Below are 1,153,433 nucleotides of genomic sequence, written 5' to 3' on the forward strand. Positions count from 1 at the left end.
GGTCTGAATGATCCTGACTTCAGTGTTTAGTGTTCAGCCAACGGAAGGAGGAAGTCGAAACTCCGGTAAAAGGGGTTGAGGTCCACTCAGCCTTCCATCCATCCGTGGTCGGTAAAATGAGTACCCGGCATACGCTGGGGGGTAAAGAAAGGCCGGGGAAGGAACTGGCAATCCCACCCCATATATACGGTCTGCCTAGTAAAGACGTCACCCTAAGAGTCGGAAATGACTCGCACTATAAGACCGGGAACACCTTTACCTTTTACATAGCTGCCCTCCCCAGACCTAGCTTTCTTCTGATTTCTTGACTATTGTCTCCATTTTGGTTAATGACTGTGCTGAGGTATTGATAATCATTGACAAGTTCAATGTCCTCATTATCAACTTTGAAGTTACATAAATCTTCTTTTGTCATTACTTTAATCTTCCTGACGTTCAGCTGTAGTCCTGCTTTTGTGCTTTTCTCTTTAACTTTCAACAGCATTCATTTCAAATCATTACTTGTTTGTGCTAGTAGTATGGTATCGTCTGCATATCTTAAATTATTCATATTTCTCCCTCCAGTTTTCACACCTCCTTCATCTTGGTCCAATCCCACTTTCCGTATGATATGCTCTGTGCATAGATTAAACAAATAGGGTGATAAAATACACTCCTGATTGGGAACCAGTCGATTTCTCCATATTCTGTCCTTACAGTAGCCTCTTGTCCAGATTATAGCTTGCACATCTGGACAATCAGATGCTGTGGCACCCACTTTTCTTTTAAAGCACCTCTAAATACCTTTTACCATGAAAACCCTGTGAACAGACCAGAGTCTGAAAACGTTATTTTTTTGAACTACAACTCCCATCAGCCCAATCCAGTGGCCATGCTGGCTGGGGCTGATGGGAGTTGTAGTTCAAAAAAGTAAATTTTCCAAGCTCTGGAATAGACTATCCAAAAATGACTAAGGAGGAGCAAAACAGCTGTGGGTTCCTCTCCCACGAGCCTCCATGTCTGCACAATCTCGCTAAAGCTTCGAAGCCAAGATTTATGTTTCATGCAACCAAGGCCATGGCATTCTGATAATTTAAAGGCTATGAGATTATGTGATTAATACTAACTTTCTCTGTCTGGATGGGATGGAGAAATGCATAACATGTTAAAGAAAAAGTGAAGTCAGCACATGTTGGTCAATTGAAGGCAGGGTAATCCATTTTAGCGCAATTTCTTTTATTAGGGCCAAATTTTGTCACAAAATAGTTGGCAAGAAAAAGCTGGGAGTGGTATAGTTTCTCCCCAAGTATCCAGCTGATAACAACCTCAAGCTGGAATGTAGGAGGAGCTTTGCAGACATTATCACAACACAGTGGCACTGCTAGACATGTCGAGTTCCCTAGATATTATGGCAAGGAGGGCAAAAACTCACCATGGTGCCACCAGTTTTGGCACCATCCATTATGGAAAGCATAATATCTTTGCTGCCTCTGAGAGCTCTGGTGTGTATGTGATTAGAACACAAATGACATTATTACGGTCACTGTTTTTGATACAAAGCAACTTGACTGGATCTTGGATCCTAAGTATACATACAAGGACAATCATGTGCACCACTCCCTTCACCTCCAAGTAGGAAGGTCTGAAAGGGTATTGTAACCAGATTTGGCTGAGCCCAGGGTTCTTAATTATTTGGAGGACTTTAATCAAGGCCACTCCATGGACACAATGAATGAATCAATGAGCAGGGCTCATTTTTGTGTATATACTGGTCTTATGGTTGGTATGGTCCACCTGCACATCAGGTGTGAGAATGGATTGAGTATTTGCCTAGAGTTTGCCAGTTAAAGAGAAACCACACTTACCCCTTTTTTTGCCTCTTGTTTGTGTTTAATATTTGAAGAAGTTAGATGTATTATACTTGCAGGAATATTGTGATTAGGTGGGAAAGACTCCTGCCTGAAAACCTGGAGATCCACTGTCAGTCAGTGTTGACAGTACTAAGTTAGATAGCTTGGTATAAGGCAGCTTCCTATGTTTCTATGACCAACAGTGATATTTAAATAGGCACAGGCCAAGGCTTTAAAAATATACATGTATCAAGGCCACACCGTACATATCTTTCATTGTGCAAGATCAAATGAGTATTTAAATTAAAAACAATAGGCATTCATAAATCAGCATGAATGCTCATGAAAAACTAATCTTCTAATTAAATAAGAAGAAAATTGGTGCTTCTTGTTCCAGGAATTGTTTTGCAGTACGACTACTGAATATGTATTGCTGTCTGGCAGAGAGATATTTTCTGGTCGGGAAAATCATTTTTTCTCTTTAAAATTATTTTATAAGCCAAAATCCTTTACTAGCATTTGAATATTAATTCAGACAAATAAAACTAAATTGCTTTATACATTCTTGACTTAAAAAGTACTACAAACGTTCAACAAGAGGCTCATGTGGGCTAAGATCTTATCTCATTTTTTGATCGGATAACCTCCCTGGTAGACTGTGGGAATGCTATGGACATAATATATCTTGACTTCATTAAAGCCTTTGACAAAGTGCCCCATGATATTCTGATTAGCAGGGTAGCTAAATTGGCTACAGTATCATACTCAGAGTGTTTATCAATGGTTTCTTCTCAAACTGGGGGGAGATAACGAGCAGGATACCACAACAATCAGTTTTGGGCCCATGTTCTTCAATATTTTTATTAATGACTTGCATGAGGAGATGCAGGAAATGCTTATCAAACCTGCAGGATACAAAGGGAAGGATAGCTAATACCTTGGAAGACAAAAACAAAATTCAAAGTGATCCTGATTGGCTGGAGCATTGGGCTGAAAACAACAGAATGAAATATAACAGGGATAAGTCAAAGAAACTAAATGCACAGTTATAAGATGGGTGATATTTGACTCAGCAATACCACATGCGAGAAGGATCTTGAAATTGTTGGTCACAAGCTGAAAATGAGCCAACAGTGCAATGTGGCTGCAAAAAAGGAAAATGCTATTTTTGGCTGCATTAACAAAAGTATAGTTTCCAAATCACGTAAAGTACTAGTTCCCCTCTATTCAGCACTGGTTAGACCTCATATTGAGTCCTGCATCCAGTTCTGGACACCACACTTTAAGAAGAATGCAGACAATCTGGAACAGGTTCAGAGAAGGGCAACAAGGATGATTAGGGGACTGGAAACAAAGCCCTATGAGGAGAGACTGAAAGAACTGGGCATACTTAGCCTTGAGAAGAGAAGACCGAGGGAGATATGATAACACTCTTCAAGTACTTGAAAGGTTGTCACATAGAGGAGGGACAAAATCTCTTCTTGATCGTCCCAGAGTACAGGACATGGAATAATTGCCGCCCTGGGCTCCTGCTGGGAGGAAGGGCGGGATATAAATAAAATAATAAATAAATAAGTAAATAAATAATGGGCTCAGTTTACAGATAGCCAGATTTTGGCTGAACATCAGGAAAAACTTCCTAACTGTTAGAGAAGAACAACAATGGAACCAACTACCTAGGGAGGTGGTGGGCTGTCTAACACTGGAGGCATTCAAGAGACAGCTGGAAAGCTACTTGTCAGGTATGCTTTAATTTGGATTCCTACATTAAGCCAAAGACAATAATGCTGGGAAAAACAGAAGGGAGTAGAAAAAGAGGAAGGCCAAACAAGAGATGGATTGATTCCATAAAGGAAGCCACAGACCTGAACTTACAAGATCTGAACAAGGTGGTTCACGGCAGATGCTATTGGAGGTCACTGATTCATAGGGTCACCATAAGTCATAATCGACTTGAAGGCACATAACAACAACAACACATTAAGCAGGAGGTTGAATGGTCTTATAGGCCCATTCCAACTCTATGATTCTATGATAAGAGTATGAGTCCATTGGTTCAAAGTAAAATGTAGCAATCAAATGCATAAAGAGACAGTGGTCTGGTTCACAACACATATATATACTGTATCTATACTTCTTGGTTTTCATCACTTGTTAGCTCAGTACTTGTTGGCTTGCAGCTAGACCTGTGACCTGATTCTGTTGAAAAGCATTATGTCCGAGGTCATACAAGGTAATCTTTCTCTGCTTTTAGATATGTAATGATTGATTCATACATGCAAGTCACCACTTGATGCCTAGTTATCTAGTGATGAACATATATGTGGGAATCAGCCTAAGGCTACTTAAGGGTGACTTGGCAGTCATTAACTGCACAGGATGGACAAGGGTTTTTTTTTAGCTGGCAAAGAAATGATCCATAGAACCAACAATTTTTCTTGCAACGAAAATGGACCTTTGCCCTTTCAAATGTCAAGCTGGCCACACCTTAACCATCGTTACCGATACAGGCCAAGTTCATTGCAATAATAAATGTGAAATCAAGTCATGCTTGGGCATTGTAACTAATCCATTTGTGCCACAAACACACTTGGAACAAAACCCTGTTTAGGTGTTTAGCCGAATGTAAAGGTTGTTATGAATGAATCCATCAAGTTTGGGTTCTCATTTTTCAAATCTCCAGTTCACATTTCCATATCAGTTTGCAATTTCATCAGTATTTTAATGCAAATCGCTCCTAATATAAACATGTTTGTATGCTGTTTTGCCAAATATACACATTTTTGCAAATGAATTGCTCCCAGAATAATGCATTTTTGTATATTGTTTTCACTAATACATATGCATTTTATGCACACTACCCCAGCATATGCAGCTTTGTAAGCATTACTTGGCTGGAGAACTGTATTGCAAAATTCAAGTGTGAATTTCCGACGATGGCTATGTTTTGGTTTTTGGTTTCAGAAAGTGCACGTTAGGTAGGTTCACCATTAAATGTGAACTGCATCAAATCTCTCTCCCTTCCCTAGGAGGGGATGCTGAAGCTACCATGTTGTCACCTCCATGTCCCCCCATGTCCCATTCCCTCCTCTCCTGACCTTTGCACTGATAATACAGGGTTCCCGGTTATGTGGAGATTTTTTTTGGGGGGGGGAAGCACATACACCCTCAGTTTGTGCCCTCACACATGTGGCTGAACATCTGACGAAGGGAAACAGCCAGGCCTTTGCTTCCCTACAGACATTTTTTTTAAAGGATAATTTCAGAAAAAGACCTGGATTTCCAGAGTGGACAGTCAGAGTGGCTGGAAACATTGCCTGGCTACAGGAATTATGGATTCACTAACACTCTCTCTTCTTTTGTGCTCCAGAGCAGGTGAAACTGGAAAATTGCCACTCAAGGAAGGGGTGCCAATGAAAAAAGAGGGAGCCATTAAACTGATCATCAGTTTAAATATAAATAAAACAGCAGCTGGTGGATTATGTGGAATCTGTTCCTGCGTATGTTTACCCAGAAGCAATCTAGCTGAGTTTAGTGTGGCTTATTGTACTAGGAAGTGTGCATGGGACTACAGCCTTAAAAAACACAAAGGACAAAATGGAATATGAATATATGTATAGTTTGGATCTCCCCCATTCTTAATTTCAGTCACAAGGAAGTTTCATAGCTTAATAGTAGCACCCAGACAAACTGTTTAAAGTGCTCCTATTCAAATGAAATACCACTTGTAAGGATAGCAATCTCAATTAGGCACGGCCGAGAAATTCAATTCAGTTTGCATTTCAAGCCAAATCTAACAAATTCGTACTTTCCAAAACAATATGAGTACCAAACTACAGTCACCCTTCAAAATTGCACTTATTGAATTTTGCAAGGCAGTTCTCTAACAATGGAACAATGGTGCATAGAAATAAATATATGAGTGAAAATAGCATACAAAAATGCATTTTTTACATGAAATAGCTTGCAAAAATGTGTACATTAGTCAAAATTGCCTACAAAAATGTGTTTATTAGGAGAAATTTGCACTAAAATGCTGGAGCATTTTCACAACTTTTTTTTTTTTTTAAAAAGGAAATCTGCACATGGTTGCAGAGATATGGAGAACTAAATTTAAGACTGGAAAAAAACCCAGTTCTCCAGTACTCCATTATGCAGCCAAAACAGCACAATTCACACACAGGAAGGATTATCAGTAGTTCTGGAGGAAGTCCCAATTTTGCAGAAGTGCAAACAAATAATTGGGGGGGGAAGCACTATGGGGGGAATCCCCTCTCCTCAAAAGCTACAGGCCGATGAAGACTGATCGTGGTCACTGGCCACAAAATGCTGGCTATTGTGGGAGGGACAGAAAACCCAGTTGGAGGAAGAATGGAACAGAGAATTCCATTCTGAAGAAGCACACTCAACAGCAGGACTCTACACAGTTCCATTTTAATAGTGGCATAGCCAAGATGGTACTTTCAGCAGTGAGAGTACTGAAGCCAGTGATATACATAATTAATATCTTCCCTTCTGATTTTTTTCAGCATAACTCATTAATTTATTTCAAAAGTGTCTGAACTACCCTTCATCCAAAGAGATTCCAGGTTGGTATACAATACTAAACATGCAATATAATAAAATAACACAATACCCTTCATACCAGAATAAGACTAAGAGGCACCAAACTACAAAACTGTGAAGCAAAACAGAGGCTATGACACCATTCACTACAGTCTTCCTATACTAATTTGATGTAGTCTGCAATGAATGTCACTTAACCTCACAAACTTTTTTCCTCAAGTCTATTGTTCGCAGAAATAACCACAATATTTTTGTATGGGAATGTACAGAACAATTCCTGCACTATTTTACAACAAAGCCGGAAAGGACACACATCATTGCCACCATTGTACTAAACTCAAAACACAGGATGTTGACCCTTTTATCGCAGGAGAAAGAAGTTAACAACATAGACAACAGAGAGGACCAACAAACCCCATTAGAGTAGATCCTAAAGCAGGTTTGAAAGATGTGGAAGGAAAGAAAACTATAATTACCAGTAGTAAATGCCCACATAGCTACATACAAAGGAAGCAAAATGATCACCCTTATCAGAGATGGAGTTGATAGATTGGGTGAGTGCTGCATTCATTGTTAAATCTCTTAGTTTGTTCCTGATACTGAAGCATCAATACAACTCATAAAGCCCAAGAAAATGTCATATATTTCCTTCCTTGCCCTTCACTAACCTGGGTCAAAATGTGTGTGACTAAGAGGGCGAGAGAGGGAGGAGGAGATGGAGGGTGATTTGCTCTTTGGAAAATGCATCCTGTGTTGACAAGAGTATTTGTGTCTCAGAGAGACAAACTAAATGCGACACACAGTTCACATGTCTCTTTCTTTTATTTTTATTTTTGTTAATTAATAGCAGGCCTGGAGGCAGTAAGTAGGAAAAAAGGGTGGCTGGTGGGGGACTGCTAATACTTTCTCCTTATAATACTATGGGGGACCCTGTATCTTTTCTCTCAAAGGTGGAAAAGCAGCATGGGGGAGGATGATTTTGGATCGAGAAATGGCCAGAAGGAAAATGTTAAGTATTTTGTATCCCCATGCCTTTTTATGCTCCTGACTGAAGCCTCTTTTTTATTAAAAAAAAATCAGGAGAAAGAGATATGCAACTGCATGTTAGCTTGACCCTTACAGCCAGCGCAGTTAAGTGACTATAGTTTTCAAAGTTATGACCTGGGAGATCAGGGTTCCCATCCCCTCAGCCATGAAGCTCCGTTGGTGACCTTGGGCCAGTCACAGTCTCGTAGCCTACCCTATTATTTATTATTTATTTATTTTATTACACTTTTAAACTATCTCATGCGGTTGTTGTGAGGATAAACTGGGATAATTTGAAGAGAGAACCAGGTAGGCCATCTTGAGCACTAAGAAAGGTGGGATATAAATGTAATAATAAATAATTATAGTTTGTCTCTATTACATCAAGCGTTCAAGAAAACATCTTGTTATACTAGAGCTAAGATTTTGGAAAAGAGTGGTTCATGCTAAAACAGGCCTCCACGATTTATGAGCTACCAAGCTGAACACAGGCTACCAGCTATGTATTGAAGCTCACCTGGGACTAGAGGATTGAATGGTTTTGTTGACAGATTAGGATGGCAAAAACAGGAGTGCAGGGGCTATCAAAAATCTGGTATGCCACAATATGAGTCTGGTAGAGAGGTACCATTCAGCTTGGTATATTGCAAGTGGCGCAGGCCTCGGCTAAAATATCTCACTCAGTTTCTGAATGTCAAGATCACATCTATTAAAGTCAGTAGGTTCCCTTGTTTTATGTAATTAGTCATATACTTCAGGTTTGTTATGACATTTCAAAAAGAAATATTACTTTACTTTTTAAAAATTGCCTAGGCAGAACTGTTGGACTGGAGGTGATACCATGCTTAGGGATGGGGAAGAAATTTGATTCAGTTCATGTTTGTAGGCAAACTTGCCTAATTCACACTTTTGTCCTTCAAAATTCGCACTTCTCTGAATTTTACAATGCAGTTCTCCAGCCAAGTAGTGTGTACAAAAATGCATATGTTAGGGTAAAGCATGCATTAAAATACATATATTAGTGCAAACAGCAGACATTAATTAAGGGAAACGTGTTTTGCAAAAATACGTATATTAGGCAAAATTGCATACAAAGATGTACATATTAGAAGAAATTCACACTGAAATGCTGCTGAATCTTCAGGAATTGTCATAAACTGATGTAGAAATGTGAAGAAATGAACTTAAGAATGGAAGAATGAGAAACAGAGAGAAACTGAAATTGATAGGCTCTCCTATTCCTAGCCATGGTGCTTATGCGAGGAATGGATGGATCAGTCTGTCTCTGGTTTGTGTCAGTTTTGCATGCGTCCGTTCATAAGTCTGTTAAGTACCATTTCTGCATTAATCTGTGTTTTTATCTATCTATCTATCTATCTATCTATCTATCTATCTATCTATCTATCTATCTATCTATCTATCTATCTATCTATCTATCTATCTATCTATCTATCTATCTATCTATCTATCTATCTATCTATCTATCTATCTATCTATCTATCTATCTATCTATTTAACATACTTGCAAGCTGGTCTGAGGGTTACATCACTGCCTCCATTCCTATCAAATATTTTTCCGTTTTTAACACTTTTTAAAATTAGTAATCCAGCCTCTCACAACCTAGAGTGTCTAGTGCATGTGGGTCCTTGGTTAGCTGCTCCAGGGTGTGTGTGTGAGTGGCTGGATTACCGATATTTTAAAGTTTTAAAGACTCAAAAATCTTTCACAGAAACCCTCAGGCTACCTTGTAAAAAGGGATCTCCTGGACAATTCTGAAGCAGACTCATGATCCAATCCAGGTCATAATCTGCCTGGATCAAATCAGGGGAGTCACTTTAGGAATCTAAATTGACTGGATTTCTTTCCATCCCTAATCTACACCTCTATTCTTATTAAAATGAAAGGGATTAGTGGTGTGGGAGGACATTGTGCCAGAATGCTAACTACACACGCATCACAGCTGAAGGTCTGGTTTCAACAAGGTATCAGCCACGGGAAATTTCATATGAGTACATTTTTCTGTAATGCTTCGTATCACATATAACGCTCCAGTCCTATACACAGTTACCTGGGAGTCAGTCCTATTGAATTCAATGCATTCTTCTCTGAGAAGACATACATACGATTGCACTCCTAATCAGCCATATCAGAAGACAGTAGAACAAATGTCATAAAAACCTCACTTGGTAATAGTAGATAAGTGCCTTTCTCTCTCAATTGAACTGAGTGTGTGTTTCTTTCCAACTTTTGAGGAGGCTAAATTCTTGCAATCACAAAAATATACCTGTCTGTAGGTGGGCCTTCAAATTTTCCCTTCAGCTGCAAGCCTAGACACATGCACATGTCAGTCTACCTCTGAGTAGACATGCTTAAGATTGTACTGTTGTTCTAGCAAAAGCGGGAAAGGGCTTGTGCCGGAATTGTGTGTGTGTGTGTGGTTGCAGATCTCATTCATTTTGTTAGCCATTTGTTTAAAAAAATCATTATTCATTCATTTATAGTCATTTTATTACTCACATTTGCATTCTTATTTTCTTTCTTTTTCTGTATTTTGCCACTACCTGTGATGATGGGAGAATAAATGATTTTGCTGGCAATTCCTGCTGGAATCATGCACAATATTCAGTATTTTCACTTTGTGAACTGGAGTCCTTTCAATATGAAAAAAAGTAGGGAAATATGGAAAAAAATCCCTGTCACTACAGGGAGTCAGAGAATAAGGCTGCAGCCTGATACGGGAGGTCCAGCTCAACTAAGGCTACAGTGACAAACTCTTTTCCCCAGGCAACCTAGGCTGTAACATATTTTAAAGTATGTTTGTCAACGCTATAAACTTAAGGACATATTTTCAATGCAGTACAATAGATAAGGTGAAGTTCTGACTATGTAATTTTATGTATGATTTCATAATATGTATAAGGAGGATAGTATAAAACTACATCTCAGTTTACTTTTAAAGTTTGGGGGATATTTAAATTCTCCCCCCGAACCATCCACTTGACTCATCTAAGGGCCTGCACTGAAGTCTGCATTAAGAATGCAGTGGCTTTTATCTAAGAGCATCATTTAGCAGAGGGATGGAGAACCTGTGGCCCTCTGGATGTTGTCCTATCAGCGTCAGTGAGCATCGTCAATAGTCAGGGAAAATGGGAGTTGTATTTCCACAACATCTGGAGGACCACAAGTTCCCCATCAATCAAAAAATATTGAGCCCAATAATTTTAATTCCATACCTTTAGGCATTTTTATATGGGTGTATCTTCTTTTCAGTGATCCAGAATAAGCAGTTATCTTGATGGCAGCCTAGAAAATAAAAAAAAATGTTTTCATGCTATGCTGGTGAAGAGATTTGCAATTCTGTGTGTAAAAGGTGTCTGCGACGCATACTGCCTTATCAACGACTAGCAAGTGTCATATATGTAAGGGGCTTTATAATTATTGCATCTACTGGTATTAGCCTAGTTAAATCAGTGAACGTACAATATGAGAAAGAAAGGGCAACACAAATCACCTTTTTTTTTTAAAAAAAAAGTCAGTTCTTAAATTCTTACAACATGTACTGTACAGGAATTGTATATGTTCTTTAGAGAATAATAGCAAAATTAGGACCACTGGGGGGAACTAGTTAACAGGATTTACATTGAAATTATCTGGTATGAATTGAATATATTAAAAATAATGAATCATTACAAGCTGGTGCTTTTGAATGCTAAATCCTCATTTAGTTTAAATATACTGCAGCAGCATAGGAATGATTTCAGGAGGTAATGGAAAGCACAATAATGACAGATTACTCACTTTGCTAACTCCCCTGATTGAAAAGATTTCTCAGTAATGAGCCAACCAAACCAAAAAGATGCATGATGTGTAAACATACACAGCCCATATTTGTTAAACTTCAGAGCAGTTCAATACATTGTTTTGGAATTCACCTAATCAATCACCTAGAAATGTCTATATATTGCCATCTACTTATGTCACATGTTGCTGTGAACCTTGAGCCTCCTTGGCCTTGTTAAGAGAGAAGAGGGTTATTGTCACCCAGTTTATTTTCCTGAGACTCCTGGCACCCTCGTAGACTATGGGGAGCCACGCAGCTTCACATTTCTCAGCCTGCCTACGGGGAGACCATTACCAGGAAGGACATGCATTGAAATCACTTGTGGAGGTGTCACAGTGTTATCCTGGCTATCCTTACCACCACCACTGCCACACATGCTATTTTCACACACACAGAGGCACACCCCGTGTCTGCACATTTCGTGGCTGTGTGGAGGCTCCCTACAGAATTTCTCTTTGCATGGAGGCAGGGCTGGTTCTAAAGGGCGGCCAGGTGGGGCACTGGCCAAAGGCCCCTGGGGGCCCCTGGGCTCCCCTTCTGCAATCAATGGCAGGATTGCTGCCATGGATAGCAGGGCAGGAGCTTCAGAGCTGCCTGCCATTCCTCTGCTTCACCTACCTTTCCCTCTGCTGTTTTTTGTGGCTGCGCGCAATGCGTGTGCAGGTTTGCCATCAATCATGATGGCAGCCGTGGTTTCCCTAAGGGGCTGACGCCTCTGCAGCCATCTTGGTTGATGGCAGCAATGCATGCATGTAGCACGCATGCATGCCAACAACCAAGGTGGCAGGAGAGGCTGCAGCCCCTTAGGGAACCCTCAGCCGCCATCTTGATTGATGGTAAACCTGCGTGTGCAGGCGTGCCACCAAAAAAACAGCACAGAGGAGGTAAGTAGAGCAGGGGAATGGGGGTGGTGGCTTGCGATCTCCCTCCCTGCGATCCGGGGTAGCAATCCTGCTGCGAATCACAGAAGGGGAGTGCCGGGGCCTGGGGCAGGCTGGTGCCCAAGGCCCCTGGCATGCCTGGGGCCGGCCCTGCATGGAAGAGACCAATACACATTGGTCAATGGGAACATAGGGTCCCTTCACATGCAGCCAGTGGGTGTGTGTGTCTGCAGTCAATATGTGTGGCAGTGTCCAGTATGCATATTGTCAGCAGGGTGCAGGGCTAGCTGCCATGATCCCACAACCCACATGTGCTTTCAACATGTAATGGGGGATGTCTTCTTCTGCAACCCACATCTGATCAGAGCAATGAGAGAAGATGGAAGAAACTTGGTATGTTTTGCTTGGAGAAGACTGAAAGGGGGCACAGTCAGGGGCGTCTCTACCGAGGTGCGGAGGGTGCAGCCCGCACCTGGGTGTCACCATGAGGGGGGTGACACCCAGAGCCACCCCGCCCCGTGCCGTTGCCCGGCAAGGCTGCGCTGACTGCTCCTCGGAGGTGGGCGGGCGGGCGGACGAGAGCGGGAGCGGGAGCAGCATCAGCGGGGCGAGGGAGGCACGCTGGCATTCCCAGGCCTTCTGCGGCTGGGTGCCCCTCCAGAGCGCGTCCTCCCAGGGGCATAGACTGGGTGGTTGGCTCAAGTGTGTGCACGCAGGTGCGTGCACGCCAGCCCAGCCACCTCGTCCATGCCCCTGGGAGGGCTCGCACCAGAGGTCCGCACCGCCCCACACTCCCGCTAGTGACACCACTCGGCACAGTTTCTTGAAATACCTGAACTGCTGTCACATAGAAGAGGGCAAAGATTTGTTTTCTCATGCTCCAGAAGGCAGGACCAGATTTGATGGGCGTAAGGTACAGGAAGGAAGATTCCTTAGGAGAAAACATCTTAATGGCAATAGCTGTGTGACAATGGAACAAATTACTTAGTGAAGCGATGGACTCTTCTTCACTGGAGGTCTTCAAGCAGAGGCTGGTCATCCATCTGTTGAGGATGCTCTAGCACTTGATTTCCTGCACTGAGCAGGGAACTGGACTAGATCACCTGCAAGGTCTCTTCAAACTCTATGATTCTGTGGCTTCAGGCCTATGTTACCTGTCCTGAGCTGTCTATGTTACCTGTCCTGAGCTGGCTGATGGATCAGAGGAATGATCGCCCCTGCTATTTCCAAGGCAGTGTTGTGCTGCTCTTATGTGCCTCACCTATCTGCTTATCTTCCATCTTTTACCCCTCACTCCTCCATCATAGATCCCTCTCCTGTGCCTGTTCTGGAGGTCTCAGGAAGGTAAATCCTGATCTTACAGAATTATGATAGATATATGGTATACAAAACAACAGATTAATGTTCCAAACCTATGAGACCCTTGCTGATTCTGCATGTTGATTCCCAGTACAGGTTTGTCCATGCCCTGATCAGAGTCACACCAGCTTAGCTTCAACAGTGCTACAGCATGCGGGGCTCCCAGACCAGTCCCTGTATCCAAGTGCATTGTAGGTCCTGTGAAGTAGCTGAAGTCACTAAGAAATGTGTAGGAAATGCCATGTTCTCATCTTTTCCAGAATGATCTGCCTAGCCAGATGGGTGTTACTGAACAAGGCCATTGGGATCATAGGCCAAGTGCGGCACTAGGTAACTATAGAACTATCATCAGTTTGTGGGGAAATGCCTATAAATGTTTGTACATGACTATGAGAAACCAAAAAATTACTCGAAGTTGCTTGTGGGTCACACCTATGTTAATCCTTCATGTTTTGGCTGTTCCAGATAATATGCTAGAAGAGATGTGGAATGAATTTTGATATCAATCTAAGTAGCAGAACACATCATTCTTCGGAAATAGAAAATTGAATCCCTGCTGACTTATGCAAAGAAGACAAAGAGAAGGCTTTGCATTACAATAATAGAAGAATGATAATTATATAAGATGATCCTAAAGGAAAAAAGTACAATTTGCCAATTTAGACAACAGGAATGTCTGGTGAATATATGCAAATTGTCTGGAAGAATATCAAACTCTATTCATACGAACATCCACCCTCGGTATATGCCTCTTGAGATGGGAACAGTCTAATGAATTACATTTAACTAGTGAATGAATCTATGCCCTCAAAGCATTTCAGCTATAAGGAGGCAAAATTTGAAAGCCAAGGCCTGAACATTCGGGTCTGAAATATAAGCACCAACACCCAGAGTTGATTTCCCAAGGCCATTATTCTGTGTTCTTGGAAACTATTTGCAGAGACCAACCCTTTGAGGAAGGGCCACAGCTCAGTGGCAGAGCACATGCTTTGCATGCAGGAGTTCTCAGTTTCCATTTCTTGCATCTCTAGTTGAAAGAATCAGATAGCAAGTGACCTTTCCCAGAGCTGCTGACTATATTGGGTTAGATCAGCCGTCTAAAATCTGGTGCCCTCCAGATGATGTTACAATACAACTCCTAGCAGCCCCAGCCAGCATAGGCAGTGGTCAGGGATGATGGGCATTGGGCTCCAAAACAGCTGGAAGACGCCAGGTTGAGAAAGGCAGGGCTAGATGGTACAAAGAGGCTGACCTGTTGAGAACATTAGCAGAAGGAAACAAGGGTAGCTGGATTTACTCTAGTCACTATGCTGATCGTACTTTAATAGACTCTGCAGCCATGTACAGCTGCTTCCAAGATGGTGGCAGTTGTAGGATATATAGTTTCAACCATTTTGATGTGGCTGGGAGTGCTCAGTGTGCCTGTGAACATAATCTATTGTAGTCAAGATGCCAGCTGCTGCACAACCCAGATATTCTTACAATCTGACTGGAAATTCGGGCAGGAGGTTTCCCTAAACTTCCCTAAGTTGCTGGTCATATCCACTCATTCCTACATGTTAGTGACCTCTTTGAATTAACTTGGTTAATGTTTAAACTAAAGTCAAATAACTTGTTGAAGTTCTGCTGCTGCAAATAATGTCATTTCTGAAATAACTGGGCTTGCTTTTTGCACCCTGCCACTACCCCATCTAAGGGTAGAGACACACTGTTCTGCCAGTTCCAGTGCATCTCCACCTCTCTCTTCTGAAAATGGGGGCACATGATGCTAGTCAAACCCCACCCCTTTTTACTGTAAAACCTGGTGGGAGCTGCTTTACACTTTTAAAAAAAAATTCGCTTCAAAGAGATTTCACAACTGATCAACCCATTCTCCCTCCAGGTGTGGCTAACGGTAATGCTTTGCTGTAGGCAACTAGTGTGTAGTCATGTTTCCATTTTTGGGATGGGGAACCATTGGAGGTCCCCACCAAGTATCAGCAATGTTTAATGTTTATTATGAGTGGTTCTGAGGTCCTATCATTCCTGAAGAGCATATTTTAACTTGGAAACCTTTTTGTCTGATTATTCCATGGATGTGTGGAAGATGTGAGTTCCCATTAGTAAGAGAAATAACTCTGGAAGGGTTTGCACACCACACTAAACCATGGTTTAGCAATACAAAGATGAGCTAAAGGCTTACATTCTTCTCCCCTTTCCTTTTCACCACTGACACAAAGAGATAGGAAGCTCCCTATTTTGTTCTGGATTAACCAGTTTAGCAATAAACCTAAACCACAAACTGTGATTAATTTTGACTATGGTTTCTTGAAACAAGCCAGTTTCTTAAACCACAGTTTGAAGTTGGTTTGTTTTAACAAACCATAGTTATATTAACCACAGTTTGTTGGGTTCAGATGACATAACAAGCTGTGGCTAATCAAAAATGGAAGTGAAAGTTTTCAAACATGTCCTCATTGAGCTTGCAGCCTGAGGGACCAGACACCTAGTATTATCTTCATAATACTAAACTGTGGTTTAACATGACTTCCAAATCTGCCCACAGTGTACATGTTCAAAGGCATTCCTTTCTTACCTATGAATGCCTATATACTTATATACCAAGTCAAACCCTAGAAACAAATCCTGTCCTGACCTCTAGCAAAACTTAAACATTGGGTGTCAGACTGAAACTAGGATGCTGCCAAGTCCCTTAGTCACTTGCCGGCTACACTTTGTTCATGTAAAAAGCACACATTTCAGTATGTTTCCAGAGACTAAGGTTAGCAGTCTTAACACTTCAATACTTTGCAGGCAGAGATGCTAAACACATGAATAACACTGAATAGGACATTTGGCATGGGCACAGCCAGATTGTCTGTGCCTCAATTAGTCTGATTTAAAAGGCACCCAGAAGAATTTCTGCATAGCCACAGAGTAAGATCCATGCATGCTATATAGTATTTATAATAACACTGGGGCAAAACTGTTGCCTTTTGGATAACAGATGAATAATCGACATGGGAGATGAAAGAGGGAAAATGTATCTTTCTCTCTACAGTGACTGATTAATCTGTCTTGTTGCATTAAAATGAAAATATATTTCAGTTTCATAGTTATCTCAAAGAATTACATTTTGCTCATAAATTAATGTCCTTTCCCCCAGTTTGAAAATGAGTATGTAGGAGGATAGAAGATTGTTTTACATGTTTTCCTTCTCTCTGTCCTTCACCTATCCACCCAAATCATATTACTGGATTTTCTTCTTCTGCATATTTTTCAGCATTTACTTTTGCTTCAGTCTGCATTAAAAAAAAAAAAACTTCAAATTTGGCACAGTCACAAACAGTTGCACCAATCACACAGACTTAAAGCACAATCCTATACATGTCCATTCAAAAGCAAGCTCTAAATAAATAAATAAATCTGACTCAAACGGAGCTTTCTCCCATGTAAGTAGATATAGGATCACAGCCTTAAGTCCCACTGACTTCAGTGGGAGTCAAACATACCTATTCATGGATTGTACCCATAAATGAGATGATAGATCTCACCATCCATTCAGGTAGGTGATACCTATATGTGCTATTATGTGCATGAATAAAATGTGCAACTGCTCAAATTACTGTTCTCATATTTGATGTGATGGGAGCACCCAAAATTATTTTAAGATCCTACAGTTTTACTCAGACTGGCATCTCAAAGGAAGTTCAAATTGCCTTCACACTGATTTAAAAAGAGAGAATGAATCAGAAGCTGATTCCTGATTTGGCATATTGGCCAAATACAGTAAAAAAGTGGGTTGCTTTCCCTTCCATCTGTGTGCCCCAAAGGGAAATGAGGGAGCACACATACCATCAGCTCCTGACAGATCATCAATGGCCTGAGAGAACTGTTGGGGCAGCTTAAGAAAGACCTGTGTTTCCTGAGGGAAGGCGGCCCAGGCCAGGCAAGCATCCCTGTTTTACAAGGTTGCTTGTTTTCTTCTGTTCAATTCATTTTCCATGTATGGGACTTTCACCCTGACTTTGCCCCATAAGCTTAGGCCTGTTGGTTTGTTTCTCTTTTCAAATTACCTTATCCTTTTGCAAAATGGATGTAAATGAATAAGGAACTGAATATAGTGAAAATATTTACTTTCACTAAATTGGCATTTTCCTTCCTCAAGAAGTTCCGGGGTCACACAACAAATCAGGGCTTTTTCCCCCCTGTGAAGTTTGCCTCTGATGCTGATCTCATTCTAGCTGATACACCATTTTGAAGGTCTGGTAAAAAGCTTTGCATCTACCTTGATCTCTTCAACTATAGGAAAACAAACATTCCTTAACAAGCAGTCTAGCTCTCTGCCAAAATTAAGGGGTTCTTGTTTATTATGGCATGCCTCTCTAACACTGCATTTCCGTTCTCTGCTGGGGTAACACAACCCTGCCATTGACTGAAAAATAATTAGATAGCAGCAGCAAGGGTGTTTTTCATCCTTGGGCTTCAAACTAACAATTCACCTCCCTTCAGGAACATCAGACTCTCAAACTGAATAATGATGGACTAGAAACAAACATCAGTATGGATCCCAGCAGCAAGAATCCAGCTCAAAAGAACTGGAATCCAATTTTCCTAGGTAAAGTAATTCTTTGTTTTAAAGCCATATTTATTTATTTATTGCATTTGTATACCGCCCCATAGCCGAAGCTCTCTGGGTGGTTTACAACAATTAAAAACATTAAAAACAAATATACAAATTTAAAAACACATTTTTAAAAACAATTTAAAAACACATGCTTTAATCATCCTTTCCACACTTACAATGTTGTTGCATGTAGGAACAGGTGAATAATATGTCAGCTTTGGATTCTTTCAGTTTCTCATTTTTCCAGCCTTATGTTCATTTCTCCACATTTCCATATCTGTTTGTGATCCTGAATATTCATCAGCAGTTTAGCATGCACTTCTCCTAATACACATTTGCAAAGTGATTTCCCCTTATATAATGCATTTTTTTTGTTATTTTCACTAATACATGCATTTATATGCATACTTTACTGTAGTATATGTGGTTTTGTACACATTACTCGACCGGCAAGCTGCATTGCAAAATTCAGAGCAGTGTGAATTTCAAAGGACAGTTTGCATATTGTTTCAGAGAGTGCAAATTAAAAGATTTTGCCATTAAATGTGACCTGATTTGAATTTTTCCCCGTCCCTAGCTGCATGTAATTACATGACATTAGTCATGTTGTTGCTTTCTGAGCTAGTGTTGTCCTTTCTACACATAACTGTCCAGGAACGCAGAATATCCAGTCTCTCCCCCCCCCTGGTCAAACTAAGCAAGATGTTGGGGATCCTGTGGAATTCACTCCCACAAGAGGCAGTGATGGCCACCAACTTGGATGGTTTTAAAAGAGGATTAGACAAATTCATGGAGGATAAGGCTGTCAAAGGCTACTACTCATGATGGCTATGGTCTCCCTCCATAGTTGGAGATGGTATGCTTCCAACTAACAGTTGCTGGAAACCACAGGAGTGCAGAGTGCTCTTGTGCTCAGGTCCTGTTTGTGGGCTTCCTATAGGCATCTGGTTAGCTACTGTGAGAACAGGATGCTGGACTAGATAGGATCCATTGGCCTGATTCAGCAGGTTCTTCTGATCTTCTTATCCTTAATCAGAGTTCCCGGCTCTTTTAATTTCAGCACTTTGAATAGGTCCTTGAAAGTTCAGATTAAACCCCTCTGACATCAGAGCCACCAGTCTCCACTGCCCACAAACACCCCCACCCACCAGATACTATTAGCCTTGTCAGGGAAGACATATATGGTGGTTTACAGCAATACCATAACTCACTGGTAGAACACAGGCTTGGACGCAGAAGGTACCAGGTTTAATCCCTAGTATCTTCAGTTAAAGTATCAGGCAGCATAAAATGGGGATTACCTCTACTTCAGACCCTGAACAGCCACTGCCAATCAGAGCAGAGAATACTGTTTGTTTGTATAGATAGGCTCCAGATTCTAGAAAAACTCGCAATTGAAAGTTATTTCCAAACAGATGCTTACATTGGTATTTGTTGTTCCCACACAAACCCCCATGTTGATACATAAACTTTTGTGCACTCAGAAAAATGTCACCTCTTTTCAGGTACAAAACACTCAACAAAAATGGTCTACTAACATTATGGGAATATTGTTCTGTCACTAATACAGCTGGAGTGCCTGAGTGCCTTATTTCTTAGTAGTGATCAGAGACAGATAGTGAATAACTTTACAAAATCTGATCACAGGAATGGAATTTTACTCATCCAGCTATCAATTTGAATAAAATGGATACAATTCTAGGAGTTCTCAACTGAATTAGAAATGGCTGTCTCTATGTATCAGTTTTTTGAGAGGAGATATTCCATTACATACCCCCAAAGATGACCTATAAACAATATGTTTATAAATAAATTTATAGATAAATAAATTAAAAGATAAAGAGGGAGGTTCTTAACATCACTTTTGGAGGAAAAAGTTAAATCAAAATGGTTTTTGGGAAATAAGCAAAAGACATTGATTTTCCTTGTATGTACCAATCCATTCATGTTCCTAAATGCTGTTATCTGTTGCTCCCAACATACATACATTTATATATAATTTTCTTCCAACACCTTCCTCTTCCACACCAAGCAAAAGGAAAATCAAATAGGTGGTGGGCCATAGGGATGCCTGTTTTTGATGAGATCTCACAGCCAAATTAGATGAAGCCAATCAGTGCTATTGCCAAAGTTGAGTTTACATAGATATGTCCATGATGGATTCCATCCAAGGCTCGGTGAAGAAGCAAGGATGACCCAGGCAGCTCAGATATAGTTCCAAAGGCTAATGGGCAAATTATTCAGAAGTACAGAAATGTATGTATGTACAAACTAGCAATGGGCAAAACATTTGATTCACTTTGCATTTCAAGCCAAATTATCAAATTTTCACTTTCCAAAACAATATGAGAACCGAAACACAGCCATCCTTTGAAATTCACACTTCTTCAAATTTTGTAATGTAGTTTGCCAACCCACCAATGTTTACAAAAATGGGTATGTTAGGGGAAAATGTGCATAAAAATGAATATATGAATGAAAATAACATATAAAAGCCTACGGCAATACCACCATTAACATGCCCAATCTTGTCTGATCTCGGAAGCTAAGCAGGGTCAGGCCTGGTTAGTACTTGGATTGGAGACTGCCTGGGAATGCCATAGGTTTAGCGGAAGGCAATGGTAAACCACCTCTGAATACCTCTTACCATGAAAACCCTATGAATATATCCAAAAAAGATTCATAGGGTTGCTATAAGTCATAATCAACGTGAAGGCATATTACAACAACATACAAAAATGCCTTATGTAATGAAAAATTGCTTGCAAAAATGTGTATATTAGTCAAAACTACCTACAAAAATGTGTTTATTAGGAGAAATTCACGCTAAAATGCTGGAGAATTTTCATGAGTTTTTTTAATGTGGAAAACTTAATTTAAGATTGGAAAAATTAGAAACTGAGAGAACTGAAATGGACAGATCTTTCCATCCCTAGTACAAACTGAGCGGTAACCAGGAAATGTGTCTGGTTCAAGGAGCCTGGGTTCTAGCTCATTCCTAACAATATAAGCGCTCTGTGAAGCTTTATGAAAGAATACAGATCTTTATTTTTTCTTCCCAAATTTATTGGTAAGCAAGAGAGATCAAATAATTATTTATATCCTACCTTGCCTCCAAGGAGGTCAAGGTGGCATGCATGGTTCTTCCCATCCCATTTTATCCTCACAACAGCTCTGTAAGGTAGGTCAGGCTGAGAATCAGTGGATCACCCAAACTCACCCAGTGAACTTTATGCCTGAGTAGGGATTCGAACCCTAGTTCCCCCAGGTTCTAGTCTAACACTGTTACCACCACACCACACTGGGTAGGTCTAGTAACCTCAGGAAAGCTACAACACCTACTGTGGAAGTAAATGTAATGCTATATATACTCCTGGTAGTAAGAAGTTCCAAGAGTAGTGGTACCTGGGTTTGGCTTCTTTTGAAGGAGGAAGCATGGAGAATTGTGGGGGTTTGTTTAGTCTGCACTATTTGGTGTATGTCTCTCTCAACCATTAGCTTCCCATTAAAGAAATCTTACAGTCATTCTGGGATGTTAATAAGCAATTGTCCTAAACAAGGAAGGTTGTCCTGTCAATGTTAATAGTTATGCCCACTTGCCAGGATTAGCAAGGTACGATTAGTTTCCTAGAGAAGGAAGTTTCTTCTGACCTGGTTCTGGAACCATCAGGCATGTTCTGGAGTGTTTACAATTGACCATCTACTCCAGAAGGTACATTAGATGCTGGTTCGAGGTTCTTGGGTCCTGGCTCAAGCCCTGCCATTCTAGATGAATGCCTGATGTCCATGAGCGTTCAAACCATCCTCACATTAATCACATGAGGTCCCCTTTCTTCTTTTGTACACCTAGGCAAGGATTCCAGTACCTGCTTTCTCTCATTAGGATAAATATTAAACATTACTGTGACAAGTAAAATGCAAATTTAGAGGCAGTCCTTCTTGATTCATATAAGGCTATGCTGTTAGCTAGCATCTAACCAGGCAATCCTGTACAATCTCTGTACAGAAATAACCCCATTGTTCAATGTGGCTTACTCTCACAGAAGTAGGCATAGGACTGCAGCTTCAATCTCATTTAGGGAACTGATATTGTTGAGATGGCAAATTGAGGTGGCAGCAGCATACATTGATATAGCTGTTAAATAGGATACAATCATCATAACTTACCCTATCTGCTCTTGCAGGGTGTAAAATGTGCAGCTGTGGAGGAATTAACTGATATATTAAATGCATTTTATTTGCAGAGAATTATGGGTCTTTTTAAAACTCCTCTGCTCTGTCACCTTCACCAGAGAACACAATGATCATTCCCGACACCCTATGAAATACAATGAGGAAGCAGGAAAATTGAGTTCTCAGCTGGAATACACTGAAGATAAAACATAATTTGTCAAAGTTATCAGGGGATGTTTGCGAAATCAGTTTTTGTTCAACCTAAGCAAATAAAATGTAATAGCATTAAAAATGGAGCTCATTTCCCAAGAGGTATCTCTTCAGTGTTTTAAAAGGTAGAATATGAGATGGAATCCAAATGGCCTATTTGAGATCACATCCTCATGTTCTATCTGAACACATTGACCTGATTGGTATCGCAATCCTAAACATTTGCTCTGGTACATTCGTATTAAATGATAGAACAAACCCCTGTGTAATTTGAGCATAACAGCTTTTGGAATGAGTAGCTGGTGCTGCAACAAAACAAAACACACACCCTAAGAATCTCATGGAACTATAAAGATGGGTAACAAATTTAATGTACTGATATTTATTTAATGCATTTTTATCACACAAGAGAGCTCAAGGTGGTATATATGGATGTCCCTAGGCCTTTTATGCTCACAGCAATCCAGTGAGGTAGGTAAGGTTGAGAGATGATGACCAGTCCAAGGTCATCTAGTTTGCTTCATGGCTGAAACCCTCTTCAGGTGTTTGCTGGCGAATGCAAAAAGGGGCCTGCTAGAATATGTAGGGCTTGCTCCGCCCCCTCCTTGTTAATGCCACACACATTAGCAAATTTCACAAACCAATGTACGATCATCTGAGTCTGAAAGGGGCTCCCATTATTGTGCAAAGGGTTTCCTGCAACAAGGGGAATGAACCTTCGCCAATAATGCCACCATAATCCATCAGGCTAGATTTCTGAAATGGATGTTATTCTGCTGACAATTATTTTTAACCTCCAATTCTTTCTGATTTATTATATGTCAGTGGCAGGGAGATTAATTAGCTGCTAAATGTGTGCATTTTTTTGCAAGCTAAGTAGAAAAACAGAGCTTGGATGCATATCAAAATGCACATTAGTATGTGCATACAAGTGCAGATGTTCATCAGTGCGACATTACTGTCAATGGGGTGCACATTCTGATGTGCATTTGAATGCACCTCCCCATCCACCACTAGGGCAACCTGTCAATATGTAAGGGTTTGCCCAAGGCTATAGTTTGCTTTTTCATAGTGAAAAACAAAAACAGCACCAACAAGAACTCCTCATGTGCAGAAGCTGTTTGGAAAAACAAGGATATCAGAATCAATCTGTGGAGTTTTTTAAAAATACATTTTGATCAACCCTACTGGGTATACATGGCTAGAAACTATGGATGACAACCAATTATGGTGTCCCACTTGCCCAACAGAATTCCACTAGTGCAAACAGGATTAACCCTTCTTCCTCTCTCCCCAGCCCCCCATTCATCCCCCCCCAAATCTGCTCTGAAGGGCTGGAGACTCTCCTGGATCAGACGTGGGGTGCTGGAGGGAGGGGGAATTCCATTGTGTCTACTAGCATGACAATGGATCTTGCCCCGTGATGGGACACAGATGCGCATGCACACACACACAGAAACCACAATCATGTATGTTTCACTTTCATACCACCAAGTGTCTGAAAAGGGTTGTATAACTCTTGCAACAACCGTTGTGAGCCCTTTCTCAAATTCAGCCATGAGAATGGATCTTCATGATCCCCCTGTTGCTAGAAATAACTTTAGAAAAGTTATGTATAAAGGTCTTGCTTTGAGTCAAAATATTTTATGAAACTCTATGACTAGCTGATGTAAGATAAAACTTGCACAAAACAGCATGAAAGCCAGCAAGGTTTCCAAGGAATTCAGTAATGTTTCAACTTAATCACTTTTAAAAGCTTAAGGGATTATGCAATTGGAAGCTATCATTTTCACAGAGACAAATCAAAGCCTTACACTTCTGGGAGAAACAGAAAGACTGAAGGGTTTCTGACAGCTGTAGAGAGAGCAGCCGTCGTTTGAGTTCTCTGACTCACAATGAGGTGGATCAAGTAAAAGCTTTTTAAATACTTGGCAACTTCGCAGCAGGGACTGCCTCAAGGGTTCATCATTAGAAACCTCACTGCTAATCAACACACACACACACACACACAGAGAGAGAGAGAGAGAGAGAGAGAGAGAGAGAGAGAGAGAGAGAGTCCCAAAGTCCTGTTTTATCAGAAACTGAGAACAAAATCCATGGCACTTACTCTAAAGAATGTTGCAACCCCCAAGACTATTCTCACTGCTGACTGCCCTCTGTTCCCTTCTACAGATTCTCTTCAAGAAAGTGCTGCAGATCTGCAATGTAGACTAGGAAATGACGTATGTCATTTGTGTGTACGGGTTTGTGCTGAGAACAGAAATTATTCAGAAAACTGCTCAGAAAAGCTGCAGCTGGTTTCAAACATGTTTTGTTTTTTTTAAGAGACCCAACATACAAGACAGCAGAAGCTAAGGGTTAGCTGTCAGGATCTGAAGTCCCATCTCCCCTGACATTAATGCATTGACCCGTCCCAGAGAGAGCACAAGATAGGGTAGGCTTGCACAGTTCATGGTCTGTCTTCTAGTCTGCTGGACAAGATCACTCTAGTTTGTGTGTTAAGTTCCTGAAAAGTAGACACTTTGTCCACTATAGCAAAGCCTCCATAGGGCAGGGAAGAAACAGCATGTTGTGCCTTGCAGCTGAGAGAGGCTTTGGGGTCAGATTGCCCAACATCTTATGAGAACTGAGATTAGGCCTGAGGTCTCATGATGCTGTGAAAAGGAGCAGGAATGAAGCCTATAAAGGGCCCTGATCCTGTCATCCAACTTCATGCGGGGTGGGGGCATGTGTAAAGGCAGCCCACCCTCCATCTACCTGCTTCACCAAGGGAGCACTCTGGGGTTTGTTGACTGATTTTTATTGGGGGGTGGGAGGCTTTTTTAAAATACATGCTAGCCCTGATTGGCTGTTGGGATGCTGTGCTTTCTACCTTTTCTGGGGTGTACGTTTTCTCAGGTAGGATTATCTATTTTGGTTTCTTTGGCTAGCATTTATACATTTGGCTATTATTAATAAATTGTCTCTTATTTATATATATATATATAATTTATAATATATATATATAATTATATATATATATATAATTTCTTACTGATCCTTTACTGTAAAGTTCCAGGGTGGGTTACAGCACTATAATCATACAATGAAAAACAAGTAAAAAGAAGTCAAGCAGTTTACATAACACTCATAAAACAATTCCAAGCAAAAGTATAGATTCAACCGGTCTGCGAGCTTCATTAAGGTGGGCCACAGCATGCCCACATTAAATATTCCTATTGATATTTGGTTGTAATTTTATAGCTTCATCTATCTCTTATGTTGTATCTTATTGCATTACAATTTGAATTTTATGGAATGCAAATTGTAATACAATAAAATGCAACATAAAATATTCACCAATAGGCAAAAAAACGTGCTGTTTAAGAACGTACCTATAGCCAACAGATATTTCTATCAAACTTTAAAAAGCAGAGAAATTGGGCAGCTATAGTGAATGCACCAGGAAAGCAGGAAACCTAACCTCCTCTCTGAGATATTGTACTGCCCTACAAATTTGTCAAAATGCAAAGACAATTTGGGTTGGTCTTTCACAGTGCAACCCACTTCCTGTGTAGCTTGGAAGAATTTGGTAACATATGCCTCTGAGTATATGGTGAGTGCTGGCAACACCTGCAATCAGCCCAAATAATAGAAAGAAAATATGTGCTGTGCTGATCTTGTTTTAGCAGAGAGGAAGCTTTTTAAAGTTTGATAGAAATATCTGTGGGCTATAGGTATGTTCTTAAACCACAAGGTTTTTTGCCTATTAGTGAATTCCTCTGCCTTTCTATCCAGGAGGTAGGAAATGGGATCCTGTGCAAGTTTGCTGAGAATGGATTGATCATTTGCATGCTTATTGAGTTCAGTAGGATTTACTCCCGTGCAATCATGCTTAGGATAGGTGAAACTGACCACAGGGAGGAGGAGGAGGAGGGAGGGTAGGGAGGGCAGAGGGGAGGAGTTGGATGGGAGCAGGCAGGAGGGGGAGAGGAGGAGGACAGGTTTGATCATTTGCATGTTTATTGAGTTCAGTGGGATTTACTCCTGTGCAATCATGCTTAGGGTAGGTAAAACTGACCAGGGGGAGGGTGGGAGGGCTGGAGTGGACAGGGGAGGAGAAAGAAGGAAGCGGAGAGGGGAGGAGGAAGGTAGAGGAGAGGGCAAGGAGGGGAAAAGCAGGTCATCATTTGCATGCTTATTGAGTTCAATGGGATTTACCCCTATGCAACCATGGTTACGATAAGTAAAACTGACCATGGAGGAGGAGGGGGAGGGGGAGGGGGAGGAGCAGATTGGAGGGGACAAAGGAAGAGGGAGGGCAGGTTTTATCATTTGCATGCTTACAGAGTTCAATGGAATTGAGTTCCGAGGTAAAGGCTTCCTTGAGGTGATGAAATGCCTGCTGAGCCACATCAGTCCAGTGGAACTTATCTTTAGACCGGAGAAGATCTGAAATGGGTGCAGTTAGCTTGGAGAAGTGAGAGATAAACCAGCAGTAGGAATTGGCAAAGCCCAATAAGCGTTGCACATCATAGACACAGAGTGGGGTCTGCCATTGTAGTATGGTCTTTGTATACCTTTGTATACCTTGTAGTATACCTTTGCCAGGTCCATCTGAATACCGGAGGGGAGATCCGATGGCCTAGGAAGTCGACAGTGGTTAGATCAAATTCACACTTTTCTAACTTGGCGAACAGGTGGTGTTCTCTCAGATGCTGCAACACAGCTCAGACATGTTGCTTGTGTTCTTGGGGGTTTGGGGAGTAGATGAGAATATTGTCCAGGTAAATCACCAGGAAGCGGTCAAGGAAGTCCCAGAAAACATCATTCATAAAATGCTGGAAGACCGCTGGTGCATTGCATAGACCAAATGGCATCATGGTATACTCGAAATGCCCGTATCTAGTGCAGAAGGCTATCTTCCATTCATCCCCCTCCTGAATGAGGACTAGGTTGTAGGCCCCCACAGATCCAACTTTGTACAGATTCGGGCCTCATGTAACTGCTCCAGGAGTTCTGGGATCAGAGGCAAAGGGTACTGGTTCTGAACAGTGATCCGGTTAAGGGCTCAGTAATCATTGCAAAGCCGGAGCTCTCCACACTTCTTTACAAACAACACCGGGGCAGCAGCTGGCAAAGTAGAGGGTTGGATAATACCTTGGTGCAGGTTCTTATCAATGAACTCCTGTAGGGCCACCAATTCAAGTTCAGATAAGGAATAAATCCTTCCCATGGGAATCTTGGCCCCAGGTATTAACTCAATTGGGCAGTCATATGGGTAGCTGATCTGCCTCCCACTTCCCAAACACCTCACGGAACTCCCTGTACTTGTTCAGCAATTTGTCCAGTTCGGGGCCCTCTTCTGAGGTACTGATGGCCCACCCTTCTGGACCCGGCAAGCCATTCAGCATGGTGGGGAAGGGAAGGATATCTGGCCCATTGACCACTGAATGCACGAAGGATCCAACAGAGAAATTATACCCCCCTCGAAAGTGGGACCTGCCCCAGTAAGCATTGACCTAGGAGATCAGGGTTCAGATCCCCACTCACCCATGAAGCTCATTAGGTGATCTTGGGCAAGTCATAACCTCTCTGCCTAATCTACCTCACAGGATCATTCTGAGAATAAAATAGGGAGCAGACAACCATGCATATTATTACCTTGAGCTTCTTGAAGGAATGGTGGGATAGGACCACAGGAAGCTACCAGGTCAGACGTTTGGCCCGTCTAGCTTAGTATTGTCTATACTGTCTGGCAGCAGCTCTCCAGGGCTCCAGGCAGAAGTCTTTCCCGGCTCCACCTGGAGATACTGGGGATTGAACTTGGGACCTTCTACATTCAAGGCAGATGCTCTACCACTGAGCTGCAGCCCTTCCTCATATAGAATTATATATGAATGTAACAACACACACAATAATAACAAAATACAAATACTCTGTATGCTGTGGTCATTTTTATTGCTTTATTTGTTTATTGCATTTATATCCCCCCTTCCTTCCAGAAGGAGCCCATTTACTTTGCAAGAGCCCATCCTCCAGCAAAGACTGTGTTTATGCTGTTGGTTAAAGATATATTGAAACAGTATAATTGTGTAATGCCAGGCTACTGCACTTCAAATATACCTTGGCAGTTACAGTGTGTGAAATGGCAGTTTGTCCACCGCATGGTCCCTTGGTGCTCACATGCATGCATCCCATGCATAAGCGCTATAGACAAGATGCATTCTCTGTCTCTCTCACTCTCTCATACACAGACAAACCCCAAGAGTAATTTAACTGGGTAGAAAGCTGAACCTCGAAAAAGATAACTTTAGCAACTCTCACTAAGAAAATGTGAACAAGGCATCACTAAAAAGCAAAAAAAGTGACATAATAGGGGCAGTGATGTACCCAGCAAAGGTAGCAAAAAAGAGGGACTATCCCTAGTAATTAGAGGTAGCTGGAGTGTATGAGCTTACTCTGGGTGATGGACAGGCAGAATTTCAAATGTTATTTTTAGAGAACAATGTCTCAATCGAATTATACTGTCACAACAACAGTGTGTTCTTTCAAGGCTCTTTCTTCTGGCCTGATGTAATAAACAAGTCGGATTCCACAGCAGTATCTTCTATTTATATCTATAGCTCAGGCTTCTCTTTTGTCACTTCCCAGCATGGTTTCAGTCCTGCGGTCTTTGTATGTGAGCCTGAACAACCTCTATTTAAGTTTTACATGCCATTTTCCTCGTTTACTCCCTTCGGTGCCTCTTCAGAAACCTAGCTACCACATTTTCACCTAAGCTAGACAGTTTGTTTAAAAGGGTTCCTGCCAAGAATGGCTTCAGACATCATCAGGATGCAACAAGCCAGTCTACCAGTTGACACCAGCAGTCTTGGAAACACTGTATTGCATTCACAATAGAAAGAAATACTCCTTAGAAACGTTGTCCATGGTGTTATTTAAAAACAACAGACTCTTTATTGAAGATCTGGCAGTTAGATAACTTGATTCAATATTAAAATAATCACTCACATCAAAGGACGGAGCAGGGCTGTAAAATGAAACAAGAACAAACAGGAAATTAGAAAGCTAAAATGGTCTTTGTTCTGTTCTCTCAGCAAGTCATCTAAATACTAATACCTGTTCAAGTCATCTTCGGCTTGTGCTGATGTAGACGATACCTCACCACCAATGCACAGAAGAGAAGCACCGACAGACTCAAAGTAACCCCGAGGTATGCACAAGTAGAAAAAAACTGAAAGAGAAAACTAAGGGGAGGGGTGAGCAACTCCCCAAAACAGCCACATAATAACTAACTGACAGAGAATGTTGAAAGACAGACGGAAACAAACTGACAACTTGGTGGGTGGAGGGAATGGAATGGAGTGGATGGAACAGGAGGACATGGTAATAAGCATTCCTCATCTCATCTGTATAGGTCACTTCCTGAACACACTGAGAGGCCATTTTTAAATGTCTCCATGTATGGGATATATAAATTTCTTAATAAATAAGAGTGGTATATAAATTCCTTAATTATACAGTCACAAGAGTGGCTGTATACTATAGCCAGCGTGGATTTTTCACATTCCGCAATGTTAAATTGAAAATATCCCCCCATGCCATTCTGATACATCATTTCAAAACAAAACCTTACAAAACGTATAGTCCTAAACTCAGAAACGCTTGCTTAACAGCCCTCTCAATTTTCATGGCGATACACAAAACAGCCAGAGAGAATAGAGAGTTCAAAGTGTAAAAAGAGAGAGAAAAACCCCAGAGCCCTTTTGGACTTTTTTCTGTCAGAGTTCTCATAAACTGTTGAAATTCACTAAAAATCAGCCATGTTCACATAGTACCTGAAATTTCGGCTTGAACTGAATGATAGTGTCGGGCATGCTCAGTAAGAACCAACTGTCAGTGTTCTAAAAGCCAGACTCACAGCTGCTTGGGTTGCCTAATCAGGGGGCCACACCCACACCAGACTTTGATTTCATGTGAGATAGTCATGGCTTCCTCTAAAGAATCCTGGGAAGTGTAGTTTATGAAGGGTGCTGAGAGGAGACTCCTATTCCACTGAGAGAGCTCCAGTGGCCAGAGTGGTTTAACAGCCAGCCACTCTGATTGAAGCTCTGTGAGGGGAACAGGGCATCTCCTAGCAACTCTCAGCACCCTTCACTAACTACACTTCCCAGGATTCTTTCAGAGAAACCATGGCTGTCCAAAGTGAAATAAAGGCCTGGTGTGGATGTGGCCAGGGACAGCTTTGGTTTAAATTTGGGTGGGAGGCTACATGCGCCTGCTATAGAATAAAACGGTGGGGGAAACACAGAAAAGCAATCATACTGTTCACAGTGTTTTATTTTTGGAAAGAAAAGGGGCTTCCCCTCTACCCAGTGCCCACCCATCCAATCTCCTCCACGCTCCCTCCTCCTACCCTCCCTGCCCTTCCCCCAGGTCAGTGTTGGACTACTACCTGGGAGACTAGGTTCGAATCCCCACACAGTCACGAAGCTCACTGGGTGACCTTGGGCCAGTCACTGCCTCTCAGCCTCAGAGGAAGGCAAGGGTAAAACCACCTCTGAATACTGTTTACCAAGAATAACCTCTTCATAGGGTCGCCATAAGTTGGGATTGACTTGAAGGCAGTCCATTTCCATTTTCAAACATGATTGCACAGAAATAAATCCCACTGAACACAAAAAGTATGCAAATGATCAAACCCACCCTCCCTTCTCCTCTCTCCTATCCACTTCCTTTGCCCCTCCCTCCCCATCCCCATCCCCTTCCAATCCCCTCCTTCCCCTTCCAATCCCCATCCCCTTCCTCATTCCCATGGTCAGTTTTACCTAAGCATGATTGCACGGGAGTAAATACCATTGAACTCTATAAGCATGCAAATGATCAAACCTGTCCTCCCCTCCCCCTTTCTTTGCCCCCCTCCAATCTGCTCCTTCCCCCTCCCCTTCCCCCTCCCCCTCCTCCATGGTCAGTTTTAGCTATCCTAACCATGATTGCATAGAGGTAAATCCCATTGAACTCAATAAGCATGCAAATGATCAGACCTGTCTTTCCCCTCCTTCTCCTCTCCTTTCCCTTCCTCCTCCCCTCCCCGCTTCCTTCTTCCTCCTCCCCTGCCCACTCCAGCCCTCCTTCTCTCCTCCCCGGTCAGTTTTACCTATTCTAAGCATGATTGCACGGGAGTAAATCCCACTGAACTCAATAAACATGCAAGTGATCAATCCATTCTCAGCAAACTTGCACAGGATCCCATTTCTTACCTCCCGGATTAAAAAGCAGAGAAATTCACCAATAGGCAAAAAACCTTGCGGTTTAAGAACGTACCTATAGCCAACAGATATTTCTATCAAACTTTAAAAAGCAGGGAAATTGGGCAGCTATAGTGAATGCACCAGGAAAGCAGGAAACCTAACCTCCTCTCTGAGATATTGTACTGCCCTACAAATTTGTCAAAATGCAAAGACAATTTGGGTTGGTCTTTCACAGTGCAATCCACTTCCTGTGTAGCTTGGAAGAATTTGGTAACATATGCCTCTGAGTATATGGTGAGTACTGGCAACACCTGCAATCAGCCCAAATAATAGAAAGAAAATATGTGCTGTGCTGATCTTGTTTTAGCAGAGAGGAAGCTTTTTAAAGTTTGATAGAAATATCTGTGGGCTATGTTCTTAAACCGCAAGGTTTTTTGCCTATTAGTGAATTCCTCTGCCTTTCAATCCAGGAGATAAGAAATGGGATCCTGTGCAAGTTTGCTGAGAATGGATTGATCATTTGCATGCTTATTGAGTTCAGTAGGGTTTACTCCCGTGCAATCATGCTTAGGATAGGTGAAACTGACCACAGGGGATGGGGAGGGGAGGAGGAGGGGAGGAGGAGGGGGGAGGGTAGGGAGGGCAGAGGGGAGGAGTTGGATGGGAGCAGGCAGGAGGGGGAGAGGAGAAGGACAGGTTTGATCATTTGCATGTTTATTGAGTTCAGTGGGATTTACTCCTGTGCAATCATGCTTAGGGTAGGTAAAACTGACCATGGGGAGGGTGGGAGGGCTGGAGTGGACAGGGGAGGAGGAAGAAGGAAGCAGGGAGGGGAGGAGGAAGGTAGAGGAGAGGGCAAGGAGGGGAAAAGCAGGTCATCATTTGCATGCTTAACATGTGCCTCTGAGCAGAAGTTATGTTCTATTTCTATTTTGGGTGCATTAACAGTTGAATCTGAAACTGCAGTTTGATATAAAATCCCCTGGTGCATTCACTATGTTGAGGCTAGACTCCTAGCAGGGGCACCCAAGGCGGAATGGTCAAAGCTGAAACACCAGACTAAGATGCATCCAAACTCAGAGGAAGGCAATGGTAAACCACCTCTGAATATCTCTTACCACGGAAACCCTATGAACAGAGTATCCAAAATGCATTCACTATAGCTGCCCAATTCCCTGCTTTTTAAAGTTTGATAGAAATATATATGGTCTATAGGTACGTTCTTAAACTGCAAGGGTTTTTTGCCGATTAGTGAATACATAATAAATAACATAAATCAAAGAATTAAATGTAACTTGGACTGGACATCGGTATGTTCACTTTACCATCCTCCCCCCCAAAAAAAAATGAAAGAGGGGAAACAACCCAACGAGGACTGAGCATGCTCAGTGCGCAAAGAATGCTGTCTGACTATTGCAAATGTGGGGGACGGGGGCAAGAAACAGAGTGACTGTAATCCTATATAGAATCACTCCACGCTGCAACATTTTGTTTGCAGGCTCCACTAGCACACATATTTTACTCTAAGTGACATACATCAATTAACATACGAGTATAAAAACTAATAGTAATATCAGCAGTGTAAAAATCACAATATAACTATCACAAATGAAAAGTATAACAACCAACAATACCAGCAAACTTGACAAGAATAGGATCATCAGACAAAGCATAATTTCCTACCGAAACCAACTCAGTCTAACAAATTAAAAGCCTGCTGGAATAAAAAGAAGTCTTCACAAGCTGGAGCAAGGAAATCAAAGATGGAGCCAGATGAACCTTCCAGAGCAAGAGATCGGACATTTTTTATTTCAATGTTTTCAAACAAGAACTATGCATTTACTGGATTTCTGTCCTGCCCTCCATTTTATTATGTTACGAGGGCAGATCTTATGTATTGATAATGTCTTACAGTATAAAAAGTCTAATTAGAAAAATGTATTTATTTCTCCCAACTTGTCAAGTATATGCATAAATCTGAACACTGTCTAAGAGATAACATTTCCACATAGTAGTGGATGTAGATGAATGTAATAAATAGTTTGTGCAGTACTAATCTTAGGGGAAATCACTATAATATCTAGAATTTGATGTTATATTCAAACAAGTGGGCACTACAACAAAATATTGCAGTGTGAAGGTCTCCTCCATGACATTCAGTTCCATTCCCCCTGGTTTTCTCTCTCAGCTCCTCAGCATTCCACGGCTACTGAGCATGCGTTGGGCTGTTTTTACTCTCCCCATTTAGAGCTTTCATTTGTCAAGTTTTTGTACTTCTGCAGACTTGTGCGGTCATCCCAATCCTGGAGATTCCTCCTGTGTGCACATGGATAATATAATTGTGTGTATGTTTGCAACAGCATTCAAGTTTGACTCTCAGAAATAATCGTGGCTGGATAGAAAGATATGTAAGTTGTCACAGACAATTGCTGAAGATATCATTCCATTCATATGGATTTTCTTCACGTCATCTGGTCTTCTGGTATCTAAGGTTTCAAAGGAATTGTTTAAAATTAACTCCTGAAATGATAGAAACCAACACTGTAGGATTATTGTCATAGTTTATTAGACCCCATGATGGTGAACGTCATCATTAAGTTATTGAAAGACCAATCTCATTTGGTGGAAAGTGGAAGGATAATTTTAAAGATAATGCTCAACGTATAAGACTTCATTGTTAGAAGAAAACTTGGGGAAGGACTGGAGCTCAGTGGCAGAACATTTGCTTTGCATGCAGAAGATCCCAATACCAATCTCCAGCAGCTCTAAGTAGGGCTGGAAATGTCCCTTGTCTGAAACACTGAGAAGCTGCTGCCAGTCAGCATAGACAATGCTCAGCTAGATGGGCCAGTGTTCCTAGGTAGATGTTCCTAATCCTTTTCTTTCAATAAAAGGGTCCTCCTTTCTTTACACATCATGTCGCTACGATATGCACAGTGGGATGTTATCTTGGAGAAGATGGTGGCATTATCTTTCAGTGGGATTTCTTCCAGAGATTGCCCATGTCCCTCAGAAATATAAGACATTTTCAACTTATGAAAGGAGCAATGAGTGCCAAGGCAAACATTAAAACAGTCTCAGTTAAAACCCGCCGGCATTTGGAACAGCAAAGAGCTGGAGAAAATCACTAGGAAGACCATGAATTAAAAGACAAATGTACAGTTTGGAATGAAGGAACAGGAATGGATAGACAATATATTCCTTTACTTTGCTGTTTTGTTGGCTTCAGTGTTTTCCTTTGCTTTCTGTGGTTAACTGAATAAAACAAAATGCTGCTCCTAGCATTTATGTTTGAATTAAATGCTTGCATTCTGTAAAACACATTTGTAAAAGCTCTTTGAAGCTTAAAGCACAACTCTCTTTTCAAATCATTCATATGGAGAATTACCAAAAATGAAAACATCATGTTCTTGAAGGAGAAACTTGGGCCCCACTCTTCTGTGCTCCAAAGCAATTTCTTTCCACATTTAGTTTTATCATTCGTTTTGTACTGCCAACATCTGTAAAAAGAATTCATGTTACCTGCCAATGGTTAATGTGATCATAGCACCACAGTAGTTTCAAAGTTTTCATTTTGCTCTAAAAATCTCTCTTTTTGAAAGGGTGGCATTTCTCCCATACCTTCTCAAACCTCTCTAGGTGCAGTTCACTAAATGTCAAGTTCAAACCCGACACAGAATAAGAAAGAGATAACACTGTTGTTATGGTTTAAAGTTCTGGCTTAAATGCTTTCAGAATTCTCTGTTGACTCTCATCCTTCTCTTCTGATACTTTTGATTCTATCCTGCTTTGTCCTTTTGTTAGCATACATTTGAAATAGCCTTTCTTCAAATGGTCGGAACCTAAGCAAGATCTTGGATCTTCCTAGATGTATTCACAACAGACCACCACATAATTGGAAAAACAGAAGGGGAGAAAACTGTATACCAAAGCCTGATACTAATGTTTCAAAATAGAGAAGGCACATCTGGAGAAGTGGCTTTTCAGTTTTGTATATCTTTACGCAATCCTAAAGTGAGGTAAAGCTTCTGTAACCATGAACTCTGGTTCCCTCTTCTATGTTTTCTTTACAGTGGGGATGTTCTAAATAGCCTGTGGTTTAGACTCCCCAGAGTTTTTATTTTTTTTTTCAATAATTTTTTATTCAGATTTTCATAAAACATACAAGACAAAATCACAAAACATTCAAAGACAAAAAACAAAATCAAAAATAGTTAAACAAAAAGAAAAAAAGAAAAGAAGAAAAAAAAAAACAAAAAAAAAATAAAGAGTAAAATATTGACTTCCCATTTGTCAAAGATCAAATCAGTTATAAGTCTATAATATATAGCAATCCTGTCTCTTAAGTCATATTATAAAATCACTTTCCTCCAGTAGTTATCTTACTTAATCATCAAATCTCATAAACATTACTTTATTCTTTCCACAAAAAGTCAAAGAGAGGTTTCAATTCTTTAAGAAATATATCTATCAATTTTTTTTCCAGATAAGCATATCGATTAATCCATCTCATTACTAATTATGATAATCTTATTGTCATAACCATAGTCAAAATAAACATTTCAATTAATCCATCACATCAGAATCTGTTAGGTTCAGTAATTTCAGTAGCCATTGTTCTATTATCTCTATTAGTTCCATTTTCCATCTTCCATCTTCAGTAGTCTTGTTAAGTCCAGTAATTTCAATATCCAATCTTCCATTATCAGTATTCCATAATAATCTTGCTGTCAAAGCCATAGTCATACAATAAGAGTCTGATGGGAATTACCTCTATCCCAAATATTTTCTTGCCATCCATTCTGAATAAGTTGCTGAAATACTGCTGTAAAATCATATCTCTGTTCTTTTTTTCAAAATACACTGGGTCATCTCTTAAAAGTTTTTCCATTGTCACATGGCTGCAGTTAATTCCATAGATTTTCTCTATATTGGGCTCCATCACATCATTCCAGTCCAGAAGATAATCCATGCCATTGATAACTTTATCTCTAGAATCTTCATTAATTTCTTCAGAGATAACATTGAGTTCCAAACAATAGATTTTATTTCTAAAGTCCATAGACTCCAAATCTTGTTCCTGTTCCACGTTTGTTCCAATCTCCGGGATCTCCTCTCTCACAGGGACCCCTATTCCAATCTCCGGGGTCTCCTCTCTCACAGGGACCCCTTCCAGGGTCACCTCTCTCACAGGGACCCTTATATCTTTAATCTCCTGCTTCATTTTACTCAATTCAATTTTCGTTATCTCAATCTCATTCATTATTCTCTGAAACATAGTTATTTCCAGATTCTCAGCCACTTTCTTAATTGCCATTTTAAAAGAAAAATATAGGAAAACCACTTCTTATTTCAGCAACAATTGGGTTAATACTCCAAACTTGGTGACATCACAGTATAAACAGAGCAGACAGCCTTATCTCTCCAATAGTTAAGTAAACAAAATGCAGTTCCCAGGATCGAAGCAATTAATGGCAATCGTCAAGAAACAGATTCGTCAAAATAAAATAGACCAAAAAGAGAGTAGTCTCAAAACAGTATAATATTTTTCAAAATAAAAATCTGGAATAGAAATCCCTCTTCTGTGTGTATCTTTAGAATGCAAATCCAGGACAGCTTTTTGCAACAAAAACAGAGATAAGCTATTAATTAGTGCGTAGCAGAGAGAAGTTACGGCTCCCCAGTGAGATGTCAAAAACCGATCAATCTGGCAAATCTCTTTTAAACAGCAACAATTTAAGTCAAGTAAAAGAAAAATATAGAAAGAAGGGTGCTTGCCTGTTAGTGCGTTCTCTCTTAGAAGATAAGATGAACGTTCGCTTTAACAGATAGAGCTTGCTGTTGAAAATCCGTCCCACCTTCGTCGGCTGGACCTCGTCCCATAAATTAATGAGATCTGGTCGTCCCAACAAAAATAGGCTTTGAGGTTAATCTCTTCGTTTCTCCCTACCCGGGAGAAGTTTAATCAGTCAAAAAAAAAAAGAAAAAACTGACTGATATATCTGAATAAGCTTCTTTTGAGGCAGGAGCCCGTCTCAAAAGCAGGCACAGGCTAAGTCACCCTTCCCGGAAGTGACTCCCCAGAGTTTTTAGAGGCTCTGTGTCCCCAGTGATGCTGGAGTGTAAATCTAACCAGTTTATATTTTAAAGGGAGGAGAAAATAATATCAACATGGTTTTCCCTGGCCCCACAATCTCCCCACAGCATATTTGCCATCCCTCTCCAGCATTTATAGTGTGCAGATCTCTTGTTGCTGGATGAGGGGATTGCAGGTTTATATGCCATGGAATAAAGGTGGTTAAGAGCATGCTTTGATTGATGATGTGGAAAGGTTCTCTTATTCCACAAGTAACTTATTTTTTATTTCTGATCAGAAGTTAACAGCTTTATTTTTGCACCAGGGAAGGATATTCTGGAACCTCCAGAAAGTTAATAATGAGCTACTTAAAGCCCTGGTGGTTTGTGAGAGATTGGTGGATGAGATTAAAAATGTTTATCAAATGAATGACACCAAAGGGATCTCAAGGAAAACTGTTATAAGATACCTTGAAAGCAAGGTAATCAACCATTGCCTGTGTAGGAGGAGAAAGGTTTACAGACAGAAGCAACAGCTTCTCTGAAAAAGGTTCAAAGATGAGGAAACAACCTTTAGAAACAACAAAAAGCCAGGAAGGTTAATAAAAGAACTAATTAATGTCTGAAGTAAACATATTGCGTTGATCACAGTTAGTCACAACATTACAAAGTTAACAAAGCACTAAGCCCATAGCACATAAATTGAGAAGTCAAGGGAGAATGATATATTGTTGCCATGATGAATAGAACAAAAGAAACATTAAAATTGACCCATGTACTTTTGGGGAAGCTTTTGCAGATTATTTTTTATGAAAATAAGTAAAGAACAATATCCATTTGATTAAAAGACAATTCAACAAAGTGCTATGCTACAAAATAATGGAAAACACTGCTGGCTGTGTGCCGCTCACAGTGAAAACAAAGAGTCAATGTGTATAAAACACCTCATTAATGTAAAAAAGTCACAGGTCTTGTCCTTTGGGTGAGTCTTCACCTACCAAGAACAGCTTCAATACACAAACACAAGTCATTAGACAGCTTTAGTTACTAAAGATAATTACCCCTGCCCCAAGTATGTGATTAGATGATATCAAAGGGGCTCAGGCATGCCAAGAACACATGGGGGAATAACATGTGAGGGATGTGCATGCATGCCATCCCCATCACCAACATTCTTGCACCTGCTGGCTCTACCCCAACCTTCACATGTTGACACAGAAAGTCTGAAGGGGGATTATTTGGATCTGCTTAGAATCATCACTATGACTGTGCAATCAGGGCTTCCAATTGCAAGGGAGATTCTAAGTGCATTTGACTGACTGGTCAAATAACCCCCTTCAGATCTTCCTGTTCAATTTGGGAAGGTCAGGGGTGGATCTAGCAGGGAGGGGAATGTTGGAGGTGGAGCTGGTATGTGAGAGCTCATGCCCCCTCCAAACTTTATTCCTACATACATTTTACGAATGCCTGAATAGAGCTTGTAGGTCCTAAATGTCTGGCATTTTCCTCATCCGACAACTCTTTCTCCCACAATTTTGTGTGTCCCACACTTTTGAAGTTCCAAATAACCTGGTCTTGTTTCTGAAGTTTTACCAGGTATTACAAATACTCCACGGTTCTGTTTTGTCTTTAATTACCATTTTTTTTATATGGAGACGTCTGTTGCAGGCTTCTGTTCCTTCCATTTATTTATGTATCCCCCCTTACTAATATCTGCTCAGGATTTATAGATTGTGACTATGTGTCAAGATTGTAACTATGTGTAATACCAGCTCATATGAACCTCTCCAATTACTCACCTTTTCATCTGAGGCCATTCTCTAGGTGCCCCAGCTGTCAGAGATCAGGCATGTAGCTCCTGGATGAAGGACCTCTTTGGTTGTGGCATACTTGTTGCTTATGGAATACTCATAGGGTTGCCAGGTCTCCAGTTTTTACCCGGAGACTCCGGTTTTTGGGGCATCTCCAGGTCTCTGAGTGAGTCACCTTATTCTCCAGACTCTTAGTTTTCATTTAAAAAAAAAAAGTTTCCAGGTGGTCTGGTTCAAAAATTATAAACCAAAATGTCAGCCGCCCCCCTGCAACTTCTATTAGTACGGGCTTTAGTAAAAAGTGTACATGCTGCAGTATTATACTTTTCTAATTAAGGAGACAAACAAGTTTAAATTTTACTGGACTGCTGAAGAGGGCAGCTTATTTGTCTTTTTCATAACCTGTTTTGAAAACCTTCCCAATATGATGCTTTTCTGGTAGTAAACCTGCAATGCTAATTCCACATACCTGGGAGTTAACCCCATTGAATTCAGAAGGACTAACTTTTGAGTAGACATGGTTAGGATTGTGCTATAAATCAATGGGACATTTGAGTGAACATTTCTAATTATGAAGAGTCAAACAAGTTTACATTTTCCTGGGCTGTTGAAGAGGGCAGCTTATTTGTCTAGCCTGTTTTGAAAACCTTCCTACTATGAAGCATTAATCCTAGTATTCTGAGCATTCATTAGTGAACTGAAAACAACAATTTTAAAAGATTCTTTTTTAAACAGGGAAAGGGCTGTAGCTCAGTGGTAGGGGATATGTTTTGCATGCAAAGGTCAAAAATTCAATTTCTGGAAAAGTTCTGTGAATTTAATAGTTGTACAGTGGGGAGAAAAATCAACAGATGTAGTCTTCATCAGCATGAAGCTTCAGCGATGAGTGAAGAGATGCCAGCTAGGATTCTGCCTCTCATATATCTATTAAAGGCACATTGTTCTTGAGCTGCTTCACACTGTCAGATTCATTCCCATCATCACACAGGTGGTTGCACAACTCTGGATGCAAACACTCCATACTTTGAAAACACATCCCTCCCCCCCTCCAAAAAAAAAAAAAAGAATTCAGGGAACTGTATTTTGTTAACAGTATTGGGAGTTGTAGCTCTGTGAGGGGTAAACTACAGTTCCCTGGATTCTTTGGGGAGTGGGGGAATGTGCTTTGAATATGCTTTTAAGATGGGTGTGTGTGTATGCAGCCTTTGTGGGGAAATGTGAACCAGAGTGTCCATAGGAGAAATGGGCAGCCATCCACACTTTTGTATTTCTCATACAATATTAACTCTATTGTATGTTTACAACAGATTAATACAATCTTCAGGAGGTGTTTTTGCCCCATCTTAACTCCGGACACCTGTGAAACTCAGTGCAGCACTTGTACTAGCATACATGCACAGCCTTCACCAACCAGGTGCCTTCACATGTTTTGGACTACAGCTCCCATCAGCTCCAGCCAGCATGGCTAGGCTGGCTGCAGCTGGTGGGAGTTGTAGTCCAAAACATCAGCATATGGAGCATATGCACATTTTATTTAGGACTTTACTTTCTCTACGCAAGCTATTCAGGCACCCATGAAAGATTCTGGTAGGCCGTCAGTTCAAGCACTTATCATGGAACAGTTGAGTTGGGAAAGGCCTAGAAGGCCATCAAACCCAACCCCCTGCTCAGTGCAGGAATCCAAATTAAGGCATACCCAACAAGTGGCTGTCCAACTGCCTCTTGAATGCCTCCAATGTTGGAGAGCCCACCACCTCCCTAGGTATTAGTTCCATTGTCTAACAGTAAGGAACAGTTACCTCTAACAGTTAGGAAGTTTTTCCTGATGTTCAGTTGAAACCAGGAAATACTTGTTTGATGCTAAAGTTGTAATAAACCATACTCTACTTAAACCACTTCTCTGCATTTTTCTGGATCCCTGAAGAATCTTACGTCTATCAAATCCACACACAGAATCCAGGAGCCTTTTGTCAGAACAGTGCTACCTGGTTTCATTCAGCTCCATGATATCTAACCTAAATATTCAAATTCACCCTTTGTTTGCTGTAACAGGATGCAATGTCAAAAAGGGAGATGTTCCAAAGGAGAGTCATATGAAGAGGTGAGTGGGGGGTTTGCACTTGGTTTGACGTACAAAGATCTTAGTAGTGGCCTCTGCCTCCCTCCCCGCCTCCCTTACCAGCGGAGAGACCACCATCACTATCTTATGGATAAAAAGAATCATTCTACTACCTCTGTATGTGTGTGTTTATTTTTAACGTTGTTTTAGGCTACTTAGATGTGCAGCAGCCAAGGACAGCACCTTGTAGGCATTTTTTTTAAAAAGTAACTGAAATGTAACTGTAGTGATTACTTTTGAGAAAAAGTAAAGTACAGTAGGGCCCCGCTTATACGGCGGGTTCCGTTCTGGACCCCCACCGTAAAGTGGAAAATGCCATAAAGCGGAACCCCATTGACTTTAATGGGCCGCATCATGCGAAAACAGCGCAAAATGTTGCAAAAGGGGGAAAAAACCCTTTAAAATGGAAAATGAAAGCTGCCGTATCAGCGGAACGCCTTAAAGCGGGACGCTGTAAAGCGGGCCCCTACTGTAATTAGTTACTTTCAGAGCAATCGTAATTGTAACAGTAATTACTACTTTTTGGGGCCATATAACTGTAACTGTAATTTATTACATTTTAAAAGTAATCTTCCAAGCTCTGTTCACTTGTCTGTAACCTGTCTGGTACTGCTTTGGCATAATTTCTTCTGATTGCTGATTCTTCTTCCTTGGATTAGTCACATGGCCAAATCCATCTAACCAGGGATCTTATAGTGAACAGGAAGAAGACGTAATGGTAGGATACACAGCCAATCATATCTGGCTACATGCTGGCATCACGGAGGGGAAACAAAGTGTTTCCCAGCCTCTCATTTGGTGAATATTTTTTGCCATTGCCCTCTTTTCATGCAAAAATGAAAAACTTGCCAAAACAAGGGTACAGTCTATTCATGAAAAAATACACATTCCTTTTGGCTCAGCCCGGGTTTAGAGTGCACCTGTTTTGTAGCCACAAAAACACATTTGGTGGTATAAAACATGTGGATGATATCTATGGAGCTCCTAACTGGCTGCAGCTTGCACTCATGGGAAAACATGTGTTTTGAAAGATAATGTGTGAAGAGGCCCCAAGGCTATTGACCTGGTCTTCTAACCATATAGTCCATTGTGTACTTATTACATTTTCATTTTGGGATTTTAATTTCTATTAGTTGGAATAGCATGTGCATGTGCGTGTGCGTGCGTGCGTGCATGCATGTGTGTGTGTGAGAGAGAGACCCGACAAAGCCAGTTCTAAATGCCTGGAAGTAAAAAACAAAAATTATTTCAACACAAATATTGGCAACTAGTGCTTTCAAAGGGGTTTACTGTGGTTTGCTATGGGTCATCTGGGCAATTTAAGGAAATGAATTACTGCAAACAGCTGGGTTTTAAAATAATAATTTAAAAACTATACTGGCAGATGTCCATCGTATGCCAGTAAAAGTGCAGCAAAATCAGCAAGTACAGCCCATTACTTATTGCAGATTTGCTGATATTTAAAATTTAGAATGTGTATGTTTTAGTTTATATACTGTATTTCAGTTATGGGAAAAGCAAATGGATTAGTTTGCTAGGAAACACAAAGCTCTGAATGCTCAACATTAAGGCTGCATTGTTATAACACTTATCTGGGATTAAGTCCCACTGATACTACTCCTGAGTAGACATGCATAAATTGCAGAGGTCTAAATTGTATTCAGTGACCAGATGAGATTACACGAAAGGTTTCTTTGTGTTTTTTCTTTGGAATTAATACAGGAAATTTTGTAATAACGATTTGCCAGATCTTTATCTGATACAACACCGATTGCACATAACAAACTGTTTCATACAAACATTTGGCAGGAGCTTTTATGAATTCACTGATCTCTCAAAAGACCAAAGGGGGCATTCACAAGATGAATTAATGTGGCTTAGTCACTTCCTGCACAACAACTAGCTGTTTGTTCACACAGTCAGGGTGATGAAAGAGTTGGCAAATCATAAACAATTTGTACTTCTGGCTCCCCCCCCCCCACACACACTTAAAATATGAGATGGAGATTCTAAACCACATGACTGGATTGTAAAAGTCTGTCTAGTTAATGAGTCTGGAACAAAAGTCACAAAACCGAATTACATGGTAAAACTGCAAAGAAGTCCTACCTTTTACCAATCAAAAAGAGACAATCACCTTGCAAACAATTCATATGTATTGTTATGGGTTTGGGGGTTGAGATAGATGACTTCTGTGAGTCCCTTTCCAGCCTCTGATTTGGAACCCTGCACCTGGGGTAGGCTCTGCAGCTGAGAAACCTGATCTGCTGGTCAGGTGAGTCTCCTTTGTTAATCTAATAGAGTGGCCAGGTAGGCTAATGAGTCTGTCAAGTGCCCATTAACTGGTGAATGGGCAAGGGAGATCCTATTGTTATTGAAACTCTTCAGTAGAGCCCCCTCCCCTCCTGGGGCCAAAAGGGAGGCTTGTGTTTTTAGCTAATCTGAGGAATGCTGTCTCCCTGCACCATGGCTTTAGGATGCCTCCTGTAAGCCTGATGGAGAAGCAAGATCTGTTGGACTGCTAATGCTCTGAATCTCTCCATCTTAAGCTCAGGTTGGAATGTGTGTAAATAAGAACCATATTTCCTAAAAGACACCACAGTCTCTGCTAGGGTTGCCAGGTTCTTGGCCTGAGACTGATCCTGTATCTTTAGGAGAAGAGAAAGTCAGCCAAGTGCAGGTTTTTCTTTGCAATGCTGTAACAAGAAAAACCACAAGATGAAATCCTCCCTTCCCCTGCACAACTTTTAAAGATACAGAAGACCTCTTGGTTGCCAGGCCCAGCCTCCATGAGGTCTTCTGTATCTTTAAAAGTTGTGCAGCGGGAAGAAAGAATTCCACCTTGTGGTTTTTCTCATTACAGAGTTGCAAGAACACCTGCACTTGGCTGGCTTTCTCTTCTCCTAAAGATACAGGATCAGTCTCAGGCTGAGAACCTGGCAACCCTAGTCTCTGCTGACCTTCTTTCCAAGGAAACCAAACCCCTGGGCAAGCACAGGGATCTTTGAAGATCTCTCACCGCCCAGAGATTGGGGTGGTGCACAACAGTATGTTTACTTAGAAGTCCCTTGTAGGTCTATAGTGCTTCCTCCAAAGTAAATGTTTAGTTGGATTTTTCATGCCTCACAGCACAACTCTATGTTTGCAGTCCTATGCATGTGTTCAATGGGCTTACTCCAAAGTAAGTGTGCATAGGAGTGTCACCTCATTCTGTTAAACTGTTGAGGTAGCACAGTTAAAATAATCCATTTAATTGACCTTTTGAACTGCCCCTCAAAGAAGCTTGTGCAACCTCTCTCAAGTGGTGCTTCCTTGTGAAATCCCATATTTAGGTTGCTCTGTATGTTAGAAATCAAGTTGTTGTATTAATTTATGAATCACCTTCCATGTGAGTCTCAAGGAAATTTACAAACATACCATAAAAACAGCTAGAAAAAGTTTTAAAAACAGTACAAAAAACAACTTACAATGTAAGATGGGAGAAGAGAACTTATGGAAGGTACTGTGACAAATTCTAAGAATTGTGGAATGCTCAGCTCTGGCACACTGAGTGCTCTTTTCTGAAGAAGGTCCACTGTTGCAGGTTCTCTTGCCACTATAAACCCTGCCTATAAATTTCTAGTTGGAATTCTCATGACTTTGTGTTCAACAACACTGCCAGAACTTTAGTACAAAACATGATGTTCCTTTAAAGCAGGGATGGGGGACCTGGGGGCTCTCTGGATGTTCTTGGATTACAGCTTGCATAGTCCCTGGCCAATAGACATACAGTATTGGCTTGGCTGGTGGAAGTAGGAGTCCAATAGTTTCTGAAGGGACACAGGTCCCCGATCCCTGACCTAAACTTATGCGGAGCTCAACATTATAGATCATTACCCATAATGTTCTCTTTACTCTATCAGCCATTTCTCTCTTAATCTCAGATAGTCTGAGCCTAGTAAAGGAAGCACATTTCAGTCCACATTTCTGTTCAGTGGCTGAAGACTAAAAGACTGAAGAGACTGAAGAGTTCACATTTATAAATGTGTATCAGATTCACTGGAGTTACAAAATTCTTTGTCTGACAGACCACATCTTCCTGAACTTGCTTTATGGAATGTCCAATGATACTAGTAGAGAAATCTCATTAGAAAGAATCAAGGGCATTCCAATTATCATCAAGTGAAAGAAAGGCAACAAGGTACCTCATATCCTCTCAGATGCACAACATGGGAGAGAACTGATAAAATATGGATTCAGATTACTGGTTTCACCCCATGTCTAAATCATTGTGCAGTGAAATCTTCATAAAATTGTGCCTAACAAGTCCATTGCAAAAATTTGACCTGCCAAAATTAACTCTTAAGAAGTCACATTTCTTGGTGGACATAAGAGTAACAGTGCTAGGGATCAGCTGCAAAATGCTGGCTTGTCTGCACGTTATAGGATCCATGCAAGAAGCACATTTTCATTGCAGTTTATTTTATTTATTTATTTATTTATTATTTGATTTATATCCCACCGTTCCTCCCGGTGGGAGCCCAGGTCTCCTACATTTAGCCACATAGCAGGCCTTTGTTTAATTCATATTCACAAATTCTGCTGCTTTTCTGATGTTTTGTGGGCTCTTCTATATCCTTGACAGGCAATCCTGAATGGGGAACTGTTGCATAACATATTAACTTGAAGGTCTTATTGTAAACCACCAGTTTGCTTTTTGCTGGGGGAGGGGGCTGTTTGTGTTTGTTTTTGTTTTATTTTCATCTGCTGGTGAGCGGATGGGAGAACTGCAAACCGCCTCAGGTGCCTTGGCAAAAAGGCAGTATATAAATAAATAAGACACTTTTAAATGCTAACCATTTCTGCTTCATCAGTTAATGTTAAAGTAGCAGCTTATCAGAGGCATTTTCCCCTCATTTTTTCTCATTCAAGGCTTAAGTATGCAGTCAAGGGTCCCTTTGAAAGACAAGGCAACTTCTTTGATTCTGACAATTTGGGAAAGTCACTAACATTTACAACCCTGATAATTTTTAGTGCCTGCTTTTACATATTCTTTTCCCATATATGGTATATTGTACAAACATGCATAATCACACTCAGGCTTCCACTCTGCAGAATTGGGTTGTTTCCTTCGGTTTCAGTGAAAGCACTTTTTCCTCCATTGAATTTTATTACCTGAGATTCAAGGTTCAGGAACTTGGCTTGTTATTTTTCCTTGTTGTTTGACATAGGTAGGAAGAATGTTATTCTTCCTAGGAGAGATGTTTTACATTGGACAGAATGGAATTCTAACTGCATACTGAAAATAAACTCACATTACATTACTTGAACAGTTTCCCCTCTACCTAGTCAGTGATAGAGGTTGTCATTCAGACTGGTAGCCTGCTAGGGATGGAAAAATCTGTTAATGTTGGTTCTCAGTTTCTTATTTTTCTAATCTTAAATTCATTTCTCCACATTTCTGCAGCAATTTGCAATTTTTTTAAAAAAAATCTTCATGAAAATTCTTCAACATTTTAGTGTGACTGTCTCCTAATAAACACATTTTTGTATGCAATTTTCATGAATGTACACATTTTGTAAGAATTTATCTTAATGCATTTTTGTGTTATTTTCATGGATATTCATTTTAATGGACACTTTCCCCTAATATATGCATTTTTGTAAACATTTCTGGTTGAAGAACTGCTTCACACAATTCAGATAAGGATGACTGTATTTCAGTTCTCCTATTGTTTCAGAATGTGCAAATTTGATAGATTAAGGTTTAAATGCAAACTACTAGGTCTTTCAAAAAGCTGGTTTTTAGGCTGTCAATTATCCTGATGTTGCCATGAGAATTTGGAAGTATCTATGGCCTTGATGAAAACACATGCAAAAGCAAAATCCACTGGAACTGTAAGGTCTAATAATGGCCAAGGACCAACACATGGCTCATTGATTTGAAAAAAAACAAAGCAAAATCTGCATGTGTACAGTACCCATTTATGTATCACCAAAAAAGGCATCACCACAAAAGACAGATTTGCATAACATTTGTATATGCTGATTGATTTGTTGTCAGAGCCTGGCAGCTGGCAGATCCAATTGCCATGTCAATTCACTCTCATCACAGCTGGAAGGAAACACAGCAGGGTTGAGGGTGAGCTTGGGTGGCAATCTTACTTTGCCTCAGCATCACAGGCAATGATAGATTGGTAGTGCGGGGGACAGTAAGGAGAAGATTGAATAGTTGGACTAATAATTGTTGAATAACATATCCTGACTTGGAGTGGATAACCCTTAAATAGGCTTGGAGGGCAGCCAAAGTGGCACCCTGCAGATGCTGGACTCCAACTTCCATCAGGCTCAGCCAAATGGTCAGGGATCGTGGGAGGTGAAGTCCAACATGCTGCCCTCTGTAAAAAAAAGACACAACTTCTGGAGGATACCATGTTGCCTATCCTGGAAATAGAAGACTGCCATCTATAAAACAGGACACATCTCCACCCAATGCATGTCAAAGCTAGAGTAGTACAGAGATTCCCCCTTCCATATACTGGGATTGAAGCCCAATTTATCATGGCATAATAGCCACTGAAAATATCCATCCTTTTCACATGAAGTGGTGCTAAGCCAGGTAATTCTAATAATGCCAACTAATATCACTGAAAATTTGGGAACTGGGCACAGCCCTTTATCTGTCATTTATACAATCTGCTTCCCATGTGAAACAATTCTAATGCCGGTTCTGATTTTTGATGGCTGCCTCTGAAATAATGTATAAAAAAGTAGGCCTGTGACAGGAGTTGATGGTGGTGTGATGGCAGTGGCTATGCCTGTGGGGACCTAAATATCATGGGAAGAACCTGTCAAAGAAATACAGGAAGGAAATGGAGGAAAACATGCATATATATCCTGAGGCTTCTGTGCAATTGTTAGGAATTTTAATATACTGAAAGATAATCCATATTTCCTACTCCATTATGAAAGAGGAGGCTTTCAACTATGTCTGCACTCATTTGAGCTTAAACTACAATATTTCAGTGCAGAAAGTATTGCATATATTTGATTTCCACCTTTAAATCCTAACTTTTCAATAAAATGGGTTTTTAACCAAACCATTAAAACTAATGATAATACATTTAAAAGCAACAAAACAGCAGAACTAGAAATATGACAGACACATCACCAATTAAAAACATTACATATCAGCAGTTTTAAAGGGCTTGATTTTTTTTTAAAGACCTTTGTCCAGCACCTAAAATTTAATGTTAGTTGCTAGGTAAGCCTCCTTGGGAGTATTTAGGGTTGCCAGGTCAGAAGAATCCCAAACCCTGAGATTTCAGGGGTGGGCCCTAGTGATGTCATGGGGAGTTAAGCATCAACCACAGTTGCTTGGAGCATACCACCCAAACAAAAAAAAATCTGACTGGAAATTAAGATAGAAATCTTAGCTAACAGATGGTGTTCCCAGGTCCAGCTGAAGTGATGGGATTATCCCTTCTCATCTGTTTAGGGAGCCTGGGTAGGGAACAATTAATCTAGCCTACTTGCTTCTGGAAAGAAGGGTTTAAGTGCCATCAGGCCAGGCCGCTCACCAGAAGACCACTGTAGGAAGAAGGAAACCTAGTGTTAAGATGTTAAGATGGGAGCACTGAGGAATACAGATGGATGCCCATGAAGGCTGCAATCTAAACACACTTACTAAGGGACTAAGCCCCATAGAACTCAACAGGATTTAATTCTGAGTAGATATTTTTAGGAATGTGCTGTTGATATGGCTTCACTAGGGATCCTCTGTAGATATCCATATTAAAGCAGGGTTGGCAACCCACTGCCTGGAATGCCCTACCTGCCTTTTAATGTGGCTGCTCCAAACTTTTTACAGACCTGACCCTTCACTGCAGAGAGAGGTATGAGAAATGAGTAAGAGTTAAGAAGATTCTCTACTCTTTCTCACCTACTCTGTGGGCTTCTATAAACTCACATTGACAGCCAACCCAATTCCAGTGAGTAATAACTGATAGAGAGAAAACACACATGGTTTGGTCTACCTTCACAGGCCATAGATTGGAAACAGCAATTGAAGCCACACTTCCCAGTATGTGAATTCTCTTTTACCACTACTGGGCAAGAAACAAACCATCATGCAAACCACAAGGTGCATCATCAGTGGGTTTAGGGAGGTTGAACTGACCACATGGAATCACTGTTGTTGCTTCTGTGGATGTAAGGGAGTAAGGTCAGAGGTAAATGGAATGCAAACAGAAAAAAGAAAAAGAAAATATAGTGATGATTTCCTAAATGCAATACCATACCAACCACAACAAGATTCCTATGAGTAAGAGAAAACTCAGCATCCCACAACCAGCCAGGGTTCCTAACCAAAACTAAAAAAAATCCTGACAGCCAGTCAGCCAAGGTCACAGAAATCCCCATGCAGCACACCCTGACCTGGGGGCTATAGTTTGTGCAGAATGCTGAAGCACGATTGTGAGAGAGAACCTGTGGGCACATAATGCCGCTGCGCTGGAATCTGTACTGGTTCCCAATTTACTACCAGGCAAAGTTCAAGGTGTGCTTTCAATGTTATAGGTTCCACATAGTACTTGTTCTGCTCTTGTAAGAAATCGATCCTTTAGTGTGGCAGTACCTACACTTTGGAACCCCTGTCTATTTACATTAAGCAGGCACCTTCATTGTACTCATTTTGGCAGCTGGTAAAAACATTTTGTTTAGGCAAGCCTACCCAGGCACGTAGAAGCTATTGTGTTTTTTTATCTGTTTTTAACTCATTGTTGGTTTTATTATTTTGAATGTTTTTACATACCAGCAGTAGCTTGGGAACAACAGCAATTGAAGCCATGCTTCTCAGTACATGAATTCTCTTTTACCACTATTGGGCAAGAAACAAATCATCATGCAAAAAACAAAGTGCATCATGAGTGGGTTTAAGTAGATTGAGCTAAGCACATGGAACCACTGTTGTTGTTTCTCTGGATATAAGGGAATGAGGTCAGAGGTAAATGAAATGCAAATAGAAAAAGTAAAGACAGCAATTATTTCCTAAATGCAATACCATTTAGGACCACAAGATTCTTATGAGTAAAGCAGAAAACTCAGCATCCCACAACCAGTCAGGGTTCTTAACCAAAACTAAAAAAATCCTGGCAGCCAGTTAGCCAAGGTCACAGAAATCCCCATGCAGCCCATCCTGACCCGGGGGCTGCAGTTAGTGCTGAATGCTGTGGCACGACTGTGTCCTGCCCAAAGCTGAAGGGCTCAGTTTCAGTCACGTCTGATGGCTTTTCTTTTTTTTATTAAAGTTATAGATACATCAAAAGCAGTGCAACTCATTAACCTAACTATGCTTTCTAGGAACTTTGACTCTGAACTAACTCTGACTAAGCATGTCTTCACAGCTCTAAGATGTTGACTCAGCAACTGACTCCTCTCCTGAGTCCACTTAAGTAGGCTTAGATTTCACATGTAAATGAAGGCTCCTCCTCAACCCCTTCTGTTGAATTTCCTGCCTCTGACATCTCCGAGCTCATGGTGATGGGGGTTGGATCTCTGCTTCCCTCTCCGAATGGTGGGGGCTGTCTGCCTGCTCAAGCATGGGAAGCTGTAGGGTGCTCGGCTAGAAGACATCAGGTGAACAAGGTGGCACCTCTGGTGTGGGCAAGGGGGACATGTCTAATGTAGCAGTCTCTAATGGGGCAGTCTCTGATAGTTCAGGTGGCTCTTCAGCAGGTCAGAGGAAGTTGAGCTGTCAGTGACAGGAGTCTGGGCATGCTGTGAACTCTCCTCACTGCTCGTCCCTTCCCCATCTCATCTCCTCAGTCCTCGATGTCGGTGTCGCCCTCGTCAATTCCTCCCCTCTCAACCTGGGTCACAAGAGATTGCTGAAGTGGATGAGAACCTATCATCACATAATACATCTGCTCTGAAATCTGTACTGGTTGCTGATTTGCTACCAGGCCAAATTCAAGGCATGCTTTCCACGTCACAGGTGCCACATAGTACTTGTTCGTCTCTTGTAATCCTTTAGTCTGGCAGCACCTACGCATTGGAACTCCCTGCCTATTGACATTAGATAGGTGACTTAATTCTACTCATTTTGGCAGCTGCTAAAAACATTTTTGTTTAGGCATGTAGAAGCTATTATGTTTTTATCTGTTTTTAATTCATTGTTAGTTTTATTATTTTGAATGTTTTTAAAGACCTGTCTTGAATTGTTTTTGCCAATAATTTTATCGTTCTAATTCCTTCTATATGAGTTCTTTTACCATAAAGTGGTATATAAATGTTGTAAATAAAATACATAAATAAAGTTCAGAGTCACTGTGGCCCTTGAGTCTCTTTCCACTTTTAGGAACAAAGGAATCTGCCTTATACCGACTCAGGCCATTTGGTACCATCTAGCTCAGTACTGATGACATGGACTAGCATTGGCTGTCCATGATTCCAGGCAATAGTCTTTTCCAGAAATTGAATTTTCGACCTTTGCATGCAAAACATATGCCCTACCACTGAGCTACAGCCCTTTCCCTCTCTGTTTAAAAAAGAATCTTTTAAAATTGTTGTTTTCAGTTCACTAATGAATGCACAGAATACTAGGGCAAATCCACCCCATGCATTTAAAGCACTTTCAACAGACATTTGAAGCACATGAATCACACCACGGAATCATGGGAACTGTAGTTTGTTAAGTGTGGTGGGACCTATAACTGTGAGGGGAAAACTACACTTCCCAGGATTCTTTGGGGAAGTTATTTGCAATAAATGCGAGTTGGATGTGCTTTAAATGTATTATGTGGATCTGCATTACTTCATAAACTTTGCCTGCATACAAATAATTTTAATTAAATTTTAAAATGGAAATAAGCTACAAAGTTTACTGGGTGACCATGGGCTATGCACCATCTCTCAGCCTAATCTGCCCCTCAGAGTGAAAACAACAGAGGGGGACCATGGCCACCCCAAGGAAGCAGGGCACACGTAAAACAGAGGAAATAATAATGTACAACCATAGTGTGAAATCAGATATTTATCGGGACACACTATAAAGAAATATTTATATAAGCATGACTGTCAAAGATGTTTCTTGTTTACACAACCTTTAAAGATGTTTATAGTGCAATCCTATGCATGTTTACTCAGAAGCAAGTCCCAGTGTATTCAATGGGGCTTACTCAAACAGGGAAACATGCACAGAACTACAACCTCAAGTTATAAGGAACTTCACTCACACAACTTAAAATTCAGAATCATGCCACTTTACTGTTTTGCAACTCTTTCAAACTTGTTTTATGGTTGTTGGATTTTAAATTGATTTATTTCTTGTTGTGAGCTGCCTTGGTTTCCAATCAGCAACCCTACCTCACAGGGTTGTTGAAAAGACTCCATACACACACACACTGAAGATGTAAAAATACATACACCCCATACAATAGTTTACTGTCAAAACCAGTTGGTCATTGCAGAACATGTTTTTTAAAAAATAAAATCAGTATTAGCTTCCAACAAACTAAAGCAGTGACACCTAAGTAAGCCGAGCCTAATTGCTTTAAAAATAGGATTAGAAGGGGAGAGAAAGATTTACAACACAATCATAATCCTTTGCTATGTTCACTCAAAAGTCCCACTGATTTACAGCACAAGCCTAACCATGTCTACCCAAAAGTAAGTCCTATTGAATTCAATGGGGTTTACTCCCAGTGTGTGGGATTAATATTGCAGATTTACTCCCAGAAAAATGAATATAGGATTAATGCTTCATAGTAGGAAGGTTTTCAAAACAAGCTATGAATTAGACAAATAAGCTGCCCTCTTCAACAGCCCAGGAAAATTTAAACTTGTTTGACTCATCATAATTAGAAAAGTATAACACATTGTAATCATAAACTGCATGTACACTGCTTTTAAATTTCTGTTGAAAAATTACTTGACAGATAAAATGCATAATATGCTAATTTTGCATATAATCTAAAATATCCTGCATGTACACTTTTATTATAACCATATCTGAAATTATTTACAGTAAACAATTGCCTGCCGTGATTTTTTGTTTTACATCTCTTGCACGCAGAAAGGGATTTTTGCTACTAGTGAAAGCTATAAACTTAATTTATGAGATTTTTCAGATAAGCAGGAAAAGACAACAGATTTCTGAACTTGCAATAGGTTCTAGCTATTGCCTGGTGGTCAACAAATCTCTTGTGAATCATAACCTTGATTTCACTTATTGGCTACAAACCTGAAAGGGCAGGGTTGGAGCAGCCAGCTACAAGCTCATTTAACAAGTTGCGGGGAGGTACTGACGTTTTGGTGTATATCTCTTGAACCAGACCACTTAGAAACTTACTTTTAAAAAAAAGAAAACTAAGAAAGCTGAGAGTCCAGAGATTGGAGTGACTCACCCAAAGAGGACCCCAAAAATTCTGAGAGATCTGGCAACCCTAGTTACAATACATGACTATATTAATGGTGATACTTTATCTACTCCAGTTGTTTATTTTAATTTGATTGCACTGTTTTATCTGTTTATGCTGTAACCTGCCCTGGGATCATTAACTGCTGAAGAGCAGGCTAGAAACTGGATAAATAACACAGCAATCTAACCCAATGCCATGGAATGAGTGGAGAAATCCCTCTGCCCACCTCTCCTAGTTAAGATGGCCTCCTGTTGAATATGCAGGCAGGCGGTTGAGCTGGTGGAATGTTTTAAGGATGGGGAAGTAGAGGCCCTCAGCCAGTCCAGGATCTGTTGCCTCCAGAACCGGTTTCACTGCCATCACACAACAGCATGGGGTCCAATTGCTGTGTCAAATCAAGGCTGGCACAGCGATCTGCCTGCCTGCCCCTCTCTTCCACTTTGGCTGCCTTGCACAGCAGGACTGTGAATGGAGTGATGGTTCTGCCACTCCATACGGTTCCATGAGGGGTGTGTGTGGATTGATAACATTACATTAAGTACATTCATGCAATTAAAGTCATACCTAGCTTAGCCCTTAGCAGTCTGCAAGTGTATGTTTGTATATGGAGTGTGTGTGAGAGAGAGATGAATGAAATGCAATAACAGAAAGCTGCAGCATATAAACCTTGTATGCACACTGCTCTGTACAAAATTTGATATTTAAAAAATGGCTCACACTGACGGAGTCCTCATTTCACTTTGGAAACACAACCTGGCAATGCAGACTGACAAAGTCTAGGGAGAAATTCAGGAGAGGAGAATTTCAGAAAGATGCTAAATTGAAGTCAGGTAATACAGAGTCAACAACAAACATTCAGTTTTTTTTAGCCCTTCATGTTTATAAAGTACAGGGAAGCATACAATATTAAGAAATATATGTAATGTCAAAGCAATCTTGGCCTGGGATTTCCACTGTGGCATTAACATTTGTGTGTCCTTTTACTTATTTAGATGCAAAGCAATTCATAAATGAAATAATAAATAAATAGCCACTGAGGACACCAGTGACAAAATTCAAGTCAGAAGCACATCCAGACCTGCTCCTTCAGGGGGAGTGCAATGCCATTCAAGGCAGGCAGTCTTCCATATTCTGAAGAAAAAAGAGGACAAATGATATATAGCATATATAGAAATCTAATAATGGCAGGGTATGTTCCTACATGCAACCAGAGAGTACAACAATCCAGGCTGTTAAGTAATAGTAAAGTGAAAATCCTGAATAAAGCAAGGGTGGTGTAAGAAGCATTGCTGCTCTGGTCTCCTACTGGGAGAAAGGGCAGGATATAAATCTAATAAACAAACAAACAAGCATGTTTCTGAGAGCCCTGAGACCGACAAACATGAAAGCACAAACCAAATCTTTCAGAATTAGGTCTTAATTCTATCTGCTTTCATCATAATTCTGATGATTGTAGCAAAATGGATGCATTGCCATCCCACATTTTTAACTAAAAGGTAATTTAGCCCAAAGCACATTAACAGATGGCCTGTACAAATAGGAAAAATAAGTAGAATACAGAGAGAGAACTGAATGTTCCGTTTCTGAGCTCGCTCGCTCTCCCCCCACCCTCCATGGTAATCCATTTAAACTATGCAAAACTGTGCTTAATCTCAAGTGCTTCTCAAAGGACATGAAGGGGTGAAAAGTGGCCTAGAGCAAAAATTTAGTTACCTTATCCCAATAGGCAATAAGATCTCATTATTTCAGTGTTATAATAATGAAATGCAGAGCTATACACACTGAACTTCACATGCACAGGGGAATGTAATACAATATCCACGATTTTATATTTCTGAATGCAGGAGAAAAAATATATGATTTTGAAGCCAAAAACTGACTTCCTCTTTCAGTATCTCTCCCCCATCCTTACCCCCATCCAAAGTCAAAATGAGTTTTTGCATAGTAGAAATATGAGCAAGAAAAATGAAATGACCAAAACTTCTACAGGGATGGAATTACACAGAGTTCCCGATCCCATATAGGACTACATGTACAGGCCTCCATTTAGCAGACATCCACACTCAATGCTAAGACCTTGGGGGGTCAATGCTAGGGAAGCCATGTGACATCATGTAGTTCTTCAGTGCATGGAATCATACACTTCGTGCATTTATTGACTTTGTAGATGGAAAGTCGCAGAGTTCTAGTGATGACATAAGCATCTCTATAATCATAGTCAAACCTCCACATGCAGGGCAAAAATGTGTTCATCATGGGCTCTGCCCCCCCTATCATAAGCACTACCCTTGACATACAAGTATTAAGCACAGTGTCTGCAAATGGGCACCTACTTGGGTACAGCTTTATGTGTGGAGGTGCTCCATATGATCAGGCTCCCAATTGCATGGGCTGCCTATGTGCTTAGAGCTGTACATCAAGGAGACAGGACCAGCAGCACATGTAGGCAGGGCCAACAACACAGTCCCAGTTCTCTTCCCTACGCTTTTGCCCTACATATGGAGAAGCTCTGAATAAGGCTTATTTATTTATTTGCTTTTGGGATTTACATCCCACCGTTCATTGTAGAACAGCCACTGGGCAAGTCACATTACCTAAATTCAATCCAACACGTCTATTTATACCAGAATCAAATTAAATGCCAATTGACATGTTCTTCCATGTGTCACAACTATCTTAAAACAAACTGAACTTCAGAAGTCCTGACAAAAGAGACATGTTTTCCCTGGTGCCAAAAGCTCATCAGGATAAGCGATAGAGGGGGAAAGTGTTACACCATTGGGCCACAGCTGCTGAGACACACTTCTGAGTTTCAGTTGTTTGGACAGATGGCATGGCAAGAAGGGGCTCCCTGGCAGATCTCAATTCATGAGCAGGACAGTGTAGGGATTCAGATTACTGTTTCATCACATGAGGCCATAAGCTCAGTGGTACAGCAAAACCTGGAGAGTGGTTGCCAGTCGATAATGCTCAGCGAGATGGACCAATGGTCTGACTTGGTGTAAGGCAGCTTCTTATGCTCTTGCATCATGCTGTGTTTGCTATGAAATATGCCCTTGATCAAACCAAAAACTCATTATTTTAAAGATTAATTTAAACCATACAGCCAAATGCCCCTATCTGTTTTGATCTAGTTTTCTGTCAGACATTCCTAAGCCATACTGTGAAAAAAGTAAGAAAGACTCTGAAGGTAATTCACAGTGCATATAGTATTTGTTTCACTATAATGGCAAGACTCTGGAAAGTTTTCAAGGCCATTTTTTCCCTTAAGCAAACACCATTACAAACTCAGTGATGCATAATATAGGCGGATGAATGAAACTTAAACATGCACATAAAACCCAAAAGCCCTGTCCCACCCCTACTTCTCAAATGTATACACCTAGCACAGAAACAATTGGAAGAATGATGTCCTTGGAATAATGCCAACTCTCCTTTGTGAACCACCACTTTGTCAAATTCTTTAACACCGCAAGAAAGATATCAAAGGGAAAGTTTTGCTTAACTCTTTCCAACCAAAACAACAGATAGCAAAATATCTAACTTTGGCTCGATAGTACCCTCTGCTTCTTGGTTCCACAGAGCTGTTGTGAGGATAAAACAAGAGCGTTTTGTTTTATCCAATAGCTTGATAGCCATTTTGGCAAAAGCAACAGCACAACAATCAACCCAGAACAAAACAAATACAAAACAAAGCACTATGGTAGGATCCAAAAGTGCTCTTCACTATGCAGAAGATTTTATCTATTTGTGGAAATTAAATCTTACACTAGAGCAGGTGTGGGGATCCTGTGGTTCTCCAGATGTTGCTGAACTATAACTCCCATCATCTTTGGCCATTGGCCATGCCTCCTGGGGATTATGGGAGCTGTAATTTAGCAATATCTGGAGAGTCAAAGGTTCCAAAGCCCTGCGCTAGGGCTTTGTATGAGAAATGTAAAACAAAATCTGAATGTGGTCTTATACTAGTACAAGAGCTTGTGCAATCTCTTGCTAAATTGGAAGTATGAGAACTACTATAGAACCTACATATTCAACCTCATACACAAGGTCTTGCGGATGTCTTTGCAGAAAAGCACTTGTAGTTATTTTCCTTCAAATTATAATCATCTGGAAAGGATGAAATATTGCCTTGAAATCTATCTTCAGTAGATATGCTTTGTTTCCAAAAGTTTAAAAGAAATGTGGGAGCAGCACTATAGTGCAGTGACAGTTTAAAAAAAATCTCTGCAGGTGTGGACAAGCAGCCTAACATCAACTAACATTTTAGCCAGGGCTGGCTACTTCAGGTAGAGCAGGGGTGGGGAAACCATGGCCCTCCAGATTTTGTTGGACTTCAGTTCTCATCAGCTCCAACGGACATGGCCAGTAGCCAGACATGATGGGAATTGTAGTCCAGCAACAGTTGATGTGGGGTCACAAGTTCCCCACCCATGAGGTACAGAGGTAATGGCTGTCTGCAACAGAGGCATGTATGTGCGTACACACCCACACGACAGTGGAGGAATTGCCAGTTGTTAGTCAAAAGGCCACAACATTTCAAAAGCAGTGGCTGATAGGAAACTGCTGTATTCTGAATCCAATTATGTGTCTTTCTAGCTCAGTCTACTCTAGCCTTTCCTAACCTGATGCCTTCCAGATGTTTTGGACTGCAACTCCAGTCGGCAATGGTCTGGGATGATGGCAGTTGTAGTCCGAAATACCTGGAGGGCACAACATTGGGGAAGGCCGATCCACTTTGATTGACAGCTGATCAACATTGAAGCAACCAAAATGAACTTTTGTTGTTGCATTCCAGAAGTTCAGTTCTTTGATTCTGTACTGTTTTTGCATCACAGATTGGTCTTCTAGTATGCAAAAGAAATTTCACTTTTATGATAACAGAATATTTTATCAGATAGACTGTATAGCTGATGTGCAATTGTTCAAATACATATCCCAGGAAAGGTTTAATAGTGGCAGCTTAGAAAGGCATGCACACAATCAAAGGAAACATGACAGTTTTTAGTGTCCCGTAATCATGACTTCATCACTCCACAACTTGTAGGGAAAGATCATATGACAGCCACATAATAAAAAACTTGAATCCGCTGTGATTGGTGGTAATACAGTGAATACCAGGTGAATTAACAAAGGAATGCATTAATAAAAAAAAGTTGTACAAATGTTTGCATTGTGATCCCAGCTATCAAATAAAATCAGCATAATGTGCCAATTTAATTACTTTGCTGTTCTCATCATTTTCTAACAGAGTTCTAATAGTACACTTTTGCTATATTAAATCCTGCACAGGACATTTGGCATTTGGATGAGCAGAACTGCTGTGCTTGTAAAATGTGTTGCTCCTTATTTCCTTAGGCACTGGTTTTCAGTGCTGGATTTGGAGCCAATAAGCTCCCCTGGAGCCATGCATTTCTCCGATTATTACAATGGCCACTTGCACATCACCAGAAAATGGGACGCAAAAGGGCAAACATTTGCAAAAACAAGTATATGCTAAATTATATGTATAGCTAAAAATTTAGAAATAATTACTAACATAAGCAAGGCAGCTAACAATCCTTAAAATTCAGCATACAAATATAATAAAATTCAAGCATATACAATAACCTCAAAATGCCACCCCGGGATCCTACTTGCTGCCCTGGGCTCCTACTGGGAGAAAGGGTGGGATATAAATCTAATAAATAAACAAACAAACTAACAAATAAAATGCTAATAATATTTTGAATGACTTCACCAAAGACAGCCTTATGCCTTCAGAGTGGGCCACCACTGTGGGGTGGAGAGTGGGCCCTAGGCAGCATGCGGGGGGAGGAATTCCTATCCCTGCCTGCTTTGGGATCTCATGGGACTGCCAGTAATTGTGGGCATCCCTGCAAGAGTTCCAGAGGGGTTAGGGAAGGCTCAGACCTGTAAGAGGCTTTGGCCTGCCAGGTACTGGCTCTTTCTTCACACACCGGCTTTAGCTGCAGAGCTCCAAAAGTCATTGTGGGAACGAGGGACAAGGAATTGGCCTGCCAAGGTTGGTGTGTGGCTCCATAGCCACCCAGCTTTAACAACTGGTCCTACTGCTGAAAGCTTTTTACCCCTATTCCCCACATCAGGGTGCCAACTTGGGGAGTGGTGCCCAGTCCTGAGGTCCCCAATACGGAGAGTTGTTTGCCAGGAATCAGGCAGGGACAACAGGAGATGTGATGATGGCATGGGTTGCCATCTGTTTCCCAGCACTGTGGTGCATGTGGCTTACACGGCAAGCCTTGCTAGACCTCCAGTTTGTGTGCCCTCCCTTTCACTAATGGGCTGCTAAGTGGGGGTGGGATTGTTGGGCAGCACACTCATGCCACCATTTTCCTGGTCTGGTTGGTAATCCCCCAATCCTGTTTTCCAGGGCCTTCAACAATCCTTGTCTGGCCAGTTTAGTTCACAGATTCAGGGATGTTAGGCTGCAGCTTCATTGCCCAGTAGTTGACAATAACATTGCAGACACCTTGCCTCACTTTCAGGAAGGCAGATTTCAAGCACTAGCACCCATGGCCGATGCTGAACCAGAGGCATTCCCAGAAGTCCCGTGGGAGATTGGGAGTATTAGACTCTATTGCACCTTCCACTTTCTGCTCATACCTGGCAGCGGGGCAGGTGATTATTGACTGTGCCAAAGTACAAGGGTCTTGGAAGCTTTGGCCAGCTTCCAAGATCTTGGCCTTAGTTGGCCTTGCCTCTAGCTCGGGAAGGGCATCACCTCATCTAGTTCGCAATCTCACCCACTGGTTGGCCAGTGGGATCACAGACACTTGGTCTGGGTCTGAGTCTAATGCTGGGCAACTCCCAAGTGTGATTCCCAAACGCTTGTTGGGGTGACTCTACATTCCCTCGGTAAGGGCTGCCAGAATGGAAGCATATCCTTGCCCTACTACCACGCCAGCCCGCTTACCTGCTCTAATCAACTTTAATCATCCCCACTTACCTGCTCTAATCAAATAAAGTTATGGCCTGTTTTCACCCATATACCATTATTGGCTGTTTTATTCCCACTGCTGATGACGGGGACGCATCTTGCACCTGCCTCAGAACTGGACCTCTTAGCAGCACCAGTAGGGTAAAACAGAAAGAAGACTTCCAGCTGGCTGCTCAACTGAGAAATCTAATATTTGGTGTTGGGTGCAATTTAAACAAAAGTTAAGGCTGAGCTTTCCAATTATGCTAAGTAAATTAAGCCAGATGCCTGCAGAAAAGCCTTACACAGATTACTATACTGGTGTGTTAGATCACACTATTTGCATCAAAAGAACAGACATTAGAGAGCTCATTGGGGGCAGTGGCAAAACCTAGTGTTTGTTAAGCCAAAAGTCACCTCTCTCCTATCCTCCAGGAGCCTTGCTGCTGCAGAAAATTTTAGCGGACTGTTATTTTTAAGAAATTAGCACAGGCAGCAGTGTAGCACACACTGCTTGCTCATCCTCCACCGAAGCACCATCACATTCCCGGCCCTTCCTCCTTCTCCCTGTCATGCAAAACTGGGGCAGTGCAAGTGGGAGAAGGGAGAAGAGGGTTAAATTTCAATGAGCGTCTAACGTGGGGAAGGAGTGAGGGAGAGGGAGAAGGCTGCAGCTGTGCTGCCATCCCCTTCCTTCCCCAGTTTTCTGCCTCCTGAGTGATGAGCAGCCTTGTTAAGCAAAAACAAAAAGACAGACAAGACAAGGCTACTATCCATTGGCCACCTCTCAGTACTGGACAAACAGCAACCAGACAAGACAGAGCTGGAGATACTAGTCTGTTGGATACGAAAGAATCCATTACAAACAGAGTTAAATTCACTAATAGGCAAAACCCCTTGCAGTTTAAGAACATACCTATAGCCAACAAATATTTCTATCAAAATTTAAAATTTAAAAAACTTTTTACCAAACTAGGAAATGTGGTAGTAATGGGTGACTTCAACTACCCGGACATAGACTGGCCACATATGTGTTCCAGTCATGACAAAGAAGCAAAGTTTCTAGATATTCTAAATGACTATTCCCTAGACCAGTTGGTCATGGAACCGACCAGAGGGACGGCAACCCTGGACTTAATCCTCAGTGGGGACCGGGACCTGGTGTGAGATGTAAGTGTTGTTGAACCGATTGGAAGCAGTGACCACAGTGCTATTAAATTAAACATACATGTAACTGGCCAATTGCCAAGAAAATCCAACACGGTCACATTTGACTTCAAAAGAGGAAACTTCACAAAAATGAGGGGATTGGTAAAAAGAAAGCTGAAAAACAAAGTCCAGAGGGTCACATCACTCGAAAATGCTTGGAAGTTGTTTAAAAACACTATATTAGAAGCTCAACTGGAGTGCATACCGCAGATCAGAAAAGGTACCGCCAGGGCCAAGAAGATGCCAGCATGGTTAACAAGCAAAGTCAAGGAAGCTCTTAGAGGCAAAAAGTCTTCCTTCAGAAAATGGAAGTCTTGTCCGAATGAAGAAAATAAAAAAGAACACAAACTCTGGCAAAAGAAATGCAAGAAGACAATAAGGAATGCTAAAAAAGAATTTGAGGAGCACATTGCTAAGAACATAAAAACCAACAACAAAAAATTCTATAAATACATTCAAAGCAGGAGACCATCTAGGGAGGCGATTGGACCCTTGGATGATAAGGGAGTCCAAGGTGTACTAAAGAACGATAAGGAGATTGCAGAGAAGCTAAATGAATTCTTTGCATCTGTCTTCACAGTGGAAGATATAGGGCAGATCCCTGAACCTGAACTAACATTTGCAGGAAGGGATTCTGAGGAACTGAGACAAATAGTGGTAACGAGAGAGGAAGTTCTAGGCTTAATGGACAATATAAAAACTGACAAATCACCGGGCCCGGATGGCATCCACCCGAGAGTTCTCAAAGAACTCAAATGTGAAATTGCTGATCTGCTAACTAAAATATGTAACTTGTCCCTCGGGTCCTCCTCCGTGCCTGAGGACTGGAAAGTGGCAAATGTAACGCCAATCTTCAAAAAGGGATCCAGAGGGGATCCCAGAAATTACAGGCCAGTTAGCTTAACTTCTGTCCCTGGAAAACTGGTAGAAAGTATTATTAAAGCTAGATTAACTAAGCACATAGAAGAACAAGCCTTGCTGAAGCAGAGCCAGCATGGCTTCTGCAAGGGAAAGTCCTGTCTCAGTAACCTATTAGAATTCTTTGAGAGTGTCAACAAGCATATAGATAGAGGTGATCCAGTGGACATAGTGTACTTAGACTTTCAAAAAGCGTTTGACAAGGTACCTCACCAAAGACTTCTGAGGAAGCTTAGCAGTCATGGAATCAGAGGAGAGGTCCTCTTGTGGATAAGGAATTGGTTAAGAAGCAGAAAGCAGAGAGTAGGAATAAACAGACAGTTCTCCCAATGGAGGGCTGTAGAAAGTGGAGTCCCTCAAGGATCAGTATTGGGACCTGTACTTTTCAACTGTTCATTAATGACCTAGAATTAGGAGTGAGCAATGAAGTGGCCAAGTTTGCTGACGACACTAAATTGTTCAGGGTTGTTAAAACAAAAAGGGATTGTGAAGAGCTCCAAAAAGATCTCTCCAAACTGAGTGAATGGGCGGAAAAATGGCAAATGCAATTCAATATAAACAAGTGTAAAATTATGGATATTGGAGCAAAAAATCTTAATTTCACATATACGCTCATGGGGTCTGAACTGGTGGTGACCGACCAGGAGAGAGACCTCAGGGTTGTAGTGGACAGCACGATGAAAATGTCGACCCAGTGTGCGGCAGCTGTGAAAAAGGCAAATTCCATGCTAGCGATAATTAGGAAAGGTATTGAAAATATAACAGCCGATATCATAATGCCGTTATATAAATCTATGGTGCGGCCGCATTTGGAATACTGTGTACAGTTCTGGTCGCCTCATCTCAAAAAGGATATTATAGAGTTGGAAAAGGTTCAGAAGAGGGCAACCAGAATGATCAAGGGGATGGAGCGACTCCCTTACGAGGAAAGGTTGCAGCATTTGGGGCTTTTTAGTTTAGAGAAAAGGCGGGTCAGAGGAGACATGATAGAAGTGTATAAAATTATGCATGGCATTGAGAAAGTGGATAGAGAAAAGTTCTTCTCCCTCTCTCATAATACTAGAACTCGTGGACATTCAAAGAAGCTGAATGTTGGAAGATTCAGGACAGACAAAAGGAAGTACTTCTTTACTCAGCGCATAGTTAAACTATGGAATTTGCTCCCACAAGATGCAGTAATGGCCACCAGCTTGGATGGCTTTAAAAGAAGATAGACAAATTCATGGAGGACAGGGCTATCAATGGCTACTAGCCGTGATGGCTGTGCTCTGCCACCCTAGTCAGAGGCAGCATGCTTCTGAAAACCAGTTGCCGGAAGCCTCAGGAGGGGAGAGTGTTCTTGCACTCGGGTCCTGCTTGCGGGCTTCCCCCAGGCACCTGGTTGGCCACTGTGAGAACAGGATGCTGGACTAGATGGGCCACTGGCCTGATCCAGCAGACTCTTCTTATGTTCTTATGTTCTTAAAAAGCAGGGAAATTGGGCAGCTATAGTGAAAGGGGTGGGAAGGGGCAAGAGGGAGGGGAGGGCAGGTTTGATCATTTGCATGTTTTTTTAATTCAGTGGGGTTTAGTCCTGTGCAATTATGCTTAGGATAAATGAAACTGATCTGTGGGAGGGGCAGGGAAGGGGAGGAGGGGAAAGGGGGAGAGAAGAGGAGGAAGGGTAGGGCTAGGGAGAAAGGGGGAAGGAAGATAGAGAGGGAGGGGAGGAGATTGGATGGGCAGGCACTGGGTAGAGGGGAAGCCCCGTTTCTTTCCAAAAAGAAAACACTGTGAACAGTATCATTGCTTTTCAGCATTTCCCCCACCTTTTTATTCTACAGCAGGTGCATGTAGCCTCCCACCCAAATTTAAACCAAAGCTGTCCCTGGCCACATCCACACAAGGTCTTTATTTCACTCTGGACAGTCATGGTTTCTCTGAAAGAATCCTGGGAAGTGTAGTTAGTGAAGGGTGCTGAGAGTTGCTAGGAGATGCCCTGTTCCCCTCACAGAGCTTCAGTCAGAGCAGCTGACTCTGGCCACTGGAGCTCTCTCAGGGGAATAGGAGTCTCCTCTCAGCACCCTTCAGAAATTATACTTCCCAGGATACTTTGAAGGAAGCCATGACTGTCTAAAGTGAAATAAAGGTCTGGTGTGGGTGAGGCCCCCTGATTAGTCAAGCCAAGCAGCTGAGAGTCTGGCTTTTAGAACACTGACAGCTGATTCTTACTGAGCATGCCCCTGGCTTATCATTGAGTTCAATGCTAAAATTCTTAAATTAATTAAAAATCAGCCAGGCATTTTTTAAAACTTTTAAACTGCAGAAGATGAAGATCAGAATAGGGGGCAAGGTCAAGAATAGGATTCCAGGCACTCTGGGAACATGGCTGACTTTAATTAATTTCAACAAATTATGGGAACTCTGACACAAAAAAGTCCAACAGGGGTCTGGTTTCTCTCTCTCTCTCTACACTTTGAATTCTTGATTCTCTCTGACTGTTTTATGGATCGCCAGGAAAACTTACAGAGTTGTTAAGCAAGTGTTTCTAAGTTCAGGACTGTAAGTTTTGTAAGTTTTTGTTTTGAAATGAGCTTATGGGAAGCATCAGAATGGCATGGAGGTATCTTCGGTTTAACATTGCGGAATGCGAAAAATCCATGCTCACGATAGCATACAGCCCCTCTTGTGGCTGTATAATCTCATCACCAAACTCCAAGGCCTGTTTATAATGGCCCTGTTTATAAATTTTGGTACCACCCAAATTTACTCATACAATAGGAGGGAATGGCATTGTAGGGGCCTTGTGGCAGCAGAGGCCTCAGCCTTAAGGTATCCATTGCCACTGGGAAACCTGAGAACTATAGTTTTCAACCTGCCTTGGCTGAATGGGTTAAACCACGAGAAATTGGGGAGGCTTCTCACTGGCAACAGATGCTTCTGAGCATGCTTTGGAGCTTTCATTGCTGCTGGGATGCTGGGAGTTTTCTCTCCTTTTTAAAGGCAAGTTTTTCTCTATAAAGGGGCAATTTTGAGTAGACAACCAACCAACAGGAACAGGATTTGTAATCAGTCAGATTGCTTACATCATTTTCATGGCTGCAGCGTTCATTTGTATTGATACTTTGTCCATTTTTTTTATAAAGCCAATCCCTTCTAACTTCTGCCACCCACACATGGCACAGTGAAGCAACATACACTGAGAACTGCCTACCAAAGTCTGGCTAGATTTTGGGAGAAGCAGAAAAATGCAGTCCGTGTGTCCATTCTCCTAGTGAATGGGGATGATATTGTTGAATATTGCAGAGATTAGCTGTGATACAGCATCAGCAGCAGGACTGAGCTGTGAGCAGGGCTGGCTCCAAAGGGTGGCCAGGTGGGGCCCTGGCCGAGGACCCTGTGGCCCATGGAGCCCCGTGAAGGGCCCCTCATTATGGTGATCGAATAGTGCTCCCCTGCCCACCCGCTCACCAGCCCACCCATGCCCACCCGCTCACCCTCCGCCCCCACCGGCTCCCTCATTTGCCCCCTGGTGAGGCTCGGCGGCGCTCACTGCGAGGGAGAAGGGACTCAGGATTCCTGACCCTGAAAGACTTGGGAGGCAGCTGACCAAGAGAGGAGGAGGAGCTCTGGTGAGGTAAGCAGCTCATCTGCATACTTTCTTTCCCACCAGGCTTGGCGGCACGTGCCTGAGAGGGGCGCGTGAATTAAACATACAGACACACACACACAAACTACAATCCATTCAACTAATTCCTGGCACTGACAACAGGAATATCAAGACTGCCACTGACAACAGGAATAGTAAACAACAAACAGAAAATGGAGGGGGATCAATCAGTTGTTGTCACCTGCAAGGTGTGCACTATGTTCATCTTGATGGAAACCATCCACGATTACACTTGCAGCAAGTGAAGATTGGTGGCGCTCCTAGAAGAAAAGGTCAGGGGGCTGCAGCAACGCATCGACACCCTGCAACTTATCAGAGAAGATGAGGACTTCCTTGATAGAACACAAGAGGAATTAAGGGAACGACACAAAGTACAGGAAGAAAGCGACAAGGAAGAAGAGGACTGCAACAGTAACAAATCCCCATGGAGGACTGTCACTGTAAGGGCAAGGAAAAACAGGAGGGATTCAGAACTGCTGCAACTAACAAATCGCTTTCAGCGTCTCTCAGCAGACAGCACCTCTGAAGAGCCTCAACAAACTCACCTGCATCAAGAGCCACTGGCTGCAAAGGAAGACTCCACACCCCAGAAGAAGGAAGCTGATGCAACCACCGCTCAGGGCAAAAAGAGGAGGGTGCTGGTGGTTGGAGACTCGTTACTCAGGGGGGTAGAGGCACCAGTATGCCTGCCGGACAAAATGAATTGGGAAGTCTCTTGTCTCCCTGGGGCACGCATCCGGGACGTCACTGACAACCTGCCGAGGCTCATTGGGAACCAAGATAGGTACCCCTTTCTCCTCATCCATGTGGGCACAAACGACACGGCCAGAAACACCTTGGAACAGATCACCTCAGACTATGAGGCTCTGGGTAGGGAGGTCAAGGATTTTGGGGCGCAGGTGGTCTTCTCATCAATTCTTCCTGTGAAGGATAGAGGACTACAAAGGGAAAGGAAGACACTGCAGGTCAACGACTGGTTACGCAGATGGTGTTGACGGGAGACGTTTGGATTCTGGGACCATAGTCTAAGCTTCTTGGAGGGGGGACTGTTGGCAAGAGATGGGCTGCACCTCACGAGGACTGGGAAGAATCTCTTTGGCAGAAGTATGGCAAAACTTATCAAGAGGGCTTTAAACTAAAGCCTCTGGGGGATGGAGATGATAGCTTAAATACCGATCCAAAGACAGCGGGTTGTAAACGCAAGGATTTGAAGGGTACAGGAGACACTGGGAGAGAGAAAGGGATGCATGGCAAAGCTCACGGTATATTAACGGAGGAATCCAATCAGGACAAAAGAGACTTCTGGTGTCTATATACCAACGCGCGGAGCTTGGGAAACAAGCAAGAGGAGCTTGAAGTCTTAGTGCATCAAGGCAAATATGACTTCATAGGGATAACAGAGACTTGGTGGGATGACTCCCATGATTGGAATATAGCCATTCAAGGATATAAACTCTACAGAAAGAATAGAAGCAACAGAAAAGGAGGGGGAGTAGCATTATACGTCAAAGACAAATACACCTCTATGGAAATCCAAGAGAGTGAACAAAGGGGTCCGGTAGAGACCATTTGGGTAAAAATAAATGGAGAAACAAATAAAACCGACATGGTAGTAGGTGTCTACTACAGACCCCCTGGCCAAGAAGAGGTGGTAGATGAGGCCTTTCTCAAACAAATCTCTGAAATCTCAAGGAGGCAAGAAGTAGTAGTGATGGGGGACTTCAACTACCCGGATATCTGCTGGGAGACAAACTATGCGAAGCACAAAGCCTCCAACAAATTCCTGATGGGCCTTGCTGATAATTTCCTGTTTCAAAAAGCAGAAGAAGGAACAAGGGGATCAGCAATCCTGGAACTGATCTTAACTAACAGGGACAAATTGGTCACGGGAATTAAAGCGGTCGGTACCTTGGGGGAAAGTGACCACGTAATGCTGGAATTCGGGATTCTGGGGAAAGCCAAAGAAGAATATAGTCAAATATGGACCTTGGATTTCAGGAAAGCCGATTTTAGCAAGCTCAGGGAAATGATGGGTAGGATCCCGTGGCTAGATAGACTAAAGAAAAAAGGAGCCCAAGAAGCGTGGGAGTTCATGAAGAGGGTATTACAAAAAGCGCAATCGCAAACAATTCCAAAGAGGAAGAAAAATGGAAGACATCGGAAAAAGCCGATGTGGCTACACAGAAGACTGGTGGAGGAGGTAAAAATAAAAAAGAGCATGCATAAAGAATGGAAGGAAGGACGCATCACCAAGAAAGAGTACCGATGAGCGGCTCGGGCTTGCAGGAATAGTGTAAGGAAAGCTAAAACCCAGAATGAGCTGAGGCTGGCGAGGGAAGCGAGGAACAACAAAAAGGGGTTTTTCAGATATGTTCGAAGCAAGAGAAAGACCAAGGAAACAGTGGGACTGCTGCTCAATGAGGATGGCAAAATGTTGACAGATAACAAGGAAAAGGCAGAACTGCTCAACGCCTATTTAGCCTCCGTTTTCTCCCAAAAAGGGAACAGTGTGCAACCTTGCATCAGTAGCAATCTCAGTAAGGGGTTGGGATTGCAGTTCAAGATTGATAAGGAGATAGTCAGGAAATACCTAGTTAACCTAAATGAGTTCAAATCTCCAGGGCCTGATGAACTGCATCCCAGAGTATTGAAGGAACTTGCTGATGTACTCTCGGAACCTCTTGCCATCATCTGAGAAATCCTGGAGAACAGGAGAGGTGCCGGAGGATTGGAGATGGGCAAACATCATCCCGCTCTTTAAAAAGGGTAAAAAAGAAGATCTGGGGAATTACTGGCCGGCAAGTCTGACTTCAATACCGGGAAAGATATTAGAACAGATAATAAAAGAGTCCATTGGCAACTATCTAGATGACAATGCTGTGATTAGTAGGAGCCAGCATGGGTTTGACAAGAAAAAATCCTGTCAAACTAATCTCATCTCTTTTTTTGATCGGGTCACTAGCTTAGTAGATGGTGGAAATGCTGTAGATGTCATCTATCTAGATTTCAGCAAAGCGTTTGACAAAGTCCCCCACGACCTTTTGATTAGCAAACTGGTCAAATGCGGACTAGATGGAAATACTGTCAGGTGGATTCACAACTGGTTGGAAAACCGTACTCAAAGAGTGGTCGTCGGTGGCTCTGCTTCGGACTGGAAGGAGGTTTCGAGTGGAGTGCCACAGGGTTTTGTCCTGGGGCCGATACTCTTCAACATTTTTATCAATGACTTAGATGACGGGGTGGAGGGAAGCCTTATGAAGTTTGCGGATGATACGAAACTGGGAGGGATAGCTAACACAATGGAAGACAGGAATAAAATCCAAAGGGACCTGGATAGACTAGAAAATTGGGCTGAAATTAATAAAATGACATTCAATAAAGACAAATGCAAGATTCTGCATTTAGGCCACAAAAACAAAATGCACGGGTACAGGATGGGAAATACCCAGCTTAGCAGTAGTGCATGTGAGAAGGACCTTGGAATTGTAGTGGATCGCAAGTTGAACATGACCCAGCAGTATGATGCTGCGGCAAAAAAGGCAAACGCGGTTTTGGGCTGCATAAACAGAGCTATAGTTTCCAGGTCGAGGGAAGTAATAGTCCCACTATATTCTGCATTAGTCAGGCCTCATCTGGAATACTGCATTCAGTTCTGGGCGCCTCATTTTAAGAAAGATATAGACAAGTTAGAGCGGGTTCAGAAGAGGGCAACGAGGATGATAGCCAGTATGGAGAACAAGTCTTATGAGGAAAGGTTGAAGGAACTTGGCATGTTCAGTCTGGTGAAGAGAAGGCTGAGGGGTGACATGATTGCACTCTTTAAGTACCTGAAGGGCTGTCACATAGAGGAGGGTACAGATTTGTTCTCTGCTGCCCCAGAGAGTAGGACTAGGTCTAATGGTTTTAAGTTGCAGGAGCATATATTCAGATTGGACATTAGAAGGAACTTCTTGACAGTAAGGGCAGTTCGGCAATGGAATCGACTGCCTAGGAAGGTGGTGGGATCCCCTTCTCTGGATGTCTTCAAGCAGAGGCTGGACAGCTATCTGCGGGAGATGCTCTAGCTGTGGATTTCCTGCTGTGAGCAGGGGGTTGGACTCGATGGCCTACAAGGCCCCTTTCAACTCTATGATTCTATGATTCTATGATTCTCCCCCATCTGCTTGCTTGCCCACCCACTGTCCCACCCGCTTGCTTGCTTGCCCACCCACTGTCCCACCCGCTTGCTTGCTTGCTCACTCGCTTGCTGACCTGCCTGCCCACTGGTCCAAGGGCCCCTTGTTATAGTGGGGGAGTAGCGCTCCCCTTTGGCCACGGATTGCAGGGAGGGAGCTGCTCACCCACCCACCCTCTTGCCGGCCAGCCCCTGCCCAGTCTCTCTCTCTCTCCTGTGCCCACCCGCTTGCCCTCTGCCCTGCCCACTCCCTCACTTGCCCACCCACTTACCTTCTGCCCCTGCCCACTCCCTCGCTTACCCTCCCCCCGCCTGCTCACTCACTCACCCTCTCCCCCCAATTGCTCACCCTTCCCCCACCCCTCCGCTCGCTCAGCTGCTGTTCTGCTCACCCTGCCCGCTTGTCCTCTCCCCGCCTGCTCACCCATCCCCCGCTCGCTCACTTGCCCACCATCCCACCCCCTCACTCACCTGACCTCCTCTCCTCTGCCCGCCTGGTAGGTAGGTGGGGCGTGCGTGCAAGCAGGTGCCAGGGCCCAGGGCAGGCGGATGCCCAAGGGCCCCGGCATGCCTAGGGCCAGTCCTTTCTGTGAGTGTGTTTTATCTGAAATCAACAGGCTTTTGTCCTGCTTTAAATCACATGGCTGAAAATAAGAAAAGCTATTTTATAGAAATACATAGTTACAGGAAAGGCAGTCTAGTTCTAACTGACTAACTAAGCTGGAGGCGCAACTGCCAGGCTTGGTCATTATTGCCATGCTGCAGGAGAGCGAGACAAAGGCACTATGTCTCCTCTCCCTTGGTTGGTCAGAGAAGGAGAGGTTGAAAGGAGCGGTCAGCTTCTCTAAGGGTATCAGTTTACAAAAGGAAGAAAGACAGGTTGATGAGCACAGGTCAGATGGGTAGCCTAGCTAGCTGGAGGACTCTCTATGTCCCCTAAGGCATGCAGATTTCAACCCCTACATTTGAGTTGCATTTCCTGTCACACTTCTAACAGATATTTGGATGGTCAGCCAGGGCAACTGAAGTATGGGAAGCATGTCAAAAGCTGTAGAAAGGTGTTTGCAAAAACAAAAAAAGGACATCCAACACCTATCTGTCCTTGCAAGGAATCAAGGTGGAATCAAGGCGGAATCAAGGCTAAATTGTACTATGATAATGTGCAACTCCTTCAGTGTGTTCAGGATAAAGTTTAGATAAGTCTTCAAGTGAAGATCCATCAGTGTGGACAGCCACCAAGAGTGCCTTTATATATGCTCTACTTGTAAGCATTAGGATAACATGTAATATACGACAACATTCTCTCCTACATGCTGATATGGAACATAGGGAGAAGATATTATCCCTACATGTGCTGGTATCAGATGAAACGTATATACAGTTGGTCACATATGACACAATTATACATAGATACACAGCAATACAATCAAGGCATGTAGCATAATTTTACTTTTGAAATTAAGCAGGTCTGGTCCTGTAATCTCCCTATATGGGAAACTATTTGGGTACAATGTAAGATGCTCCAAGTCGACGATCAGTTATAGGTGCATTGAATAGTAAACTGCAAATACTGGATAACTGCTTGATTTTATTTAAGTGTTAACTCCTTTTTGCTCATCATAAAAAAATTAGAATACAATTGTATTGATCTGAGGTCTTCAAGATATGTTTAAAAAACTACATATTATAGCCTAATACATGAAGTTGAGTTATACATGCAGATCCCTGTGTTTACAATTGAAATTATAATAACTTTAATAATATGATGAAACCCATATTTTATATAGCAGTCTATTTTGTTACTTTATTCCAGTTTTACAGTGCAATCCAATACATGTCTACTCAGAAGAAACTCCCACTCAGTTCAATTAGGCTTATTCCCAGGTAATCGGGTATACAGTTCCAACTTGCATATTTTATTTTTCTGTTGAATTTTATGATCTTTTTGTAAGCAGGCTTACAATTTTTTTATAAATGGAAAACTAAATACAACATTGTTAATATATTAAATAATTACATAGATATAAATAAACCTGCCTCTGTTTTATATTAGAATGTTTTTTAATGTTCACAACTGATTCTTCAACCTCAAAAAAACTCTGAACCTGCAAACTCTGAAATTAATCCATCACTTAACCACTGGTATCTATTCATTTGGACACAGTGAATTGACTCTTTGTTACAGGGTATTTGAGCTGGGAATTTCCATATCACTATGACAGGATTTAAATTGTTTGGAGTTCTTTTTAAAGTCTCTCCCCCCCCCCATTCATTTCTGAAATGTCAGAACATCTAAACACAATTTCTTTCCTTCTGTATTGCTTTCATCTTAAACAGGCGTTTTTTTCTCCAAGACATAAATAGGCCTTTTGAGCCTATTGTCACTTGTGACATTCTCCACCCTTCTACAAACTGTTCTGCAGATGTTTTTCATAGAAAGGCTAAAGTGAGTTTCTCATCTCCTTTATTATTGTTTGTGTTTCTTAACAATGAGCACAGTTGGCTTTGTTTCAACACATAGAATCTCTCAGCTGCTTTCACCTAGTTGAAAATGTGCTGATGCCTTTCAGTGTTAAGGCATCTTAGCACAAGTTTAATTATCTCTAGACTGGCCACTATGTCCAGTCAAAGGAAGAGAAGGTATGTGATTTAAACTGGAAGGAAATGTAAACAGCAGCATAGAATATCATAATTCGTTCTATCTTCAGATCAAGGCTTCATATGCTTGAGCATATGTAGCCAAAATTGCACCACCTACACACAAATCAGCAGACTTGAGGGGAAATCTGAGGTTTGCAGGAAATTTTTAGGGGGAAAAAACAACTCTAAGGAGAGGGAACCTCTCAAAGCAGTTCAATGAGGATTCAGTGGTTACTAGGGATGGGACCTGTTGGCCAGTGCCTGTTTGAAAGCATCGTATCAATCTAACAGGCTGGCATCAATTCAGGTTTGTTCGCTTGCTGCTTTTACCAATCCATTCTTTTTTTTGGCTAGGCAAAAATATCAATATTAATATTGATATTTTGAAGGAAATATTGATATTTTGAAGGAAATATTGATATTTTGAAGGAAATACCGATATTTTAAAAAGAAAATATCAATAAATTATCATTCTCAAAATTGATGTTTTAGAGGTGGATTTTTTTTAAAAGGTCATTTTCAAAAACAGCAGCAGAAAATTGCTACTTTAAAATCCAATCATTAACTATAAAAATAAGCAAATTAATGGAAAATTCTGTACCAAATCCAAATTGGGTGAAATTCTAGGACATCCCTAGTGGCCACCAAATAGCATCTGATGGAAAAGGGGAGAAATTGTAAAGCAGGTCGGGGAGGAAATGGAATAGACTGGTTAGAAAAGGAGCACAGAATGGTAGAGAGAACCATCTCATTGTCCAGATAGGTCATTTTCTGGTTGATACAGATGAGCTACTTTTAAATGTTTCCAGAGACAAAAGTGAAAACTACACATAGAAATCAATGGAGAAATCTGAGATTTAATGTAGCTTGGCTGTGGCACCCCAACCATGTGTAAATCCCCCCCTCCCCAGCCAATAAAACTCCCTCAAAAAGCAAAAGGAAAAAAGAGTTTTTGCTCTTTTGAAATCAGTTATTAATGTAAAATCATCATCATCATCTTTATTTTTATCCCGCCTTTTTTCCAAAACTGGAACTCAAGGCAGCTTCCAGATAAGATAGATACATATAGTTATGAACGTACAAAACTACCTTAAAAATCAGACTATTTGTAATATTAAAACCATGTAAACATACAGTTAGAATGAATCAAACTCAGTTAAACAGTAAAAAAACAACACAGCACCCTCTGCAAGCCTCGTCCTTTAGAACCATCAGTTCTAAAAACAACCCTTCCAAATGCAGTTTTCTGTCCCCGTATTGCATGTTGGAAGAGGCTGTGGCTGGGACAGAGTGGCTTATGATAACCCTGCAATGTAGTCAGGGCTGGCCCAAGGGTAAATAGTGCTCTGGGTGAGTACAGTAGGGTCCCGCTTTACAGAGCTTTGCAGTGGTCTCAGTTAGAATGCGGTGGTCTCAATTAGAAGCAATTAGACTAAAGCCCCACTTATAAAGCGCTTGTTCTGCTTTTACAGCGGTTCTTGGGTGTCATGCACCATTCTATTCAATGAGTTCCGCTTTTCAGTGGTTTTCGCTTTTCGGTGGGGGTCCAGAATGTAACCCGCCATATGAGTGGGGCCCTAATGTAGTACCTCCCCTCATGGTCAGCTTTGGAGGACCACCCAGAGGGTTTATGGGACCTGGCACAGGTGTGACGCTGCAGCCCTACTGCTGCACCTTACAAGGACCCATGCATGTGTGTACAAAGCTGGGGGCTACATGCGAGAATTCTTACCTGCAGCTCTTCCTTGCCCTGGGATCAAACAGGATGATCGATATGATTTACAGTGATTTGGTTGCACTTCTCCCGAGTACCTCCTCCAAATTCCAATCCACTTCTGGCAGAGCTTTTTTCTGCTACCTGTGGCTCAGTCTCACAGGTCTTCTAGTTGTGGCCTACTGGTAGCCTTCTCCATTACTCACCCAGGAAGGATTCCTCCATTAAGGTTTGGCCTCACACCACGGCTATAACTTTTCCTGTGCTAATTATCACAGAAAATTGCTCTCCGGTGGCACCTTGCCTGGAAATCTTAGGTGATGTTCACTCACTCACTCTTTGAACTCTTTCATGGTGGGCCTGGAGTTCTTTCTGTGATAAGAAGAGGCTACCTGCTCTGCCACAGAATTCCTCTTTAAAACTTTCCCTGTTCCTTCTCTCCTTACAACAAACTCTGTAACCAGGGTTCCTTGGTCTGGGCCATTCATAAGCCTGCCTGACCAATCTAATCTCTATTGCTGCCCAAACATAAAGACAAATATTACCTTACTGTGATTGGTTTAAACTCCCTCACACTTAAGCTGCGAGCCTAGTTAATAAGCAGGCTCCTTCCTTCCAGCCTCCCAAGGATACATTTTACAGCCAGCTTCAGCCTCACTTAACATCTATTGTGTTTCATACACAGCTATGTAAAATATTTACTTCAACATGGCTGAAGAGAGGTCCCAGTATGTCACATTTATATGTTGAGATTCAGTGACATATTACACTCTAATATACCATTTCCTCTTTTAAAGAAAACTTTAAACAAAATACCAAGAATTCTGGTGAGCAGGATGTGGCAGAATGAGGGCAGGGGCCAGTGGTAAACACAGGAACTAAGGTAAGAGGGGCCTTGCTTTGTGGGGTCCTTGAGCAAATTGCCCCAGCTGCCCACCTCCCTGGACAGTCCTGCAGTGCTACCAAGTTGTAAGGCTTGTTCAGGATTAAAAAACATAGCAGTGTAATGGGTCCTGCTACTCCAAGGCTTTCCCCCAGGGATGTCTATGAAAAGGACCCACAGCAAGCTGCTTATCTGCTGCTCTGCTTTCAGTGCATTCCTGCTCCAGTTCTAAGGTCCCAGTGAAGTCTCTGTCATGTGGTGTGGGTGGCTTTGTCTTGGAGCTGTAGGCTTATATTCCTTATTATTATGTTCAGCACCCACACTAACTAGTTGCTGCTGCAGACTCCTCCCTGAACTCCAAAGCTCTCTCCTTTGCTACAAGAAGTAGGCCCTCTGTTGGAGTGGTATAACTAGTCTTAAAAGGACAATACAGTAATACCTCGCATTAACGTACTCAATGGGACCAGAGCGAGTACGTAAACCGAAAATGTCCTTAAAGTGAAGCACTACCTTTTACAGTAAAACTTTTTTTTTAACTCTCCTTCATGCGGAGCCTCAAAGCCCTGGCTAAAGCCTCTGCTGCTGCGCTGCTGCCTCTCAGCTGATCGCGATCGTGCCTCCCAGCTGATTTGCGGTGGTGCCATCGCGTCTATTTCCACCCCCGCATGCTAAAGCCTCTGCTGCCGTGCTGCCGCGCTGCCATGCCTCCCAGCTGATCGCGATCGCACCTCCCAGCTGATTTGCGGTGGCACGATCACATCTATTTTCACCCCCACGCGCTAAAGCCTCTGCTGCTGCGCTGCGTTTCTGGAGAAATACAGGCATATGGAGCATGTAGTTATAGCGAGGCGAAGTTAAGTGAAGCGACGTTAAGCGGGGGTATGCCTGTATCACCATATACTACTACAGCCACCCTAGTTCGCTGCAGACAGTACATTAAAAAACAACACAGGCACTGAACTCAGCTTTTCACCCCTTTCAGCTCAGCTTAGCGCCTCCCCCTTCAACTCGGCACCCTGGGCAGCAGACTTGCTAACCCTTAAGGCTGGCCCTGAATTTAGTTCACAGAACAACACTGTCAGGCTCTGAGAGGTTTACACTAATTCTCAAGTGTTATCCAGAGTTATTAGACTCATGTTGCAGGTTTTCAGTCTGAAGCTGAGAGAGTAATTTAAAAATAACCTGCAGTGTTATCAGTAATATAGTGGCAAATTCAGAAGTACAGGGTTTCTTCATGATAGTCATAGCCACACCCCTCCCCTGTTTTCCCCATTTTCCTGCTGGGTTGAGTATGAGATCCTTGTTACTGCCTTCTTCCACGACAATAGATGGCCCTAGGAGTCCATCAGCATGAAAGGGGAGTGTGTATTGAGAAGAGTCTTCTCAGTGCTGCTGCTGCAGCTGCTGCTGGGGGCCCAACCTCAGTGGCTGATGCACCTCCTTACACTCCGATTGGCTCCAATCATCAGGAAAGGACAAGGAAGCACACCCCTTTCATGTGGATTGGCTCTTAGGATGCTGGAGACATTGGGACCCTGCTGGGACCCTGCTCTCAAACAAGTAAGGGGTCTAAGACCCCCCCAAGACCCTGGACATTATCCACTGAGTGTTAGCCACTGCTTTTATCCCCACATAGTAGGTTTTGCTGAGAGACGGTTTACAACAATCCTGCAATGTAGTTCATTGTTAGACCCCTACTGCAAATAGAACAAATGTGATGAAACTAGGGATGGAAAAATCTGTCAATATCAGTTCTCCCAGTTTCTCATTTTTCCAGTCTTAAATTCAGTTCTTCACATTTCTGCAACAATTTGTGGTTTTTTTTAAAAAAAATCCTCCTGAAAATTCTTCAGCAATTTACTGCAAATTTCTCCTAATAAACATATTTTTGTAGGCAGTTGTAATTAATGTACACATTTTTAAAAGCAATTTCTCATCATATAATGCATTTTTGTATGGTATTTTCACACATATTAATTTTTATGCATTTTTGTAAACATTGTTTGGTTGGCGAACTGCATTGCAAAATTTGAATAAGTGTGAATTTTGAAGTGTTTCACTTCTCATATTGTTTTGGAAAGTGCACATTTGATAGATTCAGCTTGCATTGTGAACTGAATTGAATTTCTCACCCATCCCTAACTGAGATAAAGTAGCTTTCAGAACCCTTGCCATGTAGTCCACTGTTAATATTGCAGTTCAGAGGTAACTTTGAGACTAGTTTGGAATCCTAGTCAGATATCCCCCATACCTCTCACATCCCCATATCTACATAATTTCCTCAGAGTTCTTCCCAGGTCAAATTAAGCACTCAATTGGATACTCCATTGATTCATTTGTAGACTGGTTCCACTGTTAAAATCTTGGAAAAAATTAAAAATTGTGTATACCTCAAGACCCAAGTTAGAGCAAGGAATGCTTTCTTCAGTGCTAACTTCTGTTTTTTTAATCCCCTCAGCTACCACATGTACACCAGGGATGCACTGTCACATTTTTTCACAAGTCCTATTTGTGGTACAAGAGCCAGTGTGGGGTAGTAGTTAAGGTGTTGGACTATGACCTGGGAGACCAGGGTTCGAATCCCCACACAGCCATGAAGCTCACTGGGTGACCTTGGGCCAGTCACTGCCTCTCAGCCTCAGAGAAAGGCAATGGTAAACCACCTCTGAATACAGCTTACCATGAAAACCCTATTCATAGGGTCGCCCATACGTCGGAATCGGCTTGAAGGCAGTCCATTTCATTTTTCATTTGTGGTACATATTATTTGATCAGAAGCTGAAAAATTTCAATAACCTCCTTTTCATTAAACTTACTTGGTTTCAAATGGTCATTTTAAACTGCTTTGGATGCACTTAGGGCTCATCCAGACGACTGCAAAATTTGTGACATGCCCGCTATGTGTGTTCATTATTTTTCGGTCGTCCAAATGATGTCTTGCGCTGTTACGCATTTTTGCGGGTTAAATCCGCTCCTTGCAATACCGGCAAAAATGTGATTTGCTGTTTAAAATCGGGAATCATCCGCTGTGCCTTCAGGAGTTAGGATGCAATACCGCGAACTTTACAGCTGATGGGCGGTTCTTGGGCATTTCCCCTTGCCCCTTCTCCTCATTCCAGCCAATCACGTATCTGCACTTTTGCGCATGTGCAATAATAAGGCCAGGAAAATTGAACCAATCATTGCAATGGTGGGGTGTTGGGGGGGGTCTGCAACTACTGCACAGATGCATTTTATTTTTTGCCAGCCTGCACACTGGGTGGCCGCTCTAGGTGAGATCTGCAATGCACAGCAAGCAAGAAAGGGGGGGTCAGTTTCAGCCTGCCTCCGAAAGCCTTGTCAATTTCATTCTAAATGCGGGGCTTTTGCTTCAAATCAGAAAAGCATACATTTGTTTAAGTGTCGCAAATACAAACAAGAAAAGGGCTGGTGGTCAATTTCAAGCCTGCTCGGAAAACTTTGTCAATTTCCTTCTCCCTGGGAAGGAAAGGGAGAAGGAGGGGGGTTGATACTTTCTTGCTTTTTTGGAGAAATAAGTGCAATTGCCAGCCTGTGTATCTCCTTAAATATCAATAAAGGCAGAAAAGCATACATTCGTTTAAGTGTAATATCGCAAATACAAACTTAGAAAAGGGCATCTGGTTGGTTTCAAGCCTGCTGGGAAAGCTTTGTCAATTTCATTCTCCATGGGAAGGAAAGGGAGAAGGGGGGGTGACATGTTTCTTGCTTTTTTGGAGAAATAAGTGCAATTGCCGGCATGTGTATCTCCTTAAATATCAATAAAGGCAGAAAAGCATACATTCATTTAAGCATAACATCGCAAATACAAACAAGGCAGGCGTGAAACCGACCAGCAGCCTTTCCTTCTGAGGCGAGAACTCCTTTACAGCCATATTGTGCTTCGTTGCAAGGGGGGAGAGGAGCATACGTAATTTTTTTGCTGACCAATTGGTTGATAAGGGGAGGTTTTAGAGGCGGAGCTTAGAAAAAGTTAAAAGAATGTAGGGGTCTTACCCCTGCGTGTGCGGGTGCAAAAAAGCGTTCTTTTTAATTGGGAAAGAGCGAACTAAAAGGCAAAGTGAGGACTATCAGATGACAAATTGAATATAGAAACCGTGGATTATCCCGCTCCATTTGGATAAGCCCTTAATGTAGGGCCACCGTTGTTAAAGCGAAGTCAGGTTGGCTAAATTGCATTCCACCATTATAACGGGAATTACAGGACAGAGTATGAGAGAGGGGCTTGTGAATGTGGTATGCCAAATTTGGGGTAGAAATGATAAAAAAAAGTCTTGTTTTCAATCAGCTAATCATTTTATGAGTGGCTCCGGCATATTGACAGGTATTGTGTGTGTGTGTGTGCGTGTGTATTCCCCCCCCCCAGAGTTTTCTGGGTTGGACTTTAGGAAGAGATTTCTCCATTTGTACTGTATCTTTTAGAGAACAGCTTGTTTTGTTAGGTAAAGTGGAATGTAGTATGTATCATTACCTAGTTGTAGCGTGACATGTTTCTAACTTTTATTGAAAAGGCATTTGCCAGCCAATGTTATCCTATGGAAATAGTAAGAAAGTCACACACATACTCAGTACACATACTCAGGCAACCTGTGTTGCCTAACAATAACTTGACAGGGAAATCAAGTCCTTCACCGTGCTGTATAGCCTTTCAGTTGGACTGGTGCTGAGCTGGGAAGAGATATCACTCTCTTCTGAGGGAAAAGGGCTAGAGGTGATGTTGTGGGCAATTGGAAAGAGAGATAAAGGGTAATTTAAAAAAAATGCTGAAGTGAATATAATAGGAGGGATAAGAGAAAGTGGCAGTTTGGGGAGAAGGGATAAGATACAAGGGTGAAAGGAGAAATGGAGGAGAAATTATAGGAGATGAGAAAAAACAGCCTGAGATGCAGGGAGAAGGGGAAAACAAGCCCTCTCCATTAACGTTTCTAGAGCAGCATATTCTTTCTAAAATGGGGAGCTGAGTCAGAACACCTCTGCAGCTAATGTATGCATTAAACTTGAAGAAAACTGAACTATAGAACTCCTTGCCACAAACGTGCTGTGGCAGAGAATTTAGCAAATTTCCAAAGAGGGATTGGATATCATTAGAAATGTAAAAGGAAGGATGAGAGAAAGTGAGTTTAGAGACAAATGTATTTAGTTTGCATTTTAATGTGAACCTACCCAATTTCTGACCCAATACATGAACCAAAACCCAACTACTGTTTGACACTTGCACTTCTCAGAACTTTGCAATGCAGTTTCCCAACAAAAAAAGTATAAAACTGCATATATTGAGGATGTGTGCACAAAAATGTGTATATTAATGAAGATAATGTAAAAAAATGTATTTTACTAGGAGAAATGCATATGAAAATACATATGAATTCTTGGTCACTGTTTTTGATAAGATCCACATCAGCATTCCATCTTTCCTTTATTTTTGGTCGATATTTGTATTTTGGGTATATTTAATCACATATTTCAAGTCCCACTTTTAATAATCCCACACATTTATTATTCACCACATTGCACCTTATTATTAAAGCACATTTTGAGAAGGACAATGATAGCACCCGAGAGAAATGATAGTACACAACACATTACAAAACATGGCACTGATGTCAGACTCATGATAATGCTGGAATAATGGTGCCAGATGGATGCCAGGGAATTCAGAAATTGGAAAATACCACAGTTGGCAGCCTCTGTGAATTGATTCCAGGTGGTCAGCTTCATCACTAATTATGAAGGGACCCTTAGTAGACAATGCTAATGAGACCAAAGAAAAAGCATTATAGTCCTCAATTCTCAACCTTCTTGGGGTTTCACAGACTGGATAAAATCTTTTCATCAGGTGAAAGAACTGAAGGAATTTCTTATAAGGTACATCAAGAAAGACGGGGTCTGGTTATTTAGATTAGTTTCTGTGTGTGTTGATGGTTCTCACAAAGTGCCAGTCATAGGCTGCAAGTTTAAAAGGCAATAGCAAAAAAAGGCACTAGAAACTACAGCTTGACTTTAATAAGACATTATCTCTTAATTAATATCTGGCATAAGGGCATGAGGAATTAATCTTTATTTAAATAGCATGAATAGGAAAAAAGCACATGTGCTCCCCCTGCCACCATCTGCAGCCTTTGATCTGAAAGCACTTTCAATCAAACTGGAGGGAACCCTCCTAAAAGGCTGTTCTGCTAATGATGGCTACTGGGGAAAAAAAGCTAGGGTACCTATGCCTTCAATACATGCATGACAGACACGGATTTTAACCTGTGCAGCTGTTACCATCTCTGCATCTCCATGTTCAGCAATATTGAATTTGTTGAATCATTGCCGATTAAGCAGCTGCTAAAGATACAAGAGCTCCACTGCAAAACTGAAGCTGGCAACCGAGGCAGGCTTTGTTACAAGACTCATGTCATCAACTGATAGCTTGGAGCAATTTTTTTGCCAAACTCTTGTATAGGAAGGTGTGTGTGTGTGTGTGCTCACGCATAGTATCATTATATAGTTTAATCACTAGGTGGCACTAGACTTAGTTGTATCTAGGTGGATTCAGGAGTTTCTTATAACCATTCTGTTCTTGCTGCAGAGTCTAGCTTCCTGATTGATACATCTGTAAGCCAGAGATGGGGAACCTGTGGCCTTCAGATGTTGTTGGACACAACTGCCATCAGTCCAGCCAGCATGACCAATGGTCACGGTCAAAGACTATGTTCTCCAGACTATGATGTTGTTTGTTCTAAATATGTATGGAAATTTTCATCTGTTCTTTCCCTTGTCTTTGCATCTAAGATTTTTTAAAGAAATACTACGTCAATCATTTTATAAGCTGCATGATGTAACTGTTTATTAACCTCAGTCTGTTTTATAGGTTCTAATTTTTATTATTGCCTCTGATTTTGCTAGATGTGTTATAAATTTGGATGTTTTATTGTAATTGGTATGAAAAGTTGTATTCCTGCCCATTGTACACTGTCCTGGAATTCAGTTGGATGAAGTGTGGCCTAGAAATTATTTAAATAAATAAACTCACATAGACTGAAGTGTATTGTCAACCACAAGACATTATAGTGTCACTGTCACAGGTCTCCAGCTGCATCTTGCCCCATGTGAGGAAGGGAAACCAGGCCAAACAATGTCCTTCTCTCATTTGCCCTGCCTGCTGCCACCAGGTAGAAATCTTTCTTTTTCCCTGGCTTCCTCTGGCAAACAGTCTCAACTCCCGAGTCTCCTCGAGATCACCTTTAGGTAGTGTGGGATGTGGCTCTTAAGCATGGCATGGGTCAAACCATAGACAAGAGACCACAGTGCTTTGTGAACCAAATTTAAAAGTGTAAGAGTTTATTCTTAGGGAAAAGATTTTAATACATACCAAGCAATTGCAAAAGAGTAATGGAATTAAATCAGGATAAGTCCATCCAGCTAGTTTCCTCTAGGCTAAAATCCTAAATAAGCAAAATTTAGTTAGAATTCTTAGGATTGTACATCAGTTAGCAGCTCCATCTCTTTCCTCCTGTACCACCAAGCTTGCTTTGGTCCCTACCGAGATCCACTGTTCTGTTCTTTTTCTCTGCAAGCAGTTCATCTTCACAATCTCCAGGCTACCCTTTTTGTTATATCCCACTCAAACACAAACCAATTATAAAAGAAATATACCTTTGCCTTAATCCCCTCTGCAAACCAGACTGCCCACAATCCAAACTTTACCTCAGCATTTTTAACACCTCCTGAAGTGTTGACCTGTGAGCCAAGGTTGGCTCTAGGAAGCAAATGAACCCCAAACCAAGCTATGTACAAGATTTTTATTTTGTTCTAAATAGTCCAGGTCCTTCACAGTTACTCTGCCATGAGAAGAATTAAATCCTTAATAAGGAAGGAGTCCTGTATGATTCAGTGGCCTGGTTTGCATATCATAATATGCCAAAGTTTGCCCTATAGTTACAGATCATAGTTAAGGAGAAGAGACCTTAACCACAATTCCAGATTCAGATAGCACACCACGCCAAACCTTGGCTTAGCTACCATACAATACCATGCTAAAAGAGCCAGGGAGGAGGAAAGTGCATGCAGGCTCCTCTCTGGGAGCCAGCATGATCACACGATCCTAGTAAGCCATAGTGTGGACAAGGACAGTGTGATTTTGGCAACTGGCATACATGCCAACTTAATTGATCAGATCTTCCTTCAAACAGGAAATAATCTTTCTTCCTTTCCCAAAGACAAAATAGTAGATAACAATAATTCTGTAGCTTTTAATATATAAAGAATCTGCAATAAATATGGCTACATATATAGTAATTTTAATGTGGGCATGCACTAGATATGAAGCTGAGAAAGCAGACTACACCACTCTAGTTCCAGGTGTTCAGTCTAATCAGTTTCTATCAGCTTAAGTAAAATCAGTGCTGTTAGACGGTAGAAAAACCTTAGGCCATACCTGGCTTTTAGGCTGGAGAGGACAACATAAGAGTGAGCCCCTCTAGATATCCTGTTTATTGTGCATTCATGATTATTTGTACTTTTGATGGTATTGGGGTGGTTATACTTGCTCCTGCATTCAATTCTATATCTGCCCTACTGCTTCATTAGCAATTGGTGCATGGGCCAACACTTCCTGCTGAATTCTTTCATACAAACTTTTTAAGTGTAATTACTGGACAACAAGCTGACCCTCATTCATTAATGGTGTTCCTGTCAATATTCCAGAATAATAGTATATCATTGCATTCTAAGGACTTCCTTATTACATTTTTGATGGCTGCTCGACTGGTAATTGCATGCAATTGGAAGCAAAAAGACAAGGATTTCATGGGAGAATGCTATCAACAGGTCTGAATTTAGCTTTGACAGAGAAATTAACACAGCAGAGGTGGGTGAGGAAAGATCCGAATAGACAAGACAATTTTCATTTAAAATTGTTTATATTTATTAGTTATGTAGCAATGCAGGAACAGATTTCTTTTCATCTAATCATGACTCCTTGTGGAGGGATGTTTTGGATAGTTGTTTCCTTCTCTTTACTTTTATGTGCTATTGTTTAAAACAGGTGGGTTTGGGGTAGGGTTATCATCATTTTGTCATTTCAAAAAGAGTACATTTGGCTTCGATAAGTGAAAAGTAAGAGTATGCTGTTGCACCATCTCAGAAAGAGTACATGTACTCTTCAAAGAGTATGGTTGGTAACCCTAGTTTGGGGGGTACATCTAGTATTTACAACAGCTTTGTGTATGCTCTCTGGCTTTTCATGATAGTTTGGGTTGGGTTTGAGTTTCATTATATAACACTTTGGTTATTGGTAGTGGTGAGTGAATATTGGCTAATTTAATATTCATATGTGGCGGCATGGTTAGAGTGTGGGACTAGGACCTAGGAGACCAGGGTTTGAATCCCCACACAGCCATGAAGCTCACTGGGTGACCTTGGGCCAGTCACTGCCTCTCAGCCTCAGAGGGAGGCAATGGTAAACCCCCTCTGAATACCGCTTTCCATGAAAACCCTATTCATAGGGTCGCCATAAGTCAGAATCGACTTGAAGGCAATTCATCATCATCATCATGTATATTATATTCTCTTTTGTATGTTTTCAGCAACTGCTTTTGGTTTATTAATTTATTTTTAGGGTTTTTTGCTGTTTTATTTTCTTCTTTGCTTTACTGTAGGATTGCGTTTGCTTGTACGCTGTACAACTTTTGATTTGAAGTAAATAAAAAAGGTAAAAAAAATTCTGATGGGGAGGTTCCTGATAGGGTGTCTTACACCTATAATAAAACACTGGGCCCAGTGAAAACTATTCAGGTTTTAGGTATCAGTGTTAGAGAGTCTCTCTCTGTTTTCAGCAACAAATATGAGGCAAGGCAAAATGCTTGCCAAATTAAAAAAGAAGAAGGCCCAGTTACAATTCTCATCACAATGTTGAAAATACAGTATAGTGATGAAATCTGATGAGTGAAGTTTCTATCTGCTTTTTTTGTAGCAAAGATACTGTGGAACACCCACAGACCATGCAACATGATATTAGATGTAGTGAGCCCAATCTCACTGATCCATTTGCTACATCAGGATAAAAGACTCACCTACCAGTACAGTTACTATGTCAACACTGCAGACCAACAGAAACAGGGACACTGCTGGACAACATCAAGCTTCCTATATGCCTGCTTCCTGCCCCAGGCAAACTTTCCAAGCATTAGGAGCTGTTGTGGCACTGCAATAGATCAAAGGCCTTGCAGCAGGTGTTGCACCAGCTGTTCCTGTCCAAATTCTGCCTATACTAATCACAGCTGTCTGTGAAAAAAAAGTTTTTTGAGGATGAAAGCTGAAAAACAGGGCATGTCAGATAGCAAGCAAATGTAAAAGAGAGTAATCTTAATCATGTCAACTCAGATATAAGTTCTACTGAATTCAATGAGGCTTAAAGGTAAAGGTGTCTCCGCACTTGTAGTACGAGTCATTTCCGACTCCTAGGGTGACGTCTTGCAACGTGTACTAGGCAGACCATATATATGGGGTGGGATTGCCAGTTCCATCCCCGGCCTTTCTTTACCCCCCAGCATATGCCGGGTACTCATTTTACCGACCACGGATGGATGGAAGGCTGAGTGGACCTCAACCCCTTTTACCGGAGATTCGACTTCCTCCTTCCGTTGGAATCGAACTCCGGCCATGAGCAGAGCTTTCGGCTGCATTACCGCTGCTTACCACTCCCACTCCATTCCCACATAAATGGGGTTAAACTGAGGCTATAATCCTAAGGATACTTAACTCAGATTAATCCTACTGACTGCCATACAGCATAGTTCCTAGCAAACATTTTTACAGCTCACAGCCCAATCCTAATCATGTCTATTCAGATGTTCTGTTGAATGGGGTTTACTCCTAGGTAAGTGTGGCTAGTACTGCAGCCAGACAGTGCAATCCAATTCATGTCTACTCAGAAGTAAGCTCCATTGGGTTCAATGGAACCAGAGCTTGGAAAAGTTACTTTTTTGAACTACAGCTCCCATCAGCCTAATCCAGTGGCCATGTTGCCTAGGGCTGATGGGAGTTGTAGTTCAAAAAAGTAACTTTTCCAAGCTCTGAATGGAACTTACTCCCAGGTAAGTGTGTGTTGGATTGCAGCCTTAGTTCCTAGTAAGATTAAGGATTGGACTGTAAATCTGAGGCTACCATAGATTATGTTACAAGAATAGTTAATTGTCATTGTGATATGCAGCTCATACCTTATGGCTTAAGGAAATTTACTCACTCAGTGTCAGCTCCAGCTTTTAGGGAACCTTGGTCAAGATGACATCAATGGGCTCAATGGTTATAAAACTGTTATTAGAATGCTCAGTAAGATTGCCTCTGAGAATATGCAAAACACACTTCATTAACCACTGATTAGCTAACCCCTCAGACACACCCAATTTAGTCTATCATGAACCCACTGTCAATCAATTTCCTTGGGTGAGTGAGTGTCCCTGAACTCCGGTATTACAAACGAAGGAGAGAGAAAATTTTCCACCAATTTTCTAAACAGTATTTGCAATATTATAAACCTGAATCACAACTTCTACATACAAAAACAATTCATTGCTGCTGCACCCTCTCCTTCATATCCACACAAACACATACCCTGTTCTGAATTCATGGCTCTTTTCTCTCACCTACACCCAATAAATGTTTGTTTCTTCTCCAGCTCCACCTTCAAATTAATTGCTCTTTTCCCCAGTTACCCCTCCCAAAAAAACCCCCATGAAATTAATTGTTTCTTTCCCCAGTCCCCAAACTTGGAAATACTGTTTGTCTCATATTTCTTCCCCTCAGAATTAATTGCTCCTTTCCCCTGATACTACTCCTAAATTAATTGCTGTTTTCCAAATCCCTCCAGGAATTCACTGCTGCTTCTGTCCCCATAGCCAAACTATTCTCATGCTGATTTATTAAATCTCTTTTTTAAAAATAGTGAACCTAAGAAACAGGGATTTTATTAATAAGATCAGTGTGATACAATCACAAGCAGTTCATCCTGCAACTGCCTCCTCACTACTGTTTTGAGTTGTGTGTGTGTGGGGGGGTGGCGGTGGGGGATTTGGACCATAAGAAGAGCCCTTCTGGTACTGAATTAGGCCAAAGGCTCATCTAGGCCAGTATCTTGTTTTCAGAGTGGCCAATCAGATGTCCGTGAGAAGCCCACAAGCAGGATAGCACTTTTCCCACTTATGCTTCCCAGCAACTAGAATTCAGAGGCATACCACCTCCAATCAGGGCTCAGTTTTGTCCCCTATGTTATTTAACATCTACATGAAACCACTGGGAGAGGTTGTTCGGGCGTTTGGAGTTCGGTGCCACCAGTACGCTGAAGATACCCAACTCTATTTCTCCTTTCCACCTTCTTCCAAGGAAGCTGTCTTGGTTTTAAACCGGTGTCTGGCGTCAGTGGTGAACAAATTGATGAGGGTGAACAAATTGAAGCTTAATCCAGACAAGACGTGCTCCTGGTCAGTCATAAGGCAGATCAGGGCATAGGGATACAGCCTGTGCTGGATGGGGTTATACTCCCCCTGAAGACACAGGTTTGCAGTTTGGGTGTCCTCCTGGACTCAGCTTTAAATTTGGATTCCCAGGTTTCTGCAGTGGCCAGGAGGGCTTTTGCACATTTGAGATTAGTGTGCCAACTGCGCCCATTCCTTGACCTGTCCGATTTGACCACGGTGACACATGCCTTAGTCACATCCCGTTTAGATTACTGTAACTCGTTCTATGTGGGGCTGCTTCTGAAGACTGCTCAGAAACTTCAGTTGGTACAATGTGCTGCAGCCAGAATGTTAACTGGGGCTGATTACAGGGATCATACAACTCCCCTGTTAAAAATCTCCACTGGCTGCTAGTTTGTTTCCAGACACAATTCAAAGTGCTGGTGTTGACCTATAAAGCCATATACGGCTTGGGTCCAGGCTATTTACCAGATCGCATCGCCCTCTATGTGCCTGCCGGGACCCTGAGATCTTCAGGAGAAGTCCTTCTTTTAATACCTACATCTGCACAAGTACAACTAGTGGGAATACGAGATAGGGCCTTCTCGGTGGTGGCCCCTAGGCTTTGGAATTCCCTCCCTAGGGAGATAAGAATGACCCCTTCCCTGCAGTCCTTTCGCCGACAGTTAAAAACTTTCTTATTTCAGCAAGCCTTTGATTCCGAAGGCAGCCAAGGATAGGCCCAAAAGGATGTTATATTGTTCTTGCCAGTTTATTTTTTAATTATTCTGATTTTATGATTATGGTTTTTAATTATTAGAAACAGTTTAATGCTATTTTAAACTAGAGTTCATTTTTTAATTATATCTGTTCGTACTTATTCATTTATGTATTATATGCTTTTATTTTTGATAGGTTTTTAATTGTATGTGTCTTTTATCTGGAGCCGCCATGAGTTCCAATTTGGAAAAACGGCGGGGTATAAATAAAGTTAATAATAATAATAATCATGGAAGTAGTACACAGCCATTATGGCTAGAAGCCACAATATTATTATTATTACTACTACTTGCTACTATTTCTTTTTCAGTTATCACTTTGATGTCATTTGCACTAGGTATAAATTAGCAGAACACAGCTTTACTTTGAGGCCATGTAACCAAATGTAGGGCGCTTCAAATACTATAGACACTATAAGCGCTATATAAATAATAATAAAATTAAGCTCTAAGAGGTCAGCTGGATACCGTTTTTCTTTATATCTTTTCTTCATTATTTTTAAAGTTAAAACTAATGGATATTATAAAATAAACAATGCTTACAAAAAGATAGGAACTGCTACAAAACAAAAACCTGTTTGGTTGTGTTGCATCTTGTGTTGTGTTGCATCTTGTGCTGCCATTGCTCAGAATGTGGGTTTTCGAGCTTTGGCTTGTGCAAACTGTAGCACAGTGGCTGAGAGATCAGTAATGTCATTCTCAATGGATAGAATAGCAAGTGATGCATTTTTATTGATCTGTAAGCTGCTCTGGGAGTCTTTATTTTACCTGAAGAGTAGACTAGCAATAAGTAAAATAAAACCATAAATAGAAACAAATAGATGAAATCTTCAAGATGTGCCACGGCAACCTATTTGTCAGTGACTCATTGGATGACCTTGGATAGTCACTACCTCTCAGCTCTGCCTACCTCACAGCATCATTGAGGTAGAAATCCCAGGAATGCCACTGCTCTGAGATCCTCAGCAGAAGGGCAGGACACACGTGTAATATATAAACAAATGTTAATGGATAAATGGATGATTTTGCTGAGCTTCTGCAGGGTTAATTACTGCGAGTGCAGCACTGGAGAGCAGCCAATGATTCCTTTGAATTCAATTACTAATCATTTGCTGTTGTCATCTATCTATTTCTCATAAAGTATTTTTGCTTAATGATTTGAGCAGTCACCAGATGGTATACTGATGTTACAAATATTTTATCAATCAGACAATATATTTGGCCTTCTTAGCACCTTTAATGCAGGGATGGGGAAGCTGTGCCCCTCCAGGTGACACTGAACTCCATCAGCCCCAGCCAGCATGGCCAATGGGCAGGGATGATGGAATTGGCAGTCCAACAACACCTGGAGGGCCACAGGCTTCTTATTCCTACTTTAATATAGTCCTGTTTTGCAGGGGGTGTATCCATGTGTGTAGGAGAATGAAACCGCTGCAAAGGTGGACAGAGACGACTGCCACCATGTGGGTGAACCATGCACCCTAGGCTCAATCACTTGGTTCCAAGGCGTTTTTGTTAACTTTATAAGGCTGGAGGAGGTTGCAACAGCAGCACCAGGTGAGCAAAGGACCCAGTAGGCAGGAAGAGGTAAGACTGAGGGACCTGAAGCAGCATTCAATTTACCGTTTTTCTCATCTGTCAGGTCAGCTGTAAATGTGGGCTCAGGTATGTGGGGCTGAAATGTAGAGTTTGCTCAGCTTGCAGAGAGGTGTGAGGAAATTGTGCTCCCAGTGAGTCATGAGGGGGGAAGTATAACAGGGTTTCTGAATTTCCAAATTAGGTTCAGGAAAAGAGAGATTTTCTTATTTTTATTTATAAAAAATAGTTGGCATTAGTTGAGCTCAATTTTAGATGGCAGGGATTATTTGCCCATTCCCAACATAGAGGCATCTGAAGAGCCTTTCCCCCTGTTCTCAGTATCCTCAGGAATAAGTTAGTAGGGAGGAGCTATGCTATAGGCCAGTGGTTCTCAAACGTTTTTGGTTTGCGGTGCACAGTAAAACATATAAAAAATTTCTGGCGCACTTCGTGTACAAAATTAAAAATATATTAATATATTTTAAACTATGAATAAAAATAACAAACTATAGAAAACTATTACTTACCCTATACAAATGGGTTTCTTCTCATTTTAAAAATATACTTTCATAATATTTGAGGCACACCTAGCCACCTCTTAGGGCACACCAGTGTGCCTGGGTGCACCATTTGAGAATCACTGCTATAGGCTCTTCTGCTGTTCCTCACTTCAGGATATGGCCCTAGTTGTTTTTTTTAAGTGTTGTCAACCTGGAGTGTGGAGAGGTTTTGCACTTTTAGGAGCAGATAATATATGGTTCCATTGATATGTAAGGAAAACAAAGTTAAGATCAAGCCAACACCTTGATATTCAATATAATGCATATATAATCCCGTATATTGGCCTAGATATGCATTGCATTTCTAACATTTTCTTTAAAAGCAAATGAGGCCTGCACATTCATTGCAGTGAAGAAAAGGTGCCTGGTTAGGGTTGGCAGGCTCAGGGCGCAAGAATGATTCTGCATCTTTAAGAGAAGAGAAAATTCAGCCAAGTGCAGATTTTCTTGCAACACTGTAATGGAAAAAAACTACAAGGTGAAATTCTCCCTTCCCCCTGCACAACTTTTAAAGATACAGAAGACCTCTTGGAAGCTGGGCCCGGCAACCAGATAAAGATACAGAATCATTCTCAGGGCCTGAGCCTGGCAACCCTATGCCTGGTAGGGATGGGTGAGAATTTTGCTTCAGTTCACATTTCAAGCTGCATTTATCAAATTTGCACTTTCTGAAACAATATGAGAACTGAAACACAGCCATCCTTTGAAATTTGCACTTTGAATTTTGCAATACAGTCCGCCAACCAACCAATATTTATATGTTAGAGGAAAGTGTGCATAAAAATGAGTGTATATGTGAAAACAACATTAAAATGCATTATATGATGAAAAATTGCTTGCAAAAATGTGTATGTTAGTCAATACTACTTATAAAAATATGTTTATTATTAAAATGCTGGAGAATTTTCATGAGGATTTTTTTTTTAAAAGGTGAATTGCTGCAGAAACGTGGAGAACTTAAGATTGGAAAAATGAGAAACTCAGAGAACCACAACAGACAAACCTTTCAATCCCTAGTGCCTGGACATCAGCATTTTGCCAGAATATTTAGCAGAGCACTTTTCACACATAGGGCAGCTATTGTACTGAAAGGAGGAAGAGGCTAAGAGTCTGGAACAATATACATATGCTATGCATTCTTAGAGAGGCAAATCTACAGTTAATGTTCTATGCAGGCTGGAGCATTAAAAGGCAGCTTTTATACGATCCCATGATTTTAAATAGTGATGACTGCTGGAAGGATATTGTTGCTTGGCTCTAGAAAAGAGACAAATAACCACAATGGAACTGATTTGCAAATGATAATCTGGTATAGTAGCTACATGTTCAAAGAAAGAAAGAAAGAAAGAAAGAAAGAAAGAAAGAAAGAAAGAAAGAAAGAAAGAAAGAATTAGGACTTTTTATGGGAACATCTGCTTTTTGCATTTTAAGATTCAAAGCACAAATAAAGACATGCCATTGAAATGAGTCCATACTAATTTATTTTACAATCCTGCTGTAAAAAGTGAACCAGTTCAAGTTCAGATGCAGTATAGTTTTAGGTACCAGATGTTTGGGACAAACAATAGAGCAGGGATAGAGAATTTGTGGCCCTCCAGATGTTGTTGGACTATAACTCCCATCATTCCTGACCACTGGCCATGGTGGCTGAGGCTGATGGAGGACCTTGGAGGGCTCCAAGTTCCCCATCCCTCAATTTTCGCTGGAGGAGACAAAATGGGCTTTTTCAAGAGTTTTTTCTATGGATACCAAAGGTAAATATATATATTCAGTGGTGTTTCTTGCAGATCCATTTCTAATTCTCCCTTTGAAACGGCTACTGATTCGTGTACCCAGATTTACTGAAAAAAAGACTAAGCCTAAGACTAAAATGCTTGGCTGATTCTCAGGATTCATAGCTGATTCTCATTATTCTGGCACAGCTACCCAGATGCTGCTATCAGGCCAAGGAACACCTACCTAAATATAATTTGCAAATATGACTGCATTGAATTCTTCTGGTTATAGCAACTGGCTGGTAATTAGGACCATTAGGTTATTTAATTTAATCCTGTACCTCCATTTAATATTTAATGGCAATAGGATGAGTCTTACTTTGTGCACTTCATGACAGGCATCCCTAGATCAAAGAATGCTGAAGATAACATGTCAGGAGCTGCTGGAGCCAGAACTGGAAAGCTTTGGGTTTGCTTGCCACTGCCCCATGTGATGAGCCACTGAATTGTACGTTGCAGCCCCTCCCATGCAGGCTGACAACTGGATATTGGTGAACAGGGAGGAGTATAAAGGGTTCAAGTTCAGCCTTGTTTAAACAGAAAGGTCTTCCTAAACTTTGGTGTGCTTCTGTGTCCCAGGGATGGGGAATCTGTAGCTCTTCACAAGTTGGAGTACAATTTAACGAGTGGGGTACCATAGGGCTTGGTCCTGGGCCCAGTGCTCTTCAACATTTTTATTAATGACTTGGATGAGGTGGTACAGAGCATGCTTATCAAATTTGCAGATGATACAAAATTGGGGGGCACAGCTAATACCGTGGAAGACAGAAACAAAATTCAAAGGGACCTTGATAGGCTGGAGCATTGGGCTGACAACAACAGAATGAAATTCAACAGGGATAAATGCAAAGTTCTACACTTAGGAAGTGTAACCACTGGATACAACCCAGTGTCTTCATGAAGACTAGATAATAGCATTTGCTGTCATGTTACCCACACAGAATGGAGACAGGCACAGGAGGTAAACATTAGATGCTTTCAAACCCCACCGGTTTTTGAGACACAAGTGCTCAGACCAAAATATATTATGAATTAGTATTATCCCATCAAAGTGCATGATTTATACAAGGGTCCCTGCACTCATACATTCTGAAATCTGATGTAGGGAAAACAGCAGACGAAGAGGTAAACAGGGAAGGAAGAAGTGGTTGCTTCAGGTGCATGTGCTTAGGCTTGGTTACAAGTCAATGAACACAGGAAGCTGAATCATACCATTGGTCCATCTAGCTCAGTATTGTCAAAACTGACTGTCAGTGGCTCTCCAGGATTTCATACAGGGAACATACCAAAGTCTAACTGGATATACCAGGGATAGAACTGGGGACCTTCTGCATTTAAAACAAATGCCCCTGAGCTACAGTCCTTTCACCTTACTTGCGATAGTCAGACATGGGAATGAGGGGGTCATGCCAATGATTTCATTGAAAAAGTGGGTTTAGAGGAGGGATTTGAAGGAAGTAACACACATGCAGTTGCAAATGTAAAGGGTGTCAAAGGAGAAAGGGTGGAGTCACTTGAAGAAGTGGGAGTCCTTTGGATGGCAGAGGATGGTGGAGATGGAGGAACAAAAGTCATGGACACGGATGTATAGGGATATAAGGGTGGACAGATAAAGGGGGTGTATGAGGCCACGGAAGTATTGGGGCCATTCTTGTATATCCAAATTAAGTTGTTTGTTGTATATTTGCACGTCCTGATGAAGGTAGTTCTCAATTTACTCCCCTCACCCTGCACCTTCAGGTTTTGTTGTTATACGCCTTCAAGTCATACGACTTGCGGCAACCCTATGTATCCTTTTTGGATATATTCATAGGGTTTTCATGGTATAGAGGTATTCAGAGGTGATTTACCATTTTCTACGCCTACGGTACCTAGTATTCCCAGGCGGTCTCCCATCCAAGTACTAACCAGGCCCTGAGGTATTGTACTGCCCTACAAATTTGTAAAAATGCGAACAGAATTTGGGTTGGTCTTTCACAGGCCAATCCACTTCCTGTGCAGCTTGGAAGAATTTAGTAACATGTGCCTCTGAGCATATGGTGAGTGCTGCCAACACCAGCAATCAGCCCAAATAACAGGAACAAGACATACACTATGCTGATCTTGTTTTAGCAGGGTGAAAACAACAATATTAAGACAGTTGATATAGTTCAGATAGTCACTTTAAATATGTCTGATTTACTTTGCAATTTTAGTGGAGTTTCCAATAGTAAATCATTTTCTTTTGCTTCTGTTTCTGTGTATATGTAAAGAACAGCAACACTTTGAAATGCTAAAAATACTCCAAAAATAATTGTGGAATAATGGCATTGACTATTCTGCAGAATAGTCTCCAGTGGACATGAGGAGTGTCTCAGTTTGTACAAGATAAAACAGTGGGAGGTGAAATATATTCTAGCAACATTCTAGGTGTGCTCTATGTTTGTAATTGACCATGCCCACCTTTCCTTAAGTGGAGTGGTTTAAGCATAGTAGGCTGAAAACATGTATCTTGAACAGGCCAAGTTTGTTTCTTCCAACAGCTAGAGTCATTCCTGAAGTAGCAACATATTGTAATCAGTCTGATTTTACATCAAACTGCAGTTTCAGATTCAACTGTTAATGCACCCAAAATAGAAACAGAGCATAACCTCCAGTTTGAAACACAAAAGGCTGTCTTCACCATCACATCGACCAATCAAAAGGTTTTGAAATGAATAAAAATAGATTTGATACAGATTTCTAGGATGAATCATGAGAGAAATATAATTTTCTAAGTTAGATTCTCTGTAGAAACAGTAGTAATACAGGAAAGAAGCAAAGTAAGAAGAACATCAACAAATATACAAAAATGTAATTCTCCATCTCTGGAGATGGCAGGTATTACCACCACTCACCATATGCTCAGAGGCACGTTACCAAATTCTTCCAAGCTGCACAGGAAGTGGATTGGACTGTGAACGACCAACCCAAATTGTGTTTGCATTTTGACAAATTTGTAGAGCAGTACAATATCTCAGAGAGGAAGTCAGGTCTCCTGCTCCTTGGTGCATTCCCTATAGCTGCCCAATTTCCCTGCTTTTTAAAGTTTGATAGAAATATCTGTTGGCTATAGGTACGTTCTTAAACCAGAAGGGATTTTGCCTATTAGTATAGGACCGATTTATTTCTCCAATATTTGACTGATGCAGTGAACAAATGACATACGACAGTGGCTGTGACCTGTCACAAGATGGTGTGCTAATTATTATGACGCCTGTACTGGAGTACCTCTACAAATAAGTTCCACCTGATGGACCCTTCCAGCACTGCCTTGACTGCTTTCAAATTAACTATCCATATTCCTCATACTCGATCCCCAAAAGCATTACATCATCCTGAGTCCGATTACAATCTAATGCTGAAACTGCAGCTGAAACACCAGGGTAGGGATTGCAGAATGAGCCACTACCTCAATCTTGGAGTTTGCCCAGATTGTAAGATATCGTGCACCACTATAAACAGCCTCCCCAGCAATTGCTCCCTATTCGTTTCCATCTTGCAGACAGCATTTTAAACACCCAGAGGCCAGAAGCCTCATCAGCACAAAATGGCCAATGATTTATTAAGCCAAGCTGCAGCATAATAATGCTCACCATGTGGCTAATAGGCAGGCACTTGGAAATAAAGCTGGGAAAAAATCAGGGACTTTTCTTGGGATAGTTTCAATACAACCTTAAGTGTGCACCGGAGCAAGAACACACACTTTTAATGGACTGAAGTGTGCCTTGAATGTTAAACAGACAGGAACTTGGCACCTTCTAAATCAGTATAATTCCACGGGGCAGAAGAAGAATATATTGATTTGAAAATAGCTGTGTGTATGAGAGAGAGAGAGAAAGTGTTTACTTTCTTGTTAACACAAACATTATATATCTCCAGACTGAATTTTTAATTTTATAAATGTATATTTTAAAAAAAATTAAAACTTCAAGTCTTGATAGTATTAAGACTGACCACTTACGCATCACAAAAAAGGAATCAAAAGAAGACAAAGAATAAAATTTGCATATGATAATTTGCACAGAAATACAATATATCTGATCAAAGCGGGGAAGATTGTGACCAGGTGACCTGTGCACTCAGCCAGTTGTCCATTTGCAAACTGTTGATGAGCAACATCAAGGCCTGTGCCCTCCCTTCTTATGGTTTTTTATTTTTAAACTAGACCTCGACTGAACAATCCTTCAAATAAAGGACTTTCCTCTTTAAAGTAGGACATTTGGCCGCCCTGAAGCACCTGCTTCTGTCTTTGGGCTTCAGAGATGTAAAGTTAATGGCCATAACTCTATTTTGCTGAAAATCAACAGCAGCAGATGGCATTCTCTGATATGGAAGTCGGTATGCTCTGAATTCTATATGCAGATATTTGGGCACATTCTTGTAGAAATGCCTGGGTAGGGATGCATTTGGATTTTGTTCTTTGTGAACTGCAAAATGAACTCACCTGATGTGTACCTCCAAGACTAATGCTTCAATCAGAAATTGGTTATCTGATTATTTTTGCACTTCCCAAATGTTCCAGTGCAGATCCTGCCTTTAAAAAGTATAAAAGCATGTTTTTCTATGTGTATTTTGAGAGAAAAATACATTCAAAAATACATGGAAATATGTAATTAATATGCATATAATTATTTATTATAATTAATATAATAAATATGCAATTGTTTTGGTGTGAACTTTTACAATATTCACACAAAAGAGGAAATAGAATGGCTTTATGAGTGAACACATAAAAATGGGCAAGACACCAAGAAACTGAGTGATCTATTCATTCCTATGACAGGTCAACGGGTAGGGCCAGTGTAGTAACTGCTCAGGTCCCTCTGATCGACAAAGACAGCTCTCCAGAGTTCCCAGAAAACTAGAGTTCCACATCCAGTCTTCTGATGCACCTGTGATGGGGGAGAAATTTGATCCAGTTCGCATTTCAAGATGAATCTATCAAATTTGCACTTTCCAAAAACTGCAGCCATACTTCAAAATTTGCACTTGTCAGAATTTTGTGATGCACTTCTTCAACCAATCAATGTTTTACCAAAATGCATATATTAGAGGAAAATGTGCATAAAAATGAATATATGAGTGAAAATAACATCCAAAAATGCATTATTATATTGGGAGAAACTGTTTGCAAAAATGTGTACATTAGTCAAAGCTGCACACAAAAATGTGTTTATCAGGAGAAATTAGCACTCCAATGCTGAAGAATTTTCATGATTTTAAAAAAATCACAAACAGATGCGGAAATGTGGAGAACCGAATTTAAGATCTGAAAAAGAGCAAACATGAGAACTGAAATTGATAGATCCTTCCATCCCTACTTGCACCACCTGTTGACCAGGGAAGAACGGATATGTACAATTCCCTAATGTATTGGTTGATGCCCTGTAACCAAAATTAGAATACCACTACCAGGAGCTTCAAAATCCTAAGCTAAACTGGAAAAGAAAATGTTTGTTTTCCCTCATGTGCAATTTTCCCTGCAAAGGAATATTTGCACGATGAAGCTACTTCAGTGAAAATAACTACCTGGAGACACAATTGTGCTATGTCCTTGATTTCAAATACCTGTGATTTACTGAGTTGTCAACTTGGATAAGTCATCTTGGGATCTTTTGAGGAAACCACTTCAGAACAAAGAGCACCATGTAGAGATTATCTTCAGTTTAATCTTTGTTTTGCAGGCGTATGCTTGGCCAGAGCTCATTCTTCTGGCAGAATCTGAAACTCAGGAAACCATGTGACTAAACAACAGGAAGGAACACCATTTGAACATATTCAGCAAAAGCAAATCCCCATTGCCATTTCTCCATCCATCTATTATGTTCCTTTCTAATCAGCGCAGAGAGGAAACATACTGAATATCCGGTGATCACCTATGCATTATATGCTAAACAATCTGCAGGAGGAATTTTCCCACAGATCTGGAAGCTATCACACTAGGATGTTTTAACAGAAGTATATGCAGAAACTATATTACTCTTTGCCTGTTGCATTACAGTGCTTCTATAAGGAACATGGGAGGAAAGATGCTAGATCATTGGTTGAAATAAAAGAGCTAGTAGGACACCAGAAGGCGTCTTATATGTGGCAGCAATTCAGACCAGGGCTGTATATGCTATTTTAGATGACTGCAAGAGATATGAATGGGTTTGATTTAGGACACTAAGTGAGCCATCCATATCTGGCATAACAAAAGGATTGGATTTGTGATCCCTGCCTTGATCCTGCACCTCTTAGGGTTCCTTCCCATATTACCTGCGTTCCACTGCAGAATGTCTCCTTCCTATGCCTCTCCAATCCATTGGAAGCCTCTTTTGACTTCAAAAGAGGAAACTTTCCAAAAATGAAGGAATTGGTAAAAAGAAAGTGGAAAGTCCAGAGGGTAAAATCACTCCAAATGCTTGGGAATTGTCTAAAAACACAATATTAGAACTTAACTGGAGTGTATACCACAGATCAGGAAAGGTACCATCAGGACCAAGAGGATGCCAGCATGGTTAATGAGCAGAGTCAAAGAAGCTATTATAGGCAAGAATGCTTCCTTCAAAAAATAGAAGACTTGCCCGAATGAGGAAAATAAAAAGGAATACAAACTCTGGCAAAATAAATGCAAGAAGACAATAAGGGATGCTAAACAAGAATTTGAGGAGCACATTGCTAAAACCATAAAAACCAACAACATAAAATTATTTAATACATTCAAAGCAGGAGACCATCTAGGGAGGAAGTTGGACCCTTGGACAACAAGTAAGTCAAAAGTGTGCTAAAGCAGAATAAAGAGATTGCAGAAAAGCTAAAGGGATTCTTTGCATCTATCTTCATAGTGGAGGATATAGGGCAGATCCCTGTGCCTGAACTAACTTGCAGGAAGGGAATCTGAGGGACTGAGAAAGATAGTGGTGATGAGAGATGAAGTTCTAGACTTAATAGACAAAATAAAAACTGACAAATCACTGGGCCTGGGTGGCATCCACCTGACAGTTCTCAAAGAACTCAAATAGCTGATCTAACAAAAATGTGTAACTTGTCCCTCAGATCCAGAATCATACCCGAGGACTGGAAAGTGGCCAATGTAACTCCAATATTTAAAAAGGGATATGGGGGATCCTGGAAATTACAGGCCAATTAGTTTAACATCTGTCCCAGGAAAACTCACAGAAAATATTGTTAAGGATAAAATAATCAAGTATATAGAAGAACAAGCCTTGTTGACGCAGAGCCAGCATGGCTTCTGCAAGAGTGAGCCTTGTCTCACCAACCTATTGGAGTTATTTGAGAGTGTCAACAAACATATAGATAGAGGTGATCAAGTTGACATATTGTAACTGGATTTCAAAAAAGCTTTTGACAAGGTACCTCACCCAAAGACTCCTGAATAACCTTAGCAGTCATGGAATAGGAGGAGACATCCTCTTGTGGATCAGGAACTGGTTAAAGAAGCAGGAAGCAGAGGGTAGGAAGAATGGACAGTTCTCCCAATGGAGGGATGTAGAAAGTGAAGTCCTCAAACGATCTGTGTTGGGATCTATGCTTTTTAACTTGTTCAGAAATGATCCAGTGTTAGGGGTGAGGAGTGAGGTGGCCAAGTTTGCTGATACTAAATTATTCAGGATAGTTAAAACAAAACGAGATTGTGAAGAGCTCCAAAAGGTCCTCTCCAAACTGGGTGAATGGGTGGTAAAATGGCAAATGCAATTTAATGTGAGCAAGTGTAATGTGGTGCATGTTGGGGTAAAAATATTAATTTCACATACATGTTCACAGGGTCTGAACTGGCAGTGACTGAGTATGAATGAGACCTTGGGGTTGTAGTGTATAGCTTGATGAAGATGTTGACCCAGTGTGCAGTAGCTGTGAAAAAGACAAATTCCATGCTAGGGATCATTAAGATAGATATTGAAAATAAAACTGCCGCTATCATAATGCCATTATAGAAACCGATGGTGCAACTGTATTTGGAATACTGTGTACAATTCTGGTCACCTCACCTCAAAAAGGATATTGTAGCGTTGGAAAAGGTTCAAAAAATGGCAACCAAGATGATCAAGGGAGGGAGTAACTCCTCTATAAGGAAAGGTTGCAGCATTTGAAGCTTTTTAGTTTTGAGAAAGGTAAGGGGTGACATGATAGAAGTCTACAAATGTATGCATGGTATGTATAGAGAAAAAATTTTCTCCCTCTCTCGTAACACTAGAACTCATGGACATCCAATGAAGCTGAATGCTGGAAGATTCAGGACAGATAAAAGAAAGTACTTCTTCACTCAGCGCATAGTTAAGCTATGGAACTTGCTTCTGGAGGAGGCAGTGATGGCCACCAACCTGGTTTTAAAAGAGGATTAGGCAAATCCATGGAGAATAATGGAATCAAGGGCTACTAGTCATGATGGCTATGCTCTGCCTCCACAGTTGGAGGCAGTGTGCTTCTGAATACCTGTTGCTGGAAACCACAGGGGGGAAGAGTGCTCTTGTGTTCAGGTCCTGATTGTGGGCCTCCTATGAGCATCTAGTTAGCTAACTGTGAGAACAGGATGCTGGATTAGATGGGCCACTGTCCTAATATAGCAGGCTCTTCTTACGTGCTTCTAAGTCACATTGGCTTCCCAAGCCAGTATTCACAGGCAGCTCCAGATTTGAAAGTCTCCATTTTAAATTTCACACCATGCCCTAGAGTGGGCACTTTTGTGGCACTGTGGGGAGATGTAAATGGTGGGCAGCCCAGGACTGGCCCTATCCTTAGGCAACATGAGGTGACTGCAGATGCTAGTTGCTCTTTCTCTAAAGCCCCACCCCACCACAGCTATTGGAAAACAGAGTGATGTATGCTACACACCTTGTCCTGGCCCACCTGAACTAGTAAGCTGTCCTCAGGTGCAGGGGAGGACCAGAGCTTGGAAAAGTTACTTTTTTGAACTGTAACTCCCCTCAGCCCCAGCCAGCATGGCCACTGGATTGGGCTGATGGGAGTTATAGTTCAAAAAAGTAACTTTTCCAAGCTCTGGGGAGGACACTACCCTATCACCAGTACTGAAGTCAGATTCAATTCCAATCCAGCTGGCTTTTGTGTGTAGAATGTCCTGAGCTGGCCCCACATCTATTGTGGTATTTGTATGTGCCAAGGACTGAACCAGTACCAGGCCCTGTTGGGGTAGCTTAGGCCCCAGCTGCTGTCAGGGGATGCTAGGCACTGATGCCAGAAAAGAGGTGCAATTCTGGGAGGTGAACTAGCCACAGTGCCAGCTCCTCCCATAGCAGAGCAGCGTAGAAACAAAACTTCTGAGAGTGGCTCCTATGCAACTGAGATAACATTAGAAGGGGCCCTCAGGCATTGTTAGCTTTGCCATCTTTTTTGGGAGGGCAGCTGCAAGAGATAACAGCACATTTGTCCATTTAAGAGTTGTATAAAGTAGGAATTTCAGCAGGTCTTTGGACACTGAAATCCTGTCCATCTTTGCATCAGTAGTTCCACTAACTCATTTTCTTCTTCTTTGTAGTGTGACTCCTTGAATCTAATAGTGCTGCAAGAAGTAGAAATTCAGAATGACAGCTTTTCCCACTATCGCATCTTCATTCTGAAAAAACAGCATCCCTGCCTTGTTGACCTGTCACATACTGTATCTGTCAAGAAAAAACATGGTAAATTAGCAACCAAAGTGAGGCCTCAGAACACATCCACACCATGCATTCAGAGCTTGGAAAAGTTACTTTTCTGAACTACAACTCCCATCAGCCCCAGCCAGCACATACTGGCTGGGGCTGATGGGAGTTGTAGTTCAAAGAAGTAACTTTTCCAAGCTCTGCTAAATCACATTTAAAAACAAGTATTTATTTAACAAAATTTATATACCGCTTGATTGTAAACAACCTCTAAGCAGTTTACAAAAAACTTCAACATTATCAATAAAAACAGTTAAAATAAGTAATTAAAAACTTTTTAAAAACAATTTAAAACAACAGTAGACTACCAAGAGGTTAAACCACATCAGTAGCTACTTGTCTGGATAGGCTTACTTAAACAAAAACATTTTAAGCAGATGCCAAAAACAGTACAGCAAAGTTAATAGGCAGGGAGTTCCAAAGAGTAGGTTGCTACCACACTAAGGCTGTGGGCACACTAGTTGCTTCAAAAGTAGCAAGAACGATTTTTCTGGCTGTGTTTTGAAGTGACTGCCCTTACCTGGACACACCTTCCTTCCTCACTGTTGACTTCAGATCTTTCAGGACCGCCCACAACAAAGTGTTGGGCCAATCATTGTCTCTACCTGAGCCTACAGCAAAGTGTTGCCAGGTCACACCTGGAGGGGCAATGATGGGTTGATCTACCAATCAGTTACAAAATCTGTCTGGAGCTGAATTAAAACACACACACACTCTAGTTGATCCGACCAGGTGATAGAGTAAAAAGGGGTGGAGTTTGACTAGCATCATGTGCCCCCGTTTTCAGACAACAAAGATGCAGTGGAACCAGCCCAGCAGTAAGTATGTCTCTACCCTAAAAGAACAATTTCTTACAAGTATGGTACAAGTATTTTGTGGCACCTGTAACAGTGCCAGTTCTGCATCCATTTCAATCAGATGGCTCCCCCCAAAAGAATCCTGGGAACTGTAGTTTTTTAAGGGTGCTGGGAATTGTGGCTCTGGGAGGGATAAACTATGGTTTCCAAGATGCTTTAAATGTATGGTATGAATGCACCAGGAAATGCCATTAAGTGAGTTAATCTGAGTTAGGTACTTATTATAAATTAGCCAGAGGAGGCCTGAACCTTTAATTACTGTTTTTAGAAGGCTACAGTCAGGATGACAATTTTGCTAACATTTGAGTCAAGGGATCTGGTTTGTGAATTTCCTTAGTACCTCCCCAGCACCCCCAGTTTTAAGCAGTGCCAAGTTCTCAGGCCCTGAGCTCTATATCTGTGCTCTGTCATCTCTTGTATATGGGCAGATTGCTTCTTTCCATTCCTTTCCTTTTTACCAGGCCTTCCCACAGCCGCTTCTCTCTCCTCTTTTCTCGGTTAGGGATAAAAATAAGACCTTCCCGATGGCAACTTTTAAGAAGAAAAACAAAACATTGCAAAATTTCTCACTGCCAGCTTACCTAGGACGTTTTGCCTCTATACAATCACTCTTGGGCAAACACCCACATGCAGAAATGTCAGTGTTCATTACTAGGCAATATGCAGATACAGCCAGAAGCACTTTCTATGGCTGTACCTGCTGCAAAAAGTTACTGTGATCCCAGGGATCATTGTGAGCCACAGCTGGCTATATTTGTGTTTGGTCCTGCCCACAGTGACATTTCTCAGTGTGACTGTGGACATGCCTGCATCTGAGGGCAGTCTGGGTTCTTTAGCGTGTAGAGATGCCACAAGGCCAGAAATGTCAGGGGTCAATTCAACATCAGGGCTCCATCCTGAGTCCTCAAATCATGGATGCAGAAAGATAGGTCCAACGTCAGCAACTTACAGTGTTTTTTTCTGATCCATAGAAACACAAGTTAACTCTAACCACCCTTTACCTCCCCTCCCCTTGCAGCCCTTCAAGGCTCCATGTTGTATCTTTCCCAGCGGTAATTTGCTGTTTGGGCCTGTATCTGTTGCCACCTGTCTTCTTCTTGTTTCTGCTGGCTCACTCGCTCAGGATTTAGTTGTTGATGGGTTCTGCCCATTCAGCCTCCGGCTCCGTCCTTGGGCCCAGCTGGATACAGCCTCAGCACTTCAGGACCAGTCAGACCACACCCTAGCACAGGGACAGGAGACTTGTTGCCCTCCAGATCTTGCAGCATTACAACTTCCAGGCTGGCTGGGATGATAGGAATTCAAGGCCTGCAACACTGAGAGGCCAGTTTCCCTATCCCTGCCCAAGCACTAGGCTCTGCCTGTTTTCTTTCCTGCTCCTCAGCTCCTGGCTACCACTCAGCTTTTTCCTTCTCAGATATTTTTTCCTCCTCCCTACTCTGCCCTTTCCTTTCCATGCCGCATACGCAGATTCCATCCGCCTTCAGGTTCACACCCAGCTTTGAATCCTTTCTTTCACTAACGTGTGGTTCTGTCTGCCACAGCCCTTTTGCCCTGAATTGGGTTTTCTTTCCAGATCTCCCTTGACGTCTGCCCCCCCTCCCACTTCTGGCTAGCACTCTCAATAGGGAAGAGGCTGTGCTTCTCTGTGAAATGGCCCGAGGCAGTTCAGAGAGGCAAAACAGGTTCCTTCAATGCAGGTTCAATGAGACTGGGGAACTGTAGCCAGGGGTCAAAATGTGAGACAATCTGATCATCCTTTTTTTAGATTTTGAGGGAAGGGAACAAACTTGGCCATACTTAGAGCTGGTACTTCCTGGATGGATAAGCATGATTAAATCATTTTCATCTTTGTCTTGTTTAAGTGGTCTTATGCCTCTGCGTTCCAGCTGCTGGGGAGCAACAGCAGGGCGAGGCTGTGGCCTTCATGTCCTTCCCATGGGCTTTTCCAGGACATCAGCTTAGTCACTGTGGGAAACAGGATGTTGGACTAGCTGGACTTTTGGTCTGATCATGCAGGCTCTTACTATATTTTTAGGGCTGCATTCCTAAAACCATTCCCCATTCCCACTGGTCCTGGAGGGACTTGAGAACAGAGCTTGGAAAAGTTACTTTTTTGAACTACAACTCCTATCAGCCCTATCCAGTGGCCATGCTGGCTGGGGCTGATGGGAGTTGTAGTTCAAAAAAAGTAACTTTTCCAAGCTCTGCTTCAGAAGACATGCATGGGATTGCTGTGTTGGTAGACCAGGCTTGTAAATGCCTTCTCCCCCACCCACCCCAACCCCATCACCATCACTTTTTTGTTTTGTTTTGGTGAATTGGATGGGAATTAAGTTGTAGGGTTTTGTTGTTATTATTGTTGCACATCAGTTATAGAAGGGCAAGCAAGTTCATTAAAATGTTTGTGAGCTGCTAACCTTTAGCAAAGTGGGGTTAGCCAGAGTCTATTCATTCAGCAGACTGTGGGTTGACATGGAAAACAGCTATGAAAATGCTACTCACATTATGCTTAACGGCATGCAACAACAAATATGCCTATCAGCTGCAGCTCTAAAGCTCATTATGCACATTCATTGTGGCTCACAGAACTTTACAGTTATCCACTCCCACCCTAAATGACACATTCCCATCCAAATCCATCATTTGTGGTTAGTGCTTTCTGCAGCTACTTAAATGTGATAACCCTTCCCAATCACAGATGACAGGAGTACTGACAAAATGCATTTGGGAGAAGTGCCAGCTTTTCTGTTTGATGGTGCAAATTACCAGTTTTTATTGGAAGTGAAGCTTTCGCTTTGGAGCCATGAGATTACATTTTTAAAAGTTAGACAGAAGGGGCACTTCTTTTATTCCCAGTAAGTCCTTTGCCATCTTCTCAAATTTGTTAGTCCCAGGAGAAGGTTCTATATACTAACAAGCTAATCCAAAAACCATGGGGAAAAGTTGTGTATAAGTGACTTGTGCATCTTTTCTAACCATAAATAACATTTCACTCTAGCAGCATGACAAAGCAAGGAGGTAATGAGCCATTATGGAAACTCCATCTGTTGCTCATCAGGAGATAGGCTTTCTGCTACCAGATTTATTAAGGGGGGGGGACGCAGTGCTAGCCCTCTTACTGTTCATGAGAAATGTGCATCTAATTGCTGAAGAAAATATACCCAAGATATTGCTTCACTGTCACTCTGCATGCAGTACCATGTGCTTTCATTTCAAGGCAAACAAATGCACATCCACACAGAGAATTCAGACCGCGACTAGTGAAAAAAGTTACAAGTGGGAGAAAAGTTAACACAAGTCAAGCAACATGTTACAACCATCACAGGGCTTCACCCTCATGTCACATTCATTCTCCCATCTCTCCATGACAGGGAAGCAGATTATAAAGCCTTGGCGGTAATGTGTAGGAAGGTGCTATGTCTTCCTTGTCTCCTATTTTACCAGGAGATTTAAAGGACTACAGTCGGTGTCAAGGTTGCGAGGAGGCAGCCTCAAAGAAGTTGGTAATCAATACAGTTCCCACCTATTTACTTATTTATACCCCACCTTTTGTTCAAGGAGCTCAGAGTGGTATGCAAACATGGTCCTCCACCTCCCACTTTTATCTCACAACAATCCTGTGAGGTAGGTCAGGCTGAGAGACACTGACTGGTCCAAGGTCATCCAGTGAGCTTCATGGCAGAGCAGGGATTTGAACCAGAAATAGGATTCCCCATCCAGTGCCATGACTGACAGCTTTAATAGATCTATGCTCTAGGGGGGAACAAGTTCTCTTATCTATCCAAAGAAGTCAGTTTACATAGCCAAGAGGTACATAGCAAGGTCATCACTTGACGAAATAATACATTCATTTACTAAAAAAAATCAACTGGCAGTAGTTAATCTTTTTTATTTCACGTGCCATCTGTTAAAATGTTTGTCATGCAGCTTTAATGGCTCAAAGCCGCTCTTAGGAAAGATGGTATTCTTACTAGCCAGTGGGATCTACAACAAAATGTTGTACTATGCAGTAGTTCTTTCCAGACTGCCAATTAAGTCATTTTCCTTTTCCCCCAGTTTTTCATTTTCCCCACTGAACAGTCAGCATTCCATGCCCACTGAGGATGCTCAGTCCGTTATCTGTTTGGATCCTTTACTGCCACCATTGGGCTTTCCTCTACTCAAAAAGATCTTTTGAACTTCTGTAACGTTTGGGATCCTCCATGCCTGCTGATACCTTCCTGTTGTGCATGGATGGTGCCATTTTCACTACGCAAGGATGCACATTTGGAGAATGAGTTTGCTATTGGTATATATCAGCCTTTACTAACCTAGAGACCTCCAGATATTTTTGACTACTAGTCCCATCATCCTGTATACCTTGATCCTGTTTGGTCATTATCCATTTTGTTGCCCAAATGCTACCAAATGTCTGGGAAGCAAAGGACAGCCAGTGTCTTAGAGCAGGGATGGGAAGATCTGTCAATTTTTGTTCTCTTGGTTTCCCATTTTTCCAATCTTAAATTCAGTTCTCCACATTTCTGCAGCAGTTTGTGATTTTTTTTTTAAAAAAATCCTCATGAGAATTCTCCAGCATTTTAGTGAGAATTTCTCCTAATAAACACAGTTTTGTAGGCAGTTTTGACTAATGTGCACAATTTTGCAAGACATTTCTTGGCATATAATGCATTTTCACTCTTTATGTTCATTTTTATGCACGCTTCCCCTAATATATGCATTTTGATAAACATTGTTTGGTTGGCAAACTGCATTGTAAAATTTGACTAAGTGCAAAATTTGAAAGATGGCTGTGTTTCGGTTCTCAAAATGTTTTGGAAAGCGCGAATTTGATAGATTCGGTTTGAAATGCAAATTGAATTGAAATTCTCACCCATCCCTAGCCCAGAGAAGTTATTCTTGTCAGGAAAGTTCTTACCTTTAGCTTATTTGTGTTTCTTTCTATCAATGCTTAGGGTGCTAACCTGTGTATGGAAGTTCATGGTGTCTCCCACAGGCAGACCACTTGCATGCTGGCAAAGTATGTCCTACTCTAATATGAAATTATGAAGCCCAAAGCTTGTTCTATGCCACTGTAATTTTTTTTTTACAAAAATAAAAATCCCATGTTTGATAAAGTCTCTACACAAAGCTTGTCCATTTCCCTTGCTACTTTAGTCGCCAACTCCAAAACACCTACTCATTTCCAGGAGAACACCGGCTCATCAATTTCCTTCTGCCTCTCTCTGATGGAGTTCAGTGTTTGGCTCCTGAAAGGTTTGCCATGTGAACAGAGTTTTGATCTTTGCAGGCCTCGAAAGCAATCTGATCAAATGGATGACTGAAGGGATTTCACAGGCGTGCAGCTGTGTATTATGGCTCCTCTGCCTGACTTTGTCGCTCATCTGTTTCCCTTGGCTTTGAACACACAGAGAAAACAGCCAAAGGAGATGAAAGTTACATTTCAAGGTGCTGCTATTTACTGTATAGGGATTAAATGGCTTGGGGTAAGGGGAACCCTCTGAGGGATAGCAACAGAAACTAGAGCATACACTCAGAACAGAATTGCCATTTCCCTGCCGGCAAGACATCCCCCTCCTTCTTTGACAGGAATGGGGAGAAATTTGATTCACTTTGCATTTAAAGGTGAATCTATCAAATCCACACTTTCCAAAACTATATGAGAACCAAAACCCAGCCATTGTTTGAAATTTGCTCTTATCCAAATGTTGTGATGCAGTTCTCCAACCAATGTTTATAAACATGTATACATTAGGGGAAAGCATGCATAAAAATGGATATATTTGAGAAAATAACATAAAAAAGACATGATAATGTTAGGCATGATAACAACATGGAAATATTAGGAAATATTAGGAAAAGTTGCTTGCTGGCACATTAGTTAAAACTGCATACAAAAATCTGTTTATTAGGAGAAATTCACCCTACAATGCTGAATGATTAGAAGTTTTTAAAAATCACAAATTGCAGCAGAAATGCGGAGAACTAAATGTAAGGTTGGAAAACTGAGAAACGGAGAGCACCAAAACTGACAGATCCTTCCATCCCAACTCTTTAACCATTCCACACTGCAAAAGAGGATGGACCTGCAAGTTCTTCCAACCTGCTGCTCTTTGCTGGTCGTGTTGCCTCCCTTCCAACTGCTGTGAAAATCCTGCTGTGCTGTCTAGGGCTGATGACAGTTGTTCCCTAAAACATCTGGAGGGTGAGGAAGGTTGCTGTCAGAGGTGGAATAGAATGGTGAGGCTGGAAAAGGGAGGCGTGGGGCACCACAGGCATCAAGGTGCAGCTCTAGGAGCAAGAGGGTTCTCTAGATCTTTACACTCAAGACAGAAAAAGGATGAAACAAGGTGCAGGCTCTAATATTACTGCCCCCCCAGATTTGCCCCATATATTAACAATAGAGATGTGAAAGCCCAGGAAAAAACTGTAAAAATTGGGGGGAACTGGTCCCCATTTTTTCTGATTTTTTTCCTTTAAAAAAACACAGGAAAAAGTGGGGGGGAACCCTGTTTCCCCCACAATTTTTTGTTTTTTCCCCAAGCCTTCACATCTCTAATTAATAATAAACAATTTTTAGTTCTCATTCCTTTTTGGGGGGAGGTATGGTACTGCTGAGGATTGCAACAAAGCTTCTGCGTCACCAGTGTTGTTGAAGGCATCCTACTTTTTTTTTTAATCTCATCCTTCCTTCAAAGAACACAAGTCAACCTCCATGGTTCCTCTGCTTTATCCTCACAAAACATAAAGGTAGGTGGGTCTGAAAGGCAGTGACTATCCTGAGATCACCCAGTAAACTGTGTGACTCTGGGATGGTGGTAGGGAAGAGGACTTTAATGCAGGCCTTGCTGGTCAAAGTCTAGCACTCTAACCACTATATCACTTGGTTCCCTACAGACCAGGGGGTCCCAAACTGTGGTCCATAGATCACCAGCGGTCCATGAGCTCAAATGGTCTATGGAATGTCCATGTTAAATATTAATACTGGTTTTAAATTGTGTTTTTATTACTTCTTTTATTTTTATTTTGTATTTTTGTATTACAATTTAAATTCTACAGAATGTAGATTGTAGTATAAAAAATTCAATGTAAGAAATAAAAGAAACAATAGAAATGCAAGTGAAAATCATACAGCATCTCACACAGTGCATTACAATTGCTACAATAGGCAGTAAAATCATTAAGTGGTCCGCCAAGACCATCAGCAATTTTCAAGTGATCTGTGAGGGAAAATATTTGGGAACTACCTAGAGCAAATAGATCCCATCAGTGGTTAATTACAGAGGTGCATTCCACACCCAGCCCCTTCTATACAAAGGCATTTGTCCATTCATGGTGGTGGTGGTTTAACCTTTTTCAGGCAGAGAGGTTTTAATGATTAAGTAGCAAGGCACCAAGGCCATCAGCGCTTCCATAAGCCACATAGTCAGGCAGCAGATCATAGACCTTCTCCCCTCAAGAAGCACACCAGGCACCCACTTCATCCTAAACCCTAGCATGCTTTGGTGCTTTGAAGTTATACAGTAGGGCCCCGCTCATACGGCAGGTTCCGTTCCGGACCACCACCGTAAAGCGAAATCCACCATAAAGCAGAGCGCATTGACTAACATTGTCTAAAATGGTGCCCGACGCCCGAAAAACGCCGTAAAAGTGGAACAAGCACCATAGGAGTGGGGCCTTTCTGCAATTGACAACCACCATATCGGTGGAACGCTGCAAAGCGGAGTGCCACAAAGCGGGGTCCTACTGTAATTGTAAATTAATTAAAAGGGAGGAAGCACTGAACCATTCTGAAGAGAAACATCATCAATGAGCTCTTTTAGTTCCTATTAATATCACAGTCCACTTAAATGGCATACTAGAATGAATGTTCAGTTGGAATTTATTGTGGAGGAATTTCTATGAGAGTAGATACCCCGATCTTTCGAGCAACCCCCCCAAATAAAATCTTAGTGATTTTTCTCATATCTGTGATTCAAAACCAAGTATTATCCTCTACTGACAGTATTGACACATACCAAGGCAGATCCATACAAACATAGTCACACATACAGTATTCCTCATCCCCATTTATTTTTCAGTTCAGAATGTTTTTCAGTAGAAGTATGGTATTCTGTGCTTCACACTGTCCCCCAAATCATCATTCTACATATTCCTGCATCAGGGGATCCCAGAGAATGCAGTAATTATCAAACTATTGCCTTAATATCCCATGCAAGTAAAGGAATGCTCAAGATTCTACAACAAAGGCTCTTACCATATATGGAGTGAGAAATGCCACATGTCCAAGCCGGCTTTAGAAAGGGAAGATGTACCAGAGATCATATCACTAACATATGTTGCATAATGGAACGAACCAAGGAATTTCAGAAGAAAATCACCCTGTGCTTTATAGATTACAGCAAAGCCATGAGAAACTATGGAATACTTTTAAAAGAAATGGGGGTGCCACAGCATCTGATTGTCCTGATGTGCAACCTACACTCTGGACAAGAGCTACTGTATAGACAGAATACAGAGAAACCAACTGGTTCCCAATCGGAAAGGGTGTGAGACAGGGGTGTTTTTTGTCACCCTATTTGTTTAATCTATATGCAGAACATATCATGCGGAAAGTGGGATTGGACCAAGATGAAGGAGATGTGAAAATTGGAGGGAGAAATATCAATAATTTAAGATATGCAGATGATACCACACTACTAGCAGAAACCAGTAATGATTTGAAACGAATGCTGATGAAAGTTAAAGAGGAAAGCACAAAAGCAGGATTACAGCTGAACGTCAAGAATTCTAAAGTAATGACAACAGAAGATTTACGTAACTTTAAAGTTAGCAATGAGGACACTGAACTTGTCAAAGATCATCAATACCTTGGCACAGTCATTAACCAAAATGGAGACAATAGTCAAGAAATCAGAAGAAGGCTAGGACTGGGGAGGGCAGCTATGAGAGAACTAGAAAAAGTCCTCAAATGCAAAGACGTATCACTGAACACCAAAGTCAGGATCATTCAGACCATGGTATTCCCGATCTCTATGTACGGACATGAAAGTTGGACAGTGAAAAAAATGGATAAGAGAAAAATCAACGCAATTGAAATGTGGTGTTGGAGGAGAGCTTTGCACATACCATAGACCACAAAAAAGACAAATAATTGGGTGTTAGAACAAATTAAATCAGAACTATCACTAGAAGCTAAAATGATGAAACTGAGGTTATCATACTTTGGACACATCATGAGAAGACAGGATTCACTAGAAAAGACAATAATGCTGGGAAAAACAGAAGGGAGTAGAAAGAGAGGAAGACCAACCAAGAGATGGATTGATTCCATCAAGAAAGCCACAGACCTGAACTTACAAGATTTGAACAGGGTGGTTTATAACAGATTCTACTGGAGGTCGCTGATTCATAAGGTCGCCATAAGTCGAAATCGACTTAAAGGCACATAACAACAACAACAAAGGCCAGCCCTACCATTACATAGAGTAATGGTACCCTGAAGAGGCTGCCTCAGGCAGCATATGCTGGAGTGGTAATGGGTTGTGAGAGGATAGAGCTGCTTGCTGCACAGCCTGCCTACCACCCGCATAGCTAGCCTGCTTTCTTCAGATGTCCTGGTGATGGACACCATCCTATAACCAATGCTGAAGTAGCCAGTCTAGTAGGATTCAGTACATGGAACTGTGTCCTTTGCCTCAGGCAGCAAACTGTCTTGGACTGTCCCTCCTTGCAGCTGAGCAAATGGTCACACTCTGCAGTCTTATAATAAGGAAGCACCCTTTCTGGGTCATTTTTCATGTTTATGATTTAATTTAGATTCCTGCATTGAGCAGGGGTTTGGATTCCATGGCCTTATAGGCCTCTTCCAACTCTACTGTTCTATGATCCTGTGTTTTGTTTGGCTACTATACATATGGCAGTTCACACATGCACCTTCACTACTTGAGGAATGCTGCATGTATGGCTATGGCAACAGGTATAACTTCCATATTTCCTCTCATCATCTCAAATGCAATGTCCTCCCCCCACACACATACATTCATGGGATAATTTCATACATTCACCTGCCAGGCATCATGTGTACAGTAGCCATATGCAGCGAAATCAAGTGATATATGAATGTATGTGCAAACCAAGCCATAGATGTGCAGAAGTGTATGTATCCATAGCAGAGCTTGGAAAGGTTAATTTTTAATATACAACCCCCATCAGCCCCAGCTAGCATGGCAGCTGGATTGGGCTGATGGGAGTTGTAGTTCAAAAAAGTAACTTTTCCAAGCTCTGATCCATAAAGATGTCATACAAGCATCAATTCCCCCCTTATATGTGCAGCCTGTTCAGGCTTGGCATCAGCTTTCAGCACCCTTGGGCATACCCCAGCAGGCCCACTGATAACTCCTGCCCTGGGGCTCACTTTTTTAAAGTGGCTGGTTCTGGGAGCTGCCATTGTATTTTTTATTTACTTTTTATTAATGCAACATAAAACAATGCTTATTTACATATATTTCCAGAAGACAAAGAGAACAAAGCATAATACTTAACAGCGCTGAAACACACACTGCTCAATGTTATAATGAGCTGCCCTTCTAATTGGAATGCATTGTAGCGGAACTATATAAGTGGCATTGTGAGATGTTAAAATGGCGGCTCCAACCTACCCAGCATTGATTCAGGTCACTGCTACTGCCACCACAGTGTGAGGAGCCCACCAGATGACCTTCAAATCACTACCTGGGCCCAAGTCAGGTACAAATTTGCAAGTATACAGCGGGAGGTACTGAGCCAACACTCAAGCAGCAGTCCTATAAAAATGTTTCCCTCATACTTGGGACCAGGATAGCTGAAAGACTGTCTTTCTCTTATATACCCAGCTGACCACCACACTCTGCAGTTGAGGGCCTCCTGCAGATGCCATCTTATCAGGAGGTCCGCTCTGGACAACATAGGAAGCAGATCTTTAGTGTTTTCCCACCTACCCTTTGGAATTCCCTCCCCTTAAATATTAGGTGCTATCTCTGTTGTCTTGTTGGAACCTACTGAAGACCTTCCTCTTTCAACAAGCCTTTTAAGTGGAAATCTTATCCCAGTCTGCGTCTGTGTTGGAATGGCTTTTAAAGATGTTTTTAAAGTTTGTTAAAAGATTTTTTAAGATGTTTTGTTTTTAAGGTGCTTTTAGTGTTTTGTCGTTTGCTGCCCTGGGCTCCTTCTGGAAGGCAAGGTGGGATATAAATTTAATAAATAAATTAATATCGAATATGCTTATGCTTGTGGGCTGATGATCCACCCCTAAGGATAATGTACTGGCCAAACAGATAACTCTTCTCCAGTATCTTCTCTGAGTTCTTTCCTTGACAGCCATGTGTAAATGTTATCCTATAGATGAATCTTTAATCAATGAATTTGCCTTGCTTCCTGGATATTAAATTCAAAACAGCCACAACAACCCATAACCACTTGTCAAAGGACAGAGTAAATGTACACCTTAATCCTAAACCAGAACATGATGCAAGGCAAGAGACCAAAACAGATACGTCTTGAGTTGGTTCACTCTCTTCTCTTAAACAAAGGCTCAGTGTATTACCCATACCTTAATGTGTACTGCTTACTTTTTTCTCTTTTTTTGGCAGTTACCCTTTTGGCTTATTCCATCACAGTATTTCATCTGGAGGGAGATGCAATCCCAAAAGCTGAAGAAATGCAAATAGTATTTCTAGCTCTCAGAAGCAAATGCAGTAGCTTTAACTGTGAATTGTGAAATTAATATTCTGTTGAACTGCTCAGCTGTATATGTAATATACAGTTGTATTTTGTTTTTATCTTGTTTTAAAGCTCATTTTTAGGAACTTTTGTTGGATGTTGCTGTATTTTTATTGTTGTTATGATATTTTATTGTATTAATTAATTAAATAAATATGGTAGCTACCCGCACCACTTTTTCAGTCTCCTACATTCCATCAGAAAAAAAGAAAAGAAAACCTGTGGGCAAACCTATGGGACCAGTTTATTTAAGGGATCGACTTATCCTATTCAGTCACTTCAACCTGCGGAACTTGCACTTTTACAAGTGCCACACAATGTACACACACCATCCATTAAAAGCATTAAATTAAATAAGCCCCACACAGCAGCAGCTTCTTTCTGTGACTTAGAAGGCTTGCGCTTCTGACAGTACAGGTCAAACACACCTAAGAATTCCTGAAAAGGATCCTCAGACTGAAGCAGTCATCCCCCCAAATACAATTTCCTCACTTTGAAATCCATCACTCAATGGCAGAAATATCACCTTGCTTTTTCAAAAACCTGTTAATCCCACTCACAGGTGACCCTACATCCTCTGCCATGTTTTCTGACTCTTTATGCAATTCCTTTTTTCCTTTAGAAAACACACCAGATAGAAACCCACTCCTAGGAAATGTGAAGTTTTTTCCTAGTTTCCCCAGCGTGATTGATTCTCAGCAGCACTGTTGGCCACCAGCTCTGCCAAAAAGCCAGCAAGCTAAAGGACTTTTAGCTAAATTAAAGGGACAGGTACAAAAAAAAATAGGGAATCCTGCAGGATGGATCCTTGTCCTCAGGATTTTTAATCTTCCCCAAGCAAGTCTAGTCTTCACAAACTGGCCCTAATCAGGTCCTATTTCTAAGGAGCTCTGATCCCAATTGTAAAGACCCCCGATCTTGCAGAAGTGGAGGAAAGAACAAAATGCTGTTTTTGGAAACCACAACTCCAGTTTCCAAAGAAATTTAATCCTGAATGAACCAGCGTCTCATGGATTAATTTATCCTTACCCAAGTCAAGGAAGGGAACAGGGAACAAAAGCAAAACAGCGTTTGTTCAGAGAAAACTTTTTACCTTTTTAATACTCAAACCTTTGCATTACCACACTTTACCTCCCACCTTAACCTTTGAGGAAAGAGTGAAAACATACAGACACACTCACACAAGAACATTTACATGTACTCAGGACTGACTACACGGTACCCCAGGTAGCTGGACTTTTCACACGTTATAAAAACATGTATTAGTGATTTTTAAAGGTCCCAGCACCCTTGCTGCCCGTCATTCTCCACCAGCTGTTACAAATGGACCTTGAACTTCCTCATGAGCAGAGCTCACTAGAAATGCAAGTTCCCCTATTAAGAGAGCAGCAGGATCATTGGCTGGAGTTACCCGCACGTCACCCCCAGAGCATGTATAAATTTACTCTTGACCCAATGACACACACTGAAAGTAAAACAAAGAGTGGTTTTATTAGGAGAAGAAACAAAGAAAAATATTGCAGTTTACAATTACAGTGAACAATGAGCAGCTTTCTACCTATTATTGATTCATTCAGCAACACTGGATAGACTAAAGCAAAGAGACTAACCCTATGAACACTTTCACATCAAGCTCACCCACACAGAAAGAAAAAGGAAAGAACAGGTCCAGAAGTTGCGTATACCTTTCCTGGAGAGTTGCCGCAAGACTAAGGCTGAGAGAGAGACTTTCATATCTAGCCCAATGAGCCAAAGCTCCACCCTTGTGTAACCAGTGTTAGATTTGAAAGAGCTCACTTAGATTTGAAATTGTCCCAAAGATGCTAGCGTGCGTTGGTAAGAAAACCAGCTGTTGGAGCCCTCCAGAAGAGGAACTCCTGACCCCTCCCAATCCCGCATGTTTTATACCTTTTTCTCACTAAACTGACTCCGATGTAAATGTGACCAGGAAGATGTGAACCAACCCATTTCCTGATAAGTTCCCAGATAATAGGTGTGATCTTTCTGCTGTAGATTCCTGATGATTCCTAAAGGTTACAAATTATCCTAATCCTTATGTAAAACCATTTCTTTGTTTGAAAGGAGCGCCTGATTCTTCCTGGGCAACATTCCCCAAATTTCCATAGTAGACAGGAAGTCTATACCCTCAGGATTTCATGATATGTTCTCAGGGGTCACAGAGAGGCTGTTTCCCAGGAATCTTTGCTGTTGCAGGTTTTCCAAACTCTGGTTCACTGAGGTGAATCAAAGATTAAAAATTCCCAATATTTGATTCCTTACAACATTAATGGTTCAATCTGAGTTATTATAATAATTATTATCATTGTTATTTTAAAGATTTCTATACCATTTTTCATTTATAAAGAAAATGCCAAAGTGGTTCATACCATAAAACAAACAATACTCAGAAATCCAACTCATCAGTAAAATAACTTCCTAACAATCAAGCCATCCAGGACCAGTCATAGAAAGCCTCAATAATGAAATGGCTCTTCAGTTGATGGCAGAAGCACCCCACATTTGGTGATCTCAACAGAGAGTACATTCCATGTCATAGGTGTCACAAAGGAGAAAGCTAGATGTTTCCTCTTCCGCAGTTAGGGACATTCACATGTGGCTCTAAGGAACTTATGTGAAAGTGTCCATAGTTAATGTCAGGAGGCATAAAAGTCCAGCTGCCCTTAGGGTCCTTGGGAACAGCTGCAGCACTAGGGGACTGAAGAAGACCTGCCCTGGGAGTGAGTATCTGAGCATCTGGGTGCTTGCTCCTTGCTCCTTGCTCCTTTGGGGTGCTGTCCCTCAACACAGCTGAAGACCCTGGTAAATACTGTAAGGACTGGTACCCCCTGCCTGACCCTTGCTCCAGAGAGAGGCTGCAGTTAATCTTGCAGCCTCTTGCATCAGCTGCTGGCTGGGTCAGGAGGCATGAAAGCACAGCTGCCGTTGGGCGGCAGGTCTGCTGCTGGCAGGGTCGGCACTGAAGGGGTGATGCCAAAGGGGCTTGGCCCTTGAGCCCCTTAGGGAGTTCTGAGGGTGAGGGCTCTACCCCCTTTCTGTTACCTTTTAAAAAAATTTTTAATTTATTTTATTATTTTTCTGTTAATCTAGAGGAGATTGGTGGCGGGGAGGGTGTGTGGTGCATGTGTAGTTCCTGCACAGGGTGAGAGTCTGTGCAGTGAACTAAATGATAGGAGAAATGCCTTCAGAATGAGAGTCTGTAACCGGCAGACTCTCCCTGGGTGTGAGACAGGAGGGGGGGAACGATGGGCCCTGTGTGAAAAAGTTTGAATGGGTATGACTGTTCCCAATTCTCACAGAGGCCTGCTGGGATAATTGGCTCAGGTAGGTTTTGTTGGTGGGCTCTTGTTAGGTCCATATCAGGTGTTTAGGAGGAGTCTTAGTAAGGAGGGACATGGGTGATGCCACCCCAATTTCAGTGATCATGGGTAGAGAGAAGTATAGCCATGGGGAGGTGGTGAATTACCATAGAAGATGGGGGTGGGGCTATCTAAGTTCCTCTCATGGATGGGTTCCTTGTTACTCATCCACTATGCCTACTGGCCTGTGTGTGTTGTTGTTTAACACCAGATTTGTACACAATAAGACCATTCTCATCCATGATTTGATTGTGGATGGAAGTGCCGATAGTGCTGGGTGATTTCAATGTCCACGACAACCATGGGGCTGTCTCAAGTTGTCACTGGCCCAACACATAGGGTAGGGCACACCCTCAACTTGGTTTTTGCTCCAGATGGAAGAAGGGGTGGTCTGGAGATGGGGAAGGATGTCACTCCATTGTCATGGTCAGACCACTTCCTGGTGAAGTTTAGACTTATGGCTCCAATCCTTCCTTGCAGGGGTGATGGACAGATTAAGATAGTTCACCCCCGGAGACTACTGGATTACTGAATGCCCTGGGGGAGTTCCCAGTAGATAGAGCAGGTGACCCTGTTGAAGCCCTTGTCACACTGTGGAACAGCAAGGTGCATTAGGCTCTTGACATGGTTGCCCCCAAGTGCCCTCTCTGGCATTGTGGAGCCTGGTTTGTACCTTGGTACACCAGTGAGCTAAGGGCAATGAAACAGGCTGGATGACAGCTAGAGCACAAGTGGCAGAAGACATGCTGTGAGGCTGATGGGGCACGAGTAAAACATTATAACTGTGCCTACTGTGTGGCGGTGAGGGTGGTGAAGAAGGTCCACTTCTCTGCCTCTATTGCATCCTCAAGTAGCAGTCCAGTGGAGCTTTTCCATATTGTCAGGGGTCTGTTGACACCAACTCCAGGAAATGGAGTTTTAGGCCCTTTGGAGACCCACTGTGAATTGTTTGCAAGGCACTTTGAGGGTAAAGCTGCTCGCCTCTGTAGCAGTCTTGATGCCCCATCCACATCTACTGTAGTCCCCAATGAGGTGTCCAGTGCAGCGTCTGCTGCAACCTCTTGGGAATTTTTTCAGTTGATGCGGCCTGATGGCGTAGACAAAGTGCTTGCATTGATGCAGCCAGAAACGTGTTGACCCTTGCCCTTCTTGGCTTATTAAAGCTTGCCAAGGGGGTTTGACCAAGTGGATCCAGGGTATGGTCAATGCATCATTGTGGGAGGGAGTGGTTCCAGCCACCTTGAAAGAGGTGGTGATCTGACCACTCCTGAAAAAGCCCACCATGAACCTATTAGTTTGTGACAACTACTGACCGGTCACAAATACCCCCTTTTTAGGGAAGGTGATTGAGAGGGTTGTGGAGCAGCAATTGCAGGTACTCTTGGATGAATCAGATTATCTTGACCCATCCCAATCTGGGTTCAGGCCTGGTTATGGGACTGAATCGCCCTTGGTCACCCTGATGGATGAGCTTTATCGGGAGGACAGGGGGAGTGCAACCCTGTTATTCTTACTTGATCTCTCAGCGGCTTTTGATACCATTCACCATGGTATCCTTGGTGAGATGGGTATTGGAGGCACTGTTCACAAGTGGTTCTGATCCTATCTCCAGGGTCGCTCTCAGAGAATAGCATTTGGTGATTGTCTTTTGGCTCCCTGGCAGTTGTGCTGTGGGGTGCCGCAGGGTACCATCTTATCCCCCATGCTGTTTAACATCTATATGAAGCCCTTGGGAGCGGTCATCAGGAGATTTGGGGTGAGGTGTCAGCAGTGTGCTGATGATACCCAGGTCTATTTTTCCATAACATCTGAATCGGGAGAGGCTGTGCAAGCCATTAACCACTGCCTGGACTTGGTGGTGGGCTTGATGAGGTCCAATAAACTGAGTCTGAATCCTAGCAAGACAGAGGCACTGTGGGTTGGTGGTTTCTGAGTTCAGATAATTGGTCAGTTGCCTGCCTTGGATGGGGTCATACTCCCTCTGATAGAGTGGGTTCATAGTCTAGGGGTCCTCCTGTAGGCATCTTTATCACTAGAGGCCAAGGTGACCTTAGTGGCTAGGAGTGTCTTTTACCAGCTTTGGCTGGTAAGACAGCTGCAGCCATTTCTGGACCAGGATAGCCTGACCACAATTGTCCATGCATTGGTAACCTTCAGGCTGGATTACTGTAATGTGCTCTATGTGGAACTGCTTTTGAGGTTGGTCTGGAAGCTGCAGCTGGTGCAAAATGTGATGGTGTGACTGCTCACTGGAGCAGAGTATCACCAACATATCACCCTGCTGCTGACAGAATTGCACTCTCTGACCATTAGCTACTGGGTTAAGTTCTAGTTTTGGTGTACAGAACCCTATACAGCCTGGGACCAGGATACCTCAAAGATCATCTTACCCCTTATATACCCAGTTGATCACTATGCTCTCTGCAGATGAGAGCCTCCTGCAGATACCATCTTATCCGCAAGTCTGTTCCACACAACATAGGAAACAGACTTTTAGTGTAGTGGCACCTACCCTGTGGAATTCCCTCCCCTTAAATATTAGATAGGCGCCATCTCTGTTATCTTTTCGGCGCCTATTGAAAACTTTCCTCTTTCAACAAGCCTTTTAAGTTGAGACCTATCCCAATCTGCATCTGTGTTGGAATTGCTTTTTAATATATTCTTAAAATTTCTTTTTAAAAATGTTTTTCATCTTAGAAGATGTTTTCATACCTTTTTTTAAGTAACATTTTTGATGATGTTTTGTTTTAATGTGTTTTAAAGCTTGTTTTTATGATGTTTTAATGTTTTTAGTGTTTTTGTTTGCCGCCCTGGGCTCCTGCTGGGAGGAAGGGCGGGATATAAATCAAATGATAATGATAATAATGATAATAATAATAATAATAATAATAATAAATGTCAAGAGGCATTTTAAAAGGAAAAGAATTGCATTTTCTCTTTCCCTGCCTCTTGGTAACATTTAGTAGTTTCTATATAATCAAGCACAAGCTACACTTGCCATTTTAATCTTTGACATTTGTTTAAATCAGGGATATTCAATCCCTACTTTCTATACAAGATCACAGTGACTTTCACTCTACAAATTAGTGTCTGTACCAAAAGTTTATGTATTCTGCAGTATTACATATTGCTGTGAGTTTATTATCAGATTTCTGCGAGTAGCACTACCAGTGTGGGTGCCCTGAAGCAACAAATGTTGATAGTCTGTGATGTGTCTCTGTGGAAGCTAAGAAGGCCAAACGATGGTCAGAGGCAATGACTCAGTAAAATTACCCCCGTAAGTGTGATAAGAGTACAACTGCAGTTTGAGACAGAGACTAAGAAGGGCATGGAGAGTCAAGTTTTGGCTCTGAAAGCACCTTAGGATGTAGAGATCCAATATGAGATCAGTGGATTTTGGCTGTCAGATTGTTTACACTGTTTGCTGCCCAGGTGTGTAGTCATCCAGGGTCTCAGGGGGTCTTAGATCCCTTACTTTTTGGGGATCCAGGTCCCAGCAGGGTCCCTATTGGCTCACAGCATCCTGTGAGCCAATTAGCATGAAAGGTGAATGTGTTAGCTACTGAGAAAAGTCTTCAAACTTGTATCCTTGTCGTTTCCTGCTGACTGGAGCCATTCAGAGTCAAAAAAAGTTCCTATTAGTCCCTACTTCAAAGAGCCAAGTTGTGGAGAGTGAGAATTCTGTAACTGCAGAAGAAGAGACAGTGAATCCTGTTGATATCACCCCATCTACATCATCAAGCAATTTTGTAGCTGTAGGTGATAAATGTGTAGACACTGAACTCAGTAATTCAAGCAATATGTCTGACATTGAGAAAGGACAGTCAAATGGTGACAGTGATAGAGAAGCAGAAAGCAGTATTCAAGCCTGGCCAAATTGTTCTATAATCTTAGAAGGTTGTATAATCTTAGAAGGGTGTGTGGCTATGACTATTATGAAGGGACCCTGCACTTCTGAATTTGCTACTACACTACTGTTGCCGCCACTCAACTTCAACCTCTATATCTGTAAATGAATCCAAATATTACAACATGACAGCACACCAGTAAGCCTCCAGTGACCTCCTCCTTCCAAAAGGAAGCAAACCTGAGTAAGCGCTGCACTCTGGCACTTGGAAAAGAGGGTTGAACAGAAAAACTTGCATAAATTATCAAAGGAGAGTATTTAAAAAAAATTAGCCATAATTATTACTGATCATGAAATAACTAGGAATTTGCCCATTGACAGTACCTGAACATATCATTGTTCCATTTCCTTTCCCTTCCCCCCTACCCCTGGTTGGCATAAGGTTGCAAATGGGACACCATTTTTTCACATGTACATTTAAAGTGCAGTTCTATGAGTTGCTCAGAAGCTGGGCTGATTCATGCTTTGGCTTTATGGATAATATCACACAATTATCTCCAGATGGAAAAATTGCAAGGAAGGACTGCCAAAGCATATTAGCTGTTAAAGAACTCAACCACTGCAATTCATTTAATACTGTGAATATTTTTGTTTTGATTTCACAAATCTGGGTGGAAGCACAAAACCTCTATCCTTTAGGGCAAAGCATGACTTTCTGTCATCTAAGATATTGTTGAAAATATGGCAATTCTCCCTGAGGCCAAACATCAACATTGATTTTTTGCCAAAGGCAGGCCAACTTGACCCAGGCATATTTCTATGAAGTGACTGGAGGAAGCTGAGTTAGTTACAGAGTCATTTCTCAAATGCTCTCAGCCAGTTTACCCCTTCTGTACTGCTTGCCTGCTTTCCACCCAGAAATAAAGTTCCATAAACCGCCTGATGAAACTGCTGCACAAGCAAAGCCTCTTAAATTGCTGTCCTCTGTAATCTGGATCAGATGCACTGTTGCCACAGTGTAAAGTATTATGGGCTAAGTGTTACAGATGTTTTGAAACAGGGAAGGGATGTATGTATATTATGGATCCAGGCTAAATTAGTTGTACTTTGGCCCCACTGAAATCAATGGGAGAAGTTGGCCATGACTTAAGTTCCACTGGGTTCAATGAGAACTGAGTGCAACTGACTTAGTCTGGATCCAACCAATTGAAAAGATGTGATAACATTAATCATAATTTTTTTTAAAGTACAGCTGATCTCAGGTGTCATCTCTTTCTATCCATGGAGGCTGTTTCAAATTGGGGCCCACAGGGGAAGGCAACATCGATGGTTTAGAAAAAGACAAGAAAAGGACAATAAAGCGATTAGTGGCTACTAGCTATGTACTATGTCCAATGTCAGAGGAGGTATGCCTCTGAATTCCAGTTGCTAGGAAATCACAAGTCGAGAAAATGCTGTTTCCATACAAATCCGTTTGACCACTGTGGGAAGATGATGCTGAACTAGATAGGCCTTCATTCTCTTCTTACATTCAGCCGCTCAGTTAGTTTAATTAGCATGCAACCCAGAGGCATAGGTGCATAACAGCGTGTAGTTTGAAACACTGAAAGGGGTTTAAAAGGGAAGTCCAGCTTCACATCCTCATGCTTCCTTGTAACACCAAGTTCTGCCCTACGCGTCTCCTATCCCATCCCTTCATACACCGCCAGCTCTCTTCTATTTCCTTCTATATTCCTTATAGTGTGACCATATGTCTCATCAGAGCTTGGAAAAGTTACTTTTTTGAACTACAACTCCCATCAGCCCCAGCCAGCATGGCCACTGGATTGGACTGATGGGTGTAGTAGTTCAAAATAGTAATTTTTCCAAGCTCTGGTCTCACTTTATAAAGGGCAGTTCTCTATATGAAGAAGTCTTGTATATGAAGTGTAGACTGGTCCAAGTCCAGTTTAAAGAAAAATAACCACCTGGCAGCTGCCCATCAACAGTTAGCATCCGGACAGCAGACTGAGCAGCACACAAGTCACCTGGTCTGAGACTTCTCCTCTGTGGTGGGATTACTGTAGTTCTTTGATCCTCCGTGGCACAGAGTGGTAAGCGGTGGTAACACAGTCGAAGCTCTGCTCACGACCAGAGTTTGATTCCAACAGAAGGAGGAAGTCGAATCTCCGGTAAAAGGGGTCGAGGTCCACTCAGCCTTTCATCCATCCATGGTCGGTAAAATGAGTACCCGGCATATGCTGGGGGGTAAAGAAAGGCCGGGGAATCAACTGGCAATCCCACCTCATACATATGGCCTGCCTAGTAAACATCGCAAGACGTCACCCTAAGAGTCGGAAATGACTTGCACTATAAGTGCGGGGACACCTTTACCTTTACCTTTGAACCTGCAGTAATCATTTTTAAATTATTAGAACATATATCAATTCTGTGTCCTTTTTTTGGCAATGCATAAATGGCCACCCTAATATCTTCTCACATTTTAAGGAGATTTACTAGAATTCCACCTGAATCTGACCCACAAATCTGCTAATGTTGCTGCCTCACAATAATTTCAAAAGGCAGTTAGCATCCCAGTATCACGTTCTGCAGAATGCGTATTGCAAAGCTTTGATCTTAACTCTGTATCTCTCCTGGCTATCTCACAAGGCTGCTTTCATCCCAGATGTTTCCTGACAACAAGAGCTTCAAAAGCAGGATTAATAGTTGAGAATAGATGGAAGTTTGAAGATGGTTGGGCAGCTTTGTTGGACATGTTCCTTTAGAACTCACTGGAGGACTTCATAGCATCAATGGTGAGCAGCTAATCCATCTCTAACACCTGTAAAAGTGGTAGGTTGCTGTCATGTAGATTGATGAGGGTTTTTTTTTTTACAAAAACTTCTATCTTATTGGGCAATTTTCAATATGAAAATTGGGGTCAGCTCTACTTAAAACCTACCCCCATAAACCTGTGGGTTTCAAGTCTCCTGAACTCCTTATTTATAGCTTATCTGCTGGATATATCTGTAATCTATAGAAGCTTCAAAAGCAGCAGAGTTTATAGTTAAAATACTCAACTGTTAACCAACATGCCCATGTTTACTTAAGTGTTGGGAAATCATTATTTAGTATTTAGTTAAAATCAACCACAGCTGGCTCTACCATTAGGCAGAGTGAGGCAGCTGCCTCAGGCAGCAGATGCTGCAAGGTGAGAAACAGTGCTGAGGTGTTGGAAGTAGGGATAGCAGTTTGTTTAACTTTGCATTTTATTGCAAACCTACCTAATCTGCAATTTCCCAAACAATATGTGAAGCAAAACGCAGATATCCTTAGAAATTTGCACTTCCCTGAATTATGTGAGGCAGTTCTCCAACCAAATAATATGTAAAAAAATGTGTATACTAGGGAAAAGTATGCATAAAAATGCATATATTAGTGAAAATGGCCTACAAATATGCATTATATTATGCAAAACTGTTTACAAAAATATGTGTATTAGGCAAAATTGCATTAAAATGTATTAGGAGAAATATGCACTAAAATTTTGATGAATTGTTGTGATGACTTTTTTAAAAAAAAATGCAAATTAATGTGGAAATGTGAAGAACTGAATGTAATGTTAGCAAAGTCACTTAAATAATGCAGATGGAGTCCAGAGAGAAAAGTCCTAGTAACACTTTACTGAGCAAACTGAACAAAAACAGTGTATAATTTAAGGAGAACAGAGAAATTTTCTCTTTCAGTTCAGGCCTTGTACATAGCAGGGAGACATACAACTAAACTTACCCAGAAAAAATGCCCTCAGAACTATGCAGTCAATCAGAGCACATTATCTCACTGAAGATCATGCCACTGTGCCTGGTTGCTAAACAACACCTCTACCTGCCCTTCTCTAGTTACTTGACTTTAGCAGTAACAGAATTAACCCTTACATTACAAACTGAATGATCCCTGTTGTTGCACTCCCAGCATTTAAGATTGGAAAAATGAGGAACAGAGAGAAATCAAAACTGACAGATTCATCTCTTCCTAGTTGGAAGACAGAGCTATATATTTCACACAGTGTGCCCCATGGGCCCTAAGACAGATTGCTGTCCCATCACCAAGAGTGAAGTAAAATTCTATTCAAGTCTGGTTGGTTCTACGGTATATGGAAGGGGAGGGCCCTCGGGCACCTATATGCCTTGAGCCAACCCTGAAAACAGTGCCTATTTATAATTTTAAAAATCTAAACAATGACTTGTATCTGGGCAGCTCCATAGAATTAGCTTGTCTTTTTTATTAGTAACTTTAATTTTAGCTGTGCAAAATAGTTTTGCTGCAGGAAATAAGGACTGGGAAACATAAAGGATAGCCCTCCAACTATACCACCAAAGTAATACTGGAAGAATGCTGTTTGACCTCTTAAAGAAGGTCACTGTTATTTCCCCTAGTGCACAGTGATAAAAATGTTCAAGGCATTTCATAGGCGCAGAAGTGCCAAGCCACAGGATAAGATTACAGGAAACCCAGGCATTGTAGAATGATTAGCAGCCGAGTATAATGTGAAATTCAAATTCCATTGGGCCCACACCCTTCAACATTTCACCAATGAAAATAAAGCCAATCGTGTGTACTTGTAACAGCCCTATTCATACACCAAAGATCAAAGCTGAGTGCTTATCCCTCCCACTCTTGCATATTTTGAAGCTCTCCTCCCCACAACTGTTCATTTACTCTGCAACTCAAACACATTCAGCAGCATTCCTTATCTTAATAGGAAGTTAACAAGAAAGGGAAACAGCACACGTTGGTATTTTGTAGTGCATATGCACTGCAATCAAGATGCATCTCCTCTCTGAAAGTTACCTTTGAGAAATCCAGTTGATGATGATAATTGTTATTGAGTTCTTACCTAACCTTCACCATGAGGTCCCAGGGCATGTTACAACAATTTAAAAGTACAATATTAAAATCTGTTAAAACAAATTGCAGTTTAAAAAACAGGATGGGTCCTAAAATATATCTCTCAGTGTCAAAGGCCAGGGTGAAGAGGTCCGTCTTCAGCATGCAACAAAAACTATATAATGAAGGGAGCCAATTCCACAGCCATACAAAGAATGCCGTCTCCCAGGCTTCCACCTCCCAAATTTCTGAGGGCAATGGAACTACCAAAGGGGCCCTCTCTGCTGATCTTAATAGCCAAGAGGGAGAGTTGGTAGGAAAAAAGGTGGTTGTTCAGATATTTGGGGCCTAAGCCATTTATGGCTTTTAAAACTAATGTGAGTACAGCTATTGTTTTAAAACAGGGGTTAAGTAAATTATAGGGGTTAAGCAGATTACAAATGAAACTCCAGCCAGTAATCTGGTTGCTTAATTTGGACCAGTTGAAATTTCTGGGTCATCTTCAAGAGCAGCCCCATGTTGAACATGCTGCAAAAATCCAGTCTGGAAGTTATCAGAGCATGGATTAGAGAAGCTAAATTACCTCTGTCCAAGAGAGGTCATAGCTGGTGAACCAACTGGAGACACTCCTAGCCACTGAGGCCACCTGAGCCTCCAGAGACAACGTTGGGTCCAAGAGTACCCCTAAGCTGAGGACCTGCTCCTTCCAGGGGACTGCAGCCCCTTTCAGAACAACTCGTTGCGCCACCTTCCACACTTGAGAATTTGGAACACATTTCTGTCTTTTCAGGATTCAGGTTCAATTTATAATTGGGTTGAAGCCTAAAGAATGACAACTTTTCATACTAATACCATTTTAAAAAGCCCCCCCCCCGAATCTTTCCAAAAGACAAAACAGGACAAAACTAGGGCAATGATTTACCAGGGGCAGGTGTCAGAAAATAGGGCAATTGGACTATGTGTGCACATGACAATAACCAAGGTCTAATGGAGAGCTGGGGGATTTCGCTATAGTTCAGATGTTGCTGAACTACAGCTCTCATCATCCCTGGCCACTAGCCATGGTTGCTGGGGCTGATGGGAGTTATGGTTCAGCAACATGTGAAAGGCTAAAGATTCCCCACACTTGGCCTAAGGAGAGCAAACACAACCTAATGGGATGGGAAACCTGTGACCTCCAGATGTTACTCAACTCTGTCTCCCACCAACCTCAGCTAGTCTGTCCAGTTATAAGAGATGATGGAAGTTGGAGTCCAGCAACATCTGAAGGGCCACAGGTACCCCAACCCTGCTTTGAAAAAAATCACTGCTAGTCATCCACCAGCATGAACCTTGAGAACATGGCTTAACCTTTGGTAATACATAAGGGAGTGAGGTGAGGCTCCTTCTGAGAGGATGGGCAGGATATAAATTTAATATATAAATAAAATAATAATAAATAAACCAAAAGGTATGATTTCTGATTCCCTGTGACTGTACCCCGCAGTGATCCAGTAACATATCTAATAGTGAAACTTTTAAAATGTATTATTTCATTTCAAAATATTATGTCATTCCACTATTCAGGGATCAAGATTTACAAGATCAGTTTCAATACAAATAAATTTGATCAATCAATGACTAGTTCAGATGAAGCTCAGTCATGATCATTAGAGTATATTCCCAAATAGATATGTGCATGTTCCTAACTGATGTAAGAAGGCCCTATGTAATTAAGGCCCGCAGACTCGATTAGCATCTATTGACCTCTAGTAATCTGCATTGTTGTACACTGAATAACCTATAAACAGGGAAAGTGGTGGCACAATGCTATTCATGAAATAGCCAAACTCTAATAACATGAGGATAGATTATGAGCTAAACAAACTAATTCAAATAGTAAAGAATGATTTGAGTTCTACTCTGCCATCTGGTGACTTTACATGGAATGGCAAATATTGTATGGCTGCAGAGAGAGAGTAAACACACACACATATTTCCCACTGTCAACAGTGTACCAATTAATAATAGAACACTATCTGAATTAAATTTTTATCTGCTGCAGACACTGCACACTAGAGATTTCTGAAATCATCTAGACAAGTATTTTGATATCAGCTCTTTGACTGATTTGAGAGAAAACAAACTATATATTCTGTATGGAAGAAAAACTTCAAAAATTCTAGTTTTTCTTCCATCAGTTTGGCCCCAAAATCTTACATATTTTTGTTTGGTCTCATTGAGAGATGACATCACATTGATGGCAACTTTGAATTCCAGATGCATGCTGATAAATGTAACTAAAATTGAGAACTGATCCAGGCACTTCCCATATGAAAGTTGTATAACTCTCTATAACTTCTTAAGCAGGCCTGGCCAGCATGGTGGGGTGCTGCTGCAGAGCTGCACTCCCCAAAACAGCATTTCACCACTTACCTAGATGGTGTGGGAATGGAGCAAGGGAGCAGCAAGGTTGGAGCTGTCAAGGTGCACTGTTAGAATTAATCTGGCACTCCTGCTGGAGTGCACATGCAGCTATGACCTTGCCACCACTCTCCACCACCCACTTCTGTTCTTAATGGGTCTTTCATCTAGCAATGTACATTTCAATCATTTGTACTTTGTTTTAGATTAATTTTTAAATTCTGCCAATAAAATATTTTTATGTATACCAACTTTCCCTTTTGGAAACATTTTAACTTTTTTTTTATTTTTCTTTTTGTCTTCAAAATTTTTTATTAATTGCTGAAAAGCATCACATATGGTTGTTATACATACAATAAAAATCCAAAAGAAATACCATAACCCATCTGCACGACATCTCACACCGTAATCGACTTGAAGGCACATAACACACACACAATATGAATTTAATGTAAAAACAACCTAGATAACTATTACTCCAACCTAAATGACCTATTCTACCTTAAAAAATTTAAACTTCTGATAACAGACTTAGTGGAAAAGATTCTGAACAGATTTATTGGCATGTTTGTGTTATTGATTATTTGTCCAGCTTTTCCTATTACAGTATATATTATTTTTACTTGCCTCATCGTCTCCCTCTGGTTGTTTTTTTTACAGATTGGACCTAGAGCGAAAGGGAAAGGAAATGCACAGAGGGGAGGGGAGCCCACTGATGGCATCTTGCTGAAATGCGGGCCAGCGGCATCATATTCCCCAACACCCCATTCCATTGCAGGCAATGTGGGGCTTAAACAGGGATGCCCCCTCTGCCAACTTGGGTGATGGCAGGCATTTGTTCATGCAGTGCACTGATGCAACAGGTAGGAGGGGCAGGCAGGCTCCCACCCTGCGCTCTGCAGCAGAATTGGGTCACTGGGTCCCCCAACCCCATGCTGGGATGGATCACGGAGCAGGAGCTTCATCCTCTCAGCCTAAGGAGGGGCCCTTCTGGGCTGCAGGGGTTCTTGGCCAGGGCCTGACCTGACCGCCTGCTGGCACTAGGCCTGCTGAAATGTCATCTCAAAAACCTAGAGCTGGCACTGAGGTTTGAGTCTGTACACAAGTTCACCATTACACATATATCCAAATGCATGCAGGCAAATTCTTTTCATCCTTTCTTTCAAGAAGGGAGTAGAAAGACTATATTACATAATACAGGCAATGATGGGTAAGTGTGCAGGCAGGGCTCACTGTGCAGGTATGCATATAGTATTATGACACCAGTGGGCATGAGATTCAGTTGAGAGTAGGGATGAAGGAGAAATTTGATTCAGTTCATATATAAACATAAACCTACCTAATTCACACTTTCTTAAACAATACACAAACAGAAATATAGTCATCCTTTGAAAGGCACACTTTTCATGCAGTCCTCCAGCTAAATAATGTGTACAAAAATGCATATATCAGTGAAAACAATATACTCAGTTCATTATACTAGGCAAAAGTGATTAACAAAAATGTGAATATTTGGTAGGACTGCATACCAAAACATGTATATTAGGAGAAATTCACATTAAAATGCTGATGAATTTTCATGATGACTTTTTTCAAAAAACAAAATTGCAAACTAATGAGGAAATGTGGAGAACCAAAATAACATTGGAAAAATGACAACCTGAGAGAAACCAAAATTGACAAATTTCCCATCCCTAGTGGAGAGAAATCAATGAGCAGCTTGTACTCTGAGGCAGGTGGAACAACTGCTGCCTGACTGAGAAGCAGTGCCTGCTAGAATACCCAGCTGGCCTGGATCTAGGAAAGACATAAGCTGTAATTTGGATATTAGTTCTGCTCATGTGTAAACAAATGCACAAGCAGGAGTCTCCACAAACATAAAAATACATGTATGAAAATCAATGGCCTCCCATCTGAAGTATGAGCCCCTTGGCATTTTTGTGTGACAGTATAGCAGATACTTGCATTAACTCATTCAGCACATTTCTTTGTGTGAGCTGTACTATCGTGAGGGTCTGGGAAAAGGTTACTCACTGTGTAAAGAAACCTTGCATCAGGTCTGCCCTAATACCAGGAAGCATCAGAAGTCAGCAGAACTTCAACGGTTGTATTTATTCATAGTAAACAGAATAGTATCTCAGCCTAGCAGTTGAACTTGGCCTTGCCACACAGACAAAGACTAAGACTGAGGAAAGGCTTCCAACCAGTTCTAGCAAGTTCCAACAGAGGGAAGGAGAGTTTCCACTACAGTTCAGGCACCTGTCTTAGAGACACAGGTGACATACTGTGAAATGGAAATGGACTGCCTTCAAGTCGATCCCGACTTATGGCAACCCTATGAATAGGGATTTCATGGTGAGCGGTATCCAGAGGGGGTTTACCATTGCCTCCCTCTGAGGGTAGTCCTCCCCAGCTGGCTAGGGCCTGCTCAGCTTGCTACAGCTGCACAAGCCAGCCCCTTCCTTGTTCGCAACTGCCAGCTGGGAGGGCCACTGGGCTCCTTGGGACTATGCAGCTTGCCCACGGCTGCACAGGTGGCAGGTCACGTAACCCCTGAGCCACTCACTGTGGGGTGATCTTTAGCTGGCCCTTTACACCTAGGAGACACGAGCGGGGATTTGAACTCACAGACTCTGGACTCCCAGCCAGGCTCCCTCCTCCCCATTGTGTTATACCAGCTGTACATGCATTTATTTATTAAATTTATATCCCGCCCTTCCTCCTAAAAGGAACCCATGCGAGCAAACAAAACTACTAAAAACACTTTAAAACATCTCAAAAACAAAATACTTTAAAACATATTAAAACAAAACATCTTTTAAAAATATTAAAACAAAGCATCTTTAAAAACATCTTTCAAAAAGGGATTCCAACACAGACGCAGGCTACATGACCAGCCAGCAAGTCCAGTGTCCCAACTAGATGCAATAGCAGTCAACCCATCCGTCAGGAACACAGGGCTGAGTCAGACCATTGGTCCATCTAGCTCTGCGCTGGCTGGCAGCAGCAGCAGCTCTCCAGTGTTTCAGGCTGGGATCTCTCCCCACCCTACCTGGAGATGCCAGGGATTGAACCCGGAACCTTCTGCATGCAAAGGAGATGCTCTGCCACTGAGCTATGGTGCTTCCCTATGTTCCTAATCAGGACTGGGTTGCATCCCCATAAAGTAGGGGATGTGGGGAAGATATACATTGTAGCATCTGGACAAAGAAGATGGCCTTTCTGCAATACAGTCTTTCCACCAGAAATTAAATTCAAGTAAAATGATTTTAAAAAATCATTTGACTTATTTTCATTTCTGTAAATGGTTTTCCTTGTTAATTAATGTTTTCAATTTATTTGTCCTATGATCAACACTTAAATAAATAAAAGTGATCTTACAGATTCTAGGTTCATTCCCTTTAGCTTTAGATTAGGCTCTTTGCTCAACAATTAGCTGCTAACAAGAGAGAGAGAGAAACAACCAGCTAAAGCTTTATGGCACAAGGCCAAAAGCCAGCTTTTCATGGCTCTGCATTGGCATTTCCATAATTACTGATTGAATCTGTGCGTATTTGTGGCCAATACCCTCTTTCCCCCTCAATTGGTGAGGACAGGAGGGGAAATGCTTTCAAAAGTAACTTAATCTGCTTGGCATGTGCAAGGTTCTTTTAAAGATTGTGGATGTTTTGCCACTACACAAGCTAAATGAGAAGTATGCTTCAGTTATTTAATTAAAGCTGATTGTGGTGTGCAGACTTCCATTCCCAGATCATCCCTCTGGGACAGCATTGGATACAGCTGATCACACTGGTACTACTGTTGAAGTATATTTGTATACAAGCGTCCATAATACTACCCTGTTGGGAGGAAAAAACAGAGAGAGAGAGAGAACCATGAAAGGACTTGGAACTTAGCTGGTGCACAGAGGAGGGAGGGAAGAAAGACACTGAGCATCTTTCATAATCTAAATTCTGGCTGCCTACTGCCAACAAGGCTGAAACACTGCCTGATTGTCCAAAGTTAGCATGAGTTCATGCAGAAACACTTGCCTATATTTGTTTGAGAAGTGCTTGCTTTTCATACTTAATGCAGTGCTGGCTTTGGTTTGGAATTCTAGCCACGACAAACACAATTTATGCAGAGACAACCTCCAAAGGAAAAGCATGATTTATTTATTAGATTTCTATCCCGCCCTTCCTCCCCAAGGAGCCCAGGGTCACAAACGACAAAAATGCAGCTAAAGGAAAAAGCAGTGAAGAACTTCTAAAACCGCTGTAAACCGCCCAGAGAGCTTCGGCTGTGGGACGGTATATAAATGTAATAAATAAATGAATACATCTAAATCAAAGAGTTCTCAAGCTTTGTTGATGGTGGACCTCTCCAAGTCAAAAACAAGCATCTATTCCAAGAGTAGTTGAGAGAGCCACTTCACACATCACAAAGAAGTCTAGCTGGCAAGAATGACCTTTTGGGAGGGGGCTCCTAAGGCATGCTGTTTGTGTGTGTGGGGGGGCAACGGATAGCTGCTTTAAAGCTGAGATATAAGGTGCTTGCCTTCTCCCACCATCTTATGCTCAGCTAAGCTTGTATATCACAAACACGCCATCAGTCTCCACTACATGCAAAAGGCTGGCTCTGAAACTTCCTATTGGTTGGGAAAGCACAGAGCAGTATTGCTGAGTTGTGGGGCTTGTGCTGCATATCTCCAGGAACCCTGCAATGCTGGTTTGATGTTCACTCTTGCACATGTGTGTTACCTTCTCTCATAAAAACCGAGATTCTTCATTAAGAACAGTGTTACAAACTTCAAAGGATGGGCGAAACTGTCAGTTCCAGTTTCTCTCCGATTCTCATTCTTCCATTCTTAAGTTCAGTCTTCCCCCTTCCCACAACAGTTTGTAAATTTTTAAGAATCAAGTCCTCATGAAAATTCATCAGCATTAAAGTGTGAATTTCTCCTGATGCACACGTTTGTACACAATTTTGCCTAATACATTTCTGCAAAGCGATTTTCCTTGTAGAATTCATTCATATGCTATTTTCACATATACACATATTTATGCTTATTTTACCTTAGCAGGTGCCTTTTTTATACCAATTACTTGCCTGGAGAACTGCATTGCAAAATTTGGAGAAAGTATGGTTGTGTTTTGGTTCACGTATTGTTTTGGAAAGTGAGAATTTGGTAGGTTCACCCTGGGCTTCTCCTCAGAGGAAGTGTGGGATATATATTCAATAAATCATAAACAAATGTGAACTAAATTGAATTTCTCCCTCATTCCTATACATTTCCCAGTTCCCAAAATGAGGAAGCCAGCTGTACCTGGCTTTGACTTGCTTTGGGAGAAAAGATCACTGGAGACATGGCATTTTTGTAATATTTGATTTACTTACAGCAAGTTGAAAGTACGTGGAGGCAAAACGCATAGGTACCCCTAGCAGGCATTGCAGCAGAGGCTGAGTCGAGATGGAAAGGGTCACCCGAGCTGGACTGTCCTTCCAGCTTCCTGCCTGCCTTTGCTGGAGGGCAGGAAAAGAGAGAAGAGCTTGCTTTTTATTGGTCACTTCTCCTTCAAAGTAACCCTGGCAGTGTTGAGAACCACTTTTTAAAAGCACACTTAACATGTGGCTTTGCCCAACACTGCTGCTAGTCCTCTGGAATGTGAATCTGCAAATGAATTCTTGTTGCCACAGCTGTTGTTGTTGTTATGTGCCTTCAAATCGATTACGACTTATGGCAACCCTATGAATCAGCGACCTCCAAGAGCATCTGTCATGAACCACCCTGTTCAGATCTTGTAAGTTCAGTCTGGCTTCCTTTATGGAATCAATCCATCTCTTGTTTGGCCTTCCTCTTTTTCTGCTCCCTGCTGTTTTCCCCAGCATTATTGTCTTTTCTAGTGAATCATGTCTTCTCATTATGTCTCCAAAGTATGTTAACCTCAGTTTCATCATTTTAGCTTCTAGTGCCACAGCTAGGGATTTAATATGAAAAGCAATAATTAAACGAGAAAGCAGACTCCCTTCCCCTTCTTGTGCCTCTCCCTGAACAAAGGGACATGTTCTGAAAATTGACCCTTCTATTGTAATTCTTCCTCGTAGATAGATAGATATTCACTAACAGGCAAAAAAACTTGAGGTTTAAGAACGTACCTATAGCCCACAGATATTTCTATCCAACTTGAAAAAGCAGGGAAATTGGGCAGCTATAGTGAATGCACCAGGGGAGCAGGAGACCTGACCTCCTCTCTGAGATATTGTACTGCCCTACAAATTTGTCAAAATGCAAACACAATTTGGGTTGGTCTTTCACAGTCCAATCCACTTCCTGTGTAGCTTGGAAGAATTTGGTAACATGTACGTCTGGGGGAGGAGGAGGGGGAAGGGGAAGGAGGACACTATGGTAAAACACCTCATTCGTGGACTTCAGATCACAGTAGGTCCTAAACCTGGGATATAGAAGAAGAGAGGCCAGATTCAGTCTGTGTATCATCATGAAGCATTCACATCAGCAAGAAGCGTCTTGATCATAGGTCAGAGCACATCATATGACAAGGACCAACCCATATTTACGGATGGGGGTGAAATTCAGTTCAGTTCACATTTAAAGCCGACTATATCGAATCCTCCCTTTCCAAAACAATATGAGACTTGAAACAGCCATTCTTCAAAAGTCACACTTCTCCAAATTTGGTGATGCAGTTCTCCAACTAAGCAAGGTTTACAAAGACGCGTATTAGGGGAAAGCGTCCATAAAAATGAATAAATGAGTGAAAACAACATACAAAAATGCATATTAGGATAAATTGCTTGCAAAAATGTGCTCATTCAAAATTGCACACAAAATGGGTTTATTAGGAGAAATTCACCCCCAAATGCTGAATAATTTTTATGAGGATTTTTTTTAAAAAAAATGCAAATTGCTGCAGAACTGAATTTAAGATTGGAAAAATAAGAGAGCCAAAATAGGAAGATCCTTTCATTCCTACCCATATATAAGCAGGTCAGGCAGGCTTGCTCTTTGATATGAACAAGGGGACTCTGTTTACCTTTGCCTGGACTTCACCCCCATTGGCCTGGCTGGAGAAGTCTGACAGGACACCACTTCCGTCACTAAACATGTCCTAAATAATGGTACAATAGAGAACCTCATCAAATTCTGAACTCTTTTTTTTTTTAGTGGCATCAGTATGGTATTGACTTTTTGAACTAAAACGAGCTGGAGGGCTAGTTCAGCTGCTCAGCTTACACCGTCATTTCCACATTGTTCATGCGTAAAATATATACTGCACCTATTCAACAAGATCCAGCAGCATAGCATGTCAGCTCACAAATCAAACTGTTGCCCGGATACGGTTAGCATTTAACACAGAGATATGCATAGACAAAATCAGTGTTTGCAAAGAATTCTAGGTTGCACACCCAAACATTTTCTCAGCTATGAAGCAAATTATCAAAGAGTTGCTTTACCTGTGGACATCATGATTACTAAACTACGGCAAGCACTAAAAAAGAGAGTAAATTACTTTGCTTTAATGGTTTTGAAATTTTAGAAATAGACAGTGTGGATAATGGATAGAGTGCCAAGTTCAAATCCTTGTTCAGCTGTGAAGCACAATCGGCCCGTTACTATGGTCTCAACATAACCTACTTCACCGGATTGTTGTGAGTATACGTGGGAAGCCACAGCATATATGCCACTTTGAGCTCCTTGGATGAAGAGTGGTTTCTAAATGTAATGAACAATAATTTCTCTCTCTCTTTATATGTTTATATGTGAAATTCAAAACGGCCATCAAAAGTAGAGGGTGGGAAATCTAAAAAAGTTTGACTGGGCTTTCATTTTCATTATAAGCATGAAATTCATTCAGCAGTATTGCTTGCCAAAGGTCAAGAAACCCATTACTGGAGTAAGATAGCTTAGCCACAGTGAGTAAGCTCTGGTAAGCTCACGTTTGAATTATTGTAAGTCACTTTACTTAGGGCTGTCTTTAAGAATGGTCCAGAATCTTCTGTTAGTGCAGGATGTGTTGAAAGTAAAGCACTGATACTTGTAACAAGTAACCTGAACCAATAGACAGAAAGGCAACCTATTCTTCCCTAGCTGATTCCTTCTTTGGTAATTACTTCTTTGTTTTTCCTCAGGCTTTACTTCCTTCCTCTTCCTTTCTAGTCTGTCAGAGACAGTGCTTATGAGTGCTAGCCTCACACCTTTTCAATGGCTACATCTGAGCCTCTACTCAGAATGGCTTTATTTCTCAGTAGGAATAAACCTTGTCTATTTTTTCAACTACTAGTTTTACCATATATACCAAGATCCAATAGTATGTGGCAGCGAGAATGACAGCTGTGGTCCAATAGATCCTGAGGGATATAGGCTGGAGAAGGCTGCCCTACTGAAACAAATACTAAAACCTCAACTAATCATAACACAAACTAGAAGTATGCATTCCTTTCGGACAAATACTGAACAGAAAAAGGCAGCTTTGAAAAGACTGAGGAGTTCTCTGAAGCAAAGTGGGTTCCAATCAGTCCAGAATGAGCCAGGCTGCTCCTGGAGCTTTAGGACCAATTCAGAGGCACACAGTGTGTCTGCTATTGGTACTTCTGCCCCGCTCTCCAAGCTCTCCATACAAGGAAAACTCCAGGGAGGGCAAGGGGAGGGGACGGTTGTAATTTTCTGACTGACAGCTCTAGCTTCTAACCAGGGAATCACTTTCCTTGTTTAAAAAAACAAACTTCTAATCAAGTGCTTTGGGAAGGAATGTAGTCAGTTGCTGTCAAACTATCTCCTTTCTTGTGATGCTTTACATACGATCTGCTTTCATCTGCCCAGCTGATCAGACTGGAGGGGAAAGCATTAACAGTAGGATACAAAGAAAGTACGGCAGATGTGCTTATGTAATGAGCAGTGAAGGAAAACTAAATCATATAGCTTCCATTCACTGTTCATCATGCAAACACATCTGTCATGCGTTCACTTTTGAGCAATTCCCCAGCCCTTGATTATGGAAATATGCATTTACATGAGTCATTCAGCTAAGCTGGACACCTTACTCTGGGGAGAAATCTGTATCTCCCTGAAATTGTCACTTCTTCCACTGTTTATAATAGCCATGTATAACAATTCCATACTGATTCCAAACAGCCCTGAACACCTGATCTGGGATGGATTAAAGCAATCTTCCCCAACCTGGTGCCTACCAGATGTTTTGGACAACTTCCATCAGTACCAGTGACATGGCCATCTGGAGGGCACCAGGTTGGTGAACCATGGATTAAAGTGTCTATCTTCACTGAAGGTGCATCATGGTAGATGCTGATTAGGAAAACTAGATTGCCTCCAGGAATTAGCGGACATCAGCTAGGGATGGACAATTGCGGTTTCTCTCAGTTTCTCATTTTTTTTCAGTCTGAAGTTGTTTGCCGCATGTTTGCATCAGTTTGCAATTAAAAACAAATTCTCATGAAAATTTGCCAGCAGCTTAGTGCGCTTTTCTCCTAAAACACTTATTTTTGTATGCTATTCTGCCATATATACACTTTTTTGACAAGCAATATATTCCCTAATATCATGTTTGGGGTGTTATTTTCCCTAATAATGCTCTTGGTTATGGTCTGAAGGCACATGAAGCCACCACCTTACTGAAACTAAGCAGATCAGGGTCTGGTCAGTGGCAAAGAGGAGGAGAAGTCTGAGGTGCCCCATGGACAGGAGCAGGGGCCCCCATTTGCCTAGCTGTGACACAGGCAGGACTAGAATCTTGTCTGCTTTTCCTGTACTATGCTGCTGCCTGCTGCCCTTGGCTTAGCAAACCAGGTTCAAAACTATTTCAAGGCACATGCATGTAAGGCCCAAGCATGGGGAGGTACACCCTACTGGGCCCCAGAGATACAGGGGGCACAGACTATAGGGACTATTATTATTATTATTATTATTATTATTATTATTATTATTATTATTATTATTATTATTATTATTATTATATCGCTTGATACCTGAAGGTTCCCAAGAGACTTACACAATGTTAAAACAAAATAAATAAAACATATTATAAAAATATAACAACAAAACAATAGCAATAGCACCCCCATGCAGCCACAAGAAGGTTTGGCAGCATATTAAAAAAAAAAAGTCTCAATCTATCAAACGCCTGGAAAAAAAGTACATCTTTACCAGGCGCCAAAAAGATGACAAAAAAGGTGCCAGGTGGACATCACTGGGGAGCATATTCCACAGTTGGGGAGCCACAACTGAAAAGGCCCTCTCCCTTATCACTGCCTTCCGAGCTTCCCTCAGAGGGGGGACCTGGAGAAGGGCTTCAGAGGAAGATCTAAGGGTCTGGGTAGGTTCATATCAGGAGGGGCATTCAAGAAGATTTTGTGGTCCTGAGCTGTGATCAGATCGCTTCCTGGTGAAGTTTAGACTAATGGGTCCAATCCTCCTCTGCAGGGGTGGTGGACAGATTAAGATGGTCCGCCCCTAAAGACTAATGGAATCGACTGGATTCCTGAATACCCTGGGGAAGTTCCCAGTAAATAGAGCAGGTGACCCTGTTGAAGCCCTTGTCATACTGTGGAACAACAAGACGCATTGGGCTCTTAACATGGTTACTCCTGAGCGCTGTCTCCAGCATTGTGGAGCCCAGTTTGCACCTTGATACACCAGTGAACTAAGGGAAATGAAACAGGCTGGACAACGGCTAGAGCAGAAGTGGCGAAAGAGGTGCTGTGAGGCTGATCAGGCATGAGTAAAACAACATAACCATGCCTACTGTGTGGCGGTGAGGGTGGTGAAGAAGGCCCACTTCTCTGCATCATCACATCCTCACATAGCTGTTCAGTGGAGCTTTTTTATATAGTCAGGGATCTGTTGACATCACCTCCAGGAAATGGAGTTTTAGAACCTTTGGAGGCCCACTGTGAATTGTTTGCAAAGTACTTTAAGGGTAAAGTTGCCCACTTCCATAGCAAACTTGATGCCCCATCCACATCTACTGTAGTCCCCAGTGAGGTGTCCAGTGCAACATCTGCTGCAACTTCTTGGGAATAGTTTCCGTTGATGTGGCCTGATGATATGGACAATGTGCTTGCGACGATGCAGCAAGCAATGTGTCCTCTTGACCCTTGCCTTCTTGGCATATTAAAACTTGCCAAGAGGGTTGACTGAGTGGATCCAGGGTGTGGTGAATGCATCACTGCAGGAGGGAGTGGTCCCAGCCATGCTGAAAGGGACAGTGATCTGACTGCTCCTGGAAAAACCCACCCTGGACCCATTGGTTTGTGACAACTACTGCCAGTAGCAAATTCCCCCTTTTTAGGGAAGATGATTGAGAGGGTTTTGGCGCAGCAATTGCAAGTACTCTTGGATGAAACAGATTATCTTGACTCATTCCAGTCTGGGTTCAGGCCTGGTTATGGGACTAAATCAGCTTTGGTCGCCCTAATGGATGACCTTTATCAGGAGAAGGACAGGGGGAGTGCAACCCTGTTATTCTTACTTGATCTCTCAATGGCTTTTGATACCATTGACCATGATATCCTTCTGGGCTGACCTAGTGAGATAGGTATTGGAGGCACTGTTTTACAGTGGTTCCGATCCTACCTCCAGGGTCATTTCCATGTTTTAAAAGTTTTTTTTAAAAAAGATTTTTAAAAGATATTTTGTTTTTTAAAGATATTTTGTTTTAATATATATTAAAGTGTGTTTTAAAGATATTTTTAGTATTATTGTTTGCTGCCCTAGACTCCCACTGGGAGGGAGGGCCGGATATAAATTTAATAAATAAATAAATAAATAATACAGGTCAAAACCAGCACTTTGAATTGGGCTTGGAAGCGTACAGGCACCCAGCGGAATTGGAACAGGTTCGTCTTGAACCAGTCAACAATTGGGCAGCTGCATTCTGCACTAATTGTAGCTTCCAAACCATAGCCCCATGAAAAGCAAACTGCAATAATCCAGCCTTGAAGTCACCAGAGCATATATTTCTGTAGCCAGGTTATCCCTCTCCAGATAGGATTGCAGTTGGGCCACCAGCCTAAGCTGATGGAAGGCACTCCGCACCACTGAGGCCACCTGTGCCTCAAGAGACAGCAGCAGATCCAGGAGAACCCCCAAACTATGAACCCGCTCCTTCAGAGGGAGTGTGACCCCTATCCAGAGTAGGATGCACACCATTTAGCCGGTCAGAGGAAGCACCCACCAACAACATCTCTGTCTTGTCTGGATTAAGCTTCAGTTTATTGACCCTCATTCAGTCCATTATCACAACCAAACACTGATTCAGCACATCTGTTGTCTCACCTGCAGAAGATGAAAAGGAGAATAGAGCGGTGTGCCATTAGCATATCGATGACAACACACTCTAAAACCCGAATGACCCCATTCAATGGTTTCATGTAGATGTTAAACAACATAGGGGACAGAACTGACCTCTGCAGGACCCCATACTGGAGAGCCCACGGAGCCGGGCAATGCTTCCCAAGAACCACATTGTGGAGCCCACCATCCAAGTAAGAATGGAATCACCGCAATGTGGTGCCCCCAATACCCAACTCAGACAGTTGCCCCAGAAGGATACCATGGTCAATAGCATTGAAAGCTGCTGAAAGATCAAGGAGGATCAACACAGTCATACTCCCCCTGTCTCTCTCCAAATTCAGGTCATCATACAGGACAACCAAAGCAGTTTCCGTACCAAACCCAGGCCTGATTCCTGATTGAAATGGATCTAGAAATTCTGTTTCCTCCAAGAGTACCTGGATCTGGTTGGCAACCACCCTCTTGAGAATCTTGCCCAGAAAGGGGACATTTGCTACTGGTCTAAAAGTATTATGATCTTCCAAGTCCAGAGAAGGCTTCTTTGGGAGTGGTTTTATTACTGTCTCCTTCAGGCAGCCTGGGATCACTCCTTCTTGGAGAGAAGCATTATTTATCCCCCTGGCCCACCCAGCTGTCCCCTCCCTGGCAGATTTTATCACAAGGGTCCAAGACATAAGTGGTTTCATGGACCCGACCAACTACCTCATCCACGTCCTCAGACCACAGTGACTGAAACTCATCTAATGACATCAGACAAGAAAGCACTCCAGACACCTCACCCAGATCATTTGATTCAGTTCATATTTCAGATTGAATCTATCAAATTTGCACTTTCTGAAACAATATCAGCCATCCTTCAAAATTTGTACTTATTCAAATTTTGCGATGTAGTTCTCCAAACAGTGTTACAAAAATGCATATACTAGTGGAAAATCTTCATAAAAGGACTATATCAGTGGAAACAGCATACAAACATGCATTAAATTTGGAGAAATTGCTGCCCCAAATGTGTGCAGTATTCAAAATTGAATAAAAATGTGATTATTAGAACAAATTCACACTAAAATGCTGAAGAATTTTCGTGAGGATTTTTTTTAAAAAAATTGCCAAAATGCTGCAAGAACCTGGAGAACTGAATTTAAGACTGAAAAAATTAGAACCCGAAAGAATCAACATTTACAGATCCTTCCATTATTCCATCATTAGCGGCCTAGGGCCCATAGTTTGAGGGACATCAAGATTTGTGCTTCCCAATATAATATGCTATCTCTAGAACTACTAGTCCCAGAACTCTGTGTGCAGAAGTAGGCAGGAAAGATATCTAGTAGGAGGGTCAACACACTACACTACAGACACTGATCCAAGAGACAGAGGGAGCCAAGTGTTGCTGGTACAATTTGTGGATTTGCAGCCCCAAAATATATGTAAGTGTCTAGTTCATGTGGACACACACACGCACCATATTGCCATGTCTGGCTATAAATACAGGCAGCTAGAAACATAAGGAGATTGCACAAAGAGAACTGTAAGAAGCTAAACGACACTGATCAATCCCCCAGTTTTTCCAAACCTATAAGGCCTTTCTGCAATCTAGCTCAGACAATACTAAAGGTGGGCCAAGCCCACCTCCCATTTTTGTGAGACCATTAAGCCCCCCATGCAAGTGTGTGCATGAGACAGGTAGCTCCTTTCAGAAGAGCGGTCAGATGAATTTCTAAGTTTTCAGGTGACATAGCTTACCATATTTTGTAGATGAGGTGACACAGGTTCCCTCCACTTTTTAAAAAACTAGGGGCTCTGCCCCTGCTCATGTTGCTCACCAACCCCACCTGCAACCCTGCCCCCAGTCCCTCACCAATTCCTGTACCCTTAGGCTTCACCAACCCCCCCCCCAGACAAACCCATTAATCCAGGGGTGGGGGACCTTTTTTGCTCACATCCTGTGGGCCAATTTTAATAGGTGCATGGGGCAACCCCAACATCAATCACATGACAACTGTAATGTTACATGATTAACACCTGTCAATGTTGACCCATAGGGTGGGAGCAAAAAAGTTCCCCACCACTCGTCCAATTGGTTAGTGTGTGGGGTTTAGACCTGGCGAAGTCTCCCCCTCCCCTTTAGAGCTGGCTAAGCCCCTCTGCTTTCTCCCCTCACTTTTAAAGCTGCCCAAAGCCCTCCCACTTTCTCCTCCCCTTTAAAGATGGCTAACCCCTCCCCGCTTTCCCCCCTTTAGTGCTGGCTAAGCCCTCCTTCCTTCACCTTCTTCTTTTAGACTGGCCTGTGATGAATGTGCCTCCACAACCTGCCTGAGATGTTCCCAGCTGCCTCCTTCCTCCTCAACTACTGTGATATAGTTCGCAGCAGCACCTGTTGGGCTGCAAACTGCAGCATGAAAGATTCAGGGCTTACATTTATATTTATAGAGAAAACCTTTGCCAGCTGTTGGTGCCGGTGGCCAGACACAAACTTTGTCCAGCAAGGATATTTTTAAAAAGTGGGAAAATGTGGGGAGGGCTCTGTCAGCATGTCTATAAAGTAAGATGAGGCATCTCCCCATTTAAAAAATCTTAGACATTTGCTAGTTCCTCAGTCTTCACAATACCACTTCCATACTACAAATTGACAAAAACACTTATCTGAAAGGCAGTATACTAACTCCAGAAAAGTAGATGGAAAAGAACAAGATTGTAATTATCTCAGTTTACCAATGATGAAGAAAAGTTACCAAATGCATTGTGCAATTCCAACGTAATCTTTGAAAACACAGACAGGAGATAGCATCATAAGCACCTTTAATTCATTTAAAAGGCCATCATCATCATCATCATCATCATCAAGCTTTAAAGTGAATTGTGAATTTCTCAAATGTTTGCAGCCTTGTTGGTCCAGTAGAATGAAAAAAATTAAAATGTCAACAGGAAAATACCTTTATTAGGACCAACCAAAAAGTTACAAAATTCTCAGCTAGGTTTGTAAGATCCTCTTCACGCTGTACGGTATTTTTATTTATTTATTTATTGCACTTGTATACCGCCCCATAGCCGAAGCTCTCTGGGCGGTTTACAGCAATCAAAAACATTAAAACAAATATACAATTTAAAACACATATTTTAAAAACAATTTAAGACACAATGTTGAAATTTAAAACAATATAAAAATAATTTAAAATATTAAAGAAAAATACTAAAATGGGGGGGGGGATATTTTTAGCATGGCAAAAAAGCCCAGTGTGGGCCACAACACAGTTTCAGAAAAGTAGGCAATGTCATTTCAGAATTAAAATTAAAAATTTTTTCATGATCCTTGCACGTATGGGATGGGATTCTGCTATGTGTTTAGGAGGGCCCATGTTAAAAGTTTGTACCAGGGGGTGATGCTTGGATCCTACTTGCAAATTACCTGTAAGGTAGGCTAGGTGGCACCAGCTCATACTTCGGACTTGATTTGTGACACACTTGCCAAACTGGTTGCCCACTAGACCAGAGTAGCTCATGGGTACTTCAAATGTTATGAAATTCCCTTCAATGAAAACACCTTGCTCTAGGAAAGCATGTGAAAAGATGCAATTGCTATTATTCTAATATAATTAATTTAGATTGAAACAAATCAAGCTAATATAGTCATGTTTTCAAAATTATAGCGGTGCATGACTAAGTAGGTACGCTCAATACCATCTATCAAATAACATTTTCCCTACTTTTTGACAGTGAGCTGTTTGTGAGGTTTAATGGAAGAGGAGCCAGCATTTAAATGTCATCCTCCTACAGGGAACAGGGATTTCTCCTGCACTCAGATATCCTCAAGTATGGCACGATCCTGAACACAATTTTGTGGAAACAATCCCCACTGCAATCAGTGAAATTTATGTTCCATTAACAGAAGGATTTATTTGTATTTATTCCCCCTTGATTTCAATGGGATTTAAGAACTCCTATTTATTGGATATATTCCCATTTCATTCAGTATCAGTGAAACTGTGTGAAAACTCATATAAGAATATTATAGGTGGTACCTTACTCCATTAGTTCTGCATAGAATTAATAATGTTACACCAATGCGTTGAAGGGTGTGTGGAATGTTTGGGAATTATTTTCATATGTGGCAGATGTGTGCTGCTGTTCAGACATTTTTGGGGGGGGAAATGAGATTAATGAGATTGGGTTGATTACAAGGCATAACATTACCCCTGACCCTCTTATGGCCCTTCTGTCTATTTTCCAAGAAGATAATTTATCACTGCACTCAAAGGATTTAATAGTTACTTTACTTGTGGCAGCAAGAATTGCAATTGCTCGTCATTGGAAAAAGATTGACTGCAGTTTAATGGATTTAAGGTATGCTCAGGATTGGAACACAGCTTTGAACGAAAAGTTAACACAACAACAGTTGGCAAGGCAGGCCCCAAATAAAAATGATAATTTTCATACTAAATGGTTTGTGTGTATAACCTATGTAGCAGTGGATGAGCATAATTTCCATCCACCATCGACTAATGCCTCTTGATGGAGGGATGTCTTTGGGTAGTACCTGAAATTTACTGTGGCTAAACCCTTCCACCAAAAGAGAATTTCTAAATCTCTGTTTAGAGATTTGGTGTATTATATTGCATGCTTTGTAAATAATCTCAGTAACTCTCCAATTTTAACCCCTTTTTAAAATCATTATTATTATTATAATTTTGAAACATTTTTCTTTTTTATCTTGACGTGTTTCCCCCCTTAATTTATATATGTGTACATGCTTTGATTGTATAAGCTATGTGTTAGTACATTGTAGTAGGTATCTATATTTTTTCAAAGAATTTGATTTGTATACTTAAGAAATTGAATAAAAAGAATCTTAAAAAACCTCTCCTATTCTTTTAAAAATGTTTTCTCTATTTCACAATCTGTCATTACTATCAGTTAAACTCACAAAGACATACACTTTCTCCTTAAAGCGCTACAGAATATTGTAGGTCAGGATGACTTTCTTTTGAAATGCTCTCCATTTTGTATGGGACAAAGGTCTGCTTTCTCCACCTAGTGGCTCAATTATAATAACGTGTAAAAAAAAGTACATTTTTATTACAGATAAATAAATACTTCAGGAATTAATCAATCATAGGCCAAATCATTGCAGTATATTGCAATATCATAATATATTGCATTACCTGGCCTATTATGGATTTATTATTGAAATATTTATCTGATAGTCATTTTATCATTTTATTGCAATAAAAATTCTTTTTTAAAAAAAATTCTTTTAACTTTTTGGTTGTAAAATTTTGTGTTAAGGATTATTTTTGCTTTCCGCTGTCTGTATTTATTAGGAGGAATATCATTTGTGCGTTAAAGGAATATGAAGATGAAAAAACAAAACAAACCTGAACAAAGCCTAATTTATTTTCTTTCAATAAATAATTGCCTTTTAAAGAAATACTTAAGCTTTCATGAACATTTCTATGTTACTGTTTCTCAGGTTAAAGGCGGGCATCTTATTAATGTACTGGTTTTCAAACTTTGATACGGCAAGCCTCCCAGGTCTAGAAACGTATGATATGAGTTGGTCCAAGCATGATTGAGTTGCTTCATGTGACCACCGAGTACACAGCAGACGTGAAGGAATCTCCTGAAAATCTTGCATGTGTTGTTTCAGGTCCATGGCTAGCTAGTCATATACACACACTGCACGCAAGCTTCAGGTTTAGGCACATCACTATAAATGTTATTTTGTCTGTTGAAAACTCAGTCCTGTAGGAGTGATGGATGTAAAAGACAGGTGGACTTGAGTAAGGATGTCGCTTGCTACACGCACAGGATTTTCAAGCACCCATTGCAGATGTACTAAGGTAGTTGCATATGACAGACCCTTCCATGTGAAGTGGCTTCCCAAGCAGTTCTGGTGTTTTGAATCATGATAAAGCAATCCTTTTTTCATACTTTCCAGTGAGCTGGTTTCCAATGACCTGATTGTAATTGCTGGAACTGTCTAGGGAGCTGCTTTAGATAAAGTGTTTGCCATGTGTTTTCATCTGAATGTTTGAATCTTATGCAGAGGTTCTGACATTAATAAGAGCAGTGGCTGCAGCATTTTCTTCAGTATTGGAGTTTGTTGTGCATTGTGTGAAATTGTGCATGCTGAGAATCTCCCAACGTTTGACAGCAGCAGGAGGAAACTCTGTATGAGAACTGGAATCCTCACAAAAGAAGAGTCTGCTGGATAATACTAAAGGTCCATGTAGTCCAGCATCCTATCTCCCATAGTGGCCAACCAGATGTCTCTAGGACACTCACAAGCACATGTTTTAGAGCCTCCAAATTGAGGCAATGAAGCTTATGTCTTTGGGCCAGTCCACAAAATGTTCACCACTTCAAGTCTCTGAATAAAATCATCCTAGATTAATCAACACTAATGGAACTTTCATACTATTTGATGTCATTTAAAACATCACACTTTGCAATGGTTTTAGCTCATGTCAAAATCTCAAAATAGCTCAATGCCAAGGTCTCAAATCCTTTGTCCTCAAAAAAGAAAATAAAAGATGGCTGTCTGACCTGTATGATAAGATTGCTAGTTATTAAGAGATGTGACTAAATAACCTCAACAAATTATCTTAACACTGCTTGCTTTTTTAACAATTTTAACATTGAATTTGTCCAAGCATGAATATCTGAAGAGGCTATGAATCTTAAATTTCTTTTGACTCCCTCCAGGGCCAGGGCCAGGCATGCTGGGGCCCTTGAGCCCATGGCGCTGGAGCGCAACCCCTCTATATAGGCTACACTGAACTAATGATCCCCCGCAAGTCCCACCTACCTCTAGTGCGCCTGTAAATGACATGTGTACTATGGGTCCATGCCTGCCATCAACCAAGATGGTGGTGGAGGCTTCCCTAAGGAGCTGATGCCCCTGCCGCCATCTTAGTTGATGGCAAGCATGTGTGTGCACAGGAGTGCTTAGAGATAGGTGGAGCATGTGTGCCCCGTTCTAACTATATGGGGGGAGGTGCCTGGGAGCCCCCTCTCTGCAATCCACGACAGCATCAGGAGCTGCCGCTGCCACGGATTGCAGAATGGGAGCATTACCCTCCCACCCTAAGGAGGGGGCCCTCCTGGCTGCTCCTGGTGCCAACCCTGACTCTCTCCATCTGAAACACCATGCCTGATCTTGCACTGAATATAGTATTCCCAGCCTAAGATCAATTGATGACTTACAGTAATAACTGGTTTGCAGCTCATGAAATTTGAAATTTGCATGATTTAATGTTGGAGAAGAGGGCTCTTGTGCCTTTATCAGTTCTGTGGCAGGCAAAAATTAAACAGGGTAAGCCAAAAGCTTCAGCTGTTGACATTCTGTCAGACATATTATTACTTGTGTGTGGCCCGTGATTTTGGAGGGGGGCTCAATCCCACCTGCAAAAGGCACAAATCTGCATGTAACTTATGCAGAGTATATGCAAGTTTTATTGAAATGTGTACCTTCTTTTGTGAAAGCAGCAGAGGGCCCAATCCACATACTCTGTATTGGGCCCAGAAAATCCTGTTGGCTGCCCTAATATACCTGCCATCTCCCTACCCTCCCAAATTGTTGTCCAAATATTCTTTCACGCTGCGTGGAAGCAAGAGGCAGCTGCCAAGACTGCAAACCAAATGGTTGGTGCTGCCCCAGTATTGAAACTGGGTCCCACATGAGCCTTTGCAACAGGGGTGGCTAACCTGTGGCCCGCCTCCAGATTCTGTTGGACTATAACTTCCATCAGCCCCAGCCAGCAACATATTCAGCCTATTTCAGCTTAGTCCCGAACCAGAGCAAACGGTAAGTGCTTTTATGATTGAATCGTATGACAGTCAGCAAACTGAGATGAGTGGGATTAACTCCCAAGTATTTGTGCAGCTGTCTACTGTGAAAGTATAGTAACCTATGTTGATGATACACAAATCAACTGCACAAACAGCACATCAACCCAGAGGCATTGACCTAGCTTGCAGCTTATTAAATACACATCATAAAGTTTTGATGGGAACAAAATTATGCCAATAGCACAGCTTTAGAAACGAGTCTCCATCACCTGTGTGCAGCCTGTCTGATACAACAAGAACAATGTTTTTAATAGGGCAATCATATGCTCCCTGGGGGGCATTCTGGGGGGCATAGGATTTTGCAGGTCTCCTTCTCCATGGGTGCAGATAGAAGCCCACCCTCAGAAGTTCCCTCCCAACCCCTTGTCCCTCCACCATCATTGCTCCAATGGCAGAGAGGGCAAAAAAGGGATAGGTAGGGTGGCTAAGGGAGGATTTAGATCTGCTGAATCCCAAACTTTCCCTGCTTCCTCAACTCACCCTCAGGACAAAGGAGGGGAAGAACCCTGCACTGGAGCTGGTGTACATCCTTCCAGCCACCTTCCATCCTGTCTGGTGTGAGACTGGCAGAACCCAGGATTTGGCACATCAGAGTCTTCCTCCTTTGCCCTCACTGGATTGCTTTGCCAATCTACTACATGGTATTTTCCTAACTCGAATAAAGAGTGTCCAAGCTAAATTTTCATTTTACATCGTTTACTAAATTCTTCCTTTACACAACCCTCTCAAATGAAGGGTAATAATGCTTTGGTAACATCTGATATTGTTAGGTTAAATATCTTATTCTTTCCTATCAGAGACCCTCATAGAAGCCTCAGAGCTGCTCTTTGGTTAATCCCCTGCGCTAGTGATACAAATTCCATCTATCCAGCCAAGGGGACTGGAAATAAGAATCAATAGGAGGCTAGGACAGAAATGCTGGGATGGTTGAAAAAATTATTGCAGTGCTAGGAGACTTCAGTTTGCATGCTGCTGACCAGAACTACAAATACATAAACATCTCGGTATGCCTATTTATTTGAAGGATATCACAGATCCATTTTAAGCTTTCAGTTTAATTGGAAGAGGACTGCAAAGGACAGAATGGGTGGCTTCAGGGTGCTATAAAGGAGGTTGTTGCAGCAGCATTTAGAATTCTATACACCATGGAACATCTCACACAGGCAGAAGCACATGAAAGAGGCAAGGTAATACCTATTAAGCCCTTTCTGTTCCGTTCCCCAGATGCTTTCATTCTCCCATCCCAAACCTCTGCAAGCCCTGCTTTGGCAGAGCAAAACCATAGGTTCAGGTCAGGAATAAGGCTGGCAGCTTTTCATGCAGCCTCCAGAACTGCGCATGTAACAGCATTTTGAGACATAGCCATTGAAAGTTGATAATATTTGTAATGCTGAGCTAAATATCTGACTGGAACTTTCTAGCAACTTTTCAGGGACTGGGAAGTGGATAAAAGGGGGAGGTGGAAAAAGAAATCCACAGTCTTCAGTGGGCTGGTGAATTATTTAAAAACCTTTGGAGGCAGAAGAAATTATGTTTATAATTTTTGTTTTATTTTAAAAACAGTTTTCCATCCATGACAAGCAATGGCAGCAGTCCTAGGTCTCCTTGGAGCCACGTTGTCCCATAATGACTCTGCAGAAGAATGCTATATCATAGCATAGCATCCTTCCAGTGGCACTGCTAGTAGAAAAATGCCCCCCCATGGGTAATGTTAATATCTGCTTGCTGCTTTGGTGAAAGCTAAGGAAAAATGATCTGGGACTGAGAGAGGCTTTTGTAGGGGACAATTCATGGCCCTAAGAGCAGCTGAATCACCTCACTCTCCTGCCAGAAGTGCCTCCGCCCTCACATATCCATTATGCATACACAGGTTTGCCAAGATAACATTTAGCTTGCAGGCCTCCCATGGGCATCTGGTTGGCCACTGTGAGAACAGGATGCTGGACTAGATGGACCACTGGCCTGATCCAGCAGGCTCTTCTTACGTTCTTACGTTAGTTGAATCCTGTTTATCCAGACACAACAGAAATTGTGAATTACACCCAAGTTATTTGACCAGGTTAACTTTATTTCAGTTCTGTTCAGATTCTAAAACAGAAACTTGATTTTAAAAATAAATAAATTTCAGAGCGGCTATATATCATTGATAGCATCTATATATTATCAACGTACTCATGCTTTCAGGTTTTGTTTTGTTTAAGGTTCCTTTTTGGGCTTTTGTAATACCTCAGGGTGCCATTTATAGAACTCAGCTTATTTTTATATATGCTCCTCAAATGTGATTTCATTTCCTGCTTGCTCAAAAGCACCGCGAGAAAAAGTGAACCACATATTACTTTACCTCCATAAAATATTCCCATAAGTCACACACCAAAAGAAAGGTAAATACAAATCCAGCAGTGCCAGAGTTGGTTTTGATTTAACAAAATAACTCTCACCCCCACCCTTCCTTCATCCAGGATCTTGTAGAAATGAACTTCTTTGCTGTGTCCTCTTTTCCCTCATTATCACCTGTCAAAGTAAAGTTTCCATTCATTAAACCCTCCGTAATATTATTACATCAAATAAAATAAAAGATTTTTTTTTTGGCACAGTTGGTTCAGAGTGCTGTGTATTACAGTTCAAGGCAGGGAAAAAAGCCTTCATTTCTGTACATTTGTTTATTTTGGCAATTGATGTCTCTTCCTCTTGTGCCTTAAAAGCTGGTTTTTAATAAAACAAAAGCTTCAAAGTCTTTCTGGCTCACAGTTTGACATTAAGACGGAAAGAAACCAGGAAAGGACTGGCTTTCTAAATAAGCAGGGAACCTTAGATCACTGAGGCGGACTACTGCCTGTATATATTCCAGTGGGTATCACAGCCCACTTCTTGGCTAAGGTGGCAATCCTACCAGGGAGTGAAGCCCATTGGACATAGTGGGACAAAGTTCTAACATGGACACGATTGTGCCGTAAGTGCAAAACCAAAATAACAAGAAGCCTTCATTGTAGAATAGACTTCAGACTATTTTGTCTTTTCAGTGATTTGTTGATTCACTAAAAACAAAGTAATTTCCACTAATATAATGCATATTTGCATGTTATTTTTGCTGATAAATACATTTATAAGCACACTTTATCCTAATATATGCATTTTGAAAACATTACTTGGGTGGAAAATTGGACTGTAAAATTTGGAGAAATGTGATTTTCAAATGATTATCTGTCAGTGTTTCCTCATACTCTACAGGAGTTAAGCAGCCTTGGTCTGACAGAAGGGGAGCTCCCCCTAGAAGAGAGGGAAGAATGTACCGGTAACCAGGCCGAACCGGGCCAGAATGCAGAAGAAATCAGTCCTACAGTAACGGGATGGCTACTTATGCTTGCCTTTGATTTAGATGCCATGAAGACCTCTCTTCTTGAAAGCAACCGGTTACTAACATCGGTAGTTAATATACTCAAAAACAGGGAGCTGGCTGTACCAGCTAATCAGCCTCCTACCTCTTCTCCTCCACCCTCGCATATTGAAGCGACCCCAGTAAATAGTAATTTTAGGGTAATTAATCCTTCAAAAAAACTATATATACAAAAGTACAATTTAGTACGGAAAAACAACACAAAAAAATCTAGTAATGTCAAAAATTATAAACACCCTCACAAGAAAAAAATGAATTTTAAGAAGCTGTTTGTGCTCCTGGAACAAACCTTAACTTCAAACAAACATTCTGATCCATCCAAACTTTTAGTTTCTTCTCCTCGGAAATCTGGTGAGGGTCAGAATGTACTGGTTACGACAACCAAAGGAAATAATTTTTTATCTGATCTATCATTCAATTCCTTGAATAAGGACCATTTATCTTTTAACATTTCCTCCACTTTTCAGAATGGAGCTCAAGAATACTCTGAACACCCTCAAGATCCATGGACTGATATACTGCTGAGACCCCCTTTTCCACCTACACCTAAGTTGAACCAATGGAATTTGGTTTTGGACCCATTGCAGTTAGTATTTGAGAATTTTCCGAAACCAATGGGTTTATTACCCCAATGTGATCGTATTCTCCATTTCTGCAACCTTTTAAAACCAAAAGTGGTGTTGTCTTCTTCAGATATTTTTCAGGTCCAATACCTATATTTTAATGGATTTAATGCTCGTGCTTTAGTTAGATTCTCTTCCCAATTTGCTGTACAAAGAATGTTACCAGCTAGATCCTTTTTAGACAGCTTAGGAATAACCATGCTCAGGTATTTCGAAAATAGAGCACCGCCAGTAGCGTTGCTCCCGAGATCTACTTGTTCCAGAAATTTTCATCGATCCCAGGCTGGCTCTCCACATATGTATGAACCCCTTATTGACTTTACAACTGAACCACCTGGGCAGCTATTGTCCCCTAAAGTAACCTTGATCTACGATTCAGCTCCGGTGATACAGGACAATAGTAATTTTTTCACTCCTGAAGAGCTATTACTTGTTGATACTTTTGGTACACTTCCGGAGGTAAACCAAAACGAGATACTAAACAGATTAGATCGCCTAAAAGTCCATCTTAGTGCCTTAATGAATTGGAAATCAAGTCAACATCTAGTAGAAACGATAAAACCCCCGCTAATGTTAGAGCCATCTGTAAAGATATCGAACTCAATACAAGCTCTGGTGACACAAGGATTCATAGGACTCCAGATGGGTCCTGATAAGGAGCCTGAAGGTCAGGTCGCTTACCATCAGGTGAAAGAAGGGAATATTGCGGTGAATGACCTCCCTTCTCTTTCTCGAGATGGCAACCAGCTGGAAAACTCACCCTGTTATGAGCTTGCTAAACACGCGAACATCGACCCACCAGGGTATTGGGATAGAATGCGTTATCTGGAGCAGAGCTTGGAAAAGTTACTTTTTTTGAACTACAACTCCCATCAGCCCTAGGCAACATGGCCACTGGATTAGGCTGATGGGAGCTGTAGTTCAAAAAAGTAACTTTTCCAAGCTCTGATCTGGAGGTGACAGAAATGGGGATTTTAACATATCCCCCTGAGTCCAGTGAGCCTCAATGCCCAGTTCCTATCCAGAAAACTGCTTTTGCGTCTACTAAGACAGTAAACACTGTGAATAATCATACACGACTGACACCAGCATTATCAACCTCAAATGGTTGTATTGCCCTCTCTGCCTCTATAGACGAGATTACCGCCATATGACATCCATTTTATCATGGAATGTTAATGGATGGGGTAATAAGAGATATGATACTGATTTTTTAGACTACTTAAACAATTTTAAGATCATATGTTTACAGGAAACCTGGGCAACCTCTCCGGACACTGTGATCCTTACAGGTTATCATTCTTTCTCTACTCCAGCAGTAAAACATTTGGCGAGAGGCTGCCCTAAGGGGGGCCTCACAACCTTCATTTCAAACATTTGTTCATTGCAGGTTGATTATCTTCCAACTCCTCTTCCTCAATCAATTTTGGTGCTTAGTATTAGAGGCTTATGGGCTAAAGCCTTGATAAGTATCAGTGTTTACTTTCCTCCCTTTTATGCCAACACATTGACGGTTATTAATGTTTGGGATAAGTTGGACGAGACTCTTACTCAATATGAGAAGCAATTCCCAAATGATAGACTTTTATTAAGCGGGGACTTTAATGCCAGAATTGGGAATTCTTCGCAGTGTAATATAGAATCTTCCAACTGGGTCCCTCCACACCAGAACGATAGTCAATATAGGATTCTACAAGACCAAAAGATAAATAAACAGGGGCCCCTTTTGCTAGAATTAGCCTTATCACATTCACTTGAAATTCTAAACAGGTCCATAGCGGATTCTTCCCATGGTTCTTTTACGTACTGGTCCCCCCTCGGGGCAAGTTTAATCGATTATATGATAGTGTCCCAATCATTGCTTTCGTATATTACTGATTTTAAGGTGGAGTGCAGGACTGAGAGTGATCATTTTCCTCTCCAACTAAATCTGACGACCACTAAGAATTTTATCCCCCCAATACTCCAACAGGGGCAAACAAGGGCTCTGAGAAGAATTCATTGGTCCGAAAAGAAGAGAGATCATTTAGCAACCCAGCTGGGGAATAACCTATACCAATCAATTCATCAGGAAGTTTTAGAGGACACTCTGGACCCAATACAGGCTTTTCAAACTATTCTTTTTTTACTTAAACCTATTTTGACTCAAAAGACTCATGCTGCCACTAGGTTATACTCCCCGCTTTCATGGTTCGACCAAGAATGCAGAGTAGCCAAAAGAAAACTTAGGTCATTATGACGGTTAACACTTAAGTATCCAAGCGACCATTCTTGTAATTCTTTTAAATCAATGAAGGCCTCTTACAGAGGCCTCCTGCAACATAAGAAAATAGATTATGCAGTATCCCGCTGGCAGCAGCTAGCCAAAGCGGTTTCTGCAAAACAAGAGCGTCAGTTTTGGCACTTAGTTAAATTGGGAATGGGTTTGTTTAACCTTATAAAAGTGGAACGAATCCCGACCCCAGTATGGTATGCCCACTTTCATAGACTCTATACCTCAATATCTCCTCCTGACTCTATTATACCAGACATTGATATTATGAAGGTCCCAGTGTGGCCCCCAGTTACTATTGAAGAAATTAGATCTCTCATTGATTCTTTGAAAAACGGTAAATCTCCCGGGGAGGATTTTCTCCTGCCTGAAATATTTAAGCAATTTCCGGAATGGTGGGCTCCTATCCTGGCACGTTTATTTTCCAGAATCAACAAATCTGGAATTATTCCTGAAGGGTGGAGACGGAATATCATAGTCCCAATTTACAAAAAAAGTGACCCTTCTGAACCCTCTAATTACCGCCCAATTAGTTTATTAAACGTGGCGTCTAAACTCTATAGCAAATTTCTTTTACAAAAGTTAGAACAATGGGTGGATTTAAATCAGCTTATACATCCTGAACATGTCGGTTTTAGAAAAGGCTCTTCCCCGATAGACCATTGTCTAACTCTTTATTTTTTGGCAAAACAAAATATGATTGGCCCTACAAGACATCTGTATGTGGCATTTGTCGATTTGGCCACAGCTTTTGATTCTGTTGATAGGAATATCCTTTGGACCAAATTATATAATATGAAAATAGATCGCCGTTTATTATATCTTATAAGGGCTTTATATACTAACACCAATGCCCTAGTTAGAGTAAACCAACATGGAAATATGACGAACCCGATAGCGGTAGAGAGGGGCGTTAAGCAAGGGTGTCTTTTAGCCCCCTTGCTTTTTAATTTGTTTTTAAACAATATTATTTCTGATCTATCTGACTCTCAATATTTCCCTCCCTCTATCGGGCAAAGGAAGGTGTCTGCATTATTTTATGCCGATGATATGGTTCTTCTCTCATTAGTCCCTATTGGCTTGAGAAAGCTGATGAGAAGACTCCAGGATCTCTGTATAAAAGAAAGGCTGAATGTAAACTATGGGAAAATGAAAGTTTTAGTTTTTGGTAAGTGGTACGTTAGACACCGATGGTCAATGGCAGACCATCAGTTGGAACAGTGCTGTGTATATAAGTATCTGGGAGTAAACTTTTCGGACACCCTCTCTTGGAAAAGTCATCTGCAATCTATAAAGCTAACTGCAGCTAAAACGGTGGGAGCAATTTTAAAGTTTTATCATTCTGCTGGAGGTAATCGGATTCTACCAGCTATAAAAAAATTTAAGTCTAAAGTAATTCCACAGGTTCTGTATGGTGTATCGGTTTGGGGATGGGATAACGAAACTATCTCATCCTTAGAGACCATTCAGACTAACTTTCTTAGGCGTCTATTATTCCTTCCCCCAGGAACTTCAGCTGCAATGCTTCGAGCTGAGACTGGCCTTCCTCCGTTGAGTGCGCACATTCATTTTACACTTTTGAAGTTTTTGAGATCACTTAATACACTGCAGAACAAGGAAATTTTAAATCTTTGCCTTGAACATCCATTTCTGCATAACCTTTGGGGGAGTAAATTAGATGACCTATTACACAGATACCATATAACAACACAGGAATTTAACTCTCTATGTCCAAACAAAAGATTACGTGAGGCTGTTTTCCAACATTGTGAGTATTTAGACCATCTAACTTTACTAAACTCACGAGTGGCCCCATGGTATTGGAGGTTTAAAAGTGACCACAATTGCTCTTCTTACCTGACACAGCCCCTCCCCATTAGCTTTAGACATGCATTTACAGCATTACGCTTTTTCACTCTGCCTAATGCTGATAGAGAAGGACGGATATCTGGTATCCCAAAGGATCAAAGAAAATGTATTTGTGGCTCTAACGGGGAGGAGGATCTTCCACACATATTGTTCCATTGCTCAATTTATCAGAATCTTAGAACTAAGCTCTTAAAGACGTGGTTAGACAACAACGGGCCGTTCACCGAAGCTGATAACATATTTTTATTAATGTCTGATTCAAATCCAGAGGTAACTCATAGAGTATCCCTGTTTGTGATAGCTGCCCAGAAACTACGAGTTAAATTTATCTCAGAACGTTATATGAAACAGAAGCTCTTTTATTGAACAGTTGTTGTTCTATTATGTTTTAAAATTTATTAGTATTTGTTTTAAATTGTATAATTAAATTTTGTTGTATACTGTCTATCTTGTGATGGCCTAAGGCCCTGCAATCTGTAATAAAGACTAACAAATGATTATTTTTGATTTGCATATTGTTTTGGAAAGTACAAATTAGGTAGGTTCACCTTTAAATATGAACAGAATAGAATTTCTCCCCCATTCCTAAAGAAAAGACTGTTTTTTTAGCTGTTCACGGAAAGGTCAATAGACTATGTGATCAAAGGGTATATTTGCTTGCTTTGCAACATGTGTGACAGCATCCCTTTAAACATAAACACTCCAAGAATGTAGGTGCAAGTAGATTAGGGGCTCATCTACATGGTGGTTTACTGTGTGTTCGGTGCTACTCACATCTCCTTTTAATTTGCATGGTTTACATGATGTTACCGGCAAAAATAAGCTATCATGCAGTTTTCCTCCTGTAAATCTGTACTAACCCAATCTACTGATAATATGAAAAGTGGAAGAAAAGCCATCTCCACTGCACTGCGCTTCTCCTTGCAGACACTTTCCTATGATGTCTTTAGGTGGGTGTGTCAATTGTTCCCCTCTCCATGCCCGCTATCTCCTCCTCCTTTCTTTAATTTCAATTCCTGTGGACAAGCAACTTCTCTTCTGGCTGCTCTCCTCCGTTCTGCTCACCTTTTTTGTGTTGTGCCAAACAGTGCCATTATTTTTCTTTTCACCCTAACTTGTGAACGAAAGCACAACACTGCTCAAACAAAGATTTGTATTTCAGCTGTATCATACCAGTGAAAATACAAATAATTGCACTTCCGGGTTGTTTATTAAAATGGAACCTACTGCAGTGGGTAGAACAAACTGAGCATGCTCAGTTGCCAAGCAACCAGAGAGAGTGGAAATGTTAAATTAGAGGGTGTGGTCATTAGGAAACTGCATGATTGATCTTCCCCTCTGTGAATAGAAAACAAAGTGTTTTCAGCTGGCATTAAGCCCTTACTTGGACTGTGTAAATAGAAAATGGAGGTGGCAGGCTTTCCTAGAGGCATCTGGTTGGCCACTGTGGGACACAGGATGATGAACCAGATAGGATTTTGCTTACCTGCAGCAGGACTTTTCATATGTTCAATGTTCTTAATTGCTTATTTATTTGAAATCCTGACCCAGTGTTCTTCAATCTAATAACATCTTGAATCAACTAATATTTTCCGTTGTGAGATCCTTTTGGATTCCTGTTTATGAGTGTAGTTCTTACAGAGGATAGCATGCAAAAAAGGAGGTAGCAAAAAGATTAATGATAGAATATTGTTCCTTTCATCATAAATATATATCAATATGCTAGTTTGAGGATCTGAAAGCATCAAGTTGCTTTTCTGCTTAAACAATATATGTTTAGCTTTAAAATTAGACAAATGCATGGAGGACGAGTGTTTCACTGGCTACTAACCATTTTGTTTTTATTTTATTCATTATCAGATTTACACCCAACTTTTCACACTAGAGCAAAAATGGGAGAGGTCCATTCATAGCTTCCTTAGAGGCTTCCCATAGGCATCCAGTTGGCCATTGTGGGAACCATGATCTTGGATTGGACTGGATGGGCCTTTGGTCTGATCTTGCTCTTGTTATGTTCTAATTTCATGTTGCTATTTGAGGCTTGATTTGGGTGACAGAAGAACATGTTATTCTATGTAATGTCAAAATTAATTCCTTCTGTGAAAGGAATTCTGATTTTTATTCCCTCAAGCCTATTATATGTATTCTGTTTGGTTTGCTATGAAAGGCCCATCATATTTACTTTGTTTGGTTTGCTGTGAGAGGCCCATCATATTGTTTGCAGTGTAAAAGAAAGTTTGTTTAGATTCTCCTCACAAGAAGCGGTTGTGGTTTGCGGTTAGCATGCTTCCTGAGCTCATTGTCAGGGCAATGGAAGAAAAGGGGAACTAACATACCAGAATGTGTTCTATGGAGAAGCCACATAATAATAATAATAATAAATAAATTTAATTTCTTCGTCGCCTATCTGGCCAATGGCCACTCTAGGCGACTTACAAATTTGTTAGAATACAATTGATAAAATATAATAATACAATATAAAAACAATACATCTGCAGCAACAATATTAAAACTGGGCAGGAGGCATTACAGTTATAACAATTAACCCTCCCCGGATACCCCGAAGGCCTGCTGAAAGAGCCAGGTCTTTAAGGCTTTCCGAAACACATTTAGGGAAGAGGCGTGCCGGAGATCTTGTGGGAGGGAGTTCCAAAGAGTGGGGGCCGCCATTGAGAATGCCCTCTCTCTAGTACCCGCCAATCTGGCTGTTTTTGTTGGTGGGATTGAGAGAAGGCCCTGTGTGGCCGATCTTGTCGGGCGGCATAATTGGTGGCGTTGAAGGCGCTCCGTGAGATAAACTGGGCCGAAACCGTGTAGGGATTTAAAGGTCAATACCAACACCTTGAATTGGGCTCGGAAAACAACTGGTAGCCAGTGTAGGTCGAACAACACTGGTGTGATGTGATCTCGGCGGCGACTATTCGTAAGTAGTCGAGCCGCCGCATTTTGTATCAGTTGTAATTTCCGGACAGTTTTCAAGGGTAACCCCACGTAGAGCGCATTACAGTAGTCCAAACGAGAGGTGACCAGGGCGTGTACCACTAGTGGGAGCTGGTGAACAGGAAGGTAGGGTTGCAGCCTTCGTATGAGGTGTAGTTGGTACCAGGCTGCCCGGCTCACTGCCGAAATCTGAGCCTCCATGGACAGCCTGGAATCAAGCACAACCCCAAGGCTGCGGACCTGGTCCTTTAGGGGTAGACTCACCCCGTTGAACTTCAGGTCAATGTCGCCCAACCTTCTCTTGTCCCCCACAAGTAGTACCTCGGTCTTATCAGGGTTCAACTTTAGCTTGTTCCTTCCCATCCATCCACTCATGGATTCCAGGCACTTGGACAAGGTCTCCACAGCCAACTCTGGTGAAGATTTAAACGAGAGATAGAGCTGAGTGTCATCCGCATATTGATGACACTGCAGCCCAAATCTCCTGATGATTGCCCCCAGCGGCTTCATATAGATGTTAAATAGCATGGGAGAGAGGATAGAGCCCTGTGGCACACCACAATTGAGAGGCCAAGGGTCTGATACCTCCTCCCCCAACGCTACCTGTTGGTACCTGTCGGAGAGAAAGGAATGGAACCACTGTAATACAGTGCCTCCAATTCCCAATCCCTCCAGGCGAAGCAGAAGGATACTGTGGTCGACAGTATCAAAAGCCGCTGAGAGATCGAGGAGGACAAGAAAGGTGGATTCTCCCCTATCTAATGCCCTCCTCAAATCATCTACCAGAGCGACCAAGGCTGTTTCAGTTCCGTGACCAGTCCTGAAACCCGATTGGTATGGATCCAAATAATCCGTTTCATCCAAGTGTGCTGACAACTGGTTGGCCACCACTCGCTGATTATATGCTGATTATATATTGAATAAGGTTTTGAAAAATGTTTTTCTTCAGCTGTTTTTAAGTGTCTTGTCTTGTACCTTATGCGATGTCAAAACATGGGTCAGAAAGCCGAAAAAGCCCTTCCTCTTTCTTTAAACAGACAAAAACAGTTTGAGAGGCCTAGGCCAAAAGCCTGTCCTCAGGGGAGGATACCAGGGCAGGGATTGGCACCAAGGGGTCATAAGTAGGGTTGCCATATTGCCCGGTTAGCTGGGTTTTACCCGGATTCTTTGCATGCCACCCAGCGCTCGTTTAGCCCCTTAGGTGGCCCAGATTCTCAGCTTTAATTTAAAAAAAAATTAAGTTTCTAGGTGGTCCAGTTCTCGAGATATACATAAAAATGTCAGCCGCTCCGACTGTTAAATCTTTCTTTAAACAGTACTGTATAGCACTTCGTAGCTTTAACCCCGCCTGTTCAGGATTGCAGCCAATCAGTGAAGCCAGGGTTGTGTTTCAGTTTGCTTGACCTCAGGCAGTGTCTAGAAAACCTCTTTGCAAGGCCAGAAAATGGTGGTTTCCCCCCCCCGTTTATCTGAAAATCTCATAAATTGGGTAAGTATATACATTTCAGTTTTTTTTCCTCTTGTGTGCAGGAGTCAGATCCTGGACAGTGTTTTGAAAACCTTCCCAATACTTGCTTTTGTAAAAGCACTGCTAATCCCATATGCCCAGAGTAAATCCCATTGAATTCAGTAGGACTTACTTTTGAGTAGACATGGTTATGAATGTGCTGAAAATCAGTGGGACTTTGGAGTGAATGTAAAAAAGAATTGTGTTTGTGTTCTAACTCTTTCTGTCCCCCCCCCCCAGTCCTGTTTTAAAGCAAGTAGGCAGGGCTTACTTAGGTATTACAGTTTTTATTCTGTAGGAAACTAATACTGATTTTTAAAAAACTAATACTGATTTTTCTGCAATGACCAACTGGTTTGACAATAAACTGTTATATGGGCTGAATGTATTTATACATCTGCAGTGTGTGTGCATGTGTGTATAGAGTCTTATGATTCGGAATTGTGATTTGTGAATGAAGTTGCTATCACTTGAGGTTGCATTTCTGTCCCTGTTTGAGTAAGTCCCACTGAATATACTGGGACTTGCTTCTGAATAAATAAACCTAGGATTGCACTATAAATATCTTTACAGTTTGTGTAAATAATAAATATATTTGATAGTCATGCTTATATAAATATTTCTTCATTTATCATATTTTTGGTTTTTGGTTAGGAATCCTGACTGGTTGTGAGATGCCTAGTTTTCTGCCTTACTCATAGGAATCTTGTTGTGGTTGGTATGGTGCTGCATTTAAGAAATCATGTATGAAATGGCCTGAATCAGTATAAGGCAGATTCCTTGGTTCCTAAAAGTGGGAAGAGACTCAAGGGCCACAGTGACTCCAACATTTATTTAACAACATTTATATACCTCTTTATTGTAGAAAAAAATTCAAAGCGGTTTACAGAAAGAATTAAAACAACAACATTATTGGCAAAAGCGTAAGGACAGATACTTAAAAACATTCAAAATAATAAAACCAACAATGAGTTAAAAACAGATTTAAAAACACAATAGCTTCCACATGCCTGGAGAGGCTTGCCTCAAGGAAACTGATTTTAGCAGGTGCTGAAAAGAGGCGTCTGCCTAATGTCAATAGGCAAGGAGTTCCAAAGTGTAGGTGCTGCCACTTTACAGGACTGATTTCTTACAAGAGCAGAACAAGTACTATGTGGCACCCATAACATGGAAAGCACAGCTTGAACTTGGCCTGGTAGCAAATCAGCAACCAATGCAGATTTCAGAGCAGAGGTATGATGTGCTGATAGGATCTCACTCATGCCAGCAATTGTGCTGCAGCATTCTGCATTAACTGCAGTCCCCAGGTCAGGTTGTGCTGCATGGGGATTTCTGTGACCTTGGCTGACTGGCTGCTAGGATTTTTTTAGTTTGGGTTTTTGGTTATGAATCCTGACTGGTTGTGGGATGCTGAGTTTTCTGCTTTACTCATAGGAATCTTGTTGTGGTTGGTATGGTATTACATTTAGGAAAGTGTTACTGCCTTTTGTGTTGTTTTTTCCCTATTTGCATTTCACTTATCTTTAACCTCACTCCGTTACAGCCATAGAAGCAACAGCAGCATATGCAAGGTAATTAACTCCCATTAGTGATAAGAGCAAGAATTTATAATTATTATTTTAATTAAAACAAGAGGCTTATCAGTACTTTGAAGAGGACCAGATATTTATTTTCTTTCTGAGCCCAGGACTGGGTCTTTCATGATGACTGGTGGTGGTGGGGAGCAGGAGAGTAGTCGATAAGACAGACATCCTGGCATTGGTAATCTAATTAGCAAGGTATGTGTGGGGTTGTTGCACACTTCCAGGCCCAGTTTCATTTTGAGTATGGAGGTGGAACCTATGTTGATGTGGTTGATCAAAGGGAGAAGAAATTTTGAGTTAAGCAAAGCTTTGCTTTTATAAAACCTAAGAAACATACAGATACTTTGAATGTCTGAGTGCCTGAGCCAGTGGAATACTGGAGGAACTTGTAAAACTTGCTGCAACAGTATTTAGAACTGAGCATGCGGTGTGAAAGACTCCTTTTCCTAACATTTTGGCTTCTTGTTTTTCTCCACCCACCACATCTTTGAAATATATTGTATATGGTTAACCGTACTGCTGCCCTGAGTTACTTTATGTTTGTTGCTATTTTGTGTTTTTATTATGTTTTTATATTGATTGTGTATTTTTATTGTTTTTATTATATTTGTAAGCTGTGCTGAGCTCTGTCTTTAACAGCAGAAGGGCAGGATATAAATCCTCTTAATCAATCAATAAATATTCCATAGTGTTGGAAACTAGAGTCTAGGCATTTAAGGCTGAAAATGTTGCTTTTTAAAAAAAGATTTCTCACATCTTTCCCCAGTTTTTGGTGGTAATTCCTAGGCACAAAAACAAAACAACTGGACTATCCAAATATTAATATGCAAATAATTTGCATAATATGCAAATTAACCTGCCTGGATTTGTGGAACTGGAATATGGCAACCCTAGTCATAAGGTGCAATGTATGTATGAAGTATCAATGCTTATAAAAGTTATGTACACTTATTGATCAGGAGAGTGTGTGGTTCGTAAGGACCAACCTCTCGCACTGGCATATATGTATTTTTATTGATCAATAAACCTCTGTCTTTTGGAGCACAATCTTGGTCTGGAAAGTTTTTCCTTCAACATTTCAAATAGGTGAATCTGGTATTCTGTTATTGTGACCATTTTCACATAGGACAGAAGAAGCAACTGTGGATCTCTGTTGCACTATTAATACCTTATTTGCATGAGTGAGAGAAAATATGTCTTGCCCACGTAGGAGTTGCTTTCACGTGACAAACCTACTGAAAGAGAAACCAATTTAAAACTCACACATGGAAACAAAAAGATCCTGATTCTGCTATATTCACATCAAACTATATAATTGCAAATTAACTGCCTCTCCTTGTGCTTCCGTCCTTTCTTTTCCTGTGCTTCTGGTTTCCAGTTTTCACTCCATCCCACAGCCCTCTCTCTGTGCAGCATCCCTTTGCATTACATTACAGTTCTTAAATCACACTCCTCTTGCCTGTTCGTTTGTCCTCTGCTGTGCTGAATGGGCACTTCAGAAGGCAATGTGGCTCCTCTTAGGCAGCGGCTGCTTATTTCACACACTGAGATGAGGCATTATCTGAAGCATCAATTCAGCGGAACAGGAGAAATTATGGAACACAGCCTGGAGGGGAGGTTGATGGCACAAAACACTGGTCTGGAGCAGTCTGGCTTCACTTTAATCTCCTAATACAAGAAGGTTAAGAGAATTCACCTAGTAAAAATACCTTAGAGAAGCAGAAAGTACTTTTGAAAAGGATACAGTACCTTAAATCAGATGTGTAGGAGCCCTTGTTGTGGTCCCTACCTTACAAAAATGCCTGAACTCCTGTTCCCATTTCCACACAAACCATCAACAATATGTACGCATAACCACCCTTGCTTACTTTTTTTTTCTGAGGGTGAAGATTCTTACTGTACATATAGTTGAACTTGTAGGATTAAAAAGCGAATAATACCACACTTAAAAAAGAAAGACTTCAAGCTGATAAAACATTCAGGGTTCTTTATAAACTGCCTCCTTAATCCAGAGATTTATATGTGTTGCAGTGGGCTGTTCTGAAGGTATATCCTCATGTCTGTGCCCACCAGCAAGGACCAAACTAGGTGTATCAACAAATGTGTGGATGCATTTTAGGAAATTTTAGGAATTTTCTTTTTTGTTTAAAAAAAAGAAATGAAATAGCAGTGTGGGAACAGCTTGGTTTGATTTAGCCTAGAACCATGCCAAAAATCCGCCCTTTAATCCCAGCAGAGGTGTGGGGGAGGAGAGGTTGATTGTTTTTGAGGGATGGGCAAATTTCTTAGAATTTTGTTTTTTTGGGGGGATTGGCTTACTTTACATGAAATGAGGTATTCAGTGGTCCCCCTTTTTTCTATAGTTTTAAAACCAGCAACAACAAAGTTCTCCACGGTCTTACCCCTTCTGTTCCCAGAACACCAGTGGGAACAGTGTTATATCACGACAGCTTCCTTCAGGGAGAAATAGCAGCTGTGGGGGTTGGGGAGAGGGCAGAATGAGACTGCTGCTGTGCTTTCTCAAATGAGGGGGGAAAAACCCGGATGTGTGAAACGCTTCACTTATCTAGACCAGGACTGTGGAACCTGTGGCCTCGCCAGAAGTTGGTGGACTACAACTCCATAATCCCTGACCATTAGCCATGTTGGTTGGGGCTGATGTGTGTTGAAGTCCAACAACATCTGGTGGGCCACGGCAGGCTCCCCATCCTTGATCTAGACTCTGACAAAGCTGGCAAAGTCAGCTTTGATAGCAGTGATTATTTATTTTAAAAGGAAGGGCAACCCTGTCCCCAAAAGGTCACAATGCCAGCTATTTATATATTTGGTTTCAGTCCTTCAGTGATAATCCTGTGTGCAGTCCCACACATTTGATGGGGTAAATGAGCCATAACAACCTTATATACAATACGTATGTTTGATTCAGGGCATCCTGTTCAGATGTGGCTCATCTGTACAGGGCTGGGGCAACTATATTTAAAACATTCACATTGTATATCCTACCCAATTCCAACAGCATAGAGTAGCCTTCACCAGCCTAGTGTCCAACCATGGCTAGGGCTGAAGGGAGTTGCAGTCCAAAACATCTCAAGAGCACCAGGTTGGCATACAACCAGTCTGTGTCTGTGCTGGAATTGCTTTTTAAGATGTTTTCAGTGTTTTTTAAAAATGTTTTTAAAACATATTTTGTTTTAATATGTTTCAAAGTCTTTTGCTTCCAAGATGCTTCAGAGTGTTTTTAGTGTGTTTGTTTGCCACCCATGGCTCCTTCTGGAGGAAGGGTGGGCTATAAATTAAATAAATAAATAAACCAAAAGGCATACTGATGGCTTATGATAATCTTCTTTAAGGAATAGTAGAAAAGGCAGTGGTGGATCATATTCTTTGCTGGTGGAACGGCATCAGAAGTTGTATTAAAGTTTTAAAAGTTGTTTTACATAAGCAAAAAATAAACCTAAACGGGAAAGCAAGAAATATAAAAGCATAGCCTACTGATTTAATTGCATCACAACAGTAGCACCATTTAACAGAGTGGCTTCATGTGAAGTTACAAGTGAGATAAGGGGCGAACAATATTTTTACAAGTGAATTATGAGCAATAAGGATGATCCAATAAAGGCATATGAGTGTGATTTCTTAATGCACTATTTCTGCAATAATCAGCCTCCATGCAGCACCAATGTACTTCACAGCTCCATTAGATTATTGAATGCTCACAGTGGGCTGCAAGTGCACTTACAGCTCATCAAATTAAGGCCCCCAAAAGGACAAATGTAGAGCAATCAAGTCTGCAAAGCATCTCATTTGCAGGGGTGTGAAACCCAAAATGATATGATTAAAAATGTATCTACACACTTTTAAGAAAATGGCATTGATTCCAGAAGGAGTAAATAATAAAGATAGCATGCCTCACTTGTTATTGCATGTTTTGATAGACAGAGATTTCATGTACAACCTCAGCACAACAGCTGAAACAAACCACTGCATGGAAAGGTTCTGTCATGACACCTCCAAGTCATCTTGATGTGCAATGGCAGACAGATGTGACATAGCAGGAACTTCCCTGTGTGGTAGGCTACATGGAGACAGCTGCCATGGGCACAAAAGTACCTCCCTACTCGGCTTTTCTGTCTTTGCCATACTCTGTGTATTCTGTGTATTTCTCTACAAGCATAAGTTCAGATGACATTGTCCCAAGGTCTTTGCCTTTAGTTGAGTTGCCTCTTTCTGCCACTCTCTGTGAAGCACCCCAATATAAACTCATGACACACTATTATGATATACATCAATGTATTTATTTTCATACAGTAATGTTTGCGCATTCTCCCTTTCTCTCAGGATTGCCAGTTCATCTCAGAAATTATTTTTCATAGCTTTTAAAAACTCTGAAGCAGGCCCATGTTTGGCAGGTACACGTTTTCCTACTGTGGAAAGCTATGACCTTACGTAAAGGTCTTAAAGAAGATGAGCACTGTCTAAGTGGAAAATGAAGAACTCCTCCTCCAAACCCACAGCTGGCCATTTGTGCTTCAGGGTAAAGTATGCATAAAAATACCTTAGTGAAAATAACATACTAAAGAATTATATTAGGGTAAATCGCTCTGCAAAAATATGTATATTAGGGAAAATTGTATACAAACATGTGTATATTAGGAGAATTTCACACAAAAATGCTGATGAATTTTCATGAGGATTTTTTTTTGTAATCGCAAACTCATATGGGGAAATGAATTTAAAATTGGAAAAATGAGAAGTTGAGAAACTGGCATCAGGTATTGCAGTTGGAACATGAGTGGTGTTAATATCTCAGGACAATATAAATATGTTGTCTCTTTAATTAAACAATCTCATCAGGTCTGAATTAGGCACACTACACATTTTGAGATCTGAAGATGCAGCCAGTATCTACGATGGCTACTTTTGGCTGATCTATTCTTCTGGGCTTTTGTTACACCCCAAATGAGATTTGAAGAAACAGGATACACTGGAAAACATTAAAAAGAACATCAGCAATACCTGTGGCTTACTCTTTTAGTACATGCTGAGTTACTGAACCCAAAACCCTGGCTTTAAGTGACAATATTAATGTCTACAGATTAATAGTGCCATCTGCTGGAAGGAAGTCAACACTTCTTGAATATGTGTCACCGAGAAAGGAAAGAGAAATAAAGCAGAGTTGACCAGCTGAACTTAACTCCATGCCAAAGAATAGAAGGAATATTAGCATAGAAGGAATGCCCAAGTAGTTCTACAGTGAGAAATAAGCCGACAAACAAATATATTCAAATAAACTTAATAGTACTTTTCACAAAATTAAAACATATTTCTGCTCCATGCATAAACATTATAGCCATTGAGAAAGCTGCCATTCACTGAAACAAGATAAAGGTCAGACTGTTTAAGAGTGATGGGAAAATAACATGCAAGACACAACTGCGATTTAATGAGGCAACTTGGCACATCTCTTCATAAATGCATCTGAAATTCATTGGAATTTAGTTCAGTCTGAACACTGACACCCATCCAGTTTGAATCCTGGCTGAGAAAGGTAAACACTAATAATAAATGACAAGGAGTCACATTCTGTCACTCTCGACAGTCTATTAAATATTGAACAGATAATCTCCTACAGAAGCAAAGTCCTGCCAGCTATTGTAGGCAGTGCCAGATTCCACAAGAAAGGGGTTGTGCAGATTTTTACTACTGCCCATTACTGAAAGACCTTGTCAAGTCAGGGTATCACACGTGAAACATAACTAACTGGGTGACATTGTAAGGGTGCAAGCTTCCCCCCTCTGCACTGTAGAGGGGATCCCGATTCAGCTCCTCCCTCCTCAGGCACCTTGTTCACAGCCATTCCAGAGAAGGTTTCTTGCACCTTCCTTGCAGCCATCCAATGTCTCACTCCTCTCCAAACCCCCAGCATGCAGCAAACAGATGCACTCTGTCTTCACAGTAGGCAGCTGGGGAGAAGAGAGCCACTGGCAATCGACAAGAGAGGAGCAGGAGTGCCTTGAGTGCCTTAGAGGACTGTGTATGTTGCAGTATGCCTGCCCGGGGGCCAGCATGAGTCAAGGGTAGGGCTCAGCGACACATCTGCAGGAGTGGGCAATGTGTTGCCCTCCAGATGTTGTCAGGCTCCAAATCACACCAGCTTGCCCACCCCCAGTTTTGAATTGGGGGAGGGGCAAGTTTGGAAGCATGGGAAAAGGTCAGCCTAAAAACCAAAGAAAAAATAATCTAAGACACAGCCAGGATATTCAGGTCTACAAACACTTTGCATGTAGGCAGATCCAATGTGTGTCTGTCTACTGGGACAGGTTTGCCTGGGCAGGGTATGCAAGCAGGGTGCAATCCATGCTCCTGTGCTACATATAGGCTCTGCACACTGAGTTCTCATCTGAACCATCTAGGGCCCTACTTTATGTAATAGCATTTTAGGTTTGCCAAAGTGTTTTATAGACTTTTTATTCTCACAACCACCCTGTAAAGTAGATCATAGTGCAATTTTAGCAAAAACAAGAACAATACTAACACCTTCAAGACTGACAAATTTATTATGGCATAAGTGGTCTTGGGCTAGAGTCTACTTTAGCCTTTAAAGTGCTAGTCAATGATTGTTTCGGTTCTCCTGTAAGCCATGATTTCTTTGCTACCACTAGCCGTGGCTTGTTGGTACTGCCTCCTCAATGCAGACTTTCTGTTTATGTTTCAAGCTGAAGTTACTGTTGTGGAATCATCTTATTAAATGCAAACTCTTCATTGCCTGTCATTGAAATTATTTTACCATAATGCAAAGGAAAAAACCCAGAAGCAACTGGCTCTAGTATCAGCAGATAGTAATCACTGTAATGCTAAGGGGATCCAGCCAGAGACTAGAGCAGTTCCAGGCCAGGTTTTATCCCCCAAAATCAGAAGTCAATGTTACACTCCAGGGAAAGACACATTTACTTATTTTCTTGGAGAACTATTGTTGCAGTTTAACTGAGGCTTAAAACAGGACCCAGCAGTTACAGAACTTCTACTGAACTGTTCCGTAAGTCCACACTTCCCTCTTTTCCCCCAGAGTTCTACTTAGTTACAAGGCAAGCTTATTTATTCACAGCTAGGCCCTGAGGCAGTTGAAGACAGAGATTTCTGGTCTGTTCTTATGCTTAATGGGTGTTCCACTTTGTTCTAAATACAATGGTTTGGTCACCATGCTTTGTGTAAAGAGTACATCTTTGTGTAAAGAGTACAATTGCTAAATGTAAAATGTAAATGTAAATTTAATTTTTAGGTCGCCTATCTGGCCACTCTAGGCGACGTACACATCAAATTTCAATAAAATACAATAAAATACAATAAATACAATAAAATACAATATAATCAGCAGTAACAAAAATAACAACATATGCAGTACACAACAACGGGCATTCAGTATGTAATTAGCCCATCCCAGTGGTCCCAAAGGCCTGTCCAAACAGCCACGTTTTTAAGGCTTGGCGGAAGGTATCCAGGGAAGGGGCATGCCGAAGATCAAACGGGAGGGAATTCCAGAGAGTGGGGGCTGCCACCGAAAAAGCCCTCTCTCTAGTACCCACCAACCTAGCTGCTTTTGTTGGTGGGATTGAGAGAAGGCCCTGCGTGGCTGATCTTGTCGGGCGGCATAATTGGTGATGCTGGAGGTTCTCCTTCAGATAAATTGCTACAGTATTATTGTTCTGCATTCAGTCTTCCCACACCAGATTGACAACAGCAATCAGGACACATACACAATAGGGAGACTTCTGGGAAGGGTGACTTCGCTTGTGCCTGCTTTTGAGACGGGCTTCCGCCGCAGAAGAAGCTTATTCAGATATAAATCAGTCAGAACATTTTTTTTTTGACTGATGAAATTTCTCCCGGGCAGGGAGAAACGTAGAGATCAACCTCAAAAGCCTGTTTTTGTTGGGAGGACTGGATTTCATTAATTTATGAGAAAAGGTCCAGCCAGCAATGCCGGACGGACTTCCGAACAAGCTCTATCTGATTAATGCGATACGTTTATCTTTTCTTCAAAGAGAAAACGGACTAACAGGCAAGCACCCTTCTTTCTATTATTTTTTTTACTTGGTTTAAATTGTTGCAGCAAAAAGAGATTTGTCAAATGAATCAGCTTTAAAGAACTTCTGGGTGAGCTATAACTCTTCTCTGTTATTCACGAAATTAACATCTTATCTCTGTTTCTATTGCAAAAAGCTGTCCTGGAAGTGCATTCTAAAGATATAAACAGAAGAGGGATTTCTATTCCGAGGAACATTATATCGTCTGGGACTATTCTCTTTTTGGTCTATTTTATTTTGACGAATCTGCTTCTTCACGACGCCACTAACTGTTTTGATGCTGGGAACTAAATTTGTTTTGTATTCTTGAACATAGAGAGATAAGGCGGGCTGTTCTGTTTATACTGTGATGTCATCAAGCCTGGAATATTAACCCAATTGTTGCTGAAATAAGAAGTGGTTCTTCTTTATTTTTGTTTTGTTTTGTTTTTGTGGTTTTAAAAATGGCAATCAAGAAAGTGGCTGAGAATCTGGAAGTAATTATGTTTCAGAAAATAATGGATGAGATTGAGATAGCGAAACAAACCCTGCGACAGGGCAGTAAGGAGCTGAAAATTGAACTGAGCAAAATGACGCAGGAGCTTAAAGAAATAGGGGATCCTGTGAGAGAGGAGAATGAGATCAGAGATGAGAAAAGAAAAAATAAAGGGAAGATACAAGCCCTGGAGATTGGAACAAATGTGGAATTGGAAAAAGATCTGGAGTTTATGGATATTAGAAATAAAATCTACTGTTTGGAATTTAACGTTATCTCTGAAGAAATTAATGAAGATATTAGAGATAAAGTTATCAATGGCTTGGATAATCTTCTGGACTGGAATGATGTGATGGAGCTTGATATAGAGAAAATCTATGGAATTAACTGCAGCCATGTGACAATGGAAAAACTCTCAAGAGATGAGCCAGTGCATTCTGTAAAAAAGAACAGAGATATGACTTTACAACAATATTTCAGCAACTTATTCAGAATTGATGGCAAGAAAATATTTGGGATAGAGGAAATTCCCATCAGACTCTTATTATATGACTATGGCTATGACAGCAAGATTATTATGGAACACTGATAATGGAAGATTGGACACTGAAATTACTGGACTTAACAGGACTATTGAAGATGGAAGATGGAATTAATATGGATAATGGAATAATGGCTATTGAAATTATTGGACCTAACAGATTTTGATGAGATGGATTAATCGATATGTTTATTTGGACTATGGTTATGACAATAAGATTATTATTATTATTAACGAGATGGATTAATCGACATGTTTATTTGGAGAAAAATTGATAGATATATTTCTTAAAGAATTGAAACCTCTCTTTGACTTTTTGTGGAAAGAATAAAGTAATGTTTATGAGATTTGATGATTAATTAAGATAACTACTGGAGGAAAGTGATTTTATAATATAATTTAAGAGATAGGATTGTTATATATTGTAGACCTATAACTGATTTGATCTGTGACAAATGGGAAGTCAACATTTTATTTTTTTGTTTAATCATTTTTGTTTTGTTTTGTTTTTTGTCTTTGAATGTTTTATGATTTTGTTTTGTATGTTTTATGAAAATTTGAATAAAAATTATTGTAAAAAAAAAAAAAGGACACATACACAATAGGTAAAACCAAATTTAAATCAACTATCATCTGCATCAGCAAGTTGCCGGACTCACAGAATCCAGAAAGAAATACATGTCCCATCATACATAAGAGTATAAGAAGAGCCTGTTGGGTCAGGCTAGTGGCCCATCTAGTCCAGCATCCTGTTTTCATAGCTGCCAGCCAGATGCACAAGGGAAGCCTAAAAGCAGGACCTGATTGGAAGAGCACTCTCCCCTCCTGCGGTTTCCAGCAACTGGTTTTCAGAAGCATACTGCCTCCAATTATGGAGGCAGAGCGTAGCCGTCATGGCTAGCAGCCATTGATTGCCTTCTCCTCCATGAATTTGTCTAATCCTCTTTTGAAGCCATCCAAGCTGGTGGCCATCACGGCCTCTTCCAACAGTGCCTTTGAATAAAAGCCATTTCCTTCTTCTCTCTCAGCATAATTAATTACCCTGCTGATTCCAACTTTTAATGAGAGTGAACTGCTGAAGGAGTAGAAAACATATTTTTCAAAAGTAATAATTTTAGCTCGCCTTCCCACCCAATAGCCAAAAATGGCATAAATAAATTTTTAAAATTTGCACAAAGAACAGACTCACCAGGGTCCTGTAGTGCTTATTCACACAAATAGGCAGTGAATTAAAAAATTAGCAAAAATTGAAATAAGGAAATGACTGATCAAGGAAGACAAACACAGTCCTGGGGCTTAGTTAAGGATGTCTAGGTGTGACCTTCAAGGAAGCAGCTCAGAACAACTCCCAGGAGGAATAAACAAGTAGACTTGTTAATCTCAGATATCTTATCTGGATTCAGATCAGGGCTGGCCCCAGGCATGCTGGGGCCCTTGGGCATCAGCTTTCCCCAGGTCCTGGTGTGTGTGTGTATGCATGTGCACATGCGTGCACATGTGCCCCCCCACCTGCCACCTGTCTTTTAGCATTGCCATTAACCAAGATGGTGGCCACGGTTTCCCTAAGGGGATGAAGCCTCCGCCACCATCTTGGTTGATGGCACATATGCGTGCTACACACGCACATCTCTGCCATAAACCAAGATGGCAGCAGGGGCTTCAGGACCTTAGGGAAACCTCGGTCACCATCGTCATTAAGGTCAGTGCTAAAAGGCAGGAGACAGGTAGATGGGGCAAGGCAAGGGAATGGCGGGCAGGTGGAAGCTCCTGCCCTGCAATCCACAGCTGCTGCCACAGATCACGGAAGGTGAGTGGAGGGGCCCCTGGAACTCCAGGGGCCCTCGGGCAGTGCCCCATCTGGCTGCCCTTTAGAACGGGCCCTGATTCAGATAATAACTATAGCTGAGAGGGGGAAACTGCACAGCCAGGGCAAAATGCCTGTAAGAAAAAAAGTTTGGTTTTTCCACCTAGAGACAGATATTCATAATTTTGGCTTGAGATTGGCTGAATGGTACAGACAGCAGATTGGCCACAGAACAGGAGATTGACAGAAAAGTATCCAGGACATTCTCTATATTAAAATAGATTATGGAAGGATATGTGGAACAGAAAAGAGTGTGGCTTTCAGATTTTAGTGAAAACTTTAAAATAAATTGTTGGGCATTTCATTTGGTAGGGCTAAGCCCTGGTTGCCCTAATGGACCAGCCTTCACTGTTCTCCATGAATTTGGCTATAACAAATGCAAAATCAATACTCAGTAACTTTCCTTTCATTTCCCACAGGCTGTATCTCTTTCTGTGATGTGCCATATATATCCTGAAACATTTATACTTCACAAAGTGGATTGCTGTATTGAGCAGGGGGTTGGACTTGATGGCCTTATAGGCCCCTTCCAACTATGCTATGATTCTACGAAACACACACTGGCACTTAGCAGAATTATACAGCCATGAGAGTGGCTCTATACTATAGTCAGCGTGGATTTTTCAGCAGTGTTAAATTGAAAATACCCCATGCCATTCTGATGCTTCCCATAAGCTCATTGCAAAACAAAACCTTACAAAACCTATAGTCCTAAACTCAGAAAGCTTGCTTAACAACCCTCTCAATTTTCATGGCAATAAACAAAACAGTCAGAAAGAACTGACAGTTCAAAGTCTAAAGAGAGAGATATCCCTTCTGGACTTTTTTCTGTCAGAGTTCTCATAAACTGTTGAAATTAATTAAAAATCAGCCATGTTCACAGAGGACCTGTAATCCAATTACTGACCTTGCCCCATACTCTGACCTTTATCCTCTGCAGTTTAAAAGTTAAAAAATGCCTGGCTGATTTTTAATTAATTTAATAAATTTTGCATTGAACTGAATGATAATGTTGGGCATGTTCAGTAAGAACCAACTGTCAGTGTTCTAAAAGCCAGACCCATAGCTGCTGGGCTTGCCTAATCAGGGGGCCACACCCACACCAGACTTTGATTTCACATGAGACAGTCATGGCTTCCCTCAGAGAATCCTGGGAAGTGTAGTTTGTGAAGGGTGCTGAGAGGAAACTGCTATTCTCCTGACAGAGGTCCAGTGGCCAGAATGGTTTAACAGTCAGACACTCCAACTGAAGTGCTGTGAGGGGAACAGGGTGTTTCCTAGCAACTCTCAGCACCTTTCATTAACTACAGTTCCCAGGATTCTTTGGCAGAAGCCATGACTGTCTAAAGTGAAATAAAGATCTGGTGTGAATATGGCCAGTGACACCTTTGGTTTAAATTTGGGTGGGAGACTACATGTGCCTGCTGTAGAATAAAAAGGTGAGGAAAACCCTGAAAAGCAATGATACTGTCCACAGTTTTTTCCTTTTGGAAAGGAAAGAGGCTTCCCCTCTGCCCAGTGTCCACCCATCCAATCTCCTCCCCTTCCCCTCCTCCTCCCCCCCTTCCTGCCCCTCCCCCAGGTCTGTGTTGGACTACAACCTGGGAGACCAGGGTTCAAATCCCCACACAGCCTGGAAGCTCACTGGGTGATCTTGGGCCAGTCACTCCCTCTCAGCCTCAGAGGAAGGCAATGGTAAAACCACCACTGAATACCATTTACCATAAAAACCCTCTTCATAGGGTCGCCATAAGTTGGGATTGACTCGAAGGTACTACATTTCCATTTTCAAACATGATTGCCAGAAATAAATCCCATTGAACTCCAAAAGTATGCAACTGATCAAACCCACCCTCCCTTCTCCTCCCTGCTATCCCCTCCCTCTTGCCCCTTGCCTCCCCCTCCAATCCCTTCCCCCTCCAATCCCCTCCTTCCCCCTCCCCTCCTCCTCCCCATGGTCAGTTTTACCTATTTTAAGCATGGGAGTAAATACCACTGAACTCAATAAGCATGCAAATGATAAAATCTGCCCTTGCCTGCCCCTTCCTTTGCCCCTCTCCCTCCAATCCCCTCCTCCCCCTGCTTCCACTACCCTCCCCTTCCTTTCTCCTTCCCTCTCCTCTCCCCTCCCCCTGCTCCTCCCCCATGGTCAGTTTTACCTATCCTAACCATGATTACATACGAGTAAATCCTATTGAAATCAATAAGCATGCAAATAATCAAACCTGGCTTTCCCCTCCTTCCTCTCTACTCTCCCTTCCTCCTCCCCTCCCCTCTTCTTTCTTCCTCCTTCCCTGCCCACTCCAGCCATCCCTCCCTCCCCCGATCAGTTTTACCTATCCTAAGCATGATTGCACGAGAGTAAATCCCACCAAATTCAATCAACATGCCAATGATCAAAACTGTCCTTCTCCTCCCCTCCCCCTCCTTCCTGGTCCCCTCACCCCCTTTGCCCTTCCTCCCCTGCCCTCCTCCTCCCCCCCGTGGTCAGTTTCACCTATCCTAAGCATGATTGCAGGGGAGTAAATCCAACTGAACTCAACAAGCTTGCAAATGATCAATCCATTCTTGGCAAGCTTGCACAGGATCCCATTTCTTATCTCCCAGATTAAAAGCAGAGAAATTCATTAATAGGCAAAAAACCTTGTGGTTTAAGAATGTACCTATAGCCCACAGATATTTCTATCAAACTTTTAAAAGCAGGGAAATTGGGCCCCTATAGTGAATGCACCAGGGGAGCAGGAGACCTGACCTCCTCTCTGAGATATTGTACTGCCCTACAAATTTGTCAAAATGAAAACACAATTTGGGTTTGTCTTTGCAGTCAGCCCACATAACAGAAATATGTGCTGTTCTGATCTTGTTTTAGCAGGGAGGAAGCAACATTATTAAGACAGTTGACATAGTTCAGATAGTCACTTTAAATATGTCTGATTTACTTTGCAATTTTATTCATTTATTTATTTATTATTTGATTTATATCCCACCCTTCCTCCCAGCAGGAGCCCAGGGCGGCAAACAGAAACGCTAAAAACACTTTAAAACATCATAAAAAGACCTTAAAATACATTAAAACCAGGGCTGTGGAGTCGGTACGTCAAACCTTCAACTCTGACTCCGACTCTATTTTTCTATTCTCCGACTCCGACTCCGGGTCCTCTATTTTTCTACTGTCCGACTCCGAGTCCGACTCCTTCATAAATGGCAAATGTATATTGATTTATGTTAAAATATTAATATTAAAACATTAATTTTATTTTGAAGCCGGAGTTGGTACACTTCTACCGACTCTGACTCCGACTCAAAATTGCTTCCAACTCCGACTCCACCCAAAATTGCTTCCGACTCCAACTCCACGACTCCAACTCCGACTCCACAGCCCTGATTAAAATAAAACAATGTTTAAAAACATTTTTAAAAGAAGCTTTAAGAACATCTTTTTTTTGGACTTCCCGGAAGTGAGTGCCCAGCTGGTGGTTGTCTCTGAGAGATCTCTGCCTCAGAGGAAGCTTTTTTCAGTTTAAAAGCCAGCCAAGAGGAAACTTTGACTGGCTTAAATGTTCTCCAAGGTAAAGGTGAACCGATCAGATTTTCCACAGGACTTCGTTGAGCTGTCGGCGGCTGGAATTGATCAGGAATTCCCTGAGATAAGAAGGCATACCGATCGGCTGAAGACGGGGTCAGGACTTCCAACAAGCTGTACTGAAAAAAAGCGAGGCGTTTTTTCTTCTTCTTAAAAACGTTCTTAACCAGCGAGCCTCCTTCTGTCTAAATCTTATCATTTGGCTTAAATTACTACAGTAAAAGGGATTTGTTTACGAATCAGCAATTGAGAAATCTGGGTGAGTCATACTTTTTCTCTGTTAAATATAATTAAGGAAGAAAGAAAATGTAAACAATTTTTTTTTTTACGACAAAAAGCTGGCCTGAATTTGGAGTTATAAAGATTAAAAACGGATGAGAGGCAATTATTATTTGATGGAAATATATTTTGGACTATTTTTCTCCTTGGATTATTTCTTTTTGGACGAATCTGCTGTTCGTATATGTTACTAATTGCTTGGTGTTGTGAACCAGAATTGTTTTGCATTCCTGGACGTAGATAAGAACTGTACTGGCCGGACTATAATAACAGGCCTGGAATATTAACTCTTTTGTTGGTGGAGGAAAAAAAAAAAGAAATAGACTGCCTCTAGGTTTTGGAACAGTGGTTAATATCAGAAATTAAAGGCTTCTTTTGAGAATGACAACTAGAAAAGCAGCTAAGGCTCAGGAGCGAAGAGGTTCAATTGATCCACAGGAAGGGGTTATACCCCCAGATATGTTTCAAAAAATAATGGAAGGGATTAGTGATCTAAAACAAGAAATGAAAACTGAATTGAAAGATATAAAAGACCAAATTAAAACACAAGTGGATGAGATTAAAGGGACAATTGGGCAAATAATGGAGGATGCAAAAAATACTAAAGAAAAGGTACAAATCTTGGAGAATAGAACAGATATATTAAATCTGGAATTAGAAAAAAATTTGGACTACATGGCTGTGATTGAAATGAGAAATAAAGAACATTGTTTGAGATTCCGTGCAATCCCTGAGGAAACAGGTGAAGATATCAGAGATAAAATTGTTAATGCCTTAGTAAAATTTTTGGATTTGAATGAAGATCGGATGAAATTTGAAATAGATAAAGTTTATAGAATTAATTCCAGATATGCAACAATGAAAAAAATTCTAAGAGATGTGCTTGTTCACTTTATAAAAAAGACGACCAGAGATATGGTATTACAACAACACTTCAACAATACCTTTAAAATTGATGGTAAGGAAATACTGGTGATGAAAGAAATTCCTATTAGACTTTTACGTAAGAGAAAAGAATATGCTTTCTTTACAGAAAAACTTAAGCAATGCAAAATTCAATTTAGATGGGATGTTCCAGAAGGAGTGATTTTTACATTCAGACAACAGAAATATCGATTGAATACTGTTCAAAAAGCAAGGGATTTCTTGAGAAAAGCTTCAAAAGACATGGAAGAAGACAAACTCAAAGATATGGATATAATTCCTGGGAAACAAAGTCAACAGGAACATGCAGAGGAGGGGAAGGAAGATGATGGATTAAAGGGAGCATCAGGTACATTTTAAAATACACGCTTAAAGATGGATTACAAATATCTAACTTGGAATATAAATGGAGCCAACACGGCGCAGAAGAGAAAGAAAGTATTTCATTATTTGAAAAAATTAAAATTGGATATAATTTGTTTACAAGAAACTCATATTAAGAAGAAAGATTCCAAATATTTGATTTGTAAAAATTTGGGTGAAGAATTTATTTCGGCTGGATTAAAAAAAAATGGAGTTGTTCTTTACATTAACCCACAATTGCTTCCTAAATTGATATTACTGGATGATAGTGGTAGATTTGTGGGGGTTGAAATTACTTTACAGGGCATAAAAATTTTGATAGTGGGTATTTATGCCCCCAATGAAGATAAAACAAGGTTTTACACAGGACTTATGGAAAAATTGTCAGAGTTTTCATATGATCATTGGTGTGTCATGGGTGATTGGAATGGGGTAATCTCACCAAAAATTGATAGACTTTCTGAAAAAAATATTAAAGAGACACAGGGTAAATTACTGAAGATTTGCTTTGAATTGATGGAAAATTTAGAATTGGTGGATACCTGGAGATATATAAATGATAACGCAAAGGAATTTACTTATTTTTCAGAAAGACATAAAACATTTTCGAGGATTGATATGATTTGGATGTCTAAAAATCTAGTGAAAGATATTTTTAAAATGGATATATTACCAAAAACATTTTCGGACCACAATCCTGTGATATTAACTTTCAAAAAAAAAAATCTTGGATTTAGATGGAGACTAAATGAATCTTTATTACAGAATGACAAAGTAGTACAAGAATGTAAGAAGAAATTAAAAGAGTTTTTTGAACATAATTTACATAAAGGAACAAATGAAAATATTGTTTGAGATACAAGTAAGGCATTTATGAGGGGATATTTTATTAAATGTAACTCTGAATTAAAAAAAAAGAAACAACAGAAAATGCAATTAATTTTGGAAGAAATAAAACAAAAAGAGGAAGAATTGAAAAAGAATCCAACTAAAGTTTCTATTGTAAATCAAATTAAAATGTTACAGAATCAAGTATCAATGCTGACAGTTAGAGAAATTGAAAGGAAACTAAATTTTGCTAAACAAAGGACTTTTGAATTTGCAAATAAACCGGGGAAATGGTTAGCATATAAATTAAGAAAAGAACGTCAAAAAATATTATTTTAAAGATACAAGAAGGAGATGAGATGCTGACAGATAACGTAAAAATCAAAAAGATTTTTCATCAATATTATTCAACATTGTACAAGTGTCAGGAAATCCCATCTGAAAAAATAGAAGAGTATATATCTAAACAGAATTTGCCTAAAATTACAGACTTTCAAGAGACAAGCTATTAATGGCCCTATCACGTCAAGAGAGATATCTGAAGCTATAAACAAAATTAAATCAGGAAAGGCGCCAGGACCAGATGGGTTATCTGCAGTGTACTATAAATGTTTGGAGGAAGAACTCTTGCTACCTTTACAGTATACAATGAATTCTATTTTGCAAGAGGGAAAGATACCGGATAGTTGGAAAAATGCTAACATAACATTAATACCTAAAGAGGAGCAAGATTTAACTAAAACAAAAAATTATCGGCCGATATCTCTATTGAATAATCACTATAAAATTTTTACAATGATTTTGGCAGAAAGAATGAAAATAATATTGCAACAATTTATCCAGGAAGATCAATCGGGGTTTTTACCTAAAAGACAATTATGTGACAACGTCAGGAATGTCTTGAATGTGTTGGAATATTTAGAACAATGAAATGATAAACAAGCAGCTTTGATTTTCTTAGATGCTGAGAAAGCATTTGATAATTTGAATTGGAAATTTATGTTTCAGGTTTTGGAGCAAATGGATTTTGGAGACAATTTTATAAAATGGATTAGATCAATTTATACATCTCAGAAGGCTCAGATAATTGTTAATGGAGATTTAACGGATTCATGTGAAATACAAAAGGGTACAAGACAGGGATGTCCATTATCTCCTCTTCTATTTATTCTGGTCTTAGAAGTGCTGCTTAGAGATATAAGGCAAGATAAAAGGATTTCGGGATTAAAGATAAAAAAAGAAGAATATAAACTGAGAGCATTTGCTGATGATTTGATAATTGTATTAGAAAACCCTTTGGAAGGAATTAATGTATTGATGGACAAATTAAAAGAATTTGGACCGTTAGCAGGATTTAAGATCAACAATCAAAAAACAAAGATGTTGGTGAAAAATTTAACTTTAAGGGAACAGAAAGAGTTAATGGACAAGACAGATTTTACAATAGAGAAAAAGTTGAAATATTTAGGTATTATTATGACAAATAAAAATTCAAAGTTGTTTCATAATAATTATGAAAAATTATGGACAGAGATTAAGAAAGATCTGCTAAAATGGGATAAACTACAATTGTCATTAATGGGTAGAATATCTGTGATAAAAATGAATGTATTACCGAGAATGATGTTTTTGTTTCAAACAATACCTGTAACATCCTCTGATTTACCTTTTAAACAATGGCAAAAAGATATCTCTAAATTTGTATGGCAAGGGAAAAAACCAAGAGTTAAATTTAAATTACTACAAGACGCCAAAGAAAGAGGAGGACTGGGATTACCAAATCTGAGACTTTATTTTGCTGCCTGCTGTTTAGTCTGGATAAAGGAATGGATTTTATTGAGGAATAAAAGACTATTGGACTTGGAGGGCCATAACCTGAAGTGGGGATGGCATGGATATCTATGGTATGACAAAGTAAAAGTAAATGTAGACTTTAATAATCATTTTATAAGACGTCCTCTGTTGAAAATATGGAATAGATATAAACCAAGGTTCTATTCGAAAATACCATTATGTGTCTCAAGTCAAGAAGCGTTTTACAGAAGAGAAATGGCTGGAAAAGAGAAATGGTTAACTTATCAAGAACTTTTAGAAAATGTACATGGAGAATATATAATGAAAGAGAGAGAACAACTGATAAAGGAAGGATATAGTTCTCAATGGTTTGCCTATTTACAATTGTTAGAAAGATATAAAATGGACAAGAAAATGTATGGGTTTGAAATAAGTAAATCTGATTTTGAAATAGGTTTGTGTACAAATGATGAAAATACAATTGCGAAAATGTATAAACTCTTGCTGAAAATGGATATGGAAGAAGAACAAGTAAAAGAGTGTATGGTAAAGTGGGCAAAAAATTTTGGTTATAACATACAAATGGATCAATGGGAAAATATGTGGAAAAAAGGCTTGAGATTTACATTATGCTATAATCTTAAAGAAAATTTCTATAAAATGATGTATCATTGGTACATGACTCCAGAAAAGTTGTCAAAAATGTATAGTAATATTTCTAATGTTTGTTGGAAATGTAAACAACAAGAAGGATCATTTTATCATATGTGGTGGCTGTGTAAAAAGGCAAAATCATTTTGGGCACAGATAGGTAGGATGATGCAAAAAATTCTAAAGATAAATATTCAGTCAAAACCAGAATTTTTTTTATTGGGTTTTATGGATAAACAAATAGAAAAGAAATATGGAAGAATAATATTATATATGATTACGGCAGCAAGATTATTATATGCACAAAAGTGGAAAATGGAATCAACACCAACAACGGAAGACTGGCTATTGAAATTAATGGACTTAGTAGAGATGGATAAATTGACATGTTTACTTAGAGAAAAATCGACAGATACATTTCTAAAGGAATGGAAGCCTCTCTTAGACATTTTGTTGAAAGATCAAAATAAAATGATGATATTGGGATTTGACGATTAACTAAGATAGCCTATGGAGAAAAGTGATCCTGTATGTATATATTAAGGGACAGGTCTGATATATGTTATATACGTATAGCTGATCTGCGACAAATCGGAAGTCAACTATTTTATTTTTTTTCTTTTGTTGTATTGTTATGTTTTTGTTGTTTGACTTTTTGTTTGTTTTTTGAAAAATTTGAATAAAAATTATTTTTTAAAAAAAAGAACATCTTTTTTTAAAAAAGGGATGCAGAAAGAGGAGGTGGGAGGGGCGGCCTGGCCTTAAATAGGCCCATGGCCCTGCCCCTCGCTGCTGCACGTCGCACGCGCATAACGCTGTGACTCACAACGTTGCCCTTAGGCAAAATGGCGGCGGTGGCAGCATCGCTCCTTCCTCGCAACCAGGCCTCATCCTTCCAACACTGCACGGGTAAGTGAGGCCTCATTTATTAAAGAAAACATATTAAAAGCAATTCTAACACAGATGCAGACTGGGATAGATCTGAACTTAAAAGGCTTGTTGAAAGAGGAAAGTCTTCAAAAGGCACCGAAAAGATAGCAGAGATGGCGCCTCCCTAAAGGTCTGTTTCCTATATTGTACAGAATGAACCTTCTGATAAGATAGTGTCCGCAGGAGGCCCTCACCTGCAAAGCGCAGTGATCAACTGGGTATATAAGGGGTAAGACAGACTTTCAGGTATCCTGGTCCCGAGCTGTATAGGGCTTTGTATACCAAAACTAGAACCTTGAACTTGGCCCGGTAGTGAATTTTAGTGAAGTTTCCTATAGGAAATCATTTTCTTTTGCCTCTATTTCTGTGAATATGTAAAGTACAGCAACACTTTGCAAAATTTACACTAAAAATCTCCAAAAATAATGGCACTGACTATTCTGCAGAATAGTCTCCAGTGGACATCAGGAGTGTCTCAGTGTGCACAAGATAAAAGAGTGGGAGGTGAAATATGTTCTAGCAAAATTCTAGGTGTGCTCTATGTTTTTAATTGACCATGCCCACCTTTACTTAAATGAAGTGGTTTAAACATAGCATGCTGAAAGCATGCATCTTGGGCAGGCTAAGTTTGTTTTTTCCAACAGCTAGAGTCATTCCTGAAGTAGCAACATATTGTAATCAGTCTGATTTTACTGCAGTTTCAGATTCAACTGTTATTGCGCCCAAAATAGAAATAAAACATAACCTCCAAATTGAAACACAAAAGTCTGTCATCACCATCATATCACACTGGCCAATAAAAAGGCTTTGAAATTAATAAAAATAAATTTGGCACAGGTTTTTAGGATGAATCATGAGAGAAATAAAATTTTCTAGATTAGATTCTCTGTAGAAACAATAGTAACACAGGAATGAAGCAAAGTAAGAACACCAACAAACATACAAAAATGTAATTCTCCATCTTTGGAGATGGCAGGTATTGCCACCACTCACCATATGCTCAGAGGCACATGTTACCAAATTCTTCCAAGCTACACAGGAAGTCAATTGGACTGTGAAAGACCAACCCAAATTGTGTTTGCATTTTGACAAATTTGTAGGGCAGTCCAATATCTCAGAGAGGAGGTCAGGTCTCTTGCTCCCCTGGTGCATCCACTATAGCTGCCTAATGTCCCTGCTTTTTAAAGTTTGATACAAATATCTGTGGACTATAGGTACATTCTTAAACCGCAAGGTTTTTTGCCTATTAGTGAATGGATCTTTATGGAGGCACATTGATTTATGTAGGTACATTGCCACAAGGCACTGCTAGGGTTTTACACTAAAAAGGCTGTTTTTTAAATATATTGTCTGGTGTGTAGTAGTAGTGGTGGTGGTGGTTTTTTTGGGGGGAAATGAGGTGCCAGTACTCACATTTTGATAAAAGTGTAGTGGGTGTCAGAACAAAATGGCTTCTATAAGCAAGAAAGTAAGAAGTGCCTGTACTCTGTACTGGCGAGTACCACCACAAAAAAAGCACTTCTTATTCTTGGGAAATCTCTCTGCACTTTTCTGAGATGTGCTAATGACATCTGCTAGAGCAATTTGCAGCTTGAATCTGAAGTTGAGCAAACTTCAAAGGATTGAGACACAGCCAAAATTTTGGTGACATATCCAAATACTGTGAAACAATTGCTGCTATTGCTGCTGTAGTGACACCACAGTCCATACTTTCTGCTGAAGGCCTGTAACGTATTCCTGCTGGCATCAAGGAGAATCATTTGCCGTATTTCACTCCATTTGTCTTAAAGCTGCTCTAACTCAGAATTATCATTTTCATAATGAGCCTGGAGAAAGGATTGTGATATTTCCATTATCACCATTATTAAAAGCCGTTGCAAGGTTGTGACTAAGGACCAAAACAGACGTGATGCGGGAGATCTGCAGTTGGATAACCTAACATTTTATTTTCTAAAACTAAACACACACAAAACTTTAAAGCGGCCATAAGACACTCTAATTGTCATTAGGATAATGACCATTGGGATAAAGACCAAAGAAATGATGAAATTTTAAAAGGGGTAGGCCTAGAAGTAGGCATTGTGAGAGCAGGGGCACAGGATATAAATTCAGAAGAGCAAAATTACCACAGGCCAAACCACAAGTGCCAAAGACACTTGAAGAGGGACACTGCTTACAAGTGCCTGTACGCTAATGTTAGGAGCCTCCGAACCAAGATGGGAGAACTGGAGTGCTTGGTCTTAGAGGAGAGCATTGATATAGTGAGCATAACGGAGACCTGGTGGAATGGAGAAAACCAGTGGGATACGGTTATCCCTGGATATAAACTATATCGGAAGGACAGGGCAGGATGTATTGGTGGCGGAGTCACTCTATACGTGAAAGAAGGCATTGAATCCAGCAAGCTCGAAACCCCAAAAGAGGCGGACTCCTCCACAGAATCGTTGTGGGTGGTGATACCATGCCCCAGGAGGGATTTAATACTGGGGACGATCTATCGTCCCCCTGATCAAAATGCTCAGGGAGACCTTGAGATGAGATATGAAATTGAGGAAGCATCCAAACTAGGAAATGTGGTAGTGATGGGTGACTTCAACTACCCAGACATAGACTGGCCGCATATGTGTTCCAGTCATAACAAAGAAGCAAAATTTCTAGATATTCTAAATGACTATTCCCTAGACCAGTTGGTCATGGAACTGACCAGAGGGACAGCAACCCTGGACTTAATCCTCAGTGGGGACCGGGACCTGGTGCGGGATGTAAGTGTTGTTGAACCGATTGAGAGCAGTGACCATAGTGCTATTAAATTAAACATACATGTAAATGGCCAATTGCCAAGAAAATCCAACATGGTCACATTTGACTTCAAAAGAGGAAACTTCACAAAAATGAGGGGATTGGTAAAAAGAAAGCTGAAAAACAAAGTCCAGAGGGTCACATCACTCAAAAATGCTTGGAAGTTGTTTAAAAACACTATATTAGAAGCTCAATTGGAGTGCATACCGCAGATCAGAAAAGGTACCGCCAGGGCCAAGAAGATGCCAGCATGGTTAACGAGCAAAGTCAAAGAAGCTTCTTCTCTCTCTCTCATAATACTAGAACTCGTGGACATTCAAAGAAGCTGAATGTTGGAAGATTCAGGACAGACAAAAGGAAGTACTTCTTTACTCAGCGCATAGTTAAACTATGGAATTTGCTCCCACAAGATGCAGTAATGGTCACCAGCTTGGATGGCTTTAAAAGAAGATTAGACAAATTCATGGAGGACAGGGCTATCAATGGCTACTAGCCGTGATGGCTGTGCTCTGCAACCCTAGTCAGAGGCAGCATGCTTCTGAAAACCAGTTGCCGGAAGCCTCAGGAGGGGAGAGTGTTCTTGCACTCAAGTCCTGCTTGCGGGCTTCCCCCAGGCCCCTGGTTGGCCACTGTGAGAACAGGATGCTGGACTAGATGGGCCACTGGCCTGATTCAGCAGGCTCTTCTTATGTTCTTATGTTCATTGAATTAAATCCACTGTGGGAGGAGTGTTAACCCTTTCCCTCACTAAATCACTCCCTCACTCCAGCTGCTCTTAGTCCTGCTGGGGAGAAAATACATATATCTTATTCATATTTTTACTTTATTGTTCCCCCGTGGGGCAAACAGGAGCATGGAGGGATTTTGATCTGGAATATGACATAACAGGAATGTGTTTACTCCTTCCCCCTTTTTGAGAGGACCAATGTGATGGACACATGGGTGAACTTGGAATTTTTAAAAAGTGAGGTAGACATCACCACAAAATGGCTACCATGAAGTATGGGGTCAATCATACAATGGCTGCTGTGGAAGGTGTGCCCAGTCTCCTCTTTTTTTTTCCTCAGGTGCAATGCAGGGCAGAAGGCAGAATAGAAAGAGAGGCCGGCCAGCTTGCAAAGTTGGGGGAGAGCACAGATGTAGAAAGGAGAAGGAAACACAAACACAACCCCAGAGATGAAAAGGAAAAGACAGACACATATATACGTAGACCTAATATGGGAACAATAATACTGGCCTAACTTATTAATGAAATATTGTATGTGAAGTGTTTTGACCAGTGGTGGCTGGTGCCCATTAGACCTGGAAGCCAAGATTGTGGGCGCTGCCAAGAAGGTCACATGGGCGGAGCCAGGAAGGTCAGTTTTCTCCCTATCCTTCTCCCTTGCACAGATATTGTGGACAGTTGTGCAAATACTTAGCACCTAACTAAACTGAAAATGAGAATAAGCCCCACAGCACATGGTAACAGGGGTGGCCAGCCTGTAGTCCTCCAGATGGTGGGCACTCTGGGCCCATCCACCAGAGAAAAAAACCCTCTGTGTGTGTTTGCTTAAAAGGAGGGGAAGAGAGATGGCAGGGCTTGCAATATATTTGATGAAGAGGTCAGGAGCCTTTGAAGGAAGCATCTCCTGTATAAGACTGGTCCACATGCACATGCATGCCTTCCTCATAATCTCTTTCTTTACCTGGCAATTTGCTACCCATGCTGCATGGTAAGTGCTATTTGTCCATGTTTTATGAGACACAAATAATTTTTAGAGCCCATTCCAAATTGGATTGGGGGTATCATTAATTACTTCAAATCTAAAGCCATATCTAATTCTCTGGAGAGTCCAGTTTCTACTTCATCATCACTCTCAAAACTCACTTTGCTATGGACAACCAGTTGTAAGAATCTATCTGTAGATTGCAGTTGCTAGATCCAGTGAAAACACTACTGGACCTGGCAGAGTTGCATGGAGTGTGTTGCTTCTCAGCAAAACCACCAGTCTCTAAAATACTAATCAGACACAGTGTTACCAGCATCTATGTGTGACATTATGTTCCTAAGTACTTGTGACATTGCTTGCTGCTAGAATGGCTTATATTTGCTTGAGGTGAGGGAATTGGGCCAAGAGACAGTGCAGATGTTTATTAGCCCATAATGACAGACCTGGAATTATTTTAAAGGTTATATCATAGAATCACAGAATAGTAGAGTTGGATCTATAAGGCCATCAATATGTGCTATTGTTATATGGCAAACAAGAATGTGGTGTTCTGACTTCAGCAAATTCACTTGAAAGAATCACATTAAGTAAGGTTGGGCTTTTTAACCCATAAACTGCTAGAGAATATGAGGAGGCCCATACTAGATCTGAACAAAGGCTCATTTATGCCAGAAGCCTGTTTCTTGCGGTGGGAAGCCAAATGCTTCCAGAAAGTCCATGTGCAGGGCATGAGGTAGGGAAGCTTGAGGAATTTGATTTATGTAAATTCCAGTGTGAACTCATCTGATTTAACACCTCCTGGACAAATATGTAGATTAGGACATAATTATCCAGAGTTTGCACTTCTTTGAATTTTGCAATACAGTTCTTGGCTGAAACATTATTAGTATTACTAATTAATTTATGAACTGCCTTTTACTTTCTGCTCAAGGCAATTTTCAATCATATCATAAAAACAGCTAAAATACTTTTAAAGACATTACAAAAACAACTAAAGATAGGTATTAAGTTTGTATTGTTTTTAAACCTAAGGCAGAGACCTTTTCATCCAGTTGGAAAAGCTTGTCAAAACAAAAATGTATTCAGTTGTTTTTGGAAAGTACAGGTAGTGGACACTGTCACATCTCAACCTGTCATTTTGTTCCACAAAACAGAGGCAGCCACACTGAAAGCCCTGCTCCAAGTTACTGCGAAGCAAGCCAATATTTTGGGGACTCTAAGCAGAACGCAGTGACCTACTGGGAATAGACATGATATTATTTAAACTCTATGCAGTGGTGTTGCTGTCTTAAGATTCTGAGTCATAAACTGCTACGAGGCAGTCTGTCTGGTCCCTGGTCCACCTTCTCATACCTTGTGGGTACAGGATGGGATCTGTTGGCCAGTTCCAGTGCCAAAGCATTCCATCAACCTAACAGGCTTGTATCAATTCGAGTTCATTTTTTGTCTGCTAGCCGCTGCTTTTACCAACCCAGTTTTTTTTTCCTTCACAAAAAGATATTGGTATGTTGGAAGGAAATATCAATAAAACTATTGTTCTTAATATCAATATTTTAGAGGCATATTTTAAAAAAATCTTTTCAAAAATAGCTTTGGAAAATGGCTACACAAAAATCCAATCTGCGGTGATAGAAAATAAGTGAATTAATGAAAAATTTGGTACCAAATTATAGTCCATCCCTGCCTGTGGGAGCCCCAGTTCACTCTCTTGAAGCACAGATCCTCCACAGATCACCCCATGTCTGCTTGTGATTCAGGATTTCTACAGAGCAGATCCGCACTCCCTATTAAGCAGCAGTCTAGTTCTACTGTGAGAACATAAGAAGAGCCTTCTAGATTAGGCCAAAGTCCTGTCTTGTTCTCACAGTGGCCAGCCAGATGCCTATGAGGGAAGCCCATGAGTAGGACATGAATGCGATAGCACTCTCCCCACTTGCGTTCCTCAGCAGCTGAAATTCAGAGGCATGCTGTCTCTAAAACTGGTGGTAATATATATAGCTATGATGACTAGTAGCCATTGACTGACTGATCCTCCATGAAGCTGTCTTATTCCCCTTTCAAGCAGTTGCTGGCCATCAACATATCTTGAGGCAGTGAATTCCATAATTAACTTTCTGTTGTGTGAAAAAGTATTTCCTTCTGTCTATCTGAACCTCCAACATTCAGCATCATCGGATGACCTGTTTAGGAGAAAAGAAAAAGTCTATCTATCCACTTCTTCCATATAACATGCATAATTTTATGCACCCCTGTCCACATCCCACTCACCATTTTCTAAACTAAAAAGCCCCATACATAATAACCTTTAATCACAAGGAACTTGCTCCAGTCCCTTGACATTTTGGTTGCCCCTTTCTGCACTTTTTGTAGCTCTACAATATCCTAATTTGAAGTGTGGCAACCAGAACAGCACACACTTTTACAAGTACAGTCGCACCTTAGATTTGTATAAAGGCGTTAGGATATTGGTAGTTTTATTTTTAATCCCTTTTCAATTATCCCTACCATGGAATTTGTCTATTTTCAAAGCTGTTGCACACTGTGTCTGCATTTCTATCAAGCTACTCAACATGACCCGAAGATCTCTCTCTCTCTCTCTCTCTCTCTCTCTGACACACACACACACACACACACACACACACACACACACACACTTTGGAGCCCACTTTGGCACCTTTGATCAGGCCCCTTTTTGCTTCAGATTGCAAAGTGGTAGAGGGGACTTGCCTTAGATCCCATATCTGAAGCAGTATTTGGAAAACTGAAGCTTCAGTCCTCCCATTGATTTGCATTGGGAAACCAAAACAGCCATAGCTTTGTGTTTTTTTATAGAGGTCCATGAAATGTGCAGACATAGTAGCCCTCCAAGAGGGGATTAACCCTGCCAAATTTCAGACAGGGAGATCCAGGTGTTTTTTTCTGTTTTGTTTTTTTAAGTGTTTTTTTTCCAACACTGCAATAACTAGTAAAACACTATGGCCAAAATTGGGGGACAGGAGGAGGAGTAAGCAACACTGCCTAAATAGCTAAGAATTAAAGACTAATAAGTATAAGAAACTATGAAGACACAGACAACAGTACTCACTGGTACAGAGTTCCAGTGCCATTTTTTTTTGGCTGCCCATGGCAACTGTGTTGCGCTGGCACTAGGGATGAAAGGAAGTGTCAGTTGCAGTTTTCTCAAGTTTCTCATTTTCCAGTCTTAAATTCACTTCTCCACATTTCTGCAGCAATTTGCCATTTTTTTAAAAAAAAATTCTGAAAATTTGCTAGCATTTTAGTGAGAATTTCTTCTACTACACACATTTTTTGTATGCCATTTTGACTGATGTACACATTTTTATACCACGATATCTGTTGGAACGCCTCTCCCGATATGAACCCGCCCGTACACTACGGTCTACTACGAAGGCCCTCCTCCGGGTCCTGACTCATAGGGAGGCCCGGAGGGTGCTGACAAGATCTAGGGCCTTCTCAGTGGTGGCCCCTGAATTATGGAATAGTCTCCCCGAGGAGGTGCGCTTGGCGCCGACACTACCATCTTTTCAGCGCCAAGTTAAGACCTTTCTCTTCTCTGAGGCATTTTAATGTAATTTAATTTAATTTTAAATTGTTGTAATCTGATTTTATATTGTACAGTTTTTATATACTTGTTCTATTAGATTGTGTAATTTTATTGTATTTTTGATGTTCACCGCCCAGACAGCTATCACTAGTCGGGCGGTATATAAATTTAATAAATAAATAAATAAATAAATAAAATTTTGCAAGCAATTTCTCCTAACATAATACATTTTTGTGTTATTTTCACTAATATATTCATTTTATGCACACTTTCCCCTCACATATGCATTTTTGCAAACACCGCTTAGCTGAAGAACAGCATTGCAAAATTCAGATGAGTGAATTTTGAGGGATGGCTGTGTTTCAGGTCTCATGTTGTTTCAGAAAGTGCAAATTTGATGAGTTCATCTTGATATGTGAACTGAATCACATTTTCCCCATCCCTAGCTAGCACCCATAATGCTATTTAATAAGAACTGTACTGCATTTTTTTTTGCCAAAAGAGCCTCATATACACACACAGAGAGAGATATAAGCACAAAGGCACACATTAAAGAAGGGACTGTGCTGGTTTGGAAAGGATGAAAAGGGGGGAAAAGGTAGGCTGGTTGTGAGCTGAAGGATAAGTGAATAGAATTGATTGAGAGAGGATAGAGCAATCAATAAAATGCAAAACCTAACAAAATCAGACTCTGTTATGCTTCTGATGACATATCATTGGGACAATGGAGTATGAATCTCCCTCCGCTATCCCTTGTGAGCCCCCCCGTCTCCTCTTACCTAGTTACAAGGAGCAAGGAGGGATGGAGATATCAATCAATCAATCATTTATTACGGTCAATGACCAGCACTAGGAGGGATGGAAATAGACCCTTCCTTCTCCCTCCCTGGCCCTTGGAAGCTGGACTTCTGCTGCAGCAGCTTCCCAAGCATAGCTGCAGCTAAGTGAGTGAATGAGCGAAGGGGGGGAGTTGGGCATCATCCTGTTTCAGAATGCTGGTGGTCTTCATAAGCATGTCAGATTTATATTCTGAACCATGTGACCTCGACAGAGGAAGCTTTCATGCCCTTAGCTAAAAACCCAGGACATTACCCTAACATTTGCCTGCAGCTCCCTTGAGGCATTAGGTCCTGTTCCCATCCAAGACTGTAACAGTAGGTCTCCAATGTACTCAGAAACAATATAATCACATCATGTCTATAACAATAAATCAAACCACTTAAGTGGCATTTACGCAGCATAAGCACAAACCTGAACAGACAATTTTAAGTTGAGAAAAAGAAACTATATTGAAAGGAAAGAAGGTGGTAGCTCCTGAGGGGAAACTGGAGAATTGGCAGTTCAGATGAAAGGTCAAACTAAGAGAGCTTGTGAGGAAGAAATGTGTGAGCTGTTTGAAATTCCCAAAGTAACTGAGAAGGAAAGCGTAGGTTCTACTGTGTTTTTGTCTTATGGCCCAAAACAGCATAATTATTCCACTTGGAGAAATAGCTGCCACCACCACTTCTTTGGTGGAAGGGGCATTATAAATAAAAATTTCTTCTTCTTCTTCTTCCCAAACAGCTATAAAGAGGGAGAGTTGAGAAAACGGTATGTAAAAATATGCCTTCCTCCTCCCTTCCCCCTCCCGCTGCCCTTTCTCATCCCCTCCCTCCTCCTTCTCCCTTCCCCCTCCCCCATGGTCAGTTTCACCTATCCTAAACATGATTGCAGGGGAGTAAATCCTATTGAACTCAATAAGCATGCAAATGATCAATCCATTCTCAGCAAACTTGCACAGGATCCCATTTCTTACCTCCCAGATTAAAAAGCAGAGAAATTAACTAATAGGCAAAAAAACTCTTGCGGTTTAAGAACATACCTATAGCCAACAGATATTTCTATCAAACTTTAAAAAGCAGGAAATTGGGCACTGAAATATGGTTGCTTCCTCTCTGCTAAAACAAGATCAGCACAGCACATGACTTTTTTCTGTTATTTCAGCTGATTGCAGGTGTTGCCACCACTTACCATATGCTCAGAGGCTCATGTTATCAAATTCTTCCAAGCTACAAAGGAAGTGGATTTGATTGTGAAAGACAAACACAAATTGTGTTTGCATTTGTTGGGCAGTACAATATCTCAGAGAGGAGGTCAGGTCTCCTGCTCCTCTGGTGCATTCACAATAGCTGCCCAATTTCCCTGCTTTTTAAAGTTTGATAGAAATATCTGTTGGCTATATGCATGTTCCTAAACTGCAAGGGTTTTTTTTGCCTATTAGTGAACTCTACTTTAAACAGTCATGACTTATCCCAAACAATTCTGGAAAGTGTAGTTTGTGAAGGGTGCTGAGAGTTGTTAGGAAACTCCTAATTCTCTGACAGAGCTCCAGTGGCGTTCTTAAACTACAAGCTTTTTTTTTGCCTATTAGTGAATTTCTCTGCTTTTTAATCCGGGAGGTAAGAAATGGGATCCTGTGCAAGTTTGCTGAGAATGGATTGATCATTTGCATGCTTATTGAGTTGAGTGGGATTTACTCCCCTGCAATCACACATAGGATAGTGAAACTGACAACAGGGGAGAGGAGGAGAGTCAGGGGAGGGGAGGCGGACAGCAGGTTTGATCATTTGCATGCTTATTGAGTTCAGTGGGATTTACTCCCATGTAATCATGCTTAGGATAGGTGAAACTGATCATGGGGGAGCTCCCCGGTGCATTCACTATAGCTGCCCAATGTCCCTGCTTTTAAAAATTTGATAGAAATATCTGTTGGCTATAGGTACGTTCTAAAATGACAAGGTTTTTTTTTTGCCTGTTAGTGAATCATCTTTTAAATGGGATGAACAAAGCGTGTGCAAACTATGAATGCACAAAAAGAGAGATGACACATTAGATTCAGCTCCGCTGAACAATTGTAAAGCCTGGACAAATTGTAATCTGTATTTCTGTAAGTATAGGACTAGGGTGGATTCCTATACTTATACATGTTGAAGTGTCCCACTGAGTTCTAAGTTCTAAGCAGACATACATAAGATTGTCCTGCAAAGCTTTAATAGTCCACGAATTAAAAGAGCAACTCTATCTCCCCAGAGGTCATAGAATGCCATGGACCTATCTCTTCAGTGGTGAAGAGGGTAGTACATCATTGGAGCTCTCTGTAGTGCGGTGGTCAAAAACTGGGCATTTCAGGGCAGTTACAGACCTGTAGGATATTAAATGCCCTTGTTTCCTCAACCCCCCCCCAAAAAAAACAGACCCCGAGATAAAGCAACCTGGAGCTGAGCTGTCCTAGTAAATTCCCTCCCATCAGAGTCATTGTCATTTGCATTCTTATTGCAGTCCTGGGATATGAGAAATATAATTTCTCCTGTGTATTTTGGAATTTCAATGGAAAGAGTAAAAATTATGAAAAAATGCTGTCCCTTCCCTCTTCCACTGTGAACTGGCAGAGCTTTGGATGCAGCATAATGCCTTCTTCTAGTTCATGGGAGTGCTTTCAGATAGCAGTTAAATCCATTTCCCTGTCAGTACCTTACCTCATAATTTTTGCATTTTTGGGGTCTTCCACACAATATAGAAGCCAGTTCTGGAAACCTAACAAAATATAGTCTTGTGCTTGTTTCCAGGATAAATGATTCCAGAAATATGCCATTTGCAACGATCCGGTAAATCAGTTTTGGGCTGTCATTTTCCTGCCCTTTTTTTTAACCTCATGAAAATTGTGCTGATATTCCAGCATAGGCACAGGTAGCAGTTTCCCTCACATACACCCCACAAAAATGTCAGAAGCGAAAGGAAGAGGGGTCACATGGGGACATGAGATATACTTGTGTAGTGAATTATGGGGGAACTACAGTGTGCATGCATATAACATGTGAGTGATGGAAATAAGTTGTTCATTGTGAGACATTTAGCAGAACATGGCTGTAGATAGTTGAACAGCCACAATTCCTCATACTGCAGTGTGAAAGGAATTTTAGAAATCAGGCCAGAAGCACTACCATTATAATCCATAAAACTAATGCAATAAGCCCCATGTCTGAATGCAGCCAGGGTTGACCTTGGGGCACTTGGCTGATAGGACAGAGGCCACATTCCAAAGAGAAGGATCATGGTAAGGCAAGTAGAACAACCCAGTCAAATTCAACCAGGGCAGGAGGTTGTCAGCAGTCTGGAGAGCTCATAGCAGTCACTGCTTGCTGGGACTCACTCAGGGAAAGCTTTTGCCTCACTGATTTGCTGAAGCCTTGAGGCATTCTGAAGACTGGCTGGCTTGAATCTCCTATTCTGTTCCCTCTGAGGAGGGATCCTATTCTGTATCGGGATGAAATGGAAGTCCGATATGGCCAGCCACATCTTCTGGCTTGGAAGTCTAGGAGCAGAGTGGTGGCAGTGGCAATGGCTCCCTAAGTGATGCCTCTTTTCCTTCTGCCCCTGAGCTGGATGAAAGATGGCGGCCAGAGAACACAGCAGGATGTGGCGATTGTTCTGCCAGGGATTCTCCGTCTGCTGCTGTAAGACTGCTCAGTAATTCAGTTGAAGCATGCAGTTCCTATTTAGAGTTATCCCCAGAACGTTATAATTTCTGTGTACTTCAGAGTCTTTTGAGCAAAGTTATAATAGTATTGATGATCAGTAGAATATACTTCTAAAGCAATTCCATCTTCAAACATAGATATTATCTTGGTCCAAATATTAAGAATGTCTGAATTACCACATCCGCTCATATTCTCTGGTCACAATCTTCTATCCAGCTCAGAAGTAGGGTAGAAGGAAGGAGGGAGCCATTGCTGATGCCTGATCTCAAGCTAGATGATGCGGCCATATGTGACTCCACCCCTTCAATTCATCCCTATGACTCCATGCCATAAAATCAAGTGGTTACAAAATAGAACAGTGGCATATTAGGAGGATTTCAGAGATTTCACACTGGCCCTTTACAGTCAATCTCAAGAAAACACAAAACTTAATGCTTTTATTTTTTTTATTGAAAGCTTCGTCAAAGAAAAGAGAGGTTTAAACCTAACATCCACTGATCTACAGAAAGCCCCAGGAGTGGGAAAATGGCAGCTATTAGGATTGTGGTAAACAAACAGAAAAAAATGAAGAGAAGGAAACCAGCAATACAGAACTTTTCATGACTTTTTGAAACATTAGCACAAAGATGCCCTTACAAGTCAGAATCATTATTTTAATTCCTTTCAGTGTTCTTTTGGGCTACAGCCGGGAACTGGGAGGTCTGCAAAAGGCGTTTTCTATTTGCTTGATAGGAATTTAATCTTGTTTCACAGCCTTGTTTACTTGATTTCATGTCATTTTAACCAGATAGAAGCATTTTAATTCAAAATGAAAAAAACACACAAAAACTTGCTATATGAATTATTGAAACAATATTTTCTTGAAATGTTTATAAATGAAATTGTTTCCATCATTTGAGGGAAACAGCTGTCCTAATGACCCTTTAGCTCAATCTAGTTATGCCAAGCTTAAATCCAAGAACTTCAGTTAGTAGGACTGTGTTTCTGTAAGACCAGTAAGCAAAATATTATTTTGTGCAGTAGATTGACTAGGCACACTTTGTGTCTTTGCTTCATGTAAAGATTGCTGGTGAGTTCAATTTAGGGATGTTCAATTTAGCTGGATTACACAACTACCCAACCCATGGTAATATATATACTTTAGCTTATATTGGATTCCCGCTTGTGATGATCAGGATGTTTGATCTGCAAATGCAATCAATACTGCCTACTTCTACTCTTAGCTCAACATACAGTCAGGGTGAGCCTTATTATGAAGCTATCAGTTGGGGCAGACAGGGAACACAATTTTCCTGACTCCATTTTGCCAATATGTGGTGTGGATTTTTTTAAAACATGAAGTCCAGTTCAGGCTGTCAGGGGCATCATTTTGCCTTTTCAATTGTAAGAAATATATAAGGTCAGCCTCAGCACTTCATGCATCATGGTGAAGCACTATAATCTCCATTTTCTCATCAGCAAAGGCACAGCATGAGTCAACCTACATGCAGTTATTCAACCGAGGTTTACTGAATTGGCCCATTCTGTTTTTCAGCTTTTAAAAACATACTGACTAAAACCTTTTAGAAGTACAGTACATCGTCCAAAGTAAAAAAAAAATCAAGTTAGACAACACAGTGATAATCTGGAAGGATCCCCCTGGCCCTCATTTTGACAAAGAGTCAGTGTTGAGTAAAAATCCTTTCAGGATCAGAGCTTAGTAATAAATTGGGACTAACAGCAGATCATTCACAGCTCCTCACAAATAGTGTTTAGGGTGGAAGAACCTCAAGTGTAATAGCTGTCAAAATATAAACCCATTTATGTAAACACAAGAATTTTAATCCCCACAGAAGCAAACCCAACATTCACTTTACAGCATTTGTCATACATTTCCATTTATTTTTAACAAAGAACATGTCAGTAAAAGAGAAAATACTGTTTATTTTCTGTAGTCTGAGGTATGAAGAGGAATTTGAGGTTGGAATCCACTTTAGGTGATATGATAGTAGAAGGATTTTTTATCTGAAATAACCTTCCTTCTGATGTTTCATGATTCCTGAAACCACTCAACAAGGAACAGAAAGACCTGATCTATTACTTACTCTTCTTCTTGCTAAGTATGCACATGGGTGTTTACATGCATGATTATGGTTATGCTTTATTCAAAATGAAGTAATTAACCCACCACTGTAGAGGAACAAGATAGCATAAAAAAGGGAGAGATTCTCTGAAACATGCAGCGTGCTTTCCTTTGCAATTCCATCACACCGCTATAATATCCTTGGTCTATGCAGAGGACATGAAAACCCTTTTTACCTTTGTACTTCAGAACCAATTTCATGTTAAAGCCTTGAAACAAAATGTTGAACATGTATGACTCAAACACAACTATCTTCAAATTCCATATTTGGTCTCATCACCATGTGGACTGACTCATTATGTTAAGCCCATAATCACACTTTTCACATGACTTTTACTATACAGGTAATAGTCCAAGAGACTGCACTTAAACCTGTTTCACTCATATCAGCTTCAGTGTTAAAATGGAGGGAAAGATCGCTGATAAGCGACCTTCAGGCTTTAAATTGTGAACCAAGGCAACTTTCTACATATTTCACATCATTTCTTCAATACCATAAACAACATAATTTAGATCAAAATACTGTGACATATTAAAAATAAATTATTACACTGCAAAAATGCTCAAATCTGCTGAGTTTGGTGGCCATATATACATAAATAATATCCTTCCTTATTTTTAATAATGTAAAATGCATTGTAATGCTTAAGCTCACTGCAAAATCCCTTGCTTGCCTGTTCACCAGTTTTCTCCCTCAGATGTGAACACAACTATAAGAGAACATAATACAACATGATGGAATTATTCCAAAATATCCTTAAATTCTGCTTTGCACTGGAACTATTGCAACGAGACAGTCTAAGCCTCTTGGCAGATGTGAACAACAACTGCAGCAGAACATAACACAACATGATGGAATTATTCCAAAATATCCCCAAATTCTGCTTTATACTGGAACTTTGAACTATTGCAATGAGACAGTCTAAGCCTCTTGGCAACCCATGCAGATATGAACCCACAACTAGGAACATTTTCAGGATTGATTTATGGAGAAATCCCAAATCCTTTGATGCCATGGAGGGCTTAAAAAACCAAAGTCTTATTAAGACAACTGAATAATTTTTTAAAGCCTCTTTTCCAGCGTTTTTAAAATCTTACACCTCACTCCGTAACCAGTCACCATAATCAAATACTTGGATTAAAATGAATTGGGAGTAAATCAGCTCAAATATATTTTTTTTTGCTGAGCTGAAGTGAGCTTTTGAGCAGCTGAAAGAGCCATATAATCATCCAAACAATTTGCTGTAGAAAAATGCCACGACTGAAGCCTAACGTTAAGGCTCAATTCAGAGGACATCACAGTTGTGTGGGAGTAATCAGAAAACTGCTTCTCAGCAGTTCTGTGTCGCTGTGGTAACGTATGGAAGTTGGATAACCTTAATCACATTGTTTCCATGCCAGCAACCCATCCTCTATTCAAATGATGCTAATATTGGGATGGGAAGGTTGTCCATGATCAAAAGAAAGGCCTATGGAACTCCATTGTATATATAGAAGCTTCTTCTGCATCGCTTTTGGTTCCTGGCCTTGATTTTAAGTATAAGGTGCAGGATTATTAAATCAGGAAAGAGATGAGATTTGGGACTTTCCAGCTGAAGAAAAGGATGCAACCCATGGGCAGAGAAGCGTGGAGGCCCAAAAATGAAACTTGTTTTTCTGCAAAACACATTACTGAAGTAAACTATGGATATGCAGATTTCAGCTATATGCTTTCACTTCAACTCTTTCTTAAACGTTGAGAGTCCTTGCATAAATCTTTCCAATATTCTTTAGTAGCCATAATAACATTTCAGAAAACTGATAAGGAAAAGCTTGGTGAAATAATTTAATCAATAATAAAAGTTTCACTGGAAGAAAAAGTTGTTCTCTCTGTGATATATGATGGGATTAAAAAACAACACAAGAAATAGCAATTGATATTCACTAAGAACTTACACTGAGCGCATAAAAATCTTTGCTGTCTGGGTAGACCAAGCTGACATTTTGAAACATACACTCTGTATTAGGGTTGGAAACCAGCAAGAACCTTTAGGAGCATTGGATGGCTTGCATATGCCCACTGCTCAGCTGAGCTCTTATTTTTTTTTCTCCTGTAACAGCACCCACACCAAATTGTACTGCAAACTGCTTTGAACTCTGGACCTTTAAAACTCATTTTGGCATGATGTGGAGTTTTGGTGTATATGGGAAAGATAAACCTAAGTGGTTCTAAGGATTCTAAGGATTTCTGAATGTGGATCTATCTAGATTAAATTAAAACATTCAAGCACCATTTTGGTCTCCATGGAGATTCTGCATTTCTTAAATCCCAGTTTGAGGTGGGTAAAGACTATGTATGGGAAATTTCCCCAGATAAAGAAAAACCTGTTTTCCAACTTTGCCATTTATATTACTCTCCATATAATTAGGTCTCCACAAGGTCAAAGAATTAAGTCCCCACCATCTTGCAAATACTAAAAATGTAACCCTCCAGAACATGTGAAACAGCAAATCAAATTATTAATAAAACTAAATTTAGAATCAAGGCTCACGCTTTGGTTCTTTCGAAGGTGTTTTCTGATTCAGTGCCTATGTACACTAGTGATACCCCAAAAATAGTTATAGAATTGCCTTCAGGCTGTTAACTGATTTGTCAGTTTATCAAAGAAGACAGGCAATCTATAGGAACAGAGGATAGTTCTTTTTTTACTTTTGCAAAATGACAGAAATTGTAGGATGTCTAAAGGAAATCAAACAATTACCCCCCCCCCGCAAATGACATCTGAAGTGATAGGATGGTCTATTAGTTGCTGCTGCTGCATGACTGGGACTTAATCCAGCTATGATGATTTAACTTTATTTGCAGAACAAACCCAAACAAAATGATGAGAATGTATAAATAAAACAACAAAGTTCTGAATAGAATCAGGAAGTTACCTCAGCATATCCAACAGCCACACGGTAGCTACCTTGCAGCCTCATTGTAAACAGCAATGAGACTTTTCTTTGCACCAAACTAGAATTTATACAGGAACAATTAAAAAAACAAACGCGTGCTTTTTTCATATTCAACAAAATTGTGCCACAGGAGAATAATCTCTATACATACAGAAAAAGATACAGCATAAAAAAGAAGAAAAATAAGGCTGGCTTGATTATTTTCCCCACTTCCCATCCAACAGGCACACAGTTCCAAAGAAAAAGAAAAGAAAAAAAGAATCAAGTGATGCTCACGGAAAGAAAACAGCAATGGCAAAGCACTTGGAAGAAAGGAAGAAGCCAGAGATCTTTAGATAATATTGAAACTCCTTTTCTCTGTGCTGTGGTCCTTTGAATCACAATAGTCCGTATCTAGTCATGGGAAACTACATGTACTTTTAGAATCTCACATAACCAGGTCCCCTTTTCTATGCTAATTGACTGGATGATATCCTATTTTTTCTTTCTTCATATTTAATGTTGCATATTTAGCAGCCATTTGTTTGGGTAACCCAATCCCATCCCCACCAAACACGAGACACTACATTAAAAATAAGGAAACATTTTTAGTAATCTTAAAAAAATACTTCTTTAAAAAGTCATTTAAAGTAACCACGGAATCAGTGCGCAATCCTCTAACAGTGCTCCTGCACAAACCTTATTTCATATCACTGGGGCTTGTGTGTTTTGTGGATTGTATCCTTAATATTACAACTGGGGAAATTGAACCTGGTTGATCCAAAGGAAACCTGTTTTATTATTTTTATATATTTTTTTATTTTTTATTTTTACTTTTCAGTATGGTTACCCTGTTTTGAATACACTGCAATCACTGGAGTGAACCCTTCATCTTTTTTTTTCCTAATGGAGGGCCATTTCAATTATGTGTTTTTAAGTGCTTCCTTTGTTAGATCTTTTTGCCTGCTATACAGAACAGAAATCTTTTACTCATGCAGTAAGAGTGGTTCTAATACTGGAGCAGAAATCTCCAGGAGCATGTCCAACCTCTACAGGCATGCTCAGGCTTATGTTTATGCTTAATTCCCTTTCATTTGAATAGTGCTTGCACAGCAGAGATTCCCAGTGGATTGTGCCGCTTATAAATTTTGGGGAAACTAGTAGAGAATAAGGAAGTTGGAAAAGAATGGAATGCATACTTTTAAAATTTTCCCCATACAATTGTGGAGAACTAGTAAAGTTTGGAGGTATCTTCTTCACAGCCAGACTTTCTCAAAATTCTTACTGCATGACATCCTTTTAGGGATGGGGAGGGGATGATATTTTCTTAGACTGTCCATATATAGATTCCATAAACTCTTATCTTTTAAAAATAAGTTTTTGCCAATTCAATGTACTTCCTATTGTCTTTTGCCTAATCAAACTAATTAGTGATTGTCAGCAAACATATTAAGACAACAGAAAGCAAGTTATTATAAAGTGATTGTTAACTTCATGCTAGCATGAGAGAATTAACCATTTTTAACTTTCTTCTTGCATGGAAGAATTAAATGAAAACAACCATCATCTACATTTAGTGACATCTTCTAAGTGACTTGAACAGACCACCAAAATGCAAAATGAAGATGGCTGGCTGGTTCTGAGCACTGGAAGATAACACAGTGAGAAAGGAGGAGATGAACCGGTAGGATGCTGTAAAGAAGGAAGACTAGTTTCAGGACAAAAGAAATGCAACAGAAAAGCTCAGCAAAGTTAAAATGCATCTGGGTAGATTAGTTGGCAACCCATATCTTCCTCATGCTGTGAAATTCTGCTAAGCATTGCTAAGTACCAACTACTCAGAATTTTACTTTAGAAGCCTAAGCATGTAGGATGTAAAATACCAGTGGAAGATAGTTTAAACAAACACAAAGGTAACAACTGGTCCGGCCATGTAGGTCAAATAAAGATATATTTTTTTTTTTAAAAAAAAGAAAGAAATAAGAAAACAAATCTCTATCTTCTGGATTGCGGTAGGGTGTCATTTCATCTTTGGTATAAAATAGGCCATCCATAGGCTGCATTTGATCACAACTAGGAAAGACTACAGAAATTGTCAACAATTTCTTCTAGCTATTGCTTTTTTTGCACTTTTTTGACCATAAGCTCCTATCTACTTAAGTTTCCCCCCCCCAATGCTTTTAAGCTAGGTGTTTGCAATGTGACAAGCGAAGCAGACTAAAAACTTTTTAAAGCTCATAAAAAAGACTGCAGATAAAAAGCACTAATGCCTTTGCCAGCGATCACGCTTTGTAAATTAAAAAAATCTCAATTCTGCAAGAAAAAAACTTGCATTCCTTAAAATGCAAGTTGATTCCCCTCCATAGTTCAATAATTTTATTGTAAAACACTTTAGCTTTCTAGATTCTTCTCTGTCAACATTAAGAAAGTTCATAAAAGTCTCCGCATGTTTTTCAATTCTTGTAATTGCCATTGTTCTTTTATCAACTTTTCTTCAAAAGAAGAAAAAAATCATTTCCTGCTAAACTGTACAGTTTTATATATTTTGTTCATTCTAAAAATTCAGTCTGTTGAACTTCAGCACCAGTTGATGCTGGTGGAAGTTTGAATCCATTCTTCTTTCTTCTACCAAGACGTTGACAGCTTGCCTTGAGAGCCTTTGACGTCCTTAAAATTAAGGCAATTAAGATTCAAGATAAACCTTACCTAAACATTTCTAAAAACAAAAACAAACCCAAAACAAAAGACACACTGGATTTCATGGAGAAAGGGGGAAAGAGTCACTGGATTCTTGAGGAAGACCATTAGTTTTCATCTCAGCTTGCTCCATCTTGACATCATCCATTCTTTATTTTTGAGTGTGTGTTTTTGAAAAACAAAAACAAATCTATCTACACTTCCGAGTAAATTCTGAATTTCAAATGTTCATCCAGATGAAAGATCAACCCAGTGTTTTATCATGGGCTTTTTCTTTAATAAAAAAATAGCAAAAATAAAACTATCATACTACATGACTGAACAATTTGCACAGCACATAGAAACACTGTTTTGTTTTTGTTGGGTAAGATAGAAAATGAAAAGAAAATTCTGTTGACGCCTGTGCAAACTGGATACCAACTTCTTGTTCAATGAAGTTTCTCCATTCAAGGCAAACTTTTCAGACCAACATTTTTCAGTCCTGTTTATTGTCTGTAAAAACAATTGAATGAAAGTAATCATTAAATTAAAATAACTTTGAATAAGCCTCTTGCCCCCCCTTTAAAAAATCCACATTACTTCAAGATATATCCAAGTTAAATTTACTTAGTCTATAGAGAATACAGAACATGTAAAATGCTTTAAATATATTAATAAAAGTATTTATATACCATCCTCTTACAAAGCATCAGGCTGTGTATAGCAACATAAATTTTTTTAGAAACAACACAAACCAATCATTAAAATGACTGGCTACTAAAAGAAACATTATAAGCAGCTGTATGTACTTTAAGCTGTATGTTTTGTGCCCATTGGCACAAAAAAGTCTTCAAGAGACACCTGAAAGTCAAAAGCAAGGATGCCTGACAAATCTCTGCTGGAAGAGTGTTCCATAGCATGGGACTGGTGATGCTAAATGCCTGACTTCTGGCTGAGGCCACTCAGGCCTAAAATAAAACTAAGTTTTATAGATTATAAGCACATCTGTGAGATTTCAGGGGTCCCCTAAAAGGCCCTGGGACCTAGAATTTGCTTGGTCAGTTACTCAGTTGGTCCATTCAACTTCTCTTAATCCTCCCCAAAATAACATACTGCCACCAGCTACTGGACTGCCTTATGCCTAGTCAGACCATTTTAGCTCACAAATGGGAGCTGGGAGGAGCCCCTGGCAGTGGAGATGATACTTAAAACTATTATGGCAGCTATCATTTTCTTAAGTATGTTTTTTGAAAGTATATATACTTTCAAAACCATGATTTCAAAATGGTATAGTTTGATAGGGATGGGATCATTGTATACTGCTTCTTTTAAGGCATTCTGTCAAGCTGACAGGCAGTATTGATTCAAGTTTGTTGTTTGTCCACTATCCATTGCTTTTACTGGTCCAGTTTTTGCTCCCTCAAAAATATAAATATTAATATCTATATTTTGAAAGAATACTGATATTTTGAAAGGAATTATAAATATTTTGAAAGGAGAACAGCTTCACATCCTCCTCTGCTCTTATAGACTTGGCTTGCTTCCTCCATGCTTGGAGCTTGGATTATTCAAGTGGATGGGGGGTGGCAGAGAGAGAGCTGTGCTGCTGTGCTGTGCTTTGTGTAAAACGAATAAAAGAATAATATATTCGAGGGAATATTTGAGGGGGGGAAATCCGGTGTCAGAGGAAAGCGGCTGAAGGATTGCTCCATGAGATGAAGAATATGCGGATCATAGAAAAATCTGGTGCTAAATCTGAATTCAGCTCAATTTTTGCCCATCCCTAAGTCTGAAGTGTTTACTTTAAAAGAAGAAAGTTTCCCTATATACTGTTTTGCATATCTCTAAAATTGTGTGATGTGATTGCTTGTTGCTTCTTCTTCTTCTTCTTGCTATTAATAATAACTTGCTAATATAAGAATCTTAGCCTTTTCCTTTTAGGCAAAATAAACTGGAAACTGTTGCTACCTCCACTGGATCAGCAGGGGGGTATCGGAGGGGAAATCCTTTGGCACTGGTGGTTGTGCTCACCTCTCCCCACTACCACAGAAATGCTGCCACCTTTTTTGGGAGAGTATCAGGGCTGCTAAAGATACCCCTTCTCTTTGACTAAAGTAGTCACCTCATCTGATAGCTCCTCTGGGATAATCTCAAATTCTACATCTAACAAGCTGACCTCCCCTTCTGTTCCAGAGGACCTGCAGGTGGCAAAGCACTACTTGCTTCCACCTGCTTAGTGGTAGTAGGTGGGAGGGAGGCTTCCTTGAAAGGGGATGGGGGGAGCCCACTCCTGCTGTGTATCATCACTGCTTCTGCCTGCTACAGTGACTCTGTGTTTGAGTTAGGAGCAAGGGGAGAACACACAGTGGCCACTGCTGCTTACAGTGCCTCTGTCACTGCTGCCAGTGCCACTTCCTCTGCTCCTGGGGGCATCACATGGTAGCTCATGATCAGAAAAAGTAATGGATTGTTAACAATAAGGGTGGGACTAAATTATTGTTGTTGCTGCTGCTGCTGCTGCTTTCCATAGTGAGTGCTTGTGCACAATTCTACCACAATACATTACAGCATTAATAAACAGTAATGTGTAACAGCCACAAAGAGACTAAGAAAGAGAGTACTGAAAAACGCAACAGCAAAAAATCAACCAGACTTAAACCTATTCTAAGGGGGAATCACAGTCGCTCTAAAAGAACAAGCAAACAACACAGTAGAAAAGGAAGCAGCAAATCAAAAGGAATACATTATTTGGGATTCATTCTAATCCACTGCACACCCCTACTTTCAACCTGTTGAAATTTCAGCCCTGATACAATGAATATTTTTAAAGTCTCAATCTATGTCAAGTCCAGAATCCCTCAAGACTGCCTATCCTAGCCTGAAGGGAAGGACTGGTATGCCAGGGTATTTACCAGGTTAGAGGATTTCCTGAGATAACAGGAGCTGGAGCAGTAATTCTTAAGCTGTGTCCTGGGGAACATTATTGTGCTATGACAAAATAGTTAGTGTGCCATGAAAGGTATATCAATTAAAAAATTAAAGACTCCTGTGAGCCCAAAATTATCAGTAATCATTGGATCATTTCCTGTGCAAAGATGGAATAGAACTATCTGCCTCAGATGAGGCTTCCCATCACAGCTCTGCACAAGTCACAGCTTTGGTTTTACCTCTTTCCATTTAGAGGGCATGTCTAGACCAGTTTCATATAGAAATACAGGGGGTGAGCACTACTGGTTTTTACTCTTATAGACTTCAGATGTAGGCTTTTCCTGGGTGTAAAAGTGAAGCGTGTTCAAACTTTAATTCAGGGAGAAAACAGTAGTTGGAGAACCCCATTGAACTTTGATCTGGGGGATACAGATTCATGCTTCACCTCTGTCAAATATTCATTATGGTGTGATAATAGAATATTGCTATATCCAGGTCTCAATTCCCTGTTTTTAAAATGAAAATAACAATTCCCCTGTCTGATACAAACACAGTAAATAGTAATAAGACTGGTTATAATGATTTTAGCCTATTGAATTATATTGGTGTCAGTCCCAAATATTTTCTCTGAATTATAATGGAATCACTAGTGTACATTCAAGAGAAACTTGATCCTGATTGACATTCAATGAATACCATCAACTTACTTTGACTGTTGGTAGGAATACGCAGATGCATGTTCACTGGATGTTTCCACTGCCATCTGTTGCTGTTGACCACTGGCTTCCTGTGATGATGGTGCTACTGTCTGTGGAGAGGTATCAGCAACAACACCCTAAAGAAACAAACAGGAACACAAAAGGTCTTACTGCTTTAAAAAGTACCTTACAGGAGAAAACAGGCAGTATAATGTTACCAAACTCATTATTTCTTTGCAGGTGCACCACTGCTTTATTTTGTTGAGGGTCAGGTATATTAGAAGCCACATTCTGATATAGCATAAAGGCTACATGTTCAAAAGAGAGGTATGCCATGATTACAACTTTGCATTGAAGACCTGCAGAAGGCTCTTCCCTTATAATGCAGTGTTGAAATCCACATATTGCAGACTACAATACTTTCTCACACATGCATGGCTGGCCTGATCTGGATCACACTCAGAGTGATTTAAATATTGACCCAATGGAATTGTTCCTTTCTTCAGATCAGAACAAGACCCACCAAACAGGCACATTGGGATTGTGACACACCAAGTGCAGCATCTCTATCACACTGTGTTCAATGATGTAAGGGCATTTTGGATCATTTTTAAAAAAGTAATTTATGTATAGGAAATGGAAAGCTAAAACATTTTATTTGCTGTGGCTATAAAATTGTGCACATTGTATTTTAGAATTTGAAGAAAAATATTTTTGTAAGAAGTTTTGCTATTTTAAAAACCAATACAGACACACACAAGTTCTCAAAAGCATTTTGTTTTAATTTTTGTTACATTATTTGTGCTCCAGTAATGGCAGACAGACATGCTACTGATTAAAAACAACTTTGTAGTTGCACTTCCATGTGCTACTAGCAATAGTTGTAAAACTCTCAAATTTGTTCATTAGAATTCTGTGTAACAAAGGAGATATTCCCCCCTGCTTATAAAGTAGCCAATTACTTTTAAAGAAGCACTTAAGAATCCCAAATCAGTGTGATTTTTTAAAAAAAGATTTATGAAGAGTGCTTAAAAGGGGTGTAATGATTAAAGTTGCCAGCAAAACATGATAGTGAAAACACATTGTACAATTTAAAAGCTGGATGAAACAGTAGTGATATATCCAAATGTGTGGGAGGATCACTGAGGCGAACCAGTATTTGCAGGCAATACAGTGTAGAGGTATCTTATGCGGAGCACCAATATTTATAGCAGAGGTGCACCAACACAGCTTCTTCAAGAAAGCATCCTCAGCTATCAAAGGAGTGGCAGCCGAATCTACTCTAAAAGACACATAGTTAAAGACACAATTATTGAGTCCATGTCTACCACATATAACTGGGTGATAAGCAGGCTATGATGAAACTGTGAGGAACCAAAAATAAATATATGAATTTAAGAATGAGCAACACCTTTGTTTTCCCCTCAAGGGTCCCTCTTTTTTCCTTTTTTTTTTTTTTGCTTCTTTGTCCAGAAGGCCTTACAAAGATGAACAGCAGCAGAAGAGACTGTAGTTCTCCGGGTAGCTTGTGGTCTACAGTGCTGAACATACACTTACTCATTAGGCTGTCATCAGCAGGACTCAACCCCAAGCAGGGAGGGAGGAAATCCTTCATCGAGGATGAAAAAGCACTCAGTCAGTGCAGCATCCCCCAGGTCTGCATATACAAGAGGAAGGTGTCCTTTGCTCAGTCATGATTTCTGGTGGCTCTTGATCATCACTTTTGCCAAAAGTCTTCTCCTAAGGATAGCATCAAAGCCTCTTGTTTTTTGCACTTCTCTTGACCCTATTTGTGTTTGCAGTCTGATGACTGGCTTTTGTTACCTTGCTGTTCCCACCCCTCCCTCAATGTCATGAAGGCTGAATGACCTAATGGAACAATCCTTTTCATTCATAGACGAAAACCAAAACCAAACCTGCATATTTCTCTAAAGGGAGATAAAAAATAAGCAGGTGATCCCATCTTTAAAAACAGTTAAGGATGCTTCCCCAAAGAGATTAAAACAAGGTAAAAACACAGACAAAGTAGACTTACTTCAAGAGGGACAGCTGTTGGAGGCACAGGAGTGTACTGGGGAATGTAGGTCCCTTGCATAGGTGCAGCAGCCGTCATATACTAGAATAAGGCAAAAGCAAATTTATTTTTGTAACATTTGCTATAAGGTACCCAATTCATTTGAGCAAGCAATATCACATAACCTTGGGGCTTCCAATCCACTAAACAGTACCAATATGTTAGTTGAAGTGGCAGTGACTTATTAAGTGGTAGTTTAATAAGCGTCTCACATAATAAGTTTTCCAAGATAAAAAAATGCTTATGCATTTATTTGTTAAGTAAATCCAACATAGCTAATTGATAAACATTTTACACAATTGAGCCTCCAAGTGATACAGTTGTCCTGTGACAAACAAAGCCATGTGAAATTGATGTATGTAATCAATACTGTGCACAGTCCAATTCAAAACTTGTAAGTCCCAAGTCTCTTGTAAGTGGAGAAGTTAAGCACATGCTCCTATCTCTCTCTGAAACTCACTGGCACATTGTAAGTGCTTTATATTGCTTGGATAAAACCCAATGATAATTGCATAAGCAGATGAAGTATTCATAGTTTATGGCTTTTTAGAATCTTTACACTTAGGGCCAGTCTGTATGTGATGCTAAATAAACCACTTGTTGCTGCATCTTTGTCTTTTAAAAAACAATGTCTAGCACGTATGGGGGCAATTTTATTGGTACTACAGTGTGTAGGAGTGAGATATGATCCTTTTCTTTCCCCCCTCAATCACAGTGACCCTCCGGTGGTTGCTGTTAGGTCCAGGAGGGAAGTCCCCATGGTCTAACAGCCATGGTCGGTAATTTTTGACCGTGGTAGTGAGGGAAGAGAGTTAATCCACAGTACTGTGTGCCACAAAAAGTCATCCTCCTTGCCTGTGGTACATTGTTTTTAAAAAGATGCAGCAGCGAGTGATGCATTTAGCGTCATCTCTAGCTTGGCCCTCAGATAGCAAAGCAATCACATTTGCAAAATTGATAGGCACGGCATAACATATTTTTAGTCTTTGAGCCTGAAGGATCTTTTCTTCCATAATAGTAGTACTTGTTTTATTAAAGCACTATTTCTTACTGCACTGTACAGTTGAAGTGCAGGAGGAGAAGTTGGGACTGAGTGTGGATTTCAGAAGTTCCTTGTAATATATATACCAAATGATGGCAAAGGAGGAACCAATTGGCACAGGCAGAATGATAGATTCTTTTCCCCCTGCTGTAGCTCTGTTGTTCCCTGGACACAACAGAATAAGGAGGCTGGCAAGCTATTAATTTTTATTGGATCAAAGGGTCGCATCAGATGCAAGAAGAGATCTGGCAACACAGAATGCTGCTAAAGTGATAACAAACAGATCCACTACCCAGTTTGCTTGGCATTTTCCTATTTCTGAAAATTTAGCCCCATTTACTTTAAAATGAATGCGAGAGGGACATCCGTAAGCTGATGGATGAGATAAAAGGCAAAGGGAGAGTGATTTTTGCTCTGCAGAAAGATCTTGGTGTCCAGGCAGGCCATACACAAAAGTTGCTGCTCCAAAAAGAAGCACTGGATGAGCAACTTGTTCAAATCAAAGAGGCAGAACGGTTCTATGGCAGCCCCAAGAAAGAACTTCCTCCTGGTGCAGGAGATGTGACTGAACTTGTGGGAACCCCGGTCTTCCGGGTGGCCCCTCCCTTCATCATAACCTACCTTGTTTATTCCTGGGAGACTGAAGAATTTGAATGTCTGAAAAGGAAGAACCCAGCTGACTGTGGAAATGATGAGTAATTTGATTGATAACAAAGAAAACAGTTGCCAGAGTTATTCTTGTTCTTGCCTTCTGGACATGTATATACAAGTATTTAAAGTAACACTTGCTCAATAATTTGCTTTTAATAATGTTATTTGTTATCTAATTTTGAGAATTGTTATTTAATTTTGAGAATTGTATTATTTTATTGAAGTATTATGTTCTATTGATGTATTGTTATGTTCATTTTCTTTTGTAAGCCGCCTTGAGGGCCTTTTGGCCATAAGGCGGGGTATAAATTTAATAAATAAATAAATAAATTCTATTTGATACTTGTACATGATAAAAATGCAGGAGACCACCGGAGTAACATAATGAAGCTCGCACGATTCCTCCTTAGTAAGGAGATCCCCCATATTCCCAAACACATTTACTTTGGAGTAAGTCTCACTGAAGTGACATTCATGAAATTGATCACAGCCTTCATCCATTCTACCTTATAGCTATTTAAAATGAGAACAATTAAGTATCTAGAGACCTGGGAAAAAATAGCAGGAAAAGCAAAAGAAAGAAAAGGAACAGATGTCTCAGAGCTTCCCCTTTTATAGCCAAGACTGCTAACTTGATTTTCTTCTACGCATGAATTGTTTTTAATTTCCAGGAAGTCTTCTTAGCTATCAACATTAGAAATCCTCCTGAAAAGCTCTTGCCCTCAAGGGCTATAGAAACATCCTTAATTATGCGTGTTTTTCTGACACTCCTACTGCATTATTCCCTTCCTGCATGCTTATAGAAGAATCTGGCTGAAGGCAACAAATTACTCAAATCCTTCAACGTCCTATCAATATTAAGATGTTACATCTAGACATTGCTTTGTTTTGCCACTCTCTATCTCAAGCTGTATTCACTGACATAAATACTCATCGTTGCTGACATGGCACCTCCAACACCTGTTATCTTCCAAGATGCACAGTATATCCAAATGTTCCCAGAATCTGCTTGATGAATTTTAAAATGATTGAAATACAGACAAGGTTTGCTTGCTGAAATAGGAAGGGGTAAAACATTTTATTTTATTGTTTGCTGTAAAATGTGCCTTAAAATACATATTCTAAATGAGCCTTGGATTGCTTTGCTTTTATATACCAACACAACACGGACAAAGAGAGAAAGAAAACATAAATATACTGATATACTGAAATTCACTTGGATAATAATATCCTGATTTTGATGGAAGTTCTCTCTGCAAAGTAAAGCAAAATACACACACACACACACACACACAAACCCTCTTGTTGCCATGGTGCAGCCTGAGGAGTAAAGAAGGATTGTGATGGTGTAGGAGGTTGCCTCTTCATAGACAGGCCTGGAGAAGTCTTACAATTATTCAGTGTTACTGTCAATTATCACAAGAGTTGAAATGAGAAGCAGAAACTTTCATTTAGCGCACTGTGGGGTAGGCAAACAGTGCAAAATGGTTCACAAAGAAAATACCTGTTCTAGTGCTGCTCTGAAGTTTTATGTAGTGCAGTTTTTCACAGCAACAAGTGCCTTTTTCTAAGGAAGAGCCTTCCATTGTTTTATAGGATTCTTGCACCAGTTTGCAGCAACTGTTGCCCATCTCCTGCTACTCAGCCACCATTTTTTTTTCTTGAAAGGGCTTCTTCGCTGCATAATCCCAGTTCATCATGATCATATCAGGGTGGACAAATGAAACTTCAAATTATCTTCACTCAGAGATGGTGGATGGGGGAAAAGGGAAATATCCCTTCTGCCCCACTGCAACTTGATCAATGCTCCTTATTTTGCTGCATTGTGCAGATGATGTAATTGCCAAACAGTCTGTATTGTGCACCAAGTGTTTTGCTCCAATTCAACTCTTACTGCATGTTCTTAGATACAACTAGTTAAAAATAACAATAATTTATTTATATCCTACTTTTCTACCAAAAGTACACAGATAAGCACATAATCATATAATATAGGGATGGGAAACTGGACCTGGCCAGCAGGTCAGATCCCTAATTCCCCCACCCTTCACAGGCCAATTTTGACAGCACTAGACCTTGTTAATCACCTGATGTGATCATGACTTCAGGTGACTGATACCTGTCAAAGTTTAAAGGGCATCACTGTAAAGGGTTATAGCAAGCTCCTTTGAAGGTGCACTCTAGCACTAATCAGCTGGCTAGTACTGGGAACATGCCTTCAAAAGAGGCTTTTCCCATTTCAAATAGCTTCCTAAAATGAAGTCCATTCAAACTGCTTCTTAAAACTGACTTTTTTTCCGCTGCAGAGAAAAAAGTCAACTTTTAAAAGTTCTTTGAATGCAAACTGCTTAATGAAAATGGAGCAAGCCTCTTTGAAAGAGGACTCCCAGTACAAATCAGTTGCTTGGCACTAGCTGCATGTCTCCAAAGGAGCTTGCTCCATTTCAAACATCTTCCGAAAATAGATATAATACAATCAATAAAAAGTACATCATCTAATTTCTAAAGCAGTAACAATGAACATAATACAACCAACACTTCAAAACAAAAGAAAACCCTAACAGCAGGAAGGATAAAAATATTATACATTAAAACAGAGGAAGCACTAAACTAGGTGATTACCCATTGAAATCCTGTTGCAGTAAAAGTGTATTCAGTTCCTTGCAAAAGTGTCACAAAGAGGGGATCTGATGAATTTCAGTTGGGAAAGCATTATAGAGTTGTGGCACCATCACAGAAAAGGTCCTGTCTCTCATGCTCCTTTGCTAATTCTCCTGAGGTGGCACCCACAAAGCAATGCCTCTGATATAGATCTTAATTCTGAGGCAGACTTATATGGGAATAAGTGGCCCTAAGGTAACCTAAGCCATTTACGGCTTTAAAAAATTGAACCAAAGCAAACAGGAAACCTGTGGAGATGACAAAAGGTTAGATCTAAATGCTCTAATGTGAGAGCACCAGACAAAAATCTGGCTGCTGCATTTTGGCCCAGTTGAAGCTTCTGGGTTTTCTTCAAAGGCAAGCTGACATAGAGTCTGAAACTAACTGAAGCACGGATGACTGGAGCAAAGTCTTCTTTACTCTTGTTGTTGAATGAATGTAATACAGAGTGAATTACCTTCCACTGAAAGTAACACAGAGTGCATACATGCCATCAACATTCTGAAATGCATTCTGGATACAAATGTTGTCCAGCCCCACAGCATTACTTTAGATAAGCATCCACAGTCTGTCCCAAATAGTCAGTCATGTGCGACTCTATCAAGATAAGGAAGAATTTGCTGGTTGCCTCAGGAACGAAGATTTGTTCTCTTCCTGACATTAATCTGCTGGCAAACAGATTCACATTATTTTGCAAAGGGGGGGGGATCATCATTAAAAGGATGTGCAAGTGTGTGTTTTGTGTAGTAATAGTGGTGCTTGTAAAAGGATTCTTCTGTTTAGGGATGGGGGAGAAATTCAATTCCCACAGAAAACTGGGATTAATCTGCAGGATTTAAAAAAGCTTTATGAACACATAATCAATGCTGCAGAAAGAACCTACTTTACATGTAGACACAATCTCCACAACTATTCACCTCATGCAGACCACTAGTGACAGAAAAATTAGTGTTCATAGGCCCTGAGCCATAGGCTGAAGCAATTACACAGAGCTGATTGTTAATTTATGCATGACATTTGCATATCTGCTTGCACTAACACTTGCACATATTGCATATTAACTTGTTCATATGGGCCTCTGGATCGCAATCATATTATTCAGTTTAATCAGTCCTACTTGTAGGGGGGAATCATATTGGGGGGTTCTAGAGCAGTGGTTCCCAACCTGGGGGCCGGGACCCCCAGGGGGGCCATGAAGTAATCCAGAGGGGGCCGTGAACAGTAAAGAAATGAATTATTTATTAATTTTTTAAAAAAGTCTTCACTCCTTCTACACTGTCTGCTTTCCACTGCCGCTGCAGATGACACCTCCTCCTTGCTTCAAACGAGAGGGGAGGCCTTTTGCTGAAGCACCAGAGCGTCTTTCAAGCGCACTAAGGGCAGGCATCTGCCTATAAAATACATGGCAGATGCCAAAGGAGGCTGAGCGTGGAGCTACCAGGAAGAAGAGGGGATTACTATAACTGATTCCCGTCTCCTTGCACTGCCGCTACTGGCAACGGCCTTACTTAGAATGAGAGGAGAGGGCTTTTCGTGAAGCAAAAAGAAGCAAGCCTGCAAAGACAGGCTGCTTTCCCCCTTCCTTCCTGGCAGCCAGCCTGCCTCCCTGGGGGGAGGGGGTCACAAAAAAATTTCAGCTTATAAAGGGGGTTGAGCACCATTTTGCCCATGCATCCAGCATTAGCAATTTTTGCAGCTGACTGCATCGGCACCTTATACTGCTCTCCTCCAAAAGAAAAATTCAATGCTAGGAATTTTAATGCAAAGAAATATTTAATGAAATCAGTGCTGGAGGAAAGCAAGCAACTTCTATGGGAAAAGAATTAATCAAGTCTTGTCTCCACATTGAAATTTCAGTGCACTGATTATAAATAAATTGAGACAGGACTGTAAGAGGCACACAGCTACAAGAAGAATGCTTCTGGTAAATGCTCGATAAAGAAATAAGTCAACATCTGGAGCAAAGTGGGGAAGGGGGGATTGCAGGAAAGGAGACACAAGATATAACAATAAAAACATCTGTCTCAGGTTTTATATATTTTATATTTCTGAATGTGCTTTATGTCACAGAACTCTCCCCAAAGTCTTTAAAAGACCAATCCTATGCGTGCTAACTCAGTGTGCTATTGGGTTCAAAGAACATTACTTCCAGGTAAGTGTGCATCAGGTTGCAATCTCTAAAGGGCAAACTATATGCTTGTCATGCAGATATGATGCCTTATGTCTGAAAATGTTTGCTCACAAAGGGTGGATTTTTGTGTGTGCGAGTTCTTATTACTATTTCTAACAGATTGGGTATGGCGCCTTTCCATTTTCTAAGAGAAAAGCTAAAGCCTATTACTTGTTCTGATTAAGATCCCTGTGGGAAGAAAAGTGATGTGCACATTACGAGGGCATACGTAAAGGAAATACATAGTAAGTCCAATCAATCAGATGAGAGGCTGACAAAAGGAAAATGCCAAACTCTCATCCTGTGAACAATACCAATGAAAAATGTTGGAAGAGGATGAAGAAAAAAAACCTTTTTTGAAAGGTGCCTTGTGGGCATCAGCTAAAATTACTGTACATTGGTATGATGATCAATGACCAAGTCTATTATCTGGGGAAAATATAATCAACAAAATGAACACTTTCTAGTGTCAAGTAATTGTAATATTTCTAAGTTAAGTTTAGTGACACCTTTCATCCTGGATATGTATAATAGTGACTTCTGCCAGAAATTCTCTATAATTGAAGATGGGCCTGTGAGACCGTTGTTTTCAAGGCTATGAAGATGAAAACAACACGACACCAAACATGAGAAATGATTTTGTGGGGTCTCTGTTTCTGAACCTGCATAAAGGGTTTTAGTTCACATAGAGGAAGATTCTATAGGCCAGGTTCATCTTACCGGATAACCAAGTTGGGGGGAATTGTACTTCAGACAGTGCAGGCAGACAGATATGCAGGCATTTATAACAGCTGATTTACCTTCTTTACCATCTATGACTATAACTTTTGCCACAATGCAAGATGTTTTAGAGACTGAAAATGGTTTTGAAATTATGAAGTTTAGAGAACTGTCTGAATATATTTCAGTTTAGAAGGCAAAGCCTCAGCTTGTCATACGATGTGAACTGCAAAATTGCCAGTGGAGTAAATGGAGTTGGGGAGATGATCAACTGCCCAGTATTCTTTATATATACTAATACCACAGAAATAAATCATACATAGGAGTACACAGCTAAACATTGTTAGTTAAAATGAGACTTGCTCCAGAAAGATAAACTGGGTAATGATAGATGGGGGAAGAAACTGTCTCTAATCCTGAAGGTAGTATATAGCCATCATATCTAGTAAACATTGTTGCTTTATCCATGAATTTCCCTACTCCCTTTTACTATCTTCATTAGTGGCCATGACTGCACCTTGTGGTTGTGAATTGCACAGATTAATTATGCGTTGTCTGAAGTATTTTCTTTTTAAAATCCTTGCTACATAGCTTCACTGGATGATCATGGATTCTCAAGTTTAGATAGGAAAATGCCCCTTTCTATCTACTTTCTCCACACTGTGCATAATATTATAAACCTCTATCATGTCCTCCCTCTATTAACATTTTCTTTAAACTACAAAGCACATATATACCATCAGGAGCAGGAAAAGACATGGCTTGGCTACAAGCAGGGTCTGCAAAACCCTGTGCCTTTGCAAGCTCAACCCATCAGTTGATTGGTGGCAGCTATGATTTGCAAGTGCCAAAAATCAGCTGATTGGTGACACTTGTAAAGAGCTGTTTGTTTTCCCACATGACTTGATTTTAAGCCACATGGACAAAGGAGAACAAGTCACTTGACATCATTTTGACATCAGGTGATTGACAGGATGGCAGGGGTGCCCACCTGTCAAACTTTCCTCACCCTGCACTAGTACTAATCTTGCAAAACATGTTCATGAGCATTCAAGGATTCTCACCTCTACTCCTGTGGAAAGTAACAAATGCCACAGGAACCACACTTCTCTACATATGCTCAAGCAAAGAGAGTGGCATAAGTAGTACATGATGCTCTATTTTCAAAACCACAGCACAGACTAGTTAGGGGATACACATCCCATAGGGGTCTTGCAGGAACTGCTTGTTTTAGTTTCCAGTATTTTGATTCACTCCTTTGCTTCAGCATGTTAGCCATATGGCACCGTAACCAACAGAAAAGCTCCAACATCTTTATTCTATACCAATCAGTATTGATTTGTAAAATGTTCTTTATAGATATTAAAACTATTTTCAAACAAGAGCACCTACAGTCTCTGTAATACAGGCAAATCATTTGCAAATGCCAGTCACACATGCAAAAGTTTTTTCTTCCAAGAATATGATAAAAATGTATTCCTCCCTCCCAAGGATTCCTATTACAAAGACTAGCTTTCAGTGTTCTATGCTTATTATGTCATATATACCTAAATTGTGTTGAACTACAAAATCAATAACGCTAATGTTTTAAAAGTATGGGAATAGGGTATTTTCAGAGATGAAAAAGAGACTCAGCAGTTCTCTCAATTACTGGCTGATTTCAGAAGGTGATGAATTTTGCCTCTGGAGGCATGAGTCAGCCATCCACTACATCAGTAACATTCCCATTCTGCCCTTGAAGGAATTATAATTGTAGAAACTGAGACAGCAGCTGCTTATCACTCATCCAGGCCTCAGGACTGAAACTTTTTGTTAACAGTAAAAGATCACGACAAAGAAGGCTAGAAAAATAAGACTGGGGAGAAAGAAAATAGTACTTCAAATAAAAATGTAAACATATTTTCCATATTTACTATAAATGTTTACATTTTAAAACACTAGTTGTCTTTTAAGTTCTTTATGCATCTTAATTTCTGTTAAAGGTGACTTAAGGAAAAGTAAATGTTTTTTCAGAAGCTAGGGGTTCTCCAAAGCCAGCTTCTCCCCTATTTAAGAAAGGAATTGTTTGAACTTCCCAAATATAGCATTGCTTCCACACAACGCAGGGCAACCCTGGAATGACTAGTTGGGGACAGTGAATGGCGAAGACAATTTTGAAGAGATCAAGGATTTTCATACACACAGTAAATATAAGAATACTATATATTCAAAGCTGGGGTAATGAGAAACATTTCAGGGGAGCACCTGCAACTCTCCCTACCACTTGGAATTTCCCCTGATCCAATGGACATAGACTTTTCACCCCAAACATAGGACCCAGGAAGTGCCACCCAGAAGCACCTGGGAAAAGCTAAGTATCTGGTGGAAATGAGTCATAAATGGCTGTCCTCCATTCACCTCATCCAATGAATGTTCACTGGAATGAAACACTGAATCTACTTCCTCTTTCTTAGTGCCTCTTTTATGTTCCATTTCTCTGACTATTCTTTGTAACTAACTTGCGGAGAGTCTTGTTTGCCCACATAAAAACTCCAGCTGAGGTAAATATTAGAGAATATTCTAAGAAAGCAAAGGCTGAGATCATAATGGCAAACATTTGCACTAGCAGGCTGATTTCCGGATCCTATTCAGTCAGGGAATGTTTTACTATAAAACATATGTCTTTGAATGGTTGGTGGGGGCAGAGGTGTAGTGCTCTGCATCAAAACTGATCCCCAACCTATGACAAGCAGGAACAAAATGAATTGTACAAAACAAGCAAATGTGTAAAGCCCAGTTTTGATTTATTCAGATCACAGAATTTGGCTTTTTGAGGAGGGGGGATCAGAATTTATGCCTATGGTTTCACTTATAGAATACCCAGCTCTCACTTTAATCCATTTTATAAAGAACCTTAACAAGTGCCCATTTCCCCCCTGCAATGTTCTTGATGAGAGGGAAAAAGATTAACATAATGGAATGAATTATTTACTCAGCTCTCATAAAAAATGTCCAGTCACTCAAATCACAGGGGATTGGCAATCTATGTTGTAAAAGCATTAGGAATCATTCCCTTTTGTAACATTACCCATTACCTGTTAGAATTGTTAGTCACAACTTCTATTATTATCCATTTTTCTCCTGACTAGCTTACTTTTGCTCAATGTTATCTTTCTAACTGCTGTGCAGAAAAGCTGTTTCTTCTACATTCATTTTAAATCTGGCACACTGAATGCACATAAAAGAGAACAACTACCTGTTTAATATATTATTAGTTTTTTTAAAAAATGAAGAGGCCCCACACAAAACATAGAAAATAAGAAAGAAGTCAAGCCTCAATTTTTAAATGTTCTTCAGGGCAATTCAGATAGAACTGTACTGAACCTTTTCATTCTGTTCCAACAAACATTTTTCTCTTAAACCCAGTTTGAGGCTTGACTCCTTTTTCTTTCAATATATTAGTCATTTCTTATCATATGCACTAGATCAGTGTACTCTGCATCAGTGGACACACTGGCTCTGACATAAAATTCATCCTCTTGTGCCAGTGTCAGAACTTGATCTTGCCATTGACACTGTTGCAGTGTTATATCACCATCTCTTCTAAATTTCATTGTGGCATATTAGCAGCAGAGTAGAACTGTTTCACCATTCTGGTGGTGGAAGGGTGAGGTCTCCCATGACCTGTCCATATTGATAGAATCCTATAAAAGTCCATGGCCAAAGATGCAGAGGCTAAAACATCCAGTGGATCCAAAACTTCTGCAGCCCATTTTGTGGCTTTTCATTGGCTATTTCTGTCAGGAAAACTACCAGCTATTAACTTCCTACTCTGCCATGACAGAGTCCCCTCCACCAGCAGTTAGGCAATAACATGCCATCCTAACATTCATAGCCATCAACAAGGGGGGCGGGGGCTATGATTGTGTTCTGATTTTTAAATTTTTACTATCCATTTGAATGGACGGTTTGTATTTTAACCTGTCATTTTAGTTGACATGCTCTTTCATTCATTGTGTATGAGCTCTCCACTAGCCTAGAGACGGGAAACATTTTTGCCCGAGGGCACATGCAGCTGTGGGTGAGCTCTCAGAGGCATCATAGAGGTTGTTGTTGTCACAGCTGGCAAAGGACACTACATGAGCACACACTCCTCTCTCTCTTTCTCGCCCTCACACATGCACACGCACTCATTGGCCTGGTTTGCACATCATGGTAAGCCAAACTATGGCTTACTGGTACCACACAAATGTGCTGGCTACCAGAGAGAAGCTTTCACCTGCTTTGCTTCTCCCTGGTCCTTTTCGTTCAGCGCAGCAGCTAAGCTAAGGTTTGGCTTAGTGTGTCATCTCTACCTGGTATCATAGTTAAGCTATCTCCTTCTTAACCACAATCTGTAGCCAAGACCAAATCTTAGCTGCAGTTCTGGGACAGCACAGTTCACTTGCTGCAAAGGCACAGGAACTTCCTTGAGCTGTACCAACAATTCAGGGACCATACAGTTCCATGCAGCATTACAATCAATCTGTTGGACTTTTTGCATACCATAGCTCTCTCTAAGCTGTATTTAGTGTCCAACATTTTGACCAAAAAAAATGATTACATTTTGGGGGCAGCTGAAACGCCATTGACAATGCATGTTCAGAATCTCATTTTTTATTCTTAAATTCAGATTCCAAACAAATTCATATGTCAAGCTGGGTAATCATCAAGTTCAGCATCATTACAAGGCACTGCTTGAACTGCTGCAACTTAAAGAGACTGATACTCATTAATATGTAAAACAAAACAACCTTGCAGTTTAAGAATGTACCTACAGCCAACACAAAGTGTTGCTGTACTTCACATATTCACAGAAACAGAAGCAAAAGAAAATCATTTACTATAGGAAACTTCAATAAAATTACAAAGTACATCAAGCATATTGAAAGTGACTATCTGAACTATATCAACGGTCTTAACATTGTTGCTTGCTTCCTGCTAAAACAAGATGAGCACAGTATGTGTTGTTTTTGTTATTTGGGCTGATTGCAGGTGTTGCCACTACTCACCATGTGCTCAGAGGCACGTTACCAAATTCTTCCAAGCTATAAAGGAAGTGGATTGGACTGTGAAAGACCAACCCAAATTGTGTTTGCATTTTTACATATTTGTAGGGCAGTACAATATCTCTGAGAGGAGGTCAGGTCTCCTGCTCCTACATCTCCCCAATTTCCCTGTTTTTTAAAGTTTGATAGAAATATCTGTTGGCTATAGGTACGTTCTTAAACCACAAGGGTTTTTTTTTTGCCTATTACTGAATTTCTCTGCTTTTTAATCTGGGGGTAAGAAATAGGATCCTGTGCAAGTTTGCTGAGAATGGATTGATCATTTGCATGCTTATTGAGTTCAGTAGGATTTACTCCTGTGCAATTAAGCTTAGGATAAGTGAAACTGACCATGGGGGGGGAGGGCTGGAGTGGGCAGAGGAGGAAGAAGGAAGAGGAAGAAGGTAGGAGGAGGGGAGAAGACAGGGGAAGTGGAGAGGGGGCTGAAGAGGGGAAAGGCAGGTCTGATCATTTGCATGCTTTTTGAGTTCAATGGGATTTACTCGGGTGCAGTTATGCTTAGGATAGGTGAAAGTGAGCATGAACAATCAGAAGCCCGATAGTTCAGGTTTCCCATTTGTGTGGAGGTTTTTAAGTGTGTTTAAGCTAACACTTAAAAACCCAGTTCTGAGCTTCCTGCCAGTCCATACGGAGATACTGGTGGTAGCGCTGTCACATGCCTCCATGGGTTGAAAACTGTGATGCTTGAATAGTGCTCAGGGAACAGTGTTACTCTTCCACAAGAACATCCTTTTCATAAATTGCTATTTTCTACTAGTTGTGATCAATTTCTACTATTCAACATAGGAAAGAGGAAACATTGGAATGCTTCCCTGAGCAAGTATTTAATCGCTTGTAACTTCTTACTGCTGTAGTAGCCTTTCATGCTTAGATCCTCAAAGAGCTCCAGCTGGTTAGGCCACATCACTGGCTTGTAGCAGTAGGAGGTTAAAAAGACTGGGATTGACATTTTTACCTCACATAAAAGATGGTCAATAAAGAAAGTAAAAGAGCTTACAGATTTATACGTGATAACAAGAAAGCGGTTAGACAGTAGAAAAATGTGCAGCTGTAACATCTCTAGGGGCTACATTGTATACACTTAGAATAATACACACAATCTTTTCATAAAAAAAGTAAGCACTATGGGATTTAGTTGGTGTCATAAACCATGAATGATCAAAGAATGCAAAAATCCAACTGCAGATAACGAACAGTTCTAACAAGGCAGCTAGTCCACTGTGGGTTTTTGGTGACAATGTAAACCACCAGTGGCCACGGTTGATCCAAAGAAAATATTAGATAAGGAATATGTAACAAGCTTGCTGTACCGCTTGAGATGTTATCAAATTTGGGCAACAGAGAAAGCTAACAATGCAAGAGATAAGAAATAGTGTGCCAGAATAACTAGTATGTTGTTCCATGGAGAAATTGCTGGTGACATTGTAAGTCAAAAAAGCAGATACTACATTTTCCAAGAACAAAACAAAGACAGAAAAATCTCAGTTACATGACTGATTTATTAAAAAGGGAAGAATTAAGTTATTTATCTAAAAAGGACCTATTCATGTAAGCATAGACACTAGGCACACACATGCAGCATCCACAAGGCTACTGTTTCTGCCATTTTCCTCATTCCTTCTCCACTGTGCTGCATTTGCAGTATTTTAACTTTTCGCATCTCAGGGGAAAATGTTTGCTCGGGTGACTGTCCCTTCGTTGGTAGCAGGGCAGGGTCCAGGAGGTGGTTAAGTGAGAGAGATTATGCTTGCTGGCTGGGTGGGGGGTTGCACTTGTTTGACATGCAAAGATCTGAGTAGTGGCTTCTGCCTCCCTCCCTACCTCACCAGTGGAGAGACCACCGCTGCTATCTTATGGATAAAAAGAATTATTCTACTACCTCTGTATGTGTGTGTTTATTTTTAATGTTGTTTTAGGCTATTTAGATGTGCAGCAGCCAAGGCCAGCACCTTGTAGGAGCTTTTTAAAAAAGTAACTGAAATGTAATTGTAGTGATTACTTTTGAGAAAAAGTAAAGTAATCCGTTACTTTCAGAGCAATTGTAATCGTAACAGTAATTTCTACTTTTTTGGGCCATGTAATTGTAACTGTAATTTATTACTTTTTAAAAGTAATCTGCCAAGCTCTGGCTGTCTTAAACGGCTTGTTTTTATGATAACTGTTTGCTGCTCAATTTGTTTTTCTCTCTTGTTCATTTTAATCTTATAAGATGCTAATTTTATATTTTTAAATGGGCAGAGCAATCCTAAAGAGGAGCTGGAGAGGCAGATTCACTATCACAGCCAGGATGGAAGGAAGGGAGTGCCCCCCCCCCACCATTTTGCTACACCAATGTGAAGCACAAGATGCTGGCACAAAAATCACCAGCAGTAGCTTCCTACCCACCAGCACAAAGCTAGGGTCTTCCGTCATGGCAGAGCACCTCCCTTGCTGCTGGAAGCCAGCCCTCCTCTTTTTTAAAAATGGAGTCATATAATTTACATTCATTTTAAAAATTATTTTCAATTTTTGTGTGCGTACCTTTATTGAATCTTACTATTCTGTTAGCCACCTTTGCAGCATGAAGCTATGTTAAAGGTACAGAATATAAATTATGTAAATACATCAATCTGTTAGTCAGTCAATCAAATGGGTCTATAAACCACCCAGAGAACTTAGGTGGGTGATATATAAATGGTACAAGAAAATACATATATAAAATAAAAAACTGAATCAAAATGAACATAGAAAGGGAAATCTGGGATGCAGAGAAAATAGAAAGGTCTACAATTTCTAAAGCTTCTGTCTGCCAGGGAAGGATTCAGTAAACCTACAAGAGAAAGTAGACTCAAGTGACTCCTGCTTTCATTTTTGCCACATTATGTCTCTGAAAAAATATTCTTGTACGCTCCTCTGCATAGGGGAGATACAAATTTCTTTTTCCAGATGAAAAAAGAAAGTAGACATGTAAGCCATTTTGTTCATCTGCTTCTCTGTCACAAGTTTAAATGTGTGAAAGAACCTTTAGAAATGCTTCAGTCCACAACTGTGAAAAATCTGAGCCAGGGCTTTTTTGTGACAGTGCTCACAAGTACAGAGTACCATCACCTTTTTTTTTTGCTCTCCATGGCAGCCATTTTGTGCTGGCACCCACAGCACTTTTATCAATATATGAGTACTGACACTTCATTTATTTTTTACAAAAAAAGCTACAATTTGAGCTAAAATCCTTAGTAAAAAAATACCTATGAGGGAGAGCAGTGTTGGTAATTGGCTTTTTCATGGAGCTTAAGTATTTAAAAGAACTCCACTACTCATATAGTTCAACATGGGGGGACCAATGCCATCCATGCCCAACCATCAGTTCTAATGCTTTTAAAAAGATATATGAGAGAATATGAGATTTCTGAAATTTTGTGTTTCAGTCATCCTAGTGGCATTGAGTGTTGCCTCCCTCTCCACAGGGGACAATCGGTTGGAAGGGAAAACCCCATAGGTATTTCTTTTTGTAAGATGGCAGTCACCAGATGCATTTCCCTTCAATGTCTTAACACAAGAACATGAGAAGAGCCTGCTGGATCAGGCCAATTATTTATTTATTTATTTTATTTATTTATTAAATTTATATACCGCCCGACTAGCAATAGCTCTCTGGGCGGTGAACATAAAACAGCATAAAAATACAATAAATAACAAAACAATACTAAAATACAAGCAACAATCCAACACAATAAACATTTTTAAAATTAAATCAGTGTAACTTAAAATGCTTCAGAGAATAGGAAGGTTTTGACCTGGCGCCGGAAGGAGAGCAGAGTCGGCGCCAGGCGTACTTCCTCAGGGAGACTGTTCCATAGTTCGGGGGCCACCACTGAGAAGGCCCTAGATCTTGTCATCACCCTCCGGGCCTCCCTGTGAGTTGGAACCCGGAGGAGGGCCTTCGTAGCAGAACATAGTGCACGGGCCGGTTCATATCGGAAGAGGCGTTCCGCAAGGTATCGTGGTCCCGCACCGTATAAGGCTTTATAGGTTAATACCAACACTTTGAATCTAGCCCGGAGACATATTGGCAACCAGTGCAAGCTGGCCAGAACAGGTGTTATATGCTCGGACCGCTTGGTCCTTGTCAGCAATCTGGCCGCCGCATTTTGCACTAGTTGTAGCTTCCGAACTGTCTTCAAAGGTAGCCCTACGTAAAGCGCATTACAGTAATCCAAACGTGAGGTTACCAGAGCATGTACCACTGATGTAAGGTCCTCTTTACTCAAATAGGGACGTAGCTGGGCTACCAACCGAAGTTGGTAAAACGCATTCCTAACCACCGAGGCTACTTGAGCCTCAAGTGAGAGGGAAGAGTCTAAAAAGACTCCCAGACTACGAACCCGGTCCTTTAGGGGGAGTGTAACCCCGTCCAGGACAGGGTATATATCCACCATCCGATCAGAGAACCCGTCCACCAACAGCATCTCAGTCTTGTCTGGATTGAGCTTCAGTTTGTTAACTCTCATCCAGTCCATTGTCGAGGCCAGGCAACGGTTCAGCAAATCGACAGCCTCACCTGAAAAAGATGAAAAGGAGAAGTAGAGCTGCGTGTCATCAGCATACTGATGACAACGCACTCCAAAACTCCTGATGACCTCTCCCAACGGCTTCATGTAGATATTAAAAAGCAGGGGGGACAAAACTGACCCCTGCGGGACCCCATATTGGAGAGCCTGCGGTGTCGAGCAATGTTCCCCAAGCACTACCTTCTGGAGACGACCCGCCAAGTAGGAGCGGAACCACTGCCAAGCAGTACCTCCAACTCCCAACTCCGCGAGCCTCTCCAGAAGGATACCATGGTCGATGGTATCAAAAGCCGCTGAGAGATCAAGGAGAATCAACAGAGTTACACTCCCTCTGTCTTTTTCCCGACATAGGTCATCGTACAGGGCGACCAAGGCTGTCTCAGTGCCAAAACCGGGCCTAAAACCCGATTGAAATGGATCTAGATAATCAGTTTCATCCAATAGCGCCTGGAGCTGGCCAGCAACCACCCGTTCCAAGACCTTGCCCAGGAATGGAACATTCGCCACTGGCCTGTAGCTGTTAAAATTGTCTGGGTCCAAGGAAGGCTTTTTCAGGAGTGGTCTCACCACTGCCTCTTTCAGACAGCCCGGGACCACTCCCTCTCGTAAAGAGGCATTTATCACTTCCTTGGCCCAGCTACCTGTTCCATTCCTACTAGTTTTTATCAGCCAGGAGGGGCAAGGATCCAGTACCGAAGTGGTTGCACGTACCTGTCCAAGCACCTTGTCCACGTCCTCGAGTTGAACCAACTGAAGCTCATCCAACAAAACAGGACAAGACTGTGCTCCGGACATCTCACTAGGATCTACTGCTATAACTTGAGAGTCTAGGTCCTGGCGGATCACCATCTAGTCCAGCATCCTGTTCTCACAGTGGCCGACTAGTTGCCATGAGAAGCCCACAAGCAGGACCCAAGTGCAAGAACACTCTCATGTTTCAAGTGAGAGATCCTGCAATGTTATTTTCAAATCTTTAGTGCCCCTCAGCAGATTTGTAAGGTCTTTCTTATGGCCATAGTGCCACAAACACACAATACTATCTTGAGCAGGGGCATTTTCCTCCAGTTTAGCCATAACCTCACAATGTGCCTTATCCAGGTCTGAAGCCACAAGCTGAAAGTCTGGGAAAGTGGATTTCAGCCAGGTGTCTATAAACTCTTTAACCAATGTGGAATAATCTCCAGCTTCCTGCTTAAAACCATGGAAGCGCAGAATCTCTCTGACACAGTGGTTCTCAAGGTCTTCCAGCTTTGATTTAATAACTTTATTCTCCCTGACAAACACTTCTGTGTTTGTCAGGCTGATATCCAGGGTTTCTGAAGCTGACATGGCTATATTGTCCAGACTTGAAGTAAGTACTGCAAGTTTTTCCTCCAACACAAGCTTCAAGACTTGCAGTTGCAATGCTAAGTTTTCTTTAAAGAATTGCTGCAGTTGCTGTTGAACATGGGGCTTCTGAGGTCCATGTGCCATACTGTGTGGTTGTTGCTGGTTGGGGCTCAGTGGGCCTCTCTTCTCAATCAGCCTAAAAGAAATTATCAGGACCACTTTCTTCTTTCCAAGAGACCAGATAGCATTCCTCAAAGGTTGTAGACAAAAGATACTGCAAATTAATTCAAGAGGTAGATGCAAAGAGAGTGTGTGTGATTCTGACCAAGGGGTGAAGAGCTCAGGCGTCAAGCAGCCATTCTGCAGTGCTGGCAGCCACGCCCCCTGATGCTCCCAGATTCTAATATGAGGAGACCTGGATTACAATATTTTCCACACCACTCATTATTTTATAGACCTGAATTGTGCCTGGGTGAATAAATCCAAAGCCACAGTAGGGTGTCTTTATTTGGACCAATTAAATGTCATGAAGTAGTAAACAAGTTTTTAAGTACCCCAGAACTTTTCTTCAGGCTGTATGTAAAGGAAAAGGGGGGGGAATAAAAAGCAGAGCCCAAAAGTTAACTTTTGGTTTAAAACCTCAAAATCTGCAGTTAGTAACAGTCTTAAGATGAAGTGCAAAAGGTGCTAAATGGTGGGGAAAAGTTCCACTAAACTGAGTAAAACTTGCTTCTGAACATAACTACATAGATTGCTTTGGTAACTAGATTAATCTCAGGTAGATGCAAAACAGATTGACAGGTTGTGGCAAGGGCTGCTGGGACAAAGGAAGAATAATGGCTGTTCCCCAATTTAAAAACAAAAGCTGTTATTCAGTTCCGTACACCATTAATTGGAATACGGGGTGGCTTGCAAGGCAAACAGAAATAATGAGAAATGTAATATTAGCAAAGCTGGAGATTAATTTTAGGTGGTGCATTAGGTATAGAGACAGTTGAAGTCAGACTGGGTTTTATTAGTGTATGGAAGTTATGTAACCCCTACACACACTCAATCGCATGTGTACACACAATGTGTGCACTGAAAGATAATCGGTGTTGATGTCAGATATACAGGACTGGGGAAGGTATTCCATAGTTGGGAAGTGCCACCATAAATGACTGTACCCTAGTCCCCAACCCCTTACTCAAAATGTCTAACTTCCCTTCCTCACAACTGGCCATTCTAGCTCCCACCACTGTATCTTCCCCTGCCAGTACAGCAACACTAGCGTCCCCTTCCATCTCTCCTCACATTGATCACCACCAGATACACTAGTTGCAGTAAACATATACTGGATAGAAAGAAATCAGAAAGCCATTCAGATGTAAAATAATGAATAGGCATAACTATTTGCATGCAAATATAGGAAACACTTTCCTATGTGTGGTATTCAACGCTAGTCCTACCCAGAGCAGACCCTTTGAAGTTAATAAAACTAAGTTATCTGAGTATGAAGTAGTTGAATACACCCATGTTTCTACAGCCTACCTTCTTTTCAGCTTACAAAAAGGGCCAGAACAGAAAAAGACTACTGCCAACCAAAGCCAACAATAATTTGTGAATGGTAGTATACTAATGGTGCAATTAAAAATCAAAACCAATCCCCCACATTATTCACTGTCATGTTCAAAATAAAGAACAGATTAGGAGCAAATTACCTTTAGCAACAGAGGATTTGAGTTGTCACCTAATGCAGAATACCAAAATCCAATTTGACAGCATATTTCATTGTCAACCAGTTACATTTGTAGGTAGCTGTCAGTTGTAGCACATGGTAGATGTGGGATAACAGCTACAGAATGCAGGTAGACCAGCTACTTTTAACTTTTATTTGAATGCATTACAGTAGGCCTAGGTTATTCTTGCTCAAAACATCTTCATGGCTGAAGAGGGGTTTTCACCTGAGTATCCCAACATGACCAAATTCAGCATTTAGCAGCCAGTGCATCCTGTGAAGAGACTCCCAACCCATCATAAATTTCACCTGAGGGGGAAAATGTGTACATGAATTTATCTATTAGCGCAATACTCTTTTTTTTATAGGACTATAAAGTTCGACTACACCTGACTAACTGAAAGCTGTTTCAGAGACCTGTTAGTTGTGGACCTTGCAAATATCCAAAGTGGTCCTTGAAGAGCTGTACTACCATTGCAAACACATGTTTGAAGCCCTGAATCTGTGTGCTTCTTTTCCTTTATTGAAATGAGGCTACTATGTGACACAGTTTTTTGAAAGGGGATAATAATCAGAACTACGCATCTCCCAATACTATGGGAGGATGCAAGCAGGGGGAAAAGGTTGACTCCAATACTCACTGGAAATAGAAGTGACAGCATGTTGACACTAAAGTTTCCCTTTAGGAATAAACCTTACAAAAGGGGAAATATTATACAGAAAATAAATGCTTCTGCTGAGATGCCAGAGTACTGCTCTTGATGGCTCAAAAATTCTATTGCTGAAGTAAAAGAAGCTAAGTACTACTGGGAACTGTGATCAGCCTATTCAGTTTTATTTTTCAAAGGAGATTTTAAATTGTATCCCATTCCAGCCGTCAATCACAACTTTTATTAAACCACAGAACTGATGTCAGATCAATGGTGGTTTAAGACACATTATGAGTGACAGCCTGATGATGGAGCAATTTCAAGATCCTTTTATTATTAAACATAGACTAATGTTTCCCCCCCGCACTCCCTTTTATTCTTTAGGTTGAATGATATACACTTACAGATTAGTCTAGCTAAGTAAGGCATAAGTTTAACAGAAGTACTAGTGTTCATGTTTATACAGAAAATATCATAAATATCACAATTAAAAAGACAGTTCCTCCCATTCCATTTTGGCTTCTTCCCTACTACACCTCCTGCACAACATCAAAGCTGGGCTGCCACACTTTGAGAAACTGGACTCTATGGCCCTTATGTCTCTGTTAGCCCTGCATTTCTAGTTCCAAAATGACTTCCAAGTCTTATCCAAAGACTTAGGACCATCAGAATAAAACTGTGGGAGCTGAGAATGTGTTGTCAGTCGTTATTCGTCTGTCTTTTGTTAGTTTAGTCATTGATAGCTAGCCTCGATGGTTAAGGTATGTGTTATATAGTTACCTAGCAACCATAATAGGCTTACTCCAACCACTTTTTCTAGTACAGTCATTTTTGCTATAGCTGTCTAACAATTGATGGAAGTTCGCTATAGTCTCAGGGAAAAAAGGACCATTTAACACCATGAAGCCCCTTTAGCAATATATTTGGGATTTCTCTGGAAATAAACCATTATGTGAATTTACAAAACTTCCCTCTTGTGTGATCCTGTGATGAGACACTTTCCAGTGGTGCTGGACACTTCAAGAGCAGCCATTACATCCTCTTTTGCTCCTAGAGGTGCAAGTTCCCTAGTCTTGAGCATTAGCTTACACATCTGACAGTGAACCTGATACCCAGCTTTTTATGGCATAGGTGAAACTTGTCTTTTAGACTGAATTAGGCTATGGTTTGCAAGTCTGCATTTCAGATAAAAATTCTATTATCATATCATTAGCTTATCCCATATTTGTTACTACATTCCTAGCCAAATTGCGAGCTGGGAAACCCTGAGGAGGGCAGTTTTGACTGAAACATATGCTATGCTGATAAACAAAGTGGTTTGTCAAAAGAAGTGAGTGTATGAATGCCTTTTGATAGAAGTAGTTTGCATATTGCTAGCTTTTAAATTAATCTGGGACAGAATGTAGCAGATACTAATGATGCAGAATAGTTCATTGCTTTCTCGCTTGTTTGTTCAAAACAGCTTGTTGAAAGGTAGCCAATGGTCCTTTATAGTACCCTCTTGCAGATTTTTAAAGGACAACATTAGAAGTATGAGCACTCTGGAAATTTATTGTTCATGCCTTGTATTTTCTATAAAATCTGATCCTGTTGAGATAATTACAGCCACATTCTTTTTCTCATCTGGCTGGAGTCATATGGATTGCAGTGCCCTGAAAAGATTCACCTCTGCAAAACAGAGCAGGGTTTTTCTGAATTACACAGGAACTGGTGTGAAGTAATTAATCCCAAACGATTGATGAAGTCTACAGCCTGCTGAGAAAATAATCCTGGGCAAAGGGTCACTCAGTTTCTTGTAGACATATTAACAGAGAATGCGTTTTTACTTAGAAAGCTCCCCCCCCCCCGGTCAAAATCTTGAAACATTATTCCTGAAGTCCATAGCTAGAAAAAAGGCCCATAAAACTCCCTCAGAGGCTTGGTTATTTTAAGATGCTAAGAATTATTCCATGCTGCCTTTTCATTGGTAGCCACTCTCAGTCTAAGCTGCCGATTCAGCTCTAGGTTCACTGGCATGGAAAGGAAGAATACAAAGTTTAAGATGAAAAACAGATTCTCAAAACGCTTTATTTGGTATATACAGGAGTGTGACTGCACCATCAAGAATGTCTCAATCTAACATATTTATAGACCTTTTCATTGCTATAAATGGCAGAGAACAGCTTTATGATTTCACTGCATTTGGTTCTATATTCAGTCAATGCAAATTACAGATGTCCATTAACACTGGCAAAAGGAAAGGACAAGAAGACTATGGAACACACGCTATCTGTTTATTAATGTACTACCTGCGTTATCTCCTCTACATGCAGACATTCAAAGAGGCTAGCAAACACATTCACAAGAAACATAATCCAGTTACTTTTGGATTACTTTATTTTTAGTGGGCTATTAGAGGCTGATGGGTTAAGTCATTTTTGTTATGTTAATTGTATAACAGAGTTATTTTAATGTCTCTGTTTATTATGTATTATGTTTTTACATTAACTAATTTTTGTATAGTATCCTGTGACCATTTTATTTGGTGCAGGGTGGTACAAAAATCTCTTAATAAATTAATAATAATTTTTTGAAAGTTAAATAAATCCTACAAAAACTACAAGGTATAGCAAAGCTAAAACCAATACAAAAACAAACCAACAGAACCACAACTAAAAAAATAGTAACCAAAAAGCAATTAATTCAAAATCTGTTGGAAAAGAAATAAAATTGCTGACAAAACACAAAGAGGAAGATAGTGTAACCTTTTGTGGTGGGGAATTCTACATATGCAGTGCTGCCACAAAGAAAGCCCTCTTGACCAGTGCCATCAAATGTGCATCAAAAGGCACTGGCGTGCACAAGGTAGCCTCATCAACAGTGGAGGCAGGTCTACTGCAGGCATTGCCCTCCTAAGTGAAATGTCAAGCAATTTTTTTAAGTCCCCCCATCTCAAAACTGCACTTTCTCCGGTCCCACAGACACTCATATCCTTTCCATTTGAACTTGAGAGTGAGTCCTGGAGATATTTCTGTCAATCTCCCATTCTCTGGCCAATCAGCTCTCTGTACCATTCCACCAACCCAAAAGTATTGCTATACCTAGGAGGTCACTCTCATCTGTCTCCAGGAGGAAAAACTGTGTGATACATTTGTATGTTAGTAGTGGTGCAGCCTCTTTAGCCCTAGTTTTGCAGGTTTCTCCTCTTTCCTGTTGTATGATGGTTATCCAGCCATAGTATATAACATTAGTAGGGGCTGCTGCCGTAGACCTATTGGCCTGGTAATCTGTTTTGAGCATATTCAGAGCTGTTTCTTTGAAGGCAAGATATATGCAATCATCTGCATTTATCATTAGCATTTATTTTTTTGCAAATAGAGAATGTGAGGACTGGGAGGAGAAATGGTGACTGGCTTGTATGCATGTGTTGCAACTTCCAACAGTTTGTTTTGCTGGAGCTGCAGGATTTTTTCTTTAGCTACCATAAATCTATGTGTGTCATTAGGGTATGAGAAAAGTATGGAGGTTTTACATTCCTATTTTGCTTTAGGTTTTTAAAATGCTATGTGTGTGTTTGGTTGGCCACTGTGAGAACAGGATGCTAGACTAGATGGACCTTTGGACTCTGGGCTCGTCTTACATTCTTATGCAAGCTGATTGAAGCAATTACAGAACTGGATCATTAACCAGTTACTATGGTTAACCCTACACCGATTCTATTAAATACAAGGCTTCCTTATTGGTGAGGCAGGTGCACTCTGTGCATTGTCATGCTATTTATTTTTAAGACTCATAGTTCCTAATTATGACCTTCTTCTTCCAGTTGGATTCCTGCACTGAGAGGGAGTTGGATTCCATGGCCTTAAAGGCCCCTTCCAACTCTTCTATGGGCTCATCCAAACGGAGCGGGATATTCCACGTTTTCCATATCCGGTTTGTCATCTGACAGTCCTCACTTTGCCTGTTTGTTCGCTCTTTCCCAATAAAAAAACCGCTTGTTTTGCACCCACACACGCAGCGAGAGGACCCGTACTTCTTCTCGCTTTTTCCCAGCTCCGCCCATAACACTCCCCCCATCAGCCAATTGGTCCGCAAAAATATGACGTATGCTCCTCTCCCCCTTTGCAACAAATCACAACAAGGTGCATGTGCTTGAACGTACAAGCGCGAAAGTTTGAATTTCCTGATGGTTTGGTGATAGTGGCTGTAATGGAGTTCCTTGTTGCTCACCACTCTGGAGCAGCACCGGCCGGGGGGGTGTCTCCAGGTGCCCCTGACCATCCAGGGGGATTGTGGGCAGTGCAAGGGATCAGTGCTTCTAATCGCCAGGCGAATCCCCCCATAACCCTTGGGCTCATTCACTGCAGGGTTCAGCCCCGGACCGTTATGTGGCTCGGCGGCAGAAATGCTGCCCCTGAGGAAAGCAAACAGCCCCCCCACGGGTGGCCGCTCTTAGCTCGGGCAGGGAATGAGGGCAAACAGCCCCACGTGCTGCTGTGTCAATCTGCGCTGAAGCGACCAGCACAGGCTTTGCGGTGTTCCCTCTGATAAAAGAAACATGTGAACCACTTATATGCCTATAATTCCTGTATTTTTGTTTGTTTGTATTTGCGATATTTTGCAAACCGACAGTATGCTTTTCTACCTTTATGCATATTAATGTTTCTGGAGATACACATGATTGCAATTCCACTTATTTCTCCAGAACAGCAAGTAACGATGTGTCATGTCCAGTCTCTATGGTTGCGGGTGGCTGAGACGCTCTAGCAAACCACTTATATGCCAATAATTCCTGTGGGTTTTTTGCCTGTATTGACTGTATGCTTTTCAGCTCAGCTGTCGTTGAAATTAACAAGACTCAAAGAGGGTAGCCTTGCAGGCAGGAAAGCGAAATTGACTAAGGGTGCCTGAGTGTCTGTAATCCAAGAGGAAAGACTCTATTTCTCTTCTCCCCCCCCTCCCTCAACTCTGGATGCCTGGAAGCAAAGACCAATACGTTCAAGAAGGGCATTTGATGTGGGGGTGAGGGGTGGGAGGCGGAGGTTAGGCAAAGATAAATATTTTCTCCCTTGAAAAAGTTTACAAACAGCCACAATTGCAGATCTCACCCTGAGTGGCAGCCGAGTTTGCAGGTTGGCTAAAAATTAACCGCTGTTGCTGCTTCTGCACAAATGCGCTTTTTTGCATCTGCGCAGTAGAAGTTGCAGGGGGCCCCCCCAACACCACACCATTGCTCTGATAGGTTCCTTTTTCCCGGGCTTTCCCCGGACATTTGCGCACATGCGCAACAGTGGAAATACGTGATTGGCTGAGAATGAGGGAAGGGATATGGGGAACTGCCCAAGAACCACCCATCAAACGCCCACAGCTGTAAAGTCCGCGGTATTGCATCCGAGCGCCTGAAGGTACAGCAGATGATTCTCGGTTTAAAAAAGCAAATTGTATGATTTGTGGTATTGCAGGAGCGGATTTAACTGCACAAAAATGCGCAAAAGCGCATGGCGTCATATGCGAAAAATAATGAAAACACAAAGCGATCATGTCACACATTTTACAGTCGTCTGGATAAGCCCTATGTCTGAAAGGAAGCTGTGGTTTGCAAGGAGTTGGTTGTACTAATAGTAAAAAGCACAATAGACTAAGGCGTTTAATTAGGTAAAATATTGCCTGCAGCATTTTCTTTCTCAGTAAGCCACTTGGCAAGAGTCTTGTCTTGATACCTTAAAACAAACAACACCAGAAACCCACTGGAAGATCTGGAGCCATAATTTAAAATCACTCCTCTCTGCCACAGACTCATTGTAAGGTGTTGGATGCATTATTACTCTGGTATCCTTTCAATCAAAGGGGCATCCAACTAGCTATGGCTTACAGCAGAAATGTAACAACAGTCCAGTAGCACTTCAAATGCTAGCAAATTTATTACTTCACAAGCTTCATGGATTACCAAGAATGATGCATCTAATGAAGCAGGCTCTAGCCCAAGACAGCTAATGCCATAATAAATGTTAGTCTTGAAAGTGCTGTTTTTTTTTTTTTGGCTAAAATTGCACTATGATCTACTTTACAGGGTTGTTGTCAGGATAAAAAGACTACAAAACACTTTGGCAAGCTTAAAATGCTATTATAAAAACTAGGTGTAAAGAATATAGGGGTAGCTGATAGCCAAACAGGGCCCCACTGAATCTAGCTCTGGGAGTTTGGTCAATGAGCACACCACAGGGTATAGTATGAATATTTTTTAAGAAAATAAACTATCAGAATCACTTCCAAATCACAAACCCAACAAAATGTAATACAACAGGAGAGATTGCTTGAGAGAATATAGCCACTAAAAAATAACAAAGCTAAGATAAACCTGACTAAACACTTAAGAAATTTAACTCAGGTCCCTCAGCAAAATAACAACAGGCTCTTAGTATAGTTAGTTACCAAATGGTCAGATGAAAGAGCAGAGTCCTAATACAGGCCCAATGTAGAATCCTCCAGGCTCTCAGCAGGGGTGTCCCAAAACTTATGATCCCCCAGCTGAGGCCCCAGAGAAAGATAAAAGTTTAAAAACACTTTCCCCCAAACCACCCGCAACAGGACGAGCCAATCACAGGCCAGGAAGGGTGTGACCCTTCAAGGCCATAGTAGCACAGCTGATTTCATTACTAAGTAAATTACATTACTAAGTAAATGACGTTAAACACAGGTCCATCTACTTAGGTTAATCAAATCTATAACACCTTCCAATATGCTGACAGGCAAAATACAAAGTTTACACAGACCACCTTTCAAAATGAATGTCAGCAACAATATGGATCCCATTCATGATAGTAGGACAGTGCAGAGGATGGTTCAGATGAGAACTCAGTATAAAGTGCCTATATGCAGTATGGGTACACGGGCTGCACCCTGTCTGAACACCCACCCAGACAAACCTGTCCCAGCAGACAGCCACACATTGGATTTGCCAAGGACCTACATGTAAAGTCCAATGTTTGTATGCCTGAATACCCTAGCTGAGTCTGAGATTCTTTTTTTTCTTTGCTTTTTAGACTGGGGTATTTAGTATTAAACCTGACCCCAAATATCCTTCCTCCAATTCAAAATAAAGAACAGGCAGGCTGGAGAAAGAGTTTTTAGTTTGATTAATCTTTATCAGTATTACTTTTATATTACAGTATTACTTGCAACTGAATTGTACGTCGCCTAGAGTGGCCATTGGCCAGATAGGCGACACACAAATTAAATCATTATTATTATTATTATATATACATTCCACTTTTCCTCTAAGGAGCTCAAGGGGTCTCCTTTTCCTCATGTTATCCTCACAACAACCCTGTGAGATAGATTAGGCTGAGAGACAGTGACTGGCCCAAGGTGTACTTCATGGCTAAGTGGTAATTTTAACCCTGGTCTCCCAGGTCCTAGTCCACTTAATATTCCTCTGCCTTATTCCACTTCTGGAAAGAAGATGTAGAAGTGAATAAGCTAGGATAGGAGAATTATATTTTCCATAGGTCTGGAAATTTATGGGGGTTCTTGTTAACAGTCCTGTGTGACACCTTTAAGACCAAGCAATTTGAGTTGCAACCCTGTACATACTTATAAGGCTGCAATCCACATGGAATTTGTTGTGCTTACTTCTGAATAATGTGCAGTTATTATTGCATGAACCTTCACTAGAAATTGTGACCCCAGAAATCCCTTCTGAGCCAAGATAAGACACTTATGTGCTATGTATTAATAACACTGCAATGTTTAAGTGTTCATTGTTTCTTTGCAAAGACAGAGGAGAAAAGGAAAGAACCAGAGCAGGTGGAGACCACACAACTTTCTCCCAGCAGAGAAGCAACCATGACAGGAGATACCCCTTCTGAACCAAAGTAAGATACTTTTCAGTTTAGTTAAGTGTCAAGTATTTGTACAAATGCAATGATTAAGGGCTCATCTACACGGTGGTTTAGTGTATGTTTGGTGCTACTCACATCTCCTTTAAGTTTGCATGGTTCACATGATGTTACCAGCAAACAGAAGCTATCACACAGTTTCCCCCCTGTAAATCCATACTAACCCAGTCCACTGAAAATATGAAAAGGGGAGAAAAAAATGTCTCCACTCCATTTCTCTAATGGTTGCAGACGCTTTGCTCTGATGCTTTTAGGTGGCTGTGTCAATCGTTCCCCTCTTCACGCCCACTATCTCCTCCTTTCTTCTTTCATTTTGTTTTCTGCGGGCTAATATGCAACTTCTGGATGCTCTCCTCCATTTTGCAGGTCTTTTTTATGTTGCTGCAAATGAAGCCTTTATTTTCTTCCCCCCCCCAACTTGTGCACAAAAGCATAACACTGCTCAAACGAAGATTAGTATTTCAGTTGTATTCTACCAACCATAGGCAGGGAAAACACAGATATTCGCACTTTTGGATTTTTTTTAAAGGAACCTACTGCAGCTGGTAGAACAGACTGAGCATGCTCAGTCACCTAGCAACCAGAGGGAGTAGAAATGTATAATTAGAGGGTGGGGCCACAAGGAAACAGCAAGACTAATCCTTCCCAGAGGAATGCCTACTTGTGTGAATGGGAAAAACTGATTGGCAGCTACCATTGAGCAGGAAATGCGGACAGTGCAAATCCATAACAAAGGTAAAAGCAGTGTATTTGCTACCAAGAAATGCTCCCATACAGATGAGCCAACATATCCACAGTATTGGTGGAAGAGGATGAAGAGAAAACCAGAACTTGGTCATGCCTCTGTGACTTCCTACCAACTCCACTGGGTCCACTATCTATCAGCCACCACTGCTCACCAGTACATCTTATGGAAAGATTCTCATGAAAGAATGCAGTCCTTAAGGTAGCCTAACCTCAAGCTGCCGAGGGCTTTAAAATGACCAAAATCTTTAACTGCACTTGGAAACAGATCAATAGCCATTATAGCTGATACAGCAAAGGGGTCTCATTATCCTAACATTTGGCACCAGACAAAATGTTTAAAGCAGCATTCTGCATCATTTGAAGTTTCCAGGTGGTCCTCTGAGTAGTGCAACTTACTACTCAGTAATGTTCTACAGTTATGTTATGTTGTACAGTTGATCTGAGGTTTGCTTTTTGCCAGTATTTGAGTACAGTGCCGGTGCCAGGTTTTGTGTAGCCTTGGACAAGACATTCTTAAGGGTCTTTCTTCTCTGTCTGGCCTGTGGCAAAGATTGATTTCCTGCCCCATTACACTTAGTGAAGAAGGCATGTTCCTTCTCCAGTACATAACGTTCCTAATTAAATCCTGCCTAGCAATGAGATAGAGTAATTCAGAGGGTAATTTCCACCAGCAATAGCTCTCTTCCTCTGCCCCCAGTATGATGGTAGGTGTCTACCATCTTTTCCCAATTCCCCAAAAGGTGTCACACTTGTCACCTGGCAAGCATGACCTGAGCTATGATTGACTGGAAACTGCCAGCTGTCAGGCAAATGCAACATGCATAAGAGACTAAGGGGGACTGCAGACATGTTGTCCCCAATGTGAAACTGATACCTGCAGCTACCAGTGCCAGAGGTGACAATTGAGAGTAAGTTTGCAATGTTAGTTTGGGTTAGTTGCCTAGAGACCGCTTGGTATTAGGCGACTGACAAATGAAACAAACAAATAAATAAATAATAGTGTAAGACTGGTTAGACCAATATTCTGATACGTTGTTCTATTTCAATTTTGAGCTGCATGCTTGCTATTTCTCCACCCTCTTCCCTTTTACCTATATTCCTTTTGAATAAATTATTTTAACTGCATTTTGGGGCTGTATTGGTTTTTGGACACGCTCAAGGGCTGGTTAATCTCCCATGTGGCTTAGGCCACTTGGGGCTACGCTACTGGTTGTTAAAGCACCTGGGAAAGCAGAAAGGAGATGGGCGGAAGTTGCCAAATCAGAGATTTGGAATTCAGCTACCTGTTCGCCTACTTTTTAGGAGACCACCATAAGGCAGTGAGAATCCTGCACCCTTGCTCTAGATGATCCATAAGCGGGTGGTAGTAGCAGAGGACACTTTCTCCAGGGCTATTACCCTACCCTACAGGGTTGGTGCTAAAACAGGGGACCAACCTACCATGACAAGGCTCACCTTCTCTTTGCTCTTGCCGCTGTCCATTGGCTTGCGTCTCCCTCTGGGCCCAATTGGCACCATTTCCCAGATATATAGAGGGGAGAAGGTGTGCAGACGTTGCTTCTTCTTGTCCTACTCCTCACTCAGAGAGGGCATGTGAACAAGAAGCAACAGCAAGGAGGAGAAGCAACAGGACCAGGAGGCAGGGCTGTGGAGTCGGTATGTCAAACCTTCGACTCCGACGCCTCTATTTTTCTACTGTCCGACTCCAACTCCTTCATAAATGGCAAATGTATATTAATTTTTTTACTGTCTGACTCCGACTCTGACTCCTTCATAAATGGCAAATGTATATTAATGTATTAACATTAATAAATTAATATTAATATTAAAATATTGATTTTATTTTGAAGTCAGAGTCAGTACATTTCTACCGACTCCGACACCACCCAAAATTGCTTACGACTCCGACTCCACGACTCCGACTCCGCAGCCCTGCCGGGCCCAGGGATTACAAGTGGGCTCCCCACTGAGGTGATGGACTTAAATGTCCTTTGTGGATATTTGTCACTTGCAACAATAACATAAATAATAAACCTAAAATATTAATTTCCTTAAAAAGTTGAAGAAGCACTCGCAGATAAGCATCTTCAAATACAAACCAACATAAACAGACTTGAGCTAACGCACAACAGAAACAGCAAGTTCTTCAAATGTATGAGAAAGATCACAATGTATTCCAGAAAGAGGTCACAACATTACAAGAATAGCTCATGTTAGTTTAGCACATGTAAAATGTAAATCAAACATTTTAGCCTACTGGGAAATCTTCTTTCTTTCAACTCAACATTCTACAACACCTGGGAGAGAACTGGAAAGATTATCAGCAGTTCTGCTTTCTAAAAACCAAACAGAAAAAGTAAAGAGAAAAATTCTTCCTTTTTACGAATGTCAAAATGCTGATTTCACAAAGTTCAGTTATAATTTAGTAAAAGCTGTGTTCAAATAATACAAAAGGCAAAAGCACAGTCAAATAACTGATATGCCACATGCGTGGTGTAGACAATCCAGTATACTTGAAAAACAGAAGTGGACTTCTTGTGAATGACGGTAAACCATATGAAATACATCTGGAGCCCTTGTTCAGGATCAAGTTCATCATCCATACAGGACCATATATATCCTTATATAAATAAAAACCATTACAGATGTGTGTATCATGCCATACCTTTCCCTATCACAAGAATCGGAGATAAAAAGTGGCAATCCTAAGCATTAGCATAAGCAAGTAAATTCTACTTCATTGTACGTTAATTGAAAAATAGCAATTTACAGTGGAAATAATTTTTTTAACAAATAATTCTACTACACCTCATTTAGAGCACTTTGTGAACAGTCTGATGCATGCACAAGCACAGCAGCTCACAGGTCTGCATAGCAGCATCCCAGAACTGGTTAGGATGCAACTAGTTCTTTCCTGTCAACATTTCTGTGATCCACCTCAGCCATTGATTCCCTTCTACCGCTGTAGAGATATGCAGAATCCCCCTACAAAATTTTGCAAATCTCACTAAAATCCTGTTTTTACTTCCCTCAAAATTCATGAACATTTTCCTAGGGTATATCTAAACTTACATTAATATTTTTCTTTACACAAAATTTGGTGGCAGATCTGCCTTTTGGTTCCTGTGAGGACCAGATTTATGTGGGATAGACAGGGGTGACACATGATTGTAGCAGTAGCACAAAATAATGTTGCTTGAGCTACACTGCTGCAAAACACTCTGCACTGCGGTACGAGTAACTCTTTTGGACCAGGTTGTCAATTATTAATAAACTGTTATCTGCACAGTGTTGATAGACCAAACTAGATTTAAAAAAAAGCACGGAGGGGAGGGGGATGGAATCCAATTGGTACCAGTGGAGATGCCTTTTCTTTGATTAAAACAACCTCCCCTGAAGCTTCTATTTAACTCACAGGGAAATGGCCCTATTCATCACACATTTCCTTTCCTTAACTTTTGCCTTCAAGTTACTGGCTAAATGATATTTGTTGACAATCAAAATTATCATACAACTTGGCAATTTAAACAACAACCCAGCAACCTCTCTGCTGAATAAATCCTCAGGTCTCCAATGTAATGTTTGTATGAATGCTTACTAACCATGGTATTGTCTCTCAGGCCCATAAACTGAATGTGTGAAGGGAAAATGAGAAATAGGGGAAATCTTCAAGACCCGCTTCTGCTGCCTAAATTTCCTGACTTGAAGCATTTAAAGAAAATTAAAACTACCATTTATACCTAAACAAATGGAATACTCTCACATATTGAAATGGTTTCAATAAAGACTTTGGGATTGGAATTTAATGGTACCATAAAAATGTACACTACATATCCAGTAAAGAAGTTAACATACAGTTTGTAACAAGTGCTGCACTTTGAAATATGTATATGATACATTTTGCAAAGAAATGTATTTGACTGAATTTCTTAACATATGTATAAATATAGAACTCCTTGAACTGGTCTTCACACTTCCCTGTAACATGCATTACTATAAAGTGGGCTAGGAATATGAATTTCTTTTTTGCTTAAAAAAATCTCCATCTGTAAATATATGTAAGTATTTTGAATCAAATCTTGTAGTCTAGAAAGGGACAAAACAAAAGCACAGAATTGTTTTTAGCAGTGCCTTTTATTATTGTCTGCTCTTACTTTACTGATTATTGTTGTTTTATGACCTATTGTATTTTTTTTGAAGGATGGTATAAAATATTTAAACAAAAATGGAGTCTACCTTGTTTTTTAATTTGATTATTATTTTTACAACAGAAGGTGGTAACTTAAGAGTTATTTAGAGTGTAGATGTGGCAAAAGGAGAAGTGTGCATGAGCTGCAAACACTGAATGGAGGCACACTGCATGGTTGCATATATTCTGAATTAATGATGTAACTAGATTTCATGGTGAGCATTGAATTGAAATAAAAGGAAAAATGGTGTAAAGAGGGACTTCTGTGCTTGTGTACTCTGGAAATGTCCTTTCTGGATATTAGAGTTACTATTTCTAGCCTTTTATACTTTGAATGAAACACACTGCATATAACTCTAAACCAAACCATGACTTAGTGTGAATGAGCAAAGATTGCAGCTGCAGTGGTCCTTCCTCACTCCTGCTGGTATGGCACTGCCTGGGATAAGCCATGGTTTAGCTTAGTGTTACATCCAAACCCGGATTTATGGTTTGATTCCCCCATGAGTGGTAAACCAAAAATAAACGTAGTTTGTCTGGAGTGAGACAAACTATGAGCTTGAGTTTGGATGTCACTAAGCCAAACCATGGCTTAGTTCAGGGTAGTGCCCCAGCTGCAGGACCAAAGGAGGAGTGCTGCAGTCACAATCTTTGTTCTGGGAACCCACACATTTGCCCATTCATACCACATCATTATCCTGGATTCTTCTAAACTAGAAGCCTATTATTGACCAAATACTGAAAAATGCCCAAGCATCATTAAGATACCTGCAGGTTTTCACCCAAAGGAGAAATAGCTTTTGGGGATGATTGTAGTCAAGAAAATTGTAGCAGCGAGGAGGGTTTTTAAAAACTGTTCCCCAATGCCATAGTACGGCTCTAACTGGGGATAGCTGCTATTTTTTTAAAAAAATGGAAGATCCTAATCATTGCTCTCCAATGTCACAGCAAGTAAAATTTTAATGTGTTCTTTCTTCTCTTTATTATTTGATGTCATATGGTTATTGAAAATATATCAAAAATTGGTAAAGACACAGTTTTTCAGCTATAGAAATATTCTAGTAATAAGTATAAATTTATTGATTAACTGTAATACAACCCTGAGATTCTAGAAAATAATAAAAAAGAGAATTTGAAGGATATTCTTTAAACTTACCGTTCCCGTTGTGCCCAAAGAAAGGTGATTCATCTGTTGTGTCAGGGGGCCCATCATACTTGCTGGCTGCATGGACATTGTGTGATCCATTGTTGGCGTTAACACAGCACCCTATAAACACATATAAGTTCTATCACAATATTTACTTCAATTTCATATTTAATTTTTTTACTGAATGACCTTAAGTAAAATATACCATATAAAATACATCTGATTCAATAAATATCCATTGTCAAGGTGAAGGGAAAGAGAGGCAACCCACCTTCGCTGGCAGATTTTGGGGTACCATTAAAGGACAGTAAATCATCAGATTATTTAGTTCATTATTATCATTATTAACTAATATGGGGAACATTTGGATTTTCTGCCAAAATGTTTCATCAAATGGTTTTTCTTCAGATTCAGCCTTAGTCACTGTCACAACTAAAGCAAGAAGGCAAAATGACAGCCTGTTCTGTCTATTTTGTATGCAGATATGGAGCTTGGAGGCAGGAAAAATAGCTGCCTTTCTAGAATCCACTGTAGAGCAACTTCTTTCTAATAGTACAGCAATCCTGTTGTATGTTAGTTCCTGAATTATATGCCAGATCCTAATACATGCTATACTTAGCTTCCTGCTCTTGACAAAATAATGGACATAGGCTGGTGAACACCAAAGGAAATCAAATGCTTCTCACAGAACGTTTGGAATATATTACATAAAATTTCATTCAGTACTATTTTACATGTGTCCCTTTTTCTTTTTGTATTCACTAATAGGCAAAAAACGCTTCCAGTTTAAGAACTTACCTATAGCCAACAGATATTTCTATCAATCTTTAAAAAGTAGGGAAATTGGGTGGTTATAGTGAATGCAAACACAATTTGGGTTGGTCTTTCATAATCCAATCCACTTCCTGTGTCGCTTGGAAGAATTTGGTAACGTGCCCATTAATGAATTTCTCTGCTTTTTAATCTGGGAGGTAAGAAATGGGATCCTGTTCATGTTTGCTGAGAATGGATTGATCATTTGCATGCTTATTGAGTTCAATGGGATTTACTCCTGTGCAATCATGCTTAAGATAGGGAAAACCAACCACAAGAGGGAGGAGAGGGAGGGAAGGTTTGATCATTTGCATGGTCATTGAGCTCAATGGGATTTACTCCCATGCAATCATGCTTAGGATAGGGGGAGGAAAGGAGGGGGAGGAGAGGGGAGGGGGAAGGCAGGGGAAGGGAGAGGAAGGGGAAAGGCAGGTTTGATCATTTGCATGCTTATTGAGCTCAACAGGATTTACTCCCATGAAATCATGCTTAGGGTAGCTGAAACTGACCACAGGGGAGGAAGAGTGAGGGAGAGGAAAGCAGGAGGAGGGGAGAGGGATAGGAGGGGCAGGAGGGAGGGAATAGGAGGAAGGAGGAGGGGAGGGGAAGTTTGGTCCTTTGCATGCTTATTGAGTTCAGTGGGATTTACTCCTGTGCAATCATGCTTAGGATAGGTGAAACTGTAATGGGAGAGGGCAGGGAGGGGGAGGAGGAGGGGAGGAAGGGGAAGAAGATGTGGAGAGGGAGGAGTGGTGGAAGGATGCAGGAGGGGTGGAGGGAGTGAGGAAGGTGGAGAGGGAGGTGATGGGGCACTGGGCAGAGGGAAAGCACCTTTCCTTTCTAAAAGGAAAACATAGTTAATAGTATCATCATTTGGGGGTGGGTCCACATTTTTATTCTACAGCAGAGACATGTCTCCTGCCCAAATTTAAACCAAAGCTGATCCTGGACACATCCACATCAAAAATTTATTCCACTTTAAACAGTTATGGTTTCCCCCAAAGAATCATGGGAAGTGTAGTTAGTGAAGGGTGCTGAGAGTTGCTAGGAGATGCCCTGTTCCCCTCAGAGCTTCAATCAGAGGAGCTGACTGTTAAAGCACTCTGGTCACTGGAGCTCTCTCAGAGGAATAGGAGTCTCCTCTCAGCACCCTTCACAAACTACACTTCCCAGGATTCTCTGAGGGAAGCCGTGACTGTTTCATGTGAAATCAAAGTCTGGTGTAGGTGTGGACGCCTGATTAGGCAAGCCAAGCACCAAGGGTGCTTTTAAAGATGAGGTGTTTGTGGCCAGAGTGGTTTAGTAGTCAAGCTCCTCTTCCTAGAGAATTCTGTGCTTGTAGCTCTATGAGGAGAATAGGGCGTTGCCTAACAACTCTTAGCACTTCGCAAACTACACCTCCCAGGATTCTGTGGGGGAAGCAATGGCTGTTAAAAGTAGAATCAATGTCTGGTGTGGGTGTGGCCCCCTGATTAGCCAAGCCAAACAGCTGCTAGTCTGGCTTTTAGAACACTGACAGTTGGTTCTTACTGAACATACCTGCGCTACCATATATTCCAATGTTACTTTTCTTAAATTAATTAAAAAATAGCCAGGGGAGGAGGGGGAGGGGAGGAGAAGGGCAGGTTTGATGATTTGCATGTTTATTGAGTTCAGTGGGATTTACTCCCGTGCAATCATGCTTAGGATAGGTATGTCCCGTCCAGAGTCGGACCCAAGAGGCTGAGACGTTGGTGCAAGTAAATCTTGTTTTATTAGAGTAATGGATACATCAAAAGCAGTGCGCTTCATAGAGTTCCTACAATAACTTACTATAATTCCCTAACAACACTTTAGACCTGCTTTGCAACATAAAAGAGAGTGTATGCAACCCTCCCCTCCCAACTCAGCAGACTTATATAGGGGAAGTTTTGGAGCGCAATCTCTCACTCCTTCGTACCCCCGCCCTCTGACCAGTACGCTTTTCCTGCCGTCGAGAGCGAGGTGAAGGGGGGCGAACTTCCAAGGGCTCGTCTGACAAAACAGGGTCCTTATCAACAGACAGGGAAGCAGAAGGTGGGGAAGCCTCAGACATCTCTAAGTTACGGGTGGACAAAGGGGGAGTTACTGCTCTTTCACAGCTTGGCAAAGGAGGAGTTCCTGCTCTTTCGGAATCCTCCCCTAATGGCTCCAGGAGGGCGTTTGGAGGCTGAGCACTATCCTGAAAGGGGGAGGGTTCACCCGTGGGAATTGGTGGAGCATCTAACACACTCCCTTTCTCCAAGGCTGGAAAAGACACAACAACAGCTGGATCTTCCGCGCCTTCTGGCCATGGAGGCGCCTGCAATTCATGCCTTCCCCCTCCCTGCTCATCGAGAGAGAGCGGAGGCTCGACAAGGTAAAACTTACCAGAGGAGGAAGGAGGGACGGCTGGAGTGGGCAGGGAAGGAGGAAGAAGGAAGAGGGGAGGAGGAAGGGAGAGGAGAGGGGAAGAAGGGGAAAGGCAGGTCCGATCATTTGCATGCTTATTGATTTCAATGGGATTTACTCCTATGTAACCACGGTTAGGATAGAAGAAAAGGAAGAGAAAGGGGAGTGGAAGGAGAGGGAGGTGGAAGGAGGGGATTGGTCGGGGGTGCAAAGGAAGGGGCAGGTTAGGGCAGGTTTGATCACTTGCATGCTTATTGAGTTCAATGGTATTTACTCCCATGCAATCATGCTTAAGATAGGTAAAACTGACCATGGGGAGGAGGTGGTGGAAGGGAAAGAAGGGGATTGGAGGGGGAGGGGATTGGAGGTGGAAAGAAAGGGATTGTAGGGGGAGGGGATTGGAGGGGGATGGAAGGGGCAAGAGGAATGGGATAGGAGGGAGAAAGGAGGGTGGGTTTGATCAGTTGCATACTTTTGAGTTCAATGGGAATTATTTCTGTGCAATCATGTTTGAAAATGGAAATGGACTGCCTTCAAGTCGATCCCGACTTATGGCGACCCTATGAATAGGGTTTTCATTGTAAATGGTATTCAGAGGTGGTTTCACCATTGCCTTCCTCTGAGGCTGACCCAAGCTCACTCAGTGAGCTTCATGACTGTGTGGGGATTCAAACCCTGGTCTCCCATGTTGTAGTCCAACACTGACTTGGAGGAGGTGGGGGGGTAGGAGGAGGAGGGGAGGAGTTTGGGTGGGTGGGCACTGGGCAGAGGGGAAGCCTCTTTCCTTTCCAGAAGGAAAACCTGGTGAACAGTATCATTGTTTTTCAGGGTTTCCTCCACCGTTTTATTCTACAGCATGCACATGTAGCCTCCCACTCACATTTAAACCAAAGCTGTCCTTGGCCACGTCCACACCAGACCTTTATTTCACTTTGAACAGTCATGGCTTCTCTCAAAGAATCATGGGAAGTGTAGTTAGTGAAGGGTGCTGAGAGTTGCTAGGAGATGCCCTGTTCCCCTCAGAGCTTCAATCAGAGGAGCTGACTGTTAAACCACTCTGGCCACTGGAGCTCTCTCAGGGGAATAGGAGTCTCCTCTCAGCACCCTTCACAAACTACACTTCCCAGGTTTCTCTGAGGGAAGCCATGACTGTCTCATGTGAAATCAAAGTCTGGTGTGGGTGTGGACCCCTGATTAGGCAAGCCAAGCAGCTGTGAGTCTGGCTTTTAGAACACTGACAATTGGTTCTTACTGAGCATGCCCGGCATTATCATTGAGTTCAATGCAAACTTTATTAAATTAATTAAAAATCAGCCAGGCATTTTTTTTAACTTTTAAACTGCAGAAGATGAAGGTCAGAGTATGGGGCAAAGTCAATAACAGGATTACAGGTACTGTGTGAACATGGTTGATTTTTAATGAAGTTCAACAGATTATGAGAACGCTTACAGTAAAAAGTCCAAAAGGGGTCTGAGTTTTTTTCTCTTTCTTTAGACTTTGAACTCTCGATTCTTTCTCACTGTTTTGTTTATCGCCATGAAAATTGATAGCATTGTTAAGCAAGTGCTTCTGAGTTCAGGACTATAGGTTTTACAAGGTTTTGTTTGAAATGAGCTTATGGGAAGCATGAGAATGGCAGGGTGGTATTTTCAATTTAACATTGTGGAATGTGAAAAATCCACGCTGGCTATAGTATACAGCCACTCTCATGGGTGTATAATCTATCACCTAATAGTAACCATGGGGAATCATGGATATCCTTTAATAAGTCTATGGCAGGAAATAAATTCCTTACCCATCTACAAATATTGTGATGCTAGCATGCATTACTCATTTTCCTCCACCTGTAAGTTCTGTACAAAAGAGAAGGGGGAGAGGGGCCATGTAGATCACTCCATTCTTCAGTTTGTCAAAGCTAATACATCATCTTGTTATGAGTTAATAGCCTCAATTAATGCATTAATCTGTTTTAACAATATAAAGAGATTAGGGATATAGAGATTAGGTTCAGAAGTGAGGGCATGTGTTTGTTTTCCACAAGAGACTGAGAATATAATATAGCTTGCTGACTTAAGGTTCTTTGAAGGTATGAAAGCTATACATGTGGTAGGCATTCACCTTTCCAGCTCCTCTGTTACAATCATGGTAAACACCAAGGGACTAACTGATACAACAACATTGCTACTGCAACATATTATAGCACCTGTGGTTTACAGAAAGACACAATATGCTCCTCAAAAGATACTGATGTAGATCCCTTCAGAAAGGCTCACCGGAGACATTTTTTGCGATATGTGAAGCCCTTGAAGTCTGAATGGCTCATGACATACAGTTTGGTAAATATCACCAGGCTTATTAAGGTGAATGTTATCCCTTTCCTGCCAAGATAAGAGCATATTAACTGTTTAATGCAAACATATGAACTCCTAAAAGTTTAAGGTCTGCTAAAGAACTGATGCTTCAAGAAACTTATGTGGAAGCCAGATTGACCTCTAGCAGAATCAGGGGTTTGGGGGAGCAGTTCTGCCATATACTGTCTATTTGCCGCTCTCTCTCACAGCATTCCAAAAGCAGGTAGACAGCATTATTTTATTCTGCTTTTGGAACTTAGTCTCTGCTAAGTTATGTTGTTGTTTAAACTAATGATTATATTTGAAAATATAATTGCATACAAATTATATTAATTTTAATGTGTGGTTTTTAGATGTTTTATAGTATTTCTCTCCTTGGGAGCAGTTTCTGAAAGCAATCTAGAAATAAAGAATGAATGCTCTGTTCTCTGGAGTGTCATCCCTACAACCAAGAATCTGTAAACACTACATCCTATTTTTGATCTGATTATGATTAACTTTGGTGATCTTCTGATTGGAGATCCTTTTACCACGAATGATAAGCCTACTGCTTATTCTCCTCTCAAAGAAATTATTTCTCCTGTTGTACAGTTTGAGGAAATATCATGATATATCCTTTATCTAAAGGAGGATATATGTTTCTTGGACATTCAATGTAGCCTGAAAATACAAACCATCTCCAGAATTGAGAGCTTGCAGTTGTCTTGTAATGTGTGTTCCTGAGACTCAACTACCCTATATTAATTATAAAAATGATTCAGAAAGTTGGGATACGAGAGCAATCTGGATTTAGAACAATGCATTCTTCATATGTTGTGCCCTAAAGCTGAGGTAAATTTGTTTGTTGAATTGTTACACACACAGTGAAAAGAATGTCTTCCTTTGCTCCTTATAATCTCATTCAGGTGGCTGGTGCACATTGGCACTGGTGGGTCAGAGTACAGGTCAGCTAACAGTAGGCGGAGCCAAGAGTCACTAAAGGTGGAGCTAACAGTAGGTGGAGTCGACTAATTCTGGTGCTGTCCATATCCTTCTCCCTTGCACAGATACTAAGGACTCCTCAATTCTTATAGAACGTGTGTGTGTGTGTACACACACACACACACGCACACACACACAATCAGTTACATACAGTATTGTATGCAGCTGATCAATTAAAGGTTGTAATTCTGAGAAATATCTGTGACTGCAGGTATAAACTGAATGAGCTAAAAGTTCAGGGGCCTTAAACTGAGCAAACAACTGGCAGTTGTAAAGGCAGTGTAGATGGAAGCAACTGAAAAATCAGAAGGCAGATTTTTGTGTGTGCACTTCTGTTATTCTGATCTGGAAAACAACTTAGTATTACAGGTTTCATTTTGAAAGCATGTGTGAGGCGGTTGTGGGACGCAGGAGCTAGGCTCATCCTTACTCTGAATGTGTCCCAGTCATGCCCTCTGCCAACCATATATTTGGTAGTTGTGTGAAGTGACTGTAGGTGTGTATCCATGTAAGGGTACTCCACATGAAGGAGAATCTGGATTTCCCCTCATGTGGAGGACACCTTCACTTTCAAGGGTGTTTCACATGGCTGCCAAATACAGCTGGTGGGGCTTTTGGCCAGTGGACACATCATCAGTGCAAGTTGCTCCTTCATGCATGTTTTCAACATTTGAGGGGGTTCAGTGACCTTCCCTCCATTGTGAAAGGATTAAAAGCAATCTTTGAGAATGCTGATACATCTAAAATTCAAGTCCTGGGAAGACAGTAGGACTGTATGGATTATACATAACAACAATAAATGGAAGTACTGAAATATTTAAAGGATATCAGACATCAGTTTCCTGTGCCTCTGTATGGGTAGGCAGACAAGGGACTTCAGTGACAGGAAGGTACAATAGATTAAATGTTAGGAATAACATTGTAGGCAATTAGAGCAGCTCAGCAGTTGATCCCTAGAGAGGCTACAAAATCTGTTGCTTTGATAGTTTTAAGAAAAAGATTGAGAGTTGTCATGGGCAGCACAATCGTAAGCATGCTTACGCAGAAATGGCTCCCATTATATTCAATGGGTCTTACTCCCAGCTAAGTGTGTATATGATTGCAGTCTAGCTATATGGTCTTTTTAGCTATATGGTCTAGAAACATCTTCTATGGCACTATTTGTGCTATCTAAATATTATATGGAAGTATGTGTTTTAAATGTTATATTAGATGTTTTTTAAAGTGTAAGTTGCTTTGAGACAATTTTTAATAATAATAATAATAATAATAAATAATAATAATAAATCTAACAGCTGTTTAAGTAGTAAGAAGAGTAGCTGCATTTTATTTGCTTTAAGACAGAGGATTTGACTAGATGATCTATGGAACCTCCATCCAATGTTAAGACTGCATGAATCTATGGCTAACTTATATTCCCTAAGAATAAAATGACATATTTTACCTACTATGCTCCTTTAAAATGGGAACACGTTTGGCATTCAACATGGTACACCATTATGCCAACATCGTTGTAAGCAGAACAAATTAATGAGTCTAAAAAAAACATTGATAGTTTCTGGGGCAAGCAGACACAGAAGGGCAAGTTACACTGATGCCAAAAGAACCATTAATTCCCATTTCTCTTAACTGGCGTAAAAACTGTTAAACGACATGTATTTGAATATTAAAATTTATAATACAATTATACTTACTGTTTACAAAAAAGAAAATAATGTAAGTTTGTTATCTTGAACTCCGTTTTTTCAGAGCATTATAAATAAATCCATTTTGCAACTAAGTATATTAGCTAACTCCTATACATATCTACTCAAAAGCGGAACCATTGGGATCAACAGGTTAACTACTAGTTATGTGTGCCTAGGATTGCAGTCTAACAGCATAACCTTATACCTGTATATTCAGAAGTGAATCCCAATAAATTCAATGGGGCTTAGTTCCAGGTAGGTGAATACAGGATTGTAGCATTAATCTTGTTTTGCTGTCTTATAGTACATCTTAGTTAGCAGTACCACAGTCCATAAACATTTGCATCAAATGATTTAAAGTGGTACTGTCAATTATTTCCAATTGGAAGGGATGTATATTTTAGTTTTAATTACTAGGCAGGTTACAAATTTGAAAGCATCATCAGCAATAGTATAATGGAAATATCTTAGAAGTCATATGCGTATCATAACCTGGCATCTCTCCAACATGTGGTATAATGTGTTTAGAGTGTTGGATTTAGATCTGGGACAGTGGTGCGGTTAAGTAATTTTAGATTACAATGTGTACTTACTTCACCTACTTTCAAATGTTGCAAGTTACCCCTGTTGTATTTGGGAGCTCTCCTGTTCATTCTGCTGAACAGGACCCTGGACTTCTACCTCAAATTCCTGCGCTGATGACATCACTGATCTAGGAGATCAGAGGTTTGAACCCCATTCAGTCCAAAACCTTACTGAGTTATTTTGGCCAGTCAATCGCTCAATGATTTTACTGACATTAAAAGAAAAACATTACCAAAGTCCCCATCTTCACACAAACGTCTGTGTTCCTTTAATGAAGCCTTGACACAAGTGTAAATAGATCTGTCAGCAATGTTCAAGAGCAAGAAGAAAAAAACCAGCAACAGCTTGCTTTTTTTGTCCATTTCTTTGGATCACTTGGAGAAAACTCATATGCTTCCCATTTATACTGCAAAAATACTTCTTTACAATATTTACAAAATATTTAATGCAACACTTAAACATTCCTTCACATTAACTTTCATACTACTATAAGCTATAAACGTTACATTTTCTTCTTTTATTAAGGGAAATTGCCTAAAAACAGAAAATAAAGGACTGGATTCAAGAGTTTCCTCTGTGAGGGGGATCCTCCACCAGGGAAAGCTCCTCTGGATCCAACCATAATCACTGGCACAATGAGTCTTGATGATCACTGCAGATTTTTTTGGTGTAATGAATTATATACACATTCTCCCATGTCTTGTGGGCCTGGCTTTTCCGCATTACAAAAAAGAACTGATTTGGGGTAACTTGAGGTTTCACAAACAATCCAGTCTGAATGTTAACTGAGTTCAGTGAGGGGACTGGATACTGACTGTAACTATTAAAAACACCTAGTGATGGGCAAGCCTGCCTCCCTAGTTCAGTTCATAATAGGGTATGGCAAACTGAGCTCTCCTGCTTTCCTACTGCTCCTAAAAGAGAAATACCTCAGTTAATTCCACGCTCAATTAAAAGCCAGATCAGATCCCATCATGAGCTGATGACATCAGTAGTACAATGAGGTCCAGTCACTTCTCCATTCCCCACATAACTGGCCAGTTCCTCCTGTCACCACCCATGAACCCTCCACAGACAATCGGTATTTCTGGAAAACTACACTTCTCAAAACTAATGGTGCCAAGTATAAACTCTTGCCACTCTGGGCTCCTACTGGGAGGTGGGGTGGAATACAAATCTAATAAATAAATAAATAAATAAAATTTAATTTCTCTGGATAGAATGTGGTATATTGAGTCAAAACCCTCTCAAATACAGAGCATAATTCTCCACCTTTAAGTATTTCATAGTTTAAAAAATGCTGTGCTAAAAATATGGTGCTAATGGTTTCATATTAAAATTATTCTATGCAAACAAAACCACTTTCTTTTATATTTCTGCTATCAAGAATTTTTCTTCTACACATCGTTGAAAATGTCTTGTTAATTTGCTGCTGCAGGTTGTGGAATCTGATCCATAATTATGCAAATGATAAATACAGTAAGAATATTCACTTTATTACGAGATAAATGTGTTCAATTACACAATTATGGTACATAGCTAGCAAAATGTTTGCCAAAGAAATATGAGAATATATCCTAATAATTATGATTCTCAATACATTCTGAGATAAAGAAATTGGACTTCTTCCCTAAAAGATGCATTGAAGAAAATATCTTAAGAAATACTTTGTCAGCTAGAAAGCACTTCATCAGCCCCACCCTCATCTGCTTATCATGGCTGCAGTATGGTAGGTTTTCAGGATATTATAAATCCATGTATTACCAACCAGTGGATTTTACTGTCCTCATTATGTTATTAGACCATGGTGACACCAAGTATGCTGGGTCTCCTGTAACCAAAAACTACCATAGGTCTTGCAGAAAACTACCACATTATCCAATAAGTGGTTACCACACACTTACTCTGCAAATAAAAATGTTACTTTACTTATACAACTAAAATATGAGTTTCCAGCTCATACACAGATGGCTCCCAGAGAGACCCCCCATTTAGCCTTGCAGAATAGTCACTAATTCCTAGGACAGGAATGTGGAACACCCATCCACCCGTCTGTGGGCTAGATAACACACACAGCTGGATTTCATCTACCCCTCCGGGTGCTCTCTCATCCCCCAGCTATTCAATAGGGAGCAAACGAGAAGGAAAATGTCTTTTACACTGTGCAAGTGTGCAACTGTAGTTCCTTCTTCTGCAAGGTGATCTGCTGCAAAGCCAGGGAGGTGGGGGGATTTGTGTTTCTTGCAAATAAGCAGAAAGAGTCCATCCATTTTGCAATTCTGATGTTTAAGGCTTTGAATAATAATAATAATAATAATAATAATAATAATAATAATAATAATAATAATAATAATAATAATAATAATAATAATAATAAATTTTATTTCTGAGTCGCCTATCTGGCCGAATCAACGGCCACTCTAGGCGACGTACAATTTCATCAATAAATACAATAAAACCACAAAAATCATCATAACAATTAATAATATCAGTATTAAAACTAAACCACCCCAGAGGTCCCGTAGGCCTGCCTGAACAGCCAGGTTTTCAAGGCCCGGCGGAAACCTATCAGGGAAGGGGCATGGCGAAGATCGAAAGGAAGGGAATTCCAGAGGGTGGGGGCCACAGTCGAAAATGCCCTCTCTCTGGTCTGCACCAGCCTCACTGTCCTAACTGGTGGGACCGAGAGAAGGTCTTGCGGGGCTGATCTTGTCAGGTGGCATAATTGGTGATGCTGGAGGTGCTCCTTCAGATAAACTGGGCTGAAACCGTATAGGGCTTTAAAGGTTAACACCAACACCTTGAATTGGGACCGGTAAACAACTGGTAGCCAGTTGAATAGCTATAAGGCAAGGCTTGTAATTCCACTTTGCACTGATATTGTTTGCATTCTTCTGCTAGGTTTACTGAGTTCTTTTTGCCTTTTGCCCAGTCAAAACAGACAATGGATGTTGAAGAGGTGTTTTAAAAAAACAAAACAAAATTTGTTTTCCAAAATGATCTATGGATAACTTGAGCTGAGTTAATCAATATATGTGTCTGTTTCCACAGGGAATACCTTGTGTGTGTCTCTGTGTGTGTCTGTATGTGAATATTTTGTTGTCAGCAACCTAGTCTTTGCAACCTACTTAGCATGGTCCTTGTGAAATCTTACTAGCCAGCCAGAGCTACTTCACATAGCATCATCATCTCAGTATTTTTTACATCAATCCTGTAAGATTGGCCATTTTTGGTATGTTCTGAGGTGAGATGGGATGGAAACATTCCAGCTGCAGATCACAAGTGTAATGTACATGTAAATGTAGAAAGCCATTACATTGTAGAGTGGCTTAGATCACTATTGCAATTGCTGTTCTTTGTTGTTTTACAAATGGTGCTAAATTCTGGTGTTTTTTTTTAATCCCTACAAATTTGGATCAGAAGATGGCATACACTGATGGGGAGAATAGTAGGATTATTTGCACTGAATATGGTTCCTGCTGATTGTGCTCATTAATCAGGACTACCAAAGTAAAGAGTGTTTGTTTATTTAAAAACTGCTTAACTGTTGAGCAGTTCTGCAGGGCTCACCTGCTGTGCAGCTGACTATCAGCTTCATCCCGATTTCAAAGGAATGTAAATTTAAGAAAGCAATAGATTCATATGCAAAATAGTTATCCATTGTTGCTTTAACTTGCAGAGTTAATTGAATACATCAAATGAAAGGCACCCCTTGCTTAATTTGACCCCCCCCAAAAAAAACCAGCTACCCCTCCCATTCATCTAGAACTGTTTATATGATGGATTATGTTAATGTTCTATTGACCTAGATCAAAAAAGAAAGCACCAACATTTTCAAACATTCTACAGATTATTTGAAGCTGCTATCACCCAGGGGACCAATTCCTGGTCTTAAATCTTAATTTGTGATTAATGAATCTGTGGTTTTTCTTTTTAAAAAACTGCACAAAAATCTCTCTAATACACATTTTTATATGCATTTTGATCCTTTTTTGAACCAAGAATAATGTTGCGACATTCACATAGTATACAATTTGCTACCTATTTTCTTCAAGATGTGGATCAGGCTAATTTATTGTGTAGTCGTGTTTGCAGAAAATAACTTCTAGGAACTACCTGATCTCAGTCTAGCCCAACACAGGAAAGAAGCTTTCTGGTTGCTAGGCGAAAAGGGCAAACTATGGAGATTCTGAGGGCAATTTATGGAGATTCTGAGAAGAAGCCGCCAAAGGCAGGAGCTGGAAAAGTGCACTAAAAGGAGGGGGGAAACAGCAGGGCTTTAGGACCCAAGGAATTGGAATTGTCTGGTTTTCAAACAACTCACTTATCAATCACAACTCTGGTTTCAGTCATTGGCTAATAATACTGACAGGCAGGAGCAGCCAGACTAGCTCATTTCACAGAAATTGCTTAATGAAGGGTTCCTGCATGTTTTGTTCCATAAGGTTCCTTCTAGGAGGGCTAGAGACTCTTTCAAAAAAATGAAAGCTCAGATTCTGGCTATCTGCTCTAGGTACCATTGAAGGACTTTGCAGGCACCATGGCACTCATGGGTAATAGGTTGGTGACCCCTGCTCTATGAAGTTTAACTCACTGCAGCTGTTAGTTGTTTGATAATTTTATGGTTGCATTGGTTGATTTATTTTGTACTTCATATTTTTGTTTTATGGTTATTGTATATTAATAAATAACAGCCCAGTAATGACAAGCAGACCAGGAGTGGCTGCGTGTGTGTGGAGGGGGGGGACATGGAAAATGGGGTGCCAGGAAACTGCATTATCACTTTTTTCTCAGTAGGAAGGAAATATTTATTTTAAGGAAGTTACTTCTGAGTAAAACATACCAAAGCCAGCCAATTGTGATTTATTCTGTAAAGGCAGCACCCTTGAGGAATGAATAAAAAAATATGGACATGGAGGAAGGTGCTTAAACAAACATAACCCAATGTTCTCTTCCATCCAGCAACTGGCTAGCAGAAACAAGCATCTCCTGCTTTTCCTGCTGCTCTGGGAGGCCCCCCTCCAGAATCTGAAGTGGGGTGGTCAGCACTCCTTCCTCTGATTGCTTAGCAACAGTGATTAAGTGTCCTTAGCAATGGTGCCACCTGCCAAGTGGCAGAGCCTTAGAGTTGCCTCTGTATTTTGCTGTTGAATGTTCTTTTGACTACTGTTTTAATGAAAGGTAAGAGTCGGGGCCCCTGCTGGCTCAGGGCTGGTACGTGTGTACCATCTATAGGTGGTCCTGTGCTAAATGATACACAAATGCTAAATAATAATAGTATTTATTAAGGCACAATATTCCTTCACAGATCACACATATAAACATAACCATGTAGGCTAGGAGCCAAAGAGCTTCTTTGAATACAGCCTTTGCATGAGGTCTCCCATGCGGCTGCCACAATTGCAACTTGATTGTACAAGTTTCCTAAATTTCAAAAGTGGTTTGCCTGTAGACTGCAATTTTTCTAAAAGTACAGGAAATTTCCATTGTGGATTCTGACATATGAAGAGTGATGGTGCATGCTGCTGTCCTGTGCAGCAATCTATTGGAAACAATTTTGTAAGAAAGCAGAGCTTTTTTTCCTCACAGGTGTCTGAATTTTTTAGCTGTGTCATGTCTTATTTACAATTTGAAGCAAAACTGTCTTTTTTTTTGTGGCACTTGAAACAAAGCTAGAATTATTCTCCATGTGTTTCCTCTGTTGTAAATAAAGACCTCAATACAGAAAACTGACATATTTCTAGGTCTTCTTTCCTTAAAGGACTATAGGTTTTTTTATATATTTAAGTCCAGATGAGCTATTTTTCTGTTAGAGATGGTCTAAAAATGCTATAGTGTCTGTTAACACTCTTAGATAGTGCTACAGTAAAATATTACTACTGTATTTTTAAAACTACAATACAGATATCATACATCATTATGTATTTATATCATATTTTCCCACCATTTCATTCCAGAGTTCCTTGCATGGTACATAGGAACAATGCGGAAAGATTTTAGATATTCTTTTGGTGGCAGCTACACTACTAAAGGCATATAGTGGTTGATAAGGCAGCTAATGTGCTGAACCTGCTAGTGGCTGCATCACAAGGAGGAGGGAATTTCTCGCCTTCTGGTGCTAGAAGATGACAGTGGAAGTGTTGACAAACAACACCATGCTAGTGCATGACTACTGACATCAGCAGGACTAACTATCCACTTAGCAACTGTACACTTGAAAGGTGCAGCATTGCCACTGCCACCTTTCAGCTCCAAAAGGTGTGAGGCAGGAATTTCCCTCCCTCCTCTATTGCCATGCAGTGACCACTGATGTCTAAAGTCCTAATGGGTTCTGTTGCACTTATGTACAAGTATGGTTACAACGGCAAACCAATGTTTTCAGTTCTGAGATAATAGGACAGATTATATACAAAAATAACAAGGAAAAATGCTATCTGTTATATTGTAATGAAGTACAAAGAGCACTGATATACCCAGAAATAAATTTTCAGATTGTAAACACAGACAGAAAAAATCAAAATGTCATATCTTCTAATTTAATTCCATAAGTCATCCATTTCAATAAAAATAAATGCCTCTACCTTTTACATACCCTTATTGCGAAAAGTCATGAAAAATTGTTTTTGACTGGACTTGAACAATACCAAGGTTGGGAGCTGATTGTATCTCTTAGAAAAGGGAGTCCCACAGCTGTGGGGCCAACACAGAAAAAGCCCCATCCCTCATGCCTGCCAGCCTAATCTGTATCCCTGGTGGGCATACAAGTAGAGCCTCTGTTCCTGATCATAAATCTCACACATAGGTGGTTCTTCAATTAACTTGGTCTGAAGCCATTAAGGACTTTAAATGTCATGACCAAAGTTTTGAATTGTGCCACTGCAGATGATACAGAAATTGGTGCAATATACTCTGAGTATTTAGCCCCTGTCAGCACCTGGGCCACTGCATTCTGTACCAGCTTAAACTTCCACATTAACGGTACATTGCAATAGTCAAGCCTGGATATAACCAGGGCATTAATCACTGAAGTGAGATTTACCATCCTGACAGGGTCACAGCCTAATCTGATAAAAGTCACTCCTAGCCACCATTACCAACTATACTTCCATACATAATGATGAGTCCAGGAGCATCCCCAGACTGTGAACTTGGTCTTTCAGGTGAAATGCAACCACATACAGTGCCAACTGAACTCCTCCATCTGGAATCAGAACCTCCTCTTGTCCAGATAAAGTTTGTTCTTTCTTATCCATCTCAAAATTGCCTCCAGACACTTTTTCAGGAATTCCATAGCCTCCCTAGAATTAGCAGATTAAAATGTGAGGTAGAATTGCGTGCCATCTGCATACTGAGGTCTATGCAACCCAAATCTCCAGATAATTTCCCCTAATGCTTTCATGTACATATTAAAGAGCACAGCATAAGCCAATGGCCATGAGGTGGAGCTAAAGTCTCTCAGCACCATTGACCTAGTCTATACTGACAGAAAGGACTGGAACCAACACAAAACTGTGACTCCTCCAAATCCAATCTGGACAAGAAACTCCAGAAGGATATCATAGTAGATGGTACTGAAAGGCTATAAATGAGGCTGAGAGAGCCTTACTAACCTATATAACTCTGTATTAACGTCTTATCATACAGATCCTTGAAGTATTTTTAAAAAAATCTTTTATTTGTTTCTTAAAAAGGGGTTTGATAAACAGCTTCAGGGCTTAATAAGCTATGTTGCTTTTGACCCAATGCTATTCCCAGGGCTTTGGGAGGACAAGAGATGATCCTAGTAGAATAACAATATTCAATAACAATGCCCACCACCACCACCACCAAAAGCAAACAGAACAGAGTATCTGTTCCATTTTTAATTCAGAAGAAACATATTGTGCACACAGATCACGTTGAATCTAGACTTAGACAAGCTGAAATTGCCTAACTTAAGCCCATTGGTTTCAATGGGCCTACCCATTGCATGACTAAGTCTGGATCCAACCCAATTATCTAAAGCAGGCAGTGGGAAATCTGTGGCCCTTCAGATATAGCTGGGCTATTATAACTCCCATCATCCCTGACCATTGGCCATGCTGACTTGGGTTGATGGGAGTTAGAGTCCAACAACACTAGGAGGATACATGCTCCCTACTAGTTGCCCTGTATACGTCTATCCATTCTAATATTAATAGCAACAGGTGAGATTTTTACCCTGTTGGACTTATTTAGCTATTGAGTGACAAAAAATAAAAATAAAGTATCTATTCAGAAGTAGCAAAATAGCTTCTAGAAACTTGTTTGTTATTCACAGTGTTTATTACTATTTAGTAGATATATAATATTTCACATAGGAAGATAAGAAGTTGCCTCATACTGAGTCAGACCACTGGTCCATCTATTTCAATCCATTTCAATCGGGCTTCAGGCTTGGACATGGGACTGAAACAGCCCTGGTCGCCTTGGTAGATGATATGAGGAGGGCGTGGGATAGGGGTGAATGCACCTTCCTTGTCCTCCTTGATCTCTCAGCGGCTTTTGATACCATTGACCACGTTATCCTCTTGGACCGCCTGGAGAGGTTAGGTGTGGGGGGCACTGTATTGCAGTGGTTCCATTCCTTCCTCTGTGGTAGGTACCAAAGAGTGGCATTGGAGGATGAGGTTTTGGATCCTTGGCCTCTCACTTGTGGGGTGCCACAGGGTTCCATCCTCTCCCCAATGCTGTTCAACATCTATATAAAGCCGCTGGGGGCAATCATCAGGAGATTTGGGCTGCAATGTCATCAGTATGCGGATGACACGCAGCTCTATCTCTCATTTAAATCTGCACCGAGGTTGGCTGTAGAAACCCTGTCCAAGTGCCTGGAGTCGGTGAGTGGCTGGATGGGAAGGAATAAGCTGAAGCTGAACCCTGACAAAACCGAGGTACTGTTTGTGGGAGACAAGAGAAGGCTGGGGGATATGGACCTGGTGCTCAATGGGGTACGATTGCCCCTGAAAGACCAGGTCCGCAGCCTGGGGGTCATTCTTGACTCCCAGCTGACCATGGAAGCTCAAGTCTCGGCTGTGAGCCGGGCGGCACTGTATCAACTCCATCTGATACGGAGGCTGCGCCCCTACCTTCCCAACCATCTGCTCCCACTGGTAGTACATGCCCTGGTCACCTCTCGCCTAGATTACTGTAATGCGCTCTACGTGGGGTTACCCTTGAAAACGGTCCGGAAGCTGCAACTGGTACAGAATGCGGCGGCTTGTCTGATTAAAGGCAGCCGCCGGCAAGATCACATCACTCCAGTGCTGAAGGAGTTGCACTGGCTACCGGTTGTTTACCGGGCCCAATTCAAGGTGTTGGTTTTGACCTTTAAAACCCTATATGGTTTTAGCCCAGTCTATCTGAAGGAGCGCCTCCAGCATCGTCAGGGATGCCGCTCAACAAAATCAGCCTCAGAAGACCTTCTCTCGATCCCACCGGTTAAAACAGCTAGACTGGTGAGGACTAGAGAGAGGGCTTTTTCAATAGTGGCCCCCACCCTGTGGAACTCTCTCCCAAATGATCTCCGCCATGCCCCTTCTATGATGAGCTTCCGCCGGGCCTTGAAGACCTTCCTCTTCAGGCAGGCTTTTGGGGTGGGTTAGGTTTTTATTGTTATGGTTTTAAATGTTAATGTTTTAATGTATTGTTTTTATCTTGTACGTCGCCCAGAGTGGCTGGACATCCAGCCAGATGGGCGACTAATAAATTTAATATTATTATTATTATTATCTAAGTTTTGCCCACACTGTCTGGCAGTGGTTCTGCAGAGTTTCAGAAAGGGAATTTTCCCAGCTCTACTTGAAGATGCTGGGGGCTGAACCTGGGACCTTCTGCATACAAAGTAGATGCTCTGCCTCTGAATTATGGCCCTTCTCCCTATACACACATTGGTATTCCATACTAGAATCACAGAATAGTAGAGTTGGAAGGGGCCTATAAGGCCATCAAGTCCAACCCCCTGCTCAATGCAGGAATCCAAATCAAAACATTCCTGACAGATGACTGTCCAGCTGCCTCTTGAATGCCTCCAGTGTTAGAGAGCCCACTACCTCTCTAGGTAATTGGTTCCATTGTCATATGGCTCTAACAGTTAGTAAGTTTTTCCTGCTGTACATTCAAAATCTGGCTTCCTGCAACTTGAGCCCATTATTCCGTGTCCTGGGATGATTGAGAAGAGATCCCGGCCCTCCCGGCCCTCCCGGCCCTCCTCTGTGTGACAACCTTTCATGTACTTGAAGAGTAAATACTCATCTCCATTCTAAAACATGTAACGTGGGATATTAAAAGCAGAAAATCAAACACAAAAGTATTGGATAACGTCCAAAGGTGTTGTCAGCCTGCTTGTGCAATCAACTTCTGCTCATGCAAATGGGACTTCTCTTTCTTCCTACCCTGCAGCCCCCAAATCTTGGGGAACTCTCTGGATCAGATAGGGAACACAGGGGCAAGAGAGAAAAGGTAAGTCCCATAAACTCTAGCGACATAACACGATCTCACCCATTACCATATATGAATTCAAATCTGGGATAATAATTCATGATCCAATGAACGTCACACATCCCATGATTAGAGATTTGTTTGAGAGAAATGCCAGTTGCTCAGTCTAGTGCAAATGCAGATGAATTCATCCTTATGAAAGCAGAGGGAGGAACAGATTTCTAAGGTTCTTGTATCCTTATGTATTTAATATAACAGCTAAGAACAGTTTCCAAAATGAAGAAGATGGAAACTTTAATGTATCTTTCCCATGATGCAGTAGAAAGGAAGAATCATATGACAGTGAAAGGGTGTGACTTGGTACATTTCCTGTTGGAAGTGTTAGGGTGCAACTCAGCTTGCACTGAAGGCTGATGTGTTTGCATGGGAAAGAGAAGACAGAGAGAAGAGCCTCCATGCTTCCTAGACTGTCCTTTCCCTTCTAATCTGTGTTGATCTACCTTCCAATGCCAGACTGATATTCTCAGGGTTGTTGACCTCACTTCCTACTTCCTTTCTCTCTTCTTCCATTCCTCCCTTTGAGAGGAGACCTTTTGGATCTCTCGTCTCATAAGATACAAGAGCAAGCACGCCTTGTTGCATCTTTACCTTAGTTAGCCATAACTATGGATCTTTCCTATCAATATGTATTTCCTTTAAAAAATAGCAGTGTTATTGTTTTCTTAAAGCCAGAATCTCAGTGTGACTGCATCCAGGGTAAAGTGTCCTCCTTCAATAGGGATTCTGCTACAGTTCAACTTCTGCCAGCATTCAACTCCAGTGCTAACATTTTCAGTGTGTGACTAGAGGACGACCGAAAAGTACGAAGGAGGAAGAATGAGTGGGTGAGGTGGTAGAAGTACTAGGATGTAATGGGGGTTAGGGAAAGAATTGTTTGTGAAAAATATGGTTTTCCGCTTGGTATCTAAAGGTCTGGGAAAATCCCTGACAATATAACAAGTCTTTATTGATTTATTTTATTTATTATTTGATTTATATCCCGCCCTTCCTCCCGGCAGAAGCTCAGGGCAGCAAGTGTTAGGTCAGGTAAGAAAGCAACATTCTGTGCGCAGCGGCTCTGAGAAAGAAACCAGCTTGGTCAAGTTCCATGAATTCTCAAGCTTCTTATAGCTTGTACTTTTTATATCCCATTATAAGCTCTTAAAATAGCTTCAATTTAATATTCAAGGTCCCTTTCCTTTGAATGTACCTCTATGTCTTAGAGCAGCATTTTCCAACCAGTGTGCCTCCAGATGTTGTTGGACCACAATTCCCATCTTTCCTGACCATTGGCAATGCTGGCTGAGGCTGATGGGAGTTGTGGTCCAACAACATCTGGAGGCACACTGATTGGGAAAGGCTGTCTTAGAGGAATGCAACCCATGGGAGGTGTGGCTCTTGCAGATGTTCTTAAAACTGCAAGGAAAGACACCTGAAAGAACTTCCATTCCCATGATACACTCTGTCTTGCCACTTATATGGGGTGCTGTAGGAAGAAAAAAGGCCTCCCTTTCTCTTCTGCTATGGAAGCCAGTAGTCCTGTTTCCACAGGTATGAGGGAGGCTGGGGTTTGGAGGGTGGCAGGGATAGCTTTGGTAGGGGTAGGAGGAAAATGGAGGCAGGCAGGTAGCAGAGGGATGTGAGCGGAGGGTGACAAACCTTCCCAAGACAATTTAATTGCTGAATTGTCTTGCAAAGGAACCCCTAAGTTAAGTTGGTTCTCCAACTACTCAGAAGTCAAAAAGTCTCTCATATGTTCTAATACTGTATTTTTTATCAGGGGTTTCTATCAGGGACAACACCTAATGTATCCTCTTATGGAACAGTTTCTGCGGTCAATCTTTAGACACCCTTTTGAATATCTTGAGGGGGCCAAGAATTTTATTACTGGATGGATGGCAAAATATCTGAGTGTTATCATATCTCTTAGCTTGCTGTGATTATTAGTTATTAGCTTGCTATTTTTGAATAACTTGTTCTATTGAAGCTATGATTTTGTATTTTATGCTTTGTATTTTGTTTCTTGGTCAGTTGACTGATAATCTAATTGGCTTGTAGTTTTCCCAATGTCTGTCATTAAAACCTGAAAAAATCATAATCTCCCAGGAGAACCTTGGAGAGTTCACTCATCTCTAACATTATGAATACTATTTTATGTATTTACAATGACAAAATGTAAGGCTCCATTCTAATTTATATCTGCCACTGAAATTATGGTGACCTTTAATATCAAACTGGATTCAGCCACCTGTTGATTATTTTTATTCAAATAAGTGAATCAAATAGACGCTGTACTCTATATGTTCCACATTATACAATTACATTGTATGTTCACTATATTATATGTTCAACATGTTTTTTAATTATTTTTTTAAAAAATTAATCCCTAAAATATATATCAAGTGTTATATTTGCACCTTCACCACATCTGAGCTTCCCCAATATTTTGCAAAGCATATTGTGCTGTGTAGAAACTGCCCATGATTGATCGATCTGTAATAACTAACGTGCATCTACCTCCAACTGACCTTTTTTTAGGTTCTACTTTTTTGTGATTAGCATGTTTGTTTAGTCCTGGGACACATACCACTGATATTTTTCATTATTACTTGAAAACAACAGAAGAAAAAGAACAGGCTTCTAAATGCAACAGCCTCAAAACAAAATACCGTGGGAATACTTACTATTTACATGGTCATTTAAGATGAAGGAAAATCTCTAGATTTAGCTTGGTATTTGAACAGTTCGTACTGTGAAGCAACACATTTTCAGGGCATTTTCAGCCACTGAGTTGCATAGACAGAAATGAATTTCTACTGCACTGATGAAAACAGCTGGTATTAAAGCAATGCTAGCAAGAAAGAGTTAGAATAATTGTTATTGTACAAGTCTACTTGTTGGCTTTTAAAGCTATTCATCTGAGACTTCACTGTTGTATTAAAGGTGCCCAAAACACAAAGATTATTTTGAGCAGCCAGAATTTGCTGTTGCGGGAAATGCCAAGAATCAAATTGTGACTATGCAGCAACTTTGGTTCTTTCACTTGATTAAACAGCAAATATTTCAGATACTGTATATAACTTCTGATTTTGTAAGGATAATAGAAATGCTGCCTCTCTGCTGAGAATTTCACTCAGTGTTGTTAGAAACAGCTCCCATTCAATCACTGTCTTCAAAGGCACATTTTTTTTGTTTGTCCTGTTTGTAACAGATGTTTTGTATCACATACTTGAATGAGCTAATTCATCTGCAAGGGGTCGCCCACTCTGGATGGTTTGCATCCAGCTGTGAAAATAGCTCAAGTGTCATTTGCGGACACTTTCATTCCATTCTTCTGATCTCATAGGGACTCAGTGACCACATCCAAGTCCAAAAGAAAGAGAGGGAGAATTGAGAAACTTTCACATCCTTTAAAAATTTTTCCAGTGTAGGAGTAATGTTACTTCAAGCAGGAAGTGTTTTGGAAAGGAACATAGCTGATGCTGACGGATGATATATTAATCTCCTAGCGGTGGTGCCTTTAATACAAAAACAAGCCATTTCATACTAAAAAGCATGTGAATTGTATGATTATGATGAAACCAAGAGCACCTGGCTAAATTGATGTCCACAGAACTGTTCAATCAATCACCACTTCTCACTAAAAGGTAGCGATTCCCATTACAAGATGCATAAGCCATGATACAAGTTCATCTCACCATGTGAGCACTTTTCTATACTGAGAAGCCACTTTAATATATTTCTGAGCTAGAAACAAAATCAATTTGAATTGTTCTCTAGTGAATCCATACCCTGTTAATAGCTGTGCAACCACATTAAAATGTATTAGTGGATAAAAACAATGTTCTAAGCCTATGAAGGAGTCAATTATTGTTTTTTTGTTTTTACGTGACCAAATGAAACATATAATGGTAATAAAGATCAGGCTGTGTGGAGATGCTTTAAAGTCGGCTGGGATTACTCCATCACAGGTCTAATTTTCTGTGAAGATATAGCTATTAGTTTATTAACTCCCTCATTTAAAAGAAACAAAAAGAAATTATGTATTCTGGATTTTCAAAAAAGAGTAAAGTAAATCCTTTCCCCCTTAACTATACTCCCATATAATATTCTTAATAAAAGGGATACATTGCACAATAAAATTCACTGTGAGCGACTGTGATATCACTGCCACTATTTCAGAGAAATAGTTTTTAGAAAATAATCCATTTCTAGATCCTCCATGCTTTTATGCTGATTGTGCACCCTTGAAACTACAACTAAAAACATCAATCTAGCTCAGAACCTACATTTAAACCTAGCTCATATTAAGTCAAAATCCATAAACATGCTGGTTTCAAAATGGGTCCTCAGCAACCTTCAGCAATCCTCAGCAACCAACATCATGGCCACTACCACTGAACTGTGCAATACCCAGCAGCCTGGTATGTCATATGATTTACAACAGCTTGGTTATCTACACTAGAGGTAGATAAGATTTTACCAATGAAATGCAAATGAGTTGCAGATCGTACTCTTAAACCCTTATTAATACATCCAACATTTTTGAGAATATGTTGTTGTAGTATTTAGAGGCAATACAGCACAGGGAACATAGGCAGCAGCTACTTTAGCAAAGGACTCTGCTATCATTAGCTACTTAGTTCTTCTCACTGAAAGGCATTGTGCCTTCAAAGCATGGGCTTTTACTGCTGAACAAGAGTCTCTTTGTACAACCCAAAGTTATATGAAAGTTTTAGAACTCTAAATGTTTCCGCAAAACATTGGTGCATAATACTGATTAGATATGAATGTTGCATCAAATCCTTTAGCTAAAGTCTTCTGGGCAGATAATTCATGTTTGGGAGAACATAAATCATTTGCTGTCTTACCATCATGCTTCTAAAAAGGTTGGTCCATAACTGGTTTCCCACAGAATTGCAAAATGGCATAAGAAGTCTACTAGAGCTTGCAGAAAGCAAAGCACTATGAAACACAACAAGACGGCACAGGGTTGCCTCTATAAATATAGCTGGATTTTGTACAATGAGTTTGACATAACCACAGGTTGATACAAATCAATCATTTCATCATTCATTGGCGATCACTCGTGGCCAAGTAAGATTGTCTTCCAAGATAAGGTCTTTAACAGTGGGTCTGTAAGTGACTGTGGAGGCCAATTCTGTATCCACACAGCCTCCCACAGTGAGGACATAGGTTTCCAGATGGAAGATGGTCACGATGAAGATTTGCTTGACGTGCCTTCCGCTTAGCTCATTTGTCCCTTTCACCCTGTACTCGTGCTTCTTCAAAGTCCATAGCACCTTTGATAATGGCTGACCTCCAATTGGGACGCTCATGGGCCAAGTCTTCCCAGTTCTCGATGCTTATGTTACATTTTTTTAGATTAGCTTTGAGAACATCTTTAAACCTCTTTTGCTGTCCACCGATATTCCATTTTCCATTCATAAGTTGGAAGTAAAGTAGCTGCTGTGGAAGACGGTGAACAGGCATTCGAACAACATGGCCGGTCCAGCGAAGTTGATGTTGGAGGATCACTGTTTCAACACTGGAGGTCTTTGCTTCTTCCAGTATGCTAACATTAGTCCGTCTATCTTCCCAAGTAATTTGTAGAATTTTCCGGAGGCAGCATTGGTGGAATCTTTCAAGAAGTTGGGAGTGGTGTTTATAGATGGTCCATGTTCCACAGGCATACAGTAAGGTCTGTAGTACAATGGCTTTGTAAATAAGCATTTTGGTCTCCCTGCGAATATCCCAATCCTCGAACACTCTACACTTCATTCAGGAGAATGCAGCACTCGCAGAGCTCAGACGATGCTGAATTTCAGTGTCGATGTCAGCTTTTACAGAGAGATGGCTGCCAAGATAGGAAAAGTGATTGACATTCTCCAGCGTTGCACCATTAAGCTGGATTGATGGTGCTACAGAGGGATTGGTTCGCACTTGCTGATGAAGCACTTTGGTTTTTTTGATGTTAAGTGAGAGGCCAAGCTTTTCATATGCTTCTGCAAAGACATTTAGGATAGTTTGAAGATCTTCCTCTGAATGTGCGGATACTACATTATTATCAGCATATTGAAGTTCTATGACAGAGGTTGTAATTACCTTACTTTTTGCTTTCAGCCTACTGAGATTAAAAAGCTTTCCATCTGTTCGATATGTGATTTCCACGCCAGTGAAAGTTTCCCCTCAACAAGGTGTAGAATCATGGCGATGAAAGTAGCAAATAAGGTCGGAGCAATGACACATCCGTTTGACGCCTGATCCCACTTTGAATGGATCACTTTGAGAGCCATTGTTATCCAAAATTGTTGCCGTCATATTGTCATGGAGGAGTCGCAAAATATTCACAAATTTATCAGGGCATCCAATTTTCAGAAGGATGGTCCAGAGAGCAGTTCGATTTACAGTATCAAAGGCCTTAGTCAGATCAATAAACGCCATATACAGAGGTTGGTTTTGCTCCCGGCATTTTTCTTGAAGCTGTCGTGCACTGCCCCCCTGGAAGGGCGGAAACCATTTTGGGATTCAGGGAGGATGTCTTCTGAGATAGGTAGGAGGTGATTTGCGAGGATCCTTGCAAGGGTTTTACCTGCGGTAGCTAGAAGACACGTGCCTCAGTAGTTCCCACAATCTGTTCTATCACCCTTCTTGAAAAGAGTGTTAATTATGGCATCCCTAAAGTCTTCCGGGATATCCTCCTTCATCCAGATTTTTTCAATGACCTTATGAAGTTGTTGTGTAAGTTCAGGCCCACCTTCTTTAAAGACTTCAGCAGGAATCCCATCAGGTCCACTAGCTTTGTTATTCTTCATTTGATTAATGGCTTTACTGACTTCATCCAAATTAGGGGATACTGCAATCTCATCTCTAATTTGTTGTTGCGGGATTTGCGAGAAGACCTCATCAGCCACAATACAGTTACAATTAAGGAGGTCATGGTAATGCTCTTTCCAACGCAGTGCAATGGACTCTTTGTCCTTTAGAAGTTTGGTACCATCTATTGAATGTAAGGGATTTGTACTGTAATTTGTTGGTCCGTAGATGGCCTTTGTGGCATTAAAAAAGCCCCGTGCATCATGAGCATCTGCAAAATGCTGGATTTCTTGAGCTTTCTTTATTCACCAAGTGTTCTTAAGTTCTCTAGTTCTTCAGACCTCAACTTTTGCACTGGCACAGATTTTTTTCTTAGCAGCACAGTTAATGTCTTTTTGCCATATCTGGAAGGCTTTCCTTTTCTTGTCAATGATATGTTCAATCTCACTATCATTCTCATCAAACCAGTCCTGATGTTTCTTAGTTTGGTATCCAATAGTTTGTTCACATGCTGCAATAATGGAAGTCTTCAATTTAATCCAGTGTTCCTCAACGTTTCCAGGGAGTTCCATAGGTAGATGTTTCTTGAGAGTTGTTTGAAAGCAAGCTCGCTTAATAGGATCTTGAAGGGCATGGATGTTCATTTTACGCCTTGGTTTTATTCCTTGGAGTCTACACTGAGGAATAATATTAATGGCCATAGTGGATCGAATTAATCGGTGATCTGTCCAGCAGTCATCGGCACTCGTCATGGTCCTGGTGAGGAGTACATCACGATGATATCTGGCACGGACAATTATGTATTCCAGGAGATGCCAGTGCTTCGACCAAGGGTGCTTCCATGATGTTTTAAATTTATCTTTCTGGTGAAAGAGTGTGTTTGTAATAACAAGATTATGCTCTGCACATTTAGTCAGAAGTAGAATGCCATTCAGGTTGCTATTGCCAACTCCTTTCCCAATGGTTTCTGGCCATAAATCAAAATCACGCCCAACTCTTGCATTGAAATCGCCCAGGAGGATAATTTTATCCTCCTAAGTATCTCTGATACGATGGTGTCCAGCTGGGTATAAAAAATTTCTTTGATGTCTTCATTAGCATCTAACGTTGGTGCATAAACTCTTAGAATAGTTGCCTGCTGGTTTTTGGTGAGTTTTAATTGGAGAGTTGAGAGTCGTTCATTAATGCCAGTAGGAACTTCTGACAAGAGCTTCACAATATCATTTTTAATAGCAAAGCCTACTCCATGTATTTGTTGTTCGTGTTCAGGCAGTCCTTTCCAGAAGGTGTAACCTCCTTTTTCTTCCTTCAATTGTCCCTCACCTGCTCTTCTGAGTTTCTTGGAGTGCTGCTATGTCAATATTAAAACATCTCAACTCCCTCTTGATGATGGCAGTCCTGCATTCAGGACGTTCACTATCTGTATTGTCCAGCAATGTCTGTATATTCCACGTTCCAAAGTTCATTTGTCTTTTGCGACCGCTAAGTGGTGACCCCACTGGACACGGTGATCCAGTCAGGGAGAGAGATGAGGCAGACTATGTTTAGGGCACCTTTTCTAGCCCCCTCCCCATATGGTTGATACAAATGGTACCCTTCTGATAGTAAACATTATTTGACAGTAATCCTGAAAATCATTTCACGGTTCGTTTTCTGTGTTAGAAATGAGTAAAAAGGGCTTTTTTGTGTGTGGCAGTATTCACTGATATGGAGTACCAGGACCTCTTCTTTTGCTATCCATGCCAACCATTTTGTTCTGGTACCCACAGTACTTTTATACAGTACCAACGCCTCATTTTTTTAAACCAAAAAACACTGTATTAAAATTATGCATAATATTTACAGGTTCTTAGCCTTTATATATCTTAGATTTACAATTGTTATTTTTTATTTATTTAAAATATTTTTATACCCCTTAGTATTAAGAAAATCTCAAAGCTGTTTACAACATAAAAACATATACTACAGCCACTACACTAAAACTGTCAAGAAATACAGGACTGTAGAATCCAGCAGTAATAATCAGGAAATGCCTGAGCAAAGAGCTGTGTTTTCAGCAAGCATGAGAAACATGCTACTGCGGCTGTTTCCTGAAAAACAGGGGGAAAGCATTCCAAAGGGTAGGCACCACTACAGAGAAGGCTCATTTCTGTGCTGCTGCCAGATGACAGTCTGCAGGTTGCACCATAATTGACAAGGCCTCCCCTGAAGATCTGAATGATCTAGTGGGTTAATGCAGGGGAAGACAGTCCTTCAGGTAACTTGATTATTTATTTATATATATCCCACTCTTCCTCCCAGAAGGAACCCAGGGTGACAAACAACATCTATAAAACATATCAAAACAAAACATCTTAAAAAAATAAAAACAAAACATCTTTTAAAAAACATTTCCTTAAATAAACAATATTTTAAAAATTTTTTAAAACAATTTCAACAAAGATGAGGACTGGGATGAAGTCTCTATTTAAAAGATTTGTTGAAAGAGGAAGGTCTTCAGCAGGCACTGAAACAGAGACAATGCCTGTTTAATATTTCCAAAGGGTAGGTGCCACAACACTAAAGGCTCAATTCCTATGTTGTATGGAACAGGCCTCCTGATGAGATGGTATCTGCAGGAGGCCCTCATGTGCAGAGTGCAGTGATCGACTGGGTATATAAGGGATAAGAAAATCTTTAAGGTATCCTAAAAGTCCCAAGTTGTATAGTGACTTTATACTTTGGTTTATACACCAAAACCAACACCTTGAACTTAGCTTGGTAATTGCTCAGGGATTTGTATGCTGATAACAAGACATTGAACATGGCTTGTGTAGCTAATGGGAGCTCATTATTACAACAGAAGTTAATTATTTTATGTATTGTGATCCAAACATTAGTTCCATTTTATCTTGTTCTACCAGTGTGGGTGGCATTCTTCAACTTCTCAAAGGGAAGGGTACATGCACATTTTGGATATTTTCTTAATTTGAACTGTATGTGGTTGATCGTCTAACTGGTAGAGGATCACAAATTAGAACATGAAGAAGGCTGATGTGACCTCAGTCTGATATGCTAGTCCCAGAAAGACTATTTCTATCTTGATTATCAAAGTTATCAAAGTGGCAGTCCTTGATTTTCTACCTCAAGAAATATTAGAAGATTGCTCTGCTGAGCTTTGGTACTAGCTATTTTTATTTTTATTTTTTTATTTAGTTTAATTTATATACCGCCCTAAGCCCGAAGGCTCTCTGGGCAGTGTACAAAAAGATAAAAACAAGCACAATATATAAATACAATAAATACAATAAATCAAAAAACAAAACAAACAAACAATAACGAACCAAACAACATCCAAAATACGGAAATGCTGTTTAAAATACACTTTAAAATGCCTGGGAGTATAAAAAGGTTTTCACCTGGCGCCGAAAAGATAGTAGCGTCGGCGCCAGGCGCACCTCATCAGAAAGACTGTTCCACAGTTTGGGGGCCACTACTGAAAAGGCCCTGGTTCTAGTCATCACCCTCCGAGCCTCTCGATGGGATGGTACTCGGAGGAGGGCCTTAGATGTTGAGCGTAGTGTACGGGTAGGTTCATATTGGGAGAGGCGGTCCACCAGGTATTGTGGCCCCATGCCATGTAGGGCTTTATAGGTCAAAACCAGCACTTTGAATCTAGCCCGGAAACAAATAGGAAGCCAGTGCAGATGGGCCAGAACAGGTGTTACATGAGCGGACCTTCTGGTCCGCGTCAACAATCTGGCCGCTGCATTCTGGACTAGCTGTACTTTCCGAACAGTCTTCAAGGGCAGCCCCACGTAGAGCGCGTTGCAGTAGTCCAATCTAGAAGTTACCAGAGCATGAACAGCTGAAGCGAGGTCATCACTGTCCAGATAGGGACGTAGCTGGGCTACCAATTGAAGATGGTAAAAAGCATTCCGTGCCACCGAGGCCACCTGGGCCTCAAGAGACAGGGAAGGATCGAAAAGAACTCCCAAGCTACGAACCTGTTCCTTCAAGGGGAGTGTAACCCCATCAAGAACAGGATGAACATCCTCCATCTGAGCAGAGAAGGCACTCACCAACAGCGTCTCAGTCTTGTCTGGATTGAGCTTCAGTCTGTTAGCTCCCATCCAGTCCATTATCACGGCCAGGCAACGGTTTAGCACATTAACAGCCTCACCTCAGGAGGATGAAAAGGAGAAATAGAGCTGCGTGTCATCAGCATACTGATGGCAACGCAGCCCAAAACTCCTGATGACCGCACCCAGCGGCTTCATGTAGATGTTGAAAAGCATGGGGGACAGTACCGATCCCTGCGGGACTCCACAATGGAGAGTCCAGGGTATCGAGCAATGTTCCCCAAGCACTACCTTCTGGTGGCGACCCACCAAGTAGGAGCGGAGCCACTGCCAAGCAGTACCCCCAACTCCCAACTCCGTGAGTCTTCCCAGAAGGATACCATGGTCGATGGTATCAAAAGCCGCTGAGAGATCAAGGAGAATCAACAGAGTCACACTCCCCCTGTCCCTCTCCCGACAAAGGTCATCGTACAGGGCGACCAAGGCTGTTTCGGTGCCAAAACCGGGCCTAAAACTGGATTGAAATGGATCAAGATAATCAGTGTCATCCAAGAGCCCCTGGAGCTGGCCGGCAACCACCCGTTCCCGTACCTTGCCCAAGAACGGAACATTCGCCACAGGTCTATAGTTGTTCAGGTTATCTGGGTCCAAAGAGGATTTCTTCAGGAGCGGTCTCACTACCACCTCTTTTAGGCAGTCAGGGACCACTCCCTCTCTCAAAGAGGCGTTTATTATCTCCTTGGCCCAGCCGGCGGTTCCGGTCCTGCCAGCTTTCACCAGCCAGGAGGGGCAAGGGTCCAGAACAGATGTGGTCACCCACACTAGTCCAAGGATCTTGTCAACATCCTCAAGCTGTACAGACTGAAACTCATCCAATAAATAAGGACAAGACCGCGTTCTGGATGCTTCGTTGGAACTCACTGTCATAACATTGGAGTCTAAGTCCCGGCGAATGCATGCGATCTTATCCTGGAAGTGCCTCGCGAACTCATCACAGCGGGCTACAGATGAATCCATAATATCCCGAGGGCCAGAATGTAAAAGCCCTCGTACAATCTTAAAGAGCTCCGCCGGGCGGGAGAGAGATACCTTAATTGTGGCAGCAAAATATCTCTTTTTTGCTGCCCTCACCGCTACTATATACCGCTTAGAAGAAGCACTTACCAAAGCATAATTGCATTCGTCAGGAGTTCGCCTCCATCTGCACTCAAGCCTCCTCCTCTCTTGCTTCATCACTCTCAGCTCCACGGTATACCATGGAGCTGTATGAGCTCTACATAGGAGGGGGCGCATGGGAGCGATCGTGTCAACCGCCCGGGTCAGCTCCGTATTCCACAATCCAACCAGGGCTTCGACAGGAGCGCCAGTCTTCTCAGTCGGAAAATCCCCCAGAGCCCTTTGGAAACCCTCAGGATCCATTAGTCTCCGGGGGCGGACCAATTTAATAGGTCCCCCACCCTTGCAGAGGGAAAGGGTCACTGTGAGCCTAAACTTCAGCAAGCGGTGATCTGTCCATGACAATGGGGTAGATGACAAATCCCCAACCGCCAGATCACCATCTCCATGCCCAGTGGCGAAGATCAAATCAAGAGTATGTCCCGACACATGCGTTGGGCCGGTAACAACCTGAGACAGCCCCATGGTTGTCATGGAGGCCATGAAGTCCTGAGCTGCCCCAGATAAAGCAGTCTCGGCATGGACGTTGAAGTCCCCGAGTACCAAAAGTCTAGGGGACTGCAACAGTACCTCCGAGACTACCTCTGTCAGCTCAGTTAGGGAATTTGTTGGGCAGCAGGGCGGGCGGTACACCAACAAAATTCCCAGTCTGTCTCTCTGGCCCAACACAAGGTGGAGACACTCTAAACCAGTCGTCACCTGGACAGGGTGCTTGGTGAGTGAGAAAGAACTCCTATAGACCACAGCAACCCCACCTCCCCGTCCTTCGGTTCTACCATGATGCTGAACCGCATACCCAGGTGGGCAGAGCTGGGAAAGAGCAACGCCTCCCTGATCGCCCACCCAGGTCTCAGTTATACACGCCAGGTTGGCAGCCTCGTCCACAATTAAATCATGGACAAGGGAGATCTTATGGTGAACTGACCTGGCGTTTAACAACAGCACATGGAGATCCAAAGGCTGACTGATAGAACAACCATCAGTCCTGGGGATGTGAGGAGAACCGGAACAAGTCACAGAAACTACTTGTCTGGGACGAGTTCCCCTTACCTGGCACGTTCTCCTCACAACACCGTACCTCCCGTTACCCGTCACTACGCTAATTGGGGCCCCCGAAAGTCTCCCCGGTCGATGTATAATACTCTCTCCCAGGCACATATTAAAACAAATAAAACTCACATATACACACACACCAAGTCACAGACACTCACACAATGCACATTCACACCGATACACACTAAATTCACACACACACACGACATACACACACACAATCCTCACTCATACAACACAACAACATTAAAATAATAAAGTGCCAGTAGTGATGGCAACGTCCACACTCAGGTCAAGGCAATAGCAGCCCTTGACCTTTCTATCTTGATTATCAAAGTTATCAAAGTGGCAGCCCTTGATTTTCTACCTCAAGAAATATTAGAAGATTGCTCTGCTGAGCTTTGGTACTAGCTAAGTTATTTCAGCCATATATGTCTTAGCAAGCTCATTTTCAAAAAATTAAAATACACAGATTTTTTAGAGATTTGTTGTCAATTTTATTTTTATGGCATGTTTTGTGTTTATTTTCTTGTGTAGTAAACTTATTACATTTCCTTTTGGACACTAAACATAGCTGTCTACAGGATTTATGCTTTGGGTTTCTTTTTTTTCTATTCAGATGCAAATAGACTTTTATTGTTGAGCTTATGATATTTATGTTAAAGGAAATATAATAATGAGAGACTTTTGTCATCACACACAAGGAACTTAAAATATGATTTAAGGATACTGAATCCAAAAAATTAAAATATGTATGTAGCAATTTGGATATAATCCAATACAGCAAAATAGTTGATATCAAATTAAAGGAACAACAACATTTAAACTGAAAAGTCTGAATTCTATAAATGAAGAGCAGTCTCCAAGGTCACCTTTTGGGTAACTGTTGGTTCAATTTAGATTCAAAGGTTTGGGAAGCCATGAGTTCATGTATGAGAAATTCCTATTCAGTTTCAAATTTAAGATCCATAATGGATGAATGTCACAAAATCATTCAGTGACATTCTGAAATGTAAAAAGAAATGGAAACCATAGTTCTAACAAGGAGGAGTAAATTAGATGAATAATGTGGCATGCTCAGAATTTTCTAATGTTACATTATGTGGCATCCTTAGTATAAGGTAGGATCTCAACATAGAACAGATCAGATCATTGGTCCATCTATCTCAGTACTGTCTACAATGACTAGCAACAACTCTACCAGGTTTCAGGCACGCATCTTCCCTAACCCTAAATGGAGATGCCAGAGACTGAGCTATGGTTTTTCCTGCAGGATCTGGGAACTGTGAATGATGGGGCTTCATCTGAAAAGAACTTTGACAGTGCAATCCTATACATGTTTACTCAAAAGTAAGTCTCACTTGCTTCAGTTTCATTTAGTCCAATGTAAGTGTGCATAGGACGGCTGAAATCACCGATTATATGTGTAATTCTGACACTTGAACCCTGCAGTGGATTTCACATATATAATATCAGTAATATATCATACTTTTCACTCTGATGCTTTTTACTAATAAACTACTAACTGGTTTTTATAAGCAGAGTTTATAGAAATGATTATTTGCCCATGGGACAAATATTAACAGGATATTTTAGCACTTCATTTTTGTGTGAAAACCACTCTGGCTTAGTGGTGTTTGTACTTAGGGATGGGAAAGAAATTCAATTTGGTTCGCATTTAAAACCAAATGTATTAATTCACACTTTCCGAAACAATATGAGAACTGAAACACAGCCATCTTTAAAAATCTGTACTTATCTAAATTTTGCAATGCAGTTATCCAACCAAACAATGTTTATAAAAATGGCTGTCTTAGGGAAAAGTGTGCATAACTATATATGAGTGAAAATGTCATACAAAAATGCATAGTATTAGCAGAATTTGCTTCCAAAAATGTGTACATTTGTCAAAACCTTGAAAACAATGTAGTGATTACTAGGAGCCAACATGGATTTATCAAGAACAAATCCTGCCAAACTAATCTTACCTTGTTTTTTGATTGGATAACCTCCCTGGTAGACTGTGGGAATGCTGTGGACATAACATATTTTGATTTCAGCAAAGCTTTTGACAAAGTGCCCCATGATGTTCTGATTAGCAAGCTAGCTAAATGTGGGCTGGATGGAACAACTATCAGGTGGATCCACAGTTGGCTACAGAATCATACTCAAAGAGTATTTATCAACAGTTCCTTCTCAAACTGAGGGGAGATAATGAGTGGGATGCGACAGGGCTTGGTCCTGGGGCCAGGTCTCTTCAACATGTTTATTAATGACTTGGATGAGAAGGTGCAGGGAATGCTTATCACATTTGCAGATGATATAAAATTGGGATGGATAGCTAATACCCTGGAAGACAGAAACTAAATTCAAAAGGATCTTGATAGGCTGGAGCATTGGGCTGACAACAGCAGAATGAAATTTATCAGGGATAAATGCAAAGTTCTACATCTAAAAAAAGAAACCAAAAGCACAGTTATAAGATGGGGGATACTTGCCTCAGCAATACTACATACAAGAAGGAATTTGGGATTGTTGTTGATCACAAGCTAAATATGAGCCAACAGTGTGATGTGGCTGCAAAAAAAGCAAATGCTATTTTAGGCTGCATTAACAGACATATAGTTTCCAAATCACGTGAAGTATTAGTTCCCCTCTATTCGGCACTGGTTAGGCCTCATCTTGAGTATGCATCCAGTTCTGGACACCGCACTTTAAGGAGGATGCAGACAAACTGGAACGGGTTCAGAGGAGGGCAACAAGGATGATCAGGGTACTGGAAACAAAGCCCTATGAGGAGAGACTGAAATAACTGGTCATGTTTAGCCTGGAGAAGAGAAGACTGAGAGGAGATATGATAGCATTCTTCAAGTATTTGAAAGGTTGCCACACAGAGAAGGGCCAGGATCTCTTCTCGATCGTCCAAGAGTGCAGGACACGGAATAATGGGCTCAAGTTGTAGGAAGCCAGATTTCGACTAGATATCAGGAAAAACTTCCTAACTGTTACAGCGGTACAACAATGGAACCAGTTACTTAGGGAGGTGGTGGGCTCTCCAATGCTGCAGGCATTCAAGAGGCACCTGGACAGGCACCTGTTGGGTATGCTTTAATTTGGATTCCTGCATTGAGTAGGGGGTTGAACTTGATGGTCTTATAGGCCCCTTCCAACTCTGTGATTCTATGAAAACAGCCTAAAAAAATATTTTGATTAAGAGAAATTCACACAAATGCTGAAGAATTTTCATGAGAATTTTTAAACAAAAATTCGCAAACTGCTATAGAAATATGGAATTTCGGATTGGAAAAATGAGAAATGGAGAGAACTGAAATCGACAGATCCTTCCATCCCTAGTTTGTACTAATTTTAAAAGAATAAGGAATTGTAAAGGTAGCAACTGCATGTAATAGATGAAGAAGGTCCTCAAAATGTAGGGAAACATAATTTTTCCATCATGCAAATATTCATACATGTACAATTACAAATGCAAACCACAAGCATTACATAATAAGACAGAAAGTGTTGGAAAAGTCTGATTTGTCCTTTTGTAGCTTTTTGAATATGGAAAGCAAAATTTATCATTTTCTTGTTATGACTTTGTCTTATTGATAGAGTACAAAACTGGAATGGAATTAATATGCCAAAATATTGCATTATAATACAAAACGTTTAGAGTTTAAATTAGCATTTGAACCAACACAAATACCATTCTTTATATTTCTAATTATAAAATATATTTAAATATTTTTGTATAGTGCAGGAACTGAAATCGCACTATTTTATCATTAACTAGGTTAATGATAATTGTTACATTATTGCTGCAATCCTAACTCCACCTACACAGGAGTAAGCCCTATTGAATAGGACATACCTCTGCGTAGACATGGTCAGGACTGTGCTATATACCACTATGTACAATATATTATGCCACTATATAGAATCATATCCAGGCATTGCTAATATAACAGTAGTCTCTAGGCAGAGGTCTGTGAGAGGGATTGAGAAATGTTTGGATTTTATGACTAAAATCCTGAGAATTTTTGCAGGAATGCTGACTATTCAGGCTCAGAAGAAATGTCCTACCTTCTCAAACCTGATTCATTCCTATGGAAGAATCATAATTCTACAGCATAAGAAATGTCCTAGGATGTATTTTATTTCTCCCTATAGCCATGCAGGGAACTATCAATGTAAGTGAGGAAAATATGTGGTTTAAAGTGCTGATATCCTCTCCTCTCTATTAAGAATAGAAATAGGTCTTGCATACAAATTTTAGAAGCTGCAATTTATATTGGTGATTTCAACTGAATTGTCTGTAATTTGATGAGACTGCTGCAGACTTTGTGTGTGTGTGTTGAAAATAACATTTAGGGGATGACAGTGGTAGATGAGCTAGACTGCTACAAATCAGGATTAGAGTATAATTGCATGTAGGTACTAAGTTATGTGTACTCTGCACATATTTATTCCTAGCTACTGAAAGCCTTTCCCACAATTTCATAAACAGCAAAACTCAGTACCAAAATATAACATGTTAGCAGATGGGCACCTTGAAATCATACCTAAACCTTCAGTTTGCACATTTCTACTAGCCTCCAATCTCTCCAAATCAGGTAGACAAAAAATTGACCAGTGGAATAAGTGTGTGACTTTGCATACTTAATACATTCAAACTGAGTCACTTCTCAGAAGCTGCTGAAATCTAAAACAGAGAAACAATCAAGGCCTCACTATCAAAAGCTGGGCAAAATGATTTAATTTAGTGCCTGATTGCCTCTAGGTAAGCCATCGTTTATCAAGCATTATGTCAGGTCATCTAAGCATGTCAGAAGCACAGCTAAAGTACTAGTGGCTCAAGGTTTACTGACAACGTTTGGGGGTTATATATTATATATGCTATATATTGCAGAACACTTAAGACAAATTTGCAAACACTTAATGGGCTGGATCCAGAAAGGAGGAAACTTCTTTGGATACAGCCCAGTAATCTCAATACCATCTCACAACACATCTTCCTCATGCTGGGAGGAAGGGCAGGATATAAATCAAATAATAAATAAATAATAATAAATAAATAAAATTATCTTGTAAGATTAATGGAAGCTATATACTTATTTCTTTTTCAATGATGCTGTGACAATAATACTAAAGTTTTGAATTTTTACCTTATCTGATAAGCAAGTGCTGATAAGCACTGATCAAAGTAGAAGCCATTCAACCAAATCACAATAGATTCAAATCAGCAGAGAATCTAATTTTTAGCTCTGATTCATTTCTTGTATCCCTTTGAATTTTTCAGCAATTCAGTAAGACTCTTTCCCCTGAACAATAAAGACCCTTTTTATTTTTTAAATAAATAAAAATGTAACAGGAGTAGCAGCAGATGTGCTCATCCTAGTAACTGAGAATACACAGGAGTGTAACCGTCTTGATCTCCCTAATGTAATGATTCATAGACAACACAAAGTGTACTTTCCTTTGTAATTCCCTTACCATCATTAATGAACACAAAACCTTCCCAAACAGCATACCTACTAACATAACATTTCAGTACAAATTGTACTGAATTCAGAGAGTTCCCCTGAGGACACTTCCAAAATGAAGATATCTTCAGCATACCTGACATCTGGAAGCCACTCAGGGCCTGTCCTGATCACCTTGCTAGCAGAAAAAGCAGCCAGGGAGAATTAAGAGACAACATAGGAGGCACACTCCAAACAAGAGACTACCCAGGTATCATTAAACAAACTCTCAATTAATGTTGCCCCTAATTTTTCGGGATACTGTTCTACTTAAACTTCCAGTTTAGGACAACCAGTAATACAGGAACCTGTTGTCAAAATGTCAATTTATGATTGTTCTGGATTTACTACACTTTTAGCTACACATCTAAATCTGATGTGTAATAAAATTGTCCTAACTATTTAGCAGGATTATGCAGATGGCCATACCCCTGAATACATGAAGTGGCCTTATACTTAGTTGAATATTTGGTCCATCTAGTTCACTTTGACAAGCAGTGGCTTTCCAGGGTTGAACGCAGAGGTCTTTCCCATCAACAACTACCTGATCATTTCAGTTGAACATGTCAAGAATTGAACCTGGGACCTTCTGTGTTCAAAGAATGTGCTCTGCCATTGAGCAAAGGCTCTCCCAAAACTCAGCCTGGAATACTTTGAGTTCCAACAATTAACAATATCATCCCAGCCTGTGCATATGATTTTTAAATCCAAAGCATGTTAGCATGGTGCATGACAAAGATGGATAGAATCTATATAATCTAATCTTATCTGTCTAATAACTGTTCCACTAACCTTTGACTGCTTTGTAGACTAGTTCAGTAAATTCTCAATTAACTTCGATTCCCACGGTAATGATAACTACCGGCTATACTATGGAAAAGTTCCACTAACTCCCAATAAAACAAGAAAAGTGTGCATGTATGCTCACTTACTGTTGGTTGCATAACATATGACGGATGAGGCATCCATGAAGTACTCTGAACCTGTGTATCAGAAAGCACTATATTAGCACAATGGTGTAAAAAAAAAAAAGCAATTTACTTGCTTTGAATAAAAAAAACAGAGCACATTGAGAACTTGCTGCTCCAGTTTAGAAAGTGCTGCTGCCATATTTTTTTTTATGTTAATAAACTTAAAGAGTTTAGGTGTAATATTTTTCACATTTCAACCAGAGATTTACATTTTAAAATTTTATGGCAGGGCCTTGCTTATGACACCAGTAGTATATATGGACAAGACCGATGCTATGGCTCGAATGCATTCTGATGATCCATGCTGATCATCATGCTAATCCCCAACAGTCCACCTTTTAGATAGGAGCAGTAATAGGGTTGATAGATGTGGCAGCCCATACTGAGAAATGTGCAAATGCAATCTTGCACAATTAACAAGCAACATTACTAAAACTAAGAAGCAATGCTACATTTCTTACCAACATGGAGAAAGTAATATGTGTGCCTGTATGATTCAATTAACCATTAGGCTAAGGAGAGATGGCATGTTCTCATAATCTGTGGACCTCAGGCTACTTGACTCACAGCTCCAAGGTTCTACACACAAACACGTCTAGTACTGACAGAGGTTCTCAGCATTTTAGATAAAACTTAGTTGGCTTTAATCAAAGCAATATGTTACAGAGTAAGAAAATTAAGGAGTTTTCAGATTTCATAGATGAGTTTCCAGAAAAATCAACTCAGAGAATGACTTACTTTTGAATAATTAGTATGCTTTTGAGCAAGAAATGTGCACATCCTATGTTGGCCAAATCCTCTTTAAATTAAAAACATGGTTCAAAAATTGAGAAACATCATTCCTAACAAACCTAATTATTATTGGTAGAAATTTAAAAGTTCAGTAATTCTCCACAAAATGTTCGTTTCTCAATGAGTACTGTTATCATAGGATACATGTTTTTTTTAAGAAGAGCTATAAATATAGGAAGTTGCCTTATAAAGGCAGACTACTTGCCTGTCTAGCCCAGTGGTGACTATTCTATCTGGCACTGGATCTCTAGAGTCTCTGGCATAGGCCATTCATGTCACCTAATTCCTGACTGCTTTTAAATGGAGATGCCAGGGATTAAGCCTGTGACCTTCTTGATGCAAATCATGTGTTCTCTAACAATCAGCTATGGTTCTTCCAATGAAGAATTATTTTCTTTCTTCTTAAATTTATATCCCACCCTTCCTATCAAAGGAGCCCAGCAGACAATGGGTTCATTTGCACAACATGGTAAGCCAAACTATGGCTTAGCAAGATAGCATGAACATGCAGGCCCATAGAGAGCAACTTGCAGCTCCTTTGATCAAAAGTTGGTTTGCTTTGCATGTGGATTGCCAATTCGGTGTCTGTGGGCACCATGACACCCACAAAAGTCTTTCTTGGCACCACTAGATACCATGGCACCTATGGACATTGGGTTAGTGACCCTCAATATTTCTTTGTTTATTTGAAATGGCAGAACAGTGGAGAGTAGCTGCAGGACCTGGGAAGGCCCACCCTGCATTCTCTTTGGTTTGGAAAGATTTATTTATTTATTTATGATGAGTGGAGAGAGAAGTGGCAGGGAGGGTTTCCCCACTAACTGAATGGCCCAACCTGTTTCCTTGGTTGTTGCCTGCCAGCCATGTGGAGCTGGCAGTGGGCACTTGCTTAATTCCACAAAGGGGATCTCTGTGTGTGAGTGATTGAGAGAGATGCACTTGGGCAGAGAGAGAAAGAGATGCATATGTAATATGCATATTGTGTGTAGTATAGGAAATCTGTGTGAAAGAGGCAGAGATGCAGTTGAGCAGAGAGATAGAGATGTATATGGGGGTTGTGAGAGAGGGATTGGGTATGTATGGTTTGTGAGAGGGGGCAGTTTATTCTGTGTGTGTGTGTGTATGTGTGTGTGTGTGTGAGAGAGAGAGAGAGAGAGAGAGAGAGAGAGAGAGGTGGCCATTTTGTATATTTTTATTTATTATTATTAATTTATTTATTAGATTTATATCCTGCCCTCCCTCCCAGTAGGAGCCTAGGGCTAGAGGTGTGCTAGTGCTTGTCACCTGTTGGTATGAATTCTCAGTATTTATACATAATGAGGTGATGATGTATTTTCAGGCACTGGTAAAAGTGATGATTTTGAAACAATCAGCAAATATCGTCAAGTGAATTTCAAGCTTTGCTGGTAAACACTTCCACGTTGTGTTGAAAGTTGGAACTTCACATTTTCTTTGGACAGAAATTTCCCTTTCCAAGTTCTACCTTTGGCAATCTCTTCTGCAGAGCAAACATCTTTCTGTGCTCTTCTTTTTGTCTTTATGGATTTTCATCCATTTAAATGTATAACCTCATCAAGTATTCAAACATCTTCTCCTGTATTCAAACAGACTTTTTCTTGACAAATTTGGAAATTTAAGATTTCATCTATTCCTTCTTAGCTATATTATTATTCCTCTTAGTTCCATTTAGCAAATTCTCCATTCCTTATTCCAGAAAATCTGTTTTAATTCCTCAGATAATTGAGAAACAAAAGTTGTTCCCGTTTCTATCCATTGCACTCTGAATCTTATCTACCTCTTTCACATAAAAATCTATGCTTTTATGTAGTGCCATAACGGCTGAAACTTCCTCAGGCAGAAAATTCAAAATAGCTTCCCTAACATTCTTGGAATACCCATACTTTTTCACTACCTTTATTTGTCATTCTCAGACTTCATAACCATAAAAAGTTGCAAGCTTGGCATCTTGCATAACCACTTTTCTTTACAACAAATTAGAAAGCTTATGGTATAATATATTCACTCTTCTTCAGTCACCTCATCTATTCCCATGATTGACATTTTTTCCTGCTGACACTTTTTTTTATAACAAATCTTCCGATTTCTCCCTTTCATTTTCTTCAATATTATCCTTACTTTCTGAGCTATCATCACTCCATCTGATATTCCTTAGTAGTAGGAAAAGCAATCTCAATAGAATCATTTTAGGAGCTAAAATAAAAGAATTCCCTTGACAAAAATAAGCTAATGTGTATAACATCCAGAATAGATTCACTAATAGGCAAAAAAAAAAAACCTGCAGGTTAAGGATGTACCTATAGCCAACAGTCATTTCTATCAAACTTTAAAAAGTAGGGAAATTGGGCAGCTATAGTGAATGTACAAGGGGAGCAGGAGATCTGACCTCCTCTTTGAGATATTGTACTGCCCTACAAATTTGTAACAATGCAAAAACAATGTGGGTTGGTCTCTCACAGTCCAATCCACTTCCTGTGTAGCTTGGAAGAATTTGGTAACGTGTCTCTGAGTATATGGTGAGTGATGGCAACACCTACAATCAGCGGACATAACAGGAACAAGACATGTGCTGTGCTGATCTTGTTTTAGCAGAGAGGAACCAACAAAATTAAGGTAGTTGATGTACTTCAGATATTCACTTTAAATATGTACAGCAACACTTTGCATAATTTACTAAAAAACTCTAAAAACAATTGTGGAATAATGGATCTGACTATTCTGCAGAATAGTCTCCAGTGGACATGAGGAGTGTCTGCACATGATAAAACAGTGGGATGTGAAACATATTCCAGCAAATTTCTAGGTGTGCTCGTTTTTAATTGACCATGTCCATCCTTCCTTGAATGGAGTGGTTTAAGCATTGCAGGCTGAATGCATGCATCTTGGGCAGGCCAAGTTTGTTTTTTTCCAACAGCTAAATTAATTGCTTAAGAAGCAGCATAATGTTAATGCACCCAAAATAGAAATAGAATATAACCTCCAGTTTGAAACACAAACTGTCTTCACCATCATATGACATTGACCAATAAAAAGGCTTTTAAAATAATAAAACTTTCTCCCAAATGTATTGAATATTCCCTCCCAAATGCTTCAGATATTTAGCTAAAATTATCGTTGGTATTCAGTGCAATTGCACTGAACATTTGACATACCTGGGAGGAAATATTGTTCATGTTTTTTTTCATTTCAAACCATAGAACAACTTTTTGGGAAATAGGAAAACAATGTTTGTCTCAATTTTGGAGCATTATGAGCAGGCAAATTTGTATTCTGAACCAGATTAACTGTGTGAGTTTTGTCAGCATCTCTAACCTTAACCTTTAATGCCCTATGTAGCTTGAGATCCTGGATACATAAAGGCCCACATATTTTCACATGAACCTGCTACACCCACACCCACACCCACACACAACATCTAATTCCTCTTCTTGTTCTTCCACATTCCCAGGTTTTTCTACAGTTCCTGCAATTTCAATACAAAATTTCTGTGGTAATTGAACCTGAAGAGAATCAACTGTTTCTCCCAATATCTAACTTGTATTACTTCCAGCTGATTTGTATCACTTCCTTCTCTGTTTTACTGGAAATTTTGTGCTAACACCCTTCTTTTTTCTTACGTTATATATACCTGGTAATATTGGATATTTGCATGAACCAGCCATTTGAATGTGACACATCAGTCATTGCTATTTTATTTGGTTTTGTACATAAGAAGAGGAGACTCTCTGGTATACAAGTCAGGGAACCAGAATACAATCCAGCAAAATGTTTCTATTTCCTTTTGTTTGAACTGGCTTTTATCAAATATGCTTTATTAGGAAATACGTGCTTTCTTACTCAGGAATATGAAAAACTAGCAAATATCTATACACTCACCTAATAAGCATTAAAGTAAATAAATCTATCACGTGAGTAAAGCATAGTGAAGAGAGCATATTCTCTGAGGTGCTGTTATTATTTATATCATACACAGGGCACACAGATCATAGTTAGACTATAAAGCCATGGGAGAATATGTTGCAGGACTGACTGATAAAAATATTGAGGGTACGGTAACACAGAGTATTCACTCCAAGATACACAAAAATGTGTTTAAGAAAATAAATCTTAAATTACATTACCACCTACTGTATGGATGAACTCTCATGCAGAAGAAAGAGCTGTGTGAAATCTAACACTTGTTTCTGGGCAAGCAAATTATGTTTACTGTGTAGTTTGTCCTTGAGTACATGCATTTTATTGGATACATTGCTAATGCAGGGTCACCAGTCTGGATAGGAACCCTAGTATGCGGGACAGGAGAGTTTTAGCCTTTTATTCCCCACCATCACCACCACCGGACACCTGATCTGGATCAGGCCAGCTGCACCTGCACCTTGCATTCAGGAAAAGCTCCCTTTCGCTCCAGTGGTCACTTTTTCCCCATTACCAGTGTCCCAATCCAGCGTGGAGGTCCTGTGCTGGCAATTTGTGAAAAAAAAGCTAGCATTCTAGGGCAAACTATATGACATACATTACTTGTAGTTTGGCCCTCTGTTTCATGGGTTATGGAGCTGTGAAAAAATATGCAATTCTCTGGTAAGACTATGCAGATTCCTCATTTTAAGTAGTGGCAGAATTTGTCACAGAAAATATTTAAAAGGTGCCAAACTGAGGCACCGCAGTTATCAGGATAGAAGATATTCTAGGGAGAGGGGGCAGTTGGAGGACATACTGTGTGTTCATGACACAAACTTTAAAGCACACAACTTTTTTTTAAAAAAAGTTTACAATTATGTATTACATTGCACTACTTTTTTAAAAAATGTGAAACCTTATGTAAGTTTTTCATTTATGGGGTACTTTTAAAGAGAAGGTTAAAAGTACATCTCACTGGGCAGATCTAATAAACTCAGAACAAAACAATAGTTAACCCATAGCAAAAGAAAACATCTTACATATTATCAGTGGTTTTTTGGTTAAAAAATAACGAGGTGCTGATACTGATATCATGATAAAACTGTTGTGGGTACCAGCACAAAATAGCTGCAATGGGCAGCAAAAATAGAGATGCTGGTACTCTGTACCAGTCGGCATTGTCACACACACACAAAAGCCCTGCATATTATAAACTTTGGAGAGTATTGACTAAAAATTAAAATACAGAGATTTATCTGAAAAGATGATTGAAATATGACAAATGCAACTAAGACCTACTCAGAGTAGAACCACTGAAATTAATGAACATAAGTTACTCACATCTATTAACTTCAATGGGTCTGCTCTGAGTAGGACTAGCATTGGATACAACCTTTAGATCTAGAGAACACTAGAAATTATAGACAAATATATACTATAAAATGCTACCAAAACTGCTTATACAATAGCATGACTAAAGTGTGCAACTGTTCGCCATGATTCTCTCTGTATACATTTCCACTTCATTCATGCAAATCACAAGCACTGACTTAGGGATATATGAAGCACATGTAATTCCAACATACCTGATATGTGGAGACAGGGGAAGCAGCAATGAATGGCGTGATAGATGTCTGTGGAATCATGCGGTTTGTAGCAATACTGTACGGTGAGGAATAAAATCTGCAAACAAAAAACAAAAGGAAGATTCTTGAGGTGATGGACTGACATGTTGCAATGAACTGTTTCATAGCCGTTAGGAACCAAAGACAAATGTGAGCCATGTTTTTCCAAATCAGTATCTTTTTCTTTTTGTATGTGTTGGTGTTGGAACAGCTCTGACTGCTATGCCTCACTAGATCTAACACAGCTGGACCAGAGATGATGTGGCTTGGCTGCAGCAGCAGCCACAGGACACTGATTCAGTCCACACTTGTATATAAGGCGAAGGGCAGGGTGGGGGAAGAGAGGCAAGCAGAGGCAGGAGTAAATGCAGCCGCCGCCGCCGCCACCACCACCACCACCACCACCGCAGCAGCAGACATTGGAGGTTTAGGGGGAACTTTATCACAACTGCAGAGAGAGAGATGAGGCAGATTTAAGGCAGGGATGACTAAAACAGAGGACTGTGAGTGGAGCAACTACACAGTCCTGAGCACTGGGGCACCCTGGGAAGAAGGGAAAGTGTCTAATAAAACTATTAGGCTTCACAGGAACATTATGATGAGACCTCCTTAACAAAGGAATAATGGATTCACAAAGTTGCCTCTATAAACATGTCTAGATTTGAGTCTCTGAAGGAATTCTGTTACACTGCTGCATCTTTCTGGGCTACAGACAATGTCTGTTGGTTCTTTGGATCATGGCCAAGATGTTGAGAGAATAACAATTTTTATTTTATTTTATTACTAAGGCTTCTAGCAACCTTAAACTCAGATGCCAGCTAAAATCTATATTCCAAATACATTAGACTTATAATTCTAATTCGTATCGAGCTCAGCCTTGGTAACACCAATAATATAGCTTTCCATTCTTTAATTTTCCAAATTTGACATAAAATGGCATTTGTTTTTCTGTGGTTCACGATCCAGCTAACATATAGTGCCTTTATAGAAAAGGAAAGGCAGATATGTTTGAAAAATGAAGAGTGCTGAGGATACCAAAGCTTGATGAATTTACAATCCCCATCAGACAAAGACCAACAATGACAGCAATCTAACTATTAGATCACTCTTGACATGGGAGCAAAATTAGATTATGTCTTCCCACCCTGATTCTTGTGACTCCACAATGTAGAAGCAAAATGAGCAGTGACCCTGTTTTACAAGAATAGGGCTCCATGGGAGACTGAGAAAAGAATGTTCAAGAAATTCAGTAAGGCTTTGATGGTTGCTTCTGTCTAAACCACTCATCTTTGATTTTGGAAATCCCTCACCCCAAATCAAGGACTGGCACAGCTGTATTTAAGGGGAACTTGCTTCTTCTCTAGCTTCAGTAGGAACTAAGATCATGTCAAGTGTGATTGCTAACCTGCACTTACTGAGCCATTTGGCAGAGCCCAAAGGGTGAGGGGATTGACATATGAAGCAGTGAAGAGGGCTACATGCTATGGAAAGTATTAGGACTGGGGAAGAGATTAGTAACAATCTGCATTTACTTATGATGAACTCTCCTTCTGGCCTATTGCTTTGTACCTAGTAAGACCACATTCATGCCCACACATTTATTCCACTATTATTCCACTTTAAACAGTCATGGCTTCCCCCAAAGATTCCTGGGAAGTGTAATTTGTGAAGGGTGCAGAGAGTTGTTAGAAGACCCCCTATTTCTCTCACAGAACTAAAATTCCCAAAGTTCCCTGGGAAGAGGGGCTGACTGTTAAAACCACTCTGAAATTATAGCTCTAGGACAGCTTTTCCCAACTAGTGGGCCACCAGATGTTGTTGGACCACAACTCCCATCAGCCTCAGCCAGCATTGCCAATGGTCAGGAAAGATGGTAATTGTGGTCCAACAACATCTGGTGGCCCACTAGTTGGGAAAGGCTGCTCTAGGACAAGAATAGGGCTCTCCTAAAAACTATCAGCACCCTACACAAACTACACTTCCCAGGATTCTTTGGGGGAAGTCATGACTGTTTAAAGTGGAATAATAGTGTAATAAATGCATGGTGTGAACATGGCCTAAGTAACATAAAACATTGTGGTATAACAGAATAAACTCCACTCATAATGTATGGATGTATTGCATATTAAACAAAACTTTCAATGAAGATAGGCACTGATTAAATGACAACTATTATTATTAATCATGTGAAATTCTGCCATTAGCCACTGAACTAATGATTTAAATGAACTGAACTACTGATTAATTGCAAGTACTGAACTATCAATCATAAAGATAGATATACATTTTTGAACAACTTTACTCATGGTTTACTTATTTGTTTTAGCCTTTTATTGAACTGAGCATAGTTTAGTTACAGTTAACAAATTTTCAAAGGTTGAATAAACAAAATAATTTAATGAAGAAAATGAAACTAAAAGTCTTTGTTTGGCTACAAATGCATAATGAAATAACAGAATTATGCAATGTATCAATTGCAAATGGATTATTAAAGTAAATTAACTCATGCACATAGGAAGCTGTCATTCCTGGAGGGGCGAACCCAGAAGGTGGTACTGGGGGACTCCTCTTCGACTCCTTGGCCATTGGCCTGTGGAGTCCCTCAGGGTTCAGTTTTGTCCCCTATGTTATTTAACATCTACATGAAACCACTGGGAGAGGTTGTTCGGGCGTTTGGAGTTCGGTGCCACCAGTATGCTGATGATACCCAACTCTATTTCTCCTTTCCACCTTCTTCCAAGGAAGCTGTCTTAGTTTTAAACCGGTGTCTGACTTCAGTTGTGGATTGGATGAGGATGAACAAATTGAGGCTTAATCCAGACAAGACAGAGGTGCTCCTGGTCAGTCGTAAGGCAGATCAGGGAATAGGGATACAGCCTGTGCTGGATGGGGTTATACTCCCCCTGAAGACACAGGTTCGCAGTTTGGGTGTCCCCCTGGACTCAGTTTTAAATTTGGATTCCCAGGTTTCTGCAGTGGCCAGGAGGGCTTTTGCACATTTGAGATTAGTGTGCCAACTGCGCCTGTTCCTTGACCCGTCCGATCTGGCCACGGTGACACATGCCTTAGTCACACCCCATTTAGATTACTGTAATGCGCTCTACGTGGGGCTGCCTCTGAAGACTGCTCGGAAACTTCAGCTGGTACAACGTGCTGCAGCCAGAATGCTAACTGGGGCTGATTACAGGGACCATACAACACCCCTGCTAAAAAAGCCCCACTGGCTGCCAGTTTGTTTCCGGACACAATTCAAAGTGCTGCTGTTGACCTATAAAGCCCTACACGGCTTGGGTCCAGGCTATTTGTCAGACCGCATCACCCTCTATGTGCCTGCCCGGGCCCTGAGATCTTCAGGAGAGGCCCTTCTTTCAATACCTTCATCGGCACAAGTACAACTGGTGAGGATACGAGACAGGGCCTTCTCGGTGGCTGCCCCTAGGCTTTGGAATTCCCTCCCTAAGGAGATAAGAATGGCCTTTCCCCTGCAGTCCTTTTGTCGACAGGTAAAAACTTTCTTATTTCAGCAAGCCTTTGATTCTGAAGGCGGCTAAGGATAGGCCCAAAAGGAGATCATATTGCTCTTGCTTCTTTATTTTTTAATTATTCTGATTTTATGAGTATAGTTTTTAATATCAGAAACAGTTTAATGCTATTTTAAATTAGAGTTCATTTTTTAATTATATCTGTCTATATTTATTTACTTATGTATTATATGCTTTTAACTTTGGTAGGTTTTAATTGTATCTGTTTTTTATCTGGAAGCCGCTGTGAGTTCCAATTTGGAAAAACGGTGGGGTATAAATAAAGTTAATAATAATAATAATAATAATAATAATAATAATAATAATAATAATAATAATTATTATTATTATTATTATTATACCAGGTCAGACTGCATGTCATTCTAATGCAGTACTCTGACTGGCAGTGGCTCTTAAGGATCCCAGACAGAGGTCATGTCACCTACTATTTTGGTTTTTTTTTAACTAGAAATGCCAGAGATTAAACCTGGAACCTTCTACTTAGCAAGCATGTGCTCTATTACAGAACTTTGATCGCAAAGTGTTGGTGATTACATTCACTGAGTAATAATGATTTATGAACTATTCATGGGGAACTGAGGTATTTGATTTTCATGAAGCAGAGAGCAAAAGTGATATATTCTCAATTAAGAAAATACACTTTGGACTCAGAGTAATTCCTGAGGAGTTAGAACAGTGGTTCTCAAACTTTTTTGGTTCGTGGCGCACTGTAAAACATATAAAAAATTTCTGGCGCACTTCATGTACAAAATTAAAAATATATTAATATATTTTAAACTATGAATAAAAATAACTTAAACTATAGAAAACTATTACCCTATACAAATGGGTTTCTTCTCATTTTAAATATATACTTTCATAATATTTGAGGCACACCTAGCCACCTCTTAGGGCGCACCAGTGTGCCTGGGCGCACCATTTGAGAATCACTGAGTTAGAAGATCAAAATCTAGTGGCGATCTGGAAGAACAATTTGAAAGGTTTTTGGATTTGACATTCAGATATGCAGGTGATATTGAATTAGCCTGCCGAGTTAATTCAGGTTCAGCCTATTGAAGGGAAATTGCTACAGCTGTCTTTGTTATTAGCATCTCCATATAGGAGGCTATTATGAGGAAAATATGAAATGGCAACCCTTTTGAAACAGAAGTTAAAAATATTGACAGCATAGCAGATATATATCCATAAACACTGAAAAAAATGAAGTAACAGATTTCTGATGTGTCTGAATTTAAAGATCTATGTTCTGTAGTAATATAATATATATATTATTCCCCCCTTTCCCCTCTGCCCGTTCCTTGAACTGACCAACAGCTATACATAATAATAAATAAGGCCTTGTCTGTGAACATCAAAGGACTAATTAACTTCTGAAAAGATGGAAAACTGCAAGACTACTAAAAAGTCAAAATATCTTTCTCCATATTAAAAGAGGTCATACGCAGATTCAATAAATTAGAGAAAATGTATGTGGCAGACAGAGAACAATGGCCTATGTAAATGCTGTAAATAACTAAATAGTATTTAGCCTGGAAATACAGTAAAAGCCATAACATTAGAGAGTTTATTCTGGAATCCTGTACAATTTATAAAAATGGAAGGATCTCTCTTTCAGTGAAATCTGTAAACAGTTATGATTCAATGACTTGGTGACAAACTCCTTTGTTAAATCTTTTCATCTTTGTAATGTAGGGAACCATTATAATGCAACAGAAAAATTACAGTTTCTGTTGATTTTATCAAGGGGTCAGAGAATGTATAACCTACCCCCTTACAAGCCAGTTTCCAAGGTGAACCTTAGACTCTTCTGAGTATTTTCCTTGGGGGTGGGGGTTCAATAATCTCATTACTGAACAGGTAGCAATATTTCTGAATGTAGCAATATCTTGGACATTCAATGACTGTTAGGCCTTAATTTTCACCTTTGCTTTTTTGCTTTTTTGATTATGTATTTATACATAGTTGTATATTCTTTAATGGTTGGTTGACTGCAATAAAAAGGTAATTGTTGTTGAATTATCAAATTATATTCCCCCATACTTGTTCTACACACAGAGAAATCATCCAGTTAGAATGAATGGAATTATCTGAGACACACGTTGCAATTATTTATTTTTGGTGAAAGATTTATCCATTGGATCACCAGTATCTATAATGGAGCCTCTACTAAAATAGCAGCTAATACTTATAATCACCTTCACTCTATCTTGAGGACCAAAGCAGGTATGGCCATTGTCCTCACAGCTGTTTGCATTGATAAAAGGTGAGTCAGTAGGATGACATATGTTTAAAATAATTCTGTATGCAGATGACTTACGTTGTATCCAGCATTAGTCTTACTCAGGATAGACCTACTGAACATAACAAACATTACTGACTTAGGTCTATTAATTTCAATGGGTCTACTCTGAGTAGAACTTATTTGGATGCAATCCATTGCTTTAACAACCTTGTATTTAAGCAACAAGGTTCCTATATCTCACGAAAATAAAGAATTTGGTATTCTGAAAGCAAAAGGAAATCCACTGAAATTAATGGACCTAAGTTGGTCATGGTAATTAATTTCAGTGAGTCGACTCAGAGTAAAAATTAGTTGAATACAACCATATAAGTTCAAGTAAATTAAGTACAACTTAATCTAAAGACAACTGTTTGAGCTAAGTACATACAGAGGCAGATTTTGAATGCATTTAACCTTGATGGGTTCACCAATAATATTGGTGAGTTTTATGTATTTCATTTAGTACTGCTGAGTTGACCACAAGGAGTGATGTGGGTTCCCTGATAGATTTTGGTTTTAAAGTAGATAAGACAAACCAAGCTATACATACTATACAGACATTATGTGTACTAGATTGACAACTGGAATGTATAGGGTACTCTGTGTGAAAATGAAATGCATGTAATTAAACTTGCAAGTAACCAGCACGGTGTATTTTGGCTCTTTTCTATGTAAATTTGTAAAGAACAAACAAGTGGTGGAAGCAGAAAGTGCAGATAAAACTTAGCATTCAAACCCAGCATGCCATACTCATTTGCATGTTGGATAGAGTCACACTTTGTGTTTTACAAATTTGTGAACTTAATTTTGTGAATTAAGTTAAATAACAGAAAGGTACTTAAACTACTTGTGCCTTCTTGTCAATAAGCTGTCCCTCAGTGAGGGTGCTGTTAGATGCTGGGTCACCTCAACTCAAGTGGCCTGTGGAGAGCAGGGGTCACAGAACTGGTCAAGAAGGATGGATTGGGAACTACTTGTTCCCTCAGAGAGGGCTGAAACGCTGAATTGTTCCCCTGAAGGCTACTTGAAATAGGGAATTGTTAAGCTTTGTTATACCAATGCTATCCTGAATAATCACTGACACCTTGGTAGGGTTGGAATGATCTGTCTATTTCATTTCTCTCAGTTTCCAATTTTTCCAATCTTAAAATCAGTTCTCCACATTTTTGCAGCAACTTGAGAATTTTTCCTCTAAAAAATCATCATAAAAATTCTCCAGCATCTAAGTGTGAATTTGTCCTAATAAACACCTTTTTGTAGGCAGTTTTGATCAATGTACACATTTTTGCAAGCAATTTTTCATCATATAATGCATTTTTGTATATTATTTTCACTCATATATTCATCTGTATGTACACTTTCCCCAAGTATATGCATTTTTGTAAACACTGTTTGGTCAGCAAACTGCATCTCAAAATTTGAATAAGTGCAAATTTCAAAGGATAGCTGTGTTTCGGTTCTCTCTTTGTTTCAGAAAATGTGAATTTGATGGTTTCAGCTTGAAATGTGAACTGAATCGAAATTTTCGCCCATTCCTACACCTGGGTGGGGAAGCTTAGAGCTATACTAGTACATCAGACCTGGTTTAGCAATTCCTATTGGCTTGGTGCTGAAGAGCCACAGAAGCCTTCCTGCTGCCACCTGCTGGCTGGAGCTTCTTATTGCAATGCAACTTAATTGCTGTTGCAGCCCCACTGCTGTAATGAGATATTGCAACACTCTCAAATTATGCATGTAGAAGAACTCCACTCATTGACTGTATTCCTGAACTGACTGTGAACAAGGGCACAGACTTCCATTGGCATAGCTGGACCTTGGGAGAAGATGGGGAAACTTGGACTAAAATATACTCTTATAATTTTCCTTATGCTGCTAACCTCTTGTTGATTTACTGTTATTTGCTGGCTGGATAAATACCATTGCTTGAACACATCTTAGGAGAATGTGCATTGAGGAAAGACCGCTACTTAGACATCCAAATTAGAGTCTCAGATTTTCTGGGTGGGTGCTTGGCCCCCAACTTAATATAAGAGAATATCCTCTAGCCTAGAGACTGAACCTAGGCCTGGGTGCCAACCCAAGGGTTACATTTGTTCTAATCCTTTCTATCACATGAATGTTGATATTTCTCTCTAAGATATTAAAAACATTGCCGCTTATGGTAAGAGAATATAGATGGAACACTATAGAGGATAAGAAAGGAAAGAGAGAGAAATGTCGTTCTTGAACCTCCCAAAATTTCAACTCTTTGTGAATCTAATCACATTTACTACAACATTTGCAGTGAAGGCTTGCTTAAACCAAGAACTTGATGGACAGCTAACCCTTTCCTTTTCAGTTGAAGAGAGGCAGTTATCTAAATAGCATTTAAGCCTGCAAAATAATACTCTGGCAACAGCAAGGAGCGGAACACACACACACACACACACACACACACACACACACAGAGAGAGAGAGAGAGAGAGAGAGAGAGAGAGAGAGAGAGAGCAACTCTCAGGTTTCATGTCAATCCCTTTTCACCATAATAATTTGCAAATACTCTCACATAGGACTAAGATAAAACAAGTGTTATACTCATACAGCTCCCAAAGCTTTAAGCAATACAATGCACCTTTTAAAAATCTTGTTGTTGGTAAGGACACAGTAGACAATTTCTTTATTTGCATATTTACAGCCTTTATCTCCTTTCTCTCTTTCTGCAATTTTCCTTAACCCTAAGATACTTTGGGAATTATATTCATCTTTTTGCCCTGAAAGGTGGGGCATACACAATAGCCAGCGGTATGGCAGTGCAGGCGGGATGGTGCTGCTCACCTGCCTTCCCAGTGCTGAATGTCACTGACAGTCCCTGAGAGTGGGGAGTGGGGACGTGGCAGCAGAAGTGTCAGATTGACTCTGCCAATGTATTGAGCTCCCAGCACCTCAGGATCCAGCAGAGACGCTTGGCATTGTGAAGGCAAATAAAAAATGCTGACGTGGCTGTGATGCCCTCTCAACTACTACTGGGTATACATACATTTACATATTTTTTTCCTCACTCCCTCTTCACTACCACAGACCTCTAGGGATAAACTTTTGAAAAAACTAAACTGGGAAGGAACTGTGAGGGTAGGACTTTATTTTGCAGAGCAATGAATATAAAATAAACTGGGATCAAAAGTTAATCCTCACATCTTCTAGGTTGCCCCTCATCTTACCATTCTTTTGGGGCCAGAAAGGCATCTGAAGGGTTGGAAGGTGACACAGATTCTGGAACCTTGTCCTGTCCTTGTTCCCCATCAGGTGGCTGGGGCTTTCTAGTCCAAAAGAAACAATACCTTCCTCTCAGAGCTTGGAAAATTTACTTTTAAAAACTACAACTCCCATCAGCCCCAGCCAGCATGGCCACTGGATTGCTCTGATGGGAGTTGTAGTTCAAAAAAATAACTTTTCCAAGCTCTGCTTCCTCTTTACCTACTGCTTACTGGGCCTTAGCAAGCCTCAAAATGTTCCATTTTTTTCATCCTTGAGGAAAGCTGAGTCCCTTTGGATATCTATACTGTACTTTGTAAAGTATGTGATTATCTGGAATGTCCTTTGTTGACTCTATGGGGCAGTTTCACTTGAACAAAGTCATTCATTTCAAATTTTTGAGCTCTTGCACCTTTGTAAAGGTCAATATGAAGTTTATATTATCCTTGTTTGTATTTTGTGAGTTCTTAAAGTGCTGTATCAGAAGGTTTCCATGCCTACATGAGCTGGACAGGTAGTTAGAATTATATTGGTTTCTGTTAAGAGTTCTAAGTGTTACATCTGTTGATTAGCAAGCTATAGGCTCCCCCTTTCTCTCAGCAGCTCACTGCTCCAACTTTTGCTTGTTCTGTTCTAACAATGCTTCTGACTCCACCAAATCTCAAAAGATCTTACAACAGGAATGGGGAACCTTTTTCTGGGGGCCACTTGCCAGTGGTAGGCAGAACGAATGGCAAAAGTGGGTAGATCAACTAATGTACAATAGGTTCGTTTTACACACAAACCTCTCTTCTCCACCCAGGCTAGCAAAAGACATTATCAGTGTTCAAGGCCATGTTCCAGCCAGGCAAAGGGTGGGTGCAAAGTAGTGAGAGATGTGGCCTGGTGGCTGAAGAGGAGGTACAGGAGAGGTTCCAAGGGACCAAACAGAGAGACTAGAGGGCCCCTGGATTTGGCCCCTGAGCCTGAGCTTCCCCTCTCCTGTTTTACAAGCTGTGGTCACCCTTATAGTGGTTTGTATCAATATCCTTAAGCATAATCTACAATTGAGCTTCATTTCCCCTTTCATACGTAGGCACCTTTGAACCTCCAGGAACAGGTAGTGTCCTCTTCCCTCCTTCCTTTATGCTCTGCTTGCCACAGTAGTGAAATGGCTAGCAGCCCCTCATTTACTGCCCATCTGGCTGAAAGATGCTCCAGGGAGGGCACTTCACTAACTCTTACCCTGCTAACTACCCCTTATATGATCGCTGCCGCCATTCAGAGTTTTTCATTTACCCTGTACAGGCACAAAATCCTTGGTTAAAGTTCATAATCACAAAACACTTACTAAGCATGAGAGGTTATCAAGATAGACAAACTTGTATAGAAACAATCTACATTTGATAAGAAAGGCAAATAGAATTTACATGTGGAAGTTTGGAATTTCTTTCTTATTGTTAGAATTGTATCATTCTTTTCTGATATTAAGTTATCCTTTATGTTCTTAAAATTGAGTAAGTCACTTGGAGACTCCTTATGTGGCAGGCAACTACTAAACTGAGTTAACAACAATAACCACTTTAGCAACATGATAGGATTCAAGCAGCTAATGATTAATACATTTTTTCTATATCCCAAACTGTCCTATAGCAAATTTGTTATACCATTACTATAAACCTAACTGTAAACATTTTAATTATGACAACTACTTTTCAGCTAACCCTTTAGCCTTCAATCCCTCTTCCCCTTGCTCTCCCTCATAACCCTCCAAGTCTCCTGTCACTTCTGTCAACACTTGCCCCCAACATTACAAAAACTGTTTCCCTCAGTTAATTGCTCCCTTGTCAATCAAGTGCACAATTCAAAATTACCTCAAACAATTAGATATCAATTTTCAATCAACCACAGAACAATTATACAACAATACACAATATCGCAACATATGTACCAATTATATAACAATACTGCCCCTGAAAACACGTATTTTTTGTCACTGGAAAATGTGGTATGCAATTATTTTTCACCAGGTTGTGCATCAATAGCAAGAGTGAGTAATGTGGGTCTCAAGCACTAGTTGGATGTCTAAATGTTATCAGCACCTATTGGATATTGCCCATGGCATTATTAGTTTAAAATGATGCAACACATCCTCTCTGCCATATATGTACCATTTTGTGAACCTTGTTTTTTGCTTTTTGAGAGTGTGCTGGCCTAGCTTCTTTTTTAAAAAAAGGGGGGTGAACAAGAGCAAGTAAACCTTTAGATTACAACAGTGCCTTAGTATTTCAGTAACCCCTGCTTTGAACTTTAAAAAAAATTATTTGAAGGATGCACACACACTCTTTCCTTAATTGCAGGTTCTTCTAAGTAATGGTTTCATTTGTCTCTTTTGGCCCTCATACAGTTTTGAAACAAACTGAAATTGGCATCCAGACACATATTATCATTGAATTCATAGCCAGGAAAATATCCAGTTCATATAATATGTTTGTGAAAGTGTAAGCTTGTCTGTATGACAAAACAAACAAACAAAAAATAATAATCTACAAAAAGTTTTGGTACCTGCCTCACATTATTATTATGTTTCTATTATACTAAACTTATGTTACTAAATCCTGACATACAAATCTGCAGTAGACATACATTAATTTTTTTTTAAAAAAAGTCAGGCACACATTTTGACATGGCAAAGCAACACTTACAAAATGAAAGACTTTAAAAGCATGTAGCTATATGGAGTAAAACACTTGATAAAAAGGTAAAGGTGTCCCCGCACTTATAGTGCGAGTCGTTTCCGACACTAAGGGTGACATCTTGCGACGTTTTCAAGGCAGACCGTATATATGGGGTGGGATTGCCAGTTCCTTCCCTGGTCTTTCTTTACCCCCCAGCGTATGCCGGGTACTCATTTTACCAACCACGGATGGATGGAAGGAAGGCTGAGTGGACCTCGACCCCTTTTACCAGAGATTCGACTTCCTCCTTCCGTTGGAATCGAACTCCAGCCATGAGCAGAGCTTCGGCTGCGTTACCGCTGCTTACCACTCTGCGCCACGGAGGGTCTTTAAAACACCTGATAGGAGATCATATATCTATAACTGCACTCCCTAGTCGTAATTTTATTCTTTGATATATCTTTAGTTTATATACGAGGACTACAAGGACAGATTTACAAATGCCCTTAAAAGGATGACACCTAGTTTACAACAAAATTCTGTGGGAGATACTGCTGATAAGTAGCAGACAGGTCACATATTTCAACATCTACATCACAGAAGAAAGCCACATTTGGGGAATGCATCATTATTTGTTCTATATAGACTTTATTTCAGTGCCAAGAATTTCAATACCGTTACTTCCCTATGAAGTTGTATAATGCCAATGCCTCATATTTATCCTCAGAAATACAGCCTTATCTTCTTCTGTGGCATGCCCACAGGTAGTTCTGACAAAGCTCATAAACAATATCCCTGGGCTAACATAAAGCTTAAGTGTTACCAAGCATTGTTACATCAGAGACTTTCATTGCAGTAATATCAGATTAGAAATAGGAAAGATCAGTTGGAGCCCAAAAGTCTGTTTTACAGTAACCATATGCAACCCTTTTGTGGATCACAGGGCAGGAAAATATGTCATCAGTCAGGCTCTCTAGGGAAGAAAGTGAGATAGAGCCAGTAAGAGCACTGAGAGGGACAGCCTTCAGGAATCATATGTGAAGCACAGCCTTCAATTCCTTGGAGATTGAGGGAACAGATTCTGAGAATTTTTTTTGGTCCTGAAGATTCTGGAGTTGAGATCTGATTATACCCCTGGTCTGAAGCTACCACCTGCACATGGAAACAACCAAACATTGCTTCCACATATATGCCTACTATGTGCAGGATTGCATGGAGATATTGCAATATGAACTGCAATGTTGCCATAGAGACTGTCCACACAGTAAAGTGCATCTTACTAAGAGGCTTACAAATTCTTCTCAGTCATTCCCCAAGAACCTGCAAGGGAGCCTGCATTTGAACCTGCAAGGAAGCTATATTATTCAAAATGGTGGGAAGACTCCACAGAAGGAAATATTTATCTCTAACTGGGTGGACCTTTCTCCAAGGGGGTGGTGGATGAGCGGGTTGGAACATCTGTTGGTTTTCCTTGAAAGATGATAGGAAATAGTTTTAAACAGCTGTTTAGAAAAGTAAACAGCACAGCTACCTGCAGCCTGATTTAAACATCTGTTCTAAAAAATAAAATAAAGCAAGACCTCTAGTTCTTTCCTCAGTCCTGAAGATTCTTTAAAACATGTCTGCCTCCTGTCCTGAATAGAGGAAGTAGGCTTCGTGAGGGAAGTATCCATTGTCAGAATATATCTGCTATCAGAAAAAGAGAATGGCTCCTTCTCTAGAGGATGTAAAAACCTAAGTAAATCTGCCGTTGCCAAATAGAGATATGAGAAAAAGCTTCACAGTCAACTAGATGATATAAATAATAGGATGTAAAAAGGAAAAAAGGAAACTATATCTATGTTTGACAACCTAGCTTACATTTTTTCCATTATTTTTATTGGATGTGGTTTTTAAAATGATTTTAGCTACTGAAAGCTATTTTGGGAAGATAGCAAGGCATTGTGTTTTGTTTTTTAAATAGTAAAGTATATGCTACTTACCCATTCTGTATAGCAGCTGTGGGGTCATATGTCAAGGCCATGCCAGCCTGTACACAGTTAGGGGGGAAAACAGAAGGTTACTCTTTTTATACCACATGTACCCACACCAACCCAATGAGATTGGGGAAAAAACAGTTAGCCCACTATATTGTCCTTTTTTTGGTATTAAATAGATTCTTAGTACTTTTAAAACTTCCATTCAGTTGATGTGAACTTAGCGCTGTGCCAAATCCTGCTTTTCTTTTCACAAAAGTCTTCATTCTCCATAAAAGATGCATTTTTTCCTGTGGAGAATGGAAGAACTTTTGTGTGTTGTGTGTGCATGTGTGTGTGTGCATGCTTATTTTATTAAATGTATGCAGTGATTGGATGGTCTTTTTCTCCCTTCAGAGGTTTTTTTAAATCCTGTGCATGCTTGTTGCAGTGCACAGCTCTTTACAAAATGGTATACATCATGGTAACACTTCCTATACTGACAAGGTCATCACACAATGTTGTGTGAAGAGAGGCCTGCTCACTGAAAATGTGAACAGGGTTCTAAAGCAGGAATAGGGAACTTGTGGTCTTCCAGATGTTGTTGGACTCCCAACTCACATCAGCCGCAGCCATGGTCAGGAATGATGGGAGTTGTAGTCCAGCAACATCTGGAGGGCCACAAGTTCTAAAGGTTTCTCTTAAGATTTTATAAAAGGCCCATTTGTCATTTGAGTGGTGTGTTCTTTGTACAAACCTTGTGCTCTTTGTACAAACCTTACATCATGGCAGCACTTCCTAGACAATGATCATTCTAGGAAGCAATGCTAGAATGTAATACTTTGTATGAGGAACTTGGTGCTGTAAGGACAGTGCTCAAGAATAAAAAAAAAAGCTTTGAAAAAACCCCATTTGGCCACCTCATATATTTAACAAGCTAAACACAACCCCAGTCCTTAAAAAAACAAATCTTCAAAGTTCCCTTCCTCCTCTTCACAAGATGGTTTGATTTACTCCACCCCTTTGAATTGCCAAAAACGATGGGGATGAAAGATTCAGCACAGCACTATGTAAACTGATGGCGATTTTTAATCTCCAAGAAGTAGGATAATATTATCTGGTAAGTCTGTTCTGTTTATTCCTGGTGATTATTCCTATTGTCCATTATTTTTTGCAACCGAATGTGCCAGGCATTAAAAATGTTCCATTTGGAACCCATAATATAGCAGTCATACTTTTCTGTAGTGCAGGTTATAACCCTGTTATCCCTCCAAAATGACAACCCCTTATAGATCATTACAAGGATTCTAACTACAAAACAGTGAAGCCATATAAAATGTAAGCTGGTTCATATTCATTCACTTTTTGGAGACAAATGACTCAACTGTATCAGTCTTTAAACTAACAAATTATTATAGGACACAACAATTAATGGGCCTGGACAGTTTTATTCAGTGGTATTGTGATCATGATATTACCTAAATAATCTAGGATGTTGTTTTAAACCAGTAGAATGAGTCAAGACAGCAATACTGGTAACAGTAACCATTGTTGGACCTGACATTGCAAAATGCAGTTGTGCTATATCTTTGTTTACAACTTTTTGCCACATTTATTCTGCTTATTCAATGAGCTGGGTGTTTGAACTGTGAAACTGTATTATAAAAGGAATCAGAGGAGTTGGGATCCAAACTCTTTCTGTCCTTCTAGCCAACCAGAGGCCCATCAACCAATGTAATTCATACCAATTATTGCAGGGATGGCAAACCTTTGACCCTCCAGATGCTGTTGAACTACAACTCCCAAATCATCCCTGGCCACTTGCCATGCTTGCTGGAGATAATGGGAGTTGCTGTTCAGCGGGATCTGGAAGGCCAAAAGTTTCCCACCCATGACTTATTGGATATTTCCGTTTGATTGACAGTGCTGTACACTGACAGACTTAGTAACCTTAGTTTCATCAAAGGCATACACACCTTGTTTTCATCTTCTCCAACTGGAAAAATAAAAGAAAAAGTCTTCCTAATGGGTAGAATAACTAATTTAAGTACAATATCAGCCTGACAAGGTAAGTAATGTAGAGTGAGATGACTGGCACACATAATGACCCAAATATGGACTATGACCTGAAAGCCCAACCAGAAATTAGGATATCAGGTAGGATGTAAATAGCAAGGATCTGGACCCTAATATGATATGTGATAGCATATGATAGACAAATAAGGGAGATAAGAGTGAACAGGTTATACAAATTGTTTAAAGTTGTAAAAAACATGGAAAGTGATCTAGCAAGAAAAAAATAGAAAGCAATGTTCCTTCATGGTAAGACTTTCATTCTAGAAGTCCTTTGAAGCAGGGAGCCAATAGTCCAAATAAGATTTAGTTTAAACACTCCTTTAATAAAATAAGTTTTACTCAGTGGGAAAATTAGCTTGATATTGATCTTTCTTTTGAAAATTTATGATAGTTCTAAGTAAAAAAAAAATACTGTGGTATTAAAAAGGCTTAGAATTTTAAAAAAAGATTTTAACAATGTATCAAACCTTTTGATGTTGTATGTTTTGAACATACAGCTGTACATTTAAGAAATAGGATGTTTTCTCCAATGTAACATGCTGATAGATTCATTTCAACATATACACTCTCCCTGTGATTCCTGATGTGCTATGAAGATAATGTTCCTGGCTTTTAGTAGTTATTTGTGCAGTTTTGAGTAAGACCTGAATAGTACTGAGTTGGGCCAATTTGAGTCTTAGATCCAAATCCATGGACACGTTTATAAAAATGGTTCAGGAATTCAGATTCCTTTCTAGCACTTATCCCCTAGTAAGTTCTATTGCCTCTTGCCAGCCGATCTCTAGGATTACCTTTGATGCTGACACCTTTTTTGAAAATGGCTTGTATTTAAACCATACTACACATAGCTGCAGAATACATTACAATGGAAAATAAATACATTACATGGAGAATAAACATGACAGTAATGGAACTAATGTATTTGATTTTAATACAATGACCTTTTTTATCTACTATAGATGCATACACCATACATTTCCAGCGCTGGGTGTTCAGAAAATTTTATGGTTTGTGTCAACACTAGGGATGCTTGATGATTTTGATGTTTGTGAATTATGATGTCAACTAATCTGATTTGTACTAATGTGCAGATTGGAATATTATTATCCTTCACATTTGCACTTTTCTGAGTTCTTCAATGCAGTTCTCAGCTCAAAAAGTACCAAAATGCATTTTACAAAACATATTTTAGGATAAAATACGTTTTAAAAGTATATTTTGTGAGAAGATTTGTTCAAAAATACATATTTAAATATTTATTTATATACATATTTTCATGCTTTTAAAAATATTTTTTTAAAAATGCAGAAACAAGAAGAAATGAATTTATGAATGAACACATAGAAAACAGGCACCCATCCTTAGTCAACTCCAAGGGTGGGGGGGGAGGAGTTGTGTAGGCAAGACACTGTCAGTGGTCCACCGTCACAGTGCATCATGTTCTTCTTGTAGCTATCACTGACACCTGCTTTCTCATTCTCTCCCATTACACAAGAGTAAGAAAAAAGGTAAGAGAGGCAGTTGGAGGAGATGGCAAGCAGCAGAGGTCAATGGACTCTGATCCATGGCAGGGGTCCTTTCAAGATGTGATCAGATGGTTAATGATATTGATTTTGATGCTAGACCTGGCAATGATGACGGGGAAAAGGAAAGGCTTGAGTAGGGACACAATAAGAGGGCAGTAAGCCATTCTTCCTATATACATCTCATCCTGTTCCTAGCTAATTTTGCTCAAGTTGAAACATAAAAAATGAAAATTAACTATATATTTATGCAGTGAAGAAATTTGGAAAAGATAAGCATACACCTATTCTGATGTGAATGTTCTCGGTCTCTTAAAAACCTTTCACAGTATTTGCTGTCTTCTGATTCATATTATTTATTTCCTCCTGACTGATTCAAGGAGAAATAGCAGGAAAAATATTGCTTTATAAACACATCGGCCATAAAAGCTCCAAAACATATGGTATTACAACAAAGGGCCAGTAACATTGTAGCTCATTCCCAAAATTTATGCCCCATAGGTCTGAAGGCATGTAAGTGGATACATGAAGTAAGCTACCATATGTAATTTGTCCACTGAAACTGTCTGAACTGATACAGCTATTCACCATGGCTGGGATCCTAAAGATACTTAAGTGGAAGTAAGTTCCACATCAATTGATATGACTCAAGTGCTTAGGACTGAAAAACATACTTTGCCAGGGTTTTCCGTTCTGTTTCTGTTCTGTTTCTCACTGTTACCTTTTCGGTGCCAGGTCAAGACTTTCCTCTTCTCCCAGGCATTTTAGCATGTGTTTTTAAATTGTTTTTAAAGTGTTTTTAAATTTGTATATTTGTTTTTAATGTTTTTAATTGTTGTAACCCGCCCAGAGAGCTTCAGCTATGGGGCAGTATACAAATGTAATAAACAACAACAACAACACAATAACAACAACAATAATTGTATTCTCTCTCATGCAGACTTCCATTGATTATTTTCCAACTCTGTATTTAATTATGGCAATTAAAACAACACTAACATGGCTTTGCTGTATTAAGTATAAAAATACTTTACGTCACACTCATTTTACCCCACTCATATTGTGCATGCCTATTTGTGAACACATACTTGCAAAGCTATGAGAATCCTAAAACTTACAATTGCCTGCAAGCTATTGCTTTACAGTGTGCCCTTATAAAACATTTATAAACTAATCCAAAACAAGCTATGTTCCTTCTCAGCAGATACTCTTTTTCCTTACTATGCTGACTAATTCAATGTACATAATAGCTAATAAAAACAAACTTAAATGCATCTTTGTAATTGGCTTTTTTTGTCAAGAGTTTGCATCAATGGGCTCCAATGAATACTTGGTTATTATTTGCATAGTGTGCAAGTCAGATCAGATTTGGGCTAAATTCAGACATGGGATTTATTGTGTTAGCTTTACTGATTAAAACAGTAGTACTTCTGTAATGATTTCTAACATTCCTTTCACCCTGCAGTACCTGTTGCATTATGGAACTTTGGCTTTTTGACTGATATACTGCCATGTGGCACTAAATTTCAATCATACCAGTGGGCATGAATATCATTGGACATGTCGCTATGCCCCCATTCTTTCCACACATGCACACTTCTTGTCCCCCATGATTCCCCCTTGAAAATGGCGGGAAAGAACTGTATGCCGTTACACCACCCCAAATTTTGTCCCTTTACTGCTGTGATTTTCTGAGTTAATGGACTTGCAAACATTTTTTTTCTGGAAGCAATTAACACAGAAGTGAGTGCTAAACTTCCCCTTTATTCTGCTAGATTTCCAGAAGTGACTTTTACATTGTGTGAAAGATCAATTCAAATGCAGAAATTATCAGGAAAGGAAACATCGGGAAAATGGAATAAACTGCTGCCTGAATTCAGTCTTGCATAGAACAAGGGCTCAGCCCAATAGGAGTGCCATGACCCACTAAGACAAGCATTATGAAAGTGAGTAATGTCCTATCATCCTATGACAGATCAGCAGTGGATATTTGATATACTCAGGTCAGAGGCATGTGGGACCCTTCAACTTGTTTCAGTGTGTGTGGAGTTCCCAGGTCCCTTAATAGTCTTGTGCACAGAGATAAGAATAAAAACCCAGCTAGCTATCAGACTGAATATTTTCCGTCCATAGAGGACTATGGAGCTCATGCCAGCATACAAAAACCAGTGTCTGAGATCTGAAATACACCCCAGCAGAGACCTACTAATAGTTTCTAAAAGCCTGCTGCTGGTAGAGAGAAGAGGATTGGCACGGAGATCAACAACTTTGACTTTCTTGCAGCTATTGACTTTACAACCAGAAGGGGAAATCCCAGTCTCCCAAATGACCTCTATATTTTTTCCCTCTAAATTGCTAGAGGGCACTGAGTAGGACAGTAATGAATGGTAGGTCAAAAATGGGAGAGAGTTAAAAGAATAGTTGTAGGGTTTTTTTTTTTAAAAAAAAAACATGTTTCTCTCCATGCCTGAGCACATACTACAGGTTTGCCTCCTGATTATTTACAAAGGAAGTCATAACTCTAGATAAATACACTAGAAAGTGACAAAAAGGAAGGGAATAATGAAAGAAGCATCTATAATCCCTTATCTGTAGGAAGCTACTTAATTTTATCCTGGTCTAATGCCTGGCAAACTCATCATCAGCAACCAGTTATTCAGAGTTAAATGACTGGGTGTATGCCTAGCTTTGCTTATTACTCTATTATGGCAAAGAGATCAGTCTCAGAATATATACAGTAGGCTATTGCTGAGGTTCATTTAAATCCATTCTACTTAAACATCTAATTTTTAAAAAGCCAATATAACAGCAATCAATCTGTGCCTAATCTTCTATTTTACCTGGTTTTGACAAGTATGCTTTCTAACTAACAGTCCAATTTGTCCATATACACTGGTGTATATTTGAAGTAACTTTGATAAATATAGCACCGGAATATTCACTACATATGTCTAATAATTTCTTTTAAAAGACTACTATACATGTATGTTATCTACACATAAATAATTTCCGCCTCAAGTTTTAGGATAATAATTTGCTCAGCTATCTACACCAATAAAATTTCAGAAAGGAAATACAGCACATGGAATGTTTTGGGCGGAAAGAGATCTATTATTATTTTAATTATTTTTTATTTATTTTATTTATAGAATTTATTAGTCACCCATCTGGCTGGCTGTCCAGCCACTCTGGGCGATGTACAAAATAGGCATATAATACCTAGACATTAAAAATCTAAAAACAATGAGGATAAAATCTAGCCCACCCCAAAAGCCTGCCTGAAGAGCCAGGTCTTGAAGGCCCGGCAGAAACTCATCATAGAAGGGGCATGGCGGAGATCATTTGGGAGGCAGTTCCACAGGGTGGGGGCCACAATTGAAAAAGCCCTCTTTCTAGTCCTCACCAGTTTGGCTGTTTTGACTGATGGGATGGAGAGAAGGTCTTTTGAGGCTGATCTTGTTGGGCGGAATAACTGATGATGCTGGAGGTGCTCCTTTAGATAGACTGGGCCGAAACCGTATAGGGTTTTAAAGGTCAAAACCAACACCTTGAATTGGGCCCGGTAAGCAACTGGTAACCAGTGCAACTCTTTTAGCACTGGAGTGATATGATCTCGCCGGCGGCTGCCTTTAATCAGGTGCGTTGCCACATTCTGTACCAGTTGCAGCTTCTGGACCATTAGCCCCACATAGAGCGCATTACAGTAGTCTAGGCAAGAGGAGCCCAGGGCATGTACCACCGATCGGAGCAGATGATTGGGAAGGTAGGGGCGTAGCCTCCATATTGATACAGTGCTGCCCAGCTCACAGCCGAAAACTGAGCTTCCATGGACAGTTGGGAGTCAAGAATGACCCCGAGGCTACGGACCTGGTCTTTTAGGGGCAATTGTACCCCATTGAGCACCAGGTCCAAATTCCCTAACCTTCCCTTGTCTCCCATGAACAGTACCTCAGTTTTGTCAGGGTTCAGCTTCAGCTTATTCCTTCCCATCCAGCCACTCACCGATTCCAGGCACTTGGATAGGGTTTCTACAGCCAACCTCGGTGAAGATTTAAATGAGAGATAGAGCTGCGTGTCATCCGCATATTGGTGACACTGCAGCCTACATCTCCTGATGATAGTCCCCAGCGGCTTTATATAGATGTTAAATAGCATCGGGGAGAGGATGGAGCCCTGTGGCACCCCACAAGTGAGGCCAAGGGTCTGAAACCTCATCCACCAATGCTACTCTTTGGTGCCTATCAGAGAGGAAGGAATGGAACCACTGCAATAGAGTGCCCCCTATGCCTAACCCCTCCAGGCGATCCAGAAGGATACCATGGTCAATGGTATCAAAAGCCGCTGAGAGGTCCAGGAGGACGAGGAAGGTGCACTCACCCCTATCCAACGCTCTCCTCATATCATCCACCAAGGCTGTTTCAGTCCCATATCCAGGCCTGAAGCCCGACTGAAATGGATCCAGATAATCCGCTTCCTCCAATTGCGCTTGCAACTGCTTCGCCACCACCCGCTCAACCGCCTTGCCCAAGAATGGTAAGTTTGAGATTGGGCGAAAGTTGTTCAAGTCTTGGGGATCCAAGGAGAGCTTCTTTAAAATTGGTTTTATTACTGCCTCCTTGATGGCTGATGGCATCACACCCTCTTCCAAGGACGCATTTACCACTGCCTTGATCCCCTCACCCAGTCTGTCCTTGTAGCTCATAATGAGCCACGACAGGCAAGGGTCGAGTAAGCAGGTGGTTGGCCTTAAGGTTGAAAGCACCTTGTCCACTTCATCAGAAGGAAGAAGCTGGAACCGATCCCACATCACCGGAGAACCACTGGCCGACTCTGGCTCGCTCACTGTATCCATAGCATGCAGAATCGCACTCTTTAGACGATCAATTTTATCCGCAAAGTGCTTTGCAAACTCATCACAAGAGATCTTAGAATGTTCCACAGGTTCCGAAGCAACTGGACTGACCAGGCTTCGGACCACTTGGAACAGCCTCCTAGGACAGCACTCTGCGGACGCAATAGAGGCAGCATAAAAATCCTTTTTTGCTGCCCTTATCGCCACATGGTAGGCTGCTGCAGCCACTCTAACCCGTGTCCAATCATCATCAGAGTGAGATTTCCACCACCGGCGCTCTAGCAGTCTCACTTTCCGCCTCAGAGTTCGCAACCATGGAGTATAGCATGGTACTGTCTGAGCTCTATTCAGGGGGAGACGGCGTTTTGGAGCCATCCGGTCTAATGCCCCGGTGATCACCTTATTCCACTCCTCCACCAGGGTCTCGACTGAGTGCCTGTCTGCAGGCTCTATAAAGTCCCCAAGCACATTCAGGAATCCATCAGGATCCATCAAGCGCCTGGGGCGGACCATCCTAATGGGTCCTTTACCCCCGCAAAGGGTGTGTGGCATCGAAAGGTCTACTCTCACCAAGTAGTGAGCTCACCATGACAAGGGGTAAGAGATGTAGCCCTCATTTTCAGATCACTCCCCTCCTCTCCCGAGACAAATACAAGGTCAAGTGCATGACCAGCTACATGAGTGGGCCCCGTGGGAATAAGGTGCAGCTCCCAGGAAGCCATGGTTTCCATGAAATCCCAAGGTGCCTCTGTGAGGATGGCCTCAGGATGTACGTTGAAATCCCCCAGCACCAGCAAGTTTGGGGATTGCACCCACACATCCAAGACCACCTCCAGCACCTCAGCCAGGGAGTCAGTCGTGCAGCGGGGTGGGCGGTACACGAGCTGCCCTTTAGGCCCAACCTCCAGTACATGCAATCAGCAATCTTGGTCTCATGGAGAGGCGGTCTGGTGAGAACCAGGGACCCCCGATAGATGACCGCCACTCCCCCTCCCCGACTTCCAACCCTCGGCTGCTGCGCATATAGGAACCCAGCTGGACACATGGCCTCAAGGATGGGAGCCACGGCCTCATCCAGCCAGGTTTCCGTAATGCATGCCAGGTCCACGCCCTCATCTAATATCATGTCATGGATGAGAGATGTTTTTTGGGCAATGGACCTGGCATTGCACAGCAGCAACCGAAGGTTAGAACATGGAGTCCCGCATCCCCCAGCTATCTTTTGGTCTTGGGCAGGCCCGGAACAAGGGACAGATATTATGTATCTCTCCCTAGTTCCTCTTACCTGACATGGCCTGCCACTAGCACCCCACCAGCATCTGCCTCCCAACCTCGTTATATCTTGGCCTCCCACCCTCCCCCATCACTTCCCCCCAATTTACACATGCCCCTGACGCTGGAGTCCGCAGTTCAGGCATGCCACCCACCCTTAAAACCACCCAGAACCCACCCTTAAAACCACCCAGAACACCCTAAAATCCCACAACCACACCAGAGACCCACCCCCCAACAACAATTAATTTAAAATCACAACAAGAATATTTAAAAACTAACCCCCAAGCCCAACCCAAGACCAGAAAGTCCTCCAAAAGAAGCTGCGTTTGAATGCTGGAGGGTGGGACAGGCAGCTGGAAACAGCCTCCCCTGATAGCAGCAGAGTCTCTCTCCCTCTCAGTCCTTCTCCAGAGGCAGCTCCCTTTTGAAGGCTGGAGGGTGGGGTAAGGCAGGTGGAAGCAGCCTCCCCTGATAGCAGCAGAGTCTCTCTCCCCTCACCAATTAGACTGGACAGAATTGGCATTACAATATAAATGTTGATGTCATTAAAAATAAGCATCTAACCCAAATCTAGCTAAATTCAACAGCACCTAACAATCTCATTTACAACAAGATGAAAAAATACTTGAAATCAAACTCAAACTACACATGATGATGAACACATCACTTGAAAGGGGCATAGCTCAGTGGTAGAGCATCTACTTTGCATGCAGAAGGTCCTAGGTTCAATCCCCGGCATCTCCAGGTAGGGCTGGAAGAGAATCCTGCCTGAAAGCCTGGACAGCTGCTGCCAGTCAGTGTAGACAATACTGACCTAGATGGACCACTGGTCTGACTCAGTATAAGGTAGCTTCCTATCTTCCTAAAGCATGTCAGGCGTTTAAATATATTTAGTAACAGGCATTATTTTCATTGGGACAGTAGTGGAGGGGAGATACAACTCTTCCCTCCCAACTGTGCTCCCGAATAAACTGTTACCCACACTATTAGTATTAGGGAAAACAAACTCTCATTTGCATCAATGGGAAGCTTCTTCCTAAGAGTAATAGCTGTGCGGGGGGGGGATTTCATCAGGATCATGGCTGAAAAGGAAAGGGTTAAAACTGCCCACACACTGTGGTCCAAATGAAAGTTGTCCCACCATGAAATGAAATGACATGAACTGCCTTCCAGTCGATTCCGACTTATGGCGACCCTATGAAGAGGGTTTTTATGGTAAGCGGTATTCAGAGGTAGTTTACCATTGCCTTTCTCTGAGGCTGAGAGGCAGTGACTGGCCCAAGGTCACCCAGTGAGCTTCATGGCTGTGTGGGGATTCAAACTATGGCCTCCCAGGTCATAGTCCGACACTCTAACCACTGTGCCACACTGGCTCTCATTGTCTCACCATACTCATTATTAAAATTTTTAAATCCCTTATGTACTTCTAAATAATGCATTTAGCATCACATGTAGTTTGCCCCTTAGTCTGTAGTTAGCAGGATTGACACGTCCCTTTCAATTTTTCCAAAAAGTCTGAAAAATTCATGGAAATGTTCTGTGAAATTCTAGAAAGATGTTCATGACAACAACTATGATACCTGATCCTCATGGAAAAGATTACTATTAAAATAAGAGAACAGAGGAACAATAAAAAGTCAGACAATTTTTATGCCACTTGGTTTAGATTTATTGATTTTGCTGAGACAAAAGGACATGGATATAGAACACCAACATCTCATGGCAATTTATGGAAACACACTTTCATTTGATGGACTTTGGACTGGTCTTTCTTTTTTTATTTCCCTTCTTTTAGCATCTATATGAATGAATGAATGAATGAATAATCTTATTTCGGTCATAGACCAGCCAGATTAGCATCTCAGAGCTTGGAAAAGTTACTTTTTTGGACTACAACTCCCATCAGCCCACTCCAGTGGCCATGCTGGCTGGGGCTGATGGGAGTTGTAGTTCAAAAAAGTAACTTTTCCAAGCTCTGATATGATATACCATCTGTGCAGCTGTGGGTTGTTACTTTTGTATCCTGTGGCATCTCCAGGAGGGACTGAGAAATAACCATACCTGGAACACTGGAGAGCTGCTGCCAGTCAGTGTAGATGATGCCGAGATAGATAGATCAATGGTCTGACTCACAGTAAAAGGCAGCTCCTATATTTTAAGATCAAACCTTATAGTAAGGATGTCACATTATTCCTCTAATATTTTGTTGTTGTTATGTGCCTTCAAGTCGATGACGACTTATGGTGACCCTCCAGTAGCATCTGTTATAAACCACCCTGTTCAGACCTTGCACGTTCAGGTCTGTGGCTTCCTTGATGAAATCAATCCATCTCTTGTTTGGCCTTCCTCTTTTTCTACTCCCTTCTGTTTTTCCCAGCATTATGGTCTTTTCTAGTGAATCACGTCTTCTCATGATGTGTCCGAAGTATGATCACCTCAGTTTCATCATTTTAGCTTCTAATGGTAGTTCTGGTTTAATTTGTTCTAACACCCAATTATTTGTCTTTTTTGCAGTCCATGGTGTGCACAAAGCTCTCCTCCAGCACCACATTTCAAATGAGTTCATTTTTCTCATATCCTCTTTTTTCACTGTCCAACTTTCACATCCATACATAGAGATCGGGAATACCATGGTCTGAATGATCCTGACTTTAGTGTTCAGTGCTACATCTTTGCATTTGAGGACCTTTTCTAGTTCTCTCATAGCTGCCCTCCCCTCTAATATTATATTAGAAAATTCTGAGCTTGCTACATTGTTTGTCTAATTCACTCCTCCTGTTGGACTTTCCATTTGTTTTTAAATGACAAGATGTCATTGAATGTTTTTGTGAGGTTCATCCACTATGGTTCCTAAATGTGAAACTAACTAGAGTTTCCCCTTACAAGAACTGGGAATAGGAACAGAGCTGGTAATGTCCCCTGTCTGAAATCCTAGAGAGTTGGGGTCAGTCAATGTTGACAAATGTAGATGAAGCTAGATAGGACCAATCATCTGATTCAGTGTAAGCCAGCTTCCTATGTTAATAACTTCATAATTGCTCAGTATTTTAATTTATTTCCTGAAATGATGAGCATGAATTCACTCAAAAGTTTACTATAAACAGTAGTTAAATGTCTTCTGTGTAGGAATTAATTCCCACAGGATTCAGAAAGCTAGAAAATAGTATTTTTAGGATGCTTGTTTTCAGAAGAACAAAGAAGTAATAAAGAAGAGTAGACAAATTAAATTGAGGTTGCGATCCTATACACACTTACCTGGAAGTAAGTTCCACTGAACTCTGTGGCACTAATTTCTGAGTAGATATTCAAAGGATTGCACTATTAGAAGACAAACATCTGTAGGACAGATGATTGATAAAGTGCAAAGGAAGCCCCCACTTCTACCCCAAGCAGCTCCACTACCTCCATCACTCCAGAAGAGATTATGATCTCCCTGTCTTCAGCTAAACAGCATCTTGCTATATGTTCTTACAGGTAAACAATCTGACATTTACATTTTTTAACTTATTATTATTTTAAAATATTTCAATCTTCACTCCCTTTACACAATGGCTTGGATCCAAAGATTTGGAAGCAGATCTCCACTTGTACAGTGGAGCGTTCCTGCCCCCTCTACCCATTCTAATCTATTCCCTCCCCACCCACCTCGGTGCCTGAGCTGCTTTTGGGGTTCGAGGAATCCTTTAGGGGTCTGAAGCGGGAGGAAGACTTGGCAAAAAAACAGGGGGCACCTTGTGTGAGAGGAAGTATTGTCTGCTTACAAATAAATACTTTTGGATCCAAACAAGTCACTATGCCTCAGCATCAGTTTCCCATTACAAAAAATAACTAACAATCTGAAAGAGTTGTTATGATGTTGTCATGGTAGGTGCCTTATAAACAAAAAATGCTATTAACATAATGTGCAACAATCTTTATGTGATGCTTAAATGTGTAGCAAGTATAACGCAGTAAGCACTGGGATAAACATTGTTCCTCGCATGTACCGAAAAGCTGCATGAGCTCCATGAGTACATGTAGTTCAATAAGCTTTCCAAGACACTATAGCATTCTGTCAACATAATTAATCCAAATCTAGCACAATCCAATACAGTTGATATGAGGAGTAGCAATGACAAGTATTGTGTAAAAATGGATGTATAGATTGCTTAAAATTAGGGTTGTCGACCCTACAGAAATTGGGCTCTTTTGGGGAGGAAGGGCAGGATATAAATGTAATAAATAATACAGACGTCTTATTAGCAAGTGCTATATAAATCTGTATTCAGAGACTTTTTTGTTGCAGTCTATCATACCAAGGCCTCCTTGGGCTGTATTGGCTCAGTAGACTCTTTAGCCAATAAGCCAGATAGTAGGGATGGAATGATATGTCAGTTTCGATTCACTCAGGTTTCTCATTTTTCTAATCCTAAAGTCAGTTCTCCACATTTCTGCAGCAATTTGTGATTTTTTTAAGGGACTGAATTGGCCTTGGTCATGCTGATGGATTACCTTTATTGGGAGAATGGCAGGACGAGTACAAGCCTGTTATTCTTACTTGATCTCTCAGTGGCTTTTGATATTATTGACCATGATATGTTTCTGAGCCAACTCGGTGAGATGGGAATTGGAAGCACTGTTTTACAGTAGCTCCAATCCTACCTCCAAGGTTGTTTACAGAGAATAGCATTGGGCGATTGTCTTTTGGCCCCCTGGCAGTTGTGCTGTGGGGTGCAGCAGCATACCATCTTGTTCCCAATGCTGTTTCACATTTATATGCTGCCCTGAGCTGAGAGGAAGGGTGGGATATCAATTTTATTATTATTATTATTATTATTATTATTATTCAGGAGATTTGGAACGAGGTGTCAGCAGTACACTGATGATACCCAGCTCTATTTTTCTGTAACATCTGAATCCGGAGAGGCCTTGCAAATCCTGGACTCAGTGGTGGGCAGGATGAGGGGCAATAAACTGAGTCTGAATCCTAACAAGGTGGAGGTGCTGTGGGTTGGTGGTGCCCAGGTTCAGATAATTGGTCAGCTGTCTGCTTTGGATGCGGAAATAGCAGGTTCATAGGCTGGGGGTGTTCCTGGATCCAACTTTGTCACTAGAGGTCCAGGTGACCTCAGTGGCTAGGAGTGCTTTCTTCCAGCTTCAGCTGGTATGACAGCTGCAGCCATTTCTGGATCAGAATAGCCTGACCACTGTTATCCATGCACTGGTAACCTCCAGGTTGGATTACTGTAATGCACTCTATGTGAGGCTGCCCTTGATATTGCTCTTGGTCTGGAAACTGCAGCTGGTGCAAAATGCGGTGCCATGACTGCTCACTGCGGCATGGTATCGCCAACATGTCACCCCACTGCTGAAAGAATTGCACTGGCCGCCCATTAGATATCGGGCCATGTTCAAGGTTCTGGTTTTGGTGTACAAAGCCCTTCCAGTATTTCAGCTTGTGACCAGGATACTTCCAACGTATTCCAGCTTGTGACCAGGATACCTGAAAGATCATCTTACCCCCTATATATCCAGTCGATCACTGCGCTCTGCAGGTGAGGGGCTCCTACAGATACCATCTTATCAGGAGGTCCGTTCTGCACAACATAGGAAGCCTTTAGTATTGTGGCACCGACCCTTTGGAATTCCCTCCCCTTAAATATTATACAGGTGCCATCTCTGTTATCTTTTTGGCCCTACCGAAGACCTTCCTCTTTCAACAAGCCTTTTAAGTAGAGACCTTATCCCAGTTTGTGCCTGTGTTGGAATTGCTTTTTAATATGTTTTTAAAGATATTTTTAAAAAGTTGTTTCTAAGGTTGTTTTGTTTTAATGTGTTTTAAAGTCTGTTTTTAAGGTGTTTTTAGGGTTTTATTTGGCGCCCTGGGCTCCTTCTAGGAGGAAGGGTGGGATATACATTTAATAAAGAAATATTTTTTAAAAAAATCCTCATGAAAATTCTTCAGCATTTAGTGCAAATTTCACCTAACAAATACATTTTGGAAGGCAGGTTTGACTAATGTACACATTTTTGTAAGCAATTTATTCTAATATAATGCATTTTTGTATGTTATTTTCACTAATCTATTCATTTTGTGCATCCTTTCCCTAATATATGGATTTTTGTAACCACTTTTTGGTTGGAGAACAAAATTTGGATAAGTGTGAATTTTGAAGGATGTCTGTGTTTTGGTTCTATTGTTTCGGAAGGTGCTAATTTAAATGCAAACTGAGTTGAATTTCTCCTCCATCCCTACCATATATGCTCTAAAAGGCAACTTCTAGTTGTCCTGGATCCCCTGCATAACAAAGCATAATGACTTCTTTGAGACTATTTAGCTTCCCTTGTCAACACTGTTGCCATACTGGCCTCAGCATATGCTAAAAATACTGGAAAGTTGTGCTGAAACAGGGCATGGTAACTGCCTTGTGAAAATGAGCAACTTGTACGCTTTCCAGAACGTGATCCTTTTTTGTCTTTGTAAGTTACTGGTGGTGCTAAAGTATGGTCCTCCTAAGACTAAAGGGTTGAATACTGTCAAGCCATATACTAGTTCAAACATGGCAATGGGTTTGAAACTGCTAACCACATTTTAAAATCACCAATGATTACCATTATTTTTTTAAAAAAGGCACAGAAAGAAACAGAAAACTTGCAAACAAAAATGAGATTTTTTTGGATAATTTATTGTGTTTAAAATTATACTACAGAGACACCTTTTTATCATCCAAATGACAATTGATAAGATGCCCTCCAGTTTAAAAACATGCAAGCTTTTCACTAATAATTCCTATAAGAATGTGAAAGAATTTGAACGGGATTTACTCTAATGATAGAAATGGCCAAATGTGTTACTAGTATTCCAAAAGAAAAATAGTATCAAGCTTTTTTTCTCTTCCCCTCCCCCAACTATTCTGTGATGCCAAACACATATGGAGTTACTTTGAGTAAGGGCAAGGGACTCATAGTGCCTCAATATTTAGAAGAGAAAGAATGATGGAATGCAAATGAAAATTAAACTGTTCTAATGGACTTGCAGGAAACTAGTACTGTACATCATAAATCTTGCTTCTTATTATTACCCTCTAGGCTTAAATGTGGACTACCTTCATATATTTCTCAAAACACAGCATTAAAATACTAGTATAGCGTACCTCAACAGCGCAACAGAACAAAATGGTGGATAAGCCATCTGTAAAATTCCTTTTTAAATTACAGTTTTTTCATTGTAGGCATGTCCTTACAATTGCTATTTGTGATCGCCTTTGTAGTGTGCCTCAAGGTTATGAAAAGTATCATTAAAGAAGGGGGGCACCTATTTCCCCAGGATACTCCCATGCCAATAATGGGAAGGCAGTCATGCAGACTGCTCAACCTATGCAAGTGCTACAAAATGCTCCCCATCAATTATATGGACTGCTGGCCTAGTAATGAATGGGTTTATTGGAACAGAACATCATATTTCCTGACCTAGATCTATGTGGACATGCTGTTATTTACTGGCAGATATTGGGTTGGATCCAGACAAAGTTAATTGCACCTAACTCCTACTGAAATCAAAGAGACTTAAGTTAGTCATGATTTCACATTGATTTCAACTAAGCATAACTGTATCTGGATGCAACAAACTCTCTCATATAGATGTCATTTCCATTTTATGAGCATTGCAACATAGAGCAGTATTGATAACCCATCTGTACAAATCTACTGAACATAAGGCTGCAGCCTCCAATCCTTATCTGTATTTTATCTCTATTTTTTTGCTAATTTAGCACTACTGAGGACTTATTTAATGCATGGTTTTGTAAATCCCTTCCTTAATAGGTGCTTATCCTTAGCAACATTAAAGACTTATTTGCCCTATTTTTATTAAGGTCTCTTAAGTCAGCCCCACAAGCATCTTCACCCAAATACTCAAGAAATTAGTGCACATAGTTGTGACTCACCTCTCCTTCTCTTGTCCATGGCCTCCCATTCTGTGTGTACTTGCTTTGATTCTGCCGTTTCTTTTGCCCTCCATCAGCAAATTTGCACAGCAAAGGTTCTGTTGGGGCTGTGAAGAAAGGAAAACCCAGTCTGTATTAGCAAGCCCCCCAAAGAAACACCAGCAACTGTAATGCTTTGCAACATTGACCTTTTGAAGTGAAATTTTGCCTAATCTCTCTCTCTCTCTCTCTCTCTCTCTGAGTACTGCTTTTAGCCCCAGTTCTACTGGCCGCTGTTCTTAGTATAGTAAATTGGAAAAAATAAACCTGGCAAAACACAGAAGAGTACAGAAATAATGTATTCTATCTATCCTGAAACAGAAAATAGGCGCGGGGGGGGAGTGGGAGATAGCCAAGGAGAAACACGAGAAAAGTTTATAAAATTATGAATGGCATGGAAAAAGTAGATAGAAATATACTAGCAGCAGACTCGGGCAGACAAAATGAAATATCTCTTCATACAGTTTTTAAGAATGGTGTTTGCTATACATGAACTGGCAATAACCATTAACTAAAGTGGTTTAATAAAGTGACGAGATGAATTCATGCAGGATTGATCTATCTGGGTTATTAGATACTGTCTATATGGAAGCTACATATCCAGAGGCACTATGGTATGGGACAAAACAGAGAAGGGATGCTGCATGCACACCCTGCTTGTGAGCTTCCTGGAAGATTTGCAGGCCAAGTCAGGAAAAGTGTGGTAGACTACATGGACCTTCAGTCTGATGCACCAAGTCTCTCATGTTCGTAATTAAATTTCTCAGTTGGAGTTGCCAAGTTGCCATTTAGTCTGGTTAAGATAATTCATGATTGACATTAATGAAAGGATAAACACTGTTGCTCTTTCTTGAGGGATGGGGAGTGGGGGGAGAAGAGAGGCAAACCTGGCTGAGTAATATGTTTTCACTCTTCCTCTGTGTTTCTCAGCACCCTGTGCTGACATATTTGGGTAAGTGAAATAAATACAAGAAGATCAAAGAAGGCTTTTGCCAAACAATCAAATTAGCTTAGTTCCCCCCATTAAAATCCTTATAGCATAAGACAGCTGGCAGATGACCTTCCTTATGCTCTCCAGCTGAGATCCCAGTCTTTCATCGTAAAACAGTCAGCACAGCTAGTGTACAACTGTTCCATGAATGTTCAAAAGGCTGAAGATCAAAAACAATTCCTAACATGTTACCATGAAAAAATATCCTCCCCCCCTATAATTTGGAAAAGACTTAAACAAGCATCCTTTTCTAATTTTTTAAAAATTCATTGCTGTTTACAAATTAATTAAAATATATTGATGAACGAACAAGAAATATCCTAATAAATGTTAGAAGAGGTGTAGAGGTGTGGCAACAGAAGAACTTATTTACATATTAAAGTTTATCATGGGGTATATCATCTCCCGAAACCCACTTACTGTTGTTGGGGTTTTTTTTTGGTAACTTAGAGAAAGAATATTCTAAGTACACCACACAAATAGGCATTTTGTTAACAGCAGCCAAATTTCAACTGGTTTACAATGGAAATGCAACAATATAAGCAAATTAGGCTATCTTTGTATCCTAATTTCCCAGATGATTTCTTGGAAAAATTGTTCTCATTTCTGGCATACAGTGACTGTAAAAAGGGATGTGTAAAAGGCCTTCAATACTTTACTCATTTTTAAATGGTTTAAAAGATGTTGGTGAAGGTTTTGTAATATGCAATATATTATGATTTCAGTGAATTTGATATCTGGTAACTCTGAATAGAGAATAAATAAGCAAACACTGGTGGCTCTTGCTCCTCCCCAGTGTCATGGCCCCTTCAGAGGACTCGGAGGAGGAGGAAGAGGCAGAGTTGGCAGACCCAGGAGAAGGAACTAGTGGAACCCCTGAGGACACAACTCTGACTCTTCCCCAGCTGGAGAATGTCCAGGACCTGGCTGAAGCCCCGCAATCGGATTCTGGGTATGAACAGGAGGCTCCCCTCCCCCTTGCCAGTGAGTAGCACAGCAACGAAGGAAGAGGTCAGGAAGAGGTCGGGTCGTTCAAGAACAAGCAGCTCTGAGCAGCTGGGAGACTAATCACGGGCACCTGTCTTAGGGAGTCTGTTATAAAAGGCAGTTCATGGCTGCAGCAGACTGCTGACTACAACGTCAGTTGTGACCCCTCGCATGTAACACCGTTGCTAGCCTCTAGACCTTCGGACTGGACCTCTGGCTTTCTGAACTCTGCTTCCCTACCTGAACGACGCTCTTGGACACTGCTACTTTGTCAAGCCTTTCTTCTGCTGGCCGGCCTCCGTTATCTGCCTGGTCTTCACTGATTTATTGGCAGCTAACTGCCGGCTGCTTTGTTACTGCCCAGCCCCCAGCCCTGAAGCTGACACCCAGCACTAAAAATCCTCCTTTACACCCAGGTGCTTTTACCCCACCCCCGCTCTGACACCAGAGGCATAAAAATGTTGACACCCCCTACTTTCCTTCTTCCCATATTCCCTCTCATTCCTCCAAATGCCCCCCTTTACCCCCAAGCCAATTCTTCCCTCCATCACCAGAGGGAAATGCACTCTCTCTGTGTCTGTCTCTCTGTCTCTCACACACACTCTTCTTTCCCCCACCCAGGTGTTCCCTTAACCATCACCCTTCGCCATGGTTGCAGACAGCCTCTCTCACTCTCTGCTACCACCTTACCTCGGCTGACTCTTCATCCTTCTTGGCCACTGCTACTGCTGTGGCCAAGCAGGAAGAAGAGTTAGCCTGGGTAAGGTGGCAGCACCAGGAGCAGCGTGGAGGGGAGGAAGGCGGCCAGAAGTAGTGCTGCCTGGTTTGGGGATCCAGTGCTGCTGCCAATCATAATGAAGAGTCGGTTCAGCTAAGGTGGCAGTGGGGAGGACAGTGTGGGGAGAAAGACAGCAAGAAGGGGCGCTGGCTAGCCTGGGGATCCGGATACTGGGGGCAGGGGCCACAGGGCTGGTAGGTGGAGCCAGCAAAGCAGGGTGGCTGCCCCAGTCTATCCTGACTGTCCTTCCATGGTTCACATGGACCACCCACCCACTACCTATCATAATGCTGTAGTTCACAGTGCCAACTGTCTGTAGCCACTTCAACTACAGCTTGATGACAATCTTGTATCTTTATTATGTATGTGTGTGATATGCATTATTTGAAAATTTATTGATCACTCATAACACCATGGAGAAGGATATGGTATTGTGCCACTTCATGTTCCATTAATTCTATTAAAAAGCAGTCAATTTCAAACCCTTTTCTATTGTGTGGTTAGTTTTTATTTGAGGATTTCACAAAAAGGTAATTGGGAAAAACTGAATGAAAAGAAGACAAGCACTACACATACTGGATTCTAGAAGCCTAAATACACTTTGCACAATGGATTCTTTGTTTGATGATGTAGCTAAGATAAGGAGGTGGTATTGTTTCAGTATTTATCTTTTCCTGTTTACACCTCTAAGAGCTTCTGAATTTAGAAATATATGGCTAGGGTGAGTTCCTACATAAAAAATAGTAGTTATAAAGATCCTATGGTACTGATGTTGTTGCAGAAGTTAAGATTGGGTTTTAATTTTTCAGTACTGATTTGCTGGTCACACCTTTGAGCAGTTTTGTGTAACAGAAAATCACAATTAAAGACTCCTCAAAGACTGGTTAGTGATACAATAGCAATTTTATGTTGATGGAGTACTTAAAATGAAGAATTATAGTACCGATTTGTTTTTAATCAAAGGAATTCCAAGAAGGTCACAATTTTAACAGCATGGCCAGAAGGAATTTTGGAAAGGTAAGAGCTTCGAAAGAGGTAATAGTAAATAGAATGTCAGAAGACCTGAAAGCAAGAACTCGGAGGCTAAACTAAATGTGATGTTAAATGTATATTCGCATCTATATGGTATTAATTAGGGAAGTGAGAGTTCACAGGATCAGAGCAGGCATGGAAGGGAAATTGAGCCTTTCCTTCCCTGCTGCGATCCTGAGCTTTTCTGAAGCTGGTTTTTCCTTCAGGGGAATGCACCAATGGAGGATTTCCTCCCAATGCTACCAGAATAACAGACAAAGGATTTTCTTCAGGACGAAAGCAGCAGCCCTACACTGATCATCCCCTAACTGATGCAACATGTATTTTTAAAAAAACAGCAAAACAAAACACAAAATCCTACAGGTTAAATGCAAAGGCATAACACATGACTTTTAGTTTGGCCCTCAGGAAAGTCACTTTTAGGGAAGCAGAACTTATACAGCTTCAGGAAAGTGGTATAATATTAAAAAGGTGTTGTAAATATAATGTATAAATAATTTAAATGATATAAGGTAGCTAACAGGTTTTACATACAATAGTTTACCTTCCATATCTTATTTTCCCCATTTTATCTTATTTTAGTATATTATTAGTGTCCATAACTGGCCCCAGATACTTTCCATGTAATGTTGTACTCCTGTGCTACACACACTAACACATCATTTAAAAAATACATTAAAACTGGAATCAATGCCAAATAACAGCTGAGGCCTATTTTACCTCATTAGCTAAAATCTCCACACAAACATTCCCAGCATAAAAGCTCCTTGTGACAGCAGTTTCATGCAACGAAGTTGTGTCTGGGGCGGGGTGTGTGTCATATGAGTCTAGTGGTTTTTCCACACACCACAAAAAAGGGTTTGCAATAACATGAAAATCATTGCTGACGTCTATAAGGCCATTGGCTTGTGTGCTTCAGGTCAGTGTCATGGGAATGCTATATCTATCCTACCCATAATATTTCCAGATGTATTTTATGAAAAAAAGCTAGCTGGAAAAAATAAATAAATCTACAGATCTTTCCGTGTAACATTTGGGTATTGTAATGCACTAGGAGGGATTATGTACCAAGCCTCCACCAGCCAGTATCCAACACCTTACCTGCACCACCAGTGCTTGGGATTCCTAAAAGGTAAGCTCTATAAGCCAAGAGGTGTCTTCTAGACCTTGGTACCTATCTAAATACTGTCAGATTATCCCACAGGCATATCTGGATCCATCTGGCCTTATAAAGTCTTGAGCTATAATATAGTTCCTCAAACTAAGGAACATATCAATGGGATAAGCTACTGGATATTTATCTTTTGCCTTGCTTCACCACCCCCTTCTTGACTATGTTATGACCGTGACCGCGCGCACCAGCCAGAACATACAAGAGGAAGAATGAGCTGAATCTGGAGGATTGCCACGACAGATGCCACAAAGGCATCTGAACCCAGGCCCTGACACTTAACTGGACCCTGTCAGCCATAGACACATTTCACTCTGAGGCAACACCTCCCGGCCCAAACACTCCATACGGATTCATCCCTCCTATACCAGGAGCCTCGTGCTGCCCAGTGCAGACAATGTATAAGGTTAGAGCTGAATGAGAGGTGACAGAGTGCTAAGTTCTGTGTGAGAACATTGCACCTTTAAGGCTCTCTATTCAGGAAACAGGTAGACTCTGGGAATGGTAGTCTGCTCTAACAAGAATAAAATGTCTCAGTAATCACAACACTCACATTTAAGCAAACGTTTTGTTATGTGGCCAATACCACAACAACTACATCTGAGACCACATTGAAATGGAAATGGACTGCCTTCAAGTCGAATAGGAATTTCATGGTAAGCGGTATCCAGAGGGGGTTTACCATTGCCTCCCTCTGAGGCTAGTCTTCCCCAGCTGGCTAGGGCCTGCTCAGCTTGCCACAGCTACACTAGCCAGCCCCTTCCTTGTCCGCAACTGCCAGCTGGGGGGCCACTGGGCTCCTTGGGACTATGCAGCTTGCCCACGGCTGCACCAGTGGCAGGTCACGTAACCCCTGAGCCACTCACTGTGGGGGTGATCTTTAGGTGGCCCTTTACTCCCAGGAGACATGAGTGGGAATTTGAACTCTGGACTCCCAGCCAGGCTCTCCTCCCCACTGTGCTATACCATCTTCTTGAGACCACATTATAGTTCCTTTTTTTTATAAAGTGCAGCTTTGTACAACTGCAGACATTACAACAGGCAGATAAGAACAGGTAAAGTGTGTGGGACAGGTTCTAATAACGGTTTTTAAAAAGACATTATTTAAAAGGAAGAAATAAAGCTAAATATGACAAGAAGAACCAATTTGTGAAATAATTATTTCAAACATGTTAATTATTTCTTCTGAATATTTAAAATAAGAGCGTTATTTAAAAAAAAGGAAATCTCATTTAAAGCAGATTTATAAAAAATAAGAATTATTGAACAGAATAAAGGCTTTTATGAAAACACTTGCATGCATACATAGGGGAATACCAAGTTAGAGAAGCGGTCTGATTCAGTGAAGTCTACTAAGGATTTTAAAGCCTATGAACAGCATTCAGAAGCATAACAATCTTTTATCATTCTAAGACTGCAGTCTAGTGCATGCTTTTTTGAAAGCAAGTTGCACTGACATTAGTGTGCCTTGTCCCAAGTGGTTTATATTCAATTATTATTATTATTATTATTATTATTATTATTATTATTATTATTATTATTATTATTATTATTATTATTATTATTATTATTATTAACAATAATAACAACAACAACAACAACAACAACAATAATAATATATCCCACCCTTCCTCCCAGAAACAGCCCAGGGCGGCAAGCAAAACTCTAAAAACACTCTAAAACATCTTAAAAACAGACTTTAAAATATCTTAAAACATCTTTAAAAACTTATTTTTTTAAAAAAAAAAAGCTTTAAAGATGCTGTATGAGTGTGTATATCAACTTTGACATCAGCACCATGAAAGACTATAGCCTAAAAATTATATAGTTCATCATTCTATTCCATTCTTACTATGTGAGCTATTAGTACATAAAGTATCATTTCAAGTATGGGAGAAATGGTTTTGAGGGGAAGCAGGTTCCCTATATATGTCTGCTGAGTTTAAAAACTGTCCTATTTCTACAACTGCCCTCAGCCGCATCTGACTATCTGGCCATCTGTGGCCTGCTCTTGCTCTCCAGACTGCCCCTCTAAGAATCTCTTCCTCTTTGTGTGTGTGATCCATGCTACCAGAATTGTTAAAAAGAATGGTAAATCTAGCATGCCTGTGTTTGCTGGCATTGGGTGTGGTTATTACCTTTCCCCTCTCTTTCTAGAACCACCTATTGGAACCAGCTATGCTCAGTACATACCCTTCAGGGTGGGCTGGCTTCTCTGAGAAGATTCCAGCAGTCCAGCCTAGCTCAAGAAGAGGAAGCTGATCAAGAGGGGATGCAAAGGCTTGCTATGAAGCAATAGTAACTAGATGGTTAAGAGTATTATTATTACTTATCTGTTCTGATCATATATGAGAGCTATTTCTTTTACTTCAATACACATTTGAGTTTGATCCTTGTTTTTCTCTCTCATTGACACTGCAACTATGGATGGGAATCACATTGTTAGAAAAGACTGAACCTGCCCACCTCTCCTGTTTAATGCAGGGATATTTGTGGGTTACATGTGCATGAGAGAGAAGCAGAGGAATGTGGTGGTCAAGAAAGAACAAGAACTAGGGAATTCTGTAATGCTGCAAACACTGCCCAGACTAGTTTTGGGTCAGCCTAGTTTTGGCTCTGGGTCCACCTGCCATCAGCTGTGACCCGATTGACTTTTCCTATGTGTCTATGGCCCTTCAGAGCAAAAAAAAAATGTTTCCCAACCCCAATCTACCATGTCTGTCAATTTTTGTTTTAAACAATTCTGGTATCTTGGCAGTGACAGGGATGAAGCCAGGCACAGATCAGGGGTAAGAACCTGGCGTAATCTGCCAGGAGAGGATAACAAAGTAAACGTTCTGTTTGTTCTTGTGACTATTGCCAGCAGAGATGATGGGCTGTGTGCTTGTGTACAGGGTAAGGAAAAGGGTGTGAGAGTATCTATACCCAAGTAGCCACATTGCTTCCACTATGTTCTCTGGAGGACCTATAGTTGCAATCTTGTCCCTGGAAGAGCTCAAATCCCACCAAAATCAATGGGATGTCAGTGTTGGATGTCAGCAAGAAGTCAGTAGATATATCCTAAGTAATGATAGGTTTCATTAAAATGTTCCTGAAATCATGTATTCAAGAGGTATTTCACTGGTTTCACTGATTTGAGCAGCATTAGATTAATGAGCTTCAGTACTGTAGTTTCTTAAAAACAAAACAAAAAACATGTACTTGCCAAGGTTCTTTGACCTCTTCTAGCACAGTCATGTCATCTTATTTGAATGAAAAATGATGCCATGTTATTTTACTGTTATGCTACTATGGAACAGAAACAAAAGTCAGCTTTCATCAAATGTACCAGCAGAATTTAAATCATTTCATGCACTTTAATTGACAGCAGAAGACCACCTACCAATGGCTTGTGTTGCTTTCCAGTTCATCTCTAATGGAAGTAAAATGAGTCTCTAGTAAGAGGTGACCTACAAGTACTTGTGGTCACCCATTCTATCTCTCAGCAATCTCTTTAATGCTCTCTTCAAAGGGGGAAAACCCTCTAAAACGTAAGCTTTTTATGCCACATGAAATACCTCACTTTTTTATCTTAAATCTATTTTCTCATTTAATAGCTTTTGATATTGATCACTTTAGACATTACTATTATCTTATCGTGTATCATGCAGAATATGAACTGCTAATGCTTGAACTGACACAAAACATTACTTTTGACTCTCCTATTATGGGTTATTTAAAGTGTCCATTTGAGAAAGCATTTCTATAAACAATAACATTGCCATCACGTTTATTTCCTTCCTATTGCAGGAACTAGCACTGATAAGAAGAAAAACTCTCTCCCTACATCTGTTTTCATATTCCATAGAAATGAAGTGAAACCTTGGCAAGTATCTTTGTCAATAGAGTCCTCCATATTTATGATTGCTGTACATGAACACTTGTTTTTCTTGATGCTTAGGGCATTTTGCACTAGTGTTTCAGTATTTATATAGTTTGGGGCAGGGCTTTTTCTGTGACAGTACTTAACAGTATAGAGCACTGGCATCTCTTTTTTTCCCTTTTGCTGCCTATGCCAGCCATTTTGTGCTGGCACCCACAACACTTTTATCAAGATATGAATACTGGCACCTTATATTTTAACCAAAAAAGCACTGAGTCGGAGCCAAAAAAAGCTTATGAATTCTTATATAAAATTAGCATATAATGAGAGAAGTAGTCTATTCATTAATTTATTTGAAGCAAAGAAGTATGTTTCAGTAAAATATGTAGTTGGAGAGGGAAAATCTGTTCAGATTCTCAAAAAACAGTATATTTAGAGAGATAAAATATAGCCCTTGCTGATTAACTGTTTTACCAAGTCCAGGTTAGTTCAAATTATTTTTATTTTATTATTATTTGTTTGATTTATATCCCACCCTTCCTCCTAAAGAAACCCTGGTAGACACATCAGTGATGAAACATTTTTTAAAAATATCTAAAAACAATTAAAACCTTATCTCAGCTAGTAATCTCAGGGTTGCCAGGAACAGTATCTTTCAGCCATCAAATGTTTGGGTAAACAGGAATGTTTTTAAGTTAGTAATGGGGGAGACAGATGTACCTCACCAGGAAGTGCATTCCACAAATGGGGAACCACCACTGAAAAGCCCTTGTAATGGGTCAACGCTAACAGGGCAGCCTCCAGTAGTGACACCAACAGCAAGGCCTCACCTGTTGACTGTTGAGATGATTGATAGTAGGGATGGTGCTCTTATAGGTACTTGGGTGCCAATCCATTTAGGCCTTTATATGCTCTTACTAACACCTTGAATTTGGCCTGGTTCACTGGCAGCCAGTGCAGCGTTTTGAGGACTAGTGATACATGGTCCCATCAAGCTGCCCCACTTACCAGCCTAGCAGCCACATTCTGCACTGGCTGCTGCCTCTGGACAATCCTCAATGGCAGCCCCATATATAGTGCATTATAGAAGTCCAGACAGGAGGTCACCAGAGCACGGACAACTGAGGCCAGGCTATCCCATTCTAGGAATGGCTGTAACTGGTGAATCAGCCTAAGCTGGGCATAAGCACTCCTAGCCACAGAAGCCTCTTGATACTCTAGGTCCCATTCATAAGCCTGCTCACTTTTGTGACTGAAAACAAGCAGCATCCCTATATTGGTTCTTTATACTGATAGCAATTAGGAATTAGATAATTAGTTTTGAGGAATACATTTACAGAATTAATCCAGAGTTAAGAAATGAATTTAGCTAATAAACAAAGGAAGACATACTTATTGTGGGGTGCTGAATAGTAAGAGTCAAATTTTGTAAAACAAAAAATGTAGACAATGAAACGAATAATGGAGAAGACAGCTGCAGGTAAAATATACAACCAGGACAATAAGCCAAGGGAGTGCAGAGAAAAAAATACAGGCAGGGTCAATATAAATGTTACAACATAAGTAAAAAAAAATAATGAAGAATGTCTATGATAGGAGGCTTCAGGGAGAGGATAAAGTGTTACTGTACTGCTACTTAAATGGCTAATTCCAGTTGAAATGTAGAGAAAATAGTGTGGTGGTGACCTGCTGCACACAAACGACTCACATGTGACAATTATATCATATATGTAAAAACTGAAACAATTTAAAGTTACAGAATAAAATGATCACTAACAAACATAAGATAAATGTCCATACTACTGAATTATACGGCTTGAAGGGACTTGATAGAAATTTGGATCACATTCACACCATACATTTATTCCACTTTAAACAATCGCTGCTTCCCCCAAAGAATCCTGGGAAGTGTAGTTTGTTAAAGGTGCCGAGAGTTGTTAGGAGACCCATATGTCCACACGGATGCAACATGAAATGAAAGAATTACAATTCATCAAGAAGTTCAGTGCTATTATTTGTGGACTGAATTGACACAATTGATTTTCATCACATTACATGTAAAATGAGTACCCGGCATATGCTGGGGGGTAAAGAAAGGCCGGGGAAGGAACTGGCAATCCCGCCTCATATATATGGTCTGCCTAGTAAACGTTGCAAGACGTCACCCTAAGAGTCGGAAACGACTCGCACTACAAGTGCGGGGACACCTTTACCTTTTTTTTTTACATGTGTTAATTGGCTTACAAATATTAGGATGCCTATGTTATCAAAACAGCTTTTTTATGTGTGAATGGCCACTGTCGATAGTGTAATTATCACCATCTTATCTACATTTCTTTTCCTTCTGACATCACTGTTTACATACACACACACACACACAGATATATTTGCATCTCTCAGGATAATACTTCATGCACCTGATGAAGTGGATAACTTGGGCCCGAAATACTTGAAAGACTGCCACCTCTCATATTAAGGTGCCCCAAAGTTAAGAATGGCAGGGGAGGCCCTGTTGGCAATGCCATCACCTTGTATGGTTTGAAAGGGCCTTCACTGTGGTGGCCTCCAGTTTAGGAAATGCCCTTCCCAGTGCATCTTGTGCCGACATTATACAATTTTCAGTGGCAGGTCAAGATGCACCTCTTTACCTAGACTTTTGGGTGAGTGGATGTTTTCCCTCCTACTATATAGCTGCACTCCTGTTCTGCTGCACTTGTGTCTAGAATTGTGGCTTTATCATGGTTTTAATGAATTGCATAGCCTAAATTGTGATATTTAATATAACCCACTCTGAGATCATTCAGTGAAGGATAGCCTATAAGTATAAATAAATAAATAGGTAGTTTTTAAAAGTATCACAAGAATCTTTGTTGTTCATATAAATATAGATGGTGAACATGCAGTATATCATGGACCACTCATAAATACCATCAGGAGAAGCAATCTGTTTAGTAGAATAAATGTTCTTGGATGAAAAGTTTAGTTGAAGACACATACCATAGGTGAAAACAAAAGACCCACTCCAGACCAACCCCCACTTTTGGATTACTTCCAATCAATATCTGTTAAGTCTCTTGGCATTAAAGATACATGAAACAGATCTTTCCACAATTTTTTTCTAGTTCTCCCACACACTGATGTTCCATCTCTGTTTGTAGATGCTTCTAATGTAAATATATGATGTAAGGGCTACATACGTAGGGCACAACTTGTGTAATCCCCCCCTTTTTTTGTGGTGTCTCAACAAGCTGTTGATAGTCTGATTTGCAATTTAGTAAATTGTGCAATAAAAGGAGGTAAATGATGCAGTCTCAATAAAGCAAGGGGGGAATGTGTGTGTGTGTGTGTATATATATATATATATATATATATATGAACATAATTGTGATTAACAAAACAGAGGTTTTTATTGTATTAACAAAACGTTTCAGCTTCCTTATATATATATATATATATATAATAGCTGTGTTGTTTATTTCTTTCGTGAATTCAAACTAAGGATGAGAAGAGAAACTAGCAGTTTAAAATATGCTAATTAAAAGAAACATTTGCTTTAAAATAAGCAAGTGCTCTTTTCTGGCACATTCTTAGTTCATAACATGATCCCCTTTTGCTACTTTGGAGTGAGTCACACAGAAAAAATATTACACTGAACAAAATTAATTAAATGTTTATTTACATTACACTTTTCTGCTCTAGACTTTTCCCGCTACAGTTCAAACACTGGCAGGTAGATTCCACTAGCCACTGAGAACATTGTTTCATTTAACATCCCCCCCCCCCCTTTCTAAAACATTTTGCATTTCTGGAAAGGTGTGTCTCTGGCTGAAGAACTTATAGTGATCTATCAACAATGCCAGCACTGTGGAATTGCAATTTATTCAGATGTCCTTCCCAGTGTAGCAGAAAGAAATAACCTGACACGCTAACAGACAGGTTTCTATTTAAACAAAAAGAATGGGGGAAAGACTTTAAGAAATAGCCTCTTAAAAATGGGTTTTTGACTTCTCTCCTTGAATTCCCCTGACAGAAGTAATGAGTAAGGTGACAGGAAACCCAATATTAATTCTGTAAGTTCTAACCAGATGTGCAGGAGCATCTAAATGTAAGGAATGGAACAGGAATGCAGAGCAAATAGGCAATTATTTGGAGTAGAAGAATTCTATGCCTGATGATGAGCTGCCCGTTTTTGCTGTCCAGTACTGGATCTACAGAAACTGTAATCTTGTATGGTGATGCCTACATTCAATCTTGAAGCCAGATATTGAGTGATGAGAAGCTAAACAGATTCTTGTGAGATTCACTGTTAATGGGTTTCACTTAATTGTTGTGCCTGCCTTGGGTATTTTATAAATATGCAGTCTAAGCTACTTGATGAGAATAGTGTCCAGTCATCATGCACAAGGCTGAACTTAACTGTTACCTGGGTGCTCTTTCCTTTGTCCTTTTGTCACGTTTGTTTCTGTCATTTTGCCCCTTCCATTAGAAATATAAAAAGTCTCTACAGGCATTCAGCTTGACTGAAGAAAGGTAACAGCCGTGCAAGACTCTTTGAAGACTGATCATTAATTGCTGTAGCAGTGAACTATAAACATCAGGTTTTTGACTTGCTATGCACCAAAAGGAAGCATAGGGTCACAGAGCCTGACACAGAGAATAACTGCAGTTGGTTGTTCTCTGTTAACAACTTATTTCTCATTGCAGGATATCCAGGGTATTTCCCCCAGGTCCATTTCTGGAATATCGCAGTTTCCCAGCACTGTTAACCAGAGTTTTTGTTGTTGTTGGGGAAATTTAGTTATCAGAGAATATACCAATTATAGCATTATAGAAGTGAGTATATGAACAACAGAACATGAAATCCATGACTAAATGGCCATCAAAAAGGCCAGTGCATTAGCTTTAAGACACACACACACAAGTATTTTGGGGGATGGTTAAACCACACTCATAGTTCTGATCACTGTTCTTCAACCTTGGGCTCCCAGATGTTGTTGGACTACAACTCCATCATCCTTGGCCACTGGCTAAGCTGGCTGGGGTTGATGGGCCTTACCGTCCAACTTCTGGGGAGCTAAGATTGAGGAACAGTGATTAGACTAATCCTGGCAAGGGAGAAAAAAACCCAGATACAGACTCTTCAGACATTGTCACCATATTTAGGCAATATTCACACCATATATTTTTTCCATTATTAATCCACTTTAAACAGTCATGGTTTCCCCCAAAGAATTCTGGAAAGTATAGTTTGTGAAGGATGGTGAGAGTTGTTAGGAGACCCCCTATTCCCCTCACAGACCTGCAATTCTCATGAGTTCCCTGGGAATAGGGATTGATTGCTAAACCACTCAGGGCATTGTAGCTCTGAGGAGAATTCTACACTTCCCAAGATTCTCTGGGGAAAACAATGACTGTTGAAAGTGGAATAATAGTGGAATAAATGAGTGTGAATGTGGCCTATAGTACCCTTCTTTACAGTACTAGCAATTGTGCTTTATAGACTACAGCAAAGCCTTTGATTGTGTAGATCATGCAAAACTATGGAATGCTTTAAAAGAAATGGGGATGCCACAGCATCTGCTTTTTCTGATGCGAACCTATACTCTGGACAAGAGGCTACTGTAAGGGCAGAATATGGAGAAACCGATTGGTTCCCCATCAGAAAGGGTGTGAAACAGATAAAAACAAAAGCCAAATTAATATACAATACAATATTCCCAAAATGTTCATCCAACAATATAATAAGGAAAAGCCCTTCTGCACCCCACTGGCACCATAATAGAGGCTAACCTAACCACCAAAAGCCTGGATCAATAAAAATGTCTTAGCTGTAATTTGATGGTACTCCAGGGACCTCCAACAAGCCTGAACCAATTGTGGCATCAAGTTCAGCGGGGGTCTGAGTAATTTCCCCCTCAAACTGATTTGCAAATCTCTCACAACAGGCTATTGAGTGGTCTGTTGTTGATAATGCCACACTAGCAGTCTTATGCTAGCAGTTGTTTCAATAGTACTTATGTTCCAGTTGCACACTCACCTAGGTACACTTACCTAGGATTTAAACGCTATTGGATACAGTGAGACTTACTTCTGAGTAAAAACACATAGGATTGTGCTGTAAGAGAGCTACCAAAATCTGCAGTGCTATAAGACATCAGGATTTCACTGAGAGCTATAATCCTGCTTCTATCATACTGCTCACTGGAGCTTCTCAACATATTATTAAAATAATTTCATTAGTATTCTTCTTCCATCTACTAGGTCTTTTGATGTGTCAGTTTCTAGGAGCTGATAAGCACCTGTCATTCATTTAAAAACAAAACAGGAAGCATAGAACAGTATAGCAAGTTATAGCAAATACGTTTTAACAAAAACAAAACAAAAGCGTGAATACAAAGTCCTTAAAAGTCCTGTCAGCAGAAACAAAAATTGGGACATGTTTTTAGTTTATTGTAACAGCAGGTAAATCCTTTGAGCAAAACATTTGCCAACCTTCACTTGTCTGAACAAGAAAATGTATGAGATATTACAATGCATATTAATTTCTAGTTAGCATCTTTCTCACACCAGGGAACTTTTTAATAAGAGGCAGCGATGGAGAAATCAATGTTGGGATTCCATGGAAGATCCTTTATTAATAAGGATGCCTGTGCTGACTGATTTGCTGCAAACATGATCTTGCAAATAAATTATATATAATAACATCAACATTAAAACAAACACAAAAGTGGGGGACTGCAATTAAAGTTCTCTTTGTCTTTCCATTGGAGGAGTATTCAGAGGGATCAAAAGACACCAGAATATTGACGACTTTACATTGAGAAAATGTTTACTTGTCATCAATGACATAAGAATGTAATAAGAAAATAAGAAGAGTCATGCCGAGAGCCTTAAATGGCAGCAAAGACTATGATGACTTTATCGAAATATGATACAGGTTTATTAGTTATGTAAACTCTCTAGCTCATACTTTGCATCCCTGTACAATTCATTCTCATCTGTGGAAAGATATTTTGGTTTGAGGGAGCTATTATGTTTTATCTTTTGCCCTTGAATGGCCTTGTTATGGTTTGTTATATATATCTGGGAGGGGAAGGAGAAAGTGAGTGGGGGGGTAGAGCTTGGAAAAGTTACTTTTTTTGAACTACAACTCCCATCAGTCCCAGCAAGCATGGCCACTGGATTGGGCTGATGGGAGTTGTAGTTCAAAAAATAACTTTTCCAAGCTCTGGGGGGGGGGTGTCAGGGAATTTGCTGCTACTTACCGTGTTTGAAAATCAGTAAAAAGCATTTTTAAAAAAGAGTCATGCTGGATCAGACCAAAGGCCCATCTAGTCCAGCATCCTGTTCACAATGGGCAACTAGATGCTTATGGGAAGCCGGCAAGCAGGGCTTGAACAAAATAGCATTTAAAACCATTTAGGCCTCGAGTGCTTTGGCAGAAAGGCGGTATATAAATTCAACAAACAAAGAAACAAAGAAAGAAAGAAACAATTCCATAGCAACTAGTATTCATAGGCAATCAAAATTGTTTCATATTTATAGCAATCAATTTATGTAAATGAAAGAGAAAGGAAGGCCCATCTTTAGTACCACCATATTTGTTTTGTCCCGGTTTGTCACTTTCCCTCCCTCCACCAAATAATCCTGGGAATTGTAACTTGATGAGGGTAGCAAACGAATTCCTGAGTCTGTTATAGAACTACAATTTCCTGTGCAGAAAGAATGGCTGTGGATCCAGTTATAGCTGATAGTGTAGATAGATTCAGAGTCTGCACATCAAGTACAAGGAAACGTACGAGTTCTAAAATATTTTCAGGCACAGAAGCTGAGAGCAGATGAATCACTAGTAAATAGACAATAAGTTGTAAACAAACACGATTTCAACTTCACCTTTCAGGATAAAGTAAATGTGGATACCCTTGTGGAAGAAAACAGCTTTCTTGGTTCAATTCATGTATCACACACACTAAACCAAGACGTGTGCTCAACATAGTTAAGAACCCACACCATGGTTTGAGCTTCAAGATGTACAGCAATTATGGTTTACAGCTGCCTATCTGCTTTCATGTTCCACCTGCTCAACACTTGGCTTTGTAGTTTATGTAAATTTGTATTCAGAATGCAGCAACCTCTTAAGGCAAAGTAACAGCATAGGAGCAAACTTACGGCCCTGTTCACATGTTACAGTCAATGAGTGTACAGTCTGTGTACCTGGGTACAGAAGTAGTTGGGCTGTACACTCGTACAGTTATTCACATGTAATAGTCAACGAGTGTACAGTCTGTGTACCTGGGTACACAAGTAGCTGGGCTGTACACTCGTACTGTTATTCACATGTAACATTCAACGAGTGTACACTCTGTTATATACACATCTGCTGCCAGGGAAAGAAAATGGCTTCAATGACACTTTTTAAATGCGCCATTGAAGCAATTCCCTTTTACTGGCAACAAGGCAAGGCATGCTGGGTCTGTTATACTTCCTGAAACTGTTTCCTGTCAAGGGGTACATTCAATAGAAAGAGTTTTGGCAGAAACAGGAATGTAGTTTTACTCTTTTCATTTTTCCTGCAGATTCTTAAGTTTTTAAAATCAAAACCCCAACTTTTAAAAAGAAAATACTCACCTGTAACTATCATAATTATAGTTATTAAAATATTGCATTTTTCATTGCCTGTTATTAGAGTATGTATAGTTTTTGATGTAGGCTTTCATGAAACAATCCTATACATGTCACTACAGTTCTATAGAGATCAATAGGACTTACTCATAGATAAATCTGGGAAAGTGCAGACCTAAATATATTGAATATTTATATATGAAAATATTTTGAGGGGGCTGCAACAAAAACAAGCTGCTTAAAAGAGTATAAACTGAAACTATCCTTCCAGCATGGTACACCTGATTCTTTCTTGAGGATATCATGCGTTTTAATACACAAAACTACACTCAAAATATAAATGTGGGGAAAATTATTTATCAGCTGGGCTTTCCAGCCTACTGCTCCCACTGTAACATACTCTGTCCCCTGTGACCTCCTCCCTCCAGGAAGGCAGCTTGGCTGCCAGGAAGGAAGAGGGAAAGCAGCCTTTGCTTGCAGCCTTGCTTCTTTTTGCTTCACTAAAAGCCCTCTCATTCTGAGTAAGGGCATCAGCAGCAGTGATAGTGTGAGGAAACGGAAGTCAGTGGTAGTAATTCCCTCTTATTTCTGGTAGCTTCACCCTCAGCCTCCTTTGGTGTCTGCCATGTATTTTATACCTTTGGTGCGCCTGAAAGATGCGCTAGTACTTCAGCAAAAGTCCTCCCCTCTCATTTGGAGCAAGGAGGAGGTGTCATCTGCAGCGGCAATGGGGAGCAGACAGTGTCCAAGGAGTGAAGACTTTTTAAAAATAATAATAATTAATTTCTTTACTGTTCGCAGCCCCTTCCGGATTACTTCACACACACCCAGGTTGGGAACCACTGATCTATGTCATAATATTTAGCTTTTGGATAGTACTTTAAATGCAGGGTGGGCAGAACGTAGATCAAAATGTATTGGTGTATCTCAGGATGACTCACAGAAGATCAGTGAGGATTTCAGACTCCTGTTTCACAATGAAAGCAAGAAAATGACCACCCCACCATTATACTGCTGAAATGAAGAAAGTGTGTGTGTGGGGTAATTTGAGTGGATTTTTGTGTGGAAATACCGTGAGCTCAGTTCAATTTTGGAACTCCAAACAAATTCCTGGGCTAAGAATTATTTAACTCTTAAGTGCATATATTTTGTGGCTTGCTCTGGTTGGTGGATCTTGGGTTTTGTAATAATAATAATTAAAAAATCAATACAAAAAACCTGAAGTCTAACCATCCTGATCTAGTCTAACCATGAAGTCTAACTATCCGAACCATAGAGTATTTACCACCCTGGGCTCCTGCTGGAAGGGCAGGATATAAAACAAATAAATAAATAAATAAATAATCAAAACATTACAAGCCTACAAGGCAGGTTTGTGTTACCATAAAACCATGTGATGCAGCTACACCTGACAGCAGTTTCTAATGGAGGCAGCCATTAACATGTGTTTGACCATCAGGTGTGTCTAAGTTTGATGCACGACACTTGACATAAAAGGTAAGAGCTGCAGAGAGATGAGCAAATCCACAATTTTTTTCTTCTCAATTTCTGGATACACAGTAGAAAGGTGACATCGCTTTTTTGAGAATGCCTTCTTTGGCAATGTTTTGAAGAGTCTTACCTCTGCTATTGTAGTTTCATTCTTGCAAGCACTCCTTTGAACCATGCTACAACAACCCTGCAAGGTAGGTCTGTGCCCATACAAATGATTTAGTGCAGGGATGGCCAGAAGATAGACTGTAATCTATTGGTAGATCCCTGGGAGATTTGTAGTTAATTGGCAAGCGCTTCTGGCTTCCAGTTGTTTAATAGCAACAAAAGGACACACATCCGTTTTGAAATTTGACAACTGAAATTAAGAATATTTGTGGAAAGTAGGAATAGATCTATATGTGGAAAGACTGTGAGCTCATCTCAGTTCTGATAACCCTGTGCTCAGAAGCTTCTCAGACACCATGTTCTTTCATACTAGACGTATGTCTTTTGCAGCTGGCTGCAGTTGGTGGTTCTTGAGGTTCTAGTAAAACGCAGGGTGGATCCCTGACTCTGCAATAGCAGTGCTCTCTCAGTAATGGCAACACTGCCACTCACTGAATGAGACAAGGTGCCTGCAAGTTCAGGGATGGTGGCACCACCATCCTGCAGCACGTGGGCACACACCTGCAAGCTTGTGCTGCATTCCACCAAAGTACCCCCAACCTTGCCATCTCTGTGCCACTGCCATTCTCCCCCCCCCCCATGTATCACTGCTGACCTATGTCATCAAATTATTGGAAGAGTCTTGGCTAAATTTCTCTTCTTGACCTTTAAGAGGAAATAGAAAGCACACAACAGAATTTACCTTACTATTGATTTCAATAGGTTTTAAAAGACCAAGGAAGAGAAGTATAGTGGGTAATTTATATTGGATTTATAGAGGTACTGTAGTGTACAAGTTCTGCAAAAGCCAGTGTGGTGTAGTGATAAGAGTACTGGGCTAGGGCCTGGGAGACCTGGATTCAAACCCTAATTCAGCCATGAAACTCACTGGGTGACTTCTTGGCTAATCACCTTCTCAGCCTAAACTACCTCATAGGGCTGTTCTGAGGATATATTTGAGAGGTGCAGGACTACGTATTCCACACTGAGCTCTTTGCAAGAAAGTTGAGACGTAAAGGAAATAAGGCATTAAATAAGATTAAGGCTACAATCCTTTGCACAATTACTTGAGAGTAAACTCCATTGAACTGTGAAAGTTACTTTCGATAAACCTGCTTGGGATTATGTTGTTAAGATACAAGGGATAGCTATTACCCAAAATTTCTATTATTTATTGATAATAAACTATCATTTCTGAGCAATGTGTTACCTAGCCATTAAGTTATTTTATTATTGCAGTTGTGATAGCAGCTATTATTCATTACCTGCACAGGGGGGTTGGAGCAAATTTTGGAATCTATTTGTGGCACTATCCTGAATAGTAGGTGTACTACTCATAACAAGCAACAATAAGAGTCACGTGATGACACACTGAACATTTAACAGACATTATAAATTATAATATTTATTGATAAATCACCTAATATTTAAAGGAAAGGATTAAATTTAGAAGTTAAAGGCTGTAATTCTATATTCACATTCACTTCAGGAGTAAGCCCCATTAAACTCAGTGGAACTTACTTCTGAGTAAACATGGCTAGGACTGCACTGGACTGTGAGCAGACACAGAGGCAAACTCCCCTCCCTTTCTCTGCCCCCCCCAACTGTTTATTTTAAGAGGCTGGAATCCTAATGCTTCTTACCTGGGAGTAAGTCCCACCAAACTGAATGGAATTTACTTTAGAGTAGGCGTGGGGTTAGGATTGTACTTTAACAATGTAAACAGTCCTTGCCTAGCTCTAGCTTCTATGGCAGAACACTTGCTTTTTTTTAGGGAATCCTAACTCCACTTACCTGTGAGTAAGCCCCATTGAACTCAGTGGGATTTACTTCTGAGTAGACATTTTCCCTCTTTCCTTCCCTCAAGCACATTGCTAGCACAAAGAAGCTCCACTCCACTTACCTGGGAGTAAGCCCCACTGAACTCAGTGGGATTTACTTCTGAGTAGACATTTTTAAAATTCAAATGTGAATCCTGCAAAGCTCTCTCCTCTCCATTTTTTCTCTCTGTCCTTTCCTCAAACTCACTCATTGCCAGCACACAGAAGCACTGCACTCAATGGGACTTACTTCTGAGTAGACCTTTTAAAAATTGCAGTGAGTCCTTCAAAGCTCCCCCGCCCCCGTTTTTTGCCTCTTTCCTTCCCTCAAGCTCATTCGTTGCTTCAGGCTGGTCTCCCTTCCCTTCCCTTGCCTCCATTTTAGTTTTACTCTTCTTTCCCGCTCCTTGGCTCCAGCAACTGACGTTTCCTTCAGCCCACTTCTGATTGGCTGCTGCTGCTGCTGCTGCTAGAAGGAAGGCTCAGGCTGACCCCGGGGAGAAACTAATTGCTCACGATCAGCTCCACGGATACAGCATGCAGGGAGAATCACCACGTGAGTAGAAGAGGGCTTTTTTCAGGAGGCCTGTACACGTGGTGATTTTTGAAATCACCAAGTGTACACTCTTTCTCATGAGCAGCTGTACCCAGGTACAGGGGGCTTGTACCTGGGTACAGAGTAACGTGTGAATACCCCTATAGCTAGAACAAATTATGGTTTGAAAACCAGCTTCAAACTATAGTTTGAAATCCTGGTTTGGCAGTCTCTTGTCATATTTTATATATAAGCTAGCATGGATTCAGACATAACACCAAACCACAATTTGTTTTTTTAATCTGTAGTTTGGCTTTATGTCTGAATGCAGCTATAGAATAAATGTTTTCTTTATGATGATGAAGAGAACTGGCAAGTAATACCATGGTTAAACTCACCCAACATTGCTATTACATACAAAGTGGGAGTTAACTTTTTATCATAAAGCAGTATTCACTTTAAGAGTTTGTGGATTGTGCTCACCAGCCTTTTTAAAAATTCTTTGTTTGATGACCTATGTGCAAAACATTATATCTGGGCTGTGTGTGATAATTTGAAATTATAGAATGGAAATGAGGGAAACAAAATATTCAAAAGGATAGACGTTCAAGATCCCATACAAATGTTCGTGAGTGCTGGAGATAATTTGAAAATGTAGAATGAAAATCAGGGATACAAACGTTCACTCAAAAGGATAGGTATTCAAGATTCCAGATAAATATCCATGTTCCATGACTCTAGTAAAACAAAAGGAAACTTTGAAAGACAGACAAGAGATGAGAGAGTCAGATGAAGATGGCATTAGGAGGAGACTGAAGGCAGATGAATGTTTGCTTTAAGAGGCAGCTGTTTATGCGATTCATTTTTGCTTCAAAGGTTCTAAGATGAAAGCTCTTTTCTCCATCTAATGTAATACATTCCATTGTAACATCACAGCCTTGTAAGCCTTTCCAGCTTATCCTCTGTAACTCATCACTATAATCAAAATGTTAACATGAATGACCCAGAAAGCATGCAGTCTCTCAACGTCTACACAAAACTACCTTTGTCAGGCCACATGGGATTACATTTCTGTAGCACAAGGTGCAAAAGATCCTCTTGCTTTGAATGACAGCTATACTGGCAAGTACAGGTGTTTTAAATGTCCACCTTGCTAGTATCAACATTCTTCCATTATACTATATACTGAGTGTAACTTGAAACTACTGCACCATTTTCAGCACACAATCTGGTCTTTCATAATGCTGGTTCTAGGGGGAAAGTTTGATATCTTACGTCAAAGTTTTAATTCTAATTCACATGCTTTGATACTGTAATAAATAAGCAGTAAAATACATGTAAATTTAAGTGGGTGTTTTATAATCTGTTTCACCTTTGCATGTTAAATGTTCTCTGTGTACATCCAGGCTGAATGCAATGTTATTCAGAGCAGCTGACCCTAATCTTTTTTCTAGTATTGTATGATAAGATCTTCTAAAGTCCAGAATGTCTCAAGGTCCAATTTCACTCAAAGTGCTTTTACTTCCATACTGAGAAGCAGCAGGCTACTGAATACCAACACCTGAAAGCATCAGCAATAGAAGGCTACTGCCTTTATGTCCTGCTTGTCAGCTTTCCAGAGGCATCAGGTTGGCTACTGTGGGAAGCAACGTGCTGGACTTGTTTAATTAAACCTCACTTAGCCTTTATGTCCAAAAAAGGGAAACTATGGTTTAATGTCAGTTTACTAGTCAGGATCCAACTTCAAATTGTGGTTTAAGATCCTAGTTAGCAAACTGACACTGAACCACAGATCCCCATATAAGATGTAACAACTAACTGTGGTTTAATCAGTGCTTTTTTGGTGATAGTACTCGCTGGCATGGGGTACCAGTATTTATTTTTTGGCTACCCATGGCAACCATTTTGTGCTGGCACAGACAACACTTTTATCAAGGTATGAGTACTGGTATTTCATTTTTTTTTAATTAAAAAAAGCACTGGGTTTAATTAAACTAGGATGTAAGAACCAAGGGAGAAAACAACAGGGAAGAAACATGCTATCTCATTTCTAGTTCCCAGCTGCTAAACTATGGTTTAGCAAGCAAGGTATTGGTGTGTTGATAAGGACGGTGTTTCCATTGGTTTGGGATAGCTATAATCTTCTGTATATCAGTATCAATTTATCAAAGTATTACACACACATATAATGTAAACTTGATTGCATCCATATGTTACACTGACACAAATGTTTATTGTTTTCACATGCATGGCTAAGATCACTTTTTTCATGCTATAAATTCTCACACACAAAAAAAGAAAAGTTTTTGCTTTGCCATTACTGGTTTAAAGTTTATTAAGCTATTTGTTTATTTATTGAACTTATATCCCAGCCTTCCTGCCAAAACAGGCCAGGGTGGCAAATACATAAAAAGACAGTTTAACAGCAACAAAAAGAATGAAATGATCTGCTATATAATAGCATATTCAAAGAAGATCTGGAACAAGCATTTGCCCCTTTTCTAGGTTCTTTGAAGGATCAATCAAATAATATATTGCCAATATCACTACATATGAGAAGTCTATATTTTGGCACACAGTATCTCAAATGGTAAGATCCGTTATGATCTTTTAAAAATCTCTTTTCTACTACAGGGATGGTTGCTTAGCATATATGGCACAACATGCTTCACAATACCCAAGCCAATTCAGGTATTAGTATGAATACAAAACTGTATATGAACAATTGCACTTATTTAAGGTCAAGGAGCAGGTGCTTTGAGGGAAAAAACATATAGGTTTCAATTGTTTAAAGAAGTCACTAATAGCTCTCTGAAACTACTATATTTTCGTTGCTATGAAAATAAATGAAATCTAATGATCTTGTATGTTACTTTTGCATACAGTCAAATATATGTGCACATAAGCCTCTTTTATAAACATTAATTTTGTTATCATTAAAAGAAAACATTTGCGTAGATAGTTTTAAATTTTCAATCTCTCATTTTGACTTGAGGGCAGATTTTGCATGGTACCTTGCGGGAGCATTATAATGGTGAGAGATTTTCTATTTCATTATTTAAAGTCAATTTGAAATATTGCAAAATCGTATTGGTAGTTGCTTATCTCATGTAATCTACTGGCAAATTGTCTAGATTTATATTAGCGCGTGCACGCACACACAAAATAGCTCCAAAGAAGGAAGCAGCAACCTGAACTGATTAGTTAATCATCCTAAATGATATTGAGCTGCTTCAACATACTCAACAGAAGTAGCAGGAAACAGTGTAACAAGAACCTATGCTACATTTTTTATAACAGGCTTCTGCATCCACAATAAAAAACCCATTTGGGATGTCATGGAAATCCACAAAAAATGATATGTACTGTATAGTAAAATTTGAGTTTCCAATGGATTGGGTCCATTGTCCTAAACCAACTGTGATAGACAAGGCTGGGTTCTGCCCTTTTCTGTCATGAGCCAATCCTGTAATTGGAATGTTCAGAAGGGGGGCAAGTTTTGTCAGTTGAGCAGGGAAGATGAGTTAGGGGTTTCAATGAGAAGCAGTTAAGTGGAGGTTAGGGTGGAGATTAATAGTATTTATTTTATTTATTTGAAATATTTCTATCTCACCCTTCTGCCCTATAATAGGGCACTCAGGGCAACTTACAAAAATAAAATCAAACACGTACATAATAAAATTATAAACAGTAAAATCACAAAAACATTAAAATACATAAAATACAATTAAAATACATAAAATTATATAGGGAGTGGTGCTAAAGGGACTACAAATATAAAATTTAATGTAGAAGGCATAAAATCAGTGTCAGGCTCCACCTTCAGTCCCTCCCAAAGGAGCAAGATCATTTTCAGAAGTCCCCGGAAAACCAAAAGGGAGGGAGCAGAGCAAACTTCTTGGAGTAGGGTATTCCAAAGGTTGGGGGGCACAGCTGAAAAAGCTCTCTCCTGCGTGCCTGTCTAACATCTTTCATTCCAGGCACGCAGAGGAGGCCAGAGGCAGATGATCTTAAATCGCGGACAAGTACATATGGGCATAAGCGGTCCCTCAGGTACATTGGTCCAAGGCCGTTTAGGGCTTCAAAGGTCAAAAACAGCACTTTGAATTGGGCCCGGAAACAAACTGGGAGCCAGTGGAGTCGATAAAGCACAGGGGTGATATGCTCCCTGCACCGTGCTCCAGTTAACATTCTGGCTGCTGCACTTTGAACCAACTGCAATTTCCGAACCGTTATCAAAGGCAGCCCCACATAGAGTGCGTTACAGTAATCAAGCCTCGATATCACCAACGCGTGTGTCACTGTGGCCAAGTCAACTGCCTCCAGGAATGGACACAGCTGGTAGACCAGTTTGAGTTGGCCAAAAGCACTCCTGGTTACCGCTGCCACCTGATATTCAAGCAGCAGGGCAGGATCCAGGAGGACTCCCAAACTGCGGACCTGTTCCTTCCAGGGGAGTGCAACCCCATCCAGAACAGGCTGCAACCCCATCCCTGGTGCAGTTTTTCCCTTGACCAGCAGTACTTCCATCTTGTCTGGATTAAGTTTCAGTTTGTTAGCCCACATCCAGCCCTTCACAGCCTCCAGGCACCGGTTTAAGATGAGCACTCCCACCCTGCAATCAGGTGGGAGGGAGAGATAGAGCTGAGTGTCATCAGCATATTGATGACATTGTACTCCAAATCTCATGATGACCTCTCCCAGCAGTTTCACATAAATGTTAAAGACAGAAGGGAGACAGAATTGAACCCTGCGGTACCCCACAGGCCAATGGCCAGGGGGTCGAGCAGTAGTCTCCCATTACCACTTTTTGGGTCCTGTTTTTCAGGTAGGACCAGAGCCACCATAAAACAGTGCCTCCCAATCCCATCCCAGCTAGACGGCACAGAAGGATACCATGGTCGATCGTATCGAAGGCCGCCAAGAGGTCCAGCAGCACCAACAGGGATGCACTCCCCCTGTCTGATGCCTGGAGTAGGTCATCAAGCTGGGCGACCAAGGCAGTCTCTGTCCCATGGCCAGGCCTGAAGCCTGATTGAAAAGGGTCTAGATAGTCCAATTCATCCAGGAAAACGTGGAGCTGAGCAGCCACTACCCTCTCAATCACCTTGTCCAGAAAGGGGAGATTAGAGACTGGGTGGAAGTTGTTAAGATCTGCAGGGTCTAACGAAGGCTTTTTTTAACTAAGGTCTTATCACAGCCTCCTTCAACAATGTTGGCACAGAACCTTTCCTTAGGGAGGTGTTAATTAAATATGCCAACCAGTCAGCCACTCCCCCTCTGGCAGATTTGATTAACCAGGATGGGCAAGGGTCAAGGGAACAAGTAGCGGCCCTCAATTCTCCCAGAATCCTGTCCACATCCTCAGGCTTTACAAGCTGGAAAGTATCCATAGAAAAATGACCAGAGGAAGTTTCGGGGATATCTGGCACAACTGTAGTTAATGAGTCCAAGTCAGTCCGGATGCAAGCAATTTTATCTGCAAACTGCCTCGCAAACATGTCACAGTGAGCACAGGGCTCAGAGTCTAATGTAGGGCCAGAGCCCCAAAGACTGGATCACCTGGAAAAGCATTGCCGGACAACACTGAGCAGATGCAATGGTGGCAGAGAAGTGCCCTTTCTTCGCTGCTGTCACCACCACATGATAGGCTCAAAAATGAACTCTAGTCTATGTTCGATTGGAAGCGGACTGAGTTTTTCTCCATCGTCGCTCTAGCCGTTGTCCCTGCCGTTTCATCAGGCCCAAGATTTGAGTACACCAAGGTGTATTACGGGCCTTCCCTGGTGGGAGAAGGCTCTTTGGAGCAATAGTGTCCACCACCTGGGTCACCTCCATATTCCAGAGATTGACCAGGGCTTCGGCAGTATCACCAGCCATGCTGGGAATATTCCCCAGAGTATTCAGGAAACCATCTGGATCCATGAGTCTCCGGGGGCAGACCATCTTAATCGGCCGTTCACCCCTGCGAAGGTTACCAGGGGCACAAAGTCTAAACCTTGTCAGGTGGTGATCTGTCCATGACAACAAAGTCACTAAGAACCTCTCCACCCTCAGATCATCTTCTTCCTGTCCCGAACATGACACAAGATCAAATGTGTGTCCTGCCACATGCATTGGTCCAGATGATATTAGAGGCAGTCCCATGGTTGTCATGGCAGCCATGAGTCCTGAGCTGGACCTGTGAGTCTAACCTCAGCATGTATGTTGAAGTCACCCAGGACCATCAACCTGGGGAACTGCAACACCAACGCCGAGACCAGCTCCACCAGTTCAGGGAGGGAGACTGTTGGGCAGAGGGGTAGACGGTACACCAACAGAATCCCCATTCTGTCTCCCTGACCCAATGCCAGGCACACACACTCAAAGCTGGAGGTGTTAAGGCCAGGGTACCTGACAGGGGAGATAGATTTTCTGCAGACAATTGCGACCCCACCTCCCCGTCCCCTGGATCTAGGCTGCCAGAGTGCCACAAAACCTGATGGGCAGAGCTGGGAGAGACCTACTCCACCTTGGTCATTTAGCCAGGTTTCGGTAATACAAGCAAGGTCAGCGCATTCATCCAGGTTTAAATCCTGAATTAAAGTGGTTTTATTAGTCACTGATCTTGCATTCATCAGCAGGACAGTAAGATCCAGGGAGTTCCCAGCATAGCTACCAGTGTCCCGAGAGTTGGAAGGGGGACCAGAAGAGATGCAAGCATGAAGATGTCTTATATCCCTTCCCCTGTAACAGCCAGTCTGCCTCCCACCGCTATTACATCTGCTGTCCAATATTACCTCAATGGCAGGCTCCCAGCTACTCCTACCCCGGCACATGTTAAAAGAAGCCTGACACTGGGGAGGGGGGAAGCCTTGGCTAGAGGTGGCTTTTATGAAGAGATGTTATGAGGTGCTAGGATAAGAAAAGGGTTAAAGAAGAAGCTCTGACAGAGTTCAGGGAAAGGTTATATCTGTAACATTGTAACCATCATACTTATGTGCCAGAATGAAAGTTCCCTTTTTGTTTTATGTTACTGCCCAGATCACTTGCATGTCAGAGGAGAGATGAGTTACATATAATATGGGAACCCATACAGAACTGGTCAAGCACATCAAGTTATATTGGGACACACTCTGCACGTTTGTTTTACTGCTCCTATTTTAGGGCAGTCACCTCAAGGGTTCTCAGTAACTTAAAAGGATTTCAAAAGGCAGATGAGGTGGGACAGCCAGTTCCAGTGAGGGAAAAATTGAACTAGGGGAGTGGACCTGGTTTCCCTCATCTGGGGTTTTAAGAGGGCTGTCACTCCAACTGGCCCAGTTCACCATAAACTGGAAATGTTCTGGTAGAGTTAAATGTTCTGATACATGTTCCTGTGGGCTGGTGTGGGCCAATGATATCATGGCCCAAACTAGACCCTAGATATTTCAATGACAGTGACTTACCAGGTTCTATTGATGGCAGCAGCCCTGATCCACAGCTGTGTCACAAGCAAATAACATGGTGTTATCTTAATACTGTAGTCTTAAAGTCAGTGGCATTGATATTCTCAGTGGCAATGCAATGGACTGCCTTCAAGTCGATCCCAACTTATGGCTACCCTATGAGTAGGGTTTTCATGGTAAGCGGTATTCGGAGGGGTTTACCATTGCGTCCCTCTGAGGCTAGTCCTCCCCAGCTGGCTAGGGCCTGCTTAGCTTGCCACAGCTGCACAAGCCAGCCCCTTCCTTGTCCACAACTGCCAGCTGGGGGGCAACTGGGCTCCTTGGGACTATGCAGCTTGCCCACGGCTGCACAGGTGGCAGAGCACATAACCCCTGGGCCACTCACTGTGGGGGTGACCTTTAGGTGGCCTTTTATACCCAAGAGACACGAGCGGGGATTTGAACTCACAGACTCTGGACTCCCAGCCAGGCTCTCCTCCCCACTGTGCTATACCAGCTCTTTGATATTCTCAAGAAACATTAACATCATTACATTAATCAGAGCATCCAGGCCTGCTCCATCAAGGATCAAACATTACACCACAGCCTTGTTGACCTCCTTCTCCTCCTGATCTTGCTCTTTGGTCTTTGACCCATGCAAACACATAGAGGACTAGTCCAACGAAAGTGGAGCCAGCTCCTAGGAAGTGGATAACTGCTTCTGCAGAGATTACAAAATATACATGGATACCTGCTATGGACTTTTCACATCTCTACTTCCTGAGCCAACCTGGATCTTTGCTTTATGCCTCATGCATTTTGGCATACGAAGGTCTCCTCTTTGTCTCTTCAGGATACAATTTGGTTTCTGTGTTTATATTTCTGACACAAGGTGAAAACAGATAGTGACTTACAAATGTCACATGGTGGCTCTCAGGCCACAAAATACAATGGGTACCAGGCATTTAGTGAGAGGAGTGTTGCCATTCTTCCCAGTATTCTCAGGCAAAAATATAGTGCAGCTGGATCCTACAACTCCTACACGGTTAGAGCTACCAGGCAGGACACATTTAAGTTGTATGCTATTTCCACCCTCACCTTCCAGGTCACTGAATACCTGCCTTCTTCTATTCAATATGAAAATATTCTCATTTCCTTCTTTTGGCTCTCCTGTGGATTCTTGACGCAGCTGATGGCCCCAGGTCTGTGTTTTCTTTTCAGCTACCCTTCTCTAATGCAGAAAGAAAATAACAACTACATACAAATATATATAGCTTTATACCCTGCAGGGACAAGCTGATTATCCTCAATTAGAGAAAAATAAATTAGAGTATACAATTTGCACTATTAAACTTCCATAAAGGAGAAACTTTCATTATCCTTTGAGGGTCAAGACAGCCCTTAGGGTACTAATGAAAAATTTGCAACTAAAAGCAATAGGATTAACATAACAGACCTCTGTGATCAATAGCTGCTCCATCAAGAATGATTTCCAAAGGAACACTAAAGGCAACTGATGGAAAACTTGAGGATTATTGGGCAAAGACCTCACTATCACAGAATGCCCTGCTGGAAAAAATAGGATACTTCTTATCTACAGTATACACACAGAAAGTTAAGAAAGAGGATTTGACACTTTTCATCAGCCAGCTCATCAGACATAACAGGAAATAGTGGTAACTGGATGCTCAATTGGCCTGACTCTTTGTAATGTCCACAAGAAATGCACAGACTGTAGATGTGCATAGTGCCTGCACATGTCCCCTGTGTGAACTCCCTTTCAGATGTTACAAAGAAGTACACCAGCTGAGATACAGGACACACATCCCTGGCTGATGGCTTTTTGTATTAGATGCCCCAAACCCCATGCTATGCCCCTATTCCATAGTTAAGGAGCTCACAGTATCCTGGCAATTGCATGTGTCTCATTAGCAAGCCCTGCCCCTCACTGTGGGAATAGTGGCTTTGGCAAACATGTAGTATCAATTCTCCAGTAACAGATGATCCCTGGTGTAAAATGATTACAGGCAATTTAAAACAAGATAACACAAACAGTTGGAACATATAAGGCAAATGTGAAATGGAAGAAAAGGCTTGGCAGATCTGACAAATTGCTTGCACCACACGTTGGCTTTGATTATAATATGTTTATTCTAGGGTTTGATTTCAGACTTGGATATTAATCTGTTGGTGCAGGTGATCATTCTGGACCTTATGGTCTATTCTGCCTCAATTACTTTCCAAAAAGGAAACAAGCTATATAATCAGTGGATGGATGTGTAAACCCTGATGCAAACTAGGGAAAGAAGAGGAACCCAGACATTGAAGATCCCTTAATGTACATAAGTGCAAATGTCTGTCAGTGGTGTATCACTCTCAATTGGAAGTTCGTTCTAATGCCCAGTCAGCTATGTGTTCCAATTCACAAGAGTCAATCCACATGTAGTAGCCTTCTTGCATAACTCTTTTTCCAGGTAAAAAAAACAAGGGCCGGACATGTATACAAATTATTCATAAAACAAGGGTATCCAATATATTCTGTGGTCTTTCCACAGATACCTGGGAACATGGGGAGGCAAAGTGGAGAAATCCATAGGGCTATTTTGTGCATCCCTATTCCATGCTATTTATATTTAAGAAAGAAAAAGGAAAGAAATAATGTGTATGCATTCACCTCACTAGACTTTAATACATTCTTTGTGAAGGCATTCAGATTCTGCACTAATGCAAGATCACATAATGCTTGCTGTTTTGGGTCTGGAAACAAGCAAGAGGTCAAGGAGGCAGTCATGAAGAAAAGCAGTCAACTGTACTCCGGCAGCAGCTTAGTCTTTGCTTGAATGACAAGTTGCTCAGACTGAGGGGCCCAGTTTCGAGCCAGGAACATTATAAGAACAGGTGGAACCCCATCCACTCCTTGTGTCACATGATCCCTGTACCTACAATATCATCTGCACTTCTGTCTATCTACAATGGTGGCACTGCGTATCCGCACTACCCACTTAACAGCCTTAGTTTGTACCTTTCCCCAGACCATCTATATAGGATGTACTGTTTGACTGTGCCAAGGTGGGCTGTCAGTCTGGGGTTCTTCTCTTGGGGTAGTGCTAATTTGTGCTAAATTGCTGAACAGGAAGGTTACCAAGCAGAAATCCTCTTTAAATTACAACCCCAGTTCTCTGGCTACATAGAATTTCAGTCTCAACTGAAAATACCTTCCTTTTATTTTAGCACTATTTAGAAAACAGAACATTACATGTCAGTTTGCACGAATGCTTCTAATATCTATATAGTTCATAATCACTGGGTCTCAGAACACTGACAGAAACATCACAGCTGCAACCCATCAACATGGTCTATTCTTAAGCAGATCTAGACAGAGTATGATTAATATTTTTTGGTTCGATTTATAGATTGGTATGTAGGTCTGTTCAGTAGGGCCCCGCTTTACAGCGCTTCGCTTTACAGCAATTCACTAATGCGGCGGCTTTCAATTAGGGACAGTCTCCGCATTAAGGCGCTTGTTCCGCTTTTACAGCATTTTTTCCCCGTCACGCGCCATTTTGACGTCATTTTTGTGTGACGCACCCCATTATTGTCAATGGGTTCCACTTTATGATGATTTCCGCTTTACGGCGGCAGTCCGGAATGGAACCTGCCATATAAGCAGGGCCCGCCTGTATATGATTGGAGAAGAGACAGCAGAAGAAAACAGAATTTTGTGTGTGTGTGTGTGTGTGTATAATAACAAAGGCTTCAAGGAAAAGACAACATCTGGAAGGAAATGTCTGATGGCATTGAAAAGATGACTCCTAGAGGCAGATGGATTTAGATACATAGATAAGACAGTATAGGCTGAGACAGAAGCGGCAAGATAGACAACATCATACATACATAAAGCAGGGAAGGGGGAAAGAAACGGTACCTTTCTGCAGTTAACAAGTCTCCTTGCCTGCCTTCTTGCCCTTGTCTAGAATATAAACTCTCCATGTAAGTGAATGTTAAGAATTTTAATGAAGTGTACACTTCAAATGTATTAAACTGAATTATGCAGGAAAACAGCAGGATAGCAACAGATGTAAAGATCTGAGGGTGACATGCTTAGTTTCACTTGATGAATGTTTGTTTTGTTGTTCTGAAAAATTAATGTAATTAAATATTTAAAGAGAACAAGCAAAGCTTAAATTGACTCAGGATGGATTCCTTTCTTCTAAGAGAACATAATAATATGTCAGCTGCATGTAAATTGGGGGGGTCTTGAACCATCCATTGTGTTATTGTAAACATCACAGTACTGTCTCGGAGAGTAATTTAACTATTTCATGAGAATTGTGACACCTTTGACATTTTTAGTTTTACCAGGGTAACTGAGAGAGGAAGGAGGAAAATTCACTAACTCCCATTTTACAGAAATAAAATCAAGACTTTTTCACCATCATCAAACAATTTATTAATTTTTGGTGTGCTAGAGTTAATATCAATTAAAATGCACCACTGGCATTATACTTAACGCTAAAAGAATATTAACTTGCCACGTAAGCACAGTTGTGTGTATAGGATCTTAACTGGAGAGACCTAACTTCGCCAAGCTTATGATACTTATTGGAAGTGGATAGTGGAAGAGTGTGATGAGCCTGATCCAGGCAGATTTCCAGCCTTCCAAACCATTGTTTGCAAGGCTGGGAACAAGTTCTGTGCTTTCACACTTCCGTTCCTTCTTCCCCTTGGGCATACAGGTTAAGAAATTACACTTTCGTTTGATCAAATTACAGTGTATAGATCCAACTGGCAAGCTATGGTTTGAATGAGCCCTCCAAACCAGGATTGAACATGAGTACCAAACCATGGCTTGGAATCCTGGTCTGGAGAGCTCAGTTAAACCACAGTTCAGATGCAATGGCAAGTTAGTTGTTTAAGGAGTTTTTCTACTGAAAGAAATGCAAAAGGCAGCTAACAATCAAAAGAAAAAGCCGTTTAAAAACCCAAACACATACACACAAATCAAATCTAAGCATTAAGATAAAATCATATAGACTGCAGAAATTAACAGGCTAAATTAAAAAACCTGCTGTAATGCACATGTATTGAAGACACAAGGCACAAGGATAGTAATGAGGGAGTCAGACCAATCCAAGACAGGGAATTTTACAATCTGGCCCTTTTATATGTCCTCAACAAACATGATGGAAATCAGGGCAGCAAATACAGCAGACCCTCTTGGCAAATTGAATGTTATGCACTTCTCCACCAGCTCCTATCTTTTCATTTTTATGTATTCAGCCATGGTGTTTGAGTTCACTCACTCTTTGCCACACACTCTTTGCCAGTCACTCTCACAAGAAATCTTGTTTTGTTATTTCTGTTTGCCACACCACTGTATCTGGATTCTCTGTTGTTCGTATCTGGATTCTCTGTTGTTCGTATCCCACCGCTACTGACACCACGTGTGATGCTTCCTTCCCTGGCTCTCCCTGTCAGGTTCCTACCTGCTCGTGGTTACTGCCGTCTCTAGGCACCACCAGGGACTCCACCAGCCCGGACCGCTCTCTCTTATGATTTCTCTCCCCGCTCTAGCACAGATCTCAACAGATCCCCCTGCTAGGCAACCACCAGTAACGTCCCAATACTAGTATTCCCAGAGACTCTGAATACTGGTATTGTTATTCTCTTCACCGCTGCCACCATTTGTTACAGTTCCCCTTCAGCCTTGGTCATTACCTTACCCTCCCTTCTGGTCTGTGAAACCCCAGCCAAGGATCAGGCCTTTGGTAAACCAAATTAAGTATTTATTACAGATAACAAAGCTAACAAGATTAACAAGATTTCTTCTTAAGGCACATAAGCATATGGTTTTACTCAATACTAATCCGAACTCCACCTCCCTCCTTCTTCACTCTCTCCTGGCAAACAACTCTCTCAAACCCCACCAAGCAATCCACTCTTTCTCTTCTCCCCCCAGATTCCACAATTCACCACCTCACATTCACCCAGATTTACCTGTCATCCTTTCATTTATACTGTCAGCCATTTTAAACATTCAGCCAATCATCAAGCATTCTATTGCCCATTCACTCCCCCTCCTCTTTCACTACTTACCATGATTGTCCTTCAGGCATCCTGCTCTCAAAATATCTAAAAAATGTTTATGGTTGTACAAAAGGAGGTGTGGCAGAACTAGACAACGTAAGTGCAAGGGGACATGATAGCAGTTCAAGGAGGCCAAACTGTCATAGGCTAAAATGCAAATGCTACAGATATTTGTGGAGAGGCATTATGTATAGGTGTTTGTACACTAATGCTAGAAGCCTCCAAGCCAAGATGGATGAGATGATGTGCTTGGTTTTAAAGGAGAGCATAGAGTGGGCATAACAGAAATCTGGAATGGAAACACTCAGTGGGACACAGTTATCTTTAGATGCAAACTCTTTAAGAAGAATAGGGAAAGCTATAATGGAGGCAGTGTTGCTAAGAACATCAAGAAGACTTCAAACAAACTTGAAATCCCCAAAGGGACAGACTCCACAGAATTGCTGTGGGTGGCAATACAGAGCCCCAACATAAATTTCGCAATGGGGACATACTAAAATGCCCAGGGTGATTGAAATGGGGATTGAAATCAAGGAGGCATCCAAGGAGGAAATGTAACAATAGGTGACTTCAGTTACCCCACATAAACTGGGTAAATATATTGTGCCAGAATGTCTACATCCCTAAGTCCCCTAGGGCAGCTGTTCATGGAACTGACCAGAGGAGATGTGACTCTGGCCTTAGTTTTAAATAACACCTAGGACCTGGTGCAAGAAGTAAGATGATTGTTGATCTGATTGGGACTAGTGACCACTGTGTTTTCAAATTCAACATATATGTAAATATACAATTGCCGAGAAAGTCCACCAAAACCACATTTGATTCCAAAAGAAGAAACTTTTTTTAAAAAATGAGAGGATTGGTAGAAAAGGAAATTGAAAGGGAAAGGTAAGAAGATCAGATTTCCCCAGAATGTCTGGTCTTGTTCAAAACTACAATAACAAAAATCAGTTAGAATAAGTACCACAGATCAGGAAAGTTACCACCAGGGCCAAGAGAATGCTGGCATAGTTAATGAGCACAGTCAAGTAACTTATTAGAGGCAAGAAAACTTCCTTTAGAAAATGAAAGTCTGGTTCAAATGATAAAAAACAAGAACACAGACTTTGACAAAAGAAATAGAAGCAGACAATAAGGGATCCAAAACAGAATTCCAGGAGCACATTGCTAAAAACACCAAGAACATTTTTTTAAAATGTTAAATAGATTAGAAGCAGGAAACTAAGTAGGGAGACCTTTGGATGACACTGAAGTCAAATTGTGCTAAAGGAAAAAAAATGCAGAGAAGCTGAATGAATTCTTTGCCTCTGTCTTCACATTGGAAGATATAATTCAGATGTGCCTGAATTAATTTTCTCAGGAAAGGAGTTGGAGGAACTGAGGCAAATAGTAATAACAAGAGATGAAGTTCTAGGTCTTACTGACAGCTTAAAAATGAACAAATCTCCAGGTCCAGATGGCATCCCCTGAAAGTTCTTGAACTCAAATTGAAATTCTGATCGTCTAACACAAATAACATGTCGCAGAGATCAGCTTCCATACCTAAAGATTGGAAAGTGGCCAATGTAACACCAATTTTTTAAAAGGGAAAATTGGAGGAAATCATCATTAAAGAATTACCAAGCGTATAGAAAAACACATCTTTGAAAAAGAACCAGCATGGTTTCCTCAAGGGTAAGTGTAGTCTAACCTGACTTTTCAAAGTTCTTTAAGAGTGTCAATAAGCATGTGGATAGAGGTGATCCAGTATAAATTGTGTACCTGGACTTTCAAAATACTTTTGATAAAGTCCCTCACCAAAGATTCCTAAACAAGTTTGCCAGTTACGAGATTAGGGGACAGGCCCTCTTATGGAGCAGTAACTGGCTGAAGAACAGAGAGTAGGGAATAGGAATAAATTAGCCTTTTAGACAGCTGCCACATATTGTGTCAACATTTTCATGAAACTAACCACCAGGACCCTGGTTAGTCACTGCCAGTTCAGACCCATAACTATATGCGTGAAGGTAGGATTTTTTGTCCCAATGTACATCACTTTACACCTGCATGCATTAAACTTCATTTGTCATTTTAATTCCCTTTTGGAGAGATTGTTTTGGAGCTCTTTGCAATCCTGTTTTGTTTTTACCACCCTGGACAATTTGGTGTCATCAGCAAACTTTGTCACTTTACTATTCACTCCTAACTTCAAATCATTTATGAACAAGTTAAAAAGCACTAATCCCAATACAGATCCTTGTGGAACTGTAGTTACATCCCCCCATTGTAAGAACTGTCCATTCCATGTTAGGGATCATTAGGAAAAGGACTAAAAAGACTCTTTGATCCAGTTAAAACTTCTTTTTTGGACAAGGGGCTTCACAAATCTTCCCTTTTTCCTGCAGCTTCCTGTCATCTCTCATGTTGTTCCAAAGGGTGCCCCAACTCTATAGGGTAGATGGGGGGTATGGGGGGCTGCAGAGGCAAGAGGGAATTAATTAAAATCACCTCTGTCCCCTTTGCACTCACAGGAGCCTCCAATGGATGCAAATGTGCTTTAGTAGTATTAACAGTCACAGCCAAAAGTTAGGTTGCTCCTTTGGGAAAAAAAAAATCTTACACAGATGCACAATATAAACTATTTTTTGTTCTTGGCTGTTGATAAACTCATGAAAAGAGCAGCATATTGGATCTTTATACAACAGCACTTAGGAAAGAGGCACAACGGATTTGGAGATTACCAAAATAGTACACAAGAGGTTAAGCAGATGGATTAGCTTCCTCAAATGCAACCTAGACCAGGGTGCTTTGTGGGACTGAGAGAGAGATTTCATTCAACAAACTCAAGCTAGCAAGAAAAATGAGCATCTGCTCCTTGAGGAACACATAGGAAATGAAACTCCGGATTGCAAATCAAATAAATTTGCAGCCATAGTTAACTTCATTTTCTGAGTCTCTTGTCTTTCATCTCACACTTATTTTTCTTATTCTCAAATATATGGTCTTTTACAGGAGATATACTTATATTTGTCTCCTGATTAAGGACATCGCCTTTTCCAGCTTAATATCATGTTGTACTGTAGGAAACATCATGGTCTTTTGTTGGTTTACTGCTAATTTGGCATTGCTTTCCCCAACAACACACAGGGCCAGCCCTATCATTAAGCAGAAAAAGATGGCCACCTCAGACACCAGATTTTGGGAGGGATGGGGAGTAGTGGCAAGGGTGTTTGCAGCTATCCTATGCTCCCTGAGGTAGCCTGCTGAGAACTGCTGAGAACCAGATTACTTGAGAGACCACCTTCTTTCTTATATACCCAGTATGTCACTGCATTCTGCAGGACAGGTTCCTGTAGAGATATGACATGAACCCACTATCTGTATTTGCTGGAAATGCTGAAGACATTTTTGTTTCAACAAGTTTCTCCAGCTGAACAAAAGCACTCTGCCTTAGATGTTCATTTTGTAATGTTTTAAAACCTATTTTCAGTTGTCTTTGCACTATTTTAAAAAGTATTTTAGCTGTATTTATTTATGGCATTTATATAGCACTTTTCAGGCAGACCTCACAAAGTGGTTTACATGTATTTGTTTGTAAAAATATGTATATACCACTCACTATTCATTAAAAAAATCAAAGTGGTTTACAACATACACAAACACAGAAAAATCAGAAATCAATCAACTAACTGCAGAAAGATACTGTCTTGGTTGCCAGCATAAGCCTGGTGACATAGAAATGTTTTCAGCAGGCATTTAAATATCAGAACAGAAGGTGCTTGCTGAATCTCGGTTGGCAGAGCATTCCACAGAACTGGGCCAAAAACACTAAAGCCTCGATTTCTTGTCAGATGAGCCTTGCTAACGCAGGGGATGAACAATGATATTCTGGTAGATGATCTCAAGAGATCTAGCTGGATATAAGGGTTCAGGTGGTCCCTAAGGTACTTTGGAGCGACATTGTTCAGGGCTTTGTAAATTAATACAAGCACCTTGAACCTGGTTTGGTAGTGGATGGGTAGCCAATGCAGATGTTTTAATAGTAGTATCACATGTTGTTGACCACGTGGCCACATCAGCACTCTGGTCACTGCAACCTGTACCAGCTAGAGCTTCCGAACTAGGCTCAAGAGCAGCTTCACATACAGCACTATGCAGTAATCCAGCCTCAAGGCTACCAACACATGGACTACAGTGGTCAGGCTATCTCTGTCCAGGAATGGCCGTAGCTAGTGAACTAGACAAAACTGGTAAAAGGCACTCTTAGCTACAGAGGACATTTGAGCCTCTAGTGACAGAGATGTATCCAGGAGTACCCCCAAGCTACTCACCTACTCCTTCAGCAGTTCAACCCCATCCAGAACAGGTAACTTGCCTATCTCGCAGACACAGGAACCACATACCTAAAGAGCCTCCATCTTCCCAGGATTCAAGTACAGTTTATTGACCCTCATCCAGTCCACCACTGCATTCAGACCCTGATTCACAGCTTTCATAGTTCCTCCTGATTCAGTTATTATGGAGAATTAGAACTGATGACACCTTGCTCCAAAACTCCTAATGACTGCTCCTAATGGCTTCATACAGATATTAAATAGCACTGGTGATAGTAACCTGTGGAACCCCAAAGCATGGGTGCCAGGGGGCCGAGGAGCAGTCATCCGGTGCTAACTCTCTAAACATGGTCCTGCAGGTAAGAAAAGAACCACTGTAATACCCCTGATACCCATCCACCAGACCTGTAGCGAGGGGGGGATGCGATACTCCCCTAGAGCTGTGTCCCCCCTGGATTTTTTTTTGGAGGGAAATGCCTTTTTAATTTGTGACAGGACAGACGACGACAACCTCCATTTAATGAATGAATCTGGAAAAGCCCCTCAAAGTCTGCTCACTCAAGACTTCCTCTAACCGAGGGTAGATTTTTCATTATCATATTATTACCCTATAATTACTTCTGTAATCCTGAAAAAAACAGCTGGTATAGGATCATGACCCTTGAAGAGTTAAATATTAAAAGAGTTAAATATTTGTATTATGGGCTACAGATAGATTCCATCCATTGGACTTTCCTTTGCTCTGCTTTTCCGTTTCACTTTCAGTTGGGTTCTCTATCCAGCCAGCAATAAAGGTGCATATTTGTTTGTCTGCAGTAAAAAGTGTGTGTTTATTCTGTAGTTATTATAATGAGTAGAGCAAGAATGGGTGCTCATTGCTAAACAGAACTTAAAGTGATCTGAAAAATGGCTACCCTAAGTTACCCTTTACTCTTTCAAAGCACTCACTATACTCACAATCATAGTCACTATTTTTTCTTCTTTTTCTCGAGTACTTGATGGCAAAGGATGAAAACAGCCCTAGAGGAACAGAAAAACTGCTGTGCATGCTACAGTCAGCTAGCAGGCAGGCTGGCCACCTAGGATGTAACTCAGGTCTAATTTTTTTTATTTTCTCAATATATGAAGCTCAGTGTGAGGCTTTTTCACTGGTGGAGAGGACATAAGGGCAAGGACAGGGAAAGAGAAAGTGAGAGAGGGGATCGGGAGCTGCTATGCCCCTCCCCCCCAAAATGGTCACCTCACATGGTAGGCTGGCTACAGGGCTGCCTCCCACTATGTCAGTGCAGGAAGATACCATTGTCAATGGTATCAAAAGACACTGAGAAACTGAGCAGAAGTAACAGGTTCGTACTCCCCATCTCTCTCATGATAAAGGTCATCCATCAGGGTGACTAAAGCTGATTTAACTCTGAAGCAAGGTCTGAACCCAGATTGTAGTGGATCTAGGTAATCAGTCTTATCCAGGAATGGCAGCAGTTGCTCCATAACCACCTTCTCCACCACCTTTGCCAAGAAATGAGTGTTGGTGACTGGTCCATTGGGTCCAGAGTGGGCTTTTTAAAAAGTGAATGCACCATTTCCACTTTGAGGGCAGCAGGCAACACTCCATATAGTTAAAGTTGGGTCTGTAAATTGCCTTGAGGCATATATGTAAAAGGTGATTAATTGATTAATTAATAATGTAAGATTCAACTTTTCACTACCAATAAACATCTATACATGAGATGAGGAGCACCATCTTGTCCTTCTCCTCGGACAGTGACGTGTCTTGGACTAGCCGTGGACACACATTGCCACTTTAAGGAACTAGATAATTACAGGAATGTCAAATATGTGAACAAGTTGTTGGCAGTATACCAAAAGGCAGTGATAGGATCATTCTGACTCCTCCCCTAAGGTAGTGATAGGAGCACTGACCCCCACTCCCAGTTCACTCTGTAAATGGGGAACCTGAATGATTTCACTGAACACCCTCCAGACATTTTGCAAAACAATACAGCCTTTGAACTGGGTCTCAAGTGAATTGCAGTGCCCAACACAACTCTCCCTGTTGCCCCTCACCTCAGTTACTGGGTTGGAGAAAGCTGAGCAGGTTCATGTTGAACACTCTGGCCAGCCTTCACTAGGTTCTGAATGCTGCCATTAATATGGTTGGCAGAGATGCTAGGAATCATGGCAGTGCACCTCCCTCTGTTCCAGCATCTCCAAATACTGCTGTATAGGTCTTATTTCAGGCAATGAGGTGAGGCGGTTTTCATGTTGTGCCCCACAACTACAAGATAAATTACTTCATGCTGAAAATTTACAACAAATAATGTGGGTTGTATCATACTGAGAGTAGACCCATTGAAATTCATGGACATGACTAACTGAAGTTTAATAATTTCAGTGGGTCTACTCTGAGTATAACTAGCATATGATACAACCCACAATGCTTTAAGTGCTCTAGCAAGTGTGTCTAGGTTCCTGTTACGTGTGTGCATTGACAGTAAGTGTGCCTAATCACACAGAAATAAAAAAAATGTGGCAGAATAAGTGAACGCTTCTTTGTATTGGACATGAACAGGAATCCTAAGATAATGCTATTATTCAACACTTTAAAAAAACACAAAATATGTTTCCAACTATATGCATCTATTTTGCTCTTTCATGCAATCAGGCAGACATTACACAGGAAGACAGGAAATAAAGTACAGATAGAACAAAATAGCCCATGACACAAGCTTTGAAATATGACCTTTTAGTTTTGACAAAGAGAAAGAAAATAGGAATGTGCCGGATGGATTCACTTATTTTTTTAAGCAAATGATTTTGTGCAGAATGCTTGCAACTATTCAGAATGGAGGCAAGCCAAGAGCATGTCTGAAAAACAAGATGAAATTGCAATACTAGTGAGGTAAAATATAATAATTCTAACTCCCAAAGTGGGGTTATCACTCCATCAAAATTTCTTAATATTTCTGCATTATATCAAGCATGCTAGAACACTGAGGCCATCCAAGATAATACAAAAGAGAACAAAATGGCAGCAATTACAATTTGGATAAAAGCTGATAACATGAAGAGCAATTTTGGGGGCTTATACAAACACAGGAACTGGAAATGTCTGACTGGTTCACAGAATTGCTAAAACACTTTCTTGTCTTCACTGCTGGCCAATATCCTAAACATTTTTCCCCTAAGGTGCACTGAAGTCAATATTGTATGTAGCCATTAGCTTGTGGACAGGAAGGAACATAGGTGCTTACTAAAAAAAGAACTGAAAATTAAACCAATTTTTCTGCACTTTACCTAGGAGTCACCGCCTCACTGTATAATGGAATTCAGAAGTGCTGAAGACCACCCTATGACTTGTTCACACACAGCTTATGCTGAGACAGTCACCATTAGGCCATTTTCAACCTTTGGTACATTTTCACGATGAGCATTTATACAAGACGACAAAGAGAGTTGGAAGACCATCAGCAATCCCTGCCATGTGTTGCCCTTGACTCACCTCTTCTGTGAGGAGCTGCTCTTTAGTGTGGCAGCACCTATGCTTTGGAACTGGCTCTGACAGGGGTCTCCTCAGACATGACATCTTGCATCACAAATACTACTTTTCATTTGTGAAAAAGCAGCTATGCCTCAATGAAGGTCTTTCACTGCATGTACACATACCAGAGTGTTTCTGCAGGTTATTGGTGTTTCACATGCTGCAAGCTGAGTGGTTCTCATGCTGCAAGCTGAGAGGATTCTCTGCTGGGAGAAAGGGCGGGATATAAATCGAATAAATAAATGGCTGGCTATTTGCTAGTCCTATGGTCGTGTCCAGGGGCACCCAGTTGAAAGATTGCAGCTGAAAATGTTCAGTGCATAAATTAGCACTTGGGTTGGAAAGTGTAAAAAGTGTGCTTTTTACACACTTTGGTATGTTGTTCATGGCTGCTTGCAGTTACTGTGTTCCTCCTCTCTTCTGTTTGGTAAAAAGAAACAAAAAGAAACAACTCCAGACAATGAACCATCTTGGCAACAGAAATCCTCCATTCTGTGGTTTCATTGCCATGAGACAAGGCAAGCAGCATCCCTCTAGTCATCTTGGTAATATGAATGCATTACTTCCCTTGCACAATGTGCTAACACTGTGGTGCCCTTTTTGAAAGTCACCAAAGGTGGTCACTAGGGATGGGGGAAGAAGATAATAAACTTTATGAAAATCATAAGAACGTAAGAAGGCCCCCTGGCTGGATCGGTTCAAAGGCCCATGTAGCCCAACATTCTATTTTTGCCGTGACCAACCAGATGCCTGTAAGAGGCCCAAACGCAGGGCATGACCAAAATAGCACTCTCCTGCTTGTGATCCCAGTAACTGATATTCAGAGGTATACTGCTTCTGATACTGTAGGTGGCATATAGCCACCATGACTAGTAGTCATTTATGGGCTTGTACTTCATGAATTTGTCTAATCCAGTTTTAAAGTGTCTAATTCAGCGGTAAACTCATCCCTAGTTGATTGTTATCACTACATCTTGTGGTAGCAAGTTCCATAGCTTAAATGTGCATTGTGTGAAGAAGTTCTTCTTCCCCCCTGAATCTTACAACAGCTTCATTGGATGATCACAGGTTCATTACAAGAGAGAGACTCTTCTTTCAATTTAGCACTAGTTAATTTTCAACTCTTCCTGATCTACTGCAAAGTTTTTATTGTTAGAACGGTAGTTCATTTAACACATTCCTGCCCTCACCTTTGATGGCTCTCTATATTTCTAGAACAAAGCTGTAGAACAGCGTAGGAGACTCCAGTAGTAAAATTATGCATAGTGTAACATTCAACAAATAGTGGCCAAGGGGGATCTATTACATACCAATCAAAATGTAATTTAAATGTGGAAAAAGACCAGAGGTGCCTAACAAAGGATCACTGAAACATTTGTCAGAAGCTTCTGGATATCAAAACGGTACTGTTGTTCAGATAGCAAAGGACAAAGGTCTACAATCTTCTAACTTAACAGCATAGTGTTTTTTTAAAAAATAATTTATTTCTCCAAAAAAAACCCTCTGCATTGCTGTACATGGGATTGAAATTACAATATACTTGGTATGCATATAATTCTGACTAAGAACTGAAACTTTACACCATCATTGCACGGATGGCTTCCTGCAGGTCAGATGAACATCCAGTGGAATTTGCACTGTATAAATAGGATATGTACATTGCAATGGACTCATCTTCACTGCAATGAGGCTTGAGTCAGACATAGCACTGACACTGTAGATAACCTCATGGATCATGTCACTGAAAGGCTGCATCTTACCATTAATAATAAGGAAGGTTTTTTCCTATATTTGACCTACAGGAAACCAACAGGTTTTAAAAAATTATTATTATTTATTAAATTAATTTATCGTTATTCTTCATAAAAATGAACCCAAAGTAAAGTACAATAAAAAGATTAAATCCAATATAAAACTAACACAACTAAAAAGTTAAAATAACACAATACATGAATAAGATGGTGGAACAACCCACCACCTAAAAGAGGCTATAATGTCAAAAGCCATCCAAAAACCCTTCAAAAATTAAGAGCCGAATGCCTGGGAGAAGAGGAATGTTTTTGCCTGGTGCCTAGACATAGATAATGATGGCACCAGGCGTGCCTCTCTGGCGAGAGCATTCCATAAACAAGTAGCCACCACTGAGAAGGCCTGTTCTCATGTCGCCACCCTCTGCACCTCCCTCGGATGGGGCATACAAAGAAGGGCCTCAGATGCTGAATGCAGGATCTGGGTTGGTTCATATGGAGAGAGATTGTCCTTGAGATATTGGGGTCCTGAGCCATATAAGGCATTATAGGTCAAAAACAGCACTTTGAATTGAGCCTGGAAACTAATAGGTAGCCAGTGCAGTTATGCCAAAATTGGTGTTATGTGCTCAGACCATCTTGCTCCGGTGAGGAATCTGGCTGCTGAATTCTGCACCAGCTGCAGTTTCCAAACTGTCCCCAAAGGAAACCCCACCTATAACATATTGCAGTAATCCAGAGGTTACCAGAGCGTAGACAACAGAAGTCAGACTTTCCCTGTCCAGATAAGGTCGTAACTGGGCCACAAGCTGAAGCTAATGGCATTCCTTGCCACTGAGGCCACTTGAGCCCCAAGTGACAGTAATTGATCCAGAAGCACCCCCAAGCTATGCATCTATTCCTTCAGAGGGAGCATAACCCATAAAGAGAAGGCCACATCCCCTCCATCCGGTCTAGGGAACCACCCACTAATCCTCAGTCTTGTCTGGATTGAGCTTCAGTTTATTGGCTCTCATCCAGTCCATTACTGAGGCAAGACATCAGTCTAGACTCTAGCATATCTGCTGCTGCACCTGGAGATGTAAAGGAGAGACAGAGTTTCATGTAGATATTAAATAGCATGGGAGATAAAATTGAACACTGAGAAACCCTGCACTGAAGGCTCCATAGGGCCAAACAATACTCCCCAAACACAACCCTCTGAGTGCGACCCTCCAAGAAGGACCAGAACTACTGCAAAGCAGTGCCTTTCACCCCCAACTTGGACAGCCGCTCCAGAAAAATATCATGGTCAATGGTATCGAAAGCTGCTGAGTGATCAAAGAGGATTAATAGGGATACACTCCCCCATTTCTCTCCCAACATAGGTCATCATACAGGGCAGCCAAGACAGTTTCTGTGTCTAAACCCCAATTGAAATGGATCTAGAAAATCAGTTTCATCCAAGAGAGCTTGGATCTGGCCTGCAACCATGTGATTCAGAACCTTGCCCTAGAAGGGAATATTAGCAAGTGGCTGATAATTATTTAGATTTTCCAGATCCAGGGAGGGTTTCTGAAGGAGTGGTCTTACCACCACCTTCTTTAGGCACCTCTTGCAAGGTGGTATTAATCACCGCCCTGGCCTAGCCAGCTATCCCATCCTTGCTAGTTTTTATAAGCCATGAAGAGCGAAGGTCAAGAGCACAAGTGATTGTCTGAACCAACCAAAGCACCTTGTCCACATCCTTCAGGCCCACCAACTGAAACTCATCCAATACAACAAGACTAGACTGTGCTCTGGACATCTCATGAAATTCATCTGCACTAATTGTGAAGTTAAGTTTCTGGCGTATGCAAGCAATTTTATCCTCAAAGTGTTTTGCAAAGAAGTCACAGTGAACCATCATAGGTTTCACTGTCTCCTTTGGGTCAAACTGTAAAAGGCCCCAAACTATCCGGAAGAGCTTTGCTGGATGACACAATGGGAATACAATGAAAGCAGCAAAGCATCTGTTCTTTGCCGCTTTCACTACCACTAAGTAGGCTCAATAATGAGCACTTACTAGTGTTCGTTTGCATTCATCTGGAGTTTTTCTCCACTTGTGTTCAAGCTGTCTCCCAACTTGTTTCATTGCCCTAAGCGGTGGTGTATACCAAGGAGCCAACTGGGCTCTATCTATTGGGAAAGGGCACTCAGGAGCAATTGTGTCAACAACCAGGCCATCTGAATTTTCCACAGATCAGCCAGGGCATCAGCAGGAGAGCCAGTCATATTAGCCGGAAAATCCCCCAGAGCCATTTGGAAGCCGACTGGATCCCTCTGCAGAGGGAGCGGACCATCCTAAAAGGTCCCCCATCTCTGCAGGGGAAAAGCCACTGAAAGTCTAAATCTCAACAGGAGGTGATCCAACCATGACAAGAGACTGTTAATATCCCCCACTCTCAGATCACCCTTTTCATGCTCAGTTGAGAAAACCAGATCTAGAGTGTGGCCTGCCACATGCGTTGGGCCGGTGACATTTTGGGACATCCCCATGGTTGTCATGGGCGGCGGTGAAGTCCTGAGCTGCCCCAGAGGTAACAACCTCAGCATGGATTTTGAAGTCTCCCAGAAGCAACAATTTGCTGGTCTCAACACCACATCCGAGACCATCTCTGCCAGCTTAAGCAGGGACACTGCTAGGTAGCAAGGCAGGCAGCAAACCAGCAGACTGCCCAGTGCCAGGTACAGACACTCTAGATCCCCACTCAAGTGGACAGGAAGCCTGGGGAAAGAGAAATAATTTCTATAGCGTTAGCAACTTCCCCTCCCCGACCCTCAAGCCTGCCTTGGTGCTGCATTGAGTACCCAGGTGGACACAACTGGGTGAGGCCAACCCCACCTCGCTCACCAACCCCACCCAGGTCTCCGTAATACACCAGGTCAGCCTCCTCATCCACATTCAGATCACGAATGAGAGAGATCTTGTTCGAAACCAACCTGGTGTTCAACAGCAGCATCCGCAAGACTGAGGGCTGGCTCCACAATTCATCTGGCTAGAGGAGGGGCCGATACAGGGAACAGCCGCCAGTTGTCTGTGTCATGTACCCCTTATCTGACTAGCCCCTCCTCTCACACCATATCTCCCCTTTCCCCAGACCACTGCACTAGCAGCCCCCAATGATCTTCCCAACTGTTTCCCTCCCAGGCACATTTCAATCCCCTAGCACTTTCCTCCAGCTAAAGTCTATAAAATGCCCGGCTCTTTATCCATGAAGGGGAGAGGCAATTGGTCCCCCCTTCTCTCTCTTACACACACACAAAGATACATAACAACTGACATAGCTACATGTCTTGTTGCTCTTCAAAACGAAAGAGTTTGCTTTTGTTTGGATTGATTATTGAAATAATTACTGTTATTTCTAAATGACTAGCACAGACAAATAAATGCTTTGTTTTTGAAAGAGAACAGTTTCTTTTTGCATTGAAAAGCCAATTAAAACCGTTGCAATGTGGAAGCTCCTGAAAAGTGGCATACTTCTTTTTAAATTTAATCATGCACATTCCTTTGAACCTTTAAGCAAAGGTTTTGTTCTAATGTAGTGAAGGTTCTGGGGAAATGTTATAACTTAAGCAATGCCCTAATATGAAGACTAATATGGGAGGTAGGGGACAGAGGAAGATTAATAATAATAAAAAAGATGACTCAGTATGACGTAGCTGATTTACACTGTCAGGGGACATTCATGGAGAGCCATTAGGAGCTCTTTGAAAAGAAAATGTAAGTCATATTTGAACTTCAAAGATCATGCAATCTGGGAAATATCATCCATTTTCTGATTGTAAATATTTTATAACTGAAGCTCTATTAACTCTTCAGTGCTTTAAATCTAAAATGTTTTAAAATGACATGAAAGCCTGAGGAGAATATGAGAAAGAAATGTAAGAAAGAAAGATGATGGTAGCAGAAACTTCATGTTAAAAATGAAATAATTACCTTCTATACAAAATGTTCACAGAGACCAATGTATGAATGCTGCATACTTACAGCAATTTCTGACACCCTTTTATCATTCCCAGCACAAGCAGTAGGGAAAATGCAGACCACATGTGTGATTGCACTGGTTGTGTGCACACAGAGTTTCTGGACTGGACACAAGATTCTGTGACATAAAACCTTCTGCTTACTAGGAAGTTTACACCATCTTTTATTGTTGTTGTTACTGCCAAATGTGTTCATAATCCTCAGCTACAAAACGAGACTCTAGGTGATGGAATGATTTGGTGGAAATTATGGGTTATATCCCATTGAATTAATTTCCCATTGAAATTAATGAACATGACTAATTTATGTATATTAATTTCAGTGAATCTACTCTAGGCAGGAATAGCACTGGATATAACTATTTATTTATAAAATGGGTATACAGCTTAATATATATATATATATATATATATATATATAAATAAAGAAATATCTAAGCAGTTTTAATAAATATAAGCAAAGGGAAAATCAATATAAATTGATATAAAAATACAACAAATAAAACTTTTGAAAAACAAAATAAAACTCTACACCACAGATAAGACTGAACAGTGCAGAAAAAGAGAAAAGTTTAACTAGAAATTAGAGTCCAGGAAAACTTGGATAAGATATATATACCTTTAAAGTTAGTCACTGTTTCCACCTCTTGAACCACGTGAGGGAGGGCATTCCAAAAGGTGATGCTACCACCAAGGAGGCTCGCTTCCATGTTGTCACCAAGTGACAGTCTGCTGGCCACTGAACTGGAAAATCTTAAGGCTCGGCATGATCTGTACTAGGGGAGGCGATGTCCAAGGTACCCGGGTCACATATTGCTCATCATGTAAATTCTGTATCTGGGTAGGAAAGATTACCTCAGACTTTGTAATTCCCTGCCCCAAGAAGCCCGCTTTGCTCCCTCCCTTATGGTCTTCTGGAAACTTGTAAAGACTATTTTGTTCCAGAGAGCCTTTGGTTGGGACTCACAGGTCAGCCTGACACTGTTTAAAGTTTTTTATCTTTTATTTTTATGTTTTAAGTTCTTTTATTCTTACTCTCTTATATGTATATGCACATATATACATGCATGTACGTTTGCATGTGTGTGTATGCATAACGCATTTTATGTATTTTAATTGTATTTCATGCATTTTAATTTACTGTAATGTTAGTGTGTTTATTGTGTATTTTATTATATGTGTGTGCTATTTTATTGTAGCCGCCCTAAGTGCCCTGTAGAAGGGTGGGACAGAAATATTTTAAATAAATAAATAAATAAATAAAATAATTCCTCCAGATAAGTTGATGTGAGGATGATGTGGCTCCTTGAGGACAATGAACTTTAGCAATACAGAAACACAGGAAGCTGCATTATACCAAGTCAGACCATTAGTCCATCAAGCATAGTAATGTTGACACTGACGGGCAGTGGCTCTCTATGGTTTCAGACAGGGAAAATTTCCAGCCCTACCTGGAGGTGTTGAGGATTTCCAGGGGTTCTACTTCAGATGTCAAACCTCAAGGGGATCCTCAGCATTGCATTCAGGAGGCCCTGCCTAGATATGTGAAGGCCTGGGGAGGGGGGGAGCAGAACCTGAAAAAAAATCTTTTAAAAAGCCACCTGATTTTTCCTGATTTTTTCTTCTTCTTTCTTCACATTTCTAGCCCTGCCTGCTACTCGAGGTCCTGGTCATCCTCTGAGTTAGGATTCAGTGGATGGTACCAGGTACCTGCTAAACATGACATGAACTGCCAAGATGTTTTTGTGCCAATTCTTCTTGCTTAATGAATTTCTATAAATAGCAATCTGAAAAGTTAGGGTGAGAGATAGGAAGACTTACTATCTGCTGTGAACAAGGAAACATGACACACAAAAAAGCTTTTTACTTCAAGGGAGAAGAAATAAAAACACAACCTCTTGGTAAATCTTCTGGCAGGATATTAAGTTTTATTTCAGTTACTCATTCTGTGGAAAGATACTGCTCTTAAGTGTGTAATTTCCCATTTTCAGGCTATTTCTTAGGAACAATAATTAAAGAAGTAGAAGGCATTAAGAGACCTAAGAGAAATATTCAAGCTAATGAAAGAACGTGAAGCAAAATTAAACGTCCAAAAACAGATGAAATGGATTTTCAATATCAGTAACAAAAGGGGCTTACTGAGGTCACACCAGGATGCACAATGTCCATAGCAATTTCATTTCATTTTAAACACAGGTTTTGAAAAGGCAGATATGTTTGTTGCTGCTTATTTTTTGTCAGTATTCCTAATATTAGCTATTAATATTAATATTACTATTATTTACAAAACTCCTTGTTCCCAAGGATATTTGTCAGTGGGAGGATTATAGTTACAACTGATTTGCTAAATTGCCTCTAAATTTACACCTTAATTGGGAATTGTACTATAAAAATGATGCCAATATGATCACTTCTCTCTCTCCAGTTTCTCATTTTGAGAATGAGCAAAACCCCAAAGGAGAAACAACTTGGGCAAAACAGTATATCATAAGGAGAACAAGTCAAATGCACCACTGGAAAGATTGCATGTTTTCATTAAACGGCTCATTAACAAGTAAGGGAAGAAATCTGGAATAAACAAGATGTCTCCCCAAACATGAAATCCGCTCCATTCTGTGCAAACTCTGCTAATAGTCTGCGAAGAATTCAGGTGAAAAGTGTGAAACAACTGTATTTAACCTTTGACTGACGGTAATTTTTTCTAACAGCCAGACAACTGGTCAGTATTTCAGCTAATATCTAAACACTGAGGTATAAATACCCCTCTGTCTCATGCTCTCTAGTTTCTGGATTTCCAACTTATATTCATAAAGAGGTCACTGCAATAACTAGAGCCCATTTTCCCTTTCATACCAATTATTGTGGCACCAGGAGGATAATTTTCAGACTCTGATTGTGCCTTTCCAAATACACTGGGAGACTTGATTCTCTTTGCCTCACCATGCAGGAAGATCAGTAATTGCCTGGAGGTGGATAAAGCATAATGCTTCTATCTTTGCTGAAAGGCATAAATCCAGGTTTATTACAGAGATGTATAAATTGAGTAGAAGCTGTGAGGGGAAACTACATGAATATAAGGAAACTTCTGCTTAACCTCCCTCATCTGGAGGAAGCAAAGGACAAGCTAATCCCACCAATAGGGAATGGAGCAATTTATAATTTTCACTGTATCATATATATACATATATACCTTAAGAGCTCACACAGCAATATATATATTAAATTAAAATTGGGATTAATTTTTACCATGTACATATGTCATCAATGCAAACTGTGATGACTGAAATCGAATTCTAGTAAAGACAATATACAAACACATTTGTAATTTAAAGATACCATTAATCTAAAGGAGTTTTCTCTTGTTTTTATGTCTGTCTTTTCCTAATGATAGACACTTAATGTAACTACTTAAAAAAAAAATCAGCATCTTAAACACACAAAGAAACATATAGAGGGAGGGGAGAAATGCGTGATTGATTTTAGATTGTTTTATTTTTATATGTTTTTGGCTGTATTATACTATGTGATTTTATTGTATTTCTTGTGTTCACCGCCCAGAGAGCTATTGCTAGTCGGGCGGTATACAAATCTAATAAATAAAATAAAATAAATAATAAATAAATAAATAAATAAAATATATAAAATTTAAATCTTAAATTCCTTTTTGCCAGGCAGACAGAAGAGGTACCATCAAGCTTAGCGGGTGGTTACATTAACAGTCTACGTTGATCTGCTTATGCTTAGGTGTGGTGCTAAAATTCTCCTCATTCAAATTTGTCCCTTTGTGAGAAAGCTCCCGCACCAACACCTTTTCCCTATTGAAGCTAGAAAAATACAGCAAGGCTGTTCTTCTTATGCACCAGCATCTATCTATCTATCTATCTATCTATCTATCTATCTATCTGTCTGTCTGTCTGTCTGTCTGTCTGTCTGTCTGTCTGTCTGTCTGTCTGTCTGTCTGTCTGTCTGTCTGTCTGTCTGTCTGTCTGTCTGTCTGTCCACCAACAAATTGGAGGAAGATGAAACTCAACATCAATAAAAAGCAACACATCTAAAAGAAATACAAAAAGACTGTAATAGAAATGTAAGATGAATCTTGACTTAAGCAAATGAAAACATCTGAAGCAGGTAAACATAGGGGGCCCTGGGGGGGAAAGTGGTGACAGAAAACTGGCAAATTGGCAATAGAAAACTGGCAAATTTCAGCCAGACCTCCTGAAACAGGGAGTTCCACATTTGACATGGGCGAACTCTCCTCAGCTCATCTTGGATTAATTTAGAAGTGATCTGAGATCTTCCAGAAAAAAACTGTGGTCATTTTTTCTGAACCAATTCAAGGGTTTGAAAAAAATGCCCACATCCATGCCAGTCCTTGTGCTCCCCTGTTGGCCTGTGCTCCCCAAAGCACTCTCTCTCTTTTATTTATTTATTAAATTTATATCCTGCCCTTCCTCCCAAAAGGAGCCCAGGGAGGCAAACAAAACACTAAAAACACTCTAAAACATCTTAAAAACAGACTTTAAAATATATTAGAACAAAACACCTTTAAAAACATCTGAAAAAGCAATTGCGACACAGACACAGACTGGGATAAGGTCTCTACTTAAAAGGCTTCTTGAAAGAGGAAGGTCTTCAGTAGGCATCGAAAAGTTAACTGAGATGGTGCCTGTCTAATATTTAAGGGGAGGGAATTCCAAAGGGTAGGTGCCACAATACTAAAGCTCTGCTTCCTATGTTGTATGGAACAGACCTCCTGATAAGATGGTATCTGCAGGAGGCCCTCACCTATGGAATGCAATGATCAATTGGGTATATGAGGGGTAAGACGGTATTTAGGTATCCTGGTCCCAAACTGTATAGGGCTTTGTACACCAAAGCCAGAACCTTGAACTTGGCCTGGTAGCTAACAGGCAGCATGTAATTCTTTCAGCAGTTGGCAGCAGGAGCAGTGGTGGTACATGGAAATGGGAGAGACAGTAAGGTGGGTTTTGCCTTTCTCCTTTTCCATTGCTTTGGCATGTTGGAGTACAAAAGACCATGGAACTATGGAAGATGTAGTTCTCCCAAGGGCTACAGCTTTGCAAAGGCTCAATTTTCCAAATGGTCAGTCCATAAGTTAATTGATATCCTAGAGTAAATTGACACAGTTTGTTATTCAAAATGCTGATCAGCTTACTATGCACTTAGTGCTGAGCTGGTTCCTTATCACTGTTCTCCATCTAAGTACTGTCTAACTTAGAAATCCAATAGGATTGGAGCATAGATGTGCAGGATCGGAGTGATGTCCCCACTCTTTGACATTCTTCTCAACAGGTGTGAGGAGAAAGAGGGCTTAACTCCCATTCAACTGGGACAACAGCACTAGGGATTCTAAGTCCTTTCTAAGGACGGAGGAGAAATTTGGTTCAGTTTGCATTTAAAGGTAAATCTACACAATTCACACTTTCTGAAATAACATGCAAACCAACCAAACAAAATGCAGCCAACCTTCAAAATTTGCAGTTCTCCAAATTTTGCAGTGAAGTTCTCCAGCCACATAATTTGTACAAAAATGCATATAATAAGCTAAAGTGTGCATAAAAATGCATATATTAGTGACAATAACATACAAAAGTGCATTACACAGAATGAATTGCAAAAAAATGGGCGGAAAAAATGGCAAATGCAATTCAATATAAACAAGTGTAAAATTATGCATATTGGAGCAAAAAATCTGAATTTCACATATACGCTCATGGGGTCTGAACTGGCGGTGACCGACCAGGAGAGAGACCTCGGGGTTGTAGTGGACAGCACGATGAAAATGTCGATCCAGTGTGCGGCAGCTGTGAAAAAGGCAAATTCCATGCTAGCAATAATTAGGAAAGGTATTGAAAATAAAACAGCCGATATCATAATGCCATTGTATAAATCTATGGTGCGGCCGCATTTGGAATACTGTGTACAGTTCTGGTCGCCTCATCTCAAAAAGGATATTATAGAGTTGGAAAAGGTTCAGAAGAGGGCAACCAGAATGATCAAGGGGATGGAGCGACTCCCTTACGAGGAAAGGTTGCAGCATTTGGGGCTTTTTAGTTTAGAGAAAAGGCGGGTCAGAGGAGACATGATAGAAGTGTATAAAACTATGCATGGCACTGAGAAAGTGGATAGAGAAAAGTTTTTCTCCCTCTCTCATAATACTAGAACTCATGGACATTCAAGGAAGCTGAATGTTGGAAGATTCAGGACAGACAAAAGGAAGTACTTCTTTACTCAGCGCATAGTTAAACTATGGAATTTGCTCCCACAAGATGCAGTAATGGCCACCAGCTTGGATGGCTTTAAAAGAAGATTAGACAAATTCATGGAGGACAGGGCTATCAATGGCTACTAGCCGTGATGGCTGTGCTCTGCCACCCTAGTCAGAGGCAGCATGTTTCTGAAAACCAGTTGCCGGAAGCCTCAGGAGGCGAGAGTGTTCTTGCACTCGGGTCCTGCTTGCAGGCTCCCCCAGGCACCTGGTTGGCCACTGTGAGAACAGGATGCTGGACTAGATGGGCCACTGGCCTGATCCAGCAGGCTCTTCTTATGTTCTTAATGTGTATGATAGGCAAAATATACAAATGCATACATTAGGAGAAATTTGTACTAAAATACTGATGAATTTCCATGAGGACTTAAAAAAATTACAAACTGATTTGGAGGTGTGGAAAATTGAAGTTAAGATAGGAAAAATGAGTAACAGTGAAAAACCAATATTTGACAGATTTGCCTACCCTAGTCCATGTGTGCCTCATCTCTAGTGTTTCTGTTCAGGAGACAAAATATGGAGTTCCCCTCCCAGTTTGCTAAATGACACTGTAAGAGCCCAAACCTGATCTCCCTAAGTGTAGCCCTTACAGTTACATTGGCTCCTGGAACCCCTGCTACAACTTGAACGTTGATCTTTGGCATATTAGGTAACATTTTATAATTTTTTTTAAAAAAAAATAGTTGCCATTTATTTACATATGCCTTGCTTTCATTTGGTAAATTCCCTAACATTTCATCTGGAACTCTGAATTCAGTATTAAAACATGGGAAAATCCTACAGTTAAAAGTAATAAAGTTGCTGCATTTATAGCCAGCTGACTCACATATACTAAAAGCATTTTATTATTGAGTGACATGAGACGTTATTTGCAGAGGACAAGGGTTCTGACAACTGAACGGCTGCATAAAGTCATTGCTATCCTCACCATTTCCATTGGGTGTAGCTATGTTATCAGACAGGTTTATATTGCAACCCACTGCAATCAGAAGGAAAAAAATGTCCAACATTCAAGGTTTCTGATGGTTTCTTTGTATTTAGAATTGTACCACAAATGCTGTTACTGTTCAGTTCTCCTGGGATAACATGTGAATTTACTTACATACGTTGTTAGTATTTACTTAACAAAGGGGGGGCCCTTCCAATGGAACAGCATTGATATATTTTTCTGCACTGAAATTCTGAATGCCATAATCTGCTATCAATGTGAACGATCTTAGTGTAGATGTGAATCTGTTTTAGAATGCCAGGATAAATCATCTCTATACACACAGACAGCCTTCCCTGTTAGATGGGGCAACCACATTTCTAGGTGGGGCATTTGGGGGAGTGCATAGCGCCACCTCACTGGTGGAGAGGATGTGAGGGCCAGGCAGGGGGAAAGGAAGGGCAGTGACCTTTCCCCTCACTCCTCCTCCATCCAAAGAATGTGTTGACTTGCATGAATGAAGTTTAATCTATTTAATTGTCTCATTCCCCCTTTTTTTGAGATCCCCAGGAATACCAGATTCAAAAGTTTGACTTTGCCTGTAGCTACAGTCCTCTTTCACCAGTAGTCTGTCCCTGTGTTCTGATTCTTCATAAACTGAACTAATTTGGAAGGACAGTGAGCTTCTGAGCATAGCTTTGATGCTATATTAATCTATTTCACTTTTAGATTCCACTCAAAAAACAAATTAGCCCATACTATAAGTTTAGGAAAGGGCAGAGAAGAAAAAAAATACTTCAGGACATGCTTGCTAACTCCTCCTTGGTAGTCCCTCTTCTACTCTTATTCCTGACCTTTAGATTTTCCTTCCTGCTGGACAATCAAGGGAAAACTTTTAAACTGGCTGTTATATAAAGGACTAACTAAACAATTGGAAACTAATTGTGGAAAACAACTGGGATTTTTTTATTGGTTGCCAGGTTGATTTTTCTGTCCAGAAACCCTAAAAAGGCCTCATGCTGAGCTGCACATATTAGGAAAATCAGAAATTAGGCCTTAGTTACATCCTAGGTGGCTGGCTAGCCAGCCAGTGAGCTAACTGTAGTGTACACTACAACATTTCTATTCCTCTAGGGCTGTTTTCATCTTTTGACATCAAGTAAAAAAAAAGAAGGGGGGGAAGCCACTATGATTGTGAGTATAGGGAGTGCTTTAAAAGGTTAAAGAGTAACTTAGGGTACCCATTTTTTCCCCAGATTACTTTACGGTATCTGTATTTCACCCTTTAGCAATAAGTACCCAGTCCCCTAACTACAGAATAAACAAAGTCTTACTTTTTTCTGCAGACAAACCTCCTTTATTGCTGGCTGGATAGAGAACACAAATGAAACTGAAAAGCAGAGCAAAGGAAAGTCCAAGGGGATGAGTGTAACTTTAATCTATAATACAAAGTTCTAATATTTAACTCTTCAAGGGTCATGTTACTATTAGGAATAGAAGGGTCTGTCAATTTTGGTTTTCTCAGCTTCTCATTTTTACAACCTTAAATTCAGCAACTTAAATTCAGTTCTCCATATTTCTGCAGCAATTTGTGGATTGTTTTTTTTAAAAAGTCATGAAAATTCTTTGGCATTTTAGTGAGACAATTTCCTAATAAACACATTTTTGTATGCAGTTTTGACTGATGTACACATTTTTGCAAGCAATTTCTCCCAACAATGCATTTTGGTACATTGTTTTCACTAATATATTTATTTTTATGCACACTATCCCCTAATACATGACTTTTTGCAAATATTGCTTAGTCAGAGAACTACATCGCAAAATTCAGATAACTGCCAATTTCATAGTATGGCTGTGTTTCAGTTCTCATGTTATTTTGGAAAGTTGATACATCTGGCTTCAAATGCAAAAATGAATTGAATTTCTCTCCCATCCTTAGTTACTATATAACTAAGCTGTTTTTTCAAGCTCACTTAAATAATTATACAGTGATTGTGATAATGAAAAATCCACCCTCAGTCTGGTGACGTCTTGAATGAGCAGACTTTGGGGGGCCCTTCCAGAAGAGGCTTTTGTTGTGCATTCGCTAAATTTTTCAGAGGGTCCTCTTTTTAAATTGCTCCTGTTCTTAAAACAAGCTATCATTCTTTAAATGGAGGTGGTTGTTGTCTGTCATGTCACAACTTTAAAAGAAGTCAATTTTCAGCTCAAACAAACCTGGGGGAAGGACAAAGCACAGCACTAGGGGGGCAGTGACCCCATTTGCTTCCCCCAGGCTACAGGGTTGTATACATACAATATTGCCCCAGGAATTCAACATACTTGTTTGCATGTGCACATACACACATATACCTACATCTTAGCTATCACTTAGTTACACATAATTAGCTCTTACTGCTCACCATTATTGTTATACTGAATTGTTATTACTTAATGGAAATCTAATTTCTTGACCATTGACACTGGGCTCATCCACACTGACATATTTATTTGTATTTTGCAGTGTCTACATAATGTCATCCCCATCCAAGTGACAGCCTGCACTTTCCCCCCACTAAATTCAGATTTTCCCAATCCACAAAAAATCCAGTAAGGGAAGAAAATCTAATATAAAATTATATGTCACCCACCTATGGACACACTGAAATGCACTAAGCAGGTGGGTTTTTTGTTGATGTTTTGCTGGGTGTTGTCTATTGCCACATACCCCTACTTCCATTTTGTTTCCAAGCTCAAGGGAAAGGATGGAGCTTGTCTTTTTCAACCAGTTGTTGCTGAAGGCACATTCATGGTATTTTTATTTTTGAAACAGCTATTTTGCACAGATCGTCTTGTGCACAAAACACCTATATTAAAATTTGCTTTTGCAGGTTTAGAAGACAGGAAAGAAAAAGGGAGGAAAGGAAGTGGCAGCCTTTTATGAGAGTGACTCCAAATCCTTGCCTGGCTTAGAGTGACACACTTTTCCCCCATTATTTAACAAAGTTTATATACTACTTGATTGTAAACAGGACCTCTAAGTGGTTTACACACAAAAAAGTCATTTTGTGCAAATCTAGTATAACAAAAAATAAAATAAATCTTAAGGTGTGCTCATATAGGTAAATAAATACTTCACCCACAATGGACACAAGGTTACCTTGCTTGGAGTGACACACATGCGTGACTGCTCTTTTGTACCAATCCGGTGTAATGAAAAACTTGTATTTCAATTTATTTATTAAAAGTTGCAGATGCACAGGTGACAAAATACCTGTGCATATGCCCACAATGGACCGTAGGTCTCCAGAACTTATAGTGAGCAGGAAAGTACTAATTGAGGGTAGGGAACAACAGCACACAACATAAATACATACCTTCAAGCACCACCCAATATTGTGGATGGGAAGCTGTTATTCTTTTCCATTACAATCAATGTCAATCACATATAGTTTCTGTAAGCCACCCAGATCTTGCACATAATACACACCAGTGGCTACACATCTATCCTTATCCTACTTTCCATTTCAGTAAGAAAAACAAATAAAAGTGTGGGAATTTGTAACTGGGGACAACAAAGATGAAATGCTACAGGAAATCAAATTCAATCTAAAATAGTGTAGCATAAAAGACAGTAAATACATTGATCACAAGTAAAAATTCATGACAGTGGGAAATAGGTTCAGTGCACTTTCTGTGTAATGAGATTCCATAGGGTCCAGTTAAATCTATTTTCCCTTTACCTTCCTCCTCTCCCATTTCCTCTTCCCTTGCCCAATTTATCTGTTTTGTTTCTTAATATATTTAATGTGGAGGTGGGGGTGTCTACTAACAAAGGCCTATGACATACAACAGCACAAATTCAGTGCAAATTGGGGGGGGATGCCAGTATATGGAATATCAAGTCAGAACTCCCCATGAGCCATTTCCAGAAAATTAGTTTACAGATTTTATTAGAGAGAGAGAAAGAGAGAGAACTCACTACATGTTGCTATCACTTTCAGCTTCTTCAAACAGAGTTTCAGCACACATTCCATTCTAGAGCTAGTGACCAACCAGAGACCTGGCTGGGGAAACTGTGCAAACTCCACCCGGAACTACATAGCTGAATGGAGCTAAATAGTCAAAGCTTGGATAATCAGATAAATGGCTGACTTCAAGTAAAAAATGCTTTCCCAAATGTTCTCTTGCTATGGAGCAATCCATGCAATTTCCCTTATTCCTTCTCCACTCTCCCCAAACAGTCTTTATATTAATCTTGTGCAATGTCACCAGCTGATACACAGGGCTCTAGAAGTCTGTGTGCACCCTATTGCTAACCATTTCAATGTATTTATTTATACGCCACCATTAATTTACATGACACTTTACAGAGTAACATAGGCAAACAGACAAGAAGCATTTATTCCCCAAGGAATTTACAATCTTTGATGGAGGAAAGAAAATAGGAGTATGGGATGGGAGGACAGCAGAGACAAGGTTAACTGAGAAAGCATAAGCACCAGCTAATTTAAACAGAGGCTCAGTAGGAGATGAGCACTCATCTTTAACAGTTACTAGCTCTCATTTTAAGGATGTGAGATACCACAACTATCCAATGTACAGCCAATCATCAATAGCATGACTTAAAAGGAATTTTTCCACAGCCTAGATTATATGAGAATCATTTAAACCAGAAATTTTTACAATGTCTACAATGTTACGGAAGAAAGATTTCTCTTGATGGATGGAATTCACTTAGACATATCTATCTATATCTATATCTATATCTATATCTATCTATCTATCTAACTATATCTATATCTATATCTATCTATCATCTATCTATCTATATATCTATATCTATCTATATCTATCTATCTATCTATATCTATATCTATCTATATCTATCTATCTATATCTATATCTATATCTATATATCTATATCTATATCTATCTATATCTATCTATATCTATATCTATCTATATATATCTATATCTATATATCTATATATCTCTCTCTATATATCTATCTATATCTATCTATCTATCTATCTATCTATCTATCTATCTATCTATCTATCTATCTATCTATCTATCTATCTATCTATCTATATCTATATCTATATATAATCCATGAGTAGGGATGGGGTTCGGTAGATGGTTCCTATCTGTTTGAATTCCAACGGTCTGGCTTTCAGTATCCACCATTTTTTTTGTTCCCAATTATTTTCACAATTGCCAATTTGCGGGGTGGGGTGGGGGTGGGTTCCAGCAAAATAAATAACGTAATTGCTAATGAAAATGCTTATGCTGTAAGCACTTGTTCCACAGGTCTTTTTTCTATTTAAATATCAATTAGGTAGCTAATTACCCATTAATTCTGTCTCTTGCCTCAGGTTAACTGCTGTGCTGCTTAACCAATGCTGTCTCCCCCATTTTGCTATTCTTATTGTTTTGCAGTATTTTTGATTGTTAATGGTGATTGTTATCACCTAGACAGATGCATCACATTAGAGGAAAGCTGATTACGAAGACAATAACGTCACATTCAGAGCAGTTTTTTTTTTTTAAAAAACCATGCTGATGACAGTAATGACCCACCGCAAGAAATCACTGCCAGTCCGAAAACAATGCATATTATCAGATTATGTCAAAATTGGGTAATAAATCTGATTTAGCAAATATTCTCCCCCATGAGTGAGACATCACAATCTGTGGCATTGTCTGTAAATGTAATCCATATAATATCCATATAATAATGGAGTGTGCTTTTGACTATTTTACTCTACTAGTTATTTTCTCAGAGAAGGATATTAAGGAGTAAATGACAACCTAGATAATAAAATAAAGACATGATTTTCTGGAGTCTCGTGGCTGTATACTATAGCCAGCGCGGATTTTTCACATTCCACAATGTTAAATTGAAAATACCGCCCATGCCATTCTGATGCTTCCCATAAGCTCATTTCAAAACAAAACCTTACAAAACTTATAGTCCTGAACTCAGAAACGCTTGCTTAACAACCCTGTCAATTTTATGATGATACACAAAACAGTCAGAGAGAATCGAGAGTTCAAAGTCTAAAAAGAGAGAAAAAAACCCCAGAGCCCTTTTGGACTTTTTTCTCTGAGAGTTCTCATAATCTGTTGAAATTCATTAAAAATCAGCCATGTTCACAGAGTACCTGTAATCCTAATACTGACATTGCCCCATACTCTGACCTTCGTCTTCTGCCATTTAAAAGTTAAAAACATTCCTGGCTGATTTTTAATTAATTTAAGAAATTTTGGCTGGAAGCCAATGACAAGGGCGGGCATGCTCAGTAAGAACCAACTGTCAGTGTTCTAAAAGCCTCACAGCTGCTGGGCTTGGCTAATCAGGGGGCCACACCCACACCAGACTTTGATTTCACTTGAGACAGTCATGGCTTCCCTCAGAGAATCCTGGGAAGTGTGGTTTGTGAAGGGTGTTGAGAGGAGACTCCTATTCCCCTGACAGAGCTCCAGTGGCCAGACTGGTTTAACAGTCAGCCACTCTGATTGAAGGTCTGTGAGGGGAACAAGGCGTCTCCTAGCAACTCTCAGCACCCTTCACTAACTACACTTCCCAGGATTCTTTGAGAGAAGCCATGACTGTCCAAAGTGAAATACAGGCCTGGTGTGGATGTGGCCAGGGACAGCTTTGGTTTAAATTTGGGTGGGAGGCTACATGTGCCTGCTGTAGAATAAAAAGGTGGGGGAGATGCTGAAAAGCAATGATACTGTTCACAATGTTTTCCTTTTGCTCTCTGCTATCTTTTGGGTGCCTTTTGAAGACTTTTCTTCTTTTAACGAGACTTTTAAGTTGAGACTTATCCCAGTCTGCGTCTGTGTTACAATTGCTTTTAATATGTTTTCTTTAATAATGTTTTTAACCCTTTTTTAAAGATGTTTTTAAAGCTTTTTTAAAAATGTTTTTAATGTTGTTTTGTTTTAATGTATTTTAAGGTCTTTTTATGATGTTTTAAAGTGTTTTTATCGTTTCTGTTTGCTGCCATTGGCTACTGCCGGGAGGAAGGGTGGGATATAAATCAAATAATAAATAAATAAATAAATAAATAAAGGAAAGGGGCTTCCCTTCTGCCCAGTACCCACCCACCCAATCTCCTCCCCCTCCCCTCCCTGCCCATCCCCCAGGTCAGTGTTGGACTATGACCTGGGAGACCAGGGTTCGAATCCCCACACAGCCATGAAGCTCACTGGGCGACCTTGGGCCAGTCACTGCCTCTCAGCCTCAGAGGAAGGCAATGGTAAAACCACCTCTGAATACCACTCACCATGAAAACCCTAGTCATAGGGTCAATGTAAGTCAGGATTGACTTGAAGGCAGTCCATTTCCATTTTCAAACATGATTGCACAGAAATAAATCCCATTGAACTCAAAAAGTATGCAAACAATCAAACCCACCCTCCCTTCTCCTCCCTCTTGCCTCTTCCCTCCCCCTTCCTTTGCCCCTCCCTCCCCATTCCCAACCCCTTCCAATCCCCTCCTTCCCCTTCCCCCTCCTCCCCCTCCCCTTCCTCCTCCCCATGGTCAGTTTTACCTATCTTAAGCATGATTGCACGGAAGTAAATACCATTGAACTCTATAAGCCTGCAAATGATCAAACCAGCCCTCCCCTCCCCTCCCTTTGCCCCCTCCAATACAGTCCTTCCCCTCCCCCTCCCCCTCCCCCCCATGGTCAGTTTTTCCTATTCTAACCATGATTGCAGGGGAGTAAATCCCATTGAACTCAATAAGCATGCAAATGATCAGACCTGCTTTTTTCCCTCTTTCCCCTCTCCTCTACCTTCCTCCTCCCCTCCCCTCTTCCTTCTTCCTCCTCCCCTGCCCACTCCAGCCCTCCCTCCCTCCCCCCTGGTCAGTTTTACCTATCCTAAGCATGATTGCATGTGAGTAAATCACACTGAATTCAATAAACATGCAAATGATCAAACCTGTCCTTCTCCCCTCCCTGTCCTGCCTGCTCCCATCCCCCTCCTCCCCTCTGTGTTTCATCCCCTGTGGTGAGTTTCACCTATCCTAAGCATGATTGCAGGGGAGTAAATCCCACTGAACTCAATAACCATGCAAATGATCAATCCATTCTCAGCAAACTTGCACAGGATCCCATTTCTTCCCTCCCAGATTAAAAAGCAGGGAAATTCTCTAATAGGCAAAAAAAACCCTTGCGGTTTAAGAACATACCTATAGCCCACAGATATTTCTATCAAACTTTATAAAGCAGGGAAATTGGGCAGCTATAGTGAATGCACCAGGGGAGCAAGAGACCTGAACTCCTCTCTGAGATATTGTACTGCCCTACAAATTTGTCAGAATGGAAACAGAATTTCGGGTGGTCTTTCACAGTCCAATCCACTTGCTGTGTAGCTTGGAAGAATTTGGTAACATGTGCCTCTGAGCATATGGTGAGTGGTGGCAACACCTGCAATCAGCCCAAATAATAGAAAGAAGACATGTGCTGTGCTGATCTTGTTTTAGCAGGGAGGAAGCAACATTATTAAGACAGTTGATATAGTTCAGATGGTCACTTTAAATATGTCTGATTTACTTTGCAATTTTAGTGAAGTTTCCTATAGGAAATCATTTTCTTTTGTTTCTATTTCTGTTAATATGTGAAGTAGAGCAAAATTTGCACTAAAAAATGCTCCAAACATAATTGTGGAATAATGGCACTGACTTCTGCAGAATAGTCTCCAGTGGACCTCAGGAGTGTCTCAATTTGCACAAGATAAAACAGTGGGAGGTGAAATATATTCTAGCGAAATTCTAGGTGTGCTCTATGTTTTTAATTGACCGTGCCCACCTTGCCTTAAATGAAGTGGTTTAAACATAGCAGGCTGAAAACATACACCTTCTTTTCCCCCACAGCTAAGAGTCACTGCTGAAGTAGCAACATATTGTAATCAGTCTGATTTTACATCAAACTGCAGTTTCAGATTCAACTGTTAATGCACCCAAAATAGAAATAGAACATAACCTCCAATTTGAAACACAAAAGGCTGTCTTCACCATCATATGACACTGACCAATAAAAAGGCTTTGAAATTAATAAAATAAAATTGACACAGATTTCTGGGATGAATAATGAGGGAAATAAAATTTTCTAGTTTAGATTCTTTGTAGAAACATTAGTAACACAGGAAAGAAGCAAAGTAAGAAGAACAACAAAAATACAAAAATGTAATTCTCCATCTTTGGAGATGGCAGGTGTTGCCACCACTCACCATATGCTCAGAGGCACGTTACCAAATTCTTGCAAGCTACACAGGAAGAGGATTGGACTGTGAAAGACCAACTGAAATTGTGCTTGCATTTTGATAAATTTGTAGGGCAGTACAATATCTCAGAGAGGAGTTCAGGTCTCTTGCTCCCCTGGTGCATTCTCTATAGCTGCCCAATTTCCCTGCTTTTTAAAGTTTGATAGAAATATATGTGGGCTATAGGTATGTTCTTAAACTGCAAGGTTTTTTGCCTATTAGTGAATAGAATCATAGAGTTGGAAGGGGCCTATAAGGCCATTGAATCCAACCCTCTGCTCAGTGTAGGAATCCAACTTAAAGCATACCCAACAGCAGAGCTTGGAAAAGTTACTTTTTTTAACTACAACTCCCATCAGTCCCAGCCAGCATGGCCACTGGATTGGGCTGATGGGAGTTGTAGTTCAAAAAAGTAACTTTTCCAAGCTCTGCCCAATAGGTGGCTGTCCAGCTGTCTCTTGAATGCCTAGAACAAACTTGTAAGTGCAGCAGAAATGCAGTAAATTTAAAGTTTATATTGCCTGTTGTTCTAGTCTCCAAAATTAAAGAAAAAATAAAAAAGCAGTATTTTTAGGATTACTTGAAGTTTGGCACCCCATAAACACTGCAAAAACATTCCTGTCATTTTGATTAATTGGTTCATGTGTGTGTGTATAAATCTTACAATAGTTTACAAAATCTGCTTTTGCCTCCTGTAGACATCCAGTCTTCTAACTTGGGCCAAATGTACATCAACTAGGAGTAATTCAAATATTCAGCTACTGATGTGGTCAGACTGTACCACACCATCCACAGTATGTTTGATTCAGCTTTACTTTACCCTAACAACATGAAAGTACTCTGTGCATAATGCTAAACCCACACAGATGTTCATCAGACTTTCCAATGAATTATTGATACTTGATATTAAATAAGCAGTAACTGCTAACTTTAAGTGTGAGTATAAAAAAAATACAAAGAGCTGGCCGTCTCAGAATTCCTATACTCTGTCTCAATTAATAACCCTCAGCTTTGTTGATCTTGGATGAACAGTAAGGACAGCACTTACCTGGCACACCAGGGGGTGTTTTCAGGTATTTCCCATTAAAATGCTGAATAACTACTTCACATTTTTCAGTAGATTCCATCCTGGGGAAGAGAAAAAAATATATTATTAATATCTTTCACTTCATAGGTATCAAGAAAAAATTGCTTAATAGAACTTCATAATGGAATATTCTACCTGCTTCCATTACAATTTTGATTTAGCTGGGATAATGATACATTTCTGGCTGGATGCTTTTATGTAACATTAGATATAATTCTCTGTGTCATTTCCACTTCCAACATTACATTTTTGTGTCTCCTAAAAATCATTGGGCATAAGAAAAAAAAAGCTGCTGGCACTATGGCATTGCTAGGCAGCGGGGCAGGCAAGTGAGAAGGTCTGGGGCAGGCCCCTTGATGACTCCTGGCCCACTGTTTAAGAAATACTGGGTTAGGCACCCAGGTGCCAATCCACATTCAGTCATGAAACCCACTGTGTGATCTTGTCCAATTTACTGCAGGGCAAGAAGATGAGGATGAACGGCAAGGCATGAATAGCACTTTGTATACAAAATCAAAATATACTAACAAAACAAATACTGTAATCAAGGTAAGTTACCTATCTTGACACATACTTCAACACCCACCCGCCCACTTCTAATTTAATATATTCTCAAACACCCAGACCAACCTTAAAACCAACTTTATCTATGAGGGCCTACCATATTAGCCATGTAAGGGAATCATGTCAGCTCATTTCTACTCCATCCCCATACCAGGCTGTGATTATTTTTTAAAACAAAAAACCTCATCTCCAACTCTGATAGAGTATCTAGCAGGATTTCCCAGAAGAACTGATATGAAATGGCCAGTATAGAAAGTTCTAGACTTGCAACATGTATTAACCTTCGCATTTTTCTCTTCACAAGACTACCTGCCGCTTGAATTTTTGGTCTCTATCATGAGGTCCCTCCAGCAAGGATAGCGCTATAACCTTAAACTATTTTCATGCTCACACCTCATCACTCTTTCATAATGCATTAATATACAGCCCCAAAAGGCAGTTAGAAACTCAAAATATGTGATAATGCATTCTTCTGGAGTGCAAAGATGTTCTCCGAGTCTTAACACAGGGTGTGTATTTTCCTGCAGACGTTTTCAGAAACAGTCTGGAAAATATAAATGGGAAATGATTTAACAGTATCAAAATATATGTTTCAGGGGAGGCATTAAACAGACCCTCTTGGCTTGTAATAATTGCAGTCTTTTTTTTTAAATTGCTGCTACAAACACATACGAGGAGACATTTCTACAAGCAACAAAAAGACTGAAGTTGAAGATTGTTCACTTTGGCTTCATTCAGATTTAACTAAGCGTATGTTGGCAGCAAATCTTTAGAGACTCTTGTCTTCGAAAGAATAAATGCAATAAAAGTCCGTTTTCTGTAGCTGTGGGCATGGAGTGTCAAATCATGTTATGCTGCACCACACAGTGGTAACAATTTCATTTTGATATATGGGGGCACATCTTAACATCCCAAAAGTATTCCCAAGCAAAGAGACTGCCAAGTGAAAGAGCTTCTGTACATTTTGTGTGGGGAAAAAATAAAAGTCAAACCCACAGTGCTCTAGAATCACGAAAAGGGGGGCTAATTTGAATATCTGCCTTAGAAAGAACAGGCCCATTTTCTTCTCAAGTTCCACAATTAACAGCTTTCAAATGCCAGGGCTAGCTTTCTGTAATCCGGCACACACTTCACTTGAATGTGAAAAAAGAGGGATTGGGAACCAAATAATCTGACTCAAAACTGACTATGATGTGAATGTGGATACTTTATAAAAAATTTAAAGCATGTGAATAACATATATACATCTATCATAGCTGAATAAGTAAAAATCAATATAAGCATTATATACAAACAACTCCTAAAATGCAATATCAAAACATTTGACCAAACGTGTTTTGACAAAGTCTTCTTCAGTGGTCAATCAATGCAAAGACACCAAATATACAATTCAGCATAAATCTACGTAACAACACAATTCACAGCAGAATTCCTGCAAAGATAAAAAATATTTCACTTGAAACAAATGTTAGTATTATCAACTCCATATAAAAATGAAACAGAGAAGAGAAAGCAGTGCTGACATACTTCTTTTAAGTGCAGTGCTCAATAACTACAATCATGTCAATCATGTCTCATCTCTGCTGCGTGAATCCTTTGGAGCCACCGAGAACAATGTGTAGCAGGCAGTCCACCATACATTAAACTAGACTTCCAATTACGACATGAAACTTCACCCATTCTGGTAGGCCCCCTTGAATGTCATAGGTATACCTGCAATTGCCTTATATGGAATATGGGTTGCAATTACCCATATGACATCCACTCTATATTGCCTCTTGTTTTCTAAGAGAAGCTTATATTTTTTTAAAGAAAGATATCCCTTTTAAAATACATTTTACCAGAGCTTGGAAAAGTTACTTTTTTGAACCACAACTCCCATCAGCCCCAGCCAGCATGGGCACTGGATTGGGCTGGTGGGAGTTGTAGTTCAAAAAAAAGTAACTTTTCCAAGCTCTGCATTTTACTGCATGTACATCCACACAAGCAAAATGTATGTAAGCTATATCATTAGCAACATAGCCAAGAATCCCATTCAGTAAGCCAGGTATACACTGCAGAAATGTCTTAATGCAACTGGTAAAATGACATGGCAGAACAGGGCAACCCACTGCTCCTATTAATACTGTTTCTAGGGTGCTATGGTGCCATTCTTTCTGCTGTTGGATAGGGACAGCCTGGCCGCAGCACTGACCATGGAGTGTCCATGGCTGGACTCACCTGCATCAATTAAATTTTCTCATAATGTCCACAATGTATGGATTGTAGTTATATTTTAAATTTAAATAGTGTATCTGCAGGTGAGCCCAGTTATGTGGCCCTGCTGCCTCAGGGTCTGCTTTGTTGCCTAGTCTCCACCTATCACTGCCCATTAATCCTGTTGTCACAGGATGGGGGAATGGGTCCGCCACTACTATCGGGGAGGGGCTGACATCTGCTGCTAATGGGGGAAGGGAGCTCATTATCAGGGAACCCCACAAAATCACTTTGCCCAGGGTCTCTTGAAATCTGGTGCCAACCCTGGAAGAGCCAAATTTCACAGACTTTGCATGCATAAGATTCCAGATTAAATAACTGGTACCCCCATTTAATAATTTGGAAAGACCTTTGTCCAGTGGAGACAGATCCATTAGGACAAACCAAGGCATTGCTCTACCAAAGGGAATTGCAACGAGGAATGTAAATGCTTTCCCTAAATTCACACAAAAAACCTCAAAGCCACATCTTTCCTGTCTCCCATACTCATTTGAACTTTGAGAGATATTTTAGTTATTCTCCCATTCTCTGACCAATCCCATCTGAACTGCTCAGCCAGTCCCAATCCAAAACTAGTGCTATGGCCAGGAGCTGCCCCCCCATATGTCTCAGGGAGAACAATTCTTTTTTGAAAAAGATATATAGCATTTTACTAGTGTTAGGAATAGCAATTTCATAGGTTTCCACCCCTCCTGTTGTCATGAGGGCACAGGAATTTGCATATTGCCACAGCATACACATAGAACCATAGTGCAACATTGGTAGGTTTGCCTCAGAGTGGACCTAGTGGACTTATCTGAATCAAGAATATGTGTTCTGAGCATGTTCAAAATTGTTTCCTTGAAGACCACACCTTCTTACCAGGGGAAGCAACTGGGAGTGTTTCCTACTTGGAGGAACTTTTTTGTTTTGTTTAGTATTTGTTTTGTGACTTTGGGGCAGGGAGAGAGAGAGATAGAGAAAGAAAGCAATGGCAGACACAGTGCGAGTCTCTGTCTATAATAAATATTTATCTATTTTTTACAACCATTTTGCATTTATTTTTGTGAATTGGAGAACTGGGAGGAAAATGGTGGATGGCTTGTGTATTTGTTGCAACAAACTGAATCAATCATTTCCCTATATCTACTCATTAAAAGCTGGTACGGCAGCTGCTGGATGGGGCAGGGCATGTTGATCTAAACCACATGAAATCCCAGTGAATTTTTCAGAATATTTCCAGAAAAGTAGGTGTGTGTGTGTCTGTGTGTGTGTGGGCATATGTCAAGATCTGCTTCCAATGCTTTTTTCTATAGAGGAAAGTTTAGAGAAAAAAGAGTTTTGGATAATGAAAAGTTAAACTTAGTTTTTGGGGGAGGAAAACTGTATGGAACTATTATTATTATTATTATTATTATTAAATTTATTTATATCCCGCCTTTTGGCCAAAGGCCCTCAAGGCAGCTTACAAAGAAAAATAAACACAAGTATAAAAATACACCAATAAAAGCAATACAATTTACAAACATTAAACTAAATAACAGATAACATTATTAAGAAAAACAAATGTCCAACAAAAATTTTGAAGTGAATTTTAAATGGAACACTCTCTGTCTTTGCCAGCACACAATATTCCATGCTTAGAGTCTCTCTCAGACACAGTTTACTCTGTTCCAGTCCCAGCAGACTGTTGGGATTGGACCCCATTTTTGAGACTTCCATTTCTACGCCAAACTCAGTCATCGGATGCAAGCTGAAAGGAGGCAGCTACCTGGGGATGGTGATGCATTTGGTGTTGACACTCTGGGTGGTGATGGCCTTCTCCAGCTCGTCCAGCTGCCCGGTGTTCTTGAGCTTCTTCACCAGGCTCTTGACTGCCTTCTTGCACCACTTCTCCTCCTGCTTGTTCTGCTTGCCTTTCTTCCAGCCAGCAGCTGCTTGACAATGGGTGGTGTGAAAGGCAGGATGGATGACATGGTCACAGCGGGGAGGAGGAGAAGCCCAGAAGCAAGTCCGGGGAAGGACCACCAGCTAACCTTGCTAACAATTGGAAGCAAAGTCAGCTCCAAGCCTTAGAAGATGCATGCATACGTCATGGCCTGAATAAGATGTTGTCATATAAAAATATAAAAATAAGCCGACAGTATTGAACCAAAGCAGGGGTCAATCTGCGCGGTGTCAGGAGCTGCTGAGATCTGCAGACAGCTGCCCCGTGTGGTGAACTACTGAACTGCAGGTGGGAGCCTTCTCACTACAAGTGCGGGGACACCTTTACCTTTTACAAGCAAGAGGACATTCCAGAGCCATGTCACGATCTTGCAGTCTTGCTTATTCTTTGGTCTAGTCTTTCAGGTTGCCCTTTGACCCTTCCCCCATGGCCTGTCCTTTGGTCCTGATTTAAGGCATTTCCAGAGGGCTGCTATTTCCGGGTAGGATTCAGTCACGTGCAGACTTCAGGTTGCTCTGAAGGTCTTGCAGAACAAGAAGCAAGTGTTCCTCACATTTTAAGTTTTTGTGTGTTTTGTTCAGTTTTTTGGCATTGGATGTATAGGTGTAATCAATATATAGATTTAAAACTTATTCCATGTGGTATGAGTTAATTATAAAATAAGAGATATGGGGTTAATCTTGTCTGAAAATCATTAGACCCTCTTGGACAGCTCTTCCACTCTGCATAGATGTGCAGAGGACAATTGATATTTTTCACTGAAGAGAGAATAGCACTCAGTACATTTGTAATGACACACTTTCATAAATAAGTGCTGTACAAGTCCTATAGCAAGGAAAACAGCAAGGTTAAAAATTGCAGCCCCATCTAGTCAAAATGTCACTATCCACCACTGCCTTTGCCTGAGCTTGTAGTGACTTGCTGGTAATCACAGTAGGTGTGCTGATATTGATACATGCTCATAGTGAGGCAATCTCATAATCTCTGCATTACAAACAGGCCATCAGTCACTTCTACTAGATATGCCTAAAGTTTCATGTGAATTAACCCCATCTGACTTCAACAGCAAGTGTAATCAGCTGCTTCAAAGAAAGTGTCTATTAATGCCTCTCTGTCTCATAGGAATCAAGAAAATAGCAGGAATCTCCGAAGAAATATCACCATTGTAAAAGTTTCCATTGTGAATTTGTGTACTCATGATGATTATAAAACATCCGTGTCAAACGTTAGCAGTTCAAAATGATAATTTAAGCCAAATGCCAGTCATAATCCAGGCAACTGAAGTTCATTCTGTTATAGACATATTTATTTTAGAAATGAAATAATAACCAGTGGATATTGCTTCCACTTGAAACCATTATTGTATCAACATGATTATTAAGAATTTAAAAAGTAACAGGGAACCTTCACAATGATAACAAAAATAAATACTATGTACAGAGAATTTATGGAACTAAATTAACTGTACTTGCTCATTATGTCAATATGACCACAAATGATAAACAAAATATGTATTAGAAAACAACAACAAGATTATTAAATAAGTTACTAGCAAAATGTTGGAAGCCTAAAATAATAGGTTAGTGGCACAATGTGTAATTTTCCTTCAGTGTCACACAGAATATAGGATTCCAGATTTCTTTGCTGTTCCATTAAGTGCAATACAAGTATCATCCTTATAAACTGACAAAGTAACATTTGATCCTCATCCTAATCCTAAATCCATACTTTGTTGTTGTTACATGCCTTCAGGTTGACTACGACTTATGGCAACCCTATGAATCAGCAACCTCCAATAGCATCTGTTATAAACCACCCTGTTCAGATCTTGTAAGTTCAGGGCTGTGGTTTCCTTTATGGAATCAATCCATCTCTTGTTTAAGCTTTCACATCCATATATAGAGATTGGGGATACCATGGTCTGAATGATCCTGACTTTAGTGTTCAGTGATACATCTTTGCATTTGAGGACTTTTTCTAGTTCTCTCATAGCTGCCCTCGCCAGTCCTAGCTTTCTTTTGATTTCTTGACTATTGTTTCCATTTTGGTTAATGACTGTGCCAAGGTATTGATAATCCTTGACAAGTTCAATGTCCTCGTTGAAAACTTTAAAGTTACATAAATCTTCTGTTGCCATTACACAGGACCAAGCTGTCACCAGTCATTAAAGGTAGACATAAGTAGTTTCCCAGAGTGGCCGCCGGTCACCTCCCATGAACTCAGAAGTCTTATTTCTAAACTGAATGCTGGTAAAGCATCAGGCAGTGATAATATTCCATCAGAACTCCTTAAGTTAAATTTAGAGTGGTGGGCCCCTATCCTAGCACCAGTATTTACATGTATTGATCATACAGCATGTGTTCTAGAGGACTGGGGGCTTGCCATCATTATTCCAATATACAAAAAAGGAAAAAGGTCTGATCCTGCTAATTACAGACCAATTAGCTTGCTAAGTATAATTAGCAAGCTATATGCTTCTCATTTGCACGAGAAACTACTAAGCTGGCTAGAGCAGGAAAATATACTCTGTGACGAACAGGCTGGTTTTAGGATGGGTCACTCCACAATTGATTAAGGACTTGTTCTTTGACATCTTATGGAAAAGTATTCTCTATCAACGAAGGAGGGGCTTCACGCAGCTTTTATTGACTTTAAATCTGTGTCTGATTTGATTTCAAGAGACAAACTATGGGAAAAATTTGAGGCCACAAACATTGATAGGAGGCTCCTTATATTAATGCATAGTCTCTATGAAAACACATGCTTGAGGGTTAAATGTGATCATGTTGGTCATTTAACAGGTCCCATTCCCACTTTTAATGGAGTGAAACAGGGATGCATTTTAGCTCCCACATTGTTTAACTTTTATATTAATTCACTGTTCAGAACCCTAGCAAAGGTAAATTCACATCCTCCTAAGTTGGCAAATAGACCTGTGTGTCAATCCTTCTCTATGCAGATGATGCGGTACTTCTATCCTTGTCAAGAATCGTCTTGAGACGCCTTTTAAGCGCTTTAGCCTCATATTGCAAAGAAGAATGACTGACAATTAACTATGACAAGTCTAAGGCTAAGGTCCTAATTTTTAATAGGAGGAGGATAGCCATCAAATTGAGCAGGTTACCTTCTATAGATATTTAGGTGTAACCTTTCCTTCAACAGGCTCATGGAAAGTTCACATAAAAAATGCCATTGCGCATGCCCAGAGAAGTACAAAGGCACTTCTATCCTTTTATTACACCAAAGGTGGGCAATAGATCCCTGCGGCCCTACAGGTTTTTGTTGTCAAGATCATAGCCCAGATGCTGTACCGTTCCCAGCTATGTGTTTTTGATAATTTTTCTCCTTTTGAGACTGTTCAAACTAAATTTATAAGAGCAATATTAGGTACTCCGCCATGTGTCCCTAATATAATTTTGCGGCTGGAGGTGGGCCAAATCTCTGTTGAGGCTGGGCACTGATATATAAGATAAACTTCTGGCTAAAACTAATGTTCTTCCCAGTGGGTTTAGCTCCTTTGACTCTGGTAGATACTTTTCAATCTAGATGGAAAAGAGAATTGTCAATGAAATTGTCACATTTGGCTCTTTCTATTCCCACTATTATGCCATTAGGCTATGTTCAAGCAAAAAAGGCTGTCTCCCAGCGAATCATGGACATTGATTTACAAACCCATTTGAACTTGGCTGCACTCTATTCTAACTATGGTGATTACACGAGAAAGTTTATGACAACAAATTATATGAGAAATCTGTCGACTCCTAAACACAGAAAAGTTTTCATGCTTGCTAGACAATGTCTTACCTTCTGCGCTTTTAGAAGGTAGATATAGCAAGGTGCCAGTACAGGAGCGCTTTTGCCCCTGTGATATGGGAAGTGTGGAAACTGTTGCACATGTATTGTTGTATTGTCCATTTTATTGAGACTCCCGATTCAATCTTATTAATCCAATTCTCCAAAAAAATCCCAGGGAAATCTGACACATTTTATTTAGAATATTTACTCTCCGATAGGAACCAGCAGGTGATAGCCAAGGTGGCAAGATTTTGTGCTTCGGCTGTTACCTGCAGGACAGTGATGATGGCAAATAACAATAATAGTTAATCTTAGCTGGAACTAAGCAGGTCGGGTTAAGTGGCAGCCCAGGAGTGTTCCAGAAGTTCATGAACGAAGTGTTTAGGGACCTCTTGGACCAGTACGTGGTTTGTTATCTGGATGACATCCTGATATTTTCAAGGAGCCAGTCAGAGCATGACCAACATGTGAGAACTGTGCTGAGAAGGCTGAGAGAGAATCACCTATATGCCAAGCTGGAAAAGTGTGGCTTTGACCTGTCTTCCCTGGACTTCCTTGGATACCGAATTTCAGCAGGGGGAGTGGAGATGGATCCCGGAAAGGTGAGCTGTGTGTTGGATTGGGGCCAACCAACCACCAAGAAAGACGTGCAACGTTTCTTGGGCTTCGCCAACTACTACAGGAAATTCATCCCAGGCTTCTCCAAACTAACCGCCCCCCTGACAGACTGTTTAAGGGGAAAAGGGAAGTTTCAATGGACAGACCAGGCAGCAAGAGCGTTTGAAGACCTGAAAGGGAAATTCGCCTCCGAACCTATCCTACGTTTTGCTGACCCGACCCGGCCTTTCGTCGTGGAAGCTGACGCCTCGGACTGGGCGATCGGGGGGGGTTCTCTTGCAGCTTGACAGGGGTGGGAAGGAACTACACCCGTGTGCATACTACTCTGGAAAGCTCAAAGATGCTGAAAAAAACTATACTGTGTGGGAAAAGGAGCTTTTAGCTATCAAAGATGCATTCGAAAACTGGAGGCAATATTTGGAGGGGGCTCAACATCAGATAGAAGTACAATCCGATCGTAAGAACCTCAAGAGCCTACAGACCGCTCGGAAATTGAACCAGAGACAGATACGCTGGTCGCAGTTTTTTGCCAGGTTTAACTTCAAAATAAAGTACCCTCCCATACAAAAAATCAGAGGGCGGATGCCCTATCCAGACAACCCCAATACAAAGACGAAAAGGCTGACACCCCCCTCGAACACATCATCCCACTGGAAAAACTCATGTTAGAAGCCTGTCAGCCGTCCTGGGAAGAAGAGCTCAAGAGGGCCCAACAGGGGGATCCAGACATACAACATTACATCCAGAAAATGGAGCAGAGCACGGACTCAGAAGTAAGTTTCCACTGGAGGGATGGGTTGTTGTGGTTTACAACTGCCAGATACGTGCCAAAAGGGGACTTCAGACTCAGAGTATTGCGTCAATGCCATGACAATGTCACAGCTGGACACTTCGGCATTTTAAAAACCATTCAAAATGTAGCTAAGGATTTTTGGTGGACTCAAATGCGCAGAGATGTTGAGAACTATGTAAAATCCTGCGCCATGTGTTTAAGGGCGAAGGCAAGCACAGGGAGGCCTGCAGGGTTGTTGGAACCTTTAGCCACTCCGAAGGGGCTGTGGCAGGATCTCTCCCTGGACTTTATAACTGATCTACCTAGGTCACAAGGAATGACTGCTATTTTGGTGGTCGTAGATTCATTGACCAAAATGGCCCACTTCCTCCCTTGCTCTGGGGCCTTAGACGCCAAAGAAACGGCAAAGGTGTTCATTAAAGAGATTTACAGATTGCATGGGTTGCCAGACAGCCTCGTCTCGGATCGAGGCACCCAGCTCACAGATAAATTTTGGAAGGCTGTTTGGAAGCAGTTGAAAACGGAGCTAAGGCTCTCCTCCTCTCACCACCCCCAGACTGATGGGCAAACTGAGAAACTTAATGCAGTTTTAGAGAGGCACCGGCGTTGTTACGTATCTTACCAGCAGAATGACTGGATTTCCTATTTACATGTTGCAGAATTCACCTACAATAACTCCGTGCACACCAGCACTGGGCAAACACCCTTCTTTGCTAACTATGGATTTCATTCCAAAGCTTTTCCCAGCAGCACAGGCAGCAGGCCTGTGCCAGCGGCAGAGGAATTATTACAGGAATTGCAGGCAGCACAGCAAGTGTTGAAACAACAATTAGACGAAGCCAAAAGGGAATACAAAAGAGTTGCTGATCAACGTCGGTGTGAGGGGGCCCCTCTCCAGGAGAGCGATCAAGTATGGCTGTCAACTCGCTTTTTTAACATGCCGGGTAAGTGCAGGAAGTTGCAGGATAGGAGAGTGGGACCCTTCGAGATCCAGGCTCAAATAAATCCTGTGGCTTTTCGTTTAAAGTTAAAAATGCACCCGGTATTCCATCGTTCCTTGCTAACGAAGGCAGCCCCCCCCAGTGAGTTGAGGCCGATAGAATCTCCAGGGGCACCGATAATGGTGGGGGAACAAACAGAGTTCGAAGTGGAACAGATCCTGGACTCCAGGAGAAGGAGAAATCAGCTGCAATATCTAATTCATTGGAAGAAATATGGACCAGCCGACAGATCCTGGGAAAAAGCAGAGGACGTTCACGCCCCCATTTTAGTGAGAGACTTTCATGAGAAATTCCCTCATCGCCCCAAACCAACAGGGTGGGAGGGAGCACAGCATGGAGAAGGGGATGATGTCAGGATGTATGGTTGGGATTCTGATGGTTCTGAGAATGAGCTAGGAGAGGAGGGCAGCTGGGCTGAGCCATCTGGAGGGGAGGAGGAGGCTTCCCAGATAGAGGGTGAAAACCTTGAACAGGCAACAGACTCGTTTCCCACGCACTCCCCCCCTAGGAATGTGGAGCAGTTACAGCAGAGGGGGAGGAGGAGGGAGTACAAGTCCCTTCGGCTGCAGAGAAGGATAGAGAGAAATCGCCTGAAGTGTTGGGCCAACCCCCCCACTCCCTACCATCCTCTCCGAATCAGAAGGGGAGGAGGTAGCCGCCCCCCCTTCGCCCCACACCCAAAGACAGTTGAAAAGGCGCCAAAGAAAAGAGGAGGGAAGGGGCGTAGATGTGGGCAATTTGAGGCGGAGCGAGAGAATTCACACCCGAAAGCCCCCTTGATAAGGGACAGGGAATGTTTGATACTCTGTTCTATCAACTATCTTCCATGTCGCGGGTTTTGGTTCATGTTAAGAGTTCATGAGGCGGAGGAGCCTATGTCTGGAAATTACTCTAATAAAAACTGATTTGCTTTCATCAAGTGATTCTGTTCTTGAGTCCCAACCCGGACACGACACCCTTTTGGATTGATTCAGTGTTCAAAGGCTTGACATTGGACAACAGGTCAGTGCTGGCGCCATGTGGTGCCAGTGGATAACAGCAGCCTCGAAAGCTGATTTTGACAGGAAGGGCTGCATGCAGGGGAAGCAAGGGAGGGAGAAGAAGGGACAGAGGGAGATGATGATAGTGGCGAATAACTACCACCAATTCTTCCACAATATCCCCCCTCCCAAATGATGCTGTGGAGAAACATATACAAAGATCACAATCACCACTTCCTTCTTCATTCACGTGTGGCATGTGCAGGGAGGAAAAGGCATGGGTAATCTAATCAAAGGGAGGGTTTTCAAATTCATATCAAGTAACCACACTCACCCTTGTGGATGGTAGAATCTAGAATCAATCTAGACTGAAAACAGCATATTGAGGATGAGCATGAATGATTCCAGACTGAGAAAAACTACATTCCCAGCATATCCAATTCCTGCCTCCACAGCAGATCAGAAAAGTGCCAATCAAGACTGCACAGCCCATGTATTCAAAAGCCCAATGTGAAGTTGTATGGGTTTGTCTTGCCTCACCATGTACCTTGTTTCAAAGACAGGTTTCTTATGAATCTTGATGTTTGTCCTGAGTACCCCAAACAGAAGGAAAAGAAGTAACTTCTTTGCTGATCCACAATAACAATTCCTAGTAAATGTGTCTAGAATTTTAGCCTAAGGTTGTTCTTTCATACATGATGCCCAAACTGCCTTTCAGGCTCTAGTAGGTTATGTGAGTGCATATTAAGGGACAACAGAAAATTGAGGACAGCCATATTTAAATCTAATGTTTATTCTTGCTAGTCTAGGTTCCAATTTAATTATAGACATATTATACCCAATGACTGTATGTGTGACTCCCTTATTCCCAGTCATTGGCTTATAATTATAATTATAATTATAATTGAGAAGTGCCTAGGTTCTCTGGCACTTCTCAAACAATAATAATGTATTTAGTTGTTGTTATTAGTTATAATCATTATCAAAGGAAATGCAAAAAAGAAGATGGTCAGAGCACCATTGATTTCCAGCATTTGGCTTATACAAAGGAAACTGGACACAGATATTAGCACCTTCAACTCCCGTTAAACTCTGTAGGCAAGTCTTCTATATGCCTAGCTATCAAATCATTTGGTGGCATAAGCCAAGGTGGAGAATATGTTAATAACTTTACAGTATAGTTATATGTTCCTATAGAATATTTATAAGCAGTTGGTTCTGGAAAAGAAACTAGCTGGGACTGGATAATTATCTTTTGTCTGCAGGAGATGTAGAAACACTGATATTTCACTTCACATGTTTTTGCTCTAAGTCATGGCACTAACTTCCAAGTGCCTTACAGAGAAGCTACAGACCCCATCTACAGATTTTTCAGTATTCACTCCTCCTGATGTTAAATTAAGAAATATCAAGCATAATCAAATTCAGGAGTTTGGGCAGAATGTCAGTTATTCTTATTAAAGTTGAAATTGAGCTTCTATCTAATTATCCCTGATTATTTTACTGTCATTTTGCTAAATAAATTAAGCTATGTTTTCAAGCAAAGCTTGAAACATACAGCCACACAGTCTGATAAAGGTCCCCACTTCCTCAAACATTCTGCATATTCTACAGCCACAAGACCTCAGAGCAAAGACAGCACTTGCAAAAAGTCCAGCGCATATAATAAGACAAATCACAAATCAGGAAGAACAAGGTTTTCACCTGGCAAAGCCGACTCCTCTACTGACACCATTAGCATCTCTTAATATTCTGGTGGAAATGACATGTCCAAAGGGTTTCAGCATATTCTCCAGCTCCTGCTCATCCATGGAAATGGGCAAGTTTGAGATGTAAAGATTTGTGGGGTCTTGTTCTTGTTGCTAAAAAAACAAACAAAAGCAAAACAGTTTTATTAGATTCAGCAGTATCAGAACAACCTTTAGCTTATAGTTATGCCATAGCAGTTACAAAGCAACAAGCGTAACCTTTTATGGGGGTGGGCAGGGGGAAGCAATCAGTACACATCAACAATATACACATTTTATTTGCTGGGTGGATTCCTCTTTTCCCAACAATAAAAATTATTTATTTATTTATTTTATTTATTTAAAACTATGGACACAATTCAACACAGTGATAAGAGCACTTAACAGCTCCAAAATAAAAGGATTATAAGTATGGTAAACTCTGTGCTGGATTGTGGCCCATGATCTACCACACTGGTATTGCGTTGTGTTTCTCTTTCAGCAGTTCCTTTTCACTAGTGGTGCTTTTGGGACTTGGCACAAAGTGCTGCTTAGAGGGAAGCTAAACTACCATGAAAAAATAAAACTAAACAGTGTGTATGTACTAGAGGTCCCTCTTCTGCAGGACAACCCCTGAAACTGCTTTTAAAGACTTTCCAGAAAGGTGACATAAAAGAACTTTAACAGTTTGATGGAGCAGCTGCTACATAGGATAAAGTAAAAAAATAACTCCAGTGTACACATGAGGATATGTACATTCACACATACAAATATGTACATACATACACCACTCCAGGTGTGCAGTATGCTCCTACTCCGCAAGAACAACCCCCTAAAAACACTTACAATTTATATATTTGCAAATATTTCTGCAGACATGATCTATCCATTGTCATAACTAAAAAATAAAGCAATCCAAAGGAGACAGAGGAGCAGATAAAACCAATTATAAAGTCACACAAAGTTCAAATAGCAGATAGTCCTCAGAAGACATTTTCTGATTAGCTAAAATCTCTTGAAGGTGGTGAAAGAAAGCTTAGGCTTGCCCTCTTTTCTATAGGAGGATGTGTAGACAATTGTTGACTTACAGTTGCATCGTCATGATTTAAAAAACACAGTGAACTTGTGATCAGTATATCACAGTGGTCGGTGGGGTGGCACAGGCAGGGTGGCGGGGTGCACCTGGCTCCCCAAAGCCAAGTGTCACTGCCGATTACAGAGAAGGGAAGCAAGAAAGAATGGGGAGCTCAGTGCGGTGCCTCTCAGACCATACACTCTCCCCAGGCTTCATCCCTCAGGGGCCCGGCTCCTCACTCTCTTAATTTCTTTGTCCTGGCTGGAATGTGTCCCGGAATGGCAATAATGGCTCTTTCTTGACTTGTATGTGTAGAAACCTTTGACTTCTGTGTAGTTTGCCTACTATACAAAGATAAGACTCACACCCATTGCGCCACCCATCACCGGCATGCAGTTCCCACAAGATTGCCCAAAAGGGAATGTGGCCCTTGATTAAATAAGGTTTCCCATCCCTGAACGAGAGCCATAACAAAACAGTGCCCCTTAGTCCCATCTCTGTCAAATAGCCCACAGGGATACCATTGCCAGTATAATTAAAAGCTGCAAAGGGGCCCATGAAAAACAGAGAGACACTTCCTCTGTCCCTTGGCTGGTACAGGATATTAACAAGAGGGATCAAATGTGTTTTTGTTCCCAAAGCCCAAAGTGTCCTGCCCAAACTCATTGAAGTCAGACATGGACATGAAGGTGTGCTTTTCTTTAATAGATTTAATGGAAAATTTCTGTTCAGAGCACTTCACATATCAGCTTACAGTTTACACAGGATTCAGCATCTCTACTAGGCATAGCTAGGCATGACTACACTGCGCTAAGACGTCGCAGCAATTAGACATGCCCCCTTACAACCCTTAAGTAATTGTGGACAGGCTCCTTCTACTTCCGTGAGAAAAGTGTCTGCCTCAGAGGAACTGTCGGAATCCATTGAGTCTGTCGATGCAGTAGCCTATGTGTCCGAGGCAAGGGCAGCAAAGACATTTCAGCAAGGTCCTCCTCCTCAGGAGGAGGGGTACGCTGCAGCAACAGCGGGGTGAGCGAGGAAGGGGAGTGTAGGGAAGATGAAGAGACAGCTTCCTGTTCGGGCAGTGCCTTACAGGTTGTAATGGGAGCTAGGGAGGCAGAGCTGTGACGGTCAGGGGCACTGAAGCCATCCACCTCCACCCTCTCTGAATGCCAGTCACTGAGGCCCTCCCCTAAGTCCCATTTGGTCTCCTCCTCTTTATCCTTATTGCTCCAGGACCATACTACGGGACTCATAACATCATCCATTCCTCCATGCTGATCCTCTCCCCACCCTGGAGGCTTGGGTTTACTGCAGTAGCATTCATGGAATTCTTTCACCAAATCCAGGGTGTGGATATTAGACACTGCTCCCCAGGAATGTTCCTCCACTCCAAATTCTTTCCAATGGATCAGGTACTGCAGCCTTCCCCAGGGCCTGCAGGAGTCAAGAATTTGCTCTTTCAATGAGTATGGAAGGAGGTGGAGGCTCAGGTGTCCAATATGGGTACAGGGGTTCCTCAGGAGTCAGCAATGAATGGTGGAATACTGGGTGTATCTTCACGGAGGCAGGTCAAGAGAGGTGATAAGCCACTGGGTTGAACTGCACCTTCACTTCAAAGGGCCCCACTTGGCTTACCTCGAATTTGTGGCACGGAGTGGAAGTTGGCAGGTAACATGTGGATAGCCATAGCCGATCTCCCACATGGATTTTGGCACCAGGTTGTTGATGTTGATTGGCCACCAGTTTGTAGGCAGACTTTGTCCTCTCTAGGTGTTCTTGCAACATCTATTGCATTGCTTTTGAACGTATTCAGTAGTTGCAGAACAGTCTGAGTAGTGGTGGGATTGTGAAAGGAGTGTGGGTGGTAGCCATAGTTATTTATTTATTTATTTATTTATTTGTTTGATTTATATCCTGCCCTTCCTCCCAGTAGGAGCCCAGGAAGGTAGTTGGCAAAGAAAGGGGTCTGCTGAGTAGAGAAATGCACAGAACTGTTATAGGCAAATTCTGCTAGAGGAAACAAGGACACCCAATTGTCCTGTTGATAGTTGGCATAATAACGTAAGTACTGTTCTAGAGTGGTATTAACATTCTCTGTTTGCCCATCCATTTGCGGACGATGTTTGGAGAATAGGCGCAGTTCAATTTTCTGCAGTTGCAATCTGGATGGTAAACTGGGGCCCCCAATCCAAGACCAGAATGCTTGGGAGGCCATGCAGTCTGAATATGCGCTTGATGAACAAGTGATCTGTTTCTTTGGCACTGTGGAGACCAGAGCAAGGAATAAAGTGGGCCATTTTACTGAAGGTATCTACCACAACCCGGATGGTAGTATTCTTCGGTGAGGGAATAAGTCTGTGATAAAGTCCATAGTCACCATTCTCCATGGCCCCTCATGCATGGGCCAGGGCTCCAACAGTTCAACTGGTTATCTTGGGGCATATTTTGCTCTCATGCAGGTGGGACAAACTGCATATATTTTTCCACATCATGTTTTATTCAGGGCCACCAGCTCTCATGTAACTGCCTGTAAAGTCTTGAAGATGCCAAAATGCCCAGCAATGGGGGTGTCATGGCAGAGGTTTGGCCCAAAGTTCCTCTGGAGACACAAACAGGGCCTTGTAATGATAGAGCAGCCCTCCCCTCTCTGTGAAGCCTGGAGTGCTGTCCTGAGGGGCCTCCTGTAATTCTCTGACCCTTTCTTAGGCAAAAGGGTCCTGTTACTGGATGGCTCGTTGTTCAACCCAGGGGTCAGTACAGGTGGCCACCACTATCATGCCCAAATATGTTAGACTGACAGGCACACGGGAGAGAGCCCCCAAGGTTTGGAATACCCTTCCCAACCGAAGAAGCCCGCTCTGCTCCCTCCCTGATGGTTTTCCAGAGACTTCTGAAAACCATCTTGTTCCAGAGAGCCTTTGGGATGGACTGAAGGTAGAGCGAGAACTGATTTTAGCCTTCTATTTTAATTTTACCTCTTTAGTCCCTTCACTACCACTCCCCTATATGTGTGTTTGTGTGTGTGTGTATAGTATTTATGTATTTTAATTGTATTTTATGTATTTTAATTTTTTAATGTTTTTATGATCTTTATGGTGTACAATTTTATTATGTATGTGTTCGATTTTATTGTAAGCTGCCTTGAGTGCCCTATTGTAGGGTAGAAGGGCAGGATAGAAATATTTTAAATAAATAGATAGATAAATAAATAACTAAATAAATACGAAACAATAATTACACCCTTATCAGACTGAAGACCTCCACTGCTCAAAGAGGAATGTCCCTCCCAACTCATACACCTCATCTGATGTGTGTGTGTTTGTGTGGCCCATGTGTGCTACTTCACAGTCCTCCACTTTAAGGTGTCCTCTATTTGAAGGGCCAAATATGGTCCAAATCTAATTTAAAGATTAAAACCATTAAGAAGGGAGAACAGAGGCATTGAAATTGTCTATCACCACTAGTTCGCATTTGAACAACATTCTGAGGAGGAACAGATCACCTCATTACAGTCTTCCTCACTACCGTGAGATGTTTTGGATTTCTGTTTAAACAAGTAATTTCAAAAAACTACATCTATACATATGAATGCTCATATACATTTTATGAAAATCTATGTCCTCATTGGTCCTCTTTTATTTATTTTTTCTGGTGATGTTGTATGTTGCAAACCTAGACAGAGAAAGAGTGTATGTGGGTGAGAAAGAATGAATGAGAATGTGTTTATGTGAAGACAGGTGTGCACAAATCTCATGCCAGATTAAGGCAGGCAGGATAAAAATGCAATCCAGCAAATTAATGGTATGTTAAAAACAATATTTACACTAACTGCAGCGTGAGAGCATTTTAAGCACTTGGCACCAAGCACCTTGCTGTGAGAGCTGAGCTTGAGAAACAGTTAAGAATATTTGTGTAGGAGATGTGGCCAGAAAGTCTGTCACTGCTGCCAGTGAGGAAGATCTGAGTCAAGCCTCCAGAGCTGTGCCAAGGAATTCTTATGGGAGCAATCAAAACTGATTCAGGCTGAAATTCTTTGAAATACAAGAGGAGGGGCACAGAGACTTTAACATCCAGTTATATTGTGTGTTGAAGGATAATAGGAGTTGTTGAACAAAGTGTTATCCATTTCATTTGAGATGGTCTTTGGAAGCATTCATTTCTAGCATATCACTAGCACTTTCAAGATCAAAACAGACCACTCACCCCTTAAATATACATTAAGAATCTCCTCTTCTAAGGTACTTTCATATGGCATGCTTCTGCTAGTGGAAGATTATCACAGGGACCATCCCTATAGTGGGATCCCTCATACTCTAGTGTGGAATGCACACCTATTAGGGTGGCTAAACAACTGAGAAAGTGTCCCTTTTGTGGCTACTGTTGCAGTTGAAAGAGGAATGCTGACCTCCTCCTCCAACACACATGCTTGCTGCTAGTTACTCTCCCCCATCCCGTTTATTTATTTATACATTTAGGAGAAGGGGGTGCTTAGCAGTGGAAGTTCTTTTCACATACAGACAGGTTACAGAATCTAGAATGGCTGCCACATACCACTCTTAATTGCTGTTAAGGACTGGAGGCAGAGGCAATGGGGAGTTGCCTCTGACACCATGCTGGCTTGGGTGAGTGAGAGGACAGCAATGAAAAAAAGAAAAAAAAGAGGGCAAAGGAGCTCAGGAATGTGTAAGGTGGTGACAGGCAGTCAAAACACTGGTCAGTGAAGGCACTTAAAATAGTTGTGGAGAGACTACAGAGCCCAGAGTCTTCATATTTTCTGATTATCACACAGTTGGCATCTGGATTATGTTGTGCTCTGTGGGGGTCTCATATCCCATGTGTTAGGTATTCCTTGCTCACAGACATAAGCTCATAAGCATCTGCAACAACTTGGTGCTTTGCAGCAGTGGGCAACTTATGGGCCAGAAGATGCTGAATTTCAACTCCTGTAATCCCTGATGCTGGCTGGGGCTGATGGAAGCTCAAGTCCAACACATTTGGAGGACCACAGGTTCCCCACCTAAGATGGATAGAGCATTTTCTATTGACATCTTCACCCACCAGGCTCTGCCCCAGGTCTTACTCAAATGCCAGAAACTTTATTTCAAGAGTTCACAACTCTAGCACTTGTGAGATGCATTGACTATATGGTATTAAATCTGCAAAAGGTGAATACTTCATACCTTCTCACATTATGTTTTATTAAACATTTATTATGTATATTTAGGCTGAATGTGGTCACCCAATGGAGATCACCCAAGAATCCCATGCAGAAAACAGTCTTATAGCTCTTGTGCTTGTATATAACAACATTTAATTTAGATTTGTTGCTGTTTGGTATGCACAGATATTGATATCAACAAATTTATATGATGGAAGAAATATTTCCTTCCTCCCATCAACAAAAGAAGCCACAAACTATTAACAGTTGACAAATAATTGATTAATTAACAATTATTTTAAAGGAAAAGAACATTTGTTCAAATAAGTGGTTAAAGCATATCCAAGAATCCGCAGTTTTGAGAATACTAACTCTAAAAAGAAATAAATGAAATGAACTATTTGCAACAAACAATGACATTACTTCTATACTGTAGTATTTTAAATATTTAATAAATTAGCACTAATGTTTAGCTGGTGTAGTTCAAAGATGTTGGTGTGTTCTCCTAAATGAACAGAGACTGCTATTTGATAAATTTGTTTATGAATGGTGTCCCATATTCTAAAAGTAGATATTGCTGAAAGCTGAGCACTGACTGGCTTGTTTACTATATTTTGTTGCAGAACCCTCCATCACACATATTTTCTGCCAATAATGATTGGATTTTCTTCTCATTTTTGGTTGCAAGGGAGCCAGCAGTGGACTGTGTCTTTCGAACATAATATCAGATCTGTTTTTTTAAATTGATCTAATTCAACCAGAACTATCATAAGCCAATGCAGAGTCTGGTTGTCTAGTTTTTACGCACTTTTAATTCTAAGCCAGTCTGTTAACCCCTATTTTGACAGCTGCTACCAATGGAAATATAAATGGTTCGCAGCTTATTCAAGCACTGGCTCCAACAAAAAGCTGCATGATCGTGCCAAGATGCATGGCCATGTATGCTGGCTTTCATATATGCTTCAGTTGCAGGACAATTCTTCTCACAGAGGAATGCATACATGAAGCTGCACCTTTACATTGAAATAAATCCCTTGAGCATGCAGATATAAATATGCACACACCAGGATTTTTACATGTGCAAGTATGCCCTGAAACAGACTGACTCCAAACCACTATTTAAGGTACTATTGCCAGAAGCCAGCTATACCAGGAACAGTCATGGCCATTCATGCTTTAGCAACCCCCAGACTAGACAACCATGATATGTTCTATATAAGTCTGTTCTTGAAGAGCATATGAAAAACTTCTATTTGTCCACGTGCTACCACCAGACTTTCATATGGCTGGTCAGCTGAACATGTTACTCCGATCCTTTACAAGCTGATTTGGTAGCCTCTTCGGGCTTGATCACATGGAGGGTTAATGCGGGTCTGATGCTTTTTGCAGATCCTTTTAATTTAGACCGTCCGCATGACGTTTTTGCCAGTGCGAGTGCATTCAGCTGCTATTGCCTTTAAATCCGGATTAAATCAATGTGATAAAAATCTGAAATTGGTTTGAAAATCCGCACCTGCTTTAGTGCCCGCCTGGTGTGTGGTTGCTTTCTCCGCTGTTTTTGGCTGCACGAGTTGTTCGCCATTTTAGATCCTCCCTTGCTCTGGCCCCTACACTGTCTATGGACATCATTTTGTTTCCTGCCACTGACAAACAAACTTCCGGTCGCTCTAGCCTTCCTTTCCCCCACTTCCCCCCCAGCAAGTTCCCTCCCTTGGTCTTTTAAACCAGCTATGTGCTCCATTTACTCGCTATTTTACTTTACAAGCCGGGTGGGGGCAGCGAGGGATAGCGAGGGAAGAGAAGGAGCGCTGCGCTGCCACTCTCCTCTGCACCTCTCTCTGCCAGGGGGAGGAGGAGCCGCTTCGCTCTGCACCAGGGTATTTAGGGCCGGTGCTCAGGGTGTGGGCGTGTATGGAGCAGCGGCAGCAGCAAGCAGTCCTGCTGGCCAGTGAAGGCACCAAGGAGGAGGGAAGAGATGCAGACCAGAGAGCATGACTTGTCACGGGATGCACCAGGGCGGTCCTGCTTGGTTTTCTGGAGGGGAAGGAGAGGGGGGTTGACTCAACCCCCCCATCTAACATTTTCCAGCCGGGACGCAGCCCACAGAAAGCTCCTGCAGAAGCCCCGTTGCAACTAAGGTCTTGTTCACAAAGAGGTTGTGGGCGAGCACATACACAAACACAAAAATGTACACATTGCGCACTATAAACATTTCATTCCTTCTTCACAAAAAAGGGCTTTGTCTAGAGCAAATGAAACTGACAACAGCAAAAAAGGAATTTGGTGTCAGTTGCACTCCACTATCTCCCGGCTTAGTGTGAAATTGACAGAAAACCCCTCCCCTTCTCAATTAGCGATGGGGATGTTCTGGAGGGAGTTAACATGTAAATTTGGGGGCGGGGACACAAGGAAACAGCTATAAACACGAACTTCTATGAATGCAAAACAGCAAAGCAGCAAATTGGAAGGTAGGGAGGAGGGACGTGTGTGAACCGTGGAACTTTATCATGAAGGAAAAAGCTTCATATTCAATATGGATTTTAGCTCCCATGTGAACCTGGCCCAACATCTCTGGGCTCAAATGGAGATATTGGTTCTTATCTTTAAAACTGTAAATTACTTCTTTGTAAACGTGCAGAGGCTCAGGCTACAAGTATCTCTTTTACTAGCCAATCATTGATTTACTAGCCAAAACCTTTAGTTTTCTTTTCTTTTTTTCTTTTTTAGAAAACCTAACTATTCTGGCATTGGTTCACAAGCAACATAATTCATGCATAGGGATTGCTAGACTTCCATCCAATTTGGATTTGGTACCAAATTGGATCGGATTTTCATGTAACGATTTTGCATTACTATTTCTGAAAATGGATTTTTTTAAAAAAAACAAAAACCTGCTTCTAAAATATTGATATTAGAAATGACAATTGTATTGATATTTCTTGTCTATCAATATTTCCTTACAAAATATTACTATTTCCTTTCAAAATATCAATATTTATATCAATATTTTTGCAAGGAAAAACAGATCAGCAAAGCAGCAGCTAGTGGACAAAGAACAAATTCAAATTATTACCAGCCTGTTAAGTCAACTGAATGCTTTCAAACTAGCAGCGGCCAAAGAATCCCATCCCCAGCTATGCATCAGAATATTCTTGGTCATATTTAGAAGTTAGTTAAGTTAAATCAGGGCCATAATAACAGAGGACACTGGTTTGGCTGACCTGCCCCTTCAGGGATCTTCCATGCTGACTCTCTAGTACTGTTCAGTTGGTCATCTGAATGCTCACAGATTACAGGGGAGGCTTTCAGCCATCTCAATGTGCCTCCTGTGTAATGCCTGAAAGGACCTATCTGCATGCAATCTGTATGCACACAGGCTTCATTCACACATTCAGGGAACCATGGACTGGCAAGAGTCACTGATTATACAGACAAAGCCCATGCACTTCCAACAGGGATGAAGAATTTGTGCCCCTTCGGATATTAAGGGACTCCAACTCCCAGCAGCCCCAGTCAGTATGGCCAATGTTCAGGGATGATGGGAGTTGTAGTCTAGCAACATCTGGATGGCCACAGGTTTTCCATCCCTGGCATACAGTTTGTACACATCTGGAATATTTCAAATATTAAACCAAATGCATGCAGGCGGTGTGGCTAGCATAAACACAAACATGTTCAAACGAACATCTGAAAAGTCCTCTTGAATATTCAGCTTCATTTTTTGCAGCAAGCTTCAGTCTAGCCTTTTACTTTTGGAGATTTTAAAAAAGCATGCAAGCAGCATTCTACATGATTGTTCACGAAGTAGAACAATTAAATAACTAGTAGGCTCTTTGTATTTATATGCTAGCTGCTCTGCAATGATTCCCCAACTCTCTAGACTCACCATGACATTTCTGGCTTGGAGCTGAGGTGAATAGAAGGACACTAAATCTGCACTGTTGGGAAAGTGTCAGAAGTTTTGACAGACTTCATAGGGCTGTATTATTGTTTGACCTTTTGACCAGAAGCAAATACAAACCACAGTTACATCCCAAATGATTACTTATAAAGACAGATGAATGCCTCTTTTTGCCATGTTTTACTCTAGATCTTATAAGCCATAAATGATTCTGAGAACTTCATGTCTGGGAATTCCTCTTGGAACATAGGCTTGTGTGAATTTAGCCAGAGTTCATTTTATGTAGTGAATACAGCTACTCATTTTTACGCATAAATTGAAAAGTACTACCACTTAAAGATGCATTACTATTCAGTAATTCTTGCTTGGCTTTAAAGAATAAAACTTAGGGAAAACAATCTATATAAACATTCCCTAAGCAAAAGGCAGAGCTTGGAAGATTACTTTTAAAAAGTAATAAATTACAGTTACAGTTACAAGGCCCCCCAAAAGCAGTTATTACTGTTACAATTACAATTGCTCTGAAAGTAACTAATTATTTTACTTTTACTCAAAAGTAATTGCTACAATTACATTTTAGTTACTTTAAAAAAATTGCCTACAAGGTGCTGGCCTTGGCTGCTGCACATCTAAGTAGCCTAAAACAACATTAAAAATAAGCACACGCACACAGAGGGTAGTAGAATATTTTTTTTTATCCATAAGGTTAACGGAATGGCATAACAGAATCTCACATCCCCTCACTCCACCCCCAGCAATGATGATACCCCAACACACATATATTTTGTGTGTATATATATATATATATATATATATATTGCCTCCAGCTCTTTTCTCCTTCCACTCCTGTCAATTTTTAAACAATTGTTTTCTCCACCCTGTCTCGCTCTCCACCTCCCTCGTCGCCTCCTAAGCACCCATAGAGCATGAAGGAAGAACAATGCTGCACAGAAGCGCAATTTGAAGCACATGATTTTTATTCACAAATCAAGAGGAGCAGAAGACTGCCCCTGCTCGCCCCCAAGTAATGTGCAAAAGTAATGCTGGAAACATTACAATTACTCCTCAAAAGTAATGAAGTTACTAATCGTTCTATTACCAGCAAAATGTAATGAAGATACTCACTAGTTACTCAAAAAAACAATAAATTACAAATAATTCGTTACTTGTAACTAGTTACTTCCAAGCTCTGGCAAAAGGCAATACGATAGTGACTGCTTTGTTTTGGAAAATGCAGTATAAGCCATTGTCCTATGTAGCTTGGGACCAGGATACCTGAAAGACCGTCTTACTCCTTATATAACCAGTCGATCACTGCACTCTGCAGGTGAGGGCTGTGATGTTCCTGTATTAATGTATATATGGTAAGTGCTGTTTGTATAGAAGATACATGGTAAGTGGAATGAAAGAGGAGGGGGGAGTAAATGAGCAGTAGAATGCTGGATGATTGGCTGAGTGTTTGGATGGCTGAGAGTATAAATGGAAGGATGACAGTTGAATCTGGGTGGACGTGAGTGGGTTGTTTTGGTGGAGTTGGGAGGTGGGTGTGAGTTGGTGTATGTCAGGAGAGTGTGGAGAAAGAGGGAGGTGGAGTTCGGATTAGTAATAAGTCAAATATCACAGTAATAGATGAAACCATAAGCTTGTAGATCATTATCAAAGTTATCTTGTTATTAATGTTACTTAATAAATACTATTTTGGTTTACCGAAGGCCTGATCCTTGGCTGGGGTTTCACAGACCAGAAGGGAGGGTAAGGTAATAACCAAGGCTGAAGGGAAACAGTAACAAATGGTGGCAGCGGTGAAGAGGGGAAGATAACATTATAAGTATCCAGAGCAACCCCGAGTTATGAGTTATCGGCATTGATACAAGGTGGTTGGGAACAGCATAGGCACGCAGTCACGAATGTAACTGGATAGAGAGACTCAGGCAAGGTCTCTGGGAACACTGGTTGTAGAACGTGACTGGTGGTGCTGCCTAGCAGGGGGATCTATTGAGATCTGTGCTAGAGCGGAGAGAGAAACAATATAAAAAGGACAGTCCGGACTGGTGGAGTCCCTGGTGGTGCCTAGTGAAAGGCAGTAGCCACGAGCAGGTAGGAACCTGACAGGGAGAGCCAGGGAAGCGCGTCACAAGGGCCTCCTGCAGACACCATCTTATCAGGAGGTCCGTTCCACACAACATAGGAAATGGACTTTTAGTGTGGCGGCACCTACCCTGTGGAATTCCCTCCCCTTAAATATTAGGTAGGTGCCATCTGTGTTATCTTTTCAGCGCCTATTGAAGACCTTCCTCTTTCAACAAGCCTTTTAAGTTGAGACCTATCCCAGTGTGCGTCTGTGCTGGAATTGCTTTTTAATATGTTTTTAAACCTTTTTTTAAAAAACAATATATTGTCAACCTTTTCCTTTAAAGATGTTTTGAAATTTTTTGAAAATGTTTTTAAAGATGTTTTGTTTCAATGTATTTTAAAGTCTGTTTTTATGATGTTTTAAAGTGTTTTTAGTGCTTTTGTTTGCCACCCTGGGTTCCTGCTGGGAGGAAGGGTGGGATATAAATCAAATAATAAATAAATAAATAAATAAATAGCTTTAGTTTATTAAGTAATCACCACATTGTCACCATTGTATATCCTGATGTAAATTAAAGATAATTTAAGAACCAGATTATCTAAAGTTGCAACAGCATTTCTATAAACTATCAATATTCCTAATTTCCAACAGAGGATCAGCTGGGGTCTCAGAAGGAGGAATAGGCCTTTGGGGGACATGAAAATTATCTCAGGTAAGTGGGGTATTAGCAACTTTTATTTATTTATTTATTAGCAATTGCAGGGTTATTGAAGCTGGTTTTCTGCAGCCAGTGAACTTAAGGTGGCTCTCAAATAAGACTAAAACAATAAATGTCCAATAAAACAGACAATAAAGCAACAAAATAACAAATAACAGACAGGTTTTCTTATGTTCTTATAAGGATGTATTCATATGTGGGGGTGTATTCTGTTATTTTTTTTCCTGATTATAATGTTGGCATTTCTGTCCCAATTTCTAATGTTATTTCATACTGCAGTATCTGTTGTGTTATGGAAGTGTTTTTTTCATCAGTGTACCACCTTGTCACACTAAATTTCATTCACACCAGTGGCCATAATGTGACACAACAGCAGAAATCATCAGATGTACAGATGTGAAGGCCCAGAAGAAACCTGGAAAAATTCAGAAAAAAACCTGGGTTTTTTCCATTTTTTCTGAAGTTTTTTTCTTTTCCCCCCAAAACATTGGAAAAATTGGAAAAAATGAAGAAAAAATTGATTATGGAATTTTTTATTTTAGCATGGTGAATAAAATGCTTCATTGAATCCCCCCTTTTCCTCAGTTCTGTTTATGGGAATGGATGCTTTATGTCTGCTTGACATGAGCCCAAGAAAACCACAGAAAAAATAAGAAGCCAAACTCCCACAATTATCTGGGTTAATTGGGTTGCAAATTGTTTTTTTCTGGAAACAATTAACACAGAAGTGACACTAAACTTCCACTTGATTGCACTAGATTTGCATAAGTGGTTTTTGCATCATGTGAAAGATCACATAAACCATGAAAATTAACAGGTAAGGAAATGCTGGGAAAAGGGAATAAAATGTTATCTGAATGCAGCCTTTGAAGGATATGTCATTACCCTACTAAAAGATGAGCACCATGGTCGAAGCTAGCTTCACAAACAAAGGGCTGGGTAAACAGAAATGCTTAGCCTGGTATCTAAAAACTGACAATGAGGGTGCCAGGCACACTTCCTTAGGGAGAGCATTCCACAAACAGGGGGCCACCACTGAAAAAAACCACCCTCGCATGGCCACCCTGTGCATTTCCTTTGGATGAGCTCAGGCTGGTTCACATGGGAAGAGACAGTGCTTGAGTTATTGGGGTCTTGAGCCACATAAAGCTTTATAAGTCAAAACCAGCACTTTGAACTGAGTCCAAAGGTACAATGGCAAACAATTCCATCAAGGAAAAAAGGGGAAAGACAGCAGAAGAAGCCCATATGCCTTCACAGAAAGCTTAGAGATGAACTGAAAACAAAAAAGGACACATACAGGAAAAGGAAGGAAGGGCAGACCACAAAGGAAGAGTACAGATAGGCAGCACGGACTTACAGGGATGGTGGCAGGAAGGCTGAAGTGGAGAATAAGCTGAGGTTAGCAAGAGATGTGAAAAGCAACAAAAAAGCTTTCTTCAAGTACATCAATAGTGAAAGACAGAGAAAAGAAAAGAAATTGTCGTACAGCTACTCAGCGAGGATGGCAACATGATAACAGATGACAAAGAAAAGGCAAAAGTGCTCAATTCCTACTTTGGCTCAGTCTTCTCCCAAAAGAGGGTCTATGACTGTCCCACGAAACTTGAAAGTTGAAGAGGCAGGATTTCAGCTTGAGGTTGATAGACAAATAGTCAAGGAATACCTAATCACTTGGAACGAGTTTAAATCTCCAGGGCCCGATAAACTGCATCCTAGAGCATTGAAAGAACTAGCTGAAGAACTCTCAGAACCATTGTCTATTATCTTTGCGAAATCGTGGAGGATGGATGAAGTGCTGGATGAATGGAGGAAGGCTAATGTTGTCCTTATCTTCAAAAATGGCAAAAAGGAAGAACCAGGCAACTACAGACCAGTCAGCCTGACATTGATCTCTGGGAAAATTCTGGAGCAGATTATAAAGCAGTAAATCTATAAGCACCTGGAAAACAATGCAGTGATTACTAGAAGCCAACATGGATTTATCAAGAACTCCTGCCAGACTAATATTATCTCATTTTTTTAACCTCTCTGGTAAACTGTGGGAATGCTGTCAGCATAATATATCTTGACTTCAGCAAAGCTTTTGACAAAATGCCTCATGATATTCTGGTTAGCAAGCTAGCTAACTGTGGGGTGGATGGAACAACTATCAGGTGGATCCACGGCTACAGAATCGTTCTCAAAGAGTGCTTATCAATGGTTCCTTCTCAAACTGGGTGGAGGTAATGAGTGGGGTACCACAGGGCTTGGTCAACAGGTGCTCTTCAACATTTGTATTAATGACTTGGATGAGGAGGTGCAGGGAATGCTTATCAAATTTGCAATGATACAAAATTGGAGGGATAGCTAATACCTTGGAAGACAGAAACAAAATTCAAAGGATAGGCTGGAGCACTGGGATGAAAACAACAGAATGAAATATAACAGGGATAAGAGCAAAGTTCTGCATCTAGGAGAAAGAAACCAAATGCACAGTTATAAGATGTGGGATACTTGGCTCAGTAATACTACATGCGAGAAGAATCTTGGGACTGTTGTTGATCACAAACTGAATATGAGCCAACAGTGCGATGTGGCTGCTCAAATTACAGGAAGCCAGATTTCAACTGAACTTCAGAAAAACCTTCCTAACTGTTAGAGTGGTACAACAATGGAACCAATTACCTAGAGAGGTAGTGGGCTCTCCAACACTGGAGGCATTCTAGAGGCAGCTGGACAGGCACCTGTCGGGTATGCTTTCATTTGGATTCCTGCATTGAGCAGGGTTTTGAACTCAATGGCCTTATAGACCCCTTCCAACTCTATGATTGTATGATTCTATGAGTCTAGAAACCAAATGATAGTCTGTGCGCTTGGGCCAGAATCAGTGTAATATTCTCAGACTTTCTGGTCACAGTCAATAATCTGGCACTAAATTCTGCACTAGCTGTAGTTTCCAAACTGTGTTCAAAGGCAGGCCCATGTATAATCTAGAGATTAGATTCATTATATGATGTCTCACCATCAATATACACTTGCTCCTACGGAATCCACTGTGGTGCACTTATTTAAGTTGATACTGACTGAGCCAACAGTAATTTGTACTTTTTTCTTTTAGTGTTTCAAGGAACAACAACAGAAGCAAACAAGAAACAGGATTGTGTGTGGTATAATTAAAGGGACTGCTGACACACAAACTCTTGAAGTAGTGAATTTTCGACATAGCAAAGGATTCCAGACCGTGACATTGGCATCTTTCTCCTCCATCCCCACCCCAGTTCTATTATAATAAAACTGCTTAATGTTGAAGGGTATGTGGGCATCAGCTGAAAGATTGTTAAAGTCCACCCATGGGACAAACCCCTAAATAACAGAATGTTGCTTTCTTATCTGTTTGGACCTTTTTAACAGTGAAAGCCTCTTATCTTTGCTTCTGCATGAATTGTCATTTAGCACTGAAAGTAGTAATATTTAAGAGATTGGCAAATGACCTTCAGAGAATCCTTTAAGGCACTTCAACATGGACACTTGTTGCTTTAATATGGTAAGACTACTCATTCAGGGTTTTTTTAAAGAAACAAACACACCATTTCTCCCTCGGCCATAGTTTCTAGATGTTTTATAAAATTAAATCAAGTAATTTCCAATGAATTCAAGATTCAATATTTTAAAATAAAACCATTATGAGTGAAAAGGCCTGCATCAATGAGAATCTTGCAGTTGTCTAGTGACAAGATTTCAGCCCATGCCTGCAAGGCAATCTCACAAGAGGGGGGGAACACAGCAAACCTTCCCACCCCAAAACACTATTCATATAATTTATGAGCCAAAAAGATTAATGATTTATTACTAGGCTCATTAATCAAAAGAGACGGAGAGAACAGGAATGAGTGTGTGTTTTAAAGGACCAATTCCACTGTTCAAGTCAATTAGGCCCTGTAAAGCTATTACACTGAGAAGAAGTTGCAATATTATCAAGGCTTCCCCAAGTGTATTCAGAGTATAAAATAAATGCTATTATTCAGGAGATACTGAATTGCTAAGCTTCTTAAATTTGTACAATTGGGAACCTGCAGTACATTAAAATGCTGAAGCTCATTAAGGCCCTTTTCTGCAGCCTTCAAATCATTGGCATTCACAGCAGTATTTAGAACAATAAAGCACTCTCCCCCCGCCACACACACCTATGAAAAGAGTTGAGTTTCGTTCCTTCAGCTCTGTTTTAATGAATCACTGAGGCAGAACTTGTACCCAACCTCTCAGGCAACTTCTGTCTTTCGAAACAAGGAAAGAATATAAAAAGAAAATGCTAATATCCCAAGCAGAATGAACAAAATTTGCCAACAACACCATACTGAAAGAGCCCCAACAATTTAGTTAACATTGATCTCTTGGTTAGAGTGTGTAATTTAATTTTCTCCCTTTGCCAATAATAAATAAATCACCTTCAAAGTTACAAAACAAACTGTTCTGCTCTGTGAGCATTTGAAACTCAACACCCCAAGAGAGAGGCTGCTTCCTTAGCTGTCATCCTTTGGTGTGAAGGGCAAGGAATTGGCTGCTTCAGTGCTTGTTATCGATAATGTTAAGAGCACTTTCTGTGTGCCCCAAGTGAGAGAAAAAAAACACCTCTCGTTATTCTCCTGACTGCACTTATTATCCAACTTCCCCACATGCAGCCTTTATAAAAACTGAAAATCTTCATCATAAAATCAAGAAATTTCACTTAACATTATGAAATTTTGCATGGAGAATCTACACTGTGATGGGTACAAACGGGGCAAATTTCAGAGAAAATCAGAGTTATAGCAGTTTACGATGTTTGCTTTGATCAGTGACAATCCTGTTTGCAACATCCCCTAACTCCAATTTATTTCAAGCTTCTCCATTTGGTGGTTAGAGAAGCTCAACAATCACAGCATGTTGCAGAGATCTCTCATCCTCTGGTTTGGAGAATATCTGCTGCATATTTCTCAAGTTACAAGGTTTCAAAGTTCCTATTTGAATTAATGTGGGGTAGTGTAAGGGCAGTTAGTGTCTGTTCTGCAGACTGATACCCTGGTATTTCCTAATGTAATATGGTTGTCACCAAACTGAGCAGGTGAGGGGTAGCACACACTTGTGTGTGTGTGTGTGTGTGTGTATGAGTGTGGAGAGAGGAAGGGAACAGCTACAGGTATGTGTTGGGAGGAGAAAGAAGGTGGTCATGTGTGTGAGAAAGGGGCAGCATTGAGACTACACAACCACACAAGCATGGAGACCATTTTTTTTTTAAAAAAAGCTGTGGAAAATCAATGCCCCCTTGAGAACTGAGTGAAGAGCACAAACTGTGTGCCATGAAGTTCCTGGTTCAAATTAGTTCAGCAGTCAATTAGTCAATTTAGGAAAGGCACCCTCATTCTCTGTCTGTAATATGGGATAATAACACTAGCCTAGGCTGCCTGTAAGGATTACTGATATAATGCAAGTGAAGCACTTTTGGAAAAAAAGTGCTACATAGTTAATATAAAATATTACAACACAATAAATACATTTCAGGGCAGCTACCATCATGTTTGTACCCTTCAAATTTTACCCTCATATGGGAAGGAAATTAATTTCACCAGCAGCCCCAACATCAGATTGCCCTAAAGAATGACTAAACAGAGCCACTGTAGTGTAGTGGTTTAGAGGGTCAGGTCAGGAATAGAGAGGCCAAGTTTAAATACCCACTCAGCTACAAAGCTTGCTGGGTGACCTTGGGCCAGTCACTATCTCTTAGCCTAACCTATCATGAATATAAGGATATCTAAGGAAATATAAGGATATGTGGTATAGTGGTTAAGGTATTGGGCTATGACCGGGGAGACCAGGGTTCAAATCCCCACACAGCCATTAAGCTCACTGGGTAACCTTGGGCCAGTCACCAGTCTCACCCTCAGAGGAAGGCAATGGTAAAACCCCTCTGAATACTGCTTACCATGAAAACCCTATTCATAGGGTCGCCATAAGTCGGAATCAACTTGAAGACAGTCGATTTCCAAGGATAAAATGGGGAAGGGGAGAATTGATGTACACCTTAGAGAAAAGTCTGGATATAACCGTAATAATAACTGGACCTCATGTTACCTCACTATAAAACAGTGATGCAGAAGGAAAGGTGGGGGCCTCAAGAGGTTGTTCCTCTTACCCTCTTGCCCCTCACAGAAACAGTGACATCACTCTTGGAGGTTGGAAACTTTCTGAGAACATATCAAAATCAGATCCTTTGCAAGTTTTCATCTCATTTCTGTGGGTTTAGCAGTGCTGCTTCTATTTTATATTCTGGTTATCTGGTTAAAAGCCTTTAGCTTCTTTTTACTTGAACTTCCCAGTTGAAGAAATAGTGACCCAGACAACACTCAGATATATGTGTGTGAGTCAAATTCAAGTTAAATTCAAATTAACAAAGCAAATGACTTCTCTCATAATGAATAGTCAGACCACAGGTAGAAAGACCCTGCTAGCAATGTCTTAGGACCTCTGCAATGGGAAATGCTTGTAAACCTTAAACCTCTGCCTCAACCTGTGCTTTAAAACCATCTTAGCATGAAAAATACTAAAATGTCAGGGCTTTCAAAAACATCTGAAATGGAAATCAAGACTTCCCCCTCACTCTCAACTATGTACCACTAAAGGAGGCATGTTTTAATGACAAACCGCTTAGAGAGGGGAGTCCTCAAGATTTCCAAATCAACAAAGACTTTAAAAAGTCTACATCTGGCACATTTCTTTCTCCATTTTAAATTCACTTCTACTTTAAGTAGCAGCTGGTGGCGGTGGTGGTGGATACACCTTGAAATACCTATCTAAGCCAGGAAGACAGCACTGTATGGTTGGCCCAGAGGCATCCTTGGACTAACCCTATAAGGCGTTTAAATGAGAGGGGTTCATCTAAACAACCCTCATGCACTGAGAATCGGAAGCATTTGGACTCTACAGTCTTTCTTTGCATCTCTGGGGTATAGTCCCAGCATTTCCCTTTTTAGAAAGTAGGCACTGGGTCAACCCAATGAAAGAGGATTCTCTGTTTGAGGCAGGTAGTCTAGAAGAAACTTCTACTGACACTTCTATTTACTCCCTAGGCAATTTTAATTTGCCTAGAAAAAGATGTCTTCTCTCCTCCATTTTTTGCTGGAAGTGGGCATGTGTATATTAGCTGAACACAATTACATGTATATGCCACTCCCAGTGGTGGCATATAGAGGTTAAATAGCATGGGTAACTAGATTGAACCCTGTGGGACTTCACAAGGTAATTCCTGTGGGACCAAGCAGAAATCACCCAATGATATTCTCTGGAACCACCCTTCGAGATAGGAACAGAATCATGGCAAAGCAGTGCCCCCAACTTCCTCAGGCTGTTTGAGCTGTGTCCACTGGCATAATTTTTATTATGGTTATGATGAGATTTTATTTTATCTTTATATTTTAAACCATCTTAAACATATTTGCTAGAAAGCCAGGATATAAAAAGAGAGTAATAAAGAAATATTAAAAATTTAAAAAGTGCAAATAAGCAAGAAAATTGGCTTGCCCAGCCAAAAAACAATTGGTTGTCAACCCTAATGGTGGCTCTGACAGTGGTCAGAAATCCAGTTAAAATGTATGAAGCAGAGCTTGGAAGTAACTCGTTATTTTTAACGAGTTACTTGTAATTCGTTACAATTTTAAATAACAAGTGGGTAATTCCATTACATTTGGCAAGTAACGGAACGACTAGTAATTTCCCTACTTTTCAGCTGCAACTTTAACGTTTCCACGTTAGGTTGCACGTTACTTGGGGGCAGGAACAAGGGGAAGACAGCTCCTGGCTGTGATTGGTTAACACAAGACAAGTGCCTCACACTGATTGGACCTCTGCGCAGACTCTCTCTTCCCTCATGATCTGTGTTAGGATGCACGAGGGAAGAGGTGAATAGGCAGGGCCTGCTAGCGTCTGAGAGGACAAAATGGATGCCAGAGGAAAAAGCCAGGGCAAGGACAACGGAGGAGAAAAGGGAGCAGCAGAATGGCAAAGAGCTGTGGAAGTGAGTGACGATGATTTGTGTGTGTGTGTGTGTGCGCCCCCACGGTACCGTACTGCCCCCCCTGCCCCCCGTGGCACCGTTCTGCCCCCCCACTGCCTCTCCTTGCCTCTGCCGCCCCCTCCATCAATCACAAGGCACTTCCGAAACTTTGGCCTAATCAGAGCTTGGAAAAGTTACTTTTTTGAACTACAACTCCCATCAGCCCTAGGCAACATGGCCACTGGATTAGGCTGATGGGAGCTGTAGTTCAAAAAAGTAACTTTTCCAAGCTCTGGCCTACTTCTCTTCCTCCCCCCCCTTTTTGAACTCTCCCCCTTCTTCCCATGCATACATACCTGTGTGCTGTATTTATCCAGACAGAGAACTCCTGCCTTTTAAAATGCCGGCTAGCTTTTTATTGTATATTTATTTGAACTCCATCTTCCTTTTTATTTGTATTTTTGTCCTGTTTAATCACAAGACTGAATTGTATGTGGGACAAAAACTGTCTCAGTAATAATAATAATAATAATAATAATAATAATAATAAATCATTAGGCGTATAATAAATGGCTTAAGGCTGATTTTTTTGTTCTTGGCAGAGATGAGGTGAGAAGTAGGGTCCTTGCAGTTCCTCCTCTCAGTCCCCCAGCTCTCAAACTCATGTTCTGTGAGAAAGAGATTCCCAGTCCCAGAGATAGACTGTTGATAATCTCTGCTAATATCTATACAAATGTACATAACATGCATCACCTGAACTCACATGATCTAGAGTTACCTTAGATCTTGCAAGATTTGCAAATGAGAAGCAATAGGGTTTTATATTAGTTCTGATTGTCTATTGGGCTATCATAGGTTATATGTTTTTTTCATTTTCTATGGCAAAAACTCCAACTTCAGTGGAATTTATGTGATGTGTTCTAATCATTTGAATTTGGCTAATGAATGCTTTATTCTTTCATCAGAACTTTAGCAGTAGTACTAAAATATTAATAAAAAAGAAAAGGGAAAGAAAAAATACTTTCCATACATCATTCAGCTGTATTGCTAATTATAGATACAGATATAAAAGATAAACGGCATTTTGTCAAAAGTATTTTTGTCTACATTTTATACCTCATCCTTGGTTTTCCAAGCTTGGCATGGAATGCTTCTCATACAGAATTAATTTGAAATGCTGCATATTTATTATCATAATCATCATATTCAAAATAAAAAATATATGTACCGCCTTCAAGTTGATTCCAACTTATGGTGACCCTATGAATAGGGTTTTCATGAGGCTGAGAGGCAGTGACTGGCCCAAGGTCACCCACTGAGCTTCATGGCTATGTGGGGATTTGAACCCTAGTCTCATTTTGTTCTCACAACAACCCTGTGAGATAGTAGGTTAGACTGGCCCAGGCAGGGTTATTCAGTGAGCAAAAATGATGCAAATAGGATCTCTTTTAATTGTGCTATCGACCTGCTTACTTCCACTCTGACTGGGGGATCTTGCAGCATGGGGAAGAGATGGGGGCACATCACAGCTGAAGTTCACCCATATAGGAGCATTATCTCTTGTTTATTACAGAGACGCCTGTTGCAGGTTTTGCTGCTGACAGCAGCAGTCAGTTAGTGCGGCCACTTGAGTCACAGCCTGTTGATCCTGAGGAGGCAAAACTAGAAAGTGAGGTTCAGAAAGGAGGCCCTGTGCACGAGGAGGAGGAGGGCATGAAGCAGTGCCAGTTGCCCACAGCCACATCTGCAGAACAGCAAGTACCATGGTTTGGCTTTGAGAAAGCTTGTACATTTGTGAGCCAGAGTGGGAAAAATGTTGTTGTATGATGCAATTACTGCCTTCCAAGGATCAAAAATCTGAGATCAGCTGTTTCCTCCTCATCCAATGTGAAGAAACATTTTGAGGTAAGCCTTTGTCATGCTGGTCCTCAAAGAGTGTCCATTGTCTATTTATGTTTAAATTGTGAAGTTCCTCTTCCATTTTTTCTTGGATTCATGCTTTGTTCTTCTTCCTCAGAGGGCACACCCTGAGAAGCTGAGAGCAATTGAAGAAGCAATAAAGGCAAGGAGACGTGGACTTCCTGAACCAATGCATGACACCCCTCCTCCCAAAATGCTGAAGCAGCAGCAGACAACCCTTGAGAGGTGGGGATCTGGCAGGGAGCCTGTCACCCAGAGCAATCTCGACAGGAGAATCATTGATTTCATTGTAGAGGAGACATTACCACTTCAGACTGTGGACAAACCATCATTCATTAATCTGGTTCGCATTGGACTCCCCAAAGATCTCACCATCATATGTGCCAAGACTCTGAGAGACAGAATTGAGAAGAGAGCATGCCACATGAGAGAAACTCTTGCAAACCGAATGGGTGCTGTGGCATATATAGCAACCACTGCAGATTGTTGGACCAATGGTAAGAAGAGTTACTTTGGGGTAACAGCCCACTGGATCAACCCAACTACCCTGAAACGTGAGGTCGGGGCCTTGGCTTGTAAGCGTCTGAAGGGGCGCCATACATACGATGTCCTTTCAAAAGCACTGCATGATGTACATGTGCAGTACAGGATCCACAACAAAGTTATGTGCACTACTACAGACAATGGCTCCAACTTTGTGAAAGCGTTCAGAGTTTTCATGGCCAAAGAACCAGTGGAAGCTGCAGGCACCAGTGACGATGATGGTGATAACCAGGAGGAGGAGGAGGCTGAGGTGGAGTTTGTGCCTATCTGTGAGATCCTGGACACAGGACCTGAGGCAGAGGAAGAAGCTGCAGACTCAGGAGAGGATTTTGTTTTACCACCACACCAGAGATGTGCTAGCCACACCCTCAACCTGGTGGCAACACAAGACATAGAGGCCATGCTTTCTGACTCCTCCAAAAGTAGTCTTCTTGGTCCTTTCAAGAAACAGTTTCGTTCCTTGATGGGAAAGTGCAGCAAGTTGTGGTCCAAGCAGAACCAGTCAGCACAGATTGCTGAGTATATCCATGCGCAATGTGGTGTGTATCTGAAGGTACCGAATAAGACCAGGTGGAATTCCACCTTTGATGTGTTGAAGCAACTACATGAGCTCCTGTCAACTGTGCCACTAAAAATGCATGCCATAATGGACCGCTGCTCCTTGTCCAGGATCACAGCTGCTGAGACTGAAGTGGTACAGGAATACATAGAGATTATGGAGCCACTAGCCCAGTCCCTAGATATCCTGCAACGGGAGAACGGCATGTTCATGGGGTATTTGCTACCAACGCTCTGCAATCTGGACCGCAAGTTAGAAGGACTGGAAAACAAACCTGAGAGGTACACATACTGTTTTCAGCTGCTGAGAGTTGTGCGCGAAGCCCTAAGAAAGCGGTTTGCAGCTATCTGGGAGGACAAGAGGCTTCTTCTGGCAGCCTGCCTACACCCTCGCTTCAAACTAGATTGGCTGGAATCGTGTCAGGCCGCCACCCATACCAACAAGTAAGAACATTAGGGAAGCCCTTTGGGTGGATTACTCCAAGGGAAATGTTGTCTCAAGGGAGGCATCAGAGGGCTTAAGGTGGTAGGCAGGGGCTGGGCCTTTTCTTCCTGGGGCTCCTCATCACAACCTTGGGTTGCTGCAGGTAATCCTTAAGGGTCTGCTGTGCTGCCCCATGAGTGTGGTGACTTGGTCGCCTTCCTACCTTCCGTGTCATCATCCACAGGCTCAGGCTGGACCCTGAACCAGGGGACATGACAAGCATCAGGAAATGAAGAGCAGATGATGGTTTCCTAACATATATGTGTTAACATATCCTCTCTCTTTCTTAGATACACAATGGAAGCCTTGCTGAAAGCTGAAATAAAGATGGGTGTACTTAATGAGGACAGTGATCAGTCTTCAGATAAAGACCAGGAAGGAGATGACTTAGAAGATGACTTCTTTAACTTTCTGCCCCCGGGCAAGAAGTCAGCAGTGGACACTGCTGAGGAGGAACTGGTGAGGTACCTGAGGTCTCCCAGCAGGGAAGTGTCATCACTCCATGGCTTTCCACATGTGCTGCGGTGTTTTTTGCAGCACAACACAGGCATGCCTTCAAGCGCCGCAGTAGAACGCCTGTTCAGTACTGGTGGCAACGTAATGACTGTAAAAAGACATTCCTTGTCTGACATGCTCTTTGAGCATCTTGTTCTTTTGAGACATAACAGAAACATATTATAAAAGCATTTCAAGTGTAAAATTTGATTTCAAGAGTTGGGGTATCTTCATTGCTTGGGAGGATGTGAGATTCTGTTATGCCATTATGTTAATCTTATGGATAATTTTTTTTATTCTACTACCCCCTGTGTGTGTGTGTTTATTTTTAATATTGTTTTAGGCTTCTTAGATGTGCAGCAGCCAAGGCCAGCACCTTGTAGGAGTTTTTTAAAAAAAGTAACTGAAATGTAATTGTAGTGATTACTTTTGAGAAAAAGTAAACTAATCAGTTACTTTCAGAGCAATTGTACTTGTAACGGTAATTACTACTTTTTGGGCCAAGTAATTGTAACTGTAATTTATTACTTTTTAAAAGTAATCTTCCAAGCTCTGGTATGAAGGCAGCATTGGGGCTAAGCGAAGAGACACTACAAGGTAGGCAGTGATACCCTCACACCAGGATTGAAACCCCTCAATCTTGATCTGCTATTTGTACATCTCTGCTGCAGTTTTGGATATAAACCTTTTGGGTGAGCCCATTTGCAATTTAACATTGACACATTGAGAGGAGGCGCCTCCACAGTTCATTACAGGCAGCTTCTTTTGGCACATCTGAAATACCCTCACAATTATTGGAACACAGATGATAGGTTGTTTGTGTTGCTGATTAATAACATATGCATGTATTATTGCCGTAGGTGAAATACTTTAAAATGCATAATTACATTCAACATGAAACAAATGATTCAGAAGAAATAAATATTTTGCCTTTAGTTATCGTGGTGCTAATTCAAGCTTATTGCTAGCTAGCAGCCATTTCCAACATGATTCTTTCCTTCCACTAGAGTGCTCTGAACTGATTTCAGTGAAGAGTTGAAGGCAAAGTGAAACATTTCCCCAAATTTATAGCCCAGTTATTATAGCTAGGCAAAAAATCTAGATTTAAACATAGCAAATCCCTACATTTTTTTCTCCACCCGTTATCAGACGTGAGAAATTTACTTTTAGACCATCATCTGTCAAGGGCTCTTAATGACTGATTACCCACTCTTTGGGAATTATCTGTTGACTGATTGCCCATCTCCCGCACAGGTGTTGTGCTGAAGTGATTGGAGAGTGAGCAGCTGTGATAGCTGGAATAGAATGTGCTCAGTACCATGATAGGGGAGCATGGACAATTCTGTGTCTCTGTTTTAAAAGACTGCATCCTTAACATGGGATTGTATGGCCAAATAGAGATGGTGGGTGTCAATGAAAGTGCAGCCAAGTGGGCAGATGACACATCCTAAAGCCAGAGTGCTACTCTCAGGAGCAACAACTTTTAAACTGTGTTTGTGTGCGTGGGGGGATTATGACAATCTAAAATGAAATGAAGTATTTTAATTCAAAAGGTAACTCAACTCTACTGGAAAGTTCATGATTATTAATGAATGATAGAAGGACCAAAACCTCATTGTTCAGGGCTCGATCTCATCTCTCTCTTTCTCCACGTTCATTAGCTTTGTTCTCAGTTCAGCTTGGTTCCTTCCAAGGCTCAGCAAAGCAAGATGGTGCAGTCGGTTGTGCGATCCTAGAAAATAGGATACACCACTCCATCTTTTTTATCAATTAATCCTTAATTACAATAGCAGTCCTTTTTGCCTGATTATTGGGGGAGGGGGTGTTCAGCCTCTGCAGACAATCTTAGGAGCACTCTAGCCTACTCTGCTCCCTGTTTTGGGGTCCCTGGCTATTTCTGAGACAAAAACTAATCAATTAGCTATGAGTATACATTGTTAGTAAAGTAAATGTACACTATATAGTGGAAAATATTAGTATGCAGTGCTAGAAAAATGTTTTTATACTGTTCCAGCCTTGCAAATGAGTGCTCATTTGGTGGTGGTACTTCGTAAGGCACTAGGGGACTTAAGTGGAGACTCTGGCAGGTGGGTCAAGGCTACTTCTTTACTGTACTACTGGGACAGCTCTTTGGCATAGGAAGCCAGTAGCCTGGTCTTTGTTGAGCTGCAGCACCACCCATATAATAGAGAGGATACCACTGTTCAGCTGGCCTAATTGACCTCAGAGTCCAATAAGTGCCTCTGTTATCCCAGGCTTGGGCCCTCAATTTGAAAAATTCAACACAGAGACAGCTCTGGATTATCCCACAGAGTTGCCTGCTTTCTGGAATCCAACTGTCTGCTTATCTTAGACCAACCTTCTTCAACCTTGGGTCCCAATAACATTGGGTTGCAGCTACCATCAGCCCCAGGCAGCTTAGCCAATGGTCAGGAGCAGAGCTTGGAAAAGTTTTTTTTTGAACTACAGCTCCCATCAGCCCAATCCAGTGGCCATGCAGGCTGGGGCTGATGGGAGTTGTAGTTTGAAAAAGTAACTTTTCCAAGCTCTGGTCAGGAGTTATGGGAGTTGTAGTCCAACAGCATCTGGGGACTCAAAGTTGAAGAACTCTGTCTCAGACTGTGTCACCTGCCTCTTTGGCAGCCTATCCTGGATCCCAACCATCAGCTTGTTGTGGTCCAAATGGTCTGCCTCTGGCTCTTTTGACTCTTTGTTGATGCTTTTAGACTTACTCTGTTCCAGACCATGCCATGGCCTGTGACTCTGCTGGCCCTTGATATGGCTATCCTGGTGCTTCTTAATATGTTGGCCTTAAAGTCAGAAGAAAGGGAGGGCACAAATCTACTATAGTGCTGTGTCCTGTTGATATAATACACACTCTCCTGGTAACAACAAGATGTAATGAGAGTATGAGTGCTCAATACCATATTGTAGAACTGGCCAGTGACCATGTGAAACAACACTACATTGTTGAAGCAACCAGCATCTCTCTCTCTGTCTCTCTCAGCATAAATAGCTTTGGAACTTTCCAGTACTCCCACAGCAGAAAATGCAGATGGCTCATATGACTCCTTAATGAGTCACCACAACAGCATTATGGCAACATTGGTTGTATAGGTAGATTCAGTTGTGATTTTACACTCAGCCACTTGACCAGCTACTTGATATTAATTATATATATTTTCATTCAATAGAATGTTTTTATATATGTTTTAAGAATAGTCTTAAATAAGTATAATATAGTGTATGCAAGTCCATGGAGAGTTGTTGGTTATTGACAGTGCTGTCTCAGGGATTACTGAAGTGAAGCGACATATAGCTCCAGAATCAGATCCATTAGAGATTGTGGAGTCATAAAAACTCTCCTCCATTCCAAAGGCAGGGAAATTAGCACAAAAGAAATGTGAATTTAATGTCCAAGAACTAGTTTCCAATAACTAGTGTGGCTATACTTAGCCACAAGCTGAAAGTAATATTTTAGACATATCAACTGCAGACAGCAGAAAGGAACTAATTTGAGAATGTTACATATATTAAATATGCAATGACTGACAGAAATAATGCCTAGGATACTATGATCTTACAAGATCTGAACAGGGTTCATGACAGATGCTTTTTGAGGTCACTGATTCTTCATAGGGATGCCATAAGTCATAATTGACTTGAAGGAACATAACAACAGTAATAATGGAAGGAACAATTCTTATCTTGCCCTCCTCTCTGCTTCCCCCAGCACCCTCCAAAAGCTCCTCTCTGGTGTGCTGGCAAATCCTCCTGAACAATGTGGGATGGGATGCAGTGGGTTGCTGGTGTGAGAAAAGGACAGTAAAGTCTCCTTCTGGGAATTTAAGTTAAATTTAGGATCCAAGTCTGGTTTGGGGAGATTCCACCCTCCCCCAGCACTCCCCTGTGCCCCATCCCACATTGTTCAGGATGACCTCCCAAACCAGCTTTTTGGGAACACAGGTGGCTGCAGATCAGATACATAAAGAAGTGAGAAACTTGTCTTCTATGAACTTCCTTAAGTTAACTTCTTAGGATCCAAGCCAATGACTACCAGGTACAGTTGCTTTCTACAGTTCTTTGATACTCTAGACATCTATTGACTTCAAAGTCTTATTATGCTATATATCAAACACTTTTATTTTTTGCATCTGATGCTTCCTTATTCCCTGCTCACTGCAGGCTTAAATGTTGTGTACTTTTACATCTAATCACTATTGAGGCTTCAGTAAGATACACACTTATTGGAAGTAAGCTCCACTGAATACAGTGGATTAATTCCCACGTAAACTTGCTTAGGATTGTGCCATGTGACAAAGGAGCCAGGAACGAGACCTTGGTTCATAGTGGATAGCTCAATGAAGATGTCAACCCAGTGTGAGGCAGCTGTGAAAAGGGCAAATTCCATGCTAGGGATCATTAGGAAAGGTACTGAGAATAAAACTGCTGATATCACAATGCTCTTATACAAATCTATAGTGCAGCCATATTTGGAACACTGCGTACAATTCTGATCACCTCACCCCTAAAAGGATATTGTAGAGCTGGAAAAGGTTCAGAAAAGGGCAACCAAAATGATCAGGGGGATGCAGCAACTCCCCTATGAGGAAAGGTTGCAGCATTTGGGGGTTTTGTTTGGAGAACTGGAGACAGAGGTGACATGACAGAAGTATATAAAATTATGCATGGCATGGAAAAAGTGGACAGAGAAAAGTTTTTCTCCTTTTCTCATAACACTAGAACTCATGGACATCCAATGAAGCTGAATGCTGGAAGATTCAGGGAAGAAAGAATTTTTCACGCAACACATAATCAAACTATAGAATTCACTCCCACAAGACAGTGATGGCCACCAACTTGGTTGGATTTAAAAGAGGATTAGACAAATACATGGAGGATAAGGCTATAATGGCTGCTAGCCATGACGGCTATGCTCTGCCTCCATATTCAGAGGCAGTATGCTTCTGAATACCAGTTGCTAGAAACCACAGAAGGGGAGAGTGCCCTTGCAGACAGGCCATGCTTGTGGGCTTCTTACAGGCATCTGGTTGGCCACTGTGTGAACATGATGCTGGACTAGACTGGCTGCTGGTAGGCTCTTCTTAGGTTCTTAAGGCTACGGATAAATCACATGTAAACCAGAAATGAGGAGAATATAAAATCCTATATTAAATTATACTTAATTGTATACAACTCACAGAATAGTTGAATTATAGGATAAATACAGCCAAATTAAATCTGTGTTCCTTCTAACACTTAGTAAGGGAAATTATGCATTTCCCACACAGCCTAATGCCAACTCCACAGGGAATATATTGCTATTTATTGTTTTCTTTGCTCAAATAAAACACCTGTTGGGGTCATCTATTTGAAGAATTTTTAATATAGCAGCCTTACACTATGGAGAGTGAAGAATGTTTATTCTGGTTAGATTGCTAGCTTCTCCCTCCCATCCACCTCCGAGGTAGGTGCATAATGATCTAATAACAGAAACAGCATGCCCACAAACCTCTCCACCCCATATTTAAATAAAAACCTAATATATTTGAGATCTGGGTGTCAGTTTGTACTGTTACTTCAAGATTTCTGCGTTATGAATAGAGCAGTATCCCTAGGATATGACATCTTTCTTTTCTAAAGTCTTGTCTTAAAGTGTCAGGAGTCAAAGAATTAAAAACAAAGGCTGCATAAATTGCTGTCAATCATTAAGTCCTTTCATCTATTCTTGACTTCAAAAGGCATTCTGTTTCTTAAATGGAGGGATCAATCACCCCACATTACATCCGCTGTTAAGAACAATACCACCACACTGTCAGCTCCAGGGACAGATAGTTCAGACACATGTAATTTAACATTCATGGCAAACCAAACAAATATATGCAAGGAGTATATTTGTGCACCTACCTATTGTGTGCACCCACATCACACTGTGATCTGTCTCTCTCTCATTTAATAGCCTTTTCTAAGATGACAGAAAGCATATCTCCCAGCTTGTTCTTACTGGATGGTAGTCTGCTATTAATTGCTTATTTAAGGCTACAATCCTGTGCACACTAATTCAGAGAGAGTAAGCCCCACTAAATAAGTAAGTCCCACTTCTGAGTAAACATGTTTGGCACAGTGCAGTAAATTAATAAACTGCCTAACCCCCATGATTTAAATAGATTTTAAATAAGTCAAATACATCCAGTTAAAATCCCATAAAACATTTGAAATATTATTATTTTTAAATGCTAAATGACAATTCTTTAGTAGTCCAAGAGTTAGCACAAACAACAGGCCTTCCAACTCTTCTGAAAGATGATCTGACTAGAGCTCAGGGCAGTAAATTTCTCAGAGGGAGTAAGCATCTCTGCATTCCCTATTGACCTGATGGATGGTATTGCCATTGGTCAGTGTTAGAGGGCATGAAGAGACCCAGGACAAGAGGCAATCTCGTAAGTAAGTTGTTATTTCTGTTTGACAAGCATCAACATATAAAAGATAAAGTCCTTTCCTGGCAAGGGATGCAGGAAAGTGCATTCTTGCAACTACTACTACTACCACCACCCAATCATGCAACCCAATTCCTTGATTGCTTCAGATTTACTAATTATTTCTGGCAGATTGACAATTGTCATTGTTTTGGCCATTCTGATACTTCCATTTTTAAGAAAAGTTACTATCAGTTGGTATTTTTTTATTTCTATCCTTCCTCCATACCATGGCAATCAAGGTGGCAAACATAATAGTTAAAAAACAAGGTAAGTACAAAGTCAAAAAATAATAAAAAATACAGACAAAAAAATAAAAAAGAAATCAAGAACAGCAGAGAAGAAAGTAAAAAGAAAACACTAGAATACATCTGATTTAGCTTGACACTAGAAAGATAAAAGTGATGGCGCAATGTGAATCTCACTGGTGAAGACATTCCAAAATCTGGGTGCCACCAGTGGAAAGGTGCTACCCCTCATCATCACCTACCTAACCCCAATGATGGATGTACCCAGACAAGATGTCTGCTAATAAGCAGAGCATATGAGCAGGTTTATGGTGAAAGTTGGTCCTTTAAATATTCTCTTTCCAGAGTATTTAGGTCTTTATAGGTCTGTCTCTCTCTTTCTCACACACACACCAGCATTTTGAATTGCTCCTGGAAACAAACTCAAAGCTAGTGCAGATCACTGGGATGATGAGCTCAACTGGCAAGTGCCAGTCAAAGTCATGGCAGCTGTATTCTAAGCCAATTACAGTTTCCAAATGTTTCGGAAGGGCAGCTCCACATGTGTTAGGTGGTAGGTGAGACAATATATGCAACAAAAACCCTCACACATTTTTAATGAGGAACCAAGTCAATCAGTGTTGAGATGAATATGTGTTTATATTTTTTTGTACTGATCAATCGTATATTAAAAAGGTCCAGCTCTAATGCATTAATTATAACATTCAGCTGATATTTCCAATTGCAAATGTTCCTCGTTATGAAGTGTGCCATTAGGGTGGGTTTTTTCAGACCACATATTATTAATCCTAAGGAATAACGAATGAATAACAATTCAATAGGCCAAGGTCCAACAAAGGCATTAAGCCCTTTACTCTGTTTTTATGTGCTTGTTTGATTTGTAGTTATTCTCAGGTATGAAAAAGCAGCCACAATAAATGCTCTTAAAAGTGGACCTTTATATCTTGCAAGAGGAAGGCAATAGTAAACCCCCTCTGAATACCGCTTACCATGAAAACCCTATTCATAAGGTTGCCATAAGTCGGGATTGACTTGAAGGCAGTCCATTTCTATTTCCATACCTTGCAAGAAATCTTTTTAATTCCCCACCAAAATGTATACCTCATATCCACTGGGAACACATTGTACTCATGGCAGAAGGCACAGTTTGGAAAGAGAGATGATTTATCTCAGAATGCACATTGGGGTCTTCAAGAGCTAATGCAGGAGGAGAGAAGCCAGTGAAAAAACTCAGCAAGGATAATCTAACAATAGCTAAAAGTAGAGGGAAATTTAATTTTAGTTCCAACCTGACAAAAGAAGGGAGCTACTTCAGTTGTGAAGACCAGCAAGAGGAAAACTCCACAAGCGGAGAGAACATGATCAGTAAGATGAACCACTTATATGCTCGTTGCCACCAAGATTTGGCCTTAAATGAAATTCAAAGTTAATTTTTAGCTTTCTTCTCAGGCAAAAACACTGATGAACCTCTAATAAATTATTCTTGCATTAGGTAATGTTACTGTTGACATTATGTTTTAACTGTATTTTCTAAATGTCTGTGTTTGTCTTCGATATCCTACTTACTGCTGTCCTACTTAGTAACATCAATTTGTGATTAGTTGTTGCAGAAATGTTTTAATATAAATAATTGTTGTAGTAGTTAAAGTAATGTTGATAGTACTTTGTTGCTATTCTTATCACAAAATAATTGCTACTGAACTGTTCTGATGTGTTGGTTTCTATATTTTGCTATTTGTTGTTGCTTTCATTTTTGTTTCCCTATGTACTATAAACCTCTTTGGGTATAATTCTCCATGGAAAAGCGGTATACAAATAAATTGATGATGATGGACAACATACATACATGGTTCCCTTTTTATGGAGTTCTTTCTTTTACATAAATAAATAACAATCAGCTACTGAAGAAAGAAGTCAGTCATCGTGAGAGCAGTAAAGTATGGGAGCTCTATCACCTGGAGAGGGCTAGGATCTTTTACCTATCATGGGATACAGATATAGGGCAAGAGCTTTAACAAAGAAACAGGTTGCTTCATTGCTAGGAAAATGAAACTTCAGAAAGGAGTGCTGGCACTTTCAATGACAACTGAGCCATTGTCAAGGTAGGAACTATTGAGCTCAGCCTGATTTTTTTTTATTAACATGGAACCGTCATCAACACAATAAAATGCTTCTCTGTTCTTCAGTTATTACTCATTTTTGTTAATATACTCTCACACACTGAAGATAAGATGTATATATATAATATGAAACGATAATATACAATTGCTGGGTTTGTTTGAGTTTCAGTTTTACTTTATAAAGGGCAAATTTACAGGACACACCATAAAATAATGCAAAAGAAAAGGTCACCCACTAGCAATGTCTTCTCATCAAAAGTGATCACATAAACTGAGTCTGAATCCTAGCAAGACACTGTTGGTTGGGGTGATTCCCAAGTTCGGATAATCGGTCAGTTACCTGCTTTGCATGGAGTCGTACTCCCTCTGAAAGAGCAGGTTCATAGTCTGGAGGTGCTCTTGGATCCATCTTTGTCGCTAGAGGCCCAGGTGACCTCAGTGGCTAGGAGTGCCTTTTACCAGCTTCAGCAGGTAAGACAGCTGTGGCCGTTTCTGAACCAGGACAGTCTGACCACTGTTGTCCAAGCACTGGTAACCTCCAGGCTGGATTACTGTAATGCACTCTATGTGGGGTTGTCCTTGAGGTTGGTCCAGAAACTGCAGCTGGTACAAAATGCGGCTGTGAGACTGTTCACTGGGGCAGGGTATCACCAACATATCACCTCGCTGCTGAAATAATTGCACTGGCTACTCATTAGGTACTGGGCCAAGTTCAAGGTTCTAGTTTTGGTGTACAAAGCCCTTTACAGCTTGAGACCAGGATACCTGAAAAATCATCTCACTTCTTATATTCACAGCTGATCACTGTGCTCTGCAGGTGAAGGCCTCTTGCAGATACCATCTTATCAAGAGGTCTGTTCCACACAACATAGGAAGTGGATCTTTAGTGTTGTGGCACTGACACTTTGGAATTCTCTCCCCTTAAATATTAGACTGGTACTATCCCTGTTATCTTTTTGGCACCTATTGAAGACCTTCCTCTTTCAACAAGCCTTTTAAGTAGAGACCTTACCCAATCTGCATCTGTGCTGGAATTGCTTTTTAATATGTTTTTAAAGTTTTTTAAAGATGTTTTTAAGATGTTTTCTTTTAATATGTTTTAAAGTCTTTTGTTTTTAAGATGTTTTAAAGTGCTTTTAGAGTTTTTGTTTGTCACCTGGACTCCTTAAGGAAGGAAAGTCAAGGTATAAATTTAATAATTAAATAAATAATTCTGCTTGAGGGACACAGTAGATGCGATGGGAGTATCTAGTTTTTATTCACATGTCTGCCCTATGTACATATTAAGCTGGAAGTGGGTGGAGTCTAAGCCATCAGGAGGAGTCTGGAGGCTTGCAGCCTCTTGTCAGCACTGCTCTTACCCACCTGCAGCCCATCCTAACTAATTACTGATCAAGCTACTTGTGTGCAAGCAGCCAGTATAACAGCTACTTTTTCACAATCTTATTCTTACCTTGTTTGAGATCTAAAATGTAGCAATATAAAAGCATTGCATTGCTAAAATATTTGAAATCTCAGCAGCTGCTTTCTTCTCTTTACTCATGTGTGGTCAGGATGTGCTGATTTTTGAACTAAATTCCCAAACTTGGAATAACAAAATGGATTTTGCCCTGATCCAGAATTTTTTTTCTGGGCCATGACTCTAATACACTCCAGTAACATTCTAATCATTCAAACTAGTTGGCCATCAGGGACAAAATGTTTTATGATAAACATCTATTGCCCCCCTCTGAATTCAAAATACCCAGATATCTCTTTCTGGTCTGATCTTGATCAGGCCCTTTCCTCCTTGTATCAGTCCACACCAGACCCGGTAATCCTATGGCTGGTGATTTGAATGCAAGAGTAGGTCCAAATAATCTTAAAATCGGATGGAAGCTTGGTCTCGATCTGGAGGATTGGACCGCTTTTATTAGAAGATCTTCAAGAGATTCAGTCATTAATGTGGCAGGGTTGTCATTATTTGCTTTGATTTTTAAGTTTCAGTTATTTATCTGTAATGGAGCAGCTATGGGAGTGGCGTCTGACTTATACACATATATCGGGCCCAGGGGCAAGAGTGTTATTGATTATATCATTCTTTCCCACCCTCTTGTCCCTCGTCTAATTTCATTTGAGGTCTTATCAAGAGCGGAGAGCGACCGCATGCCAATTCAATCACACCTGGCTGTTCCATCTGTTCTCATACCCAATGCGGTTATCCCTTCTGAGAATTTATGCTCACAAGGTGATAAAAGAATCTGTTGGAACGGACGATTGCAAGAAGGCATAAACTTACAGCTAAATTCCCCCAGACTATTAACCCTGAGAGACCAGTTAATGGACTCCTCAGACCCTTTGGAATGTTATAATATAATAATAACGGTAATTAAACCCCTATTGATTTTTTCTGGCCCACCCAGACAGATAAAATCTGGCTGGTTTGATAAGCAGTGTGCTAGCTATAAATGCTCCCTCTCAAAAGAACTCGGCAAGGTTCTGGGAGCTGTTTTCAAAAGGGTTAAAAGGGATGTATACCCTGCTGGACAATCAAATTACCTCGGAACAATGGTGTTTATATTTTGCCGCTCTCTTTTCCCCACCCAATAATGCTTCTTTTGCAGATACCCCTCTCGTTTCAAATTTTACTTCCCTCCACTCCTGTTCGGACTGAGACCCAGTCATGCCCTCCGAAATAGTTGCACTGATAAATGCTATGCCTGCCAAAAAAAGCCCCGGGTGAGGATATGTTACCGGCAGAACTGTTTAAATCCAACCCGGATTGGTGGTCACCAATTCTAACTAAAATGTTCACATTTATCAACCGCCAAGGAAAAACCCCTCCGGGTTGGGATACAAGCATAGTTGTTCCCATTCACAAAAAGGGTTCCAAAGCAAACCCAAAAAAATTTAGACCAATTAGCCTTTTGGATGTGATTGCTAAACTGTACACTAAATATCTGTTAGGTTAATTGGAACAATGGACTGCCGAGAACTCGATTCTTGCCGAAGAACAGGCGGGGTTTATCAGAGGAAAATCCACTACAGATCAATGCTTCATGCTCCTCCATCTAATTCAGAAATATGCCTTAAGCGATAGGAAAGAATTATTCGCCACTTTTGTTGACTTTACTTCCGCCTTTGACCTTATAGATCGCAGGCGTTTGTGGCAAAAGTTAGCATCTACTAACATCGGTAGAAGATTACTCTATCTAATCCAGATGCTACATTCTAACACCTCGCTTAGGGTTAGACTGGGAGCAAATGGCCTGTTATCTGAATCCATCCCCTCTCTGAGAGGTGTCCGTCAAGGCTGCCTTTTAGCCCCTTTTCTTTTGAACTTTTATATTAATAATATTGTTCAAGACCTGAGTGGCCTGGATTATTTTCCAGCCACAATTTTAGATACCAAACTTTCAGTTCTTTTATATGCAGATGATCTAGTTTTGATATCTATCACACAAATTGGCATGAGAAGGCTACTAAGAAGCCTGGATAAGTTCTGTGCCAAGGAACACTTAGTGATTAACTACGACAAAACGGATGTGGTGGTTTCTGGCAGAAAAAGGAAAACCCATGTGTGGAAATTAAACGATAAAACGATAGAACAACACCATAGCGCCACATATCTAGGGTTGAGATTTAACACCAACCTCGCATGGAAACCACATTTTGACGCAGGTAAACTGAAGGCCTCCCTCTCCATTCATTCGCTCCTGCGCTTTTACAATATTAAAGGTGGGAGCTTGGTTTCCCCCACTGTAGAGGTGTTTTGGAGAAAAATAGTTCCCCAGCTCCTATATGGGGTGGAGATTTGGGGGTACGCAAACTTCTCTTCTTTAGAGTTAATTCAGAATGCTTTTTTAAGAACTATCCTGGCTGTCCCACAAGGCACACCAGTAGCCCTAACGAGGACAGAAACTGGTCTTCATTCGTTACAAGCTATGACTCACACGGCTCTTGCTGCATACTGGTTTAATCTTGCCCATGTGCATAAATCACGAATCCCTAAGAAATGTCTGCTTGAAGAAATACAAAATCCGTCTTCCTTTTTTTGGCTCAAGCGGACCAAGACAATACTTGCTGCTTATGGGATAAGCACGGATATTCTTCCCTCTAACCCTTCTCAGCGAGCGAACTACCTTCTTAGAGAAAGAATATGTCTTTACTCTAAAAGATGGGACTTATATTCAGTCACCCATTGTCCTTCTCCCTGTGGTACCCTCTTTTTAAAACAAGTTTTGTTATGGAACATTATTTCACTTTTTTTAACCTCCAGAGTGTTGAGACAATCGTTTACAGCATTACGCTTTCAATCAATGCCCTCGGCCATTTTGGAAGGGAGATACGCAAACAACCCAATCCACCAAAGATTTTGCATTTGCCAATCAGGGGACGTTGAGGACATTGTACACTATTTATTAAGCTGCCCGCTGTATAAAGCGCCAAGGCTTAAATTCCTTCATCCCACCCTTCTATTATTGTCAAACAGGCCTATCTTGGAGCGAATCTGTATACTCCTAGCCGGTTGTGATCTATACTTAACTACCCAAGTAGCTAAATTTGCCCTAGAGGCAGGCAAAATTAGACCTAGACTTCAAAAACATTCATCTTAATTCTGATGTCCCAAACCCCCAAACGGTTCTGGGTCTCAATTCCCTAGGTGGTTTTTTTTTTATCTACTAGTGATTGCTTTTATATTGCTATCTATATTATATATTGCTATGTTAATATCTTGTGACATTATATGTTTTACTCTTTTTATATGTATTTACTTTTGTATATTGTGGGGGGCAATGGCTATGAACAATAAATGGTCTATCTATCTATCTATCTATCTATCTATCTATCTATCTATCTATCTATCTATCTATCTATCTATCTATCTATCTATCTATCTACACTCAGAGCTTTCTAACCTAAAATGGCCACCCACCATAATTTAGTAGAACACTCAACCCATGCAAAAGTTTGTACATGGGAGGCTTACTCACCTAAACACCATACATATGAGAATAGGAAGGCTTATATGGAAGTAGGAGGCTGAGGGTCATATTCAACCTTAGTTGAGTCCTTACTCAGAATAGACCCATTGAAATTAATGAACCTAAGTTATACATATCCATTAATTTCAATGGGTCTATATTCTGAGTAGGACTAGCACTGAATACCACCCTCGGCCTTAAGAGACCCTGCTTAGCGATGGGGAGAGAAAAAGTACCAGGAAGGGGAAAGTTCACATGCAATGTATTAGGCTTCCTGGACCCAGTCCCAAGAGTTAGAAAGAACTTAAGAGAGTTAAATTGCTAATAAATACCTGTCTTGTGATCAGAGGAAAATGGGAAAGTGCCTACCCACAATCTATGAGGTCTTTGCGGTAACAATATGGGGTGGAGAACCACTGCTACGCTAGACAGCTTCAATAGCAGCTTCTCATTTAAAATAATCCTTCCACCTATCAAACAGCTGCACCCAGAGTGGTGAGTTACCCAACCCCAAGGTGTCTCCCTCTTCTCCCTAGCTTTCGGCTTGCAGGGTTCTTGTGAACCCACCAAATTTGGTTCAAAATAGCGTTGCACGCCACCCCAATCTCCGAGCAGTAGGGTTGCCAGGTCCATGGCCTGAGACTGATCCTGTAACTTTAGGAGAAGAGAAAGTCAGCCACGTGCAGGCCTGGCAACCAAGAGGTCTTCTGTATCTTGAAAAGTTGTGCAGGGGAAGGGAGAATTTCACCTTGTGGTTTTTTCCATTACAGAGTTGCAAGAAACCTGCACTTGGCTGACTTTCTCTTCTCCTACCGAGCAGTGAGATTTCCAGGGGTCCCTACACTCGTCCAGGGTTTGATTTCCTAGGAAAGAAGGTCAGAGGAGACTGTGGTGTCTTTATGAAATATGGTTTGTTTATTTACACACATTCCAACCTGAGCTTAGGATGGAGGGGTTCAAGGCATCAGCAGTCCAATATCCAGCTTTTCTATCAGTGTTACAGGAGACACCCCAAAGCCATGGTGCAGAAAGCCAGTATCTCTGCCTGCCAGCCAGGAGGGGGGGCTCTTCTGAAGAGTTTCAGTGACAAAAGGATCTCCCTGGCCCATTCACCAGTTACTGGGCACCTGATAGACCCATTAACTCACCTGGCCACTCTATTAGATTAACAAAAGAAACTCATCTGACCCGCAGAGCTTCTCACCGCCAGGTGCAAGTCTCCAAATCAGAGGCTGCAAGGGGACTCATAGGAATTATCCATCTCAACCTCCAAACTCACAACACTAGAAAGAAAGTCTTCTTCTTTAGAAAGACACTGGAGAATGCCTGTCCACAGAGGATATCCTGGCTTATCTCAACCAACAGTGCTGCCCTTGGCTCCTACTGGCATAAAGGGCAGGGTATAAATAAATAAATAAAGCTTTCAGAGGCAAAGGGATCAGGAAAAGTAATGCGGGGGGGGAACTAGCTAAAGTTAAAGAGAGAAAGGGAGACACCAGATCCCACAGTGATCCAAAGAGGTTGGATGAATGAAAAATAGTAGCACAGAGCAGCCTTCTGGAGTAGTCCCAACAGCTGAACAAAATTGGTGTGCTTTGTATACCCAGTGATAGGGGAAAAAATCTGGCCCTGCATCTAAAAAGGGCTTTTCACAAAGCATCTAGGCTGGACATTACATTCAAAAAGATATTCAAAAAGACTCAGGTGGTGAACTTTCTAGGTAAGCCTGAGTTATACCAACTAAGTTCCCTGCCAAAGGCCAGTAAGAGCATCTAGAACCCGTCAAATCTTATTTGAGTTAAGTGTGCTATTTTTAGTAACATCTTGTTTGATTTACTGGTAAATGAAATGCAAAAAAGGAATTTGGTTTAATTGAGGTAGGTCATGCTTGCTATCTGGCCTCCACTCATCCACTCATTCACAAGGAAGGATATAATGGTTGAAATAGAGACTTGCATTAGACATGGCACAGGGTTTCGAGAGATCGATTAGGTAATTACAACCTACTGCTTGTGGCTGGCACATGCTTAGATCAGATTTTCCTGATTTATTACAATGACATTTTCATTGCTCAGAGCAAAGTCAAATCATGCACATATTCTTGGGGCATGTACAGAGTTCCAGTTGAACTAAACAAATTGGTTGTAGTGGGTACACACATATGCACAAACACACACAAACACATAGTAAAGACAAGAGGGACATTCCACACACAAAAAACTTTCAATATGCATGTCCAAGTCATTATGGTAGCTTTATTATGGTGGTTTTTTAAAATTACCTTTCTTGCTTTTGTATGTTGTGCTTTATTACTGAGCATAAGCTTGCTTGCTTGATTTGTTCCTGTAACTGGTTTGAAAAAAAAGAATGAATAGAGCTTTGTCAAGAGATGGAATCCACAAAGAAGTAGAGACTGCACCAACTGTGCCTGCTGTGCCCTTGGTCATATGTCAAAAATGGATGGTGTAGACGCAGCCTAAGCGCTTAGGGAGTTTAAGATTATTTAATATATCTTTGTGTTACACTGACATCATTTTGAAGTAAAGCTGCAAATGACTATATTCCAGTTTTCCCACTAGGATGTCTTTTGTGACATTTTCTTAGCCTGCCTTCCACTGTCAAAATTATTACATCAACAAACAAGGAAGTGGGACACATTAGGTCCCTTCAGTACAGCTGCTCAAACCTCCCAAACTTGATTACGTGTCACTGTTGATTGATGTCATAGCAGTACCTTACCACATTCCAAGGGGCGCAGAGGGAGAAAAAAGAGGATGATGACTAGAGCATGTATGAATAACTTATTTCAAAGAGAATCAATTACCCTTGCCGCCTATTTCATTGAGAGATTAGAAGACCTGTAGCTATAATTGCACACCTTGGGAATACAGCACTTTTTCAGAAAGTTAAAATTTCCCCAAATTTTAAGTCACTCATTTCCAGTCTTTTCCATCACAACAGGTTTCTTTGCTACCTGTAAATATTTTCCCTGGTATCCAGTGGTAGAACTTACAGAAGTAGTGCCATCTATTGGGCAGACTAGTGCAGTGCACCAGTTGTGCCTGGCAAGCAAATCAAAGCCATTTAGTTCTGCTCCCATTTGCCAGGAAAACCCCTGTAGGAAGAAGGTTACATCACTGCAATGGGTCCCATCATTTTTGGGGTTGTTGCCTCTGCAATTCAAGACTGCAGCCAATGGCCAAGCAGGAGGGTAGCAAGCGTGGAGAAAGGGCCCAAGGAAGAGGTTAAACAGGTAATTATGGAGGAGGAGAGGGAAACAGTAACTAAACAATTAAGGGGCCAGATGGATGGGGCCTAGGAATGAAACTCAAACTTTAACTTGGTTGGCCATAGCCAATGCAGAGAGTTTGGAGAAGGAAATAGATCTTATAGGGAAGAAGGAGGGGGTGAAGAAGAGAGAAAGGAGAAAAGAGGAGGAGGTTTGTATAGAAGAGAAGGAAACACAAAACACAGAGGCATCACTCTAGTTATTCCTATGGCAACACATCTGCTCTTCACCAAGTTCCCATGTAGACTGGGAACTTGACAGATGTGGCCAGACCCATTAGCTTCACAAAGAAACTGGATTGACTAGTTCAGCAGATTCCTTTACTATAAACTCCATCTCTAGAGACACAGAAGTACAGGCTTGGAGGGTACCCACAAATATCATCCATACTTACCCCCCAATCCTATAACAGGATCTGTAAAATTTAAAATAATTTTTAAAAGACTTTGGGGGTGGGGGAATTTTTAAAAACCTCATTCTAAGCCCTGCCCTCCACTGACTGTTAAGCTGCCTCCCTTTTCCAACTGTTCCCCCCACCCACACAACTAAGAATGGAGGGAAAATACTGGTGGAGATTTAGATCAGTTCCTGAGTTGCTCTAAATCTCTCCATAGTTTGGGGGCATGTCAGGGACTGGGCTGGGCTTGGGATTCATCTGATCCAAGCTGTTTCCCCATTCCCCCTAACACATCCTTTAACTTCCCCAACATGCCCCCTTTGGGAGCCTACTGAAGTAAGACTTCCTACTGCAGTTGGACCAGGCATCGGATGATTCAGTGGTGGTGGGATCTGACATCAGATGTCCCTCCCCCGTGTTGGAGTTCTGTCTTCAACATCAGAGGTGGAGGTCTGATACAGCTCTTGGAACATCTTTCCAGGTACTATAGAATTGCACGTCTAAAAACAAAATTAAAAGATGTTTTTAAAGCTTGGGGAAATGGAAGCAATTGCATCTGACACACACAAAAAGACCACAAAGTAGGCCTCGGGTGATCCTCTCTGGGGAGGGTATCTGCAAGCAGGTCTGTATGATAGCCACCTGTCACACCTTACTCAGCAGGATTACTTGGAGAAGGGCATCAGAAGATGGTCTCAAAATCCGGGTTTTCCACAAAAGAACTGCCCAGCCTAAGTTTCTTTTTGAACCTGCAGTCAGAATGCTGCTGGAGTGCCAAAGCATTCATTAGGGATAAAGAATCTGTCTCTAGCCATTTCTGTACACAGATCCGGTTGTCATCCATGAGCAATGCTTCAACTTGTTCAATATTTTGCAGGTCTGCATTAAACCATATCTCCATGAACTGGCCTGTTTGATTACATGGCATAATTTAAGAAGGATCTAAATTCTAGCTTTATTATGCATGGGCATTTTATTCTGTCAGTTACATTCAGCTTTTAGGCATATACTTAAACATACTAGGGCAATATGAGCTGTCAAATATATGGCTATATATCAAGGGATTTGCAGTGTCTGCATCAGAAAATCAACTCAACATAAAGCTGCTATTGAGAACATTTTTACTCTCCCCAAACACCATTGCTTTCTAGTCTTAAACAAAAAAAATTTCTAACCCCACCCCCTAACCCTCACAGCGCCACAAGAATAAAGGATTACTGATGCCTGAAGGAGATTTACATTTCAGCTCCAAAAGGAAATACAAATTTGACATTCTGTGATTCAGAATACTATTGAGAAATAGAAGTGCATAAGGAGTTTTTTTTTAGTTTTATATTTTGTCCCAAATCTGCCAGTTCAACACCTCTTAGCTCTCAAATACTTACATATCATAGTCCATGTTTGACAGGAAATATCTAAAACCACTGCGCTCAAGCACTGTGCCCAGACAATGTAGCAAAACTGAGCATGGGAACCCAAACGCAAAGCAACATATACCCATACAAAAGTAAGGAGATGGAAAGAGGATCCAATGTAATATTAGCAGAAACGTGACTCTCATAGCTCGTTGCGCAATTGGAAAGATTACACAGATCCCAACATAACACAGAATGTCAGAAGGCAGACGTCTTACAGCTTTCTGCGGATTCCACAAAAAAAATCACATAAAGACAACTGGAACCTTTTCCAAGATAAAGAAAAGGTGATTTAAGTTTGCCAACTAAAACACCTAATGGCACCAATAGGAGTTTCATACATGAACATACTAGGTGACCAATCCTCTGTGTAAATGAAGTTTTTGGAAACAATTTACATCAATGTATACGAAACCTTTTAACTCCAGCTCTTTTGTTTCAACCCACACTAAAAGTTACAACATATCAACATTTGACGTCTCCTTTGACAACCCACTGCTGGTCTCAGTACCAGTCTCAGAGGTGACCAACTGAAAAAGAAAAGAAAGAAAACCAATTGCCTCATTGAAATTCATTTGGCAACCTCCATAGGAATAAAAAAAAAAAATCAAAGGAGCCACATATGACTTAGAAGCCATGTAGGGCTGTACTATTATTTTAGAATGCACCGTACTTCTAGGGTGGCTATGTGTTGTACTTTACAGAGGATAGTCCTCTAATTTAAAGGTTGTCAGTCCTCTATTTGAAGTGCTGTCTGACTTACATCTGCATTAAAGATACAGAGGCCTAAAAAGAGCAAGAGCAGGGGGGGCCTTGAAGTTGCTCATCAACAGGTTGCCCATCGACAGCCATCTGAGCTGAGGTCACCAGGTCAGTCTTCCCCACTATAGTGAGATGTATTATATTTTTATTTAAATGAATTTAATGTTTTCTAAGTTTGTATCTATACATATGAATGAGCATATGCAAATTTTATACAAGTCCGTGTCCTCTTTTTTGGTGATGGTTTCTTCCCTGGTGTAAAGCTAGTGGCAGTAAGTGAAACAGCTAGTTTCAGAGTCATGCACATACACCTCATATAGACTTGAGCTCCAGTCAGTTCATATTTTTCTTTGTATAACATGAATTGGGGTGTGTGTGTTGTAATATACAGCTCAGAAATACTAAGCGCTCTTCTGTTAGCAGAACAGTTGCTTTTATAAAAACAAAACAAAAACAGGATGAGCATTTAAAAGACCTCAAACAATTAAAGCAGGGAAACTGTATGTAAATGGTTGTGCGGGAAGGAGAGGGGAGAAGGTCACACTTTTCTTAGCAGTTTCTAGCAGGTCTCCAAAAAACAAAACAGAAATAAAGAAATCTTGATATTGGGAAGACACTGTTCCTCAGTCTGACTGAGTTCTAATCTTATTCACAGAAACAAAGATGGAGTGGTTTCAATAAATTTTGATAAAGGGTATTAATCCAGTAAAAGTAAGACTGCGCTATCCATGTTGAAATGACAACCTTTTACTATGATAGGGAATTTCACTTAACATTTTATGGAATAGTAGTGGATAGTAAATAGCACCACAAGACTCGCACAAAACATTAGAATGCCTAAAGGGAAAGAACAAATAGCAGAGCAGGAAATCTGTTTAGATATAAAAAGGAGAATACTGTCTTACAGGCCAATGCCAAACCATAAAAAATCATTTTTTTAAAAAAAAATTGAACTTATCTAGTTTGTGTATGGAGAAATCTGTGCATATTTCAGCACATCAGAATACTACAATGAGACCATTTCCTTTGAAAAAGGAAATAAAATAAAGAAAGAAATGTAAGTGTGGATGACTGTTCCTCCTCGAAAAGATACTGCACGTAAAATAAAGAAACGATGATTACATTTTGCATGCCTAAAAACTAATATCTGTAATTCTTAATAAAATAAAACAAAGCAAAGCATTTGCTTAGTTCCAGAGTTCCAAGTTCAATTCTTTGCTCCAATGAAGCCACTATGTCTATATGCTTCCATGTTTCTACAGTTCAATGCCCAAATGAACACGCACAGTGTAAGCAAGCCTGATTAGCACAGAGTTGTTTTCATGTCTCTACATAATATTGGGATGAGTGCAGCATGACACCACCATCAACAGAAACAACCCTTGCTGTGATCACATGTAGTACTTCTTTACCACCAGTATATTGCCAGATATGGGAAACTGGTGGTCTATAAACTACATTTGGTCCTCTCTGTCAATATCTGTGATCTCCCCCACCCCAATATGCCATACAGAATTCACAAAGTTCTGCTTCTCACCAGGCAGATATATATGTTTGCTATGCATCCCATATCATTCTACCATGTACATGTATCTCAATGGCACACCACTATGCTGTCTTCTTTAATATTATTATTACTAAGCTATTACTAGTGCTGGGTGATTTCAATGTCCATGCTGAGGCTGCCTCTAGTGTTCCGGCTCGGGACTTCATGGCCTCCATGACGACCATGGGGCTGTCTCAAGTTGTCACCGGCCCAGCACACATAGGGCAGGGCATATCCTCAACTTGGTTTTTGTTCCAGATGGAGGAAGGGGTGGTCTGGAGATGGAGGGGTGGATATCACCCCATTGTCATGATCAGATTACTTCCTGGTGAAGTTTAGACTTATGGCTCCGATCTTTCCCTACAGGGGTGATGGACAGATTAAGATGGTCCGCCCACGGAGCCTAATGGAATCCACAGGATTCCTGAATGCCGAGGGAGTTCCCAGTAGATAGAGCAGGTGACCCTGTTGAAGCGTTTGGTCACGCTGTGGAACAGTGAGGCGTGTCAGGCTCTTCACACAGTTGCCCCCGAGCGCCTTCTCCAGCATTGTGGAGCCCGGCTTGCCCCTTGGTACACTAGTGAACTAAGGGCAATGAAACAGGATGGACAATGGCTAGAGCACAAGTGGCAAAAGATGTGCTGTGAGGCTGATCAGGCATGAGTAAAACATCATAACCGTGTCTACTGTGCGGTGGTGAGGGTGGCGAAGAAGGCCCACTTCTCTGTCTCCATCGCATCCTCAAGTAGCCGTCCGGTGGAGCTTTTCCATATTGTCAGGAGTGTGTTGACATTAACTCCATAAAATGGAGTTTTAGACCCTTCGGAGGCCCACTGTGAATTATTTGTAAGGCACTTTGAGGGTAAAGTTGCTCGCCTCCGTAGCAGTCTTGATGCCCCATTCACATCTACTGTAGTCCCCAATGAAGTGTCCAGTGCAATGTCTGCTGCAACTTCTTGGGAACTGTTTCAGTTGATGCGGCCTGATGACGACGATAAGGTGCTTGCGATCATGTGCCAAACAACATGTCCTCTCGATCCTTGCCCTTCTTGGCTTATTAAAGCTTGCCGAGGGGGTCTGACTGAGTGGATCCAGGGTGTGGTCAACGTATCATTGCGGGAGGGAGTGGTTCCAGCCGCCTAGAAAGAGACGGTGATCCGACCACTCCTGAAAAAGCCCACCCTAGACCCATTGGTTTGTGACAACTATCGACTACTTGCAAATACCCCCTTTTTAGGGAAGGTGATTGAGAGGGTTATGGCGTAGCAATTGCAAGTACTCTTGGATGAAACAGATTATCTTGACCCATCCCAGTCTGGGTTCAGGCCTGGTTATGGGACTGAATCAGCCTTGGTTGCCCTGATGCATGAGCTTTATCGGGAGAAGGACAGGGGGAGTGCGACCCTGTTATTCTTACTTGATTCCCTCAGCGGCTTTTGATACCATTGACCATGGCATCCTTCTGGTCCAACTTGTTGAGATGGGTACCGGAGGCACTGTTTTACAGTGGTTCCAATCTTATCTTCAGGGTCGCTCTCAGAGAATAGCATTGGGTGACTGTCTTTCGGCCCCTGGCAGTTGTGTTGTGGGGTGCCGCAGGGTACCATCTTGTCCCCCATGCTGTTTAACATCTATATGAAGCCCTTGGGAGCAGTTATCAGGAGCTTTGGGGTGAGGTGTCAGCAGTATGGTGATGATACCCAGCTCTATTTCTCTGTAACATCTGAATCAGGAGAGGCCGTGTCTGGACTCGGTGGTGGGCTGGATGAGGGCCAATAAACTGAGTCTGAATCCTAGCAGGATGGAGGCATTGTGGGTTGGTGGTTCCCGAGTTCGGATAATTGGTCAGTTGCCTGCTTTGGATGGGGTTGTACTCCCTCTGAAAGAGCATGTCTGTAGCCTGGAGGTGCTCCTGGATCCATCTTTGTTGCTAGAGGCCCAGGTGACCTCAGTGCCTAGGAGTGCCTTTTACCAGCTTCGACTGGTAAGACAGTTGCGGCTGTTTCTGGACCGGGATAGCCTGGCCACTTTTGTCCACGCACTGGTAACTTCCAGGCTGTATTACTGTAATGTGCTCTATGTGGAGCTGCCCTTGAGGTTGGTCCGGAAGCTGCAGCTGGTGCAAAATGGAGCTGTGAGACTGCTCACTGGGGCAGGATATCACCAACATACCCCGCTGCTGAAAGAATTGCACTGGCTGCCCATTTGCTACAGGGCCAAGTTCAAGGTTCTAGTTTTGGTGTACAAAGCCCTATACAGCTGGGGACCAGGATACCTGAAAGACCATCTTACCCCTTATATACCCAGTCAATCACTGCACTCTACAGGTGAGGGCTTCCTGCAGATACCATCTTGTTCGTTGTGCACAATATAGGAAACGGACCTTTAGTGTGGCAGCACCTACCCTGTGGAACTCCCTACCCTTAAATATTAGACAGGCACCATCTCTGTTATCTTTTCGGCGCCTTTTGAAGACTTTCCTCTTTCAACAAGCCTTTTAAGTTGAGACCTATCCCAGTCTGCATCTGTGTTGGAATTGCTTGTTAATATGTTTTTTTAATAATGTTTTTAACCCATTTTAAAGATGTTTTTAAAGCTTTTTTAAAAAATGTTTTTAACGTTGTTTTGTTTAATGTATTTTAAGGTCTGTTTTTATGATGTTTTAAAGTGTTTTTAGCACTTCTGTTTGCCACCCTGGGCTCCTGCTGGGAGGAAGAGCGGGATATAAATCAAATAATAAATAAATTAATAAACAAACAAACAAATAAGCAGTCACTCATGTTGTTTCACACTAACCTTGATAAAATAAGTGGAGGCTATCCAACAACAGCACCTGGTGTCCTGTGTTTGAAGAAAGGTAACTGGGTGGCTAATTATTTTAAGGGATCCATTGAAGCACTAGTATCGTTAACTTGGAATCATTGCAACTTCAAAAGCTATAAAAGCCTTTATAGTCTTCACCTGATAACCAAGCTTTATACTAATTACATCCCTTGTTTACAGCGATTTAAAGGTGACCCAAGCTCCAAAAGCACATTACTGTGATTGCTATGACTTCACCAAAACCATTAATAAATATAGGCATACTTTTGCCTGCTTCTCCTGGAAAGTAGGGCAGGGTTTCTTTTGGAGGTATGGAAGGCATGTGGTCAGAAGGAGAGCTGTCTGACAAAATCATCATCACAACTGTAATACCGTAGTTCCATAAACACAATCTCAATAGTTTCTGAAGGCATTCTGTCTTCCTCTATTCTTTCCTTCCTAGGTTTTCATTCTAAAATGGTAAACTACTTTTTGCCATTCAGCATGCATGACCCAGACATCTCCTTTTTGCTCGTTAATACTTCCACCAGTGATCACACGCCAAACTCCAATTCTAATTCTTCATTTATTATTTCCTTGGGGCAGAAAACCACCTGACAACTTGACAACTTTTATGTGATCATATTTGTGTGCTGGCACTCCCCTCCATGGAATAGTCTGATCTCATATTGCTCTTACATTTCTGTACAATCACTCGGTTTGATTTTGTTTAATTACCAGTACTTACAAGACACACAAAACTTTAACTGCTCTACCTCTGCTCATGTTGATTTGATATTATTTAATCCTTACTATCTTTTTCACAGTAATCACAGAAATGTGGATGTGTGCTTTATGTACACAAACACACACCAGCTTAGACATAGGAGTGGCTGGCATGGAGGGGTGGTGGTACATACCTGGCTTTCCGGCAGCAGAGTCACTGCAGCTTACTGGGAGGAAGAGAGGGAAGAGCAAAGTGACAGGGAGGTCAGTGCTGTGTGGACCCACTGGCTGTTATCAGTGCATCAGCAGAGCATCAACCTCCCTGTCGCCTTGCTCCTTTCCCTCCAGTAAGCCATAGTGACACCATTGCCAACAGGCCAGGTGCACGCCACTGCCCCTCTGTGCTGACTGCTTCTGTTCAGAGATAAGCTGCTTGTGTAGACTTTGGATGTACCCATGATTATTTTCTAAAAGCATATCACCGTTCACCTCAAACAGGCTCCCAAGGCTGTTTACAAACAATAAAAAATGGACTCCCATGATTACAAATATTGGGGGGGGCTCTGTCAAAGGAGTGCTCCACCTGCATAGAGGACTCCAGCACATGCCACAGTAATGGAGGTCATTGACACTACCTGTCATGGGCCCCAATGAGAACCTTTGGAAAGTTTGGGAGGATAAAGAATGGGTAAGAGATGTCACAGAGGGGTTTTTGAAAAACATAGGAGAAATGTTTCCAGAGATCTCTGGTAGGTCCGAGTTGGGTGAGACACTTCCAGAAGCCTCTGGCAACTCTGAGTTTAGTGAGGTTAATGTAGCCCATCACACATACACCCCATCTCTGACAACTAATAAGATTCCCTCACTGGTAGCCAGCCCAGGCCTAACTGCTGAAAAGATAACACTGAATGAACAACCTGGAGTCCTCCAGAGAGAGGAAAGTGAAAGCAGTCTGTCAGAGCCTGAATTTACGCTTTCACCAAAGTCACCAAGATTAGGAAAAAGGCATCTTTAGAAAATGCTCTCAGCTCCTAGAAGGAGCCCCCACCTTCCAGCTAAAGCCAGAAAATACTAGAGAATGCTCGTAAAAGTATTGTATGTGCCCACACACCTCTCATATATTTAGGATGGGTGGACAAGATTAAGGTGTTGTGAGAATAGTCTGTTGTTGCCTTCACATTTTTGGTTCATATTTTGAGATGTCTAGTCGGCTCCTGTTCTGTATCTGAATCATGCCTAGAATGCCTGATGCTGACTTCTGGAATGAAGCTCATTAAAAAACCAGCCTTCAATACCTGAGACTGCTTCTTTGGTTGGAAGCCATGACACTTTTGACTCATGAGATACTAGAAACATGTACAGCCCATGCATGCCTGATAAGTCCTAGCATTTGCCAGTGACAATCCAGAATCTCCTGGATCCATCCAATGGAATCCATTAAATCTGGTATTAGTTTGACTGGAATTCCACCAATCTAATGAGCAAATGAAGTAGTCTTAATCCTGGTGTATACTGACCTGCAGATTTGGGAAACTATCTTACTTTTCTTTCTTCATACTTTGGATCTTAAGACAAGATTTTTTGCTGCTTTTGATTGTATCCAGTATCATATATTTTATTTCTCTGGACCTATTTCTAACACTGTGCCTATCCTTGCTTTGTGATTTCTTTCACTGTTCAGTCAGTTGGTTTTTTATTTATTAAATTTATATCCTGCTTTTCCTCCCAGAAGGAGCCCAGTACAGACCTGCACTGCCATGTGATGTTTTGTAACCCTCTGTGCCTCACCATAAATGCACTTATTGGTTATGTGACTTTGAAAATCAATGCATCCATTAATTGATCTATAATATACATTTTTGTACAAATGTGCCAAGGCCTGGTATGGCCTGGAAGTGTTATGATCCCCTTAGATTTGCCATTCATGCTCAGCAAAGCTGAGCAGCCAATTTGATCCAATAGATTCTGAATCTAATTGTGATGTTCCTGAAGATTCTACATGCAGAAATCAAAGTAGCTGTGCTCATCTCAGGTAGGACCCCCTGTATTAGAAATAATAAAGTTTTCCTCCTTCAAATGCATCTTGACAAGATAAAACATTAGTGACTTGAAATATTAATGTTTCACGCAATATATTAAAATTCTCCCTGAATATTTAAACATGTCACCTGCCTTTTCAATAACAAATTCTACTTAAACAGCTAATGTTAGAATCTACTTTTTTTATACATAAATTCTTTACACTATCAGATTTGCCTTCTGAAAAGAACTGCCACTATATTTGGGGGGTTGGGGGCATTTTGCACATTATGTTTCTCACAATTGCAGCAAAACATTTTACACACTCTGATTGCAAATACATCCCCCCGATCTGTATAGCTATAAAATGCATGATTCTTGAAAGCTGATCTTTGTGGCAAACACTTGTTTGCCAAGTAATGTGTGATGGTGCCATAAGTCCTTGTGTTCTTAAGTGTTGCTTGGAAAGATTAAAAATGGGGCTGCAAGAGGCCCTGGGAGTGATGGTATATTATCATATGGCTCAGGGGTATTGTATGGGGAAAAAAAATCTTCCCATTGAAAGTCCATGAAGACAGCCACTTTCCCCCCATTCAATGCTCCTGAGAACTCATTTTCAAAGGACATAGTAGCTGCCAAGTGCACCATAAAGTTGCACCTGGGGTTAAAGCAGGTGTAGTAAACCTTTTGCCCTCCAGATGTTGCTGAACTATGTCTCCCATCTGCCCCAGCAAGAACTGCCAGCGGCCAGGGATGATGGGACTTGTAGTTCAGCAACATCTGTAGGGCCAAAGGTTCCCCACCCCTCGGGATTAAAGTATAAAAAAGAAGGGGAGATTTAAATACCCTTGGGCCACCTTGTATAGTACTATAAATAAAGGGAAAAAATTCCCTGACATCATTTACGTTCTTATTCTGCTCCTAAAAATCTTTCCCCACCCCTTTGCAGTGTGGGGACATATGACCAAGCCCTAGCTCCAAGGTAAACTTTCCCAACAATCTTAAAGGAAGCTCAGAGAGCACAATTTGTGAGAAATCAAGGTTATAAAATGCCAAGCCTGAATTACTATTGCTACACCCGAATTACAGTAATACCTCAGTTAACAAATCCTCCAGGAAAGAAGCTCCTTTTAACAAAGTCTTTTCTATGTGTAGGGGGCATGTGTGTGGGATGCACACTCACATTTAGTCAGAATGTGGCTCCTTGCCTACTAGATTGCAGGTGCTGCAGGCAGCTCTCTCATGTGTGGCTGGAAAGGCGCTACTTGCCAGGTGACACAGGTACCTCCGCATTAAACAGTACTTTGGGTGCCTTGGAAGCACTGTTTACTGCAGATGTGTCCGCTCGAGTGTAGGGGAGGATGGCAGAGAGACAGAGACCGACCAAAGGGTGGTGGTGGCGGCTTCCCCTTGCCTGCCTGCTCGAGTGAATAGGGAAACCTTGGTCAAAGCTTTAGATTGCCATAACGAGATAATACATAATAAATGAAAAAATGCAAGACAGGCATCCCTGGATGCATTTTGGAAGAAGCCTAAAAGTAGTCTGCATGCAAGGCTTAGCTGACCTGGTTGTTTCATTTTAGACATGTGTATTGTTAGTTTTGGATAACAAGTTTGCTGAAATATTTTTTGTGGTGTAGGAACCTATCCCTACTCTATCCATGTTATTCCTACCTCTGGTACCAAGGTTTCTGTTAAAGAAGTAATGTCCAAGAATGCATCTAATTCGTTAATCAAATCATTACTGTATTTAAAAGGACGTAGCATGGCCCAATACACAACTGGAATTTGAAAATCTGAATCCCAGTTTAAAATACACACTCATCTTATTGTTATAACCAGCATGGAATGGGGAGCACTACAAAAGAGACTTTCTATTCATAGGTGTTTTTTTCATGGCTCAAAGGCTTCTAAAACCGCTTCTCTCCAGCTTATGTACTTGGTGGTTATAAAGAACTGCTGTGCTCGTCCAATAACAATAACATACTGATAAAGTTAAGAGTTCCATAGTGACTTCTTATACACGGGGGCATTGTATTTGAAAATTCTTCATTCACTAAGATGATGCATTGCTGTTTGATACTACTAATGACAGTAATTTAGAGTTCAGAGCTAAAGCTATTATACATATAGACATTTCCAAGAAAGTATGCTCAAAACTCACATGGAAATCAAAGGATCTGATGAATTTCACAGTTATTAAGCAGATGTTACAGATCCTTATTGGACTTGTTGAGGTCAACTGTCTTATTTTAATGTCTACATTTTCTGTAAACATTACATGGTGATCTGCAGTATACATGGCAATTTAGAGTGACAGGTGTGTGATTAAGTACACGACTCCACAAATTCAATTCTGTGCCACATTACCGTTCTGCTCATCAATGTTAAACCATATCTGGTGGTTGTTCTGGGCACTGTCCCATTCAGTAAGTGGCAGTGTGATCACATGTTTCAGTGAGTAAAACTGGTTTCGTACAATGGATTGTTGTGGCAAAGATGTAGAAATAGGCCTGTATGAGGGTTCATTCACACTTTCATTTATTTATGTATTTTTATGACTTGTACTCTGCTTTTCCATATATGATGCCCAAAGTGGCTAACAAGGTTAAAATAACAAAATAGACAAAGTACAATTAAAATTAAACAATAACAAAAAAACACCTACATGTAAAAAAGCAGAAACAAAAACGTGAAGCTAAATGAAAGCTAAAGCACAGACAACATGTTGTAGTGTAGCATAGCTGGGTAGAGATCCAACAATTTAATAATCAAAAAGCCAGCCAAGAACAAACAAGCTTGGGCCTGTGGTTGAAAGGACATAGGAGTGGTTCCCAAACTTTCCCCCCACAGACCACTTGAAAAAGACTGATGGTCTTGGTGGACCACTTCATGATTTTCTGCATGCTGTAGCAACTGAAATGCTCTGTGCTACATGCTGTGTAATTTTAATCACATTTGTACTGCTTCATTTATTTCTGATATCGTTATTGTATTCAACTTGAATTCTATGAAATGCAAATTGTAATACAATAAAATATAATATCAGAAAAAAGCAATATAAATAATATTAAAAATCAATATTTAATGTGGAGATGCTATGGATTGCCTGAATACTCCATCAAAAGCTATTCCCCATGACGGTCCTGTGGAACCCCAGGTTCAGTGGAGTTTAGAACCCCTCTTCTCTTTTTCAAGGGAGGGTCTGAAACTTATGGGAACTTGTTCACAGCCTGGTGGTTACCATCTTTTTTCCAAACTGCCCATTTTGAGGAATATTCTGGTACAAAGCAATGCCAACTGCCACAAAAAGGGCAAATTCTCATTTTTGTTATGGCTGCCATTTTTCCTGGAATGCCCTTTGAACAGGGCATTTTAGTTAAAAAAAAAAAGTAGGGGGAGAAAGTGGCCACCAGCCGATCAGAGCTACAATGGCGACCCTATTAATAGGGTTTTCATGAGGCTGAGAGGCAGTGACTGGCCCAAGGTCACCCAGTGAACTTCATGGCTATGTGGGGATTCGAACCTTGGTCTCCCAGGTCGTAGTCAAACACATTAACCACTACACCACACTGGCTCTCAAAAACATTTTACAAAAACAATTTTAAAAACCATCCTAATAGCATGGGTACTTTCACATACTCTTACAGTTACTAATTTCACAGTTGCTATGGCCAGTATCTCAGCCTTCAAGTGTCTACGTAAACAGGAATGTGTTTAAATTCCTTCAAAAGTCAGTAGTGAGGGAGATGGTTGCACCACACCAGGGAGGGCATTCCACAAACAGGGATCACTAAGAAGGCCCTGCCATGGGTTACTGCTAATTGGGCAGCTGCCAGAGGCATCACCACCAACAGGGCCTCCTCTATTGACTGTTAGGACCTCAGATGGTTGAGACTGGGGGAGTCATCATTTAAAGAACTTGGGCCTAAGACATTTAGGGTCTTGTCAGAGCTTGGCAAAGTTACTTTTTTGAACTACAACTCCCATCAGCCCAATCCAGTGGCCATGCTGGCTGGGGCTGATGAGTTCATTCTTTGTCTGCTAGCCGCTGCTTTCACCATTCCATTTCCCCCCTCTCAAAAATATTAATACTAATATAGATATTTTGAAAGGAAATATTGATGTTTTGATAGGAAATATAAATTATCTTTATTAATATTGATAATTTAGAGACAGATTTTTTTTAAAATCAATTTTCAAATATAGCCTAGGAACATAGCTACATAGAAGTCTGATCCACAACGATAGAGAATAAGCAAATTTATGGAAAATTCAGTACCATATCCAAATTGGGTGTAATTCTACTACCCTGCAGTAAAAATAAAAAGTACAAAAAATATCTAAATCTCTTTAAAATTCAAATGAATGCCAATTCACCTGTTAGGTATAATATTAGAACTCCAACACTCCTGCTCCTGGAAAAGTTATGGAATGCCTGGGAGTCCCTGCCTATTTACAGTTTTTCATTCTCATAAAATCAATGCACAGTTGCACATCCCTACTCTCTAAGTGGACATTTCCTGTTTGCTAGTGAAATCTTATGAAATGCTGTCGCTGATGTGCTGTTATGGCATGATTAGCCCAACTTTTAGCCTAGATCTAAAAGCCAAATGTGAAATTCAGTTGGTTGGTTCCTCTACGGTTATAGCCCACGATAAGAATGTAAAGGATGTACTTGAAGTAAGCAGTAGGTGCTCAGAGCAATTTAAAGAGTGGGATATACTGAGAAAACAATTGCTAATAGTCATGTTGTGTTCTCGCACTTGCTTCAGTGTATCAGCAATAAACTACATGTGCAATTCTCCTTCACAATGGGAGTATTCAAGGGAATCAGTACTTGTAAACGAGCTCTACTGAGGGTTTATTTTACCAATTTAAGATAAACCATTTTGTGCATTTAACTCTACTTCCCTGGTAAAAATTTCCCTAATGGAATGTAGTAAAACTCACAAAGCATCAGATCAATGTACACAAGCAGAATTAAACCCCAGAGAATGTGTTGCTTTATTATTAGTACTATAGTTTTAAATATTCAAAATGTGTGGGTCATAAAAATATGCTTAGGGCAATGTTTTCTTATAAGTTCATTTGTGCATTTTAATAGATTTTAAACCCTAAATAATACCCATGCAGAATCAAACAGCAGTAGTAATGACTGAGGAAAGTTTAGACATCCCTACCCTAAGAGTGCTCATTTTAATGTATGTTATAGCCAAAAGATGCTGTAGGCAAAAAGGAAGCCATTTAGAAGCTTGAAGCAATTCAAATAATGCTTCATAATTCTATATTAATTTCCACTTGCAAACACACACATCTGATGAAGAAAAGGGGGGAGACTGCTTGAAATCCTTTTTTTACATTGAACAACTACTAATAGTCCACATTCTTGGAAGAAAAAAATGTGATCTCATATACAGGAGAAAAAAATGGGATAGTGCAAAATCAGAATCAGGGATCTTTGAGCATAGCATATCGAAGAGTCATTCTTTCATGGAGATAATCTTTGTGTGTGAAAGAAATGTGCATGCCATGTGTGCCCATCAGACCATGTGTTTCCTGCCAGTAAAGCAAAACCTATTGAAGGCTGGTTGGTTGATAGGGCTGGAGTAGATTTGGGCTAGGCCAGGTACTCAAGGTGAGCTGTGCTCACCACCTGGATCTGCTCTCAGAAATCAAGCAGGATTGTTAGATCATGTGAGCAGCCCTTCTAAATTTCTGGCAGAGCCCCTACTTCCTGTACCAGTTGAGGGAATCTATAGTCAGGGTGAAATTGCCATAACAAGAGTACCACAACATCATTCAGGGCTACCCTGTTCAGCTATTATCTTCTTCTTACACTTGTGCTTCTTTTGGAGCTGTAGGAGGCATTTAATAGAATAATCAAATCGTAGAGTTGGAAGGGGCCTATAATGCCAGCAAGTCCAACCCTCTGCTCAATGCACAAATCCAAATTAAAGCATACCTGACAGGTGGCTGTCCAGCTGCCTCTTGAAGGGCTCCAGTGTTGGAGAGCCCACGACCTCCCTAGGTAATTGGTTCCACTGTCGTACCGATCTAACAGGAAGTTTTTCCTGATGTTCAGTCAAAATCTGGCTTCCTGTAACTTGAGCCCATTATTCTGTGTCCTGCACTCTGAGACAATCAAGAAGAGATCCCGGCCCTCCTCTGTGTGACAACCTTTCATGTACTTGAAGAGTGCTTTCATATCTCCCCTCAGTCTTCTCTTCCCAAGGCTAAACATGCCCAGTTCTTTCAATCTCTCCTCATAGGGCTTTGTTTCCAGTCCGCTGATCATTCCTGCTGCCCTCCTCTGAACCTGTTCCAGTTTGTCTGCATTCTTCTTAAAGTGTGGTGTCCAGAACTGGCTGCAGCACTCAAGATGAGGCCTAACCAGTGCCGAATAGAGGGGAACCAATACTTCACGTGAACATATACTTCTGTTAATGCAGCCTAAAATAGCATTTGCCTTTTTTGCAGCCACATCACACTGTTGGCTTATGTTCAGCTTGTGATCAGCAACAATCTCAAGATCCTTCTCACATGTAGTATTGCTGAGTCAAGTATTACCCATCTTATAACTGTGCATTTGGTTTCCTTTTCATGGTGTAAAACTTTGCACTTATCCTTGTTAAATTTCATTCTGTTGTTTTCAACCCAATGCTCCAGCCTATCAAGATTCGTTTGAATTCTGTTTCTGTCTTCCAAGGTATTAGCTATCTCTCCCAATTTTGTATCATCTGCAAATTTAATAAGCATTCCCTGACATTTCTTGTCACAGTTTTGTGTGACAGCTCAAAGCTTGTAACACCAAGATAGAAGAATATATCAACCACCTCAAAAGGAGTATTAACAAGGGTTATAATAGGTCTGTTAGACACGTCTTGCCTGGTGACTACTGTTTTCTTAATGATGACTGGGAGAACGTGGAACATGCGTGGAAGACATGGCCAATAATGGATACTGAATTTGTTCAAAGGAAACAAGTGGGCACATTTTTGCAAGCAATTTTTGTATGTTATTTTCACAAATATATTCATCTTTATGCACACTTTCCCCTAATATATGCATGTTTGTAAACATTTGGTTGGCTGGAAAATGACATTGCAAAATTCAGGTAAGTGCAAATTTGAAGGATGGCTGTCTTTCAGTTCTCATATTGTTTTGGAAAGTGCAAATTTGATACTATAGATGCGGCTTTAAATGTGAACTGAATCATGTTTCTCCCCCACCCCTTGAACATCCACATAGCATTGATTTTATCTTTTACTCCCCTCACTCAGTTCTTCAGTCCATTGCATAGTCATTACACTTTTCCCTTTACATTGCAAAAACATGCCCCTTCCTCTCTGTGCTCTCAGCAAAAGCCTTGGTCCACACCCTGATAATCTCTTGGCTAGACTACTGCAATTTTGTCCTCTGTAGTCTTCCACTGTCTTACCTTGGTTCTCTCATGTCTATCCAGAGCTCTGCTTGCAAAATTAGTGACCTCTCTCACTGCTCTGATAACATGATAACCCCCTCTTTAAATCCTTATTCTAGCTTCCTGTCTGCTCCCTGATCCAGCACAAGCTCCTTGTTTACTTTCAAAATTCCTCCGAAGTCTTTCCTCCCCATATATTTATTATTTATTTATTTATTTGTTTCATTTATAGACCGCCCATAGCGAGCGGCTCTCTGGGCGGTGTACAAAAAAGTTAAAATACAAAATATCAACAATAAAATCAGACAACAAACAATAAACACAAGCAGCAACAAAAGAAAAAAGAAAAATATAAAATTATAACATATACCCCTTATATCCAGACACATTCTGATCCCCTTTCCCCATTCTTTCTGCTCTTCCAGCTTCATGACCATATGCCATTTGAAGGTCTTCTGATTGATTAAAAGACTGTATTTTAACTCCCTTCCTCCTCCATGTTTGGAACTACCTCCCAGAATACCTCTGTGATGCCACCTATCTTCCTTCTTTCAACCCCCTCCTCAAAACTGATGCTTTTCCATGAAACCATTGCCACAATTCCCTAGTTCTTATGCCAGACTACTGTGACAGCCTAAGCACACACACTGTAACTGAAGCAACATTTTGCTTTCCTGTTTAGCCCTACCTCCCCTTACATCTCCTTTTGTTGTTTCTCCTTTGACAAATTTTAGATTGTAAGCTATTCAGGGCAGGAACATGTTCTCTTGTGCTGAATGAAGCACCATGCACACTAATGGCACTAAATAAATAAATACATTACCTTTGAGCTTGAACGTATTTTTCATATAGCCCTAGACATTCTTCCCTCAGGCAGGTTTTAATTCTAGCATGTTAAAATTGAATTTTGCTGTTTGATCAAATGTTTGTATCATCATAACTTTTGCCAAAAAGACCAGCACAGAAGTAGAAGACATCAACGGGGGGGGGGGGAGAGGTGCTCCCAAGTCCATCTTAACTGAAGGTGTGGGGGGAACGGGCAACTACAAGCCTAAACAGCCCACATAGGATTGCTGTCTATGATAGTATGAAGCTGGATACACACCATACATGTAAAGCATGTGACTTCCCCAAATAATCTTGGGAGCTGTAGTTTGTTAAGGGTGCTGGGAATTGTAGCTCTGTGAGAGGTGGGTAAGCTCCCAGGATTCTTTGGGGAAGTCGTGTGCTTTACATGCAGTTAAAATGTATACTGTATATACAGCCTAGGACTGATAAAATCAGCAGGGCAGGCCTGATAAAATCAGCAAGGGCTGGTTCTCCAGACCAAAAATCTATCTCAGACTTAGCTGTCCAAAGGGAAACAGATATTTTATCAGGTGCAACTAAGGACAAGGCAAGTTGTATCAGGGGACATCTCAGCTGGCCACTTGTGCCTAGGGTTGCCATATTGCCTGGTAGGCAGGTTTTACCCGGATTATAGCCCTGCTACCCGGCACCCGCTTAACCCATTAGGTGGCCCAGCCACTGAACTGCAGAGAGGAGCTACTGTGCCTTTAAATCTGTATCAACCCAATTTGCTGATTATGCAAAAAGTGCATGGAGTTCTGTTTGCCTCTAATCAGTTTCCTGTCAATTATACCCCCAGGCTCTCAGGTGCAAGAGAGGCATGCAACTGACAAGAAAAAATGAAACTGACCAAAAAAACCCCATCCCCTTCTCCCTTAGCTTCAGTGATACTCCGGAGGGAATAAACATCCTTCCCAGGGTGTGTGCGCGCGCACTGAGCTCCATGCCCTGGCAGACTGCAGCCCCCAACCAAGCAACCAGGGATGGGGGAGTCACCTCCAGAGCAAAGCAGCAGCAGTGGCAGCAACCTTTGCTTTAAAGTGTCTGCAGCTTCCACTCACTTTCCTCCTTCTGTGGCCTGCCCGGCAAGTTGGAGGCATGGTTTCCCTTCTTCTCCTCTTCCCCCCCCCCGCCTGATTTGAGCTCTCACTCTTCCCAGGAGGCTGCTGATGGTAATAAAGTCTATCTTTGTGTCTTGCGTGAAGGCAGCCTTTGGAAGCACGGGGGGGGGGATTGGCCAGCTCAGATCTGTAAATGGATCATCTGTTGTCTGCAGGTCTTGCTTTCTTTGAAATCATGTGTGTGTGTGAGTTTTCAAAGTTGAGAGCCAGTGTGGCATAGTGGTTACAGTGTTAGACAAAGTCCTGGGAGACTAGGGTTTGAATCCCTACTCACCCATGAAGCTTGCTGGGTGATCCTGGGCCAGTCGCTGCACTTCTGCCTAACCTGTCACAGGCTTGTTGTGGCAATTAAATGAGAAGGGCTACAACTGTGTACTCCACGTTGAGCTCCTTGGAGAAAAGGTGGTATTTTAATGCCAATGCTAATGCCACTGCCAACAACAACAATAATAAAAGACTTTCCCAAGGAAGAGCTTCCTCCTCAGAAAACACTTCTTTTGTTTTTGTTTTGAGTGCCCTGTTGTCTGTGTCTTGGTTAAGGTGTGTATCCAACCTTGATGTGCTTATGGAAGGGATGTGCAAGTAGTGCCCCCCTAAGTGTGAAGGTCTCGACAAACATTGTTATAGAAAACCAAAGTCTGTGTGAAAGTACATATTTGGAAATGCCATTGGTGCAATCCTAAGGACATTTACTAAATGATGTCATATAGAACTTGAACTTCACAAAATATTTTATGGTCACATACAAAAACACCTATGCAACCTTGTGTCTGGAGACCTAGAGCAGGTAACACATTATTAAGAATCACTTTCCATAACTGTAAAGAGGTATGTCCACACGCATGTATCCCAGGCACCTAAATGAGGGATGAGAGCAGCATAGGAACATAGGCAGATGCCTTACACCAGTGTTCCCAAACTTTTCTTGAAAAATTACACTTTTATTGTTTTTGCTACATTTGTAAGATGCCCTGAGCTCTGTTTTTAACAGTGGAAGGGCAGGATATAAATCTTCTTAATATATAAATAAATATTCCATAGTGTTAGAAACTACAGCCTCGGCATTTAAGGCTAAAAATGTACATTTTTTTAAAAAAAGATTTCTCACATATTCCTTCAGTTTTTGTTGGTAATTACTAGGTAAAAAAACACAACATCTGGATAATGCAACTATTGATATGCTTCATTTGCATAATTGGCAAATAATTTGCATAATATGCAAATTAGCCTGCCTGGATTTGTGGGACTGGAATATGGCAACCCAAGTTGTGCCAGCACTCCTGGACAGCTTCACAGGAGGAGTTAGAACCACCTCTTTTTCTCTATTCTTAACTGCAAAGCTATCAGATATGGATCAATGTTTCTACACACCTCTATGCATTATTGCTGTGGGGCTTTAGCACCTTTACAACATATAACATAAATGTCATGAGGCTAAGCTGCCACACAACTCAGCTCTAATTTTAATTCTTGGTTTGAAACCAAAAATTGGTAAGAATAATTCTAAAACATTTGGTCATGATTACCAACACTAAATCAGCAGCAGTACTGGCTGCTGAACTAATTCTCCCGAAAGCATTTTTTCAGAGGACAGATTTGGTCTCAAAGCCTGAAGTAGTTATTTTATCAAGTCTGGCACTATGTATATACTATATATATAGAAGGCTATATACTGAAGCTTGGGCCATGATGTCTCATAGTAGTTGTATTTTAAGATTCCCACCCCCGCCACACACACAAATACACACACATATGCACACTACTCATATTCATGTCCTCAGTTGACACAGTGTATGGGATATGGCATAAGAAACTAATCAGGCCAGAATAAGCATCTGACTAAATGAAAAGCTATGCAGAGAGAAAATTCTCACACAGTGATGTTCTTTCAAAAACCCATGACCTCATTCTTCTTAGTAGTAGCCTGAGAGGAAACCAAACCAAACATTTTGTGGAGTGAGACACAAAACGAGCATCAAAGATCAGTGACAAAATACAAATATGTCACAGACAATGCTCTGATTCAATTTAGCAAAAGAATAAATCATATTCCTAAAGAACTATTTATTTATTTATTTATTAAGCAAATGCACAGAAAATAATGGACTTGTAAAATTTAAATTAGACCTGGGCTGATATTTTTGGTCCAGATCTTTTTTTTGTTTACAACTCAGAGGGTGGGGAGAGAAACTACCTCTGAAAACAGAGATAGAAGAAATCCCATGAAGACTTGAGAATCTTTGGCTTACTTTACTACCAGGCAGCAAGGTGTTTTTCCTGTTCTTTTAACTTTGGGGGGGGGAAGGTGTGTGCAGTTGTCTGCAGTGAATACAAGTTGTGCAGGAATCCTCCATGCTTCCTGTTGGGGGCAGGCTAGAATGAAGTGCACCAGAAAGTCCTGATCCTGCCAAGCTTCCTGTTGGTGGCAGCTTGCAATACTCATGTGACCATTCTCATGGGTACTTCTACCCTCCATGATCAGGAAGTGTAACAAGTCAAGAAGTTCTGGTATGCTTCAAGCCAACTTTTAAAACTTTCTAAAATGGCTCACATGGGCACCTGAAGCAAGTGCAAGGTAGACAGGAAGTTCCTGGCCCTGTTGCCCTTCCTCAACATTCCCATGGGCATTCAGAAGCAGCACGACACAGCCTGGAAGGTCTGGAGTGCTTTGTGCTTCATGTGTGGGCAGCCACATAAGACTTCTTTTTGTAACATTTGGGCACCAACTTCTTTTTGTAATGTTTGGGCACCAATGTGATGCTTCTTTTTGCAAAGTTAAAAGAATGGGGTAGGGAAAACCCTTGGCACCTCATAGTAAGGCAAGTGAAACTTTTCCTCCTCACCAAAACCTTCACAGAATTTTCCTCCCCCCCTTTCACAGGGGAAGGCCTCTCAAAAATTGATCTTAATTTAAATTAGAGTTTTGCTGACTAAGATAGCTGTGCAAGCTATGTCTCCTATTGTCACAATAACTTCCTCAGCCTGGTGTTCTAAACATCTTCTCAGTCCACTGACAATATTACATGAGAAGTTGTAAAAAGTTGCTGGCACATCTCAGTCAACTCAAACCCTTATTCAAGCTGTACTTTCAAGTAAGCAGGAGCCCAAAGCAGTTCTTGCTGTTCATGTAATATATCCCATCATTTTCCTAGTATCAGCCAAGGATGCTCTTTTAACTACCTTACCCGTGCACCAAGTCTACCATCTGAGGTGCAGCTGGCAGTGAACAGATGGCAACAGGTGTAACTGGCAGTGTTGATGCCCAGGAACTCACTGCTCTGCAAGATCTATTTGGCCACCTCCCTGACTGAGTAATGATGCCATAAATGAAGACATTTATGTTCTGGCAGGCATATGGCCTGATCAGTTCCTAAATTAGTATTTTTGTGGCTCTTTCTCTAGCAATGATTCTATTCAGCTCTGTTTCCCCCCCAACAATTCAGTTGTTTTTAGTATTTGCTGATATGAGCTGCTTGGGTATGTTTGATATAAATCAGGAAGATGGGCTGTACATATTTACAATGAATAAATAAAACACACTGTGAAGGCCAATGAGGCTATGTAAGCGGCTGCCCCAAAACAGTAGAACTCCTTCTAGCCTGACTAATTTTCATTGATTTACGAAGCGATCATCACATGAAGTCATGTTGGTCATGGCATTCCTTTCGTCAATAAGGGTACCACACCCTATCTGACCCCCAGATACTGGAAGAAACATTATATATGTTGCACTATGTGATATGTTCATAGGAAACTGAGGAAAAACAATACTGGAGCTGTGGGGTTTTTGTATGCTACTTCCGTAGCATAGGAATTAGGCCTAATAAGTATACATGCATATGTAAACAGAAGATTAGCAAGACAACCAAATAGCTACTCAAGCACATATATTAAGAGAAAATAGAAGACAATCTTCTAGACAGCAAACATACTGTACCTATAATACATGTCAGTGTGAATAATTTCTTGACTGCTGGCTAGAATATGTTCTGCAGTTCATTTTGTTTTATCACATTATTCATACTTCTTTTTCTCTGGAACAAGTAGCCCTCTTCTTATATGACTACACTGTAGTGGAACAAATGAGCTCACGCTTATGATTGATTCCCTAACACAACTGAGATGCTATTGGTTTTATTCACCTTTTTGAAAGAAAAAAAGACCCTATTTTAATCATTATTCCAAAGACCCTATTTTAATCATTATTCTCTACAGTGTGGCTCCAAAGTGTCGGCTACAGAAAGAAACACTATATTGTGACATGTTAATCCTGCTCCCAAGGAGGTGAACCTTCTGGCTGCTAATTTCCTGATAAAGAACAGAAGTGGCCAAAACAGGCACCACACGGCTGTTCACCAATTCACAAAACAAATTCCCAGAAATATTTGCTGGAAGCTCATCACCCCAAGCATTCCACTTCCATTGTTTCCCCATTGCCACATTCTGAAATGCCACTGGGAGCAAGCCAGCCTCACCACATTTGTATTTCCTCAGACTGTTAGAAAGGATTTGAGAATGGGAATTGCTTCTGCTATACTAAAAACTCTACAACAGACCCAGATTAAATTATGTGAAGATCCAACACTGGGACATTTAGGACTACCCGCATATTTCACAGCTTTGTAAATAGTGAGTGACAACAACACACAAACACAAAACTGAATTTGTAACTGAGTTAATACACACCTGAGCTACTTTCCTAAAATGTTGGGAAACAGTTCAGTTATTTCTAGGCCCATTTACAAGCCATGTTTGGACATTCCTGATGATATCACCAGAGGGCAACAGAGTCTAAATCTTTTCCTCATTCACCCGTCTCTTCCCAAATTCCCTTACTTGGCAGGTTTCTCATCTTCAACTGGTTGCAATGGTTGTAACTGTGGATTAGGCAAGGCAGGTCCCTCCTCTATGTGGTATGTAGGTCATTCTGCAGCTATCCAAACACCAGGATCCATGGAAAACGTATTTTCCCAGTGTGCCTGATGAACACCACGTGATCTTGATAAATTTCATTTTTCAGGGTCTCTGGCATCCAAGGAAAGGGAGGAGAGAAAAGTAGGGACCTAGCTGCCATTACCACAGTAGCCAGTGAAGAGTAGGTGGTGGTGGGAGTTGTGTGAGCAAGAGGTGGCTGGAAGGTTACAACCCAAGCTGAAGAATTATTGGGAACATAGCAGTCATATGGATTGGAAGTTTCATAATCTAAGCCAGGGAATTACAAACTTCGGTAATATCGAGGACCACTTAGACATCACCATAAAAGAGGAAATCTCTCTCTCTCTCTCTCTCTCTCTCTCTCTCTCTCGTATACACACACACACAAAAACCCCAAGAGGTTGCAGATCTGCACAAAATCTGCATATGCTAATTTATTTATATATGCAAATGTGGAAATAATTATTAAATAGAAACAAAATATACATCTCCATTGTGGGGAAGACTGTGACTAGGCAACCTGTGTGCCTGCTTAATCTGCTATCCAGGTGCTAACTATTTATGGGAAACTTCAAGGTCCCTGCTTCCTCTTATTATAGTTCTTTATCTTTAAGCCTGACTAGACAGTCAGTCATTCACGTAGCAGAGTGTCCTCTGACAGTTCTTCAAATGGAGAAAGACTGTCCTTTGTGAAGCAGAACACATGCTCACCCCTATAGTAACATCATTACATAAAAACCATATTTTTTCCTCAGCTTCAGTTTATATACAAAAATAGCTCCTTCTTCCTAAACACACCCTACAATATTTGGCAGAGGAAAGCCATTACATCTGAATAAAAGTTAGACATGCAACAGCAACCAAACCAACATAACTTTCATGAGATTGTGTGGCATAACCTCCAAAACAAAACAAAAACTTCTAAAGAACCATTTCCCTACAGTTCAGAATGCAAGACCAGACATATTATGAGGCAGAATAAGGAGGCAAAATCTGGACTGATATATATTATGATTTATTTATCTAAGCAGCTGATGTTTTAATCACATTTTTATGTTTTAAATTATTGTTATAAGCCCTGCAAACAGGGCTGGCCCTACCATACAGCAAGCTGCTTCAGGCTTTTTCATAAGGAGGAAGATAAATAAAGGCAAGAATTGGTGTCTAAATGGTATATAACAAGACTTTTTAAAATTATCGACCATAGTAGGAGGTGCGTGCCATGGGGGATCTGCTTCAGGCAGGGTATCATTACCCACAAAGGAGAGATAAAAATGTTCTAAATCATCAGTCTCACAGAACTCGTCACTTCCAAAACACCACCATCCTGTAGCATGAAGTTGCATATCTTGTCCAGGATGATTTTAAGGTCCTGAATGGTAGCTGCTGCATCCCCAAAAGGGAGGAAATGTCCAATTCACGAAAAGGATACAAATTTGGGGGGAAAAGCTCATTTATATGTACAGATGAAATTTAGAAATGATTACTGCAGGAAGCTGCTTAAACCGAATCAGCTGGTCCATTTAGCTCAGTATATTCTGCATTGACTGGCAGTGACTCTCCAGGATTTCAGACAGTGGTCTCTCTCAGCCCTGAAATGGCCAGGGATTGAACCTGGGATCTCCTGCATGCAAAACATGTACTCTGCCATTGAGCTACAGTCATTCCTCTATAATTTAAATGGGAATACAGTTCATCTCACCATAGTGGGAAAGATTGACCAGATGACGTCAGTTCCTTTACTGTCCAAGTGCTAACTATTGATGGGCAACTTAAAGGCCTCTCCTCTCCCTTCTTGTTGTTCTTTTTCTTTACACTGGAGTTGGACCAGACAGCCCTTCAGACCAATCTGAATCCATGCAAACATTTTCTTCTGAATGGATAATCTGTGCCCCATGGCAGCTGCCTGAATGAGTGAAAGAAAAGTGGAAGTGGCAATGATGAATGCAGTAAGTCACCAACCTTTTTTGGCCAATGGGCACATTTTGAATTTTGAGAAAGTGCTGTGGGAGCCAGTCACAAGATGGCTGATGGGAGTTTGTGGCATTACACAATATGGCTGCCACATTTTACAGAAGAGAAAAACAGTCAAGATCACAAAATGGTGAAAGCAAAAAGGCACCTACACCAACTACCAGTGCACTCACTCACAGAGTAAAACTTTTTGTACCTCTCCTCTGTTCGGAATGGAAGGGAGGATGGGTGTGTCCAGTCATGGCATCCATCCGTGGTCGGTAAAATGAGTGGGGGGTAAAGAAAGGCCGGGGAAGGAACTGGCAATCCCACCCCATATATACGGTCTGCCTAGTAAACGTCGCGAGAGTCGGAAATGACTCGCACTTTAAGTGCGGGGACACCTTTACCTTTACCTTTTCAATGTAAAAGGGGTCAAGCCAGTGCAAATAAGAACTTGTGCATTGTGGATTTTTGAGAGGATATTTACTGAGAACTTTCATGGGCCTCATAAGAGGTACAGGCTAGCACACTGTCACCTATGGTCGCCATGTTGATCCCTACAATAAGCTGTTGGGCCAGGTGCAAATGCAACATCTCACTGGCTAGTGACACCCCAATACCAACGAGAAAAAACACTGCTGCTTCAGTTACATCAGGACATTTTGCTGGTGAGGCACCACTGTCAGTTGCTCGCATTTCCTATAGCCTGGTTTGTTAACAGCTGCTTCTACTCAGAGCCTTTCTATTTAGATGTTATGCAGAAGAGGTATGGATGGGCTGGAGGAACAGGGCATTCCAGAATACATTAGCAGGCATCACACTATGAACGGTATGTGTGGGTGAGGGAAGGGGCGGGAAGCCTCCTCCACACACTCTCTCCCCCATTCTATGGTTGTCAGTCTTCTCAACATATTGGTAATGATCTGATAGGAACTCATTTGCCATGCTACTGCAGCTCACTCTTCTGATGGGTGGCCTCCTTATACTTCCATCTCCTGTGCTCTCTTCCTTCATGATGGAAAAACTAGACTGCAATATGGGAGTGCAATCCAGCTCAATCAATATAAATGATTGGACAGTGGACTTCAAGTGAAGGTTGTTTGCTTCCTAAGATTGTAGGAATTATAAAAATTGGTGCATTCCAACAGGAATGTAAAATTCAGTTGCCAAATAAGATAAATGGTAGAGTGATACTGAAATAAATAAATAAGTCGTAATCGACTTGAAGGCACATAACAACAACGATACTCAAATTATTTACAGGTAGTGAAACTACAGTATTAGGCAATCAGCAGTAGTCCCAGGCAATAGTCTGAAGGCACATGAGGCCAGCACCCTGCTGAAGTTAAGTAGGGTCAGGTCTGGTCAATGCCCGGATGGGAGACCAACAGGGAACCATATGTAAGCTGCCTTGGGTTTCTATCATGAAAAGAAAGGAGGGGTATAAATGTAATAAATAGATAAATTTACACTTGTGATCCAGTGAATGAGGAAATAAAAAAGGGTTGTCCTTTTAAAAAATCTACCCATCTTGCCTTTCCCCTATTCTGGCTAGGCCATATTATGAACATTATATAAAAGTAAAGTATTTGATCCCTACCTTGGGATAAAGAAACAGTTTTTATGTTTAAAGCTGCAGAATGGTCATATCCCAGATAACATTACAGCAGGGGTTCCTGTTTGGCTAGGAAGCATAACTGGCATAATGACTAATTGAACTCTGGCAAACCCTTTTAACTGTCTCTGAGGTCAGTGCAGCACAGGCCTATTGAAGCATTATCTGAAATTTCTTTTCTTATTCAATATTTTATAAGTAAACAGCAGGAGACAGGACTGGCAGCTGTGGTAGATAGTCTGTATGGAAACAGAGAACTAAATAAAGATGCAAGGGATTCAAAGGAATCAATTTCTATCCAAATATGTTTTCAATAGAAAATTGAAATGAATCCTCTTTTATAAAGCACTCTTGCATCTTCTTGGAAAAACTAAAATAAAGAAAATACCCACCTAGCACGTATAAGTGAAGTTAAATTCCTCAAAGGCACCAAGGCCAAACTTTTCACCATTTTATTTGTTCATGTAAACAATGAAGAAAAGATGAAAGGGATTTGAGGGGTGTGTGTTCCTTGGAGATTTAAATATGGATGCTGTCCTGGCTCAATGGACTCAGAGTACCCCAAATGGACATCTAGCTCACACAGAACTTCAACCAGAGCTTCTAAAAGTTTGAACTATAACTCCCATCAGCCCCAGCCAGCATGGCCACTGGATTGGGCTGATGGGAGTTGTAGTTCAAAAAAATAACTTTTACAAGCTCTGACGTCAACCAAGCAATCCCATTTAAATGAACAGCATTTGTTCGAGAGAACAGTTGACTCGAGAAGGTTAGGCTTGACCGCGGATGAATCTCTCTGGATCCAGAGACTGCCCATTTCAAAATACTTTTAAATCAGGAGAGGTGTTAGTCAGGGAGGGGTGGCCTATTTCTAGACTCTGTCCTTTTACATTAAGTCAATTGGGTCTTGTTTCTGCATCAATTAAAAAAAAAAGCCTGCACAGAAATTCACATTATTTTCATTCTTACTGTTTCTCAAAATATTAAGGTTGCCAGGTCAGAAGCACCCCAAACCCTGATATTTTAGGGGTGGGCCCTAGTCATGTCATGGGGGCAGGTCATACTGATGTCATGGGGTGGGCTGTAGTGATGTCATTAAGCATGATACCTTAAGCATCAACCACAGTTGCTTGGAGCACACAATTCAAACAAAAACCTTTCTCTGATTGGAAATTAAGATAGAAATCTTTGCTAAAAGATAGAGCCTGGGTAGGGAACATTTAATCTAGCCTACCTGCTTCTCGCAAGAAGGGTTTAAGTGCCCTCAGGCCAGCCCAGTCACCAGAAGGCCATTGTAGGAAGAAAGGAGCCTAGTGTTGTGGAGATATTAGATGGGAGCACTCAGGAGTAAAGATGGATGCCCTGAAGGCTGCAATTCTACTCCCAGAAAAGCAAGTATTGGATTAAAGCTTCATACTGGGAAGGTTTTCAAAACAATTCCATCTTCAACAGCCCAGGAAAATTTAAACTTGTTTGACTCCTACACACAACAGAAGAAAAGACTTTTGGTACTGCTGAAAGGTATATACTTTCTCAATTTATGAGATTTTCAGATAAACAGGAAAAAACAACAGTTTTCTACATTTGCAATGTAGTCTAGAAACTGCCTGGAGGCCCAGAAATCCCTTGTCAATCACAACCTTGACTTCACTTATTGGCTACAAACCTGAAAGGGTGGGGTTAGAGCAGCCAGCTAAGAGATCATTTCACAGAAGTTGCAAGAGAGTGGCGGCTGAGGTTTTGGTGTATATCTCATGAACCAGACCACCTATAAACTTTTTTTAAAAAAATGAAAGCTGAGAGTCTGGAGATTAAGCTGACCCACCCAGTGACCTGGAGAGGACACCAAAAATCCAGATTCTCCGGCTGAAAACTGGAAATCTGGCAACCCTACAAAATACACATTTTTAAATATGAGATTTATATGCTGCCTTTTGGGGAACAACCCACTCAAAGCAGTTCACAATGATAACTGATAACAAAGAAAAAAGAGCAATATAAGCTATCAATTATATCAATAAAACACATCATTTAAAGTATTAGCCACTTAAAATACATCACAGCATCAATCTCCTTCTGCTGAACAAATCCTTAATAGAAGGCCTAAAATTTAAATTATATTTGTACACATTTTCCCCAAATAGGCATTTTTGTGTGCCTTTTTTGGTATGTTTGGAACAAGTCAATTTGCTTAAAAATGCAGACCAAACAAAATCCTTGACTCTCCCAGCTCAGAGATAGGGAGGCAAGTAGGGCTGGCATCAGGCATGACTGGGCCCTTGGATACCAGCCCAGGCCCATGGTGCCGTAACCCAACCCCCCCATACAGGTGGTGTGGGGCTAATAAGCCCACCTGCGTGCCCAACCTACCTCTCGTTGTGAGAATGATGCCTGCCATCAACCAAGATGGCGATAGGGGCATCAGCCTCATAGGGAAGCCCTGCCACCATCTTGGGTGATGGCAGGCATGCACACACAGTGTGCATGGCATTCACATTGATGGGAGAGTTGGTGGGGTGTGCGGTCAGGCTTATTGAAGCCCACACTGTCTGTATTGGAGGGTGGTTGGGAGCTCCCTCTCTGAGATCTGTGGCAGGGTCGGGTTGTAAGACCCGATGCTGCCGCGGATCACAGAACAGGAGCGCCACCCTCCCACCCTAAGGAAGGGTCCTTGGCCAGGGCCCAGTCTGGCCACCCTCTGGCACCAGCCCTGGAGACAAGCTAGGACCAGCAAGAAACTATTTGAGCATGAACCATTTTCTCCATTCTAAATTTTTAATGGAGCCCTCCCACTCCTTAAATTACACTTGTGATGGTGAGCAACACCATTACATGCCCAATATTTAGCATTTCTTATAGGTATGGATTTTAGTGTTGTACTTTATAGACAGCATAATGAGCCATGTATGTTTTTCACTGTGGTAAATGGAAGCAAAATATTTTTCCATTTCAAACTAGGAGAGCCCCTTAGTCTCTCTATTATTACAGTTTAGCTAAAGCTGACATGCAAAGATGAGGGCATTTATTACTAAGTGGCAGTAGAAAGGGGGATACTTAACCCACCACTGAAGTGCTTAGAGCAATGCATGGAGAAATCATCCAATATGTGCTGGCAATAATTTATGACACTGGAAAAAATGCTATCATCTCTTTTTCCACCCATCTGTGGTCTAGCTTTGCAAACTGCAAGCCCTGAGGAGCAAGTTTGATATAATACAACTAATGAGAATAAGTGAGCATGCTGCAATGTTCTTTAAGGGTTATGCTGCTGAGTCTTTGACTCTTTATACTTTTTAATTTCCTTGTACAAACAGCACAGTGAAAATGGCAAAATCCATTTTGGCTGGTCTGTAGTATAAATTAAATCCTTGATTAAATTTTGGTGATTACTACTTGGGGTCTTTCTCTTTTTTCATTTAAACATTTTAATGCATTTGAATAAGCTTCTTAATCATGATTCTGGCAATCTATTGTATATGAAAACAGGCTCTAATAAATACTAGAAGGTAACCTGACAGACAAATGGGAAGACAGAGATGCCATTATAAATAAAGACAGATTTGTAATCCAAACAAGCCTTCTGTCTTGAGAAAAGGCTTTGCCATAACAATTTATTAAATTGTTCAGCATTTTCCATTGTTCTCTCTTACTAAACTTTAAAAGGTTTACTCTTATTTAATGCAGCCTTCCCCAACCTGGGGGAGGACCATAGCTTAATGATAGAGCATCTGCTTTGAATGGAGATCTCAGGTTCAATCCCCGGCATCTCCAGTTAGGGCAGGAAAATATCCCTGCCTAAAACCCATTTCTACTCAATGAAGACAATACTGAGCTAGATGGACCAATGGTCTGACTCAGTATAAATGCAGCTTCCTATCTTTCAAAGGTTGTTGGAGTACAACTCTCTCATCATCCCATGCTGGCTGGAGCTGATGAGAGTTGTAGTCCAAAGGATCTGGAGGGTACTATCTTAGAGAAAGCTGTTTAAAGCTATTTATAATTTTAAACTATACCATCTTTTATAACACTTCTATTATGCAAACATATTATCTTTGTATAAACTTGTGAGCAGGATGAACATCATGACCATTTCTCTGATGAGGAAGTAAGCCCTAGAAATAGGGCCTGGCCCAAAACTACCCATAGTCCTAGATGAAAAGATATTTCAAAGCAAGTCCAAGTCAAATATTCTATCTGCTCCACCGCACAAACTCTCTAGAGAAAAGTTAATGGTTAACTGTCCAATCCTATTCACAGCTTTTGCTGTTGTAGCATAACCCATTGCCTGCAGCTCTGGCTCACTTGTCTCCTAAACTCCCTTAACAATTGCTAAGGAAGTCTTCAAAGTGGCCACCCTTCAACCACATTAATGGCATGTATAAGTAGGTGGCCCATTTTCTATGTTTGCTGTGTTCCTAAAGTTTAGAGTCAGCGTATTTGTACTTGTTACAAATGTATAATGAACCTATGAGCCTGTAGACACCTTGTGTGTACACAAATATAATTCATCCTGTGTTTATTGACTCACCAAATGAGGGTTATGAATGCTTTGCTCAGATGCTTTCATAAATGTAACTCCTTTTAATGTTCGTTTTAGTGATGTGAGAATTCCCTTGGGATCACCCATCACTCATTTTTTCACTAAATTCTTCTCTCTTATCTTTTCTTGCTTGCTCTAAAGAATCCTTGAGTCTTTTTGAGCCTTTGCAAGAGATTGCAAAAAATGAACAAATTAAGTAATGATTCTATGTAACACCTACTGACTCTTCCTTGTCTCTATCCTTCTACCAGGTTTACTTATGGGGACAGCAATGACACCAAGGCTCTCCCTTCATCCCATATCTCACCTTACCTCCAGAGGCCTTTGCCTCCCCTGTCCTGGTCTCTCCTTTTCTTTTTCATGATATTGTTGAAACAATAGCAAGAATGTGTAGGAAGCCTGGGAGATAATAGATCTCCAGGGCTCCTGAGTGCATATTGATTTAGTTCCCTGTCAGGTGGTGGGTAGAGAAGGAAGGGTTAGCTGGATGTAGTGATGAATAATAAAAGCCAAACAGCCTCAGCCCCAAATGTGGAAGAATCTGAGATTGCCTCATTTTGGCTGGTTTCATTTTGGAGTAAGACACTTTAAACTGGACGAGTTCATATTCCAGGCTTTCCCAACTTAAATTTCATGCCCATCACTAGTTCTTTTTGATCCTCAATTATCTTGAAAAACCCAGCATGCCAAGACTGTCTACATCTTGAAGTGGAATCCAAACCACTCTTTTCATCTCAGGCATTCTCCTTTACTAAAACATTCTTAACAATATTTTGGAAAGAGAGCTTCTCTCTGCAATCTACTGGGTTACCATTAGCAGTCCTGATTTCATACAGGGGCTCATGGCAGAGAATAAAAAAGGAGTTTGGCTCAGTTTTCTCCTCTGTGGCCTGGCAGTGTCAAAGTCTATTGACCTCTAGAACATGTTGCTATGCTTGTTTGATTAGTCTGGCTCATTTTGGCAGAACTGAGTTGAGCAGATGGAGAAGTACTTGTGTATCATGTAGGTGTGCACAACATAAAACAATGATCATGTTATCTGGGGAATTTACTATTTAACAGTAGTAGTTCTACATTTTCATCTCTTTGTAGTTCCATTCAGTGATGTAACTTTTACAGCTGGCAAAGAAAGCAAAAGGTATATTGTAAATTTTACGAAGCATTAACACAAGTCTTGATAGAAAGCAACAGTCTATTGGTCTCCAATTTTAAGGTGTCCATTTTATATCGGGGATTGAATGGCAGTGCTTTGCAGTGGTTTCTGTACTACTTGGATGGCTATGTCCAGAGAGTGGCGCTTTGGGAATGATGCTCGGCCCCTGGAGCTTTCAGTGTGGGGTTCCACAGGGGTCACTTATCCCTCATGGTATTTAACATCTACAAGAAGCTGATTTGGAGTGTGTTGTCACCAATATACTAGTGACAAGCAGCTCTAGTTCCCCTTTATATCTGCAGGTGGGGCAGTAGATGCACTAGATTTGTGTCTGGCTTTGGTAATGGACTGGATGAGAGCAAATAAACTGAAACTCAGTCCAGATAAGACTGAGGCAGTGTTAGTGGGTGGTTCCTTAGACCAGATGGGTGGGATTCAACCTGTTCTGGAAGGGGTTGAACTTCCCCTAAATTAGCAAGTACACAGCTTGGTGCTACTTCTGGATCCACTGCTTTCACTGGAGGCACAAGCAGCTTTGATGGAGCAGAGTGCCTTCTGCCAGCTTTGGCTGGTGGCCCAGCTGTGACCCTATCTGGACAAGGATAACTAGCTTCAGTTATCTATGCTCTGGTAACCTCTATGTTAGATTACTGCAAGGCATATGTGGGGCTGCCTTTAATGACAGTTTGGAAACTACAGCTAATGCAGAATTCAAAGGCCAGATTACCAACTGGGACGAGAAGGTCTGAACATAATACACCAATTCTGGCCTAACTGTACTGGCTACTGATTAGTTTCTAGGGACAATTCAAAGTGCTAGTTTTGACCTATAAAGCCTTATGCAGCTCACAATTCCAATAAAGACTATCTCTCCTCACATGATGTCCAGGGGCAGGGTTGGGGTCCCTGGGATTCAGCAGAACTGGATTCAGAAGAACCGGAGAGAAGGGAGGGGGTTTCATCACCAGAGTGGAGCGAAGACGAAACAGAGGAAATTCCAGAGATAGCGTTACCTAGCAACGGGGACTTTGAAGGCTTTACAACTTCAGAGTCTTCCCTTGAAGTTCCCACGCCTCCTCTGCTCCGAAGCTCAGAACAGGCGGGGGAAGAGGGAGGGCTGCCCAAAACAGAAAAGCCTCAAGATAGTTTTAAAACTGCCCCCCTTTCCCCCATACCGGAGTCGGAGACTTCAGAAGAGGAGGGGCCCGTACTTCCCCCGTCGCCACGTACTCGAAGACAGTTGAAGAGACAAGAAAGGAGGGGGGGACGGAGGGCGGTGACTGAGGGTCCGTTAAGGAGGAGTGAAAGGCTTCACGCCCGTTTGCCCCCTTCTTAAGAGACAGGCGGGAGAGCAGTTCCTTGCTCTGTCAACTCTCTTTCTAAGTCCCAGGACCTGTAACTCTGTGTTGCTTCATGAGAAGGCGCAGTCTCTGTTTGGATATTACCTTAATAAAAACTGAATTGCTTTCAACCACGAGTCTGATTCCTGAGTCCCATCCTGGGCCTGACAGCTTGACAGAGCCACCTAAATCAACCTCAACGCTCTCTCCACTTGACCGTGACAAGATGTCAAAGGGAGCGGCGGGGGGAACGAATCCCACTTCTGAGACGGAAGAAGTGAGACTTTTGAGGACTAATGTGGCTGAATTGCAGACGGACGTTCAAACCTTGTTGGCAGCAGTCAAGGCGCTGAAAATGGATAATCAGGCCTTGAACGCCACGATCGATCGGATGCGGGCAGCCCCTCCAGCCGCTGCGGTAAAGGTTCCCATTGGATTACCCCCAAAGTATGCGGGGCAAAGTGATCAGTTGGCAACTTTCGTGGCTCAATGTGAGTTATACTTGGATGTCAGGAATGCAGAATTTCCAGGTGATGGGGCTAAAGTGGCTTTCGTGATCAGCCTCCTGGAGGGAGAAGCTGCAAAATGGGTGACTCCGTATCTGGTGAGAAAGGATGCCCTCCTAGGAAGATACAGAGGGTTTATACAAGAAATGACCGAGATGTTTCAAGACCCGCAAAGAGCTGAAACAGTAGCGCGGCAGCTAGGCGCTCTGAAACAAGCAAAAGGGACTGTTTCCGAGTACACTAATGCTTTTAAAATTTTGTCCCAGGAAACTGGTTATAATGATGCAGCCTTGATGTTTATGTACCGGAGTGGACTAAATGCTGAAATCCTGGATGAGCTGGCCAGGAGCACCCCCCCCCACTGACCTGCCAGGGCTAATCCGGCTGTGCCTGCAGATTGATCACCGGCTGGAAGGAAGGCGCCTGGAAAAGAAACAGGAGGTCCCGAGATATTCAGCCTCGGCATCCCGCAGCAAGGCCCTTTCCACTTCAGGAGCGGCAGGTAATGCAACTGAGGGACAGGGAGGGGCCAGGCCAAAACTGTCAGAAGAAGAAAAGGAGAGACGACGTCGAGAACGTCTATGCTTTTATTGTTCGAAACCGGGCCATGTGGCCAGAGACTGTGGACTGAAAGGGGGGAAAGCAGAGCCGTCGGGAAACTAAAATACCCAGTTCACGTGCAGGCCGGTGGACTGGGGGCAGCGTTGTATAAAGGCCCCCCAATGATCCAACCTCCCTCTAAAGGAGTGTTGGTCCTACCTATTCGGATTATAACTTCCCAAAGAGTGGTGTTTAATTCTACTGCACTAATTGATAGTGGGGCCTCCACAAATTTTATTGATGCAAAGTTAGCCAAGCGTTATGGAATTTCTAGGTGGAAACTGGACACTCCCCTATCTGTGGAGACCATCGATGGGAGACCCCTGAAGTCAGGAGGAGTGACACAAGCCACGGAGGAATTGAAACTTCAAATTCCTGGGCATGAAGAGTTCATTTCGCTGTACGTGTCAGATCTCTCAAACTTTGAGGTGATTCTGGGAATGCCCTGGCTAGCCAAGCACGAACCCAAAATAAGTTGGAAGGAGGTGGTGGTGTGGTTCACTTCTCAGTATTGTCAGGAAAACTGTCAACCAGAAGGAATCAAGAACACCTTAGCGGGGGCGGTACAAGAGATCGAGCAAGTGATCCTCCCCTGGAAGTACAAGGAATTCAAAGATGTATTCGATGAAAAAGAGGCAGAGACTTTACCCCCCCACCGCCCTTACGACTGTGCAATTGATCTCGTGCCAGGAGCCAGCATTCCATCGGGAAGAATTTACTCTCTCACAGAGATTGAGAGGGAGGCCCTGAAGGAATTTCTGGAAAAGAACCTGAAGCGAGGATTCATACGTCCCTCGCAGTCCCCCACTGGAGCGCCCCTGCTGTTTGTGAAGAAGAAGGGGGGGAGCTCAGGCCTTGTAACGACTACCGTGCATTGAATCAGATCACCATACCTAACAGTTACCCACTGCCCCTGATTTCAGAGCTGCTAGACCGACTGCGCTCAGCAAAAATCTTCACGAAGCTAGACTTAAGAGGAGCGTACAATCTGATCAGGATGAAGGAGGGACATGACTGGAAAACAGGATTTCTGACTTCTTATGGTCAGTTTGAATATTTGGTCATGCCGTTCGGACTTTCGGGGAGCCCAGGTGTGTTCCAAAAGTTCATGAACGATGTGTTTAGAGACCTGTTGGACATGTATGTAATTTGTTACTTAGATGATATCCTGGTGTTCTCAAAGAATCAAGAAGACCATGATCAGCATGTGAAAACTGTGTTGAAGAGACTGAGAGAGAATCATCTGTATGCTAAGCTAGAGAAATGTGGATTTGACCTCCAGTCTTTGGACTTCCTTGGGTACCGAATCTCAGCGGGGGGAGTGGAGATGGACCCAGGGAAAGTGAGTTGTATATTGAACTGGGGTCAGCCTGTTACCAAAAAGGATGTACAACGTTTTCTAGGGTTTGCCAATTATTACAGAAAGTTCATCCCAGGGTTTTCCAAATTAACAGCTCCTCTGACTGACTGTTTAAGGGGAAAGAAGAAATTTCAATGGACAGAGAACGCTACAAACGCCTTTGAGGAGCTGAAAAGAAGATTCGCTACTGAGCCCATTCTGTGTTTTGCCGATCCAACCCGCCCTTTCGTCGTGGAAGCAGATGCTTCGGATTTTGCCATCGGGGGGGTCCTTCTTCAGTTAGATCAAGAAGGGAAGGAACTGCACCCCTGCACGTACTTCTCTAGAAAGTTAAAGCCTGCAGAGCAGAATTATACAGTATGAGAGAAGGAACTACTAGCCATCAAGGATTCTTTTGAGAACTGGAGACAATATTTGGAGGGGGCCTCTCATCAGATAGAAGTGCGCTCCGACCACAAGAACCTAGAAAGCCTACAAACAGCCAGAAAGCTGAACCAGAGACAGATAAGATGGTCCCAGTTCTTCACTAGGTTCAATTTCAAGATTACTTATCATGCCCAAGCCGAAAACCAGAGAGCAGATGCCTTATCCAGACAGCCACAATTCAAAGGAAGCGAGTCTGAGGACCAGCCTCAGTACGTGATCCCACCAGAGAAATTAACGTTGGGATCATGTCAGCCTTCATGGGAAGAAGAACTCAAAAGGGCCCAACAGGAAGACGCAGGCATGCAACGATATATTCAGGAGGCGGGACAGGATCAAGACCCTGAAGTAAGTTTCCACTGGCGGGATGGACTGTTATGGTTTAAAGCAGCCAGGTATGTGCCAGAAGGGGAATTAAGACTCAGAGTCCTACGTCAATGCCATGACTCGATCACCACGGGGCACTTTGGCATTTACAAAACCATTCAGAACGTGGCCAAGGACTTTGGGTGGCCTAAAATGCGTCGGGACATTGAAGACTACGTAAAATCCTGTCTGTATGCGAGCAAAAACACAAACAGGAAAACCAGCAGGGCTGTTACAACCGCTGCCTGTCCCAAACGAACCCTGGAAGGACCTTTCCATGGATTTTATAACTGATCTACCAAAGTCACAAGGAATTACGGCCATCCTAGTAGTGGTAGACTTACTCACCAAAATGGCGCATTTTCTTCCTTGTTCAGGGGCCTTAGAGGCAAAAGAGACAGCCAAGTTATTCATCAAGGAAATCTACCGATTGCATGGATTGCCAAACAGTCTAGTCTTGGATCGAGGAATGCAGTTCACAGCTAAGTTTTGGAGAGCAATGTGGAAACAGCTGCAGACGGAGCTAAAACTCTCTTCAGCTCATCATCCCCAGACAGACGGTCAGACGGAACGACTGAACGCTGTTTTGGAAAGATATTTACATTGTTATGTGTCCTACCGACAGACTGACTGGGTGTCATACTTACATTTTGCAGAGTTTGCCTATAACAACTCGTTACACTCCAGCACTAAGCAAGCCCCGTTCTTCGCTAATTATGGATTTCACCCTAAAGCCTTCCCAAGCAGCTCAGAAGGGGTGTTGGTGCCCGCTGCAGGAGACTTTCTGAAGGAATTACAGGCTGCGCAACAGACGTTGAAACAGCAGCTAAACGAAGCCAAGACGGAGTACAAGAGAGTTGCTGATCTGCACAGGAGAGAGCCCCCCCCTCCAACCAGGAAACCAGGTATGGCTGTCCACCCGTTTCCTTCAGATGCCAGGCAAATGTAGGAAATTACAAGACAAGAGAGTGGGGCCTTTTGAAATAGAGGCTCAAATCAATCCCGTGGCGTACCGACTGAAGTTACCACACACGTTTAAAATGCACCCTGTGTTTCATCGATCTCTGCTAACAAAAGCAGCCCCTCCCAGTGAGTTACGGCCAGAGGAGCCTCCGGGGGCTCCGCTCCTGATAAATGAGCAGACTGAGTTTGAAGTTGAGGAAATCCTGGACTCCAGAATAAGGCACAACAAATTGCAGTATTTAATTCACTGGAAGGGCTATGGGCCAGCAGATAGATCTTGGGAAGCTGAAACTGACGTGCACGCTCCAGATTTGGTAAAACTTTTTCACCAACGTTTTCCCCATCGCCCCAAGCCAGTCAGGGGGGGGGCTCAGCCTGGGAGAGGGGATGATGTCCAGGGGCAGGGTTGGGGTCCCTGGGATTCAGCAGAACTGGATTCAGAAGAACCGGAGAGAAGGGAGGGGGTTTCATCACCAGAGTGGAGCGAAGACGAAACAGAGGAAATTCCAGAGATAGCGTTACCTAGCAACGGGGACTTTGAAGGCTTTACAGCTTCAGAGTCTCCCCTTGAAGTTCCCACGCCGCCTCTGCTCCGAAGCTCAGAACAGGCGGGGGAAGAGGGAGGGCTGCCCAAGACAGAAAAGCCGCAAGATAGTTTTAAAACTGCCCCCCTTTCCCCCATACCGGAGTCGGAGACTTCAGAAGAGGAGAGGCCCGTACTTCCCCCATCACCGCGTACTCGAAGACAGTTGAAGAGACAAGAAAGGAGGGGGGGACGGAGGGCGGTGACTGAGGGTCCGTTAAGGAGGAGTGAAAGGCTTCGCGCCCGTTTGCCCCCTTCTTAAGAGACAGGCGGGAAAGCAGTTCCTTGCTCTGTCAACTCTCTTTCTAAGTCGCAGGACCTGTAACTCTGTGTTGCTTCATGAGAAGGCGCAGTCTCTGTTTGGATATTACCTTAATAAAAACTGAATTGCTTTCAACCACGAGTCTGATTCCTGAGTCCCATCCTGGGCCTGACACATGAGGAGGACCCTATGGTCTTTATCAAAGGCCCTTCTCTGTGCGTTTCATTCAAGGGAGGTGCAGAGGGTGTCAATACAAAAATGCACTTTTTCAGTGGTGGCCATCCCCAGAGGAACACACAATGGCACCATCATTGTCAATTTTTAGATGCCAGGCTAAGACACTTTTATTGAGCCAGGCTTTTGATGGTTAGGTTAGCCACTGGTGTCAGTGGGGTGCAGAAGGGCTTTTCTTTATTGTATTGTTGAATGAGAATTTTGGGGATATTGTATTGCATATTGTACTTTTTAAAAATTGGCTTTTGTTTTTATCTATTTTTATCTGATGCACAACCTATACACTGTACAAGAGGCTACTGTAAAGACAGAATATGGAGAAACCAACTGGTTCCCAGTCAGAAAGGTTGTGAGACAGGGGTGTGTTTTATCACCCTATTTGTTTAATCTATATGCAGAACATATTGTACAGAAAGTGGGATTGGACGAAGATGAAGGAGGTGTGAAAACTGGAGCGAGAAATATCAATAATTTAAGATATGTAGATGATACCATGCTGCTAGCAGAAACCAGTAATGATTTGAAACAAACGCTGATGAAAGTTGAAGAGGAAAGCACAAAAGCAGGACTACAGCTGAACGTCAAAAAGACGAAAGTAATGACAACAGAAGATTTATGTAACTTTAAAGTCAACAATGAGGACATTGAACTTGTCAATGATTATCAATACCTTGGCATAGACATTAACCAATATGGAGACAATAGTCAAGAAATCAGAAGAAGGCTAGGACTGGGGAGTGTAGCTATGACAGAACTAGAAAAAGTCTTCAAATACAAAGGTGTATCACTGAACAACAAAGTCAGGATCATTCAGACCATGGGGAACGTATGGATGTGAAAGCTGGACAGTGAAAAAAGTGGATAAGAGAAAAAAAATGTGATTTAGGAGGAGACCTTTGCAGATACCATGGAGCGCGAAAAAGACAAATAACTGGGTGGTAGAACAAATTCAACCAGAACTATCACTAGAAGTTAAAATGATGAAACTGAGGTTATCATATTTGGGACACATAATGAGAAGACATGATTCACTAGAAAATACAATAATGCTAGGAAAAACAGAAGGGAGTAGAAAAAGAGGAAGACCAAACAAGAGATGGATTGATTCCATGAAGGAAGCCACAGACCTGAACTTACAAGATCTGAATAGGGTGGTTTATAACAAGTGCTATTGGAAGTCACTGATTCATATAGTCATCATAAGTTGTAAGGCACATAACACAAGTATCATTTTGCATTCTATCTTAAGTTGCTTTGAGACTTTTGTGTTTTTTATAAACCAAGGACATATACATACATGGCCTTTGAAATGCACATGGGTAATTTTTCCCTAGAGTGCTTCTGTATACAGTGCTTTGCAATTGTACACACCTTCCAGCCATAATGTTTGTTAAAGCAGCAGCTGCTGTCTGTGCCATCTGTACACATTGTTGGGCTGGTTTACCAACTAGAGCTCATTGATCTTCTCTACTCCCCTCCACTCAATTACTGTTGCCACTCCCCCCGAGTGCTGCCAAAATGACATAATGTCCTGCTGCAGCTGTGCATGCGCAGTTCCACCAACCTTTTAAAAAACATTTCGGGGGTCTTTTAAAAGACAGGATATTCACAAAAGAGGGACTGGAAAGTGGTGTATTGATATATTGATACACTGATATGTCTAGGGTTGCCATATTGCCCGGATAGCCAGGTTTTACCCTGATTCTATGCATGACACCCGGCGCCCGGCTAGCCCCTTACATGCTCCGGATTCTCAGCTTTAATTAAAAAAAAAATTAAGTTTCTAGGTGGTCCGGTTCTCGAGATATACATAAAAACGTCAGCCACCCCCCTCGACTGTTAAATCTTTCTTTAAACAGTACTGTATTATAGCACTTTGTAGCTTTAACCCTGCCTGTTCAGCATTGCAGCCAATCAGGGATTGTGTTTCAGTTTCATTGACCTGAGGCAGTGTCTAGAAAACAAAATGGTGGTTTCACCCCCTGTTTATCTGAAAATCTCTTAAATTGGATAAGTATATACATTTCAGTTTTTTTCCCTCTTGTGTGCAGGAGTCAGAGCTTGGGCAGTGTTTTGAAAACCTTCCCAATACTTGCTTTTTGTAAAAGCAATGCTAATCCCATATGCCCAAAGTAAATCCCATTTAATTCAATAGGATTTACTTTGAGTAGACATGGTTATGAATGTGCTGAAAATCAATGGGACTTTGGATGAATGTAAAAAAGAATTATGTTTGTGTTCTAACTCTTTCTGTCTCCAGTCCTATTTTAAAGCAAGTAGGCAGGGCTTACTTAGGTATTACAGTTTTTATTCTGTAGGAAACTAATACTGATTTTTTAAAAACTAATACTGATTTTTCTGCAATGACCAACTGGTTTGACAATAAACTATTATATGGGCTGTATGTATTTATACATCTGTTGTGTGTGTGTGTGTATGGAGTCTTTCCAACACCCCTGTGAGGTAGGGTTGGAAACCAAGGCAGCTCACAACAAGAAATAAAGCCATTTAAAATCCAATAACCATAAAACAAGTATAAACAGTTGCAAAACAGCGTAAAGTGGCATGATTCGGAATTTTGGGTTGTGTGAATGAAGTTGCTTATCACTTGAGGTTGCAGTTCTGTCCCTGTTTGAGTAAGCCCCACTGAATACGCTGGGACTTGCTTCTGAATAAATAAACTTAGGATTGCACTATAAATATCTTTACAGTTTGTGTAAATAATAAATATATTTGATAGTCATGCTTATATACGTATTTCTTCATTTATCATATTTTTGGTTTTTGGTTAGGAATCCTGACTGGTTGTGAGATGCTTAGTTTTCTGCCTTACTCATAGGAATCTTGTTGTGGTTGGTATGGTATTACATTCAGGAAAGCGTTACTGCCTTCTGTGTTTTTTTTTCCTATTTGCATTTCACTTATCTTTAACCTCACTCCGTTACAGCCATAGAAGCAACAGCAGCATATGCAAGATAATTAACTCCCATTAGTGATAAGAACAAGAATTTATAATTATTATTTCAATTAAAACAAGAGGCTTATCAATACTTTGAAGAGGACCAGATATTTATTTTCTTTCTGAGCCCAGGACTGGGTCTTTCATGATGCCCGGTGTGTGTGGGGGAGCAGGAGAGTAGTTGATAAGACAGACATCCTGGCATTGGTAATCTAATTAGCAAGGTATGTGTGGGGTTGTTGCACACTTCCAGGCCCAGTTTCATTTTGAGTATGGAGGTGGAACCTGTTTAGATGTGGTTGAGAAATTCTGAGTTAAGCAAAGCTCTGCTTTTATAAAACCTAAGAAACATACAGATACTTTGAATGTCTGAGTGCCTGCAGCAGTGGAATACTGGAGGAACTTGTAAAACTTGCTGCAACAGTATTTAGAACTGAGCATGTGGTGTGAAAGACTCCTTTTCCTAACATTTTGGCTTGTTTTTCTCCACCCACCACATCTCTGAAATATATTGTATACGTAATGGTTAACTGTGCTGCTGCCCTGACTTACTTTATGTTTGTTGCTATTTTGTGTTTTTATTATGTTTTTATATTGATTGTGTATTTTTATTGTTTTTATTATATTTGTAAGCTGTGCTGAGCTCTGTTTTTAACAGCAAAAGGGCAGGATATAAATTCTCTTAATCAATCAATAAATACTCCATAGTGTTGGAAACTAGAGTCTAGGCATTTAAGGCTGAAAATGTTGCTTTTAAAAAAAAAGATTTCTCACATCTTTCCCCAGTTTTTGGTGGTAATTCCTAGGCACAAAAACAAAACAACTGGACAATCCAAATATTAATATGCAAATAATTTGCATAATATGCAAATTAACCTGCCCGGATTTGTGGAACTGGAATATGGCAACCCTAGATATGTCCCCTACTTTTTCATCTCTCCAGTGATATGCTTGAAAGTATCATAATTGTGGTGGCTGCTTCTAAGCTGTTCCTGGATCTTTTCCTCCCCCCAAATATGAAGATTGAGGATTTCTTGTGTTTCCCATGAAATGCCTCTTCCTTTCCCATTTACCAATATACCATTGTCCTCCATTGCAAAAACAGCAACCCTCAGCTTTATCAGAAAAGGAAGGGAAAATGTGAATGGACACGGAAATGAGAGTGGCATAGCCCTGCAACATCAGAAGGTCCAGCTCAACAGGAGATTGTCATGCTCCTGCTTGTAGGGTAAATATGGTAAGTGCTGTTTATATAGAAGACATATGGTAAGTGGAGTGAAAGAGGAGGGGGGAGTACATGAGCAGTAGAATGCTGGATGATTGGCTGAGCGTTTGAGTGGCTGGGAGTATAAATGGAAGAATGACAGTTGAATCTGGGTGGATGTTAGCAGGGTGGAGAAGAAGGTGTTTGGTGGTGGATGTTGGGAGTGTGGAGAAAGAGGTGTTTGAGGGTGGATGTTGGGAGTGTGGAGAAAGAGGGTGTTGGAGTTCTGATTAATAATAAGTCAAGTACAAAACAGGAATAGATGAAACCATACGCTTGTGAAACATTCTAAAACTAATCTTGTTATTTTTGATATTTAATAAATACTTCTTTGGTTTACCAAAGGCCTGATCCTTGGCTGGGGAATATACAGACCAGAAGGGAGGGCAAGGTAATTACCAAGGCTGAACAGAAACAGTATCTAATGGTGGCAGCGGTGAAGGGAGGAATAATAACAATTCAAGTATCCAGAGCAACCCAGAGTTGTATGCGTTATCTATAAAGATACAAGGGGGTTGGGAACAGCATAAGCACGCAGTCACAAAAGTAACCAGCTAGAGAGAGACTCAGGCAAAGTCTCTGGGAGTACTGGTTATAGGACGTGACTGGTGGTGCTGCCTAGCAGGGGGATCTAGTGAGATCTGTGCTAGAGCGGAGTGAGAAACCATATAAAGGACGGTCCAGACTGGTGGTATCCCTGGTGGTGCCTAGTGAAAGGCAGTAGCCACAAGCAGGTAGGAACCTGACAGGGAGAACCAGGGAAGGATGTCACAGAGATCACCTGAGGAAGCACTCTCTTTGGACACATTAAGACAGCAAGCACTTGAGAAATGCATTCTTGGGACAAAACAAATTATACCTGTTCCAGCAAAAAGCACTTTAGATCAATTAATGGTGTGGGACAGGGAGAACATGGGGATGATGTTTTGTGTACAACACCCCAAAAATGTGCCTATACCCTGCCCTGAATGCACATTAATACACAGTGTGTACACAGCCCAACTGACGAATGCAATAAATATAATCATCATGTCTTCTGAGAAACTGATATTTATTGCTGAGAATTCTGGAGAGTATCTAAAGGTGTACATGATGTCCATTTATCGAGCTCACCAGGTACATTGGGCTTTACCATCACTATATAAACTGAGAGTGCACCCTGGAATATACTCAACATTGCTCTGCATGTCCAAGGGAAAATGTCAGTTGAGATGGGGAAACTGGCTTTCAGGGAAGCTTGACACCATTAATGATCCCTTCATGAGGACCTCAAAAAAGCTGTCAGAGAAAGACAATCTGTAACCAGTGTTCTTTGAGCAGTTATCTGTGAAGTCACACAACTGGGACTCTGACCCTGTGCAGAGCAATCTTTAGAGCAGTGGTTCCCAAACATTCCCCCCGATGGACCACTTGAAAATTGCTGAGGGTCTTGGCAATGATTTTTTCTACCTGTTGTAGCAGTTGTAATGCACTGTGCTAGGTGCTGTATGACTTCTAATTGCATTTATATTGCCTTTTTTTCTTTTATATTGCACCATATTACAGTTTGAATTCCCTGGAATTCTTTCAAATTCAAATGGTAAGTGTTCTTTGCAATCCCACTGTGGACCACATGCATGAAGCTCGTGGACCAGCTAGGGAACCCCTGCTGTAGAGCCTTCTAGAGGTCTAGTAAGGAAATGGTGTTCCTGCCTTCCTTCTCAGGTGGAAACAAATTATACTCTCTGCAAAGGCAAGAGCTGAACCAAAAATTTCCAAGTCCTTTTTTCATCTCTACTGAAAATGGAAGGGACTTTTCTTTATTTGATTCTTTCTTACAACTAGACTCAACACTTCTATCAGTGGCTACCATTTTTAATGACAATACTCCTCTTTAAAAGATACTATGTCATGACACAGCATATTCTCCAGGACACTGTCAGAAAATGATGAAAGCTCCCAGTGTCCAATGCAATCAACTGCAAATACATCAATATGATGTAAGCCAGGTGGGGTAAATGTTTGGCCCCAAACTTTTGCAGGCACCAACAATATTGAAAGGAAGATAGTTCGTGTGTGACCATTCAGATAGAATCACAAGCACAAATAACCATGAACACACAATAAATATGACATCTGGTCTGCAGCACATCTGCATTAAATTTTAATTCTATTTATTAATTAGATTTATATCCCACCCTTCCTCAAAGTAGCCCAAAAATTGTTACTGCTTTTTTATTTCTTATACTGTATGTTATTGTATTACAATTTGAATTATATACAATTTATTTTTATAAACGAAATAAAAGAAGCAATAAAGATACAATAAAAAATCATACAGCACCCAGCACAGCACATTAAAATTGCTACAACAGGAAGAAAAATAATTAAGTAGTCTGCCAAGACCCTCAGCAATTTTCAAGTGGTCCATGGGGGGAAAAAGTTTGCAAACCACTGTGCTGGGGAACAACATCATAACTACCACAGCTGAAGTTGAACATCTGTGGACAACTTTACCAGATTAACTGATTAATTATTGAGCATCTAACAAATGCCTTCTCCCTGCAAAGATTAATCACATAATACAGATCGTTCATTATTTACAATTTTATGTTTTTCTTGTCTTTTTCAGTCTATGTCATTATCATTATTTGCACATTGTTTCAGTAAGTTCAGATAACATGTATATTTTTGCCCTTTTTACCACCACCACCTCCTCCTTTCCATCTGGCAGCCATCCTAAAATCATGCTGAAGACCCCTGAAGTCTATGAGAAGACAGCAGGAAATTCAGAAAAGAGACAGGTGCACAAAATGGCTCTCTTTGTGCAAATATCTAGACTGTGAGATCCAATGTAAAAAGATCATTATGATGCAAGCCAGCAAATTATTCCTTCCCAGTCACTCCCTAAAGGAACAGTGTTTGACAGAGCTGAACAGAGGCTACATATTTACAGATGTATATGTATTAAAATTTTTAATGAATTTTGTCACTTTTAATAACATTAATATTAAAATTCTTAACACTTCAGACTTTTATTTATACTTGCAATGTCTGTCTGTCTGTCTGTCTGCCTGTCTGCCTGTCACACTAAATTCACTTTCACATTCCAACCAATCCAAGCAATCATTCCTACCATTCTACCACCTGCTAGAAGCAAAGGAAGTATATACGCAACGTATGCCCCAGCTGCTTCCAAAAATCAGAAGTACCCTGCCTCATCTCCAGATCAAAGCTGAATTCACCTGCCATCCACCAATCTCCAACCTCCCTTCTTTGCCCGCACCCCATTTGCCATGCTTGAGTAGTGGTGCTCTGACCAGAAGCCACCAGGAAGACAATAAAGAAATATCTCCCACTATCCTCTTGAATGAATGCCATGATGAACTGCAGTGCCAGGACAGGCTTAGTAGCCCTGGAAAATGCCATCGCCAGGAAACTGAAAGCCTTTTTCTACACGATGTAGCACTGTTTTATGTGTGTGTGTGTGAAAATAGTAGCTGCGAAGGTAAACCCCTATCACTTGTGATGGCAAGCCATGACTGCCCACATTTTGAGCTGAAAGCATGCAAGGTCACACTTTTGGTTCCCCTCTGCTTCCTTTCATATTGTCTCCAAAACTAAACAGAGAAGCATTATCCATAGGTAGACCCTCCGTGGCGCAGAGTGGTAAGCAGCGGTAATGCAGCCGAAAGCTCTGCTCACGGACGGAGCTCGATTCCAACAGAAGGAGGAAGTCGAATCTCCGGTAAAAGGGGTCGAGGTCCACTCAGCCTTCCATCCATCCGTGGTCGGTAAAATGAGTACCCGGCATATGCTGGGAGGTAAAGAAAGGCCGGGGAAGGAATTGGCAATCCCACCCCATATATACAGTCTGCCTAGTAAACATCGCAAGACGTCACCCTAAGAGTCGGAAACGACTCGCACTACAAGTGCAGGTACACATTTACCTTTTTTACCCATAGGTATGAATGGAATGGCATGGGAACTTGGAGAGTAAAAAGAGAGTAGGGCCACAGGCACAACAATGGAACCTGGAGAGCACTGTTCTGGCATCTAGCATCTACATACAGCACTGTCAGCTCTTCACTGAGACAGCAGTGTTGGTGGGGGTGCAGGCAGGGCTGGAGATTCCTTGGTAATTGCCAGGCCGTAAGTCCTCAGCCGGCAGCTTGGCTATAAATCTGCCAGGCTAGCAAGGAGGAAGCAAGGTAAGGGCAGAGGCCGTTCGAAGCTTACGTGCTAAGCCAGAAATCCAGAAGAGACGTCAGTGAAGGTCCGGGTCTAGTTTGCCGAGAGATCAGTCCAAGTCAAGGTTCAGGGGATAGGAAGACACACAGTGGTCATGCCTGACGTTGTAGTCAGCAACAAGCTGAAGCCAAGGTTTGACTTTTAAGGAGCAGGTTTGTCAGCAGGTGTGAGCCATCAGCGTTTTGGCCTTAAGTGGACAGGCCTGCCCCTCTTCTGCCTGACCTTCTGCTGTCTACGTTCTGCAGGTGAGGGGGGAGTATCCTGTTCACTGTCTGCGTCTGGCTGAAGGGCTTCAGCTGTGTCTGGGGTGCTCTGCAGCTGAGGGGGAGAAGGAGCTGGGTTCTCAGGAGTTTCCTCCATTTCTCCTTCTGGGTCTGCTGCTTCTGGGTCTGCTGCTGTTATTCCCGAGTCATCCTCGTCTGATGAGTCCTCTGATGGGGCCATGACAAGCACATTGTCGGTTCGGGGGTGGATTTGGAGTATTCACATTTTACTTCATATGCAGTGAACAGCAGCCACATTAATGTTGCACATAGACACATTCCACCTATAACAACAATGTCTAATATAACAAGATTTATTAAAATCTTAAAGCTGAAGAAAGTGGAAGCTGAAACATTTTGCCTTAAGACTTTAATACCTCTGTTATGCTAGTCACTATAATGAATATATGGTCTCAGTAATTAACAGTGCAATCCTATACATATGTACTTAGAAGTACTATTGAGTTCAATGGAACCTACTCCCAGTTAAGTGGATATAGGATTGCAGCATAATTTCAAGCTTCCAAGAGCCAGAAAAAAGCTTGTTTACAGTGCTGTTTCATGCTTTAAAAAATTTATGTATGTATCTATCTCAAACTTGGTTAGGTTTCAAAAAATTACTGTTTGCATTCTCAAGTTATTAAATAATTATTTCAAACTTGGAAACTGTTTTAATAAAACTAAGCTTATCAAGCAAACTTCATCAGTGGGAATTCTCTCTGAACGTTATATATTTGAATATGGATATGCTTGTGTCAAAGTGAAAGTCCATTCCAAAAACTACAGAGCAATGGGACAAGCATAATGCATTTCTATAGCTGAACACAAGGAGAGGATGTAGCCAGCACCAAGTCCAGCCAAATAAAGCAGCAGAGGAAGATGGACAAAAACAATGGTATAGTTTAAGAAAATCGCATTCTTTTTCCAACAGCAGTTATATCAGCGATATAAACTGTTAGTGAAAGTGAATACACAAAGCAGTAAAGTAGCCACTGACAGTAGTTACAATGAACCCATGTGAAGGAGGAAACCACAGCAGACATTTCCAGTGAACTTACCAAAAGTCTCCCCATCATGCTAGGTCTCATAACACTTGGTTAGAAACCAAAAGGCATCACGAGAAGTTGATACAACATCTTAGAGATCTTTAGGTAGGGTTAATGCCTGCCTATGTGGAATGGATAGGAGCATGCGTGCATGCAACGTGGTGCTAAATATGGAACTGAATGAGTAAGAATACCCAGGGTGTCTGTATCTTCTGTGGTCTGGACTGCACAGATCGGTTTCCCCAAATTAATATCTGAAAGATCCTTGGGTGCCACAGACAGCGTGACTTGTGCCATGAAGTTCACAGACCACACAGAGGCCAATATTGTTAGCATGTCCCCTGAGGACTCCAGTGAGCAAGATAGCTTCCCACTGGGCACATGGCTGCACCTTACTTATTTGGCATGTATACATGAGCTTGTGTTACACCATGCATTACACAGGATCCTCCATAAAAGATCAATCTGAATACCTTTTGTTTTCAATTGCCTTCCTGCTATAATTCTGATGCTACAACTTAGAATCTAAGCTAGTCTTTTGCTTCCTAAAATCTTGAAAATTTTTACTGTGTATTATTGATTCAGTTCTTTTGTATACCAGATATTGTTATATTTTGGGTTGACTATGGAATTTCATTGCTCCATTTGGGTTACTGAAATAAGTGCAGGAGAGCTGAGAGAGAGCGGGAAGCTGAAAGTTAGCAACTAATATCTAGACATACGACAAACAGAACATCAGAAGTGGCAATATTCAAAAGCTGTTTAGGGAGTGCAGTCATTTCAGCCTCCCAGAACACTTGGTAACTGATCTTCAAGGGAGCATGCTTGAACAAAGACATTTATTTATTTTATTATTTGATGATTTGATTTGGGCTCCTGCTGGGAGGAAGGGAGGGATATAAATCAAATAATAAATAATAAATAAATTTATATCCCACCCAGCTTCCCACGCCTGAACTGACAGTTAGCAGCCCTCCTCTGACAGAGGGGAAAGTTGAGATCAAACCACCTTTGCCCTGTGCTCAGAGGGGCTTGAGGTGGGAAGTTCAGCAGACTGAGCTGAGGCGGTTTTCATTTGCATGCGCAATCCAAGTCTACTTAAGCGGACTTGGGGGGAGGGACACAGCTGCCGAGTCAACGTCTTAAGAGTTGTGAAGTTATGCTTAGTCAGAGCTAGAGCAGAGCTGAGTTCCTAGAAAGAGTAGTTAGGTTAATGAGGCAAACTGCCTTGGGTGTATCTATTAGTTTAATAAAAAGAGAAAAAGCCACAGCCAAGTCTGAGTCTCTCATCCGGACAGGACAGAGAGGTAGGAGTTTCAATGCTCTCACCCCTCCTGGATCAGGGCTATAGGCTAAACCCTCCCTCATGCTATTTTCCTGACCTAAATCACCCTCTCCCCATAGCAGTTATTGGCCTTATGATGCAAAGTATAGGTAATATTTGTATTATCTAGTTTGGCCCTCAAATACACCTCAGGCAAGTCTAGACCTTGGCATTAAGAGAAGCATTGCATCTAATTGGAAATGTAAGCAGGAGTGTTCTCAGTATTATTGAATACCTACAAACCAATGTGATCAATGAAAACACATCCAAGGAAGTTCCATGCATAGAATAATATAAAGCAAAAGCAGCTGCAATGCCAACTCACACAAGTATTCTATCAAAAATGATAAGAAAACGTCACTGCAAAATGTCAGGAATGCTATTTTAACCCTAAAGCCATGAAGTAATTTTTGGGATGGGGGGGGCTCTTTAAAAATTATTTCATGAGTGAATGACACTGACTTAATTCAGATATCACATATTCCAGGGATGTAACTATGGGCTAGTATGCTCTATCTTCTCCCTCCCTTCCTCTTCTCTCGGCCTCCCCCTCCTTTCTAGGGTTTGTTGTAACCATGCTTCATGGGAATACCCAAATTGAGGCTAAAATATTAAATAATCAGGACTGCCAGAAATCACAGTTTGACGTCTTAGAAGTGGATTTGCAAACCACAATTTTGGGCAATTCTGGTGAGCTCTAACTCTGATTTGAACAACATGACAAACTAAGGAGAGGGAAATCTGTCCATACGGGTGGAGGGGAGGATGAGAAAGGTAGTAGCATGACCCAATGACATATTCCTGATCTCCAAACTAAGAATGGAGGATGGGAAATGTGTTTGAATTGAGTCACTCACTCTGTAGAAAATGGCAACGTTGAAAGAATTAGACTGGCTGTAATTAAGAAATGTGTTCCATAATAAAATACAATAAAAAGGCATTATAAAAGAGACAGAAATAAGACTAATTTCTACACAATTTAGAATGCATTTGTTATTGAAGCCTCAAGAATACTACCCAATGATCTAAGAAATTGTTGAAGACATTTCAATTACTCACTCCCCCCCATACCTCTAAGCACAAACAACTAATACTTATTTACAAGAATTGTTTATGCATTCTCAGTTATCGGGCCCATTTCCATTAGCACTTGGGGAAAATAGTATATGATTTATACTGACAAGCTCCTAGTTGTACTTAACTTGAATGTAGGCAGTGACCTATCTGCATGATTTATCTGTTTGTAAGAAACACAATTACCATAAGAACATTTATGAAATAATTCCCCTCATATGTTGATATTAGGTTTTATGAAAAAGATGTCAATACAGGGACTTGCATGACATACCGTATTCCAGCTGAGTCTTTCAACTTGTAAATCACTGTAAGCTTAAACAGAAAACAATACATATAATTTATTCAATCAAAAGAGATGAGGTGAATAAAATTTGGTATAATTTTATCTTTTTTTATGGTTATTCGAACTAATGTATACTATAATAAGGTAACCCTGATTTATCCAAAGGAACAAATGTAATTCTTTTGTAGTCAGTGGAATATTAAGCTATACTGAATAGATCTGATATTACCACTAGATAGCCAAATGCAGCCCTATAAATTCAGCAACTGTTAAAATGCCCATCCATTACAGGAAGACTCAGTCTTACAAAAATGAAGACTATATAAACTTGGGACAGAATTTCATGTTCATTTCCTGCTTTGTCATGTATGCACCAGCACTAGGCACGGTTGCACTGGCAGAAATAGTGCACTAACCTTACGCTACAGAGTACAGAGGATCACAAACTATATCCCTATGTACAACTATAATGCCAGACCAACTGAAAATGTGTGCTCTAGAACACATCTCAACAATGCAAAAAACATTTGGACTCCTTTCTAAACAGATTCAAGTAAGAGGCATTTTATAGTTAAAGAGAACCTTCCTCCAACTGTAAACAGCAGGTTCATGGGTTCACAGTTTGGATCCGGAGTGTGGTGTGGGCAAAGAATTATAGTTCTGCTTTCTCCAATTCCATGGTCCTAATCCACTTTGGGGGGGCCCTCATGTCTGGTATTTGGCTTTTTAAAAAATCAGCTGACACAAGGATGAAAGATGTGAATATTGTCATGTCTAGTTTGGCCCTAAATTATTTGTATTTGGTTTCCATTTAAATCAATGGGACTTAAGTTAATGACTGATTTCTTCCTCTTATTTCATTAGGGTCTAAATGCAATGAACATAGAGGATAATCCTTTTCTCAGCAGCATTCTCTCATGAGCAACCTTCTGGAGGTGGCATGCCAGAGGAGGATAGGGCCAGAGGCAAAAGTGGGCAGAACAATGGAAGTGACTCTTAACTTTGTAGAGTAGGCTACATTCAAGCCATTCAACAGTCAAGAGGTTTCTATGCATGTCATACACACATCTCCATCCTTTATCCAACCAAACAGGAGCCATTATAACAGTTCAAGGACATATACCCATGCTATATGTCCTCCGTGGCGCAGAGTGGTAAGCGGCGGTAACGCAGCCAAAAGCTGTGCTCACGGTCGGAGTTCGATTCCAACACAAGGAGGAAGTCGAATCTCTGGTAAAAGGGGTCGAGGTCCACTCAGCCTTCCATCCATCCGTGGTCGGTAAAATGAGTACCCGGCATATGCTGGGGGGTAAAGAAAGGCCGGGGAAGGAACTGGCAATCCCACCCCATATATATGGTCTGCCTAGTAAATGTCGCAAGACGTCACCCTAAGAGTCGGAAACTACTTGCACTACAAGTGCGGGGACACCTTTACCTTTTTTTTTTAAAGCACTCAAGCACTTCAACATCAAACACCCCTGTTTTCTCATTCAGTTAAAGAGCAATAATCCCATGAGTTTGGATTGAATGAATACATGCAAATAGTCAACAAACTGTCACACTCTGCCTAGGCATAAACGATGATGATGATGATGATGATGATGATGATATATTTTTGTTATCTGCCTCTCACCCGGAATGTGGGTCCCGAGGGGGATTACATAGATTTAAAAATACAAAGCATGCATAAAACCATACAAAGATTTAAAAATACAAAAACATACCAAAAAACCATACATAAACAAGGACAAAATCTTGAAATCCTGAAAAATCAGTATAATGGCTTTAACTGTTATAACTTTCTAAAGACTGTATAAAAATGGGAAGAGAGGGGTCTGATCTTACCTCACAAGGCACCCATGTAATAGCCACACCAAAAGCCAGAATACAAGCACTATTACACCTGCAATGCATTTTAATTGAAATTGCTCTAACAAAATGACAGATAAGACGGTGATGAGCTTTCAGACGTCTTTCAGTAGCTCAGTACTGACTTATTTTCAGCAATTACATTAATAAAAGCATGTTCACTGTAGATTCTGAAGATGCATATTCAACCAAGACTACATGTTATCACATTTTTCTGTTAAAAACTGCCTGAAGTGAGAGTTCATCTCCTCTCACTAGAGGGCAATCTTTCTGAGTTCGCAAAGGGTTCACTTTTAGGTTCCTTGCCCCCATCTTGCATAACTAAAGCAGTCAGCTCATCACTTTGAAAGCAAGAATAATTAAACACTTGTACAAGAACTGTGTCCCATTAGATCTCTTCCACAGGTACATCTTCGTAAACAAGATCCGCAGAAAAAGACATCTGCTAGGAGAGCTGGGCTGTAAATTGCTATTTGAATGCTGACAGAGCTTGGAAAAATAACCAGCAGTTTTAAGTGTTATACCCAGAGAGGTGTGTTTTTTAATTAGTTGCAAGAGCTGACAAGGCTTGAAATCAAAATATTTTTCAGTTGCTGAACCTGCAAAAGCCAAGAGGATTTTTTTAAGACTCTGTTGTTCATTAGCTTTGTATGCAGTATTCAGTTTTAACATGTGTCCCAAGCTTCTGCCATGAATAAGTGGAACATAGGCTGAGAAAAAACTTAAAATCCTTACAAGCATGAAGAAATTATTTCTGTTTGGAAAACGAGCCTGGCACTGCAGTGGGAGCAAATGAAGTATTTGCATACTCTGCACCATAATTACACATTTTCTAATATTATGGGTCCCCCTTGCTATCCCTCTATAGACAGTTAAATATTTCCATTACTTATTAAATCCATTTGTTCTGAAATTGTATTAAGATACGCCAACATACATTCCTTTTGCCATAGGTAAAGCTGCAGACCTAGACAGTCATTTGTACACGTAGGAAAGAAACTTGTGCACATCTAGAAAATTATCCAGATACAGCCATGACTGATAATGTTTATTGAGCAGACTACTCTGCAAGCGATTGTAGATTAGTGATAAATTTTCAAAAAAAAGGGAGAACAGAACTTTTGCTTAACCTGCATTCCTTTTTATACAGATGGCTGTTATGCCAAAATAGTAATATTTATTATGGCAGGGATTTCCAAACCTTCATTCAGGGTTCATGGGGTGTCTGTAAGACATACAATTAAAAATCATACAGCATCTAGCACAGCACATTACAATTGCGGCAAGAGGCAGAAAAATCATTAAGTGGTCCACCAAGACCTTCAGCAACTTTCCAGTGGCCCATGGGGAAAAAAGTTTGGGAAGCATGTTATTCTTGCGTTCATTGATATAACATATGCTGTAATGCATTTGTTAGTCTTTTAAGGTGCCACAGGACTCTTCATTGATTAGGAGAATGTTCAAAATCTAAAGACAGGTCTAAAATATTCTCTAGGGCTTTTCTTCCTTTTGCTCTCTTCTGTGCCCCAAAAGACCTTGCCAAGTTGCCTCTCACACCCCTATTACATTGCTACACTTTATCCAGAGGACAGAATATGCAATACAAGAAACCAAATGCAGGACCCCTGCAAAACATCCTGCTGCCTAAGACTGAGTTGCTGCTATGCCACATGCTCCTCTGTGCATATGTGATGGCAGGTATGGAGCAGGTAAAGATGCAGCTGCAAAGGAACATCTGGGAATCTCAAAGTGCCCTCCCAATTGTTCCTTGGCAAGCAGGGCTTGTACTCAGTGCCTTTTAAATGGCCTGCAGGGGTGAGGGAGCTCAGGATCCAGTCCACTGGCCAGATCATGTTCACCAGCCCTGGCTTATATTGAACCAAACTGAACTGGTGAATATTCTTTTACAAATGCTGCTGCAACTCCACTATCAGCTAGAACATGAACATCAAAGAGAGGACAAGATGTGCCAGTACATGTTTACATATGATTTACTATTCTCATATATTTTCAATTAGTATTACAAAAATGTATCTAGCAATGAAGCCAAAAATCTGGAAGGATATATGTGTGTGGGAGGGAGGAAAGTCACAAGATTTTCAGTGAATTTACACAGTGAATTTTCAGTGGGTCTACACAGAGGGCAGACTAAGGAAAGGAAAGTTTGCTATGCTGGATTTTTTTTTTTGAAATACTTTCATTAGCACAAGAAGAAACATAAGTACTTAGTAAAGTGATCTTTCAAAGAATAGTTGGCACTGTATGCTCTCCAGTAGGAACTACTGTCCCATGTAGGAAAGTTGTGTTTTGGAATACAGAAGCAACAACATAAAAGAAAAGCCCCACATGCTGCTGAACCAATTTTTAATGCAAAGATTGGCATGTCAGGCCAAAACATACTAGATCATGGAAATGAGTGTCCTTTTATTCACTCAAGTCTGGCTCAAGAGAATTTTTTGTTTGAACATGATGAATTCAGGATGTTTGTGATAGCTATTGTCATAGGTAGGGATGTCAAAGAATTCTGACAAAAATGGATAAGGAAGCAGAAATTGCTGCAGTTTGTGTGTTTGTCTGTGGTCAGGAATGCAAATCAGCCAACTGAGTATTTATTTATTTATTATTTATTATTTCAATTTATATACCGCCCTTAGCGAAATAGCTCTCAGGGCGGTGAACAAACAAGATAAAATACAATATATCATAATAAAAATACAAAAACATATACAAACAAACAACGAAAAGCACAGCAAAAACAAAATAAATACTACAAAAATTAAAATACAGATTAAAAGATTAAAAAAGTTAAGAAGATTAAAATGCCTGGGAGCATAAAAAGGTCTTTACCTGGCGCCGAAAAGATGGAAGTGTAGGCGCCAGGTGTACCTCTTCGGGGAGGCTGTTCCACAACTCAGGGGCCACCACAGAAAAGGCCCTAGATCTCGTAACCACCCTCCGGGTTTCCCGATGGGTTGGTACCCGGAGGAGGGCCTTAGATTCTGAACGAAGTGAACGGGTAGGTTCATAGCGAGAGAGGCGTTCCACAAGGTATTGAGGTCCCACGCTGTGTAAGGCTTTATAGGTCAAAACCAGCACCTTGAATCTCGCCCGGAAGCAAATAGGAAGCCAGTGCAGACGCGCCAGGACAGGTGTTATATGCGAAGACCGACTGGTCCTCGTCAATAATCTGGCAGCTGCGTTCTGCACCAGCTGAAGCTTCCGAACTGTCTTCAAGGGCAGCCCTACGTAGAGCGTATTACAGTAATCCAATCTTGAAGTTACCAGAGCGTGGACAACGGAGGCGAGGTCGTCCCTGTCCAGATAGGGGCGTAGTTGGGCTACCAGACGAAGATGGTAAAACGCATTCCGTGCCACCGAGGCCACTTGGGCCTCGAGAGACAAGGAAGAGTCGAGAAGAACCCCCAAACTACGTACCTGTCCTTTCAGGGGGAGTGTAACCCCATCCAGAACAGGGTAAGCATCCACCATCTGAGCAGGGAAGGCGTTCACCAACAATGTCTCGGTCTTGTCTGGATTGAGTCTCAGTTTATTAGCTCTCATCCAGTCCATTATCGCGGTCAGGCAACGGTTCAGCACATCAACAGACTCACCTGAGGAAGATGAAAAGGAGAAATAGAGCTGCGTGTCATCAGCGTACTGATGGCAACGCACTCCAAAACTCCTGATGACCGCACCCAGCGGCTGCATGTAGATGTTGAAAAGCATGGGGGACAAGACCGATCCCTGGGGGACTCCACAATGGAGAGTCCATGGTGTCGAGTGATGTTCCCCAAGCACTACCTTCTGGTGACGATCCGCAAAGTAGGAGCGGAACCCACTGCCAAGCAGTGCCCCCGACACCCAACTCCGCGAGTCTCCCCAGAAGGATACCATGGTCGATGGTATCAAACGCCGCTGAGAGATCAAGGAGAATCAACAGAGTCACACTCCCCCTGTCCCTCTCCCGACAAAGGTCATCATACAGGGCGACCAAATCTGTTTCGGTGCCAAAACCGGGCCTGAAACCGGATTGAAACGGATCTAGATAATCGGTTTCATCCAAGAGCACCTGGAGTTGGCTGGCAACCACCCGCTCCAAAACCTTGCCCAAAAAAGGGACATTCGCCACCGGTCTATAGTTATTCAGATTATCTGGGTCCAAGGAGGGTTTCTTTAAAAGAGGTCTCACTACTGCCTCCTTGAGGCTACCAGGGACTACTCCCTCCCTCAAGGAGGCGTTAACCACTTCCTTGGCCCAACCGGTGGTCCCAGCCCTGCTAGCTTTCACTAGCCAAGATGGGCAAGGATCCAGAACAGACGTGGTTGCCCGAACCATTCCAAACACCTTGTCCACTTCCTCGAGCTGCACCAACTGAAACTCATCCAATAAAGAAGGACAAGGCCGTGCTCCGGACACTTCAATGGATTCATCTGTCACAACATCAGAGTCAAGGTCCCTGCGGATACATGCGATCTTATCTTGAAAGTGTCCAGCAATTTCGTTGCAGCGGGTCTCAGATGTTTCCATAGTATCGTGGGGGCCAGAGTGTAAGAGCCCTCGCACGACTTTAAAAAGCTCCGCTGGGCAGCATAAAGATGATCTAATAGAGGCAGCAAAATAGAGCTTCTTTGCTGTCCTTACCGCTTTTGTATACAACTTATTGGTGGCACTTACCAAAGCATAGTTGTATCCACTGGGAGTTTTCCTCCATCTGCACTCCAGCCTCCTCCTCTCTTGTTTCATCGCTCTCAGCTCCGGAGTATACCACGGAGCGGTATGAGCTCTACACCGGAGGGGGCGCGCGGGAGCGATCATGTCAATAGCCCGGGTCATTTCCATATTCCACAGTGCGACCAGGGCCTCGACAGGAGCACCGGTCCTATCAGCCGGAAAATCTCCCAGAGCCCTCTGAAAACCTACGGGATCCATCCGGCTCCGGGAGCGGATCAACTTAATAGATCCTCCACCTTTGCAGAGGGAAAGAGCCGCTGTGAGTCTAAATCTCAACAAGCGGTGATCTGTCCATGACAATGGGGTAGATGAAAAACACCCCACCACCAGATCACCATCTCCATGTCCAGTGGCGAAGATCAGATCAAGAGTATGTCCTGACACATGCGTTGGGCCAGTAGAAAATTGAGACAGCCCCATTGTTGTCATGGAGGCAATGAAGTCCTGAGCTGCGCCAGATAAGACAGCCTCGGCATGGACGTTGAAATCCCCCAGTACCAAAAGTCTAGGGGATCTCAACAGCACCTCCGAGACTATCTCTGTCAGCTCAGCTAAGGAAGCTGTTGGGCAGCAAGGTGGACGGTACACCAACAGTATTCCTAGTCTGTCTCCCTGGCCCAATACAAGGTGGAGACATTCCAGACCAGTTGCCGTCTGGACAGGGTGCTTGGTGAGAGGAAAAGAACTCCTATAGACCACGGCGACCCCCCCTCCCTGGCCCTCAGATCTACCACAGTGCTGAACCAAATACCCGGGTGGACAAAGCTGGGAAAGAGCAACTCCTCCCTGATCAGCCACCCAGGTCTCGGTTATACATGCCAGGTCGGCACCCTCCTCCAGGATTAAATCATGGACAAGTGAGGATTTATTATGTACCAACCTGGCATTCAAAAGCAGCACTTGGAGATCCGAGAGCTGGCTGATAGGACAACCAGCAATCCTGTGGATATGAGGAGAACCGGAACAAGGCACAGACACAATTTGTCTGTATGATCCGTATTCATTCACATAATTGGTGGTAGAGTTGTTTACGTCCATAAACAATATGTAATTAATGATGGGTTTTTAAACACTGTTTTAACATTATTTACATTAAACATAAAAGGTTACATAACTTACGTTAAATATCAGACATCAAACGAATAACCTAGTATTTGGAAGAAACTGAACTGCAGCGGAAACAGTGCTGAATGTGACAAATACAGCTTCAAATAGAAATTGCTGCCTTCTTACATCCCTAGCATGGTATAATCTTTTTCCAAGAACACACACACACACACACATACACCTCTCTACCCATGGGAAAACTGCACTTCAGGGGATCACACAGGTTTCTTTCAGTTTGAAGAATGAAGCTTTTAAAGAGAAAGCAGGCAGCAGTTAACAAGACAAAGGAGCTGCATCCTTTCTTGTTTGAGTGTGCAGACTCCTCAGGCATTGAAGCTGAACTAAAAGATGTCTTTAGTTTGAGAAAACATAACAAGATGCACTCATCAACAATCTCTAAACATATTACTATTTCAGCTCAACACATTTATTTATTTATTTATTTATTTATTTATTGTATTTATATACCGCCCCATAGCCGAAGCTCTCTGGGTGGTTTACAATAACTAAAAACATTAAAAACAAATATACAAATTTAAAAACACATCTTTTAAAAACAATCAAAACACAATTTAAAACAATTTAAAACACATGCTAAAATGCCTGGGAGAAGAGGAAAGTCTTGACCTGGTGCAGAAAAGATAACAGTGTGGGTGCCAGGCACACCTTGTTAGAAAGATCATTCCATAATTTGGGGGCCACCACTGAGAAAGCCCTCTCCCTTGTTGTCATCCTCCGAGCTTCCCTCGGAGTAGGCACCCGGAGGAGGGCCTTTGATGTTTAGCGGAGTATATGGGTGGGTTCATATCGGGAGAGGCGTTCCATCAGGTATTGTGGTCCCAAGCCATGTAAAGCTTTATAGGTTAAAACCAGCACCTTGAATCGAGCTCAGAAACATACAGGCAGCCAATGCAAGGTGGCCAGAATCGGTTTTATATGTTCGGACCATCTGCTCCCTGTTACCAATCTAGACGCTGCATTTTGCACAAGCTGCAGTTTCCGAACTGTCTTCAAAGGCAGCCCCACGTAGAGCGCATTGCAGTAATCTAGTGTGAAGGTTACCAGAGCATGGACAAATGAAGCCAGGTTATCCCTGTCCAGATAGTGGTGTAGCTGGGCCACCAACCGAAGTTGGTAGAAGGCACTCCGTGCCACCGAGGCTACCTGAGCCTCAAGTGACAGAGACAGTTCTAGGAGAACCCCCAACCTAAGAACCTGCTCCTTCAGGGGGAGTGCAACGCCATCCAGGACAGGTTGGACATCCACCATCCGGTCAGAAGGACCACCCACTAGCAGCATCTTAGTCTTGTCTGGATTGAGCCTCAGTTTATTAGTCCTCATGAGGAATAGCCTCATAAACCCCACTAAACTAGATTTTTTTGGCTTTGATGTGATTTTAAATAGGTTTTTAGCTTAACTTTGGGGAAAAGGAAGAGAACATTTCAAAAATGGTCTTTTCACTTTGCTATGCAACAGTAGAGCTAGCTAAAATGATAGCTAAACACATTTTCATTGGAAAATATTTTTAAATGCTTCAGTGATATTGACATGCATTGGGAGGAGGGGGAAGACATCTTGTGCATTAAAAATTGCCTCCTTCCTACTTGTCACACTTCATTTTGGGTAAATCTAATGTTAATTTTTAAAAATATAATCTTCTATGAATGTCAGACTAAAATAAAAGCATTCTTGCTCCAGTCCAGTGATTTCTTCTGGGGAAAGGTTGTTTTGCTGGAAGAAACATCTTTATGGATACAGACAGAGCAATGCACTCTCTGTAAAACATAACCTTTGAAAAGGATTGCAGAAGCTTCAACTAACGCAGAGTACAATGACTGGATTATTAACATTTGACCATATAAAATTATTTTCACCAGTTGCCATTTTGCTTCTGGGGCCAAGTCAAACTGCTGATTTTCATCTTTCAAACTAAGGGGCTCACTGGGAAATGGGTATCAAAAGAACCATCTTCTTCCACATGGACCAGCCTACCAATTCACATCCTCTTCAAGAGACTCTGCTCTGGAGGTCCTTGCCTTTGAAAGTTAGATGAGTAACTCAAGAAGAGCTTTTCAGTGGTGGCACCCAAAGAAAACATGTTCACTTGGCACCATCATTGTTATCTTTTAGGTGCAAGACAAAGTCTATCCTATTTTCACATGTCTTGGTACTGAAGTCTCATTTATTTATCTTCTCTCTGCAGAATTTATTAGCTTATGTAAATTGTTTCATCCACTACTTTTTATCTGTTTTATTTATTGTTTTATTATATTTTGGTTATATAGTAAGCTGCCTTGAGGCCCTTTTGGGAAAAGCAGGGTAAACATACCTTAAAGAAAAGAAAAGAAAAGGTTCCTCCATTGATGTGAATGAGAAAGCAGGGAGCTCTGTGTGCACATTGCAACAAATGAACAACTTTGGAACAGTGTTAGGGTACAACCCTAAACCCATCACAATACGGACAGAATATCCCATCATAAAGACAAACACAATATAGCTCTATTCTGCCCAATCCCACAGTAAAGAATCACTAAAACCTTTTCTTCTTTTCTTCCCCCCCCCCTCTCTGTTTTGTATGTGTTTGTGTGCCATCAATGCCAATCAATATGAACACGTTGGGATGAAAATAAAAATCTTTCAACCACAGTTTGCATTTAATTTTCTTTTCAAAAAAAGCCTTCATTTCTGCCAGACCAAGAATGCATATACTTGATTCAAATCATACAACTTTTGTTTTTAGTATTTTGTAGATTTTAAAATCTTATTTGGCACATAAAAGAACTTGCAAGATGTAAATTTTTAGGATAAACTGTCAAACATATTATATACCATGGCCATTTTTATTTTCACGGGGCAGGGTCTTCATATCTGTCACAGGTGTGTCAACCTTGTGTTTGCTGTAATGTTTAAAGAGGAAGTCATGTATATCCATGTGCATCTGCCCTTGGGACTATGATGGACTGAGAGTCCAAGAATATATCTCTCGTGCATTTGCATCTACACATCTCCTCTGAAACATTATAAGTATGTGCAATGAATACACTATGAAAATACAGACACCAATCTTTTTCTGTAATCTGGGAATGCTGCACAGCAAAGCAGAAAAAATATGATACCCTCCCCATACCAAATGCAGTTATCAAATGGCATTCAGAACATTTACAGACATTGAAATGAGATAAGAGAACCTTTCAAATGCTTTTAGTTTTGATTTCAAGGAAATGAAACCAAAAACACAGATAACCACATCCATAAAGATGGTTTTAAAGAAGAGTGCAAGACAAGAGGCTACAGTCAAAAGTACTGTTTTCAGTGCAAAACACTTTAATTTAAAATCATACAAGAATTTATCATCAACAGTCCTTTAAATAATGAAAAGAATGTTGTTTGCTTGTCAATAGTTATTTTGCCCAGAAAAAAGCAGCTGATCTATTATTCATGAATGGATTTATTTTAATCTTATTCCACATTTCTCCTATTTCAGATTGAATGAAATGTCTGATAAAATGCTATCGCCATTACGCATATACCATCAAGAGTCTACTGGCCCACCAAAGGTGGTGCAACAATGGGATATTCCTTAATTTTGACCACAGTTATAGATGTAATCTCAGTGAGAAACACAATGAGAATGGCTCAGGTTTGTAGCACACATGTAATTTTAGTGTCAAGTTGTGTTTGCAATTTTCTTTTAAGTGATGAACTTAGGGTCACATTACACATTCATGACTTACTACAGACTGTACCTAGAAAAACATTTGTAGTAGATGAAACTGCCCTGCTTTAACTTTCATTCACTTTCATTCACTCTTTTACCATTCACATCCATACACAACTACACAAAGGCACACCTTTCACAGGACATACATACTCTTGCTCTCTCACTCTCTCTCCCCCTCTCACCTCTTTCCTGGCCCGCTGGACTTGTTTCTCCAGTTCCTCAGGTATCATCTTACCTCTATGGGACACAGATTTAAGCTTTTAGAAAAGACTAAATACAGCTGAATTTGCACATCCTCTTTGTCAGTGTTATCTATATCTGAAGACTCTAGTCTTCCTGTAGTAATTCCTTTTTCTTTAACACTATTACTACATTTCCTACTGAAATGTTTATTTATTATATTTACATCCTTGTCATTCTTCCAAAGAAATGTATGCAGTGTTTTAGCCCCACAATACTCTGCCATGTAAGTTAGATCTAAAGAAATTCAGTGAGCTTTATAGCAGAACATGAATGTGGATTGACCACATCAAAAGTTCAGTGCTATGATTGTTCTAAAGCACTACTTTTCAACTCTCTAGTGACCAATGACTTTTAGAAGACACTCGTCTCACTGGGCAGAAGTGAGCCTTTGGGATGCTTGGATCCAGCAAAGGGAATATCTCAGCCATGTTCTACTTGGCGTATGGTAATCTGACAATAAACACGATTATCTGAAAGCAGTAAGACAAAGGGCAACTTCAGTCATTAATTCATGTTTCACTCTTCTTGTATATAACATTTTGTCCATATAATGTGTGAACAGTGGTATTCCAATAACAAAGGCCATGGCTTTCAGCATCTCTTCACATATTACTGCAAAACATAGGGTGTGATCTTTCCACTGTGGACCAGCCACTTTTTTCTGTAATGTTACCCTGCTTTTCCCACAAGCACTCTCTTGTTGTGTGAGGAACTATGGGACCTGATTTCAAACTGTAGTGGGATGGATGAGGGGGAAGAACGCCAGGGTCCCACTGCCTTCATCCCATCAGCCTCAGGTTTCCTGAAAGGGTGCAGAGAGAAAACCAATAAAACAGGAAAAACAATAGCTAGGATTAATGATCAAGGATGGATAGAAAAGGAGTAAGAGGAACATGAGATATATAAGCTAAGACTCTAGACTAAAAATAAAATAAAAATGGAGGTGATGAGAGTCCAATAATTTCATTATCCACAGAGTGATATGCAAGAGTTTTCTCAGCTGTCTAGCTGCAAAATCCTGGGCTGGAATGCAGCTGTAGGTTTCAGCCCGTCACATTTTGGCTAGGTACACCTGCTTCTGGATAAACACGGTTTGAGGTCAGAAAGCTGTTATCTCCTTCAGACTTTTTTCTTTCTCCTGTCTCCTCGGTCTCTTTACTCTCTCAAACCTTCAACTCCCCCCTCTGAATCTCTTCTCTTACAATCATATGTACTATAAACAAACTCATTCTCCTTATGTGGTCAAAACAGCACCACCTATGCCCAAGAGACAGGTATCTGCAGCCTCAAGGTTTGAGGCAGTAAAGCTGGAGTTGTGAACCTCTGGCCCATGGGCAAAACCTGCCTTGCCAGGCCTCCCCATTGGGCCATAAGGCTGTTTTGAGGAATCTATCTGCCCTACAACTTGCATCATACATGAAATGGGAAGGTAAGGGCAGGCTTGAAGTGGGCTCCCAATTTTTCCTTTGCTGAAGCAAGACATGCTCCCAACTGCCTCTAGAGCGTGTTTTGCTCAAGGAGGAGAAAGAGGTTCAACAGAAGCTCTTTGAAGCCTCTCTATACTTCTCCTTGCTTCCTCCAATGTCAGAGGTGGAAAGAAGAAACATGGGGAAGCTCGCAAAGCTTCTCCTTTCTTTCTCAAAGTGCTTCCCCTTTCCTTACTCAAGGAGGGGGTACAGGTTCCATTCAATGGAAACCATTTCTCCCTCCCACAGCCAATGGCGAACGTAGAAAGGAGAAGCATGGGGAGGACAGAAAGCTCTTTGCAAACAAGGGGTTTTGACAAGGGAGTGGGGCAACCCACCTGCTAATAATGTGATGTCATAATGATGTAATGTGATTGAGAGGTTAGTTACCCTGCCCACCTATCAAACTTGGCCCCCAGGGCTGGGCCAGATAAAAATCTGGCCCCTGGAATCAAAAAGGTTCCCTGCCCCTTCAGTAAAGAAAAATGTTTTTAAAAATGTAATGAACCCTAAAAACTGTCCTGTGAAAACTGAGCATGTTCAATAGTCATGGAACCCTAAGTATCTGATGGGAGAGGGAAGCGGGATGGAGTTTCCTGAAAAAAACATGGCTGGCTGCTTGGAACTCTGGAGCACTTAACATTTCAACACTGCAGGGTTAGCCCTAATGTTAGACAGAGTGAGATGGCTGCCTTACACTGTTTATTTTGGGTGTCATGAAAGGGCATCAAATTGTTAGCTATTTATTGTATTTTTTTTCTGCCAAGGAAGGAGAGAGATGCTTGTGCAATTTTCTGTTTCAGATACCATCATTACTTGCCTTGCCTTGTGATTTTGATCTGAATTTGGATGAAGCACATCTAACACCTACAACATAGTACTGTAGCACCTGTCAGATTAAGATTGGCAGGTGCCAATTAGCTACTGGGGTAAGTTCAAGGTACTAGTTTTGGTGTATAAAGTCCTATACACTTTGAGACCAGAAACCTGAAAGATCGTCTCACCTCTTACACACCCAATTGATCACTGTTCTCTGCAGGTGAGGGCCTCCTGCACTTATCTGTTTCACACAATATAGACATTTGGACTTTAGTGTTAGGGCACCTACTCTTTGGAATTCCCTCCCATTTAATGTTAGGCGCTGTCTCTGTTTTCTTTTTAGCACCTCCTGAAGACTGTTCTCTTCCAACAAAACCTTTAAATAGAGATCTTTCCCAGACTGCATCTTTATTGGAATTTTAAGAAGTTTTGGAAATGTTTTATCACTTGTTTGCCATCCTGGGCTCCTTTGGGAGAAAGGGCGGAATATTAAATAAATAAACAAACAAAACCATTTCAGACAACCTGTTTCTCCTAGGGCTCATCTACATGGTGGTTTAGAGTGTGTTTGGTGCTACTCCCATCTCCTTTTAATTTGCATGGTTCACATAATGGCCACATTCACACTGTCCATTTATTCCACCATTATTCCACTTTAAACAGTCATGGCTTCACCCAAAGAATCCTGGGAAGGTTAGTTTGTGAAGGTTATTGAGAGCTGTTAGTAGTCTTGAATTTTCCTCAAAGAGCTACAATTCCCAGAGTGGTTTAACGGTCAGAGAACTCTGAAACTTTCAGAAGTGTAGCTCTGTGAGGCAAATGGGGTCTCCTAGCAGCTCTCAGCACCCTTGATAAACTACACTTCCCAGGATTCTTTGGGAGAAACCATGACTGTTTAAAGTGGAATAATAGCAGAATAAATGTATGGTGTGAATGTGGACAATGTTACTGGCAAACAGAAGCTTCCACTCAGTTTTTCCCCTGTAAATCCGTACTAACCCCATCCACTGATAATATGAAAAGTTTAGAACAATACAGCTCCACTCCACTCCACTCCACACATCTTTGCAGACAGTTTGCTTCAATGGTTTTTAGTGGGCGGGTGAATCATCACTTCCAGCTATTCCCCTTTATTCGCCACTAACTCTCCCATTAATTCCAATTTGTTTCCAGTGGTTTATCGAGCAACTTCCAACTGCTCCGTCACCCCACTTCACAGTTTGCTGTCGCCCTCCCTTCTTTCCTCCCGAGTAAATTTCCTTCACTCCTTGTAACTAGCGATGGGATTGCCATTGGATTTTATCGTTTTTTCTCATATTCTCTATCTTTGTGGAGTGAATTTTGAAGTAACATTTTTTTCTAACCATCACACATTGGGAAAACAGATTCCCAGAATCTATCTGAGCATTGCAGTCTTGCAGCATCTGCCTTTGATTGTTAAAGAAAAAGCAGCTTCTGCTTGATTAATTTATGTAAGGCAGCATTAAACAAAAACTACTGCTTCCACTGAAGATGGGGCCTCTCTGGAGGTGTACAACAAAGCAAACTACTCATTCAAGCTTAGTCACCTCTGCCTACAGAACAGGGCATAAAGTCTGCAGGAAAGTTGGTCAGGAGGGACAGAGGTGTGTTAACTGACTTGTATGTGTCGAGCCCCAGGTGACCCAGGGGGGCCTGGATCAGGAGGTGGGGGAGCCCCAGGGCCCCTTCCTGGCGCAGAGTGACTCTGGGGGGGAACTGTTCAAGGGCGCACCCCCAGTTCTGCAGATGGGAGAGTTGTCAGATGTGGAGGATGCTCCTGAAGATCTGGGGGGAGGAGACACGACCAACCACTCTCTGATTCCCATGGGAAATTCACCCGCTCATGTGGAGACCCCTCCCTTGCCAAGCGACCCAGGAGAGCCATTGGAGCAAGACCTTGTGTGCGCGCCAACTCCACCCCCCCAGGATTCCTTGTCTGGCCCTTCAATGGAGCCGGCACCTGAGGAGTCTAGACTGTCCGATGAGCAGACACGTGCACGCCCTCTGTCATCTCATGCACACCACCGAGAAAAGAGGCTTGGCCAGAGGGAGGTCCCGCGCAGGAGTCAGAGATTATGGTCAAAAACCTTTCCTACTTAAGCCCGCGCCCCTCTGATGAGGGTGCTGAGTCAACTCCCCTTACATGTTGCAGAATAAGCCTAAGTAGTTTAGTTAGGGATTATAGTGAGCTAGTTAGCGAAATCTATGAGACGCCTTGCCTTCGATGTTACTCTAATAAAACAGGAATTAATTCCAGTCTCACCTCCGTTTCATGATTCTCACTCTGGGCAGGACAGTATGTCCAGTAGGGTTGCCAGATGTCAGGTTTTTGCCTGGAGACTCCAGTTTTTTGGGGTCCTCTCCAGGTCTCTGGGTGACTCACCTTAATCTCCAGACTCTTACTTTCATTTTAAAAAATGAAAGTTTCTAGGTGGTCTGGTTCAAAAGATATAAACCAAAATGTCAGCCCCCCACAACTTCTGTTACTACTGGCTGCTCTAATCCCTGCCCTTTCAGGTTTTTAGCCAATAAGTGAAGTCAGGGATGTGATTGACAAGATTTGTTGACCCTAGGCAATAGCTAAACTCACAGTTTCCTTTTTCTGCTTGCCCCACATCAGGAATTCAGTAAATATATACCTTTCAGCAGCATAAAGAGTAGTTTCTCTCTATAGGATTGGGACTTGCTTCTGAATAAACATGCATAGGATTGCACTACAACTGAAGTTCACAGCAGGATCTTGGTAGGCATAAAAGTGTACATGCAGGGTTTTTTAATTACTTGCAAAAATGGCATATACATTTTATCTTTCAAAAAAAATTTAAACAGAAGTTTTAAAAAGTGTACATGCTGCAGTGTTACACTTTTCTAATTAAGGAGTCAAAAAAGTTTAAATTTTACTGGAAGAAGGCAGTTTATTTGTCTAATTAATAACCTGTTTGGAAAACCTTTCCAACATGAAGCTTTTCTGGGAGTAAAGCTGCGTGCTAATTCCACATACCTGGGAGCTAACCCCACTGAATTCAGTAGGACTTACTTTTGAGTACTTTTGAGTACTTTTGAGTAGATGTGGTTAGGATTGTGCTGAAAATGAATGGGACTTTTGAGTGAACATAGGAAAGGATTGTGTTGTATATCTTTCTCTCCCCCTCCGATCCTGTTTTTTAAGCCATTAGGCAGGGCTTACTTTGGTGTCACTGCTTTTATTTGGCAGGAGACTAATACTTATTTAAAAAAAAAATGTTCTGCAATGGCCAACTGCTTTTGGCAATAAACTATTATATGGGGTGTATGTATTTTTACATCCAGTGTGCGTGTATATGGTGTCTTTCCAACAACCCTGTGAGGCAGGGTTGGAAACCAAGGCAGCTCACAACAAGAAATAAAGCCATTTAAAACCCAATAGCCATAAAACAAGTATAAAGCAAAATGGGTTAACATGGCATGATTCTGAATTTTGGATTGGGTGAGTGAAGTTCCTTATCACTGAACTGCAGTCCTGTGCATGCTTCCCTGTCTGAGTAAGCCACATTGAATATATTGGGACATGATTCTGAGTAACCATGCATTTGATTGCACCTTTGGGTGGTCATGGTCCCCCTCTGTTGTTTTCACCCTGAGGGGCAGATTAGTCTGAGAGATGGTGAGTAGTCCATGGTCACCCAGTAAACTTTCTATCTTATTTCCATTTTAAAATTTGTTTATTATTTGATTTATATCCTGCCCTTCCTCCCGGTAGGAGCCCAGGGCTATGATAGAAATTATCTATATGCAGGCAAAGTTTATGAAGTAATGCACATCCACATAATACATTTAAAGCATATCCAACCCGCATATAAAGCATATGACTTCCCCCAATGAATCCTGGGAAGTGTAGTTTGCCCCTAAAAGTTATAGTTCCCACCACCTTTAACAAACTACAGTTCCTATGATTCTGTGGTGGGATTCATGTGCTTTAAATGTATTGTGTGGATCTACCCTAGTATGCTGGGCATTAATTTGTGAATTGAAAAGAACAATTTTAAAAAATACTTTTTTAAACAGGGCTGTAGCTCAGTGGCAGGGCACATGCTTTGCATGCAAAGGTCCAAAATTCAATCTCTGGAAGATTGCAGCCTTCAAGGGCATCCATCTTTACTCCTGAGAGCTCCTATCTAACATCTCCACAACACTAGGCTTTCTTCCTACAGCAGCCTTCTGGTGACTGGGGTGGCCTGAGGGCACTCAAACCCTTTTTGCCAGAAGCAAGTAAGCTAGATTAAATGTTCCTTACCCAGGATCTCTAAGCAGTTAAGAGGAAATGATCCCATCACTTCAACTGGACCTGGAAACACCCTCATATAGCTAAAGTTTCTATCTTAATTTCTAACCAGAGAAATTTTTTTGTTTGAGTGGTATGCTCCAAGCAACTGTGGATGATGCTTAATGTATCATGCTTAATGACATCACTAGGGTACGCCCCTATGAGATCACCAGGGTATACCCCCTATGACATTAGTAGGATCTGCCCCTGAAATCTCAGGGTTTGGGATGCTTCTGGCCTGGCAACCCTAATGTCCAGGAAATTATTCAATCCATTTCCTGTCTTTCTGGATGTGATTCTTTTAGCATTACTTTTTTTATTGGAAATTAGGCAAATTATCAGGCAAACATCTTTTCATCACAATACCAAAAAAACCCCTCATCTTCATTAAAAAAATAAATCATTTCCTAAGACCAGGCCTAAGATGTGTGGCATCATAATGCATATGTTTGCAGGATTGATATTTACGAATTGGTATTATAAAAACAATATGGCATTTGAATATCTAAAGGACACAGCAATGGTGTTCAGACTGCTGCTATACATGGCACTAAAGTAGCACTTAACAAGAGAAGATTTGCAATGTGCAAACGTACACACACACACACACACACGAGAACTGCATGTTGAAATTATTATCTGTTGAAAGGCAAATATTTTAGAATCCAACCTCAAACATTTATACTTGCCAAGAAAATAGATAGAATTTCTGCAGTAATACAGAGCTTAATGTATCTCAGTTAAAATGCCATGTTAAAAAGAGACTCAAAATAAACACTTTAAAAAAACCTGATAACAGGAAAAATGGGAGGCCCTGTATATGAATATCCTATTATCATCTTTTCCTAGAGTTCAAAATACATGGCTGTTTCCTTTACAAAGAAGCAATCTGATAATTCATATTCATCAGTTAAAGGCTTTTATTTTATTCCTCTACAAAGGCCTTCTTGTTACTGGAAAATTTCTCTGCCATCCCCCAACACTGTGGCAAAGAATGAGAAAGAAAGAAGCTAAACATCTAAAACAGAGCTTATTCAGCAGATATTAATTTTAACCATCAAATCTAACAGCAACCTAACATACCAAGATCACTGTTGACATTTAAAAGCATTGGGCCAAACTGAGGAAAGTATATGAATATGCTTGGAAGCTCCTACCTGCTCAAGAGGAAGTTCCACACGGTGAAGAAAATGTGAGGGGGAGGAATTCAAGTGCATACCAGAACTTTAGGTTTGTGCAATTAAAATGAATTAAAGTGCTCTGTCATCTTGGCACTTAAAAAAAAACACTAGCATTTTGTGGTTAGAATAAAGACAGGAAAAAGGGTGGGATGAACAAATGATTAATGGGAAGATGTATAAACACCACACAAGCAAATTGGGGTGAAAGCTCATGTCTTATAACTCCCTGCAAATGAATCGGAACAAATGGCCAATAAATATTAGACATAGTCTAACCTCTGTGAATGCCTTGTGCAAGCACATCAGGATGAATGCTCAATAAATTAGTAATCTGGAGGAGCCCTGAGGCTACCTTGGCTCTTGCAATTGCACACTATCTTCAGAAATATGGTAGACTTGCCAGGTTTTTAGTTAGTCACTCTCCCCTGCCTATACTGATGCCTGAAACCCAAGAGTGCTCCTGTCAGTCATGGTAGACAGTACTAGATAGACCATTGGTCTGACTTGGTATAGAGCAGCTTCCCCTATTCCTATGCAGGAATTATACAACTAAAATATTTCCTGCCACAATGCAAAAGTAAGGGGGGGGATTTTCAGCTGCTTCGTTTCAACCTGAGTTGGAAGCTAGAAGCAAGCAGGTACACACCAGGCAGGTTATCTAGCCAGGAAGCAGACAGCAGACAACAGAGGACACCGATTTACATAAAATGGGTACATGCTAATTCATATTGTAAATGCACATTCAGAAATAATGGCTATAATTGAAAGAGAAGTACAATACATCCCACCACAGGGGAAAGACAGAAACTAGAGGATCTGTGTCTGTTCAAGTGCTGTTGATGGACAACTTCAAGGCTCCTGTTCTTTTTTTTTAATGGTTCTTTATCTTTAAAGCAAACTTTGACCGGACAACCTTTTAAGGAGAGGACTGTGTTCTCTGAGAGCCCTTCAAATGTCCTCTGGAAAGTAGGGCTCTGGCCTTTGTACTTGAAATTATAGGCATGGGAACTGTCTACCAACATCAGAATGAATGTTCTACCATGATTCTCCTTCCCACCCCACCAAAGGAATATTGCATAGAATGTCTGAAATGATCTAAGGTGGAACCTTATAAACACCTTTTGTCACTAGTTGTTGTTATGTGCCTTCAAATCGACTATGACTTATGGCGACCCTATGAATCAGCGATCTCCAACAGCATCTGTTGTGAACCACCCTGTTCAGACCTTGTAAGTTCAGGTCTGTGGTTTCCTTTATGGAATCAATCCATCGCTTGTTTGGCCTTCCTCTTTTTCTACTCCCTTCTGTTTTTCCCAGCATTATTGTCTTTTCTAGTGAATCATGTCTTCTCATTATGTGTCCAAAGTAGGATAACCTCTGTTTCACCATTTTAGCTTCTAATGGTAGTTCTGGTTCAATTTGTTCTAACACCCAATTATTTGCTTTTTCGCAGTCCATGTATCCGCAAAGCTCTCCTCCAACACCACATTTCAAATGTGTTGATTTTTCTCTTATCCGCTTTCTTCACTGTCCAACTTTCATATCCATACATAGAGATCGGGAATATCATGGTCTGAATGATCCTGACTTTAGTGTTCAGAGATACATCTTTGCATTTGAGGACCTTTTCTAGTTCTCTCATAGCCTTCTTCTGATTTCTTGACTATCGTCCCCATTTTGGTTAATGACTGTGCCAAGGTATTGATAATCCTTGACAAGCTCAATGTCCTCATTGTCAACTTCAAAGCTGCATAAATCTTCTGTTGTCATTACTTTAGTCTTTTTGACATTCAGCTGTACTCCTGCTTTTGTGCTTTCCTCTTTAACTTTCATCAGCATTCTTTTCAAATCATTACTGGTTTCTGCTAGTAGTATGGTATCGTCTGCATATCTTAAATTATTGATATTTCTCCCTCCAATTTTCACACCTCCTTCATCTTGGTCCAATCCCACTTTCCGTATATGTTCTGCATATAGATTAAATAAAATATACCCCTGTCTCACACCCTTTCCTATTGGGAACCAATCGGTTTCTCCATATTCTGTCCTTACAGTAGCCTCTTGTCCAGAGTATAGGTTGCATGTCAGGACAATCGGATGCTGTGGCACCCCCATTTCTTTGAAAGCATTCCATAGTTTTTCATGATCTACACCAGCCTTTCCCAACCAGTGTGCCTCCAGATGTTGGACCACAACTCCCATCTTCCTGACTATTGGCAATTCTGGCTGAGGCTGATGGGAGTTGTGGTCCAACAACATCTGGTGGCACACTGGTTGGGAAAGGCTGAACAGTCAAAGGCATTGCTGTAAGCACAGGCTGATTTTCTTCTGAAATTCCTTGCTCCATTCCATTATCCAACATATATTTGTGATATGATCTCTGATGCCTCTTCCCTTTCTAAATCCAGCTTGGATGTCTGGCATTTCTCCCTCCATATATGGTAAGAGCCTTTGATGTAGAATCTTGAGCATTACTTTACTTGCGTTAAGGCAATAGTTTGATAATTACTGCATTCCCTGGGATCCCCTTTCTTTGGAATTGGGATGTATATTGAACACTTCCAGTCTGTGGGCCATTGTTTAGTTGTCCATATTTCTTGACAGATTTTTGTCAAAATTTGGACAGATTCCATCTCAGTAGCTTGTAACAACTCTATTGGTATGTCATCTGTTCCTGGTGATTTCTTTCTTCCAAGTGTTTTAAGAGCAGCTTTCACCTCACATTCTAAAATTTCTGGTTCATCATACGGTTCCTCCGTGAATGAATCTGTCATCCTGGCTTCTCTTTTATAGAGTTCTTCAGTGTATTGCTTTCATCTTCCTTTAATTTCATCTTGGTTAGTCAGTGTGTTCTCCTGTTTATTATTCAACATCCCTACTCTTGGTTTAAATTTCCCTTTCATTTCTCTAATCTTTTGGAATAGATCTGTTGTTCTACCCTTTTTGTTGTCCTCTTCTATTTCTATACAATAACTATTGTAATAGTCCTCTTTGTCCCTACGTACTAGTCGCTGTATTGTTGCATTTAGGGTTCTGACCGTGTTTCTATCTCCTTTCGCTTTTGCTTTCCTTCTCTCTTTAACCATTTGAAGAGTTTCTTCAGTCATCCATTGAGGTCTTTCTCTCTTTTTAACTAGAGGTATTCTCTTTTTGAATTCTTCCCTGATAATCTCTCTAACTTCATTCCATAGTTCTTCTGGTTCTCAGTCAACTAAGTTTAAAGCCTCAAACCTGTTCCTTATTTGATCTTTGTATTCGTCTGGGATGTTATTTAAATTGTATTTTGGCATTATGATTGCTTTGTTGTTGTTCTTTAGCTTTACTCTGATTTTCGATACAACCAGTTCATGATCTGTACCACAGTCTGCTCCTGGTCTTCTTTTCGCAGAAAGTATGGAACTTCTCCATCTTCTGCTACCAATTATATAATCAATTTGATTCCTATATTGACCATTTGGTGATGTCCACATGTACAGTCGTCTTTTCGGTTGCTCAAAAAATGTGTTTGCAAGAAACAAATTATTGGCATCACAGAATTCAATAAGTCTTTCTCCTGCTTAATTTCTGTCTCCTAAGCCCCATTTTCCCACAATTCCTAGTTCTTCTCTGTTCCCTACTTTCACATTCCAGTCTCCCATGATTATCAGAACATCTTGTTTTGGTGTGTGATCAATTTCTTCCTGTACTTCTATGTAAAATCTCTCCAATTCCTCTTCTTCTGCGTTTGCTGTTGGAGCATAGACTTGGATGATGGTTATGTTAATAGGTTTCCTGTTTAATTTCATAGATATCACTCGCTCAGACCTTGTGTTGTAGCTCCTAATTGCTTTTGCTACATCACTTCTCACTATTAAAGCAACCCAATTTCTTAATTTCTCATTTTCTGCATAAAATATTTTGTAGTTGCCTGATTGAAAATGTCCCATTCCCGCCTATTTTAATTCACTCACGCCAAGTATTGTAATGTTGATACGTTCCATTTCTTGCTTGACAATTTCTAACTTTCCCTGGTTCATGCTTCTCACATTCCATGTTCCTATTGTGTGTGTTGTACAACTCCAGACTCTCTGTTCGCATCTGTGTGCATCAGCTTCTGGGCTTCCTTTCACCTTTGACCCAGCTGCGTCATCAGTCACAGCGCTACTCATCCTTTGTTCTTCCCCAGTAACTCGTTGAGTGCCTTCTGACCTTCTCGTGTTGCATTTGGGATACTCTGTTCATAGGGTTTTCGTGATAAGAGATATTCAGAGGTGGTTTACCATTGCCTTCCTCTGAGTTTGGATGCATCTTAGTCTGGTATCTCAGCTTTGACCATTCTGCCTTGGGTGCCCCTACTAGGATTCTAGCCTCTTGGTCTAGACTCCTGATAGCATTGCTCTCAGCTTCTTTAACACTCTCAAACCCCCTCACCAAGTCAAGGCGTGCATCCTAGAGTGGTTTTGTCACTAGACCTCTATTGAAATGACTGCACCTCCTTCCTCTAGCTACAACACACACCCCTTTGTGTCACTTTATGGTTTCTGTGTTCTAGGTCCAGCCACAGATTATCACTTACAATGTGGAAAGGTGTAGCTAAATATATACTCTCTTCCTCAGTGTGTTGAGAAATCTGAAATATCATTCGTCTTCTTCCTACGTGTACTAGAGAATACTGCTGTATTCCTATTCAGTGGGCACATGTGTATTCTCTCAAGGCAGACCCACATCAAAGATATGGACCAAAGGAAGATGAGAACTACAGGGTATTTTTCATTATACATAAGAAGGATGGGCTTGAGGAGGATTGGAAAATTGGAGTGGGGGTAAGAAACAGGAGGGAGAGAGACATTGTGTGTGCAGCACTTGAAAAGGCAATACAGGTGAAAGTCATTTAGATGGAAATTTAAATTTCCATTAATATCAATACTTATTTCTATTAATATCTACACGTACTTCCATTGATATCAATGCAGACATACACTCACACACATTAAAGAAGTGTGCTTAATAGAAATGGTAGAGGTTCCCCTTCAGTGATGAGTGTGGAAATGTACAAGTGAAAGTGGTAACAAAACTATGGGTTCGTCCAAACTGACCCCGATAATCCACGTTTTCCATATTCGCTTTGTCATCTGACAGTCCCCACTTTGCCTGAAATTTGATCTTTTCCGATCTGAAAAATACTCTTTTTTTTCCCGCCTGCACACGCAGCGGGAAGACCAGTACATTCTTTTCGCTTTTCCCCAGCTCTGCCTGAAACACCACCCCTATCAGCCAATTGGTCCGCAAAATATGACGTATTTTTGGCTCTTGTACAGCTCCACTTACAGGTATTAAATTTCTGCCTTGCAGTTGAGGGCAGCCAGAGCCCAATGGGCACCTGGACAGGGTCATGTGACACCCCAGAGCCCAGGAACAGCAGGAGCCATGCTGAGCTTCCTCGGCTCATGCAGGGGTGGTGGTGGAGGAGGCTACTTCACAGCAGTTGCACCGGCGAAGCTCTGGGATAGGAAGTGCCGCAATGTAGCGAGCTCAGTGTGGCGGGAGGTGGTGGCGGCGGCTACATTTTCTCCCCTTATGGCAACATTGCTCATAAGCAAGGGCATGGGGGAGGGGATCTCCATCTCCCCCCTCGCACCCCCTCCCACCCAGCGCCCAGCAGCCTTTCCTAGCTAGGAAACCTCACACGGCTGCTGGATCCCTCGATTCTTGGGGGCTGCTGGTGGTGGTGCTGAGTCCAGGGCCTCCCTTCCCCCCTTTTGCACACACACACGCTGGACATTTTCTCCAGGAACAATTTGTAATAGGAAGGCATGCAGGGGGAATGAGGTTAGAGCTGCTAAACATCCCTTCCTCTTTCTCCGCTTTGAAGTGTTCCTCTCTGATAAAAGAGAACTGCAAACCACTTATCTGACAATAATTGCTGCATTGTTGTTTGCTTACATTTGTGATATATCGCTAAACCAAATGTATGTGGCTTTGCCTTTTTGCATATTAAATTTTCTGGGGGTAAACACGCCTGGCAATTCCACTTATTTCTCATGGAACTGCAAGCAAGTAATGACGTGTCATGTCTAGGAAGGTAGACCACCAGTCTCTATGGTTGCAGGCGCCCGAGACGCTCTAGCAAACTACTTATATGCCAATAATTCCTGTGTTTTTGTTTGCTTGTGTTTGCAATATTTCGCAAAACTGACTGTATGCTTTTCTGCCTTTATGCATATCGCAGTTTCTGGAGATACACACGGCTGGCAATTCCGCTTATTTCTACAGAACAGAAAGGGGGGGTATTGAGGAGCTGCTACTACTTGCTTCTTTTGTAAAGAATGGCAGGAAAGCTGAGAGTTTAATGGGGAGCACCCCCCTTCTTACAGAACCAACTTTTCCTGGGGTGGCGTGGCAGCTGTGTGACTCTGCGTATTTGCGCACACCCGCCCAGGTGCATTCTCGATTCAAGTTGTCCTTGTACCTTTCATTCCCCCCCAAAGTCTAATAAATCGAATACCACGCTGTCAGGATGCAGGATTGGGACCCTAGCACTTCAGAGGATGAGCAGGAGATTACTTTCTCAGAGCTGGGTGAAGAGGGGGAGGGAGAACTCTCAGAGATAGTGTTGCCCAGCGACCGCAGAGGCCTTGAAACTCCAGCAGACAAAGTTACAGACACTACTCAGGAATTTCCCACGCTTACCCCCCTCACAGAGCCAGAGCCGTTAGACCAAGAAGGAGGGGGGATTCCACTCCCTCCTCAGCCAGGGAAAAGTCAGCCTGATGGGCATGACGCTCACCCCCCCCTTTCTCCAATCCCAGAAACAGAATCTGCAGAAGAGGAGGGGGAGCCAGAACTTCCACCCTCACCACGAACCTGGAGAAGGGAAAAACGAGTCAGGGGGAGAGAGAGAAGGGGCAGGGAAGAAATTGTCCTAAGGCGGAGTGAGAGAATTCGCGCCACAAAGCCCCCTTAAAAAGGATAAGGGGGGGCGGGAATTCCTTGTTCTGTCAACTCTCTTGCATGTCGCAGGACACGTGTATTGTGTTGCTTCATGAGGAGACGTAGTCTCTGTCTGGATATTACATTAATAAAAACTGAATTGCTTTCATTGACTGGTGTGATTCCTGAGTCCAGCCCTGGACACGACACACGCAAGAATGCCAGCTGGGACCTCTGGCTCTACTGCAAGGTTCCTGACCCCCAAGCTTTTCTAGAGTGCAGCACTTGGTGGCGGCTCCCAGCTCCTCCCCATTCTCTCGCTCTCGCTCTGCCTGCCTCTTGCTCTCTGTGTAGGCGGTGGCTGCGTCAGCAGCATCAGGGAACAGCCACAGAGAGAGGCTTCCCAGCAGCTTCCCAATCACTTTGGGCAAAACTTGATGCTCTGTTGCCTTCACCCCCCTCCTTCTCCCTTTCCTTCCAGTGGCTGTTTGCAAAGCACTAGCAAACCGAGCTCCCTGCACCAACCAGCTGCACTTGAGCGAGACCAGCCAGGAAAAGGGGGGCTTTTCAAACAGCCACAATTGCAGATCTCACCCGGAGCGGCCACCCAGTTCGCATACTGGCTAAAAATAAATGGCTGTAGCTGCGCAGTAGAAGTTGCAGAGCCCCCCCAACACCACACCATTGCTCTGATTGGTTCAGTTTTCCCAGTCTTTCCCCCAACATTCACGCACATGCGCAAAAGTGGAAATACATGATTGGCTGGGAATGAGGGAAGGGGTATGGGGAAACGCCCATGGACCGCCCACAGCTCTAAAGTCTGTGGTATTGCATCCGAGCGCCTTACAGTACAGTGGATAATTCCAGATTTAAAAAAGCATATCACTTTTTTTTTGCGATACTGCAAAAGCGGATTTAACCGCGCAAAAATGTGCAAAAATGGATGACGTCATATGGACCACCGAAAATTAATGAATGCACAAAGCGATCATATCGGACGTTATACAGTCATCTGGATGAGCCCTATGGAAGGTGTTTTAAGCTTACAGGAATACAGTAGAACAGACATTCAAATAAAAGTTTACACAATTTTTCTGATAGGTTTAAAAGTTACAGTCCTCTAAAATGTATATCTATAGCATCCCCACCTTCCTTGTCAAGCTTGTAGCTAGCTCTACAATTACGATCCACTGCAGGTGGTAATGATTATTCCAAGGGTTATACAAAGATACATGGAAGGCTTTTAAATGAACTAGTCTGTATAGACTGCTTTGGGAACTACCTTAATCTGCATCCCAGTCAAAACATCAGCCATAAAATTAATTAGCATAAAATCATTTTCCCCATATGAACCTACCCTCAGAGCTTGGAAGTAACTAGTCACAAGTAACGAATTACTTGTAATTTATTACTTTTTTGAGTAACGAGTGGGTAACTTCATTACATTTTGCTGGTAATAGAACGAGTAGTAACTTCATTACTTTTGAGGAGTAATTGTAATGTTTCCAGCATTACTTTTGTGCATTACTTGGGGGGAAGCAGGGGGTCTTCTGCTCCTCTGATTTGTGAATAAAAATCATGTGCTTCACATTGGGCTTCTGTGCAGCGTTGTTCTTCCTTCATGCTCTATGGGTGCTTAAGAGGCAATGAGGGAGGAGGTGGACAGCGAGAGTGGGTGGAGAAAACAATTGTTTAAAAATTGACAGGAGTGGAAGGAGAAAAGTGCTGGAGGCAATATATATATACACAAAAATATGTGTGTTGGGGTATCATTGCTGGGGGTGGGGTGAAGGGATGTGAGATTCTGTTATGCCATTCTGTTAATCTTATGGATAAAAAATTATTTTACTACCCTCTGTGTGTGTGTGCTTATTTTTAATGTTATTTTAGGCTACTTAAATGTGCAGCAGCCAAGGCCAGCACCTTGTAGGCAATTTTTTTAAAAAAGTAACTAAAATGTAATTGTAGCAATTACTTTTGAGTAAAAGTAAAGTAATCAGTTACTTTAAGATCAATTGTAATTGTAACGGTAACTACTACTTTTTTGGGGCCATGTAACTGTAACTGTAATTTATTACTTTTTAAAAGTAATCTTCCAAGCTCTGCCTACCCTTCTCCTAAGACCTGCTGATGAGTCCCATGAAATATTCCATCCACTGAATGCTCCATCTATCAGCAAACTGGGGCTGCTGTGGACTCACATGGAGCTGGACCTTTTCAATTGTGTTTTGGCCTTTATAGAACCAGATATGGGAGGGGGACATAGTCTTTTGGGTTTCAGTTTTTCTGTTCTTGTCTTCTGGTGCTTGCATTATCATTTTCCCCTGTTTATTATTTTGTGTATGGATTCTGGGTTGCATTTTACTTTTGATATATGCTAGAGTTTATCCTTGCAAACCACTCAAAATTCATGTACTATAAAGAAGTTAAAAATAACGGATTGCAAAAAATTTCCCCCTCCCCCTCCCATCCCCAGTTTCTCAACTGAATGTAAATCGTTGGCATCTCCAGTTACTTGGCTAAATGTGCATATAGTCTGACCTGGTATAAGGCAGCTTCCTATGTTCCTAAGAAAAGCTTAAAATACAGATACCTACATTTAAGATATCAAGCTGCTAATTGGCTCCATTACAAAAAGTCAAATTGCACGTGACAAGCAGTCGTTTTGGCCTCTAACATTTTGTTCTGCAAAATGCAGTTGCAGAGGTGGCAAACTAAGATGGAAAACTGGTACAAGGTGTGTGTGTGTGTGTGGGAATGATTAACCACGTTGTGGAGCACAAAGAAGATGGGGGAATAGTTAGTGGAAAAACTGCACAAGGGAGAAAAACACCCCCACACACACACACTCCTTTGTGCTAATTTTCCACTTTAGTTTGCAGCCTATGTAGCTGCATTTTGTTAACAAATTGAGGGGGATGAGGAATTGACTGCATGCTACTAAGCATCATGTATAGTTTGGCCCAAGGACTGCAACTCTCAACGCTGTCATATTACAACTCAGCAGTGGTTAAACTCAGCAACTGTCTGTGTCCTGAAGTTTACAAAAAACCCACAATGTAACAAAAACGCTTTGGTGAAGAGTGAATTTGGTTGCACTGTGGGCCCCAGCCCTGATGTCCGGCAGCTTCGTAACCCTAACATCCATGTACTGAGCATAGACTCTACACTGGGAAAGCCTACGTGCACAGACGTTTAATCACATAGTCTTCCATATGGGCTAGACCACTACCAGCTTGTATGAAAAGTGTATGCAGTCTTCCCAGCTGCAGAAATCCACACAATGCAAGGATGCTGGGAGCAAGACCGGAGGAACCACACATCAGGAGCATGACCAAAAGCGTGGGCCCACTGCCCCTTCAATGCATGGAGACCCCATCACATTATTGACATGTGATGGGTGCTCTAGGTGGAAGCTGATATAATGTAACTTGGTTGTGAAAGAAGGCTGCAAAAAAGAAGAAAAAACTCCAGGTGCTAGCTGGAGCAGATGGCATGGAGGGGTGGTGCCGTGGCAGCAACTTCCCAAACAGCGGCATCTCTGTCACTTATCAGAAGGGCAGTGAGATTGGATTGGGGTGGGGTGCACCTGCAGGAGCACCAGAATGGCTCTGCTGGTGTGTCCAAGTTGCCTCAAACTTGCTGCCACCCTGTCCCATCCCCATCCTCTGCTGCTGGTGGAACACTTGCTCTGTGGCACTGCTCCTTCATGCTGGCTGCTCCTGTGTTCCAGAAATGCCAGGAGTCCCTCAAATGCAAAAGACAGGAGTAACTAGAGTACCCCTCCTAATCTGAGAATTGCTACTAGAAAATATGCCCCTAATTAAGGATTTGCCCCTGAGACGTGCTGTAGCTAAAATAAATCTTCTTTCTAGCACCTGGAGTTTTTACCTGTTTCATCTCAGGTGCTACACCTGTTTTCGTGGCTCATTTTCGGGAACAGGTTTGCCATGTTATGTGGAAATCAGATGCCCTAAATTCAGTGGAGGCTGCTGCCTCTGATGTCAGTGAAGCAGGAAATCTGCTCTGTCCCACTGACATTGGAGCCATCCGCCAAAATTACAGTTCAGCATCGGTGCTCCTACAGAAATGTATTTATGAAGAGACTGCAGTTTACCATGAAAGAAATTCAAGATTAAAAATTACTATTTTGAAAAATCATTTTTTAAAACAGGCTTTTTAAAAAAAATACACATGACATTTTATGACATACTTGCCTTCTAGTTTGGTATTAAAAATGCAGAATCACTGTTACTATGAAAATGATAAGAATAACTGCTTTTTAAAGTTTTTGTGTGTGTGGTGACGGTGGCTTCATTTTTTAAAATAACCATCCATAGATTTTGCTAACCCAAGCACAAATAACCTTAAACACCAAATATCAGCATTTTCCGCCCACACAACACAAACTGGATATTTCAGAGTATAATTTCAGCAACTTATACATTTGAGGACAGAATTATGAAATAATTTCCCGTATGGCCTGACAACAAAATGGGGAGGGGAGGAGGAAAGTGACAGGGAGGATAAATGTTGCTGTCACACAGCTAGTACGCAGTAGAATCATGCCCTGAGCATTTTTTAAAAAACTGAATGTTGTCACAACACTAAATGCTCCCAACTTCCACCGACATTGGCACTGTACCATAGATATGTCACATTTCTTGACAATTGGCCTGGAGACAACATGGCAGTCTTGCAGTGATCATTAGAGAGTTTGTTTTCAACATGTCATTTACTTTACCACCTTACATGCATACATAGGCAAAGCTTCACTATGGTGTGAAATGATGGCAGTTTGCTTAGTGTGGTTTGTTTCCCCTTAACCTAACATGAACATATGAAGCTGCCTTTATACTGAGTCACACTATTGGTTCATCTAAGCCAGGGGTGGGGAGCCTTTGGCTCTCCAGATGTTGCTGAACTACAACTCCCATCAACCCTAACAAGCGTGGTCAATAGCCAGGTATGATAGGAGCTGTAGCTGAGCAACATCTGGAGGGCCAAAGGCTTCCCACACCATCTCCCTCTCACTAGCATTGATTTTTCAGGGACTGAGACACAACTCTTTTCTAGCTTTGCTACCTTCTAGAGATTATTGAACCTTGAACCTTTTACATCCAAGACATGTACTTTGACAATGAGGAGTGGATCCATCCCTTTCATCAAAACATTAATCATCAATGCAAAACATCATTGAGGTTCAGTAATGAATTGGGGTGATAGCTATGCTGGATTTATGAATGCAAACATTTTGTATTATCTTATCCCTGCCTTGCCATCTTTCTCTCTCTCTGCTCACACACACAAAACTAGGAAGTTTTCCCTACAAAATATAAAAGTCTCCTCATACTCAGAGTGAATCCACAGTTGCCATAGAAGTCCTTTGCTTTTGGTGGAATAGGCGATCTCCTGCATTTGGTGAGAATATTTCTATTCAGCACAGGAAATGTGATGTAAAAACCTGGCTGTTTCTGCTCATGGGGAATGGGTGAGAAGACCCGCTGGCCTGAAATATAGGATCACCATGGGCTGAAGAAATAAACAATGCATGGTGATCATATGCGATTGACCTATTAGAATATGCAAATAAAATGATACTAGAAGAAACACAAAGAAGAGGCATGAGGTTTTCTGCACCATAAATAAATACCAAAACTACTAATCCATCAAAGGATAAAAGAATTCCTATTCCATCTATAAAAATGTATTGTGCAACAAAAACAATCTGCAAATGTTAATCACTCTTTAACTGTTTTCTGACTGTGAATGAGCTGCTTAAGCTAATTTGATTTAAATCAAGGATTCTCAAACCTTTTTGCATGTTACTTGAAAACTGCCAGGGAATCTTGGCAGACTGCTTAATAAACCTCCCCCTGTTGCCCCACAATCAAAAAACATATTTTAATAGCTATAGTTTTGCCTTTCTAATGTGCTGGATATTCTTATTTTGATTTTGAGCAGGTGTCTCTAGGAGAGATCTACCATCTATATTCCCATTGGAAATCATAAAGTCATAGGGCCAAGAGAGATTAGAAGGCTTTCATCCAATCCCCATATCTGATGGCAAGATCTTGCACCCATCAATTGTCAAGATTAAATTAACCATACTGCAATATGCTGTAGATACAAAGCAGCAAGGTGTGTGCATCTCAACAATGAGTGTACACAGTAGGCAGTTCCAGTTCATCAAAAGCAATTGTGTCAAACGACAGAACACATGAAGGCAATTATCACTATTACCATTATAAGCTTGGTTCTAAAAACTAGTATATGGCCTTTCCTACATACACCCATTCTTACTGTAGTCTCCCCCTAAACCACACAAAAAGCCACTGTCCAAGGTCAGTATACTCTCATGCATGCCACTGCCACTGGAACCATTCTTGCATGCACACATTAGCCTCTTTTGGTAGTAGTAGTAGTAGGTTATTGGGAATTACATTTGCCTTCTTTGCAGCTCATCTTGAAATTAAGCATAGGAATCTGCCCTATACCAAGTCAGACCCAGTCTATTGGTCCATCTACTTCAGTACACTGACTTGCAGCAGCGCTCCAGGATTTCAGACATTTCCCGCTTTTCCCATCCTTACATGGAGAGATGCTGGGGATTGAACCTTGGACCTTTTGTATGCAAGGCAGATATTCGGCCACTGACCTATAGCGTTTTGCCTTTAGTCCCACTGTTTTCTCCACCAGAGAAGGAATGGCCCTTAAGGCCCTAATGGAAGGCTGCTCCTTTCATGCTACAATGCTACAATTATCAGCTAAGATGCTGTGAGATTATTTTAGAGGATCTCATAGCATTTTAACTGATATTTGTGGCATGAAAGGAACAGCCTTCCATTGGGACCTTGAGCACCATGGAAAGAAAAGCCTTCAAGCGTTTTAAGCTTAATGAGCAAAAGAGAACTATGAAGATATTGCTGACGAAAGGAATGAGTGAAAAAACAAACAAGTTCTTACAGATACACTTCATCATCTCTTTAAAATAAAAATATTTCCTTTTGTGTTTACCTGGGACTGCCCTGGCCTAAAAGCTCATCCTTAAAAGCTCACCATGTGTGGCTCCTAATGCACAGGAAATGTGATTAGCAGTCTGAGAAAGGCCCAGAATTACTCGCATTCTGACTAGATTACTGGATAATTAGATTGGTGGCACTCTTCCCTGACTGGGCTGTCAGATTAAATCCTGCTGTTTTTCTTCAGATAACTGTCATGTTCCACAATAACAAACAGAGATCGAGAGAAAGTAAGGTAAGGTTTTTTTTTAATGTTCAAAGGATGCAACTAACTGCCTTTTTTTCCCCGTCCAGTGAGCCAATATTAAAATTGTCCACAGCACTTACCAGTTCATTCAAAATGCCATTATGTTTGATTAAAGCATACTTGCTCGACAAACCTGATCAGGAAGTTTTGATGGGAATTGATAAATGGAAATCACATGGTTTTATGTACTTAGCCTCATACTCACTTAAGGCAAGACAGTATCACAGAATTAATTTTGAAGGAAGAGAGAATGAGAGAAGTTTTGTTCACAGTGCCCGCCCTCCCCCACAAAAAAATATGTCTCTGTATTTATTACTGCAGAAAATGGAAAGATATTCCTTCCTTCTTATCACATTATAGTTGCAATCTACATGTATATACATTTTGTTGTAGTAAACATGGAAGATTTCGTTATTTGTGAAATCTGATATGAACTGACATGATTTCCACCTCACAGACAAATGTGCAGATTTAAACATATTCGTCCTATGGATTTTTCACTTCTCTAAATTTTGTGATGCAATTCTCTGCTCAAAAATGTATAAGAATGCATTATAAAATGTATATTTAAGATAAAATAATTTAGAAATGTGAATTTTTAGAAATGTATTAGAAATACATATTTTGTGAGAAAATATGTTCAAAATGCATCATTAAATGTAAATTTCTGTGTGGATTTTTAAAATAAAAACTTAGATAAATGTAGAAGTGGGATAGAATGAACTTTTGACTGAATGTGAAAATGACACTGACCCAACATATCAATCCACCCATCCCTACTAGTTAATCACAACAAATTTTACACGGTGACAACTGGCACTTACATGCAGCTTTCATTCCAGGTTTTGCAAGATGTCCTCAGTGAACAACCTCACTCCTGTTGACCACAAACTTGCCCCTCCCTCTGGACACACTTCTGAGTAGGGTTGCCAGGTCTCTGGTTTTTGCCTGGAGACTCTGCATTTTTGGGGTGCTCTCTGGGTCTCCGGGTGAGTCACCTTAATCTCTGGATTCTCAGCTTTCATTTTTTTTAAAAAATAAGTCTCTCAGTGGTCTGGTTTGCGTCAGCTGCTCCCCCGCAGCTTCAGTTAAATGTGCTCTTAGCTGGCTGCTCTAATCCTGCCCTTTCAGATTTGTAGCCAATAAGTGAAGTGAGGGTTGTGATTGACAAGGCAGTAGCTAGACCCCTTTGCAATTCAGAAAACAGGTGGTGCCAAAATGAGTACAATGAAGGTATCTGCCTAATGTTAAAAGGCAGGGAGTTCCAAAGCACAGGTACTGTCACGCTAAAGGACTGATTTCTTAGAAGAGCAGAACAAGTACTATGTGGCACCCTTAACATGGAAAGCACACCTTGAACTTGGCCTGTAGCAAATCAGCAACCAGTGCAGTTTTCAGAGCAGAGGTACTATGTGCTGATAAGGTCTCACTCATGTCAGCAATCATGCCACAGCATTCTGCACTAACTGCAGCCCCCGGGTCAGGTTGTGCTGCATGGGGATTTCTGTGACCTTGGCTGACTGGCTGCCAGGTTTTTTTAGTTTTGGTTTTGTTTTGGAATTGTGACTGCCTGTGCGATGCTGAGTTTTCTGTCTTACCCATAGGAATCTTGTGATTGGTATGGTATTGCATTTAGGAAATCACCATCTTTCATTTTTATTTTTGTCTTTGCATTTCATTTACCTTTAATCTCACTTCCTTTCATCCATAGAAGCAACAACAGTGGTTCCAAATGCTTCGCTCAACCTCCTTAAACCCTTATTGTTTGCATGACGGTTTGTTTCTTGCCCAATAGTGATAAAGGAGAATTCACATACTGCAATTCTTGTTGTTCCCAAGCTGCTGCCTATGAAGGTAGACCAAACCTTCATTTTTCTCTCTGGCAATTATTATTCACTGGAATTGGGTTGGCTGTCAAAGTGAGTTTATAGCAGCCCACAAGACAGAAAAAAGTATAGAATCTTCTAACTCTTACTCATTTCTCAGACCTCTTTCTGAAGTGAAGGGTCAAATCTGTAAAGAAATTTGGAGCAGCCATGTTACAAGGTAGGGAAGCCATTCCAGCCAGGAGGTTGCCAACCCTACTTGGATATAGATATCTTTGCTGAGGATCCTTAGTCAAGTTTTACCAACAACACAATCCAAACCATAGCTACTCAGAGGTAAGTCCTGTTGAGTTCTATGGGGCTTAGTTCCTTAGTGTGTTTAGAATTGCAGCCTTCGGGGGCATCCATCTTTAATCATGAGTGTTCCCATCTAACATCGCCACAACACTATAGGCTCCTTTTCCCCCCCTACAATGGCCTTATGGTGACTGGCCTGGCCTGAGGGCACTTAAACCTTTTTTGCCAGAAGCAAGTTGGTTAGATTAAATGTTCCCTACCTAGGCTCCATGTTTTAGCTAAGGAAGTTCCAGGGTGACTAAAGCATGAGCCTTTGCCGGGGACATGCAATTGGGCACACAGTCTGACATAGTCAGAATGTGGCTCCTTGTCTACTGGATTGTGGCTTCTGCAGGCAGCTTTGTCACACATGGCTGGAATGGCACTCCTTGCCAGATGGTGCAGAAGCTTCTGCAGTAAACAGTGCTCCAGATGCCCTGCAAGTACTGTTCACTGCAGACTTGTCTGCTTGAGCGTAGGGGGGGGAGGGAGGGAGGGAGGGAGAGAGAGAGAGAGAGAGAGAGAGAGAGAGAGAGATGGAGAGATGGAGAGAGAGAGCAAGCATAGGGGGGTGGGTGGCTGCCCCTTGCCTGCCTGCTTAAGGGTACGGAGAAGAGAATTGTGCTCAAAGCTTTATGCTACATGATAAAAAAAACAAGGCAGGCATCCCTGGATGCATTTTGGGAGAAGACTTCAAGTGGTCAGTATGCAAGGCTCACCTGACCTGGTTGAGCATGAACAGAATCTAGGCCAAATCTGGGCTACCTGGCCATGTGGCAGCACTAACCCCTGAGACTGAAGGTCATATTGCTATGCAGGCTACATATAATACAGTGACACAAATGGGAAGATAGATTTTCTGCCCAGTTTGTATCCAAATGCAGCAGATATTTGAACACACCAGATAAAACTATGATGGCTTTCTTTCTAGAAATAAGATCCACAGGCAGCTGACGCTGATGGCATACCCTTGAAATCAATAACAGTAGAGCTTTTAAAAATATGAATCTTCCACAATATTGATCAGATTTCAGCTTGTTCAGTTTTTGAAGCTACTGAAGACATTCGCAAATTGATAAAAAGCAATCACCTCACACTTAAGAAAAACCATGCACTTCCTTCAATAGTATCTAAAAACTTTTACTGAGATTCTAGTACATACAATTTTTTTAAAAAAAACCTAATTAAATATTTTAGTTAATTCATACTTGCCATGGAACTGCGCCCGTTCCTTGAGCCATCTGATCTGGCCACGGTGACACATGCCTTAGTTACATCCCGTTTAGATTACTGTAATGCGGTCTATGTGGGACTGTCTCTGAAGACTGTTCAGAAACTTCAGTTGGTGCAATGTGCTGCAGCCAGAATGTTAACTGGGGCTGGTTACAGGGACCATACGACTCCCCTGTTACAAAAGCTCCACTGGTTGCCACTCTGTTTCCGGACACAATTCAAAGTGCTGGTGATGACCTATAAAGCCCTATACGGCTTAGGTCCAGGCTATCTGTCAGATCGTATCTCCCTATATGAGCCTGCCCGGGCCCTGAAATCCTCAGGAGAGGCCCTTCTCTCAATACCCACGTCCTCACAAGCACAACTAGTGGGGACGCGAGATAGGGCCTTTTTGGTGGCTGCCCCGAGGCTTTGGAATTCCATTCCTAGGGAGGCAAGAATGGCCCCATCCTTGCAGTCCTTCCATTGGCAAGCAAAAACTTTTTTATTCCAACAAGCCTTTGGAACTGAAGGCTGTTAAGGACAGGGCTTGAAGGGTGCTGCATTACTATTGTCTAACTGTATTATTTTAAACTGAGTTTGAATTATTTTAATTGTATGTATGAATGGTTTTAATACTGTAAATAGTTTAATTCTATTTTAATCTAGACTTTTGTATGTTTTTAATTATATGTGTTCTTTTATCTGGAAGCCGCCGTAAGTTCCAGTTTTGGAAAAAGGGCGGGGTAAATTATGATAATAAATAAATAAAATAAATAATCAATCAATTAATTAGTAAATTAAAAAGATGATTAAATCATCACTGTCTTGTTTTTCTTTTTCTATTTGCATTTCACTTACCTCTGACCTCATTCCCTTACATCCATCGAAGCAACAACAGTGGTTCTATGTGCTTAGCTCAACCCCCTTAAACCCACTGATGATGTACCATCTTGTTGCATGATGATTTGTTTCTTGCCCAATAGTGGTCAAAGAGAATTCACATACTGGGAAGTGTGGCTTCAATTGCTTGTTTCCAAGCTACTGCCTGTAAAGCTAGACCAAACCATGTGTGTTTTCTCTTTGTCCATTATTACTCATTGGAATTGGGTTGGTTGTCAAAATGAGTTTATAACAGCTCACAAGGTAGACAGAAAGGATAGAGAATCTTCTTAAATCTTATTTGTTTCTCAAACCTCCCTCTGCAGTGAAGGGTCAAGTCTGTAAAGAAGTTTGGAGCAGCCACATTAAAAGGCAGGCAGGGCATTCCGGGCAGGGGGTTGCTAACCCTGCTTTGATATGGATATATTTGCAGAGTATCCCTAGGTCAAACCATACCAACAGACAATCCCAACCATAGCTACTCAGAAGTAAGTCCTGATGAGTTCTATGGGGCTTAGGTCCTTAGTTACTGTGCTTAGAAGTGCAGCTTTCAGGGGCATCCATCTTTACCCAAGTGCTCCCATCTAATATCTCCATAACACTAGCCTCCCTTCTTTCTACAATGGCCTTCTGGTGACTGGCCTGGCCTGAGGGCACTTAAACCCTTCTTGCCAGAAGGAAGTAGGCTAGATTAAATGTTCCGTACCCAGGCTCCCTAAGTAGGTGAGAATGGTCCCATCACTTCAGCTGGACCTGGAACACTCTCATTTAGCTAAGATGTCTATCTTAATTTCCAATCAGAGAATTTTTTTTTGTTTGAGTGGTATGCGCCAAGCAACTGTGGCTGATATTTAATGTATAATGCTTAATGACATCACTGGGGCCTTCCCATGATATCACTAGGGCCTGGCCCTGAAATCTCAGGTTTTGGGATGTTTCTGACCTGGCAACCCTATACAGGGAGCAGTATGAACCACCTTTTACCAAAACATGTTAGTCATCATCACCATGCTGTTACTTTATGTGGCTCCCTAAATAGTCATTAGTACCAATGAAGCAAATCCACTATTAGTACTGAGATGGGCAATAAAGTCATTCTTAAATTAGAAACCGTTGCATTTTGGACATACAGACATACATTATTTTATTTAATAAACAAAATGGCTATTTTTAAAGATTATGTGATATGAACAGGCAACGTAGACCTCCTTTCTGTTCCTGTCTATTATAATTTGTATTCTGCATAGTGCTTTCCTCTTATAATCAAGTTCAATAAAAGGGACTAATTAAAACAGTAGTTTATATACCTTTGCAGGAAATTACTTCCTGTTATGAGAAGTGGACAAACCAAAGTAGCTATATATTCACAAGCAGCGTGTGGCCCCTCCTGGCAAAAAAGCTTACTCAACAAGGAAGAGAATGACATTTTAAATATTCCTAGCATAAATAGACGCTCCCAACCATTGTGTCTGTATTGGTGGCTTTTAACGACAGCAAATGGAAACACACTCAAGCCACACCCAAACTGTTTAAATTCCCATTAAAAATATGGCACTGTGATTTACCAAAGCTGTCCTATATCAGACACCATATATTGGACTGCATGTAATCAGTCAAACTAAGGAGTGGGTGAGGCCTGCAAGGTAGCAGTGACTAGGTGCTACCTCTTGAGCAGTGTGTCTTATATGTCCCATGGGATTGGTGGGGGAGTGGTGTTTGTGTCTCTCCTGCCAGTGGGTATTCAAAGATTAATCAATGGAGAGGTCAAGAACATAAGAACATAAGAAGAGCCTGCTGGATCAGCCCAGTGGCCCATCTAGTCCAGCATCCGGTTCTCACAGTGGCCAACCAGGGGGAAGCCCACAAGCAGGACCTGAGTGCAAGAACACTCTCCCCTCCTGAGGCTTCCGGCAACTGGTTTTCAGAAGCATGCTGCCTCTGACTAAGGTGGCACAGCACAGCCATCATGGCTAGTAGCCACTGATAGCCCTGTCCTCCATGAATCTGTCTAATCTTCTTTTAAAGCCATCCAAGCTGGTGGCCATTACTGCATCTTGTGGGAGCAAATTCCATAGTTTAACTATGCGCTGAGTAAAGAAGTACTTCCTTTTGTCTGTTCTGAATCTTCCAACATTCAGCTTCTTTGAATGTCCACGAGTTCTAGTATTATGAGAGAGGGAGAAAAACTTTTCTCTATCCACTTTCTCAAGGCCATGCATAATTTTATACACTTCTATCATGTGTCCTCTGACCCGCCTTTTCTCTAAACTAAAAAGCCCCAAACGCTGCAACCTTTCCTCGTAAGGGAGTCGCTCCATCTCCTTGATCATTCTGGTTGCCCTCTTCTGAACCTTTTCCAACTCTATAATATCCTTTTTGAGATGAGGCGACCAGAACTGTACACAGTATTCCAAATGCGGCCGCACCATAGATTTATACAACGGCATTATGATATCGGCTGTTTTATTTTCAATACCTTTCCTAGTTATTGCTAGCATGGAATTTGCCTTTTTCACAGCTGCCGCACACTGGGTCGACATATTCATCGTGCTGTCCACTACAACCCCGAGGTCTCTCTCCTGGTCGGTCACCGCCAGTTCAGACCCCATGAGCGTATATGTGAAATTCAGACTTTTTGCTCCAAATATGCATAATTTTACACTTGTTTATATTGAATTGCATTTGCCATTTTTCCGCCCATTCACTCAGTTTGGAGAGGTCTTTTGGGAGCTCTTCGCAATCCCTTTTTGTTTTAACAACCCTGAACAATTTAGTGTCGTCAGCAAACTTGGCCACTTCACTGCTCACTCCTAATTCTAGGTCATTAATGAACAAGTTGAAAAGTACAGGTCCCAATACCGATCCTTGAGGGACTCCACTTTCTACAGCCCTCCATTGGGAGAACTGTCCGTTTATTCCTACTCTCTGCGTTCTGCTTCTTAACCAATTCCTTATCCACAAGAGGACCTCTCCTCTTATTCCATGACTGCTAAGCTTCCCCCAGAAGTCTTTGGTGAGGTACCTTGTCAAACGCTTTTTGAAAGTCTAAGTACACTATGTCCACTGGATCACCTCTATCTATATGCTTGTTGACACTCTCAAAGAATTCTAATAGGTTACTGAGACAGGACTTTCCCTTGCAGAAGCCATGCTGGCTCTGCTTCAGCAAGGCTTGTTCTTCTATGTGCTTAGTTAATCTAGCTTTAATAATACTTTCTACCAGTTTTCCAGGGACAGAAGTTAAGCCAACTGGCCTGTAATTTCCAGGATCCCCCCTGGATCCCTTTTTGAATATTGGCGTTGCATTTGTCACTTTCCAGTCCTCAGGCACGGAGGAGGACCCGAGGGACAAGTTACATATTTTAGTTAGCAGATCAACAATTTCACATTTGAGTTCTTTGAGAACTCTCGGGTGGATGCCATCCGAGCCCGGTGATTTGTCAGTTTTTATATTGTCCATTAAGCCTAGAACTTCCTCTCTCATGCGTCCCCATGCCCACACCTACCTTTCTGCTGTCTTTTACCATTGCCCTTAATGAAGATGGCAGCCGTGGTTTCCCTAACGGGATGATGCCTCTGCCACCATCTTTGTTGATGGCACACGTGTGTGCTACACGTGCGCATGTCTGCCATCAACTAAGATGGCAGCAGGGGCTTCAGTACCTTAGGGAAACCATGGCCACCATCTTTGTTAAGGGCAATGGTAAAAGACAGCAGAAAGGTAGGTGGGGTAGGTGGGGGTGTGTGGGGCCTGCGGATCACAGAAGGGGAGCGGAGGGGTAGCTGAGGGACCCCCTGTAGCTCCAGGGGCCATCGGGCCAGTGCCCAACCTGGCTGCCCTTTAGAACCGGCCCTGGATGGCTAACCTGTGGCCTTCCAGATGTTGTTGCACTCCAACTCTCATCAGCCTCAGCCAGAAAAGTCAGGGATGATGGAGGGTGTTGGGTACAAATATAAAATGTGATTTGATATAAAAATGAATTCGGTTTATTTTCCCCTGACCTGACCCTACATTCCAGGAGGCTGGGTAAATAAAAGCCCCAAATGTATGTAACTCAAGACTCATGGCCTTGCTTATTGCGATGTTCCCTATAATCTATACCCCAGCATCCTGGCACCAGCGCTTATCTCAAGGTTGTGAAAATATGCAAGACTAAGCCTGAAAAGGGAGTAAGATGTCCCTGGCTTTTGTTACTCCAAGCACCCCTTTCATATGACTGAAAATGTTATCTTGACATATGTTCTTCTCTTTGTTTTATGACGTTTTACTCCCCGTGCTGTAATTCTTTGGGGAAAGTATATAATCTGTATCTTTTCAATAAACGGGGTTCCCATCTCTGAAAGGCATCTTGCTAGAAGGTCTTGGGACCCCTTTGCAAAGCTAATTCTTGTGTCGTGTCATATTTCCTGGCCTCTGGCAGTGGGGCATTGCTCTCAACTCCGCACCTTCCCGGGTGGATGTGAGGTGAGTAAGCAGTGACAGCTTGCGTTGTTGGGTTTGGACCTAACAAGGGCAATAGATTAGACACCCTTGTACCAGTGCAGGCATCTAAGAGAGGTAACTAAGTCCATTTAAGAGCCAATGGCAATAGATCTAATAGCAATTGAAGTATAAAATACTATAAAAATAAGTGGGGAGAGATTAATAAAAACAGAGATGCTAAAATAAAAACCAGGCTAATTTTGGGCCTCCCTTCCTCAAAAAAGCTGATTTGCTTTCGCTACAACATCCCTTGAAACCTGACTGTTGTTTTGAGCCAACAAACAGCAGTTCTATTTCAAATGTGAAGTAGTGCCTTAGGCTACAACTTCATACCACATCATCTGACAGCATTGTTATCTTCACATCCTCTCTAAATCAGCTACAGAACATAGATAATTGACAGCATTAAACAAACTATATATTAGTCTAGTTTCTTCTGCACTGACTTTTAAAAGTAAAATCAGAGGTTCCACTTCAAATCACTGAGACTAGGGGCTCATCCAGACGACTGCAAAATGTGTGACACGCCCACTATGTGTGTTCATTATTTTTCGGTCGTCCAAATGATGTCTTGTGCTGTTACGCATTTTCGCGGGTTAAATCCGCTCCTTGCAATACCGGCAAAAATGCGATTTGCTGTTTAAAATCGGGAACCATCCACTGTGCCTTCAGGAGGTAGGATGCAATACCACGAACTTTACAGCTGATGGGCGGTTCTTGGGTGTTTCTCCTTGCCCCTTCTCCTCATTCCAGCCAATCACGTATCTGCACTTTTGCACATGTGCGAGAATAAGCCTGGGAAAATTGAACCAATCATCGCAATGGTGGGGTGTTGGGGGGGGTCTGCAACTACTGCGCAGATGCATTTAATTTTTTGCCAGCCTGCAAACTGGGTGGCCGGTCTGGGTGAGATCTGCAATGTACAGCAAGCGAGAAAGGGGGGTTGGTCGGTTTCAACCTGCCTCCGGAAAGCTTTGTCAATTTCATTCTACTTGCTGGGGTTTTTGCTTCAAATCAGAAAAGCATACATTTGTTTAAGTGTAATATCGCAAATACAAACAAGAAAAGGGCTGCTGGTCGGTTTCACGCCTGCTCCGGAAAGCTTTGTCAATTTCATTCTCGTGGGAAGGAAAGGGAGAAGGAGGGTGTGTGTGACACGTTTCTTGCTTTTTTGGAGAAATAAGTGCAACTGCCAGCGTGTGTATCTCCTTAAATATCAATAAAGGCAGAAAAGCATACATTCATTTAAGCATAATATCGCAAATACAAACAAGGCAGGCGTGAAACCGACCAGCAGCCTTTCCTTCCGAGGCGAGAACTCCTTTACAGCCATATTGTGCTTCATTGCAAAGGGGGAGAGGAGCATATGTCATTTTTTTGCTGACCAACTGGTTGATAGGGGGAGGTTTTAGAGGCGGAGCTTGGAAAAAGCTAAAAGAATGTAGGGGTCTTACCGCTGCATGTGCGGGAGCAAAAAAGCATTTTTTTTAATTGGGAAAGAGCGAACTAAAAGGCAAAGTGAGAACTATCACATGACAAAATGAATATGGAAACCGTGGATTATCCCGCTCCATTTGGATAAGCCCTAGCATTCAAAGGATCACTTGTAGTATGCCACATGTTCACTAGCATATCTCACCATCTCCCTCCACCTGCACTACCCGCACTACCCCAGGGTGAGACGGATTGGCCTATTTTCAGTCTGCTGTCAATTTTGCATGTAAATTAACAAGTTTATTTATTTATGTATTTATTAAATTTATATCCAGTCCTTCCTTCCAGAAAGAGCAGAGGGTGGCAAACAAAAACACTAAAAACACTCTAAAACATCTTAAAAACAAAAGACATTAAAACATATTAAGACAAAACATCTTAAAAACTTTTTTATTAAAAAAAAGCTTTAAAAACATATTTAAAAAGCAATTCCAACACAGACACAGACTGGTATAACGTCTCTACTTAAAAGCCTGGTTGAAAGAGGAAGGTCTTTGACCCTATTTCCACATTAATCTGTGAACATTTATTTGTTTAAAAAAATTGTACAAAAATTAGTATTTAAAAGGTATTTAAATACTATATTGTTATTGGATTGAGGGCTGAGATGGATGATTTCTGTGGATACCCTTCAAGCCTGTAACCTTGAATCTGGAAGTGGCATCTGCAGTGGAACAAACATGTTCCACTGGTCACACTAGTTTCCTTTGTTTATCTAATAGTTTAACCAAGTCAGCCTGTGAGTTAATGGGCTATTGAGTGGTGAATTTGAAAATGCAAAGGGGTGTGGCTAATAGAGATTATGTTGCTATTGGAACTTTTTTGAGAAGAGGGGCCCTCCTCCGTCGCATACTGGAGCCAAGGAGATGCTTGACGTTTTTTGTTTCCTCTTGTGGTAAAGCTGAAAAGACACACTAAGAGGCCTATTCTCTGTGTCTGAACCCCCAAAGCTATGGGTGATGGAGAGCAAGATCTAATGGACTGTTAATGATGAGAATCCCTTCACCTTACGCTCAGGTTGTATAGATATGTAAATAAAAACCATATATCTTATAGGACACCATGATATCAGCTGACTTCCATTCCAAGCAAACTATACTCTGGGTAAGCGCAGGAACCTCTGGAAGTCTCTTACCACTCAGCGACTGGGGTGCATGCAACACTGGTTTTAGAAGTGGGATTGAGTTTCCTGGAGGAGAATTGGGGGTAAGGTATGCTGTAGTCAAAATGAAGGGATAAATAGCAACACTCCTGGAGCAAATGAAACTGTGGCACCAGGAGGACCAGCAACAAAGGCAACAGAAGCACCAGGAACACTGGCAACGAATGGAGGAGATTCTTGGAAGCACCTCTGAAGAGAAAAAGGAAGCCCCATGTGATGAGGTGAGAGCCCAGCCTGATCAGATTCTACAAGGAGTTGAGTGACCCAGGAGCCCAGCTGCAGAGTACCAAGACTAGGGTTGCTGAAGACATCCAGGAAGTGAGACTAGCTAAAGGGCTTGCAGTTGGTGGTGGAGGAAGAAGAGGTCTTGACCATCCAGGAGCCTGCCAGAGGAAACACACCAAGAATTGGAGAGGCTGGAAAAAGAAGAAGGTGCTTTGGAAAACAGTGGAGTAAAGGCTGGAGAAGAGATTATGCTGATAAATTTTTCCACTCCATGTGTGCTTGCTATTGAAGAAAAAGTGCAGGAGGAAGAAAGAGCCTCAGATAAGGGTGAACTACAGGCTGAAGAAGAGCTACTGCTGGTAGATTTCTCCATTCCATGTGTGCCAGATGTGCAAAGAAAAGTGCAGGAGGAGAGGTCTGAGGTGGGAGTGCAAGTCCAAGAGGAGCTCCCGGTGCCTGGAGAGATGGATAAGTTAAAATCCCCAAGGGACTTTGCCCCTTAGTGCCCAAAGATGGCCTAACGGGGGGGGCGATCTAGCTCCTATGGTGGATGCAGGTCCTCAGCAAGCTTCAGCAGTGAGGGTCATCCAGGGTCCTGTGAGTTTTGAGGGCAAGAGACACTGGGAGGGTTACCTCCCTTTGTTTGGGCCAATGATATACCCTGGAGACGGTAAGGGTGAACCAAGAGGAAAATTTCTTTCTGCTACCTGGGTAGGCTAGACCAGCTACTACTGAAGAAGATGCCTCCAAATAAAGACTTGTGGAAGAACTTTGATTTGCAGTTTGGAGCAGGGGATGAAGTAGACTGGGCCACGGATTTTTCAAAGGCAGCAAGTGGGAGAAAGATGGCTTTAGTCTGCGTGTGCTGATAAGAAAGCAGACGTGTTCTGGAAATGTGTGTCAAGATCCTGCATGCCGTCAATTTCGACTGAGAACTTCTTGAAGCCCCAAAACAAAGGGCCATGAGGGCACCTGCATGGTTTGGGGGTACGATTGTGCTTATGGGACTATTTAGTGATCTACTGTAGGAATTATTTCTGAGAGTTTTAATATTGTCTTCGACATGCTTTTGATTTGTGCTCTTTGCATGTTAGCAATGATGGGAAATGTTTAATGACTTGTTAGGAATTATGCTGATGGTGTTTGCAGTAAGGTTTTTATGTTTTAAGATTTGTTATACCATGCCTGATAGATTTTGTGTGTGTACTGCAAATGTTTAGGGAAGCAGGGGGGGAAGTGTTTAGGAGGGCTGTTGTGCTACAGTGGCACAAGGAAGGACAAAGGAGCTCTGACACTGAGATGTAATCTGTTTTAAATATGTCAGGGGGAATGGGTGAGTGGTTTGGATACAGAAGTAACTGGGAGCTCCAAGAAAGAAGCGGAAGGCCTGCAGAGATTCTAAAAGTAACTGAAGATTTGCTTCAAAGGAATGGACTGTTTTGTATTTGTGTTGTGTGGAAATGAGACTGTGCTATGAATATGTATTTTTGATTATGTATGTTTCAATGTCTTTATTAACCTGTTCTGTTATTTCTCTATATGAAAAGCTGTTATTCTGTTGTTTGTTTGCAGGACTGGGACAGACTTTTTTTAGGGAAGGGGGTAGTGTTATGGGATTGAGGGTTGAGATGGATGGTTTCTATAGGTACCCTTCAAGCCTGTAACTTTGAATCTGGAAGTAGCATTTACAGTGGAAGAAACCCACTCCGTTGGTCAGACTAGTTTCCTTTGTTAATCTAATAGTTTAGCCAAATCAGCCAGTGAGTTAATAAGCTTATTGAGTGGTCAATCTTGCATATCCAAATGTATGTGGCCAAGAGAGATCCTGTTGTTATTGGAACTCTTTTGAGGAGAGGGGCCCTCCCACCTCCTATCCTGGAGCCAAGTAAAGGCTTGTGTTTTTTTGTTTCATTTTGAGATGAACCTGAAAAGACACACAGACAGGCCTGTGTGTCTGAACCTCCAAAGCTATGGGCAATGGTAAGCAAGATCTGATGGACTGTTAATGCTGAGAACCCCTCCATCTTACACTCAGGGATTGTGTGTGTGTGTGTGTGCACGAGCGTGTGTGTGTGTAAATAAAAGCCACATAGCCTATAAGACACCATCATCTAAGCTGACTTTCATTCCAAAGTGTGGCACCCCAGAATTCTCAGAGAGCTTGGAGATTGGGGTGCAGACAACAATATTATCACAAAATACATATTTAAATAAATTTATCTAAGTGTACATTTTTCTCAATGTAATTTTATTGTAAAATATGCATTTTGGTACTGTTTTGCACTGTAGTGCAAAATGTGAAGTGTGAAGTCGAAAGGATAATTGCTTTCCAATCCATGTTTTAGTCCAGGAGACACCAATTAGGTTGAAACACACAAAATTATCCTTTATCTTACCCACACACACATATTGCAATCCCTTTTCAGAGTAGCTACTCCTGAAAATTGAGGAACTCTCTAAGACAGTGTTCATTATGGCCCAAGGGACTCCATATATTCTTCCCCAAAGCATGTCAAGGCCTTTTTGGATCTCAGTGCAAATAAATTTTGCTACACTCAGCCTAAAATTACTCAGCCTAGTAAATCTCCCTTCAGTTCTTTTAATTTGTTGTATTTTATGCCAAGAAAGTACAACTAACAGCCACCTTGTTATTTTTTTAATGTTACTGAATTCTGATCAGGATATGGGTATCGGCAAAGGAGCTTGGCAGGTGCATCACCACCAAGCAATCTGTACATGTTGGAACAGTGTCATACAAAATAATTGGGCACTTATAAAGTGGGTTATGAGAAAGGTACAAATAAAATTTATCTGCTGAACAGCCGATGTAATGCAAAGTTATGGGTGCTGCCATGCCCTGGGACCTGGTTGTGTGATTGTGTGATGATCTGGGCAAGGGAGGGGGAGAAATCCCACCAGTTCTAGCAAGAGCACAATGGCTCTTGTGGGATTCTATGGAATCCCACAGAAGTGAACTGCTATAGTCTCTTTGGATCCCCCCTCCCAAACAGACTTCCCCCAATCCACCCACCCTCAGAGTAGAGGGTCCCACTGAGGCATTAAGTGGTCGCTGGTTAACAGAAAGGATTTTTTTTCCCTCAAGGGGGATTCTTTTTGCCTTTTTCACAGTGAATAGCAAAAAAATGTTAGGTGCTACTTATAATTTGTCACAACTTTTGTAATGGCAGACATGGCATTAGGCAGGATAATTTACATAAGGGAGACCTCCATAAGGGGTCCAGGGATGGCTCTCATAGTATGGCCTGAGCTCAGAGGTCCAGATCTGAAGCCACAAAGCTCCAATGGTCAGCTCCTGCTCAGTTACCTTGAATGCACCACACTGGGCCCACTTTATGCTGGCCAGCTTCCAGGTGCTCTTAGTAGTCATTCTGAGGCGGTTGTCAAACACCAGGAGGGTTGTTTGAGGGGATGTCAATTCTGCCTCCAATTCCATGCCAACCCCACACACCTGCTGTAGTCAATAAAGTTGTGGCCTGTTTCAACACACCCCTGTCTTGCAGTCTGTTAATTCCCTTACCTTGCCCAGAAGGGCAGCACAATGTGTGTAGCGCCCCATTTTCAAATGTCTCTGCTGTAAAAGAGGTTCTTCTGCATGATTTTTTTGTCTGGAGAAAGATTTGAGGGAAGATCAGCTCAATCTCTCACCCACAGCGGCCTGCTCTTGTAATACTGGCACCACTTTTCTTCTAGCTATTGAACTCTCTTGAAAAAAGTTTCAGTGTGTTGTGCATTACTATCTTAACTGTAAAGTTAAAAAGACAGGGGTGGGGGGGCAAAATAATTTCATTTCCCCACTCTTTTTCATTTTTAAAGTTTCATTTAACTCTTTCCCCATTTGTAAGAATTGCAGTTGGGGTTCTACTATGATATGGTCCTAAAAGAGAAAATCCGTTTAATTTTTGAGGCTATGCATAGTACTGAACAATTCTCAATCACACCAGGCATAATTTTAACTATGCCATTATATAAGAACTGTTAAAGATAATTCTGCCATTCACTGACAAGCACAGAAAATGCCGATATGCATATTTTATGCAGTATTTATTTGGCTAAAAATAACCAGCAATTTAGTCAAATAACGAAAGAGAATGTGATCAGACTCCCTTGTGTTTTCCTCTCCATCTCTTCTGGTCCTTGCGTGAACTAGCCAAATCCATCTCGTGCAAGAATGTTTACCTCAAGTGGCTATCCCAATGAAACAAAAATAAATGAATAGGTTCATTAGCACTCTATTCTCAAGACCTTTGTTCACTATGTGGCTTGCCGGTGAGGTCAATGCTTTCAGAAAGCAAGGAAGCTCTAAATGATCCGAAGACGATAAAACACCTGGTATCAAAATTGGAGTAGTTTCACTGGATTTAAACAGCTCCAGGCTTCATTGGAGGGAAGATAATCCAAATCCTTTCACATCCCCCTGCTGCTCCCCCCGCAGCACAAAAATAAGTAGCATATAGAGCATACAACCCACTGCTGTAGTAGGTTGTCTCTCTTGTTGACATGAAAATATATGGAATATCCTGAATCGAAGGATAGAGGTCATAAGTTCCCTTTCCCTTTGGTTCAGATTGGTGTTTCCAGTAAACAGAGAGAAAGACCAGGAAATAACATTAAGAAACTTAACTCAATAATATTAGGAACTAAGATATAATAATTAGGACTACTAATTGATTTATTAGCCATCCCTGAAAACAAATTTTACTGTTCTAATTTTATACCATTGTTAAATACTTAATTCTAATAATGGGTTGTCCTTAGGGGTTTCAAATCTTGTAGTACAACTTCCTTTTTTTGTGGGGGTTGGTTCTTCATAGCATTCTCAGTATTAGCTTTGGGGTAAACATTAAGTAATGTTCTGTTTTATATATTTGATTATTTCATCATCATTATTATCATTATTATTTAGATTAGGAGTGGCAAAGCTATGGCTTTTGAGATGTTGTTGGACTCTAATTCCCATCCGCCCCAGCCAGCATGCCCAATAACTAGGAATAATGGGAATTGTAGTGCCACAAACCTCTCTATCCCTGATTACTGGTCATGCTGGCCTGGGCTGATGGGAGCTGGAGTCCATCAACTTCTAGAGGGCTACAGCTTATCCACCCCCAATTTAGACATAGCTATCCATGTATGCGGCATGTACACTTTATAAAGAATGAAAAGGCATGAGCCTGCCCTGAGGAACTTACAATCTAGAAAGATACAAAAGGATAAAACAGGAAGGACAAACAGACAAAGAATTAGTTTGGCATCAGAGGGCTGGATAGAGGTGAGGGAAGCAAAGGTAAACAAAAGAAAATCAGAGAAGAGAAGACAGAAGTTGTAAAGAAGAGAGATGACCAGGGCATGAACTAAATATATGTTGAAAATACAAGAACTAAGCCTTGTTGTGTCACAAAAAAAGCCAATGTTGTAACAATAGGAAACATTACCTGTCAATATTTATTGTTATCCCAATAATAAAGGATTGATATCTGCTATCCATATACAATACTATAAGAAAAAGTAGGTCAGACATAATTTTAAGACTGACCCCCATGGCTAGGCCAAGCTTTGAACCATTTTAGCCCCAAATGGCTGCTAAAATGGGGTAAGTATTTGGAGAGGGGATACTTAAAATTTTTTTGATGTGGCCACTGCTGCTTACCTTGCCTTTTAAAAAAATATCCCAATACACATATGTGTGGTCTCTCTCTCTACACCCACACACACCCCCACACACCTGAAATGGTTCTTGTATTTCAACCACGAATAGGTTGACAAAATAGGAGGATTATTTCAGCCCTGGCCAATAGGCTTACAGAAAGAAAATATTTCCACATGCCTAAAGTAAAACTGGTTGTTGGATTACTCTTTATCAGTAAAGGAAAGTTGCTTACAGAAATTGGTTTCATCATTCTTTTGCAAGAACACACATTTGTCTTGTGATTCTCTAATGCCAAAATAACAGTGACTCCTAATTCTAATTGCCATTGGCTCTCTCTTGCTCTTGCTCTTCTGTATATTTGCTAGTTTGAACAGAATACAGGATGTATGATCAGCATGGTGTCTTATACCACTGCCTAACTCATTTCTGAAGTCCAACGTACTCTGTGAAAAATCAAAAGGACAGTGACTTGGCCTTACTAACAAAATGTCTCCATGGATGTTTGTTTCCCGTGGATGGTGGTGTGGCTTTGTGACCTTCTCAGCACCTGGGAAGCACATTTTCAACTTTGGAAACTTCTATTCTCTGCAGATTAAAGAGCGCTTGCTGGATGGCGATCACAGAAAGTTGCAGAAACAGATGGGACAATGATCTGTCCAGATTTCCAAAAGCTCACCATGAGGAGGCTACTTACAGAAAAAAAACATTTTCTTGAAGGATCAAAGGAATCTTTGTTTCCCCTCTAAAACTCAGTCATATGAGGTCCCTTAAGTAAACAATACATGACTACAAAATAAACCCTTGAATAGTAAATGAAGATGTGACTTAAAATAAACCAAGAAGAAAAGAACAAATATAATGGAGGTCTGAATAAGGATTTAGTAATTGATGTTCTGATAAACAGTCAGCCCCAGGGTTCATTTGCCTAAACTAAAGAAAATCTAAAATCTTTTCTGAAATTAACAGGATAGAGGCCAAATTTAATCATTCTCCCATTGAAACCAATGGTATAAGTTTGCCTTGTGACTTAAACTTCAGTTCCATTGCAGTTATAACTAACTTTAGCTAGGTCAGGGGTGGAGGACCTTTTTTACATTCGCTTCTAGGCAATCTTCCATGGGTCACATATCAGTGATGGGCAGGGCCAGATGTTAAAGTGGGCAGAGCAACAAATATAAATTTTACCTTTGTACAGTGGGGTTGTTTTACATACATACTCACACACCTTGTCTATCCTCCATGCAGGCAAGCAAAAGGCATTGCCAGAGTTCAGGGGAACTTTCCAACCAAACGAAACACTCCAGGAGGATGCAAAGGCAGAGCCAGAGGAGATGTGGCTGGTGAGAATATGTGCCTTGGGAAAGTTCTAAGTGCCAGGTAGGGAGGCTGGAAGGGCCACATTCAGGCCTGACGTTCCCCACCCCGAGATAGAGGGAGACTCTTTTCATAGGAGGGTGTTTACTTTGGGGGAGGAAAAGGGAAACAGCATGCTAACTAAAGCTTTAGAAGGGGTTTGTTTTAAGATCTACCCATCACCCATGGGATGCTGAGAGGTGCTGCTAAACAGGTGGTAGAATTATTTATGCAACTTACAGCAATTTATGTGTAGAAGTAGCAGCTCCATGTTGTTGCTCTGTGTTCACACCCCCTTGGAGAGCCATGAACAAAGTGACTCAACACTTCCCAACTGCTTTCCTAAGACAGCTCTGTACATATTGGCTGGGTGAATTTGTTTTGTTTTTGTCGCAGGCTCTGCAGAAAGAAAAATTCTTATTTCACTCTTCCTCCCTATGCAAAATTACAAAACTACAGAAAACTCTCTATTTCTGCATCCTAAAATAGTTTGTGTCACAAAGGAACCAGAGCTGGATAGTTCGGAAAAGGACCCAGTTATAGAAGAAATCAGTAGGGCCTGGTAACGTTTTCTGTATATAGCATATATCTTTGTTATAGGGGTTTTCACATTCACTTAACGCCTACATAGTATTGATTTTGAGGCAAACATTGCTGAATGCTCTTCTCTGTTTCCAAGAAACACTTTAGTGAAGCCAGACTTATAAAATATAATGTGATTTCTAAATAAAACTATTTCATCTCTGTTTTCTTTAATGTATCATTTTCCGTTACTCTGGAAATCCATAACATTTCCAGGCTAGTAATACAGAAAGTTAGACATGTGAAAGGACCACTGAAAAGAATACTTGTTGTTGTTTTTGGGAGCGGGGGGTGTTAAAAAACCCAATTTATTCTACTACTTGATATCTTTTAAACATACACATAAATAAAAATGTATGTGGCATAATTAGATAAAATAATCAAGGAAACTTTGGCTGCAATCCTAAACACAACTACCTGGGAAGAAATCCCATTACACAGTGAGGCTTACTTCTGAGCAATCGTACACAGTATTGTGTAGTTAAAATAAAATGAGAAAGCAAAAAGAAAAAGCTGTATAACATTATAGTATGGAAGAAGATGGTACGAGAAAAGAGGAAAGGAATAGAATTTAGGACAGAATTACACATGGGCTTTCCAAACATGGTTGCAAGGGCAGGTGGCATTTGCAGGGCAAAATTGGTATGCATAATGAAAGGTGCTTAACCTCCCTTTATAGCAATTCTCTTACCACCACACACACACACACACACACACACACATTTTCCTCAGGCCATCTTTCACTAAGGCTTATTTGGTTCTTAAAGCCAGCAAGGAAATACAGGAATAAAATTGCTAGGGAGAAAAGGTTGCAGGGACAAATCAGAAGGCAGGGGAAGAGTTAAACATCTCCTACCACTCCTTGATTATTCCCTGCAAATACCTTTTCCCCATTCCACGGGCTGTAATGAAATTTATATAACTTATTCTTTCTGGTACTTGTTAATGCTATGAAATAGAACTGACAGCAAATATGCCGGGTCACTTTATAGAGACTCTATAAATTCAAAAATCATCTGGAAGAGCATTGAGAAGACATTTTAACATACAGGAAGCAGAGGAGGAACATCAACCTGTGATAACATTTTTATGTTACAAAGGTTCGTGAAAATTAAATGTATAGTTAAGAAATATGGGTGGCTTGTGGCTAGAACAAGAGAATGCCAAGATGAAAATAACATCCCTAAAATATTCCTATACATTGTAGATGTCTTGTCTACACTTAGATTCTCCATCTCTGCCCATGTGAGCAGCCAAACAGCAGGTTTCTCAGTTTGATAAACTATCTCATCACTGTTGTAAATACCAATTGTGCCTGCCTATTGAATCCCTGTGGCCTTGGGGAATGCTCCTCTTTGCCAACCCAGGAAGACTTTCTGAATATTATTTTGTCCATTTGATTGTGTTTCCCAAATAATTTTCATTTGCTTAAGATAAGAATACTGCTTCAGCTTCATTCTAAACACAGGTGATATGAGATATAGTAACAGGGCTGGTTCTAAAGGGCGGCCAGGTGGGGGACTGGCCTGATGGCCCCTGGAGCTACAGAGGGCCCCTCAGCCACCCCTCCCCTCCCCTCCCACAATCCATGCCCCCCCACCCCACGGACCCCCAACTACCTGTCTGCTGTCTTTTACCATTGCCCTTAACGAAGATGGCAGCTGTGGTTTCCCTAAGGTACTGAAGCCCCTGCTGCCATCTTAGTTGATGGCAGAGATGCGCGCGCACATAGCACGCATGCGTGCCATCAACAAAGATGGCGGCGGAGGCGTCATCCCCTTAGGGAAACCGTGGCCGCCATCTTCGTTAAGGGCAATCGTAAAAGACAGCAGACAGGTAGGTGTGGGCGTGGGGAGGCACGGGTGTATGTGCGTGCATGTGCGCATGCACACACACACACACCAGGGGCCCAGGGCAAGCTGATGCCCAAGGGCCCCAGCATCCCTGGAGCCGGCCCTGTATAGTAAAGTTAATCTTGACAATATTTTTAAAAGTTTTGTGACTGGGGGTTGGAGGGACATTCAAGTGAAATCAATAATGCAACTTGGCTATTTGCATATTTTGTTGTAATTACATTCTTTCCCCCACTCCTTTTTAGATTAAATTGCTAATTTGTCCATCTAGTCCACTACTGTCAGATTCTAAAAGGAGATCTGGAATAGTAAAGTAGTTAATGAGAAACAGAATTTGGGATATTGATAGGCGATAAATGAGATCCAGACTTTGTCCCCGAGCCCGAGCTCCCGCACCCCCCCAACATAAACCATCACCACCACCAGCAGCAGAAGCCCGGGGAGCAGCAGCTGAGCGAGCCCGAGGACATGGAGAGGAAGACAGTATTGAAACAGCAAACAGCTTTGCTGTAAGAAATGCCTGTCGCCCTTCTGCCTCTTGGGAGCTGCCGCCCCCGCTAACACCACCTCCTCTTTCTTGGCGGTGCCGATAATGATAATGTTATTTGTTATTTAATTTTATTTGTTATTATGTTATTTGTTATTTAATTTTTGTAAATTGTATTGCTTTTATTGTATTTTTATTGTATTTTTATACCAGCGTTTATTTTACTTTGTAAGCTGCCTTGAGGGCCTTTGGCCAAAAGGCGGGGTATAAATAAAATTTAATAACAACAACAACAACAACAACTTCTGCAAACAGAAGGGCTCTTTCCATTTGTGGAAGGGACCAAGATTCAGTGGAAATTCCAATTAGATAAAGGGGGGCAATGTTTGGAGGTTCCACCTTCCCCTGCAGCTCCCAGCACCACTCATTATGTTCCAGAAGGTTCTTCCAGAGCAGCTTTTCAGGGGACACAGAGTCTACAGGGAGAAGGAGGAATAATCTTTTCTCCAGCGGGAATGTCCTGTGAGCAGAATTCTGCCACAGGGAATCTGGATTCAGTCCAGTGTGGGTTCATGCACTGAGTTAAAGACAGGTATGGAGAGCAAAAATACCTCAGCAACCATTATTACTTTACTTTTTGTACATGGAACTGCTCCCTTCACCAAAATTAATGGATAAGTATGTATACACACATACATAGGAACTCTGGGTAGACACACCACATCTCCTTAAACAATAGAATGGAATGACTGGATTCATTTTATATTATTTTCTTTTTGACAATCCATGTCTCATAAAGGAAAAATAAAACAAGCTATGTCACATAAAATTTATTTTAATGCAGGCAGCACTAATGCTTTAAGTAATTTGGTTTCTAAAAACAATAATCTACCTATACTAGGAATTTATAGTACATGTCAAGCTCCTCTTTAATCACATTTTAATGGGTATTCTCTTACTACTATGGATCATTTATATCAAATAAATTTTCAGTAAAAGTATTTTTTCTCCTGACAATGCTTTTTTTTCTATAATACAAGTGGAGATCATTGGTATATGGTCGAAATATTGTCTTAAATATGAAAAAGATGTTTGTAGCAAACACAGAGAACAGAGAATACTACTCTCATACGGTGGGGGTGGGTAGGAGGAGAGAGAAGCAACCAAATACAAAAAGGCAATGGAGGAAATTGAAAGGCGCAAATTGTTAATAGGCATATAACAACTGTAGAATGTGTCTTTTGGGCAATCTTTAACAACTCTCTTTGGTTTTCAGATTAACTTCACTGCTGACTCTACATCTGCATAGCTACAGATTTTCAGGCAGGAAATATCAGTGCACAGAGATCTACCAACACCAGCTATGCACTTTTCAGCCCTGATACTTTAAAGAAAAACAATGAAATGAATCAAATTTTAGGATTGTCATTCAGGATGTTCTTACTAATACAGATGCTGTAAAAAGACTGTTAAATCAAGGAAGATCTCAAAGTAATAAGCTCTACCACCACCATCCAAGGTTTCAACAGTCCCAGCCTCATGCCAGCTCTGAAACTGGATTCTAATTTGAAAATACGAATAAAACTGTCACAGGTTTTGTATCAAATCTAACAGTTTCTTAAATCAAAATGTCATATTCATTCGAACTTCAGTTTAAACAACACATGCCTACAATAATTTACAACAAAAATACTAAAATTCAAGGCTGCAATATTGCATTTAACATATAACTGCATTAAAAAGAATGACCACAGCATGGGAGCAATCCAGAATGATTTATGTGCATTAAAATCCCATTAGAATCTACAGGGCTTAAGAAACATCACTGTATGCTTAAATTCAATTCATTTCCAGTGGTCCTATGGAGCTATATGTGAGCAAGGATTTCCCTGTTGTCTTTAATGTTGGAGCATGCTCTGAATGCACAATGGGGAAGAGCTCTGTCTGGTTACTCTGGGTGTGTGCACCAGATCCCTGCAGCTATTTTGATAGAGACCCATATGAAAAAGCTTGCAAAGACCACACTTAACAAACCAAATCCAAAGAGTCATACTGAATAGAGCTAGACAGTTAAATACAGTTTAATCTAGTGATCACAACCTTACACTAGCAAAAGTAGCTACATACAGTAGGCATTTGCAGATGCATTTCCTTGCTTCTGAGTTGTATAGCCTTGGCTTTGTTGCAGATATTTTCAATTGCTTATCTGGACTCTTCCTTCAGCTAAGAGAATAGGTTTCCAGTAAACAAGATCAGGAAGTGTTCTGATAAGTCAATAACAGGTCCAGGAGAAACACGGCAGTGAATGGAAGAAAATCTTGAAACAGTAATACGGAAATTGCACTGCAGCTAGGAACTCTCCTGTAATATATAATGTGTAATAGAATGTTTGGCATACTACACTAATACAGAGAGAAAATATTCTGCATATCATAAATAATATAAACTATTATTTGCCATTAGCTACTATCAGGTGACTGCATTAGCAGTTGGCTGATACATTCTATGAAGTCAGTGACTGATTTTGCATGTGCCTTAAAATTATTGAATTGTTACTTATGGTCTTCACAGTAGGGTCAAGAGTGTGAGTGTCTGGGCATTCCCTGAGAGGAGTACACACAGCAATAAAACACTTTATGCTGTTTTATAAATGCAATTTGGGCAGCTGTTCAGATAGACATTTCTCTCCATATTGAACTTAAATAAAATTACCTTTCAATCTAATTTGCATGAAAAACCTGTGCCAATTCCTCTGATGCTTGAAACAGTTTAATAAGATATATTTGGAATAAGAGAGGTTACCAAAATAAAACATTAAAACAGTTATTGCCATTGATCCAACCCCAATCTCTCAACGTACATAGCGTTCCTAAATAAAATTGTAGTTCTAAATAAAATTATACCAGTCTACTTGGATAGTATATTGGAGACCCAGGCCCTGCAGGAGAAAGAAAGCATCGCCCCAAGGGAAGGAGAGGCTGCTGCTGCTGTGCTGCTGCTGCTGCGGGACCACCACCCCCACCACCCTTCCCAGAGGGACTTCTGCCTGGCAGGACCAGGCCCCAGGTACCCAGCCAGCCAGGACTGATTCTTACCACCTGTCCCTCTTTGGAGGGATACATAAGCCGGCTGGCTGAGGTGGCCTGGGAGACCCAGGCCCTGCAGGAGAAAGAAAGCATCGCCCCAAGGAAAGGAGAGGCTGCTGCTGCTGTGCTGCTGCTGCTGTGCTGCTGCTGCTGTGCTGCTGCTGCTGTGCTGCTGCTGCTGTGCTGCTGCTGCTGTGCTGCTGCTGCTGTGCTGCTGCTGCTGCTGCTGCTGCTGTGCTGCTGCTGCTGTGCTGCTGCTGCTGTGCTGCTGCTGCTGTGCTGCTGCTGCTGTGCTGCTGCTGCTGTGCTGCTGCTGCTGCGGGACCACCACCTCCACCACCCTTCCCAGAGGGACTTCTGCCTGGCAGGACCAGGCCCCAGGTACCCAGCCAGCCAGGACTGATTCTTACCACCTGTCCCTCTTTGGAGGGATACATAAGCCGGCTGGCTGAGGTGGCCTGGGAGACCCAGGCCCTGCAGGAGAAAGAAAGCATCGCCCCAAGGAAAGGAGAGGCTGCTGCTGCTGCTGTGCTGCTGCTGCTGCGGGACCACCACCCCCACCACCCTTCCCAGAGGGACTTCTGCCTGGCAGGACCAGGCCCCAGGTACCCAGCCAGCCAGGACTGATTCTTACCACCTGTCCCTCTTTGGAGGGATACATAAGCCGGCTGGCTGAGGTGGCCTGGGAGACCCAGGCCCTGCAGGAGAAAGAAAGCATCGCCCCAAGGGAAGGAGAGGCTGCTGCTGCTGTGCTGCTGCTGCTGCGGGACCACCACCTCCACCACCCTTCCCAGAGGGACTTCTGCCTGGCAGGACCAGGCCCCAGGTACCCAGCCAGCCAGGACTGATTCTTACCACCTGTCCCTCTTTGGAGGGATACATAAGCCGGCTGGCTGAGGTGGCCTGGGAGACCCAGGCCCTGCAGGAGAAAGAAAGCATCGCCCCAAGGGAAGGAGAGGCTGCTGCTGCTGCTGTGCTGCTCCTTTCTTTTTCTTTTTTTTTACTTTTTGTTGGTGTGTTGATGCAATTTGAGATGAATGGGTGCCTGATTATATGAATGTATGTTTGTTTATATGCTGTATATATGGCTGTATATATAGCTGTTTTTATACGTTTAATTGTTGTATATTTTAGTTGTATTATGTGCTTCAGAGAGAGTTTTATCCATCAGGCGGGGAGACTTGAGGGGGCCCCAATTGCCGTAGTGACGGGCAAAGGAAGGTATGGCGCTGTGAGAAGGACGTGCCAGGTAAGGGGAACGCGGTCCAGACATGTTGTGGCTGTGCCTTGTTCCGGTCCTTCCCACACCCGCAAGGTCGTTGGTAGTCCTATCAGCCATCTCTCAGATCTCCAGTTGCTGTTATTAAATGCCAGATCGGTATATAATAAAACCTCCCTCGTCCACGATTTGATTGTGGATGAGGCAGCCGATCTGGCATGTATAACCGAGACCTGGGTGGGTGAGCAGGGAGGAGTTGGTCTCTCTCAGCTCTGCCCACCGGGGTACCTGGTCCAGCATCATGGTAGATCTGAGGGTCGGGGAGGTGGGGTCGCTGTCGTCTATAAGAGTTCCATCTCACTCACCAAGCACCATGTTCATTCAGTTACTGGCCTGGAGTGTTTACACCTTGTGTTGGGCCAGAGGGACAGGCTGGGAATCCTTTTGGTGTACCGCCCACCTTGCTGCCCAATGGCTTCCCTAACTGAGCTGGCGGAAGTGGTCTCGGATATATTGTTGAGGTCCCCCAGACTAATAGTACTGGGGGATTTCAACATTCATGCCGAGACCACTTTGTCTGGCGCGGCTCAGGACTTCATGGCTTCCATGACAGCCATGGGGCTGTCTCAATATGTTAGTGGTCCAACACATGTATCGGGGCACACTCTAGACCTTGTTTTTGCTACTGAGCATGGGGAAAGTGATCTGGATGTGGGGAGTTTTACAACACTCCCTTTGTCATGGACAGACCACTGCTTGCTGAAGTTTAGACTTTCAGTAACCTCTTCCCTCTGCAAGGGTGGGGGACTTATTAAAATGGTCCGCCCCCGGAGACTAATGGATCCTGAAGGTTTTCAAAGGGCTCTGGGGGATTTTCCGGCTGATAGGACTGGCGCTCCTGCTGAAGCCCTGGTCGCTCTGTGGAATACGGAGATGACCCGGGCTGTAAACACGATCGCTCCTGCACGCCCTCTCCTTTGTAGAGCTCATACAGCTCCATGGTATACTCCGGAGCTGAGAGCGATGAAGCAAGATAGGAGGAGGCTTGAGCGGAAATGGAGACGAACTCCCGACGGATACAATTATGCGCTGGTTAGTGCTTCGACTAAGCTCTATGTAGGAGCAGTGAAGGCAGCTAAAAAACATCATTTTGCTGCCACTATTAAATCATCTCTTTGCCGCCCAGCGGAGCTCTTTCGAGTTGTCCGGGGGCTTCTCCATTCAAACCCTCCGGACACGGTGGAATCATCGGAGGCCCGCTGTAATCAGTTTGCCGATCACTTCCAGAATAAGATCTCATGTATCCGCCGGGACCTAGACTCTCAAGTTATAGCAGTAGATCCTAGTGAGGTGTCCGGAGCACAGTCTTGTCCTGTTTTGTTGGATGAGCTTCAGTTGGTTCAACTCGAGGACGTGGACAAGGTGCTTGGACAGGTACGTGCAACCACTTCGGTACTGGATCCTTGCCCCTCCTGGCTGATAAAAACTAGCAGGAATGGAACAGGTAGCTGGGCCAAGGAAGTGATAAATGCCTCTTTACGAGAGGGAGTGGTCCCGGGCTGTCTGAAAGAGGCAGTGGTGAGACCACTCCTGAAAAAGCCTTCCTTGGACCCAGACAATTTTAACAGCTACAGGCCAGTGGCGAATGTTCCATTCCTGGGCAAGGTCTTGGAATGGGTGGTTGCTGGCCAGCTCCAGGCGCTATTGGATGAAACTGATTATCTAGATCCATTTCAATCGGGTTTTAGGCCCGGTTTTGGCACTGAGACAGCCTTGGTCGCCCTGTACGATGACCTATGTCGGGAAAGAGACAGAGGGAGTGTAACTCTGTTGATTCTCCTTGATCTCTCAGCGGCTTTTGATACCATCGACCATGGTATCCTTCTGGAGAGGCTCGCGGAGTTGGGAGTTGGAGGTACTGCTTGGCAGTGGTTCCGCTCCTACTTGGCGGGTCGTCTCCAGAAGGTAGTGCTTGGGGAACATTGCTCGACACCGCGGGCTCTCCAATATGGGGTCCCGCAGGGGTCAGTTTTGTCCCCCCTGCTTTTTAATATCTACATGAAGCCGTTGGGAGAGGTCATCAGGAGTTTTGGAGTGCGTTGTCATCAGTATGCTGATGACACGCAGCTCTACTTCTCCTTTTCATCTTCTTCAGGTGAGGCTGTCGATTTGCTGAACCGTTGCCTGGCCTCGACAATGGACTGGATGAGAGTTAACAAACTGAAGCTCAATCCAGACAAGACTGAGATGCTGTTGGTGGACGGGTTCTCTGATCGGATGGTGGATATATACCCTGTCCTGGACGGGGTTACACTCCCCCTAAAGGACCGGGTTCGTAGTCTGGGAGTCTTTTTAGACTCTTCCCTCTCACTTGAGGCTCAAGTAGCCTCGGTGGTTAGGAATGCGTTTTACCAACTTCGGTTGGTAGCCCAGCTACGTCCCTATTTGAGTAAAGAGGACCTTACATCAGTGGTACATGCTCTGGTAACCTCACGTTTGGATTACTGTAATGCGCTTTACGTAGGGCTACCTTTGAAGACAGTTCGGAAGCTACAACTAGTGCAAAATGCGGCGGCCAGATTGCTGACAAGGACCAAGCGGTCCGAGCATATAACACCTGTTCTGGCCAGCTTGCACTGGTTGCCAATATGTTTCCGGGCTAGATTCAAAGTGTTGGTATTAACCTATAAAGCCTTATACGGTGCGGGACCACGATACCTTGCGGAACGCCTCTTCCGATATGAACCGGCCCGTGCACTACGTTCTGCTACGAAGGCCCTCCTCCGGGTTCCAACTCACAGGGAGGCCCGGAGGGTGATGACAAGATCTAGGGCCTTCTCAGTGGTGGCCCCCGAACTATGGAACAGTCTCCCTGAGGAAGTACGCCTGGCGCCGACTCTGCTTTCCTTCCGGCGCCAGGTCAAAACCTTCCTATTCTCTGAAGCATTTTAAGTTACATTGATCTAATTTTAATAATGTTTATTGTATTGTTGATTGTATTTTAATATTATTTTGTTATTCATTGTATTTTTATACTATTTTGTGTTCACCGCCCAGAGAGCTGTTGCTAGTCGGGCGGTATATAAATTTAATAAATAATAATAAATAATAAATAATAATCAATACTGTTCTTCTGTGCTTTCTAAAAAGGCATTTGACAACATGCTATATTTTAAATAACAGATTTTTCAGTTATTTAAGCTTAATACACATCTTTATTTTATTCATTTAAAGATGTATCCTTTGTTTTCTGTTCTGAAGGTGGATTACACAGATTATACAACGTATCTTTTGTACTGGATCTTTTGCCCTGATCCAACAAGACCAGTGCATGGACATCCAGAGCCTTCTGCATTGCCACTGCCCACCTGGATGCACATGGTCATATTAACTGAACCCTTACTTAATTGGCTGCATGCAGCTTTAGATAAAAGTGGGGATGCACAGCTGATCTGGGCCCATTTTATAGGTAAATAGCTTGCCCATGGCTAAAGCAGGCCTTATGTTTTGTTTATAACTGAGAGCTAAGATTTTCATAAATAAATTTTAAAAAATTGAAAGAATTTGGGTCAGTAGTTGAAGCAGCCATCGAATGTACAATTTCTTAAACATACAAGGCAGAGTTTAGAACTATAATGTAATGAGATGTTTCTAATCCTACAGAATATTCCTCTTTCAACATGTCCTCTCTATTTCCCTTGGCTTCTTAAGGACTGCAAATATTCATACTGCCACATAGCTAAAGGCCTATCAGTACTATGCAGTATTCTTGTTTTTAATAGCATTTCCTCCTCATGATCTGACACTTCCATTTTTGCAGTCTGCTTCAGTCTGTGTTCTCTGCTCTTGTCATATCTCTGTGAGTAATTAGCTGATCTCTTCTAATGGCACAGTGGGTCTTTGCAGACAGAGATTTAATAGTCCATTCAACTTCCATTGGCATATCTGTTCTAATGTCACAGGAAACCTAAGCAACTTTGGACAAGGTGGATAAATGCAAAACCTTAGAATATGAATTCCAAGTTCCAAAGGCAACTGGAGGCATTCAAGAGGCAGCTGGATAGCCATCTGTAGGGTATGCTTTAACCTGGATTCTTGCATTGAGCAGAAGGTTACCTGATGGCCTTATAGAGTCCTTCCAACTCTACTATGATTCTATGATAAATGAAAGCATGTGTTGTCAATGGCATGGGATTTCAAATGGTACTTTTGATCTTTGTGGCTCAAATCAGTTGAGCAATATCAGACCTTTTTGATGGAAACGGCAGACAAAACTTGCTCATTATGTGATTTCACTCATTATACAGGTGAACTTATTTTACCAACTTGTTGCTGATGTCTTGATTGATTTCACTTTAAAATGAAACTAACATTCAAGATTGGCTTTTAACTTCTTGGTGGTGCATAAAGTATTGGCCATTTAGCTGTCTGTGTAGACTTACCTACATAGTATGTCATCTGGTGTGATCTAGAGCACAACACACTCAGATTTAGTTACTAGTTATTTAAACTGTAGACCTCAGACTGCCTGGGTTATTTTCTCCTTCTCCCCCAAATAGAAGGTTTTTAAAAGGTCATGCACCAATGTGGTTAACTAATAAAACTCAGATCTGAAGAATGTGCTTTCTGAAGTGATTTTACTACCAGAGATGTAATGAGTTTTACAGGGTTGCTATGTTAAATTGCTCTGACAATCTCTATTCCCACTTGCTTCAAACATATTAACAGAAGCTAAAGTTTATAAATAGTAAAATATTTGTGTGCTGAGTTAAGTGTTCTATAAAACAGAACACAGGCACCTCACCAGCAAAAAACACAAAATGGCTAGCATGTGATTTCATGTTTGGCCTGGTAGAGCTTGTTTAGGGCCAAGCAAAATGGCTAAGGACAAAGAGAAATAACTCATCAGTGACAGAACTAAAACCTGGCTTGACTGTGCAATCAACAAATTCCGTTCCTGATGTTGGAAAGAAGGACATATTGGGCATTCGTTATGTTAAGGCCAAAAAAAGAGGAGCAGGGCAGAACAAAGACTGGAAATATCCAGTTGCATTTTGTAACACACTTTGCAAAGCCCTGTAATTTGATCTAGTAAAAGTTCTATGCTCAAACACTTAATAAACTGTACAAACCAGGGCTACTAAATGAAAATGAACCTCTTTACAAGAGCCCTCTTACTTTGCATTAATCTACATAAGCCTTGCACCAGCTGAGCTTCTAGAAAGCTCATAGCTAAGGACTTGCAAGAAGATATTGGAGGGCAAGGTTAGTTCAAACTTTAGAAACAGAGCACAAGACTAAAGAATACTGATGAGCCTGAAAGCATTGCTCTAGAAAGCATAGCCATGATGGCCATGTACTACATCCATTGCCAGAAGCATACTGCTTCTGAATATTAGTTGCTGATAATCATAAGTGGAGAGAGTAGTGTTTTACTCAGGTCCTGCTTTCACTCTTGCCATAGGCATCTGGTTGACCACTGTGAGAACAGAATGTTGGACTAGATGAATCATTGGCCTGATCCAGCAGGCTATTCTTATGCCATTATTTTATTATTACTTATTTAAAATACTTATATTCTGCCTTTCCTTGTACAATTCAAGGTGGTTAACAACAGACATCTTAAAATAAAAAATTAGTGGCTTGTAAGCAATATTTAGGGCAATTAATTGAATTAATGTAAATTCTTATTAGGGTTGCCAAGTCTCCCATTTTTACCCAGACACTCCAGTTTTTGGAGGTCCTCTCCAGGTCTCTGGGTGAATCACCCCAACTTCTGGATGTTTAGCTTTCATTAAAAAAATAATAAAAAAAAAGCTTCCGCATGGTCTGGTTCAAGAGATATACACCAAACTGTCAAACACACACCACAACTTCTCTTAGAAGTCAGCTGCTCTAATCCCCATCATTTCAGGTTTTTAGCTAGTAAGTGAAGTCAGCTTTGTAGTTGACAAGATATTTGCTGACCAGGCAATAGCTAGAACCCACTGCAAATCTTAAAAAGTTTCCTTTTCCTGCTTGTATGCACATCAGAAGTTGAGTGAATGTATAACTTGCAGCAGCCACAGGATTGCCTTTCTCTCTGCAATAATATAGCAGGAAATCTAGAGCTGAAGATCACAGCAGGATCTTGGGTACGTATGCACAATAAACAATTACAGTTATGATTATAATAAAATTGTACATGCATTTTAATTACTTCCAAAAATAGCATATTATACATTTTATCTTTCAAATGATTTTTGAACAGAAATTTGAAAAAGTATACATGCTACAGCATATGACGCTATTACAATGTGTTATACCTTTCTAATTATAAGGAGACAAACAAGTTTAAATTTTCCTGGGCTGTTGAAGAGGGCAATTTATTTATCTAATTCATAGCCTGTTTTGAAAACCATTCCAATATGAACCTTTAATCCTATACTCACTTTTCTGGGAGTAAAGGCACAATACAAATCTCACATACCTAGGTGTAAAACCCATTGAATTCAGTAGGACTTACTTTTGAGTAGACGTGGTTAGGATTGTGCTGTAACTCAATGGAACTTTTGAGAGAACATAGAAAAGGATTGTGTTGTAAATTTTCTCTCCCCCTCCAATCCCCTTTTAAAAAGCAATTAGGCAGGGCTTACTTAGGTGTCACTGCTTTTATTTGGTAGAAAACTAATACTGGTTTTTTTTAAAAAAATGTTCTGCAATGACCAACTGCTTTGACAATAAATTATTATTTTGGGTGTATGCATTCTTACATCTCTAGAGTGTGTGTGCATATGAAATCTTAACAATAACACTGTGAGGTAGGGTTGGAAACCAAGACAGCTCACAACAAGAAATAAATCACTTTAAAATCCAATACCCATAAAACAAGTTTGAAACAGTTGCAGAACAGCTTAAAATGGCATGATTCTGAATTTTGGGTTGGGTGATTGAAGTTCCTTATCACTTGATTTTGCAGTCCTGTGCATGCTTCCCTGTTTGAGTAAGAACCATTGAATACATTGGGACCTGCTTCTGAGTAAACATGCATAGGATTGCACTATAAATATCTTTACAGGTTGGGAAAATAATAAATATCTTTGATATTCATGTTAATATAAATAAGTCTTAATACTATGTCCCAATATGTATCTGATTTCTTGCTATAGTTGTAAATTATTATTTCTTCTACATTTTAAGTGTGCCCTTCTTACTTGAGGTGGCCATGGTGCCCCTCTATGGTTTTCACCCTAAGGGGCATATAAGGCTGAGAGATGGTGATGGTCACTCAGTAAACTTTGTAGGTGATTTCCATTTTAAAAATTAATTAAAATCATTTATATGGAGGCAGAGTTTATGAAGTAATGGAAATCTACATAATACATTTAAATCACATCCAACTCGCATTTAAAGCACATGCCTTCTCCCAAAGAATCGTGGGAAATGTAGTTTCTCCCTAACAGTTACATAGTTCCTACCACCCTTAACAAACTACAGTTCCCATGATTCTGTGATGGGATTCATGTGCTTCAAATGTATGTTGAAGGTGTTTTAAATGCATTGTGTGGATCTCCGTGCATTCATTAGTGACTTGAAAAGAACAATTTTAAAAGATACTTTTTTAAACAAGGGAAGGGCTGAAGCTCGATTGTAGAGCATATCCTTTGCATGCAAAGGTCCAAAATTCAATATATATCTGGAAAAGACTATTGCCACAGTGTAGGCAGGAAAGGATACAGAATCTTCTTAACTCACTCATTTCTCAAACCTCTCTCTGCAGTGAAGGGTCAAGTCTGTAAAGAAGTTAGGGGCAGCCACATTAAAAGGCAGGCAGCGCATTCCAGGCAGGGGGTTGCCAACCCTGCTTTGATATGGATATCTTTGCAGAGTATTTCTAGGCCAACCTTACCAACAGACAATCCTAACCATATCTATTGAGAAGTAAGTTCCAATGAGTTCTGTGGGGCTTAGGTAGTCACTGTGCTTAGAATTACAGCTTTCATGGGCATCCATCTTTACCCCTGAGTGCTCCCATCTAACATCTCCACAACACTAGGCTCCTTTCTTCCTACAGTGGCCTTCTGGTGACTGGCCTGGCCTGAGGGCACTTAAACCCTTCTTGCCAGAAGCAAGTATCCCTGGGCTTCTGCTGGGAAGAAAGGTGGGATATCAATCAATCAATCAATCAATCAATCAATCAATGTTCCCTACCCAGGCTCCCTAACTAGGTAAGAAGGAATGATTCTGTCACTTCAACTGGACCTGGGAACACCATCATGTAGCTAAGATTTTTATCTACACCCTCATTTAGCTAAGATTTCTATCTTAATTTCCAATTGGATAATTTTTTTTGCTTGAATTGTATGCTCCAAGCAGCTGTGGTTGATACTTAATGTATCGTGCTTAATTACATCACTAGGGCCTATCCCGTGACATCACTAGGGCCCACCCCTGAAATCTCAGGGTTTAGGATGCTTCTGACCTGGCAACCCTAATACTCATATATGGCTGAAAAGTGGTTTAGAAATGCACTCTTAACACTGGTAAAATTCTAAGCTCAGGACCTGAAACTCAGGTATGATCTCATGGGTTTGGCATAAATAACCTATAATCTAAATCTCTCAACCTCTGTACCTTTCTATAATATAGCTGTTGTGTGGATTTATGGTTGATGTATGGATCTATAAGAATATTGTAAGGATGACTTGTGTTACAGCACAATCCTAACCATGTCTACTCAGAAGTTCCTAATTCACTGTGACTTATTCCCAGGTAAATGGAGTTAGGATTGCCGTCTTGAGTTAATGCACTTCAAGTACTGTATACCCAGTAGATTTTATGATTGTTATACTTTTTTAGTTCTTAGCCATACTCAGAACACATAGCAAGTCAACCTTTGGTCAAACCATGTAACTTAAATTTTACACATTTAAATAATTATTTGGAGCCAAACTTAGATTGTTATGGCTGGATAATGGGGATGGGGATTTCAAGATCCATAGATGAAATCTTTCTCTTGGTTTTCAGAAAGCATCAGGCTCAAAAGACATGGAACTAATTGGAAGAAGAGTCAGTGAAAAGGAGAGTGTATTTTTGTTACTTGTACATATACTCTCTAGGGATGCAATGTGCTGCAGCTCCACAGCACAACTTCCTTACATTTCAGTGGGACTTCCACAGAAATACCTTTCTAGTGTATTGTGCCCTAAAGGTACACTAATTTACAGTTCTTAATGTTTTTCAGAATTGTGCTGTTAAATTTAACGTATAAAGTATCTTTGTTCCCATTGCATTTTCTTTGCATTGGCGTTAAAAATGTCATCAGAGATAAATCCAGCATCTCTCCCGTGTTTATTACACCCTTGTTATACCGTTTCTGCAACTGATGAGATAAACAACCAAGCAAAGACTTTAGGATTCACTACGCACTATTAACAGCTACATATGAATAAAATTTTAGTCTGGTTCAAATATTACCTTTATAGTACAGCTGCCATGGCATGATAGTTGGCTCCAACACTGCACTTGTAACACTTTAAGCTCCCATCACTGGGGTCACCCAGATCCATGGCAATGTTAGCGCCTTGATGGAAAGGGTACACTTGAATGGAAAGTACCTATGTGATCCAAGTGACTTGTGTGAACCTCCAAAATTACAGATACAACATGGGAGCCAACCATGTCAGAGCAGCAGTTATTTGAACTCACCTTTTAAAATCTACATCAACGGAAATAGAGAAGAAAATTTCAAAGAAGGTATGTTGATGATGAAAAGCCCCAACACCCCATCTAGCCCCAAACCCATTCTTAGTTATTGGTTAGTTCAGAGATAATGATCCCATGCCAATACACTATGTTTATCAGCCTGAGCTGTGTGCCCACATGACCCCTTCTCATCTCTCTAACTCTCCTGTCATCAAGCATGTAGCTTCAGTAAAGTTATTTTGGTTTTTTAAGCCACATTTTCCCATAACATCTGAACAGAGAAACTGTGCTTAAGGGTTACTTCCAGACAGAGCTTGGAAAAGTTACTTTTTTGAACTACAACTCCCATCAGCCCCAGCCAGCATGGCCACTGGCTGGGGCTGATGGGAGTTGTAGTTCAAAAAAGTAACTTTTCCAAGCCCTGCTTCCAGATCAGAATATGAAACCAGGATCTGATCCTGGAAATATTTTTGCAGATGAAAATGTCTTTCTTAAGCGTACAGGCCCTGTCATCTTGTCCATGGCATGTTCTGGTTCCACCCCACAGAAATGGATTTCCACATTCTTTAGCCACAGTACCAGGACCAATGTTGTGCTCAAACAGCATGTTGTATTATTTGATATGTTGCCCTCTAGCTTCATATTTAGAACTGCTTTAATTTTCATATTGTTGATATGTTAGCAACTGACCAAATCTTAGTATCTATTATCATACAATGATTGGGTGTTCCTATGCAGAATTTCTAATCATGGTCAAACCAGTTCTCCTCAGTGTCCTGGCCAAGCCCGTTGGAATCAGACTCAGACCTTCTGGTTTATTTTTCTCCAGTATGTTTAATGAAAAACTTTAGTGTAGAGCAACTCATGGATTAGCTTACAGGTCACACAAGATTCTGCATCTCTACACAGCATAATAAGGCATGGCTACTCAAAGCTAAGACATTGTCATAGCAATGAGATACACCCCCTTACAACCCTTAAGTAGATTTCGGCAGGCTCTTTCTACTTGTGTGAGGAAGGTGTCACAGAAAGGGGATGTGTGCGCATGCAAGTGCTCCTCCTAGCTGAAAAAGTGCGGGCCAGATGAGCCTGCTGGCCCTCCCCTGGGTCCCATCCTGTATCATCTTCTTCATTTCATCACTCCAGGAATGTTCCACAAGGTTCATGACACTCAGGAGAAAAAAAACTCTCTGGATGACTAGAGGAGGGCTAATGTCATCTTCAAAAAGGGCAAAAAGGAGGAACCTGGAAACTATAGACCAGTCAGCCTGACACTGATCTCTGGGGAAATTCTGGAGCAGATTATAAAGCAGTCAATCTGTAAGCACCTGGAAAACAATGCTGTGATTACTAGAAGCCAACATGGATTTATCAAGAACAAATCCTGCCAGACTAATCTTATCTCATTTTTTGATTGGGTAACCTCCCTGGCAGACTGGGGGAATGCTGTGGACATAATATGTCTCAACTTCAGCAAAACTTTTGACAAAGTGCTCCATGATATTCTGATTAGCAAGCTAGCTAAATGTGGGCTGGACGGAACAACTATCAGATAAATCTACAGTTGGCTACAGAATCATACTCAAAGAGTGTTTATCAATGGTTTCTTCTCAAACTGGGGGGAGGTAATGAATGGGGTACCGTAGGGCTCAGTCCTGGGCTGATGAGTGGGGTACCACAGTGCTCATCAACATTTTTATCAATGACTTGGTTGAGGAGGTGCAGGGAATGCTTATCAAATTTGCAGATGATACAAAATTGGAGGGGTAGCTAATACCTTGGAAGACAGAAACAACGTTCAAAGGATCTTGATAGGCTGGAGCATTGGGCTGAAAGCAACAGAATGAAATTTAACAGGGATAAGTGCAACGTTCTACACCTAGGAAAAAGAAATCAAATGCACAGTTATAAGATGGGGGATACTTGGCTCAGCAATACTACATGTGAGAAGGATCTTAGGATTGTTGTTGATCACAAGCTGAATATGAGCCAACAGTGCGATGTGGCTGCAAAAAAAGGCAAATGCTACATTAGGCTGCATTAACAGAAGTATAGTTTCCAAATCGCATGAAGTATTGGTTCCCCTCTGTTCAGCACTGGTTAGGCCTCATCTTGAGTACTGCGTCCAGTTCTGGACACCACATTTTAAGAATGATGCAGACAAATTGGAACAGGTTCAGAGGAGGGCAACAAGGATGATCAGCAGACTGGAAACAAAGCCCTATGAGGAGAGGACGAAAGAACTGGGCATGTTTAGCCTTGAGAAGAGAAGACTATGGGGAGATATGATAACACTCTTCAAGTACTTGAAAGGTTGTCACACAGGAGAAAGCCAGGATCTCTTCTCGATCATCCCAGAGTTCAGGACACAGAATTATGGGCACAAGTTACAGGAAGCCAGATTTCAACTGAACATCAGGAAAAACTTCCTAACTGTTAGAATAGTACCACAATGGAACCAATTACATAGGGAGGTGGTGGACTTTCCAACACCGGAGGCCTTCAAGAAGCAGCTGGACAGCCACCTGTCGGGTATGCTTTAATTTGGATTCTTGCATTGAGCAGAGGGTTGGACTTGAGGGTCTTCTAGGCCCCTTTCAACTCTACAATTCTATGATTCTCCTCTAGTCTTGCTCTCTGACACCCTTGAGTTGCAGCCTGGAGGGCCTGACCTTGCATTGTCTTTTTATTTCATCCATAGCCATCTCATTTAGCTCAGTCAGATTCAACCACACATTAATCTTTCTTCTACAGCTAAGTATCTGATCAACTCCATGTATAAGTTGTTTGCTGCTCAAGTTGTATTCAAGTTATTAATAAAGTTGAAGATTGATTTATATGAAAATGTGGGTTGGAAAATGTTGAGCTTGGCTGACTGGATCGACACACAGTCTAACATCTCTTGAGGCCAGAATAACCAATTGATTGGATGGGATGGGAAATTTGTTCTTTGGCCGTGTCAAAGATGGAATTAATGTTGTGAAAGCAATGTGGCCCTTCAGATCAAACTGCTGGCAAGACAAGCAATAAGGTCACCATCAGTGACTGCGGACAGTTAATATAATCATTCATTTTAATAACCAGATGTTCCTTCCAGCACTCTGATAATTTGATGTGCATATGTGAAAGACACAGAAAAAACACCAACAAGGTACTCAGAATTTTCTTAAAACATTTGCTAGAGACATCATGTCTCCACGGGACCATCCTGAAACATTAAAAATCTAGCTGCAATATGAATTACACCTTATTTGTATATTTTTTCCTTTCTTCTAAGGGCCAAACTAGATCAATGAGTCTTTGCATTTAGTGGGCAGCTTGAAAAAAACTACCTCAGCCTGGATGGTAGGGGAGGACTGATAACTGGCAGGATTAGAGCAAACATGGAAGGTGAATTAAGCCCTTTTCTCCCCTGCTGTGGCTCTGAGGAATACTCCTTTTCTGAAATTAATGTTTGATTTAAAAGAGAGATCTCCCATTGGTGATATGTGATGGCATAAAAGTTGTAGCATACATAGGCCAAGTTACTGTCACCTAGTGCGCCTGTTTTCAGCCACTGTGTATGAAAATCATATTATTTAATTTGCAATTTTCCCCTGGTATCCTGTATTGTTACTACATTTTAAGAAAGTAAGAGCTCAACGTTTTCTGTTTAAAAAATGCACAAAATTCTAGGACAGAAATACTACAGCAATGCCAGTGCCAAGGCAGCAGATGATTCTGTCTGTAAATATGTGTTCTACAAGTCTCAGTTTCTAATATAGTGTTTTCAGCAGAGAGAGAAAATTTTGGCATGTTCTTAATGTGAAAAATGAACAAACAAATAATTAAAACACAGAAACTCTTGATTCTCCTTCATCACAGCTCCAGCAAAAACATTTGTGTAACCCTTTTGCAGACTTTCAAACATATTTAATGTACAATAACTTAATACTGGGCAATTGTGAATTGGCTAATCCCACAGCATGGAATTAGATAAATTCATGGAGGTAAGGCTACCAATGGCTACTAGTCACGATTGCTGTATGCTACCTCCAAGATCAGAGGCATCATGTTGTTGAATATCAGTCTCTGGGGAACAACAGGAGAGGGCTCTCCCCCCCCCTTGCTCTGCCTGTGGACTCCCCATAGGCATCTGGTTGGCTAGTGTGGGAAACAGCATGCTGAACTAGGTAGTCCTTTGGTCTGATCCATCATATGTTCTTAGTGGCTCATGAAGAAACACAAAGAATGGGTTCCTCTAAGGGTAACTATTTCACACTCTAAAAAGTATTTTTTTTCTGGGTGTAAGAATCATGCATGCCTTCATTTTCAGTTCTTGGGATGCGGGGAGGGGAAGCATGCATCAGGTATCAAGAGTTTTGGGAAGAACTGGTCCAGCATTAAAGCAAATTGTGCATAAATAGTTGTGTCCCGTCACAATAACTATGATCAGTAAAGAGAACCATCTCAAAAGGACCACTCCAGCCCAGCATTATAATACATAACAAGTACACCGGACCTTGTAAAAATATTGTATCTGGTTTAATCTGACAGCTTTTAAAATGTAGCTCATTATACATTACTGTCAAGCATCATTGCCTACATTTTCAAAATCAGCAAAAAATTCTTGGATTTCAGTTTGAGGAACACAAATTTTGCATTCCTAAATTGCTGTGAATGGCCCTTTTAAAGATTAGCCAGCTTTTGACATGAGCAATAGAAGCAGCAGCAATGTAGATGTCATTACCACCTGCAATGCTGGTTCCTGTTTGGGTAACACAGCCAAGCACAAAAGGTCCCCTAATGTGCACAAACAGACCTTTTAAGCTGCCCTAGCTTTAAATTTCCCTGAAAGGACAAACCCAAACCCAATGAGAATAACCTTTTACAGTAAGGACTTGGTATCACAATGATTCTCGAAGTACATGCGTCGCCTCTAATAGGCATACAAATATTATTGTTGTTGTCACAGACAGCATCATCCCTTATGTCAACACACCAAAGCATCAACCAAACATAACAACATAGAAATGTAATAAAATATCATTTACAAGCATCAGGGAAACAATCTACATTTCTGAAGGGTGGGCTAAATAAGAAATTACTGGTGTTATCTTTGTCTGTAGTGCTTCTTTGGTTAGAAGCTGCTGTGTGGTTTTTTAAAGGCTTCTTCCCAAACTGAGCTGAAACCTTTGGTATGAACTGGTTTAATGAAAATATCAGATCTTAGATAATACATTGAGGAGGGAAACCACACAAGAATTTGGAGGATAACCTGGTTCTTTCCCAAGTGGTGCTTTAGATAAGAAAGTACCAGTGCTTCAGATCACAAAGAGCAGTTCAATATAGTCTTTACAACAAGTTCAGAGAGATGCCCCAATAGTTAATCTAACTGTGGAATGGAGAAAGAGTTCATCCTCTCCAGTATTCTCAGTCTGTAAATTACATACTCAAAGATGAGTGCATTGGGTTGGAGTGATAGCACAGTCACTTTTTTAAAAAATGAGTTCTTTAACTGAGCCAAAGCTCAGCAAATAACCAGTTCTATCCAACCCTCATTTTTATCACAACAAAGTCTCAATAATAATTAAAATACTAAACTTATTCTCATCCCTGCCTTCCCCCCACCCCAGTCTTGAAATGCAAGAGGGCTATGTGATTTATCTCATAAAGGCAGAACTTATCATACAAAGAAACATTTCCATTTGTTTAGATCCAGCAGCCACAAAGAGACTGGGACAGAGAGCTTCCGGAGATCTCTGTCAATTAAATGTACAAGGAAGGAGATTTCCTCTTCCCACTCTTTCCCTTCTTTGAGTTTAATTTAGAAATGAATCAAAACAGTTAAGGCCATCAATATCAGCCAAGAAAGTGTACTGTGTTAAGGCTATAATTGGCCATATTAGTTGTACTTGGCACATCATACACTGAAAATGTCCTATGAATAAAAGGGATTGCAGCAATTCAAACCATCTCTAAAGAAACCTCTGCCTTGAACAGCTTCAAAGTGGGGGCAGAAGGAACAGGACTGTGAGAGTACACTTTTCTGGAAGAAGGAGGAACAAATGAGAATGATAAATAGAACCTCCACGTTCAGAAGTAGTATACCTCTGATTATTAGTTGATTGTGAGAAATGAGGATTGTTGCCCTGCGTGCAAGCTTATAAGAAACATCTTGCTAGCCACTATCAGGAACAATATACTGGACTATATAAACCTTTGATGCATTCCAGTGGAAGTCTTCTTATGGACCTAACTAATTCCAATACTTACACTGCAGTCCTATGCAAGCGTACTCACAAGTAATTCTCACTCTGTTCACTGGGGCTTACTCCAAGATGTGTAGGATTACAGCCTTAATCAATTTCCCATCCTCCTTAAGAAGGATGAAGCACTCTCATTATCCAATGCACAGGGAAACCATGAGAGAGAAAAGAATGGATTTGTGGAACAGGAACCCACAAATGAGACCCGCAACAAAATGTTGCAGTGTACAGTGCTCCTCTTCAGCACACTAGCCCTCTGACAGGATATTGCATTTAATTTCTCTCCCCCTGTTATCCGTTCCCCGCCAAACTTTGTCGCTGAGCATGGTTAGTTCTTGAGGTTCTGCTTGGGAATAAATACTGGGATATCTGTTCATGAATGGCTTCTGTGTTGTGAATTGTTTAGACCTGAGCAAATAAAGACTTCATGGTTTTTGCCTAACATTTCTGTGTACTTTGGTAAGCCTTGGGATTCTACAAGCCTGCTGATGCTTCCCTCTTGGGTGAGGATAGTACCACTGACTACATAAGAAGAATGAGTTCGCTATTAGCACAGTGGGTTTTTTTGTGATGGAACAGAGTCCTGGGCTACCAGCACCTCTTTTTTTTCTGCCCAAGGCAATCCGTTTGTGCTGCCAGTCACAGCACTTTTATCAAGGTATGAGTACCGGCACCTCACTTTCTTCCACCAAAAAAGCACAATCTCAATGTAGTTTGTAAAACATTTTAAAATTGCTGGCATTCTACACCATAAAGAATGTTTTGTGTGGTGTAGAACATAGGAAGCTGCCTTATTCCAGGTCAGAATGTTTTCTAATCCAGCCCAGTATTGTCTACTCTGACTGACAGTAACTTTCCAGAGTCTCACGCAGGGGTCTTTCGCATCACCAGCTGCCAGGTATTGCAGCTGGGGGCTTCTGCATGCAAAGCATCTGTTGTACTACTGAGTTACGGTACCTTCCCAAAGCAGAATTACTTTGCCCGGTGTGGTCCAGGCTTGCAGCTTGTGCATGAAGCGCTTGTATTAGCCAGGAGCTGATTGATATTTACAAGTACTCCTTGCTACCCAAAGGCCTTATAATTTATGACACTCACTAGAATATGTGTGAACTTCCTCCACTGACTATTACTGTGCAATACAATAAGAAGCTATGCCTGTCTAAGGGATTTTATTGATGATGAATGTTTCATGCATGGGTACCGTTTGCAGTCATCAGTTGGTGAACATGCATGTGTAAACTGACTCTGTAGTAGGCTCTGTAGTGGAAGTAAAAGGAAGGGCTGTGGCTCAGTGACAGAGCATATGCTTTGTATGAAGAAGGTCCCAGGTTCGATCCATGGCAGGTGGGGCTGGGAGAGCCTCCCTGCCTGAAATCCTGGAGAGCTACAGCCAGTCAGTGGAGACAATCCTGTACTAGATGGGCCAAGAGTCTGGCTCAGTTTAAAGCAGCTTCCTACGCCCTGTGTTCCTATGTTCTTCCATCTGATCATTTTTATCCGCTATTCTCTTCCCTCTCATTATTTAATTAGAACAGAACACCCTATTGACCTCAAGAAGCAGCTGCCACAATTATCTATGCGTAAAAAGATGGAATAAGTTCTAGTTTTTATTGTTCTGAGATTCTCATTTAAAACTTATATATTATAGTTCAAAAAGCATTCCACAGAATTAGTCATCACATTAAGAAACATTTCAACTATCAACGCAATGGTGTCCTAGATTCCCATCAGGCTACTTTTCACTACAATTATGCTGGCCCTTAAGCACCTGATTCGGTACATTATTTAAGCCCACACTGACATTTAACTATACATGTAAGTTTAATTAAAGCCACTCAGAATCAAGCATATGCTTTATTACTTTACTAAATCTCAGCCGTCTATAATGTGAGAGCTGAAATTTGAGTAAGGCCTTGTTAATGGCTTTGGTCTGGCCTCTATTTGAAGAAAAAAAGGCTTTTAAAAGGATGGAATTAAGTTTGGGATAAAAACATTATTCTTGCTGCCAGACAATCAAATTATGAAGCAAATTGTAACAAATGGTGGAAAATATGGATCCTGCAGAGTGCAGTTCCAGATAAATAAACTGAGCTGATAGGATGAAAAACTAAATTGTACATTACAGAGTCTTGGAGATCTCTGCATTTAATAACAAAACCAGTTGAACTACACAATATCATAAAGGCAAAAACATCGGGAGTTTAAGAAATGTGAAGATGAATAGCAGAAGCATGCTTTCAAGGTCAGCCTCATGCAAACCTCTGTATAATCGTTTCAGAGGTACCACAGTTATTTGCTGTGCTTAGAATAGGAAATAGCTGTGGTTCCCCAGAAACGATCGTGTCGTCCAGCTGTCTTTTTAGAAGTGACTCAATTACGAGTCTCTGCAGCATATGGAGATGGCTCCGGAGGTAGACATGATCACTCCTAAGCACCCTGCCTCCCACCCCAACTTTCAATCCCTAAGCCCTGTTAGAGTTTCAGTCCTATTTCACACACACATATACATGGAATGTAAGCAGCAAGCACAGTTTATACATAAAGGGATCCAGAGGGGATCCTGGAAATTACAGGCCAGTTAGCTTAACTTCTGTCCCTGGAAAACTGGTAGAAAGTATTATTAAAGCTAGATTAACTAAGTACATAGAAGAACAAGCCTTGCTGAAGCAGAGCCAGCATGGTTTCTGCAAGGGAAAGTCCTGTCTCAGTAACCTATTAGAATTCTTTGAGAGTGTCAACAAGCATATAGATAGAGGTGATCCAGTGGACATAGTGTACTTAGACTTTCAAAAAGCGTTTGACAAGGTACCTCACCAAAGGCTTCTGAGGAAGCTTAGCAGTCATGGAATAAGAGGACAGGTCCTCTTGTGGATAAGGAATTGGTTAAGAAGCAGAAAGCAGAGAGTAGGAATAAACGGACAGTTCTCCCAATGGAGGGCTGTAGAAAGTGGAGTCCCTCAAGGATCGGTATTGGGACCTGTACTTTTCAACTTGTTCATTAATGACCTAGAATTAGGAGTGAGCAGTGAAGTGGCCAAGTTTGCTGATGACACTAAATTGTTCAGGGTTGTTAAAACAAAAAGGGATTGCGAAGAGCTCCAAAAAGATCTCTCCAAACTGAGTGAATGGGCGGAAAAATGGCAAGTGCAATTCAATATAAACAAGTGTAAAATTATGCATATTGGAGCAAAAAATCTTAATTTCACATATACGCTCATGGGGTCTGAACTGGCGGTGACCGACCAGGAGAGAGACCTCAGGGTTGTAGTGGACAGCACGATGAAAATGTCGACCCAGTGTGCGGCAGCTGTGAAAAAGGCAAATTCCATGCTAGGGATAATTAGGAAAGGTATTGAAAATAAAACAGCCGATATCATAATGCCGTTGTATAAATCTATGGTGCGGCCGCATTTGGAATACTGTGTACAGTTCTGGTCGCCTCATCTCAAAAAGGATATTATAGAGTTGGAAAAGGTTCAGAAGAGGGCAACCAGAATGATCAAGGGGATGGAGCGACTCCCTTACGAGGAAAGGTTGCAGCATTTGGGGCTTTTTAGTTTAGAGAAAAGGCGGGTCAGAGGAGACATAATAGAAGTGTATAAAATTATGCATGGCATTGAGAAAGTGGATAGAGAAAAGTTCTTCTCCCTCTCTCATAATACTAGAACTCGTGGACATTCAAAGAAGCTGAATGTTGGAAGATTCAGGACAGACAAAAGGAAGTACTTCTTTACTCAGCGCATAGTTAAACTATGGAATTTGCTCCCACAAGATGCAGTAATGGCCACCAGCTTGGACGGCTTTAAAAGAAGATTAGACAAATTCATGGAGGACAGGGCTATCAATGGCTACTAGCCATGATGGCTGTGCTCTGCCACCCTAGTCAGAGGCAGCATGCTTCTGAAAACCAGTTGCTGGAAGCCTCAGGAGGGGAGAGTGTTCTTGCACTCAGGTCCTGCTTGCGGGCTTCCCCCAGGCACCTGGTTGGCCACTGTGAGAACAGGATGCTGGACTAGATGGGCCACTGGCCTGATCCAGCAGGCTCTTCTTATGTTCTTATGTTCTTAATGTCTTCCCAAATATAGCTGAAGCTCATTTCAGCAATGGCCAGCTCTTGCGTTCATATAATGATATGCAGCTCTATAGTGCTGTAGTTGTACAGGCAATTTACTGCATCTGAAAACTTTGCATTGGGATTCAGAGCCTAGCTTGCCACAGCGACATACTTAAGCCACACTTGCACAATCCATTCCAATGAAAAGCTCGCCAATGCAGTGAGAGGTCAATAAAAAACACTGTTTCCACACAAGGTCATAGGAATGTGAGGTGGGGCTTGGATGGTCAGAGGCAGGGAGTGAGGAGGCAAACAAAACTTTCCCATCCCTGCTCAGGCCCAGAGAAAACTGAAAAAGAATGGGCCTTAGCTTCAAAACAGAAATGCATCCACCTCCCCTGGAAACCATGGTTTCTACCCCGATTCCAGTGGGAATGAAATTGCATCCCATTCTTAGTTATGATTTAAGGTAGGGAATCACTGGTGGTGAGGTGTAAGATTGCAGAGTCCCTGCATTCCCTACCATAAGTAGCATTTCACAGCTTGAAAGGAAGAGAGGCAAGCAATGAAGGACAGTAGAGTTTGGTTTCAAAACATGAGCTAGCATAAGGTGTGGTCCTGGGTCCCACCTCATCGGAGATCAGTCCTCAGTTGAAGGGGCAGCGCTTTGCTTTAGAGCCTACACTGACTGGTATGTATCTTACTGTCTATGTAATCTGGCAGGATACCCAGAGAAGGCAGGATACCCAGAACTATGGGAGTCATGGTTCATGACTATCTGAAGATACTGGCAAGAAGGAGCAGGTGACCAATGAGGCACAACCCTTTGGGATTCTTTCTGCCTTTCATCTAAAGAACTGTCTGCAAGAGGATTTGCCTCAGTTGCTACTTCCAGAGAAAGTCCAGAGAGAAGGGCCAATGCAAAAGTGTCCAAGTCCAGGTAGGATTGACAAGTACTATTTTATAGAAGACAGTCCTCTATTTGCAGAGTTGTCAGACACAGTAGAGTAGTGGCAAATTCAGAACTGCAGGGTCCCTTCATGATAGCCACAGCTGTGCTGCCTCGGCTTCACCTCTTTTTTTGCTGCTGGATTGAGAATGAGATCCTTGTTAATGCCCTTGCCCACCACAACAGCTGTTCCTAGGAGCCAATGAGCATGAAAGAAGAGTGTGTTAGCTACTGAGTGACCGACTCACCTCCTTTCACTCTGATTGGCTCCAAGGAAGCTGTTACAAGACTCTTCTCAGTGGCTTACCCTCCCCTTTCATCCTGATTGGCTCATAGGATGTTGGAAACATAGAGACTCTGCTGGGACCTGCTCCTAAAAAAGTAAGGGGTCTAAGATCCCTCTGAGACCTTGGAAGACTATACCCCTGGTCAGAGAGCAATCCTCTAGCTGAAGGTGTGTTATTTGAAGAGTTATCTGAAATGTCTATTAGGCATTCTAGGACTTAAGAGAATTCTGGAAGGAAAAACATGAGTCTGTATGTTACTGTGAGCAAGGAAAGAATGCTGTATGTTTCCGAACTCAATTCAAGGTGCTGGTTTTTACCTATAAAGCTTTACACGGCTTGGAACCACAATACCTGATGGAACGCTTCTCCCGATACGAACCCACTCGTACACTACATTCAAGATCAAAGGCCCTCCTCCGGATGCCTACTCCGAGGGAAGCTGGGAGGCTGACAACAAGGGAGAGGGCCTTCTCAGTGGTGGCCCCCAAATTATGGAATGATCTCCCTGATGAGGTGCGCCTGGCACCAACACTGTTATCTTTTCAATGCCAGGTCAAGACTTTCCTCTTCTCCCAGGCATTTTAGCATGTGTTTTTAAATTGTTTTACATTTTTAAATTGTTTTTAAAAGATGTGTTTTAAATTTGTATATTTGTTTTAATGTTTCTGGTTGCTGTAAACAGCCCAGAGAGCTTCAGCTATGGGGCGGTATATAAATACAATAAATAAATAAATAAATGCTAAAACAAACCTCTTCATTCAGTAAGCATAGCCTGAGTCCAAATTCTTACTTCTAAAAGTTCCAGGCCCTTAAACTCAACATTATCTAGTCCAAGTCTGGTTTAAAGATAAGGAACCATAAAAAGGAGAGCAGAGAGTTGCCCATCAATACTTAGCACCTGGGCAGCAGCAACCTGAGCAGGCACATGGGGCACTTGCTCACAGCCTTCCCCACTATGCCAAGAAGTTTTGAATTTCTATTTAAATTATAGTATTTTTTTCTAAATTTGTGTCTATACATGTAAGTTATCATATGCACATTTTATGCAGGTTGATGGCCTCTTTTGTGTTGGGGGGATGATGCACAAGTGGCTGCCCTAAGTCTAGGCTCTAGGGTTATGCCAGTCTCCCCCAATTCCTCTCATAGCCAGTCGTGTTCCACAGACTTATTATGTGCCTTCCATTGCCAAGGTCCCAGGTTCAGGACCTGCAGTTGTCTTGAATCCCATCATGTACATAAACAGGCATACAAGCAACATACATTGCTGCTTTTTGATTTATCAAACATTGAGCACTTTTCTCCAGACCAAGCTACTTAGTAAGATAATAGTACAAAGCCTTTTCTAACAAATACCACTGAAAAAATTACTGACTAGCTCTAGATATAATGACACAGTATTAAATAAAATGCTAGCTTCTGCTTTACACAAATGCAACGTGCTGAACTTAAATTATCACAAAAAGTAGGACTGAAATGCCCTTGGCTTTTCCAAAACAAGAACGAACATACTTGCAAACGGAACAGCTGATTCTTACACATAACAATTGTGGTTGAACAACTCACGCATGTGGTGTTTGGAGTTTCCTGAGCATGAAAGGAAAATGGGAATCCATCCGACTGCAACGCTTAACTCATTTACTGTATTCATATTTCCTGTTTGTCAGATATGAAAGGTTTGAAACCCAAGTATAACATTTTCCAAAATGCAGCCTTGTCTAAGCACTCTAAAGTGAGTGCCCTATTCTCTTCAGCTGACGTACTGCTCATTTCTGTGGCAGAATATTTTACCCAACTAGAGCTGGGAGACTGAATGGAGAAACGGTAACGAATAATAATTTATGATTAAGTCTGATGCCATCTCATCTTACATTAAATAAAGTGAACCTAATCCTCCTACAATGCATACCAAAATAGGACCAAGGGAATTCATTGTATCTATTAAAGTAGCATAGCACAGATTTCATATGGATACATTATGACATGCCTTGCTTGTTTTTTCTTATGTGTCAGTTTCCTGAGAAACTAACTGAGAAATTCTTCACAGTTAACAAATTCTTATTTCTTATTTATTTATTCGGTCCATTTATATACCACTTATATGTAAACAAAACTCTAAGCAGTGTACAAGTCAAAACATCTTAAAACAACAACTGCAAAAAAATCAATAAAATACAGTTAACTGAACAAAACATCCTCTTTAGTATCAACGTAATATAAACAATGCATATAAAATTAAGTACAAGAAATACAAGAAAAATCATAATATATATAATAGACTAAACAGAATATTCCCTACGTTTCAAGGAAAAACACATGTTAAAACAAGCTTATTTTTAAACATAATAGATTAAACAAATCAGATTTCTTAATCACAGTATAATAAAAAGCAAAACAATTAAGACATCTAAATATTCAATATTTTTTGCCACCTATCTTATTTTATAGAATGAACTAATTGATTCATACTTTCTTTTATTTTACTTGCCCATCCAGTAAATTGTGTTATGACAGGGATTGAAATCTAGGTAAATTTTGCAACCAGTCACAGTTGATTCTTCCCAATAGCCACCAGGTTCTCCCCACAACCCCTGGATTTTGACCCAGCTCAACCAATAACCTGCCCTCTGCCAGATTCTTCCCAGCCCTCTAGCCTACTCCAGGTCTCACGGGGGCAGTAGTCTTAAATCAGAAGTGAGCAGTCCTATAAAATACTGCAGTCAATTTTACTTATTTATCTGATAATTTTTGAACTACCTTTCAGAACCAAATCATCAATGATATTTTTTACACAGCTATCTGAACGGGGGGGGGGAACAGCAGATCAATCACTACACCCAAAGTTCTGATGGCTTGCAGGGCCCAGGGGAAGAGGACGCTCTTAAACTTTTTGGTATGCCAGCCCCAGGCTAGCAAGGTTGAGGTGCGTGAAGATTTGGTCCTTTTGGAGAATCATGGGACTTGGATCCAGAATACCCCACTTCCTTTGGGGGCTTTCCATGTTCTATGACTGGTGGGAGAACTAGCAGTGGCAGCTTCCTGCTCACCTGGACAAAGGTCCCCTCTGTGTTAGTGAAGACCAGAGAGAGAAACCTATGTGCCATTCTACACCAGCCATTAGGGTGTGTGTATATGTATGTATATGTGTGTGTGTGCAGAATTACAAACTTAGGGTTATATCCAGTGCTCCCATTCTGCTTGTGTAGCAAACGTCTGTGTGTACAATGGAACTTTCCTCTCTCCTTCAGCAACCTGGGCACCCTCAAGATCTACTGCAGAGGATTGGGCAACCCTCTGGAGCATATGTTGGGAGTGTGCAGAGAAAGGAGAGGAAGGGGAAGTCCCCCTTTATGAGTGGAACACTGCTTGTGCAACACTGGATACAACTTTTAAATCATTTTAATTAAAAAGAATTATAAAATCTAACACATTGTTCCTTTGTTTCTGATTGTTATTGGTATATCTGATAGTTATTGGAATATCGGATAGATTAATGCAGGCTTAATATTTATTTCTGTTGCATTTTTATTATTATGCCTTGTATTTTATATGGTCAAAAATATTTTAAATAATCTTGGTTAATTTTCAGTCAAAGTGTTTTTCAGTGATTCATCCACACATATCAGTCCTAGAAAACATTAGAGCGGACATATGGCTGGCTGAAAAGCAGCTACCACATGTGTTCAGTTTCTTGTAGCTTACATGATCCTTGGTGTTTCTGTGAAGTAGGTTTAAACATCAACAGTCTGAGGATACTTACAGCGTAAAAACATTGTCTAGCGTCTGGGCACTGAGTGGACTGGAGACATTTCAAACATACCAAATATGCTTAAAAGTCTTCTTCCTCTGAAAAGTATGGTGGAGTTACAATTGACTTTAAGTGCAACAACATTGGGCAAACAATAAATGCTTCTGAGAAGAATATAAAAAAATCTGTTTATCCACTAAACCAACCAACTAACCTAACTGAACCAACCAACAACTCAATGCAAGGTGCATATTGCCTTCAACTCTTTTGTAAGCAGTATTTTTTATTGAGTAATGGTAACTGAAAGCATCTTCTTTGAGTATTTCCTGCCAAAAATTATTTTGATTGATGTTTAACTGAGGTGGTATTATAGGAAGATTCCATACCTAATTAATTTTTTGATCCAATACCAAAAGGTTGAGGATGCAATATACACTGGCTCATTACATAACAGCTTCCTATTTGTGTTGAGGTAGTGGCCTTATGCATGACAACTTTTAAGTCATTTTTTGTTTTACTTCTAGTAGACATATTTTAATAATTGCCATTAATGCATACCTACCAAGGTATTAATACCCCAGAAATGTTACATTATGACTTTCTACCCCTCATGCCCCCGATCTTGATTTCTTTACATGGCAGCCAAAACATTAATTATTTAGCCTTATTGTAAAAAAAAAAAAAAATGTTCTAAAGTTTTATCATAAATAGCTGCTTAACTCCTGGGAGGCCTGTTTCAGAGAGGAATAGAAGAATTTGAAGTAAAACAGCAGCCTAAGAAAGCAGAAGGATGAGTCGTTCTGTTAGAGTGAAGTGTGCCTTCTTTTTGCTTTCATCCATGAAGACATATTGCAATTTAACCAGGAATTATTATTGATCCGGTACATCTCAGGACTGAGTATAAGTACTGTTTGAGATGGTTAATGTTCCTACAAGATGAACAGATCCAGTTACTACTCGTGTGTGTGTGTGTGTGTGTGCATACGTTCTATTAAACAAGTGGAGAAGAACTGATTCTCCTAACAGATGTCGAGTTCCTTATCAAACACTCTGGAATGTTGTCAGCCTTGGTACAAAAGCATTCTGAACAATTTACATGCTGCTTAGGTATTCAAAATTTCCATTAAGAGCTTGCTTATTCCTTAAGGTGTTTATGATGAAAATAATTTTATTGAAGCCTCAATACAAGTCAATAAACATCTTGCTACAGAGAAACAAAACACATAAACAAGATTAAAATAGCAACTCAGAGGTGTCAACACTGAAAGATTCAATCTTATTATCCTACTATAATATAAAAAAGAGGGCAAAGGTGATAATGTCAAAATAACTGGTATTTGCACACACACACACACACAAAATCATCCCCAATTAGACCCAGGATGCCAGGGTTTAGTTATTTGAAATAAAAAAATATATAATTGAAATCCAGGGCAAAGTTAAATAGCCTTGAGATGCCTGTAATCCTGTGAAGCTTTATTTGAAAAGGGAAGGCTGTTTTATTTGTAAAAAAAAGTAGAAATACTGCAAACTAAGAAACTGCCATTCTGAATGTAGATCCCCAAAGAATGTATATGTAATCTGGTTCGGGTTACTCTGTCATGTGGTCATATAAATTTATTCCCTGCCTGGTATGGCAGCAGATTTTACTAGGGCAAAGGTGGAGTTCCATGTATTTATGCGGTCATGTATGTACTGTGAGCATCTCAAAATGGTTGACAATACACTACTGGGGAAAGGTTTCTCAAAGCAAAGCAAAGTTTAATCCAGAAACAACTGGATATCTCACTGTGAGTCAAAAATTTCCATATTTAACATTCTGATTCTAGTTCTAAAGAACTAATATTTGGGCTTGGCAAAAAAAAAATCAAAGTTAGAAAAAATGGCTCTTCTTTATTTTGTCCATATATTTCTTTCATGAAAACAGAACATGTTTTTGAAAGCTCCTTTCATGATCTAATATATTTTGCCCTGCCTAAGGTCTTTTTGATGCTGAGCTTCCAAACCATGCTTGCCCAATATCTTAAGGGACAGTATGAAGAGATATCTTCAAGCCAATGGCTTTCAGTGTGTGAAGCTCAGGTCATTGAGGACATGTATCATCATTTCCACTATTTCTGATGATAACGCTGTTGTTGTTGCTTATGTAGCCAAAATGGCATCGCCCACACATAAGAAGGCTTGAGAGAACCCCAAGATTTGTTGAAATGAAAATGGTCTCTCTCTGTGTGTGGGGGGGGGGGAGCTGAATAGCATGTCTATTCAAAATGCAGTACCAAGTTGGCACTAAGGAAAAGGTCATGAGAATAGATTCATTGAAAGATGGATTTTATTTATAATTTTCTGGAACAAGAAGATACAGGGTAATAGCCAGTTATGTTTCCTATCCAGTGCTTTAAAGAAGAATTTACAGATGTTAAAAACAAATTGAATTTGAATTGGAGAACTGTTATTGAGAATCGGAGAGGGATTTATATATTGCATAAGCTTATGATTTTCTCTCTCTTATGTAATTACAGAGATCATTTTTTAAAAGAAAAAAAATCTTAAGGAGGAGATTAAAAAAACCCAGCCCAATGAGGACTGAGTGCATTCAACGTTCACAGAATGTGGACTTAATTTTTGCAGAGGAGAATGGAAAATTGGAGGGGAGGGAGGGAGAGAGAGAGAGAGAGAGAGAGAGAGAGAGAGAGAGAGAGAGGTGGAATGAAGTGGCTGGAATCCTGAACAGCAGCACTCCACATTGCAATATTTTACTACAGTTTCCACTTATTAAGTACTCTATTGTGATGCTTATGCTAAACCCAGGAGAAAATTAATTGTGCTATTGTTGGACAGTTTGACTAATTCTGATTACCTTATTAAAATAATTTACCTACTCTTAAGCCAAGATGAATATGTTATATACACAGGGTTGCAAGATATGCCATAGCCGCACATATAAGGAAGACAAAATGTATTACTAAGAAATGCTATAAATTGTTAAAATGTGCATATTTATGAAGATGTGCTTTTAAACATATGCACCATTTTGTTTTTAAGGTTAGGTGTAGTTTTATTAAATTCTTCATTTTATTGACATGAAGTGATGACGAAGTTTTACAATAACCTAATTCATTTAACAATATCTTCAACTGGCTTGTACAAATTTATTCCCTAATGAACATTTTTAAAGGTCCTCCTTGGACCTATTTTCATACTATGTGTATGAGATTCATTGCACCTTAAAATACTTTTAGCTAGAAGGCAGACTTTAACAACAGCATTTAACTCAGCATTTATCCTGGGTTATCCTGGGATTTGTTTTTTCTTCTTTTTTAAATGGAGAAAATGACGGAAGCTACTTCTGTCCAAATTCATACGACGATTCTTTCAAAAATGGAGCCATATTATACAGTGTTTTAGAACTGATACTGTATGCACGGTATCTGTGACTGATATGGGAGTAGGAATTATCAGTCTGGGTTATGATCTTAGCTAAAAGGGTAAAATAAATAGTCTGGTTTTGTATAAGGAGATAGGCATCAGTTTGAAATATTTCAGTGGAACAAAAACAAGTTCAGACAAGAAAGAAACCAGATGTCATAATTAATGGCACACTGGAAGTTTCACCTGCAAAATTTGGCATTATCTTTTAGTATCAGTAGGATAACTTCTTAGATTATCCTAGTAACAACCCAAATTTCTGTTCGCTGATGTATATATGTGCCCTCCTCCCACCTATGGAAACCTCACATCTGAAATAAGAAAATGTAATAAGCTTAGGGCTTTCCCTTTCCTTTCCAACTTTCATTTCTTGTGTACACATTGTTGTGGCTGTTTTCCTACTCTGCAGTGGTTATTTGGAAGACTTTTTTTCCTTTTAAAAATAAATCTGAGCTTTTCAGTCTTAGCAGGTGAAGTCATGCAAAGGGGCCTCCTGAGTCACAAACTCACCTGGTGCCATCACCACTACGTTTTAGATGTCATGTGACAACTGTTTTTAATAGTGTGTGATTTCACCTCTGCTGTAACTATTTTACTGCTTTTTAATGTTTTATTTATTATATTTGTATTGTTCATTTTAACTTTTGTAGGCTGCCTTGAGCATTATTTTAGGAGAGAGGCAGGGTATTTATTTCATAAAACAAAACAAATGTCCACTGTATTTATAGTAACAATTCTGACTGTTTGCCCTAATTTCTATCTTGCACTATGTAAGGAAATAAAATCAACATACTTCAAGTGATAATCTCCAACTTGTAGTGTTAGAAAGCAATCACTGAAGTTCAGGGAGAGAGGGTAATTTCTCTGATGAATAATTTCACTAGGAAATTACTTTTTTGTACCTTAATTTTATGCCTTCAGACTGCCTTTTATCTTGTTGTTTATTGCTATTTTTTTGAAAAAACTATATTTTGTGCAAATAGTTTTATTCCCACATTTGTACACACCACTGTAGAATATTTTAATGAAGGATGGCTAAGAAATATTTTAAATAAATAAATAAATGTGTAAAAAACTCTGTTTGGAATTAACTAATTGTTATATGATAACAGCTATAGAAACGTGCAGTTGACCAATACACACACACACACGTCAGCAAAGTTTGTATAGTTCCAGGTCATCATTTTATGGATACGGTGTTGAGTCCTAGCTAGTGATGGAATGATCTAGCAATTTTGGTTCTCGTTTTCTCATTTTTCTAATCTTAAATTCAGATCTCCACATTTCTGTAGCAATTCGCAATTTTTTTAAAAAAAACCCTCATGAAAACTCTTTAGCATTTTAGTACGAATTTATCCTAACAAATCATTTTGGTATGTAGTTTTGACTAATGTATGCATTTTTGCAAGCAATTTATTCCAATGTAATGCATTCTGTATGTTATTATCAGTATATTCATTTTGTGCACACTTTCCTCTAATATATGCATTTTTGTAAACATTACTTGCTTGGAGAACTGAATTGTAAAATTTGGGTGTGTGAATTTCAAAGGTTCGCTGTGTTTTGGTTCTCACATTATTTTAATATTGTTCTTATATTGTGTCTCATATTTGCTAGGACTAAGGACGGGGGGGAGAAATTTGATGCAGTTTGCATTTAAAGCAGAATTTACCAAATGTACTTGGTAAATTGTGCTTTAAATGCAAACTGTATCAAATTTCTCCCCCATCCCTAGTCCTAGCAAATTGAAATGTGAACATTCTCACCAAATTCATTAGCTGAACCCTAGAAACTTGCATTGATAGGAAGCTAGAGTACCACCTATTCACAGGAACCTGGAACATCCCTGGGTTCATCTGACAGAAACCCAGGCTGCTGCTTCCCAGTGACTTCCCTCAGATGTACATAGTACTGTAGCTTCAGGTTTTCACCACAGATAGTGGTGCAGTCAGGTAATTTAGATTCTGGACTTAATGGTCTTACAGGCCTCCCCTCTTTAAATGGTCATGTGTGTATTTACTTCAAAATATAATACATGGAACTAGCTGTACTTGGGGCCCTCCTGCTCATTCTCCTGAGTGGGCCCGAGATGTTTGCCCAAAACTCCAGCTGTGATGCTGTAGTTTGGAAACTTAAAAAAAGTCTTAGCTTAAAACAGTGTCCCTAGCTGCCAAAGTGGTATCTCAGGCAGTCTCCTGGCCACCTCATTCAGAAGGCCTCACATTGAAGAAGGACCTCTTAGCCCTTCTCAGAGCAATTGAAAGTGAGGCAGGATTAAGGAGGTGGAGGAAGCAGTGGAGAAACAACCAGTGCTGCTGCCACTAATGCAGCAGCAAAAAAAATAAATTAGATTAAGTAAGGGGGCAGGATAAGGATGGGAGCAGGGAGTGGCAGGAAGATGACTAGAAGTCAGACAGTGACAGAGCAGCCACCCACCTCACATGGCACAGTCCCTTACACTGAACCTGCAAACTACCCGACTGTTCAAGCTTCACATTCTACAAATGCTTTAGTGTGTATATATGTGGCTTGGCCCACAGGGGAGAACAGGAGATGAAGCAAGCAAAGAGCAATAGAGAAACAAGTGCAGAATTACTGCAGCATACTGGTTGGTTTTTGTGGTGTTCAGTAACTCAAAGGCCACCTTTATTCAGGTACAACCCCAACTTTAATCCTCTCTCATTCTCCATTTTTGCCCCATTTTTGAAATTTAGATAATGCTTGCTGCAGTATATTTCACAGTGACCTTTTGAGACTTAATTAATATTGGAAGTATGTAATGTGAGATTCTCAGGTGAAGAAACTACAGGAATTCTAAATTGCATCAATATTTCATGTTTTCTGCATTGATATTCTGATCTTGGCTGGCATGACCATTCAGCTAATTCTCCCTTATGGCTCATTTCCATAAGCAACCTCAAAAAAGCTTCACAGTTTTCTGGCAAAAAGATTTCAAAATCACCCAACCATGCAAGGAAAATCTGTTAACTGATACCAAATTTCAGAGGATGCCTATTCCAAAACCATGAAAAAGCTGCCACCTATTGGCATCTCTTAAATTAAAGTGGCCTGAACAGGAATTCCTTTGGTTGCAGTTCTGCAATGATTGCCATTTATAGAAAGCACTGCCCATTGTTTGTGGGTGATATCACTATATTATACCATATAGTAAGTATAAGGAGTATTGTAGTGTACTCATTATACAGTGTTATGGTGTGCAAGGTATATATTTGTTGCAAAAGTAGCCAGGTCATGTTAGAATCTCAGCTTCACGTTATAGAGGATCAGCCTGGAACTGATTCATCAGATAAATTGTCCACTCCTGATCTAGTGAGATGGGAAGTTCTATAAATATTATGCAGTCCAGATCTCAAAGGAAAAAAGTCAACTTGTGGAAAACCCTGCATATCCCAAAATCTTTCTTTGATATCCTACCTTTATGCTTCCATAAACATAATTGATTCATAGCAAAATCTTAATACAGGAGTTGTGTGTTTGAAAATTATAATTTGTTCAAACTTTGTTCTAGCTCTTCAGACATTCTCTGGATATAAAACAAACCCACAGCCCATCACATCCAACCAAGAGTGAGTTTACAGGTTCATATTTACTGGGGTTTCTAACTACAAGGCTAGAAAGCTCCTAATTCTTTTGTGATATTAAATTGTGTATACTGGCAACACCTCACGGATAAACAAAGACACATGCAAACCTTAAATATGAGGTATTTATAACAATTTCACTATCTGCAATGGTTGCATCTCAGTTTTATACCCAAGGTCATTGATAAACAATGGACTCTTATTATAAGGGGAACAATGAACAATAAAGAATTTGACAAAAATCTTGATTGTTGTTAAAATTTTGGGGAAAAGGCAAAATGTAATTGAATACATAACAAAACTTGTTTTTTATTTAGATTATTTATATATCACAAGCCACATATATCCATGAAATAACACAACCCTTACAATGCAAAGCATAACAACTCATAACAATTCCTCTAAATAGCAATAGATTAATAGCAGCAGCAGCAAACATTTTCTCTAGTCAAGCATCTCTTCCAAGCTGCTGTTAAAAGGGGGTGCATCTTAACCAGCCACCTAAAACTGTATAAAGAAGTGGCCAGACACATGAGAAGCCATCACTAAGATGGCCCTTCCCAGGACATCCACACCACACACTTCATTCTGCGTAGGGACCACCAAGAGGGCCTCATCTGCTGATTTTAAAATACAGACAGGTCAATATGGACTAGGCATTCTTGCAGATACTTGGGGGCCAGGCCACCCTGGCCTGGCCTTTAACAGGCCTTTAACTTTTAAAGCAAGCACCTTGAATTGGGTCAAGAAAACAATTGGCAACCAGTGTTTAAAATAGGAGCAATATACTCATGGCTTGCTGGCCCTAACAGCATTGTGGCTGCTCCATTTTGCACTAGTTGCAATTTCCTGCCTGTATTCAAGGACAGCCCATGTAGAGTGCATTACAACAGTCCACCTTGGAGGCTATCCAAGCATGAGTAACTGTGGCCATGGTTACAGAGAATGTGACACAGAATAATGCATAACATTTCATTAGGCTGAGGGTGGATTCCATTTTTTTCATAATTTATTTAGCTCTTATTCTTGGACCTTGTCCTTCCTCCTGCCAAAACCCAGAGCAGCTAACAAACATCTTATAAAATAACACAAATAAGACAAAATAGCCATTAAACTATATCAACCAATCAATAGTAATCTTTAAAACAGGATTAAACTGTCTCTATTAAAATGAGTAACTAACTAACAAATGTCTGATGAAATAAATACATTTTAAGTTGACACCTAAACATCAACAATGTGTGGGACAACCAAAGCTAAGTCAGGAGAGAGTTCCATAGATAGGGGGCCACCATGGAGAAGGCCCTGCCTTATGCTACCACCTCATGGGCTTTGCCGCAAGCAGAGACCCCCTTGCATATCTTAAGGCATGGGCCAGAAACTATCTGGGGATTTATTGCCACCCTTCACCTAATCATCTTATATATATGCAAGAAGACCATAACATGAAGAAGCATGTGAGATGGCAGCTAAAAATGCACAGCAGGCTGTGATTACACAAATTACAATATCTGGGAAAACAGAAATGGCTTAACATAGACAGTTCTGGCACCAGCAGGTGGCCAGCACTGGCCAAGGGCCCCTGTAGCTGAGTGGGCCCCTGCTGCTGGGGCTGGGCAGGTATAGTTCCTGCTCTGTGATTCATGCTAGCAATGAGTCGCAGAGCATGTCCCCTGCAACCTGATGCTGTAGCAGATCGCAGAGCAGGAACCATCCTCTCAGGCAACACCTCATGCACTTCCCGCAATGCACTGCCTCCACTGGGGTCTTAAATAGGCCTTGCCGCATCAGCAGATTAGCATGATGTGTGCGCATGTTTACCATGCCTGGGTGATAGCAGGTGTGCATGCGCAGGATGCTGCTGTGGCCAGTCCTGTTTAAGCCCCCAGCTTTGGTGGCAGTGCTGCTGTGTCACTGTCACCATCCGCCACAGCCTTTGAGGACCCGCTACAGTCTGATGTCGACCTGAATATAGCACAGCCACATCATCTGGGAATCCCCCAAAAGGAGTCTGTTTAAAATAATTTAATGCACAATAAATTGTATAATCAATACATGGTAACCAAAGTTAATCTTCACTGTATTAATTACATTTCACTAAAGAAATTCTCTGTTTGAGCTCCAAGGTATGCAAATCTATAATGCATATTTTTCTTCTTCAATATCCAGACAATGTATTCATAAGTGCCCCTACCACCCATCCATCAAGTGTCCAAGATGGTATTCAACCACTCATGACCAGAGGGCAGCTACATATCATCTCAACTTCTGAATACGCTTTGCAGCTGGCCCATGCTGTTTTAGCCTCTTGCAACCTTTCCCCACAACCTATAAATAATTTCAGGTCATCCATGACACAGAAGAATGGTGCAAGGCTTCATCAGTCCCCAAGTATTGAGGCAATGCAGCCCCCATGCCCAAATTAGCTGGCCTGGGGCACACACCCTACCTCCCTGGATGTCAGTGCTCAGAAAGAGTTCTGCAACATAAAATAACTTCTTTCCATCATTTGTGTTATGATGTTCCTTTTACAGTAGATGTAAAAAGGAAAAAAAAGGGGGGTGCTGTTGTGGAACATAATGGCAACACATCTCAGGACTCATTTAAATCACAGTCATCATAGAAGAAGAAGAAAAATCAGTAGAACCAAAAGAAGATTGTGCACGTAATAAAACAAGTTTCCAAAAATCCTGATTTAGAAAAGAGAAAGGAAATGGAACAATCCCTCCAAATTTTCACTAGGGAGAGTAATATCACAATATGACAAGGTAAAGAATTAGGAACCATAGAATGTCCATTTATTAACCTTACCTTTGCCATCTGGGCTTGCACTCCATTTGCTTTAAGAGATGCTACCGCTTTCTGTGCTGCTGCTGGACTGTCAAAATCTACAAAACCATAACCTTCGGGGGGAATACAGAAGTATCCATTAATACCTTTAAAGAGCATCCAACTTTTTAAGCAACTTCCCTCCTATCAACAACAGCTGCCATGTTACCACCATCCTTCCAGCTACCCATAGCCATTACTGAGGACAAGAGGGTGAGGAAGCAGCATCCCTTTCATTTTGCTTAGATCCAGCTCCGCGACCTGCTGAATTACTACTCCTTGAACTTCTTAACTAAGAACTAGAGCCCAACTTTTTTTCCTCCTCCCAATACTTTTTCCTTTTGTGTCATGTCTTTTAGGTTTTAAGGCTTTCTTATTTTTAATCTTTGCAAGCTGCTCTGGGAGTCATGTTCCTCTGAAGAATGTGGTAAAAATCCTTTTAAATAAACAAACCACTGTTCAATTTCATCTCTACATCTCCTTGTCTGAAACCCTGGAGAGCCATTGCCAGTCATTATAGTAGACAATACTGAGCTAAATCGACCATAGTCTGACTCAGTATAAAGCAGTTTCCTATGTTCCTAAAATCAATAATGCTCAAACATAGGCTACTCGGATATATCAGAACATGTTTGAGCATCCAGTTTAGTTAGGCCAGGTAACACAGGAAACTGCCTTATACCAAGTCGTATCAATAGTCCACCTAGCCCTAACATTGTGTATTCTGACTGGCAGTGTATTCTCCAGGGTCTCAGGCAGAGGTTTTTCATATCACCTGCCAGCTGATCCTTGTAACTGGAGATGCCAGGGCTTGCAACTAGGAACTTCAGTTCCACCACTGAACTATGGTCCCACCACTAAAACCCTAGTCTCTGGGGACTATTTTTCATGCTTACTGCATGAGTCTGCTTGTGGATATTAGTGATCCTTCTAGGAAACGTTTTCTGATATTCTACCAGGCATCTCTTTCCCCTCTGATCAGCCATGGAAAACCATTTTTCTTCTTTGGTGATAACGACATTAATTTAAAGGGACTCTTAACAGAATGATCCAACCAAGCAGCATTGCATTCAAACATATTTTGGATCCCTAATACTTATTATGTATTTTTGGAATATATGTAACATGTCTCTTAGAGAAAAGCCAGAGCTTCTCCTTTGCATCCTCATAAGCCTTGCTGCAATCCATACAGCTGACACTGACTTGCCTGAAAGCTATAATAATATTAGAACTAGAATGCTGATAGCTGAACAGCTTTGGGACAGACATCTCCATTTACTAGGTCAATATGCATTAATACAGAAGGCAGCCACAAATATGCTGCTGCATTAACTGTACTGCATTTTTTATTATCTGCAAGCATTGTGCATGAATCAGAGAGAGGGAGAGTATGTAAGCACCTTAGTAAGATCCCACACACTGCCAACATATACATCCCATTATAATAAATTGCCTATTGTATATTGAATATCAAATATATTAAATTATAGCTATAATTCTATACACACTTACCTTGGAGCAAATCCTATTGAACCCAATGAATGAGGCTTACATTTATTTAGTTATTTTTCAAACGTATTCCCCACCTTTCATCAAGACCCCAAGGCAGGTTAAAACACAAATATTTAAATCACATTATAAAAGATTCTAATAAATTCTCAATGGTCTGTCTTTAGCAGCCTGTACTAAAAGATAGGTTTTCGGATGGTGCCTAAAACTATTACAATGGTGTTGCCAGCTTAACCTCCAGAGAGAGTGTATGTACCTGAAGAAAGCTTTTTAGTTGCTTTTAACATCTTTTGCTAACCTAAACTCATTCTCAGCTTTAGCCTTCCTGATGTCATCCCTACAATTCCGTGCTACCTGTCTGTACTCTTCCTTTGTCGCCTGGCCTTCCTTCTACTTTTTTGCTTTCAAGATCTGTTCAGTTTTTTGTGAAGCCACATTGGCTTCTTCTGCTGTCTTCAGGTACCAAACTTAGTAATCTTGGCTTGTGAAGGGAACATATTTGAAGGAATTTCGACAGTTCCTATGCAAGTTTGCAGAGAAATCATGGCGCATTAGACTTTAACAGTTCAGATCATTATAGCAGGATGACTTGAACAATATAAATTTACTTCCTAGTCACTGTTATTTAGTTTACATAACTATTTTGCTTGTGAAAAATATTGTATTTTGATTTGCTTTTTTGTAAACTGCACAAATCATAGTTTCTAATTAAAATGCATCAATTGGGGTTTATTTTTGTCATTACCTAAGAAAACTCCCCCCCCCCCAGAAAGCTCTTTTGTAATGACCTCATGTCAGGGACTGGATGTTATGAGGATTGCTATACTCACAGATAAATCTTAAGAATTTATAGGCTAGAAACAGAATCTTGAATTGGGCTTGGAAGCAAATAGGCAGCCAATGCAACTCTTTAAGAGCCAGTGTTATATGGTCTCTTGATGTCAGACTCAGAAGCGCCCTAGCAGCTGCATTCTGCACTCGCTGCCGCCTCCAAGCTATTTTCAAAGGCAGCCTCATGTTGAGTGCATTGGAATAATCTAACAGGAAGATTGCTAGACAGTGGAGGTTTCTCACTGGGGCTGTAACCAACTAAGGGCTCATCCAGACGACTGCAAAATGTGTGACATGCCCGCTATGTGTGTTCATTATTTTTCGGTCGTCCAAATGATGTCTCGCGCTGTTACGCATTTTCACAGGTTAAATCCGCTCCTTGCAATACCGGCAAAAATGCGATTTGCTGTTTAAAATCGGGAATCATCCGCTGTGCCTTCAGGAGTAAGGATGCAATACCGCGGACTTTACAGCTGATGGGAGGTTCTTGGGCATTTCCCCTTGCCCCTTCTCCTCATTCCAGCCAACCATGTATCTGCACTTTTGCGCATGTGTGAGAATAAGCCTGGGAAAATTGAACCAATCATCGCAATGGTGGGGTGTTGGGGGGGGGTCTGCAACTACTGCGCAGATGCATGTTATTTTTTGCCAGCCTGCAAACTGGGCGGCCGCTCTGGGTGAGATCTGCAATGCACAGCAAGCGAGAAAATGGGGGTGGTCGGTTTCAGCCTGCCTCTGGAAATCTTTATCAATTTCATTCTACTTGCTGGGGTTTTTGCTTCAAATCAGAAAAGCATACATTTGTTTAAGTGTAACATCGCAAATGCAAAAGGGCTTCTGGTCGGTTTCAAGCCTGCTCCAGAAAGCTTTGTCAAATTCATTCTCCCTGGGAAGGAAAGGGAGGGGGGGGGACAGTTTCTTACTTTTTTGGAGAAATAAGTGCAATTGCCAGCGTGTTTATCTCCTTAAATATCAATAAAGGCAGAAAAGCATACATTCCTTTAAGTGTAATATCGCAAATGCAAACAATAAAAGGGCTTCTGGTCGATTTCAAGCCTGCTCTGGAAAGTTTTGTCAATTTCATTCTCAGTGGGAAGGCAGGCGTGAAACCGACCAGCAGCCTTTCCTTCAGAGGCGAGAACTTCTTTACAGCCATATTGTGCTTCGTTGCAAAGGGGGAGAGGAGCATATGTCATTTTTTTGCTGACCAATTGGTTGATAGGGGCAGGTTTTAGAGGCGGAGCTTGGAAAAAGCTAAAAGAATGTAGGGGTCTTACCGCTGTGTGTGCGGGTGCAAAAAAGCATTTTTTTAAAATTGGGAAAGAGCAAACTAAAAGGCAAAGTGAGGACTATCAGATGACAAACCGAATATGGAAACTGTGGATTATCCCGCTCCATTTGGATAAGCCCTAAATTTTACTCTAGAATAGACCCACTGAAATTAATGGACCTAAGTTAGTCATGTTCATTAATTTCAATGGGTCTAAGAGTAGGACTAGTATTGGATACAACCCTAAATTCCCTCTATTACACTTCCATTTTCAGGTATAGAAAGCAGATTTCACTTTCCAACTTGTTTCTATCAGTCTTCTGAAATCAACCAATCCACTCTTTTAAACTCCTAGCCAACAGCAAATCCACCCCACGTCCCCAGGGAAGAAACAAAGTGAATACATAAGCAAAACATGTGATATATTAGCATTTTACTAGGGCAGCTGGCCCCTCAGAACTGGCAGTTTTGCCTCCTCTCCCCCCCCCCACCTTCTCACAGTCTAGTCACTTAAAAAGAAGCATTAGCACACCAAGGGTTTAGGATCCTTTATTACTGGACAAGCATTAAGAACGAATGAGTATTACGTTTAAGGCTCTGGTGTTCTATTTATAACCAATAATCACAGCTGAACTCTTGCAAAGCACAAGTACTTTTAATTAACTTGAACAAAGCAAGTTTGCAAAGCAATTTAATCCAGCAGCTTCGTTCTTATAGTTTTTCTTGATCATCATGCAGAACAATCGTAGAGTGGCCTGGAAAGCATGTAGCGGCAGATTCACTGCCACAGCCCTACTAGCTTGGGTGGAAGGGGTGTGTGTGTGTGTGTGTTGCTGACCCATCTCCAGGCTAGTGCAGTTGAGGGCCCAAAGATTAAGTCCCTAAGGCAGTGGTTCCCATGCTTCCCCCCCCACCACAAACTGCTTGAAAATTGCTGAGGGTCTTAGCAGACCACTTAATGATTTTTATGCCTAATTGTTGTAGCAATTGATATGTGCTGTGCTGGATGCGGTATGATTCTTCATTTGTATTTGTATTGCTTCTTTTATGTCTTATATTTTATTGTATTACAATTTGCATTTGGTAGAATGCAAAGTGAAATACAAAAACACAATATAAGAAATAAAAGAAGCAATACAAATACAGCAGGGCCCCGCTTCTCAGCGCCCTGCTTTTTGGCATTCCGCTAATACAGTGCCAGTGGGGTGATCAGCTGGAGTGGGGGCTGGAGCTCCCCGCACTTCAGCTGATCGTGCCGGAGGAGGGGAAGATCAGTTGTAGCATGTTACAGCTTATCTTCTCCTCCTCGGTGGCAGTCAGACTCCCGCACTCCAGCTGATGGCACCGGAGAAGGGGAAGATCGGCTGTAGCACGCTACAGCCGATCTTCTCCTCTTCTGGCGCGATCAGACTCCCGCTCGAGCTGATCGCGCCCAAGGAGGGGAAGGTCTGATCTTCTCCTCCTCTGGTGCGATCAGTGGGTTAGGTTCCAGACCCCCGCACTACAGCTGATCCACTTTTCGGTGGTTTTCGCTTTTCGGCAGGGTTCTGGAACCTAACCTGGCATATGAGTGGGGCCCTACTGTACAATTAAAATTAAATATGAATATTTAATATGGGCATGCCATGGACCAACTGAATTAAGTTTGTGGTCCACGGACCACAGTTTAGAAATCCCTGCACTACGGGGATCCCTCTGTAGTACTCTGTCTAGAAACATCCTCCTTCAAGGCTGTCCATTGCCTACTACCCAAAACAGCTTCCCACCTCAGAGCAAAGCACTTCTACGGAGCCCTCACAAGCAGCACTCCTTACCGCCACCAGAGAGACAACTATGTGACATCCTAATCCTTCGTCCCACTATCAACACTAGCGGTAGGGGATGGGTGTTAAGATTGTAGCTTTAGTAGTCAATACAACCATTTATAATGTATTAACTGAGTTTGAGATACCTATTTTTAAATCTCACCTTTGTCTAGAATTTATAAGCCAATTTTATGTGATCAGGAACAAACTGCAGTGCACTTCAAGGTCCCATACTCTCCCTCCCCTCTGCCCCTTTGGTGAAAGTTTCTATTGCTTAAAGAAACTATAATTCCACATTACATCCACACTCAGGATCTATGGTGTGTTCTAATCAAAGTTAATTTAAACCCAGAATCAGGCTGTGGGTTCAGATACTCATTTGTTCCAGACTTTGCTTAGAAGAGTTTTGCAAGTTTGGATGTAATGTGGTACTATGGTATCTCTGAAAGCAGAGACTCTCACTGTCCTCTCCTTGTGAGTGAACAAAAAGGAGAGGAGGGAGAGAATGTGTGAGCCTGAAACTCACCCAACTTATTCCCAATCACATAAACCACAGTTTAGTGATTGTCTGAACTGAATGGCCTTTGGCAAGCCTTCTGCTTCTATTCTACATCTGCAATATGGGAATAAAAATTCCCACAAGGGAAAAAACAACAAAGGATGGTATGATGCAAAGTAGAGATCCTAGTTAAACAATAAAAACATAATTTATAGTAGTAGCAAATAAACAATATGAAACATCTAACAGTGGCCTTTCACCAGCCAAAATTCAAATCAGGCATCTTCCCAAAACTTCTATAACACAAAACAAACTATTAATTTTCATTTTGTTTGCTCATTTTGGACTTTTTTTTAAGAACATTCATATATTATACATGTAATAAGGCCAGTGGAAAGTTGCTGTGACTGCCTCCCTGCAAATGCTGCCCCCCCACATTATTATTGTTATTGTTATTATTATTAGAACTAGAATTAGAATTAGCATTTATTACTTGACCTTCACCCAGAGGTCCCGGCAGGTTATAACAACCTTAAAATACAGTGTTAAAAACAATTTAAAACAATTATGGAATGATCTTGTAATGAGGTGCGCCTGGCGCCAACACTCTTATCTTTTTGGTGCCAGGTCAAGACTTTCCTCTTCTCCCAGGCATTTTAGAATGTGTTTTTTAATTCTTTTTAAATTGTTTTTAAATTGTTTTTTGTGTTTTAAACTTTGTATATTTGTTTTTATTGCTGTAAACCACCCAGAGAGCTTCAGCTATGGGGCGGTATATAAACGTAATAAATAAATTAGAATCACAAAACAGATGGGTCCTAAAAATATATGTCTCAGATGTCAAAGGCCAAGGTAAAGAGGTACATCTTCAGCATTCGCCTATGGCTGTGCAGTGAGTTTGCCAGACGCCATTGGTGGGGAGAGAGTTCCACAACTTAGGGGCTGACACACAGAATGTCTTCTCCTGTGCCACTACCAACCCAAGCTTCTGATAGGGTGGAACTACCAAGAGTGTCACTTATACCAATTCAGCACCCGAAAGGGTCTGTAGGGAAGGAATTGGTCTTTCAGATATTTGGGACCTAAGTCATTTTGGGCTTTAAACACTAGTGTGAGCACTTTGAATTGGGCCCAGAAATGAACTGTCAACCAATGCACCTGTTTTAAAACAGGAGTTATATGAGATTTAAAAGCAATCCCAGCCAGTAATCTGGCTGATGCATTTTGGAGCAGTTGAAGTTTCTGAGAAATCTTCAAGGCCAGCCCCAAGTAAAGTACATTACTATAATCCAATCTGGAAGCTACCAGAGCATGGAATACTATGGCCAAGTCATCTTTGTCCAAAAGGGGCTTAAACTGGCAAATCAGCCAGAGCTGGAAAACACTCCTAGCCATTTCAGTCATCTGAGCCTCCAGTGACAATGTTGGATTCAGGAGTACCCCAAGCTGCAGACCTGCTCCTTCCAGAAGAGTGCAACCCCATCCAGAACAGGCTGTCTCTCCACCACCCAGACACGAAAACTCTGGACACATAATCCCTCTGTCTTTTCAGGATTCAGCATCAACGTATTGGCCCACATCCAGCCCATCACCACCTTCAAGCACCAGTCCAGCTCCTCAACTGCCTTTCATGATTCAGATGCAACAGAGAGATAGAGTTGGGTGTCATCTACATATTGATAACACCTCACTCCAAATCTAGTGACAGCTCCCAGTGGCTTCATATAGATGTTAAATAGCATGGGGGACCAGTTGGAACCCTGCAGAACACCACAGGACAACTACTATAGTGCCAAAAAATAGACTGCCAAAGCTACCTTTTGGAAGTGGCCCTGAAGGTATGAGCGGAACCACTGAAGCACAGTGCCCCCAACCCCCACTTCCCCGGGACACTCCAAAAGGATGCTATAGTCAACAATATCAAAATCCAATGAGCAGGGTCACACACCCCTGTCTCTTCTGACAGATGTCAACCACCAGGCTGACCAAGGCACTTTCAGTACCCTGGTCAGGCCTGAAGCCAAACTGAAATAGATCCAAGTAATCAGTTTCCTCCAAGCATGCTTAAAGCTGAACCGCAAACACCTTCTCAAGTACCTTGCCCAAAGAGGGGATATTTGCCACTGGATGATAGCTGTTTAACGCTTCTAGGTCCAGGGTGGTCTTCTTAAGGAGGCGACACACCATTGCCTTTTTCAAGACAGATGGTACCTCCCTCTCCTCCAGTGAAGCATTAATCACTCCTTGGACTCACCCAGTCAGGTCCCTATGGCTAGCTCTAAGAAGCCAAAATAGGCAAGGGGAAAGGGGGCAGGTGGTTGGCCACACTTCTTCAAGCTGCAATGATTGCAACTGATTGTCATCTTCAGGCAGCAGTGATCAAAACTGATCCAGTACAGATGGAACAGACAGTATTCTGGACACCTCCATTGGACTTGCTCGTACTGTAGCATCCAACTCTGTCTGAATCTGAACCATTTTGTCCCTAAAGTGCCTGATGTGCCTAAAAAGCATGATGTTTTTATGTTTTAATTAACTGTTTTATTTTCTAGACCATATTCGTCCTTTTCCCCCCTCACAGCATGTTACAAGGAAATGAACTTGTTATTCACAGCAGTCATCAAAAGTGTTCTGCAGAGAAGCTGTGGAGTTTGAATGACTAAGGCTACAATACCCAAAGTCCTTGTTCTGAAGTGTCACAATAATTTTTACTATGAAATTAGTAATTGTAACAATGTTGACTTACAAAATCTGTGAGTCGTGCAGCATGATCCAATGTATGTTTACTCAGAAATAAGTCCCATTGGGTTAAATGGGGCCTGCTTCCATGTAATCTTACAAAGAATTGTGGCCTTAATTTAGCATTTTGTGTAACTTATTTATGTATGTAAGCTACAAATATTTGCCGGTATTGTGGCTGAAATATACTCTCAAAAAATAAATGACAAACTTATTTATCAACATATTGTATGAAAGAGGAAAGGCTAATACAACTGGTATGTTTACAGTAGCTGGCCAGGACATTGGAAGATATCCCACCATAGGCAGTGTAGCCATATTTCACACAAAATAATGATACAAATCTAGCGAAAAGATGTAATGATGTGATTAGCATAGCTGGCCCATATCATGAGGCAGAGTGAGGTACTTGCCTCAGGTGACATATTTTGGGTGCCATTAAAGGGTGACATCTTATCAGTTATTTAAATTACCATGTAGGGAAAATTTTGGATTTTCCACATTTGGTGCCTAAATGCCTTTCATCAATTCCATTCAGTAGATTTCATGCATGAATTTCAATGTACTCATAGTGATGCAGATATAGTTTTGAACTGTACATTCTCTTTAAAACAAGTGATCTCTTCAAAGCTAAAACTATAGTGACCAGCCAACTATAGTCTATTTCCAAATAGAGATTTTCACTGGGGGTGTGACCATATAATAAAATTTGTTGTTGTTAATATATAGATTCCATTTAACCAACATTTCTCTATCATTGCCTTTTTCCCCCAACTCATTGACAGCCCTGCTCACACATTAATCACACCAGTATACCAAATTCATACTCATCCCAACAATAACCTTTCAAGGCAGAGGTTCGCAAAGCTGATGGTCTTGGCAGACCACTTAATGATTTCTCTGCCTGTTGTAGCAGTTGTAATGCACTGTACTAGATGTTGTATAATTGTAAATTGTATTTTTGTTTCTTTTCTTTCTTATATTTTATTGTATTACAGTTTGCATTCAGTAGAGTTCAAATGGCAATACAATATAAGAAAAGAAGCAATAAAATACAATTAAAGGTTAATATGAATATGTAACATGGACATGTCACAGATCACCTTGAAGCTTATGGACCTCTGGTGGTCTGCGGACCACAGTTTGGGAATCCCTGCTGTAAGGTAGGTGACCATTCTCAGTTTGCACTGTCAGTTTCAGAAGCAATGTTTAAATCAGCTTTTGGCATTCTCCATGCCTGCAGTTTAAATGTAAAACCTGTGAGAACATCAGAGGAATCCTGCTATCAGACCGAAGGCCCATCTAGTCCAGTATACAGTTCTCACAGTCGCCAACCAGCTGCCTGTGGGAAGCCCACAAGCAGGATGTAGTGGAGTGCAACAGCACTCTTCCCACTTATGCTCACCAGTAACTGATATTCAGAAGCATATCACCTCTGATACAGGAGGTAGTTCACAGTCATCATGGCTAGTACTCATTTATAGCCTTATCTTCCATGAATTTGTCTAAACTCCTTTTAAAGCCATCCAAGTTGGTAGCCATTATGGCATCTTGAAGTAGGTAGGAAATTCCATAACTTATCTATGCACTGTATTAAGAGGTACTTCCTTTTAGTCTGCTTTGAATATTCCAACATCCTCATTCATTGGATGAGCCCAGGTTCTAGTATTATGAGAAGGAAAAAAAACTTGGGACTATCTATTGACTTTTTAAACATTGTTGTGATGTTTCCTTCACAATGAAATGAATGTTAGTTACATCAGTTTTGTAAATAGCTGTTACGTAGCTTACGTTAAACAGCAGATACGGAGATAAATAATATAGTTATTGCAGCAGAACGGAGATGCCACTGATTGTGACAAATACTGGTCAGAATGGAAATAGCTGACTTGTTACATTCCTAAAGTTCACACGGCGATATTAAAATATTAATTTTATTTTGAAGTCGGAGTCAATTTCTACCATCTCCGACTCCACCCCAAATTGCTTTCAACTCTGACTCCGACTCCACGATTCCGACTCCACAGTCCTGCCCAGAACCATGTCCTGCACTGGCTTTGGGGATAATATCTCCAACTCTGAAATGTAATGCACCTTTGTCAAGACTGCCCACTGCAATTACTAACCACCACACTGAAAGAAACAACATGACTAATTTTACTTTGGCTTGATGCCATATAAGCTAAGTGATGAGCACAGAGGACCAGCAACTGTGAATCTATAACTGTGACTCTGTGTATGTGTGCATGCAGGGGAGACACACTTACAAGACCCAGCAAGTAGAATTTTATGCGTGCTGTAATAAGCGCTATCTAAACACACAGTCAGATGCTAAGCAACTATGTCTCCCATGACCTAAATGGCTGGGGGCCTCCTATGCTCAGTTTTTCAGTTCCATAATTAACTTGGCAGCAGGTTCAAATGAATTAAAACTGAATGTCACTATTTTTGCAACAAATCCCTCATCCTTGTTTTTTGCTGCTTGTCAGGAGAAGACCAGCAGAACAGCAATTAGTGGTAAGCAGTGCAGTGAAAAAGAACCAAGTATACACTAATTAGGTCACTCACCAAGCACATTCATTTCATTGGCAGATTTAATCAATGTTTTCCTGAAATGCCTTAAATCTCTTATGCTAATTGAAAGTTTTGTTATTATTGTTCCTTTAAACACAGATGGGATGCCTGGAGATTTTTAAGTGCTTCTCCCCCCCTTCACCCTTAAAAAATGCTTTCTAAATATTATGTCTTAGAACCATTGCTTTTCCATGTTGCACAGAAACAGTTATCATGTAATTGTAACAATTTCACACCTAGATTTTAATATCTAAGAATGTGGTGGGCTGAACTAGGCAAGTTCACATAATGGCTTGTGTGTTGCATTCAGGGCTGTGGAGTCGGTACGCCAAACCTTCAACTCCAACTCCAACTCCTCTATTTTTCCACTGTCCGACTCCGACTCCAACTCCAACTCCTCTATTTTTCTACTGTCCGACTCCGACTCCACCCAAAATTGCTTCTTGTCAATCAAAATTTATTTGGAAATCAGAGTCGGTACATTTCTACCGACTCCGACTCTGACTCCGACTCCACCCAAAATTGCTCCCGACTCAGACTCCACGACTCGGACTCCACAGCCCTGGTTGCATTTTTAAAAAACTTAGATATAAACCATGAGTGAACCTTATTTATTTATTATAACAAGTTTATACTGCCTTTTAGCCTTAACATAAATTCGATTCATTTATGCAAGGACTGCAGATCCTCCAGCCCACAGGCATCCCCATTTAGTCTGCAAGGCTGTTTCTGCTAAGCCATGCCCACTTTGCCTATGCCTGACCTCCTATATGATGTCAGATGTTGGGCAGGTAAAGGTGGGGCTTGAATACATCAGCTAGTATGACTACTCAGATGTTGCAGTAATTGGACACACCCTCTGAGACCACTTAAGCAGGGTCGGTACAGGCTCACTACTTGTGCAGGAATGTCTTCCCAGATCGGGACTGGGCCAGCAAATGGACAGCAGCATCCAATTGTTCATACCTGTGCAGCCAAACTAGGGGTAGGGCTATTGGTGGCCAAACTACTGAAGTCCTCTCTGGCAGGGCCAGCACCAGGTGTGACTAGGCCCTTGGGCACCAGCTTGCCCTGGGCGCCAGCTCCCAGCTGCCCCCAGACCATGCGGGACCGCTCCACCTATCTCCTCTCTTTCTGTGAATGCCCTGTGCGCTGGGCACTGTCCTGCCCAGAGTGTGAATCACGAGGCAGAGATGAGGATGGAATTAATTATTGTTTTATTAGGGTAATTGAAACATCAAAGGTAGCACGCTTCATAGAGTTGCTATGCTAACTCACTTCTATCCCTAACTAAGCTACCTAAGCATACTCTGCAGTGTGTGAAGGAAGTTGACTCAGCACCCAGATCAGGGGGGTGCTACCTTAAGTAGGAAAGGTCTTCGCCCGTAATTTCTGACTCCTTCAAAGACCCTCCCTCTGGCCAAGGTGCTTGTCATGATGTCTTGCACGGGGTGCAAGGGGGCATGTCTCCACTGACTCATCTGACAATATAGGCTCGATAGGTGCCGGCTCGGCTTCAGGAGGCGGGGTTGCGTTTGAAGTTTCAAGAGGGGAGCTCAGGGGGTTGGAGTTGGTGCGCATGCCAGGACATCCTCCAATGGCTCTGTTGAGGTGTCTGGAGGTGGCGTGAAGTCTTCCTCGGCAGGAGAACTGTCCGCGGGAACTGGCACAGACTCAACCACACACCCTCCCCCATGGTCCTCGAAAGTGTCTACACCCCCTGATTCTTGCCCTAGATGAGGGATCTGCATCTCATCCAGCTCCCTACCTTGATTCCCCTGAGGGAGCTGGGGCTTGACAGGCATGCAGGTTGCTGCCATCAACAAAGATGGTGGTGGAGGCTTCTCTAAGGGGCTGATACCCTCGCCACCATCTTCGTTGATGGCACACAGGCACGCTATGCTGCATGAGCGCACATGTCTGCCATCAATCAAGATGCTGGTAGGGGCATCAGCTCCTTACAGAAGCCTCTGCTGCCATCATGGCTGATGGCAGCTGCATGTGCAGTGCACAAGGCATTCACAGAAAGGGAGGAGAGGTAGGTGGAGTGGGCAGGTGCCACAGGCCCGCACAGACTGGGGGGGCTGGGAGCTCCGTCTCTGCAATCTGCGGCAGGGTTGGGAGTTGACCCTGCTGAGGATTGTGGAAAGGGAGCATTATCCCCACACCCTAATTAAGGGCCCTTCAGGGGACCCTCTGGGCCACAGGGACCCTCGGCCAGGGCTTGACCTGGCTGCTCTTTGGCGCCAGCCCTGCTCTCTGGTTTTAGCTCCTTTCCTCTACACACCACTAGATCCTTCCTCAAGATCCCAGTACTCCTCCTCCCAATCGCTCTGACAGGAGTTCTCCATGGGACCTACGACGGTGTCAAGAAATTATGATGCCAAGCTTCCAATTCCAGTAATTGCACACAGCCTCAGACACTGGATACCTAAGAACCACAAATGTAGGATCAGTTTACACTAGGGTTGTAAGGAGGTAACAATTTCCATCCCATCTTGTGTTCTTTGCAATCAGTGCTGTTTCTGTTCCACTACAGGTTGCATTCTGCTAAAACCTACATTATTCATCTCACTATTTGCTATGGAAAAAACTAATGTAATTAATTATGTAATCAGTTTCAATGGAAGGAAAATGCCAAAAACAATGTAGAAAATGCATTATTTACATAATGTTTATAGTCTAAACAAAATAATTATAGTGAATATCGCTCATATTTGCTTATGTTATTTCTGTTCCTGAACATGCAACTTTTTGCTCCCACTTCAATTTCTGACAGAATTCTCCAACATCCTTGGTTAACACCCATAGGATTGGATCCAAACCAAGTTCCTTGCACTCTGTTCCCACCAAAATCAACAAGACTTAAGTCATTCAGACCAAGGGCCTGATCAGATGCCGGTATAATGTGGATCTGATGCATTTTGCAGATCCTTTTAATTTGGACCGTTTGCATGACGTTTTTGCCAACATGAGAACATTCAGCTGCTTTTGCCTTTACCTCCGGATTAAATCGATGCAACAAAACCCCAAAATTGCTATTAAAATCCGCACTTGCTTCGGTGCGCTTCTACCGTGTATTATCTTTTAAGAGCCTTTTTTTGGCTGCGCAGTTTCTTCGCCATTAGATCCTCCCTTTTCTCCGCCCCTTTAACTGTCTCTGGGCATCATTTTGTTTCCTGCTGTTGACGAAGCAACTTTCGGTCGCTCTTGCCTTCCTTTCTCCCGCTTCCCCCCAATACATTTCCTTCTCCACTCTTTTAAACAAAATCACATTCATCCAAATTATTCACCCTAGAATATCTAATTCTGTGAAAGCTCTCTGCATGTGATGTGAGCAGGTTTTTTTCCCACCCCTTCATTCTCTCTCTTCTGCAGCGACACCAACAACTCTTCAAGGGTAGCAGGGAAGAGCTGGAGCTCAGGAAATTCCTTCCTGGCTGCCAAAGAGGGAGACTCCCCTTCAGCCTTGGTCGTCTCTCTCGCTTTAGCTGGGGGGGTGTCCACAAGCTGCTATGCGCCGCTCGCTGGAGCTACACCCAGACTTGGAGCGCGTGCAGCCATGGCAAGAGGAGGCTGGTGAAGGCACCGCTGGGGTAATTTATAAGCACCCAAAAGTGCAGGGGAAAGGGGAACTGCCTTGGCACCTCATCCCAGCATCTGCTCCACTCATCCCACTCATGGAGAGTGATAATATTAAATGGTTGATGCTTCCTTTAGTAGCTGCTTTTAATGTGTAAAGATAATTGTTTGGGGGGTTTTTATGTTTCCCAGAATGCATGCTGAGGCTTTTCCTGGGGTGCCAAAGGCACACCAATCTCGCGCAGGGACAGCCTAACAGCCATGGGTGGGAGCAGGGGAGACGGGAGAAAGCCTGCACCACAGGGAAGGGGGGCAGCTGTAGGCGATTCCCTTCCTTTCAAGCGCCCATTCTTCCCTTCATTTAGGGAAACACCGCCCCTTCCCTGCCTCCGCAGTTAACATTCTAATGTGTGGGCATGACAACAAGGAAACGCTAATGGCAATAAACGCGCACCCGTGTGAATGCTAAAAAGAAAAACAGCCAATTTATTTGTAGTGAGGGCGGAAGTATGTGAACTGTCAAAATCAATCACGATGGAAAAAGCAGCATTTTTAATGCAGATATTGGCTCATATGTGAACCAGCCCCAAGTTAGCTGCACTTTGTTCTCACTTATTTTAATGGGACACAAGTTTAACTAACTTGTCAGAATCCAAATCGTAGTTCCCAATTCAGATTAGAGGACATGCATGTTAAAATCTGTTTTTGCAATTAAGTCAACCTAGCTGGATCAGGGTGAAAACCAAGCATTATACACCATAAAAAGGCTTTTTCAAAAGTGGTCAGATGAATCCAAATTTGCAAGCCTTGTATATATTCATATTATATTCATACATATGAATATGTTCAGAAAGGAACTCATTAATCTACATCTATACAGCCATGATAATGCTTCTGCTCCCTATTTGTGAGATTCATACACTCACTTCATGAAGATTCTGCACCATCTGTTTTGCAGCAAAGTTTCTTTTTGTTTACCTAGGGTACTCTTAAAAAGTAATGTGCATCCCGACAAGCAGGTAGTGGGCATAAAAAGTGATTATCTGATAATTTACTATGCAAATTCCAGTGATTGTTTTACGCACAGTGGATAAAGAATCAAATTAAAGTCTTATAACCCTTGGAAAATGAGAGTTAGCAAGCAGAGAGGTTGATTTGCCCTTGAAAACTAAATTACTAAGTGCAAATTGTGTAACATTCACACAGACTGTGCCATGTCTGACTGCATAAAGACATTAACCATTAACCATTTTGAATTATTAAAACACATGATTTTAAGTTAACTTGTAACTGGTCAGATTCCCATTTTAATAGATAATTAAGAGCAGTTCACAGCCAAAGGAGAAAACATCACAGTCTACAAAAGACACAAAATCATGATTGAGGATACATTAATTCCATTTAGAGATGATTCTCTAGATACTAGTTTGTTACATAGGCAATATATAAATTTAAAGGTTTTTATTTTCTATTGCTCATTTGGGGAAATTTTCACAAAAACACCACCCTCTGTATGATGCTTCTATGGAGTTTTAACGCAATATTACTGCGATTCTACCACACATACTTGAATTTTGCTTTCAGTGTAGTGTCCGCTTCCTCCATTTGTGTTTAAACGAACAAAGACCAAAGTTTTAGCCCTCATAGAGATTCATTTAAAAAGGTGAGGTCACAGTGTGTTAAAAGACTGAGATTTACAGGACAATTCTACACATGCTTACTCAGAAGTAAGTCCCAATGGGGCTTACTCCCAGGTAAGTGTTTATGTGGACATAAGTCCTACTGTGTTCAATGAGCTTACTATCAAGTAAATATTTTTAGGACTGTAACCTTAAAATAAATTTGGAGGCAAGAGTCTTTATGCCCTTTCTTTAACAAGGAAAAAAAATGCTTTTCAGCTGAAGGCCTTCTTAAACAACCAGATTTTGGCTAAATGCCTGAAACCATTAAATGTCAGGGATTGGTAAGTCTTAACTCAGAGGGCATTTTACAGGGTTGGTGCCACCACTGAAAAAGGGCCTACTCCTTGTTGCCTGGCCTCAGATGGCTGATGAATAGAGTCCCATGGTCCTCAAGGCTGTTCGAGGTGCCCTCTAACACAACCTATGTGCAACCACATGTGGGGAAAAGAAACTCAGAAGACTTTTAAGGTGAGGAGCCTGAACCTTTGTCTCTGACAGGACACCAATGTACCACTCACAGACCACTGTTCCCTAGCAAGTATCCATCTCAAAATGGCAAAAAGCATTCTTGGAAGCTTTTCAGAGGCAACAGATGCTTCAAATCAGGGTTCTGCCCAACAACTGAAGACTGGCTCTTGTCAGTCATCAGGTCTGTCTGGACTCTTGGATCAATTTGTCTATCCACTAGGAGGTGTCTAAAGGCTCTGTGACATCCTGCTAGTTTAGCTCTATCTTTATTGCCTGCTTGTTGTTTCCTTTTTGACTTCTACAGCTCTACCAGTTCACAACCCCTAAACATCACTCTCTAAAACCGTGGTTCCAAAACTTTTTTCCCCATGGACCACTTGAAAATTATTGATGGTCATGAAGGACCACTGGATTATTTTTCTGCCTATTCTACAATTTGTAATGTGCTGTGTTAGATGCTGCATGATTTTTAATTGCATTTTTATTGTTTTTTCTTATATTGTTAGATTGTATTATAATTTTAATTCTATGGAATGCATTTTGTAATACAATAAAATACAATATAAGAAATAAAAGAAGCAATAAAATACAATTAAAAATCTATGTGAATATTCAACATGGACATGACAGGGATCACCAGGATGAAGCTCATGGACCACTAGTTTGGGAAACCCTACTCTAAAAGCCTCACCCAAACTTGTTATGGACATTTTTGGGGTTATAGGTAAAGTAATATGTATCTATTAGATGTAGCAAAATGTTTTAGGAACATTTAAATAAAAGCAGAACAGAGCTGCTTTCCTCTGCAACTCTAGTTGTTGAGGCAGTTTAAGTGGAGAATAGGACTGAACTGTTAATGAGCACCAAGGACATTGTTTTATTATTTAGACATTTTGGCATTCATCAATTTTTAGTGTTCAACAGATTAAAAACAGCAATAGGTCAACCCAGGTCAAATGATGACAGGATAAACTACATTTTTAAATATGAATTGCAATAGTGACAAAGGAAATGAATTTGAAGCTGGGTTATGAATTGTCAAAGGCAAATTTATTTCAGATCTGAAGCAAGCTTGTTGCTTTGTGTCTTTTGCAGTTGGGTTGCAACACAGGAGCAATATTCACAAGAGAAATAAACAGGAAAAGTCTGACAAGGAAGAATATGCTCACTGAGTATACTGGACATACTGTGCTTTATTGGAAGAAATATTTCTAAGGATGAAAGTAGGTTGTTTTGGCAAACATCTTAGGAATTACGCAATTAAGCTAAATTCAGGAGCATGTCACTAGATTACTCTGGGAAGGGGGAACTTAATAAAACAGTTTTCATTACAGCTACACATCTACTTAGAGCTATGGGTTTCAACCATAGTCATTTAAGTACTTTTATACAACCCACCTGAAATGTAGACAAATAAATAAGATATAAAAACGTTAGAAGTAGGAAACAGAATATATAAAATACATTTTCCCAAGAACTGGGAAGGTTTTACTCTCACTTTATATGACGTAATCCCCTTATCTGTAAAAACATTCCAGATACCCTGCTGAAGCTAAACATGCACTTCATTACTACCTTGTTGTGGTTAAACTGGCATTAAACATCAGTTAATATTCAGCTGGTAATAAATAGAAATAGACATATGTAATGCTAACTAGGAGTGGCTTTGGACATCATGATGTGACAGACAGAACAGGAAGCATAAATGTCTTGAACTTCTGTTCCTTTGCTCAGATCTTGGAAGGTTACTTTTAAAAAGTAATAAATTACAATTTATTAAATTACAAATAGTTATTGTATAGAAATAGAAGAGGACAACAAAAAGGGAAGAACAGGAGCCCTATTCCAAAAGATTAAAGAAATGAAATGAAATTAAAGAAATTAAAGGGAAATTTAAACCAAGAGTAGGGATGTTGAATAATCAACAGAGGAATACACTGACTGACCAAGATGAAATAAAAGGAAGATGGAAGCAATACACTGAAGAACACTGTAAAAAAGATGCAAAGATGACAGATTCATTCATGGAGGAACCATATGATGAAGAACCAGAAATTTTAGAATGCAAGGTGAAAGCTGCTCTTAATATACTTGAAAGAATCACCAGGAACAGACGGCATACCAATAGAGTTGCTACAAGCTACTGAGACTGAATCTGTCCAAATTTTGACAAATATCTGTCAAGAAATATGGACAACTAAACAATGGCCCACAGACTGGAAGTGTTCAATTTACATCCCAATTCCAAAGAAAGGGGATCCCAGGAAATGCAGTAATTATCGAACTATTGCCTTAATATCCCATGCAAGTAAAGGAATGCTCAAGATTCTATAACAAAGGCTCTTACCATATATGGAGCGAGAAATGCCAGACATCCAAGCTGGATTTAGAAAGGGGAGACGTGTGACGCCCTTCCCTGGCTCTCCCTGTCAGGTTCCTACCTGCTCGTGGCTACTGCCTTTCACTAGGCACCACCAGGGACTCCACCAGTCCGGACTGTCCTTTTTTATGGTTTCTCTCTCCGCTCTAGCACAGATCTCAATAGATCCCTCTGCTAGGCAGCACCACCAGCCACGTTCTACAACCAATGTTCCCAGAGACCTTGCCTGAGTCTCTCTATCCGGTTACATCCGTGACTGCGTGCCTATGCTGTTCCCAACCCCCTTGTATCAATGCCGATAACTCATAACTCGGGGTTGCTCTGGATACTTATAATGTTATCTTCCCCTCTTCACCGCTGCCACCATTTGTTACTGTTTCCCTTCAGCCTTGGTTATTACCTTACCCTCCCTTCTGGTCTGTGAAACCCCAGCCAAGGATCAGGCCTTCGGTAAACCAAAATAGTATTTATTAAATAACATTAATAACAAGATAACTTTGATAATGATCTACAAGCTTATGGTTTCATCTATTACTGTGATATTTGACTTATTATTAATCCGAACTCCACCTCCCTCTTTCTCCACACTCTCCTGACATACACCAACTCACACCCACCTCCCAACTCCACCAAAACAACCCACTCACGTCCACCCAGATTCAACTGTCATCCTTCCATTTATACTCTCAGCCATCCAAACACTCAGCCAATCATCCAGCATTCTACTGCTCATTTACTCCCCCCTCCTCTTTCATTCCACTTACCATGTATCTTCTATACAAACAGCACTTACCATATATACATTAATACAGGAACATCACATTTCCCCCCCTTAAAAATAACGGCAGAGTATTATTCCTGCTCTAGGATTCATACGCCGCGTTAACAATAAAACCAAGTCTTTATGGGGAAAATGTCTTTTTTGTTCCTACATCTGCGTCATGTCACTGCAGTCCCAGCCACCTGCCTTGACAGTCCATCGGCCAATACATTGTCCTTGCCTTTTATGAACTGGAAGTCCACTTGATAGTCTTGTAGGGCCCAGGACCACCTCTGCAGCATAGTGTTATGGTTTTTCATAGTCTGTAACCATAACAAGGCCCGATGGTCAGTCGTCACCGTAAATCTTCATCCCCACACGTATGGGCGCAACTTGTTCAGTCCCCACACGACCACTAGGCACTCCTTTTGGACCAACGAATAGTTTTTCTCCCTCAACGTCAGCTTGCAACTCAGATACGCCACTGGATGTCTGGTGCCTTTTCTCTCCTGCAGCAAGACGACTCCCAGCGCGAGGTCCGACGCATCCGTAGCCACGATGAATGGTTGCTCATAGTCTGGTGCTATTAATATAGGTCCTTGGCACAAGGCTTGCTTCAGCAGATCAAAAGCCTTCTGACATTCATCCGTCCATACCACACACTCAGAACACTTTTTCTTTGCCAACTCATGCAAGGGGGTTGCTATTTCCCCAAAATCTTTCACAAACTTTCTATAAAAACCAGCCACACCTAGAAATGCCCTAACTTGTTTTTTAGTTAAGGGGATAGGCCACGATTGTATTGCCTCCACCTTGCTCCATAAGGGGGTGAATTTCCCACTCCCCACCTTATGTCCTAAATAGTTTACTTCACTCACAACTTTCCCATTCACACGGTACGGCACAGATCTGATTGGGGCATGATTTCCAGTACCAATGGAATGTCTGGCTATACTAGTTCGGCCAGGTTTATTTCTAAAGAGATCTCCATAGTTTTTCAAAACTCTCAGAATCTCTTCCTTTACTTTTTCTTTCACCTCCTCTGACCATTCCACTTGATCTACCCCTCCTTTGTCTTTGCTTTCCTGTACCAAATCTGGAAGTTCAGGCCCACTTCCCTCAGGGAATAAGGTAACTTGCAACACCTTTGCATCCCTGGTATGGTAAGGCTTTAACATATTTACATGAACCACTTTGTTTTTGTTTAATTGGTCTGTGGTAATTACATACGTCACTGTGTCAAGCTTTTCTCTTATGGTATATGGTCCCTCCCAGTTAGCCTGTAATTTATCATGTTTCCTGGGTATGAATGCCATAACCATATCTCCCACATCATACACATGTTCCCTGGCTGTTCTGTCATATCAGTAACTTTGCTTCTCCTGAGCTTGACTCAAATTCTTTTGTACAGCTTCCATCATCGATGTTAATTTGCTGCGGAAGTCTAATACAAAATCAACTACAGATGTTTTGTACTCTCCCAGGGTTCCTTCCCATGAATTTTTTAACACTTCCAAAGGTCCCCTCACTTTTCTAGTGAACATCAGTTCAAAGGGTGAGAAGCCTGTTGACTCCTGAGGGACTTCTCTGTACGCGAATAAGAAGCACCCCAAACGTTCATCCCAGTCTTGTGGGTGATCTTGAACATAACTTCTTATCATGCCCTTCAGAACCCCATTAAATCTCTCAGTCAATCCGTTAGTGGCTGGATGGTAAGTGGTGGTCTTTAGATGTTTTAGACCACAACACTTCCACATACATTGCATCACTTCTCCCATGAATACACTGCCTTGATTCGTCAGCACTTCATGAGGGAAACCCAGCCTCATAAAGATTTTTAACAAAGCCTCTGCCACTACAGGGGCTTCTACGGATCTTAATGCTTCCGCGTCTGGGTACCTGGTGGCAAAATCCACCACCACCACTAGATATTTCTTGCCATGCCTTGTGGGTTTGGAAAAAGGGCCCACCAAATCTACTCCCACTCTATAAAAGGGTTGTCCAATTATAGGAAGGGGCTTTAAGGGTGCCTTAGTCTTTACTCCACTTTTTCCCACCTTTTGGCATATACCACAAGATAGACAATGTTGTTTTACATCTTTGGAGATATTTGGCCAATAATAGTGTGCAGCCAATCTCCTCTTGGTCTTTTTTATTCCCAGATGTCCTGCACATGGGACATCGTGGGCTACCTCTAGCAATCTGGTTCTGTATTTGCTAGGTACTATCAATTGCTTCACTGGTTCACATTCATCCTTTCTCTCAGCAGGCATCCACAGTCTATATAAAATCCCATTCTCACACACAATTTGATTCCTCAGCTTGTCAGTAAAGGGAATCTTTTGTGTCAGGGCTTGCTCCTTTATTTGTTTCAAACTTGTATCCTTATTCAGTTCTTCCCTGAATTGCTCTGCCTCATCACTAGAGACCATTTGATACAAATTGTTTCTTTCAGCAGGCCTTCCAGGGGTTGCTATGGTGACTGTAGGCTCAAAAACAGGTTCCACCCTGTTTCCTTCAGCCCCTTTTAACATGGCTTCTGTTTCTCTGCCAAGTTGTTGTCTGGTTACCACATATATTTTTCCTTGTGCCCCCATTACATCTCTTCCCAGTATCACTGGTTCTTGTTGTTGGGCATTAATACCTACTTTATATTTTCCCTCTCTGCCTCTCCACTCCATTTTCACTAGGGCCATGGGTAAGCTTTCTGGTTGACCCCTCACTCCTTGGATAGTCACCGTTTCCTGAGGTAATATTTCCTCAGATCTGAGCAGCACCAGTATCAAGCAATGCCCAATAATTTGCCCCTTGAACACACACTTCTTCTCTTAGACTCGAATCCAAGTCTTTTACTTCTGTCCAGTTTATCTGGCAGAACTGAACCTTTTTCGTTGTTAGATCTTTTGGTTCTGTTTTTACTGCCCTTGCCTGAGCAGGATTACTAATGGGGTTGGCAACCTCACATTGAAAATGTAGGTGCCCCGGTCTACCACATTTATAGCATAATTTCTCCTCACTTTTAGGGTACACAGATCCACTCTGGGGTGTCCTGTGCCCTTCAGATTTTACTGGAGGACTCACTCGCTGTGGCACCACATCCTTTTTGACGCCATTATATGGTCTGGGTTTAAACTCTCTTGATGTTTTCCCCACCCAGCCAGTTCTATTGGAGGCAAAGTGATCCGCCATCTCTGCGGCCTCCTGCACCGATGTAGGGGAACGGTCTTTGACAAGGAGCCTTATTTCTGGTGGTAACTGATGGAATAATTGATCCAGTATCATGAGGCTTTTCACCTCTTCCACTGACTGAGCTTTGGCGCTACTCATCCACTTTCCAAATATATCCATCAACTTTGCTCCCAGTTCAACAAAAGACCTCCCTGCTTGGATCTGACAGTTTCGGAATAACTTCCTAAAATAGTCAGGTCCCAGTCTGAATCTTTTGTATACTGCCTCTTTAAACTCCGCATATGTGACGGGCCTGTCTGAGGGGAAATATTGGTATACCTCTGCCAATTCCCCTTTGATCAGGTTTGATAAATATTGCATATATTTATCCTCCGGTAGCCCCCACAATTGAGCTGCTTTTTCAAAAGTGCTGAGGTAAATTTGTGGATCTTGTCCCGGCTCAAACACTGCAAAATCTTTCGGTGTAACCTTTATCTTTGTTTCATTTCTGTCCTTTCTTGTTTCATCAGAATGAAACTTCTCTCTTTCAAACTTTAACTTTTCCACCTGTATCTCAGCATCCAATGCTCGTTGCTTCTCCCTCTCCTCAAACCCCATTCTCATTATCTCAATTTCCAACTCCCGCTGTTTTTCTTTCTCATCCGTTTCAAAGACCCTCTGCTTGTCTTTTTCCTCAGCTTCAAAGACCCGCTGCTTTTCTTTCTCATCAGCCTCCCTCCTCAATCTCTCAGTTTCCAACTCATGCTCCCATCTTAACTTCTCTCTCAAGTACTCTATATAAGCGGGATTGCTTGAATACCCTTCTGGGGTCTCTTCTCTGACAGGTTGTTTTTGCTGGACAGTTGTAAAAGCTATCAGTGCTACCCTCAATTTGTCTACTCCTTTACCCTCGTGAGGTAAATTGAATGTTATGCACTTCTCCTCCAGCTCCTCTCTTTTCATCTTTACATATTCAGCCATGGTGTTGGAGTTCACTCACTCTTTGCCACACACTCTTTGCCAGTCACTCTCACAAGTAATCTTTATTTGTTATTTCTGTTTGCCACACCACTGTTAGGGACTCTCTTTTGTCCGTATCTGGACTCTCTTTTGTTTGTATCCCACCGCTACAGCCACCACCTGTGATGCACTTCCCTGGCTCTCCCTGTCAGGTTCCTACCTGCTCGTGACTACTGCCTTTCACTAGGCACCACCAGGGACTCCACCAGTCCGGACTGTCCTTTTTTATGGTTTCTCTCTCCGCTCTAGCACAGATCTCAATAGATCCCCCTGCTAGGCAGCACCACCAGTCACGTTCTACAACCAATGTTCCCAGAGACCTTGCCTGAGTCTCTCTATCCGGTTACATCCGTGACTGCGTGCCTATGCTGTTCCCAACCCCCTTGTATCAATGCCGATAACTCATAACTCGGGGTTGCTCTGGATACTTATAATGTTATCTTCCCCTCTTCACCGCTGCCACCATTTGTTACTGTTTCCCTTCAGCCTTGGTTATTACCTTACCCTCCCTTCTGGTCTGTGAAACCCCAGCCAAGGATCAGGCCTTCGGTAAACCAAAATAGTATTTATTAAATAACATTAATAACAAGATAACTTTGATAATGATCTACAAGCTTATGGTTTCATCTATTACTGTGATATTTGACTTATTATTAATCCGAACTCCACCTCCCTCTTTCTCCACACTCTCCTGACATACACCAACTCACACCCACCTCCCAACTCCACCAAAACAACCCACTCACGTCCACCCAGATTCAACTGTCATCCTTCCATTTATACTCTCAGCCATCCAAACACTCAGCCAATCATCCAGCATTCTACTGCTCATTTACTCCCCCCTCCTCTTTCATTCCACTTACCATGTATCTTCTATACAAACAGCACTTACCATATATACATTAATACAGGAACATCACAAGAGGCACCAGAGATCATATTGCAAACATACGTTGGATAATGGAATGGACCAAGGAATTTCAGAAGAAAATCACCCTGTGCTTTATAGATTACAGCAAAGCCTTTGACTGTGTAGATCATGAAAAACTATGGAATGCTTTAAAAGAAATGGGGGTGCCACAGCATCTGATTGTCCTGGTGCGCAACCTATACTCTGGACAAGAGGCTACTGTAAGGACAGAATATGGAGAAACCGATTGGTTCCCCATTGGAAAGGGTGGGAAACAGGGGTGTATTTTGTCACCCTATTTATTTAATCTGTACACAGAACATATCATATGGAAAGCGGGATTGGACCAAGATGAAGGAGGCATGAAAATTGGAGGGAGAAATATCAATAATTTAAGATATGCAGACGTACCATACTACTAGCAGAAACCAATAATGATTTGAAACGAATGCTGATGAAAGTTAAAGAGGAAAGCACAAAAGCAGGACTACAGCTGAATGTCAAAAAGACTAATGCAATGACAACAGAAGATTTATGTAACTTTAAAGTTTACATTGAGGACATTGAACTTGTCAAGGATTATCAATACCTTGACACAGTCATTAACCAAAGTGGAGACAATAGTCAAGAAATCAGAAGAAGGCTAGGACTGGGGAGGGCAGCTATGAGAGAACTAGAAAAGGTGCTTGGATGTGAAAGTTGGACAGTGAAAAAAGCGGATAAGAGAAAAATCAACTCATTTGAAATGTGGTGTTGGAGGAGAGCTTTGTGCATACCATGGACTGCAAAAAACACATATAATTGGATGTTAGAACAAATTAGACCAGAACTATCATTAGAAGCTAAAATAATGAAACTGAGGCTTTTGTACTTTGGACACATAATGAGAAGACATGATTCACTAGAAAAGACAATAATGCTGGGAAAAACAGAAGGGAGTAGAAAAAGAGGAAGGCCAAACAAGAGATTGATTGATTCCATAAAGGAAGCCACAGACCTGAACTTACAAGATCTGAACTTGCTGCAACTTCTGCCTGCCCCTCACCCACCTCAAAGCCATGGCTGTGAAGTGGCTTTTGGCTCTGCTTCTTGCTCTCTCAGCAGCCCTGCTACTTCTGGGCGATTAGCTAGCAGCTGTGGTCCCTCGACTCTCCGCTGGTAAGAGGGAATGTGGGGAGGGAGACAGAGGCCACCACTCAGAGCTTTGCACACTAAACCATGTGCAACTCCTCCACACATACACACACACACTCTTAGCCAGCAAACATAGTCTCTTTCATTCAACCACCTCCTGGACCTTGCCCTGCCACAGAGCAAATATTTTCCCTTGGGGTGCTAAACAGTTAAAACTGCAAAGTAGCCAGGGAGAGCTACTCCCTCACACCAAGTGCAAACACAGTATTCACACACACACACACGCGCACACACACACACACACACACGTGTCATTGTCTCTCACTTCCACAGTTCTTCATGTCCATTCTGCCACTGCCTCCTTGCCCTCCACCTCCTTTCTCCCTCCATTCTTGTCCACCACCTTCCATTTTTTAAACCATTTTTTCTCCACTCCACCCCATCTCACTCTCCACCACCTTCCTCGTTGCCTCCTAAACACCTATAGAGCATGAGGGAAGAGCAACGCTGCACAGAAGCACGTGATTTTTATCCACAAATCAGAGGAGCAGAATGTTTTCCGTCCCCCCCGCAAGTAACACCCAAGACTAACACTGGAAACATTACAAGTACAGCTCAAATTACTCCTCATTCTATTACAATCAAAATGTCAAGAAATTACCCACTCATTCCTCAATAAAGTAATAAATTACAAGTAATTCGTTTTTCCTAATGAATTAGTTCCAAGCTCTGCTTTTGCTTCTCCATCTCATCCACAATGCAACATTTAATTCTCCCTTCTGGGCTCCTCCTCACCTGAATTTCCTGGTGTGAAGGGAAAAATGTGAGAGTCTCTTTTGGCTGAACCAGGGGAGCAGAGGAATGTTTGCAGTTCCTGTTCCTTCTCTCAAAATATTATCTTGTTTGAAGTGGGTCTAGCCTTTTGGCATCTTCATAAGGCTTTATATTTAAGACATCATATGGGAATATGTAGCCACCTTATGCTAAATCAGAACATTGGTCCATTTAGCTCAGTTTGAACTACTCCAACTTGCAGTGGCTCTCTATGGACTCAAGCAGGAGGTCTATCACATACCTTCTCTTTGAGCTCTTATTGACTGGAAATGTCAGGGATTGAATCCGGGACCTCCTTCATGCAAAGCACGTGCTCTATTACTGAGCTGTAGCCCTTCCCCAACTGCATATCACTAAATGTACCATTTGTATCACCTGATTCTTTTAACATGAGATGCCAAGAATTGAACCTAGGACCTTCTATATACACATCATGAGCACTACCACAGAACTACGGTCACCCCAGGAAAAAAGTGAAATCCTCTGCTGGAAGAAGGAGGAGGAGGAGGAGGAGGAGGAAGAAATGAACACTTGCTACATTTTTCTGTCTCCAGTACCCATTGGACTTCTTAGGACCTGACTATGTGCTACAGAAAGCCAAGTAAACTATTTATTACCTGAAATGCTTTCCAAATTTATCTCCAATTTTCCTAATGCAAAATGTCAGGCTACTTCAAATCAATTGCATTACCCAGAAGTTGAAGGATGGGGTATTTGTAGCATCTTAAAACCCTAAGTCAAAGTTGTGCAGACCCTCAAAAATGCTTAAAATACAGCTACCCTCTTTTTCTTTTGTCATTTTTCTCCCACTGCCAGTTTCACATATCACAGAGAAGTCAGGAAACTGCACATCAGAGAGACTTGTGCTTCCCACTTTTACTCTGATGTAACCTGCAGGTTTCATAAGCTCCAATATCCATGAGCTCCTGAATCTTTCAACAGGAAAATCCACGAAACCCCTTACCTACATAAGGGAAGAATCAGGTAGAGAACTCTCTCTTCACTATTTTGCTCTGCTTTTGGTGATATGAGAAGTGGACTAACTAGTTGCACAGATTTTAAAAATACTTTGGTCTAAATGCTTTTGAGTTATAATTCATCAGTCTACTGTAACAACAACAAAATCTTTTATAGAATTAAAACTTTAAAAAAAGGTTCAACACAAACACTAGGATTTTATCCAAAGGAGTTTTTAAAAATAATATTTAAGTATACAGAGAGTTGAGTACTAGGACAAATTTGACAAATCCTGAACTGAAATGATTCACGTGTCATTTGAAGTGACGCAGGTTTACTCTGAATCAGTGTGAACTGAATTATGCTGTTCCCAAAGTTTCAGAAATGATTCAGAGATACAGACAGTATGTCCTTGTGATACTTTTCTCTCAATCTCTCCATTAGGGATGGGGCAGGGAGAGGAGATGGGTATCGTTTTGTGACTGATAGCATTAGCTTCTAATCACAGGGAATGGTTTTACAAGAGATCGTGCTTTTGAAAGGGATGTTGAAGTAATATATCATAACAGTAATCTCTACAATGTATGCCATATTTAAAAATGCACACAAAACCATGGGAATGGATGCAAATCCCCTTTTATCACCCAAATTTAGCTTTGAAAGGTGTTTAGCACAAAACCATCTGCACATACATGTCTAAAATTTGGCAGGATTTATCCCCTCCAAAGAGGCTATTATCCCTGCAAATTTCACCTATTTCTGTCAAAAAGCAAAAAAAGCTATAACAATTGGTTCATTCCCCCACTATAGTTAACAGGGATGCACCTATAACAGATTTTTTTCAAAATGAGGTTCTGATTCAGACTTGAGATGAAGTTGGCGTTCTCCAACGTGGCCAGAGCCAAACCAACCTGCTTTCTAAAGTACAATCTGAACTAAAATTTGCCTTCGAGTGCATACTTCTTATGAGTGGTTATTCACATATCTGCACACAATAACCTTCCAAAATGGGAGAGGCAGAAACAATGCAATTTTTTCCTCCCAGGGATGCCCCATTATTAAAAAAGTTTTCCCTTTCAACTATTTAACTTGATCAGACCACAAGCTGCTTCTGATCCCATCTACACAATTTCACCACTCCATTAACTTATATATGATTAGGAGAGCTGGCTTAGTCAGGAATTGGGGGCAAAGGCTTTTATTCTGCAGTGAGGTGTCTTTCTTCCACCCTCCTTATTAGTAGCATTAATACATAAACTCATTTTCTGCTTCAGGAGAGATCTTCTGTACTTAATCACATGGGTGGAGTAAACACAGATATTTCCTATTTGAAATAGGAACTGAGACTATTGCAGAAATTTAACTCAAGGTATAAAGAAAATAAGAAGAGCCCGGCTGAGTAAGATCCAAAATCCTATCTAGTCCAGTATCCTGTTTCCCACAGTGATCAAACATATGCCTCTGGGAAACCCACAAACAAGTCATGAGAACAGTAGCCTGTGCAAAATGCAGCAGCCAGATTGGTAACAGGGACCAGACGGTACGAACATATAAAACTGATTCTGGCCCGCTTGCACTGGCTGCCTTTATGTTTCCGAGCTTGATTCAAGGTGCTGGTTTTGACCTATAAAGCCTTACACGGCTTGGGACCACAATACCTGATGGAACGCATCTCCCGATACGAACCCACCCGTACACTACGTTCAAGATCAAAGGCCCTCCTCCAGGTGCCTACTCCGAGGGAAGCTCAGAGAATGGCAACAAGGGAGAGGGTCTTCTCAATGGTGGCCCCCAAATTATGAATGATGTACCTGACAAGGTGCGCCTGGCACCAACACTGTTATCTTTTCGGCACCAGGTCAAGACTTTCCTCTTCTCCCAGGCATTTTAGCATGTGTTTTATATTGTTTTAAATTTTTTAATTGTGTTTTAAATTTTTTTTTTAAAGATGTATTTTAAATTGTATTTGTTTTTAGTTACTGTAAACCGCCCACAGAGCTTCGGCTATGGGGCGGTATACAAGTATAATAAATAAATAGCCCTTTCCTACAGTTGTTCCACAGCAATTTGTATTCAGTCATGGTGCTGCTGATCGTAGATCAGCCTTTTTCAACTGGTGTGCCTCCAGATGTTGTTGGACCACAACTTCCATCTTTCCTGACCATTGGCAATTGCTGGCTGAGGCTGATGGGAGTTGTGGTCCAACAACATCTGGAGGCACACCAGTTGAAAAAAGCTGTCCTAAATGTTGCACCCCAAGCACAAGGGGAGTTCGATCAGGGAGGGGAGTCAGATGAGGACAAGGCCCCTGAGGATGTTGATGGAGGGGGGACTCTGCCAGCCTGCAGACTTCCTTGGCCAGCACCCCCATCGAGGCAGGTCCCACCCCATCTGTGAGCTGCCTCCTGATCCCCGCCCTGCACTTCAAACGCTTCCCTGACAACCAGCTTCCCGCTCCCTGAGGTCACGCAGTCACCTAGCGAAGCCCCACTGTCAGATGGGCCATTGGAGGCTCCCCCCAACGCGAGAAGGTGCAAGAATAGGGACTTTCAGAGGGTGAAACTTCAGAGGAGCCATCGTTTATGGGCAAAGACCTTCCCTACTTAAGCAGGTGTCCACCCAGGCTCTAGTGCTGAGTCAACTCTCCCCACACGCTGCAGAGACTGATTAGGTAGATGAGTTAGGGAAAGTAGTGAGTCAGAGTAGATGGGTTTATGAAGCGCACTACTTTGGATGTAACCATAACATTAATAAAACGAGAATTAAACCAAACCTCACCTCTGTCTGGTGTCTCAGACTTTGGGCCGGAGAGCTTGACTCAGCACTAGGGCCTCCCTTCAGCGACGCTCCCATGACCGAAACCATGGAGGCTAGTGGTGGTGCCGAAGGGGGACTTCAGAGAACCGTCAAAGCCTTGTACACTGAAGTCCAGAATCTCCAACTCAACAATCGAAACCTTTGAGCCTTGATTGCCCAAGGAGGTGTGGAACCAGTAACCACGCCACCCATCCAAGTAAAGGCACCAGTGGGACTACCTCCTCAGTATGGTGGCCAGAGTGACCAGTTCGCCACATTCCTTGCCCAGTGAGAACTGTACATACGCGTACAACAAGCCAAGTTTCTGAATGATGATGTAAAGGTGGCGTTTATCATCAGACTCTTGAAAGGGGAAGCATCCAAGTGGGCTACAAGTTTCTGGTGAGAAACAACCCTGTCTTGAGTCAATATACCACCTTCGTCGCAGCCATGACCAAGATGTTTCATGACCCTCAGCATGAAGAGATGGCCGCCCATCAGCTACAGAGGAAGGGCTCTGTGGGGACTTATACTAACACGTTTCGCATGGAGGTGGAGTACAATGACCCTGTTCTGATGTACTTCTGCTGGAATGGACTTAGCCCGGAGGTGCTGGATGAATTGGCGTGCACCTATCCACCCGGCAGCCTGACAGAGCTAATCCAGTTATGCTTGCAGATAGACAGTCAGATTGAAGGTCGCTGCTCGGAACGCAGGGTGGAATTTCCACATTCTCAGGCTCCCACACCTCTCCCCCGTACCCATTTCCCACCTAGCGTGGGAACCTTGACTTCATCAAGGTTCAAAAATGTCCAAGCCGGACAGACAAATTACTCTTTTTTGGCTTAGACGAACAGCTATGCTGTATCAATTTCTTCTTTACAAAGAATTAAATATTACATCACAGTGAAATAAATTAATTGACCTGTGCCATGAACAAATAAATCACCAAGCCTAATATGCAGCTTTGAATTTGCTTCTCATTTCAGAAAGCGGGCTTTGCTTGCTCTTAACATATGAGTTAAGTAAGCCTTTCTGACAGGTGTAAGAGCCTCTTACATCACTTGCAAAGCTATAGTAGCAACATATGACAGAAAATTAGGAGTAGTCATAATATCAGATGTTCCATATCACCAAGTATCATAACAGCAAGCCTTGGCACACCAAATAAAAAAGACCAGGCAGTACAGCAGGTTTTGAGTGTGTGTGTGGGGGGGGAATGACAGAGCAAAAAGTTATACAGATATTCTTAACAATATTGTGCAGCGATCTTTCCTATGGGATTAATACAAATGAGACCTCATTAGCTACCATAGTTGCTGATTTTATTAATCCAGGGTTACTGATATAAAAATAGCTTGCAGTGTATCGAGGAGTGCCAGCCTTGGAACTGATTCTACTTTCCGGATGTTAACAGGTATAGTATATTACTTTTTTGGCTGCCTTATTGAGTTTCCTTGACTTTCATATTGCTCAAACATGGACCAACAAAGAACTTATTTCACCTAATTCTATGTACAGTACTGTAGATTTTGGTTGCTCCATGAGCATCTTCCATTATTTTATCTCAGTATCTCCCTTCTCCGATACTTATTGAATATATGAAGTTGCTCCATCCATCAAGTCCAGCAATTGTGAATGACCACTGCTCTCCAAGGTCTATAGTTGGCCCTTCTCCATTAGACCCCTTTAAACAAAAGGGTCAAGGGACTGAACCTGACTTTCTGCATGCTAAGCCTGTATTCCACCAACTGAGCAATGCCATTTTATTGTAACTTTTTTTTTTTTAAAATGATGCTTCTTGTTAATAATCATCTGATATAAACCACACTTTGTGAGGTCTGCCTCAAAAGCGGTATATAAATATATTAAACAAACAAACAAACAAACAAATATATGATCACTGTAGATCAGACAAGTATTTTTCCTCCTTCTTACCTTTTTTTCTCTGACCTCATCTGAGCTAAGGGATCAGGTCAGAAATAGCCTATATCTGGACCACTCCCCGACTAACTAGAAAGTGGTTATTGTACATATTGTTTATTTTATTTATTTTAAATATTTTAGCCCACCCTTTGTCACAAGCAATCCCGGAGCAGGGCACTATAACTCAATTTAAAAATAATATCCATCAGTACAGTAATATAAATCAAGAGTAGATTAACACATGACTAAAACAACCTGTTAGAACTACAGAAAGCTACTTCCTACTACCTGGTATTGACAGCAATTATGCACATATAAGAGGCATATCATTCCTTTCTACTTTAATTTAACTTTGCAATTCATATACAGCTTATATTTAAACAAATCTCTAAGTAGGTTGCAATAGAGATTAAGGCTGCAATCCAACACATGTCTACTCAGAAGTAAGCTCCACAGGGTTCAATGAGAGGTACTCCCAGGTAAGGGACATCTTAAAATGAAAGAAAAAAAAAACCCTAATACAAAAATATCAGAAAATCCCCACATTCTATAGAACACAATTAACCACTAAATAAAGCATCCTGTTTAGCATAATAAACTTTACACATAAAAATCAGATACAAAAATAGTAGTACATTCTCAGGTGAATATACTTTTATAAACATGCACATGGAAGTATGCTGACCATCCTCTATAGTCCATTACATCAGGGTGGGGGAATCTGTGGGGCCTCAGATATCATTCCATCACAACTTCCCTCATCCCTCGCCAGTGGCCATGCTGCCCAATAACTCCTTTGTTTGCCAAACTGGTGTTTAATAAATAATACACCATAAATTGTGTAAATTGCTGTTTAAAAATTAGAAGATAATGGTAAAGAGAAGGTATCCTAATAGTTGGAGGAATCTTTGTTATTTTAATGAAATACTCAGAAGGTGACATAGTAGGGATGTATGTGAGTGAGTGAGTGAGTGAGTGAGTGAAGATGGAGGGTGAGAGAGAGAAAGAGAGATAACATGGCAGTTTGGGGAAGGACAGAATAGTCTGTGGTGTCTAATACGTATAAAATCACGCAAACACTGCTATACTGGCACATCCATCATGAAAGTCTTTGGTTCCTCCTGTTCTCCGCATGTGATGCTCTATAATTTGCACTGTGTGAGGTAATATGTTACGTATGTTTCAGATGTACAGGCCTCTGTGTCAATAACTGGGGTTAGACTAGATTCTGTGAAGATTTTGCTCCCCCTTTAAAATTTAGTGACCAATGTCAGTTAATTCAGGCTACAAAAATATTTGATATTGATAATGCTCATCTTGCTTTTGCTTCATTTGATTGTACAGCTGTGTACCCAACCATTGCTCCTTAATTAATGCACCATTCCAGTTATAATTATTCACTGAGTCTGCATGATGACAGGTAATGTCAGTGAGCATGTCAGCCTCAGTGCCAAAAGTTGAGTGGAGCAGCACTCAAAGCTTGATGAGTAATCAAGGCTTACTTAATTGTAATTAATTTGTCACCACCCAGACAATTTGAATACAAAATCATAACATACCACAACCAGATAGGAGCCAGATGATGATCCCACTAACACAGTTCACGGTTCCACCAGCACTTGCAAAGTCAACAAGCCATTTACAAATGTGTGTAGAGTCCTCTGACTTTTGCATGGCTATACAAAGTTAAGAGTCACATCTGCTGGCCCACCCACCACTACCATGCAGCCACCAGAAGGTTGTCCACAAAAAATGTGGCCCTTGGGTTGAAAAAGATTTTTTCCACCTGCCCTACAAGATTATAAGCTCAACTACAGACATAAGTATTGTCTTATTTCTTTGGGTTGGTTGTTCTATTTTTCTTAGAACAATCCTAATGCTATGCTTTTTTTTTTGCATCATACACATTTTTTACTATATATTTCACTGCTTGACCTTAAAAGGTCAAGGGATCTTATTAACATGAAGATAATCTCAAATACACAATTGCCTTTGTAACTTAAAGTACAAATTGCAACAGGAGCAAGAGGGAGATTGTGCCATATTTCAAGAACATAATCAGCAAACTAGTAGTCAATTTCAGTGTTCTCTTCCCTCTTAGTTTTGGGAAGCTGAGAGAAATCCCTCCTCCACTGGGTCCCACACCTCGTAAAAATCAGTATAGCAATAGTCCCCTTTTATTAAATTTAAATTTAAGAGTCAGGGCACCAAATGATCCATCAGGGACCATCAGGGACCAACACTCTGATCTTTTTAGGGGACCAGTGCTTTTGAACCTGTGCATTTTCTGAGAAAATCTTTAATGAGATAACTCAGGTCAAACAAGCTGTTTCTGGACTCCAAGCTACCATGATGTGCTTTGATAGAATGTGATATATTGACAATTGCTTCATTTTTATGGAGTTTACCAGTCCACAGGGAGGGGGGAGGCAAATAACCATATTCCGCCCCTGCCATGATCAGCTCCTTTGAAGATAAGGGGGCCAGACAGCCCCACCCATGGTTCCTGATATACAACACCCCCTCTTCCTGACTTTTGATCTCAGGAAGCCGATAAGAGATAACAGCTAAGGTTCAGTTGCATCTTCTTGCAATGTTGCAAATTGTCTGTCTGGCGCTGAGCCGCAGATCTCCCCCAGTAGGATGTCCCAGGGATCCACAGACTCCCAGAATTCTCTCTGGTTGACCCATTTCAACTTGAACAAAGTTAGCTATTCTTGACAACCATCATATGACATTGACCAATAAAAAGGCTTTGACATTAATAAAAATAAATTTGACACAGATTTCTAGGATGAATAATGAGGGAAATAAAATTTTCTAGATTAGATTCTCTGTAGAAACATTAGTAACACAGGAAAGAAGCAAAGTAAGAAGAACACCAACAAACATACAAAAGTATAATTCTCCATCTTTGGAGATGGCAGGTGTTGCCACCACTCACCATATGCTCAGAGGCACATGTTACCAAATTCTTCCAAGCTACACAGGAAGTGGATTGCACTGTGAAAGACCAAGCCAAATTGTCTTTGCATTTTGACCAATCTGTAGGGCAGTCCAATATCTCAGAGAGGAGGTCAGGTCTCCTGCTCCCCTGGTGCATTCACTATAGCTGCCCAATTTCCCTGCCTTTTAAAGTCTGATAGAAATATCTGTGGGCTTCAGGTACACTCTTAAACCGCAAGGTTTTTTGCCTATTAGTGAATATTTATAGACTGCTCAAATCATCTCCCAACTGCTACTTAGAGAAACTAAACATTCTTAACTCTCACTCAAAGCTAGGTTCCAGACATCACACTTGCCCTTGTAGCTCAGAACCCTTCTCAGTTCTTTTCTGATTTTGACCTGCAACCATTAGAACAAGACACACACCCATTCGAGCAATGCCTTCATTAATTCCACAAACACTGTTGTCATTTTCCCTCTCACCTTCTTTCTTGATATTCACCTTGTTGAAATGCTTTTTAAGGTAATTGGTAGACTATTAATTAGACTCAAGAAATCTGTATAGCAGGGCAGTGTGCCTTTTTACTTTCATACAAATCATCTGGCCACATCTACTCATCTTCAAAGAGAATTATTAATGAAAGGTGCTCTTGTCAAATATTCATATTAGGTTATAATAACTAATGTGTGAATCATTTTAATGGGAAATAGTTATTGATGCTGCAACTGTGCTTGGCAACATGTTTCTCCTCAGATTAAATGAGCAACTAGCAAAGAGAGAATATTCCTGAGCCAAATCCCTCTCAATGCTACTTTGTTACAGGTGGATTTGCCTGAATATTAGCATGTTATTGGAGAGGTGTTTTATTGTATAAAATACAACCTGGGAATACATAGCAGCAGCAACCATATCAGATGGGGGGGAAATAAGGAAGGTAGTACTTTGCATCCTTGGAAGGGATAAAAATTTGAATAAAATTTGAATAATTTTTGTGGGCTGACATGTCTTTGCCTACATGAAGAAGAGACAGAAATAGTCACTGAATACTATCAAGCCCATTTCACTGCACAATGAGGGAAATTCCGCAGAATCTTGCACAATAGTTCAACTGAGCCAAGCAGCTGTCCCATATCAACTATTGCGGGTGATGCTTTCTAAACACATATCAATATTTGGCATGGGAAGCAAGCTGATTAAGCAATTAACTGACTGCATATATTAACCCCGAGTTTGTGGGTAAGGCTGTCATCTTTTGTACCATTTATATGCAATAGGTCCCAATAAAATCAGTGAAGATACAGAACTCCCCCACTCCCTGGCAACACACACACACTCACACTCCCTATTCACTCCCAGAAAACCCAAGAAAAACTATGCCAAATGCCTGGGTAGACCCAGTATAGTCTTCTTGTTTTCAATGCACAAAATTTAATGATAACAGCTGTTTCCAATAAATCCGTAAGTAGCTGCAGGTGTAACATACAATTAGGGGCATATTATGTATATAATATATTATTATTCTATATTTTAATGTTGGCTGGGGCTGATGGAGTTGGAGGCCAACAAAATCTGGAGGGCATCATGTTGGCTACTCCTGATGTCTAACTGTGTTCTAGATCACAGAAAACTATACATACTGCAAGCTTGCGACTTCTGGGCAAATTATTTTTGGGATGCCAGTGTGATGATTCACTCTACATTAGTCCCAGAAACCACACTGAGACTATTTGTGACTATTTGGGTGTGATTATTTCCACTAGTCCAAGTCAGTGATACCCCCTACCCCCACTCCTGCTTTGACTCAAGATTTGGCTTGGTCAGCTGATCAGTAAAAGATTTTAAAAATGGCCCATATTTCTACGTCTAATTCCAAAACCAGAAATCCATGTCAATCGGGCTTTCGGCCGGGGTTTGGTACAGAAACAGCCTTGGTCGCCCTGTATGATGACCTCTGTCGGGAGAAAGACAGAGGGAGTGTAACTCTGTTGGTTCTCCTTGATCTCTCAGCGGCTTTTGATACCATCGACCATGGTATCCTTCTGGGACGTCTTGCGGACTTAGGAGTTGGAGGCACTGCTTGGCGGTGGCTGTGCTCCTACCTCAAGAATCGTCTCCAGAAGTTGGTGCTTGGGGAGCATTACTCGAGTCCCTGGATACTCCAATATGGGGTCCCACAGGGTTCAGTTCTGTCCCCCATGCTCTTTAATATCTATATGAAGCCGCTGGGCGAGGTCATTAGGAGATTTGGAGTGCGTTTCCAGCAATATGCTGATGATACGCAGCTCTACTTCTCCTTTTCATCTTCTTCAGGTGAGGCTGTTAATGTACTAAACCACTGCCTGGCCGCGATAATGGACTGGATGAGAGCTAATAAACTGAGACTCAATCCTAACAAGACTGAGATGCTGTTGGTGGGGGGGCTCTCTGCCCAGATGGTTGATGTCCGACCTGCCCTAGATGGGGTTACACTCCCCCTAAAGGAACAGGTCCGTAGTTTGGGAGTCTTATTAGATCCGCTCCTGTCACTGGAGGCTCAAGTAGCCTCGGTGGCACGGAATGCGTTCTACCAGCTTCGGCTGGTAGCCCAACTACGACCCTACCTGGATAGAGAGAACCTTGCCACAGTTATCCATGCTCTGGTAACCTCTAGATTGGACTACTGTAATGCACTCTACGTAGGGTTACCTCTGAAGACGGTTCGGAAACTTCAGCTGGTGCAGAATGCTGCGGCCAGAGTTCTTACTGGGACAAAAAAAATTGATCATATAACACCTGTCCTGGCCCAGCTGCACTGGCTACCAATATGTTTCCGGGCCAGATTCAAAGTGTTGGTTCTTACCTATAAAGCCCTTAACGGCATCGGACCGCAATACCTGGCGGAACGCCTCTCCCGCTATGTACCTACCCGGTCGCTGCGCTCGACGTCGAAGGCCCTTCTCCGTGTCCCAACGCATAGGGAGGCACGGAGAACGATAACTAGAGCTAGGGCCTTCTCAGTGGTGGCCCCCGAACTATGGAACGCCCTCCCTGATGAGATACGCCTGGCGCCTTCTTTGTTATCTTTTCGGCGCCAGGTAAAGACCTACCTCTTCGCCCAGGCATTTTAAAAATTTTAAAAATTTTAAAATTTGAATTTAAAATTGAAAATTTTTAATTATGTTTTATTGTGTATCTACATCCACTTGTATTTTAACCTGTTTTATTATGCTGTACACCGCCCTGGGAGCTTATTGCTATAGGGCGGTCTAAAAATGTAATAAAATAAAATAAATAAAAATAAATAAATTCTGCTGTGCTCTTGATGACAATATCAGAAGCACAGGAACATTTTCAAATTTCCCATGAGCCCCTGACACTTTGCCTCCCCCCCCCAAAGTACTGAAAACTGCCCCTATCATCCCCATTGCTTTCTTGGTCTGGCCTGGTAGTACCAAAAACAACCTCCCCATCCTACCATCACCCCGCCTCCAGAACATTTAATTTTCTAAATGTAAAATATTGTATCTCCCTGGGTTCCTGACACCTGGGATGGCATGCTAATGTTCCATGTATGAGGAAAGAGGAAGGGCTCTCAAGATTTTCCTTTCTGCTAATGCTGTAGCTGTAGTCACTGCCAGGCCAGCAGAAGGAGCAGAAGATTTCTTTTCAGCTTGATTATGTTCTGAGACTGAAAATTTCTGGATGCTGGTCTTGGTTTGGGGTATGACCAAGCATTACAAGCTGGGCAAATTCATGTATTGAACTGTCCTCCCACCAACATTCAATAACTTTTGTAACCCAAAAGGCACACTGGGACATGAGTAAGGATTTGAGTGCACAACTGAACTCCTATTTGTACCTTTTAAACTTCTCATTACATTATCAGTTTAGTGACAAGCATGCAGTCAGCAGGGCAGAAAACTGTGGATATACCCTGGGCTTTTATTTAGCACTGAAGTATGTGAGGCTTTGCACAATGGCCTTTGCAGGAAGTGTTTTTTAGACCTGGCAGATTTGCACAAAAACTTAGGAGCATTACATTAATGCTTCAGTCAAAGGAAGACCACAGTGTATGAAAAAAATACTTTAGTGTAGATTTTGGAGTGGGGATAAAATGGAATTCAATAAGATTGTGACTACAAACATTTACTTTCCAAACTTACTCCTGTGTATTAATTCCAATTTAAAATAGATCACAGAAGCATTCTTCCATCAGACACTGATTTTTATGAGCCTCTGGAAACAAAGCTAACAGATAGAATATCCCCAAGACGCTGGATTCACACAAAACTGAACAAATCAGGAAACAGATTTTTAAAATGCACACATACAACAATTTCCCTACAGGGAAGAGGAAAAAATTCAGGAGAATCTGTCACTACACCCGTCTCATTTTGTAGGTGACTGCCAAAAAAAAATGTTACTGGAAAAATAATATATTCTGTTTTTGCAGATTTTCTTGGAACCAACATTTATCCAATTTATCCACAGTTATCCAAGACTAACTATATAAATATATATGTTGCAATGTCTAAAGTGTAGCCTAAAATGCAAGCAATCTGATCTATGCTGGATGAGGCGGTTCACATTTCTAATCAGCTTGCATCAATTTATTTCCCCAGTGTTCTACAGGTCTATACTAATATTTTTGTTTTGTTTTTTTACTGTTGCACAAAAAAAGCTGACATTTAAAGCCTGTAGCCAAATAATTAGCTGGCTAGCCCAATTCAATATGTGAAATTCACCCTGCCCCCTGCTTCTTGGCTCTTAGTTAGCCAGTTAGGTATGACAAGTCACAACACTGCCATGGTGACAACATACCTGACATAATTCCTCTTCTATGCAAATCCTAAAATGGAATGGCAAGAAACCTGGCTTGATATAAGAATATATTTCCTCACTATTAATGTTTGTTATTAGGTTTAAGGATACTAGGATGTAATCTAACCTGGAGAAAGTTTTAAATCTAGGTGACTAATATGTGAAATCTTTAACTCCTATATTTATTAGACGCTAAGCATCTATTAACCCATGTTTCTCTAAGAGACGATGCAAGGGAGAGTTAGTCCCTGTAGCCGACATAATTTAGGGTCACAAATCATATTCAAATCTCCACCAATAAGAATTTCTCCTGATACAAATTTCTGTAGTTTCCTTAATACTCTAGATAAAAAGTTGAATTGATTAGAATTAGGAGAATAAATTGATGCAAGTGTAAATTTGCGATTTTGTAATAAGCCTGAAATGAAGATGTATCTGCCCTCTGAATCTATTTGTTGTTTTTGAACCTGGAAATCTAATGATCTGGCAAATATAATTCCCACCCCCCTTGAGTGATTGCCTCCTAAAGCCAGCAATTGTCTACCGAAATATCTATGTGGAAGCAGATGATATTTGGGTTTTGGTTTAAATATTTCCTGTAGAAATATGATTGAGGGTTTCTGACTCCTAATATAGTCAGAAACCCTTCGTCTTTTGATGACATCTCCCATGCCTCTTACATTTAGTGAATACTTTAATTTCAGCCATATGTTATACTCAATTGATCCATTATGAACACCTGTATGCCCCAATGTTGTCTAGCACTACACCAACCCCTCCAGATTGTTGCTATGCAAGACCATAAATGCTTACAAAAAAGTGAAATGTGGCTCTGTAATCCCCCAGTAACATTTAACTCCCCCCCAACATGCAACCCCTGTACCTAACTAACTAAAGACAGAAAATATTTCTCTGCTTACAGGTATTGTCTGAGACAGCCCTGTGTTAGTTGGTCGAACTTTGTAGGCTTATTGCCTTTTATAAATATATTGTAAACCCAATCAATATCAATTAGAAAACCGTTATCTAAACAAATATATATGCTTCTGCTAACCCCAATATGTTGCATATGACACAGTCATAACCTTTTGCGTTTTGATATCGTTATACCTTGATATCAGTTAGCATGTCGTTATATCTTGCAACCATCTATCTGGCATTTATTTATTTCTTGTGGAAGTTGATCTCATTGACTTCTGAGAATTGGTTGTATTGGTGGATATTTCATTTCTTTGACGTCTTCTGCGCTTCATAGCTTGAGGAAAAGATCTCCAATCTTCTCCCTCAAGAACCAGGTTGAGAAGGTCATCAGATTCCAGCTCTTCTTCTTCCCAGGAAGATCCTAATTTAAACATTGCCAGTAGGCTCACCAAATCTTTTTTGTTTGATACTCTGTGTTGCACACCATCCACTTCCACTATCAGTGCGAATGGAAAGCCCCAGCAATATTTGATGCCTGCTCTTCTCAATAATTCAGTAGCAGGGTGAAATGATTTACGTTTACGTAGAGTTTCAGCACTCAGATCTTGTAGAAAAAGTATAGGGATGCCTTCAAATTCAATTTGGTGTTTTTCACACATGGCCTTGAGTATTGCTTCTTTTTTAGCAAAATTATAGAATGCAACCACAATGTCTCTTGGGGGGTCATTATTTTTCAGCCGTGAGCCCAGGCTTCTATGTGCACGTTCTATGTCAGCTGCAGTGATGCCTACTTCTGGTATTATTGTTGTCCACCAATTTAATAAGACTTGAGTGATGTCTTCATTGACCATTCTTTAATCCCACGGACTCTTAAATTTCTGCGATGGCCCCAATTCTCCTGGTCATCCACGCAATTTAAGAGGTCTCTTTGACTGTGCACAATATGGGCTTATCCAAATGGAGCGGGATAATCCACGGTTTCCATATTTGGTTTGTCATCTGATAGTCCTCACTTTGCCTTTTAGTTCGCTCTTTTCCAATTAAAAAAAACATTTTTTGCACCCGCACACGCAACAGTAAGACCCCTACATTCGCTTTTTCCAAGCTCCGCCTCTAAAACCTCCCCCTATCAACCAATTGGTCAGCAAAAAAATGACCTACGCTCCTCTCCCCCTTTGCAACGAAGCACAATATGGCTGTAAAGGAGTTCTTGCCTGGGAAGGAAAGGCTGCTGGTCGGTGTGAGACGTCATTTGGACGACCGAAAAATAATGAACATACATAGCGCGTGTCACACATTTTGCAGTCGTCTGGATGAGCCCTATGTTTAATTACATCTGCGTGCTGTATTCATAATTCTAATGCTTCATTTGCTGTTTTGGTAGTGTCCTCCATTTTGTTTGTCAGAGATGAATTTTTTTCGTCTAATATTTTAAAGCTATCATCCCATTTTTGTAGCAAGGAACTCTGAAAGGATGCAAATTGTGAAGCTAATTGTGATGTCAATAGTTCTGAATCTGTTTCAGGAGCTAAGTCTTGCATTAACTCACTTTTAGATGTTTTAGAAGTTTTCGCCGCCATTTTGAAATCTCAATTTCCTGGGTCTTTTTTTACCGGTGCATTGTTGTCAGCGGGAGTAAAAAACATACAAGTAAGTGTCTATTTGTCAATTTCAGCTTCTCAGCCACTGCAGAGTATCCTCCTTGCCTCTTGAGTGTTTCTTGTCAATTTCACTGTCCGTTTTCATGCAAAGGTGAGGTAATTAAATTACAGGGTTAACGGAGCAGGCGGTTTACCCTGCTGTTCCGTCAATCGCACGCATGCACCCCCAAACAGAAGAATAAATTCAAATGTTTGCCAGCAAATTCAAGTTAGAATAATTTATACCTATTTAATAGAAGGTGGTCTCTTGGAGGTCACTGATTCATAGGGTTGCCATAAGTTGTAATCGACTTGAAGGCACATAACAAAAACAATAGAAATAGGCCTTTTTAAAAAAATTATTTCTTATTTCAATGTTTTCTTCACTATTCTGGAGCATAACATCCCCCAGTCAACTAAATTATCCTGTGCTATCCTCACTGAAATCATTTGGTGATTAACAATATTACTGTGCTGTAGTGCAAGTCTTGTTTCAACGGGGCTCTTGCAAATGAGAACTCCAAAGGGTTAGAACCATGGAATACCCAAGGGAGCAGCTTACAAGCAAATAATTACAACATACATTCATTTCTCTGTAACATCAGGAATATCCTTTGTGTGTTATTTCGTAAGATATTTGAACTCTGTGTGTGTGTGTGTGTGCGTGCGCGTATTGCATATCATCTGAAGGCTTATCCTTTTATCTGTCACAGAATTCACAGTACAAAATAATTGTTTTGTTTTTTGATTACTGCAATGCAAATACTAGGTCCATGTGCTTCATTTGAACTTTTCAACATCTGAACTTTTTGGTTTCTGTGAGGGCACACAGAGGCTAACACAGTTACATTTCCTCTGTAACTTCTATCAATGGCAAACTCTTAGTAAGTCCTGTAATGATTAAACTTGGAAAACATTCACGGTGTTTTTAACATAGAGTCATATCCGGTCACTCCTGTCTCCCACTCTGAAATAGTGTTTCTTGCAGTCTAGCTTCCTTCCATTGGAACCCTAAATTAATGTTAAGACTGTTGTGTGATGGTATTTTTCTTTCTTGGCATAGCTTTTCCCACGCCCTTTTAGATTCCAGCATTCACGTATTTATTTGAGATTTCAGTTTTATCAGACGTTTTTCTACTTCCTCCAAAATTCCACCAATTTAGTGGTAGTGGGGGGTGAGAACAAAGTAGTCACAGCATTGGGGTAGGCAGAGAAGCTTAAACCTGTCCCCCCTGCCCAGCACTCTGATGGAGATGGAAATTTCCACCTTCCCACTCAGATCATCTCATGAATGGGAGGGAAAATCTGCAGCCCCACCTCCACAAACCACTTGTGTGTGTATCCCGCATGTGTGCCATATGTGTGCATGCCCTGCATGTGTGAGAGGGTGTGGAGTGCACCTCCACTGCTGGCATGCAGGTCCTGGAGTTTTTGCCAAATGTGAATGTGGCCTTCAGGTCAAAAACATTTAGCCAGCCCTGCCATGAAGAATAAGGAATCTGACTGCCTAGACTCCAGTTTGAAGCTAGGCTTTGGAGTGTGCTGGTCTATTACGTGGGTAGTAGGTGGATCAAAGTTATTGCAACTGGAATCAGGAATAAAGAACACACATGAAACGAGTTAAACTACAGCCACAGTTTATTCATGGCATCTGTAGGAGAAATAAGTGCAGGCTGCTAACCTAAACATCAACCTTGGGCAAGCCAAATCCTGCCTGCGCCAAGGGTCATGACAAGCCCCAAAGCCTGGGCTCCACCTCATGGTGAATAGGGAAGCCCTTGCACCCCCAACTCAGGCCCCTCAACCCAGAGCAGTTGGCCTCTAGAAACATCCTTCAAACATGCCTATGGGTGCTCACCTGTTCCTTTGTCTTTCACTAACTTTTCCAGCACATTCCTGCCAAACATTATCACCAAATTAACCTATTTAACTGCACCCACTCCTAAATTCAAACCACCCCTGCATCCATAACAGAGGAGGTGAAAAAAACTGCTCAACAGAACCAAGAACCGGCAAAAAAATTTCTGCTCAGTGAGTGAGCAAGATAAAAAGTCAAAAAGGCCTACTGGGGCATGGTGCAGGCCTATAAACCCTACGGCCACCACCACCACCACCACCACCAACAACAACAACATGTGTGCACACACTTGGTGCCACCACATCTCATCTTCCTCCCTGGCCGGCCACAACAGTGCTCTCAAACACAATGTTGTGCAGCTACAGGTGAGAACATATAATTGATGGATGGATAAAATAGTAGCATAAGCAAGCCTGAACTATGTCACCCCAAGTTATTTAACCTGCAAGAGCAGCTCCTGCCCAAGAAGCATATTACTGTTTTTAATTGGTGTTTTGTTATATGTTTTTATTGAGTTTTAGTTTTGATGAAGAGTGAAATATGAATTTTCTAAATAAACTTCTCCTCTTAATACAGCACACAGATCAGGAACCTATGACCTACAGACGGACTACGACTCACATAATCCCTCATTTTTTACCAAGCTGGCTGAAGCTGATGGGAGTCCCAATAACATTCAGAGAGAAGGTTTCCTATCCATGATGTAGGAGATATACTTTCCTGATGCTAAATGACTATTTACAGTGGTTCTCACTAGAGGTGATGCAGCCATATGTGGCGGCAATCAGGATCTCTTGAGAGCCACTGCATTACCTTCTTCCTGAGAAGTCTCTCAGGTATATCCAAACTAAAAAGATCCAGAGGATTTACCTTATAAAACTTTTCTCTGATATAATCTCTTCCACTTTGTCACCCATTACCTTAAAATAAACCCCAAAGAAATATTGACAGTGCTGAATACAACAATGTTTCTTCCAGGTGATGGAAACTATAGGGTGACACTAGCATTTTGTGTAGTACAACCAACCACACTGTTGGCTTTGATCGGAACTTTAACCAGTATGACCTGTATATTTTCTTTTGAGGCATTGCCACCTTGCCAGAAATTCCCTTCCTTTTGTGCAATTGGTTCTTCTTTTCCATGTGTAACATTTGTCCTTTACAGGAAGCTGCCTTATACCAAGTCGGATCACTGGTCCACCTAGCTCAGTATTAGTCTACAGTGATTGGCAGCAACTCTTTAGGTTTTTAGATGAACCTTTCCCAACTCTACCTAGAATCACAGAATAGTTGAGTTGGAAGGGGCCTATAAGGCCATCAAGTTTAACCCCCTACCTAATGCAGGAATCCAACCTAAAAGCATACCCGATAGATGGCTGTCCAGCTACCTCTTGAATGGCTCCAGTGTTGGAGAGCCCACCACCTCCCTAAGTAATTGGTTCCACTGTCATACTGCTCTAACAGTTGGGAAGTTTTTCCTGATGTTCATTCAAAATCTGGCTTCCTGTAACTTGAGGGACTGAGATGCTGGGGACTGGATCTGGGACCTTTGTATGCAAAACCTGTGCTCCACCACTGAGCTATATGGTCCTTGCCAAGTTTTATCATCGAGTTCAGCTACTGGATCACAGGTCATAAGACTGCTTTTATTTGCTGCACTGGAAAAACCCTGATTGGTAATCACACTGATTAATAACAAGGAAATAAACTTGTGTTCAGTAATATCATTGTAACGGCCATTGGCTAAAAACAGTAACAATAACGAAGGAGATCGACTTGAATGCAGTCCATTTCCATTTTCAGTAATATGCAAGTAATAACTATGTTCCAAATTAACAAAGCTGTCATCCTGATGTTATTTAACAGTATGGATTGTTTTGCCTGTGTCAGCAGGCAGAAAATGGGAATCAGAACCTGGCATAAGACCATAATTCGTATGCACCTTTATTTTATTGATTGATTGATTGCATTTTTATCCCACTTTTCTGACAATTATAGTATCCCAATGTGGCTCACATAAACAACAACAACAAAAAAGCCTTATCATCAGGCTTACAAAATGAATATACTTGGAGAAAGCGTTCATAAAAATGCATTTATTGGAGAAAATAAGATACAAAGATGCATTTATTTTAGGGAAAATTGCTTTGCAAAAATGTGTATATTAGGCAAAATTGCATACAAGCATGTATATTAGGAAATGTTTGCCCTAAAATGCTGATGAACTTTCATTAAGATTTTTTTTAAAAAAAATTGCAAACTCATGAGTTGGAGCAAAGTGTTCTTTTGGGCAGGGAGGGAGGTAAGGTAACTCACTGTTGCTGCACTTTGTCTAGCCAATGGGAGGGACCAGGTTGGTGTTTCCCCTTGATTTGATACATGGGGTGCAGCCTCCAATGGCCCTGGGACCACTGGCTGATGACAGAAGCCAGAACACCTCTCAGTAATAACAAGGCAAAGGAGAGACTAGCCTTCAGTTCTCCAGTTCCAGGGCAACCTGTGCAGTCTCAGATACCAAATACGAACTGGGTATAGCATCATGTCCCCAACCAACTCATTAAAAAAGTAGATTGAAAACTTAGCTAGTTGGATATTATATTTACTAGTATTCTGTCCCTCTGTCCCTCTGTCTCTGTGTGTGTGTGTGTGTGTGTGTGTGTGTGTGTGTGTGTGAGTGAGTGTGTGTGTGTGTGTGTGTGTGAGAGAGAGAGAGAGAGAGACTATTCCTACTCCAAGAGCATCACATACTGCTTTTAATCTACCACACTCAAGAACACTGAACCCTATTCTGTGTGAATGACCTGACAGAGAGCCATGAAAAAAGGCCATTGCTCGGTCAACAGGAAATAAGTTAGGACAAAAGGTCCAAGTTTAGGAATGTTTTTTCTGGGGTCTATTTTGATCTAAAGCCTACTCAGATTCTGTTCTTGGGAAAGAGCCAGGAGCAGCAGCAGAAGGCGAAAAAGTCTACTCTGGGTAACTGAGCTTTGATTTTTGTTTTTGTTTTTCTTAAAGCCAGTGTTTAATAACAAAACCTAAGTTGTGAAAAAGGAAGACTAAGAAAGATTGGAGCTTATGAAAAACGATGAATGCCTTCAGGCTTGCTTTCAAAATGGGGTTTTATTGACTTTTGGGGCTCAATTAAATAATATGCTCTCTTGACACTGTCCACTATGCATCAAGATACAGCAATTTAATTTGAGAGGTCAGGCAGAGCAGCAAGGTATGTTCATGTACTTATCAGAGCATAATTGCTGAGGATGCTCTTGAACCCAGAGGCAGTCAGGGGGCAATTGTTTTCCCCAAAACCTCTACCAATGTAAACAAAAGTATGCATAGCTACTAAACAAAATTCCACGTGGCTGTTCCTCATGAACTGCCCAACCTTGTTGCCAATTAAAAAAAAAAGATTGATCTCTCTCCTGTTAAGTTGCCTGAAAATGTTTAAAATAGACATACCCTGATTTGTAAGCACAAATATATCAATACACCTATCATACATGATGAAATGAAACCCACCTCTAACTTCAGATCACATGGACTCCCCTACTTACTCACAAGTATTAATCAATTCATAGAAATGTAGAACCAATATAAATATGTCTTGCCCCGAGATTTTTGGTCAGCTGCAGTCCTTTTTCATATGTGAAGGAATGAAGTAGATCAGTAGGGGAAAGTATATGTTGGGCTTATACATGAATGATAACTGCCAATAAAGTTTCTGTAACTAGACACTTGATTGCTGTATAGAAGCAACATGAAATTAGTACACAAAGCAAAAATGACTTTGATGAAGGTGTCCCTTGATAGCACACAACAGCAAGATATATATTGGTGTATCATGACAACTATAGATTGAAATATCCAATTCCAGGAACAGCGCGACACATATTATGGGTATGAGATATAGTCAGTCTGCAAAAAAGTATCTTTTTGTAGTCCATTACAAAAAACAACTGCCAAAGGAAATAAGAGCCCAGGTTTTTATATCAAATAAAATAAAGTCTGAGACTAACAAAATTTGCTAATCAAAAAATCCCAGCCCATTACACTTTTGATGCCTAATGAATAGCATTCCTCCTTCTTGATTGAAAATGTTTATTTCTATGCTATTCTACAAGAGATGGCTCTTATTGGCTTCTTATCTCAAGCTTCACTTACAGGACTAAGAGGGACCAAGTATTTCTCAGCACTAAGGAGACTCTGAAAGACCTCTGACTGACTGGCAGCTAATCCAAGAAACCAAGGACAGCCATTCTTGATATGTCAGCTTCCTCAACTACATCCTCTCAGAAGATAAATACACTTTCAGATAGGTGTACAGAGAGAAGGCAAGACTCTGTACTTCTTTTCAGTGTCTGCCTTCTCAAATGCAGAGAATTGTTCTGGGTTAGGAACAATTTTGTGTTTTCCATCTTCTTTGTCTGCATGTTACAGCATGAGGCACATCAGGAGATTTGACCCAGATGTCAGTGCATTTGTAGTGGGAAAAGGAACTTACAGCATTGAGTGCTTAATAAATGTTTTGCATGGTTTCCTACAGCTGTTTTCCATGTGTCCTGTCAGGGTAGCTGAATGCTGTTCCATTTAAAAAATGAATCCAACACAAAAAAGTTTGAAAATGCAAAGTCCATATGCCAGTTTGATGTGAATTTAGAAGACAGCAGACTAACAACTCAACCCTATGCATGTTTACTTAGAAAAAAGTCCTACTGAGTTCAAAAAGGATGACTCCCTAGTAAATATGTTTAGGACTGCAGCCTAAGTCTACCTCCTTTGACATAAGAACCTTTAAAATCACACCATTGTATATTGGCCTGACTTTAATTTGCTGCATCAGTAAAGAAATGTCTTGTGAAACCTATTCCAGAATTAGATTTACAAAATCAGAAATACTTTTTAGAGAGTACCAATGTGATTGGGTTGATCATGATCAACAAGACCCCATAAAAATAATGAACACACCACACTGGTTCTCATATTTATTTTTGCATAATTTGTTTACATACACTTTGAACATTTCCCAGTCTAGCGTTTCCTTGGACTTATCTTCCTAGAAATCGTTTCCTGCATGATAAATGGGTGGAAAACAAACTTCCTGCTTAACTATACCTAATATTACTGCAACCTAAAATAGTTTTTGGCAATAACTGGAATGGCAATAATCCTACAAAAATGTGTTAATTCCACAGTCCTGAATGAACACTTTGAACAATTCAAATATTGGGAAAGGTCAGGAACCAAAAGGCTATGTGCTCTGTTCTCCAATGGAACCCCCAATAGCAGTGTACAACTGCTATCTTCCCTTCCTAAAGTGGAGGATTCCTGGTTTAAAGTAGTCCAGTTTCATAGTTTTGCAGTGAAATTAGGCAGAGAGTGCAAGATGCAGGCTTTACTAACTTTCTTTGAACAGGAATGACTGCAGCAGTCTGAATGCTGAAGGAGTATAATTTCAATTTTATATGATATGCTTATTTCGCTTACCTATGGCTCTCTGAATTGTTTAAGACTGGCCTGAGAGGGGGATTTGGATGAATCTATACCAGACCAAATATGGGTTTCTATGTGGAGGAAGCCCACATTCAAAACAATTTCTGCATCAGTAAGAGAAGCAGAATTAAAGGTAATCCATAGATAGCATTTGACTCTGGTTAAACTGAGCTATGTAAATGGAACTATGTCTCCCAACTGCTGGAGGGACTGTAATACCAGAGGTACTCTCATGCATATGTAGAGGTCCTGTCCCTTTGTTAGCAGTTTTTGGGATCAAGTGTTAACCATCTTTTACTCATGACAGCGCAATCAGTGCCCAATTGCCCTTACATGCTCTATTGTCAGTTACTCCACACCAAAGACTCTTGCATATGGATGCAATTTATTTCCTTCTGGTCGCTGTGAAATCCACTGTAGCAAGTGGTTGGAAAACCACTTCCAACTTTACGCTTGGTGTTTGGTATAATCATAATTGGACTTTGGCCCATTCTGGGAACCGCTCAGTCTGCAGAGCATGGGACCATCCAAAACCAGAACAATTTTAGGTTACCTATTTGGCTCTCTTTTCATTTATTAATGTTTCTATTAAAGGTAGAAAGCCTCCGCATACTTAGAGAGAGTTTTGGAGAACATTTCTTAGTCGACAGATTTACAAATGTGCATTTGCTGTAGACTTTCCCCCTAAAACTCTTATTGTTCACTCACCTTTTTCGTATTACTTGAGACTTGTTTTTTTGTTTCTCTTGATGTTTATCATTTTATTTAAAAAAGCAAGGTAGTGAAATAATTGATAATGGATGGATTTTCCCCAATTGTTTTAGTGCACATTTTTAGATAAATCTAATCTGTGTGTGATACTAGGAGAGAAGTGGCTATTTCAGAAGCATTACCATTAGGGATGTTTAGCATGTCTACTTTCATAAGGCCATTCCACCCTGTTCCAATATATTGTTATTTCCACATTAAAAATTACTTATTTAAAATTGTATTTTGAACACATTTTCTCACAAAATACAGATTTCTAAAAATATATCCTCTCAAAGTAAATGTTTCTATATATATTTTATCCTGAAATACACATTTTTATACACATTTGGTATTTTTTTAGTCAAGAACTGCATTGCAAAACTTGGAGAAGTATGAATTCCAAAAGATACCTATATTCCAAACTGCACATTAGCCTAGGAGGTGCAAATCAGGTCAAGTTCATATTGGAATTCACAAAGAACTAATTGCTCAAGCATTCTTGATTAGTAGGTGCTACAGAATATCAGGGTGTGACCATCAGTCTAGGTTGTGGCATCCTAGAGAAATAAAATGCCTTCTGGCTACCTTATTGTTGGCAGCATTGCATAAAAAGGAAAGAGCCAGGATCAAGTGCTCCCCCACCCCTCAATTTGCCTTTGATGAGGCAGGGAATAAAATAATTGACTGTAAAAAAAATCCTATGGTACTGGCTTCCCTGCCATACAACCACTCCCCAACAATTCCACAAGCAGCTGCTAAAGAAAAGTGGCTAACTATCTTGCAATATTCAGTGCAAATGAGAAACTAAATGGGAACACAATGCAGCTCTAGAGAAAGACTACATGGATATTTAATTAGAAAGCTGATTAGGTTAGTTGTGTTGGTGTGATCAGTCCAGTGTGAGGAAAATGAGAAAGACTGAACAAGGGGAGATTCAAAGGGCTCCATGATGAAAAAGAAAGATCAATTATTCTACTGAGCAAAGAAAGCCACAAAATCCAGTGCTGAGCTTTGTAACACATTTACACCATTCAGGAGAGAACTAAAAAAAAAAGACAGCTTGAATGCATAAAGCTATACATCAGCAGACAGTTAAGGTAAAATCTGATTGGGCCCAGATGTTGAAAGCTTTCATTAATAAACACATCTTCACCATCATTACACCCCCTGGTTAGGATAGTTATTACAGTCTTAGAAATATGATAACAATCTATACACTTTAAGTCACAGCATTCAAACTAGACTTTTAAAACATTTTATACCCTTGGTACATCACAGGCCAAGATGTGTGATTTTTTGTTTTGGGAATTTTTTTATACAATATTAAGGAAAAATAGGGACAGCTTGGAATATATGAAATAAAGACAATTGAATAAAAGTTAGGAAAAACCCATTCGTGAAAGCATTTGCATGTTTGCCTAAGCAAATATCAAGGAGGAGATTTAAATTCATTATATCTTAAGTAAAAACACAAGGAAGTAGGAAAAAGAATTAATTAGAGTAGTGCTTGGGGATATACAGAAGCAATAAGGAACTGCACTGAGATTAAATTATAAAATGCAAAGTTTAGAATGGGTATAAATGAAATACTCCTGCTAATGAGATTTATTACACCAGGATATGTGTTCCCAGATGAAAAGAGTAAAACACCTTCACTGCAGATATAATATATTGCTGAAATAAGATGCAAATAGATACTAAACTCTAAGGAACAAGAGAACACGGGCAGAGAGAATAGGCTAGCTGGAGATGATGAGGTGGTTATATTGACTAGCCTGACATTTACCTAAATTCACTAAAACATGTTATTATTTATTAAATTTATATTCCGCCTTTCTTCCCAAAAGGAGCAAACAATAACATGAACAGTCCCTCTACAACAAACTCATCTTTAATGTCCCTTCACTATTTCTGAGCATGCCATGCATATTTTGATCATGTGACTCACTACGTGACATGATTTGAGAAGTACCGGAAAATTCATTATTCTTGAGGGAGAAAAAAAAAAATCAAAGAGAACAAAATAAATGAACAATTTGCACTGAGGAATAAATGAACAATTTGCACTGGGGGTTTCTCCAAAGCATGAGGCAGCAACATGCCACCTGGGGAGTCAGGCATCCTCCCCGCAGCCCGGGCAGGTGGACCGGCTCACCACCACCAAGGGCCGCGTGGAGGTGGAGAGGGAAAACTTGGCCGACGACATTATGTGCTTCCAAGAAAAGAATTCTGTCTGCTTCGGTAACTGTGTGCATCATTTGAAAACTAAGAAAATTCTTTTTGTTGCAAATTTTTTTTATATTGTTCTTGTTGCATTGTATTTTTACTGTGTATTTCTTATGTATTTTTTTTTTTGTAATCTGTTTTAGTATGTTGTTCACCACTCTGGGGGCCTTTTGGCCAAAAAGTGGTATATAAATAAACTATAAACTTAAACTTAAACTTAAACTTAAAACTTAAACTTAAAACTCCCTGAGGGCTCCCTCCATGTAAGTCTGTAGAGGAAACCATTATTTTACCACTTACGACAGAGGTTGTATTCAAATTATTATTATTATTATTTTCACCATCCTGACAAAGAATGTTGGAATATTAACCCCTAATGAGTGGTAGCCGGTCAGGTGGAACAGAAGAACAAAACGTAGTTGTTGCAGCTGACTAGAAAGCAAGGAGTTGGGTGGTCATGTTCTTAGAGGAAGCAACGGCAGCACTGAATACGAGATGGCTTGCTTGAAAGCAGCTCCCTATACCAAAGCCCCCTGGAGAGAAGGATCACATATCAAAGAGAAGGTTTCCAACCAAACCTTATTTCTAACGTGACAGGTTTCCATGTGCATAAATGTTCTCTCATATGGGCAATTTTAAACAAGTAGTCCTCCATGTCAGGGATGAGGAATATTTTTTTCTGTCAAGGACTGCATTTCCTCAGAGGTAATCTATTGTGGGCTGATTGCCAGGACTAGGCAGTGCCAGAGCCAAAAATGGGCAGAGTTTTAAGTTCTGCAAGACTACAGAGTCCTCTCTCTCTCTCTCTCTCTCTCTCTCTCTCTCTTCCATCCCATCTTTTCACCATCCCTGTGCCACTCCATGTCTCTGCACCACTCACTCTCTCTCTCTCTCTCTCTCTCTCTCTCTCTATGCACCACAGTCTGGAGGGCCAACTCAGGCCACAGGTTGAACACCAGTGCTCTACATGCTTGCTGAGGTGGTACTGGCTAACTATCTTGCATACCATAAACTATTTCCATACATCCAAACTGAATCTACAATTGTTCTCTACCATCATCATATTTTTGCTGGTTAACTTCCCTGCAGTTTTAAAATGCCACATGAAACAGATAAACCCACATTAAAAAAAATCTTCAAAATGTAAAGTCTGTCCAGTAGGAAAACAAAATTGCTTTGTGTGTGGTAGAACAAGCAATTAAAAATGAGAAAATGTTGTTTGTTTTAAGAGCAAAACCACCTTCTATTAATATTGTTAATGTCTTCCACTACTTTATCTTGCATCACAGCTAAACGCAGAGCTTGGAAAAGTTACTTTTTTGAACTACAACTCCCATCAGCCCAATCCAGTAGCCATGCTGGCTGAGGCTGCCGAATGCATTACAGTAGCTGTGAGATCCCTACAGAGATCAGAACAGGATAAAGAACACCATCTATAATGACTTGTAGGTCAGATGGGGGGGGGAGAGAGAAGACAGGTCGAGAGTCACAACATTTTTCAGGAAATGTGAAACTTTATACTGGAAGCAATTTGTTCAATGGCTGTTTGGACCGTACAGGCTTCCTAATCTTCGTTCCCATAAAGTTTGGCTGAGAGCCAGCTGGAATGGTTAGTTTCAGCTGCATAGATATCATTCACAGAGGATATAAAGGGATTTTAAACCTTGGAGTAATTTCCTTTAGTTCTCAAGTCATTGAAGAAACATGTCCTTTTTGTCAGTGATATCTCAAAACTTAATTTCAGCAGCCTGGGCTTTAAAAAGAAAGTCTTTGTGGGAATCTTTCTTTCTTTCTTTTTTAAAGAAGATTTAGGGTGGGTTTTTTTGTTGTTAAACTTTTTTATGGTTACTGTTGAAAACAATGTAGAGACAGAAAGACAGAATAGCTACTCTTGTTATGACTGAACATTACAGGAATCCCGTTTGCTGTATAGTTGAGCAACAAACAGGTATTAAAAACAGAATAATTAACCAAGTTTTTGCAACCTCAAAAGCAACATGCATCTTCGAATGCTGCAAGGAATCTACTGTGTGTGTACTGTTACACATAACAGCAGTTTTATATACAAAATGGCTAACTACAAGTGTTTATCTGTGACAGAAATGAGGAACTTGTGGCCCTCCAGATGCTGATTCACTACAACTCCCATCATCCCTAACCATGGCAATGTTGTTTAGGGCTGATGAGAGTTGAAGTCCAACCTGGAGGGTTGAACTATGGACTATGGACTATGGACACATAAACATAGTAGGGTGGCCATTTGTCCTACTTTACAGAGGAAATCCACAGTCTGAACGCTGTTTGAACAGCTGTCGAATCCAAGTCTTGTTTAAAGATTAAAAAAACTAAAAGTAGAACAGGAGCAGGAGTAGAACATTAGTCAGCATCTAGACAGCAAACTGAGTAGGCACAGTCTCCACTATGGTGAGGTGAATTGTATTTCTATTTAACTTATACTCATTATATACCTATAAATTAGCATATGCAATTTTATGCAAATCAGTGCCATATTTGTTCTATTTTTAGTGATGCATTTCTTATTAGAAAGAAGATAAGACAGCTACGGCTGTTTCTGGACCGGGATAGCCTAACCACTGTTGTCCACGCACTGGTAACCTCCAGGCTGGATTACTGTAATGCGCTCTATGTGGGGCTGCCCTTGAGGTTGGTCCAGAAGCTGCAGCTAGTGCAAAATGCAGCGGCAAGACTGCTCACTGGGGCAGGGTATCGCCAACATGCCACCCCACTGCTGAAAGAACTGCACTGGCTGCCCATTTGCTACCGGGCCAAGTTCAAGGTTCTAGTTTGGGTGTACAAAGCCCTATACAGGTCAGGACCAGGATACCTGAAAGACCTTCTTACCCCTTATATACCCAGCCAATTACTGTGCTCTGCAGGTGAGGGCCTCCTGAAGATACCATCTTATCAGGAGGTTTCTTCTGTATAATATAGGACCTTCAGTGTGGCGGCACCTACCCTGTGGAATTCGCTCCTCATAAATATTAGGCAGGCGCCATCTCTGCTATCTTTTTGGCACCTTTTGAAGACTTTCCTCTTTCAAAAAGTCTATTAAGTTGAGACCTATCCCAGTCTGCATCTGTGTTAGAATTGTTTTTAATATGTCTTTTAATATCTTTAACCCTTTTTTAAAAGATGTTTTTAAAGGTTTTTTTTAATGTTTTTAACGTTGTTTTGTTTTAATGTATTTTAAGGTCTTTTTATGATGTTTTAAAGTGTTTTTAGTGTTTCTGTTTGCCGCCCTGGGCTCCTGCTGCAGGGAAGGGCGGGGTATAAATAAAATAATTAATAAATAAAAATAATTAGGGGGTGATACATAAGTGGCCATTCTAAACATAGGGTCACTAATTTCTCATTTAAGGATAAAACTTATACCACTTATACCAAACTTTGATCCACAGACTACCAATGTTCCACAAGCTTTATTCAGATAATCTGTGGCATGTCTGTGAAGAATTTTTACAGCCTGAATTCTATGGAAATACCATACAAAAAATAAAAGAAGCAATAATACAATTTAAAATCATTCAGCATCTAACACAGAACATTACAATGCCTACAACAGGCAGAAAAATCATTATGTGGTCTGCCAAGACCCTCAATTTTCAAGCGGAGGAAGAGGCTGGGAAGTACAATGGCTACAGTATACTGAATTTCAGACAGTTCAAATAACATTGCACTGTCCCCTGAAATACAGACAAGCCTCCAGATAGCCTGGCCCCTATTTTTTTTTATTTTTTTTGGATTATGAGAAACTCTGCTGCAGGTTTGTGCTTTCAGAGTCCTCGTGGGAGCTTTATAAATTCCTGTTCATAAAACTATTACCAGCACTCATGTGAAGCATGGTTCAGTATCAAGTCTCAACAAACAACACGTTATATGCAGGGCCGAAAAGACTGGTAGCAGTATCAGGCAAACCTTATCATTTAATTAGCAAGAAGAAAAAACAGGCCTTGAGTTCCATCTCTGAACATTCAACATGTATAGAAGCTGCTCATCAATATTTGAACATTGGACCATGACTGCAAAATATATAATTGTGGACTTTTAAAACAATCAGTGCTGTGCCACCAACATTAGTATATTTTCAAATTGCTAATATACACTAAACATGTAATTTCTCTAGTTAAAATCTAGTCACACACCACACATACTGAAATTATACAATTTCTAACATACACTGTGTTAAAATATATGGTATTTATATAAACTAAGGACAGAAACAAACTATGTAATATCCAAAAAATACCCATCCAGTATGGCAGAAGGAATGCAATTAAATCTAGCCCTAGAAAGATCAACCAATATTTGGGGACAGTCACGGTTATCCAGATAATTGGCATGACCCTTTAAAAAGTGAAAAGACAAACCAAGATAAATTGGAGAGCAGATTGTGTGATATTTAGAAAACAAGGCCCAAGATGGCATTTGAATGACAAAAAAAAATCCTCACAAATCCTGTCTAGGAAGAATGAGAGGCAGATATTATATATCCCCATAAACGCTCAAAGTTCATGAAACTTATGGACTTCCCTGAGTTTCCCTCCATGTAACAACATGAATGTTTACCTACAAGCCATGATTGATTTCCTTACATGCATATATTCTAGCCATGCCTGCTATAATGGGACATAAACATGAGACACTTCAGGAAGTACACCACAGTCAGAATTACAGCAGAATAAATTATTTCATGCCAATAGAATGCATTATAGCATGAAGAAAAAATGTACTCTTTATCTGATTGGCTTACCAACAGCGTACTAACACCTAACATTTCTTTACAAACCACATACTAACATCTGACTTCACCTTCTAAGAAACTATGGCCCAAACCATTTTGAATGGAGTCACCCTATCTGTGGAAAAAATAGATGATGGAATATAAAAGTATGGGAGAAATCTGATGTTGTCCCCCACACCCCAATCTGAGTGTCAAAATAAATTGGCTACATGTGGAAAAAGAATATAATGGCATATAAAAGTATGGGAGAAAGTAGATGGATGGATGGAAGGAAGAAAATGAGCTGAGGGAAAAGAAGAAAAGAAGGGAAGATGAGGAAGAGAAAAAAGGAGGAAACAGGAAGGCAACCTGAGGATGGATGGGTAGATGACAGGAAAGAGGTGAAGGAAAAGGCAGACGGAGCTCACCTCTCTCTCCCTCTCTCTCACACAGCAGCCATCCCCACTTTCCTCCATGGAATAGGTCCCTGGTCACTTTAAGATTTTGGGGGGGGGTTGTTGGTGGGTAGGGGCAAAATAAATGGCTTTGGGTGGATAGAGAACAAAGGGGGAGAAACATCAAGAGGCATTACATTGCCACAGAAAGGTTTAAATGAAAGCATTTATTTTCATTTATTTATTTATTGCACTTGAATACCGCCCCATAGCCGAAGCTCTCTGGGCGGTTCACAGCAATCAAAGCATTTGATCGCCCTTTATCTCTGACTGACTTTTCTCCATCTCTCCACCTCCCACTAATTAGAGAACAACACATCCACTTCTGTTCATAGTGATGATGGCTCTGCAATGATACTGCTTTCTTCCTTCTCCATGTCCTTCTTGCCCTGGTCCTGCTAGAAGAGAAGGAAGGATCCATGCACAACTTCTTGCTCTCACTACTAAGTGCAAACACCACCCAAAAGGATTTCTAGGAAGCAAGAGGCTCGCAGTTTTGAATGAGAACCAGAGGCAAACTCAACTCCCATGCACTGTAGCTATTTGCACCTACTATCAAATTACCCAAAATGTAATGCCCCAACCAGGCATTGCACACTGGGTAATTTGATGGCAGGTGGCCACCACATATGGAAACTCAGCGGCTACCGTGCTGCCACTACCTACCCAATGCCTCTATTCCTGTGGTCTGGCAGGGAGAGGGTTACAAGGTGAGTGAGTGAGGCTCAGGGTCAGACTGGTGAGGGGCCTTTCTGAGCTCCTGGGCTCTTTGCCAGTGCCCACCACAACCACCAGGATTGCTTCAGTTATTAAAATATTTGTCTGGAAGTCCCATTAATTCAAACAGATTTAACTGAGGCTGCAATCCTGTGCACAAATAGTAAGGTAAACAAAAGCCCCCTTGAACTCACTGGAACTTCTGCATAAATATACTGCATGATAATAGACAGGACTGTAAATAATAGACCTCCCCCTCACCAAGAAAGCTGTTCCCCCCATTGTAACAACCAGGCACTTGGGGATGAACCAGATTTATACCACACCATTGAGGGAGGAAGAATTCCTCCTTCTTTCCCATGCACTATTTCTCCTCATGGAAATGAGTTGCTAGCTAGGGTTGCCAGGTCAGGAGTATCCCAAACCCTGAGATTTCAGGGGCCAGTGTGATGACCCTGTATATATATGACTGTAAATATGGTAAGTGTGGGTTTATTAGAGTGTATATGGTAAGTGGACTGAGTGAGAGTGGGGAGTACATGGGCTGGAATGCTGGAGAATGTTGTATTATGATTGGCTAAGTGTTTGAGTGTCTGAAGGTATAAATGAGAGGATGACAGTTGGCTGAGAGTTCGGTTGGTGGGAATTCTGAGGGAGGCTGTTGGTTGGTTTTGTGGGTTGGACTGGATTAGGCTGGTAGTGAGGCAGGTTATTGACGACTAGTAACATAAAGAGTAACACACCGGATGAAACCATACGCTTGTTAAACTATACCTTTAAGTAATCTTGTTATTCCTGTGTATATAAATAAATATTTCTTGGTCTACCTAACGCCTGATCCTTGGTTGGGTTTACACAGACCAGAAGGGTGGGCAGGGCATATACCAAGGTTGGGAAACAGGATCAATGGTGGCAGCGGTGAAGAGATAGTGTAACATCATCAGGTATCCAGAGCAACCCAGGGCTGTATGCTTTATAGGCACAAAGATACAGGGGGGGTTGTGGCCTGCAAGTGCACCCAGACACAAAGTATCAATACGCCTGGAGGAGACTAAGGCACAGTCTCAAGGCAATATTGAATTACTGGGAGTGACTGGTGGTGCTGCCTAGCAGTGGGATCTTGAGAGATCTTTGCTAGAGCCTGTGAGAGAACCATTTAAAAACCAGGACCCTGAGGTGGGACCGTGACAAGGCGGTAGCCACAGGAGGGATCCTAGCAGGTGGTGGACTGAGGTGGGATCCTGATGGAAGGGGCCTGACAGCCAGCCCCAGTGATGTCATGGTGCAGGCCCTAGTGATGTGACAGGGGCAGGCCATAGTGATGTCATTAAGCACGATATATTAAGCATCAACCACAGTTCCTTGGAGCATACCACTGAAGCAAAATAATTTATCTGATTGGAAATTAAGACAGAAATCTTAGGTAAATGAGGGTGTTCCCAGGTCCAGCTGAAGTGATGGGATTATTCCTTCTCACCTGCTTAGGGAGCCTGGGTAGGGAACATTTAATCTAGCCTACTTGCTTCTGGCAAGGATTTAAGTGCCCTCAGGCCAGGCCAGTCACCAGAAGACCAGTGTAGGAAGAAAGGAGCCTAGTGTTGTAGAGATGTTAGATGGGAGCACTCAGAAGTAAAGATGGATGACCCCCAAATGCTGCAATTCTAAGCACACTTACTAAGAAACTAAGCCCCGTATAACTCAACAGGATTTACTTCTGAGTACATGCGATTAGGATTGTGCTGTTAATAAGGCTTGATTAGGGATCCTCTGCAAAGATATGCATATGAAAGCAGGGTTGGCAACTCCCTGCCTTCAATGCCCTCCCTGCCTTTTAACGTGGCTGGTCAAAACTTCTTTACAGACTTCAGCCTTCACTGGAAGGTTTGAGAAATAAGTAAGAGTTAAGAAGATTCTCTACTCTTTCCTGCCTACCACATGGGCTGCTTTAAATTCACTTTGACAGCCAACACAATTCCAGTGATAATGGATAGAGAGAAAACACACACAGTTTGGTCTACATTCAGAGGCAGTAGTTTGGGAACAACAGCAGTTGAAGCCACACTTCCCAGTATGTGAATTCTCTTACAATTATTGGACAAGAAACAAACCATCATGCAAACAACAAGGTGCATCATCAGTGGATTTAAGGGGGCTGAGCTGAGTGCATGGAACCACTGTTGTTGCTTCAATGGATGTAAGAAAGTGAGGTCAGAGGTAAATGACAAGCAAATAGAAAAACAAAAAAACAAAAGACAGTGATGTAATAAATAAATAAATACCAACCACAACAAGATTCATATGAGTAAGGCAGAAACCTCAGCATCCCACAACGAGTTAGGGTTCCTAACCAAAAACCAAAACTAAAAAACCTGGCAGCCAGTCAGCCAAGGTTACTGAAATCCCCATGCAGCACAAGCTGACCCAGGCGATGCAATTAGTGCAGAATGCTGCAGCAGGATTCCTGGCATGAGTGAGATCCTGTCAGCGCCCAATACCTTGCTCTGAAATCTGCACTGGTTGTCAATTTGCTACCAGGCCAAGTTCAAGGTGTGCTTTCCATGTTAGGGGTACTACATAATACTTGTTCTGCTCTTGTAAGAAATTGATCCTTTAGTGTGGCAGCACCTGCACTTTGGAACTCCCTGCCTACTGACATTAGGCAGATGCCTTCATTGTACTCTTTTCGGCACCTGCTAAAAACATTTTTTGTTTAGGCAAGCCTACCCAGGCATGTAGAAGCTATTATGCTTTTTATCTGTATTTAACTCATTGTTGGTTTTAGTATTTTGAATGTTTTAAACATTCAAACATTAACTGTTTTTGCCAATAATTTTATTGTTTTAGATCTTTCTGTAAACTCTTCATTAAGTTTTTTTTTTTTACAATAAATAGGTATATAAATGTTGTAAGTAAAATACAGAAATAACATTCAGAGTCACTGTGGCCCCTGAGAACAAAGGAATCTGCCATATACTGACTCAGGCCATTTGGTACTATCTAGCTCAGTACTGATAACATGAACTGGCATTGGCTTTCCAGGATTCCAGGCAATAGTCTTTCCCAGATATTGAATTTTGGACCTTTGCACGTGAAGCATATGCCCTCCCACTGAGCTACAGCCCTTCCCATGTTCAAAAAAGTATATTTTAAAATTGTTATTTTCAATTCACTAATGAATGCACAGCATACTAGGCAGATCCACACCATGCATTTAAAACACATTCAACACACATTTGAAGCAAAGGAATCCCACCACAGCATCATGGAAACTGTAGTTTGTTAGGGCTGATGGAAACTATAACTGTGAGGAGGAAACTACACTTTCTAGTAATCTTCAGTGGAAGTCATGCACTTTAAATGTGAGTTGGATATGCTTTAAATATTATGTGGATATGCATTACTTCATAAACCTTACCAGCCTAATCTGCCCCTCAGGGTGAAAACAACAGAAAGGGACCATGACCACCCCAAGGAAGAAGGGCACACTTAAAATGTAGAGGAAATAATAACATACAACCATAGTGTGAAATACATATCAGGACATAGTATGAAGGAATATTTATATAAGCAAGAATGTCAAATATATTATTTATACAACAAGATATTTATAGTGCAACCCTATGCATGTTTACTCAAATAGGGAAGTGTGCACAGGACTGCAAAATTCAGTGTTAAGGAACTTGTTTTCCTAAACAATGCCTCAAGCATCAAATAATAACCTGTTTGTCGGCATAGGATCTTAATCTGCAGGCATAAATATATTTAATATTTTGCAAGTTGAATGCTGTGCATTGTCATTGTATTGACCATAGCCAATGTAATCACTGTATTGCACAAGGCAGAGATGGCCAACTTGTACTGTCAGGGTCTATTCTGTTCTCCAGAGGGCAGAGGTGTATTTTGCTTACAGGCAGTCTGATTTTATAATAAAGTCAGCACTATCTAGCATGAAGGGCTTAAGCAGTATGAATCATAGGCTCTCAGTTATATTGCATTTCATATGAATATATCCGTTGGAATCTTACATACATTATACACACAGTCCCATAGGTGTGATGCTGAGGTTTGGAATTTATTATTACAGGTCAAACATTTCATCATCTTTAATCATTTTACTATTTTAAATTTGGTCAAAAACCAGATTAAATTGCCAGACCCTGTCCAAGGGATGTCAACTGGCCATTGCCATAGGGCTCCATTCAAAGTAGCCCTCTACTTTGAGAATATCAAACCCACAGCTTTGTTGGGGTTAGCCTGAGATATTTCTGCCACTCCAGGCGCCTGCACCACACTGTATTTTCATTGGAAGTTTTGTAATTGCTGTTTTTTAATGATGTTATTTGTTATTTAATTTTGTAAATTGTATTGTTTTATGGATGTATTCCTGTATTTCTTTTTTTCTTGTAAGCCGCCTTGAGGGCCTTTTGGCCATAAGGTGGGGTATAAATAAAATAAATAAATAAATAAATAAATAAACTTCACTTACCCAACCCAAAATTCAGAATCATGCCACTATAAGCTGTTTTGTAATCCTATGCATGTTTATTCAGAAGCAAGTTCCCATGTATTCAGCTCTCCTGCACACAGAAAGTACTCTTGATGCTCCTGAAAGCTATACATTTACTGAATTCCTGATGTGCAAACAAGCAGGAAAAGAAAACTGTTTTTAGAACTTGCAATGAGGTTTAGTTATTGCTTGGAGGTCTACAAATCCTTTGTCAATCACAACTGTGACTTCACTTATTGGCTAAAAACCTGAAAAGGGGAGAGGGTTAGAGCAGCCAGTACTAACAGAAGTTTTGGGAGAGCAGCTGACATTTTGGTGTACATCTCTTGAACCAGACCACCTAGAAACTTAATTTTTTTGAAAAAAAAGCTATGAGTCCGGAGACTGGGGTGACTCACCTGGAGACCCAGAGAGGACCCCCAAAAACTGGAGTCTCCAGGCAAAAACCAGAGACCTGGCAACCCTAGTCCTAGCTCAAGTTCCCATTTCCCCTGTAAACATACATATACCAACTGGCTGCTGGGGAAGGTGATTTACATTGTGAAAACTGTATGGGGGGGCTCAGGCAATGGCAGGGTTCTGATCCATTTCACCCCATCTTGCTCTGTAGCTCGTTTTTAAAGAAATTTAAACAAACAAAAAAGTCAGATCAGTATCAGTATCTCCAATTCTAAACTGGCAAGGCCCCAGTTTGAACATTTGCCACACAGGGAAATATAATTTGCAAAAATCTATAAGAAAGGTTTAACCTTCCCATACTTTACACACACTCTCCCACCATGTCATAGATTCTTGGTATAGGTATCCATTAAATTGAACAAAAAAGCTATAAAAAAAAGTTTATCAGATCAGTTCCTGCTAAGATACATGGCAGATAAGAAAACAGGCTTCTTACATGTTGAATATCTGTTTACGCTCTTTTTTCTTATGACAAAGTAATGAACTAGAGACATATAAGCAATGTACAAAATGTTAGGTTTAGAAAACTGCAAATATTTTTGGTGTTGAAACGGGACAGCTCTAGATTCAAAACATGCAACTTATTTTAGCATATGTAAATTCAAACCAAATGTTATATAGAATGTCTTTCCTCTTTACATTCCATTCACTTCTCTTCTGTCACATGAATGCTACATCTAAAAACAGAATGTTAGCAGGAAAACAACAACACAATCTAAGCAGGAACAAATATGACATCCCTGTTTTTACTTAGTCCTGTGGTCACATGTGCTTTCATTCCTTCCTTCCTTATATGCAGCTGGAAGAGTGGGTTTTCAAGCCATAATTAGAAAATCTCATGTTGGTATGAGTTTTATTACGAGAAAATAACTGATGACAGTCTCCCTATATGCACGCTTGCCAATGTTTCAAAATACATAGAACTTTTTCCCCTGCTCAACACATGAAGCAATTCTGTAACTAAGAAGTCCTCATTAGGGATAGGGAGAAAAATTATTCAGACTACTCTTAAAGGTGAATTATCAAAATTTGAATTTTCTGAAACAATATGAGAACCAAAACACAGCCATCCTTCAAGATGCACACTTCTCTGAATGTTGTGATGCAGTTCTCCAACCAATGTTTTTAAAAATTCATATATTGTGTAAAAATGTGCATAGAAAGTAATATATTAGTGAAAATAACATACAAAAACACTATATTAGGAGACATTGCTTGAAAAAATGTGTACATCAATCAAAACTGCATACAAAATACATATTTAGGAGAAATTTGCATTCAAATACTGATGAATTTTCATGAGCATTTTTTTAAAAAAAATTCCAGATTGCTGCAGAAATGTGGAGAACTGGATTTAAGACTGGAAAAATGAGAAACTGAGAAAACCAAAATTGACAGATCCCTCCATCCCTAGTCATCACTTCTTTGCCTCCTTCACTGCTGTCACATGGCCTTAACTAGAATCTTCCTACTTCCTTCCGCTATCCCCTTCCACCTTGTGAGGTCTTGCCTGTGAATTATTAAAAACCTGATACAGGTTCATAAATTCATATCACATTCAGAAGTGTAAATTAAAAAGCCAAATAATGAGATGCTTCCTATGCTGAACAGGAGGATTGCCTGTTGTGTTGATTGTGAGCTGAGGGCATTATGATGAAATGGTTAGGCCAAGTCTTGAGCATCCCAATTCTATGCATATTTACACAAATTTCAGAGTATAATGGGACTTAATACCAGATGTGAGCATAGAATTACAGCTTTACACTGGTACTGCCTCAAAGATGATCGCTTGCAAAGCTTGTTCTTTTTAACTGAAAATAAATTGTTGCAATGAGCTTAATTTGAGCAACTGAACTCTAGCAATGCTGGAGGTGGGGAAAGTGTTTCCCCTTTAATTTATTTCCTCCACTGACAACACAAACTCTTTGTATCATTCCATAAATCAAGGAAAATTCAAACCGTGTATATGTCTTTTCTGAGAGTGGAGGGAATCCACCTACCCTCTCTAAGGTTTGGATCTGATGGAAATCTGACTTTCACCTGACTCATCATCACATTATACAGAGGTTTACTCTGATCAAGTTCAACAGGGCTTACTTTTGTGTAATTATGTTTAGTATCCAGTTGTTTGGCTTCTGTACTTATCGTTTATCAACAGGATTCAAAGACATAGTAAAATGATTACATAGCACATACATTTGACAACCAAAGGAAAACAATTTTTGCGTTTGCACTAGGAATGGGATCCACTAGTTGGTTCAAAAGCATTTTGTTGACCTAACAGGCTGGTATGGAATTGAGTTTGTTCTTTGTCCACAAGGTGCTGCTTTTACCGATCTGGGTTTTTTTTCTCTGAGAAAAAATATTGATACTAATATCAATATTTTGAAAGGCAATGTTGATAAATTGAAGGAAATATCCATACAATATCAATATTTTATGCAGATTTTTAAAAAATCCAAAAAGCCGTGGAAAATCATTATATAAAAATCCAATCCACAATTAAAGTGATTAAGCAAATTAATGGAAAATTTGGTACCAAATCCAAATTCTCTAGTTTGCATCAATGAAACAGATAAGACTTACTACTCCAATACCTAAAAATTTACTACTGCTAAAAAGACTACCTAAAATAATCATATCTTCAGTGCTCAACCTTACAGTTTACTCTATTAAACTATTTTTTAATTTTAGAAATGGTTCATAGAATTGGAAGGAGCCAAGGTCTAGTCCAAATTCCAGGCCAATGCTGGAAATTAAGAGCATCTCAATATGAGGGAAAGCCCACCACCCACTTAGGAAATTGGTTCCATTATTGAACTTTCCCTTACCATTAAAATGTTTCTTCTAAACAGGTCTACCCTCCTGTACCTTATATCTGTTAGATCAAGTCTTATCCTCTGGGGCAACACAAAAAAAGGCTTTTGCTCTTTCCTATGTGACAGTAGCAGTGGCCCAGAGTGCCTTTTACCACCTTATGCTGGTATTCCAGCTGCAACCATACCTCAGGAAAAGACACCTAGCCTGAATCATGGATGCATGTGCTTTAAATTTGGGGTTGTGGTGAGTTGCTTCTGTTGTATTAATGTTGTTTATGATGTCTTGTTTTGTAATTTTCTTCCTTATTTATTATAAGCCACCCAAAAAGGCTTTATGTTATGGGGTGGCTCACACAAATGCTATACATAAATAAGTAAGTGCAGTAGTTCCATCCAGACTAGACTACTGTAATGTGCTCTACATAAAGATGCCTTTGAAGGTGACCCAGAAACCTCAGCTAGTGCAGAATGTGGCCATTTGGGTGCTAGTTGGGGCCAGATATTCAGATCATACTGCACCAGTTACCAATGCATTTTGGACCCAATTCAAAGTGTTGGTTTGACTTTTAAAGCCTTAAACCAATTTGGGACTATGTTATTTGAATGACAGCCTATGCCTATATGGATCTACCTGTGCTTTAAGATCAGCATTGGAGGCTCTGCTTGTTGGCTCACCTTTAAGATCAGTTGTACTGGTGGACACTAGAGAGAGGGCCTGCCCATTAGTGGCCTACACCTTACGGATCTCTCTCCCAAGAGATGTATAGCTGGCACCCTCTCTTGTAATATTGAAAAATGTTTAAAAAACCCACCTCTTTTGAATGGCTATTTAGTATGTTAGTCATGCTGCCATTTTATTTATGCATTATTGTGGTGGCTCTAGAAATGGTTTTTAATGGCTTACTTATATTTTAATTTATAAAGTTAAAGATACATTATAATATATTATTGTATTTTTATGCATGCATTTTGTTGGCTTCGATTGACATATAAATATTATAATAAATTATTATATTTCTCTCCCCCCATTGTTATTTGTAAATAAAGAAACAATAAAGCTCACCTATTTTATTAAGTGTCTGTGTCTGCGTATTTTGAAAACACTGCTGGGAGGTTCTGTGTTTTTAAGGTTCATGAAGGTGGAAGAACAATCCAACAGAATCACACAATATCCGATGCTTCAACGACCCTTAGATAAAATCTTGTCCTGCTGAGGTCAATAGTGACATTCATAATTATTTCTGCTGATGGTAGCATTCCATCAGTGATGCTTTGCTTATTATTTAATCTTTTTACTTGCTATCTTCTCCCCATAAATGGAGACTGATGGACACTGTCTTTCAAACATTAACTCAAGGTATTGCCATGTTATGGTTTAGGGTGACATTTCTTTTTAAATTGCTATTAGTAGGAAAGCTAATGTGTTCAGTTAGGGAAATGGCCTTTTTGTTCAGGGTTTCAAGTAGGCTTCATTGCTACAGAAGAATTATGTTTTTAGATGCAGCTGATACCACAGAGCTACTGTGTCGGGGAAGTGTAAAAATGAAGGCTTGCCTTGGGAGACAACATTCTTTCTCTAGCCAATACAGAATTGTTGAGAGATTAAATAGAATCTCATTCTCATATTTTTTCTTATCTAGTCAGCCAGTTCACAATACAGTATTTAGATCACTGATTCTACTTACCGCTCTCCCAACCACAAATTGGGCCCAAAGTCACAGCTGTTCTGCCTCACTTCCCTCATCCCTGCATTCACCTACTGGCAGATATGCATGGCATCTAAAATGGGCCATGTCATCCTGCAACACAAACTGAGATTATGCTGGTATGGTTAGGATGTCTATTAATGCATCATTTTTAGTTAATTACCCACTGAGAAAAGAAACATTTCCCTTGATCGTTAAGACAAAAATAGCTCCACAATCATAACTGAAAGTCAGGAAACAGTGGGAAGCAAAAAGATTATTACTTTTCTGCCTGTTGGCATAGCAAACAGTGCAGACTGAAATTCATTGATGAGCATTCCGGAGAGTCCTTTGTAAGTAACACAAGTGGTATAGTGGATTATTACAAGGTTTTCAAACATTATTGCAAAGCCCTCTCCAAATCGTAGCTTTCCCCTCAGAGCTATATCCTCTCAATCACCTCTCGCTCACATCCACAAACACACATCAACTACTGGAGGTTGCAAACGTGTAACTACAGCTTTTATAATCCTGATCTATCTATAACTTTTCATCATAGTCTGTGGAGATGGAGGAAAGGTTGGCAGATGAACTTTATTCTATTATAGTCAGTACTGTAGTGGCAGATTCAGAAGTACAGGGTCTCTTCATGATAGTAATGCCATGCCCTTCACAGCCATACTCGTATCTAAGATTATACACCTTCTTAGATTATATAATAAAAGTAATTTCCAGACTCTCACTTCTTTTGGAGTACTTTCCCTTACTGATGCATTGCAATGATTAATGCAGATCACCATGTGTTGCCTTTAAGCTAAATCTGCTATTTTCTATGCACGTACATGGGCAAATGTACTATGATACTACTGTATAAGGCAAGGAGCCTCCTTTGCTGTATTTCCCTTCCTCGTTCTCATACTAAGACTCAGAGGAACTGCATTTGGAAAGAGGAAACTTCAGCATGGAAATTCCTGATTCTAGCCTCTGGTGTTGGTTGCAACACACATACACACAGAGGCATATTCATTTTCACTTCTCTTTACCATGCACAACACACATACACACATGTATATCATTAAAAGTTGAAACACCATCACACATACTTCCTCTGCCCCACAATGTATTTTTCTCTCTTTCCCCCCTTTCCTCCCCTCCTGGCTTTGGGCTGGCACAAAGTACACATCTTTCCTCTCCTTCCCCCCCTTTTTTGCTGCTGGGTTCAGAATAAATCCTTATTAACAACCAAACAAACTGGAGCCCATGCAGCAGAGAGAGACCCTTCAGCCCAAGTTTTCACCTCCTTTTCCACTTTCTCTTGCTTGCTTGCTTGGTCTCTGTTGTTGTCTCCATACTCCTCAGTCCTTCCTACATGCACCTTCTCCCACAACAACAGATATCCCTAGGAGCCAATCAGCACGAGGAATGTGTTAGCTACTGAGAAGAGTCCTCTCAGTGGCTGACTCACCCCCTTTCACTTTGATTGCCTCCAATCAGCAGGCTAAGGACACTGAAGGCATAGGTACCCTGCTCCTGAAAAAATTAAGCAGTCTAAGACCCCCCAGGACCTTAGACAACTACACCCTGATTATAACCCAATCCTTTTCCTCTGCATCTTCCCCAGCCAGCATTCCTACTGCCATAGTGAATTAAACATGCAACTTTGCAAGCATGCAATTTATTATACTGGTAGTTTATTTCAATCTGCAATGCACTGAGCTGATTGCAGCTCACCAGCCATTTAAGACAACCCACTAAGGATGATAATTAGGCTGGTTTTGCTACCTATCTGGGACTGGAAATAAAGGAACTGTTAAGTAGGGATGGAAAAATTGTCAATTTCTTTTTAAAAATCCTCATGAAAATTATTCATCATTTTAGTGCAAATTTCTCCTCCTAAACACATTTTGTATGCACCTTTGACTAAAGTACTTATTTTTGCAAGCAATTTCTTGTAATATAATGCATTTTTGTATATTTTCTCACTAATACATACATTTTTTGTAAACCTTGATTGGTTGGAGAACTGCATTGCAAAATTTGGATAAGTATGAATTTTGAAGGATGGCTGTGTTTTGGTTCTCATATTGTTCCAGAAAGTGCGAATTTGATAAATTAGTCTTTAAACGTGAACCAAATTAAATTTCTCCCTGATCCCTACTATCCAGTACCCGATAGGCAACAATGCATGAGTAGTGAGCTGTGTTTGGCTTGCTAGCTCACAGGTTGTGGGGGGGTCTGCTGTATTTTGTGCATATTCCTATTTTGGAGGACACCTAAACTTAACATGCAACAGAGTGAAAAAACAAAGAGTTATTGAAGCAACCACTATTAACATGTGAACTCTGTGCTTAGTATTTGCAACTTCCTATGAACAACGAGTTTAACCTAGCAAATACTTGTTGGGCTGAAAAAGATAAAATACTAGCTGTGTCAGTTACACCATAATTAACTTTGGGATTTGTTCCTCACAATGGGGTCTAATATTTTCAGTTACTAATATATGGGAAAGTGTATATCAGATCAGGAACACTTTCTAATGTGTATCTCTGCTACTTGACCTTTTTGAAGTTCTTAAAGGTCTAAAAAGGCTCCTAAACCCAGAAGTACATGAAGAAGAAGAAGAAGATGGTACAGGAAACAGGCTCCAAAAAGTTATGTTTCAGAGAGAGAAAAAGTTAAGAACACGGGGAAGTAATTAGGATGGAGCTGCCTCTCCCAAAGATTTGACCTTAAACCCTGGGAGAAAACTGAACATGACTTAAGACAGAACAGAATTTAAATGAAATCAAAGATGTCATTTGGCAACAGTTGCTCATGCACCAAAAGTGAGGCAATATTTGACTGGTATGTTAAAAGGGGGCAGAGTCATAAAGAAAGGATATTTTTAAAAAACCCTGTCAGAAATACTCTTGCAATTTCTTCTAATTATAAGGATGGCCTTGTAGGCACATACAAATGTACACAATGTGAAGACACCGAGTTAATTAACCCAACAAAGGGATTCTCAGTCATGCACATTTGCCAAGTACCCTGCTTGTTGCCAGGAAGCTTAACTGGCATATCGAACACCTTCAGGCAAGCATGATAGATGTCGAAGTACAAGAACAAAGGAAAACAATTTACCTGTTATTTGTTACTCCTGTATTTTCCTCACTACTTCTCTGTGTCATCTAAAAAGGAGTGTATCCTAAGAAGCCAACCATCTGAAAAAGCTTCAGTAGTAATGTAGACATTTCAAGATACAACCAGATGAGAAGACATGATTCGCTAGAAAAGACAATAATGCTGGGAAAAACAGAAGGGAGTAGAACAAAAGGAAGACCAAACAAGAGATGGATTGATTCCATAAAGGAAACCACCTGAACTTACAAAATCTGAACAGGGCGGTTTATAGGAGATGCTATTGGAGGTCACTGATTCATACGATAACTCGTAATCGACTTGAAGGCATATAACAACAACAACAACAACAAGCCTCAAAAGACGTATTCACTGGATTAAGATCCAAAAGCTATAGAATTTATTGGGACACAACAATCCTGCTCCAAAGCTCACACCGGCAGTTACATGAAAATCTAGAGCAAGGGTCACAAACCTTTTTGGGCCAGAGGGCACATTACAAATTTTGAGAGAGTGCAGGGGGCACCAGTCACAAAATGGCTGCCATAGGGGGCATGGCATAATATAAAATTAGGGAGTAATCATGGTAAAGCTTCTCCCAAAAATGTATTTCCCTACTGGAAAAGACTTGAACTATTGAATTTCTGCCTGCCATACAGTGTTAATGGCACAAGAAACCTGTTTTTCCTCAGTGCCAACCCTAAACCAAAGCCTGGGCTGCCATCCTGTTTCTACTTACCTGGAAGTAAACACAAAGAGACTTACTTAGTAAACATGTATACTATGCTACTGTAAGTTAACTATTCAGTGAATTCTTAATGAGTCCCTGGTCTTTAGCTTCTGTAAAGCAGGAGGCATGCCTAAGCCTATTTGCTTAAGGTTTCACATCTGCCTCTTATGGGGAGGGGAGTTCTTTCACCCACACTTACTGTGTATTTGCAGAAAATTATTTCTAGGCACTACCTGATCTCAGGAGAACCCAACACAGGAAAGATGCATGCTGGTTGCCAGGGAAAAAGGAGGAGCAAACTATGGAGATTCAAGGACTAGGAAAAGAGACAGAAGCAGGAAAAGTGCATTAAAAGGGAAGGCAAAATAGCAGTTAGGACCCCAGGGATTCCTATTGCCAGGTGTCCAAACAACTCACTTATCAATCACATCTCTGTCTTTACTCATTGGCTATTAACACTGACAGGCAGGAGAAGCCAGGCTGGCTTATTTAACAGAAATCGCTTAGAAGAGTACCTGCACATTTTGCCCTATAACTTTCTTTCTAGGAGGGCTTGGTTTGGTTGTATGTCTCCTCCTATGTACAAAGCCTGAACTAAGACAGCCAAAATCTCTCTGTTTCTTTCTCCTCGAGTTATACACTGTTTTTGTTTGGTTTGCTTAGTAAAGAGTTCCGTCTGGTCTCTGCATTATTTAAGCGATTTTGCCAAAAGGGGCACATGACAGTGGTAGTTCTGTGCATATGATTTCAAAGAATGTCCAGTCAGAGCTGCCAGATAAGATATACTTGTTTTATGACATTCTTGTCCTTAAATGGTTAATTTCCAAATCAAGATCTCCCCCCACATGTGCACAAATGAACACAAACTTCTGAAATGGGGGGGGGGGAACCACACATGATCCAACAGTCAGTGCTATTTTTTACCTAGAAGCATATTTTTGTGCTGTTAGCAAATAATCTGTTTTATCAAAAGACCTTCAGGGGAATTGTAAGGTCACCTGCCAATCCAAACAGTTTTCTGCTAAATCTGATATTGTACCTTGCCAAAACCTCTTCAAATCAGGAGAAGTGCCTTAAGTACCTATTGCCCTGGGAAGCAAGTCAATACTATTTCCTCCAGATTACATTTAAAATGTTATAATTGCATAAGGCACAGCAGGGAAAAATAAACTTACTGGAATTTATTTGCAGTGATTGTTGAAACAAAAGCTGAAGTAGGGAAGTGTCAGTGACTACTGATAAATTCTAGTGCACATTGCATTTCTACTGTCCTACAGACGTAGTCCTATAGTCAAAGTCTACTTGTATATAATAATTGCCAGCTGCCATCAAGACTTGCTTCCTTAGCAAATATGGCACAACTTGATGCCCAACCACCCCCAGTCTTTGTTCAAGAGCGTGGATTAGTGTGGATTCTTGGATGCCAGTCTTAAAACAAACTGGCAGCACTGAGGGGAAAGGCTGTCTGTGTTCAATTTCTAAATGATCCATCAATTAACATACTTTAAAACCATTTTAAGTTTAAGTACGATGACGATGATGACCAGAATGATTTTAAAAACTGAAATGTATTACGCAAAAGAAAATAATTAGGCCAAGATTACCATCATATCCATCAGACATTTGGACAGCTAAATGGTACAAATTCTTCAACAGAAATCACACAAGCTTCAAAATACAAAGTGTTTTGTAAATTTTTTACTTCCCATTAGGTCCCCCTTTCACTCCAAAGATGGCTCTGATTAGCTGCCCAACATGTTGAGCTTAGAATCACTGAATAGGTGTGAACCCATTTGGTTCAATGTTTCCCATTCACAAAAATGTCAGTTGGGAGAAACATAAATAATGCAACACATTTATTTCTATTTTTGGTGTACCCAATAAATAAAATTTATTAGGTAAAGTAGTTTCTGAACACTTTAGTCACTTTCTTTACCATTTTCATTATTTTACATGACCTGCTTCACATTGCTATACTCATCCAAGCACCTCAGCATTAGGAACAGAAAAACACTAAGACTGTTCTTCATATTTTGCCATATAACTGTCACCCACCTTGCAAAGCAGGGTACTATTTTACAACTCGTTACATTATTGAAGTTCCATTACACACATTCTATGCAAAAATCCCAGGTTACCTAGGACTGTTTCAGCTTAAGGCTCATAATTAGTGACAGTTAGACCATCAGAGCTTGGTGCTCAGCTGTGCACTTTTCAGGGTGTATGACCACAGAGTTATTTACTCTGGACCTGGGAAGAAGAAGCTTGCTATTCTAAAATGGACTATTCAGGTCTCTGCTGATGTCCACTGGTCTGGTTCCAGTGGGCTCAAAGATGAGTGAAGTATTATTGCGACTTTTGTCACAGACCTGTCAAACATCACTCTGACAGTACCAGTGAGGGAGCAATTGAGCTATCTGAACTGATTGGACTAGGCCCTCATATAGATATCTAATTCTTATTGCAGTGAGTTTGGTTAAGCAGCCTCCAGCAGAAATGTTACTGGATATTAAGATTCTTCTGAGGAGGCCACATAGATTTGACTTGTGCAAGATGTGAGTATTCATCAGTACAACTAATTCAACAATATTGCCTTGCTATGATGTAATGTTAAACTACAGACTTACCGTATATTCCGGCGTATAAGACGACTGGGCGTATAAGACGACCCCCAACTTTTCCAGTTAAAATGTAGAGTTTGGGATATACTCGCCGTATAAGACTACCCCTGCTTATGACATGCCATTCTTGCCTTCGTATCAAACAAGTTTGTTATTCCAGATAGCGTAGCTAAGTTTCTTGTTTTTTGTTTGTGTATTCGTTTCCCAGAGTGTGAAGGTTTTGTTATCTGTCTATCCTACGTTTCTTCCTTCCCTCTGTCTTGGGTTTGACATCGTTTGTCTCGTTGTTCCTGGGGAATTCCTTGGGGGGGGCCTCCGTTCCCTGATCCTTTCCCCCAGAACTTTAGCCTACGGCTCCCAGAGATACCGCAGCTGCGGTTCTCTCTCTCTAAGGCGGCTGCCTTAGTCTCCTTTTGTTAAGGGAGCTTACGGCTTTCCTTCTCGCCCAGCGGCACTCCTCTGCCCTCGTTTAGCCTCGCAGGAGCCGCTGTTCTCTGCCGATCCTAATGGCGATTCCGGGAGACCGCGGCTGCGACTCTCCCTTGCTCAGCAGGAGGCCACAAGTCTAATTGAGAGCTTCCGATCGCGGCTCTCTGCCTCGTGCCGCCTCGCTCTCTCCCTTTTATCACCGCCTATTTCGGCGGCCCCAGAGCCTGCGGCTGCAGCTCTTTCCCTTGCTCTGCCTCCCCCTCCCTCCGGCTTTCTCCGCGGCAGTTAATTACGCCGCGACGACCATTGAAGCCTGCGGCTGCGGCTAAATTTGTAGTCCAGCAATGCCCACTCTTGCGAAATAACTACCGTATATTCCGGCGTATAAGACGACTGGGCGTATAAGACGACCCCCAACTTTTGAGAAGATTTTCCTGGGTTAAAAAGTCGTCTTATACGCCGGAATATACGGTAAGTTCATGTAGAAGGGTGAAGATAGGTAATCTGGTACAAATAGTCTTGGAGACCTCCCCCCCACCATGTTATCAGTATATAATGTACAGTATTTATGTACATGCACACACAAAACAATAGTTGTATGGTTTAGTATATAAGATTTAATTATGATAAATTAATTAATAACCATACACTAACCTCCTTAATGGAATACAAAAGGACTTACATGACAATCTCAAGAAATTGCAACTCATCACAGTATCTAAAAAACACTATTTATTACCACTAAAACCAAGGCCACATTCACCTAATTTAAATAAAAAGTCATTGATTCCAATAATGAAAGAAACATCCCATTTTTAAACGGGTAGCCTGTATGAATAATTTCTTCCTTGGCAAATTGTCAAAAGAGATTTGCCTAGCAAGCTTGCTTTCTGCTGACAGCATAATAAGGTGGTTGAATCTTTCTTCTCTATGGTAGCTCTTTGAAGGTTCAGCAGTGGCTCTTATGCGAACAAAGGTGTGCACACACTTTGTGGCTTCTGACATTTCCCGCACCTACCCTTCCAGGAAGACATCTGACATGCAGGAGAAAGGAGATAGAGGAGATTGCTAGTGATGAACGGAGGAAGAAGAGACAGAAGCAATTACCTAAGAGGAATGAATGGATGGAATGGAGAGGGCCAGAGACTGCTGAAGATGTATGAACAGCATGGAGAGGATATAGAAGTGAGAAAACAGGCTCTGCCAAAAAGGCGCAAATCATATTTTTATCATTATCATTATCATAATATCCAGAGCACAGAGGTAAAAGAAGAGGCTATCAAATCCTAGAGAAGAGCTAGATGGTGCCTTCTCTTTATCCTCTACCAATGCTCTGTGCGGGTCACCTGTGAGGGAAGGGGAAATCTACCCACTCCAAAGAGTTTTTCCCTTTTCATAGGGCATTAGATAAAGAGGAGGGGAGAGGAATAATCTCCCCTCAGGAAAACAGAAATTGACAGTGCTTGTTTTAAATGTACAAAAAAAAAGTTTGTGTGTGCTCAATTTGTTCAGGCACTGAATTGGACACCTCACCATCCTGCAGTGAACTCCCTCTAATCTGATCCTGAAGCATGCTGTGGCATCTAATTCTCTTTTCCATTAATAGAACAGCACTACAAAAGCATGACATCACTAAATCATGAGAAATGCAAGTGTGAAGAAAACTGGTCAAGGGAAGGAAACCCTTATACCTTATCTGTAATAATGCATTGTCCACTTGTTGCAAAGCATGCAGTCTGAAGTATCACTGTGAAACAAACCACAAAACAGTCAGCCAAGAAACCACTCCGCTAATCTGCAGGGAATAGACTGCAGGGTGGTAAAACTTGCAGAGGGTGTTGGGGCTTAGTCCTTTCCTCTCCCACTCAGGGTGGTAACTTATTCCAACTAATAGTGTTCAGCCAAGGAATCTAGCTCACCTGTAGGGAATTCTGGGAATAGGTTTCGTATTTGACTCTGTAAACCACTGCCTTGAAGGTCAAAGGCAGACCCTGTAGTGTTTGTTCCTACTAACCTAAGGCAGTATGAACCACTATGTTAAGGGTTAGCAACCTTGTGGGGCCCCAGGGCAGTTTGCTTGCTTTGCCCCTCCCTTCCTTCTCCAATACAGCTCTTTTGCTTGCACATTTAATTAACTGCAGTTTAGTGTTATGTCCAAGCCCAGATAAATATGTGTTTTCTGAATCAAACCAATTTCATTCCATTGTTTATGAAGTAAGCATGGTTTAATTGTTTCAGTAACACATAATTAAGATTTAACCACTGTCTATAAACATAGTAAATGATCCTCTAACATTGTACTAAGCCAAACGTTGCTCTATCAGTTGCAGGGAGGAAACAGGCAGCAAAGAAATGTCAGTTTTTACCTATTGTATTAATTATTGTCACATCAGCATCTTATTACTTTCTTTATTGTCCCCCTTTCCCTCTAACAACCCTAATTTTTATTTATTTGGTTGGTGTGTTGTGTTATGGAAATATGTACATATATGCAGAGATAGTCAGCGGTCTGAGCTATGTGTGTGTATTTGCCTTAGAAGCAGGCCTTTACCCTGCATTTAGATCACTGAGACTTAAGACTCAGTAAAATAAGAAAAGCTACTTTATTTATAGAAATACATAGTAGATAGGAAAGGCATACCTAGTTCTAACTAATCAACTAACTAAGTTGGAGGTGCAATGCCCAGACTTGGGTATTGTCCTCATGGCTCAAGAGAGAGAACAAAGACAAAGATGTCTCCTCTCTCTTCGGACAGTTGAAGAAGACAACAAAAGAGGAGCAGGCCAGCTTCCCAGAGCATATCAGTTTACAACAGAAGGAACTTAGGTAGAGAAGAGCACAGGTAAAGGTATGCAAGCCTAGCCAGCTGGAGGACCCTAACTCTATCTTCCTTCTGGAATTCAAACAAAAGAACCCAAACAGAAGTTGCTCTTGCCCAGTGCCAGGCTATTTTGCACCCTAGGCAAGGCTAACTACCTGCACCCCCAAAAAACATTGCTAACTTCAATTTTCAAAAACAGATGTCTTGTAGAAAAAATGAAAAGCACAAAACCTGAAACTGCTAAATTTATTTTAAATTGCGAGAATAAGTAATACAACAATCTTTGATTATCTTTCTCAAATACAAAAGAAAATGTTTTAGTACACAAATCATTCTGAATAATCTTGTGAATTGTGATGTTAAAATTTAAGTCTCTTAAAAGTTTCAATTTCAGGCACATCAAAATATCACTGTGTGCCTTTTCCTTTGCAAATTTTGTCACCAATTCCTTCAGGTCAAGTGCTGATGCTTCGGCATGTTCAATTGATATAGTTGCCAAGCCAATTACTCTGTTTTGCAACATTGTTGAGCATATGTAAGTTTTCGTAAGTTTGACCTTTGAGAAATTGCATTCACCACTTGCCACTGACATTGGAAGTGTGAAAAGGATCCTTACAGCAACAGAAACATTAGGCACATTATCCAGGAGTTTTTGTTGTAGTATGAAAAGAAGTACTCCTTGTGGTGGCATAGACTTTGGAAGTCTTCGAGCTATTGCTATAAGTTCACAGCACAGATCTTCAGCATCAATATCTTTGTTTCCATTGTGCATCAATGATTTTTCCAAATTCTTGCAGGCCTTAAGTACATCTTCAGTAGATTTTTTGTTGATACTGTATATATCATACAGGAAGCCAAACAGGGAATTATATTGCTGTAGCTGTTGGAATCTCTCTTCAAGAGATTGTATGGCCTTGTCTAAGACAGCATAGTAGAAACCTACTTTGAATTTCTGCTTTGGATCTTGTGGTGCCTCTTCTTGGGCCTCATACTCAAACTGCTGTTTCTTTCTTCTTTTTCTAACCTGTTCTGTCTCAAAGTTTGGTAGTATTTCTAGCTCTTTTGCAATCTCAGTAGCATCTATCAAAACTTGTTGAAAACCCTCATCACACCTGCAGCCCACAAGGCAATTCTTGGTGACCTGCAATTGGCTTGTAGCTGAATTTCAATCCGCTTCCTTATTTTGTAGTAGCTTGCTTGTAAGATTGACTTCAAAAATTATGTTATACCATGTAACAAGGGATACCACAAACTTGAACTTACAAATTGCATCAGCAAGGGCCTTAGCTTCAATTCGGGAAGTATTTCCAGATAAACCTTTTAGAATTGTGTCATCCAATATCTCTATTAAACCATCATATACACTACCAAGATGATATCTCGGTGGTTTCAAAGCATCGATCCGACTGACCCATCTTGTTTCGCTCAATGGCTTAAGAGTTATGCCTAAGTCTGCTACATGGCTAGTTAGAATTTGCCAACATTGAGCTGATGCAGAGAAATAATTATAGATCTGTTGAACCAAACTGAAGAAACTAGTTGCTTCCAGACAACGTTTAGCGGCATCACTGACTACCAAGTTTAAAGAGTGTGCATTTCAGGGCACAAAAAAGGCATGTGGGTTTATGTCCAGGACTCTCTTTTGTACACCATTTTCTTTGCCTTTCATGTTACTCCCATTATCATAACCTTGACCACACAGATTCTCAATTGGTAATCCCATTTGCTCAAGCTGTCCAAGAAGAGTTTCTGTCATAAAGGCACCTGTAGTCTCCTTTAGTGGAACAAATCCCAAGAAATATTCTCTTAGGATAACCTCAGGCTCAGACATCTCATTACTGATGGTTTGATTACATCAACATAACGTACAATCATTGTCATTTGTTCAATATGACTAACATCAGGTGTGCAGTCCAGAATAATTGTAGTATTTGGCTGAGTTTGCATGTGCTAAAATTTTCTGCTTTATAGCACCTGCTAGAAGCTGTATAAGCTCATTTTGAATATCTTTTCCTAGGTAGTGAACCATTGTTTCTTGATCTTTAACTCTGCACAAATGTTCATTCATGATAGGATAAAAAAGGGCTAGATATTCTACAAACTTCAAAAAATTTCCATTGCTAGCACTGTACAACTTTTCAGTTGTTACCACGGAATGCCAAGTTTTGTATGCCAAGAACTATGACCAAAGCAATCAAGCTTTCCAAGATTTTTCACCAATATTGTTCTTCTTGCCTAATCTTCTGCTCGTTAATATCGTCAATTGTTTTTCCTTTCGACAAGCACAATTCAAGTTCTCCCCAGATCTGATAGTGTTCTAAATGGTCAGTATTCCTAAAATTGCACAAACACTCACTCGAGTATACTCACTCGAGTATAAAAAGGATAAATAAAAAACAAAATATAGAAATTTTTCATAAGACTTTATAATTAATTATATTCCACAGCACTGTTGTGGTATTTATCTTAAAATAAAAAAATATAAATTGTCAGTTGCATTTTTACAAGGGTTAAAAAAACTAATCTGTATAAAACTGTGCCCCTCAAAGGTCAATACTGCACCCCTCTGAGGTCTGCGCCCTAGGCAGCTGCCTAGTTGGCCTAATGATAGCATCGGCCCTGCTCTTGCCCCACTTCCAACATGTTACATACATATCTTTTAGGTCAGTCCTAGTTTACACAAATGGTCTTTTTGGAATTTTTTCCATCAAGATTGGAGGCTCCAGGAAACCACCATCCCCATTTACTTTTTTACTGTGCTATCACCTGTTTGCCATCTGCATAGGAAGGTTCAGATGACGCACCCACACACATTTTGAAATAGCAAGTAAGATGGTTGTGAGGTCAAGGAACATAACGGACTATGGGAGAAGGGGCTGTGTGTGTGTGTAATGGTTAAGCACCTGGTTTCTGGTGGGTTCTATCCTCACCACCAAACCTCCAGAGTGACAGCAGGAAGCAATGCCCTCATTCTGACTTGGCTTCATGATGAAACTGTGTCAGAAAGTCAGTGTGGTGCAGTCTTATAGAGTGTTGGACAAGGACTTCGGAGACCAGAGTTCAAATTCTCATTCAGCCATGAAGCTCACTGGGTGACCTTGGGGCAGTAATAATCTTATAGGGCCTACCTTATAGGGCTGTTGTGACAAAATAAGAGAAGCAGAACTGTATACTCCACTTTCAGCTCCTTGAACAAAAGATGGGATACAAAAGTAATAATAATTAAATACATTCTCTGAAGCCTTGTGTATATGTGAAGAAATGCTACCTGATGGCAGCCAAATTAATAGATATAGAAGAGAACTGGCTTCCTAAAAGGATTGCTGTTCCTAGAAGACTTTCTGGAATCCATGCAAGGACCATCTGTTTACACAGCTAAGACGGGAAGAGCATGCTGGGTCTGTTTCATGTGCTGTTTTGAAATGTTTTGAGGGGCATATGCTCTTTTTAGTATTATAAGTTGCTGTGTTTTTTTTAAAAAAAGTTTATTTATTTATTTGTACTTACAGCTTGTACCCTTCACCAAATGGTCCCAGTGCGGGTTACAAAAGCATCACAACTAAAGTAAGTACAATATATGTTAAAACCATGAAATAAAACCACAAAAGCAACTAATAAAAGAAAGCAAAACAACAACTAAGAACTGCAGCATACAGCAACACAGGAGAAAGGAAGACATCCACTTAACCAAAGGCCTTGGTAAAGAGGTACATCTTAACAAATTGTTGAAAAGCAAACAGTGATGAAGAAGATGCACCTCAGAAGGGAGTTAATTCCATAAACTGGGGCCAACACCAGTCGGTTATTCTTTAACTTGGATTCCTGCATCCAAGGGGTTGGACTCAATGGCCTTATAGGCCCCATCCAACTCTACTATTCTGTGATTCTATGAACACAGAGAAGGCCCTCTCATGCCTCAAACCGCACCTCAAACCAGAGGCGAGTGGTACTACCAGCAGTTGGTACCAGCAGTACCAGCCTTCCCTGTTGATCTTAATACTCAAACAGGTCTCCCTCATCCTTAATTTTTAAAAATTGATTTTAATGCAAATTTATTTTTAGAAAAGGGAGAAAAAAAGAAAGAGGAGAAAAAGAAAACAAGAAAAAACAACAACCGTCAGCTCACATTAACCATAAAATAAACTTCAGTACACCCATCTTAGTTTACACATAAAGATCAATATATGCCATTCAAATCCAAGCAGATATCAAGGTGAAGTTGATGTTTATAACAAGTATGTTCAAATGTAGTGTCAGTGTCTTCAGACCATTATATAAGTTTTTTTTAAAAAAAATTAATGCCTAGAAAGAAAAAGAAAGAAGGAAACCAAACAAAGAGCATTAAATTCCTTGATATGAACTTAACAGAGTCAAAAGCAGATCATGGTCATTATCAATATCAAAATCAAAAACCAGATCCCCCCCAAAAATATCTATGGCTAGAGATTATTAATTAACAGGATAAGAGTATAAATAGATGGGTATATATCTTTAAGATAGCCATATACATTTAGCTGTAGCTGGTAGATGATCGCGCAAATCATGTTCAGTAATATATGTAATGAATTTCCACCAAGTGGCACCACAGGATTCTATCTTGGCTTTTCCTTGTAAACAATGGGCTTCGTGAGTGATTTTTTTCTAGCAACACTATATTCCAGACATTCCTCATCCATCCAGCGATGCCAAGGCCCCCCAGAGTCTTCCATGATTACACCACTGTTTGTCTCACTACCAGCAAGAGATAGGAAACCAAGTCTTTGAACTTTATATCCTTATTTTGTCCTTAATGTATTGATAATAAAAACAATTCTACTGTCATATGAATGGTTTCACCATAGATAGATATTTGTACTTCCAGACTATAACTCTATTAGCAACCATAAGGATTCATAAAATCCATTTTTGTTGTCCTACCATTAATCCTCATATCACAGGCAAATAATTTAAAAGTACATAAACATCCACAAATATCAAGGATTTCACCAATACCAAGTTGATATAGACAACAACTTCAGACCAAAAAGAAAATATCACTGGACATACCCACATCATATGCCTCAGCAATTACACTTCTAGACACACATTTCTATACTGGCATTTTGACTTCTGAACCTGAGATTTTACTGAAATTTACTGAATTTTGCTGAATTTTAAATCTAAGGAAACATTCCATATAGATTCTAAAGTAATTTTCCATGTTTAGGTTGTATAGCACATTCTGACTCCTTGTTCCTTCTTCCGTACGTTCCTGATCTACTTTGAAAAAAAGAAAGAAATGGACTGCCTTCACGTCGATTCCGACTTATGGCGACCCTACGAATAGGGTTTTCATAGTAAGTGGTATTCAGAGGGGGTTTACCACTGCTGTCCTCTGAGGCTGAGAGGAAGTGACTGGCCCAAGGTCACCCAGTGAGCTTAATGGCTATGTGGGGATTTGAACCCTGGTCTCCCAGGTCGTAGTCCAGCACCTTAACCACTACACCACACTGGCTCTCATTGATTTACTTTACAGGATTCGAATAAACACTTGTAAATGATAGTTATGCCTTTGGCTTTCTGTAAAGATCTAATTATTCCTTCAAGCAATTTAGGGGATGCGGAAGCACTCAAAGGAGACAGTCCATAAATAGACACCAACAGGTGCTGTAGTAGAAAATAGTCCCATTCAGCACTCACTGGTATATGGTATCTAAACAGCAATGAGGGAAACTGCAAAAAAAAATCCTCCAGCTGTTCCTTTCAGCTCATCTAATGCATAAATCCTACAATCTACCCATTTCTCCCATAAAAACCAAACCATATTACATCATAAAGTTAATTTAGCAAGAGCATATGGATCAAACTGTATCTGATGAGACAATATACACCACCTCTCTCTAGTTGCTGAAACTGAAGGTGGTACAGGTCCTTTCCTTTTTACATACGTAGACCCCAACACTGCCCATCCAAAAAAGGGTGTTCATCTCCAAAATTACTCCTGCTGGAGTATTCTTAGAGAAAGAGACTTGCCAATCATTTGTGCTCACTAAAAGATATGCTATATGGTATGGAAATGGACTGCCTTCAAGTCGTTCCCAACTTATGGCGACCCTATGAATAGGGATTTCATGGTAAGCGGTATTCAGAGGGAGTTTACCATTGCCTCCCTCTGAGGCTAGTCCTCCCCAGCTGGCTAGGGCCTGCTCGGCTTGCCACAGCTGCACAACCCAGCCCCTTCCTTGTCTGCCACTGCCAGCTGGGGCGCAACTGGGCTCCTTGGGACTATGCAGCTTGTCCACGGCTGCACAAGTGGCAGGGCACGTAACCCCTGAGCCACTCACTGTGGGGGTGATCTTTAGCTGGCCCTTTACACCCAGGAGATACGAGTGGGGATTTGAACTCACAGACTCTAGACTCTCAGCCAGGCTCTCCTCCCCACTGTGCTACCAGCTGTCATATATGGTGACTGCATGATTTTAAATGGTAAATGAGGTGGATAGTTGCCTCAAACACTCCATCCTTAATTGTAATGCATGAGAAACTGGTTTTGAAACTGAGGAGGATGTCAATATGTGACATGCTAGGACAAGTTTGCTATTTAAGGAAGAAATCTTACTGGCCTCAAATCAGTTTTTAGACATACCCAAAGTAGCACTTTTGACCCTGGCCACTGTGTTCTATTTGGAGAGTTCACTCTGGCAGCTACCAGGGCAATCTTCAGCCCCTCCCCCCTTATGATTCTTGCACTGCCTGACCCACAAGATGACTACTAATTTTGTCTCTAAGCAATATTCAGTGTTATTGTTTGAGAAATATATCTTACTTTTGTTGCTAGTAATGGGTGATAATTAAACTACTTATAAAAACCTACATGGATTCTCATTGCACTTCAAATTAATTCACCTGGAAGCTAGCAAGATGGCGATTGAGGCGGATGCGTAACAGGGAGCTCCGTGTTCTATCTTTAAAATATACTTTAATACCATCAAATACCATCAAATATAATTGAATACCATCATTCCATCTGCTTGCCTGCCTGTTTGTTACTACAGGATACTGCATACCTGAGGCTGTTGTCGCCGCCGTTGTGGTCGACCCGCTTTTTGGCCGTTGTGGTTGGACTCTTGCCCTTCGCTGCCTGTCTGCCTTGCCTGTCTCCCTTGCCTGCCTGCTGCTGTGGGCTGTGCCATCGTCTGTTGTTGCGGCTGGTGCTGCTCTCAACCCGTGTGTTCTTGTCGCCCCCCCCACCGCCACGGGCCGTTGGAATACTGTCGTGGCGGCTGGGCATGCTGGTCGTAGGCCGCGGGAGCACCGACCTGCCGTCGGCGGTGAGAGCGCTGACGAGCCGGCTGAGCTCAGTGCGTTGTACGCGGAGCTTGGGGCATCGTGGTGTGCCGGACCCTGTGATGGTGAGAGCATCGCAGAGAAGGTCCGGGCTCACGACGTGAGGACATCGTGCGGAGCGGCGCGGGAGGCGGAGAGAGACTCGGCTGGGGAGCCGTGTGGAGCGGCGCTGGAGGAGTGAGGCGGTTGGGGTGTCGAGAGCGGCACGGAGGCCCGGGTGGACGCCCAGGGGCCTTGTGGCGGCCCGTCGGTGGTGAGAGCGCTGGCGAGGCTGGCTGGGCTCTGGGTGCGGTCTGGGACGGCTTGGCGTGGAGTGGCGACGACGAGAGGGCATCGTACGGAACGGTTGAGTGTGGGGCTGTGCTGGGGACATCCTGGCCCGGCGGTGGTGAGAGCACCGCAGGAGGAGGCCAGGTTGTCGTCATGGCCCGGCTGGTGGCGGCGGCGGCGGCGGCAGGAGAATGCTGCGACGGATATTTCCAAAGTACTGTTGCTATATTCCCTGTAGATAAGGCTTGTTATGGAAAAGGGTTTTTAATTGCTGGCTGTCGTTGTTGTTGTCGGCTGTATTTTAAATTGTCTGTTTACTGTCTGTTTGCTGTGGTGTGAATGAGATTGAGTAGATGTGTATGTCTGTTTGTGTCTGTGTTGTTTTTAAGTGTTTTATTGTGCAAGATTTATTTTAGGATGTGCCTGGGAGAACATACCTTGGGTTTTGCAAGGGGTTATTCGGGGGCCCCAATCAACGTAGTGACGGGTAATGGGAGGTATGGTGTTGGGAGGAGAACGTGCCAGGTAAGGGGAACTCGTCCCAGACAAGTTGTGTCTGTGCCTTGTTCCGGTTCTCCTCATATCCGCAGGATTGCTGGTTGTACTATCAGTCAGCTCTCGGATCTCCAGGTGCTGCTTTTAAATGCCAGGTCGGCCCTTAATAAAAAAACCCTTATCCACGATTTGATTGTGGAGAAGGACGCTGATCTTGCGTGTATTACTGAGACCTGGGTGGGTGAACAGGGAGGGGTTGCTCTTTCCCAGCTTTGCCCACCTGGGTACTCGGTGCAGCACTGTGGTAGATCTGAGGGCCGGGGAGGTGGAGTTGCTGTGGTCTATAGGAGTTCTTTCTCTCTCACCAAGCACCCTGTCCAGTCGGCGACTGGTTTGGAGTGTCTTCATCTTGTGTTGGGCCATGGAGACAGATTGGGAATACTGTTGGTGTACCGACCACCTTGCTGCTCAACGGCTTCCCTGGCTGAGCTGACAGAGATAGTCTCGGAGGTATTGTTGAGGTCCCCCAGACTTGTGGTACTGGGGGATATCAACATTCATGCTGAAGCTGTCTTGTCTGGGGCGGCTCAGGACGTCATAGCCGCCATGACAACCATGGGGCTGTCTCAAATTGTTTCTGGCCCTACGCATGTATCAGGACATACTCTTGATTTGATCTTCGCCACTGGTCATGGAGATGGTGATCTGAGTGTGGGGTATTTTTCATCTACTCCGTTGTCATGGACAGATCACCGCTTGCTGAGTTTTAGACTCACGACAGCCCTTTCCCTCTGCAGAGGTGGGGGACCTATTAAGTTGGTCCGCTCCCGGAGGCTTATGGATCCTGTTGTTTTCCAGAACGCTCTGGGAGTTTTTCCGGCTGATAGTACTGGCGCTCCTGTCGAGGCCATGGTCGATCTGTGGAATACGGAGATGACCCGGGCCATTGACATGATCGCTCCTGCGCGCCCCCTTCGGTGCAGAGCTGAGAGTGATGAAGCAAGAGAGAAGGAGGCTAGAGTGCAGGTGGAGGCGAACTCCTGACGGATGTAATCATTCTTTGGTAAGTGCTTCCACTAAGTTGTATGTAAAAGCGGTTAGGGTGGCAAAAAAGTCTTATTTTGCTGCCACCATCAGATCATCTCTTTGCCACCCAGCGGAGCTTTTTAGGGTGGTACGAGGGCTTTTACATTCTGGCCCTCATGATACCAAGGAAACATCGGAAGCCCGCTGCAACGAATTTGCGGAGCACTTCCAGGACAAGATTGCATGCATCCATCGGGACTTAGAGTCTGATGTTATGACAGTTGATTCCATTGAAGTGTCCAGAACACGGTCTTGTCCTTCATTGTTGGATGAATTTCAGTTGGTGCAGCTCGAGGAAGTGGACAAGGTGCTTGGAATGGTGCGGGCGACCACATCTGCTCTGGACCCTTGCCCATCTTGGCTGGTGAAGGCCGGCAGGGCTGTGACCACCGGCTGGGCCAAAGAGGTGATAAACGCCTCCTTGAGAGAGGGAGTAGTCCCTGGCAGTCTCAAGGAGGCAGTAGTAAGACCGCTTTTAAAGAAACCTTCTTTGGACCCAGATGTTTTGAACAACTATAGACCGGTGGCTAATGTCCCTTTTTTGGGCAAGGTTTTGGAGCGGGTGGTCGCCGGCCAGCTCCAGGCGCTTTTGGATGAAACCGATTATCTGGATCCGTTTCAATCCGGTTTTAGGTCTGGTTTTGGCACTGAAACAGCCTTGGTCGCCCTGTATGATGACCTTTGTTGGGAGAGGGACAGGGGGAGTGTGACTCTGTTGATTCTCCTTGATCTCTCAGCGGCGTTTGATACCATCGACCATGGTATCCTTCTGGGGAGGCTCACGGAGTTGGGAGTTGGGGGCACTGCTTGGCAGTGGCTCTGCTCCTACTTGGCGGATCGTCTCCAGAAGGTAGTGCTTGGGGAACATTGCTCGACACCTTGGACTCTCCATTGTGGAGTCCCTCAGGGGTCGGTTCTGTCCCCCATGCTTTTCAACATCTACATGCAGCCTCTGGGTGCGGTCATCAGGAGTTTTGGAGTGCGTTGTCATCAGTACGCTGATGACACGCAGCTCTACTTCTCCTTTTCACCTTCTTCAGGTGAGGCTGTTGATGTGCTGAACCGTTGCTTGACCGCGATAATGGACTGGATGAGAGCTAATAAACTGAAACTCAATCCAGACAAGACCGAGACACTGTTGGTGAGCCCTTTACCTGCCCAGATGGTGGATGTTCATCCTGTTCTAGATGGGGTTACACTCCCCTTGAAGGAACAGGTTCGTAGTTTGGGGGTCCTTTTTGACCCTTCCTTGTCGCTTGAGGCTCAAGTGGCCTCGGTGGCATGGAATGCATTTTACCATCTTCGCCTAGTAGCCCAACTACGCCCCTATCTGGACAGTGACGATCTCGCCTCAGTTGTTCACGCTCTGGTAACTTCTAGATTGGACTACTGTAATGCGCTCTACATAGGGCTGCACTTGAAGACTGTTCGGAAACTCCAGCTAGTGCAAAATGCGGCAGCCAGGTTGTTGACGAGGACCTATCGGTCTGCGCATATAACACCTGTCCTGGCCTGCTTGCACTGGCTACCCATCTGTTCCTGAGCTAGATTCAAGGTGCTGGTTTTGACCTATAAAGCCTTACATGGCGTGGGACCGCAATACCTTGTGGAATGCCTCTCCCGCTATGAACCTACCCGTTCACTTCGTTCAGTATCTAAGGCCCTCCTCCGGGTACCAACTCATCAGGAAGCCCGGAGGACTGTTGTTAGATCTAGGGCCTTTTCTGTGGTGGCCCCCAAACTCTGGAACAGCTTACCTGAGGAGATACGCCTGGCGCCTACGGTACTTTCTTTTAGGCGCCAGGTTAAGACCTGGCTATACTCCCAGGCATTTTAATGTTTTTACGTTTAATTTTGTTAGTTAACTTGCTGCTATGTGTTATTGATTTTATTATATTATTGTATTTTAATCCAGTTTTGTACACCGCCCAGAGAGCTACTAGCTATGGGCGGTCTAGAAATGAAACGAAATAAATAAATAAATAAATAAATAAATCTTGAAAAGAAAAGTTCACAAAAAGAGCAATCAAAATGATAAAGGGGCTGAAGCAATGTGAAAAGGTTTACAAGGTTAGTTAGAAAAAAGGGGCAAGTAAGGGTAAACTTGATAGACAAATACAAGATTATGCATGGTGTGAAGAAAGTGGTTAGAAAGTGTTGGAAGATTCAGAACAGGCAAAAGGAGGTACCTATTCACCAGCACATACAGTGCCTTGCACAAATAATCAGACCCCTGACCAATGCTCTCATATTATATTATTATTATTACTGAATTACAAATGGTACACTGTAATTTCATTCTGTATGATATTTTATTTTGAAACACTGAAACTCAAAATCAATAATTGTAAGGTGACATTGGTTTTATGTTGTAAGAAACAAAAAACTGAAACATATTGCTTGCATAAGTATTCAACCTCTGCTGTGGAAGCTCCCAGTTTACACAGATGAAAGAAATTGCCCTATCGAGGACACAACTACCTTACCATTGGCCTCTACCTGTGAACCATTAAAGTTGCTGTCACATTGTCAGGATAAAAAACCCACTGGGGGTGGATCATTGGTCAGGCTGTGGATCTAAAGGAAAATGAAGACCAAAGAGCATTCTACAGAAGTGAGAGATAATGTAATAGAAATACATAGATTAGGAAAAGGGTAAAACATTAATATCCAAGTGTTTGGATATTCCAGTGCGCACAGTTGGATGAATAATCAGGAAGCTGCATCATACCACCCAGGCACTGCTAAGAAAAGGCCATCCCTCAAAAATTAGCACTTAGATCTCTCGGCGGCTTTTGATACTGTCGACCACAGTATCCTTTTGCATCGCCTGGAGGGATTGGGAATTGGAGGCACTGTATTACGGTGGTTCCGTTCCTTTCTCTCCGACAGGTACCAACAGGTAGCATTGGGGGAGGAGGTTTCAGACCCTTGGCCTCTCAATTGTGGTGTGCCACAGGGCTCTATCCTCTCTCCCATGCTATTTAATATTTATATGAAGCCGCTGGGGACAATCATTAGGAGATTTGGGCTGCAGTGTCACCAATATGCGGATGGCACTCAGCTCTATCTCTCGTTTAAATCTTCACCAGAGTTGGCTGTGGAGACTTTGTCCAAGTGCCTGGAATCTGTGAGTGGATGGATGGGAAGGAACAAGCTGAAGTTGAACCCCGATAAGACCGAGGTGCTATTCGTGGGGGATAAGAGAAGGTTGGGAGATGTTGACTTGAAGTTCAATGGGGTGAGTTTACCCCTGAAGGACCAGGTCCGCAGCCTTGGGGTTGTACTTGATTCCAGGCTGTCCATGGAGGCTCAGATTTTGGCAGTGAGCCGGGCAGCTTGGTATCAACTACACCTCATACGAAGGCTGCAACCCTACCTTCCTGTTCATCAGCTCCCACTGGTGGTACACGCCCTGGTCACCTCTCGATTAGATTACTGTAATGCGCTCTACGTGGGGTTACCCTTGAAAACGGTCCAGAAACTACAACTCATATGAAACGCGGCAGCTCGACTACTTATGAATAGTCGCCGCCGGGATCACATCACACCAGTGTTATCCAATCTACACTGGCTTCCAGTTGTTTTCCGGGCCCAATTCAAGGTGTTGGTATTAACCTTTAAATCCCTATACAGTCTTGGCCCAGTTTATCTAACGGAGCACCTTCAACGCCACCAATTATGCCGCCCGACAAGATCAGCCACACAGGGCCTTCTCTCAATCCCGCCGACAAAAACAGCTAGATTGGCAGGAACTAGAGAGAGGGCTTTCTCAGTGGCGGCCCCCACCCTTTGGAACTCCCTCCCACAAGATCTACGGCATGCCTCTTCCCTAAATGTATTCCGTAAAGCCTTAAAGACCTGGCTCTTTCAACAGGCCTTTGGGATTTCCGGGGAGGGTTAACTTTTATAACTGATATGCCTCCTACCCTGCACTAGTATTGTTATCGCTCCTGTATCGCTGCACTGTTCATATATTGTATTATTGTATTTTACTGTATGGTGTTTTAACCTTTGCATGTACGTCGCCTAGAGTGGCCATCGGCCAGATAAGCGACACATAAATTAAATTTTATTATTATTATAAACAAGGAGACTTGTGAGAGAAGCCACAGAGAGGCCAACAATCACGTTGAAGGTGCTACTGAGTTCAGTGGCTGGGAGTGGAGTAATGGTGCACCAGTCAACCATATTAAGAGCTCTGCATAATACTGGCCTGTATGGGTGGCAAGAAAGAAGCCGTTACTCAAAAAGCACTATCTGAAAGCACGTCTGGAGTTTGCCAGAAAGCAAGGTGGGAAAAGGTTTTGTTGTCAGTTGAGACCAAGATAGAGCTTTTTGGCCAAAACTCAAAGGGCTATGTATGTATGTATGATGCAAACCTAACACTGCCCATGCCTCAAGACACACAATCCCTACAGTGAAGTATGGTGGCGGCACCATCATGCTGTGGGGATGCTTCTCATCAGCAGGGACTGGGCTTCTTGTTAAAATTGAAGGTAGAATGGATGGAGCAAAATACAGGGAAATACTGCAAGAGAACCTGTTCAGTCCACTAAAAAACTGAAGCTTGGGAGGAAATTCACTTTCAGCAAGATAATGATCCCAAGACAAAGGCCAAAGCAACACTGGAGTGGCTCAAGAAGAAAAAGGTGAATGTCCTACAGTGACCCAGTCAAAGTCCTGATCTCAATCCCATTGAAAACCTGTCGTGCTCTTTGAAAATTGTGGTCCACAAGTGACGTCTAAATTACCTGAATGACCTAGAGCTAGTCTGCCAAGAAGAATGGGCCAAAATCCCTCTGACACTATATGCAAAGCTGGTACATACCTACCCCAAAAGACTTATAGCTGTTATTGCAGTGAAAGGTGGCTCTACCAAATATTAATGTGTGGGAATTGAACACTTATGCAAACAACATTTCAGTTTTTTATGTTTCTTACAAACATTTCCCAGCATAAAACCAATGACACCTTACAATAATTGATTTTGAGTTTCAGTGTTTCAAAATAAAATATAATACAGAACGAAATTACAATGTACCATTTGTAATTCAGTAATATGAGAGCATTGGTCAGGGATCTGATTACATTTGCAAGGCACTGTAGTTAAATTGTGGAACATGCTCCCACAAGATGTATTGACAGCCACCAACCTGGATGGCTTTAAAAGGGGATTAGATGAATTTGTGGAGAATAAGGCTATCGATGGCTACTCGCCATGATGACTGTGCATTACCTCCTGTATCTGAGGTGGTATGCTTCTTGGCCTTTTGGCTAAGATAAAGTGTAGTGTAGACTACTGATTGCTGGCAGTCACAAATGGGGAGAGTGCTGTTACACTCATGTTCTGCTTGCAGGCTTCCCCTTCTGGTTAGCCACAGGATGCTAGACTAGATGAGCCTTTAGCTTGAGATTCCCTACCCTCCTTTGCCTTGTAACCTTAGAAAGGAGACCCCACTGGTACAAGGGGGAGTAAAGAAATTAGTCTTCCCGCCTTCCCAGTAAGGACTTTCCCATACCCCTGTAATTAATTAAAGAAAAACAAGATTATGTAGCGGCATGCTATTTATTAACTAGTTTGGCCCTGAACACACATCACTCAGTCCACACTGGGTTGTTTTCCTTCTTTTAGGATTTCTTCCCCCCACCCCACAATTAGTTTTGTGCTTCTGCAAAACTTAGGGTTCCCCTGAGCCCACTGTTTTCTCTATCATGTGTATAGGTGGTGCCATTCTGTCTACAGAAGCAATGGCACACACAGGTTGCATATTATAATGATGCTCACAAGTGGCACCTCTTATCATTCTCCCATGTCACATCCATTTTGGTTCCTAATGCGATGTACAGGGCAATAGGAGTTCCTGATTATACCAGGGGAAAAAACTGGCATGCACACTATTAGAAAGAGCCTGCAAGGCCAGATGCAGAGGACAGTAATTCATGCTCTTGTGAAATGGGCTTGTATATTTTGGCAGATGAACAGTTTTGCATCCCATTTCTGTGAGGTATGGAAACTGTACACTGAAACGTCCACTACTAAGTCCCTCTACACATTTAGCTCTATCAAAAAAGGGGGAGGGGTGGAATTATATATGAAACCCAGCTGCAACTAGAATATGCTGTAGATTGAAGATGAGCATTTCTTGCCAATAAATTCTTCAGTCCCCCCCTCCGACATTTTATATTAGCAAAGAAAAAAACACAGATCATACACCCAGGAAACAGCAACAACAATCCCACCTCCCAACTTGGGGATTATATCTTCCTGAGCATTTTTTAATCTGACTGAATTGTGTGTCTGTTTTTCATTCTTCTCCACATGCAGTTTGTTCCTTGCTTTATTCAATGAGTTCGGGCTATTTTATCATGACAGCTCTTATTTTGTTTTACATAGTTCTTTTAGAGAATGTTTGCCTGATGCTGTTATGCATCAATTAGTACGCACACCACCAAAGGAAGAAATGTCTCAGATGGGAGGCAGATGAAGATATTTTAAGTCTGATGTCTCAATTCACATAACAACAACAACAACAACAACGATGATGATGATGATGATGATTGTGGCAATTATCCATGCAAGGTTTTCTCAAAAGTAAGGGCCACTGTGTTCAATGTGGGGCATGCATCCCTGTAGGGATGGGAAATTTGTTTTTGTTTCTCTCTGTTTCTCATTTTTCCAATCTTCAGTTCAGTACTCCACCTTTCCACATTAGTTTGCATTTTTTTTTTAGAAAAAAGTCCTCATGATAATTCATCAGCATTTTGGTGCAAATTTCTCCTCATAACCACATTTTCATATGCAATTATGCTTAATATACACATTTTTGCCTAACATAATGCATTTTGCATGTTATTTTCACTAACGTGTCATGCACACTTTACCCTAGTACATGAATTTTTGTACACGTTATTTGGCTGGAGAACTTCACTGCAAAATTCAGAGAAGTGCGAATTAGGTGGATGGCTGTGTTTCAGTTCTTGTATTGCTCCGGAAAGTGTGAATTAGGTAGGTTTGCCTTTAAACATGAACTGAACTGAATTTCTCCCTATCCTTACTTCCTGGTACATATGCATAGGACTGCAGCCTATAGTACTGATTTTGCTGTTGTCTTAGTTCACAGAGAATGAAGTTTACATCTACACCAAACATTTAAACCACTAAAGCTGCAATCCAATACATGTCTACTCAGAAGAAAGCGCCACTGGATTCAACAGGACTTACTCCCAGGTAAGTGTCTATTGGATTGCAGCCTAAGTCTGCTTGACAAGAGGCTGTGCTGTGAGCTCTGTCTTTAACCTTAAACTCCAGAGCAGAGCTTGGAAAAGTTCCTTTTTTGAACTACAACTTCCATCAGCTCAATCCAGTGGCCATGCTGGCTGGGCTGATGGAAGTTGTAGTTCAGAAAAGGAACTTTTCCAAGCTCTTCTCCAGAGCAAATGCCAATCTTGCTTCTGCCCAGTTGCTGTTGCTACCACCTCCTCCTCTAGCTGGGAAACAATGTACTCTACTGCCTCTCCACAGCTAGGAGGCAAAGATGGCAGCAGTAACAGCCAGGTAGATAGGCAAGCAGGGAGGCGCAATCATCATTCCATTCATTGGTTTGCTAGAGGCACATGTTTATATTAAAACAGAGCTCAGCATATGTTCACAGCATACCTTATAGGCTGTGTGGTGTAGTGTTCAGTTTATTGGACTAGGACCAGGGAGATTAAGATTCCCACTCAGCCATGAAGTCCATTGGGTGACCTGGGGCCAACCCAAAGCCTCTCAACCCTTCATAGGGTTGCTGTGAGGATACAATGGGAGGAAACCACATGCATTGCTTTGAGTTTCTTAAATGAAAAGCAGGATATAAATATAATAAGTAAAATTATTTATTTATTTAACCATTCATTCATTGAAGGTTAAATAACCCCACCTTTCATTCCTATAAAAAAACCTATAATAGATTCTACATTAATACAAAACACAAAAATATCATTTAAAAAACTATTTTCAATATGCAGAGCAATCTTACACATGTCTACCCAGAAATGTCCCATTGATTTCAGTTGAGCATAGAACTGCAGCCTTAAAGTAGAAAGCAGCCTAAAACCTGATTCAGATAACAGGAACAATACAAGCTAAAGAGCAGTACAATCCCATGACAACAGCAAAAGCAAACATTGCAGTCCATTGAAAGTGCAGGCAAAGAGCAGGTAATAGTTTTTATCTGATGCTTAAAATTTTGCAAGGTAAGTGCCAGCTGGGTGAACAGCACAGGAGAAAGAGTTCCATAGCTGGGGTTCTGCCACAGAAAAAGCAATATCCCCAGTCACCACCTGCCCCACTTCCACAAGATGAGCGCATCAGTGGTACAGTATTTTTTAAAGTGCAAGAGTTCATCATGACAGTCTTCATAGCCATGCCCCCAAGAAGAATCCAGGCAGTTCTGCTGATCTATTAAACAGTATACACACACTCACATATAGGAACAGCAGCAACAAATAGCATGACTTGTAATCCTGAGCATACAGCAGTAGCAGCACATAGCATGACTGCAATTTTATACATCACCTCTAGTGAACTCAGTGGTGCTTGCTTCTAGGTTTGACTTGTAAAACACATTGAGCTTTAACAAAAGATCTTCAGCCAGCTAAAATGCAATCTTTAGCTTTTAATTAGAAATGCAAACCATGTTGCAAAGAAGTGCTACTAGCATTTAAATTACTAATGTGAAATAGGAACACCATTAAAGAAAATAAAAGGATTTTCCAGCCTCTCCTTATTTTCCTCATTTTCTGACTTTCGCTGTGATTATCTCTCATAAACAAACTAGAAAGCCTCATTTTCACCTCATTCACTTGCCAGAACAAGAAGAGTCCGCCAATTATTCTGGTGCTTCAGCAGGACATAATTGTTGCTGATATTAAAAAAAAAAGACCAGGAGCTGTACTCCCGTTTTCCCTCCAGTACATCACTAGGAGCACCACCAAGCAAGATCTGTATGGTCAGGCAGTTTCTTAGGAGAATAGGTGTTTTTTTAAATATCCTCACACTGTCAATGATGTAAGAAAGAAGAGTGAGACCTTCTTTGAATGTGGCTCTGTATCAACACCAGCTAGACTATAATAACCTTGAGAAAAACCTTATTTAACTCGTGGGTGACTAGGCAATTGGGTGTTTGCATATGTGCTCCAGCTACTTGCTCTCAAGTGAACAAATGATCAGATGCTGTATGCTGGGGGTGGGGGGGTGGGAATTCTGTTTTGAAGTCTTTATATGCATAGCCATGGAAGTAGCCCTCTCATATCTTCACTAGAGAATTACATCATGATAACTGAAGTAATTTGGAAAGATTTCCAGTGGGGGAAAATGTGTGTAGGTAGTATAATGAGATCGAAAGGGGAGATAAGACAGTGAAACTAATATGAAATGTTATTCTAATCAGAAATGACAAGGCTATCAAAAGCGTTTCACTACACATAGTAACCTTTATGTCATTATCACCACTGGTCAGTCAACTTCCAATAAGGTTGCCTTTAAGCTGCTGAAGATGTTGGTGATTCTGTTATGATAATGTGTTTAAATATGAATGTGCTGATTTTGCAAGGGTGTGTTTGAGTAAATTAAACTTTTTTTTCTTTTCCCAACGATAGTAAGACAAAATTCTGATATAATGGCTGTTTTAATTGTCTTGCTTTTTATTATACTGTGATTAAGAAATCTCATTTGTGTAATTTATTATGTTTTAAAATAAACTTGTTTTAACATGTTTTTCCTTGAAACGTAGGGAATATTCTGTTTATTATGTATATTATATTTTTTCTTGTATTTCTTGTACTTAGTTCTATATGCAATGTTTATATTATGTTGAGACTAAAGAAGATGTTTTGGTCAGTTAACTGTATTTTATTGTTTTTTGTAGTTGTTGTTTTAAGATGTTTGGATTTATTGTACACCGCTTAGAGTTTTATTTAAATATAAGCGGTATATAAATGGACTAAATAAATAAATAGCAATAGATATATTATGCAAACTATGTCTCCAAATGTGAGCCTTCCTCATGTGTCTAATGAGGTGATCATGCAATTTAAATGACTAAAGAGATGGAACGGACTGTTAAACCTCTCTTCATCCCTACCTCCCAGATCTTGTTGGAACAACACGCATTGTCCCTGAACACTGGCCATGCTGGCCACTTGGGCTCATGGAAACTGCAGCCAACAACATTTAGGCCACCACATTGGTTGTAGTCCATCCTGCAAAGTCCTTTTCCCCCAACCAGGCACCAATTTTACAGTTGTGTGTTGGTGTGGGGCTGAAGCAAGAAAGTTGGGGGAGATTTCAGGACCCCACTGCCACACACCCCTTTGGCATTTTTCACTTGCACACCACCTCCCATTTTAGATATGATTTGGGCAGACCTGCATTTAAAGACAAAAGTCTGGTAACATCACATGTACTTTGGGGCTTAAACCCAGTGTTGTGTCAACCTCCAAAGCAAGAGAGGGCTTCCCAGCACCTTTAGCCCTCAGTCCTGTGGCCTGCAATGCCATACAAATGTATTCAACACACATTGAAACAGAGAAGCATGAGAAACGTAGTTCCCATGTTTCTTAAATTCAGGAGCCACTACTGCTGACACTAGGAATTATGGAAAGTACATTTCCCACACTAGTTTATATCAGTGGGCAATGTCATGAACACCTGTGAGATTCAAGGCCTGAGGCTATGGCTGCCCTCAAGCCCCCTGCAGTGCTGCTCCCCATTCCTTAAGTAAGGTAGGGGTTTGGGAAAGGGGGTGTACAGCAGCAAAGACAGTCAGGAAGAATCAAGTCCATTCCAAACCAGATCTGAACTGTAAAGGAGTCTGATTTGAAATGGTTGTGGTGGGGGTGAAAAATATGCAAATAGTTATTCTGAGCCCCACCTCCTCTTGATATTTGGCATCATAACTAGTAAAGACTATAATTCATACTTTGTCATTTTTGTCTCAGCAACAGTCCTTAGGAAGAAGATGAATGGTGGATATCAGTTGTGCAAAATAAGTATTTTATAGTATAGAGATGTGAGCTGCACTGCAAGAGTCTGAGCAACTCCCCACATCAAAGATGATGTATCAGGGAGCAATCCAAACCCAAAATCCACCAGGATGACTGGAGTTTAGAACAGGTGGATCTCTGGTTGAGCCAGGTAACCTGGGCTATGCCGGGGCTACACCAGTTGAAGTCCTTCATCCTGGCTCAGCTGGAGATACGCCGGTGTAAGTCCTCCATCCCACCTCAGCTGGGGTTTAGTTGGTTCTGTTGGGGCTCAGCCAGCTGAGTGGAAATCCTGAAAAAGGGGTGTTCTGAAAGAGTGGTGGCAGCATGGCATGCGTGGAATGGAGCAGGAGGAGACTTATCTCTATTCCAAACTCTGTTCAGCTCAGTCATGTGACCTAGTAACCCAGCAGAAGTTACACTGGCAAAAAGGCTGGTGTAAGTCAAACTCTATTTTAAAGTCTCCCCCCCCCGGCCAGACTTGGGCTGGCTCAGCTGGTAGTAGCCTCACTCCTGAACAGAGTTTGGAATAGGGATAAGTTACACAGGCATAATTTACCCCACCATAAATTAAACTGGCTTCCTATAGGTTGGATGACAAATTACAAATACCATTATTACCTGCTAGAACAGGAGTTTAACCTTTTTCAGACTGAGGGCACTTTTCCTCATGAGCAACCTTCCAGGGGCTGCATGCCAGCACCTTGGACAGCTCATTGAAACTGCAGACCAAAACCTGGAGTGGATTCACTTCCCTACTGACATTGGAGCCACAAGTCTCCACTGCATATAAGCATTATTTAAGTATGTAGGAAACTATACATACATCGTTTAAAGTATTAGCCATAAAATAAAAATAAACTGAAAGAGTTACATTGGCTCATTTTCATTTCACTATGCCACAATCTTAGAAGCAGTGTGGTGGACCACAGTTAATATTTTCTTGTAAGAATGGAACAGAAGATGTCAGAGCAAGAAAAGTGGAATGGAGCTTTGCTTGGGAAAGCTTTCCCAAGTTTCACAGTTTTACATAGGAAATCAATTTGCATCACCGATAATATTGTTCAAATCAGATGACACTATGTGGTTAGAAGGTAATTTACTTTGCTGCCGAAGCAATTTGATAGTTGTTCTGATTTGTGATTTTCATTTTGTTTGTTAATGAAAAAAATTAATGAGCAATGTTACTGGAAGTAGAACTTGAAGCACTGGCATTATTAAACATGTTTTCAATATATTGTACATTATGTTGATTGCACTGCCAGAGTATGAACCTTTGCAGCACAAACCAGTCAATCAACCTGATGTTGAATTTGCAGGGAGGACTTCTGGCACTTACCTTTGCACTGATTTGTGTTTTTGTCTAGAATTGCTTTTGTGGATACAATTTTTCCATATCTGAAAAACAAAAAAGTAAAAAAAGGCTGTTCATTTTATTGTTGTTTAAAACCTTATCCAGTTGTCAAGCATACTTAAAAGAGTCTTAAGTGCTCCTGAATAGTGCCGCACTAACAGTATTGAGTGCAACTCTTCATTCATGTTCTGCATGCTGTCTTTGCATTTCTGGTCTGACCTTCAAAAGCTACCCTTATGAAGGTGGTTAATTTTCTATGCTTGCTCTTTGATCATCAACAAAGAGACCAATTATGGTGGCAGCTTTTGGGATGTCAAAACAAATAAAGATGTTTTCTGAGTCTGTTGATTAGATCAGGTTAAACCTGTGCTTTTTCATTTGGTTAAATGAGATGAATGGGTGATTTTCCAAGACACAGAATGGACCACTCTGTAAAATTGGCAATCTAGTAGTGGAGCATATGGGAGACTTTCCATAGTCAACACAAGGGGATGCACATTTTCATAACATAGCACATATACTTTTGTGCAGTTGTGTATGGAGGGATTTTTAATCTGGAAAGAAAATGTAACCAAGGAAGGAGAACATTATAAAAGTGTATAAAATTATGACTGGTGTGAATGGAGAAATTGTTTTCTCTGTCTCTCATAATACTAGAACTTGGAGGGTTGCCAAACTGAATGTATTTACTTACATGCTACACACACAAAAAAGCTGTGCTCAAAATGGTACAATGAAAACAACAAATTAACAACAAATAGCTCAATAAATCTCAAAAATACACTTAAAGCCAGCCCTTACAAATAACAGCAACCATAAAATTATATCAGGAAACCTTTAGCCAGCACTAAAAGTTTAAATGGACACTGAAACACCAAGAGAAAAGCAGCCAGTGATAATTCTGATGGAAGTGAATTCCAGAATTCCACAAAGAGACCTTACATATTTTCCTTCTGGAAAAGAAGGGGCATGGAGCAGTGAGATACTATATGGGAGTGAACCCTGCTTAAGGTATATAGGCCCCAGACCAATGTATCAAATGTAGTGGCCTCCAAATGTTGCTTGACTTCAGCTCCTTATCCCTGGCCACAGGACATGTTGGCTGAGGTTGATGAAAGCTGAGGTCCAACAACATCTGGGAGGGCACCACACTGGCCACCCCTGCCCCCAACCATTTGGCAACTGAAAAGGCATTATCAGCACTTTAAATTGGATCTGGAAGCTAATAGGAGGCCATTGCAGTGGAGCCAGAATAAGCCCTGTCCCCGTCGAAAGGCAAGCATCCTGCATCAGCTCAAGTTTCCAAAAAAGGAAAAAGTATACTTCAGAATACTAAATGGTTGGAGTCAAACAACAAGGGAAAGCCAGTCTTGAAGTATTTGGCTGGGTCCTCCTAGAAACAATGCTAAAATAGATGGAATTTGGGTCCAATCCACTGGTGCTCTTACGTTCTTGGTAATATAATCCAATATACAAGTGCTCTAGAACTGTGCTCTCTATTATATATTCTACCTTAAAATAAGATATCCTACACAAAGGCAGTATATTTTATTGGGTTTAACTTCAAAGCTGTAAAGAGCACCCAAACAGAACTGAGTGCTCCATTCAGGTTGATCTGATGTTGTAATGGTTAGCATTTGTCTTCCCCCCCCCACTGATTAATATCTATAAGCAAGCAGGTTCAAATAATATAAAACTGGTATATATGTATTACATAAAATTCACAGGGTGATATATCCAATGTTAGTCATCCTTAGAGTAGACCCATTAAAATCCATGGACTTAAATCATTTAAGTAAATTGGTTCTAATGGGTCCATTGAGTACAGCTTAGTTAAATATCACCCATATGTTTTCAAATCACAAACGTTCAAGGTAAAGAATGAAAAGTTCTGTCTGTGATTGTGTAACATCCAGACAAACCTTCTACACATCAAGAGTTACTGCTCTCTTATTGCCCTGCTCTGGATCCATGTACTTTAATCACATCAGTGTATTTGGCCAATATGAGATCTTATGGACTGAACTGAAGTGAGAACTTGCTCCCTCTGGTCCGCTTCTGGGCTATATATTTAGACTTGGGCTGCTGCAACTGTGTCAGCACTGACAGCCATTGCTGAATTTCCCACCCACTAACTCCTGGGTTAGTGGCTGGTTGTCAGCTGCTGATTGACAGGGGTGGAAAGGAATTTTATGCTCATAGCTGCAATTGGCATGGGGGCTGAAAGGTTGTCACCTTCTCCATAGCAAGGATGGGGTTATTTTGTTTGTTATCTTCCTTACATCTGTAACCATGCCTCAGGTTTGTCACAACTGTCTTCAGTGAGGCGAGGACACTAGGCAGGATACATATCCTACTAGGGGAATCCCAATAAGGAGTCTTGGGTAGAGTTGCTGCAAGGACTCAGCCACAGCTCAGGGGGATGTGGCTATCACTCCCAAACCCAGCTTGCAGTAAGGGCCCATGGGATTGGCCTGCACCATGGTAGGTATAAGCCTGGCAGCTCCCTCAGGGTTGCCCAGCAGGCAGGCTAGGAAAGACATCAGCCACTAGGTGGGTAAGCCAGATAACAGGATCCTTGCCCTATGTTATGCAAACTCCTGATATGCTGTAACCAAAAAAGTTGTGGCCATGTTTAACCTACAGGCATTCCAGTGTGTTCATTGCTCCCAATCAATAAGCCTCATGCATCTGGTGTACAAGTATACCAAGAAAATGATTCCAAATCCCTGTTAACATCAATACAAGACTTAAATGTTACCACAATGAAATATTAGAATTAATAGAAGATAGTTTTTCCCCCCTAAATGAAGGATGCTTATTCCCTGCACCAGCTCATGGGCTGAAGCAGTAACTGGCCTGATCTTTCCTATACTGCAGCACCACCCATATAACAGAGGAGGAACTGCTGCTCACCAGCCCAGCCATAGAGGATGACCACAGGAACCAATAGGGTCCTGGAGAACTCCAGATCAGTGTCACCCAGGTTTGCTTCTTCAGTGTGAGAACTCATCCAACTGATCAGACATGCAGACTCCTTTGCCTGGCCTTGCTTCGTCTCCTTGATCTGGAAGCTGACCACCCATCTGACTTCCCTGCTCAACTTGAGAGTCATCTTGCTTCTGGTGGTGCCACAGTTCAGGATTTTGCATGATTTATTTTTATTTTTTATTTTATTACTGTATTTTATTTTACTTCACTTCTGTAGTCTACTGGCAATTTACAAGTCTCTTCTACAGCAAATATTATTACTAAAATATGTAGTACAATTGAGGATTTGTATTATCTTAAATAATTATTTACAATAATTATAAAAAATCCATGCTTGCCCTGATATTTCACATTAAAAGTTAATATATGGAACACGGCTTACTGAAGCAATATTCTTCAGTCACCAAAGTTTGATTGATGTCTTGTTCAGAAATGTCATGGGGGAAGGTTGTTGTTGATTTTTAATCTGGTTATGCTACTGATATAAGAGTAATTAGATTTTCAAGGCCTCTAACAAGTTAAGCAATTTGGAAATAAAAATAAAAGTCCAATGCCTTGGCAAAGAAGCACAGAAATATATGTTGGTTACATGGGAAAGGAGAATACTCTGCAATAATCACCAACAAGAAGATTGAAAGAAGATCGAAACATCTTAATGGCATGGCATGTGGCAACATATGCATTTTTTTAAAAAATGGCTGGGTGAATAACAGTGCATTCACACAATGAGCTGGGCAACATGCACAGGTTATGCAAAGAAGAGCTGTTTTAAGATAATTTCTAGAAATTAAGAAAGATGAGGTTTCTCTCATTAAAAACAAGGCTGCTTTAGAACAAGTGATCAGGGATTTTTATTATAGTTTTCTTTCCCATCCTATCCTAAAGGCTTAGACAGGGAATGGAGAGAAATTCATTTGGTCAGCATTTTAAAGCCAATGAACTTAATTCACTGTTGTGGACTTAAATGGGGATCAGAACACAGTTATCAAACCGATTACACACTTCTCTGAATTTTGTGAGGTAGTTTTGGTTGAACAAAGTGCACCCAAAATACATATTTTATGAGAAAATGTGTACAGAAATGCATATTGTAGGGAAACTGCATTGGAAAACATACAAAAATGTGTTTTAGGGGAGGGCTTAGTATAAAATGTGTACCAAGTGCGTACAATTTATTTTTTTCCCCCAAAAAAATAATTAAAAAAATGGGAGCAGACCTATAATTGACTGGATGCAAAATTGACACAGAATGGAAATAGGATAATCCATTCTTCCGTAGTCAAACTAGACTGAAAAGCATCCCTATTTACCATTACTTTACTATAATGTGATGTAGCTTATGCAAGAGATAGCAGGGTCAATCTAGAGCGAATAATGCAAACTAAGATCCCATCAAGATCAATGGGACCTAAATCCTTGACTCTGTGGTTACATTTCACTGACAAAGCCAGTGTTCAGCTGAGCCAGTGGATACTGAGGACCTTCCCACCAGCTCCTCCTCTGTTAGCACCCTTGCCCCTGGCTGCCCATCATATGGATTGTGCTGCCCATGGTGATTTCACTTGTGGTCTCCTATGTCCTTTCATTGGAGTCTGACATTCCTAAAGCCAAGATCTATAACTGGAGAATCATTCCAAATGGTTCATCTATCTAGGATAAAAGTGAAACCTACTGACTTAAATTCAGTTACTCTATTAATTTGTGGATACAGGCACCTGTAACTTTGGATATTTGACGTTTCTGCTCACAGTTACTAACTAAGGCTGTAACCCCACACACACCACAAGTGAAAAAATATTCATGCAGGAGTGCTAATCCTGGACACTAGGATCCAGAGTAAAATTAAAATTTCACCCAATCTATGTGAAGGAGAGCAAATGCTAAAATAGTAATCAACTACTTTTTTCCCCCTACAGGCACTGAATCAGAGTTTCAAAGTGGTCAGTATTGACCCCGAGGTTGATGGGACAGTGCAGGAGTTGATTAAAAAGCCTAGCAGTGGAAAATAAGTTTACGAAGGATAGCGTTAAAAAAACTTCATTAGGAACTATGAGACTCAGAAATAAAGGGCATGGGCACGTACACAGTGTATCTCCCTTGCCAATGAGCAGAGCTTGGAAAAGTTACTTTTTTTGAACTACAGCTCCCATCAGCCTAATCCAGTGGCCATGTTGCCTAGGGCTGATGGGAGTTGTAGTTCAAAAAAGTAACTTTTCCAAGCTCTGCCAATGAGGAACTTGTGTATTTAATAATACAACAGTATTCCTTATGTTTTTACATGTTATGATTCCTAGTAATGGTAATTGATGATTATAAATGTTGATTATATATTATATTTCTTGACTTTATTCCATTTACATTCCTGAGAATTTGGATTGGGGTCAATGACAATTGTATAAGTTCATCAAGGAGTAATTGAACTCAGAAGTTTAGGAAACCTGTGCTGAACTGTATACTGTATATCTAGGTGGCATTTGGATGTTTCATTCTTAAATGTATATGTGGGGTTGATGAAGGTAGGGCTGGCACAACTGATGAGCAGAGATGAACTGTATGCACTCAGTCCACTTCACAAATTGACCAGACCTGGGAAGACTTAATTGTCTGATCCGACCCAAGAGAATATATGCAGTATTTTCATTGCAATGTCCAAACTCTTAAAATTTATTTATCTGTCTTCTATACAGTATAATTTAGTCCACTGTTCATTATGTGACTATTACAATATACTGATGATGTGGACAAGATGCTTGAGAAAGGACAGCTTACCATGGCCATCTTAGCTCTTAAGAGCTAGCCAAAGGACATTGGCTGGGTGGGTCAGGAGTATTATAAATACTTCACTGTGGGAGGGAGTATTTCCATCCAACTTGAAAGAGGCAGAGGAGCACCTGGAAGTTTATGATAACTACTGCCCAGTTGCACATATACCCTGCTTGGGTAAGGTGCTCAAGAGGGTGGTGTCTGAAACCTCAAACATGCTTGGAAGAAGTAGATTTTCTAGACCCAATTCAATCAGGCTTCAGATCTGGTTTCAGCACCAAAACTGCCTTGGTCATCTTGGTTGATAATCTGTATTGTGAGAGAGACAAGGTGAGAATGACACTGTTATTTCTCCTTGATCTCTCAGCAGCTTTTGATACCATCGAGTAAGGCATCCTCCTGTGGAGAGGCTCTGTGGGTTGTAGGAATGGTGATATGGTGATCCTACTTGCAGGGTTATTTCCAGAAAGCAGCACCATGAGATTTCTGTTTGGCCCCCTGGCAATAGTGCTGTGGGGTTCAGCATGACACCATCTTGTCCCCAATGCTGTTTAACATCTTAATAAAGCCAGTGGAAGAGGACACCTGGCAATTTGGAGCATACATTCAATATGCAGCTGACACCCAGCTCAGTTGTGCAGCTGATGGCCATTAAGTGGAGGCAGTAATAGGCTAGATGAGGGCCAATAAACAGGCTGAATCCTGACAAGATCTACAGGAGAAGCCCTTCTCTTGATTTCACCACTAGGAGAGGACTACTTCTCCATGGCAGTACCTTGACTGTGGAATTCCCTCCCCCTTGAGATAAGGCAGGCACTATTGTTATTCTCATTTTAACCTTGCCAAAAAACATATCTTTTTTACCCAGTCCTTTGTAGTGAGTTGAATAAACATTCCATAATATAGTAATAATATTACAGTAGTGATGTTCTGCTGCAATATCATTACTGTATTGTTTGCTGTATTTTAACTGGTTTTTAAAAATTATTTAAATTTTATTGTATTGTTTTATAGTGTATTATGATGTAATCCATCCTAGAGCCAATTAAATAAACGAAAGACAGAATATAAATCAAACTGAAAGATGCCTCTTCAGTTAAAGGGATCCATCCTATTCCAACAGACTTTTACCTACACAGAGCAAGGAAGACTCTGGATGTACTAGAATTGCTGTGATGGGAATCCTCTGAGTCAGACAATGGGACATCCTTTGGCCGGAGCAGCACTAGCACCACCAACTTATACTGTGCAAGCACTTCAGGAGATGTTTCTCCTCAACTAACAATTAAAATGGAAAGTTGAACATAGATAGAAAGACAGATAATGTCTTGCTGGCAGAAGCAGTTCAGCACTGCAGTCTGATTTATAAGAGAGTTGAGCCAAAGTACTTGCATGTTGGCCTTTTCTTCCATAGGACGTAATAATTAACAATGTACAGTACAGCATTTGATTCCACATACCACATGACAAGCTATGCTGAAAACCTGGGAGAGGATTAAAGGGTCACATCGTAGTAAAACTTTAAAAATGCCTATTTTGAGAGAAAATGAGATCAGATATGTGCACTTACATGCAAATTTTCATAAACAACCAAACAAAATGACTGTGGAAACAGGAGTTACAGTTAAACACATGTGAAATGACAGAGGCAGAAAATAGATATTCTCCCATCTATACTCAGCATGCACAATCTCCTGGGCACTCCTGGAAATGTTCGCCAGTATGTGAACCTTGACTGCACAATTATTAAACCTTAGTATTCCAGTTTATATGTTTTCTGACTGTTATTCAATATCTCCCCAATCTATTCTTCTTATCGTTCTGTGATAGGCACTAGTGTCACATAAAAAGAATAACAATTTGGAGAGAAAAGACAAACAAAAGGCAAAACTATACTGAAACTCAGCAAAGATATAATATAGCTGCTACAACATATAACAGAAAACATTTTCAAGACCAAACATGGTTGAAACAAGATTTAGGCTGCAATCCTGTACTCGCTTACCTCAAAATAACCCCCAAATAACTCAGTTGGGACTTATTTTTTACTAGACATGTATAGGGTTAGACTGATAGCCACCCAAATATAATCAGGGCACCCCATTTTACAAAGAACACTTTCTCAGCCCAGGAGCCACTTTGCCTTCTGGGCCACATGCCAATGATGGGCTGAGCCAGAAGCAAAACTGGGTGGAGCAACAAATATATATATATAAGCTTTGTACAATAAGCTAGTTTCTAAACCCATCTCACATCTCTCTCTATTCTCCATCCAGGTGAGTAAGAGGCATTAGCAGAGGATATATTCTGGTCAGGCAAAACACATATTTTGAGAGGAAGCAAACATTTATTTATTTTATTTTATTTATAAAAATATTTGTAGACTGCTATTTCATTAAGAACATCAAAATGATTTACAACACGTTAAAAACCCCTCATAGAATAAAAATGTTAAAAATACAATAAAAACAAAGGTCAATTGTTACAAAAAGACATCTGAATTGCCTGCATAAGCCTGGCAGAACAGAAATCTTTTCAGCAGGTGCTTAAAAGTTAAAACAGAAGGCACCTGCTAAATCTCTGTTGGCAGAGCATTCCAGAGCACTGTGCTGATTACACTGAAGGCTCGATTTCATGTCGATGTTAAATGATGCTCACCAACTCAGGGGACGACTAGAGCTGCTCCTGCAGAGATCTCAGCTAGGATATAAGGGTTTAGGAAATTCCTAAGATACCCTGGACCTAAGTTGTTCAGGGCTTTGTAAATTAATACAAGGATCTTGAACTTGGCTTGGTAGTGGATGGGCAGCCAGTGCAGATTTTTAAAAAGTGGTGTCACATATTGTCTGCCATGTGCTTCCATCAGCAATCTGGCTGCTGCATTTTGAATCAGCAGGTGCTTCCAAAACAGGAACAAAGGAAGCCCCACATAGAGCACATTGCAGTAATCCAGCTTCGAGGTTACCAATGCACGGACTGCAGTGGTCAGGTTATCCCTGTCCAGTAATGGCCATAGCTAATGAACCAGACAAAGCTGGTAATAGGCACTCCTAGCCACAGAGGATATTTGTGCCTCTAGTGACAAAGATGAATCCAGGAGTACCCTAGGCTACAGACCTGGTCCTTCAGAGGGCATGTGACCATCCAGAATAGGTAACCTTCCTATCTCCCAAACATGGGAACTATCTACCCAAAGAGCCTCCGTCTTCTCAGGATTCAAGCACAATTTATTGGCCCTCATCCAGTCCACTACAGCCTCCAGACACTGATGCAGAGCATTCACTGATCCAGAGCATTCACAGCCTCTCCTGATTCAGATGTTATGGAGAACATATTGCATATTGCTGATGCCTTGGTCCAAAACTCCCAATGACCACTTCCAACAGCTGCATATAGATGTTGAATAGCACTGGGAAGAGAATAGTACCTGGAGGAATCCCATAGCACAAGTGCCAGGGAGCCAAGGAACACTCACCCAGTGTTATTCTCTGGACCCAACCCTGAAGGTAAGAGCAGAGCTACCATAATACATTGTCTCCAATACCCATCCCACTAAGTCGGTCCAGGAGGGTACCATGGTCAACGGTATCAAATTCCTCAGAGAGATCGAGCAGAAATAAGATGGTCGCACTCTCCCTGTCTCTCTCACGATAAACATCATCCATCAGAGTGACCAAGGCTGATTCTGTTCCAAAACCAGGTCTGAATTCACATTGTGATGGATATAAATCAGTCTCATCCAGGAATACCTGCAATTGCTCTGCAACCACCTTCTCCACCACCTTTGCCAAAACAGGGGTGTTGCTGACTGGTCTATTGTTGTTGCACTCAGTTGGGTCCAGTGTAGGCTTTGTAAGAAGTGGACATACCACCACCTCTTTAAGGACAGTGGGCATCACACCATCATGTAAATATGTGTTTACTACATCTGTGACCCATTCAGTCACCTCACTCTGGCTAGCTTTAATAGGCCAGGATGGACAAGGATCTAATGAGCAGATGATCAAGTGTATCACTGGAAGCATCCTGCCCACCTCATCAGGCTGCGTTAAGTGGAATTGATCCCACAACACTGGGTTTGATGTTGCATTAGACACCTCAGCTGGAACTGCTACAATAGCAGATTCTAAATCACTGTGGAGCCAAACGACTTTGCCCTCGAAGTGTTAAACCAGCTGGTTACAGCTGCACACTGTGTGCTCCAGAGGTTGCCCCTTGATCAGGAGTGACCAAACTTTGGACCACATAAAACAACTCAGCTGGATGACTCCTCAAGGGCACAATGGAGGCAACAAAGTAGGATCTCTTTGCTGCCCCCACCACCATGAGGTAGGCCCAATTGTGAGCCTGAACATGTGCTTGGTCGGCTCTGGAGCGAGATCTATGCCACTTATGCTCTAGCCCTTACCCAGTTCATTTCATTGACCACAACTCCTCAGTATACCAAGGAGCAAAGTGGGCTCCACAGCACTGGAGAGGGCCCTCAGGAGCAATAGTGTCAATGGTCCTATGACTCTCATCATTCCATAGTGAGACTAGGGCCCCAACAGGATCACCTACTCATTTAAATATGTATCAGAATATACATTAACATACATATTTTGGGAGAAAATACTGCTCCTGTTTTTGTTGTATATAATCCTTCCTGGAATTGCTTATTTGATGAAGGGTGGGATAGAAATGAAATAAAATTAAATACATATTAAAATAACTATTTAAATATTGATCTGACAGGGTCTTTTAAAAAAAATAGAGATTAATGTGGAAAAGGAGTGGACATATGGGCAAAAAAACTGCAAAAGTGACACAGACCAAAAAGAGACAAATCATTCTATCCTTATAAGTAATGAACTGCTAAGCCAAAATATCATTGCACACCCTCTGCTGTCTGTTGAACATTGATTACCTCCATCAGGATCCACACAGGTACTGGTAACAGGTTTATTAAACAGGAATATAAGTTGCCTGGCAAGACTCAGAAAATACAACCCCTCATTCAAGGAAAAGGGGAATTTTCGGTGTGCTTAAGAGGACAACACACACAAAATTCACTGTGCAACACAACACACACACACACCCAAAAGTGGTTTGCCCTTTTCTTGTTCTGTATCCAAAATAACACATGGAAACCTACATGATAGTAGTCCCCTCCATGCAAATGACTATCCAGCTGAATGTATGTAAAACAACTTTATTCAAGGCGCCTTCAGAACACCTCCACATTCTATGGCAGAGCCAAGGATAGAATTTCAGTCCTGCATGCTATAATTTCCTGTCTTTTGCTAGTCTGCGCTAGCCCCTAATGTTATATAAATGTCATTTTTGTGGGTGTGATTGAATTAACTGCAGCATTAGAGGATCTGAGGGGTTATAGGAGCACATACTTCTCGGCACACACAGTTTCTAAGTGATATTAAGCATCAGCTATGTGCCTCCAGATAGCCACACTAAAAGAGGGCTACGTCATGAGACAAAGAGCACTTTACAATTGGCATCAGGCTTGATGCAGCAAGCCCGGTGCATATAAAAGCTCCCACTGAAGTCAATGAAAGCCATCTTCAACTCAGCCCACAGCATTATTGAAAGCAAATAGCAAATCTTCGACATTCAAAGTGTAATGTGTTGACAGGTTGGGTGGCTGTATCTCTATATGGAGGCCATGCATGAATTGTAGTCATTCTACAAACTTTAATGACAGCAAGAGATTGAAACATGTCTTAGTTACTGGGAAATGCCAAGAAGGCCCAAGTGAAATTTAAGAAGCAGAGTTTGCCTGTTAGAAAAATGCTGCAGAAAAATACAAAGAAACGGACACCCAGCTGTGTTCAAGTGTGGCATCATTCACGCAACCCTTGATGATATGACTGAGAAATGTCTGGCTTTATTTTCATCATCCCAGTAATAGGCAGTGGAGTTGCATTTGGATATAACACTGAACCTTATTTCAGTGCTATGGGACTGCACCAGGTGAGTCTCAGGCTAGTGAGTTTGCCCTTCCCCTCTGGCAGAGCCACAAGATCAGAAAAATTCACTTCCGCAAGTTCAGACGTTTTCACCTTCATTTTCCACTGATCACGGTTACTTGTTTCCTCCAAACTGAGAACTGTGGTTAGGATTAACTGTTGTTTTAGAAACAAGCCAGGATAATTACTTTTGAAGTGAATCTAGTGATTACTAGATCATAATGAAACTAACCACAGTTTGTCTGGCTTTGGAAACATAACAAATAGCTGCTTAATTGAAAATGAAAGCAAAATCCTTCTCACAGCCATGTCAGAGGTGGAGAAGGGGCAGTATAAAAGTCCAGAGGTCTGTGCACATAACGCAAAACCTTAGCTTAGCATTATGTGTGAAGCAGGCCAGTGAGTAGTCGAGATGGGTGCATCAATCCATTTCGGTTACTCTCACTTTCTCATTTTTCCAGTCTTAAGTTCAGTTCTGCATATTTCCACATCAATTTGCAATTTTAAAAAAGCCCTAAGTAAAATTAATCAGCATTTGTGTGAATTTCTCCTAATATATACATTCTATATGCAATTTTCCCTAATACACACATTATTATAAAGCAATTTTCCCTAATATAATGCATTTGTATTTGTTACACAAATATATGCATGTTTATGCACATTTGCTCTAGTATATGCATTTTTGTACACATTACTTGGCTGGAGAACTGTATTGCAAACTTTGAAGAATTTCAAAGTGTGAATTTCAAAAGATCAGTGTGTTTCTGTTCACATACTGTTTTAGAAATCACAAACTAGGTAGATTTGCCATTAAATGCAAATTGAATTCTCACCCATAATCACTCATAAATAGGTTTCCAATTTTCCCAGATGTCTGGCATGCTTCTCAACTACTGGTGTGCCATTCAGTTTCTAAAAGACTTGAGAACAATCTGGGCAATATGATAAACCTATCATGTAAGCAATCACTTATATGTTAATTCAACCAATGTTTTGGAGTAAGCTGCACAAGAGTGATGACATGGATGACAGTAAACCATCAAAATGATCCCATAATATACTGTACTCAAGCCCTATCCACATCATATTACTTTTTCACACAATAGATTTAGATACTATAAGGGCCCAGCAATGAAATATAACTAAAAATACAAGCTATTTATTTACAGAGGGGTCTGAAGAAAATCAATTGCCAGACAGGGCCAGCGTTTGCAAACGCAGGGCCCGATTGGGAACTTGAGGAGCCCCTACACTCCCCTTCCACAATCCGCGGCAGGATTCCTGCTGCGGATAGCAGGGCAGGAGCTTCAGAGCTGCCCGCCATTCCTCCGCTTCACCTTCCTGCCGAGCCCCAGGTCTCTCAGGGTAATCAAGGAGGGGGGCTGGAGGAGCTTCAGCCCCCTCAGCTAGAGCAAGGGGCAGAGCCAGAGGAATTTGAGACTTTCGAGGACACTGGGGGAGGGAGTGTGCTTGACACTCTGCCAGTTCCCACGGACAGTCCTCCTGCTGAAGAAGATGCATCAACAGAGCCATTGGGGGAATCTCTGGCACGCACGCCAATTACAACCTCCCTGGATTCCCCTCGACACTTCAAATGCTTGCCCGTCTCCTGACCCCCAGCCTGAACCTATCTAGTCGGTACTGACAGATGAGCCATTGGAAGCGCACCCTCTTTCACCCAGTGCCACACGTTGCGAGAAGCGTGCCGGTCAGAGGGAGGTTCCTTGAAGGAGTGAGAGATTACGGGCAAAGACCTTTCCTATATAAGCTTGCCTCCCGCCGACCAGGGTGTTGAGTCAACTTCCTTCATTGCTGCAGAGTATGCTTAGTAGCCTAGATAGGGCTTGCAGTGAGTTAGCTAGTCGAGTTAATAAGGCGTGCTGCCTTTGATGTTTCAATTACCCTAATAAAGCAAGAATTTATCTCACCCTCGTCTCTGACTTGTGCCTCTCACTCTGGGCAGGACACTACCTTTCTCGCGGCTGTGCGCACTGTGCACGCAGGTTTGCCATCAATGAAGATGGCGGCTGAGGTTTCCCTAAGAGGCTGAAGCCTCTGCCGCCATCTTGGTTGATGGTGGCAATGTGCGCGCAGCCAAAAAAACAGCACAGAGAAAGGTAAGTAGAACAAGGGAATGGTGGGAGGCTTGGGATCTCCCGCCCTGCAATCTGTGGTACCAATCCTGCCACGAATCACAGAAGGGGAGTGCCGGGGCCCGGGGCAGGCTGGTGTCCAAGGGCCCCAGCATGCCTGGAGCCGGCCCTGGCCCCCACTAAGCCTTTACGGTGCAATCCCCCCACAAGCATGGGGCCCCCGCTAAGTGCAGGGCCCAATTGGGCCCAATTGGTCCAATCAGTATTTTGCCGGCCCTATTGCCAGATTTAGGGCTCTGTATAATGTTCTCCTTCACTCTGCTAGAATTCCACTTAGTGGATGTTTTCTGCAACTATTTTCCCCCTATCCAAGAGTGTGACCAATGTGGAACTTGGTTACATGAAAAGACATCAAAATATTTTCACCTCCCTGACCACCTTGTAAACAGTCAGCCTGATTTTGAATTGCTGCCATTCAGTGGAAGAATGCAAGCACATTAGCCAAATGGGAGTCTTTGTTAAAAAGCAGAACGGGCAGACGGCTGCAATAACCGGAAAAATTAACAGCCAGTGACTTGTTGTTTTTCAGTGTTGCTAGAGCAGCATAAAAAGGCTAGAGACCATCACATAATTAAGAAACTTCTTTTCCTCTTGTGTAAAGTGTAATAAAGATGACAACAACAGACCAAACAATTTCAGGAGAGCTATAAAATATTTATTAGGTCTTCATCCCCTTATTACACAGTCTAAGGCCATTGTTTCAGCTTACTGAAGATGGCAAAAGAGAAATCTTACAGTACAATAAAATAAAATATTTGCTTTAGTGTCTGTAATATTTCATACTACATTGTTACAACCTGCCCTTTTCCTCTATTAGTGAGAGTTACAATCACATCTTAAAGAGACCCTCAGCAAAGTCCTACAATAGGTAAGAAACAGAATCACACTGTTTCTCTTGTTTTTTCATTCTATTAATTGCTCTAGTAGCTCAGCTCTACTTATATTATCTGCTAGCAAGAACTATGCCTTTCTGGATTTATAAGGAAGCAAAAGTGGAAAGATTTGTTTTTAATCCCTTAGACTTCCCATTTTAATCATTTAGATTTGTTTCTAAATGCTATGCTAAGATCTGTATTCGTATATATGTGCACTCGCTGGATCGTCACCTTCTAGTGGTGAGTGGGCGTGGGTGTTACAATGAACCCTGTCAGTGATGCTGTTGGGAGACGTATTCTCAGCAGGGTCACCCATGGGGGTAAGGTCAAGGGAGAAGAAGCAGACAAAGAACAATCCAAGAATGTCCTCAATGGCAGAACAGGCGGAGGATAACAATGTGTATGTTACAATGGCTGTGAAGGCGGATGAAGGTTACAGTAGATAAAAGACTTCCAATCATCATGATATCCATGCCATTGGATCAAAGTCTTTTTCTGTCAAGATTGTGTGTTGATCATTGTGCGCCGATCTCCCCACAGAAAACAAATTCACACACAGGCATTTTCCAACCAAATCAAAACAAAACAAAAGTCCCATAGTGATGAGTGAATGACGACAGGGGCAGGACTGTGAAATCCGGAAGCCCTTACTCATGGACTGGCACATGGGTGGTGGACACAGATTCAGCTGTCCTGGCTCAAGGACCGCAGCAGTTGAATAGTTCAGCAGCTATATCCATGACTGAGCAGTCCTATTCAGGATCCACTCTGCTCACCCCATATGGGGAGGTGGCTAGAAAAGGTGCCCTAAACATAGTCTGCCTCATCTCTCTCCCTGACTGGATTACCACGTCCAGTGGGGTCACCACTTAGCGGTCGCAAAAGACAATTGAATTTTGGAACATGGAATATACTGACATTGCTGGACAATGCAGATAGTGAATGTCCTGAACGCAGGACTGCCATCATCATTAGGGAGTTGAGATGTTTTAATATTGACATAGCAGCACTCCAAAAAACTCGAAGAGCAGGAGAAGGACAAATGAAGGAAGAAAAAGGAGGTTATACCTTCTTCTGGAAAGGACTGCCTGAACAAGAACGACAAATACACGGAGTAGGCTTTGCTATAAAAAATATTGTGAAGCTCTTGTCAGAAGTTATTATTGTCATTAATGAATGGCTCTCAACTCTCCAGTTAAAACTCACTAAAAACCAGCAGGCTATTATTGTAAGTGCTTATGCCCCAACATTAGATGCTGATGAAGATATCAAGGAAAATTTTTACACCCACCCAGACACTATCTTATCAAAGATATCTAAGGAGGATAAGATTATCCTCCTGGACGATTTCAATGCAAAAGTTGGGTGTGATTTCAATTTATGGCCAGAAACCATTGGGAAAGAAGGAGTTGGCAATAGCAACCTGAATGGAATTCTACTTCTGACTAAATGTGCAGAGCATAATCTTGTTATTACAAGCACACTCTTTCACCAGAAAAATAAATTTAAAACATCATGGAAGCACCCTTGGTCAAAACACTGGCATCTCCTGGATTAATTGTCCGTGCTAGAGATCGTCATGAGGTAATCCTCACTAGGGCCATGACAAGTGCTGATGACTGCTGGACAGATCACTGATTAATTCAATCCACTATGGCCATTAATATTGTTCCTCAACTTAGGCTCCAAGGAAGAAATCCAAGGTGTAAAATAAACATCCACACCCTTCAAGATCCTATTAAGCAAGCTTGTTTTCAAACAACGCTTAAGAAATATCTACCTATGGAATTCCCTTAAAACATCAAGGAACACTAGATTAGACTGAAGACTTCCATTACTGGAGCATCTGAACTACTGGATACCAAACTAAGACACATCAGGATTGGTTTGATGAGAATGATCTTGAGATTGCATGTATCAACAAGAAAAGGAAAGCCTTCCGGATATGGCAGAACAACATTGACTGTGCTACTAAGAAGAAAATCTATGCCAGTGCAAAGACTGAGGCCCAATGAAGAACTAGAGAACTTAATGCCTGCTGGATAAAGAAAGCTCAAGAAATCCAGCACTTTGCAGATGCTCACAATGCACGTGGCTTTTTTAATGCCACAAAGGCCATCTACGGACCAACAAATTATGGTACAAATTCCTTACATTCACTGGATGGTACCAAACTTCTTAAGGATAAATAGTCTATTGCACTGTGTTGGAAAGAGCGTTACCACGACCTCTTTAATCGTAACTCTATTGTGGCTAGTGAGGTCTTCTTTCAAATTCTGCAACAACAAACTAGAGACGAGCTTGCAGTATCCCCTAATTTGGATCAAGTCAGTAAAGCCACTAATCAAATGAAGAATAACAAAGCTAGTGGACCTGATGGGATTCCTGCTGAAGTTTTTAAAGAAGGTGGGCTTGAACTTATACAACAACTTCATATGCTCATCAAAAAGATCTGGATGAGGGAGGAGATCCTGGAAGACTTAAGGGACACCATAATTATCACCCTTTCTAAGAAAGGTGATAGAACAGATTGTGGGAACTTTCGAGGCATCTCTCTTCTTGCTACCGCTGGTAAAATCCTTGCAAGGTTCCTCGCAAATCACCTCCTACCTATCTCAGCAGATATCCTCCTTGAATCCAAAAATGGTTTCTGCCCTTCCAGGGGGACAGTGGATATGATCTTCACTACGACTGCTTCAAGAAAAATGCCGGGAGCAAAACCAACCTTTATATATGGGATTTATTGATCTGACTAAGGCCTTTGAAAGTGTGAATCAAACTGCCCTCTGGACCATCCTTCTGAAAACTGGATGCCCTGACAAATTTGCAAATATTTTGCAACTCATTCATGACAACATGATGGCAACAATTTTGGATAACAATGGCTTTCAGAGTGATCCATTCAGTCAGACCAGGCATAAAACAGGGCTGTGTCATTGCTCCAACTTTATTTGCTATTTTTATTGCTATGATTCTACACCTTATTGAGGGGAAACTTCCTACTGGTGTGGAAATCATATATAAAACAGATGGAAAGCTTTTTAATCTCAGTAGGCTGAAAGCAGAAAGTAAGGTAATTACAACCTCTGTCGTAGAACTTCAATACAGTAGGGCCCCGCTTTACAGTGCTTCGCTTTACAGTGCTTCGCTTTACAGCGATTCGCTAATACAGCGGTCTCAATTAGACACAATTAGACTAAAGCCCCACTCATACGGCGCTTGTTCAGCTTTTACGGTGGTTTTCGGGCATCACACACCATTCAGAGAAAGATCTTCAAACTATCCTAAATGTCTTTGCATATGGAAAGCTTGGGTTCTCACGTAATATCAAAAAACCTAAAGTGCTTCATCAGCAGGTGCAAATTAGTCCCTCTGTAGCACCATCAATCCAGCTTAATGGTGTGACACTGGAGAATGTTGATCACTTTTCTTATCTTGGCAGTCATCTCTCTGTAAAAGCTGACATCAATGCTGAAATTCAACATCGTCTGAGCTCTGTGAGTGCCGCATTCTCCTGAATGAAGCGTAGAGTGTTCGAGGATCGGGATATTCACAGGGAGACCAAAATGCTTATTTACAAAGCCATTGTACTACAGACCTTACTGTATGCCTGTGAAACATGGACTATTTATAAACACCACTCCCAACTTCTTGAAAGAATCCACCAACGCTGCCTCTGGAAAATTCTGCAAATTACTTGGGAAGATAGGCGGACTATGATCCTCCACCATCAACTTCGCTGGACCAGCCATGTTGTTCAAATGCCTGATTACCGTCCACCAAAGCAGCTACTTTACTCCCAGCTTAAGGATGGAAAATGGAATATCAGTGGACAGCAAAAGAGATTTAAAGATGTTCTTAAAGATAATCTAAAACAAGTAACATGAGCATTGAGAACTGGGAAGTTTTGGCCCATGAGCATCCCAATTACAGGTTGGCTATTATCAAAGGTGCTATGGACTTTGAAGAACCACAAGTACAGGGCGAAAGGGACAAATGAGCTAAGCGGAAGGCACATCAAGCAAATTCTCATCACGACTGTCTTCCATCTGGAAACCTATGTCCTCACTGTGGGAGGCTGTATGGATCTAGAATTGGCCTCCACAGTCACTTACGGACCCACCTTATCTTGGAAGACAATCTTACTCAGTCAAGAGTGATCACCAATGGCATACAATACACAATATTCCTAATAAACTGCATGTTCAAATGGTTAGGTTAAATTTTAGAATAAGCAATTTAAGATATACACTCCATATTCCATCAAATTCAAACATCCAGAGACAATATTCATTGATATGCTACCAGGAGGAACTACATGATGGATGTACTGGCAAAGACAAGCCATGAAAAAAAAGAGAGGATGGAACTTAACCATGAAAGATAAGCCATAATAGTTTAGGAATTGATGTTTTCACCAGGATCCAGGACAACTTTTCCAGATAGTAAAGAATATATACTATGTTGTGTTCTCAGTTCTCTTTTCACTGTTAAATAGTCCATAGGCACAAGAATGAAACATTCTCTATTTTTTCCTTCTCTATCTGACTTGTACCTTTCTAATTCTTTTTCTCAGTTTACCAATGGGTTTCATCCCCAGCAAGAAAAGATGCTTTGTCAGGACTTATGGAATGTGTCCACTACTTTCATTAAGAAGAGCCCTATTGGATCAGACCAAAGGCCCATCTAGTCCAGCATCCTATGCTCACAATGGCCAACCATATGCCTATGGAAAACTTGCAAGCAGGACCTGAGTGCAATCGCACTCTCTTCATTTGTGTTTCCCAGTAATGGGTATTCAGAGGCATACAGCCTCTAACAGTAGTAGTAGAACATAACCATTATGACTACTAGTCACTGATAACCTTATCCTTCATGAATTTGTCTAATCCTCTTTTAAAGCAATCAAATTTGATAGCCTTCATAAAATTGGAGTGAATGCTGTGTGCTGTCTACCTTCCCCTTCCGATCCCAAAATAAGGTGCTGGCCTCAGAAAAATGGAAAAGGGATATGGTAGCTGCATTTTCCTGGGCTTTTTACAAGTGTTCATTTAAACACTCCTAAAGATTTGACTGTTTGGGGTGAGAAGTAGGATGTTCATGCATCCCTAGTACCTCCCTGCAAGCAATGCAATCTTTCTGAAATTCCATATATATCCAAAATATGCAAACCATAGTATGCTACAACAATGAACAGAAACGCCAGAGCACAAAATCTGAATTACAAATAACTAGGTGCTTTAGAGAGAAACAACTCACTTCTAAGATGCAGTTTGTATTCCTTAAGTTCACCATGACCCTGCCATAGAAAAGCTAGGGGGGAGAGAGAGGGGGGGGAGAGAGAGAGAGGGGTGTGTGTTCTCTTACAGCCGTTATGAATTCTGCTGTCAGTGTAGCATTGGAACTAGACTGTATAATATAAAGAATACAAGATAATAATGAATCTGGAGGCAAAAGCTAGAATCCAGACAACTGCTTATGGCTACACAAGGGGCTGGGCACTAGTCCAGTGAAATGTTTGACTCCCCACCCTACCCCAATATGACAAACGGCTTTTGAAACTGCCTTTGATTTTAAAAGCCATTAGCCATGAGGCTCGATGGGCTACTGTTTGAGAAAAATCAATTTGGCTCTCTGGATTAAGTTGCATGCTTCTTTTGATCTTGACTAAAGAAAATGAGTGGAAATGGAAGAGACCATTTACATCTGTCTAAATAAAGAGCTAGGAAAAGTGAGCAAAACTGTTTGAGTCTATCAAACATACTAATTCACTTCTGTACCAACTGTAGGGTCCTCCAACTATGGCAACATTCTTGGAAAGAATTGAAAATGCCACTCTAGATTCCGACTACTCAGTTGTAGTAACAGTTACAGGGTTGTGCTAGAATTCTGCCCAATTCAGATTTGAATTTTCAATAAATTTGCTGATTCTCTGTCATTGCAGGTTGGATTTTTATGTAGCAGTTTTCCACAGCTATTTTCAAAAACTGATTTTTTTTAAAAAAATCCCCCTCTCAAATATCAATATTAAGAATAATAATATTATTATTTCCTTTTCATTTATGTTATTTCTTTTCAAAAATACTAGTATTTCCTTTCAAAATATCAATATTAATATAAATATTTTTGCAAGGGAGAAAAAGGATCTGAAAAGCAGTAACTAGAGGACAAAGAACAAATTTGAATCGATACTGGCCTGTTAGATCGATGGAGTGCTTTTGAATTGGCACTGGCCAATGGATCCCATCCCTAAGCAGATACTATACTAAGAGCTTATGAGTTTCTGACCGCAATGTGTTCTTATTTAGGACAGCTGGTATATTTGATTATATGGGATGGCTGCCCCATTGTGTCATTTCAAGACAAGTACTTGGAAGAATTATTTTTTAGGACGTCTGAGATCCAGGAAACCTGGATTCATGTTTATTCTCTGCAGCAAATTCATTGTGTGCTCTTGCACAAGTGAACATCAATTCCATATTTGAAAAGGAGCTATCCCTATTGTGAAGGTGAAAACAGCAACGATTGTAGAGGACTCCGGAAATTAAAAGACCTTAATCTCCTATAACTCTGCATCATCACATGGTTTGGGCTATTTTTCTTTCACATTTATCCGTAGGTGAAGGTTTACAAATACCATTTTAAAATACAATTTTAAAGGAAAACTGCAATCACGACAGGGATAGATATAAATAGGAGGCAATATACTATAGACTGACACACCAATAAGATGGTTACCATAACTATTAAGGCTTAGGTCTGAACTGTTTAAAGACATGAGAAAATGTCACTCTCTGGGTGAAAACAGAAGGATATTTGGTCCTAATGTAAATTGTGAATCAGTGTCACTCCCATCATCCCTGGCCATTGGCCATGCTTGCTAGGGCCAATGGGAGTTGTAGTACAGCAAGATCTGGAGGGCCAAAAGTTTCCCACTCCTGCTCTATAGCTCTATGTCTTTTTAAGAGAGAGTTTTAGGATGCTAAACTCACATTCAAATTTCACCTCACTCTTCCTTTGTGTGTATCCAAATAGAGTGACTAATTTTTTTTATTTCTAGTATCGAGACTGGCTACCATGAAGGAGTATCTGCCAAATTAATAACTGGAGTCACTGCAGGGTCTAGCCCTGATGAGAAGAGTGCACTAAAATGGGTTTCCCATGTATTCGCAGACACGAAACAGGTCATTGTAGGAGGTTCTAGCTGAAGCCCACTCCCTACAATGCACCAAAAAAGAGAGGAATCATTGCTTCTAGCTGCCTGGATCAACTGTGTCCAGGCTTTGCTTAATGCCTCCCTCTCTTTTTTTTGTACCTCTTTTTCTTTTGTACTCTTTTTACTCCTTGTACCGATTTTTTTGAAGGTGAAATGCTGGGGGAATTAAGGTAGCTTTACTTAGTCTGTAGTGTTGATAATGAGCTATTATTAAAGTGTGTTTTAATAGCATTTTCATCATTATTTGTATTTTGGATGTTGTTTGGTTCTTTTATTGTTTGTTTGTTTTGTTTTCTTGATTTATTGTATTTATTGTATTTATACATTGCTTGTTTTTTTATCTTTTTGTACACCGCCCAGAGAGCCTTAGGGCGGTATATAAATAAAATAAAATAAATAAAATAAATAAATCAGCTGTTTCTTTGCTGCCACACACTCTGAGTCAAATCAGGGCTTTGAACTCTGTTTTATAAAGTGGGAACTAACGGGACAAGAGTTTTTTGTTAGGACCTGTTGGAACTCAAGGGCTAAATTTTGATACACACAAATAGTTATTTCAGGTGAGTTCATTGTAATAATCTCATAGTAGAGTTCGAAGGCCCTATCAGATCTAAGAAATTTAGTACTTATCTCATCTAGCTTGTTAGACCATCCAACTCTTTTATGGTCCTCAGCAGACGTAAAATTTATGTCAAACTTATCTGTGAGATGAATAGCCATGGTTTTAATTTTAAATTTCAGAAAGTTAGGTAAGTGAATGCTATCCTGATGTGGCTCAACTTGTAAGAAGGATCAAGCTGTCCAGCAAATTACATGAGGTCAGAACTTAATCGATTGTGCTGTCACCACCACACTCTGACCAATAAGTAAATTCACCAGGGGAATCACCATAAGATGCTCCATTGAGCATAAATAAATTGAGCTTGGATGCAAGTTGGGTCAGATGGAACACCCTTCAATTTAATTTGGTATCTTTAGCATGGCGGGGAAAGGATAAAAGTCTTGTCTCATATATGGGGAGTACAGCATTAAAGTGAGAATACAAGACATCATCAGAAGAGCCTATTCAATTCAAAATACACTCTGACTTAGCTGTTAAAGTAGGAAAAACTTTTCATTCCAACAAATACCTTTTAAATAACAATATAGCTGCCAGCTTTCCAAATAGAAATCATAAATAAATGCTTCTCAGTCAAATAATTCCAGGAAGTTACCAAATACTTGGAATAAATAATGTTGCATGTTACATGAGACAGAGCTCTTGTCACTGCTTGTTCAAAACAGCTGGGGGAGAATCCTGCTATTCTGAGTACAATGGCATTTTTGTCTGTGTACTGATAATATGCCACTATACTGCAATCCCTCTTGTTAAAAAGGGAGGCCATATGCATAAGCTCTTAGCTCTGATACTCAGAATGTTTGGTTTTTCTGACATTTCACTGTAAATATTATTACTAGCCACGTTATGGCATTAAGATAACATTTCTGAAGAATTACTCCACATCTTGTCTGTAGAGAGCGTACAAATAAAGAACACTTTCACCTCTGTGACCACCATAGTCATCAAAGGTGAATGTCGCATTCTTTCCCTAATGCCTGCATAATAGTAAATGTTGATTGGAATTAGGTCTATGGGTCAAGATTACAAGGGTTCTTAAAAAAAAATAGCTAAGAAGGATAGTTGAAGTTCTAGTACAGATTTCATCTTCATCTCTCTAGTTCCTGTGTGTGCATTTGGCACCAGAAAAGTACTATAGTTTCCTAATGTAGAACTTGTATAATATCATATCTGGTGGATGCTAGCTAGCTACAAAGGACTTTCTTCCATTCCATTCTAGAAATGGCAAAGTGGGCTGGCCAAAACTGTATGACACAGTATCACAAAGTAAAATGCTCATTAGGGAATGGTATGTGTGTAGTAATGAAATATTAGTATAGGAGTAAGTGTAGGTTAGGGACGGCAGAGAAATTCAATTCAGTTCACAACCTTCATCGAATGTTGAGGGAAAAAATCACACTAATTTTTGGGGGGGTGTTTTTCTACGCCAATGGGATTTCCAATGTATGGTGGGCTGATAATTTCACCCCAGAAAAAATTGTGTCTGTGGTGTCAAATGAAATGTGCATGATAATACCCAACACGCAGAGCCAGAGAACACTTATTCAGAGGAAGTAGAATTTTTTTGTGCAGCAAATATTGGTGCCTCCTCCTGCATATTAAGCAAACCACACAATTTCTGTGTGGCTCTTATTTTTTATATTCAGCTGCAAACAATAAAAACTATATTTTAAAGTAAAAATGTTATGAAAATAGTGTAATCTGTCTAGAAAGAAATTTTATTATAACTGAGAACTAGTGTTAATGGCTTTGTGGGGTGTTTTTTAATCCTGTTAAGAAACCTGCAAAAAAACTGCCCTCGGGTTAGAGAAATGTGCCCAAATGATATTGTATGATTGGTGTCAACCTATTGACACCCCCACACTTAATTTCCATCGTGCAGAGGACCCTGCAACAAAACTTTCCACAGCTGTTGCACTGTCTGTACCCTATTGCAAAGGTGGCAGCATCCACTTGTTCCAGAACAGTAAGATAGTTCTGAAGCAAATGTTCAGCCAACTCAATTCTGCTGAAGACATTGTCCCCAATTACATTCCTACCACTGTTGTACCATGGTTCTACCAGCTTGGTAACAACATTGTAACTCTCAGACAACACTGGAGATGCAAACAGCCACAAGCAGATCACACTCACCTACTATGGAACTGCCCAGTAATCAAATCCTTCTGGAAAGCTAAAATTAACTTCGTTCTGGACAAACCCCTATTAATAGGAGACACAGTAATCAGATACATTCCTGCCAGGTGGTGGCTATCAAAAGGACAGGAAGGATGGTTTCACCAAGCTATGCTAACAGCAAAATTAATTGTCCTTCAGCATTAGAAATCCTGGACCACACCAAGCACAGAAAACTGGAGACAAGACCTTCTCCAACTAGCAGCCCATGAGAAAATTCTACTCTATAAATTACCAAAAAAATCAAACTTCCAAGAGATTTGGAGGGCATTTTTGAAACTCTTCACTGAGTAAAACCTACAACTAGAACACTGGAGACACAATGCAATGCAGGGACAGAAAGGTCTGCACCTCAACGGTTGTTAATCTGACATCCCAGCAGAAATATCAGAAAAGAAAATGTATGTAAAGAAAAAGAAAAGGGCATGAGGCAAAGGGAGGTAGGGGAGATGGGAAGGGGTTGGGGGACGGGAATAAGGGATCATGCTGTTTTATTGTAATAATAGGGAAAGCCTAATGTACTATATATTAAAAAAACAGGATGGTTCATTACTGCATTTATTTCGTAAGTCAGCTTCACCTGAAGAGCAGCTAATAAATCTCTTAAATAATATTATAAGTTTGGCAGTTGAGATAGATGATTTCTATGAGTCCTTTTCCAGCCTCTGATTTGGAATCCTGCACCTGGAGGTGGGCACTGCAGCTGAGAAACCTGATCTGCTGGTCAGACGAGTCTCTTTTGTTAATCTAATAGAGTGGCCAGGTAGGCTAATATGTCTGTCAAGTGCCCATTAACTGGCAAATAGGTCAGGGAGATCCTATTGTTATTGAAACTTTACAGGAGAGCCCCCCCCCTCCTGGAAACAAAAGAGAGGCTAGTGCTTTTAGTTGAGTCTGAGGAAAGGCTGGGAACTGGAGACACACAGACAGGCTGGCTCCCTGCACCATGGCTTTAGGATGCCTCCTGTAAGCCTGATGGAAAAGCAAGATATTGGACTGCTGATGCTTTAAACCCCTCCATCTGAAGCCCAGGTTGGAATGTGTGTAAATAAAAAACATATTTCCTAAAGGACACCACAGTCTCCGCTGACCTTATTTCCAATTAAACCAAACCCTGGGCAAGCGCAGGGACCCCTGAAGATCTCTCACCACTTGGATATTGGGGTGGCATGCAACAATAAGCATGTTTCTTACATAAAACATATTTCCCAGAATTTGGAAATATGAGGGATATCTACAAAGATTCTGCTCAACCTAACTTGAAGCATGCCAGTTAGTTTAAGAACAGAGTTGGAAAGAATAGAGAAAAAACACAAGGACCGTTTAGATGACTTGTATCAGCAAGGTTTCAACAAGATCTGGCCAACAAGCCAGACTGAGGAACTGCTTAGGAGAAGCCCTTAGCTTAATACTGAGAACTATATATTTTTATTTATTTATTTATTTATTTATTTATTTACTTACTTACTTACTTACTTACTTACTTATTTACTTACTTACTTACTTACTTACTTACTTACTTACTTATTTGATTAATTAGTCGCCCAACTGGCTGGTTGTCCAGCCACTCTGGGCGACGTACAGAATAAAAACATACAAATACATTAAAACATTAAAATCTCAACAATAGTAATAAATCTAACCCACCCCAAAAGCCTGTCTGAAGAGCCAGGTCTTCAAGGCCTGGCGGAAGCTCATCATAGTGGGGGCATGACAGAGATTGTTTGGGAGGGAATTCCAGAGAGTGGGAGCCACAATAGAAAAAGCCCTCTCCCTAGTCCTCACCAGTCTAGCTGATTTAACTGGTGGGATAGACAGGAGGCCTTTTGAGGCTGATCTTGTTGTGGGGCATCCTTGATGAAGCTGGAGGCGCTCTTTCAGATAAACTGGGCCGAGACCGTATAGGGTTTTAAAGGTCAAAATCAACACCTTGAATTGGCCTGGAAAATAACTTGCAACCAGTGCAACTCCTTCAGCACTGGAGTGATGTGATCTTGCTGGTGGCTGCATTTGATCAGGCGAGCCACCGCATTCTGTACCAGATGCAGCTTCCGGACCGTTTTCAAGGGTAACCCCACGTACAGCGCATTACAGTAGTCTAGGCAAGAGGAGAAGAGGGCATGTACCACCGATGGGAACAGATGGTTGGGAAGGTAGGGGTGCAGCCTCCATATCAGATGGAGTTAATACAGCGCCGCCCGGCTCACAGCCGAGACCTGAGCCTCCACGGACAGCTGGGAGTCAAGAATGACCCCCAGGCTGCGGACCTGGTCTTTCAGGGGCAATTGTACCCCACTGAGGACCAGGTCAACATCCCCCAACCTTCTCTTGTCTCCCATGAACAGTACCTCGGTTTCGTCAGGGTTCAGCCTCAGCTTATTCCTTCCCATCCAGCCACTCACTGACTCCAGGCACTTGGACAGGGTTTCTACAGCCAACCCCAGTGAGGACTTGAATGAGAGGTAGAGCTGCGTGTCATCCGCATACTGGTGACACTGCAGCCCAAATCCTCTGATGATAGCCCCCAGCGGCTTTATATAGATGTTGAACAGCATCAGGGAGAGGATAGAACCCTGTAGTACCCCACAAGTGAGAGACCAAGGATCCGAAACCTCATCCCCCAATGCCACTCTCTGGAACCTACCAGAGAGGAAGGAATGGAACCACTGCAATACAGTGCCCCTTGTACCTAACCTCTCCAGACGGTCCAGAAGGATACCATGGACAATGATACCAAAAGCCACTGAGAGATCCAGGAGGACAAGGAAGGTGCATTCGCCCCATCCAGCGCCCTCCTCATATCATCCACCAAGGCAACCAAGGCCATTTCAATCCAACGTCCAGGCCTGAAGCCTGATTGAGATGGATCCAGATAATCTGCTCCCTCCAAGTGCACTTGCAACTGCTTACCAATAATTCAAAAATGTTTTTTAAAACCCCTACACTTCCCTGAGTTTATATACATGGAAGATTGCCTCAATTTCAGTTTTTGTAGCCAGGGAGAAGTGTTGAAAAGAGGAGCTGACTACTAACTAGGGCAAAAATCCAGATGACTGGTCTCCATCCCCCTTTTAAGCCCTTCCACAAGTTTCTGGTTACTTACCTGCTAATCGCTTCTGGTGTGGTGGTACTACTATTTAATGCCAGGTCAGTCCATAACAAAAGACTATGCTCATGCATTATTTGGTTGTGGGTGAAAGGGCTGACCTGACATGTATCACTGAGACCTGGATGGGTCTGACCTAACTCAGCTGCACCCACCTGAGTACTCAATGCAGCACCAGCCAGACCAAAGCGTTGGGAGAGTTGCAACTGCCCACAGAAGTACCATCTTGTTTATCAGAAAACCTCTTGATCTTGGGATATATATGGGATTCTGCTGGTATACTATGCTTACTGCTCAGTGTCCTCCCTGAATGAAACCAATATGGATCATAAAATTACATCTTAAATTGCAAGTTAAAATTACATACATGGGTAGGCTTGCCTAAACAAAAACATTTTTAGCAGGCGCTGAAAACAATACAGCAAAGAAGCCTACCGAATGTAATTGACCAGGGTGTTCCAGACAGTAGGTGCTGCCACATGGAAGGATCAGTTCCTTGCAAATGAGGAAAATAGGCCTGAATGCCTATTTTTCCATGACATCTGAATCCGAAGAGATTGTGCAGCCCTGAAATGGTGCCTGGATTCACTGGTGGGCTGGATGAGAACTGATAATCTGAGCTCGAATCCCGGCAAGATGGAGGCACTAAGAGTGAATAGTTCACACATCCAAGAATCCGGTGAATTGCCTACTCTGGATTAAGGATGGAATCCTTTCCTTTTTTATGTTCTCTTTTTAAGTGTGCCCCCCCAGTGGTTGTTAACGATACAATTCCATTTTCCTCTGATATCTTTTCATTTTTCTGATCTCTCCAATTTTTTTTGCTTTAAGTCAGATAATCAAGTCAGTGTCTTCCCCCCTGCTGCTTATAATCAACACCTCATCCCCTCTCCGCTACTTTCTGTCTGTTAGTTACAATCAACACTTCATTGACATCAGTGAAAGGGTGTACACATTTGAAGAACTCACATAGAAAGTAGATCGGTAAAAGTATCACACTATCGATGATTTCAAAGGACTTTTTAAAAAAGAATAAAAAAGAATAATAAAAAAAGAATGAATAGGAAACCAGGCATGGAGAGTTGCTTCTTCAAAATTCCCTCAGCAAAGACAGAGAATATCAGAATTCATAATTAATCTGATGGCAAATCTGACTATTGCAGAAATGGAGGACATAGCTACTCTGGATGGGGTTGAAGTCCTTCTGAAGGAGAAGGTATGCAGTCTGGAGGTAGTTCTGCATCCAGTTTTGTCACAAGGGCTCAAGTGGCCTCAGTGGTTAGAAGCACCTTTTATCAGCTTTGGCTGGTACAACAACTGCAGCTGTTTCGAGACATTGGTAACTTCAAGATTGGTTTACTGCAATGCCCTCTATTTGGGGTTTCAAAGAAGTAGGCAGACCATCTTTTCTCCCTCAATTCTTCCTATGCTTCATCTGCCTGTAGTGCTTGATATTTCAAGTTATGGGAAAAGAGGGGGAGGATTATTCAACTCCAGAATACCCTCAATACCCTAAGCACCCTATTTTGCTTAACAGTTTGAGTCCTCCATTTAAGCCAATCATTGGAGCGACAAGTTACAAAGTTTCACGTTTCATCCTGGAAAAGTGTTTGTGATTAAGCAACTGAGGCTCCAGATGGAGAGAGATGCAGCCGCTATTTGTTCTTTGGCCTGGGTAGACCATGGGTGCATTCAGATTCTCAAACATTTACATTAATAATAAGCAGCTCGGGGCCTAATGGCCATATCCAGCAGTGCTGTTACGGTTGCTTGACCAGATGCAGAAAACATACTCAAAGAGAGCAGAAATGAGGAGGATAATGAAAGGAACGGAACACAAATGTCTCCAAGAGGTCAGAAGACACTATTTAAATGTGTTTGCATTCCTCATTACTTGATGCTGCTTTCCCTTGCCCCATTATAAACAGCTAGTTATTAAAAAATTAACCAGTATCGTTTTAAAACAAAATAAAAAACCCAAACCTGTTCTTTCATTTATGAATGGAAGAGTCATACGTGATGACCACCAATATAATCCTAAAGAATGGGCCTGATTTTGTCTGAATATGTCGGTTTTCCTTTATCTTACGAAATTTACAGCAGCTGGAATAAATGTTTATCAGGCAAATTAGGCAAATGTTGAGGTTTCAGAGGGAGATATTTGAGATGGGACCTTGCTTTCATAGGCAGGGTTTATAAGCTTGTGTCTGCTTACATAGAAATTATTGCCAATGCTGGAACAATATTTCAAACCCCCAAAAGCCCCAAATAAATGTTTAGGCACTGAACTCTGTACAGTGCTGAGAACACACACACACACACACACACACATTTTAGGTACCCACATTAAATTTCTAGGGATACGACAACCTGGCACCTGGAATTGTACAGCCTCACAAAATGATTATACGATCACTTATTTTTAATTGTGTTTGCATTTTTCTTTTAGTGGATTTTATTGTGTGAGTGGGAAGTCTACCTAATCTTAACTTTACACCAACCAGTTGTGTGTTCATGCATGCATGTGTGTATACACACACACACACACACACACACAAACATCCATAAAGACACTTCTCCAATACAGCAGAATCCTTTCTTCCTATCCAGTTTAATTAATCACTTTCATCAAACTAAAAGGGAGACAGGAAATCCTCAAGAAACCCTGTTACCTGTTCTCATGACTAATTATGTTCATTAAATCTTTAGAACATCTATACACATTAGAGAAGGGATATGTTGGCCTGTACCACTGTGAAAGCATTATGTCGACCTAAAAGGCAGTATCAATTCGAGTTTGCTTGCTGCTAACCGCTACTTTTATCTATCTCATTTTCCCTCCCCCCAAAAAACTGATATTAATATCAATATTTTCTTTCAAAATATCAATATTTTTGTGAAATATCAATATTTTGAAGAAAATATTGTTGTGAGTTTGGGTGTTGGAATGGATGATTCCTGTGGGTCCCCTTCCAGTCTCTGATTTGGAATCCTGTGCCTTGGGGGAGGTGCTGGCTCTGCTGGCTAGATGAGTTTCTTTTGTTAAGCTAATAGAGTGGTCAGTTTGCTAATGGGTCTTTCAAGTGCCCAGCAACTGGTGAATGGGCCAGGAAGATCCTTTTGTCATTTAAAATCTGTAGGTGAGCCTTCCCCATCCCCCTCCTGGCAGCTAGCAGAGGTTTGTGCTTTGAGTGTTTTTAGAGTGGTCGAGAGAATGGCTGGGAACTGGAGGCAGGCAGAAAGGCTGGCTCTCTGCATGATGGCTTTAGGATGCCTCCTGTAATACTGATGGAAAAGCTGGGTATTGGACTCCTGATGCCTTGAACCCCTCCATCATAAGCTGAGGTTGGAATGTGTGTAAATAAACAAACCATATTTCATAAAGACACCACAGTCTCCGCTGACCTTCTCCCCAAAGGAAACCAAACCTTGGAAGAGTGCAGGGACCCCTGAAATCTCACCGCTCGGACATTGGGGAGGCGTGCAACAATACCAATCTTTTGATAGAAAATATCGATATTTTGAAAGAGAATATTGATAAAGGAAAGGAAAGTGGTTTTGCTGCCTTCTACTCTGCTGTGACTAAGGCTGGTCAGTTTTCATGTTAGCAGACACTGGCTGTTTTCCTTTTGGAAAGGAAAGATGAAAAGCAGCTTTCAGTACCCCAATCCCTCCTCCTCAGCAAGCCCTGAGTCCTTAACATGGGCAAGATTTGGCTTCCTTGCTTCCACCTGGAGCTTGGATTTGAGTGGAAGGGGGTGGCAGAGAAAGAGAGAAAAAGAGACCTGTACTGCTGTGCTGTGAGTGAAACCAAAAAAGAACAATATAATCAAGGGAATAGTTGAGGGGAAAAATCCAGTGTTGGGGGAAAGCCACTGAAGTTTGGAGCAAACAGAATCGCTCTGAAAAGATGCAGAATATGCGGCCCACTAAATATTCTGGTGCTAAATCTGAATTCAGCAGAATGTTCGCCTATCCCTAATGCATATAGTCTTGTGAGGAATGATATGAACTCATGTACTGATCCCTATTCAGCCAACACCCTCAAACTACGGGATAAAATGTTGTAAAATATGTTCAGTTTCTTATTCCTCCATAGTGGAAAGACACCCAGATCTCTGCTGTTGCCCACACCCCAATCCCAAAAGTGGAGACTAGTGAGATCAAGAGAGCTCAAACCTTTCTGCCATTTGTCCTGTACCATCAAAATAGACAAATAAGAAAGTATCTTCAGTTGCAATAGGCAGTCTTTGAATTGTGGCAAATAATTTCTTTTAAAAATATCAGACTAAAAACAATCACCTTACATTGCTTTTCTATATGCCCCTTTTGGGGCAGGGGTTGGGCAGGAAAAGAAAATGTGTGTACATAATCCCCCATTTCTTCTATGTTGGAACATTTCTGAAATAAAGAGTTTTAAAAAAAAGAAAGTCACATTCCAGTGAAAAAAGATGGCTAATTTCTAGACAAGGGCTGTTGCAGGTGTTCAGTTCAAGCTTATGTTGATTTTGTTCTTTTCTTCTTTATACAGTGCAGAGTTTCACATCCCAAAAGTAATTTCCTGCAATGCCTTAGGCACCACTGACCTAGGGCTTTGCACTATTTGATGGAACACAAAGGTATGGGGAGGACTGGCTGATTCCCTTTTCAGGTTCATTTTGAGGCTTGTTTTTCCAGTTAAGTCAATTATTGCGGCAGCAGGTAGGAGGATACTGGTCAATATAAATGGCTTTATTATTTTGTTGCAAAAGGCAACACAACAGAACAAATATGAAACATTGTTATTTCTGTGGCATCTCTACTCATATCACTTGAATTATAAAAATTAGGCTAATTTACTTGTTTCTATGACCTGTTCTATTTATTCAAACACAATGAAACGAACCTAGACAGAGCCTTTACACCAGCTCAGACCAGTTGGCAATCTATTCCAGTATTGTCTCCTATGATTGGCAACAGATAGAAGTCATTCTCATCATCTGCTAACTGATCCTGTTAGCTCAAGATGTCAGGGATTGAATGTGGGACCTTGTGCATGCTAGCTATTAGATCTAATATTTAACTATGGTCTCTCCCCACATTGACACAACTTCACTTTCACTGTTGTTATGCAGGCATTTACATACATTTTCTGAGAACTTCATCATCTTGGTCTTCATACTGTTTCTGAATATCTTTTGTCAATATTAATTAAAAATAATTAGATATCAGTTGGCTGAGCAGGGTCCCTGGATCAGGTCTCACAACATTTTGCCCATGGTAGCACCTTATATCTGGGCCTTGTTCCAGTGTTCCTGGTATAATCATCAACAAAACTCTCACAACGGGCAGTTTGATGTGCTATTGCTCAATCCAGTTTTTCCTCATATTGATGCTTCACAGAAAAACTGACCTATGCCATCAGGAAAGTAGTTGTGAGAATCAGATCTGACATACCCTCTCATGCTCTCTGCAATACTTGAAATTTACATTTTAAAAACATTGGGAAAGAGTTGAGTGCAAATTTAAATGGATATGGTCAAGATCCATAGTTTCCTGTATGCTACATGCAGTGCATGACTGGTACTGCACATAAAAATCTAATACAAATACAAATTTCCATCTGCATTTAGATGAATATGGCTTCAGTCATGCACGTAATGCAGATAAGCAGTTTGGATGGCCAGATAGGTTATCCGCACGCTATTGTACCATGCTGTTTTCTATAAGTGCAGCATCATGTACATCCAGAAATCAATGTGCATTTCTCCTCTGCAACATGGAAATCTGTTTTTCTTCAACATACAACAGAATCTGCTGTGCAGACAGCAGAACCATGTAGTTCCCATGAACAGTTGAATTTCATAACAGATTCAATGTTCCAAAGATTTGCACATACTTGAAATATAATTGTCATTCAATCATACACTTAATTCAGTATATTAAAGCAATAGTGGAACATTTTTTCTTAACTCACTCCGATTTCACATTGAAAAATACATATTAGTGTAAAATCCTGATTTAACATTAAGTTCCTGAATCCACACCAGTTTGCTCCATTAACTCTAAAAGTATAAAAAGCTCAAAGCAGCATTTAATTAGAGCAGTAAATAAAGGTTTGTATGGTCATTGTAAAATTGACACATAAATAAAAAGCTTGGTTGCTTTATCATCATTTATTGTCCAACATATACAGATTATTTTAAAAAGCAAAAGCAAAACAAGCTACATGGGAAAAAGTAATAGTAGGCCATTTTGAAAAGCCACAGAAAACTATGTTACAATCCTATACGCATTTGCGGTTGGAAGCGCAGGTGCAAGGTTCATTCAGTTTGTGACTTAGGGGTTAATTCTGTTACTGGTAAGACAGCCAACTGGGGTGGTGGGGGTGGTGTTCCTTAGTGACCAGGCAGAGTGGTCTGATCTTTGCTGAGTTAGTATATCCTCTGATTGGCTGTGTAGTTCTGAGTAGGACTGCCAGGTCAGAAGCATCCCAAACTCTGAGATTACAGGTGCGGGCCCTAGTGATGTCGTTAAGCATGATATATTAAGCATCAACCACAGTTGCATGGAACACTCAAACAAACAAAAAATCTGATTGGAAATTAAGATAGAAATATTAGCTAAAAGAGGGTGTTCCCAGCTCCAGCTGAAGTGACGAGATCATTCCTTCTCACCTGCTTAGGGAGCCTGGGTAGTGAACATTTAATCTAGTCTACTTGCTTCTGGCAAGGGTTTCAGTGCCCACAGGCCAGGCCAGGCCAGGCCAGGCCAGTCACCAGAAGGCCATTCTAGGAAGAAAGGAGCCTAGTGTTCTGGTAATGTTAGATTGGAACACTCAGGAGTAAAGATGAATCCGAATGAAGGCTGCAATTCTAAACACACTTCCTAAGGGACTACGCCCCATAAAACTCAACAGGACTCACTTCTAAGTAGATTTAGTTAAGATTGTACTGTTAGTAACACTTGACTAGGGATCCTCTGCAAATATATCCATATCCAAGCAGGTGTGGCAACGCCCTGCTCCTGCCTTTTAACGTGGCTTCTCCAAATGTCTCTACAGATTTGACCCTTCACTGCAGAGAGAGATTTAAGAAATGAGTAAGAATTAAGAAGATTCTCTACCCCTTCCTGCCTACCATGTGGGCTGCTTTAAATTCACTTTGACAGCCAACCCAGTTCCAGTGAGTAATAATGGACAGAGAGAAAACACACATGGTTTGGTCTACCTTCACAGGCAGTAGTTTGGGAAAAACAACAATTGAAGCTGCACTTCCTAGTATGTGAATTCTCTTTTACCACTATTGGGCAAGAAACAAACCGTCATGCAAATAACAAGGTACATCATCAGTGGGGTTTAAGGGGTTTCAGCTAAGTCCATGAAACCACTGTTGTTGCTTCTGTTGATGAAAGGGAGTGAAGTTAGAGGTAAATGAAATGCAAATAAAACATGAAAAAGAAAACAGTGATGAATTCCTAAATGCAATACCATACCAACCACAACAAGATTCCTATGAGTAAGGCATCCACAACCAGTCAGGGTTCCTAATCAAAAACCAAAACTAAAAAAAAATCCTAGCAGTCAGTCAGCCAAGGTCACAGAAATCTCCATGAAGTACAACCTGACCTGGGGGCTGCAGTTAGTGCAGAATAATCAGGCACAACTGCTGACATGAGTGAGATCCTGTCAGCGCCCAATACCTGCTCTGAAAGCTGCACTGGTTGTCGATTTGCTACCCAGCCAAGTTCAAGGTGTGCTTTCCATGTTATGGGTGCCACATAGTACTTGTCCTGCTCTTGAAAGATATCAGTCCTTTAGTGTGGCAGCACCTACACTTTGGAACTCCCTGCCTATTGAGATGACGCAGGCACCTTCATTGTACTCTTTTCAGCACCTGCTAAAAACATTTTTGTTTAGGCAAGTCTACCCAGGCATGTAGAAGCAATTATGCTTTTATCTGCTTTTAACTCATTGTTGGTTTTATTATTCTGAATGCTTTTAAATACCTGTCTTTAACTGGTTTTGCCAATCATTTCATTGTTTTAATTCCTTCTGTAAACAGCTTTGAGGGGATTTTTGTTTACAATAAAGCAGTATATAAATTTTGTAAAATACTTAAATAAATTTCAGAGTCATTGTGGGCCTTGGGTCTCTTTCCACTTTTAGGAACAAAGGAACTGCCGTAGACCAACACAGGCCATTTGGTACCATCTAGCTCAGTACTGATGACATGGAGTAGCATTGGCTCTCCAGGATTCCAGGCAATAGTCTCTTCCAGAGATTGAATTTTTCCATGCAAAGCATGGAAGCTAAGGCCCTTCCCCTGTTTAAAAAGTATCATTTAAAATTGTTCTTTTCAATTCACTAATGAATGCACAGCATACCTAAGTCAGATCAACACCATTCATTTAAAGAACATTCAACATACATTTGAAGCACATGAATCCCACCACAGAATCATGGGAACTGTAGTTTGTTAAGGATGGTGGGAACTATAACTGTGAAGGGGAAACTACACTTCTCAGCATTCTTTGGGAGAAGTCATGTGCTGTAAATGCAAGCTGGATGTCCTTAAATGTATTATTATGTGGATCTGCATTAACTTAAACTATGCCTGCATATAAATCATTTTAATTAATTTTTAAAATGAAAATCAGCCACGAAGTTTACTTGGTGACTATGGGCTACTCACTATCTCTCAGCGTAATCTGCCCCTCAGGATGAAAGCAACAGAGGGGGACCATGACCATTCCAAGGAAGAAGGGCACACTTGAAACATACAGGAAATAATAATATACAACCACAGTGTGAAATCAGATACTTATCAGGACATAGTATGAAGAAATATTTATATAAGCATGACTATCAAATATGTTTATTATTTACACAACATGTAAAGATATTTATAGTGCAATCCTATGTTTGTTAGTAATTTACTCTATAGCAGTTCAATCAAAGGTACTGAAACTGTTCTGGTCTAAATGGTTTCAGGATTTCGGTCATAGAACTTATTCAGATTTATAATCAGAGAAAAGAACTAGCTTAGGGGAATGATATCTACAGTTTGCGAAAGTCTTTTAATGTCAGTGGTATTCATAATATTTAATCTGAATTTATTTATATAAGCAATCATTGACAAATCTCCCACTTAAGAGTGCTTCCAATGGAGTCAACAGGGCTAAAATGGAACAATAGTTTAAAATTTTGTCTCAATATATATATAATTTTAGATTGGCCTTGAAATAAAGTTAAGATCACTTATTATATCTTATATAGGACACATTCAGGCTTGAAGAGTACAAATAGCCTGGAAAATTATATTGGGAAAAATCTAAAAGAAGACAACATGCAGTTCATACCTCAGTGCCAGAACCTCTTTTGAAGGAAGCTCTTCCAGATCCAACCTACTATTTTCATGATTATATAGGGCAGAGATGAGAAATTTGTATCTCTCCAGATGTTGTTGGACTACAACTCCCATAATTCTTGCATCTGCTGTCTGGGACTGATGGTAGCTGTGATCCAACAATGTCTGGAGGGGCACTGGTTTGCCATCCTTGATACAGGGTATATAAATTTACAGAAAAAAATGTCTATGCTATTTAAAAGCTTTGTAAACAGATGTATCTAGATTAAACACTTTGGAATATATTTTTATTTTTTAAAAATGATTCCAAATTGGTAGACAGATGCTTTGGATACATATCTGAGAAAACACATGGGAGGGGAGAATATGTTTGTTGATCACAGAGTCATTGTCGAGCATTTAATCAGTCTGCTATTGGACAAATTTATAAGAACACAAATGTTCTTATGACATACAGGAAATATGTATAAAAACAAATGTAAAATATTTATTATAATATAAATATATCATAATATCTCCATTAAAGCTTATGCCATGGTACATTTGTTAATCTTTAATGTGAGACAAATCTCTCTGTTGATTTTGCTGCAACACACTTACGGCTACCTCCTCTAGAAATATAGATGCCTCTTTTCAACTAAAAAAGCTCAGCATATTTTTGCTGAAAACTCTAAAGGAAATTTCTTAGGATCAAAAGTATACAACAAAGAAAGATCTTCCAGCAGCATTTTTCTTATTTACTTGGTTACCATTGAGTTCATGATGACTTGTTTTCTTGTAGTTATATCTGGACTGTTTGACAGATCATTGTGACAAGGTTACCCTTAAATTGATAAAAGGTTTGATGGTGTCGATCCATTTGTCAAAAATGTCTGGCATTGTGTGTAATGGACTCTGTAGAGTGAGTGTCACTAGCACTCCAGCTGGCTATTTTCCATTCAGTATGCAGTACACTTCACAAAAAAAGCATACCATTGAGATGTAAAAGTGTCATGAGGCTTAGATAACAATGTCACTTATCAAACGTGAAATCCTACTTTCACTTTCTGGAATCACACATTAATTAAGGGCAATTAAAAACCATACTAAGTATGATTTCATTATCTGGAATTATATAAGAATGACCTTTATAATGGCAGAGACATGGAAACAAAATTGTTGACAAAAAAACCCAACAACCCCACTTGGAAACTTTTTCGCCATTCATATTCCGAGGATTTTCTAGTTCATGTTGCTTACTTTACACTTACATTTGCTAGGCTGTCATTTTGCTGGGTTGTAATTAATAGGCATGTAATTTTCTTCTTGCCTCTACAATGTTCAAAGCATAGTGGCAAAAAGATGGTCATATCCTATTTAGCCATCCACATTCACTGTCTCTGCTATTAAAATGTAAATGAACTGCCTTCAAGTCAATTCCGACATATGGCGACCCTATGAGTAGGGTTTTATTGAGGCTGAGAGGCAGTGACTGGCCCAAGGTCACCCAGTGAGCTTCATGGCTGTGGGGATTCGAACTCTGGTCTCCCAGGTCGTAGTCCAACACCTTAACCACTACACCACACTGGCTTGTGCCAAAAAGTGTGAAAAACTTAATGTATGTATGTCTCTACAAGTGTCTCTCCTGATAATTTGCATTAAGGCTGTGGTTTTATGCATATTTACTGGGAGTAAATTCCATTAAACTCAGTGAGATTGAATTCTGAGTACACATACAGAAGACTGGACTGCACAGAAAATTATGGTCCTGGCTGTTTTAAGTATTTTAACAAGAAGTTTCATGAAGTTTGCTGAGTGCCACATGTCTCATGGACTGCAAGTTACCCTAGACAACCACAGCACCCTTATGTTATTAGATGTTACCCTTCTGATATACAGCTAGGGTGATGAGCAAATAAACAAAATAATGTTTTGCTGGACTCTTGAACATTAAAGTGTCACCTGGTATTAGACTACAGCTAGTTGTGTTTTTACACCTGTTGTGGATTAGACCATGTAATCCTCTCTGAAATTCTCTGTGACTGTCACATGTAAAAAGGCAATGAAAACATCGAATTGGGGCATATCAGAGAAGTGTAGGGCTGAAAGAGATCACAAATATTGTTTATATGTTATGGGTTTATAGCATGATCACTCCCCCATTCCTATATCCATGAACTTTTGCTAACACACAGTTTAGCTTATCACAAAATAGGGTTGAGCTGAAATGCGCCCCCCTCATTTTGCAGTCACATTTGAAATGGGGGTTATATTTCTGTGATTTGAAGCATGTTGTTGTTATGTGCCTTCAGATCGATTTTGACTTATGGCAACCCTATGGATCAGCGACCTCCAATAGCATCTATTATAACCCACCCTGTTCAGATCTGGAAATTTCAGGTATGTGGCTTCCTTGATGGAATAATCCATCTCTTCTTTGGCCTTCCTCTTTTTCTACTCCCTGCTGTTTTCCCAGCATTACCGTTTTTTCTAGTGAATCATGTCTTCTCATTGTGTCCAATGTATGATAACATCAGTTTCATCATTTTAGCTTCTAGTGATAATTCTGGTTTAATTTGTTCTAACACCCAATTATTTGACTTTTTCACAGTCCATGGTATCCACAAAGCTCTCTTCCAACATCAAATGAGTTGATTTTTCTCTTATCCACTTTTTTTACTGTCCAGCTTTCACATACATACACAGAGATCAAGAATATCATGGTCTGAATGATCCTGATTTTGGTGTTGAGTGATACATATTTGCATTTGAGGACCTCTTCTAGTTCTCTCACAGCTGCCCTCCCCAGTCCTAGCCTTCTTCTAATTTCTTGACTATTGTCTCCATTTTGGTTAATGACTGTGCCAAGGTATTGACAATCCTTGGCAAGTTCAATGTCCTCATTGTCAACTTTAAAGTTACATAAATCTTCTCTTGATATTACTTTAGTCTTCTTGATGTTCAGCTGTGGTCCTGCTTTCATGCTTTCCTCTTTAACTATCATCAGCATTCATTTCAAATCATTACTGGTTTCTGCTAGTAGTATGTTATCATCTGTATATCTTAAATTATTGATATTTCTCCCTCCAATTTTCACACCTCCTTCATCTTGGTCCAATCCTGCTTTCTGTATGATATATTCTAAATATAGATTAAACAAATAGGGTGATAAAATACACCCCTGTCTCACACCATTTCTGATTAGGAACCAATCGGTTTCTCCACATTCTGTCCCTACAGTATTTTTCTTGTATTTTATTGTATTCCAATTTAAATTCTAGATTTTCTGTGGAATTCAAACTGTTATATAATAACATACAATATAAGAAATAAAAGAACCAACAAAAACCAATTAAAAATAACGATGAATATTTCATACAGGCATGCCACGGACCACCTGAATGAAGCTCACAGACCACCAGTGATCCATGGGCCACAGTCTGAGAACCCCCTGGGCTACAGTATTCTACTAACAACAGGGAAACCCAGACTCAAATTCCCACTCAGTCATGACGCTCATAGGGTAATGTTGAGCCGATCATATCTTTCAGCCTAATGTACTTCAGAGAGCAGTCGTTATGATAAAATTAGGGGAGGAAACAAAAACTATGAAAGCTGTCTTGAGTTCCTTGGAGAAAAGGCAGGATATGAGTATAACAAATAAAAGATTTTTCAATATTTTCATTTTTCAAACTTATCTCAAGTTGTTGTCTATGAATCTCTGGTGCTGCTATGAGCTTTGTTTTATGGCTCCCAGTTTTATGCCATCTTAGATTTTATGCTTTTATTTTTAATACAACTGCTTTTAACTTTTATTATAAGCTGCCCAAAGACTAAATAGCATAAATAAAATAAAATGTCTATATAAGCAGAACAGACATTTTATGACTCAGTGGCATCTTGGCCATATTGCACTGTACATTGGACCATGGCTCAAGCATCTCTCTAATTTGTATTCATCTAATAAATAAACTGTTGTCTTTTAGAAGGCAGGTCCAACTAGTTCCTATGTTCTCAACCAGCCTACAGTATTTATAAATACAGAGAAAACATGCAAATAAATGTCTCCATCTAGAACAAAGCAAAGCCCATATGGCTGGATTTGCCGATAAATTTGATGAGTATTTAGGAAATGTGGGACACTCAAGCAAAACAGTGAGGGAATACTGCAAGGTGCACAAAACAGGGCCTTGTTGCAGAGAAGGCCAACCCCTTCAAGGTACACTATTCAACAGGACCTAGGTTCATACTCCTTCTGAACAGGAAGCTTCCCAGTGGCATTTGCTTAGTCGTGCTGGAATCAGAGTCCTGGACTAGATGGAGAAGCACAACTTGCCCAAAACCACAAACTGAGTACACAGCAGAAGTAAGTACTGAGCCCTACTCACCAAACTACTCCTCTAGCTCCACATTTGCTGTTGTAACACAACACGCAACGTACAGAATTTCCAGAGGGGTTTTAGTCTCTTGCTGTCAAAACAACAAAGAGTCTTGTAGCACCTTAAAACGAAGACATTTATTATGGCATAAGCTTTTGTGAACTGCAGTTCATTTCATCAGATGCACGAGGTGTTATCCTGAGTTACAGGCATACTTTTGGGAGGGAGAAATTGTAGGAGGTTTGAGGGAAATGAAATACAAAAAAGTACAGACGGTGATAGGTACCTAATTAGCAGTGGTAATTCACAAAACAGTTGTTGATGAAACAAACGTTCTGGCATTGAGAAGCCAACTAACATATATAATGTGCTAGAAATCCTTTGTATTGGTTCAGTCCACAAGCAACCTCTTGCTGGATTGTGCTTCAGCAGTTTCATGTTGAGTTTCGTAGTGAAGTTCCTTTGCTCCAGGACAGCTACCTTAAGGCCATTTAGAGAGTGTTCTGGGAAGTTGAAATGCTACCCCACTGCCTTTTAAACATTGGCATTTCTGATGTCAGACTTGTGTTCATTTATTCTTTTGCATAGAGAACAGCCTGTTTGTCCTATGTGGAATGGAGAAAGGCATTGCTGGCTGGTTATAGCATATAATATGTTGCTTTTACTAGGTAAACTAATATGAGTAAGAGACAAGTAACTTGACTCAATCCATAAACTGAACACAATGTAAAGGAAACGTCTGTCTGAGGTACAGTACAGGCACCAACATTCCAAATAATTTCCACTTCCAAAAGTTAGCACACACAACCCAACAACTTTTACCGTACTGCCACACTACTCTCTGAATGGGTCCTCTCACACACAAAGCATCTTTTGCAGAGATTAAAAAAAAACCACAATCCAAAACACATTTAGGCAGTCTGACAAAATAATGCTGCATACATCATTATGTCTCCACACAACAGATAATTAACTTATGTGATTACTGCTACAAGGTGGGGTGATGACAATGGGTTTAGAAGGCTTTTAAAGGGAATTACACATTCATGGAAGAGGCTTATTAATAGCTAAATTGAACCTCCAGTGTTTAAAGCCAGTATACCTCTAAATGTCAGGTGGTCAGGGAAGCCGGGGGAAGCCAATAATTTGATTTATTTGATTTATTTATTTGATTGATTTATTTAAAATATTTCCATCCTGCCCTTCTACCCTAAAATAGGACACTCAGGGCAGGTTACACTAAAATCGAACACATACATAATACAGTAGGGCCCCACTTTTCGGCAGCCTGCTTTTTGGCGTTCTGCTAATATGGCCGCTTTCAATTAGAGTAAAGCTCCACTTGTACGGCACTTGTTCCACTTTTACGGCATTTTTTGGGCATCGGGCACCATTTTATCGACAGGGTTTCGCTTTTAGGTGGAGGTCTGGAACGTAACCCGCTGTATGAGTGGGGCCCTACTGTAATATTGTATCCAATAAAGATCACAAATTTTAGCTATGAGCTTCCAGAAGCAACTTGTTGCCCAAGATCCCAACCAAAAAATTAACCCAGATTTCCCCTTTGTTGCCGTTCCAAAGAAAACTCCACATTTTCCACACAGATCACCAGTTTTGTCTCCCTCAGTTGTCTTTAACCCACACAATCTAATCCCCATTTCCCCCACTTCAGAACCAGTAGCCAAGATTCTTCTTCAAAGGCATGGACTTTAAAATGGGGAACTGCTCTCTAATAAACATCTATCCATCAGTGCCCTGATAACCAGCCTGCCTGCATCACTGCTGCCCATGCAGTGGCAAGTACACTACAGGATCAGGTACAGGGCAAATCCTTCCAATACCTGCATACTGGCACTTGCACTGATTCACATGACAATTTTCCAGTTGATACATACACACCATATTTTTATTGTTAGCCGTCTTGGGCTCTTATGAGAGGAAAGGTGGGGCATAAGAAATACATTTCAAAGCTTTTCTCTCAATCAATGACATATACTAATAACTCGGGAGGGGGCTCAGCCACATGGAGTCCTACTTCTGCACAGACTATGCATATGTATGAGCCCATCTCTGAAGAAATAGGTTTTGATTAGATGCTTTTGACAGATATTTAAGTTGGATTTTCACACGATGGATACTAAAAATCTGATATCTACTATCAATATCTTTAAAAATGTGAAAGGATCAAAATCACAATAGAAAGGAAAGGAAGAGAAAACAGGAATCAAGTTATGATGCCTTCTTCCTCTTCTGTGAAGTGGAGGGTTGCTGGATCCCCTCCCCTTCCTTAGTATCCGGAGCCCTCCTTAGTTATTGTTTTTCCTATCCCTTGTGTGAGGACCAACAGTTTGGACTTTTTTTAAAAAAAAGCAGGAATATCAGGAAACAGGCCCTGAAGGAGAAAGAAATTGAAGCAACAGAAAAGCAATGTAAAGGAGGGGTTAACCCAAAAGTGAACTGTGGGAAACTGTCACACAACCCAAGCAAAGGAGAGGTTTTTTGCTGCTGACTAAAAGAGGGGGTGTGAGGTGACACAAGAATGATGGTCAACAGCAATAAAAATGGAAATGGACTGCCTTCAAGTCAATCCCGACTTATGGCGACCCTATGAATAGTGTTTTCATGGTAAGTAGTATTCAGAGGGGGTTTACCATTGCCTCCCTCTGAGACTGAGAGGCAGTGACTGGCCCAAGGTCACCCAGTGAGCTTCATGGCTGTGTGGGGATTCGAACCCTGATCTCCCAGGTCATAGTAATAGTAATAATAATTATTAGATTTGTTAATCTTGGCTTGTTACCCAAAGGTCCCACTCTCTCTTTCATTCTCTTACACCATAATTAAAACTAAAATAAATATATCCTATCATAAAAAAACAATAAAACCTAGGATTGGACAAGAATTTCTTTTCAGTTTGCATTTCAAGCAAACCTGCACTTTCCAAAACAATATGAGAACTGAAACACAGCCACCCTTTGAAATTTGTACGTTTTTAAAGTTTACGATGCGGTTCACAAACTGATGTTTACAAAAATATATATGTTAGGGGTGTGTGTGCATAAAAATGAAAATATGAGTGACAATAACATGCAAAAATGCATTATATAATGAGAAATTGCATGCAAAAATGTGTACATTAGTCAAAACTCCCTAAACATTTATATAAATTCGCACTGAAATACTGGAGAATTTTCATGAGGATTTTTTTTCTAATCGCAAATTGCTGCAGAAATGTGAAGAACTGAATTTAAGATTTTAAAAAATGAGAAACTGAGAGAAGCCAGATTTACATATCTTTCCATCCCTAATAGAGCCAGAGAACACTTTGGTAACTCGCTAATGCGAACAACACCATCTTTGGTTGCAATCCAATACACACTTACCTGGGAGTAAGTCCCATTGAACCCAATGGATCTTATTTCTGAGTAGACATGTATTGAATTGCAGCCTTAGTCTATCAAAAGCCTAGGGAAAAGATAATTCTTTTTCCCACAATGAAAAGATGTCAATGGCAGCACCAGGTGGACCTCACTGGGGAGCATATTCCACAGATGGGGAGTCACAACTGAAAAGGCCCTCTCCCTTGTCACCCCCCGAGCCTCACTCAGAGGGGGGACCCAGAAAGGTCCTCGGAAGAAGCTCTAAGGGTCTGGGTAAGTACATATCATATAATGACATGATTATGGACTTTTGACAATTTTTATAGACCCAAAACAAAGAAATAAAATATTAAGTGATCATATCCAGGAGTGAGGCATATGCATTTTTATTTATGGCATAACAACCTTTTATAGAGTTCTACAGTCCTTCACAGCACTCCAGCGCCGAACTATTCCCCATTCCAAGAGGAATAGGAGGTGTTTGGCAGTATGAATACACCCATGTTTTCAGTGGAAGCTGGTCCATTGGTGCTACTGGGGCATAGCTCTCCCAGTAAGATCAAGCAATTTTTAAATCCCCCTCCCAAAAAAATCTCAAAGCCACACACCCTTTCTTGTTCCACACACATTTTATACTTCTAGTTGAACTCAGAGAAGCTCTGCAAACATTTATGTCAATCTACTGTTCTCTGGCCAATCAGCTGATTTTTCCCTGGCCAATCAGCTTTCTGCACCACTCAGCCAATCCTAATCCAAAAGTGTAGCTATGGCAAAGAGGTCTCTCCCCTTGGTATGCCTCCTGGTCAGCCCTCTTAGAAGGCTTCTACTCCATTTGTTGTTAAGAGGCCTCTCTAACACAGCCACTATAGCAAATTAGGGAGGAGTCTGGGAGGAGTTTAGACCTTCAAGAGCACCCCACTTGGTAGTCTTAGCCAATATCAGAATTACACATTGGTTCTGAGCATGCTCAGACAGAGTCATACCAATGAGAGGAGCTAAAAGCAGGTTTGGTTTCTTTAAAGGCTGGATTGGGCCCTATTTATTGTAGGGAGTTGGGAAAGGAGAAGAGATTCTTTTTGGTGGCAAACTGCCCCAAGAATGGACTAGGCTAGACTTAACCTTTTTTATTTATTCAAAGTATCTGAAAATTTTATATGGGTTTATGCAAGATAATTAACCCCCATAGAGATAAGAGCAAGAACTTCTTATAATTATTTTCATTAAAACAAAAAGAGTACTTTGAAGAAGATCAGATGTTTATTTACTTTCTGAACCCAGGACTGTGTCTTTCATGATGGGGGGTGGGGAGAAGAGAGCAGAAGAGTAGTTGATAACACAAATATCCTGGCATTGGTAATCCAATTAGCTGGACATGTGTGGGGTTGTTGCACCCAACGCCAATTTCACCTTGAGTTGGGAGGTGGAACCTGTGTAAATGTGGTTGATCAAAAGGAGAAGGAATTTTGAGTTAAGCAAATCCCTTTTTTTTATAAAAGCCAAGAGACTTAAATATATTTTGTGTGAATGTCTGAATCCCCACACCAGTGGAATACTTGAGGAACTTGTGGAAAGTCCTGCTACAGTATTCAGAACAGATCATATGGTGTGAAAGACTCCTTTTTCTAACCTTTTGCCAGAATCCCTTCTGAACCTAAGTAAGACACTTTACAGTTTAGTTAGGTGCTATGCACAAAACTGGAATGCTTAAGTATCCACAGTATGTTTACAAAGGAGGAGGATGGGTAGAAAACCAGTTGCCCCCAACCTTGGATATACCAAGTCTAGTGGGCATCAGCCACCACTGCATGTTTTTGAAGGGTTGATAAACATCTCCAAAAGTTGAAGAGAAACTCTGGGGTGGAGGCACATGATGAGAGATGTGATTAGCTGTGGCTGCCTGGAGGATACTCACTAGTCATGTTCAGAGACACACATCTTCCCTTCCCAGTTTGCAGATTTTTCTATAGCAAACACCATTCAAGCATTAGTATTCTCACAATGTCATGTAAAACAGATTTAAGATTTGCCCTTTTCTGAAAAGTGGAGAAGGAGGGCAGGGTTGCAACAGGCAGCTGCGAACACAATCACAAACCCCAGTGAACAGTTACTGGTTTTCCCCCAGAATTAATCTAAAGTTCAACTTTGTTGGGTTGCATGAATTCTGTCATTTGATGTTCTCCATTATAAACATTCAGTTACAGAGAGGTATGCAGAAATAAGACACTGATATATTTCAGTCCTTCAGGTGTGCTCCAATTAAGACTATTTACGGTGGCTCTTATTCAAAGAACAAATTTTGACATGCTAATTTGGCAGCATTAAGATCTTCAAGACACCATTCAATCTATTCTAAAAAGTCACTACCACAGTAACAGTGTAGGGACTTCTGTTTGTCATCTTCCTACCGTACATTCTCTGTTCTACCACATCAAGTTTCCCTAGCAACCACTAATGCATCCTCCACCAGGGATCAAGCAGCAGTCTTTCCTTCATTCTCTCCAAAGACTGCAGGTCAAATTATGCTTCCTTCCAGCACTGGTTGTCAGGAAGATTTTTATCACACTTGAGCTAAAGATGCAAGTTATCCTTTATCAGGTGTTAGCCACTGACAGGCATACCTTGCACCTAACTACTTCATTTGCACATAAATAAACCTGCCTGTGTGAGGTTAGGAGCTGTTTGGGACAATTTGTCCTTGTAAGTGTGACACTCAAGCACATGCATTTGCAGTTGGAAGGATAACAAATCACTTTACTTACGGCTGGCACAGCTTGATAAGGTCTTGGTCAGTGGTGCCAGGTGGAAGGCCTCGGATGTACAGGTTGGTTTTACTCAACTGTTCACCGCTGCTGTTGTTGCTGTTGTTGTTGCTACTGTTAGTACTGGGGCTGGGAGGAGCCATGGGGTGGGGAGCTGGTGCATAGGAATGCTGAAAACAAGAAAGATTGTTATCGGCAAAAAATACCACCAGTGGCATTACAGGAAACAGAAAGTCCTCCTACACAATTATTTTATTTATTTGTTATTATGTTTATGACCCACCTTTTCCCCCAAAGAGCTCAAGGTGGTGTACAAGCCTGGTTCTCCCCCTCCCAATTTTATCCTCACAACACCTCTGTGAGGTAGGTGAGGCAGAGAGACAGTGACTGGCTCAAGGTCACCCAGTGAGCTTAATGGCCAAGCAGGGATTGGAACCCTGGTCTCCCATGTCCCAGACCGACACTCTAACCACTACACCACACAGGTATTTAATGTATTCACTGGCAGCTGTGAAGTGACTTTCTCCAACCAAGACTTTATTGTGGGGCAACAAGGTAAAAGCAGTTTTTCCCCTTGAAGCAGAAATAATTGCAGTGGTACATTAACACAGTGGTGGCTGATGCCCATTGGGACCAGTAGGGCAGAAGGCGTCGGAGGCCAACAGTTGTAAGAACCAGAGCAAATGGCAAGCACAGTCAACTAATTCTAGTGTTGTCCCCACACTCCTCCCTGCTGAGTTCTACAACGGCAAAACTGAGACTTAGGAGGAAAAAGCTGACCGACCGGGCCACCTCATGGGCTGGTTGTAAGTAAGGAGGCAAGCAGATGAGGGCTGGCTAAGGGTAGACTGAGGTTGGTGGGAGGACAGTGCCTCGCCTGTCCTAATGGACCAGACTCCACTGCATTAAAGGAAGCACTATGCCATTGTCTCAATGTAAGATTGCTTTGAACATTTATCTACAAAGCTTTATATAAAAATTATTTAAAAATTGATACATATCTTTGTACTGATTATAAGATGGCTTGGATGTTGCTGTTTTATATATGCAACAGAAAAGCAGGATATAAATATTTCAGATCGATCAATAAAATATCAGTTTTTTTCATGTAAACCATCCTAAATATACCTGGAGTGAGAACATGTAATGGCAATATAGATGGTAAGAGAAGAAGGGTGTGTGTCAGAGGAGTGTCAAAAGCTGGTAAAGGGAGGGAGCCATCTTGGTGGTAGAGCACATGCTTTACATGCAGAAGGTCCCATGTTCAATTCCTGACATCTCTAAGAGGATACGGTAGCAGGTGAAGGAAACCATGTCTACCTGCCTGAGACCCTGAAGAACCACTCCCAGACTCAGAGTAGACAATCATGGACTAGATGAACAAATAGTGTGAGCTAGTATTAGGCACTTTCCTATATTCCTATGATTGGCAGACTAATTCTGTCCCTCCATCTCCAATACTGAGCATTGTGATATGTAAGGGAAAGAGGATTAAAAACACAACATATTGTATGATGAGGCACATCTCCGTCTTCACAGCTCACTATGAGGATGGGAAGTGGAACAGATCAAATGTATTATGTAGAAAAACTTTAATAAAAAAACCATAAAAGTTACTATCAAAGGTTTAATAATATCATCATTAAAACATGCATCATTTGTTGTCATGATAACAATCAGATGTGTTATTAGGAAATAATTCCAGGATGTGGAATGCTAGGAGTTAAGAGCAGCCTTCCCCATCCTGGTAACTACAACTCATATCAGCTCCAGTCAGCATTGCCAATTGTCAGGGGTGATGGGACACAGTCTGACATGGGAGTAGATGTTGGTGGTCTACAATTACCATCAGCTCCAGTCAGCATGGCTAGTGGTCAGGGACAACAGGAGTCATCACCTAATATCATCTGGAGAGCACCACATTGACTATCTCACCTTTAGATGTTATAGAAGCCATAAATGAGCCACAGATGGCAGAGGAGTTGGTGTTCTTCAATTTTTGAATATTTAGAATGGAAGTATTTTGAATTTGAGACAGTAGAACAGATTCAGTGGAACAACAGTAGGCAGTTATGACTGAGACACAATGAAACACACCAGTGAAGTATCAGCTCATACAAGAGGTGGTCCTTGAGAAAGTATTGATAAATGTTTTTTCAACATAGTATTGGTATTGTTTGAAATATGATTATCTTTTTTAGCTACAGGGCGATTATCACGTATAATTTATACAACGCTTTCTGTATTACCTGAAATATACATGACATGGCATGATGGTCTACTGTACATAGCAAAAATTGCAACACCATGGAAACAATTATGAAAAATGGACTATGAAATTAGTGATCTCCTGAAAGGATGAGTCAAATAATAATTGTAAAAGGATTAGCAGCACCGTAAGGTAATCTTTAGATATTTCATATAAGTATCAACTGAGGAACTTGTTATTTTTAATTTATCTGGCATTCTCAAACCAGCATTAGAATTTGCAAATGTGCCAATAATAATGACCAAGAAAAAAGTATCACTTAATTTTTTTAACCCAATTCTTTATTTTTTTTAAAAAGAATCCAAAATAAAAACGCTTTAGTTATTTTTGGACCCAGATGGAATTATTGGTTTTGAATGCATCAGCCTGACATGCCATTCATCAACAAAATGTTCTCTATAACATATTTTTTTCTACTGGGAAACAAGGGGAGTTATCAAAACATCAGAGCATTGAAAAAAAGGAAAGGAAAATGGCCTACTTTCATCTTAGGGCCAGTTCACACAATACCATTTTATCACTGTGAGCAATTCCTAAATCTATGAATAGATGCTTACATGAATAATTATAATGTATGAACTGGATAATCAATCACAGGCAATCAGTAGCAATTCCTATTATCATAGTGGTATCCCAGTCCTATTATATATGCTTTGCTGCAATGTGTATCAACATAGTTTCATAGGAAGTCTATATGACACTGCTGAGGCAGATGATCTGTGTTGTATATCTGTTGAAATCTGCTATTAGCACCTTAGAAACAAATGTTAAGGGCACAGATTTATGCCTTTAGGTGTCTGCATAGGACAGTTCTGAATCTCATCCCTAAAATGTTCCATCTTGTCTCTCATAAAACAGCTTTGAACAATACACTAGTGATGCAACTTGTGATAACTGCCATGATCATCATGGTACCATGGACATACATTGCTTTGTTGACAGTGCTTCCTGAATATACTGTACTTGTGACTGCCCAGCAAGTATGACATGGAAAGCACACTGACATGGAAAGCACACTGGATGGTGCACACCACCCTCATTTAGGAGGTACAATGGCCATAGAATTGGATCTTGAACAGATTCATCTGTTAATCCAAAATGTCCACAAACCACAGAGATTATCAGTATCATAATAAACTTTGAACCATTGTGTAGGAAAAAATGCTGTATACATGAGAGCTATAGTCCAACATACCTATTCAGCAGCATTCATTGCTTCTAAAACAGCTGAAAAATACATCCGGAATAATTGTGTGTTTTTTTAAAGCCAGATTAAGTATTGAACTGTTGGGCTTCGCCACTGAAACAGGTTAAATAAAAACGAACTGTTCTGACACTGAGCAACTCATTAATTCAGTCCATCTAGCTAATGGGGTCTGTTTCATCTTTGGGAGAAAATGAAATGTCTCTTCCCTCCTCCCCATTATTTAAAAGTGAGGACAGGCATATTGTTAGATTCATTTACACCTGGCTACAGACTGATATAGTTTACAGCAAGGTATTTCACTTGAGCACTCTGTAATAAACAAACTTGCCAATGAGCAGAAATAATAAAATGCTTTGGTTTCCTTATCCAATAGCTAATGATCCATCAATGCTGAAAGTTTCCAGTTTTGTTGGGAAAATAAAACATCGCATCTGATAGTAGTTAAAAGCTACAGGGTTTCCCCCACTGTATTTCAGTGCACATTTTATGAAAGAAACCTTTGATCCAAAGCATTTCCCCTCTTCTACTGATTTAAAACTTAAACAGTTTTCTACAACCCCCATTACCTCTGGCTGAAAATCTCAGTCCTTATATAAGAAGTTGTAGATTTTGCTTTCTCATGAGCCTCTGTTCCCTTGACAGACACATCTTTAGCAGCTTTGGAGGGGCTTTGAATACTAAAGTGCCTCCAGACCACCTTTGGTGAACTGGCCAATTTGCTCTTATTCATCTTTTTCTACTGTGAAATAGCCCTGTGCACAAAGTCTTTGAAGTAATTCTTATCATAATAAATGAAAAACATTACACAATGTAAGAATAAACAATGTTCAGTCCAATATGCATATCTATTTGCTAACCCAACCACATCTGGATTTATTGAATGAGGGAATCTGAGAAGATCACACTGTAATTCTCTCTATGAATAACATCCCTATAAATGCATTTAGTAGAATCATTATTCTATCCCAGGGGTTCCTGCTGAGCGTTCAAAAATGGAACTATTTTCTTTATAGTACATGGAGATACCCAGGCATCAAAGGAGCCATATTCTGGTACTGTCTGTTTGGGAATAGGGGCTAGTAACTCTTCTTTAACCAAGTAGACCTTACCCTTAATAGTTTACAGTAACACAATATTGACTACTGTTCAGCTTTTACAAGCATCTTGCAGCATCTAGATATTGTTATAAAGCAAGGATTTGAAATGAGAATAGAAAAACTATTTTTTTGTGTAGACTGTCATTTTCCCCTAGGAAAAATGTTTTCATGCAAACTGATGTACACTAAAGGCTAGCCATTTGCTTTTCACTATCTTTCAGGAAGGGGGTCGCTAGCAGGCAGAGTTTCATGAAAAATCTGGATAAATGTAATTGATATCAAAATGATTGAATTGACTTATTGACAAATACATGGATAAGAACTGCTCTGGTCTGCCACCAAGAAAGATGCACTGATCAAATAAAACATGGCAGCCTTTTACTTGCCAGGATTACTGGCCTTCACTTATAAGTTGTAAAAGTACATTGTCCAGCTGGATAGTGTCTTTTTATTTACACTATATAAATAATTAGTTTTAGTGAACTTTGCTAAAGATAGAGAAAACTGTTGTATAAGGGGCTGCAGCCTGGCACTAAATGAGATAATTTACTTGAGGATAAACAGTCCCATATGCTAATGTGTCCAATAGAGTTCAGTGACCAGCAACATGATCATCAACAGGATTTGATCCTTGAACTTCTGCTACTCCCTTGCACTGAAGGATGACATTAACAGCCAACAAGAAAATGCTATTATATCCGAGAGGCATTAGCTTCATAAACCAGATTGATCCCTCTCCTGTAGGACAACAGTCCTTTTGCCTTCAACTCTGGTCCTATAGCCTTCCTACCTTAAAAAAACAGACCTCATTCTCATGGTGAAATATGGCTCGGTTTGCCAAAATGACATGAAAAGCAAGAGATTATTAGCCCCAGAAGCGAAAGGACCAAACATAGCAACTGATGATACCTCCAAAATTGCAACATTTATCATTATCATTATCAACACCATCATCATTTTAATATATACTCTGCTCACCTAATGAATATGCAGTATTCAAGGTGGTTTCAGATAGTTAAAAGTCACCTTCAGACTGTCAGTATTTTATGGGAGGGATTCAAGTGCATAACATAAATTTAAGTTGGCACAATTAAAGCGAATTGAAGTGCTCTATCCCTCTAGTACAATCCCCCCCAAATCCTACTTTGTTGTGTGTAAAAGGACTTTTTGCAGTTAGAAAAATGACAAGGAAATGCATTGGAAAGTGTGGGATAAATGAATAATTAACAGGAAGACACATAAACATAACATAAACAAATCAGGACGAATGCTCATTGTCATATAACCTCCCTGCTAGGGATGAGTGAGAATTTCGATACAGTTCGCATTTCAAGCAGAATTTATCAAATTTGCAATTTCTGAAATAATATGAGAACCAAAACACAGCCATCCTTCGAAATTTGCATTTATTAGAATTTTGGGATGCAGTTCGCCAACTAAACAACCTTTACGGAAGTGCATATATTAGGGGAAAGTGTGCATAAAAATGAATAGACGAGTGAAAATAACAAGGAAAAAGGTATGAAATGATAAGAAATGGCTTGCAAAAATGTGTACCTTTGTCAAAACTGCCTATAAAAATGTGTTCATTTGGAGAACTTCACACTACAATGGTGGAGAATTTTCAAGATTTCTTTTTTAAAATTGCAGGTCGCTGTAGAAATGTAGAGAACTGAATTTAACATTGGAAAAATGAGAAACTGAGAGAACTGAAACAGACAGATGTTTTCATCCCTACTCCATACAAACAAATCAGAACCAGTGCTCGATAAAGACTAGATTTGCATAACCTTTGTGTAAGCAAATCAGGATGAATGCTCAATAAACAGGTCATCTGGAGGAGCTTAAATTCACCATATTAAAATATAACAGCATTAACAACAAAACGTAAGAAAGACATTCATAGCTGATAAAACATCTTCCAGTAAAACAAACAAAAATTCTCAACCTCTCAGGTTAAAAGCCTGCCAGAAGAAGTGTTTGCAAGCAAGCAGAAGGCAACCAGAGAAGAGGCCATCTCAACATCATTGGGTAAATGCTTTGATAATACTGGTGCAGCCGCTAAGAAAGCTCTACCTAACAGTTATGCTTACATCATAGGTGAAGCACAAGGAAGGGCCTCTCCACTTGATCATAATGAACAGGCAGTCTCTTTGAATGAGCTGGTGTGGGAGGAGGCAGTCATACAATTGCAGACTTGGAAGGGCCTATAAGGCCAATGAGTCCAACCCCCTGCTCAATGCACGAATCAAATTAAAGCATACCCAACAGAAGGTTGTCCAGCTGCCTCTAGAATGCCTCCAGCATTGAAGAGCCCACTACCTCCCTAGGTCATGCCTCTCTAACAGTTAGGAAGTTTTTCCTGATGTTCAGTCGAAATCTGGTTTTCTGTAACTTGAGCCCATTATTCTGTATCTTGTACTCTGGGACGATAGAGAAGAGACCCTGTCCCTCTTCTGTGTGACACCCTTTCAAGTGTTATCATATCTCCCTTCAGCCTTGTCTTCTCAAGGCTAAATATGCCCAGCTCTTTCAGTCTCTCCTCATAGGGCTTTGTTTCCAGTCCCTTGTTCATCCTTGTCGTCCTCCTCTGAACCCATTCCAATTTGTCTGCATCCTTCTTATAGAACTGGACACAGGACTCAAGATGAGGCCTAAGCATTGCTGAATAGAGGGAAACAAATGCATCAAGCGATTTCTGTTAATGCAACCTAAAATAGCATTTGCCTTTTTTGCAGCCACATCGTGTTGTTGGGCCATATTCAGCTTGTGATCAACAATTCCAAGATCCTTCTCACATGTTGTATTGCTGAGCTATCTCCCATCTTATAACTGTGCATTTGGTTTCTTTTTCCTAGGTGTAGAACTTTGCACTTATCCCTGTCAAACTTCATTCTGTTGTTTTCAACTCAATGCTCCAGCCTATCAAGATCACTTCGAATTTTGTTTTTGTCCTCCATGGTATTAGCTTCCCTTCCCAACTTTGCATCATCTGTAAATTTGATAAGCATTCCCTGCACCTTCTCATCCAAGTCATTAATAAAAATGTTGAAGAGAACTGGGCCCAGGACCAAGCCCTGCGTTACCTCACTCTTTACCTCCTAATTTGAGAAGAAACCATTGATAAGCGCCCTTTGAGTACGATTCTGTAGCCAGCTGTGGATTCGCCTGATAGTTGTTCCATCCAGCCCACATTTAGCTAGCTTGCTAATCAGAATATCATGGGGCATTTTGTTAACATTTTGCTGACATCGAGATATACTTTGTCCACAGCATTCCCACAGTCTACTAGGGAGGTTATCAGATCAAAAAATGAGGTAAGATTAGTCTGGCAGGATTTGTTCTTGATAAATCCATACTGGCTTCTAGTAATCACTGCATAGCTTTCAAGGCGCTTACAGATTGACTGCTTTATAATCTGCTCCAGAATTTTCTCAGGGATCAATGTCAGGCTGTAGTTCCCAGGTTCCTCCTTTTTGAAGATAGGGACAACATTAGCCCTCCTCCAGTCATCCGGCACTTCACCCATCCTCCACAATTTTGCAAAGATAATAGGAAGTGATTGAGAGAGTTCTTCAGCCAGTTCCTTCAATACTCTAGGATGCAGTTCATTGGGCCCTGGAGTTTTTAACTCGTTCAAATTGATTAGGTATTCCTTGAACATTTGTCTGTCAAACACAAGCAATCTTGCCCCTTCAGCTTCACGTTTGCCAGGAGCGTCATAGACCCTTTTTTGGGAGAAGACTGAGCTGAAGTAGGAATTGAGCACTTCTGCCTCTTCTTTGTCATCTGTTATCATTTTGCCATCCTCTTTGAGTAACTGTACCACTATTTCTTTTCTCTTTTACTTATGGATATACCTGAAGAAAGCTTTTTGTTGTTGTTGTTGTTTTCAGCATTCTTTGCTAACCTCAGCTCATTCTCAACTTTAGCTTTCCTGATGCTATTCCTGCAATTCTGTGCTACCTGTCTGTACTCTTCTTTTGTGGTCTGGCCTTCCTTCCACTTTCTGCATGTGTCCTTTTTTGATTTCAAGTCATCTCTAAGCTTTTTGTGAAGCCACTTTGGCTTCTTCTGCTGTCTTCCACCTTGTTTCCATGTTGGAATTATTTGCCATTATGCCTTTAGAATTTCCTTTTTTACAAACTCCCACCCATCTTTGATTCCTTTTCCCATTAGGGTTGCTTGCCATGGAACCTTACTTATCATTGTTCTAAGTTTTAAACCAGTTTTCCTGAAGTCCAGGGTACACGAACGGCTATTCTCAGCTTTTGCTTCCTTTAAAATCAAGACCTCAAGTATAACGTGGTCACTTTTCTCCAGAGTTCCCATACCTGCCACTTCATCATCTCTATTGATCAGAATCAAATCAAGGATAGCTGATCCTCTAGTTGCTTCCTGTAGGAGCATTCTGTAGGAGAAAGTTTTCTCAACACAAGTCAGGAATTTCTTAGAGGGGCTGTGTTTGGCAGAATTTGTCTCCCAACAGATATTGGGGTACAGTAGGGCCCCACTCATAAGGCGGGTTATGTTCCAGACCACCGCACCTAAAAGCGAAACCCATCAAAAAGCGGAACTCCGTCAATAAAATGGTGCCTGACGCCCAAAAAAGCTGTAAAAGCGGAACAAGCGCCATATGAATGGGGCCTTACTCTAATTGAAAACTGCTGTATTAGCGGGTCGCCGAAAAGCGGGTCGCCGAAAAGCTGGTATTTATCTGAACTTATCTGAAGCTGGTATTTGCATTTCAAGGAAAGCTGTCATTGCTGTCAATGGGGACTTCCACTAAAATTCAAAAAGCAGCTTCAGATAAGTGTTTTCCGTTGGGACCACAGCATAGAGGGAGTGTGTGTGTGTAAAACCTGGGACTGCTATTATGTTTTGTATTTTTAAATCTAATCTGCCTCAGGACCCACCTTCCAGGTAAGAGGCGGACAACAAAAATAAATTTATTATTATTATTATTTTCAGAACAAACACTAGTGGATGTGTCAGACTCAGAAAGACTGGGAGACTGGGGGCTCTTCTGAGACAAAATGGATGTCCTCTGAGGTATCCTGAACTGATTTCTTTATTTCCCCCTAACAATGAATGGGGAGACACAGAGCTTTGGTTTTCCTGAAGCAAGGTTCTGATTCGGATCCAAGGCAAAATGAGCACCCTCCAAAGCAGTCCAAGCCAAACTGGGTCACTTTCCAAATCACATTCTCAACTAAAGTTTGTATTTACTACTTCACACCAAATAACCAAAAAATATGTATGTTCCTTACATGTATGCAATAAATGTCTGGTCTAGTTTCGTCACCACCATGACAATTATACATTTAAGATGTTTTGTAGGCCAAATGCAACAATATAGTTTATGATACAGTTCATAAATCTGTCTTATCTGTTGTTTTATTATTGTATTGCTTTTATCCTTAGGCTGTAAGCCACTCTGCGTACAAAAGTAGAATAACGGCATATAAGCAATACATCCTTATTGTTCAGTTGTAGCAAGGCTACTGTGACTCCATCATGGTTTCCCCCATGAAGAGCCATAGCTAGGGATGGAAAGATCTGTCAATTTCGGTTCTCTCAGTTTCTCACTTTTCCAGTGTTAAATACAGTCCTTTACATTTCGGAAGCAATATGCAATTTTTTTAAAAAAAATCCTCATGAAAATTCTCCACCATTTTAGTGTGAATTTCTCCAAATAAACACATTTTGTAGGCAGTTCTGACAAAGGTACACATTTTTGCAAACCATTTCTCATCACATCATGCCTTTTTGCAAGTTATTTTCACTCATATATTCATTTTTATGCACATGTTCCCCTAATATATGCATTTTTGTAAATATTGTTTAGTTAGCGAACTGCACCCCAAAATTCTAATAAATGCGAATTTCGAAGGATGGCTGTGTTTTGGTTCTCATATTGTTTCGGAAAGTGCACATTTGATAAATTCTGCTTGAAATGCAAACTGAATCAAAATTCTCACTCATCCCTAGCCCTAGCCCAATCATTAAAGCTCTTTGGGAGATTCCTAACCTTGGGAATTGTCCTCAGTGCTTCTGCAACAAGTCCTATCAGTTAATTGTTGTTGCTCAGATCACTTTACATTACAATCAAGGAACTTGATAGAATGTTCTTTTCCATAATAAACAGCAAAACTGGGAAATGTCTCTGGATTTCTGAGATTTGTTCAACTTTTAAGCCGACAAACTCTATGTGTTTAAGGCCAAAACGTTTTAAGCCACTGTCCACATTTTCAATTTCCTGTGTCTGAATCTTGTCACACATAGTCAAGATCTACAGTTTGCTTCCTATCTGTCAAAATTTTATTGAAAATCCCCACCACCAAAAAGTGTTAAGCCAGTTACAAGGCAGAAATTCCCTAAATATAGACATGATTTCGTTGATGCTTTTACCCTACTCTAATTAGCTTTTCACATTTTTCCTTTCACTGCTGTTTTGAAGACTAAACTATTCAGTGGCCCAAGTGCTAGAAAAATGGACACCTTTGCCTACAGTGACTGTTTCTCAGTATAAAGGTGGGACTCAAGTCACTGGACAAGTTCCATTCTCTCTCTAAATAGCAAGTGATTCCTCCAGATGTTTTGTTTTTTGTCTAACAATTCCAAGAGAAATGGCCTAGGAGAAGTGCCTGGGAATACAGAGGGCATCTTGAACCAGAAAGAAGAGTTGCCCCTAGAACTAGCCTTTGATATCCCCTTCTCCTTGGGAGCCCCAGCACCAAGAGCCAATGAGTCAGCGCCTCTCCAGCCTCACATTGCCTTCCTCAGATTATCTACCATGGGGATCATAGAACTCAGCTTTCCTCCACACCACCAGTGTAAATGATCCCTAAAACACAATTTTGGGGTCTCTAAGAATAAAGGCTTCACTCATAGGGGTGAGTCTAGCTGCTCAGAGAAAGTTGCAGTCCTACTTAAGGCTCAGTGTAAGTTTGCTGGTTCAGGGAGCAACGTTCAAGCCTGCTTTATCTGATGTCCAGCTACATGGGAAATCTTTATTCTGGCTTTCATCCTATACTTTCCATTCTTTATTTGGACCTACCATCAGATTTGTCTGACCTAACTTTGCTTATAGGATCCTAAACTAGCAGTGTGTGGGATCTGTGCCTGGCATACACCCCATTTAGGCTAGAACCCTGTTCTCTGTTTGGAATTACTGATTGGGACAGAACACTAGGTGATGTCATTACAGGTGATGATGAATTTATGCTCCACCTTTCTACAAAAGTATACAAGGTGGCTTACACAAAATTTGACAGTACAAAGTAAGATAAAAGTATAACCTGAAAACAAGGCAAACAAGCAAGCAAACCCAATAGCAGTTAAAAAGAAACAAGCAGCAGTTTTAAAAGCAGATCACATCATAGAACACTGGGAGCCAGGGGACTATACTTTCCTCTCCTCCTCTAGTTCCAATTTCTTTTGCAAGCCTTAAGCAGGTTTCCACCTTAACCGAGATTTCAGGCTGCGTCCGTAGATAAGAGGGAACCTCCTTAGTGGTAACTGCACGTACCATTAACACTGATGCAACACAAAACTACAGTTAAGGCAGGGATAGTCACGTGGGATACAGGAAGGGCTAGGGATATGGAGTGCATGATCCTGAAGTCCCCTCACAATCTCATAAAGATGGTTAGGAGACTGGGATCATTACATTTGCACTGGTTCTGCATACCATATCGTTTTACTACATGCCATTTCCTTTTACTACAATTCACCTAACATATGACTTAGTGCAGGTGTGGGGAACCTTTGCACTTCAGATGTTGCTGAACAACAACTCCCATCAGCCCCAACAAGCATGGCCAGTGGCCACACATGATGAGAGTGGTAGTTCAGCAACCCTTTACATACCCAGCCGATCACTGCATTCTGAAGGTGAGGGCCTCCTGTAGATACCATCTTATCAGGAGGTCCATTCTGCACAAGATAGGAAAACCTTTAGTTTAGTGGCCCCTTCCCCTTAAATATTAGACAGATGCTATCTCTGTTATCTGTTCGGCACCCACTGAAGACCTTCCTCTTTCAACAAGCCTTTTATTCCAGTCTGTGTCTGTGTAGAAACTGCTTTTTAAGATGATTTCAAAGTGTTTTTTTTTTAAAAAAGGTGCTTTTAAAGATGTTTTGTTTTAATACGTTTAAAAGTTTTGTTTTTAAGATGTTTTAGAGTGGTTGATCTACGGCTGATCTCCTCCTGGGGGCGGTCAGACTTCTGCACTCCAACTGATCGCACCAGAGGAGGGGCAGATCAGCTGTAGCGTCCTACAGCTGATCTCTTCTGGAGCGATCAGACTCCCGCTCGAGCTGATCGCGCCTGAGGAGGGGAAGATCTGATCTTCTCCTCCTCTGGTGCGATCAGCGGGTTAGGTTCCAGACCCCCGTGCTACAGCTAATCCGCTTTTTGGCAGTTTTCACTTTTTGGCAGGGGTCTGGAACCTAACCTGCCATATGGGTGGGGCCCTACTGTATAGGTTTTCTTTTGTACAGAATAGCCCAAGCTGTCAGTGGAAGCTTCCATGATCAAAGTTATTGTGGATTGCCTTCAGGTGTCCAATGAAGCTTGTGTAGAGGTGGAAGCTCTTCCAGCACAGCAGACACGCCAATAGGTTTTTGCAGTTTATTTGATGAGCAATAAGCAAAGAAGGAGATGGTCCACATCAGACATCTTCTGGTTCAATATTTATCCTTTTCCCATCATGAATCCCCTTTCCTTCCCCTTCGTCCCTTGGCTGGTTTGCCCCAGATTGCTTCTCTCTGTGTCTCACGTTGACTCTCACCATAAGTTTTATGCCCAGGATATTGGGTTACATTTCTTTTGGCAAAACCACTGAAGTTTCCCACTATTTCTCTGCCTGTGTGGCTTCTTGTTGAATATTTGGCTCCATATTGTCATTCATCATTACATCATTTTCCAATGAGACCATAGTTTCAAAATTCTCTCTCATGACATCCTGATAAAGGGCCTCTTCTCCAGGTTCCAATAGAGCCCACTCCTCATGAGAGAAACTCACAGACACTTCCTTCAAATCCACAGATACATTCTAGGGAGGCACAGGGACCTCCTCAGCTGTCAACAACTGCATCCGGTAGGCCTTAGTCAGCTGAGCTGCCTCCTTACTGCCGTGTAGTTTCTTGACTCTCACTCAGGTCTGCATTCCCAAACATAGCTAATTCCATTTTGGAAACCCTTCATGGTGGCTTGAAATAAAATATTACTGGAACCATGGAAACTTTGGGGATCCTGCCTGGTACACCAACTTTACTAGGCAGTATAGGAACACATTTGCCTAAGGCAGCCTTTTCCAACCTGGTGCCCTAGAAATGTTTTGGACTAAAACTCCTGTAATTCTTGACCATTGACCATGCTGGTTGGGCCTGATAGGGGTTGTAGTCCAAAACATCTGCAAGGCATCAGGCTGGGGAGGGCTGGTCTATGGAATCTTGTGTTTTATGAATTGTTTATGCTTTTTTACCAGTTGTAGGAATATTTCATTCTTCTCTGTTAACATGCTATGTGAGCTCTGATTTCCTATAAAATGAACCAATTTTCTTTTTAATTGCAATTGTATTTTTCCTTCTGCCTATTCATGCTAACTGTTTTGACTGGACTAAACAGGTGAGATGAATAATCTGTGGGATTCTTTAATGAGAGACTTATAAATAATATCTGGGAGCCTGAAGAACAGAAGAGTATCAGATTCTATCATTTGTATACGTTTTTAAAACATTGCATGGGACATGTTGGAGGGCATGAAGCAACCCTGCTTGTCCATTCATGTGACATATATATTTTCAGCTACACTAAGAGAGAGAGAGAGAGAGAGACAGAGAGAGAGAGAGAGAGAGACTGACTTATGCTTGCAAGATATAAGACCTTTAAAAGTAGGGTCAGCAGACACTACAAAATTACAGTAATTAAGGCAAGAGAGAGCCCTTTTTGGCAGAGTTGAATACCGACATGTGTAAAGATCTAGCAATGGAGATGATGAAGGGGGGGCAGAAATCACATGGCAGCTAACGGTGAATCTTGCACTTCAAGTATGAAGATTTAGATAGCTTACCATGACCTTCTCATTCTATAAAATTAATTGAGATAAGAACACAAGAATTACACAATGCCAGAACCCAATTACCAGGAACATATGTTAAGAACAAAGCCAGTATCACAGTTCACACAATTCCACTGAGAGTTTATGCTGGAGTCACAGCCAGAAACAAGGTATGTCAAGAACCTTAGTGAGTTTTAAAATAGATGAACTAGGGACAAAGACAAAGTTGAAAAACTGGATGAAATACAAAGAACTAGACCAGACCGGGGGGGGGGGAGTTCAAAACAAGAGCCAGCAGCTTTAACAAGAAAGCCCAAAGACATAGAGGCAAGACAACCCAAAGTCAATCTTTGATCATTAGCAGACCATGCTTGGAAATTGCTTTTGGGGCGCATACTGAAGACCAGAGCAATTATAACCCTTGCTCTTCTCTATGGAAAAAACTTATGAGCAAACCACTTCCTTCCTGGAACAAAGATGACATAACTGGCTAGGTCACAAAGACTCTGCCCTCTACTTTTAGGGTGAGGTTAATTCTTCAAAATCATTCCCAATGTTCAGAATGAAGTAAATTCAGTTCCCTGGTGCTAAGATGCTGATACATTTTTTCATTACCAAAGAACAAGAGGGATTATAGTTTTTTTATATAAAGTTATTAACAAAACAGCTACAGCTTCCAATATCAGATAAGAAAAAAGAAATATATCAATAAGTCACACAGAGTATATAAGAGAAAATTAACAAAATAAGTCAAACTGTAGATAAATAAGTTGAGAAAGTTATGTCATTCAAGTCATGTCTTACAATTAATAAAAAGAAGGAAAAAAGAAAATTACTTATTTGACATTTCAAGGGGAAAAAATCACTTTTTGTTCCAAAGCTAGAGAAATGCATGTAACATGTCCAATTTTTGCCAATGTGTATCAATATAATCCATAAAAGGGTGCCAGACAGTGAGAAAGTCCACTGGTTTTGCTTTTTCCTTAGCCATTTTCATAGTAAAAATTAATTTTTCTGCCAAAGTTACATTCTAAATTCTATGGAGACATGCTTTGAGTGTCAACATTCCTAGCATTTTCCACTTTTTAGCTATCTCTAAGCTAGCTGCCAAAATAAGAAGTATATTAAGGATTTACATGTTTAGTGCTCATTTTCCCCTTGTATACGTTAAGAAGTGCCAATTGTGGGGAAAGGAGTACTTTTTATTATTGCTATAATTTCCTTAAAGATCATAATTCAGTAAGGTGATCAGTGTCATGGCCCCTTCAGAGGACTCGAGGAGGAAGTGGCAGAGTTGGCAGACCCAGGAGAAGGAACTAGTGGAACCCCTGAGGACACAACTCTGGCTCTTCCCCAGCTGGAGAATGTCCAGGACCTGGCTGAAGCCCCTCAATCGGATTCTGGGTGTGAACAGGAGGCTCCCCTCTCCCCTGCAGAAAGGAGACGCCAGCGAGTAGCACAGCAACAAAGGAAGACTGCTGACTACAAACTGTCAACTTCAGGGCTGGGGGCTGGGCAATAACGAAGCAGCTGGCAGTTAGCTGGCAATAAATCAGTCAAGGCCAGGCAGATAATGGAGGCCGGCTGGCAGAAGAAAGGCTTGACACACTAACCAGTAGCAGTGTCCAAGAGCATTGTCCAGGTAGGGAAGCAGAGTTCAGAAAGCCAAGGGTCCAGTCTGAAGGTCTAGAGGCTAGTAATGGCATTACATGTGAGGGGTCACAACCGACGCTGTAGTCAGCAGTCTGCTGCAGCCATTAACAGACTCCCTAAGCCAGGTGCCCGTGATTAGTCTCCCAGCTGCTCAGAGCTGCTTGTTCTTAAACGACCCGGCCTCTTCCTTCGTTGCTGTGCTACTCACTGGCGTCTCCTTTCAGCAAGGGGGAGGGGAGCCTCCTGTTCATACCCAGAATCCGATTGAGGGGCTTCAGCCATGTCCTGGACATTCTCCAGCTGGGGAAGAGCCAGAGTTGTGTCCTCAGGGGTTCCACTAGTTCCTTCTCCTGGGTCTGCCAACTTTGCCTCTTCCTCCTCCTCCGAATCCTCTGAAGGGGCCATGACACTCATAATTCACTTTAGGACAACTCCAGCACATTATAAGACCCTCCTGTCTCACATTCTCTCCAACATTTAAAGTTGACACAGAATTTCACTTAATGTGAAGTTTTGAAGTGAATTTTGAGATTCCTCCTTAGGTGAAACATTAAAGGCGTTTCAAAAGAAGCAAAAAGAACTGCATTACAACTAGCAAAATTTATCAGGAATTTTCCATACATCACAACCTGAAAGACTTGAAGTCAACATTAATGTAACTGGTAATTAGGGTGTAGTCATATACTTCCCAGTCATACCAGAGACACCATTGGCTGGTGCAGTCTAGTAAAGAAAATCACATGGTGGCCAATGCTGATAAAAAATATGAGACTAAAGATGCCACTAAGTTTAATCTAAACCAAAATGCAAGGCAATTTTCAAGGTTTGTTTGATGTAAGAAATATCCAAGGAGCATCAAAGCAAAACACAGGGCAAGATGGATTTGTGGTCATCTTAGTATAAATAAGCTTTGTAGGTTCTTACATTCTGAATAGCAAACGGAAATCTGCTTAAGATGGCTCCAGAGTTATGGGATGGCAGGCGAGAGCAACATGTCAACAATTTGTGAAAGACTGAAAGACCAATTCTGCACTAGACTGCTCTACCTCATGTAAGCATTCTTCACATATTAGCATAATGTCCCTTACCTTCATCAGTCAAAACAAGCTCACAAAATCTTTTTTTTTTTCAATAATTTTTATTCAGATTTTCATAAAACATACAAGACAAAATCATAAAACATTCAAAGACAAAAAACAAAATCAAAAATAGTTAAACAAAAAGAAAAAAAAAAAAGAAAAAAAAAACAAAAATAAAAAATAAAGAGTAAAATATTGACTTCCCATTTGTCAAAGATCAAATCAGTTATAAGTCTATAATATATAGCAATCCTGTCTCTTAAGTCATATTATAAAATCACTTTCCTCCAGTAGTTATCTTACTTAATCATCAAATCTCATAAACATTACTTTATTCTTTCCACAAAAAGTCAAAGAGAGGTTTCAATTCTTTAAGAAATATATCTATCAATTTTTTTTTTCCAGATAAGCATATCGATTAATCCATCTCATTACTAATTATGATAATCTTATTGTCATAACCATAGTCAAAATAAACATTTCAATTAATCCATCACATCAGAATCTGTTAGGTTCAGTAATTTCAGTAGCCATTGTTCTATTATCTCTATTAGTTCCATTTTCCATCTTCCATCTTCAGTAGTCTTGTTAAGTCCAGTAATTTCAATATCCAATCTTCCATTATCAGTATTCCATAATAATCTTGCTGTCAAAGCCATAGTCATATAATAAGAGTCTGATGGGAATTACCTCTATCCCAAATATTTTCTTGCCATCCATTCTGAATAAGTTGCTGAAATACTGCTGTAAAATCATATCTCTGTTCTTTTTTTCAAAATACACTGGGTCATCTCTTAAAAGTTTTTCCATTGTCACATGGCTGCAGTTAATTCCATAGATTTTCTCTATATTGGGCTCCATCACATCATTCCAGTCCAGAAGATAATCCATGCCATTGATAACTTTATCTCTAGAATCTTCATTAATTTCTTCAGAGATAACATTGAGTTCCAAACAATAGATTTTATTTCTAAAGTCCATAGACTCCAAATCTTGTTCCTGTTCCACGTTTGTTCCAATCTCCGGGATCTCCTCTCTCACAGGGACCCCTATTCCAGTCTCCAGGGTCTCCTCTCTCACAGGGACCCCTGTTCCAATCTCCGGGGTCTCCTCTCTCACAGGGACCCCTTCCAGAGTCACCTCTCTCACAGGGACCCTTATATCTTTAATCTCCTGCTTCATTTTACTCAATTCAATTTTCGTTATCTCAATCTCATCCATTATTCTCTGAAACATAGTTATTTCCAGATTCTCAGCCACTTTCTTAATTGCCATTTTAAAAGAAAAATATAGGAAAACCACTTCTTATTTCAGCAACAATTGGGTTAATACTCCAAACTTGGTGACATCACAGTATAAACAGAGCAGACAGCCTTATCTCTCCAATAGTTAAGTAAACAAAATGCAGTTCCCAGGATCGAAGCAATTAATGGCAATCGTCAAGAAACAGATTCGTCAAAATAAAATAGACCAAAAAGAGAGTAGTCTCAAAACAGTATAATATTTTTCAAAATAAAAATCTGGAATAGAAATCCCTCTTCTGTGTGTATCTTTAGAATGCAAATCCAGGACAGCTTTTTGCAACAAAAACAGAGATAAGCTATTAATTAGTGCGTAGCAGAGAGAAGTTACGGCTCCCCAGTGAGATGTCAAAAACCGATCAATCTGGCAAATCTCTTTTAAACAGCAACAATTTAAGTCAAGTAAAAGAAAAATATAGAAAGAAGGGTGCTTGCCTGTTAGTGCGTTCTCTCTTAGAAGATAAGATGAACGTTCGCTTTAACAGATAGTGAACGTTCGCTTTAACAGATAGAAAACAAGCTCACAAAATCTAAGACAAACAAAAAGGATGGTACAACTGATCCTTATATTCAGAATCATGTTATAGAGGAGTCTTGTGGCAGCTCAAAGCCTAACAGCTTTATTATGGCATAAATGTTTTGTGGACTAGTCTACATTTATCACATGTATTACCACAATAATCGTTTTGTTTTGTCTTTGTTGTTACCTTTTTGCTGCCCTAAAGTAACACAGCTGCCTGTCTGGCATTACTAACACATTAACAATTAGAAAAAGATATCATTAAATGTTTGGCTTGTATAGTAACAGCAACTAACCATAAACCAATAATTGGCTTAATGAGTGATGAAAGATTAAAAAAAAATGGAGAAAATCCTATTTCATTTTTTTTTTCCAGAGCGGCCTTTGATATGACATTACCATGGGACAAGAAGGAGCCAGATTTATGGCTCCAGTTTATGGCAGCTGCTAGGCTGGTGACAGGGGACAGGAGCAACAGTGGGCACCTCTTACTTAGGCAACTGGTAGTACATTCTTCCCGCGTAACTGCGGGGCAGGGGGTTCAACACTGCCTGCTGTGCTGGGAGTATAGCTCCAAGGGTTTATGTACAAGGAATCCATGCCGCTTTAAACATGAGTGCGCCATCTGTGGCAGAGCTCACTCCTGCAACAGCTGCTCATGGGGCCGCCCCTTTAGGGGTGGGGCTTGGGAGTCCCAAGGTGGTAGGAAGCAGCCTCCTCCAGCAGCAGCTGCAGGAAAAGGGGCCCTCCCAATTAAACTGCATGCTCTTAGAGCACTGTTGGTGGGGTATCCATCCATCAAGGATGCTCAGTTTTTGTTACGAGGTTTTTCTTTTGGTTTTCGGATCCCATATTCGGGCCCTTGGATAGCCTTCATGTCTCGTAATCTCAAGTCAATTGTGGGGCTTGAAGGCATAATTAAGGAAAAGACTGAGAAGGAAGTTCAAGCTAGTCGGGTGCTGGGTCCATTCCCATCCCCCCACCTCTTCATTGCGGGTCTCACCCCTGGGTATAGTACCTAAGAAGGCAGCCAGACAATTTTGCCTTATATACCACTTCTCTTATCCCAAGGGTATGTCAGTTAATGATTTTATTCCAGGGGACTTGTGCACAGTTTGCTACACCTCCTTTGATTCTGTGGTGCACATGGTGCACTCTTGCGGCTTAGGGGCCCTTATGGGAAAATGAGACATTAACTCTGCCTTTCGGCTCCTGCCAGTCCATCCAGAGGATTTTGAGTTGCTAGACTTTTCTTTCTTTCTTTTCAGTTCCTTTTTGGAATAGGCCCTCAGGAGGCGAACCAGGTTAGACATTGTGGTGCATTATTTGGATGATTTTTTTATTTGCGGGCAATAGGTATTCCGGTGATTGCCATTACCTTATGTCCCAATTTTACAAGCTTACTGAGGAGCTGGGTGTCCCACTGACCACAGAAAAGACTGAAGGGCTCTCATCGGTGCTTACCTTTCTGGGCATTGAGATTGACTCTGGGGCCCAGTGTTGCAGGGTTCCCGTAGTTAAGTCCGAGGTGACTTGGGCAGCGAAAGTTTCCCTAGCCACCTTGCAAGAGCTGGCCAGGCATTTGAATTTTGCCTGCAGGGTCATTGTACCCAGGCGGGCATTCCTGCAACAGGTGTACGACACCATGGCAGGGCTGTCTCGGCCTCATCATAGGGTTCGAGTAATGGCTGCCTTGCACGCCGATCTGGCCATGTGGACATCCTTCCTTCAGGTTTTTAATGGAGTGTCCTTCTGGTGAGAAGAACGCCTCCTGGAGGCTCAGCAGCAGGTCTGTTCAGACGCAGCTGAGACTTTTGGCTTTGGGGTGATTTTTGGGCTTCTTGGTGTAAGGGTGGCTGGCCTAAAGATTGGGTTTGGGCTGGGTTAACTAGAGACTTAATCTTCCTCGAATTTTTCCCTATTGTAGTGGTAGTGCATTTGTGGGCCGTCAGGCTACAGAATTCCACCATCCATTTTTGGTGCGATAATATGGCCACTGTTCAGGTGATTAACTCCTGTACATCCAAGAATGCCAATGTCATGTGCTTGGTCAGGGCATTTGGCCTTCAATGTCTCTGCTTCAATATTCTCTTTCGGGTACGGCATGTCCCGGGCATTGATAATAGCATTGCTGATGAGCCCAATAGGATTGGGTCCCCATATACTCCAGGATAAATTTCACTCTTTATGGGAAAAGATGATCATTGATAAAATAACAAAACTGGGGTTCTCAATCCCTGAAATTATACTTATGGGTTTCTCAAAAGCTAAAGAGATTATTACTCAACGAGTTAAAGATGTGGATCTTCAGCAACATTTGATGCTGGTCAAAAAACATATCCATAATACTAATCCCCAGTTCGCTATACCTTATCTATCTAATCTATCTCTACCGAAATTCCGTAAGGCGTTTACGCTGGCAAGACTAAACTGTTTACCATCTGCGGTTCTAGAAGGTAGATTTAAAAAAATACCCTATAATGACAGGAAATGTCCCTGTGGTGATGGTGAGGTAGAGTCAATAACCCATGTCCTACTCCATTGTTCATGTTATCGTGAGGCTAGATATCACCTAATTAGCCCTTTATTCTCTCATCTCCCTGGAAGAAGTGATGCCTTCTATGTTGAGTACCTCCTTGCTGACCGACAAGTTTATGTAACTGATGCGGTAGCTAAATATTGTGCTACAGCTACTACATCTAGGAAAACTCTAACCTCAGTCATTTGAATTTTTAATAATCTTGTAATATGTTTAGTATATTTATATTTGTATATATTTGTTGTGTTTGCTTTGGTCGATGACTGTAATAAACTTGACTTGACTTGAGCATTGCTGATGCTCTGTTACGAAACCAGATGAAGAGATTTCGCCAGCTGGCACCGTTCACCAGGGCTCAGCAGGATGTCGTCTCACCCTCACTTTGGGAGATTGGAGAGCAGAGTCAGAGAGGGCAATAGGTTTATCGCTTGCCCCCAGCACGCTGGGCAGTTATAACAAAGCAGGTCGGGAGCTTCATGACTTTAGAGCCATCAGTGGCTATCTTCAGTCGTGGCCCATTCCAGTTGATCATTTACTGGAATTCTTCATGGAAGGCAGACAACGGGGCCTTTCAGTAAGAATCCTAAGGGGTAAGTTAGCTGGTCTTTCATTTCTTGCCAAAGCCTAAGGTGTTGTGGATTCCACTGAGGATTTCCAAGTGTGATGTATGTTGGAGGGCTGGGCCAGGGAGCACCCGCCCTCCCTTGATGCTAGATGGCCTGTTTCACCGCAACTGCTCCTGGGGTTGTTAGAGCAATGGAAAACCTTATGTTTTTCGCCCTTTGAGGCTTGTTTGTTTCACACCGCTGCCCTCACATTGTTTTTGGGGGCATTCAGGGTGGAAGTAGTGGCCAGATCGAAGACGGATAGCTCCTTCTATGCTTTGTTAATTTCATATTTTAGTTTGGTAGAAGGGCGGGCTAGCATCAGGCTGCAATGGTCTAAGACTGACCAGCGGCATAAGGGCCAGACAGTGGTCTTGTCACCTGCATCTCAAGAGGACATTTGCCCCGTTAGGGCATTGAAGCGTTATATGTTGATTTGGGGATCTGGGCCTGGTTATCTGTTCGTACACAAAGAGTTCCCCTCTGACAAAGTTTCAATTTTGGGCCATAACCTAGGGATGGACACTGCTGCATTTGGTACCCATTCCTTTCAGATTGGGGCGGCTTCAATCGTGGCCTGCATTGGCCTTCCATGAGACCAGCTCGAAGTTATCAGTAGATGGCGTTCTAAGGCTTACAAGTTGTATGTTCGATCATGGAATAAGCCACGGGATCTGAATGTTTTGACTTCTTTTGTCTTTTTGTTTTCGGAGTGAAACATGTGCGCATCCTACTCTGCAGCCATAGCATGGTTTTCTGGACCGGCCATAGGGCGGCGAAGTCAAGTGTTAGTTCACAACTCGGACTCAGCCAGTGGGCCATGGTGCAATGGCTTGGCCGCCGAGGGATGCGCTGGGATGGGCTCCTACCCCTGTTGTTCCAGCAGTTTGGTGCAGGCTGTTCCGCATGTCCTGGCCATTCACCTGAGTGGGAATGACCTAGGTTTGTTGAAGGGCAAGGCCCTGATGTTGCAGGCGTGCCACAACTTTCATGTCATCAAGCAGAGTTGGCCTCAAGTTCTGTTGGTGTGGTCGGACATCCTACTGTGTAGGGTGTGGCGCTATTGTGGAAACCCAAGGAGTATTGATAGGGCGCGCAAGAAGGTCAACTGACAGATCGGGTTGGCTCTCCTTGGACAAGGGGATTTAGTTATACAGCATCCAGACATAAGTCATGAGAGGGTTGAACTTTACAAGCCTAATGGCGTTCACCTGACTGATGAGGGTAGCGACATGTTTTTGACAGACCTGCATAGGTTTCTGCGAGGTTTGGTCCTCAGCAGTGGGGTAAAGGGTGTCTAAATAGAGATTTGGCACCCTTTTGTGGCAGGAAGGTGCGGGAAGGGAAGCTGGTAAGAACAGCTAGGTGGCACCCTTAGGCACCTTTGAGGGTGACTAGTGGATCCGGAGGCCTGCCCTTCAGAGCTGTATGCCTTGGAGGCAGGATATGGGCTGCCTTTGGGGCCAACTTACCTCATCCACCCGGAGTTGTATGGCCCAGGGGTTGGTGATGTGGGAAGGCCCCCCCACTCACCTGCGAGGTGAGGCAGGAGTAGGGGCAAGCAGAATGGATCGTTCTTGCCGGGGCAAGGGTGGTCGCCCAGTAGCTGTAATTAGATACATCATTTATAACCTAGCCCCTGCACCTATGTTTTACCTCTGTAGGTTATTTTAAGGGGTAGGTTTAAAGTTTAATAAAGTGGCCCTTAGTTCAACCCAGCCTTTGTGTCTGTGTGTTTATTTCAACCCTTGGCCGCAAACCTATTTCAATATTTTTTTTCCAGATAATCTGCAACTGGAAAATTATGGTCTCTGACATCAATGCTAAATATGGCACTGTTGAGAAAGTAGTGGGGAAAATTAAACCTGTTGTGATTTGGATATTTGCTCAGTCTAGGGCTTTTGACAAGTTTACCTTCCAAGCTTCTTTATAATAAGCTGTCATATAATCTCAGTTTTCTTGAAACAAAGCCAGTCTTCCCCTCATTAGAAAATGACGACAAATAAATACATGACAACATTCTTTGCTGTGCTCATCTATTAGCAAGCATTTATCATTGATAATTTGCATTCATATTAAAAAAAGGGTATCCTCTTAGCATTCACTTCAAAACTGTCCTCAGTGCAGTGATTCATGGAGGAAATTAATAGCTATCGTTTTAGCAGTCAGCTCAAGACATGTTTTTCTTGTTTTGAATGCAAATATCCATATGATATAGAATTCCTAATCACTACTAGGTTGCTTCTTAGAATGAACAGTTCCCCCCAACAAGTTTATCACTAAATAAATAGCAGTTAGTGAAAAATCTGCATCCACTTTTAGGTTCTGGCTGTGGTGTATGTGTACGTACATACTAACGTGGAGGACAATCTCATTCAATTCACATTTCTAAACCAGCCTAATTTGCACCTCCGAGACTAATGCACAGATTGGAATGTAATTATCCTTCAGATTTTGCACTTCTCTAAATTCTGTGATACAGTTCTCTAGAAAAGTGTATGTTGAGTTAAATGCATATTTTCTTATAAAACACATTTTATATACACATTTCCATGTAATCTTTAAAAATCCCATATTAATACAGAAACAGGACAGAATGGAATTATGAATAAATACATATGAATTGAACCTAAACCAGAAATGGGCCAATCCCTTCAACCCTAGAGCATACACAGCAGGTGGAACTCTGGCATTCAACATAATCCTTTACAGCAAACAGCAATCATGCTAATCAGAACTCTGGGAAGATGGAAGAAATAATTCTAGATCTAGCACTAGGGATGTGCTAGAATTCTGCCCCATGTGGATTTGGAACCAAGTTTTCCATCAATCCGCTTATTCTTTATAGTCACTGATCCAATTGTTATGTAACAATTTTCCGCGGCTATCTGCCTCTAAAATATCAGTATTAAGAATCACAATTTTATCAAGGTTTCCTTTCTTTTATTTATATTTCTTTTTAAAATACCAATACTGATATCAATATTTTTTGTGAAGGAAAAAACAGGTAGGTAAAAGCAGAGGTTATAAGAGAAAGAATGAACTCAAATCAATACCAGCCTGAAAAGAATGTTTTCGAAGCAGCACCAGAGAACTGATCCCATCCCTATCTACCAATCAATAGTTCACTGGCACATATGCAGATTTTTTAAAAAATAGAATTAATACAATGCAATAAATTTATATGTTTTTATCAAGAGTATATTTCTATGTATGTGTGTGTTATATGCCTTCCAGTCAATTACAACTTATGGCAACCCTATGAATCAGCGACCTCCAAAAGCATCTGTTGTAAACCACCCTGTTCAGATCTTGTCAGTTCAGGTCTGTGGCTTCCTTGATGGAATCAATCCATCTCTTGTTTGGTATTCCTCTTTTTCTATTCCCTTCTGTTTTTCCCAACATTATTGTCTTTTCTAGTGAATCATGTCTTCTCGTTACATGTTCAAAGTAGGATAACCTCAGTTCCATCATCTTAACTTCTAGTGATAGTTCTAGTTTAATTTGTTCTAACACCCAATTATTTGTCTTTTTTGCAGCCCATGGTATCTGCAAAGCTCCCCTCCAACAACACATTTCAAATGAGTTGATTCTTCTCTTATCCACTTTTTTCACTGTCCAACTTTCACATCCATACATAAGAGACTGGAAATACCATGGTCGGAATGATCCTGACTTTGGTGTTGAGTGATACATCTTTGCATTTGAGGATCTTTTCTAATTCTTTCATAGCTGCCCTTCCCAGTCCTAGCCTTCTTCTGATTTCTTGACTATTGTCTCCCCTTTTGGTTAATGACTGTCCCAAAGTATTGATAATCCTTGAAAAGTTCAATGTCCTCAATGCCAATTTTAAAGTTACATAAATCTTTTGTTGTCATTACTTTTAATCTTCTTGATGTTCAGATGTAGTCCTGCTTTTGTACTTTCCTCTTTAATAAATAAGAAACAACTTGTTTTAAACCAACTTTACATTTTTCTTCTTACAATACTAAATATCATATTTCTATTATCCTCTTTTAATTTTCCACTTTAGGATGCACACCTTAACATGGTGAGAGGGGTTGAGAGTGTTGAAGAAGCTGAGAGCAATGCCATCAGGAGTCTAGACCAAGAGGCTAGATTCCTAGCAGGGGCATCCAAGGTGGAATGGTCAAAGCTGAAACACCAGACTAAGATGCATCCATACTCAGAGGAAGGCAATGGTAAACCACCTGTGAATACCTCTTACCACGAAAACCCTATGAACAGAGTATCCAAAAGGCAACACGAGATAGTGCTGGAAGATGAGACCCCCAGGTCAGAAGGCACTCACTGAGCTACTGGGGAAGAACAAAGGACAAGTACGAGTAGAGCTGTGACTAATGACGCAGCTGGGTCAAAGCCGAAAGGAAGCCCAGAGGCTGATGCACACAGATGCAAAAGGAGAGTCCAGAGTTGTATGATGCACACAATAGGAACATGGAATGCGAAAAGCATGAACCAGGGAAAGTTAGAAATTGTCAAGCAAGAAATGGAATGTATCAACATTACAATACTTGGCGTGAGCGAATTAAAATGGACAGGAATGGGACATTTTCAATTAGGCAACTACAACATATTTTATGCAGGACATGAGACATTAAGAAGAAACGGAGTTGCTGTAATAGTGAGAAGTGATGTAGCAAAAGCAATTAGGAGCTATAACACGTCTGAGCGAGTGATATCAATGAGATTAAACAGGAAACCTATTAACATAACCATCATCCAAGTCTATGCTCCAATGGCAAACACAGAAGAAGAGGAATTGGAGAGATTTTATGCAGAAGTACAGGAAGAAATTGATCACACACCAAAACAAGATGTTCTGATAATCATGGGGGACTGGAATGTAAAAGTAGGGAACAGAGAACTAGGAATTGTGGGGAAATGGGGCTTAGGAGAGAGAAATGAAGTGGTAGAAAGTCTTAGTGAATTCTGTGAAGCCAATAATTTGTTTCTTGCAAACACATTTTTTGAGCAACCGAAAAGACGACTGTACACGTGGACATCACCAAGTGGTCAATATAGGAATCAAATCTATATAATTGGTAACAGAAGATGGAGAAGTTCCATATTTTCTGCAAAAACAAGACCAGGAGCAGACTGCAGTACAGATCATGAACAGGTCGTATCGAAAATCAGAGTAAAGCTAAGAAGAACAGCAAAGCAATCATAATGCCAAAATACAATTTAAATAACATCCCAGAAGAATATAAAGATCAAATAAGGAACAGATTTGAGGCTTTAAACTTAGTTGACAGAGAACCAGAAGAACTATGGAGTGAAGCAAGAGACATTATCAGAGAAGAATGCAAAAAGAAAATACCTCTAGTTAAAAAGAGAGAAAGACCACAATGGATGACTGAAGAAACTCTTAAAATGGTTATAGAGAGAAGGAAAGCAAAAGCAATAGGTGATAGAAACACGGTCAGAACCCTAAATGCAACAACACAGCAACTAGTACGTAGGAACAAAGAAAACTATTACAATAGTTATTGTATAGAAATAGACATGGACAGCAAAAAGGGAAGAACAAGAGCCCTATTCCAAAAGATTAGAGAAATTAAAGAGAAATTTAAACCACAACTAGGGGTGTTGAATAATCAACAGGGGAACACACTGACTGACCAAGATGAAATAAAAGGAAGATGGAAGCAATATACTGAAGAACTCTATAAAAGATATGACAGGATGTTCACAGAGGAACCATATGATGAAGAACCAGAAATTTTAGAATGTGAGGTAAAAGCTGCTCTTAAAATGCTTGGAAGAAACAAATCACCAGGAACAGATGGCATACCAATAGAGTTGCTACAAGCTACTGAGACTGAATCTGTCCATATTTGTCAAGAAATATGGAAAACTAAACAACGGCCCACAGACTGGTAGCGTTCTATATATATCCCAATTCCAAAGAAAGGGGATCCCAGAGAATACAGTAATTATCAAACTATTGCCTTAATATCCCATGCAAGTAAAGTAATGCTCAAGGTTCTACAACAAAGGCTCTTACCATATATGGAGCGAGAAATGCCGGACGTCCAAGCTGGATTTAGAAAGGGAAGAGGCATCAGAGATCATATCGTAAACATATACGTTGGATAATGGAATGGACCATGGAATTTCAGAAGAAAATCACCCTTGCTTTATAGATTATAGCAAAGCCTTTGATTGCGTAGATCATGAAAAACTATGGTGGCGCAATAAGAGTGTTGTGTGCCAGTGGGCAGGGATTTGGCATGGAGAGGGAATGTGTGTTCTTCTCTGTTCTGTTCCTGGACTATCTAAGCCAGGCCACAGTTGTTGATTGCAATTATTGTCTTCTCCACCCACCCACCATCTTTTCTATTTGTTCTTGCTGTGGATGGTAGTTGGTCTCTAGTTAATGGGGCCAGGAACGGATTTTACTCTCAAACAATTGGCCTGTGGTTGTGAGGATTTTGCCTTCCTCATAGTAAGGATATGTGTATTGGTTGTAGGGATATCAGAGGAATACATTGAAAATGGACCATCAAGCAGTTTCCTTCCCGCCATTTGTTTGAACTCCTTCAAAGCACAAACTTAGTCTGAATGCTTTTCACCTTAGTTTGCTACAACAAAAGGGTTTATTTAACATGCACACATTATATGTAAATATGTTTCTTACATATCCATTGATGTATAATTGCTGCTTCTCCCAACAGTTGTCTCATTGCTTTTCCCCCCAAAATGTTGTTTGCGTAGGTTATTTGTTGCTAGATGCTGCCCATATGCACTAACAATGGAATCTTAACCATGTCTACTCAGAATTCCCACCGAGTTCACTGGTGCTTCCTTCTGCAGCCTTAATCTGCTTTCTACTGTGAATTTAAAACAATGGAATGCCTCATCCATTATTGTTCTTTTCACATGGAAATAACTATGTGGTTTTTTTTGTTATCTGCAGACTTTATCTGTGCTCCTCAGTTAAAAGTCCAAGCCTCCCAGTGGGGAGAACCACCTGGACTTGACTGTTCATTTTGTCCATCTATTCCCTTAATCTTTGTTATAATTTTTGTTTTAAAAGTGTCCTTACCCTAATCCCAGCCAAATCTCAGTTGAATTTAAAAAACAATGCAACATATTGTGCATTATTGTTCTTTGTCACATGGCAGGAATGCACTGGCACAACAAAAGGATTTCAGTCAAACATAAAATCATGTCTATTGCAAACACTGAAAACATAAATTAGCTTCAACAGACCTACACAGAGCCATTTCTGTGTAAAATAAGCATTATGGAACATAATGTTTTAATAAAAAGACGTGGTTAAACTAGCAAAATTCCCAACTATTTACCTGGGAGTAAGCATCATTAAATTGAATGGGATTGACTTCTGAGTAGACATGGTGAAAATTCCAACCATAGATGTCATTGTGATGGGCCAGTAGCCAGTTCATCAACTTTGTATTTAAAGTGTCACAATATTATTTGTTGCTTTTGCTGCAAAAGGCTAACTTTGCACTTTTGCAATCCCTAATTGGTTATGTTGTATTCACCTACCACAACTTATTGGTGGGGTGAGCTTTGGGATGGATCCTTGAATAGTGAGGAGAGCCCATATGAGGTCAGGGGGAGGGGTAACCAAACATCTTGGCAGGGCAGACTGCCAGATATCCAGATTACTGGTGGGGGCTACAACATATGGCCCATGCCATGGCGGGACAGAGCCTAGCAACCATCTTTGAGGGTCCCAACAGTGGACCATGTTTTCCCCATCCCCTCTGAAGATGGATCCCTGTACAGTATATTTCTCCTCTCTTCCTTCCACATGACTGGAAGAAGTACGTGACTAGCCTTTACCTTTAGCTTCACAGGATCCTCACCTGGGAGGAAGGGTGGGAAATAAATGTAACAAATAAATAAAATCCTAGTTTAGCATCATGGACAAACGAGAAACTAGGTTTGAAATGTACTAGAGTCAATTGCTAAATAAGCTTTTGCAAATTGTGGCTTGTGAAGCTGGGTTGTTTAATTAACCAGTAGTTATTTTAAACCACAATATCTGGTTCATAAGTGTTGGAAGTGGGGCAACAGCAACTCCCGTTTGGGTTCTTTTAATTGTATTTCAGAAGGAAAATAGAGTTAGAGTCTTCCAGCTGGCTAGGCTTGCCTACCTTTACCTGTGATGTTCTTTATCTAACTTCCTTCTGCATATCTTCTTCTTCGACTGTCCAAGGAGAGAGGACATATATTTATCTTTGCTCTCTGAGGGCAATACCCAAGTCTGGGCATTGCACCTCCAACTTAGTTAGTTAGAACTAGGTATGCCTTTCCTTTCTACTATGTATTTCTATAAATAAAGTAGCTTTTCTTATATTACTAAGTCTTACATCTCAGTGATCTAAATGCAGGGTAAAAGCCTGCTTCTAAGGTAAATACACGCACTGGCACACACACAGCTCAGACCACTGAGTATCTCTGCATATTTCCATAATGATAAGTAACACAAAGACAAGATTCTGTCTTTCTTCCAGGCATGTAGGGGGGAGGGGAGGGAGAGTATGTGTGCCAAGGCTTTGCTTGGGCTCATTCAAGTTTATGCACAAAGTAATAAATCATGGTTTAACATTACATGCAAACCAGCGCATTGACTAGCCTAATCCAAATGTTTCAGAACTTTCTGTACTACTTATTACAATAGTGATCTCCTGTTTTCATAAGTGGCCTGCCTTACATATATTAAAAAAAACTGTACATATAGTTAAACACAAATTTTGTATGCATTTTCTTTAGTGCCTGGTCAGACCACAATATCCTCATTGCAAATAAAATATTGTTAAATGTTGGCAAACTTGTTGGAGGTTTGCAATGAGAGAACTGTATCTTGGATGGCAGATGAATTATTTTTAAAAGTAAAGTAACTGCAATTATTACATTCCTTATTTATGTCTGTTGCATTCCTCTTGAAACCAACAAGATTTCTTAGACAATAGCCCTTTCAGCATGATACAGATTTAGCAGACAGCATGGAAACTTATTTATTTATTTATTTGGTTGCATTTATATACCGCCCTTAGCAAATAGCTCTCAGGGCGGTAAAATAGCTCTCAGGGTGGTAAACTTGCATTCAACATGGCCGCAATCTTACTAATACAATACAAGCATATTTCTTTATCTATTTAAAGCTGAGTTTTCGCTGACTCACGAAGTGAATTAGATTCCTTACTCTCAGGTTCCCTAATGGTCTCTGGTGCTACCTGATGTTGGGGTTCTATCTGCTATCCAGGCTATACATCTCTCGGGAGATGTGGAACCATGATGTTACTCTGCTGGTTTACCTCTGTTGCTAATGCTCCATTATTATGATGAGGGGGAAAAAGATGGCCGCGCTGTTTGGTTTGCTTGCTGCTTCTCTCCCAGCGTTTCCACTTCAAGGGATCTTCCTGCTAGTTCCTGACCTATTATAAATCCTTCAACTTTTAAGAACTGGGAAGAGCTTCCACCGAAGGTTAATTTATGACTTTGACCAGCCTGCTTCCTTCTTTGTTTTAACTACTAATCTCTAATTAAAGCCCCTGGCCGAGAGGAAAGGCTACCTCCGAACGCTGTGTTGGAACTATTATAAATCATTTTTGGCACCGCTGATAAGGAATTCCTTACAAGGTACTAGGCGTCTTATTACTTACCCTGAAAAGTTTTATCCGTGGTCCTGAGGTCTTATCGGGCTATTTGATATCTTGCCTTTTAATTTCCTGGATCTCACAACTGCCTGGTATCATTCTCTTAAAGTCAGACCCCAGATGAAATGGTGCTCACGAGGAAAATGCATAAAGACCTGGGTCTCTCTTTAAATCAGGAAATAACACCGCTCTTGGGGATGAACAACCAGCTAAAGATTACCGCCTTCTTTAAGGGGAACAAGAAACAATCCAAACCTGATACCTCAACTTTTCTGGAAGAAATTTCATTTGACAGAGGTGGTGTACCCTCAGGGGCTATCGCTGCTAATAATGTATCTCCGCCTTCACCTGTCAGGTCAAATCCAGACTGGTCACTCGATACAAAAGGGATCCTTTCAACGGACATGTCACTCTATTCCGCGCAGAAACTGGCTCAGGAAATAGAGCAGGCCGAAGGTTTGAGAGAGGTGCAGAAGACCAACCCTCCGGGGGACCCAAATCACAATGGGGCTTATAATAGGCCCACGAGTCCACTCTGCTCCTCCCCCACCCAGCTGCCATACTTGACGCCAGATCATGAGTTATTGGATAATATTCATCTGGCTACTCACTTTTGGAATTTCTACCAGATGGATTCGTTCCTGACAACTCTTTCACGAGACATTTTAGGCATCAAAAACTTTATAAGCGAGTCCAACACGCTTCTTACAACCCTCACAGAGGAACTTAAGAAGCTGCACACTCAACACTCAGCTCCCCTCCGGAGTGTAAACCCGCCTCATTCTAATGCCAAACAGGCTAGACGTGGGTGCCACTTCGGCCGCCTGAAGTCGAAAACCTCTGCAGTTGGAAAAAAAGCAAAAAATGTTAAGAATTTCAGGCGGCCGAGGAACAAGAAAATGAACTTTTCTAAACTGTTCAAAATACTCGACGCACAATTAAAATTTAAGGATCCACAAAAGAACCCTTCTTGCTCCCTAGACTGCCCAAGAACTTCAATCAACAGGCATCAAGATGCTCCTATACCACCAGAGACGCCAACAACATTGCCCACTTACCTAAGATCGTCCCGACTCTCCTCATATCTTCTCATCATGAAAACAAAGTGAACCCCTGGAACTTAAAATATAGCCAGAACAAAATTGTTCTGCTCAATTGTCCTAGGCTTAAGCCCCGAGAATCCCAACTTAGTCGCAAGCTTCACATCATCGAACTTCTACACGCGATGTCCATGAGGCAGATAACAGTGGCGGATATAGGTGAAGTAGAATACCTATACAATAACCATCTGCCCTCTAGGGTTCTCCTTACCTTTAGAGATCAGGACACGGTTCGCTTATTACACTCAAACAGACGCAGAATGTGTGCTCAGGGTATATTCATCCAAAGGCATTTTAAAAATGATGTGGACCCGCAACCACTAATCTCAGTAATGAAGTTCACACAACGCCCACGCGCCGTCTGCGATGGTGTCCATGAACCCCACTCATCATTGGAAAAGGGTTTTTCTCCCGACATTAAGACCAGGCGGGTCAAGCTCCCCCAAGCGGAAGCTTTACCACTTTCACAACCGCCTTCACAGATTGTCATTGACTCATCATTTCGGACTCTGCAAATTGGGTCCCCCACACCGCTACACGTAACAGGGGAGAATGCCTTAGAGTCCCCGCCACCAAACTCGTTCACACACTTCAATGCAGACGGTGACACGGTGGCCGGACAACAGGACGGATCTTGGAGTTTCCTTATAGAGGAAGAGAGGGTCCTCTTTAAGAACTTTAGCTACCTTCCAGCCCCTGAGCAATAGGATATTATTGCGAGATTACAAACCCTTGCTCACCCCCTACAGTCTAGGATGAGGTATACGGAAGTTCCACCGCAAATAAACCCAGAAACTCATCTGGAACCATCTGACAAGGAGCTTTCTCCATCACCTAGTATTTTGTCTCCTGTGGCAGCCATGGAGCCCCAGTCCATACCAGACCTTCCTCCTCCACACGCGAGTCTTTCTGCCTGTTTGCCCCCATCTCGCAAGGAGTATTTAAATACATATACTACTCCCTCCTGGACGGATTTAAGATTCTTGGAGATTTCAGAGTTAGGTTCTCCCTCGAAATGTCCACCTATGGCTCCGGTGCCCCACCTGACTTTTTCCATCTCAAATGTCAGTAGACCAGCAGCCTCATGTGAGATAATCAGCCTCCTTAATTCCCCCCAAAAGTCGACTCCGTCCTTGGACAGCCCAACCACAAATCCACATCTGTGACTGCCCACCCCCCAAATGTCTCCAAAGCAGCTGCCTCTCAAGGTGATCTCATGGAATGTGGCGGGTTGGCATAGTAAACTAGAAGACACCTCTTTTAGACAATTTTGCTCGCAATTTCATATCTTATGTCTTCAAGAAACTTGGGTCACTTGCCCGGCTTTCCCCTCCCTCCCAGGGTTTGTCCCGGTCTCCCTCCCAGCGATAAACTCAGTAAAGGGTGGCAGACCGCTAGGTGGCCTTGCTACACTAATCTCGGTTGACTTAAACCTAACTATTACACAACTTCCGGTCCCGTCCATTAACAACATGCTGGTCACCCAAATTACTTGGCCTACGAACGTGAAAATTATCCTCATTAACATCTATGTCCCTAATGCGAAGAGTAGGCAAAGGGATTCACCAGTCTGGACAGAGTTAGACCAGGCCCTATATTACATATTCCAGGAAGTGGCAGATCCCTTAATCCTTCTGGCTGGGGACTTTAATGCCAGAATAGGTGCGAACAATTCAGTTATAGGAGATAAAATGGGCTTATCAACAGATGACCTGTCCTTCTGCCCTCCTAGGTCCTCGAGGGATCCAGTAATTACCGCGGCAGGTTGTGCGCTTTTTGCTCTCCTATACAAATACCATCTTATTATTTGTAATGGCTCCCCTAGTAACCCAGCTTCGGAGTCATATACATATTGCGGACCCAGAGGAACGAGTGTGATCGACTTTATGTTTCTCTCCCCTGCCTTAATGCCCTACTTAGAGGCCTTTACTGTATTGGTTAGACCAGAAAGCGACCATATGCCAATCTATCTGCTACTGTCCATTACATCAAGTGTTCAACTCTCGGGTGCTATTCCCCAGGAAAACTTGTTTTTGTCTGGTATGAGAAGGATTAGATGGAATGCGAGGCTCCAAGATGACCTGAACTCTTACTTAAACTCGCCGGCTATTCTCATGCGTCGAGAGCAACTCTTAGATGCAGCAGACCCTCTCAACTGCTATAAATCCCTAATTGAAGATCTAAGGCCCATGCTGACAACTTCCCGCCCCCCTGTCCGAAGGCAATATGGGTGGTTCGATAGTCAATGTGTTGAAGCCAAAAAGAAACTTGCTAGTTCTATAAGATCCCTAAGAAGGGAAGACTCACCAGAAAATTTTAGTTTGTACATATTCTTACGTAGGGCCTATAAAAACCTATCACGTAAAAAAAAAGCAAACTTTATTCGTCAACAATGGAAGGAGTTGGCCCTAGCGTTAATGGACACTAACTCAGCAAATTTCTGGGACCTTATTTCGAGAGGGTTTAAAGGGGAACATTTCTGTATAGAAAATCTAATTTCCTCAAGCAAATGGTGCTCTTATTTTGCAGACCTTTTTTCTTTGGGCACGGCCTCCCCCACTAGGGATACTCAATTTAATTTATTATCTCTGTCCTTACAGGTATGTAAAGAGTGGGAGCCTGTGAACCCCCAAGAATTATGTTTTCTAATCAATGCCCTTCCCACTAAAAAAGCACCGGGAGAGGACATGATCCCCACGGAATTATTCAAAGCCAACCCTGACTGGTGGGCTCCGGTCCTTGCCAAGCTGTTCACTTTTATCAACCACAGCGGCTCAGTCCCGAAGGGAAGGGTGGCCAGCATAGTGATTCCAATTCATAAAAGCGGCTCCAAGTCTGACCCGAAAAACTTTAGACCTATCAGCCTTATTGATGTTGCCGCAAAGTTGTACGCCAAATACTTGCTGGAGAAACTCCTCTCTTGGGCAGTTGAAAACACAATTATCGCGGAAGAACAGGCAGGATTTGTTAAGGGCAAGTCAACTCTGGACCATTGTTTTACGCTCCTCCATCTAGTCCAGAAATACTCCCTTCATAAGAGAACTATTTGTCACCTTTGTGGACTTTTCAGCTGCCTTTGACTTTATTGATAGGGAGAGGCTTTGGCAGAAATTAGCTGCCACAAACATCGACCGACGCCTACTCTGCCTCCTACAAATACTCCACACTAACACGCTCCTTAGGGTTAGGTTAGGAGCCAATGGCCTTCTATCAGATGATGTTCCAACAAAGAGAGGTGTACGACAAGGCTGCCTTTTGGCTCCATTTCGTTTTAATTTTTACATTAATAACATCGTTGAAGAACTCTCGGGCCCTACTTCCCCCCCCCCTCAATTTTAGATGCTACCCCATCGGTGTTACTTTATGCCGATGACCTAGCCTTGATCTCCCTTAAGCAAACTGGTATGAGGAGGCTTCTAAGAAGCCTGAGCTTCTTTTGCTTGAAGGAACATCTAACAATTAATTACTCCAAGACCAAAGTTGTAGTCTTTGGCAAGAAAACTAAGCATCATTCTTGGAAATTAAATGAAACTCCTATACAGCAACAATGTATTTTTAGGTACCTGGGCCTCACTTTTGCCTCCACCCTCTCTTGGAAATCACATGTTGAATCAGCTAAATTGAAGGCCTCCCATTCCATCCAACTCCTTTTGCGTTTTTTTAAATTCAAAAGAGGCTCCCTGGTTCCATCTGTACTGGAGGTGTTCCAAAGGAAAATCATACCTATGCTCCTTTATGGCGCTGAGATTTGGGGCCACGCTAACATCCAGTCACTAGAGAAAATCCAAAACGCCTTCATCCGCAGGGTGTTGGCAGCACCAAAGGGAACTCCTGTTCCCTTTTTGAGATCAGAGACAGGTCTTTATCCGGTAGAAGCCCTAGCCCATGTGGCTCTTGTCTCCTACTGGTTAAGATTAGTCTCTATGAATGACACCCGGTTGCCAAAAAAATGCTTTCTGGAACAGTCACAAAACCCCTTACAAAACAACTGGCTAAATAGGACTAAATCTACCCTTGCCTGCTATGGGATAAGCTTAGAGTCCCTCCCTGCCTATGTTTCTACACGAGTTAAATCGTTGTTGAAGGATAGAATATTTTTCTATTCCAAAAGATGGGATATTTACCCCACTACGCAGACAACTTTTTCCCATTGGTTCCCCATGTTTAAAACCTCTTTTATTAGGGAACCTTACTTCTTCTTTTTAGAGGCTCCTTGGCTGAGAAAAGCCTTCACTGCCTTACGTTTCCAAACAATGCCATCCGCCCTCCTTGATGGGAGATATGGAAACATCCCATTTCACCAACGTTGCTGTATATGTAACTCAGGCGAAGTGGAGGACATTGCTCATTATTTTCTGAGTTGCTCTCTCTATAATACCCTTAGGGCTAAGTTTTTCTCTCCCATCAGTCAACTGACTAAGAATAGGCCAATCCTTGAACAGGTATGCATCCTTTTAGCGGGCACGGACATTTTTGTAACCCGACAAGTGGCAAACTTTGCCTTTGCTGCTGGGAAAATTAGAGCTAAGTACCAAAAGGAAGCAGAGCCACGTCCAATGGATACTGTTCCCCCCTAAATTGTTACACGTACACATGACTGGACCTCAGCCACGCTTTTATCTGGTTGGTTTTATTTCCTTGCATATCCTAGATATGGATTTCTCATTTTTGAATAGGATGGTTCAAATTCTCCTCTTAGTGTATAATTTTAACCTGGTTGATTGTTTTTATTGTTGACTGATATGTGTATTTTACATTGGTGTTTGTTCTTTGTACTTGTATGTCATTGCGGCGGCCTTTGGCCATGAGCAATAAAGTCTTACTACTACTTCCTTACTCTCACCCTTGAGAAAATCTTAGCTGTAATATTAATAGATGCTTGAAGAGGACATGCTCTTGTTACAGAATTTTTCAGATTATGACCACTATTGTTTAAATCTTTATTATTGATACAATGGTATCAATGTACATTGTACTTTACAACGTAACCAAAAAAAGAGAAAAGGTTCCTGTGCTTGTCCCCTATGCCCCATTTCACTTGTGGCAGAAATCAGCTGCACTGGAGATTTCCAAATTCTGGTGTGCTTTTGTAGTTGGTGCTGAGCTTAAAAAGTGCTTAATGCAAGCCATGCTTGCAGAGGAACAATCCAGAACACACAGAAATGTTTCCTATTGTTTCTTTGCAGGTATGGTTGACCTGCCCCACACCTGATATGGGGAAATGGACTCGCAGGTCAAATAGGACCTTCTGTCATGACTAATTAGGCCTGCAGGCCAGCAGCTCCTCATCTGTAGCTTAGCATTTTGTGTGAATGCAGCCAATACCTGCAGTAAAAGAGGTTATGTTCTAATCAGGGCAACTGAAGTTGCTTGATCTGCCTAAAATCTAACCTAATGTATGAACAGGCATATACCTACATCCTAATTTTCAGTAGTCTTCACAGAGTGAAAAGGTTCTTTAAGATGGTATTTCTTAATTAAGTCTGGTGAGAAACATTTATATGGACAACAGTTTGCTTACAGAGAGGCAGACGTGAAAGTCTGTTGCAGCAAAAACAAAGAGTCTTGGAATACCTTAAAACTAACAAATTTATTATTGCATAAGCTTTTGTGGACCAGAGTTTACTTTGGTTAAATGAAAGGGACTCTGGTTCACAAAAGCTTGTGCCATAAAAATACGGTAGTCATAAACACACCTATTTTAAGACATTGAATATTTATGGATATTTTAGCTTTATTCCAAAAAAGGATGCAGAGGTAATTTAAGACTCTCATTATTTTTCAAATTGTGTAAATATTGATGTGAAAAGGCTGATTTCTGATGGATATGAAATACTGGTACCATCAAAATGAGTAAATTACACAATGGGCAAGGAAACTGCCAAACAGGAGAACACAGCATTTGCTTTGGACAATACTATAATTATCTCATGCATCTGAACACTGCTGGCATGAACCTCTGACTAGCTTCTTTACTTACACTATTGTATTCAGGCTTCTTACATGTCATCAGGAGGAAATTAAAATGGGAATTCTGTCACATATAAGGTACACCTTCAAATGATCACCTGTTGATAAGGTGCAGTCGTTGCTGATCTAACATGGGAAAAAGCTGTATTTTTCTCTTTTGATTTCATACTGAAAAAAATGAACCAACATTTCACTTCCTACCACTTGCCTACTGCTAACTGCCCAATGTAGTTTCTTCTGTTACACTATTTGTATTTAGCTTCTAGAAGCTTACTGAATAAAGCTTTGTTTCCATACTTCCTTTGTAAAAATAACAAAAGCATCATCTTACCCCCAACCTGGCAGAAAAAGTAGAAGCAAGTGAGTGGCTCCTTTCCTTCAGTGCCTCTGTGGATTTGTAGCACAGGTACAGAATTGCTGTTATTGCTGTAATTTGACTCTAGGGATTCCACAGTGTGCTACAGCAAGACACATCGGCATACTTTAAAGACAGAGAAGCAATGCAGGGCCTGTTCCACATGGGCTGCCTTAAATCCTTATTTCTGCTTGCCGCTCATCAAGCTATCATCAGCAAATGTCTTTATAAAACATGTACCTCCAAATTCATGTTGGTAAGTCAGTCACTAGTATTGACAAACCAATCCTTTTTTTTTAAAGGGTAGGGTTATATAGGGCTGTTGTATTCTGACAAATGAAGACATCATTATGTTTTGGTGTCTTCTGTGGGAAAAAAGGATAATCTTTGAAATCAGGAGTTCCCATAAGAAAATAAAAATGCCCTGTCTGGATCTCCTCAAATGTAAACAAAGATGTACTAACAAATGCTCACTCTGCTCCTAGACAGGTGATGAGGTAGAACAAAGGTTAAGGACAACAAGGATAATTTATCCACAACACACCTTGTGGTACCCAAGAGACAGGCTACAAAAGACTAGATACTTTCAAGTCAATGACTAGAAAAAATTCATAAAATATTAATATCAATATTTTTAGGGAGGGGAAAAAGTGAGACCGGTAAGAACAACAGATAGTGGACAAAGAATGAACTCGAAGCGATTCTGCCTGCTAGGTTGTTGGAATGATTTCAAAGCGGCACTAGCCAATAGATCCCATCTCTACAATGGACCAATGATCTGACTCAATATAAGGCAGTTTCCTATGTTTCACAGGACCTACAGGTCCCACCAGTCTCACAGACAGTTTTTGAACCCCACACTGCTCCAGGAGAAAATGCATCAATGGAACAAAAATGAGAGAGAGATTTCCTGAAATCTAAGACAGCAGAGAACTCAATCCCAGTGGTTGCTAATTAAGTAACGGACCACTATTGGCAGTAGAGTTGGAGTCATCCCACAGAGCCATGTTAAAACAACCAACAAAAGGACAGATATCTGAATTTGGATAGGACAGCTGCCTCTAAAGTCCCCAATTGAGAACTTGGACAGTCATTTGCATGGGGCCCACGTAACTGAAATTGAACACAAATATATAAGGTGGTCCTTACTAGTCTATATGCCATGATCTTCACCCATGAAAATCCCATCATGATTTCCAGCTACCCAAAGTGCCCAGTAAATGAAAGAAAAAGCAATGCCTTTCTTCTTTACTGTGATCAGTGACAGGTCTCTTCTACCAAGGGGTCCTGTGACCATGGGAACCTGTCATATCCCACTCTGTGAAATATTTTACTTTTAAGTGTCATCTCCCTTATTCTTTAAACTCCCATCTCCCAACTTTGCCTTCTTCACTCATTTATTTCATACATTAAGATCCTGCTCTTCTTCCAAGATGCTCAGAGTGACTTAGGCTCAATTGGTGTCTCATTCAGATTCTGATTAGCCTCAGATCTGTATAGCTTCCCCTCTGCCCCCACTTTAAATTCTTCTTCTAATAGCAACACATCAAGACAGTAGATAATTCATTAAACTAAGCTGTTGTCCACATTCCTAGGCATTATTTTTCTGGCAGAACCTATTAAATTTTTCATAGAAACGTTGTCCAGGAACAAGGGGATTGCTACAGAAAGAAAGTTACTTTCCCTGCTACTCCTTTTTCTCTCTACCACTTGTTCGTGCATGTGTGCAAAAGAAAAAGAACCACATTTAACCAAAAGTGCCAGGGCAATAAAAATGTATGACTACTTCCTTAGAGATTCTGAGAACATTTGACACTAGAGGAAGCTCATCTGTCTGGGTATCTCAAGGACAGTTTCCCACACAAGAATCCAGGCTAGAAAATGTCACAGACACTGACAGATGGGTTTCCCTAGCCTCAAACAACCTAATGGAGCTTTTTGCCAATTTGCATACTAGCTGTCGCTGGATGAAATTGGTATGTGTCAAGGACATTAAGCAGGCCCAAGTGAAAGTGTAATAGTCTTGTATACAATATCACTCCTTACTGCTTGCTGTGTATGTTAGGAAGGGGGGGAAGAAATACAGGAATGTTTGCGTTGATGGCTGCTCAGAGGTCATAAATCTACCCTTCTTGGAATAAAGTATCTAGTTCAGCTCCATCGCGGCCTGAACTAAATATTATCACTCCTATTGTTTAAATCTATTTTCTTCCTAAATCATCCACTGAGCTGCACAGTTCTAGAGATGAGTTAGATAGGTTTGTCTCTTTAAGCTGACACTTGACAAATGACACACTCACAAAGCAAAAGTCCTACATCAAAGCAGTTAGCTGCTTTGCTGCTGAAGAACCCCATTAGAAACACAAAATGAGCCAGAGGGCCAAGACTCAGTGGAGAACTTTAATGCAGTGCAACCATTAACATTTCACAGAACGACAATGAAGAAGGCGGCTGCAACTGGTGGCCATGCCACTTATTCAGCATTTAAATGTATAAACTTCAATCGAGCCATCAAAGATTTTTGATATATGAACATGGAAATCATAACCTGGGAATCTTAATTTTCTTTGTAATTATATTTTCAAGCCTACTTTGCAACAATGAGGGACTGAAATGTTATTTTTATTAAAAATCAGTAAGATTTCAAGAAACGCAAAAACAGCCTATGGTCAATATTGCATTCCTTGTAGTCAGTGGCGGTTAGTGTTCACTGGACCTGGCAGGACTACTATGAAGTCATGGGGGCATGGCCAATGAGGCCACAGGTGTGTAGCCAGTTCTGGTTTTCTCCCCATCCTTCTCCCTTGAAAATGTACTGTGGATAATTAAACACTGCAGTTATTCAAGTACTTAGCACCTAATTAAACATAAAAATTTCTTACTTTGGTTCAGAATGGGTCCCTGCTGTCACTGTTGCTTCTCTGCTGGGACAATTTATATCACCTCCCCTTGTCCTGATTCTCTCCCTATCCTCTTCCTTTCTAAAGAAGCAGTGGACACTTAAAACATTGCAATTTTATTAATACTTAATGCCTACCTAAGCATCTTACCTTGGTTCAGAATTGCTGCCACAATTTCTTGTGTGTTCACTCACATAAAAAGACAGCAAAAGAAAAGTAAACAAACAGCAGGAAACAAACACACTCTTGGACCCTGGCGATGTAGGTGTGGCTTTCAATGAAACAGCTCTGATCACGCTTGGAACATATGTTTTGGCTCCTGAGTTGACCCTCCTAGTAGACCTGCTAAGGTTAGATTCAGTGGCCACACTGACATCATGACAACAGAAGGGGAGGGGGGAACTGCACAACCAGGGCTAAGAACCAGCAGTGCAATTAACATACAAATTTAGTTTCACCTGTTTTTGCTGCCTGGAGATAGATGACTGAGATCTCCTGGCCACAGCAATACTTTTGTACTGAGATTGGCTGGATAGTGCAGAGAGCTGATTGGCCAGAGCACTACAGATCGATAGAAAGAGCCTCTCTAAATTCAAATGGATTATAGAATGATGTATGGGGCAGGAAAGAGTGTGCCTTTGAGATTTTTAGGGAAACGCTTTTCAAAAAATGGTTCACATTTCACTTGAGATGACTCAGCCCTGGTTGCCCTAATGGAACAGTTTCCACTATTTGCAGGGAAGACTTTAAGGATTATGGAACCTATAGCAAGCAATGGTGTATGTGTATGATGGGGTATCCTTTTTCCTTGGCAATGTGATTTTTTAACATTCCCTCCTACTTACTAGGAAAAGGCAGCAGCAAAAAGAGATAGCACCAAAACCCTATAAAATTAAGAGATTCCCAAAATCCTGGTGCCAAGATCATTTCCCAGGCAATTAATTGTGAATTCCGCTACAAAGATCCTGCAATTTCAGCAACCAACAGTTTTAAATTAGTACTCCTTATATAATGTCTTTCATGTGCATACCAATGTGACCTCTGAATTTGAATGTTTGGCTTGCTAAATTTGTTCTCTTGGTAAAGGATTTGTGGTGGTGGTGGTCGTGTTTCTTCTTTGTAAAAAAAAAGCAGAGTTCATAGGCACATAATAAAGATAAAATATTCTGATGGGTCCTGACCTTTACCTTTCAGGATTTAAAACAAAACTCTGGTGACTAAATAGTGCCAAGCTGTGATATTTTTGAACACCTGTTGAACAGCCTTAACTACTATTCACTTCAGAAGAAAATCTGACTGTTCAGCACATTGCATGATAATTGCAAATCTAGATAGACAGACAGACAGACAGACAGATCACAGAGAGAGAGGCTATAATTAAAAAGAAGCCTTTTAAAAACTTAGACTGATTTCATTATTATTTTTATAGGATTGGGAGGTTGGTATGGATGATATCGGTGGGCGCCCTCTGAGCCTGTAATTCTGTGTCTTTAGAGGTGGAGTTTGTAGTAGTGTAATCTGCTGATATGTAAAACCAGTTCCTTTGTCAGGGTAATGGATTCTGGCCAAGTTTGTCAAGTACCCAATCTACATGTCTAGAGACTTGGTCAACAGCAGATGTGTTGCCACAGGAACAAATAGCTAGTGATGCTCTTTTAGAAGGATAGGTCCTCCCCCATCATCTGACTAGGTCCAGGAGGTAGCCTATGTATTTTAGTTTTCGTTTTAGTCTGATGTGAAGCTGGGAAGAGACAGAGAAGCTTGACTTCTCTCTCTGTCTGAATCCAATGCCATGGCTTTGGGGTGCCTTCCTGGAAGCCTAATGGAGTATTAATGCTAGGAGTCCTTCCATTTTAAGCTCCGGTTGTATATATATGTAAATAGAACCATGTATCATAAAGACACCATAGCCTCCAGTCACCTTCATTCTAAGGAAACTGAACCCTGGGTAAGCGCCGGAACCCCTGAAAGTCTCTCACTGCTCAGACATTGGGGTGTGCACAACATTACAGTAGGGCCCTGCTTATACGGTGGGTTAGGGACCAGGCCCCCACTGTAAAGCGGAAATCACCGTAAAGTGGAACCCATTGACTATAATGGGTCGCATCGCGCAAAAATGCCACAAAATGCCGCAAAAGCGGCTTTAAAATGGGGAATTTCTCCTAATTGAAAGCCGCCGCATCAGCGGAACGCCGTAAAGCGGGGCCCTACTGTATGCTAAACCACTTTTTACACATTATTTTATTTTATCTACAGCATTTGTTGATGGCATGCCACTGGTGTTTTTTGTGTTAAAATATTTACTAGGCATCAGATTAAAACTTAGCTATACAAATGCTTCCTTAGGAAGAGTACATATCTGGCAAATCAGCTATTATGCATAATGTAGCATAGCATCCCATCTGACCAAACTAGGTAGAAAAGGTTAAATTATATTTATTGAATAGCAAACAATTTGAACAAAATGGGTGAAATACATTTGGAGAAATTGTATTGTAAACAATTGTGTCATTCCACTGATGTAAGGATTTTGATCCAGCAGAGGTTTCCATTAGCAGATGCGCAATGGGAAGTCATTTTCACTGATCCCCCTTTCCTCTGCAACCCCCAACCCCCCCCCGAATCTGCTCCAAAGAGTTGAAAAACACCTTGGGACAGCATGGTAAATGATATGGGAAATTGCAGGAAAGAGAGGAAAACCCCTAAAATCTCCTCTCCCTTTCAGTTCACAAAAGCATTCAATAAATCTAACAGCCTTCTATCAACAGAGGAACACAATTGGATACAATTCATTCTGTTTATATCGAGAAATCTATTTTCTCACTTTATCTTCAAGCAAATTTTATCACATAAATTGTGACTGAAATATTTGTGTCAGCTTTGAAAGAACTAACCATACCACTCTCAACAAATCTTACATCTAATTGAACTTGCTTCCACATAACAGGCATAATCTTAGAGAGACTTAACTGTGCTTATGATTATTTCAATAGCATTTAAATGTAACAATACCCTCTGAATTGTACACAATGTCTAAAAATGAAGCTCCCTGATATTCACAGCCATGCTTGAAACTTCACATAAATAATGGCTTTAAATAAATTGTATTGAATAAATAAAATTCTTCTCCTACACTCATCAATATTAAAGCCAAACTAAACATGATGTTAAAATGTGTGAATGCAATTTGCACACACATTTTTTTATATGAAAGAAGCAACCTAGGGAAAGGTGGAAAATATTGAGACAGTGGGAGGGGCTCCCTGCCGAGGTCCAGACAAAAATCACCTCTAAAATACTGCTTTTTGGTATTTCAAGGAAAACCGCTTCCCATAACAGTAAGTATACATATTGTGCATTAATGCAATTAACTTCAGTTAAGCCCTAATATATACTCTGAAAGTGCATTGGCACCAATGGTTTGATAAAAATGTAGGTTTAGTTATAACCAATTTAAGAGAACTGACTCCTTAAAATTGCAGTCCTGTATTCATTACCTGAAAATAAATCCCACTGAACCAATGGGACTTATTTTTGAATAGACACACACTGCACAGCTAACACTTGTATAACCTGTTCTGATTATATCCACTGTGCTAACAAGTAGCACAAGACAAGACAACAAGATTAATTTCACAATATTTTAAATCTCAGGCACATCCTCTCAAAATAGTCATCTCAGCATATCTATTGTAATGTTCCTATCCACAAGAGTGAAGGGAAGAAGCACTCAAAAGTTTCTTACAATGAACAATACATTCTTTAGAATTCCAACTGCCCTGAAAGAGATGTGATTCAACCGCTCCTGAAAAAGCCCACCCTGGACCCATTGGTTTGTGGTCACTCTGATGGATGGCCTTTATCAGGAGAACAGGGAGAGTATGACCCTGTTATTCTTACTTGCTCTCTCAATGGCTTTTGATACCATTGACCATGGTATCCTTCTGGGCCAACTTGGTGAGATGGGTATCGGAGACACTGTTTTACAGTGGTTCCAATCCTATCTCCAGAGTTGTTTTCAGGGAATAGCATTGGGCAACTGTATTTCAGCCTCCTGGCAATTGTGCTGTTGGGTGCCACAGGGTACCATCTTGTCCCCCATGCTGTTTAACATCTATATGAAGCCCTTGGAAGCAGTCATCAGGAGATTTGGGGCAAGGTGTCAGCAGTACACTGATGATACCCAGCTCTATTTCTTTGTAACATCTGAATCAGGAGAGGCTGTGCAAGACCTGGACCGCTGCCTGGACTCTGTGGTGGGCTGGATGAGGGCCAATAAACAGACTCTCAATCTTAGCAAAATGGAGATGCTGTGGGTTGGTGGTTCCCAAGTTCGGATAATTGGTCAGTTGCCTCCTTTGGATGGGGACGTACTCCCTCTGAAAGAGTAGATCCATAGTCTGGGGGTGTTCTTGGATCCATCTTTGTCACTAGAGGCTCAGGTGACCTTCGTGGCTAGGAGTGCCTTTCACCAGCTTCGGATGGTAAGACAGCTGTGGCCATTTCTGGACAGGGATAGCCTGACAACTGTTGTCCATGCACCGGTAACCTCCAGGTTGGATTACTGTAATGCTCTCTATGTGGGGCTATCCTTGATGTTGATCCAGAAGTTGCAGCTTGTGCAAAATGCTGCAGCAAGACTGCTTACTGGAGCAGGTTATCACCAACATGTCACTCCACTACTGAAAGAATTGCACTGGCTACCTATTAATGACCGGGCTAAGTTTAAGATTCTAGTTTTGGTGTACAAAGCCCTATACAGCTTGGGACCAGGATACCTGAAAGACCATCTTACCCCGTATATACCTAATCAATCACTGCGCTCTGCAGGTGAAGGCCTCCTGCAGATACCATCTTATCAGGAGGTCCATTCTGCACAACGTAGGAAACGGACCTTTAGTGTAGTGGCATCAACCCTTTGGAATTCCCTCTCCTTAAATATTAGACGGGGCCATCTCTATTATCTCTTTGATGCCTACTGAAGGCCTTCCTCTTTTAAAAAGCCTTTTAAGTAGAGACCTTATCCCAGTCTGCATCTGTGTTGGAATTGCTTTTTAATATATTTTTAAACCTTCTTTTTAAAAATGTTTTTAACGCTTTTTAAAAAATGTTTTTAAAGACTTTTGTTTTAATATGTTTTTAATGGTTGTCGTGTTTTACTATTTTTTAAAGTCTGTTTTTATGATGTTTTAAAGTGTTTTTAGTGCTTATGTTTGCTGCCCTGGACTCCTACTGCAAGAAAAGGTGGGATATAAATGAAATAAATAATAACTACCAAAGTTAGGTATTCGGGAGAGAGGAAAGGGTGCAAAGGCTTGGAGCAGGGTGAGGGGGAATCCAGGAGTCAGCTGATGTTGTATTTCCATTAGTCTCCAGTTTTATTTGTTTATTTATTTATTTATTTATTTATTTTATTTATAGACCGCCCATAGCGAATAGCTCTCTGGGCAGTGAACAGCAGAGTTAAAATACAAAGTTACAATAAAACAAACAAGGTCACAACAAGGTAGAGTAAAAAACATTGAATATAAAACATGAACGTTAAAATACCTGGGAGTATAACCAGGTCTTAACCTGGCGCCTAAAAGAAAGTACCGTAGGCGCCAGGCGTATCTCCTCAGGTAAGCTGTTCCAGAGTTCGGGGGCCACCACAGAAAAGGCCCTGGATCTAATAACAATCCTCCGGGCATACTGATGGGTTGGTACCCGGAGGAGGGCCTTAGATACTGAACGAAGTGAACGGGTAGGTTCATAGCGGGAGAGGCGTTCCATCAGATATTGCGGTCCCACACCGTGTAAGGCTTTATAGGTCAAAACCAGCACCTTGAATCTGGCTCAGAAACAAATAGGTAGCCAGTGCAAGCAGGCCAGGCCAGGTGTTATATGCGCGGACCAATGGGTCCCCGTCAACAACCTGGCTGCCGCGTTTCGGTGCCAAAACCGGGCCTAAAACTGGATTGAAACGGATCCAGATAATCGGTTTCATCCAAAAGCGCCTGGAGCTGGCCGGCGACCACCCGTTCCAAGACCTTGCCCAAAAAAGGGACATTCGCCACCGGCCTGTAGTTGTTCAAAACATCTGGGTCCAAAGAAGGTTTCTTCAAAAGAGGTCTCACTACTGCCTCCTTGAGACTACCAGGGACTACTCCCTCTCTCAAGGAGGCATTTATCACCTCTTTGGCCCAGCCGGTGGTTACAGCCCTGCCAGCCTTCACCAGCCAAGATGGGCAAGGATCCAGGGCGGACGTGGTCGCCCGCACCATTCCAAGCACCTTGTCCACTTCCTCAAGCTGCACCAACTGAAATTCATCCAACAATGGAGGACAAGACCGCGCTCTGGACACTCCAATGGAATCATCTGTAATAACATCAGAGTCTAAGTCCCGATGGATGCAAGCAATCCTGTCTTGGAAGTGTTCCGCAAATTCGTTGCAGCGGGCTTCTGATGTTTCTTTAGTGTCATGAGGGGCAGAATGTAAGAGCCCTCGTACCACCCTAAAAAGCTCCGCTGGGCAGCAAAGAGATGATCTAATGGTGGCAGCAAAGTAAGACTTTTTTGCCGCCCTAACCGCTTTTACATACACCTTAGTGGAGGCACTCACCAAAGAATGACTGCATCCGTCAGGAGTTCACCTCCACCTGCACTCTAGCCTCCTTCTCTCTTGCTTCATCACTCTCAGCTCCGGGGTATACCACGGTGCTGTTTGAGTTCTGCACCGAAGGGGGCGCGCGGGGGCAATCATGTCAATGGCCTGGGTCATCTCCGTATTCCACAGGTCGACCATGGCCTCGACAGGAGCGCCAGTACTATCGGCCGGAAAAACTCCCAGAGCACTCTGGAAAGCAACAGGATCCATAAGCCTCCGGGAGCGGACCAACTTAATAGGTCCCCCACCTCTGCAGAGGGAAAGGGCTGTCGTGAGTCCAAAGCTCAGCAAGCTGTGATCTGTCCATGACAATGGGGTAGATGAAAAATACCCCACCCTCAGATCACCATCTCCATGACCAGTGGCGAAGATCAAATCAAGAGTATGTCCTGATACATGCGTAGGGCCAGTAACAACTTGAGACAGCCCCATGGTTGTCATGGAGGCCATGACAGTTGTGGCTTCCAGTGAGGGATAAATGGGTTCTACACTCTTCTAGATGTATATTTATGCCTAACCTGTTTCAAGAACCTTTTACAAGCCCACTAATATTAATATATCAGAATAGAAAATTAAAAGAAAAGGGCAGCATGAATTAAATGCACAACATTAAAATGCAAGCTGACGATTTCAAATATTGATACATGAATCAGTAATCCAGTTTTCTAATAGAGCAATGCTATTATTATAAAACTGAAATTTAATTTGAAAAGAGAATCATAATATTTCCTCTATAGCTACCACAGGACTAGAAAAAATTAAATATCTATCAAGATGAAATAATGGAGGAATTAAAATTCTTTTACTTAATTACGAAGGAAAAAGCAGCTCAACTAACTCTACTAATTTAAACCTGATTTGGACAATATTAATTACAACACCAGTGGATATTCATCATTCAACTTAATAATTTTCTGTGTCAAAGTGTGCCAAAATCTATAAGGTTGAATTTGTGAGACAGACAAGTGCTGATATTGTCAGGGATCTGGTGCTAATCTTGACTTCATGTTCTGTGGATGCCCTATATTTTCACAATTTTAGTGTGATGTATCTAGGATTAATCTCACTTTACATCTTCAAATTACTCTTTTAAAATGTTAATTCTGGGTTATGTACATGCTTTGCGGGTACTTCATACACACCAGTAATTATGGATCTATGTGGTTGCACTAGTAGCCAAGAACATCCATTTTAACACTGGAAGTATTGTGAATCTTCTTGAGTGGACCAATGGATCAGTGACACTAAGGATATCTGTGTTAAACAATCTAATGCCCTAGACTTGCACTTTCATGTGGCATGACTTTATCTCTTTGATTAGTGATGCATCCGGTATTTCACTTCACACTAGTGATGGAAGGATCTGTCAACTTACGTTCTCTTCATTTTTCATTTTTCCAAACTTAAATTTGGTTCTCCATATTTCTGCAGCAATTTGTAGATTTTTAAAAAAAAATACTCATGAAAATTCTCTAGCATTATGGTGAGAACTTCTCCTAAATACATTTTTGTATGCAGTTTTGACTAATGTACACAATTTTGCAAGCAATTTCTCCTAATATAATGGATTTTGTATATTATTTTCAGTAATATATTTATTCTTATGCATATGTCCTCTAATATATGCATTTTTGCAAACAGTGCTTTGTTGGAGAACTGTGTCACAAAATCCAGGTAAGTGCGAATTTGTGTTTCAGTTTTCATATTGTTTCGGAAAGTGCAGATTCTACATATTCAGCTTTTAATGTGAAACAAATCGAATTTCTCCCCTATCCCAACTGTAGTGAAATGTGTCTTTAAGTTAAATAAATGCACAGTAAAGAAAGAGTTAACTTTCTCTAGAGGGTATTACACACTCTAGGTGGAGCTAGACTGATTTATAGTAGGCCCCTGCTTTTCGGCATTCCGCTTCTTGGCGTTCCACTAATACGGCGGTTTTTTAACTAAAAAAATTATGTATATATAAAAAAAGATCGGGCAAGGCCTGTAAGGAGGAGGAGGAGGGCAACAATAGTCACTTTTGCAATGGGAGGTTTGCAAGCGGCCAAACAAACAGCCACAAGGCACAGGGCCGAGGGTAGATGCTGAAAGGAAGAGTGCAGTGGTACTCGGAAAAGGCACTCCACACAATGCACCAAAAGGGGGTGCAATTTTTTTAAAAAAGGCTCTGCAGGCTCTGCAGCTGCTTCCTCTCCATCTCTAGCCCAGGAACATCGCGATGGGGCATTTACATGCCTGGAAGGTTGCAAGCGGAGCGGCTGGCCACAGCCGAGGCCTACACGGGCTGCTGCTGCTACTGCTTGGAGGTACCACCTCCTCCTCCTTCCTGGTCTCGCAGGGAATTAGCCCACTGAGCTCCTGCTTGCCTTGGCTATGAATGGAGATGCGGTGGGAGGAGGTGGAGGGTTTGCCAGCAGCAAACCCAGCTGCCTTGGCACTTGTCCTCCACGCTTCCTCTGGAGCAGAGGACCGGGACCAGTTGGGCACTGGGAGCTGGCCGCTCTGCTGCTGCTGTTCCCAGTTCCTCCAGCTTGCACAGACACACACACACTCACTCACGCTCTCCCTCTTCCCGGGAACGCTCACGGGGTCCTACCACCCAGCAGGCTCCTCTCCTAGCTTCCATTCAAAAGGATTTTGAAATAATGACACCGACGACAATAATTTCACACAAACACTCACTCAAAATATACAACACTCTCACAGGCTCAGCACACACGCAACACTCTCTTACACACACCATGCCAGGAGACCCGGCAAAATAGAAGTGCTGCAGCCAACACTCAAATATTTTAAGGTAAGCAATGTGTGTACTGTTACATTCCACTTTTCGGCGCTTTTCTCTTTTCGGCGGGGGTCTGGAACATAACCCACCATATGAGTGCAGCCCTACTGTAGTTAGCTAGTGTTGTGTGTGCTGGGTGAGGCCTAGCACAGAACAAGCTCAGACGGTTTACCGTTTAAGAATTGTTAAATAAGAAGCTCTATTTTATCATTGGTCTCATCCTTATTAAAATAACACCTACTTCACACATCACTTAGTTTCTGCTGTTGCTGCACCTCTGCCTCCAACATTCTAAAAGTCTCCTTCCCGCAGCTCTTAAATTTACTCTTATTTCTCATGTCTGACCGATTTAGCAAACAGCATTGCAAATCTCATCATTTCGCTCTTTCTTAGTGGGCTCAGTGTGCTGATTTTCTTAATTGTTCAAAAATTATAAGTAGCCAGGGTCAATACTAACTTTTAAACAAAACGTTAAAAAAACATTCTGCCAGCTACCAGCGTATGGTCATGCGTCAGATATACAACTATATGGAAAAAACAAACATTCTTGTTTAGTATGAAAAGCTAGTCCAAGCATTACAGCTTCCATGTGGATCTTTGCTATATAGAAGCATTTTGGGGCTGTAGCCATCCATGCGGGAGCCATAATATTTGAACTAGCCCTAGAATTCATATATTATTATTATTTATTACATTTGTATACCGCCCCATAGCCGAAGCTCTCTGGGCGGTTTACAACAATTGAAAAACATTAAAAACAAATATACAAATATACAAATTTAAAAACACTTAAAAAATACATCCTAAAATGCCTGGAAGAAGAGAAGACATGATACAAACATAATAGAGAAATATTAGGGTTAATTTGAGGTTTTAAAATAATGGAGATTCTCTGTTGCAATCTAAAATTAAGTAGATAGCACTTCTAATTACATTAATAAACATAGTGATGTATAGACTTAAAATTGGTCTTAAAAAGACTTGCAATCTAACAAAAGCAGCAAAGTCAGTATAAAATGTTTCTTCCAAATCACCTTCTCATCTGTGCTTACTGCAAGGTGGGGTAGGAAAATGTTGACACCTTTGGTGGGGGTTGAATATTAGTTACTCTAGGATGGAAAGTTCTTTTACTTACAATTAGACAAAGTAGCCAAGGGCTCCTTTTCTTCTCATTTTAAAAACCTTTAAAGTACCAAGCAGCTTGGCAGCAAGCCCACTTGGCTGCCTCATGCTTTGAAAATGGCTGGGTGAATATTCCTCTTCCCTAGGAATGTTTGGCACAGCCTGAGTCTTTGGCCAACTGTATTTCATCCTTGCCGCTTATTTTTATAAGCTGGAGATGCAACAAAGCAATCCCATGACATCTTCACCACCCACATGTCCAGCTCTGCACTGAAAACACTTTTTCAGTTTGACCTTGTGACTCAGCTCCTAATCAAATGGGCTAAGACGCCAAAGCTGGTAACAGTTAAACTGCAAGGACTAGGATGCTTGGAGAATTCAATATTTGTGAATTCTGTAATGGACTGACCTGGTCTGTACCTCCTAGACTAATGTACGAATTAGAATTTAATTTATCCACTAACTTCAGCACTTCCCAGATATTCAGATGAGGTTCTCAGGCTCAAAAAAGATATCACAATGTTTTTTAAAATGTGTATTTTGAGAGAAAATACATTCAGAAATGCAAATTTAAGTACAATTTTTGTGCAGATTTTTTTCTTTAAAAACCGCCTATCAATGAACGAATGGAACTGAATAGGCTTATGAATAAACACAGAGAAAAAGTAGCATAGGCAAAAAAAAAATAGATTGATTTGTCCATTCCTAGCAAAGACACTGGAAACTCACACACAAAGTAAATTTATTCCACAAGTTAGTGGAAAGGAACAATCCCTCCTCTGACCCCTCCCCACTCATACTTGAAGACAAATCCAGCAATTAGATCAAAGAAACACAGCTTTCCTCTTCATTATGGCATTTAACTGGAGGGTATGTGTGCGTGTGCTGGAAACAGCCCTACATTTCTAGCACATAGCATTACTGACAGAAGTGCTGTGAAGTACAAAGCTGAAAAGCATAGCTCACCAACCACAATTTTTAGAATGGTTTTGAGATGAGTAATTTGGCTAGCATTCCCTATTTGCTTCCTGCATTCTTGGTTTAAGGAGTGCTTACAGTGAGGTCTAGAGCATCAACATGCAATTTACAACATTTTTTTTTCCGCCTTGCTCCCAGGACCACCCATTATGCCAGTTATAAAAGTGTCTTGTCAACCAACTATCACATCACAGAGACAAGAAACTAAATGAAAGATTCCAAAATATAGTATAGAGTCTAGTGTCACGTCACTCACTATCTACAAGAGGAATTCATAGTAGGCTATAAAAAGAAGAATATTGAAGCTGGCAGCTCTCCATGAGTCTTTACAATTAACAAGATAGCTCATTGTCAGGCTTGTTATCTAAATTACAGCCTAGGCTTTTCTGCTAACATATTTTCCGACTTTTAAAAACACTATATTGTACAGTGCTTACTACAAAGAAACCTTTCTTTAATGCACATTAATTCCTTGTTTTCCTGTTTTAAAAAGTTAACTACTGTTAACTATAGCCTTAAGCAACAGAGAAAAGGGGCCTGACTAGACTGAACTGTGTGGGAGGAAAAAAGGAAATGATATTGTTGTTATTGTTTGTCTTCTTTTGAAGCAGTGGAAATGCAGAGGGAATTTTAACTCAAAGGTTTTATTTGTGTGACATGCTTAGATCAAAACACCCACAGCATTTTGGACTTTGGGAAAGATCACATCTAGCAGCACATTTGAACTCTTGCGACGCAAAACCATCCACTGATCCTCTTTTATTAGCCAGCACTGACAAGGTTGATAGGAACCACTTGCTGGATTAGTCCTTATCCAAACTACAAATTGCATCTTTGTATGGTACAATCACCATTTCGCAAATCTCAAGACTAAGAAATGCCCAATAATTATTCTTTTATTTATTTACAACCTAATAACTTTATATCCTACTGTCCATTTTTTTAAAAACATACTTTTCATGGCTGTTAACAAAAGAATAAAAAAAGTTAAGCTAAAAGCAATATATATATAAAAATAATAAAAAATAAATTGTAAAATAATAAGCTACGTCAGGCCACTAGGCCATCTAGGTCAGCATTGCCTACACTGACTGGCAGTGGCTTATTCAGGGTTTCAGACAAGAGGGTTTTTTTCTCTCCAGCCCCATCTGCAGGAGAGCCTGGGAACTTCCACGCAAAGAATGCAATCTACCACTGAGCCTTAAGTCACATACAGAGTGGAAACAGCTATGGGAACAGAAACAGCAAACAAGACAGTTAAACAAACAAACAAATACTAGAGGCTGGATGAAGACTGTCCCTTCCGTTAAAGGAATTGCAGTCCACTGGAGACTCCTGCAATTTTTGCCAATACCCTTTTCCTCTGAAGCCCACACACTGTTATACAGAGTCTATAGACACTCCAGAGTAGGGTTGCCAGGTCAGAAGCATCCCAAATCCTGAGATTTCTGGGGTGGGCCCTAGAGATGTCATGGTGCGGGACCTAGTGATGTCATTAAGGGCAATACATCAAACACAGTTGCTTGGAGCATAAGACTCAAACAAAACAAATTTCTCTGATTGGAAATTAAGATACAATTCTTAGCTAAATTAGGGTGTTTCTAGGTCCAACTGAAGTGACCGGATTACTCCTTCCCACCTGCTTAGAGAGCTTGGGAAAGGTACATTTAATCTAGTCTACTCACTTCTGGCAAGAACGGTTTAAGTGACCTCAGGCCAACCCAATCACCAGAAAGCCATTGTAGGAAGAAGGGAGCCTAATGTTGTGGAGATGTTTGATGGGAACACTCAGGAGTAAAGATGTATGCCCCTGAATGCTACAATTCTAGGTGGGCCCTAGTGATGTCACTTACTAAGGGACTAAGCCCCATAGAACTCAACAAGACTTACTTCTGAGTAGATATTGTTAGGATTGTGCTGTTGGTAAGGCCTGATTAGGGATCCTCTGCAACAATATCAATATCAAACCAGAGTTGGCCATCCCCTGCTTGGAATGCCCTGCCTGCCTTTTAACATGGCTGCTCCAACTTCTTTACAGACTTGACCCTTCACTGCAAAGAGAGGTTTGAGAAATGAGTAAGAGTTAAGAAGATTCTCTACCCTTTCCTGCCTACTGTGTGGGCTGCTATAAACTCACTTTGACAGCCAACCCAATTCCAGTGAATAATAATTGACACAGAGAAAACACACATGGTTTGGTCTACCTTCACAGGTAATAGACTGGGAACAACAGCAATTGAAGTCACACTTACAAGTATGTGAATTCTCTTTTACCATTACTGGGCAAGAAGCAAACCATCATGCAATTAACAAGGTGCATCATCAGTGGGTTTAAGGGGATTGAGCTGAAAGCATGAAAACAATGTTGTTTCTATGGATGTAAGGAAGAGAGGTCAGAGGTAAATGAAAAGCAAATAGAAAACAAAAAGCAAAACAAAAAGACAGTGATAATTTCCTAAATACAATACCAAACCAGCCACAACAGGATTATTATGACTAAGGCAGAAAACTCAGCATCCCACAACCAGTCAGTGTCCCTAACTAAACCTAAAAAGAAATCCTGGCAGCCACTCAGCCAAGGTCACAGAAATCACCATATAGCACAACATGACCTGGGTGCTGCAGTTAGTGCGGAATGCTGTGGCATGATTGCTGACAAGAGTGAGACCTTATGATCACATAATACCTCTGCTCTGAAATCTGCCCTGGTTACCGATTTGCTACCAGGCCAAGTTCAAGGTGTGCTTTCCATTTTATGGGTGCCACATAGTACCTGTTCTGCTTTTGTAAGAAATCTATCCTTTAGTGTGGCAGTACTTACAGTTTGGAACTCTCTGCCTACTGACATTAGGCAGGCACCTTCATTGTACTCATTTTGGCACCTGCTAAAAACATTTTTGTTTAGGCAAGCCTACCCATGCATGTAGACGCTATGTTTTTTATCTATTTGTAACTCACTGTTGGTTTTATTATTTTGAATATTTTTAAATACCTGTCTTTCACTGTTTTTGCCAATAATTTTATTGTTTTAATTCCTTCTATAAACTGCTTTGATCATTTTTTTACAATAAAGCAGTACATAAATATAAATAAAATACATAAATAAATTTCGGAGTCACTGTGGCCCTTGGGTCTCTTTCCTCTTTTGTACCAAGTCAGCCCATTTGGTACCATCTAACTCAGTACTGAGTTAGTGGACTAGCATTGGCTCTCCAGGATTCTAGGCAATAGTCTCTTCCAGAGATTGAATTTTGGATTTTTGCGTGCAAAGCATGTGCCCTACTAATGTATCTGTTAAAATTGTTCTTTTCCGTTCACTAATGATGCACAGCTTACCAGGACAGATGCACACTATGCATTTAAAGAACATGATTTCCACTACAGAATCATGGGAACTGTCGTTTGTTAAAGGTGGTAGGAACTATAACTGTGAGGAGGAAACCACATTTCCCATGATCCTTTGGGGGAAGTTATGTGCTTTAAATGTGAGCTGGATGTACTTTAAATGTGTTATGTGGATCTGCACTAGTTCATAAACTTTGCCTGTGTATAAATCATTTTAATTAAATTTTAAAATGGAAATCAGCTACAAAGTTTACTGGGTGAGCATGGGTTATGCACCATCTCTCAGCCTAATTTGCCCCTCAGAGTGAAATTTGTATATTTATTTTTAATGTTTTTAATTGTTGTAAACCACCCAGAGAGCTGCGGCTATTGGGGAGAATACAAATGCAATAAATAAATAAATAAATAACAGAGGGGGACCATGACCATCGCAAGGAAGAAGAGCACACTTAAAATATAGAGGAAATAATAATTTGTAAATAATAATTTACAACCATAGTGTGAAATCAGATACATATGAAGACAGAGCATGAAGAAATATTTATATAAGCTTGAATGTCAAAGATGTTTATTATTTACACAAACTATAAAGATATTTATAGTGCAATCCTACGCATGTTTACTCAGAAGGAAGTCCCAATGTATTTAGTGGGGCTTACTCAGATAGGGATGCACACACAAGACTGTAATTCAATGGTAAGCAACTTCACTCACCCAATCCAAAATTCAGAATCATGCCACTTTAACCTGTTTTGCAACTCTTTTATATTTGTTTTATGGTTATTGGATTTTAACTGGCTTTATTTCTTGTTGTAAGCTGCCTTGGTTTCCAACCCTACCTCACAGGATTGGTGGAAAGACTCCATATATACACACACTGGAGATGTAAAAATACATACACCCCATATAACAGTTTGTTGTCAAAACCAGTTGGCCATTGCAGAACATTTTCTTTAAAAAATAAGTATTAGTTCCTGCCAAATAAAACTAGTGACACCTAAGCCCTGCCTAACTGCTTAAAAAAAAAGGATCAGAGTGGGAGAGAAAGATTTACAACACAATCCTTTTCTATGTCCGCTCAAAAGTCCCACTGATTTTCAGCACAATCCTAACATCTATTCAAAAGTAAGTCCTACTGAATTCAATGGGTTAACTCCCAGTTATGTGAAACTAGCATTTCAGCTTTACTCCTAGAAAAACTTCATTTTGCGAAGGTTTTCAAAACAGGTTATGAATAACCTGTAAAGTTTAATAACTGTCCAGTAAAGTTTAAACTTTTTTGACTCCTTACTTAGAAAAGTAAAACACTGCAGCATGTACACTTTTTAAAACTTCTAAATTATTTGAAAGGTAAAAAGTATAATATGCTATTTTGCAAGTAATTAAAAAAACCTCTGCATGTACACTTTTATGCCTACCAAGATCCTGCTGTGCCCTTCTGTTCTCGTGTAATGCTATGCATGTTTACTCAGAAGCAAGTCCCAATCCTGTATAGAGAAAGTACTCTTCATGCTGCTGAAAGCTATATATTTACGGAATTCCTCATGTGAGACAAGCAAAAAAGAAAACTGTTCTCACAACTTGAAATGGAATTGAGCACTGTTATAGTCAATCACAACCCTGACTTCACTTATTGGCTAAAAATCTGAAATAGCAGGGATTAGAGCAGCCAGTACTAACAGAAGTTAGGGGGGGCTGACATTTTGCTTTATATCTTTTGAACCAGAACACCTATAAACTTTTTTTTTAATGAAAGCTAAGAGTCTGGAGATTAAGCTGACTGATCCAGAGGCCTGGAGAGGACCCCCAAAAACCAGAGTTTCTGGGAAAACCTGGAGACCTGGCAAGCCTACTCCAGAGCATGTTTTCAGGTCACAGAGATTGAGGGGAGAATAATTGAAAATAATATCCCACCCCCTCAATGTGAGTATTCACTCTGGATTAAAGCCCATGAGTTAAAGCAGTACTCTCCAAAATCCATATATTTAATGCACTATGATACAACTTTAACAGTGATGGTTTTCCAAAAGAATGCTGGGAATTGTCATTTGTTAAGGGTGCTGATTGTTGTTGTTGTTGTTCAGTGCCTTCAAGATGATTTTGACTTATGGCGACCCTATGAATCAGCAACCTTCAATAGCATAAACCACCCTGTTCAGATCTTGTACATTCAGATCTGTGGTTTTCTTTATTGAATCATTCCATCTATTGTTTGGCCTACTTCTTTTTCTACTCCCTTCTGTTTTTCCCAGCATTATTGTCTTTTCTAGTGAGTCATGTCTTCTCATTATTTGTTAAAAGTATGATAACCTCAGTTTCATCATTTTAGCTTTTAGTGATATAGATGTAGATATACTGCCCTCAAGTCGATTCCGACTTATGGCGACCATATCAATAGAATTTTCATGAGGCTGAGAGGCAGTGACTGGCCCAAGATCACCCAGTGAGCTTCATGGCTATGTGGGGATTCGAACCCTCATCTCCCAGGTCGTAGTCCAACACCTTAACCACTACACCACACTTTTAGTGATAATTCTGGTTTGATTTGTCCTAACACCCAATTTTTTGTCTTTTTTTGCGACCCATAATATGTGCAAAGCTCTCCTCCAACACCACATTTTCAATGAGTTTATTTTTCTCTTAATCCACTTTTTTCACTGTCCAACTTTCACATCCATATATAGAAATCGGAAATACCATGGTCTTAATGATCCTGACTTTAGTGTTCAGTGATACATATTTGCATTTGAGGATCTTTTCTAGTTCTCTCATAGCTGCCCTCCCCAGTCCTAGCCTTCTTCTGGTTTCTTGACTATTGTCTCCATTTTGGTTAATGACTGTGCCATGGTATTGATAATTCTTGACAAGTTCAATGTCCTCATTGTCAACTTTAAAGTTACATAAATCTTCTGTTGACATTACTTTAGTCTTCTTGACATTCAGCTGCAGTCCTCCTTTTGTGCTTTCCTCTTTAACTTTCATCAGCATTTGTTTCAAATCATTATTGGTTTCTGCTAGTAGTATGGTATCGTCTGCATATCTTACATTATTGATATTTCTCCCTCCAGTTTTCACACCTCCTTCATCTTGGTCCAATCCCGCTTTCCGTATATGTTCTGTATATAAATTAAACAAATAGGGTGATAAAATACACACCTGTCTCACACCTTTTCCTATTGGGAACCAATCGGTTTCTCCATATTCTGTCCTTACAGTAGCCTCTTGTCTAGAGTATAGGATGCACATTGGGACAATCAGATGCTGTGGCACCCCCATTTCTTTTAAAGCATTCCATAGTTTTTCATGATCTACATAATCAAAGCCTTTGCTGTAATCTATAAAGCAAGGGTGATTTTCTTCTGAAATTCCTTGCTCAGTTCCATTATCTAACGTATGTTTGCGATATGATCTCTGGTGCCTCTTCCCTTTCTAAATCCAGCTTGGACATCTGGCATTTCTCACTCCATATATGGTAAGAGCCTTTGTTGTAGAATCTTGAGCATTACTTTACTTGCATGGGATATTAAGGCAATAGTTCGGTAATTACTGCATTCTCTGGGATCCCTTTTTGTGGGCCATTGTTTTCTTTTCCATATTTGTTGACAAATTTTTGTCAAAATTTGGACAAATTCAGTCTCAGTAACTTGTAGCAACTCTATTGGTATGCCATCTGTTCCTGGTGATTTGTTTCTTCCAAGTATTTTAAGAGCAGCTTTCACCTCACATTCTAAAATTTCTGGTTCTTCATCATAAGGTTCCTCTGTGAATGAATCTGTCATCCTGTCATCTGTTTTATAGAGTTCTTCAGTGTATTGCTTTCATCTTCCTTTTATTTTATCTCGGTCAGTCAGTGTGTTCCCCTGTTGATTATTCAACACCCCTAGTCATGGTTTAAATTTCCCTTTAATTTCTCTAATCTTTTGGAATAGGGCTCTTGTTCTTCCCTTTTTGTTGTTCTCTTCTATTTCTTTACAATAACTATTGTAATAGTTATTTGTCCCTATGTACTAGTCACTGTATTGTTGCATTTAGGGTTCTGATCACGTTTATGTCTCCTTTTGCTTTTGCTTTCCTTCTCTCTTTAACCATTTTAAGAGTTTTGTCATCATCTACTGAGGTCTTTCTCTCATTTTTAGAGGTATCGTCTTTTTGCATTCTGCCCTGATAATGTCACTGACTTCACTCCATAGTTCTTCTGGTTCTCTATCAGCTAAATTTAAAGCCTCAAATCTGTTCCTTATTTGATCTTTATATTTTTCTGGGATGTTATTTAAATTGTATTTTGGCATGATGATTGCTTTGTTGTTCTTCTTTAGCTTTACTCTGATTTTCAATATTACCAGTTCATGATCTGTACCGCAGTCTGCTCCTGGTGTTGTTTTCGCACAAAGTATGGAACTTCTCCATCTTCTGTTACCAATTATATAATCAATTTGATTCCTATATTGACCACTTGGTGATGTCCACATGTACAGCCATCTCTTCCATTGCTCAAAAAATGTGTTTGCAAGAAACAAATTATTGGCTTCACGGAATTCAATAAGTCTTTCTCCTGCTTCATTTCTATCTCCTAAACCTAATTTCTAGTACTTCTCTGTTCCCTACTTTTGCATTCCAGTCCCCCATGATTATCAGAACATCTTGTTTTGGTGTGTGATCAATTTCTTCCTGTACTTCTGCATAAAATCTCTCCACTTTTTTTGTGTTTGCCGTTGGAGCATAGACTTGGATGATGGTCATTAACCTCACTGATATCACTCGCTCAGACCTTGAGTTATAGCTCCTAATTGCTTTTGCTACAACACTTCTCACTATTAAAGCAACTCCGTTTCTTCTTAAGTTCTCATTTCCTGCATAAAATATTTTGTGGTTGCCTGATTGAAAGTGTCCCATTCATCCATTTTAATTCAGTCATGCCAAATGTTGTAATGTTGATGCATTCCATTTCTTGCTTGACAATTTCTCACTTTCCTGGTTCATGCTTCTCACATTCTATGTTCCTATTGTGTACATCGTACAACTCTGGACCCTTCTTTTGCATTTGTGCACATCAGCCTCTCAGCTTCCATTCGGCTTTGATGGTGGTGTCATTAGTTACAGTGCTACTCACACTTGCCCGCTGTTCTTCCCCAGTAGCTCACTGAGTGCTGTCTGACCTGCAGGTCTCATCTTCCAGCAGTATCTCATGTTGCATTTTGGATACTCTGTTCATAGGGCTTTCATGGCCTTCCTCTGAGTCTAGGAAGTCTAATAGAAAAGGGCAATATCAACAGCTAAACGTCTGGTGTTCTTGACAACTGAACCTATATAGATGCATCTTAGTCTGGTGTCTCAGCTTTGACCATTCCGCCTTGGGTGATCCTGCTAGGAGTCTAGCCTCTTGGTCTGGACTCCTGACAGCATTGTTCTCAGTTTCTTCGACACCCTCAAATCCCTCCACATTAAGATGTGCATCCCAGAGGAGAGTTGTTAGGAGATCCCTCACAGAACTATAGTTTCCAGAGGGATTTAACAATCAATCCTTCTTCCCTGGGAATTTTGGAAATTGTAGCTCTGTGAGGGAATAGCTGTCTCCTAACAAGGCTCAACACCCTTAATGGACTACAGTTCCCAGGATTCTCCTTAATGAACTACAGTTCTCCATGGTCCCCCATGACTGTTAAATTGGTACGAAACTACTTTAGATATACAGGGCAGATGTGGCCAGAGTTGTTGTGAGGAAGAAAACTAAATCAACATGGGCTTAGGTGGCTATTTTGAGTTTTCTCTCTCTCTCTCTCTCTCTCTCACACACACACACACGCACACACAAACAGAGTTGTTGTGAGGAAGAGAAGTAAATTACATGGGCTTAGGTGGCCATTTCGAGATTGTGCTCTCTCTCATACACACACCCTCTCTCCTATAATACCTATATCAGACAACATTGCCTATTTCATGTCTTGTCTTTGAGGGAAGGCCCTATTCAAAAATCCCTTCTCACCTATGAACCTCAAACTCTTTCCGATCACCCTACATGGAATGTAAGAAGTTTTCCACTGCAGTAGGAAGCTCTCTGGTTTAAATCAATGGTGCTGATTCATATGATAAAAATCTAAGCTTAATAGCCTGCTATGTGCTAAAACCACTAACACAAAGAAACAGGCAAAATGAATGAACACAGCCTTCTTCTGCTCTTCATGTTTGCTTTCTGCATTATGCATAGTGTACTATACATAGCAAATATGTATCTGAAATGTGTCTTAATAACAAATAAAATCCCTAAAATTAATCTCATTCGAGAGTCTGTTAAAGCATCTTCTCTAAGGAAAATCCTCTTTTTTGCCTATCTTTTTTTTTCCAGAACATGGAGCCAAACTAATCCTGCTGCTACCATTACATTATTTTCCCCTTACAAATTGTAATACTTGAAAAAGATTAAGTGTTCTCATAGGAAAGCCAGACTATTATTTAATTTCTTTTAAATATAATCTTCCTCTCAGTATCCTTCTACAGTAAATTGCTTTGTCATATGCTTCTGCTAAATAAAAAAGGGCCTTGTAGTTGAAAAAAGTCCACAATTATTGTTAGCCCATCAACAATGTTAGTGACTCGTTAACCACATGTACCAATGTCAGTTATTTGTGAGTCATCAGCAACCTGAATTTATGAGATAATTGGAATAGCTGAATTGAACTAGAACCAAACTGAATTGATAGAGTGATATACAATGAAAAATAAAAATCAACAACAAGCTTATTCAAACAACTTTAAAACAGAGCATATAAAAATTCAGCAGTAAAACAATACCAAAATCAGATCTAAAAACCTGCATTAATAAAAAGCATTTCACCTGGCACCACAAACAAAACAGACTTAGTTCCAGTTGAACTTTCCTGGAATATTCTAGAGGCAGGGCACAACAATAAAAAGGGCCCTATTTTCAATTGCCGCCAACTTCATCTCCTAAGGAGATAGCAGCAATAGAATCATCCTTCAGAAGCATGATTACAATACCAGTCAGAGGTTCTTTCATGAGGAGGAAATTTCTTAAGATGTCATGTCCTATGCCATTTTCAGTTTTAAATGTAAGAATCAGCACTTTGAATTGTGCTCAGAAACTCACTGGAAGCTACTGGCATCGTTTAAAAACTGGCGAGATATTATCCATATGCCCAGTTAGTAATCTAGCCATTGTATTTTGAATCAACTAAAGGCATACCCAGATACAATCCATTGCAGGAGTCCAGACGGGATTTATCATAGTACGGATAACTGTGGTCATCAAGCTGACTCTGTTCCTAGTATACTTAATGTTGCAGTCATATAAGTAAATACTCAATTTCACAGAAATCATATGGAGATTTGTTCCTACACATGCATCAAAACCTCTCATCATAACCCAACATGGGTTGAAATCAGATTCAAATAAGTGATATCAATAATATATGCCAATCTGACCCAAGTATTCAACAAAAGGTTCTCTGTTCCCTTATATATGCTTATTAGGTTATATTCATTAATTAGAAACAACTGTTTCCCTTTGATTGCATAAGCAGAAGAGTCTGAATGTCAAAGCAGCTGATTAAGCTTAATATATTAACAGTGGTTTGAAAACCTATTGAAATCAATTTGGCAAAACTTTCCTTATTCTGTTCTTTCTGATTCAATAACTACAGTACCTTGCAAAAGTAATCAGACCCCTGACCAATGCTCTCATTTCAACATTTCTCATGCAAACATTTCCCAACGTAAAAACATAAATGCTTTTGAGTTTCAGTGTTTCAAAATAAAATATACAGAATGAAATTACAATGTACAATTTATAATTCAGTAATGTGAGACATTGGTCAGGGGTCTGATTACTTTTGCAAGGCACTGTATATAAACACTCTTATATCTAGAAATATAATTTACTTTTCTGATTAACAAAGAACCAACTCCTTTCCAAATTTACAAGCCTCACTACTTTGGCATGATAGAAATACATTGGAGCCTTCAATAAATTGGCACCTACACACCCATCTCATTTACCAACCCTTGCTTGAGAATATAGACTCCTGACAGGACCTCTCCTTGTCATCACAGATAGCAAGACCAATAAAAAAAAGTTTCATAAACTAATTGCATGCTTATCAATAAATTTTCCTGAGATAAAAATCACTGCATCCACTTCACCATATGATCTGACCACACATTAAAGAGGTGAACCAGAAGTTCAGGTGAAAGCTAGAAATGTCAACAAACTCAATAAAGGTCAGAATTCTTGACTTAGGTTGTTTACACAACATACATTTTAAGCACATTTTAAACACACAGCTTCCCACAAAAATCCTGGGGGCTGTAGCTTGTTAAGAATGCCAGAAATTGTAGCACTGTGAGGGGTACACTATAGTTGCCAGGATTCTTTGGGGGAAGCAAAGTGCTTTAAATGTATGATTCATACTTGTTATCCTTGCATAAAATCATTGTGTGAACAAAAGCTCCCAGTAAAACAAAGTAACTTGTAAAGATGGTCAGCAAGAGGAAGGGACTGAAATATTCTGGAGTTCTTTGCTCATGAAAGCAGGACAACAGTGTTGAGCCCCAGCTCCCCCAGGTAGACCAGGGAGAGGGGTCAGAGGAGGCGGCTTTCGAGGGTGTTGAGGGAGGGGGAGATGCCGACAGCCCACTAGTTCCCACGGGAAGCCCTCCCGTCGATGCGGCTCCGTCTAGAAGCACTCCAACAGAACCATTGGGAAGCGACCTTGCGCACACACCAATTCCACCCACCCAGGATTCCCCACCTGGCACTTCAAATGCTTCCCCGCCAACCTGCTCCCTAACCCTGAGGTCAAGTCGGCACCTTGCGAGCCTGTGCTGGCAGATGTACAGCCGGAGGATCATCCCCCCTCACTCTGCGTGAGACGACCTGAGAAGCGGGACAGTCAGAAGGTGGTACTTTGGAGGAGTCAGAGATTACGAGCAAATACCTTTCCTATTTAAGGTGGTGCCCCTGATTGGGGTGCTGAGTCAACTTATTCCACATGCTGCTGAGCATGCCTAGGTAGCTCAGATAGAGACATTAGTGAGTTAGCATAGACAGGTCTATGAAGCGCACTGCTTTTGATGTAACCGTTACTCTAATAAAACAATAATTAATTCCAGCCTTGCCTCCGGCTGTCCTGCCCACAGTTTGACACAGGAGTCGGAGACGAGTCTGGCAATAATTCTTGCTTTATTAGAGTCACCATTACATCAAAAGCAGTGCATCTCATAGGCCTGGCTAGACTAGCTCACTCCTAGTGCTAACTATGCATCCTCGCAGTGTGTGGAGTAAGCTGACTCAGCACCCCAATCAGAGGGGTGCCGCCTTAAGTAGGAAAGGTCTTCGCTCATAATCTGACTCCTGCAAAGACCCTCCTTCTGACCGAACCACTTCTTGCATTGTCTTGTGTGGGGTAAAGGGGGGCGAGGCTCCACCTGCTCATTGGACAGTACAGGCTCACTAAGTGCTGGCTCAACTTCAGGGGGTGGGGAGCGAGTTGGCGGGGAAACATTTGAAGGTCCACGCAGGGTGTCCTGGGGGGTTGGAGCTGGCGCACATGCGAGATCGCTCCCCAACGGCTCTGGCAGCGCGCTTGCAGGTGGCAAGATGCTATCAGGTGGAACAGGTTCTAAGCCACCAAGGGAACTGTCCAGAGAGATTGAAGGGTTGCTAACACTCCCTCCTCCCTCCTTCCTCCTCCCTTCAGGCTCTCAGAAGTCTCATCCTCCTCTGCCCCCTCACTCTGAGGCATTTGGAGTAACTGGGGCTCAACACCATCCCGTGTAGGGTTGCCAGGTTCAGGGCCTGAGACTGATTCTGTATCTTTAGGAGAAGAGAAAGTCAGCCAAGTGCAGGTGTTCTTGCAACACTGTAATGAAAAAACCATAAGGTGGAATTCTCCCTTCCCCCTGCACAACTTTTAAAGATACAGAAGACCTCTTGGAGGCCAGGCAACCAAGAGGTCTTCTGTATCTTTAAAAGTTGTGCAAGGGAAGGGAGAATTCCACCTTGTCGTTTTTCCCATTACAGTGTTGCAAGAACACCTGACCTTGACTGACTTTCTCTTCTCCTAAAGATACAGGATCAGTCTCAGGCTCTGAGCCTGGCAACCCTAGTCCCGTGATTTGCGCTCTGGGCAGGACAAGCAGCCTCTGAATATTGTTCATGGAAGTAAACAATACACTATCACTTTATTCTTCTGCAGAGTTAAACTTGAAGGAAAGACTGTACACACTAAAGAATACAGGTGTGTTATCTATTCTTCCATCATTTCTACCCTACCACTAGTTATTGTTTTGTTTCTACCTTATCACTAGTTATTGTTTAGCTCTCTCGCACACGTTCTCTCTCTCTCTCTCTCTCTCTCTCTCATCATATTCTTTGTTTTATTTAATTTATTTAGCAAAATTTACACACTACTTAAATATATATGTAGTTTACATAAAATAGTACAAAATATTCATTAAAATAGCAATAAACACAGACTTTAAAAACAGCTGTCATTATAAAATTATCAAAATATAATCTCAACAGTTTTTAAAACAAATACACATAATAAAATTTCATGTCTGGATAGGCTTCTCTAAACAAAAATGGTTTTAGTAGGAGTCAAAAACAGTCTAAACTCTTTTTGACTTCCAAGTATCTTCAGCATTTAGCTCTGACATACTCATCTCTTATCCCATACTTCTTCTCAACCTCTTTGGTCTTCTGATATTATTTATTGGCCACCTCATATCTGTAAGTCTGGACCTAAAATGAATTCTTGCACCATTGTACAAAATCAATTAAAAACATAACATTAGTTAACAATGAAAAAATCCACAACAAATCTTAAAAATCCAACCCTGCATAAAACCCAGATCCAAAAAGATCTATATAGAAATATTTCTGATACCATTGTTCCCATAAACTCTAAATTCTTGATTCCCCTACTCTGTTGTTGTTCGCTTTCTGCTCTCTATCACCGGAATTCATACACTTGGCTCCTTCAATGAAGTACTTGTTAAAATGTAGCATGTATTTAAATCTACGGTAATACGGTAATGTGTTAACCTAGGAGCCATAACAAGCTGTTCCGAGCTGCATAAAATACTATGAAAGGCCTTGTCTACACAAGCAACAATACAAGGTGGAAGAATTCTGAGAGGACTGAAGTCGTGCTACAGTTCAGTCTGACTGCAGGTGGGCAATCAGGGTTTGTGAAGGAAAATTCATAAGAACATAAGAAGAGCCTGCTGGATCAGGCCAGTGGCCCATCTAGTCCAGCATCCTGTTCTCACAGTGGCCAACCAGGTGCCTTGGGGAAGCCCGCAAGCAGGACCCGAGTGCAAGAACACTCTCCCCTCCTGAGGCTTCCGGCAACTGGTTTTCAGAAGCATGCTGCCTCTGACTAGGGTGGCAGAGCACAGCCATCATGGCTAGTAGCCATTGATAGCCCTGTCCTCCATGAATTTGTCTAATCTTCTTTTAAAGCCGTCCAAGCTGGTGGCCATTACTGCATCTTGTGGGAGCAAATTCCATAGTTTAACTATGCGCTGAGTAAAGAAGTACTTCCTTTTGTCTGTCCTGAATCTTCCAACATTCAGCTTCTTTGAATGTCCACGAGTTCTAGTATTATGAGAGAGGGAGAAGAACTTTTCTCTATCCACTTTCTCAATGCCATGCATAATTTTATACACTTCTATCATGTCTCCTCTGACCCGCCTTTTCTCTAAACTAAAAAGCCCCAAATGCTGCAACCTTTCCTCGTAAGGGAGTCGCTCCATCCCCTTGATCATTCTGGTTACCCTCTTCTGAACCTTTTCCAACTCTAGAATATCCTTTTTGAGATGAGGCGACCAGAACTATACACAGTATTCCAAATGCGGCCGCACCATAGATTTATACAACGGCATTATGATATCGGCTGTTTTATTTTCAATACCTTTCCTAATTATCACTAGCATGGAATTTGCCTTTTTCACAGCTGCCGCACACTGGGTCGACATTTTCATCATGCTGTCCACTACAACCCCGAGGTTTCTCTCCTGGTCGGTCACCGCCAGTTCAGACCCCATGAGCGTATATGTGAAATTAAGATTTTTTGCTCCAATATGCATAATTTTACACTTGTTTATATTGAATTGCATTTGCCATTTTTCCGCCCATTCACTCAGTTTGGAGAGGTCTTTTGGGAGCTCTTCGCAATCCCTTTTTGTTTTAACAACCCTGAACAATTTAGTGTCATCAGCAAACTTGGCCACTTCACTGCTCACTCCTAATTCTAGGTCATTAATGAACAAGTTGAAAAGTACAGGTCCCAATACCGATCCTTGAGGGACTCCACTTTCTACAGCCCTCCACTGGGAGAACTGTCCGTTTATTCCTACTCTCTGCTTTCTGCTTCTTAACCAATTTCTTATCCACAAGAGGACCTCTCCTCTTATTCCATGACTGCTAAGCTTCCTCAGAAGCCTTTGGTGAGGTACCTTGTCAAACGCTTTTTGAAAGTCTAAGTACACTATGTCCACTGGATCACCTCTATCTATATGCTTGTTGACACTCTCAAAGAATTCTAATAGGTTACTGAGACAGGACTTTCCCTTGCAGAAGCCATGCTGGCTCTGCTTCAGCAAGGCTTGTTCTTCTATGTGCTTAGTTAATCTAGCTTTAATAATACTTTCTACCAGTTTTCCAGGGACAGAAGTTAAGCTAACTGGCCTGTAATTTCCGGGATCCCCTCTGGATCCCTTTTTGAAGATTGGCGTTACATTTGCCACTTTCCAGTCCTCAGGCACGGAGGAGGACCCGAGGGACAAGTTACATATTTTAGTTAGCAGATCAGCAATTTCACCTTTGAGTTCTTTGAGAACTCTCGGGTGGATGCCATCCGGGCCCGGTGATTTGTCAGTTTTTATATTGTCCATTAAGCTTAGAACTTCCTCTCTCGTTACCACTATTTGTCTCAGTTCCTCAGAATCCCTTCCTGCAAATGTTAGTTCAGGTTCAGGGATCTGCCCTATATCTTCCACTGTGAAGACAGATGCAAAGAATTCATTTAGCTTCTCTGCAATCTCCTTATCGTTCTTTAGTACACCTTTGACTCCCTTATCATCCAAGGATCCAATCGTCTCCCTAGATGGTCTCCTGCTTTGAATGTATTTATATAATTTTTTGTTGTTGGTTTTTATGTTCTTACCAATGTGCTCCTCAAATTCTTTTTTAGCATCCCTTATTGTCTTCTTGCATTTCTTTTGCCAGAATATTTCTTAATATTCCCTGTAAATATTAACTAATGTTACAGAACACGAGCTGAGTTAGACCCATTCTCCTTGACATTTAATTTTTACTAGCAATTGTTTCTGGGGAGCCTTCAAAACTGGCATTTCTAACTGTAGTCTGAAATGGTACAATGCACTCTACTATCTTGGGATTTTATGCTTCTTTCTTCTTTATGAGTACGCCAGGTCAAAGTTGCCCTGAAATGTGATTCAGACAAGAGAGCGCCATGAAAATAATAGTCTTCATTGCATTTTATAAAGCTAACAACAATAGAAATGGTGACTTTACCTCCACTTAAAACTGTTTGCCTCCATTTTAGATGAGATTTGTAAACAACCACTCAGTTAGTGGTCTGTGGCAAAGTAAAATTTGACTCTAGGCAAATAAGTCAGGGCACTTTTGTAAATTGTAAGAGATCAGGAAGCCACATAATTGTGGCCTCCATCCTAAATTAAGTCAACTTAAAGAAGTTCTTGGAATGAAAGTTTCCAGTTATCCCCTCATCCCACAACATGGCCATCTGTGTCCCCAAAAAGAGTTGCGGGTAAACTGACCAGTGTGGAGTAAGGCATCCCCCAAAACAATGTGGGATGGGGCATGGGTAGCTTCCTTGGGGAGGAATGTAGGGATGGATGGGTAACTTAGATTAACTTGTCTTAGAATCCAAGCCACAGCTTGGTCAGGCATTCAAAACACATTGAGGTAGCCACACACACACAACCAAATCTCTTACAGGATCCAAGCCTGATTTTAACCATTCTTTTCCTCAGCTCCACATTCTGCAGGAGGTCCCTGACACTCTGGAGAGGCTTTTGTTGTTTGGGGGGGGTAAGGGAACGGGATATTTTCATTCTATGAACTTCCTTCAGTTAACTAAGGATCCAGATCAACAGATCTGCTGCTATTTCATCTGAAAAGATATTACTACTGCTATTACTACTACTATTAATAATAATAATAACTGGTTACTTTCCTCGCAAAGGCAACTCAAAGCAACTACACACACACACATACTTTGTATGCGATATTATTCTATTGGTATTGTATTGTCTGCTTTAATTTCGTATTTAAACCAAGAGTAGGGATGTTGAATAATCAACAGAGGAACACACTGAATGACCGAGATAAAATAAAAGGAAGATGGAAGCAATACACTGAAGAACTCGATAAAAGAGATGTAAGGATGACAGATTCATTCACGGAGGAAGCGTATGACGAAGAACCAGAAATTTTAGAATGCGAGGTGAAAGCTGCTCTTAAAATACTTGGAAGAAACAAATCACCAGGAATAGATGGCATACCAATAGAGTTGCTACAAGCTACTGAGACTGAATCTGTCCAAATTTTGACTAAAATCTGTCAAGAAATATGGAAAACTAAACAATGGCCCACAAACTGGAAGCGTTCCATATACATCCCAATTCCAATTAGAAAGGGGATCCCAGGGAATGCAGATATTATTGAACTATTGCCTTAATATCCCATGCAAGATTCTCCTGATAGTTTGAAGCAAAAGATTAAAGGGGGGAAAGGCATACAGCAGGCCCTCCGGCCAATTCACCACTATGGCATCTACTCCCTGTGTCCCTTGGGTTTGATACCGAGAGAAGAACTGGACTACCTGGGCATTGTGAGTGTCTGCAAAGAGGTCGATGATTGGGCAACCAAAATGTTCGGTCACCTGACGAAAAACCTCCAGATGCAACTGTCACTCCAGGGTCAGAGATTGTGGTCCGACTGAGCCAATCCGCCTTCACATTCTGAAGTCCCGCCACATGTTCTGCCCACAGGGACAGCAGGAGTAGCTCTGCCCAGTTGAAGATGTGCTGTGCCTCTTCCATCAGGGTCCTCGACCTGATCCCTCCCTGATGATTGAGATATGATTTCGATGAAACATTGTCGGTCCAAAGAAGAACATGACATCCCCGGATGTGCGGAGCAAAAACCAGCAAAGCTAACTTCACTGCCCAAAGCTCTAGCCAATTGATGCTTCATTTGGTTTCGCTGGTTGACCATGTACTTTGAGCCGCATGTGTTTCCAGGTGTGCTCCCCAGCCCACCATGCTGGCATCTGGCGTCACCACTTTGAGGACTGGAGAGTGCAGACTCACCCCCTGTGTCAGTCTGTGGGAGTCCAGCCACCACCTCAATTGTTGGCGTAGGGTTGGCAAAAGTGGAATCATCATGTGCTTCGACTGGGAGATCTGGAGTTGAAATGGAATTAACCTTTGGAGCAATGGGCGGGAATGGAACCATGACGAGTTTACTAAGTCCTGACAGGATACCAGCATGCCTTGTAGCTTGACCAGAATCATCAAGTCTGTTGACTCCGACGCAACCACTTGCTGCATTAGAGCCTGAATCTTGGAAACCCTCTCTTCACTGAGCCGGATCCGGAAGTTCCTTGAGTCTATCACCACCCCCAGTTGTGAAATCACCTGTGATGGAACTAACATGCTCTTGTCCAAGTTGACCATGAATCCATGCCTCCGAAGGCACTCCAGAGTGGTTTCCACATCCTTCTGGCACTGCACACTTGACGGGGTCCTGATCAATAGATCGTCTAGATAAAAGTGCACCCTCACCCCCAGAGTTCTTAGATGTGCCACCAGAGCTACCAGGACCTTTGTGAAAACCCTGGGGGAGGAGGTGAGCCCAAAGGGAAGTGCCCTGTACTGAAAATGTCTGACCATAGCAAAAATGCAGGAATCTTCTGTGCTCCCTGTGGATAGGTATATGAAGATAGGCCTCTGACAGGTCTATGGACGCCATCCAGTCATTCTGAATGATGGCCTCCATGATGGACCTCAGCGTTTCCATCCAGAAGCGCTTGTAAGCCACCCTCTTGTTGAGCCACTTGAGGTTGAGTATCGCTCTGGTACTTCCATTTTTCTTCAAAACCAGAAAGAAAATTGAATACACCCCCTTCCCTTGTTCCTGATTCGGGACCAGTTCTATAGCTTGTATTGTCAGTAGGTGACTGATGGCCGCAGCAAAATTCTGATGTTTGTGAGGGTTCCTGGACCTTGGTGTGGCTATGAATCTCTCCCATGGTTGTTTGGAGAACTCCAAGGGGTATCCATAAGAAACAGTTTTGAGGACCCATCTGTCTGTTGTTGTTTCTGCTCAGATGTGTGCAAACTGTAGAAGCCTGCCCCCAATGGCTCTCTGTGGGGCTGGAGACATGGTGTCATGCAGACTGGTCTTTCTCTGTTCCTTTCTGGAATTTGTTTCCGGAAGAGGAGGAAGCTGAGGGACCTAGCTCACCTCCTTTTTGCCTGAGCCCTCTTCTGGGAAGGCTTCCTCTTTTTCTTTTCACAAGGCAGGGGTCACAGGGCCGTAAGGAACCTATTCCCTGTATTTCCTTGGCCACTATGGCCTTCACCCAATGCACAAATTTAGTAAACTCCTGTTCCCCTGGGAAGGGCAAAGAATCAGTACTCACCCCCTCCATTTGCAGGCTGCACACGTTTGGCGCCAATACCTGGCCACACCCCTCCTCAATAAGGCTGTGGCTGAAGGTTTCAGGCTCCTCCGAGAGGCAGCCTAAATCTGTCTCCTCCATGGCGCTGCCGTGCATTGCAACCCCACCCGATCCTATGGGGAGGGTTGCCCCCCCCCGCTAAAGCTGCTCCTTCTTCTGCAGCTGTGAAATCAGGCTTCCCCACTCAAAGCCCGTGGGGGGAAAGCTAAGTTGACACGGTAGCAGTAGCTGCCGCTTGCTCGGGTAGTGGACACGCATCTGCGAGGGAGAGACGCATCCCGCTGCAAAAAACTTCCCTCTCTGCACCGACACGCCTAAATGAATCCCTGCCCCCACACTAAGCTAAGGACGGCTGGCAATAGGGGAAAGGGAGGGTCGAAGAAGAAAGAAAAAAAGAAAATGATAACAGGGTAAAGTTCTTTAAAAGAGAAACTGCAACTGCTGAGCCCTTATGGAACTCAACAGGACCCAACCGAACACTGCAGCAGGCAGGGCTGGTCTGGGGAGAGCGGGCTCGCCCCTCCCGCAGGGTGAAGTCATCTGAAGTGGACCCTGCCTGCTGACCCAGAGGGAGGTGCCGTTCCCAAGGCCAATGACTGGCCTCCAGAAACCTCTGGGGAAAATTATATTTCTTTCATTATTCTTCCTAGAAATCTGTGTCAAATTTATTTTTATTAATTTCAAACCCTTTTTATTGGTCAATGTCATATGGTGAAGATAGCCTTTTGTGTTTCAAACTGGAGATTATGCTCTATTTCTATTTTGGGTGCATTAACAGTTGAATCTGAAACTGTAGTTTGATGTAAAATCAGAAAGATTAGAATATGCTGCTACTTAAGCAATGACTAGCTGTTGGAAAAAACAAACTTGGACTGCCCAAGATGCATGTTTTCAGCCTGCTGTGCTTAAACTACTCCACTTAAGGAAAGGTGGGCATGGTCAATTAAAAACATAGACCACACCTAGAATTTTGCTAGAATATATTTCACCTTCCACTGTTTTATCTTATGCAAACTGAGACACTCCTCATGTCCATTGGAAACTATTATGCAGAACAGTCAGTGCCATTATTCCACAATTGTTTTTGGAGCTTTTTTTTTTAGTGTTGCAAAGTGTTGCTGTACTTCATATATTCACAGAAGAAGCAAAAGAAAATAATTTACTATAGGAAACGTCACTAAAATTGCAAAGTAAATCAAACATATTTAAAGTGACTATCTGAACTATATGAACTGTAAATATTGTTGCTTCCTCCCTGCTAAAACAAGACCAGCACAGCACATCTTGTTTTGGTTATTTGGGCTGATTGCAGGTGTTGCCACCACTCACCATATGCTCAGAAGCACATGTTACCAAATTGGATTGGACTGTGATGGGGGGTTGTGGTGCTGTTGATGGGGGACTGCATGTGACCCCCACAATAGGGAAAATCAGAGGCCCCCTCTGCCTTATCTGCATAGCTTCAGTGACTGGTCCTGTGGCCAGAAGGATCTGCCTCCGAATCTTCTTCGCTGGTGACTCCGTCTGCACTGGCTAGTTGGGCGGCCAGCAGCAGCAGCAAGAAGAGGAGAAGGAGGTGGTGGCGGCGGCAGGAGAAGTCCAACCTCAGTCTCTCCTGGACGCGTATCCTCATTGTGGCTCCACACGGAGTCTCTTATAGTAAAAATGCAATTATTTGATGAGCCTGTAGAAGGGGCTCTCAATGTTAAATGCTTTGTCATGCTTCTCCTTAAAGCTTATCTGCATTTTTTTAAAGTACACTCAGATGAGGAAGATCTGTATCTGTTTTAGGGATTATTAGTGTTAACTAGTAGCATGGCAATTAAGAAACTGGGGCCTATTTCTTATTACATTCTTACTTAATTCTCCCACTTCTTTATATCTGTTTCATTAAATTCTGGGGGGGGGAACCCTCCCCAGTCTGTAAATTATGCTACTTTCCATATATTTCTGTGCTTAATGCACACAAGCCATTGTCAACCTGCTCATGTGCGCAAAGATAAGTCTGTGTGACTTTGTAAAGTGTTTTTGTGACTGAAGCAGCAGTCACATAGCTCTGAATCTCACTCTGAGAGCCGTGTGATGGCGGTCCGTCTGCTAGACAGAGCTATGATAACAAGGAAGAACAGCTTAAGGAAAAACTTAATTTGTGCAGAACAAGGTAATTTGAGCTAACAAGAAAGAAATTCTTTCCCCATTCCTGCTAACAACCCTGAAGACTCCTGACAACACTTGGGACTAAAAGCTTCACTCAGAGAGGCCTTACACGCAATGAGACGCACTGTTTCACAACTCTAACTGACTGGAATGTGAGCATCTTATCACACATTTTCATTTTGACCACAGGTTCAGAGATAGAATCTCACTACCTGTATTAATACAGCCAGTCACTGTAGTCTTATTATCACAGCTTGCAGTAGGGTGTAACTTTACTATAATAAAGAAGAGCATTAGCTGCATGATGAATAAATCCAGCTGGAAAATAAACACATCTAAGGTCTCCTTCTGCAACAGCGCCATGTATTGCTGTTTCTGAACTCTTTTTCCCTCTGGTCAATCTTTCTGATATGAAAATACTTTGCTTTAGGGAAAATTTTCTTTCTATCAAATATAATTTGCTCATAATAGCCCATCAGCCTATCACCTTTCTGATCACTGCATTGTCATTCTCCTTTCTCCTTGCCATCCCATCCCCTTGCCTCTGATCCCGAGGACTGAGCGTCAGTACATTTAGCTTGCCACCTGCATTGATTTTTAAAATCTGCTCACAGAATGAGAGGAGACTCCCTTGCAGATCAATTTACAAGTGTCAAAGGAATAAGGTCATACATAGAAGAATGATTATCTACCTCAAGGCTTCCGTTCCAGTCATGGAGAACAAGCATTTTGTGGAAAGAAGAAAAAACATCCAGGAAGCGCAGTAATATTGAGCAATATTAAGAGAATTAAAATAATATCAGGGAGTGCATAAAAGTCTTTCAGATTTTTTAGTGATTGGAAATGGCTTCCATTTCCAGTTATCTGTATCACTATATTTGTGGCCAGATTGCAGTTCTTGGGGGGTTTAAATTCAAATTTAGGCTGGCAGATTGCAGATCTTGGGGGGCTTAAATGTTTAAGCTTTAAATTTTTAATCTCTAATTTTTAGGATTTTGATTGTGTCTATATGGAATGTACTTGTGTTTGGTTGTAAGTCGCCCTGAGTGGCAGATTAACCTCTGCCAGATGGGCGTCTAACAAATCTCATAAATAAATAAAATAAATAAATAATGCCTTGGCAGTCCACACAGCTTATTTTTCTTCCTAAACTCCATCTTAAGCTGCTCATAGGGTTACAGACAAATACCTCTGTGCAATTAGCCAATGGAACATCAAGCTTCTCCCCCTGTAATCTGTTCAACTCTGGCATCCTGGTTTAAAACAAATTCTGGTCCGTTTCATGTTAAGCCAATTTTGAAACATGGGTTATGAAGTTGGCTTATTAGACAGTGTTTTAAACCAGCAACAATAAACTAACATTCTTTAAAAGTAAAACTAAATTTAGCAAGTCCTATGCCCAGGTTCATAGAAGGGTGACTGGAGCCAGCAACCCCATTAATCCAATTGGGGTCACTGGCGCTCATCCACTTAGTACTAAACCATGGCTTAGTGTTTTGCCACAGTTTTGCTTTTAGAATTTAAAGCCCTAAACAACATGGGATCAGGATATGTAAGGGACCACCACACCCAATATTTCTCTGCCCAGCAACTTCACTCCTCAGATAGGGCACTGCTGAGAGTACTATATACCCAGAAGCACAATCACCCTGTACTAGAAACTAGGCTTAGTGTTGCAGCACCACCCCTCTGGCATAAGTTACCAGCTGAAATCAGCCAGGCGCCTAGCGTGATGATGTTTAGGTGCCTACTGAAGACATTTATGTTTAGGAAGTCTTTCCCTGAGGTGTGTAACCCAGTTATTTATGGAATATCACTTTTATATCTGATGAAATTGTTTTGTTGTTTTTGGAATTTGTATGGTTGGTTTTATTAGTTTTATTGATTGTATCGTTTGTTGAAATTTTTAAAGCTTGTGTGTTTTGTTTTTTATCTTGTAGACAGCTTCAATGGCTTTATGAGGTGAAAGGGTCTATAAATTTGAATAATAATAATAATAGACTGAAATAAGACCCCTTTTAAGCATTTATTAAGTAAAAGTGAAATTAGGACTGATAAAGAACAGAGCTGCTATGCAAGTATTTTTTGTCTCTAGTTCTGTGACTCCATAAAACTGGAGACCTGATTTAGCTATCATTCATTATGGGAAAATGAATCCGAAAAGGAAAATAAGAGCAACTAGAAGCAAAAGTGGTATGGAGGGAATCAGCATGACATTACAGGGCAAACTAGGGCATAAAAAGGTGCAAAGCAAAAAGGAGCTCCACATTCTTTAGATACAATACCAGAAAAATGCTACTATATATCAGAAGCACACACAGCTATTTGACATGCAAGCTTTAACAAGATAGATTTTTCATTCTATGTACTTACAGCAACAGTGTTTAAAAGATGAAAAATAAGTTTCTTTAAAGGCTTCTATGACATTCAGGGTGAGCAAAAATATATTACAAATATATTTTTCCAACAAATAATGAACACCTTGGAGAAACCTTATTTCTATTATTTAAAAAATCTGAAGGCAATCAGTTTAATGTTAACATATTACCCACAAAACAGCTGACACTACTACAAACACTGCATGTAATGTCAGCCTAAACAGTGCTAAGAACTACTGTTACTTGGAAATGTTCTGCTCTATATTTGAGGACTCTGTGTATAATACTTAAGATTAGAAGATCATTTTTCTAGCCAGTAACTACCGTTCAAATGAGAGCTCCCCTTGCACTGTCCTGTATCAGCAGTTCTGCAAATGACTCCTCTGTATAGCAGGTCATGAAAAGTGCCAACACAAATATCACTCAAATAAGACAAAGTTAATATATGTAAACCATGTTGTGACCTGATCACCAAACCAGAGTAAGCTGTTTGGGCAGGGCATGCCATCTCTTAAGACCCACACTAAACAGCGATAGGAATGGGTGAGAATTTTGACTTATCACATATCAAGCCGAATTTATCAAATTCAGACTTTCCAAAACAATGTGAGAACCAAACCACAGCCATCTTTCAAACTTTGCACTTATTTGCAATTTGCTGTACCAACCAACCAGTGTTTATAAAAATGCATATATTAGGGGAAAGTGTGCATAAAAATGAATATATGAGAGAAAACAACATGCAAAAATACATTACATGACATGTGACTTGCAAAAATATGTATATAAGTCAAAACTCCCTACAGAAAATGTGTTTATTACATGAGATTTTTTTTTTAAAAAAATTGCAAATTGCTGCAGAAATGTGGAGAACTAGATTTAAGATTGGGAAAATGAGAAATTGAGAGAACCAAAACTGACAGATCTTTCCATCTCTAGAGCAGATCGAGGAGAACAGAAGCAAGCTGAAAAGTAGTCATCTGGGCTAATTTTAATTGGCACACTTTCTGCAAAGACTGCAAAGTCCTGTTTCAGCACTTCTGGACTATGTAACTCAGACCTGTGGGGGAAATTCATTCTATCTCAGTCCTTATCAATCTACCTAGCTGACAAGCATTGGGCAATGCATGCTACTGAGGTGATTATCTGCAGTGAGCACACAAGGGTATCCAGCATGTGCTATAGCATGGCAACTGGGAAGAAGGAGAAATGCCATCTAGACAAGCCTGTAAAAAACATGTGATCAATTTCATGTGAATATAGTGCCACCAAAATCTGTAAGGTATTAGTGATCATCTCTGATGCCATGCCTCTGATGCCGCCCTGGGTTCCTTCTGGGAGGAAGGGCGGGGTATAAATAAAATAAATAAATAAATTCCACAATATTCTGACCAATATTCTACAGATTCCAACTAAAATTAACATGTGTTTAAAAAATAAAGCAATGAAATTAATCAATCAGGTGTAAATTTAAAACATTGAGCTTTAAAAAATTCAGAATCTTGTAAAACAGTTTGGTGCTAGTAATGTTGTCAACAGGTTATATCCATCTCTTGATGCAAGCAATATACCCAAGTTATATTACTTAATCATAAACTGAATTTGTAGATTATTGTTGTAAACCGCCCAGAGAGCTTCGGCTATGGGGCAGTATACAAATGCAATAAATAAACAAACAAATAATAAATAGATGATTTGTACTGGCCTCATAATTTAACCTGTGCAGGATTATATGGTGGCTTAATTTACTGATTAACCAGCAAGATATTTAAAGCATTTCACATGTAGACACATCTCCGTTTCAAAACACTCACTACTCAATCAGGATAGTTACCTGACTGTTCTTGTTGCACGTTCTGTCAGCCAAGAACCCACTGAAGTCACTAGGGCATTTGAAAATAAGGTTTGTTTTGCTCTAACCTCTCATGAAAATATCCAAATAAGTAAGATTTTGGTTTGAATTTGCAGGTCCCACTCCATTTTTCAGCATAGCTCACATGCAGAGGAAACAGCAAAAAGTTCTTTAGAAAATCAAAGTGCTTTCAGCCAAGACCTGACTGACAATGTTAAGAAGGCTACCTGTAAATCTATCTAGATGTACAGAAGATAAACCATCTCAGCTGCACATTCCTAAATACTAAATAGCCTCAATGCTGTATCTCAATGCTTCTGTGATTACACATCCCCTCCCCAAACCCATCATACACATTAGGTTGATTTCCTGCTACCCCGATCTAGTTACATGAAGGATTGTTTGATGAGCAAGACTGAAATTTGAGCATTTTGAAAGCTTCCTTGCAGTTAAAAAACAACAGCCATCATTCTGAGCTGTTTTGGATCTATGCTACTTGCCTGACTGAACTCTGTCAAAGCAAACAGTTGTTCACTCTGCTGTCCTGGGAAGACATTGCTCTGGTACTGGTTCAGTGATTATATGGTTGATGGAATTATACTCAGCATATGTAGCTGCTGAATCCTTGCTGCTTGGATTCTGACTCAGATTCACCTTGCATCTGTGCCAAGAGCACAAATATCAACTATTGTATTACTTCTGAGTTTTAATAGGGTCATGTCTACATGGTTACATCAGTATTTAAAATAACCTTTAAGGCTGCAATCCTATACACACTGACCTAGGAGTAAGCCCCATTGAACACAATGAGACTTATAAGGATTATATCATAAGTTGCTTTAACTCTTGGTTCCAGTCTCACTGGAAGTGAATTTGAATGACCAAGCAGCTCCCTGGTGGCTGCTTTTATGATCTATGTGATGATTGTTTCAGATGGATTGCTGAGCACAATAAGTAGCTTACCACGTGGAACATATTTACAATGCTGGCCAACCTATCCTTCTTCCTGTATGTTTATGACAACAGTTAAATGCAGTGAAGGCAAATGGGGCACTGCCCCACCAACCTCAGTTTACCCGCAGCCAGCCTCCAGTTTAGTCCCAATGTTGCCTCCATCAACGTTGTTAGTTTCAATGCTGCCCTCGTAGAACTCAGCAGAGTGGAGAATGGGGACAAAACTAGAATTAGTTGGCTCTGCCAATCATTGGCTCTGGCTCCTCCTACTGTTGGGCTCCTTGCCTTTCACTCTTATCAGTCTCATTGGACACCAGCTACTGCTAGTTAAACCATTGCACATGAAAGTGGAACAATTACTGAGAGGCTGGATTTAGTACAACAGTGCAGCTGAAACTTCTCTAGCTCAGATCCCTGATGCCCTTCCATTTGCTAGATCTCTTTTTGCTCTTCCTTCTAGTGAAGCTTCACCTGACATGGTTCATATGCTTCAATTGCCTTCTCTGCACTCCCTAGACTCCTTTTGTTCTGATCTTGCTTGGTTCCAATTCTGTCACATAATTGAACTGTCCTCAGTTTTTTTTAGTTTACCACAGTTCCCCTCCTCTTCTCTTTTCCACTCTCTCATCCCCTCTTTTCTACTATCTGTGCATGGTTTCCCAGGTTCTCTCTGTCTCCCCTTCTCCCTCCCCATCCCTGCTTGACTACTCTAGTTGTTCTTCTGGTCTCCCAATATCAATTTTATACTGATGATGTTCCATGCTTCTGTTCTTTGCTTGATCTCAGTACTCCCTCCTTCACAAGGATTTCTTATCTTTCCACTGCTATTTCCTTTACAGGGGACTCCTTATGTCTCAAAAATGAATTTTGGAAGAAGAAGAAAAAGATCTTCTGATAGCCTCCCAAAATATATTTTCTTTCACTCTTACATCTTCTGATCAGTAATTCCACTGTTACTTCCACTCCTCAAGGTCATTATTCCAGTGTTGACTGATTCTTATCTTTTTTCTGTCCACATATCCACTCCATGGTTAAAAGATATATCTATTTAAAATGCCTCTCTCTTTTGAATGATACAGCTAAAACTCTTGTTCACTCTTCCATTAACCCATCCACTATTTCTTTTGCTTGGCCTTCCTGTCTCTTCTCTCAATTCAATTCTTCTTCTTTGAATTTGTCAGCTTTCTTAATCTGTTTTACGGATGATTATATGACTATATTACTTCTCTTTTCTGCTGTTGACAGTGGCTCATTTTTTCTTCTATTGCTATTAACTTCTTCATCAGGCAAACCCAATATGATGGTATCCAAATGTTACTGAAGTACAACTCCCATCTTTCCTGATCATTAGCCATGTCAACTGGGAATGATTGGAGTTGGTACAATGACATCTGGAGGCAGCCCTGTATCCAGGGGGGCAACTGGGGACACCATCACCCCAGAGCTGTCCTTCACCCCCCGTCCAGATTTTGTTTGGGGGAAATTGTCTTTTTAATATGTGACATGGCAGACAATGACAGCCTCCATTTAAAGAATGACACCTTGTTTAAAGAATAGGAACAATTTAAGAATAGGACCTTCTGGAATATTCAGTGAATAAAGCAAGGTACAATAAAAGCCTCATCTGGAAGAGCCCCCAATAGTCATAGAATCACAGAACAGTAGAGTTTGGGGGGGCCTATAAGACCATCAAGTCCAACCCCCTGCTCAATGCAGGAATCCAAATCAAATAGAATCATAGTCTGTTCATTCAAGACTTTCTCTGAATGAGGGTGGATTTTTCATGATCACAATCACCCTATAATTACTTAATTGATCCTGAAAAAAACAGCTAATATGGTAACATGATAATTGAAGAGTTAAATATTAGAACTTTGTATTATGGACTAGAGTTAGATTCCAGATCCTATCTGCCATTACAAGCCAGTGTAGCTTGAAGATTAAAATGTAGGATCACAGCCAGAGCCACCAAGATTCAAATCCCCAAACTACTATGAAGTTCACTAGATGCCCTAAGACAAGTCAGCATCTCTCAGCCTCGCCTACCTTACATGGTTGTTGCGAGGATAGAATGGGATAGACGTCTCCCCCTCTGAGTGCACTGGAGGAAATATGGGTTTAAAACACGTATTAAATAAATAATAAATTATATTCTAGGATCAATACCAGTGGGGTACTACATTCAGAGTAAAAAAGACATCATAATTGACCACATAACCTCTGAACTCAATGGATAGGCCTGAAGAACAAACCACTCTTTTCTGCCAGGCACACTATAGGACAGAGCCCCAGTTAACCAGAGGATTCTAAAAGCCCAGTAGACATCTACACTGGCATATATAGTCTGAAAAGAGTAATGCAGTCAAACATTAATGGGCATGGCATGGAACTACATCCCATCAGCTCTGAATACCGTTGCTGGGAACCGCAAGTGGGAAGAGTGCTGTTGCACTCAGGTTCTGTTTGTGGGCTTCCCACAGATATATGGCTGGCCACTGTGAAAACAGAATGTTGGCATACACTAGGGCTCTTATGTACTTACATCCCATACCCCAGAGCACTTGCCTATTTACCTTCATTTATGTAAATACAGGCAAGACCATGGATATAGGAAGCTATTTCATATAGAATCAGATCATTAGTCAATCTAACTCAGTATTTTCTACACTGTCAGCAGTTCTCCAAGGTTTCAGACAGGAGAAATTCCTAGCCCTACCTGAAGACTGAATCTTGGGCCTTCTGCATGTAAGGCAGGTGCTCTACTACTGAGCTATGACCCTTCTCCACATCAGACTATAACTTAATGTGCCCATATTTCATACACTGCAGATATTTATTCCTATGAAGAAGTTTCAACTGCATGTTAGCATAAATGTTATACAAAACCCAGCTACAAACCCATTGGCTAAAGTAAATTATCCATAAAATACAAGGCAAACATCAACTATGCTTGCTTCCTCAGATGGTAACAGAATATCTCTCAGAGCTTAATTATTCCTTTGTAAATATTTGTTTCCAAAATAGGAGCAGCTACTGGTGAGAGCTGACAAACAACAGCTGATATTTCTTTCATGGGTACCAAGGATTCTGTCCCCCACCTCCAATTAGTAACCGGGAAAAATTTGAATCTTGTTTCTTTTCCCGCTTCCCTAATTACTTCAATTTGTTCCATTTTTATACAATTTATTTGACAAAATAATCACTATGCACCTAATACGTGCAGTCAGGGGTTAGAGGGAATACCCAGCCAGTACTGAGTCGGAACCAACATCACTTTCAGAAAACAACATTATCATCATCATCATCATTCTTGGTTAGAGATTTACATTCCTCCTGAACATAAGAACATGCCAAGTTCTGGATGATTTCATGTTAGAACTGGATATCCATCTACAAATAAGTAAGAGACAAGAAAAGATAGTTCTGGAAAATGGAACTGTCTATTCAAATAGGAGTTTGGTCATGGGATTATACTAAGAGAGAGGAGGAGGAGGAGAAAAAGGAAGAGGAGGCCTCCAAGTATGCCATGGCAACGTCAGTCCCAATCTCACTAATGAGTACTATCCTAAGAACAAAACACCATCCAAACTGGTTCTGTGTAAGGAAAAAGTAGGCTTGCTGGTATATGAAGAGAAGCATAAGTCGCCGACAAAGGGTGGTATCAAACTAAACAGATCTGCAAGTAGAAGGATTTCCACTGGCACAATGCAGCTTCCTCTCCTCTTCCTGTGTGCCCCACACACCCTCCCCAAATCTGCTCTGGAGGTTTTGAGGAACCCCTAGAACAGGTTTAGGGGTTACAGGGGATGCATGGGTAGGGAGGGGAAGTTCCTTTGCACAGCCCAATGTTCTTGCACTTGTTTAGCTGGATACTGTCGAAACAGTATTGGTTGAGCAAACCTGCAGCCATGGCCATTCCAAAGATGACATAGCAACAAACCTAGGTTTCCCACCTGGTAAACACTGAGCTTCAACCAATTAGTGTTCCTGTATGATACTCATACTTGGCTCATTCACACATAACATTTTAGGCCCTAAAATACTGCTGCTTACCTGTAGAAACAGAGAAATCATCCTTGAACCCACATAGACAGGAGCATGCATGCACGCAACAGTCAAGCAGCCTACCTTGTCAAAAAAACCAGTGATTTTCAGTGTGTATCATTTTAATCCTCCGCATGAACAAGAGAGGATTATAACTGTATATGTAACATTCTGCATTTTCTTTTAAAGCACAAGCTGTACTTCTGTATCCAGCCTAACATTTCATTTTACGGTTGGGACCAAACTTTGCCAAATGCCTTTGTTTCCACCACCACCCCGCACTTCTCTTGCATCCTACAAGCCGAGACATGTGTGACCAATTGGAGAAGAACATTTTGAATATAGTATTGTAAAATACTTTGAAGAAAATATTTTATGTTTAGTCTAGATTTCAGAGCAATTCATTCTTTAATCAGATAAAGACTCCACTATTGTGTGAGAGCGGAGTTGGGATTTAGCTTTTCTTTTCTTTCCTGTCTCAGAATAGGAAATGTGGCAGCGTACTGTGCTTTAGATGTCATGAAGAGTAACATGTTGATCAGATGATCTTTTTGTTTTGCATCTGCTGGATTTCTCAGCTTGCATTGCGTGTGAATTTTCAAACCAAAAGTACTGTTCTCCAGGAGCTGAAGTCTTTAGAGTAGCCAGGACGGAACTTAGGAGCTTTAAGGGAAGATAGACAACCATAAAAGTGGTTTGAAAACATATTCACTGCATTCTGAGGTATTCATTGTCAAGCCAGAGGACGTCTGTTCTTTTAAACCACTTCTACCACACTTCGAATATCTGTCTCTTCTCATCCTGAATTTATCAGCTGACTGGTAATTGGTGTTGGTACATCGCAAGCATGTCAGAAGAGCATGCTTTTTTTTTAAATGATCATTGTAAATTCAAGCATAAAGTGATCTGATCCACACATTCTGGACTTTTTTTAAAAAAAAAACTTAAGCTGAGTATAAATTATCCAAATAAATAAATAAATACCGTGCATATTGGAACCACTGTCACATTTCTTGAATGTTCCAATGTAATTCTCAGCTCAAAAACTTATCAAAATATGCTTAGAAATGCATATTTTAAAAGAAAGTATGTATTTAAGGCTTCACTCCTATACCCAGTTTCCTGGAAGTAAGCCCCACTGAACTCGAGGAGACTTGTATCTGAGTAGACATGCACACAATTGTGTTTAAAATACTTTCGAAATGCAGAGGTTTTTTGTGCAAACACAAAACAAAACAAAAAACACATAGATTAATGTGGGAATTATCGGCCAATATCTTTACTGAATAATGACTATAAAATTTTTACAATGATTTTGGCTGAAAGAATGAAAATAATATTGCAACAATTTATTCAGGAAGATCAAGCGGGGTTTTTACGTAAAAGACAATTACGTGATAACGTCAGGAATGTTTTGAATGTGTTGGAATATCTAGAACAACGAAATGACATACAAGCTGCTTTGATTTTCTTGGATGCTGAGAAAGCATTTGATAATTTGAATTGGAAACTTATGTTTAAGGTTCTAGAGCAAATGGACTTTGGAGATAATTTTATAAAATGGATCAGATCGATTTATACATCACAGAAGGCACAGATAATTGCCAATGGGGATTTAACGGACTCATGTGAAATACAAAAGGGTACAAGACAGGGATGTCCATTGCCCCCCCTTCTATTTATTCTGGTTTTAGAAGTGCTGCTTAGAGACATAAGGCAAGACAAAAGGATTTCGGGAATAAAGATAAAAAAAGAGGAATATAAATTGAGAGCATTTGCTGATGACTTGATAACTGTATTAGAAAATCCCTTGGAAGGAATCAAAGTATTGATGGATAAATTAGAAAAATTTGGACCATTAGCAGGATTTAAGATCAATAATCAAAAAATGAAGATGCTGGTGAAAAATTTATCTTTAAGAGATCAAAAAGAGTTAATGGAGAAGATAGATTTTAAAATAGAAGAAAAGGTGAAATATTTAGGTATCATTATGACAAATAAAAATTCAAAGTTGTTTCATAATAATTATGAAAAACTATGGACACAGATTAAGAAAGATTTGTTAAAATGGGATAAATTACAGTCGTCATTAATGGGTAGAATATCTGTAATAAAAATGAATGTATTACCGAGAATGATGTTTCTATTTCAAACAATACCTGTCATATCCTCTGATCTACCTTTCAAACAATGGCAAAAAGATATTTCTAAATTTGTTCGGCAGGGGAAAAAACCAAGAGTTAAATTTAAATTATTACAAGACGCCAAAGAAAGAGGAGGGCTGGGATTACCAAATCTGAGACTTTATTTTGCTGCTTGTTGCTTAGTCTGGATAAAGGAATGGATTCTATTGAGGAATAAAAGATTATTGGATTTGGAGGGTCACAACCTGAAGTGGGGATGGCATGGATATCTATGGTATGATAAAGTAAAAGTTAATGTGGATTTTAATAATCATTTTATAAGACGTCCTTTGTTGAATATATGGAATAAATACAAAACAAGGTTTTTTTCGAAAATACCACTATGTGTTTCAAGTCAAGAAGCATTTTATAGAAGAGAAATGGCTGGAAAAGAGAAATGGTTAACTTACCAAGAACTATTAGAAAATCTGCATGGTGAATATATAATGAAAGACAGAGAACAACTAATAAAGGAAGGACATAGTTCACAATGGTTTGCCTATTTACAATTGTTAGAAAGATTTAAAATAGACAAGAAAATGTATGGGTTTGAAATAAATAAATCTGATTTTGAAATAGGTTTGTGTACAAATGATGAATGCATAATTGCAAAAATGTATAATTTTTTATTAAAAATGGACATGGAAGAAGAACAAGTAAAAGAGTGTATGGTTAAGTGGGCAAAAAATTTTGGTTATAATATACAAATGGATCAATGGGAAAATATGTGGAAAAAAGGTTTGAAATTTACATTATGGTATAATCTTAAAGAAAATTTTTATAAAATGATGTATCGTTGGTATATGACTCCAGAAAAGTTGTCAAAAATGTATAGTAATGTTTCTAATGTATGTTGGAAATGTAAACAACAAGATGGATCTTTTTATCATATGTGGTGGGTGTGTAAACAGGCAAAATTATTTTGGGCACAGATAGGTAGGATGATGCAAAAAATCTTAAAGATAAATATTCAGTCAAAACCAGAATTTTTTTTATTGGGTTTTATGGATAAACAAAAGGAAAAGAAATATGGAAGAATAATATTATATATGATCACGGCAGCAAGATTACTATATGCACAAAAGTGGAAAATGGAATCGATACCAACAATGGAAGAATGGCTATTGAAATTAATGGACTTAGTTGAGATGGACAAATTGACATGTCTTATTAGAGAAAAAACGAGAGATACATTTCTTAAGGAATGGAAGCCTCTTTTGGACTTTTTGTTGAAAGAAAAAAATGAAATGATGATAATGGGATTTGACGATTAATTAAGGTAGACTTTGGAAAAAAGTGAATTTCGTATGTTCTAGGAGACAGGTTTGATATATATTATATACTTATAGCTGATCTGTAACAAATCGGAAGTCAAGTTTTTCTTTTTCTTTTATTTTTTTTCTGTTGTATTGTTTTTGTTGTATTTGTATTTGTTTTTATAAAAATTTGAATAATAAAAAAATTATTATAAAAAAAAGATTAATGTGGGAATAGGACAGAATCTACTTGTATATTTTGGAAAGTTGTTTGTCTGTTCACTATGCATTTGGGCACCTCTTAAGATGTTATAACCAAATTTTACATGATGGTTCCTGGGATCAAGGAGCACATTTTCATCTATGCTTCGATACAATTAGACACCATTTTCAATCAAGATTGCAGGCTGAACCTTTAAAACTGTACTGATTTGAACCACTGATTTCAAAATTGCACTGATTTTTTAGTTTCTTAGAATTCCCGAGCAACACCAGGTAAGAGGCTGCTAGCGGACTTGGAAGTGCACACATGCAAAAGTGATACAGACAGAAAATAGTCTTATTTGTCTATTCCTAAGGTAGAGGGATTGCTTCTGGTTATATATAAAAATTGTGTTTTTCTTCTATGGCAAACCATGGTCTAATTATTTTATCCTCTGCCACTAAGAAAGGATATTTTGTCATAGCGTGCACAGGGAAAACTAACAAAAGAGCTGTTTGCTTTACATTATATGTTTTCAGATGCACACCACTTAACACCCCCCCCAAATGGATGCATAGCTTAACATCTGCAATAATTCCAGAAGGAACACAGAGCCTGCAAACAAGATGGTTATTATTGCCCTGATCTTTGAAGCGGAGCCATTAACTTGCATAACAATGGAAACAAAAACTCATAAGCTGTAGCCGCCACAGCAGTCATACTGCTCAAGAATTTTTATGCCCCTCTTTTAAAATGTCAGATGCTCCTGACAGCTAGTTTCCAGACCTGCAAGGTAAGAAATGTTTCAATCTATGTATCCCTGTGGTCTCTGTCTGCAGTGCAACTTATGACTTCAAACAGCCTTCAGTAAACAGTCTTCTCATCACTCCAGTCTGGACTGAATTTTAATCAAGGTCCTTTAAATGCCATTGAACAAATCCATATACTATGGATTGCTTCTTGTATGCCACTGGCCAAATGCTATTTGCTGTGTCATTTATTATGTTTAGAAAACCAAAACAATTTTGCAGTAATAGTATAAGTTATGACCATCCAGGCGCCCAAATGCAGCCATTTCAGATGAGTTACACTTCTATCTGGATGATTTACACTCCCATTTGTAGGGTGCTTTTAATTATGCTTTTAGCGAGCTATACTTCAGATATTTCATCTGTTAAGTCATGCAAAAGAAAGAACTAGATTTTCATTCTCAATAATGATAAAAAATCAGCCACAACTTTTAAACTTTAGATTTTAAACATCAATATTTACATGGCATCAAAACATCAAAGTCCAGCTCCAAAAAGTTATCATCAAAACCACAAGGTATGGCTATTTAGAACTACTGCAGATAGAAAGCAAGAACAAAGAGGCAGAATTTCAGAATATGATGGTAGGATTTATGAAATGCTCCAGTCTCTAAATATCTCTGCAAGCCAGTTCCCTCAATCTTAGGTAAGGCTTATTTTCCCATTATAAAACAACGTGCTCCAAGTGCATCTACAGCCTCAGCATAACTCATTAGACCCCAGAGTAGAGAAAATGTGGACGTCATTTGACTGCCCTGTTATAAGAAAAACTGTATCAGGGAAGAGGAAGCCAGCAGACTGCTGACTGTTACAGTTCTCTCTCCTCCACCCCCTAGATAAGTCACTTTATCAAACTTTCCCTACCACCTGTCAAAAAGCCAGCCTGGCCTCCTTTGCTGAAATAGGGAAAGGAAGTAGGGCTTGTTTGCTCTCTTGCATGGTGATCTGCCTCCCTTTCAGTAAAGAACAATTCCAGACATTCAAAGGCAACATTAGACAGTGCTAAATGGTTTCACTAAAAAAAAAAAGTCTCATCTACATGTTTCCTGTTCTCTCCACTTTCAGAACTTATATAAACACGGTTTATTTCAAACCTGGAGGAATTTCACATAGGAAATAAAAGAAGTTGGGGCACAAGGCAGCAGCCAAGAAACATCACTCTCACCACAGCAATAATAACAACAACCCTCAACATCCGACACCTTCTCTCTAACATGTTGCCCACACCACTGGAGCGAATACCAGTGTGGGACAGCCTGTGGCTTTTCTCATTAATTGTGGGACAGTCTTTAAAGCACAGCATGCCACACTGGGCACACACTCATTCTGTGGCTTCACTATGTATCTCTCCCAGCCCAACTCCACAGCCATTGGGTTTGGATCTAGAAAGGAAAGAAGTTATGTGAAAATCCTGCTTAACTCACCCACATGTCTTGCCATCCTGACAACCCAAACACTGTGGTCTATCATTTATATTAAATGGAATAGTAAATGTAGGTGGGGTTGGCTTTTTCACAGTCAGCATGGCTATGTGGGAGAAAAGTTTTGCCTCATCCCGCAGTTCTATGCATACATGGTTAGAAGCAAGTCCACTGATTGAAGTACGATTTGGTTCCATGTAAACATGGATGGGATCACAATTTTGGTTTGCATCTTTTCTTTCAAACACACAGTGTCACTCTGATACAGAAGCTTCTTCTCTGCATGGCAGGTCCAATATTTAACAGAGCTTTCCTATTCACTTCAAAGGATGAGGTGACCAAATGCCAAGGATAGCCAACATCGTGGCCTACAAATGTTGCTGTCTGCAACTCCCATCATCGCTGGTCATTGGCAATGATGGCTGGGGCTGATGGGAGTTGCATCCAAAACATCTAGAGTGCACCAAGTTGACTAGCTCTGCTCTGTGCAGAGATCGCTTGGCATGCACACCAAGTTGTTCTTTCTAATGAAATGACTGCGAAATCACACTGATAAAGGGATTCCATGTCACACCAACAGCAAGCTTGAGAGCCGCTGTATCTTGAACTTGGAACATTAGTTTTAGAACTGCATTCCATTAATTGAATATTAAATTGTTTTGACATAATTCATCCTCTCTCTGATTTACAAATGTGACACAAAGTTTCTTTGTAAACTTGAGAGCTGTGTCATTCCCAGACATGTTAGAATAGTCATGCTGTATTAAGATATAATCAAATAAAAAGATAGACTTGATAGAAGAAGACAAAGACCTTTTCTCTAATGTTTCTGAGGGAAGAACTAGATCCAATGAGCTTGAAGTACGGGATGGTAAAATTCAGTTGCATACAGTAAAATAGCATAGAATAGAATGGACTCTTGCAGGACCCTACAGCTCAAAAGCCATGGTGATGACCCTGCAGGTAGGAGCAGAATCATAAGCCAGTGCCTCCAGCTCCAAATCCCCAGAGTTATTCCAAAAGGACACCATGGTCAATATTTATTTATTTATTTACTGCATTTATACACCGCCCCATAGCCAAAGCTCTCTGGTCAGTTTACAACAATCACAAACATTAAAAATAAATATACAAATTTAAAAATCACATTTTTAAAAAACAATTTAAAAACACATGCAAAAATGCCTGGGAGAAGAGGAAAGTCTTGACCTGGTGCTGAAAAGATAACAGTGTTGGCGCCAGGCACACCTCTTCAGAGAAATCATTCCATAATTTGGGGGCCACTACTGAGAAGGCCCTCTCCCTTGTTGCCAGACTCCCAGCTTCCCTCTGAGTAGGCACTGGATGAGGGCCTTGGATGTTGAACGGAGTGTACGGGTGGGTTCATGTCGGGAGAGGCAGTCCATCAGGTATTGTGGTCCCAAGCCATATAAGGCTTTATAGGTTAAAACCAGCACCTTGAATTGAGCTCGGAAACATACAGGCAGCCAATGCAAGCGGGCCAGAATAGGTTTTATGTGTTCGAACCATCTGGTCCCTGTTACCAATCTGGCCGCTGCATTTTGCACAAGCTGCAGCTTCCGAACCGCCTTCAAAGGCAGCCCCACATAGAGCACATTGCAATAATCTAGCTTGGAGGTTACCAGAGCATGGACCACTGAAGCCAGGTTATCCCTGTCCGGATAGAGGCGTAGCTGGGCCACAAACCGAAGTTGGTAGAAGGCACTCTGTGCCACTGAGGCTACCTGAGCCTCAAGTGACAGAGATGGTTCTAGGAGAACCCCCAAGCTATGAACCTGCCCCTTCAGTGGGAGTACAACCTCATCCAGGACAGGTTGGACATCCACCATCTGGTCAGAAGAACCACCCACTAGCAGCATCTCAGTCTTGTCTGGATTGAGCCTCAGTTTATTAGCCCTCAACCAGTCCATTGTTGCAGCCAGGCACCAGTTCAGCACATTGACAGCCTCACCTGATGATGATGAAAAGGAGAAATAGAGCTGTGTGTCATCAGCGTACTGATGGCAACACACTCCCAAGCTCCAGATGACTGCACCCAATGGTTTCATGTAGATGTTGAACAGCATGGGGGACAGAACTGACCCCTGTGGAACCCCATACTGGAGAGTCCAGGGTGCCGAGCAATGCTCCCCAAGCACCACCTTCTGGAGTTGACCCGCCAAGTAGGAGCGGAATCACCGCCATGCAGTCCCTCCCACTCCCAACTCAGCCAGTCTTCCCAGAAGGATACCATGGCTGATGGTGTTGAAAGCCACTGAGAGATCAAGGAGAATCAACAGAGTCACACTCCCCCATCTGTCTCCGACAGAGGTCATTATATATAGTGACCAAGGCTGTTTCCGTGCCAAAACCAGGCCTGAAACCCAACTGAAATGGATCCAGATAATCGGTCTCATCCAAGAGCGTCTGGAGCTGGCCTGCCACCACTCGTTCAAGGACCTTGCCCAGGAATGGGACATTTGCTACCGGCCTATAGTTATTAAGGTTTTCTGGGTCCAGGGAGGGTCTCTTCAGGAGTGGTCTCACTAACCACTTCCTGGATCCATCCAGTCAATCTCCTCCTACTAGATTTTATCAGCCATGGTAGGCAAGGATCAAGAAGGTACCTCACCACCACAAGTGTCCTGTCCGCATCATCAGGCTGCAACAGCCGAAACTGATCCCACAGGTTGAAGCTCAACAATGTTCCCAAGTCAGGTTGTAGTGTCAGGTTCAGCATAGAGATGTTGCTGGATGACCATCACTCTGTTCTGTAACAGTGCCTGTGACTACATGGCCAACAAGCAACATATTAAGGCTGACCCAAAATAACAAGAAGCAATTCCTTTTTCTCACATGCAGACAGAAGCAACAGCAGTGAGAACTTCAAGTGACATTTCCCTGCGTTGTTGAGAAATCCTTTCCCGTGCTGATTGCTAATGACTAGGCAACCACATAAAGCAGTTAGCTTTTTTCCTTACCCTCAGCCTTTCCCAAGCTGTTAGCTACATCCCCAAGCGCTCTTTGTTTGTCATTGACCATGAAACCAACAGGGAAATGTGAACAGGGATAGGTGATCCTTTCATTGAAACGTTTCTCCTTGAACTACTGGCTCAGTATCCCAAACTCTAGTAGAATCATTGTTTCTTGCCAGACCCAGCACCCTCTCCGCACCCCACACACATATATTTTGGGATTTTTATATAGTTTCTTTCCTTCCTTGTTTTTAACTTTTATATAGGGGTGCAAAAAGGCTTTTTTCCTGCAGCAAGGCTCCACCCACTGCAATGAGGCTTTATGCATTTCATGTGACCTGCTGTCCCACTAACATTATGGGATGCAGGCTTCCACAATGGGAACAGTAAGAGAGGGAAGCAATTCTGTAGCTCCATCTGTACACTGAAAGAGTTTCAGTACTCCAGCAAAGTAGATAAAATTCTACTAGAGACAATATACTAACTAAATGGAATTAACTGAATTTATTTAATGACAGTAGAAACTTGCTGAGCTATCCCTTAGCTGAACACCTATATCTATTTGTATAACCTTCCTCAGCTATAATTATCCCACTGCCTGCAAAGGCTATCACACTGCAAAGCCAAGTTATAAGCCTAAACTGGAGAAAGCATACCCTAACCAGAAAGCAATTACTAGGTGAAAGCTTCGCTGAATGGTGTTTTAGACTTTGGGCAAAATAAAAAAATAAAATCCCAGCCCAGCCAATTCCCCCCTCCCCTGTGATACACATGATGAGTTGTCCCTTATAGCTGCTTCACTGAAGCAGGCAGTCTACTGCTTACACTGCAATTGAAAGTCCTTGGCTACATGCAAAGCAGGACAATGAGCTGGAATTTGCTGCCTAAAGTGCCTGCTTCACAACATTTCATGGACAGCTCTGAGAATAAGCTGCCAAGGTGTTGCTCTACAGGTATTCTTGCACCCATGACAGGTGCTGTCCTCTTCAGTCCCATTTGCACACAATTTATTTGTTAAGGTTTTTTTCTAACCACCCTTCATCCAAATGGGTCCCATGGTAGTGTCCAATAAAAGCAAGAATGAAATACAATTAAAAGCAAAATATAATCTGTTATACAATAAAGAACTCAAAAGCCAATGACTAAAAAATCCAAAACAGGCCAAAGACAAATGTAAAATTTCTTTTAAAATTTCTAGAGATGCAGGGAAGTCTTAACCTGGTAGAAAAAAGATTGCAAAGTCAACACAAGTTGATAAACGAAAAGAGGAGGTCCCTCAATGAAACACTATCCCTCCAGGGCTATATATTGATTCTGTTTACGTACAGGTTTTATACTGTTTATGTCATTGTTATTCAGTTCTGTATTGTTTTGCATTCTGATTATTGTGTTATTTGCAATTGTGCCTTATCGGTTGCACACATTTCTATACATTAGTTTTGTTTTTCCTTGGTCCATGACTTCATCTTTTCGTATGCAATGTCAACACAACACAACTTTGTTTAGGGAGGGAATTCCAAAGTCCCTTTCAATTCTAAAGTCAAGGTACCACCATAGAAAAGGCCCTCTCCTTCATCTAAGTACAGCATACTTCACTTGGAGAAGGGCCTTATTTGAACATTTTTCACAACCGACAGTTTTCTTCTGTTTCAATCCTACACCCTCTGGAGTGGATTTTCCTACCAAATGGGCAAAAAGAACCACTTGCTAGGAAAGGGGGATGAGAGAATATCCCCAAAAGATTACATTCTCTGACTTTCCAATTCAAGGCCAGAGGTCCCAGAAGATAATCTTTCACCACCTGAAAATTGACTTTGCAGTTTGAAGGTTACAACACCTCCAACCACTAGGAAACACTACAATATTTGACTTCAATTGACTCTTTTACCTAGCACATGATCCAAAACTGACTTTGCCAATCACTGCCATGATTTCTATGTAAACCTTGCAGGAATAACTGGCTGTTCACATACTTTGTCTAGAGCTAAAAAGCTGCAAAGTAGAACAGACCATAGGAGGCATTTTCACCTGAATTTTAAAAAATGTCTGTATACATAGAAACTTAATTTATTATTCTAATGAGTTTCACAGCATGAGAGTCTCACAGGGAGACGTGGCTGTATGCATTTAATAAGACTGCAGAGATTGGGACTATTCCTGATGGGCATACTGAATCATTTCCAAATCATCTTTTTATAGCAAGCAACATATAAATTATGTAAAAAGGCATTTAGATAGATATCATCTAGTCTACTAAGCTGTTAACCCTTCTCTGTTACATTATCTATAAGCCTGAAAAGAAACCAATCTTAACATCACAACCCTGATCACTTTATTCCCTTGGGATGGTCGATTTCATTTCCAGTGACTATCCCAAGGAATAAAGCTATGCTTGGACTGGCAGAGCTAAAGGGAAGCATAGGCTGGCCTCTGTCACTAGATAATAGTCTTTTTAGAGCATTGAATCTGGTTTGAAAGAGGGATAATTGTTTGTGGTGTATACAGTCATCTCACTTTTGCCACTAGCAACAGGTTCTGCATGCTTTTGTGTTGTTTCAAAACCTGTTTGACCAGAGGGGATAGTTTGGCAAAAGAAATGCGTACACCATGAGAAGCAAAACCATATTGATGCCACTTTCAACACATTTTTAAGTGTTTCATTTTTAAGAATATTTTTTATTTCAAGCTCCTTTTGCATGCTTGCTGAAATAGCTCAGCATATTCCTCAACTGTACCTACTGACAAGATATGCTTAGTAGCTGAGGAGTGCCTGAATTCTACGTAACACTGAAACAAAAGCAACCAATGATCATCTCAATTGTCTGATTAGTAGTATACCAGCCTTGCTACCTGCATTTAAGAATTCAGTTGTTGCTTATGTTTTCAAGACCTGGTCTTGTGATAACTGAATATGACCCAGTGAGCTCTTGCAAAATACATGTGCACTGCCTACCAGACAGCTGCTGGTGATTCCAGCTGAGATGGCTTTTCCCTCCCATAACTGTCAGCACCAGGCTTGTTATGAAGACCAGCTTCCCCTGGGAGAGAGGAAACAGGAGAATCTACTGAGTGCCACATCATCCAGCTCCAGAGCTGGAACTGAGATGACCCTTTCCTCCCTTCATTTATGTGTCACCACAAAGCTGCTTACAAACCATCTTGTGGTACAGAGAGGAGAGAGAGAAAACTGTACACCTGAAAATGGCCAATAGTGTCATTGTCAGGCATTGTTGGGCTAGAACTGGGATAGCTGTGGACAGGGATGGGCAGGGCCGGCTCCAGGTTTCTGGAGGCCCATGGGCCAAGGCTATCAGGGGGACCCTTCCCTCTTGCTTTCCTCCTCAAACCACACTCCTCCACCCTCTTGGCCTCACCCTTTTAACGTAAAACAAAACCCGAACAGAAAGACTGGGGTGATGGAAGAATCAGACAGGAGAGAGACAGAGAAAGGAGGAATGCCAGACCTCTGTCTGTGAGTTCATTGGGGGCATTCCTGCCATGGCTCCGGAGTCCCTGCTGCTTGCCCTGCAGCAGAGCACGCCATGCAAGGAAGCCTCCTCTTCCTCCTTTGCTCCTTCATGATCCAGCCTGGGTTGGAGCTGGTGCCACTGCTCTTTGCTTGTGCTTGAGGGCATTTAAGGGATTAATACTACAGAAATTAGGAGGCAACTAGCCTAGACCATCCCAACATCAGCACTGAATGAGACAGTTGCCAAGCTGAGGAGACCTTCTGGGCTCAGCTTTTCAACTCCATGGTATTAACCCGTCAATTTTCCCTCCACTCTCGTGAATCAGATAAAAAGAGAAGCTAGCACGAGGGAAACATTTCCTGTCTATTGGAATAGGATAGGATCAGCTACAAGCAGCAGATCTCATTCTGGTTGGGCCAGTGAGGGGCCCCTCTACATTCCTAGGCCCTCGGCCAGTGCCCCACTTGGGTCACTGCTGGAGCTGGGCTTGGGGGTGGTTGAGAATTTCGATTAAGTTCACATTTCAAGCAGAATTTATCAAATTCGCACTTTCTGAAACAATATGAGAACCAAAACACAGCCATCCTTCAAAATTTGCATTTATTAGAATTTGGGGACGCAGTTCGTCAACTAAATAACATTTACAAAAATGCATATATTAGGAGAAAGTGTGCATAAAAATGAATATATGAGTGAAAATAAAATGCAAAAATGCATGAAATGATGAGAAATGGCTTGCAAAAATGTGTACATTAGTCAAAACTGCCAACAAAAAAAGTGTTTATTTAGAGAAATTTGCACTAAAATGGTAGCAAATTTTCATGAGGATTTTTTTTTTAAAAAAAATTGCAGATCGCTGGAGAAATGTAGAGAACTGAATTTAACACTGGGAAAATGAGAAACTGAGAGAACCGAAACTGACAGATCTTTCCATCCCTAGTTGTGGATCAGGCATTGGTTCGCTGTATCATCAGGGTTGCTGCTTGGAGGATGAACCTACACGCCATTCTAGCTGAGAGTCAGAGATGCTTAAGGGATTTTACGCATGTTGTGTGTGAATTGGGCTCTTTGCCCCACCCATTGTCAGTTACTGGCAAGAACTGACCCCCTATCCCCTCTCTTCATAGGGCCAAAGACTCAGGCCCCCAACACCCAAGATCTAAAATGGGACCACTTATAAATGTGTCATATACCCAATCTACCACCCTTCCCCCCCCCGCATTTGGCCATGAAGGATTACTTCTGCAGCCTGATCCTCCTCATAAGTGTCACCAGTTCCAAAAAGATTTGTTCTTACTGTGCATAAGTGCATATGAGACTGTAACCTACTCCAGATTGTTACAAGTACATAATACAAACAGGCAAACCCAGCCACAGCACAATTAATAAACACATGGACAGGACTCCACATCCACTCAAGCAGATCACTCTGGGTTACAAAGCAAGCCAAGTACCAGATCAAGTGAATCCATGGTAGTCAAATTTGAAAAGTTCCATCTTGTGATTCATTCTTCATTTCATGACGCATCCCCCATTGTTTTTATTTATTTATTAGATTTATATCCCGCCCTTCCTCCCAGGGGGAGACCACACTCCTCACACAAAAGGACTGGACCCCTCCCTTCCCTTCTTCTTTCCATTACCCTTTCCCTTCCTCTGCCAACTGCATCCTTCCCACACACACACACACACACACGCAGTCCCATGCCACTCCTTCCTCTCATCTTACCTGTTGCCTCACTGCCTGGGCAATGTTCTGGGGAGTGCATGGCAGTGGTGTGTGGGACAAGAGGCAAAAAGTGAGTGAAGCAATGAATGCTAATCTTATCTTTGTATATTAGGCTACATCCCAGCCATGCAAGTCAGTGATTTCTACCCACATACCGCCATTTTCCATCCAGGCAAGCATTATCAATCACAGTTCAAGGGCACATCCCAGCTAGACAAAAATACTTCAGGAGGGCTAAGAGCCCAGCCAATGGGAAACCTGCCCTAAGGAGAAGGGGTGTGGCCTGGGTGAATCCTGAGGACCAGAAAGAGAGGCCTAGATGGCCGTAATCAATCCCTGGGCCCAAAGTCGCCTATCCCCTGTTTAGGGAGATACAAGCAGCATTCCTGCTCCTATTGCTGGCCACTTCAAGTGTTCTTTGCTGCTGATGCTGCTGCCACTGCCAAAACCAGCACCAGATTGATAGACCTGCAGTCTTTGATAATGAGTATTTGTTTTCAATCACAAGAGAATGCTTTTCAAGCATCATATGGGATGTGCTTTTGTTTTATCGCGTTTTTCAAAGGAAAAGAAATCTTGCCATCCAAAAACCCTAAAGTTAACCAAAGATTAAAGTTCTAGGTAGCAGGTTATCTTTTTCTTTGCAGTTTTTACCATTGTAGTTCTCTTGGTATGCATTGGGAGGAAAGTCAATGTACAAACATTGTCATTGCTCTTGCTGCTGCTGTGGGTGGTCTGACAAGCAAGGAAGGGAAGCAAATAACTATAACTGCTGCTGCCATGGCCAGGAGGAGTCAGACAAATGACAAGCAAGCACATGCCTTAGCAGTCTCCTTTGCTGCTAGTAAGAAGAGTCCCACCTCTTCCTTTCCTACCATGGAGCAACAGCTGCCCAATAGAGTGGCTCAAGATAGGCTCTGTGCTCCAGTGTAAATTGGTATGGAAATAATAAAATCATATTACACAATATCAGAACTAGATCCACAGTTGTACTGAATTCACAGGCAGAAACACTGGGGAGGCCATTTCATCCCATAGTCTCGGGGAAGGGTAGAAGGGAATTATTCAAAATTATTCAGAAAATTTCTCAGAATTTTCTTTCCTGAAAAATTATTGCCCAGCTCTAAATAAACATCTTGCCCAGGACAGTTTTGACATTAAATTCAAATCCTCTGTGAAAGTGTATTCTCAAGTCCAGACAAAAGTATTAAACCTTACATCTGAACTGCAGCCTGAACCTAGTCCACATTCAGATGTGAACACCACATCCTTGGCCCATCTCTAATTATGAGTAACCTTGATTTGATTTTTATCTTGGCAAATAGACAAGCTGGGCACAAACAGTTTTCACACGATCTCTAGAAACTAGATAATAGGTATCTTTCAGATATCTTTCAAGAACGTTATTTTTAATCTTCACTGCACATTATTAGCATTGCAAGGCCTGCCCAAAAGTAAACATAGTGTTAAAAACACTTGATATTCACTATTCTTTTCTCATCAAAAATGACTGCATGTTTCTAATGTCAAAGACAGTTTGTCAGTTTACCAATAAAAGAGATTTATTTATAAGTGCTAGCTAAGCAGAAACTGCCAGAGACTTATGAATACTTCTCAGATTGTGTGAAAGTTACAGTACTCACACTCCTTGCCTGATCACTGTCTTCCAAAGTAGCTACTTTACTCCCAACTTAAGGATGGAAAATGGAACATCGTTGGACAGCAAAAGAGGTTTAAGGATGTTCTTAAAGCGAAATCTAAACAAATGTAACATGAGCATTGAGAACTGGGAAGTCTTGGCCCATAAACGTCCCAAATGGAGGTCGGCAAATATCAAAGGACCTATGGACTACGAAGAAGCACGAATACAGGGCGAACGAGACAAACAAGCTAAGCAGAAGGCACATCAAACAAATCCCCACCGCAACCATCTTCCATCTGGAAACCTATGTCCTGTGGGAGGGTGTGTGGATCCAGAATTGGCCTCCACAGTCACTTATGGACCCACTGCTACAGACCTTATCTTGGAAGACAATCTTACTCGACCATGAGTGATCACCAATGAATGAAACTCACACTCCTGTCTGACGTCAATGGTAAGAAACTTCTTGGTGTCATTTGGGCATGAATGGATGCTGTCATGATTCTAAGAAGAGAAAGAGAGCCAGAAGGTACTCCTATGCAAAAAATAGTCCATTGATAAACCATTTTATTAGGATATTAGACACCAAGAAATTGTCTGCCAGCAACCATACTTTTTTCATTTATAACAGTGAAGAAACAGTGGGAAAAAATTTCACTACAGTTTTTAAAAATCTTTGTTAGTTTAAGGTAGTTCAGACAGCAGAGAACTCATTACAGTGAACATATGTGTGAATATTAAACATCAGAATCTCCCTTTGTACAGCTTCTGAATAACTGCTTCAAAGTTAAGCAGTTAGTGCTTGTTTACATTTTCCTATTATGCATAATTTGGCTTTCAGCCAAATTAAAAACTTTATAAAAACACCATGCTAGTTAAAATATGCTTTCCCCTGATGGAAAACCCATTTTTCCTAAGGTTTCCCATTGGGTGAAGGTCGAAGATATAGTAGGCTCACACAAAATATTACAAAAAATGGTTTGCATAACAGATTCATCACCTGCAATCAGAAGGGAAATTTGCCCAGCTTTAAATGAGAGTTTCCATATTTCTCACCTCTAAGGCAAATTCAGACTCTCATTTTTATTATCTTTCAAGAAAAGATATAGAATTCCTAATCAGCTTCAACAAAACTATTCACCAATGCAACAAGACAACCATGTTTGATTTTAATTTAGAGAAAAACCCATATTTATTTTATTTATTAAATTTATTAGTCGCCCATCTGGCTGGCTGTCCAGCCACTCTGTGCGACATACAAAATAAAAACATACAAATACATTAAAACATTTAAAAAATCAACAATAATCATAAAACCTAACCCACCCCAAAAGCCTGCCTGAAGAGCCAGGTCTTCAAGGACCTGCAGAAGCTCATCATAGAGGGGGCATGGCAGAGATTATTTGGGAGGGAATTCCACAAAGTGGGGGCCACAATTGAAAAAGCCCTCTCCCTAGTTCTCACCAGTCTAGCTGTTTTAACTGGTGGGATAGAGAGAAGACCTTTTGAGGCTGATCTTGTTGAGCGGCATCCCTGATGACGTTGGAGGCGCTCTTTCAGATAGACTGGACCAAAACCGTATAGGGTTCTAAAGGTAAGAACCAACACCTTGAATTGGGCCCAGAAAACAACCGGTAACCAGTGCAACTCCTTCAGCACTGGAGTGATGTGATCTCACCAGCAGCTGCCTTTAATCAGGCGAGCTGCCGCATTCTGTACCAGTTGTAGCTTCCAGACCATTTTCAAGGGTAACTCCATGTAGAGCACATTACAGTAGTCTAGGCGAGAGGAGACCAGGGCATGTACCACAGATGGGAGCAGATGGTTGGGAAGGTAGGGGCGCAGCCTCCGTATCAGGTGGAGTTGATACAGCGCCACCCGGCTCACAGCCGAGACCTGAGCCTCCATGGACAGCTGGGAGTCCAGAATGACCCCCAGGCTGCGGACCCCATTGTACCCCATTGAGCACCAGGTCAACATCCCCCAACCTTCCCTCGTCTCCCACAAACAGTACCTCAGTTTTGTCAGGGTTCAGCTTCAGCTTATTACTTCCCATCCAGCCACTCACCGACTCCAAGTACTTGGATAGGGTTTCTACAGCCAACCTCGGTGAAGATTTGAATGATAGATAGAGCTGCATGTCATCAGCATACTGGTGACACTGCAGCCCAAATCCTCTGATGATAGCCCCCAGCAGCTTTATATAGATGTTGAACAGCATCAGGGAGAGGATGGAGCCCTGTGGCACCCCACAAGTGAGAGGCCAAGGATCTGAAACCTCATCCCCCAATGCCACTCTCTGGTACCTACCAGAGAGGAAGGAACAGAACCACTGCAATACAGTGCCCCCTCTTCAGGCGGTCCAGAAGGATACCATGGTGAACGGTATCAAAAGCCACTGAGAGATCCAGGAGGACAAGGAAGGTGCATTTGCCCCTATCCAACGCCCTCCTCATATCATCCACCAAGGCGACCAAGGCCGTTTTAGTCCCATGTCCAGGCCTGAAGCCTGATTCAAATGGATCCAGATAATCCGCTTCCTCCAAATAGTTGAGTATTTATATATTCTGATGACTTCAATATGTTTATAGGAAGATTATGTTATGTTGGTGGTGGTGAAAGGATGAATATTTCTCATCCAAAGCTACATGATGATTTTGTATGGAAAGAGAAATAATAATAAAACAAAGAAATGTCTTTCTCTTCTAATAAAAAAGTCATTTGTAACTTTCCCTCAGACTCTCTCCATAAGAACTGTTACTCATTCTCCGACTGATTTAAAGTTTTGCCATATTGCCTGGACATTCAAGAATCTTGTGGATTTCATAAATACTACAAGGTTCTCCAGAAAACAGTGCAAAGATAAGCAGATAAACAGAGATAAGAACAGTACTCCAACTGAAAAATATGCATTAAAATGTATATGTCGGGACAGTGTGCACAGAAAATGCATATATTAGTGAAAATAATATTTTTCTAAACTGCTCAGAGGTTTTATTTATAGTTGTGCTATACGTATTTTATTTAATAAAATAAATAATATGCAAATATGCATTACATTAGGGGAAACCACCTGCAAAATGTGTGTATTAAGCAGAATTGCATACAAATGTGCTTATTAGAAATGTGCACTAAAATACTGAAGAATTTTCATGAGGACTTTTTTTAAAATTGCAAACTGATGTAGAAATGTAACAAAATGTACTCAAGACTGTAAAAAATGGGAACCTGAGAAAAACCAAAGTTGACAGATTCACCTGTTCCTACTCAGAACAAGAACTATTTTGTGGAGGAGGAGGGAGGGGGAACAACACTGACAATAAGAAAAACAACCAACAGTGAGATAAACTCAGAAGCAAGATTAAAGAAAATGTACTGTAAGGACTGGAAAGAAAGGATGGGTAAATTAAAAAATGAGCATGTAAAGGACTGGACTGGCATAGGCATGCATAACCAAACAAATAAAGGAAAAAAGGGCCCCCAATTAACTTCACCAGAACACTTTTGATGTTTCTGCTCCTAAGAGATAGAACTAATGAAGAACAAGAACAAGCAAAGAGCAACAAGGAGAAACAAAGTTATTACTTCAGCACACCTCCCTCAAAGCACTGGGACTGGAGAGTCCTACAACAAAAAATACCTCTGATTACAAGCTAGACCTGTCAGTCACAAAGGATTTCTCCTCCTTCCCCTTCATACCCTGGTCTTTTTCTTATATAGTAAGCTTAGAAGCAGTTTTACTTTTCTTTTACAAAGTTTTACTTTGCAGACAAGTTCCACTTGTCTGCAGCATTTCTTGTTTTAAAATGTTTGAATCTTCAAGGCACCACGAAGCACTTAGAGGTCTCCACTTTGGTTTGGGGTGCCTTTGGACAGATCCTGCTTCACCTCAGACAAGCCCAGAATACATCTGAAGCAGACCACTTCAGCTGGGAATTTGTCCAAATCCATTGCACATGCCTAATATTTTTTATTTATTTTTTATTAGATTTATATCTTACCCTTTCTCCCAGTAGGAGTCCAAACTACTTACAAACTGCAGAGCCTTCAGGATTCTTCCTCCCTTGCAAGAACACCCAAAGTCTTGCTGTTGGAGCTTCAAGCTATTCTCCTTTTATGTGACAAGTAAACTGACGGGTTATATCAAACAGTGGGCTAGTCCCAGTTCAGCAGGCTTTGGTCTAACCCACTTCAGCTGAACAACTCTAATCTGGAATTCCTATTTTCATATTAGCAAGGCAAGTTTGGGTCCTTCACACTGCTGGAAAAAATAAAGCAATAGCAATATTGCAGTAAAGCCGTATGAGTCATACACAAAAATGGAATTTTGCAAGTACCAGCATGACCAGTATAGGAAACAGTGACATGTCCCATTCCTTAGCAACCCTTTCCTCTTTGTTTCTAACTAGGGTGTCCCAACTTGTATGACTTCAATAAAATGGCCACACTAGATTAGTGTAATACCTCCACATAGCAAATTTGGATTCAGGGGGCACTGGCATAACTTACACCCATCGTGATAACATTCAGATCATGAGAAGTAACAGTCCCACTCTATTCTGTGCTGGTCAGAGTGTATCTCAATTGTGTCCAGCCCTGGGTGCCTGTCATGACCCCTGGACTTAATAGTCTCACAGGGCATGAAGGACAACTGACATGGAGGATGTTCAGGGTATCGTCTCCAAGGGGAACTTTTTGGGGCCCTCCTTTATCTCCTTCCAGCTGGGAAATATAGCTTTAACTCCACCTTCAGACTCAGAAGATAAGTCTCAGCTGCATAGCCTGCCCCTCAGCTTCACTGCAGCTTGGAATATGAAATCAGGTAAGGCCTCTAAAGAGTACAACCCTCTCAATACAGAGAGCAGTGGATCGAGCATAACAGGCATTATCTGCCTTTATAAAGTTGCAGATGACTCTAACTCCTTGCTGAGGCAACATCTCCCATGTTGTCTAATGAAAGAAACCCCAGCCAGGCTAAACTCAGTGGGAGTTCTCCAAAGTGCTGATATGGTTATCAGAACTTGTAAGATTTGCGACTCTGCTTACTACGGACTACCTATAACATGACTACCCATAACTGCCCAACTTTCCATTTAGTGTGCCTCAGACTCTCTCATTTTAAGAACATTGGCAAAATCGAGAGAAGGTAGTCAGTTTAGTGCTCTCCAGATGCTGTTGGACTACAACTCCAGTCAGAGTTTAAGAGGTGCCATGATAGCTGTTTTTAAATATCTGAAAGACTGCCATGTTGAAGGTAGATCAAACTCTGTTGCTTCAGAGGACAGAACTAGAATGAATGGATAGAGATCGCAGGGAAGAACATTTTGGCTAAACATTTTGGCTCACTGGGTGACCTTGGGGCAGTCACTGCCTTTCAGCCTCAGAGGAAGGCAATGGTAAACCACCTCTGAATACCGCTTACCATGAAAACCCTATTCCTAGGGTTGCCATAAGTTGGAATCGACTTGAAGACAGTCCATTTCCATTTTCTAAGTGTAAGAACAGTACAACACTGTGGCAGACTGCTCTGGGAAAGGGGGCCTCTCTTTTACTGGTGGTATTTAAGCAGAGGCTGGATAGGTTGTCAAGGATGTTGCAGTTGCCAGATTCCTGCACTGAGAAGAGGGATGAACTACACTGACCTTCAAGGACCCTTCACACCTAAAATTCTATGATGCTGAAAACAAATAATGAATCCTTGGCTTTTATTTTACTTTGGATATTCTCCAACAAAAACATATCCAAATGACATCTTTGGAATGATCCAAGTAGAGGTATGCATATGAAAAGCTGGGCTGGAATTATTCACCAGATGGATTTTTCAGGAAAGAGGTGGAGATAAATACTCTAAATAAATAAAACAAAGAAGGGATAACGTCCATTACCATTGTTTCTAACTTATGAGCTTCCAGATGGATCTGATCAGCTGCTGCTGGAAATGATGTTGGCCTAGATAGATCTAGTTTGGCAATTCTTATGAATAAGTACCATCTGATTTTTCATTGCAGAATGTACTCACACAGTACTGTATGTTGTTGACCAAGGGAGACAGGACAACTATGACCATGTGTGACAAGGGAGGAAGCATCCCATTTTGGCTGAAATGGGATACTATACACAATCGTTTTCATTTCCAGCACAATCATTTACTACATCATTACTCGAATGCCAATACAGTTACATGCCTCTTGCTCTCTCCTCATTTCACATGGCCTCCACTTGCCTTAACCGTTGCCTAATTTCTCTCTCCTCTCTGTTGTCTCCATGTCCTCATTATTTTTTGTGACATTCCTTCCCTCTGTTCCCAGAAGCACCTCACTCAAACCCTGCCATTCGTATTTTTCTATATAACATGGGGATCTTTCATGTGCAGGCAGTGCAAAAGATTTGATTTGTTTCAATGACCAACAAAATATACTGTACATTCCTTTGCAAATTTTACAGTGTAATTTGTGTGTGTGTGTGTGTGTGCATGCTCACATGCATTTTTCTTTCATAAAGAGCTTTGGGGTGAATGCAATAATTTACAACTTGTTTTTGTCTGGGATGTCTACATCCCACTGCATCTTCAACTTGCTCCAGCAGCTTCTGGAGCAGCTCAGTTTGTCTCTTCAAAGCGGCCGCTTTGATTTTCAGTTTGCTCTCTCTCTCTCTAAAGACCCCTGTTTAAATTATTTGCGTATTTATTCAGATGATGTATACATTACCCTTTGAACAAGCCATGGGGCAGTTTTCAACAAGGCAAACAGATAAATACACATATTATCCATAAAATGGCACAATCCTTTACAAATATATAATAAATTCCCCTGTTGTTGGAGGGCTCCAGCCCTGTTACCACTTGGGAGGGTGGCCTCATCATCATCATCATTCCAGCAGGAGCCCAGGGTGGCAAACAAAAGCACTAAAAACACTGTAAAACATCATAAGAACAAACTTTAAAACATTAAAACAAAACATCCTTAAAAACATATTAAAACATCTTTAAAAACATCTTTTTTTAAAAAAAAGCTTTAAAAACATCTTTTTTTAAAAAAAAAACAAGCTTTAAAAATGTATTGAAAAACAATTACAACGCAGATGCAAACTGGGATAAGGGCTCTACTTAAAAGGCTTCTTGAAAGAGGAAGGTCTTCAATAGGCGCCCAAAAGATAACAGAGCCTGTCTACTATTTAAGGGGAGGGAATTCAAAGGGTAGGTGCCACTACACTAAAGGTCCGCTTCCTATGTTGTGCAGAATGGGCCTCCTGCTAAGACAGTATCTGCAGGAGGCCCTCACCTGCAGAGTGCAGTGATCAACTAGGTATATAAGGGGTAAGAAAGTCTTTCAGGTATCCTGGTCCCAAACTGTATAGGGCTTTGTACACCAAAACCAGAACCTTGAACTGGTCCCTGGTAAGCTGTATATGGCTTTGTACACTAGTGACACAGACATGTATGTGTGCACATGCATCAACATTGCACACCAACACTGCAAAACAAATGAATCTGTAAAATTCAGTTCATACCCAATAAGCTCATATATGAGTTCACAGTAAATACCTGTTACAGCCCTAGAAAGCTCCTACAAATAAAAAGGCTTGCAATAAAATTGCAAAGCTGCCAGCTTCAATGCTGGTTGGTTGCCAGGGAAGGAGCAATTTCAGTGGGATGACATGCTTATGCATACTACACACAGAGGTAACCATTTGCAAAATCAGCTTCTTAACGTACATTCTTTGGGGCAGGCAATTCTATCTGCCACAAACAGAAGAAAATGGATATTAAAGAAAACAAACTGTTTTCATTCCAGCCTATTTTGTTTGTAATCATTTCAGCAAAGTGTTACTTCAGGAGACCTAAGTCTCCATAAGACATAAGCATAAGTATGTGCTTGCATAAAAACAATTCAAAAGGGGGCTTTAGTTAAAAACAGCATCATAGCTAGGGATCAGATCCGTTGGCCGGTGCCAGTTTGAAAGCGTTGTGTCAACCTAACAGGCTGGTATTGATTCAAGTTAGCCACTGCTTTTACTGATCCATTTTTCCCCTTGCAAAAAATATTGATATTAATATCAATAATTTGAAAGGAAATAGTGATATTTTGAAAGGAAATATTGATAAAATAACCAATATTGATATTTTAGAGGCTGATTTTTAAAAAATCTGTTTTTCAAAATTTGTTGTTGTTATGTGCCTTCAAGTCGACTATGACTTATGGCAACCCTATGAATCAGCGACCTCCAAGAGCATCTGTCATGAACCACCCTGTTCAGCTCTTGTAAGTTCAGGTCTGTGGCTTCCTTTATGGAATCAATCCATCTCTTGTCTGGCCTTCCTCTTTTTCTACTCCCTTCTGTTTTCCCCAGCATTATTATCTTTTCTAATGAATCACGTCTTCTCATTACGTGTCCAAAGTAGGATAACCTCAGTTTCATCATTTTAGCTTCTAGTGATAGTTCTGGTTTAATTTGTTCTAACACCCAATTATTTGTCTTTTTCGCAGTCCATGGTATACGCAAAGCTCTCCTCCAACACCACGTTTCAAACGAGTTGATTTTTCTCTTATCAGCTTTTTTCACTGTCCAACTTTCACATCCATACGTAGGGATTGGAAATACCATGGTCTGAATGATCCTGACTTTAGTGTTTAGTGATACATCTTTGCATTTGAGGACCTTTCCTAGTTCTCTCACAGCTGCCCTCCCCAGTCCTAGCCTTCTTCTGATTTCTTGACTATTATCTCCATTTTTGTTAATGACTGTGCCAAGGTATTGATAATCCTTGACAAGTTCAATGTCCTCATTGTCAACTGTAAAGTTCCATAAATTTTGTTTTTCAAAATAGCCACAGAAAATTACTACATAAAAATCTGATCTGCAACTATAGAGAATAAGCAAATTAATGGAAAATTCAGTACCAAATCCAAATTGGATGGAATTCTAGCACAACCCTAATCGTAGCACTGATAGATACAAGATTGTGGGAGTATTACATTTATCTTAGCATAATGTTATAGTACAATATTTAGCCCTTCAGATGTTGTTGGACTACAACTCCCATCAGTATGTCTAATGTCAAAATGGCTAATGATCAGGGATGATGGGAGTTGTAGTCCAACAACTTCTGGGCGCCCAGCTCTACTTATTAAGAATTAAGTACTGAGTTCAATGGAGCTTACTTCCTAGTGAATACACATAGAATTACGACCTTAACTAAGTATTTTGTGAATTTCTAGAATATCGGCTTCTGTGATGTTCCATGTTCTGATAAGAATGTTTTAATGTCTCTGTATTATAGTAAATATAATATGTTATGCTTAATATGTTGTTATGGTAAGTGATGAGTGTTGGGAGGGTGGAATGGGTGGGTGTATGCTGCATGTGATTGGCTGGGTGAATGTGGAATGACTGGTTTATATTTTGAAGGGTGTCAGTTAACAGGTTAACAGGTGGTTAGGGCTTGGCTTTGGATAGTGGGTGGGAACTGGGTTGTAGTGGGATTAGGAAGGCAGGTTGATATTGGTATTGGTACCTGAGTAAGTTATTGTGTGAACTGCATTAAACAGAGGAATGTGTAATTGAAATAACATGCTTAAGTACCTGAACCAAAAGGATTCTTGCTAAAGTAAAATATGTTCTTTAAACAAATCTGTTTGTTTTCAAAAACACTCCTGGTTCTTGGCAGGCTCCTAAAGAGCATATAAGGTGGCAAAAAGAAACCAAGAGTGTTGTATAAAGTATCAAATGGTTACAGTGAAATGTTACAATACCTCTGAGCTACAGTAGCAAGTGAAGGAAGCTAACCCATAGCTGTGGCCTTTAGGAAAAGTACATACGGTGGGAGAGAGAGGCTGGTGTTTATAGCAAGGGCTACTACAGACAAGGTGGTGGTGGATGAGAGGGGAGGCACAACAGCTTCCTCCAGAGAATTATCGGGCTTGGATCTAAGAACTAACCACATGTGGTGTTCTAGAAATGCAACACAGCTTTCCTTCCCACTTCTCATTGGAGCCCCTCACAGCCTCAAAAAAGCCACATCTGAGGGTTGTAGGGCATCTGGAAAGGTGCATGTGTGGGAGATGCAGTGGGAGGCAACTGGAAGTCAGGGATGAGGAACCTCCAGTCTGTGAGCCTCATTACAGCCACCAGATCTCACCATTTGGACCGTGAAGCAACACCCACCTGCCCTACACCTAATGTGGTGTCGGTAAAACATGGCTCATGCAAAGCCCTATGAAAAGCCCTGGGAAAAACAATACTTTGAAAGGGGCCTTTGAAGACCCTTGTGGGCAAAAAAAGGTCACCTGAAATCATTGTGACATCAGGTGACTGAGGTGGGTGGCTCTGCCTGACACCTGTCATACTTGGCCCATGAGGGGTGGGGAGATAAAGAGCTGGTTCACCAGCTAGATCAAGTTCCCCGCTCTTGCTGTAGGTGGATGGGGGAATCAGAAGAGTCTCTGTGCATAAGCAGAAATGCTGTCTGCTCATAACAAACAGCACTTAGAAGCACATCCAAAGCTGTCTTATTACAAGGTCATATTATTGATCAACCTAGCCCAACATTGAGTGGCAAGGGACCCTCCAGGGTCTTCTGCATCACCTGATCCTGACTAGAAACTTCAGGGATTGAACCTCAGCATTCTGCACACAGAACATATGCTGTACAACCAAGCTATGGTCTGCTGCACTTAAGATCTACGTGTTTAATATTCCCAAGAGGTCCAATCTCCAAGGTTTGCCACAGAATCAACTATGGTCTAATTGTAAATACACAAATAATTCTATGCAGGCAGCGATCACAGATGCAATAATGAAGAGAGAGGGGAACAATTTACATTCTTTATTCTAAAAGTAAAGAGTGTTTTTTTAAAAATAAATCGTATTTACTACCGAAAGGCCAAAAGAAAACTGTTAGTTCACTTGCTAAAAATGTGTGTCACCATGACCCACAAAAAACATGTTGATGAGCTACATTAATTAAAGTTTCATTGTCTAGAGTTAGATTGACCATGAAGAACGATGAATTGTTACAGCACTCCTTTCAAGTATCATGGGGTAGGGGGTAGGAAAGAGACATAGAGAGAAAGAAGTAAATATATTCTGATGAGATTATGAATCTTGCAAATGATTGCCTAAAATGCTCTAGAATGGATATCTCCTTTGGGGAAACATCTTCAACCCAAATTAGTTTAATTGACAGGGAAGCCAAGAGAATAGAAAGGATAATAGTAGACTTTTTGCTAAAGTGGGTTTCCAGGTTCACTATGCACATTGACACTGTTATTACTATTTATAGCACATGTCCTCAAACGTGTACATGTTAGTGTCACTTTATGTATACATTTAACCATCTGAATCAGTGACAACAGTAGTAAATCTTAAAATAAAATAAAAATTTATAGTATTATACAGCCACGAGAGTGGCTGTATACTATAGTCAGAGGGGATTTTTCACATTCCGCAATGTTAAATGGAAAATATCCCCCCATGCCATTCTGAGGCTTCCCATAAGCTCATTTCAAAACAAAATCTTACAAAACTTATAGTTCTGAACTCAGAAATGCTTGCTTAACAACCCTGTCAATTTTCATGGCGATACACAAAACAGTCAGAGAGAATCGAGAGTTCAAAGTCTAAAAAGAGAGAGAAAAACTCAGAGCCCTTTTGGACTTTTTTCTGCAAGTACTCATAATCTGTTGAAATTCATTAAAAATCAGCCATGTTCATAGAATACCTGTAATCCTAATACTGACCTTGCCCCATACTCTGACCTTCTTCTACTGCAGTTTAAAAGTTAAAAAAATGCCTGGTTGATTTTTAATTAATTTAAGAAATTTTGGCTGGAAGTCTATTATAACGCGGGGCATGCTCAGTAAGGACCAACTGTCAGTGTTCCAAAAGCCTCACAGCTGCTGGGCTTGGCTAATCAGGAGGCCACACCCACACCAGACTTGATTTCACTTGAGACAGTCATGGCTTCCCTCAGAGAATCCTGGGAAGTGTAGTTTGTGAAGGGTGCTGAGAGGAGACTCCTATTCCCGAGAGAATGGTTTAACAGTCAGCCACTCTGATTAAAGGTCTGTGAGAGAAACAGGGCATCTCCTAGCAACTCTCAGCACCCTTCACTAACTACACTTCCCAGGATTCTTTGAGAGAAGCCATGATTGGCTTTGAGCCATGGCTTTGAGAGAAGCCATGATAAATTCTTTTAAATTGTTTTTAAAAGATGTGTTTTTAAATTTGTATATTTGTTTTTAATGTTTTTAGTTATTGTAAACCGCCCAGAGAGCTTCGGCTATGGGGCGGTATATAAATACACTAAATAAATAGATAAATAAATAATGATTGTCCAAAGTGTAATAGAGGCCTGGTGTGGATGTGGCCAGGGACAGCTTTGTTTTAAATTTGGGTGGGAGGTAGGGTTGCCAGGTTCAGGGCCTGAGACTGATCCTGTATCTTTAGGAGAAGAGAAAGTCAGCCAAGTGCCGGTGTTCTTGCAACATGGTAATGGGAAAAACCACAAGGTAGAATTGTCCCTCCCCCCTGCCCAACTGTGAAAGATACAGAAGACGTCTTGGTTGGCAGGCCCAGCCTGGTCAGTTTTACCTATCCTAATCATGATTGCACAGGAGTATATCCAATTCAACTCAATATTCATACAAATGATCACACCTGCCTTTTCCCTCCTTCCCCTTTCCTCTCCCTTTCTCCTCCCCTCTTCCTTCTTCTGCCTTCCCTGCCCACTCCAGCCCTCCGTCCCTCCCCCCCAGTCAGTTTTACCTATCCTAAGCATGATTGCACGGGAGTAAATCCCACTGAACTCAATAAACATGCAAAAGACCACATCTGTCCTTCGTCTCCCCTCCCCCTCCTGCCTGCTCCCATCCCAGTCCTCCCCTCTGCCTTTCCACCCCTCCCTCCTCCCCCTCCTCCCTTTCCCATCCCCTGTGGTCAGTTTCACCTATCCTAAGCATGATTGCCTGGTGTGTGTGTGTAAATCCCACTTAACTCAATAAGCATGCAAATGATCAATCCATTCTCAGCAATCTTGCACAGGATCCCATTTCTTACCTCCCGGAAGGAAATTCACTAATAGGCAAAAAACCTTGCGGTTTAAGAATGTACCTATAGCCCACAGATATTTCTACCAAACTTTAAAAAGCAGGGAAATTGGGCAGCTATAGTGAATGCACCAGGGGAGCAGGAGACCTGGACTCCTCTCTGAGATATTGTACTGCCCTACAAAGTTGTCAAAATGCAAACACAATTTGGGTTGGTCTTTCACAGTCCAATCCACTTGCTGTGTAGCTTGGAAGAATTTGGTAGAAATATCTGTGGGCTATAGGTACATTCTTAAACCGCAAGGTTTTTTGCCTATTAGTGAATAGTATTAGTGTACACAGGCTTGTTGCCGTTCATGAAGAAAAATACACTTCTATTCCAAGTAACACTAGCTTGTGCATGGGTAAAAAAATGCATTTGTGTTCTCCAGAAATGAAATAAAAAATGTATCTGCCTTATGTGATAAAAACTGTGAGATTACCCACTCTCTGCCACAAGCATTAAACTGATCTCACATTCTAGATGAACTATTGACCATCTGAAGCCCCTGTATGGTAGTAGTTGGGGAAATAGTTGTGGCATCCCTGGGAATTTCATGGAATCCATATAATTTACTATTTCCTGTGATTCATCAAACTTCCTTCTTCCCAAGAGAAATTGGTTACCACTTATTTATAAACAAAGTTCAGTCAAAAACATTAAAAGATCCTTTGGTGGGGGATGCCTGCACTTTTGAAAGAGCAACAACAAAACAAAAAGGGCACATAACAGAAATGTAGGCTGTAGTCCTTAACAGACTTCCTTCAAACAAAACGGTTGGAAATCAGTCCTCAGTTCTAAGGGGGGAAATGTATGAACTACCAGGAGTTAAGCACTTTCAGTTCCCAATTACATAATCCTCCTCATTTCCTTTATTTTGCCAGATAGGCATGATTCAAGGGTCTCTAGGACACATACACAGAACTCTGCACACATGGGCGATCCTGTACATGTAATGGGGCATCCCCACTGCATTCCTGAAACATTCCCTGGCTCAGTAACATCCCCTGTTGTTGTGCAGTGTTCTGTGAAGCTCCCATGCGCATTGACATTACTTTTTATTCAAGGGGAATGAGATGGAACAAGGACGCACTCAAGCTAACAACTGTTCTCTTCTGACATTGGGTACAGAAATATCTATTTATGACACTTGTCTCCAGCCTTTCTTCCATGGAACTCATGATGGTTAACATGGAATTTCTAGGTGGTTTTCCATGCAAGTGCTGTCCTGATCATATCGGCTGAGGTTCAGCAAGGCTGCTATATTGTGTCCACCATCCCAAGGTCTGCCCAGTACCAGAATCACAAAACCACATAAGCTACACATAGGTCATACACCACATACAAACAAATATTTGGCTATATGATTCTCTTATCACGCCTTCTAATAGCAAACTCAGGTAGCGTATGCCGTTAGGATGGTAGCCAAAACAGGGAGACTGAGAAACAAGAGGGTGGTCTCACCAATCTGAAGAAGTACACATCTTTACCAAACAAAAAACAAAAAACCCTGAAGGAGAGCACCACCAACAAAAGCCAGCCCAATAAGGATTAAATATGCTTGGTAGATTGGACAATTAAGTTAGGAGAAAAAACTTAATGAGGGTGACAGTGGTGGAAAGCCCTGCTTAGAGAGGAAAAAAGCAGTCTGGAACCATGAACACATCCTTTTTAGGCGGAAGGATATATGGCAACATTTTGTTGTTTTTTAAAAACCCAGTCTCTTGTCAACTAAAAATGAAAGACCCAACTACAGAAATTAAACAGCTCACAGCCATAATATACTGAAATATCGCTGTACTTGAAAGACTTTATACAGTACATTACAACTAGGTGGCATGTATTATACTGAAAGCCCACTAAGTTGATGCCATGCCGTGCAGCTCCACAGCCTTAGCAGTTATGAAATACAACAGAGTTCTTACACACCACCACAACCGTGCAATTCTGATTTCAGCACAGTTCTGACTGTCAAGAGGAAAGTAAAAAAGAGAAAGCAGCAGGAATTAATCTCCTGTTTACTGGGGGCAAGGGAGGAGTGTGATCACTTTTATTTCCAAGACAGAGTGCTCAAGAGTTCCTTCTGGGAAGCAAAAAATTCCAAATATTTCTTAGTAGAACTCTTTGAATGGTCCTCAACTGAATGCAGGAAATGATTCCACAGATAAAGAAACATAAATAGGAGGGAGCAGGGGAAAGACAATAGTGCTGGAAAAGGCTTAAAAATGGGTGGGAAATTGAACTGTTAGAAGCACATATATATATATATATATATATATATATATATAACAGAGGAGGCTTCAAATGACGAGGGGGATGGCTAGAATCTTTTCATTTATTTATAAAAATATTTATATACCATCTTATGGCCCTCAATAGGACTCCGACAAGGCAGTTTACAACAATAAATATATGCAATAAAATATTTTTAAAAGAATCTCTTAAAAGTACAAGTGTAAAAAACAAGTATTAAGAGACCATTAAAACCCTTGAAGCCATTATAAACTTAGCAGAAAAAAGTGCCTCAGCTGTCCACCTAAAATCCATCGAAAACAGGGCCAGTTGGACTTCCCAGGAGAAAGTTCCACAACCAGGGTGCTACCACTGAAAAAGCCCTGTCTCATGTCACTGCCATGCATGCCTCTCTTGGCAGCAGAATTCCTTTAGAGACCATCCTTCAGATATCCTGGTTCAAAACTAACTTGAATTGGAAAGAAAGAAACAGAAAGCTAGGCAGATAGTACAGAACCAGTCTGATCTGATCTGAATAGTGAGCATGAGAAAGCATTCTGGCCCCCACATTCTTCAGTACTTGCAGTTCGCAAATACTCTTCAAGGACAGTCCCACCTAGAATACGTATATGTGACTAAGGCATGTGTAAGTGTGGCCAAATATGCATTCCCCAGGAAGGGACACATTGGTGGCCACTTACACATCATGGTGGAGGGGGAGGGGAAGAAATGTGTCATCCAAATAGAGCACAAAAGACAACACATTTGCATGTATTAATATGGATAAATGCAGATTTAGAGAGGATTTCTATAATTTAAGTAGAAAGACAGTCCATCTCTTCATAATGACTAAGATGTCTACTGTTGTCCAGGTGGTAACTGCTGATGGGCAACTTCAAGGCCCCTTCTTATGGTTCTCTCTCAAACTGGCCTTTGAGTAAACAGACCTTCAAATAGAGAACTCCTCCAGATAGAGAGGAGAGGGCTGTAAAGTTGGATGCCATCATCAGGTCACAGCTGGCATGAGCTGGACAAACGGCACATCTAACCACAACCGTCACCTGGCTACAAGTCACAATGCCAGACCCACAATCACTGCCCAAGAACAGGCCATATTTCTATTCCCAAATCAGCTTGTCTGGCAACCTTCAGTATCTCTGTCTTTTCTGATTGTGTCTCAGATTGTTAGACCATATCCAATCCATCACTGCACCCACACACTGATTCAATATTTCCACAGCCTCCTTGGCATTCATTCAGAGAGAGAAACAGTTCCAACTCCTATCTAGCTACCCCCTTTTCCTGGGCAGAAAGCTATTATTTGCATGTTTTCTGCACAAGCAGCCCAATTTTGGAAGTCCCTCTGTGAGTAGACCCCTTCTCTTTGTGATTTTTAGTGTGCTTTGAAATAGCTTTTTTTATTCAAGGAGGCCCCTGATGCTTTATTTTCAAATCTGTGTATGACACCTTTCTGCTGTGCTATTTTAAAACATATGTATATTATTTATATTGTCATTATGGGAAGGCTTTCTAAAAGGCTATCAATGGCTACTAGCCATGATGGCTGTGCTCTGTCTCCACGGTCAGAGTCAGTATGCTTCCGAATACCAGTAGCCAGAAATCGCAGAAGGGGAGAGTAGCCTTGTGCTTAGGTCCTCCTTTGGGGCTTCCCATAGGCATCTGGTTGGCTACTCTGAGAAGAGGATGCTGGACCATTGGCCTGATCCAGCATGCTCTTCTTATGTTCTTAAGGCAGGGTATAACATTCACAAAATAAAATAAAGACAAACAGAGACTTCATATTGTTTAACTTGCTTTGAAAATGGCTAATATTAGCATTAGCAAGAAAAATACAATTTTGCGTTGTTGCCTGGAAGCACCCCAAGCAGTTTTATTACCAGAGGGATCTTGATTATCAGTTTTACATATGCAACATTACCAAGGAAAGCAAATGTGTTTCAGTAAAAGGAATTTGTTTTCTTAAAGTGCAATCCAACTCAGCAATCCAACTCAGGGGAAGCCAGCAGAAGGGGTGCTGGTAGAAGAGGAGCCGGTGGGAAGCTCCGCGGCATGTATTTGCTGTTCGGGAGCCATCAGGCCAGCGGAACATCGGCTCAGCCGATAGCTGCATGCATGAATGCAAAAGAAAAAGGCAGATCTCACAAATACCCCTACCATGGAGTAAGCACTCTCCATAGACTTCCATTATAATTATTTCCTTAGACAGACCTTTTTCTTGGCGTGATGTTCGTCTGGATCTGGACCTGCAGGAGCACTCTGAATGGGAGTTGGGTGTTGCATAAGTCTCCCCCTCAGGCCCTCCTCTGATATGCCCCTGGAATGCCCCTTTCTCGGGCCTTCTGCACCCCTTCCGTCAGGCTTGGGTTCCCCAGTTGATCCCTGGCTAAGTTGGCAGGGTCCCGGCTGCACCACAGCTGAGCCAGAGCGAAGGGCTTCTGCTGGCACAGTCTGGTGGAGTAAGGATCCTGCTGGCTTACTTGGGGGTTCACCACATCTAGCTCTCCTCAGCCCAGTGTAAACACAAGTTGGATTGTGCCCTTCCACATTTATTTATTTAGAAAGATTTATAAACCGCTTATTCAAACAGCTTTCTAAGCAGTGTACACAAAACAGCTAAAATCCACAAAACTATTAAAATACAAATCTACATAAATTATTATTTCAACCACAGATAAAATCCGTAAAAAATTACAAATATAAGAATTTAATTATATGTCTTGGTGTGGTTGCTGAAATAAAAAAAAGTTTTCAGCAGGCTTCTAAAACAAAAGAGCAAGGGAGCCTGCCTAATTGAAACTGTTATTTTAAGAGTATTTTACAAATACTGTACAAACATCTGAGTTCCAGTTCAATTCTGGACACATTCTCTTTTCTACATTCTACAAAAATTTCTCTCCTTTTAACTTTTCTGTTCTTAACGAATGTATTGTCCTAGCCAATTTTTTTTGGGGGGGGGGAATGTTGACAGAATTTCTCCTGCCCCCAATTAATCACTTTAATTATGCTGTCAACAGTTGCATTAGGGCTTCACATCAAATCTGTTTCTTTAATGAGATTTTGTAGGCATGCATTTTTATGCATACCCCCTTTATATGAAAGCAACAGTTAACACGGGGGGAGAAGGAAGGAAGGAAGGAAGGAAGGAAGGGACATATTAAAATGACCATTCATTTTATATATTTTATTAGTATTCTAGTCTATTCATTTGTAATTCTTAATCATTTGTAACTCTTTCTATCCAAACCAAAAGGAAATCCAAGGCAGCTTACAAAAGTAACTAGGGAAAATCTTATATTCCATACATACAGGGATAGGGTTCAGTGATCTGTTTGAATTCTGGCAGCCCGGCACCATTTTTTTTTTTTGTTCCCAAATGTTTGTACAATTGCAGATTTGCAGGATTTTTTCCAGCAAAAAAAATAGCATAATTGCTAATGAAAATGCTTATGCTATAGGCACTTATTCCACTAAGTTAAGAATGCATCCGCTTAGAGGAAAGCTGATTACGAAGACAACAACGTAAAATTTGGAACAGATTTTTTTTAAAAAAATGCTGATGACAGCCGCAACCCACCACAAGAAAACAATGCAGTTTGTTGGATTATGTCCAAATCCAGTAATTAATCCAATTTAGTGAATATTCTTTCCCATCCCTATGTACATATAAAGGTTTTAAACCACACTAAGAATGCCAATAAAGTTTGTAAAAGAAAGATTTGTCTAAATAAAAGAAAATAATGCACACATTTGGATTTTTAAAAAATATATAGGATGGCACCTTAAAATAAGGTGGATGGTAGAAAGAAATGACTGGAAGTTGTGTGTTATAGGACAATTATTTTGTATGTCTGGTAATGCAGCCCTTGTAAAGGACTGAACGGTGGTGGGGGCTCTCTCTCTCTCTGTGTGTGTGTGTGTGTGTGTGTGTGTGTGTGTGTGTGTGTGTGTGTGTGTGTGTGTGTGTGTGTGTGTGTGTGTGTGTGTGTGTGTGTGTGTGTGTGTGTGTGTGTGTGTGTGTGTGTGTGTGTGTGTGTGTGTGTGTGTGTGTGTGTGTGTGTGAGAGAGAGAGAGAGAGAGAGAGAGAGAGAGAGAGAGAGAGAGAGAGAGAGAGAGAGAGAGAGAGAGAGAGAGAGTATGTGAGTGTGTGAGTGTGTGAGTGAGTGAGTGAGTGAGAGAGAGAGAGAGAGAGAGAGAGAAAGAGAGAGAGAGGGAATCCTGAATGAGAGAAAAAGAATGAGCAGTCACAATGCATGCCCACAGAAGCAATTTAGTCTTCTTTCTTCATGACATGAAAAATGGAGCTTTCTGTTTCTCTGTTTGCCTAAGCAAAGCAGGCCCAAAGTGGTAGAGTTTCAAAGCAACAAAAGCAGGCAATAATCGGATCATGATTTTGCTCCACTTTTCATTCACCTGTGATGTTTCTTTTACCCTAACAAACAACCCTACAAAAGGTGGCTGCAAGGTAAAAATCACAGAACAAAAGGATGCAGATTGCCACCTATTACCTCTCAAGCACTTTTCAAATAATAACGGAGCCTAGATAAATGATATGATTCTAGCAAATAGCTGACTTCTGCTGGAGCTAACCATGCAATCTTAAAGGGAAGACCTCTGAAGTTAAGTCAGTGCTGAATTATTGGAAGAACAGAGTATAATCAACAAATCAGTATTTTTAACAAAAAGATCAGGAGATTTTAACAAACATGCTATACATTTGTAGAGATTGTCTCTTCCACAGCATTTTGCAATATTTTCTTCACAAACACAAAACTGGCACCAATATTTATTTATTATTTGTTGCCTTTACTCTTCCTCCATGAAGCAGTTTACAGAAGTCACATGTGATCCGTACAACTTACAAGGCAACACCTGCTTAGCTGCAGCAGTAGAGCTGCATCATGTGCCCACAGCCCACATTACTTACATCTTTTAAAAAGAAAGTCCACATGCAACCAACTCACAATAGGTTTTATAGGATACCATCACAACTACAAGCCTTCTCGTCCTCCTACGTACCATATTACTTTCTAAAATCAGCTGAAAACATTATCATTCACCTTATTATCCTGGCATATACAGGAATGGGCATAGATAATGGCACTGCTCATGGCTGTCCCACAACTGTGGAACTTCCTTCACCTAGAATCTCAAGGAAACTGAATACTAATAGCATTTAATTATATTGGAAGTATGTTTGCCTCAATCTTTAGCTGAAAAGGCTCCTAGAGGAGCTTATAAAAAACAGTAGCAGGACAGCCCATGCCCTCAGGCTTACAATCTCAAAAGACATCACACAAGGAACAAGAGAGAGGGAGGGAGAAAGAAAAAAGCAAACTCAAGCACTAGTCAAAAGTAGTTGTGCTTATAAAAGACCACCTAGGATGGAAACAGTTCAGGGAGCCTGGTGGAATGGATGTCGCTAGGCAAAGTAAGGCCAAAGCATCTGGTCTTTCATCAGAGTTGATAGAACAGCCCTGCTTCTTTTCTCTCCCTCTTCTCAGCGGCTGTTGGAATGGCTGTCACTAAGTTTGAATAGTTAAGTTACCCACTATAAGAGCTTTTTGTTGGTCTTTGCTCTTGGGAGGGGTAGGGTAGATAGGACGTGAGGCTACAGGCACACTCTAGAGATCAATTTAATGTTAAAGCCCAGCAGTTATGGTGAAGACACAGTAAAAGCCCAAGAGAGTTAAAAATCAGAGACTACAGGAGAGACGACTGAATACTAGACTCTCTACTGCTATTTCTTTTGGTTGTGGTTTTTTTTTTTTAGCTAAGCTATGAATGTTTTCATACTGTAGGGAACACTGCAAAGCTAAGCTGACGGTAAGGACCTTTATCCAACACACAGAAAATCTCACTGTTAATCACCCCAGACACGGGGGCTGATAGTTTGAAAAACGCTGAGCACAAAGTAGTCCCTGTTGTCCTCATTAGTAGCTTTTGGGTGCTCAGCACCTTTTCAATCCAGGCCATGTCTCCAGGTTCCTATACTACAGCTACACAATCATGAATCTGTTGGTTAGGGCTACATGAGAATTATCACTTAAGATGAAGCGCATATTCTTCTGTGGGATATATAGACAATAACAGAGAAAGCATGAACTTCACAAGGACTTCTATTATAACCAGATAGATTAGGGTTGCCATATTGCCCGGTTAGCTGGGGTTTGCCCAGATTCTATCCATGCCACTTGGTGCCTGCTTAGTCCAGTAGGTGGCCCAGATTCTCAGCTTTCATTTATTTTAAAAAGCTAGTTTCTAGCCGTTGTGGATCCAGAGATAGAAGGCAAAACGTGGAGGCAGTTTTCTGCCCATTTTGCCCAAACTTCCAATGCAAAGTATTTAGAGTTTTCACCATAGAGATTACCAGGGCTTTAGAGTGATGCCAGTCTCCATCCATAAAGTCCATAAGCCTACGTCACTTCCTTGCTTTTTCTTTTAGAGATTGGCAGGCACGTGCAGCATGCAAGTAATTTTTTGTTGTTACCGCAGACGCCCTTTGCTTGGTCAGGTTGCTATGGTGAGTCCAGGGGATGGTGTTTCTCACACGTGAGCCAAGTCGTGCCGCAGGCCCTTTGGGGGCGGGGGAAGACTGGTGGCTCCTGAGTCCCAGGCAATGTTCAACCCAAAGGGATCAATGTAAGAGCATATTTTAGTCATAGAGGAGGTCCTGCTAATCTCTTGTCTAGTCTACAAAATCAAGTCTAAAATCCTTTCACAATTTCTGTAAAAGATTTAAAACCTTTTATCTTGGGTAACTCTAATATCACACCAATGTTCTACATAGTTTTTGATTCGTAGTTTATAATAACATTCTCCTGTGTAGTACACTGCTACAAACTGCACTGATCACATATTAGAGCATTCTGCCCCTGTGTTGAAAATGGAAATGGACTGCCTTCAAGTTGGTCCCAACTTATGACGACCCTAGGAATAGGGTTTTCATGGTAAGCAGTATTCAGAGGTGGTTTACCATTGACTCCCTGTGAGGCTGAGAGGCAGTGACTGGCCCAAGGTCACCCAATGAGCTTCATGGCTGTGTGGGGATTCAAACCCTAGTCTCCCAGGTTGTAGCCCAGCACCTTAACCACTACACCACATTAGTTCTCTGTGTTATCCTACAGTTTTTTTTAAACAAAGCTAAAAAGATGAGAAGTAAATATTAAATGTAGAGGGACAAGATATATCTTTTTAGAGAAACAGAAGAAATGTGTTGATTACTCTAGTAGAATATATGATCAGATTGTCTCTTTAGATGTACTTTTAAATATACTTTAGATGTGCTTTTTGAGACTAGTAAACTTGTATAATTTACAGTGCAATCCCATACATGTCTACTCATATAAGCTCCATTGGGTTCAATGAGATTTACTCCCAGGTAAGTGTGTATTGGATTGCAGCTTTAATTATTTTTATGTTAGTTAGATTTTCTATGTATATATATTTAAAAAAAGAGGTATGTGGAGTAATTCAAATAGATTTTGTTCATTTTCTTTCACATTTTCTATGATCAGAATTTCCTATAGCCCTGGAATATATTTTTATTGTTCCCAGTTAAGGCTATTCTGCCTGCCTCATTTAGCATAGGTGTTCAGTGTAAAGTTTCACAAGTCAGTGAGAGATTTTTCATAGTGTTATGGGTTTGGGGTTGAGATGGATGATTTCTATGAGTCCCCTTCCAGCCTCTGATTTGGAACCCTGCACCTGGAGGTGAGAAATCTGCTCTGCTGGCCAGATCTCCCTTTGTTAGTCTAATAGAGTGGCCAGGTGAGTTAATGAGCCTATCAAGTGCCCATTAACTGGCGAATGAGCCAAAGAGATCCTATTGTTACTGAAACTCTTCAGGAGAGCCCCCCCCCCTTCTGAGGCCAAGAAGAAGCTTGTGTTTTTTAGTTGAGTCTGAGGAAAGGCTGGGAACTGGAGACAAGCAGAGAGGCTGGCTCTCTGCCCGTGGCTTTAGGGTGCCTCCTGTAAGCCTGATGGAAAATGCAAGATCGATTGGACTGCTGATGCTTTGGACCCCTCCATCTTAAGCTCAGGTTGGAATATGAGTGTAAATAAATAAACCATATTTCATAAAGACACCACAGCCTCCTCTGACCTTCTTTCCAAGGAAACCAAACCCCTGGGTGAGAGCAGGGACCCCTGGAAATCTCTCACTGCTCGGAGATTGGGGTGGCGCGGAACAATATATTTTACAGTCTTCTGCACTGACCAACATCACAGTATTGCAATACAGAATTAGTAAGCTACAACAGATGTTAAAAAACTATAACTATAAGTTATTTATAACAAATAAATAACTACATGGAACAAAGATAAATGGGTAGATTATTTGTAAGGATTATGAAAAATATATTTTCATTCTTGTTGGCTTTCCTCAGAGGTTTGTACCATGTTAAGTAAAGCAAAACCCATTCTATTTTGAGGTTTTAGAAGGAATGCACTGGAAACTTTTCCCATTTCATTTTTGTTTTACTCAGGTAGGAACTGGCTATTTTTTTATTTAAAAACTGGTAACCCAAAGATATTGCAATGAAGTGAAACACATACAGAGGAAGATAGGATCTGAAGTTTTGTTTTTTAAAGCACTTCAGGAAACCAAAATGTAGACTCAAGATATCACAGTGAAATCTCAAAACAACAAGAATAATGTTACAAAATGAGCAGCAAGCAGGAAATAAGCCTGTGCATGTATTTTTAAGAAGTAGCTATATAGATATCATTGAATGCACCCCAGTCTTTTAGCAGAGACTTCCAGGGTTCCAACACTTATCCAGGGTTCAGTTTCCTTGGAATCAAAGTCAGTGGAGGCTGTGGTGTTTTTAGGTTATATGGCTTTATTTACACATACATACAACCTGAGCACAAAATGGAAGGGGTTCACAGCATTAGCACTCCAACAGATCTTGCTTCCTCATTAGGCATCTGGGGAGGTTTCCCAAATCCAAAGCTTTGGATTCAGACAGAGAGTGAAGCAAGCCTCTCTCTTTCCAGCTTCCAATCAGACAAAAAAACCACAGGCTACCTCTTGGCCCCAGGACCTGTGGGGGAGGCCTATCCTTCTTGGAAAAGCATCATCAGGCAGTTGCGTCAATGGCAACACATCTCCTTTTGACCAAGTCTTTAGACATGTAGATCAGGTACTTGACAGACCTATTAAATTAACAAAGAAACTGGATTGACCAGTTCAGCAGGTTCCTTTACTACAAACTCCAGTGGGTAGAGTTTTGCTGGAGGGGAATTTTACAAAAATCAGGTGCCTTGTCTTACACAACTGAAGTGCTTATATCTTATATACACACATATATATGCTGCTATCTATCTGTGTCATACTCAGAGTAAGCCCTCTGAATAAGCTTAAGTTACTCAAGTCCATTGTTTTAAATAGGGCTACTCTATGAATAGCACTGGATATCGGCCATTATATGTATCAGGAATGGGGAACCTGTGGCCCTCCAGAGGTTCCTGGACTATAGTTTCCATTATGCCTGACCATTGGCTATGGACCACAGGTTGCCCATCCCTGATATATATGTGTATGTGCATGCATCATGCACATACTTCCAAAATAGTTCCTGGCTATCTGTATTTTAGTTGTGGTAAGGTTGGCAATAAAGGGCTGCTTAATGTGCTGCATTTTGCACTACAGACAACCTGTACTGTAGCAAAAACTCTTTGTATTAAGTTACTTAACAATTATAGCTGCTAGGAAAGAATGTACGCATTAGTACATGTGGCTTTTATGGATTTAAAGGCAGGGATATGTCTTTTGCCAGAATTTGACTATAGGAGAAAATTTCAGCAACAGATTAAAAAAATGATGCCACTGCATTGTTGCTTATCACACTGAAACATCATCTGCAGCTCATTTTTGGTTTTGCAGGCATGACAGTTTTGCAATGGAATCAGTAGACTGACAAGTTGTCCTTTAACACTTTCTTTGTGATTTCTAAATTATTTGAAATTGTGGCTAGAACCCAAAAGGCTGTGTGTGCAAGGGAGATTTTTAGCTCCCCTCTTCTATTACCAGCTGATCCAGAGCTGAATCTTATATTCCTCTCTGGGTTTCTTGGAATCCTACTATATAATAAAAAATAGCAAAACTTCCTTGTAGGAAGACACCAACTGGTACCCTGGTTAGTCTCAGGAAAAACAACAAACACAGGTTGGAGGCAAGGGGATAGAGCTGAGATATGAGGGGATGCTGATGAAAGATTGGAGAAGTTGAAGTATGTTCCCATGGTGATTAACAGGGATGGAGTTTCTTAAAAGGATAATCTTTCTGTACATGTCCCAAAAGCTGAACTACTTGGGAATGTGAGAGGGATCTAGTTAAAAGCAACAAACTTATCTTCCGGTGTTAGCCTAAATTTGCAAAGTGATCTCAATAACGTCTAGGAGACATTAAAGGACAATGATAACAGAGCTATCATGAGTCACAGCAATTAGATTTCTCATCGCAGAGTTGTGACAGAGTCACATGAGTGTCTTAGCCTATCAAATCATGCTTTAAGAGGTACCCTCATGCCCATAGGAGGGGTTGAACCTGAATTTCCCAGGAAATGCAAATAAGAGTGCTTACTTTAATTAGGAAGGAATATGCCTTCTGGAGGGACTACATTGCTCTTCAGGGGTAATAAATGGTTGAATTAGAGGAATTACCTAAATTAGATATAGCACTTGGTTCTGGTTTAGGCTTATTCAGACCTGCTCATGTTTGTGGTTTGCTTACCATTATCTTACCAGGATCAGAACTGGTTTACACTATATCTGCATTCTCTGTTTTACCACAAAGATGTTTGCAGTCACTGCTCAGAGCAATCCCACACTACATACATATAGTCTCAGGGCACTTCCAAAGTTCCAACTGAACTGAACTATCCAGTAATATTCTGCCTTCAGTGATTCAGTTCTTTGTAGGTTGCTCTCTTCACTGACCACCAGATCACACACAGACTGCACCAACATTTTTGGACCAAAGGCCACATTTTAAATTTTGAGAGTGTCCTGGGGGCACCCTGGCTGCCATGGGTGTGTGTGTGTGTGGCATAACACAAAATTAGAGAGTAGTCATGGTGAAGCTTTTCCCATAATTGTATTTCCATACTAGAAAAGACTTGAATTTCTGTCTGCCATACAGCTGTTTTTCCTCAATGCCAATCCTAAACCAAAGCCTAGGCAACCATCCTGTACCCACTTACCTGGAAGTAAGCCTCATTAAATACAAAGGAACTTATTTCTGAGTAGACATGTATAGCATTCTACTGTAAGTTAACTATACAGTGAAATCTTAATGAGTCCCTGGTCTTTAGCTCCTGCAAAGCAGAAAAAATGTTAAGCCTCTGCAAAGTTTTCACATTTGCCTTTTGGTGGAAGGAGGATTCTTTAACATTCACCCACACTTACTATGTAATAGAATTTCCAGAAAATAATTTCAAGGCACTACTTGATCTCAGGTGAACCCAGTATAGGAAAGATGCATTCTGGTTGCTGGGGGGGGGGGAGAAGGGCAAACTATGGAGATTCCAAGGACTCCAGTTGGGGGGGGGGAGGTGAACAAAGCACAATACAAAAGCTAGTCTGAAACAGGCAATTAAATCTATGCATCATTAAACAGTTCATTCAGTACAAGACGGTTTTAATAAATAAAGCATTTTTAATATTTAAAACTATATTAACAAATGTTGAGGATCACATACATTGCACCTCGGTAATTTGCCACTCAAGTCTCTCAGTTTCACATTCATTTCCTCCAGGAGAATAGAAAACCTGGCATTTTCAACAAAGCTCAGTTCACCACAGAAATCCTTTCCAACTGGAATTTCAGTGTTGGTACATAACATAGAACTATAAACTACACAGAAATATTCTCTCCATCCATCCTGGAGGAATTTTATATCCAAAGCAAGTCCATAAATTCAAATAAATATAATCCCAATTAGACCAATAGAACGAAATGGGACCAGCGTCCCCAGAATATGTCCCCACACAAAAGCCTTTGTCTAAACTGAGACAACATAGCAATGAAGGAAGACAAACTACTACAACCTGACTGCATTCAATGAAGTCACCTCTAGTCCACAAAAGTTTATCTACATATATAGAAATGTAATCCCTCACACTGTCATGACATCATGTGGCATGACAGCGGGACATGGTGGCAAAGACCACTGGGTGAGTGGGTGGGCAATCCAGCAGCAGAGTCCACACAGGGCACACAAGCTGCAGCAAAGGCTGCAGAAGCCACAGAGGATGGGACGTCCTTGGCCTGGGTGGGTAGGAGGACTACAGCCATGGCAAGTGAGTTGGGGTGGGGAGTGGTAGTGGCATGGGAGAGGGCAGAGGCGAAGGGAAGGAGCAGTGGTGGCGAGGAGGAGTGCGTTTCTCTCTCTCTCTCTCTCTCTCTCTCTCTCTGTGTGTGTGTGTGTGTGTGTGTACATGAGCACAAGAGACAGACAGAGAGAATCTGTGTGTGTCTGGTGTGTGTTGGGGTGGGGGGGTTCTGGTGACCCGTGGGGGAAGGAGGGAGCTTCGGGAACCCATGGATGCGGGAAGGGGGAGCTTTGGTGTCAGTAGGTAGGGTTGGTGAGCAAAGCAAGCAAGGGTGGCAGCCCCTAGTACTATTACGCATTTGTTAGTCTTTGAGATACCACTATATTCTTTGTTGTTTAAATTGCCACAACTTGAACTGCCACTAGTTAGGGGGTAAATAAAACTAGAAGAAGATTAAACTGAAGGAGATACATGACTTATCCTGTATCTTTAGTGCTCCGGGTACCAGCACAAAATGATTGCCATAGGCCAGGATTAGCAATCCTTTGGCACTCCAGATGTTGCTGAACTACAATTCCCATCATCCCCAGCAAGCATGGCCCATGGGCAGGGATGATGGGAGATGACGGTACTGTCACCAAAAAAAAGCACTGGACCTGCCACTGTAGATGTCAGTGAAACAAATACAATTTCTACCAGCTAAAAGCCATTCTGCACATGCAAGGAATATGTTTAACCTTTATCTTTCACGTGTTAGCTTATTCCATGCTACACTATAATATACCACACTGCATCTTCGCAAAAATTATGCTCAAAGTGGCTTACAACGAGAACAATACATCAGAATACATCAGAAACACAACAATTTCAAGAATAATAGCAATAATAAAACAGCAGCATATAGCAAATGTAACAGCATACAAAAAACCGTTCAATACTATAAATGTACACCTCTTAGCAGTAGCAATAACAACAAGTAAGTTTGAACAGTTTCACCTCGGCCCCATGATCTATTTGATACATGTCCCATGCAGTCTAATGAGCAGTCCTATTCAGGATCCACTCTGCTCACCCCGTAAGGGGAGGGGGCTAGAAAAGGTGCCCTAAACATAGTCTGCCTCATCTCACTCCCTGACTGGATTACCGCATCCAGTGGGGTCACCACTTAGCGGTTGCAAAAGACAATTGAATTTTGGAACATGCAATATATGGACATTGCTGGACAATACAGATAGTGAACGTCCTGAACGCAGGACTGCCATCATCACGAGGGAGCTGAGATGTTTTAATATTGACATAGCAGCACTCCAAGAAACTCAAAGAGCAGGAAAAGGACGACTGAAGGAAGAAAAAGGAGGTTACACCTTCTTCTGGAAAGGACTGCCTGAACACGAACAACAAATACATGAAGTAGGCTTTGCTATTAAAAATAATCTTGTGAAGCTCTTGTCAGAAGTTCCTATTGGCATTAATGAACAACTCTCAACTCTCTGGTTAAAACTTGCCAAAAACCAGCAGGCAACTATTCTAAGTGCTTATGCACCAACATCAGAAGCTGATGAAGACATAAAGGAAAAAATTTATACCCAGCTGGACACCATCTTATCAGAGATACCTAAGGAGGATAAAATTATCCTCTTGGGTGATTTCAATGCAAGAGTTGGCCGTGATTTTGATTTATGGCCAGAAACCATTGGGAAAGAAGGAGTTGGCAATAGCAACCTGAATGGCATTCTGACTAAATCTGCAGAGCATAATCTTGCTATTGCACACACACTCTTTCACCAGAAAGTTAAATTTAAAACATCATGGAAGCACCCTCGGTCGAAGCACTGGCATCTCCTGGAATACATAATTGTCCGTGCCAGATATCATCGTGATGTACTCCGCACCAGGGCCATGACGAGTGCCAATGACTGCTGGACAGATCACCGATTAATTTGATCCACTATGGCCATTAATATTATTCCTCAACGTAGGCTCCAAGGAATAAAACCAAGGAGTAAAATTAACATCCATGCCCTTCAAGATCCTATTAAGTGAGCTTGCTTTCAAACAACTCTCAAGAAACATCTTCCTACGGAACTCCCTGAAAACGTTGAGGAACACTGGATTAAATTGAAGACTTCCATTATTGCAGCATGTGAACAAACTATTGGATACCAAACTAAGAAACATCAGGATTGGTTTGACGAGAATGATAGTGAGATTGAACATATCATCGACAAGAAAAGGAAAGCCTTCCAGATATGGCAGAAAGACATTAACTGTGCTGATAAGAAAAAAATCTATGCCAGTGCAAAGGCTGAGGTCCAAAGAGAACTAGAGAACTTAAGAACACCTGGTAGATAAAGAAAGCTCAAGAAATCCAGCACTTTGCAGATGCTCATGATGCACGGGGCTTTTTTAATGCCACAAAGGCCATCTATGGACCAACAAATTACAGTACAAATCCCTTACGTTCAATGGATGGTAGCAAACTTCTTAAGGACAAAGAGTCCATTGCACTGCGATGGAAAGAGCATTACCACGACCTCCTTAATTGTAACTCTATCGTGGCTGATGAGGTCTTCTCACAAATTCCACACAACAAACTAGAGATGAGATTGCAGTATCCCCTAATTTGGATGAAGTCAGTAAAGTCATCAATCAAATGAAGAACAACAAAGCTAGTGGACCTGATGGGATTCCTGTTGAAGTCTTTAAAGAAGGTAGGCCTGAATTTACATAACAACTTCATAAGCTCATCGAAAAAATGTGGATGAGGGAGGAGATCCCGGAAGACTTTAGGAATGCCATAATTATCACCCTTTTTAAGAAGGGTGATAGAACAGATTGTGGGAACTATCGAGGTATCTCTCTTCTTGATACCGCAGGTAAACTCCTTGCAAGGATCCTCAGAAATCGCCTCCTGCCGATCTCAGAGGATGTCCTCCCTGAATCTCAAAAGGGTTTCTGCCCTTCCAGGGGGACAGTGGACAAGATCTTCACTGCACAACAGATTCAAGAAAAATGCTGGGAACAGAATCGACCTTTATATATGGCGTTTATTGATCTAAGGCCTTTGACACTGTGAATCAAACCGCTCTCTGGACCATCCTTCTAAAAACTGGATGCCCAGATAAATTTGTGAATATTTTGCGACTCCATGACAACAACAATTTTGGACAACAATGGCTTTCAGAGTGATCCATTCCGAGTTGGATCAGGCGTAAAACAGGGATGTGTCATTGCTCCTACCTTATTTGCTATCTTCATTGATATGATTCTACACCTTATTGAGGGGAAACTTCCTACTGGCGTGGAAATCATATATCAAACAGATGGAAAGCTTTTTAATCTCAGTTGGCTGAAAGCAAAAAGTAAGGTAATGTCAACCTCTGTCGTAGAACTTCAATATGCCGATGAAAATGTAGTCTCTGCATATTCAGAGAAAGATCTTCAAACTATCCTAAATGTCTTTGCAGAAGCATATGAAAAGCTTGGGCTCTCACTTAATATTAAAAAAACCAAAGTGCTTCATCAACAGGTGCGAACTAGTCCCTCTGTAGCACCATCAATCCAGCTTAATGGTGTGACGTTGGAGAATGTTGATCACTTCCCCTATCTCAGCAGCCATCTCTCTGTAAAAGCTGACATTGATGCTGAAATTCAACATCGTCTGAGCTCTGTGAGTGCCGCATTCTCCCGAATGAAGCGTAGAGTGTTCAAGGATCGGGATATTCACAGGGAGACCAAAATGCTTATTTACAAAGCCACGGTACTACCGACCTTACTGTATGCCTGTGAAACATGGACCATCTATAAACACCACTCCCAGCTTCTTGAAAGATTCCACCAACTCTGTCTCCGGAAAATTCTGCAAATTACTTGGGAAGTCAGACGGACTAATGTTAGCGTTTTGGAAGAAGCAAAGACTACCAGTGTTGAAACAATGATCCTCCAACATCAACTGCACTGGACTGGCCATGTTATTTGAATGCCTAATCACCGTCTTCCAAAGCAGCTACTTTACTCCCAACTTAAGGATGGAAAACAGAACATCAGTGGACAGCAAAAGAGGTTTAAAGATGTTCTTAAAGCGAATCTAAAAAAATGTAACATGAACATCGACAACTGGGAAGTCTTGGCCCATGAACGTCCCAAATGGAGGCCGGCTATTATCAAAGGTGCTGTGGACTTTGAAGAAGCACGAATACGGGGTGAACAGGACAAACAAGCTAAGGAGAAGGCACGTCAAACAAATCCTCATCGCGACCATCTTCCATCTGGAAACCTATGTCCTCACTGTGGGAGGCTGTGTGGATCCAGAATTGGCCTCCACAGTCACTTACGGACCCACTGTTAAAGACCTTATCTTGGAAGACAATCTTACTCGGCCACGAGTGATCGCCAATGAATTAATATTCAGAGCCCATCCACTGTTGTTTAAAAAATAACTTTCATTAGTGTCTGTGCTCTTAGTTTTTATCACCATGCCAACCCTTACATGTTTCTGGTTATCAGAACTAGTCTACATTCCCCTTTTACATGTAGATCCCAAGGTATGGTCTGAAGGCTCATGATGTGGACATCTTGCTACATCTAAACAAGCCTAGGTCCAGTCAGTGTCTGGATGGAAGACCACCAAAGAATCCACACATAGAATTTCATGGTGAAAGAAAGGTAGCCTATTAACCCCATTTTACATCTAGAGTTATACAATGGGATCTGCACGTTCAGGACTCTACAGATCTTATTTCCTGCTGATTTTACCTTTTGGCAGAGCCATTAAGTAGATATTTTATATGCTTTAATATGGCATCTGTAATATTCAGATTATATCTGTAGGTATATCTGTAAGCCACTTTGCAGAGATTCCTCTTGAAAAGCACCTTACACATCTCCAATGACATCCTGTGAATCCATAACTGAACCCTCACCCTAGTGAGTAGGCGGCTGCTAGATTATACCAATTCTAAATAGTCAAGAAATTACATTTGTTTGTTTGTTTATTATTTGAAGGAGTCCTCTATTTAAAGGCGTTATCTTGGGGGGAAATGGAATTTCTCCCTTCCCCCAAAAAAGTCTTTTTGACATTTTTTCCAGGCCTTCACATCTCTGAAATGGACCCTAAGAAAGAATATCAGCAGAGGCCTTGAAATTGCCCATTATCCACTAACACCTGGAGAGTTGACTGAGCAGGCATGCAGATCACCTGGTCACAATCTTCCTCACTATAGTGACATGTATTGTATTTCTATTTAAGTTACAGAAAGTATTTTTATGTACACAGATAAATGAGCACATATAAGTCAGTGTCCTCTTTTTTGGTTGACACATTCCATCTTTTTCAGAGATGACTACGTGGCCACCCAATGTACACATGATTACTGCATAATCTTGAAATTAGCTGCAAATTATCCTCTGGCCCAGTTATATTTCCTATTGTCTCACTCATATGAAAGCAGAGCCAAAATCTGTGACCTCAACTTGAGTCTTACATGGCAGAGAACTATTTCTTTTCAATGATTAACTGAGGCCTAAACAATTTCATTAAGAGCAATAACCACAATATATGAGAAAAATATTGTCTTATAATACAAGAGTTTAGTTGTTAATGCCGAATCCAATTTATAGCATGGAGCCCCCTGCACACCCTTTTTGGTAGTCTCTATACCACACAGAATTGAACAAATGTAGTTTTTGCACAAAGGACAGAAAGAAAAACAGCTGCAACACTGAGTGCATAATTTGAACATTTACCTATTTTAGCAATGTCAAGAATAACTGGAGAGCATAGTCTATTTTCCAGTGGATTATGGCTGAGATGGAAACCAATGGCTGGCAGTATAATATGTACCATTAACACATAATTGATGGATGTTAGGAAATGAGTATGTTTGTCACCAAACAATACTTTTATTGTAAAATGATTCTAGCCCATGCATGAAAGATTCCAAATGCTAGTTCCAGTAAAGCATTCAATTTGATACCAAGACCTTTATCATATTATTTCATGTGAAGAAGAATTATACAGCCAATCTATTTGACAGCTTTTCATAGGAAGAACAATACAGGAAAGACAAATATGGCCTGCTTATTAAGTTACCATTACACATCCAAGTTCTAATGTCTTGGAGCTGTGCAGAAAAATGTATTTAAATTATTCTTAAAGGGCTGAATTGAAGTGTTTGTAAATCAAGTAATAAGATTTTAATGAAAGCTACAATTTGGTTGTAGTTACAGGATATATATATATATATATATATATATATATATATATATATATATATATTCCCAGCAATATTTGCTTGGGTTTTCCAGATGTTTAGCAACTTTTTTTGTTTTGTTTTTTACCCAGAGTAGTCGCAAATTTTAGGCTTATTTTTTTTAAAAAAGTTATCATTCGATTTTCATACCTTGCTGAGTCTAAATGGATCAGTACGGTTTAGTTAATTTTATACCGATACCTTAACAACGGTTTTTAGGCAGAAGACAAACCAATGACTCTATATTAAGACCAGGGTAATTTGTTGCAAAATAACTCCAAGGATTAACTGCATCTGGTTTTTTGATCTAGGCTTACATTTGCCGTTCTGCACATAAGCATTAACTCTCTCTGTGGAACCAAGGAAAGAAGGTTCCCCTTGCTACTCAACAAATAGAAATAAACTTTCAGTATATGAAAAATCATAGAGAACAAAAATACTAAATCCAGTTAAAAACATAACTAATTCTTTGTCATCATGGCCTAAATTAAATGTTCCCTGACCATTCAAGCAAACAACAAACTCAAAGCAACAGATCAGTGTAGGCTTTCCAGCATATAAACCTATGCTCTCTTGCTCTGCCTTCTAGAGAAGAAACAGTCAGAGCTGTGAACAGAACAGGGCCAGCCCAAGACATTTTGCTGCCTGAGGGCAAAGAAACCGCAAGTAGAACCCCACCTCCAAATCAGCATGCATAGTATCCAAGACCAGATGAGGTATTTTGGTATCCAAGAAGGCACCCAAGCAAACACACAGAGACGCATTTCTCCCATTTGTGATAGAAAAAAATAGAATAAAAATAAAATGCTGCCCTTCCATGACACCCAAACCAGCTGCTTAAGACAGTTGTGTTACTCTCCCTGAAGGTAGGGGCAGCGCTAATCACATTAAATATCAGATTGGAAATAGGAAATACTAGGGATGCGCACAGGCCTCAAGATTCACCTTGTATCTATATCTAGGCATTTTTTAAAAAAAACAGTCTTATCTGTTTGAGTTGCTTTGTACTGTCTGCTTTGATCTAGGTTTTGAGTCACTCTGTAAAAAAGTGAAGCTGTGTATTTCCCATCCACTATAATGGGAAATACAAAAATGATTATAGCTTCCTCCTCTGTTGGTCAGAGTGAATGAAATTTGCAAGCACAGGAACCCTGCCAGAGAGGATTAAGCCTCCACTGTTAGAGGCAGTATGCCTCTGAATACCAGCTGCTGTAAAAGGCAAGTGAAGAGAGTACTGTTGCATGCAGGTCCTGCCTGCAGGCTTCTCATGGTCATACATAGCTGGCCACTGTGAGAACAGAATGCTGGACTAGATGGGCCTTTGACCTCATCCAAGAGGGCTCTTCTTATGTTCTTACGGCAATGTAACATACATCCTTGGATCCTGCAATAATTTCTGCTATCACAGCAATACTTTATTACTAGTATTATTTATTGAATTTGTTAGTTGCTTTGTTATAAAAAAGAAATGTCTCAAAGTGACTTAACAACAAAATACAATACAGATACAATCAATCAAAAGCCAAATTTAAAATGACGTACAATACAAAATTCCTGATCAGGGATGGATAACCTATGGCCTTCCAAATGTTGATGGACTGCAGCTCCCATCATCCTTGATGACTGTCCATATTGGATTAAGCTGACAGACATAAAAAGTCCATTAGTTATGAGAAAGGCAACACATAGGAGTCATATGCTTCCTATAGCCTTTTGCTCTCAAGGAGCCAAGCCACAGCAATATGTACTAGCTGAAATTTCTGAACTGTCTTCAAAGGCAGCCCGGTCTAGAGTAATTGCTGCAGAGCACACAAAACATGGAGGACTAAGGCTCATTCTTTGCCCAAGAGAAACCACTGCAAATCAGCTCACCAGGAAAATGGTATCCATAATCACTGCTGCCACCTATGAATCCAGCACAATGTGTGGCCCACGAGAACTCTGAAGCTACACATCTAAATGAACACCCTTCAGTTCCTATCTGGGACCACCATTTTAACCTGCTCTGGACTGGATTGAGCTTCAATTTATTAGCCCTCATTCAGCCTACCTGAAACTGCAGCTCCCAGTTTTATTGGTAAAATAAAAATAGAACTGAATGTCATTAGCATTTGGAGGACATCACACTCCATAAAGTGCTGGGTCATCAGTCCCAGAGATTGCATATGGCTGTTTAAAAGAACTGGAAACAAAGTGAATCTTTGCAGGAGTTCACAGGACAAATCCCATGGGGTAAAATTGCAGTCATGTAGTCCTAACCCTTCCCACGCCAACTCAGGATGAAAGTTCTCATGGCCGCCCATGCCTTAAAGAACACATATGGGGGGGGGGTTGCGTGGTCACATGGGCTAGCCCCACCACAACTGATGTGGGGGCATGGATGCAGTACACATCTGATGCCTGCAGAGAAAATACTTCCCTTCTCCCATTGATGGGTTCAGCTGGTGTGGGAAAGGGCTCTATTCACATATGATGTATACGTGTACAGCTCTTCCACATTTAAGGGGGACCCTGACTTGTCAGGTGGGGAGTCGTGTACATCTCCATAGATGTCACTCTCACCATGTGAACAAGATCTCAATGAAAACAGACCAGAGTTAAGATACATAAAGGATGTTTAACTGAAGTAACTCTTCATGTGATCATATCTTAATGGTCTAAAGACTACTCAGGCAGCTGTTTTCATTATTATTATTGCATTTTATTATTATTTTCACTTATAATAGTATTCTGTTCCACCTCTTAATCCTTTACTGGTACTTCATATTGGGTAGTTTCCCCTTATTTTCACATTTCTCTATGAAACTACAAAAATAACCCTGTAATTACTTTCCTTTTTTTCCAGTCAGTTCACCATTAATTTCATGAGTAAATAGAACATAAACATTGTTTTCTTGATTTGCTATAATTGTTCGTAAGGTAGATATTTAAAAAGATTTCTGAACTCTCCCACAGAGAAGGCAAGGACAAAGTAACACAAGCCAGAAGGTTCAGGAACAGGAGATAATATAGATTGTAATGGCTTAATGCAGAAGCAGTGTCCGGGGTTGGCATCATCGGGCATCTGCCAATGCTCACACCCCAGCTGGGAGTTCACTGCCAAATCCCTGAGCCTCCTGACTTTATTATTCTTCCTCACAGGTGCCACTGCCTGTTAACTGCCCTCTCCAAGCAAGCAAGCACTGACAGAAGCAAGGTGCATAAGCAACAGCTGTCATTTGCCTTGTCCTCTTTGTCTGGACCAGATTTGGGAACCTTTTTCAGCCCAAGGACCACATTCCCTTCTGGGCAACCTTTCAAGGGCACATGCCAGAAGTGGGAGAGGCAAAAGTGGGTAGAGCAAAACATGTCATGTTTACCTTTGTACCTTAGGCTAGTTTCTACACATACCTCTCTATCTAGGCAAGCAAAAAGCATTATCTGTTCTAGGATACAGTCTAGCCAGTCAAAAGTACTTGGGGTACAAAGCAAGGCCACAGAGTGGTGTGGTCTGGGAAGAGTTCAGAGAATCAGACAGAGGGACCAAGAGGGCCACAGCTGGCTCCCAAGCCAGAGGTTTCCATCCTTGCTCTGGACCATTGGGTGGATTAAGCCCACAGAGGCAGGGCAGCAGCAACACTGATGAGGAGGAAATGAAACTACCTCGAGAGGGTCTACAAAGGTTCCCCCAAAACCTGGAGATTTTTCTTTACATCCTTTATATATCGCTGTCCTGCCTTTCCTTTTTATGACACTGGACAAGGTGAAAAGTGGGATGGGGGAGACAGATTTTGTCAGCAATGAAAGTAATAAGTATGCAATGTTAAGGGAAGAAGACTGCAATAGGATGCAAATCTTTAAGCACACAGCTCAGAAAACCTCCCATGTAGCAATATTAATAATTTAAGTAAAGATCCTTCATTATGAATCAAATTTTACTATACCCAAAGATTAGGATTAGAGTTCTAATGATAAAAATGACATGTAACAGGAATGATTTGAACCATAATTATCAAATTAAGGTTTTAGACAGATGGGCATTGTTTATACAGTTTTGGAATGATAAAGTGACGGATGAAATAGTCACAGACAAAGTGACAGACATTTAATTCATCTACATTAATATAGTAACCTACCTATAAGTCATCAGCCGTGCATTTTTTAAACTTTTAAACTGCAGAAGATGAAGGTCAGAGTACAGGGCAAGGTCAGTAATAGGATAACAGGTATTCTATGAACATGGCTGATTTTTAATTAATTTCAACAAATTATGAGACCACTGACAGAAAAGTCTAACAGGGGTCTGGATTTTTTCTCTTCTTTTACACTTTGAACTCTCAATTCTCTTTGAATGTTTTGTGTATCGCTATGAAAACATAAAGGGTTGTTAAGCTAGCATTTCTGAATTCTGGGCTATAGGTTTTGTAAAGTTTTGTTTTGAAATGAGCTTATGAGAAGCAACAGAATGGCATGGGGGTATTTTCAATTTAACATGCAGAATGTGAAAAATCCATGCTGGCCACTCTGGTGGCTGTATAATAATAAGAGTTTTAAAATGTATTTTCTGTTTTTACCTCTTTCTTATCTTTTCCTCTCTCAAAGGTTTTGTACTATGAGTTTTGTTATGTGAGTCAAACCTTTTATATTTTTTTCTTTGTTTTGTGAGTACTTATGGTATGTTAATATAAAATTTGTAATTTGCAAGTTAATAAAAAAATTAAAAAGATTAGGATTGGAGTCTCACCCAATAATGTCTGTATTAATTTCCAGTATGTGATGGGAGTGGAAGAAGAAATTTGCTTTAAAAATCAAATGTGAAAAAATGAAAAAGAAGGCCATAACTAAAAGGTACATGGATTTCATTTCGTATTTCTTTATTCCCCCCGGAGTGTTTGTTAATCCCAAGATTGAAGGTGGGGGGCTCATTTTGATTAAAATTTAGCACCGATGAGGTGTTTGCGAAGGTTCAGCATAAAGTGACTCTACTGTATGTTAAGGTCTAACACCCTGCAGGTACCTGCAGATGAAATGAAGGGCTGTAATGGGTGTGCTGAGAATTTTAAAAAAATCTTTAAAACAAAGTAAATCCTTCATAAGAAATGGGATGGGGTGGAGGAAGAGAAAGCCATTCTTTGGCTGAATTGTTTATGACAACTTAATGCCCCACAGACATAACACTTCTCTCCCAAATTTTATTCGTATTACTATGGTCCTTTTAAATAATAAAAAACAATTTCTGTGATTTCAGGAAAACAGATCCTTAGGGTGGTATTAAACACTTGTCTGAGTAGGCTCATTGAAGTTAATGGATACGGCTATTTAGGTTTATTAACTTCAGTGAGTCTACTCTGAGTAGGACTTAGTTGAAATCAAGCCTTAACAATTTTGAACCTTTTCTTTACTATTATAACTTTAATATTATTCACTAATAGGTATAAAACCTTGCAGTTTAAGAACATACCTATAGCCACAGATATTTCTATCAAACTTTAAAAAGGAGGGAAATTGGGCAGCTATACTGAATGCACCAGGGGAGCAGGAGACATGACTGCCTCTCTGAGATATTGTACTGCCCTACACATTTGTCAAAATGCAAACACAATTTGGGTTGGTCTTTCACAGTCCAATCCACTTGCTATGTAGCTTGGAAGAATTTGGTAACATGTGCCTCTGAGCATATGGTGAGTGGTGGCAATACCTGCCATCTCCAAAGATGGAGAATTACATATGTGTATGTTTGTTGGTGTTTTTCTTACTTTGCTTCATTCCTGTGTTGCTTTTTTTTCTACAGAGAATCTAATCTTGAAAAACTTATTTCTCTCATTATTCATCCTAGAAACCTGTGTCAAATTTATTTTTATTAATTTCAAAGCCTTTTTATTGGTCAATGTCATATGATGGTGAAGACAGACTTTTGTGTTTCAAATTGGAGGTTATGTTCTATTTCTATTTTGGGTGCATTAACAGTAGAATCTGAAACTGCAGCTTGATGAAAAATCAGACTGATTACAATATGTTGCTACTTCAGCAATGACTCTAGCTGATGGAAAAAAGAGGATGCATGTTTTCAGCCTGCTATGTTTAAACCACTACATTTATGGGAAGGTGGGCACAGTCAATTAAAAATATAGAGCACACCTAGAATTTTGCTAGTATATATTTCACCTCCCACTGCTTTATCTTGTGCAAACTGAGACACTCATGTCCACTGGAGACTATTCTGCAAAATAGTCAGTGCCATTATTTCACAATTATTTTTGGAGTTTTTTTAGGGAAATTTTGCAAAGCGTTGCTGTACTTCACATATTCACAGAAACAGAAGCAAAAGAAAATGATTTCCGATAGGAAACTTCACTAAAATTGCAAAGTAAATCAGACATACTTTAAGTGACTATCTGAATTACGTCAACTGTCTTAATAATGTTGCTTCCTCCCTGCTAAAACAAGATCAGCACAGAACATGTCTTGTTTCTATTATTTGGGCTGATTGCAGGTGTTGCCACCACTCACCATATGCTCAGAGGCACATGTTACCAAATTCTTCCAAGCTACACAGCGAGTGGATTCAATTCAATTTTAAATATGTTGTAATTGATTTTAGTTTGTGTTGTTTTTATACGCTCTGTTGTATTGTATTGTGTGATTTTATTGTACTTGTGATTTTATTGTACTTGTGTTCACCGCCCAGAGAGCTATTGCTAGTCGGGCGGTATAAAAGTTGAATAAATAATAAATAAATAATAATTCTCCTCTCCTCTCCCTCCCTCCCCCGCTCCCCTCCCCTCTTCCTCCTTTGCTACCCACTCCAGCTGTCCCTCCCTCCCCCCGGTCAGTTTTACCTATCCTAAGCATGATTGCATGGAGGTAAATCCCACTGAACTCAATAAACATGCAAATGATCAAATCTGTCCTCCTCCCCTCCCCCTACTGCCTGCTCCCATCCTCCTCCTCCCCTCTGCCCATCCTCCCCTTCCTCCTCCTCCTCCCCTCCCCATCCCCTGTGGTCAGTTTCACCTATCCTAAGCATTATTGCAGGGAAGTAAATGCCACTGAACTCAGTAAGCATGCAAATGATCAATCCATTCTCAGCAAGCTTGCACAGGATCCCATTTCTTATCTCCCAGATTAAAAAGCAGAGAAATTTACTAATAGGTGAAAAACCTTGCAGTTTAAGAACATACCTATAGCCCACAGATATTTCTATCTAACTTGACAAAGCAGGGAAATTGGGCAGCTATAGTGGATGCACCAGGGGAGCAGGAGAAGGAGGGGAAAGTCAGATCATTTGCACGCTTATTGAGTTCAATGGGATTTACTCCTATGGTTAGGATAGGTAAAACTGACCATGGGGGAGAAGCAGGGGGAGGGGAGGGGAGGGGAGAGGGAAGGAGGGGGAGGAGATGGAGGGGATTGGAGGGGGGCACAGGAAGAGGCAGGGGAGGGGAGGTTTGATCATTTGCATGCTTATTGAGTTCAATGGTATTTACTCCCGTTCAATCATGATTAAGATAGGTAAAACTGACCATGGGGAGGAGGAGGGAGAAGAAGGGGCTTGGAGGGGGAGGGGCTTGGACGGAGGAGAAAGGAGGGTGGGTTTGATCATTTGCATACTTTTTGAGTTCAATGGGATTTATTTCTGTGCAATCATGTTTGAAAATAGAAATGGACTGCCTTCAAGTCGATCCCAACTTATGGCGACCCTAGGAATAGGGTTTTCATGGTAAATGGTATTCAGAGGTGGTTTTACCATTGCCTTCCTCTGAGGCTGAGAGGCAGTGACTGGCGCAAGGTCACCCAGTGAGCTTCCAGGCTGTGTGGGGATTCAAACCCTGGTCTCCCAGGTGGTAGTCCAACACTGACTGAGGGGAGGGGCAGGGAGGGGAGGAGGAAGGGAAGGGGAGGAGGAGGGTGGGTGGGAAATGGGCACTGGGGAAGTCTCTTTCCTTTCCAAAAGGACAACATTGTGAACAATATTGTTGCTTTTCAGGGGTTTCCCCACCTTTTTATTCTACAGCAAGCATATGTACCCTCCCACCCAAATTTAAACCAAAGCTGCCCCTGGCCACATCCACACCAGGCCTTTATTTCACTTTGGACAGTCATGGCTTCTCCCAAAGAATCCTGGGAAGTGTAGTTAGTGAAGGGTGCTGAGAGTTGCTAGGAGATGTCCTGTTCCCCTCACAGAGCTTCAATCAGAGTCGCTGATTGTTAAACCACTCTGGCCACTGGAGCTCTCTCAGGGGAGTAGGAGTCTCCTCACAGCACCCTTCACAAACTACTCTTCCAAGGATTTTCTGAGGGAAGCCATGACTGTCTCACATGAAATCAAAGTCTGGTGTGGGTGTGGCCCCCTGATTAGGGAAGTCAAGCAGCTGTGAGTCTGCATTTTAGAACACTGACAGTTGGTTCTTACTGAGCATGCCTGACATTATCATTCAGTTCAATGCAAAATGTATTAAATTAATTAAAAATCAGCCAGACATTTTTTAAAAACTTTTAAACTACAGAAGATGAAGGTCACAGTATGGGGAAAGGTCAGTAACAGGATTACAGGTACTCTGTGAACATGGCTGATTTTTAATGAATTTCAACAGATTATGAGAACTCAGAGAAAAAAGTCCAAAAGGGCTCTGGGTTTTTTCTCTCTCTCTTTAGACTCTGAACTCTCGATTCTTTCTGACTTTTGTTTATCACCATGAAAATTGAGAGGGTTGTTAAGCAAGCATTTCTGAGTTCAGGACTATAAGATTTGTAAGGTTTTGTTTTGAAATGAGCTTATAGAAAGCATCAGAATGGCACAGGGGTATTTTGAATTTAACACTGCAGAATGTGAAAAATCCACACTGGCTATAGTATACAGTCACTCTTGTGGCTGTATAATAATATTATAAAGTTACAAAGTGAAATCTAAGGATGCTGAGAACTTTAGAAAATAGCAGTTTAAATAACAAGGAAAGCAAATAAAATGATTGGAATTTAGAACCGACACATCTGTCAAACCTGAGCTGAGGCAGAAAAGGGGTCATTCTAAAGAAGCCAGAACACATGCCGAAAAAAGTGAAGTGACAGCGACCATGGAAGGGGTAGGGAATAAGGACCTTCTTACGCATGCCAAAACAGTGCCAAACCTCACAAAAATCTCTGGTGCTTCCAGTCTATCAATCTCTTGAGAGATAGTACATTAGTGAATAAATAAAACATAGCCATAGGGAAGGCAGCCAGGATACCAGCATATATTATATGTAATACTTGTGCTTTCTAACTATCAAAATGGAACAAGCTTCCACTAGTGTGGAACATGATATCTACTATAAAAACCAGATCTCGTCTGCCAGTGCAAACAAAACATAACTTTCCATTTTAGGGAAGGAATAGTACACAGTCAGTGTCAACAAAGAATCAGGCATATAAAGGGAAATCTTTAGTATAGTTTCAGTCAACCCAAACCACACTGGTTGCCCTCTATACAAACAGTGTACGGCACAGCTTAGTGCCCTGGGATTTGGCATCACAGCAGCACCCACTCCCCTGGGGTGAGATATGAACAAAGGGAGGCAGCTAATATTCTGGACTACTCAGTGTTTGCTTGCATTAAGTTTTGAACCATACCCAGTTATATCTACACATTTCAAGACAATCTTGCTTTAGTAGCCAAATGCAACACTACACAATATCCCTAGGCCAGGACCATGTTCTCCCTCCATTGGTCCTCATGGACCCATGAAACATGATGCTCCAGCCTTTCTCTACGTTAACTCTTCTTCACTGTGGTTACATATATACAAAGCCAAAGGTCTTAATATATCATTCCTGTGCATGGGAAGACATGATACAGGTACATAAAATTATGCATGGTGTGAAATGAATAGGGATTTTCTTCTCACTTTCTTATAATACTAGAACCAGGGGTTAGCCAATAAAGCTGAATGGCTGGACAAAACGAAACACTTCTTTGGAGAATGCAGAGTTTAACTATGGAATTCATTATCACAAGGTGTGATGATAGCCGCCAAGTTGGATGGCTTCAAGAGGGGATTAAACAAATTCATGGAGGATAAGGTTATCAATGGCTACTAGGGATTACGGTTATATATTAGCTCCAGTATCAGAGGCAGCATGCTTCTGAATACCAATTGCTAAGAATTACAAGTAGGAGAGTGCTATTGTACTTAGGTCCTACTTGCAGAATTCGTATAGACATTTGATTGTCCACAGGATACTGCACTTGGTGGCTTTTTCGCTGATCTGGCAAAAGCTCTTATATTCGAAGCAGCCTGTAATGGAGTATTACTACATATAAACCACTGTGCTTACCTATATTGCATTATATGTGTGAAGTGTCAGGGATGAGTGGAGGTGAATAAGCTGGAGAGGGAGAAAGAGGAGGCAGGCAACAAAAGGTGCACATGCATTGATGATGGAGGTGGTAACAGAGATGACAAAGACAGGTTCTCCCACACTCTAGTGGCAGAGTACCTAGATAGACAGGGGTCGTGTGTGCTGGTCTTTACCAACCCAATTGTTGGACACAGGCTTCTAGTTTTAACATTTAGAAGCATCAACAGTGAAGGATAGTTTGCAATGAGTCAGCAACCACCAAGATGGTTTCATGTGATGTTCTGTTACCTCCATTTCTTCTTCACAGGAATTTTAATATTTCTGCTCAAGTCTCTTGAGATTTACTTCCAAACAAAAATGGATACAATCGTGTTATACATTTTGTAAAGCCCAATGTTCAAGGTTCAGATTTCATTAAGGGTAAAACAGATAGGATATTCATATACATTTACCCAAGCTTCCCTGTACTTAAACTAGTAATTTTAGTTTTTGGTGTTTTTTTCTACACTGCTCAGTTATATATAGTTCTGTTTTGTTTTTATCTAGTTGCTATGACATTTTATTGAATTTATTTATGAGAATGTCAATATTCTTGCCATTGCTAAATTTTTACTGCCAAAAAAGTATTCTTACTACAATATGTTGCAGCAATGCACAAATGACTTCAGCTTCTTACTAAAACAATGTTCTTGATTTTTTCTGGTTCATCTGCCTGAAAATATGACTAAAAGTATGACATCAGGGTTAATATCCTTTGTGACATCTTAATTCATGTGGTAAATGCTATTCTTCTGTATTTTCTGTAATTATCATGTATCAAAGTTGTTATCTTGTTCAACTTTGGCAGCCACACTTGGGTTGGGTTGACTCTTTCATTTGATCTGCACTGCATTAATTGGGCTAGTTTTGCTAATTCTGTAAAACACAGGTGGACAACATGATTTCATGTGGGTGGCATAGATGGGGAAAATGGGATGGCACAAATAAAAGGGTGTGGCTTCACTTATATTTGGTTCTGACTCAACCCACCACCATATTTCTGATAGATTACCCTTGAGGGAACATGGCCCTTGACTGAAAAAAGGTTGCCCATTCTGCTATACAGGGAAAAGCAATAGGTAGAAAAATATATAAGGCTGGTGGATCAGTCTATTTCCAATCTCTATCAGTTTCACATGTTCATTCTTCAGTCCGTTTTGTCCCCTATCTGCACTGATCACTGACTTTCAAAAAAATCCATATGAAAATTCTTATTTAAATACCTATTTTATCAGAAATATGTACTTCTGTATGTTCTGATTGTACACATTTCTCAGTGTACTTTATCTCACTGTATTATAGGCACTTTATCCTCCACTTTATCAGGGGAGGTGGAAACAATTTGTCATGTGATGTTTTATTGTTCTTTTTACCGTGATTTTAGAGTTATTTTTATTACTCCGATTTTAATAAAAATCCCAGGTAGATTGGATTTGTTTTATTTGGAGTATTTGTTATCTGACCGGAACCCCCAGGTCACAATAAAAGTAGCCAGCTTTTTTGCAGCAGCTATTGAGTGTCAAAAAGCAATGATTAAACAATTCTCTTTTTAAATTTAATATTTTAATTTTATTGTTTTAATATGCAGTAAGAGGGTATCTCACAAGAGTGATTATGTTTAATGCTTCTTTTAAGTATTGTTGTGCATTTGTATATGTTCAGTTTGGTCTATGACCGTAAATAAAATATCAATCAATCAATCATATCCTAAAACATGCATTTTAAAACACATAAGCTGAGAAATGTTTCACAAAATTCAGAGAAGTGCTAAATCCAAAGGATAATTTCATTCTGATCAGTCTCTTAGTCCCAGAAATTCAAATTAGGTAGGTTTGCTTAAAAATATGGAATGAACAAAATCTTCCTCTATCCCTAAATATATATAAAGCAGGGGGGGCCAACATAGCACCTTCCAGACGTTATAAACCCCAACTCCCAGCATTCTTGACCACTGGCCATATTGATTGGAGCTGATGGGAGTTGGGAGTTGCACTTGGGAATTGGGAGGACACAGTGTTCACCACCCTGGATATACAGAACGATATATTTAAGTAATGACATATGACGGTGTATACCTCCAATCATGATAGGATCATTTGTTACACTGACACAAGATAACAAGTTATTACCTCAATTTGTTTCAGGAAGAGAACCCAAAGATGAAGGTTGGTGCTAAAAAAAAGTATTTCAAATTCTTAAGTGTTACAGATATGAAGACATCCTGAGATTTTTGCAGTCTGGTCTAAAACTGATGTCACATACAAAAACTCAGTGCTGATACTATACCTGCCACTGTAAGTGAACAAACCAGTAACTGCATTTCATATCTAGAAGGATGTGCAAGTCCAAAGGGAAGGCACAAACTTCTGTCCTTATCCAGAAATCAAAATGCCTAGACTAGGTCCCATATCTAGCAAATTTAGTAGTATAAATATATCTGCACTTATATGTGGGCCCGCTTTAAAGACTGCCCAGAAACTACAGCTAGTACAGAATATGGTAGCTAGATTGTTATCTTGGACAATAAGGTGTGAATATGTAACACTGATTCTGGCCCAACTGGACCGGCTGCCAACTTGTTTCCAGGCCCAATTCACTGTGCTGGCTTTGACCTTTAACACCTTAAATGGCCTGGGATCCCTATACCTAAAGGACCATCCTTCCCCATATGAACCTTAGATCTGAGGTGTTTCTCTTCATTCCACCTCCAAGGGAGGTCTGTAGAGCAATGTCAAAGAAACAACCCTTAGATAGCTCCCTGTCTATGGAATGCTCTCCCCAGGAAGACCCACCTGGCATTAACACTGCCACTGTTTCAGTGCCAGGTAAAGACTTTTTTTTTATTTTCCTGGGCATTTAGGCACACCAATTATTAGAAGTTTGTATTATGACCATGTTTCAATGTGCTTAATGTATTTTTATTATTGTATTTTTACTTCGATTGTAAATAATCTTGAGACTTATACTGAAGATATATACATGTAATAAACCTAAACCTTATGGTCTGGTAATAGTCTTACTCCAATCCCTGTATATAGTCACATGAACTGAAGGTACACTTGCCAGGTCAGAAGCATCCCAAACCCTACGATTTCAGGTGCAGGCCCTAGTGATGACACAGAGGCGGGCCCTAGTGATGTCATTAACCATGATACATTAAGCATTAACCACAGTTGCTTGGAGCATACCACTCAAACAAAAAAAATTCTCTGATAGGAAATTAAGATAGAAATCTTAACTAAATGAGGGTGTTTCTAGGTCCAGCTGAAGTGATGGGATCATTCCTTCTCATCTGCTTAGGGAGCCTGGGTAGGGAACATTTAATCTAGCCTACTTGATTCTGGCAAGAAGGGTTTAAATGCCCTCAGGCCAGGCCAGTCACCAGAAAGCCACCATAGGAAGAAAGGAGCCTAGTGTTGTGGAAATGTAGATGGGAGTAAAGATGGATGGGTCTAAGCACCACAGAGGTCAACAGGACTTATTTCTGAGTGGATATGGTTAAGATTGTGCTGTTGGTAAGCTTGACTAGGGATCTAGTAAAGGTATCTATATCAAAGCAGGGTTGGCAACCCTCTGACTGGAATGCCCTGCCTGCCTTTTAATGTGGCTGCTACAACCAGGATACCTGAAAGGCCATCTTATCCTTTATATACCCAGTCGATCACTGTGCTCTGCAGGTGAGGGTCTCCTGCAGATACCATCTTATCAGGAGGTCCATTCTGCACAACATAGGAAATGGACCTTTAGTGTGGCGGCACCTACCTTGTGGAATTCTCTCCCCTTAAATATTAGGCGGGCGCCATCTCTGTTATCTTTTCGGCGCCTTTTGAAGACTTTCCTCTTTCACCAAGACTTTTAAGTTGAGACCTATCCCAGTCTGCCTCTGTGTTGGAATTGCTTTTAATACTTTTTTAAAAAACAATGTTTTAACCCCTTTTTAAAGATGCTTTTAAAGCTTTTTTTTTTTTAATGTTTTTAAAGTTGTTTTATTTTAAGGTCTGTTCTTAAGATGTTTTGATGGGTTTTTAGTGCTTTTGTTTGTCGCCCTGGGCTAGGAGGAAGGGTGGGATATAAATCAAATAATAAAATAAACTCCTTTACAGACTTGACCCTTCACTGCAGAGAGAGGTTTGAGAAATGAGTAAGAGTTAAGAAGATTCTCTACTCTTTCCTGCTTACTCTGTGGGCTGCAATAAATTCACTTTGACAGCCAACCCAATTCCAGTGAGTAATAATTGACAGAAAGAAGACACACATGGTTTGGTCTACCTTCACAGTCAGTACATTGGAAACAACAGCGGTTGAACCCACGTTTCCCGGTATGTGAAATCTTTTATCACTATTGAACAAGAAACAAACCATCATGCAAATAACAAGGTGCATCATGAGTGGGTTTAAGGGCGTTGAGCTGAGCACATGGAACCACTTTTGTTGTTTGTATGGATGTAAGGGAGTAAGGTCAGACATAAATGAAATGTAAATAGAAAAAGAAAAGACAGTGATGATCTACTAAATGCAATACCATACCAACCACAACAAGATTCCTATGAGTAAGGGAGAAAGTTCAGCATCCCACAACCGATCAGGATTCCTAACCAAAAACCAAAACTAAAAAAAGCTGGCAGCCAGTCACCCAAGGTCACAGAAACCCTCATGCAGCACACCCTGATCCGAGACTGAAGTTAGTGCAGAATGCTGTGGCACAATTGCTAACATGAGTGAGAGCCTGTCAGCACATAATGCCTCTGCTCTGAAATGTGCACTCATTGCCGATTTGCTACCACACCAAGTTCAAAGTGTCCTTTCCATGTTATGGGTGCCACACAGTACTTGCTCTGCTCTTGTAAGAAATCGATCCTTTAGTGTGGCAGCACCTACACTTTGGAACTCCCTGCCTATTGAGGTTAGGCAGACACTTCACTGTACTCTTTTCGGCACCTGCTAAAAACATTTTTGTTTAGGCAAGCCTACCCAGGCATGTAGAAGCTATTATGCCTTATATCTGTTTTTAACTCATTGTTAGTTTTATTATTTTGAATGATTTTAAATACCGGTCTTTAACTGTTTTTCCCAATAATTTTATTGTTTTAATGCCTTCTGTAAACCATTTTGAATTTTTTTACAATAAAGTAGTATATAAATGTTGTAAGTAAAATACATAAATAAATTTCGGAGTCACTGTGGCCCTTGGGTCTCTGTCCACTTTTAGGAACAAAGGAATCTGCCTTATACCAACTCTGGCCATTTGGTACTATCCACCTCAGTACTGATGACATGGACTAGCATGTGCTCTCCAGGATTCCAGGCAACAGTCTTTTCCAGACTCTGAATTTTGGACCTTTGCATGCAAAGCATGTGCCCTACCACTGAGCTACAGTCTTTCCCATTTTTAAAAAAAACTTTTAAAATTGTTCTTTTCAATTCACTAATGAATGCATAGCATACCTAGGGCAGATCCACACCCTGCATTAAAAACACATTCAACATACATTTGAAGCACATGAATCACACCACAGAAACATGGGAACTGTAGCTTGTTAAGAGTGGTGGAAACTATAACTGTGAGGGGAAAACTAAACTTCCCAGGATTCTTTGGGGGAAGTCATGCACTTTAAATGTGAGTTGGATGTGCTTTAAATGTATTATGTGGAACTGCATTACTTCATAAACACTGCCTGCGTATAAATCATTTTAATTAATTTTTAAAAAGGAAATCTGCTACAAAGTTTACTTGGTGACTATGGGCTACTCACCATCTCTCAGCCTAATCTGCCCCTCAGGATGAAAACAACAGAGGGGGACCATGGTCACCTCAAACAAGAAGGGAACACTTAATATGTAGAGGAAATAATAATGTAAAACCATCGTGTAACATCAGACACATATTGAGACATAGTATGAAGAAATAATTACATAAGCATGTATGTAAAATATTTTTATTATTTACACAACCTGTAAAGATATTCATAGTGCAATCTTATGCAATGTGGCTTACTCAAACAGGGCAGTATGCACAGGACCACAACAATAAGGAACATCACTCACCCATCCCAAAATTCAGATACATGCCACTTTAAGCTGTTTTGCAACTGTTTTTTACAGGTACTTGTTTCATGATTATTGGATTTTAAATAGATTTATTTCTTATTTTGAGCTGCTTTGGTTGCCAACCCTATCTCACAGGGTTGTTGGACAGATTCCATATACACACACTGGATTTGTAAAAATACATACACCCCATATAGTAGCTTTTTGTCAAAACCAGTTAGTCATTGCAGAACGTTTTTTTAAAAAAATCAGTATTAGTTCCCTACCAAATAAAAGTAGTGACACTGAAGTAAGCCCTGCCTAATTCCTTTTAAAAGAAAAGGGAATGGGGGGGGGGAGATTTACAACACAATCCTTTGCTATGTTCACTCAAAAGTCCCAATGATTTACAGCACAATCCAAACCATGTCTACTCAAAAGTAAGTTCTACTGAAATGAGGTTTACTCCAAGGTATGTGGGATTAGCATTGCAGCGTTACTTCCAGAAAAGTGAGTATAAGATTAAAGCTTCATATTGGGAAGGTTTTCAAAACAGGCTATGAATTAGACAAATATATTGCCCTCTTCAACAGCCCAGGAAAATTTAATGGCATCATATACTGCAGCATGTACACTTTTTCAAATTTCTGTTCAAAAATTATTTGAAAGATAAAAAGTATAATATGCTATTTTTGCAAGTAATTAAACATGTACACTTTTATTATAATCATAACTGAAGTTTACTGTGTGTGCATGCATACCAATATCACGCTGTTATCTTCAGTTCTGGATTTCCTGCTATATTATTCTTCTTTCTTTTTTTTTATAACCTGCCCCTTTCTCCCAGTAGGAGCCCAGGGCAGCAAACAAAAGCATTAAAAACACTTTAAAGCATCATAAAAACAGACTTTAAAATATATTAAAAAACAACAACCATTAAAAATATATTAAAACAAAACATCTTTTAAAAAATCTTTAAAAAAGGTTTAAGACTATATTAAAAATCAATTCCAACACAGATGCAGACTGGGATAAGGTCTCTACTTAAAAGGCTTGTTGAAAGAGGAAGGCCTTCAGTAGGCGTCAAAGAGATAACAGAGATGGCCCCATCTAATATTTAAGGGGAGGGAATTCCAAAGGGTTGGTACCACTATACTACAGGTCCGTTTCCAATGTTGTGTGGAATGGACCTCCTGATAAGATGGTATCTGCAGGAGGCCTTCACCTGCAGAGGGCAGTGATCGACTGGGTATATAAGGAATAATATGGTCTTTCAGGTATGCTGGTCCCAAGCTTATATGGCTTTATATACCAAAACTAGAACCTTGAACTTAGCCTGGTAGGTAGGTAGCCAGTGCAATTCTTTCAGTAGCAGAGTAACATGTTGGCGATAACCTGCTCCAGTGAGCAGTCTTGCTGCCACATTTTGCACCAGCTGCAGCTTCTGGACCAACCTCAAGGATTATTGTAGAAAGTCAATCATGCTACTGCTGAAAGTTATACATTCACCGAACTTATGATTTGCAGACATGCAGGAAAACGAAACTGTTTTCAAGATTTGCAATGGCTTCTAGCGATTGTCTAGAGGTGAGCAAATCTCTCCTCAGTCACAACCCTGACTTCACTTGTTTGCTAAAATCTGAAAAAGCGGGGTTTGGAGCAGCCAGTTCTCTGTAACAGAGGTTGCGGATGGGGAGGGGGCTGACATTTTGGTGTACATCTCCTGAACCAGACCACCTAGAAACTTTTTTTCAAAAATGAAAGCTAAGAGTCCAGAGATTGGAGAGACTCACCTGGAGACCCAGATAAGACCCCCAAAAACCAGAGTCTCCAGGCAAAAACAAGAGACCTGGTAACCCTGAAATGGAAATGGACTGCCTTCAAGTCGATCCCAACTTATGGCAACCCTAGGAATTGGGTTTGCATGGTAAGCGGTATTCAGAGGGGGTTTACCATTGCCTTCCTCTGAGGCTGAGAGGCAGTGACTGGCCCAAGGTCACCCAGCAAGCTTCATGGCTCTGTGGGAATTTTAACCCTGCTGCCCCAGGTCGTAATCCAAAACTCTAACCACTACACCACACTGGCTCGCTGAAGGAAATTTACAGAAAGTATATGAAAGGACTCTGCATAAGCTTTTGCACAGTTGGATTGTGGACCTTCCCCAAGCTTTATCACACAGTCTCAGGAGTTACAAAGCTCCCTTGCTTTGAAGACTCTGTAGCTTCTCTGAGCTGTGCCCTTAAACTAGCTCAAGAACTTGAATAAAAAGCAGAGAAATACTTCTTTGTTTTTGTGTGATTGGATGTAAGGGTCTCCCTTACTGAAGATGCACATTTTGGCAGGAGAATCAAAATGCATTAAAATTTAGCCCAGCTCTAACTACATCCAGCATATATTACTTTGTATAAAAATTGGCTTCAACATTTGGTTTTTAATTATGTTATATAATGCATTGTACACATTGTTTGCATCTGATAAATTTGGAACTTCCACTTAGGCAAAGTGACACAGTTGTCTCAGACAGCTGATTTGGGATGCCATGAAATGGCAGCAAATTGTTACTACTTTAAAAAAAATACTATTTTTATTGTATGTTTAGTGCCAGGGAGGCAAAGTGGCATTTCTGGAAATAAATGCCCTTGTGTATTATGCACTTTGACTTGAGGTGGAAATGGCAACATTTATTGTTCCACCCAGTTAGCAAAATCTCTTGGACCAGCCCTAGAACTCCATTAACATAACACCACCCACAACAAAGTCTTGAATTCAGCAAGTAAGGCTCCTTAATCCCCAATCCTACTCACATTTTAGTGAAAAGTAAGTCCCTCTAGTAAAAATGCTTAGATCTTCAGCAGTAAAGTCAAAGTAAAGCAGCAGCATCTTTTGTTTGATGCTATGCCATTGTAAAGGCATATAGAAGCTTCAGGAAACACAAGACATAGGCCACATTTAACATGACATGCCAAAGAATCCTTGGAAATATATGTTAAGGATGCTGGGAGCTGTTAGGAGACTCTTATTTCCCCTAGCAGAGGTAAAATCCACAGAATTCCCTGGGAAGTGGGATTGATTATTAAACCACTTTGGAAATTATAGCTCTATGAGGGGAATAGGATAGACAAACTTCCACTAAGCATGTCCAAGCTAACCATGCAGTTCTCTTTGTGAACCTTACACTTTTGCATTATGCCACCTTTTTCCTCTCTAGCCCTTGCCAACCACCCCTTTCCAGTGCAACACTTCCCTTATGCTTCTGGATGCAGGTGTGCATCATCACAAACATCCTATATTTAAACATTCTGATGATAAATGTCAGAAAGAACAAGGAATGTCAAGCGATTCGAAGCCCCCACTTCTTGTAGAGGCTAGCTCCAACTTGCCTTGAAGTCAACAGAGCAACTAATCAATTTTACAAGCCTTGGATCTATCCTAGAATAATGAACATAAACCAAAATGTTATTTCTATAACATTTTTCACAAAGAGTAGGCCCCTGAAAGGTAGAAATAAAAATGCACTCTTTAATTCAGCATATGGACTTTTTCTCCCATCACAGAGAAAGTGGTGGTTATAACAAACATTGGCTGTGTCAACTCAAATGCACTCTAATACCGTATCAGAACAACAGCACTAATGAAGTCGATCTGTAAGCAAAAGAGGAAGTAACTGATACTGGGAAAATTACAGAGCATTAAAGGAAGAGTCAATGTGAAACTTAATTGTCCCCTTTCCTTCAGAAGCCAGATTCATTTATCACAGGATCATTATTATTCTCTTCCTGGAATGAATCAACTTTTATTCCAGGAAATAATATCAATCTAGTATTGGACCTGTAGTTGGGAGAAGCAGATTAAAAAAATACAGCAAACTTTATTGGGTTTAGGGATCAAAAGAGTATATCCTCGTTTCATTTCACTATTTTTCCAGTCTCAAATTGTCCTTCTAGGATCCAAATTGCTAGTGAAACATCCACTATTTACTATACGCAGAGGTCTTTTTTGCAGGAAAGGCTTGATTTGTTTGAGTCTGTAGTAACCCTAAAATAATGGGGAGGGGAATATTATCCTAATAATTCCTAAATGCTTGTTCCATTTGACCTGCTCAGGCATAACTCAAAGTTTTACAACTAAAAAGTCTTTATCTATGCATGGCACTTAGACAAGAGGATCATGCAGCATTAAGGATGCCAGGTCAGAAGCATTCCAAAACCTGAGATTTCAGGGGCAGGCCCTAGTGATGTCATGGGGCCGGTCCCTAGTGATGTCACAGTGAGTGGCCCCTAGTGATGTCATTAAGTATGATACATTAAGCATCAACCACAGTTGTTTGGAGCATACCACTCAAACAAAAAAAATTCTCTGATTGGAAATTAAGATAGAAATCTTACCTAAATGGGGGTGTTTCTAGGTCCAGCTGAAGTGTCGGGATCATTCCTTCTCACCTGCTTAGACAACTTGGGTAAAGAAGATTTAATATAGCTTACTTGCTTGTGGCAAGAAGGTTTAAGTGCCCTCTGGCCAGGCCAGTCACCAAAAAGCCACTGTAGGAAGAAGGGAGCCTAATGTTGTGGAGATGTTAGATGGGAGCACTCAGGAGTAAAGATGGATGCCCCTGAAGACTGCAATTCTAAACACACCTACTAAGGAACTAAGCCCCACAGAACTCAACATGACTTACATCTGAGTATATATTGTTAGGATTGTGCTAAGGCAAATGAGGAAGAGTTAAGGCAAATGAGGAAGAGTTAAGGCAAATGAGGAAGAGTTAAGAAGATTCTCTACTCTTTCCTGCCTACCCTGTGGGATGCTATAAACTCACTTTGACAGTCAACACAAATCCAGTGAGTAATAATTGACAGAAGGAAAACATACATGGTTTGGTCTACCTTCACAGTCAGTAGATTGGGAACAACAGCAAATGAAGCGACACTTCCCAGTAGGTGAATTCTCTTTTACCGCTATTGGGCAAGAAACAATCCATCATGCAAATAACAAGGTACATCATCAGCAGGTTTAAGGGGGGGGTGAGCTGACCATATGGAACCACTGTTGTTGCTTCTATCGACGTAAGGGAGTAAGGTCAAAAGTAAATTATATGCAAATAGAAAAACAAAAACAAAAGACAGTGATGATTTCCTGTATACAATAACATACCAACCACAAGATTCCTACGAGTAAGACAGAAAACTCAGCATCCCACAACCACTCAAGGTTCCTAACCAAAGCTAAAAAATTTTGGGCAGCCAGTTAGCCAAGGTCACAGAAATCCCCATGCAGCATAACGTGACCAAGGGGCTGCAGTTAGTGCAGAATGCTGCGGCATGATTGCTGACATGAGTGAGACCCTATTAGCACATAACACCTGGTATCTGTTCTGGTTGCTAATTTGCTCCAGGTCAAGTTCAAGGTGTGCTTTCCAAGTTACAGGTACCACATAGTACTTGCTCTGCTCTTGTAAGAAATCAATCCTTTAGTGTGGCAGTACCTATGCTTTGGAACTCCCTGCCTGTTTACATTAGGCAGGCGCCTTCATTGTACTCATTTTGGCACCTGCTAAAAACATTTTTTTTAGGCAAGCCTGCCCAGGCATGTAGAAGCCATTTTTTATATATCTGTTTTTAATTCATTGTTGGTTTTATTCTTTTGATTTTTAAAATACCTGTCTAACTGTTTTTGCCAATAATTTCATTGTTTTAATTCCTGCTATAAACTGTTTTGAGGTTGGTTTTTTTACAATAAAGCAGTATGTAAATGTTGTAAATAAAATAAATAAATGAATTTTGGAGTCACTGTGGCTCTTGGGTCCCTTTCCTCTTTTATACTGAGTTATGCCATTTGGTACCATCTAGCTCAGTACTGATGAAATGGACTAGCATTGCCTCTCCGGGATTCTAGGCAACAGTCTCTTCTAGAGATTGAATTTTGGACCTTTGCATGCAAAGCATATGCCCTACTACTGAGCTACAGGCCTGTTTAAAAAATTATCTTTTAAAATTGTTCTTTTCAATTCACTAATGAATGCACAGTATACCGAGGGCAGATCCACACCATGCATTTAAAGCACATTCAACATACATTTGAAGCATGTGAATCCCACTCTAAAATCCTGGGAACTGTAGTTTGTTAAGGGTGGTGGGAACTATAACTGTGACAGGGAAATTACACTTCCCAGGATTCTTTAGAGGAAGTCATGTGCTTTAAATGCAAGTTTGATATGCTTTAAATGTATTATCTGATACATTCTACATTACTTCATAAACTTTGCCTATGTGTAAATCATTTTAATTAAATTTTAAAATGGAAATAAGCTACAAAGTTTACTGAGTGACCATGGGCTATGCACCATCTCTCAACCTAATCTGCCCCTCAGGGTGAACACAAGAGAGAGGGACCATGACCACCCCAAGGAAGAATGACACACTTAAAATGTAGAGGAAATAATAATTTGTAAATAATTTACAACCATAGCATGAAATCAGATACATATCAATACATAGTATGAAGAAATATTTATATAAGCATGAATGTCAAAGAAGTTAATTATTTACACAACCTGTAAAGATATTTATAGTGCAATCCTAAGCATGTTTACTCAGAAGCAAGTCCCAATGGATTCAATGGGGCTTACTCAGACAGGAAAGCATGCACAGCACTGCAATTCAATGATAAGGAACTTCATTCACCCAATTCAAAATTCAGAATCATGCCACTTTAAGCTCTTTTGCAACTGTAATAGTTACAGTGCTGGACTACGGCCTGGGAGACCAGGGTTCAAATCCCTACATAGCCATGAAGCTCACTGGGTGACCTTGGGCCAGTCACTGTCTCTCCGCCTCATGAAAACCCAATTCATAGGGTTGCCATATGTCGGAATCGACTTGAAGGCAGTACATTTATACTTGTTTTATGGTTACTGGATTTTAAAGTGATTTATTTCTTGTTGTGAGCTGCCTTAGTTTCCAACCCTGCCTCACAGAGTTGTTGGAAATATTCCATATACACAAACAACCTGGAGATGTAAAATTACATACACCCCATATAATAGTTTATTGTTAAAACCAGTTGCCCATTGCAGAACATTTTTTTTAAAAATAAGTATTCGTTTCCTACATAATAAAAGCAATGTCACCTAAGTAAGCCCTGTCTTAACTGCTTACAAAAAACAGGATTGGAGGGGGAGAGAAAGATTTACAACACAATCCTTTGCTATGTTCACTCAAAAGTCCCACTGATTTTCAGCACAGTCCTAACCATGTCTACTTAAAAGTAAGTCCTACTGAATTCAATGCTCGCTGCTCATAGAGAAGAGACATTTGTTCCTGATCCGTGCATTGTATTGTAGTACTTCCATACAAGTACATTGCAGCTATCGAGGCCATCTCTCGAGAGAGAGATCCACTCTTCACAAGGTGTCAAACAGGGTTGTGTTCTTGCCCCCTCCTTATTCAACTTATACTTGACTGACCCCATCCACCCAAGCTTGGGTCTACCAAAGTATCCATCTTGCTGTACGCTGATGACACGGTTTTAATCTCCCAAATCCAGCTGGGCCTCAAAAGACTATTAAATGGTTTTGCGGAATACTGCAAAGCCAACCACCTTATAATTAACCATTCTAAATCCAATGTAATAGTTTTCTCCAGGAGGAAGGCCAGATTCTCCTGGTCTATGGGATCAGTCCAAATTGAACAAGTCAACTCTTATAAGTACTTGGGGATTTGGTTTCAAGAAACAGCCACTTGAAGAACCCAAGCTAAATATGTTAAGGCTAAGACTGAGAAAAATCTGGGTGCACTGACCCGATTCTTTTTCACTAAGTGCGGGAAATTTGTGCCAGCTGCAACATGTGTTTTAAAAACTAAAATAGTCCCGATGATACTCTATGGGGCCCCAATTTGGTACCCCTTTTTCAAAGGCTCATTGGGAGGAATCTATGCCACCTTTCTTAGATCTATTTTTGGTGCCCCTAGATGTGTTGCTGGAGCCACCCTTACTTTGGAGGCTGGCCTTAACTCCATAAACTGTCTAGCTTGGACAAATCTCATCCAATTCTGGCTACGGTGCTGTCTTATGCCCTCTCAAGATTTATTCACCTATCAGATGATGAGAGACCCTATTAAGTCATCCTGGACCAAGATTGTTCAAGATAAAGTTGCATTGGTGGGTCTCTCATCCGCTGAGTTGCTTTCTATGGAGCTTGGTAGGGCCAAGGCGATTGTCAAACAGCGGCTAATTAATATAGACAATCAAGAGCTCCTGGCAGCTGCTTCAGGCCCTTGTTCACCCCGTTCATTAGGACTCCCAGGACTCCCCTGCAAAGATGGGATGCATTATCTAAGCTGTCTGTCTGTACCCAAGTACAGAAGGGCATTTTCCTTGGCCCGATTCAATGTCCTACCTTCTAATCTTCTGCAGGGCAGATATGAAAAAATCCCGAGAAATCTCAGATACTGCCCATGCGACAAGACTGAAGTCGAGTCTGTCTCGCACGTCCTATTTAACTGTGGGTACTACAATGGGGCTAGAAAAGATCTTTTAAACCCCATCCTGAAATCCTTCCCGGGTCGTTCCCTGGAGGCTCTTTTGTTTGCCCTCTTAGAGGGCGCTGAAAAAGCAATCACGGTCCAAGTCTCTAAATTCTTGAACCTAGTTATAATTAACAGACCACGTATGGTTGCTCCGCAAAATTAAACTAATTAATTAAAGTAACAAAAGAGCCAGAATATTCTAGTAAGCCCCAGTTCGGAGCCTATAAAGGTTTTGGTTATTGCACTAAAAGGCTACGCCCTTCTCTGGTCACTTACTCTTTTATATAGTCCTGATTAAGATACTTGTTTTAATTACATTTACATAACTTTGATTACGATTTTGTTTGTATGTACGTTTTAACGCTTTAATGTTTTGTACCCGACCTTTGCTTGTAATGGTTTTTGGACTAACTAATAAAATATTATTATTACTGAATTCAATGGGGTTAACTAATGTGGAATTAGCATTGCAGCTTTACTGCCAGAAAAATTTCATATTGGGAAAGTGTTCGAAACAGGTTATGAATAAGACAAATAAGCTGCCTTCTCCAACAGCCCAGTAAAATCTAAACCTTTTGACTCCTTAATTAGAAAAGTATAACACTGCAGCATGTACATTTTTTAAAACTTCTGTTCAAAAATTATTTGAAAGATAAAAAGGATAATGTACCATTTTTTCAAGTAATTAAAAAAGCCCTGCATGTACACTTTTATGCCTACCAAGATCCTGCTGTGATAGTTGTAGTGCAATCCTATGCATATTTACTCAGAAGCAAGTCCCAATCCTGTACAGAGAAAGTACTCTTTATGCTGCTGAAAGCTATATATTTACTGAATTCCTTATGGGAGGCAAGCAGGAAAAGGAAACCGTTCTCAGGACCTGAAATGAGGTTTAGCTATTGCCAGAGCTTGGAAGATTACTTTTAAAAAGTAATAAATTACAGTTACAATTACATGGCCCCAAAAACGTAGTAATTACCATTACAATTGCTCTGGAAGTAACTGATTACTTTTTCTCACAAATAATCGCTACAATTACATTTCAGTTACTTTTTAAAAAATGCCTACAAGGTGCTAACCTTGCCTGCTGCACATCTAAGTAGTCTAAAACAACATTAAAAATAAACACACACATACAGAAGTAGTAGAATAATTCTTTTTATCCATAAGGTAGCAATGGTGGTCTCTCCACTGGTAAGGGAGGTGGGGGGGGGAGGCAGAAGCCGCTACTCAGATCTTTTCACATCAAACCAAGTGCAACCTCCCACTCAGCCAGCGAACATAATCTGTCTCACTTAATCATTTACCTTTTTAAACAATTGTTTTCTCCACTCCACCCCATCTCACTCTCCTCCTACCCACCCACAGAGCATGAGGGAAGAGCGACGCTGCACAGAAGCCCAGTTTGAGGCACATGATTTTAATCTACAAATCAGAGGAGCAGAAGACTTCTCCTGCTCCCCCCCCCCAAGTAATGTCCAAAAGTAATGCTGGAAACATTACAATTACTCCACAAAAGACACCTGGCAAACCTATGCAGTATGGATCACGGCACAGAAGCCCAATGTTTCTTGCTAATAAGGCTACGAACAGCTAGTCTGTCCCTAAAAATTTGGAGGCACCACTTCAGATAAAAAGCCTTTCAAATTTCCTTTAAAGTTTGAGTAAAATCTAGGCCAGGAATGAACAGGACACAACCCATGAGACCCAAGCATCCCTTAAGGTGCTTTTCTGAAGGCTGCAGATGCCTATTGGTCTCTTTGAGATTCTCAGCTTTTTAAAAAGTGTTTCTAGAATCAAGGAGTTGTAACTTTCCAAAAGACAGGACTACCCATAATGTATCTCACACCGATTGTCTCTTTTGTTTTTTAGGCACCTACTGATGACCTTTATCTTCCAATGAGCCTTTTAAGTAGAGATTTTTCCCGGTCTACATCTGAACTGGAATTGTTTTTCAGATGTTTTATTGTTTCATTGCTTCTTGTTTGCCACCCTGGGCTCCTTTGGGTGGAAGGGTGAGATTCAATTATCATCATCATCATCTCATCATATCGTTATCATCATCACTACTACTACTACCTATGCAATATAGAAGCAGCTTTATTTATTTATTTATTTAAAAACACCTTTTACCATTTCATAAAAAACATCTCAAGATGGGTCACAATAAAACATTACAATTACAACAACAAGTAATACAGCAGCAACAAAGTCAGGATAAACTCAGCACAGTGGCACTGAAGGTCAGCAACGGCCTGGGAGAAGAAACAGATTTTTAGCAAGTGCTGAAAGCCAAGAACAATAGGTGTATGCCTTACATCAGAGGGAAAATTATTCCATAAGCTGAACAGCACAGCAGAAAAGGCCTCTGGTTGTTGTAAGATGGAGCCCTGAAGGCTGTGGAACAACCAGGAGGACCTCATTTAAAGAGCTTAGTGGCCAAGTAGGTTGATACAGAAGGAGTTTGCTCTAATAACTTGGTCTCAAGGAGTAAATCAATTATGAATTTGAATGCAATTAACAGTCATTCAGCATTTGCAAAACCCCTACCACTTCAAGTTGACAGTTTTGGCCAACTATGTATTAATAGCACCATGAGCTGAAGAATAGTGTATGATAAATTCCATAAGGCCATTGTTTGGCATCTCTCATATTTGTGTATTATGTTGATTACATGTTTCGCAAATATTCAGGTTAAGTGCAGCAACCCACCTCATTACTCATTTCTTATATGCAGAACAACTCCTAGGTTCCCTTTTCAGTTCTAGGACATTGAAATTATCAGACGCCAAACCCATCACATTCTACCAAACCTGACACCATAAAGCAAAAAAAAACTTGTTACTCACTGCAAGATATAAATACCAAACTTTGACAGCACCCTATAGTGCTGGAGAGTCTGAAGCTTTTTATGCACTCATGGAACAATGATATATTCCTGCCGAAGTGACTGTCTTCCAAGAGAACACCAAAACATGGATCTGGGTTTGCCCGACAATACAGTAGATGACGGTTTAAAAGAAATACATGTCATACATGCCTGAAAGGGACATCTTTATGCTTTGAAATGGCATTGTGCTGTGCTGATAAAGTAGTATTGTTTGACTATAGCAAGAAGACAGATAGTCTCCCTAGTAGGTATTTTATCTTGCAGTGCAAGGCACATGTTCAAGGTTTCTTTCCCAATAGAGAACTAAAAATGCAAAAAATGAAAAGTCTTATTTGTGGATAGAACAAAGGAACAGATCATCTAGGCATCTTGTGAAATAAAAATTAAGAGCAAAACCATAGGAAACTTGCCTACTTATTTTTTGCCCATCCTAATTTGTTTATATTTTTGTCTTACCACCCATTTTTATGGATATTTACTCAAGGGTAAGCCCCACTGAGTTCTCTGGGCTTACTCCCAAGTAACTGTGCACACGATTGTACATTTTTGTCAAAGACCTCTTCAAGCATTACCATTAAGTGTTATAAAAACAAAGGAAGAGAGGCAGCTTGGATGAGCATGCTAACTCCAACCCCTCATTGTCATTCCCATTGTCCTCAATTTATGGAGGATGAGTGTGTAAAGTGCCTCCTGCATTCATGCAGGCTCCTTCCGTAAGTTGAGGGTGACAGGAACGATGAACAGGTAGTAGTGGAGCTAGCATGCTCATACTCACTGCCCCCACATGTGTTTTCACAAGTGCCATGGTAATGATTAAGGAGGGCTCAAGAAACTTGTGAATCTGAATAAAAAAAATCAAATGATGTTATTCTGTAATTAGGTGTATATTTATGAACAATTCTATGTACATTCTTTTATGATGATGATGATGATGATGACATTTCTTAACCCCCTCACCATGAGATGGGAGGGTTACAATAATTTAAAAATACAATATGAGACCTAATATATATATTTATAGGCTCACTGTTTTCTTGGCAGCAATTTGTTTTATTCTGACTTTAACATTGTATTTCAAAATTGCTATAACCTGCCCTGGGACCTTATGGTCAAGGGCAAGTAAGAATTAACAACAACAGTTAGAAGAAATCAGGAGAATAGTGTGGGTCCTAAAATATGTATCTCAGGTGTCAAAGGCCAGGACAAAGTGTGTCTTCAGCACATGACAAAAACTACATAATATAGGTGCCAGGTGCACCTCTGTGGGGAGGGAATTCCACAGTTTGGGGCTGTCATAAAGAGTGCCCTTTCTCTGGAACTTCTGAGGGTGGTGGAACAACTAGGACAGCCCGTTTTAACCCTCAAAAGGGTCTGTAGGAAAGAGGTAGTCTTTCAGATATTTAGGACCATAGTTGTATAGGATTTACTCCCATTTGAGTGTGCACAGGATTGCAGCTGAGTTGGGATTATCCCATTTTTATGCTTCCAACAAGCCTGTGACATTGGCTGGACTAAAAGTCTTGTTCAAGATCACCTAGTGAGATTTATAGCTGAGCAAGAATTTGAACCAACATCTTGCCACCACCACACACCTCACCCTGACTCAACACCTAGTTCCCATTTTTCTGTTCCACACTATGCAAAATATCTTCAAAATAAGTATGCCCTGATTAATGAATTTATAACTTGACTGGGCACAGTGCTACATAAGCTGATGTTCTCTACAATTCACAGTTCATGTCTGTGTTTATGGCCAGTATCATCTATACATTATAGGGCAAATGTTTTGTGATCTGTATATGTGGTTATCTATCTACACAAAGTGTGTGTTTTAGAGACAGAGAAAGACACACAGAGAGAATGGGGGTATTTAATTCTGCTATTACTTGACATGAAAATTTGTCAGTCATGGATCTAGAACAAGGTGAAGAACTGCCCTCACAATGCTCCAGGAAGGATATGCCAGGTGGCTGAAACTGCAGGGTCTCACATCAGCAGTGCCAGATTTGCAAGGAAGAACAGTCTTAGCCTTGCTCACAGTACAGTGCCTCTGTGAATCACTTCTACTTAATACAGCCTGACAATTTGACTCCTCCATTTAAAAAAAAAACTTTGAAAAGCGCATTTTGCTTAATTGTGTTGTTGTTTCTCAATTGGCTCAGTAGCCGTCTCATTGTCGGTTGGAATGTGCTTGTAATTATTACGCCCTCCTTTAGGAAAATATGCTCCTACAAGCAAGAATTATGTTTCTGTTTAATAGGAAAGGAGGGGTGGGAATGGGGATGTTTGCCTCATCACCAGTAGGTTTTAGTGATCCTCTGCTGCTGTATTATTTCAAGGGAATCTGATAGGAGACTCTTCCACTACAAAGGGTTCCTAAAGCTTTTCTTTTGTGAAGTGACACCAAGACTTCATTTGAGCAAGTTGGTTTCAGTACCAGGGCTCAGGTCTGGAACCAGGCCCAACCCAAGTCATTTTGCAGCCTGAGACAAAGGACAGGATAACACCCACCTACCCTATTCCACATACAGAAACCAACTGGATTGGTGGTTCAGCATTGGCAATGGGACACCATCCTCCACAGCACCTGAGCACAGCAGACTACCTTAGGGAAAGCAGAGCAGACTGTGTGGCATACACAGTTCTGCCCTCCAAGAGCTCATTGTTACTCTCCACCACCCAAGGAGGTCACCTCACTCTGCCTAATGATAGGGCGGGCACTGCCTACAACATGCAAAATGGGAAAGGAAGACATTTACCTGGATATCTCCTACTAAAGACAAACTGATATCTCAGCACCTGCTAGGTGCTATTTTTTTTCTCCAGACGCCACTACTTCCATTCTTTAAGAAATACATTGGGAGAGACCGCACTATACCTGTTCTTTAAGTTGCTTCCATTCATCTGGTTTATATCACTGACAACATTCAGAACAAGAAAAACTGGACTTCTGATTGTGCGCAGCACCTGAACACTTGATTTTTATTATATTAAAGGGACTTTATCAAAACCTCTGGTGCAGAAAACTCAAGCAGCATATAGCCCTGACAAGACAAAAAGAAAAGAATTCATGAATGAAGGGACAGCTGGAAACAGAAAAGGAAGGCTTTGGCTTCCCTGTTTGCATTTTATTTATCCTCAGCACATTTGTAAGCAAAATGTGAACAAGAATTTGGGCCAAACAATAGAAATGGGTATGTTAAGTAAGCTGTCCAAATGAATCCAGAATCTTTCAACAAATACTATCACCTATTTGGCACAGTGTGAGAGAGCCAGTGTAGTGTAGTGGTTAAGGTGTTGGACTATGACCTGGGAGACCAGGGTTCGAATCCCCACACAGTCATGAAGCTCACTGGGTGACCTTGGGCCAGTCACTGCCTCTCAGCCTCAGAGGAAGGCAATGGTAAATCCCCTCTGAATACCGCTTACCATGAAAACCCTATTCATAGGGTTGCCCATAAGTCGGAATCGACTTGAAGGCAGTCCATTTGGCACCTTCTACATTACCAAAACGTTAAGATCCTGAGTTGCGACTAGGCATCTCGGCATCTCAGCACATGGCCACCAGACCAGAAACAACGGTCTTCAACCACCTATTTGACTCAATGATAAGCCATGAACCTATCTCATTTATAAAAGACCTCCTGCACCTTAGCAGGAGAAAATCTGTCACCATCAGTATTTACACTGTACCCACTATTTAGGCTGCTATGCAGCATGTGTTACTGCGTAGCCTAAGCAGTAGCTGTGCAACAAGTGCATACATGCCAACATCTGAAAGAAATCTGCCCCCTGACTCCCAAACACACAACAAAGCCTGACAATGCATCTCTACCAGTCACCCCAAGTGTCCATTTCAAAGTGCCTTCAATAACTCTCTGAAAGGCAGAGATGCAGGTCAAGCCTTTCCCATCATTTTATTCTTATACCTGATAAACCTATACTAAGAGATGGCACTGTCTAGTGCTTAAAACAGGGGTGGGGAACCTGAGACCCTTCAGATGATATTGTTCTTCAATCAACTCGAGCTAGCATGGCTATGGTAAAGGAGGAGGGGAGCTGTAGTCCACAGGTTCTCCATTCCTGACTTCAAGTATTAGACTGGGAAATCCCATTCAGCCACAAAGTTCATTTAGAGACTGTGGATCAGTCTGTCTCTCTCTCTTTCTCTTTCTCAGCCTAAACTACCTCACAGGGTTGTTGTGAGATAAAGAAGGGGAGAGGAAGAGTTATGTATTGCCCCTGAGTTTTTTATTTATTTATTTTATTGATTTATTATTTGATTTATATCCCGCCCTTCCTCCCAGCAGGAGCCCAGGGCGGCAAACAGAAATGCTAAAACAGTTTGAAACATCATAAAATACATTAAAACTTAAGATATAAAAATGCAATAAATAAACCTACAGCCTCCACCCCACCCTCAAATATAGAGAAGAATTCTACAAGGACTAAAACTACCTTCATGGAGATACATCAAAGAGAAACACACATCCTGTGTCAGTAATTGCTGGTCGCTGCCCCATGTGGCGATCCGCATCTCTGCAGCTTCTCAGGGGAGGTTTTTCGGGACTGATTCTGCCTTCTTGTTTGCCTTTGGGCATGAGCGGCTCGAGGCTCACTCTATCAGTCCTGCCTACTGGTTCTGATTGCTGATTGGTTTTTACCATTGTCCTGGCTCCTGATTCCTGGCTCCTGACTCACCTCAGCTTGCTGCCCACAGCCCAGCTGCCCCATCCTGCTCTTTTCAGAAGTGCAAGTTGTGGAAAGGTTATGACTAAATTCAATTGGAATTACAGTTTTTGCAGATTATGGTTCCTTTTCAAGGATTAAGGAAGTGGAAGGGCAAAAGGAATGAAGTATATCAAACACTCTTGGACCAAAAGAGTAAATTATGACATCAACAGAGATGCTTAGGAGGTTTGTAGAATGAAAGCTCTGAAAACCAGAAGCTCCACTTGGGCTGCTTGTTTTTTAAGATACTTGTTTTTAAACAAACAAACTCTTGCATTTAAAGTCATCAAATGAAGTACTGGAATGTGGGTCAGAGTATGTCATGTCTATGGCAGATCCATTCTTTGATCCAGACCAGAATTTTAAAAAGCTCTGGACTAAGCACAAACCAGGCCTTCCCAGGACTTACAGTAGGCAGCCAGAGGTGAGGGGACTTCTGGGAGGAGGAACACTAGTCTGCATGTAGTTGTAAGTAAAGAAGGAACTCCAAAATAAACTTGCTTGTCTACTAAGTATTGTCCAAGCCCAGATCTTTATTTCTTAGAGCCCTGGGCCTCTGAACACAAGAGTCCTAATGCTGATGTTTGCAAAAGAGTTACTGCCCACAGAAGTACCTCCAGAATCGAAACTGAGTTGAGTTGACCACCTGCTGTGTTGTCAAACTCTAAAGCAACCTTTACAGCACAGCCCAGGGCACTTGACTTCCCTGTGCATGGGTTAGGCCTGGGACAGGGAACCTGCAAAAATGTTTACTATCCTGGTGAGGGTGGCAAACGAGGGAAAGGAGGATTTATGAAGATCACTGTCATGGCCCCTTCCAGTGGGGAGCCACTACTGGATTCTAGTTCCCTTTGTTTGTGAAGTCTGTATCCAATCCACAGACACTGTCTGAAGGTGTTAAAATCAGTAAAATGCTGTTTCAACTACCAATGGGATCTGTTGGCCGGTGCTGGTTTGAAAGCATTCCATCGACAGGCTGGCATCGATTTTAGTTCATTCTGTATCCACTAGCCGCTGCTTTTACCAATCTGGTTTTTTTCCACTTAGAAAAAATATCAACGTTAATATTGATATTTTTTAAGGAAATAGGTATTTTGAAGGAAATATCGATATTTCCTTTAAAAAATCTCAGTATTTGAAAAGGAAAAATATTGCTAAATTAACATTCTTGCAATAAAACTTTTAGAGGTGGATTTTTTTTAAAAAAAATGGTTTGTTTTCAAAAATAGCTGTGGAAATTTGCTACATTAAAATCCAATCCTCAGCAAGTGAGAATACGTGAATTAATGGAAAATTCAGAACCAAATCCGAATTGGGCAGAATTCCAGCACACCCCTAGTTTCAGCAGTAACACCACAACTGTGGCATTGTGATCAGCATATATGACACATCCATGATGAAAGGCAGCATGATGAGATCCCCAGACTGGTGTACCAGCTGTCCATTTAGTTGTTTTAAATGCCTGTGCCTGCAAGACTATAATGGAATCAAAGCGGACGATGAATATTATTAACTTCCTGCAGCTGCATTTAAGTTCTGAACCTTACAAACAATGGAAGGGAACAGAGATGTGGTCAGTCATTGAAAGGAACAGTCTGTTGAAAAAGACTCAAGAGTAATTTCAGTCTGATTAAAGCCTCCCGATATACAGTATATTCACAGGGTTTTATACACTATCCTCAGTTCAAAAAAGTCACCTCATCAAATATGACACAGATGTGCACACACACAAAACAGTAATATGAATTGATGGGGGGAGAGTTAGCTTAGTAGTAGAACTCATGTTTTGCACAGAATGATTCCCAGTTGACATCACCAGGTAGGCTGCGAAACCATGGAACAGTTTCTCTGAAACCATGGAATGCTGCTGCCCATCAGCGTATAGACAACACTAGGTTAAATGGACGAATGGTCTGATTCAATGTAAGGAAGTTACATGTGTTCATCAGACTCTCTAGAAAAGCATGGTGAAGCCACTCTAGCCTACTTCTTCAGGCAAGCTCTTCCACACATTGAGTGAGCCCTCATTCAACCCCCACCTCTTCAGCATGCCCAGAAAGTTGTGGACAGCTTTTCACTAGTGTTGCACAAAACATTCTGTTTGTTTGCATGTTGACCATTTCTTTCTCTGGGGACTTGCACAACTGTACAGGCGCAATGTGGCAGCTAAGCGGGATTCCCTGCTGAGGGGTCACATGTCTTAAGGTTTCACAGAGTAGTCACTACACAGTCTCTGTGATTTGCTTTCCCTCCAGGGCTTAAGAAGATCCTGGAGCCAAACACAGAAAACACCCTTGTGGCATAGGATCACTAGCGCTGTCAGAGCTGTCAATATGACACAAAGGCAAATAAAAAGCAAGACATACAAACTTTCAGGATGCCACTGTGTGCAAAATATAGATTTGTTGTTTAGACAAAGAGATAGACATGAGGCTTGTTGCTTCCTACATAAAAAACACACAGATGATTTTGGCTATCATGATTGGATCTGAATATTTACCTTCAAATATGCGGCAGGTTCCCAGTAGATGAGAAGAGTTGAAATATTTTTTCTTCCTAGGGAAGCTGTAGTTGCTGAACTAAGGTGAAGCCAAAGAGCCAAGCTACTTCCAAAGAAAATATCTGAGATTTTGTAGACAAGGAGGTTGGCTGTCCCCTTTCCTTTTTAAATTCTTCTGGTTTTACCGATGTATAATTAAGATTTCCCCTCTCTCAATCAACATCTGACCAAGTGACTGAAACCCATGACAGTTTCAGATAAATGAGGAAACTCACAACAAAGTCAAACTAAATTCTCCACTGTACTCAGAAGTTCACAATAAGAATCATATACTACGTTAAAGGTACTAAAAGAGGGATATATCCATTCTTCAGGCTTCATTCTCAGTGCTTTATCTTCTCAGAGCTATCTTCCAAAATATAAAAATTAAGCCTTTCTCCATCACTCCTACAGTATCCCTCTCCAAAGATGGGAGGTGCATTAGAGTTTTCCCCCCAATTCAAAACTTTCCGTAAAACCCATAATACTGGGATTTTCAGACTAATTTGCATTGGAAAGTTTTCCCGTTTGCCTCAGAAAATTTTCTGATGACCTAGAGAGTGATCTAATTTAGCATGTTTATTTTATTGTATTTAGTAAACAACCCCTTAAAATGTTGAAACTGCCAAGCTTGTCTAATATTGTATTTGCAGCTGGCATCCATTCATTGTTACTAATGAACTTATGAAACTGAAAGAAGGCGATTGAAGAAGAAAGCACTGGAAAATAATTTTGAGCAAAGCTTGTACCAGAAATTGCAGAGAGGCCACATAGTGGATTGTGCCCAATCCAGTTTCAGGAACTGCATATCTCTCTTTGACAAGTACTGCCAAAGCTTGAGTAGTTTTTTCCCTCATGGTGTTGTAAGAGAAACACTGGAGTGTCTTATAACTCATAACTGGCACAAGCTGCCCAGCATGCATTTCTGTGCTATAGGTACTATTGTTGTTTTTTTAAGGGGTGTGTGGGCTTCAAATGCTACAGTTCTACCAGGCACAGAACGCAAGGTTATAAGCCCCATACAGCTTAAACCAGGATACTAAAAGATAGTCTCACCCCTTATATACCCAACCAAATCACTGAGCTTTGCTGGAGATGACTTCCTGCAAATACCATCTCATCGGGACAGCCTTTCTATAAATAATTCTGTACAAATTAGGTCTTCAGTGTGGCGACACACTTCCTCTCATTGCATATCAGGTAGGTGCCATCTCTATTGTTTTTTTGGCACCTATTGGAGACTTTCCTTTTTCAACAAGACTTTTTAGTGGAGATTTTTATCCCAGGCTGTATCAGATTTGAAATTGTTTTTATATATGTATTTTATACATGTTTTTATTGTTAAATTATTTCAAGATATTTCATTATATTATATTATATTATTTGCATCTCTTGAAATCTTAACATGTCAAACATCCCACAGCTGCAGTCATCAATGCTACAAAGACATGGCTGTTAGATGTACCAGTGCAAATTATTACCAACACCTTACAATATTTACACAGAGCAATAGCCCTATACAACTTAGGGGCATACCAGAAAAAGCACAGGATTCCAACTTTTGAAGAGACTACATTTTTGTTGGGAGTAAAGCACCAACACTTGTAACAAGTAACCCAAACCAGTGAGGAGGAGCACTAGACAAAAAAGCAACCTATTAGTCCCTCTCTAATTTCTTCTTTAGTAACTACTTGTCAGCCTGTGAGTGCAAGCCTGAATGGCCACATACTGTATGTCTGTAATCAGAATGACTTTATTTCCCAGTAGTAATAACACTTAAGATTCTTTATTCTTACCAGACGATTTATATGTGCTGCAATATATACCAAACTCCAATAATGTTTAAGGCTGCAATGTCCTGTATATTACTCACAAGTAAACACTATTTTATTTACTCCAAATTACACATGAACAGAACCAAGCTATCAGCTTTGGTTCATCTAGTCCTGCATCCTGCTTCCCACAGGGGCCAACCAGATGCCTTCAGAAAGCCAAAAAAACAAAAGCCCACTCCCACTGTTGTTTCTCAGCAGCTGGTATTTGGTGGCATAGTGCCTCCGACCATGGACATTCCATATAGCAATGGAACATAGGAAGCTGCCTTAAACAAAGTGAGAACTTTGGTCCATATAACTTTGCATGCAGAAGATCCCAGGTTTAATCCCTTGCATCTCCAGCTATGGGTGGGAATGTCCATAATCTGAAACGCTGGAGGCCTACTCCCAATCAGTAGGAATGGAAAGGTCTGACAAATTCAGTTCTCTCGGGTTCTTATTTTTCCAATCTTAAATTCAGTTCTGCAGCGATTTACGATTTTTTTTAAAAATCCTCATGAAAATTCTTCAGCATTTTAGTGCAAATTTCCCATATTAAACACATTGCTGTATGCAGTTTTGACTAATGTGCAATAAATAGATTGCAAAATGATGTCCAAGCTCCATTGCTGGGCCCCTTTAGTAAGAACTCTGCAAACAATAATCTGGAGCATATTTGCAAGCTACTAGAATAATCACAGATGTCATCCATCTACGAAACATTCAATTCTTGATTAATCTGTTATTCCCCAGCCATTTCTTTAGAAGTCCAGGCATGCAATACACCCACTTACACATGCAAACAAATAGGTATAAACAAATGGATTTTGTCCTCCTAGAAGCTGGGAAGAACATCAGAAAAAAATGGGAGACTAGTGCAGTTTTTCAAATTATGTCGTAGTGTCTCCATTAAACAAAATACCTAGACCAAACATCCAAGACTAATTAATCAGTAGCTCCCAGAAAATGATGGATGATTTTTCAAGCTATAGACAATACCGTCCTGCATACCCCCAGTTCCAGGGAATGATGCCACAAAGCTGCCAAAAGAGGAAAAGAACCTTTCCTTGGACTATGAAAAGCTAACCAGGTGCCCTCCAGATGTTGTCCCATAACCGCATACCAACTCTCATCAACCCCTGCCAGCATGACCAATGGAGTCCAACAACAGCTGGAAGGCACCATGTTGGCTACCCCTGCTAAACTGTTTACTGTTTATTCAGCTTCTTCCAGCCAGAGAGTACATGTGGCACACAGGTTTCCAAACAGAGAATCTGGGCTCTTGGAACAAGAACAGAAGTAAGACCAAGACCCACTCCTTACAACATAATCACATACTTGAACACACTTTTATGGAGATGAAGTTCCTCCAGTTTCAGCAGACATTTATTTGAAGTCACTGTAACTAAGATCACAGGGCTTCAGTCTTATGGGTGCTGCCAACCTTGGGAGTACAGGCCAAACTAGATATGGTATGGAAGGCACGCAATTGGTTTCTTGACATCTTTTTCTTTTTGCTTAGGAACCTAGGAATCTGCCTTCCACCAAGTCAGACCCTTGATCCATCTAGCTCAGATCTGTCTACACTGACTGGTACTGGCTCTCCAGAGTTTGTGGCAGAAGTCTCTCCCAGCCTGGAGAAGCTGGGGATTGAACTTGGGACCTTCTGCACCCAAAGCAGATCCTCTGCCAATAAGCTCTGTCCCTTCTCCAAGCAGGTGGAGAGAAGGGAGGAGACTTCTTGGAATAGGGCCCTGGCCCTAAGGGAATGGAGGTTTCCCCTTTTTCTTCTGCACCATTTATCTAATGAAGTCCCACCCACCCACCGAAAGTGTAAGCTGTGAAGGGGGAAAATATATGAAAGTATGTATGCAGTACCTGTATGCTTTCCCCAACACGGCTAGTAACAGCTGAGGGGGGGTGATTTCCACTGGGGGAAATGGAAAGGGAGAAAGGGTTAAACCCTCTCCCCTTGGGCCATGGCTCTACTCCAAATGGATTAAGCATGGCTGCTTTTAATAACTAAATAAAAAGATACGATAGATTCAGTCACAATTTCCTATGTCATCTCCACTTTATCCCTATGTCTCACTGAATTCAGTGGGATTTGTCTTCAAGTAAGATGCATAGGATTGGGTTGCTGTTACCCACCAAATAAATGAAAAAGAATTAATAAGCATGTTTTAATCCTGCATTACATTTGTATTTTAAGCACACCTCTAGTACCTAGAAGTCTCCTGTCCACAGAACAGAGTAGGAACAATACAATGAAGACAACTCTTGTGACCTTGACACAAAGGCACTGAAAACCATTGTTTTTCAGATGTTTTAGTGAAATTATGTAAGAATATGTATGTAGTGTAAGGTTTTAAATTATCATCTGAAACATTTTGCAGATTTTTAACACATCTAAGAAAAATCAGCATTTATATCTCTTTTGTCAAACTGTTTATAGGCCCACCATTATTTTGATGCCTGTTGGACAATAATTCAAGATATCTGAAGTAATGGGATATTATAAATAGCATCTTCCAACAAACAAAACCTGTAAAACAAATACAGTTTCAAACTATAAGAAATATGTTGTCCATATTTACTTAATTTTTAATTTTCTCTGCCATATTTGAAAGCTAAACTTTCTAATTGTGAACAATTTGAAATGTAACAAAACCTCCTGTTTTTCCACATGTGTGTAGATGCAAAACTGAAGTAAAATTGGTTATTTCTGTGCTTTATAATACATGCTCCTATAGCATTATTAAAGCGATGCTTGCTATAGCTACGCAGACATCTTATAACCTGACTTATAATCACGTTTTTTCACTCTTACAGTATATCTTTGTTTTCTCCGCCACTTAGCATATGCTTTTACATTTAAAAATAAAATTGCAGTAGAGATTATCTTTAAAATACCAGCCACTTTCAGAAGCAAGCATGTTATAGGCCCAAGACTCTGTCTCCCTCCATTCCTTTTCTATTGATCCACCTGGCATTATGTTGGGATGTGAATGAGCTTTATAACGTGATCCATCTTCATTTTGTGTCAGTCACAATTTCTTAACCCCCCAATTTCTTGATTCCAGAGAAGGTTGCTGTGACAAAAATCAGATGACCACTCATTTTACAGTGGTCACCTGAAGCATAGGCTGTGAGCACACTAGTCGCCTACAGCAAAGTGTTTCTGTTGGCCACACCTGGAGGGGGAATGGATTGATCTACTGATCAGCTGCGAAATCTCTTCTAAACAATTTTTTTTAAATCTGCAACTAAAATTAATCCACAACACTGAGTTGAATGAGGAAAAAAGTCAAGTAAGGGACTATCTCTAAGATCAAACTAGATGTGACAGAGACTAGTCAGATTTTCTTTTTTTAATTCACCTGGTTATTCTGTTCACAAACAAAAGAGGGAGTCGATGGCAAGGCAAGTTGTGTGCATGGGGTGTGGGAGGAAAACCCTCTTTCTCCAAAAGAGGCTTCAATTTTTCTGCCTTATTGAGAATTTCAACTGGTGCAGAGTTCTGACCTTAACTTATCAGTTGTGAGGCAACTGAGAATGATGTGTCTGTTTTTCATTCCACTAAACATTTCTTCAGCACTCTATAGTATCCTTGGCTCCACATGCTTCCTGACCTGAAAAAGCCCTATGGGAGAAGTTACCTCATAACATCTCCCCCTGAGCTTAAATTGAAGGGCAGCCACCCAAGAGGCTGCAGATCACTAGCACAAGGATTTATAGAACGAAAGAGAAGACACTCAGCAAGCTCAACTTTTCACTGGAATTTTGTCTTTCCTTTGATAACTTTTGGATAGTTTTTCTCATTAATTACTAGAGAATGGCCAAATACACACACACACGTAACCAGACACTAGGTAGCAGGGTTTAACTCCCACTCACAGGCTCAATTTGTTCTAATAGACGCCTCTCCTGCTTATCTGTGATCAGAAGAGATGTGAACGAATGAATGTGGCTGCACCATTATGTCTGCTCACACCAATAACAACACTACTAGGCCCTGACTTGCTACTACAGAGTACTGATGTAACGGACGACAGAGCAGGGATCCTGCATCTTTAACAGCTGTGCAGAAGAGGATGTTTCAGTAGGCAAAGTTTTTATTTCCTGTGCATGACAAGCTGTATCTTTCCAAAATCCCACCTGTGCCCATTTGACTGTTTCAATCTGCAGAGCTTGCCACTGTTACAAGTACCACATAATACTCTTTCCACACTTGTCAGAAAATAGTTTGGTGTGGTAGCACCTACACTTTGGAACTCCCTGCCTATTGACATCAAGCAGATGCCTTTGCTGTACCCTTTTTGGTGCCCGCTTAAAAGATTTTGATTTAGGCAAACCTCTCCAGATGTGTAGAACTGCATGTGCTTTTAATTTTTTAAAACTGTTTTAATTATCCATTCTTAACTGTTTTTAATTGTTAATTTCAATAGTTTGGAAACTGCTTAGAGGTTTTATTACAATTAAGTGGTATATAAATTCTGTTAAATAAATAAAATAAAATCCCCACTTCAACACAACTCTTAAAGGAGGGCAAAGCAACCTATGGCCCTCCAGATGTTGCCCAAGTCTGCAACTCTGCAACACCTCAGCCAGCAGGGCCAATGGCCAGGGATGATGAAAGCTGTAGTCCAACAACATCTGGAGGGCCCCCCATAGGGAGCTTGCCCTGTCCTTCTTTACACCTGCCCCCCGATCTACTACTGTGCAATAGGCAAAATCAAGAATTACAGGGCTCAGTGGAAGAGAGGAGTCAATTTGAAAATCATAATCCTGAACCAATGCCAAAAGAAAAAAATATATAAAGAAAGGGCTATTGCACAGGTGTTAAGTCTTGCAAGAAAACTGGCAGAAAAGAATCAACTCAGGAAGACATGGAAATGGATGGGCTAGATGTAGATTACCTTTTTGAACCATCACATCACAAAGGCACACTTAACAGGATTTTTTGAATTTCACAGATACTTATACCTCACAAATCAACATGCCTTTAGGAGTCTCAGTGGGAGTCTCTTACAAGCATCACACTTGACTGGACTGTTTGTGCTCAAAGAAAATTTCTACAGAATAGCATATCCCTAATTACAGCAGAGGTGCTACCTCTGAGCATTTGTGGGTCACTCACCCAGCCATTTGAGTTGGAACTAATTGGTCATAGCGAAAGCAAAACAGGAAACTAGTGATTAAACGGTTGGGATATAGGCCTGTGGCATTCTCTCAGCAGGAAAAATCAGAAACAGGACAAATCTCGGATAGAAATGTTGTCCAACATTTGACAGGTGAAAAATCAGTTTGTTTCACATTAAAGCAAACAAGTGTTGTAGTGGCACCATGAAGTGAATGGGCCTCTGCTTAGAAGCTTAGCGATGTAGTAATCTGAAGGCCACTTTGAAATAACTATGGTCTGTAAATCATTGAGTGTCATTGCCCCTTTAATTAGTAATCTTACTGTAATGTTATGTGGTGTTATTTCTTTTTTGGTATAAATATTTTCAACTTCATTCCCAAAATGAAATGTCACAAATATTTTTCCATACAGAATATGCAGCACACCGAACACAGTTCAGTTGTGACTTAAAGCACACTGACAGCATGAACATGTTACCCAAGAATAGCCTGCTGGATCAGGCCAGTGGCCAATCTTGTCCAGCATCCTGTTCTCACAGTGGCCAACCAGGTGCCTGGGGGAAGCCCGCAAGCAGGACTGAACAGCACTCTCCCCACCTGTGATTCCCAGCAACAGGTATTCAGAAGGACACTGCCTCCAACACCAGACAGATCCTTCTAGAAACAGTCTCTACATGACAACATACCCTGACTGTAGCCATGTAACCCCACCAGCTATCACATCATTCTGGAACCTTCTGTAGAGAATCCCCACACTAGCAATTCTGGGAGGCAGGCAATTTGACACAATTTTGGCCACAGCAGGCAAGTCCTCATGCAGCATCTGTTTCCAGCAACCTCCACGTGGCATTGAGAAACGTGCTCTAATTCATCATTCTACTACAATCACAAGGCTATCTATTGTAGCTGTAAGTGTTCACACTGGAAAAAAAATCTTTCATGCCCTAACTATTTAAAGAATTTGAATAGTAGAAACACCTGTATACTCACGGCAGCTGGCACAGAACCAGGATAGTTGCAATATACAATTGCAAAGTACATAGCAACTATGGCAGCAATCCTACTTCTCAAAGTAATCCTACTTCTCACTCGAATTGCATGAGGGGAAATGAACGAACTGGAATACTGAGTTCCAGGATTCTTGTGCACTTTTTAACCCAAAGCAATCCAGGTTAAGCAGCCCGTTAATATGCACCTTTCATTCTCTCCAACGGCTGCTTTGGTTTAAAAAAAAGTGCAAGGAAAAGAATCATGAAACCCTGTGCAACATGTAAGCTGGGCCTTGGGCACAATCCACATTCAATTTATTAACAGACATGAGAAATCACTCTCCTTGAAGAGAATTCCTTCAATGAATTTCCAAAATCCAAGTGTACCGACATTTGAATGGCATACCAAAGTTGTACTAATGATTTACCTACTTCTGAATTTTTCCAGTTTATCAATGTACCCCAAGATACTCACAATAATTCCACTGTAAACATTCAGTGGCCCAGTTCACATACAATGCTAAACCATGGCTAAGCAAGAGTGTGCAGGTACTCACAGGAAAAATCGTAGCTGCTTCACATTTCCCCCCAATCTTTGTGCTACCTGGAACAAAGCCATGGTTCGGATTAGCATTATGTCCAAAACCAGACTCGTAGCTTGTTTTTCCCAAACAAACCATTTGTAGTAAGTCAGGAACAACCTTTGGACATAGCTCATGGTTTGGAGTAGGGATGGAAGGACCTGTGAACTGCGGTTCTCTCTGTTCCTCATTTTTCCAATCTTAAATTCAGTTCTCCACATTTCTGCATCAATTTGTGTCTGTTTGTTTTTTATCCTCAGCAAATTTCTCTAGCATTTTAGTGCTAATTTCTCCTAATAAACACATTTTGTAGGTAGTTTAGACTAATCTACATGTTTTTCCAAGCAATCTCTCATCATATAATCCATTTTTGTATGTTATTTTCACTTATATATTCATTTTTGTAAATCTGCATTATATATCTGCATTTTTGTAAATAATGTTTGCCTAGTGAACAGCACTGCAAATTTGAAAAAGTGCATATGTCAAAGGATGGCTGTGTTTCTGTTCTTCTATGGCTTCAGAAGGTACCAATTTGACAGATTTGGCTAGAAATGCAAACTGAATTGAATTTCTCCCCTATCCCTAGTCTGTAATGAGAGAAACCATGAGCGCAGGTTCAAATGTAAAGCTAAGTGAAAAATCATGGCTTTGCCTGGATAGCACTACAGCAGGAAAATTGGGGGAGGGAGGAGCAAAGCAGCTGTGATTTTTCCTGTACCTCCACAATCTTACTTAGCCATGGTTTGGTTTAGCATTATGTGCAATCCAAGTTAGTGTCTGAGTTAGAAATCTACTCTTCAAATGTATTTTACCTCTACTTCCCAATCTCGGTGCTGCTGTTTGAGTAGATCAGCTATTTCTCATGTCTTAACCAAGTCAGATCATAAAATATAAGACCTCTCATTATTGTCTTAGAGGTAATTGAGATCTGCTTAATAGGATGTAAATTATGCATATTCCATTAAGTGAATTTGTTTTCATGTAACATCTACTGAATCCACTCTCAAGGAGCATACTTTTCAAATTTTATTCACAGGCAATATAAAACATATGAACCAAATATTAAGGAAAAGGGTGAAAGAAAATCTGAGTAGGGTGAATAAAAATCCTAGCAAGATGCACAGCATGTGAAACCCAGGAGCAGCTGGCTCTGATAATTTCTTATGTATCTAACACCTCTCAGTAAATAATTGTTTTCCTATCCTGTGTTATCCCTGCAAGTAACAAGGTATCACAGACAATGGCAATTATCCTAGAGCAAATCTCTTCTGTTAATAAAAATTACTCCCTACATGAAATGTTTCTAAATTTGCAAAATCAGAGGCATTTGTTTTCTGACTAGGACCCACTTGCATGGTCACAATTGGAAGATGGAGCAAAGGAACGGGAGCCATGAGTAACTAAACTAGGAATTCCAGAAGTCTGATTGCATCTTCACAAGGTCTAATTGTAGTATGCACTATAGCTGCCTGAATTTTCTTTACCACATTGTGTAAAACTGGTTCTCTTACCATATACTAGGAGGCGCTCAACCAAATGTTTAGACATTTTTTCATAGGGAAAGGTGTCGTTTTGGAGAATTTCTTTTACCCAAAAAAAACAGAAATCACTGACTGGTGGTGGTGGGGGATGCCTTTTGCTATGAATGTCAGATTTTTTTCCCTAACTCCTGCCTGGTGGTGTAGCGGCTAATTCAGAAATGCAGGATCCCTTCTTGATAGTCACAGCCATGCCCCCTCACAGCAATGCCTCATAAGAACATAAGAACATAAGAAGAGCCTGCTGGATCAGGCCAGTGGCCCATCTAGTCCAGCATCCGGTTCTCACAGTGGCCAACCAGGGGCCTGGGGGAAGCCTGCAAGCAGGACCCGAGTGCAAGAACACTCTCCCCTCCTGAGGCTTCCGGCAACTGGTTTTCAGAAGCATGCTGCCTCTGACTAGGGTGGCAGAGCACAGCCATCATGGCTAGTAGCCATTGATAGCCCTGTCCTCCATGAATTTGTCTAATCTTCTTTTAAAGCCATCCAAGCTGGTGGCCATTACTGCATCTTGTGGGAGCAAATTCCATAGTTTAACTATGCGCTGAGTAAAGAAGTACTTCCTTTTGTCTGCCTCCTTCTAAGATTATAGAATAATCTGGCCAGGATTGAATACCACTTTCTGCTTCTCTGTCACTGTCACCATTTGACTCTCCTGTCTCACTGCCAGATATATTGCTTCAATTACTGAATTCAGTGTCTACACATTTATCTTCTGCTGCTGCCAAACTGCTTGATGATGTAGATGGGATGCTATCATCACAATTCATTGTTTCTTCACATGTTTCTTCTTCTGCGGGTACAGAATTCTCACTCTCCACATCTTAGCTTTTTGAAGTGGGAACTCATAGGAACTCCTTCCACTCCAATTGGCTCCAATCAGCAGGAAACAACAAGGAAACAAATTAGAAAACTCTTCTCTGTGGCTAACACACTCCCCTTAGCTCATAGGACACTGGAGCCATAGGGACCCCGCTGGAACCTGACTCTCAAAATCGTAAGGGATCTAAGTCCCCCTGAGACCCTGGACAACTACACCCCTGCTTCTGGCAGAACACTTGCCAAGAGAAGTGATATGGCATTGGACTCCATACATAGTTGCAGTCTACGTCTCTTCCAGTGCAATCCTGTCCATGTCTACTGAAAAGCATGTCCCACTGAGTGCAATGGGATCTACTTCAGTTCCCATTATCTGACCATAAAGGTCACCAACTTATAGCAGAGTCACAGTGCAATCCTATGCATATTTACACTGGGGCAGGCTCTCAGGAAAGTGTGTATAGCCTTCCATAGCTGCTGTCATATACAACCTGCAGACAGTTTTACTAGACAGAACACATGCTCTCCTAATGCACCTGTAGCTCAGTGGTAGAGTGCATGCTATACATTGTAAAGGGTCCCAGGCTTGATCCCTGGCATCCCTGGGCAGAGCAGGGAAAGATTAGGGAGGCCGCTTATACAAAATCATCAAAAACAAAAAAGACAGAAGGGGACAGAGATTTGCATAAAATGTGCATATGGCCATTTGAATGTATATATGCATATTTAGAGATAATTGTCATAATTTAAATAGAAATACAATCCATTTCATCACAGCAGGAAAGACTGGGACCTGTGAGCCTGCTGTACGGGTACTAACTGTTGATGGGCAACTTTGTGGCTTCTTTAAGGTTCTTTATCTTTAAACTGGACTTTGATCAGACAGCCCTCTAGGCAGGTCTGTTTCAAATAGAAGACTGTCCTCCGTAAAGTAGGGTGGTATGGCCATCCTAGGAAAGACCCCTGTCTGAAACCTGGAAAGCCGCTGCCAGACAGTGTAGGCAATACTGAGCTAGAGGAACCAATGGTCTTACTTACTGTAAGGCAGCTTCCTATGTTCTTAACTTCCAGCACATATATTCCAACTATCTCCATTTACAAAAGGCATCTCCTCCTCTTAGTCCCAAGTAAATCACTCTTTCTATTTTGCCTTTTATAGATGCTTTATTAACATTAAAATAGTGTGATCTCTAGAAGCTAAATCTCTGAACAGTTAGGTTTGCCAAGCTTGTCTCTAGTGTACATGTCGGCAAAAAAATGCACATGAAGACAAAAGCACAACACAATATACAACCTGATGTTTACACAATGGAGCTGCTGAGATACACCGAGTTAGTGTGGTGTAATGCTTAGAATGCTGAATTGGGTGAACTTGGGCTAACTGTAATATCTCAGTCTGACCTACAGGGTTGTTGTAAGGATAAAAGGAGGAGAGGGAGAACCATGTATGCATTCTTGCGCTTCTTGGAGAAAAGGTGGATATAAATGTAACAATAAGGTTTATAAATTTAAAAACTGAATTGTTGATAATGTACTGTTGAACAATTATTTTTTCTAGAATATCATTACCTCCCCCCCCCCATTACATTCTTGGTTTTAAAATCAATGCAGGACAGGGCTACTACATAAATAACGAGAGCATAAACCAGGCGAACAGAGCCTTTAGCAATGCAGAATACTGGTAGAGGAGAAGCTCAAACATTTCCCTGTTTTGTTTTCTGTGAAAGGTTGGAGGGTATGCTGACATGAAAATAGTTTCTAAGTAATTGCGATCAAGCAGACTTCCACGAATAGGAAGTAGGATCAGAGTGTCTAAATTGCTAAAACACACTGTTTTGTCAGATGCCTGGCTACAGAGTCTCTTTTTCGTCTCTTTCCGTTACTGAACTGACCTGTTCATCAAAACAGTAAAAGCCAGTGGAGGCTGGTGGCACTGGTGTCAGTGGGGCAGCGAGTCCACTCCAGGTTCACTGCCCCATTGACACTGGAGCCACCAGCCTTCACTGGTAAAAGCTTGTCAGTTGTCATCAGCTCAGAATATTGCATACTGCAAGACTGCATAGGAGCCATTTGTGTAGTTCAGCTTTTCACTCACCCATAACTAGTTCTCTTCTCACTAGGCCATTCTAGAAAAATGGGTTTAATTTACAAGCCAAACAAGAACATTGTATATGGCTAAATAACCATGGTAGGTAATTGACCTGTGCCTCAGCAAGAAGAAAGAAACAGAAAGGATTGCGATATACTTCCCACTCTAAGTGTCTGATTTTTAGACAAGGTTTATGGCTCACAATTTAAATGCAGAGCTTTAAAAAAAAGAGAGAGAGAGGATCAATAGCAAAATAACTTCCTGGAATTAATAATGATCTGAATGCTTCAAATAGTTCTCTCTTAACAGATTATTTTTCCCACCTTGCCCTCCACCCGTTTAGATAACTTGTTTTAAAAGATCCAACATGTTTATAAAAAATGTATACTAATCTATTCCCACATGTCGAATTCCCTAAGACATACTCACTAACGTTCCTATTTGTATTTTAATGTCTGCATTAGTCTTCATTAAATATGAAATTGTGCTCCCGAATCATGGACATATTAGAAGAGCTCCAGCCCTCTTCCTATCCTACGTCATTTTAAATATTTCATAATTTGGTAAGGGATAAAACAAGAGATCACTAAACACAGCAAAAGTCTCAAGACTTCTTCTATCATGAATCAAGAGATGGAAGGAAAGGTTGTGCACTCGTTCACTGGCAGCAAACCAAACACCCACCATAAAATAGGGAGAAGAGAAATTTAAAAAACTGCATCTTCTACCACTGGTTCCCCTTGTAACAGCAATCTTCTGTTTGGGAGTTTCTGACAAGCCAAACCTCTTCAAAAGCATTTTCAGCAGTTAAAGGTCAGGCTTGTCTCAAGCAAACCAGCAAAAAGCCAAAATAAGGACCACAGATTTAATTTCCACAGCAAGAAACAATTCCTTGTCCTGTAAAGCTCTGAGGCCAATAAATAAATATAAAGCCCACACATGAAAATAGCCTTTGCTCCTTAACATGCAAAGATTTTCAGTGCTACTTTTCAATCTATAGCCATCACGAGCTTCCAGACAGCATCTAAATATTGGAGGAAGGGGTTTGCATTAGACTGTACTTAAAAATCTGGTGTATCCATCATTCTCTCAGCCTACCTACCTGACAGGGTTGTTGCCCAAGGATACAATGAGGGGGAGAACTTTGTAAGCTGCCCTGAGCTCCTTGGAGGAAGGGTGGAATAATTGAAATGTAAATTAAAAAATGGGGATTCTCACCATAGCAACAAAGTATCAAGCCTCATTTAGGCTGCAATCCTAAGCACAGTTATTTGATGATCCCACTACACTCAGTGGGGTTTATTTTCTAAGTAAAGATGCTTAAAGTTACTCTACACTTACTTGTTTTTCTTTCTTTCTTTTTGAAGTACAACCTCAATGTATACTCCTCCCATGAGTAAAGTCAGTACAGCAAGAGACTGGCTTCGCTGGCACACTTGGAGTCATGCTTGAGAGAAAAGCTGCCTCAGGTAAAAGGTAATAAACAGGTTCCTCATATAGCTTCACGTTCTTCACAAAGGCATCCAAAATCCTACACAGTAAGCCCACAGTAAATCCCCAACTTTTGTGGTCCTGCAGGCACATCTGAAAATCTAAGAAACTGTTGTGGGGACTACAAAATACCCATTTCATAGAAGAAAAACTGGCAATTGTCAATAGACCCCCAAAGCAAAACACCAACACCCCCCAAAACAAATAAAACAGCCAAAAAATCAATAACCCCCCAAAAAACAGGCTCCCCCCAACCAAACAATCCCCAAAGTGCCCAAACCTTCCATCAAAATAAAAATAAAAATGGGGGGGGCAAAGGGCCTTGACAGATGCCAAGGAGATGTCTGAGGACACCATGGTGCTCACAGGTGCCATGTTGGTGATCCAAACAGTAAGAAGTTCCTTCCCATAGTGTACTCAAACAAAAGAATTTAAAGAAGGTTCTCGAAGGGAGAGGGTGCCAGGATTCCACCTCCCATCAACATGTTAAACCATAAAAGCAGAATATAACAGTACTATACTATATTGTACTACAGTACTTTTATATTGGTCACTTTCCCATGTTACTTATTATTTAACTCATTTTTATACAGACTTAGGTTCTAAAAAAAATAACATTTTAAATGATAAAGATCAGAACTGTATATTCCCAGTAAAAGAAACTAAGCTTGTGGTGACTATTTTGATGGGGAAATGACACAATGTGGTGACCTTTCCCTGTTGTTCTTTTTCATTTCAGAGAACTGAAATTATTTATACATATCAAGTAGGAACACCAGTAAAAAAATTAAACATAATATTATTTCAGGTTATGTTTCTGATGTAGAAGAAGGCCATCACTGTTATTATATTCATCAGACAGGGGGAATTAAGGCATCGTAAACAACGTTAACAGATAATTCCCAAGACACTTGAATCATTAATTATTTTTCAAAATTGTTGCATACTGTCCTTGTACTGTGTCTTATGAGTAAGAAAAATTAAACTACTCCATTCTGCAAGAAAAGGTATTATGTTTTGCTTATGCATTGATGACATGGATTTGATGCACAAGCTTCTCTACAATGGCAGTTTTCCAAAATTTACTGTACTAGAGATCTATAATAAGAGTTCTATTGCTCTTCCACAGTTGTGTTCTCACAAATCTGGCAGAAAGTGACATGAATCTATAAAGGCCTTAAATACTACACCCCCTCCCCAAGTCAAACAAACCATTACCGAGGTGTTTTAATAATTGTTGCCCCAGTTATGGTGTTGATCTCTTTGAGTATCTCATCCCAAAACATTCCTACCTGTAGGCACTCCCAACATAGATTAATCTAAGTGCTCCGTTGACTGCAAACACTTCAACTATTTGGGGACAGACTAGTGTTTATATATGGTAAAGGCTGACGTTTTCTTGTAAATTTATATTTGACCACGGTCTAAACTACATTTTCATATACATCTGCAAGAAACCATCCCTATTATCACAGAAAGAAATATTGCGAGTTTTTCCAGTCAAAGTATCAGACAAGCTCACTATTTTATGCTTGTTATTCTGTTCTAAAATATACTGCACCAGTACATAAGAAGAGCCCTGCTGGATTAGAACAAAGGTCGATCGAGAATTCTGTTCCCACCATGGCCAACCAGATATTTCTTAGGACCCCATAAGCAGGACATCAACATAGAAGCAAATTCCTGTTTATGTTCCCCACCAACTGGTAGTCTATGTATATTACCTCCAATATTGAAGGTAATATATAGCCATGACTAGAAGTCATTGTTAAGACAAATTAATGAAGGATAACTCTAATTCTCTTTTAAAGCCATCTAAGTTGGTGGCCACCATTATATCTTCTGGTGGTGAATCCCATGTGAAGACCTATGTGAAGAAGCACTTTCTTTTGTTTGCGCTTTCATAAAGGTTTATGTAACAAACATTGTTTGACAAAGAAGGGTCACAACACATGGCGTCATGCAGGCACTGTAGGCAATTTAGCCAGTTGAAACACTGATGAAGGAGATGCCAACCTTCCATTTTAAATTTTGGCAAGGTTATTATTTATTATTTATAAAAATATTTGTATACCGGACGACTGGAGGAGAGCTAATGTTGTCCCTATCTTCAAAAAGGGCAAAAGGAGGAACCGGAGAACTGCAGACCAGTCAGCCTAACATCAGTCCCTGGAGAAACTCTGGAGCAGATTATAAGGCAGTCAGTCTTGAAGCACCTTGAAAACAATGTAGTGATTACTAGGAGCCAACATAGATTTATGAAGAACAAATAAGAACATAAGAACATAAGAAGAGCCTGCTGGATCAGGCCAGTGGCCCATCTAGTCCAGCATCCGGTTCTCACAGTGGCCAACCAGGTGCCTGGGGGAAGCCCGCAAGCAGGACCCAAGTGCAAGAACACTCTCCCCTCCTGAGGCTTCCAGCAACCGGTTTTCAGAAGCATGCTGCCTCTGACTAGGGTGGCAGAGCACAGCCATCATGGCTAGTAGCCATTGATAGCCCTGTCCTCCATGAATTTGTCTAATCTTCTTTTAAAGCCATCCAAGCTGGTGGCCATTACTGCATCTTGTGGGAGCAAATTCCATAGTTTAACTATGCGCTAAGTAAAGAAGTACTTCCCTTTGTCTGTCCTGAATCTTCCAACATTCAGCTTCTTTGAATGTCCACGACTTCTAGTATTATGAGAGAGGGAGAAGAACTTTTCTCTATCCACTTTCTCAATGCCATGCATAATTTTATACACTTCTATCATGTCTCCTCTGACCCGCCTTTTCTCTAAACTAAAAAGCCCCAAATGCTGCAACCTTTCCTCGTAAGGGAGTCGCTCCATCCCCTTGATCATTCTGGTTGCCCTCTTCTGAACCTTTTCCAACTCTAGAATATCCTTTTTGAGATGAGGCGACCAGAACTGTACACAGTATTCCAAATGCGGCCGCACCATAGATTTATACAACGGCATTATGATATCGGCTGTTTTACTTTCAATACCTTTCCTAATTATCCCTAGCATGGAATTTGCCTTTTTCACAGCTGCCGCACACTGGGTCGACATTTTCATCGTGCTGTCCACTACAACCCCGAGGTCTCTCTCCTGGTCGGTCACCGCCAGTTCAGACCCCATGAGGGTATATGTGAAATTAAGATTTTTTGCTCCAATATGCATAATTTTACACTTGTTTATATTGAATTGCATTTGCCATTTTTCCGCCCATTCACTCAGTTTGGAGAGGTCTTTTGGGAGCTCTTCGCAATCCCTTTTTGTTTTAACAACCCTGAACAATTTAGTGTCATCAGCAAACTTGGCCACTTCACTGCTCACTCCTAATTCTAGGTCATTAATGAACAAGTTGAAAAGTACAGGTCCCAATACCGATCCTTGAGGGACTCCACTTTCTACAGCCCTCCACTGGGAGAACTGTCCGTTTATTCCTACTCTCTGCTTTCTGCTTTTCAACCAATTCCTTATCTACAAGAGGACCTCTCCTCTTATTCCATGACTGCTAAGCTTCCTCAGAAGTCTTTGGTGAGGTACCTTGTCAAACGCATTTTGAAAGTCTAAGTACACTATGTCCACTGGATCACCTCTATCTATATGCTTGTTGACACTCTCAAAGAATTCTAATAGGTTACTGAGACAGGACTTTCCCTTGCAGAAGCCATGCTGGCTCTGCTTCAGCAAGGCTTGTTCTTCTATGTGCTTAGTTAATCTAGCTTTAATAATACTTTCTACCAGTTTTCCAGGGACAGAAGTTAAGCTAACTGGCCTGTAATTTCCGGGATCCCCTCTAGATCCCTTTTTGAAGATTGGCGTTACATTTGCCACTTTCCAGTCCTCAGGCACGGAGGAGGACCCGAGGGACAAGTTACATATTTTAGTTAGCAGATCAGCAATTTCACATCTGAGTTCTTTGAGAACTCTTGGGTGGATGCTATCCAGGCCCAGTGATTTGTCAGTTTTTATATTGTCCATTAAGCCTAGAACTTCCTCTCTCGTTACCACTATTTGTCTCAGTTCCTCAGAATCCCTTCCTGCAAATGTTAGTTCAGGTTCAGGGACCTGCCCTATATCTTCCACTGTGAAGACAGATGCAAAGAATTCATTTAGCTTCTCTGCAATCTCCTTATTGTTCTTTAGTACACCTTTGACTCCCTTATCATCCAAGGGTCCAATCGCCTCCCTAGCTGGTCTCCTGTTTTGAATGCATTTATAGAATTTTTTGTTGTTGGTTTTTATGTTCTTAGCAATGTGCTCCTCAAATTCTTTTTTAGCATCCCTTATTGTCTTCTTGCATTTCTTTTGCCAGAGTTTGTGTTCCTTTTTATTTTCTTCATTCGGACAAGACTTCCAATTTCTGAAGGAAGACTTTTTGCCTCTAAGAGCTTCCTTGACTTTGCTCGTTAACCATGCTGGCATCTTCTTGGCCCTGGTGGTACCTTTTCTGATCTGCGGTATGCACTCCACTTGAGCTTCTAATATAGTGTTTTTAAACAACTTCCAAGCATTTTTGAGTGATGTGACCCTCTGGACTTTGTTTTTCAGCTTTCTTTTTACCAATCCCCTCATTTTTGTGAAGTTTCCTCTTTTGAAGTCAAATGTGACCGTGTTGGATTTTCTTGGCAATTGGCCAGTTACATGTATGTTTAATTTAATAGCACTGTGGTCACTGCTCCCAATCGGTTCAACAACACTTACATCTCGCACCACGTCCCGGTCCCCACTGAGGATTAAGTCCAGGGTTGCCATCCCTCTGGTCGGTTCCATGACCAACTGGTCTAGGGAATAGTCATTTAGAATATCTAGAAACTTTGCTTCTTTGTCATGACTGGAACACATATGCGGCCAGTCTATGTCCGGGTAGTTGAAGTCACCCATTACTACCACATTTCCTAGTTTGGATGCTTCCTCAATTTCATATCTCATCTCAAGGTCTCCCTGAGCATTTTGATAAGGAGGACAATAGATCGTCCCCAGTATTAAGTCCCTCCTGGGGCATGGTATCACCACCCACAACAATTCTGTGGAGGAGTCCGCCTCTTTTGGGGTTTCCAGCTTGCTGGATTCAATGCCTTCTTTCACGTATAGAGTGACTCCGCCACCAATACGTCCTGCCCTGTCCTTCCGATATAGTTTATATCCAGGGATAACCGTATCCCACTGGTTTTCTCCATTCCACCAGGTCTCCGTTATGCTCACTATATCAATGCTCTCCTCTAAGACCAAGCACTCCAGTTCTCCCATCTTGGTTCGGAGGCTCCTAGCATTAGCGTACAGGCACTTGTAAGCAGTGTCTCTCTTCAAGTGTCTTTGGCACTTGTGGTTTGGCCTGTGGTAATTTTACTCTTCTGAATTTATATCCTGTGCCCCTGCTCTCACAATGCCTACTTCTAGGCCTACCCCTTTTAAAATTTCATCATTTCTTTCGTTTTTATCCCAGGGGGGAGGTTTATTCTGAACCGGACCTTCCTCAGCTCCTGTCGGGTTTCCCCCCTCAGTCAGTTTAAAAGCTGCTCTGCTACCTTTTTAATTTTAAGTAAGAGCCTTTGACTTTTTTGAGGGGAGAAAAACTTTCTGTGGAGCGATGTGAGAGTTTGGTTTTCTAGTCAGTCACAATACCCAAGAAAATTAGCATTCTCTCCCCCTCTCTCACGCACACACATCAACATCCCAGTGGCATCGCTAGCAAAATGTCCATTATTTTAAGTGAATTTGAACAGTGCCTGCAATATCTTCTAGTATGGCCCTCGACAGAGGGGCAAAGGGAGTACATTTGTACAAGCACCACCACACTGCTAAACAGCTGCTGCTGCCCCAATAACTCATGAGTTGCATGAGGCAAACAAGCTGATCCAGAAGCGCAGCAGCAGGTATCCCTTGACTTGAACACAGCAGCTGAAAGGGCAAGCAGATGAATGAGGAAGCAGGCCCCTCTCAAACCACCCCCAGCCCTGCCATCTCAGTTGCCAGCCCAACACCCCCGAGAGAGTGAAGGTGGACTAGGTGAGGGGCCCTTTTGAGCAACTTCTGCAAGTGACTGACCTGCCTTGCACCTTGTTTGCTTGTGTTAGGTTTTAATCCTAGACTCAAGTTTCTGGGAGTGAGTCAATGGGACTTGCTTTTGAGCAGACACAGGAAGAGTGTGGTGTTAATCTATCTCTCTTTATTTATTATCACATTTATATCCCATTTTTCCCTCCAAAGAGCTGAAAGTGGCATAAACATTTCTCTCCATTTTATTCTCACAACAACCCTATGAGGTAGGATAGGCTGAGAAGCAGTTACTGGCCCAAGGTCACCCAGTGAGCTTCATGGCCGAGTAGGGATTTGAACCCTGGTCTCTCAGGTACCAGTCCAACACTCTAACCACTCTGCCACACTAGCTCTTTACCCCCAAACCTCTTTTAAAAGCAATTAGGCATGGCTTACTTAGGTGTCACTGCAGTTATCCAACAGGAAACTAATATTGTGTCTTTTTAAAAAACTGCAATGACCAACTGGTTTTGACAGTAAGTTATTGTACCCTGAGTACTTCTTTTTACAATGGTGCGTGCAAGAGAGAGAGAGAGAGAGAGAGATTAGGCTGAGAGTTGGTTCAGTCACCAAAGCTATGAATCCATACATGCTTAGATTCTTCTTCTTCTTGTCATCATTTATCAGGATTGGCAATCTGGTGTTTTTTTGGGGGGGGGTATTTTGCAGTAAAATATCGGGATAGTAGAATGCAGTTAAAGCTATATGTGCATACTGTGTGTGGGCTGCTTTCCTGGCTTTATCCATGTTTGTTTTTCTCTACATGGTATGTGAATGTGACATGATATATTTAATTATTATTAGATTTATATCCCGCCCTTCCTCCCAGTAGGAGCCCAAGGTGGCAAGGTATATTTGTACGCAACAACCCTGTGAGGTAGATTAAGCCAAGAGTTGGCTCACTCACCAAAGTTGTGAAATGGCACACCTACTTAAGAGTAATTTTTTTTCTTTGCATCTTCTTCTTGTCGTTTATCAGGGTTGGGAAACTTTCGTTTCGCTGTAAAATATCCAGAGGATTATTATGATTATGGTGTTTGAACTATTTACAACTGTTGTAAAATGCCTTGTGAGAGCAGGAACTCTCTGTTAAATAAATACATCTTAACTGTGGATTCAAAATCACTGGCCACATTGGCAAGACATGTCATAAGCAACAGTTATTGCCAATAGATGGCCAGGTGATGTGATGTGTGTGGGAATGCAGGGGGCCCAATCCACTTACAGTGCACTGGGGCCAGGAAATCCTGCTGGCACCCCTGCTACACAGGAAAGAGCTCAGTGGTAGCTCATATGCCTTGCATGCAGCCAGTCCCTGGTTCAATCCCTCGCATTGCCAGGTAGGGCTGGGAAATCTGAAATCCTGAAGAGCCGTGGTCTGGCTCAGTATAAGTTTCCTATGTAGCAAATGCCTACGGCCATACTACCCTGAACATGCCCGATTTCATCTGATCTCCGAAGCTAAGCAGGTTCAGGCCTGGTTAGTACTTGGATTGGAGAACGCCTGGGAATACCGGGTGTCGTAGGCTTAGAGGAAGGCAATGGTAAACCACCTCTGAATACCTCTATACCATCAAAACCCTATGACTATATCCAAAAAAGATTCACAGGGTTGCCATAAGTCATAATCGACTTGAAGGCATAAAACAACAACAAATGTAGGAAATGCATACAAGTGTGACTATTCCACTTTTCTTAAACAAGCTTTTCTTATGCAGAAAACATGTACTAAATCCACATGCATGAATTTGGAGAAGGGGCCACAGCTCAGTGGTAGAGCATCTGATTTGCATATAGAAGGTCTGCAGGGCTGAGAAAGGCTGTTTGCCTGAAACCCTGAAGAGCTGCAGCAAGTCAGCGTAGACAATACTACACTGTGTAGATAATACTGAGCTAGTTGAACCAATGACTCTGACTCAGTATAAGGCAGCTTGCTGTTTTCCTGTCAAAGAACTGCTTAAATGAACATTTTAGCACAAAGGGAAGGGAGGGAAATCGGACAGGAGTATGATGGAAGCAAGTGATGGCTTCCAGCAAGACAGAGCCTTGTAACCAGAAAATTCAACATCACAGTACACCCATAACAATGCAAAAGTACAACTTGAAATTGAATTGAAGTCAATGTGTTTTACACTTAAATGACTTTCTTAGACACATAATGAAAGTTTTTAGGTGTGGGGTTTGTTTGTTTTTTTAAAAAAACCCTATATTCAGCTTTAACAAGAAAAATCAAATGAGAAGGAGAAATGCCTAACACAGAGAAACAACAGAACATGTCTCTTCATTGGAAGGGTTTAACAGTCAATCCCTCTTCCCAAGAAGCTCTGGGACTTATAGCTCTGTGAATAGGGGTCTCCGAACAACTCTCGACACCCTTCAAAAACTCCAGTTCCCAGTATTCTTTGGGGAAAGCCATGACTATAAAAGTGGTATACTAGTGCTTTAAATGTGTTGGGGCCTCACTCCAAAATTTGCACATTTCAACCCATTCATTTCTCCTGCTTCAGCACGAATGCCTGACGAAAGAGGTTTGTGTGTACCACACATGCCTTTCCAGTTACAATCTGCATGTATAGGAAAGTGCTTCACAGGACTCATGTATGTGAGAGACGGGGGGGGGGAGGGAGAGAGGGGGGGAGGGAGAGAGAGAGAGAGAGGGAGAGAGGGAGAGAGAGAGAGAGAGAGAGAGAGCATGGCACCAGATTCCTGCTTTGTATATTCACTGTTAGTGTGAGAGAGCATGGCACCAGATTCCTGCTTTGTATATTCACTGTTAAACAAATGGTTTGCACTGTTGCCTCTGACAGCAGAACCACCTTTTCACAGTCCACAGAGAGGGACTGATTTAAGGCATCCTCTCCCCTCAACAGATGATCGCTACTGCCTAACTTGGCAGCAATATCTACTCAGAGGGAGAGACTAAGGTCTCACATGCAGTAGCATGAGTACAGTCCACTACTGTGCCTGATGATCTATGGACCACTGTATGTACAGGTCACATGGATCACTCCCCTCTGCTCATCCCTTCAGCAGCACATTCAAATATATCACAATCCAAAGACATAAAAATTTCAGTTTTACTCTGCCAAATCATCTAGTTCCCACACTGAGAAGGGGGTGGGTGAGGATAACTAAGTAGCAACGTGAACAAAAATAAATACTTCAACTTTTCACAACCAATAGCTGGGAGTACATGTATGGAAGAATCTTCTGCAGAAGATGAAAAATAAATAAATACATAAATAAACCTACCACAGACATTATAACAATATAGGATTAAATAACTGTCTCTGTTGCACATCTGCATCCTCTTGGTATTGAACATGTGTATTACAAAAGCCCTTATTCACACATGCTTTTGATATTTCTGTATTTCATCACACACAGCTGCAGCTTATGAAGAATTGTTACAAAACAAAATGTTAATGCAGGATTCAGAGCAAATTTGGGAGAAAGCTTTGCTATATTTTCCCCCTATATCATTAACAAAGTTGTCATCATGGGGGGGGAGGGATAGTTGTTGGGGGGATTTAACGGACTAGCCATTTTTGATAACTTGAGGAGAAAACAGATGCACATTTATTTATTTATTACATTTATATCCCACCTTTTCCCCAAGGAGCCGTGACTACATTATGAATCTGAGTTGAATTCTATGATTTGTTTCAACAGTGTATATGCCACACAGGAATTTCTAAGTGGTGTACAATAAAGTTATGAAAGATAAAGTCAGTTAAAATTAGAAAAGAATACTTAAAGTTCCCATCATTCCTGACTATTGGCCATGCTGGCTAGGGCTGATAGGAGTTGTAGTCCACCAACATTTGGGGACCCAAAGGTTGAGAAAGGCTGCTGCAACCATAACACCACACTGGCTGTCTTTAAGAATCGTTGAGCACAGCTTTGTTGCACAGCTTTGTTACACAGGGAGGTAACTTGTTTGATCTCAGACACAAGAGTGGCTGTATACTATAGCCAGCGTGGATTTTTCACATTCCGCAATGTTAAATTGAAAATACCCCCCATGCCATTCTGATGTTTCCCATAAGCTCATTTCAAAACAAAACCTTAGAAAACTCATAGTCCTGAACTCAGAAACACTTGCTTAACAACCCTCTCAATTTTCATGGCGATACACAAAACAAGCAGAGAAAATAACGAGTTCAAAGTTTAAAAAGAGAGAAAAAAACCTAGTGCTCTTTTGGACTTTTTTCTGTCAGAGACATATGTTACCAAATTCTTGCAAGCTACACAGCAAGTGGATTGGACTGTGAAAGACCAACCCAAATTGTGTTTGCATTTTGACAAATTTGTAGGGCAGTACAATATCTCAGAGAGGAGGTCAGGTCTCCTGCTCCCCCGGTGCATTCACTACAGCTGCCCAATTTCCCTGCTTTTTAAAGTTTGATAGAAATATCTGTAGGCTATAGGTTAAACCGCAAGGTTTTTTGCTTATTAGCGAATATGATTTAAATGTACATGTGGCTGTAGCATATCAGAACACACCTGTAGCCAAGTACTTACAGCTACACCATTTGTTTCCCTGCCCCCTCGCTATCACTACGGCTGCCTTATCATCTTGGTGTGTGTGTGGATTCTGGCTTCCTCAAGCCCCAACTTCTCAAATAGCAGGCAATGTAAAAGATCTCTGCCCAAGACCCTAGAGAGCTGCTACAAGTCAGAGTATTCAATAAATGGACAAGTAATCTGGCTAGGTATAAAACAGTCCCAGATGTTCCTGTTGCTGGAGAAGGAAGCATCCCATCTCAGGTAAAGAGGTACAAGACGCTTTGTTCCCCAAAAGGTGGAGCAGCCAGCCAGTGGCTATATTATCAACCAGCCATACATACATTTAAGAGAGAGCTCAAAGTGCATTCACAGTTCTGTGTACCTTTTTTGAATGACTTTTCCCATGAAGGACTTCAGACGCCTTGGAATGGGGCTATGTGCGAACTCACTTCTGGAAGTACAAGTGTCACACAGTAAGACTAGAAGACAATTGATCAGTTCAAAATTAATATTGTCTAGTGTTAATTACAGCAAGGCCCAAAATGAACCCAAGGTGCTCTTTCTAGACAGCTGCCCTCTTCTGGTTTTCATGCAAATCTATGAAATCCTATTTCTCCTGAAAACTGCTCCGTCCAAATCCTTGGAATTAAAAAGTATCACATCTCCTGGCTTCTCAGTTGGTTGCAAAAGATAATTCAGCCCTGACCTTTCTGAATAATAAAAATACAGCTTTTTAAATATGTGCTATGTGTAAAATACTACAGCACGTTAATGAATAGAGGACATTTCCTCTAGCAAGATCTTTACCCTCTGAAAGTCAAGGTCTGATTTGGTGAACATGTACACATATATTTTTCCTTCAGTGAGTTAAACCTTTTGCATGTTTTGTAAGATGCAATCCTATGGCAGATATAGAAGTATACAGTTGTTGCTGGGGTTAGAAGGGGGGAAATTGGCTTCTTTTGCACAAAAATTTAAAAGAATCATCAACACATTCAAGATTATTCAAACATGGTGTGCCCTTGAGGACAACAGAAGTAAGTTTATCCAGTGAATGTGCAAACATTATATTGGACCGTAACATGCAAGTTTGAATTTCTCAGTTTCTAAGGGAAACAAATTTCAAGCTTTCATACTCCATATCAAAACAAATGACATTGCGCCAAGGATAGATATTAATCCAAATATTTTACTGCAATCAAAGGTCAATCCCTTGTTATCCATGTATTTTAATAAAAGGATCCTGCTCTGGTAGCTTCAAGAGATATTGGGGGAGTGTGGAGAAAGTGAGAGAGAGCAATACTACCATTTATCAACCCAAACAAGGATTTAAGTGCATACCAACTTTGTTCCTAGAAATACATTTCTTTCTGTTTGCACACACTTGCCTTGACTTTGGCACTATAAGACTTTTGAGCCCTGGCAGCAATCCAAGCTGCAGATGGCTTGAAATGCAGCCTAAACTCAGTGTGTGGTTCATGAAATACTCCTTACACCTGACCCCTACTTTACACCAGGCACAACGCACAAGCTGAACACTACCACTCAGAAAAGCTTTGTCAGGCATCTTGATATCTGGAAGTCTCTCCTCAAGGCATTCGTTAAAGCCAGATGGCCAAAAGTGGGGAAAATGCAGTAAACTGAGAACTTCATTAGTCAGAAGGGGGAAAAAGTAGGAGGGTGGTTAATTTTGTCATGTTTAATCTTTTTTTAATGGTGCATACTTTTGGATTTTTTAACTGGGGAGGTCTTGAATTTTGCACAAGTTCATCAATTCATGTAAAACAGTGACTTTAAAAATGTTGTAAAAGGCAGCATATTTTTTGCAAGTGTACCTTTTAAATATCTCACAATTATACATAGGTATCTGGTTCTCTTCCTCATATAAATTCTCATCTACTCTAGGTAATTTAAGGATAAGCAACGTGATCATTAAAAAATGGTCAACAGTGATATACAAGACAATCTCCATCTCATATTTGCTGTTCACATGCCTATTTTGTTTGCTAAATTTTCTCTTAGTGTCCAAATGATGTAAAGTTTCAATGCTACATACACTATTTCATATTCACATACATGTAAGAGAAATAACATCCTATTACATTTATTCCCATAACAAGAATGATTATAACCTTAGCATTTGTTTCAGTGTTTATACTGCATGCACCTTCTTTCTAAAGTTGCAGTTGGGTCAACCAAAAAAGGTAACAAAATACCATGTGACTTAAGCAACATTCAAAATATGTCCAAAGCAAATAATAGGCGAGAACCAGGATTCAAATCTCCACTAGGCCATGAAGCTCACTGTGTGATCTTGGGCCCGTCACTGTCTCTCAGCCTAACCTAACTTACAAGGATAAATTGGGAGAACCATGTTTGTACACCACCTTGAGCTCTTTGGGGAAAAAGCTGGGATATCAATGTAACAAATAAAAAACAAACACAGATGAGCAGAAATATATTAATGGGCAGTGCTCCTTGAACAGTTTCCATACTTCAAATTCTAAATCCAATATCCATTCACAGATAACTATGAACTGAATCAACACTGTTGAAACTCAACTGCAATAACTAGCTTTGATAGAATTATTTCCAATATATAGATGTCAGCTTCTTTGATCTTGTCAACCAGTCACCAAATAAAAGGGGCATGTATTTCTTCCCATTTTTCAGCAATGATTAGTGATATAGATGAGCAACACAGCTACAAAATCCCTTAATTTTATTAATTATGTTAACACTACATAACCAACAGTAATAAAATTTGTATTTTTAGCACGAGCTCCAAGCATGCAGTAAATCATCCTGTTCCTGTGCGACTAGCATAACATCCCTTTTTAAATATGGTTTTGCAGTCTGACCATATATTCTATTTTACAATGGAAGCAAAATATATTTGGATGGACTTAGATTCATAGCATGCCAGAAATAACTAGTCCGGTGATGAAGATTTGCCCACAATGTTAATAAAATTTCAGTCCAAATTAGCATAGCCAGACAGAACCCCATCAGAAAGGAGAAACTGCAGGACATTTTCATTAATGGGTGGAAATGAAAGACATGTTTTAAAAATACATTATCTTTATATCAAATTAGACTGAGTTTACCCAAACCTAATAGTTGTATTCTAACACAAAATATTGTATTTCAGGAACTAAAACCAAACTGCATGCATTCCACATTCTACAGAATGTCTAGGATGTCTAATAGGTAACCCATCATATAACAATGGGTTAAGGAAGACAAGACATTAATTTTATAACAAATCCTGAAGTAAAAATTTCATCAGGGCACCATGCAAACATATTTTAAAACAACTTACAAGATGCATATACAATGGAAATGTACAACGTGATTGTATTCACGTTTATTGGAAGTAAGCCCCACTGCATTCAACGGGGTTACTAACTTGTGTGTTTATGATTGCAGCTTTCAAAGTGTGTAGACAAAAGAAAAACCTAGAAAAAAACATTAAAGATATATCGAAAAAGCCAAACTGTAGTACGAGTGCTTTATTTGTTACACATTAATATCTGTAACTATATAACTTGAAATAACTGTACTGCCACTTAATTACGTATTGATTTTCAAATGGGAATTCATATCAGTGCACATTCTGATTATATCGTGTTGTTGAGTTCCCCAATATTAATAATGATCTTCTGGTACAGCTGAAGTCATTAGGTAAGGTGCTATTATCTGCTTCTGTGATAATGATCGTTTTTACAGTTATTTGGTTACTAAAATATTAGTCTGACAGAAATGACGGTTCTAACCATTTCTTTAAAGTCCCAGAAACTGATAAATAGCTTTAAGGGAACAACATCCAGATGCTGCTTGCCTGTACTGATTTCAAATCTTTAGTAATATACTGCAGAAACATGTATGTGTGTTCATTTTATTATGTATGCATCCTAGTGGGCATTATGTGCTCTTTCCTTGTGTACTTTTGTTTGTGAGTGTGTGTTCACTAATGTATATGAAGTAAGGAAAAACTTAATGTTCTGTGTATAAATTTTTTCACTAGAATACTGAACAGTTTGTAACAGTGAATGTATTTATGAATGTACCTGTCTAATTCAACAGCAGTGAAGAAAAATGTCAGTTATAAAAATAATATTCATTTACAATGTTATCTGTTGTTCGAAAGGCCCTCTTTGTATTGTTAATACACATTTACAAATAGAGTCTATTTTTTTTAAAAAAAGAATGGCAATTTTACAACATTCTGAAAGACTATTAGCATCATATGTATACATTAAGAAAAACCATTTAAAATATCCCTGTGGAAAAGGCTGTTGTCATTTTTTACTCGTTCACAAGATTAGGTTTTCCCAAAAGCGTATTTTGCAAAGTACAAACAAGGAGTTGCAGAAGAGCATGGCGAGCATCATCTAAACTACATGAGCAAAAGGCATAGAATGTCCAGTGTGCCTCATCAAGTACTTGAGGCTATTGTTCTTTCCAAAAATAAAAACACCCCCAAATTGTTTCATGTCCTTGGCTTGCCAGGTTTTGAGGAATGCCATGTGTCTCATCCTCTTTCCTCCAAACAGTTAAAGCTATAGGCAATATAACAGTCAAGCTAGCTACAGGCTTCTACTGAAGCAGCAGCAGCAATATATACTAAATGGTCACAGAGGTAAAATGCAATTTGAATCGACCTTGAGAAGAAGAAAATGACAACAATTGTTCAAAAAGCCTAAAGAGCTTGATATGGCACAAAGATGACTTACACATTGCAGTACACCAAACAAATTAGTGGTACCCAGGTTAGAAATGGGAAAGGGTATCATCGTACATCCTCCCGAGTGTCAACTGCCTAACTAAACGCTTGTTGCTCATGACTAGTTAATTTGTATTCTGAGAGAACAGATAATAAATTCAAACTGAGAAGTAATTTCAGAAGTGGAAAACGTGAACACAGCAACAGGGAAATGTGGCAATCTTGCCACACCCGTAACCAGAAGCATCAAAAGCTCAGTCACCCCCCAAAAGCATCACGCCTCATGTGTTTCAACTGGCTTGTCAAATGTAACAGAGTTTGTTTTCTCCCTGAAAAGTGCTCACATATGTTAATAGACACTTCTGAGGTCAAACTTCAGAGTAATAATTTTTCAAAAGATGCTATAACAATGACTCATGCTTGTGCGTGTGTGTAGGAGGGAGAGAGACAAGGCTTTATTTTACAAAGTTCACTAATGTAATATAGGTTAAGGAGAAGTGAACCATGCAGCAGCAACATAATTATATATTTACAATGCACTATTTAACTCATTTTGTGATGCACTGCACTTCAGTCCTAGTAGTAAAGGGCCTGACTTGCTATCTAAAACACATACATACATAAACACAAAATAAGAAAGAAGTGTTGGCCAGTCCATACCCCCCTTTAAAAGTAGTGAGCACTCATTTCCAAACCTTTTAAATACAACTATGTAAGATCATCCCATGATCAATATTTAATGGAACACTGTAAAACATACAGTATGGGCATGCAAGCAAAAAACTCCCAAGGATTTTATTAGGTCATCTCTTTGCCCTCCTCTGACCCTGGCGGCTTTTCCATATGTGTCAAATTAAAAGTTGGGAGTGTCCACAGTGCCTCTCCTGAGAGCAAAATGCTTTTATGTTCCCAACACACCGAGCCCAGATCACCTCCAAAGTCCCCTAACCGGCCAGTTGCATGGTTGACACTATCCAGGCAGATCTTGTAGCATAAGGAGGGTGCTACCTGGGCACTGCTGGCTCATTTTAATTAAAATAGCACACACATATATACACACACCCCACTGTGCGTCCGCCAGAAGCCAAAAGGACCCGATCTTGACTAAATAGGAACGTTCCCTTTTGTTTTTAACACACACCATAGACTGTTAAATGCATTCTGACCTTGCTCATTTCATATTATGATTATTATTGTCGTTATTTTCTCGCCTTTGGCTGTTTTTGTCAGCTATTAGTTCTACTCCTTCATGATACAGAATTCAACTCAAAGGAGGGAGGGAGGGAGGGAGAGAGAGAGAGAGAGAGAAAGCATGCCTGTAATTTACGCCAATCAACCATCCATCATCCACTAAGTGCCTAATGGTATCCTATTGACACTGCTGGACAGCCCCAGGAAATCCTGCTTGCAGTACACACACCACATACCTTGGTTTGGAGATAATGAGGGTAGTAGTAAGTGTACTGAGGGTACATTGGTTGCTGTTCCAAGCGTTTGCCCATGTAGCTGGAATCTTTATCTCCGATGCAGGGAACTCGTTGACAGGGTGTAGTGCCCCAGGCCTTTCTTCCTCTTAAACCACTATTCCTGACAGTACTGATGACCGGTGAGGCTTTTTGTCCAGACTTCCTTGCCTTCTAACCGCTCGCTAGTTCCAAACACAGCAAGAAGCAAAAAAATAAATAAAAATAAAATAAAAAATAAATTTAATTTAAAAAAAAATCAAAATACAGAATAAGGAACGTTATAGCTATAAATAGATAGAAAGATCCTGCTCCGCTCTTCTCCACCCTCCTCCCCAACAGGATTTTCCTTCCCTGCCCCCCCCTTTGCTTGAAGTAATGTCAATTGCCAGAGTCTGGAAAGGGGGTGTGCAGGGGGGAGTCCTGTTGGAGAAATCAGGAAGATCGGGTAACTCCAGATCTCTGCAGATCAGCTTCCTCACAACCCTTCTCCCTCCACCCTTTTACCAAAAACAAGGGGGCGGGGAGAGAATTAAAAAATTAAAAAGGGAAAAGAAAAAAACGGGGGAGGGCAGCGTCTTGGCTTGCCACAGCCCAGTTGCTGCCGTCTCCCGTACGGAGTGGCATGGTGTTTCTGGGCTTGCCTTGTCTTTCATTCAAACCCCCTCCTCGCAGCCGGTGGGTGGAACTCCACGCCGCCAGCCTCTCCCTCGAGAAGCAGACGCAGTCCAGAAGGCTGCAATGTTTCCTCCGAGAAGGCGCGCTCCAGCCCCTGCTGTAAGCGAAGCCGCGCTTCCCTCTGCTGGCTATCGCAGAGAGCAGAGCCGCCTCACAGCAACCGTGCCGCCGCCGCCGTGGCGAAGGAAGCTCAGCGGCGGCATTTCTCAGCCGGTCTCCCTGTTCACGGACTCTTCCAAAGTTCCCCAGGAAAACGGCGGCGCGGACTGCACAGCAGCGGGCGGCGAAGAATGAAAGGCGACGAAGAGAACGAACAAAGTCTGCCTGTCTCTTTAATTAGACTTGCGCCGCCGCCCCCTTCTCTTTCATGGCCCTGAAACATCTCACAGCCGTGTGCTTAAAAACAAAAGCAAAAAACTAGCCAGAGTTCCCCTAAAGAGGATCCTTTAACAATTAGCAGCTGTACCTCGGAGTCAAATAACAGGCTGAGGAGAACCAGCTTGCTTGTCTCTTTATTTTTCACACACACTCTCTCTCTCTCTCTCTCTCTCTCTCTAAATCACAAGATTCATCCGGAAGGTCCCTCCAAAGACAATCTTTTTTTCCCAAAAAAGGAAAGCTACCACATGCAAAAGAATAGAAAGACTCCTGAAGAGAGAGATATCCTTCATGAACATGTATTCCTTTTAGGATGTCCAATATTAAGATCAAACAGCCAGTCCCACTGTCTGGGAATTTTGGGTATATCGCCAATGAAACTTAAGTTACCCAAATACCGAGCCCTGCACCTCAAATGCTATGATCTGGAAACTGGGAGTAGAATTTAGGTTACTGACCTAAGAGGATACTGTGTGTAGAACTGAGAGCCTGGTCCTGTGCATATCTGCTTGGAAGAAAGTCCCACAAAGTTCAAGAAGCCTATTTTCCAATGAAATGGATCCTAACCTTAGAAGGAATTTGGATATGAGACTGGGTTGCTGTTTATTGAGCATCCATCTTGATTTGTTTGCACAAAGTTTTCAGGGAGGTTAGATGACGCTGGGTATTGAGCATTCATTCCAATTTGTTTTCAGGAAAGTTATGTGACATTCCATCAAGCAATTGTTAACCTACACTTTCCAGTGCATTTCCCCATCGCTTTGCTTATCACAAAAAATCCAGTTTGGGCTGGGAGAGGGAGAGCAGGTTTGTTGTGGAAGAGCACGAACTCACCTTTAATTGTGCAATCTGAATTTGACAGTATGTGATGGAATCCCACCTGAAAATAGTGACAGTCTGGAAGTGTCATAGGAGACCAGAGCTGCACATTGTGTTCTTCTGCTTATCCTATTCATTTTAATGGAGCGCATGCAGAATATTTTTTTTCTATTGAAACTTCTGTGTCTGATTCAGTCAAAGTGTTCATGGGGGAACTGGGCAGGGGGAAAATCAGATGATACCCTGCAGAACTAAACACATTTAGGCTGCAATTCTAAACCCACTTACTTGAGAGCAAATCCCATTGAATTCAATGGAGCTTACTTAATAGACTTGTATAGCAGGAATGCACTGTTAATTAAGGTAGCCCTCTTTGATTTCAGTGATAGTTTGGGAAAGTAAGCTTTGGTTCACTCAGTTTTCCAGTCTAAAATTCAGTTCTCCACATTTCTGTACCAATTTGTGATTTATTTATTTTAAAAATCCTCATGAAAATTCTTCAGTATTTTAATGTGAATTTCTAATACTAAACACATTTTTGTAGGCAGTTTTGACTAATGTGATGCATTTTCACTAATGCATTCATTTTTATGCACACTTTCCCCCTAATATATCAATATTGTTCGGTTGGAGAACTGCAATGCAAAATTTGAATAAGTCCAATTTTTGAAGGACAGCTGTTTTTTCGGTTCTCATATTGTTTCAGAAAGTGTGAATTTGATAGATTCTGCTTTAAAAGCAATCTGAATCCAGTTTCTCCTCCGTCCCTTGTAAGAGCTGCTTCCAAGCAAGCATGCTTGGAAACCAAGAAGATACGAATCTGTTAAAGGGTCTATGATAATTACGCTAAATTGGATCCAGTTAGTCCCACTTAAGTCCCATCCTTGTTAGGACTGTCCTGGGCAAAATTGCTGCAGTCTCCTTCTTCTGCACATTATCTAGCAAAGAAGCATCTTGTCCCATTAGAATGGCATTATTGTTGTTGTTGTTACTCACCCTTTACCCAGTGGTCCCAGGGTGGGTTGCAACAATGTTAAAACACATAATTAAAACAGTTAAAAACAACCTAAATAACATCACAGAAAATAGGGTGAGTCCTAAAAAGTATGCATCTCAGGTGTTGAAGGCCAGGGTAAAGAGATGCCTCTGCAGTATTTGCTGAAAGTTGTACAGTGAAGTTGCCAGATGCGCCACAGCTTAAGGGCTACCACAGAGAATGCTCTCTCCCAAACCACCACCCCTGAGATTCCAAGGATGGCAGAACAAAGCATGACTAACCTAGTCCGGATCCAGCCTAATGTATGGTAATCCCTCTGACATATATTAGGATCCTGAGCAGAAATGTTAGCCAGCATTCCTTATCCCATTAAAATCAGTGGGACTTAATGTCTGAATAACCATGATGAGATCATGGGGTTGTTAGGTTCTCCATTTCTTCCAAACACATCTATATCTTCAGAATTATTTCCCAAGGCTCCATCATATTCAAGTATCATTGTGGGCATCTAAGACACAGAATGCAATGTGTCTGTGTAGATAAAAGGACATGGCTGACTTGATGAAAGAAAGCACTGCCCTTACTATAATACTGTTACAGTGAAGGTAAAACCTACCATCCATATCTGACCATGTGTGGGCTTTCTGTGATCCTGTTTTGTGTTTGTGTATGTGTGTGTATAATGCATTTCTGTGAAAAGTGATGCACTATACCCATTTCCAATTGTTGTCAACAGGAAAAGCTTGTTGCAAATACTTGCACTAATCTTGCACAAATCAATTATTGACATTGACTAGCTTAGACACAAGCAGTTTCTAGTCTAATCAATTTAATTCTTAAGGGAAACTTCACAATCCTCCCCCCCCCATTAATAGGCCCCATAAGCACTTAGGAAAATATTCACCTATCCTTTCGTATAGTATAATTTTCTTCTAAAACTGAGCTGAAAATGTGGAAAAGAGAAGCAACTGTGTATCATAGACGTTATCCAGTATATGCCCAGGAAGAGATATGCTAGAATTCCAACCAAATCAAATTCCACCCAACTTTTCCATTAACTCACTTATTCTCCATTGTTGTGGTTTAGATTTTTATGTAGCAATCTTCCGCAGATATTTTGAAAACAGATTTTTTTAACAATAATTTTATTGATATTTCCTTTCATGGGTTATTTACTTTAAAATATTTTTTGCAATGGAAAAAAAAACCAGATTGGTAAAATCAGCAGTCAGTGGACAAAAAACAAACTTGAATTGATACCTGCTTATTAGGCCAACGGAATGCTTTCAGACTGACGCTGGCCAATGGATCCCATACCTATTCCCAGGACAGTCATACTAAACACCTAATAAAATAAATAAGTACATATTGCAGCTGTAAAAAACAAGTTTGACCAGTAACAATGGTGAGTAGAAAAAAAGGAGCATGTGTGCTATGGGCAATAACAGTTTTCCAATGCCACATCACAAATCCATGGAATAAGCTTTAATCTGTACAAAAGCTATGTGTGTACCATTTCCTTTATACTGTCACTCCATTCACAGATCTATCTGAAACTTTCCTGACAGAGATTTGTAAATAAAAAGAAAATAAAGCAACATTGCAGTGGTTTATTTTGTTTTTATTTAAATCATATGTAATACCCCAGTTGGACTCTTGTCAGCTGCTATATTATCAAGCAAATTGTTTCTTTGGGGGAGGGGATTTTTTTTTAAAGGGGGACACTTCTCAAAGCTGGGTAGGGCTAAAATTAGATCTGCCAGCTGTGTTTTGGTTTTTCGGCATATGCCTATACATGATATGGGCAGGCAAACATCCTACTCTGCTTCACATTGTCATTCTGCTGTTACTGTATTAAGCTGACCAAACAAAGTAAGGAAAAAAGTATACAAAAATAACATGTAATTTAATAAACTAAGTATATAAACCAAATCAAAATATAACACTGATGAAATTGATAACAGTATGGTCCATGTATGCCTAAGGAATACACTGATGACTATTGGTGGTTTGTGGATTTGAGAAGAGTGGCACTAGAACACACTGGTTCACAATTTTTTAAGTCCTTTTTAGTAACAGCGACCTCATTCTCCAGGTGCCTTAGGTAGTCAAAATGGCACCATCCAAACACAACAGTGAAATGTCAGCAGGCTTGGAGGAACTTCAAATCTTGCAGAAGTACAAAGTACCCTTTTGGGGGAGCAAGAGCAGGGAGGATGAGCAACCCACACTGCAACATTTTGTTGCGAGTCCAAATTGTACTATTAAATATTGTTTAGCTGTCATTTTCAAGTCTGACTGAGAGTTTCAGTATCACACTCTTAAAACGTGTAAGGTAAGCTCGTTGTCCAGTGACTGTTTTGGCATTATTTAGTTTAAAAAGTAACTTTTAGGACACCAGTTAACTGGTTAAAACCTCTGAAATGAATTGTGTTTGTTGCTGCAGAACATTAAGGATTACTGTGTGTTTCCAAAACTTACAGCTATGAGGAAAAAGCTGGAAAATGTGACTCAAGTGTGCCATAAACTTTCAGAAACTTAAGATTAATAAAAAGAACCCAAAATGTATTTATTCTAAGACTCTGAACATAATACACTAAAGCAAGCGGGCTTAAAGGCATTTGTGTTATGGCTCTTGGGAAACCATTCTTTGTATAACAGATGGCTGGCTAGAAGTTCCCGGGTGATCTGTTGATGCTTCATCAGTGGAATCTAAATGACAAGATATGTTCTCCTGGTAGCTAGAAATCTCTTTCCAGCCTGGAAATGTAATACCCATCAAACTTTAGGAAGACCTTTCATGTAGCACAGGGGTGAGGAACCTCTAGCCATCCAGATTTTTTTATGCACTCCAATTCAAATCAGCTCCAGATAGCATGGACAATGGGCACAGATGATGTGACATGTAGATGGTCAAGCAGAAGGGGGAACTGAAATGGTTTGGCAGTGAGATAAGTGAAACACTTTGTGGGGCAAGGCTTCTATCTGAGACGCTGACACAGGATTAGCATATGTGCTTCCCTACTGTAGGAATATGTGCTTCCACTATACTCTGTCTGTAAATTGGTAAATAAATATTGCCAAGACATCATAGGTTTGCAGTGCACTTTCATCCAAAGGACACAAAATTCTGCTTGATCCCCAAGCTACTCTCATCTTACAGGTAGATGGCATACACATTATTTTGTTAGATATATAATTCAAACAACTTAATACTAGCTGTGTTGGATTATTTAAAATATTTAAAGCTAATCACACCACTGGAAGAGGAACTTTTCATAGGCTTTTCTCTAGATTGTATTTTGTGGTGCAATGTAGGTCACATATCTTGTTTTAACAGACACACACACACACACAATAAAGGCATATCCTGCACTATTTGACAGATTGTATCTCCCTACATGAACCTGTCCGGGATTTGAGATCTTCAGGTGAGGCCCTTCTTGTGTACCCCACACCTTCGCAATCACATATGACGCAGACACGAGATAGGGCCTTTTCGGTGGCCGCCCCTAAGCTGTGGAACTCCCGAGTGAGGTGCAATCAGCTCCCTCCTTGCTGTCTTTCCGGCGACAAGTAAAGACTGTTTTATTTCAACAGGCATTTGGGATAGAGAACGACCAGGATTAACTGTCATAGGTCTGGTGACTACATTATATGATTTTATTATTTTATATTGTCTGCTGTTTTTAACCTATATTTTATGGTTTTAATTTTTCTCATAGTTTAATTCTTTTTTAATAGTATATTTCTGTATGTTTTAATTGGTGTTGTTTTTAGTTGTAAGCCGCTCTGAGTCCTATTGGAAAAAGGGCAGGGTAGAAATAAAGTTTATTATTATTATTATTATTAGAGGAAAACCACTAGGTGAACTTGCATCATAAATACAGATACTGCAGCCAAGAGGAGCTTTCTGCAGTTCTTGACCTCCTTGAACTCTGTATGGCATGTCATCATAATATCTGTCTATAACGGGGCTTCCTTGAGAATTGTTGTTGTCCTAAAACTCCTATTCCACTTCTACATGGTATTCTTCACATTTGATGCTGTGATCTTTTTTCTTTCTTTTGTCTTGTGGCTGGAATGTGACTACTATGTGTTAAGCTAAATTCTGCGATCAGTCATATTGCAAAGTAATGCTCCATCGGTAGCCAGAATAATATAAATTCAACAACTTTTTCCTTAAAATCCCTGTGATGTTCTGAAGTTGAGGGTTTTTTTGTGCAGAAACCAAGTCACTTGTCTCCTGTTATATCTTTATTTTTCAGCAGTGGATATTGAATTGTGTCAGTATGCAGGATGCTTACCCAGGCATATAACCATACTCTGCGGTCAGTTACTATGTGTTCAGAGGCTTCTGCTTCATAACTTTGATCTGACAACAACGAGAACCCAATTAAAGCTTGCTCTTATCATTTACACGTGAAGGAACTTGCTGCTGTTTTCAGTTTTGCTCTGTAGGGAGTAAGGTATATGGCATAACATGTCCCAAGCTGTTGTCTCAATAGAGACGTTTACCCCCAGGGAAAGCACCTGTACAATACTTTTAAAAGGATCTTGTTTGCTACATAAATTCAGTTTTATTAAGGGGAAATGAATACATATAGAATATGGGCAATGTCATAATTTTATTGCGCATGAGGATCCATTTCAGATATTCTTTTTGCAGGCATTCTCCCTATTAGTCTCACAATATATAACCTTTAACAACAAACCACTACTTCCTTTTGTCAGGGCTGAAGATCTGGTGGCAAGTGAGTTGCTTAGCTGTAAAGCCAGCAAGGAACCTGAGAGCTGATCAGATGGAGGAGCCAGCCAGGGTCAGCAGCTTTGTAGGACCAGATGAAGCCTTCTTCACCCCTTGTATCCCTGGATCCTGGTTGAGCTGTCAGCTTCAGGAGCACTCTGTAGCCATTCACAGAGGTGTTGATGAAGTTCAGCAGAGAACAGGCCAACAGCTGCTTCCTCTTGCAAGCTGCTATGGTGATGCAGAGAACAGAGTGGCTGGGTCCTGTTGCCAGAGTTTCCAGTTCAATAACCCAGGCACTTGACACCTTTACCACGCTACTGGAAGAAGATTGTACCATATGAGAGCACCACTCTTTCCAACATAACTTTGCTTCCTAGGATTTACAACTCTTCAACAAACAATACAAGCTGAACTGCAAGAAAATGTGCACTCATAACATTGACTCAAAATATATGACTATTTCCCACTAACATCCAAAATCCCCTTCCTCTGCCCTTTTAGCTATATTTATAAATCAAATAATAATCAAATATTTACACATCAGCATGGCAGGAGTGGCAACATTTCAACCACAAGGAAACAGAAGAAGGGTGGTATCTCCTGTCTTTCTCTGCCACATGAGAGTGTTGCATAGCAGTGTGCTAGCAGGCCCAAAACCTCAGTGGAACTTGGGAAATACCGTTTTTCTAAAGCCTACTGCCAGGTCAAGAGCCCTTGGGGAAACACCTCAGCAAAACCATCATTGCACTAGCTGTATTTGACAATGATAAACAAAGGACACATTTTGTGATTACCGAACAGACAGTGTATCTAGACCTGAAACCAATGAGAAATCTCCAAGTGTTGGATATGCATACAAGAGTGTATTTTTTTCTTATTTAAATTAACGTCTGAAGTAGGCACTTATGGGTAATTGTATCTTGGAAAGTTTATAAACATGAAGGTAGATGTTGAATATGTCTATGAATCCCTACGTCAGCTGATAACCTTGCTGGTATAAAAAGGCATGTTGCGTGAGCAGTTATTTATAGGATTTAGCCATGTACGGTAAGATCTATACCAAATCCTAAGGAAATGGGATGCTTCCTCACAAACAGTCCAAGAAACGAGAGGTATAGTGAGTAAAGCAAGGTCCTGTGCTCCAGTGATCGTGGCTAGATTTTCATGAATAGCTACATGGAAAGAAGAGGAAAAGCTTAAGGCTTCTGATTAACAGTGAAGATTATGCAGCTGCTTCTGATCATAAAAACAACCCACAGCAAAAGTCCAGAAAAAGTAAAGCAATACAATACAATATCTTTATTATGGTCAAAGACCAGCCAGTAAAGTAAAGCAAAGCTTACGTATCCCAGGGATAAATGTTGGTCCTATGAGGAAAGGTTAAACATTTTTCATTTAGAAAAAAAGCGAGTAGGGGAGGACATGACAGCGGTGTGTACAATTACGCATGGTATAGCGCAGGTGGATAGGGAGACATTTTTCTCCTTTCATAATACTAGACCCAAGCTTCATCTAATAAAGCTGATTGGTAGAAGATTCAGGGCAGACAAGAGGTAGTACTTCTTCATACGGTGCATAGTTACACTATGCAATTTGCTACCACAAGATGTGGTAACGGCCACCAACTTAGATGGCTTTAAAAGAGTTAGGCAAATTCATACAGAATAGGGCTATCACTAGGGATACTAGTCAAGATGGTTGTATACTTCCTCTAGGATCAGAGAATATGCCTCTGAGTACCAGTCACTGGGGAACAACAGTGGGAGAGCGCTATTGCCCTTATTCCTCCTTGTGGGCTTCTCATAGGCATCTGGCTGGCCACTGTGGGAAACAGGAGGCTGAACCATGAGCCTTTGTTCTGAGCCAGGAGGGCTCTTCTTATGTTTTCATATCACAGGTGTGTGCCTAAGTAATATAAAATTAATTCAAGGTTGCAATCCAGAATCATAACTAATCTTAGTAACTGGGTAAAGGGAAAGGATTTCAGGATGCTAAACCTTTTGCTTCTACCAACCAGGAGTTTACAATATTGTCTATAAATTGAGTGAATTTCATTATAGTACCAAACCAACAAAAAAAAAGATGATTTGATTCTAGAAGATGCTATGCATTCTTAATTTCCACTGAAGCCACTTCATAGAATTGGGCCCTTGGTGAGTTGACAAATGGAATAAAAATGAGAATGTGATTTGAAGAAGATGCGGGAGACGGGAGTGAGAGAAGGAGGAAAAGGATTCTAGCGGGGAGGGGATGCAAATAAACAGTTATGAAAGCAAATTCAGATAACAGGAACCGCTCAAAGGCTGCCGGTGCTAGAAAATGTAAAAATTTCCATCTGTAAAATATAGACATCAAAAAGATCATCTGTGACTCAGGAGCACACTGTTTAAATAGAAATCCCTTCATTTTCTGCCCTGTGCATCTGAATAACAGAATCAAATTGTGAACTCAAATAGACATTTGCCTGCCGTGCCGAGCGCTAAGTGTAAATGCTTCACCAAAGAAAAGGCAAGCTGTTCAGTCCCAGTAAGCAACAGCTGGCTAACTGAAGAACTTTCTTTTCCCTCTTTGGATGGCTGTGATCATCTCAAGAATGAAGCCACTCATGAGCCGTTTAGGAAGCAAAAGCCCACAAGTGAGTGGAATTCCAATGCACCTGAAAAGAAACAATGGCATATAATACTACCTGCAGGGAAACTAATCGTACATTCACCAGTGCAATAAAGTCTAGGCCAATATTTTACATGACTGAGATGCAAGTCAGCCTCAAGGAGCACGACCAGTGGGGTGGAAATATGGGGAGGTCAGAAGGTACAGTTCTTCATTTCTTCCGCCCCCACCACACACTGGATGTATGCACAGAGGACCAAATAGCCCCAAAGGGATTTATCATTTGTGTAGTATTAATAGATGTGCATGCTGTATTGCCTGGTTATAAAGTACAGATCAAGCAGCCAAATGCAAAAGAACCTTAAACAAAGGGGCCTAAATAAGGTAAAGGACACCAGTCAACTCACCACTTTTTCCAAAAGCAGATAGGGCTTTTTTATGTGATAAAATAGATTTAACCAACACCTTCAACTTCTGGCTCTGCTCAAAGAGTCAGTATCTTTAAAATTAAATATTGACAGCCTTACACTCAGGCCAGACCATAGGACAACCTAGAGACATTAAGTAAGGAATCTCAAGATGGCAGCTTCCCATGACCCTGGGGATGTTAGGAAGCGTCCAGGTAAAATGGAATTATCATGGCCTATCCCCAGGGTTTTTTTAATGATAGAATTCACTGATACAGAGTATCGGCACCTCCGCCTATGGGAACCATTTCATGCTGGCATCCACAGCACTTTTATCAAGGTATTGGCACCACATTGTTTTACCAAAAAAAGCACTGCCTATCCCGTTTCCCAGAATAAGCCCTATCCCCTTCTGGACTCAATATTGGAATCCACAGTGTTCATGCTAGCTCTGCATTGGTCAGACATTTAGACCAATGGGAAGCCAGTATGAGTGGAAGTCCTGCATGACTGCAAGGACTGGGATTAAAAGTACTGCATTTGAGCAACTTGGCATATTGTAAGAATACATAGAATCATATATGGAAAAATTCTAGAGGCAGGCACAAAGAGAGGAAAATTTATCCTGAACTTTACTTTGCATTTTAATGAGTGTGTGTGCACTTACACATACATTTGCTCAACAAGCCAGTTGCTCAAAGTAGGAGAGTTCAAAAGATATAGCCATAACTGAAGTATTATGTAGTGGTTGTCTCTTATTTAATGATAGGATGTCATACAAATCTTACATTTTTTTAAAAAAAATACAAACAACTTTTGCAGACTAAGACTGTAGCCAGTTAGATCATATTGATCTATGAAACATAATCAGTTCTCAGCCACCTGAACCAAGGAGGAATCAGAAACAATCCAACCCTCCTTGAAAAGCAGGAATGTAATATTCTAGAAGCATTAAACAGCATCAAAATAACATTGAAGCTTTCTAAAGAAAAACTAATGCAAAACTGCTCTTGTTCAGCATCAGAAAGATATCTGCCATCTATTAAAGAAATATAAGAGGTAAAGAGACAATAACAATGATCTTGATCTTATATTTTGACACCATCTTTGTGCTTTTATTTTTCTCTATTTAGAGGTGTTTTCTAAAGAGTCCATAGTAATGTCTGACAGCTTGTTTACAGTGGGTTACAAGAAAAATACTGATTTTATTTCTAGTCTTGCCAATGTATTCAATCTAAAGACTTTCAAACTTAGATGTACCAACACAGTCTTGGTAGTTCATTTATCAGTCTGAATCCTCCCCCCTCCCCAATTAATCTGGCTGAAATCCTGGCAGTGAGATACGATGGGAACAAGATTCCTAAAAATCAGCAGCATTTGGAGCACTAATAAATAAAAACTGTTAACTACTTCTACTACTACCATTTATAAAAATATTTATAAAACAAAACATCTTAAAAACAATTCCAATACAGATGCAGACTGGGATAACTAGGTAAGTCTTCCTACAAAATGGGGCATCTTTGATGGATATGTGCTCTGATTAATATTAAAAAGTAACTCTGCTTTTAGTGATTCTCAAACTGCAGAGCAGGAAATCTGAAGGAAAGAGAGCAAAATTCCAGAGAGGAATAGAATCCCGAGGCAAAGGAGTTTTCCTCCCCCACCAGCCAAGATCTGGATACAGATTCCAGGCCTGGTGCTAGTGCATGACCAGGTTAGGCCCTGGCTGGGGGGCCCTGTGGGAAGGTGAAGCCTGCTCCACAATCCATGGTGGCATTGGGACAAGCAGGCTCCCAAGCACCCCGATACAGGTGGCACAGGCTTAAATAAGCCTGCCTTCCTCATCTACCTGTTGCATTAGCACATCAGTGTGCACTCCCTGCACAATGCACATACATGCCTGCAATCATGCAAGATGGCAGCAGGGGCATCCCTAAGGGGCAGGTGTGCACACACAATGCGTGGGCATGCACACTGACACCAGAGGTAAGTTGGGTGGGTGAGCCTATATATGCCCCATGCCACCTGTATTGGGAGTGGGTGTTGGGGCAAACAGTGCTGCGGGCCTGGGCAGGCTGATGCTCAGGGGCCCACTCACTGCCTGGTGCAGTCCCTGGGAGATTCTATGCCCCTTGGCAGAAGACCCTCTTTGATCCACACTTCTTTATTGGAAGATGATTGCACCCTTGCCATTCCAATGTGATTTGGGAACAACACAGAAAGCTCTGAGCAGCTTAGGACCACAACTCCAGAGGATCACATTCCCTGACATCATCTAGTGAGGGTCTCCCAGTGCTTGGAATGAATGGATTCAGATTAACTCATTAACTAATTCACTGAATTAATTTTAAAAAATCTCTGAATTACACCTTAAAGTAATTCCTATAATTTCCAGGTGAACTGAACATGAATTAAATTCCTTTGCAGTGGAACTTAGAGCAATTTTTTAGTTCAGTTCTATTTTAATTTTAATTCAAATATATGTGCATGTGTTTTGGGTTTTCTTAGTCTTCTTAAGTATACTTTAGCAGAGAAGCATGTAAAATTCTGAAGGTTAAAAAAACAATGCTGATGGCCATGTGAATGAACTGTGAATTGAGCTGGAACAGAATTAGTTCCTTTATCGTAGGGGGCATATTGGAACTGGAACAAATTCATTTTTAAAATTAACTTTACAAGCACTGGTTCTTCTGTGCCTGTTCTTTATTTTCAGTTGGTGGGGATGTGAGAGGTGGCCTTGTGGAGAATGAAAGGCCTGTTTCTTTAACAGTCCTAATGTATCTGGCACAATGGGATAGCGTCCCCATTATTTAGCAAGCTACTTGTCACAATTCAAGCACCGTCCATGTACATAGGTTGTAATCCCGTCCACTCTTAGTTCTATCTCATTTATTTATAAGAGTATTTATATACCGCCCTCATGCAAAACATCAGGGTGGTGTACAACAACAACTTATCAGGAGTAAATCCCTGTTCTTTTACTTATACTTTCCTGGGTTGCTGAAAGGTGTCAGTGGCCAATCACCCTCTGCATTTGTGCTGGACATGCTATGTCCCAAGTGTCAACACTCTTCCCCTAGAAGTGGGACCAAGCCCACAAGACCTTACCTTCTTGGAGGATCTACCTTCCCCATCAACCCACTTCTCTGATTCCACAGGGTTAAACATATTCCCTATGAACATCTATAGTCTGCTGTACAATGATGGGTGATCCATGCTCCTGATACATCTGATATTCTTCTTCAAGACTGTCACAGGTAAATTATTTAAAGCAGAAATGGGAAACCTTGGCCCTCTAGATGTTGCTGAATTACAACTCTCATCAGCCTTAGCACGCATGACCAATGGCCAAGGATGATGGGAGCTGAAGTTCAGCAACATCTGGAGAGCCAAAGATTCCCCACACCTGATTTAGAGAGTAATCTGCTTTGTTTCTTTTCAAAGCTATCTCTTTTCTCCCTTGTCCCTTACATCTCCAGCCATCCCCAAAGTTAATAAAGGGTCCTCATTTGAAACCTAAGAGAGCCAGTGTGGTGTAGTGGTTAAGGTGTTGGACTAAGACCTGGGTGACCAGGATTCGAATCCCCACACAGCCATGAAGCTCACTGGGTGACCTTGGGCCAGTCACTGCCTCTCAGCCTCAGAGGAAGGCAATGCTAAACTACCTCTGAATACTACTTACCATGAAAACCCTATTCATGGGGTCGCCCTTAAGTTAGAATCTACTTGAAGGCAGTCCATTTTATTTCCATTTGAAACTTGGGGTTTGCCTATATGCTTTTGACAACCCAAGGATTTGCCCCCCTGCCTAACAGACTTTACTTTCAATGACATGAATGCACATGCTTTGACCGAGGAGAGGCAAGGAAAAAGATCCTTGGGCAATGACTGGGATGTTAGCAGGTAGTTGCCTCTGCCAGGTTGAAAATTAACCTTCTCCAAATCTTGGACTTCCTCTCGCTCATTATACTGCATTATACTGAGTCAGACCATTGGTCCATCTGCCTCCATACTGTCTATACAGATTGGCAGTGGCTCTCCAGGGTTTCAGGCAGGGTTTTCCCTCACCCCTCTGGAGGTGCTGGGAATTTAACCTTGGACCTTCTACATGGCAAGTAGATATCCTGCCGCTGAGCTACAGCACTGAGCTAGGTGAATAAGAGCATATTGTGGGCTCGCTTTGCCTTCAATGCAGGCTGGGCACCCATCTTTAGGACTTTTTTTCTGGGACACCTAGAATGTGGAACTCTTGGCCCCATGAGATTTGGTTGTTCCTCCACCATGCTACTGTTAGAAAGAACTGCTGCTTCATTCTTCTGATGTTTCTCAGAGCATAGTTTTAGGAAAAGATTATTAGAGATACCCTGCTCTACTCTTCTTCTAATTCCAATGAAGAATTACTACTCTAATGTAGAGATTCTTTATGAGAGCAGCAGGCTGCATGCACATGACTGCATGCAATGATTTCTGAACATTCACACAGGGAACATATTATCAAATTATTGTGCTCGGTTTTGGGGGATGGGGTGAAGAAAGTAGTGGACTTTTACAAGAGAGATCCAATCTTAAAAGACTGGGAAACTGCTATTTTATCATGAATCCATCTAGGATCCATCCACACCCAATACCCCACCACCACCTTTACTGACCCGGTCCAGACCTGATGGTTTATGTAGTGTTTAATTTAAATTACCTTCTTGGAATAGTTGCCAGATTCCAAACTGCAGACGTTGCCTGTCACTTTAAGAGCTTTGGGCAATATGCAGCAACTGTGCCTAAGGCATAATGCCTCCTCTGAATATGCTCAGATGGTTCATTTAACAATCCTTTCTGGCCGGCCTGCTGCATCAAACAGTACTCTAGCTGTGCCTTACATCACTAACTGAGAAATGCGGTCAGAAAAACCGTCTAGACACAGGGATCTGTTATTTCATATTATCTTAATGACCTACACAACAGTACCATCTCCCACTGCAACCCTGCAACCCTAGTTAGGGGACAGAAACTGAATTTACAGTCACTGTTCCCCACTATACGCAACGGGTACTGAGCTTGTGTCCAAACAAGGTTTCCCATCTGTCTCTGAGATAGTTGACTCTACAAGCTGTTCCCTTGTTTTATAATGACCATATACTGGCTATGCACAGAGATCATACTGGAGGTAAGGTGCCTCTATGTGGCGTTATAATATGCATGAGTTTTTTACATTTTCTTTTAATATCACTTTTTTATTATGTGTTTAATGTATTGGATTGTATCCCGTATTAGCACTACTCAGAGTAGACTCACTGAAATTGGCACAACTAACTTGAGTCCATTAATTTCAGGGGGTCTACACTTGAAGGCATATAACAACAACAAAACTCTGAGTAGAATTTAGTTGCCTACATTCCAATGTTATTAGCCACGTCTCCCTCCCTCACAATGAACTGGCTACCAATGGTCAACCTACCATACAAGCAGCATGTGTCACCTTTGTCCTTCCGGCAAAGGTCTCTGAGTGTGAGTTGCACTCAGGCTATATTGCCATTGATCAGGCAGGTTACTTTCATACAGAATGCTCATTGATCTGACATTTAAAACCTAAGGATCTTTTAAAATATTCTAAGCACTCTGCAGATCGGGCCAAGGCAGGTCGTGCCTTCTGTGGTATCAGCACAAATTGGCCTATAACCACAAAAGGGAGAGCAGTGACAAGAGTGCAAAGGTGTGAAAAGAAATGCAGGCTCACAGAAGAGAGGTTCAATGATGGTCAAGGCCTGTATTGGTATTGGCAGGTCCTTAGCTACTCAATAAATAACTTTAATAGGGAATACGTGGAACACTTATCAGAATAACAGAATGATTGAAAATGAACCCTCTAAAAGGGTTCTGGGAGTCAATATATACATATTTGATAGCAGACAAGAAGAATATTTCTCATGTACTGATGTTATGCATTTAATGCTTTAATACAGCTTTTTTAATAGTTTAATACAGCTTTCCCCAATCTGGTGCTCTCCAGATATTTTGACAACATCCATCATCTCTGGCCATGCTGGCTGAGAATAATTTGAATTGGAGTCCAACAACATTAGGAAGGCCAGAGTTTGCCCATTCCTAAACTAAAGAATCACATCACAGTGGGCAGATTCAAATCCCGCAGTCTTTTCCCCTAGAATTCCCTATGGTCCACCAATGTGCTCTAAATTTGCAAAGTTGGGATCAGTTAGGATCCCTTAATAATTTGATCATTCTGTGGTTACCTGCAAGTTATTGTAGACAGGCAAGTACTTGCAGCACTATGGACAGCTCTTAGTCAACAACTTACTTCAATATAGGATTGAGGTGAACTGAGGCCTTCTGAGCCATCCTCCTAACCTCCACCTCCCATTCCCATGTGGATCGTTCCTCATGTGGAGAAATGGGGGAAGAGTGGGTGGGTATTTGGCCACCATTAGCCTCACCCTTCACATACATGCAGCTCGCCAACCTACTGCCCACTGGCACATGTGGCTGCAAGGAACAAAAAAAAGTTGCCCACCCCTGATATATGCAATGAACAATGCACTTGTGGCTCCTTATTTTCTACTCTGTTTAATTTCAAAGAAGCTTGACTGGAAGTTTTATAGCCAACGGAACTGGACACCTTGTCAACAAGGACACAAAGCAAGATAGCAAAGAGGTTTATATTGCAAGCCTGGAAGGACAAACTGTTGGAAGTGGGGCAAGAGCAACTCCTGTTTTGTTCTTTTGTCTATGTTCCAGAGGGAGATAGAGCTAGGATCCTCCAGATGGATAGGCTTGTTTACCTTTACCTGTGATGCTCTGACTGACTTCCTTCTGTTGCTAGACTGTTACGTCTTTAGGGAAGCTTACCTGCCCCTCCTCCTTCTGCCCTTTCCTCTCCTTTGTTCTCCGACTGTTCAGGAGAGAGGAGACATCTCTTTGTCTCTGCTCTCTCCAAGCCATGAGGCTAACTCCTACACCTGGGTGTTAAGCCTCCAACTTAGTGAGTTAGTTAGAACTAGGTTTGCTTTTCTATCTACTATGTATTTCTATAAATAAACTAGCTTTTCTTATTTTACTAAGTCTCCAGTCTCAGTGATCCTGATGCAGGGTAAAAGCCTGCTTTCTTAGGTAAACGCATGCACACGCTGGCACACTCGCATTTCAACATCTGGTGTTATTCTGCTGCTGTGGTGTTGCTTTAAACTAAATTAAGCACACAAAAATACACACAGAGCAACACAAACACCCACCATCTTACTCAGTGGTCTGCAAATCTCATTGCCCTTTGTTTGAATGCATGTTTTATAATAATTTATTTCAGACGCCTGTTTGGACATATGGACTGCCTATAGTAATTTATATGTTAAGTTACAATTGATGTAATATTCTTATTGTTAATGTCAGCTGACAACGTTTTTATATTTTTCTCTTTTTTCTTCTGCTATAATTTGCAAATTACTCAGAGTAGACTCACTGAAATGAATGAACCTAAGTTGGTCTTGTCTATTCAGTTGGTCTACTTTATGTAGGACTAGCACTGAATACAACGCAAACATTTGTTAAATGGAAATGGACTGCCTTCAAGTCAATCCCAACTTATGGCAACCCTAGAAATAGGGTTTTCATGGTAAGCGGTATTCAGAGGGGGTTTACCATTGCCCTCCTCTGAGGCTGAGAGGCAGTGACTGGCCCAAGGTCACCCAGTGAGCTTCATGGCTGTGTGGGGATTCGAACCCTGGTCTCCCAGGTCTTAGTCCAACACTCTAACCACTACACCACACTGGCTATCAAACATTTCTTAAGGTATACTTAAATGTTCTAAATATTCTCTTTTTTCTGCTCAATAATTTTTTGGGAAAGCTCTCAACAAAAACAAACACTTTCTCCCTCCTTCTCCTTCATAGACTCATCTTTTCCACAAGCCAGGCACTTTCATATAGCTTGATCTTCCAACCCTTCCCTCTCCCCTCAATTGCTTTGTACCAAGAAAAGGAAAACAGTCTTACTAAATAGTCCCCTGTGCATTAAGTTAAACGGATATAAAGAATGTTAAGCCTTTACATGTTCATTGCACCTTTTCTAGTGTACAGGATAGTAAACATGTCTACTTAGAAATAAGTCCCATTGGGCAGTGAGTAGGGGCTTATTCCCACGTAATTGGTAGAGAATAGTCATCTTAGTTTAGTTCCAGCCCATGACATCTCCATAGAGATATTTTTTTGTAATAATGTGTAATGTAGAACTGGAGTCTAATAGTGATAATAGGAGTCTTAAACCTAGGAGTCTTAAGTACAACCCATGAAGTTTGGTATACCCTCCAAATCAGAACCACAGTGCTACTTTTATGCCACAAACCCAAGGTTTTGTGCTGCCACAGTCAGTGTGTCCCTGACATATCCAGAAGGGAGTCCTGATTAACACTCCCCCCCAGTTATAACCGCTTTAAATTTTAGTCAAAGTTTCATAGTAGTTCTGTTTCACAAACCCAGAGATTGTGCTGCCACCTCCAAATATGTACCTGACATATCTAGTCAGGGATCCCTGTTAATACTCCCTTAGTTCTCCCCCTCAAAACCATTTGTGGCACAAAAAAGTACAAAACTAGCACAAAAGATGTTTTGTAGCAACACAGCAATGTCGTTTTCTTTTTAAAAAAAAATAACCTAATTTTTAAACAAGCGAAGTTTGTAAATGAGAATCCTTCATGTTTATAGGTGACTAATTTTTAAAGCAATGGGTCCACTGAAATTTCACTTCCCAATACAAAATTTGTGCACAGTATTCAAGAGCTATCTACTCACAACTTAAAGGAGCCATAGTATTAAAGTGTGCCTTAAATGGAGAGCAATGAAACATCTGAGCTTGCCATTATTCCCCAGACAACACAACATTTCTAGATAGTGTGTAGGCTTGTCCATATGCCTTGTCACTCTAGCTACTAGGGTCACCAAAAAAGCTGCCGCAGGTCCTTAAGCCTCTGCAACAGTCAGCCTGACTGGAATCCTAATTTCTGCTGTGTAGCAACCTTTGCTATGCAGTCTGCATGTTTATATGCATGTTGATCTCTTGACATTTGGTAAAAAGAAATTCTATTTGCAATAAAGAAGTCACAGCTTGAGGCAGGCTTAATGCAGTCTACTAGCTGATTGCTGCCAAAAGAAAAAGAGGCGGGGTGGGGGAGAGGAAGATCCACTGTCAGGAGTGACTTTGTAGATCAGGATATCATGGTCTTCTGCAGACATAAGGTCACAACTTTAAATAAGGCACTGGCCATGACAAATAACTTACAGCATGGAAAAGGCAATGCAAATGTGAGGCTACAAAACAAATGTTCAGAATCCAAAGGTATCTGCAGCCTCTTTCCTTCCCATTTACATAATTTCATTTGCAATCTTATCCTGCAAATAAGCATGGATGTATTCTGCACTCCAAGGGTATTCACAACACATGTGCATGAAAAAAAACCCAATATATTTTTGTATGCTTTGTTCTGCTACGGAGATTCACCGTTTTCAAAGGAGTTGCAATTTTGGGATGAGTGGGTGGGGGCCAATGGATGACCAGAAGAGGTATGGATGGGATATGTGGAGTGGACTGAACAAAATAACATCTGAAGCTGCTTTATACTAAATCAGGCAATTGGTTATCTAGTCTACAACTCTCAACTCTGACAGGCAGCGCCTTTCCAAAATATCACACACAGATCATTCCCAGTCCTGCAGCTGAATATAGTTTTGGTTACAGATGCACGGGACTAGATCCCAGATCTTCCAAAAGTAAAGTAGGTGCTGTCACTGGGTCCTCCAAATTAACCAAGGGATATATTGGCTGTTCAGTTTCTATAATTTCAGTCAATCAGAAATATTTCCAACATAAAAGCTAGTATATTTTATTATTTTAAATGACATCTAAGATTGACAGGCCATCAAATTTTGCTCCACAGACCCTTTTCCATGTTTGAATAGAGAAATCATGGATGTTTAGAAAACATTCAGCCCTGCACTAATTCTGCTTAGTCACATTTGGACTCTGCAAGAGCAGCAATGATCTTGTTATACCATGAAGACATTGCTGTGTCTTTCAAGATTATCAAATGTAGCCTTTAGTATAGTAATGTTATGTCATTTGCTTCCTACACATGAGATAGAACAAACATAACAAAACAACCGTAAACAACTGGACCCTGTATTTCCTTGTCACAGTCTCTAAAAGCTGAGGTAAACGTTTAACAAAATCATTAGGGACAATCCTTCAGGGGCTATATCTTTTCAGCCTCCAGTTGAAGAATTGTGTAGTCAACTGGTCCACCAACCTTGAATTTAAGCACTGTCCTGGCAGCCATAAGTGAGAAGCAATTCCATTCAGGCAAGTCAGTGGACTGGTAGAACACTCTGCCTCTCCTATGTAACCAGCTCAGAAACTACATGTGGGCAGCTCACAACATACATGTGGCCCTCAGAGGCCTAAGCCATCCTGGTGCTGATTCCCCCACCACTGAATTTTGAGATCTAGGAAGCTGGCATATCATTGGTCCATCTAGCTCAGTATGGCCTACACTAGGTATAGGGAACCTTTGGCTCTGCAGATGTTGCTGACCTACAACTCCTATCAGCTCCAGAAAGCATGTTCGTTCGTTATAGTTCCCTACACCTGGTCTATACTGACTGGCAACAGCTGTCTAATATTTCATACTGAGTCTCTCCCAACCGTACTTGGAGATGATGGTGATTGAATCTGGGACCTTTTGCATGCAATGCCTGTGTCCTACCACAAAGCTACGGCCTTTCCCCACTGCCTCCCCACCGAATTCATACTCCCTCAAACCAACCAATGTAGATTATGCTCCCCAGCCCACCAAACAGCAGTTTGAATAAATGCATATGTGGAAAATGTGAGCGTATGTGTGAATGGTCCCACCTGCCATAAGCCCAGGCCTCATCCACTAACAGCTACCGCTAGTGCCATAACTGACCATAACTGCACCCTGTGCAAACCATATATTGTGCCCCCTCCCCTGTATTGCTATTTGTATAAACTATAAACAATTAAACCAAAACTGTAATTTGCAGGACAATCATATTTTATTGGTAATCATAATATTCATAAACTCTTAAAATACATATATTACACAACAAAAATCATAACTTTTGTTTAATGTCAGCTAGAATGCTAGATATATACAAGTATCTTCTCATACCTTAGGTTACAGTTTACACATACTTACAGGCACAGCTATCAGTTGTATTGATCCATAATACCCACAAAGATATATCTGTGAGTGTCACTATCAAATTAGCAAAGATAGAAATGTCAGATTAATATGTAATTATGCAGTCTTAAAATTTAAATTGTACTTTCCGTGCCTTAAGTGAAGCAAAATTATATACAATATCATTGTAACCGATTTCTTTGGCAACTATATTTTTGATAGACAATATCACAAGATTTTATACATGCTCTTGACCCATTATAGAATGGAGGTATGTTTTAATTAATTTTAATTTTCTGAGACTTATTTCACAGACTAAAGTTAAGGAAATCTGTAATGCAACATCGGCATTAGAGAAGGCTTCTGTCAAAGAATCTATGAATTAATTGCAAAACAGAGACTGGTGGTGCTGATTGAAAATCCAGATATAACATTTGAAATATGAAGCTCTCTGTTTCAGTGCAAAATTCATATGGATCCAAATATTTGCTGTTATTTTAGAGTGAGATCAGCTGTACACTTCTTGAGCTCTGAAATTTTCATTTCTATGATTGAATGAAGATCCAGATAAAAATTCAAAACACTAGCCAATTTCATTTGATTTTTCGTATCTAGAATGCAAATGGTTCATCAGCAGGTCAAATACATTTAGGATTTAAATTTTGAATTACAGTTCTGTTACTATGTTGAAATAATCACCAGAGGACTCATCAAGATTTGTCTTTTTTACTTTTTTGCACTCTTTTTTCTGTGTTTTTTTTTATTCAGTGGATATTTCTGTTTGTTCAGATAGTGGAGTAGCATCATGTAAAATCACCTCAAATGAGTATAGTGTATTCTTGTAATGTAGCGGTCAGACTGCAGATCACTTTTTCCTGCTTGACTCATAGACACATCTTTTGCTTGAAAAAGCTGATTAACATAGTCAATGTGATCGAGTATGTGGCACCACATGGATAATTTAAAATCAATTTGAAAAAGGAGGCTTTGTGCAGTGGAAACTGCTTCTGAATGGCTCAAATCTGCATCAATCTGTTCCAAACTTTTTTTTTTACTTTTCAGAGCTCTTTATGCAATGCTTTAATTGCGTTTGTTTTTGCTGACCACCTTGTTTCTGAATGTCTGTTCAATGTGATTTTGAAAGTTTTCATTAAGATTTCCCAATGAATCCTTGAACTTCAAAAAATATATAAAAAATCTTTGTACAGTTCCAAAAAAACCCCTAACCATATCAGGTGTCACAGAAGCTGCATGCACGCCTGCCAGATTGAGAATGTGGGTGGAACACAGTACAAATCTTGCCAAAGCACTTTTTTCTAAAATCTTTGATTGCACATTGTTATATTTACCACTTATGTTTGCAGCATTATTGTATCCTTATCCCTTTACATTGGTGGCATCCAATCCATCTTTGATAAGCTTTTCAAGTATTTCTGTTGCAAATCCATTGTCTGGGTGTGTGTGTGTGTGTGTGAAAATGAATAAAATTAAGGAAACTTTCTTCAATAGACAGTTTTTAGCACAAATTTTAATGTATCTTTGAATGTGTGAAATTCATGCTATTACAATGGTTTTAAGCTACACAGCCGTGGCCAATCTTGTGCTCCTTCCTCCGATCTTTTGCATGTGTTGGGACACCGGTTGCACCACCTCAGTTACTGTATGCTCCTGGCCACCAGAACACCACCAGAGCTTGGAAAAGTTACTTTTTTGAACTACAACACCCATCAGCCCAATCCAGTGGCCATGCTGGCTGGGGATGATGGGAGTTGTAGTTCAAAAAAGTAACTTTTCCAAGCTCTGAACACCACTGGCATGTGGCAACAGAGACAAAGGAGACTGCCAGAGAAGAGATGTCCCCTCTATCATGCCCAGCACAGAAATGTAGTGAAGTATTGGAGGAGGAACGAAGCTCTCATTCCCACCTTGGCCAGCCCTCACCAGGTTTAAATTTTTTGTACGCTAGTAATTTGAGTGAGTTTATTAACAAAGCTGTGGTCCACCATATTTTTTTCACTCCCTTGCTGCATGGATAAAACTAGTACATCACAGAAGAGGAAAGGATTAAACATCTCTCTTCAATGTGCTAGGTTTATAAATTAGCATTGAAATTTTAATGGTGATAAAGCACTGAAAAGTGAAAATACTGCAGTTTAAAGTAACAGACAGTACAAATCCTATATAAGTCTACTCAAAGAAGTCCAATGCTCCAAGAAACTAGATACAGGGTTGCAGCCACAGCCCAGGAAGGACTCAGCCATGTGATTTTTGTGGAATGTGTAGCTCAGCTCTCAGAGTTCCCTCTTGATGGCAGCACCTGTGCTTCAGTAACACCAGATGAGGACCTTATCTTGCAAATTTTTTCCAGTAGTTGCTTCATCTTTTTTTGGAAAGTCATCAGAACCAAAGCAACTTCTAGGTATTGTGAGGCATTTCTTCTCAGCACTGTAAGATTCTTCTCTTTGGACTAGCTTTAAGGTATGGGTGGTACTCAACTAATTCATCCCATCAGGGCAAGGATTACCGCTAGCTAGGGATGGATGAGGAATTAGATTCAGTTCACATTTAAAGCTGAATCTATCAAATTCACATTTTGTAAAACACTATAAAAACTGAAACACAGCCATCTTTCAAAATTTGCACTTATCCAAATTTTGCGATGCAGTTTTCCAGCTGAACAATGTTTACAAAAATGCTTATATTAAGCAAAGGCGTGCAGAAAAATGAACATATTAATGAAAATAACATACAGAAATGCATTGTATTAGAATACATCACTTACAAAATATGTACATTAGTCAAAACTACATACAAAAACATGTTTATTGGGAGAACTGTTCATTAAAATGCTGAAGAATTTTCATGTGTTTTTTTTTAAAAATTGCAAATTGCTGCAGAAATGTTGACAGCTGAATTTAAGCATGAAAGTATAAGGAACTGAGGGAACCACAATGAGCAGATCCTTCCAACTCTAGTGCTAGTGCAACGGGACTTTCCCTCCTATCCTCCCCTTGTGTGCCACCCCATACCCAAACTTGCTCCAGAGGACTGGGAGAACCCATAGAACAAATTTAGAGGACACATGTGGGAGGAGAGGTGGGGAAGTCCCGTTGCAGTAACACTTGCAGTGATGGGATCCTGATAATGCTTCCAGATTATTACAGGAGCAACAAAGGAGCCTCTTTAAATTTCCCCTCATGCCAGCTAAGTTGTCCATGTGCAGCAGCTAGCCAAAAGGGGTAAGTGGTTTTCACCACACTATCACCAATCTTTCTTTTAAAACATTTGGCATGACAAGGTGAAAATCCCTAAGATTGCAAGGTGATCCACTGCACAGAAACTGCTCTCATAGTAGTAGCCCACCACATGGAGCAATCTACAGCAGCCTCCACTTGGTGGCTGTAATCTATAAACCAGCTCACAGGGGGAAAGAAAGAAAGCACTGGAGGATTTTTACTACCAATTTCCATTCTGTTATATATGTAATGGAATTTTATCTTAATATGTTTATATTTGTACTGATTATCACTTTTCATGCTATTTCGGTCAAACTATGACACAGAAAATGATTAAATACTGTTGTACCATTATCCTCTACCCCCCCACACAAATGTTAAGAAATTCATATATATCTCAAATGAGGGTTTGATCCTGGTTTGCAAATCAAGAGCAAACTATAGTTTGCTGGTATGGGCAAAATAGCAAATTATGGTTTGCTGCAAACTCTGAAGGAAATAACAATACACAGGAGGAGAAAGTGCATGATCCTGAAGTTCCTGTCTGTTCATTCATGTAACATTATCTAAACCATTCGAGGTGATCTCCCTGCAGAATCTTCCTTCTTAAAATGAAGGTGGCTTGAGACACCTTGGATCATGCAATGAGAGACTCCTTTTAGGCGGGAGTAAACTACTATAAATCAGTAGGCGTATCAGGCTTTCCTGCAAAATAACTAGCCCATTAACGAGTCACAACAGGCACTGTGTGGATTATAAACTTTGCCAGGACATATATGGCTCATTGGCATAATATCAACTAACAGTATCTTAGTCCTGTAGTAACTGACTCAGAAATAAAACAGCCTGCTCTTTAGGAAACTACTACAACATTAAGGCTGATTCAAAAAGGATCTTTTCAGTGAAATTCAAAACCACTCCCAGCTCACATTTATCGCTGTCACAGCCACATGCTTTGTAATCCTAAGTGGCAGCACCAGCAGTGCTCCCTGGAATCTAGTGGCCATTTTTCCATGTCCCCAAATCCCCCACCCACATTTGAAGACTGTGAAGGGGTGTGTGTGTGTGTGTGTCTTCAGCATTTTCAGAGCGGACACAAAAGTGTATAAAGCCAGCAGTGAAGTTACCAACATCATGGCAGCTGATGATCACCACCACCACCCAAGGTCTACAGTGAAAGCCAGAAGTGCTCATTGCATGGCATTATTATGAAGCCAGTCAGAAGAAGAATAGTGTTTCCTGAATACACTCTAGGCCTCCTGGAGAAAACACGGTGGTCACCAGCTGCCAAGGTGTTAGTAACTTCATTTCTAGCTTTGGGTTATATACAACTAACATATATTTCCTTGTTCTTCTATCTTCAACTACCTTAGATCCATTAATTTTAACAAGCCTACTCTGAGTAAAAGTTAGTTGAATAGATCCCTTTGCGTCCTTTTGTGCCCTTCCCCCCAAAACATGAAAGTGACACCATACAACTTAACAGTCTGCAAATCAGGGAGAAAGATTGGGAGCATTTTGGCTCAACGCTACAACAATTTATTGTTTTATTTATTTGTCTGTTTATTAAATTTATATCCCATCCTTCCTCCCAGAAGGAGCCCAATAATAGTTTATTGGAAGTGCCAGCCATGGCACTTTGGTTATTTTGTGCTTACTGTGTTCATTTAAGTGCTACATTTAGCTACAATCTCAGAATTGTTTTTGAAGTGTACTGAGTTCTCTTAGCAGCCACTAAACTCAATTCAGCTGCAAACCTCGGTGTGTTAATTCTCTCAGTGAATTAGTATCATTGGCAATTAACAACAGAAATACGTTTTTGAGGGTAGTGAGAAAGGCAGAAATAAGATGGGGAGAAAAATCAGCGATTTTCTTGTCTTAGGGGAGCAATATTAATCGAACGCCTGGGCATGAAGTTGACTCAGTAGCAATAAGTCCTGTGGAGAAATAACAATCTTGACAGCACCAACAAGTTACTAATTTTGGCAAGAAAGCTGTGTTAAGGGAGCCACAGTGGAGAGGATATAATTATATTATAATATTACAATATAAAATCATGAACAAAACTCATAATGCCATGAACATCAAAAGCTTTCCAAAAGAAAGCGACTAATATAGTACAATATATAATGTCTTCTTGAAGCTCAGGATATAGTGATAGCTCAACAATAAATGGTATGCAGCAGGATCATGCCAACACATACCCAGAGTGCCACATGATTAGGGACTTCTTTATTACCCATCACGGACAGCTCCACAAGGGCTGGGGGGGTAGAAACTGAGTTTAGCTTGCATTTCATTGCAAACGTATCTAATTTGCACTTCCTAAATCAATGCACAACCCAAAACTGAAGTAATTCAAGTCCATTATTTCCATTATTCTTCTCTGAGTTTGACTTTTGTTGGATATCATCCAGAGTTAAGGGAATATATTTTTAAAGACCGAGTATGTATTTTTAAACAAATAAAGAAGAGAGCTATATATTTAAAGATGGAGTATGTATTTTTAAACAAATAAAGAAGAGAGCTATATATTTAAAGATGGAGTATGTATTTTTAAACAAATAAAGAAGAGAGCTATATATTTAAAGATGGAGTATGTATTTTTAAACAAATAAAGAAGAGAGCAAGGGAGATAATGGCAAGACCAGGGCCTGCTCTGGTCAAACGGACGTCCCCCACCACAGGGCCAACAGACACCATCAAGCCTGTGAAAAGGCAGAAGAGACTGAAGGTGACAGGTGGAAACAACATCAAGGCCTGCTCCAATTAGACTGTCTCCCCCTTCCCCAGAAAACTTTACATTTTATATCTTTTATTTGTTTTGGTAGTTTAAAACCGTTAACCGCTTTGGGTGCCTTGGCAGAAAGGATGTATATAAGTGCAATAATTAAATAGATAAAGGAGAAGAGTCCACAAGGGGAATATTGGGCTGAGCCTGGGGAGACCCAGATTCCAATTTCTAGTCAGCCATGAAGCTCACTGGAACAGGCAAAATCTCTTTCCCTAGCCCACCTCACAAGATTGCTGTGAGGATACAGTGGAGGGAGACCTGTGTCTTCCACCTTGAGCTCCTTAGAAGAAAGACAGAATAAAAATATAATTAGCAGATTGATGAGGCAAGGACAAAACTAACTCTAGACAAATATCTACAGAGGAGTGTGCTTCCAAAACTATTCATGGCAATTGAACATATTCCTTTTACAGATTATAATCTGCAGAAATCACTCCAAGGAGCATCATTAACATACATGGACTAATAAAAATAACAAAACAACAACCAACAAAAACTCAACGGTCACTGATCAAAAAGTGAAGAAATGTATGGTCAATGATCAGGTAATAAGGTGGAGTCTGTCTCTAGTGTTATTTTATATCTATTCCACAAGGCAGGCTATTGTTTATTCTATTTACAGCTGTCCCAAGTGGCAGAAAAGATAGCCCTTGTAGCTTAAAAGAGGTTCTAAGTCCTTTAAGCAAGTACAGGAGGGCTATCTGCATTCATTACAGCAATGGAATGGAATATTGTCATGTCACAATGGAGTACAGATTTCATAGCCACTTAAACATGTATCAGTCTGCTGTAAAATTAACCTTCTTGGCCCAGATTTTTCATTATGTTTTTAAATGACCCAGAACTTCCTTCTTTCTTTATTATAACTTATGTCTTAGCATGCTAATGGTTGCTTTAAATATTTGCATGGAAATGGTGACTATCAGAGTTCATACTTAAAGTAATAAAATAATATTTTGTAGTTTCTTCCTGATGAGAGAGAAAAAAGAAAGCATTCATTAATTGTCCTAGAAGAAAAGGCTGTGATGCATGATGCCACCAACTCAGTTGCCCATAAGGCTTGCAGCCCTTACTTTCTCTTTAATATTCAATTCAACTAGGATATCGCACAAAATACATTGTATTAATTCTAAAATTCTAGCTCTCCAAGCATAACATCAAACAAGAATACATGGTAAGGGGGGAATCTCCATCCATTTGTAACACTGTACTGAGATCCATCAGAACAGTGCTAATTGTCAGTGAGCTTGAGATTAATGGATCCTCCTTTGTTTTGCTGCATTAATGAGTAATCAATCAGAAAGGGGAAAAATAATGATTTCTATTCAAGAACCAAAACAACCAAGTTTTAAAAAAATATTGTTTTAATTATGTTTATTTTATGCTAATAACACAATTTTTTCTTCAGAATTATCAATACATAATGCTCTATGCATCTCTGAATTAGAAAAAAACCTGTTTCCATTTTATAGATAAACATCACTGAAACCTGCAATCTAGAGGTCAGAAATCATATTTCAGTGTTATTACTTATGTGAGACCTATTGGTTAATTATTTTCATTCTCTTGGGCCCTAACCAAATATTACATGGAAACATATGTAATAAGCCCTGATGCTTTGAAAGGGAAAAAAGTGTTCGGTGAAGCTCCCACCACCACCTCTGGAGTTCTAAATGCATTTTGACCCTTGCAAACATTTTTAAAATCTCCTGGGGAGAAATTGTTTTGGAGTGAAACAAAGGAGACTGTCTTACACAAGGTAAGACTATTTCCCCCTCAAGCTCTGTTACCACGAAGCTCATTTTCAGCTGGAACTCTACATGTGCCCTAGAACTATGTGACCTTAGCCATATCTAATGGAAGTACGCACCCTTCTTCAACCCTGAGGGTTTCCTCCAGCAAGCATCTTACACCAGTAATTAGAACGAGTCTTATAAAAGAAAAAGTCTAAATTGGCATTTCCTGGGAAAGGGTCATCACCTTCCCCTGTGAGAGACATCTCAGTCACCTGGTTGTGATTTCTGATTGTCTGAGACCCTTGTGACTACCCTGCCACTCTGTGGTGGGAGATTTATATTGATAATGCCTGGTAATGCCTTAGTACTTCAGGCAATTAACTTTGAATGTCTGTTACATCCACCACTGTCATTAAGGTAATCACCCTTGTGTCAGAGCTAACACCCGTGAGGAAGCTTCTTTCTTATAACTGGGCATCTCGCAGATCCCTAAACTGTTGAGTCTTGCAGTTTTTTAACTGGAGATGCCAGGGACTGAATCGGGAACTGCTGAGTGTAAAACATGTGCTTGGTGACTGAATGGTAGCCCCTGAGGATGGGACAACTGGGGAAAGGGTATACAATCTTGTTTCCATAGCTCAGTGACAGAGCATCTGCCTTGCATGCAGAAACTCTGAGGTTCAATCTCTGGTGTCTCCAGGTAGAGCTGGGAAATCCTGGAGAGTTGCTGCAAGTCAGATTAGGTGATATTGTGCTAGACGGACCAATGGTCTAACTCAGTATAAGGCAGCTTTCTACATGCCTGGGTTCTCTCCACTCCAGATCTTTTCAACTGTTCACTATTAAAAGTAATGGGAGCCACACTATTATGCAGCCCCAGTTAATTTCAGTTGAGTAGTGACCACTGCTCAGTGAAAGGGCACAGGCTCTGAATGCAGAAGGCCTCAGGTCTGTTTGTTTAAATAATTGTTTACCTTGCTCTTCAGCCAAAAAAGCTCCCAGAACAGCTGACAAATAACTATATATTAAAAAATAAGAGTCACTGCTTTTAGCCTTATAATCTAAAAGAAATGGGTTGGAAAGGAGGAGGACGTAAGCAAACTCAGTGTTCAAGTTCTTAGTTTTCAGGTTCAATCCCTGGTATTTCCAGTTCAAAGGATTAGGTAGTAGATTATGGGAACAACCTCTACCTGAGACCTTAGAAAGCTGTTGCTAGTCAAAGTACACAATATACATGTAGATGGACATATAGTCTGCTCTGGAATATCAGGTAATTTCCAATGTTCCTAAGAGGGCGTTCACAAGACAACTTCCTGTTGGAGCCCTACAACATTAAGAGCCCATCAAAGATGGAAAGAACTGAGGCATCCTGTCTTCTGGGATTTATAACCTGAGCCACAGTTATCTAGACTGAATCAGATCCTTTTAACTGAAGTTTATGTAACCCAATTAGCTTAAATTCCTTGTACTTTGGGATAACTGGGCTGTGTGCATTAGGCTTCAGCATGTCAACTCCCATTTTTATGCCGTGAAAAATATCTATGTAGACACTTGCATTCATCCAGGAGGCTTCATTTTCTCTGTATGACATAAACTGGACTTTCACCTTGGCTGGAATCACTGTTTGCATGCCCTCATTTATATGGCTTGAACCTCTGAATCCATATCCTCAACTGACAACCATTAAACGCATGTTCTGCAGGACATTAACTTGCTCTTTGCAGAGCATGCCTGCCATGCCAGCCTCGTACTACTAACTTTTAAAAGAACCAATTTGTGCGCATTGAAACAACAGTGCAAAGGACTCACTCACTCTTGGGCTACATGCTTAGAATACATACAAACTTGATGTTTGTCGTTGGACATGCTGAGCAGGCAGGCCTCTCCTTTCTAATCTCATCAATGTCAGAGCGATTGTGAAAGCAACAGCTGTGTCAGAGCAATTGGAAAAATAGATTCAGAACAAAGGGGAAGACCCATCTCAACAGGGCTTCTCCCTCTAGAACATAAGCTCAGCTTCAGCGGAACGCATAAATATTTCATTCACTATTTTGTTCAGTTATCGCTCCTGTGCTTCCTTCCCCCAATCCGACTCTCGCAAGAGCAATGCTTCTAAATGTTTTCCCCTTTTAATGGGCCTTAAGGGATTAACCTCTTAATTTAAAAAAATGTGTCTGTTTTCAAAAACAAAAACATTACAATATTCAGGGTGCCAACTAATTTATTTTTCTATTATGGAAGTATCTTTTCCTGTAGAACGGTGATGTTATAAATTACATTCCTTACAGAAGCTTTTGTGTATGCCTGGAGTAGCGAACGCGGTACCCCCCCAGATCTTGTGGACTACAACTCCCATCAGTCTCATCCTGCATTGTCAATTTCAAGGTTGACAGAAGTTGTAGTTCACAACATCTGGAGGGCACCACGTTGGCTACCCTTAGTGTATAATGTAGTAGAATGAGCATTTGAAACAGAGTCCATTTTTTGGCTTACATTTCTGGTTATATGAAGAGCTATATAGATTATCCTGAGAAGGCAGTTGTGACTTGGTCGCTGGCCACATTCACACGTCACACTAAGATAAAGCATATCTTAAGACAAAAGTGTGAACATGCTGGGTCCTGAGGAGCTGGCACTCATTTGGTCCCTCTGTGCGTCAGCACGGGTTTCTTCTGTGGCCATTGGTCATGTTTAAGGAAGAGAGATCTCAAGTCCCAGGATCAAACAACCTGCTAAGCCAAACCTTGGCTTAGCTGCCATCTTGCACATTTGCAGGGCCTTTTCTCTTTAGCTTGGAAGAATTTGGTAACATGTGCCTCTGAGCATATGGTGAACACTGGCAACACCTGCAATCAGAACTGCATCTCCAAAGATGGAGAAATCATGACATTCTTACTGTGAATTTCTATTCCCGGGGGTTCCTGGAGGGCTCTTGGGATGGATCCTCCCTCTGGCTGTGTAGGCAGGGCCCACTTCTAAATGCCTCACCCAGGGGGAAGGGCCATCCCCGCTGTCCAGACTGGATGTCAGAGCAAGGACGACGCCTCAACCCCATCCAGGATCCCATGTCGTAGCCAAACCCTGGCTCAGTTGGCTTGTTGTTTTCACAGGACGCTGGAACTTATTAAACAGACTTCAACAGCGAACTTGTACAAGGACTAACAACTGGGATTGAGAACATTTGTTAGTGATACAGTTGGGGGGGGGAATGCAGGAAATCCCCAGGGTACCCTAGCTACATCACCACATGTAGAATGCTGTCAGAAGCCTCTAATTGTGCGTGGCCCACTGTCCGGAACTAAGAGGTGGGGTCCTGCCCTCCAGAATCCCCGGGACTAGAAATTCATGGTAAGAATTTCATGTTTTCCCCAGAGGTTCCTGGAAGGCAGTCCTGACTCTTGGGATATATCAGAGCTGCATGTACCAGAGCGGGTTCCAGACAGATGGTCACATGCAAACTACTCTCTGCAACACCTTCAGACAAAATGCTACGTCTGCAGATGCCCAGGAGTCAATCTTATAGTGTTGAAAGAATGTATGCAGCGAAGCCCACGTGGCTGCCCCGCATATATCTAAGAGAGGAAAACTACCCTTGAAGACTGCTGATGTAGACACCCCTCCTAGGGAATGAGCTGTGAGACCTCCGGGAGGAGTTTCCCCCAAAGTTTGGTTAGCCAAAACTATCACCTCCTTGAGCCAGCGTGAGAATGGAGGAGGAGGAAACCTTACGCCCAAGGGCTTCCCCTCAAAGGAAACAAATATGGCCTCTGTCTTACGAAAAGTGGAAGTCCATCCAAATAAAACCTAAAAGCCCTATGGACATCCAGGGTATGCTACATCCTTTCCTTGGATGAACCCAGTTCGGACAGAAAGACAACAAGACCATCTCGTCAACCTTAAGGAACAAGGAGTTAATTTTAGGAATAAATGATGGGTCCAGACAAATGACCACCTTGTCCTGATAAGAAATACATCACTGGCTGTCCGAAGACAATGCCCCAAGCTTGGACACTCTACGTGCCGAAGTGATGGCCACTAAAAAATGGTCCTTTAAGATCCCAAATAGCTAGAGGCTCAAAGAGGGGGGGCATCAGCACAGATAATACCCAGCTTAAATTCCATGTGGAGAATCGGTGAACCACTGGAGGATTCCACTGTCCAACCCCTGTGAGGAAAAGTCAGAACACAGAAAGCGGATGAAGAAGAAGCAGATAAAGAAAAATCCCTTCTACAGCCCAGAATGCTGCCTAACGCGGCAGCCTGTTGCCTAATAGTGTTAGCACTCAAACCCTTCTCTAATCCAAACTGGAGGAACCCCAGAATATCAACCAGTTTCCTGGAAGAAGGATCCCTCCCCCATGCACTACACCAACTCAGGAATACTTTCCAAGTGGAACTGTATGCTTTATTGGTGGAGGCTTTATGAGAAGACATACACGTATTTAAAACCTCCCCCGAGAACCCCAACTCCCTCAACCAGAGCCGCTCAACTGCCACACTGTCAGGTGGAAGAGGTCCAGATAAAGATGAGCTATGGGCCCCTGCATCAACATGTCCCCCTGAGATGAATGGTGCCAGGGTCTCTCTCTGGATAGGTGAATTGATCCTGGAACCACAACCTCCTTGGCCAGGATGGTGCAATGAGTATCCCCTCCATCCACATGTGGCATATCCATCAAATCGTCTGAGGGATAAGGCAAAGGGTGGGAAGGCATAGTATCTCGCCCTTCCTCCTAGCAGGAGCCCAGGGAGGCAAACAAAAGCACTAAAAACACTTTAAAATCATAAAAACAGACTTTAAAATACATTAAAACAATACAACTTTAAAAACAGTTTTTAAACAGCTTTGAAGACATCTTTAAAACAGGTGAAAAAACTTTTTTTTAAAAAAAAAAGGTTTAAAAACATATCAAAAAGCAGTTCCAACACAGAAACAGACTGGGATAAGGTCTCAACTTAAAAGGCTTGTTGAAAGAGGAAAATCTTCAATAGGCACCAAAAAGATAATAGAGATGGCGCCTGTCTAATATTTAAGGGGAGGGAGTTCCACAGGGTAGGTGCCACCACACTAAAGGTCTGTTTCCTATGTTGTGCACAACTGACCTCCTGATAAGATGGTATCTTCAGGAATCCCTCCCCTGCAGAGCGCAGTGATTGACTGGGCATATAAGGGATAAGACTGTCCTTCAGGTATCCAGGTTCCAAGCTGTATAGAGCTTTGTACACCAAAACTAGAACCTTGAACTTGGCCCAGTAGCAAATGTGCAGCCAGTGCAATTCTTTCAGCAGCAGGGTGATGTGTTGGCGACACCCTGCCCCAGTGAGCAGTCTCGCCGCCACATTTTGCACCAGCTGCAGCTTCTGGACCAACCTGAAGGGCAGCCCCACATACAGCGCATTAGAGTAATCCAACCTGGAGGATACCAGTGCGTGGACAACAGTGGTCAGGTTATCCCGATCCAGAAACGGCCGCAGCTGTCTTACCAGTCGAAGGTAGAAAAAGACACTCCTAACCACGGCGGTCACCTGGGCCTCTAGCGACAAAGATGGATCTAGGAGCACCCCCAGACTACGGACCTGCTCTTTCAGAGGGAGCATGACCCCATACAAAGCAGGCAACTGACCGATTATCTGAACTTGGGAACCACCAACCAACAGCGCCTCCGTCTTGCTAGGATTCAGATTCAGTTTTTTTGCCCTCCTGCAGCCCACCACAGAGTCCAGGCACCGGTCCAGGGCTTGCATGGCCTCTGCAGATTCAGATGTTACCAGGAAGTGGTATGACCATGAAAATGGGGTGACATCCAACCCCCTTTCTCCAGATGAACCCTTTCTCCATCTGGAGCAAAAACCAAGTCGAGGGTGTGCCCTGCCCTATGCATAGGGCCGGTGACAACTTGAGACAGCCCCATGTTTGCATGGAGGCCATGAAGTCCCGAGCTGGAACACTATAGGCAGCCTCAGCATGGACATTGAAATCACCCAGCACTATCATTCTGGGCTCCTCCAATACCACAGCCAAGATGGCCTCCACCAGCTCAGTCAGAGAAGCTGCTGGGCAACAGGGTGGATGGTACACCAGCAGCAACCCTAGTTTCCTCTCTCTTTGGCCCAACACCAGGTGCAGGTCCTCACAGCCAGCTCCAAGACATAGTGGATTCCTGGTGACAGAGATGGAAGTTCTGTAGACCATAGGAACTCCACCACCCCCGTCCTTGCAGCCTGTGTTGGTGTTGCACCAAGTATCCAGGTGGGCATAGCTGGGTCAGATCAACTCATCCCAGTTCACCCACCCAGGTCTCGGTAATGCACACCAAATCAGCACCTTCATACATGATCAAATAATGGATGAGTATTGTGAATCGATCTGGTGTTAAACAACACACACAGGCCGCTGGGCACAGCAGATGAGCAACAAGGAACCCATCCATGAGAGGAGTGGGAGCGAAGAACAAGGCATAGATAGCCTTGTCCTCATCTTCTATAGTAGTTCACCACCTCCTCATGGCTCTATGATCACTTAAATTGGGATGGCATCACCCATGTTCCTCCTTACTACGAGTCCTCCTAAACACCTGATATGGACCCAACAACAGCCCAACAACAAAACCTATCTGAGCCAATTATCCCAGTAGGCCTTAGCAGTGCCTGCCAAGGTCTTGGCACCCTGTACCTCTTTTGCCACAATCCCCCTAATCCAGGCCATGAATTTTGGGAACTCCTCCTCCCCTGGAAGACCAGTCATGGGAAACCCGTTTGCACTCACCCCTTCCATGCATAGATCCTGTAGTTCTGCCACTGATTGGTTAGAGGAGAAACCTTCCTGGTTGCTATGAGAGGAACCCATGTGGTCCTCCGTGGGGCTAGCCGCCTGGTATCTGGCAGCTCTGCTGTTCTCCATGGAGACTATCAAGTAAGCTCTCACCAATCCCAAGGTGAGGGTGAGTAAAGAACCACTCTGTACTGTAAGCCAGGGCCCATAGTTTTGGCGAGAAACCTGTGGCCCATGCTGATCCAGCCACCTGCCAAAAATTGCGGTTGCTCCTCTGCCTCCTAAGTAGGTGTGCCCTGCCAGTGTTTCTGAGCCACTCCTGGCTGGCTCTGTAAAGTGTCTGCGCCTCCACTTGTCTCATGGAGTGTGGCTCACTGCTTCAACTCCCTCGCTGCACCGCAAACACAGAGTTCTAGTGCCCCCCCAACCCGCTCTGGCTAAGATTTCAAAGCCTTTTTAAGGCTTTTGAAGACAGCCTTTTGTGTTTCAAACTGGAGGTTATGTTCTATTTCTGTTTTGGGCGCGCTAACATTTGAAGCTGAAACTGCAGTTTGATGTAAAAATCAGACTGATTACCATATGTTTCTACTTAAGCAATGACTCTAGCTGTTGGAAAAATCAAACTTGGCCTGCCCAAGATGCATGTGCTTAGTTTGCTGTGCTTAAACCACTGCACTTAAGGAAAGGTGGACATATTCAATTAAAAACATAGAGCACACCTAGAAATTTGCTAGAATATATTTCACCTCTCACTGTTTTATCTTGTCCAAACTAAGACACTCCTCATGTCCATAGGAAACTATTCTGCAGAACAGTCAGTATCATTATTCCACAATTGTTTTTGGAGGTTTTTTTAGTGTAAATTATGCAAAGTGCTGCTATACACCTATTCACAGAAACCAAAGCAAAAGAAAATGATTTACTATAGGAAACTTCACTAAAATTGCAAAGTAAATCAAACATATTTAAAGTGACTATATGAACTATATCAATGTCTTAATAATTCTGCTAAAACAAGATCAGCACAGCACATCTTTTGTGTTATTTGGGCTGATTGCAGGTGTTGCCACTACTCACCATATGCTCAGAGGCAATATTACCAAATTCTCCCAAGCTACACAGCAAGTGGATTGGACTGTGAAAGATCAACCCAAATTGTGTTTGCATTTTGACAAATTTGTAGGGCAGTACAGTATCTCGGAAGTCAGGTCTCCTGCTCCCCGGTGCATTCACTATAGCTGCCCAATTTCCCTGCTTTTTAAAGTTTGATAGAAATATCTGTTGGCTATAGGTATGTTCTTAAACCACAAGCGTTTTATTTTTGGTTTTGCCTACTAGTGAATTTCTCTGTTTTTAAATCCAGGAGGTAAGAAATGAGATCATGTGCAAGTTTGCTGAGAATGGATTGATCATTTGCATACTTACAGAGTTCAATGCGATTTACTCCCCTGCAATCATGCTTAGGATAGGTGAAACTGAGCACAGAGGAGTGGGAGGGGAGGAGGAAGGAGGGCAGGGGAAGAGGAAGGGCAGAGGAGAGGAGAGGAGGGGGCAGGCAGGAGGAGGAGGGGATGAGAAGGGCAGGCTTGATCATTTGCATGCTTATTGAGTTCAGTGGGATTTAGTCCTGTGTAATAATGCTTAGGATAGGTAAAAGTGACTATGGAGGAGGATGAGAAGTAGGGAGAGAAGAAGGAAGGAGGAAGGGAGGGGAGGAGAGGGGGAAGGATGGGAAGGGAGGGGATAGGAGGGAGGAGAGAAGGGCAGGTTTGTTCATTTGCATGCTTTTGGAGTTCAGTGGGGATTTATTCCTCTACAATCATGGTTAGGATAGGTGAAACTGACCTGGAGGAGGGGCAGGGAGAGGGAGGATGGTGAAGGGGAGAGAAGCGAAGGAAGGAGAGGGTTAGGGAGGAAGCGGGAGGGAAAAGGGAGGGGAGAGGGAGGAAGGGAGGGGAGAGGGAGGAAGAGAAGGGAGAGGGAGGGAGGCGAGGATTGAGTGGAGTGGTGGGTGAGCACTGGACAGAGGGAAAGTCCCTTTCCTTTCCAAAAGGAAAACACTGTGAACAGTATCATTCTTTTTCAGGGTTTCCCCCACCCTTTTTATTCTACAGGAGGCACATGTAGTCTCCCTCCCAAATTTAAACCAAAGGTGTCCCTGGCCACATCAACACCAGACGTTTATTCCACTTTAGACAGCCATAGCTTCCCCTAAAGAATCCTGGGAAGTGTAGTTTGTGAAGGGTGCTGAGAGTTGCTAGAAGACATCCTATTCCCTTCACAGAGCTACAGTGCCCAGTAGAGGAGCTGACTGTTAAACCACTCTGGACACTGGAGCTCTATCAGGAGAATAAGAGTCTCCTGACACCTCTCAGCACCCTTCACAAACTTCACTTCCCAGGATTCTTTGGAGAAAGCCATGACTGTTTAAAGTGGAATAAAGGTCTGGTATGGGTATGGCCACCTGAATAGCCAAGCCAAACAGAGGTGAGTCTGGCTTTTAGTTCACTGACACTTGGTTCTTACTGAGCATGCCCGACATTATCATTCAGTTCAATGCAAAATTTATTAAATTAATTAAAAATCAGCCAGACATTTTTTTTAACTTTTAAAATGCAGAAGATGAAGGTCAGTAACAAGGTTATGGGTACTGTGTGAACATGGCTGATTTTTAATGAATTTCAACAGATTATGAGAACTCTGAGAGAGAGAAAGAAGTCCAAAAGGGGTCTGGGTTTCCACTACTCTCTCTTTAGACTTTGAACTCTCAATTCTTTCTGATCGTTTTGTGTATCACCATGAAAATTGAGAGGGTTGTTAAGCAAGAGTTTCTGAGTTCAGGACTATAAGTTTTGTAAGGTTTTGTTTTGAAATGAGCTTATGGGGAGCATCAGAATGGCATGGGGTATTTTCAATTTAACATTGCAGAATGTGAAAAGTTCATGCTAGCTATAATATACAACCACTCTTGTGGCTGTATAATGAGATGTGCCATTTGATCTTCCGTTTCTCTCCATCTGTCAGACTTAAAGAGTTCTTGACTCCATCTTCTGGTGGGCTACCCAATGAGGAAGAGAGGAAAGGTGTCCCAATAGGTGTCCTGAACCTCTCCCCAATTCTCCCAGCATCTCAATGCCTCTTGTCAAGAATTCCTCCAAGACCTTTGATAAATTCCACACTTTATACGGAAAGTTAATAATGAAGCAAAAGAAAAGAAGGAAATTAACCACTGATTCACGAAGATTTATGAAGTTTAGCAGAATGGAATTTTATGAACATAGAAAGCTGCCTTATACTGCCAGTATTGACTAGCAGTGGCTGTTGTGGGTCTCTGGAAGGGGTCTTTCCCATCACCATCACCTGCTGCCTGGTCTTTTTAATTAGAGATGGCACAGATTGAATTTGGGACAGTCTACATGCCAAGCATGTCCTCTATCACTGAGCTATGCCCCACACTTTCTTTAAAAATGAAGGAGCATCGGTCAGTTATCAATTGTCTTCTGTGCACACAATAGGAGAAATGGAGAATGGCAAAGTGTTTGTATGGGGACGGGCATGTTGAAATGGAAATGGGCTGCCTGCAAGTCGATCCCGACTTATGGCGACCCTATGAATAGGGATTTCATGGTAAGCGGTATTCAGAGGGAGTTTACCATTGCCTCCCTCTGAGGCTAGTCCTCCCCAGCTGGCTAGGGCCTGCTCAGCTTGCCACAGCTGCACTAGCCAGCCCCTTCACTGTCTGCAACTGCCAGCTGGGGGGCAACTGGTCTCCTTGGGACGATGCAGCTTGCCCACGGCTGCACAGGTGGCAGGGCACGTAACCCCTGATCCACTCACTGTGGGGGTGATCTTTAGCTGGCCCTTTACACCCAGGAGACATGAGTGGGGATTTAAACTCACAGACTCTAGACTCCCAGCCAGGCTCTCCTCCCCACTGTGCTATACCAGCTTGATGTACAATTCCCCTCTGAGAGCAATGGAAAGTTCCGTTGCTCCCAGGCAGACTTGCTCCTCAACTCTGTTCAAAGTGTGCAACAGCAAGAAGCTGCCACTGGTGAATGCCAGCAGCTCCAGGATTCTGGGTGGCTGGAAGACTTCTGGAGCTCTTTAGCTGGTTTTCTTTTTTAAAAAAATGGAAACAGAGACAGTGCTGAAGTCCTCAGACAACCTCATGAAGGAATCTGCTAGACTCTGGATTCTAAAGTAGATTCATGTTCCAGGTTCGGGTCATGATCCACCCAGACTGAATCAGGTGGGTCCGGTTTGGAATTTGGGTTATGCAGATTCCTTCCCCATGTGGGCTCCTATTATTGACCTACAGAAGCAGGGAAAAAAGGACATATTTGATTGTTTTTCAGGTTTGTAAAAATTTATGTCATTTTTCATCTTTGCATACTAATATGATGGTTTGGTATTGTTGGTTTTACAGAATATTTCCCCCCCCTCCATCATTCATTTGGCTCTTAAAATGACATTCTTTTTGCACATTTAAGTTATTAGCAGATGATATTTTTTTCTAGCCATATTTTTTATGTACCTGCTCATTTTAGTACCATATCCCTGGTATACACGTATATTTTCATATTCACACAACAGTATCTATTTTGCTTTATTTTGTCACTGCTTTTATTCGAAATACATTAGGTGTTCACACCTTACTCTTATGGAGCGTGGGAGGCTTGACTTGAAGTTAGATTATTATCTACAAGGGTCATACATTTCTATGCAATCAGTGACATTATTACAAACACAGTGTGCAAACTGAAAAGAAAAACAAGAAAACTAACCTGCTGATACTGCATCTCTTATCTGTTGAACACAGTTTATATATCCATCACTGAGAAGGTCCAGTAGTGCACACAAGTGATGGATGTTAAAATATGAGATATGACTTGAAACTTCAGCACATTTTTAAAAGTCAAGTTGTTTTGTCTCCAAAATAGAATCTTCTGAAATCAGAAGTAATTCACTTGGAAAGTTACACTTGTGCATTTTCTTTGTTGTTGTTTTAAAAAAACTGCATTCCACACTAAGAGTGTAACACACAATAATAGGATGTTTAAAGATGTGGCCAAGTTGCTATTGATCCTCCTCGAGTCTGTTGCCAAAGTACATTCATCCCTTAACATTTCATAATGTATTACATTCTCTGATAAGATAATTGGACCTTTTTGGTTTTATGTAACTTTGCAAGTATCCCATTTTCCAGAAGAAGTATCTCTCTGAGAACGTGAAAAGGCAGCTTGGGATACTACCATGTAAAATCTAACCATTAGCTCTTATAGACTAATGTAAAATTGACAGAGGGACTGCTAATTCACCATATCTTTGTGTGGTACAGTTACAGGGCACACCCGGTAAGTCTTATGAGGTATGCAAGGCTAAATTCTGAACCTCTCTAGCTCACACAAAGTCTTCTCTAATCATTTCAATGCTAGGCAGAGGTCTTCCAATTATTTGAGCAATCAACAGTATGAATGAGGAAGGTTTGCTTATTAAGAGTTTCACACATTAAGTACTGGGAACATTCACAGATTACAGGTAATAGGATGGAACCAAAGTCTCTGTTCCATGAATGGGAGGAGCTTCCATTTATATAAAAGCTCTTCTGTGAGTGACCCTTCAGTGAATTGATCCTTTGTTCTGAGAACAGAACCTTGGATCCAATCCATTATGTTCAAGTAACACTAAATTATTAGCCAACATAGAAAATGTGTTGAATAACCAGCCTGTGATGGCCTATAGGAGCATATAATAAAATCAGTGACAAAATCAATTACAGTAGGGCCCCACTCATACGGCAGGTTCCATTCCAGGCCCCTGCTGAAAAGCGAACATTGCCGGATAGTGGGGCCCTACTCATCTGTAGCGCGGGAGTTCCCCGCCCTACAGCTGATTGCGCAATCAGCTGTAGCACGGGGAGCTCTAGCTGCCGCACTCCAGCTGACAGGGATCAGTTGTAGCGTGCGAGCTCCCTGTGCTACAGCTGATCGTGAGCTACAGCTGATCGCTGTCAGCTGGAGCACAGTGGCTGGAGCTCCCCACACTACAGCTGATCACCCCACTGGCGCCGCCCTATTAGCGGAACGCCAACAAGCGGGGCGCCAACAAGCAAGGTGCCAACAAGTGGGGCCCTACTGTATTAGAAATACATTGTATTCTTGATCTAAGAACTTAATTTCAGCTAAAAGGCCATTGTTTTGAGGCTGCTGTTTCATGTTTCCATTTGGAGTTATGCCATGCCTCAGATGCTTTGAATTTAAAGGATGCATCTAAATATGGTTTATATAGAAATAAGTATTCACTATTTTTTCTGGACTGGCTGAGAATTTGTTTTAATTTATTACAAAATGTGGACCTGAATGACATTGGATAAACAATAAACTAATTACCATTCGAACTGGGTGGGGAAGAGATGTAGAGCAACAAAAAAAGAGAATGAAAATTAGGAAAGTTGACTTGAATCCATAATATACATGGAATAGAAGAACAATCCATTCATGATTGCTTTGCAAGTAATACAATGAAAAGGCTCAAAGCAAGTTCAGCTTTATTACGCAGTTGTAGCATTGACACTATTTTTAGCCTTCTTTTTAAAACCTAAAAAACCCGCAATCCATTCCCACCTTTCCTTTCAGCATCTATAAATACTGGGGCTGAGATAAAAGAAAGGCAGTGTCCACAAATACTTCTGGCAATGTTAAAAAGCATCCCTCCGTTTGGCAACTGTGGAAAGGAGTTGGATTTAAAAGAGTGAAAAGTATTTCACCATGTTAATTAAGGGCAATGCTTCCTAAATTTGATTGACTTACTTTCAATGATCTTTGTACATAGAAGGATTGTTCTTATTCTCAATTGGCTTCATTTGTTCTCAGTGACTTCAGCAAGTTAGCCAGATCTGATTAGCTACCTAGCACCATGACATCATTCTATTAACTATGTGATCCCTAATTGACTGGGGAAAATATTAAGCCAGAAGAAGAGGACACAGCAATTTGAAGAATAAAAATGGAGCTGATGAAACAGCAGCAGAAAAAGGAAATAATGTCAATAAACCTATAATAAACATTATCATAATCAACGATTGATTTATTTTCAGGAAATCTCTATTTTTAGTCAGAAATCAATGAACATTCAACATAGCCCTAATTAATATTTGAACTATAGCATGTCAATAATGTACTTGCATAGTTATATCTTAGTGAAGGACTTGTTCCATAACACTGCAATTGCCTAGAACATAAACAAATGGCCATTATCAGAACTTTTAAATTTTAATATCCTTCATGATGGGGCTATAGGGATTCATAGCCTCCACTAGTATTTGGAATCTAGGTATGGAAACATCATTTAGACCAGATGATATTTTTACAGTACAACCCTGATCATGTCTACTAAGAAGCAAGCCTTGTCAAGTTCAAAATTACTTCTTTCCAGGTAATTGTGTATGGGATTGCAGCCTAAAACACTGAAATGTATACTTCTGTGCAATTAGAATTCTTTTCTTTGTGTTCTTCTCTCTTGACTTAGTATAACAGGGAACAGCTACAGCACTGGGGAACTGGAGAAGACCTGCCCTGGGAGTGAGTACTTGAGCATCTGGGTGCTTGCTTGCTTCCTCCCCTGGATTGCTGTTTCTTGAGACAGCTGAGGTCCCTGGTAAGTGCTGTAAGGACTGGGACCCCCTGCCTGGCCCTCAATCCAGAGAGAGGCTGCACTCAATCTTGCCGCCTCTTGCATCAGCTCCTGGCTGGGTCAGGGGGCATAAAAGTGTGGCAGCACTTAGGTGGATGGGTCTGCCATTACCAGGTTTGTCACCAAAGGGGGTCATCCACCTTCTATGGTTTCAGTTATTTTTATTTTATTTTATTACCAATACAGAGGAGATTAGTAGTGGGGAGGGTGTAAGGTGCATGTGTGGTTCTTGTGCAGGGTGACAGCTTGTGCAGTGAGCTGTATGATAGGAGAAAGTCACCAGATGCCTTACGAGTGAGTCTGCAACTGGCAGAAGGCAGGTCCTCTCTGGGTGTGAGACGGAGGTGGGCAGAGTAGATGTGCCCTGGGTGCAAGTTATTGGGTGGGTCTGGTGTAGTAATACTGTTCCCAATTCTGTCAGAGGCATACTAGGATAACTGGTTTTGGTAGGTTTCATTGGTGGGCTGTTGTTTATATCACGTGTTTAGGAGGAGTCTTGAGAAGGAAGGACATGTTGGACTCTTGACATGGTTGCCCCTGAGCACCCTCTCTGGCATTGTGGAGCCCATTTTGCACCCTAATACACCACTGAACCAAGGGCAATGAAACAGGCTGGATGATGGCTACAGCACAAGTGGCAAAAAACGGCTGTGAAACTGACCAGGCATGATTATGTTAAAACAACATAGCCATGCCCTACTGTGTGGTGGTGAGGGCAGCAAAGAAGGCCCACTTCTCTGCCTCCATGGTATCCTCGAGTAGCTGTCCTGTGGAATTTTTATGTATTGTCTGAGGTCTGTTAACATTAATTCTAGGAAATGGAGTTTTAGTCCCTTTGGAAGCCCACTGTGAATTGTCTGCATGGCACTTTGAAGGTAGAGTTGCTCACCTCCATAACAATTTTGATGGCCCATCCATATATACTGCAGTCCTCAGTGAGGTGTCCTGTCCCATTTCTGCTGCAACTTCTGGGGATCAATTTCAATTGATGCAATCTGATGGCATGGCCAAGGTACTTGCAATGTGATCACCAACCTGTCCTCTTGACCCGTGCCTTTCTTGGCTTATTAAAGCTTGCCAAGGGGTATGGCCGAGTGGATCCAGGCTGTGATCAATGCATCTTTATGGGAGGGAGTAGTCCCAGTCACACTGAAAGAGGCTGGGATCTGACTGCTCCTGAAAGAGCCCACCCTGACCCATTGGTTTGTGACAACTACCGCTTGGTCACAAACACCCCCCTTTTAGGGAAGGTGATGGAGAGAGTTGTGGCGCAGCAACTGCAAGTACTCTTGGATGAAATAGATTTTCTTGACCCATTCCAATTTGGGATCAGGCCTGGTTCTGGGATTGAATCAGCCTTGGTTGCCCTGATGGATGACCTTTATCAGGAGGAGGACAGGGGGAGTGCAGCCCTGTTATTCTTACTTGATCTCTCAGAGACTTTTGATACCATTGACCACAGTATCCTTCTGGCATGACTTGGTGAGATGGGTATTGGAGGCACAGTTTTACAGTGATTCCCATCCTATCTTCTGGAACGGTTTCAGAGAATAGCATTGGATTATTGTCTTTTGGCCCCCTGGCTGTTGTGTTGTGGGGTGCCGCAGGGTATCATATTGTCCTCAATGCTATTTAACATCTATTTGAACCCCTTGGTAGCTTTCATCAGGAGATTTGGGGTGAGGTGTCAGTAGTACTTAGGGGAGTATGAGGGGAGAAATACTTGGTTTGTCATCAGGGGAAGGCTATTTCCACCTGCCTTGCCCCACCCTCCAGCCCTGGAAGCCTTCAAACGCAACTTCTTTCAGAAGACTTTCTGGTCCTTTGGGTAGAGCTACGGGGGTTTGGGGGATGGAAGAGATTTTTGTATCAGCTTGGGGGTTAGTTTTTAAATATTTTTGCTTTGGCTTTGTTGTTGAGCTTTATGCTCATTTATGCGTTGATATATATATATATATTCTTAATGTAGTGATTATACTTTTTATTATGTGTTGTGCTATTGCATTTGGACTATTTGTGTGAACCGCTTTGAGCACATGTGTATTTGTGGAAAATGTGGTATATAAATATTAATAATTATAATGATGATGATGATGATACGCTGATGATACCCAGCTCTATTTCTCAGTAACATCTGAACTGGGAGAGGCTGTGCAAGCTCTGGACCAGTGCCTGGACTCAGTGGTGGATTGGATGAAGGCCAATAAGCTGACTCTTAATCCTAGCAAGATGGAGATGCTTGGGGGTGTGCTTTCTGAGTCCAGATAACTGGTCAGTTGCCTGCTTTGGATGGGCTTGTACTCCCTCTGAAAGAGCAGGTTTGTAGTCTCTGAGTGCTCCTGGATCCATCTGTGCCACTAGAGGCTCAGGTGACCTCAGTGGCTAGGAATATCTTTTACCAGCTTTGGCTGGTAAGACAGCTGTGACTGGTTCTGTACTGGGATAGCCTGGCCACTGTTGTCCATGCAGTGGTAACCTCCCAGCTGGATTACTGTAATGCGCTCTATGTGAGGTTGGTCCAGAAACTGCAACTGGTGCAAAATGTGGCAGCGTGACTGGTCACTGGGGTAGAATATCATCAGCATGCTATCTCGCTGCTGAAAGAATTGCACTGGCTGTCCACTAGCTACTGGGCTAAGCTCAAAGTTTTGGTTTTGGTGTACAAAGCCCTGTGCAGTTTGGGACTAGGATACCTGAAAGATTGTCTTACCCCTTGTATATTTAGTTGATCACTGAGCTCTGCAGGTGAGGGCTCTTGCAGATACCATCTCATCAGGAGGTCCATTCCATACAACATAGGAAGGAGACCTTTAGTGTTGTGGCATGTACTCTTTGGAATTTCCACCCCTTAAATTCTAGAGAGGCACCATCTCTGTTATCTTTTTGGCGCCTATTGAAGACCTTCCTGCTCTTGGAATCCTGCCTACCTTTGGACTGCTCAGCTATGCCTGACCTTGGCTTTATCTTACAGCCATGTTATTGCCTTAATATCCCATGCAAGTAAAGTAATGCTCAAGATTCTACAACAAAGGTAGATTGGGTTTAAAGCCAGCTGTTCAACCCTAGACCATTGTTGTGTTGTAGCACATTTAGCTGAGAAATCCACCGCCGTTCCTGGTGGCAAACTTTTTGCTGCCTTCATTGACCTTAAAGCCGCCTTCGACTCGGTTCCAAGAGATCTGCTATGGCTTATACTACAGAATAGCAGTATGGATAAGCGTCTATTATTCCTTATCCAATCTCTATATAATCGGACTTCCAGCCAAGTTAGAAGTGGAGAGCAGGGTCAAATTACCAATTCAATTCCTGTCACTAGGGCGGTCAGACAAGGATGTATTTTGGCCCCTTTTCTTTTTAATTTATTTTTAAATGATATAGCTCCCTCTCTTCAGAGTGTTGACTCCCATGCCCCTAAATTGTCCAGTCTAAAAATACCATTGCTTCTCTGCCCTGATGATGCCGTGTCACTATCCTTGTCCAGAATAAGGCTAAACCAACTATTATCCGCTTTGGGAATATATTGCTCTAAAAATTGGCTAACTATTAACTATAGCAAATCCAAAGTCTTAGTGTTCTCTAAAGCCCCAAAACAATATAAATGGACTTTAAATGGCAATGTTATTGAGCAAGTTTTTCCATAAAAAATATCTAGGAATTCAAATGCAAAGCTCTGGGCTTTGGTCTCAACACCGTAGGCAGGCAATTGATTCAGCGAGTCTCAGCCAACAGCTTATTTTAAGGTTTTTCTTTTTGCAAGGTGGTCAATACATCCCCTTCGCTATTCAGATTTATAAAGCAAAGACTCTGGCCCAGCTTACATATGGTGTTCCAATCTGGATTCTGGGCTTTAATTCCAAACTAGAAAGAGTACAATCTATTTTCTTTAGGAAAATATTGGGTCTTCCTCTCTGTGTGAGTAATGATGCTATCTACAGGCATACCCCACTTTAATGTTCGCAATGGGACCGGAGAGTATACTTAAAGCAAAAATAAACGTTAAGTGAAGCAATTGTCTTCACTTGTAGTGCATGCAATCACCACTAGATGGCAGCAGCGTCATGCCAATAAAGTATACGTTATTGCGAAGAGCACGAATGTTAAGCGGGGTATGGGGATGAATGGAGCATGTACGTTATAGCGAGGCAACGTTAAGGGTATGCCTGTACTTAGAAGTAGGTATTCGTTCGGTAACTTGTAAAGCCTGGATTGACGTCCTGAAATGATGGCTCCGCTTACACTTCCTAGCAGCCCCTGGCAGCTATCTTTCCCTACTGATCTCAGATTCCTTTGAGAGCCGTTGGATGCATGCGGTGGTGAAGAAAATAACCACGTTGGGTTTCTCTCTTGAAGTGCTGGGCAATTATGGGATTGAGAAGGCTCAGATCACCGTTGCCCAAATATTAATAAATATAGATTTGCAGCACTTGAGAAATGCAGGTAATTAATTCTGCTCCCCACTAATCTATAGCAATTTTAGTAATTATGGAATTACTGTGGCCCCTTATATGTTCTCATTAACCATTCCAAAATACAGGAGAGCATTTACTCTTTCCCAATTTAACATGCTGCCCTCAGCACTGTTAAAAGGCCGTTTTAATAAGATTCCAGTTAGTGGATGGACATGTCTTTGCGGAGCTGGTGTAACGGAATCTGTAGAACATGTTCTTCTATCTTGTGAGTTGTATAATGAATTTAGAAGGAAGTTAATTTTCCCTTTGCTAACTGCTTTGCCTAGGAGCAATCCTGCCAATTTGGTGTCAATCTGTTTAAGCGATGTGTCATCTCATGTCACCACTAATGTTGCAAAGTTTCTCCTCGCTACAATGCAAATTAGGAAAAAATGTTGTCAGTCCGCTCTTTAAAGAACTATTCATGGATTTTAGGAATTTTGGTAGTTTTGTTTAAGTATTTTAATCCTTCCTGCTGTTTTTTTTTTAATGTGGTCTGTGACTGTAATAAAACGATTCATTCATTCATTCATACAACAAAGGCTCTTACCATATATGGAGGGAGAAATGCCAGACGTCCAAGCTGGATTTAGAAAGGGAAGAGGCACCAGAGATCATATTGCAAACATACATTGGATAATGGAACAGAGCAAGGAATTTCAGAAGAAAATCACCCTGTGCTTTACAGATTACAGCAAAGCCTTTGATTATGTAGATCACGAAAAACTATGGAATGCTTTAAAAGAAATGGGGGTGCCACAGCATCTGATTGTCCTAATGCGTAACCTATACTCTGGACCAGAGGCTACTGTAAGGACAGAATATGGAGAAACCGATTGGCTCCCAATAGGAAAGGTTGTGAGACAGGGGTGTATTCTATCACCCTATTTGTTTAATCTGTACGCAGAACATATCATACGGAAAGCTGGATTGGACCAAGATGGAGGTGTGAAAATTGGAGGGAGAAATATCAATAATTCAAGATATGCAGATGATACCATACTACTAGCAGAAAGCGGTAATGATTTGAAACAAATGCTGATGAAAGTTAAAGAGGAAAGCACAAAAGCAGGACTACAGTTGAAAGTCAAGAAGACTAAAGTAATGACAACAGAAGATTTATGTCACTTTAAAGTTGACAATGAGGACGTTGAACTTGTCAAGGATTATCAATACCTTGGTACAGTCATTAGCAAAAATGGAGACAATAGTCAAGAAATCAGAAGAAGACTAGGACTGGGGAGGACAGCTATGAGAGAACTAGAAAAGGTTCTCAAATGTAAAGATGTATCACTCAACACCAAAGTCAGGATCATTCCGACCATGGTATTCCCGATCTCTATGTATGGATGTGAAAGTTGGACAGTGAAAAAGTGGATAAGAGAAAAATCAACTCATTTGAAATGTGGTGTTGGAGGAGAGCTTTGTGGATACCATGGACTGTGAAAAAGACAAATATTTGGGTGTTAGAACAAATTAAACCAGAACTAACACTAGAAGCTAAAATGATGAAACTGAGGTTATCCTACTTTGGACACATCATGAGAAGACATGATTCACTAGAAAAGACAATAATGCTGGGAAAAACAGAAGGGAGTAGAAAAAGAGGAAGGCCAAACAAGAGATGGATTGATTCCATAAAGGAAGCCACAGACCTGAACTTACAAGATCTAAACAGGACGGTTCATGACAGATGCTCTTGGAGGTTACTGATTCATAGGGTCGCCGTAAGTCGTAATCGACTTGAAGGCACATAACAACAACAACATACTATTGGACTATGGATGCATTTGGACTGACTTACCATGCTTGACATTCTCCTTGAGACCTTGCATTTCTGGATTGCCCTGATAGCAAAGTGCTACCTTAACCCTCCAGGTTTTGGCCAGCCCCCTGACCTGCAGATCTAGCTTCCCCTTCTCGTCTGGCTCAGAGACCAAGGCAGGACAGTAGACTGTTCTTCCAATTAATGCAGGGATGGGAAGCTGCAGCCCTCCACATTGTTGGACTTCAACTCCCATCAGCCCCAGCCAACATAGCCAATGGTCAGGACCAGCCCTAGGTGAGGGTGGGCCCGCAGGAACCCCCTACACACAGTCAACCTGCCTCCCACATCGTGACACCAGCACACACTGATCTGATAATGCAGAAGCCCATGCCAGCTGCAGGGAGGTGCTGTCTGGGAGGCTGGTGGAGCACCTGGGTTGCAGGTGTAAATTGCATCTGAAAATCCTGATGCCATCGTAGATTGTAGAGCTCCAACCTCCCAGTCCTAGCCTGTAGATTTAGGCAAGGAGCATCAAGATATTTCGAACTAGAACTCTCCTCAGCCACGGCCAGCAGGGCCAATTGTGAGGGATGATGGGAGTTGTAGCCTAAAACAGGAATGGAGAACCCCTGTCTGAGGAGTTGAATGCAGCCCTTCAGGTTTCTCTATCCAATCCATCAGGACTCTCTCCAAGCCCTGCCTCCTGCTCAAGCCCCACTCCTCCCTGACCATGATGCACACCTTCCTCAAGTGTTTTTACCTGGCTGGAATGTGTCCTTGAACTGTGATAACTTTTGCTTGCCTGGATGAAGGCTAGAGTGGTGTGCAGGTGGAGTGGCATGACACCGAAACTTTTGACTTTTGCATTTCTTACTACACTTAAGCCACACCTTTCCTCCAAGGAGCTCAGTATAGCAAACATGGTTGCCCTCCTCCCTGTTTTTATCCTCACAACAACCCTGTGAGGTACACTAGGTTGAGAAATAACAATTGGCCCAAGGTCACCCATGCCTGGGTGAACTACATACCTGAGTGGAGATTTGAACCCTGGTCTCTCAGCACTCTAGCCACTATACCACGCTGACTGGGATGTAGTGTATTGTTCAAAGGTAAGAGTTGCTTCCCTTGCTCCACCCACTTTTGCCTCTGACCCTATTCACTTTTGCCTCTGGCCTCCACCCACCACTGGCGTGTGGCCCCTGGAAAGCTGTCATTTAGGAAATGCAGCCCTCAGGTTGAGAAGTTAGTCCAGCCCTGGTCTAAAACCCCTAGAGGGCACCAGACTGGAGAAATGTGTCAGCCAGTGACTGTGTTTCTGACAGTCCACAAAATACCTTCTTCTGCTGCTCACAACCTTTAGTGAAGAATATTTGCTGGAAGCCTGAAAAACTCATATGCAAGCCCATGTTTCCATTCATTTCAATGGTCCTTAGAAAGGAGAGCTTCCCCAAGGGAGTCTGCCCTTGATGCTCCTTCAGTTGCACAGCAGAGATGCCACATCACAGGTGACAGAGATGCTCAGTCTGATATATTCCATAAAGGTCTCACCTGCAGCTTTGAATCCCAAAGAGAATTACCACACTGCAACAAGTTACTTACCCTGAACTATCTTAATTTTTCATTTGGCACTATTCAAAATTTATCTCTTCTCTTTGGCTACGTGTTTGTATACATAATAAACATTATTAGTTCTCTGTAGACCATGCGGTTGCTTTTGACTTACGACTGAGTCGCTGTTCAGTAAATGAATGAAGTCCAAAGAAGTTCTCTGATGAGATTTGCTTTCTTATTTCATTAGAAATATATATATGGTCTTTGAAGATTAATGGAGAGCAGAGGTATTCCAGGAGAGCTTTGGCCCTTATGTCACCTCTAATATTTTGAGAGGCACTATCTGCTGGACAGCTTAAATTGTCTAGATTGGAGATCCAATTTTGAAAAGTCTCTGAAAACCAATTACTAACACGTTTTGCTTGACCTGGTCATACTATACCACTATTCCTGCACTGAAGCAAAACTGTTACTGTATAAAGTTGTCTTCCAATCACTTATACCTCAATAGCCCCAGTTGACTTCAGTGGTGTTATTCTGGAGTGCCACATTTGAGGCCTGTGTTTTCTTCAAAAAAAAAAATTTTTTTTGGAAGGGGTAACTTACAACCTGGCTGTGCAGAAGTACTTTTGTGTGACTACTTCATAAGGTAAACAGTATGACAAGTTACATCTTTGTGATATTCAATATGATGAATGGAGAACCCATTTCCAAAATTCTCCTGAAGTAGTTGATTGTGCTGTCAGTGAATTACCCACTGCTACCATGAGCACCAGCGGCTATAAGAAGGGAAAGGCCATTTCTGAGTGGTAAATGCATGTTTTGTAAGCAAAAGATCTTGGGCTCATCCCTGTCATTTCAGCTAAAGCAATCAGGAAGCAGGTGATAGCAAAGACCTCTGCCTACAATCCTGCAGAGCTGCTGCCAGTCAGAGTATATAATACTTGGCTAAATAGGCAGTCTGTCCTGCTGTAAAGCAGCTTCCTATATTCTCCCTCTGTATGAGCCCTGCATAAACCCAATGGTCTATGGGGATGGGGAATCTGTGGCCCTGCAGAAGTTGTGGGATTCTGACTCCATCAGCCCTAGGCAGCATGGTCAAGGATCAGGGATAATGGGAGCTGCAATCCAGCAACATTGAAACAACCACAGGTCCCCTCCCCCATGCACACACACACAGTGACTGGCAGTACAATCCTACAGCCAGAACGTAGTTGTGAAAAGAGGCTTAGCTGTCTTCCTGTAATGCAAGAAAACAAAAGCTTGCTATGCTCATTGAGGAGACTTATAAGGGAAAGAGGGAAGGAGTTATTAAGGGGTTTCTTTTGTTTTTGACTCTCAAATGTGCTTTGTGGTGAGGAATGTTACATATTTTCATTTTTAAAACAACCACCACCCTATTTTCCCAACCCAAATCAGTTTGCAAAGCTCCATCTAAATCATACTTCTTAAGTTAACATTTGGAGTACAGCCAAGACTCTGCTGAAAATAAGATGTCCCTCAAAATGCTGTAGACATGAGAGATATGCTTTAAATCTAACTATATATCAAAAGGCCTGTGTGTTAGACTCCTGTTTTCATTGTTGTGCTTTTTCATACGTACAACTTGGGGGCAGGGAGAAGGCCCTGACAATTCTTTGTTTAACTATCCATTGTGTAGTGAGCATTCGCAGGTATTATGGTATATTGTCCTCCAGTCTGTTAGGAATCTTTATTTTTTTTCTCACCCACCAATGTACAGCAGCATGGAAAAGCACTACTCAATGGTATCAGGCTTCACTGCATGCAATCACTGAACATTTCCTTTCCATTTTCTTTCTAAACTTCTAGGAACTGCTGTGGCTTGTGTGTCCTGAGTAGGGATGAAGGAGAATTCTGTCCAAATTAGACTTGGAATTTGATTTAAAAAAAAAAAATCCACCTGTCTGTTCTCTTTGTGGACTGATCCTGAAGGCATTGGATTTCCACTCTATTTTTTGACACCCGTTTTTTAAAAAAATGAACATCATTAAAGGGTTAACACTACAGAGATTAACAGGGAATCCTAGAGGGTCTCACTCACATTAAGGAGATGCTCTCCCTGTTAATTTCTCTAGTATCAAATCTAAAAGGAAGCAGAGAGAAGCTGCAAGCAGCATGGACTCTCTGCAGCCTTCTCAGAGGAGAATGAGGGAAGCTGCCTTATCCAGAGAGGGATCTGCCTCCCCATCCCAGCTACAGCATTCTCCACCCTTTACAACACTGTGGAGGTGGGGGAAATTGGGATTTGAGACAGCCTGCGCTGCCACAGAGAACCCAGCAGAGCCAGCGGAAAGGCGGGAACAGGCGGGAGGGGAAGGCATGGGGTCCCAACCCTCCATTCCCTCACAAGTTCACAATGCGCAACTTCTGGTTCCCGGTTCTATATCAAAGCGGAACAAAGCAGAAATTCGGAGGAAAACAGGCAAGTCGAAATGGGATTTCATTCCATTTTGAAAGAATGTGAGCGGATTGGGCCCAGCTGGCGGATCCCAACCCTAGTCCCAAGACCTCAAAAGCTTCTTCAGTCATGGCCCCATCTGCACTATACATTTAAAGCACCATCATACCACTTTGAACAATCATGGTTTCACCCCATGGAATCCTTGGAACTGTAGTTTAAGGGTACTGAGAGTTGTTAGAGGACCACAATTCCCCTCACAGAGCTATAATTCTCAGAGTGATTTAACAATCAGTCTCTCTTCCCAGGGCCTCTTCTCTCCTGCCTCCTCCTCCTCTGTGATGCCGGAGGTGAGCGGGCTGGAACAGATCAAGGGGAGGGGGAGCAAATCCTATCCCTAATTTTAAATTGTTGCTTTAAAATACAGTGTGTGTGTTTGTTTTTAGTGGGAAGCAAGTTGAAACCCACAAGAGATGGCAACTGTAGCCCTGTTGGGGCATTTTGCCCCCACATGATTACAAGCATAGGAGAGTGGAAGTGGGGCTGGGATCTCTGTCCCTGCCCCCATTCTCCCATCCTCACCAGTCTCCATGATTGGGGATGAAGGCTTGGTGTGGAGAGTCTGCTCTCTCCTTGCATAAGCTCCCTGAGAGATTCAGAGCCCTTATCGCCCATGGATCTAAATCAAATGGCAGACTCCCAAATTCAGACCTTCCTCCCATGCGTGGAGGGGGCACAGCTAGCAAGCAGGACCCTGCTCTTTAGCATGAGGGCAGAATGCTCAAAGAAAATTGGTCTTCATCAAATCCATGAAATGTAGCCATTTTAAATCCATGAAAGTTCACTTCTTTTTTAATAGGCAATGCAGAAAAGAACAGTAAAGCAAATCTTCACAAATATGTTTAATGATAACTTATGCATTCTGAAAGCGATGCAACGAAGTAGTATTATCAAACAGCTTGTTTAAATGAGTAATTGTTTCCCTTTTCCATCCTCTAAAATTTTACTTTATGATCATAGTATTCAAGATCCTTATTGCTGCACTGCAAACTTTATTTATTGACTGTATTTTTAAAAGGTATTGAGGAAAATAAAACATTTCACTTGAAATTCTTTAGACTTGAAAAATATATGTGATGCTACAAGTCATACTTACATCTTTCTCTTGCAAAGCTTAGGTAGTAAAAAGGGAATTTAGCTTCAAAACAAGCACCAATTTTTCAGAATCTGCAAAGTACTTGTTCTTCCTGAGCTAGGGTCTTGCAAACTATACATTAAGGTCAAATGCACTATGGTGGAGATGAAACAGCTGCCCACAGGGATGGCTGTGTCTATGCAGCAAAGAGTCTGCGTGCAGCAGCTCAGCAGGCAGGCAGAGGATTTTTTTCCCCCTGCCACCACAGTTCCTCAGTCCTGCAGTGCTCAGTGGTGGAATTTAGTAATTTTAGACTCTGGTTTTAATGGTTTTATGAGGCAGCAGTCCTAATTTGCCCCAAAGGTCATTTTCCATAAGCAACATCAGGGTTGGGGCAGTGAAAGGCACAGCTGCTTGCTGAAAGAAGGGTTTGCAGGCAGTGGCATCACTAGGGTTGGTGTCACCCGGTGCGGTAACTCATGGTGTCACCCCCATGGACCTCCTCCCGTACCAGGCCATACAGAATCCTTAGTAATGTTTTTTGTACTAATGTTACTCGTAAATCGTAATTCCCGTATATCACTGAATGTAATGGCAATAGCAGGGACATAAACAATTAGCAAAATTAAAATTACACCATTAAATTATAATATCATACGCACAGCCTATATGTATTTACATTTATACATAGTTTCACGTGGTTAAAGTGAAAGTTTGGTAAGAAAACAATAGAATTCGAAGTAAGAATGTTTAAGAACTACATCAAAATTATGTTCATTTTAACATTAAACTTTACTGTTACATGAGATACATTAATGGATTAGGTGTGCATAATCAATAACAGCCCAAATAATGTAGAAGTTGTAGACAGATGCATATGGAAATATACTCATAAATGAAATAATACCAAAAAAATAAACAGGAACAAATACACAAGCATTTCAGCACTTAGTGAACATCTTGACTAAATCAGAACTTTCCTTTCCTGGCCTTCAAAGCTGCGAACTTGTGAATCACTTCATCGAAATCAATGCCTTTTGCCAACTCACTTTCAATTGATAATATCGGAAGATCGGAAAGCCTTGACTGTCCCATGGTAGATCACAAATAGTTCTTTATAAGTTTCAACTTTGAAAAGCTCCACTCATATGAAGCCACAGACACACAAACAGTCTTTCCCTTAATAATGGCTTGTACACCTCCATGGATTCCAGCCATAGTGGCAGCATTATCGTAACCTTGAGCACGGCACATCATTATGTCCAGTCCATCACTTTCCAGATTTTTAAGAATGTCAGAACTGAGGTCAGCAGCTTTTTTCCCCTTTAAAGGGAAAAATCCTAGAAATACTTCTTTTACTTCAACTTTCCTATTGTTGATTTTTACATATCTGATCACTTCGGACATCTGGTCAGTATGTGAGATGTCAGATGTGCTGTCGAACATGATCCCAAAGTACTTCGCAGACTTTATGTCCATGACAAGCATCTCCTTCACATGTATCAGCAATGGAGAGCAAAAATGCTGCGAGGCAGTGTTGGGGCAGGAGAGCCTCCTGCATCCACCCTGCCGTGATGGGGAGCAAAAATATGCATGCATAGATGTGTGTCTGCACATGAGTGTACATGTGCACACACTGGCCATCTGTCCCCTCTCTCTCTACTGAGCTTGTGCATGATTGCATATGCACATGTGAGATGCACATGTTCTCAGTGCTTTCTCCCCCATTGCTCTAGGGGGGAGGGGTTATTTTGCAGTCCACCTTTGTCCAAGGGCTTCAGGCAGGTATGACAACAGTTCTACAGATATGACGACAGTGCAGGGGCCTTCAGAAAAAGGGAACCTGCTTTAAATAAGAGAGGAACAATGACCGCAATGCTTTTCCCGTATCACACAAATCACCAGGGCAAAGTCTGTGGGGCTTGGCATATGGGGCTCTGCTCCCAACTCTACCTACAACAAGAATGCAACGGAAGCTCCTGCTCCCACCAATACAGTTCTAGCAATGCGCTGCCCAAGGGTTGCGTATGTGGGGGGGGGGAATCAACAAAAGGAAAGAAAATGAAGAAGGAAAATGAACAATCCCTTATAAACTTGCACACACACTTATGCTTAAGACACTCATGTCTGTTAGGGGTTAACAGACAGCATGACAAAGGCAGGCATTAATTTCTGAACAGACACATTTTCTGACCTCAGACTAATGTGAAGCCCCCCGTCCCACTTTCTAATGTTAGAAATACACAGTGGGGCTGCAGTACAGCAGCTTGTACATGCTCAGAGACACTGTCTTCCTTTATTCCAGGGCTGGGTCCCCTGGCAATGGAAACAGGCTCTAATGCCTCATTAAAGATCCCAGACATAACTCTGATAGCACTAGGAATGAATGAACTTCATAACAGTCTGAAGCCTGGATGTGATCACCTTTCTATGGGGCGGTGGGATCACAAAGGGGGCTTCATTTGAGGCACACCAGAACTAAACCCCAGGACCTGTTCTCATCAGCAAGACTCACCCCTTTCCCCTATATGTGAGAAAACAAACAAAAACAAACAATAGTTCCTCTGTTCATGTGCAGTGTGCTTCCCCCTTTCTTTTCTCCGGGAAGGATACCCAACTTTTGGTGGGCTTGGGAGGAAGTCCTACAGCAAAGGGGATGGAGTTGTAGCAGAGTTCCCAGCTATTGTTATTTTTGTTGTTATTATTATTATTTAAAGAAACTGTTAAAAGGTGGAAACAGATTCCTATCGAGGAATAAAATTAAACTAGGAGTGGTGGAGGGCAGGGAGAGAATATACAAAGAGCCTGGCTGCTGGATCAGACCAAAGGCCCATCTAGTCCAGCATCGTGTTCTCACAGTGGGCAAGCCTACTTTACAGGGTTGTTGGGAGGATAAAATGAGGACGGGGGCACCATGCACACCATCTTGAGCTCCTCAGAGGGGGGAAATGTAAATGCAAATATACTGCCTTCAAGTCAATTCCGACTTATGGCAACCCTATGAACAGAGCTTGGAAAAGTTACTTTTTTGAACTACAACTCCCATCAGCCCCAGCCAGCATGGCCACTGGATTGGGCTGATGGGGGTTGTAGTTCAAAAAAGTAACTTTTCCAAGCTCTGCCTATGAATAGGGTTTTCATTAGGCTGAGAGGCAGTGACTGGCCCAAGATCACCCAGTGAGCTTCATGGCTGTGTGGGGATTCAAACCATGGTCTCCCAGGTCCTAGTCCAACACCTTCACCAAGCAGGATATAAATACAATATACAAATAAATGTAAATTGATACCAGCTGCTGGAAACTGCAGGAGGGGAGAGTGCTCTTTGAGCTCAGATCCTCCTTGTGGGCTTCCCATGGGCACCTGGTTGGCCACTGTGAGAACAGGATGCGGAACCAGATAGGCCACTGGCCTGATCCAGCAGGTGTCTTCTTCTGTTATTACGATAACCAGACACGGATGCGATGTCCACCTGAGCGCAACAGCCCCCACTTTTAAACAAAAAACAAAACCTCGAGAGGTCCTCTGTTCATGTGCAGTGCACTTCCCACCTTTCCTTCCTCCGGGACTCTCAGTTCCATCTAGGGGCCTGCTTCCCAGTAGTGTGCAAGACAGTCACCCCTGGTGTGGTGGTGGTGCAGCAGCCTCTAGCCTAGCCTGCCTGGTAACAGGCTGCAATGCCACTCGAGGCCCCGCCCCAAGGGAGATCCAGCTTGGCAGCGGCGCATGCCTTCCATGTGTTAGTGTGGTGGCGGCAGGGCAGCTCTCTGCCTGCCCCGCTTCCTGGTAGTGCCTAGGGGGGTGGCTCTGGGTGTCACCCCCTCTCATGGTGTCACCTGGTGCGGTCCGCACCCCCCGCACCTCCCTAGTGATGCCGCTGTTTGCAGGCATCACCTATCAGCAGATTGGTAGCACCTGAAAAGCCCTGTGCCTTTGCTCATGTGGTTGGATTTCAACTGCATGAGCAAAGGAAGCGGAGTTTGTAGGCCCTGATTATCAGACAACCTGCAGCGCTTCAAAAGCTTTGTGCCTTTGTCCATGCAGTTTGATTTAAAAGAAAAATGTTTCACCTACAGCATGGTGGTGCTCCCACCTGTCAAAATGGCCCACTGGAGTTGTGGGAGGTCAGGATCTGACCAGATGTTTGTCCCAAAATCCTACCCTGATGATACCACTGGCTGTGCTTTACAACAGTCATATGTACAATCTTAAAGGGACTAATGGAATTTAATTCTGAATTCAAGAGTGGTGGTGGGGGGAATGCAGAAGACTGCAGTTGTTCAGTGGTAATCAAAAGATACTATGCACATGCTCAGGAGCTCTTTTCAGTCCTTGTGTTGAACAGAGAGCCTTGAGCTGAGCCCCAGTGAATTTTGGCACCAATTAATTCTGAAGGTGGAAAGGAGAAGGAGGGTGAGTTTGCTTTCAAAAGAGGAGAACTGTGTAACTGTGTGGAAGCAAAGTACTTATTTTTGTGAAGGGTTACTGCAAAGAAACATGATGAGAAAACCAGGAGTGGAATGTTGCATGGAACCACCTGCAACCCCTGACCTCATTTTACACAACTCTACCCTCAAAGCTTCCCCATTCTTCCATACCTTCAGAGTTCCTTCATTCCTGTTCATTTCCAGTGGTTTTCCAATAGTTTTAGAACAATTGGAAGGGGCAGGATTTTAAAAATAAATGGATAGTGCTGTATTTTTTTTAAAAAAAAAAACTCCCCCCCCCGGTTGTACGTTTGGGGTAAAGAACTTTCCTCCCAGCTATCTAAGACCTTTTGCCATATAATTGGCAGAGCTTGGAAAAGTTACTTTTTTGAACTACAACTCCCATCAGCCCCAGCCACCATGGCCACTGGATTGGGCTGATGGGAGTTGTAGTTCAAAAAAGTAACTTTTCCAAGCTCTGGATGTATGTAGCACACTAAAAGTAAGAAAAGAGTTATGTTCATTGGCTTTCCAGGACAAATAAATCCATTGTATAAGGAGAACTTTGTGCATACCATGGACCGTGAAAAAGACAAATAATTGGGTGTTAGAACAAATTAAACCAGAACTGTCACTAGAAGCTAAAATGATGAAACTGAGGTTATCATACTTCGGACACACAATGAGAAGACATGTTTCACTAGAAAAGACAATAATGCTGGGAAAAACAGAAGGGAGTAGAAAAAGAGGAAGGCCAAACAAGAGATGGATTGATTCCATAAAGGAAGCCACAGACCTGAACTTACAAGATCTGAACAAGATGGTTCATGACAGATGCTCTTGGAGGTTGCTGATTCATAGGGTTGCCATAAGTCATAATCAACTTGAAGGCACATAACAACATAATTATTTGAGAGTTACCTCATCAAAACCCACTCTGGAGCCTGCTGCAGTCTATTTAATGGTGTGATCTTTTGATGAAAATAAAATTGTTTTGATTAAAATTTAAAAACATAAACTTAATCTTCTAAATATTTCTTTTGTTTTCTATTAACCGAACACAACTAAAAGGTTAAATACGAGAGCCCCAAAATAATAAAACTAGATAGGACTGTCCCCTTTAAAATAACTGTTTGGCTTGCCCCTCCCTCCAATTTCCACCTCTGGAATTTGCTGCCATTCAATATATCCAATATTAAATGTTGTCATTCAGTATATCTAATCCCTCCAAAACACATGACTGTATTGGTGACTGTCAATACTTGTCTGTCTCCCCAAAAAGGGAACATAAGCACATTCATTGACGTATACATCCTGAAAACTGCTCCATTGTATTGAGTCCGAGTGCTTATCCTATTTCTTAGCAGATTGTGGGATCAGAGAACAGAGAGATCCATCCTTGCTGAATCTGTAATGTACAACAAGATTAAAGTCTGCAGTGGTTTGCTTCAGAAAACCATACTCAGATCCTTCTTGAATGCAATTCAAGAGTTGTCTTGATATGGTGGTAAATAAATTTGAAAATTCCATTTGTTCTTTGGTATCCCCCCCCCTTTAAGCAGAAAATGCTTTCTTGAATGCTGAAGCTTGCTATCCACTCAAGAAAACGGCACCCTGTAGAGTGTGAAATGATAGTAGGGAACACATTTTCTTGGGTACACAGTGTATTATGTATCCAGTATGACATAATTCCCCTATTAACACAGTTATATGGCATCTTATTGCAAGTCCCACCTCTGCATGAGAGTTTAGTAAACAAGTCAAATACCAAAGATGCTGAAGGATAAATATGTTCTTGCTAATAAAAATAACTGGGTCCCAAAGAGCTGAACACTGTGGTGCACAGTATAACAATAATGCCCACACAGCTTCCTACAGTTCAGAATCTCACATTTATTCATATTTTCCTATAAACTTACTGAAATTACATGGGATCTAATATAACACTTCCTAAGGCAGAGCTAATAAACTTTTAATGCTTCAGCCCACTGAGTGTACAGCCTGAATAAGCAATATTCAACAGCCCCCGCCTGTAAACCATCCACTGGGCGGAAAATGCACTTTTCTGGAGAGGAGATAAAAAAGGGGGAAAATTAAACTCCAGAGTTTATACTAATGAATTTCTATTTCAGTTCTTCCAAACATGTTTATAAAGTATATTGTGAACTTTGAGAGAATTGATCAATTTATCCCCCATCCAATGGAGAAAGTAGAGTTGAAATTGGCAACATTTATTCAGCGATATTGGCTTTAAAAATGGGGGGGGAAGAATGCTGATTATTGCACAGCCTCCCCATTGCTTTAGGGTCTGATAAGCATACTGCTTTTGGGGGGAACAGGGGAGAGAGTTATTTAACAAATCATACATTTTAATGACCTTTCTCTTTCACTCAGATCCATTCACATAACCTAGAATGTGTAGGAGCAACCAAAAAATTCATGTGAAATACATGATAGAGCTGGGTGAGGAACTTCAGGCACACGGTCCAGATATGTCCTTCTAGGCCAGTCTGTTTGGCCCTCGGAACTTTCCTCAGACTACACCCACTTCCAGAGGCCACACCCTCCCTGAATGCTTTTGACTGGGTGGAATGTATCTTTGAACAGTGATAATGCCCCTAACTTGTCTGGAAAGAGGATGGAGAGGTGTGTGGTGTATGTACAAAACCTTTTAGGGTTGGAAAGATCTATCAATTTTGATTCTCTCCATTTCTCATTTCTCATTTTTTCAATCTTAAATTCAGTTCTGCAGCAATTTGAATTTTTTAAAGTAAACAATCCCCATGAAAACATTTCAGCATTTTAGTATAAATTTCTCCTACTAAACACTTTTGTATGCACTTTTGACTAATTTACACACTTTTCAAGCAATTTCTCCTAATCTAATGCATTTTTGTATGTCATTTCCAGGAATATATTCATTTTATGCCCATTCCCCCCTAATATATTCATTTTTGTAAACATTGGTTGGAGAACTACATTTAAAATTCATGTAAGTGTGGATTTTAAAGGATATTTCAGTTTCAATATTGTTCCAGAAAGTGCAAATTTGATAAATTTGGTTTTAAATGCAAACTGAATCCAATTTCTCCCCCATCCCTAAAACCCTGTGACATTTGCATGGCTGGAATGTAACCTACTATACAAAGGTAAGAGTTGTATCTATTGCTCTGCCTGTTTTTATATCAGGACCCACCCACCACTGGAATGCAGCCCCCAGAAGGATGCCCATTAGGGAATGTGCCCCTTGGGCTGAAAATGGATGTTCACCCCTGTGATAGAAAAATCTATCCTGCAAATAGATTGACACTGAGCTGTTCTTTTGTGCTCCCATTCCCTGGGAATAACCACTGCTTGCATGCCAGAGTCATTGAAATGTGCTAGCTTTGTGCTACAACAGATTCCTCCTCCTGTCCTCAATCTTAAAATTATAGAAACGGAAAAGACCTTGGAGATCATTTAGATCTCAGTACTCAGTACTAAGATCACAGTACTTAAAAGAAAATTGGTACCCACAGTGTGCCCAATCTTCAAATCATACACAACTAGGCCAACACAACCCCTTGCATGAACCTAAGCACTATCTTTGAATGATAAAGCGTATTAACTAGTTTAGACTTTAAATAGCAACTATACTTCCACAATGCTTGCATATCTGGTGGTTCACTTTTATTCACAGTGTTTAACAATGCAGTTCCATTTCTACAATTTCTTCAAAAAGGGCATATATTTTATGTTTCAAATCAGATATTTTATGTTTATAATAATAAATATAATATAATAATAAATATAACCATATATTTTATGTTTGAAATCAAGAAAGCTAAGGAAGAAGATTAAGACTCCAGACCTATTTAGAGTTTCCTGGAAGTGGGGCCCATTTAACTAAATGGGGTTTAGTTTTGGGTAGACATGCACAGAATTGTGCTGTTAATGTAACATTTAAAATCACCTTTAATCTCAGCCCCCAGAATTACAAAGAATTCTAAATGCTACTGCTAGTCCAATCAAATCCCGATCAGGGAAATCGATAAACACTATGTCCTGTTGAAGGGTTCATTGTTTTTCAGAAGTTAGTTCAAAATAATAATGTACAATCAATTCACAACACTGTTAGATCTCCACTCCAGGATACTAATGGGCAGAAATTAAATTGTCATCACAGTAATCATGAAGGTATGTTTGGAATGTTTAAACTCTAAGTGATGACATGCAAGTACATTGATGAGGCTTTTCATGTTTTTTTTATTGAATACATAAACCTTTTGGATGATATTTTTTTCTTTCTCTCTCAAGAAGCTATAAATCTATCCCTTTACACAACACCAGATTTCCTGTGAGAGGAACCCTTGGAATGAAATAGCAAAGCATAGCATTTAGCGTTTAAAGTTTATATCAACATCTATTCAGGACAAAGGTAATTGATTCTGTAAAAAAGGGCCCCCTTGCTACATTTAATCAAGTTAAAGAACATGGGAAAATGCTCTGGCCTTTTTTCCCCGTGCCTGCTTTTTGCAACTAGACTATTGAAAAACAATTTTCTTCCCATAAAACACCTTAAATCCAAAGTCTAATTAAGCTATTCAAACACAACTAAGCAGAGACACAGACTTATATCTGTTCACTAAGTTTTTCATTTGCCATTTTGTGAAGGGTGGAGAGAATCAAAATTACATTTACCCTTCCTTGATTGCATACAGTGCTTTCACATTAAAAGATTATTTTCTTAAACTCCCATAGATTGGAGCAGAGGATAAACAATACAAAAGAGCCTGTGTTTATTGAAATCTGAGAAGAATATAGGATAACATAGTACAACACAAGATTGAACGGCCATAACAATGTAAGAAATGGGCTGAATGGGTTTGGGTAGGAGAGGCAAGATCACTGCAGTCTGAAAAAACCTATTTACTGGGGTTGGGTCAGACTTTCAGAAAAAGAACGACCTTGAATCCGTATGAGGATCTGCAGTGGGGAAAACTATTTTACTTTATTTTACAAATTTATAAGTTGCTTCACAGTCAGAAGCTACTGAAATGGTGTACAATAAGATAAAACTGTGATAAAATACAAAAAATACAAACTTCAAAAACAACAAAACTAGAGTTTTTAGAAAAACACTAACAGTAATAAAACCCTTTCTACAATTAATATTCTATCAACTGAGTGGGTTAAATTTCAGGGGAAGCTTTCTAAGCCAAAACCTTATTCAATAGTCACCTAAATGTCAATATACTAAATGTCTTGTCTTGTTTCATCTGGTAACTGATGAAATTTCATCTGGTAACTGGCAGCTTCCTATGTTCCTAATTATTGTGCTTTTTTTAAATGACTGTGGTGAGTCAACCTAATCCAACCGGTGGAAAGGAAGGATGGCATGAGGCATTAAATCTATACCCAGAGAATACCAATAAAAAAGCAGTATTCCAATACAAAACATGAGCATTAACTCCAAACTTTGGAGTGGCAAGCCCAAACAAAGCACCTTATGCTATGTGAGGCAAAGTCTAATTACTGTCACAGACTTCACTCTACCGATGTATCAGGTTTGCACAGACCACAAAAGAAAGGGAAGAAAGAACAGTGAGCCAGAAACCAGTTGGAGAAATGGTCCACCACAAGAAATGGCAGGTGAGACACTGAAAACAAGATGCAAGACAAACTTGCATTCTTGAAAGCAGCAGCTGTTTGCTGACATTTATAAAACTAAGCTGTTAGTATGCAGGGACTGCCGACTCCTCCTCCCCACACCTCACTACTAGGGATGGAATGATCTGTATGTTTCGGTTCACTCAGTTTCTCATTTTTCCAATATTAAATTCAGTTCTCTACATTTCTACAGTGATCTATGATTTTTTTTAAAAAAAATCCTCATGAAAATTCTCCATTTTAGTGTAAATTTCTCCAAATAAACACATTTTTGTAGGCAGTTTTGACAAAGGTACACATTTTTGCAAGCTATTTCTCATCATTTCATACCTTTTTGCATGCTATTTTCACTCATGTATTCATTTTTATGCACACTTTCCCCTCATATATGCATTTTTATAAATGTTGTTTAGTTGGCAAACTGCACCCCAAAATTCTAATACGTGAATTTTGAAGGATGGCTGTGTTTCAGTTCTCCTATTGTTTCAGAAATTGTGAATTTGATAGATTCTGCTTCAAATGTGAACTGAAATGAAATCCTCACCCATCCCTACTCACTACTTCCGTTGATTGATGACTAAATCTAAGCTAAAGAACCCAAGGAATGCAGAATGTGCACATTCCTTTGAACATCAGTTCTATTATAATAAATAATAATAATAAAATTTAATTTATGTGTCGCCTATCTGGCCATTGGCCACTCTAGGCGACGTACATGTAAACAATTAAAACACAATACAATAAAATACAATAAAGCAATGTGAAAACAATACAGCAGTGAGAACAATATTAATACAGGGTTAGAGGCATTTCAGTCATAACAGTTAACCCTCCCCGGAAATCCGGAAGGCCTGTTGAAAGAGCCAGGTCTTTATGGCTTTACGGAATACATTTAGGGAAGAGGCGTGCCATAGATCTTGTGGGAGGGAGTTCCATAAGGTGGGGGCCGCCACTGAGAATGCCCTCTCTCTAGTTCCCGCCAAGCTAGCTGTTTTTGTCGGCGGGATTGAGAGAAGGCCCTGTGTGGCTGATTGTGTCGGGTGGCATAATTGGTGGCGTTGAAGGCGCTCCTTTAGATGCAAGGCATACATTCACACTTCATGAAACGAGCCAGGGATCAGATTCATATTGGGCTGCAATCTTGAGGGTGGTGGTGGTGTTCTTTTCCTTTAGCAATCTTAGCTGATCATATCCTTGCTGTACATTAACTGCTTTTCTCACTATCACTGACCCAGGGCCAGTTTTGAAAGGTGAGGAAGGATAGTAGCTTCCTCCAAAGAATGCCAAAAAAATAACACAGAGACAAGTTCAGGACTAGTTCTATAATTATACATCGAACACATTAAACTTCCTTTCCACCCACCTAAACTCCTTCCTGTCAGGTGCTCCATGTTGTTCACAAAGACAACTTTTGACTTATGCCTTTGCAGTTAAAAAGTGGGACTTGATTCATAAAGTCATTATTGTTTTGCCCCATGCTTGGGTTCTGTAGAGCTCACTTTCTCAGTTCACCCAGTTGTTGCTTGAAGCTCATGGCCAGTACATGTAAAAAAAGTTCTTCCTCTTTTTACCCACTAATGTAATTATGAATGCACAACACATGGCATGGAAGAAAGGAGAGCAAGGTCTCCCAATGTTTACAGAGGCTGTTCATGGTTTCTCAAGTCAGTAGATACCATCACTTGCAAAAAAAGACAAAAGAGGACACAAATTTGCAACAAATTTGCAACGTTAATTTATATGCGTATATACAAATTTGGAAGTAATTAATATAATCTAGATACACAACCCATCTCACCATAGTGAGGACCACTGTGAGCAGTTGGCCTGTAACTGCTAAGACAGTTTCAAGGCCTCTGCTCTCCCTTCTTAGGGTTTCTTTCATCTTTAAATTGGATTTGAACCAGGCAGTCCATCAAACAGAATACCGTCCTCCAGAAAGTAGGATACATGGCCACCCTGCCACTACTTTATGCAAATAATAAGGTGGAGAATAATCTGGTGGAGAATAGATCACATTTCCAGAGAGCAGCACAGGGATCTATTATTGACCTAAGATGGTCAGAAAGAGTGTTTTGCCCTAGAATTCCTTGTCCTTGTATACTTAAGGTAACATTCTAAGAATCTGTGCCCAACAGGGGATCTTTCCTCATTTGACCCAGTGTCTGCAGGAGGAAGGGGACCACCATCACCCAGGGAAGGAGAGCTGTTGACTGCCTGCCTGCCACCACTGCCCTCTCCCTCTTGGACTTCTGCTCTGCAGGGGTCACACCTTGCAGGACCAGGCCCCCAGGTACTCAGCCAGCTGTTGCTGATTTCTCCCACCTGTCCCTTCTCTGGAGGGGATACATAAGCTGGCTGGCTGAGGTGGCTCCTGCTTTGCAGATTGCCTGGCTTTTTGTGGGTCTTCAGTCATGTGCCTAGGAGAGAGGACTCAGAGCCAAGTGGGAAGACTTGAGGGGCCCCCAATCAGTGTAGTGACGGGTAGAGGGAGATATGGCGTTGTAAGGAGGACTTGCCAGGTAAGGGGAATGCGGCCCAGGCAGTTAACAACTGTGCCTTGTTCCGGTCCTCCCCACACCCACAGGTTTGTTGGTTGCCCTATCAGCCAGCTCTCGGACCTCCGGTTGATGCTCCTAAACGCCAGATTGGTGCATAAGAAGATCTCATTCACAATTTAATTGTGGATGAGACAGCAGATCTGGCATGTATAACCGAGACCTGGGTGGGTGAGCAGGGAGGAGTCAGTTTCTCCCAGCTGTGTCTGCCAGGGTACCTAGTTCAGCATCAGGGTAGACCTGATGGTCGGGGAGGGGGGTTGTTGTGGTCTATAGGAGCTCCATCTCCCTCTGCAAGCACCCTGTCCATGTGACTACTGGTCTGGAGTGTTTGCACCTTGTGCTGGGTCAGCGGGACAGACAGGGGATTCTGTTGGTGTACCGCCCACCCTGCTGCCCAACAGACTCCCTAGCTGAGCTGACGGAGGTGGTCTCGGGTGTACTGTTGAGATCCCCCAGACTGTTGGTTTTGGGGGATGTCAACATCCATGCCGAGGCCTCCTTGTGCGGGGTGGCTCAGGATTTTATGGTTTCCATGACAACCATGGGACTGTCCCAATATGCCATTGGCCCAACACATGTAGCAAGACATACTCTAGACTTGGCTTTTGCAACTGGACATGGAGATGGTGATCTGAATGTGGGGGGCCTTACATGATTTCCTCTGTCATGGACAGATCACTGCTTGCTGAAGTTTAGACTTACAGCGGCCTTTCCTCTCTGCAAGGGTGGGGGACCTATTAAGGTGGTCCACCCCGAGAGACTAATGGATCCGGATGGTTTCCAAAGGGCTCTGGGGAGTTTTCCGGCTGATAGGGCTGGCGCTCCTGTCGAAACCCTGGTTGAACTGTGGAATACAGAAATGACCCGGGCGGTTGACATGATTGCTCCTGAGCGCCCTATCCTGTGTAGAGCTCGTACGGCTCCATGGTATACTCCAGAGCTGAGAGCTATGAAACAATACAGGAGACAGTTTGAGTGCAGATGGAGACAAACTCCTGGTGGATGCAATTACACACTGGTAAGTGCCTATGGTAAGCTGTATTTAGGGGCAGTGAGGACAGCAAAAAATTAATATTGTGCTGCCATTATCAAATCATCAATTTGCCGCCCAGCGGAGCTCTTCAGAATTGTCCAGGGGCTGTTACACACTGGCCCCAAGGACATGGTAGAACCATGAATTTGCTAGGCACTTCCAGGATAATATTTAGCACCCGCCAGGACTTAGACTCCAGTGTTATAGCAGGTGACTCAAGCAGGGTATCCAGAGCACAGCCTTGTCCCGATTTCTTGGATGAGTTTCAGTTGGTACAGCTTGAGGACGTTGACAAGGTGCTTGGACAGGTTCGTGCAACCACTTCTGTGCTGGATCCTTGCCCTTCTTGGCTAATAAAAGCTAGCAGGGATGGAACAGCCGGCTGGGCCAGAGAAGTGATTAATGCCTCTCTGTGAGAGGGAGTGGTCCCTGACTGCCTGAAAGAGGTGGTAGTGAGACCACTCCTGAAGAGACCCTCCCTTGACCCAGAAAATCTTAATGACTATAGGCCGGTACCAAATGTTCCATTCCTGGGCAAGGTCCTTGAACAAGTGGTGGCAGGCCAGTTCCAGACACTCTTGGATAAGACCGATTATCTGGATCCATTTCAGTCGGGTTTCAGGCCTGGTTTTAGCATGGAAGCAGCCTTGGTCGCTGTGATGATCCCACCTTTGGCTCCACCTGTCAGGTTCCCACCTGTTTGTGGCTACTGCCTTTCACTAGGCACCACCTCAGGACACCACCAGTCAGGATCATCGTTTTTATTTTTTCTCACTCCGCTCTAGCACAGATCTCACAAGATCCCACTGCTAGGCAGCACCACCAGTCACTCCCTGTAAGCAATACTGCTAGAGACTTTGCCTCAGTCTCTCTATAGCTGGTTACTTTGTGTCTGGGTGCCCTTGCTGTCCACAACCCCCCTTGTATCTTTGTCAATAAAGCATACAATCCTGGGTTGATCTGGATACTTGACGTTGTTACAATATCTCCCTTCACCGCTGCCACCATATGATACAGTTTCCCTTCAGCCTTGGTAATTACCCTGCCCTCCCTTCTGGTCTGTGTATTGCCAGCCAAGGATCAGGCTTTTGGTAAACCAATAAAAGTATTTATTTGATAACACTAGGAAATAACAAGAATACTTTAGGAATGTTTAACAAGCGTATGGTTTCATATTGTGTCACTCTTTATGTTTCTGGTCATATATATACTGTCTAAATATCAGCCAAATATAATCCAACCCTCCCTCAGAACTCTGCCAACCAACCCATCCAAATAACTCTCCACTAACAACTCTCCAACAACTCTCACCAACTGACCCCCTCTCAACTGTCATCCTCCCATTTATACCTTCAGCCATTCAAACACTCAGCCAATCATCATCCAGCATTCTCCAGCCTTCCAACCCTTGCTCTTTCCCCTCTCATTCAATTCACTTACCATATATCTCTTAATGAACCCGCACTTCCCATATTTACAGGTTTTAACATATAAGGACATCACAGTCGCCCTGTATGATGACCTCTGTCGGGAGAGAGACAGGGGGAGTGTGACTCTATTGATTCTCTTTGATCTCTCAGTGGCTTTCGATACCATTGACCATGGTATCCTTCTGGGAAGACTGGCTGAGTTGGGAGTGGGAGAGACTGCATGGCGGTGGTTCCGCTCCTACTTGGTGGGTTGGCTCCAGAAGGTGGTGCTTGGGGAACATTGCTTGGCACCCTGGACTCTCCAGTATGGGGTTCCATACTGTCCCCCATGCTGTTCAACATCTACATGAAACCGTTGGGTTTGGTCATCCGGAGCTTTGGAGTGCGTTGCCATCAGTACGCTGATGACATGCAGCTCTATTTCTCCTTTTCATCTTCTTCAGGTGAGACTGTCAATGTGATGAACCGGTGCCTGGCTGCAACAATGGACTGGATGAGGTTAGATGTATCTATAAACACCAAATATCAAAACGCCAAAGGAGAATAATACATTGAAAGGTTTGCAGTGTTAATACAAGTTACTTTTTATATTAATAAAACTGAGGCTACGTACATACCCTTTTTAAATTCCTTGTCAAGACTTGTGTGTTTTCTCCGACACCTCTCCTCTCTGCCATAATGCCTTAGGCCAGGATGTGGTACATGGTTTTGCTTTGGCCGCACCTTCCCTTTTTCGTTGGAAGGAACTCCTCCTCATATTTTATCTTGGCATCAACCCTTACCATGTGTTCCAAGCATGGGAAGGCATTCTTTTCAGAGATGCTTCTGATGTACACCTGAGTGCATCTTTCATTCTATCCAGTGAACGTGGACGACAAATACAGAAAAATAATACAGGACCATTCCTTTGCAGCAACCGAAGTGGCAGAGTTTTGAACAAGAGCCAGCATGGCATAGCAGATATATATATGTAAGTTGGGTGTGTAGGGGATGAGGTGATCTTTAAGGTTAGAGCAGCCTATCCCAACCAGTGTGCCTTCAGATGTTATTGAACCACAACTCCCATCAGCCTCCCATTGGCAATGCTGGCTGAGGCTGATGGGAGTTGTGGTCCAACAACATCCAGAGGCACACTGGTTGGGAAAGGCTGGGTTAGAGTGTCAGAATCCTGGAAGGCCAGGATTCAAATCCCTGCTCAAGCATGAAATTCACTGAGGAGCCTTGGGCCAGTCACTGTCTCTCAGCCTAACCTACCTCACAGGGTTGTTGTGAGGAGGGGAAGAGGGATGTACACCACTTGAACTCCTTGCATGAAGCTGGCCCCTTCCAATTGTAGCACCACAATTATGGCCCTTCCTCTCTAGGAAAGCTCATCCAACTCTGATTTTTTCTTATTTTAGGAAAAGGTTGAAGATATTTTTGTTTTGGACAAGTACTCTAGAATACATAAACAGATTTGACTGAATAGCTTTTGTTATTTGAATTCAAGTGTTATGATGTGGGTTCGATACTGCTTTGGATTATTATTATTTTAACTTTTGTTAGCTATTTGAGTTATCCATGTTGCTTAGAAAAACAGATTATGAACAGTATAAATACCAGTACATAAATACATTAATTAGTCTCTCTTGTGTTTAGAAAACAGACTATTTTAACCATTATGTATTTCAGCACATTTAAAATGATGACATTTAACCCAGAGGGTTCAGTTTAAAATGGGTGAGGAACCTCCAGCCCATGGGTCAGTCTTGGCCTAACCATGCTCGTCGGCCCATCAGCTGTCTTGTGATGTCATCTGATGGGTCAGAGAGTAGGTTAAATCTTGCATTGGCTATCCATGCCTGTTCCCAGCATGGATGGGCTGAGCAGCCAAAGCAGCAGGATTTGCAAGGTTTTCCCCCTCCATTTTAACAGAGATTACTATTAGAATCCCCTGGTTAAAACAAAGGATTTTTTTTTGTTTAGGAGCACCTTGCAAAGTGCTTTGAAGTCCCAACTTCACCTTCACTGTGAAGTCAGATGACTGACAGGTGATGGCCCTGCCCACCTGTCAAATTTGGCTCACAAGACTGAAGCTATCCTCATAAGGATCTTGACTCATGGAGCCAAAAAGCATCCCCTACTTTAAAAGCATGATAAATGCCTGATTTGTTTTAATTCAGAAATATATGGACTGTGTGTGTTTTTTTGAGAGGGTGAGGAGGATTTGTTTAAAAGGATGTGTTTTCCAAAGATATGTATGTCTAATTCTAATCTCTCTCCAAAGGTGGCATCAGATGACCAATTTTCTGACACCACACACATTTCTGCATTTGCTATGTCATGAAAGCCTCATGGAGCTGGATTATCTCCTTAGTCCTTGTGTTTTGTTTTGTTTTTGCAAATCCAGAGAAGTTTTCACATGCTTCCCCAGTCCAAGGCTTCGCTGAAGGGAAATTGTTAAATTTCCTCCAAGCTTAACAGTTTTTCCATGTACAAACAGTTCATTGATAAGTTTGCTTTTTCATTTGTGTAAATCTGTTCACCCTTCTGTGAGGATGCAAACTAGTGAGTAAGCGCAGCTGACTGAAATGGGGCTTACTTCTGAGTCAGTGTGTAGCGGATTTGTGCTTTTAAATAGAAGCTATTGAAAGGAAGCTGCTGATGGAGAGAGTACCTTGTGTTTGGCTACAAGAGTTCTCAAAAACTAGCAAAGAGAGGTGTCTTTGAGCAGGGGCGTCACTACCGGGGTGTGGAGGGTGCTGACCGCACCCGGGTGACACCATGAGGGGGGTGACACCCAGAGCTGCCCTGCCCCGCGCTGTTGCCTGGCAAAGGAGCCGAGAAGCGCTCCGGGTCGGCGTCGGAGCAGCCAACTCCTCGTCGGAGGTGGGCGGGCGAGACCAAAAGCAGGCGCCCGCTCGCTGGTGGTGAAGCCGGGATGGGCCTTCTACCGTCAGCCTGGAGCGTGGTGAGTGCGCGCGTGCGCACGCAAGGCCAGCCACCCCCGTGCATGCACCTGGGAGGGCACGCGCTGGAGGTCCGCACCCCCCCGCACTCCCGCTAGTGATGCCGCTGTCTTTGAGATTTGGGAAAACAATTATATCCGGAGGTTTATGATGAGGCCATGTCTTCCAAAAGGTCTGGTGTGTGTGTCTCCCAAAATTTTGACTACAGCTGGCAGAGATGTCTTACAGAAGCTTTAACATGCTTCCTGTCCATTGTTAATGTAACATGATTCTTTCGACTGCACTACCATATGGTGGAGGTGGGAAGTAATGTCCTCAGTATATAAAGCCATGATGCAGGAACACAGCTGGTTATTCCCAAACCTCAAGCCTTTTCCACATAGCTGCAGCAAATTGTATTTTTTTTCCTCTACAGGAAAATACATTTTAATAGTAAGCAGGCATTTGCATATATGTTCTATTTACATAATGTCCCATTTTGATTTTGCTATGTGTACAGATTCAGAAATAATGGCTCCTTGTTGGAAATAAGGAGCCAGAAGTATCAGCTCCTTATAGGGCAGTGATACAAAATGTTGGAAATAACCTAGCTTGTATATGTGTGTAGAAAAGAGACAGCTCAGGGTTTTCAAATGGAATAAATTCATGAGACAGTCTGTGTTATGGGTAGCATTGACAAAGCTCACAGAACCCCCTTCTAAGGAGTATGTATTTTGAAGGTATCAAACTGAAGCATTAGGATATCTGAATAAGAATATTATTTATTCATTATTTATTTCATTTATTAATTACTTCCCATAAAGCATCCTGAAGTGATTTGCAATATAATAAAACATATAAAAGTTACCCATATAAACACAGTGAAAACAATTGCATATTTATCTATCTATATACACATTTTTAAAACAATTATAAATATAACTATAGTTTAAACAACACATACATCAAGTCAATTCAAATCCAAAACAGAAATCAACTGGGATAAATATTTTAGAAGGCATGTTGAAAGAGGAATGTCTTTAGCAAGCAATGGAAAGACAACAGTGAAGGTGCCTGTATGATATGCAATGGGAGAGAGTTCCAAAATGTAGATGCTGCCACACTGAAGGCTTGGTTCTGACATTGTGTGGTATGGATCTCCTGATTCCCCCATGCAAAAGAAGCTGTTGCTGTTTGCCATGGGGGTGCAGCAGAAAATGCACATCACACACGCAACTGCTATGAATCTGCAATTAGCATATGATGATGAATCCCAGCAACATGAGAAACCTCATCAATATTGAAAGTGCTTCCCAATGTTTAGAGGGGAGGTGCCACCAGTTTCCATGGGAATCCCATTTTCAGTCACACTTTTGACACTAAAATAACATTGGTCCCAACTCTTAAGGCAGGGGTGGGCTATACACAGCTCTAGGGCTTCAGCTTAGCCTCATCAGCCCATGGCAACTGATGGCATCTCCTTTTTATAATGTTTGGAAGTATTTCCCATAAAGAAGATGTTCCTCATGTTGCTGGGGCACATTTCCTGTGCTAACCTCAGATTCATGGCAGCTGTGTTACTGAAGGACATTTGTGCCAACCCTTAGAGAATGATCTCCAAATTATGGAATGATCTCCCTGACGAGGTGCGCCTGGTGCCCACACTGTTATCTTTTCAGCGCCAGGTCAAGACTTTCCTCTTCTCCCAGGCATTTTAGCATGTGTTTTTAAATCGTTTTTTAAAAATGTGTTTTTAAATTTGTATATTTGTTTTTAATGTTTTTAATTGTTGTAAACCACCCAGAGAGCTTTGGCTATGGGGCGGTATACAAATGTAAATAATACTAATACTAATAATAGGCAACTTGCAGCTCAAGGGGCACAGATGGCCCTAACCCTAACTTCATATGGCTCTTGGCCTAATTTCATGTAGGTGCCAAGGGGGGATGGTAGGAAAGGGGGTGGCAGAAAGATACACAGAGAGAAACAAGTAACAGAAAGAGAGAAAAGGGGATACCCCCCCACTCTTACCAATATTATAAGTCTGATAAAATGAAATGAAATAAATATACAGCTCCCAACAGATTACTCCGAAGTGAATGATGCCCTTGAAAGAAATTTTAAAAAGTTGCTGATCCCTGTTTTAGGACAAAGAAAAAAAGGACTAACTGGATGTTCACCCTGGTTGTGAGAGCCTCAGAGCATCATATGTACTACACAATGGAACTCCACCCTGTCCAACCAAATCAAGGTGAGGGAAGACCCATCTCCTACTATACCTTTTCACTTTAAGCAACTGAAGTAGTTTCTGTCCTGATTGAGCAGACACTCTCATCTACCATTCCATGTATGCTTAAATTTTAGGGATGATATGTTGTGTCTGTTTACAGTGGGAGGCTCACTGTGCATGGCATGCACTCTTTCAACTTTTTAACTGACCCACATAAAGTAAACAGTATGTGAATCAATGAATTGTGCTGGCTCCTGGAACACTGCATTGAATTATATTCTCTTTCCCAGAGGTGAGTAATTATGCCTGTCCCACTTGGCTAGACAAAAGACACGAAGTAGTAGCTATATGAGAAGAGATTTAAACCTAAAAGCAACTTCCATAGGTAGAAAAACAACTTAGTCTGTTAGCCTTTTACTCCAACCTGTAAAAAAGGGAGAAATTATACTACATCTGCCTTTGACCAAAAAACAAAACAAAACAGTTGAGTCTGAAAAAATCATTTGATAATAAATATATTGGGTGTAAGGAGCTCATCAAACATTAAATGCTGTGTCAAGGACCAGCAATCTCTTCCCACTCCCCCCCCAAAAAAGTCTATTTCTTGCTTAATTTCAAAGAAGAAGGTCTTATCTTATCTTAAGGATATGCTGCCACCAACTGAAGAATTATTGTCGTTGAAATAGATGACTAAATGGATTACCATCCATGACTTGTTGATGTTTTAGACAGTATAGTCCTTTTCCTGTGTAAACTGGGAATTCTAGACCATCTTCAGGGTTTAAGGATGTTTTTTGACAATTGTATAGATGGTAACTTCCTTATGTGCCACAGCTTATTTGCAATATAAATGCTTCCTGCTTTAATTAGTCGTAAAACAGTATACAAGGGGCCTGTAACCAAAGTGAATCAGCTTGTAAGCATGTATCGCTGCTGACAGCGCATTGAATGTCATGGCGCTTGCAACAGTTTGTACACATGACTGGAATTAAAACAAGCTAAATACACAAGGCAAGTGCTTTTCCCATTAATGAAACAGATTAGTGAAAAAACAAAGTTACACCAAGATCCTCACCACTTTACCAGTTAAAATTACAAAATGTCTCTCAATCTCTAATCCCCCCCCTTTATTTGGCAAGAAGAGAAAGCTACTCTCTCGATGCCTTTTTAAACTTTACTTCTTCCTTTAAGATTCTGGAGACAACAGAATAAAACCACTGACTCTGTAATTATTTCTTTGGGAGGTTTTTAGTGGGATCTTTTGCTTTTAGAAAATATTTTTAAAGTCTGTGTTATCCACAATAATATTGTATTGTAGCACTGTATAGTACAATATGTTATGTATGCCACCCTCACTGGTCTGCTTTTCTAAGGCAGCCACCAAAATCTAAAAGCAAAATATGTTCCTCTCCTCCTTAGGTTATTCTGTTAGCTGAAGGATAAACTCTTACGTCTGGAAAAGCAGACTGTGTTATGTTATGTATTAAAAATTATTGGCCGGCATTCAAAATTTCCCCATGGCAGTTTACAGCATTTAAAACAATTTGAAGCCATATAAAATAAAAACAACATGATCATTGCTGTAACAGGAGCAATAAAACCATTTCAGATCAATATATCATAGCCAGCCATAAGACTAAAAATGGAGACAACTGTCTATTAAGCTTCGTCATCAAAACTACTTTTTTAGAGCTTGCCTAAACACTATCAGGACTTTGTATGCTAGCACAAACACCTTGAATTGGGCCTGGGAGTTCATTGGCAGCCAGTCCAGTGCTTTCAGGACCAGTGACACATGGCCGATTGGGCTGCTCCATTCACCAACCTGGCAGCCACATTCTGCACTAGCTGCAGCTTCTTGACTGTCTTCAAGGGTAGCCCCACATAGAGTACATTACAGCAGAGTAGATGGGAGGTTACTAGACCATGGAATGGATGTAGCTACCAAACTAGCCTAAGCTGGGCATAAGCAGCCCTAGCCACAATGGCCATTGTAGCACCAGTGACAGACCGGAATCTAGCTGTACTCTCAGGCTACAAACATGTTACTTCAGGGCAAGTACAACACCTTTCAGGTCAGGTTGTCCCACGTAATTACCAAATACAAGAACCACCCATCCAAAGCACTCCATCCTACCAGGTTCCAGTTCCAGTTTATTGCCTCCCATCCAGGCCACCATTGTTTCCAGGTACCTTTACAGCCTCTCCAGATTCAGATGGAATGAAGAGACAGAGCTGTGTTTCATCAGCATGCTCCAAATCCTTGGATGAGAGCTTCCAGCAGATTCACATACATGTTGAATAGCAGTGGAAACAGAATAGGTCCCTCCTGGAACCCACAGCCCAAATGCTATGGGGCTCAGCAACAGTCCCCTGTCTACTGCTACTTTCTGGTAGGAACCCTGTAGGTAGTAACAGAATTACTGTATACAGTGACTCCCAACCTCCATGAGTCATTCCAGAAGGACACAGTGGTTGATGGAGTCAAAAACTGCTGAGACATCAAGGAAAGCTAAAAAGGTCACACTTCCCTTGTTTTTCGTTCAATAAAAGTAATCAGGGTAACCCAGTCTGTTTTGGTGCTAAATCTGGGCCTCAAAGCAGACTGAAATCAGTCTAAATAATCTACGCTTCCTCCAGGCATACCTGTACTGGAAGGAAATTAGACAGTCCAAAACCTCTGGGTCCAGGGAGAGCTTTTAGGTAATTTTAGGCACTGGCCTTAATTCACGGACAACCAGTGGAAGCGTGCTGTTTAGATGTCAATGTGTATTACTTCACTTACTTCAAAATGGAGTTTGGCACCCTGGGGCATTTGGGGTCCCTCCTGCTTATTCTGCAAAATGGAGCCCTGGAATTTTGCCTCAAAGACTTGCCCTGATGGCACCACCACATGAGTATCAAGGGTAGTCTGACATTTTGTTGCTTGAGGGAAAGAACAAGATGGTGCCCCCTCCCACTACATGTACTGAAACTGACTAGACTGGCTGGGCCAGCATCTTTCACTGCATCTGAGGGAAGGGCTGAAGAGGGGGGGCAGGGGGGACAAAATCCTCAGGTCCCAGACCACTGGAGGGACTGGGCTTCTGGGGGGGCCTGGCCTGTGAAAAAAAGAAACAATACTTTACAAAATATTTTTTGGAATCTCAACAGACCAGAGAGTGCTGTAATGTCTGTTGCTAAATCTCAGCATATCCAAGTCTTTTATAAGCATCAACATTTATTAATATGATTCAGACATGGCAAAGTGCAACATACACCATGAGAGTCTCAAACTGAGACCAGAACTAGTAGGCCCTGGTAGTAGGCCCCAGTGCACCAAACTACTAGACCCCAGTTCACATTTTATTATTATTTATTACATTTACACCCCACCTTTCTTTTCATGAAACCCAAGGCGGCTTACATATGGTTCCCAGGCGGTCTCCCATCCAGGCACTGACCAGACCTGACCCTGCTTAGCTTCAGCAGGAAGCTGGCCTTATGTGCCTTCAGACATTTGCTCAACAAGGTTTCCTAAAGTTTTCTTAAAGGAAAGTTACACTACAGCGGTCAGTAAAGAGAAAGCTAATACATCAGAGTATATATCGCCTCTTATTCTTTATTCTCTCACTAGAACATGTTGGGACAATTCTACATGTGTTTTGGTATTATTTTAAGGTGAAAGCAACATTATGCAAAATACAAGTGTACAGCACAGAAGAGAAAAGTGAGAAAAATATGAAAAAGCAAAAAAAAAGGGCAGACAAGTTTATTCAGCAAGGGCTTTATTTCAAAATCATTATGAAGTGATGAGAGAGATAGTGAAAGCCAGTCACTGGATGCTTAAGCATTATTGGGAAAAGAAAAAGCTAATGAGGATAGGGATGTGCATGAATTTCACAAAATTCAAATTTGACATCGGATTTCCTATTTACTACCTTTTTTATTCTCGCTGATTGGGTTTTCTTCTAGAGGTTTTCCGCAGCTGAAGCAGATTTTTTTTTTAAAATTGCCTCAAAAATATAGATATCAATATTTTCCTCAAAATATCAGTATTAATATTGATGCTTCCCTCAAAATATCAATGTTAATATTGTTTTTAGGAAAATATTGACTTTTAAAAAATCTATGAAAAATTATATTTTAAAAAATATCAGTATTAATATTGATATTTTGAGGGAAGCATCAATATTAATACTGATATTAATATTAATACCCAAATAGGTATTTATCGCAAATAGGAAACACTGATCTCCGACAAAGCAGTACTGGAGGTTTGATGAGGTGAAAATCAAACCAGCACTGAAATGCCTAAATGAGGATTCTGCTGAAGTAGATGCATTAGAACTACTAAGAGAAAGGATAGATTGGTCTAATATCTGATTGTTGAATACTTCATTGTGAATTAATTTGTCTGTACACTTAACACACCAGAAGAAATTTGCATATTTTTACCTTTTCTTTCATTTTTGTAAGTAAAACCATATACGAAACACATGTTCTTCAAACATCAAGTTAATATTGGTGTGCAGTACTTGCAGGAAATTTAGAACTGAATTGTCTGGACCTCCTTTGCAGTAAAAAAAAGTTAAGACCATTTATACCATTTGAAACAGAATACAATTAGTCTTAACTTATTTAAAGTATACCTCTCAAAATAATGTTGAATATAATAATAACATATTTTTGAACACAAAAAGTTATGCATTTTTCAAGTGTTATTTTGAACAGTGCTATTTTTAATAAACATATTATCTATCCTGTTTTGATAAATGTTTTTCATTTCTTTTCAAAGTTTCTCACTCTAAGTTAAACCTAAGTCACTTAAAAACTTGTTTAAAGAAAGAAGTATTATTTGGTCTGATGATTTTGGGAGGGGGGGCAATCTCATTCATCTTGCCCTAGGCAGGCTAGCACAGAGCAGGCTATGTAGCACATGGCTTTCACTGTTAGCCTCCATTTGGTGTCCAAAAATGGGACAAAAGTGAGAACAGTTAAAGTGGATGACCATAGGAAACGACCTCCTGCTTTGACTCTATATAGTCTTATGACTGGCCTATCTCTTTTTGCTTGACCTACGTAATAGAAGAGGTCAGAGGGGATCCAGAACGCTAGGCTAGGCTGCAATAATGGTAATAAAAGATTGTAAACAAAAGGGTGTTGGTTTTTACATCCCTGAAGCCTCTGCTTTAGACTGCAAAGACAGGCTTCTTCAACCAACTGGGAAGCCCATAGAACTGCAGATAGAACTAAAAAGAGAATGACTCTTGCAGGATGAATCAGACAGCCTCAAACTATATTGTTCTTGACAGGTAAACCCATTCAGGAAGTTCATTCCCCCTGCTCAATCTTCCAGATGAGTCATCCTTGATTACCTGCTCAATCTACCACTTACCAGAACCTTTCTAGATTTTACCCAATTCCCTTTCATTCCCTCATTTTACCCAATCCCTTCTTGTTCCCTTGTTTTGCCCAGTTCCCTTTCGTTCTCTCATTTTGACTCCTGCTCATTGGTCATTGTGCCAAAACACCTAGACATACTTTTGGATCCCCACAAGTCTATTTAAGACTAGGGCTTAGCTGAGTGTCTCTCTCTCTTTGGCATGCTCTCAGTCTCAGCCTCTCTTCTGAACCACTTAAACATCTGGTTAACAACTGTTCTCCAAGATTTTGCCTCTACTCCCCACTCCATTGCATCTGCCACCTAAGACAGATGCCTCACTTTGCCCAATGGTAGGGCCAACCCTGGCGAGTATACAGATTGTGCAGCAGGTGCCTGTGCTTGTAAGAACAGAAACACTGAAGTCACATTTCACACATGATGGTGTACTGCAGGGATGGTCTATGTGGTGCCCTCCAGTTGTTTAGGAATACAACTCCAGCCGTCCCCAGCTAGCATTGTCAATGGTGAGAGATGATGGAAGTTGCAGTGCACAACATCTGGAGGGCACCACATTGGGTATCCTCATGTACCTTTTTCCTTTACTGGATGTAATTGTTCAGACGTTCGTTGGAGAATAGTCTGACAAACTACACATCAAAGTCTATGTAGTTAACACACTTTTCTAATGATTTTTTTTAAAAAATCAATAAAGGTAATCCCATAGGAAGTACAACTGGGTAAATTACCTCAGCTAAACTGGTATATTACCCATTGACTTGCCCCTACAACCCCTAGAAAGAAGCTCAATTTCAAAGGTTAAGAGTACAAAACAAATATGCCCAGCCAGCTCAAAAGCTTGAATGTAAAGTATATTTGCCTTTTTTGTGTGTTTGTGAGTGTGTGTGTGATGTTTTAAAGGCTCTGGCCAAGTTTTAATGGGCTGTCACACATCAGCGGTTATGAAAGACTTACAATGAACCAAGCTGATAAGCTGATTTGATTTGAATTAACTGCATGAGATTGCTGCTTTGAAAAGCTGGCCTAAAGAGGCAGCAGCTAAAGCAATCTTAGAAGCCACTGGGATGGTTTGCTTCAGATGCAAAGAAGTGTGGAAGGGTTAGGTAGGGGAAGCTAATTGAGAGATGCATTTGTTTGAGCCTGACATCTTTTCCCCTAAAGGAACCCAACACAATCGCAGTAGGTGCTCTTTTTATTCTTTCCAAAAAGCTCCCCAATAAGCGTGTGTTTGGTCTTTGTTCATCTATGATGGTTTTTACAGATAAACTTTTTTTTTAAATGCCAGCAGTTAGCATGGGGGGGGGGTGAGGGTTGTACTGATTGTGCCCCAAGTTTACAACTGTCTGCATCACTCCTTTCATTTACCGTGCAAATCTTTAAGCTGTGTTTTTCATTCATGAAGCTTCTCAAACTGATTTTTTTTAAAAAGAAACTAATGAAAAGGGATGTCTATAGTACGAAATATCTAAAACAGTCTTTGGATATGTGTTGTTCAGAGACAGTGAATGCCAAAGGTGTAATTTGCACAGATATGTCTGCACACGGGTGCAGGTGCACCTGTTCATACATTCAGTCAGCAGCTTTCTGGACTCTCAGTTGAGTACTGCAATATGCAACTGAGAGGGAAGGGTCTGTTGCTCAGTGGTGGAGCACAGGTTGTGCACACAGAAGGTTGCAGATGCAGTCCATGGCATCTCCTTTTCAAACAAGCTGGTAGCCCAGGGGTTTCCAATCTTTTTGGATCGGAAGGCACATTTCGAGAAACTATTAGGGCACCTGTCACAAACTGGCTGCCATGGTGTGTGTGTGTGTGGGGCATAACACAGTGAAGCTTTTCCCGTAATATATTTCCATACTGCCTATGGCCATACTACCCTGAACATGCCCGATCTCGTCTGATCTCGGAAGCTAAGCAGGGTCAGGCCTGGTTAGTACTTGGATGGGAGACCACCTGGGAATGCCAGGGGGCTGTAGGCTTAGAGGAAGGCAATGGTAAACCACCTCTGAATACCTATTACCATGAAAACCCTATGAATACATCCAAAAGATTCATTGGGTCGCCATAAGTCAGCATCAACTTAAAGGCATATAACAACAAAAAATTTCCATACTAGGAAATACTTGACCTGTCGAATTTTTGCCTGCCATAGAGCTGTTAAAGGCAAAAAAAACCCCTTGTTTTTCCACAGTGCCAACCCTAAACCACAGCCTAAGCTGCCATCATGTACTGGAAGTAAGCCTCATTAAATACAAAGACTTACTTTTGAGGATACATATATAGTATATGTATAGTAAGCTAACAGTACAATGAATTCTTAATGAGTTCCTGGTCTTTAGCTTTTGCAAAGCAGAAGACATGCCTAAGCCTCTTTTCAAAGTTTTCATATTTGCCTTTTGGATGGAGGGGGATTCTTTAACATGCACCTACACTTATTGTGTATTTGCAGAAAACAACTTCACAGCGCTACTTGATCTCAGGTGAACCAAGCACAGGAAAGATTCATCCTGGTTGCTGGGGAAAAAGGAAGGGCAAACTATGGAGCTTCCAAGGACAAAAACAAACAAACAAAAACAAGCAGGGAAAGTACACAAAAAGGGAAGGGAAAACAGCAGCTCTTTAGGACCCTGGGGTGTCCACACAACTCACTTATCAATCACATCTCTGACTTCACTCATTGACTAATAACAAGAAGCAAGAGCAGCCATGCTGGTTCATTTCACATAAATTGCTTAGAAGTGTACCTTTTGCTCTGTAGCTTTCTTTCTAGGAGGGTTAGAGAGTTACATTCTTTTAAAATGAAAGCCCGGATTCTGTGCTACCTGATACGGGCACCACGGAAGGTCTTCAAGGACACCATGGTGCCCAGGGGTGACAGATTGGTGACCCCCGTGGTAGCAGATGATGGGAAAGATCACTGCTTGAGACCTTCATTGCTAGTCAGAGTAAGTATTACAGGCTAGATGGCAGGTGTACAAGTAGTCTGATCTGCTATAAGGCAATTTTCTGTTCCTAACTGGGATTATTAGAAGCATCTTAGTACAAGGTAATGTAGAAGGCAGGCAAGAGGGCCTTTGGGTTTAGGCACTCACAGTTCTCCAGATAGGCACATTTTGGACATATACTGAGACGGCAGCGTGTGTGTGTGTGTGTGTGAGTGAGTGAGAGAGAGAGAGAGAGAGAGATGTGTCATATTAATAGAAAAGGCCTAAAATAGCTTTGCCGTACACAGAGCCAACTGGCAAGCTGGTGAGAGTTATTCTTAACCACACTCCACGTTACTATCCATAGTCACAGGGTGCAGAATTGCAGCCAGTCCTTGTTAGATGACCAAAAGGGAATGCATTCCTATTGTTTTAGGACTTAGCTGTGCATAGCTGGGCACATGGATTATTATTTAAATATTTGTGTAATGCCTATCTCTTCATAGAGCATTTTAACTTCATTTACTTTTTGTCAAGAGTGCTTCCAGTTTTATCTTCTGTAGCATTCTTGGAAATATGGGAGAATTCTGGAAACATTTTCAGCACTAACTCTAAGGATAAACTAAAATTAAAGGAATGCGCCTTTTTTCTAACACAGAAATGAGCTGCACTTAGTGGCATTATATCTAAAGGTGCTTTCAGATTTGCACTGTGACTCTACAGTCAGTTTTCCAAGGCATCACACTTAATACAAACTTTGCAATAAAATACTTCATGAAAAATAAGATCATAGACCAGCTTTTCCCAACCTTTGGGCCCCCAGTTGTTGGACTACAACTTCCATCAACCCCAGCCAGTATAGCCAATGGTCAGGAATGATGGGAACTGTAGTGCAGCAACATCTGGGGACCCAAAGGTTGGGAAAGGCTGTCACAGACCAACATGGTGCCCTCCAGATGCTGTTGGAATGCCCATCAGCCCCAGCCACATGCCTAATGATCAGGGATGATGGGAATTGTAGTCCACCACAACCACATTGGCTACTCCTGTTGTAGACCTGAAGCAGTTCACACAATCTCAAGTTGTCAAAAAGGCATTCATCCTGTGTGTTACAATATACAACACAAAGTATATATTAATATTCTTGGTAAGAAGCAACTGAGGCTAAGAGAGCTACTTACACCACAAGTTACAGGGTGTCATACAATTATTGGCACATTTTGATTTGCAGAATTTCCAAACCTAAACTAAAACATGCTAAGATCATGCACAGAGCTGCAAAAGAAACCCATCAATAGGCTCTTTCCTATTGACCTCCTCAGGAAGAGTTCACACTCACATTTATCAAGTGGCAATTGGCATATGTATAGCATCCCTCACATACCACATATACCTGGCGTCACCTCAAGCAGCCACTTTTCAAAGGGCTGTATCCATCACTGCACAGGTGGAAGCCAAGGTTGTGCAAGAGATCTTTCCCTTCCCTTCCTCCCACTGCAGCCCTCTGCACCTCCAGAACAGCTTCTCCAGATGATTGAAGGGACCATTGTGGACTATGTCAGCTAGGGTTGCAGAGGGAGAGGGGAATCATCCAAAATTGGTGGAGGAATTGTGTGATGCATTCCTCTGCCCGCTTGTGGGTAATTTCTCCCTCCCATTGAAGCCACAGGTTACATAGTCTGGTAGTGTCTAAAGCTTTTTGTGTGTGTGTGTGATAGTGGGGGATACAGTGGACTGCAGGGGGAAGGAAAAGATCCATTCAGAGTGCTGCCTTCTGCTCTCACACAACGTTGGATACAACCCAAAGAACTCAGTTCACAAACTCATCTGCGAGTCACCACATGTCAAAGAATCACAGAACTGATTGTTCTGTGAATCAGAACAAGAAGTTGTACCTGCCATGAGGGCACTGCTGAAAACATTTCCATGGTGATGTTCTTGCCCAGTGATGTGGAATGGGGTAAGTCACAATGTTGCCATACAACACCAAATGGTGAGCATTCCTAAGTATTGGGAGGAAGGGAGAAGAATACAGCATTGTGTTTCTGACAGCATTCCTATGGCTGGCATAACATCTGCTTCTGAAGCTAAAACATGTTTCTTTAATAGTGCATTAAAGTTTTGTAAAGTAGTCCCCAAACTGTTTTAATAATGATAGCCATAATTGTCCTTTCACAGATATCAAACTAGGAAGGTGAGGTGAGCATTATGTACTCAGCTCTTTTCCGGCTGTTCACCATTTGTTTGGGTACAAACATGAGCAACAGCTTAGCACAGAGGTGGCAATCATGTTCTCTGTCGAGTGTGCTGAGCAAATTGACCAAAGTTGATGACAGAAGATAATAGGTTCTACCAAAGAGCCATTATAATTAACAAAAACTCCACAGACTTTCAGGCTCAACGAACATTCATTTAGCTATGGTAAGTCTTGGGAGTTAAAGAAAAGAATAGAAAACAATTAACACATCTTCACTTCAACTATTATATCTATTAAATCATAGCCAGTGCCTTATCTTCACAGAACTGATGCAACAAGACCCATTTCTGTGTATATGGGTGGAGAATGATATTAGCTGACCCACATAAGAATTCCGATTACACTGGCACAGAGTGAACACTAGTGAAGTCCATTCATTTGTCAATATGTGAGTCTTATTATGTTTCACTGACCAACAGGATGAAAGTTGCTATAGTTACTCACCGCAGTGTGACCAGCACAGTAAGTGTAGCTAGCGTGGGATTGGTAGTGCAAGTTTGTCCTTGGGAAAGTGTACGTGTTCCAAAGAGGTTGGCTGCTGTTCCACTGTGAACTAAAGCCAGGGCTCATGGTCACTTGGTATTTACTGTTTTGGTACGCTCTTACTGTGGAGTTAGTCTATCAAGAGAGAAAGAAAAACCTAATGTAATATGCAAATAACTGGACTCTACAAAACATACGCAAAGTTGCATTTGTAGACCACCTACATTTTCTACAGAAAAGGAAAGAATACTTGAAAGTCAATGAAGATAAGAGTACAAAAATGGAATACTGGGGAATAGTTCTTTCCAAAAATTTAGAGAGAAGTGGACCTCATAATTAAGTCACATCGCTTTAAAATAAATTTACTTATGCTCCCACACCAGAGGGGGCGCAGATATTGCTATGATCCATCTTGCAGTAAACGTAAAAAATGGCAAAACTGTTGACATTCACAATAGTTGTCAAACTCCTAGATATCTACACAGCTTCTGAAAATACAGATACAGAGTGAACGTGGACAATCTAGTCTTGCCACATACTATAAAATCATCTGTAAACAAAGAGGACAGATGGGGACACAAATCTGGATAAAATTGGCATATCCTAATTTATGTGTCTAGATGTAAATTTAGAAATGATTGCTATAATTATACAGCCACGAGAGTGGCTGTATACTATAGCCAGCATGGGTTTTTCACATTCCGCAATGTTAAATTGAAAATACCCCCATGCCATTCTGAAGCTTCCCATAAGCTCATTTCAAAACAAAACCTTACATAACTTATAGTCCTGAACTCAGAAACGCTTGCTTAACAACGCTGTAAATTTTAATGGCAATACACAAAACAGTCAGAGAGAATAGAGAGTTCAAAGTCTAAAAAGAGAGAAAAAAACCCCAGAGCCCTTTTGGACTTTTTTCTGTCAAAGTTCTCATAATCTGTTGAAATTCATTAAAAACCAACCATGTTCACAGAGTACCTGGAATCCTGTTACTGACCTTACCCCATACTCTTACCTTCATCTTCTGCAGTTTAAAAGTTAAAACAATGCCTGGGTGGTTTTTAATTAATTTAAGAAATTTTGGCTTGAACTGAATGATAGTGTCGGGCATGCTCAGTAAGAACCACCAGAACGGAGGGCAGGGTATTTACCAAGGCGGAGAAACAGTATCAAATGGTGGCACAGGTGAAGAGATAGTGTATCATCAAGTATCCAGGGCAACCCAGGGCTGTATGCTTTATAGACAAAGATACAGGGGGGTTGTGGACGGCAAGGGCACCCAGACACAAAGTAACAATAAGCCATAGGGAGACAAGGTGAAGTCTCTATCAGTATTGTTTACAGGGAGTGGCTGGTGGTGCTGCCTAGCAGTAGGATCTTGTGAGAGGTGGTGCCAGGGGAGAAACATTACAACCGCCCTCTCATCTAAAATATCAAGACAGTGTACAACAAAATATACAAGTAGGGTAAAACATAAAATGCCATAAAACAATACAGAAGAAACATAAAAATGACTGGACCATTGTAGAAAAGATTTAAAAGTTTAAAATAGGCCTATGGCATAAAATGGTCTTTGGACGATATCTGAAAATTAGCAGTGAGAATGCCTGCTGAACCTCTACTGGAAGAGTATTCCACAGCATGGGGCTGGTGAGACTGAATCCCAACCTGCATCTGTATAGGAATTTTTTAAAAGATGTTTTTAAAGATGTTTTGTTTTTAAGATGTTTTATCATTTGTTTGCCTCCCTGGTGTCCCTTTGGGAGGAAGGGCAGGATATAGAAACTCTCATCATCATCATCATCATCATCATCAACAACAACAATATCATCATCATCATCATCTTCGTCTTCTTCTTCTACTACTACTACTACTAATAATAATAATAAAATGCCCAGCTTCTAACTGAAGACTGAAACATGAGGGACAACTGTAACAGCGGTCCACCATAAGCAATCAAATGGGTTCAGGCTGTTCTTAAGGTATCCTGGACCCAAGCTGAATATTCATATGAGAACCTTGAACCTGGCCTTATAGCATATGGGCAGTTAGTACAGATATTTTAGGCTATCCCAATCCAGATATGGCTGTACCTGCTGTACCAAACAAAGCTAGTAGGGATGCCAGGTCTTTGGTTTTTGCCCGGAGACTCTGTGTTTTTGGGGTCCTCTTCAGGTCTCCAGGTAAGTCACCTCAATCTCTGGACTCTCCGCTTTAATTTTTTTTAAAAATTAAGTTTCTGGGTGGTCTGGTTCAAGAGATATACACCAAAACATCAGCCGCCACCCCACAATTTCTGTTAAATGAGCTCGTAGCTGGCTGCTCTAACCCTGCCCCTTCAGGTTTGTAGCCTAGTAATTGACAAGGAATTGTTGACCTCTAGGCAACAGAACCAATTGCAAGTCCAGAAAACTGTTGTTTTTGCCTGCTTTTCTGCAAATCTCATAACGAGTAAGTTTATAGCTTTCAGCAGTAGCAAAAGTCTCTCTCTGTGCAGTAGATCTAAATGTCATTACAATGTATCATGTTTTTCTAATTATGAGTAGTCAAACAAGTTTAAATTTTCCAGGGCAGTGTTTTGAAAACCTTCCTAACATGAAGCTTTAATCCTGTACTCGTTTTTCTGGGAATAAAGCTGCAATAAACCCGCAATGCTAATCCCACAAACCATGAGTTAACCCCATTGAGTAAAATAGGTCTTGTTTTTTAGACATCATTAAAATTGTGCTCTAAATTAATGGTGCACACACCTTCACTCCTGAGTGCTCCCATCTAACATCTCCACAACAGTATTTTATTTATTTATTATTTAATTTATATCCTGCCCTCTCTCCCAGCAGGAGCCCAGGGCAGCAAACAAAAGCAGTAAAAACACTTTAAAACATCATAAAACAGACCTTAAGATACATTAAAACAAAACAACTTTAAAAAATTCTTTAAAAAAGCTTTGAAAACATCATAAATAAAAAGGGTTAAAATATTGTTTAGGGGGAAAGTTTTTAAAAAAAAAAAATTAAAAGCAATTCCAACACAGACGCAGACTGGGATAGGTCTGAACTTAAAAGGCTTGTTGAAAGAGGAAAGTCTTCAATAGGAGCCAAAAAGATAACAGAGATGGTGCCTGCCTAATATTTAAGGGGAGGGAATTCCACAGGTTAGGTGCCATCACACTAGAGGTCCATTTCCTATGTTGTGCAGAATGGACCTCCTGACCTAAGGGGTAAGACGGTCTTTCAGGTATCCTGGTTCCAAGCTGTATAGGGCTTTGTACACCAGAACTAGAACCTTGAACTTGGCTGCGTAGCAAATGGGCAGCCAGTGCAATTCTTATCAGCCGAAGCTGGTAAAAGGCACTCCTAACCACGGAGGTCACCTGGGCCTTTAGTGACAAGGATGGATCCAAGAGCACCCCCAGACTACAAACCTGCTCTTTCAGAGGGAGTATGACCCCATCCAAAGCAGGCAACTGACCAATCATCTGAACTCAGGAACCACCAACCCACAGTGCCTCCATCTTGCTAGGATTCAGACTCAGTTTCTTGGCCCTCATCCAGCCCACCACCGAGTCCAGGCACCGGTCCAGGGCTTGCACGGCCTCTCCCGATTTAGATGTTACGGAGAAATAGAGCTGGGTATCGTCAGCATACTGCTGACACCTTGCCCCAAATCTCCTGATGACTGCTTCCAAAGGCTTCATATAGATGTTAAACAGCATGGGGGACAAGATGGTACCCTGAGGCAACCCACAGCACAACTGTCAGGGAGCTGAAAGACAGTCACCCAATGCTATTCTCTGACAGCGATCTTGGAGATAGGATTGGAACCACTGTAAAGCAGTGCCTCCAATACCCAGCTCACCAAGTCGGCCCAGAAGTATACCATGGTCAATGGTATCAAAAGCCATTGAGAGATCAAGTAAGAATAACAGGGTTGCACTTCCCCTGTCCTTCTCCTGATAAAGGCCATCCATCAGGGCAACCAAAGCTGATTCAGTCCCATAACCAGGCCTGAACCCAGACTGGGGTGGGTCAAGATAATCTGTTTCATCCAAGACTACTTGCAATTGCTGCGCCACAACCCTCTCAATCACTTTCCCTAAAAAGGGGGTATTTGCAACAGGTCAATAGTTGTCACAAGCCAATTGGTCCAGGGTGGGCTTTTTCAGGAGTGGTCAGATAACCACCTCTTTCAAGGCGGCTGGAACCACTCTCTCCCACAATGATGTGTTGACCACACTCTGGATCCACTCGGTCAAACCCCCTCGGCAAACTTTAATAAGCCAAGAAGGGCAAGGGTTGAGAGGACACATTGCCAGCCGCATCATTGCAAGCACCTTGTCTATGTCATCAGGCCACATTAACTGAAATTGTTCTCAAGAAATTGCAGCAGACGTTGCACTGGACAACTGGGGACTACAGTAGATGTGGAGGGGGCATCAAGACTGCTACAGAGGCGAGCAACTTCACCCTCAAAGTGCCTTGCAAACAATTCACAGTGGACCTCCGAAGGTTCTAAAGCTCCATTTCCTGGAGTTGATGTCAACAGACTCCTGACAATATGGAAAAGCTCCACTGGACGGCTACTTGAGGATGCAATGGAGGCAGAGAAGTGGGCCTTCTTTGCTGCCCTCACCGCCACACAGTAGGCAAGGTTATGATGTTTTACTCGTGCCCAATCAGCCTCACAGCACATCTTTCACCACTCTAGCCATCGTCCAGCCTGTTTCATTGCCCTTAGCTCACTGGTGTACCAAGGTGCAAACTGGGCTCCACAATGCCAGAGAGGACGCTCGGGGGCAACTGTGTCAAGAGCCTGATGCACCTCACTGTTCAACAGCATGACAAGGGCTTCAACAGGGTCATCTGCTCTATCTACTGGGAACTCCCCCAGGGCATTCAGGAATCCAGCGGATTCCATTAGGCTCCAGGGGTGGACCATCTTAATCTGTCCACCACCTCTGCAGGGAAGGATTGGAGCCATAAGTCTAAACTTCATCAGGAAGTGGTCTGACCATGACAATGAGGTGACATCCACCCCCCTATCTCCAGACCACCCCTTCCTCCATCTGGAGCAAAAACCAAGTCGAGGGTGTGCCCTGCTCTATGCGTCGGACCAATGACAACTTGAGAGAACCTCATGGTTGTCATGGAAGCCATGAAGTCCCACGCCAGAACACTAGAGGCAGCCTCAGCATGGACATTGAAATCATCCAGCACTATTGTTCTGGGCTCCTCCAACAGCACAGCCAAGATGGCCTCTGCCAACTCGGTCGGAGAAGCTGTCGGGCAGCAGGGTGGACGGTACACTAGCAGCAACCCTAGTTTACTGTCTCCTTGGCCAAACACCAGGTGCAGGCCCTCACAGCCAGCTCCAAGACAGAGTGGTTTCCTGGTGACAGAGATGGAAGTTCTGTAGACCACAGCAACTCCTCCCCCCCATCCCTGCAGCCTGTGCTGGTGGTGCACCGAGTATCCAGGTGGGCAAAGCTGGGTCAGATCAACTCCTCCCAGTTCACCCACCCAGGTCTCAGTAATGCACACCAAATAGGCACCTTCATCCACAATCAAATCTTGGATGAGCGTGGTCTTATTGTGTACTGATCTGGTGTTAAACAACAACACACACAGGCCAGTGGGCACAGCAGTTGAGCAACGAGGAACCCATCCATGAGAGGAGTGGCAGCAAGGAACAAAGCGCAGACAGCCTTGCTCTCATCTTCTATGTTAATTCATCACATCCCTATAGCTATATTTCCCTCTACCCATGATCACTGAAATTGGGGTGGCATCACCCATGTCCCTCCTTACTAAGACTCCTCCTAAACACCTGATATGGACCCAACATGAGCCCACTAACAAAGCCTGCCGGAGCCAATTATCCCAGAAAGCCTCTGCGAGAATTGGGAACAGTCACAACCATTCAAAATTTTTAACACAGGGCCCATCTACTCCCTTTCCTGTCTCACACCCAGAGAGGGCCAGCCTTCTGCCAGATACAGACTCTCACTCTGAAGGCATCTGGCAACTTTCTCCTACTATTCAGTTCATTGCACAGGCTCTCACTCTGAGCAGGAACTACACATGCACCACACACCCTCCCCACCACCAATCTCCTCTAGATTGGTGTAACAGAATTTTTTTAAAAAGGTAATAGAAGGGAGGTAGCACCCTCGCCCTCAGGATGTCCTAAGGGGTCCCCAAGGGGCAATCCCCTTTGGTGTTTCCCCTTCGGTGGCGACCCCGGCAGCAGCAGACCCGCCGCCCAAAGGCAGCTGGGCTTTTAAGCCTCCTGACCCAGCCAGCAGCTGATGCAAGAGGCTGCAAGATTAACTGTAGCCTCTCTCTGGTGTAATGGTCAGGCAGGGGGTCCCAGTCCTTGCAGCACTTACCAGGGACTTCAGCTGTCTTGAGAGACAGCACCCCAAAGGAGCAAGCACCCAGCACCCAGATGTTCAGATACTCACTCCCAGCTCCTTTTTTCCTGCAACAGCCTTCTGGTGACTGGCCTGGCTTTAGGGCACTTAAAATCCTTCTTGCCAGAAGCAAGTAAGCTAGATTAAATGTTCCCTACCCAGGATCCCTAAACAGGTGAGAAGGAATGATTCCATCTCTTCAGCTGGACCATCTTTTAGCTAAGATTTCTATTTTAATTTCCAGTCAGAGAAATCTTTCTGTTTGAATTGTATGCTCCAAGAAACTGTGGTTGATGCTTAATATATCATGCTTAAAAACATCACTATGGTCTGCCCGTGACATCACAAGGGCCCACCCCCATGACATCACTAGGGCCCGCCCCTGTGCTATCACTAGGGCTGCCACTGAAATGTCAGGGTTTGGGATGCTTCTGACCTGGCAGCCCTACTATAACCATAGCCCAGGCCGAGAGTTAATGTTTTCTAATCCAAGGTCCCTGAGGTCAATTGCTGGAGGTGGGGACTTGTAGGTAGGTAGGTACTTTATTGCAGAATTAGCCATAGGCCATGTGCAAGATATAAACAAGAATAAAATACAAGGTAAAAACATATATAAAATTTACAAATCATGGCATGACAATTCATATAGAGCTTGGCTGGGCATTTGTCTTTTCGGCAAAGGACTCTCTCAGTTTGAGAGCTGCAACTGCAAAATTAGCGGACGCAATGGTCACAAAGTTGGAATCATCAGATAAAAGCGCATATATCATTTCTCTGTCAGAACAAGGTCTTAAGAGATTTAAAATGGGAGAAAGAAATTTCTGTCTAGGGTCGTCGAAGAGTGGACAGTAAAGTAAATAATGAACGATTCCTTCAATGTCCTTGCAGCCATATATACATTGGCGCTGGGTTACTGGAATACCCCGAAACCGTCCCTCAAGATAGGCCGTAGGCATGGTTTGGAAGCGGAGAGCCGTAAAGGCTCTTCTAATGAAGGGTCTATCTATGGCTATTAAATAATTTGACATGTAGTGGTTGAGTCTGATGGTAGGATGCCATCTGGAAAAGGAGGCCAACTCAATAGATGCTCAATCCTGAGCTGCATCATGGTTAAAAATCCAGTTGCGAAGAGCGGTGTTACTGAGCTCCACTAGCTTAGCAGGGGAGAGGTCGTATTTAGAAAAAATAGACAGCCACTCTGTGGCAGCTTTGACAGACTGCGTTTGTTCTTGCCAGCACTGCTTGGCCAAAGAGGCGCCGTCCATGTCATTAAGACGAAGCCAGTATCTTAGTAACGCTAGATCTATGCGTGCTGTTATTGAAGGCAGACCCACTTCTGCTCTGAGATGGGCTGCCGGGGTCCCCTGTGGGAGGCCCAGCAATTGTCTCAAAAAAATGTTCTGGATAGATTCAAGTTTAGTTCTGGCCATATTTCCCCAAAGTTCGACTCCATATAGGATTTTGGGGAGTATTTTTGCTTTAAATATTTTAATCAGCAGGGCAATAAGCTGCCCCCCCCCGTGTGAAAAAGAACTTTTTAGCTGAACCTAGAGCTCGGGACCCAACTAGAGCCGCTGCTTTGATTTGTGCAGTCCAGGATAATCTATTGGATAAGTGTACACCCAGATATTTAAAGGTAGGAACTTGTTCAAGAGTGACTCCATTTAAAGGCCATCTATTTTTAACTTTCATAAATTTCCCACAGATCATAACTTTTGATTTAGACTGGTTGATAGTTAGATTTTGGGCATCACAATACTCTTTCAATTTGTGAATCATGCGTCTGAGCCCAATTTTTGTTTGAGAGCAAAGTACCACGTCATCAGCATACAGGAGAACATTGACCTTTTTGTCGCCAATAGAGGGGGGGGGAAAGGCAGGTGAAGTAAGTGTATCTACAAGATCATTTATGAAAAAAGTAAAAAGAAAAGGAGCCAGTAGACAGCCTTGTTTAACCCCCCTTAGGACTGGAATTTTTGATGACAAGGAGCCCGTGCTATATTGGCGAACCTGGGCTACGTTGGATTGATAGAGAGCCTTAATCAGCCAGTACAATCTTTTATCTATATTTGAATTGGCTAGTTTTTGCCATAGGAGCCTCCTGTCCACTGAGTCAAAGGCCGCGCTGAAGTCAACGAAGGCTAGATATAAAGAAGGGAAGGCTTTAGATTGTGTTTTCTTCATAAGGTGGTATAGTATGAAAACCTGATTGATTGTACTTTTATTTGGTCTAAAGCCTGCCTGTTCTTCACATATTATATGGTAGGACTGGTCCCAATCTTTAAGCTTGTTTAGGAGCAGTCGACTATACAGCTTTGATGATATGTCGAGTAAGGATATAGGGCGGTAGTTTGAAGGTATGGTGGGATCTCCTTTTTTAAAAATAGGAACCACAATGCTAGTTCGCCAGCCTTGTGGAATTCTGCCTGTGGTGTTTATGTAAGTGAATAGGGCAGCGAGTAAAGGAGCCCACCAAGATGAATCTTGAATTAAGAAATCTGGAGGTATCATATCCTCCCCGGGGGCTTTCCCTGCTTTCAGGGAGGATATGAGCTCTCTGACTACCTCAGAAGTGATTGGTGGCCAAGACGGAAGGCCGGCCAACTCTTTTGTTATCTCCACGGGGCATGAGGGGAATGGACTGCCAAAGATTGAACTGAAATGAGCAACCCAGATCTCTTGGGTAATTGGAGAAAAATATGTGTGAGGCGTTGGGTCAAAATTTCCCTGCAAAAGTCTCCAGAATTCCGGCTCGTTTTTATCACGGGCCGCTTTTGCTAGGGCCATCCAATTTGCCTGGTAAAAAGCTTGTTTTTTATTTTTGAGTAGGGTTTTATAGGCCCTTCTCTGTGTTAGTAACTGATGAAAAATAACAGGATTATTGTTGGCACGGAATAATTTGATTAACTTGATGAGGTGTTTCTTGAAAGACCTGCATTCTTTGTCGAACCAGGTTCTGGGGTGTAAGGAGGTTGGAAGTATCGTTAGGGCTATTATCTGTGGTCTGAGTTCAGTTATGATATCTTCATATATGTTAATGTTATTCTGGGGATCTGATATTGCCGTCTGACGTAGCAAGGGGAGGGGGCTTAATTGGAGTATGCTGTGGGCCCTTATCCCTATGTCTTGTGACCATTTACGGCATTTAAGACCAACCAAAAGACCAGGACAGGAAAGCTTTATAGGAAGCGAGGTACAATTTTTTGGGACCATAAGAGATAATTTTAGGGGCTGGTGATCGCTTTCTGGTCTTGGTAGCACTTCCAGTTGCTTAATCCTGTTTATCAATGTATGAGAACCCAAAAAATAGTCCACTAAGCTGGCCCCCATCCCCATCCTCGCAAGGTATGTGAAATTGCCTTTGGAGAGATCTAATGGGGAACCATTAAGACAAGTCAGCTGAAATTTTTGTAATAGCTGGCAAAGGGCTACTCCATATTTGTTAACTATGTGGTCCTTTGCTGATCTATATAGGAGAGGAAAACCCTCCAGTGAATCATTAAGAGGTGGGGACTTGGAAGTGAAACTGATCTAAGGTACTGCTATGTTGACTAAGCAAGGATAGGAGGCCAGACTCTTCATATTTACATCAGGCCTGGCCAATCCAGAGTCTTCATATTACCTGTCAATAGGGTTACCATCATTTTGTCATTTCAAAAAGAGTACATTTGGCTTTGATAAGTGAAAAGTAAGAGTATGCTGTTGCACCATCTCAAAAAGAGTACTTGTACTCTTAAAAGAGCACGGTTGGTAACCCTACCTGTCAAGTGCAATGTGGCATGATCATATTGTCTTCTGTGCATGAAGAAAGCTGCCTAAAGCCTGAGAATAAGGAGTCTTAGATGCAAGACACAGGCCATGAGGTTCCTAGTTCCTGGAGGGAGGGAGTGAGGCAGGCAGGCAGGCAGGCAGATGTGTGTGTGTGTGTGTGTGAGAGAGAGAGAGAGATGGCCTATGAGCATATGGCTTTATTCTTACTTAATAGTTCCTGCCAAAGGTTTACCTGCTTGCCTTATCAGATTTATTTTTAAAGTTATTTTTCTCCATTTTCAACAGAAATCAAGTGATATCTTGAAGCTTTTAAACAGAGCACAAGCAGGGGCCACCAGTGCAACTAAACCTTATGATCCTATGAACAATTACCGGGGCTTTGCCACCTTGTTCTCCTTCAGGAGGAAGGGTGGGATATAAATTGATCAAATAAAGTAAAATAGGATATCAAATAAAATAGGATATCAAATAAAATAGGATTAAGTTCTGTTGCTTACAACTGGGCATGCTTCTGAATAAATGTGCTATACATGGGGGATTGTGAGGAGTCCATCGTGGTGGTGATAGTTCTGATAGCTAAAGCTCATTTATTTGTATCCAGCCAAACTATGATCTGATCTAATTTCCTAAGGTCTAATACCACATTCATTATTCATTATATCCTAATCGCAGGTTCTTGCTCACAGCAACGTGTCTTGTTTATCAAGAAGAAAACCCTGCTGGTTGTCTGTGCCCAGCAACCAGTGGGATTTTTCTTCAGTCTTGGTAAGCTCCACTCTTAACTCATTGAAGGGTTGCTCTTTCAGTGCTTAACCCCCCCCAAAGATATTTAGATAGTATGATTCAGCTTCAAAGCTGATAGAAACTTAAAACTGTCAGAAAACTTTGATTGTTCCAGACATTTCAAGCAGTTTTTAGGTCAACAGCTGCCCATCATTTCCTTGCATATTTGCATTTAAATAATGTGCATAATTGGACCAGGAGGTTATATATTTTAAATCCTATATGCACTGTATCTGTGGTGTCAAGAGTAAGTAATGCCATCTTGTAGTTTACAATGAGATAGAAACACTGTTGATCATAAAAAGAATTGGAAAGGGCATATAAAATAAATTCATCATTCCTTTCTCTTTTTTCCCCTTAGTCTTTTCTTGCTGAAGCCCTTAATTGACTACAGTGAATAATAATTTCCCCCCAGAAAATTTCAAGCAGTTCAGACTTGATTCACTCCCTTTTTACAGTTTACATATTAATGAGAGAGGTCAAAACTCTGTTCTAAGTTCCCCTCTTCCATTGGACTTCAAAAGACATGTAGGGTGTGTAAATGACTTCCAAAGTTGAGTTCATGCTGTCTTGGCTGCTAAGCCTTTAAAACGAACTTCTCAGAAGCACGAGCGAGCTGGGGGAATTACATCAATTTGAGTCTCTCCAATCCCTGGATTATTATTATTAAAAGCATTCCGCCTTTGGCTACTTCTTCTGTAGTTCCATTAAAAAAAGGGGAGGAATTGCGCTTGGAGATTCTTATTAGGCACATTTATCTTCAACCACCAGCATATTCTCTTTTGAGTCCCAGAGGATTACTAGATGTGACAAAACCCACTACAAGAATGGATGTCATTGCTGTAGGTGCCTCTGGCTGAGATATAAGATGGCCCAACTTGAAATATGCCCCAGAAGAGATTATAGACCTAATCCTCAAATGACTATAATGATAAAATATGATCGCCCCCAGAGAAAACATACATTTCCTTGAGCCACAAGTTGGGGAAGGTGAAACAGAAAATTCTGTTATTTGAATAGCATGTTGAATTCACTGATGAGTAGAAATAGACATTTGCTAACCATAAAAGATGAGTACAGAAAAACAGAGGGAGATCTATAAAGCCAGTTCACTTGTCACACATGAGCTTGACTGATGAGAATGATGTGTGTATGTCCTCTTAAGAATCAGACTAAGAAGACCTTAGCAGGAGATAGGCCATGTGAGAGAACTTTTTCAGTTTTGCAGCAGAAGCTTGTGTGAGTGTGTGGGCTTCTATAATCCTCTCAGAGGACTGAACAGTTCTAGGTCCAGAGGAACCAAGAGTAGGAGACTGTCCTAGACTGGTTTTTCTGGATTGGACCATTCCAGTAAGTTGTAAGAAATAAGTACTTGACTTTTTAGAAGAAGCCTCACCCACTTTCACTATTCAAACAAGTACATGTTCCATGTGATGTAATTGCTCTATCCATGATGGAAGTGTCACATTATTTGTTTCTTTGTTTGTTGCATTTCTGTATCACACATCAACTAAATCCTCTGGGTGATTTACAAACTCATTAAAAATACAAAATACAATCCAAAATTAAAACAAAATAGTAAAATGCTATTACAAAACCAACCTAAAAGCCAACACAAACACAAGCAGCATCAATTAATTCAAATATTCACACACACACACACACACACACACACACACACACACACACACATCCCTATTATAAGTTGGCCTGGGAGAATGAAACAGTCTTTATCGGGAGCCTCAATGGGGAGAACATTCCATAAACCAGGCATAAACTGGATACCACCACTGAAAAAGCCCTGTCCTTAGCAACCCCCCACCTCACAAAAGGGGAGTCTGTGCTGTGCAACTGAAGAAGAAGAAGAAGAAGAAGAAGAAGAAGAAGAAGAAGACAACATTTATATTCCACCCTTCGTCCTGAAGGAGCCTGGAGTGCAATATGGCAAAAGTGCCACTTTGGCTCCACCAATGTGCCCACACAGCACACAGCTCCCCACTACATCTCCCTTCCAGTAAATGACTCTGTTGCCAGGAGCCATCCCTCCTCATTGACTGCTCCTGACTGACAGGCTTAGCTTGCAGTCAGAGGTAATTATTTTACTATAGTTCTCCAATCCTAGCAGTCTGGGGGAAGGAACAGATTTGCAAAAACAAAACCTAGGTTTCTAAGCTTAAGGAAGATTCCAGGATAGGGAGGGTAGAGAGTGCAGAGGGAGAGCTCCATTGTGACCAACAGGTCAAACTTGTAATCTTCCAAAGCATTATTTTACCTGGAAAGTGAATCTCTTATAGAATCATAGAATCATAGAGTTGGAAGGGGCCTTGTAGGCCATCGAGTCCAACCCCCTGCTCACAGCAGGAAATCCACAGCTAGAGCATCTCCCGCAGATAGCTGTCCAGCCTCTGCTTGAAGACATCCAGCGAAGGGGATCCCACCACCTCCCTAGGCAGTCGGTTCCATTGCAGAACTGCTCTTACTGTCAAGAAGTTCCTTCTAATGTCCAATCTGAATCTACGCTCCTGCAACTTAAAAACATTAGACCTAGTCCTACCCTCTGGGGCAGCAGAGAACAAATCTGTACCCTCCTCTGTGTGACAGCCCTTCAGGTACTTAAAGAGTGCAATCATGTCACCCCTCAGCCTTCTCTTCACCAGACTGAACATGCCAAGTCCCTTCAACCTTTCCTCATAAGACTTGTTCTCCATACCGGCTATCATCCTCGTCGCCCTCTTCTGAACCCGCTCTAACTTGTCTATATCTTTCTTAAAATGAGGCGCCCAGAACTGAACGCAGTATTCCAGATGAGGCCTGACTAATGCAGAATACAGAGGGACTATTACTCCCCTCGACCTGGAAACTATAGCTCTGTTTATGCAGCCCAAAACCGCATTTGCCTTTTTTGCCGCAGCATTACACTGCTGGGTCATGTTCAACTTGCGATCCACTACAATTCCAAGGTCCTTTTCACACGCACTACTGCTAAGCCGGGTATTTCCCATCCTGTACCCGTGCATTTTGTTTTTGTGGCCTAAATGCAGAATCTTGCATTTGTCTTTATTGAATTTCATTTTATTAATTTCAGCCCAATTTTCTAGTCTATCCAGGTCCCTTTGGATTTTATTCCTGTCTTCCATTGTGTTAGCTATCCCTCCCAGTTTCGTATCATCCGCAAACTTCATAAGGCTTCCCTCCACCCCGTCATCTAAGTCATTGATAAAAATGTTGAAGAGTATCGGCCCCAGGACAGAACCCTGTGGCACTCCACTCGAAACCTCCTTCCAGTCCAAAGCACAGCCACCGACGACCACTCTTTGAGTACGGTTTTCCAACCAGTTGTGAACCCACCTGACAGTATTTCTATCTAGTCCGCATTTGACCAGTTTGCTAATCAAGTTCTTCCCATCCCCAAATAAACTTTAAGGGGCCTAGCTCAAAAGACCCTGGATCTATTTGTCTGCAATTTGGTAGATTTCTTACCCAGGGGCACCTCTCTCACACTTGCAATTTTCAGACAATTGGTCTCAAAACACTAAAGTAAAGGTAAAGGTGTCCCCGCACTTATAGTGCGAGTCGTTTCCGACTCTTAGGGTGACGTCTTGCGACGTTTACTAGGCAGGCCATATATATGGGGTGGGATTGCCAGTTCCTTCCCTGGCCTTCCTTTACCCCCCTGCATATTCCGGGTACTCATTTTACCGACCACGGATGGATGGAAGGCTGAGTGGACCTTGACCCCTTTTACCGGAGATTTGACTTCCTCCTTTCGTCAGAATCAAACTCCGGCCGTGAGCAGAGCTTCGGCTGCGTTACCACAGCTTATCACTCTGCACCACGGAGGATCTTCTCAAAACACTAGAAGAGGCTAAATGATTCCTTTTTCACCCACCCCAAAACTATAAAGTCAGCTCCTACGGGAAAATCACTGTAGCTGTCCTTAAATTTGGCAGGATTTATGCGCTCAGAAGGGCAGATTTATGCCTGAAAATGAAATTCAAATTTGCCCCAAAATATTAAAGAAAAAGTTATAGATGTTTCCCTTTTTGGAGGTGTCCAGCACAAAAGCTGCTAGACATATATGCCTGTAATTTGCTATGGCAGGCTTTATACACTTTGGAGGGGCTACTATGCCTGAAAACCTCATTAATTTCTGTCAAAAGAAAAAAAAAACTTGTAGCCATTTTTTATTTCCCAATAGTCAATGAGTGTTGGGGAAATGAAGTGTGCTGAGACACACACACACCCAAGCCAAATTGGGCAGCCTCCAAAATGATCAGAGCCAATTGGGCAGAGAGCTTCGGCTATGGGTAAGTATACAAATGCAATAAATGAATGAATAAATAAATAAATAAGCTCTGAAATGGGCCCCCTGAATCTTGTTCTCAGTGTACACTCATGGTAGACAAGGGCTCTGAGAAACATGTATTTCTGGTCTGAAATGGAAATGGACTGCCTTCAAGTCGATCTCAACTCAAGGTGACCCTATGAATAGGGTTTTCATGGTAAGCGGTATTCAGAGGGGGTTTACCATTGCCTTCCTCTGAGACTGAGAGGCAGTGACTGGCCCAAGGTCACCCAGTGAGCTTCATGGCTGTGTGGGGATTTGAACCCTAGTCTCCCAGGTCCTAGTCCAACACTAACCACTATACCACACTGGCTCTCCTGGTCTACTACTCCATTATCTCTCAATAGGTGTACCTGTAAACGGACAGCAGGTCTACCTGGCATCCAGAGATTCTTCTACTCGCTACTGAAACTCTCCATTCTTTCCCTGTCTCCACCTCTTCCACCCTTAATTCATTCTCTGCTGTTACAATCAACTTCTCTCTCTCTCTCTCTCTCTCTCTCCCTTTTTCTAAAAAGCCAGGAAAACAACCCTAGACTACACTGCAGGGTTGTCATACACTACTCTAACTTCCCTCTCTCCTCAATAAGATGGTGTAACACCACTTTGCAGGGCTGGCATAATCCATGGTCTCTCAGCCACAGCCCAGCCCCTGCAATATGGGTATAATAAATATGGACTTTATCTGCAATTATTTGAGAGAGTTATTTTTAAAAATATTTACAAATTCATCAAAAAACACCACTTTTTTGTTATGAAATTAGACCTGAATTAGAAATATCATGAACTGCTCTCTTCACTGCCTCTTTCTGGTTTGGGGTTGACAAGCTACTCCCCAGTCACAGCTGCACCAAAATCCTGGATGTCTGTTTTGTTTTCTATGAGGCATCAGCAATCACTTCTCCACCAGGAAAGATGAGCAGAAAAAAATTGAAAAGAAAGCAGTTACTTCTCTAAAATCTAGACAGTGAGTGTTTCACTCTGTCCTCTTTCTCTAATTAGCTAGATCTGCTTTCCTAGATGTCAGGCATTGCTATGACTTCATTCATATCTAAAAACAGTAAAAGGTGGGAGCAGGCTGGTTTCCCACAAAACAAAGGAGGAGAACAGTGTCTGCATGTTTTGCCTCATATCTCAAGTTCTGCAAGTGCGAGAGACTTACTTAAAAAATAAAAGCCAGCAATCTGCAGCTTACAGCTCATGGGGGGGGTACATTCATTTGTCCCCATTCCCCATGCCCACATCTTCAGGTAACTTGGCCCCAAGCCATTTAGGCAGAGGCAGCTGGTAGCTTCATGTCAAGCTGTTCCTTGAAAGTTAGGACTAAAACCCAGAGCGGACTCCACTGACCCGCTGACATGGAGCCACCTGCAGCCACTGCATTTAAGGTTTAAATAGTTAAAAACATTACTTTGAATTGGGCCCAGAAATGGACCGAAAGCCAGCGCAGATGACAAAACAGTTGTTTGATATGGTCATACTTCCATTAATAATATAGCTGCCCTAGTTTTGGGGCCATTTTCAAAAGAAGTCTCACATATAATGCCTGTCAGTTATCTAACCAGGAAGTTATCAGAGCATGGATAACTGTCACATAGGCAAAATATGATGTGGTAACAGAGATTAATGCAGTTTGGATAAGAGATGAAAAATAAAAGAAACATGCACCAATAATCCCTACCCCCCAAAAAATCCTAAAGTTGCAGTGCCATCCACTTTTTTCTTGAGACCTGAATTTTAACTAACATAGTTAAATTTAAAATGTATAAAGGGGAATACAGGTGAAAATTCAAAAGTACCAAAATGTAACTTTTAAAAAGTGTTATGGGTACATGACTGATGCCCTCTTTTGCACATAAAATTATAGGGCTTTTGGCAGCTCATAGCTGCAAGGCACTATAGACTGTTTCTAGTACGTGAATTGCTATATCCAATTCGTACCAAACTTGAAAGCCTCCCTCACCTGCTGAATTGCTTGTTATGAATGTGTAAATGGTCAGTCAAAAGTAAGTAACATTTCTAAAAGCAAAGTAAGTACCAGTGGACACATCAGGCGTTATGTCCCAGTGTATGACATTTCTCCTTTCTCCCATCCTCCATCAAACGGGAGCAACTCCCACTCAGATAATCCTACATAACCAGGAATGGCCTGAAGCTCTTGCCTCTGTACCTGCGCAGACAGACAAAAGCTGTGATCCAGTGATGCACATCACAGTCTATACACACATCCATCCCCACCATTCAAAAATTCCTTCCACAAAATCTCCAAGCTGCATCTTAAAATTCACAGGGGTTTAAAAAGCATTACAAGTAGTTGAAAGGTCAACTGCTGAATTCTGCATGCAGTATTTGCTCCTCTGCTTCCCTTCAAGCAGCTTTAGTGTTGAATCCCACAAGCCCTCCCCCCTTTGGGGAGAAAAGGGTCAAATCACAGAGTGACAGATTGAAAAAGGACAGTGGGGTTATCTCCGTCATTCAGTGCAGATAAGCAGAAGATTGTAGAATGAAATATTTTGAGCTTTTGCCAGGTATATCCTGTGAAGGGAATTTGGAAATAAAGTTTTCAATTACAGACAGCACTTCCAAGCCTTTGGCGAAACAACTGTGACACAAGTAATTAGGGAATCCAATATAACAGACAGTCCTAATAGTTGAGATAAGCTAGTTAAAGATATTTCCTTGAATGCTCACTTGAGTGCTGTTTCCATAGAATTCACTCTTCAAACTTCAAACTTCTTTTATATTGAGAGGTTCCAGTGTGGTTGCGCACGTGCATGCACACATGCACACGCACACACACACACAGAGGCAGGCAGCAAACTATTACAATATGTGGTGTTGTAAACTTCCATATGAAATACCTTGACAGCACAACCCTATGTATGTCTATGTAAAACTAAATCCCACTGAATTTAATGAGGCTGGTTTCAGGTAAGTGAATATTGGATTGTATCCTAAGGCTGTCATCATCACACATGGTGAGAACAAAAATGCAATGCTCATTTATATTCATTACATTTTTTAGTTATTTGATTTGTATAGCATCCTTCATCATAAAGATCCCAGAGCTGTTTACCATTTTAAAAAGCCACAATAAACAATGACACTAGATAAAAATAAAACTGTCTTGCACCCCACTTCTTTATTAATCTTTCCCTTTTTCCACAAGGATAACTCATCTAGAGGAAGGGGGATGGGATATAACAGGTGGAAAAACTTCATTGACGCCTGGAAGTGGTTTGTGAGGAATGCATTTTTTTCCTATAGAGCGAAATGGTTGTAGAACCTGTGCCCTAGATGTTGATGGACAACACCACCCACCATCCCTAGCCATTAACCATGGTGGTTGAGGCTGATGGGAATTGGAGTCCAATAACATCTGGAGGACCACAGGTTAGGCACTCTTTTTTATTTTATTATTATTATTATTATTATTATATTTATATTTATATCCTGCCCTTCCTCCCAGCAGGAGCCCAGGGCGGCAAACAGAAACGTTAAAAACACTTTAAAACATCGTAAAAAGACCTCAAAATACATTAAAACAAAGCAACGCTAAAAACATTTTTTTAAAAAAACCTTTAAAAACATATTTTTTTAAAAAAGAAAGGGTTAAAAACATATTATTAAAGAAAACATATTAAAAGCAATTCTAACACAGATGTAGACCGGGACAGGTCTCAACTTAAAAGGCCTGTTGAAAGAGGAAAGTCTTCAAAAGGCGCCAAAAAGATAGCAGAGATGGCGCTTGTCTAATATTTAAGGGGAGGGAATTCCACAGGGTAGGTGCCGCCACACTAAAGGTCCATTTCCTATATTGTGCAGAACAAACCTCCTGATAAGATGGTGTCTGCAGGAGGCCCTCACCTGCAGAGCGCAGTGATCGACTGGGTATATAAGGGGTAAGATGGTCTTTCAGGTATCCTGGGCGGGACTACAAGTCTCATGATTCTACAGCAAGATATAAGAGGCACAGCAACATTTCCAACCATAGAGAGACCCAAGAGGGCACTTCAAGTCCTCAAGGTTTTTTGATACATCATTGTTGATCTCTATGCCAGAAACTCTCCATCTTTAATGCAGACTTATGGAAGTTACTGAGATGCAAACAATGAAATGGAGAGGTGAGGCATTGTTGAAGCACACATTAAAAAGGACATCTGCTAAGAATGGTGTTACCTACACATATCAATAGAACCTTTATCAAGGGAATATGCATGTGATCACTTCACAAATCTGCTCAATAAACCTACATACTCCTTTTTATTTTTGCTTGCTTATGTTTTTGTGGTTTTTGTTTTGTGTTTTTATTGTGTATAATTTTATTATGTATGTGTGCAATTTTATTGTAAGCTGCCCTGCGTGCCCTATTGTAGGGTAGAAGGGCAGGGTAGAAATGTTTTAAATAAATAAAATAAAATAAATATCTAGAATCACAGGGGCAGACCAATTTTTTTAAGTACCTAGAATCAGAAAAATAGACTAAAGCATTTTAGTGCCTGGGGCAGATCATCAATGTGGTGCCCTCCATGATGGTAAAAATTCCAAACTAAGGCCCCATCTGCACTATACATTTAAAGCACTATTATACCACTTTAAACAGAGAATTTTGGAAATTGCAGCTCTGTGAGGGGAACAGGGTCTCTCCTAATAACACTCAGCTCCCTTAACAAACTACAGTTCCCAGGATTCTTTGGGGGGAAACCATGACTGTTTAAAGTGATGTAATGGTGATTTATTTTACTTTGTGATTTAGGCAGATAGGGCCTAATTCACTGATAATTTGTTGCCCTTTCATGGGACCCCAAAACCTACTGCCTTGAGGTGGATTCGCTAGTGATAGTGGGCAGTCCTGTCTGGAACAAAACTCTACCAGTCTTCAATATAGTAATAGACATCTATAATGTATATAGTTACCAGGTCTTCAGTTTTCAGCTGGAGTCTCTGGTTTTGGGGGGCCCTCTGACTGTCTGGCTAGCACCCCTTAATCTCTGGACTCTCCGCTTCAATTTTTTAAAAAATTAAGTTTCTAGGTGGTCTGGTTCCCGAGATATACACCAAAACGTCAGCCCCCGCGCAACTGTTTAATCTATTTAACTGATACGACGCTGAAGTTGCTTCCTAGTTCCCAGTTCCTTATTTACTTGAAAGTTCAAAACACTAAAAAAGAAGAGTTGACCATTACAGCAACTTCAAACCAAACTTAACATGTCTCTGAACCCCAAAAATATGTTGGGGTACCCTGTATGATATATCACTGTGATTTGGGGACTCTCCTCATCAAAAATAACAATACATTTATGCAATCAAAATCATCAGGCTTCTGATATTATCATAAATTCATAATGATGTCATAAAATCATAAAAAATAAGTAACTGGGGGTGCCCACCCCAAACTCTGCTCTGGGACAGGACAAATCATATACCCCAGGAAAGGGGAGGGTGTCCTCTACAAGATGCCACTGTGTCCCACCTGGCCCAGAGCTTCTGCTGGGCGCAGGGCACGGAGGAGGGCATCTATGCAAGATCAAAATGGACAAAAACACGTAGAAAAAAATAAGTAACTGGGGGTGCCCACGCCAAACTCTGCTCTGGGCCAGGACAAATCATATACCCCAGGAAAGGGGAGGGTGTCCTCTACAAGATGCCACTGCGTCCCGCCTGGCCCAGAGCTTCTGCTGGGCACAGGGCACGCACAAGGGCATCTATGCAAAATCAAAGCAGACCAAAACATACAGGAAAAAATAAGTAACTGGGGGTGCCGACCCCAAAATCTGCTCTGGGCCAGGACAAATCATATACCCCAGGAAAGGGGAGGGTGTCCTCTACGAGATGCCAGTGCGTCCCACCTGGATCAGAGCTTCTGCTGGGTGCAGGGCACAGAAGAGGGTATCTATACAAAATCAAAGCAGAAAAAGACATATAGGAAAAATAAGTAACTGGGGGTGCCCACCCCAAACTCTGTTCTGGGCCAGGACAAATCATACACCCCATGAAAGGGGAGGGTGTCCTCTATGAGATGCCACTGCATCCCGCCTGGCCCAGGGCTTCTGCTGGACGCAGGGGAAGGATGAGGGCATCTATGCAGACAGAAGGGGTAGAGAATCTTCTTACTCTTACTCATTTCTCAGACCTTTTTCTGAAGTGAAGGGTCAAATCTGTAAAGAAGTTTGGAGCAGCCACATTAAAAGATAAGGGCAGGGCATTCCAGGCAGGGGGTTGCCAACCCTGCTTGGATATGGATGTCTTTGCAGAGGATCCCTAGTCAAGCTTTACCAACAGCACAATCCAAACTATATCTACTAAGAAGTAAGTCCTATTGAGTTCTATGGGGGCTTAGTCCCTTAGTACGTGTGTTTAGAACTGAAGCCTTCAGGGGCATCCATCTTTACTCCTGAATGCTCCCATCTAACATCTCCACAACACTAGGCTCCTTTCTTCCTACAGTGACCTTCTGGTGACTGGCCTGGCCTGAAGGCACTTAAACCCTTCTTGCCAAAAGCAAGTAGGCTAGATTACCCAGGCTCCATCTTTTAGCTAAGTTGTCTAGCTTAATTTCCAGTTAGATTTTTTTTTTAATTGTACGCTCCAAGCAACTGTGATTGATGCTTAATGTATCATGCTTAATGACATCACTTGGACCTGCCCCGTGACATCACTCGGGCCCGCCCCTAAAATCTCAGGTTTTGGGATGCTTCTGACCTGGCAACCCTAAATGTGTACTTATTAAAATATTACTAAAATCCCATGTCTGTTTCTTCATGACTCTCCCAATCAACAGATATTGTCTGAGGCCCTGCACTGATTGCCTCCACCTTCAGAGATGATGTGGGTAGTTACTGAAGAGATTATTTTTTCAGTAGAGGCACTCTGGGTATGGGGCTCACCCTAGACATGCTTCTGTGGCACAGTTATTCTTCTCTCTTAGGCACCAGGTGAAAATCCATCCTGTTCACCCCAACTTGTAATAGTATTTATGTTCCTTTAATGATTTATGATCCTTTTATGTGGCTTTTATATTTTTAAATGAATTTTGGCTGATTTATCAGTGCTTTACACTGTATGTTTCTAGCGTTTGATGTTGTTCATTTGTTTTATTTTACCTCATGAGGTTTTTTTTTTAATTAAAAAGGTCTTCATAGAAAGGCCTATGCATACTTGCACACACACATTTTTAATGAGAGATACTTAGACTTCACATTATCCATAATTAACAAAAGTAAAAGGTTTGACAAGTAAAAAGCAAGGAAGTTCTAAAGCAAATCAGGATATGATTAAGGAGAAATGAGAAAAACAACAGTGAAAAAACAAGGAATAAGAAGTTTGTTTCATTTTCTCTCTCTCCCTCTCTCTCAGTCTATACTGTACTTAGATGTATTCCTGTTAGGGTTGCCAGGTGTCAGTTTTTTGCCTGGAGACTCTGGCTTTTTGGGGTCCTTTCCGGGTGTCTGGATTAGCCACCTTAATCTCTAGACTCTCAGTTTTCATTAAAAAAAAAGTTTCTAGGTGGTGTGGTTCTCAAGATGTACACCAAAACATCACCACCCTCCACAACTTCTGTTAAACAAGCTCATAGCTGGCTGCTCTAACCCCGCCCCTTCAGGTTTATAGCCAATAAGTGTTGACCTCTAGTCAGTACCAAGACCACATTGCAAGGCCTGAAAACTGTTGTTTCATAAATTAAGTATATAGTTTTCAATCTTTTTCTCTCTTGTGTGTAGAAGTTAAACAAGTTTAAATTTTCCTGGTCGGTTGAAGAGGGCAGGGTTTTCAAAACCTTCCCATTATGAAGCTTTAATTTAATACTCACTTTTCTGAGAGTGAAGCTGCAATGCTAATCCTGCATACCCGGAGTAAACCCCATTGAATTCAATAGGACTTACTTTTGAGTAGACATGGTTAGGATTATGCTCTAAATTAATGGGACTTTTGAGTGAACATAGCAAAGGATTGTTTTTGTGTTGTAAATCTTTCTCTCCCTCTCCAATCCTATTTTTTACAGCAATTAGGCAGGGGTTACATAGGTATCACTGCTTTTATTATGTAGGAAACTAATATTGATTTAATTTTTTAAAAAAAATGTTCTGCAATGACCAACTGGTTTTGACAATAAACTATTATATGTGGTGTATGTATTTTTACATCTCCAGTGTGTGTATATGGCATCTTCCCAACAACCCTGTGAAATAGGGTTGGTGATTAGAAACCAAGGCAGCTCACAACAATAAATAAATCCCTTTAAAATCCAATAAACATAGAAACAAGTATAAACAGTTGCAAAACAGCTTGAAGTGGCATGATTCTGAATTTTGGGATGGGTGAGTGAAGTTTCTTATCACTTGAGATTGCAGTTCTCTGCATGCTTCCCTATTTGAGTAAGCCCCATTGAATACATTGGGACTTGCTTCTGAGTAAACAAACATAGGATTGCACTACAAATAGTTTTATAAGTTGTGTAAATAATAAACATCAGTGGAATGCCGGAAAACGGAATGCTGTAAAGCGGGGCCCTACTGTAAGGGTACATGGCATGCACACGTTTGATACATTTTAATATTATATACAACCATGACAGGTTTCTCCTGCCTGCTTACCCCATCAGCCAGTTTCTTGTTCTTTTAAAGCCACCTGGCACCAACCTAGCAACAGCAATTCTGGTATGTGTGGAGCTGCAGGAACAAGAGTGCAAAGACCATCTGTTGGTGGGGGACCTCCCATAACCCTTGTCAGACATTCCTACATACTGGGTTGCTTCCGTTGGAATGCCAAACCATGATTTAGCTTCCTGCTTTTGCATCCCCTTCTCGTCCTTCCTATTTTGCACAAAGCATAGTTAGATGAAGTGGCAAACTATTTCCCAAGTGCCTAGAACCAAGGCACTGTTTCACGGTGGCTCCAGTCCTACCTGACAGACAGGACCCAGAAAGTGGTGCTGGGAGACTACTGCTCGACCCCCTGGCCATTGGCCTGTGGGGTACCACAAGGTTCCATTCTGTCTCCCATGATTTGGAGTACAATGTCATCAATATGCTGATGACACTCAGTTCTATCTCTCCCTACCACCTGATTGCAGGGAGGGAGTGCTCATCCTAAACCGGTGCCTGGAGGCTGTGAAGGGCTGGATGTGGGCTAACAAACTAATTCAGACAAGATGGAAGTACTGCTGGTCAAGGGAAAAACTGCACCAGGGATGGGGTTGCAACCTGTTCTGGGTGGGGTTGCACTCCGCTTGAAGGAGCAGGTCCGCAGTTTGGGAGTCCTCCTCGATCCTGCCCTGCTGCTTGAATATCAGGTGGCTGCACTAGCCAGGAGTGCTTTTGGCCAACTCAAACTGGTCTACCAGCTGCATCTGTTCCTGGAGGCAGTTGACTTGGCCACAGTGACACATGGATTGGTGACATAGAGGCTGGATTACTGTAACACACTCTATGTGGGCCTGCCTTTGAAAACGGTTAGGAAATTACAGTTGGTTCAAAATGCAGCAGCTGGAATGTTAACAGGAGCACGGTGCAGGGAGCATATCACCCCTGTGCTTTATCGACTCCACTGGCTCCCAATTTGCTTCCAGGCCCCATTTCAAAGTGCTGGTTCTGACCTTTAAAGCCCTAAACAGCCTTGGACCAATGTACCTGAGGGACCGCTTACGCCCATATGTACCTGCCCGGGATTTAAGATCATCTGCCTCTGGTGTCCTCTGACTGCCTGGAGTGAAAGACATTAGACTGACAGGCATGCAGGAGAGACCCTTTTCAGCTGTGGCCCCCAAGCTTTGGAACACCCTACCCCAAGAAGTCCACTCTGCTCCCTCCCTGATGGTTTTCTGGAGACTTCTGAAAACAATCTTGTTCCTGAGAGCCTTTGGGAGGGACTGAAGGTAGAGCCTGACACTGATTTTATCATTTTATGCCTTCTACTTTAAATTTTACCCTTGTAGTCCCCTTTAGTAACACTCCCTATATATATAGGTGTGTGTGTGTGTGTTGTATTTTATGTATTTTAATTTATTTTAATATTTTGTGATTTTAATGTTTACAATTTTATTATGTACATGTTTGATTTTATTTTTGTAAGCTGCCCTGAGTGCCCTATTACAGGGTAGAAGGGTGGGATAGAAATATTTTAAATAAATAAATAAATAAGGAATCAGTTTGCATCATGCGTGTGTGTATGTTTGTGTGTTTCCATAAAGAGACAGCAAACTGTCTTGGGCCAGAACTGTTCTCTTGTCCATTTAATAGGTGACTGGTGCTTCTAATAATTTATGAGGCACAGTGATGCATATTGTAAATTTTGAAGTGCAGGAACTCATCATTTCCTCCATAGATACACCCGAAAGAGAGTCCATAGCCATGTATGTGTATATGTGTGTATCCCACATGCTAAAGAACAGCAGTATGTATACAGTAGGGCCCCACTCATACGGTGGGTTACATTCCAGACCCCAGCCTAAAAGCGAAACCCGCCAAAAAGCGGAACTCCATCAATAAAATGGTGCCCGACGCCCGAAAATGCTGTAAAGCACCGTATGAGTGGGGCCTTACTCTAATTACTCTAACTGAAAGCTGTCGTATTAGCAGAATGCCAAAAAGCAGGCTGCCGAAAGGTGGGGCCCTACTGTATAACATAATAGTGTAGAGTATTTCAGTAAGCATGACTGCAATCCAATGCATAGTTATGCTGGGAATAAGCTCCATTGAACTCAGTTGTGCTTACATCTAACAAAAAATATTCAACCTGTAATACACATTGAGCTTTAAGGGGAAAAAATATTTAGCCAGATGAAATGCAGCCTTTAGCTTTTAAAAATGGAAATCATCTTGCTAAGAAATGTTTCCATTTCAATGGCTAGGATGAATGAAGAATATACACATACACATACACATACACATACACATACACATACACATACACATACACATACACATACACATACACATACACATACACATACACATACACATACACATACACATACACATACACATACACATACACATACACATACACATACACATACACATACACATACACATACACATACACATACACATATATACATATATACATATATACATACATTTATATATATATATATATATATATATATATATATATATATATATATATATATAAAAGAAGCTTGCAGCCTCTGCTTAATTAACTCTCTCACCTCCTGGCTTCTTTTATGCCTGGGGTACCTAATGTGGTGCCTCAGTTTTTCATCTGTGAAATTGGTCTTTGTGGTGCTGATTACAGTTTCATATATTGCAAATATGTTCCTGGGTTAAAAAAAATGTTGCTTATGCTAGTCTGTCACAAACAACATTGAAAGCCTCGTCACCTCATTCAGTTGCCAGAGCAAAGGGGGTCCATCAATTACCCTGGCACTTCAGCAGATAATGTCATCACTCCTCTCTGAAAAGAGGCCCTTGCATTCTCCGTCTTGCGGCAAATGCAGCAGTAGGCACTTACCTTTCAATAGTGAGCAAGGCTTCCTGGATCAGGATGGATGAGTCTAGTCTTATGTACTCTTCTCAAAAGATATGCCTCTCACACAATACATGTTAGAAGGGTACTGTATTTAGATGACTGATATGTTATGACTTTATTTATTATATGCAACAGTTGTCAAATGGATACAAATCGTGTTTAGATTTTTACACAGTTGACTGCAGTTTTTGAAGAATTAAAGCAGGGGTGGTTAAACCATGGCCCAATGACCATCTCTCTCTTCCTGCCCCCTCCACTGATAATCAAATCAATCTGATGAGCAGGCGGAGGGGTGACGATGCCCCCCATCATCACAGTGGTGTGAGCGAAATCTCAACCTCTTTGTCAGTCCAACACAACACTGGCGATGTGATCACCTTCTCCTTTGCTCATTAGATCAATCTGATGAGCAGGGAGAAGGCTGATGTTAAAGTTTAGGTGTCTGCACCAGTTACATCACTTTCTCCACTGCCTTACTTTTTTCTGAGTTACAGGAATTCAGAGGGCTTGGGGAAGCTAGCATGGAAGAGTTCTCCCAAAGTGTACTAGGAAGACAAGAGATGCAACGCAAATCTGATATTCAGGGATGGCCAATTCATGCATTACAACATAAGATTTGAACATTGTTTCAATTTAAATGTGAATATTGTTTCAATTTAAATGTGAATATTATTTTAATTGTATGTGTTGCTACTACCTGCACATTTTCTTGAGTACTGTATTGCCAATCTTTTGGCATTAGAGGGCAATGTCTGCTGTAAGGATTGATCAAGCTGTCATAATAATATTTCTCCTATAGAAAATATAAGTTATGTGCACAACACATCTTCCTGCACTACCAAATCCCTGTTTATAATTATACAAATTATTATTTAGAGTTATTGAAATGTCTGCCCCATCTTTACTAATCTTGGTTGCTTATAAAGGGATTAGAGAGATGGTAGAGATAGAACAGTACTAAGCTATTTGTTGTCAACATTAAAAGTATTCAAAACAATTGGCTTTACTGAATTTGGATGTTTTATTAAGTCTTCAGCATCCTGGAGAGGAGAAAAATTTTGCAAGATATTCATTAAAAGACAATAAAACACTGGATGAAGCAGCATTAGATTTGCATTCCTGTTTACCAGTTCTATGAGTCCATATCAATTTTGCTCCATTAATTATATCAATTTTTGTTTACATTTGTATATACATGCACAGTCTTTCACAAAATGCATATTTAAATACATATTATATGTCAATGTAAGCATTTCTAAATTTTGCGGGTTTTTTAAAAATACACATTTTAATGGATTTTGGTCCATTTTGGGGGCTGATATTACAAAATTCAGAGAAGTGTGAAATCTGAAGGATCATTACTTTCCAATCTTTGTATCATTTCAGGAGGTACAATTTAGGTCATTTAAAAAATGTGGCCCAAATAAAATTATCTTCCATCCATAAGTTAGACTACTGTATTGTACAACATGCAGAAATACCCTTGGTTATTCAGAGTCTGTGCCTGGTACAGAACACAAGAACTTACTTCCAAATAAACACAGAATTTCACTAACAGTGCTGTCAAAATTTATGGCAACGATGACGACTAAACAATAACTTTCCTGATCCCATCTACTGCCTCACACACACCTGTGTGGAACTCAGCAAGGAAAGGAGCAAATATATGGAGACAGATACTGTATCTATCTCCATTTAATCTCTGTGTTGTTTTCTCTTCTGAAACAAAGACAGACTGAGGAAATCAGTGGCAAGAACTCAAAGCATACCCACCGGTACTGTTGGAATCAACAGGTGCTTGTGCAGCAATCATGGGAGCTATTTATAAGGCCTGAGTATGCCTCTGTTGAAGGCAGTAATGAAACTGAAAAAGGCAGAGACAGAGCTGAGAATGGGCAAATTTATTCAGGGAAAATTCAATAGATTTTTGATGCTTTGCCTCCCCACCCACTACCTTTCTCCAGCTTCCAGTTCCCCTTCCTTTTTTCCTGCATAATATGATAGAACAGGGATAGGGACTCTCTGGCCTTCCAGATGTTGCTGCACTAGAACTTCCATCAGCCCCAGCAAACATGGCCAGTGGTCAGGGATGAAGGTAGTTGGAGTCCAGCTACATCTAGAGGGCCACAGACTCCCCACCCCTTTTAGAACATCCTCACCATGTCCTAATATCAGCAAATAAGTCCATCCCAAGCAGAACAAACTATAATACTGAATTCTCATATCCTGTGTATGAGAGATGTATTAGTTATCACTGTCATTGCAGAACAGACCTGTTTGTGGTGCTGAAATCACAAAAGTCAGAAAGAAGAGATTTTTTTGCTGTGTTGTATTCAGGATTGGATATGAATTGGCGATGTCCTCATGCACCTTTCTCAACACTCCTATTGCTCAGTTCCTGCTGTCTTCTTTGATTAGCATGACTACCAACATGCTTTTGGTTGTTGACTGGCCATGGATGTGGGGAATTAAGTGTGGTTGATTGATTTTGCAATTTGTAAACGATCAGAGTGAAGAATAAGTCAATTACCTATAAGGCAAGGGCTTAAATCTCATGCATAGTTCCTTGTCAAGGATTGCTGCTTCTCACCATTGTTTTTCATTTAGCTAGCAAGAGGATCAGACGTAATTTCCTATTGTACAAATTCTTTCCTTCTAGTGGTTAAAAGCCTTTTGCTTACCATAAATAGGTTATAAGAGTCACAAAGCTAACAAGTCCAACAGCATTTACATACATTGCTGTGTGAATGCTGATTTACTCTCCTGAACATTCAACTTGATTAAGGGTTCTGTATAACTTGAAAGCTTGCTGCCAATATTGTAAATGCTGTTTTGTCCAATAAAATAACTGCCTTTTATGTCTTCTTCTTGGGCACCCCTTATTTTGGGGGGGATTAGCCGGCAGCCCCCAATCTTGAGGAAGCACAAAGAAAGATAGGGAAAGAATGAATACTTTAATTCTGTATAATTTCACTAAAATAGTGGGAAATACAGTAAAACTATTGTTTTGAAAAAAGTTAGACATACCAGTTCAACAAACTTCTCCCCACACAAAAGCAAACACATTGTAAATATAGATAAACTTGTAAAAAGACAAATCAACATGTTATAAACAAGGTAGCCAATGAAATATAAATTGATAATGAACTTCCATCTAGTATCTGGAGTTCATTAGAGGATTGTTAGATGTATACATCTTAAAGAACTCAATCTGAATTGTATGATAGATGTAAGGTATTGAACCAAATGGAGTTCTTTAGCACCTTTTCTGTTAAAGCAGTGCTTGTTTGCAATTAAGGTACAATCGTTTCTATTTGATATTTAAATAATTCATGTTTTGCTTCTGTGATTATATTGCATATTAATAGGAAACCTTTCCACTAATAATTTGGAGAGAAGCCACCTAAAGCTAAGTAAACATCCACGTATACTGTACATAAGCAACAAGCTGCAGAAAATATTTTTTGTCATAAACTAAACATATTTTATTGATATTCCCACTATTTCCTAACTGAGGGAGTTCTGTTGTCAGTTTACATGTCCTTTGTGTGGTGACAGTAAGGGCCAATCAGCATGTTACTTCAAGATTTTACAGACATGAGAATCGCCTGCAGTTCTGTGAACCTGGAAACAGTGGGAAGCAGTAATTCAGGGACCACACCTGCTGTTAAAAATAAAACTCTGGTGTGAATTCCAATGTGCCCTTATCTGGCTGTAGGTAAGATTGGGAAGGGACCTTGCCTCAGTGGTAGAGAAGGGGCTTTGTATGCACGAGATGCTTGATGTCTCCAGCTCAAAGGATCAGATAGCCTGGAGAGAAGCGATTAGTAAAAGTAAACAACAGTGGCGTAGACAGTCCTAGCATAAGACAACTTTTTGTGTGCATTAGTCCTTTGTTTTGTGGATTCCTGCTTTATAAATTGTATTTGGGGGAGGTTATCCAGATGTGTGGGTGACTCCCAGATCTGCAAACACACATTCCTACCCCCAAAAATATGCACAGCAGTTTCAGACTTTGATCTGTCAAGGTGACTGAAGGTACACTAACATTGTCCTCAGCAAAATTATTTCCCATGAAACCGAGGTAAGTATTCTGAGAATCATAGGTCATATCCATAACCATACATTTAAAACACATGGCTTCCCCCAAAGAATCCTGGGAAGTGTAGTTGCTGGGAATTGTAGAGCGGTAAGGGGTAAACTACAGCTCTCGAGATTCTTTGGGGAAAACTATATGCTTTAAATATATGGTGTGGGTGTGACTGTAGTCTTTACAGCCAATTCAGTAACCATCTCTACAGATACAGACTTGGTAAACTGAAAGTAAGTCCACATTTATACCTGCAAAGGATCAACCCAATGCACACTGTCATTGAAAAGTCCTTATGTAACCTAGCCCTATTCCCTTGTGAAGATACAGCAATGCAAGCAGCTGTTCACATTCTTATTCTTCTGTTTCTCTTGCAAGCAAATCCTCCCAAAATCTTTACTACAATATTTGGCTATATCAGAAGAACACTGCAAAGGCCAAAAGCAGAGAGGACACCAGTCAAGAACCAACATCATACAGAGAAGCACTTGTTCAGAAAAGAAATATTGTGCACAGACAGTAAAGCACAATGCAATGACCTCTGTCTTACAAGACTTAAAATATTTTGTGCAAAGTATTATGGTGATATTTTTTTTTAAAAAAAGGGCTTTGCAACAAATATGCATATTGCTCTCATACTGCTTAAGTTATCAAATTATACCATAGTACAGACGATGCCTCAATACTCATTAACCAAACCTGACACTCATAAATCCGGCCTTCAAATGTTGGGGCCATGTGCCAGCACTTCAAAACAATTGTCCTATTTAAAGACCATGCTTCCTGAAAGGCACTTTGTACATTTGAAGGAAGTGTTTAGTCTGAAAAAGATCCAGTTGAATAGGCACACCAATGTCACAAGGAATGAACAGAGATGGAGAGTCATCTAATTGAAACGCCAGAGAGGAAAATACAATTGGAAGTGTTAATCTTCCCCAGCTTGAGCATTCATGGCTAGACAGATGTAAGTCAATATGTTTGGAACATCTACATTTTACAGAAATCTAAAGCCACTGCCCTCCACAAAGCTAAGTATCAAAGCGGCAAGATGCTTAGTGGTTGTTCTTTCCAACTGGATTTACAATAAAGCAGAGCTTGGAATATTATTTTTAAAAAGAAATAAATTACAATTACTGTTACATGGCCCCAAAAAGCAATAAATTACCATTACAATTAGAATTACTCTGAAAGTAACTGATTACTTTACCGTTACTCAAAAGTAATCACTACAATTTAAAAAAACTGGAATGCCTGCAAGGTGCTGGCCTTGGCTGCTGCACATCTAAGTAGCCTAAAATAACATTAAAATACAGACAAAGAGGGTAGCAGAATAATAGTAGAGGGTAGTAGATTTATTTATCCATAAGATTAAAAGAATGGCATAACAGAATCTCACATACATCCCCCACCCCAACACACACATACTTTTTCACTCAAAATCAAACTTTACCCTTGAAATGCTGCTTTTACAATACATTTCTGTTATGTCTCATCTTTGCTCAAACAGCACGTCAGACAAGGAATGGTCTTTTTACAGTCATTACATTGCCACCAGTACTGAACAGGAGTTCTATTGCAGTGCTTGAAAGAATGCCTGTGTTGTGTTGCAGAAAACACCACTTTCAACAAAAACACATTTTTATCAATATGGCAATCCCCATCATCAAAGAAAAATGCAAACTTCAGTACTTTACTAGTTGCCTTTGTAATTTTTTCATCAACAGTATATCTTAGAGGTACTTTAATCCTGTACATACTTACCTGGGAGTAAGTCCCATTGAACTTATTGAGTAGACATGTATGCACAATTGAACTGTCAGAAGTAGAACTTAAGAGACATAATGTAGGTAAACAGAAAACGCACATATCAAAAGTAATCCACCGGAATAAACGTTATCCCTTCTCTTGCAATTAAAAATGTAGTCTTGCACAGCATATAGTGAAACTATGGAATTTGCTACCACAAGAAGCAATTATAGGCACCAACTTGGATGACTTTAAAAGAGGATTAGACAAATTCATGGAGGATAAAGCTATCAGTGCCACCTAGCAGTGATGGCTGTGTTCTACTTCCACTGTCAGAGACAGTATGCTTCTGAATATCAGTTGCTGGGAATCCAAGTGAGGAGAGCGCTGCTCGTGCACTCAGGTCCTGCTTGTGGGCTTCCCTTTAGGGCATCAGATTGGCTGCTGTGAAAATAGGATGCTGGACTAGATGGGCGACCGATTGGATCCAGCAGGCTCTTCTTATGCTCTTGTATGTATTGCAACAAACAACCAAAGTTACTTGTGGGGCCTTACAGGCCAGGGATAGACAATATGGTGCCCTCCAGATGTTGTAGGACTACAATTTCCATCATCCTTGATCATTGGTTATGTTGTCTGAGACTGATGTGAGTTGTAGTCCAAAAACACCTGAAGGGAACTATGTTGGAGACCCAATTAGATTAACACAACTCCCTTCCCACCTGTTTCAAACATGTCCAGAAAAGTATGTCTCTTAAATTCTATATTTGACAGCACATTCCTTTCAGAGGTAAAAATTAATCAGCAATCCTATATACTTATCCATTTAATACAATGAAGTTTAATTTCGAGTAGACATATAGAGGCCTGGACTCCACCAGAATTCAGCATTTCAGGGGCTATGCTTTATTAATGCTGTACCAACTACAGCTACAGCTGCTTATGTACATATATTGTCTCATCCTAAGCTACCTCACAAGATTGTTGCAAAGATAAATGGGGGAGGGAATGACAATGGTCATGGCATTCACAAATCAAAAGTAAATCTGGGATGGGGGATGCACACAAGTAATAAGATGTCTGATAGACAGAATGTTAACAGGTGAAGCTTTCCTCATAATTGTATTTCCCTCATAGAAAAGGCTTACTCCATTTCATTTCCACCTGCCCCACAGCTGTTAAATGTACAAGAGCCTGATGTGCAATGCCGACCCTAAACCATGCAAAGAACTCAAGTTTAAAAATACACCATAGAATTTGGGCAATTGTTTTTAAAGAACATCTAAAACTGTATGAAATACGACATTCACAGGCAAAAAGAAGTGATGAGACAGTAGACATAAAAACATACATGAAAAGCCTTGACAAACAGCAACAAAAATACTCATTATTGGTTTTGTCTATTTCCTGCCTTGTACCTAACTCTCAGCTTAACCTACCTCACATGGTTGTTGTGAAGATACAGAAGGCAGAATTAAAAGGAGACTAAGGGCTTATCCAAACGGAGCGGGATAATCCACGGTTTCCATATTCGGTTTGTCATCTGATAGTCCTCACTTTGCCTTTTAGTTCACTCTTTCCCAATTAAAAAACCCCCTTTTTTGCACCCACACACGCAGCGGTAAGACCCCTACATTCTTTTTGCTTTTTCCTAGCTCCGCCTCTAAAACCTCTCCCTATCAGCAAAAAAATGATGTATGCTCCTCTCCCCCTTTGCAACGAAGCACAATATGGCTGTAAAGGAGTTCTCGCCAAGGAAGGAAAGGGAGAAGGAGGCGGGTGGTCGGTTTCAGCCTGCCTCCAGAAAGCTTTGTCAATTTCATTCTGCTGGCTGGGGTTTTTGCTTCAAATCATTTCGCCGCGGGAAGGAAAGGGAGAAGGAGGGGGGTGACAGGTTTCTTGCTTTTTTGGAGAAATAAGTGCAATTGCCAGCGTGTGTATCTCCTTAAATATCCATAAAGGCAGAAAAGCATACATTCGTTTAAGCGTAAGATCGCAAATACAGACAAGAAAGGGGCTGCTGGTCGGTTTCACGCCTGCCTTGGAAAAGCTTTGTCAATTTCATTCTACTGGCTGGGATTTTTGTTTCAAATCATTTCGCGGAGGGAAGGAAAGGAGCAGGAGGAGGGTTTGACACATTTCTTGCTTTTTTGGAGAAATAAGTGCAATTGCCAGCATGTGTATCTCCTTAAATATCCATAAAAGCAGAAAAGCATACATTCATTTAAGCGCAATATCACAAATACAAATAAGAAAGGGGCTGCTGGTCGGTTTCATGCCTGCCACAGGAAAGCTTTGTCAACTTCATTCTCTATGGTTCTCCAGTCTCTAAGGATTGATGCATCTTTGTACTGTAAAGTGTCATATCTTTTCTTTTCTCCCCTCCCCCCTCCCCCCTCCCCACAAATTAGTACAGCTTCAAGGCTTCAACCAGTCCTTATCTTGCCTAATTAGTGCAATTCTATTTACCTGGGAGCTCCATTAAACATAAAGAGACTCACTTCTGAGTAGACTTGTATATATTGTGCTGTAAGTTAACTATACAATGATTTTTAACAAGTGCCTATTTGGATCTCTTTACATTTACCATGGGGAGGGAGATTTTTTAATTTGCACAAAAGAATTTCTAGGGAATACCTTCCTCAGATGACAATATGCATCTTGGTTGTTAGGAAGAAAGGAAGGACAGGAAAGAAATCTGGAAGCAGCAGCTCTTTAGGACTCTGGCTGCTGCAATTTCGGCCCATCCCTTATGCACCCCAAAGCCTCGGCTGTGAAGGGGATTTTGGCTCTGCTCCTTGCTCTCTCAGCAGCCCTGCTACTTCTGGGCAATTAGCTAGCAGCTGTGGTCTCTCAACTGTCTGCTGGTAAGAGGGGAGATGGGGAGGCGAGGAGGGAGGCAGAGGCCACCACTCAGTGCTTTGCACGCTAAACCATGTGCACAGATCCCCACATACTCAGCCAGCAAGCATAGTCTCTCTCACTCAACCACCTCCCAGACCCTGCCCTGCCACAAAGCAAAAATTTTCCCTTGTGGTACAAAAGAATTAAAACTGCAAATGCCGCAAAGTAGCCAGGGAGAGCTACTCCCTCACACCAAGTGCCAACACAGTGTGTACACACACACACACACACACACACTTCATTGTCTCTCATTTCCACAGTTCTTCATGTCCATTCTGCTGTTGCCTTCTTGCCCTCCAGCTCCTTTCTTCCTCCACTCCATTCTTCTCCACCACTGTCCATTTTAAACCATTTTTTCTCCACTCCACCCCCGACTTGCTCTCCACCTCCTCCCTTGTTGCCTCATAAACACCCTTAGAACACAAGGGAAGAGCAAAGTTGTACAGAAGCTCATGCTTTTATCCATGACTCAGAGGAGCAGAATGTTTCCCCTGCTCCCCCCCCCCCCAAGTAACACCCAAAACTAACACTGGAAACATTAAAATTACAGCTCAAAAGTAATGAAATTACTCCTTGTTCTATTACAATCAAAATGTAAAGTAATAAAAAAGTAATAAATTACAAGTAATTCATTTTTACTAACAAATTACTTCTAAGCTCTGCAATAAAGGCAATCAGGATGTCCAATAATATATAATCTAGGGGAAGACAGTAACACCTGGAAGATACAACTAGATACTTTGGGAAACTGCCTAATAACTCATCAATACTCAGATTGCAGTTTAAGTCTGCAACTCTGTTCGTTCTGAAAAATCTTAGAAAAGTGGTCAAGTTCTACCAGATTGTGTGGGCACCAAACTTTTGCTTAAATTGTGAGTACTTGCTTAGCAAGCATTATATTTCTACCACACACATTAAATTAGGGTGCCAGGTCTCCGGTTTCTGTCTGGAGATACCAGATTCTTGGGGTCCTCTCCCTGTCTCTAGATGAGTCACCTTAATCTACTGAATCTCAGCTTTCTTTAAAAAAAAAAAAGTTTCTAGATAGTACAAGAGATATACACCAAAATGTCAGCTCCCCCCCCCCGCTTCTGTTAAATGAGCTCGTAGCTGGCTGCTCTAACTCCACCCTTTCAGGTTTATAGCCAATAAGTGAAGTCTGGATTGTGATTGACAAGGCAGTAGCTACACCCCATTGAAAGTTAAGAAAACGGTTGTTTTCTCTTGCTTATCTGAAAATCTCATAATTAGTATATAGCTTTCAGTCTTTTTCTCTCTTGTGTGCAAGAATCAAACAAGTTTAGATTTTCCTGGGCTGTTGAAGAGGGCAGTGTTTTGAAAACGTTCCCAATATGAAGTTTTAATCCAATACTCTCTTTTCTGGGAGTAAATCTGCAATGGTAATCCCACATGCCTCAATTGGGCTTACTTTTGAGTAGACATGGTTAGGATTGTGCTCTAAATTAATGGGACTTTTCAGTGAACATAGGAAAGGATTGTGTTGTAAATCTTTCTCTCCCCCTCCAATCCTATTTTTTAAAGTAATTAGGCAAGGCTTACATAGGTATCACTGGATTTATTATGTAGGAAACTAATATTGATTTTGCAGTGACCAACTGGTTTTGACAATAAACTATTATAAGAGGTGTATGTAATTTTACATCTCCAGCGTGTGTGTATATATATGGAGTCTTTCCAACAACCCTGTGAGTTAGGATTGCCAACTGTCAACCAAGGCAACTCACAATAAGAAATAAATCCCTTTAAAATCCAATAACCATAAAAATAAGTATGAACAGTTGCAAAACAGCTTAAAGAGGCATGCTTCTTAAACTTGGGTTGAGTGAGTGAAGTTCCTTATCACTTGAGATTGCAGTTGTATGCACGCTTCCCTGTTTGAGTAAGCCCCATTGAATGCATTGGGACTTGCTTCGAAGTAAACATGCATAGGACTGCACTATAAATATCTTTATGTCTATATCTGGGCTCCTGCTGGGAGGAAGGGCAGGACATAAATTAAATAATAAATAAATAAATAAAATCTTTACAAGTTGCAAGAAGCCAGATTTTGGCTGAACATCAGGAAAAACTTCATAACTGTTAGAGCAGTACAACAATGAAACCAATTACCTAGGGAGGTGGTGAGCTCCGCAACACTGGAGGCATTCAAGAGGCAGCTGGACAGCCACCTGTCGGGTATGCTTTAATTTGGATTCTTGCATTGAGCAGGGAGTTGGACTCGGTGGCTTTATAGACCCCTTTCCACTCTATGATTCTATAAATGTGTTTCCCCCCCATTGCGTGAAATAGCAAAGGAGACAACAGGATTTGTTCTTGTTATGTGCCTCCAAGTCGACTGCAACTTATGATGACCCTATGAATCAGTGACCTCCAAGAGCATCTGTCATGAACCACCCTGTTCAGCTCTTGTAAGTTCAGGTCTGTGGCTTCCTTTATGGAATCAATCCATCTCTTGTTTGGCCTTCCTCTTTTTCTACTTCCTTCTGTTTTTCCAAGCATTATTATCTTTTCTAATGAATCATGTCTTCTCATTATATGTCCAAAGTATGATAACCTCAGCTTCATCATTTTAGCTTCTAGTGTTAGTTCTGGTTTAATTTGTTCTAACACCCAATTCTTTGTCTTTTTTGCAGTCCATCGTATTCTCAAAGCTCTTCTCCAACACCACATTTCAAATGCGTTGATTTTTCTCTTATCAGCTTTTTTCACTGTCCAACTTTCACATCCATACATAGAGATCGGAAATGCCATGGTCTGAATGATCCTGACTTTAGTGTTCAGTGATACATCTTTACATTTGAGGACCTTTTCTAGTTCTCTCACAGCTGCCCCACGCAGTCCTAGCCTTCTTCTGATTTCTTGACTATTGTCTCCATTTTGGTTAATGATTGTGCCAAGATACTGATAATCCTTGACAAGTTCAATGTCCTCATTGTCAACTGTAAAGTTGCATAAATCTTCTGTTGTCATTCCTTTAGTCTTTTTGACGTTCAGCTTTAGTCCTGCTTTTGTGCTTTCCTCTTTAACTTTCATCAGCATTTGTTTCAAATCATTACTGGTTTCTGCTAGTAGTATGGTATCGTCTGCATATCTTATTGATCTTTCTCCATCCAATTTTCACACCTCCTTCTTCTTGGTCCAATCCTGCTTTCCATATGATATGTTCTGCATATAGATTAAATAAATAGGGTGATAAAATACACCCCTGTCTCATACCCTTTCCGATGGGGAACCAATCGGTTTCTCCATATTCTGTCCTTACAGTAGCCTCTTGTACAGAGTATAGTTTGCGCATCAGGACAAGGCTTTGCTGTAATCTACAAAGCACAGGGTGATTTTCTTCTGAAATTCCTTGCTCCATTCCATTATCCAATGTATGTTTGCGATATGATCTCTGGTACCTCTTCCCTTTCTAAATCCAGCTTGGATGTCTGGCATTTCTTGCTCCATATATGGCAAGAGCCTTTGTTGTAGAATCTTGAGCATTACTTTACTTGCATGGGATATTAAGGCAATAGTTCAATAATTACTGCATTCCCTGGGATCCCCTTTCTTTGGAATTGGGATGTATATGGAACACTTCCAGTCTGTGGGCCATTGTTTAGTTTTCTATATTTCTTGACAGATTTTAGTCAAAATTTGGACTGATTCAGTCTCAGTAGCTTGTAGCAACTCTATTGGTATGCCATCTATTCCTTGTGATTTGTTTCTTCCAAGAATTTTAAGAGCAGCTTTCACCTCGCATTCTAAAATTTCTGGTTCTTCATCATACGGTTCCTCCGAGAAAGGATCTGTCATCCTGGCATCTCTTTTATAGAGTTCTTCAGTGTATTGCTTCCATCTTCCTTTTATTTCATCTCGGTCATTCAGTGTGTTCCCCTGTTGATTATTCAACATCCCTACTCTTGGTTTAAATTTCCCTTTCATTTCTCTAATCTTTTGGAATAGGGCTCTTGTTCTACCCTTTTTGTTGTCCTCTTCTATTTCTATACAGTAACTATTGTAATAGTTCTCTTTGTCCCTATGTACTAGTCGCTGTATTGTTACATTTAGGGTTCTGACTGTATTTCTATCTCCTTTTGCTTTTGCTTTCCTTCTCTCTTTAACCATTTGAAGAGTTTCTTCAGTCATCCATTGGGGTCTTTTTTTTTAACTAGAGGTATTGTCTTTTTGCATTCTTCTCTGATAAAGTCTCTGACTTCATTCCATAGTTCTTCTGGTTCTCTGTCAACTAAGTTTAAAGCCTCAAACCTGTTCCTTATTTGATCTTTATATGCTTCTGGGATGTTATTTAAATTGTATTTTGGCGTTATGATTGCTTTGTTGGTCTTCTTTAGCTTTACTCTGATTTTCGATACAACCAGTTCATGATCTGTACCGCAGTCTGCTCCTGGTCTTGTTTTTGCAGAAAGTATGGAACTTCTCCATCTTCTGCTACCAATTATATAATCAATTTGATTCCTATATTGACCATTTCGTGATGTCCACATGTACTGTCATCTCTTCGGTTGTTCAAAAAATGTGTTTGCAAGAAACAAATTATTGACTTCACAGAATTCAATAAGTCTTTCTCTTGCTTCGTTTCTGTCTCCTAGGCCCCATTTCCCCACAATTCCTAATTCTTCTCTGTTACCTACTTTTGCATTCCAATCCCCCATGATTATCAGCACATCTTGTTTTGGTGTGTGATCAGTTTCTTCCTGTACTTCTGCATAAAATCTCTCCAATTCCTCTTCTTCTGCATTTGCCATCTGAGCATAGACTTGGATGATGGTTATGTTGATAGGTTTCCTATTTAATCTCATTGATAATCTCATTGTGCGCATCAGCCTCCGGGCTTCTTTTCAGCTTTGACCCAGCTGCGTCATTAGTCACAGTGCTACTCGTACTTGTCCTTTGTTCTTCCCCAGTAGCTCGGTGAGTGCCTTCTGACCTAGGGGTCTCATCTTCCAGCACTATCTCGTGTTGCATTTTGGATACTCTGTTCATAGGGCTTTCGTGATAAGAGATATTCAGAGGTGGTTTACCATTGCCTTCCTCTGAGTTTGGATGCATCTTAGTCTGGTGTTTCAGCTTTGACCATTCCGCCTTGGGTGCCCCTGCTAGGAGTCTAGCCTCTTGGTCTAGACTCCTGATGGCATTGCTCTCAGCTTCTTCAACACACTCAACCCCCCTCACCACATTAAGGTGTGCATCCGAAGAGGAGGAGACAACAGGATATATGTTTTTAAAATTAATTAAATAAATAAAAACTTTTGCCAGCTCATTTGGTATACCAAGGTTTACTGGCTGAACAGATAATGTTAGGCAAGCATTTAGGCAGCACCGTTGCAATGCACCCTCAGTTAAAGATCTCCTAAAATCAACCAGTTCTGACTGTGAAGGTGGGAACCATTTCTTGAGGCTTATTCACATAGAACCAGACAAATGTCACCACATGGGGTAATCGTAGACTATCTTCGTGCATTCCTGGTGTCAGAAGCCAAACAGGTTTAAAAGGTTCTTGCAGCTAATGATCTATTAATCGGTTTTCATTACCTTGTCCCCATCCACTGTCCCAAAATAAAAGGCCTTTAACCACAATTTGTGTGACAGAAACAATGACTTGCCTTATTATTACGCCAATTATTCAAAAGCATACCACAGGTTTTATCAACCCCTAGTCCCCACAAGGAAGCATGAATACTGGATTCCCAGTCTTTCTTTTTAAGACTCTTGAATCACTGCTACATGGCTGGTACTTGACTCCTGGATTAGTACTGAGAAAGAGGCAACCTTATTTTCATTTTTGGTTTTGTTCCCAACATCCATTGCCTACATTCTGGTTATATGTCCTTGAGGCTTGTACAGCCCATGAATAAGCAGTCACTACCTATAAATAAAGAAATATTCAGCTGAAGTTGGGGGAAAGGAACAGCCCTCATAAATAGTACCCATGTTTCATAGGCACCACTTCTTTTATAAACACAAACATTTTAACAGAGAGGAGTCATTATGTTATCTCAGAGCTTGGAAGTAATTAGTTACAAGTAACAAATTGCTTGTAATTCATTACTATTTTGAGGAACGAGTGGGTAATTTCTTTACATTTTGATTGTAATAGAATGAGGAGTAATTTTATTACTTTGGTGGAGTAATTGTAATGTTTCCAGCATTACTTTTGGGCATTACCTGGGGGGAAGGAAGCAGGGGAAGTCTTCTGCTTCTCTGATTTGTGGATGAAAATCAAGTGCCTCAAACTGGGCTTCTGTGCAGCATTGCTCTTCCCTCATGCTCTGTGGGTGGGTAGGAGGCAAAGAGGGAGGAGGTGGAGAGTGAGACAGGGTGGAGTGGAGAAAACAATTGTTTAAAAAAATGGATGGTGGTGGTGAAGAATGGAGTGGAGGGGAAAAGGAGCCGGAGGGCAAGAACATGGATAAAGGAGAAGAAGGAGGCAGCAGCAGAATAAAGAACTGTGGAGGTGAAAGATTATGTGTGTGTGTGAATACTGTGTTTGCACTTGGCACACAAAGTGGCCTCCACCACCCTCTCTGGCTACTGTGCTGCATTTGCAGTATTTTAACTTTTTTGCATCTCAGGGGAAATTGTTTGCTTTGGTGAGTGTCCCTTAGTTGGTGGCAGGGCAGGGTCCGGGAGGTGGTTAAGTGAAAGAGATTATGTTTGCTGGCTGAGGGGGGGGTTCACTTGGTTTGACATTGAAAGATCTGAGTAGTGGCCTCTGCCTCCCTCCCCACCTCCCTTACCAGTGGAGAGATCACCATTGCTATCTTATGGATACAAAGAATTATTTTACTACCTCTGTATGTGTGTGTTTATTTTTAATGTTGTTTTAGGCTACTTAGATGCAGCAGCCAAGGCCAGCACCTTGGAGGCATTTTTAAAAAAACAGTAACTGATATGTAATTGTAGTGATTACTTCTGAGAAAAAGTGAAGTAATCAGTCACTTTCAGAGCAACTGTAATTGTAACTACTTTTTGGGGCCATGTAATTGTAACTGTAATTTATTACTTTTTAAAAGTAATCTTCCAAGCCCTGCGTTATCTGTATCATGTATCCCTTCACCAAATGGATTAATCACATGAGAGCTCCTGAGTGTTGATACTGTCCTTCTTAGTAGCTCCCAGTGCTGGGCTAAAATCCTAACAACTGGACATGTCTGAGGATCAAAATGTCAATGTACAATGTGACTCTTAACATCAATGCTAGAAACAATATAAGCATCATTGACACTGGGGGCAGGTCAATATCTGAATGCATCTGTATTGTAATTGTTTTTAGATGTTTTAACTGTTCTATCACTTAATTGTTTTATTTCCTGAACTCGTTTGGGAGTAAGGGTGGGATATAAATTAAATAAATTTACATTTATTTATTTATTATTTGATTTATATCCCACCCTTCCTTCAACAGTAGCCCAGGGCAGCAAGCAAAAGCACTAAAACAGTTTAAAACATCATAAAAACAGACTTTAAAATACATTAAAACAAAACATCTTTAAAAACATTTTTTTAAAAAAGCTTTCTAGACATCTTTAAAAAAAGGTTAAAAACATATCATGGAAAAAAAGTTGAAAAACATATTAAAAAGCAATTCTAACACAGACGCAGACTGGGATAAGGTCTCAACTTACAAGGCTTGTTGAAAGAGGAAGGTCTTCAAGAGGTGCCAAAAAAGATAATAGAGATGGTGCCGGCCTAATATTTTAGGGTAGGGAATTCCACAGGGTAGGTACCGCCAGGCTGAAGGTCTGTTTCCTATATTGTATAGAACGGACCTCCTGATAAGATGGTATCTGCAAGAGGCCCTCACCTGCAGAGCGCAGTGATCGACTGGGTATATAAATAAATAATACACATTAGTAAAGAAAATTGGATTAACTATCATAGCTAATGAACTGAGGAAATTAGTTCTCTCTCTCTCTCTCTCTCTCTCTCTCTCTCTCTCTCTGTATGGGTGTACACAGATCCAACTATCACAGGGGTGGATAACGTGTGGGTCTCCATGTTGCTGAATTACAGCTCCCATTGCCTCTGGCCATTAGCCATGCTACTTGGGGCGGATAAGAGTTGTACATTAGAACATCTGGTGGGCCATAGGTTAGTGTGGTCTAACACAATTCCAGTACCCTCACTAAACTTCAGCTTCTGGAGTTTAGAATGGTTTAAATTTGATGTGGCCATCTGTATCTGGAATCTGCATGAATGCTGAATGAATCTTTTCTCTGGGTCAGATGTGAGACACAACTCTCCTGCCCACATCCTTTACAGCTTTGGGTTTAGGCAGTTGCAACGGTTATGGTATTGCCAGTAGAGCTGTAAAACTTTTCAGCATGCTCCTACCAATTCTAGAAACTATCCATTGACAAGCTGTAAAGTTCTATCAACCACATATATTACTACTGCCTAAATACTGTAGCTGAGTTCAATGTTAAAAAAAAATGTTCCATGCAAAATATAGATCAAGATACACTTAGCATTTGCATACTGTGCTTTTCTCTAAAAATGGCCAAATTCACTGTATAGCTTGGTTGTTGTTTTTATTTCCCTATTATGCTTTCTGTACCTGTTTCCAGCACTATATGATGAGACTTTGTTAACACTATTGTTTCATTTATCTGCACAATATAAAGCATCCTTTCAGGGAATTTAATGGGCCATGCATGAAGGAAAGGAAAGGAAAAACATTAAAGGAGTAAGTGACCCTTGGCCCTAAAGCAAATTGCAAAGCCTTCCTAGCATTTCAACTGAAGCATCTCAGTACTGTTGTTTTTTGAACTGTGTCTGCACTACAAATGAAGATGGCACTAAAAGATGTACAATCTGGGAGCAGCCGATTAAGGCGTCAGATGTCTACAGGTTTAAAGGATGATATAATCAATACCTAGTCCTATACAGCACAAACAGTTTGTGTTGATCATGCTTGAGTCTTTTGATCCCTTGGTATTTATTTACAGTATATTGAAAAGGTAGCCTTGATACACAGCTGTCTACTGAGACCTTAGCATTAAAGTCAAATGTAAACTCCAGGTAAACTTCACAGGATTCTGCTACTCTGGATGTTGTTTCCAAAGGGTACAAAATCTGTATGCAAGCAACTAACTGAAGACTGGAGTTGAGAAGATCATTACTGAGATAAGATAAATGCATGATGTGTTGGGAAAGCAGATGCCTGGTATAATGCCAACGATCACAAAATGAAACTGAAATTGTACCAAACAATTTTCTGAGAATCCTTTTGGTCCTTTCTGCCAGCCGTAAAACATCCTTGTCATGGGTAGAAGCTGGAGTCAAGACTATCATTGCTAGGCTTTGCAAACCTAGTATTAATTAATTTAAATATTAAGAAATAATGACTCCAAATTGCCAGAAAAAAAGTGATTTTTTTTAACAGAGGTCCCCTTTCAAATAGACAAGGCATATTAAATGGTCAGAAATAATAGAAGATTTTGGTTTCTGTTTTAACTCCCACCCCACCCCCGTACACTTTGGGTGCAAAAAGGGCACTCTGCATTGAAGGAATTTTTCAGTGCCGCGTGGTTTCCTTGCCCTGCCCCTAATATCTACATGTTGAGTGTGGGTGTGTGCAGCATGGAACCCTAGAACCCTAGATTTTGAGAGGGCTATACACATAGGTTTCTCCACGCCTTCAGGGGCAGCAGCAGGGGGAGGGTGTCACCTTCAGTGCAGCTCTAATGCATGAAAGGACTTTTGGGCACAGTCAATCCAGAAACTGTTAAACCATTAATTAAAATGATAGTGAAGGAAATAGACAATGGAACATGGTACTTCTTCAGGTTTCAATATTTTCACTATGATTGTGTGTTTTTGAAATTTGTAGTAGTAAGCTACTTTTATGAACTGACAAACTGAATTGCAGTAAAAGCTCAGGATTGTAACTCTCCAGCTACAAATCAACAACTTGGGGTGGGGAGATTTCCCCATCCCTGATCTAAACAGAGTTTTAAATAGCATTTCCTTAAGTCTTACATATTGTATCCTTCTTGTCTACAGAAAAGTACCAGCAATAGCCTTGATGTTTTCAATTCAAGAGGCCTCTCTCCTCTGACCCACTGAATGAGCTTTTATGCTAACTGGGAAAAGATAACATGTTTTACATTTAATTTTACTCTTGCATGGTTTATGGAGTGAAATATTTTTCCCGTTCCTGCGCATTACCTTTGCACAAGACGAATCACAACAATGAGGCCATATGGGAGAAGGACTTTTTTTCTCCCCTTTATGACAGAAAAATAGTCTTAAATGATAATTAGTCACAACTAATGGCCTCTGTAGCATGCAAAGACTGTAACAACACCCTGTGATAATTTATGCTAATATCTCCCCAAAATGCAAAGACATGTTTTAAGAATACAGCACTTTGGACTTTGGATTATGACAACATGCAAATAGGTAGATTTGCATAAAAGAGATGCCGCTATTTACCGTCTCAAACTACAACCTCTGTGCATCCAGCCTTATGCATATATGACAGCAACTGTGGCTATGGCTTGCAGTGCTGCAGGTACCATAGTATCCTATGCTTGGCAAACAGGGCAAAGCTATTCTGGTCTGATCTAATTGCCCCAAATTGCCCATGTGCATTTTGTCCTCCAAGGAAGCAGAAAGAAACTTAGAATGATGCATAAGGTCCTGTATTATGCCCTTCTTATGTTACTTTATGAGTTATCAGAACTGGGAAGTGAGGAAGTGAGTGTTGATGGGTCCTGCCACAAATTAACATCACCTGTTATGGTATTGACAGAGAGCCCTTAAGGCCGATTGTAAAGAGCCTTGACTATATTGATTTCACAGCTAAGGGTTGGCCAGCTTGATATTAATAAACTATCATCCTTTCATAACAATGCATTTGAATTATGCATTTTGTTAGGTAAGATTTTATCACAATGTTTGATGTTTCAATGGCCAAGGTGCCCAGCCAAATCCTGGCTTAATTTATCAATATGCTGCAGTATTCATGTGAAAGTGACATTCTATGCAGAAGGATGGTCAGGGCTGACTTTACTGCCTCTGGTGGCAGATATTCAGGAGCAGCAGCCTCTAGCTATTCCTCCTCAGCCTCCTACTATTCCATTCTGTTGCCACATGGCATCTCTTGGCCCCCCTCATCTGGCCTACTGCCTCAGGTGTGATGGAAGATGCTATCCTGTCACCAACATTGAAGTAAAATTGAACTGCCAGTCCAGCTGGCTTCTGTATGTGGAATTGGGAGGGTGCACCATCTTGTCCTTTACCTCTGGCAGCAAATTGTCATGGATTGGCCCTGAGCATGGTGTTTCTAAAGTACAATCCTTCTTTCTGGAATGCTAGTTCTGCTCCCTATCCAAGCTAGATCTACCCATAGAACTTGCATTAATGGATCATAATTTAAGAAAACTCCATTCGCTGTACAGATCCTAGAAGTTCTAGGTCTAGCAACCCATTCCTCCCTGTGGCTTATTTGAGACTGTAAGAACTCCTTCATTGCCTCACACCCCATAGCAGAGACATTCCTTTTTTCTTTACACACAAAGACTTGATCTTCCTTCTTGTCTGACTCTAGCCCCCACTGAAAGAAAACTCTTCAAAGAACTTACAAATCTGGTAAACTAATTAACAAATCCGGTAAACTAATTAACTAGGTTCCCTTTGGCAAAACAAAAAATGCTTTCCCTCTTAACATTAGATGTTTCTCTCTCTCTCTTTTTCTTGCAATTAAGAAAGAGTATATTGTTCTTTGTGGATTACACAGCAGGTTGAATGGAACTAGCTGGAGAAGAGATACAAAAAACCAGGAAGCAATGGGTGGGACGGTTCTGTTTCATATCCTGCATCATCCATTTATTTTAAAAGCATGTATAATGTGAATCTCCAGAATCCATTCTGGTTACCATAGGAGTAACCCTGGATAACCTGATTTGCTAATTCATATTAGTGTCTCAGGTCACATGGCAATTCCTCAGGAGCATATCCCTGGTTATGATTTTCTGGTCATGGTTTTGTTTTTGCTTTGTAGTTTTATCTTGAGTATATTCAGGTATTTAAACCTTGCTGTGAATCTTCTTTATACACACATACTGGAATTCTTCTACCCACAAAAACCTGAAATGGCACCACCCACGGTTTGAAGGCCAGAGTAAGGACCCTGAGTCTTGTTTCAGACAGACCCGGCCTACATGTGAGTCATGTTTGTTTTGGCAAGAACATGTCCTACAACAGGAAAACAAACTGAGGAGACAGAACGAGGGCCTTTTTGTGAAGATCAATACCACATTTTGTTTAGCCCGCCCAGTGCCCTCCTCTTGTGCCATTTACCAAAACAAGAGGTTATTGTGGGAAAGCAGAGTCAAAGAAATGAATGTTGCATTTCAATCTGCTTGTCTGTATATTGGTTGCAGGGGGGAAAAAACCTGAATACCTCTTGATATTAAAGTCACGAAGATAAAATCCTGCACATGACTGCTATAAGATAAATTATCACAATGGCACAGTGCATGCTTCACAGTACAATCCCTATGCTTATCTACTCAGAAGCAAGACCACTGATTTTTGTAGGACTTATTCCTAAGCAGGGATGGATGAGAAATTTGATCCAGTTTGCATTTCATACCTAATCTATCAAATTCGCACTTTCTGAAACAATGTGAGAACGGAAACATGGCCATCCTTCAAAATTTGCACTTTTTCAAATTTTGCAATGCAGTTCACCAACCAAACAATATTTACAAAAATGCACACGTTTAGGGAACATGTGCATGAAAATGAATATGTGAGTAAAAATAACATACAACGTGCATTGTATGGTGAAAAATTGCTTGCAAAAATGTATGCAGTATTTAAAAGCACCTACAAAAATGTGTTCATTAGGAGAAATTCACACTAAAATGCTGGAGAATTTTCATAAAGATTTTCTTTTTTAAAAAATCACAAATTGCTACAGAAATGTAGAGAACTGAATTTAAGACTGGAAGAACCAAAAATTAACAGATCTTTCCATCCCCACTCCCAGTTAAGTGGCTGTATACTATGCCCTGTAAGGGATTGAATCCTCATCTCCCAGCTGTGTAGGAAGAATTATAGCCACACAGTGTTAATTCAAAATGCTCAAATGATCCATTTTTAAGAGTATTTTGTACTGACAAAGTTAAACTTTCCAATGGGTGCCATTTTACATACACACACACCTGCCACATGTAACACAACAATTTATTGACATAATGGCAAAGTACATTAAGCCTATATCTAAAACACATTTCATTAGAAAATAGACATAACACAGTATGTGGAAGGAGAAATATATATATATATATACATGAAATAGGATTATTAATATGGTAGTGGGCCAACCTAATGGACAAGCCCAAGAATCCTGGTGGCGCACCTCACTCAAAAGCACTTGCAATATTCAATGAAAAATGCACACCCCACTGTTGTCAAAACAGCTTGCTCCTAAAATAATATAATTTTCAGAATTCATTTCATACTAACAAGGCTGCAAAAATGCAGATCCAAATCCAATGGCAGAGACTGTGCCAGTCAAACAGGAACGCCTGGTAGGTTACAGAGCCCACCAATGACCTGAGAGAACAAGTTAAAAAGGTACAGTTGAGGGCAAAGGGACCTTTTGAATTGTTGCTCAGTTTTTCAGAAGACAGCTGCATATTTTACTGTTTTCCAGTATAAATATATTTAGTGTCAACATTTGCCAGTCGCCAGATTCATACATTTATTGCAAAAGCTGCATGCTTTGGCTGTGCTTACATTCATTAGAATCTTACAGCCACCATCGATGATGCCTATACTGCTGCAGACTTTATATTCCACTAAGGGAATGTTAAAATGAAATCAGACATAGTTATTATAGGAGTTATGACTTGAAGCCTTTTTGTAGTTGGCCCTGCATTAACAGTGACCTTTTGGCATACAGAAATTTGGAAAGTAAAACTTTTTTGCTGTGGAGATAACCATAGGAACAAACTTCACTGCTTCAGTTTTACACTATTGGTGTCTTGGCACCTCTTCAAAACATATCTATGCTCCCAGGTTTGCCCCCCTCCCCGTGTGTGTTTACCGCCAGAGGTTGGTATTATGATTTTGATTTGTCCTGACTGCTGCTAAATTCTATTTTTTGGATTTTTATTGATGTTTCAATGTTTTAGAGCTGTTTAAATTCTTGATTGTATCTTGTTGCATACCGCCTTGTGATGCTACCCAAGTGGTCATATAAAAATGCTTAAATAAAAAAAAATACATCTCAGAGTTCACTGTGCCAGGTAATGAAGAGGGCATAGGGCGTCAACGTTTATAACACCCATTCTATCCCTCCAAGGATTGGCCCGACTGCAGCAACATGATACTAGTGTGCATGTCCCCTTCCTTCCTGTGGGCAACTGAACATAAGAAGAGCCTGCTGGATCAGACCAATAGCCCATCTAGTCCAGCATTCGGTTCTCACAGTGGCCAACCAGTTGCCCACGGGAAGCCTGCAAGCAAGACCTGTGTGCAAACGACACTTTCCCCTCCTGCCATTTTTTTCAGCAACTGGTATTTGGAGGTAGAGCATAGCCATCATGGCTAGCCATTGATAGCCTTATCCTCTATGAATTTGTCTAATCCTCGCCATCCAAGTTGGTAGCCATCACTGCCTCTTGTGGGAGCAAATTCCATAGTTTGACTATGCGCTGAGTGAAATAACACCTTCTCTGTGTCACCCCCCTCGGTCCTGTGAAGCTGGGGGAAGAAAGTGTACATATGCTAGCAGTCAATTATTCACATGAAAAGTATAACACCAGAGCAACTGACTCACACAAAGATTTATGGCTCTTCTTCCATATGTTGCTTTCCAGTTCACAGAAAAGGTACTACACTTGTGTAAGTCTGTGGCTGCAACGTTACACATGTGCAGGATTTGTGACTGTGTGTACAAGTTGGCCCCAGATATGTCACTGGAACCAATTCCCAGCTACTGGAGCAGGGCCATTAAAAAAAAGTGGCCTTAATTGGAATTCTGGAGGCAGGTTCTGTTTTAAAGGAGCAGTGTGTGTGTGGTTTTAGGATTTCCCTCTAACAAAAAATATCGACTGCCCCTACTCACCACAGGGGAGAATACAATAACATTGCATTTTTCCAGCCTGAAATGTAAAGGAGAAAAAAGCTATTCAGTCTTTACGTAATCATGTGTGTCAACAATATAGTAATGCAGTCGCCGGCACCAAAGTTTCTACCTAATGAACGAGACTCAGGAGCGAGAAGGAGACGTCTGTGCATGCACAGCTACCAAAACGTATTCCGCTTTGACAGGCGTTTGATTATTCAGGAGCCGTAAATTCTAATGAGAGGACAGTTATTATCAGAAAGGTCCCATAAATCCACATGAGGGAGGTGGAGTTCGGATTAGTATTGAGTAAAACCATATGCTTATGTGCCTTAAGAAGAAATCTTGTTAATCTTGTTAGCTTTGTTATCTGTAATAAATACTTAATTTGGTTTACCAAAGGCCTGATCCTTGGCTGGGGTTTCACAGACCAGAAGGGAGGGTAAGATAATGACCAAGGCTGAAGGGGAACTGTAACAAATGGTGGCAGCGGTGAAGAGAATAACAATACCAGTATTCAGAGTCTCTGGGAATACTAGTATTGGGACGTTACTGGTGGTTGCCTAGCAGGGGGATCTGTTGAGATCTGTGCTAGAGCGAGGAGAGAAATCATAAGAGAGAGCGGTCCGGACTGGTGGAGTCCCTGGTGGTGCCTAGAGACAGGCAGTAACCACGAGCACATGAGAGGGAGTACTCTTGTGAGTGGGGGAGGGACTTCAAGGGTACAGCTTTCCCATATTTGCTGAAAGAATGCATCCCCATGAAGGAGAATGTGAAGAAGCACTTCATTGCCTCTTCTCTTCATTTCACTAATAGCTACTCTGAGGGCACTCTCTGAAGAGTGCAATTATGATAACCTATTTCTACGTGGCTTTCTGTGCTTCTGTCCAATGCCAGATGCAGTGGTTTCTAAAAGGCAGGCTGCTGGCTTAGAATAACCAAATATTTCTTTATGCAACAAGCATCCGCAACTTGGAAAAGCTTCTTATTCTTGCTCTCTGATACGGACATAGGTGGGCATGAGACAATTTAGAAATAATACAGGGTTTCTTCTGTGGGGGAGAGTCCCCCCAGGGTCCCCTCCAAAAAACAATCCACAAAGTATAATATGTCACCACTAGAAATTATCTTAACAGGTCTACTTTATTAAACAATAAAGTTATTTATTAGGACATGTGCATTTATGGGGACGTAGTCTTTGCAATTAAGGGGGAAAAGTCTGTTAAATGAGCCATGTAACCCCATTTAAGTCATGTGGGACATTTATAATGATTTTAATTTTAGATTTAGATTTTAGTTATTTGTTTTGAGATTCATGTACTCACTGATTATGTCTTAAATATGTATTTGTTTATTTGTTTATTGTATTTGATATGGTCTGAAGACTTATTCAATAAAATTTGAATGATTGATCCAGAAGCCACCATTTCAATTTCCCATAATGCCTCAAAATACCACCACATTGGTAACATTGGGGAAAATTAAAATGGTGGCTGCTGGCTCCAGCTGCTCAGCACTGCTTCCAAGTATGCTAGAGGAGGCTCAACAGCATAGAAGGGGTCCACCAGAGGACATTTTGCCCAGAGCCCCTTAAACTTGGAACCAGCCCTGGGCAATGTGTTTGATTTGCCTTTAAAAAAACCAAAGCAACCTCTAATGCATCTAATACATCTGTCCCTTTGGAGAAAAGCAACAAGTGGTTACCCTAGTCTGTCTCCTTCCCCTGTGTGTGCATGCACATTACATGAGAATAAGGTACCATGATGAGTCAATATTGTTCCATTTACTACACCAGCATTGGATTTGTGGGCTCACTGAACATCTGGCAAAGCCTTAAAGTAATTTAGTTGTTCTGGTATATGCCTTCATTTAACCTGTGCAAAACCAAAACACATCTTTCACACTAAAACAACATCATTTCATTACTTCCCTTCCAGTCCTTTCAATCCCACTACCTAACCTTTTACAGAAGTTATATACACAGTCTGTTTTTTTAAAAAGTCCCCCCCTCCAAAATTGAACCCATTATGTATCACACTGCTTGTTCCACAATGAGGCATGGGGTAGAATTTTGTTCAGTTTGCATTTTAATGCTAATCTACCTAACCGCCAGATACATCCATCCCTAACCACAGAATCTTCCCTTTCTCACAACTACACAACTGTCCATTCCTTGTAATGTCAGGGCTGTGATATGGGAAATCATGACATCTTGCACTTTTGTGTGGATAATTTGCACCTAGTAATACAGACTCAGTACAGAGCTCAGTACTCTTCTAAGACTCTAATCCTATCTTCACATACCTGGAAGTAAATCCCATTGCTCACAGTAGGATTTATGGCTAAACATGTATGTATGTAGTTAGTTAGTTATAAACAAAATTTATGTACTGCTTGAATGTAAGGTCCTCTAAGCAGTTTACAAAACATTATGCTGTATCCTGTGTAGACCAAAGGCCTTTCAGGCCTTTCCGTCAGCAAGGTGCAAAGTGATTTACAAAGCTAGGTAAGCATTATCACATCTCTTCCACTGTCCATTACAACATGACATTACATTTCTAGGAGCCATGAAAAGACCTCTCTCCGAGGTCACAAGTTCTGAGACTGCAATCCTACCCCCCCTTACCTGGTGGGAGGAAACCCCATTGAGCGTAGGAAGACTTACTTCTAAGTAAATATGCACAGGATTGTACTGTAAATCATTCAGTTAGGCCAGCACAAAAAATGTTTTGTTAAGATATTATCTGCCAGTAAACAGTTTCCCTGGAAAATTGCCTAGCTTATTGGGAGTCGTGTTTCATGTCAGTGCTGAGCAGCCTTTAACAAGCAGAATAATATGATGCAAACTAGCCAATGGGAGAGTGAAAGAAAAAGGAATTTGTGTGGAAATTTTAATAGATAATCTTCTAAAAAAACCCCAGGTATAACATATATCCTGCACTGCGGGAGTGGAGGGCAACACTGCCCCTTTAAGTTAAACCAGCTGTAGTAACCTGCCTAACTCTTCTGGAATGCAAAGTGCTCTGGGATTCTGTCTAGTCAAGGCTCTGGCACCAAGACTGTGGCAGGTTTTTGTTTTGTTTTGTTTTGTTTTGTGGGCAAGTAGCTTTCTCACATTTCTGTTATTTTATCCTTAAAGATGTTGCCATGGAGACTGGCAGGAAAATGGCACTTGGCCAGTCAGACAGGGAGAAAAGAATATAAGGGTAAAGAGTCCACGGTTTTAAATATGTTAAGTTTAGATAGCTTATACTTAAACATACACATAGGGTTGCGCTAATCTGACTGAAATATATTAAAGCTTTCTTTCCATGTCCCAGTATAGCAGTCTATCAAGGAACATTTAATGAAGTAGGTAAATACAAACCATTAAAAGTAACCCATCACAGCACATGAACACCCAGTTAAGGGGTATCATATTGCATAATATCTATTTTCCTGTACAAATGTCATTAGGAGTGAAGTTAAAATGACACAATAAATGTAGGTGTTAATTTCCTAGAGCAGACTGATTAATACAAATGTGTTCCAGCTAAATTGCATTCTACTGGAAATCAAACTAACATTGTTTCTTGATTCATTTTGCAATTTGCCATATGTAGACAAAATTGTACTCTTTTTTACCACAAAAAATGCCTTAAAGTCCAACCTGTGGAGTACCATATGCAGAATAAGTATCTGATGACAAATTATTTCCCATGCTCTATACACTCTAGCCCAACCTTCACCAACCCGGTGCCCTCCTTGCTGCCTGGGGCTGATGGGAGTTCAAAACAGCTGGAAGGCACCAGGTTAGTTAAGGCTGCTCTTGACCTATTTGGGCATTGTAATACATGTGATGATACTTGTGTAAGGGAGGAAAGCGAGGCCACACACTCTAGCCCTGCTCCTGCTATCATACCCTGTGCCGACCCTCCCCAGTGCTGTCTGCACATCCAGAGCATACATGTCTTTATTACAATCGAGGATCAGCAATACAAATATAATACAATCAGCTGGATATCGGAATAGCAATAAAATGCAAAATTACAGCAAGGGCTGATTAAAAAGTAGTCCAGGAATGTCATAAAAGAATCAGGGTGGAAGGGAGTCGGGCTGGTTGGCAGCGCATAGTTCCTTTCTGCAAACCATAGCGGCTACACAGAATGAGGTGACCTTTGCAGTAATCCGAGGATCCCGATCCGCCAATAAACATTGCAGAAACTCAGCCTCAGAACTAGGATAGAGATTAGATAAAACTGGGAAAATAAACTTGTGGCGAAAGTTAGAATAGAAAGGGCAACAGAGCAATACATGACACACCGACTCCACCTCCTCAGCACCACAGGGGCAGGTTCGTTCAGAATGTGGGACACCCTTATATCTGCCCTCCAATAGTGCTGAAGGAAGAACATTGAATAGTGCCAGGGTAAATGGTCTCCTAAATTTTGGGGTAGATAGATTCAAAATATAGGAGGCGGGGACAAAGGGTTTCATATTAACGTGGCTTAAGGAGTAGACAGCAGCCAAGCACTGGTTGTTCTGGAGTTCAATGTCTCTAAGGCGTTGAATGATTGTTGTTTTGGCCCTCATATACCCAGGGCCCCTATCGCTGGCAGCGAGAAGCCAAGAGATTCTAATTTGTTGGACAGTGTCTGCTTCCATTGAGACTGGAAGGAATCTTCCAGAGTTAAAGGGGCCAATCCTGTGGGTATGAATAGTAACTTCAGCCAATAGCTGAATCTGAGCATCCAAACTCGGGTCTCGATTAAAAGGGCACCCAGTTCCAAACGTAGTGCCACATTAGGGACACAGCACGGGACACCCATTACCGACCTCAGAAAGTTGGATTGAACCACCTCCAGCAATGTATAATTGCCCCCGCTACAAATTTGGGTCCCGTAAAGTAGTTGCACAAGAGCTTTGGCATTAAACACCTGGACAGCTGCAGGAACATATGAGCCGCCCCTTGTATAGAAAAAGGCAAGCAAAGCCTTTACCGTTTTCTGGGCGGTCTCAACCGACCTTACAAGATGTGCCTTCCAGGATCTCAAGAACTGGAATACTATACCAAGGTAGCTAAAGGAATTAACTTGGACAATAGAATGATTGTCAATTTGCCATCTGTACATATGCCTCTTCCTGGAGAAAACTAAGACCTTGCATTTTGCATAGTTGATTTTTAAAAGTTCATCAGTACAGAAGGCTGCAATTTCTCTTAATGAGCGGCGCAATCCAATCGGCGTTTGAGAAAGTAAAACAATATCATCAGCATACAATAAGCATGAGATATGTCTCCTCATAAGCGCAGGGGGATGAGAATTTACTGTCTCTAGGCATTTAACCAATGGATTAATATAAAAATTAAATAAAGAGGGAGCCAAGACACATCCTTGTTTTACACCCTTAAAAGATGCAATTGGTGCAGACAGATGTCCAGCCCGATTGCATCTTACCCTTATCTGGGTCCTTTCATGCAAACATCGAATTAAGCAAAGTAAACGTCTATCAATGTTTGTGTCCCTTAGTTTCACCCACAGCCTCTCACGAGATATTACATCGAAAGCTGATTTGAGATCTATAAAAGCAGTAAAAAGAGCCCCTCCCTTGCGTAAAGAGCATTTTTCGGCCAAATGCTGAAGGACAAGGCCCTGGTCCATGGTGGAGTGCCCAAGTCTGAATCCGGCCTGTTCATCGGCCAAGATGTTTTCACCATCCATCCAAGATGTTAGCTTCTCTAGAAGATGGCTTGCGTAAAGTTTACTAATGATGCTAAGAAGGCTTATGGGTCTATAATTTGAAGGATCCATCCTCTTGCCCTTCTTAAAGATGGGTATCACAATGGCCATTCTCCAATCTTCTAGGATGGAGATTGATTGATCTATTACAGTAAACAAGGCCGCCAAAATGGGAGCCCACCAGTCCAGGTGCGTTTTAAGAAGTTCCGGGGAAATATTATCTACACCGGGTGCCTTGCCCATTTTCAGTTTGCTAATAAGTGCAACAGTCTCACAAATGGAGACCAGTGGCCATTGGGGTAACGTATGAACGTCTTCCCACTCGGGACTATCACATTTATCACTTTTGGCGAATATACTAGTGAAGTATAATTCCCATGTGCCAGCCAATACATGATATTCGATACTCGGCGGAACGGGCTGGCACCCCCCTGCAACCAGCTTCCAAAACTTTCCAGAGTCTTTTGAATGAGAGGTTTCTATTAAGTTGTGCCAAACTTCTTTTTCATGTAGCTTTTTCTTTTCTTTTATTAAATTTTTAAATCGTCTTTTAGTATCTAAATATTCAGTGGGGAGTACTGATAATTCAGAGGCTCTATACCTTTTATAAATGGACGTGAGGGTTTTCTTCATTGCTATGCAGTCCTGGTCAAACCAGGGCTTTGACGCCTGCTCTAGAGAGCCTGGTCTCCATTGGTTTTTAAGGATTAAGGAGTTACTTATAAATTTCACCATCTCCTGATACCATAAACAGACAGATGATGAAGCAGAGGCAAATAAAAGCTTATTCCTAATGCCTAGAGCTTCAGCAGAATATAGGGATTTAGCTAATTTGTTAGCAATAGCAGGGGACCATCTGATACGGGTGGCTCTTCTCTCCACCGCTAGGTTATATGAAGGTACTCGGTCCAATAGCAACTTTTTATGACCCGGTTTAAGTGTAAAGATCAAAGGCAGAGCACATCCAGAGCATGTCTGTAATGATGGATCCTGCAATGCACACAGACATTTCAGATGCTCTCCAGCTCTCTCACTGTGAAGGGCACTTCTATGGATGCGCCAGGTCTTCAACTGGCATTTGAGGTGATGCATCTCTCTTGGGCTTGGGGCCCATTCAGCCTTCATTCCAGAGGCTAATCTCACCCTGGGTGTAGATGGCTCCCTATGCCTTGTTGTACGACCTCGGCTCCTTGCCTAACCAAGGGCTGCATCTAAGGCCGGAGCTTCCTGGTCATCTCTGATGAGGACTCCCCTGAGGTATGCTGATCATTCATTGATCAGATTGATTGATTGATTCTCCCTGTGAGGGCTCCCCCAGCTGAGATTTGATAGGCAGATAAATCTTACTTTAAAATTGATGGTGGGATAGCATCCTCCATTGCAACTGAGTTTAGGGGCAGAGGTAGGGATGGGGAGAATATCTGCAAAATAAGACCACATTTTGACTCAATCTGACAGTCTGCTGTCTTTTTGGACTGTCACTGATTTCTTGCAGTGGGCCACGGCTGCCATCAGCACGTGTTTTTTCCCCATTTCCCCCCTTATTTTACGTAATTATCTTCGTAATTGTATTTCCTCTAAGTTGATGCATTCTTAACGGCTGTCTATGTGACAACAATCACCATTATCCATTAACCTCCTTGCAATTTTCTATTTGTTTTGTTAATTCTCAGAAATGGCCATTAACATTGATGTTAATTTTTTTCTTAGTCTGACTCTGTCTGTTCTCTAATTCTGTTGTTCCTTAGATAATGTTTAGGTTAAGTGATCATTTTGGTCATTGCTCAGTATCAAAGTAAATCGCAGAACAAATGTAGTTTTACCCGATGACGTTTCAATGCAATGCAATGTTTTTCATTTTAATCTTTGAAAGTCTATGTAAATTTTGTTCTGATAACAACTTCATGGATACCACATACAGCACAGCAGACACTCTGTGTGAGTGTTCTGTGTAGGTTGGGATCTTAAATAACATTTTGTGGCAGAGTGTGAGGATTGTACCAACTTATTACGATGTTATTTTACACACATACAGTACATGAAAAAATTGACTGCTTCTGCTTGCTATATATGAATTGGTCCACCCATTATCCCAATTATGAAGATAATTATGTTTTGTTGCAATGCAGTAGACATGACTTTTTGAATGCAATAGGAGCTACTACTCAGCAAGCAAATTTGTTTGGCTTTAATTTTTTCTTCTAAGTTCTATAAATAAGCTCGTGAGTGCTGCTGTCAGAGGGAAGGTGACGATGCTCATTTGTACCGAAGTGCATGGTGCGTGTGCATCTGCCATTGGCATTGCCCATCCCATTTCTACATGAGATAAGTGCATGTGTGCCCACATTGTAATCATCAGAGGGAATCCACTAGGCTGCTACACAAAATAAATAAAATGCAATTTCAATTATTGGTAAAAAGTATTTGTTACTTTAATTTTTTTAAAGAAAGCTTAAACTTTAGCAGGAAAAAAGAAGTTAAAATAGGCAGTGGTGGTCGACTTTTCCACAGTAGGAGTCAAAAGTACTGCAAAACAACAAGGGGATAATTAAGCAGCACAACAGTTAGCCTGAGGCAAGAGACGGACTCAAAATGCGATTATCTGCTTAATTGATATATAAATGGGGGGGGAGTGGAATACTGTAATCGTTTTCATAAGCATTTTTTGATCAAAATTAGGTAATGTTTTTGCAAATAAAAATAGCAAGTGCAAAAAAAGCGGGAACAAAAAAAGAACAGATCGGGAATGAACAATGGACTATCAGAATATAAGCGGATCAGAATTAGGCAGTGAATCCCATCCCTAGGGAGAGGCCAGGTCATGTGAGGTAGAGTTGGAAACCAAGGCAGCTCACAACAAGAAATAAATCACTTTAAAATCTAATAACGATAAAACAAGTATAAAACAGTTGCAAAAGAGCTTAAAGTGGCATGATTTTGAATTTTGGATTGGGTGAGTGAAGTTCCTTATCACTGAATTGCAGTCCTGTGCATGCTTCCCTGTCTGAGTAAGCCCCATTGAATACATTGGGGCTTGCTTCTGAGTAAACATGCATAGGATTGCACTATAAATATTGTGCAATATTTTACAGGTTGTGTAAATAATAAACATCTTTGACATTCATGCTTATATATTTCTTCATACTATGTCTTGATATGTATCTGATTTCACACTAAGGTTGTATAATATTTACAAATTATTATTTCCTCTACATTTTAAGTGTGCCCTTTTTCCTTGGGGTGGTCATGGTCTCCCTCTGTTGTTTTCACCCTGAGGGGCAGATTAGGCTGAAATATGGTATGTAGCCCCTGGTCACCCAGTAAACGTTGTAGCTTATTTCCATTTTAAAATTTAATTAAAATGATTTATACGCAGACAAAGTTTATGAGGTAATGCAGAATATATCACATAATACATTTAAAGCACATCCAACTGCTTTTTAAGTGCATGACTTCCCCCAAAGAATTCTGGGATGTGTAGTTTCCCCCTCACAGTTATAGTTCCCATCACTCTTAACAAACTACAGTTCCCAAGATTCTGTGGTGGGATTCATGTGCTTCAAATGTCTGTTGAATGTGCTTTAAATGAATGGGGTGGATCTGTCCTAGTATGCTGTGCATTCATTAGTGAATTGAAAAAAACTACTTTAAAAGATACTTTTAAAAACAGGGCTGTAGCTCAGTAGTAGGGCACATGCTTTGCATGCAAAGATCCAAAATTCAATCTCTGGAAGAGACTATTGCCTGGAATCCTGGACAGCCAATGCTAATTCATGTCATCAGTACTGAGCTAGAAGGTACCAAATGGCCTGACTCAGTATAAAAGAGGAAAGAGACCCAAAGGCCACAGTGACTCTGAAATTTATTTATGTATTTTATTTACAACATTTATATACTGCTTTATTGTAAAAAACCTCAAAGTGGTCTATAGAAGGAATGAAAACAAAATTATTGGCAAAAACAATACGCCATTTGTTTTTATAGTGAATAAATAAGGGATAAGTGACTACGATGCTCACATACACAAACTTGTCAAAACAATCTGGCAACCATCAGGAGAGAAAATTTTGTTTCTCATTTGTGCAGAGTTTCCAGTGGATCATAACCCCGGACCAATTTTCATGGAAAGACCTCCAAATGAATGCTAAACCTGTCAAATTTCATCTTCTTGCCCCTAAGAGTTCTTGAGCTTCTCCAGCTTATTAGAAAGCAAATAAAACAAAGCAAAAAAGCTCAAGACAAAAGAAAGAACCTGATTTTTCTGAGCCTGAGAAATGAGTTTTCAGGAAAGTATACATGATTGCAAATAGAGGATTACAATAGTAACTTTTATTTTATTCTCTGGCAAAACTTTTTGGAGCCACATCTGCTGGAATGCTGCTGTTAAATAATATTCAAAATGAAATCTGTCTTGAAATCTTGCTGAAGCAGAACCAGCATGGCTTCTGCAAGGGTAAGTCCTGTCTCACTAACCTATTAGAGTTCTTTGAGAGTGTCAACAAGCATATAGATAAGGGGTGATCCAGTGGACATAGTGTACTTGGACTTTCAAAAAGCTTTCAACTAGGTACCTTACCAAAGCTTCCTGAGTAAGCTTAGCAGCCATGGAATAAGAGGAGAGATCCTCTTGTGGATCAGGAACTGGCTAGGAGAAAGTTGAAAGCAGGAATAAATTGAAAGCTCTCCCAATGGAGAGATGTAGAAAGTAGAATCCCCCAAGGATTGGTATTGAGACCTGTGTTTTTTAACTTGTTCATAAACGATATAGAGTTAAGGGTGAGCAGTGAAGTAGCCAAATTTGCTGATGATACTAAATTGTTAAGAGCTGTTTAAAAAAAGGGGGGGGATCATGAAGAGCTCCAAAGGGACCTCACCAAACTGAGTGGATGGGTGGTAAAATGGCAAATGCAATCCAATGTAAACAAGGGTAAAGTTATGCATACTGGAGCAAAAAAACTTAATTTCACATATACATTCATTGGGCCTGAACTGGCAGTGACTGACCAGGAACGAGCTCTTTGGGTCATAGTGGATAACACAATGAAGATATTGACCCAGTATGTGGTAGCTGTGAAAAAAGTGAATTCCATGCTAGGGATGATTAGGAAAACTGCTGATAATGCTGTTATATAAATCTATGATACAGCTGCATTTGGAGTACAGTTCCGGTTGCCTCGCCTCAAAAAGGATATTGTAAAGTTGGAAAAGGTTCAGAAAAGGTCAAATGATCAAGGGGATGGACTCGTCCATGAGGAAAGGTTGCAGCATTTGGGGCTTTTTTGTGTAGAGAAGAGACGAGTCAGAGGTGACATAATAGAAGTGTATAAAATTATGCATGGCATGGAGAAAGTGGATAGAGAAAAGTTTTTATTCCTCTCTCATAACACTAGAACTCGTGAACATCCAATGAAGCTGAATGTTGGAAGATTCAGGACAGACAGAAGTAAGTACTTCTTCACACAGTGCATAGTTAAACTATGGAATTTGCTCCCACAAGAGGCAATGATGGCCACCAACTTGGATGGCTTTAAAAGAGGATTGGACAAATTAATGGAGGATAAGGCTATCCAATAACTACTAGCCATGATAGCTATGCTCTGCCTCCATAGTCAAAGGCAGCATGTTTCTGAATACCTGTTGCTGGAAACCGCAGGAGGAGAGAGTGCTCTTGCACTCAGGTCCTGCTTACAGGCTTCCCTTGGGCATCTGGCTGGCCACTGTGAGAATAGGATGCTGGACTAGATAGGCCACTGGTCTCATCCAGCAGGCTCTTCTTATTAAGAACACAAGTACATCAAAAGAAGAGGTGTTTTTTTTTACATTTTACATATTTTTTGGAATTCTAAACTTTACACTTACAAATACCAATCAAATTAAAACACATTTGAATATATTTATATCCGTTGATTGCAATATTTATACAGAGCTTTTTATCACTTCATGTACTTTATCAGTAATCCATATAAAAGTGAGATGAGTATTAACATCATCCCCGCAGAAAGACAGTGGCTGGCCTAAGACTGCCTAGTGAGTTCATAACTGAAATAAGATCTCACACAAGGACATCCTGTTTATCCCCTTAGTAATCCTACATGCAGTGGTGGCTGGTGGGTCCATGTCAGTGGGGCAGTGGAATCCTCTCCAAATTTTAGTTCACAGTTTCAAGGGCCTGTCCAAGGTGCAGCTCCTTGGAAGTTTGGACAAAAACCTGGAGTGGATTCCACTGCCCCACTGACATGGACTCACCAGCCACCACTGCATACATGATCTAATGCTGAACATGTTTGCTTAATCACTCAGTAGCCATAGCCTGCTCAATATATTTTGGGATTATATCATGTTTTCATGACTGGTTTGAGCCTCAGTATCTTTCATTTGAAGTTATTGGTGGTTTTGGCTAAGGGCAGGACCTCTGACTCAGATGTTTAGTCTCCTAAATGGGTATAAATGGAAGATAGCAGAGCTTGGAAGTAACTCGTTATTTTTAACGAGTTACTTGTAATTAGTTACAATTTTAAATAACGAGTGGGTAATTCCATTACATTTGGCAAGTAAAGGAACGACTAGTAATTTCCCTACTTTTCAGCTGCAACTTTAACGTTTCCACGTTAGGTTGGACGTTACTTGGGGGCGGGAACAAGGGGAAGTCAGCTCCTGGCTGTGATTGGTTAACACAAGACATGTGCCTCACACTGATTGGACCTCTGCGCAGACACTCTCTTCCCTCGTGATCTGTGTTAGGAGGCACGAGGGAAGAGGTGAATAGGCAGGGCCTGCTACCGTCTGACTCTGAGAGGAAAAAATGGACACCGGAGGAAAAAGCCAGGGCAAGGAAGGCAGCAGCAGAATGGGGAAGAGCTGTGGAGGTGAGTGATGATGATTTGTGTGTGTGTGTGTGCCCCGGTGTGTGTGTTTTTGGCTGGAGTCTCTGGTTTTGGGGGGGCTCTGGCTCTCTGGCTACCACCCCTTACTCTCCGGACTCTCAGCTTCAATTTTTTTAAAAAAGTAAGTTTCTAGGTGGTCTAATTCCCGAGATATACACCAAAATGTCACCCCCCCGCACAACTTTTTTTTAAACAGATCCATGCTCTAGCTACAACTCCCATCAGCCCAATCCAGTGGCCATGCTGGCTGGGGCTGATGGGAGTTGTAGTTTAAAAAAGTAACTTTTCAAAGCTCTGGCTGTAACCCCGCCCTTTCATGATTGTAGCCAATGACACCAGAGTTGTGACCTGTTGATCCAGGCATGCCTAGGCTGAACGTCAGACTATGGTGGCTTTGAGTTTTTTGCAGTTTGCGTAAGTAATATGGCTTAATGTTTTTTTTTCCTCTTCTGTCCAAGAGTCAGACCCTGGGCTATGAAATATAAAAGTATTTAATCCAATATCTGCTTTTCTGGGAGTAAAGCCATTTCTGGAAGTAAAGCATGTACCTGGAGTAAACCCCATTGAACTCCATTAGGACTTGCTTTTGAGTAGACATGGTTAGGATTGTGCTGTAAATTAATGGGACTTGTGAGTAAACATAGTGCAGACTTGTGTTTGTGTTGTAAATCTCTCTCCCTCCAACCCTATTTTTAAAGAAATTAGGCAGGGTTTATCACAGTTTTTATTATGTAGGAAACTAATACTCATTTTTTAAAAAAATGAATGAAGTTTATTTATTTATTTATTTATTTTTATTATTTGATTTATATCCCACCCTTCCTCCCAGTAGGAGCACAGGGCAGCAAACAAAAGCACTAAAAACACTTTAAAAATAATAAAAACAGACTTTAAAATATATTAAAACAAAACATCTTTAAAAACATTTTTAAAAGCTTTAAAAACATTTTTTTTAAGAAAAAGTTTAAAAACATATTAAAAAGCAATTTCAACACAGACGCAGACTGGGATAAGGTCTCAACTTAAAGGACTTGTTAAAAGAACAAGTTCCTTATCACTTGAGGCTGCAGTTTTCCCTGGTTGAGTAAGCCCCATTGAATACATTGGGACTTGCTTCTGAGTAAACAAACATAGGATTGCACTATAAATATCTTTACAGGTTATAGAAATAAACATATTTGATAGTCATGCTTATATAAATATTTTCATAGAATCATAGAATAGTAGAGTTGGAAGGGGCCTATAAGGCCATCAAGTCCAACCCCCTGCTCAATGCAGGAATCCAAATCAAAGCATTCCCAAGAGATGGCTGTCCAGCTGCCTCTTGAATGCCTCCAGTGTCGGAGATCCCACTACCTCTCTAGTAATTAGTTCCATTGTTGTATGGCTCTAACAGTTAGGAAGCTTTTCCTGATGTCCAGTCAAAATCTGAGATCATTGAGAAGAGATCCCGGCCCTCCTCTGTGTGGCAACCTTTTAAGTACTTGAAGAGTGCTATCATATCTCCCCTCAGTCTTCTCTTCTCCAGGTTAAATATGCCCAGTTCCTTCAGTCTCTCCTCATAGGGCGTTGTTTCCAGTCCCCTGATCATCCTTGTTGCCCTCTTTTGAACCTGTTCCAGTTTGTCTGCATCCTTCTTGAAGTGCAGAGACCAGAACTGGACACAGCACTCAAGATGAGGCCTAACCAGTGCTGAATAGAGGGGAACTAATACTTCACATGATTTGGAAACTATACTTCTGTTAATGCAGCCTGATATAGCATTTGCCTTTTTTGCAGCCACATCACACTGTTGGCTCATATTCAGCTTGTGATCAACAACAATTCCAAGATCCTTCTTGCATGTCGTACTGCTGAGCCAAGTATCCCCCATCTTATAACTGTGCATTTGGTTTCTTTTTCCTAAGTGTAGAACTTTGCATTTATCCTTGTTGAATTTCATTCTGTTGTTTTCAGCCCAATGCTCCAGCCTATCAAGGTCCCTTTGAATTTTCTTTCTGTCTTCCACGGTATTAGCTATGTCCCCCCAATTTTGTATCATCTGCAAATATGATGAGCATGCTCTGTACCCCCTCATCCAAGTAGTTAATAAAAATGTTGAAGAGCACTGGGCCCAGGACCGAGCCCCGTGGTACCCCACTCATTACTTCCACCCAGTTTTGTCATGCTGTGTCCCTATAAGTATCCAATTGCATACTATGGTTGTACAATACTTCCTTTACATTTTAAGTATGCCTTGGGGTAGTCATGGTTCTCCACTGTTTTCATCCTGAGGGGCAGATAGGCTGAGAAATGTTGAGTAGCCCATGGTCACCCACTACACTTTATAGCTTATTTCCATTTTGAAAAATTAATTAAAACAATTTACATGCTGGCAAAATTTATTAAGCGGATTCACACAATATGTGTAAAGCACATCCAACTCACATTTAAAGCGCATGACTTCCCCTAAAGAATTCTGGGAAGTGTCATTTCCCCCCCACAGTTATAGTTCTCACCACTCTTAACAAACTGCAGTTCCCATGATTCTGTGGTGGGATTCATGTGCTTCAAATGGGTGTTGAATGTGCTTTAAAGGAATGGTGTGGATCTGCCCTAGGTATGATGTTCATTCAAGAGTGAATTGAAAAGAACAATTTTAAAAGATACTTCTTACTCTTACTCATTTTTCAGACCTCTTTCTGAAGTAAAGGGTCAAATCTGTAAAAACATTTGGAGCAGCCACATTAAAAGATAAGGGCAGGGTATTCCAGGCAGGGGGTTGCCAACCCTGCTTGGATATGGATGTCTTTGCAGAAGAACCTAGTCAAGGTTTACCAACAGAACAGTCCAAACAATATCTACTTAGAAGTCAGTCCTGTTGAGTTCTATGGGGCTTAATCCCTTAGTAAGTGTGTTTAGAATTGCAGCCTTCAGGAGCCTCCATCTTTACTCCCCAAAGCTCCCATCTAACATCTCCACAACACTAGGCTCCTTTGTCTCTGCTGTGCCCTTCTGGTGACTGCCCTAGCCTGAAGGCACTTAACCCTTCTTGCTGAAAGCAAGTAGGCTAGATTAAATGTTCCCTACCCAGGCTCATATATATAAAAGATAAAAGATAAACGGCATTTTGTCAAAAGTATTTTTGTCTACATTTTATACCTCATCCTTGGTTTTCCAAGCTTGGCATGGAATGCTTCTCATACAGAATTAATTTGAAATGCTACATATTTATTATCATAATCATCATATTCAAAATAAAAAATATATGTACTGCCTTCAAGTTGATTCCAACTTATAGTGACCCTATGAATAGGGTTTTCATGAGGCTGAGAGGCAGTGACTGGCCCAAGGTCACTCAGTGAGCTTCATGGCTATGTGGGGATTTGAACCCTAGTCTCATTTTGTTCTCACAACAACCCTGTGAGATAGTAGGTTAGATTGGCCCAGGCAGTGTTATTTAGTGAGCAAAAATGATGCAAATAGGATCTGTTTTAATTGTGCTATCGACCTGCTTACTTCTACTCTGACTGGGGGATCTTGCAGCATGGGGAAGAGATGGGGGCACATCACAGCTGAAGTTCACCCATATAGGAGCATTATCTCTTGTTTATTACAGAGACGCCTGTTGCAGGTTTTGCTGCTGAGAGCAGCAGTCAGTTAGTGCGGCCACTTGAGTCACAGCTTGTTGATCCTGAGGAGGCAAAACTAGAAAGTGAGGTTCAGAAAGGAGGCCCTGTGCATGAGGAGGAGGAGGGCATGAAGCAGTGCCAGTTGCCCACAGCCACATCTGCAGAACAGCAAGTACCATGGTTTGGCTTTGAGAAAGCTTGTACATTTGTGAGCCAGAGTGGGAAAAATGTTGTTATACGATGCAATTACTGCCTTCCAAGGATCAAAAATCTGAGATCAGCTGTTTCCTCCTCATCCAATGTGAAGAAACATTTTGAGGTAAGCCTTTGTCATGCTGGTCCTCAAAGAGTGTCCATTGTCTATTTATGTTTAAATTGTGAAGTTCCTCTTCCATTTTTTCTTGGATTCATGCTTTGTTCTTCTTCCTCAGAGGGCACACCCTGAGAAGCTGAGAGCAATTGAAGAAGCAATAAAGGCAAGGAGACGTGGCCTTTCTGAACCAATGCATGACACCCCTCCTCCCAAAATGCTGAAGCAGCAGCAGACAACCCTTGAGAGGTGGGGATCTGGCAGGGAGCCTGTCACCCAGAGCAATCTTGACAGGATAATCATTGATTTCATTGTAGAGGAGACATTACCACTTCAGACTGTGGACAAACCATCATTCATTAATCTGGTTCGCATTGGACTCCCCAAAGATCTCACCATCATATGTGCCAAGACTCTGAGAGACAGAATTGAGAAGAGAGCATGCCACATGAGAGAAACTCTTGCAAACGGAATGAGTGCTGTGGCATATATAGCAACCACTGCAGATTGTTGGACCAATGGTAAGAAGAGTTCCTTTGGGGTAACAGCCCACTGGATCAACCCAACTACCCTGAAACGTGAGGTCGGGGCCTTGGCTTGTAAGCGTCTGAAGGGGCGCCATACATATGATGTCCTTTCAAAAGCACTGCATGATGTACATGTGCAGTACAGGATCCACAACAAAATTATGTGCACTACTACAGACAATGGCTCCAACTTTGTGAAAGCGTTCAGAGTTTTCATGGCCAAAGAACCAGTGGAAGCTGCAGGCACCAGTGACGATGATGGTGATAACCAGGAGGAGGAGGAGGCTGAGGTGGAGTTTGTGCCTATCTGTGAGATCCTGGACACAGGACCTGAGGCAGAGGAAGAAGCTGCAGACTCAGGAGAGGATTTTGTTTTACCACCACACCAGAGATGTGCTAGCCACACCCTCAACCTTGTGGCAACACAAGACGTAGAGGCCATGCTTTCTGACTTCTCCAAAAGTAGTCTTCTTGGTCCTTTCAAGAAACAGTTTCGTTCCTTGATGGGAAAGTGCAGCAAGTTGTGGTCCAAGCAGAACCAGTCAGCACAGATTGCTGAGTATATCCATGCGCAATGTGGTGTGTATCTGAAGGTACCGAATAAGACCAGGTGGAATTCCACCTTTGATGCGTTGAAGCAACTACATGAGCTCCTGTCAACTGTGCCACTAAAAATGCATGCCATAATGGACCGGTCCTGGTACAGGAATACACAGAGATTATGGAGCCACTAGCCCAGTCCCGAGATATCCTGCAACGGGAGAACGGCATGTTCATGGGGTATTTGCTACCAACGCTCTGCAATCTGGACCGCAAGTTAGAAGGACTGGAAAACAAACCTGAGAGGTACACATACTGTTTTCAGCTGCTGAGAGGTGTGCGCGAAGCCCTAAGAAAGCGGTTTGCAGCTATCTGGGAGGACAAGAGGCTTCTTCTGGCAGCCTGCCTACACCCTCGCTTCAAACTAGATTGGCTGGAATCGTGTCAGGCCACCACCCATACCAACAAGTAAGAACATTAGGAAAGCCCTTTGGGTGGATTACTCCAAGGGAAATGTTGTCTCAAGGGAGGCATCAGAGGGCTTAAGGTGGTAGGCAGGGGCTGGGCCTTTTCTTCCTGGGGCTCCTCATCACAACCTTGGGTTGCTGCAGGTAATCCTTAAGGGTCTGCTGTGCTGCCCCATGAGTGTGGTGACTTAGTCACCTTCCTACCTTCCATGTCATCATCCACAGGCTCAGGCTAGACCCTGAACCAGGGGACATGACAAGCATCAGGAAATGAAGAGCAGATGATGGTTTCCTAACATATATGTGTTAACATATCCTCTCTCTTTCTTAGATACACAATGGAAGCCTTGCTGAAAGCTGAAATAAAGATGGGTGTACTTAATGAGGACAGTGATCAGTCTTCAGATAAAGACCAGGAAGGAGATGACTTAGAAGATGACTTCTTTAACTTTCTGCCCCAGGGCAAGAAGTCAGCAGTGGACACTGCTGAGGAGGAACTGGTGAGGTACCTGAGGTCTCCCAGCAGGGAAGTGTCATCACTCCATGGCTTTCCACGTGTGCTGCGGTGTTTTTTGCAGCACAACACAGGCATGCCTTCAAGCGCCGCAGTAGAACGCCTGTTCAGTACTGGTGGCAACGTAATGACTGTAAAAAGACATTCCTTGTCTGACATGCTCTTTGAGCATCTTGTTCTTTTGAGACATAACAGAAACATATTATAAAAGCATTTCAAGTGTAAAATTTGATTTCAAGAGTTGGGGTATCTTCATTGCTTGGGGGGATGTGAGATTCTGTTATGCCATTATGTTAATCTTATGGATAATTTTTTTTATTCTACTACCCCCTGTGTGTGTGTGTTTATTTTTAATGTTGTTTTAGGCTTCTTAGATGTGCAGCACCCAAGGCCAGCACCTTGTAGGAGTTTTTTTAAAAAAAAGTAACTGAAATGTAATTGTAGTGATTACTTTTGAGAAAAAGTAAAGTAATCAGTTACTTTCAGAGCAATTGTAATTGTAACGGTAATTACTACTTTTTTGGGCCAAGTGATTGTAACTGTAATTTATTACTTTTTAAAAGTAATCTTCCAAGCTCTGGAAGATAGTTGTGTTGTACTTAAAGGCACTCATCTCAACCCTAGCTGCAAAGAGCCCTAACTAAAGCGGTTAGACTCAGGGTCTAGACATAGCCTTCAAAAACATTCTGGGCTTGACACCACCAAGCCTTTCTCAAATGAACTTTCTGGCCATAAGTAAACTTACCTACGTGGGGATCAAATTGTAAAACAGATTAAAATATTGTATATTAATCAACATCTATGTTGAACAGCTGCATTTGGGAAAGGAACTGAGAGATTATTCTTAGTTAGCATGAGAGATGCCACAGGAAATGTATTAATAGCAGTATAGGATTAAGAATGGAAACTGAAAACAAATTCCAAGGCTAATTTCTGATTCAATGTAAGCACCCCATATCTGATCCACCTCTAAGACTTGATGCAAACAGAGGGGAAAACAGAAAACTGAATGATGCATCACCAGTGATGCACCTACACAAGTTTTGCTTACAAGAGAAGCCTTTGTATTCAAAGCTGTATTTAACAATATTTGATTTAAACATCTGTGCTTGCACATTTAATGGACAAAACCAGATGGGTATCTTCAGGAGCACATCTGTATTAATTAAGACAAAAATGGAGAGTCAGTTCCAGAAACAGCCAACCATGTAAACAAAAGAATAAATTTGGTGCACTATAAACATGGCAACCTTGTCTTGCATTTTGTAGCCAGCAACAGGTTTAGTTTACAACACGCAGTTTTGGTAAAGTCAGTTTTTATAGACCGTGCAGCATGTTTATAAAACTTATGCATGTTTACTTAGAAGTTCTACTGTTTTGATTTTTAAAATTATTTATATTTATTTATTGTATTTGTATACCGCCCCATAGCTGAAGCTCTCTGGGCGGTTTACAGTAACTAAAAACATTAAAAACAAATATACAAATTTAAAACACATCTTTTAAAACCAATTTAAAACACAATTTAATAATTTAAAACAATTTAAAAGGACGTGCTAAAATGCCTGGGAGAAGAGCAAAGTCTTGACCTGGCGCCGAAAAGATAACAGTGTTGGCGCCAGGCGCACCTCATCACAGAAATCATTCCATAATTTGGGGGCCACCACTGAGAAGGCCCTCTCCCTTGTTGCCACACTCCGAGCTTCCCTTGGAGTAGGCACCCAGAGGAGGGCCTTAGATGTTGAGAGTAGTGTATGGGTGGGTTCGTATCGGGAGAGCCGTTCCATCAGGTATTGTGGTCCCAAGCCGTGGAAGGCTTTATAGGTTAAAACCAGCACCTTGAATTGAGCTCGGAAACATACAGACAGCCAATGCAAGCAGGCCAGAATTAGTTTTATATGTTCGGACCGTCTGGTCCCTGTTACCAATCTGGCCGCTGCATTTTACACAAGCTGCAGTTTCTGAACCATCTTCAAAGGCAGCCCCACATAGAGCGCATTGCAGTAATCTAACGGAGGTTACCAGAGCATGGACAACTGAAGCCAGGTAATCCCTGTCCAGATGGGGGCGCAGCTGGGCCACCAACCGAAATTGGTAGAAGGCACTCCGTGCCACTGAGGCTACCTGAACCTCAAGTGACAGAGATGGTTCTAGGAGAACCCCCAAACTACGAACCTGCTCCTTCACGGGGAGTGCAACCCCATCCAGGACAGGCTGGACATCCACCATCTGGTCAGAAGAACCACCCACTAGCAGCATCTCAGTCTTGTCTGGATTGAGCCTCAGTTTATTAGCCCTCATCCAGTCCATTGTCGCAGCCAGGCACCGGTTCAGCACATTGACAGCCTCACCTGAAGAAGATGAAAAGGAGAAATAGAGCTGTGTGTCATCAGCGTACTGATGGCAATGCACTCCAAAGCTCCGGATGACCGAACCCAACGGTTTCATGTAGATGTTGAACAGCATGGGGGACAGAACTGACCCCTGTGGAACCCAATACTGGAGAATCCAGGGTGCCGAGCAATGTTCCCCAAGCACCACCTTTTGGAGCCGACCTGCCAAGTAGGAGCGGAACCACCGCCATGCAGTCCCTCCCACTCCCAACTCAGCCAGTCTCCCCAGAAGGATACCATGGTCGATGGTATTGAAAGCCGCTGAGAGATCAAGAAGAATCAACAGAGTCACACTCCCCCTGTCTCTCTCTCGACAAAGGTCATCATACAGGACGACCAAGGCTGTTTCCGTGCCAAAATCAGGCCTGAACCCTGACTGAAATGGATCCAGATAACCGGTATCCAAGAGTGTCTGGAGCTGGCCTGCAACCACTCGTTCAAGGGCCATAAATTCATTATGTATTTATTTGTTACATTTGGATCCCACCTTTCTACCATATGTTCAGTGGCTGATTACTCAGAAATAAATGTGCACAGAATTGTAGACTTAATTGTGCAATCTCCTCTCTGAAGATACAAAATATTTGTGGTTCACAGTGACCTTGACTATTTGGTTATCATTACCCAAGACTTAATTTGTGAAGACAACGGTCTGGACTGAGAGGAGGTTGGTCATGCTTTAGTCCCATTAAAAGCAATGGGATAAGTTGGTCATGACTAACTTAAGTGTCATTGATCACAGTGGGACTAAAGCATTACTAACGTCTTCAGGATCCAACCCTCAGGTTTTATTTAAAGATTAAACTTTGCTAATCTCATGGTGCTCCCTACTTGTCTCCCTGCAAGAGACATACAGGTCTTGCTCATTGTACAGGTCCTGCTCATTGTAACCCTAAACTAAGTCCAAATGCCATCTGAGTTGCCTTTTGAGATTTGAAGCTCTCGGTAGAACTCACTCTTGTAGTACTGAAGAAATACTATCATCACCTTGGCCAACATCCCCAGATATTTTCCCTTCCTCTGCTGTTTTCTGCTGATAGATCCTCATCTATCACCAAAACTTGCTCATTAAGTGCCAGCATGATCATATGTTCATATACTTTTGCACGACTGAATTTTATTAAATTTCTGTTACTCCACTTCATGAAGTCATCTGATTAATTCTGCACAATTTCCCAATTCTTTTCAATATTACTGAGGCCTCCCACATTAGTGTTTCCAACATTTTTCATCAATATGCTCCTACTTCCAGCATCCCTAATTAAGCTGTTGAATGAATTAAGTCCCTAAAATGGATCCTTAAGCTACAAGAGACCCTACTGAAGTCTCAAGGGATTCGAATTCTGGAATGCTTCCTTTCCCACACAGACCTGATGGTATTTTAGCTGTGTTTTCCTGTCCATTTGAGGACACCTTAGAAAATCAAGAACGAAACAAGTAATAGTTGCAAAAGTTGAGCCTATCTTTGACAGAACATGAAGAATGGTTGCCTGGTAAAATCTAATCTGTCCGGTGAGAAGCAAGCATCATCCAGATCCTGTCTTCATCTTCCTGGCAAGACTACATGTATCTATAAAGGGGATTAATTTAGTGGGGAAAATTGCATGGCATAAAAGCTTAAGTACCCCTTCTCCCACTATTGCCCTGAGCCAGGGCTGCACATCCAGGGGAACCTTGCCCAGCACCCCCTCAATCTTGGCAGCACTCCTGAAGGTTGCAAAGAAGGTTATGCGGGTGGGTAAAGTGTCCTTCATTTACGCTGGTGTCCTCCATTTTCCCAAATAGTTTGGGTGTCTCCATTTAGGTAAAGATGTTTCTACTAGGGATGGACAAATCAGTCATTTTCCGTTTCTTTCGGTTTCTCATTTTTCCAGTTTTAATTTCAGTTCACCACATTAGTTTGTGATTTGTTTTTTTTAGTCCTCACCACATTCATCAGCATTTTAGTATGCATATATGCATTTTTATGGACACTTCTCCCAATATATGCATTTTTGTACATTTTTGGGTGGAAGAACTGCACTGCAAAATGTAGGGAAGAGTGAATTTTGAAAGATAGCAGTGTTTTGGTTTGCATATTGGCTAGAGAAGTGCGAATTAGCTGGGTTTGCATTAAATTGCGAACTGAACAAAATTTCTCCCCCATCCATCGCCTCTGATGTATATGTTTCCATTGCACTGAAGTTTTAGTAAAAGAACAGATAGTGCCATAATCCCACAGCACATTGAAGCAGATTGAATGCCTAGTTAACCTTTTGCATTATCTCAGGCTCCCAGATAGGGAAAAGAATACTGATCAACTGAGGAGTTATGGATTGTTCAGCAATTGCAGCAGATACCGCAAAACAGGATTCACATAAAAGTCACAGCAGGTGAAAGAAAAGCAAAAACAGGGCAGACTGCCTGGGGCACAGCCTCTTTGCCTCACATCACATGGATATTTCCTGAAGCAATGTGTCAGTCAGGAGTATTATGTGTCAGTTTTGGACTGAAACAATTTTAGTTCAAATAGAGACCTGCATGACACTACAACTACCTGCCAGTTTCCCCAACCTGGTGTCCTTCAGATGTTGTTGGACCACAACACCCATCATTCCTGACCATTGACCCTGTTGTCAGGGGCCGATGGGAGTTGTAGTCCAATTTGGAGGGCACCAGGTTGATTAAGGCTGTCCTATTAACTGGGATTTTCTCCTTTGCATTGTGCTGCTGTTCTGTTGTTATTGTTTCAGACTCTAGTTCTGTTATTGCTTGTATTTTTATTCTTACTGAAAGCTCCTCCATAGGGTGGGAGGGTGGAGGTTCTGTTCCACGATTCGCAGCAGCATTGAGTCATGCAACCTGATGCTGCTGCAGATCATGGAGCGGGAGCTCCCAGGCACCCCTCCATATAGGCAGCGTGGAGCTCAATAAGCCTACCCGTGCACCCCACCTACCTCTCCTGTCAGTGTGCACGCTGTGTGTGTTGTGCAAGCATGCCTGCCATCACCCAAGATGATGGTGGGGGCTTCCCTAAGGGGCTGATGCCCCCGCCACTATCTTGGGTGATGGCAGGCATGACCATGCACACTGATGGGAGAGGTAGGTGGGGCACAAAGGTGATCTTATTAGCTCCAAGCCGCCTGTATCAGGAGGGGGTGTTGGGCTACAGCACCATGGGTCCAGGGCAGGCTGATACCCAAGGGCCCAGTCATGCCTAGTGCCAGTCCTGATTCAGAGTGTCCCTTTTGTTAATGGAAGAGCCCCTTAAGTTCATGGAAGTACTGAGATTTAGCAGCGATACTCACAGAAAAAAAGAGAGGATTTCCTCCAATTCTCCTGTCCTCCTGCAGCCTGCCGCACCACTCTCCCACTTTACCAAAGGACCCTACAACCTGCTTTTCAGAGGTCAGAAGAGGCTGCAGGGAGATGAGAGAATTCATGAAGATCCCCTCCCCCTCCCCATTTCCTTCAGTAGGAGTCTTCTGTGAGTGTTCCACTAACACAGCCTTTCCCAACCAGTGTGCCTCCAGATGTTGTTGGACCACAACTCCCATCAGCCACAGCCAGCATTGCCAATGGTCAGGAAAGATGGGAATTGTGGTCCAACAACATCTGGAGGCACACTGGTTGGGAAAGGCTGCACTAACAGGAATATCATCATCATCATCTCCATGTGATCCTGGGTCATTTCAGGGATTGAAAACCTGGATATTCATACTATGGAATTGTCCTCAGAGCCAGCCCCGATGTACATACTACACTAGAACCACTTGTGCAAGAGAAGGCTACCGTGCTAGTACCTCTTTGGCCCAAAGAGGCTGTGTTGCCCTCCTTTGCAGATTTCAGCCCAGAAGCTCTAGCAGAATCACAGCCTCCCCTGCTTCATCAATGACTGCTAAAGCAGTCTGGGCTCCTTTAAAGGAAGATACTCCTCTCATTAAAAGTGGAGCTAGCTACTCATATAGAGCTGCAGCTCTTAATTAAGGCTCAGTTTGAGGATGACTGTTGCTGAAGCAACGTTTGAGATCTGTTCTTATTGAGTCTCCATCCTGAGCCCTTCATGGAGCTATCCAGACTACCACTGAAGCCACCTCCATTCTGCATTACTGAGGCCATCACTCAAAACAGTGAACACTAGCAGCATGAACAGTAACTACACTAATGCACCAAGTCCCCTGTACAATTTTCTCCATATCATTTCCAAAATTCTGGGTGGCCTGGAGAAATCTGCTTCATCCACATGGAGAGAACAGGAAGAGACACAGCACACAAATAGCCACAGCTTTCACATGGTGTCATTTCAAGCCTTGATCCTGAAATAATGGCTACAAAGATAGCTGATCTTGACATTTTGCCTAAAGTGACATTCAAAGCTAATTTGGGGTTCCAAAATTAAGCAACTTGATTTGCTGAATTTCAAGGTAAGACCTATGGAGTTCTGATAAGACTCAGAAAATGTCTTAGATTGATTTCACATGAAGTGGGATTCAAAGTGGAGATGGGTGCTTCCTGGGCAAAACTTTTGAGGAATTACAAGGAGATCATATGCATTTCAGAAGAAATAGAAATTTCCCCAAGGGAACCCCACATATCCCTATCTATACAAACACATTCAAATATAAAGCTCCATGTAGAGGGAAATGGATTAAAACATGAGCATACTAACAGTCCATGTACTGAGCTTATATTTTCCCGGAGTATGGGACACAACATAAATATTACATTACTGCTTTGTAGCTTACAACATGTTAATAGTTTTGCTTCACAAGGAAAACACCTCATGTATCCTTTAGTATACTGTTGAAAAGTGGATTGCTCTATGTTGCAATTTGGCAAACACCATCAACAGCCCAATCTTATGCATTGTTAGACATGCACTAGTTAGGCCTCATCTGTATCCAGTTCTGGACACTGCACTTTAAGAAGGATGCAGACAAACTGGAACAGGTTCACAGGAGGGCAATCAGGATGATCAGGGGTCTGGAAATAAAGCCCTATGAGGAGAGACTGAAAGAACTGGGCATGATTTGTTGACCATTGAACCGCACTGTCACTGAGTTTGTTTTCCATCAAGTCTGAAAAACTGTAACTAGGGGGAGTTATGTCTTTGCCCAGTCTGGGAACGGACTGCCAAGGCCGTTGCTATGGTAGCCATCGCGATAAACTGGGAAAAGTTCTAGCAGCTATCTGTGTTAAGCTGGGTCTTCTGTGTATTGCCTCTGAACTGAGAGGTTCTCTTCTGTGTTTACCTTTGAAGAGAGATGTACCAGAAGGGGGGTGACTGAAGAAACTCTACATGTATTTACTCTTAAGCCTTTGGCCATAATGTCTTAATAAAGACTCTTAACATGCTCTAATGCTCTGAAGAAGTTTCTTGCTCAACTTAACTCCAACGTAATGTATGCTGTTTCACGCAACAACGCACACACGTCAACATGTTTAGCCTTGAGAAGGGAAGACTGAGGGGATACATGATAGCACTCTTCAAGTACTTGAAAGGTTGTCACACAGGAGAAGGCCAGGATCTCTTCTCCATCATCCCAGAGTGCAGGACACAGAATAATGTGCTCAAGTTACAGGAAGCCAGATTTCATCTGAACATCAGGAAAAACTTCCTAACTCTTAGAGCAGTGGCCTCTCCAACACTGGAGGCATTCAAGAGGCAGCTGGTCAGCCACCTGTTGGCACTGAGCAGAGGGTTAGACTCAATGGCCTTAGAGGCCCCTTCCAACTCTACTATTCTATGATTCTATACCTAAGACAATTGATTTAACGAGCTGAACCCTGTATAGGATTGGACTGCAAATCCATAAAAAGAAAAGGCCTAAATGTTTATTAGATACCACAGGATTCATATGGACACTTTCTTTTCAGTTGGAAAAATATATATCAAATCTGTTCTCAAGTCATGGGAAATGGGCATAAAGCATAGCATTGCCCTGAAAGTGATTACATAAGAATATAAGAAGTGCAGCTGGATCAGGCCAATGGCCCATCTAGACCAGCATCCTGTTCTCACAGTGGCCAATGAGATGCCTATGGGAAGCCCACAAGCAGGACCTGAAAGCAAGAGCACTCTCCCCTCCTGCAGTTCCCAGTGACTGGTATTCAGAAGCATACTGCCTCTGACATTGGAGGTAGAACATAGCCATTATGGTTAGTAGCCATAAATAGCCTTGTCCTCCATTAATTTGTCTAATCCTCTTTTAAAGCCAATTTTGAATTGATCCAAAACATCATAAGCACCAATTATTTTAGGAAAAAACATCCCATCAAAAGGAACGCAAGCATCTCTACCTCTTTCAGGAACCTGATTCACCACATAGAATTAGGGTTTCCAATGTCTCAGTTAAAAATACTGCCTAAAACAGGGGTGGGGAACCTGTAGCCCTCCAGATTTTGTGGGACTACAGCTCCCATCATCCCTGACCATTGTCCATGCTGCCTGGGGCTGATGGGTGTGTATGGAATCCAACAACATCTGGAGGGCCACAGGTTCCCCATCCCTAAAGGATATTGAATAGCAATATGGTTGAGGTGACCTAGAGAACAATCCCACTGAGTTCTAAGTGATCACGTTTTCTCTGCAATAGTCTCCCTGTTCATCTACCTCCCACACCAGCTGGAATATAGAATCCAGCTCTCAATAAGAGTTAAGGGAATAAAATGGATTGCTGGACCATGGCGGAGAGGACAACCAGACATGCCTGACAGAGAGCTCTAAAACATTTATGAATTTGCAACTATAAATTAAAAATAAAAGTAAATGCTAAATAAATGGCTGATGATGTCACCAAGACTCTGAATTCTGAGTTTGGAAGAAAGATTCCCCAAGCGTTGTCATACTCCTTTAAGGCATCCAAGGAGAGAACTTTCTCTTCCTTTCTCTTCTCTCTCTCTGTGCTATTCTGCTGACATTACTCTGGCTGGGTAAATGGGATAGGAGGGAGAGAGTGAGGAGGTTCAGGGGGTTGTTCGGTGGGCTGGGTAGACTGAAGAGATAAAGAGAGTTTGGAGGCTCAAGAGTAGCACATTCAGAATTTTCAATTTCAGCAAATTCTACTACACAATGATTTTTTCCTCAAGCCAATCTGATACAAGCCAGGAGGGGAGCACTCAACTGTTGCTACTTTTAATGCTTCAAAGACAAGATGGATTTATTGTGAGAGTTTTCATGCTGCAGTTCTTCCTCTATCTCCCATCACAATCTCTCCAACCAATTGCCAAACATCCTCTCTAAAACACCATCTTCTAGGGTTACCAACTTTTTTTCTTCTTCTGGAAGAGCTCCTATGCTCTTACCAGCTGCTGGACACAGAAATTTAGCAGGTGAACTTCCACAGATACACATACCCCACCCTGCTACCTTTTCTCTATGGTGGGGAGAACGTTACCTGTTACGTTTTTTGTTGTTCCTTGTGAAGCAGCTGTTAACGTTACAGAAATCTGCCAGAAAAAAATTGACAATCCTAGAGACAGCCTTGTTAGATTTATGCTTCCCTTTGCCCTCCTTGCCATTGCTATAGATTTGTGAAGCATGCCACAAAGCCAACTCAATAGCTTATCCTCTAGTGAAAACTAGAATCTCTTCCATGCCTTTTCTGTTTTAATGTGCTGTTAACAGATGGGGTCTGTGAAATAATGGACACTTTACTGTTTCCACAGCAGAAGAATTGCTTTGAAAGCTGCCTGAGCTTACTTGAAAACTGTATTTCCACTGGGACTAGTGCCTGAGACTCTGTCCTGCTGATCCGTGTGGATTTGCCTCTTAAGCACAGATCCGGCACTAAGTAGCCCCAAACAGGAAACACCCAAATTGCCTGTCATTTCAGAAAACTCAGCAGGTGGAATAAAGTTCTTTAGCTGCAGTACATTGAGACAAAACCTGACCTATTACTGGGCTTTAGAGAAGAGCCAAAGAGTGACCGCACAGTTAGAGAATTTCTTATGCACATCAATAACTGGAGCTGGCACTTTTGGGGGGCGGGGTGGGGTTGAGAGAGGCTTGCAAAGGATCATTCAAGTTCTTCAAGGTAACATAGGTGTTTATATTTTGGGGGAGGGAAACAGAAATAATAAGTACAATATAGCAGTAAATTAATTTCCCCTTCATTTTCCCCTAATAAAAATATGTGCAGCCAAATGGTGTGCATGTTGATTCATAGGTAAATCCCACTGAGTTCTAAGTGAGTGTGTGTAGAATTTCAGTCTCAGGTTCTCACCTCTTAGTATAAACATGATGGCCATCTTTCTGATTGTTATCGCCACCATCTGTTCTCCAGTGCCGAGAACTTTCTATTTCTTAAGGGCCGTAGCTCAGTGGTAGACCATCTGATTTGCAGGCAGAAGGTCCCAGGTTCAATCCCAGGCATCTCCAGGTAGGGCTGGGAAAAGACTCCCTGCCTGAAATCCTGGAGAGCCACTGCCAGTCAATGGGGACAATCATGAACCAGGTGGACCAATGGCTTGACTCACTATTTTCCTATCTTATTTATCCTTACAATAATCTTTCTGAGATAGTTTAAGATAATGACTTTATTGTTGTTGTTGTTGTTAATTAGCCATGCCAAAAGCCACCAACTAAACAACCAGCATGAGTGCACAGAATCCTGAACAGTTACCAGGGCATACCATTGACACCTGAGAAACATCTTGGTCTGTGTACAACCATTTTAATTTTTCAGAATGCCTTGGAATGATCTACATTGGAGCAATTGTGGGAAATTAAAAAGGTGGCTCTTGTACCCAGCTGTCTGGCAGGCCTATGTAGAAGGGGACCCACCAGAGTGCACTTTGCTGGAGCTGGCCCTGTCCAAACTCAAGACTCCAAAAGACTCCAGAACTGTGGGCTTGTTGCACAATGATGCAGAAATTAACAGAAAACTGACTTATGGATCACAAGTTGTGATGTTCCCTATGTGTATACATTGCTGCATGTACAGGTATAAGGAGGACATGGTTTACATGGGCTCCCTTGCAGTTCATGTGTGTGTGTGGGGGGCTCACAATCACATCTCATGAGTGGCATTCAGGGTTCATATAAATGAAGGAATTTATATTCATATAAAGGAAGCAGCACTGAACTGAGTTCTGAAATCCCTCTTGAAGGAGCCAGGTGGCTCCAGGTCAGACTATTTGTCCATCTAGCCCATTTATTTATTTTTTACTCTGACTGGTGGTGTCTCTCTCCATGGTCTCAAGCAGCATCTCATTACTTGCTACTTGATCTTTTTAAGAGGAGACACCAAGAATTGAACCTGGGATTCTTCTCCATGCAAATAATGTTCCTTCTCCCTGAGCTGTGGTCTCTGGATGCCCTGTGCAATGCCACGCCTCCTGCAGGTAATTATTAGACAGTTTAGGTCTCCAGTACTGACTGTACAAGCATTAAACTGATGAAAAAGCAGTATCCATTCCAAATATTTTATGCAGAACCTTTCATTCTAGTCACCATAACTAATCCACTCTGTTCCTTCCCATAAAATGTGCTGCATATGCTTAAAGAAGCATTTCCAAATCCTACACAACCTAGAATTAAACTGATGCAATCCCAATGGGGAATAAAGACTGGTGCAACACTAAGTCTTGTTTGTATGCTTACAAAACTTATGTTACAATTGTAATGTAAAACAATAAATAAAACCTTCCTCCACCACGCAGGCTCTCTCATCACCTTCCCTCTGGAACCACCACCACCACAAAAGCCACCCATCATACTGCCTCAACCCGTCAGGGACATGTGTAGTGTGTGTGCCAACATGTTGAGGCAACACACCAGAGAAGGGTGAGAAGGCTGGGGTGCGTATGTTAGATGAGAAGGGTGTGCAAGACTGGGGTACATATGTGTGTATGTGCTAAGGGGAGAATCTTGATCACCCTCTTTAGTCGTTTTGAAGTGAGTAGCAGCTCCCTGGCCCAAGTGTTGTGGAAGTCTGTATATAGCATGCACACATAGAGAAGAGACCTTCATTACAAATGTCAGGGATTAGAGACAGAGTATTAGAAAATGTGTAATGGGGAGAGAAGGAAAAAAAGAATCAACATTATCCCAAGCAATATTATATGTTGGTAAGACTGGGGGCACAACAGACAGAGCAGCAACAGAGAAGGTCAACAGCCAAGATCTTAGGGCCAAATCTGATGTGACGGTCATTGTGTGAATGCAATTAATGTGTACTTCTTTTGCATGTAAATAGTAGCAGTAGGGAGCCTGAAGAGGCATTGTGGCTGCAGGGGGGTGGGAAGAGTATATTTGTCCTTTCCTACCTGCCATAGTTCTAAGAAAAATGCCCTCCCCAAGCTGCTAATGCAGGCTTCTCTCTGGATGAAGACAGCACCTTGGGAGTGTGTGCGTGTTTTCATCAGGAACATGGCAGAGAGAAAGGGTTAAAATCTCTTTTCCCCCCCTGCATTCCCAGTGCTGTTCCAGCTCCTTCATAGCTGCTATTTACATAACAGAAAACATGAATGTTAACTGTATCTAAGTAATTAACAATCACATCCACTTTGGTCCTCAGCTGAGCAAAGCAAGTTGGGCTAGCAAGGTTGTCTGTCATTTCACATTTTTGAAGAAGTGAATTGTCATGAGCCCTGTGGAACAGGCATGGAGTAACGAGGATGCCGAGGAGCAGCCAGATTTGGACTCAGGGGAAGGCACAAGTGATATGCCTCCAGACGTAGTTGAACTTGAAGGCTCCCACATCTCTGACAGTGACAGCTCTACCCCTGTTGATCCAATTACCACTGAGGATGCACTTCACAGTCAGGAAGTTGTCTCTCCACCTTCTCTTCACCCCCCTTCCTTGCTCACCCCGCCATCACTGCCACGCAGCCCCCATCCTAAGGAAGAGAAGCTTGCTAGGGTAGTCCAACCGCTCTCACCTTGGACACACAGGCTGTGGCACCGGCAGGCCCAAAGAGATCCCACCGTCCCTCTGAGGAGGAGTGCATGCATGCATGCATGCGTGCTCCCAACAGTGACACTTTCCTCACACAAGTAGGGAGTCCATCCATCCTTACTTAAGGCATGTCTAATTGCTGCAACGTCTTAATGCAGTGTAGTCATGCCTAGCTATTCCTAGTAATGGTGCTGAATCTTGTGTAATCTGTAAGCTGATTCATGAAGCACTCTGAACTGCAACTTTGTATTAAATCTATTAAAGAAAAGCACACCCACATGTCTGCGTCTGTCTTCAGCCGGTTCGGGCAGGATGCTAATTGCCATAAAACATATGCCCAATGGGGATTTGAAGTCAATCGCATCTCCCTGATGAATATCCTGGTAGTAGGATGCTCCCGTAGTGGCCCAGGCCAGGCACTGGCAGTGAAATTAAATGTTCCATGCTGCACTTCATGCCACAATATCATCCAGGAATGCAATTTCCAGTGGGAATCCTCCTGTAATGTCTACTCACAAGTAAGTGAACTATTCAGCAAAGATCTTTTACAATGTTAATTAAAGGTTTGCAGGTTCAGCCTTTTATTGCTTCCTGATGATCCAGGTTGGAAGGAATGATTAGTGATGAACAGACTCTGAATTTAAAAGCCTTGGGATTAGGGAACCTGTGGCCTTTTGGATGTTTTGGACTCCAGCTTCCACCAATCCCAGCCAGTGTGTCCAATGATCAGGCATGATGGAATACAACAACATCTAGAGGGCTGCAGGTTCCCCACCCTTGGAAGTTCCTTGAGTAACCCCTCTAAATTATCTCAGTATCAGTTTCTCTTCCTGCAAGGGGTGGGAGAGACTTTATTTACTGACTTTCTTTTTTTAATGGTGAACTTGTAGGGCTGCTCACCTCAGGATTTTTGAGAAGGGAAATTGTGCACTACTGCCCTAATCCAGTGGTGTTTTTTGGGGGGGAACTCCCCTGTGGCTGCTTTTAATTTTTTAAAAATCAGCAGATGTGATCAGACATCTGTTTGCATCTCATTTATTTTGGCCTTGAACTTTTGTACCAATGAAAAGACAAGCAAATACTCTTTTAGTTCAAATTGCATGGCTGGCATCAAAGGCTTTCTCCCAGGCCTCGATATCCTCCACCTGCAGCCTCCATTCATACAGTCCACCTCACTGCATCTGCAGATCAGGCCAATAATAGTGGGGAATAAGCAGAGGGTGGCTAGCATCCAAATGGGCAATCAAAAAAAGAAGGTCAAAGACCAAGATGCTGGAGAGTGGGAACTTTTATTTTTGATAAAACCCAATGCGTTTCAGCCTGTTATCTACAGGCCTTCATCAGGGGATAATAGCTTGTAAGATTAAAAGATGAGCAAATCGCTTTCTGTACCGTACCAATATCAAACGCGTTGGGTTTTATCAAAAATAAAAGTTCCCACTCTCCAATAATAGTGGGGCCAAATTACATGTGGTGGCAAGAGAACCATTTATTGACGCCTGCGTCAGGTACAGTCGTATATAAAGCAGTGTGTTGCATATACATGGGGGCAGGGGCACAGCACATAAGTGAAAGCAGCTGAACCCTCCCTTGCTTGCTTCCTTTTAGCTACTTCTCTCCAAACACGCTTCTGCTCTCAGAGGCCAACACGGGTGGCCGGGTGGCCGGGTGGCCGGGTGGCCGGGTGGGTGGGAGAGTTCAGGCAATGGTCTGCCAGAAAGTAAGCTGTGGGAGAGGGAATAATTCAGATCCACTGACCTCTGCACCACCTCTGGTGGTCAATCCCCCCCATTGTTTTTGAATTGGCAGGTTCAGGTTTAAATAAATGTGTAGCTCGCTATCACAGGAGTGCACAAGAGAGGCTGACAGTGTGCTCCTATGTGTCTTTTCTCAGAGGTCTGTCCCACTATATTCAATTGGGCTTACTTTCAAGTGAGTTAGGTTGGCCATGTGTCCTCCATAAAATATTTGAGGAAAACTTTTATTTGAAGGCCTGTCCACTTTAAAGACAATGAACCATATGAAGAAAGGGTAGAGGGCTTTAAGTTTGTTTAGTTAGTTGAGGTATTTTTGTCTAGGGATGGGCAACTATCTATCGAATCTATCAAATTTGCACTTTCTGAAAAAATATGAGAGACGAAACACAGCATCCTTTGAAATTTGCACTTACTCGAATTGTACAATGCAATTCACCAACCAAATCATTTTTACAAAAATGCATACGTTATGGGAAAGTGGGCATAAAAATGGATATATGAGTGAAAATAACATACAAAAATGCATTATATGACCAAAAAATGCTTGCAAAAATATGTACATTAGTCAAAACTGCCTACAAAAATATGTTTATTAGGAGAAATTTGCACTAAAATGCTGGAGAATTTTCATGAGGATTTAGAAAAAAGCTACAGAAATTTGAAGAACTTAATTTAAGATTGGAAAAATGAGAAATTGAGAGAACCAAGATTGACAGATCTTTTCCATCCCTATTTCTATTATTCAGCTGAAAGGCTCCCAGAGTGGCTTATGACAATCAATAAGAAGTTGCCCATCAGCAGTTAGTTGCTGGGGGGGATGGGGGGAGTGATTTGATTTTGTCTGCATCTTAATGAGGAACGACCTAATTTGAACTTCCCAAACCAATACACAACCTAAAACACAGCTGTTCTTTGAAATGATCACTCCTCTGAATTTTGTGCTGCAGTTTCCCAACCAAACAGTGTGCAGAAAAATGTGCATTTTAGGAGAAAGTGGAGAACTGAATTTAAGATTGGGAAAAATGAAAAACTGAAATTGACCGATTTTTCCATCCCTAATAACTGGATAAGACTAAGCAGGTGCAACAAGTTACCTTGTCACAATCTTCCCCGCTATGGTAAGATGTACTGTATTTCTATTTAAATTATAGTAATTATTTCTGGGAGACCACGGTTCGAATCCCCACACAGCCATGAAGCTCACTGGGTGACCTTGGGCCTGTCACTGCCTCTCAGCCTCATGAAAACCCTATTCATAGGGTCGCCATAAGTCGGAATCGACTTGAAGGCAGTACATTTACATCTAATTATTTCTTAATGTGCATCTATACATATGAATATGCATACACACTTTTTATATAAATCTGTGTTGTCCTTGTTTTGGTGCGGTATTTCCTCTTTGGGGGTGATGTGTAAGTAGCCATGCTAAGGTAAGTAAGCCAAAGATTGCAGCCTGTGGTAGCTAATATGGGGAACTCATTCTTAAGGAGGCAAATGGTTTTTAAAGCTACAAGGAAGGGAGAGAGTTAAATATTAGGAAACTCTATGGGAAATGTCCTAGATTCAGCAACTGAACAAAGATATCCCCTTCCTTTTTAGCTTTTGAAAAAAAGGCTGGAAAGACATCTGGCTAGAATACTCAAGGTACAAAACGTCTACCAGATCTCTATGTGATTTCTTTTCCAGTTGAATTTTGTTAACAGCTCCAATTTGTACAGCTTGCCAGTTATTCTGGTAATAAAGAAGTCTATATTTTACTGTTCATCAATGCTCCTAAAAGGTACATTGGGCTATGTGCGTGCACATGCACATGTGTGTCTGTGTGCACACACACACACACATTAATTCATACCAGGATCTCCATTAGCAATTGCAGAAGCACAAGAGTGACTTTGTGCTCCAAATGCATGCTTAAATGTGGAGAACAGGCCGAACTTTGCATCTCAAATCTGCCGAGTAAATTTGCACTCCGTTTCCTTGATGGCCGCTGATGAAAGCACACAGCTTCAGAATCACGCAGTCAAATAGTTCAATTACCAGTTTTATTTAACTTAATTTGCAGAATTTTCATGCATGCTAATGAACGCACAATCAGCCAACTTTGAACAGAGACACCACTTACTTCAGAATATAGCATCTTTCATATGAAAGGTCATGAATGTGTTCCTAAAGAATTTTTTGTAAGATAGCACAGAAGTTTCACTCATTTGCAAGAATGGCAGAAAACTTAGGCAAAGGCAAGGACTCTCAAAATACACAGGTGGTTACATGGAAATTCACATTCATTTCATGCATCCATGGGCAGTTTGTTGCTCCTCTTTCTTCAGTACTAAAATTATTATTTTTGGTGGAAGGAGAGCACTGTCAGTTATCTCACAAAATGTTACTGACATGGATGCAACTTATCATCATTGGATTTTAGAGCTGGAAGGTGTCTTGAAGGTCATCTTATCCAACCCTCTAATCATTACAAAAATCTTGCAAGTACAGCATCCCTGATACAGGGGCATCCAGCCTCTGCTTCAATACTTCCAGTGAAGGAGAACCTGCTGCCTGCTGCATTTCATTGCCATTATGTCCCTTGCCATCCCAGCAGTACTGCCTTTTCCTTCGAGAAATGTAAATGGACAGTTCAATTTCCCCACCTTTAAAAGATAACTGATATTTTTTTTAAAAAAACATTTTAATTGTTAAAATTAATAAATCTGCATTTATACCACCATATACAATAATAATTCCAACGATCAGTTTGATGCAAAGTCCTTAAAATGGGGATGGGGTGAACCTGAAATGGGATTCTGGGTACCAGGATAATAAGAAAACTGGAGTCAGTTTTTCCTTTTTTTAAATTAGCAAACTTTCTTGCTTGAGTAGGGGCAACAACAGGCACCTCTGCAAACCTTTATTTATTCCCTGGTTTTCTGGACTTAAAGTAGATGTCAAGATCATCCCTGGTTACTTCAATAGCCCTTGGTGCCACTGTCTGAAACTGAATAAATCTGCACACACACCTCATAGAAAATTATAACACCTAGTTAGTCAAAATAAATGAATTTATTAATCATGCTGTTAATACTTACCTAAGAAGAGCAATGATAGGCAGTAGAAGTAAATATGCCATGATGTAATCATGTTATTAATATTTACCTTAGAGGAATAATGATGGGCAGTAGAAGTGAGTAAGTAATATGTAATGAAAAGTAGAGTCAATGTAATGAAATGTTACATTGAAAAGTGTATTAGCCTTTTTATCAGTCACCCCCATATGGGAGTGGTAGGTGGTAAAGGGTAAATGATGGTTGAAGATTGAATTGGATGTTTTATTAATATGTGTGCTTTTTCACATTCAATAAAGATACAGTGAAAACAGAAAACTATAAACAGATAGCCAACTTAAGTTTACTTTGCCATTTTAGCCTTCTTCAGTTACTATCTGGATGAAGAGGCAACATGAGTATAAAGGGAGCACTTTAGCCATTGTTGTGTGGCTTCCTACATGTTCTGGACAAACATTAGAAGCCGAGAACCTGCTGTATTCATTCAGACTTCATGCATGATCTAGAATCCTGCATGATAAGGGTTTTCAATCATGTGGAGAGTACACACGAAGATTACAGGCCCCACATAGCAGACATTTGCCCTGAAGATGTGGTAGTAACGTAGCGATGGCCACCAATTTGGATTACTTTAAAAGAGGATTAGACAAATTTATGGAGCATAAAGCTATCAATGGCTACTAGCCATGATGGCTATGTCCTACTCCAGTGTGGGAGGCAATACGCCTCAATACCAATTGCTGGGAATCACAAGTGCTCTTGCACACAGGTACTGTTTGCAGGGTTCCCATAGGTATCTGGTTGGCCACTGTGAGAACAGAACGCTAGAGTGGGTGGGCCTTTGGCCTGATCCAGCAGGGCTTTTCTTAAGGAGCTGTGCGCCGGCGAGTGCAGGGCTAAAGGCATGGCCCCACAGCCTTTTTGTACTCACCTTGACTGTTCATGGAAGTAATGATTGAATGGGGCTTTGTCATCTGATTGCTGCAGTATGGTATAGCTCCACTGAAAATGTAAGGAATGAAGATTATAAAATAGAGAAGACTGTCCAAGTAACAACTCATCATACAGCCACTTGCAGGTGCAATCTTAGATGCTCAGCTGGGCCAGACTAGGCATTATAGTTGAGGCTAAAACACAGCAAACCTGAAATTCCACCAAGTCAATTAATAATTTCACCCCCTCTTTGCCTTCTATTTTTACACTAAAGTGAAACAGTTTTTGGAGTACAGCAATAGGGAATATAAAGATCATTTGAGGTGCAATCTAGCTCTAGAATCATGATTAAATTAGTGAGTATACTAAGTTGCCTGCTCTGCTGTAAAAGTCCTGATCCAGTAGTAATCATGGATATATGGTCTGAAAAAGAAAGCAGACAAGTATCTTGGCTAACAATTTCAATAGAACTCTTGCTTTTTAAAAATACATATAATGGGGAGGGGATGCACCTGCCTTTCCTCATCTTTCTTCGGGAATCTTTTGGTTGGGGTAAAAGTTTTTCCTTATTTTGCATAATTGCTGTATGTTGAGGAGGAGGAAGTGGTTGCAGAGTGAAGGAGAAGGCACATGGAAGCATGCACACACAGCATGATGGTTTATTTAATTAAACTGATCTATTGTAAAAGTCAACTTTATTACTGTAGAGGGATTAATTAGATTTTGCTTATGCCCATAGATATATAACCTTGCTTGCATCTCAGCCACAAGGAAGAATCAGAAAATGAGGTCAGCTTCTTGCACCATTGATAAATTGTGCATTCTCTCTCTTTCTTTCTTACACAGAGAAGTGGGAGGGGAGAGAGAGAGGTTACATGACATATTCACTAACAGGCAAAAAACCTTGCGGTTTAAGAATGTACCTATAGCCTACAGACATTTCTATCAAACTTTAAAAAGCAGGGAAATTGGGCAGCTATAGTAAATGCTCCTGGGAGCAGGAGACCTGATCTCCTCTCTGAAATATTGTACTGCCCCATAAATTTGTCAAAATGCAAACACAATTTGGGTTGGTCTTTCACAGTCCAATCCACTTCCTGTGTAGCTTGGAAGAATTTGGTAACATGTGCCTCTGAGCAACACCTGCCATCTCCAGAGATGGAGAATACATTTTTGTATGCTTGTTGGTGCTCTTCTTACTTGGCTTCTTTTCTGTGTTACTACTGTTTCTACAGAGAATCTAACCTTGAAAATTGTATTTCTCTCATTATTCATCCTAGAAATCTGTGTCAAATTTATTTTTATTAATTTCAAACCCTTTTTATTGGTCAATGTCATATGGTGAAGATAGCCTTTTGTGTTTCAAACTGGAGGTTATGCTCTATTTTTATTTTGGGCGCATTAACAGTTGAATCTGAAACTGTAGTTTGATGTAAAATCAGAAAGATTACAATATGCTGCTACTTAAGCAATGACTCTAGCTGTTAGAAAAAACAAACTTGGCCTGCCCAAGTTGCATGTTTTCAGCCTGCTATGCTTAAACTACTCCACTTAAGGAAAGGTGGGCATGGACAATTAAAAACATAGAGCACACCTAGAATTTTGCTAGAATATATTTCACCTCCCCCTGTTTTATCTTGTGCAAACTGAGACATTCCTCATGTCCATTGGAAACTATTCTGCAGAACAGTCAGTGCCATTATTCCACAATTGTTTTTGGAGCTTTTTTTTAGTGTTGTAAAGTGTTGCTGTAATTCACATATTCACAGAAGCAGAAGCAAAAGAGAATGATTTTCTATAGGAAACTTCACTAAAATTGCAAAGTAAATCAAACATATTTAAAGTGACAATCTGAACGATATCAAATGTTTTAATATTGTTGCTTCCTCTCTACTAAAACAAGATCAGCACAGCACAAGTCTTGTTTTTGTTATTTGGGCTGACTGCAGGTGTTGCCACCACTCACAATATGCTCAGAGGTACATGTTACCAAATTCTTCCAAATTACACAGCAAGTGGATTGAACTGTGAAAGACCAACCCAAATTGTGTTTGCATTTTGACCAATTTGTAGGGCAGTACAATATCTCAGAGAGGAGGTCAGGTCTCCTGTTCCCCTGGTGCATTCACTATAGCTGCCCAATTTCCCTGCTTTTTAAAGTTTGATAGAAATGTCTGTAGGCTATAGGTACATTCTTAAACCGCAAGGTTTTTTGCCTATTAGTGAATTTCTCTGCTTTTTAGTCCAGGAGGTAAGAAATGAGATTCTGTGCAAGTTTGCTGAGAATGGATTGATCATTTGCATGCTTATTGAGTTCAGTGGGATTTACTCCCCTGCAGTCATGCCTGTTGGTATGATAGGTAAAACTGACCATGGGGAAGGAAGCCTGGAGTGGGCAGGAGAGGAAGAAGAGAGGAGGAAGGGAGAGAAGAGGGGAAGGAGGGGAAAAGCAGGTCTGATCATTTGCATGCTTATTGGGTTCAGTGGGATTTACTTCTGTGCAATCATGGCTAGGATAGGTAAAACTGACCATGGGGGAGGAGGAGGGGAAAGTAGAGGGAAGGAAGAAAGGGGAGAGGGGAGTAGAAGGAGTGGGAGGGGGAAGGAGGGGATTGGAAGGGGAGGGGTAAAGGAAGGGGGAGGGAAGGGGCAAAAGGGAGGTGATGAGAGGGAGGAGGAGGGGAAGGCAGGTTTGATCATTTGCATACTTATTGAGTTCAATGGGATTTAATCCCATGTAACCATGCTTGAAAATGAAATGGACTGCCTTTAAGTCAATTCCGACTTATGGCGACTTTATGAATAGGGTTTTCATAGTAAGCAGTATTCAGAGGGGGTTTACCATTGCCTACCTCTGAGGCTGAGAGGCAGTGACTGGCCCAAGGTCACCCAGTAAGCTTTATGGCTGTGTGGGGATTTGAACTCTGGTCTCCCAGGTTGTAGTCCTAGGATAGGTAAAATTGACCATGGGGAAGGGGGAGGAGGGGGAAGGGAAGGGGAGGAGGGGAGGAGGAGGAGAGGATTGGAAGGAGATGGAGAGGTGAAGGAAGGGATGAAGGGACAGGGAAGGGGCAAGAGGAAAGGGATAGGAGGGAGGAGGAGGGCAGGGCAGGTTTGATCATTTACATGCTTTTTGAGTTCAGTGGGATTTACTCCTGTGCAATCATGCTTAAGATAGGTAAAACTGACCTGGGGGATGGGGGGAGGGGAGAAGTTTGGGGGGTGGGCACTGGGCAGAGGGGAAGCCCCTTTCCTTTCCAAAAAGAAAACATTGTGAACAGTATCATTCTTTTTCAACATTTCCCCCACCCTTTTATTCTACAGCAGGCACATGTAGCCTCCCACCCAAATTTAAACCGAAGCTGTCACTGGCCACACCCACACCAGATTGATATCTCACTTTAGGCAGTCATGGCTTCTTTCAAAGAATCCTGGGAAGTTTAGTTAGTGAAGGGTGCTGAGAGTTGCTAGGAGATGCCTTGTTCCACCCACAGAGCTTCAATCAGAGCAGCTGACTGTTAAACCACTCTGGCCACCGGAGCACTTTCAGGGGAATAGGAATCTCCTCTCAGCACCCTTCAGAAACTACACTTCCCAGGTTTCTTTGGGGGAAGTCATGACTGTCTCATGTGAAATCAAAGTCTGGTGTGGTTGTGGCCCCGATTAGGCAAGCCTAGCAGCTGGGAATCTGGCTTTTAGAACACTGACAGTTAGTTCTTACTGAGCATGCCCGACATTATCATTCAGTTCAATGCAAAATTTCTTAAATTAATTAAACATCAGCCAGGCATTTTTTTAACTTTTAAACTGCAGAAGATGAAGTTCAGAGTATGGGGCAAGGTCAGTAATAGGATTACAGGTACTTTGTGAACATGGCTGATTTTTAATTAATTTCAACAGATTATAAGAACTCTGACAGAAAAAAAGTCCAAAAGGGGTCTGGTTTTTTTCTCTCTTTTTACACTTCGAACTCTTCCATTTACTATTATTTATTGATCTGGTGAGATGCCACTTCATAGCCCCAAAGAAGCTCTCAAAGCACCTTATTAAGAGGATTCTCACCCAGAGCTTGGAAAAGTTACTTTTTTGAACTACAACTCCCATCAGCCCCAGCCACCATGGCCACTGGATTGGACTGATGGGAATTGTAGTTCAAAAAAGTAACTTTTCCAAGCTCTGTACCATAGTATCCTAACAGAACGGAAACAACATGGTATATGTAGGGTGCCAGGATTAGTCCGGCAGGGTCTCCTGTTCACATCCTTGGTGTTCTCTGGTGCCACCTTTCAGACAGCACCTACTAAGGCTGGAGCTCCCACCAATGAAGACTCAGGCAAGCACATGGGTGCCAAGCTGCTGAAACTTCCTTGGTCCACAATGGAGGTAAGTCTTCCCTTGCTGCTAGTTAGAAGTTGCTCACAAATGTCTTTTCCCCTGACATATACAAACAGGTAATGTTGGATGCAATAAACCACCCGCTTCAGCAGCATAGGAATGCCATTGTGAGTGATGGGTGTGGGAAGGAGGACAGTGTATATTTTCTGCTTAGCCACATTCTTCCTGATACACTTACAGAGTGACAAAGCTAGGCCTCAGTGAGATAGGCAGCTACAAAGTCATCACAATCCAAGCCAGCTCCTCACCTGGCACAAGCACTGATTTCACTCTCTTCACCTTTTCTCCTGTCTCTGTTTGCTCTCAAGTTACTTTCTCTTTAGTCTATTTCATGTCCTTGTCCATTCCGCCTCCTTTCTGTGGTGCAGCAAGGGTTGGCTTTGGGGCCAAAGTCCAGGGACTCACTTTCTAGCCCCTACCCCCCAATGATGACCCAGAGAGTAGGAAAGGATGGAAGCAGCAGCAAACAGGTCCGTCATCAGCACCTTGGGTTGGCATGGACCCACACAGGTCTCTGCAGCATTCTTCCTCCTCCTTTATAATCAGGAGCAGCTATGTATGCATATGGTTACAGATACTTTAATCATTTTCACTTGAAAATGTATCATCCTTTCCTACAACACAATGGTGCTTATTCCCATATAAAGATGTTTAGTATCATGGCAGTAGAAGGAAGCTCCATTTTATTCCTCCAGACATGGTGCTATGATTTAAGTGAGTTTAAAATGTGAAAAGGCATACCATCATAGTATTTTTAAAACCAAGGCTGGCAAATAGGGCTATGCAGAGGCATTGAGTGATGGTGTTGGGGAAGGCATTGCATCACCCTTCAGAATCGATTCCTCCACTGAACAGGTGTCGATCCTATGTGGGGTGAGGCTCAGCAAGTGACTTTCACTTAGAAAAACAACTTGCAAAGCATCACTTGCACCCTGTAGAATCGATCTTTCAATTCTGCATGGGTGGTGTTCAGCAAGCAACTTTCCTTTAGGAATGTTGTTTGTGGAGCATCACCTGCACCCTGCAGAAACACCGAGGGATCTATCCTTGGGTAGGGGGAGCATCAGGCAAGCAGGAAGGAAGCTGGGCTTATTTTCTCCCAGAAGACACAACACGGGATCCAAGGTAAGTCTTGGCCTTTTTGCAGAATTATCCTGCTTGGCCTGTCTCTCCTTCTTGCCTGATGCCCCACCTCCTGAAGGCCACGGATTGCTCTGGGTCATCCAACCCGACCCAGAGCGATCTGTGGCTGTCTGAACCTGACTCATCTGATGCCCGAATACCTCTGAATCTGCTCAGTATGGCTTGGGACTCAGATCTCGGCTGAACCCAGTGCAAGTCCTACTGGCAAACTAGTGTTTGTATTTTGTTCTAACATATCAGGAATGTAGAAGCAGTTGGAAAGCACTGAATGGGTCGGGTGTGTGTGAATAGAAACACTCATTGTGTGTATCATTGTGCAGGGGGTTGGACTTGATGGCCTTATAGGCCCCTTCCAACTCTGCTATTCTATGATTCTATGATCACTTGACTGTCTAAAAGGGGTCTAAGATTACCTTGTTGCACCACTGGTAAGATCCTGGCTCGTGGCATTCTCTCTCTTTCTAATGTTTAGACAGCATCTAAAAATGTCTTGCTTCTCCATAGCTTTTGCCTTCTATGTTCCAACTTTTGTTTTCATTACCTTTGGTGTCCCTACCCTCTTCCTGCAAGCAGAGTTTGTCCTTTTTAACACAACCACTGTACACATTTTGGGATGATTTTCAAATAATACTTACTATGGCTGTAGGGCTGTGGGATGGAATCGTGATGACAGCTGTAAAAAGGAAGGTGGAATTGATGCCCCACTGCCACCTTCTGAGCTAAGGTGGATTGCAACTGGAGGTGACCCATTTTGGATTGTACCCCATCTTTGAAACTCTATCCCAAGAGAGGCTCGCCTAGATTCCACATTGTTCTCTTTTCAGCAGATTCTACCAGATTGTAAAACTTTTAAGCCACTGTGAAAGGGTTTTTAATTAGTTCTCCCTTATTTATTGATTGATTGACTGATCACATTTTAGCTGGTGTTTTTATTGCTTTGGTTATTTTGCCACTGAGTTCAAGGTACTAGTTTTGGAGTACAAAGCCCTATACAGCTTGGGACCAGGATACCTGAAAGACCGTCTTACTCCTTATATAACCAGTCGATCACTGCACTCTGCAGGTGAGGGCCTCCTGCAGATACCATCTTATCAGGAGGACCGTTCTGCACAACATAGGAAATGGACCTTTAGTGTGGTGGCACCTACCCTTTGGAATTCCCTCCCCCTAAATATTAAGCAGGCGCCATCTCTGTTATCTTTTCGGCGCCTATTGAAGACCTTCCTCTTTCAACAAGACCTTATTCCAGTCTGTGTCTGTGTTGGAACTGCTTTTTAACATGTTTTTAACCTTTTTAAAAAAGAAGATGTCTTGAAAGCTTTTAAAAAATGCTTTTAAAGATGTTTTGTTTTAATGTATTTTAAAGTTTGTTTCTATGACGTTTTAAAGTGTTTTTAGTGCTTTTGTTTGCTGCCCTGGACTCCTGCTGGGAGGAAGGGCGAGATATAAATCAAATAATAAATAAATAACTACTTATCCAAACTTTTAAAAGATAAACTTGTAATAGGAAATGTTTGGTTTGCTCTTAGCAATTTTGTTTGACAAATTAGTATGAAAAAGTAATTAGAATAAAATGTTAACCTGATGTGGCACTGCGTTTTTCTAAATATGAATGTAACTGAATTATACATGCATAACTAATTGCTGCTTATTTTGACCTATTCGATTCATTTGAGTTTTGTCTTACAAACAGTCTGACATTTAATTAGCTTATCTTATTACATTATGTAAATAATACCTGTAAGAAATAACCAAATCATTCAAATTGTGTGTTACTTCTTCTGTGGCTGATGCTCTTTAAACGACAATTGAAATTTAAAATAAAAAATATTTTTTTTAAAAAACGAGTTTCAATTCAGTTAAAAAGAACACCTTCATTTGATGTTCAAACGTCAGTAACTTTCTGAGAACCCTTTCCAAGATTTAGAAATAAGACCTGTAGTCACTGTCGCTTATACCATTTAGCTAAGTGCTATTCAGTCAGGTATCAAAATTAAACAGAAATGCAACAGAGAACAAGAAAATAAAACCAAGACAGGATATGGGGAGACATTCAGAAATTAGTGTAGCTTCATTATGCAGAAGTGCCAAATAATTTCCATAGTTTCAGCTGGCTAATGTGTAAAGGTCAAGTATCTGGGTCTGGTATCTTCCCCACGGAGCGATGAGTATGCTCCCAATCTGGAGACCCTCACACTCTCCTCTACAAGGAGTTGTTTTTTAAAAAAACAAACACCTTTCACACATTTCCCAGAAGCACAAAAACAGGAAGCAAAAGTCTCTCGCCTTTCCCCTTTGGCAATTCTTGGTAAGGCACAAAGGGCTCGTCCCCACAGAGTTTAATGTGGATTTGAAGCTATTCATGCTGCTGTTTTTTCCTGGTGTCTATACAACCTCTTTCTCACCCAAGTGGTAGCCTGTACTTTCCCCCCAATGAAGTAAGATTCAGCTACTAGTCCGGTTGGCTTGACAATGGACTGGATGAGAGCTAACAAACTGAGGCTTAATCCAGACAAGACTGAGATGCTGCTGGTGGGTGGTTCTCCTGACAGAATGGTGGATGTTCGACCTGTTCTGGATGGGGTTACACTCCCCCTGAATGAACAGGTTCATAGCTTGGGAGTCCTTTTAGACCCATCCCTGTCACTTGAGGCTCAGATAGCCTTGGTGGCTCGGGGTGCTTTTTACCAACTTCGGCTGGTGGCCCAGCTATGCCCCTATCTGGACAGAGAAAACCTCGCTTCAGTAGTTCATGCGCTGGTAACCTCGAAATTAGATTACTGCAATGCGCTCTATGTGGGGCTGCCTCTGAAGACGGTCCGGAAACTGCAGCTTGTGCAGAATGCAGCGGCCAGACTATTAACAGGGACCAGACGGTCCGACCATATAACACCAATTCTGGCCCGCCTGCACTGGCTGCCTATTTGTTTCCGGGCCCGGTTCAAAGTGCTGGTTTTAACCTACAAAGCCCTACACGGCACAGGACCACAATACCTGTTGGAACGCCTTCCCCGATATGAACCTGCCCGTACACTACGCTCATCATCAAAGACCCTCCTCCGAGTTCCTACGTATAGGGAAGCTCAGAGGGTGGCAACGCGGAAAAGGGCTTTTTCTGTGGTGGCCCCCGAACTGTGGAACGACCTCCCAGAGGAGATACGCCTGGCACCAACATTACTATCTTTTCAGCGCCAGGTTAAAACTTTCCTCTTTGCCCAGGCATTTTAATATGTTTAGTATGCGCTGACATTGTTTTAATCTTTTTAACATTTTAAATTTTTAATGTGTTTTATATTGTTACATGTTTATTGTATTTTTGATGTTTCTTGTTCTTGTGAACCGCCCAGAGAGCTTCGGCTATGGGGCGGTCTATAAGTTTAATGAAATAAAATAAATAAAATAAAGGGAGCAAGCACCATCTTATCCTCCATGTCATGCAGCAACATTTTTCAGGTCAGCTCTGGGGAAGAAGCACCACCATAGCTCCTGTCATCTAACTCAGATCTCCCATTTCAAGAGTGGAAGCAGCCACTTATTGCAATAGCTCTTCTGCCATGGAGGTAACGCCAGAAAGGACCCTCCCCCCTGGAGAGAGGACTAATATTGTTCTCTAACCCAACAACTCAACAGATTAAAACCGATGAGCCTCTTGGGAATCAGATGTGCTTCATTTATTTGGAGAATATTTAAAGCTTTGTATGAATAAATGAAAATATTACAGAAAGGCTAGGTATAACTGTGCTGAAAAGGAGCTGACAAATTTCACCAGCTCTTCTGCATCAAAGTACATTATATTAAAGAGACCCTCAAGGCAAGCTCCATAAGTAGTTTATCACCATGTGAATATATTCACGCTGAAGAAATATAGCTCAATCTAGCACAGTCACTGAAATGCCATTTTAAATTATGTCCATTATTCATTATTTAAAAGGAAGGTAGAGATGGGTGAGGACAAACCACACTCCTGTCATACACGCATGGCTAACAGCAGGGCACACTCTTTGTGGGTGCTTTTTATGACTGTGCTAACCCTCATCTAAACAAGTGTACATATCCAACTTGCAGAGACCTTTGTCTCACTTGCAGCACATGAACCAGAAACAAATGGTTCTCAGTGCAGAAGAAAGCTGCATATAAAAACACAATAAAGACAGAATGTAGCAGGAAATGCTGAGATAACAGGAGCATTGGTGAGTTAAGGGGCAGACTCTGACCTACTGTGACAAAAAATAACTGCAATTTCACATATCACATATTATCTTCTGAATCACTGGTGCGGCATTAGTCATTCAGAATTTAGAATGAAACAAGTAAGACCAGATCTGATAGCGTAAATCAGTGTAACTCCATTACATCCAATAGGGACGTGCTGGGCTCAATCAGCTCAGTTTAGCAAGAGCAAACTGACAGCAGAAACAGACTTGCCGCCCCTGTTCAGAGGAAGAAAAAGGAGAAGGGCTGGCACCAAGGGACGGAGCCTGGCAGAGGGCCCACTGTCGACTCAAGATACTGGACCCATCTACCACTTCCCAGTGGGAGAAGTGCCTGTTGGGGTGCAAGAGTCATTCTCCACTAGATCCTCTGAACACTTCTCCCATGGGGCAATGGGAGCTGACTGCCAAGACGTCATCGCTGGGACCTCTGGTGCATGATGCCATTTCCTGATGGGAGATCCCCTGGCAGTAGGTGTAGATAAGAATGAGTTGGATGGACCAATGGTCTGACTGAGTATAAGGCATCTTCCCATGTATGGCGACTGCTTCCAGTAGCCCTTTTCCCCTAGTTCCCACCCTACATAATGCAATGTTGGTAATCAGCAGCGGCCCCTTGCACCTACCTGCTGCACATTCAGATGTCTGTGCTGGAACCAGCATTTATGTAGGAAGGATCTCAGCTTTTAACATTGCTAGCAAGAGTGCCTAGGTTAACCAACCCTAGGCTGATGTTAACAACGCTGATGCACAGGCCAGGAAAGAAAGGGCATTTATGTTGACTTGTGTTCCATTCTAGAGGGGAATGAGAATCAATGTTTTCTCAAGTAGAAAAAGGGCAAAATCATAAGGAAATAAAAATGTGTTTTCAAGCTCCCAGTAGGGTATCACAAAGAATGAAAAACCGGAGAGCAATAAACAATTGCTTGCCAGTATCTATCTAATTTCAAGAACCTGCCCGTAACTAATATGTATTTGGTCACTGAGGGGATGTGAGGGGGCAGCAGGCAGTAAGAGGAAAAGGCAATGACACGGATTCCATAGAAGGAAGGGAATGAAAGAAGAAACCATTCTCCAAGCACTACATCTCATCGGCTGATAATGCATTCATTATCATAGGTTTATAGGTTTAAATTTGTAGGTTTAAATGTCTAGCATTTTATTCACCTTTAATCTGAAGGAGCTGATGGAGGCTTACTAACTTTCGGGATATCATACCAGCAATCAAAAGGGGAAAAGCCAAGAACAATTATCTATGGTTAAAAGAAAGTCAATAAAAGTCGATAAGCTAGGGCTGGGGGACCTATGGCCCGTCAGAATGTTTTGGACTCCAACTACCATGAGCCTGAGATTGTATGGTCAATGGTCAGGGATGGTGGGAGCTAGAGTACAGCAACATCTGGTGAGCCACAGATTCTCCAGCCCTGCTATAGCCTTTCCCAACCAGTGTGCCTCCAGATGTTGTTGGACCACAACTCCCATCAGCCTCAGCCAGCATTGCCAATGGTCAGGAAGATGGGAGTTGTGGTCCAACAACATCTGGAGGCACACTAGTTGGGAAAGGCTGCATTAGACCATAAACTACTTATAGCAGAATCCTGTACATGTCTACTCAGAAGTAAGTCCTAATTATTTCCATGATGCTTACTCCCGGGTAAGTGGATAATGGATTACAACCTAACTTAGCTCCAAAATAAAAAAAGGAAAATATTTGTGCACTCATGTCCTGCTTGTGAGTTTCCCAGAGGCATCTGGTTGGCACGATTCTTCTTCTGAGTCTGTGGCACCATAAAGATTACTAAAGGATGACTGTGACATAAAGTTTTGTGGTGTATTTCACATTTCAGATATGTGAAGTATTTTCTTGGTCATCAGATATAATTCGCACACATACTGATAGAGGGGGGAAATGGTAAACTGTGGGGCCAAAGAACCATGAAATGCAAGAGGTCAATACCACAATAAATGCAGTATGTTAATTTAAAGGTTCTGCAACATACTTTATTGTTCTTACTATAACAGAGTAACATGACTACCTATCTAGAATTACTTCCCTGGAGTATCAGCTAGGGATGGGCAAATCTATCAGTTTTGATTTCTCTCAGCTTCTCATTTTTCCAATATTAAGTTCAGTTCTCCACATTTCTGCAACAGTTTGCAATTTGTTTTTTTTAAGTCCTTATGAAAATTCATCAGCAAATTTCTCTTAATATACAATGTTTATATGCAATTTTGCCCAACATACACATTTTTGCAAAGTAATTACCCTTAAACTAAGGCATTTTGGTATTGTCACTAATATATGCTCAGTGAAGGAACTATAACATATGAAATGGTTTATTAGATGAGTGGCCCTGATCATACAGAATGTTGAGATGCCTTTCCCAGAAAACTGTGTCAATGGCATGGATATTCTCCACACAATCTAGGCCATCTATGTAGTAACTGAATTTCAAACATTATGGGCCTTTGTGTACCTCCACGGCAATGATCTAGGCATGGAAGCATTTTTGGTAGTCTCCAAGTGTCCCTAGTTGACTTCAAGGCAATTTCTACTCTTCTCTCAGGTAGGTATGGTGGAGCTGTCAGATCCTCACAGATCAGCCAATATGACCCAGACTAAACATGTCATAATCAGAAAGCTCATGTACTGCAGAAAAATGCTTTACACCTCTAGATGACTCATGAAATGAAGGCAAACCACACTCTCTGCAGTGGGAGGCAAAGAAAGAAAAAGACACAACAAAACACGGTCTAGTAATATAATCTGGATAGAAATTTAAGTATATTTATGTATACATCTGTATCTAAATCTATACTGATATTAGTTTCTGAAAAAAACTACAATCCATGAAAGGGTTCATCTTAAGGAAGATTTAATTGGCCAACTCTCCCAAAATCCAACATCCTTCCAAAGGCTTCCTAATGCCCAGACAAGAAAGAAAGAAAGAAAGAAAGAAAGAAAGAAAGAAAGAAAGAAAGAAAGAAAGGAAGGAAGGAAGGAAGGAAGGAAGGAAGGAAGGAAGGAAGGAAGGAAGGAAGGAAGGAAGGAAGGAAGGAAGAAAGAAAGAAAGAAAGAAAGAAAGAAAGAAAGAAAGAAAGAAAGAAAGAAAGAAAGAAAGAAAGAAAGAAAGAAAGAAAGACCATGTAAGGAAAAAAAATACAGTCCTACATGATTCCAATGAACCACAAGTAAAATACCAGTTATAACAAAATATTCTTCATATATGTATCTATTTCAATATCATAAGGTGTGAGGACCTTTGTTCTTAAAAGTGAGGGGCTCCAGGCTGCAAGCGATTCCTGGAATCATTTTTATCCCATGTACAAGTTCCCAACATCCCTTTTATTAGATAAATGTTAGGTTTCTAGCTCTCATTGTTGCAAAGTCTAAAAATGTCTGAATATGGTTTAAAAAATGACAGAAAACAGAAAGCAAGAAAAAAGGACCCAAGGTTCAAAATTTCATCCCAAATTTTATGATAAGCATATTTTGGTATTTCAAAAGCATGTGCTAAAGTCACATTAACTGAATAATAATAAAGGTATTCGTGTCTGGCGATGAACCTGTGTATGGAATGATTCCCCTAGGCAAATACTTTTACACCAGATACAATCTGACAGTTAGTCCTGCTGTATTACATTGTTGGAAAGAAGGGAAAGGATTTCCACTCGGCAAATATGTTCATTTGACGTTTCTGCTATTTGCTAATGGCATGCCCCCTTTGAAATATATTTATCCAGCAGACTGCATTATCCCTGAACATGCCTCTGTTCCAATATTTTGTTCTGCTGTGGAAGTACAATAAAACATGGGTTGCTGTTAATGCAACTTAGTGAATCATGGCATGCAGCTAATTTTCAGCCATGAATGATTAAACAGCTCATACAGTATATGTGCATAAAAGGCTACTTCCTCACACTTACATTATCCTTGATCTGAGAAGCCATTCAGGCAGACCTACCCATGAGGCAGTATGCGAACAAGTTACTATACATGACCATCATTCTCAAGCACTCACAATCAAGTGTGGCACACAAATTCAGCAGGGAGGCTGCAAGTTGACACTCCTGGGTGAACCAAAGTACAGGCCTTCAGGTACCATGCCTCAATTTGCTTGCATACAAATTGTATTGTGATGCCCCTTACGGGATTAGTACAACCACAGTTCCATATGCAGAATGTGTCAGGTGTGTACTTCAGGACAGTTGGCTTTGCAAATCTTTACAAGAGCCCCCGCACTATCTAGAGTTAGCTTGGGCAAGTAAAATGCCCACCCTTCTCTCTTGTATTTAGAGTATCTGGGTGTGATAAGGTCATTGTGAAAACTCTCAACTGCTGCTTCCATGCCCAGTTTGCACCTGTTCTGTATCCTGATATGCCTCGTATGTTTTGATGCTGTGTTTCTGTACTGACTGCTGGAATAAAGCTTCATGCCAAACCCAGTCTTCAAATCCTGGTTGGGAGGCAGGACAGCTATGGTGGGGTATATGCTACAGGCAGCCTCAGGTACTTAGAGCCTAGTGCTATTCAGCTCTGCAGTGGGGCTAGGTTGACCAGTTCTATCTGTGCTTACTGTGGGATTTCATAGTCTGCTTCCTGCTGCCAGTATCTAACTTGTGTGATTAGGCATGTGTTGTGGTATACTTGTAGGTTTAGAAGGTTAAAACCACCCTCTGCCACTGGGAGCTGTAGTTTGGCATATGCCAAGTGGGGCATGATGTTGGGACCCGACAATTTTTTTCTAAATAGCTGGTCAATTTGGGTTAAGTACCTATGGGGGATGGTGAGCAGGAGGTCACCCACCTACTATGAAACTGCCCAGTAATTAAACCTTTCTAGAAAGAAGTACAGGCTAGAATTAACTTGGTTCTGGACAAAGCAATATTAATAGGAGACATCAACATAGTAATCAACTACATTCCTGCCAGGTGGGGATTATCTAAAGGACGGTAAGGATGGTTCCACTGAGCCATGCTATCTGCAAAACAAATTTCCTTCAACATTGAAAAGCCCAGGTCACACTAAGCATGGAAAATTGGACACGAGACCCTCTTCAATCAGCAGCCCATGAGGAAATTCTGTTCCATAAACTTCATTAAAAAAACTGAGGAGTGTTAAATTCAAGTAGTGTTGATTGGGGTAAACATATAACCCCAACTACGGATATAAATGAAGAGAGAGCAACCTAAATTTATCAGCTCAGGGTACTGCAGCTGTGACCAAGGCAAATGTAATCTGGTAAGAAACTATTAGAAAATGGATTATTTTTTTTTTTAAATGTTGGTGTATGCTTTCATAGTATGCTTTTAGAAGATGCACCTGCTTTTCAGTAAGGATGTAGAACAGAGGTAGGGAACCTGTGCAGTCCCCGGCAAGATGCTGTTGGACAACAATTCCCATCATCCATCTTAGCTGAGGTTAACAGAAGCTGGAGTCCAACAAGATCCAGAGGACCACAGAGTCACCATCCCTGATGTAGAAAAGCTGGAGAAGTTACAAAAAAGGACATCAAAATAATCAGGGTGATCACTGTTTGCAGTGGAGTGGGGCTATAATGTGACCACAACTAGCAGAAACCAACTGGACATGAATAAATGCTGAAGCAAACACACAACTGCTTTAAATTGTTTCTCCAGATTCTGCCACATGATCGCTATGCCTGCTCACTGATGGAGCAGTTCCTCCTGCCAGTTCCCATCTCAGCCATCAGTGTAAGAGATCCCTCTATTACCGATGTTCCCATCAAACACAAGGTAACTAGGAAGGCAAACTGTGCCAAGGGATGACAGAAAGGTTTGTGGATGGAAGGGGCTCAAGACTTCCCATGTCAAGAAGCCAACTCTTTGTTCATGTCTTTTCCGGCTCTTTCCAGAAATGTATCTTTTTATCTTTTTAAGCAGAAATCTAATAAACAAATGAGATTAATAAAAGAAACAGCCAGTTCCCAGGCATCACAAACTGGCCAGTTAGCCACTTTGCTATCTGTTATATTAACTCCTAATTACCAGAGTTCAGGGAGCGGGCTGATATTCTTGCCAACACTATTTGCAAACAAAGATCCATCAAGAACTATTCCAAGACCTAAATGACACACATGTCAGTTGGAGCCAAGCCCTCCCCACTTTATTCCTTCTTATTTTTGGCTAGTTTTCTTAATTCTTAGAGAAAGTAGAGTATGCGGCTTTAAGTCCCAAGCAGCCAGTACATTAACAAAGACTCATAACTATCACTTCACAGCCCTTTCCTGATTAACTGCCTGAACATTTCCAAATTGCCACAGTCTGTTAATTGCTACACAAAAGTTATCGCATTAATGCAACATGGATGCCAAGAACCGTTTAAATGAAGTTAAATGAGTAAAGCAGGCCTAGTACTTTCCATTGTTCATCTTGCAGACGTTCAGTGAGTTGTATAATTGGGCATTATAAGATTTCCCACTCATTTGATTCACTGCAGTATTGCCTGAGCTGAACAAACATCTGCAAAAAAATGGGAATGAATGGAGTCAAGAATGCTTCAGGAAGAGAGAGAGGAAAAGAAAGAAATGACATAGTAATGTTAGCATTTTTCATGCGAGGCATATCAATCAAATGCTTCCTCCATGTGAAACTGAAGTCGGAAGTCACTTTATTAGATTATGTACAAACTAGAAATCCAGCTTGCATTGCCAGGGACTGAGCTGCCTGCTTTTGAACAGAGGAGGTGGGGCAGACTGAGCTCTTTTGCGATTGGTTAGAGACAGTAAAAGTAATAGCTGCAAATAACTGATTCAATCACTATTGCTCTCTATTAAATCATTATTGTTCTCTGAACAGAACTTCTCAGAATTTCTTAGACTGTAATCCTATGCACACTTACACCTGGGAATAAACTCCTCTGAACAAAATGAGGATTACTTCTGAACAGACAAACAAAGGATCTTTATTTATTTATTTATTTAAATACATAAGCAAGTATCTCCAGGTAGTGCATAATAACAATAAAATACAATATAATTAAAATCCAAATACAGACAGTAGTGGAAATAAATTAAAACTCATAACAACAGGCATCAAGAACTAGCAAAGGCCAAAGTAAATAAAAGGTCTTCAGCATTTGCTGAAATAGTTGTAGCATTGCCTTAGGATTGTGCTGTTAATAGTTAAAAACAGCAAAGACCAAGTTCTGTGTTCTCAAGAGCTACTCTACTCTCTAGACTAGGGGTGGCAAACTGGAATGGGCCAGGTCCTTATACCCCTCACAGGCCAACTTTGACAGATGGGCAGGCCAATGAGGTCAGGTGATAGTCTGCTTTGAGGTCCCCATGATCATCAGGGCTCAAAAGCACCATGCAGTTCCTCAAAGAGCTGCACCGCCAATTAGAGATGTCATTGAATCACAACAAAAATGGGAAAGGAACTGGAAATTGCTGCCATTTGTATGCTCAGAATGGTAATCAGTCAAGCGAACACAATTGCTATTCATTCACATCGCTGTTGGCTCTAGACCAGGGATCGGTGTAGTATGCCTGAAAGAAAGACCAGCAGCTATGTTGAAATAGAAACTGGAGTACCTTAATCAAAGGAGACTTCAAACTTCGGTCTTGTGGGGTCTATTTCATTTTTTACAAGCTTTCCAACCAAAGCCAGATATTTTAAAATGGTAACTCAGGGGGCAGAGCCATATGCCTAATATACCACATGAGCTGTACACTGGGGTAACCTAAGTACAAAAGTACAAAGCAGCAGAGTGGCAGCTGGAAGATCTGAGAACTGGTATAAGTGCTTGAACAGTGATGGGGACCCTCCAGTCTGTGTGCCTAGTTAGGCCCACTAGGCCTCCGCATTTGGCCTCCTGGCCCATTTAGGCCAAGCCACACCCACCTGCCCTGTCTCTGACATCATATATACCATTAAGTGTGGGACAGGTAAAGGCATGGCTGGGTCAAAAGGGTGTCAGCTAATAGTCAGCACTTGCAAAGCACTATGCCTTTGCCTGTTCCATTTTTAAAAAAATTTCAAACCATGCAGACAAAGGAACACGGGTCACTTGATATCATCTGTGACATCAGGATATTGACAGGTGGGCAGCCCCATCCACTCATCAAATTGGGGGCAGGGGAGGTAAGGATCTTGCTCACCCACTGTATCCAGTTCCCCACCCAGGGCCGGCTCTAGAGGGTGGCCAGGTCGAGCCCTGGCCGAGGGCTCCTGGAGCCCAGAGGGGCCTCTGAAGGGCCTCTCCTTACAGTGGGTGGATAGTGCTCCCATTCCATGATCCACGACAGCATTGGCTGCTGACCCTGCCACAGATCGTAGAGAGGGAGGTCCCAGGCACCCTCCTACAACAGTGCAGGTCCACAATGCCTGCTTGGAGTCCCTTAGAGAAGCCTCAGCCGCCATTTTGGTTGATGGCTGGCATGTGTGCAGTGCAGCCAGCATTCACCCCAGCAGAGAGGTAGGAGTGGGCAGGCACCATGGGGCCAGGCAGAGCTTGGAAGATTACTTTTAAAAAGTAATAAATTACAGTTACAGTTACATGGCCCAAAAAAGTAGTAATTACCGTTACAAGTGCAATTGCTCTGAAAGTAACTGATTACTTTACTTTTCCTCCAAAGTAATCACTACAATTACATTTCAGTTACTTTAAAACAAAAGCCTACAAGGTGCTGGCCTTGGCTGCTGCACATCTAAGTAGGCTAAAACAACATTAAAAATAAACAAACACATACAGAGGGAGTAAATAATTATTTTTATTAATAAGATAGCAATGGTGGTCTCTCCACTGGTAAGGAGGGAGGCTGAGGCCACTACTCAGGTCTTTGCACATCAAACCAAGTGCACCCCCCCTCAGCCAGCCAGCATCATCTCTCTCACTTAACCACCTCCCAGACCCTGCCCTGCCACCAACTAAGGGACACTCACTCAAGCAAACATTTTCCCCTGAGATGCAAAAAAGTTAAAATACTGCAAATGTAGCCAGAGAGGGTGGTGGAGGCCACTTTGTGTGCCAAGTGCAAACACAGTATATTCTCTCTCTCTCTCTCTCTCTCTCTCTCTCTCACACACACACACACACACACACACACAAAGTCATCTTTCACCTCCACAATTCTTTATCTCCGTTCTGCTGCTGCCTCCTTCTCCTCCTTTATCCATGTTCTTGACCTCCAGATCCTTTTTCCCTCCACTCCATTCTTCACCACCACTATCCATTTTTTAAAATAATTGTTTTCTCCACTCCACCCTGTTTCACTCTCCTCCTACCCATCCACAGAGCATGAGGAAGAGCGACGCTACACAGAAGCCCAGTTTGAGGCACATGATTTTCATCCACAATTCAGAGGAGCAGAAGACTTCCCCTGCTCCCCTCCAAGTAATGCCCAAAAGTAATTCTGGAAACGTTACAATTACTCCACAAAAGTAATAAAATTACTCCTAGTTCTATTACAATCACTTTATTCGCTTTTAGCCATGGGCCATAGCATACATGTTTCCATAAAATAAATAAAATAGAGATAAACCATACAATGTAGTACACAATTTTGTTGGCTTCCCTATGAGATAAAACGATTTAAAATTCAATGCAATTAGGTTTTGCAATATTGAATTCTAATATGCTTTGCAGCAAGAGCAAAATTGGCTACAGCCATAGTGATTACTCCATAGTTATCTGACAACAAGTCGGCTATTAAAACATCAGAGGAAAGCCCAGCTCTAGAGTTAATAAAGGGAGATAAAAACTTGTGTCTGGGAGCATTATATAGAGGACATTTTAAGATATAGTGGGCTAGATCCTCGGTCTCCTTATTACCACAAATACAGTAACGTTCAGTTCTTGGAATCCCATTATATCTACCCTCCAAAAAAGCTGTTTTCATAGTCTGGAATCTGATTTCAGTGTAAACTTTCCGTATCTTCGGGTTAGTGAGTATAGTAAAATAAGAGGCAATTACGTGATTTGATTTAAAAGATGGAAACCATCTCGAGAAAGGAGATGTCACTATATAGAGCCTATCTTGGACCTCATGGAAATTAAAGATCCAGTTTCTCAAGTCCTTTGGAGAAAGGGTTAGAAGATTACTGGGGGAGAGGTTATAAAAATTAATTAGCGTTAGTGTGGTATGGGCTCAGCCTCCAGATTGTATTTGTTCTTGCCAGCAAGATTTTACAATTGAAAATTCATCAAGATGGATAATTTTCCTCCAAAACCTTAATATCGCGCAATCTATTTTCGCTGCCAATGTGGAGAGTCCCGTCTCGGCTCTTACATGAGCAGAAGGCGTTCCTTGGGGAAGGCCCAGAATCTGTTTTAAAAATAAATTTTGGATGGGTTCTAAAGTTGGCTTAAGAGCATAACCCCAAATTTCTGCCCCGTATAACAATTTAGGAAGGGCTTTAGCGATAAAGATTTTTATCATCGGGGGGATTAACTGTCCACCTCGGGTGAAGAAAAACTTTTTTAATTGGCCTGTTATTCTGGCACTAGCTAATTTGATAACCTCTGCCTGGGGTTTCCATGAAAGGTTATTATTAAGTATTATGCCAAGGTATTTGAAAGATTGGACCTGCTCTATAGGGATGCCATTGAGGGACCATTTGTTTTTGGACTTCCTGTTCTTCCCGCAAATCATAATTTTAGATTTTAGGTGGTTTATCTGTAGGCTGTTATTCCGGCAGTATTCCTCTAGGCAAGCTAGCATTCTATTTAAACCGATCTTATTTAGGGAGAATAGAGCCAGATCGTCTGCGTATAGCAACGCAGATATTTTTTTATTGCCAATTGATGGAGGGAAGAACTTCAATGAAGATAGCGTTGGAATTATATCATTGATGAAATAATTGAAAAGAAAAGGTGCCAAAATGCATTCTTGTTTCACTCCTCTCAAGGATGGAATTTCACGTGATAGAGCTCCGTTTCTACCCAAATGTACTCTTAAATAATTAGAGTGATGAAGGGACCTAATTAACCAAACCAATCGTTTGTCTATATTCGATTGTCCCAATTTATGCCACAGCAACTCTCTATCCACTGAGTCGAATGCCGCGGCAAAATCTATGAACGCTATATAAAGGGATGAATATTTTCCTTTGAGGGCTTTAGATATTAGGTGCTGTAGAATATAGACTTGATCTATTGTGGACCTATCTTTTCTGAATCCCGCCTGCTCCTGGTGGATGATCGAGAACTTGGTGTCCCACTCTACCAGTTTATTCAGAAGAAGACGTCCATATAATTTAGCTGTAACGTCAAGGAGGCTAATGGGCCTATAGTTTCGGGGGTCTGATGGATCCCCCTTTTTATAAATGGGTACTATAATACTAGTGCACCAGCCCCGGGGGAAGTTTCCTGTATTATTAATGTATGTAAATAAATTTGCTAACAGAGGGATCCACCAAGAGGATTCCGTTAGAAAAATCTCAGGTGGTAACATGTCTTCCCCAGGGGCTTTATTTAGGTGGAGAGTTGAAATTAAATCCCTTATCTCGGTATAGGTGACTGGTGGCCACGGCGGCAAGTCCAGGCTCGCATCTGGAGGGCGGGGCTGGGTTAGTGTTATAGGGGCAAAAAGGGCGCTAAAATATGACACCCACGTCTCAGGAAGAATCGGGGGAATAGGGACTGGATCACTCTGAGTAAAACCTCCCTGGACCAATTTCCAAAATTGCTGGTCTTTTTTATGTAATAAGGCTTGGCCTAGATCCCTCCAATTGTTTGCAAAGAAGAGTTGTTTTTTCTTTTTTAGAAGGCATTTATAAGCCCTCTTTAATAGTAAAACTTGATGGATAGAATCCTCTGAAGGACATCGACGCATAATTTTAATTTGGGTTGTCAAATCACTTTTCTTTGCACGACATTCCCCATCAAACCACGAATTCAGACCTCTTGAGGGTTTGGGAGGGATAGAGGTTGACACTACATGTTTAATAGCCGAAACTGTGCGATCGTAAATTTCCAGGATATCTTCAGGAGTAACAGTGGCCTGATGGCGAAGATCTAAAAGTGTTTTTGATTGAAGGAGTTGGTTTGCTAGCATTTCTATATCTGGTGTCCAGAGTTCTATTACAATCAAAATGTAAAGGAATTACCCACTCGTTACTCCAAAAGTAATGAATTACAAGTAATTTGTTACTTGTAACTAATTACTTCCAAGCTCTGGGGCCAGGGCAGGCTGGTGCCCAAGGGCCCAGTCATGCCTGGTGCCAGCCCTGTCTCCACCCATGGCATAGAACATTTACACACACACACCCAATACTAGCAGTTGTAGTAAGCAAAAACACATGCCAAAAGCATTCTAAGAATTCTTAAGGGGTTGTCTTTCTTTAAAAAGTCTTATTAAAATGAACTCTTGTCCCAAAGAAGAAGTCAATTTGATGCCCCCTGATATTTTCTCTCAACTCACTCTAATAGTTACACCCTTAAACTAACTTTGATTAGCAATAATTCTATTTTTCTAAAAAGAATATGTCTTGGATCATCACACTGCACTGCCAGAAGTCCAGTTTTATAATTTGCATGCAACATTTCCTAAATAATATGGGTCATATCCAATGCTACTGTTATGCTAGTGCAGCAGACTTAACGCCTGTGCAGTGGAACTTTCCCCTCATCTCCACTGCACCTCCCTCCCATGCTCTCTCAAAATCTGCTCCAGAGGGCTGGAGGACCTTCCAGAGCAGATCTTGAGGGTGCACGGGGAGAGGAGAGGAAGGGGAAGCAGAATTCTGCACTTGCAGCATTGGATGCAATCCTGACATTCCAATAAGGTTCAAAACAAAATACTTGATTTTAGATCAGGCTTGAGTTTCTTACCTGTGACCCCCAATATAATTGTTTTTTAAGCTCCAAAACCACTTCCACTTTATGTTGATCTTGTCACGCTAACAAGTAATAATAACAATACTAGCTTAATGAAAGTCCCTTCTTTCTTTACTCTTTCAGAGAAAGGAATAAAGCAAGGGAAATGCAGATCAGCAGATATCTCAAATATTAATGAGAAGATACTGAGCTAAGAGATGAAAACTAGCTAAAAAAGAACAGGGTGAAAACGGCATAGATGAGAAGTCAGCTATAACAAGCTTAGTGAATTTATACATTAAACAAATAGGGTGATAAAATACACTCCTGTCTCACACCCTTTCAGATGGGGAACCAATCAGTTTCTCCAGGGCCAGTTCTAAAGGGCGGCCAGGTGGGTCACTGGCCGAGGGTCCCTGGGGCTACAGGGGCCCCCGGGAGTCCCTGCGCTCCCCTTCTGCAATCCTGCCATGGATAGCAGAGCAGGAGCTTCAGAGCTGCCCACCATTCCCCCGCTTCACCTATCTTTCTCTCTGCTGCCTTTTGCGGCTGCATGCACTGCACACGCAGGTTTGCCATCAATCAAGATGGCGGCAGAGGTTTCCCTAAGGGGCTGAAGCCTTTGCTGCCATCTTGGTTGATGGCAGCAATGCGCGCATGCAGCACACATGCATGCCATCAACTAAGATGGCGGCAGACACTTCATCCCCTTAGGGAAACCTCAGATGCCATCTTCATCGATGGCAAACCTGCACATTCAGATGCACCGCCGAAAATACAACACAGAGAAAGGTAAGTAGAGCAGGGGAATGGGGGGCGGCTTGGGATCTCCCGCCCTGCAATCCGTGGTACCAATCCTGCCGCGAATCACAGAAGGGGAGTGCCGGGGCCCGGGGCAGGCTGGTGCCCAAGGGCCCCAGCATGCCTGGGGCCGGCCCTGGGTTTCTCCATATACTGTCCTTACAGTAGCCTCGTGTCCAGAGTATAGGTTGCGCATTAGGACAATCAGATGCTGTGGCACCCCCACAGCATTCCATAGTTTTTCATTATCTACACAGTTAAAGGCTTTCCTGTAATCTGAAAAGCACAGGCTCATTTCCTTCTGAAATTCCTTGGTTCGTTCCGTTATTCAATGTATGTTTTCATGATCTCTGGTACCTCTTCCCTTTCTAAATCCAGCTTGGACATGTGACACTTCTCACTCCATATATGATAAGAGCCTTTGTTGTAGAATCTTGAGTATTATTTTACTTGCATTGGATATTAAGGCAATAGTTCAATAATTACTGCATTCTCTGGGATCTCTTTTCTTTGGAATTGGGAGGTATATTGAACTCTTCCAGTCTGTGGGTCATTGTTTTCCTTTCCATATTTGTTGACAAATTTTTGTCAAAATTTGGACAGATTCAATCTCAGTAGCTTGTAGCAACTCTATTGGTATGCCATCTATTCCTGGTGATTTGTTTCTTCCAGGGATTTTAAGAGCAGCTTTCAGCTCACATTCTAAAATTTCTGGTTCTTCATCATACTGTTGCTCCATGACTGAATCTGTCATTCTTGCATCTCTTTTATAGAGTTCTTCAGTGTATTGTTCCCTCTTCCTTTTATTTTATCTCGGTCAATCAGTGTGTTCCGCTGTTGATTATTCAACATCCCTTGGTTTAAATTTCCCTTTAATTTCTCTAATCTTTTGGAATAGGGCTCTTGTTCTACCCTTTTTATTGTCCTCTTCTATTTCTATACAATAACTATTGTAATAGTTCTCTTTGTCCCTACGTACTAGTCACTGTATTGCTGCATTTAGGGTAGTGGTTCCCAACCTAGGGGCCTTGACCCCCAGGGGGGTCACAAAGTAATCCAGAGGGGACCAAGAACAGTAAAGGAATTAATTAATTAATTAATTTTTAAAACGTCTTCACTCTCTGGACATTGTCTGCTCCCTACTGCCACTGCAGATGACACCTCCTCCTTGTGCCAAACGAAAGGGGAGGACTTTTGCTGAAGCACCAGAGCATCTTTCAGGCATGCCAAGGGCATGCATCTGCCTATAAAACAGGTGGCAGATGCCAAAGGAGGCTGAGGGTGAAGCTACCAAAAAGTTACTATCACCGATTCCCATCTTCTCACACTACTGCTGCTGACAACACCCTTACTCAAAACGAGTACTGCAGCTGAAATATATTTATTTATTTATTTATTTATTATTGCATTTATATCTCACCTTTCCTCCACATTGCACAACGTAGTAGGCATAGTTTTTCCCCTTTCCATTTTATCCTTACATCAACCCCGTGAGATAGGTCAGGCTGAGAGACTGTGGCTGGCCCAACGTCAACCAGTGGGCTTCATGGGTGGGTGGGGATTTGAACCTGGTTCTTAGTCCAACACTGTAACCCACTGGTGTTGGGAGACAGGACTGTACTTTTTCAGACTGTGTGGGGGAGGGGGATACCAGTTTGATGAACCTTTGCATTAAGAAAAGAAAGCAACACCTATTTGAATATTTGGAGAAGTGATTTTGCCACTTACCATTTTTTCAATTAACAGAAGCTAAAACTACAATTAGCATGGGTTTTTTTGTCATGAAATTATTTGAGCTTTTAAAAGGGGTCCCGTACTCATAAAAGTTGGGAACCACTGATTTAGAATTATAACTGTATTTCTCTCTCCTTTTGCTTTTGCTTTCCTTCTCTCTTTAACCATTTGAAGAGTTTTGTTGGTCATCCATTGAGGTCTTTCTCTCTTTTTAACTAGATGTATTGTCTTTTTGCATTCTTCCCTGATATTCCTTATTTGATCTTTATATTCTTCTGGGATGTTATTTAAACTGTATTTTGGCATTATGATTGCTTTCTTGTTCTTCTTTAGCTTTACTCTTATTTTCAATATTACCAGTTCGTGATCTGTACCACAGTCTGCTCCTGGTCTTGTTTTCACAGAAAGTATGGAACTTCTCCATCTTCTGCTACCAATATAATCAATTTGATTCCGATATTGACCATTTCGTGATGTCAACATGTACAGTCATCTTTTCAGTTGCTCAAAACATGTGTTCGCAAGAAACAAATTATTGGCTTCACAGAATTCAATAAGTCTTTCTCCTGCTTCATTTTATCTCCTAAGCCCCGTTTTCCCACAATTTCTAGTTCTTCTCTGTTCCCTACTTTTGCATTCCAACCCTGCAAGATTATCAGAACATCTTCTTTTGGTGTGTGATCAATTTTCTTCTGTTCTTCTGCGTAAACTTTTTCCAATTCCTCCTCTTTGGCATTTGCCATTGGATCACAGACTTGGATGATGGTTATGTTAATAGGTTTCCCATTAAAGCTCATTGATATCACTTGCTTAGACCTTGTGTTACAGCTCCTAACTGCTTTTGCTAAATCACTTCTCACTATTAAAGCAACCCCATTTCTTCTTAATTTCTCATTTCCTGCATAAAATATTTTGTAGTTGCCTGATTGAAAATGTCCTATTCCCATCCATTTATTCACTCACTCCAAATATTGTAATGTTGATATGTTCCATTTCTTGCTTGACAATTTCTAACTTTCCCTGGTTCATGCTTCTCACATTCCATGTTCCTACTGTGTGTGTTGTACTCCGGACTCTCCTTTTGCATCTGTGCGCATCAGCATCTGGGCTTCCTTTCTGCTTTGACCCAGCTGCATCATTAGTCACAGTGCTACTCGTACTTGTCCTTTGTTCTTCCCCAGTAGCTTGGTGAGTGCCTTCTGACCTTGGGGTCTCATCTTGCAGCACTATCTCGTGTTGCATTTTGGATACTCTTTCATAGGGTTTTCGTGGTAAGAGGTATTCAGGGGTGGTTTACCATTGCCTTCCTTTGATTTTGGATGCATCTTAGTCTGGTGTCTCAGCTTTAACCATTCTGCCTTGGGTGCCCCTGCTAGGAGTCTAGCCTCTTGGTCTAGACTCCTGACGGCATTGCTCTCAGCTTCTTGGACATGTTAAGGTGCATCCTAGAGGGGGCAAAGGCCCTATCAACAGCAAACTATTTCCCCCACTGTTTTACAGTATAGAACATGGAGACTGAGGAATAACCTAATAGTATAAAACCGGTCATGGCAGATTATTAAAAAACTTCCACTAAATTTGCTATTGTGAATCTATTGGAAGTCAAAAGCCCTTGCCAATCTACTGGCTTAGCATGAATGTGTGAGTGTGCAGGCTCCCAAAGAACAGCATGCAACCGCTTTGCTCTTCCCTGGTACTTTTTGGCTGCTGCACCACCCTGAGCTCTTCCTCTATGGTTGGAAGCAGTATGCTTTAAATACCAGCTGCAGGAGGAGAGAGTGCTCTTGTGCTCAGGTCCCGCTTGTGGGCTGGCCATAGGCACCTGGTTGGCTACTGTGAGAATAGGATGCTGGATTAGATGGCCCATTGGCCTGATCCAGCAGGCTCTTTGTAAGTTCTTAGGAGCTAAGGTTTGGCTTAGCATGTCGTCTAAAGCTCAGCTCATGGTTAAGCTGTTTTCAGAGTAAACATAAGCTTTAACCTGAAGAGAGCTTAACCAAGAGCCTGAGTCAACATGCTCAGCACATCACAACAGCAAAGTGGCTGTGAGCTGATCTCCGAGAGCTTGCACACTCATGCATTCACACTAAGTCATGGTTTAGCTTATTGTGATGGATAAACCAAGGCACTGTAAAACCATCCAGAGATCTAATACTAGATCCCAATCTACCTATATAGATCCCAATCTACCTATATAGATCCCAATCTATATACAGCCATATTCCAGACAGTGGCCGGGTGCCCACTTATGCATTGCCAAAAGAGAGGAAATGTGTCACCAAAGAAGAGGAAATGTATATGCATACTATTTGCAAATCCTAATTTATATGCATAGATGCAAATTTAAAATGATTGCTGTCATGGAAGTACAATATACCTCATTCTGGTGAGGAAGACGGTGACCGTGTGAACTACGTACCTCCTTAGTCTGTATCCAGATGCTGTTTGTTGATTGACAGTTTTGAGGTCCCAGCTCTCCTGTCTTTATCTTGAAGACAGATTTGGGCCAGACAGCCCTTCAAATAGAGTCCTGCCCTGTCTTGTGAAGCAGGACATGTGACCACCATAGACAGTGCTCTGGAGCTCAGAAATGTTTTGCCACAAAATCTGCCATTATGATGACGGCACCATCTAGTTATAAGGACTTAACAGTTGTGGAACACGAGCTGTCAGACTTGGCAAACATGCATGCAAATATGTATATTTACACATTACATTCCTGTTGTGTACAACATCAGAAAGAGACATGATATTAAACTGTGGAATATATGTGTTAGAACTCGAAAACATTTTCCTTTTCCTTATGAAACTGTGGGCAAACATTTGATCACACCTTTATTGAAAGTTAAAATTGCCTCTGGGACCTGATCTGCCCAGCAGGTTGGCAGTTGGCCATCCCTAATCTAGAGCGATTGTCAGATATTTCATAGAAGTATGCCTCACCTTGGATCACTGACAAAATACTGATAAAATGGTAGGTCTTCCATATTATTTGCATACACTCGTAGTTAGTAAATATTCTGGAAATATACAGAACAGGACTGTTAGATATTATTATGTACGTGGACTGAGCACATTAGATTTATTGGGCAGGGTTGTCTTGTGGCTATTTGCATCAGTTATTCTACTATAGCTCTAGCATGGCAACAAGAGTACAAAAAAGTGTCAAATATTTAGAGTTTGGCTCTAGTGGCATAACATAGTGGCCCAACAGGTCCTTAAAAAAAAAGTCCCTAAGTTACAACACACACTCATTCTTCCCTCCCCCACCGAAAATAATTGTCTTACAAAATCCAGGAGATCCTACTGTTATAACTGTTACATTATTGTTTATTATGAGCTTGATCTGTCATATAAATTAAAGGGCTTATAAGATAAGCATCAAATATTAAAGAAGGGAAAGATAAATAAATTGGGTTGTTTTATTATTTACTTCCCTCTTATTCTCTTCTTTTCTAGTAGCTTTGGTAACAGACTCCTTGGTTCAAGTACTTAATTAAAATGATTTCCATGCTATATTTGCATTTTTATGCATGTGTCATGAAAAAAAGCCAACACAAGGAGAGGTGACAGCTGAGTTAGATGTGGCGCTTTGGTAAACCTTGATGCATAACTCAGATGCAATGATATCATTTATCAATGGCCCTATCTTCCCCCCCCTCTTCTTCCAGGTCAAGGGGGTGAGGGAATCAACAGCTGTGATACCACTGAATTCCAGGAACCTTTACATTTCTGACACTCTTCATCCCTTGTTGAGTTTCTAAATACTTAATTTATAAAGGACTGTGCTAATCCTTTGGGATCTTGCAGAGTGATGGACACAGTATTTTGTGCCTAAGAAGAACCGAGGGTTGTTTTTTTCCATCAAACATTCTGCTCATCAGACCACAGGGATACAGGTGTTTCCTAACCAATTTTTAGAAAGAAATGGGAGCGATTTGGCAATTTTGGGGTCAACAGAAGCAATTGCAGAATTTTAGCTGTAGAAACTTTGGCTATAGTTCTAAAACATCACAACTTGGACAAGCATAGGAAATTGTGTGTATGTGTGCCCATATCTTCTAAATATATTATTTTTCAAGTACAGTACTGAGAGGCTAAACACATGGAGTTTCCAGGTTACAGAAGTTGGGAAGGAACAGTGGGAGAGAACAACTGCCGCCACGGTCTGCTTGTGGGCGCCTCAAGGTATCTGGAAGACCACTGTGGGAAATAAGATGCTGGTCTAGATAGATCTTTCAGCAGGGCTCTTCTTATGTTACATTCACATGCTAGTAAGAAACAGTGGCCTGTGCCTTTCTTTCCCTTTTCTTTTCTTTCACAGCGTAAAGCCAGTTGTCTAGAGTGCTGAGCCCTGCATGCCATAAGAACATAAGCAGAATGTAACCCCCGCTCGTCAACTAACATGCAGGGGTTAAAAACTGCTGCATTCAATTCTCCTGGGTACAGGCACCCACAGCCAATGCAGAATTGAACTTCGCCTTCCTGCTGATCAGCTGATGTCAGCTAACTGACAGGTGGGGGTGGTTTGGGGAAAATAGCCTCGCAGGCCAAATTGGACCCCCAGCAGGCCAAGGTTAGTCCACTGGCTGGAGGTTCTCCACCCCTGGCACACAGACTGCCCTTCTGATTTCTTTTAAGTCTCCATCAGTACAAGATGAGCCAATGTGACGAAATGGTTAGAATGTCTGATGAGGACCAGGTAGATCTGGATCAAATCCAACTCAGCTGACCTTGTCAGCGTTGAGCTAGCCCTCATCTCTCAGCCTGACCTGCCTCACAGGATTGTTTTGAGGATAAAATGGGGACAAGAAAGTGATTTGCACTGTATACTGCAACAGCTTCCTTGGAAGAAGGGTGGAATAAAAATGCAATAACTATTTCATTTCATTTATTTATTTATATTTTTGTTGAAATAAATAAAAAACAAGTAATGAACAAGTAATGAAGCAGGAGCCTGCATGTTTTTCAGAACTGGAATTTTTGGAACATAGGGCAGAGACATACTTATGGTTACGCCAGTTCCATTGCATCTCCACCTCTCTTTTCTGAAAACGGGCACACAATCACCCTGCCCCTTTTTACTCTAAAACTCTGGTTGGATCAGATTGAGGGGTTTTTTTAAAAAAAAAAAAATTCAGCTTCAGGCAGATTTAGAATTGAATGGTAGATCAACCCATTTGTCTTTCAGGTGTGCCCAATGGAAACGCTTTGCTGCAGGCTCAGGCAGATAGTAATTGGCGCAACGCTATGCTGTGGGTGGTCCTGAAAGTTCTGAAGTCAGCAGTGGGAAAGGGAGGGGTGGCCAGCAGAGAGCAAGACTTCAGCAGAGACTTCAAAATGCAGCTAGAAAAACCATTCTGGCTTCTTTTCCAGCGACTAGTATGCCCATAGCCATATTCTTAAACCCTAAATCAAGTTCAAAGATGCCTTTCCCATCTCTGTTGCCAGGGAAGGGGCATTGCTAGGTACTTAAAGGACTCTGGGCACATGTCCTTGACACAAATTTGCAAAACATGTGCATATGTGAATGTATATATATAGATGCCTCTAGGGAATTTAAGATGATGGGTTGCTGGGTCTCACAATCATTGCACTTTGCAGTGTACTATCTGCCCTGTAAGAAAAAAAAATTTTTAAAGGGAAGGAAAAGGGCATGAGTTCTAGGACAGGGCCAAAGACCTGAGAATTGGGCCCCCTAAGCCACCCCCTAACAGTTCCCCTGTCTGTTGCTATCCTTGGGTGTTACTTATATACAAACTGTGAACATTCTCTGATTGTGGATCTTTATGTAGCCAAAATTGCACCATCCATGCACAAGAGAGAGGTAACAGTGGGCACCGGGGAATCCCAGTGTTTGCAGGAAAGAAAGAAATAGTTAGAAGTAAAAACTGCTAATGTGAGATCAATCCCAAAACAGCACAGTGTGGACTGAGCATACTGACTGTTGGAAGGGGAATAGAATGGAGTGAGCTGGAAAATGGCTAGCTGGCTTGCTGGCACGCCACACTGCAACATTTGCCGCAAGTCCCACTTGTTCTGTCATTACTCTCATTACCCTGTGTCATACATTTATAAAATCTAAGCATCCGGTTTAACTGGAAAAAAAAGGGGGGGACCTATAACCCACAATAACTTTTAGTAACCCTCAATAATAATAGGGGGTTGGACTCGATGGCCTTATCCAGCCCCTTCCAACTCTACCGTTCTGTGATTCTATGAACATGAATCATGTCTGGATTTAACCCTAGAAGCTTTAAGCATAACCATGGGGTCTCTTTTCAACAACAGAGCTCAGCCCCAGCATGTGCAAAAAGCTAACAAAGAAGTGAGTGGTTGTGTGTCTTTGTAGCAGGCTGTTCCCTCTCCACTCAGTAGCCCCAAGTGCTGTTACTACACACCTATGTTAAGGGTAAGAGACCAGATGATGTTGCTTTTCAAACAGGTAAAAGCAGGTAAAAGCTGCCTTGAACTCTGGAATCTTTCTTTTTTAAAAATGAAACACTGGTGTAAGACTCAAGCATGCTCTGCTACTTTAGAGTAACAGTAATAAAAGGATCTCTCAATCAGGCTGGCGAGGAACATTATTCCTCCAACCAAGCAGATAGAAGGATGAAGATTTCCTTTTTACAGCAACATGGCAGCTTTGCTGACTAAGTAGATGTTCTGCTTAATCTTCATAGGAAACAGTGGCCTAGAATAGAATTGTGCCTCTTAAAGTTATGCACTGCACCAATGCATGTTTGGAGGGGGGGGGGAAATATACAGGGATCTCAAATCCTCTTACCCCATATTTTTAAGCTTTTAATATAAACCTGTAGGTAATACACTGCATACAACGGCATCCCCTGCTTTTTGTGCTATCCTGTCACTTCAGTCAAGTGCCCCAGCACAAGGATCCCGGTCTTTCAGATGCAAGGCGGAGGCCACAATCCTATAACCAGCATCGAAGGCCTAGGAAACAGTTGGATTGCTGACTTTTGAGCAGAGCCTGGGCATGGCTAGGGATTGTTTGGGAATAGCTACAGTTAACTGCAGTTTAAAAAATTGCAGCCACACAATGACTGCATTTGGAAATCACACTAAACCATGGTTTAGCTTTACTTGAATGAGCCAGGGTGAGCCTTGGGCTCACACTGTGCTTTCATTTTTGCTTAACTGCAGCGTCTCATTTCGTCCAAACAGACAAACTGATTGATGTTAACTATGGTTTGCTTGAAACATGTCAGCTTGAAACCATTAAGGATACATGGACACACACGAACTCAATGGCCGCTCCCCGATCCCCAACAGGATCCTGGTTGGACCACCTGGACGCATTAGTCAGGGAAGGGGTGCAGTATGGCCACTTTGAAAGGATGCAGAAGCCAGGGGTGGGCTAGAGGGGCTTCCCCCTAAAAAAAAATTTCCCCTAATTTTTTTATAATCTTTATTGTGTACAATTTTATTATATATGTGTTTGATTTTATTGTAAGCCACCCTGAGTGCCCTATTATAGGATAGAAGGGCAGGATAGAAATATTTTAAATAAATAAATGTATTACAATATATTTTCTCCACACATACACATTTTTTTTTGTGCCTTCCTGAACTTTTAGGCTGGCTACGAGACTGAATGGAAGCAGTTAGGCTCCCATGCTGTCCTGCCTGAAGCCAAGAGATACAGACACACAAAGATTACAGTTATGTCAAAATCTTTCCGACTCATTCACCTAACTATTCTTTCTAGGAACTAATTCCCTCTCTAACACTGACTAAGCACGTCTTCGCAGCCACAGACATTGACACAGCAACTCCCCCCTTCAACGCCCACTTAAATAGGGTTCTCTTTCATGCAAAGACAACAGCTCCTCCTTAACCCCGACCATTGCTCTTTGTGTCTCATGAGCCAGCGGGAACAGGGTGAAGGGGGCTGGTCCTCAGCTTCCCCCTCCGAATGATGGGGGCTAACAATCTGTTCAGCCGTGGGAAGTGGCTGGGCGCCTGGCTGGGGATCAGCAAGTTGGCAAGGCGGCACTTGAGGCGTGCGCGAGGGTCCAAAGGAGCAGCCTCTGACTGCCCAGGCTGCATTTCCGCAAGGGGGCAGGTGACTGGGCGTGCTGTCAGGTCATCTTCCCAGTCCTCAAAGTCAGAATCCCCCTCTCAAAGCTGCCACCCCCAATCCTGGGTCACATAACACATGTGCAATAGCTGCTCAGCGCCTGCCACAAAACTATTCCGCATGCAGTACCCAACTGTATTTTAAGGGGAGAGGATGTGAAGCAATATAGCAACACAGCAAAGTGCAGCATTAATCTCTGATTTAATAATGTTATTAACGAAAATAAAGAACTCTTATTTCCAAACTACTTGAAGGTTCCTTGTCTATTCGCTGTCCCAGGCAAGGGAGTTCTGCTGACAGGCAGCTGAATTTATTGTACACTTCTGGCTAGACTACAGTAATTGGTTTCACCCAAAGCTCTGAAATAGACCTTGTTGCATGAAGCTATATTAAGTTTTCACAGCTTCATCTGGTGAATATTTTTGACATTGCTCTCTCCTTGTTCCCCAGAAGTGCCATCAATCCATTCCATTCATCCTTGTGTACACACTTTCACTAAATTACATGGACAAATCACCCCTCCGCAGTGACTCTATTGCCAGCAATTTTAGTTTTGCATTTACATAAGGCATGTTAACTTTATAGACTCAACTGGAGGAGATAAGGGTAAAACTAACAAAGTTGTAAAAATGACTGTTCATTAATACGGCGACAATGTTCACAATAAAATATTTACTATAAACATTTGCCTCTCTCTTGATTTAACTCATCCCCTTTTTAGAGTTTTTATGCTACAACAGTGATTGCCTGACGAAGGCTGGTGATTAACAGAGATGACCTTTGGAGAAAACACAAACATGAAATTAAACAAAATGGTTCGTAGTTGTAGAGAGTAAATCTCTCTAGATATGAGAGAGCAAGCCATTGATTTTACCATACAATCTTGCAACCATTCTTGAGTGGGACTGTGAATTAACAAAGCCTCTCTGTCATACATATTATGGTTCCTTTTGCTTGTCAGAACAGTATATCTCTTTCAAGCAGTAACCATACTTATAGGTATTTTTTATATTTTACCAACTTGCATTGGAAGGATCCATGTCTATTTCATATAGTCCGCTACAGGCAGGTATGGGAGTGGCTTGGTTTTGCTTTTAAATTACATATCTGGGCAACAAATTAGATGCCTCTTTCACTTACTTACTTACTGGGGTATTTTTCTAAATTAATACAACTCACAGTTAAGCAGAAAACAACAAATCAGAACAATTCCCACACAGACTGATAAACTAGGTCAAGATAATAATGTCCTAAAATAAACAATCTGGACAATATTCTACATTCGATAAGGCTGTTGCTCTAAAACAGGGGTGACTAACCTCTCATCATCTCTGACCATTGGCCATGCTGTATGTTATCAGGTACAGTCACTTCCTAGAAGCATTTTACAAGTGTGGATTTTTTTTTTACAGTGCAGTCACGGAACTGCTCTAATTTAAATGTGTAAAAGGTTAAAGGGAAAAAAAAGAAAGCCTTCAGACCACCTTGTAAGTACTTCTTTTTCTTTTTTGTAGAGAGATTTCCTTAAAAAAAATCTGCCCATAAACAGGGCAAACCCAAGCTTGCTTGGAATAAAAACAAAACTGACTTGGGATGGATATATGATGGTCCGTCCCTACTCAGCACATCTGAAACTAGATATTTCTGTAGTGCCCACCTGCTTCAACTGACTAAGAAGGCTGATGAGGTTTAGGAACATGGATGCATACAAAATCCCGGAGACTCCCAAAGAAGTAAATATTAGACAGGCACCATCTCTGTTATCTTTTTGGCACCTACTGAAGACCTTCCTCTTTCAACAAGCCTTTTAAGGGGAGACTTTATCCCAGTCTGCATCTGTGCTGGAATTACTTTTTTAGATGTTTTTAAAGCTTTTTTTTTAAAAAAAAGATGTTTTTAAAGCAAGAAAGAAAGTGTGGGGGAGACAGGCATCATGCTGGTTTCATGTGGCATATAACACTTGGCAATATTAGTTTCAAACAATCTAACCTGAAGGGAAGGAGTGGTCTTCATTATAGATCATCCCCACAGCCTAGGGGTAGCCAACATTGTGCCCTCTAGATATTGTTTGACTGCAACTCCCATCAACCTCAGCCAGCATGGCCAATGGACAGGGATGATGGGAGTAGTAATCCAACAACATCTGGAGGGCATCACATTATCTATTCTTGCTATAGGCATTACTTTTACATTTACACACCAATCACTCCATCCCCATCCTACAACAATCAGCAAACAAACTCAAGCTGCTCCAAGAATCTGGCTGAGATATTTTCCACAAACACTCTGAGGGATGAATGCAAATATATTTTAAATGACGACAACTCTTAATGAAAAGGGATTGAAATAAAATATCTCCACTTTGCATAAAACACACACAAAAAACCATAATGTTGTATCTGGCAACATCATTTTCATAGCCTTTCGTTAGCTCATATGAAGGAAAAGGCAAAAATAAAATTTAATATAGCATGTTTCGGGTGCTACAGAACTATGACAACAGAGGCAAATGGTTTAATATTTTTGACATTTTTTTATAAATACTCAAATGTACTAATTAAGTAAATAGACACATATGAATGAAGTCACCTGTCTAGACATTATCGACAACATTTTGTAATGTTCATGAAGCCTGTTGAAACAGGCCAATTTGTCCTCATTTTCATGGCCTGATATCACAACTTATTTCAGATTCATTTCCTGACAGAATAAATCTCAGTAGCTCTTTTCTCCTTTCAGAGGAAGTGGCCATCATCCACTGTAGATTTCATTTTTGATGCATGGGTACAGCATTATTCTTCCACACATACACACACACAAAATCCCTATCCCCACAGAAATGTTCATATTTCTTAAGCAGAATAAAAACCATTTTTGTTGTTCCTAATAACCACGTTTTGGGGAATGGGATGAGGTGGGGTGGGGGGAAGGATGGTGCTATTTTTTTGTAACAATAATCCCTTTTAGTATAGATCCCAATATCAACAGCAACAAAATTCTGGCTGGAACCTACTGATTAGCACAGTGTTTGGGATGCACTGCAGTCAGTCAGTCAAAATATATCTGCATATTAGTGTGTTGATGCTATAAAGTGCTAACCATCCTAAAATGCTGAATAACAATAAATATTGAAAATTAATTAAACAATGCCCAATTTATTGATGGCTAAACAACCCTCAGTGCACTCCAGTGCTTTCAACTAAGGGAGAAATGGGGTCGTACATTTGTTTAAAAGACAGACACAAGTGCCCTCGAGAAGTTTTAATCCTTATACTATGAGTGTCTGGATGTTCAGGGAAGCCTTTGAAATTTACTTTGCTGGTGAGAAACTGAGGTCCTGTGGCACTTTTATAAAAAAATATGTTTGTTTTAAATTTGAAAAATTACAAGGGTGCAGCTGCCAGCATTGATGGCACTAGTCCCAAAGAAGCGTCTGTTTTCAGCAACAGAGACACACATACCTCAAACTTACTGCTTCCTAGCCTCTATCAATTGTCCAGACAAGCCAGTTGAAAGACTTCTGCCATCAATCTACATGGCAACTCAATCAACAGGTGTATTTCCAGGGGAAATAGAAATCCTTTCTTGGCTTTACATTTACCGTTCTCCTCCCCTTAATACTAATACCAGCTTCAGTTTACAGGTTAATATTCACTGTTTTTACTGGAGAATCCAGGGGTCAAACGTTCATTCTGCATATGCATTCTGCATATAAGACATAACCTCATCCACCAAACGATTGACTCTCCCCAACTTCCAGGTCAGCCTGAGTCCTATCGCTTCTCACTTTAGAAATTAAGCACTGATGCAAGTGCACAGGTCTCTCACACAATCCTATCAAATCATTGCTATTACACACACATCATTTTTCACCCAATCTCTTGTTTATCCTGTGCCTAAGGAAACAGACAGGTACTACAGATATAGAATATCCCCCATTAAAACATTTAAAATCAGTCAGATGTCCTCACAACTAAATAAATTCAAGGTTGCCAGGAACAATAGCTTTCAGCCATCAAACGCCTGGATGAATAGTTTTTTTTAAAAAAATCTGTTAATAATGAGGGTGTCTGATGCACCTCATCAGGGAACATATTCTACAAGTAGGGGACCACTACTGAGAAGGCATTAGCTGGGCAGCACCCAGCGACGGCACCACTAACAGGGCCTCCCCTGCTGATCTGAAGGCCTTAAATGCTTGATGTTGGGATACTTGGGTTCCAAGCCAATTATGTCTTTGTACACTAGTAATACCACATTGAATTGGGCCCAACAGCTCACTGGCATCCATTGCACCATTTTCAGGCCCAGAGACACATAGTCCCATTGGACTGTCATACTCGCTAACCTAGCTGTTGTATTCTGAGCTTGGCTGCAGCATCTAGACTGTCTTCAAGGGCAGCCCCATGCAGAGTGCATTGCATTTAGGGGCCCATTCTGTAACCCAGCTATCATATATTTTGATTATCCAATTCATTCTGCATTGTTTGACATTTATGTTTTCTCATTCTCTTGCTGCCACTGGCAATTTGCTTTAGTTCATAGCCAATTCTGGCTACAAAATAAAATGAAATAAATCAGTTTCAATTTTGCTCACTTCTATGTAGTGCTGAGTTTCTACACTATGAAATATGATTCCATTCAGGAGGTCTATTTCCTGCAAGGCTATGTACTAGGAAAACAACCTTAATTCAAAGAAGACAGCAGAGATGCCATTTCATCCCACGTCTGACCTGCCAGTTTCTCCACATGTTATAACTGAGCACACTGACGTCTCTGCCATTTATTCTATTAGGAGGAAATCCAGTGCTAAAGAACCTACTGGCAACCAATGGGACTAGTTCTTTTACCAGAGGCTACATACGGGAGATGGGGTGGGAACACACTTCCTTTCATTCCAGCCAAAACACACCAAGTACAGATTTCATCAACTGTTTTGCTGACAGATGTATTGCTGTTCTCTTCACATCCTTGCTTGTGGGCTATGCCTCTGCATCTAATCCCTAACAAGATCCATCAGGGGCTTGCAAAACTTCAGCTGTTTGTGAATGGCTCACAATAGACATTTTCACAAAAGGCTTAAACATTCTCTACAGGAAACAGCAAGCGTGGGGCGGGGAGAGAGAAAATGTTACAGAAAGCCTTATTTACTTATAGAAAAACCCAGGAAAGCTATTTCTACTTTACATGAATGATTTTCAATAACCTCAGGAGAAACAGCAATTCCATGTTCAAAGGATAACACTGAATTTAGGGTACACATGGAATAGTCCTAACAATATTAGAGAGACAGGTTGGCCCCCTTCCCTCATGACCACCCTATACCTCCCTAGATACCAGTTTGTTCAATCAAGTTCTTGAAATTGTGCATTTGACAAGATTCCGAATTGTGCATGCGATCCATAGCAGGCTTTTCGTTTGCTTTTTGCTTTTAAATTATTGCAATAATGACAGTAACGGTAATATAATTGTTTGCAATGCTGGACTGTTTGCTTTCCTTTCTGCCGAACTCTACTTGATTTATACACAGAGGGAGGGAGATGGAGGGAACAAGAAAGCAAATTTCAGCCACAGGTATGTGAATTACTGCTGCAAACTATCAACTTACATTCACACATGGATTAAGGTGACTAAAGAGGTAGTAAAAATCCATTGCCTTCCTGTATTAATAATGCATATTTTGTGTTACAAGTTGGTTTCATCGACTTTCACTGATGAAAGTGCATTAGCTTTGCCCAAATACAGATCCTCTTGTGCTGCTCCCAGGAAGAAAAAAAAAAGGGTGGGGAGAGAAAAATATCTCATACATATCTATTAGTAAGCAAGCCACCAAGGTGCATAATTATGACTAAACAGACTAAACAGATT

The 1,153,433-nt window shown here is 41.1% G+C and overlaps 1 protein-coding gene, 1 non-coding gene and 1 pseudogene across 5 annotated transcripts; 2 read left to right on the forward strand and 1 right to left on the reverse strand.

Annotated features, from left to right (window-relative positions):
* Nucleotides 1–205,431: 205,431 nt before the first annotated feature.
* On the reverse strand, nt 205,432–939,646 carry RBMS3 (RNA binding motif single stranded interacting protein 3). Of its 4 annotated transcripts, XM_061586166.1 has the most exons (15): nt 939,427–939,510; nt 933,656–933,724; nt 738,313–738,482; nt 690,593–690,651; nt 590,450–590,541; nt 401,740–401,897; nt 388,063–388,142; nt 321,962–322,068; nt 304,338–304,384; nt 290,606–290,702; nt 284,274–284,324; nt 245,399–245,509; nt 210,817–210,897; nt 208,791–208,918; nt 205,432–205,668 (listed from the first exon to the last, which is right to left on the reverse strand). In XM_061586166.1, exons 3-15 carry the CDS (start codon nt 738,453–738,455, stop codon nt 205,662–205,664), a joined length of 1,161 nt encoding a protein of 386 aa, XP_061442150.1. In that variant the 5' UTR covers nt 738,456–738,482; nt 933,656–933,724; nt 939,427–939,510; the 3' UTR covers nt 205,432–205,661. The 4 variants fall into 4 exon arrangements, with proteins under 4 accessions (XP_061442150.1, XP_061442148.1, XP_061442151.1 ...); XM_061586164.1 differs by lacking the exon at nt 933,656–933,724 and having other exon boundaries at nt 939,427–939,646; XM_061586165.1 differs by lacking the exons at nt 205,432–205,668; nt 933,656–933,724 and having other exon boundaries at nt 208,787–208,918; nt 939,427–939,646.
* Nucleotides 930,175–930,293, forward strand: LOC133365751 (5S ribosomal RNA; annotated as a pseudogene).
* Nucleotides 939,647–1,022,352: 82,706 nt separating the features above from the next.
* On the forward strand, nt 1,022,353–1,022,472 carry LOC133365754 (5S ribosomal RNA). The gene has a single exon (XR_009758314.1). It is a non-coding gene; the product is annotated as a 5S ribosomal RNA (ribosomal RNA).
* The last annotated feature ends 130,961 nt before the right edge of the window (nt 1,022,473–1,153,433 follow it).

This window comes from Rhineura floridana, chromosome 10, assembly GCF_030035675.1.
Source record: "Rhineura floridana isolate rRhiFlo1 chromosome 10, rRhiFlo1.hap2, whole genome shotgun sequence".
Classification (NCBI taxonomy): Eukaryota; Metazoa; Chordata; class Lepidosauria; order Squamata; family Rhineuridae; genus Rhineura; species Rhineura floridana.

What these genes read in the sequence shown, in the direction of transcription:
- RBMS3 (XM_061586164.1), bottom strand. Translation starts at nt 939,501, where the DNA reads ATGGGCAAACGCTTGGAACAGCAACCAATGTACCCTCAGTACACTTAC. An exon ending in AGAGGAGTCGGCTTTGCCAG is followed by an intron (nt 388,143 to 401,739) that starts GTGAAAACCTTG and finishes TCTCTTCCCCAG; the next exon opens with GATGGAATCTACTGAAAAAT. An exon ending in AACACCCCCTGGTGTGCCAG is followed by an intron (nt 322,069 to 388,062) that starts GTAAGTGCTGTC and finishes CTTTCTTCACAG; the next exon opens with CCCCAACAGAACCTTTGCTG.